Genomic DNA, 1,023,234 nt, shown 5'->3' with positions numbered 1-1,023,234 from the left:
CCTTTTCACCTTTAATAATATGAGAAAAATCATCACTTCAGCCGTACTATAAAGCAATAAAATAAATTCTTCCTACATTCATTCATCCGCCAACACCTGTTACTCCTCAATAGCACCAACTCCATTCTTGTTTCCGTTTGTTTCCTGCCCCCAGACCGTCCTCTCATTGACGGCGTTAACACAGTCTGTATCGCTCTGACCTTGAGCGCGATGTTCATTGAGTGGCTCTGGGTCCGTCTGAATAATAAACAGATCTTTAAGAGACTGGTGTGGGCTCGTTATGGTCGTGATGGGCGAGAGTGACACGCTGCCTTATTGTAGATGAAATATTAACGAGCCACTGCTGATTCCTAACCCCCCCTCTCTCACTTCCACACACGTGCCTCCTCCCCGGGCCTTTGCCGCACAAATAAGACAGTCAGACTGCAAATTAATATCACCGCGCTTGAATTTGTCAGTATTAATAGGCGATATTAACCTTGTCTCAAAACAAGCCGGTCGGAAAATCTGATGTAATAAAGATATTGCAGCTCTCGGGGGGCAATTTTAGAGGAAGACCTGTCAAGGCTCCCAAACAACCCAGGGTTCAACTTGCAAAATTAATCATTTTCCATACTCGCATTTGAGTTCAGGGTAATTTAACGGATTAAAAGAGGAGAAAAAAAACGGCGTGTACACAGACAGACAGATGTGGAGCAGATGAAAGCAGCTTGCGCTAAATCCATCCAAAACACCAATCAAAGTTCCCCTCTTAGTGTTTTAACGCTTTGAACAAACCGGCGTCTTTGAGGGAAGCGTTAAGATACAGTGGAAAAGTTGGGACATGGTATGGAATATACAAGTGATGCCAGGCTAATAATAAAGGGAACATGTTTTTCAGAGCGCGCCGACAACTGTACCACAAAAACATCCAGAGGGGAGAATAAGAAACAGCAGCACACACTGACCGATAATGAGACCCTAACAAAACACAGTCTGAGTTCTGCTCTGGAGAAATACTTCATGTTTACTACGGCCTGCCAGGGGTGCAGTCGAGTCCAGAGGTTTCAAGTCCAGGTCAGCCTCGAGTCTTCATTGTACAAGTTCAAGCCACTACTTTGAGCCAAGTGCAAGTCTTAGCCCATTCAAGAAGAGTTTATCGTTTCCCCAGCAGCATCTACTCAATGAACTCTTTTATGAATTGTGAAAGAACTGGATCTGAAAACCATCATTTAAAAGTTTGTTCATGAAGCGTGTTTTCAGAGATTTGTAGTCTCAAGGACTTGAGAGCCCTTGGTCAACAAGTCGTCTATCCTAGGGCTGGGCGATATATCGATATTTAAGAGGTATCGATATATTTTTAAATGAGATATGGAATAAGACCATATCGCATATATCAGGATATTTCAAATTCAGATAAGCTATTAAGTTAAAGGGACTATACGGAGTTTTAAAATGTTAAAACAAAGTATTTTTATCCCCCTACATGTTCCAGCCATGTCCTAAATGTGTAGAATAACCTCAGACCTGTTCACCACAACTGCCTCTAAAATCCTGCACTGTCACACAAAAAGTTGTTACTTCGGGTCTGAATTGCCGTCAAGCACGAGCTTAATATAGAAACTGCAGTTACACGTAAGACCTGAGGTGGCAGTAGTGAGTATAAAATGGCCAACTTGCATCTAGTCTCTTTAACAAAAAGAAACAGGTAATCTCAAGATGATCTGAGCTCATCATAAACAGAGCACTTTATAAATGCTGTCCTCAGAAAAAGATTGACCTATTTTATTTTATAAGTTATTTCTATTTAAGATACATTTTTATTTAAATGTGCACCTTACGGAGCTTTGTTATACAGTGTTTATGTTTACATTTTAGAGTGAGTTTTCAATAAAACTACTCTACTCAAATATTTGGCTTTGACTTAACATTTCCTTTCACAGCTCTCACTTTGCGTAAAAAATATCGCGATATATATCGTATATAGAGATTCAACCTAAATATATCGGGATGTGAGTTTTGGTCTATATCACAGCCCTAGTCTGTCATGAACCTCATTTGAGTCACTGGCCCTCAGAAACGTGTATTTCTTTCTCACAAGAGCAACCAAACTGAAGTGAAACTCAAAACGTAAGCAAACATGCAGGTGATAGTAAATGTTCTCCTCTAACAGACACCGGCAATGCCATTATTTATTTACTTTGCTCTGGATAATCAAAAGAAACCAAACCATGAAGACACACGTTAATGGATTCATAAAGATTCCCGTAGTTAAATAAATGCTTGTGATTATATTCAAAACCACAAGGAGCACTTTTGCTCACGGTCCAGCAGTGTTTGTGCACAGCTCAGGGGTGACAGACTGGAGTCTCTGGGGTTTAATGGCTCTGAGTCAGTTGACACGGTCTGAGTGCTGAGAATGACACTGACAAGCCCCGTGGGACGTGCTTCAAATGTCGCACTTTAGAAAGCAACAACCGTGTCAACTTTAAGTGAGGCACGGACAACATTTCAGACAAAAAACCACAGGCTTAGCAGCAGCACTTTATCTTGTGCTCGGAGCGATAATCACCTGAAGCACAGAGAGGAGTGAAAGCCGTCATGTTGGTCACTGATGATGTGGTAATTTAACTTTTTGCTGTGTGGAATTTGGATTCGATTTAAATTCCAGATTCTGTACTTTTTTTTTTAAATGACTTCAGGCACATTCACAGAAATATTAACAAGGCAAGAATTACAGCATCTGAGAACTCGTTTGTAGATATCCTAACTACAGGGTTAGCAGGTTTTATTTGTGATGAATCGTCATGGTGACAGATTCTGTGGTTGTGTTGAGAGAAAATGATGTAACCTAAATATTTTCAATCTGCGTTTTATTAAGTGCAGCCATTAAAATTGTTATTTCGATTTGAATTTAATTGATTGTGGAGCCCTGGAAATCTCAGAGACAAAATATCCCAATAAAGTAAATACAAATAATTGGCCAACACTGCTGAATGCAAATCGAGTCAGTTTACGTTCATATCAAGTGTATGGTTTCTCTTTAATTTAATTGTCCTGGATTAAAACACGGGATTAGGCTGCACACAAACATCTCGAAACCCCCTCGGAGCAGCCTCCATTCACAAGTTGTAACTGAAATCAGTGTTTTTTGGATGTGTTCAAAGAGGGGCAAAAGTTGAGGACAATAAATACTGAGGGAGATGATGATGAAATGATGGTGAAACGCTCACTAACGCGCCATACGTGCACTTGGCATGCAGCATTGACTTCTCTGACTCCTCCGCCAATGCACAATACTCATGTAATAACACTTAAATGGACAGGGGAGACCTAATTAAATGTGTGATTACCGGAGCGGAGCCTCGTTATGATCCAAGCGTGTATTCATATTAAATAATTTCTCATTTGGATCAGGTCTGAAAGTTAAGTCAATTTAATGGATCCTTTTTAAATTCTTTGGATGATTTTACAAACATTATCTTCACGTGCGTTGTAAAACTGGAGTAACACGTTGTACGTCCAATTTGAATTACACCCCGAGGCATTGTGTCACTAAACTCCCATTCCCCACCGGAAAAGCATCCAGCGTAAAGGTCTGCCAAATCAGGTTCTCTGTGGTACCTCCCGATGATAAAGGGAAGCAAAAAACAAAAGTATTTCATCAATATGCCGACCCTTTGCTAACATCATCCAACATCTGTTTACAGCCCTGTTTAGTTTGCTTTATCGAATATGGTGCAGAGCTATCTTGCAGTTCTTTAGCCAAATCAACTTCTTTATTAGGAGCCACTCCTTGGTTATACAGTATTTCATGATGCGCAAACAGGTAACCCTCTATGGACCAATTAATAGAGACACAGAGCAGTCAGCAATTTCCTGAGAGACCCTCCGACTTCACCAGCATCCTCGTCCCAAACCAGTCTCTCCATTACGAATGCATTTATAGTGATTGCATCAGATTGCTTTTCAAGTGCCGTACTCTTCTATAGGTTTATGCATAGTAGTAGCCTGTACATTTAAATACCATAAGTGAACACAGAGACCAGATATTGTACAATTAAGATCAATCAACAATTTACTGTATGGCCTGTAAGTAATTGAATTGAAATGGCTTGCTTTATTATAGATTATTATTATGATGCAGTTTCTCCGCATCTTACTTTGCTAATGGCGCAGGGACATCAGTGTCGTATCAGCATGCTAATTCAGCAAATGTAGCCACCAGCCTATTTGTTTTGGTAAATTATCTTGTCTCAGACAGGCAACTCAGCAAATGAGAGGCAGAGGAGGCTGTCCAGGGCGGGGCGGAGTGAACTGAGGTAAGATGGAGAGAGACGCACAGGGAGAGAGAGATGCAAATCCCATGGCAACAGGAACCAGACAACACTCCAAAATAGAGCAGTGTCCGCTATCCCTATAGCAACAGGAACAACGGAAACACCATCTGAAATAGATTAAAATCCTTTCATTAATGCTTTAGGCTTTTACTTTCTCTTAGAAGGATAAATGGTTCAAACGTTGCGCCGATGACTTCAAAATGATAGTTTACGAAATCCTCAGACAAGTTCACTGCATTTTATAAAGATATTACTTATTACATCAATACAATTTTTCCATTCAGATTTATACTATAGTTGTCATTCGGCGCTGATAAGCAGATCAAATTTGACAACAAAAATGTATCCCTGTTCTGTTTTCATTATGGGACTGGAGTAACTGTAGTACAAGTACAGTTTGATCTTATTTGCCTGCCTGGTTTTAATCTCATCATGCTGTAAGACCATAATAGATCCACCTGTAAAACAGTCATTTTAGATTAAAATCAGCTATAGTAACTTGCTGAGTAGTAGTTGTTTAGGTTTACTATGCTTTCTACTATTGGTGGTAACTTACAATGCTTTGAAACAATAAAGCTGCTATAAAATGGTGCACGACACTCCAGAGCCCGGTTTGTTTACTTGAAACATGTGCACGGGCGGCGCCACCCGGAGAAAAAAAAGGAAAGAAATCCACGGCTAGATTTTCCTCGGCTACAGCGGACCAATCACATTACACTACAGACCTGTCCCAGCCACTGACATTGCAGTAGTTGAAACGCACGCAGCCAATGAGCGGCGCTTTGAGCCACTGATGCAACGGAGAAGCAACTGAACAGTTTCTGCTGAAAAACAAAAGCATGTTGTGAATGTGAATCAAACATTGTGTCCGAAACAATGGCCGACGACAACTTTGGGGAAGCCTCTGTTCCCCTGTCATTTCATGTGATTTACTTTGAGAATCTGGGACGTTACTGATGTGACCATCGTCGTTGTAATAACAAAGAACACAAAGGGAACAGGGCGTTTGACTCTCCTCTTTGGAATGAAAAGTGCTGCTGTCCATTGCATTTAACAAAACAAAAATTGACCAATCACGGGGGAAATAAAAGAAATGGTTGAAGGAAAACAGAGCTCCTTGAAACAAGTTCCGCCTGTCCCGTCCAAAGCCGTGCGCCCTTGCGCCGCCTGTGGGCCGTCCTTCGCTGCGTGTGGGCGGGGTGTTTTTCTGCAGCAGCAGCCTCATCCCGGTGACGCAGTCGGTTGCTAGGTGTGAATGAACTGATGCTTTCTCACAATTAAGCCTCCCTCCAGTTTTCAGGTCGACAACAACAAAGCAACAACTCATCCCTTTGCGCTGCCCTGGATATCCTTGGCTAAAATGGCTCTTTGAATTGTCAGTTTGTGTGGACCGACTAAGAAGTCGTGCTTTGCTTTTGCAACGCACCTAAGTGCCCTACAATTTTCCGCAAGAATGGAGTAAGTGTCACTTTTCTTATTACTTTGTTATTGGTGCATTTGACAGAAATGTAAAATGTATTATTTCTTACTCTTGTTACTATCCTTATTACGCACAAATGCCCTGCTTGTCATTTTAATCAGTAAGTTCCACACTAGCCTTTGTTTGCTTGGCTTCTCAATTTGCCAGTTTGGAACAAATCTTTGAGGAGCTCTCCTAAGTATCAATAGGATTTAGAAATAAACGTAAACGCTCGCGTCCATTTAACATTCCTTATAATATTTTAGAGATTGATGTAAGGTTGAATTTCAACCTTACATCAATTACCACGTGACCTGATTTTTGCCCCCAAAACATTTTTTTTTAAATTGTCAAATCTGATTGACGTACAATATACAGAACGTGGGATTACAAGTAACAGATCTATGGCAAACCTGAACCAGTGTGTTGAACACAGCGACTTAATCTGGTATCAACAGTGGGGCCCATAACAACGTCACTGGGTCCCACGTGTTTTGATGTTCCATTGAGGAAGTTCAGGAGTCAAAAGGGACCAGTCTTTCTTGTACCTTATGTTCATGTGAGCCTGATATTGTGATTTGTACTATTTTAATTAAAGGACTACTGGACTTGTGCTATATTTACACACTCTTGGTTGTATACAACTGTAAATACAATTATATATAAAAAGGCAATGGTGTTTTTGTGTGTTTTCTGTGAAATAAGAACATTAATACTATTTTACACCACACACTTTATGTTAATATTTAGTATGTCTGGTATTGTCTACTTTTTTGACCCATGTTTATGTTCTCTACAGGTTTCACTATGCCTGCCCTGCCCTACTCTCTGTGGCCCATAAGTCAGACTCCGCTCACCTCCACCACCACAGCCTCGGACTTGGACTAAACCAGACCAAACACCATGATGGCAACCTCGGCTCCTGTTTGGAGCTGTGTGCGTGTGTGCCTGGCAGACCCCCTCGCTCTCTCTCACCCACAGGCTAACCTCAGCCAATCACAGGGGCGCAGGGGGGAGGTGTCAGAGGAGACGCAGCACTTAATTGGTGAGTTGCAGCGGGTACGCTTTTTTATATTTTTCCTCATTTCAGGTGGGCTCGGCACTGCAGCACATTCGTCCCTCTTGAACAGTAAGTAATAAACTAGCTTCAATTAGCCAAGTGACTTACCGAAACTTTATAAATGCAGTATTAATTTTTTTTCTTGCAACTTTGAATATTATATTTTGATCGGCTTTTGTTAGCTTGTCATTTTTGAGTGATTACCCGTAGCGGTCGCCTAAAACAGCACATCGTGAATTCGTTTTTTTGTCCCGCTCAGGTGATGGTCTTACGGACTGGATGACAGAAGAAGTGGATTTCTCCTCGTACCTCCCACACCCTCCTTCCCCTCCCTCCTCTACCAATGCCTCCTTACCCCCTTCACCCCTTCACAATGATATTCAGGTGCCCTCGGACTTGGAGGTCATGACCTCTCTGCTGCAAGAAGAGCTGGCCCAGCTGGAGGACTACTTCCTGTCCGAACCGCTGCCAGACAAGGGGCCACGGCTGGGAAAATGCGACAAGGGTCCGGTGCCGGCGAGTCCACAGGCATTCAGTCAGCTGCCATACTCATCATATCCAACGCCCAACCAATCGGAGACCAGCCCACTTCTTGTTACCCTGGCAACCGGTGAACTGGACCTTCTGAGCATCTGTGGTGGGCCCCTCGGGCGATCCAAAATACCAAGACACGCCCCGTATGGCTGCAGTCGCCCCAATGGAGGCTGCAGTCGCCCCAATGGCACTGGGAGAAAACGGGTGGACGGGCTGAGGTTCAGTGACGGCTACGACACAAGTCTGTTGGGTTCCAAAGGCAGTAACTCAGGGAGTTCCGCGGTCACACTGACAGGAAGTTATAGCTGCGTGGACGAAGAACAACTGCTGGGGAAAAGCTACTGTCTGGGCAGCGCCGTCGAGGTCAGGCGATGTCAGGTCCTACCAAAAGAAGAGAAGAATTGCTGCTTCAGCCAAGACATTTTAGGCACTGCAAAGATCGTCAGTGGTGGATTTGGTTTTGGTGGTTCAATTGAAGTCCCACACAAAAAAGAAGATCTGCTGATGTACAGCATGAGAGAGGTGAGCGGAGGCACCAGCAGCAGCGAGGTCCTCAACACCATCAAGACGAGCGTGGAAGTGACCAAAGCCACAGTGTCATGGAAGAGTGAAGGCAATGAATGTTATCTACCAACTGCCCAGTCAGAGGCCTATCATAGCTTTTTAGGCAACATCAACGAGCAGGTCAAAGCCGAGAGCTTACAGATGGGGCAGCACGATGTGCACTTCATTGAAGATCAGGGCTCGGAGTGTTTTCTCATGTCCAGGGAGAGTGTGAACCTGGAATCTTCAGGGCACAGACAGGCTTGCAGGCTGAAGGAGGACCACTGTCCTGTCAAGTATGAGGTGGACATCATCCCAATGGAAGGCGGGGAGCGCAAACAGAAGAAACGGGATCAGAACAAAACCGCTGCTCACAGGTACATTTTACTCTTGCTACAGTTATTTGTTTTGAATGGTTTTGGTAGAATTAGAAATATTCATTTTCATCACTATGACATTCCAGGTACCGGCAGAGAAAGAGAGCAGAGCTGGATTCACTCGAGGAGCAGCTGCACTGTTTGGAGGGGAGGAACCGTGAGCTGCGGGACAAGGCTGAGTCAGTGGAGCGAGAGATCCAGTATGTCAAAGACCTGCTCATCGAAGTTTACAAAGCCCGCAGCCAGCGGCTCAAACAGGACACTACCGCCTAATGTGAACGAAGGAGACGAAGTTTCTGTTTTTATGATTGTTCAGATATGAATGTTAATTTTTCCTGATGGGTGGGGTAACTGCATGCATTACAAATATTTGATTTAATTTTATAAAACAACTCTATCTAATGCTTCCATCGCATTTGTACTCTTCAGATCTAATCCCTTCATTCTGCACTGTGGCATTGAAATGCTTGTGATGACAATCATTTAAAATAGATCTTACAATGTGAGTCTATTAAGTGAAGTTGGGTTATTTCTGAAGAACAATGTAATAATTTATAAAGCAGGTATAGAATTTTTAACCGCCTTATTAGATCAGATGTCAGCAATAGAAGAAGTATTTTTAATTTTCTTCTGTAATTCTCTCAATTATTTTGATCATAAATTTATAATGCGCTTATATTAAAAACAAAATATTTTTAGAATCTTACACTGTCTCAATAATAAATCCAAACTGTGATTGGACACAAGACTAAATTCAAGACACAATTTACGGTGTATTTTGTTTTTTCCTCTTCGTTTTTACATGTATTTTTACAGTCATTGACAGCGTTATGTGACTTTTGAAAAACTATTTCACTACTCAGGCTTTGCTTATGGGCCCAGAAATCTTATCAAGGCAATTGTCTCCCAAAAATAACAAATAGCAAAATACTATAAATGGTGGCCTTTAGCCGCCTTCATGTGCATGCATTATTTCTTATTTCATCTCCCAAACATCATCTTTCTCAAGTTAGAAACTTCTTAGCACTGCTTAAATATTTTGGCAATACAGGCCGGATAAATGGCTGATCTGCACTAACTTGCTATACTGTTTGTTCAGGAAGTGGAGTGTCTAGCTTTTACTTTGGTGAATATATTGTTACTTTTCTTGAAATGTTTGTGCAGGCCCCTGGGAGCGTCTGTGAATCATTAGCCGTGTTGCATTATGCAAATGTGTGACGTGCCATGGTTACATTCGCTTAAAGACAATCTGAGGAAGTAACGCAGCTCATGGACATTTATTTGTTCGTCTCTTTTTAGTCTTTTACTCCCTGCGGTGTACTATCAGCTTTGACTGTCCCAATACCAAAAATGACGCCAGGCAACCTGCTGACAGCGTCAGACGACGCTATGTTTATTTAGTCATAAAACATGTTTATTGTGTTTGTAATAGTTTCCAAATAAAATGTGCTTTACTCGAATCCGTTTCCATTCAAGGCATTTATTTTAGAACAACCTATACACATATATATATATTAGAGGATTAATATATCTTAAGCTGCCAAAGTTTCAACTGTGACCGGGGGAACGCGCGCTTTTCCTCTGAAGCGCGGCCCACCAAAGTGAATCTGGAAGCGCGCGGGCCCTGTTGCGTGAAATGATGTCCCAAACAGAACATTTACAACAAAACGAGCGTCATATTAAACGCAGACCGATATTACTTAATCTAAAAAAAAATGTAAAAATAGATTGAAATCGGACATTTAAAAACTCATTATGAGCGATAGGCCTCCTGCCCAGAAGATCGGCGACGCTCTGGAGTTCGTTACGAAAGAAATAAAGCCCACTTTCCTGTGGCACGACAACAAACAAATAAACAAAAAAATAGATTTTTCTCAATTGTAAGTCCGGACAAACGCGCATTCACGCAATAAGAAAAGCAACCTGTTGGCTGAACATGTTCAGATCCAGCCTGATTTTGAAATGTCTTTAAAAACATTTGCCGCAAACTCACAGTTGTCCAACGAGCTGCTCATAGTCGCTCTGTGGAAAAGCACGCGCAGCTTGCGATAGTTTCCTTTTGGCATCAACGGACATCAGCACCTGAGAAAATGAGACGCAAATGTATTTTTCACTCAATCACCATTCATATAGGCTAATCATTACAAAATAAATAAATATAACTTAATTTAAATGCATAAGCTACTTTAAAAAAGAGATATTGATAGTGATAAAACAAACACCAGAGTGACATAGTATAAAGAAAATATCCTACCCGGCATATTGGCTCCTGCTGGCTGAACACACAGAGGGTGGTTATGGCTGCATGTCTCACTGTGTGATTGGGGTCCATACAGGCCGCCCTGAGCAGTAAATTGGACACTTCTTCTTCTATGACCCACTCTGCAGCTCCATGGAGCATCACCAGGTTTCCCAGAGCCGCACAGCAGTGACGGCGAGTGACGGTGTCAGGGTCACTTAGAGCAGATGCCAAAACAGCAGTGCTACTCCTCACTGCCTCAGTCCACTTTTCTGCTCCTCCTTTCACCATATTAGCCCCGTCTGCTTGTTGGTTTGAGTTGGTTTTGCTGCATTTATACCCTGCCTTTACCAGACCTCCCAACCAGCTCCCAATTGCCCTGCTGGCCATCCGCCGGACAGGCATGCTGGGATCATGGAGGCAGTTTATAAGAATTTGGAAAATGCCACATATGACAGGTAATGTGTTGTGCTTAAAGGGCTGTACATTTGCCAATACTCTACATGTGGCTGCCCTGATTTGTTCATGAGAGTGTGTTAGTGCTCGCTGCAAAACTGAAACTTCCAGATGAAACTGTGGGGAACACTGGGCGACTTGGGACAGAACAGTAAGCAGCTCCACAGCAGCCTCCAGGACGTCCGACTGCATCAGGTCTGACAGTAGGGCCATGGCAGTTCTATGTGGAGTATTTGTGGAGGCAGAGAGATCGTCGCATGGCATCAAAAAATCACTGATACGGTCTCCAAGGCACGAAAGTGAGCGCTCAGGGTCACAGAGCAGCAGACGGCTCAGCAGAGACAGAGGCAGCTCTAATAATGGAGGAGTAAGCGTTTGAATCACCTGCCAAAACATAAAAAACATAAAACATTGTCTCGAGATCTTACCCAACATCAAAGAGCATAGAACAAATAACATGCAGGCTGTACTGAAATAACAAACAGTGATGCATACACAATGTCTTAATGCCAGTTTGTTGCAAGAGTTATCTGGTATTGCATCACACAGATGTGTTTACTACAGCAGCGGGACTCAGGTCTTTATTAGGAGCATGATGAGGTCCTAACCTGTAAAAGGCCTGCAACAGCATTACAGCTGACATACGAGTCAAGAATCCTGGACATGGTGAGAGCCGGGACGTCCAGAGCGAAAGGGAAGCACAACAAGTAGCAGCTCAACACAGGCAAGCTGTCAAGAGTCCAGTCAGTCTCTTGTCTGTGAGGGCTGTCGCCCACAAGCAAGCTCGGACTGAAAAGAATAAAATATGTGATAATAAGTGAGTGACAGGATGTGTTTGTCAGTAATAACAACTAATTATGAACACACAAAGGACAAATTAAATAGTTAATGTGTTTATGAACGCATCAGACACAGACCTGTCAGGCTTAAGCAGCAGACCGAGCGTGTATATGCATTTAGATGAGGGCTCACTGAACAGAGGAATGCATGAGTTTGGATCCTGGGTAAAAACCAACAGCGCCAAAGACAAAAAGGAGTAGAGTCCTGTCATGAAAATGTAAAATGAGAATGACAAATACTTTGTTAACAATATTGAAAAAAGAGAATATATCTTAAGCTGTCATCTGTACTTGGTCAAGTACAGGACTACTGAAGAGCTTTTGACTATGACATACAAAATGACAAAATCATGTACATTGTTAATGTCATTAAGAATTCAACAAAAACTGCTTGCGAAGAGTAAGAAAATATACATGCATTATTATTTTGTAGCAAAATTAACCCAAAACAAAGATATTTACATTTAAGCACATTTCTGGTTTGCAAAAATATGGGTTTATTACTGTTATCAAGAGAGTCACAAAAATAATGAATTAGACCCTAATTGTTTCAATGTCACAAATTTCAAAATAAACACAGGAAATTAGTAACGACCGACTCAGATATCTGTGATATTCATGAATTGCTACTGAAATATTCCACCTGTCCACTGCTGGTGAAACACATTTTAGACCGGCTGTTTATTTTTAACTCATTTACCATTGGCTGAATATTGTTCTGTGGATGGAGGTGTCCTTCCAAGTGATACCCCAATTCTTTTCCACAAATCCAGAAACAAATCAGGGTCTAAATATGAGTCGGGTCGGCCTTCATGCTGTAACAGAAAACATTGAAGCAATGGATTATAAGGTTTCATTAACCAAAAAAGTCTCAGTGCTGTTTTGTGTTATGTTCCAACCTCTGAAAGTGTGTGAAGCAGTAAAGCCAGGATTCCATCAAACACTCCCCATCCCGCTGGAAGGGGAGTGTAATACTGATAGAAGAAAACAATAAAAATGTTTATATTCTCAGGTTCACTAATTATACAGATAATAGTTATATTATTTTGTGGGAGTTTGTTCACATTGTTTTTTCTACTTTCAGATAATCTACACTCAATTATTATAACAATTATTTGAAGACCTTTCAAAGACATAATAAATCCATGGACTTTACCACAGGAGTTTTAACTTTTAATTTGAGTTTTGATTTTTTTTTTTTGTTCAGTTCAAAACATTACCAAAAAAAAAACAAAGCGTAACTTTTTTTTCTGTGACAGACTGTTACATAACAATAAACCTAATAAAAAGTGATCTGAATACTTTCTACACCAACATTGCTAAAGAAAATATTTGTACCTTGTCCATTTTCCAAAGGTCCCGCAATAATGTAATCAGAGTATCCAAATCAGAATGTACAGGCACATCGTGTTGTATGAACATAGACAACAAAGCAGATGCAAGAGGCTGTTAAAAAAACATGTTAGCAAAGGTTAAAAAGGGTCAGGTTACAGAAAAAAAACAGAAACTTACTGCCAAAGTCTTGAACATTGGTTGATTAAGAATAGTGACAAATGTCTTCGAGTGTTCTTCTAACTGACTGTAAAAGAAATCATTTATTGTGATAAAGATAAAGTAAAATGAAATGATAAAAGAAGAGGTTATTTTCAGACCTATATCCTTGTTCAGCCCACTCGCTGTGCCTGCTCCAAAAGATCAAGAGCAATTCCAACATTTTACCAAGTGTTGGAACGCACCATGGAAGCTGGGAAGAATGCATTTTTTATTATTCTTTTTAAATCAATGAACACAGAGGATTTACCTCAATGTGTCATACTTATTTCAAACAGTTACCGTAGTGATGTTTGGGTTTCCAACTATGACATGGATCAAGTCAAAGAGTAAACTGGGCATTCCAATTTGTAGACAGAGCTCATGCGTCTCTTCTTGGTCAAAAGAGCAGATCAGACTGCTTAAGAATTGCAGTGGTTGATGGATCTCCAATGACTCCTTTACAGTTCCACTTGTGACCTACAAAAACGTAATAATACTCTTTTAAAGATAGTCCCATTTCCTTGCAATAGACCTGTAATATTAACCTGAGTTTTGAATGCAAGAAAAGTGGATTTCAGTCTTGGGATCAAGTCATTATTCTGTAGCACTTTGAGTCCATTTTGGCCGACTTCTTCGAGCAGTTTTCCCCAGTATTCTTCAGGGCCTGCTTTCTAAAGACATGTTTCTTGTTAGGAAATCTGTGACTTACAGTATTATCTGAGGGTATGAAATGGCAGCTCATCCTAACCAGTGCATGCAAAGAGGGCCTTTTTTCTTCAAAGCACCTCCGAGGTAATGGAGGACCAACTTCGACAGAGGGGAACTCCTGTGCATAGTCTATGCTAATTTGACCCCTGTAAAAATACATTTGACATTTGTCACTTTTTATTTGCACTCTTCAGTCTTTTAACTTGTGGTGTATTCAGTGATACAAAATTCTTGCGTTAAATATATATTTACAATAAACAAACAAACACCTGTGCTTGGATATTTGGTTGCAGCCACTGTTTGACTTCAGTCTGGGAGTTTTTAAAACATCTTCTAGGGGCGGTAGTTTGGTCTGAGTAGGCTGAGTGATTGCTGCCTTGGAGTGACTCCTTTCAGTGTCCATACAACTCAGTCCTTTCTGCAAAAAGCACATATAAAACTTGGTAATTAAAAGCATTAAATCATTTAACATATCAAAAAGAGTCTTTAAATGTCACTAACTGCTGTTTTCTTCTTGTCCTGTTCCCTTTTTTTTTGCAATAACCGGCCCTCTCCTGTAGCCTGCGGTGTCTTTGATGCCACTTGTTGAAGTTTCAGTGCCATCACCTCAGGACTCTGTGCTTCTGTCAGAGGGTTGAACACAGTCAAGTCTGAAAGAACTGACAAACATTTATAGAAATTAAAGAAAAGAAAAAGTTAAAGCTTAATTGTATCAAGAATGCTGTACCTTGAACGCCATCTACTACAAATGGGTGATGTAGAAGATCTGGCCATGCCAGCCTCTTTTGGGGGTCTTTTGTCAACAGCCCTTTGAGAAAACTCTAAAATAGAAAACCATACAAAAACATTTATTGGATTTTAACTTGTGTTGTGATCTGCCTTAGGGGAACAACATCTTCCTTACAGCGCAGCTTTCGCTCATTGTCTGAGGCCATTTGACTGGGTCTCTCACGATCATCTGCACCAACTGAAAGATGGAGTTAGTGTAGAACGGGGGCGCCCCCGTGTGGAGTTCATATAAAATGCAGCCCAGTGACCAGAGATCAGCAGTGTGATCATAGGGCTTCTCCCCCACAAGCTCTGGAGACATGTACAGTGGTGTTCCTTTGATCGAAGTCAGCACCAAAGTAGAGACACTCATAGCCCTGGCAAATCTACAAAGAAACAGTTGATTATCAATTACATGAACAATAGGCAAACTATTTCTAACAAAATACTTTAACAAAATACTTTAAACCAACCCAAAATCACAGAGCTTGACCACTCCACTTTTTCCAAGCAGAATATTTTGAGGTTTCATGTCACGATGAAGAATGCGATGGGAATGTAAATAATAAAGAGCTGAAACCAACTGACAGGCTATATCTCTGACCTGATGAAAAGGAAGCAAACACAGTTAAAGGCAAAATGTTATAAGCAAAATAATAACACTGAAAACAGTACACCTACCTGACTTTCTGGCAAACTGCCATCATCTTCAAGAATCTGGAACAGCTGTCCCTCGGCATATTCAGTTACAACTACTACCTATTTAACGATAAATTGTCATAAATAATCACATTTCCAGAATCCCTCTCAATCAACTTCTCCGTATGAAATGTTTCATGGGCCATACCTCCGTATCTGTCTCAAAACTGTCAAAAAGTTGGACAATATTTGGATGTTGAAGATCCCTCATTATTTCAATCTCTCTTTTCAGATTTCGAAGCTCCTTTTCAGAGCGACCCACCTTTGGCATAAACTTCAAAGCCACAACCTGGTGGCAGACGACACAGGTGCAACGACAAATCCATGTGGCTGCGAACAACATCACTAAAACCATGAAATACTTACTTGTCCACTATATTTCTTTCTCCCTTTGTAAACGCGACCAAATGAACCCTCTCCAGCGAGCTCCAAGACGTGGTACGAATTCATTTTGACGAGTAACAAGATGGTAACAACTTAGCTATAAACAAAACTTTTAGCTAGTAAGTTGGTTAGCAAGTCATTTGAGAGGGCTTTGAATTGTACTGTAACTTCAGCCGTGATTCATTAATAAAACAAAGTACAACAACAGTATAGCATTTGAACCTCTAGTCTTACTTTACAAACACCAAGCAGCAAGAGTCTGCAACTTCTGTTGTTCTGAGCGGCACAGTTGACGGTGAGCGGAACAGCGTCGTGTCGAAGTGCCACCGCCTAAAGTTATAGCTATACACGAGTACATTTAATTTTACACGACTTTGCAGGTTAATGATATTATAAGTGTTGTCTTGATCAATTTATAATACACAAACGGTGAGCTGCGGTGCAATTTGTAAATAAATTATTTTAAAATTTAACCGGGCATTTCTACAGACACCTCAAAAGCGGGGTCCTTAGCATAGCAACCTGTGGAGCGTACCTAGTAACCAACAGTAAACAAAAGGCGATGCAAACATTATTATTATTATTATTATTATTATTATTATTATTATTAATATTATTATTATTATTATTATTATTATTATTATTATTATTATTATTATTATTATTATTATTATTATTATTATTATTATTATGCTAAACTAGTATTTCAGTCGTCGTCTCAGCATCCCAAGTCCTCTCCGTGGCAGAGTTCGAGCACATGCTGTGCCCAGGAGAGTTGTTTTTTGGAGTTCATGAATGTTGATGTTTGCCTAGTTTTTGTTCCATATATTTATTCTTTTTTTTTATTTTTTATTTTGGGACAAGGCCTCGTGGAAGACCCAGGACACGCTGCTGGGACTATGTCTCCGTGCTGGCCTGGTGTCGCCTCGGGGCCCCCCCCCGAACAGCTGGAGGAGGTGTGTGTGGATCGGGAAGTTTGGGCATCTCTGCTTAGACTGCTGCCCCCGCGACCCGGCCCCGGATAAAGCGGAAGAAAATGGATGGATGGATATTTATTCATTCCCTTTTTGATTCTCTCAGTCTTGATTTCAAGGTCGTTATATTTGTTGGTTTTCTTTTGACAGAGGTGTTGATGTGAAGAGGCACAGCCATCTATGAGGATTTTCTTCTTCTTATTCTTTGGGGAGGATAACAGTAAACCAGAATGTAGTTTATGCAATAAACCCAAAAGAATGTTCGGCATTGCAAATTTTGTATTTGTAACCAATTCGTTTTGTGTCCACCAGATGGCGAGCAAAGATTGTAGCCTACCATGCAAGTGAAGAACATGTGGCATGGCGCTTGCAGTCTTAATTAAATGCAAAAGTGTTAATTAGGCCCAAATAAGTTATGGTCAGTGTCCATTAGTGGTTATTATGATGATGATGATGATGATGATGATGATGATGATGATTATGATTATTATTATTATTATTATTATTATTATTATTATTATTATTATTGTTGTTGTTGTTGTTGTTGTTGTTGTTGTTGTTGTTGTTGTTGTTATTATTATTAACTTGTGTGTGGTAGTAGAAATAGGCATTGTAGCTGATACGTACGTAACTATGGATACGGTGAAATCAGCAGTGGGGAAAAAAACACACAGCATCCTATAAAGAGTAGGAGGTAAAGGTGCTAACCACCCAAGCAGCCGCTGGATCACTGACAGGTTTTTTGTTTAACCTAAAAAGTTGTATAGTGTCAGCACCTTAAAATGACAAAAACGTCTAAAATAGGCCTATATAGAGCTTCATTCATTTTCTGTTAGCTTTATGATTATGATTATGATTATGATTATTATTATTATTATTATTATTATTATTATTATTATTATTATTATGCTATGACATCATAAAGAAACAGGGAATGTCATTGATGTTTTGTTGAACTAAAGTGCTCATTAACCAATGTCTCCAAAGACTGCCCCCTCACAAAAAGCCCCTGAGCCAGCGCTGAAGGCTGCAGTTGCCTTTGCAGACACAGGTGGAGGGTAGGAATGGGTCTTGACCGGGAGGAGTGTGCTGCTGTGAGTGAACTTGTACTGGCTGCAGAGTTGTAGAGAAGAGCGCATTGGATTACCCAGCATCACCGCCTCCACTCATCCTGCAGAATCTACCGGCTAATCACCACTGCATTCTTCAACCAATGCAAGCATCGTCATGTTTATCAGAATACCACTTCTCCTTTATTTGGCGTTTATTTTGTCCAAACTTGTGTGCTGCATGGAAAGTGAACTCTGCTTCCCTGTCAGGCTAAACAACTTCAGTCATGACAGAAGGACTGTTACTGACGACGACGTGGATCTCTCTAAAGGGAGAAGTGTCATAAAAATAAGGGCATTTCACAAGGATTTAGTGCTTGATTTACGCCAGGACTCAAGTTTTATGTCATCGGCTGTATCTGACCAAGACGCAGCGAAGCGATCCAACAGCGATGTCACTCAAGATTTGCGCCGGTGTTTCTATTCCGGACATGTCAATGATGACAGCAGCTCATATGCAGCACTGAGTCTCTGTAATGGTTTGCTGGGTGCGTTTGGTTTCCATGGCTGGGAATACTTTATTACACCGGTCCAGAATGACACAAGAACTCCCGAGAGCGCGCACATTCTAACGCGCAGAACCAGCCGCAACTTGACACCAAACGCAACGTCCAGATGTGCCGTGGACAGTGACATAAGTCAGCAGCTTGTGCAATCATTGGAGAAATACAGACACCTCGCAGATGACAACAATGTGACCAAGACGATGCAGAGTTTGGGGAGATCCAAGAGGTTTGCGTCAGTCCCCCGATACGTGGAGACGCTCATAGTGGCCGACGAATCCATGGCACTGTTTCACGGTGACGACTTAAAGCACTACATCCTGACCTTGATGTCAGTGGCTGCGAGGCTGTATAAGCACCCCAGTATTCTAAACTCAATCAACATCGTTGTCGTGAAGATTATTGTTATAACTGAAGCTGACAAAGGTCCCAAAGTGTCCGGGAACGCAGCAATGACGCTCAGAAACTTCTGCACTTGGCAAAAAAAGATGAATAAGAACACAGATAAGCACGCAGAGTACTGGGATACAGCAGTCTTGTTTACAAGAGAGGTAATGTCTTATTTATAAGTTGTCCATGTCTGACTTGCACTAATTATTTTTCTGTGTGCATCAAGCTTCGATCTCTTGATCTTTAAAGTACTGTAGTGAAGTTCACCCCTGGCACTGGTTTAAGTTTGCCTAACTCTACTCCTGAGAGCATTGACACTACAGGTCACAAGTAATTGGAAAGGAAAGAACAACAGCCCTGATTGCTTTCATTGCTCACGAGAGGGCAGTTGCAACCATTGACTTGGAAAAGCTGCACTCCCAAATTATTTGACACAGGGTCAAGAATGAAGTCACTTGGTCTGTGATCCAGGATGAACAATTTGACTTTGGGAGTTTGACCAGTGAGCTTTGGTCAAATTAAATTGAATTACAGAATCAGACTAGATGTTTTGGCAAACAGATGCCAAGTTCACCTGTAACATTAAGGAATCGAGTGCCTCAAGGGATGCACTGCTGACTTTCATCACTACTCCAGCTGCATGTTCTCCACATTGCACGGGCCTCTTTAAACACATCCAAAAGGGACACATGGATAAATGGACGGAGTGGGGAAAGGCGGGGGGTTTCACCCACCGGCCTCTGTTCATCCTCCAACTTTAAAACAAGCGCTGCAGCTGCACTCACCCTGTAGCATACTAACACACGTACATTTCCTTTCTGGGTCATACACCTAGCAATATGCACCGTAAATATGCAAGCTGGAATTCCTCCAGGTTGTTAATGTAAAGTTTTTTTTTTTAATATGGTAAAATGGTACATTTGATGTTGGATAGCCTAGTATATACAGTATATCTAGTCTGGTTTGTTTAGTACGACCCTGTTCAACTCAAATCCAGCAGACCACACCCACACATAATGATTCATGAGGATGTCTTCTGTATTAAGAATCAAGGGCCTCGGTCACTGTTCCATTTAACAGATGACTTTATTAAAGACCATTTATCAAATTTAGTCCAGATATTGATTAGAATAGAATGGAATTACCACAATTAGACAAACTTTAGCAAGTTACTAATCACACACAAATCACTCATTGTTTTGCAAAAGGTCAATGGTACTTTGACTTTAGTTTGTCATTGTTTTTGCTTGCCAAGCTTTCTGTGAACATTTTTGGTATATCATTTACTATGGTGGGTAAGCGACAGCATTGACAGTTGCTTGTATTTCTTTGGGGTTTCATTTTCTGGGTCACCTCCATTGCACTGGCCAAACTCTAAATAATATTTGAAAGTTGCATTTCCTTACCACCCATCAGTGCACAGGCTGACAACCACACACAAAACATTAAGAAACGTTAATCAGTGGCTTTATCTTTGAGCATAGTTTTGTATTTGTACACAGTTAGTGCTATTACAGCCTAGATAGTTGACAGATGTGCGAAGTAGGTCGTAGCCATGCTCAAACTCATTGACACTGCTGCTTTGTTCCCCTGGTTCATCTCGCACTTTTTTTTTTTTTTCTCCTCATAAATGACCCAAACTTTGGATGTCATCTCCTCCGCACAGTGGAGCATATGGAAGCCATTTGCAATTGCCAGCATCTGTGGTTTATTCTAGGAATGGTTTGTCATCAGCTCTTCTCTTGGCGCAGCATTTTATGGGTATATTAATTGCACTGAAGTGTTGCATTGGCTGGAAATGCATTAAACTTGCCTTGTCTTTGCCTGAAGCTGCATCTCTTAGTGTGCGGTGTATGTGTTTGGGCATGTAATGTATATGATTGTGCTGTTTAGGGATAGGAGATGGGTGTTTCTGGTTCTTGGTTATGGATGCTCTCGTCCTGTGATTAGCAGGCTTGGTCAGCGGCTCTAAATATGCACTAAAACTGCGGTTGGAGTTTTGTGGTCCGGAAATAGGTCATCTGGAAAGCGTGCTCTGGTGTATAAATGTTATGACTGGGGACAGTTACATTAGCTCATATAAGAAGCTCTAAACAAAGTAACCACTTAAGAAGTTGAAAGGTTTTCATTAATTCAAAGCCTTTTCAAAACCTTGTTCTTGTTGCAATATTTTATGGTCAAGGTATTTCATGCTTCTCACGAACACCAAATTGAGTTCCGGAATACTTGATTACTCGATGAATACCAGATAGTGTTACAGTATTACAGTTATCTGCTGCGACTGAAACCTGTAGGTCAAGGTTAGTCTGTTGTGTCTTAAGCATTGCTTTACCTTATGTTTTGCAGGACCTGTGTGGAGCCTCCACCTGTGACACTCTGGGCATGGCCGATGTTGGCACTATGTGTGACCCCAAGAGGAGCTGCTCTGTGATCGAAGACGACGGCCTGCCCTCTGCTTTCACCACGGCTCATGAACTTGGTGAGACCTGCCAAAAACAACACAAAACTTATGACAGCAGCACTTAATCAAACAACTGTAATACTTACTTTCCCCATCAACTCAACAGGACACGTGTTCAACATGCCCCATGACAATGTGAAAGCCTGTGACGATGTGTTTGGGAAACTGCAGGAAAACCACATGATGTCTCCCACTCTGATCCAAATCAACCGCACCAGCCCCTGGTCACCCTGTAGCGCCGCCATCATCACAGAGTTTTTGGACCGGGGTCTTGGTGAGTTTGGGTGACCTTTGACCCATGATGAGATACAAATCTTATTGCAATAGTGAAGACAGTAAAGTTAGAACAATGTACTTTATGATGAATGTATGAATGCAGTGTGTGAATGAGTGATGTTCAGACTGGGAGTCACATCTCAGGGATGCCAATCAGTAGGAGCTTGCCTTTACTGTGTGTCAGTAGTGACTGAATAATGCAATGCACCCTATTGTACATGTTTTAATGTTAGGGGAAATCAGAGTACCCCAGAGAAAACCGACAAAGGAAGAATGCAAGCTCCACACTGAAAGGCTCCACCCAGTATCGAATATGGGATCAACTTACTGTGAGGCGAGCGCTCTAACCACTACGCCACCATGCTACTTTGAGCGTCCGACCAGCGCTATAAATATCCAATGCATTATTACTGTTATGTAATGGTTTATGTACATCATTGAAAACTATACTTGAAGTGTTAATGCAGTGTTTGAGGGCTCCCCTTTTACACCCTGTCGTCTTTCTAAAATGTTCCCAGTAATTTGTTTCAAAACCCACTTGAGTTTTGCAACCCACTGCTGGGTCTGTTTGAATGTGCATGATACATTTTTGCACTCGGGCTTGTGCACATAATTGCTATGCATTTCATACGTCACAGTGACTGCCACAACAAAATTTCCTTATAGCCTCTTTTAGTATTGTGGGTTTAAACATTTGTCCCGGTTCACATTCTAATGATTTCAACAGTTATTCTTGCCTTCAGCCCAACACTCATTATCGAAGTGAGGGCATAATCAAATTACTAAAGTGGGCCGGAGCAACATCTGCCATTAACAGAAATGCACTGGGTTTTGGTTTGGACTCTTTGCCAAGCAGGGCAGACCACAAAACCCTGGAGAGACGCTCAACTCTTATTTTGAAAACTGCCTGACATCTGCACCAAATTAGAGGCCTTGTTTAAAAGAGTCACCGCTGAGGTTTGGACTCGGAGGTGCATCCGCGTCCCGCTTCACATGCAGGTTAACTCCAAATAGACAAACGGCATGTCTCTGTCTGTGTTCACTTTAGCAGACGCCCCAGCTCGAAATGCAAGAAATGGACTGAGAAAACTTGCCTGGGAGTGATTTTTACTAACAGCGTTGTAACTTGGCTCCTACCGGCTGGCTGTCATAAATCCAGTCTTCAAAAAGCTGTGGCTCTGAAACAACATGTTGCCTCATGTTACCATGCAGCACTGTGCCCCGAGTCGTTTGTAATCGCTTTATTTCTGTGTAAACTCACTGGCACTTATTGTTTTAGATGATGGCTCTTTGGAAAGTGAATAGGAAGGAAGAAATGGGATTGAGCAAACTGTGTTCTCCGCTTTTTGCTTAAATGACTTCCTTGCAGGACAGAGGAAAGAGAACACAATACAATGTCCTTCAAATGTGTATAGTGCTAATACTGTAATAGTAATACTACAGCAACTTTACTACTACAACTAAGCTACAACTATTATAACTGTTACTAATTACAACTGCAGCAACTTTCACTTCTACTTTTACTAACACCACTACTATTTTCACTACTAGCCATACTGGGAAACATATTATTATATTGCGTGACTTTTGATTTGACTCGTAACTTTGCGAGGAGCAGGACATCACCAGCTCATCACCATTGCTTTGACTACAGGTTCATGAGCTTCAATTAAGTCATCTTCCAAATGCTTTACAATGATGATAACCGAACAATCTTTATCCCTGTAATGATATTTACATTTTGAGTTTTACCAGTTCAGCTGCTGCTGTGACGTAGTAACATATGTCCGCAATGTGGCTAAACCAAACCAGTTTACTGAGCAAAGTGATTAAATGAGTATTATTATGAATAATAATAAACCACAATCTCCCAGTATCTCCATGATTTTAAAATTGCTCCATTATTTATCACAGATTAAAGGCGTTATCCACCCCTACTCATACATTAGGTTTGATCGTTTTCTCACATCAATAACATAACATTATCCCTGTAGGTCAAACATGAAAAGGGTGGATTTACTGGGATGATGCGACAGTGGGTGGAGGTTGTATATGTGTGTGTGGTACAACTGCATCAGGGCACACTTCAAAGAGGCCAAGAACACAAGAGAGGCCAAGACGACCGCAAAGCCTTTGATTAAAGAGGAATGGAAATACTGATGAACTGACCAAGTGCTCCCTTTGTATTCATGCTGTTTATTGTGTTACTCTGTTTTAGGGGACTGTTTACTGGACCCGCCCCAGAAGCCCCTGTTCCTCTCTGACATTCTGCCAGGGGTGTCCTACAGTTTAGACCGTCAGTGTGAGCTCGCATTCGGAGAAGGGTCCAAGCCGTGCCCCTTCATGCAGCCTCCGTGTGGCCGCTTGTGGTGCACCGGGAAGTCCAACGGGCACCTGGTGTGTATGACCAGACACTTCCCTTGGGCAGACGGCACCCCCTGTGGCGAGGGGCAGATCTGCGACCGCGGACTGTGCACGGGCAAAATGGAAGTCCAAACTGGGAAGGTAAGATTTATGCATAATATAAAACTGTCGACGTTACACATACTAATGTACTGTGACAGGTGAATAACTGAGTGAACGTTTGTTGCTTATGGCCCTATAGATTATGCAACTGAACATTCATGCCTAGTTGATGCCTACATTTGTGTGTTTGAAAGTGATCGAGCATGCTTAGTCAATCAGTCAATTACTCAAAGTCATCCTTATTAGCATCATTATGATTTACAATTATTAAGTCCAATCAATCAAAACAGCTGGACCTTCCAAACTCAAAAAACCTGTTGTTGCATGACCACTTTCTCAAAACAGTGTTTGTGCCTGAAGCTCCAGCACCAGATGTATCCGGAAGATCTAGCTGTTTTGATTTGATCATAATAATAACTTTCGGACTTAATATGAATCTAGAATTCCTGTTTTCTGATCATTATGACGTATGTTTCAGGTGGATGGACGTTGGGGGAAGTGGGGTTCTTTTGGCCCCTGCTCTCGCTCATGTGGAGGGGGTGTCCAGCTCTCGAAAAGGGAGTGTAACAACCCAATCCCATCAAACGGGGGGAAATACTGCCAAGGCGTCCGGGTCAAATACCGCTCCTGTAACCTGAACAACTGCCCCAACAATGGTACGACACGTCCGATGACGCGCTGTGCGGCTCGGGACGTTTACGCCTATAACTCCTCCACCTCTCTGTTCTGTGCAGGTAAAACCTTCAGAGAGGAGCAGTGTGAGACCAATGGACGCCATTTCAACAACAACCGCATCGCTGCTTCTTCCGTTTGGGTGCCCAAGTTTTCCGGTGTTTCCGCAAACGACAGGTGCAAACTCATCTGCAGGGCTAACGGCACCGGATACTTCAACATCATCGCGACAAAGGTATTGCTTTAATTTAAAGGGACTATATAGGGTTTAAAAATGTTTCAATTATGTATTTTCCTCCACCGACATGTTCCAGCCATGTCCTGATGTGTAGAATGAGCTCAGACCTGTTCACCACAACTGCCTCTAAAATCCTGCACTGTCACTCAAAAAGTTATTACTTCGGGTCTAAATGCCGTCAAGCTTAATATAGAGACTGAAGTTACAAGTAAGACCTGAGGTGGCAGTAGTGAGCATAAAACGACCAGCTTGTATCTAGTCTCTTTAATCTAAAACCGTGTTATTATGAAGACATTTTTAGGGAAATCCCACCTGCAAATTTGAAAACACTCTTAAAACATACAAAATGCAACCAGAGGCCAATGTTGGAGGGTCTGTGGTCAGGAGGGAGACCACACTCACGTATTTTGGGACTGTCCAAAACCACAAATTCATTATTGGAAAGACAACTTAAGTGTTAAAGGTGCTGAAATTCCAGTGGAAGCAAATGTCACAATATTGGGACTATTTCCAGACAATCTCAGATCACATAGTAACATTTTCCCACTATGGATAATACTCTTAATTGCAAAAGAAAATGATTGCGGTCTCATGGCTCAAACCTCAGCGCCCCACCATTACCCGATGGAAAAATAAACAGAAAGAAGTGTGCCACATGGAGCAAACAACAGCAAGATTGCAAATGAAAGGTGATTTACGTAGGTATTTATGGACAATTGGTCTTTAATTGATAAATGTATTAAAAAATGATTCAATTTTTCTTTGTTTTTGTTGTTTGTTTTGTTAATTGTATGTGGTTTATGTTGAAAAATGGTAATAAACAATAAGTGAAAAAAAGAAAGAAAAAAAACCTCACGCACAACACGCTCACTTTCAAATACAGTACATGTACCCTTTTGTGAGTGTGCATGTTTTATCATTTGAATGCACTGGTCTGAATCTTTTTGTATATTCTGTCATTACTGTGTTTTCGGCCAGGCTGTGGTGATTGGGTGTACTTCCAAAATAGCTGGTGTGATTTAATTTCAGGTCCATCGTACGTTTCAGATGTTTCCTGATGGTAAAGAATCATATAAAATATACTTCAATCCAAATGGTAATCCAGATCCCCACATCAAAACACACCACCCTTTATGCTTTACAGACTAAAGACCTCTCAAAATATATATATGCTTCAAAATGCATCCATAATTTTCCAGTTAACTTGACTAATCAACAGTTCCTTTGCGTTGCTCAAGAAATGCAGGCCTCTTGTTTGTTTATCTGATGCCAGGCGATCAGACAAACTCACGCACTTCAAGCCCATCTATTAAGATTCAGAAACTGTAGTAAATATGAGCCATCTGACTGTGTTTAAACATACAGAGGGGAGAGATGGGATGGGAGTTTGTCTAATTCAGATAGGGGAGTGTGAAGTGAGTCTAAGCAGCGCACGTAGAGTTCACACGTCACTCCAACATGAGGAGGATAGGATAAAAATACTCCCGAGACACTTAAATCACCCTGCAGCTGTACAGCCTAACCTTAGCCAAGATGTTACACTAAACCTTATGAATCTTAAAGGGCAATATGAGGCCAAAATGACACCGTTTATAGGTCATTATTTGAGTCTCTGTTTGTTGCAGGTTGTAGATGGTACCCCATGCTCGCCGGACACAACGGGAGTGTGCGTCCAGGGCAAGTGCATCAAGGCGGGCTGTGACGGGAGAATCGGCTCTGCTAAAAAGTTTGACAAGTGTGGAGTGTGTGGAGGCGACAACAAGGGCTGCAAGAAGGTGTCTGGACTCTTCACAAAGCCAATGTGAGTAGAATTACAGTGGGTTCAGAAAGTTTTCAAGCCTGTGTTACCAAGTTTCTCAAAGTGCTACACTGCAGTCATTATTCATGGTGGTGGTAAACTACTGCAGTAGACACAGCCGTCTCTGGGATAGGCTGAGGCGAGGCTGCCAATCTGCACCATAGGCTCCTCTGACCACCACCAAACACTCACTCACATGCTCACACTTCTACATTATTATGCAGCAATCTGATACGAAAATAATGTAAAAGACTTATTGGTTAAAAGAAAAAAAATCTAGAAAATTGCCCTACAATAATACAATAAATGTAGGTTTGAAAGAAATGAAACTGTAATGCATTTCTAAACAAGGATTTAATCAAAATAGGGCCTAATTTGAATATGATCAAGGAATAGGCCTGCAAAGGACCATGCAAAGTTTGCATGAAAATTGCATTCATTGCCCAGAATACAGCGGGTACACCCTGTTTTCAGTGTCATACTTCAGTAACATCGGGCTGAAAACACATTGTTTTTGACTGTTTTTATGTGTGAAATGCAAATTGATCATTTTTTTTTGTGTCGCTTTTAATATCATACAGGCATGGATACAACTTTGTGGTCATGCTTCCAGTGGGTGCAGCCAACATAGACATCCGACAGCGAGGTTACAAGGGAATGACAGGAGATGACAACTATCTAGCGGTAAAGAGCAGTAGCGGACAGTACCTGCTGAATGGGAACTATGTTGTGTCCTCTGGGGAGCGAGACATCCTTATAAAGAACAGTCTGATGCGCTACAGTGGCACATCTGGCTCTTCTGAGACTCTGCAGGCTGTAAAACCTTTAGGAGAAGCTTTAACTGTGGAAGTGCTGTGTGCTGGCAGGATGACCCCACCCCGAATCCGCTACTCCTTCTACCTGCCCCGGCAGACCAAAGAGGACAAGGTGTCAAAGAAGGACACACGTGCAAACTTGCAGAATAGTGTCCTAGCGGAGGATGAGGAGGACGCGCTCAAGACTTTGTACAATAAGGAGGATCCTGGTATGGGAAAGTGGCTCTCCTCAAACTGGGACAAGTGCTCTGTGACTTGTGGAAATGGCCTGCAGAGGAGGCTGGTGCAGTGTCTGAGGTCGGACGGTAAGCCTGGTTTTGACTGTGATCCCGCTCACAGACCTTCAGCCACCAGGATCTGTGGAGACCCCTGCCCCGAGTGGAGAGTGGGAAACTGGTCTCCCTGCTCCAGGACCTGTGGCAAAGGCTTCAAGAGGCGCCCACTGGATTGCAGAGCTCAGACGGGACATCTGCTGCCGCGGGAACACTGCCTCAGCCTGCGCAAACCACAGGAGCTGGACTTCTGTAACCTCAGGCCTTGTTAAGGACATGAGTCTCTGTCAGGAGCAGATTATTCCTGTAGAAACCAATGGGTAATTATTGAGAGTGTGATTGCAGAGATACTTTCCTGAAAAAAAATGCTGGAAGAATTTGTTTGACTGCACTCACTCACTCAGACTTTGATAGTTTAATTTAAAGAACAAACACAATGTTATTTATCCCTTCTACTGTCAGCAGGTACTGAATTTCCACAAATCATCACTTTGACCCAGTGCTATTGTTTTTAATTACATTGGGGCTTCAGAAATACAAAGAAATGAAAAGTAGCGTTTTTATTTGTACGCAGCCTGTTGCATGTTACTGTCCACCTGCCTCTTGTTACTTTTCAGGGAGTTTTTAGATACTTGGAATCAGAAATAAAACAGATCACCAGGAGTTCTTGTGCAGACATAGGCTTGATTCACCACAGCAGCTGCTCTGCTGCTGTATTGATTATCCAAACCAAATATTAGCTTTCAACTAGTTTGCTATCAGCTGCTTAAAAATGCGAGTGGATTCTTTACAGCCAAATGTTCAGTAAAAGATTAGCTGTAATCAATTCACTTCTTGTGAACCGTTGTTGGAAGAGGTTCTGTGTTTGGAAAGAAACGATTTGTCTTAATGAGACTGATACAGCTGAACCGTTCCTGGAATTTTCCAAATTTGCACAACTATTATTCACATAAGATAAAGTAAGTACAAAACAATGCTGAAAGGAAATGTTTTAAATGCTGACGGCTCAGAAAGCTCATCCTTACTGACCTACTTATACGCAGTGTATGTCTTAGTCTTTCTTTATTGCCCCGATCAGTTTGGTCACACCAGTAGTCTCCCCAGTCCACAGCAGGTCATGGAGCTTGTTAAATCATGCTTGTTTGGCACAGTTAACACACATCATTTATTATCAATGAAACTATAAACTTTGGAGAAGAAAAACTGGCAGTGCCTTTGTTATCCTGTGCTGATTGTGCCTCTCCTTGTTCATGGCCCCACGACCAGAGCCAAGCAGTTTCTAAACATGTGTCCTCCATTCTCAGTCTGTCCTCTGCAGGACTATTGTACAACATTGTTTCATGTTTTATACCAGCTTTTGCACTTTGTACAGCAGAAGTAAGTAATGACATACACAGACTGTGCTGTATACTGTGTATACATTTATCCAGCTCTGTGCAAAATTATTGATGTTTTTGTTCTTATTTTCTACAGACAGTTTGTCTTTGACTTTTGTATATTTATTCCTAAATAAAAACATTAAGGAACCACTGAAACATTTTCTTATTTCCTGTTGAAAGTGTCTTTGAATGATTTACTTTATCACAGTTACCTATGGGTTTAACTGTGGCCATCACACCTTGTAACATTCGCCTGTAACCTAAAAACTTCACTTTACTGTTGATGAGTTCAGTGGCTCGCACATATTTTCCAATGTGGCGATGGCGTAATGTGGACCCTGGATTCTTGGTCCCGGGCCGGCCCAACAGAGCAGCTGGGAGTGCGTGTCTGTGCGCTGGAAAAACTGAACGTATGACTGTGCATGTGCCGCGATGACTCGTGCATGTCTGAAGAAACAGGTCAGAGGGAGCGCGGGAGGTCCTCGCACTCAGACATTTTTAACAGTTTTTAACACAGAGGTCTAATCCACTGACCTACATTAAAGCAATCTGGGCCTGAGCCAAGATAAACACTGCGCTAAGTCTGAGGGAGGAAAGTTGAGACCTCACTCATCACTGTTGCTTTATGTCGACTTGGCCGACGAGGGATTGTGGCAGTCATTTGTTTTCCAATAAAATACAAATTCTTAAGCTGCTGGTTTTATAGCTCCTCTGTATATAAAGGCCCACAATTAACCAAGGCATAATGAGCTGAATTAAGGGGATTTTGGAGTCAGTCAACTATAAGGTTTGTCACATTTATTTATTTATTTGATAGGGACATGTGTGAACAATAAACATGTACCACACTACAACATTTATAGCCAAGGCTAATTTGCAATGTCCGTCCCTAGAAGGGCTTTTCAAATTCACACAGAAAGTACAAAAAATACATTTACAGTAACATTAATTAAATACTTCTGACATTACACAAAGGAAGTGCATTGAGTGCAGACTAAAAATGATTGCAGACTTGATCTCTTTTTAAAATATGTTTTAGTTCATTTTTAAAAGCCCCCAGGTCTAAGTCCTGTTTCAGCTCAGGAGGCAAAGAGTTCCAAAGTTTAGCACCCTGGACGGTAAAAGCTGACTGTCCAAAGGTCTTTTTCCTAACGGGTACTTTCACATTTCCATTAGCAGCTCCTCGTGTGACATTGAATCAATAAGTACTATGTTTATAAGCACTCGAATATTAGGGAAATTGTATTTTATTCAGGTTACCTCTGTTGTAATAATTGTGTAGTAGTTGTACAAAAAGTTGCAGAAAGTAGTGATGCAGTAAGTAACCAAATATCGATATGAGATTTATTACATTCACAAACCTCTTCCAAAGAGAATATTGTTCCCTTTTGTCTTTTCAAACGCCAGCCTTCTCTCTGTTTAAAGATTTTGGGCCTCACTTTGCCCTGTAAGTCTGGTTTATAGCCTCTTCATAAAAAGAAAATTTAAGACATTGCAGATAAGAAAGACACAAAACAGTCGTAAGCAGAAGGGCTTCATGTAGTGATAAAGTTCTGTCCCATGTGGGGGAGTGTGAGAGGCCGAGCTGAGTGAGTGTGGGGTCACTGAGGACAGACTTTTGGCCCCAGTTTAATATTTACAAGAAAGACAGTTTTGGGAGACTAACAAGCGCTTTCTCCGCATCCAAACTCTAAGCTTGGACAACAACGACACTTTCCAGTGAATGTTGGGTTGTATAGCATGTAACTATTTATGCCAGAAATGGGTGAGTTAACCATGTTTTTGAGCCACAGACACAAATGTTCAGGTTGTGACAGTGGCACTATTGATAAATGACAAACAGGAAGTTAGTCACAACATTCTATCCACAGAATCTTTTGTGTTTCTATTTCTGTAAGATTGTATATATGATCATCTGTTCTATCGTAATCCGGAAGCCAAATTAGGCCCCCCATACCTCTCATGCTCTTCTATAGTTCCATGTTTACTCTATGAAAACATTGCTTCCTGCCTTGGGTCACAACTGATGGTGAATATGCTTCCAGTGTACTGTATGTTCATGAGCGCACTGGGAGCATTCACAAACATACAATGGGAGCTACACACAAATGATGAGCAAAAGCTTTAAGCATGCTATGTTTCATTTCATGCTGGCCCAGTGACTGTCTAGAAAAAACTAGGCCCTCAGCCAAAAGCATGAGATGACCACTGCTGTAAACGCCATGCAAATTTGATATTAGAAAGTCATTAAAGGGGAAAACAATCAAATATGTTGACCCTCCGTGCTGTAACTCTGGGATCAAAACTCATTGAAGACCCCTGCAATGAGCCACTGTCGCCGCCATGTTCTATTATAAATATTGCCACAGCTCAATGTTACAGTTGTCTGAATGTCGGAGACTGGCGCTTACATGAAACCAGCTTGGATTCGTCTCCAAATTTCTGTGACAAGAGTGACTCAGTAATATTACAGGACAAACACAACACTGTGTTGGGATGCAGCACTTTTATAGAAACACAATAATCTTATACAGTGACATTTCTGATGCAAAAATCTAAATGTGAGGTTCTATATTTCGTTGGCTTTAATCAGGACCCGGCGCAGAGGGGGAAATGAAGTGGAACCATGTGTGTTTTATGAGTGGGGGTACTGCTTATCCTAAAGAGCGGTTGTTTTAATGATCTGACATTTATTCTTCACACTACAATTTGGATCACAGGACCATCCCGGACCATTGGAAAATATGGCAGTAATCATGAGTGGTAATCACAGAGCAGAACAATGACAGAGCAGGACATGCGGCTCTTTGGACGCACATCAGGGTGTTGGGTGGTCCTCTTTCTCCGGGCTGGAGTTAATCGGGGTGCGCTGAGGGGGAACATGGAAGATTCCGGTTGTGTTTCTTTTGGAATGATGCTGCTGTAATGAGTACAGAGAATTTTAATTGTTATTACAGTGACCTGTGACAGAAGGCAATGTGATGATATGTGATAGGGCTACCACACTAACATTCTCTCTAGAGGAGCTGCTTCTACAAGACCTGGAGCATCAGTGGGACCTTTGTGGAGCACATCTTAGTCGTCATGATGATATTGCATTTTAGTACTGTTCCTACACGTTTGCAAATTATGTTGAGCAGGTTCATAACCCACACATTTGGGACAAAAACAGAAATTGCAAATATGTATTAATCATAGTTAGTAACTAGCTAACTGCATGTTGTCCACAGAAACCACAATGACAGTGGAAACAAAATGGAATTTCTTCATCTCGAAGGATATATTTCTGCCAAACAGATTTCTGTCTCAAAATATCAGATTGATTCTTCAGCTCCGGCCCAAGGAGGAGCACCTGTCTGTGTTTCAGATTGTTCTGATTCAGTCTGCGGAAGACAGGCCGATCCCCCAAAGGCTGACTATACTCCCTGACTCAGTCACTGTGATGCACACGTTTCACATAGGTCACTCTCTTGTCACTAAAGTTGAATATAACTACAGGGAATGTGGTTTAGAAATGTTGTCCTTCCAATTATTGAGTCTCTAATCCTAAAATGAGCAGTTGAGAGTTGTAATTATACTATAAGATTTATGCACACGAGCAATCAAGGCCAAGAGTGGGCTAATGCGAACCTTCTGTGGGGAAAATACCCTCTGGAAAATAGATCAGACGTGATGTGCCAGGAAAGACCCTGAGATGGGAAGATTCATGTAACTGTAAGGACTTTCTTGTTCCACTGGGCGAGCGTGCAAGAAATGAAATGCAGATTGCATCTGAAATATTGTTTCTTATTGTATAAGCTCAAAAAGAAAATGATACACTGGCCAGACATGTATTCTTTATTGAAGACTACAGTGGAACCTGTCAAGACGTCACTGATTTAAAACAATATAGTATGCAGATTCCAGATGCCACTGTCAATCATAATCTTTTTGTGTACTCACTGGTCCATCTGAAAACATTTATTGTAGTCATTATATTCAACCAAACAATGTTCAGTCCTTGACATGGCCTGTATTTGAGGGCCATTGTTAAAATAACTATTACAGTAATTGTGTGAGACATTTACATGCAAGACTTATGAAGAGTTTCTTTGTTGTAATTAAAGGCTGTTTCTGTAAACACCCACAACTGTTGACTTGGCTCACATCATTTTCAATGGACACAATTTGTCCAACAAAGCTTTGGCCACTGTTTGAAGCCTCTTACATAAAGGGAACCAAGTGTAAATCAAGTTCCATAAAGCTTAGACTCCACAAGGTTCATATTTGTATTTGTTTGCTGCTGGAGATGGTTTCTTTTTCCTTCCTGTGCCACCACAGTGAAGCCTCTACCTCATAATGAGCAGTGATTAGCAGCATGTTTAAAACATGCCGTCCTGTAAAACCTCTCCACACCTCAGCTTCCTGTGCCCCTGTGGGAGCTGGTTTAGCTCATCGAGCTGTCGGCACACTGCCATGGCACAGTGGTTAGTCTTCTCACAATGAAAGTTTGATTCACTCCAGTTCCTGATCTCACGGTTTCTGAAATTGATTTTGACAGATTTAGACTAGTTAATTGTGCACATCAAAAATAATTGTTCAAAAATGATATTGCTATTATTTGATCACAGGAATGTTGTTTACATGTAAACCAGCCACAAAAACAAATCAAATTGTGTGGAAAAAAACAAGGAATTTACGACATTCCCTTTGGTAATAGGTGGCCTATTGGGACAGCTGTAGTTTAATGTGAATGCTCATTGACCGTTTTACTGCACACGTTGCACCAAATAAATCTTGAATATGTTGTAATTGTTTTTGTTTTAATTTTGTGGGGCCTTTATTTGACTAGAGACGGTGCAACAGGGAAATGGTGAAAGGAGTAAACTCTCTGCTGTCTCGCATATGCTCTGGAGCTTCACCACTAACCACACAGTAGACAAATACAGAAACTATACAAAAAGTACTCAAGACAAGTAAATATTTGAGTATATAGTTTTAGTTACAATACTATGGCAACTTCTACTCTCAGTTTATATTTCAAAAGTGAATATTTGACACTTAAATTACAGAGGAATCGATTGTTCGAACATCCACTCCATCAAATCCATCTTAAGGGAGTAAAAACATCGTTCAGTTCCTGGCATTACTTATTTGGTTAATTGGTTGGTTGCTTGGTTGCGGTCAGTCCTAGATTTGTCTGAGACACAAAAAAACACATTCAGGATTCAGAGGTTGATAAGAGCAGAGTAAAAGAGGAAACACATGCACTGGTCTATACTGTGGTCGGTTTATGGTCAGCCCCAATTATCACTCCGGGCTAAAGCCCCGTTTCCATGGCAGCACAGGCAAGAAAACGACCAGTGCTGACTTTACGAGAGAAATTAAACAGCCTAGAGACTGGCAAAATAAATCTCACGGGCAAATCTTTAACTTAGTGTACCATACCAACTTTATTTATAAAGCACTTTAAGAACTGTACAGTTGGCCAAAGTGCCGCACACAGAAACAGATACACATATTTGCAGTAAAAAATATGAGGAATAAAGTACAACAACGATAGCAGGCAACATCAATTTGCGTTAAACGCCAGAGAAAAAAGGTGCGTTTTTAGGAGAGATTTAAAAACAGGTAGGGACTGGGCCTGTCTAATCTCTAATGGCAGCTGGTTCCACAGCCGCGGGCCAGCAACAGAGAAGGCCCGATCTCCCCGAAGTTTGCGCTTGGTTTTTGGGACAACCAGTTGCAGCTGATCCGCTGACCTGAGAGCACGAGAGGGGGCGTAAGGCTGAATCAGATCAGACAGATAGGAGGGGCGAGGCCATTCAGACTTTTAAAAGTAAAGAGAAGAATTTTGAAATCAACTCTAAATCTGACTGGGAGCCAATGGAGCAAATCTTTGCCGGATCCTGCTAAATATTTCCCTGGATCCCTTATCCTGAAAAACTGGATGAAATTGATTAATTAGCACTGCTGCTGCCTGATTGAAAACTGAAGAAGTCATTAAAGGGATTTCTTTGTACAAAACACTGATTTAACACAAAGAATAGAAAACAATGTTCCAATATCGAAATATCTAACTATACTGTGACTGTGAACTTTGCACTAGCAACTTTGACACTTTTGCTATTATTTCATTTTACATACTGTTCTTGTTTGATTATTGATGTTTCTTTATCCATTGTACACAAGATACCTTTATTTTACAATTACTTGTTTCCACCTTCTTCTTGATTGCATATGTTCCTGACTATTTGAGTGTTCATCAGAGCTGTTGTAACAAGTGAATTTTTCCAGCGTGAGATCAATAAAGTTCCAACAGGAACCCTAAACAAAATTGCACAAACCGAGATCTGCTTTGAATGTCGGACTCTCTGATCGTGATGCACGATGATGCCAATTTGACCCGATAACTGATAATTTCCTATGTGCCGATGCCGATAACCGATAATGATACCAATAATTATGTAGCATAGCATTGGTCTGTCCGGTACAGTTATCTCCTGGTTCAAATCATTCCTGGCGGGTAGAGTTGAGTATGTGGCCCTGGGGGATGCCAGGTCACGGCCCCGCACTGTCACCTGCGGGGTCCCTCAAGGGTCTGTCCTTGGCCCGACCCTGTTTAACATCTACATGCTCCCCCTGGGCCATATCATCGGCAAGCATGGAATCTCCTTCCACTGCTATGCCGATGATACTCAGCTCTACCTGCGCACTGACTCCGTCTCAACATCAACCCCACAAACAGCTCTGGCAGCCTGCCTGGAGGAGACAAGGGCATGGATGGCAGAAAACTTCCTACAATTAAACAACTCCAAAACTGAAGCCATTCTTATCGGGACCCCCCACCAACTCAAATCCTCCCCTATCTCTGACATTTCATTCTCTGGAATCACCCTCCCCCTTTCCTCCACTGTACGTAACCTGGGAGTCATTTTTGACCCTCTTTTGTCATTTGAGCGCCACATACAAAATCTCCTGCAGAATCTCCTTTTTCCATCTCAAAAACATTTCCAAACTCCGCCCCAGTCTCTCCCCCTCTGACGCTGAAACACTAGTTCATGCCTTTGTCTCCTCCAGGCTGGACTACTGCAATGCCCTCCTCGTCGGGATCCCGGCAAAAAGTCTTCAAAAACTTCAATACATTCAGAACGCCGCGGCCAGGATCCTGACGAGGACACCAAAGCACCAGCACATCACCCCAGCCCTCCGTGACCTCCACTGGCTCCCGATCGGTCAATGCTCACCTATCAATGCATCCATGGACACGCCCCGGACTATCTCACTGAACTCCTCACCCCTCCGCCCATGACCAGAACACTCAGGTCCACAGACACCAACCTTCTCTCCGTCCCCAGAACAAAGCTCCGCACAATGGGTGACAGAGCGTTCCAGGTGGCTGCTCCTAAACTGTGGAACGCCCTACCACCACACCTGAGGGCCCCACAGTCTCTGGAGACTTTCAGAAGAGGACTCAAGACTTTTCTGTACCCTTTTTAACATTTTTATCCTCAACTGTTGTGTGCTTTTATTATGCTTTTATTATTTTATTATTGTCAGTTTTTACTTGTGCTGTATCACTTTGAGATTCCATGTAAAGTGCTTTACAAATTAAAGGTATTATTATTATTATTATTATTATAATTATGTATATATTTGCACTTTATTTTGCGACAAGAAACCAATGTAACAGTCCTGCCCAAAATGTATAAACTTTACCAAATAATATACAAGAGTATAATATAGATCAAATAATGAGTTTTACTTTGGGTTTGGGATTCCACCTTCATTTAAGATCAGGGTTTTTACTGTTCCATCATCTGAGCAGGTCTGTCTGTGTCTGCTCATCTGTGTCACATCTTTTTAAAAATAATAATAATGATAGTACGGCTTCGTTTTTAGTATTTTCTTTTTGTTGACATCATACTAAGGAATTCTTAGATTCAATACTGGAATATAGACAGAGTATTTCACTGAGTCTAGAGCCGCAGATTCAATGCAATTTGAGCTTATAATTATCAGGGCCTAACTATCGGCCACATTTTTATGCATTATCGTGCATCCCTTCTCTCTGAAACCCGTGAATTTAACAAGCGTTTGCTCATGTGCAAAGCGAGTAGCACGTGCAAAAGTGGATCAGCAACAGAGTCATTTATGCAATTTTTACTCACACAGCATTGTCTTATTTACACATCAGATTTGGGCGCCTGATACTGTAATACAGGTAATTTAAGAGCAACATGCCCGCAAAAAAGTAGATTACATTTTTCAGCTTGCACCCACTGTTTAGCACCTGTCTTGATAATTGACCCCCATAGTCACAAAGCGCTTTACATGAGACAATTATACATTCACTCCATACTCAGTGGGGTTCAGTTTCTCCTGGGGGAGACTGACAGAAACGCTATCACGACCTCACACATCTGCGCCAACGGTCCTTCTGACCATCACCATGCATTCACACATCATTCATCCTGGCCTATTGTACATGTTTTAAGTGCTAGTGCTGTGCAGCCCAGTTTTGCTCGTGGGCAAAACTGATCCCGTACCTCCCTATTTTGTAATTGTAAAGAATTTGCTACAATATACCTGACACAAAACAAGATAAATGTCTTTTTCCTGGGCAAAGTATTGCAATGAGAGGAACGGAGTGACCAGAGGGAAGAGAGGAATCTGTGCACCCCAAGAGTTTAGTAATTTGTTGTGGTGCGTTCCTGTGGCCGATGTTTCCTGCAGCTCAAGGGTTTTTAGAGGAAAAATCTTCTCTCACGCATGAAGATTTTTTGAGTCATTTGGAAAACTGCTTCACCTGATATACACATCTGTGGACAGCATTGATCAGATCCCTTGCAAACCTTTTCAAGACAGTTTTGGCACAGGATTCAGTTTTTCATACTATACAGTCCACCTCATGGAAACATATGGAGTGCAACGTAAAGACAAGTCAAACAAACTGTATTTTACCCACAATCCACAATGACACAATAATGTTTTGGCTCTTGACCTATGACTTGAAAGAAGTCTGTCAGTGAGTATAAGTCTCATCAGGCGGATCTATTTATTGCTCTATAATGTAATTCTTCTGTTTGTAAAGCATTGACCTGATCTCACTCTGCGCGGAGCGGCAAGTGGGGATTTACCATCGTGGTTTTACATTTTTCTCAGCGTCAAATAGGGTCACATGAGTCAGTTTTTAGAACCAGCCCAAACCCAAATTAATAGGAGGGTAGACAAGTAGCCAAAATATTTGCCTCAGTAAGAGTAACATCAAGATAAATTTACCAGCAAAAGGTTGTCAATGTAAAAAGTGTTTGCGCCATTTTGAGAGTAAAAGTCAAATTTGTTTCTCGTTTTGAGACAAAACATATACTAATTTTTAAAAACAGTAGAAAAAAAAAAGCTATTTGGTCGGGACAGTGCATGTTCATGAACATACATGGGTCTCATGCATGTAAACACGACACGCCGGATTGTAGCTTTGGGCCATGCGCACTCTCAAACACACTCTCATTCATCCTGGCCTATTGTGCATGTTTTTAGTGGTAGGGGAAACATGTAAACTCCACACAGAAAGGCCCCGTCCAGGTGGGAATTGAACCCACGACCTTCAAGCTGTGAAGCACGAGCTCTAACCGCTGCACTACCGTATAATGATTTGTATATCAATATTATAATCATATTTTAAGATAGTCTTGTTGTCAAGATATGTCACTCAGAGCGAGAAGAGTAACCTGGTTAGAATAATCAAGTGGACTCAATTTATATAGCGCTTTTCTACCTTTATCAGCCCCAAAGCGCTTTACAGTAAGGAACCAGTCACCCATTCACACTCTCATTCATACAACAATGTACCAATACACCACTGTGTATATGTACACTACCGGTCAAAGGTTTGGAGAAGCTTATTATTTATCGGCTTTTCTTTGTTTACAACACTATTTACTTTGTGTGATTCTCATTGAAGACATTAAACTATAAATAAACACATGGGATTATGTAGGAAACAAAAAATGGTGAAATAGCCCAAAATATGTGTTATATTTAATTCTTCATTCTAAATTCTTCCAAATCGCCACCTTTTATTCTTTCTCTCAATGAGCTTTTTTTTTGTTTAAAGCATAATTCCATGTGGTTATTCATAATTAATTCCTTCAGTCAGATTCTACAGTGTAAATAATTCCTAAAAAAAGCGTCTCCAAACTTTTAACCGGTGGTGTATGTACATTTGTCTGGACCATTAGTCTGGCTTCACATCTGGAGATGGGTCTGTGGCGCTGCACTGCGGTCGTTCACTGCGGTCGGCCACTGCTCCTTGCCCTAGCGACGTAGAAGGACGGGTCAAGCAGAGGATACATTTCCCTACAGGGACAATAAAGTTCACTGTAACCTTGACTTTAAATTTGTCCACAGTATTTCGCCACTGGGGAAGCTGTAAGGAGCTGTGGGCAGCGCCACAAACCCATCTCCACATGTTGGGCCATGTTAAAGGAATAGGCCACCGTTTTTACATACTGATATATGCTCTTACCTCACTTTAGACGTGTTAATATATCCCTGTCTGGTCTTTGTCCGTGCGCTCTGCCAGGCAAACGGAGCACATACGCAGCCTCTCCCACATGTCACATAGCTCCGAAAAAGCTCACGATAGAAGCTACCAAGCTCTTCCACGTGTTCCCTATTTAAATAAAGTTATGTGAAATGTTTTCATGCGAAGTATATTTACACAGAAATGTAACGTGTCGATTTTATAAGCAGATAAAAAGGGGGACTATATTGTGAGGCGTAATGATACGAGGAGTAAAACGTCCGCGCAGTAACTCCTAAAGACTTCCCCCGCTCACTTCCGTCAATAACCTTTAGGAGTTACTGCGCGGACGTTTTGCTCCTCGTATCATTACGCCTCACAATATAGTCCCCCTTTTTATCTGCTTATAAAATCGACATGCTACATTTCTGTGTAAATATACTTCGCATGAAAACATTTCACATAACTTTATTTAAATAGGGAACACGTGGAAGAGCTTGGTAGCTTCTATCGTGAGCTTTTTTGGAGCTATATGACATGTGGGAGAGGCTGCGTATGTGCTCCGTTTGCCTGGCAGAGCGCACGGACAAAGACCAGACGGGGATATATTAACATGTCTAAAGTGAGGTAAGAGCATATATCAGTATGTAAAAACGGTGGCCTATTCCTTTAATGTTCAGAATCATCTGGCTGGAGGATTAACCCTATTATGTTTTTGGTTGTACAGTTGTATATTGACAATTAAACGCCTTTAGCTCTGTATTATTTTGTCAAATTGATACTTGTACTTCATTAAAACAATTGGTTATTCTTCCCGTTGTGGACTGAACTGGAGGATTGACCTATTATGCATGTTTTAGTGGTGATGGGGAACCGAGAACATCCAGAGGGGACCATCCAGACATGAGGAGAACAAGCAAACTCCACACAGAAAAGCCACGATCCAGGAATTTAACAATTTTTAGACAAGTTTGCCAACCACACATACAATATCTTCAAACGTTGAATGTGTTTGAGTAAATGTAACTGCGTACCCAGCTGAAAGGAAAGCCATGCAGCAGGAAGGGCATCTCTGGTCACATGAATGTACAACAAACTCACTGAACCTATAGAGTGAGGACGTACTTGATCATCAGGGAAAAGTTAAAAGGACTTTTTTCTTCCATGTATATTTTCTTGTTGACATCACTGCATTACTGTTGGTTCCAACCCGCTCCACAGTTTGGTCTGACCTCCTAAAAGAACAAAGATCCCAAAAACCCTGCAGTCCTTTGAGCCTGTTGTACAATGCCTTTCGTTAAAAAGCATTGACGATGATTGATGTTCATGTTTCGGGCCAAAACCAGGAGAACGGTCCCGGGAGTCAGGGTCATGACACGCTGGCTGGGAAAACTGTGTTGGGAATGATCTGGATTCCAATAAACAACATTCCTGCTACAAGGTGTGGCTTGCCAAAACGCCTAGCGAGCGTGTCAACTGAGAGGATTTATTTAAATATAGCATTAGCATTGCAGAAAGCGGCCGAGGGCTGGTTAACTCCATGCTTCCCAAACAGGGGTGTGGGGACTTAGCAGAGGACAATAGGTTGCTTTGCTTTACGACACAGCAATTGCATAACAAAAAAGGAGGCCATAATAACAGTAATGGAAACAGGTCGCATGTATAATTTATGTCATGTTAATATGATTAATAACCCAGCATAAAGGCTGCAGTATTTTCTTGGTAACATTGTGAAAACAGGGCTGCAAAATGGCCCGGGTTACCTGGAACAAAGTCAGAATTTGAGAGTGGCCTAAATATTTCGGACCTCCCATCTGTGTAGCTTTTCATACACGCCTTCTGTTTCTCAAAGTGATTCATACATTTTAAAACTATTATTAGCATAGGCATTATAATTCTACAAAGCTGCTGGTTCAAATGTAAAGCATATTCATTTACGTTGAGGAAAAAAAAACGTTGTTATTTCTGCTCTCCAAACAGCTCGCGTTTCGTGATCTCTTTAACGATAAGGCAGCTCACATTCCACTCCCATCCGTCTAATGCCACAAAATATCAAGTCACCCTGTCAATATTAGTCTTGAGGTCTAATTATTAGTTTAATTATCAAGAGAAATGACAACACCATCGTTCAGTGAACCACAAGTCCAAGTCTCTATAGTGTATCTGCAGCAGTGTGTCCTGTATGTGGAGCACTAACCCTGGACTGCTGCCAGACACATTGGTCCCACACACTGTATTTTATGTGCGGCGGATGTGGACGCCGTCTTCATATGGGACGTCCTATATACACACATACCCCCACATACATTTCTGGTTTTCCTCAGCACGTGAAGGGAGGAGGGGGGGGCATAGGTTCCTCCATGGGACAGGGCTTTGGTGCCAGATACGACCATCTGACCATGACATCACTGCATGAGTTCATGGACAATATACAGCACAACACAGAGCAGTAAATCCAGGTCTGGGACTTCACTCACGTTTGCCTGTCTTTGATGTTTTATGATGACTGTTCCCTTTTATTTACAACAGTGAACGGTTAAATTTAATAATACAGTTTATAGGACAGATATGAGGTTTAATACCAACAATTCCTGACCAGAACAAATCAATATCCGCCCCTGACAAGTATAAAACAGGGTTTAGCATTGTCTGACTATGATGTCACTATTGTTTTAAAATCAGTGCAGTGAATATAGAGGGGTGTAATTTTGGCAGTAAAGTCAGAGAATATGAATAGAGGGCAAACATCCTAAAATGTTTCCAAATATGAAGTCACAATTGTTAAATTAACTGAACAACCTCCAGGACTCTAGATTAACATTGGGTGCACATGAGCCCAAATGCCATGCAGTACCAGTGCTAATCATAAGTTCTTATATAGGCTGAAGTACTGCAGTTTTAGTTAGGTAAACATGCCCACCTCATATGTGGGCTTTTATTTCCTGAGAGCATTAAAAGATCCAGTCATGACAGCTTGATTTAAAGAGAGAAACCACAATGGTTTAAACAGTGTTAAAATCATTTTCTTAGAGTTACAAACCAACCTGGTGATTGTGGAGGATTTCCTTCCCCAGAACTGGGTCAGTTCGGAGCAGTGACTCACAGGCCTCAGTGGGACCTCAATGGAGTATCCAGACCACAATAGAAACAAACCTGGGAACAGCTCCGACCGCTTTGTTTGGGCCTCGTCTCTATGACACCGTGTAATTATCATCCTGAAGGAAATCCTGCCTTTACAGTTATTCTTTTCTCCTGATGATTGCTATGAACAATTACACAAAAAGTCTGAACGGTTTTACGCAGGTGTGAGTGCGATTTACTGCCGGTGCATGACACAGAGAGACATTTCATTATTGAACATGTCATCACATGGTATTTACCGAATTAGCCAACTGTCATCAGATCCCTTTGGCTTTTGTCTTGTTAACTTTTTGTTCTTAGAGATCAAGGAATATGATGTTACTAAAAATGTAATACTTATAATGTACTTATTGTTGCAAAGGCAAGGCCAGGATACGGCAATATACAACACAATGTGAAGCTTTGGGTGAACAAACGTCTCCACCTACTGAGTTACAGCTGCAGCATTGATTTAGCTACTTTTTAGATAATTCTTGAGTAAACAGTGTTACCAAAAAGTATTCAAAAACATAATTTTAAAGGGACTATACAGAGTTAAACATTTTGAAAATGAAGTATTTTCATCCCCCTACATGTTTCAGCCATGTCCTAATGTGTAGAATGAGCCCAGACCTGTTCACCACAACCTCCTCTAAAATCCTGCACTGTCACACAAAAAGGTGTTAATTCGGGTCTGAAGCGCCATGATGCACAAGCTTAAAGGAACAGGCCACTGTTTTTTCCATACTGAGATATGTTTTTGCCTGAGCAAAACGACCAAAGATGTTGTCAGCATTTGGCCTCTCCCAGTACATTCCTATAGCTCCAAACGGGGTGAAGTTAGAAGCTCTTCCAAGGGCACGCACAAAGACCTGACAGGTAGGATCAACCTGTCTAAGCTCAGGTAAGGACATATCTCAGTATGGAAAAACGGTGGCCTGTTCCTTTAATATAGAACAGTTACATGTAAGACCTGAGGTGGAAGTAGTGAGTATAAAAATGACCAACTTGTATCTAGTCCCTTTAAAAGACTTAAAAACATTTAGCAGTGACAGCCGTCAATAATCTTATGAAGAACCGCCTCCTTGTTAAGTCCGTGTAACACGGAGGAGCAGCAGCTCTACTCTGAGCCTCATCATCTGGGTACTTTTAAACTAAAAACCTTCTGTGCGCCTCCCAGAATAATTGAGGTTAAATTTTATTGTTCTTACTATATCTTTTGGGTATCATTGTCCTCAGCCAATGTTTGCTTTTTTCCTGAAAACTTTAAAATATGTGTACGAGACATCAGGAAAATCTAAAAGGTAATATAGAAACACAGTCGCCATCACATTTGTACTAATGGCTATGTTTTCTATACTATGTGAGCACAGGACATGTTAAAGTCATTAACTTCCACAAGATTCACTCTCACAAATGGTGCATCACATAAAACAGAAATATGTGCACTTGTGTGATCATGGCTGCATAATGTGTCAACTGAAGTAACTGGCTTGTGTCTACATACAGTACATGCAGCATGCTCATATTGCAGATGAATTTCACTCTCTCCTGAATAGAGACGTCCGACAGAGCTGCCCTAGGCCTTTAATCATGGGGGAGGATAAGTCGCCTCTTAATGATAGTAATCACTGAACAAGTCTTTGGTCTGGGGGAAGTTTTATCTCCAACACGTTTACTCCAGGTGTTGACAAATGATGGGGCTTCAGTGATCGCTAATTAAAACTGTGGTGGTGTAATCATGTCCTCCACAAGTTGATACCAGAGACCAAACTTCAATCATAAGTCAAATCTCCAGACCTTTCATCATACAGCTGTTCAGCCTCTTCTGTCGTGCCTTAAAATTTTTAATAATTGAAAAAAAATAATGGGCATAGCAAATTCCTAAACCAAAGGGGGTTTCAATTGTAGTGCTAGATCTAATTCGCTGCTTACGTGTTTACATGTCTCTGAATCATATCATTGTGCTTTTATTGTTTACAAAGTGATGTATAATGATTCTTCATTAAGTCCCTGTAGTTGTGGCGTTCCCCAGGCAGTGCTTAAATTAAAGAGAACTGTATAAAGCCACATTATGAGTTCAATGTAATGTATGAGTTTAATGTAATCATTTTTAATACAATGGCAGTCCAAACTGTAAAAAGTGGGATAGCCGGAGGTGCTCCCTGGGTCTTAAGCGAAGTAGGTGCAGGTGCTCTTCGGGAGGTGTGGGCAGGCACAGATAAATATAGAGAAAAGGTTTCCGAGGTACGTCTGGATTCAGTGTATTTTTATTCTAAAAAATGCCGACGCGTTTGGAGCCTCAGGTCGTCTGTCGGTGTTTTTAATAATGAAAATACACCAAATTCTGAAACGTTTTTCTCTATATTTGGCAGTTCAAATTGTATTTGAGTAATGATGATGATGATGATGATGGCTTGCATTGTGCTTTATAAGCCTGAGTATTTATTTAAGAAAACACTTTTGCTTCTAGTAAAAGTAATTCATATACAGGTGAAACTCGGAAAATTTGAATATCGTTAAAAAGTGCATTAATTTCTGTAATTCAAGTTAAACCGTAAAAGAAATATATGATAGACTCATTACATGCAAAGTGAGATATGTATAGCCTTTAGTTGATTATTATGGCTCAGCTTGTAAAAACCCCAAATTAAAAATCTCATCTTATCATAAAATTAGAATATTTTAAAGTAGACTGTAAGCCATAAAAATAACAAATAAATGCTTGATATGTCATGAGTCTATATCATACACTAGTTTCACATTTTATTGTATAACGTAATAGTTTTATTTGTGCATGCACTCAGTCGTCCGGGTATCTGAGGATGTTTCACCTCTGGTTCGTGCTCATCGGGACAGAAAATAGCTCAATCAACTTGGGCACAGAGACCTTTAGGGATATGTGAGCAAATAATTGGGATTAAACTCAGATCTACAGAACAAAAGGCATTGTTGTTATTCTTACTTATAAACCCAACTTTAAGTCAGTCTCTTTCTAAACACCTAACTTAAATGCACTACAAACCAAATATGATTATGTCTAAAATGAACAAAGTCTGAGCACCTGAAGAGGCCCAAGTACATGTTCCATACTTTGAAAACCATTATAGCAAAAGAAACGATATGTCCCAAACAAGACGTCCTGCCTGTCTCATAAAACTACTGCAAGTCTTACAAAATGCATCATGGAAACGTTAACCAAGCCAACAGAGATCTCTGAGAGCCCCAGAACAATAAAGTGTCCTAAGACTTTGAATATAAAGTACCTTTTGGACATGAGTTACACAAATACCTGGAGAGACTCGAAGCACCAACGTGGAGCTAAGTCAGATCAGATGACGAGCCAAGACTTCTTAATAGCTTTCTGGAGATATCAAGTCTGCTTCAGGGGACTCGTTTTACGGGACGGCATTGTTAAATTTAACCTCACCGTCAATAAAACAAATCTCCTTCAGGTTATGATTCTTATAATGATGCCGAAGTGATGTGGTTCGTCTCAGGTTGAGTTTTTTGATAATATATAATGTTTTGGTGAGTTACGTAACATTATTTTGGAACAAAAAAAAAGAAGCACAATGATATTATTAAACTGTGCAAACGAATTTCAGCTTGTAAAAATATGGTGACAAGATGTGACACTGCGCTACAGCTGTGATTTAATACATTTAATTAGAAGCCCATTCCCTCTGAGGTGAAGGTACAGTCAGTTCTAACACTGTTTTATGCAGAAAAACACTAACCTGGAGCTAAGTATTGGCCAACATAACAAAACACATGGATGGCACTGCATGTACTTAAATGTATATTATGTAAAGACTTATATAATCCACACAAAAGGCCAAAGCTGTTTGAACGTTTGTCTGACTTTGCCAAACATGTTGTAGTATATTAAACACAAAAACATACACCATAAACTTGGACTTCTGCGTTAATGGCCTCCCCAATTGCATTCATACTTAAAGAAGCAGGCCACCGTTTTTACATACTGAGATATGTTCTTACCTGAGCTTAGACGAGTTGATACGCCCCTGTCTGGTCTTTGTGTGTGCCCTCAGTCACGCAAAAACACCAAATGTTGTTAACATTTGGCCTCTCCCAATGTATTCCTATTGCTCCAAATGTGGTGAAGTTAGAAGCTACCACGCTCTTCCACGGGCACAAAGACCAGACAGGTACGTATCAACTCGTCTAAGCTCAGGTAAGAACATATCACAGTGTGGAAAAACGGTGGCCTGCTCCTTTAAGTGAAGAAGTATTTTGTCCAAGGACACAACAACAGCGAGACTGACCATAGCTGCATGAGATTGAAACAAACCTCCAAGACAACCATCACTCCACCAGCTGTTATTTGGATACAGACCTGCGTGTAATACAACATTTATTCACATGCAAACATTAGCTCTCAAGTGAAAAAAGTACCGGTACATCTTGTCCAGGACAAACAATGCACTAAATCATATCCTGTGATCCCAAAGCAAATGCCATAAGTTTTATTGCATATTCATTCAAAACTAAACATCAATTACAGTTTTATCAGTTGATTGATTTTCACAGGGGTAAACATTTGGGTAAACCAAATTTGTTTTCACAGCAATAAAGTTGGGTCACCCCCTGCTGGAGAGGTTTGACTCCCACTGCTCTCTCTCTGCAGAAATGACAGGAGTGTGTCGACCACCAACACTGACCCAGTGCTTTAAGTAGAAACACCTGATGCTGTTTCCGGGATGCAAACATCTCTATGTTACAGCTTTACATGCTGTGACAGGCCAGAGGTCCATAAAGTCACTGCATATCTTTGTTTTATGGTGATACTCACAGTCAGGTATCAAGACTGCATTAACATCTATATCACTGTTACAAAGAGAGGGTTTTATTTTGGACCAAAAGGCCAGAGAGCTGCCAGCGTTGTAAAGCCATGGCGCCGAGGACTATTGCGCAGCCAGCAATTTGTGTTTCATCTGAACCAACACAACAGAATGGGAGACACTGAACACATTGGATCAATAAAAGAGAAATTGTGGTCTGTAAGAGGCTTGAAAACAGATGAAACGGGTGATGGTTTGATCAAAACATGGATGTTTTGCTTGTGGTTAAATGACAGCCTCTTCAAGTGATGAGCTGGAATTAAAATGAACATGCAGACTCTTTTATTATTCAACATTATCTTTTCTCTTCATGACCACAACACTTCTTTTTTTCTTGCAAAGTCATGGTCCCATCTGGTAAAGCAAAACTAGCCATTTTGTCATGCCCTGATATGGGACTCCTCTATATATAAATATATATAATATAAAAGTAATTCACTTCTGTAACTAGGGTGCTCTTTAATTAACAAAGTAATGTAACGGGATTACAATTGCACAACTGGTTATTCCATTATCATTACTTTATCAAGGAACTATTGATTACTTTATGTACTATTTTGACACTTACTCACAAAATGTCAAAGATTTTGAAAAACAACTAAAAACTACAAAGTCTGACTTACAAAGCAGACATTGTTTTGAGTTTATCTGGTCAAAAGCAAAGAATATTCTGGTCCTCTGTTGGTTCTGTGGGAAACACTATGTTCTCAACAGGGGAAAAACTAAGTGGGGCAGAGCGAAACAGCCTGGTTTGACCCTTTTTTAAAACTTATTCAACTAGTAATCGGTCACAAGATTACTTTTTAAACAAAGTAACCAAATAAATACTATAAATACTATTCTGGAGTAATTCCAACACTGGGATCAAACCAACTCGATGTACATACTGTTACTGAAGAATACAAATGTAAAAGCACATCTGCATTTGATTGTTCAGTCTTTAACTCTCACGCTGCAGTGAAAAAAGTATATTTTATTGCCCCCCTAATCTGTAGAGTGTTGAAAGAATGTATTGTAAGGACAAAAGTTATTCAAGGATAATCCCTCAATGTCAGTGGATCTTGTGTTGCGGTTTCATCAAAATGGTGCACTACATTGGACGGACGATATTTGATGTTGAATTTGCTTTACAGGCCATGCATGAAGCTCAGGAAATGTTGGCAATTGGGCAGCGATGAAGTCATAGTGTAGTGTTCAGAGTACCTCAACTGACCTTTTTCAAGCCAATTCAGAAACGGTACGAAAGAAAAGAGCGGCTACAATGTTTTATTATGGACTAAGCTCTCTCAGACACAGAGTCAGTCAAACCTACGTGCCCTGGTGCGTCTCTGATGTTCTGCCCTGAAGTAATGCATTGTGGGTGACCTGGGGAAGACGTGGAAATGTACTGACTCAGCCCTCCTCTGACACGCTGCAATTGTTAACTATAATCCTGGTTTAAACTAATCAAAGTGACGTTTGTTGTTAGCACAGAACATGCTGACAAGGCTCAAAATAATCCAGTGAATTATTAGATTGAGAATTAAATTAGCGACCTTTTGTGTACAGCTCTTTTGTATTTACGGAGGGCGGAGACCTTGATCCATGTTTTCACTGCAACCAAACTGGCTCCAGTCAAATATGGTAGAGTTTTGGTGAAAGGAATCAGAACACCCTATGATTAAATGTTTACTTTGCATGGTAATTCAGCCACAGCCAGTGCCAATCCCATGTTCAAATAACAAGAATACATCCATCAAAACGTCTGGCGTCCTCTACATTTTTTCATCTCATCTGTTCTGCGCTCAGTGTGTTCATCACGGCACCATGAATGTTTTAACATGTCAATAGCTCACGTTCATCATCGTTTCAGGCAACCTTTAATTTAAGGAACAAGCCACTGTTTTTCCATACTGAAGTTACCTGAGTTTAGACGAGTTGATGTGTACCTGTCTGGTCTTTGTGCGTGCGCTCAGTCACGCAAAAAGACCAAAGATGTTGTTAGCATTTAGCCTGTCCAGCGCGCTGTAAAATCTTCACTCCTATAGAATTCTGTGCGCAGACGTCAAAGCGCTCCTAGGTATTATTACGCCTTACAATATAGTTCCTCTTTTTAAGCCACTTAGAAAATCGACAAGTTTAATTTTGTGTGACTATACTTGGATCGTGTAATAACTCAATTACAATGTAATTACAATTTAAATAGGGAAAACGTAGAAGGGCTTGGCCACTTCTAACTTCACCCCGTTTGGCCCCTTAGAGGAGGAGGAGAGGCTAAATGCTAACAACATCTTTGGTCTTTTTGCATGACTGGTACACATCAAGTCGTCTAAGCTCAGGTAAGAACATGCGTATTGCAGGCACAAAACATGTTCCCAATAAGCACTCAACACAGAAAATGTTCAAATCTTAAATTCTGCTGACTTTACTCAACATCTCCATGGAGACGAGCTGGAGACTTACCCACACCCAGTAAAGTTACAGTCATGTCTTAGCCGCTCACAGCAAAGGCTCATGTTTGTTTGTACATTTATGAGGTTTTTTTCAATGATGAAAACATCTGTCATAAAATAAATGCTTGTATTTCAGTTTTATTTATTGGGTAATTTTTTACACAGTGTGGCTTTAACAGTCCTCGGTTCATAACATCAAGCATTTTTTTTGTTTTCTGCTCACTACAGCACAAGGCATGAACTCAATAATCCATGAATCGTTTCGTGTCTCACGTTAAAAGTATTACTATGTTATGACATGGGCACAGTTTTAGAATGAATAAATGTATTACCCACACATTGTAAATATATGAATAAGCACATGTTTTTTAGGGACTATACAGAGTTTAAAAATGTTAAAAACTATGTATTTTCCTCCCCCTACATGTTCCAGCCATGTCCGAATGTGTAGAATGAGCTCAGACCTGTTCACCACAACTGCCTCTAAAATCCTCCACGGTCACCCAAAAAGGTGTTACTTTGGGTCCAACGTGCCGTCAAGCACGAGCTTAATATAGAACTTGCAATTACGCACAAGACCTGAGGTGGCAGTAGTGAGCATAAAATGACCAACTTGCCTCTAGTCTTTTTAACCTTTGTCTCACCAAAATATGAATTGTGTTTAAATTATGTCCAATGAAATACATTTCCTGTTACCATGTAATTCGCTTTTTAACAAATGTATTCACATTTCAGGTATATACACATTGGACTGGAGCCCCCTTCAAAATTAGTATCTCACTCCTTTCCTTAACAACGAAATTATGTCAAAATTTAAAGCATAAAATAACAAAATAAAAAACACCCACAATAAAGCCTCAATTAGGCACAATATGTCCACTATAAAGTTAACAAGCACATTTTTGGGGGATTGAAAACAGAAAAAAATACACAGGGCTCTTAACTCAAAGGTCATGGTACTTGCTGGGAAAGCACGCACCGTTAATCTCATCCACATTGTACCACTCCTTCATTGTCCATGACGTTAGTGAGCAGCAGGATGCCTCCATTTTGACTGAGCCAGTGCAACCCCAGACACAGCACCGCCCTCATGCCACTTCCTGTGACCATGAGTGCCAACTGGTCCCAACCTCGTCCCTGCCACAGACTGATCATTTAATAGAACATAAGGAGCAGCCCGTGAAGTGCGGGCACTGCCATAACGCGACATCCAGGCCGTTACAGCTTCTGTTTGCAATGCCTTTAACAGGTTGAGCTTAATGAACCCAAAGCCACAGACACTTTACCAACACATTTATTTGAGGGATTAAAAGCACACACGCCTGGCCACATCCTTTTCCTCTGGATGTGCTGTGAGAAACTCTGGAGGAAGTTAGTGTTGTCTCTAAGGTGTGGACAAATGAGCACAGGGGAAGAGTGAGGAAATGTGTGATGACAGCAGTCAGGAACGGGATGTGCAAGGCCCATAATGTACCAGGGCAACACAGCTCGGACAACGTTTCTAGACAATAATGTAATCTGTCTCAGCTGAAGCCTGGAGATGCTGCGGCAGTAACTATTGCTGTGAAAGTTAGCGGCACACAGATCAGATTTAAACCTCAGTCGGCTTTGCACCTTGAACAAAAGAGCAAAGTACATATAAAGCATTGCTAAAATGTTTCGATACATTTTGTTTTAATTCCAAAAGAACAAAAAAGACAAATGCTTACCGTATTTTCCGGACTATCGCACCGGGGTATAAGTTGCGCCAGCCAAAAAATGCATAATGAAGAAGAAAAAAACATATATAAATCGCTCAAGAGTGTAAGTCGCCTTGGCAACTAACTGGGCACGGAGGCGTAACTGCACCGTTGACAAGCCTCTCCCGGCAGCACGTTGTTTAAGCACCAAACTCGTTCCTCTAGCTAAGACCATCTAGATATTAGCTCGCGATTAGCTTTTTGTGTGTTCTTCATTGCAGTGAGAGTAACCTCCGCTTTTCGCCAGTCCCTCACAAGTTACTCTCTCAAAACAAACTTTCTTTCTGCTGCTCGATTACCGTTATTAAATCTTCGGTGGTACAGGAGTAGCAGATACTGGTGCACACGCCTAGAGCGCCCTCTAGCAGCTGTCAGTGTGAAAATAACAAACATTGTGGGATTATATATTACTCTATTTACTCTATTTGAAAGAATTAGTTATTATTTTACAGCTAAAATTACATGAAAATCATCTACAATAGCTAACTTTGGGAACCACTGGACTAGAAAATCTGGTGCATTGAAAGCTAATGAGTGTTTAACAACTGGGGAATCAAGAGCTTTGCAAATCTAAGCCTACTGTACTAAGAAGCTATTATTATCATATGTTTCTATGCACGATTCAGGTCACAAATGTAGACGTAAAAGTTGTTTTTGATATAAACATGTGGAGCTACTTCCCAACAGTGTTACTGTTCATTTAGTACAACACTGACTGATTTCCTCTTGTCTTAGCCAGAAATGTGTAAGACAGATGGTCCTTAAAAAGTATAATCTATAAATCATATAAACTGTATCCATGTTTGAGTTTTCACTTGTTTATTATGAGAAACCACACACATTATAGACTTTTCCAGTCGCACGGAAAAACAGCATATCTTCTGTTTTGATCCGCTCACTAAAGCAGCCAGCCAGTTCTTATAAACTCAGCAAATGTTGATGAAAAGTGAGTTGTAATTATGTGTTTTTGGGTCAAACCAGCGCAGCTGAAGACCATATAAGGACACACGTGAGCACAGCAGGCTGATTGGAAGCACCTGAATGCGAGTGTGGTGAACAGGTTGTCAGTGATGTGCCAAACTCTACCTCACGTCCCACACACGCAGCCATCTGTCCATCGACTACATTTAGGTTAGTAATACTTCATAAAATCATGACTGAAATAAACATCAATCTCTATTAGGACAATGCATTTTATGTCTAAATGGATAAGAAGACAGCTTTGATAATCCACATAAAACTTGATATAAAAGTAAAATGGCTGACTGAGGCACTTTTCCACTTTTTCCACAGTTAACTCATAAATTGTGGTTCTTGGATGTCTATTGTATGCAGACATTGATAGACAGATATTTTAAAACATCGTCCCAACAGTGTCCACAGTACAGACGTCACAGAGTAGGACACCGACCTACAGCTGTAGCTATTTCAACTTCTCCATCCCTTAGTCAGAGGAAAAACTGTGAGGTGTACACAATGATGCAGACAGGATGAATCGCATCATCCTGCTGTGTGCGCCGTGTTCCTGTGTGAGTGATTGGTCATGGGTGGATTCAGTTGAGTATCGATCACTGCGCACTACATTAGTGTTAATTCACTAAACTCACCACGTGTATCAAGTGCATAAGCAACGTTGACCCCTTTGTCTGGATTCATTTATCAAACATTTTATAGGACTTCATTTGTTTTTGTTGTTAAAGTTGTAAAGCTGTTTTGAATATACCCATAATTATTTTTTCCCCCGAGGAAATTTGGGAGTGAGTAAGAGAAGTTACGAGATGCTCTCGTCTAATGCTAGCTGGTGCTCTAAGAAACTTCCATTTGAAGTCTATATTAAATATTTGATTTGTTTCACATTACTGAGTGCAAAAAAACAAAATAAAATAAAAAAAAATCAAAGAGAAACTATGAATAGTGTTAGCCACTCTACTCCATATTGCTTTGCATCACTGCTTATAAATTGAAAACAAAATAGGATTAAAAAAAAACTTTGATTGTGTCATAAACACACATCAGCTTGTTTTGCTATTTTCAGATTTATTATTCTTCATTTGTTATTATGGTTTGATTGCCGTACTTATCGAAGATGAGGGTCTAAATACGGAGGAATGTCCGGGGCTACTATCCATCTGCTGTTCTGCTGATTGTTAATTTGGACGTAACATTTGTCTCTGTCACTGTTTGATATCTGTGTCATTGTTGATTTCCAGACTAATCTTCTATTTGGTCTATGAGGCAACCCTTGTTGAACTATTGGGCAATAGATACACAGTTTTGTAGCGACTCCAAGCCCTATTGTTTGGGTTCAGTCTAGTTGTTGGATGCACTGCTTGGCTAACACAGAAGCACACTGATTCATGAAATGCGTTTTCATTGAGTTACATACACAGCAGATGGAAATCATGTACACTTTCTGCATGATATATAACCCGCAGATCAGTAAAGCAAACGGTCCAACAAAATATATGGCAACCAACCCCAGCCCCCTCTCTGTACTGCTCATTCATGATAAAGGTGAGTGCCTTTGAAAACTCCGCCTGTGCCCTCCTACAAGTTTAATTACAGAAAAAGTTTAGTGAAGATCAGCTTTATCTCACTCTGTTGATGAGTGCTTTAAACAGTAACTAGATCCAGATTGCTGTGTTCATTCATTTACCTTCCCAAACAATATTCCTTGAGTGATCTGAGCATTCATTATGATTAAAGGGTTGAAATGAAGTGAGCGACATGAGTGACAAAATGCAGAGCACTATATGGCCTTGTGTTGGACCTGGTTTTCTACACGTCTTTTCATGTGCAGCGGCTGTACCTTTAGTCTTAAATCACTCAGCTCTGAAACTTTGAAATGGATGATTTATTAGTTGGGGACTCATCAAAGTGAACGGTTCCACATGCAGATCCACATTTGAGGTTTCCTGATGAGAAGAAATACTTGATATAATATGAAATTAATAGTTCACCCCACTGCGCTTTTATGGCTTCAGTCATTTCTGGAGTCACCCGAGAGCACCCTTTTTACACAAACTTCACTCTTTAATCACAAACAGACGCACCTTAGTGAGATCAGGCAAAGAACTATAAGTAACAATAAGGTTTTGAACAGATAGATCTAGCCTTTTTAGATATAAAAGTGACGTGGAATATTCCCTTTGAAATCACACACAGTAAACATTCGTGTAAGCAGTAATTAATGTGAATGTGTGTGAATGTCCTGCTTTTTTCACTGTTGATGTGAATGGCGCTGTCCCACACTGTACCCCACACATCCTTCAATGGAGAGATGTCCCGGGTTCGATCCCTGGCCGGACAGGGCTTTTCTGTGTGCAGTTTGCATGTTCTCCCTCTCTGCATAGTTTTCATCTGCGTACTCCACCACGAAAAACATGTGCAATAGGCCAGAATGAGTGAGAGTGTAGTTGTGTGAGAGGCAGATTGGCAGCCTTGCTTCCGTCAGTCTACCCCAAGGGCAGCTGAGGCTGCAACAGTAGCTTATCACCACCAAATATGCTGGGAATAAATAATGACTACAGTGTGGCGCTTTGAGAAACTTGGTAATAGAGGCTTGTAAAGCGCAATACAAGTGCAAGCCACTAGATAAGGCAGATTATTCTGTGTTTGAGACTGATATTAACCTGCTGCATGTTTTTAGTGCTGCGTTCACAAAAAAACTCAATGGCTAAAAAAAACAAATTTACTTAACAGCAAAGTAAGTCGGGTAACTCAGCTTTAATAAACAGTAATAAACCATTATGACCCACAACAAAGTAATAGAAATCTAAGTTTGGACCGATTATTTTACTTGCTTTGAATGTTGTAGTAGATGTAACGGAAAGAGAGATGATAAATGGACACACAGTTCCTAGACTGTGATCACTTTAAGCTGTGAAAACTACCTTTACTCCAAGAGTCACATTGATTTAATATTTTGCTGTTGCGCAGCAGATCTTTCCAAACGGCTTTTGAAAATGTAATAATAAGTTGTTGCGTAAGTTTAGTTGAATGATTAGATTCCTCCAAGGAACATTTTAACCCCAATAAAAAGCAAATAACAATAACATGTTTTTGTTTTCCCTGGGTTAACAGTTTTATTCATTGTTTTTAGTAGAAGACTTTGCATGTTTTGTTTTTATTTAGTCTTACATGTACTACAGGTTCTTATAAGCAGATCCATAACCCCTGTGTTTTTCTATAAAACCCATTTGAATGCTAGAAAACATGATTTTAAACTATTTGCATGGTCCATTTGAATAGTTTTCTTGTGGGCCAAACTCTTCTTATGATTTTTTTCCAATAATAATAAGCTGTAGTGATGTCCCTCTTCGAGTCAGGTCTGAAAGATTAAATAAAAATACCTTGCCATGCAGTATGAGGAAGTTTAAATCATCAAAATGATTGCAATTAATGGAATAGAGGGAGCACTGCAACCACAAAAGTCAGATTTGTTTTAGTTCAGGCAAAATGTTGAGGTACGACATGTGTTTCTTTCACTTTAACAATAGCTCAATCATTCACATTATGCAATAGGACTGAAAAGAGTCTTTTACAAAGTGTTGCAAAGCAGTACTTCCCGATTCTATCTGAGGATGTCTACTAAGTGACTTTGAACTTGCGTTAACACTGATTCTTGCTGCTATTGCCTCAGAAAACGCCTGGGAGCTCGCAGACTATAAAGAGAGTGATCTGAGTGAAGCTGTGAGGGGAAAAAAGTCAGAGCAGCTTCGAGCCTCTGTTGCCTTTTATGAAACACTTTCATATTGACACCTGCAACGGCGGGCAAAGGAGACTCTGTGGTGTGATGTGAATAAAACTAACACTTCTCTGTGCAAAGTGTGGCCCGTCTCCTCATGTGTGACCTCCGCATCACTGAACAAGCCCCTCTTTTTATGGCCACGGCTCAGAGATTCACAACACCTGCGCTGTAAATCACCAGCCTACTGCCTGTTGGCGTTACATAACCGTTTACTCACATGCACTGATGTGGTCTGAACAAAGGTAGGGGCCGCTGTGGAGTCGATGATGTGGTGAACCAGAACCTTTGCTATTTTATTTAACCATTGTTCAACAAAGGCAGTTTAGAGTACATTTTTATTTCCTTGAATGGATTTATTTTCAAATCAGGACCTTCAGCACACTCTGAGGCGGTTTGCAGCCAAGTGTGAAGTGGCCGGGATGAGGATCAGCACCTCCAAATCCGAGGCCATGGTTCTCCACCAGAAAAAGGTGGCTTCCCCTCTTCAGGTCGGTGGAGACTCCTCAAGTGGAGGAGTTTAAGTATCTCGGGGTCTTGTTCACAAGTGAGGGACAGATGGATCGTGAGATCGACAGACGGATCGGGTGATGCGGTCGCTGTATAGGACTGTTGTGGTGAAGAGGGAGCCGTCGGGGGGCAACGCTCTCGATTTACGCCGCCTCCCTCGGGAGGTGCTCCAGGCATGTCCTATTGGGAGGAGGCCTCGTGAAAGACCCAGGGCACCCTGGAGGGACTGTGTCTCCGAGCTGGCCTGGTGTTGCCTCGGGGTCCCACCAGAAGAGCTGGAGGAGGTGTGCGTGGTTCGGAAAGTCTGGGCATCTCTGCTAAGACTGCTGAGACTGCTGACTCCGCGACCCGGCCCCAGATAAAGCGGAACAAAATGGATGGATGTATGGATTTATTTTCACAAAATTATATCTAATTACATGCTACAGATTTACACAAGTGCATGAAATTAACTTTATTTATGAATTCACTAATGTTCCCACTCTGGTTTGCTGGACACTCCGAGAGCTTAGGTGGTAAAATATCACCTTATAACTGTCTACTGTTCTATCCCAGCTCAGTGCAGGCTTGGGTACTTTGGTCCTATAAGGGCTGCAGGCTGATCTCTTGCCACATATACAGTCACTTTCATTCGATTTAGACACGTGCTCTTGCTTGGACAGTGGGGAAAACTGCAGTGCTTTTGATAAATTATACTTCCTTTAATTATCAATGCTGAAAGAGTCATTTTACTAACATTTTCAATCAGAGTGTCCAACACAAATAAACAGAAATACAGCTATGGCCAGCTTGACAGCCACGTTTGCTGATGTAAAGCATTACCAAAACAAACAGTTGTTGGTTTCTATATGAACTTCATATGAAATGAAGTGTCCCAGATTTGGAAAAGCTCACGTTTGGTTGATTACACATCTGTGGCCCATTCAGAACCAGCTGCAGTTTCCATATGAACCAAACACAAAGCTGACACATATAGAGGGGAAAGTGTGATGCAAACTTAATGTTAAATAAATAACTCACTCGCTCCAAAGTGTGACTGCGAGGTGACGATATGATCTCATGAAACACAGTCATAGTCCAGGAGTCAGAGATGCCAAGTCTGCAGACCTCCTGCACAGAGAGTGAAGAGGAAAAGGCCGATGCACATTTTTGTTCATCAGTTTATGTTTGTGATGTCTTATGTCATGTTTGGGGACGGTATCCTGAATGATCACAGTAGGACGTCTGGGATGTAACCAAAAAACCCGCTGTATCAATCGTGTGTGTGGAATCATGAGATCGGCGTCATATGACATGCATGGATCCTTCAATAATCTTAATCCTCGCCTTAACCAAGCACATTTTCTCCAGTTTGGCTTTACCCAAATCTAAAAGCTTCTTGACTGGAGTTTACAGCCTGTAGGCCAGTGTAACATTTTGAAAGCCTTCAAAAAAGGATCGTGACTTTTTGTTGCGTTATTTGTTATTGTCAACATTTTTGAAGCATTTTTTGTTTTTGTCTTATTTTTGTCTGGTTTTCGCAGTTGTTTTTGCAGTTGTTTTCGTTGTGTTTTTTGTAATTTTTTGTTGCTTTCTTCATCGCTTTTATTCCTGCTTCTATGTCGCGTTTTCGTCATGTTTTTGTAGTGGTGTTTTTGCTGCTTTTCCAGCACATTTTTGTAGCTCTTTCGTTGCTTCTTTCGTCACTTCATTGCTGCGTTTTTTTGTCACTTTTTAAATCTTTTTTTGTTGTTGTATTTTTATCCTCGTTTTCGTCACGGTTTTGACACAGCTTTTAGGTTTGGGTAATGCCAAACTGGAGGAAACGTGCTCGGTTCAGGTGCAGGTTAAGAGATTAAGAACAACAACAATATGTGCACTATACAACTATGGATCTATTACTTTCATAGTATTTTCTATCAACAACTTGCATTATTCCTCCTCTGAATCATGGTAAACCACCTAAACAAGAAAGTCCCTCTTGCTGCAGCCAAGTTTTAATGCAAACCTGTTGGAGCACCGATGACCTCATTGCTACAACATCACTGTCAGCAAATAGTCAGCGGAATATAACCGAGTTGTTACTAACCGTCCCTGCACATTAGTTGGTGCTTGATAGTCAGCTGTGAGTGATTATTTTACTTGATGATGTCTCTAACCCTAAGCTTCTGATTGGCCGTCCAGTGACTGTTAACCATGATTTGGGAAAGAGTTACCCATACCTCACCCTGCTCCTATAACTGCAACCTTATCCCAGTTTCTAACCCGAACCATAGACCTCTATACAACATGATGACATGTCTAATGTTCTGTGAAACCGTCCCGCCCGAGCCGACTATCTCGCACTAACGCTGCACAGTTGTGTCTCGTGAGCTGTTTTCAGGGTCGACTTCCTGGCGGAGTGAGCCAATAAAATGAGGCTGACAAAGCAGAACACATGATACAAACATTATAGAGGGAACAAAGGGCCTGTGTAATGAACAGATGTACACTCTCAAACTCGGTGACAAAGATGAGAGTCACAGATGTTTTCAATTACATTCTGCAATAACTATAAACACGGCAACAAACCCTGGCTAAATGTTGTAGTAGGAGGAATCGTTAATATCTCCAGGCTTTGCGGGTTTGTTGGCTGCAACCTTAGCCTAAAATACTGTAGCATGTGCTATGTGTTATTAATGTACTTTTTAGACATCGACTGCACTGGTATTTCAGGTTTTATCATCAGAAATAACATACTACAGTATATATGAGTGGAAAACCCTACATGTAGTCACAATTGCTAGAGTGAAGCACAAGCGAAATAAAGCCCAAGCATTACTAACCATTAAAAAAAGGGGTCTATGGGAATATGCTGGGAAAGGCGAAATGCAAACAACATCTTTGGTCTTTTTGCGTGACTGAGCGCACGCATAAAGATCAGACAGGTACGCATCAACTCGTCTAAGCTCAGGTAAGTACAAATCTCAGTATGGAAAAACGGTGGCCTGTTCCTTTAACATGACATACTTTGTAATGAAGGCAGTTTGAGCGATGAAAAGACACAAAGACATTCAAAGACTATAATTTCCTGTAAAAGGAGGGCTCCGCCTTATGACACACAACATTGTCTTTTCACAAACAAATAATACTTTTAAGTGATGCCTTTCTAAATAAACTGCAACACCATTGAGATGAGGGGTACGCGGATTACCATTGGAGGGTCCAAGGGGGCCACAAGACAAAAAAGACTGGGAACCACTAGAATAGAGCATTCTGAGCTTTTGAGAAGGAGACGGAATGAATAATCAGGAAACAAAACCCAACTCCTGGTGCTTTTGAACAATAGAATATGTTGAAAAATTAATTTCATACAGGCACTTTAATTCAACAGAGAGAGAGGAGCAGTTGAGTAAAAAAAGTAAAATCAATGTAAGACTTGAACTAAATTATGTGTGTTTGGGACAATGACTCAGGTGGTAGAGTGCGTTGTCCAGAGGTTGGCGGTCAGAATCGTTGTGCCCTTGGGCGAGACACTTCACCCAGTGGGTGAACGCAGTGTGTGAGTGAGTGGTGGAAGTGTCTGATGGCACGGACTGGCAGCCTCTCGAGCCTGGTCAGTCTACCCCAGGGCAGCTGTGGCAACAATAGTAACTTATCAAGTGTGGAATTAAAGACTACAGTGCAGCACTTTGAGAAACTTGTCAACACTGGTTTATAAATACAAGTATAAGCCATTATTATTGTTACTATGTGTGTGTAAATGTGCCGTAAAAGCTTGATTGCTGTAAGTTTGGTCTCGTGCGACAGGGGACCAACCGAAGTCCCAGATGTGCCATTAAGCCGTTAGGCCTCGCTCTACTCAGGTCCCTCTCAAAGAAAGAGTAAGGGACTCCACTGCAACAGCAGACTGCAGCTGTTAGAGCTCAGACCCTCATGTCCACTGCGGTAATAATTCTGAATTACATGCATGTGAGCCTAAACCAGATGTTCCAAAGTACTCAGTGAGATTAACCCACATTTCCAAGAAAAAAAATACTTGAGCATTTTGTGGCTGAAAACTTCCTGTGTGGTGGTTGGTAAATGGCTGTAAAAGTTCCCCCATATTTCAAATTGCAGACCATGCCACCAAACATATGGTATGTCCTTGCTAGTCATAATTTGAGTGTCAGGAAGCTTGACGTGCAGTATGTCAACAGCTAAACACTGTAAAAACTGTATTGTATGAGCAATCCTGAGAGCTCTTTGACGTCTTTCACAGATGCGCTCACATATTACAATGTATTGGTGATACTGTGACATCTCCACTAACTGTCAGACTGTTAAACACATTCCTGTGTGGTGTAACACATAAAACTCAGCAGGATGTCTGAGGTTGAGTTGTGTTATAACAAACCTGTGTGTGCTCAAGATGGAGGCCAGAACAGCTCACACCCTTTACCTGAACATTTTTTGTCAAAATGTTACAAGATGTTTCATTAAAAAGTACAAATAATCTCTCAGATAAATGTGATTAAACTGTAGCTACCTTTCACTTCAGAGGTAAATGTATAAGTGCCTTGGAAATGATTCGAGCATTACTGCTATGTTTAAACATAGTCAATGGCTACTTCCCCCGTTGCCCGTGGCTTCTTCAGTCTCTCATTAAAATGACATGCCCTGTCACTTTTTACACATCGCCAGAGAGCACCCTGTAACTACACCTCCATGTTAGAAAGCACATCCTCAGGAGTGAATTAAACTTTACTAGCATGTTGCATAATGTTGGATTTTAGGAGGTGTCTATCAAGGGACCCTTTTACAGGTAAAAACAGAGTTCACATGGCCATGCCTCAACTCTCTGCTCCGGGACAGCTGCTGTCCAGAACTCTGTGGAGGTTACCTCTGTCCTGTTATCAGCTGCTTTGTGCTGTATGTCTCTCTCTGAACTCTGTGTTCAGGTAACACACAACATAATGAGAGACACGCATTATTTTTTTCAGTGTCCACTCATAGTGGTTAGCAGTATAGCTCTCGTGTGTCCCGGGTTCAGTCCCCAGCCAGACGGGGCCTTTCTGTAAGGAGTTTGCATGTTCTCCCCGTGTCTGCGTAGGCTTCCTCCGGGTACTCCGGTTATCCCAACACTAGAAACATGTACAATAGACCAGGATGGATGAGAGCTATAATCTGGCGAGGCATGTTTACATGCATATGACTATAACTATAACATGCACTGTCCCGACCAAATAAAGTAACAATAAACAGTAACTATGGGATTTTGTTTTCTACAACTAGAACAACAGACGCCATAATGCAAGTCCTTTAAATAATGACGTCCTAAACAGCTAGGGGCACTCTAGAATCTGCTCTTGGGATGTACTTAGAGTCGGCCACTAACTACAGCGTGCAGTAATTAGACTGAAGACAGTAATCTGTAAATATTTCGGCGGAGCTTGAAGTAACTCACTATTCTGAGTGCAGACACAGCAATTTGTGGTGAAGCCCATTTCAAACAGAGGCAAACAAAGAGAAGACATACCGAACAGAGCAGCTTGACCCGAGAAAGACAGGCCTTTGACCAGGACAGGAAGCTGCAGGTTTTCTCTCCAACCCCACACTTTGCTCAAGTGGAGTACTACACTTCAAGACTAATGGTCTCTTAAAACACGAAGAGCTCGCTTTCTATAACATTCTGTGCAACATAAGACAACTTCAACCCTCAGAGAATCTACTTACATAAATATTAAGAGGGCAGAAGATGAAGAGCTTTGAGCTACTGAGCCACCGCTGCTGTGAGGTAGACTGACTGACGAATCAGTGGCAGCAAACTCTCTTATCACCATCAATAACTCACTCACATTCCACATTCATAGGAGGATGGAAAGTCCACTCACCGAAGCCACTCCTGCACAGTTATTCTTTATTTCAATTAAAGCTACTACCAACTGCGACACAGTAGTTACTAATGCAAACATCCCACAGAGCACATTATCACTAAAACGGAGATTAAAGGTAATTTTCATGATTAATAATAAAGAATTGTTCAGAGAAAAATACTGTAAATCGACCTGAACTGATGCACACCAGCCAGGACTTAGTGGAGCCGTCCAAGAAAGGGAGGATTGCATGAGTTGGATGAAGCCATAATGCATTGAAATATGTTGTTGTTTTCCCAAAAAATCCTACTCCCGTGAGTTTTTCCAGTCTGAGGGAATAGAAGTGGAGCAGTGAGGCAGGAGAGGAGAGCTAACTCCTAAAAGACCTCCACCACATCTGCAGCGTGCACCCAAGGACACAGACCAGACGCAACATTGTAAAGGTCTATAAAGTAAAGCCTGGAAAGAGTTCCTCTATTCAATAAGAGCCATCCATCAGCAACTAATGACTGCCCAGACTGGACATGTTTTTAATTTAAATACCAAAACCGGTATATGATCTTTCACCAAATCTCTCGGCAAACATCTGCATGAACTGGTAGGCAATAAAAAAATAAGGATTCTCCGGGCACTGCGTTGACGGGTTGCACTGAGGCGCTGTGAAAACTGGGTCAAATGCCCTGGACAATAAAGTACAAAACAATGAAATATAGCACAATGCACAAAGATGGTTGGCTCTATCTCGCAATGTTAAGTATGAACGTCCATTGTTTCTAATGCCCATGTAGCTGGAGTCTCACAAAAGCTAGATACAGATTCACATATTTCATAAAATTATTTCTGTGTTAAATTCTCCATCACTTTAGGCACAAACACCTACTTTATACATCACAGTGATACAAAATCCTCTGCCTATCGTTTGAAGGTTACTTGTCTTATTTGAGGTTTATGTGTCTGCTAAAACCTTGCAAGTACTTATTACCTTGCAATACTATAACCTCGTGTGTCGATTATGCACCATGCGCCAAGTGTGCGTATGTCATCAATCCATGGAAATTGTGGAGTTTCCTCAAAAAACCTATTGCCCTCATTCTGCAGCTGTTAGTTTGTTAATTCCTCCATGAGCGCTGCGGTTTCACTGCGGCCACTTCTGTTTTTGCCGCTCTGTCCTACACTACGCAGCTGTGCTGAGCCATGATTAGGAACCCCATTCATCTTATTAATCACGTCAGTACTATCAATGTTATTTATCTGTTGTGATGTGCTGGAGCCCCCATAGGAAACTCATGCGCTGAGAATGTTCCCCTTGGCCTAAACTCACACCTGCCCCAGCACTGCTTTAGAGAGTGCTCCGCTTAAAGCCCCAAGGAGAAGTGAGTCCGTGATACTAACACCTGTTGTGATTGTGGGTCGACTCTGCGGTCTCTGAGGCAGAATCACTGATAAAATACAACACAATCATTTACAGTGCATCAACAGCTGTGTGGGTCTTAAAATACTTTGGATTCCAGCAGCAACAGTGTGTAAATTTACTGACTCCTACACACTCACTTTTTATACTGATACTACTGTGAGTAAAAAGAAGAAACAAAAACGAACAAAGAATCTCATCCGCTTCATCCGTCAAGATCCTGGCTCAAGGTGTCACTTAATCTGAATTAAAGTCTTTCTGACATTTCTAGAATTTAAGAAAATAATACACACTACAACTTGCAGAAAAAAAGAATATGAGACTCAGCAGATGAGCTACAAACAGAATTATATTTTTGTATAATATTTCAGTCAATCCAGCCCCAGAGAAAAAGAAGTTTCCTCCTTTTTGCAAGACACTTCACCCAAATCGACCTTTCCCGCTACATGATGTTGCAACGGCCAAAGCTTTAGGGGTACATCGCGTATGAGTGGTCAGCTGCTCACCGAGTGAATCACACGACTACTCATATGGTCTTTACTTCTAGGTGTGACTGGGAAAATCCCACATTTAATATTTCTGGTCATGTTTGCACAAACCAAACTACTTAAACTCTGATAAAATGTCCCCTTTTTTTGTAAACTCAGACTTTATATAATACTGAAGGTGATTCTAGTCTTTGAAATAGTAGGTGACACATAGAATCACACCACCGATCTCTGCTGATTTGGGAAGCTAACAGGGTTGTTCTTGATGGGTGACCCTAAGAATACTTGGAGCAGCAGGAGCTCAGTAGCAGAGCCTTCGCCCACTGATCCAACTTGCGCAGTCACGAACAAATCAAAAGATAATAAACGATAAAGTTATTTTTGTGTCACTGGCTGGAAGAGGCTTATCGTAGTAGTAATAACAATAATATTAATAATACATCAAATATTTTTTTTTTTGGACACTCAAAGACGCTTTACATGGGGAATAAAACAACAAAGGGGTTCATGGAAAAAGCCAGTTTGAACAGGTGGGTTTTGAGTAATGATTTGAAGTTTGGTAGTGAGTCAGAGTTTCTAATGGCCGGTGGGAGTGAGATCCAAAGGGTGGGGGCAGCGATGGCGCAGGCTCGGTCCCCCCAAGGTCCGGTGGCTAGTGCGAGTGATAGGAGTGAGGCGGTTGGTGTCGGCTGAGCGGAGGTGGTGGGTGGGTTGGTGTTGTTGCAGGAGCTTGGTGAGGTAGAGCGGGGCCAGGTTATGGAGGGACTTGTAGGTGAGGAGGAGGAGGAGCTTGATGTGGTATTGAATGGGAAGCCAGTGGAGCTGTTGAAGGACGGGGATGATGAGTTATCTGGACCGGGTGTGAGTGAGGAGGCGGGCAGCAAAGTTTTGGATGTGTTGCAGTGTTTGGAGATGAGTGGTGGGAAGTCCCTAAAGAAGGCCATTACAGTAGTCGGGTCTGGAAGTGATGAATGTGTGGATGAGGATTTCAGCTGTTGACTTGGCAAGGGAGAGGCGTGTTACAGAGGTGGAAGAAGTGTGTTTGGTATGAGAGGGTGGAGTTCGTTATGATGCCGAGTTGTTGTCCATCCACATTTTGATATTGGAGATGATGATGGTGGAGAGGATAACTGGGTCAATGGCTTTGGTGGAGACGCAGAATTAGGTTTCGTTGGCGTAGCAGTGGAAGTGGAGTCAATGGTGGCGAATGATCTGACCGAGTGAAGCATTTAGATGGTAAAGAGGAGGGGGCCAAGCACCGAACCTTGGGGGAAGCCATGGGTGACAGGGAAGTGTGGGAATTGCAGTTGTTGACAGAGACGAAGTGGAGACAGTTGGAGAGGTAGGAGTTGAACCAGGGAGATGGCAATTGTAGATGGTGGAGAAGGAGAGTATGGTCTATTGAGTAGGACGGATATGGAACCAGAGTTAGCGGTGAGGAGGAGATCGTTTGTGACTTTCAGAAGTGCTGTTTCTGTGCTGTGGTGTGAACGTAATCTGGATTTCAATTTTTCAAAGACATGAGAGGAGTGGAGATATTGGTGAAGTTGGGTGATGACAGTAGGTTCCAGAATCTTAGAAAGTAACGGGGGATAGGAGATGGGTCTGAAGTTGCACAGTGTATGCAGGTTTTGAAGTGGGGGGGGGGGTCGGGTCAACTAGTAACTGGGAATAGTAGAGCGGTTGTCGTGTAAATAAAAGGATGGCAGTTTACCTATCATCTAACACATGCGTTTAAGTAAAAGATGAGGCTATTATTTGCAGATGTTGAGAGATTGGAATGAAAGACAAGGCCACTATTGCTGCAGCCAAAGAAAACTGATTCTCTTCTGCAGCTTTAATCTCAAAGGAGGAGGGATTAGCCAAAAACATCATGATGAACTAAATGACAATGTCAACATCACAATCTCTACGTGATTCTCAGTGACATTTTACCAGTCTCAACCGTGTCATATATTCTGTCTGACTACATGGAATATTTTCTTGAAGCTCTCGTAATCTCAGTGTTGTGTTTTAAATTGTCTCTCGGGGCAAATCTAAAAGGGGCCTATCTCCATAAACCATAAAGTTTCAACATGCCTGAGCAATTTGCAAAAAGTGGCCAAGATCAAAAGAGGACTGTTAAACTAGCATCTACTCTGTCGATAAATACATAATTTCCCGGGACGCAAAAATTATATCAAATTTGATGTGATGGTAATCATTAAATCCACATGTGACATAATAAAGGTTTGATTTCACTTTGTAGCTTTGAAGCCTGAAACATTTTGATATAATTTAGATATGTTTGTAATTAAAAGTGACTTGTTTTCCAGCATTGGTTTATGTATTGGTTTGTTACTAGTAGCTATAACTGAGAAGATGAAACGATTTCATCATTACAAAGCAAATTATTATGCATTCTGAGTTATATTTTTATGAATAGCTGCCTCCAGTTTCCTTTGAACCCATAAAAATGCAATTATCAGAGAAAAAAAAAGCTTTGCCCATTCTTATTCTTAGTTATTGGATTTTGCCATCACGATTTTGGGTCAGTGCCTTGGGAGATGTTAGCCAGCTACTCATACTTAAAAAGGTCAGATGACGGCAGCAAAGTTCATATAACAGAATCAAGCCAGACACAAATAGGCTCAAATCATCTGCTTTGTGTAAAACTGTACATGTTGTGATTTATGTTTGGTATGGAGGCTAATCACATAACAGAAAGGAGAAACACATGTTCATATTGCCTTACGGCTTTAACGGCAGATATTTATGGAGTGAAATAAATATCGTGTTTCAGTAGATAACATGACTGTGAGCAGAGTGGGTGATTTGTTCTCATAGCTGTACATTTGCAGTAGGAGCCTCCATTGGGCATCTCCACTGTCTCCTAAACCTAAACCGAGTTATAAAACAAAGACCCTAACAAGAAAGCAGTAAAGTACATTAAAATATATACACAGCCTGATCAAAGGCTGCCACATGGATTTAACTGTTATGCTCTGGGTTTGTTGCAGTTGGTCAGGTCTAGATTCAGCCACTATCTGTCCAAAGAGTGAGATCAGCTGATAATCTGAACATCCCGGATGATGAAGTTATTCCATCAACAGATTTACTTTTCTCTGATGGCACGGGCAGATTCCAAGATGACAATTCAAGGATTCGTTGTGAAAGAGTGGTTCAGGGAGCATGAGACATCATTTACACGTGGATTGGCCACCACAGAGCACAGATCTTAACCCCATTGAGAATCTTTGCTATGTGCAGGAGAAGGCTTCACGCAGTGGTCACACTCTCCCATCATCATACAAGCCCTTGATGAAAAATGAATGCAACACTGGCTCTCCATTTCTCCATTGTGAGATCAATAAAGGCTTATATTATCTTGACATTGCAGAAGCTTTCTGTAACAATGCCACAGAGAAAGCGGTAATCAAAGCTAATGGCGATACAATGAAATATTACAGTGTAGAACCATTATGTTGTGGAGACTTTTCTTGGTCAGGCAGAGTATTTTAAGCTGACGGTTGTGCAAACTGAAGCAACTCTGAACTTTTTCCCTTAGGCATATTTGTATACTTTGATGCACTTTACTTGTTTATAACTTTCTCAAACAAAATATTGAACAGTGTTCAATTAAACAGGTGCTGGATAGATAGAGTTTCTGTTGTCGTGCAGAGGAGAACAGCCTTCTTGGCAGCGCCTGAAGTGTCTATGATGAATGTTTGGAAATTTTTCATGATGGTCAGGGGGAATAAGCCTCCGGTCCCAACAGAAACACAGATTGGGAGAATGGGATGGGGCTTAATTTGATTTCCCATGACCTCTGACCATGTAGTAGTGTATTGTGTGTGAACCTCCACATGATTGGTATAATGGTTTAATGCTGCAGTTGGTGTGTTTTGAGAGCGTTTGTGCTGACTCCTGAGTTCAGCACAATCATATGTGTGTTTACGGAGTGGTTTCATTGTTGACTCACTTGTTTATGTGATAGTCCTGTTGCGATTCAAGCACTGTCTCCAGGCTCAGACAGAACATCTTGGTGCTCTGCATGACGCCAGCTCTGTGGAAGAAACACGGGTAAATGGATTTATAAAAAGACCTATGTGTTAAATGACTTTTTTTAGTTCTCAAACTAGAGTAGGACTAAGGCACTGAGCAAAGTTTCCCCGAAATAAATTGGTTATTTGTCATAGTCATAGTCATAATGGAACATTAAGCAACTTTTTATGGGGAAAATAAGTTAATATCAGTACGTATTTGACCTTTCAGTGACCCAGCGGCTGGATGGGCGGTAAACATGGCACCTGTATTTTTCATTCCGGTGGCCTCTAGAGCCCTCCAGGAACAATTATTTTTATGGTTTCTGGTAGGTTTTTACTGCAGATGGAAATGTCTCCATGGTTACGCATACTGTCCATCCAGAAATCCTACCAGAAACAAACAAAAAATGAAATAAAATTGGTCCTGGAGCATCACGGAGGACACCGTAATGGAAAGCAAAGGCGACATGCTAACAACCCATACAGCCGCTGGGTCACTAATGTGCACTAAAAACTTTTTTTATTATTACATAAAAAGCTGCATAATGCACCTTTCAGGCCTATTTAAGAGTAACAGGGGGCAAGACAAGATATCATTTGAAAACCACTATTGTGTATGACTACAGGCATTTCTCCATGGCGTCCATGTCTTTGCAGCGCTGCTCTTAAGACAAGGCATAGCAGGTAATGTCCTGCCGAGTCACGCTGCCTCCTGCTAAACCTGCTGGTAAATCACCTGCAGTGGACACTGATCAGGTGAGCGACCCCCACATCAAGCCATCAGACGCACCACAGACAATATATCCTCAAGCTGTACACAGTGCATTCAGGATACAAAGGCTTGTGGGTTGTTTCAACATTTTCTCACGGACCACCAAAGAGTGACTCAGGGGAGGTTGTTGAATATCTTTGTAGATTGTGTTATGGAAAAAATAGCCCACAAAAAGCACATTTAAGCATAGGTTACCACAAACCACTACTAGTATGTTCAAACAACATTTTTTTCCACTGGACACAAGTGCCACACAAACTATGTAAACTATCTATTACACCGCTATAAAGCTCCTGTACCTCTTTGAAGGTGCCAAAGAGCAATCGAATGGTCTTCTGGACAAGACACAAAATACTTAAAGCTGCATCTGCCACATCTGTATCTGCCACATGTGTATCTGCCACAGCTTTATCTGAAGCGCACAAAGAAAATGAAGCATTTGCTGCCCACAGGTGGCTGGTAAATGTTACTACATTTTCTGCAGGGTCATTTTTGTCTTTGTGTTTTTTGCCTTTAATGCCATGATTGCTTGGTCTCTTTTTCTTTCAAACGACTTATGAATCACTCAACTGGCAGAAAACATTTAGGTTTTTACAAATGTCCACATTTAGGTTTGATCATTGAATGCTTTGAAAGTTAACTGCAGCATTCAGTTTATAGTATTTCCTGAGTCTAAAGCTATTGTACACTGACAGATTCTCAAGTGTAGATATACATTTTTGTGCACCTCAAATGAATGAATGAATCGCTGAATGTGGTGCAGATGTGTGTGTTCTTGTTTTTGGTGTGCTATTCTGCAGAGCATATGTTGAGTGATTGAATAAAGTGAACACAATGAAGTGATACCAAAATGTAACAACATGTAGTAACAATGTTAAATCTACAATGGCAGCTACAATAACAAATAGCCTAAAATAATGTATAACAAAGAGAGATTGAGATGGTTAAGAATCAATGCATTACGAGGAACATTATAATATCTGGATGTACCGCAGCTCCCATAGCAGTGTTTTCCATATAAATATAAACATTTATTATTTAGAACAAACTTACTTTCAATATACAACATTCTGTATAAAACTCTATAGATCAAACCTGACTCAAATAGGCTCAAATCATCTGCTTTGTGTGACACTGTAGATTTTGTAATTTATGTTTTCTACGTCGGCTCATCACGTAATAGAAAGGAGGCACATGTTGGTATTGTCTGTGGCTTTCCTGTATTTATTCAGTGAGTAGATAACATGACTGTGTGTGTGCGGGTGATTTGTTCACATTGCTGCAAGTATAGTTCGACAGGAGCCACTATCGTTCCACTTCACTGTCTGCTAGAGGTGAATGTGGATATAAATACAGTACATATAATCTGGTTAAAGAGGTTTCTTGGAGGCAAAAGGGTCACATGACGTTGACTGTTGTGTAAGGCATGGGAATGGTGTCCGGTGCTGCTCATATGTGGTGATTGTTGTCCCTTGCTGTGTCTTTTCCCAGTCTTTGTAGGAGGAACGACTGGAAGGCCTCGTCACATGACTCAGGGATGAGCAGCTCCAGCAGCAGGTCGCAAATGCAGTAGAGGAGATGCCTTCAAACAATCACAAAGCAATGTTGTAAAAAAGATGAAGCAAAAGTGGCCAATAAATCAGAAAAAATAACCACAGTTGTAAGTGTACGCTAATTATTATTAAATATAATATATAATAGCTAAAAGCCTTTACAATGTGTGTTGAGTGGGAGCAGGAACTTCGTCTGGCCATGGAGGTCTCTGCCCTGATGAAGATGGCTAGTGGGATGGTGATAATGACCTCTGACCGGTAGTGGTGTTGTATTGTGTGAAACCTCTCATGACTGCAATAATAGTTTGATGCTACAACGTTTGTGCTGACTCCTGAGTTTAGCACAATCATACGTGTGTTTACGCAGCGGTTTCATCGTTGACTCACTTGTTTATGTGATAGTCCTGTAGCGACTCCAGCACCGTCTCCAAGCTCAGACGGAACTTCTCGGTGCCAAGCATGTCAGTCGCCAGCGCTGTGGAAGAAACTTGAGTAAAACCAACTGTGCAAAAGAATATTAACTGCTCAACTATTGTAACTTCCTGACTCTTTACAAACAACCAAGGGGTAGAATGCAAAAAATAGTGCATCTACAAATTGTTATGACCTTGAATGCAGATAGATGTGTAAGCTCTAAAATAGTCAATATTCAATAACATTTCAATCTACTGTAATATGTTTAAAGTGAACCTGATTACTTTACACTCTGTTTGAAATCACAAAGACTCAATGCTATTGAGTCTGCTCATAGCATAAGCATAATGAGCAGATACTAAGGGTGCACAACAACAGGAGAAAGAGTTGTTTGGGGTTTTAGTCAAGACATGAAAAGAACTACATACGTGGAATGAGCTGCATCAGACACTCCAGACACCTCTCCTTGGTCTCCTCTCTCTGTGCAGCACTGCGCTCAGGACGAGGCTGAGCAGGTAATGTCCCGCCTGGCCACACCGCCTCCTGCAAAACCTGCAGGTAAATCACCCAGCAAGGGGCACTGGTCAGGTGGGCCACCCCCACATCTAGCCATCTGAAACAGCAACAGATACAGCCTCAATGTAATGTTGTCTCACAGACCACCAAAGACTGACTCAAGGGAGGTCGTTAAATGTTTTGTAAATTGTGTTATGGGAAAATAGCTCACAAAAAGCACATTTGACCGTAGGTTACCACAAACCACTACTCCTTTGTACAAATATTCATTTTTCCATTGGACACAAGAGACATATAAACTGTGTAGGAAGTATTTACACCACTACAAAGCTCCTGTACCTCTCTATGAAGGTGCCAAAGAGCAGTCGGATGGCCTTCTGGATGTTCTCAGTGCACAGCCAGCTCCACTGATCCTTCATCAAAAGACACAAAATACTCAACGCCACATCTGCCACAGCTGTATCTGCAGTGCACAAAGAAAATGAAGCTCATATCTGCTGCCCACACATGGCTGTTAAATGTTACTACATTCAATATAACACAAACCAGTACACGTTTTCACAAAGGTCTTTTTGTCTTTGCCATTCTTTTTCCATGAGTCTCGAGTCTCTGTTTCCTTCAAATGACATATACGCCGCTCCTGCTCCTGCACAAAGGTTTCCAGACCTGATAACGTCATTCCATTCAGCATCTGAAAAAATAAAATAATGTATAACATGTCCTTCATAATGTAAGTGCATATACATTTACTCACAGTGCTGCTCTCACTATAACAGTATGTCACTTTAGGAGGCAGCTCTGAGATGTTCAATGCAGCAGGCATCCTATTTTGGAACATTGTCAGCCTCCTGTTGTGGGTATCACACATTACACATTTAAGTCAGAACATTTTCAAACTACATGCCGTGATAGCATGCTAGAAATCTCACCATCACCTGCACTTCCTGATGTCTGGGACTCTCCCATCAGTGTCTCCCTCAGAGTCCTCATTTGGACTCAGGTCTGGGTAGGGAAAGGCAGTCTTCAAAGTGTCTAGTGCATTTTCCATCATCTTCATGAAACAGCCAATGAAAAAACAAAATAGCACATTAAATAGAAAGAACATTTTGAAGGAAAACAATCAACTATTTTTAAGATTTGTTTGCAATGTTTTGATGCAATGTTGTAAATGAGCTTTTGCTTTCTTGTATATAAATAATAAGATTCAATAAGTACTTCTCCTCTACTAACAGCATTGGGAAAATCAGAAGATACTGCAAACCTGCTTCTCTCACCTTATCAATTCTCGATTTCCCAACAGGCCTCCTTCCAAAATACGTGCAAATGTCAGAGTTGAGGCCAAGGAACTCCTGCATGTCCTCATTGCAGGCTGTCTCAGGAATACTGCTCAGTTGCTGTAAAATGGAATATGTCACACAACAGAATATATATTTTCAAAGATCTATATAACTCACTTTAAGAAAGGTATCCAGTTGGCATTTACGAGTTTCCACCTTCTCACTGTCTGAATTGCCAAAAGAAATGTCTGGGAAGATCTTTTTGGGGCCCTTGATACCTAAAAAAAAGGCATTTCAGAATGAAAGTATAATTGTCAGATTGTTATTTAAATAAGCATACATTTTTTATACTACAACTTTACTTTTTATCAGTTTCTTCATGTCTTGCTTCTCCTCTAGGCGTGTTTGCAAGTTGAGGAACTCGCTGTATCTGCGGTTGACTGTGTGACTGGTTAAAGACTGCTCAGTGGCACCATTTTCAGATTCATTGGCTGTATCAAACTGTAAAACAAAACAGAAGTATGTGACAATCAAACAAGTGCAATTTACCGCAGTATAGAGCTCATTAATAATCTTAATCTTACTTTGATATTATAGACAGTGAAGAGATGAGAGCTAGTGCCCTGCTGCTCCTTAGCCGTGATGGTGCCACTAATATGCACATTTTGGATATTCACGGGTGCAGGGGAGTGGTTAGGACAATCCAATGTTAGATTAAACCTCCTTGGAAGTGATTTGTCCCGGGTCATGAGTGGTGGCCACAATGATTCCTCTGGAACAACTTGTTTAGGCCCGAGGTTTTTCAGAGGCGCAAAACATCCAAATGGCTCATCTTCTTCCAAAGTAATTGCTTTGCAGAAGTTTGTCGATGGACCGCAGTCGCAGAGGCGCCTTGCTAGGTCAGCGTCTGAATCTGACTGCACAAGGGTGGTCATGGAAAGCACTTTTTTGCATTTGGGTAAATTGGAGCATTGGCCAGTTGTCACAGAGCAGCAGTTGACATTGCATTGTGCAATCCTACTTTCAGGGCGACTTTCTGTTGTGTCACTAGACGCAAAGCTTGCTACACTGCTTCGGGGTGAATCCTCAGAAAGTGAGCTCAGCTGTTCCTCAAAGTCAGACGAGCTCTGGCTGTCCAACAGGGGGCGATCTGAGGAGGACAGGGAGCGACAGGTGGCCCAGGACTCGTGTTGAATGGGATACCTGTAAAGAGTATCAGTCGGGAGGGGTGTCATTTCTGGGGGGGCTTTGGACCTGGTGAAGATCTCCACAATGGTTTGGTTGAGCCAGTCCGGGTCAGCCACTCGGTGGAGGAGGGGCAGTAGGACGTTGCAGGTGATGAGCTCCGTAACCATGTAGCCCCCAGTCTTCGTCTCCATTTGAGGGTACGGAACGAGAACATGTAAGACCAGGTTCACGAGAGCTTTGGAGTAGCTTCTCTCATCAGAGCCTACAGCGGGATGGGGCGTGTCCACTTCACTGTAGATCTCCCATAGGCTGATATCCTCCTTGAGTGAAGTCTGTATTTGCTTTGCGGTCATGTAGCTCTGCAGGTGACACCCATACACCTCGAGCAACCTCTGGATCAGCTCCTTTCTGTCAACGCTCCTGGCACGCTCCTTTAGCTCCATCACCGACTCCAGCATGGAGTTCAGGACGGCCCGCTCAAACTCACCCTCGACCTCGGGCAGGACAGTGCGGTACCACGAAGACACAAAATCCCGGACTGCTTTGTGTGCAGCACTGTGGATCTCATGGTTTAACCTCCATTCATGCTCAGGGGAATGCACGGGTGGATTCAGCTTACCCAGCGGGAGGAAGTGTTCTAAATGTAATAAGCTGTTGGCGTCCAGTAATGCCCGTGAGCCCAGCCAGCCGCCCAGGACGACCAAGAAACTGGTGAAGATGCACAGGAGCCACACGTTCACCAGGAGATGAAAGAGGACGAGCCATGCCAGGAGCGCACCAAAACCTAAGAGACGTGGATGGCCCAAATACTCGGACAGAGAGGTGAGGAGAGCCATTGGGAGGACATCACACAAGGAGCAACCACAGATGCTGCAAGAAAATAACATTAAATAAAGATATTATTTTGTGCCCAATGGTTGTCACAGAAAGTTTTTTTCATTGAATGGAAAATATTAAGTAATGGAAATGCAAAAGGAGAGCTACAATAAAATGTATTAGCATTATTCATTGATTTGATTTATACTGGCAATGCACACAGGTCAAATTACAAAACACTAATTGACCTGAATTTTACAGAAAACAATTTTAAAGCTATTCTAACACAGTTGCAACATAGCATCAGTTACATTATACAGCCTATATGCAATCTTTTGTGTCAACTATTGAACAAGTTAACCAAATAAATAAAATCCTGATCATTAGATAGATATATATAAGTTCAGAACAGAAACTCACCTTTATAGATGACGCCTCTTGTCTGCAGGAGAGACACAGGTGCAATGTCCTCCTGCTCAAGACCTGCAGTAATCTGGATTATCCAGATCAACATGCCTTCATACGGCCCATATGGACAGACGGAAGGGCCATCTGACATGGCTAAAAAGTAAAAACACCTATACTTTCCCAAAACTGACTCCTGACCAGTGCTGCAAAAGTATTTAATATACATTTATTTTATATAATTGACTCTTGTAAAAACAATGCGACAATTATTTATTTTGGTGTATAAAATGTAACAGCATGGACTGTGTGTGCTATATTAACTGTTATATTTGAGGAGATGATTGGTCTTTTAGTTATTGTCTGTTTAGCTGCTGTATTGTTTATGTCATGCCTCTTCTGTGTGATGCACATCTGAGCCCAGCTGCTCCAAACCTAATGTGGATCATCAGCACAATCATCAGATTCTGGAAAGGGTTGTTCATATTCATACTTATGCTTGTTGTATTGTGGGCACTCACTGTTAAAACGGAAACTTTACTGAAATGACAACGGAGTTCAAGTTGATGAAAGGTGGGATTGGAGCGCCCTCCAGTGGTCGGCTACTAGTCGAGTTCAAGTACGGTCCAAACGGAAAATATAACAACCTAAAGGCAAATACGTCACCGTTTACTGCTCGCAGTTTTTAATGACCTAAGTGTCAGTATTGTAATTTTAAAACACAGAAAAGGTGTTTATAGACTATACTCTGCTTTAACTATGTAACAGTCATACAATATTTTGTTGTGCCGCTATTGCGCAATATGCACACTGATATTCATTGACCTCATTTTTAAGGTTTGGGTTTTTTCTGTTGTTGTTGTTTTTGTCCATTTTGAGACCATACCACTCCAAAAAACAGGAAGGAAGGCGTTTTTCACGTACACACACCCCTCGTATACATTACAGTATTACATAACCTTTTACGTAAGTCCCTTCGTGAGTCGGTGCTGGCGGAGAGCAGCGCTCGGTGGCACAGAGAGAACTAGCTCCATCCATCCGATGCTCGACCGCCATGTCTCCGGGAAAGATAGACTCTGTAGCAGGTAAGAACCTTAGGATATAACCGTGTTAATAACGAAAGAGTCCTTTGCTGCTTTACGCAATACTGTCGCACGCACATGCGCGCAGCTGGATGGCAGGATGGTGCACTATGCGTCAAACAACACATTCTTGACAAAACAGATCAATTTCATTTTTCAGAAAACAATTCTCTGTCTAGGAGGTACAAGTTAATAGACACTAAAGTATCCACGCTCTGGGTTTACTGTGTTAAAAAATTTAAACATGATCTACAGCGTGTCATAAATTAGTAATGGAGTGTATTATCTTGATTTAAACTTTAAATGATGCAATGTTTATTTTGTGATTATGTGTGTAAAATTGTAACTTGTATGTAAACCTGTTCCCCTGCATCTTGGCCAGGACACTCTTGAAAAACAAAAACAAAAATTGTTACCAAGCCAAATACAAAGAAGGTTCCAAGGACTTACTGGTGGTTATGAATTACGTGATGGATTGAGCTTTATTTAGGATTCAGAAAAGTTTCAGCCCGGCTGTTAATGGTGTACACTTTTGGAATACATTGGAGATGGAGAGGAAACAATGTCCAAACATCTACCTGTTCAAATATAAATACAAACAAAAGTCTTTTGAAAAGTGCAGAGAAGAAGAAACGCATTGCCATTAGGTGGAGTAGTAGAATCAATTTGCATTCTATTAATTAAGGAAGAGTGTTGTTGCTCTGAACAGTTGTCATGCTATTGCTCAAAATTGCAAATAGAGAATTAGGGTAGGCGAGCTACAAATCTGTTGAGAAGACACTCCCAACAGGCTCGTAAACCTCATCTTTTAATGCACCACACAGCAGGAACATCATCTACAAAATCAGCTGTTGGGGCAGCTAAGTGGGGGTTTGTTGATGGGGATACATACACACATAAAAAAGGAAGCAAGCAAAATTGTACACAAATTAATACTATATCGAGGATGGAAATGACAACTGGGAAGTGGCAAGATCACGGAAAATATGTTTATTAATGTCCCTTTTAACACAAACCTAGTGACTTTCGGGAATGTTAACTATGTTTGGCATTGATTGACAATAACCATCGCCTTTTGTCACTTGCATTGTACCAGACATCGTACATGTAACGAGACTGTTGTTGTAGTTGCTTTGCTTCTGTTCATTAGTTAATTATATGAACATTTCAAACAGTGCTTTGTATGTGTGGTCCGTGTTAAAACAGCCGCTTAACAGGTTCTCTTTTGCTAACAAGGCAAATCAAAATATGATGTTGCTAATGTATGATTGATAATGTGTAAATTTAAATTACAAACGGGGGTGGGCGTTTATAAGCTTTTGCTTTGGCCCACACCTTTTGAGCAGAAATTCAACTGCTCTAATAAACTAATAAACTAAACCTAACTAAACTAAACTAGTAATAACAGTGTGATGTGTGTGTGTACGGATGAGTGTTCTTGGCTACTTATGCCCTCTTAAATTTCTCCTAAATTAAAGTTATTTCAATGGATTAACCTTGAAAGAAAGTAAATTCTGCATCAGGACTTTAAAATTGGCCTATAGGCTTGTGTTTCTAAATAAATGCTGTTTGGAAGAGCAAATCTAATGGCATCTAAGTCTGAATGCAGAATAATGTTCAATAAATACCAACACTACTGTATACCTTGTATATATTGTATATAAGTATTTTAGGTTCTGTGTCAAAGTGCTATTCGAGCCTGTTTGTCTGGTCTAAATAGAGCTCGCGGCAGAAATGTAAGTCACGTTGACTTGATTTAAGTCAGTTGAACTTGACCCTCAAATATGGAGGAATGTAACCGTCTCTTCCTAGAGTCAAACAACAAAAATGTTTAAATGCCATTAGAGTGATGGATACAGGCGCTGCTTAACTGCTGTTTACATTCTGTGTATTACACAGACCTCATCACAAGGCCTGTTACTCGTCTCATTTTATAAACAATGCACATGTACAGATTATTATTAATGAAGTGAATAAGGTCTATTGATGAAAGGTTTATTTTTTCACTCTACAGAAGAGCCAAATAAATGTACCACACAGAGAATGGGTTTAGAGACCATTGCTCAATTGGTCCATTCAGCTGAGGAGACTCCTGAGCCCATCTCCACTGAGCTACAGGGCACTATCCCCACATGGATCAACGGCCGGCTGCTGCGAAATGGCCCAGGAAAGTTTGAGTTTGGGAGCACTCAGTAAGTCTTCCATATTTGAAATAAACTTCTTTATAAAGGTCTGAAGTTACACTGAGAGCGAGCATTCATGAATTTTCTCTTTCAACAGCTACAACCACTGGTTTGATGGGATGGCAATGCTGCACCAATACAGGATTGAGAGTGGGCAGGTGACCTACATGAGTCGCTTCCTTCAAAGTGACGCCTACAAAAAGAACAGTGGGAGGGATCGGATCATGATGTCTGAGTTTGGGACTGTGGCCATGCCGGATCCATGTAAAAACTTCTTCCAGAGATTTCTTTCTCGCTTTGAGATGATCGGTATGTCAAAACTACAAACAGTACCTTCTAAAACTGTTGTGTTATAATCCATGACTATATCATCACTGTGTATCTTTGTCTGATGAAGTTCTCTGGTCGCTTGTGTTGATTCTAAATTACTATAAATAGAAGGTTAAGGTTACACACGAGTGTGTGTTGAGAGGGAGAGAAAAGTAAACAAGCGCTGAATGACTTTTGGACTTACAGTTCCTGTTCCAGCCCCATCCAGTCCTTGTACAAACGCACCGTAAAAACTCTGGACTGCAAACCACCCTCATATCATCACTGTCCATTATTACTATTACTATTACTATTACTATTACTATTACTATTACTAATACAAAAGCATCCTTTACTCTGTTGGGAAAACATGGTCAAACACTCTCATCTCTGCCTCATCTATAAAAGAACACATGATTTGTCATCACCCCCACTCAGACAGTTGATTCACACCAGATCAACAGAACTCAGGAGAACCAGAGGAGCAGCGAGAGGTCAATTCACTTCATCTTTTTTATTTGAGCATCTGAGTTCCACAAAGTTTTTCATAGGAACAGAGTTCAGCACAGTAATCGAAACCAAAGAAAGGATACATAAGTAGGTGAGTAGCTAAATAAATAAATAACGTGGATATGATGCTCAAAAGGAGTAGGCAGAAGCTTAAGCTTGTTAGCGCCTACCCCCTTTTGTACGAAATACATTCATTTACTATACATAACAGAAGATATGACATATAGTAATTTTGTCCTAAGAGGTGATGGCATCATCCCTCTCTCTCACCCCCATAACAATTAGAAATATCAATACATATAATTAATTTAAATACAGTTTTAGAAAATGGCTCATTGAAAATCAGAGCTGTCAGCACTGACATGATCACCTCTCGCTGCCCCCTGCAGGCCTCTTGTCCCTTGTCTGTTAGACTGACTTGTCTCTGTTGTTGTTGAGTTTGTAACATTCTTGTTGTAATGTCTGTCTGTATTTTACTGTGTTGTATTTTATTGCTTTCTGTTATGTGTATAATTGTCATTTTATTCCCTTCAGGATGACACATAGCAACTGCCGGGGACTACAGATGAAAAATAGCATTTAGGCTTATTCTGGCATATTGGCAGAAATGTATATTAATATGCACTGTCCCTATAATAAAATAAATAAATAAAATAGAAGAAAGTAAAGAAAAAAATTAAATCTAAAATGTTTCCAACAGAACCCACAGACAATTGCAGTGTGAGCTTCGTAACCTACAAGGGAGATTACTATGTCAGCACAGAGACCAACTTCATACACAGAGTCGACCCAGAAAACCTCGAGACTCTAGAGAAGGCAAGATCTGAGGGAAGAATATGATCGATCTGTAATTGAGCTAAATGCAAAGAATAATGTTTGTATTTTGAACAAAGGTGGACTGGAGCAAGTTCATAGCTGTAAATGGAGCCACTGCACATCCACACTATGACCCTGATGGGACGGCCTATAACATGGGCAACTCCTATGGCAGTAAAGGTGAGTCTGCACTTGCTCTGAATTGCATGATAAACACAAAGCATAAAAATATGTGTTTGTTTACCATAGGAGCTCTGTACAACATAATATGTGTGCCACCTGAGAAGAAAGATTCAGCTGACACTTTACAAGGAGCTAAAGTCCTCTGCTCCATTATTCCTGCAAACAAGTCCCATCCCTCGTACTACCACAGCTTTGGTGAGATATTCCTGGTCAACGCTGTGACATTGTGAGATTCTGCCGAGTGAAATATGCAAATACTTTTTCTGCTTTGTTCTCTAGCTATGTCTGAAAACTATGTGGTGTTCATTGAACAGCCCATTAAAATGGACTTACTGAAGATTGTCACGTGCAAACTTAGAGGGAGAGCCCTTAGTGATGGAATCTACTGGGATCCTAAACAGGAAACAGTGTTCCACCTTGTGAACAAGAAAACAGGAGAGGTACAGTATGTTCCAATGATACTATAACTGGTCTTCATTTGTCATTTGGGTGTATGCATTAACTGTGTTCTTTCTTGTGTCCTGCAGGTTAGCCCTGTAAAGTACCACACCAAAGCCATGTCTACCTTCCATCAGATCAATGCATTTGAGGAAGATGGCTTCCTCATGCTTGACTTATGCTGTGCAGATGACGGTGAAGCCATCAACAACTATCTCATTCAGAACCTACGCAAGTCAGGAGAGGCTCTAGACCAGGTTAGCAAACACAACGGTGCTTTGGGTGGCTTTATGTTTCAGTAGAAAGCATTGTAGCAGCTTTTGGACAGAGTGGATCATGACAACAAAAGCTGCATTGTGTCTTATTTCAGGTGTATAACACTCTGTCTAGGCCTTTCCCTCGACGTTTTGTTCTCCCTCTGAATGTGACCACTGACACACCAACAGGCCAGAACCTAAACACACGTCCCAACAGTGACGCAACCTGTGTGATACTCAACAAAGATAAGGTATTACATATACACAGAATAATGAAACTATGAAGTTTGCACTCAATCACCTACAAAAGTACAACTTACCATTTCACAACATGGACGCCAGCCAAAGAAAATGCTCTCCAGATGACTGTCGAGTTCGGGAATGCTCAACAGTGCCATACAGTAGAAATACACCATGTTGGGGATCCGTCATTTACCATAACCTAAAATGAGCCAAAACTGTCAAAAAAACAATGTTCGCTGCTGGGTCATTGCTAGAACACTGTAGTGTCAAAGTCAACAATAACTCAAGTTTTCTGTGAAACCTGCATTTATTTTGACAGCACAATTGCACTGACTTAGATCATCTCTTTTCCACTTTCGCAGGTCGTATGCCAACATGAGAATCTCCATGGCGATGACCTAGTGAACTACGGTGGCCTGGAGTTCCCCCAAATCAACTACCTCAGATGTAACACCAAACCATATCGGTACTACTATGGCTGTGGCTTCAGGCACCTGGTGGGAGACTCTCTGATCAAGATGGATCTGAGTGACAAAACATTTAAGGTACCGTCCAAGATTCTTTTTGTGCACTGTTTATAAGCACTAGCACTGACAAAAGGCAGGACGCCGAGACGGAGGTAAAACTAAAGATCGACTTGGAGCTTGTGTTGTTGGACATTGTACAAACGTCTAGCTAAATATTGGTAAACTAAAATGTATCATGGAGAAGGTGTGAAGACAGGAGGATAAAGGAAGCTGAGGTCCGTGCTGCCAGAGGGAGGTCAAATGAAGCACCAAAGAGCACACATGGATGTATGTATTAGTTAGAGCAGGGGTACCTCAGGGTAAATAGGCGCCGATTTATATTTTTCCCAGTGGGTGCCCAGTCAGGATTTTTTTTTTTTAAAGTCAGGGTCAGAAACGATCTGAGATTATGAGTTTATGAGCTCCTGTGGAGCTAAGCGAGCGGCGCACAATGCAGCTGTCGCACCTATATTAATGTAATAAAGCGACTCGCGCAAGCATGTTGCAAGAAGGGAGTGGCGGCTTTCGGGATTTACAGATTATATCTATTGAATCATTTTGTAATTAGGGAAAATTCGCCCAAAGAGTTCCTCGAGCCCCACAGCACCCACAGGATCAGCGCCTCTGTCAGAGTACACAATTCAAAACAAAATGAGACCCATGATGATATCACAAAGACACCTTATAGAGTATGATATTCTACAAATACAGAATAAAGTTGATGAATATCATATCACTTGACAAGTCAAGGACTTCTAAACTGTATTAATTACAAAGACAACATGCGTACTATTTTTATGAAATACAGCAAAGTTAATTATCAAAATCAGAAACTATGGTACAAAAACAAGTCCCCACTCCTCAAATGAGAAATATGCCATATTAATTGTTCTAATATTTGGTGTAATAAAGAATGTGAAGGTATTGTTTAGTGGTAAGGAGAATCTAAGAAATTGCATAACAGTATCTTACATTTCTTCACTCTCTATTCTACGTGAATGTTGTTCCAGGTGTGGTACCAGCAGGGCTTTTACCCGTCAGAGCCCGTGTTTGTAGCTGCTCCTGAAGCCACTGAGGAGGACGACGGAGTCATACTGTCTGTCGTACTCTGCCCCACACAGGTCAGGCAGACTAGGAGTTTAGGAAATACAATTCATTTTGGTTCATCTGTGCTTATTCTGTTGCTTCTCGTGCAGCTGTCATTGATAAATGTCCCTTTCTCATAGGACAAAGGGACATTTCTCCTGGTTCTGGATGCCAAAACGTTCGAGGAGCTGGGAAGAGCCAACGTGCCTGTAAACATTCCTTATGGTTTTCACGGTGCCTTCAGTGCCTCTGCCTAAGCTCATTATGTTTCAGTTATGCCAGTAAAAAACACAAATGCCTTTACCATTATATTTACCAACACAGTATTATCTTACACAAACTGTTACTAACAAAGAGCATATTATTCAATTAACTTGTTGTTTTACTAAACGTCAATCAAACGAAAGGGAAACTTATTTTACTATTCATGAACATTATATTGTATGTGGCTAGACTAACCTTTTCATAAATTCCTTTGAATTTATAGGCACTTATACAATGAGCCAAATAATATAATTTCATTTATGTTGATTTAACCACGTCATGGTTTGAAGCTGTGGTCAGTAACCTCAGTGTATGTTTTATAAAGCAGCTTTAATGTGTGAATGAGCTCTGCATGACTTTGTTACAATGCATTTGATGCTTTTATATGTCACTTTATATGTCCATTTTTTATAATTTTTTATCCATAAAATGTATTGCAAATATAATTGTGTTTGGTATTTCATTTTCCTGTACAAACATTCATTAGTGCTTTTGAGGCCTGAGTAAAATCTGGGGATAAATCGTAAACTTGAACTTCTCACGATTATGTCGACATTGCTCTTGTAAACCTGTTTCGCAGTCGAGGCCTCAGGCATGCAGTCAAGTTGATGACAGCATGAGAATTTTGTTTTGTTGTCACAACAGTGATGTGGTGTCTTTAAGAAAGCACTTGACTTATTATTAACAGATGAAACCCTTTGGAAAGGATCTAGGCTAGGATCCACTAGCAAATAGTGTTTAACTTTGAAATATGTCCAAATATGACAAAGTGGATGGTGAAGCTTAAAAATGACTTAATGTGTAAACATTAAATTTTTACATTAAATAAACATGTTTAAAAAAAGAACACATCCAAACATGTTATAGGCCAACAATGAATAGCAAAGTAAATGTGCTTGTAATACTAAAATCAGGCACTAGAGGGCAGCAGATTTTTAGCTGTGGACACTTGCAGAATTGGGACCAACTTTTAACTCCCTGCCTCATACACACAGATAAATGCTGCATTTCTGCTGGTCTCTGTCGTAGCTTTATAACCAACAGTTAGTTTATACAGTATGTCTAATGTGTATATTCTCTTACTTAATCATATTCAAACTCAAACAGACAGCAAGGCAATAGGAGGAAGAAAAACTAATAAGTGATGAAATATATGTCTGACAGAACAACAACAAAGAAAATCAAATTAAAGCCGCTTATTGCAGAGTCGTGTCACTTTCCTCGGTGCTGCGTGTGTGGCCAGAGAACAGATGCGCATTCCCATTGAGAGGTGGACAAAAGGCAGAGGAAGAAAAAACTCCCTTGGTGGGTTCAATGCAGTCTGTTAAAGCAGAAGCAACCAAAATATGTAAAGATTTAGAAGGACCTCTTTGCCTGATTCTCACTCACCACAAAAATGAGCAAAACCAGCAATGTATAAATAAAGTACAAAAGCAATAGAGCATTAGGATTTATGTTTCCCATCTTAACGGAATTTAACATGGATTATATCTTTAGCCTTTTCTGCCTCTTGACTTTTACACTGAATTTGCTTGTTCTTGTGAATACTTTTAGCTCGGATAGCTGCAGAGAAGTGCATGCACAGACACTGAGCCACTTAGTATTTATTTTTAGTTTGTTTGATGTATAAATATCACAGAAGATGCTCCCCTGTGTAAACTTAAGTGTCAAGCAAAGCTGAAAACAGAGCTGTCACAGAATGTAACATGAGCAAACTGACCATCAAATCAACCGGTCTACAGTATATTCACATTAAACACAGATGATTAAAAAGTATAGATAGATAGATTTTCTTAAGCTTTTGAAAGAAAGTTTGAAACATAGGTATTATGAAGAAGTGTGCTGTTGTTATTCAGATAGAGACTGAATGAGCTGCTTGTGTTTTCTGACTTTAATATCAAGCCAAAACTAAAGTAGTGGAGTAGAAAGGTTTGAAAATGTACTGAAGTAAATATAAGCAAAAGTACCTAAAATTGTTGCTTTTTTCTTGCACTGCCTTTTATTCTATTGCTTTCCACCACTGCAAATCAATAGTCAGAGGTCATGCACAAATCTAAGAAACTGTCGACTGTCAACCCTAATTACTGAACATTAAATAAATCAAAACGTCCATCCATGTTTAGTGCCTTTCTTTTAACTTCTTCACTACAACAGCATATACAGGTCACTTAAACACTTGCTTTGAAACAGATCTGGCCCTGACCCTGAAAATTGGCCGCTGAAGGTTATTCCATGTAGTTCAGACACCGCCAGATGTTCGGTATTAGACGCTCGCGCAAATGCAGGATACTACGTACGACGTGCCTGTTTCTTTTTACATCCTCCTGATACGCCGGCGTGAGCAGAGTCCTATTTCCTATTTTTGCCCCGATTCTGTTTTGAGTTAGTTCTTCGTTACAGTGCTGCGTGTGCATGTTATGTGCACATTTCCAGCTCAAAATCGAGAGCATCTTTTGACCTTCCAGTGCTGAGTGCGATATGTGGCTGTGGTATTTCCCGCCGGCATGCACTCCGTATAGGCTTACACACTTACACACACACATACACACACACACACACACACACACACACACAGAACACTAAGCCCCGCTGCAGTCTTTTCAATGCACCCGTCTGATTCAAGTTAACCCATAAAACATGTCTGACATATTAATCAGCTCTGCATGTTGGGGTGGCTTTACTATTGCTTTGCTGCTAGGGGGAGGGCTCTTATTGGGCCATCTTATGCATCCTGGCGGCCAATAAGAAAAGCCTGAATCGCTCCTCTCCTAGCAACACGAGAGGTGTAGCAGCAAACTGACACCCATAATTTGACAAAATGAATAGTGGTAAGTTAACTGCTCTGCAGAAGAAGCACAAGTTTGTCTGGAAGCGCGGTTCCTAAAACGTCTCCTCTCCCTCCTGCTCCCCATCTGTCTCACTGCGAGCTCCTGTCCAGCCGTCTTAAAGGAGCAGGCCCGCATATTTAAGTTTTTTTTTTTTTTTTTTTTCATTGTTCCGAGGCATTGTGGGAAACGGACTGTACTTGTTGACCTCGCTAGCGCTGAATGGCGGGGCCTCTCTCAGGAGGCAGCAGGAATACCTTGGCACACAGCTATCATTTTCCTAAGACACCACCAACCTCTCGCTCCTACTGGGTTCTCTGTGCAGATGTGGCTCTGGAAGCTTGGACGCTGTAACAAAGCATCAAAGTAAACATATTAGCCACTCAAATAGATCAAACACACACTTTTTATTTTATTTCAAAATGACAAAACATCCAACTTGTTGATACAGAATACAATAAAAGAGAGGATTTATACTGAAGCCAGAGATTTAGTGTGAGTGTCCTGGGTCATGTACAGCACCTGTTGCCAGGCTACAGCAGTGTATGTGAGCATGGCGGACGACCCCTGACCCCGAGTGCATTCCTCTCGTTGCTCCTCTGGGAGTAGAGAGAGTAGCACATGTCACATGGACCACACTGGCCTCTGATAAATGTGCTCAATTTTGGGCCTGGACCAACAATCCATACCCAGCGGTACAATACAGAAATATACAAATAATGTAAGTTGATGTGTACGCTTTTTTTAATGCAGGTGTTTTCGGTCCACCTGGAGATGTATTGGTCCTGCAACGGTTTGCCGAAATGGGTTATTTTGAATAAAAATCCGACATCCAAGGTGAGCGTCTGACCTTTCAATTTGTTGGACCCATCTCATTGAGCAATCACAATAACTCCTGACGATTACAGGTCAATCGGGATGACACAAACCGTCTAGCTGGTCGGGAAGCATATAATTAACTGTACATCTGACCTCCTGTACTTTTTGGCATCCTCTGTCCAGTCTCCCAATTGCGGGGAACAAAAGCGACTATGAAGTTCATTAACCCCATTTCGATGAGGGGAGACAAGGGGGGGGGGGGGTCCCCTCTTTGAAGTGTGGTTCCTGTGTCCCGGCCTGGCCCACCCCCTGCGCCCTGAATCAGACCGTTACAGTAAAGCGCCTCCTCACACCCCCTCGGTTCAACCTTAGGTGACCCATGCCGGACACACCCACCTCCGCAGGAATGTTGTGGATGTGAGTTTTTAATATCGCTGGTGCGGTCCCTGTGTGCCCGCGAATGTGTCCGTGCAGCATTAACACAGACTGACACCTCAGATTAGCCACAGACATCAGGAATGCTGCGGGCTTTTTGTGCCACGTGGACTTGGGCCAAGAGAGCCCTCAGCAAACGGACAGTGTGAAAAACAGGTCTGCAGGTCTGAGGCAGGGAGGTGGACAGTTCCCGGAGGTCGGATCCATCACGTGCACATGATTGGTCATCTGCGCTGTTTTATTTCAGATCAAACATGGAGGTGAAACTGAAACAGTAACTGAATATTATTTACCACAGAAATCTTTATAAACTTATACGAATTAACACAATGGGCCAAATCTTCCGCCTGGTCCAGACGAGGCTGGTGTCTTGTGTGCACATACCACCTGCTGTGTCACTTCTGAGAAAACAAGAGGCGTGGTGCTGCTTCCCATTTGCAGCGTCTTCTTATCCCTTATTTTTAAGCTCTCAAGGGACGAACTGCAAACTTTATTCATCCCACTGTGAATTAAACACTGCCCATGTCCGGAGAGAAAGACAATAGACCGTTGGCCCAGCTCTGGTGCTGGTACTGGAGAGGACTCTCCACTCCACAGAAACGTGATCAAAACACCTGCATGTGTACCAGTGATTAGAAACACAAGAGCTTTTACTTCAAATTGTGAGTTTTAGTTGATCACTTTGCTTATATTCAACAAATTGCAACACTGAAAAGGCAACAACCTAACATAACATGTCAAATAAAATTGAAGGCCACTGTAGCAGGCCAACCAATATTCTGCATTTGTCATCTCCTCTACAACGTAGGACGCTTACCCATTGAAGACACTTTCAGGATATTTTAAAATGGTCAACCTGCAGCTGAGCAGCAAACCCCTGACCTGACCCTGAAATACAAAGCTTGCCGCCATCATAACTCACTGTATAAGCTCCTTTGCTACTTAATCAGCTTTATCAAAGTATATCATCCCAAATACATATTTTTGTAAGATTAGCCTAATCTGATTGGATTAAAGGATTTTATGTTAGTTAATTGTTTGAATAATAATAATAAAAACAAGAAAACTTAACCTCAAAGCTGTCTATAAGATGCTCTTAATCAGATTCGGTCCTGTGTTAAAGAGCACCTTGCATCAGGCAGGGAGAGGAGTTTTGGAAACTTTTCTGGATCAAATGCTTGATCAGGACACAAAACACTAACCATTGCTGGAAAACATGCCTGTGTAAATCAGTTAAACGACATTGAAAACATTTTCAAAGCCACACCTGATGCTTTTGTGTCACGACAGATGGTTAAAAATCACTGACTAACTGTGTGGACATGTTTATGAGTCCATGAGCTGTAAAAACAGGCCAATATATTGGTCATTGGTCATTTCCAACCCCCAAAAGCGGCCTCAAAAAATCTATACCAGCCGGCTCTAAACAGTATCAAAGAAAGACATTGTTATCTATTAAGTATGATGTTACCTCCACAAAGTAACATTTATCAACAGAATCACAAAAGGACAGGAATGAGACAGTTTTATTGTCGTTATATAAAGCTGCACAGACGGTACATGGTTATGTTTTGGTTATCACTTATGATCATACATTTATGTAGCATTTATAGAATTTATGTAAATCTCACTGATGATTCATCATCATGAATCATGTGAGCAACAACAGCAGCTGTAAGAGCAATATGTCGATGCATAATTTGGCACCGATATAAAAATACCAAGTATTTTTTGTAACCTCACCTGACAGAAATAAATTGTAATTTCTTCTCTGTTTTAAAACATAAGACAGATCTATTCAGTGTAGTGATCAATACCACTTGACACAGTACTTTTTACTTCTATCTGAGCAATCAATAAGAGACAAAAGGTTAATTCAAACAATAGAAAAAGAAAATTAAGTTTGTATTTCTTGTATCTAAACAATTGTCTGTGTAGCTTATTTCCAACCAAATTATTTTCTACTCTTACTTGGTTATATATTTGTATGACAACTTTTTAGATAGATAGATAGATAGATAGATAGATAGATAGATAGATAGATAGATAGATAGATAGATAGATAGATAGATAGATAGATAGATAGATAGATAGATAGATAGATAGATAGATAGATAAACTTTAGAATTTTCTTAAGAAAGTTCTAGTTTCTAAATACTTAAACTGCTCCAATTGCTTCCACAAATTGAATTTACTGTCTGGGTTCAAAGAGTTTAGACTTCTCCCTGCGAGAGTCCTGTGTCATTAGGTGAAAAAAGGAAAACGCATCATATACTGGGGCTCTGTCTGATTTCTATGGCAACCTGAAGGCTATTATCGTACCTTGCCATTCATTATGAAAGGAGCTTGGCTTGACGGAGGGGCAGGTCAGGGAGGGCGCCATGCGAGGACAGTGGGCCGCTTTCTCCCGGCTCACAGCTGGGAAACACAAGGAAAATGGCCTGAATGAGTGGAAGAGTAGGTCCGCTGTGCTTCGGTTCATTCATGTTCACACGTACAGTAAAACTCAGAGCTGTGGGAGAAAAGTAAAAATGACACTGTTCAAAATGTGCAACAGTGGCTAAAGGTGTGTGTAATACGCACGTCAAACACCTACCAGCAGGGGGAGCGCCAAAATGATTAACAATGAAGGGCTGGCATTTTAATCCTAAACCAAAAGATACTGTTTTCAGGTCACAAGAGGTAACTATTTATTCAGACATTTGCAAATGCCCTTACAAAGGCATTTACTTTGATGTTATTGAGTTAATGTCTTGGCTCTATACCTTTACTTATACCTTGGAGAAGATCTTGTGAATGTAATTTTACGGATATTGCAAGCAACTGTAAATCATTAGAGGTTGCCATATCCATTTTTTTAATATATAGGCAAGCTTAGAGATGGTTCAAAAGATTAAGTGGGTCTAGATCAGGGGTCACCAACCTTATTTCAGCTGAGGGCTACTTTAAGAGCATTAAGTTGTTTGAGGGCTACCAGTTAAAAACAAATCCTAAAGACTTAAACATACACTGTTCACTTATAGGATATTGACCCCATATTATATTAAAATAGCTTTATTTTAAACTCATACTGAGTCACAAGAACCTAAATAACTGTAATTTTAAGAATTAGATTCAAGAAAATGAAGTGTTTTACACTTTAAAAAAAGTCCCAAGGGCTACTGGACATGCCCCAAAGGGCTCCTGGGTGCCCGCGGGCACCACGTTGGTGACCCCTGGTCTAGATCCTTCCGAATAAAAAGTTTTGAGACAGATGTGACAGATTTTACACTTCAGTCCAGCACTGATTGATATAATGATGTGCCAATCTCGAGATATTTTTAAACTGTGATTCAGGTCTTTTTTTGGTTTAACGCAGTTCTCTGTCAACTTTTCCCCCACCCACTCGTCCTATGCATCATGCTCTGAGTGAATGAACCAATCACAATGAAGATTGCACACTCTCAAGTAGCAGACATCTTACCCTAAAAGGCAATGCTAAATGTTGTTTCATGATTTAAAAGAAACAATAACACATTATATACAAAACCTCTCCTTGAGGTTTGTTTTTAGTGAAGAAGGCGAGGCGAAGAACAGGGGGCTCTGGGACAACTGTCCAACTGCTGCTTCTCTGTTGACATTTGCCTTTTCTCAAAACGTTCTTCTGTTTGATCAATTTCTGTGAAGCCCTGTCAGGCAACTGCTGTTCTGACATTTGGCTGCACTGTAAATTGATTGATATACATTTTGCCATATCGCCCATCTTTAGAATAAACCACAAAATCCTAAATCCTACAATCGGGCACTAAATAAGTAGCCGTTTCTTAGGTGTCGTTGAGTGATTGCTGGAGTTAGCCGAGGCGCTGGGGCTGCTATAGGAGATGTTGGTGTGACAGTGCATTAGCAGCCACAGTCCATTCCGAGCGTCCCCAGAGAGAGCAGAGGCCCGTATTAACATTCCCCTCAGAACGGCCACAGGATCTGCCTTCAATGCCGTCTGACTCCAAACAAAAGGCGGTGTGTGCGCGGGACATGCAGAGCGCCAGGAGATGTGTGCTGGCCCATGTAAGATGAGGAGAGCTGGGGGAAAGGGGCTACAGTACTGGGAGGTCATTTTGTATGCATAGGTTTCTTCAAAACTTTTGATATAGCCTACCCATTGAGCACACAAAGGCAAGGAAAAATATCTCACTAAGAGCGTCCCTTATCTTTTTATTTTAGCGGAACTTTAAAATATGACACATGAATACATAAAACATATAGTAACATTTAATGAAGGCTGATATATTTCTGTCATTTAAAATCTTGTGATGCATAGTTTCCAATGAGGCTTACCTGGGCTGGAGTTTGCATTGCGCTGCTCTCTGAAGGCTACTTCCCAAGCAGTGCACGTATTGTTTGTATACATATATTCTCAGAGAGCGCTTCTATAATGTGATTATACAGTAGATAGCAGCCGACGGGTGCCTGGCTGCATCACTGTCATTCTCAGTAGCAACTACAGACAATCCGCTTCCTATGCATAACTCTAACATCTGGCCTTCATCACCGTCGAGCGCCTAAAATCTTTTTGCATTCCATGCGCAAACTACACCATGTCATGCAATCTCTGTCTGCTGCGGCTCAAACATAACTCACTCCACTGTGGCAAAGTGACAGGAGAGAAGCACCGGCTTCATAAAGTTAGCCACATGCACCGGTATGAAAGGAGATCTCTACTAATGGCAAGTATCCACTTATGCAAGTTAATGTCATTTAAATAAAAAATAAAGACAATACTGAAATATTTTGACACCTGAGACCACAGTGATCATTAGTTACATACAGTATATGAGCTGAGCATAATTTGGAAATCAGCAACACTCCCATTAAACGTCATCACAGATACAAATCCACCCTTTCCCAAATCCTGAATGTTGTGACAACTGAATGTTGTGTTCATGTTATTTGGCTCATACAAAACTCACCCACTGTGGTGTAGTGGCAGGAGAGCGGCAACAGCCTCATAGTCAGGGTTGCCAGGTATCAAACCCACCAAAAAGAGCCTGAAAAATGGCAGATTCATCCGCAGACTTACGCCGTGGTTGGAGTTTCCAATGTATTTCACTAGCTCTTCTGATGATGTGAAGTTTCTTCCTCTCTCATGGAATAAGCAGCTCTGATTACCTTGAATCTGAGGTTTTGTCATAAATAGTCATTATTTTATTATCATAATGTATGAATTTGGTAATAACGTCAAACACATCTTTATCACTATCTTATACCTTGTTCATTATAAAATGCAATATTGATCTAAAGCAAAAATATCCAGTCGTTTCAATTCCTGGTTGAATCAAACCAACTCTAAGCCCCTCACACTCCCTCATCTTGCTCCTCTTCACTGCACAGCTGTTTCAAAAAAGAGAAAAAAAGAGGCTGTCTGGAGGAGAGAACAATGAAACTTGTTTAAAAAAAAAAGCTCAGAGTTGATTTGGCATACTACACACTCCTTTTGAGTTCATGGAAGTTTTTAAGCAAATAGTGCATATTTGACCCTTTAGTGACCCAGCAGCTGTATGGGTGGTTAGCCTTTTCTTTCCACAAAAGGTGGACAAATAGTTTTTTAGGTTTCTGGTAGGTTTTCTGGATGGAATGTTTGCGCAACCATATAGAAACACTGAAAACAATTGATCTTCCACTGTGATGGAAAGTAAAGGTGCCATGGAAACCACTCGTACACCTGCTGGGTCACGGAAAGGTCAAATATTCATTAATAAACATTTTCTTCTGCATGAAACTTCTATAATGCACCTTTAACATTGCAGACTAATTTGTATTATAAATGACCATAAACTATCAGATAAAACCCACAGAAGTGTCCCATCGTTAGGCATGGCCTCACTATATTGCCAAAAATGTAAACTCCAATGTATAGGTCTGCAACTATTCCCAGTTTGTTTCCTTCATTTTCTCTCTCATTTCATTAGTGCATTAGATCTTGGCAGTATTTCTTCGTGATCTTGTGCCTGTCAGCCCTTTGACCTCCTCCTACACACTTCCACCATGTTTTACACAAAGCAGTGTATATATCATTTCCTCATTCTGAAACACATATTGTGCTTAAAGAATGGCCTAAGTTTGTTTTTGTGTTGTAAATTGCAAATTGAGGTTTTGTTTAATTCTACTCTGCAAAAACTGCTGTATCTTTAAGTGTCACGGCTTCGTCCTCTTCTGACAGCTTCTGGCCTCTCTATGAGGATTCTGAAGTGCTTTTTCAAGTTTCCCAAAACATGACTTCTTTGGCCACTGTTTTAACAAGGCAACAATATAATGTTTTTGTTGTTGTTTAAAAAAAAAAAAAAAATTGAACAGATGTGTATAATTGAATATGATATGTCCAATAAAAAGCATCAGGTGAAGATAAGTATTCAACATTGTAATAATACATAAAGCACAGCCATAAAGCACAGATTTGTCTAACAAAAACAGTAAAGTCCTTTTGAAAGTGGGCCTTCAATAACAGTTGATACGTTGTGCGATTAGAGTCAGCACTTCATATGACTAATAAAGAACACTATGTATATCAAGAGCAGAACCCGAAACCTTTTCAACTAATCTGTACCAAACATTGAAGCAGTGGTTCTCAACCTTTTGTAGTTGAGACTTGCAGTATGAGAACTGTTGCTATTCGTGACGCTCATAGAGCACGGTTTCATTAACTAATTAAATAGAAAATATGCCTTGCATTTGATCAAGCCACCTCCTCACAACCACAGTCCAGACCCCAGATTGAGAACCACTGAATTAAAGTATACAGGCATGTTCGATTGCTACAACTTTCAACTTTGTGCTATAATCCAAGAAATACTTACAAATAATTTCATACATAAACTGCGGACAAGTTCGTACTACAGTGGCATCCACACAAATGTTATTGAGACAAACAAAAGTTTAAGTATGATGGAAAATGTGCTCCAGGGAGTGCAGCGATACAGCTAATGTTAAGACACACAACAAAGCAACAGTGCAGGAAAAGAGACTGGCAAGCGCTTCGGGGCAGGTTTGATGATTTTAGATGCAGCGAGCCCAACAGCACAAGCAGGAACAAGATGGCGGCGATCTGCTGCAGAGACTGTGTCCGGGGAGAATCTTAGAGCCATGTGTGTAACCTGCTTCAGGGACCCTCTGTGCCAAGTACCACAGAGATATGTAGCCCTGTTTGATGCAGCGGAGTGGGCACAGCGGCGCCAGTGCCCACCAGAACGCCGATCGAGACCCGAACCACGAGAACAAAAGAATGGCTCGTACGCGGAGTTGCCGTAATGCAGTGATCAGGAAAGAGGAAGGAGGGGTAGACACACCTGCCTCTGCTGCTGCTGCTGCTGCTGTACTATCACATAGAGCAGAAGGACTTGTTCAGCCTCAAATCCCAAAACCAGAGGAGCTGAGAGGACACACTGAGACGTGGGGAGGGCACAGAGCGGGCAGCAGCAGGAAGTGACAGATAAAACTACACAAGTGACAACTCCACAATCGCACACTTCTTCTCTCAAGTCACATGGTTTTGAATGCTGATTTTGCATTCAAAACAAAAGGAGGGACAAGCCAGTTTTATCATTACTGTAAATGCGCATAATATCTAATTAAGCTCTGACGGTAACTTTTGCACAGTTTTCAAATTCATCAATTATTCAGGTGACATAATGTAAGGTCTCGATTAATGGAGAATGGTTGCAACAATTATTTCTCGCTGTCAGTGGTCGGCCATTTTGCACTGTGAATGAGAAAATGTGGCGGGGCTGGGGGCACGGCTGTGGTGGGAGGTCCAGTCTTCATTAATCATGTGCACACAGAGACATTCAGAGCTGCAACAACAACCTGAGCAGAGGAATCCGATTTTGAGTTTACAATATATACTTTGGAGAAATTAAAAAAGGCGCACTGCGGAACATTCCAGTTTGAATGCAACAAAAGGGCAAATAAACAAGTATGTTCCTAATGATTAGCCATTTTGGTTCCCAAGATGAAGCATTTGGAAGAGGACTTATGTTGAGCTACTGTGGTCAAAGCAACATCTCCATGGAGACGAACTGGTGATGTCCCGCCCCCAGCAAAGTTACAAGTCAGGCCTGAGGAGTGGCCAGCCCCCTGGACTCTATTTATTAATGTGAAAAGTTCCGCTATGGGGCTTTGTATGTCCCCATACAACAAAAACTATTAACCCAAACCAAATTTTAATGCAAAACTTTCCAAAAAAAAACCTCTATTTGTCCATTTGGTCTTGACATTTTTTGCTGTTTTTCCTACAGAGACTAGAATTGACATCTTGCTTTGGACCTGTGGCTCAGAGCAGAACACCCCACAGAACAAAGACAATTGACTGTTTAAATATTAAACACCAAAACACTTAAACACTTACAACAACAATAAAAAAAAAAAGTCTTCATGCTCACAAGAAAGTGACGAGAAAGACTCGCACACCCACGATCATGTGCTATTAATAATAAATAAATGCTGTTGCTATTTATTACCTCACGCTTACTCGATAACAGCTATAGCATCGATCCACGCATTAAATATAGTGGCAATATTTAATGCAAGTATCTTTAGAACACAATTTAATTCCTTGGTCAAGAAACCCATTGCTCTCCGTGATTTCAGGCTTCCATTGTTCATTAGAAGTGTCAAAACTTCACAGAGCACAATGTCCCGCATCTGTTGGCAAAGCCCAATTGATCCGAGCTGACAACAGCTTAGACGATGCTAAAAATGTTTCTTCAAATCAAGACCGAAAATAGAATTCAAAGCTACCTGTACTTCTGTCTTATCACCGCAGCTCCACCCTGACGCCAAACTAATGAAAGAATGAGGACAAAACTTCAAACGTTATTCAAATGCCTGAGCAGTGAATTCTTCAGAGTGGCTGGATACAAGAAGGAGACACGTGGAGGATTAGAAGTTGTGGCTGGATGAAATAAAATAAATAAAGTGATCTATCTATCTATCTATCTATCTATCTATCTATCTATCTATCTATCTATCTATCTATCTATCTATCTATCTATCTATCTATCTATCTGTATCTATCTATCTATCTATCTATCTATCTATCTATCTATCTATCTGTCTATCTATCTATCTATCTATCTATCTATCTATCTGTATCTATCTATCTATCTATCTGTATCTATCTATCTATCTGTATCTATCTATCTATCTGTATCTATCTATCTATCTGTATCTATCTATCTATCTATCTATCTATCTATCTATCTCTTTATAGTACACAATAAAGTATTTGTTGGATTGGTACTTGCGCATGTACTCGACAATACTTGCTTATACCTGAAAATTCAGTGGTATCCTGATTCCAGTATTAGTATCGGAACAACCCTAGTCTAAACTGTACGTGAGCTAGAGGTTTTTATAGAGCTCGGGATTTTGTCGTCAACACTAAAGGAGATTTTGCTAAAAATACAGGGGTTATCATTCTCATAAAACCGTTTGGGCACTGCGGTATGTTAGAGAGAGCTAACGTTGTCAAATGGCACTTTTCTTTGCTTCTAAATATTGTTTTTAGCTATTGTTAGTCATGTTTTCTTGTTCGCCCAACATGATGGATTTCTGTGGTAAAATTCCATATGAAACTCTATTATTGTCAAAATAAATGCGGATTTCCAGTTGTGCAAAAGCACCTCAGCAGGTGCACATTTCAACTGATCAATGTGGGAAAACGAGGATGCTCAACGTAGCATCAGCTAAAAGCACATGACCTGAGGAGTGAACACACACAGCCCTTGGAGTGAGAGGAAACCACAATCCCCAAGCAAAATCTAAACTTATTGACTCTCCCTTTGAGGCCTTAAGGCGTTCATTAAAAGGAATAAAGCAGAAGATTTGCATGAGGTCAAACACAAGCGTACTGAGCCGTCAGTGTCACGCTCTCAACAGTACTTTGTGCTGCTCTCAACGTGAGGCCTGAAGAACCGTGAACAGTGGTGAGAGGAGACACACAGATGAGATACACAAAATCAGCATTGTCACAGTCATATAATAACTCTATTTCAATACAAAGGAATCTCAATACTCAATTATTTCTATACCACAGAGCAAAAATGTAGTATTAAAGTACATACAGTGTACAGTTACCAAACCCATAGCCGTTAGCCTTTAGCCTACACTAATAATTGTATAGATTAAGCTATATAATACAGCTGTATACTATTCTCTTACATCAGAGGAGTTCATTGTCTGGGTCAAGTTGAGTGTGTTCATCCTCTCTACTCCTTAACTTCCTTCATTGGGCTGTGCCGTGCTAACTGGCCCTAGCATGTTTGGCATAAGTCACTTTTGATGAGTTCTTAGTCACACATTCCTCATTCATTCATAATAAGAGCTCAAATCGCTGACAGTGTAAAGCGTGACAGAGTGTTTCCCCTGCGCCTGAGCCCGTCTGGATATCCCGTCCCGGTCACATGCACTTCATAACCACATTCCTCCGGCCATATCCCTCGCCCGCCGCACCCACGTGTTGTTCTATCCCTAGGACTCGATTCTGAATTACACTCGATACTCTCCTCCTGCGAGCCGCTCTGTTTGTATTTTCCCCCAAACTGTCGGATCGAATCGAGGCGCCCTGTCGCTAAAAAAAAAAGAGTCTCCGTCTCTTCTTGGTTGTGATGCTTTTGTGCGGATCCGCCATGTTTCTCTTATTTCGTGATATAGCTTAGATGTGAGAGTGCCCCTCGCAGCTCCCAAGAACCCAACCCGTGCACATCACAGCAAACCGTCACAAGTTAGGGTCTCAGGGAATGAGAGAGGTACAGATTGTGTTTTTGTCTAGCCTGCTTCTATGCGACATACTGTAGCCCATCAGCTGCACGCTTTGCTATGGCTTAGGCAGGAGCAGACAATGGCAGCTTCCTCTCTCTCACTGTATGTATACAGTTTGTGCACCACGTCCACGCACATGCATTCGTTCAGGACCTGCATAGGGCTTTCAGTCAATAAATATGCAAATCAAGGTGGAAGACAGATGCCAATACATGCTATACAGTAAATGAGATGACCATGCAAGCACAAACTCCATGCAAGTGAATGAACAAGCACAGCATACATAGGGCAGTGGTTAATAAATGGGTATGCACACTCAGACACAGACAGCACTTTATAATCACATGACGCTCAAATCAGGGGCATTTGGGCTCCTCTCGTGGGCGAAGGACTGATGAGAAAGACTCGTGTCTGGCTACGATGCTAAAAAACGTGGCCCGTGCATGCTCGCAGCCAGGTTACACCAGCGCGATGACAAGGGCGGCAGCAAAAGCGCATACCCAAAATGGACTACCGTGGTCTTGTTTCAGTGAAAAACAGAAAGAATGCAAAGCTCGAAGCCCGCTTTCCGATCCCTCGGTGGCATCTCCACACACATGCCAAAGCTCGTCAACCCTTTCCGAGAGCCAGCTGTCAATCACTTTGTGCGTGAAGAGAGTGGTCCCAGAGGTGGACAGTGCGGGAGAATGATGACAACGAGGGGTAATAGGAGGAATAGCTAAGGAGAGAAAAGATAACTCACCGTACTCTCCGTAGTGTGGCGTTTGGCTGCCGCAGTCCCCTCTCTGTATGCACTGGTCAGCCCAGCACTGGAGCAGACAGGCAGCCGGGAGTGGTGATGGCGACGGAGGGGAGGGGGGGTGGGGGGTGTGGGGGGGTGAAACGGCACAAAAACGCATCATGGTATGGGAGCTGCGAAGAGAGGCAGAGGAGAGGGTTTTTAGTGGTGCTAGCATAGGCTGGAGCTGGGTAGATGCCTGGGAGCAGCGCAGGAGGCAGCAGGAGCAGATTGGTGCTGTCTAGCCGTCTGCTGCTCAGACATGCAGGACTTTACCATGTGCCGGCGGAGAGAGGGAGACGGATACACTCACTGGCAGCGAGATGAAAGGCAGGGCAGGTAAGCTGGACCCAGTGAGTCGCCAAAATGAGCAAGACGCGACATGCAATGAAATCAAACAGTGATAGATTAAAATAAGGAAGCGTCGCAGAGGGCGAGACACACAAGCACAATGCTAAAAATCCATGCATATAATGCGGCGAAAAAGACTATGTCAGGAGGCAGCGTGAATAAATTTATGGACACGGCAATGCAACCAGAACAAAAGCCCAACACACGTGCCAGTCGAGCACACTACTACACCAGAACAGACACGCACCCCCTTCCCAAATCCTGGCACCCCCCACAGTTTTCCACATGCTGCGAAAACAATAATAAGTGAGATGTTATTGTATTTTATCTGATGATTTAACGCATGGAAACAGTATCTGAAAGGTAAACATTCCCAGCCGTGTTCAATGGAAAAATCCCGTCCCGCCTGTTGCTCTCCTCCGATGACATCACTACAGTCCCCAATATCTTCATCTAACAGACCGTGTTAGGTAGCCTATCTTACCCATTTCTGTGTAAGGTGCTTTCTTTGCTTGGCTGCCTGGCACGCTTCACAGCTCGCGGGCTCTGTAATCCCGAGAGCAGCGGGTCCGCTCTCTCTCTCTCTGCCTATTGCACATGGCATCACAACCTCTAAGCAGCAGAAACATCCATTCATTACCTTCGGTGGCGCCAATCGCGTGCACGCAAAAGGCCTAGATATGAAACGCACCAGAAGTGTTACAAGTGAAAGCAGTCGGGGGATAAAAAAAAAATCTGGAAAGAATAAGGAAGTTTCATCGTACAATCTCGCTTTCAAACTCCAAAGACCTAAATCCTTGAAGAGTTGGAAAGTCCGGTATTCAGTTGGTGCCTCCCTCTCCCCGTGTGTGTGTGAGAGTGAGTGGCTGTTTGAGCGAGCACGGAGAAATCAGAGGGTGGGACAAAACGCTGAAAGAAAACGGGAGGGGGTGAGGGAGGGAAAAGGCAACAAGTTCAGGAGAAATGTTACTGGCGCTGCAGTCGACTTATGCATTTTAGCAGAGTTTGATGCTGCGAGGTGGCAGTGTAAGGTTTTGGTGGGGTGAATAAAGACCCAAAAGAGACTAGATGTTAGGAAAGCGAGACAAATGAGGAGGAGAGGGGGTCTGCCGGGATTTTGTGACGGCCAACTTGCAGAGGGCTCAGATCAGGGACAGAGGAGAGAAGAGGTCTGTGTGGTCCCCTCTTGCCCTCCATCCATCTCTGTCCGAATAGAGGCTTCTTCTGTTCACTCCAGTAGCGCGCAGGATTTATTTGATCGCGAACTGCTTTCGGAAAGTATATTTTAGCAGCGGTCTCTCTGGGTTGCAGACATCACATGCTGCCTGTCTTATCACACATCACATGCACTTCAGCGAGAGAAAGGTCCCTTCTTGTAATCGCGGTAAAACACAGAGGCTTTCTTCACTTCCACTTCCTCTGAAACTCGGCCACACACTGAACTAACATTAGGAGCTAAACGGCACTATTTATAGAAAATGTCAATGGAGACAAAAAAGCTACACTTAGATTCCACAAAGAGGCGGTGTGTGCATTGGGGGGTCACGGGATCAACAGGGCTCTTCGCTGCCTCCTGCTGTATACTGTAACTCATTACTCCTTTGGTAACAACATACAAGTCAAGCTGCACTGCATAATATTTCACCAGGTAAGTAGAGTAAAAAGCAAGGATTAATCACATTATGGAAGCTTTTATTGGTGAAAAATGCCTTAAAAACCTTGCATCTTACTGCCAAACATACTGTAATGTTTAAATATGTTTGCTCCTCCTCCAATAGCGTTGTCTAACTGATTATTAAGAACATATTTGCTGACCCGTTTGTTTATATTATGACATTTTACGCCAGCTCAGTTGCGTTCATGACATAAACACAAAATAATCTGGAATGTTCCGCCGCGCAGCTTCATGTTAAGAATTGACCAAAGTAAGTGGTAGAAATGAATCACAGAAATAGTAATAGAGAGGGAAGTAGACAGCTTTGTGTGTCCCGCTGTAGCTGCCCCGCGCCAAAGGCCCCTGGACTCAGCGCCTTACCCCACCTCTACCGAACCCGTTGGCCTTTGGACACAGAGAAAAGAGTAAGTGGAAACAGTCTTTCATCAGCGTACTTCCTGCAGCTTTGGCCTCTGTACAAGCTCCTTCTGACAGGCCTGAAATACTGTATGGAATAGAACAAGCTTATATGCAAATACTACAACAACGACTTCTTTGACTATTATTAATCTTAAAGTGTGATTTATAATGTTGAAGGAATTATTGTGATAAATTTGCCTCTGATACTAAACACTTCAAAAACATTTCCAACTATAATTTTAACCAAATCTCTTGATTAACGCCCAAGCGACAATGAATCTGAAACACCATAAAACTATTTTCTTCAGTAAAACAGCCATGAGTCATACACTCATTGTTCAACTTTCCACAGATCACATGTTCATTTACTACAGTGAGGACATCGCTGGTAAACAAGAAGACGTTCCCCACGAGTGCAAATTAAATTACATTACAATAAAATCTGAAAAAAATTAATATATTGAACGATCAGTCAATGAGTAAATATTTTGTCAGGGCTAGTACTACAGCAAAACTTCATCACAGAATACTTCATTATGGCGCAACAAAACACAAAGTGCATACTGTTATAATTCACTGGCCTTGAACATGAAGAAGAGAATTACTCTTGGCATAACGTGCACATGTCATGTTTACTATCTAGAACGTCGTTTGATGGGATAACGGTGGTGAGTATTGATCCGAGTTTTACACCAATGAAGTGGCAATTTTATGAGGAAAAGATGAAAAGTTGTAATTCGTCACACAGGAAGAGGGAGAATTTAATATTTGAAAATATCTTTGTCAATTCCTTTGCTTATGTATAATTTATATATATATATATATATATTTTTAAAAAATCACAACAAATGTCAAACCTGGTAAAAATATAAAATATCTTCCACACATCCATAACAAACTCTAAAATGTAGGATAATATTTCAACTCTATTTATTCATCTTCCTCTTCTCAACATTTATTATTTTAGGTGTTGTTTATTTACTGTACAAAAAAAATTATTTAGTGGAGCAAAAATTATTTTCATCTTAAAGAAATGAGCTGCCGAGGACACTTTTATGGGTCATTTTAGTAAATTTCGTTCAGTGACCGATCAGTTTTAGCTGCACTCTTGCACTATCCCTAACCAGGCAGTGGGGAAAAAGTCTCATATTGTCCCAAATTGGACATAATCTCCTAAGGCTGTCCAAAAGCCGGGCGCTTGTGTATTTATTGTGTGGAAGGGCCGAGAAAGTTGTCCTCTGATCACAGCAGAGCCTGACCGCAGAGCTGCACACCGGAAACACAGCGTTGTGGTTAAGTGAAACTGAACTTTGTGCATAACTGGCTTCGTGACTGACTTTCTCCCTGTGGCTCTACGGCGTTCCCCTTCAGTGGCATCTCTTTCATTAGAGCAACCCACAAACCTCGATGCAGCCCCGGCATCTCACAATAATGACGCTTTATACATGTTTCTAATAATTTATAGTACACAATGTTCTTTCTACTGTAAATCATTTTTAACAGTCTTTTAACAGACGACCGGATAACATTATAAAGCTACAAAGTGATAAAGTTCATTTGTGTTTTAAGAATAATCCCTTTTGATTGTCGTTAAGTTTCCTTTTGTGACCCGCAGTGTTTCTCAGGGAAAGCTAGGAGGCTGTACAGTTATCGCCTTTGGTGTCACTCTGAACTATACAACCTACTACCTCAACCTGCGAAACACCAGCAAACTGCACTTAACGTACGACAGCACACAGCTGAACAGAGCAAGGAATCCTCATGATAGTTAACTCCAAAAGAGCGGAGAAAAATATTTCCACTTGGGAGAACGACTTCTGACCATTACTTACATTAACACCATGTTTACCGAGGCAAACACCACAGATTCATGTTTGCTAAATCAGTGCATCGTCAAAGACTTTATTGGTTTGCATCAGTCGGAAATATAAGAGTCTTCTGAGCAGCGCAGACTGGCCCCACCCTCTGCTTTGGGAGGAGTCACGCATCATGATGACGAAGGGCTTCCTGCTGACTTACAGTGCACGCCAATGAAACGTAATGACTCAAGGAAAACCCAGAAAAGACCTGCTTCTGTTGGTAAAGCCACACTGACAGGTGTTGCGTTCGCCATGAAGACACATACCTGTAGATACGAGCTTGTGCAGCCAGTCACCACAAGTTCGGATCTACGGGTTTGCGGCAGCTGGCTCTCAGAATCACTCGGGGTGGCAGCATTTGTCTTTCCTTTTTTTTTTTTTATGTGTTATAGCATAAATCTAACCCTCGGAAAATGTGAAACAAAACTGTACATTTTAAAATATTCGAGTTGACGTTCTAAATTGAAAAAGGTCCATAACATGTTTGAATAACCTACATACATGAATTCAAGGTCAAGGTGTATTTGAAAAGCAACACACTTTTATACTTGCGAAAATAGAATAGTAAGATCTAAATCCGGTTATTAATGTATAAAGGTATATAACAAAAGCCCAAAACATTAAATACGTATTAAGCATTCGCTAGTTTTGGGTTTGTTTGTCCCACAGCAAAAACGACAAACAACTGTTTTCGCACAAAATGCTACAAAACCAAGTCCGCAGCAAATAAAAGATTTTAGCTAATGTTCCGCAAACGCCTTAAGAATATAATAATATAATATCAAAACACACGTCTTTACCGCATTCACTCTGAAATATGCACACTGCGATCACGGAAAAAACAAATTCTTGATCAATAATGAGGTGAAATATTGGTATTTAAGATCTGAAATGGTGCACATACCACAAGCGCACGCTGACGGTCCTCTGACATCAGCCTGTAGCTCCAGCAGGACAGTAGGCCAGCGCACACCTAAAGCAACAACACAAACTGTAAGAGCAGAGCGAGAGAGAGGCAGGCTACGCACGACAAGCACATGTTCACAACCAGCACGTGGCGAGCCCAGCATCACCAGAATACTACAGTCTGCCGAGAAAAAAGGCTTCATTTATAATATCGCTGTCACTATCACATCCAGTTGTTTGGTTCCTCTTTTTCAACCAACGTATTTTCCGTGATTTAAAAAAAAAAAAAAAAAAAAACTCGTCAAATCGGTTTAAAAAAAAAAAAAAAAACGTACGGCAAGGGTAGACATGGCAAAAGGGTGAATGCGGTAAATGTGGATGAGGAGGAGTGGCAGCGCAGGGCTGGCTACTGAGAAAGTGGAATTTGTGACCAAGCAAAGGAAAGGGTGTTTTTTTTTTTTTTTTTTTTTGATGCTTCATTTGGCGTGGCTTTTTGGATCCCAGCAGGATTCTTGGCTCCAGCCCTGTCTCTTCTTAACGTTGCCAGAGTCTGGGCATATTTCTTTTCTTTTTTTTTTTTTTCCAAATCAATTGCATGAAATTAAAATTGAAAAAACGGTTAGAAAATAATACAATAAAAAAGGCACACTTAAAAAGACAGTGGGAAAGGTCCGATAGAAAAAGACGAGCCTTCATTTGATTAGAGGCAGGGAGTGAGTGGCAAACAAAAAGGGACACAACGCGAGCGAAACTACGCAGCACAGAGGAGACGAGGCAAATCAAACTCCATGTAAAACACTGAGGTTTGTCATGTTACAAGTGTTTCTATCAAAGTCGTTCTCTCCAAAGTACGAGCCCCTGTTCTCTAAAATGCATACGCCGCCTTTCTACATCAGATACTTATTTCCTCTCACCAAAAGCTGGGGAGCGGCGATGGCTGTGGTGCTGCCTGTCCTGCTCAGGGTGGGCCGGCCAATCCAAACTGCATCTCTCCCTGTTCTCTCTCTGCGCTTTGTCCAAGGCTTCGCTCAGATTTGTGAGGGCCACAGCTGTGTCAGTCCTCTTAGACCTCACTGACCTACACTGCAAACCCCATGGAAGTTTCACTTGTATTTGTTATTTTATTTAGTTTCAGTTTAGGGCAGCATATCTAAATATTTGAAATGTTTTAAATAACATAAAAAACATAAACCTTTACTACTTTGTTACACATTTAGCTTCATACATTTAGAAGCGCAACACCAAGTTCCCTGGATCCTGGTCTTCCTCTGTGTGCCCACAGACCTCTGCCTCCTGCATGATCAGTGCTGAATCTAAATGAACACATTTGACTTGAGCATTATTGCCAAGAGCCGTGTGAGTGTATTCACACTAACAAAGACCTAAAAAAAAAACAGATGGGTGATGCCAACAGAGGCCAGCAGAGCCATAACCCCAAACTCTGACAAGGTAACCCTCTGCTTCTCTGGCCTGGGAAAGACAGACCTGCCAGCAGAACCAACAGCATAGCATCCAGATGAACCAGGAGACTGAGGCCACAACACACCACCAGGAAGAAACATGCAGACAATACGTGATTTTTGTGGTTTGTACCTTACGTTTAAAGAAGATATATTTACAAAGCCTGAAACGCAAATATTACAGGTAAGTTAAACATTTACAACAATGTACGGATATGTCGACAAAACAAGTGGATAGACTGTTGGAATATGGAGCAATGAAATAACATGGTCTAATACTGTACGACTTGTATAGTACAGAGTGTCATGGTTTCTCCGTGATGCCATTTTGAAAATGACGACTCTTTGAGGGAAACTACAAAACAACACTGCGTGGTGGGGGTAGGCGTTGGAATCACAGTCGCTAATGGTTTGAATTCAGTCGAAAAAGGCAAAAACAGCCTACAGTCCACCAGTATGGAGCTTTGTGGAGTTAGCAGTCAACACCAACCACAGGTACAACCTGTCTTCATATTTGTACTGACATCAGAGTTTTGCTGGTAATCAAATGTTGAGTTTCACAAATGTTGGGTTTCTACAGTAAAACAAGCTGAATGGCATTAAAGGGCTCATATTCTTCTATGCCAACCTAAAGGGACTAGATGCAAGTTGGTAATTTTTAAACTCACACTGCCACCTCAGGTCTTACACGTAACTGCAGTCTCTATATTAAGCCTGTGCATGACGGCACTTCGGACCGAAACACCTTTTTGAGTGACAGTGGCTGGAACATGGAGGGGGAGGAAAATACTTAGTTTTAACATTTTTAAACTCCGTATAGTCCCTTTAAATTTTTATATATTTGTTTCTCCCATACAGAAACATGACCTTCAGCTGCGTTTTGTTTCATTCACGCATGTTAAAATAAATTCTACATGCCGAGCACTTCTCATTCCATAACAGTGCCCCCCACCTGCCGATGTCATGAGGTGGGTATATGAATGTACAGGGTTACTTCTCATTAACCGTGAGGGCCAACCAAATGCATTTTAATGTGCTTCCCCTATTTCCACCTGTCTGTTATCCGCCTCCTCCTAGCTCTCTCTCGTTCCCCGACTCTGGCCACATCAAATATTCTGCTCACGAACAACTGCGGCACCTTCTCCAGTGCTCCCCATTAATCCAGCGCGCAGACATGTCGGCCCACTGTCTCGTCTTCCTCAGTCTGGCTCTATGCACCACTATGGTCTGTGCACAGTCCATGAAGCCATTTTAATGCATATATCACACTGCACCTCAGGCTCTGTTAATGCAGAGGTCATTTCAGGACATGCGCAGGCCCAGCACACACAGAAGCCACAGTAAAATGCAATGCACCAAAGAGGCAATAGAGACCTGTGCAGAGCCATTTCATTTACAATTAACGGCTACTGCCATGGGTTTTATTTCCCTCGGGCAATCGTTAAACTTTCCTTACACCGTTTCTAGAACTTGCAAGATGACTTTATGCAATACTTTTGACTGCACAAGACAGGAAAATCAATTTGGAGACTAGTTAAGTCGTTTTTATGGTTACAATTAGTGGATAAAAATGAAGCTGTGCAGATAATAAGGGACATTTCATGAAAAGATGCTAAAAGATGCTAAAATCAAGGATACTTGATTACTGCACCACCGCAGTTGCAGCCGTTGCACAGAGAAGAGTAAACATGGCGGTTGCTTGATCCATTCTCAAAACTGCGTCAGGCTCTGAGCCGCTCAGAGGCTCATCAGCTTCCCACTTCTTCTATTTTCTTTCTTTTTCACTCATCCTCCACTCCTGCCCCCTCCCCTGCACTCATTCATTCAGTTTAATTTTGAACTAGCTGCTGCAGACAGCACACCGGGTGCAGCTCCATGGTTACCTGGCACCAGGCCATCTCATTACACTGCCAATTGATTCTGGCCTGCCGCCATGTCCGCTCCCCTCCACCCCTCCTGCCCCCCTCACAACGCCATTACCCCCAGCTCTGCACCCTAGACTGTCTGCAGCAAACAGCCATTCAGGGCACACAGGAAGGAGCCGGGCAAACAGCATCATTTTCAGACAGGTGTAACCAAGGAACATCACACAGAACATGTATGAAAGCAATGATCACTTTCTATTGTCATGAATGATTAGGACCTGACATCTTACAATATGTCCTTGGGACCAGGTAAGACTGAACTATCAACATATTAGTGCATATGATATACATATTATTGTATATAATACACAGGTATCATCCAATTGTCTCTAGCCCGTATTCAACTCGAAATGTCACTTGACGATAAATATAAATGAATTTGTCATCATATGACCCAGCCCAGAACATTAAAGCTTTAGATGCAAAATAAAATTGTTATTTTACAAAATCTATCTCTAGTTGGATTCAACTCAGGCACAAGGGGAAACAGCAGTCCTCAAAAATACAGTATACTGAACTATATTAATTACTTTTTTTTAAAATAGTACTATAATTTAAGTACTGTAGTATTAATGTACGCACTGTATCATTCACTATGGACACACTGTTGTGCTGAGACTGAGACCTCATCGTCAGTCTCATGTGTGCCTGAGTTTGGGGATGGAGGGGTGGATCCAGGTGGGGACGTGTGTGCCTCTGAGGTGGGACTCACAGCGGTCAGTGCCGGTCAGTGCCATGCATCATGGGAATATTTTGTACTTTTGATTTTTTTCATTGCAAAAAATGACAACACCTGCTGTCCTGCAGACTACACTTACTATATTATACTATACTATTGCTACATCCACATAGCTAATGCTAAAGAAAAGATCATACTTTCACAGCAGAGAAATTCACATGAGTAAGATGCAGATGGTTAGAAAGAAATGTGCATAAAAATGTAAATGTACAATCAAAGAATAAAGACATATTTTATTCAAATTGTCTTCATTCTAACTGCTGTCTGCGGAGGGAGCTCCAGGAAAATTTTAGACCAACTGTGGCCCCTGTGTCTCAGTGTGACTGTTTTATCCTTAAATAGACATTACTTGAAATAACTAAACATAAAACATAAATGATGGTGTACTCAAGAGAATGTTTAAACTTTAAACCTCAGGTACACATGACATGTCCATTCAAAGTAATATTTCTGTCAGAGCTCTTTCTCAGCATATTTGGAATAATGTAATTTGGTCTAAAAGTTGTGTTGGTAATGTTTACCAGCAGAGGAGTTGGCTCTTTTCTTTAATTTATGAATGATTTATTAGCTACCTTTGTTTTTGTGTCATGTTTGCTAGTTCTCTGGAGGATCATGGTAATAACTTAGGATAATGTAAACAGGTAAAGGCAAACTAGTTGTATTTTTTGAGCCTGACAAAAAGCCTAGGCTCATCCTCTACAGGCCTTACGGGGAGTGAAGCAGTTCCAAAACAACAACAGCCGCTACCTAGCAGCAAGTGAAGGCAACTTGGGCACTGAAGCTATCAGAACAAGAACGGTGAAGCTGAACTTTATAAACACAATGGCACCACCTCATGACATCAGTAGATGAGGGGCAAGCCATTTAAGATCAAGAGATGTTGAATTACCAAAACATGCACAAATAAAACGAATCACAACTCAAGGAATGTTTCATCCCCCCCCCCCCCAAAAAACAGCATTACAACATAGTTAAAACCCAACAGAAAGGTCAATTTAGCAGTATGTGGCCTCGGGAAAGTCTGCAAAATACTGATGTGCCAAATCCAAACAGAAAATGTTATTTTCTTAAGTGCGTGATCGTATAGGATAGATTGCTCACAGCTCACAGCAGAGCAAGTTTGTCACTCTGAAAGTGAGGCTCAGAGATGTGCCTCCCCACTTCAGGGCCCCTTTCCTGTACATGCACATGGGTTGTTTAAGGACACAGCGAACCAGGCTACCCGATCTAGAGAAGGGGCCAGGCAGGGGGAGCTGTGACAGGACGGCCAAAAGGAAGAAATGCTTGTGGAATCCTAAGAGCTCAGCGGCTGGCTTAAAGAGAGCGCAATAAGAGTGACTGATCGGATTGGCTGGTAAGAGAAGTGGGCGGGGCCTGTTCTCCCAGTGGAGAGTAATTTATGAACTCTGCTTCAGTCAGGAAAACCAATGATTAAAGATTGTGCAGGTGAAGAGGCGCCAATCTGCATCATAGAAACACAGCATTACAGGAGTCACTGACGCTCACAAGATGAACACACTTTTCTAATAATATTTGGCAGAGATGTGTCCAGTGCCTAAACACACCTGCGTATCAGGGTGTATTAGCGACCCTCTCCGCTGCCTTCCTTGTGCTGCTCCTTTCTGAGGGCTAGAGTCTGGCTACTGCAGCAGGGCTTTGTCTGTGAACAGTGGAGTCCGGACCGACCCGTGGGGGCCGCGGCCATGAATGCCCACAGTGTGAGAGCGGCTCTTTCACTTCACACACTCTGTACGGGATGCCTGAGTGGTGAGGTAAGGACGCACGCGCCCGTCTCCATGTACACACACAGAGGCGCAGTAGTCATGGTGCCATGAAAAGCCAGTGTTTTGTGCGTGAACCCTGTCACCCTGAACCAACATCCTGAGAGCCTTTCTCCTCCAGCGGCCCCTGCCAAGCTCCACTCTAATTAAAGACCCTTCCCCAGCCTCACTGGTCCACAGCTCCACAGCCGTCTGAGAGGAATGTGAACCTCTGTGTGATTAACAACTGCTCAGGGTTTAATTCCACACTTAACAGTGCACTCGGCCACAGGATCTGTGCACGCTTCAAAGAAAACAAGACTCGGCAGACAACTTTGATCACGTTTTTAACAATAAGCTGTAAATAAAACATTCAATGCAGACTGCATAGTACACAGGCTACTTCTTTAATAATGATGATTTTTATGAAGAAACTCAAGGTACTGCAATTCGGATCTCAGGGTAGTTATAGATGTAGCACATTTGAGGGAAATGAGACCAATAAGAGTATGAGTTTTTTTTTTAACAAACTTTTTGTTTCCAAAAACTAAATATAAGGGCCATACCATCTTTGCTCTGCCCGATCCCGTCAGACCTCGGAAGCTAAGCAGGGAAGGGCCTGGTCGGTACTTGGATGGGAGTCCATTTGGGAGCACAAGAAATCCTGGGTGAATGCAGTGAGTGAGTGGTTGGTGGTGGTCAGAGGGGCCAATGGTGCAGACGGGTAGCCTCGCTTCCGTCAGTCTACCGCAGGGCAGCTGTGGCTGCATACGTAGCTTACTATCACCAAGTATGGAGTGAATGAATAATGCACACAATTGTAAAGTGACTTTGAGCATCTGGAAAAGCACTATTTAAAACAAAACTAATGCATTATTACTATTATTATAAATACTGTCTGTCTACAGTGGCCATATAACAAACATTTTAGCAGAGAACATGATGGACAGGCCGCTGGGTCTTTCATGAGTCGAAAATGCCAGTGCGCAAGGGCAGCTTCTATTGCAGCCTATGACCACAGCCTTTAATTTATGGACACACCCTCCAGGATTTTACATTAAATACAGATTGGGTCACAGACTAGCAGAGGTGGGGAAAGTAGCCAAAATGTTTACTCAAGTAAGAGTAAAACTAGTAACTATTTGAAGTAGTTACTTCAAAAAGTTATTCAAATACTTCAGTAAATGTAGGAGAGAACAACCAGCCAACAACATTGTACCATTAATTAAACCTTCAAAGTCAAACTTATGGTGAGTAACTTTTTCCTGAAATTGTGTTTTTTTCATAATTACCATCCTTTTAATTTGATCATTTATTTTTTTATATTGAAAATTAGAGCAATGTCAAAAGTATGGCGTGCATCATGTTGATCGCTTTATTATTAGTTAAAAAATAAACCTAAATGGCAACCAAATAAAAATGTCTTTCACATTAAAATGCAGCTAAATACAAATGAAGTTGTTGTAAATCAGTAAAAGCAATAAGTGTGTTGTTAGAAGGTTTGGCCCGATAAAGGCGAGGGGGAAGTTACGGGCAGGATTCCTCGATTGCTCATATCAGCTGCTGTGTGCTTATTGCGTATAGACTTTTAACTGCGGTGGGGCGTTGCGTTGACATACTTGTGGTTTCCTGGTTATTGTGTCTGTGTTTGTGGCATGACTCAGATGCACTTTCTCTTGTGGTGAGCAGCAGAAGAAACTCGCTGGCCATCCACAGTCAAAGAGAGTTCACAGTGAATCACATCCTCTGCCTGCATGGCGCACACACACACACCCATTCTGAAAGTGTCCAGTGGCAGGACGCTCCCCTCACACCTCACTCTGAATCACAACAAGAGCATCTAAGGGGGCAGTGTTTAGTCAAATTGTCCAACGATGAGCAAGAGACGGAAAAAAAGTACCTAAATAACAAACACGTCATGAATGAGAAGATCTATTTCCCTTTTCAATTTCCAACACCAAAATGTATCCAAGCTTGGGTCATGTACAATGAGCCTAGCACAATATATCAGTGAAATATCAGCCTCTCAATATTAGCTGCTCAACTTCAACTATTAAAATGGCCCAATCTGATATTCCAAAATAAGTCCCAACTTTGCATGGTTTTGGTCCAAATATCTTCTCGTAAAATTTACATTTTGGCTTTTGAAAACAGCAACATTACTTTATCCTGATCAGCTAAACGCTGAGCGATATGTTTTCCCGGGCTTTTTCAAGCTTTTCTGAAGATGAAACTGAGATGTAACAAGTCTGATGCATGTAATAACCTTCTGGTCCATCATCAACCAACTTTTAGATTTTGATTTTTAACTTTCCCATCTACTTTTGCAAATCGTGTCCGAGGACTTGCACACGTTGCCACATTTTAGGACACATTCATAAGTAATTTTGCTTGTTTTAAAAGCCCTTTAACTAACGGTGATATTCACAGGGTAGTTATGTATTTTACTTTGATATCAGAACTCTTTGGACCAAGCCTAATTCAGAGTTGACCGTTAAAGGTAGTTGTAAACAGTGGTTTCAATGTACATTTATTTTCTTATATTACTATAAATTTGATGAATATATAACTAATATATCAGCTATTGTAGCTATAAATTTGTATCTCCTAACAATTCACCTGTCTTTACCAGCCTGTTTGTCATTACGTTCTCTACTCTGACTGGAATATGCAAAATCAATATATAAAAGTTATAAGCCACATGCTAATCTGAAATTCAAAGCCATATTTTGAAAAATAAAAGTCTCCTTTTGACAACACCAAGCAACAGAGATAATGCTTTTGTGACGTCTATATTTCTGAGTGGGAACGATACAGAGATTAGAAAGTGCACTGAACATGGGGAACAGACTTGAATTACCAACTGTTTAGTGGAGAAGGACATATTGACATTTGTTTCTACAAACGATAATTGATAACAGGAACGGCCCAAATAAAAAATAAAAAAGTAATTTAATAAGGAAATTCATGCATCTTTATAAAAATACATGATTTCGTAGAGCATATTTATTGCTCTTCAGTAGACATTTTGTGCCAACAGACCTGATTCAGCTAAAACTGTTGTGACCACATTATATTCATTCAAAGTAAAATCAAGGGTAAAAATTGCACAAGCTGATTTTTCTTTCAGGTGTTCTTGGTGAAAACTGCGGACAAAGTGGCAGGAATCTTAATAATTCAGGCATTTTTCCCAAACAGAAAAAAACAAGATGGAGAGGTTTGTTTCAAAGAGAGAAAGAAACACTCAACACGACACTGCACAAACACGAGCAAATCAGCAACAAACGTCTCTCTTGTTAACTCAAATAGCAAAAATCTTTTCTGAAGCGTGCAACAAGTGTACTCATCAAACTGATGGTATTTGGTTATTGTGAAGCACTTGAAGTCGTTTTTAAATGTGCTATACAAAAAAACTTGATGTGAATAGCCAATTGATATGGCTGTTATTATTTGTAAAAAAATAAATAAAAAAAAGAAAGAAAAGATTTACAGTCTCAGGGAATTCAAATCCTGTTAAATAAAGGGTGGGAGGGTCAGAGTTTACACAGGCAAAAGAAAGTCAAATGTAATGCTTTTGAATGCAATTTTGAATGCCACAAATGCAGAAAAGGATTGCTGCATATTTACTTAGGATTTGCAAACATTTCATCAAACAGAGGAAAGATAATTGGATAAGACAAGAAACTTTTGAGCAAAACAACGTCCACTTCAGCCAAAACCGCAGCTAAACTTATTTTAGACGATCATTTTGATATTTTCAATAAACTTATACAGTTCCAATAAATTTAGATTTAATGCCAGTTTGAATCCAATGCAATGCTTTTTAATGCCCCGCAGAAACCCTGGGTAATGCAATGTAAAGAACCAAATATCTCTGAAATGCATGTGATTCTTGCGTCAGCTTAGCAATGAACAGTATATATATGTCAAAGTTGTTCAGCCTCTAATCAGGGTTTAACCACTCCAACTAACCACTCGTATTAAAATAGAAACATATTTAGCAAAAATACAATATCACAATTAAAGAGCATTAGACCGGAACTCTGTATAGCTGTCTGTATCTTAATCTGCATAGATAACATTTTGTAGTATAGTTAACTACATGCCTGTTTAAAAAATAAGCATTTCAGGTCATCATACAAAACATAACAATACGCTTCAAGTTGAGTTCATAGCTTCTAGGCCTAAGATGACAGTGCATTTAAGAAATGGGTCAAAGCCGAACTGTGAGTCACATTGTGTGGTCTTCTGTCATCGACCACACTTAAAAATAGATCTGACAGACACCATGCAGACCGAACAACAGGACTTTCACCCAGCCAACAGTGAAGCAGGCCATTTGGGCGTTGGACAAATGTAATACTAAAGTGGCGGTGTGTAACTTCTGATGTTAGTTGTGATGGTACAGTTGAGGGAAGTGTGTGTGACTTCCACCTGCAGGGCAGCCCAGGAAGTGAAGGCTCAACTTGCCCCTGCAGCCCGCCATCCGTATCAAAGTTGTCTGCCATCTAAAATAACTGAAATAAAACAGGGCGTAATGATTGCTCTCAACTGTGAAAATTTCAGGCTAATTCAAAGACGCAGATCTGAATAAGTAAGAGTGGCTGTAACAGATTTAGGTCAGGATTTGTCTCGCCAAGTTATGTAACTGCGTATATGGGCCAGAATAATAGTATTACATGTGAAATTGCTGTTCAGTCAAGGGTTAGAGAGTTCTGAACGGTCCCTATCACACCGACAAGAGTAATAGTCAATTCACTCTATAATGTACCTTTGTATGTATTCTGTTTTTTGAACAGTATTTTAAACAGTTCTCAGATGTCAGCAAATAGAGCTTCTCCATTTAGTTTCACTATGACTGACTGTCGAGTAGACGGAGCCACAGATCGTCCATTTGTCTGTTACTAGAATCTCATTAGCTTCTTGTCAATCTGTCACTGCCACTTCACTTTCCCCTCTTCTGCACCAAAGGGTGGGATATCCGCATCGGTTGCTATGGCACCAGACAGCTCCTCGTTTCTTCAGACAGGGGCTAACTGTATGTCTGTGTATGTGTGTTCACGTGCACACTTGTTCACACTCACATGTCTAAGTGTGAGCAGACACATGTGCCAGGCCCCCCACATGAAGAGGTGTGGCAGTGAAAATCGCAAACAGCATCTTCAGCCGTACATGTCCAAACACGGCTGATTAGGATCAATGACAGCAGCATGGGTTAACATTTACATATACTGTAAACAGACTGCTTCAATGCCAATGATTTTCTCGGAAAAGGGAGTCAAATGAGCAGATTCTTTAAATCAGCTGGAAAATATGATGGGCTCCATATAAAATGCCTTCACCGCATACAGCCTGTGCAAGGCCAGCATTATTTGACATTTGTGGCCTTAATACTTTGTTCAGCCTCCAGCAGAGGGCAGTGTCTGCCTAGAGCCACACATCTCATCTCCTATTCAGCATTTTTTGAATTTTAAGAACTTTAACAAAAATAATTCCAGCATTAAGAAAGCTAATTTTACAATTAACAACATAAATAATAAAACCACACTAATCTACTGTGTTTGACTTGATGAGTAGTATAAACTCTCTCACTTTGCCTTTAAAATGGAGAGACCTGTTGCATTGACAGAGGAATGCTCACTGTAAAAATCTATAAGTGGGCAGATGGTGCTGCTGTCAGTCTATCGGCTCATATACAGTGTGTGTGTGAGGGAGGTTATGGAGCTGGGTGAAAGAGGTGTGTTTTTTCCACCCTGAGGGGCCTCAGGCTGGGGCAGGGCGAGGAGGGCCTTCTGAGAGGCGCAACGTGGGGCGGGTGTTTGAGTTGAACCCAGTGCACTGTACAACACTCGGGGCGGGAGGTCATAGAGTCCAGCATTCCTCCAGAGCGCTGTCTGTTTACACGACTGCTGCTGCGCTGGGGAGGGGGAGTTCGGCATAACTGCACCATCAGATAACACTCATGGCTTGCATATATGTTCATCATCTACAACAAAGATAAGGGGCCTTTATTCATTGTTTCACAAGTTGAAAAGTTTTGAGGAGTTCACTGCTCCTCACAGCAGCAGACAAAACGCCAGGAGTCGGGTTGGGTACCGTTAACTTTATAACGATACTTGGTTTGCAATACCGATACCCGAATGACACTTTTCTCCAATACCTATACTGAAATATTTGTCATCTAGAAACATAAAACATAACGATAATCTAAATTTATTCCATAGAAGACTATTTGAGCTGCATCAACAAAGTAACTTTCTTTAGCGCTGGACCCAACAGGCATCAAAACTTGGTATCTACCGTAAAGAAAATCATTTTTTCTATACCTGTTTTTGATACCTTTTCCCCCCGATACCAGTAGTACACATTTTTTTTAGATACCCAGAACTAGTCTGTTCATATCCTCAGTCAACATTACTAATACAATCCCTGACCACTTTCTCCCTTGTGTTTGTACGCACTGGCAGTCACCAAATACTAGTGACAACAATGAATACAGAATAGGTAAACATGAGATCTACAGCGATATATCCCATAGGCCAGAAGCAGGGTTTGCTCCATGCCTTAGTCTTTGCCCTCTCATTTGTTTCCTAATTCTGTATCTGTAACTCTATCAGTCAAGTTCATTTGCAAAAATCGATGCAAACTGATTAGACAAGATGTATAAAATGATGTATATTTACAATAAATTTGAGAAAGCAAAATAAGAAAAGTGGGCGCTCTAGACCAGAACAAAGGTCAAGGGCCTTCATTCAGCCGGCGTGGCAGGTGGTTTGAAGAGGGCTGGTTGAACTTCTTGTCAAGTGGCTCGTAGAGTTATTGATGGAGGAGTAGCTTGGACTTGGCTCCATGCTCTGAACTTTGACTATCTCTGGTCTGAAGTGCAGCTCTCCCATCCGTCTGCGCGGAGCCAGCTGGTCAGCTCCAGGGGGGACAACAGGGCAGGCAGTGACACCCCGACCCACAGACAGTGCTCTGACTGTACTCGGGCCGGGGAGGGGGGTCAGCGCTGTCAAAGGGACCATTGTTTGACAGGGCAGCCTAGTTTCACGTGCAGCGCATGATTCTGGCTCCAGGTCCAGGCCAAACCTGACCCGCGGTGTCCAGAGGATGCAGCGCTGGCCTCCTGAGCAGGTTAAAGTATAACCGAGTCCGTGTTTCCTCTGGAAGAGTGTTTATCTAGAGGAGCAACACCGAAGCCCTTTGTTTAACCAAGTCGCGCCCTCAAAGTAAAGCTCACAGCAGCACACAGGAACCAGGTGGCCCTTGTCACTGCCCTGTCCCGTTCGTTGGTGCTTTGTTTGTGTGTCAGGATGGGCTCCATGCCCATTGCACACAATTGAGCGTCAAACAAATTTGACAGTTGACACAGGAGTCCTAAATAAGAATTGTATTTCTCTTAAGAATGTTCAAAAACAAAATGAGGGAGCACAGTAACAAGTGTCAAAACTATGTTGTGATTAGTAGAACAACTGCACTCAATTATATGCAAATAGAGCAAGAAAGTGAGGACAACATGACTCAAGGCATCACCACCCACAAAGGTGAAGCAGGCTTGAGGGATGATGGAACTAAAGCTATGCGAGGCAAAAACAAAAGTAAAGTCAGCGTCAAAGATCATATATTGAAAGAAGTAATCACTGCTTTCAGAGGACAACGGTGCTTCAAAGAAAAGACCTTACAATACTGGTTAGTTTTATAACCACTACTTGTTGCAGTTGACTTACAGCGCATAAACTTAAATCAATGTTTAAACCAATTCTTTGTACATTAATTTATGTATTTTATACCCTAAGATGTAATTCAAGGGACAAGCGGCAAATTTAATTACACATATTCGGAGTGAACTCTGTTTTTTATGTTTTTGAGGCATATCCAAAATTTCAAAAATACTGTTTTAATTCACCTATATGAAAAAAAGTTACACACATTACCAAACTTCTAAGAGCGTAGTTCCAGTATTAGCTAGCAAACTATTTCATTTAAAAAGTTGTACATTGTGTTGCATGTTCTCCCTGTGTAGGTTTTCTCTGGATACTACGGTTTCCCCTACAACTAAAAACATGTATAATAGGCCAGAATTAATGTAGTGTGTGAGTGGTTGATGGTGGTTGGAGGGGCCGATGGCACAGACTGGTAGCCTCGCTTCTGTCAGTCTACCCCAAGGGGCAGATGTGGCTACAATAGTAGCTTACCACCGCGGCGTGATTGAATAATGCAGTGTAACGCTTTGAGAAACTTGGCAAAACAGGCTTGTAAAGCACAATACAAGTGTAAGCCATTAATATTATTTCATTTACATTTTGTAACTACACTACATAATCTGCACTGCGCTACACTGCTGTCTGGGACAGTCATTTTCTCTAAGTTTTCACACCAAGTATCGCCTTCCAAGTACTGAGTTAAATTGGACTAAAATATGTTTAAACTGGGTGTAAACAGAGCATTTTTTTGTCCTACCAGATTTAATAATTCATAACATCATACCGCTGTTGGAAAAGGTGATTTTGCGATATTAGCATTTAGCTGCTGTTTTGGCTAAGTTAGCAGAACATCTACATGTAAATCTACATGGTTACATTCACAGTTCGTTTTAGCTGCTTCTTTCCTCGTCTTATTATCTACTCATCTACAGTGGTATAAAATGGTTAACTTGATCTGATGTAGCAAGTACAAATGTTTAAGTTTATAGCACACAGTTTAAATCTGACACGAGTGCTTCTTTTAAGCACTGGCCAGTCATTCCCACAGCAGAGCTGCAGACTCAGGCACAAGGCTCTGTCTCGTATGTTACCTGAGGAGGACCAGAGCCCACATCTGGATATGTTCTGAAGGATGTCATTTTAGAGCTTCTCCAACACCCCGCATCCATTCATTGTGTGTTGTATATTTTGGTCAGGCATTAGTATTTTTAATTAGTACCACCAAATCGCTTCATCAGCCACTAAAAACTCTACAGGTGTAATAAACACACAAAGTTTAAAAATAGTACCTCACTTTATCTGCCCCTCTTGGGCCAATTTATTTTGGCCTGAAAGCAGCACAATGTTGCACCATAACGGAATAATGCAACTACTGTAATTGTAGTCTACATATGAGATATACATATAAAGAAATATATATACACTGCTCACAAAAACTTAGGGCACACTCAGAAAACACATCCTAGATGTCAATCAATTCGATTTTTCGGATGAAAATCTTTATTCCTAGTGTAGGGCAATGTGTTGAGAACAAAATAACATAAGAATGATAAATGGAAATCAAATTCTCAGCCCCTGGAGGTCTGGATCCAAAATTATAGTCAAAATCAAAGTGACAAATCAGGTCACTGGTTGATCCAAATTCTGTAGAAATTCCTCCAAACGAGTCTGTATCATCCTCAGTAGTGTGTGTGGCCTCCACGTGCCTGAATGCACTCCCTACAACGCCTGGGCATGCTCCTGATGAGACCACGGATGTCCTCCTGAGGGATCTCCTCCCAGACCTGGATTAGAGCATCAGTCAGCTCCTGGACAGTCTGTGGTGCGACGTGGCGTTGATGGATGGACCGAGACATGATGTCCCAGATGTGCTCTATTGGATTTAAGTCTGGGGAACGGGCAGGCCAGTCCATAACATCAATACCTTCATCATGCAGGAACTGCTGACACACTCTTGCCACATGTGGCCTGGCATTATCAGGCATCAGAAGGAACCCAGGGCCCACAGCACCAGCATATGGTCTTACAATAGGTCTGAAGATCTCATCCCGGTCCCCAATGCCAGTCAGGGAACCTCTGGCTCGCACATGGAGGGCTGTGCGGCCCTCCAATGAAATGCCTCCCCAGACCATCACTGACCCACCACCAAACCGGTCATGCTGGATGATGTTGCAGCAGCAGAACGTTCTCCAGGGCGTCTCCAGACTCTGTCACGTCTGTCACATGTGCTCAGGGTGAACCTGCTCTCATCCGTGAAGAGCACAGGGCACCATTGGCCAATCTGCCAATCGCTGTGTTCTCGGGCAAATGCCAATCGGGCTGCACGGTGTTGGGCAGTAAGCACCGGCCCAACTTGTGGACGTCGGGCCCTCATACCACCCTCATGGAATCGGTTTCTGACCGTTTGAGGACCAACATGCACATTTGTGGCCCTCTGGAGGTCATTTTGTAGGACTCGGGCAGTGCTTCTCCTGTTTCTCCGTGCACAAAAGAGCAGATAGCGGTCCTGCTGCTGGGTTGTTGACCTCGGTCGCCCCCCCCAGGTCTCCTGGTGTACTGGCCTGTCTCCTGGTATCTCTTCCATGCTCTGGACACTGCGCTGGGAGACACAGCAAACCTTCTTGCCACAGCACGAATGGACGTGCCATTTTGGATGAGCATCCCTCCCTGAGCGACATCTGTGGGTTGTAGATGCTCCTCATGATACCTCTAGTGGTGAGAACACTGGACAAATGCAAAAGTGTTCCAAAAACACGGTACAAAGGATGAAGACAGGGAAATGGTCTGTGGTCACCACCTGCAAAACCATTCCTCTTTTGGAGTGATCTTGCTAATTGCCTCTCATTTCCACCTGTTGTCTGTTTAATTTCCACAACACCAAGTGAAACTGATTCACAGTAAGCGTGGCTTCCTAACTGGACAGTCTGATATCCCAGAAATTTGACTGACTTGGAGTTACATTGTGTTTTTTGAGTGTGCCCTAAGTTTTTGTGAGCAGTGTATATATATATATACAGTATACTGTAGTACTACAGCAGTATGTCTAATTCATAAAGTGAGTGAGTGAGAATAACAGAAGACAGTGAAGTCAGAAAGACTAGAAGAGAATAGGGAAGCTGTGTGATTGTGTTTTACGATCATCAGAAAGGAGTGTTGTCTGGCAGACATACCAATAGCCAGTTTATTTATTTGACCTTTATTTAACTAGGAAGTTCCCACTGACATTAAAGGGATATTTCAGGATTTTTGACATAGGGCCTAGTTTCCTAGTTATCCAGAGTGTTGATAAGTGTTGATTTCTGGAGATGTTTCTTCTTTTAATTCATACAGTCCTTATATTTGAAGAGTTTAGTGGCGATAGGCTAGTGCTAGGCTAGCGCATAAAAACAGTCTGACCCAAGCACAGTGCACCGGAGGCAAATCACTTATAACATCAGACTGCCGATATAAATGTCTGTGTCGATAATTTTTGCCTTGCATCACAAGAATGATCGCATTTTGAGGGACTATTTTCTAACAGATCACTCCGCCGCTGCGTAACATACAACCATGGAGCTGATGCTGCTCAAATATAAAATATATATATTTTAAATGCAAAATGGTTATAATCGACACAGACATTTATATCGCTAGTCTGGTGTGATTTGCCTCAGGTGCACTGTGAAGTGGGTCAGACTGTTTTTAATGCAGGATACTAGTAACCATAGACATACGCTAGCCTAGCGCCAATAAACTCAAATATAAGGACTGCATGATTTAAAAAAAAAACTTTATCATACTAAACTTTGTCAGAAAGATGCAGAAAAGACGACATAAGCCTTGTTTGCATGTTCTCCCCGTGTCTGTTAAAATTTCTCACGGTTTTCAAAAACATGTACATTAGGGTCCCCTCACAGGCCACAATGAATTACAGTATGTTTGTGAGACAAACACACTGTAAGACTAGCCCATTGCATGTTTCACGAGTCTCATGTGTGTTCATTCCAAGCTACTAAACAAATCTCGACTCCCATAAAAAAATAATTTGGACAAACTTTAAACCGGTCTTTATTTCCATAGAAGTGTTAAATTAAAATAAAGGACATTTTTTGGGGGCCCAGCAACAACCTTCTGTGGAAGAATAACTTCATGTACCTTTCTAAATATAGGTCAAATATAATAAATGCTAATTTGTTGGGTGATATAAAAGACAGTCAATTACAGTATATTTGAATGAGAAGGCTGGACAACATACAACTGAGCATTTCAAACCCCTCATTTTTCAACATTTTCTGATATATAGATTATATAAATAGCCTCTGATTAATAAATAATTATAAATAATTACTGGGAATCATTCAGACAGTGTTCCAACCATGCATCCAACAGAAGAGATGATGCAACTGTAGGTCAGCACTGGTATTGGTTATTTTGATGACTAAGTGCTTTATATCAAATCAACACAAAAATGTCATTTTAGTGACATTCAAAGAAGCTTTTTACTCCCCTTCATGTCGCAGGGTAGGACAAAAACAGGCGTTCAGCTCTACAGCCTTGGATGTTTTGGGAGGACATCGATTCCCTTGAAGTGAGCTAAGCTTAAATGTGTTGAGTTTTTGTATGGACTTTCATTATTACAACAAGGCAACAGTTCGATATTTCAAGTTACCAAACTTCTGACGGCATTTTAAAGAAATATGCTTCCCCACTATTGTTGACTGACACTATTGTTTAACTGAAAATTGTTGAACTGGTGGCAAATACAGCATATTCATTATTATGAAACAATATCGTTCTTCCATCTATTGCCTCGACCCTGTGGATAGTGTTCTTACAAGCCATTTTCACAAAAGGCACAAAGCTTTGTGAGATTGTATTAAAGATGAATCTCTCTCTCTCTCTAATCCAGTGTGCACTGGTTCAACTGTGAGCGGTTACTGGTCTGAACCACTGGCCTCTCAGACTGACCTTCGAGCGCCTGTTGTTGTTTTCCACAGGTCAGCAACTAAGAATGTCAAACATGCCCAGGATGAAATTAGTTGTTTTTTTTCAAACCACTCCCACATATTTTACTAATTTGTTGGTCCTATGAACCAGTGGTTCTCAATCTTTTTGAGCCGCGACCCCCATTCTGGCAATTAATGAGGTTTCTGACCCCCGTCCTTTTTGTCTCTCTCACTCACACCTTATTTTGCAATCTTATGCCGTAAATCAATAATAATAGCACCCAAGTAAACCCGAATATATCTAACCAGTCACTTTGTCAGATCATTACTTCCTTCAACTGTTTGTTTGAACTTCCAAACCCATCTAAGACAACAAAAAAAAGGATTGAACCCCACCAGCACTCTCAACTGTGAAGTTAACCCTATTTACTCTGGTAATACTAGTTCCATATGAAACACCATTTGGTGCATGATGACGTATTACATTTTACTGTAGTTTTCCCAAAGATCATTTTGGGTAACACTTGAAAATAAGGCCTAGATTAGAGCATTTACAAACACAAGTTAATTATGAACTTATAATGGTCTCACAATGAGCTAGTCATGAATAAATGTTAGTGCCGTAAGTGAAGAGTTAATGATAATGATATAGTTGTGTCAAAACTAGGAATGAAATGATATTGAACTTTTGTCTCATGATGATCTTGATCTTGGACAAAATGCTATCGGAGGTAAGAGCAAAGCGACAACTATTGAAAAAAGCCTATAGCAGCTGTTTACTGAGTGGAAGCTACAGCTTAGCATTTAGCTTTGTAACAGCCACAACTCCCTGAGCAGCAGAGACAGAGACTGTGAAGGCTCTGCAGACAATGCAAACTCTACCAGTTGCAGGGAATGTATTTGCATTACTTCATGGATGCCATTATAGTATTTAGTTAGTGAAAGCAGAACTTTGGCAGAATCACCCTGCTGCCGAGCTGGGCTGACTGTACAGTGGGTGTGCACTTGTTTACAAAGCCATGTGGCTTTGGAGCGATGTTATTTTGGTGATTATCGTCATAAGTGATGATCCCGACTATGAAAAAATTCTACGCTCATTTAAACGTGCTTTCTTTTTATCGCAATTAGCCATATTGCTCTAATCGTCCCACCCCTATTTGTGAAGTATGTGGTTCAGGTCATAATTGTCTTTTGTTTGGAAATGCTTTGTGAGTCTAACTTAATTACTGGTACTTTTTTGTAGATATTATACTAAATTTTACCAAAGCTTAAAAAATGCTCAACAAATGTCAGCCACTGCTGACTAGAGGTTTATAAATGACATGTAACTTAAAGTATCATTAAGTCTTTGCCTGAACACATTTATTTATAATTAGTTCATTATTAGTTTGTATAAGGTGATGCCATGATTAACTTGTGTTTGTAAATACTTTTTTATTATTTTATTTTATTGACCTTTATTTAACCAGGATAGTCCTACTGATATTAAGAATCTCTTTTTCATGGGAGTCTTGGCCCCTAAGGGGAACCTATTGTACATGTTTTAGTGGAAGGGGAACCCGAAATACCCAGAGGAAACCTACGCAGGCATGGGGAGAACATGCAAACTCCACACAGAAAGGCCCTGTCCAGGTGGGAATTGAACCCGGGACCTTCTAGCTGTGAAGCACGAGCACTAATGGCTGCGATGGGACCATCACCAATCTAAATCAAGCAACAACTGTCCAGATGTTTAGCTTCAATGGACTTTGTTTAAGTATCCTTATCATAAAGTGCTACCATTTCCTTTGACGCAGAGGTTTCATTATAGTTTGTGTATAGCCATAATCACGAGGTCATGTGTTTCCACAGGTCACAGGTCACAGTGCACTTGACCCAACGACCCCAAACATCACTGTGATCAGCTTCTGAGCCACTGCCATAGATCTATGACAAAAGCTGTTGCTCAAAGTGGCATTTTAAGTGGGACACTACATTAACGTCACATGGCTGAAGCTGCAGTTATTTAAAGGAATAGACATTTAGCAGTTTAGATCAGAGCAGATGTTATTCATGAGATCTGTAATGACTTCAATCTCCATTGCTCTTCCTAACCACTAGGGCATTGAGGGTCTTCTGACCCCCTTTTTAATTCTGGGATTTTACACATAAATATTAGAATTCAGTTTTCAATGATTCCTTTTTTACTTCATTGCGAAAAGTCTTTAGCTCTAGTGTAACAATGTTTAAAGTTACAGAGTTTAGGCCTAAAGTCATGCAGGGTTTTCATCATTGTCCATTGTCTGTCCAAACTGCAGTACAATCTGAAAGGAAAGTTTAGCACCAGCAACTTAGTCATATAACTACCAGGTGAATCCAGCTGATGACAGGCAGCTTGACAGAGAGGGAATACTGCTGGTTGTCTCGCTAGATACCTGGTGTATGTACAGTAATAAGACTTTTGTATAACTTTAGCTTGTTTGGAGATCTGCAGTTCTCAGCTAGAGCTTTGGGACCCACCATCTACCTATCATGGCAAGCCACGAAGCAAAAAAAATATATATATATTTATACAAATTTATTAATCCGGGTCCTGATTTATTATATAAGATTAGAAAACCATTCTGTTGTCTAACTATGAAAACATTTTATCAACAGTGATCACTGGCCCATGAAAATGGTACCGACCAGTCGAGAACCACTGTACAAGCCTGACATTTGGCGCACAGTAATCGATCATTCTGAATTCATCCCGGCTGTCAGTTTGAACCAGAACGAAAGCCGCTAAACAAGTTACTGCATAAACAGGGAATGACTGCCCTGTGAGTAATGTGTGTTTGTGTTTGTGAGCATAATGTTGAAAAAATGTCGAAACAAAGAGCCAGATCCTGAGACGAGCCAAACAGCCAAGTCCAAAAGTGGAGCATGTCTGTCACATAACAAACACGCGCGCGCACAGCTCTCATTTGAACGCACAAACGCAAATAAACACTGCCGCACCGCAACACTCCAACTTCAGCCAAGCGCCAAACAAGAGTCAGCTGCTGCGTGTGGAACTTACCCCATTTCCTCCAACTCTCGTGGTCCACTTTGAAAAGTTGTATCCCCGACTGCTTTGCTCTCCCGACAAAGGCAGCAGAGACTCTCCTCTCTTTGGCAGTTCTTGTTAGCTCTTACGCTGCCCCGGCTCCTAGTAGTTGCGTCGGCCCTGCTTTACTGCCGCTCCGAGCTGCAAACATGACAGCGGTGATAAACAAGAGATTAGCCTGAGAGACCAGCGAGAGCGATCCTCTGACACACAGGTGCACGCCGCTCGCTCCCAACCCACAAACACAGAGTAAGTAACACAGTAACACAGTATGGAGCGGCTTCTTTTCCAGGGGCTACAATCTTACTCCACCCCTCCCCCCCCCCTTCTACCCCCACCCAAGACAAAACCAGAGGACAACCGTACACTCCTCTCTGTAAAGAAATGCCAGGAATAAGTGCTCATTTTAAAGCAGGACACTAAATAAATATTGTTTTCATTGCAGAAATATTTTTTTTGATTTTCTTCTGTCTCAGTTGGTCAATTGCAATGCCAAGAACAAACAGAATTTCGCCTCGAGGACCAAAAAAAGAGATTCTGGCTTCAAAATGTCTTTTTCATCAATAGATATGAGGCTTTGCTGCTGTAAGTGATGGCAGTGAATACTTTAAAATACTTAAAATAATTAAAATGATCCATGGCATCTCAGGCTTTCATGTTCAGACAACAATAACAGTGCATCGCCCATTGCAACAGAGCCTGGTAATGTGCGAGACGAGCCAGGACCGTCTTGAAATTTCAGTTTTTTTAAAAAGAAACAGGGGGACGACTTGTACAAGCTCTTGGAGACATCACTCAATGTCTCCCTTGGGCGAAAGCTGGCCTCAAAAAGCTCCTGCTCGCTCTTACATGCCAAGTTGTAGGGAGGAAAAAAACAAAAACACTTTGCTTATAAGAGACGAAAGGATATATAACCTAAATGTATAGTCATCAGTTGAACAGTGTATGACAAATACACACAAGTTAACCAACTGGAGCCTATATAGCAGAGATGACAGCAACTTGTCGACACTGCAGTGCTTCTTTCCAGATGGCGTCTAAATTTGCTACACTCCTTGCTCGCGCGCTCTGAAAGTAGTTTGGCCCATCTTGAGAATATGAAATGGCCTCACTAACTCATGACAGCTGTGTCAAACCCTATTAGCGAGCACGATGACTAGCGCTGTTGTTCAAAGGTTCAAAAGTTTTGCCCTTTTATCTGCTGAAGCTCCAGATTACTATTTCAGCATTTATATTTAGAGAAACTGCTCTTTGAGACAGTATGTAATATGTTTGTGCATTACTGTCCTTGAGCAAACTCTGAAAATAAGTGACACATGAAAATAACATTGATCACGTGGTTTGTAAGCTATTACACACAGTTGTTGATGTCCTCTCTGCACTTGTTGATGTTGAAGCCCGGTCAAATGTGGACATTAGCCACTACGAGACACTGACTTTTGGAGGACTAGAAAAAAAAAATGCTGACTGCTGAGCAATGAGTTTCAGGTTTTTCAAAAGTCGCAAGTCACTGCGTTGAAAGGTTCAAACCCGAGTAATGAGAAAAACAAACTATCACTCAGAGAGATACAAAAATGCAGACAATCTACTTAGTTTGAGTTTGGTAAATGTGAAGAACTACTACAACAATTCATAAAGCATAACATCACAGTATGAGCAATAGCCTGTTTATAAAAGTAGTTCAATATTATCTAATGTTTTCTCATAATTTGCATGAAACCAAAAGCTTAAATGAATATGCCTTTACTAAATTACCTAAAGGGCTAATGGCATATAGTATACAAGGCTAATGGGCTACTGGACAGTTTGTGGTGTAATTTAGCGCCATCTAGCGTTGAATCTTTGCAAATGGTCACTTGAGGCAGGGCCCAGGGGTCACATAGAAATAGATGCAGTCGTGGGACAATTTTTGATGATGATGAAATTGTAGCCAGAGAAGAAAAACAAACGTATTTAAGGCCTAAATATTTTTGAGCAATAAATTGAACTATGCACTGTATAATCGCTTGTTCTTCATGGCGTTTTATCAAGAAAAACGTCCATCTAATATCTATGAGGAAAAAACATGGAAATAAAACCCACCTGTTGTGTGTAGCGATGCTAACTTGAACATGCATCTCTGCTCTGTGTGTCTTCTGAAGGGGGGGGGAAATACAATACAGTACTATTTTACATGTTTAACATTAAACACACACATTTTCATCATCTTAGATACCTTTTAAAGACAGTTGAGTTGACGGTTAGGCCATGTTCAGGCGACCTAGGCGACCGTGACACGAGGCCTCCACGGGCTGAGCATGCGCAGTGAATATATACTTTTTTTTTTTTTTTTTTTTTATACATGAAGTTTCGTCTATGTTATAAGTATTTTTCACGACCAAAATAAATGATCAATGTGTAAAAAATTAAATCGCTCAAACGTGCCACTTTTTTATTTTCTTGCAAAACAAACACCTTAGAAACGAAAAAAAAAAAAAAACTCAGTCAGCAATATTAATTTGTTTACATTGAGCAATGATATGCTTGCTTATATAATAATTACAATCTTTTATTTGTTGTTAAAACCATAAATACAACGTTCTAAATTTAAAACACAGTAAGTAAACAATTAAATAATTATACAGAACCAAATATAATGCATTCAGAATCCGAAAAGCTGTGATTAATGTTGACTCAAGTCTGAGAAGTGACAATAGGGTCATTGTGTGAATATATGGGCATAAATAAAACAAAAAAAAAGGGGGATATATATGCAAATATGACATTCACATATAAATTACGATCCACTTGAGCACCAGAAACAATGAATGTTGGTATTACTCAACTGGATTGTCAATATTTACTGTTTTTGTGTCTTTTTCCAAGAGGGACGGAGCTACACAGTGGAAAAAAATCTGTGGTTTTCAATTTTCATTTCATGTCACAGTGAGAGGTGGGGCAAGGGAAAACTTACACCTCACCTTCTTGAGTCAGAACATTTAAATACAATCAAGAAATACTTTTTTGGAGTCATGTGCCCACAAGGAATAAAAAAAAATCATGGCCATCATCTCTGTAGCTCATCTTTGCTACCTTCTCCACTTAAAACATTGTTCCTGAGCATCGTGTCTAAATTAATTTGCCGCCGCTGCTTCTTAGCGCCAGGAGTCATTATGTATTTCTTGCAGTTTTTTTGGTAGTTTGGCAAGAGCTATAGCAGTTCGAGTTGTATATTAAGCAGTAGATCCAAATCCTTCATTCCTGCATCAACATTTCCCTCCAGTTGAAGCTGTGATTAGGTCCATGTGTCAGAGGCAAAATGGGTGGGTCGACCAGCTGCCACACTCCCGTTTCTCCCAACTCTTCGCAAGCACAAAAGCCCAAGTAAGGAATCTGCACAGGGACAAGGAGGAGACAGATGTGTTGAACAGTGAGCGATGTCCAGATATAAGCAGGGGATAAAGAAAAGAGGCTTTAACAAGAGTTCCTTGTCTGCTAAACTGGCTTTTCCACATATTTTTAATCATGCTACAATGCTGATCCCTTGTGCATAACATATCTGGAGTTGTGTTTTAGTCCGTTCATGCATGTCTGAGTTATTCTGCATATTGTGCCTTCAAAATACTGCTGATGACTTGGTGCTATTTTTTTTACACCATACACCTTCACTGAACATATTCTGATCATTTAAGCACTCAAGATTGCCTCCACTGAGACTCATGTACCTGGCAGCACTTGTTTTTAGATATAGGTAAAATGCTTGACTCCCCTCTAGGATAAGTCCAGGCATTCTGAAAGCTCTGACGTTTGTGCTTAAAGGTAAGGTATGCACGTTTTTTTGAGGGGGAAATGTTTTATAATCACGTCGTAATCGGTTGAATTCAACAAGCATCACTTCCTGGTCATGTTCAACTGACTGGGTGACGTCATACTGGTGCCGTTGTATCACTCACCAATCACTGTGCGATTGATGGGTGTCACATGACTTTGCATCAATATGGCAACCCTTAGCATGTGTCTGCATAAGGCTGATCTTGGTTTTACTGATAACAATTGTAATGTTGACATATTCACAATTATAAAAACATTCCATATGATGTAAAAGTTCTAAACTACAAAGAGCGCATCTTACAAACATTGAACCACTTTTGCATACATAACATGTGGAATATCAAGGTGTAAGTTTCCAAAAGCATACTTGAAAGCCAGAAAAGCATAATATTGCAAGTTAAAAGCCCCGTGGATAAGAAGGCACACAAACCTTTCGAACAACTTGAACAAAATCTTTGGCGTTTTGAGGACTTAGACCTTGCATTTGGCGAGTGCAAGCCTCAAGGGACGAAGCATGAGCGACAATCAGGACTGTGTTTCCTGTGTGAGATACGGAGACCAGTGTGTCATCATTAGCCACAATGCTCTCAATAATAGATGTAGGGCATTTTAAGAGTGAGGTGACACTGCTCAGCATGATCTTACCCAGGGTTTTGCACTCAGACAGAATCTCGCGCGTCACTTGGAAGCTCCGGCTGATGTACGTGTCATAGGATTCGGACACTGTTAACTTGCTAACTGGAAAATGAGGTCTACGGTCAGAAAGATTTATTGTAGGGGTTAGTGTACAGAAAAAGTAGATATAAATGTGTCATGTATATTGTTGGCCTTTGAGTACCTGTATGTTGTATCCAAACTGAGATTAGCAGTGACCAGTTCAGACGGGGGGATCCAGGCAGGTAAGCATGTGCCTGAAACCCACTTGGTCCATTCAAACAATCCTGGCTCCACTCGGATTTTGATCTTGCCGTCCTGTTGGAGACCTTCCATTAAAAAGAATAATGGTCAGGAATGAATATAAAACATAATCAAAATCAACGGGTCTCCTCAATTAAATACACAATTTACTATTTCTGTATGTAACCTGTATCTGTATGTTTCCTTTTTCTGCCACTGGGTTTTTTGTTTGTTTTTTTCCTTGCTGTTTAGCTTTATTTAGAACACACAACATTGTCTTTTTACTAATAAAGAGTCAAACACTCAATAATTTGCGACAGGGGGTATGCAGACTACCAATAAAGGGTCCAGGGGGTCCGCAACACAAAAAAGGCTGGGAACCACTGGTGTAGAGATCTGTGCCTATAGCAGGGCTGTATTGTATCAGGATGGTCACACACGCGGTGGTTGGAACAGGAGAATGATACAATAAGTGCATTACCCTGGAGAATGTGCTGAGCAGTCTGGATGCAACGAAGAGAAGGAGAGCTGTAAACAAAGTCTATGACTGTATTGCTTTCCAAAAGGGCTTCACCTGAAAATAAAAGCAATATTTTCTTTCTCAAGTTTGGCATTTGAACAGCCAAATAACTGCATCAAATATTGTTGTTTATTACATACCCACAAGTCGAGCTTGCGTTGACCCAAACACAGTTATTGGGCAATCTTTGTCATAGTCTCTGTGACAACCACTTCTTGATGGCAAACTGGTTGGCATGTTGAGATTTGAGCGGATATAATGACCTAAGAGAACAGTTAATTTAAACAACAAATGCATATATGCATTTACAATACTGATTACAATACTGATTCACTGGTTTAATACCTTTAGAGTCAAAACACTGAGATATCCAGTGCTTCCCGAACACCACATCCATCCTCTCACCATGTCGACACACAAACAGCCTCCTCTTTGACGAGCAAGGCTGTAAGGTTGACCTTGACACCTGAAACATATACATGAAGAAGAGAAATTACATTACCGGTACTCTGATGCTTGCAGTCTTGACGATCTAAATATCCACAGTGAACGTATTGGTGGAGCAACACTATATACTGTACCTGCATTGGAGGACAGAGGCCAGAAAGGCTGGGAGTATCAATGAGGCTGTCTAGCAGACTGTCATTAAGCTGTCCATCAAGTAATAATCCACCCACACTCCTACCAGAGGTCAGCGGAGAGGCACAGTTGTGGATGGAGTGAGAACTGTCGATCAGAACGACCAAATGTTAGTGTTTTTATACTTCAAGAAATTATAGTCAGATTGTCTTTGTTGGCTGTTCCCAGAGCATAATCTATGTGTCCACAAAAATTAAAATTAAATTCTTGTCAAATCATTTACTGAAGAAAAAATATATATTGCACAGGTGGCACCGTGGAGGACTGTGTGGAATTTCAATGTTTTCCCTGTGTCTGGGTGGGTTTCCTTCAGGTGCTTCAATTTCCCCAAATCAACCCAAAGAAATGCAAAAATGTCTGAATCTCTTCACTAGGCAGTCCTGATCAGGTCTAAGTGGCTCAAGAAATAACTGTAAAGCATACAAAAGTGCAGAGAGAGGTGGGCGAAACAGTCCCATAATTACAAAATAATGCACCGTGAGTTGCTTACCCATGGACAACCCAGGTATCAGACTCATCCGCTCGGCTCACATAGTTTTCAGGCAGAAGACCGGACAATCCAGTGCCCAGAGAAGTGCCATAGACCCAGCCCTCACTGGCAGTGCTCTGCTCCACCGGAGACATGAAGATAAAGTCTCCCGGCGCCAGCTCTAACTCATCGTCGTTCTGAGGCACGTATGGGTACATCACTTGTAGGGTCTTTGCAAGGAGAACATGTAAAATGTAAAAAACTGGTTATTGTTCACATTTAAGATGGCGGGTTTCTTTGGTAATGTTCAATTTATATCCCAAACTCTATAATGATGTTTTATTTGACCATTTTGACAAAGTATAGACCTGCCACTGTTTGGCCACGCTAAAGGCTTATTTGATCACATTGGTATGTGACACTTAGTTAAAAAATTGTCTTTGATCACCTTTGGCTGTTCACTCGGGCATTTTGATTTCATTTGATTCCTAGTCAAATGAAAAAATAATTTAAGTTAACGCTTTGTGATTTAGATCCTGTAGAGAAATAAAAATGTTCTCGCAATATTTTCTTGCTTTCTTGCGATGTGAATTTTGTGTCACCTGATATAGCAATAAAGATAATTTGGTGATATATTGTGCGGCTCTACTTTAAACCCAGGATGTTAAACAAAAACAGTTGGCATACCTCGTGATTTGCAAACCGAATGTCCCTGGAGAACAGCACAGCTAACCAGTCACAGCCTGAAGATGCATCAATTTCCTTGGCCAGCTTCTCTAAAATCGGCAGATGGTTTGTTTGGAAGTGATACGCCAGCGTGACATGAAGTTGCTTTTTGTGAGGTTCAATGTGAGCATCTGAGTAAAAAAAAACAAAAAAACAGACACATGGTCAGGTCATTGCACTTTACACTGCGAAGACTTGAACAAATCTCAAGTGTCCAAACCTGCTTTCGCTGTTGCTTCGGTGGCGAAATCGGCTGCAAAGCTTTTCAACACCTCCGCGACCTGCTCCTCAACAAAAAGGCCGATAAACGTTGAGGAAGTGTAAAGCTCCAGAGGCAGAGGCACTGGGATCCGCCCCTTCCACTTGGCCACCGTGCTCTGCAGGGCATCTACCAGGGCTTCCACCTTTGCATCGGGACACTGGGGAGGGACAAAGACAACATTACGGCGAGGGGAGTAATATTTGTAGTATACACTCAAATGCATAGATGAACAGTGGGCCTTGCAGGTCTGATACTAAAATTATTATTATTTTTATTCTAACAGTTCTCTAACTTTAAACACCAAATACCGGGACTACGGATGAAAACTAGCTCTTTAGCTTTAATCTGGTGCAGAACATCTCTATGAGCTTAATGTCTCTGTTCATTGTCCCTTAAATAAAGATTAAACTAAACCTCACAAAATATTTGACCATGTATGCACCACAAGGCCTAAATCAAGATCAAATCAAGTATAACCGGGTTTAAAATAAACCTACATTTGACAAAATTATCAAACTAGGTGTAAACCATGCCTCACCTTAAAGCAGTACTAAGTAACTCTTCCCCCTAGAGGCCATAAGCGCAACTGCAGGTGTAGTAGCAAGTTACGATTTTTTTACTTATTAATTGTCTTGGAGAGCAAATACTACGCTGACAGAAAAGGCGAAGGGAGGGAGGGTTACTGTGCATCCAATTATACAATGGAAATATTTTTTTTCACTCAAACTTGGCTGTAAATACTGTTTAAAGTGACGTTAGCCCGCAGTTAGCTTTGCCCGTTAGCATGTTAGCTTCTTCTTCGTGATTACATTAGTGTGTATTGCTTTCTCCGCACCGGGGGCAGTCAAGTTGCAAACATGGTTTTCTGGCCAGAGACACCAGGGGGAGATGAAAGACCCTCCAATCATCCCATAAACACTTGTATTACCCCCACAGGGACTACGAAACGGATTTATTAAGGTAAACACGTTACTTAGTACTGCTTTAAATACATTACTATAGCATAAATTAAATGATCTCTAATTAAACTAAGTAAAGTCAAAGATTGACCCAGAGCATCACCTGAAGAAGCTCAAGTACCACAGTTTGAGAAAAACAACACTCAGGTGCATAAACAGGCTGTGGGTTAAAGGGAGTGTATAGAGTGTTTAAAAATGTTAAAATCTTCCTCCCCCTACATGTTCCAGACATGTCCTAATGTGTAGAAGGAACCCAGACCTGTTCACCACAACAACTTATAAAATCCTGCACTGTCACTCCAAAAGGTGTCACTTCGGGTCCGAAGTGCTGTCATGCACGAGCTTAATATAGAAGGTGCAGTTACACATATGGCCTGAGGTGGCAGTAGTGAGAATAAAATGGCCAACTTGCATCCAGCCCCTTTAATGAGTGAAATGTACTACAGACTTAAAGCTGCCCTAAGCGCTGTGAGGTGACAGCTTGGATCTGTTATAATAAACGGGTTAGGGAGGTGCGAGGTGCAGCGCTGGTCTTCTTCTACAGTTTGCTAGTGCGGTGGACATGGTAGCGCATCTAGAGGAGCTTATTGGTAATGCATTGGTGCCGGACCGGCAAAACAGGATCGCTTAGAGCAGCTTTAAACTTTGATGAATGTTCAAAAACAGCACAACAATGTAAGAAAGCAGTGGATGCAGACCCAACCAAAATCAGTATTCCATTTTGTATTGACTACACTGAAAGTGAAATACTGACACCGACGCTACAATTACTAGCCCATAAAAGCCTGCAATATGGATGACCCCGCGTGCACTGACCATGAAGAACTGGCAGAGGGTGATGTGGGGGAAGATGTTGTGCGCCTTGTTCTTTCCGCAGGCCACTCTAGACTGTTGCCAGAACAGAGAGAGCTGCTGCAGCAGTGGTCCACTCGGCCGGAGGTACAGCACATACTCTCTGGGCAAAGGGTCATCCAGGAACGGGTCGTCCACGTGAGAGAAGAGCCTTCACCAAACAAACGAATCATAAGAGTCATTAGAGAAAATACTGTAGATGCATGTTGTTGCTGCATACTGAAAATGAACCATGACCTCACCAGTCACAAGCTGCCTGGACATTTTTTCCTCCTGTTGAGACCAGAGCTTTTAATCTGCAACAATAAAAAATGCATGCTAGATTGAAAGAAGAAAGAGAAAAGTTGAGCCACAAAATATTAATAAATAGTCCCTCTTCTAGATGCTATTTATGATTATAGGAACATTATTATTATTTAAATTTGCAAAAATAACAACACCGCATATGCACAGTATACATTTGTTAACAACAATAATCTACTTCCAGGTCCAAACAGTTGACAGTCCATACACAACACAGCAAAAAATAAAACGCAACTTTATCTGAATCTGCAGAAATATATCTCAACATTTCTCAAGGCAAAATGAACATATTTTCATATAAAAACTAACCCTTCATTGTGTATAGAAAAAAAAATTGATAATTAATGTCACAAAAGCATTACTCAAGAAAATCCAGAGTAAAAGTCATATTTCTGTGTGATCAGATGTTTAAAAAGAGCCTTGTAGTTGGCTCTACAGGAGGTTAAAATCAGCAAAATCCCATTGTAGTGAATAGGGCTAAAAGCTCCATTGGATCCGGACGTAGAGCGATGACGTCATCACTTGACATTCTCTGTCATGTGACTTTTGGTTGGCAATCAGCTGTTTGTTGCTGTGCCTATTCAAATACAAACAAAAAGGAACTTCAAATGAATGAACAAATCAACCACTGTAGAGGTGGGTCGAGTTCTAAACAGCTGATTTGCAAACCAAAATGACAGAGACTGAGAATGGTCTGTACAAATACAAATATTGGTGTGAACCGCCCATTCGTTTCCTGTCTTTTTGTCCAGGAGTTGAGCCAGTCTTGACACCTGTTCCCAATTTTCCTTTTGGGTTGTATTGCAAATTTCATCACATCTCCTTACATTTTATTGTAAAAACAGAAAGATTGTAAATGTTTAAATTAAAGTTTAATTTGTTATAGATTTGAGGTGGAAAAATCCAGACAACCAGCCATGAATTCATGCTGCTGTTATACAACAATTGTGTCAACGCACTTATAAATTTATCTTTCCCATCAGGTTTTGTAGTCAAACTCATTACATGGCTTATTACACAAAATCTCCCTAATTTCTTTCAAACAGCTAATAATGTAGGCTGACCCAGAACAGAATTATGCTGCCTCCTTAGGGCCATCAGGAGTGAACCAAATCTACAACTGAGAATGCAGGCACATCAGCTTTAAAGAACTTAAAACACTTTTCTACACAAACTCATATTCTAGATTAGAGAACGTTATGATCATTAGAGTCATAGCCCAGTAACAATGATCTTCTGAACACATTGGGGTTGTCGGATTTTGGAAAAATGTGTATGCGCTTGTGATTAGATTTGCAATCTATATTTTCAGATCAAGATTCAGTTTACTGTGTGTGCACATCATAAGCATAATCAGCCATATAAACGAAACAGCAATATGAACAGCTAAACTAATGTAAGAAGCACAAGCATTTCGCTTTTCGTAGAGGTGTAAACTACAGGGTTAGCAGGGTTTTAATGTAAGAAGAACTTTTTATATTTGTCATTGCCAATAGGTATAGTATTGCCTAAATAATACAAGTCTTTGTGATTTGCTAATTTAATGTGATTGCGTGGCACCATTATCTATATCGCCTCTATAATAATAATAAAGGCTGCCAAACAAGTAAAATAAGTTGTCTTAGTATTTAAGAGGCTATGTTGGCACTAAGACACTCAAAACACTAAAGATTTCTATTCTATTAAAATAAGCACAAAGGATACAGCACAGTTGAATGTGAATGCTAATCATTATCTCCTCCGGTCATGAAGATTGACTTTTGAGGTCATTGAAGGTTAGGAGTTCGGGCTTTAATTGCAAAAAATGAGAGCGCTGTCCACAAAACTGGAAACTCTCCTGCCTTTGAATGGCTTGCTACATCCGTTAAAGCTTAACAAAGATAAATACTTGATTAACCAAGTACTTTTCTTATAATAAGCCCATCATTCTCTTATATGTGCATTGCCTTCACAGCATGTGACATATAGCCATTTGATTATGATCCACGCACTACCATCTCCTCTCTCTATTCTTCAACAGAAACTTTACAGAGAGCACTGTCTTGTGTCTGGGGAAATGAATCTCCCATTGTCTACATTGGCTCAAACAAAAGAAAGCTTTTATTTCACTTCCTCCTTGTCCTATTAGACAAACACCACTGTCACTGTGGTCACCCATGACCATGATGCTTGTCACTGTTGTGCTCAGCTAAATTAAAAACAGCAGCAGTAGAGTTTCATTAGTCGAGCATAATTTATCTACACTGCGTTCCAAATTATTATGCAAATGACATTTTTCTAAAATTTTCTAAATTGTCAACTCAAATGAGAGTCAGCATCATTTTCAAGTCTTTAACTGGTAGAGGATCATTTAAATGTGGTGGAAAAAATCTCCCAATGATAACAGTATTTTATTCAAAAATAAATATAGTAAAAACCTCAAAATCCACTGTTCCAAATTATTATGCAACTCATCGTTTCAATACATTTTAAAGCTTGTAATTAACTGAAAATGGTCATTTGTTGAATTTGTTGCACTAGGAGGTCATATTTACTGAAATCAAAAGCTATTTCAATCAAAAAAATATTAACAGGTCAAGTTATATTTTACCGTAGGAGCCCTTGTGTGATAGCAGCTTCAAAATTCTTAAATCCATTAAAATTGTGAGTTTTTGGACAGTTTCTGCTTGGATTTCTTTGCAGGATGTTAGAATAGCCTCCCAGAGCTGCTGTTTGGATGAAAACTGCCTCCCACCCTAATAGAAGTTTTTTTTGTTGAGGCTCCAAAGGTTCTCAACAGGGTTGAGGTCAGGAAAGGATGGGGTCCACATCATGAGTTTCTCTCCTTTTATGCCCATAGCAGCCGGTGATGCAGAGGTATTCTTTACAGTATGACATGGTGCGTTGTCATGCCTGAAGATGATCTTGTTCGGGAAAGCACGGCTCTTCTTTTTGTAGCATAGAAGACAGTTGCCAGTCAGAAACCAAATATTTTTCAAAGGTCATTTTCACACCTTCAGGGAGCCTAAAAGGGCCTAAAGGGGCCGACCAGCTCTCTCACCATGATTCTGGCCCAAAACATGACTCCGCTACCTCTTTACTGACGTCACAGCCTTGTTGGGACATTGTGGCCATTCACCACCATCCACTACTCCATTGATCTGACCATCCAGGGCTACACGGCACTCATCAGTGATCAGTGAGTTTCTGTTCTTCAGCATTCAATGAACAGTTTAGGGGAGGCCCGGATAGAAGGTTTATGCACAACTGCAGCCTCTGGAGGGTCCTACACCTTGATGTTCGGGAGACTCCAGAGGCACCAGCAGCTTCAAATACCTGAATGCTGCTTTGTAGCATCTGTTCCAATAATCTGATGTGTTTGTCTGGCAGAAACCGTCCATATTGTGCCTTTATCTGCACAAACCCGTGTGTCTGAATCATCCACAAATCTCTTATCTGTATGATGATTACGCCTAATATTTCATGAAATATCGAAGGTTTTCATACCTAGACCAAGGCATTCAACTATTTCACGCTTTTCATCAGCAGAGAGATCCTTTTTCTTTCCCATATTGCTTGAAAATGATGATCTGCATAATAAAGTGGAACACCCTTTTTCAGTCGTTTTTCCCTTAACTGGGCTTAACCTGACAACTAATCATCCCAGGTCTCTGAGATTAATGTCAGTGATTCATAGAGCCCCGAGACACGATACCATCCATGAGTTTCATTATTATTATTATTTTTTTACCTTTTTGACACAAAAGTACAATTTGCATAATAATTTGGAACGCAGTGTATTTGTACCAGGGTTTAGTGTAGACTGTGCCACTCATGCATTGACATTCAGAGGGCTATTTTTACATTTGCCCCACTGAATGAGACCTAGATCTGCTGGAGTCCTCAGACCCTGGGGCAGCGTGACAGGGCGGACACACTGACCAACATGTGGACTTCACACAGACCTACACAGACCTATTGAGATAAAAAATATTTACTGTAATCACTATAAGACATGTTTGTAGAGATATTAACTACAGGGTTAGAAGGTTTCATACACTCAAACAGGATTAAAATTTAACCAATCTTGCAGGAAAACAACAAATGTATGGGAGCATCAGTTATGAATGAGCTCAATATCAATACAACGACTGTTCTATACATAACACCATCTACAAAGTGCCAGCTGCAGCTTTGATAGTTCTTGACTGCACTTGTCAAATTCATCGGCCTTACCTGAAAGTTGAAAGTGCAGCAGTGAAATAGAGATTGTTTCTAAGCAGGCATGGGATTACAGACAGATGTGGCAGCAAGAAAATCCACTCAAGCAAACAAACCAACATAGGATTGCCTGCTTGAGATACAGAAAGGTTGCAAGAATGTGAGTTTTATAAGAATACATCATATCTTATACACAACATGAAAAAAGAAAGTGCTTCTATTGTTGTTTTATATTGTAATTCTAATCCTTTTATCTCTTAGAGTTTAAAGACAAGCTGCCAAAGCTGTGCGTGTGACCCACAGGGCTTCCCTTTGCTCTGAGTAAAACCCAAAGTTATTTATAAATGGCGTTTCCTGTTCACAGCTCGGTGTAGATGAAAAGGGTTAGAGAGCACTGAGACATACTCTCTTAAGGCCACATTAGGTATGGCGACAAAACAGCAGAGATGTTTGCATAAAAAGCAGAAGGGCATGTTATTTTTACAGGAACCACTGCCACATGCACTATTGGAAACAGGTTTTTCATTTCCGCCACATGTGGCACAGTTGTGTATATTCAGTGACTCTGCGGCTGATAAACTTTTCTGCCTGTGCGCTGGATGTTTTGACAGCAGTGCTTTTGGTTTTCATGTGTAAATATGCTCTGCACTCTCAGATGTTTTCTGAAGTTCTCTCTGCCTCTTGCTTTAATGTGATTTAATTTAATTTCCTCCGGAGTTAAAGTCAGGAAAAGCCTCAAAGAAACATAAAAAAACGGGAACTGTGTCGCCCCATATAAACTGATGTGAACTAACTCCCAGGGGCCGCTCCCTGAGTCAGCTCTCTGGGCAATTCAACGTTTCCTGTTTACAGGCGGCCTGTGAACACGCTCATTTCTGAGCACTTATCGCACTAAGAACTGAGGCTCCTCGCCTCAGACTGTTCCCTGTGGAGCTCCAGCAGAGGAAGTGTCCGACATACAACACTGATGGGACAGCCCAACACATCACAGCAAATAATAATAATGCATCTGCCACCTTCATATTCAACGTCAATCGAAGTAGATACATGATACAAAGTGATAAGAATCAGGTTTCAGACAGTAAGATCGTTTATCATGCCTTTTGCAAACCACAATAGCATTTTAAGCCATTGTGAGGTTTTGTTCAAACACTGAGGGGAATAAAAGAATAGAACATAAAACGTATAAAGGTCAATAAAATCATAGTTCAGACTAACAGTGACTTATTGTGTGCAATAGAGCTACTCTGCCACATCTAATGTTAACATTTCGATCATCAATGACTGTACATTGAACAGTTCATTACTCATTTAATTTATGGAAACACTGCTTTGGACTGTCAAACTGACCAAATCAAAATGTGCCAATGTTTCAAATACATTTCTGAATCATTTCTTAATCATTAAAATACACTTGTTGTATGTGCTGTCTCGTAGTGGGTCCATGTAGTGAATGAGCATCACAATTAAGTGTTTTATATAAAAGTGTACAATACTATAAATACAGTGCAAATACTATGCTGAACTTTTCTATAATCTACAAACTGAGCTCAAATCTTGGATTATAAAGTAACTTTTCAAGGGACTGGCAAAATAAACTACTGAATCTTTTGCTTTTTTTGTCAGTGCTGTTGAACTCCTGCCTCAGCAGCCTTAAAACCACATTTCAACAGCGCGGTAACTAAATGTCAGAAGCTAAACTTCCGGAAATGGGCGACTTCCTCTGGCCCGTCTCAAATACAGGGTTTGTTCTTATGCACTGCAATGCCAGACACAACAGCATCACGTGGACACAGGTTTTCCTTTGCGGTCTATGGTCTACATATTAAAAGTGCTTTAAGGTATATTTTGAAAGATCTAACAAGTCAGGCCAGGACAAAGAGCTAGTACTTTGAGCACCTACATTGTTATTTGGGCATGTGCATATGTTTACGACAGCTCGAGCAACTGCAGTAAAGCCATAAAGGAGGGAACAATACTTAAGGTCAGATGTTTCTAATGCAATGTATATGAACCTGTTTTAATCACAAACTGCTCATCTAATTTGCCTTTCTCACTTTTTTTTTTTAAACCACAGAGAGCTAACGGGAATTGCTAAAACCACAGGGTGTGACGCAACATTTTAAAAGATAAAAATAGCTAAATTTCTAAGCGGTTTGCTTAAAATGCAGAATGAATGATAAGCAACTGTGATTAGCTTACAGTTCTATCAGATTAAAAAAATACAACATGCATAATTATCATCCCATCATGCAACACAAGTCTTATTAAATATGGAGAAAAAAGACACATCGATCTTATGCATATTTAAAGGGACTATGCAGTTTAAAAATGTTAAAATTATGTATTTTCCTCCCCCTACATGTTCCAGCAATGTCCTAATGTGTAGAATGAGCCCAGACCTGTTCACCACAACTGCCTCTAAAATCCTGCACTGTCACTCAAAAAGGTGTTAATTCAGGTCCGAAGTGCCGTCATGCACGAGCTTAATATAGAAGCTGCAGTTAGCACAGTGGTTAGCACTCGTGCTTCACAACTAGAAGGTCCGGGTTCGATTCCCCCACGGGGCCTTTCTGTATGGAGTTTGCATGTTCTCCCCGTGTCTGCGTAGGTTTCCTCCAGGTACTCCGGTTTCCCCTACCACTAAAAACATGTACAATAGGCCAGGATGTATGACAGGGTGTTTGTGAGTGCGCATGGGGGGCGACGGATGGAAATTAGCCCAAGGCTACAATCCGGTGTGGCTTGTTTACATGCATGAGACCCATGAATGTTCATAAACATGCACTGTCCCGACCAAATAAACCAATAAATAAAAAATGACCTGAGATGGCAGTAGTGAGTATAAAATCACAAACTTGCATCTATCCCCTTTAATTAAAACCAACGGTGGACATAGAAATTCAAATGGGAACCCATAGGGCACCTGAATATCTTACACATTGGAGCAATTAGTCTATAATATCACATGATGGTCCCTTGGCCTTCTCTAAATCTTACTAAAAACATCATTTTCAGGCAGGGATATTCTTAAATATATTCTATTTTACCGTTTATTAAGGCTGAAAGGTACTATATCTTGCAAGATTTACAATGTTTACAATCATTGCAAAACTATGAATTTGTCAAAAGACTAAATCAAATATTTCAAGAACTTCATTTGGTTGTGATGATTCGCCCAGTTGATGACTTGATGCCACATCCTTCATAAATATCTTTCAGTTCAAGTTTGCAATGTTTTTAATGTTATAGTATAAAAGTATACCATGTGTCAATGAGAAATTGCTTAGTCGTAATAAAAGAAGTCGCTTGTGTATATTTCTCTCGTGCTTCTTCAAACCACATAGCACCTTATGTCCGATACAATCACAGATTAAATCCATTCTCTTGGTCTCGAGGCGCAGTTCGATAACCGCACAGTGTTCTGCGCTGTGATGCAGCCTCAAAAGAGTTAGCCAACTGTGCTGGCTCACTTCCTTACAGTTTTAAGAGGGTCTGTATCCTCGTATGACTGTGAGAAAGATCACGAGCTTGGACAGAGGTGACTTCTACACACATTTCTGTGGTGTATGCGTGTTTTAGTCTTTTTGTTGATACCGTCCTGCTTTTTATTGTTCGCTGCTGCACTGTCACTGTCATTCATCCTTTGCCTATTAGCTCGTCTGCTTCACTGTTGGACTATCCTGCTGCTACTATGTAATATAATGCTTTATTTTTAACCCTGAACTTTTTTGTAGATTGCAATCTGTACATCTGGTAAAGGGCTACAGACGAAAACTAGCCTTTTGGTTAATTCTAACGTATCATAAAGTTGCACTGTTGGTTAAGATTAAGAAGCGCTGTCCTATAATTATAATAAAATAATGAATAAAATAAATGTGTCCTCAGGGAATGCATCTCTCAGGAGACGGCATGAAAGAGGAAGTCAGAAAAGGTCAGGAAACGTAATGAAATAAAAAATAAGATTAATATTTAACCAGACAAAAAAACAACCAGGAAGTTTTAAAGTAGAAAAACAGAAAGGACAAAGAGTCTGATTCTTTTCCCTTCAAAGAGTTTCCTGGTCATAAAGGTGAAAAAGAGGACTAAGTAAAACGTTGTCCTTTTTATCACACAAAGAAAAGAAATGTACATAATAATGAAAAGTGTATTGGTCAATACTTTCATTACATTTTAGTCATTTAGATCTATGATTTTTATCAATTATTAATATCATTATCATGTTTAATTTACTTATTTTTATAAATCAAAATTGATCAATAAAATACAGTAATCTACAATATATTATCACAATTGATGCAAGCTCTTAGTAAAAACTAGACCAATGATGAACAGCAGTGTTTTTAAGCTGCAGCACATGCACTGGTGGGACTGTGGGTCATCTGCAGTTTCAGATTCATTTTGATTAGATATCATTTTCTTTCTCTCTTCTGTAATACATTTATTTCTGTATTTTTCTCGTTTATACCCAGTGCAGGCATAATTCAGACTAATTTAGGACTATTTTAGACACGGCTCAGACCCAGTTTGATCTTGACCTAGATCTGGTGCTATTTCAAACATATTACGAGGTGGTACTTGGAGTGAAAAGTTTGAGAACCACTGATTTCCAGCATTGTGTGGCTAATGACACTTTCCAGGTTCTTGCTCATGTACAGCCCTATTTCAAACCGGAACAGTCACATCTACTGCTGGAAATCTATCCAATAACATACTATGCTCAAACTGAAAAACCTGGAAGGAAGTGAAATCATGAATCAGTCAAATCCCACAGTCGGATCAGTTTCAGACGCTGCTTCCGATCATCATTCAGCGTCAGCAGAGGAGACCACTGTCCTCCTGCTCCGATCTGATTACAGTCCACTCCTGGTGACTCAGCACAAAATCCCCCAATTAGAACAAAAAAGCTTGACACCGATGATTAATGTTTCCAATTATGAATAAAGCCTTTGTTCGGTGCAGCTATTCTGAAGATACTTTTCCCTGTCTCACAAATTCTGGGGCAAAGTAAAATATAGCTCACGGTGATATGCCTGAAGTGACAAATTAGTATGCTTTATTATGTTTTCACAATCTCAATAAAGCCAATATGTTTTAGTCTTGGGTTAATAATAGATGAGATAATGCAACCAGCGCAAAGTTATCCGCGGAGTTCATCGGAGGCAGCGCTGCATGCTGCCGATCAAAGAACAGACGATTAGAGCTGTACAGAGACTGAAAACTGAAGCAAGGAAAGACACATGTGGAGTAAAATTAATAACTTTGCTTTCCTGTTTGAAATGCTACATTGTAATCTACAAGGCAGTGATGCAGGTGAGTTGCAACAGACCTCCAATTAGCTACGGTTCGGAAGATGAGTAATAATCAAGGTATTACCAGGTTATACGCGATGACACTGACACAAAGGGAGTAATTATAGCTCATGAGTGAATGAAAAACTGGCCCTGGTGTCTACAGAATACAAAGAATCTGATGGTGCATAATTGCTACATTGGGAGCTTGGGGTTATGAGTCTGTGAGGTGAGCTTTCTTAATGAAGAAGAAAGGTAGCAACATGGTGATTTTAAGGACACAAGCATTTTGGCCCAATAGTTAAACGTTACATAATCAACCACTGCATTCAAAGTATGAACGGAAACAAGTGTTGAGTTTGGGCTGACAAAGGCTCACTTGGGGTTGAGAATTTGTCCACGGAGTCAATAATTAATGGTACAGATCCAGGCTCCAACTGGTGTTTGCTGTTGCTGTGTTCTTGGGCAAGACACTTCACCCTCCTTGCCTGTATGAATGTGATGTGTGAGTAACTGGCGGTGGCTCCCGTGGTTGGAAGGGCCATTAGCGCAGATTGGCAGCACCAAGGCAGCTGTGGCTAATGTCAACTTACCACCACCATATGTAAGTGAATGAATAATAACTTCAATGTAGTGGTTTGACAAGAATATCAAGCAACAAGGTCAGCCATTGTTATAAAGGCAGGTGAATCATCAAATAAAGCATACAAGTGCTGACAAAGCTTTGTAATAATGTAATAACACTAGGTTATATAATTGTTAACACTGGTCTGTAAAAGACTTGGTCTTGTATTTATTTTTTTGCTTTGTTACAATTTGCTCATAAAGTATTACAATTGAATTTCGCCAAAAGCCCTCAGAAGAACCTTAAACGATGGTGTCAGATACCCTGATGAGCGGTAGGGCTCTGCTACAGACTCAGACAGTCAGTGCAACTGTACTCACGCCCTGGTCCTGGGGAAGCCCATGGACAGCAGCACGTCCAAAGTAGATCCGTGTTTGATGGTGCTCGGCCGGGTCTGACGCTGTCTCCGTGGGGTCACTTTGGCATACAGGTCCTCTTTGGCTGCCATAACTCAATGCTCCATCGGTATGTCCGCTCCTCTGCCGCTCTGCTGTGCGCTCATTTAGTGAAAAGAGATGCGAGCGGAAGCCTGGTTAACGCAGAATGATTCGTGTTAGGCGGAAGAGCATAGAAACACCAAACCCAGCTTTGCTCCGATGCTTCGAGTTGGCGAGAGCAGCCTCCTGATGAAGTCAGACCTAAAGGCAGGAGGTCAGCCATGGGCAGCAGTCACTGCTGTCCGCTCAGCCCACAGTCGAGGCGAACATGTCGGACTCCTGCTCGCCTCTGGCACACGCTCCGCGGAGAGCACGAATGTGTCATTCCCTTCTACGCGATGTGTTATTTATGAATGGAGTCTGTCAATCAGGCGCAACTACAGCCTGGAAAAGGCTTCAGCGCTCCTGCGCTGCCCCCTTCCTCTTTAAAGGGACAGCACACCGCCACAAACACTCGTTTTACAGATAATAGTTTGTTTGGTTACACAGGCCCGATCTGTATGAAACCTTGATGAAATGACTATTTCAACAGAATTAAGGAGTGTACCTCACACGCAGCCCCTCAAAGTGGAAAAAGTTAATCACGTTTCCTGTTTGTGCCAGCGAAAGGGTGTCAATACACGCATGCGCAGTTCAAGTGAGTGTCCAAACGGGAACTTTTAAAGAGTTGTCAAAACAACAGGTGGCGCTAGTCTTATAAACTTTGATCATAACTGAGAAACAACAGTGATTTCATTCGTGAGTTTATTTATAGCCACATATAAGACACTTCATTGTCAAAAATTCAACAGACATTGACAAACCTGAAACCCTGTGGAATAAACCTACATCTTAATTAGCTAGTTTACGTTGTAGACCTTGTGTGCTGCCAAAGTGGGCCAATATACAGACTGAAAATGCCAGTGAGTTACAATAAAATACAGTTAACGACAAACACACCAGAGCACACCTGTCTGGACCACAGCACATTTGATTATACACAAATATTATTTGCAAAGGAAAAAAAAAACATCAAAAGAAAAGGCCATTTCATTTCAAAGCACCAATGCTTTTTTGAGTAATGTACAGGTAGACAGGTGTTTCCAGTTTATGATAGTGTTATAAATAAAAGTAATAAAAACATAAGACCAATGACTTAGAAAGAAATAAAAGCAAAACCACACAATCTTACATATCTACAAGCACTCAAAAAAATCTATGAATAAAAGCCACATCTCAACAGTATAAAAATCTTCACTCTTTGGGTTAAACAACAAACGATGACTTCTGTTTGAAATCCCCCTGTAAGAAAATAACATTTATAGGATATTAATAATGCAATAGAGTTTTGGATGGCATCATCAAAACTGCTAAATATTATGGGAAAGGGTTTCAACTTTGCTCTTTTCTCAACTTGTTATATTGTTTTAACGTATATTAGTCAATGGACCGTGTTTGTTCGTTCCCTCTAAAAGGATGGATTTCCATGGTAAGATTAAATTCATGACATTTTACCCCAAACTGTAATTAAAAAGGACAACAACTTACATCGTCTTCCTCACCCCCAGCGTACACAGAGGGAGGCTGGTAGACCACGTTCGTCTTTTGTCTGTGGAAAATATGTGGAAAGTATTTTTTAAATAACAACTTTTAGTTTGTTAATAAAACACCAACATTTTAAAAACAGGTATGAAAACTTACTTGTCCGTTTTCTCTGTAGCAGCAAAAAAAAAAAAAAAAAAGTTAGCATATTGGCCAGACAGTAGGGGAACATGCAAAAAGGGTAAATGAAAAAAAAATTGAGGATGGATAAATAAAAGACATTTTTAATCAATGCTAGACAAGTACTCACTTGGTATGTATCCTTTCTTGTAGGCATACCAGATGCCAAATCCCAGTAAGGCCAACAGAAGCAGAAAGATTATTACACCAGCTACAATCCCGCCAGTGTTTATGTCACCTGAAGTACAAAAGCGTGTTTTTGAATCACAATATGGCATACACAGATAGAGTTAAGTGATATGGTGCGTTCCAGGCAACTGGTAAATTTCCCACCTCCCACATTGGAACGCCACTCAAAGTGGTAATTACAACTTGTAAACTCTGACACCTCAAGACTGCTACGAGTTTGAATGGGAGATGGAGACAGTAATGGCGGCCTCCAGTGGAAGAGCTAATGATGAAACTGCAAAACCACTGCATCAGTGACGTAGACGCTACTTTTGGTCACAGCTTTCAACAAAACGTTATGTCTCATGTTTTTAATTATATCTGGTTTGGAGAAATCGTGTGAGCTAACTGTTGTAGCATTAGCCATGTTTTTACATACAAGTTTATTCACCTGGAACGCTCTGAGGTCGTAAGTCGAAATTTACAAGTGGGAAAGATACCAGTTACCAGATGCCTGGCTGGAACACAATATTTTAGGATGTGATTTTGTCCTCATTGTGGATACTCTAAATAAGCCCACATTCAGATTTGTGTGAGAACTACAGCACAGAGCTTCCACAGCAGCTCTTGGAGGGTGTTGCCTGTTTGCAGTGTGTTGAATGTTGCAATGTTAGGACTGCATGTTTTAACAACATTATGGACGACAGTGACAGTATATGCCAGTATGATGTTTGTTTCTGTTTTTTTAATGTCAAAGAGCTCATTTCAAAGGTTGGCAAACCAGTTCCGTAGCTGCATTAACCCACTTGGATTAAAGTGAACTGTACTCACGGACTTCCATTTTTCCACCTTTACACTGCTGAGCAGGACCAGCAGTATTTTCTGCCACACAGTAGTAGGAAGCTGTGTCCGACTTTAATACATTCATAAACTCCTAAGAAAAAAAAGAGCATGTTAACGGGTGTACAGGTTTAAAGTGGCTTTGGAGCTGATGGGAAAGTAAACAAACCAGTTTGCCAGTCTGTGGATCTAGCTTGTAGGTTGCATTCTTGAAGCCAGACACTGTTTTGGGGTCTGCAGGAAGGAGGACACCATCTTTGAACCACTTGTAGGTTGGAGGAGGTGAACCGACCATGTCCCGACATGATAGCACAGCTGATGTCCCTGTTGTCACTGAAGTAGGCACCCTGCACACCGGCACCCCTGGGGGCACTAACATATCAAAACATTCTCAGTACGTTGTATCATTCAAGATCTTTTCATTCTGCTCTTAACCCAATGCATGCACTTACCCAACACAGTGAGCTTCACTCGGACCTCTCCAAATTGGCCTTTCCCAGAGACCTCACAGTCGTACACTCCGTTATCTTTGTCAGTGACTTTCGTGAACCTCAGAGTGCTGCCAAACGAAGTCACTCTGCTTGTATATGCCGCTGCAGGAGAATTAAAAGCTTAGCAAATCCAAACTCAAATGTAACATACAGTATCATTTGAATTCACTATGTTATCTTAGGGCTGAGTAATAGGCTGCATTCACATGAAATCACAACAGTTTTAAGAGTTTAATACTGAGGTGGAGGGCAGATAATAATTCTATGGCAGAAACTCTAGTAACCTTTGTTTGTTTTCCTCTTCAAACTGCCATAAAGTGTAATGTCTTGTCTCTCAGCCCAAATTCGATCAAGTTATTTCTCATAAAGGTGTCATGTGCTTCGCCGTGACGTTAGCCAGTTGAATGGACACTAAGTCTAAAAATAAATATGGAGACACAATCCCTCACAAATAATAATCAGGTTAAAGATGAAAAATGTGTGTTTGGAAAGTTTTTTTGGCACCTGCCCAATATTGGAACGTGAACCTTTTCATCTACATTTAATTTAAATAACAATGTCTGTGTAGGCTCTCTGTCGTACCGGAGTTTTCCATCTTCAGTGACGGTTCTTGAGTCATCTTCTGTACTGTGCAGTTTTAGTGTAAAACGTTTCCCCTCTGATCCAAAAGGCTTCGCTTTAGTTCGCTGACAAAGCCGCGCAGTAATCTTCACTTTACTGCGCAGTAATCTTCACTTTACTGTGTGGATGCCAAACTACTCCTGGTATTACTACGCCTTACATTATAGTTCCCTCTTTTATCTGCTTAGAAAATCCACATTGTTTAATTTTGTGTAATTATACTTTGTAGTGGAACACTTCACGTAACCATATTTAAATAGGGAAAATGTGGAGGAGCTTGGTAGCTTCTATCTTGACCTGTTTTGGAGCTATAGTGGAGAGAGGGAGAGGCTAAATGCTAACGCCGTCTGCGCTGTGTTTACGTGATAGAAGGCACGGGGGAAGACCAGACAGGTCCTAAAGAACTCGTCAAAGCTGAGGTAAGAACATATCTCAGTATGTAAGAACGGTGGCCTATTCCTTTAAACTACAGAGGACAGAAATAGACTCAAGAATCTTCATTGAAGATTAAATCACAATCTCAATAACTGTCGTGGGGGCTTTTTTAATTGTCAGGTCTAAAGCCAATATTTTTACAGTAACAGCACTTGGTCATGGTAGATTTATTAAGAGAAACTAGAATGAAAAGCATTCATATATTTGTTGAGACTGAAAAGGGCCATCTTGTATATGTCCACAAATAATATGACTAAAAGCTATATATTCTAATTGATCTTTCATACAAAAAATAAATGAATTGAGATTGATACCAAAAAGAGGAGAAATCTCGCCCCAGATTGAACAGCGACTTGAACTAATTTTACCTGTAGGTTTTCCATCGAAAATCACATATGTCTGTGAGCCTTGGAGATCTTTAAATTTCCACTCTACTCTGGCATCAGTACCAAAGTCCGCAGAGAACTGGCACGTAAGATCAACACCTGATGAAACAAAGCATAGCAAACAAAGTTTAAGCTAAATGACTAAACAGACTAAAAATAAATAAATAGCTGAATAAACTACTTACCCTGATTCTGGTCAACCTGCACATCTTTATTTGAGGTCGTTACTGAAAAGGCAGACACACCTGGAAATGGAAATGATAACATTAGCCAGTGAAGAAGGGAGTACTTCACTATTCATACATCAACCAATATATGAAGCGTATCATTGTTTGCTACCAATACATGACCAACCAACTGTTCAGGAAAGGTGGGTGACTGAATTGTCAGGCTGAAACATGTCATGTAACACTCACCGTTGACACTTCAGAAAGCGTAGGCGCATTCATAAACACTAGGCTACTTCTGCAACTACCACTGCAGCAATGATTTAAAGAATAATGAACTGCAGGTAGGTAGGTATCCTATCAGAGTTTCTATTTGGCCCAGTTGTAGCTTAGAGAGGGCTTCCCTACAGCACACAGCAGCAGGACTTATCAATCATTAACTCTTAGACAGTCATCAACCACCGAAACCATGAAAACATGTTCAGATTTATTGCTTTAACATCTGCCACAGGCTTTTCTAGCAGGTCTTTATTGCAGATGGGATAAGTATTTAAGATATCTAAGATGCGGTAGCATAAAATGAAACCAGGGCACCCGAGACTTCCTTGATTGCATGATGTGAGTTTCAGGTATGGACTGATAAACAGCTTCAGTAAGAGCCACTGAGTCAGACTGAAACCACAGTTTAACTGAAACATATAACTTACTGCCATTCAGGGCCCAAGCAACCATAAAAGATGTCATGTCCTATAATAACAAAATGTGTCACTCATGCGCTTCAATCACACAAAGAGTAGCCCAATAATAATAACAATAACTCCACATAAACTAAGTCGCATTTGTTACTGTACTCCACAGATGACACTAAAGTTGTAGTGAATTAGATGCATGATTTTGCCAAGTGTTTATGGATCTGCTCAACTACGACTTTTTCATTGACTACATACGACGATGGAGCTTTATGTCTACGGTAGGTTGCCTTACAATAGTATTGTGCAAACTTTCTAACAGAAAACTGAGCATATGATTTTAAAGGTTTACTTCACAACAGGCTTGACCTAACAGGCGTTTAGACCAGTGGTGGTGCAGTTACAGGTTGCACCACCACAGATATGCACCAGCAGTGCGCACCTGAAGGCCTACACTAAAAAATAACGAAACTATGAAGGAAAAGGAGAGTTCAATGAAAGATTACACTAGCTAGTGTGTTACACAGTACAAGATAAATAGGTTATTGTTAAATATAACATTCTGTTTTGATATTATCTATCTTTCGGTGACTCACCGGTTGCAGCGTAGTAGAACAAAGCCAACGAAACCAGTCCCCACCACACGAACATGTTGACGCGCTGGTGCGCTCTAAAACACCAATCTCTTCTTATAACAACGTTTTAAAGCACTTGAACCGTTTTGTTGGTGCAAATCTCGCGCAGATATGTAGTTGCCCTACGTTTAAATCCCCAGTTGAATAAGTTTGCAGTCGTAGCCCGTCAGTTTCACCTGTGGAGAGAGAAGTGGCCACTGGGCGGTAACTTCCGGTAACAAGAGCTGCTCTCAGGTGCGCTCTGCACGAGGAGTGGAAAAACCGGTCAAACAGCGCCGTCACTTCATTCTGAAATGATGAGGAACCCAACGCGACAGTGTCGCCAATTGTTTAAAATTGGAGAGAGGGCGAGCCCGAAAATTGGCTATTGGCTTTTCCGAGAGCTTCCACTTTCCCTCAACAAGGATGTTATCAGTTAAGAACGGAAAATAAGTATGTTTGCAGCTCCACTCTGTCGATCTGTTTTCTTTATTTTATTTTATTTTATTTTATTTTATTTTATTTTATTTTATTTTATTTTATTTTATTTTATTTTATTTTATTTTATTTTATTTTATTTTATTTTATTTTATTTTATTTTATTTTATTTTATTTTATTTTATTTTATTTTATTTTATATATAGCCCATATATAAAGGCTAGCAGCTGTATAGGCTATATAGGCTACTATACACCCCCTGTTCCCCGCTGTCTTCTCGTATTTTAGTACTATCCCGTAATTTAACAAAATTAAAATACTATTTTTTTTTGTATTAGGCCAGTGGTTCCCAAAATTGGGAACCAGTGGCCTTAGGTGAGTAGAGCAGCTAACATGTTTACTCAAATTAGAAAATTTTACTCATGTAGAAGCAAGAAAAAAAAAAGTACATACATGTTCATTATGTGTTAATATTAATAATTTAATGTGAACCTTGAAAATTATGGACTATTTTCAAGGCACCTTAAAATATCAATAAATGAATCCGTAGACACAAGACAATTAGACACAGTCTAAATTAATGCTTATATTTATTTTCATCTGTCAAGCCCACTTAGTGAGTACTACCCATCTCATAATAAACTTAATCACTTTCTCATATAATCTATAATAGTGGGCTGGTGGGATGAGGTTGTTAATAATTTTGACAACAAAGAATCTATTTATGCTATGGAGCTATGCCAAACACATATTTAATATGGCCAAAAAAATGTTTTACTGACAAAAAGAAAAAACAACATTTGTTTAATGCGGTTATTTTTGTTTTATTATCATTGTACAGTACATAGTAAAGCAGTGCAAGTAAATGATTGTGCTTTGGCTACTTTCTATTCAACTATAAATAGTATAAATCCCTTATGATATCAGTGACAAAAAAACAACAGGTTAGCATGACAGTCTATACAGTCTGTGTCTAGTTGTGTCCACAGACTGTGATATGGCTCAGGCACAAGTAACAGGAGAGGTGTTATGGGTCTCTTTTTTGCAGTAGTATAGGACCATATGCAGCATCCTCTTTGCGGAGAACTTTATTGCTTATGCATGCAGAGTTTAACTGTTGTAACTGTTGTAACTTGCTTTTTAGATAATATAAGACGTATCCCTTGTCCATCAGATCTGTGTGGCATAAGGCTGCCTGCTCTGCTCTCATTATTTGGCACACAACAGGAGACGCAGGAGAGACTTTAAATGGTGATGAAACCTAATGAATCACAGATACTTGTGCTAAGCGGCACCATTTTTGTGCTGACAAGTCATTAACTGTAAAGCTGGTACATTTTTCAAACAGCTTTTTTTTTGCTTATAACTAATTAATCCTGAATCACTCCTATTTGTAGCGTTGGGGGCATCATCACATTACTGAGTCAGAATTAGACTATGGCATGCTGTTGTTTGAATAAACAGTATGTGCTTACCCCATACACAACTCACTGGTTATCTACATACAGTAATAGTACATAGTATATATGTGCTTATTATTCAGTGCATATAACTGAGAGTACAGGTCTATGACATACCAAATATACAGTAATGTGCCATCACCCAGTTAATCACATTGTCATTTGTGCAAAAACACATCTCCAGAAGTGTCCCAAAGGCCTTGCTGAATTAGTGGTGCAGTGTTCACCTATGCTGCAGTTTGGCACCTTGTTTAAAGCCAGGTAATTCCCAGGAGCAAGGGTAGTGCCATCAAGGTCAACAGTAGACCATTGCAGCTCTGTAACAGGACACTCCAGGCTGAGCAAGGCAGAAGGAGTCCTGCAAACATTAACACATAATTCAGATTCATATTTATTTTAGATTTTTTTAAAATATGACAATCTATTGTTTTTACTTTTCTCTACCACCGATGTTTTGGATACCATGTTGGACTCTGGCGTCTTAATGTTGCATGTGAAGTTGGACTTTCCATTTGGCAAAGTTTTAAACAGAAATCTGCAGATGTTGCCTGGGAACAGGCGCACTTTGGCACGGGTCCTCCACGGAGCGTGCTGTTCTTCATCGGGAAAAGTTGTGTCAAAGAGCCTCTCACCCTGAGTGTACTTGCAGTAGACTTCTGACGACTCAGCAGGAACGCTGTATTTGCAGTCCATCCTGAGGTGGTGCTCATCTATCGAGCAGTAGGTCAACTGTATCACCTTCTGAGCTGAAGCAAATCCTGTGGGGATTTAGACACAAATGGATGGCCACTGTTTAATCTTTAACATAAGATGTAACTTAAAAGATGAGATAGATCAATCTAATGGTGATCTTACCAAAAAACAATGCAGTGATCAGAGGGATCATTCTCAGGAAATGCCCTTAAAATAATGACAAAGTAATTCAGGTTACAGCCAATGCAAAAGGACTTAATTTATTATTGACTGAATGTCTAAAAGATGATTTATTGAAGAGCAGATTGTGTTACAGAAACATAAGATGTGTGTGCGATTCTTATGCAAATCTTCATAGGATACTGTAAAGTCCCTGCTCTGCGCACAACAATTGACAACAATAAATGCTAACTGCAATTTCTCTGAAATAAAATCTTCTTCACTGCTATATTACCCAAACTCTCTGTCGCCTTCATTCAAATATTTGCTTTAGTGCTGACTCCAGTGTTTAGCACTCTGCAGAAGTACAAGAATTCAGGACCTGTGCGCCCATGGCAGAAATCACAGCTTAACCATCTGCGATTCCCGAGTTTTGCGTCAGTAATGAAAGGATTCTTACCTTGACAGATGCAGTTTGAGCTCCTCGGTGTCTGCAGTGTGATGCCAGGGCTGGATACAGTAGAGGTCGGCTTATAGAAGAAAAGGGAGTACAGAAAGGGAGGGGGACAGAGCAGCAGGAGGGGGCGGTGCAGCGCCACTGGACTTTGGGGACATTTCTCACTATTGTATAAGCAATATGTATTGATTTGTAGCCTGTGTTTTATAGAGGAGAGGGGTTGCATGTCTATACATAAGGCTTGGACAGAACATCAGTGACATTATAATGAACCAGAAAAACTGTTACATGTGTTCAGTGGATACTTGTAAAGCATTCAAATATTTGTTATGACAGCCTTCAACAACTTTGCTGCATCTTGCAGGGAATTAAGAAACATCAGGTCTTCATTGTTTGAATCTTCTGTTTTTTGGATTATTAACTCACAACAGCAAACATGTGTTGGCTTAAAGTATGACAATGAAATCCTCTGGGACTTTGCAATAAACAAACAAGTTTGTAGATCAGCGCATGAAATTACCTGTCAGATGAGTTTGAAGGATCTTAAATTGTTTTTATCGTGTGGCAAATCACAGAGAAAATCCCATCTGAAACTGGCCAATCTAAATGTTTTAGACCTTTATAATTTGAGTTTAGAAAAAGGTACATTAGGTTGCTTTAGGAGTGCAAAGAAATACAGCATATTATTACTAGAGCATATGCTTTGTTTACAACATTAGTCAACACAATATAAGTTTTTCAAATAGTATGAAACTGTATGTTTCTGTCTCTGATACTCTGCAGCTGTATGTATAACAATGACTAAGTTCCTCCTGTATTTTACTGTATTCTCCCATCGCCAAAGCTCATTTATTTTCTCAAGGTCTTTCCTGGACAGCTGCTGAACTGGAGGATCAGTCTCTGGGGACTAACACACTGCAGGAGGACACTGTAGAAACTGCTTTTTACAAAGACAGTGTTCAATCCATAAACTGTATATAATCTAATCGGAGGTGTCGGTGAGAGGTCCTGTGGCCGGAGTGTTGATCAGTGCCAAAAGCTGCTCTGCATCCCGCTGCTGCTCTGCTGGAGGCTGCTGCTGATCCACTGCAGAGGAGCCACAGCGACCCCCTTCACTCCGGACCACCACAGCTCTGTGCGGCTGCTACAGTCTGTGAAGGTCATATGCACGCTATATGGAGACCTGTGTTTTTCCTATTGGCATCACTAGTATTGGTGCAAACTGGGTCGCAATGTATACCATTTTAGTTGCAAAAGTTTTATAAATCTGTTTAGATTAAAAGTGGAACATAATGCATGGGTCAATACATGTATGAATAGTTTGTCTACAATATGTAAGCAATCGAATTACCAGGCTACAGGTTGACTGAACAAGAGTAGAAGAATGCAGTAAAATGCAGCAGCAGTCGAGGCCTCTGCCTTTACTTTCATGTCACCAAAAGCATTGATTTCTTCATTTGGAATATTTTATGTGATGCAGTTCTAGCTTTTATCCTCTAGAGGGAGATCTTGCTCTTCCCCAATGATAACTTACTTTGGCATGAACCCAAATCCTTAAAAAAAGGGGGGTAAAACAGGTAAAGAGCTGTGTGGTTGTGATTGTATCTATGATTGTGTCTATAATTTTGCTGTTTCGAGAGTATAAGGAAAAATGTTTTGAGTATACATTAGTAAATTACAACCCAAATGATTTGGAAGACTAATATACTAAACATCGCAGAAAAATGTTGATATGTGTTTGGGAACTAATGGAGCAAAATGGGTCATGATTAGACAAGTGTAGCAGAAAATTCCGCGTGTATAAGCACAATTCAGTCAAAAATGCACATTATTGAGTATCTACCAATGAAAGCTGGTTCTGTCAACCCGAGGTGTCGCGCGTTTTGCTCCACGCACAACTTACAGGCTACAGGACTTGTATGAGACTATCAGGTAAGCCGTGAGGTCTTGCTCATGTTATGGCATTTAGACAGGAATCCCGACCGAACAACTTTTGTCATCAACGCGCACATGTCTAGACAAGGGTCCTCAGTTACCGCAGTGCAAAGTCACTGCAGGGGCGTAGTCATCCGCTGCTGCATTGACAGCAGACTGGACCGCACATTCAGGCCCGGTATCATTGCGCTGCGCATGTACCGCAGTCGGCGATTACCTCACTATATTGGATGGTTAGCTTTGCCATTGTTGTATGTGTTGGTAGCTCTCTATTCTTTGGTAACTTGGTGATGCTGTCCCGTAGTGAACTCTCCTAGGTCAAAGCGTGCGCCTCTGTTCTCGGACGATGCTCGTCGCCATGGAGCTGCACCTGTTCTCCGCAGCCTGTCTCCTTTTGGGGAGCGTCCCGTTCACACAGCAGACCCAGACCCACAGTATGTACCTTTCAGTACTTTTTTAATAAAAATAAGTCGAGTATTTCATTTGAAGATTTGAATGTCATGCTCGTGAGATAAGATGTTTGACTGATAGCAGATCTAGACTGAGGTTGCATTAGGTAAACATTGCACCATTGAATGCCTACATTAACATAATGTAACATTTGTCCTGTGGAACATCTATGGTGTTATTTTGGTGGTCATGTCAGACATGGTTTCTAATCATTGTTGTGTGTTGACAGTGAGCTCTGTGTATACATTCCTCTTCACGCCTCGTGGGCCTCAGATGTTCACCTGTCTGACATATTTGGAGCGATATGTGAGGGTGGACTGTGAATTTCCCCCCACCTACCAGATCCCAGGCCCATACTGTGAGTACAGACAGGACAGTAGGCTGGTCGGCACCACTGTCCCAAATCAGGTCATTTATGTAAATATAGAGGACCGCAGGAGGAGCAATGTGAGTCTGGTCTATCCCAACCTGTGCCGCCTCACCTGGGCCCCACTGGCTGATGAGACCCCGAAGACCTACACCTGCAGGGTGTACCAGGGCAACAGCTGGAAGGAGAACAGTTTGGCTGTGCATCACAGTGAGTACATGCAGTACATCTGGAAGACCTTACAGTCATCAACTCTAATATTGCCTTTTATTTACAGGAATTCTTCCAATCTGCTCTGCACTAAGTGTAAAGTCGGCTCAATGGTTAATATTACTAGAATTGTCACTTTCTTTGCTTATGCACCTTCTGTGTCAATAAAGGACATTTTAAGTCACAAGTTATGTTAATTACATGCCCTGGTTTTACTCAAGTTAAATTAATGAAATGCCCAGGTTCATTGAATTGTTGTCATTCAAGGAAATTAAGCCATTCATCGTTTTATAACTGTTCATTTCTGGGGTTGCTTAATATTTGCCATGATTTCAGTTTGTTCTTTAATATTGACCATGTTTCCAAGCAGTTTTCAAAACAAGCATCCAATGAGTTTTAAACTCCAGTGTACTACAATTGAATTAGATCAAAAATGATTCATATGGCAATAATGATTTACACAATTGTATTTATGTTGCACTGTCTCCTCTTTAATGGCCACATAATTATAAACTATATTGAAGTGAGTGCAAAGCTTCCAAAACACAGTAAGACAATAACGGCTCTAACACTGCCTCTGTGCACTTGGGTTCCTGTGGCTTTTTTCCTTCTATGATATGTCAACAATAAAGTATAAATGGTCATTGATAAAGATTTATTTGCTTAAACAAAATATAAGTCAGATGAAAGCACCTGTGATTGTAGATGTGCTGTCTGAATGGGACAGGTAATAAATAATACACTTGCACAAGTAACGCACTCTTGTACAAACAATGCTGACATTTACTCATCGTGTTTCAGTTGCTGCTGATGCTGTTGTTTATGATCTTTGATGCTCTGCACTTTATTCATTGCACGGCCACTTGTAATAAAGCCTATATTTAAAATTATATGTAAAATACTGTGACAAAGTGTATAGTAGATGCCATATCTATTCTATAGTTCTAAATAAATTGTTGCACATGCAACTGAAATACTTGAGAGGCTGTTATTAAATGTCTATTTATACTTGATGTGTAATCATTACAGGGTAAATTCACTTCCTACACAATCAACTGCTTTTGATTTATAAAAAGGAGCCGACGTCTCCATTTTTTTTGTCCTGCAGGTGGAGCCTTTGTGTTGAAAACCAAGTCCATACATATATATACAGTATATTGTCTCAACTTTAGCATTCAGTAACACACAACGTATTAACCTTTTGATTAGATTAATAATAATAATAATAATAATAATAATAATAATAATAATAATAATAATAATAATAATAATAATAATAATAATAATAAACAAAAAAACAAAACAAAACAAAAAAAACAGCATTCGATGTGATTGTTATTATGGATAAGGATATTGGTTATGAACTGGATCAAGTTAAAACTAGCTTTCTCTATAGTTAACATAAAGAGTTGAGATGTGTGATTAAAAATAATTATAATACAGTATTCATAAAAAAAATACTGAAAGAATGTGTGTAAACTGAATCAGTTTCACAAATATATTTTATGACAGTTAACGGTTATGCACCACGAAATTACAAATCACCACTTTCTCTTTAGACTACACCTATGCAGAAACATAATAAACATAATGTTGGAAAACTGTAACATGCATCACACAATTGCAAAGTTTATAGTGATTTCATTACACAGTAAATCCAGTATGGCAGGACAATCCCTCTCTGCATTTCAGAGGGAAAACATTGAGGTAAGTGTTTAAATATTGACATACACTTTGAACTTATGTAAACAGTTCATTATGGCAATAGCGCACAATACAATACAATACTTTAAAATTCATTTGATACTTGCACAAACACATTCATTTACAAATGCAGATATTACTAAAACAGTATTTACAAATGAGTCACAAATATATTGATGGATAAAAGAATTTGTGAAAAATGTTGCTGGTTGTAACAAACAGTATTTAAAAGTACTTGGTATAGTAAAATAAAACTGCCTGCTAAAGATTTACTTGATCTCATCAAATTCCCTCACTATAGACAAGTGGGGAAGCATGGTATTTATACTGAATATGAATAGGCACTGCTTCTCGATACTTACCGTACACAGTTATGGGACACTAAACCACTATAAGACCTAACCGGACACCCAGCTATGCGTAGTGTTTTTCCCTCTGGAGGGAAAGCCCTGTGCCCCTGCTGGTTCAAAGTTAAAATCCAGCGCTCCCCCATCCATGAGTGTATCATGTAAGATCGACTCCATATCACACTCAAACCTCTCTATGGACATGTTATCGAGATCACTGGGCAGCCTCTCCTGGTGATGTCCCCGAGGATGCACCAGAGCTAACTCAGTGTAGCCGTTACTTTTACTATTGGCCATAAAGTGGCTACCACGTGTTGAGTGGGACATCCGAGGAGGGCCCACCGGTACACTGGTCAAACAAGTGAGCGGTATCATGTTGCAGGTATTTAAGTCTCGCGAGGGTAAAGGGCTTTGATGAGATTGTGGAATTGGCCGAGAGGGAGGTAGCATATTGACCTCACTGTGTGGCCTGATAGGATTGTGGTGATTGTAAGGAGGCAACAAACAACCAGTTCTACTCAAAGAAGCCCGTGCAGCTTCTCCATCTGATGCGAGCATGTCTTTAAGGAGGGCAGGAGGGCAGTTGTAGCTGTTCTCGTAAACCCCAAACGTAGCCTTGTTCACCTGCATGTGCACAGGGAGCAGTGGGGTCATCTTCACCTGGCTGTGCATGCTCTTGTGGTGGGAGGAAGAGAACGGGCTATTCTGAAGCATGGCGCCATTTGAAGCACGCACAGAGTCAGATGCCAGTTGGGAATTCTGGGGTGACAGGAGGTTAAGGTTGTCCAGTAGATTCTCCATGACATGCTCTGATCCCCTCTGAGCGATAGACCCCGTCACCTCCGACAGTCTGGGTAGAGTCGGGGTCAACTTGGGCCCCACAGTGTAAGCCATGTGCAGGTCAGGCTCAGCCACCTCGTCCTGTTCAGAGGGGAAAGGGGACCTGCGGCCGCTCAGGGTGCTGGCGTCAGAGCTGGTTCTGGTCCTAAAGGAGCTCCAGGAGTCCAGGTCCTCGGTGCTCTGCGAGTGAGGGCTTCCGAGCCAGTGTGAGTATTGGGGAGAGGGACTGTGGGAGCTGCTGTCAACCAAATCAGCTACTGCCATCTGAAGAGCAAACAATGAAAACATGTTAATGTCAAAATTTGTCAAAATGAGAAGCATTGTGGAGAACAAGTTAGAGAATAAATAGCTGCAAATAAACCTGCAGCTAAAAGCAGAGTAATGAATATAGTCCAACTGCAGTAGTACAGTACAAAGTCCAATTTTAAAGAGATATTTCAGGATATTTAACATAGGGCCTCATTTCCTAGTTACACAGAGTGCAGTTGATTTCTGGAGATTTTTTTAATTTTATTTTTATTCATTCAGTCCTTATATTTTATAAGAGTTTAGTGGTGCTAGGCTAGTGCTAGGCTAGCAAATGTCTATGGTAACTAGTAGCCTGCATTAAAAACCTCTTCAACATCATCGGGTAGTCCTCCAAACGTTGCCATATCTGATTTGTAGAAAGCTCCTTTATGAATTTCACGTGTAGTAATGCCGGCTGCAGGTAAACAAACTACTGTAGATCCGGTAACATAGCAGATCACTCCACTGCTGTGTAGCTTACAACCAGGAAGCTGATGCTGCTCAAATAAAAGTTCTTTTAAATGCAAAATGGTTATAATTCAAAAATTATTCAGTCAACACAGACATGTAAATCGGTAGTCTGGTGTTATAAGTGATTTGCCTCAGGTGCACTGTGCTTGGGTCAGACTGTTTTTAATGCAGGCTACTAGTTACCATAGACATGTGCTAGCCTAGCGCTAGCCTAGCACCACTAAACTCTCCAAATATAAGGACTGCATGAATAAAAAAAACAAATTTCCAGAAATCAGCAACACTCTGGATAACTAGGAAATGAAGCCCTATGTCAAAAATCCTGAAATATCCCTTTAACCTGCAATTACCAATAATTATTTTAATACCACTGCAACAGAAGTATTGTAACTACTTGGTCACAAGGCTGGTTTAAGAAACAAGATACAAGCGAGCGAAGTGCATTGTCATGTTGTCTCTTCTTCACAAGTGTAAACAATGAACTTTGTCTGATGATGACCTTGGGGATAACTCTGTAAATTATGAGGTTATTTCAGTTCAGGTAATACCTTCTTCTTGGAGGCTCGTCCTCTGCTCTTGGTGAACTTGCTGTTGTTGTCCATAGAGGCGGCTCTGCGTCTCTGTGACTTCCCGTTCTTTCCTCCTTCAGGGTTCAGCATCCACCAGGAGCTCTTCCCTGTGCCTTCGTTCTGGATACGTACGAAGCGACTGTGCAGCGACAGATTGTGTCTGATGGAATTCTGCAAATCAAAACATAATATATTGAATTTTTTTGTTTTTCAAAGAATGCCCATAGGGATGCCCTCTTGAAGCCCTTAGTAACTACTTTGCTGGCTAAAATGACAATGTTGATTAGGTCATCAAGGTTACTCTTCTGGGGCTGACATTACAGTATATGTACAGTCAGGGAAACGCGAGTCATTTTTCACACAAGGTTAGAGAATCGAAGGCAACAGATGAACAGGATGTCTGCGCATGTCGATATCCTTCTCTCATAATATTTTGTCTAGCAAAGCTTTTCCACTCCCCCTGTGTGCTCAATACTGACGCAGGCTGGACCGGGTAGATAGATGGGATCAGAGGTGTCATTTACAGTACATAAATATTAGTGAAAGAGATAAGTCTGGACGCTGACCACAGTTAAAGGCTGAATGTCCAGAAAAACAAATCCCTTACATCAGCTCCGGTGCCTTACTGCTACAATACTGGGAACTTACTAAATCAAATGGGGGGACACATTGCAATTGAGAAACACAAATCTAGTTCATACAGTAAATGATACACATATACCACAATATTTACAACATAATGACCAATCAAGGCTCGCTGTGGCTTCTGCTGTTATGCTTCTGTTTTGACGGTGAGTCAATAAGAAAACAGAGGAAATATTCAAAAACATGCTCCACATTTCTTGCACTAATTGCGAAATAATCAAACTGACTCTTGTTTGTTGGTCTAAAACCGTGCTAAACAAGGAAGTCTGGATGTTTAAAATGTTTATATTGGCCCTTGAACTAACAAGTGCACAACTCGAGTGGTATATTCCGTCCATTTATCCTGATGCCATGTTTTGAAATCTAAAATGGACAGGGGGGCGCCTCCTGTGGTCAAATTCACAGGAAGAAAAACACATTGGTCGAGAGGTGAAGAAAGAACTTCTTACAGCACATATACTGTACGGTCCATGGTAACAATCAGGCAAGTGCATGCTGGGTATAATCAGACCACAAGATACAGTATACTGGTGTGGAAATCCCCTTTAAGAACCGTGCTGGTGCTGAGGCTGCATTTAGTGAAGCCAGATGTCACTAACCACACAATTCAGCAGGGAATGAGGACAGTCCTGTTCAAAACATTACAAATAATGGTTGTGAAAAGAGTTCAGTCTAAAAGGAAACATCTCATTTTACTTTTATGGCAAACCAGGGTTTTTATCAATGTTCTATTCAAATTTATTTATTTATTTTTCCTCCACAGGGCCGTTGCCACAATAATACTTCATTTGAAGATCAATTTGGTTTTACATTTAACACAAAATGCCATTTCAAGAAATACCTGACCTTCCGATTGTACCACCAGGCCTGGATCAATGTCAAATTAGGACTTAACAGAGTTTAAAAAGGGTAAAAATAGACCTAGATTGGACAAAAATACATTTAAACTCATTGTAATCTATGTTTAAACCTGAAACACACCAACTCTATATGGCAATTATTCCATTTCATTCCAGCACAATAATCTATATGTTTGTTACAACTGCATTTTACTTCCACTGAGTGCTACTTTGTAAGAGCACCCTGTGGAGTCTGATCTTTCAAGAACATGTGGTTGGCTGTGCATGTATGAAAGCTTGGGAGAGGTTACAGGGTTCGACGCATGCATAGGGAGGGCCACAGTAGGAGCTGTTTTCACTGCTGCTTCCAACCAGGGTCAATGAGTTCACTACATGGAGAAAACTCGCTTTGTGCTAAAAAAACTGCATATAATGAGGTAGAAATGGTTGAGAAGTGTCGAGGATTATGTGTTAAGTGCTACCTCAGAAGCTTCAACAATCAGAGGATATCCTGCAGTGGAGCGGAGGTGTGACAAGCAGAAAAATGCTAAATATTTGGTGACTCATTTGAATCGAGACCATTTTATGTTCACAATCTTTAGGAGCTGACAGGAAATGAGTGCCTTGTGGAGAGAAACCAGAACTAAACTACTAGACTTATACAAATGTGAGACCTAAAATATGCAAATATATATATATATATATATATATATATATATATATATATATATATATATATATACATCCTTTGATTACAGACCACAATAGATCAGCGGTTGCATGACTGGCTCGGGACTGGCCTGGGATAATCCTTGTCTGGGACGCACCTCACCTCAGCCCAAAGGGAACAAAAGACACCCCAGCCACAGTAATGCAGGAGGTGCCCCTTGCACACATCTCGTCTTTAGACACACCAAGGCTTTTAATAAGGTCTCTCAATGAAGCCAGACTGCCAAACGCATTGTGATGGCTCATGGCTGTGAGCTGTGCAACCTGAGGAACGCGCATGGGTCATTTTAGGAATTTACAAGCTCCGCAATTCAAGTCAGAATTTGGACCAAAGGCAAGAAATGCTAAAAAGTGAGATTTAAAAAAAATCTATTTAACAATATTAATATAGTAATGCGTTCATACACTGTTAATAATGACACCACAATGCAACACATGCAACTGTATATAATTTGTGTTTTTAAGATTTCTTGATTTCTTATAATTGACTTAAACAATGTGACGCTTTTCTGACCTGTTTTCTCTGCTGTCAAGACAGAACATGGCCATTTAAAATTGAATATATTAACACTAAACTCTTCTATGGGCAAAGAGACACTGCCACCAGTGAAACTCCTCCTCTCTCCCTCCAAAACAATCAAAGTGACACAGCTGCTGGTTCTTGGTTACTGAAGCATGAGGGTGGCTGTAACGGTCGCAGCGTAAGTAAACAAACAACATGGGCCAGAGGAGGGGACAGGTGCAGTCAACAGAGAAAGTGGTCCACAACATACGGTGCACGGCCCAATAACATGAGACAAAAACACACAACTGTAGTGTCCCCAAGAGACAGACTGTAAGCCCACCTGCCACTGAAACGAGTAAAGATGAAGAGTTACGTTCAGCTGTACCCAGCCATCAAGTTCCTTCTGCTCGTGGAGTGTGTTATGCCAAGTAGAACAATTGGTCATCAGTCAAATAGCCCGAAGTATAAAATAAGGAAGTATGCTTATCTCCTGCACTGTAAGGGACTTCTTTGGGGTCAGCTCTGTGTCGTGCCAATTGGCCGACTTTTTAGAAGTTTGTTAGTTAGTCACAGGATGTTTTTGAAGAAAACCACAAAACACTACGATACCTAGTGCAAGGGCTGCATGAGGAAAATTGTGATGTGCAGTTCGATTACCTGGAAAATTGCAACAACATTATTTGTTATACTTTAAAACCATTTTCAACGCAATGGGTTCCATTTAGATTTAAACAGGCTTGGAAAGGCCTTTTCTGCACTGCCGTTTGGCATGTTTGAAGGCTGCATACATTGTGATAGATGCACTTTGATATATATCTTCTCATGCAGTGAACTACACAAGAGCTTTGCCGAGATTACAGTAAAAAGAACAAGCCACTTCCTGCCAGTGTCATCCTGTGCAGGGTGCCCCATCTTGGCATCCTCTTTTATTTAGTAACTAACTAAAATCACACCAAAAAAAAAATGTTTTCGAGTTGAGTGTGAAGGAGGCACAAAATAGGCTTCTTAGCTGACACAAATCATTAGAGTGGTGACCTACTTCTACAATGGATCATGAGTGTGACAAGGACCATAGAGGGGGTGTTTTCAGAAAGGCCACTGACAAACAACCGGAGAGAAATAGGCTACATTTTCAGAAATACTGACACACTTTTTAGGCATTGCTAATCAATTTTAACATATTATGTAAACTAGACGTGAGTAAGAATGTACACGGACTAAACTGTTGTAAAAACAAAACAAAGGTGGGCCTGGTTAGAGTCAGACAGAAAGGTTATCTTTTAGCCAGTCCAAAGCATGGATAAATGAAGAGAGTTGAATAAGAAAGGGCATTCAGTGATGTGCCAAATGAAAGACTGGCCATCACTGCACACTTGGGGTTTGATGATTAGCTGTGGCAACTCCTCCAGAAGGGATTACTTTTTTCATGCCGTCTTTCATGGCATATATTTGTTCACCCATTTAGTATTTTGCATAATGGTTTTGTTGAACGTAATCTTTGTGAGCAGTCGTGGGGGGTTATTACTATTACGGAGCCTACAGAACAATGCACTGGGCCACATGCCACAGATTCCAGTGGCTCACACATGTGTATCTGCAGACTGTATGTAGCCCGTCCCGCCAGTCAGCTGACAGCGCCCCTGCTCCCCTCGGGACATGCTTCAGAAAGCCCCTGCTCCCAGCCTCCCTTTCTTCATGGGGTTACTTCAAGCGCTCAGTGGGGCCTCTTAGGTTCAGGCCTCTCTCTTTAACCTTGTGATCCCCAGACAAATAGCTGGCAGTTATCCGTTTCTTTCTTCCCTCTTTCTTTGAGCACATCTTTTATAGGTCTGTGTCCTCAAGTAGAGTTCACGATGGAACTTTTACTGCATATTTATAGGATACCTTTTGTCAGGTATATAGATATATTTTTGTATGTAATTCTGACATTACGCAAAACAGTGTTATTTGGGGGGAACTGTGAAAACTAACTTCAACTATTGTGTTTTTACTTGGATGACTTGCTGACATTACCCTCTGAGATCCTATTTCCTGTTGCTATATGAGTATTTTGCAGTTCACCACTAACAGACCAACATCTCCTCTGGGAAACCGCTCGTCCCAGTTGGTACAGGCGCCAACCGTTCAAAGATCTAAGATGCCACATTTTCAAAAACATCCTCAGAACTTTTCTCATGCCACGGATTGACAGGTTCAGGAAGGGTGCCCTGGCTCTGCCCTTCGCCCACTGCCAGTTTCTGAGGTGGCGCTTTGTAATCAAAGGTTCAAAGTCAACTCCCTCCTCCCACCATCAATGCACTCTCTCAAGCCAAGGATGTGGTACCAAAAACATAATATAAACTTTATTAAGTGATATTTACTCAAGCGCAGTGGGAGTGAAACAACCGGTGGGACAAAACATTCTATTGGCAGCTCATTTTCCAAGGCTGACCCTGGTGTGCCGAGGGTGGAGTATGTTAACACATGGCACTGTTTTCCATCCAGGGGCAGGAAATGCATCATAGTTCATTGTGGAGCGACTGTGATGTTTTTAACAGGAAAGAGTAAAAATAACTATAAGAGGGTTCAAAGGACCACGGAGCATGCCCACACTGATGAAAAAAAACATAGTCCATTACATGGTGACGTGTGGACAATTGTTCATTAAAATCAGACTCGTCTCTCATTGCATCTAGACCAGGTTATCATTGTAAAGGAGAATTTACAATCTGGTGAAATAAAGAATGGAAAAGGCAAAGAAAAGAATCATTCGTCATCTAAGGGCAATCAGTAATTTTACCAATGAACTAGCCAAGGTTATTTATGCAAAAATAAAGTAAATATTTCCAAGATAATATTTACTATTGGTTTATGGTATTTCACCCCATAAATCCACTTGAATCTTTGGTATTTCAGAGAGCTTTTGCCAGACTGGCCACAGCTTTTAGCTTACTGAAACACTCTTAGTACTTGTGTGAAGTGAATTTATGGACAAAATCCTGCAGTAAAGGCCTGAAGGGTCAAAGAGGAAGTGATGGGACTCAGAGCAGATTCCTCTAACTGTGGCATCCGCAGAGGAAACTGAAGACAGGGACAAAGATATGAGCACACGGCTCAGGAATGGAGGATGTTTGACATTGTCCGCTCCACTCACTCATAGGAGTTTGGCTTTTAATGTTAGTTTGCTCAAAGCATATTCACCATGTTGTATTTGGATAGTTATAAGCAATAATTGCACTAAGGAATGAAATACAATCATAACAAACATCAAAATCGTTTTTGTTGAGAGTTGGGAGTTGGGTTGTTGTTCCCTTCAGACATACCTGAGTACGCTCACAGTACAGTTCCACACAAGGTGCTTATTTTTATGAATGTAGGAGCAATGTGTCGTTATACTGTAGGCCTACCTACAATGAAAATGTATGGTAAATGTATGGTTGATGTTTAGACATTTTTCCTACAGCACACTACAGTTTTTCTCTGCCCAACTTTTGCTTTTTGTAATCATTACTTTTAATTCCCGGGATATGCACCCTCTCACCTTCCATCCGGCCGAGCTGTTGCTGTCCCCCTTGTCATTGAAGTAGGGCACACTTTTGACCATCCAGTCGTAAATCTGTGACAGCGTCAGTCTCTTCTCAGGTGAGCTCTCTATGGCTTTGGTGATGAGGTCAGCATAGGACATGTTCCCCCAGGCGTTGCGGCGGGACGAGCTGCCTTTCCTCTGGCTGATGCTGCAGGGGCCACCCAAAGGTGCGCCGGGAGCAGCCACCTGTTGCTGCGCCGGTACATGCGGGCCCAAGTGCTGCGGCTGCGGAGGATGAAGGATGCGACTTCCCTGATAGTCACCGCAAGGCACAGGCGACTTCTGGTCCGGGTATTCGCCAAAATCTTCCTCTAGTAAAGCGAGATTACTGACGTATTCGCCGTTTCCTGTGGGCTCCTGATGCAGGGATGGGGCCGGGGAAGATGTGTTGGAGCTCACGGGGTCGAGGTGCTCCGGTCTGGGCAATGGCCAGGTGCAGGACCGCGGGCGAGAAAGAGGCTCAAAGTCAGCGTCTATTTCAACTGGCTGAGCGTGTCCTGGAGGTCTCTCAGCCATAACAACTCAAAATGAAAGTAAACTATTATTATAATGGAGCTCAAAAGCATCGGCGAGTCCGGTCCAGCGCTAAAGACAACTATTGTGCTGTCACACTGTTCACACCAGCTCTGAATCTGAACTCAGCCACAAGTTCATGCTATCCTTCAACTCTGGCGCTTTGTCAGGGTCTTGTGGTGCCTTCATGGTCTTACTATCGTGTACGACTTCTGAGTATTCATGACCAACATGTCTATTTTTATATACAAAAAAATAAGGCAAGACACTACAACTTTTGCTGAAAATTACTCACATAATTTAGTTTTCTTCTCAGATTTTTATGAGCCTACAAAAATGGCCAATGTTTTCGATGTATATTAATAATGGATGGAGCAGGGTTTAAATGTATGACTTACTTTGTTGATATACTAGCTACTAACCAACTTTATTGATATATTATCTAACCCTAACCCAAACTGGCCAATAACCTGAAATGTTTTGCCTGCAGTTGCTCCCATTAACTTTAGAAAACAGTCATACATTCTGAAACACTATATCTCCAGAGGCAAAAGCATAATATATACTTTTGTTATAGTATAGTATAGTATAGTATAGTATAGTATAGCATAGCATAGTATATTATATCGAAATCCCATTATGAACCTTGAACATACCACAGAATCTCCACAGCTGGCATACTCCCCCTACTGGGACTATTTGGAAATACCATGTTTTATGTCGACGATAGATATTACGGCCTTATACTCTAATGTACAGTATTAACAACTCATAACAAATAATTGAGACTAAGTCATTGTAGAGCATGATAATCAAAACTTTGCAACACAACACTTTTTTCCATCATGTACTTTACTTTTAACAATATATAATTCATAATAACAGTTGAGTGATGTAAAGAACTTTAGTAATGTCACAAGTTTTTGTTCGTTCTTCAACGACTATTTCAATTTAAATAAACATCATCCTCTTTAAGTACCTCCTCTTTTTGGCAGAAATAGTCTCTGAACCAGAAGATATGGTCCTTCTTCTGCTGGACTGTCAGGTGTGGATTTTTAGATAACCCAGTCACCACTAGCTCCATAAAGTGACGGATTGGACCCTGATGTGGGAAACCCTCTTGTAAGTGTTTCTCCAAGAGGACATGCTCATGAAATGGTACACTGGCTTCTTCTTCAAGGCCTGTGGATATAAAAGTCTTAGTGATGTAAATTCATTTTAAAATTGTAGTAATGTTACCCATCAAATAAACATGTTTTTTCACCAGCTTCATTGTCAATGGGGTATTGCCACAATTTTCCCTGTTGGGTCCACTGGATCATTTCCTCAAATCCATTACGAGGCATCTGATTTGCCACCGTGGATAACTGGTTTACAAAATTTATATCCCAAAGAGTCGGCCGTTCTAAAGGTAAAACCATGTTTCTGTTATTTTCTATGAATTATGAAATGTAATCAAGAATTGGATAAAAAGTTAACTTGGCTTTACCATCAGTGGGTTCATCAGTAACTTCTGAAGCAGAGAAAATGTTCAATCTCTTTCCTGTGAACAGGTTTCTCCTGTTGAAATAAGCCAAAAATGTGTAATTAATTGAAAATTATGAGTCCAAGTTCAGATTTCCATTCATTTATAAACCTTTTTCGGATACTATCCAGTTCCCCAGTGATGCCTCTTTCTTCTATGTACCCTTGTCCATCGTCATCAAACTTAATCTGATTGGCTGAGCGAGCATTTAATCGACTTGGATTCTTCCCAATCTTCATATCGGCTATGATAACTCTGTAAACACAAAAGGATTAATTTAAAGTATCATGTTAGACGACAAATACAGTGTTCTTAATTAAAAAGAAAATTAGCAATGCAGATTAATAAAATCATATTTTTACTGAACTGACCCAATATTATACCCATCTCCTTTCTTCTGTGTCTCAGTAATAGTTTCATGTTGCCGCAATTGCTGAAGAAGATCAGACTCTGCCTGGCTGGAATTAGGGAGAGTGGAGGCAGCAGCAGATGCGGCAGCAACAAGTTCTGGAGCCAGTATTTCACTACAGAGAAAAAAAAATCAACTCTAAGTTAATAGGCGATATGTACCAATATATTACTACATTGAATTCTTTCTTACCTCTGTGGTGAACTTGATTCTGTAGCCTTCTCAAACATACTAATAGTGCTCTCAAATGGAGCTGTTCTTGCCTTTGGCGTCGAAAAATGCTCTTGCTTTGTTTTTGGATATTTTAGCTTCCTTTTGTTGGTTACCTCTACCTTCATTGCACCGAGAAGGTCCAGAAGACCCTCCTTTCCACTCTTGACTTTATCTTGTAAATGCTTTGTTGCACCTGGTTCAGCTACACTAGGAGACTGAGCTGCACTTTCATCCTCTGTCACCACTGCAGTGGTTTTCTCAGTATATGAAGCGACTTCCAAATTAGGCTTTTCATTTGGTGTCTCTGTAGTTGGATTCGTTTTTAGGTCCTCGGCAGATTTGTTGTCTGAAGACTTTATCCTATCTTGTTCAGGTGGAGGAACCTCCTCACTCTTTTCACAAAGTTTGACTGAGCATGTTCTCAGTCCTTTAGTCCCAGCTGTGTTAGCCAATCTACAAAATAGAGCAGTAGTAAAACATCAAAAGGCAAATAAGAGCAAACAGCAAATCAGATAATGATCAAGATAAAAAAATTTTGCTACGACTTACTACACTTTTATAACGTATTGTGATTTGTTAAATCAATCCGCAATCACACTGTTATGAAACAGGAATTAACTTGGGATGGATATGCCCCAGCTCCCAAAGACTTAAACACTCACCTAAAGAATGCTGTTGAGGATTTGTCATATTTAAGTGCTAATACAAACGCATCAAAGTATTTGACCGATGTGTTTGGTCCTGTGAATAGATTCCGCAATACGCCTTTATACATGTTTACTTCTTCAAATGCCCTTCCACGCTCGACAGACCTTTTCTCTGGCGCTACACCGTAAAGTTACCGAGTATGTAATAATTCCACCATTAGTTCCGGCCACCTAATCAACCCGATTTCACACGGTAATTGAAGTATGTGTATGGAAATTAAATATTCGTTATGCACAATCGGTGTTGAATTTACTGATTGTTGGTGTTATTCGTTTTTATAATGTAAATTGTATGTTTAGTTACTTGTAGGTTGTTCACGTTGTTTCCTCGCGATATTTAAACCGGAAACTCAAAATGGCGACGGATCACAAGCGCTGATTCAGAACGGGCTGTTTTCTCTATTTTGACACTTTCTTACTAGACATTGACATGCAATGGATATTTTTCGTCACTTTCTAGCATTTCAAAGCAATCCTATCATGATGCCCTAACAGTAAATGTTTATATTGTTCAAGTTCTGGATTAAAAACAAAGCAAGCACAACTTGAAACAGGTAAGTGGATCGAGAAGCTATTAGCTTGGTAGCATGGGAGCTAACTATTTTTAATATCGGATCTATTACATAAAAAATAATAAATTGCACGATACTATATGATCTAGTTTAAAAATAATAATAACGCATTGTATCACTTGGTTTGTTTCTACTATCGCTAGGTTCGCAGCCTTGTGCTGTCCCCATAGGTACAGGCAAGCCCGCTCTTACAAAATAAGTTTGTAGTAGCCTACTGCATCTCTTACAATGCAATATTATTGTTATGACTGCACGCCCTAGTCAAAAAGCCCTTTAGGAAACCAATTGCAGGAATATGTTTATATCCTATTGAATTCCAATCAGAATCATATTGAAAATTCTATAAGATAATATCTTATAGGTATTATAGGATTTAATCTTATAGGATTTCTATACGAATTAATGTTAAAGACAAAACCGTGTATGTGTATGTGTATGTGTATGTGTATGTGTATGTGTATGTGTATGTTGATACATATTTTTGGCAATATGTTTATTGGAATAGGGGAGATAAGTAGTACAAGAAAGTATTGATCTTGTAGAATTACAATTTCCAAATGCATTCTCATATGATTATGCAAATCCTGTTGGTGTCCAATAAGATTCTGATTGGAATCCAATAGGATATTTTAATCTAAAATATTTCTAAAATGATTCTTAAAAATCAGATAGGAATCTTAAGGAGTTTTTGAGTAGGGTGCATCTAACTAACCAATGATATTCACATGCAGTATTAAAATCTGTTTTTGTTTGTCTTTGCATCAAATGTACCTCTTGATCACAGTGTTGCAATCGTGTTTACTTATATATTTCCACCTCCACCTCCTAGGTATTTGCTTATCTATATCAAACTCCAGTGACCACGGCAATCTAGTTTACTCCATATTTACTTAGTTTATTCTATAATTATAGTATTATTGTGAGCATGTTAACTGGGTGGCTGTATTTTACTTAAAGCAATGGCGGAGGAACGGCGGCAGAAGCAATGTTCAGTCAGCATCCCCACGGAGTCCATGAAAGCCATGGCAGAATCTGTTGGTGTGGGACAGCTTCAAGAAGACAGCTGTGTGGCCCTGAGCGAGGAAGTCAGCTACAGAATCAAGGAAATTGCTCAAGTAAATAACATGATGTCTTATTTACACATGATATGTTTTACTTAGGACCAAGCCAACTATTAATGTTTTTATTATTGCTTTTTTTAATAGGATGCACTCAAGTTTATGCATCATGGAAAACGACGTAAACTCACCACCAGTGATATAGATAATGCTCTTAAACTCAAAAATGTTGAGGTAAGAGGAAACGTCTTGATGTCCGAGCATTTATTTTATTTATTTATTTTGTTCAGATGTGGTTTGTTTACTAATTTCACACTTCAATATTTCCGCATAGCCCCTGTATGGGTTTCAGTCCCAAGAGTTTATCCCTTTTCGCTTTGCAAGTGGTGGTGGAAGGGAACTACATTTTTATGAAGAAAAGGAAGTTGACCTCAGTGACATAATCAACACACCACTTCCCAGAGTTCCACTTGATGTCTCCCTAAAAGGTAACTCTTGAACTAACTGCAAAATAAATGATTATAATCAGAATGGATTTTATTGCCACTATCAGTGAAGGTACATTCACAAGCTAGGATTTTTTCCCATGCATTAAACTATACAGTAAAGTTTTGTACACATTGATTGATAATGATTCATTTAATATTCTTTTTCATGTAGCTCACTGGTTAAGTATTGAAGGGATGCAACCATCAATTCCAGAAAACCCTCCTCCTGGTAAGTCACCTGTGCCCTTTGTTTAGACTCGTTAATTTATTACTTGACAAGGGCATGTTTATAAAGCGTGCATGCAACTGATGTGATGAGTATAAAAGTTATAGCTTGTGTTTGTGATTTAACATGCACTGTACTGCAATGTTTCTTGCTATTTTGATTTGTAGAACTTGTGCAGCTCATTAATTGTATGGTTTTAGTCATGTATAACAAAAGCATTATTATTGTTTTAGCGTCAAAAGAGCAACAAAAGACAGAATCAACAGAGCCACTCAAAGTTGTCAAGCCTGGTCAGGAAGAGGATGGGGCTATTCAGGGAAAAGGCCAAAGTGGAACCACCTCAGATAGCAAAGGTCAGAGTCTACTTTTTTTGGTTCAAAAATATAAGTTGTAGTTAAATCTGCTCTATAAATGTACCGTTTTTGGTGTGTATTTTTTCAAGGGAAAGACAAGGGGATGATCAGGTTGAAGCCACGCAGCACTCATGAGCTCTCAGTGGAACAGCAGCTCTACTACAAAGAAATTACAGAGGCGTGCGTTGGTTCATGTGAAGCAAAGAGAGCTGTGAGTTTTGTGATCATTTATTGTTTTGATCTCTACATTTTACCTAGATTCATTTTACGAATCACATGATTTCTATTTTTGTGACTCCTGCATTGTGCTTTGTCTTTTGCCCAGGAGGCATTACAGAGCATTGCAACTGATCCTGGCTTATACCAGATGCTTCCAAGATTTAGCACATTTATTTCTGAGGGGGTAAGAAAATATTGTACTCCATTTTTTGTGCTCCTTCTCCTCTTGAAATACAGTGTGTTCAGAAAGTAGTCTAATCAAAATAAGTACTAATTCTTAAAAAAAAAAATCGTTCTGAACCCATTCGATGTTGTGCCTTTGGAAAAGACTGACTTATTGTTTCTTATAAGGTTCGTGTAAATGTGGTACAAAACAACTTGGCTCTCCTGATTTATCTGATGAGAATGGTCAAAGCTCTTATGGACAATCCAACTCTGTACTTGGAGAAATATGTAAGCAAAACTATGAACACACATTTCTATACATTCAAAACATTCTTTTATAAAGTGCCTTTGTGTTTGTAGTTGCATGAGCTGATTCCAGCGGTTGTGACCTGTATCGTGAGTAAGCAGTTGTGTTTGCGACCTGATGTTGACAACCACTGGGCACTGCGAGACTTTGCCGCTCGACTAATGGCTCAGAGCTGTAAAACATTCAGCACGACGACTAACAATATCCAATCCCGCATCACAAAGACATTTACAAAGGTAAGGAAGTATTTGAAGTGAGCTAAAGCGTAATATGGCTTTGTTTATATTTCTTATATGAAAATATACATATTCTGCATTTTCCAGAGCTTGCTCGATGAGAAAACCCAATGGACAACACGATATGGCTGCATTGCTGGACTTGCAGAATTAGGTCCTGATGTAAGTATTGTATGCTCTTTCTTTGGTTGATTGATGCTGTATGGAAAATACCTCATGTTTTGTCTCTGTAGGTGATTAAGACACTTATTCTTCCACGGCTTGCTGTAGAGGGTGCTCGCATCAAAGCAGTGATGGAAGGGCCAGTGATTTCCAATATTGATAAAATAGGAGCTGATCATGTTCAAAGTCTTTTATTGGTAATTTATTTATTTGCACTAAAATGAGTTATGATTATCAAACATAGATGTATTCATACAACTTTGTCTTTATTTTTTAATTTATTTTTAGAAACACTGTGCCAGCGTTATTGCAAAGATCCGCACTCAGCCAGACAATGTGGATCAGTATCGCGCAGAATATGGTTACCTTGGACCCATGCTTTGCTCTCATGTCATGAAGGCTCGAAACCAGGCCGCACTCCAGGCACAGCAAGTCAACCGAACCACATTAACAATCACACAAGTAAGTAAGAAATCACACAAATGTGTAAAATTGTGTTCAGGTGTGATAAAATAAAATAAATTGTCTTGTAGCCGCGGCCGACGCTCTCCGTCTCTCAAGCTGGTTTGAGTGGATCGACAGGACCCAGAACTCCCAGCATTATCAAAGTCCCAAGTTCTTTAACCCTGATGTCACCTCGCCCTGGGACTCCATCACAGCCTTCTCCACCTGCCACGAAGTACATTGTGATGGCAACCAGTGCAGGGGCTGCTTCTACTCAGCAGGTACATTGATTTATTTTTTATAGATATTTTTACATTTTATCCTGCCTTTTGTGTTCTGTACGACTAAAGTGCTTAATTCGGCAATGTAGCAATTCAAGGACGTTTCTTTTTTTTCTTTTAGGTGATCACCCTCAGCTCTTCCCAAACCGCAGTCACTAGCACTGTGCCAAGCGCCTCATCTACCTTACAGCCTCTGGTAAAACTCGAGTCTGGAAGTGGGACGGCTTTAACCGCATCTAGACCTATGCAGAAATACATTGTTGTGTCTTTACCCACATCAGCCTCCTCTTCCTTGGAGACAAAAAGCTCAATGCTTCAAACCTCCATCTCCACATTAGACCCCCGATCCGACTCACCGGGAGCAAACACACAGTCGCCACACTGAGTCATTTTAATGATTTTAACACACTGGTGCAGCTGGACACAACTATTGAAAAATATCGGAACTCTTTGACGGAGCAAAATATGACAAGAAATTGTAAATACTAGAATGTCCAGTGTAAAATGTCATTTATTTTGTCTGTTCGTATATTATTATAGATTTCATGCTTGTTTTTTTTTTACTCCAAAATAAATCTGTTTTGTATAAATTACATCTGTAAGTGCAGCTATTCTTTGTCTTTAATGTGGTATGTCATCTCTATACAGTGAGATACTGCGTTACTCACTAAATATTTTGAGTATAATGGGAAATGGTTATTATTGGTGATATAACAACAAAGCAGATGTGTTTTTAAACGGCGCTTGGTAAGACATGACTACTATTCCCAGCAATCCTAGCGCGGGGACAGGGAAGCTTTAACCGGATGTCTTCCCTGTGGTCAACTCGTGCAGAGAAAGTCAATCTTCCGAATTTGCCGGGTATTCCTCATTTTCCTCTTCAATCGGGAACGTGACTTTTTACGTGACTTCTGTTAATAAACACAACGTCTGTTGATAACTAAGTATGAATTATAAAATACGAGCCGCAGGAAAAGAAGACTGCAAAGATGTAGCGCGAATGATCATGGTGAGAGCGCGCACTCGGGCTACTTTGTCTCAGATTTGTTTCAGTGGCGCGTGAGGCACGCTAACGTTGTACTTTTCAGGAGTTGGCTGTTTTTGAAAAGATGCCAGATCAAGTGCAAATATCTCACGAAGGTAACTCTGCGTTAAGCTTTGCACCTGTTGTGGATGGGCGAAGTTCAAATACCCCAATCCCCCCCCCCCCCCCCCCTTTTTTTTTCCAGAACTGGAACGTGACGGTTTCTGTCAAAATCCATTTTTTGAGTGTCTGGTCGCCGAGGTATCTGACGAGCACAGATCAAAAGATGGTAGCCTATTATCTTATAAGTCTCAGAACTCCTTTGTAAACATAAAAAAACACAATATACACTATTTTGTGTGCAATTTACAGGCCACACAGTTGTTGGATATGGTCTTTACTTCTACACTTACAGCACATGGAAGGGACGGTCGGTTTACCTGGAAGACCTCTATGTGATGCCAGAATTCAGAGGTGAAAATGAAGCCAAGATCAGAATAATAATAACATTATGATGCATTTAAGATTTTTTTGACTTCAGGTAACGGTATTGGCAAAGGCTTGATGTGCAAAGTTGCAAAGGTAAAACTCCTTATGCCATGGAGGTTTTGTTGTGGTTATTGTATGTACTGTATAATGATTGTAAACTATCCTTTTCCCCCCAGGTTGCTGCAGAGAAGCAGTGTGTGCGTCTACAGCTGGCTGTTTTAGACTGGAACTCCCCGGCTCGAGATTTCTATGCAGTGAAAGGTGCTAAAGACCTCACTGACAGCGAAGGATGGCACTTCATACGATTTGATGGTCTAAGTCTTGATAACTTGGTAAAGGATGCGCCTAAAGATTAGTCCCGTGATGTTGTCTCTTTTGCATTTTTGCTGCAGTTCCTTAAAATTGAAATGGTGGCATGTCTTTGTCTTTTTATAATGCACGATTAATTTTAATAAACAAATGTGCTGCTAAACAAATACAGTGTTGACAATATTAATCATGACGAAGAAAATGAAATCCTCTGAACAAACAGCCATCACCGTTTGTATCCAACCTTATAACCTCTAATGTCCAACATAAATAGGCGCTTCGGCTGCCGTAATTTAAAATTTGGTTGAAAAATTGACCTTCACAAAGACAAGTAGACCTGTGTGAAGTTGCAGATGAGTGTAAGTTCAAGGGTAATTCCATAGTTGCCACTGGGAGGTGCCATGGGTGCCTGTTTGAAGGTTATATGACTGTACAACTTGTTGCTCACAACACAAGCTGCACTGTTTCTGTGATCACTAAACTAATCCTAAAACAAATAATGTGTCTAGTGCTCGGTGATAAAGCATAAACATGAAAGGTCTAAAAAAGCAATAATGCACACATTCCACTGTTACTCCAGAGTGAGCGTCCAAATACTTTATTATAATGTTTTTATTATGTTATAATTTCTAAAGAATGCCTCCGGTAACTTTTTAAACATAGGCATACCTACAAAATTCACTCACCGGTAATTTCCATTAATCAAAACAAAACAAAGGGACCTGAGTTACAGACAGAGCGTAAATATTGGTTTTAAAACCTCTCCAACTTGTGTGTTTCTTCCATAGTTGCTGGCACAGACTGAGATGACATGATTTCTGGTATAGGGACGGCTGGTACAGATATTTCCTGTAATGCACATTGGCATTGGTGTTGTATTGTATTTCCCTTTTTTTCTTCATCAGAATAATACTTACACTTTTTCATGCAAATAGGAAACATGCTCCTCCACAATTTTCCAGTGTCGCTGAAGACCAACCAATGTCTAGGCCCTCTCCAATCTCACACCTGTCCACTGAGCAGGAATAAGAGGTACTGGAGTGTCTATTGAAAATGATGGGATTTTTACAGTGAGTTAACTTGAGTTTTACTAACTTTGTCCCTGGATAAAACTGGTAAAAACTGTGAGGTTGGCTGCGTACTAGGAAACAGTTTTGTGCAAATCCCTTAAAAACACACACATATTAATGCTTTAAACAGTACTCTAACCACAATTATCATTATAGTCTTTACCATCGGTGTCTCATGACAAGACCTAACTATTTGACTTACCCTATAATAGTCATGGCTTAAATATTTTCACTTTAGTTTGTTTGACTGGAATGAATAAACCCAATATCTAAATTTCTTCATCGTAGACAACTTTTCTATGTAATAGAATTAATAGAACAGGACAAGTCTTTTTTTTTTTGAGTATCACCCTCAGCTCTTCCCAAACCGCAAACAGATGAGGTGCTTGATGAGGTGCTTGATACAGTGCTGGTAACTAGCACGGCTTTGACCGCATCTAGACCAATGCAGAAATACATGTATTTTTACCCAAATCTGATACATCTCCTTGAAAATAAAAAAGTTCTGTTCTTCAAATCTGCATTTCCACATCTTTAGACCCTTGATCCGACTCACCAGGAGCAAACACACAGGTGCCACATTATTGCTTTCAACACATTGGGGCAACTGATCACTACTACAGGACAACTCAAAATCCTTTATGGAAAAAAAAAATGACTGAGCAAAATGTGAAAAGAAATTGTTAATACAATAGTGTCCTGTGGAAACTGGCACCTTTATGGTTTCGTTGTGTATTATTTTAGATTGCATGTTTTTTTCGCCCTCTAAAATGACAAGTGCAACTGGTTTGTTTTGTGATTTTTTGGTATTATTCTTATTCTTATACTTATTATTATTATTATTATTATTATTATTATTATTATTATTATTATTATTATCATCTCAGCATTTGAGCTGTTATTATAATTAATAATAATATAATAAGAATAAGAATAATATAATAATATATTATTAATATTATTATTATCATTATTATTAATTATTATATCTTATATTATTATTTTTACACAACGGATATTTATGACTACAACTCCCAGATATCTTAGCGCGCTTGTGTGTGGGAACGGTTCGAGAACCGGTTAAACTTGTTCCCGATAAGTGTGCTCGTGCGCACGTAAAATTATAATCTCGAAGTTTGCCTGGAGTTTTACCTGTTCTGTTTATGAACCTAGTGTTGTTAAATAATCAAAAATGAAATACATAATACGAGCCGCAAAAAAAGAAGACTGCAGAGATGTAGCACGAATGATAATGGTGAGAACCAGGTGAGAACGCACTCATTAGCTTAAATGATTCATGCTAACACGTTGATTATGTTTCAGGAGTTGGCTGTTTTTCTTAAGGACCCAGACCAAGTGAAAATATCTCACGAAGGTAATTCTAATTGGTGTTAAATTCTGCACTATTTTATATATATATATATATATATATATATATATATATATATATATATATATATATATATATATATATATATATATATATATATATATAAAAAACTCGTCCTCACCCTCCGCGGGCGGTTTCTTTTTCCTCCTGCTCGGGTCCTCTACCAGAGGCCTGGGAGCTTGAGGGTTCTGCGCAGTATCTTTGCTGTTCCTAGAACTGCACTTTTCTGGACCGAGATGTCTGATGTATTTCCTGGGATCTGCTGGAGCCACTCCTCCAGTTTGGGGGTCACTGCCCTGAGTGCCCCAACGACCACGGGCACCACTGATGCCTTCACCCTCCAGGTTTTCTCCAGCTCTTCTCTGAGCCCCTGGTATTTCTCTAGTTTGTCGTGTTCCTTTTTCCTGATGTTGAAGTCGCTTGGTATTGCTATGTCGACCACAACGGCTTTCCTCTGCTCTTTGTCCACCACCACAATGTCCGGTTGGTTCACCATTACCATTTTGTCCGTCTGTATCTGGAAGTCCCACATGATCTTGGCTCGGTCATTCATTCTATATGAGTATATGAGTATATATATATATATATATATATATATATATATATATATATATATATATATATATATATATATATATATATATATATATATATATATATATACTCAAAAAACACAATGTAACTCCAAGTCAGTCAAATTTCTGGGATATCAGACTGTCCAGTTAGGAAGCCACGCTTACTGTGAATCAATTTCACTTGGTGTTGTGGAAATTAAACAGACAACAGGTGGAAATGAGAGACAATTAGCAAGATCACTCCAAAAGAGGAATGGTTTTGCAGGTGGTGACCACAGACCACTTCCCTGTCTTCATCCTTTGTATCGTATTTTTGGAACACTTTTGCATTTGTCCAGTGTTCTCACCACTAGAGGTATCATGAGGAGTATCTACAACCCTCAGAAGTCGCTCAGGGAGTGATGCTCATCCAAAATGGCACGTCCATTCGTGCTGTGGCAAGAAGGTTTGCTGTGTCTCCCAGCGCAGTGTCCAGAGCATGGAGGAGATACCAGGAGACAGGCCAGTACACCCGGAGACCTGGGGGGGGCGACCGAGGTCAACAACCCAGCAGCAGGACCGCTATCTGCTCATTTGTGCACGGAGAAACAGGAGAAGCACTGCCCGAGCCCTACAAAATGACCTCCAGAGGGCCACAAATGTGCATGTTGGTACTAAAACGGTCAGAAACCGACTCCATGAGGGTGGTATGAGGGCCCGACATCCACAAGTTGGGCCGGTGCTTACTGCCCAACACCAGCAGCCCGATTGGCATTTTCCCGAGAACACAGCGATTGGCAGATTGGCCAATGGTGCCCTGTGCTCTTCACGGATGAGAGCAGGTTCACCCTGAGCACATGTGACAGACGTGACAGAGTCTGGAGACGCCCTGGAGAACGTTCTGCTGCTGCAACATCATCCAGCATGACCGGTTTGGTGTCATGAGGGGGAGGGATTTCATTGGAGGGCCGCACAGCCCTCCATGTGCGAGCCAGAGGTTCCCTGACTGGCATTGGGTACCAGGATGAGATCTTCAGACCTATTGTGACCATAATCAGACCATATGCTGGTGCTGTGGGCCCTGGGTTCCTTCTGATGCCTGATAATGCCAGGCCACATGTGGCAAGAGTGTGTCAGCAGTTCCTGCATGATGAAGGTATTGATGTTATGGACTGGCCTGCCCGTTCCCCAGACTTAAATCCAATAGAGCACATCTGGGACATCATGTCTCGGTCCATCCATCAACGCCACGTCGCACCACAGACTGTCCAGGAGCTGACTGATGCTCTAATCCAGGTCTGGGAGGAGATCCCTCAGGAGGACATCCGTGGTCTCATCAGGAGCATGCCCAGGCGTTGTAGGGAGTGCATTCAGGCACGTGGAGGCCACACACACTACTGAGGATGATACAGACTCGTTTGGAGGAATTTCTACAGAATTTGGATCAACCAGTGACCTGATTTGTCACTTTGATTTTGACTATAATTTTGGATCCAGACCTCCAGGGGCTGAGAATTTGATTTCCATTTATCATTCTTATGTTATTATGTTCTCAACACATTGCCCTACACTAGGAAGAAAGATTTTCATCCGAAAAATCAAATCGAATTGATTGACATCTAGGATGTGTTTTTTGAGTGTGCCCTAAGTTTTTGTGAGCAGTGTATATATATATATATATATATATATATATATATATATATATATATATATATATATATATATATATATATATATATATATGTATATTTTATATATATATTTTATATAGGCTATAATTCTGATAGTTTTTTTTAACTTCTCTTTGCATCTAATGTCCTTAGAAGTTGGTATTTGATATTTACTCTGAGAAGTTCCCTTTCCGTTACTGCCTGTTAAAAACTTTTTTTCCCTTTTTTTTTCCTATCTCTTAACCCCACCTGAACCGAGCCCATTTTCTCCAGTTTGGCACTACCCAAATCTAAAAGCCTCTTGAAATAAGCGTCAAACTAGTGTTGAAAACGCAACATAAATGTGACAAAAAAGCTACAGAAATGTGACAGAAAAGCAACAATAACAATATAAACAGGCGACAAAAACACGACTTAAAAAGTGATGAAAAAGCCACACATGAAAGCGACCAAAGACCGACTGAAAGAGACTAAAACGGGCTGGAAAAGCAACAATAACGTAAACATAAACGTGACAAAAAGTTATGATCAGTTTTGTAGGTCTTAGCTTTCAAATGAGGCATTGCACTGGTCTAGAGGCTGTAAACTCCAGTCGAGGAGCTTTTAGATTTGACTAAAGCCGGTTAAGTTGGGGGGTAAGAGGTTAATATATAGCCTATGTATTTCAGAACTGGAACGCGACGGGTTCTGTGAAAATCCATTTTTTGAGTGTCTGGTCGCCGAGGTATCTGACGAGCACAGATCAAAAGATGGTATTAATTTGTTGCCTATTTTTTTATAAGTTGCATAATTATTTTGTAAACATGAAATTACCATTTGACGGCATTTGCGTGTAATTTACAGGCCACACAGTTGTTGGATATGGTCTTTACTTCTACACTTACAGCACATGGAAGGGACGGTCGGTTTACCTGGAAGACCTCTATGTGATGTCAGAATTCAGAGGTGACAGTGAAGCCAAGATCAGAACAATAATAATAACATTATGATGCATTTAAGATTTTTTTGACTTCAGGTAATGGCATTGGCAAAGGCTTGATGTGCAAAGTTGCAAAGGTAAAAGTCATTATTTTGTCTTTGAGGTTTGCCTGTGATTAGCTGTATAACTAACTGTTAACTGTCCTGTTTTCCAGGTTGCTGCAGAGAAGCAGTGTGTGCGTCTGCAGCTGGCTGTTTTAGACTGGAACTCCTCGGCTCGAGATTTCTACGCAGCAAAAGGTGCTGAAGACCACACTGACAGCGAAGGATTGCGCTTCTTACGTTTTGCTGGTCTAAGTTTTGATAACTTAGTTAAGGACGCTCCTAAAGATTAGTCTGGTGATGTGGGTTGGCATTTTTGCTGCACTTCCTTCAAATTCTAATCGTCTCCATGTGTTAGTCTTTTTATAATGAAAAAATAAAAATAATTGTAATAAATGTTGACAATATTAATGGAGGAGAAAAAAAAATTCTCAGATCAAACAGCCATCACCGTTTGTACCCAACCCTTTGTCAAACATAAATGTCTTCTCTATTCAAGGGTTAATTTTATTTATTTGTATTTATTTATTTGCCTCTTGGAGGTGCCAGTTATAAAAGTACTTAATGGAGAGACAATTCAGTAAATAATTAGAGTTGGGATTCGAACCCACTCTAAGGATGTGGCAATATTCTGCCATATGTGCAGCAGCCTAAACCATTCAACTGATGGATCCACAGTAAATTTTTCAATAAAGAAATTTGGAATTTGTTTCATGGATAACTTCTGTGTTCTTTCATTTAGTTTTTTATTAAAAATGCTTTCAGTCTTTACCCCATATCTTTTGATGTTTGTGTTTGGGACATTAGTTGCTGTATTTTCCTGGTTAGTTTACGCATATGAAGATCAGAAAGAAATCAGATTACCGGTATATTAATATTAGATAATCTATGTCAGATTTGACTGTTTACGTGTCACATCAATGATCTGAGAATTCCAGAAATATGATCATGATCCAATCCTTGGTCTGCATGTAAACATAGCCGTTGTATAACTTGTTTATATACAGGTAGTACTGCATCTGTGATCACTATAACCTAGTCTTAAAACAACATTATTTCTCTAGTACTCTGTGATAAATCATAAACTCGTAACTTGAAAAGAAATACACTTTTTATTAGTCTATTTAAAAAAAGAAAAAAAGCAATAACAGTCATAATACACACATTCCTGCAACAAGAAACAGATGTGATAAACTTTCAAAGATTTGAATCTGAATATGTCTTTGGACTGAATGTCCAAATACTTTAATGTTGAGGATTGTCATTAACTCCAGTAACTTCTTTAAATATAGGCAAACACACAAAATGTCTGTACAAAATGACACAAAACAAATAATTACATGGTTCAGACAGAATTTAGAATAGTTGTATCATTCCTTACAATCACAATCAACCACATTTTCTTTAAAAAAAAAAATCAAACTATGTAGATGCACTCAAAACATAAACAATAGGACCTGCGTTACAAATATAGAGTAAATATGTTTTTGAACCTCTCAAACATATGCGTTTCTTCCGTAGTTGCTGGGCACAGACTGAGATGGTGCCATTACTGAAAAGACATTACTTCTGGAGGCCGGCTGGTACGGATATTGACTGTAATACACAATGGAGAAAATGAAGGTTTGTGTTTTCGTTTGGTATTCCCTTTTTTGTCATCAGAATGATACTTACACTTTTTCATCTGACGTGTTGCCCCAGCACGCAAACAGGAGACACGCCCCTCCACAAATGGCCAGTGTCGCTGAAGCCCAGCCAATGTACAGGCCCTCTCCAATCTCATACCTGTCCACCGAGCAGGATTAAGATTACTGACGTGTCTTTTGAAGAAGGTGGGATTTTTACAGTTGGTTTTCATGAGTCTACTTACTTTGTCCCTGGATAAAACTGGTCAAAAAATTGCTGTGTGATGTTGGCTGCGTACCAGGACACAGCTATCATTGTGCAAATCCCTAAGAAAACAGAAAAACGGTCCGTTATAGAAACAGAATTACAGCCTCAATGATGTTTCTGCCTTTACCATCAGTGTCTAACGATCTTTAGACTTCAGTTTGTTTGACTTGAATGAATAAACACATTGTCTACATTTCTTAAATGGCATCATAAACATAAACATCTTTCATAAAGTGCTCATTGAAAATATTTTAATATACAGTATGTAATATGTATTGTGTAGTTTAAAATGGTCTAATATAAACATTGGTCGTTGCTGCCTTTTGTGCCACAGCTCAGTCGATAACCTTTTGAACAGGTGACTCAGTCCCTGATAGCTTGTCTTTTGTAAACACAGAGTTTCGGATTTGAGTGTTTTTACACACACTGAGACACAGATTAAGAAACAGATATATATGTATTTTTTATCAAGTTACATGTGTAAATCTAGTTTGTCGTTACCTTGTAATAGAAAGAACACTCCTCCTATGGCAGCAATCCTTCCTTTTAGGACATAATTTTCTCCTCCAATTTTAGAGCACTGCATCCCTGCTAGAGTCCCCACGAGACCAAATGTCCCAAAGACAATGGAAGCGATCATGAGCGCGCGCGAGGCCTGGATGTACCCTGCACACAAACACATGAGAAACAGGTAAACATCAGGTTGGACAGTTTACTTTGTACTAAACAGTTCATCAGAATATCCAGAGCAACAAAAAGGGGGGAAAGAAGTTGGGTGCTTGCCTATTGAAAAACATAATCATATGCAATATAATATGATTTATAGTAAAGTGTAATGACAAGAAAGGAGTTCTTTGTTATGGCGCCTCGCTTTATCTTATCAGGTGTTTACTGTCACATCTATTACTGCTCTATTATGACCATCCAAAGTGCATCAGGTTTATTTATATACAAATTCTTAAACAATAAACAATACAATATGGTTATTTACTATGCCCTGTTACCAACATGACATCTTTGTTTCATATTAACTCCGCATTAATTCACCAAGCCTCAGAAGCATGAGAAGGTTTGGCTGTGTGCCTGATAAGCAGCCATCAATAAACGAATAAAACCACATTTGACTGAAGAACGTACCACTCAGCGCCAGTAAAGAAGGAAAGTCTCGGCAGTTGTGGACTCCTGTTGAGTCTGTAGCACAGGACATCCAGAGGTTCTCATAGATGGTGGATGTGGTGATTACATTACCATCCACTGAGGACACCTTCCAGTATCGATTAGGCAGAGCAATCCCAACCATCAGCCAGGCCAGAAAAGCAAGGAAGAACGCAAACGCCTCCACTACAGCATTCATTTTGGCTTAAATTCCCTGATTTAAGGTTTTACAAAGTTATTCTGTCCTTCTCTGAGAGTTCGATCTCTGAGCTTTTTGTTTGGCAGTGTCGTGTCGGACTGCTTCTCCAATCCACAGCAACACCTTCGCTGTGGCTCTTCAGAAACTGTGAGATCAATGATTAATGCCAACTTATAATTTGCCCCATTACTCTTTATTCAGACTTTCAAAAAGCCAAGTGTTTGCATAACTTCAGAGACAACACAAAAGTCCAACCTTCGCACTCGTCGTCTATGGACCCACAGCCATTAGTCATGTCTCGACACCTGCTTTGAACGCTGTGTCAACGTTATCAAACAGTTATTGATGAGGAGCAGGTCTCGTGTGCTCCCCGCGGCGCAGGGGGCAGATGGGAAATGTCCGCAGGGCGTGAGGAGGCTGTGTGGCTGACCTGCAGGTGACCAGCATCACTGATAAATCTATTTGCTTCTCACAACCGTGCCCTTATAGAGTCGTCTGCAAATGTCCTGGGACGTCTACTCATAAGGCTCAATGCAACATGCCACCAGAACATGTGGTGCTTGAGATTTTCAACCAATTTCTCAAGGTGATTAACATGATAGAAAAACAGACATTTGTGCTCAAATATAATATATATCACCAATTAAACCCATCTCAGTTACAATAGTTACAGTAAACTGTGAATAACCATAATAAAGACATAAATAGATAAATAACACATTCTTTTTTGGACATATTACATAAGAAATACATGTAGCAGATGCAGTGATTCAGAGTTGATGTTGGTTTTTAGTTTTGTTTTTAAATCAATGCTTTATACATCATTACACATATTTAAATTAGATTAAATAAATGGCACAATCTACTGGGCACCAATCAGTAGATTGTGATCGAACTACTGATTTTGCCAAAGCCACATACATTGGAAATTGGGAATAAAGAATGGTAAAATTGCTATTTAGAATCTATTGCAAATGAATTGTGCAACCCCCATAAACACACACAGACTGAGAAAAAGACATGTTTCCTTGAATCAGTGCGACTTCACAGGGTTTGTCCGTACAGTTGGAAAATGCACACTCAGCGTTTACACAAAGCTGAATCATCAATAAAAAAAAGCTATTTATTCTTTCCATCCTGCTGACTTTTTGCATATTTCAAACACCATTTCTTACATGTATTTCTTGTCCACACAATTAGCTGTTTTATCTTTTTTTTTTTTTTCTACTTAAGAAAATATACTGTTCAAAATTGAATGTTTCTTACCTGGCAGAGCAAAAAGTGAAGGAAAGTCCCTGCAGTTGTACAGCCCTGTGGAGTCACTGGCACAAGACATCCACAGGTTCTCGTATATGGTGGAGGTTACAATGACACTGCCATCTTGAGTGGACTCTCTCCAATACTGATCCTCCAGTGAAACAAAAATTAAAATCCAGCTTACAAAGCCTAGAAATAATGCTACAGCTTCAACGATATCCCTCATGTTAAAAACAAACTGATAAATAATTAGCAAAATAAAGAGAAAAAAATAGAGGTATCCAAGTGCAAGGAGCTCTAATGGCCACTAGTGGATCTGATATACATTTTGGGAGTGTGAGAACTGACTAAGGATTTTTTTCTCATGCTCCAAGACTAATTTGAGCATTGATTTGCTGGCTGTACCAACATTATAAGACCTCTATTCCCGCCCAAAATTGATGACATTTCACTTGCCTTGTACGTTGCCATAGAAATATGACTGTGCATTGAGCCCTTTTTACCCTGTTTGATTGTTTTAGGTCATGCATATGATAAAGCAATTTTCACAACCTCATGTCACCTGGACCGAGGGGCTGCAAGACGGGATCGTTTGGATAGTTTTGGCAAATCACTTTTTGCAAATTTTTCTGACATATTTGAATTCAGTGTCAATGAACCAGATGCATTTTTTGGTGATGCACTATTTGCATATTTCAACTCTCAATGCAAAACACTTGCATGTTACTGTTCTACTTAAGTACAGTTCCTGATGATTTGTACTTTACTGGAGTAGTATTTTTTGTTGAGAACTTATTACTTTTACTCTGCTTTCAACTCCACATTACATTTCTATGAGTTTTTATAGAAATGTAGTATATATTACATATATATTTATATATATTTAAAAAATAAAACTATGATTGGCTTAATTTTATGAAATTTTAAAGCTTTATGATGAACATTCACTGGTGCTGTGACGTACAGTCAATGCCACTGACTCAAGAAACAAGGTTTGTCCTCATTGCGCTGCCGTACAGGTGGTGAAATGGGGCGCAGTCTTCATGTATTTGAAGCCTCAAAGTTATGATTCACAACACTTATTTAAAACAATTTGTACTTTCTACTTTGAATACTAAAGTATTTTCTGCAGCAAGTACTTCTGTGCTCTAACTTAAGTAATTATTGGAGTGAGTAACAGAAGTACCTGTACTTCTGCTCAGACGAAAGTAGACACCACTGATTCCAAGTGCATTGCCTTTCTTCTATCTTGGACATTGTCTTGTCTTTTAAGGAATTGGTAGCTTGTGGGTTTAGCAAAGTCGTTCTCTTTTTCATAAGCAAATAGTACAATCAGAACAGGCTCAAATGATTTATTTAAGTGTGGAGAAACTGTCTATTATTGGTTAAGTATTAACACGTGTGATTGTGGACAAAGCAATTACATCCATTGAAATTATTGTTTGTCTTTTGAAATACAGCAATGACACAGTACAGTGGAGTTAATAAAAGAAAAGTGGAGAGAGCCCAGGCTGTATGGCACACCCATATTTATCAATTTGCTGTACATTAAGGCAATAGCGCGTTTATACTTTGTCCGCTCCCCATATGTCTTAGTACATTTAAAGGTAAAGTTAGGTGTCAGAGGTTTATGACTGGCATTCTTGCTTTCATCTGTATCTTATCAAAAACCTTCAGCAGCCCATGATCAGGAACAAAGTTCTGCCATATACTGCACCAAAAGGATACGAACATTGAGACTTAGGATTATTGTCCTTGTGTTAATATTTTATTTCTCGGCCCTGTGTGACCTTAAGTGTTCATTTTAATTGCCTGTGTCCGCATTGACCTCCTGCGCTTAAAGGGAGGGTTCGTTTGAAGCAGACGTTTTTATTCTCGTGCTTGACTTCAGACTGCGAGGTGAATTTAAGGTGAAGTGTTGGACAATACTGGCTTACGCCGCTTTATAAATTAGTGACCGAAAAAGAGTTGTCATGTTTCCTTGTCGAATCCTCACCTGAACTGGCTGCACATTGCGATAGAAATGTCAGTACTAAAGGTCTATTAATCCCTGTTTAAACAATGCCACACTTTAGGTTTCAACAGTCACTGCACTTGACGTGGTTTCGATGAAGTCACAGCTTTGAGCAGTTTCATTTTAAATTCACATAGGGCGGCATAATACGAGGGAAAAAAGTGCTAAACGATAGTCTATTATTTTACGATTGTCTAAAGATGAATAAAAACTGGAAGCAATTTTTTCCCTCATCAGACGGTCAAGCCTTAATAAAGACCGAATGGTTACTTTTGGTTAATAAAGTCGTTTATTTATTGATCTGGCAATTGTTTGTTGATTAAAGTGATCAGTCTGAAAGTTTGCAAAGTGAGCAAAGACAGAGGGAAATTTGAATTCCTTTAACCAGAAACCCCTTCTTAGTTTGCAAAATGACCAGAGCAGGAACAGAATTTTCAGAAGTAAACGATCAAGCCCCCAATGCCCCTCCTCCTTCACAAAAAATAATATATTTTATTACTTACTTTATATCAAAATGCAAGACCAGGTGGTTGATTTTGCACATTTTATAACATTTGTAATACATTTAGACTTCCACACTGTCACTTTAATCAGAAATTATTAGCTTTTATATTTATATATTTATATATTTATATATATATATATATATATATATATATATATATATATATATATATATATATATATATATATATATATATATATTTATACTTATTTGAATGGAATGGAAGCTTTTTATTTCTTGCGATTTGGATATTTAATCTGCTGATATTGTGAACTCTGCTCTAATAGTGTGTATCAAAGTCAGAACAATATTATGCAGGTGGATATTGGCCTCAACACAGCGCTACTGTAGCATTATTTATGGTTTTATTATGAATAACAAGCATCTGATAAAGTGAAGAGCAGCCAGAAATATTGCAACAAAATAGTCAACAGGATTTCCCTCGAAGTAGATAACAAATGCAGTAATTAACGTTGTGTCATTAGGCCATTCTAACTAGTGTAATTGAATATACAATATACAATTTTTAGAACTGTTGCCTATTTTACTGTTTATGAGTCTAAATTTAAAATCAATATTAATGTGATCAAGTGATATGAGACAGGGAGTCGCTTTGTAACATTTATTAATCATTCATTGGTCATACGGCCTTTGCGATGCCCAATCCCGTCAGACCTTGGAAGCTAAGCAGGGAAGGGCCTGGTCGGTACTTGGATGGGAGACCATTTAGTAACACCAGGAAGCCTAGCGAATGTAGTGTGTGAGTGAGTAGTTGGTGGTGGTCGGAGGGGCCGATGGCGCAGACTGGTTGCCTCGCTTCCATCAGTCTACCCCAGGGCAGCTGTGGTTATTATAGTAACTTACCACCACCGAGTATGGAGTGAATGAATAATGCAATGTAAAGCGTCTTTGAGTGTCCAGAAAAGCGCTATATAAAACCGATGCATTATTATTCTACTTTGATAAAGTTTACAATGTAAGAAGCATTTACTGTAAATAGATATTACACTATTGATACAATAGCTTTCAGATACATTTACATTATTTTTCTCTACAAAATAAGTATGTGCTACAAAAATATTTACAATGTGTTAACTTTACTGGCCAAAAGTGCAGTATTTACACGTAAGCATTTGATCAAATATTTTAATGTGAAGAGTTATTTTACTGTACGTCAAATGTTTTGTTTCATAAGAATCACCTGTACTTATATGATCTCACAGGTATTATGTAGTATTTTACTTTAGCTTGACAACTATTAATATTATACATTTACACAAATAAATAGCCATCACAAAAGGACGCTATAATCTAACAATACTTTAAATTTGAGTGTGATATCTTGTTGCGTTGCTGATATTTTTCAGAACATGGCACACCCTCCACCTTTAGCTTCTACAAAATTGGGGTCGAGATCGTTCGGCAACTTGCCGCTCTCTCCCCAGATGTTCAGCTCTCCGAACACGCCGGTTTCAATCATCTCCTCCTGCCACGGGATGGGGATGTTTCCTGAAGAAAACTCAGTGAAGAATTCAGTGTCCTTGTTGTCCATAACTATGCCCTTGATGGAGCTGAAGGCTCCCACGTCATCCAGATCTTTGGCATAGACCATTCTGGGATCCGGGACAAATGGAGGGGGAAGCATGCCTGTTCAGAAAGATGGAAAAGTGTTTCAAATGCTCTCAAATGTTGCCATACTGTTTGTGTATCAGTGTGGCATGAAAAGTTGCGTACCTGCTTCTAAACGACCCCAGTTGACGTCCTTAAAGAAGGGTTGATTCTTGAGTTCAGCGCACTCATTATCTTTGAACCCTAGTCTGTTTGCTGAATCTTTCATCATCAAACCTTCACAAATATCTTTACAATTTTTACTGAAAGCAGGAGTGTAATTGACAGGGTCATTTATGATTCTGCGAGCCACTTCTTCATTTTCAACCTGAGAAGGAAGAAAAGTTATTTTTGGAACAAGAGCCTTTTTTAAAATGTTATATTAAATGTTGTACCTTCTCCCCTCTTATTCTGAAGGGCCCTTTGGCAGCGATCATCTCATACAGAGTGACTCCCAGAGTGAAGTAGTCCACACAGTAGTCATACTCCTTCTTCTGCAGCAGCTCTGGGGCCATAAAACCTATACCGAGAAAAAGCAGGGCTTTAATCTCTACACATCTCTACATAGTTGAATGCTTTAGATTTTACCCTGTTACCTGGCGTTCCTGCATAGCCACTGGTTTTGTCTTTTCCTGGGGGGAGTTCAACAGCAAGACCGAGATCAGACAGACGCACATGTCCTGAAACAAAAATGTTTAATTTCAAAACATTATCTTATTTACAATGCACTTATTTACGGTATCTTTGCTGTTGAGTTTTCTTTGCATTTCCTTGTTTATATGTTTGAATTGTACAAATCATAGTTGATTTTCTTTGTGCTGTAGACACACAGGACTCTGACCTGCGTCGTCAAGCAGGACGTTTTCGGGCTTGAGGTCTCTGTAGACGATTCGGTGCTGGTGCAGGTGCTCCAGGCCACAGATGATCTGAGCTGTGTAGAAACAGGCCCTCTGCTCATTGAAACCAGGGTTTTTCTCATCCACGTTGTACATGTGAAACCTATGAGGAGACCATTATACATATGTGGACTAAGAAACGCGTCCCTTCATCTATATTGCACAGTGCGAGTGTACATTAACTGAGCTTTATCTCTCCCAGCCCGGCTTATTAGAGGGGTTGAGCTCAGGTGAGTATGCCCTTTTGGTTAATAAAGCAGTGTTGTCAGTTCAGTGCATATGTTCAAATATATTCAACTTAAAAGCTACCTGAGATCTCCTCCATTCATGATGGTCATGACTAAGCAGAGCTCGGTCTTGGTCTGGAAGGCATAAGCCAGAGTCACAATGAAGCGACTGTGGACTTTAGCCAGGATCCTCTTCTCCACCATGGCACCCTGAAAGAAAAACAAATGTAAGGATAAAAAAAAGTCCAAGAGTCATGTTTATGCCTTTTTTTTAATATATATAATACTACTGTTAATAAAACCGCATGTATAGAAAGGGTATGTAAGAGTTTAAGCATAAACCTTTTACTCTGTTCAGTGGATACAAAGATGTATATCCATCATTTGAAAGGTTTACACTTGTGTCTGAAGCTGAGAAGCTTTGGGAGGTCTTTAAGACGCTCACAAGCCTCTTTGCATTGAGCTGCCGTGAGCTTATAATACTGGCTCACCATCGTTGTCATTTCTCTACAGGGTCTAATTTTATGAATATACACTAAAGTGATCATATGTTGTAGAATTATTTTTTGTCATTGTCTTACATCATAGCCCTTGCGCTTCTTCAGGCGTTTTTTGTCCAGTTTTTTGTTGGCATACATCTTGCCTGTTGCTTTTGCTTGACAAGCAAACACCTCCCCGAAACCTCCTTTCCCCAAGACCCTGAAGTCCATGAACCAGTCTTCGTTGACGGGCTGACCCTCCAGCCATTTAAACTGAACGTAGCGCAGGAAGTACATGCTGTCCTTGAACCCCGCCAGAGCGCTCTTCTCCAGATATTTGAGCAGCTGCTGTTGGCTCTCCTTGAAAAGGTCTCCGTGCAGGTTCTTGTGATCTTCTTTCACTCGAGACACAGCTTTCTCCTCCAGGAAGCTGCAAAAGGTCTTTGACTTGGATTCAAAGTACTTATTGACAATTTTCTGGGCCTTCTGGAGTCTGTCCTTTTCTTGGCAGACTGTATAATCTTCGATATCTTTCCACAGCTGCCCAGCGTTTTTATGGGTGGCATCACTTTCTAGATACTGTTGAAACAGACGTTTTCCGATAGGCTGTTTGATGCACATGCTGTCAAATGTGCTGTCTACAATTGTTTTCATGTGCTCACATTCTCGAATGTGAGGGAGTTTGAGCTTGGCACGCATCTTCTTGTCTCTCACGTTAGCTGCAGCGGCCCCATCCACGCTGCCACGGGCTGATACATAGGCCGAGTTGGCCACCACTGTCTCCAAGCCACCAATATCCATTGTTCAATCTGCCACAAAGAAAACCAGCATGAACATTAATGTTGTCAATATGAACTTAATGTCTCACACAGAACATGATAGAAGTGAGGCTTATTGCAACAGAGAGATTACATCTAACCTAAGAATGTGCTGCTCCCTGCTGTTAGGTTAATGTTACTGGCATATATGGCAATGAACTATAGTAGTGTTCTGTCACTGCACAGCTACAGACACACTGATAAATACTCAGAGAGCAAGCAGAGGAAGGACCACTAATCTCAGACTTAACCCATTTGGGTGTATATTTCATGTGAATAATCTGTTCTGTCTTGACCTGGTTTACCTAGATGGATTCTGTCAGACAAATTCTGTCCCGCCAGACTTGACATAATCCAATTAACACTGACTCTCGATACCAAAGACTTACTTATTGATTGATGATTGACCTGTTTGGCAAAACCTGGTCCTGCTTTAGATTAAACCCTTTTGTGTGATTCAGCAGATACTAATGAGCTCATCACACCTTGAACACAGCAATATATAAAAGATATAAAATATAAATATAAGAGATATAAAAGCACTGTACCCTTTTTTTTACATCATGCAAATGTTCACTACAGTATGAATGTAACATAGATTATAGTTTTTCGTTGATTATTGATATATAGAATATTATGTTCAGTAAGATAAAATCTTACCTTTCTCTCGTGCCAAATCGAAAAAAGGTTTACTCCAGATTGAGTAAAATAAAATAAAGTCTCCCTGTCTCTTTCCTCTATGAGGATCCCGGAGTCCTGTGTGGCCCTGGCTGTCCTGGCTGTCCTGTGACTGCAGCACCTACAGCATGGTGAGTGGAGATGAAGAGGCATCCGGTTGAGGTTTACACAGCTCTTGAAATCCGACGTGATAGTTCATTAGCTGGAGAGGATTACATTTTCACATTAGTGAAGGGAGGGACTTGGTGTTACTGCAATTCAGCAGGTACTGTGTTTGCTGCTGTGGTTTAAATGTAATGCAATGTACAGTATTAAAAAAATGCATTCCCACAAATGTTACAGAATATAACAGAAGTGACATCTCTTTTCATGAAGCTTAAATAAGTATTTACAGATCAGATCAATTGGATTAACTGGCGGAGGTGTCTGAAAGCACAGTGCAGAATCTCCAACACCATTTCTTTTTGAGTAAGCGGCCTGCATCTCACACAATTAGCAATTAACATTAATGTGTATCTACATGCCACCTAACTAATGATAAAATCTAGACTTCATGCACCAGAGAAAGGAAGGTAAATGAGATGGCTTTGTTTCAGTTGAGAGGATTTAGCAACAGCTTCAGGAAATTGAGAGGAGGGATTTAGATCATGCAGCTAAAGAGGAAAGTATGTCAAACATCCCAGTGCACCTGTGATTCATGATGTGATGAGACCAAGAATTAGGTCTTCAGCAAACATATATCATTGAAACTCGATATTGCACAACAGATACATAAATTACAAGATCTGGCATATCACAATTATGTTTAGTCAGATACTTGCAAATTGTGTCCTCATGCGTCCTAAAACTCAAGTGAAGTTGTAATAGTTTTGGGTGGGGAAATTAAATTAAATGTTAAGCAAACTGAAAACAATCTATCATATAGCTGACTGTACATTTTAGCCCATTTAATTTCCTCTGCCTGAGGCTTGGGGTTGTTAGACCCTGAACACAAATCCTATTTGAAGAGGGTGGAGGAGATACAGATTTTACCCTCGCCTTCTAATCCTGCTCAGCCACGGAGGAGAAACCCACCACCAGAAAATTATGTCTGTCTTTCCTAAAGAGTGATTTCAAATCTGCTCCTAAAAATGTTGTAATAATAAAAACGTTCTATATTTGTTTGCTAATTCCTACATGTGCACAGTGTCTGTGCTTTTGAACCAAAGACATAATATTTTCTGTGTGGTTTATTCTCCATGAATCTTATTATAACTCTAGACTACATTTATTAACATTTAACATTTCTATCATATACTGTATATCATGTACAGTTAAAGCCACTCTGCATTAGATTTCACCCACTTAAATAGAATAGAACACAAATATTTATTTTTTCCCAGAAACTTTTATTTGCTGTGAGCGTTTCACCTCTTCTAAGACCTGACTTGTAACTTTACTGGGAGCAGGTGACGTGACCAGCTCGTCTCCATTGACATGTTAACTAAAGGCAGCCAAATATGATATTTATAATGAGTTAGGTCCTCATCCAAATCCATTCTTTGATTACCCACTGCGAAAACAATTGGTCATCAAGAGCATGTTTTGTATCGGTGGGAACAGTATAATCTAAAATGTTATGCCGTGTTTCTTTGAATATTGTATTAAAGCTGTCAAGAAAATTGAGTCCTAGTCTAGTGTAAAAGATCCCATACACAGAGATCTTAAAATTTAAAGGGCTCATTCATCAAGGCTGTTCCACTGTGCACAAATATCATTAGCCTTGTATTAATATAATATACAGTTCTGCGGAATGGCATGGTACCCAGGAAAAATGTTATTTTTTACATCTGAGAAATTAAGTAATGATCTATGTCACTTTTGTGTGTGCGTGTGTGTGTGTGTGTGTGTGTGTGTGTGTGCGCGCGTGCGTGTGTGTGCGTGTGTGCGCGCGTGTGTGTGTGTGTGCGCGCGCGTGTGCTTTATTTAAAATAATCTGTAAAATGTTCTGCTGTTTTTACATGTACTCTCAGTTTACATTGTCACATCCATCAAAAACATTGAAGTGCGATTAAAACAACTGCCATAATAGTCAACCATGGTGCCTACGCCGTGAGAGTTTTGCATTTTACTGTTTAGTGATCAAGCCTGGACAAATTCTGATATACATTTGCAAAAATATGGCAAAACAACCTCTAAAAAGTATTACAGTAGCGAGCGGTGTGTGTCACGTGCATGGACGTCAGTAGGACGTTGCATCATGAAGCGTTCAAGAAACATACGGTTTTCAAAGATGTAACACAAGTTTCTAACGGAATGCTTTGAATCAGGCTCGTGCATTTAATTATGCATAACCTACTTGTTCATGGTTGAAAGCTGTGGTTTGTCAACATTTATTTACAGCCAGGCACAAGCACCGACGATCTGAGCAACTCTTTCATTGAGACCGCTCTGAGCTCCGAATGTCGCCATTTTTCCGAGGATACATCACGACCCTAAAAGCCTCTCATGTCCGCGCGCTGCAGAGGCTACAGTTCGCTACAGTAACTGACACAGGCTGCGCGTGGGGTCGGTTCGTGGGAGGAGAGCATGGAGCGGACCAGGGTTTGGTGAAGTGCGAGATCCGAGGCTATAGGCCTGAATACAGCATCTCTCCCCGCTCGGCTGCGACATGGATTTCTTGCTGAGCGGAGTGGCAGCCTGCGGAGCTTGTCTCTTCACTAACCCCCTGGAAGTGGTCAAAACGCGCATGCAGCTCCAAGGAGAGCTGCGGAGCCGGGGGACGTACCAGGTGTACTATCGAAATGTCTTCCATGCGTTTTACACCATCGGCAAAGTGGACGGTCTGTCCGGTTTACAGAAAGGGCTCGCGCCTGGTCTGGTGTACCAGTTTTTTATGAATGGGTTCAGACTGGGCTCGTACGCCATCATCGAGTCATCTGGTTACATCCACAACAAGAATGGAAAGGTCAGCACCGTCAGGACCACGGTGGCAGGAGCCCTGTCTGGAGTGGTGGGCGCCGTAATGGGCAGTCCGGTTTATTTAGTGAGTATACATTTTGAAGCTGTCACAGTGAGGATCAGAGTCTATACACATACAAATCACGTTTTTTTCCCCGCAGGTTAAGACCCATTTGCAAAGCCAGGCTACCACATCTATTGCAGTAGGACATCAACACAAACACCAGGTAGCCCAACAGTACAAATGAAGGCAAATGCATATGAAAGACAATGACTATGATGGTCTTTTACAGGGCATGATACACGCTCTCAAAGTTATTTATAAGGAGCACGGTGTCCTGGGACTGTGGAGAGGGTCCAGTGCTGCTGTACCCAGGGTCAGTGTGGGGTCCGCTGCTCAACTCTCCACCTTCTCTGCATCAAAGGAAATGGTGCTTGACCTACAGGTTTGAAAACTTTATGTCAAATGTTGTTACTTTTGTTTGGCTTATAGCGGGTGTCAGTGCACTCCGACTGTGCGAAGAGAAGGCTTTAACTAATAACAATGTAAGCACCATAGTTAATATTTCTAAGGTTGTTCCACATCATTGCCAATGTTCAAACGTGCTTGTAGCTCCGCAAAGGCTTTCTTCATATGTATGATAAGGTAGATTTTAGATGCATTATATTGTTTTGGTTCTTGACATGTTGAACACAATTTGGGCAAGCTAAAGTTATAATAGGAAACTTAAGTCATTTTCTTTAATTTTGTTGAAATGTCATCTTTGCGACTAACTTTCCTTGGTGTACCCAGAGTTACCCAGAGTTACCCAGAGTTACCCAGAGTTACCCAGAGTTACCCAGAGTTACCCAGAGTTACCCAGAGTTACCCAGAGTTACCCAGAGTTACCCAGAGTTACCCAGAGATACCCAGAGTTACCCAGAGTTACCCAGAGTTACCCAGAGTTACCCAGAGTTACCCAGAGTTACCCAGAGTTACCCAGAGTTACCCAGAGATACCCAGAGTTACCCAGAGATACCCAGAGTTACCCAGAGTTACCCAGAGTTACCCAGAGTTACCCAGAGATACCCAGAGATACCCAGAGTTACCCAGAGTTACCCAGAGTTACCCAGAGTTACCCAGAGTTACCCAGAGTTACCCAGAGTTACCCAGTTACCCAGAGTTACCCAGAGTTACCCAGAGTTACCCAGAGTTACCCAAGAATTTTCAATTTGACTTGAAAGCAGCAAATCTCCCCACACTGTTTTGGGAAGTGAAAATGTTGTTTTAAACCTCTGTCTATTCCACACAGTAGTTGCATCATCATGGTTCCAAACCACTGTAATAATGTGTATTTAGAGGAGAGATATGAACAGTTTCTCTACTTTGCAGTCAGTTGGTGTGTTTTTGCCACAAAGGCATTCATTGTTGCATTGACAAAGTGGGCCCAGTGCTCTTCTGGAATTGAAACCCAACACCATTTACTGGCCCCCTGTTTAAAACACTGTAGTTACGTAACTCAAATGTGCAGTGCAAAGACTGCATGCCTCTGGCATCTCGCAAGACGTGTTCACACAAACAACTGCTGCTGTTTGAAAGTTATTGTCAAGAGTAAATCATTATACATTTCATAAATGCAAACACATCTCTTCACATTTTTGTGAAAGCTGGAACCTATTGTAAAATGTTTAGCCACTAGTGACAAACGGTTTTATTTACGCAAATTGAAAGTATTGTCTTTTTCAATGCTTAGGTGTTTCCCAAAAACAGCTGGCTGGTTGCATTGAGTGCTGGTATGATTAGCAGTGTTGTGGTGGTTTTGGCAATGACGCCTTTTGATGTTGTGAGCACACGACTCTACAACCAACCAGTAGACCATCTTGGAAAGGTAAGACCTACTTTGTTATGTGTTGTTTACTGCTACTCACTGTTTAAAATTATTTTACAAGCCCTAAGTTAAGCTGTCATCACTCAGTATTTGTATTGTTTCTCAGCTGAGATCCAATTAGGGCTTGACTGGTATGAAATTTTGTTGGCCATATTATCAACAGAGCGTACGCAGATGTATATTTCCTCATGGCAACAGCATGACTGAGCCCGATGGGAGACAAGTCTGCATTATTTGTTTTGACGCTCGGCATGAAATATTGAGGGTTCTGTTTTGCATGAAAAGAACACATGTCTATACCCTCTATAACAGGCCTATTCAATCGGTGGTCCGGGGGCCAGATGCGCCCCGACCAAACAATCCGGTCTGGCCCACTGGCAATTGCCCATAATAAACAAACCATGCTTATTCACCTCGGTCCGGAAGTTTCCATGGGTGCCGCCATGCATTGTGCCCGCCTCTTCTCTTGTATTAATTTACATAGGACTGCAGATGTTTTATTTTGTTACGGTGATTTAAAATGATTTCACACTTTTTTTTTTCCACACGTTTTTCGCAAATGGCTTCACAACATCCCTGACCATGAGCCAAAAAAAGTTTATGATTATACATCTTATCATTTACATTAATATATGTTTTTTAAGATGTAAGACAAATACTGTTGATCCCAGATGATAGAAAAAACACTTCACTATTACGTTTATGGACAAAGTGCAAGCGCATGATGGTAAAACCCCCAAAACAAAGCAAACTACTAAACTATAAGCTATTGTCGCTGTTTGGTGAGGATTGAAAAGCTACGTACACTGTATTGAACTGTGGAGAATCTCTGCTTTAAAGAAAACCAGACCATCCATTGATCAAAGGAAGCACTTTTGAAATGTCCTCACTTCTATTTGCCTTTGATTTAGGGTGAACTGTATAAAGGATTTGCCGACTGCTTTTCTAAAACGCTGAAGAAGGAAGGCTTGACTGGCCTCTACAAGGGCCTGGGAGCGTCATATTTCCGCCTCGGCCCTCACACCATTCTGTCGCTGTTTTTCTGGGATGAACTTCGCAAGTTTTACCGTGACTTCAGATAGCTCTGGGACAGGAAAGCCAAAAAGAGGTGACTCACTAAACTCAGAGTGCAAAGGTTTTCTTTTAATGGCCACTTCATGAGGCAAATAATTAATTTTGGTGCATTGAAGCAAAGGCAGTTGACTAGTAAAGCATTTCTCGCAGATCCAACGAAAACACTCAAATACCTCGTTTCATTGAATGCTTATTCTCTACATGTCTAAACGGTGGGGAACGCATTTAGTGCCATTCCAGACCTTTTACTTTAAATTCAAAGCATAGTGGACACTTGCCAATGTTCTTATGTAGGATGTGAAGGCCTCAAGGTGTGGCATGGACTGTGTGGTAAATTCAAGAATGTGTCCAAAAAGTTTTATTTTTTTTGCAACAATGTTTGCATTCTAAAGGATGTACTTGATTCAGAATGGATTTGAATAACCTTGTTACGTTGATGAGCCGTTACTGATTATCCATTGTACTGCAGCACTCCAGACGTAAAATTACAATCAACCTATTTTTTTCAGTCAAGGTCTATTACAAGCACTGATATATTTATATTTGACATATTGCTGAACTTTGTGCACTAGAACAGTTTATTATGGAGGAGGTTCTGGAATATGCTTAATGTGAATGTAACTTTATTCTGTGACATGTTTAACTGTTGCCGACCTGTCAATGTACATGGCCTTATTGTGGTAACAGGAAACTGCTGTCAAAAAGTCAAAATCAGTGTTACTTTCTAAACTTTTTTATCTCAAACTATTTGTAAGGCTCCCTTTGTATAGTTTCAGGTAATTATGCTCAACAGTTGTTTTCATAAGATTTGGAGTTTGAGCAAAATAAAAAATACCGGTACTGCCATTTTCGTGTGTCATTTTTTCAGGATGAAAAGTATTTACACAAGACATCTTTACATGCAATACGTTTAGTTTAACTAGAGGTGGAAAAACTTTGGTGACACATGTATTCAGGTCTTATATGACTGAAAAAGGATGGAGACTTTTTATGGTTTCCCCAGTTGGTGCTCACAACACAACCCGAACCACAAAAAAAAAAAAAAAAGTTTGATTGTAAGTCATCATTGAGCTACGTGAGTGGAACATTGCACCATCTCTACACCTTTATTCATCTAATAGACTAACCAGCACCCGCATGTTATGTTTATCAGTGTTAATTTTGACAACATAGTATTAATTTTGTTTTAGTCTTTTGACAAAAATGAAATTTAATTTTAAAGATCTAGTCAAAAAATTATCTTCAATTTTAGTCTCGTTTAAGTCGACTATAATTGCATGTAATTTAAGACACATTTAGTCGACTTTGCATTTATACAATTTAGTATAATCATATTTATTCAAGGTCTTTTGCTTCATGGAGCATTTCCCACATGAGCATAACCCACAAAGCTCAGAGCTTTTCCTTTGGCAGAGAGTTCAACCTCTTAACCCCCGCCTGAACCAAGCACATTATCTCCAGCTTGGCTTTACCAAGCTTAATCTAAAGGTTTCTTGGAAAAATAGTCTAAAGAGTAACACAAATTAGATGAAAGCAAGGATGAAAATGCAACAAAAAACGCAATGTGATGGACAACACTGGCGTGACACTGGCCTTTAAGAATTGGGTAAATCTGAACTGGAGAAATGCACTTGGTGAAGGCGGGGGTTGAGGTTAAATGATATGAGGCTGATTTTAGTCTCTTGAATTTATTTTTATTTAGTTTTAGTCCAATTTTAGTCCTTTGACAAAATTAACACTGGTGTTTATGTATAATTTTATCACACTACATGTATTTGTTACCTCTTAGTCACACAGGAAGATGGTTCCACTGTTGACAAATTCTTAAGCTGATATCTGCTGGTTTTCTAATCGTGTTTTGCCTCTCACCTTAAGAGAGACTATGGAAGTTGAGAGAAGCGATTTCCATTAGATTGGTAGTAACAATTACTGCAAATTAATATCCTCCCTATCAGTGGTATAAACAGCCTGCTGCTAAAATTATGAGTTGCTGATGAGGCCTCAGGTGGTGAGAGGTGGTGAGAGGCAAAACGTTGTCGACCCGGCCGAGGACAGGAACTTCTACATCACCGTGGACCATCCTGATCATCAAGCAGGCGCGTCTGTCCCACACGGCCAACTACACCTGTGTGGCCAAGAACATCGTGGCCAAGCGCAAGAGCTCCACCGCCGTGGTCATCGTCTACGGATTTCCCATCAACCAGTGCTCCTCCTGTGACCAAAACAGTGAAGATGGCGGCCGCGACACAACCAAGAAAAAAAAAAGAGTGGTGCGCACTGAATGGGTGCTGCTGCCGGATGCTCTCTCATCGAATGCAATTTCTCCATCTGTGAGATCAATAAAGTATCACCTTACCTTACCTTAATACTTTTGTTTACTAGACATGGATGTAATTACAAACATCCATTTAAGTCTTACTTAAATCGTGTTCAACTGAACTCCACTTGCTTTCCTAACACTGGGACTTGAACACTGGGTTCATTTTATTTTACTCTCAGGCGCCATTCCTCACTGAACGTAATAGTTTCCAGATGTTATAACCTCTCCTATGTGTTTGCAACAACAAAGATGCCGTTATCAAAGATTTTGCTGCTCACCGCTTCAATTTTAACACAGTTAAGTTAAACACAAGAGTATGAAAATATATATCTTTATTTGGTCACAGCTACGTAGTGGGATGTAACATTGAGCAAAAGCACAAGAAAAGAAATTAAAATTACTTGTAAGTAAACTTGCCACAGTACCACTAGGTCTATTCACTGTCTCTTATCCTTTTTGTTTCTTCTGTAGTAATGTAGCTGGATTGGCAGGACAACGCTGACGCAAACCAACACGATGTGCAACAGATTCTCAACAATCTTGTCAGGATTCTAAAAAAAAAAAGAAGCAAAGTAAATGAAAGTTAAAAAAATTACAGTGCCACATGACCATAGTGTTTTGTTTTTTACATACCCAATAATTAAAGGCCCTCCCAAGAGCGCCACCTAGTGATAATATGAGCGATGGCCTGGACAGCTGGCCCGTGTGTCCATTACAATAATTAGCTCTGGCCTGAATGAGCTGAAATTACACAGACATTTAAGTGTATGGAAGTGTTAAAAAAAAGAGACTAAAATTAAGCCCATACCTTGCTTAAAACTACAGCTGGCAAAATTGAATCTTGCATTTTAAAGACGAGCGAGGCAGGAGCATAATTGACCAACAGGACGACCAGAGCACAGTGAACGAAAAGTAACAGCACTCCTAGGAGAGAAATCAAAAGGGATTGTGAAAAAATCAGAAATGATAAAGCAAAAAATTGAATTGCATTTACACAATTTAGTTAGTAGTTCTTCCCTGTACCTTAATAGGTGCCTCTTTAATATGTACAGGATGAATGAGTGATTTTGCAGTACATTGTGGTGAATATTACCTAATATTTCGAGAATTAGTGATAATTTGGCGATATATATCGTGGAGCGCTAGCAAAGACCCCATCCAAAGTGGTCACATCCCCCTGGTTAGGAGACACTGTGCCAATCTGGAGCTTTTGTGTTATGTACACACAATGTTCTGTTCTAATTTTTGACCCCATCTTCCAGAACAACTGGCCTGGAGACTTCCACAAGATGGCGCTCCAGAGCAAGAAATCAAAATTACACTCAATGGAATACAAATTCAACTAGCATTTTTTTTTACATAGACCCTAAATACAATTCTGATTTAGTTTTAGTATTTTTTTTTTTCTTTCAAGATTTAAGTTTTAGGCGACGGAAAGTTTACATAGATTCTATCAGATGTTTCTGCTATATTTAGTCTACTGTACTACTACTGTATACACTACTACTACTGTATATTTAAATTTTACTCAAGCATATTCAGCTTATTTATTTATATTCAATGCCTTTTAATGCCTAAATACTTTTGTTTTCATGTTTCATTTAGTAAGATTTGTTAATATTCAATCAAACTGGGGAACAAAGGAAAATGTTCATATTCAAAACTAAATTGAAGGCAATTTTTGAGCGAAAGATTGTGTCAAATTTCAGACAGAACTGCAGCTTAGATCATAGTTTTTGAAAAATGTATGCAGTAAAAATAGGTGAGCGACGTCATTGAGCGGGTTCTGTCGGTCGAAGGAAAAAATCTTTTCTATTTTGTCCCCTCCTATTACTTTGATTAACTTTATATTGTGGTCGACGGTTGAGTTGACGGTCGACTTCAGGCGGGACACACAGCCCAACCATCATAAAAGGAGAAGTCATTGCTTACGTTTCTGAGCAGCAGTATCTGGTATCTCAGATAACAAATTAAAGTAGAACAAAAACACCGACCACATCACAGAAATGGGTCAACAGAGACTAAATAAACTGGTGTCCTTTCAGGTGGTTAAAACCATGTTGAACATGTTTTACAAAGCTTTTGTGGAGAGTGCTCTGACTTTTTGTATCGTCTGTTGGTACGGGGCCATAACTGAGGCACAAAAGAATATTATCTGACTCGAAAGGTCGAAGGTGCCGGCGCCCTGCCCTATTTTTAAACAGGACCAGGCAGTCATTTGTGCCTCAAGTCATTTTACTATTAAACAAACAAAGATCATGTAAAGATAATGTAGACAATAAGTAGCCAATTGTGATTCTATTTTTATCCTGTACAGCTGGTCTGTCAGAGATGGTTTTGAAGAATGTAGGTAACATTTTTAATATAATTTAAACTGAAGTTGACCGGCCGTGGTTTGAGCTCAGGCCTGTTCATGTGGTCAATGTTTGGATCCGTTTGTTGTGGTCATCGTTGTTCTTATAAATTTTTACTCACTGCAAATGCATTTTCTACTACTACTATCAGCTATTGAACAAATCAGGACATTTTAGTAATTGTTTTGGTCATCATTAAAGGTGCACTATGCAACTTTTTAAGTGAAAAAAAAAAAAAAATCTTAATATTTGTGCATACTTGACCTTTAAGTGACTCAGAGGCTCTATGGGTGCAGCATAGCATATTTGCTTTTCCTCACAGTGGTATTTATGACACTCCAAGATCAAATGTTTTTCAGGGTTCGTACCAGAAACTGTCCAGAAACTGTCCAGAAACCCAAAACCCCCAAAACAATTGATTCTGGAGCATCATTGAGGCCACTGTGAGGAAAAGGAAATGCTATGCTGCACCCATACAGCCACCGAGTCACTTATAGGTCAAACATGCACAAATATTAAGATTTTGTTTTCCACATAAAAAGTTACATACTGCACCTTTAACTACTTTTTATAGTTTTAGTCTTATGACAAAATCAACCCTGCACTAACCGGTCACATAAAGGAGGTTGTGCTCGAGTGCCTGAAGAATAATACAGTATTAAGATGAGGCAAGAGCAACTATGAAATAAGAAATTGTCAAAGTTTACAATATATCGGTTACAACAAGATAAAACAAGTGACTTCCCCAGTGAAACATTATCACACCAGACCCGATATACTACTTCCTCCATGTTGCCATAAAAACGGTGCATGTTTTATCTGGTTTATGAAGTCATGTTTACACATTAACCAGAAAGTACAAGGACAGGAATGTGTTTACAAACCACGAAGGGTATCACCACGGAAACGCAGTATGACGAGAACAACGGCCGCTGTCTCCCCCATAAGGAAGAATTTCTCTGCCCAGGCGCTGCAAGAATAAATAAAACCATTATTTATTTCATTCCACTGCAGCCTTGCCCATGAGCCTTTAACGTGACTTACAAAGAGAAGCCAATATTAAAACAAACAACAGTTCACTAAATGGGCTGAAAGAAAAGCATAATGGGCTGGCATTTCAAAAGCTCCTGCATAGATTATTTATAGACTACTGCAAATTTGCACAACTTACACAGGGGGAAAGTTGTGGGTCACTGCAAACACGACGGGACATGAGAAGGCATAAAGCTGGAGCAGGACCGCTGTCAAACTCAGGCCTTCTGCACTTCCCCTCCACAGAATGGTCAACAATTGCAGGAGCTGTGCTGAGAGTAAACATGGATACATTAATGCAAATTTGCCATCGCGGCCTCTTCAATACAGAGCTTACGAGTGTGATGTCATGAGAAAATGGATTATGGCTGTCTCTGCAATGTTATTCTTATGTTATTGTTGACTTTGTTCATTCATTTCTATTTAGATCGAAATAGAATTAAACCTCTGTAATATTAAACGCTATGAAGTGGCTTTAACTCATCGATAAGGCGTGTGTGTGACATCAGGCTGAGTACAAGTCATGACCGGTTAAAAATGTGAAGAATTCTGCTTGAATCTCAGCAAATGTAAAATGAAACTTTTTCTGTTGCGTGAGAAAGTGAACCCAAACGGATCAAGCATTATTTTAGCCTGTAAGCCTGACGCATTGTTAATATTCTTCTCAAATAAACACAGGATTAGAACAACATCAATTAATCCTTTGGCACAATGAGGGAAGGTCGCTTAAGACAGACTGAGGGTATGGAAGGATGGTCAGTCGAATAAAATATCTATGATTAGCCTGACTCTATTTACATACCCAGCAATACTTCAAACAGAATCCAATATCCACCCAGTCTGCCCAGGACCATCTTCAGGCAATACACTGCAACAAATACACATGTTAACCCTGGAGGACTGTTCATGAAAATCGCATGGTATTTGAAGAATGTGGAACATGCAGGACTTTCTCCAAGTATTATCTTAATAACATGTAATACTCCTAAAACACCTTTCACATATGGATTCATGCAAAACTCACCATCCAGACGGAAGTTGACGAAAAACTCCTCATAACATTTTTCTGACATAAAAAATGTAACTAAAACGTCTTTGATGGCCGGCGTGCCCATTTTTGCACAACAGTAACTTTTGTCAAACGCCCGAAATGCTCAACGCTCCCCTGGCGTGAGGAGGGAGTTACTCCCCAAAAGAGAAAGGTGAGAGAACAACTATAGATTATGATTGGCTATTGCTCCGGAAGTTTCTCAAAGCCCTATAAAACTATCATTTACAGTATAGGAGTAGCACGCTAACAATACAGTAGGTTGGATGCGCTTTACGCACTAATGCCGGGCCTGCACTCGACCTGCTGGAAATAACCTGCCGACTTGTATTCTTCCAAGGAGGTTTGTTCAGGAAGTGCTAATAATAAGAAGCGCTGCTTAACCACAGCTCACGCTGAACACTTAAATTACAATAATAACAGCGACTGAGAGCCCAGTTTCTCCATAATGTCCGCCAGAAGAACAGAAGCCAAGTGCACAGAAATAATCACAGCGCCCCCTTATGGCATAACAGGTACACAACACAACAGAAGTAAAAAAAAAACAGCAAGAACATAATAGCGCTGTTTAGACAACAGAATAGTTAAAAAATACAGAGCAAGAACATAATGGCGCTAATAGAATAGGCTCCAACGCATGTAAACAAACCACCACTAATTTCCATCTGTTGTCCCCAACTTGCACTCGCAAACACACTCTCATTCAACTTGGCCTATTGTACATGTTTTAGTTGCAGGGGAAATTGGCGCACCCAGAGGAAACCTAACATGCAAACTCCACACATGGCTAAAAAATGTACGTGACTCAATGTTTGAGCTGGCTTTGCTGCAGACAAAGACTCCTGGGCAAAGGGTCATATTCAAATCAGTGTCATTGCTCATCAGTTTATTTAACGTTTCAAAAGGAAGCTTACCTCAAACTAAATCTTTGTAACATTTGTAACATTTTATCTGAAATAGTTATATTATATAAATAAACATCTTCTCTTCTTCTTCTAGTTTACAAGGAATAACATTTCAAAAGAAATCTAGACAGAAAAGAGACAGAACAGTTGTAGTTGGGCAATACAATCTTTGACCACAGAACAGTTAGCCTTTGTGCTTCACAGGAACTACCTTGTCATGAGTCACATTCGCCGGTGTGGCCTATCCCAATGTTTGCTTATGTTATCGTTGTCATTTCACCTCCCACTCTTTGACATCAGTTAATGTATTCTCATATGCAAGTGCAAACACATTTCTCTCACTTCTGAGTTGATCTTCTCCCTGAAAGGAGGCCAGGTTTGTTGCTCTGCAAGGGCGAGGTTCGACTACTGTAGAAAGTATCTGCCAACAACATGTGCACTGGAAGATGTTCCCGCTTCATTGCTGTGGCTTTGTACCCGCTGGTGCTCATTTCTGTTATCTGTAACATAGTGCTGTTTTTTCCTGCCGGGGAAACCAAATATGCAAAAGATGGACATATTACTGAAGAAGTCAAGTACATGGGAGGACTTGTAGGAGGTGGTGCAATGGTAAGCTTCAACCTGCTTCACTCTCTACGCTGTATGTAAATTGGTGGTTTAGGATTTTAAAAAACTGATTAAATGAAAGAATCAAAGTAAACAATGACATTTTTTTTCTTAGGTGTTGCTCCCAGCACTGTACATCCACTTGACTGGTAAACAGGGCTGCTGTGGGAATCGCTGTGGGGTGAGTGTCTTCATTATCATTAAGTTTCTAATGTGGCTACATAGGCCTTTGTCAGTTATAAGTGATCTCATGCTTTTAGTTGTGGGATTGAATACATCAAGTAAAGTAAATTTAGGTGTGGAATTGAATATTTTCTTAGTGCTTAGTGGGTAATAGCAGAAAGGTTTATACTATAGGGGCAACAGCAATAATAGAAAAAGTACAAAAAGAGGTAGCAGTTATAGCCTACAGTGTTTACCAACTAGACGTACAGAGACCCCTTGGAGTATACTGAAAGGCAATACATGTTTAGCTAGTTAAAGATCCCGTTCACATCCTGCTCCACTTTTACTGTTTTGGTACTTTTATTAAAGACATGTCAACACGCATTGCATCAGCAGTCACGGCCGTGCTGCTCAAAAGGTGAAGTGTGTATACAAAAAGGACTTCTTACTATCTAAATACAAAGTATGGATGGGATATTCTTCTCAAGGGGGGAAATGCTTATCATTTGCTCATCATGTGTCCATAAATGGAATGTGCGAGACATGATGGGAGTACTGCTTGCTGCAGCGCTTTCCTGGCTTTGAGACTCTACAACGGAGACAGTGCCAGTTGTGTTTTCTGGAAGCAGTCTGCTACTTTACAATAACCCGCTTCTTTTCTACATATTTAAACTATGCGTATGGGACTAAAGTGTCCCCGTAACAATCTCAGTCATTTCGGAAAATACATACACAGAGTCTACAAAGTCAGTTCCACATTCATTTTCAGGTGCCCAAAGAGAATCCAAAAGACCCAAAGATGTTAAGTAGAAGAGAGTTTGAAGAAGAGAATTTGATTTGCAAATAAGTGAACAAATGTCCAATTTAGTGCTCAAAAACTTTTGGCAACCACTGGCCTAAAAGGTAATAATAGACAAAGCCACCGGCCGCCACAGTACAGTATGTTGTGAATTCTGTGCATATGACACATTAGACACATTTTTTTGCTAAAACATAGTGAACACATTTATATTGAGGATTTTGCGAAAGATTGTACCCAGTTTTCTTTAGTTTGGCTATTTTTGTGATGTTTAATATTTCACTTCCTCACACCGACAGGACGTGACATAGATGAACAATTTTAAGCTGTCGCCGTGCCGACCATGTTAGGTCAGTGGGAAATGAGTCAAACTGCTCTGAAACTTTACCTTTTACTATGTCACTTCCTGTCAGCAGCTTAAAAAAAATTCTGCCCAACAGTTCTTCATTAAAATTGCTGCATCACTGAAATAAAATGATAATTATGCAACTGATGCTCTAAATAAGTCTTTATTTTTCAAAGCATGAAAACCTTGTGCCAACCATATGCACTTTACGACTGCTCTCATTCCTCAAGAATCCCTGTTTGTCGTGTTGTTGCTCTGACAATACAAACACGAGTTACTATGAAGAATGTCAGGGAGCAGATGACACTCTGCTCTCCATAAACCCATAAACCACTATCTCTATTGGACGGTGATCAGGAGAGGAAACCATAATACATTGTTATGGCATTTTAAATGTTTCTGACTGTTGCTTTATTTAACTTTTCAGATGTTTTTGTCCATTCTGTTTGCTGCGGTGGGTGTGGTCGGCGCCCTTTATAGTTTGGCTGTAGCTGCACTGGGTTTGCAAAATGGCCCTCTCTGCCGTGTTGCTGTGGTTTGGTTAACACCATTTAAAGACAAGTATGTGATGCCTGAACACTTAAGATCCCATACTGTACTTCATTGTTGAGTCTGTAGTAGAATTTACCTTTTAGTTGACATATTAAAAGGAGCAATACCTGATTTTACATCTAGAAATGGAATCCTTAAGTATATTGTAAACTTTAACATTTGTCGGGAAAACAGCATGCACCAAATTATAAAACATTTGTATCAATTTCATGAACTTTCAGGCTATTTTTCTAGCATTTTTGTGAACATGAACCCTGAAAGTGACCCTGCAAGTTGTGAAATGTGTCTATAAACTTGTCCCTGTAAAGAATTTGGATGCTACAAATATATTAAGAACGTTACGAGTGAGTTTGGACCACAACTAACATTGTTTGCAATCAAAAAATCAGGTATAGGGCCTTTAAGGGCACAATCTCAGTAAATACTATTCACAAAATAAGCAGCTGAAACTCTGATAACCCCAGTTGGGTACAGAACCCAAGAATCCCTGAATGTGGAAAGAGCAATAAGAGATTTTTTCCTCTCATAGCTTCAGTGTTAATTTTGACAACATATTTTAATTTAGTTTTAGTCTTAGTCTTTTGACGAAAATGTAATTCGATTTTAGTCTAGTTTTAGTCAAAAAAATATCTTCAATTTTAGTCTAGTTTTAGTCGACTAAAATTGCAAGTAAATTTAGTCGACTAAATTTAAGACGAATTTAGTCGACTTTGCATTTATTATATTCATTCTAATCATATTTAATCTTGTTTCTCTGCTTCATGGAGCTGCTCCACATGAACAAAGCTCAGAGCTGATCCTTTGGCAGAGAATTGACATGATCTGAGGCTCTTTCAGACGGTCAATAGAAGTTTGGATGATTTTAGTCTCACCCTTTCATTTTTATTTAGTCTTATTTTAGTCGACTAAAATATCTGGACATTTTAGTCATAGTTTTAGTCTCATGAAAAACTTTTAATTTAGTTTTAGTCCAATTTTAGTCATCAAAAATATCCCTTTGACTAAAATTAAGACTAAATATTTTAGTCGACGAAATTAACACTGCATAGCTTACAACATATGTGACATTTTGGGCCTCAAGCTTTTCATCAGAGATTAGACCTCTATTTACATTTCTGCAATTGTTAAACTTTTGGATAGACATGTCTTAACACATGAACATGATTCTTAGTTTCCCCCCAAAACAGTAGACAGGTCATTGTAGCATCCGCTCCTGCCCTCTAATTAATGACATTCTGACATTTGTAGTTGAGCCAAAACCAAACTCTTCATCACTGTATTCGCCACCTTTTTGACAGAGACAGTAACTACCTGACTGACAGCACGTGGTGGAACGTCTGCACAGAGCCCAAAGACATTGTCCAGTTTAACATTGGGTTGTTCAGCACTCTGGTGGCCACAAGCTGTATCCAGGTTATCCTCTGTGCATCTCAAATGATCAACGGCCTCTTCGGCTGCCTGTGCGGAACCTGCATCGAAAAAGGGGTGAGATAATAGTTCTCTATATAGAAGTATTCTTGCTTAATGAGCTAACATACCTGTTCCTCTATTTACAGCCCCTGTAAGCTGGTCCACAGTGCAATGGCGACCTCTACTGGTGGATGACCTGAAATAGTTTTGACTCCTTCGACCCCTGTTTAACCTTTTGTTATGTGTAGTGTAATGTGTCTATATTTTTTAAAACATATACATCGTGTCATTTTTTGAGCATATTTTCTATGTTTAACACTATGTGAGGCTTATTCAGAAGTCTATAAATTGAATGTGAATGTATCAAAACAAAAAGAACCAGTCGTCTATGTTTTTATTTACTAGTCAGTCACCACTTCAAATATTTAGTGTCATAGAACATTGATCTTCCAGTCATTTTGTATTGTAACACACATATTTATTGTGCTGTCCATTATCAGGGATTCCCAAACAGGGCACAGCTACAGAAAAATGCAATAACTTGAACTAATTTTAAAGGTTAAAAACATTAATTTGGTTTTAAATACATTAATAAAATACTTTAGAAAATTATATCTTGAAATAAGCTTGTGACCTTAGCCCCGCCCCTCGCGACATATAACATGTAGAGCGCGTTCACTGACCAAATGTTAAAACAAACATCCCATCTTACAAAAGGCACAATGTTGTAATTTACAAGGTAGCAATTGTATCTCAAATACAACAATAAACTAACAGTGGATGTAGAAAATGACTGGTTGTTTAAAAGTGGTATAAACTGATAAATGATAAATGTAGCGTACGCTCATTACTTAGGTCATAAAATGTAGGAGTGTTGCCAAGAACTGTGGTTCCATTGTTTCAGGTCAGATAACATTCACAACCTCTCACAGGAGTGGCTTTTCAGTGTGGTCCATTTACCCACGTTTACTGCGAATGACTAATACAATGCCTTAAGCAAACTTTAGGGCAGGGGTCACCAACCTTATTTCAGCTGAGGGCTACTTTAAGAGTATTAAGTTGTTCGAGGGCTACCAGTTAAAAACAAATCCTAAAGACTTAAACGTACACTGTTCACTTATAGGATATTGACCCCATATTATATTAAAATAGCTTTATTTTAAACTCATACTGAGTCACAAGAACTGAAATAACTGTAATTTTAAGAATTAGATTCAAGAAAATTAAGTGTTTTACACTTTAGAAAAAGTCCCAAGGGCTACTGGACATGCCCCAAAGGGCCCCTGGGTGCCCGCGGGCACCACGTTGGTGACCCCTGCTTTAGGGGCTGCAGAAATGACTGAAATGGCTGATTCAGAAATGATGAAATCGCAGATACATCTGACTGAGCATCTGCATAGGTCAAGTATAGAAATATTTGTGCGAATATAACTTTGTTGAGGTAGCCATTAAAAAAACATTATGTGAGTGCTTGACTCTTCTTAAAAGGGTACTTGGTACTACTGGTATCAACCATTTGAACATGTTAATAACTCTAAATAAAAATCACACATATTGAAACACTATTTTTAAAAAGGTACAAGAAGCTTGGCACCTAAAATTAGAAGTAAAAATACTTCAAGTAAAAATCAGTCGTCAAACTGTTTCATCATGAGTTTCCGACTGGCTTCATATCCCAGGAAGAGGGCCCCGTTGGCAGGAAAGGTCCGAACCATAGTGGGAGTGAGACCAGAATAAAGTGCCCTTACTCCTAAATAGCAAAAGACATGAATGAATGAATGAATGAATGTAAAATACAAGACAGAATCTGCAAAATACAAACATGACATTAAAACGAACCTTCTGTGCGTGCTATGGTCATTAAAGTCTTGAAAAAGCCAGCCTGTTTGCCAGTCATAGACATGACCTGAATCCTGGACTTGACACAGTCCATTGGGTAGACCACCAGCCACAAGCAGCCGCCCCCAAATCCACCACTGAAGACGATAGGCAGCACACCTGAAACAAAAGCACGTTCACTTGGAGCCTTTTATAGCTTAATTTAGAAAATCAAGCTTTAAAGGCCCTATATCTCATTTGGTCCACGAGTTCGAGATTTGTTTTGTCCTTCAGAATTTTGTGAAAGCAGGGATTAGTGTTTAAATCGAAAGTGAACATCTCAAAATAGTTGTTTAAATTATTGAGAGTTTTACTCATTAAAGATGTTACAAATTAGTTAGAAAAGCTGGAAATTTACATCCCTCTCCCTCCCTCATTATTTGTAAATACAGAATATATATTGGGCCTTTAAGTCATTTAAGAATGTACTTACCTATGTCATCTTTGTCGCAGTTCATGCGTTCAGCAAAGGTAGTACGGCAAAGCTCGTAGGCCCCGAAAAAGCAGAAGTAACCAGGAACCTCTCTGGCTATAGTTGTAGTTAGACCATTGAAGAAACCCACTGGTCCCTCTGTCCTCATTATCGTCTTCACTACAGAAAACACTGTGCTTTTGAGAGAGACAAGTGGTGGATTTATTATATAACAAAACATTAGATAACATTTAGTTAACTATTGTATTGGGAATGACAAAATTGTGAAAAATTCTTACTTCTGACTTTTGGCAATCTTCCCCGAGGCCTCCATCTCATACATGGCTTGCAGTCGACACTTGACCAGTTCAGTGGGGCAGAGCACCAAGGAGGAGAATATCGAGGCCACCGAGCCCGCACAGGCCTTTTGCACGTCACTGAAAGGAATACCGTGAGTTTAGGCTGACGGCGCCTCAGAGATGTGTGCATTGTTCAAATTCAGTTACCTCAAGACGGCGTCATTATGCAGTCCTGCAGCTAAACGTATGACCTGCTGGCAGAAACCGTAGCTCATGAAGAGCACAGAGTTTTCTGCAATGTTGGCCATCAGCGCTGGTGTGGTGCCCTGGTACAGACCGCGCACACCCACTTGTCGATAGGTGGAAGCTATGCAGTGGATAAAGCTTCTGTACATTGTGGGGAAGGTCTGCATCTTGACTTTGGCCGTGTCAAGAGGTTGACCACTAAAGACACACGCAGCACCCCCTGAAATGAAACATTGAATTGAGTTGAATCTACACTACCGTTCCAAGGTTTGGGCTCACCCAGGCCAGTTCTGTAGTTTCTCTAATCAGCAGTGCTAGCATAAGTGCACAAGGGTTTTCTAATCATCAAATACAATTGAATATGATTTGCTAACACAATGTACCATTAGAACACTGGAGCAATACGCCTCTGCACACCTGTAGGTTTTCCATTCAAAATCACCCGTTTCCAGCTAGTTTAGGCATTCACAACATTAACAATGTCTAGACTGTATTTCTGATTAATATAAAGTTATCCTCATTGAAAAAAGGTGTGCTTTTCTTTCACCTCTAAACCTTCGCCTTAACCCAGTTCCCAAACTTTCTTGGCTGGGACCCCAAAATTGACACAAAAACCACTCGGGACCCCCATTGTATAACGTTATTGCCTCTTACGCTACTTTAGGGAAGAAAAACATGTTATAATCAAGTATAATATGTATCTAAACGGTTTATTTTGAATAATTGAATGGATTTCACTAATTATAGGCTGGTTTACACTAAAAAAGGTACTAAAAACAGTAGCATTTTTCTTTTTGTTTCATCTTGAAATCACCTGGGGACCCCCACCCATGGCCTCGCGACCCCCCTGAGGGGTCCCGACCCCCACTTTGGGAACCACCGCCTTAACCGAGCACATTTTCTCTATGTTTAGCTTTACCAAAATCTAAAAGCTTCTCGACAGGAGAGTTCAAAGCCTATGGACCTGTATGCCTCATTTGAAAGCTAAGTTGCGTTTTCATCCTCGCTTACACCTCGTTTTCATTGATATTTTGATGCTTATTTTCAAGAAGCTTTTAGACGAAGCCACACTGGAGAAAATGTGCTTGGTTCAGGTGGGAGTTAAGAGGTTAAACAATAAGAACAAACTTGTGAACGGTGGTGTATTTTTTCACAGACAAATCTAAGGCCAGCTTCTTCACGGAGCTTCAAAGACATTATTGAATCATATTTATAAAAAAGTGGATTAAAGAAGTCGAATAATGAAAATAGAAAAGATTGAATAGGTGTGTGAATCAGAGAGCGTGTACGCCGCACTTCACTGAGCAGCACAAACAGAGAGAAATGAGCCAGAAAAAGACAAGAGTCATCAGAAAAAGGGCCACCAGTCAGCGGCGCGTGCATCAACTAATCAGTGCAGTCGGTGCATTTGGGGCAATTTACTAATACTAAGTGCAGCTGATAGACTAGTCACTGTGGTTAACTAAAGCAGTGTGGGATTGATTATTTTGCTTTCCACCACCTTTCACCCTGAACTGCCCTTTGGAATAAAGCCAACAGGTCACACCAATAAAAAGAAACAACAAAAAAAGAGAGACATCTGAGGTGAAAAGGTCTTACCAACAGCTCCTGCAGAGAGGTCAATAATAGCCTGAACAGCTGGATGTGGGGCCATGGTGTCCTCAAAACCTCCTGTGTATGTGCCTCAGCTGCAGAGTCAAATTGAAGAGTCAGAGGAGAGCAAGCACGTGAGCAGTCAAGGTCAAAGCATATATGGTAAACTTTTATTTGAAATGTAATGTTCACTTTTTATGTTACTCTTAGAATTGGTCAATACTATATTTTATTGAGGTCATTACAGGTTATGATGTAACTTCTCATCATACCAGAGGCACACGTCGCGCGCAGCTAGAGGGCGACAAATGTCACACTATATCAAACAGGCACGAAGGTTTTCAAAGATAAAACTAACATAAAATGGCATTTGACTGGATCATTTTCGTTTGGCCCAATATTTCACCCCAGCTTGCCAAGTGCTCCGTATATTGTAGTAAACTAAACAGCAATAGCCAATTATTTTTAACAGAATAAAAAAAAACAATGTTGTAATTGAAGAAATATTACAACAAACCCTCACACACTGACCTTATGAGCGTGATGCAGGGACCACAGCGCGCGCGCAGTCCTTTACGCCGATGAACGTTACGAGAAACTGCATACTTTATCAGTCACTTTATCTGCTTTACACATTTTCATCTCGGTGCCAGGACAATTTCATCGTTTTTCCCCCACTGGTAGGAGCGTGGGTCGGTCATCAGTGATGAAAATGAAGCAGCAGCGAGGTTGTTGCCTGTCACTTTCAAGAGGAAAGTGAACGAAGACGTCTCACTCTGAGCGACACGTCAAACTCTTAACTCACAACAATCGATTCCATGCAGTGGAAAAATAAATCATGCCGTATTCAAGTTGTCTTATTGACACTTCTACGAGAATATTAAAGTGTCACACGAGCATTTTAACCACACAAATCGTACACAGTTTAACACTAACCGCGTATTGCATTTGTTCATTGTTGGATCTTTGTAAATATAGCGCTTCCGGTTCACGCCGCGTCGTTCACGCCGCGTCTTTCCGCGGCTCTCAGCAGCGCCATCTTGTGGCCAGATTATAAACTATATTTTGTAGGATGCCAAACCATGAACAAATTAACTTTTTGTAGTGCATGCATTAGCAAGAATCCAATGAGCTGCAAATATGCTTTGCTTTGCTTGTTTATAAATTATACATTTTATTTATTGCCTAAAGTGCTCGCCTCATTGATTATTTTTGTGACCAGTGGCTTTCTGTGGTTACTTTTTAATCTATTGTCCACCGTTTCAAATAATCTATGTTACACTTGTGAAAGCTATATAGGGTTGTTCTGTTTTCATTTTGTAACATGTGCCTATATTTGTATTCATATTATTGTAATTAGATGTTAGACCTACGCTTTGTTTATGTCAACAATTTATTTGCCTGAATACCATCTGTTTTGAGAAAAGAGTAGCCCTCAGATTAAATGTTCCCCCTCAATCCATGGTCTTAGAAACTGTGATTATCTTAACACAGTCTGGACTTTACTGCAACACATCATCAATGCAGGACCTTTAAACAGAGATAAGATATTGAGTCATAGGAAAAGAAACACACGGGAGTATGAACTTTTCATACCATTTATCCTTTTATCAAAAACATTGACGCTGTCTACATCACAGACAAGATTCATCAATATTCAGATTGACCCCATGCCCTTCCCTCACCCCCACTTCACTATACACAGTTTACATAGTCATTCCCTTTCGCCTGTACATGTTATCATTATCAAAGTATTATCAATAAATTTAAAATACATACAATTCTCTTTTCAATGCAATTATAGACGCCATCTTGATTGTACATACAGTATCATTTCCCACAGTTAGAGTCGGACAGTTCACTAATTTTTTTGTGTTTTTGTCTTCAACACCCGCCTAGCAAGTCATGAAGTGATGAAGTTACAACAAAGCAGACGACCTCAATTTTTATTAAACAAAAATGCATTGAGTGCTGCTTTGTCAAGTCATTGTACATTTTTTTTAATCTTTAAAAACCTTCTCAGACTCTTCAAGGGGCTTTACGGCCAACTGTTATGTCTGCCTGGACATGAGATTACAGATTATGGCGCAGTCACCAAATCTTCATAATCCCCAATTAGATAGTCACACTGAAGGAATAACAAAGAGATTATAAAAGATCATATGGTTACACTAATGGTTATAAAACTATAATACAAATGTATGAGTGGATTTGGCAATGCGGTTTGAGCACAAATTGCTGGCAGTTGTGTATCTTTATTATTATTTTTATTTTATTTTAAACAGACTCTAATTTAAATTGTTGTTCACATGAGTGTGCGGAGAAAGTCACACCTAAAACTTTGGCACCAGAGTATGGACTGGCGTTGTGTAGATATCCAACAAGAATGCTAAGAATGGAAGACACATTGTTTTCCAAGGCTGGTTTGAATTTTTCACAAGGAATGACACAAAATTATGAGATTTAAAAAAAAAACAATAAAATACTGGTAATTACAGTCAGGCACTTAAGTATCTCCCCTTTAGAAAGACTCCTGGTGAAGCATTTTTGTACACAATGTTCAGCTAATTTACTACCTTTTACCAAACGAATAATGCTTAAGGTTTATTTGACTGTGCAGGTAATGTATCTGCAACATTGCTAAGTTGTAAGCAAACATGATTTTTAAAAAAAGTATTACAATCTAAATGTGGGAAAAGCTACCAGTGTCAAAAAACACATCAAGAAAGCCTTCGTCTGTACCCTGTAGACGCACACCCAGATCCAGGAGGAAGAGTTTGACCCGTGTATCAAACTCTGGACCATTGAATCTGTAAACGTCACATGACCCGCCGTTGGGTACACCGTTCTCCACAAAATCTCGTAGCTGTTTAAAAGATATAATTTGGTGCAGTGTCTTTTCTTTCGCTGATTTTTATTGTCATCTCTAAATCGATTTATTCCTTTATTTTGGCTCTTGTTTTTTATTTTACAGCAGCAAATGTTCAAATGGAAGTAATGATCTATTTAAAAAAAAAAAAAAAACATTTTCAGAGACAGTTGAAAGTCAGATCTACAAAGTGTGGTATAATTTCTGTTCTTATTTTGCTTCACTTTTTTTGATCAAACCTCATTTTGATGCCCGACGATAAAACTACAGAGTGCTAACATTGTGGCTGTTGTAGTAAGTAGTAGGCACAGCAACTCAACAAAACAAGTTTTTTATAGTAAGGCAATTTGATTATGGTTTACTAATTTGTAGCATAAAGATTGAGTTTGACGTTGAGGTTCACAAATTGAGATACAACATTTTTTTGTCTTTTAACCCACTTGAAAATTATCCGTAAAAACAGCTACAATCAAAAATGAGGCACTTTATAAAAGAGTATATAGATATCTAGGCTATATAGTATTACTCATTATACTGTATGTATATTGGATATTTTATATACCGTAGAGTTGTAATGTGTCTCTTTATAGTAGTAATATGAAGAAATGAGGAAAGACGACCACAGTATGTGCAATAGTTCAGATCATTAAACTACTACTACTAAAGTACATACTGCAGGGGAATACTTAGTTTAAATAGGAAAAAAGGCAAAGTATTTTTTTCTGTGCCACACAATGGAAACAAAAGGCACATTTAGCATTTATCTCAATACATTTTGTTTTGATTATTATTCAGATTTGGTTTTAGAATAAGTGCTTTAAAATATGTGAAGCGGAAGTTTAAGTTTCCATTTTCCTGATGTAGTTCCACCATGTTCCTGCACGTGTAGTGTCAAAATGACCCTGTCCCATTGGTAACTCTTAAAATACCAATTCAATCCATTGTGTAGCACAGAGAGACTTTTCCGGAAGCAAAAGCTTACGAGGATGAGTAAAAGTACATTGTGGCTGCATTCCCTTTTTAACTTCAAATCAAAGTGACATTTGATGAGAACTGGAAAAAAATAATAATAATTGCTCCAACCTTTGTGGAGAAGTGAAAGAGTTTTGATATTCCCTGAAACCCTTTAAAAAATGGTTGATTGAGCACTGTGTCCGTATGAGTCTGACTGAAGTGCACAGTGCATATACGTCAACCTTATTGTCATCAAATGTCAAGCTAATTTGAAACAAAACCCTCACCTTTCATGAAAGTCTGTATGCATGCGTGTTTGGCACACATTTGGTTGAGCTGGGATGTCACTGTGTCGAGTGTAGTAGCAACAGAGAGGGCGGCGATACTCGGAGCGGTCACACTCGTGTTATTCGCAGATCCAAAAGGAGCAGGTCAGCAATCTGAAAATGTAAACAACAAGTGACCATTTTAAACTGAAACATGACATCCGGGCACTGAGAGAGTCTGACAGTGTGAACACCAGAGTTTTGTTTTAGGAATATGACGTTTCATAGGATTCCGATACATACTGTATGTTGTTGCCTTTGCTTTGGGCTAAACTGATTGATTGATTGATTGATTGATTGATTGATTGATTGATTGATTGATTGATTGATTGATTGATTGATTGATTGATTGAAAATATTGAATAACACTTCTTTTCTATTCTATTTGCAAGCTTGTTCCTCATTACTACAAATGGTCAACAAATGGTCAACACATTAATATAAAAACAGCAAGCTTGCAATTATTAATACCAATAAATTGCAAATCAGTTTCTCAATAAATTAGAAGTGGAATTCAACATATAAATGATCTATATAGTCATGAAATAGAAAAAGGAGATTTTATTGTTGGTTCTCAATCATTTTGGGTCATATGGTGAATAAATAATAATAATCACCCATATATCTATGTTTCTAAAATCATATTGATTGATCTTTACTTTTTTTTAGGTTTTAGACAAAATAGTTTATCTTGTCTATGTTTATCATAAACTATATTAATAAACTCAAATTAAACATACATTTTTCCTATCCTCTGCTATCTAATACAATTGTTTTTTTGACTCCAAAGTTCACTCCACTGTTACCCCATGGGTTTGGCTGGTAGGCCTCTTTATTAAAAAGAAAATAGTCCAATAATTGCAATCGACAAATTAAAATTCAATTCTTGACATAGTCCATTCTCTGTCTGTATATTTTTTGTTCTTCCACATACACATAAAAGGCTAAAAACACAACCGCATGAGGCACACCTCAGTCACCTATGTTGAAGAATTTACAAACATTTTAAATTCATTATATTTGTGCACATCCTAAATTAGTTCATTGGTTTTCAGGTGTTTTCTTTTTACCTTCCAAGTAACTGTAAAATAACTCAGAAATGTACAGCTGTGAGTTGTGCATGTTGTAACCCACTGTAGTGTTTCAAAATTTGCAGCTGTCAATAAAAATGAAAAGTGTAGAGGCTGTAAAACTACTGCTCTATGAACAGGACATTCTGATAATTCAAGATAAGACAAATATCATTATTGCATTTTGATGTTTTATGTCTGGCTCTTACCTTGACCTTCCTTTTTACTGCTCTGGTGTGCTCTCAGTTCTTCGGACTTGCAGAAATCAATACTGGCATAAGTGTTGAGGCTGGGGCCACTGCTGCTCCCTCCCGCGTTGAAGGGTCCAGCCTGAGGGCTTTCCTTTACGGCTAAGTCAAGGTCGATGTAGTTAAGGCCTTGCTGTGCAGATGAGGTGGAGGCTTGTGGTGCTGCAACAGGTGCTTGTCCATGTCGGTGGCTGGCTGCCTGGCTGCCCTCCGAAAAGTGAGTGCTAGAAGATGCAGGTTTGTGGGAAGGAGGAGAGCTATACTTGTCCGTATGGTGGCTACTACGTCCCTGTGCATCGCCTCGGACCAACTGACTGCTACGTTCAGGAGACTTTGAGTTTTTGTCTGTCGCTGGTATGGGGGAACCCGTGGACACTTTTGTTCTATATCCAAAGTTGCTCTCAGTTGCCAGAGGAGAGGGTGCAGTGTGTTTGCCTTTTGGGGTGGAGGAGGGTGAGCCCTGGGGGGTGTTGAAAGTGGACCGGACAGGAGTCGGGGGAGTGGAGGACTTCCCCAAATCCATGGTGACATATTCGGCAGGAACTGAAAGTGGAGCAGAGAAACTGCGGGGAAGATTCGCTAAGTTGCTGTGACAAAGGAGAGGCTGATTCACAGGACGTAGAGTGCCATGAATGAGAGAGTGTTCATGAGGCGCCCCTTCATGAACTGTATCATACTTATCTTCATTAAACATAATGCTGACATACTCACCCACACTCTGGGACACTGTGGGGGGCAGGTTCTCTTTGACACGAGGCAGGGTGTTTGCTTTTAACATGTCTGATCCACTCAGTGGACGACTCCTTCTCAGTTGCTTTGGGCTTTTACTGGACCCACATTTTTGGTGACGTCCATCTTTAGTGCTTGTACCAGCACTTTTGTACTCTATACCTGTCCTTAATACACTCAGTCCTCTCCCTGCTGATAGAGACTTGTCCTCTAGGCTCTCACTGCTGGCTGAACTGGAGGAGAAGGAGGAGGAAGACATGGAGAGTTGACAGCCTCCTGCAGGGCCCACTGTCATTTTGTTCCTTTTACTAAATCCCATGGCTCCTTTACTACTAGGATGATCGACGACTTTGCTGTCTTTCTTCTCATCCCCTTTGTTCAAATCATCCTCAAAGCGAGTATATAGAGTGTGTTGATAGGCTCTTGGAAGGGAGAAATAAGAATTGAACATTTTTGGCTGCATTTGGTTTTGCTCTGGGTGAGATGGAGGCGTGCTGCAGGCTGAGCGACTGCTCACAGGAGACACGTTCATGTAGTCACTCACTGCGCGGCTCTCCAGGCTGCCCCTCCCCTCCCACATGCTTAGCCCATGCAAGTCTGTGGAGCTGCTGCTGTTAGGAGACATGACCATATAGCCCTCTGTGCTGGGCTGCTGCATGTGACGAGGTGGAGAAACACTGTTGTTGGGGGTCATGGCCATGTATTCGTCCCCTCCTTTCTCAGATGTGCCCATAGTGAGAGATAGGGAAACTGGAGGAGTGACTCCAGGTAGCATTGACATGTAGCCACTATCCAGTGCCCGAGCCATAGCTCCCTGGCTCTTCTCACTCCTCTTCTTACCCTCCCCTGCATCTGCTCTGTCAGCACATTGTGACATAAATGTGTACTCCTCCTCCTCATCCTCCTCCTCCTCTTTTCGGTGTGGTGTGAGGCGTTCGTGAGATGCTAATGGTAAAGAAGATCTTTTACCCAGCAGTCTGTGTTCTGCTTCACACTCCCTACTCGATGATCGCCGCAAGATCCTACGGCCTTTGGAGCGATGATGTGAGTGCAGGAGGCCCTCTCGTTGTCCCATGACTATATAATTGGACAGTCCTTCTCCATGTTGCCCTGACAAACTTGGGACAAGCAGAGAGTGCTCCCCAGGACTAGAGCCATACTCATCGGATGAACCGTAATCACTGGGGGAGCCTGATATAGACACTCGCTGAGAGACTCGAGGGTAAGAGCAGATTGTCATACCTCCCACCGCTGCCCCCACCAGTCCACACTCGGAACCATGGCCAGAGCTGGAAGACAGGCTGGGGGCAGGGGAGGGCGCTGGGTTAGGAGTGTACCGTGCAAGGCTAAGGGTGATTTTAGCCGGGGTAGGTGCCCTTGTGGGTTTGGGCCTCAATGTGGGAGTAGTTGAACATGATCCATTAAGGCTTGGGCTTGAGCTGGCCCATGTTCCTTTCCCACTCGTTCCACTCTCCTCTGACCTTGCCCCGATGCTGGCTGTCCTTGCTCTCGGAAACCCATAGCGGGATGTGGGTGAAGTGCTTGTGCTGCTTCCTGGTGTCTCTGTGCGAGCGCGTCTGGAGAAGCCCACCTGGCTCGGGGGGAGGTTTGGATGATGGCGACGGCTGGGCACACTGATGGGGTTAGAGGCAGTTCCGCATGATGTGCCCACAGACTGCGATTTGCTGCGCTGTCGAAATTCTTCACTTAAGGCCTTCATGGCTTCCAGCAGGGTCTCATGCATATTCTGAGCCACTACAGAGTCGTCCACCTGCATCCAGAACTCTCCTGGACCAGTGATAGCAGAACGACCCACTTCTATAAAGAAAAAGTTCTCAGAGTGGCCACATCTGCGCACGTTCATTAACTGCAACACCACAGAGGCAACGTCTGAATTGAGTTTGACAAAGTTGACTGTCTTGTCAGTGAGGCACAGCCGGTAGATGCCCACCAAGTTTCTGGCATGTCCCAAACCTTTGGGCCACACCTTCACCTGCCATACTTCTTTAAAGGTTGGGATAGGAGATGGCGAACTGCATTCTCCACTACTGCCATAGTCGTCTGGGGTTTTACCTGAAAAACAAGACAAAAAACGTCACTAATAGATAACAAAACTAAAGAACTAAATTCACATACAGGCCTATCAGGAAGCCTATTTGTGATATGCACACGCCAATGGATGGTCACAAGGAAATTCAACTTAAAATATGTTTTGCACATGCGCAGTTTGACTGCAATAGGCTATTTTATTCTTAATATTCGGTTGAGACAAACGCGAACAAAATGGGGGACTCCAGCGTGCACCAGTGCTAATGGATTCACACTGTAGCGCACGAGCTGGGCAAGCCCTATCTGTCTGACAGAAACGCACGAGTCAAAACGGGGAGGGGAGAGGAGGGGGTGGTGTGTGGGGGGGTCTTTGGTGTCTCAAGCCTGGGCATAACAATGTAAATAAGGAGTTATCCAACGGAAATATATTTAACTGAGAAGGCGATGCCATCTCTCTCTACAGTAGCGGCGTGGAGCGCGAATGTAGGTTAGGCGAACGTAGCTAGAGCGAGGGCGAGAGAGAGAGAGCTGTGCAGAAAAACAACAACACGGCTCGAGCGGAGTGCACCGCGATAGGCTGCTACTATATGATGCGTCCCTCGCATGGTTGCTATATGCTCACTGCGCCATGCAAAATACACCGTCACAGCGAATGGGATGTGCCTCACTGAAAAATAAGCTTATTTTCAACATGTAGCAATGCTATTTAATGCACCTATTGAGCACTATAATACACTGCAGCTCAATACAAATATTTAGATGCAAATTGCGCAAACAGAGGGTTAATGAACCTAGTGCCCAAAGCCCAACCACAGCGTCCACATTTCAGTGTTTAGGGTGAAATAAACCAGACATGGAGGTAAAATAAGTCTGTGCCTGACACATTTGTGCTCAAACAGCCTAGAGCAGGTCAGGCCTGATGCAAAACCATGCACTCCAACCACATCTCAACACTGATGTCTTACAGTTGCACTGGAGGTCCAGCATCGCTTGGTACCACTCGTTTTGGATCTCCTCGCTGTCCGCCGCTATGGCAAAGCTCTCACTGCGGGTATAAAGCACTATCATGTGCTTGTTTTTGGAGTCGGCCCGCTTATTGATGTTAAAGCAAGTATCCAGACTGAGCACTTTTTTGGGCACTGGTGATTTACTGCGGAATTTCTTCTCGTTCTCATAGTACTCCAAGCGAGCGGGACCATGCTCAGAGGCCGCCCTCAGCACGAAGAAGCGCCGGTGCATTGATTTATGCTTGCGGAGATACCCGCTTTTCTGGACGTCCTCATAGCTCTGCAGCTCTGCTGCCTGGTTCTCCATGACCAAGGCGGAACGAGACCACCGCAAGCCGATAAATATCACCTAGACCGCCCCAGTCCACGCGGTTCCCTTAGGAAGCATCCCTCGTCCTCATCATATCCACATCCAGGAGTCCATATGACAGAAAACTGACTGCTGCAGGTTTGGCGTTCATATTGATGAGAAGTGGTCCGCGCGCGGCTACCGGACCGTGCACGCGGGGTCCACGGTGCTCGTCCTGCAGCCCTGCCCAGTCCTGCACGGTGCGGTCTCCTCCACCTGTCTGACTCTGAGGATGCCCAGTCTATTCGAGCGCCAACAAAAGCGCAGCAGGCACCGCGAGACTTCCGCGCATTCCTTCACAATAATGTATTTACCGAGCACTGTGCAGTTGAAGTTAGGACGTGATTGTAAATAATGAGAACAACCTAAGCCTAACGGCCTATGTGATTGTCTTGTTAGATTAGGCAGGTTGGACACATAGAGGGACATGGGCTATTGTGTGGGAAAGGATAAAACGAACATTGATGTCAACATGACTTACTTTATCACCAAACATAGATCCAATAGCTTCGCTTAGACTGTGAAGAAACCTCTGTCCCTAGAAGCTATTCATTCTCTTATTAAAATACACGCCTCTGGTCGCGCGGAGCAATAACAGTTTTAGTGCTGACAGACTTCCGCTCTCACTGCACATGAATGCCGCTAACTTGACTTCACCGTGCTCCAGACTGGCACCTCGGAGCCGGTGCCAGTCATATGTGAGGGGTTGCGCAGAGGAACATCATGTACAGCGCATTCACGAGGTCCAAAAGGTGTTGACGCACACGCGCTGGGTCCACGCGCTCGGCTCAACAATGAGGTTCACTGTTGTTCCGCGCGCGTAAAGACGCGAGGAAAAGCACCGCAGAGCTCTGCTATGAGGCTTTTGGGGTTACAGTCACTGAGGAGGATCTTTGGTCACTCACTGAAATAGTTTATCATCATAATGCATCATTTAGCTGATTTACTGATTTATAAAGATGTCTCACCTCTGGTTTGGAAAGGTGTGAAGTCGTTGGTTTTTTCGAATTCCAGTGAGTGGCTGTAAAGAATAGGCTAATTTTATTTTGAATCAACAGGTTTGTAATGGGCGTTTATGAATTTGCCAATAACAGTAACAGATTATTTAAGACAAAAATGAATTTTACAAGAGGACTTATGTAGGAGTGTTCCTTGTGAATTACTGTGGCAACCTGTTGAGTTGATCTCTTTGACGTTTTTGCAAAAAATGAGTTGCAGGGAGTTGTAAAAATAACTTCTGGCTTATCAAAGTATTGGGGATGATACATAGGCTTATCTTTGTTTTGTGTTTTATAACAAATGACACAGATGTAGCTTATCTGGCACATCATCTTTAAGCAGAACAAGGTAGATCAACATGTGCACAGTATTTACACTAACACAATAAATATTTATTTACAGAATCATAATACACACCCCATCTCAGTCCATTTCTATACAGAAGCCGTACCTCTTTGGCAAATCGAGTTAGACCACAGAGTGATTTTGTACTTTATACAATATACCATGTAGCCTTGTACATTTTCATTGCAAGATTTATCCACATTCCACTTCGTTGTTGTTGCTACCTCTTCACCACATGTTTGCCAAGTGTAGGTTGTAGGCTCTAAGTCACAGGTAGGACAGATGTGTCCGTCGTGTAAAAAAGGGAAAAATATCTCCAGTTTGAAGAATCCCATACCGTGACAGTGTAGCTTGTTGCTTCAGTGATGTCAGAGCTATGAAAAACATGCTTCAGAAAGTCAGTCTTGTTTGGTCGTTTGGTGTCCAGCCCCTTAACCCTGCAGTGCACAAAACATACTAACTGTGCTGCTCTAATGTACAGTACAATTCTCCAAGGCCAAAAAAATGAATGAGAAGTGCCTTCCTTGTCCATGAGTCGCTTCCTGTGCTTTACGCTGTCCACACACTTCGGAAGAACAGACTGTGACTCCAAGTTTAAACTGTTGGGCTGCACTTTGAACAGAAGAAACTTTATTACTGCATACATATCTTAGGGATACTGCGGTTTCTAAGCAAATCCTTTATTTCAGAAAAGACTTAAATTAATGTCTGCCTTTTATTTCAGTTAAAATGATCATCCTTATGTACTCATACCAACTACTGATTTATAAACTGCATTAGCTGTTCTTTTAAGTGGATCACTCTTTGAATTGTGTGAAGTCGGAGGTGACTTGGATGACGATGCAGAACTCCGGGGTTCCTTGCAAGTGTTCATTGCCATTAGAGCATATTGTGAGGTTTTTCTCACATGGCAGTCACTCATGTCCTTGTTTTCCACAGCACAGTTTTTACGGGAGCTTGTTTTATTACAAAAACAAAAGGAAAAAAAAGAGCCACTGTCTGTTTATCCCATCTTTTTCTGTCGATCCAAAAATTTCTGTCGTCTGTCTACTGGGATTTCATCTACGCAAATGCCGTGGTTGCTTCCCCTGCAACAACAGAATTCAGATATTCATGACTGCTTCAACACTATCCATCTCCTCGTGTATTCAGCCATTATGATTTTAAACAAGTTACCAAAAATATGTATCAGAGCATACACTTACCCTTGAAGGTCTGGAGGAATAGGCAGTGGCTTTGTGAAGTCCTCTCTCCCCACTAACCAGTAAGTGTGCTCAATGCCTTTCCCCTGAAATGAAGATGTATTTCAATTTGACTGCACACGACCAGGGATGAACATGATAAACACGCTCACCTTCAGCTCTGTCAGGCCTCTTGTGGCAATCTTGTATCCTAGGTTCAAGCTCCTCAGAACATCGACCGTGCTCTGATTGACATGAATTCTGTAAGCTGAACACAAATATTATTTGAACCATGCGCCCTGGTCATATTCCTAAAACACCACCAGGGGGCATTGCGCTCAAGCGAAATGATTGTTGTGTCAAAATAAATCATAGACAGATAAATCATCAAGTAATAATTCAAATCAGTACATCAGCAATGTGCCACGGTCTATGCTGAAATGTATGTGTCAAGTGTGGGGAACTGTGGCCAAAAAGTTAAAGACATTTCAAAGAAACTTCACATTGGGCTTTAATTCTTCTGATAGTCTTAAGGGATTAGTGCCAAGTGCAGGCCCTGTTTAGCCTCAAGCTGCACTCTTCCCTTCACCTGCCATATATCATTGTGTAGGTTTTTAACCAACTGGAATATCGTCACGTATTACAACAAAATGATCTATTATGTGTCCGCCTGGTACTCACGCAACCCCGTAGACTCCATTCGTGATGCAGTGTTGACGGTGTCTCCAAACAGGCAGTATCGAGGCATAGTGAGGCCCACTACTCCAGCCACTACAGGGCCTGAAACACAGCGCACAAAGTTTACACTCAATGTACATCTGTAAAAAAAACACATACTCTGCACTTAGTTGTAGTTCTCATACGATGAATATGAAATACAGTGCACAGTGTGTTAAGTGGATGACACCACCTCTAAGTGGATAACGTTCAGTGTTCCAGGAATAGTTTCCAGACGAGGATAAACAAAGTAAAAATACTTCTCTCCCTCAGCTGCTTGAGAAGTTGTATTACGTGTTCTTGTGAAATACCTCTATACACATTTGTATATTTCTGATACCTCGGGCATGAAACAGAAATTACTACGCCCTAATGAAAGGTCAGCAGTTATAATGTTTTACCGACAGACTCTTTTCTTGAAGCACATACCCGAATGGAGGCCGATCCGAATCCTGACTCTGAGTTCAGGCATGTGCCTCATCTTGAATGTCCCAATGCAGTGTAGGATGTCCAAAGACATGTTGGCCATCTCTGCTGCATGACGAGTGCCGTTCCTGTTCGGTACCCCTGAAGCCACCATGTAAGCATCTCCAATAGTTTCCACCTGAGAGACAGCATTACGAACAAAGTAATCATGATTTCATTATGATATATCTATAGATTAGCAAACGATCGAGGTTTCCACTTACTTTATAAACGTCATGTAATCCAATGATGGCATCAAAGCAGGTATAGAGGTCATTAAGTAGGTCGACTACCTCAATGGGCTCGCTTAGAGCTGAGATAGTGGTGAATCCCACAATATCACTAAAGTACAGTGTAACGTCATTAAAATGCTCTGGTTTAACGGGTTTGCCAAGTTTCAGAGCCTGAGCCACCGTCCTGAGAGAGAAACACTCATGTCAAACCAATACTATCACATCAGGAATATCAAACTCTATTGGTATCATATGTGAAAATATTGAGATGCTATTTGACAAAAATGTTGACAGATATCAAAGACTCACTTTGGCAACATCTGAGCCAATAGTTTGTCAGTCTTCTGCCTTTCTACCTCCAGCTCTTCAGTCCTCTCTCTGATCAAATCTTCCAGATTTGAGGAGTACTGCTCCAACATGCGCAGCATAGAGTCAATGATATTCGTCTTCTTTCCCTTTGTGATATTCTTGAACTAAAAAATAAAGTGTATTGTTTGTCATGAGTTCATGTGCCATTGTCAGTAGGGCTGCATGGTTTTGGGGGGAAAAAAAAACTTCATAGCAAATTTTCTAACAATGAAAGCGAGTTTATGATATAAAAGCAATAATCTGTTAAGTTTGTACATTATAAACAGTGCAAGAGCATAAACCTATAGACTAAAATTCAACCCACTAAACTAAAACAAGATTCCTGTGCATTTCAGAACGCTTTATGTACAAAACCTGCTCGCCCTGTAGGGTGGACCTCAGTAAACAAGACACAGCGAGGGATATTATACTGCCTAGGGCTGCTTGGTTAAAGGAAAAATAATAATCACAACTTCTTTGAACAATTTAAAAAGTGCAAATTACACATGAACTGCCATAGGACCTGTGGGCACACCATGAGGGGGCGGCAGCGCAGATGAAACTCACGTTATTTTGTAATTCATTTATGTGATAATGATTGATTGCTCTTCCCTATCTAAATAAGTGCTATCACTGCGATTTAGACAAGTGCATCTATTCAAATTGCAATTTCGACAAAAATGTGATTAACTGTACAGTCCTGATTGTTAGCACATTTATTTACCTGTTTGAAAATGTCCTCAAAGTTGGGCCTTTTGTCGGGCTCCTCGCTCCAGGCCTGTTTCATCACCTGTATCACTTCTAGCGGGGCTTCATCCACAGATACCGTTGGTCGACATAAGGGTGGCGGCTCTCGGACCTTACCAATAATCTCTACCATCACAAGAGACAAAATCATGAAAAACTGTTTATCGTCTTGAGTGTGATTTGTTTCGGTGGTTTACTCACCTTTCGCCGGCATGTCTAGCATACAGAAAGGAGCAGAGCGGCTGATAACTTCCTGGACAATTATAGCAAAGCTGTACACGTCTCCAGGATAAGTGCCTCTTTTTCTTGCTGTGGAATTCCGAAGAAGCTCGGGAGACGTCCAAAACAAATCTAAAGAGAATAAAATAGAAAATATGATAAGAAATATAATTGCATATCGTCTTCAATTAGTGACTCACCCTCAGGTTTATCTTCTTCGGTGTAAATACTCTGATTCAGTAATATTTCATTAAAGCCATAGTCCGTGACCTTAAGCACAAAGCGACCATCAACCACACAGTTCCTGGACTTGAGCCGCCCATGAATGATGTTTCGGTGGTGCAAGTACTTCATCCCCTGGAGACATTTAAAAGAAATGCATTAATTTCAAAAGGAGCAACTCAACATAAACAATTCAACAATCATCCAGTCTCGTACCCGAATCAGATCCATCAACAGAGAAGATTTGAACATCCAGTCTAGCCTCACGTCCTCATTCCCGAGAAGATCTTCCAGGCTTCCTCTAGAGCAATGCTCCGTAACAATGCCAAAAATCTCAGAGTCAAAAAACAGACCCAAAAACAGGTTCAGATTCTCGTGTCGCATGTCCCTGAGCTGAAAACAAAGAGAAAACATCCTATTTTGCATTTCTTTAAATCTTCCTAGTTGCACTTGCAGGTAGTGTCATTTATTATATCACTTACATGAACAAAGATATCCTCTGTTGAGCTAAAGACCGCTTTGACACCTCTGGGACATTTCTTAAGCCATACCCAATCGCCCTGGGATAAACAAATGAGAAAATTAGAAATACAAACAATAAATCCAGTGATCAAAAGGATGTGTCATACCTCAAAAACAGCAACATTTGAGCTTTCAGGGGAGGAGGCCATGTAACTCCTGCCTGACACAGAGTGGTGAGGGGTCTTCACATCGAGCTGACTCTTCAAAATGCTTTCATCTGTGATTTTCTGCACAGGTCAGAGTTTACGCACAGCTCATTACACAAATGAAATTTAAAAAAAAAAAAAAAAAAGCAACAAAGCAACTTACCCTTTTGCTAATCTGAGTGTTGATGAAAATCAGGTCGTCCAGCGTCAGGACCACTTTGGTGGGGCCACCACTACTGTCTGTAAAAGTGAACCCAATGCGTCCACCTCGCCTTAAAAATAAACACAATTACGGCACATTAGCCAATGCTCCAAATCTTTTTCATTGGACGACCCCAACATCCTTCTCCAACCTGACAGTATAAAATTAATATTAGGACGATTTAAATAACTGATATTAATGGTTAGTAAGGATTAATAATCATAATTATCCATGAAAATTCAGGTTGGACCTCTTTGGGGACCTCAGGCTGTGAAACACTGGCTTACATGGATACAAACATCTTGATATGCTTACTTGATCCGTAAAGCCATGTTAATAATTGCTCCTCCGATAATTGCAGAGAAGAATATGAACAAGAACAACTGCATGACGGGGTCCATTCCTATGATGACAAAAAGAATAAGTTACAGGCTACACGAATGCTTTGAGGCCTGTGTTTAAAACGAGCATTCACCTGAACAGGCAAAATATGGACTGAACCAGCAACTTGAATCTGTGTATGGAGTGCTGCCTGCAAAGTGTATGGAGCGGCCGAGGTATTTCAGGCTCCCAGTCCTTCCGTCGTTGTGTATGGCCTCCAGGGAGTGCGTGGAGTAGAAAGTTGTGCCCATGCCGTTGTAGTCCAGCACTACGTATCGTGCTTGCATTCCTTTACCGTTTTTACCAGCTCTTAGGTATTGGTTGAAGCCTTGAAACTCAAAGTCCCCGTCACCGTAGCCAATGACATCCGCACTCACCCACCGGCCACTACTGGCTCGAACTTGCTCTACTGACATGGCCGTGAAGTATAACATGTTGTAAATGGTGCCAAAGAAAGGAGATACCTGAAAAACATGAGTAAAGACATGAAAAAAGCTGTTTTCTGATGAATTGTTCAATGTGTTAGCGATAATGACCCACCTGTTCTGGCTCAGAGCTGCTGCGAATCTCAAAGGTATTTTGTGCGTCTTTGAAGGCCTCAAAAAAGTTCTTCTTTCCAGAATCCATAGTGATGGTGAGGACCCCATCATAAGCTTTTCGCAGCCTGGTGTCATTGGCAAATATTGGGTAGGACACGTCCTTGTAGGGAAGTGCGTACAGGAGAGCATCATAGGGGATGAAAATGTAGCCACGGTCGATCATACGCATGTCCAAAGCTGTGGTCAAGAGCTGGTGCTGGGCCTGGCCTCCAATCAGGACAGAGGGCATGCACATGACGATCACTGCATAGAGAGAGACGATACATGGTCACACACAGCGCTGCTTATATTGGTGGGACTGGGTGTGTTCAGACTCACCTCGCACGCGGTCCGTCTCCCTCACTCGGGTCAGAGCTCGTTGAGGTCCATTGTTTTGTTTCCGCATCACCACCACAGGTTTAACAGGCAGGCCAAGCTCTCTGAGAGAAGATGCCAGCTCCTGCCCTGTGGCCTCCCAAATATCACTATCCTCTGATATTATAGCCACATGTGCCCACTTGAAGTACCGCAACACATTGAAAAGAATTTGGGATGATAATGGCAATGGTCGCAGAAAATTAGGGTGCAGATGTTCCATGTGTGGCTTGAGACAGGCCCAGGAGAGTAAGCCTGTGTCCCACTGTTTAGCATACAGAGCTGCAGCAGAGCAGTACCCTGGGTTGGCTGGTCCCAGGAAAGCAGAACCATAACCCTCCATCTCTCCAAAGCGGGCCAGAGCCCGAGATGATTGACAGTCCTCTGTGATCAGAGTGTAGTCATACCAGTAACCTTTGTTCAGATAGGGGTCTTTGTTGATGCGAGCGATGGCAAGGCGTGCTGCTACATCAGGAAGGGCTTTGGAGTATAGGATATCACATGTCCATGGTCCAACCAGGGCCATTTTGAAGGTTGTGGCCCAAGCTTGACACGGTAGAAATGATAAAAATATAACAAAGAGTAGAAACCAGTTTTTTAACCAGTTTGTAGCCTGTTGCACTCGGGATGATGGCATCTGCGGTGTTACTGATAATAAAAATGATTTGAGAAAACTATGCTGACAACAGTTCCTTCTGTGGTGTAAATACAAAGCTCTTTTCTGCTTTTGGTCCATGGAGGGCTGATGGTGCCATCGTGGGTGGAAAGAGAGGTTGTGCAGGAGCCGGGGGTCACGATGACTCTCCATATTCTCACTTTAATTTTAGAGGATGATTAGCTGTGACAGCCGCTCTCTCTGTACAGGGGATGGTCTCCTTTGGCACTAACACGTTTGTTGTTCAGCAACGCAACCCCAAGCCATGACTGCAATGGACAAAGCAAGACATTAGCAACATAATCTTACAGAGACAGACTGAACACCTGCACCTGGATGAACCAAGGACACTGACACGGTGCCAGCAAACGTCTTCGAATCTCGTCAACAGAGTGCGTTTAGTAAGCTGATTAAGTCTGTTGAGGACAAAAAGTTTAGAAATTTGGAGCCAAGTAACGCAGAGCAAATTCTGGACTTTGTGTCCTTTTGCTGTCTTTTCAGTGTTTTCTCTGACTCTCTTAAATAGACATCAGTCTTTAGCTTTCGCTTCAGAATTCAATGTGTAAAGAAATCCACGAACATTAGGTTGTTGTTTGATATTATTCTGCACTAGTATTTATTTCTCATTTATCAGAGGGCAATTATCAATCAGTTCATCAATCATGCAGGATTGGTATTTCATGACAATTATCAGCATCATATTGAGCATTTCACATTCATTGTAACATGTCCCTATTCATGCTCCTTTGCGCTGATGTATGCTGTAATATACAACACATAAAGATTACAGTTTAACCTACATCTTTATGAGGGTCCTCAAGGGGCTGACAAGCCTCCTTACAGGGCTAATGCTGACAATGGCTTAACTTTGCTAATAGGTTAAGCCTATGCTTCAAAATTCTAACTCTGCTCTCTCAAAGCACTTAAAACATCAAAAGGTCACATTAGTGTGGAAAAAGCCACAGCTTTACTTGGGTTTAGTTTGGGTTCATCTTCAATTCAATTCAATTCAATTCAATTCAATTCAAATAACTTGAATTATCCCTGGGGGGCAATCAGAATCTAAACGTAAATGTAATGGCCATCGACACAATCCATGTTGTATATTCTCACATTCTCCAGAAAGCATCTCTCAAAAATCTCCAAAGTTCTTACCTGAGCAAAATCTCCAAGGTTTCATGTCTTCTAGTTCTAGTTGAATAGCACCATTTGAGTTCCTGGTGTGCCAAGTGTGCAGCAGCGATCCTCTTCTACGAAAAATATCATTGGTAAAAATTATACATCCTTATACATCCTTTGGACTAGGACTAACCCCAAACCACAGTGCAGCCGTGAGAAGAGGCACTAGGCCTACTGTGCCCCTCACACTGGTTCAAAAAGGTCTTGGCAATGAGCTGGTGGTGGCTAACAGGTAAAAGGAAGAGTGGAAGCTTCGACTTCTCAGCCTTCCTTAGCTCTTAATCTTCATCACCGATCAGGGGGTGGAGGCACTCGGGAAAGTATCACTAGTATAAATGGTAGTAATACATAAAAAAAAAGGTTTGCAGCTTTTCAAAATCTTACTGTAGTATGAAAATGAACGTGTGCCTCCGATAATGATTTATTGAAAATGTAAATAGGAGGTCTGGTCTGCTCAGCCATGAATGGTCCTCTTACATAAAAAAAAAAAATCCTACATACCTGGAGTTAAGCCTTCCACGTGTCTGTTGCCTCATGTAACCCTGTGTGGCTACACAAACTCCACGCACTGTCATAACATGGCGCTAGTATTAAATATGAATCGCACACTTGATAAATAATAATTCTATTACTGAACACAAAAATAAAAACCTTTGCGAGGCAATTAGACAAACACAAAGATGTTGAATGAGATGATAATACGTATCCAAGTAATGTATCTGCTTCTGTATGAATATTACAAGTGTGAATAAATGCTATAGTCAGATTACGATGTGAGCTAAAGGCTGAAGAAATATTTCTGAAACTCCCATGGGCTGGTATAGGGTTTAGTGCAACCCTACAACTGGATTACCATACATTTCTTTGAGAATATTTTGAACAGTGTTATGTTAGAATAAGCAGAGTGTTGGAGTTTTGAGAACTTGCATTGTGAACAGAATGCTCATAGTAAAAGCAGGAGAATGCTGTTGCCCTAATAGAACCCTGTTGAAGTAATCAGATTAGTTAGGTGAGGCTGTGCTAAACTGATCGCTGCCTCAAGCCTCTTAGCAACATCTCTGACAGAGACTGACAGAGATCACCGCAACACAAGGTCACCGCACAGCACAACGCGACATTATAGGAGTCTGATATTTAACTTCAGATGCTGAGCAGTGTGGCTCATGAAGTAACTGACTGTAATTAACATATTTCTATAATCAACTGAAGAGATGATTTTTATTTGCACTTGATTCCATTCAGTGTGATTTTACCATCTTTTGTTGTCTGGGTGGATGCAGAGTTTGTGAGTAATTACTTACAGTGCATTCAAAGTTGGTCAAGTAATGAGAAGACTCCTGGAATCGCCCACGATCTCTGGTGATGCGTTTGTCAGGGATGATTAATCTAACTCAGCGTCAGGACAGGGGAGGAGCTAAGATGCTGGCCTTCTTGATGACCCGACTTAATTGATCAGCTGATATCAAACTGCCCTTGCAGGACCTGTGACATCACCAGATCAGCAACTCGGATGGGTTTAAGAGCGTTCCCTGAAAAAAAGCTTTTGTTAAAAATGTCCACCTGAGTTTAGAGACATCAAAGGGTTAATCTGGTTTATTCTCAGTTTGGGCCCAACACAAAAATAACAGAAAAAACAAAAGACTTCATAGTCATAGATTAGTTGTAGTAACTGCTGCTTACATCACACTCAGAAGGCCTCTTTCTCTGCCACAGTCAACAAGAGTTAGCATTTTCTCTTTTTCTATTATTGCAGGTTTAAAGTGTGAAGCCACAAAGAGAGTTCGTAGGTTGGGCCTTCATCTTTTCAAATTAACCCTTTACCCAACATTGACAATAACTAATGACATTTTGCCATCTGTTCCCTGCAAGCTACAAACATTTTTGAAATTTTAACTTATTAGTGCCACTGTGCTCTCGGGTGCTTACCTGAACCAGTTCCAAACAGGATGATATGTTTGAGTAAGGACTAGAGATGAACCAATCCAGCTTTTCTACCGATACTGAGAGTCTGAGTATTAACCGATACCAAGAGTTTGTTAAAAGTGGCTGCTGCGGGTGAAAAAGTCAATGACCCTCTTCTTTCCATTTCCAAATCAATACAGTCTTATATTTTCTTGCCAACTAGACATTATCAATCATCAATTACCTATATTAATGAACTATAATGGAAAAACATTAAACAAGGATCACTGGACTAAATGTTCTTGGCTATATGAACTATGTTATCAGTTATTCTTTAACAGCATTTCATAAACTAAATTACTTTGGCCAATCTAGTAGTGGCCAATACTATTTTATTGATCCAATCATAGTTTCTGTCCCAGTCTTGATTATTTGTTGCATTAGCTGCTTAACTGCTACATTAACCACAGGTTAAAAGTAACTAACCTGGATTGAATTCTCCAGGTTCAGGGATTGAAAATGAGGGACAGCATGTGCCCATATTCACTTAGACTAAGTTAGTGAAAGTTGTGTTTTTAAAAGTCAAAACAGATATGGGTTCAGTATTGAATATTTGGAATTGATGCCTGATATAGTATTTTTCGTATTAAACGTCACGCTGTGGTGAGCTAATAAAAAAGCTGGTGAGCATTCAGTTATGTGGATCTTTTGTTATTTTCACATAACTAAAAGGGTAATCACATGGAAATGATGGACATCTTTAATAAACCCATGGTTCAATTCTTAAGTCAGAATCTCTCCTGGAGTTCAACAAAACACATAAAAGCTACAATGTTAAAGAAGTTTGAAGTACTTGGATATGAATAATGTGGGATATTTGATTTAAACAAACATGAATACGATGATTTGTTTCTTTTTGACCATCTGTAAACATTCCTGAATACGACGGTTCGGTATTCTATATATTGTTAGCTGAATATAGAAAACAAAAACATCTGTAAATACTGTAAATACATATAAGACTGTAAATATGTGTATGTAGACATATATACATACATACCTTTTTTTCAAAAGACAGCGGTGTAAAGTGTAAAGTGTGAAGTGACAAAAGGGGCAGATATTATAAGACTTGTTCTTCTCCTCTGCCCTGTTTCATTCATACTTTCTTGGCTTGGCGGTTTTATCGTGATTGTGTGACATCACTTTGAATGAAATAAATAAATAAAATGAAAATGGTAATTAATGAAATCGTTATTGTCAGTAGAATATATGGTAATAATGTGGAAAAAGAGCTGCAAAATGCTTAATCTCTGATCTCCACCATGATATTTCTATTCTATTAATATGTTATCAATATGCAGTGAAATAAATACAAAATACAATGCAATTTCTACTATATATTTAAGCAACAATTTTCCAGTACAGACTTATATCATCCATGCCTTACAACAGATGCTGGGAGACCTCACAGTGTTGCTCTCATGAATGAATACATTTTTAAATAGTTGTCACACACTTACTCACAGTCAACTCAACTCGGCCCTTGGTCTCAGTTGGTTCTTGGATAAAATTGGTAAAATGTTCTACTCTGAAAAGACATAGACATTAAGATTAGATCAGTAGTTCTAATAAAGCTATTGAAAGATCAAGACCACTGTCACTGTGGCAAATTAGGCGGCCATCTGGTTGGATTAGTCATGTTCTAATTGAATATAACATAAAAAGAGGAGCCGAAATATAACACAAGTTAAAAAAAAAAAGCAGATGCAGTTATAGTTTTGTGGTCCAGATAACAAAGGAAAAGCCCATCTGTCTTTGTCAGGATGCATCTTCACTGATATATCTTCTCTGTGGTCGGTATATAGACTGACAGTGTCTTTTCATGGCAACAAACTCCACGGACACATTGATTGATAATCCTTATTACATTTATTTACACCAATTCACATTACCTACAACTTTTATGAGCTAAAATAAATAAATAACTGAAGATTAGACACCTAAAGACACAGATGGGAGTTTAGTGCTGTTGGATTGCCAGCTTTATTTCACATCTGTGTCGTCAAAAAACCTTCTGTGTCTCAATGTTATTCCCAGTTACAGGTGCTTGTTTGCAAGATAGCGCTCTAAAGCCTTTGTCCAGAGATATTACTCAAGTGATAATTGAATGTACCCACGTCATGTCTTTCATGAACACTGAACTGAATTTATCTCCTGCTGATTGTGAAGCAGAACATATCATTTTAGCTTCCTACAGTCGAAGATGTGTCACAGTGGTTTTGTTGTAAGTTTGAGTGTCAGTAAATACTTGGAATAGGAAATTGAAGCTACTTTTAATAATTATATCTTGTCCTTTAGCATGCACAAACAAAAGATGCTCCCGCTGAGGTTTTCTGGTTGCTTCTGATCTGGCACAGGTGCAGGGCATAGAACTATATACAAGGGCAGGGCAGGACAGGACAGTGCAGCGCCCTCTTGTGGCTCTGAATAAAACAGAACCATTTCTTTTAACGTGATAATGAAGCTTATTGGACACTTTCTCTCTATTTCCTCTAGTCCAAATAAACAACTACAAAATACATTTATCATCAGGACATTTCCACCCTATCTGTGTAAGACAAAAGTAAACTTGCTTCATCCGAATCAGGACTGTTCCTGCTCACATGAAACGTGACACTCTGTCTCAAATCTGAACCCTTATCCACTGTAACGGTTTGTTATCTGCATGATTTTGATTAAATACCTTCGCAATGAATAGGTTACACCATGATACAAAAGACCAACGCATCACCCATGTATCACAGTGTCAGTGTTACTTGATGTGTACTCTTTTTAGATGTTTTAATCTCAGTAAAAGTTCAAGTGATTGGCATCATCTGATACACATTATTGTAAACTTCAGAGTTCAGAAGCATCCTTTTTTAGTGTCTCGGGCTGATCTCACTTTAGGGGCGGAGCAACAGCAGTGGGACAACTGGGTGGTTCCCATTGCTAATCCAGTGAAAGCAAAACATGCTATTTAAAGTTAAGTTTATGCCCTACTTTGGTCTTGTTTTGAGAACCAGCCTTTGTGCACCATGCTGCTGTCTGAACCTCTGGCCACACTCGGAGGGTTGGCAGTTCTGTGGAAGCTGCTCTCTTTGCTCTGGAGATGCTGGAGAGGGTTCAAACTGTATTTTGTGTCTACATTTTGGCAAGCGGATTTAAGAAGATATGGCCAATGGGCAGGTAAGTCCCTTTATGATTTAATATATAAAGTGAAGCAAGATACAGGTAAACTGAGATGGGCGTATATTGGAAGCTTTGAATTGCAGAGGTGCAATGAATGATCGTGAATGCATATAATATGGATAAACTATCAAAAAGCTAAAAATAATCGTTTGTGAGTTGACTAATCAAATAAATAATTTCAGGTTTATCAACCATCAAAGCAATCTTTATTTGCTGCACTATCGAACTATAGTGTGTATCAAAAATGCATGCACTGTGATTGTGACAACGTGGTTTTGTTTTTCCCAGTGGTCACAGGTGCCACCTCAGGCATTGGTAAAGCTTATGCCATTGAGGTAAGAGATTTTTCCTCCATTTTAAAAGACTGAATGAAAGTGGCGCTAAATCAGTCTGTCTGCCAATCTGCAGTTGGCGCGCAGAGGTCTGGATGTTGTACTGGTGGGGCGCTCCGAAGATAAACTTCAAACAGTTGCCATGGAGATAGGTAAGTATATCTGAAATGTTAGTAGAGCGGGTGGTCTTATAACCAGAGGGTTTGGAAGGGGGATTGGTCAGGACGAGTCTCGGCTCCTGCAGGTGCAAACTGTCATTCTGTCCTTGGGAATGACGCCTCACATCTGTCAGTCTACCCCAGGGCAGCTGTGGCATTAATGAAGCTTACCAAGTATGGATTGAATGGATCGAGCAATTTCCGAAAAGCGCTGCATAAAACCAATGCGATATTATTTTCTAATGTAACTGATCTAAAAAAAACCTCTCTTTTAGAGGACGTTTATGGACGAGAGACCCACACCATCAAGGTCAATTTCAATGATGGACATCACATCTATCCTGACATTGCTCAGGGGCTGCGAGATCTGGAGATAGGCATTCTAGGTACTGACATTTTAACTATTATTAAATACACCGCGTTCCAAATTATTCTGCAAATTGTATTTCAGTGTCAAAAAGGTAAAAAAAAAAAAAAAAAAAAGGTTTTCAATGAAACTCATAGATGGTGTTGTGTCTCAGGGCTCTTTGAATCACTGACATCACTCTCAGACGCCTGGGATGATTAGTTGTCAGGTTAAGCCCATGTAAGGTTCCACATTATTAAGCAGACCATCATTTTCAAGAAATATGGGAAAGAAAAAGGATCTCTCTGCTGATGAAAAGCATGAAATAGTTGAATGCTTTGGTCTAGGTATGAAAACCTTCGATATTTCATGAAAGATTAAGCTTAATCATCGTACTGATAATAGATTCGTGGCTGATTCAGAGCACACATGGGTTTGTGCAGATAAAGGCACAATAAGGACGGTTTCTGCCAGACAAATACATCAGATGAATAGAACAGCTGCTACAAAGCAGCAAACAGGTATTTGAAGCTGCTGGTGCCTCTGGAGTCTCCCGAACATCAAGGTGTAGGACCCTCCAGAGGCTGCAGTTGTGCATAAACCTTCTATCCGGCCCCTAAACTGTTCATTGAAGCTCATGAACAGAATCATGGGGAGAGAACTGGTCGGCCTGAAGGTGTGAAATGACTGACGACTTTCTTCTATGGTACAAAGAGAAGAGCCGTGCTTTCCCTAACAAGATCATCTTCATGCATGACAACGCACCATGTCATGCAAATTCAACAAATGACAATTTTCAGTTAAATACAAGCTTTAAAATGTATTGAAACGATGAGTTGCATAATAATTTGGAACAGTAGATTTTGAGTTTTTTACTATATTCATTTTTGAAGAAAAATACTGCCATCACTGGGAACACATTTAAATGATCCACCCCCAGACTTTTATGCTGACTCTCATTTGAGCTGACAGAGAAAAATGTAATTTGCATAATAATTTGGAACGCGGTGTACATGCATAGTAATTAAGCGTTCTCCTAAGATTCATCAATAACTCATTTACATTTCTGTCCTTTACAGTTAACAATGTGGGGATGACCTATTCGGAAAACTTTGCCTATTTTCTGGAGACACCGAACGCTTATGAGGTATGTCTTAAATAAGGCTTTAACACCATTGAAAATGTGATCATTGATTCATCATTACTGATTTCTTGTCCTCAGAAAATCACCAACATTGTCAACTGTAACATGTTGTCAGTCCCTCAGGTGAAGCCTCTCTCAAACGTAAATTCACTAATGTGCTATGAAACACGTTGCTTTATATTTGATCTGGTTTGCAGATGTGCAGGCTTGTTCTGCCACAAATGGCTAAAAGGTAAAACTCACATATTTATACAATACAGTGGTTTCACACCAAGTATGCATATGTTTAAAGGTGCATTATGCAGCTTTTATGTGGAGAAAAAAGTTAATGGTTGCGCGTATTTGACCTAGTAGTGACCCAGCAGCTGTATGAGAGGTCAGCAAGGCGCCGTTACTTCCCATCACTGTGGTCTCTAAGACGCTCCAGGATCAATTGTTTGGAAGGTTTTCACTGCTGATGGGCCGTCTCACCAGAAAACCAACAAAGCAATTGATCCTGGAGAGTTGTAGAGACCACTGTGATCGAAAGTAAAGGTGCCATGCTGACCAAATGACTCTGTGCATGACTTCAAATCATAACAACACCGCCCAAGAAGTGGCTTCCTGTTTCGATCCAGCACGCCAAAATAAAAGCACACAGCTCGCCTCATTGATTAGTTCAGCAGGTACTTGCAACATTACTAGAATATAATTAAATACACACATTTTAAGTGTCTTGTCTGTTAATAGTTAGGCAGAAAGAAAGAACCGCAGAACTAATGAATAAGATGGTGCTTTTATTTTGGCGTGCTGGATCGAAACAGGAAGTCACTTCTTGGGTGGCGTTGTTTTGATTCGAAGTTATGCACAGAGTCAATTATACAGCCGCTGGGTCACTACAAGGTAAAATATGCCCAAATATTAAAAAAATGTTCCTCATAAAAAAGTTACATGATGCACTTTTAACCCATAAAAACACCAGTCGACATGATAACAATCACAAAGACACGCTGACCTGGTCTTTTCAGAAGAAGAGGTCTTATTATCAACATCTCATCTGAAATTGGTGTCCGTCCTCATCCTTTGGTCTCCCTTTACTCTGCAACAAAGGTATTAAATGCTTCAGTAATCTAGTAACAGAATTTGAAACCGCAGTTTACATCGTCTCCATTTCTGGTTTCAGCTCTTTGTCACATATTTTTCTCAGTGCCTTCACGCAGAGTATAAGTCAGAGGGCATCACTGTTCAGGTACTGCTCAAATGACAAACTTAAAGTCAAAAAACAAAAAGGGAAACTATAAATAATTGTTCTGTTGCCATTCAGTGTGTGGCCCCCTTTATGGTATCCACGAACATGATAAAGCACAGGCCGGTCAACTGCTTCATCAAAAGTGCCCCAGCATTCGTCTATGAAGCTTTAAACACGGTTGGTTATTCCACCTTCACCAGTGGATGTCTGTCCCACGCGCTGCAGGTATCTCCTCCTATAGATCTCCATGTTATTTGGAGTTTATGAACCACTCAATGCACTGACCCCATTTGTTTCATTCGTGTTGTGCAGAGTGAGGCTCTGACACTGCTGTTGCCTTCATGGATTCAGATGTCCACCTTCTTCATCAGACTGTTGAGAAAAACGTCTGACGTGAGCCCATGGGAAAATGACAAGCAAAAGGTTATGGAAAAAGAGGAGTAAGAATTTGTATTTATAGATGTTCAATGGTTACTGTATTTATATTTCACTAAAACATGTTTGCCAGCTTTTATTACCTCAAACACTAAACAAATAGCATTCTCAATAGACAGCACTGATTCGTTTTTTGGACTACATTTTCTCAAAAACAATCAAAAATATTTATCTTTTATTTAATATATGAGAAAAAGAATGTCAGTGCTATCCTTTAATAAATACTTATGGAAATAAATTATGAAATTGCACTGATATTTACATTGTCTTTTAAACACATGTAATGGACTATGAGAGTCCTATAACTGTTATTTATAAAGTGGAGGCCATTTTGGCTTTCTGCCTCTCCCTGAACTTGTACTGTTTTTTATCATGTATTTTACTAATGTTGTATCTAATATGTATGTGCAAAGTAATAAAAGCAAAAAGTAAAAATAATGTTTTAGTGGTGGCTCTTTGGATACTCTGTGATACTAACAATGCTACAGTTTTACTTATGTTTACAGTGTGTACTTGGGGAACAATGGCCAGTTCTTTGTAGAAAATGTCCTTGCAAAAAACAAAAACAAAACAATATTAAATATTTTAACAGTGCTTTAGTTACATCAGTTTAAAAGTAGCTTCCCACAGAAAAAAACAACACTGAAATTAAGAGAAGGAACGAGCCCTTTAAAAAAAATGCTTACTGGCTAAGCAAAAAAAACAAACTAAACAAAACAACGCTCTCTAAACCCTCTGAATCTTGATGTGCCACAGTCTATATACAATATACAATTAAGTATTTTTCTTGGCCTAAAAACAAACTTCTTCAAGTATATGAACCTCATAACACAACCACTTTGTGTAAAGAGGTTGAATGTTCAAGTCCACGTCATTGTAACAGAATGACAGTAACAGGTGCTTCTTTTGCACCTCAAAGTCCAATAGGCAGTGAGTCCAGATACCGTGTACCTGCAGTGACAGTCTTCATAGATCAGTGTATGTGACTGGGGTAACGCCATGAATTAGCAGCGTTGGTCCTAGTCGGTTGGTGACTGTCTCGAGCTGGGAGATGTACTGCTGCGCCTGTGTGAGGAGGGGCGGGGGGCGAGGCAGATAGAGGAAGCGGACTGTGGCTTGTGAGCTGTGCTCTATGAGCAGGCTGTTGACTGCAGTCAGGTAGTCCTCAGACAGGGGCTGGACCAGCTCCCCCTGTGGGACTGCATGATGTACGAGAGACTCCCATGGAACGATCTTAATCGATGCCCTGATTCTTAGTTTCTTCAGCAGCTCTCGGAAAGTCTCCTCATTCACCACCCAGGCCTGACTGCCCGACTTGGTCTCCACATTTAGGAAAATCCTCATGCGAGCATGGCGCCACTTACTGGACATGTTTAAAACACAGGCCATTTGTAACAGAAAAAGGCTGCACACGTCCTCATAGTCACAGCTGTCGGGCTGCAACAGATTTAGAGGCCACACATCAATGATGCGGTTCGAGCCATCCACCTTACTGTCCTTGTCCTCGCCCTGCAGCTGGAAAAAGTATCGCCCCAAACACACATTCTTGTTCATCTTTAAAGCATCTGAAATGATGCCCACATACTCCTCAGGTGAAAGCCAGCGGGGGCTCTCCTCGTGCCGCACTGGAGGGAAGTGAGCCTGCAGAGAGGGCAGGTCCACCCCAAAGTCATACTCCTCCTCACTGCCCTGTCCCAGAGAAGAATTGCAGAAGGCAGAGTCCTGCAGGAAGAAGTCCTCTGGGATACAGCTGTCATAGAAACCCAGGATCAGGGTGTTGGGTTTCATTCCACCTGAGAGACATGCAGAGACGAGAACAATAAAACACACTGAAAAGTCTACATTTTAATAGAAAGTTGTACATTGAATTAAACATTATTTTACAAATGACTTGATGAGTATTTTATGGGGACTGTACGACATCCTGAAATGTAATCTACAATGATGGTACATGTGGAGTGTGGCTCACCCAGTCCTGTGATGCGCAGCAGGTGCTGTGTTCCCTGTCGGACAGATGGAGACAGCGTCAGGTCCACAAAGGCTTTGACATCGAGTTTATCCACGAGACTGAGCCAGAAGTTATACTGCTGCTGCACCGGATCTGACGGCAGTGAGTCTGAAACAACATGTACAGGAAGATAATCAGCGGGTCGGATAATAGTCGTAATAACAGCTTGGTTTAGTCATGCAAATCCGGTGTTTCACAGGATTCTTAACGCACTACATTGAGCCCTTATTCATGTATGCATCGGTCTGAGCAGGGCTCGAACCAATGACCTTCGGATCTATGGACGATTGATCTCACTCTCTTTTTCCTATAAGGGCCAAAACGTAAACTTACAGCACGCCGAGCCCAATAATGTTTAAATAGTTCCTTGAATAAAAGACACATTAGAAGGACAAACTGTGTTGATGTCCCTTAAAGTTCTAGAATCTACATTAGCCATAGTTACACATTTACAGGTTCTTATTATTTCTCTCATCACCTCATTGTTTTTTAGATAAGATAAAATATGACTTTATTAAGCTCACAGTGGAGAAATTTTGTTTTCTTAACGATTGAATCAAATTAATTAAAGAAAAGTCAGTTGTCATCCAAAGCTAATTGCAAGGGTCAATGCTGTGAAAATAAGTCCTGTCTGCCACCAGGGGGCAGCAAAGAATGCTTTGAGTTTCTCTGTGTATTTTGTGAATAATCAAATAATAGATAACAGATGAACAGAGTACTTTTCACTTTCACTTGATACTTTTTACATTTAAAGCCATTATCTTGTCAATTATTGCTTTTACTTAGGAATTTCAGAAGTTTGAAGCACTTTTTGAATTAGTTTAACTCTATTACAAATAAAATGTGTTATTAATTTAAATTAGTTATTTTACATTGTTTTAAGGCAAAATATTAAAACGGGGCTGACAGGCTAACTGTAGACACGAAGTAAACAAAGTAAAATGGCTGTGTAATGCAAGCATAATTTGATATATCAAGAAGCAGATGTTCATCAGGCCACATCATTACCCAGATCCCCCAGCTTCACGTGGCCCAGCACATATAGGCCTCCCTTCTTCAGCTGATTCACAAACAGGATGAGTTGGCAGGACGAGCGCGGGTTGGCCACCATCAGCAGCATCTGGGGCCTCCAGAACTTCACATGCTCTTTCCTCACATCCAGCATCAGCAGGTACTTACGAACCTGAGCATTGGCAACAATAAAAGACCGAACATTAATTTTATGGCCACTTTCGGACTTCGATAAAATATTTTTAAAGACTAAAAGGAGCCAATGTAATGTAAATGTAGCTGGTAATGCTTTCATTTTCTTTTTCATGATCACTACTTCAATTATTATTTTGTTTATCTAATTCTTAATGTTTTATCCCCCATGTATAATGTATGTAGGTACCTGAGAGCTTTTCTATTCTGGGCTTGCTACAGCACATCTTCTGGCACGACTGTGCTTTGATTTGCATATTAAAATTTTGGCATCCTTGTGACCTTTTTGTGGCTGCACTACAGAATTACACAGATTCACAAGAGAATCATTGACTAAAGCCAGCTACATGTTTTAACCAAGAACATTGAAAAGGTGGCCTTCACGTGACATCACTGTCTCAAAGTTCATTGTCTTCTCTTACAGCACACATGAACGAATGTCCAAATATTTTCTCTGAAAGGCATCCAAAAGCGAGGACAATAGTCCAAAACATTACAGTGATATTAAAAGGACTGAAAGGACTTTCAGCCAAAACAATAATATGGTGGGTTTGTGAATCCAATTACATCTTTGTTTGAGATTTGTTACAAAAACTGTTTTTTCTCCCATAGAGCTGTATTGGCCCCTGCCCTCCACCTGTAATCATGACATCATCATATTCTAAAACGTGAAGGCGACCTATTGTGTGTTTGCCAGTACCTGGTGAAATATGAGGGCCTGGCTGATGTAGCCCCAGCTGCTGGTGGGTGACCGGTAATGCAGGAAGAGGAGCAAGATCAACAGTAGAACGATGCTGCCCGAAGAATACACAGGGTTTATGACGAACATCATGACAAGACAGCTCAGGATGCCCAGCAGGCAGGTGTGCCACGAAAAGTACTGAAATGTGGGTCTAGAACAAAGGATAGAACAGTCTTTTAACAGGACAATGAAATGCTGGGGTTCCTCTCAATAAAATGTTCAGAAAGAAAAAAACGACTTGATCTACTTGAAAGAACTGGAGAGTAATTGAACAAAATTAGTTTTTTTGTCCTCATTTAGTATATTGTAAATTCAGACATTTGTGGGAAAACACTATGCATCTAATTATAAAACATTTGTATCAATTTCATGAACTATAAACTGAAGAAGAGGAATTGGGTTGCTATAAATATGCAAGGAAAGTTACAACTGACATTTTAGTTTAGTGGCTTCCTCTTTCATTGTTTGTAATTAAAAAAAACAGGTATAGGGCCTTTAAGCTATGAATGTTCACAGTATTTTGATTTAAAGCTTCTAATATCATAACATTGGGTCAACAAAATGTGTAATAATGTATAAAATTGTGCAGGAGCCATTTAAAAAAGGCGATATCTTTTTCTTAATACCTGAAGTTCGGTGCTGATGCCCATTCAAGAGCTAAACACGCCAGGTCCACGGCGGCAAAAGCCAGCAGGTAGAAAATTGTCACCAGACTGGCGATGGCGTTCAGCTCACCAGCAAACACTACACACTAATATTAAACAAAAATACAAGTTCAGTGTAGGACAAGTGGACCCGCAGCTGCGCTCAGACAAAGCAAACACACCTGTGCCAGAGCCCACGTGTACAGCACTGCCACCCAAGGGTTCCCCGAGTTGGACTTCACAGTAGCCGGGACTAGAGGCAAACCTGCAGAAGAAACAAGGTGCGGCGTGTCAGTGCTGCACAAAGGACTCCACGTCATTCACTTCGTACCAAAGAGATGATCCACTGCGAGAGCGTGCAGTATCCGTGAAGCTCCAATCATAGCACACATTGCAGCCGACAGAGAGGCACAGTAAATGCCAATAGTTACAAACGGAGGCCAGAGGTTTATCTTCTGTAGGAACCCATAATCTTCAATCAACAAAGTCCTGTGAAAAATAATGATCATAATAAATAAACGAATATAAACGCTCTTAACAGGTGATTTTAATTAGATCAAAATGGATTTTATGCATTTGTACCTTTCACAAGTGGCAGCGACCATCATAAAGAGTAGAACGTAGGCAGTGAAAGTGTAGAGCACAGCGACGATGGTGCCTTTGGGGATGGAAACACTTGGAGTCTTCAGCTCGCCTTGAGGGATAGAGTTAAAGTTGATTTAAGTAAATGCTCATTTTTGCCTTTTTAAGTTGCTCTTCAACTGTAGGTAAGTAAGATGAAGTATCTCCAAGTTGCCATTGCCATAGAATAAAATAGTTAAATGGACAAAATGAATTCACTTCAGATGTGATTACGATACACTTATAGTAATACTAGAGTAGCCAAAATACTTACTCAATTAAGGATAACATTTCTTTGAAAAAATGTTACTCAAGTACAAGTAAAAAGTAGTGACCAACTTGAGTACTGCGAGTAACTGTAAAAGTCTGATTTATGTTTTTGTTGTGATATAAATTATGAGAAACAAAACTTGTAATAATGTGAAAATCCTAATATTTCCTAAGAAAATACCATACAAATGTATTAAATGCATATATCTGTAGAAAAAGGGTAACGAAACACAAACTTTCTGTATTTAAAAGGCGACATGAAGTGTTGGTATCTTAAACAACAAGAGTAAAGATACTTCATTACAATATTACTCAAGTAGAGGTAAAAAGTACTGAATTAACTATTTTAAGACACTTGCTTCAAAAAGTTACCCTCGTACTAGAGTAACTTTGTATGCAATAGAGTACTACCCGCCTCTGAATACTACATACTGCATCACTGTTCACATTAAATATGTTTAGTTTCGTTCTTATGATCAGCTCTCACCAGACATGTTTGCTCCGGCCATGATTCCTGTGCAGCTCGTGAACATGACTGCAAAAACTGTAGCGAAGGACATAACAGAGTTGGTGCTATAGTCCAGTGAATATCCAGCTGCAAAAAACAAAAACAATGAACAATAACTTTATCAAATCAATCCACTTAATCTCCGCTCTGAGGCGTGGAAAGCAGCAGCAGACTCACAGAACAGATTGTCCCTGAGGGTCTTCACGCTGTATCCGGTGTAGCTGGCGTTGAAGCGCAGGGTCTGGTTGCCTGGGCCCGGGTGTGTGATGTTGATGCTCTTGGGTGGAATGGCCACAGAGCTGATGAAGACGGACATCAGAGACACGGTGACCACGATGAGGATGACGAAGGCCGTGCGCGAGTAGATTTTTGAGCCCACGAGGCACACGATGAGACAGAGCAGCAGGACGATGGAGGCGTACAGCACCGAGAACCAGTAACCCTGAGGGAGCACCTTCACACTCTCCGACACTGCGGAGTCTGTACAGGGGACAACAAGCATGGGAGATTTACTGTTTTAGAAGAGAATCGTCCAACAAGGAATGCGGAAAAGTTGAACCATGTCATTTTTTGGTAATTAGTGAATCCTCAAATATGCCATAATAATCATTTCCTTTCATCAAGCTCCCATGTTTTTGAATATTATCATTATTGTTATGAAACCCCTATGTCGATTTTAAAGGACTGGCTCTTCAGAAAGCAGGTGAAATTGTTTCTTACATTAGTATGTAAAGGGGGTGGTATAACTCAAACACAAATGCATGATTAAGGTCAGTTAAGAGGACTTGTAGTCACAACATGAATACAGTATATATGACAGTTTGTGGACCCTGAAGAAAGTCTGAAGTCTGCTCGACGGCAAATATGTCTTACAAGCCATAAAAACAGAGCTTCCTCTTAATACTTCCTCCATAAACTGCGCTACAAAACGTTAGTAAGGAAACTGTTACACATTGAACAAACAACACAACAATAGTAGACAGTGTATAATGATTTGAAGAAAAACATTAAATATAAGAACAAGCTAACGATATAATTAGCAAAAAAGTAATAGTGAACTAACTACATACCTGGGTCACGTCCAAATACATCCAAAATGGCTTCTACAAGACCAAGAACATACTCCCCACAGGCAAAAACTTTGGCAAGAAAAAACATCAGACCAATGCTTCCTCCGAACTCTGGGCCCAAGGATCGACTTATCATGTCTGTTTATACTCTGTTAAGGAGTGTTCCCAAACCCAAACCCAATTCCAGGAAACCAGGAAGCCAGGCACAATGATAGCTGGAGGCAAACAGCATTATATAGATGCAATTGCTTTAAAGTTGTGGCTTTAAAGTAAAATGTCCTATTATCTGTTTTTAATAATACTACCTTAAGCTTATAGCTGAACTAAAATCTCCTCCATAGATTTTAGTGGCCTCTAGCAGCTGTCTTTGCCTCTGGCCAAGCCCCGCCCCCAAAAATAAAAAAGTCCCAATGTATACAGACAGTAAAAGGTCAATAAGTCAGAATATAAATACAGTAATACAGGCATCTTTAGAAGAGCATGTTTTGAAGGATACAGTATGCTCCTCCTCCCTGTATGGCTCCGTTGGTCGAGATGGCGCAGATGGACAGTATAGTGAGGGAGATAATAGTGTAGGCTACAACCACCATGAGGAGCCCCTGCAGCAGCCCCGCGTGACCCACCACAAACCCTGCCAGACACAATTCACTTTACTATGAGCCATCCAGTGAGGGCCGCAAAATTCATACATATATATTTTATTTTATGTGAAAGTGGCTACACTGTATTGTTTAGACCTAAAGTAATATTCAATATGCTCTGAAATGCATGTGATGCTTGTGCTAGCACAACTCAAAACATGCACAATAGGGTTATTCTACTGCTAAGTGACACTGACCCCTGGGCACTGCGGCTGCCCACTGCTACAGGTTGCTCCAGCGGCACTGAAGGATGGGTCAAATGCTGAGGACAAATTTACCAACAATAAAGTAAACCTTAACCTTAGTAACAGCGTTGTATTACAGTCTCCTCTGAAACGTTAATGCACGTGGTCATGATTATAACGTTAATAAATATAATCTTGATTACAAACAAATAAAATGCAAATCTAAATGTCAGATATTTCACAATGAACCCACTGAACAAAATACATATATGATGTTAAGATTGTAAATATATTGTTCTTTTACCTGTTCTGAGAAACAGCACAATGCTAAACATGGACAGGATAGTGGGAACCATGACTCCAAAGAAGGTGTTGAGTCTCCGTGGGTCTTTGCTGGGCTGGGTTGGGTCCGACTGAGGACTGGCATCAGGGGAGGTCTCGGGAGCCATGCCACAGGACGCCCTGGTCAGACCGCACACCCCTGAGGTGATCAGCGGCGTGTGCTCATTAGACATGGTGAAGGATTTTAACACGAGTCTGTAAAAAGAAATTATACATGATATATATTTTTATGGCAGACTGCAGGACATTCCAAGTTATGTGCAGCTACATAAAAATCACAACAGCAACTAAACTGTCCTGAAATGTATCATTAAAGAGACTAGATGCAAGTTGGTCATTTTATTCTCACTACTGCCACCTCAGGTCTTACGCGCAACTGCAGCTTTCTATATTAACAGTAACACACATTTTTGTGTGCAGGATTTTAGAGGCAGTTGTGGTGAATAGGTCTGAGCTCATTCTACACAATAGGACATGGCTGGAACATGTAGGGGGATGAAAATACTTAGTTTTCACATTTTTACACTCTTTATAGCCCCTTTAAACCTCATATCTGGGGACCAGGGGTTACATAAAAGCAGCAACATCTCCATGGTGACGAGCAGAGGATGTCCAGCTCCCACTGAAGTTACATCTCAGAGCAAAGAAGAGCTCGCTCACAGCAAGACATTTTAATGCATTTTTCACCAACAAAAAATACTTTAATTTGGATAGAAAAAAAGAGCAAAAGGAGAGAAAGGCACAGACACATGTCCTCAACTTTGCTGTGATAAATCAAGATCATTTTCCCACTGAAGCAAAATATTATTTCACAAAAGCCTAATTCAGTGGCCAGTTTTGTACTTAAATAGTATTTTTTTCTTTCACATTTATAAGCATGAAGACAGAAAACTGATATAGTGAACTGGAAGTGTGCTAAAGCAAATCATTTGATCATAATTCTATGCAAATCTGTAATTTGAGTATTTCATTTATCTCACGTTCACTATAGCAAGAAGTAGAAGAGGGACATCTCCCCATAGATCCTCCTTCATCCTTTGTTTATTCCTCTGACCATAACAATACGTTCCTCACGGGTGCACTTTTGGAACAAGAGTTTACTTAGGCATTTATTGTGTTGCAAGTGTCCAAAAAGGCATAGCCGGTTTATCCCACATACTAATCACAGACGAGTCACACAAAATAACTTCCTGTCATGTGCTCTGGCGCCAAGAGGCTTAAAATAACAAAAGAACATAAAGTGTAAATTTGGTGTTTTAGCAATGTTCACTCGTCTCTTAAGGCTCTAGTGATGATAATTAGCCACAAACCTTATCCCTCCACCAGACCCCCCCATGATGTAAGAGTTTTTTTTTTAAAGTGTGCTCCTCATAGACTGCCCTCACATCACACCTACAGCTGGTATTTGTAGTCAGCTGATTCACACTCACTTGCACAAAACCATCTCCCCTTAAATTCTTCAGAACCCCTATGTTGACCATCTCCTCCTATGACCATTTACTTTGATCTGACCTATATGATGTTAATAGTTTGTTTCTCCTTTTAACAGAGCACAGGCCAGTATGACTTGGCAAGTGCATGCATGTCTCTAACTAATGAGGACACACGCCCTAAAACTGGATCCTGTGATTTAAGCCGTCATCATAGCACGCATTAAAATGACTGCTTGCCCTGTTTTAATTATCTTCAAAGGCTGAATCGTTTTGTGTCCCATCCTAACATGTAGCCGGTGACTTTATGCTGTCTCGACACATTCAGACAATAAATGTTCCCTCACTTTGGGGAAACAGTGAACAGTCAAGTGCATGTTTCCAAAAATACACTGTTTTCGTCACTAATACGTAAGCATGAACTGGAAGAGCAATTTAGCGGCATAAAACACCCACCCACAACGACCTCACCAATCTGTCAGCGTCTAAATCTACATACGAAATAAACTTTCACGACATGATTGGCATAATGGCGGAGTCAGACATGAAATTGAGAAGAGTTTTACCTCCGTGGACCCTGTGGAGACTGTTATGCGCACTTCCTGATGTTGCAGCTTTGCGCGTCCCACCGTGATCGGGCAGTTCGTGTGCGCGGAGGTCCAGATGCGCCGCCGCGGACGGTCTGCGGTGTCCCGAGGAGGAAGAAGTTGGATGCTGGACAAAAGAAAAGAGATGACCTACCGACCAATAACAACACTGTAGCCATGGCACGCCTCGGCGGATTGTTATTTGCCCAAAAGTGTCACGGGAGAGCGCGGACGGCCCATGTGACTGAAAAGGGCAGGGAAACTCGTTCACAAATATGAAAAAAGCTACGGGCTTGTGTCCCCGCCCCCTTACAGTTAAAAAAAAAAAAAAAAAAACTTTAGTGATTGCGTCGGCCTGTACATGCTGCCTGTGCCCACTCATCATCAAACGCTTACAGTGAAGGGTGAGTGTTTCACCCTTCAACATAAGTTCAGTAAAGGCAGCTTGAGGGTTTTGCACTCTTATCAAACCCACAAGGAGGCGCCATTGACAAGGAAGTGATGAACACGTCTGCAAACGCGCGCGCTGCGAGTGCCCCCTGTTAAAAAGCCTTTTTGGGTGTGTTAGATCAGTCAACTTCACCCTTCAGTTCACCATGCACCATGTTGTCTTCTGAATAAGTAGTTAAGCTATATTTGCCGGTGATCATTTCTCTTAAAGGAATAGTTCACCGTGTTTCCAGACTGAGATATGTTCTTACCTGAGCTTAGACGAGTTGATACGTACCCGTCTGGTCTTTGTGCGTGCCCCCAGTCACGCAAAACGACCAAAGATGTTGTCAGTATTTGGCCTCTCCCAATGTATTCCTGTAGGTCCAAACAGGGGTGAAGTTGGAAGCGACCACGCTCCTCCAAGTGCACGCACAAAGACCAGACAGGTACGTATCAACTCGTCTAAGCTCAGGTAAGAACATATCACAGTAGGGAAGAACTGTGTGCCCTCAGTCACGCTAAAAGACCGAAGATGTTGTTAGTATTTGGCCTCTCGCAGTAGATTCCTATAGCTCCAAACGGGGTGAAGTTAGAAGCAATCAAACTCTTCCACTGGGCACAAAGACCAGACAGGTACGTATCAACTCGTCTAAGCTCAGGTAAGAACATTTCTCAGTCTGGAAAAACTCCTGCCCGCACTCTCCGCTCCTTCTCCACTCTCAAACTCTCCGTCCCACTGGCCAAACTCATCACCATGGGGCACAGACCATTCAGCCGCTCTGCTCCCCAGCTCTGGAACTCTCTCCCCTCCGACCTCCGTACCATAGACTCTCTGCCACTCTTCAAATCCAACTCAAAACTCACCTGTTCAGACAGTCCTACACCACCTAGCTACACGCTCACCTTCTCAATCGTTTGTACTGTTTTTATTCTGGTGTTCTTGTTTTTAATGTTTTTAATGTGTCCATTGTACAGTGTCCTTGGGTGTTCTGAAAGGCGCTTTTAAATAAAATGTATTATTATTATTATTATTATTATTATTATTATTATTATTATTATTATTAATAACTATTCCTTTAATGGACACCAGATGGCAGCACATGACCCCATCAAATATATGCATTTCCCCCCAAATACTGTATAATACACATAGGCTATACTGTTGTATAAATATGTAAATGCTTTTTTGAAATGAACACTGGCTGACTGCATTGAGCTCTCAGCTCAATGGGATCCATACAAATAAACAAAAATAATAAGCCATAATACATGAAGCGTCCGTGTGAAGGCAATTTAAGAAGGAAATAATGCATTGCTATGTAAGATACGTATTCTTATGACTATGATGATGATGATGATGATGACGATGATGATCAGTGTTAATTTTGACAACATATTTTTATTTAGTTTTAATCTTAGTCTTTTGACTAAAATGTAAATTAATTTTAGTCGAGATTTAGTCAAAAAAAATGTTTCAATTTTAGTCTAGTTTTAGTCGACGAAAATTGCATGTCAATTTAGTCGACTAAATTTAAGACTAATTTAGTCGACTTTGCATTTATAATATTCATCATAATCATATTTAATCAAGGTCCTTGACTTCATGGAGCTGCTCCACATGAACAAAGCTCAGAGCTGATAATTTGGCAGAGAATTTAGATGATATGAGGCTCTTTCAGATGGTCAATAGAAGTTTGGATGATTTTAGTCTCTCCCTTTCATTTTTATTTAGTCTTATTTTAGTCGACTAAAATATCTGGACATTTTAGTCATAGTTTTAGTCTCATGAGAAACTTTTAATTTAGTTTTAGTCCAATTTTAGTCGTCAAAAATATCACTTTGACTAAAATTAAGACAAAATATTTTAGTCGACGAAATTAACACTGATGATGATGATGATTATTATGACGATGATGATGATGAGTATTTGTATGTATGATAATTCTGAGTATTATTAATATTGTGATCATTTTGTATGATTATTATTCTCATTCGGATTATTAGGCTATTAGTGATGATGATGGTTATTATTATTATTATTATTATTATTATTATTATTATTTTTTATTATTATTATTATTATTATTATTATTATTATTATTATTATCATTATTATTATTATTATTATTATCATTATTATCATTATTATTATTATTATCATTATTATTATCATTATTATTATTATTATTATTTGCCAGGGATCCACTGAGCTCAAACCCATCAAGGGCAAAAGTTAAAGCAGTGAGTGCGTTGAGGAAGAAGAAAAATCACAGCTGCGCAGACAAACGTTTAATTGCATAATAATCATCACATTGTAGCCACCACGTAGTAGCTAAGTCGTTACCCCCTGTGCGCTCTTGAATCAGACAGCACGTCCCTCCTCGTCTTCTGCCTCTGCTTCAGCCACAGAGTTGGGATCAGAGGGGGGTCGCACGTGCATCAAGTGAGGACCGCTGATGGGTGTGGTTGTAAAGTGCCCCAGACTCACTGTAAGATCACGCTCGTTCGGGCTAGAGCGCACGGAGCGACCGCGTGACTCCGGTTCGCCTTCTGGAAAGAAAGATGAGGAGGGGGGGTGGTGGGTGTGTGTGTGTGTGTGTGAGGGGGGGGGAGGACTCAAAATGAACTAATTATCGTCATTTTTAGTTTAGCTTTGCGTGTTGTCCGTGTGCAGCGCTGTTGTTGTTTGAGCTGAAGAAGTGTCGGAGAAGGGCGGAGGAAACCAAGAGAGGAAGGAAGCGAGGATCACGTCACGATAAGCAGAATCTGAGTAAAACGGGCGCTTGGTGTTTTGCAGACAATCTTTGATAAGCGACAAACGGCACGGGATCATATAGCACGGGGGGGCTTAAAAGGATGGTTTTCTTTTTTAAATAGTCGTCTGTGAAAATCTGGACAAAGCGAGGCGGAAAGAAACGCGACGATACGGCAGCGGTAAAGGCCAATTTCTCCGTTTTCTCTCGCAGCGGCGGCTCCAGAGAGAAGCAGCAGCAGCAGGGCTAAAGCGATGGATATGTGCGGAGCCCTCCTACGACTGCCCGTTTGCTGAAAAAACCCTCATCGTGACACATATTGAGCGTTTCTCGGACAGCTTTATCCCGCACGGACCCCCCTTTTGGATGATTGAAGAAGACACTGAGTGCACGGTCAGAAACAGAAAGGGAAAGATAAGGAAGGAACCATCAGCACAATTAACAGGTAGCCACCCACCCTTACTAAACGCAGTGGGAGCTGTAATGTCACAACAAGACGCCTGTCGGGGCAGTAAGTCGTGGCATTGCGTGATTTGAAGTGAATGTGTGGGGCCATATTTATCAATGTAGGAGCTCAGCATCCACAGGAAGGCCTTGGTCAGCCTCAGAGAGCGGATCAATGTACATGCGATGCGTTATAGGGCTCGTCCTCCCCTGCACGCGCACTGGGAAATCTAAAACACCGACCACCTAATCATATCCCACAATCATTATCATTTATTCCCTTGGTTGCCGCCTTATCGCTATTCTTCCCTGTTGTGCGTAACGGGGCTGGCAGCTCATTCCCAGACCATGCCTTCTTGTGTGTAGAAGTGCCACATAGCCCTGTGACATTTGCCTCGCCAGAGAGGGCTGTGTGCGCGCACTCCAGGCAGCCGCAGATGTAGCCATGCCATATTCATTTAGTTACATATAAAAGTGCTTCTAATGGGGTGGGGTCAGTCATGCTCGCCACAGTGAGCCTGTCCCTGAAATGTTTGGGCACCAGTTTTTGTTTTTGTTTTTTGCTTAGGATTTGAAGTGTTGGTTCATCTAAGACAGGGGAAAACCCACATGACTAATATATTCATTAGAATAAAGTTTGTCATTATTTCTGCACCAAAATATTATCAGTACAAGTGTTGATGCTTATTTTCTCTTTTAGAGCTTATTCATCAAATCCCAAATTGACATTAAAAGACACAGAATATCTGGTTTCTAATGCTTGCCATCTTTCATAATGTTTATGTAAATGCATCGTTGTGTGTCAGTTTCATGTATGAACAGTCACATCCCGCATCATCCACGAAGTGACATTCACAGGTGGCAGGCCCTGGGAGCTCTGCCTAGATGGTGCTGCTCTCTCTGGGTACATGAGCAGGAGTCTGAGGCCCAGCTCAGTCCTCTTGGCTCCATTAACGCGGTGTGATCCATCTGGTCGCAGCTCCCCCGGGGAACTCTGACCTACTGTAGCTAATTGCTCTTCTACACACTGTGAACTCTATGTCACGAAGTCTTACTGTGAATTTAAATAGCCTCACAAATGCAAATACCACCTCATGGTTTGGGATGTGGTTTGCATATGTTACTGTACTCCCACTCGAAAACAGGAAGTGCTGCTTCCTACTAATGCGTGCACTCTAGGTCTCATTCCAATTAGTTCAACATCATACATCAGAGATCAGTTTCAAATACCAGCATCAGTCTACAACTTCCACAGCAACAGGGTAAAAGCTACTGTTCATTCAATATACAGTTTGTGAGCTCGCTCTGTGGCAGCTTAGTCATAGCAGATTACTCTCCTCACTTTAACAAGGCAAGGCCATAAACAGATTACATGGTTTTTGCCCCTGTGCCGGTTTAGTCATTTAAAGAGATTAAAGTGTGTGTTATTCATATTTTAGATCAGTTATTTGGCTTGATTGACATCCATTTTTTGATGAAGTCTCTGGATTACTGGATTCACAATACACTAGGTTAATCCACTGAATTTTGAGTTGGCAGATGTAGCTCCCATAACTTGATGTTATTTTGTACCTTTCAGGTGAAAGTTTGAATCAATCAAAATGAGTGAGTTGGAGCAACTCCGTCAGGAGGCAGAGCAACTACGCAACCAGATAAGAGTATGCTCATCTTTCCTCTTGGTATGATCAAAATGATACTCTGAGTGACCTTATGTTCACCCTTTTTATACCTGTCACAGGACGCCAGGAACGCATGTGGAGATTCAACTCTCACACAAGTGAGTCACGGTTTGTTCTAAACACTGATGCTACAGACCAATACTGTGTTACCAATACTGTCGAAATGCATTTGCATACACATGCAAATAAACATGTTACTGTCTGCAGATCACTGCAGGTCTGGACCCTGTTGGGCGGATTCAGATGAGAACAAGACGCACTCTTCGTGGTCACCTTGCCAAAATCTACGCCATGCACTGGGGCACCGACTCCAGGTCACTTCAGTACTTCCTTTTTTTTTTTTTTACATTTTAGAACAAATGTTGCTAAGAGTTGATTTTCAGGGGTTTATGATGTTCAATTTCTTTTATGTGGAACCAAGAAATGGTGCGGAGAAGGAATATTGTGTTTTCTTTTCATAATAATAATGGTGAAGATAGAGCAACAGAAAAGGACTTGTATAAAATGACATTTAAATTCCTTTTGACGCTCCAAGAATTGGTTTAAAAGGACCTCAAATGTGGATAAACTTGACAGTAAAAGACTCAATATCTGGTTTGAAATAGTCCCATTTGTTGGTAGTACTTTGACTCTTTTGTGCGGTGTAGTTTGCATATTCTGTTTCCTACAGTTCTATAGGTATACACTCCTTTCTGTGCAGGCTGCTGGTTAGTGCCTCTCAAGATGGAAAGCTCATCGTTTGGGACAGTTACACCACTAACAAAGTAACTAGCACATGAAAAGTTTCTACAATTGATGCTTTTGTACATATGTAATAAATGTGTAAACCATCCATTTTCCTGTCTTAATAGATTCATGCCATCCCCCTGCGCTCCTCGTGGGTCATGACCTGTGCGTATGCCCCTTCTGGTAACTATGTGGCATGTGGAGGCCTTGACAACATCTGCTCCATCTACTGCCTAAAGACACGAGAGGGCAATGTCCGAGTGAGCAGGGAGCTGCCTGGACACACAGGTGAGGGTCAACTGTTCTGAGCTGCTTCACTCCTATCAATCTACAATCATATGGGATCATGCATGGATTAGTTTTTGTTCCATTCATGCACTTCTTTTATAATAAAGTTACCAATAGTGGAGCTGCCAAATGACCATTTAAACTGGCTTCACTCCCCTGTTAACAGTAGAGGGCAACTATGAGCTTTGACTGTGTTGCAACAAGTCACCTTAAAATCCTGGTTCTGTTTGGCGACTCTGACTGAATAAAGAAAAGGAAAGAAAATATGAATCTGTTTTTCAGGTTATCTGTCATGTTGCCGTTTCATTGATGACAATCAAATCATTACTAGTTCAGGAGACACCACATGGTGAGTCCAGGCTTCAGCTGTAATGTAATGCTAAACGTTTGCACATTTGTTGTAATCACATGAACCTGAATCTGTACACAGTGCACTGTGGGACATAGAGACGAGTCAGCAGACCACTGTGTTCTCGGGACACACGGGAGACGTCATGAGCCTGTCCCTGTCTCCAGACCTGCGCACCTTTGTGTCGGGAGCCTGCGACGCTTCAGTCAAACTCTGGGACATCAGGGACAGCATGTGCAGACAGACCTTCACTGGACATGAGTCCGACATCAATGCTATTTGTGTAAGTGCAGGGTTTAAACGTTCAGTTCATTCATGCTCCTCATGACTTGGAAAGATTGTTTTATCACATCCTTCATAGAGTAAGGGTCTTGTCTATTTTGTTCCCAGTTCTTTCCCAATGGCAGTGCAGTTGCCACAGGGTCGGACGACGCCACCTGCAGGCTGTTTGACCTTCGTGCAGACCAAGAGCTGGGTCTGTATTGCCATGACAACATCATCTGCGGTATCACCTCAGTGGCTTTCTCCCGCTCGGGGCGCCTGCTGCTCGCTGGCTACGACGACTTCAACTGCAACATCTGGGACGCTATGAAAGGGGACCGAGCAGGTGAGTCTGGCTGCTTTTTTATATATATATGCATGATTTACCTGGCTGTAATAGGGGTTTATACGAAATGGGTCCGACTTATCTTTAAAAAAGTACACAGTGGAGCTTGTTCAGAATCTGGATGACAAATGAATCAGCAACGTAGAAACATGTCCCACAACGTTTTTCTCAAAATATTTACAATGATCCCCTTGTATCAAAGTGGTCATAGAAAGCTCATTCTTTGCTTTAAAATATGTCCCGATACTACAATAATTCTGCTGTATTATTTCTCACAATCAATAAGCATAAACAACTTAAAGTTTTCTTTCATGTGTAGTTCATGGAGTGTTGTGTTTTCACTGGATATTATCTTAGTCTTTTGGCTAATCTTCGAGAATTAGGGGAGTTACTCGCCACAAATGAAATTAGCTGTTTAATATCATTTGTAATATAATATAGAGTTCTTGCTATGTTATATTTATCAACAATAAAATGATTGAGTTGTTTCGATCATATTTTCAGCTTGAAGGGCCTTTCTAATTGGTATTCAGTAAGCAGTATGCTTTATACGTAACCGACTATTATGTTTTATTTGTCGTCCTTATGTAATAGTGGGTCCTGGAGCCAGTCGAGAACCACTGGTCTAAAATACATGGCGGCCTACCTGCATGTAAACCATGTCTAAACTAGATAGAACAAAATGTCTAAAATTTCAGATAACCCTGAAAACAGAGGTCTCACAGTGCTTTACGCAAAACAGCAGAAATTCAGGCCTACCTCTGACGTTGAGGTATATTATTGCCAAAATGAACCCTTCCAGCATTTAGTTGTTGCCAGTGTTTATATCAAGTCCCGTTGGGCATTTATATCACCGTAAATAAGCCAATGATAAACTTTGAGTGGTCTTTCCTGCAGGAGTCCTGGCGGGTCATGATAATCGGGTGAGCTGTCTGGGGGTGACTGAAGACGGGATGGCCGTGTCCACCGGCTCCTGGGATAGCTTCCTAAAGATTTGGAACTGACCCGTGCAGAAACTGTACAAATACAAAACTACAAAATCACACCGTTCACCCTGGGACACAATTTGCACCCCCTCTTAAAACCGTAATGTCCAACCCAACAGGCAAACCCCCGGTATTGTACTGTACATAAAACAAAGTAGCCTATTCAAAAATGAGACGCACCACTTACAGTTATGTGCACCTCAAGGCACCACGTGACAATTCTTAAATGTTCTAAAAGCAACCAAAAAAACACTTTTACCCGAAGCCTTCAAACACGTCACACACACACAGTCTTCTCCAAATTTAGAGGAGAAGAAAAAATTTAGGGACAATTTGTTCTTTGTTTACAATGAAGTCTAAAAAACACTTCAGTCTTTTTTTCCCCCTTTTCTCTTTTTGTCTCGTAAGGACAGAATCTGATGATGTGAGTCTTTTAACACTGATAGGCAGGCTAGAGCAACTATATTGACTTTAGGACAAATATGAACTTTTATGTTAATTGGGGTCATGTTTTTATAGATATCCACACCACACGTGCATCTCTTTGGGATGTTTTTTTACACTTGATTTCTTCATTTTATCCCTTTGTGCCTCAGACACAAGTGACAGATCTGAACGCAAGACATGATTGAAAGTGAAAAGCAGTGTAAGTCAGTCTGTGATATCTGGATGTTATGATGGTATAATTGTACATACTATTAATAAATTACAGACTCTCCTGCCCGTTTGGTGCCTCCTTTTTAGAAGTTCTTGACCTGCTGTTATACAGTATAAAGTGTATCCATGGCCCTGCGCATTTCTTAATTTACATCTCGTATACATCATTTCCATTGTATTGGGGTTGTATCATTTTTCATATATGTATAATTAGATTTGTACAGTAATTCAACACATAATTCACTGGAAATCTAGAAATGTATTTCCAAATAGGCAGGAATGTGGAAATCTTTGTTTCCTTTTTTCATGTGAGCAGTGTTTCTCAACTCAGGGGGTACTTGGAATTATTTCAAATTAAGAAATGAAGGTAAAACAGTGCTTCATTTCCAAAAGTCATTTTTAATGATTTTTCAGTAAAATGTTTAAAACATGACGAAATACTTGTATAGTTAAATGCACATGTGTCAAACATGTGGCAGATGATTTAATGTGGCCCTTTGTAGAGCATACACTTCTGAGTATGTCAAAAAATAAGGTAAGTCTCCAGCTCATTCCTGTATGGATCTTCAAATAGCCAGAATACTCACTCCATCCACTAGGGGGCAGCTTAAATTTGAAAAAGGAAAGAATTCCACACGTGTCCAGCAGAGGACGCTGACATAATAAAGATATGGATATAGGATATAAACAACATATTAAAGCCATGTGGTAGATGGTCAGTCTGCCCCAGGGCATCAAGTGTGGAGTGAATGAATAATGACTATGTGGCACTTTGAGAAACGTGTGACACAGGCTGGTAAAGTGCAATAAGTGCACGTGAGCTATTTATTCGGCCACAAACCTTTATAATATATGCGGTCCGCGAGCCGCCGGGGCTGAATTTCGGCCAACGTCCAAAGGGAGTTCAACACCCCTGGTTTAATAGATCACAACTCCAGTGGTACATGAGACAAAAAAAAAGGTTGGGAACCACTGCTATTGAGAGCAAGAAACTGGAAGAGAGATAATAATGTGCAAGTCAATAATACACCATCAATTACAAGTATTTGAAGGCCCTATACCCAATTATTATTTTTATGTTAGTGGAATGAAATGTCTTTTGTCCTCCTTTAGTATATTGTACACTCAGAGATTTGTGGAAAAAAGTCTTAATTTCATGAACTTGCTCATTTGTTTGCTTTTCTTTTTGTTTTACAACCCACTATTACTGAAATAAAATACTTTTGGTTGAACCCTTGACCAAGAGCCTTTGGGGATGTTTAGCGCCATCTTGTGGTCAGATAGGCACTCCTGTAGACGCTTTTGAACACAAGGACCAAAATGTCTGGACGTGTGAAACTGTCAATTCAAGAGTCTAATCACAAACAAACGCACTGAAACATGATCAAGATATTTTTATTCTTTCAAACAATTTTGTATTAAGACAGTAACTCATTCAACACAGTCTTTTGAAAGTTTATTAGTCTATGAAATACAATCTGGAGTTAACCTCACACAAATGGCACAAACGTCCCCACTCGCACATAAAACAAAGATGCAAAGATGTAGATGTCTTCAAAATGTGTCTAAAAACAGGATATTGTAATAACTATCTCCACGGATATTTCACGGTTTTGTTTTCTGTGCAAGGAACAAAAGCAAACTACTTGGTGACCTTTTCATTCTTCGATTAAAATGTTAAAATGAATGAACGCAAAAAGTATTCAATCAATTCAAACACATTTCTGGATGTTATGAAACCAAATCCGACAGGTAAATACAGGTGAGTGGAGTAAGTACTTTCTGTGACAGTTTACAGGCAACAAACCAAACAAGAAAGCAACAGACAAACCAATCAACACTCAGTCTGCCAAAGCCACGGAAATTCAACTCTACAAGTCACTAAGATGGGCAGCCATGGTTTTAATTTAAATACATATATTGCTTGTAAAAAGTCTCCATCCAACAAAACCTCTTCACCCCTTGAAGCGCTGTTCCACACATGACCTGCTGGAAGCTCTCACCGTTACAGATTTAATAGGAGATTCTGATCTGACGTCTATGCTAGAGGGAAATAATGACTTCTTGTACATAGTATGGTCAATTTATGCGTAATTCTCATACCAAATGTATCGAGACATTAATTAGTGCCACATTTGTTCCTTTAGTGTATAAGCCAATCAAAGCTAAACGGTCAATTGAAAAATCTATACACAGGATCAGAGAATTCACACAAAAATGGAATGAAAATAGATTGTCACTTTTCTGTTCCTCCCCCCCTGATCAACGAGAAAAAAAGTAGCATCTGAAACATCCCGACTGTGTCTGTGTCAGGAGCACACCCCGGTATCACCGCTTGTATCTTCAATATCACGCTCTCTATTGACTAGACGGGGGCAAAAAGCTTTGTCACCGTAACTTTGACTTTGCTGCATTCAAATACATTGTGCTTCATCAACAGAGTAGGTATATGCAAATACAGATCAAATACAGGTACATTCACCGACAATATTAATATAGATTTTTTACATAGTTTATAAAATATATCAAGCTACTTTTTCAACTACTAACACCTTTAGCTTTAACCTGTGCATCTACCAAGACTAAATTGATAGGCATGATTGATCTATATGGCTTCTCCTTGTGCTGGCTCCAGCGCTCACCACTAAACCCTTCCATGTAAGACACATATCAACTACTGTTATTGCATGTTTTCACAAATCTGTTTAAATTTCTAAGGGCTGTCAATTGTTAATGAGAGTCAGACTTAAGTGCACTTGACTGGCACAGGACATTTTTAAGACCAAATTGGAAAGCAACTCTTCAAACTTGTAGGATTTCAAGTAATGGACAGCTGTGGGAGGGGCCTGCTGCTCATCCTGGAACCTGCCACTGTCTCTACTCCAAGGCACTGCTTAAACTGTAAACATGGCTGATTGATAAAATGGTCATAAAAGCATGACTGCCACAGCTCTGAAGGGATTGTAATAGTGAAATTTAAAAAGTAGGTATTGTTGCAGATGTTTAAAAAAGAAAACAGGTGTACAGTACAATGCATTAGGTTTACTCTAGTTCAACATCCAACATGCACACTCTATATCCCAGATCTTTGTAAATGTATGTCAAAGTGCTATCCATGCCCATATAATATCCATCACTAATCTTAAAATAAACTATCTTCCTCTCGCCTGTATTTACATACAGAAAATAATCTAATATATTGCAAGCTAAACTAGTGACTTTTCGGCCTTAGCTGTCCATGGTGAAGTCTATGTTACACTCAAATAGATTATTTTGATTGTCCAGATGACATTACTCTAATACACTGCAAATGCAAGTCTGCGACATAAAAACAAAATGTCAATGTCTGCAGACATCTAGGAGTGTACATTACTGATATCCATGTTATAGAAAGCACAGCTTTGAGTCACCAGACAAGCTAGAGCCTTGAAACCTCTACCTGATTAATCTGAACTTTGGCAGAAAATACGGTTTAGTCGATATAAATTCTCTGGGGTCTCAACTATAAAGCGCTTCATCAGTCCAGTTGGTTTGCAGTATCAGTACAGCTCTACATGTCGAGTTTCCATTTGATAAATCATCTTCTGAGTTTGTGAACAAACATCTACAGTCACGCAACAAAACGTCTCAAACTAAATTACAGTAGAGAGAGGAGTGGCTCGTTTCAATATTCTTCAAGTCCCATCACTCATGCAGCATTTCAACTCTCCAAACACTATTGTGTTTGTATTTAAGTTTCCTCCACTCTCCAACATAACATATTGCAATATAAGAGCGATGTAACTACTTTTTAATAAAATTAAGAATACCAGGAGGTTTACACTAATAAAGAATCATTACATAGATACTGTATATCAATGTATGTAAAAAAAAAAAGAAAAAAAAAAAGACCTTTAGGAAACAATCTGATGTGTCATTAATAGATACATTTAAATCAAGGCAATTCAGGGGAATTCATAGTACTCAGTAAAGTACTGAACTTTCATTAGTGTTTGTCATTTGTTCTAGGCTTTACTTAGTTAGCAATTAGGAGTAAGCCCTTTAGATAAAAAAGTGTTTTAGGTTTGAAAATAAAAATGTCAAAGGGAAAAGGTTTTAACTGTTGGTAGTGCCTTGAACTGAGGAGGTCAAAATGTCGCCACTGCAGATGGGGTCATTACGCCACACCCACATTGTGCGGCAGTGAAGGCAAACGATTCATATCTAAGAGCTGCTTTGTATTTACAGATGATTTTAGTATATAATGCCTTTTTAAAAGTACAGAACCACCAAGGAATGCTTTAACAAATTCACAAGAACTTAATAGTTACGACTGAACACATTTTACCACTAAAAGTAAAGACAGAAATTTACACAATCAAAGAAGGTTTAACGTTTGTAGAACCTTGTTAAGTTTTCACAATGATTTATCTGATGTCATGTAGATATAAACAGTGTTTTGAGAACTGGCTGAAATGGTTTTACAGACTGTAATGTCTGCTGTGAAAGTGGGAAGAGATGAATAAGGATTTGTGTGCATGCGCTGATAGGAGCTGTAGGCGCCATTGCCAAAAACCTGCTGGGTTCACCACACTGACCGACCGTTGTGCCTTCACCAGTTCATGATGCAGTTTCTGTTCAATGTCATGAAGTACACCTGGCTGCTGCCTCCAGACCGCACAGACGCAAAGAACACCTACAAATGAAAAGACGGCATCAGGCTAGAGCAGCTACATTGACTTTAGGACAAATATAAACTTTTGCAGCCACTGAGACCATTATGATCGTAGTTTATGTTCTACTACGCTGTAGTGCAGCAGTAATGTCCAGTGCATCCAGTGTCTTGTTTCAGATTCTCTGTTGTGATAGTTAGAAACAAAGAAACTGTTGTTCACATACCTTGTCATTCCTCTCACAAAGAAACTTGAGCCTCTGAGCTCTTTTGTGCATGAACACACCGTCCAGGTGGCCAGTCTCCACAGACCGGATCTCAATGGCCTTCTCTCCCCAACCCATGATCTGATTTGAGCAGATGTGAGCTGCAATAAAGTCTAACTTTAGTATTTTGAAAGATAGCCACAGCAGATTTGGTCTATACTGTTACACAGCTTTGTTCCGTTCGTACCAACAGAGGTGGGCATTTCGCCCCACTGCAGGACCACATCCTTGATGATACGCCCATAGGTGTTCACATAAACCCCTTCATCCTCATAACAGAGCAACATCTCCATCCCATCAGAGCTGGGCAGGAACACAATCGCATGAGGGGTCACTTGGCTCTGAATCTGTAACAAGAGACATGCAAAAATTACATTTTATAAAACGCATCAGTGATTTGACAAATAAAACTGAATGTTGGAAACACTTGCATGGACAGGTATGTAGATGTCATAGTTGTTTCCAGAGTCTACATCAATAGCATGGAATCCAGCACAAGAGCCGTAAATGACTTTGAGCCTCTGACCCTCTTCCACAGTCAGATCCACAAGGACCGGCCGATGAGGCAGGTCTGAAAAAGACTGAAAGGAGGGTTCAGGTTTAGACCAGTGACTAAACACAACTATTGACTAGATATTATATAACTATTGATTACTTATGGAGTATAAATGTCATTCAAGTCAGAGAAAACCTTTACCTTAAAAGCCATAAATTTGTGATAAGGTTTTGGGGCCCAAGCGTAAACTTCCACAGCATTCTTCAAAGCGATGACCAGGAATTTTATTCTCTCATATTTCACTAGAGATAACAGACTTTTCAAGCACACGGCTTGGAAACATTTATCAGAGGATTAAAAGCCATAATGTAACTAGACCTCACCAACTTTGTAGTGTACACAACCCTCCATCTCGCCCACAGTGGTCCAGCCCTGTTTCTTCTCAACCTCAGGATCATTGTGTAGGATTTTATTTCTCAGCCAAGCCAGGTAGTACACACGAACTTTGTTTTTCTTGCCTAAAAAGAAGTGGAGTTGAGTCACTTTTATTGGCTCTTAATGTAATAAATCATTTTGGGAAACTCTGTCCTTCCAAATCTACAGACACTAAGAGGGAGAACTTAAAATAGCTGTGGCGACGTGACCATGTGTAAAAGACCTGATATAGTGATGAGCAGGTTGAGGCCCTCCAGGACGTCCATCTGCTGGAACCTGCGGGAGTTGATTAAGGGGTAAACCTTGCCTTGTCCACTACGGTCCAACAGTTTTAGACCATTTTCTGTGCCAACCAGCAAGTTCACACCTGAAAAACACACACACAAACATGACTTCTCTGCAATAAACTAATGAAGAAAATGACAATGTGATCCTTAATGCTGGACAACCAGATTGTTTTCTTGTAGTTGAGTAAATTTCTTGTTGCCTGCACACAGTTTGGCTCTACTTATGTACTGTATATCACACTCTGTCAGCGCAATGCATTTCTATGGCATTCTCCACTACCTCCTTCCTTCATAATTTGAAAACTGGAAAAAAAAAAACATCAGGTAGGGGAGAGCGTGTGGGTTGGGTCACATAAGACATTTCTTAGCTTTACTGCCAAGGCTTTCAACATTTTGCCAAGACTCCAGAATCATGAGTAGATACATCTGAACCATGAAGCTTTAATACTCAATAGAAACAGTAGTTTGAGGGACAGGCCAATGCACTGAAGTGAACCTTACCCCATAGAGCTGCACACAAGATCTCAGAGTTGAACCTTTTCTTGTATTTTCGGATCTCTGGAGTGTCGGTGGGGGGACGAGTGTTAGTGGGATTTACATTAACCATGGAGCCTTTCCTCACTTCCATTTTCAGCTGTTCAAACCTAGAGCCTAAGCGCAGGGAATGTTTTTAGCACAAATGATGACAAAATCACAGTTCAAATGACTCTCATACAGACCAGTTATTGACATGTTGTCCCCTTGGCCTGGTGACTGGTACATGCCAAGATCGACAAATGTTGTGAATGAGGACTTCCCAGTGGCCTTAACCAATCCTCTAGACTGGTACTGTATAGGGGAGGTATTAAGATATAGTTAAGAATGAAAGTTCCCGAGTCATGCATCATCGGAACATAAAGAAAAGTAATCAGCGATGGCTAACAATCAACTGAGCTGTTAGCTTGCATTAAACTTACATCATAGACAGACTCCTTCCCGGGGGAGGAGTGAGAGGCTGAGTCTGTGGGGGAATGGGAGGGCTGGACCACATCTGGTAAGTTAGTGTAACCATTATGGCTTCGCTTCTCTGGGGTCTTCAAAAACGCAAAAAAAGAATAAGACACAAATAAAGGTCAGACGGCTTTAGCAACAGCTTCATTCTAATTTGGGTCACTCCAATTAAAAATGACACTAATTACAGAGAAGACGTCAACCTTTCAAAAGTGCTTTGCCTCTAGCCGACTCACCCTCTGTACAAGCATGGTCTGATCCCCGTAGCCTCCAGCCTCATCTCCCTCTCCCATTTCACCCTCATCTTCATGGACCACCATGGTGTTGACTGAATCTGTGTCTGCATCTCTGTGACTTCAACAAAGTAAGAAAACAAACTATATCAAAATACACTCAAACAATGTACAATGAAAACAGCTATAATAATAATTGTAGATACCGATCTGTGGGGCTCTCCTCCTCCTCTGGGGCCTCTCCACCCTCACTCTCCTCACTGCTCTCACTGCTCTCAGAGGACGATGAATAATCATTGGCCTTTACTGGTGGTCTTGGCTGCTCCTCAGCTCTCTCCTTGGCATACAGGCCATGATCCTGTTTGCATAGACATACAATCAATTACAGGACGGATTTTACAATACTGTGCTGAGTAATAGGAACTGCACAGTAACAGCACTGTATCGAACCTTCAAGATTTCCTTTTCAATCAAAAACAACCAAAGACAAGTTAACACACCAGCACTTCAACATGATACGTCAGTGCCACTGATCACAAAGTACTGCATGCGTTTGATAATGTATGTCTGTACAGAACATGCATCAAGACACACCATTACACAGCAATGAGCAATACTAACCTCTCCAATAGCTCTCTTGTAACTCTGCATGGTCAAAAGTAAATAAAACAACAGTGCAAAGAAAATACACCCATCAACACTTGCTGTAATGTAGTTGCATTATATGCATCGTCAAACGCAATTTACTAGATATTCCTGTAAGGTGAATACAGTAATGTATAAGACTTACAGCGGGCCGTCCAGGCCGTGAGGAGGTGCGCGACTCGCCTGGCTTATGGCGACTGTCATGAGACAGAATTGGTGAATTCATTTTAGAGGAACCTGACAATAACAGGAGTGGTTAGATGTATTTTCGGTCTTGGGACAGAGAAATAACTGCAGAGACTTACTCAGGATGCGATGCCTCTCCAGGGATCCTGTTTGGGGCAAACTGGAAATGACGCTCATGCTGTCTCCTCTCTCCCAACGGTCATTGCGGCTCAGATCTGGGTTACTGCCAGAGTTGCAAATAGCATTATTATTTTATTCATAATATCATAAGTGCATAAATATTTACAAGAATCATACCTTGCCCTTATGGGATGCCTAATGCCAGATGTCAAGTTGGTGTTGAGAGCTGTTGCAATAGATGCTGTCCTTTGAGGAATCTGAATGAAACCATAAAACCATCTTCAATATGCCGGCAGGTCGAAGGGAATACTTTATAAATATGTAAAATGTGAGAGTAACAAGAAAAGAGTGCTGAAACCCACTGAATTTACAGATGTGTGACAGCTTTCATAATATAACTGTGGCTTTGGTTCCACAAAAGAACGTACTTTGGGTGGCAACTCCACATCTGGTAAGCGGATCCAGGGCCCACGCTCCTCTCGGATTTGGTGCACCTGTGGTGCTGGGTTTTCAGAAGTGGGGTCTGAGTTTTGACGCACCAACTCTCGAGAGTGAGTGGGACGGGGTGTGGGGGAGGGGTCCTGGGTGGGGAAGGCAGACATGTTCTTATTGGGCTGGTCACACAAGGACTGGGAGCGAGGCACAGGGGCAGCATAGGGTTTTAGTGGCACCAAATGAGCCATCTGGAACTGCAGCAGTACCAAGAAGGATCAGCAGCCATGTGAAAGCAGCAGTGTAAAGGATTGTTGAGAAATCAAGTAACAGTGGAGAGGTGGCAAGAAGAGTTTGTATTCCCAGGATGCCATTATTGATTGGTGGAAAAAGAAGATAAAAGAAGAACATTTTAAGTAAGTAAAATAGCCACAGAATAGACCCTTCAAAGCTGATAAAGATTGAAGGCATAAGTAGCCATAGATTGTGAAATGGACTGCCCTTACCTTGCCCTGTCCTCCTTGGGGTTCAACAGGCCTCTGCATGGGAGGGGTCTGAGCTGACTGAACCCCTGACTGGCTGATAGAATCGGAACGAGACTGGATGGCAGTGTCAGAGACTGTGGTGCAGATCTTTGGTGAGCCTTGTCTATTGAGTTTACTTCGCTCCTCAACCTTTTATTAAAAATTTAAAAAAAGACGTTTATGAGGTGGAAGCTACAGTGTTTTGACATCGTCTACCTTGGCGCCAGTACCTCACGTGCCCACGAAGGCTTGTTGTTGGGCTCTAGGTTTTTGTTGTAGTGATAGAGCTGTGGCTTCTTCTCCTGCTGCTGCTGCTGAAGAGACACCAGATAGGCATGTTCCTGCTGCAACTGCCTCTGCAGCCGCTCAGACTGACGCTGCTCCTCCAGCTGCTTGCGCTTGTACTCCTGAGGTAACAAATATCAAAGTCAGCAAGAAAACATTAACATTAACTACAAATTAACTGCACTGACTTTGCTTTTGACAGCTTATTTCTGCAGGATACATTAAAGTACTGTGCTACTAGCTTACAGTTCAACCGTTGATTTGTTTAGCTAAACGTTATACCCATTGCAATATTTAAAGCACTTGACTGACATCCGTTTGCCACAGGAACCATCCTAAACCCCGATGTCTGGAGTCCTATCTTACTTAAACTAGATAAAAATCAAAACATCTATGAGGTTCATTTAGTGCACATCTTTGCTTAGGAAACAGAGTGAAGGGGAATTGTGGCAGTTACCATAAGTAGTGCCTGCTCCTGTAGTAACTGCTGCTGGAGGATTTCTAGCTGCCGCTGCTCCTCCTCTAACTTGTGTCTGATAAATTCCTGCAGAGGTGAGAAAGCGATCAAGTACAAAAACAAGCCATGGAGAGTCGCATTACGGCTTTATATAATACACACAGAGAAATGTTAAAAGGGCAATGTGCATTTTCAATAGACCTATTGTTTATATATGTTTAAATATATTGACCAATAAAACTACTAATAATTAGTAGTATAATCATTAATGGCATGATCTACTGGTGGTCTTGTTTTCCGGGTAGAAGGGAAACGAGCAGGAGACAACAAGCTCACCCACAGAAAACTCATCTCTGAATAAATACTCTAATTTAGACCCTTGCTGCTATGGCAACCCACTCATGGAATTTCACCGGCTGAATGTGCTGCTGAATGGCACGCCTACGCTCTGCTCTGATTGGTTAATGCCAGTGTTGCGTCTCATGTGATTGGTCACCTGCTCCCTCTCAGCCAGCCTCCTGTCTTCCTCTCGTCTCATATCGTCAAGTCTTCGATGGGCACCTTTTTCTTGCTGCCTCACCATCTCTCGCTCCTTTCTCTGTTGCTGTGTGAGAACAGGGGACAGGAAGTAAACATAAGAATGCAACCTCTGCTTTCTCAAGAAAAGGTGTGTGTGGTCGATGCCACTTTCATTTTCATCTGCGTTTCTACTAAAGATATGGCATAATTGAATTGCTGTCTGTAAGTTACTTTTTGACAAATACAATTAGACCGTTGATCCACAGTTGATCCATCTTTTTGAAAGTGTTCTTTGTTTTACTCATAGGTCAAAACATGGTCACCTCTTCGAGTCGGCGGCGCTGCTCTTTCTGCTCCTCGATGCGTTTCTGACGGTCGTGCAGCAGCTGTCGTTTGTGCTCCTCAGGGTCACGCCGCTGAGCGGCCAGTTGGGCCTGCTGCCGCTTCAGGGCCTCGGACCGTTCCTTGTTCTCCTGCTGCAGACGCTGGAAGTCCCTCCTCAGTGTGGACTCACCAGGCACATTCAGGATTGAGCTGAAGATAGAAAAAAATATTTTAAAAAAGGAAAAACTCCCAGATTACAGGATAATCATACATAAATAAATCATTAAATAATACATGCAAATGACAAAAAGAGAATTTAAAACAAAAATTGCTCTGCCTATGATACGATAAATGCATTTGCGATTATATATAACTTTCAGTATCAGACTTGCACAAAATAACTGATTCTACTGTAAATCTAATATCATTCATCTAGAACTACTAAGCAATTACCTGGATTCTCTGTCATCTCCTCGATTTTCATCTTCTTCATCACTACCGCTGTATTCATACTCAGTCTCCTCTGAACAACAAAACACACGCCACAGTTAAAATGGCATCAAAACTTGTTACAGTCACAGTACACACCCATTTTTAACAAAACCTACCCTTCTCTCCTCTCTTCTTTCGCGTGCGGTCGATGTGGTCTTTGAGTTGAATTCGGACCTGCCGCTCCGTGGGCTGGTCCCGGATAAAGGAGTGCTTGAGCAGCTGCTCTGTGGACGGTCGACTCGGATACGTCTTCACCAGACAGCCCTCAATAAAGTCAATGAATTTCTTTGACCTGTGAATGTGGTACAGTTTTCGGAAAAGGGGGGACATGACACTAGTTTTCTAAACAATAAAATACTGAAGTGGCAAATGAAAAGCCATAAGTTCTAAGTCTAACATCATTCAGGAGATACACAGCACATTCTATTAATGCACTGATGAATCTCTTGGGTTTAGACTCACGATTTTATTACTGTGAATATTGTATTAACATTAAGGAATATTAAATGTATGTTTTGCTCTTTAGATAGGGAAGGATATAGGAGCAAATATGGGGTAAACAACAAAACACCATCATCAATGTATGAATGTATCAAATGTAAGCATTTTCAGGAGATCATATAACTGACATTAACTATAAATAAGCAGTGCCACAGGCATTTCTTTGTGCCAGATAGCTACATGATTTTTTGTTACAAATACAGTGGCCTGGAATTTTTTTCTCCTCTCCATATTTTACCTGAGAATTATGCCAACAGATGGGATTACACGTGTGCTCAGTATTTAGGGACAAAGCTGTAACAAGCACGTAATTTACCATTTCTTTGACTTCAGTTTAGGAGGGGGATTCCGAGGTATCAAGAAGAGAGCTCTCATTGGGTGCATGTCACACAAAGCTGAAGAAATAAAAGGAAACAGTAGCATAAAACGGGTGCAAAGAAAGGCTGTGAAAGCAACTAGTAATAGAATAACATGAATATGTGTTCGCACAATGGTTTGTAAATAATACAGGCCACCATTACACACAATGCATCCTCAAACATGTCTACAGCTCCTGTTATCCAATCTCTCCTGGAGCCTGAGGCTTATTGTGAAGTGAATATAAGAACCAGGACTGTGAGTCACTGTTTTCCCAGCGTAGGTAGCTAAACCTGACTGGTTAGTTAAATAGTTTCACATAAAAAAACTTCAGGAGTTGTTTTGGATTAGCAGCGAGTACTGACAAACTTCAGTTTAGTTTTCTGAATTAACCTTATTTTAATGATTGTTTAATCTCAAATTTGATGCAACAAAGGCAATTACTAGTCTGTATGTAAAACAATCATTATCCTTTATCCTGAAGTCCCACTTATGGGTGTAACTGAATGCCTTACTCTGTTTGTAGCTCCAATACAAGGGTTTTGGTTAGTCATCACTGTGCATTTTAGTGTGTGCACTGGAAAAAGATTCATGACTGGAGTAGATTGAAGTGAAATACAAAGTAAATATGATTCAGATGCTTGTTGAGGATTTCACTCATGTTGTGCTCTTTAGCATATTGACTGGAATCAGAAATTAAAAAACGCACGTACAGCTGATGCATCAAGTGCCCATATTTCATACCAGAACTTTGTTACACAGCGTTTGAAAGAACTGAAAGAACTATTCTTAAAGTTTAGCATGTTGCTTTGTCACAAGTGGCGTACAATGATACTGATAGGGGGTTTAAGCGCACACACACAGGCGCTTCATAATTTATTACTGCACGTCAACAACAGGTTAGTCCCGGACTGTGCCCTTATTCTCTACACAGCAGTCTCATGGACTCAAGAAAAATATACGAGAGCTTTTAGCTGTTCCATTGAAACAAAAATAAATATTATTTACAGGGCAAATTTGGTTTGTCAGAGCCAGGTATTGCTAGTGAAACTAAGCAATGTAAATTAAATGCACTTTTTTAATGCCTTAAATTATTTTTTTGAATCAAAAATAATCCTCTAAAGGTTTGACAGTACATGCAGCACCAGACAGAACAGCCTCCACAGGCGGACTGCCATCTCACGACTACACTACCTGATTACAATGAGTCAGCGCCATCTGACGACACAGACGATCCGACTGAACATGACAGACACATCCATTCATGGAGTCTCTAAATGACTTCAGAGAAAATGTACATACCCATTTCATTTACAAGACAAAACTACTTACGAGGCGCTCCTTCTGCCATCTCTATGGCTGTGATTCCCAGGGACCAAATATCACTCTGAAACAAAATGTAAAGCATTTCTCAACCACATCCGAAACTTCATGTCCAGGGTAGATACTATATTTTTGAAATTTATCAAAGTATGTTACCCTGAAGTCATAGGTAGAGTCTGGGTTTTCATCACAGGCTATGACCTCAGGTGCCATCCAGTAAGGTGTCCCAATAAAAGTGTTCCTCCGACCCACTGTCCTGTCCAACTGAGCACTTACTCCAAAATCAACTAAACAGGTAAAAGAAACAAAGTAAATACATGCGTTTCAAACACATAACACATCATTCTTACCGAGCTTGACTTCTGCATTCTCCGTCAGCAGCACGTTCTGTCCTTTAATGTCCCTGTGGATCACTTTATGAGCATGGAGGTGAGAGAGGCCCTGTTGATGAAAAGAACAGACTTAATTCTGTCCATCCGGTCTGACAGATACACAATTCAGTCAATGAAATAATATAATTATGTACCCTAAGGATTTCTCGACAAATGTAAGCAATCCAATCCTCCTTTAAGGAGCTGCCTTTTGTGTTTTTTACAAGGTCCGTCACTGATCCTGCTCCACAGAACTCCATCACCAACTGAGAGAATACGAACAAAGTAATTAAGCACATTCATTAAAATCCTGTAAGTATATAGTACTGGAAATGTTTGACACACCCAAAGTTGATCATCGTGTCCTGGTGGACTTTTCTTGACAAAAGCACCATAATATGTGGCTATGTTGCGATGGTGGCTGTACTTCTTTAGCATGTTGATCTCTGCTTTGATCTCCTCTTCCTCCTCCTCTGTAACATCCATCACCTTGATGGCTGCCAGCTGCCCAGTCTTCACGTGACGGCCCTGAAACACAAGAGTACTTTACTCAGTATCGGCTTTGAAGTTAGAAAAAGCTAAACATATGAAAATATACTGAATATAATGAATATAATGAAGGAGTCCAAATGCAGTCATATTGGAAATTCCTGACCTTGTACACCTGTCCATAGGTCCCATTGCCAACGACCTCGACAAGCTCGAAGATTCCAGCTGGATCCTGAGAAAAACACAGCAGGGTTTATCGTTATGCTGAGAGACGCAGAGCCTCCATGAGTGTTTAGTCTGTATTCTGAGGTTACACGTATTGTCATTTTCAAGGACACAAACACCCTACATAAATGCCAGTGGCTCGAGGAAAGCGTTCAAATACATGTTGATGTATAAACACAGAAAAACCCACAAGCGTTACAGGTAAGGACAAAAACAGGTGTCCCATTTAAGTTACAACAGACAGATACAAACATTTTCATATCAAACGGCATGAAAAGGGAGAAAATAAAATACAATACTGAATCATCACAACATGTCAGATTACATCAACGTGAAACTCAACAATAAAAGAAAACAAAGACAGTCTTTTGCCTGATTTGCTTATTGTGGTCATATTTATAAACATCACTCACAGAGACGAACTGTGCACGACTGTACTCTTAGATCTAGCAACACATAAGAGGCTATGGAGTCAATCCTTCTCTATCCAGGGTCGTGTCATTGCATAGTCTGTAATAATGTGCCTATAATGCACATTATTACAGACTGTGAATGTGCAGGTAAATGTATGTGTGGATTTGTTGGACATTTTCAAGTGATGCGTAGATTGAAAAATTGTCTAAAAGGCATTGACTGATTCATTGTTTAGTTAAATGAAATTTTGTGATGTTGTCTGAACCCCGCGAGACCCTAGCCTGTGAGACTATAGATGGAAATTAGCCTTTGGATACAAAGATGTCTACATTCAAAGGTTTGATCATCTCTGTTCATCAACCTGCACTGTCCCGATAAAATACATTTACAATAAATCATTATAAGATGCATAGTGACCGGATAAACAACTGTTTTCTTAGTATAATTTTCAAGGTTCATTTAGTCAGAAGAATTAGTTCATTTAGACCAAATGAACCTGAAAGGTCATAGTAATACAAGTAGATACATTAATGTTAGCAAGCTTAACTGTATTTGAGACTGATTATGATCTTGGGGACAAAGGACTTGCATGAAGCAGAAACCTACACTTATAGACCAGTGATTCTCAACTTGTTAGAAGTCAACAGGTCATGGTGAAGTGTGTTTCAGTGGATTGAGAAATATTATAACGGGGCAAACAGAACAATAGATAAATGAATGAATGAATGCACTCGTGATGATAAGGCTTGGCCCGGCAATGCCAAAGAAACACTGTCAATGCTGGACTTTTTTTTTTTTTAAAGGACAATTGTTACAAAAAATTAATGGACTTCACAATGATATTTAGGGATATCTCCTCCCAGTTCTGGACCAGAGCATCAAGGAGTATGTAAGTAGCCAGAGCTGCCACTGGGGTGGAGTAGACCAACAGAAGTGCTGCTGCACCAATCTGAATGAACCCGGCTCAAACTTCCACCAATCACTCACTTACCCAACATTCCCTCACTGTCTCCCTTTCAGACACTGACCTGGCCCCTCCCTGCTAAGCTTCAGTGATCCGACGAGATCAGGCATTAACAAGAAGTATGGACAGGACAGGGGCATGTTTCGGGCTTATGTCAGGTGACTGTTGGAGTCAAGGACATTAATCTACAAGGAACTGAATTACTCATATGAGAGCACAAAGTAGCCATCTTGATTGTTTTGATCACCAATTAGCTCATCTGCTTCCATTTGATGCGTCGATTCAGCGCAGATGCTTGGTCGATATAAAAATTGGACGGAAATGATCGTCAACAGAAAAGCTTAAGGATCAGACTGAGATTGTCAAACAGTGAGAACAGTCTGCCAGTCCAGGGTAGACAATTCTGGTCTTATGTATGAGAAAATACCATAGTACAAGTATCTAAACAAACATCTTCATTCATCTGTACTATTGGGACATCAACACATTAAAGAGGTTAATCAATAGACCAAATAAACTAATTGAGAAAAAAAAGAAAACAGAAAACACACACTCCACTGATACTAATAATGAGTAGGTTGCTTTGACTCAACTATGCAACTCCCTCCCGAGAGAAACAGGGGAAAACGTCAAGCTATTCCATTTTCACGCCATTTCAATATGGCTTTAAGAAGATGTGTGGGCGGTGAGACTGCTGCTTTGGGTTTATAATGTACAGCATGACTTATCCGGCTTTCATCGGTTTCCAGCGATAGGTTTCCGCCTTCAGCCGGGAAGGGGGATGCATTGTAGTTTGAAATTTAGCAGAAAGACTTGTGAAAATCAGGATTTAGGACACGTTAGCCGAGCGGTGGGAGCTATGACGTGAAACGAGTGGCAGAGTAGTGGTATAAGGAACAATAATATACAGTGAGAGAGTGGGAGTCGGAGAGGAGGCGGCGAATTCACCCACGTCCAAAGCAAAAGGTGTGGGCTGGGAAGAATGAAGTCAAGAGGAAGGGTACAGCTGCTCTAAGGACTAGCACCACCAGCTCCACTAAATAAACGCAACAATGACGAGATAAACTGATAAAACGAGGTGCTAGCAGTAACAGGAGATCCAGGGCTTTTGCGTTGTTAATGTTTAACCGTTTAGGGGGGGGGGGGGGGGGGGGGGGGGGGGGGGGTGGAATACAGGGACATAGGCCAAAAATTCCTCCAAATGTTAGTTCACACTTGCTGTTCAAAGAAAAACACAGCCTCAGTGTGAACTCCTAAAGACACTGCGGAGAGAAAGCCTGTAACAAACACATTTCCTGCTCTGATGTCATGTCATGATTGGCACAGGAAGCTCCTCTAACATGTGCCCTATCTGTGGCAAAACAGCTGCAATCTGAACGAGCACTGATACAAATACAGAACTACCTGGTCTTGGTGTAAAGTATATCAACTGGTGAGTACAAGGCATAAACTGACTGAACAATAACGCTATTTTATTGATTGGAAAAGACTTTGTAATTGTTGCATGGTTACATAATGTCTCTACCACTGTGTACCAAAATAAAATCACAAGACTAGACTTTCTCACAAGCTGCCGAGGAGGCTGATAAATCTGTGCTAAATTCCTGTTGGACACAATGATATGTTTCTGCAAAATATTTAAAGTTTGGTCTTCAAATGTGATCGCTTCATTTCAACACACAGTATGTCATTCGTTATGCGTTAACAATAACATTCATTCATGTCAATAGGCTTTGTAAGAAGAATTGTAAAAATGTGTAGCAACCTTAACCTATTAACTAGGGCTGAAACAACTAATCGATTATTGAAATAGTCATTTAATTAAGCATATTCTGGTTCACACAGACTCAAATAGATCAAAAATGACATGAAAATGTTGTATTTTTGATGAAAACCTACTTTGTTTTTAATAGTTCGGGTCTGTAGTGTTTTGTACATTGAACATTTCATGAATATCTGTCTGTGTCTCATCCAATCAGAAAGCAGAATTAGCACTAAGAGCCTGCAACAAACATTTACTTTATGTTTACTCCATCAACATGCCCTCCAGCGGCGCCACTTTAGCGTTATGTGTCACAGCCAAGCAATTAATCGTAGAAGTAGTCGATAGATTAATCGACCAAAAAAATAATCGCTTTAACGGAGTGCAGCGTTTTCCTCGCATTGGCAGCACATTTTCATCGTATTTTTGTTTCTTTTTCCCCCCGCTTTTTTGATGATATTTTGAATGCATTTTTTGCTGTGCTTTCATCCTCGTTTATGTGTCTTTTTGTCACTTAAGGTGTGGGTTAAGAGGTTAAAGGGACTATACGGAGTTTAAAAATGTTAAAACTATGTATTATCCTCCACCATGTCCTAAGGTGTAGAATGAGCTCAGACCTGTTCACCACAACTGCCTCTAAAATCCTGCACTGTCACTCAAAAAGTTCTTACTTCGGGTCCGAAGTGCCGTCATGCACAAACTTAGTATAGAGATTGCAGTTACGCGTAAGACCTGAGGTGGCAGTATTGAGTATAAAATGGCCAACTTGCATCTAGTCTCTTTAAAGCGGGTTTAAGAGGTTAAGCAATCTGTGGATTACAGGTAGAAAACTGCCTTGGGGCTAAATCTAGTGCATTTACAGAACATAAAAGCTGCATTATGTAACTTTTCATCCCCCCATAAAGTTGATGAGTGTGTATTTGACTATTTAATGACGTAGCGGCTGTATGGATGGTTTGCATAGCGCTTCTGCTTCCCATCATGGAGGCCTCTGGGACGCTCCAGGATCATTGTTTTTGAAGGTCTCTGGTACGTTTTATCTGCTGATGCCATCACCGTGGCTACACATGCATCCCAACCAGAACCTATCAGAAACCTTAAAAGACAAGTGATCCTGGAGTGTCCTAGAGGTCTCCGCGACGAAGCAAAGGCACTATGCAAGTATCCATACAGCTGCTGTTTCACTAAAAAGGTCAAGTGTGCACTAATATCAACTTTTTTTATCCCGCATACAAAGTTACAGCATGTACCTTTAAACTAAATGCCCCGATAATGTGACAATAAACAACACGTTCGACTTTGTAGCTCCACAATATTATTCCATTCCGTAATAATTCAGGTCAGTAAGATTTTATCAGGTCACCAAACAAGCCAGGATTTAGATTAGCACAAGTCCTGGTTAAGTCCCATGCAAATATGAAAGCCATTCTTATTTCTAAGGAATTACACTTCCTTAAGCAAGGCCAGAGAATGTTGAATGTAAAAGTAGGTTAATGGCTCTTGATATTCAGCTGGTGGCTTTTGCAACACACCTTCAACACACCACAACATGCCCAAATAAAAATCTCAATTTCCAACTCTAATGAAAACAATTTGCAGTTTGACCACGTTACATTTAATATGAACATACAGCAGACTATTCTTCAAAAGGTTTTGTTGATTTGTGCTTTCATCATCAGGCTAACAATAGGCCTTACAACTAATGCCTGTTGAGCAACCTTCAGGAGAGACAGACACCAATTACATCATTTATAAAAGGATCATTTTCAGAGAGTACTCAGTAATGTGTGACAGAAGTAGAGATTGTTTGTGCTTCTTCTGGATGTGTCTGCCAGTGCTGTGTGGGTGTTCTGTACAGTTGCACTCACAGGTACACATAGGATAACACAACTGTGCACAGAATGGTAATAATACTCACCCTCAGAGCTGCCAGGTCTATGTCATCCAGGCTTCGTGTGGGGGCGTTTTCAGACATGGCAAAACTTATTGCGTTAGCTTAGTTACACGCGTACTTGCAAATAGCACTTAAGAGAAAGCGTTTGGCTGCTTTATCAAATGCAAATGGCCTTGTCTAAAGACGAAAAACATCAAACGGGCCGTGGGAATATGTCACAGACACGACCACTAGCGCTTAGATAAGCAAACACATCGCAGATTCAAGTGCTACAGGCGCACCCAGCTGGCTAGCTCACGTCAAGTCTGGTACAGCGTTTGTTTATTATCACCACCTTATTGTTGCTATTTCAAATACATCTAACTTTAAATAACAATATTTGTGCGTCACCAACAGTCTATTTGCACCAGTTTCAAGACTGGCAAGTTCCCTGTTCAATGTACCTCTGAGTCCGCTGTACACCTTGCTGCGTTCGCTCATTTTGACAAGACGTCGCGTCTCATCTGCTTTGCGACATCCCAGGACATTTTAGCCTAAAACGAATGAACGACAAAACAAAACACCAGCCCACTGTCTACCGTGACATCCCTGGATATTGTGGCAGGGATGGTTCAGTAGCGCCAATGCTGCTTTCGAGAACAACGCAATGTCTGGTGTGATGGCGCCCGAATCCCGACCGCACCAGAACCGACTGTCAGCGTATTATTATCAATCCAAGCATTCAAACTACATCCACCGTGATCCAACACAGTCACACTCAACATAAACCTGGCCTGGATGAAAGCTGTCAAACTTGTCAACACAACTCAAATCTTTTCTGATTCCGTAAGTTTCCCTACTGAGCCAGGTGCGCACGATTTCGCATATCTGGCTAAGCAAAACGAAAGGCTAACAGGCCAAAGTATCTCCCAGAAAAAAGTTTCCTGGTTCTTCCATTTCTGTGTTGACAGTCGCGCCTAGCACTGCCAACCTTCCGGGGAAAACACAGGCGAACAGGCAGACTCGTCCTGGCCAACACCGTAATGACTGAAAACTAGGTCCCTCCGACGTTTCAAGTTCTGCGTCGCGCTCGATGCTGCAGCCCAACGTTGACAAATAAAAATGTGATGCCGAAAGGACGAATGCACGATGCTGTAAACTTATTATCTCGCCATGTTTTGCTTTCCGAGGAAGAATACTCCCACCCTCTCCAGCCGTGCTGTAATCTGAAGGGTGTAATGACGATTAGCTGCACACAACACTCCTCAAGTGTTTTCTCCTTTTGGAAAACTACGGCGCTTCATCAGGGACAAACGACAACTGTAATTGAAAAACTGCGCCAGTGCATGATCCGCACTTTGACCATAGCCGACCATTATAAAATAACGAGCAAAAGCTTTGGATCAAAAGAACAAAACAAATGCAAAGGATGTAAATTCATATAGTGAGAGCCAATAAACATGACGCTTTGAACCATTTTGCATACATTTCAGTCCTTTATTGAAAACACAATGCTGACAGTAGAATATAAAGTGGGAGTGTTCAAATTATTATAACATAATACCACAGATATAACCATGTATTTAGTCTATGTGCTTGTCAAAGAGAAAGGAAAAAAAAACTAAAAAATGCATATATCCATACGGATTCTCCAGTCCTCAGACTTGTGGACACATTTATCATACGTTTTTAAGACCACACTATATTGCAGGCCTTAACAAACAGATGAAAGGCACAGTTATTTTCCTATTAGTAATACATCACCAATAAAGTTGGCTCTCAGTGTATGACAAAGATGCTTGTTCCATGCCACTTTGTGCAATGTGGGGCATTGGGTTTTCAGTAACATTTTCACTTAAAATACCTCTGGAAGACCAGTAACTTATTTAGGCCACTTCTGGGAGAGTCAATAATGTGATTAATTTCATTTTAGTTTACATTAAAGTGTGTTAAAATGAATAGAAAATTGAACATCATATATAAGTTAGAACACTGCATATAATCTCTGATATAGATACAGTAAAACAGAAGAGCTGAACATGGCACTTGGTGGTTGTGCTGTTGAAAAGTAGTGTCTTCGATTCACACAGGCTTTTTTCCTTTAAGGAGAGGAATGTTCTGTATTGGACAACACTCATTGCTCTGAAATAATAATGCACACACTGTTGGGGATTATAATAACAATATCAACCCTAAAATTATCTTGTACTCTTCCCTCGAATCTACAGTTCTTTCAGCGGTTCACATATTTAAAACTATTAAAAGGATGCTGGATTCACAAGTACAGTCAGCTTTCTGTTGACACATTTGTAGCTGCTGGTTTCCGGTAGAATATCCTTATTTAGACCCTCTCTCTTTCTGCCTGATCCAGGCTTTTATTTCAGCTACAATCTAGTCATCTCTTTATATCCGTCACCATAACAACCACAAATGTTCTGACAGATTTGCTGGCACTGCAGCGAGAGGTGAAACCTCGGAGGGAGTGAGAGAGAGAGAAAGGAAGACTGAGAGACACAGCCACCCACTAAAAAACCTTGCACCAATAACTGTACACTATGTTCCCTGATTGTGTGAGATGCTCATCTATACACTCCTGCTCCACCTTGGACCCGCATGTCAGTGAATGTGCCCAAAGTTGCAGTCTGTTTCCACACTGGGATTGCACTGTAGACGTTATGAAACATCTCTAGTCACAGTGATGAAACCGGTTAGTAAGTGATGAATACAGATCACATAAAGAGCTAACAGTTAGTATAACTGGTGGAGACAATAAAAAATGCATCATAACTTTAAAAAGTCATCAGTTCATGTGTTCATTTTAGAAGGGAGTGAAGTGTTATTGCTGAACTTGACTAATTGGACAACATGTGAAAGAGCTACACTATGAAGACTGACTTCTAATGTCACTATGTCCAAAGGCCCACAGGAGCCATGCCTTCTTTTGTGTTCAGTGGAGGCAGCAGGTTCTCTGCATTCAGATACTTCAGAGGGAAGTGCACCAGCAGCCCTCGAATAGCCTTCAGCTCCTCAGCGGCCTGCTCCGGGTCAGTGTCGCACAGACGGCCCACACATGAGTACTCTTTCAGCTCACGCATGGAGTGTGCTTTGTCACAGGGCAAGCATTTAAAGACCTGTGTACAGACAATCATCATCACACCTGTTCACCATGAGGAACATCTAAACATATCCACAATATATCATAATAATTACCCTATCATAGATGATGTCATTTTGCCGAGCAGCTTGATTCCAGACCGAAAAGAAAAACTCATCACTGATCGGATCGTCAATATTGATGCTGGGATTAGAAGCAGCTCCCACAAGGACACTAATTCAAACATAAAGTACTTCAATCAATACAACCATCCATACATGTATAACTCCAGTCATGGCAATAGCCTGAAATCACATGTCCTCACCCAAAGCACTGTTTGCGCAGAGCCAGTGTGATAGGTCCGGCCTGGTACTCTTGTCCATCCATCACAGATGGGACTCTTTCTTCATCTTCAACAAACACTGCCAGCTCGCTATCTCTACTTCCCAGCATGCTACGGTCATTTATGTTGGCAGATCCTGGCACAAAAGAGCACAAGCATTTAATATCTGTTCTTAATGCTGTCAACTCATTTTACTACTTAAAAGTTTGCATCTTAAAATCCATTCGCCAGTCTAGTTTTCTCTAAATTATTATTATTATTATTATTATTATTATTATTATTATTATTATTATTATAATAATTATATATATATATATATATATATATAATATATATATATATATATATATATATATATATATATATATATAATGTATACATTGCCTGATGAAGGCCATATTGCAGAATCGTTGACATGATGTCCTTAATATATAAAATATATGTTGCAAGTTAGGCAGTGCGCATGATTTTTCCTGATCGAGGAAAACGCACCTGCCTAAAATATTTGATGTGCGAAATCCTTTTCTGTTTTTTGTATTTCAAACCATTTGAGGTTTAAATTTAATTTACCTATTTTACTCTGCTCTGAAATTACCTCTTGTTGATCCAGAATTATTAAGGACCTCAAAGAGGGTACTAACCCACCCACCAATTATGTAGCAGCGATCATCAGCGATGAGGGCCTTGCTGTGAATGTAGATGAACTCAGTCACCATGGACTGCGAGAGCTGGGCATGAGTCCTCACGCCACACACTGTGATGTACTCAGTCCAACGTTCTTTAACTACAGAGAACCAGAAAAACGTTACCCACATTAAAAATACTCAATATGTGACAGATGATGTCATGCAAATGACAAAGGATGAAAAAGACATGGAAAGAGAATACCTATGATCAGAGACTGCAGTTTATAGATGTAAAGGAAAAAGAGACATGTTAGAAGGAAAACAAAAGAGGTCAATGTGGAGGGTTTACATTATTGTTCATAAAGAGGTCAAAAGTGAAAGAAAACTTACTTTCACCAAGCCTCGACAGAATCGAAAATTCTCCACGACTTAGTGTCCTGAAAATAAAAGTAAAATCACCATTGACAAATCTAAAATTGGAGTGAAATTCTGATTTCAACACATGTGACAAATTAGAGATGCACCTGTAAGTAAAGTGCAGTATGGCATTGATAGCATTTGCCTCTCCTGAAGTGACATCCCCCTCAAAGCCAGGAAGCAAAGGAATCACAATAAAAACTCTGAACTTCTTCTGTTCCCTGTGAGCCAATATAAGAACATTTGATGTTAAATAAACATATCAAATGTTAATGTTTATCAAGTAGCAATGGCAGTAATATATAGTTAGACCTGTGTGCGCGAAGAACCCTGTTCACTATTGCATCTCCGATCCCATTGTACACAGTCCTTCCATCTGAGCAGCTGATGAAAAACTGATTCTGTGCACATTATATGGAAGATTTCATATAGAAAGTAGTCAGCAAAATCATTGAGTTAATGCAAAGTAATTAAGTACAACAAAGAGTAAATAAAACATATCAGCTGTTTATTGCATTTTAAGGAGTTAATTTGCGTAAAAAATTACAATTGGCCCAGTGGATCAGTCTCTGCCACATATATATTTTATATGTGACACATATATATTTTATGAAGACAGTTACCTCAATGTAGATGTAGTGCTCACTGTTCTCAATGGCGTGAAGGTAAGCGCTCAGGATGGAGTTTTCACATGTTCCTGTAGACCACCGATCAGCCGACCGCAAGATCTACAACATACACTTACACTGATGTTAAATTTATCAAGAATATATATTTAAAACATTAGCCAACATTTTTGTACCCTTTGATTTATTCATTTTCAATTGATAAGTGTTTAAGTACTTTGGGAAATCTGTAAAGCAGTAACGTTAAGGCCTGATACAGAGTTACAGCCTAACCAGGGTGAGGAGCATGATCAGGATGAGTTTCAGGCCACCACCCTCAGGAGAAAAAACAACATGCAACAAAAGCTATTGTTATCTTACACCTAGAGTCTGTTTGTGTGATTAAGAGAAACCAGAGAGTAAAAATACTATTTTTCTGCATGTTTGTTTGTTTAGCAATAGTTTTAACAATACGAACACAATGCCACTTTGTTAAATGCACTCTTTTATTAAACAAGATTGGCCACGACAGATTTTGAAGCATTTATATAGACTATTGTTGAATGGAATAAAATGTTTAACTTCCGCACCGGAACAAATGGAAATCAAAAACTTATTTCTTGGATATCTTGGGAGTTGTATGAGTAGCCACTAGCATCAGGAGCTAAGAGAAAGAATGGCTGAACTTTCAGAGCAAAATGTCACATGTTTTTGTGTGGCTCCCTGCAATGTAGAATGTGTGCTATGAGTCAATGCCAGAAAACGGCTTAAGGACCAGCAGAACTGTCCTGTGTCTTTAAAGATACCCCTTAAAGCAGGAGTAGGCAAATCATTGAACCTCTGGCTGTCAAAATGATTTTGATGATTTGAAATATAATATTGTTATACAAAACAGAGAACAAATGCCTGTTAAAGTACTCGAAAAATGTGAAAAATATTTAAAATTCTTTCAAAATTTCCAAACAGAACACTCAATTAGGTCATGTATGTACGACGCTGGCATGTGTAAAGAGTCTTTACTTTGAGCTGAAATTGGCAGGTTTGGCGCTTGGTCTTTTTACAATGAAGAAACTTGGCCCTCCTCCAAGCAAACTTGCCTAACCCACACCTTAAAGTTTCACAATGTGTCACCTGAATGGTCCAAATCTCGTCAAACCACATCATAACAATAGAATAGTATTTATTTACAATACCATCTTATAAGGTAAAGCTTTGAAATGTCCTAAAGCAGGATGTTGTTTTACCTGGACTTTGGCTTTGCTGGTCCCAGGTACTGTGAACGGTAAATCATCAGCGGTGCACTGAGACTTGGGAAGAAGGTATGGGTAAAAATCATCCTTGTATTTGTTCTTAAAAATCTGAAAAACAAATAATCCTGTATATGAAACACAAATGTTTCACTCAGTATTTTGAGTTGAATAAGCAATAAAAGACAATGACCTTAGTGAAGTTCCACCGCTGAATGAAATGACGCGCTAAATCTCTGGCAGCTCTTCCATGAAGATTTGCTGCAAGATCACGCCATGGCATGCGAGGCACTTGTGTACGATCAATGTTATCTACACAACAAAGGTACATGTTTAGTATGAAACACTAAGACATAAATGTTTAATGTTGAGGCAGATTGTGCACCTTCAAACGGTTTGTCCAGCTGAACCCAATCTTTTTTGACAAAGTTGCTGTAGTCTTTACCAAGCCACAGTTTGGTGTTGCCAGCCAGATCCTCAGGTTGAGTCTCTGCTTCCTGTACCACTTCAGATGCAGGACAATCCACCTCAGGTTTCTGCAGAAGCACACAGGTTATTTGCGCTGGTTTGTTGATGGATATAATACAATAATTGCTTCGCTTACAGCTGAATTTTCCTTTACAGTGCCGTTTGCTGTTCCCAGATCAGTGAGTCTGTAGTGACCGTCATCCCAGCGCCCAAAGGCCAGGTCGAGGCCTCCAACAAAACCCACCGTTTGGTCAATAGCCACCATTTTCTCATGATGAGCCCAGAGGAACACAACAGAAGACACATGGTCTGGGTGACGCATAACCTGACAAACACAAAGGAAGAATTCATCATTAATTAATGGCAAGGTGTCTGAATATGCAGTAATAAGGAACAGCCCAAAATACTGGCAAACTAACTTTGATGTTGGGGTGCAAATCCATGAGGACTCTCTTACTGTGCTCGCTGTTGATGCCAAGTGCAAGCTCTACCTCTTTGTACAGCATGACACAAATTTTGACTCCTTGTTCCTGTAGAAATAAATGGATTAAAATGATGTAAAAGTAGTCGAACAAACGAACAGGAAGGCTGCATACTGCTTTGCGTCTGAGTATCTGATCCAGCCGCCAGTAATTGTCTGTTGCTGGTCTCTTTAGGTGTATTTCAGGACTGAGCCTAAATAAAAGAATATAAAAAAGCAAATAATCAATCAATTTAATCTCACAACTTTTGCAATCTATTTCAGAATACTAACCACCAGTCTGTAATGAAGATCTCCTCCTTGGCTTGTTCAAGTGCATCAGCCAAGTCGGAAAAGTATCCACTCCCATTCACGTACCTATACACGGCAAATTAAAAAAGCTGTAAACTAAATGAAATTAGATTGAGACCAAACTGTTTGTGCATCTTTTCTGACCATTTTGTGAGAGTGTTTTCTCGTGGCGGCGCAAAACCTCCAAAGCGTTGTGGCTTGATGTAGTCACAGGAATCTGCCAAACGGTTGATTTCATGGCTCCACCAGTGGGTTTGTCTGTAGCTGCTGCACTTGATAATTAAGCTCCTGAACACACAAACACACACACACATATAAACCCATGTAAAGTCCTGCTCATGAGACCAGAAGAGAATGTCCAGTTGAGACTTACCGGGCGAAGTTCTCTATGCACACTCCATGTGTAGTGTCAGTGTACGCACGGCCCACTTTCACTTTGAACTCTGGGTCGAAGAGCAGCACAAAGTTTATTTTGCCTTTGTCCCTGTTCATGTACAACAGGAAAGAGTCCTTTACTACAAGCCAGCGGCGCGACCAGCGGAAGCAAATCTGGTGGTGGCCAAAGCAGTTCAGGCCCTGAATCCGATGACCCCCTGACTTCTTCACGATGGGGCCCTCACTAACACGTGCAGCAAAAAAGCGTTAAGTCAAATGTTTAAAAATCATTATCAATAGTAGTGTAACTTACAGTCCCTTTGGTCCAAGATCACTGACGAAGGAAAGAGCACCCACTGAAAGGAATTCCAGCTAGAAGAAACAAAATAAGTTAAAACCCTATAAAGTTTATGTTCATTGGTCAATATGACAGCCATATTTCATACCATGCTGTGGTCATTCCTACAAAATCTATTTTCCAGCAAACCATTCAGGTATTCTTCAAGGTATTTCTGTAGCCATATAAGAAAGATACATGTAATAATTTTCTGTATTTGTTGACTCCGGTGCATGACTTTCAAACCAATTTAATACCATTTTGCTTGATGTTCTTCTTGTACGTTCAGTCCCATGCAGACTGGGCATTTCCTCAGACATGTTTCTCAGCATTTGCCTCTCCTTTGCAAATCTGTACAACAATTTGAATATTCAAACTTTTTACAGCCCGAGTAAGCTGACCCTTAGATTTCTGTTGTGCACAGGAAATATATCAAGAATACTTACTTTCCCAACGGCATAAAGTGGAGCATCATTTTGTGTTTGTACAAGTCTCGATGGAGCTCCTGAAAGTGCTTGTACTTCCTCTTTACCGTCCAGTGGAAAGGTCCATGTGTGAGGCGCACAGTGTACAGAGTCCCCACATGCACCTGCATCCAGATTTACAATTAATTAGCATTTAATCTACCGGGACAATGACATACATTCAATAAGTTTCATCAACACGGATAAATCCAATATTCATTTTGTGGATAGCATATATTCTATATTGTTCTGCATTGTTTATCCGTATTGTGCATGTAAAGCACTTTCAATTCTGAAAAGCACACAACAAATAAAGTCTCCTTACTTAAAAAGTGCATTTTTAAAAAGCTTAATATTTATGCATAGTTTACCTTTTCATGACCCCATGGTTATATAGGTGGCTAGCATGGCGCCTTTACTTTCCATCTTGGTGCCATCTACAACACTGCAGGATCAATTGTTTTGTAGATTTTCTGGTGAAGTTTCATCAGTAGGAAAAAACTACCAGAAACTCTAAAAACAATTGATCCTGGAGCATCACAGAGGCCTGTAATGGAAAGTAAAGGTGCCATGCTAACCACCCACACGGCTGCGGAGTCACATAAAAAGTTCCATAATGCATCTTTGACTTCACTTGTACCTTGGAGCGTGTGGTGTATTTCTCTGTATTGTCCACATGGCATGTGATGGGAACCCCAGGAATCAAATAGGGAATGCCCTTCTCTTTTATTTCTGGAAGATGATGAACCACATGGAATGGACGACCATCTGTGATTCACAGGCGAGACATTTTTTTTTAGTCCATTAAATTGTACGAAATAACATGTACAGAATAGACAAGGTTTAAAGATGCATTTACCACAGCTGGACATGAGGCCATCTACCTCATCTGGACTGAGAACATGGATGTCATGTGAGAAGCGTCTTGTGCTGACTTTGTTCGCAGAGGTAGCATGAGCTAAAGGCTCTATTACACCTTCTGCTCCTGCCATGGTCGTACTGAGTTAGCAGATTACCTGAAACACAGAGCATGCAATTATTGTACACACACATATGAAACACCCAAATCAAGACCAATGTATTTGCTCTATTAAAGTAGAGACACGGCAAGGTTCATTGCTCTCCAACTAAAATATGTACATGTAAAAGTAAAAATACTGCCGGAAACGCCAAAATAAACTGCAATTTGTCATGTTTTTTTTCAGGTGGCATTGCTGGATGGTAAGAAAAGGATAAAGCTTGCACCGGAGGAGCCATATCGAGTGTGCGTGGGTGAAAGTCTCTGAATGGCTGCCGGTTTCCATGGCAACACGGTGGCAAATAGGAAGCGCATGTTGTGTGTGTGACAGACTGAGAGAATAGGAGGTGACGCAGTAGATCAATGTGGGAAATTTGAGGTTAGCTCAGGCGAGAGCAAGGTGTAATCTACAGGCCACTGCATGCTGGGCCAGAACCACAAAAAAACAAATAAACTTAGGCCACTTTCTCGATCACGTTAGTATTACATCATCACTGAATTCCAAAGCATGGAAGTCCGGAGGAAGCTGTAACTAAATCACACACTAGAGTCAAATTCCCCAGAGACAAAGTGGCAAAGTTTTACAAACACAAAAAAGGCCACAGATTGTAATTCAGAAACGTAAAGGAAACATGTGTTGCAGGGGCAAAATTGAATATCACTTTATGATATTACGACTGTGCTATGAATCTAACTTTAATTGAAATCACAGTCTCAACTTTGGTCAATCTCAATCTGTGGCTGTGGAAGCATTTGGAGTTGGGTGGAGAACAGCGGAAGATGTTTATGTTAAATGATACTGAAGCTGACAGCATTGGGGTCTTTCTTGCCTATTACTAGCAAATATAACAATAAAAGCTATATTTATTTGTTTCAACAGGAAAAATTGAACTTAAACAATTGAGGATTGAATCAAATCACTGTTGTAGTACATCCATGTACATCATCAGTACAGTATCACATCAATCATTTTAATAATACATTACACTACATTATTATTACATTACTCGCAAATCATTCTCAGACCCAAAGTTGGATTGTCCACTTGACAGAAAAAGTACCATGTCTCGCGATATGTGTCAATTCAGCAAGAAGCCCGAGGGCCACCAAAAATGGGTTTGAAGGCCGCATTTGTCCCCTAGGCCACACTTTGGGCTCCCCTGACATATGACTCGTAGACATACTTTTCGTTATCTAGAGTTATTGGGCTCATATAGTCGCCACGGCTGCTGATGAGCTGTGAACCAGGTAAAGGTGTGTTCAGGTCTGACCAGCAGCGCACCTCCACGCATGGGTCTGGTTACACTGAACAATCGCCCTCAGCCACACCTCAGGCTGACTCCAAGGACTGGATTGCAACCAAAATAAACGGTAACCATATACTTAGGCTACATGGGTACAAATATCCTGGGTTTATACACGTTTTACTTTTCCTTACTGTTGCAACATTGTATCAACTCAGCAAACTTTTCATAATTATGTTACAATGTACACTCGACATGCATGTGGTCCATTGGACGCGTCCCATAACATGTAATTAAGTATCAATACAGTCTTAAGGTGGTTTGAATGAACATGTTATACACAAGCAGTGTCTTTCATAGAACCTTTAGGGAATGAATCACACGTTGTCATTGTCACTTGACACGATCGCCAGTCAGTCAGACGGAAAATTACGCACAAAAAAAGTTGAGAAATCGGCTATTTGTAGACATCCCCATAAACAAACCTACCTAACCCGCGAAATGAGGCGATCTAACAAAAATCCACGCAAAATTCCCAGATTAAAGTATTAAATATGTGCTTTAATTGTGAGTTTTGGTCTCCACCCATTGCCCGTTTCCTATGGCTTCGCATTCCACAAAATAATGGGAGCTAAACACAAAGTTCACATGACAAACAAACACAGGTCAAAACAACTTCGCGGCTCGTTCCAGTGATGCTGAGTCTGTGTAGTTTCTCAGTGTGACGTTCATAAGTTTTCATTTGATCGCACGGAGCTGCTAGCTTGATAAAAGAGCTGTATCTGTCTTCAGGCGATGACCGAGACTTACCTCTGGAGGATCATTGGGAAACAGCAACGTCTCTACGCAGAAACGTGTCCGGTCTGAGTGTACGGAGCGTGGAAAGAGCAAATACCAAGGAAAACGTTTCTTTCATCGTAAAAGAAAGCTCATTTGTATTCTTACTAGCCGATGAGCACATTGATCTAAGCGCCGCCCACCGACAGCCCTGTGAACTGCTCAGGCAAAAGCCAAAAGGGAAAGCTGCGGCTCGTACAGAAAAGTGACATGGGGAACATGTGTGGCATGACAGTGGCGCATGTTGAAGCTTTAACAAAGTGTTATGTGGAAGGACAAAGGCTACTTCGGTTTAACACTTTATCACGCAAACCGTAGCATGTCACTGTCGCTGTTCAAAGGCAAGTCGCGACTTGACTTGGGCACTTTAAGCTTCCCATGCCTGCTGCATTCAGGAATGCTTTAGGAGAGGGGCGGGGCAGGAGCATAAGCCACTATCACGAGACTTTCATAGGTAGAACGAGATTTTATTAAATTGCTCTGAGCGGAGTTAGTAGTGAGTGTCATTTCAGGTTGGGAACATACATAAGAAAAAGCCAGGACAAACCACGACACGGTTAAATGTATGACATACGGTAGGTTTTCAAAGTCACCTTTTGACCATCGTTTGTTCATTATTTACCGTTTGACTTGCTAAATGTTATGCAGCTACATCCACGTGTTGTGGGTAGTTTGGTCTCACACCACAAGGGGGCGCAAAATGTCCAGATAAGATAAGGGGGCTCGTATACAGACGAAAATATATCTACACCAAACATTTAAATAAGAATGTTTAATTGAATTCACATTGTGAAATAACAAAACATAATGCACAAAATAAAATGTATGGTATATTTACAAAATATGGCACAATAATCCTTTGCATCACTTGCACCTAAAATAACTATAATAAATAAATAGAAACGAAAATAAGGCTTTGATTCAGAGTTGGGTGGCTCATGTTACATGCACTCAACATAAGACAGTACATGCAGTGAACGTATTTGTTGCAACCTATTATCCTGTAAAAGCTGCTGTAAGAATTGCCTCAACATTTCCTTTGCTCTGCGCACAATAGATTTTGTGCACTGGTCTAGATCACTTTCATTCCTCAACTTGGCCTAGCCCTATGTCCGTAGCTCAATGCTTCCTGTCTCTTAAGCCATTGCCAAAGGCTTAATATTAACAGAAACGCAAACCAGGTGTTCACGTCAAAGGACATAACACTACTGTGTTTGTGTCCGAATGCAGGACGGCTCAGCTTTACAATCAGCATGAGCTGAATTGCCCATTCTTATTATGTGTTCAGGGTAATAACATTATGTTCTAACTTGGAATATACTTTCTGCTTTCGTGAGAAAATGGAAGATCCGGTGCTTGATTGAAGTGTCCGGTGAGGAAAATCCCTACTGTGCCTGTGATGAAGAGCAGAAAAGCAGCCCAGAAACACACCTTGTCAATCATCTTTCCAATTAGGACCCAACTCTCAATCTCCTGTTGTTGGAAAGAAGTAAGGTATTGTCAATAGATGAGCATTTACGTATTATTAGAGAAGAGCATGTAGGACTCACAGATCCGATAGTGTTCTGTTGTCTGGTGCTCTCGGCGATAAAGTTGCAGGCATCAACACACTGCTTGATCTCAGGCGCAGCTTGGGCCAAACTCTTATAAAGATTGGCCGTGCTGCTCACATCGATGTTGTCCACTGTGGGCAAGAATTACTTATTATTCAATATTCATGTTTACCAGGAGATATCATGCATATTGATTTAATTGTGTGGGTTTTTTCCAGTAGGAAGGAAAGATAAATATATTTTGTTTAGTGCTATTAAATGACACCAGTCTCCTAAAGTGCTTCAACGTCAAATAATTGGTAGTCATGCATTAGTGTGGACAATGGCAGTTCACAATCTTGGGGGAAAAATAGGAAAAACTTGCTACAAACTTGATTGTATTGAGGGTGGGCAATGGCATTTCTATCAACATTGCTCGACGTACTGTTTCGGACATACTTACCAATGGACCTGGTCAACCCATGCCTCTCTCTTTGTTTGTCAAACATCATCTCGCTGCGCGGCTGTTTGAGCACATATTCTTCTGCTCTTTGCATCAGGCCGAAGGAGCTCCTTCGCCGCTCTATCACTCCATTCACTTCTGCCGTCTCCTCTGCCTCATCAATCAACGGAGACATGCCCAGAAGTCGAGGGATCAGCTCCAGAAACAGCTGGACAAGGTAACCAAGATTATTGTTTTAGTAGAGGGTGCTCTACAGCAGTGGTTCTCAACTGCCACAATCACTGTGGGATGACAAACCATGACCCATACGACTTAGATTTGTAAAACATAATGTGAAATATTGCCTTTTCCTCAAAAAAATGTGTTGAATAACCCTGAGATGAGCCAAAAAGCTCAAATTATGAATTTCTTCTCACAATTGATCCTGGAGCGTCCTAGAGACCACTGTGATGGAAAGTAAAGGCGCCATGCTGACCACTCATACAGCCGCTGAGTCACTACAAGGTCAAATATATACAAATATCAACTTCTTTTTCCAGATAAAAAGTTGCATAATGCACCTTTAAATTAATCAGAAGTACACTCATTAAGACATTAATGCTGTGAATGCCTTTTCTAGCTGGAAACGGGTGATTTTTAATGTAATGCCTTCAAAGGTGTGCAGAGGCGCATTTCCCACAGCCATCGCTCTAGTGTTCTAATGGGACATTGTCTTAGCTAATCTTATTAACGGGTAATTGATGATTAGAAAACCCTCGTGAATTATGCTACCACTGCTGAAAACTGTTGTGCTGACTAGAAAAGCTACAGAACTGGCCTGGGTGACCCCAAACTTTTGTAACCTGATAAACCACAGCCTCTTTTCTAGACAAAAGGCCATACACGGTAAACAAGTGTCTGATTGGCGGCTGAGGCCGAACCAATTACGACCGTCACAGAGAGTTGATTAGGTTATGTCACTTGCTGCGCCACTATGTTATTAGTTCAATTAACATTAGCCAAAACTAATCATGGATTAAGTATTCGATAGGATTTTGCCTCCGTGCTCTTTTGAGTTCATATTCAGTTCATATTTTGTGAATTGGACTACAGCTGTCGCCACGTCCGCTAATTGCTGATTGGTTTATTTCGCTGAAAATCTGTGCATGTTAGGCCCGCCCCTTCAAACTGCTCCAATTGCTCCGTGACCAGACTAATTCCCTGCGTGGAATGGACAGGGAATAGTATGGCAGAGCCGGGCAAAAACCTTTGAGCGGTAGTGTATTAAAGCTCAGAAAGAGTACATTTTACCTGATAGATGCTTACGTACATGTTTGATATGGTGGGGCATCGTATGCGTGCTTGGGGTGCGCAGAGAGAAATTCAGAACCACTATTTGATTTGTGGCGATCAGAGTGGTCACAGACATAACAAAAATCAAGTACCTGAAAAAGAAAAAGGATTATGATTTAAGTTGCATTGTAGTGGCACGAGATATAGACATTTGGAGACTCACTTTCCAATGAGAGGCACAGAGAGAGATGTTTCAGGGATTTTCTGGGCTATAAGGAAGAGGAAGACAGTCTGAGCCAGCAACACTGATATGGAGACAGTCAGCTTCTGCCCACCAGCTGTGAAAATCAATTTATTATAATAAGTATTATAATAAGAAAATAGAAATTCTTCAATAACTCTAATGTGATATATTATGACTTATTGGATACATGAACATTTTTTCACCTAATTTTACGTCAACAGTAATTGAGTGATATATTGTGCAGCCCTATCCAATAGTCTTTGGCGTGTATAGTGAGTACCTTGCGCTGGTAGGAAGTATGCGAGGACGACGAGTGAAGAGATGAGGGAGCAGGGCAGAATGATGTTGATGATGTAAAACAGGGGCTTCCTTTGAATGACTAGATTGAACATGATCTCTTGATACTCCAGATCGTCAGGAGTGTAACGAGAGTTAATCATTTTTCTGGCCGGACGGTGCACAATGGTCCACTCGCCGTTCTCTAAGACATAAACATGGACAAGACATTAGTAATGTGGCAACAATCAATAACCATTAGTAGCCAAGGCATTTAAGAAAAATGGCAGTGCAATTGCGTAAAAGATAAAAAAGTAGGAGTTTGGGATGGAGTTTTATACAGTGGGAACCAGATGTTTACATACACATTTTTTTTCTCACTTTCTGACATGAAACCAGTATTAACTTTACATTTTTTCGGTCAATTACAAAATTATTTCTATTTGCCAAATGCCATTTACAAAACCAAAAGTTTACATACATTTCATTAATATCTGGTAGCATTGCCTTTAAACTGTATATTTTTGGATTTCCTTCCACAAGCTTCTCACAATGGCAGGAGTTTTGGTCCATTCCTCCAAACAGAACTGGTGTAACTAAGCCACATTTGTAGCCACCTTGCGTGCCTATGCCTTTTCAGCTCTGCCCAAACATTTTCAACTGGATTGAGATCAGGACTTTGTGATGACCACTTCAAAACATTGACTTTGTTTTCCTTAAGCCACGTTGTAACCAGTATTGGCAGCATGCTTGGCAATTGTCCATTGAGAAGACCCATCTGCACGCAAGCTTTAACTTCCTGGCTGATGTGTTGAGATGTTGCTCCAATATTTCCACATAGTGTTCTTTCTTCATGATGTCATCTATTTTGTGAAGTGCAACAGTCCCTCCCGCAGAAAGACAACCCCACAGCATGATGCTGCCACCCCCGTATTTCACAGTTGGGATGTTTTTTTTCAGGCTTGCAAGATTAGCCCTTTTTCCTCCAAACGTGATTATGGTCATTATGGCCAAACAATTACATCCTTTTTGTCAGACCACAGGTTATGTCTCCCAAAAATTAAGTCTTTATCTTTGCATTTGCAAACTCCAGTTTGGCTTTTTTTTTTCTTTCGTAGTAAGGGCATCTTCCTGGCAGAGCTCCCTCTCAGCCCATGTTGGGACAGTACTTGTTTCACTCTGGATAATGACAAACTCTTACCAGGTTCAGCATCTTCACCAGGTCTTTTGCATTTGTTCTCGGGCTGATATTCACATTTCAGACACAGCACATTCATCTCTGGGACACAGAACCCGCCTTCTTTCAGATCTGTATGATGACTGGACATTTCCATCTCATTTTTTTGTTTGAACCAATGAACGTGGCACCTTTAAGTGTCTTGAAATTGCACCTAAGGATGAACCAGACTTGTGCTTCTAAGGTCATGACGTCGTTATCTGGACTTTCCCAAATTGTTTAAAGGTACAGTTATCCTAGTGTATGTAAACTTCTGACTTTGTAGAAAGTCACCCAAAAAATTATTTCAAAATTCTGTCCCTCACTCTTCTGGCATTTGGCAAATACACTTAAAAAAAAAAAAAAAATCTAATTGACAAGTTAATTCTGGTTTCATGTCAGACAGAGAAAAAAATGCATATATGTCTTTTTATAAAGTGTATGTAAATATTTGGTTCCAATGTAAATGGAAATCCTCCATTTCAGCGGGTACTTGCAAACATTGTCCATAGACTTAACACTGGCCAAAAAGAACACCAAAAAATAGTAACTCCATGTGGCACATTATAGTGTCCAAATGCTTTTATGAGGACAATCGCTCCATTATTTTAGATTTTAACATCTTCATTGTTGTATTATAGGAAGTGACAGGAATCTCAGCCGTTAAGACGACATAATCCCGAGGTCTTTGAACATTATCCACTTACTTCTTTTTCATTTGAAACAATTTCAATGTTTTTTACTCAGTCTCAAAACAAATAAATAAACACCACTGTTTGTATCTTTGTCATTGTTGAATCCAAAACTGTTCTGGCCAAGTCAATAGATGTGAGAAGCTCATGAGGCAACAGCTGTTGTGATAGTGGGCTATACCCATGGTTCCCAAAGTAGAGGTCGTGACCCACCAGGGTATCACGAGGCCCAGACCAGAGGGTCTCAAGCTGATTAATTCTTACTTGAAAACAGCAAATATATGTGAAATGCAGTAAAATAAAGTAAACTATGTACGTAAATACACATTATAAAACCAGATTTTAGACGTTTTGCTGCTTATATTTTCATCAGCGCAAAATTCCTTTTACAGTGGGTGTCCTGGATTGTCTGCATGGTCATTTTGGGGATCGCAACCTGAAAAGGTTTTGGGAAATTCTGGGCTATACAAAAACCAAAAAAAATCTAAAGATTTGATTTAATTTATAGCCTTTCCTCCAGCTTTGTTCATATTGGACACTGTATGTCTATTAGAAATAGTGATTGTTAGTGTTTGGATTGTTTATACCTGTAAAAGCTGCTGGATCTATATCAACCCATTCAAACATTACGCCTTCTTCAACTGCCAAGGACAAGTCGACTTCTTTGGCGCTGTACGTCTGTGACCTGGAGTGAAAGATGTTCTCAGTAAAGATAGACTGAAATAGAAGACCATGGAAATCTCTTACCTAAATGCGAGTGTGCAGTTTTGATAGTCAAATGGGAAGTAAGTGATTTCAATGGCACATGTGCTGCGGTAAATGGCAGGTGGAAGCCAGTACATCCCGCCATCATTATAGATCAACACATTGGCATAGTAGGCCACGTCAAACTGCCCATCAATGCTGCAGATTTAGATTAAAATTAGAACAAGTGAAAAAGTGTATTACAGGTAAAGCATTGACATACTTATTTTCAAGGACAATGTCGGGCAGCCACACAGTGTTGTATGGGACTCGAATAACGCCTATGCCGTAATACTCTGAGGTATTCCAAGAAAGGCGATAATCTGTCCATGTCTGTGAATGACATTTAATCACACGTCGTCACATGACCAGCCAGAGCGCAAGGCCAAAAGGAAAATAAATAAACAACGTATCCGACGGTCCGACACGTTAAAACAAACTCACAATTTGAATCCACACATTGGTTGTCAGAGTCTCCTCCTTTTCGTTCTGTTGAGGTAAATGATTGTCAAGATTTGTCACTTTTGTATCAAGTCCTTTTGTATTAAATGGTGCTGCTGTTCTTACCAGAGAGATCAAGTTAGTTAGGGTCAGCTTAATCTGAACCTCCACTTTGTCCTCAGGTTTAACCACTGGCCGAATATTCTTGTTGTAATTTTTAAAGAGATCACCGATTAGCTCAGTCTCTTCATTGCATTGCACTGCTCAGAAAAGAAAGAAAAACAATTCAAAACATACAACTGCGATATTTTTTCCATAAGCGTTATTGTGACCCAGGGAATAAAGTCCTCAAATGCCCAAATGTGTCCATTTCAAACAGCCTGATTACAGTGTCTGTGCATTCAGACAGTGGCCACTCTTAATTATTACTGTTGTGTTGTGTAGCAATATGAAACATTAATCATGCATTTTCATTTTTCAGATGGCTTTATATAAAACTAGATTCAAAAGACATTTAGAACGGTTTGAAAATATTGATAAAAATGTAAAGCCTACATTTCAATGACAGATACATTTTTCTTTTTGTGGCACACAGAAAAGGGAGCTAGATGGAAAACAAACTAGAGCAACTGGTAGATACACCTAAATTACATAAAATAGTGTCAATTCCTTTGGCTGACCACAAGACCACCCTATTTGATCTTTGTCAGCATTATTTGTACATAGTAAAACTTGAGTTTGGGCCAAGATGGGGCGGTTCAGCCCTCCATCTTTTACAGGCACAACTGAGCAAACTTGCCTCTGACCTCGACGGTAAACCAACCTTGTCTATTGAGTTTAGGTCGATAGACTGTAGTTTATTGACCTAAAGTGCAGACTACAGTTATTGCACCTTTATATCATGTAAATTCAGTTTTATAGATGGACTTCTCAAAAACACATGAATTCTGTGTTTTTAGATGTTGTAGTGGGTTTAGTCGGTCTTTACCTGCTTAAATCAACATATGATACAACTTTCATTGTATGACGTTAGAACTATGGAAATACATGGCCTGAAAAATTTGCATTTGCTTTTAAATAAAGTCACATGTTTCAAATAAACGACGACTGGATTTACATGCAGCCTGGACAACCGCGTTGCCTCAGCCCCTGGATTATTCCAACACAATTCCTTCACTATTGTGGCCAGGAATAATTGCTTACAATTTGCACCACAAACACAGACTAAGCCTTGACAGATTGTAACACTAGGACCATTAAACAAAATAAATGATAGAGTAAACATTGAACTTGACTGTCCCAGGACACATGTAGGTAAACTTGAAGACCGGACAGAAAGGTCAGTTAAGCCTTGTCTGTTCAGAGCCAACTGTCATTATCACGGCTCAGGTTACACAACAGCTGGGCCTCCTGAAAGGAGGTCTTAAACTGCACAGGGTCACTACAAAAACCATCATTTTCATCACTGAGCAAAAATGATGACAGCAGCAGATTGTAGAAAGTAGTTAACATGTCAGCATCTACTGATGGATTAAGTTCTGGGTTGAACAGGCCAAAAAGTCAAAATTATTGGTAAATCAATTCTCCCACAATCTTAGTTGTGTGATTTTCCAGAAATATAAACTCACATTACTCTATCCATGGCCAGCTTTTCCTTTAGACACACTATGAAGACTATATTTACCAATGCATCAAGTATCTAAATATGTTTATTGTAGTGACAGTGATAAAGCAAACAACTAATAAAAACAATATAATAACAATAAAATACAGCAAACTCAAAGTATGTTTTTCCAAAAGTCTGTAAACAAAAGTACTGCACTTCTTTAAAAGACAAAAACAGGAATAAAAGTGTTTTCTGCTTGAGCCTCGGTCTATAACATGGATATGTGTACGTATATATCAGTAATGAACAATCTAGTCAAGAGCAATGTATCTGAATGTCTGACATATTTTTTCTGTGACAATTTGGCAACATAATCTGTTGCAGATTGAAAAGCACGTACCACAGTGTAAATATGAAACCACGGACATACTGACTACAGCAGAGTTTATCAATGGAAACTCAATTGCAGTATTAACCACTACTCCAATCGCTGGTTTCAGGTAACACAATATTCTCCAAGCCTATAAAGGTTGAGAGCATTAAATTACAGATTAAAGTACTTCTTAGTTATGTGTTTATTTTTTGTGTTGTGTTGTGAAAGCCTGCAGACATTCACTTTTATAAAATATCTAAAATGTATTTCATAATTTGTGGATTTTGTTTCATATATTTTGAAAATGTGACAACCAAAAACTGCCTCATTATTACTATGCCTTATGTGTAAACAAAGATAACTTCCCATTGAAAAGCTACACTAATTTAGACCCGTTATGTTCGTCATCAACTCAGTGGGGCCGACTTTGATCTTGGCAGCATGGGAATGTGCATGTCATTCGTCTGTACTTGATCTTAGGTACGCAAACTGTCTTGACTTTGTAATATCTTCATCATAACTGATTTATTTGGCGTGATCATTTGAGCTGTCCCAGTCAGTGCAATGATATCAGGTTACGGGTCACAACACAAATGATCCCTGCAAATATCATCAGCATACTACATACACACACCAAATCTCCCCATGGCTTGCATACTTACGAGGACGGTCTCAATAATTAAAAAAATAAAGTGCTTTTCTAGTTCGCCTGGAGAGTTCAACATATCACTGTTTCATGTTTACTAGGCTTCCTTTTGATTCCATATAAAAGGCCCAATACTTAAAATCTAGTATTAAGTGTGAACATGCTTTTGCTGCATATAAGCCACAGAATGCACATCTATTGATCTTGAAAGGACGGTTAAAATCTGCAAACTGATGCCTCTTACCTTGCAAAATCAGGGTCCCCAATATAGTTACAACTCCACAAAGTATCCAAGACTTGTGCAGTGCCATTGCCCCCCTCTCCGCCACTCTGCCCTCTTTCTTTCTTTCTTTTTTTCTTTCTTTTTTTAAAGTAAAGTTTGGGACAAAGGCAGAGCGGCTGAGACGGAGATAGCAAGAGTCAAGAGCATAGAGGAAGAGCCCTGAATCCCCTGCTGGCCAGCCCCCTGACTGTTGGTCACCCCGGCTGTCGCTAGCCCGCGGTTCACGTTACACAGCAGCTGGGAGGAACTAAACCAGGACATCCAGTCACTCCAGCCACCGACAATAATCATCACGGCCATCATTAGATCTCAACTATCTGACATCATGCCAGAAACCTAAGATGGTACACAACCCCCAATTATTAGCAGACTGAGATATTTGGACAATAAAGACAGTATCAGACACATCCTAATGGAAGCTGTGTCAGATAGAAGCACTGAAAGACATTAAAAACCAATAACAGTATTGCACACATCATTAATATGTTTGAGAGAGTCTATTATTAGTGTGAAGGTAATGAGTCCTCAAGACGTTGCAGTAAAGGCCCTGGAATGAAATCTGTAAACACCGTGAATCAAATTATTAAGCATTTTTAGCTACCATGCACTGTTGTTTCTTTACAGTGACAGACAAGGTCCACTTTGCTCCTGAAAGTTGTGAATTTAGAACTGCTTTAGGAAAGTTAAAGGGACTATACGGAGTTTAAAAATGTTAAAATTATGTATTTTCCTCCCCCTACATGTTCCAGCCATGTCCTAATGTGTAGAGTGAGTTGAGACCTATTCACCACAACTGCCTCTAAAATCCTGCACAGTCACTCAAAAAGTTGTTACTTCGGGTCCGAAATGCCGTCATGCACGAGCTTAATATAGAAGGTGCAGTTACACGTATGACCTTAGGTGGCAGTAGTGAGTATAAAATGGCCAACTTGCATCTAGTCTCTTTAAGAATGAGTTTTGACAACCTAGCCCTTACTTGTTTAACCTATATTGATAACCAAGTAGTTGAAACAATAAATAGCAACAACAAATAGACAGGGACATAAAAGGAGGCTTTTATTGTTTGTAAAGTAAACACTAGGGCCTTTAAAAGCCTGCGCTTCAGAGATCTTTGAACCTTGTAAGTTAGAAAAATATTCACCCAGGCAATTTTTGTCACTTTGGGCTCAATTTTGCTGCCATCCAATTGTCTGTTTTAGTATTTCATGCATAGTTTATGTTCTGTTATAAACAGAAATCAGTTCTTGCACCTTGAAGAATATTACATTCTGTTTCTTATTTACACATTTTTCGACTACAGACTGTGCTGAACTAAGGTAACAATCAGTACAATCTACGCCGTGTAGACACATTACTCATCTGTGAGCAATTTATTTACCCTCTTTTTATTCTCCTTTGGTTGTAAATGCTTCGATTATACCAGGGCATAGTGCTGCCTGGTACAAGCCAAGGTACAGGCTGGGGTTAAAAGGTGAACAACTGCTATGTGTAACGTATATTAATACACAAGACAGCTTAGCTTTGCCATTTCCCACACCGCTCTTCCGGTTCAAGGCTATTTTGGATGCTGTTACAGAGCAGAAACAATAAACAACATAATTATGAGAAAGAAGGTTAAGGTTTCTTAGTCAACTTTCAGGTTCAGTTTTTTGCCACTTACGAAAGAGAATCGGTCTTCAAATCCTTGCCTAAATATAAAGCATGATAATTGATAGTGCGAGTAATTCAAGTTGAGTCACTGTGGGCACAAGAGCAACAGACTGGTGTTAGGAATGTGCCATGTGAGTTGCATAGTATGTGATGTACTTCTAAATATACAGATGGGGAAGCAGAGATGAGCTCCTTTAAGGTAACCCGAGCCTCCACAAGGCAGATTATGTGTCTCTCGCGCTCAGAGACACTTAGGGCCGCGGTGGACAGAATCAAATCACTGCACTCATCACATGAGGGTCGATACTGTCACTGATCACTAATAGAGATGATTATATCGCAAGCTTTTACTTTTTGCTATTTGTCATCGTCGTCGTATATAAACGACTAACAAGGCAAATTAAATGTAGCTCGTTATTTAGGACTTCTTGATTTCTAATTTCTTAATGTGTGTGGGTATTGACAAGGGTTTGTAGAAAGAGGAAGACTCAGCTTTTGGCGCAGTTCTCGACCTGTTGTAAAGTTAAGGCCTTGGTGCTTCTGTATCTGCAGTAAAACCCACATCGGTAATACCTTAATGGGAGAATAACAGCTTGTGCTATCTCAGACTTTAAAAGCCATAAAGTAATTCTGTAATGTTGTCAAAACAGACATCCAGTCCAGAAGTAGTGGTTTGAGGTTGAGGGTGGATTGAAGTTTACTTTGAGGTCTTAGTGTTGTGTACTTTGAAGAATGGAAAATTTGTCTGAAAGGAGGTGTATAGCGATCGGGTGGGATCATACGTGAGAAAATAAGAGTCATGTGCAAAATGTTTGTTAATAGCTGGCAACAACCTCCTCAGGGTAAAGTCAGACAATACAGGTTATTGTTTCACTGCTTTGTGACTTGTGCTGAATGCATCTAACAAACCCAACTCTTTTGGTCTATTTTATGCTATGGGATATTTCAGGATTTTTGACATAGGGCCTCATTTCCTAGTTATCCAGAGTGTTGCTGATTTCTGCAGATATTTTTTTTGTAATTCATGCCGTTCTTATATTTGAAGAGTTTCGTGGCGCTAGGCTAGTGCAAGGCTAGCGCATTCGTACGGTATCAGCTAGCCTGCATTAAAAACAGTCTGACCCACCTGAGGAAAATCACTTATAACACTAGACTAATGATATAAATGTCTTTGTCGATAGAATCATTTTAACCATTTTCCTTTTAAAGTAACTTATATTTGAGCAACATCAGCTTCGCGGTTGTAAGCTACGTAGCGGCGGAGTGATCTGCTAGAAAATAGTCCCTCAAAATGCGATCATTCATGTGATGTCATGCAGGCTAGCTGATGCCGTAGAAATGAGCTAGCCTAGCGCCACGAAACCCTTCGATATCTCCAGAAATGAACAACACTCTGGATAACTAGGAAGTGAGGCCCTATGTCAAAAATCCTGAAATATCCCTTTAACGCATTGTCTCCAGTTCGGCTTTACCCAAATCTAAAAGCTTCTCGACTGGAGAGCAACAGTGTAATGCTGCATTTGAAAGAAAACTGATTGTTGGCGCAGTTTTGTCAAATTGTTAAAGCATTTTAGTTGTGTTTTTTTGTTGCATTTTTGTCACGTTTTTGTCCCTTTTTGTCATTTTTTGTGGCTTTTTTATCTTGTTTTTCTCATGTTTTTGTCACATTTTTTGTCACGTTTTTTGTCATTTTTTGTGGCTTTTTTTATCTTGTTTTTGCCATGTTTTTGTCACATTTTTTGTCACGTTTTTTGTCATTTTTTGTGGCTTTTTTATCTTGTTTTTGCCATGTTTTTGTCACATTTTTTGTCAAGTTTTTTGTCACTTTTCTGTGGCTTCTTTGTTGTGTTTTTGTCACGTTTCTATTTTGTTATTGTTGCTTTCCCGGCAAGTTTTTGTCACTCGTTTTTCACTTTTTTGTCACTGTTTTGGTGGCATTTTCATCCCTGTTTTCTCCTCGTTTTGTGTGGCTATTTTTCCCAAGAAGCTTTTAGATTTGGGTAAAGCCAAACTGGAGAAAATGTGCTCAGTTCAGGCGGGGTTTAAGAAGTTAACACATGTCCAACCTCTGTTAGGTCATTAATAATTTCTGTAAAAAGCAGTTATATATCAGTCTGCTTGTCAAGACCTCTTCAGTTATTCATGACTTAATAATCCATACTTTCCACTGTTTTTATGTGTGTGTTCATTACCCAGTGTAAGCTAACCTTTGCTAAAGAATTACCCACATTTTGATGCTCTGAAGACACGCTTTTAGTTAATCAACGTGCAAATATACTGGCTGAGTTTAACCTCCAGAGTGTCAGCACATAATACGGTCGTCCCCATGCCTCTTCAGCAAAACCTGATTTGTATATTTTCAAATCGTGGTTTGTGTTGCCAGGGCGCTGCACGCCATTCACGAGTGGAAACTTTTCATACTGACTCACTGTTCCTCTTTTAGGCTACTTTGCGTGATGCTATTTGCAAGAAGCAACAACAATATCTTCACTCTTGCGCGAGAACAATGAATTAGCCACATTGCCTGAATTGTTTGAGAGTCACATGCTTGTGCCGGAGCTTGAAATCCCTCCGTCTGAAGCCGGGTCTTCCAATTGGCTGTGCAGAATCAAATCAGAAGCCCCATGACCTGCCCCTCCCTTCAGTGATCGATGCCCCACGCTTTCATTTCACCCCTCTGCCGTTGTCGGGTGCCTCTTTATGGTTTGGCTTGTGTTCAGCTCGTCTCCATCGTCCACTGCCTGCTCATGCCATCAGCAACTAATCACTGTTATCTCTGTTATCACTATCAGAAAAATGATAACACTTGGAACATGCTTTTCTTACGTCATGCTGAGTGACTCAAGTCTAAAGACATGCATGAGCTAATACATTTTCCCACATCATAATCCAAATCTGAAGCTGCATTATTACACTTTTCTGTATATTCACGTCATTCATTCGCAAACCTGGCATCCAATCACACCAATCTGTGCTTGGCTACAATCAATACTGACGCCGATCATAGGTTGCGACGCCAGAGCTAAAAGATAAAGACTGGAAAAAACAGGTTTATTTGTGATTTGATATCCACCGCCTTCTCTGTAAAACGTACTTAAAGCCAGCATTTTTTTTTTCTCCGGAAATGCAGGCAGTGTCCAACGTGAAATGAGCTAGTGCTGTTAGCTGTGGTACATGAATGAACCACACATGTTGGAAAGGGGAGTGGAGGCGGGGGATGGGGGTGTGGGAGGAAGACTAGAGCAGCGGTGGGAGGAGGAGAAGCAGCATGTGCGTACACTCGAGCTGACCAGCAATATAGCACATATGTAAGGGATGAATCTACAGGGAAGAGAGCAGGTTACTGGCGGACAAACAGCGCATAGCCTTGCTTTATTATCAGACAGCGCAGTGTGGCAGAATGATCTCTGAACCCACAGATTGAGCAACACGAGGAGAAGCAGCAGCAGGAAAGAGAGCGTTCACATGCAGTGCGTAACAAAGGCAGGGCTGAAGCCGGTGGACAGAGAAAAGACGAGGTAGTGGAGCGGTCAGAGAGCTGTGGAAAAATGCCTGTGTAAAGAGGGGGCAGCGGTGGGAAAGCAACTTTTGGAGTGAAGGTTTTGGGGAGGAGTATGAGAGATTTGAGTGCGACAGAGGGAGGGTCAACACAGGCAGGGGTCTGCTACAGAGTAATTGTGGTGACAGTCAGTGCAAGGCAACGAGCACCCATGTGAGACACCAAGGATTTCAGTCAGAGAAAAGATCGACTCAAGGAGTCGGGGAAGAACCAGCACAATTTCAAAGCTGGACTTCAGAATGGGCGTGAAGAGCAAGGCTGCGCTGGCCATCGTAGTCCTGCTGCTCTTCCTCGGCTCTCTTTGGCTACGTGAGTATTTTCTCCCTCTAATTCAGTGTGTAGTTTGTGTCTGTACTTTTATCGTACACAATCCCTTCCTTGTCCCGAGCACATATGCTACACATCAGGAATGTGTCACATGGGGCACTTCTCACACATCCACTCAGAGTTGACACTGCTTTTTCACTTCTTATGACTAATACGTGCTATTTCGTTTTGCAGGAAGCATGTGTTTTGTTTCTTTTGCATAGTAGAGCAACTGATTAGGATTTATTAGTCCTAGAAGTTCTTAAGTCTGAGTGAAGACAGTTCTGTATTTTTTTGACACTTAATCGTTCCACTTGAATTCATTGTAAAGATAAAGACTCTTCTTCTCACCCCAGTCTCAGTAGGGTCTCTAATGTGATTATGTCCTTGCACAGCAAGCATGTATCAGATCAAATCAAATGTCAGTACAAACAGCTCACAGTGTTCTGCTCTGTTTATTTAGTATCTGTTTTGTGTTTATGTAGTATCCTTTCAGTGTTTGTGGAAGGTTTTGGTATAGTCCTGTGGTCCCGACAGGGTTTCTGACATTATCAGCAGGTGCCCGGCTGCTGCTGACCAGCCAGCTCTCTCATATGTGTCATTCAGGGACATCCAGGGCAAAGGCCACAGTAGAATCCCACATTGCTTCAACAAACTGAAGCAATCTGCAAACAATGGCAAACAAAAAAAATAGATATGCAGTTGCTGAGCAATCCCTTTAGAGCTGTGGAATATCATCATGATCATTTAACATTATTGTTCATAGATTTAATACAAGGCATAGTTAGCTCATCTTAGTCAAGACACAAGTCAGTTAAGGTAACATTGGTTCAGTGCTGTATCCAATAGCTTTATTCAATACTTCTGATTGTTTAAGCATTATTCTGAAAAGATTTTCCCCCTGTTTTCTATGCTCACCATGTGTCTCTCATAACCTCTGCCAACAGAGGGCGGCCTGGACTACCACTGGGACTCCTGTATCAAGGGCTATAATCACATGAACAAGGTGAGAGCAGTAGCGTTGGGCCTTAAGCTAAGTGTTTGTGCTTGTGCTTCACAGCTAGAATGTTCCGGGTTCGATCCCCGGCCGGACAGAGCTTTTCTGTGTGGAGTTGGCATGTTCTCCCTGTGACTGCGTAGGTTTCCTCTGGGTACTCCAGTTTCCCCTACCACTAAAAACATGTACAATAGGCCAGAGTGAATGTAATATGTGAGTGAGTGGTTGGTGGTGGTCGAAGTGGCTGATGGAACGAACTGGTTCCCTCGCTTCTGTCAGTCCACCCCAGGGCAGCTGTGGCTACCACTGAGTATGAAGTGAATGAATAATGACTACAGTGTAGCGCTTTGAGAAACTTGGTAATACAGGCTTATAAAAATATTATTATTATTGTTTTTATTATTATTATTATTATTATTATTATTATTATTATTACATGCAATAACTGCAATAACCTGATTAAATCATTCCACATCACTGAATTGTTTGGCCCCTTCCTCCACCAGCTGCACCATCTTTCCAACGGCAGTGCGACCACAGTGGTGGACGGCTCCGTGGTCATTGCGGTGTGTCCTGGACAGATCTTCCAGGTGTCTTTGCTACTGTCCCACCTGCAGGCTGCGCCCGCCGACCCCTCGGATGTCCTGCTAGAGCCTTATCTCGCCAGCTGGGATGAACTAGTCAAGTAAGGTCACATCCTGTTAGTTTTTCTCAATTGATAAGACACTAAATTCCATTGATTGCACACATTTCTCAAAAACAAGACTTGGTGGTCAAAACGTTGAACACAATTCATGGTTTCCTAAACTCCTGCACACATGTTTTGTTTGCAGAATTAGGAAACTGCTCCAACACAACTGTCATTACTAACACACAACCACTCACTAACCCTAACCCAACACATTTAACAAATGATTTTACATTGAGATTTTGCCTGATGTCTTAATATAATCTTAAAATGAATAAAATAATCAGGAAAATAAAATAAAGGAAGTAAAAAAAATATGACATTGGGTATAATTGTCCCACCTGGGCCAAATGTAGCCTCTTGAATGGCTGACGTGAGGCCCACTCTGCTCTGGGCATCCTTGCACACTCCTTTTTTGCTCTAAATCTCATACAGTTTTACATTTTAATGAATATTGCAATTCCCACAACAAATTTGTAAACAATTCTTGAACAACTTAGACAAGTACAGGAGCCTGACAGTTCAGTTTACTGTTCTTTACTGTGGAGTTAGATCTTTTCATCCCAAGTCTTTATCAGTCATAATTAATGAGAAATCTTTGTCTTTCATTTTTTGTGTGTGCGGTTTCATTTAAAACACATTGATTGAACAGTGTTTTGTGTTTTCACATTTTGATAACAAAGTGCAGTGTTTTGTCTTATCAATCGAGAAAAAGTGAACTCGATGTAACAATGACTGCATTTTTAGAAATGAAAAGTAACATCAACAAAATTGAGAAGTGTCTGGCCTGCAGCTCATGGAGGGCCATGTGTTTAGTGGAGCTTCACAGCTGCACAGGAAATGATGTCATCTCCACAGGACAACACTAGGGTAAACTAATCCAAGCTAGCCCTAACATTAAAGGGACTAGATACAAGTTGGCCATTTTATACTCACTACTGCCACCTCAGCTCATAAGTGTAACTGCACCCTCTATATTAAGCTTGTGCATGAAGGCACTTCGGAGCCAAAGTAACAACTTTTTAGTGACAGTGCAGGATTTTAGAGGCAGTTTTGGTGAATAGGTCTGGGCTCATTCTACACATTTGGACATTGCTGGACCAGGGGGAGGAAAATACATAATTTTAACATTGTTAAACTCTGTATAGTCCCTTTAAGGATAGTGTGTACTAAAGGCGTCTAATTGCGATTTATTGAATTCAATGTCACTTAAAAAAAGAGGTGGTGACGTCATTTCCCTGTGGAGCTCCACCCACGTGACTCCATCGGCTGCATTGAGACCCTCTTAACAAAATCTGCTGATTCTTTCTCTTATTTCACCCTAACCCTAACTACTTTTTAGAAGTATTCAATAAGTATCTGCAGCATTCGTAATTCTATGACATTGTCTAATCTGGTTTTAATCTCTGTAGATTTATGGAGGCTCTGGGTCCAATGGTGGGACTGATTTCCAAAGAAATAGAAACTAAGACTACACTCATCCGTCAACTGGCTACTTTGCCAGAGGAGAATCCTGAGGCAGAGCTCAACCCTGAGATTCTGCCTATGAAGAATGGTGCAGAGCAGGGGGCTGTGTCCCACACCACTGCGTACCGCTCAGTCCGCTCTATGATCCACGTGGAACTGGAGAGAGGTCTGGTGGACTTCCATCAGATGACAGATTCAGGCTGCAGGACGCTGCTGCGCCTCCACCGCGCACTGCTCTGGCTCAAGCTCTTCTTGGAGAAATTGGCTGACACCCCTGTGACGGGGCGCCTGAGGAGCCCTTCAGACCTTTGCCGCGAGGCGTACCAAAAGACCCTGGCCAATCATCACAGCTGGTTTGTGCGGCGCGCAGCAGAGCTGGCCTTTATAGCTATGCCAGAGCGCACCTTCTTCTTCAGGCTGGTGTGTGTGCAGGACCAGGATGAGCTCAACATGGTGCTCACTAAAGTGGTCCTAGCCCTGGAGGAGGTCTACAACAGGACACAGATGATGCTGGAGGAACATGGCATGCTGGACTTGCCTTAAAAGCAACAGTTTTGTCCTGTCAATAAGTGCCACATGTTTACGAAGTGCTGCAACAATCAAGTGATTGCCTTCAGTGAGCCATTCCTCTGTAAATGCTGGGAAAGCATGATCTGGTCATGTTTCACCAAATAGAAGCAAGGCAGCTGATTCAGTATGAACTGTCTGAATGCACTGTTTAGACATGAAGGTCTGAACATGTTCATTTAAAGAGGGCTTAAACCTTTGGTCAAAAGGGGGAAAAGCAACATAATCTTATGAGATTCCAGTGCAAAACACCTTTGTATTGTATTCCAGTTTGACCCACATCTTGAGGATCACAAGTGCTGTGATTAGGAGCATTGTACTTGACACACATACAAGTGTACCTTCCCAATGTAGAAAAAAAAGAGGTATTTGGCCTTAACTGAAAGCAGTATTAACATATTTTGCTCTTTGTTGATCAATTTCTATTTATGTAAATTCAACATGCTGTTGCAAAAATGGCATTTTACGGAAAGTATGCTACCTCACAAAAAGGTTTTACCTAATGGCCTGCTACTTTTACAATGAATAATGAGTATAAATCTGTATTAGATGTACATTTTTATTCAGAGTATCTTTAATTGTTTGTGCTATGCGTTTTGCTATGTTATTTTTTTATATGAAGTCTAAAGAATTAAAATCTCTTAGAAATAAATGAGCTGTTTTCTGTGCGGCCCACTCTCTTGTAATACCATCTTTCATCCAGCAGGAGTCCAGCTCTAAGCCCGTTCAGCTCAAAACAGGGTTACTGTTCATATAATATTAAATAACAACAGCCTTATTATATTAAAAGGGAGATGACGCACTTTTTCTTTGGAGATAATTTTAGTATCTGTGTGAAGTGGTAGATACAGTGTGTCTCTCATTTGCCTATTTTAAGTCCACAAAAGCCACTAATGCTGCATAATCCCTACGACTGCTTTCTGTTTCTGAAGAGCGACAGTGGAGGAGAAAAGACAAGGATAGAAGCCTTAAGGGAACAGGAGCTTGGAGCCCCTCGAAGGTCATGGAGCGGAAGTTCAGTCCTGACGTAACACCTCACTGTTGGCTACAAAGTCTGTAAAACTGATCTCAGGGAGAACATTTATTAAAACTCATTTAGTGTCAATAATCTGATTCAAGTCAATTTGAACTGACGAAAATAATAACCAATAAGTAAAACTGTTTTAGTTGTGCCAATTGAAGGTGCTAACTATCCTAATTGACAATTGGGTTCCCACATTAAGGCACATTACTCTTATTCATTCTTATGTTAAGCAGTCGTTTAAATAAAGATAAAGTTCAAGTCATATTTCAGTTGCATCAGAAGCATTAAACACCGGAAACACTGAAAATGAACTGCATTTCAGAACAAATTTTCTGCTAACGTGGTCATTATAATGCCAATTTGGATTAGACTGTGATTAAATGTGTCTTAGAACTACATTGATGTTATTTGCCATGTACTTCATGTACATGGCAAATAACATCACTTCACAAAATAACAGAATGTCAAAGCTCACACAGACGCTGAACGCTTAAATTAAATGACATTTATTAGTTTCTCTATCTTGTTTTTGCAGTAAACATGAGCAAAAATATACAGTAAGAGCAAAATAAAGGTTTGAGAATATAATTATCATCCCATTATATCCCAACATGTCATGGAGTACCCATCCCGAATTACTATTGCGGTAACACTGTCCTGGGTCTGTACTATTGAGGGTAAAGGGGCAGAGACGGGCGGCATGGGGTTAATTGGACCAAATTGAAGAAAATGAGTACTGCATGGCTTTGTTGTAGCATTTGTGTACTTTTTCATAGAGTGGCAATATTTAATATAATATAATCTCTGCAGGTTCTGCCCACATGTTTCCCAATAAGCAATAAAGGTAAAGTACATTACTAGTTACATTTAGAAACAGGACACATCATGCACGCAACTTTTTTTTTAACGTTTCAATAAATGCTGAAAACCCTTAGACATGTTACATCCATGATAATACATTCTCTCCTCTTTACAACAAAATATCAGTAAAAATATTCTTTATAAACAAGACAACACCTTTGAAATATTGTTCCATCTTTCTTTGATAAAGCGTGTTTTGGCGACAGTTGCCAAGATGTCTTTGCTATCGATGATTGATCAGTAACAGCCACACTACAAATTATATATTGCTTTTAGAGGACGTCTCCAAATGTTTACAATCCAAAATAAAAGAAGTAAATGGGGATTTGGACATTCGGTGACACTGGGGGAGCAACGCCGTCTGTCCACCAGGAGGCACTGTTATGAAGCAGTGATACACATTTTCCTCTGTTTTATTGTATGTTTATATATATATATATATATATATATATATAAGAGTAAACTTTTTGTGAAAATACGTCCTCGGAGTTTCTCCTCGCCTCTACAGTTTCTCTGGGTGACATTTACAGCTGTGATCTTTGGTTGAGGGTGCCTGGTTGAATTTAAATGCACAGAATTGAAGCAGTGCCCAATTCATTTTGAGTGCAATGGAAAATCTTTATGTTTAAATTATTTGTGGCCTGGATAACGAATGAGAATGACAGTGAAGCAAGAAAGAGGAGGAGCAACAAAGTAGGGTAAAGAAGTTCAGCGTGCCTTCTCTGGATTAGCCAACCAGATTAAGGGATTACAGTGAAATTAAGTAAGTGTTGCTGGAATGCCAGGGGGGAAAAATGCACGTGAAATAGTCAGTGGGCTGTCACAGAAGCACTGGATTATAAGCAACACTGAAATGACAGTTATAATGTTGTCTTATTAGTCATGTTTTAACCGAAGCGCATTAAGGGAATAGCTGGTAATTGGTTGGTTGTATTAGCTCTGCAAGCAAAGTTTTAGATTCAGTGAATTTGATCGATTCTCGACATCTCTATGTTATGTTATGTTATACTGGACAGCACCACGTTCCGAAATGTGAGCTCGAAGAAGTCATTAGTACAACTGTCAGGATAGAAGAGGTCTAAACATAATCAACATGCACCTACAATTTATCTACTTAAATCTAAATCTTAAAAAAACAAAACAGTTGGGTGATGTTTTCAGGGTTCATGATGGACTGGATGAGTTGGAGATAAAGGGAAACACAAACACAAACTTCTAAAACCTCCTCCACGCGAAACATTATGTACATTATTCATTTCACTTCGCACTGAAAAAAGAAAAGAAAAAAAAAAGCACATTTCCAAGTGCAAATAAATAAAAATATGACACAGGCATCTATTTCAGACACACAGATGCGATACAATAAAATCATTTGAAACGCAGCAATGGTTAAAGTTTTTAAGGAATTGTTTGATATGAGCAAAAAGGATTGATAGTAATGTGTATAGCTTGATGATGCTTCCCTGGTTAAGAAAAATAATAATGAGAGAAAAAGTCCTCTTATGAAGAATGGGCTCAAGCATTCATAATGTATGCCACTTAATGAATATTGCACAGTGCATGCAACTTCCCGACCTACAATATGAAATGTCACTGAAACGCGCTCTCGCTTTCACACGCGCACTCGCTCTTCTTTTAAAGGTTTTGCAGATTTATGTATCAGATACACCTCTATGCACTCCCTCTGGTGGTCGGTATAACACGTACAGTATAAGAGAAGAGGGGCGGGACACGCGGACCCCCTGCCTTAGTAGACGATACATACGTACAGTACATGCAAAAATGGCTTCATTGCAGCACCCATTCACACAGATAATTTATTCTTTCACAAACAAACGTACTGATATAAGGTTATGATACCGGTAAATACTGTCGATACACATGTTTTTGTATTGTACTTGGCGTCTAGTATAGAGGGATACGTCATTAGGAGGCAGCTGGAGTGGTGTCGCTTGCTTGTCCAGGAAAATTTTGAGTTTTACTTTTTACGTTTTCATGTATATCCCCTAAGTTTGTCATGCACTATAAATAGACGTTGAACTAATTTACAGAAAAGTGAACGTGTCCCAAAGCTCACCAAACAGAAATGACGACAGAATTAGCACCCTTTTTAGATTTTTGACTGGTTTGGCCTCACAGCGAAGTGAGGGTTGTAAACAGATTCTGCAAAAGGGTGTGAATGCTGCGATTTGTTTCTGGGTATGTGCAATGTAGCGGAGAATGAAGAAGAAAGGAGGGAGGAGTTTGGTGGTAGGTGCTGTTGGTAAACCTAGTTCTTGTTGTTGATCCTCAGTTTGAAAGACACGCGTCCAGCAAACTTGTCCCTTTCACTCCCAATGGGAATGTTCTCCGCGTTAATCTTGCACTCAATGTTGACATCTTCGTTTTGGGTGATGTTAAGGAACTTGATGGCAACCAAAGGCTGGGAGTAGTTCACCTGAGAAGAAACAATACAATAAGGAACTGATATTTTTGACTCTGGACTGTTACAGTATTTAAGATTTCACTCCTCAGATATGTGGCCTTAATATTTACTTATTTATTAAAAATTTGCATAAATACATTCATTTTATTTTGACAAGCATCTTTTATCCCTTGAGAGCCCTGCACAAGAATTCCTCTGTGCATAGAGGGGAAAAAAACTATTGAATATTTAACAAATGTAGTCATCATTACATTTATAATGGTGCCCACTGAGACATAAAATGTATATTTGTAATTAATTACATTTCTGCTGCTACAACTGTGTTTATGGACATTTGGCAGTGCTGCACATTTACACAGTAGTTGTTATGCTCATTTTTCATTAACTGGGTTAGCAAGCAATCTTAAAATCATAAAATACATGAGTAATAGCTGAGTAGGGCAGTGTAATTAATCAAATCTTAGTTTAGTCAATCCCAACTATGATCATGGGGCTTTTTTTCTTTCTATTATTTAAAGCAGAACTATGTAACTCAGGCCCCCAGAGGCCATAAGCGCCACTGCAGGTGTCGTAGCATATTGCGTTTTGTTTTTACTCATTAATTGTCCGTGAGAGTAAATACTACGCTGACAGAGAAGACAAAGAGAGAGAGGGATATTGTACATCCAATTACACAATGGAGGTAATTTTTTCACTCAAACTTGGCTGTAAATACTGCTTAAGTGGCGCTAACCCGCAGTTAGCTTTGCCCGTTAGCCTGTTAGCTTCTTCTTTGTGATTCCATAAGTGTGTATTGGGGCCTCCGGGCAGGAAAATTGCAATTGTGGTCTTCTGGCCAGAGACACCGGGGGAGATGAAAGACCCCCCATCATCCCATTAACACTTGTATCACCCCCAGAGGGACTACGAAAAGGATTTATTAAGGTAAACAAGTTACTTAGATTGAATCTTTTGTGTGTTACGGAAATGGTCCTGAAGTGGAAAACATTCAGCCTGTTAGTACTGAGGTGTATTTAAAAGGATTTTCTCTATATTGATAAACCATATTAGTAACAGCTATATTTATATTTGTTTATAATGCTGACCTGAACAGTGACTGAGATGCCTCGACATGTGGATGGATGGATATACTATGCCATGTCTTACCTGAGCTTTCTTCCCATAGTAAGGATAGTACATAAGGTTAAAAGTGCCATTGGGAGGGAAATACATGAGCTCTCCGATCTTTTCACTGTCTTCTTTCTGCAGAGGAGAAACATTTTAAAGACATTAGCCATTTTTACTATGAGTAATGCCGCTGCGTTCAAGCACTATTTTGAATTTACTTTTGTAGGACGACACAGAACTAGTACAACAACGCTAAATTATCCCGTAGCGCTAACAATTAAATCTAGGCTCACTCTACACACTGAGGCCCTGTCCTCTTACCCATTCATCCTTGCCCACTCTATATCTCTGGCAGAGGATATATCGTGTTGCACAACAGTGAAAAGAGAGTGACACACACAGATGGAGATATGAAACAGTGGAAACACAAACATGCAATGAGGTTGATGGCATATTGTAAATAAAACAGTAATGACGGTGCTAGAACTGGGCTGTGAAGATAGATGGATTTAGAAGATTGCATCAACACTTCAACACGAGAGACAGAGGGCAGTACCTTAGCTCCACAGGTGACGTACGGAGCCAGACCGTTCTTTCCAGGCAGCATCCCGATCACCTGCAACAACAACAACGCATTTTCACTCTCCACTCATAACAGGTATTCATAAGACTAAACACAGCCTATGCCTTTACAAGTATAACACTTAAATCCCTTATCAATCATTCACTTTCACTTTTATGTCATGTTTCTATAGACCCTTTTGCCGCTTACATCATCTGCTGGAGACAGGAAGTGATCATGAGAAATAAGATTCAACTAAAACTAGCGATTTTAAGTGTAAAACTACAACTAAATAATGAGGTCCTGTTGCGGCTTAAGGTGCAAGAACAAGAGGAATTAAATTTGAGACAATAAAATAAGGTTTATGTGATGTTTCCGACAACAGTTAGACATTTGTTTATCGTTACAGCTACAATGGAAATAGATAGGAATCTAGCTTCCCGCCTCTAGCTAAGCCCAGAATATTTACAAACAATTAAAGGGTCTTTATTCATTAAAATTTCCATACATTCTTGTAAATGTCCTGTTTGTTTTTTTTCTTGGCAGGGAGTTACGGGGAAATTCAAATCATGTTAAAATGTAACCTGTCATCAGAACTAGTTTATTGCGTAATAGGAGTAGCCCTAAGAGATGATCTAAACAAAAAGTACACTATATTAATTCAGATATTGCTCTTAGTGGCAAGAAAATGATTACCAAGTCCTGGCTAAAGACCTTACACTTGAACAATGGCAGAAGGGTCTGAAAGAGATTTACTGTATAGAGAAAATCACAGCCCAACTCCACTCGAAAATTGACAATGATCTTTGGGATCCGGTTATTACTTATTTTGGCTGGACTCAATAAAATCTGAATGTGAGTGAAATCAACTTTCTTCCATTTTATTGTATGTAAAATGCGGGAAAAAGACAAAGGCATTATAATTGTATTTCTACTGAAAAATATAATTATTATTCTTGAGTGATATTTAATTTTATTATTTTTATTTTAAGACACTGCTGAGTTGGCTGTTGTTCTTTCATGCTTATGAAACAACCAAAGTGCAAGTATTTAAATAGAAATGCTTGAAAACCATTTTAAAGGCAGAGGGTGAGACCATCTGCATATCATGTTAACAGAAGAAACCTCATTCTGGGCCCGATATTCCTTTCATGTTTTCACGCTTACATTGAGCCTTGTGCCTTTGATGAGGTCATTCCAACCCGATTCTGAAGCTTTAATCCTACCTTTGCCTATATCCATTCATTCTCATTCAAATGACAGTAACCCGTAATCCTGGCGTAGCGCCCTATCCTTCACCTACAGTACTGTCATCTTCCTCTTTGATTAGACACAGTCGCTCTCTGTTTCCTAGCAACGCCATCCCTGCTCTCCTGCCCCCTTCCTCTTCCTTCATACCCGATTTAGTATCACTCTCATACCCGGTTCAGTTTGATGATGATGCAGGGCTTGCCCTCCTGGTAGCCGTAGGAAACGTCGTGGAGGCCGGAGCATTCTTCGAGCATGGTGCGGTTGAACTGACAGGAGCGTTTGGGGTTGTTCTTCACCTCTTCACTGTCCTCCTGCTTGAAGTACCGGTCCGAGACACACTCGTCGTTTTTCTGGGCTTGAACTGAATCGTTGTAGGCTGTGGAGTCAATACAATATGAGGGAGATATTACGTCGCTATTATGCCCAATTCATTGATCATCCACCAGGCTGTCAGGATGCTGAACTCTCCCTTTCCCTCTATTACCTGACCCCTACAGTAGAGCTTTGAGTGCAATGTTTGTTTTGTTTTGGGGTTTTTATTTGGGTTTGATGTGGTTCATTTGACAATAAATTTGACCAAACTCATACATACATAAAGGTAGGGCTGTGCAATTAATCGAAATTCGATTACGATTTCGATTATTACACTAAACAAATAAAAATAAATCACATTTTTCTTTTTTTTTTTACAAAGCATGAAATTATTTCATGCCGCTGGGATCACTTTCCCTTCGCATTTCATGTGCAATGGCTCAAAAACAAGCAGCGCTGTGTGATGATGCCATCAGGCCGCGCTGCTCAGTTTACTTGCGCAGGTGTGAGGGCTGGCCAGCAGGGGGCAGGTGTGAAACAGAGACCTCTCCTTAATCGAGGCATACTTGAAATCATTTGTACTTTTATGACTGTTCAGAAAAAATATTCAGCATAGTTTTTTGATTAATAAATAAATAGATATTGGATTTCAATTATGGATTTCAATTATGACCAAAATAATCGTGATAATTATTTTTTCAATAATCGAGCAGCTCTACATAAAGGAGTTCTGATTTAAATCCTAATGTTGATGTTTTATGTAGGGATGTGTATTGGAAAGACTGGAGTTGTATGGTTTTGGGGGGGAAATGCGGAGTAAAAAATCTTATACAGGTATTTGTCGTACTATAGATAAGTTCAAGGGCTTTGTATGAATCAAGATTTCAACTATTCATTTTTTTCTAATCGATCTGATACCGATATCAGCTCAGCGTAGCTGCCGATACCAAGTACCAGTCCGTTAACACAGGGCATCAATATAAATAAGAGCGAGTCCTGTGAAAAGTCCATGCGCTGTGAGTCACGCTGCTCGATTTAGCCAAGTTCTTCACTTAAAATACTATTGAATGCATCAAAGGGGAAACACAAATACTTTTTCTGTGAGTATTATTAGAGTTATAGATCCTGCAGAGCCTCCACAGTCAGTATTTCAGCTGCTCTGCGCTAGTGTAGCATTAGCCAAGATGCAGAAAGCATCTGCGGCTTGAATCTGAGCCCTTACTTACAAGAATACAGCACTGTATCGGATCATTGAAACGATGCCAGAAAAATCCGCAGTATCCGCATAAATTTGGGTTCCAGCACCGGTGTCTGACCGAGCATAAAATAAACGATCAGGTTCAACGTTTGTGGATTTTTCTTTAGGATACTATATCTCATAAAATATGTATATTATCAAAAGCGAAAGCTAGCTCTTGTCCCTCATCTGGGAGAATTAAATAATCACATTTTAGAATCTGAAAGCCATCAATGGGTTTCCCTCAGAAATGTTGACAAAATAAATAAATAAAAGAAAGCCATATGTATGAAAATCTCCTCAGATATGATGGACACCAGACCCCTATTTCTTTTGGATTTTCTGATTGACTTACGCTCAAGGAATTTGTGCAGCGCCTCGGGGTACATGTCCCAGGTCTCTGTCTTCTCGATGTCGTAGATGATCTCAAAGGTCTCGTCTGCTTTAGGTCTAATCACCATACCTGGACGGGACGCGGGACACATGCAGAAGTTACAACACAAAATCCGTCACACGTTTTCGTGCGAGCTGGACAGAAGTGAACCTGGTGTGGAGAGGCGGTCCTGCCAGGTGGGTTTGTGGTCGTCCAGAGTCTGCAGCATGACGTACATCGTGAGTGCAAACAGGCCCGCCAGGAAGATGTAGAAAACTAAGTAGAAGAGAAGAATAAGACCTGCGGACAGAGGGGAAAAGGAAGGCTTAGTTTAGCTGGTCATAGTCGGGCACAAAAAGAAGTAATTAATGATGAAATACTTAAATAACACTCAATTCCAGAGCATTAATTGTGTAACTCAGTCTTTATCTAATAAGCACACTGCTTTACGACAGCCCCTCCTGTAAAGCTTGCTGTGTGTAATCGAGTATAAGCCAGCCTAGTGAGTAGTGACAGCCCGTAGGTCAGGTGACATGGTTTAACAAGACGTCATAAGGCAACTACGTATACTGCATTTGCTGAATTCCTTCACGATCGGTGTTTTACCATCTTAATCACTTTGTAGGTTTACGAGTGTTGTCCACGGGGGCTCTTCAAGGATAGGGCCGGACAGAGAGCTGTGTAACTGTGTTGAAGCAGTCAAAGAATGGCATGATCTGAGGCACTTCTATGTACAAGAAAAATGTAAATGTGTCACGATTCGGCCTTTTGTTACCCTGTTTTGGTTTGGTTTGTGTTTGTATCAGTCCTTGGTGTTTTTATTTTACATGTTTTTTGTTTTTTTGTTTGACCCTCGTTATTTGCCTGCCCCGCCCTGATGTGTTTGACCTGTGCCCCGTTTCCTCATGTTTTTATACCCCTGTGTTTCCCTTGTTCTTTGTCGTGTCATTGTCTACCTTAGCCCCAGTTTCTCTGAGTTTTTTGTCATCTCTGGGTTTTGTTATTTTGGTTTTCCTCCTTCATTAAACATCACCAGTTTTGTTGCAGTCCGGCATTTTGGGTTTTATTTTCCTCGTTCCACCATTCAACCATGACAAAAAGTCCTTTATTAAATCATCTGGACAGCCAACATGTTGCGACACAAACGTGTCTTTGTCATGGCAAATTTTTCCTTGACAAAGACATGGAAGTGCCTCAGATGACATTTTGACTGCTTCAACATAATTACACAGCAAGTCGCTCGTCTCTGTTTTTAATCTTTAGAGAACAAGTTTTGATGCCTGTTGGGTCCTGGGACAGCATTAAATAAAGTTATTTGGTTGTTTCACTTCAAATAAATGATACTTTTATTAAATAAACTCACATTATTATTCCGTTCTTTATGACAAATATTTTAGTATAGGAATCGAAAAAAGTACCCAGCCCTCGCTACCAATCACCCACTCACACAGTACTTTGCTAAATGCTGCAAAAGCTTAGGACATCCTTTCCATGCCAATATAGGTTTATTATCATCCTATTATTAGTGATAGTTGAGACACATGTTGTGAAGTATAATGCAATTTGAACGTTTGCAAAGTAACAATCAAAGGTCAGCTTCCCCCTGTGTTTTGATGAGGTCTGATGAGCATCTGTGATCGAGCCCACTCATTAATATTTCAGGACAGTAAGTACAGTAAAATACACAAACTGAATTGGCTACATATTCTTCTTCGTGGAGATGCAGCTGTTGCTTTGTGCTTCAAATTGTGGATGCAGCTATTACAGAATGTATTACCTTTGTTTATTTGAACTCTCATTGTGGGTGTAAACATGCGTGCCTTATGCATACACAGCTTCATTTCTCAACTTCACACAATGACCGCAGAGGACACACATCTGTATAAATAACAACATCTGCTGAAACAAGTGCAGCGAGCGTGTGGTCACTGTTGGACCCGACTCGCACATGAGGCCTGGTTAATCCTCCCCAAAACCACTGCTTCAATCCAACATCTGTCTTCCTCTTTCTGTCTCTCAGCGCACGTAAACCCCAAAATAATTACATAACGCCATTTCCTCAACCTCACACTGATGCTGAAACTAATCGCGCGGTTCTGTATCGCGAGCTATAAACAATATTAATGGAATGTGACTTGAATAGCTGCTCTCTGACCTATTTTGTTTCGGAGCGGCAGTGTCTCGCAAGGGGGGTGTTGGAGATGACAGAAACTGGGGGAGGAGAGCGAGGACCCCCTGGAGACTGGGTCAGAGATTGAGTCGGGACTGTACAGCCCCCGCTCGGTGTAAGCAGACCACACAGATAAGGTTACATGGCAATTATAGGCTGTCTTACTGAATCAATTAAAGTGTCTCATCCAGTGAGGCTCTGACGTGATGTTATTTCAGCCACGGGACGTCATAGTTCACTCTGTACATGGGAAAAGCTAGTATTTGTCAATCTGTTTCAGCTTAAAGACACTTTGGCCAGATTTGTTCATCCCCACCTATTAGCAGCATGTTCACCAGTACCTGTCATTTAAGTAATACTAGAAAAATACCGAAAATAGTTGTAAAAACCTGGATAAAGCATGACCTATAATTTGATGTCTCAGAGTTGAAGTGACTGAAATGAAACAGGATTCAGTCCAGGTCTGTGGCCACAAAGTCCCAAACCAGTGAATTCTACAGTCCAAAAGACTTTCTGTGTCATAGCTTGATTAAAATCCCCAAATAAATCCCTTTTGATGCAGCTGTCAGTCTCACAGTCTCATCGCACAGGAGGGCATGAGGTGCAAAAAGTAAATTGCCTGTTACGCGCACACGTTTCCCTCCTGCACACCTGGGGCCGTGGCCGGGCAGCTGCTGAGAGGCCTGACCCTCTGCCTCTGCAGGATGGCTCCACAGCGAGGGGCGCTATTAGCAAGCTCAGCGCTACATCTGCTTCTCTTACACAGCCAGGCTCAGAGCAATTCATAACAAAAACGTCAAGGGGACCAAACTCCACAGGGAGCAGTGACACTGGGGACCTGGAGTGATTTGGAGCTGGTTCAGACATGTTTTGAGTGTCTTTAGTAATGGACAGCAATCGCTAATGTGTCTAAAAGAAAAAAAAAGTCTATACTAATGTGATATCAAGTAAGAAGAAAAGATTTGTCTTAATTTGACTATATTGCATGAGCCTTGTACCCGAGTCTCACACTTGGCATTTTATGGATAAAGTTATTGACCAGAATGTAAAAAGTTCCCCGTCATATGAGCACATGCGCGGGGTCAAGCGTGCAGGCAGGCGGTTGGATGTCCCCCTGGCATGGAGGGTAGTTGGTGACGGACAAGCAAGTGTATCTTTTTCACTCCAGGTTGGGCGCACGGACGTCTGTTGAAAGCGTCGGACAAAAGCACAGGTTCAGTGTCCTGCTCTTTCTTCACTCACAATGGGTGGAGGTGTCCCTTTGCTGTTAATTAGCAGGGCTTCTTATGCGCTCATGCTGAACACATCAAACACAAGACCGTCATCAAAATGAGCCAGCCTAACTGTTCTTTCATGTTTACAAGGACTTTCTTGTTTATTTTTTTTAGAAGTAGGAGGGCCAATGCATTCATTTAAATAAATAATAGTTCCTGCTCATTTGGTTTGTGTGCAGAACAGGGTTATTTCCATATCATTAAAGTGGGAAAACAAAGCAGGAGACACAAGAGGCTGGGTGCTCTTCCTGTTTGATCTTCCACTTCTGACATGAATTATCTTTGGCCAGAGACTGTGCATTTCTCCTGGCCAGGTCCGTGCTTTGGTCTTTGCTCTGTCATGGCTGTAATGAGGAATAAAGTACAGCGCCATTCATGTTTCATCCCGGAGTGAGTGAGGAAGAACAGGAGGGGAAAGGCCAAATTTAGCTGTCGACCAACATATAGTGAGGGAGCGGCTACATAAATAGCCTAATTAACCAGCCTTAGAGCACAGCTTAAAAAGGCCAGCAGACCTTGGAGCACCTGGGACACACTGAGCTGGATTAAGGCCTTCACCGTAAGAGGGCCGCACTGAAGGAAGCTACAGTCAATGAGAGGCCAGCAGTATCTGACAGATTTATTTATGACCCATAGTAACCAAGACAGCTGACTAATTATTAAGATCATTGATGCTGAAATAAGCTTTGTCAGTCACCGTGGAGATTAGAAGAATAACAAGAAGTTCCTGAGAGCAGGTGACTTGCTGCAAAGTAAGGTCCCGCAATGATACCTCCCAATCGGCCAATGAAGTCATTAGATTAGGATTAAGTTGCTCACTGATTTACGCACACTGGGAGGGGCCGGGCTGGGGGTGATACAAATAGCATTTGTCCCTCGGCTTTACCCAGATTAAAACACGCCAATGTCATTAGAACGGAGCCATATGCGCCCATCATGGCATGAATCTTTCAAAAAAAGTTTCTGGGAGCTTGTTGAACAGAAAGATGGAACATTGTGGGGAGAGGGCATTGCGCATTGTAGTCTACTTATGAGGGAGACAAAACACTTACAAACCACAAGTGTTATAGGCTACTTTATCCCTTCCTCACAGCTCTAACAGAAAAAGGCAACCCTGTCTTGGAATGAGGTCTGACTGCAGCTGAATGAAATCCCTCCTTAGAGATCTGATGATGTGCACTTTGCAACAGCCTGAGACCTGTTCAGCAGCAACACTGCAGCAGCATGGCCCGGTCCAACTAAAACCAGCCCATATGCCTACACCCTTATGCTGAGCGCACTGCGGGGAGGGCAGCCACATAAATTAATAAATAAATGAAGCATTTCGATCACAGAGCGCGTTTTCCCCTCTCGGCGTTTCCGAGATTACGCGCTGCCGCATTCAGAATCAGCACCACGCCGGAGTGGACAGCGACAGCCGCCCCTAAAGTTTTCGCATGTTCCCACAGGCAGGCAGGGAACTCCGGGCTTTGGCACACATTGCATTACAGTAGGCCATTATATCTGAGAGACCTGTTACCGTGGGTTTGCTGCATTGATACAGATAGGCTTGCACTTACCCCAGCTGCTCCCCGTCCTGCCCAGAAACTCTCTCGTCCGTGGGTTCCATATAAACTCCTTCCACTCTCCTTTCTCTCCGTCTTTTGCCATTTTGTCATACAACGGCACACTTCAGAAAGCAGGAGAGAGGCGCCCTATACGGAACACGAGCGCGTCAGTGAGCTAGAAATCTACAGGGAGATGGGAGGAAAAAGATGGCTCTTTCTCCCGCGCTACGTTCGGAGAGAGCGTGCAAATAGAATGACTTAAAACACACACGCTCACAAAAAAAAAGGAAATAAAATCTGACAACTAAAAAAAATGGATGCGGAAGAGGACCGTTACAGTGGAGTACAGAGAGCGGGTCTAGTAAGTGCCCTCCCCCCCAGCTCCTGTGTGCATGCCGCAGAGTTTTGATGAGTGGTGCAGAAATCTAGTGATACTGCGGTAAAGCAGTCCCCCCGCCCGCCTCAGCCTCTCTCTCTCTCTCTCTCTCTCTCTCTCTCTCTCTCTCTCTCTCTCTCTCTCTCTCTCTCTCTCTCTCTCTCTCTCTCTCTCTCTCTCTCTCTCTCTCTCTCTCCCTCTCCCAGTCACACCTCCCCCTGCCATCCATCCCCAGCAGAGCCACAGGTCCCGCCCCGTCACCACAAGACGGGCCAATCACAGGCGCAGCATCTTCCTCTGCGCGTGAACCTAACGACGGGTCACGCGCCAACTAACGGCGTGTTCCAATTGGGTGCCGGGTCCAATGACGTCACGTCCCCCCAGAGAGAAGACAAGTTGGTTCATGTGATATATATGTGTTCATAAAGGATTGAAAAGTGTCTCTGGTGCTCAATAGGAGAAAGTGTTAAATATTTCAGATGAAGGAGGTTTCCTAGAAAGTGTTATATGATATGATATATGATATATGATATGATATGATATGATATGATATATGATAGGATAGGATAGGATAGGATAGGATATGATATGATATATGAATATATAGGATAGGATAGGATAGGATAGGATAGGATAGGATAGGATAGGATAGGCGGGCTTCTAGTTCCAGTGTGGAGGAGAGAGAAAAAAAAGTTGGCTAAATGGTGCAACAGACGGTCTTACGTTTGCATTTGATTAGAACTGGAAGGGTGTGTGTGTTTTAGGAGATAGATGCTCTGAATTAATGATGATTTTTTAAAAAGCCCTACAGAGTCATAGGCTTGGTTTTCTATACTGTGGCACTGCACTGATCATACCACTACACAACAGTGACTTTGGCTCCTTTAAACATGTGTTGCATTAAGGGCTATCTTTCTTAAGGAGAATCTTCTAGACTGAGGCTCAGTCATGTTGGCTCCCTCAGCGGGACAGAGCCGGATCTGCAGATGTGTTGTAGGAACATAATGTCCACTCCTGCATCTTCGCTGTGATACATTGGGGGCCGTACAAAAACATGGAGACGTTCTTTTGTTATGTAAAGTTCATTATATAAAATTTATTTGAATGACAATATCAATGCAAATATAGCACTACAGTGATTTCCAAGGTACACCGTATCTTACCATATCAATATAGTATGGCACTCATATAATGGCCAGTGTTTAAGTAGACACACGAAACCAAAATCTTCTGTAAACTATACTGGAAATGACACCCAGGGTTCGATATCAGTCGATGAGAATAAATCATATTTAGATGGTTACTCTGAATCGTAATTAAATTCGGGGCTATTTCATTGTAAGGAATCTCTGCATGCATTGCACTTGCCCATATCCCTCAACCTGACCTGTTTCAAAATGGACTTTTGAAGCTTGAAAACAAGACAAAAAACAGACAGGAGCAGGGTGGAACAAAAATAAATATTTCTAAAAAAAAAAAGGCCAAAGCTGTGACTTTCATTACATTTACATAGGTCTCCTTTTCACGGGGTGTAACTGTACAATTTGGTGCTATATCAAAAACATCAACAACCAAAGGACATTCAAGTGCCTTAATATTATTACACCACTCTTTAGTTTCACATAGCTCCTGAAATCAAAACAAATATGCAAGAATAATAAGCACTATATCAATAATAAAACAACATGGTAAACCTCCATGTACTGTATGTGACACCAGTTCAAGGTATAGCAGCAAAGTATTCATTATGTCAACAGGACGGGATGTTGAAGTTTTTACATAAATAAAAATCTGTACATGAAAGCAAAGCGGCTATCGAAAAAAACAAATGTGTAAATGAAACGTTACCACAGCTTAAAGGGAGTCTTGCATAAATTGAACTTATGTTGGAATGAACTTTTCGATAGAGGGCATACTCTGCTTATTGGTAAAGTAATGCGTGGACTGGTGGTAGCTGATAAAATTCATCTAGAACTTAAAAAAAAAAAAGGAAAATGTTTGTACAGTATATGCTACATAAAATGTACTGATTAAGTATGAAAATGGAAAGAATTGCTACATTTTCAATACAGTTGTACATTATCTATTTACAGCGGGGTTGAAATTGTCCTATACCATGATTTGTGCAGATTGTTCCAGCATTGAATCGAGGTGATCAATTTTCTCACAGTCTTCTCTGTTGCACCAGTCAAAGATATTGATTTGTCTGCGTTTTTCGAGATATGAGACAATCACTAATGTGCAGCTGCGATGAAGGATCTGTATTGACGGTTTTGACTGGACTGCACCGCTCAGGCCCTCTGTCACAACACCCTTGTTCTGTACAACCACGTGATATTGTTATAGCGAGTATTTGTAGAATGTATATGTTCGACATGATCATCTCTACACACGTTTTTACAATACTGTATGTCTATTGTTGACATGCAGAAAAAATGACACAGAAGATATGACTCATTCAAGTCTTAGATATGTATGTTAGGCTAGTTGACACACTGATATTGCTCCAGCACTGGGAGCATATTGCTATAAATTGCAGGAAATGCTGAGTAAATTAAATAGATTTTGATTGATTACAAATATGTGAACAGATACAGTAGGTAGCTTTTTACTCTCCAGTGATGGTTAATTGCATCCACAATGACAATTTGATACCAAGATATCTCATAAATGCATTCACAAGAAACATTTCAGGAACTTCCTTACCCACAGAGAAGTTTCTACACAGCAATAGTTAAATCATTAATGGCAAGTGCCTTTTTTTCTTGATCTAAATGCTGGGAAAATTAAAACTATTTTATCGTCTCAAGTAGACAGGAGAAGATTTGGCAACAACGATCTAAAAAACACCCCTTACTGGTCGGTCATGTATTTGAAGCTGTAATAGTGGTGCTTTGTGGCAAAAATCATTGGCAATTAGAACACATCGAGAATAACAAGGTAGTTGTTACAAATCATTCATTCAGGTAAGAAATTAGTTTATTCTGATTGTGACACTTAACACCGCATTTACCAGTTTTCCTATCAAATACCCTTAACTGTCCTTAGAGCAGTTCGACACACCACAAATAGAGGCAAACATTTGTAATGAATATCACCACAACCATTTAAATACATTTCTATGACAGACTGGGCCGGTACTCCTCCTGTTGCTTTGTCCTTCAGTGCAGTCCTCATGTGCATTCAGATAGCAGTGTCCCACACCACAGCCTGCGGTCGCTGACAGGGTGGTGTGCCAGTCTTTCGAGGCTCAGGTGTCCGTCTCCAGCTCGGGAGGATGGGCATGCTGTCCTGCTTACACAAGCTTTTGTCGGGACGCCTGTGGGCTTTGATTTCTTTGCACAGGCAGCGTTTGCGCTCAATGACTTCCAGCAGTTTGCCATCTCTCTGGGTCTGTGAGGTGGAGGGGGCACTCCCACTGACAGATTGCCCCTGGGCCAGCTGAGCCAGCTGCTGGAATTGCACCTGTAGATGGTGCTGTTGCTGCAGCTGCTGGAGCTGCTGCTTTAGCTGCAGCTGCTGCTGATGGAGCTGGAGCTGCTGCTGCTGACGGGACACACTGGGGCTGCTGGCGTTACAGGAGGCAGAGAGATGGAGCTATAGAGAGAAAGAGTCAGAGTAGTGTTCTCAAAGTGTTGAAGAAACCTCCTTTCCTGACCGTTCTACAGTACATTAGAAAAAAGAAGTATGTCTACAAAGTGTTTGTCCTTGGAGTAAATTATCAATAGATGTCTATTTTTGTAGCTGTCACATTGACCGAGAAACTCAGCACTGCCTGATTAAGCATGCAGCTGGCGCTGTCTACCACCAGGCGGCAGTACTGCTCTACTTTCTGCCGAGAAAGGGAGGGTCCATGAGAGTACAGACCGACTCTGCAGCATGGTCAAATGCGTCAGCATTTGCTATGCAGCCTGAATCTGGGCAAAATGTGCTGTAGGAGACTGCAGCTCATCACCTCAGTGTACGTGATGCACTTTCTACTGTACACATTAGCCTGCGTCATAAACCTTTATGACTTATTCTTTTGTGCCAGAATGGAGCTTTTCTGCTCACTGGGCACAGCTACTGCTATAAATAGACCTGCACAAGGCCTGTCTCTAGCAGGAAAGAAGTAATAACGAGAACAGTATTAATGTTCACTCCCAAATGTGGTCTGTCTGAAGTGAATGGTCTATAATAAAAAATGGCTATTGGAGATTTACCAGGTTCAGTGTGTCCCGTGTGGGCAGACTGCTCTGTCTCGGGACATCTCCTCCCACCTGTCTGACTCCAGCAGCAGAAGAAGACCGGCCCAGACGCCCCACTTCTGGAACAAACAAACACACATTATTATGAGCCCAAGCAGAGGTGTGCTTTGATTTAGCCGTGTCAATTAATACATAGCAATGACAATGTGCACCTGAAGACGTTAACAGGACAACCCTTGACAATTGTATTCATATAAGTCTGTTATGAATGTTTTGTGCTGACAAGTTCATATTTAAGGACTGGAACCTTGTGCTGCAGATTGATGCTGAACTCAACCGTACTTTACTTCAATACATAACTTTAGGTATGTGATGTGTGGCATTTTATTACCGTCATGGTGTGACACAATCTAAATAAACAAGGCCTGTGTCAGGGGTTCATGGAGCCCTTCTTTTATTGTCTCACTGTGCTTCTGAAGTGCTGTCTTTGTGTGCCCCAAAAGGCCTTTCCTCTTCATTTCCCTGACTGACAAAGACAAGGCTTCAAGGCTGGCATCAGTTAAGGAAGTTCACACGAGGGTTTTGTTAATACTGTGTCTAGTGCATTAACCTTTTTTGGATGAAGTGGAGTGCGCACTGTGACAGTAATGACTGAAATTAACACTTTAAATTGAACACTTATGAATTAGGCTTTTTGATTGTCATGGACTACAAAGGTATGACAATGACAGTAAAGTTGATCGATTGATTGATTGAATGACTGCAATCGGAGAGATCATACCTCCATTGCGACAGGCAGGGAACGTCTGGCATGGCAGAGGCAGGCCAGCCCTGGGCAAAGCTCTGAATCCATGGCTACTGTCCACACCAGCCAAAGACTCACTGTGGCCCAGGGCCCTGCCACCAAAATGAACTGGGATGCTTGAGTGACCCCCTCGAGACCCCAGCTCCTCTTTATCCATCCGCAACAAGGCATCAGCACTGCCATTCCAGGCACGGCCCTCATCTTCTGAAGTACACAAAACACAAAAGAGCAAGACTTCTTACTTTAGGCACATTTCAATCACTCTAACATTTCAAAGAGCATCTTAATCTGACTTTACTAATATAAAAGCGTTTTGGTGTGATTAAGTGTGACTTACTCTCTGTATCTCTGCTCCCATGGCTGAAGGAAAGCTTCCTCTGCATGGGCCAGTAAGAGCCTTCATCCGCTCCTAAGCTGGCACTGCTGTCCCAAGGCAGAAAGCCGGCTTTGGAGTTGAGCGAGCTTGACCCTCCATTGCTCTTGGAAGGCCCCTCTCCGAGCCCTATTAGGCTGGACGGGTGCTGCAGCGACGGCGTCTGTGAACTGGCCCTGTGACTCTCGTACGCCGGTGGTCTTCGGAAGCCTCCTGAGGGGTAGGTCCACAGCAGGGGGCTGTCAGAGGAGGGGGGCTTGTATGCTGGCAGGCCGTGGGGGGTGTGTGAGCGGAGATGCGGGCGAGAGTGAGGACGCTGGGATGAGGACAGAGGCGTAGGGGTGGAGCTGGTACTGCTCTGGGGCGTTTGACTGGATGAAGAACTAATGTCTAAAGGTAAGGACTGTGGGCCATCTCTATCCCTGTCTCTATCCCTGTCTCTGTCCCTGTCTCTATCTCTATCCCTGTCTCTATCCCTGTCTCTATCCCTGTCCCTGTCTCTATCTCTATCCCTGTCTCTATCCCTGTCTCTGTCCCGATCCTTTTCCCTGTCTTTGTCCTTGTCCCGCTCTCTGCCTTTGTCCCGGTCTCTCTCGCCTCGCTCCTTCTCCTTATCTCTGTCTCTGTCTCTGTCTCTGTCTCTGTCTCTGTCTCTGTCTCTGTCTCTGTCTTTATCTCTCTCCCCTTTCTCTTTTAAGAGGAAACTAACCGACTTGCTCTCTTTGCCTGAGCCTGTGGTTTGGGTCTGCACCGTGGCTTGGCTCGTTGACTGCCCACTGCTGCTTTTGGTGGGGGCGGGCGAGTCCCCCCTGTCGGGTTTGCGGTAGTGGTGGTAGTGGGACGGCCGGTGGTGCGGATGATGGTGGTGATGAGAGAACGGCGAGGTGGATTTGGATGAAGGCGGGAGGGGCGTAGAGTGGCTCCGGGCCCTCAGTCCCGGGGCGGGGCCGAGCTGTGAGTCCCGGTTGTGTTTGTCGGATGAACTCGATGACTCCTTGGATCCGGAAAGAGGGACATTAGAGGTGGATGAGGAGGTGCTGGCCTGCGTGGTGGCGTTCGATGTCTGAGTTTTGGCAGAAGATGACGATTTGCTTTGCACGCCACTGGATGCAGCAGCTGGTTGGGGGAAGGCCAATAGTGGGGGGCGATGCTGGAGAAGATTGGGGAAAGGCGCTGGAATTTTTGTGCTGGATTCGGACTCAGACTTACTCCCTGGAAGAAGGTAAGGAGTGGGAGCCCGCGGGGTGTGTGGGCTGGCGGATAACACCTGGGGCACTGGGGTGGAGGACGCAGACGAGGGGAGCGGTAAGGAGTGGGAGACTGACACATTTGCTTTCTGTTTGGAGTAAGACGGCGACGATGAGGAGGGGCGAGGCAGAGACGAAGAGCCAGCCGAAGAAGAAGGCTTTGAGTGGTAATGCTTGGAGGATTTGTGTTTTTCATGTTTGGGAGGGGGCTGTCTGTGATGGCTCTCCCTGTTCTCCTGCTGGGGATACTTCATCTCCTCATATATGGCCTCGCTCTGATCCGAGTCGGAGTCCGGGGTGGTGGCCACAGGGGTGACTGGGTGAGGGGTGGCCGTCTGACTTTCTCTGGTGAAAACCTGCCCCACCATCTCTATGTAGACGGGCTCCTCGTCACCGTCAGTCTGGACCTGGGAGTCGGCCCCCTGGAAAGGCAGGGAGGCAGGCACACGTGGGGGAACGGCATCGAAGGTCAGCTGGGTGCTCGGGCTCCTCTTGGGCTTTAGCGGGGGGACCTTTTTGGAGCAAAGCTCTCCGGAGTCAGACTTTTTCATAGCTGCAATGAAAAACAAAGATATTAAACCAAGCATATTTTCTCCAGTTCGGCTTTACCCAAATCTAAAAGCTTCTCAACTGGAGCTTACAGCCAATAGGCCAGAGTAACGCCTCATTTGAAAGCTAAGGTTTTTTGTATTTTTTTGTCTCGTTTTCGTAGTTATTCTGTTGTGTTTTTGTCATTTTTTGTGACTTTCTTCATCGCTTTTTTCCCCTTGCTTTTTCATGTTTTTGTCGCTTTTTCAAATTGTGTTATTCTAAGGGTTTAACTAAATATTTTTTTGTTGGATCCTGTCGGGACGAGTATAGTTGTGGATGTGGAGAGTACTTGCAGGCTTATTTCTAAGTGCATGGTCAAATGATATATAGCGTATATTTATAGAAGATGAAATGATGATTTAGGATGTGTTTGGGGCATGTCCAAAGTATGCCTGAATTTGGCCTTGTGCACCTAAATGAAATATCCCATATGTTAATGTGGAGCCCGGTGTAAGTTCATAAACGTACACAGCTGAAGATAATCATGGACAGTATAATTTAAATGCAAATGCAGAATCAAAATATGTGGATATTATATAGGCACTAAATTGTAATGCTATTCTTATACACTGGAAAGAGATCATAAATTCTATCAGAAGACGATTACCGTTTCTGGTTGAGGAGGTAGATTATGTAAAACTGAGCCACCTTTATCTGTATCGCATAAAAACGGTAAAGGCCAAGATATTAATAGTCTTTTGCAATAAAAATCTTTTGAGGCCCACGGGCAACTCTTTTTCCTACACACCCTCCTTCCCACTACACTACAGCTTTTGGCCCATACTTACAGTTCTTCTTCTCTGAGTGCTTGGACTGTGTGGGTGGAGGGGGCGGTGCAGCTTCGGGCGCCCCTCTGCCCTCTCTGCCGTCGGCGGACGACGAGCTGAGACGGGTACTGGGGTGACGTTTGGGTTTGACCGGGGGACAGCGGGCGCCATGCTGGGACTGCGTGTCAGAGTAGTCCTCACTCTCCAGGCTGCTGTCGCTGGCGCCTACAGCGTGACACGACTGGGAGCGGGGCGCCATGGCAGAGGCACATGAGTGAGGGGACAGGTCCTGGGAGGCGGGCATGGTCATGAAGCCCATTCGGAAGTGGCGGCGAAACGATGCCAGGTCTCGAACTTTGCCCACAGTAGCGGAGGGGTCATTTTGGGTAGAGCTGGAAAGAAAACAGAGTGAAAGAAGCAACAGTGAGTAAGAAGGTCTATGGAGTGCCAGTGCATAAAAACAAAAGAAGAAGAAAGAAGACTATCACTATTAAATATTTTTGGTTTGTACAGTATCTCAAAATGTAGCATCATACAATGCTCGGGTTCATTTTGGGTGACGCCGTATTTTGGAAGGAAAATCAACATGAGAAACTCCATAGTAAACATTGATATTGTGGCTTTTACCATATGTTGACCACCCACTCTCTCTTCAGTCTATCTTTAGTTTTTGTTCACTGCTTTCACACCAAAGATAAGCCTGCGGGGCTCCTGCTGCCTGAGGAAAGCCCTGGAGGCCCCTCCGTCTTCTACATTCATATATCTCACTTCGCTCTTCCTACACATCTGCTTCACTTTCAATTAGAAAATCTATTCCCCTGTCAAAACAAAGTGCTTTTAGCCAGTGCAGTGCGCTATCCTTCTCTTCTCTAACCTCTGCACATATCTGCAGTCGCCTTTTATAATTGCCCCTGGCACTAAATCTGTTACCATGGAAACAGCTATGATTTTCATGAGTTTTATGCTTTTTCTTTTGTCACGTGTTTGAAGATATTGCTTTCATGATCAACAATGATAGTTCACACTGAAAATGAGATGCCTTTGAAGGGGTTTCCACCAAGAAAATCTCATTCTAATCCGTAATAAGAATAAATACTTAGATTTGATCTATATTGATAGTAGGCTATAGATAGAAAGCTCGATTGTGCAATATTTTGACAGCATAAAAAGTGCTGAAGTAGCGCTTCACCGACTCCATAAAAGTCTTTCAAGATAACACTGATAACCCTCACCCATTTACTGCTGTAATTACTTAAGGCAACACCAGATGACCTTTAGGCCATATGGCTTAGGCAACACTTTCAGCTATTGTGTATGCTAAATACTTTAATAGTTAGTCACGGTAAAGGTGTACTTATTGTCCCCGTAGTGAAATTTGTCCTTTACATTTGACCCATTCTTTGATGCTGCTGGGACAACCCATCGTGAAAGAAAAAAACAAATTTATTACGAATCAGAGCACACTAAGGGACGTATGATTGGCATCAGTGTCCCCATTGAAACAGAATTACAGCTTCTATTGTTATATCCAACAATGTCATTTGAAAGATGTTTAGTTGGTGAGATATTTGAAAATGACTGCAGTACAGAGACACTAGTCAATGCACATCTGGAGTAGGCCATCTGTGTGTGTAAGTTCGAGGCAGCAAGAAAATCGTATTTGTGAGAGTGTGATTAAACGTCTATAAACGCTGCCTTGTTAGTGTGTGCATAAGTGATTCATCATTGCACATAATGGTGACATATGAGTACGGGTCACGTGTGCGCTCTTAGATCAGTTGAGATGCTGCGAGGCTGTGGAGAGTAAGACAACTGGAGCTCGCAGTTTAGAGGAAACAGAAGCAACACCGAGTCTGATGGCGGCGCAGAGACAGAGGACATTATTGAGCCGGGCTGGTGTAGTAACAGAGAGGCTTGTATGTGCCCTTGACGCCTGTGGAAATGTGCTTGTGACTCCTCAATCGATACAGATACTACACACAGCCAAATATAGACCTGATCACAGCCCCAGTGTCTTCATGCGCCTTGTGTTTCCTTTCTCCAGGGGAAGCTTCCTCTTCAAAGCAAAAGCACAAGAGCCTGGACTATGTGATGGCATGTCTCCCAAGACCAAAAGTGTAATTTAAAAGTAAATTACGTATATCATTTATTCATAAGCAGCGGCACCTTTTGAAATCTTTACATATCCCTTCATCAATAATAATCCTAATGGTTCAAATTGCAGCAACAACATTTCATCGAAAAGTAAGATTCACAAAACCAAATTGTGCCTTCAGACCGATTCTACTTCAGATTTGACAACATAACGTGAGGTGTCCATCATAAAACAAGTGCGAGCAGTAACACCAGAGACTGGGGTGGTAATAGTTATTTTGGGAGAAGCTGCTGTTGTTCATATAAGACACTTAAGCAAAACGAAACATGCTTTTCACTCTCTTCTCCTAATAATCTGAGCACTGAATGTTTGCTGGTGAAGGTTTGACTCCGGCCTCACTTCTTCTCGCTCACATCTCTGACACTTGACATGACGCTATAATTGATCGCCTAAAGTTATGGGTTGCCTCTTGCACAATGTAATCTTCTTTTGACGCTGGGATTGCTTTACACTTCAGTTTCACAGTGAGGATTATTCTCTCTATCTGTTTCTTATGAGTCATGTGACAAAAACCGCCACCCACAAACAAATAGGATGTTGCTAATGTAAAGAAATGTCAACCTGCTCTCACAAAGGCCCAAACTGCTCCGGTGTCCTGCCTTTCTCACTCTTCGCCGTCAGGACAGACAACAGGGATTCCTACTGACATTTTAAAGCATAAAAATAAAAAAACCCAGTCTTTTACCTAAAGACCTTTTACCTCTTTTACCTTTTTTTAGAGCTGTAACGTACTGCAATATAAACGTCCTCCACCAACTGAAAGACAGCGGGCAGATGTTTACCACAAAAACTAATTTGGTTTAACCTCTTAACCCCCGCTTTAACCAAGTGCATTTTCTCCAGTTCAGCTTTACCCAAATCTAAAAGCTTACAGCAGGGGTGTCGAGGTCGTTTGGGTCGAGGGCCGAAATTCAGCCCCATGGCGGGTCGCGGGCCGCATATACTGTTATGGACTGTGGCCTCATAAAAAACAACAGTTTACACCTATTTATCAGCTTGTGTCACATGTTTCTTAAAGTGCTACATAAAGTCAGTATTCATTCACTGCACACTTGATGGCAGTAAGTTACTATTGTAGCCACAGCCGCCCTGGGGCAGACTGACCATTTACCACATGGCTATAATATGCTGTTTATATCCTGATCTCTTATTATGTCAGTGCCCTCTGCTGGACACAAGTGGAATTCTTTCCTTTTTAAAAAAAAATTAAGCTGCCCCCTAGTGGCTGGAGTGAGCAAACTGGTTATTTCGTTAAAAATCCATAACTTCGCACAGGAATGGACTAGAGACTTACTCTTTTTTTTACATGCTCAGGAATTCATGCTCCTCAAAGGGCCACATTAAGTCATTGAACTTGACATATGTGGCTTACAGCCTATATAGTCTAGTGTAGCGCCTCATTTGAAACGTACAAAACCTCTCTAAACTGATCTTTTTCCTTGCGTTGTGGTCACTTTTTTGACATTTCTTTCCATTGTTTTTTTTGTTGCATTTTTGCCACTTTTCTGTTGCTCTTTTGGGGCGTTTTTGTTGCTTTTTCGTCACACATTTTGTCACTTTTCTATGGTTGCTTTTCGTTTTCATCCTCGATTTCGTCTCATTTTTGGCACTTTTTTCAAGAAGCTTTTAGATTTGGGTAAAGCCAAATTGGAGAAAATATGCTCAGGTTCAGGTGAGGGTTAAGAGGTTAAAAGGCTATGTCATTTTGAACTTTTAGAGCTAGCATTTGTTTATGTCTACACGACTCTCTGGCGTCACAATACAGGCGATACCAGCTGCGTTACATCAGTTAGCGTACACCTTCTGGGTTGTAAAAGTGCAAACGATTTTAGGCCCGTTTGACCTCCTCAAAGTAAAATACATCTCACAGCAGGGACCTAGACGAGCTCTATTTTTAGTTTACACCACTGAGCTGCACAGATGCTTCTAAAAGTCGTTAATGTCTTTGTTTAGCTATGACACTATGGCTTTTTACAAACTTAATTAAAGAAATATTAAAGGAATAAATGAAATGAAACTAGCAGGAATATTACTTTGAAGTACTTTCTATGTTCTAAGAAGTGACCAAATCCATGTGGGCCACTTTAAAGGTCAGTTTGAACACAGTGTCCTCACATCATTGAGAGAAGAAGTTTTAATAGGATTTGAAAGGCACTTTGCACTTTTTCCCCAAAGTTCATTTAATATTAATTTGGGAGAGCGTTCTCACAGGGACTAAATTTAAGCTTGATTCTAATTTTTCCCACAGTGTGAACTCAAACTTTGGTTCAACAAATTCTCTTAGTGGCAGGATGCACCCGCAGCCCCAGTTTATGGCGTAACTTACAGTGATATTCATGAGAGCTCAGTGGGAGGCTGGCTCTGCACTCTGGCTGCATGTGGTATATTGTCCACTGGTCTCTATTTAAAAACAACTGGCTTCTTTGTTTCCATTTATTTATGCTTTACAAAAGTAATTTCCCTCCTGAGAGCCCAAAGGTCTCAAAGAGTTCTTCAGTGCTTTCTCTGCTTACTTCTCACTATCACACTCTGCTTTGGGTGGTTGAGTTGGTTTAGCTTTAGTGATCATCACCGGAGTCACCGCTCATCTTGGTTTACTTCAGAGCAGGGTTTCTCAAACTGTGGTATAGGAGCCACTGGTGGTGTGTGTTAGATCAGGGGTTCTCAAACTTCTCTGGCTGAGACCACAAAGATTTACACGTAAGTTGTATGAAGTTATTTCCTCTCATGCTACTTTAGGGAAGCAAAACATTTTAAAATCAAGTTAATCATTTTTAATAATTGAATGAATTCCACAACTCAATAATATACTAAAAACAGTAGCATTTTTTTCCCCCTCAAAATCATCTGGCGACCCCCATTTTGGGAACCACTGTTTTAGACTAAGGGTTCCCAAACTTTTTTAGCTGTGACCCCATAAACTGACGTGTAAACAACTTGGGACCCCATTGTACAAGGTTATTGCCTCTTGTGCTACTTTTTTTTTATTAATCAATATGTATTTAAACAGTTAAACAAGTAATATGCTGTTTTACACTCAATTATCAGTATCGGATCATGCTGTACAGTCATACCATCTCAGTCCTTTGGCTTCCAGGCACCGGCTCTCAGGCACCGTATGTTTTGGCTTGCAAATCAGTATGACGTACAACAGTAGGTATTTATCTCTCTTCATGTGGAAGCAAAGCCAGACTTGAATGATCAGACTAGCACAATGTCTCTGGATCCCGCACTGATGGTAAATAAACTAATCTTGCCTATTTTTGATCTATCTCAGACACCATTGTTTTTTTCTAACAGTGTGTGGGCTGCTTCAGGTTTCTCTGCAGTTCTAATCTGTGTTTAAATGAGAGAATTTTATTCGCTTTTGTCCCCCTTTTAGCTGGTCTGCGTTTCAAACTCTTTTGCCCTGGTTTAGTCTTAACATAAACCTGTTAGTATTCAGAAAGCAAAACATTTTCTTTGATGTTTTTTTTTATGAAGGGTCTGAGAGATCACTGCTCCAAGACACAAATATTTGAAATGAAACCCACAGATGGCGCTTGACAATGACTCCATTATGGACAACATTGTCCGTTTTAGCTGCTTAGAGTCTGTGTTAAGTAAAACATCTATAGCATGCCCATTTTCAGTTAAATCGTCTAAAGAAAAGTCTGAATTCTGGATTTTATGTTTTGCACTCTGGTCACATGACATCAATATCTTTACTCACTGGCCATTGTCTTTTACGGTATATTGCTACAAGGTAATTCATGTTTTTATCTGACACTGTTTTAAAATGAGCCCAAGTGATGTTTATATACAGTACATAATACATTTACCTACAGTTACTTTTTGTTGTGCGTGTTATGTTTTGAATTGATATATTTAACTGTATTATTCTTCAATATGTCTGGACTTGTCGCCCCGCTGACATTTTATACTTTTGCCTTTCAGACAAAACCTGTGTCCGGTTTGGCCGTGCTTCGCCCCTCATGACCCCCCCTGCTCCCCGTCACTGTCCTGAGCGTTCACGCTGTTTAGACGCGTGTCCTGACGTGGGGCGCTTTAGTCTCTGGTGCCAAACATGAGTGTGACCCAATTACCGTCATGAGTCACAGAAAACAGCAGCGAAGCAGCCGGATTGTTCTGCAAGATCTCCTCAGCAGCAAACACAGCCCAAAACTAAACTCTGGTGAGTTAGCGGTGACTCACGTATGAAAAGCATGACTGGGTCTGCTCACAAACACAACAAGCACTCAGTATAAGATTATTGTTTTGACTTGACTGAAATCTAGGGCTACAGAAGTAATGTGTTTATGAAGCATGGTCCGAAATCAATAGGGCTGCTCTTTTCTGGAACAACCACCCCTCCATCACATTAAAGTGTACTATGCATTTCTAATATGCTGTAAAAGTGAAAGAAATAATAGTTTAACAAAGTGGAATTCTCACAAAATAATTTCTTTCTTACTCTTTCATCTTTTTCCGTGTTTGACATTTAACCTGACCTTCATTTCCAAATTAAGTTCATTAAAAATCCCTGCTATGCAAATTTACTTTCAGCCTCATGAAAAGCACACTGATTTAAAATTCGTAAATTAAACTCGCTGAGACCTCCATATGCCTCACCTCTTCCTGCTCCCCTCCTGGTCCCGCTGCCTCCAGTCCAGCCGGCTCTTGCGATACAGCAGGTTCATGTCGCCGCTGGAGCGCTCCTCGCCGCAGCCAATCACAGCGCAGTGTAGCCGCTTGCTCCGCCTCTCTATGTCACGCAGGAAATGCTCCACTGCCACATCCTGGGCGGAGCCAGAGCTCATGGTATAGAAGAGGAGAAGGAGGTGTCTCAGAGGGAGTCGCCCACAACTCACCTAGATGAGAAGAAAGAGAGCCGACGTTAGAGATCGTAAATGATTCAAATTCATGTTAAACAGTTCCCCAGTGGAGTCGCTCGGAGATTTACTAATTAGTGCGTGAAGTGGCATGTGATATGAAACTCAAGCATCCAAAACTGAAGAAAATGGCTTCATTCTAACTCGCATCCTCTTTATATCTTTGTCTACATCCTCCTTTTTGGTCTTCCTCTACAAATCTTCCCTGTGTACATTTCCATCTCAACCTCTGCTAAAGAATGTGTAAAGAATTTGTCAATTATTTGGTATGTTGTTGATCGAGAGGATATATAATGTAATACATACACTGTTTTCCTTCATTAAAAAGGGGCAAATGATCAAACAAGTTTGTCCTGTGTATGTCTGTAAACTAATGCTGCGTGATATGAGCAAAAACTGTGATATTCAGTTATCGTCTTGAATACTGACATAAAAACTGTATTGCTATACTTTACTAAAACATTTCACTACATTCCAGTCCAATTTAGAGCAGAACTAAGTAACACATGCCCCTAGAGGCCATATGCGCCACTGCAGCTGTTGCGTTTTTTTACTCATTAATTGTCTGTGGGAGTAAATACTACACTGACAGAAAAGACAAAGGGATATTGTACATCCAATTATACAATAGAGATATTTTTTCTCACTCAAACTTGGCTGTAGATACGCAAGTAGCTTTGCCCGTTAGCCTGTTAGCTTCTTCTTCATGATTCTATTAGTGTGTATTGGGGCCTCCGACCCGTATGAAGAATATGTTAATCTCATTCAGAATTGTGTCATCTAATGCACTGGTTCTCAACTGGCGGGTCCCAAAAATGTATTGCAGGCCTTTCCCATAGAACATTTCTTGTAGCATTTATCAACTGAAAATGTGCAAAAACATAACCCGAGTTTGTTAAAGCGATGGGTGCCACTGTCTCAGCTTTATAGATTTATCCAGTACTTAAATTAACAATAATGTAAAATATTGTATTTTAACGGATTCAAACTTCAAAGTGTTTAAAGGGTTCTAATGAATGTTCTTAAAGGGGCTACTGTTGGCCACTTTATACTCACTACTGCCACCTCAGGTAATACGCGTAACTGCACCTTCTATATTCAGCTCGTGCATGACAGCAATTCGGACCCGAACAACTTTTTGAGTGACAGTGCAGGATTTTAGAGGCAGTTCTGGTGAACAAGTCTGGGCTCATTCTACACATTAGGACATGGCTGGAACATGTAGAGGGAGGATAAAAAGTGTCAAAACAGTGACAAAAACGTGACAAAAACGCAACAAAAAAGTAACAGAAGTGAAAAAGTGACGGCAACAACACGAGGAAAAAGATCAGTTTAGATCAATTTTGTAGCTTTCAAATGAGGCGTTCCACTGTCATATAGGCGGTAAGCTCCACTCAAGAAGCTTTTCGATTCTGGTAAAGCTGAACTGGAGGTGGGGAGTAAGAGGTTAATGGGTTCACGGTTTGTCATCGTAGGGTGAAGGTGGTTCCCGACGCCGCACTTCAACAATAGCAGCAATAAATGATGTCACACAAGTTTAAGATGTAAAAAAAAGAGCAATGGATGATTGTGTTTATGTGATGTGTATTCTTTATCAGCCCCACAGAAAACCCTAAATTTTAGTCTTTTGAATTGGTGCTTTTGTTGTATCTCAAAGGAATAGTTCACAGTTTTTTCCATATATGTGATATGTTCTTACCTGAGCTTAGACGAGTTGATACGTACCTGTCTGGTCTTTGTGCTGCCCCCAGTCACACAAAACGACCAAAGATGTTTTTAGCATTTGGCCTCTCCATGTATATTCCTATAGCTCCAAACGGGGTGAAGTTAGAAGCGATCAAACTCTTCCACGGGCACAAAGACCAGACAGGTATGTATCAACTCGTCTAAGCTCAGGTAAGATCTCAGTATGGAAAAACGGCGAACTATTCCTTTAAGTAGTAAATTTGGTGGTCGAAATGATTTGTAAGTTTGTGTCAGATGAATTGGCCCGCACACCGCCGCCCTTAATAAACAGACAACCCTGATGCCTTACAAAGAAAGTTTGTCTACGCCAAACCTCCGGAGTATCACATGCAAACGATTCATACTTTTATTATCGCGTTATGAATATTTGAGTAAGCATGATAACTCAGCTGTAGTGCATGTTTGGCTGCGGGCCCTGGGATGGCCTAGCTGCAGCAGACAGTAATGTAGTCTGTCATATGTGGCGCATGCACACGCTCACCCCACGAGGAGTCAGGCCCGCTGCTGTTGTGGGGCAGAAAACTCACGGTCCAACACTGGAGAATATGGACAATACAGTTGGCTCAGAAAAGCACAGATGTCGCTGACGCACAATTGTAGTGTTTTTCCATCATAAACATCAACACTGTCCTCTACGGTTACAGAGTCGATGCTTCAGAAATGTGCTCGGGACAGTGTGGGGGTACGGTTACACTTGGGCCAGAACTCATTGTGTTTACAACATTGGCTCCCTGTTCAAGATATCAAGAAACAAAATAGACACATTTTTGCAACTTATTTGTGTACACTCTTGGGAAAATAGGCTACAATTACAATCACACAATTACACTGTCTGAACATAGAAAAGTGGCCACCTGGAGTTAACTACTGTAAATGTTCTGGCGTCGCTGCAGTTCGTCAGGTCTAGGTTCAGCAACACTATCTGAGATCAGCTGACGACCTGAACATCCTGAATGACCAGGTTATTCCATCATCTTCCCTGATGGGCATATTCTAAGATGACAATGCCAGGAAAGAATGGCTCAGGGAGCACGAGACATCATTTCACACATGGATTGAAAAGAGTCCAGATCTGAATCCCATTGAGAATCTTTGGCATGTGCTGGAGAAGGCTTTGCCCAGTGGTCACACACTCTCCCATCATCAATACAAGATCTTGGGTGATGAGTTAATGCAACACTGGATCTTTTGACATTGCAAAAGCTTAATGAAACAATGCCACAGTGAATGTGTGCTGTAATCAAAGCTTATAGGGACTATACAGAGTTTAAACATGTTAAAAAATATGTGTTTTCTTCCACATGTTCCAGCCATGTCCTAATGTGTAGAATGAACTCAGACCTGTTCACCACAACTGCCTCTAAAATCCTGCACTGTCACTCAGAAAGGTGTTAATTCGGGTCCGAAGTCATGCACGAGCTTAATATAGAAGCTGCAGTTACGTGTAAGACCTGAGGGGGCAGTAGTGAGTATAAAAATGACCAACTTGCATCTAGTCGGCACGGTAGTACAGCGGTTAGAGCTCGTGCTTCACAGCTAGAAGGTCCGGGTTCGATTCCCACCAAGGACGGGGCCTTTCTGTGTGGAGTTTGCATGTTCTCCCCGTGTCTGCGTAGGTTTCCTCCGGGTACTCCGGTTTCCCCTACCACTAAAAACATGTACAATAGGCCAGGATGTATGAGAGTGTGTTTGAGAGTGCGCATGGGGGACGACGGATGAAAATTAGCCTAAGGCTACAATCCGGTGTGGCTTGTTCATTAACTTGCACTGTCCCTACCAAATAAACCGTAAAAATAGTCTCTTGAAGATGGTCCGACTAAATGTTAGTGTGTCCCTGTGCATTTTCGTCACACATATTTGTTGCTGTTTTGACACTTTTTTCAAGAAGATTTTAGATCTGGGTAAAGCCAAACTGGAGAAAATGTGCTCGGTTCAGGCTTAAGAGGTTAATTCTATCTCTGTAACAAATCACTTTTCTATGTTCCTCTTTCAGTGATCATCATATGGAGGCAAAGAATGTTTCCAAACCGTACATGAATGAACTCTTTCTTTTTTATTTCTGTATGTTTGAATTCAATGAGTCCTGAATTCAGCTTTCTGTGTATGTAATATAATGCACAATGCAGTATGGCATAAAAAATGCGTAACTCTTTAATTTTAAAGCAATGTAATCGCGATTCGCACATATTCAATTGCGCCTCTAGATGTACCACTGGCCCATACAGCGTTCCCTGATGGAGCAGCCCATATACCAGCGTGCACTCTGCTGATCAGGTCGGGTTACCTTCAGCGCGTCGAGCAGTGGGTTGGACGTGTCTTTTGTCTTGGCCCAGTGTGTCACCAGCGTGTCACCAATGTGGGCCGGTCTATTCCTGGACTGACCACCACCTTGGACACTGCTCCTGTGGCGTGGTCACGGTTGTGCTGATGGGTCTATGATAATTAGGTTAGGGAGCTGCCTCTGTAGGTAGGGCTTTTGTTTAACACAAGCTTTGATTTGGGTTTCTGGGATGAAGCAACAGAGCGGGACAGGAACTGATGCAGAGGTGGTTGTTGTGGACTGGGTTGCTATCTGTAAATCTGAAGTGAACTATTGAATTACACAACAAATATTGATGTAGATTCTTGTGATTTCCATATTCATATGTTACTGAAGGTGTACAGTTTGTATAACTGAGTGACTGACAGATCACTTTATTTGCTTCACCTACAGTCGCTCCTAATGTCTTTTTAGTGTGACCTGCAAGTTGTTTACAAAGATGTGCAGGGTCACGAAGCATTTATGTCATTCTAAAGCCTGTGAACTCATCTCATCAAACTGGATTTGTATGCAACACTGAAAAAACATTAAGCATTCATGCACAGGCAAACAAATGACATGCATATTATATCGCATGTAAGCGCACATATGCATATGGCACTTTGCGAGATGCTCGGCATCCCATATATGAACCATAGCAACGGTAAGCCTGGCTGGTTCACTCGAAGTTAAAACATAATGTTATGCACATATATAATCATAAACGCTGCAAAGAAATCTTTGACTCCTCTGAATGTTTGGTTAATTAGCTCGAGCAAACAACTCATAGATGTGCCTGAGCGCCTATAGTTGGTAAGGCTGCTGTGCATATACAATACACTACACTGTGGGTTTGAGTCCAACAGTTTGCTGAAAGTCTCTGCCTCCTTTTAATCTGTACTGCCCTGTCCAGTAAAAATCCTTAGGGGCAAAAATATAACCTTATTAAAGCCAAGGGGTGGGGATTTGGTGAGAAAAAACAATATTTGAGAAAATTAAATTGTAAAAAGGGACTAGATGCAAGTTGGTCATTTTTATACTCACTACTGCCACCTCAGGTCTTACGCGTAACTGCAGGTTCTATATTAAGCTCGTGCATGACGGTACTTCAGACCCGAATTAACACCTGTTTGAGTGACAGTGCAAGATTTTACAGGCAGTTGTGGTGAACAGGTCTGGGGTCATTCTACACATTAGGACATTGGAACATGTAGGGGGAGGAAAATACTTAATTTTAACATTTTTAAACTCCGTATAGTCCCTTTAAGGAATTCGATTTGTATGTTTACCAAACTAAAATCTTGCTGAAATTAAATTATCCATGTGATTATTGGTGTAATCTATGGGAAATGCCAGTACGGCTTCAACAGACACTACACATACATGCTGTGGTTAACATGATGGAATTGACAGTGAAAACTGTAAATCTATAAATCAATGTCAGCTTTTAAACTTTCCTTAGAGATTAGAGGAAAATGAAGCACCCAACAAGAACAGACTCCAGACATTTGATTGGCGAGAAAATACTACACGACCAACAGGTGAGAAATGACTGAAAAGGTGAGTCTTTATAACACGCATGTAACAATACAATAGTTGTCTGGTGGAACATCATGTGCTGTGTCTATTGTCTAGACATATATGATCAAGTCAGACATACACAGACTGCTGTGCCTCTGCGCTGCAGCCCAATGCCTTGCAGTCTGTACAGCCACTGCCCCTCACTGTGAGACAGTCAGGACACGCACTCAGCAGATACACACTGTAGTCTGGAGACTCATTAAGTATAATAGGGCAATGCAATCGTCTCAAATCTCAGCACGTAACAGCCACAAATAATGGAAGATATATTTAGCAGAACAGACAACTTCTATATTGTTTTTAAGTTAGGGGGTGGGCAAAATGGCAAAACCCAGATCATGAATTTGATTTGATCCTGATTCATGTAAACAGTTAATTGAACCATTATCCGATTCACACTTCACTATGATTGGTTAAATTCACATGTAACAACAGGAGAGGTGGGTGGGCGGGTAAATGTGCCTGTGTTTGAGCTGCCCAGCCCTGATTTATCTTACAAGAAAGTATTTGAACACTTAAGATGAACTTCCACCGTTTATTGCACCGAAGCAACAAGTATTCTTTTGCTGCAGCCACTTACGGTAATATAGTAATCTCATGTTTCAGTATAAGCGCACGCATGCCGAGCTAAAATAGTGTTTAACAGATAAGAGTGCTTTTGTGAGGCTTGCTTCAGGAACAATTGGATCCGAGGGCTGAGCAGAGCGGCGGTGGTACAGGCTGTCTTGTTCATTTCTTCTGCACAAATCGTTCTGAACACCACATGCTCCCACATATACGTGCGAGGCTCGGGAATCAAGCCTGAAATCAGTAAGTAATTATACACCGATACAGAAGCAGCAACATAAAGGAGCTGATTTAGAGCCAAGATGTCGATAGATATTTACAATTTACCTAAAATACAGGGCTTCTCTGTATTTTGCTCATAAGGACTTGGGCAAAGGTTATTTAGTGTTGCGAGCATAGAGGACAACGGTAAATCAGAGCACCAGCCAAACCCGGGGCCAGACTGCACAGTTTATGCCGTTTAGCTTCAAGGAACATAAGGAAGCAAGGATGAGTTAGCAAGCAAGCAAGGAAGGAAGGAAGGGTGCACAGGGAGAAGGAGAAGGCGAGAAGCTGCAACTATTCTTTAAAAAAAAATGCTCTATGTCGATGTGATACAGTGCATGCTGACCTTGTGAGATGATTGAATGTTGTCACACTGATATGAAACTATATATGTTCAAACTCTTAAGCTGAGTCAGAACCAGAAGAAAACAAGGTCCAGAATGAATGTCCAAAACATCCAAATTGAACAACTTGTCGCAATGCATGTTCTCCTGATATGTCATTCATTTATTTGGATGTTTGTGCTCCTGTAATATAAACACTTGCCAACACTATGAGTCTGAGAATGTAAGAAATGCACTTAAATCAAACAGCTGATGAGTATACAAGCAAATGGAGGCAGAGGAGAGGAGAGGCCCAGCGGATGGAGAGGAAAAAAAAAAAAAAAAACACAGTGAAAAGCAGCCAGACTACGCGCAGGATGGGGGAGGGAGGTGAAAATCTCGCACACTAGTCGCTGTGTGTGGTCTCCTAGCAACACTGTCAGCCGAGCATCTCCTCCTCAGCCCCTGAATATATGCACCGAACAGGACGTCAGCCCGGTGCTCCCCGCAATGAGCCGGGCGATCACAGACATCAGCGGCGCGTGTGATCGGAGCTATCTTTAAAAGTAGCATCTGCATGTGCCACTTTATGACACATTATGAGCAACGACGCACACTGGGGAGAGCGCCGTATATGGGAAGAGCGAAACCGTATATATAACGGATTGCGTACGTGATTATGAGGGGTGGGGAATGGAAAGTGGTTGATGTTAATGGTGGCACGATGTTGTGTGCAAGATAATATCAACAAAAATGGTTGTCTGGAAGATGTGCCACGTGATGAGAAACCAAACAAAAAGCAACAGAAGAGGAGGGGAGAAAATACCTGCAGCAAAGATGTGTTTCTGCACTTTTGTGGCTTGTTCATAAACTCAATGAACCTAAACTAAGACAATAGTTGCACATTTAGATGTTACTTTGTCATTATCGAGGGGTCTCCATATGACTTTTTCTTACTTTTGACTCCTTCTGACTTTTAGGGTGTGTATCAGGGAAAGTTACCTCATGGATAAGTTTATAGTGATGTTGCTTTTTGATCCTTATATACAAATAAGCTTCCCCACAATGTCGGCACCATCTATCACTGTGAAGCAGAATTCACCAAGGGTTTGTTCCTCCACTCTCCATTATGATTTCATTTGCAATTAATCGTGCAGCCCATATATTGAGATAACGTTCGTAACCAGGGCGATCTTCAGACACCAGCGGCGCGTGTGATTTGAGCCAAAAGTAGCACCTGTATCTAGCACATTATGACACATGAGCTACGACGCACATCGGTCGTGTATGGCAAGCACATAATCACGTGGACCCGAGTATGATTATGTTCCTGTTCGAGATGCAAAAAATGTCTGAATGCGGCGCCTGTATATGTGCCTGCCTGCATGTCAAGGACGGATATTGTTTACTGCGCTGTTGTGCTGGAAAACAAAGCATGACCTGTGGCCGCGCCTTCAAAGTCAAGAACAGTGGGATGGGGAAATGAAGTGAACATCTGCATTTCCATGACAACTGCAATCGCCACCTGCGGTTAGACGTCATATGATGATCGCATGGAAAAATCAGCCCACCGCCAACGCTGTTACCCAACAAAATGAATCATGGGAAATAATTAATGCGCCCGAATCCGACATCAGCGACGATTTTGATTTGGTACCGATATTTTTGAGGGTATTTTCCAATTTCAAGTCCAAGAGGCACTTTATCTTAAATTTATGGTGATTTAAAACCAAATCAAGGACCCAAAAATCTTTTCGCTGATAACCATCAACCAGTGATTTTCCAGTTAATGCTTTTTTTTTATTATAAACTCATAGATTTATATAAGAATTCATCATTACAGCACAAATAATAAATGAGATCTAAAAAGTACTGCTACAATTTTCATTAAATTTTATATTTTTAGGAATGTTTAACCTCTTACCCAGTTTTTTCAGTTCAGTATTACCCAAATCTAAAAGCTTCTAAACTGAAAAGCAACAGTGTAGCTTTGTCGCCAGGTTTTTGTCACATTTTTGTTGCTTTCCCATTGTTTACTTTTCACTGCGTTTGTGTCGTTTTTGCCTTGTTTTTGTCACTTTTAATTCTCCCTCGTTTTCATCGCTATTTTGATCTCTTTTTTTAAGCTTTTAGGTAAAGCCAAACTGGAGAAAATGTGCTCGGTTCAAGTGCGGGTTAAGACGTTAAAATCAGTAAAATCCCTGGTGCTCGACCCGGAAGTAGAGCAATGACATCATCACTTAACATATGGCTGCAGCACATGTTCCCGTCTCTGCATTATGAGAACCAGCCACAGCTCTGACAATTGGCTGAATGTCTGTAAAATAAAGCTTGGAGAAAAGATCTAAAGAATAAATACATAAAAGGATGGTACCAGCTCAGTATATACATATGGAATAATTCCCCAGAGCATCAATTTTCCTTCCTATGAGCGAGTCTTGTTGATGCTAGAGGTCATAGGGGTTTGTACCTAATAAAGTGGCCAGGGGTGATGAATGTTTGCATTGTAAAGCCAAAGATTGCATGTCTAATTTAAAATCTATGACACTTATGCACACACCTAATTAATTACTAAACGACAGATCATTGCAGTTGTATTTTTTTTGCATGAGAGACCAAATGCCATCATATTAAACATTCACTGAGCACATAGCCCATAAAATCACAGCTTCAACAACAGAGGAGCAGCCCCGGCGACTCCTGGTTAACCCGACTAATTTGTTTCCTAATACCTACACGCGTTCACTGCCACAAAACATTTCCAAATGAGTTTAATGGTGTGAGTAAAAGTGGCAGACCCATAATGAGTTCAGTTGGTTCGCGTTGCTTCGAGCCTCCTCCAGGCCGACGCTGGTTAAACTGTCGGAGCGTCGAAACCGCTTTGATCTGGTCTAGCCAAAAGTGATGGCATGCTGGTTCAGTAAACACGCTCAAGACACAGGGGTGTACAATCCGTTTATGCCTTCTAATGCTAAATAAACAACAATCAATTGGTTTATGGCAGAGTATGTGGATGAGAGTATCATGGACTTTGAACTAAAGGGGTGCACAATATATCGCCAAAATATTATCATCATAATAACCTCTGGAAACATGACTCCCATTGTACATATCCATCCAATGTGACATCATTATGATGAGCAGGTTAACACAGACTTTTGACCAAGGACATGCAAGTATCTAGCCTGGGAACACCCATGCTGCTCGAATTGTTTCGAACTGCACAACAGCCTGGGGACCATGGCCGAAATTTTTGCATGGATTTGGGGACTAATCACAGAACGAGGAGGGACGGCAAGACGATGACGAGCTATTCGACCTACGTAAGGTTGTAGTTTGTTTACGGATAAAACGTTCTTTTTTTTAAAGTTTATTTACAGATCCAACATGACAGAGCAGAGACGCCATATTTTGATAAAGCTTCAGTTCTAAATAGTTTAGCTCAAAAGTTTACAGCGGGTACCATGATACGATTGGCTATAAGCGCCCAATAAACGGCTATGGACCATCGTAAACCACACCTCTCCTACGAGAAAACGAATTGGTGGTCCCCAGACTAAATATAACTTGTGATAGTTTGGGTGGCGCTAGACAGGCTAGCAAGTATCACAACATTTCTGTGTATTTGTCCTTATTTCTTCGATTTAACCCATAAACAGCTGGTTAATTTGCGTCGAATATACAAGAGAAATAGATAGTTGCACTTTATGAATTGCAGAAAACAAAATTATAACGCAAACATATGAATCCATTTGTAAGGAACTGCCCTTCATTTCCATCCCTTTCTTTTGTATTGTTGTTAAAGATTTCTGATGCTCATTTGTCACTGAAAACCTTGAGAAAGAGGTATTTTTTTAATATTGATTGGTTGACTAGTTTTCATCTAGCAAAGTTTTTTGTTTTGTTATTTTCAAAGCTTTATCTACTTTGCATTACCACTTTCTCTGTTTTGATCCTTCAACCTGAAATTTACAACCTCATTTGGAAACTATTTTTATTTGCATATCGTGTTATGATTAACAGCATGAAGCGGCGAGAATAAAAGTATTATATATTTGCCCACGTTGCGCCGCTTCCAAAACCTGAAGTCACTTTTCACCTCCGGCGTCTTTGCAGCTACAGAAAGCTTGTCTAAACTGGTCTTAATGTGGTGCCCAGACTCGACAATATTGCTTTGTGCAGTGGATGCCTGCGGTGACGAGAAAGGCGTGGAGAAAGACCACTGCGGGTCACACATGGATGGCAGAGGCGGACAACATACTAAATATTTCCTTTGACCTTTTTCCTTTAGGCATAATAACATAAAATACATTGAATACTTATCAAATATTCAAGCCTATGATTAAAGATGCACACTGTTTTGCTGTTGCTGCTTTGCTTGGACTTTATTCATCAGCATCAGGAGCAACATCAAACCTGGAATGTCGTTTATCCTAAAAACTGAAAATATCTCATTGCAAAACTTGTCCCATATAATGAAGTGTCTTAATATCTTCATATTTACTGAATAAAAAAACATTATAGAGCTGCAACATCAGGATGCTGTGTCACTGTTTTGCCCAAAGCAACAGAATGTAGGAGGTCAGGAAGCCGCAGACATACAACCACACATATTCAATTATACATGCTCTGAACACTTCACACACGCTCTTCCCAATGTTGAGCAAATCGGTTAAAAGTTTTATCCCCCTCAACCTAAAATACCCTTCAATTAAACTTCTCCACTCTTGATCACTCTTGCATAAACCTGAAACACTTTTTGGTCACATAACTGTTTATAAAGACTGAGTGCACGTTCAGCAAAAGCATGAAAGGTTTGTTCTCACCAGTTTAGGAGAGACGCTTTATTTGCTTTGTACTTTTTTTTTTCCTGCAGTCGGGGAGGCTATGGCTGAGGGTGACTTCAGTCGGTGAGTGGATGATATCATTTCTAAATAGTGCCTTGAATGAGAACCTTTCGGGGAAGAGTGAATATTGTGGTGAGGGAGAGATGGTCGAGCATGTTATTGTGTTCTGAGCCAGATATTGGCAGCAGAGACGTGTATTACAGAAAATCATGTTCTTTGTTAAAGCAATATTGCTCAGGTGCTTTGTAACAGTAATTTTAAAAGTGCTGGGATTTCTTAAAGGTCTATTTTTGAGGATTTAAAATGGACAAAGGGTTCCCTGGACTTGGGAGGGGGCAGGAATGCACCGGGAAGCTGAGTGACAACTGGCATAAAATAATACAAATAGAAGAAGAATGTTTATCTGCAAAGTCTGCTTTCTGCAACTCCTTGTCCAGTATGAAAGGTCTTCCATTATATGCTAATTGCTATATTAGCAAACATCAGGTAAAGGTCACTTCTTTGATGCTGAGTTCATTCATATATAAATGTAGCTACAAACCAAGTCACAGGCATTATACTCTCTGTGTCTGATATTCAGATAAATGGAGCGGGTTGAGTGAGGAAGAGCATCTGTGCACAACCCATGGAGCTTAGGATTGTGTCGAAACAGCTAGGAATTCTGGGATTTCTGTCCATCCATAATAATAAACAATTGTATATAAAGAAGTTATTATTCTCATAACAACATTAGGGCCCATTGTGTTGGATGTATTTACCTGTAACACGATTCTTTTCTCAGCATTGTTGTTTGTAGCTAATCTTAGTCGATGGATTCTCTTTGCTAGTGCCCCTAAATACTTCTATGGTAAGGTATTTACAACATTCCATACCAACCTCTATCACTGCATTTAGTCATGTACATTCTTTCATAGAAAATGTAGCCTATATATGTATATGTTCTGCTTTGTTTTCTTTCTTGCAATAGCTAACAGTACTGTTTACACTGAAAATGTCTGCGATGTGTGTGTAAATAAACACTGTGCACACACGCATAATATCAATAGTCCAAGATGGTGAGAGCAGCTCTAATCAGCGGCAACACTTGAATCTTCACTCCCCTCCTCTTTGCCCTTCATCACCGTCTTCTGCTGGAATCTGCAGTTACCAAGGTGACCCACTGCACTTAGCATCGGCCTGTGCGGACACTGGCCGCAGCCTTAAGAAGACAATAAAACAACGCACGCCACTACAGAGGCAAAAATGGATGGGGTTTCTATGGTAAAGATGTTACTCACATTACCATTCATTCAGTATCTCAAACAATACTTACAAAGCATTTCCAAACACAAGCTATTCATGAACACTTTGCAAATATACCTTTTCATTAAAACTTAACTACACACAACCTATATCATCATCTCCATGCTTACTGAGATGTATTCATAATGAGTTCGTTATCACCTCATGATTAACCTATAAATGCTTTATAGGTACGCCGTATTATAAAGTGTTTTCATATTGTATCATGACTAAACGTTTTGCTTTCTTTGGTGAAATTGCCCGAGAGCTGCTATGATGCAAGGTTTCCATAGTAACAAAGATATGGAAAACAATTTAGTCCCCAAGTTAAATTTAGACCAGCATGAAACAGCATCGCGATGACAAGAGCATCCTCAACATGTGAAGTCTGCAGCCGTCTCGATATTTTTCTGTAAGGATGAGGCCAGGCCGAGTTAGCGATGCTGCGCTGGAGTGTATGTGAGTTAAAAGACCCCCCTGAACGCTGAGGGAAAAGCTCTGCAGCTGCACACGCTTCACTGAACCACAATCCTTCTGCAAGACTTTTTATAGACGAGGATTACCCAGCAATATTGTGCGCCTCCAAGTTTGTTTTGTTTGCCTTTGAGACGGCATATAGATATTCAAACTGTGCACTAAATGAGGTGTAAAGGAAGACATTTAGTACTATATTGGACAATATTTTAAATCGTCCAGAGCTTTTCAATCATGGTAAAGGTTTCCAAAGTCGTCAACTGGCCTAAGTTGTTTGAGTCTGATTTTTCGCTCATCTACTGTATGTCCCACTGACTCTTGGTCTGGGAAACTGGCTTGGGGTGAATAATAACAAGGTGGGGCTACTCCCCTCAAGAGAAGTGCTTAAAATCTGCTTGACTCCCGGAGGATGAACAGATGAGTGTGACAAAGCCTTTTGGATGAACTGAATAAATCCAGACCAGTTTGAAAAACCTTCAGACCACCATAAATAATAGGGCTGGGACAAAATATCATATCTTATTGTATCGCAATACTTTCAATACTTGTGGTTGGAGGCATTTTTATCATGCACTCAATAATAGTTACGCTGCACTTTGTTACATTTTGCACTTTTCAACGTTAACACTTCAATAAATGTCAGGTGCTATTCTCTTTATAAACTTTGGACACATGAAGCCTAGGCGTTAATTCAATGATCGCTTCCGAGCGGGCCACACCTCCACCTCAGCCATCAGCGTAAGAGCCGCACCTCCATTTCAGCCAAGCAGCCAATCATCGCCCTCGGTCCCGCTTTTAAGCCCAAGCAATCATGGTTCGTTCGCTTCCCAGCTGCGCTGCAACCCGCCTCCACCCCATCTCCGCCTCTTCCGTCCATGGCTTCTACCTGCTGCAGCTTCACGGGTCTCCCATACCACCACCAGTGTCCAGGCTCCGGGGGAGACATCCCTAACTACAAGCTGTTAATCCATACTGACTTTCACACATCGATGTCTACCGCCGGGGTCTGATCGCCAAAGACTAATATACATGTCAATAAATCTTCCTAATCGCTGCTTTTGTCTGTTTGAGTCTATCCAGGTTGAAATTACTGTTTCATAATTACTTACTGTATCGCAATATGTATTGGAAAGGCCCCTGAGAATACGTATCGAATCGTGACAAAAGTGTACCGTCCCCAGCCCGAATAAATATCATATTGCTGTGAGCTTGCAGTAATGATATCTGACAGAATGTTACAGTGCGATGTCAAAATAAAATCTCAGTCGTTACGTTACATTAGTTTGTTGTACCTATTTATTTATGTGTTTATTCATTTTCATGGATGGGGATACTGTTTACATCTAGGCCAGGGCTGTCCAAACCTTTTTTTCACCGGGGGCCACATATTGAAGTTAATAGTTTAGGGCCACAAACTGGTGGTCAGTGATAAGAAACATTCAACTGGGTGAATGTAAGTGATGTTTTAACTGCGTCCCACACCTTTATTTAGACTTGAAGCTTAATGCAGCTCTGACTGACAGAAAGATTTTCCGAGGCTGTAATCGTGTGGAATGTTTGCTCTTACAGTAAAAAGTACCATCTCGGGTGATGCGTACCAATTCAACAAGAAGCTAAAGTGCCACCAAAAAATGGTCTAAGGACTTCTGCTTCTAATTTTCAGCACTTAAAATGTCAGAAATCCAGCACCTTTTACATACTTGCAAATTTTATCTGCAAGTCCACGACTTTTATGAAATAGTCTGTCCTTGGCTCGAAAATCCCTATCTACTCAGCATCAATTAAGCAAAGCCTGATCGCCCAAAGCAAAGTCCTAGATCAGCTGAATATCCTTGTACAGTAGAAGATATGTGATTTGCCCCTGAGCGGGTTGTAATGACTAAGGCCTCATACATACAATACTTTGGAGACATTGATTTAAAATGCACAAGGAAGCCTCAGTCATGGGACGCAAGATGAAAAACAGATTCAACCTTGAAGGAAAAGCAAACGAATCCTTGTGAGTTCTGATCATTTCTCCAAAGCGCAACCTCATTATCACAAACCCTCCAACTAACCCTTGATTAAAAGACAGGGCAGGAGCGTAGGTGTGCAGGTGTAGCCCACAAGTGGCCGTCCAAATTTCAAAACACAGGCTACTCATTGTTCTGCAACTCCCACGACACACAAGTCAAAGAGTAGGCTCTACAGAATAAACATGCGTGCCCACACACAGCCCTCCCACTCATCTCGTTACATACACAGATAATGTCTTGTATGGCCTAGTTATGAGAGCTGGGTGGTAACAACTCAGCAGAATAACATTACAATATGGAAATGGAAACACACCAGGATAAACAGGTGTCATGTACTTGAAACTAAATTTCCTCTTACAGTTCATTCTTGACTTGATATAATTAATAGCAGATGAAAGCCATAACACATTCCAACCAACCCTTAATTATAATTACGATTGTTTGTGTTGGTGAGAAATGGCTCAAAAAACAAGTCTTTACTTTGAACACACTCATCTCTCATTCGACCCGACAACGTTGCTCGGAGTCTTTGCTGTCTTTGGCTTTAAACTGTATCTGTACATTTTCATCAAGGATGTACTGAACGAATAGAATTACTGATATATTACATTTGTATTTTCTCAGCTCTGTTTTAAGGGTTCTGTTCCATTTCACGGCAAGAGTAAAGGGGATAGTGGTAATCTATATTCTTTACCGTAACATGATTTAATGCAGCTCAGTTACTCTGGAACTATAATACGAGAGGCAAGGGCAACAAATGTAAAACAGAAAGGAAATATATCTAAAATAATTTGCAGCTTAGAAGTATACTGTGGGTGGAATTTAAGGTTTAGAATATTGTACTTTTCTAAATTTGGACAGGTGTTGCCTTCTTTCCAGTGCAATTTTGACATTAATAGTTCAGTAGATCCATCTTGAGCTCCAGATACACTGTCTGCAGCTTTTTCCTATTTAATGCCAAAGGTATAGGAAATAACGAAGTCCCCTATTTCTAAAGTGTGTGGTGGAGCACATAAAAGAGCTCTATAGTGCAGTTGCCTTGAAATGAATCTGACATTGACGCTGGCAGTGATTGGCAGTTTTTCAGCTGGGAGTCTCACTTGAGAAATCTGTATTCCTGTTATTCCGGCTCGCGATTGTGCTGGCAGCTGTAAAACCAAGAGGTACAAGCTGGAACAAATGTGATGGCATGTTACTTCACAGCAGGGTGTCTTACTCGGGCTTCTCTGACACACACTAGAAAATGATAATCGACATATTAGGGCGCCCTGACCCAAGAAGTAGTGAAGACATGCCTGCTTATCGTTGATATAAATTTTTTGGAAACTTAACAGTTGCTGAATGTCTTATCAAAAGCAACTCTCCATCACCAATGGTGGCTCACTTCTGGTGTGAAGCAGCTGGGATTCTCTCCAGTGATAATGAAGATTGCTTTGACATTTCCAGCACTGTAAGTTATTCTGTGTCAAATTTGCATTTCAGTGTACCCCACACGCAAGTATAGCATCGTGCCCCCGTCTTCACCTATTTCCAGCAAATGTTGCTGAACCTGAGTTTTTGCCTGTTCCCTGTGACCTTTGGGAATGGCACAGACAATGAATTACCCTGGCAAGACACTTCTGCTCCACTGTTACTCTTTAGATCAGCTTTAGATTTAAAAAATAATCATAAATTGCATCAACATTATAGCAATTACAGATACAATGTAGATGTTCAAGTTCAAAATGATTTAGTCAAGGTCTTTTGAAGGTCCTGAGTAAATCGAATTGGTGAATTTCAGTAACCATATAAGTAGTAGTAGACCATATAAACCTAAAGATGATGAAAAACACATTGTGATCAGGTTGTAGTAGGGCTGGGCGATATGGACCATAAGTCATATCCCGATATATTTAGGTTGAATATCGATATACGATATATATCCCGATATTTTTTTCGCAAAGTGAGAGCTGTGAAATTAAATGTTAAGTCAAAGCCAATTACAAGTAGTTTTATTGAAAACTCATTATAAAATGTAAACATAAACACTGTATAAATGTATTTAATATTTTTAATATATTTTTTATTAAAAATGTCATGTCAGTTTACAAAATAAAGTACTCAGTTTAAGATACAGTTTAAAAAAAAAAATCAGCCAGAGATGACCTGTTTTTGTTAACTTAATAGCTTATCTGTATGTGAAATATCTCGATATACACGATATGGTCTAATTCCATATCTCATTTAAAAAAATATCGACATATCTTAAATATCTATATATCGCCCAGCCATCTCCATGGAGATGTGACTAAAGTCAGCAGTATTTAAGATTTCAGTAGGATAGTTCCTCATCCAAATCCATTCTTTCATTACTCACTGCAGAAAGAGCATTTTCTGTGTCGATCTGCTCGTTAGCTGCATGTTTTGTATTGATGACAACAGTATAGTCCATAATGTTACACAGTGCGCCTTTAAATACTTTATGTCTCACTCAATGTGACATTTACAGCAGACAATGAAGAGGAATATTTAATAATTGCCCAATCCCCATCATTTCTGCAGTTTCAGTGATTTTTTAAAACATCGTGATAATATCGTCAATCGTAATGTTTTTGGCCAAGATAATTGTGACCCCAAATTTCATTATCGTCCCATCCCTAATGCTGACACAATCCATTTCAAGTGCATAAGAAGATATAAACCAGTTCTAATACTATGGGTGCATCATGTCATTGAAATAGTAAATGGAAGTGAAATATTTTTTTTTAATAATATAAACTTATAAAAAGATATGGTAATTAATTATTAAATATTTAGAATAGAAAGTGAATCATTTTGAGTAGGCTGTTTAATGTGTCTAGTCCAATAATACTAATTAGCTTTCTGCGCTCTGGCATGTACACAGTAAAGTGCCACTTTAAATGGAAAAACACACACCGCTACGTAATAGCATTGTAGTTAAATCTCTAAATCACAGCTAGCCAACACATAATCAAGCTGAAATGACTAGACGTTCAACAGAAGAACAAAACCAAGCAAATGAGCAGAAACAGCATCTGTGTTGTTTTATCCCAACTCATGTATCAATAAAAGATAATGACGCACATGCAAATAAATGTTGGTGTAATATGTCATCTCAGCCAATACAAGAGGAGTTACTAACTTTATTTATTCTGCATAGTGCCATGCAAATGACTCTGGAGGTTTAATGAGGAGAAAACAGAGGGGAAATGAACAGAGATGAGTTGCCTGAAGGAAATCATTACCACACATCATTACTCTTGACTACTCTGCAACAAGAACTGGCGGCTCAACTAACGAAACTGAATCCCAGTGTTTTCCGTGACATATAATAGCTCGATGTCATTTGTATCATAAAGTGGTCTCGTCCTCCAACGATGCCACAATGACTGACAGTTTCGGTTCTGGCATGACGGTGCATGTCAAGAGGAAACTATTCCGAATAAGTGTGTGTGCGAGGTTTGCAACTTTTGAAAACATGATCAGAAATGTAGGTTTATGAACAGTACATTTCACCTCCCCAAATAGTGAGGCTGAATCAAATAAAATGTTGTATTTCAGTTTTGCTAAATCACAAAGGCTGTTATTATTTATGGCAATTATGTCAACAAAATATTCTCCATATATAGGATTTTATTACCTGCCAACTGTGCAACTAATACCTCTACAGACCTCTTTGAAACACCTTTGATTCTTCGAATATATTACTTTATATTAAAGGAACAGGCCACCGGTTTTCCATACTGAGATATGTTCTTACTTTCAGCGTAGACGAGTTGATGCGTACCTGTCTGGACTTTACGCGTGCGCTCAGTCACAAAAAGACCAAACATGTTGTTAGTATTTAGCCTCTCCTCATGGACCCAAACGGGGGTGAAGTTAGAAGCGACCAAGCTCTTCCACGTTTTGCCTATTTAAATACGGTTATGTGAGCGTTTACACAATCCAGGTATAGTCACGCAAAATGAAACATGTCGATAGCGGATGAAAAGGGGCACTATATTGTAAGAGGTAATAATACCTGAGGAGCACATTGACATCCGGCCAGTAAATTTGAAGTGCTCCTAAGATGCAATATAGTGTCCTTTTTTATCCACTTACAGAATCAACATGTTTAATTTTGTGTGACTATACTTGGATTAAGTAACTACTCACGTAACTGTATTTAAATAGGGGAAACATGGAAGCGCTTGGTCGCTTCTAACTTCACCCCAGTTTGGCCCCTTAGAGGAGAGGAGGAGAGGCTAAATGCTAACAACATGTTTGGTCTTTTTGTGTGACTGAGCGCACACGTAAAGACCAGACAGGTACACATGGTATGGAAAAGCAGTGGCCTGTTCCTTTAAGGCAGTGGTTCTCAACTTTTTCGGCCCCCCTTTATAACAGGTAAAGGAGTTCGTGACCCCCCGCCCGGGTCACACCGTGAGAAATAGGAACATTAGCCACATAATTCTTAAAAAACAAATGGCTGAAATAAAATTCATCAAACTACGAACAAATAATGGCACTCTGGCAAAATAGCACATAATACATACAATAAAACATTAGATTATATGCTAATGAAAATCTGTATATTTTATTCAAATGATCTGGTGACCCCCCAAATTTGTCTTGCGACCCCCAGGTTGAGAACCATTGCTTTAAGGGGTGCTCATTAAGTATTAATAAGGTATTGAATAATATAGATATTAATAAACTGCTTATTATACTATTATCTATTACCATGCTATTCCTAACCCTAACCTAAATTTATTTTATTTTATTGACGTTTATTTAACCAGGATAGTAAATGGATTACTAATGCTTATTAATACCTTATTAATATTCAACGAGAACCCTTAAAGGGACTATACAGAGTTTAAAAATGTTATAACTAAGTATTCCCCTCCCCCCCCCGCCCCCCACATGTTCCAACAATGTCCTAATGTGTAGAATGAGCCCAGACCTGTTCACCACAACTGCCTCTAAAATCCTGCACTGTCACTCAAAAAGGTGTTACTTCGGGTCCGAATTGCCGTCATGCACAAGCTTAATATAGAAGGTGCAGTTACACATATGACCTGAGGTGGCAGTAGTGAGTATAAAATGCCGAACTTGCGTCTAGCCCCTTTAATATAAAGCGGTACCATATATGGTAGAAGGAGTCAATTCTGCATTTTCCATGTTTACGCTCCTGGTTAAGAGTTTAGATTGATGAGTTTAATTTATAAAACTTAAAAGGCAAATAACATTTTACAGCTGTTATTGGTCTGAGGCAGGTTACAGCAAAACATTTGAGACCTGTTTTGGTATAGGGCACAAATCACAGAAGCAAAGCAGCATTTCACTCACACTACTGTCATCCACGATGTTTCAAACCTACAGTCGGTAACATTCACTGTCCATAAAGACCACAAAACAGATACAGCATTAGTGACAATAATTCATTCACCCAATGTTTGATTAACAAGGTTCCATTTATCTCTTCTTACATCTTGTGTCTAACCAGTGCATTGCTAATATTACAGAACAGGACTTTTGCTGACAAGAACACGGCCTCTCAACACATCAGAACAAGATGTAGCCTATGGAGACGTGCATTTTTGTGTTTGAAGAATATTGTGCACAAGGGGAGAAAAATTGTGGGGAGATGAAAGACTCAAGCCACAAGGGACACATTTGAACTCCTGATACACAACTACCAGCTGTATTGACTGACATAGTAAACAAAGTACATCAGATTACAGTAAAATCACATGGAAGATGGAAAGAGGGGAATGAAAGCTGAATAAGTCAGATGTGAAATAATCCTTAGAGCTCTTCCACCTTTGTATCTTAATTGATTTGTGTAATGCCTTTTTGAATGGTAGTTCAGTTTCATGGTGCTGTGTATATTTGTGTGATGTAATAATTTTAAAATGACAGGAAATCCAAACAGTATGTGCGTTTGCTCATAATGATATACTCTACTTTATACTCAGACATTTACTTAGCTCACCATAAACCCTCCCCTCAATAGTATTTTAGCTTGTCTAACCCCCGCTGCTTGCTGACCTCAAACTTTACAGTCTGTTTGGGTGCTGAAGGAAATCCATGCAGGCACACGCAGAGACCAGACCAAAAAATCCATTACAGCTCAGTGTTCAGCAAGACGAGGGTATCCACTCCACCAGAGAAATTGGCTTAAAATGTCAGCTTCTGTCATGTCTCTCTCCTCTCCATCAGGTCTTATGTTCTTTCTCCGGCTCCAGTCTAACCCTAACCAAGTATATCTCTAGGAAATATATTTTAAAAGTTTGCATGCGGACAGAAAGTGTGAAAAAATAGGAAGCAAAAAGTCACCCAGACAGTTTGCAGATTTTGGCATTGGTCAAACAATGATATGGCTAGACTGAGCTGTACTCAAAAATTCAAACTTTTCAAGTTTAATTGAGCCACTGACCTTATTTTACACACATTATATTAAAACATTGCAGGGTTGTTTCGCATTTGCAATTGCATTAAATTAACACCAGAACAAAATGTGACGTACAATTACTGCACATGGATAGGTTAACACCCTGGCTCATCTTCCTGTTATCATATTTCCGAGCAGCATTTGGCCAGAGCAGGTGAGCGGGCACAGTTGACGCTGCTTCTGTCTCTCTTCTGCATTCAAGACATACTCGGCAAAAACGTGTGGCTCAATGACTGCACCCACTGACCCTAAAGTTGCACAGCTGCTGCTGCTGCTACCCCCCCTCCCCTACCCCAAGGTACCAACCGTCTACTATGACCAAAACACTGGCAACTGATCTTAATGTGTCTGCCTCCTGTAGCTATACCCCAAGTCATGTGTGCTCTGCAAATGGGGCTCACTCAACAGCATTCATGTTATACCCCAAGGTCAAGTGAAACTGACTGGTAATTAATAGAATTCTAGAGGATGTTTCTAAACAGGCAGGGTGACAGCCGGCCTGGATGCACAATGGTAAGCAGAGCAAAGAAATGTCATTTTTAAAAAGATTACAATTTACCATAAAGTTTGTGTGGGTTCAGTATGAGGCAGGATTTGCATATTTGGATTAGCCTTAATTCATTAAAACTCATAGGGCATGTTCATTTTACACAGACCTTGCAGGAAACATAACTGGCTAAATACATATTCGTTTTCTCCAAATCTCCTGAGTATTTTGTGAACAGCCAAAGCATGTCCTGCTTCAGCTAGAGGAGATACCTCACTGAGAGACGCTTGTCTCTGAGCTCCTGTCACGCCCGCAAATAGGATGGATGTGGAGCGAAAATCATGTCATTTATGTCTGATTCACATATTGGTATTTTGGACAGAAGCTACAACCCCATGTGCTGAAGTGCCTCGGCAATTTTGGCCAAATGCACATTATTTAGAGGAGATGGTGCTACACTGCCTGTGCGCATCCACACGCTGTTCTCGCACAACCACATCCTTACTGGGCACAAACACGGCACATTTGTCCTTAAATCGTCGTTATTTTGCAGATGTTTGTCACTGGGCCTCATCGTACGCTGCCGCTCACTGAAGTAGTACTATTTGCCTAATAACGCTCTGCATGCCCGTGCACACCGGTCAGCTGATAGAGGGTTGTTTTTGACTGAAATATTTATTAAGCCTTGTCACGATTTAACTTAGGCGCTGCTCGTGAATAGACAGAGGAGCATATGTTCGCGTATCACGCCATTGCAATAAAAACAGGCCTATATGGCACAGAGCAAACCGCTTTCATATCAGTCAAACCAGATTTGGGGCTAATTATCACGCCAAACGCTCTGAGGCCCATTCCTCTGCTCTGCGTAAAGCGTAATATGCCGCTTTATAAGCAGACGGTGCATTTTGGAAGTGACAGCTGGCTATGTAGGCTATGGTGGCTGCACAGCTCTGGACAGAGCACTACATGACATTAATGAAGGTGTGAATCTTACCTTACTCACTGAGGAGCCTATGGCTGGCGCCGAACCGCCACACCACGCCGAGGTCCAGCTCGTAAAATGAGACAACAACAAAAGCACGCCGGTTGTTGATGACACAGCTGTCCTGGTGCACGAGAGGAAGGAGAGATCCTTTCCCAGATGTGTCAATAAAAGCAGAGAAATAAAATCAGTTATTCAGACGTACATCACCAGATTGACGCGTTTTCTTGACGTGAGAGGTCTTCCATTTTTATGATAAACAGCGCACACTGTATACTATCGAGGTTCACCGTCTACGATTGAAAACCATGATGCAATTCAATGCGACGTTACAAAACGCTCCTGTGCAAATACTGGAGAAGGACGCCATCCTCCTCTTTTGGTGAAAAGCCCCCATGCGACCTCTGCAAAAGAAACATCGCTACGCTTCAGCTGCGCACAGCCACAAAACACGTCAAAACAGTACTGCGCAGATGGAGGCGCACTGCACAGTTCAAGCGCTGGCCATCCTCACAGCGGACCCCCATTCATATTCACCGGAGCTCAGAGCCTGCTGGAGACCAGAGCAGTGTGAGCGGGCTCTGAGTCCAGCTGCTCGAGGAGATGAAGCACAGCGAGCGGCAGACACCACAGCCGCAACTGCTGCTGTCGTCTGTCTGGTGAAGCGGGTTTTTCCATCATCAACACAGTCACAGATTTGACTGGCAAAACTAAAGCGTTCGTCAGCATGTGAAATCCCTTATTCCGTTGATATCGGAGGGGATAAACCCATTTGGCAACACACTAAACCGATAATTAGGTCTAAAAAAGAACGTACTATTGGGGAAATGGGCTTACTGTGATCCAGTTGAGCTATCTGGACATGAACAGCAACATGTGACCTTTAAGAGAACTAGGGTGACTGCAATAATCACCATAGTTATAGAAAATATACCAGTTTTGTTTTGTATAGGCATCATATTCAAGTATTTAAGGGCCACGTGACACATTGGCCCACACGGCCACTGAGGGGACAGACACGCCCCTTAAAGTCTGTGGGACGATCACGAGAGGACAGCTGAGGACATATTAATCAGAAATGAACGTGTCAAAATACAAATTGGATGATGTTTGTTTGTGTCACTGAAATATGGACTTTGTCTGATCTTTAGTTGTGTCACAGGTCAAATGTCAGCCAGGACGCGCCTGCTGCAACAAGTGTGAATGGCTTCAAGATGCCCTGCTGTATTGTCAGTAGTCCGTTTGGTTCCCTTTAAAAAGCATGACGATACAACTGCTGTAGGAGAGACAGGCCCCAGACAACACCCCAGAAGACGAGCATCACAGGCTCTGTGATGGCGCCCCTAATAGGCTGTAATTCTTTTTATATCCGGATACTTCTTGAACATTAGGGACCCACTGTTTTTGTTTTGTTTTTACTTTAGAACTTTCAAATATTGATTGTTGTATTAAATAAGCTGCAAACATCATTCAATTATTCATGTAATTAGTGTCGAAATAAATGTTTTGTGGGGAAAGTAATTGATAGGGCCAGTGCATTACGCGCGTTATTGTTTTCTGGTGCAAACGGAAAGTGCATTCTAGTCATAATCACTAATACGGGTTATTTCTGACGTGGGTCATAAGGAGAGTGTTAACCACACACCACCACTTCCTTCTGTCCTATTTTCTTGTTTCAAAATAAGATTGTAAAAAGCAGCCAAACTTGAGGTATTGATTCACCAGTGAGTGTCTTTTATTGTGACATAGAGGAAGTGACTTTCATATTTTGGCACATCAAACAGAAAGCAGGAAGTGATGGTTGTGAATTAGCAATGAAGGAAAAGCTTTACATGTAATACATGTAATGTACAAGGATTTATGAGGATATCTTATAATTCATATCAGGGTTTTTTTTTGTTCACAAAGGAGATAAATGTAAGGTAGGAGATTTCCAATTGACATGTTCAGATTTCAAATCACTGTATGCATGTTGAATGGTAATGCTATGTTTTTATCTTTTCAAAGAACATCACTGAAGAGGCTACAACATTTAGGTGCATCATGGTGAAACACACACACCTGCAATTGAAGTTTTAAAGAAAACCTTAAATGTCCAACACCCAAGGGTGTTTTGTCATAGAAGGATCAGTTACTTTTGACATTCTGCAAGAATGAGTGTCAAAGTATCGGGGGAGTGGATCTGTTATCAGCCTCTTCATGGTCTGGTCAAAGTGCAGGCTGTGCTTACCATGAACTGGTGACACTTCAAATTAACTGGGGAAGGAGACTGCAAAAGGTAATGTATTATTCACACTAATTACTATAATTCAGTTTCCTTTAGTTTAAATTATTTTTTGAAATTTCAAATGACATATTGCAAAGTCCATTATTTGTGTTTTGTTTATCAGTAGCACTGATGTAAAATACTACATTCCTGTTCTTCTTCATATGTACAGTTCTTGGATGCCAGATTTAATCTAACAAGAGTTCCTTTCTATGGCCTCTAAACATAAGCCCTTATTTCACAACTTCACAACTTGAAAGACACACATTGTACTGTTGCATTTGCAGAGTAAAGTTAATTCTACGCTTGGCTTTTTACAGAAATGACCGAGGAAAAAAGTCAGTGGAAGGAGCTATTCGAGACACTAAGTGTTCTCCAGTGGGTGCTCACTTTTCTGTTCTTAGGTAAGGCATATTTATTGATTTGTTTGGGACAGCATGTTAAAAAATGCACCATCTCAATCTTAACTTGATTATCATTTATTATCATCACTCATATTTGACAGAAATATTTTTTGATTTCCTCAAAACATTTCTTTTCATGTGCCATGTCAGGATTGTCATGCATCATCTTGAGTGTCTACCTGATGTTTACGTCTCTATGGCCGCTGTCTGCACTGTACTTTATGTGGCTGGTGACCGACTGGCAAACCCCTGAAAAAGGTGAAGTGTTCAGTTAATAATGTATTAAATCTGGACCCATGTGGCCCAATACATCTGAATGAGGTGTGACCAAACTGGAGTAGTGTACTAAATCCTTTATTTGTATTAAACATTGTTCTTCAGGGGGCAGAAGAACAATGTTTGTAAGAAAGTGGAAGGTATGGGAGCATTTGAGAGACTATTTTCCAATAAAGGTAAATGGAAATCACACTAATATGTAATAACCATTGACATGCAAAAAGAATAGGCCATTTATGTTAATTACATTTTGAGGTTTACATGGTTTCTTCTGTTCTTTTTGGACATAGCTAAAAAAGACAGCAGAATTGAGTCCAAACAAGAATTATATTTTGGGCTGCCATCCACACGGCATTATGAGTGCTGGAGCTTTCAGCTGCTTTTCGACAGAGAGCTGTGGCTTCTCTGAGTTGTATCCCGGTGTGCGGTCCTGCCTGGCCATCCTGGCTGGTCTCTTCAGGATACCGCTGTTCAGGGACTATATCATGGGTGCAGGTTCGTGCAAGCGTTATGCTCCATATACTACGTCCATAGTTGTAAATAGATGCTCACGGAGATAACTTTTGTACTTTGCCTGCTTTCCCTTTAGGCCTTTATCCTGTCAGCAAGGCCAGCCTCACACACCTCCTTTCAAAGAGTGGTAAAGGCAATGCGGTTGTAATTGTCATAGGGGGCGCTGCTGAGTCACTGTCCTCGTCCCCTGGAGCCAATACTGTGGTTATAAAGCAGAGGAAAGGATTTGTCAAAGTGGCCTTGGAGTTTGGGTGAGTGCACACATGACTGAGGGTATAGCACTGTATGCCATCACATTCATACTCTGTCCTCCTTTACCTCAGGGCTGACCTGGTGCCTGTGTACTCCTTTGGGGAGAATGAACTATTTCAGCAGGTGGTCTTTACAGAAGGCAGCTTTGGACGAAAAGTACAAGATCTGTTTAAGAAGCTCATGGGTTTTGCCCCATGTTTATTTGTTGGTGAGAAGTTTGCCATTCTCCCTTACAGGAAGCCGGTGACGACAGTTGGTGAGTTCAGTCTTTTGAAATACAATGGTGTCCTCAGATCTAGTCCTCATTCATTTTTTTGCCCCTTTTACAGTGGGATGTCCCATCTCAGTGCCAAAGCGTGTGTCACCCACAGATGAAGAAGTGGATCATTACCACAGCCTCTACATGGAGGCTTTGACACAGTTATTTCATGAGCACAAAGTCAGCTGTGGCCTCTCTGAGCTTCACAAGCTACACCTTATTTGATTCTGTCCTGCTTTGAGGGACTACAAACTTTGCATATTACTCACCGTCATTGTGCGGTTTCTATATATTCATGGATTTAAAATTGCCAAAAATTCTGACATAGTAAATTATTGCTTGTTTCAAACATCTGAGCTATTTTTCTATTTAATTTCAATGGTTCTCAAAATGCATTAACAGGCCTTCTCTTAGAGCATTCCTAATGTGGACTTAAGTTTAGTCTATGAACTGACAATGAACTGTAATTGTTCATTTGGGCAGTAGGGGGCATCCGTACCCACTAAATATCAGAAATGATTCAGTTTCATTCACAAACGTACTTGGTCTCATTACTTCACAAGAAAGGACAAAACATTTGTCATATTTCCAATCGCTGGTCGTGGTAAAAGGGTTTGTTTGGCCCGCTGTTCTGTTTTAATTTTTAGATATTGAAACAATTTAACATTTTACTTTATCTGTATAAGAGCACAACTTTATTGAGTAACAAGTAACGTGTACGTAGCTGTACAAAGTAAATCAGGGAAATAACAATTCAGCACTACTACATTTATTTAGCAGGATTCAGCGTTTACTCCAATAGGACGAACCTAGAAGAAATCCATATCGTCTGGGGCATCCAGGTCACGGTACTCAATGATGTTGCGTGGATCACCTCTTGACATCCTGTGACAGAATTATTGAACATCAAATTAATAAATCTCAAAGTGCGTGTTCTACAAATTATATCAAAGAAAAAGCCACACGTACAGTGCTCTCACCTAAGGTTGCGTGGCTTCCCCAAGTAGCCACCCTGACCACGAAAGTTGTCATAGTTACCTCTGCCGCCCCCATACTGGTTTGGGGGATATGGAGGCCCACCTGCTGGAATAAGAAAGAAAAAACAATATATCCACAAGACAAAGGCCACAGACAAGAAGAGCAAAAGCATGATTACTAACCTCCATATCCCATCAGAGGAGGACGAGGTTGTCCAAAGCCCATTGGGCCCTGAGGGCCCTGAGGAGGGAAGGGCATGCCTGGAGAAAGTAAACCTGAAACGTAAATTGACAAAACCTTACTGCAGTTAAAAACTCAACAGACTCCATTGAGCAGGAGCTGTGCACAGATTTGGAGTTGATCCTGACCTGGGCCTGGCAGAGGAGGCAGCTTTAACTCAGGCAGCGACGGTCTCTTTGCATCCATCAAAAAGTTGTTGAAGAAAACAACCTCTTTTTTGACTTCTTCTATTTTGTCTCCATGTTTGTTTAAAATGTGCTTGCGCACAAACTCAGGGCCCTGAAAAATCAATTTGCTTTAAACATTCATCATTACGATTTAATATTATCAACAAGTTTAAGTTACCTTAAACTTTTTCCCACTGAGGGGGCAGAGCCACTTGTCCTTTCCCAGCTCCTGGGTGTTCGCCACCACAAACTTTTCCACTTCCTCCTCAGGGTCCTTGCGCCCCATCTTCGCTGCCTCATCTTCAGAAAGCACTTCTTTCAAACTGAACAATGGGCTGAGTTTCTCCTCCATCATCTTCTGCCACTGTTGCACTGTTATAGAGCAAAGGTGGAGTCAGCTTCAGTTTTTGTAAGAATTTCCCAAGACATTTTAAATATTTGGTCAATTGTTGGAAAAGTTATTACCTTCTCCCTGTGTGATGCGGTTTGGCGGAATAGGCCCCCGCACATGGATCATCCCACAACGATTGGGCATTTCGTCCTCACTTGGGTATTCACAAGTGTTGTAGTAGTCAATGGAGTGCACAACACGTAGATACAACAACAGGCGATCTAAAACCTAAAAATGAAGTCAAAATCATGACTGACTAGTCACAAGTTGTTTGATCACAAGAAACGTGCCTATGAAACAGCTATTTCATGCACAAACCTACAGACTACAAACTACAGAATCCTTCATAGTTGTGATGCGGCCTATGCACTGAAGTGTTAAAGGACAAACCTTGGCCAGCTTTTCATCCCGCTCAACAGTCATCTCTGTTGGGTTTCCTTCCCTGTTGGCCTCCTCTGGATCCAGCCCGGTGCCCAGGAGCTCCTCCTCCTCAGCACTCACCTCCTCAATCAGGTAATCGGTGATGTTCTTCAGAATAGGGTTCTGAGCCGGAAGCTGTGAAAACAAGTTGTTCTGTCAATCTTCTGCCAAAATTTACCAGACAAACATGGACTCAGTGAAGCAGGACTTATCACACACATTATTAAAACAAAATCAATACTGTACCTCAGGACTGTCTTCCTGAGACTTGTTACTCCACAGTTCCCCTTTCTCGTCTAAAGCATGAATAAGCTTGGCAGCAAGCTTAACGTCATTGCGAAGTAGCTGCTTATGTTGAGTGATCCCATTGACGTGGCGCACCCTCCGAGCCAAGTCCCTGTTCACCCCAGGAGCCAGTTCACAGTCTCGGAGCTACAAGGGACAGAGATTACGCTATAGTTGTACTAACCATTTTCTTTTAAAACATACTCAATTTCTGACACTCACCCGAATATTCTGCAAGCTCCAACACACCTCTTTAATATTGACACTGCGATCAAATGTTACCCAGCATCGTCTGAAAAATCTTTAAGAGCACAAGATTTAGATTGCAAACAACCACAGCTTTTTTTGCGATCAGTTTTCAAGTGACTACAAAAACAAACATATAAAGAGACAAACCTGCGTTCTGGATGGGGATCAGACAAGCAAACTCGCAAAAATCCAGGAAACCTTCGACAGAGCTGCATAAAGCATTCAGTTATGATGGAGTTACAGCAAAAATTAAGCTTCAACTACTTGCAGATTAAAACTCACAGCAATGATCTCTCCTTTAGAAATAGTGGGCGCGATGCTTCTCATAAACAAGGAGCAGGTCTTGTGCAGAGGCCGAGGTCGAGGAGAATCATCCTTGGGTTTCTTCTCTTCCTTCTTATCGTCTTCCGAGTTGTCTTTAGGTTTGCCCTCTGTCATCAAAAAAATAAAGAATTTACATTTACCTGTAAAAATTTAACGACTTCAAAAACATCCTCTTTATTCCAGACCTTTCCCCTCCTCCTCTTCTTCTTCATCCTTTTCTTCCCTCTTCTCAGGTTTGTTGTCGGAGCTGTTGGAGTTCGAGTCTGAATCGGAATCAGACTCGCTCTCAGAGACACTGCCTTCGTCATCGCTGTCCCCACTGCGTTTCCTTTTCCTTCTGGGCTGTAAAAGTACAAGCTGGGACTTCACATCTTATTTCTGTAATGTATTGTGTGCACAATAAGTGAATCTGAGCCAACCTTCTTGGGCTGTGGCGGTTCCTCTTTTGCAGGTGATTTTCCTGCCTCTTCTTTAATGTCCTCGCCTTCCTCTGCCTTGATGTCATCCTTTTCTTTGCTGGCAGAATCATCCCCCTCATCCTCCTGTGGCACATTTAATGGTCATCACACAGCGAGATCAGCGTAACATTTAATCCATGATTCATGAAAACTACTTCGTCTTCTCCCTTTTTTTGTATGAAATTAATGTTTTGTTCTGTGCAGCAAAACAAGAAAGCAAGCTACCTTCTCATTTTTGTCCTCGGCTGAAGTTTGACCTTTCCGCTCTGACTCTGATGTCTTATTGGACTCTTCTTTTTTTGGTCCCTCGGGTGCACCTGAAGGGGGCTTTTCCCGTTCTTCCTCCTCTTCACATGGGAGGTCCAGGATGCGGAGGTCATGGTCAGTTCCTCCCTCCATCTTTATCACAGCTGAAGAAGAGCAAATACTTAAAAATAGGCTTCAGGTCTGACAAGTTTGAGATCAGTTTATTTACTTATGATTAACATTATTTCTCCATAAGTTGCTATTGAAAAGCAACAATCTAAAACATTAATGTTTTTGTGTTGCTGGAGTAGATTATTTGTTATATCTTGAAATCTTTTGATCAAACATATACAATCAATCATAATATTTAGCCTTTTTGCTACCTGCATCCAGGACTTTGATGATGACTTGGCTTTGTTCAATATCCAGGGAAACTCCATCAAACCAGCCATTTTCCATCAAAAAGTTGAAGACATTCAGGCGATTGTTGAGGGCACACTGAGCTTCAGCCTTGAGTCGACTGGCTTCATCTGGGTGATACCTGGACCTGAACCTGTGCCATTCAGGCCCATGAGAACAAGGAGGGAATGGGGGATGAACAATGTTTAAGTTAGAGAACGAATGCATAGTATGCAGCTATGTATCTGTGTGACTTGTTAGAGTGTTGGAGTTATTTTATGTTGCACAGCTTTAAAAAAAAAAATCCAAATTAGTATTTGCCTAAACAACTTCACTCTGTAAATGTTAAGTCTGTGATTAATGCATAAAGAAATTAAAGCATTAAACATTCATATGTTACAAAATTTAACAAACAATGTTTATCATTGTGTGGGCTACAGTTACCTTTTGTTCTGGCAGTTAATAACAATTTAATACAGAGAAGGGACTCTTCTGTGAATATGCGCTCCACTTCACCCCAATAGTGTGTCTGTATACACACATATCTGATTTAGGGATTCGATTTGATCCGAATTTGAAAAAAGATACGAAAAAACAAAAAAATCCAAGCGCAGTTACTAATCTAACTAAACTCCCTGATACTTTGCGTCTAAAAGCAACTGCATTGTGCGCAGTGCAAGCCCTAACTGTCTAAGACCGATTCTTGCGGATGGGTTCCACTCTTGACCAAAACTGTTGCGTAGAAAGGAAGAAAAAGCGTTATGCCAAAAACAATTCAAGTTACCTGTGAAATGAGTAATACATATTAACATAAACTACACAGTTATTACAATTATTGCATTAAAAAATAACTTTATCATAGATCAGCTTATTTAAATCATCACAAGGTAGGTTCACATCCTTATCCACTAATGCAAAACAGATGGACTAAAAGGAAACACTTAACCCCAAAGATGTCTATAGATACTTTCTACTTCTTAATAAAGATTAGGAAATGCAGATCATACCACTCTTCCTCTTTATGGGCCAAAAAGAAGTCTTGCATCTGCTGCCGGCGAAAGTCAAGCTTATACTCATTGTAGCGTTTCACAGCTTCCGTCTCATCCACCGAGTCATCCAGAGAAATCAGAAACTCTTTGAATGTCTTCATTATTGGAGGAGGAGGACCTAACTCCATATCATGGATGTTACCCAGCCTAGGGAAGAGACAGCAGACATTTAGAGCAGATGTATGATAAACATTTACTGGTGGTTTATCACAGCCCTCACCGTGCTTGAATGGGAATGCCGTGGTGCGGCTGCATGAGGTGCAGGTCGGGATGGCCCCAATGCTGTGGTGGTCCATAGCTTGGACCAGCGCCGCCATAGCCAAGATCATAACCACCGCGATAAGGCTCTCCCCCATGATCATCCCTAGCAAAAGACAACAGATATCACCTTGCAGCAGCTTACACTTAAAGAAGATTACAGTGGGGTCTTTACAACTGACCAGTCACGCCTCATGCGTTTCTGCTGTGGGCTGATGTCATGTCGTGGAGGAGAGAATCGGTCTCTCCGACCCCGATCATAATCTCTGTACTCTCCACGGCTTCTGCGCTCACGTCCCCTGTCCCATTCCCTAAACAAGTCACAAATTACTTCAGAAAATTGACACGACACATTATCATCGATTCAAGGATTGTTATTTTAAAATAATTTACCTATCATTCCAGTCATCTCTGCGTCTCTCTTCTCGCTCTCTGGACCGATCGTAATCGCTCCTTTCACGTCTAAATTTGTCTCTTCTTCTACGATCTAATTCATCGTCGCTGTCCCCCATGGCTAAAAAGAGAAGAAAGACAAATTCAGTATCAAAATGCTGCAACTAAAGACCCAGATCAGTATAAATTAACATAAACTAGTTGATCTAAATGGCAGCCCTATCAATCTCTCTATCTCTCTATATATACATGTACATTGTATATACATATACACATATAAATAAATAAACACATATAATGTATAATATAAACACCCATGGAGGTAAATAAGTGCTAAATGATAATAAAAGGCAGTAATCGACGAACCGTTTCTATTCCCCTAATAATAAAGACATACACTTGAAACTCCTAATATGCAGGTTTAATGTAAGTAACTAATGAAAAGGAAAACATTTCAGTCAATTACAGCGAAACATTTTTCTTAAATATGTGGACAAAGCGCCAATGCTATGTTAGCTTAGCTAGCTACTGCAGCCGTTGGTTATAAATAAACTGTTTTACATTCACTTTTGAGTTTTAGGTGGCGTTCATATATCACACAAAAAGTACTGCACAAGTAAACATTTGAAAACTGAATTATACCAAGAGAGTAGCTTTAGAAAAGTTCAGACGTCGGAGTTCGCTCCTATTTCCTCCAGTCTTCTTCGTTGTGCTTGAAATATGGGTCCCGCCGAGGTTGAGCGGCGCTATCGCCCCCTACCGAGTTTGCGCGGCCCTGTTATTTACGTTGTCAGTGCGGCTTCAGCGGCACGGAGAATGTGGAATCTGGGGGTTAGCCACAACCACAACTAACAATTTGAGATGTAGACACTACCAATTTTATTTTTTGCAAACTAAAACATATTGTATAATATTCCCTGTAACGTTACAGCAATGGTGTACATGTCACAGGATTGTGGCTGAAACACATTCAAATTATGACTATGCACAAGACATCTGTCTGCTTTAGCCTAATTCACTTACATCACTCAGCTACTTTATTCTACTTTAGTATTTTTAAACTTAATTGTTCCTATGTTAAATTTATTTGACCCACTCTTCAAAAAGTGCAACAACCTCAAGATTAGTTCAGTTTAGTTTCAACAGCTTATGAAAAGGATTGAGCCTGGTCAGGAGAACCTCACTGGAGGATTGGGTAAATGACCTGGGTCTAACATGCTGTGAGAAGAGTGTTATACATTTGCCACATAGCAGAGCTACACTCTGTAATGCAACGTCTGTTGTACAAGCAGGACTAATAGCAGGTGTGGAGACCTGTTTGGCCTGTATTTGTATCTCTACATCTTGTCTTTGAGGAATGTGTTCATCACCAACTTTTAACTATTGTTTTTCCAACCCCTTAAAGTATTGAAAGAGGTCATGAGAGTCCAGAACATAACATTTTTATTATTTCTTTAATTTTTACTCATACAAATGTTTTATTGTACCCCAATCCCACCACAGGTTAAAATGCTAAATGTTTAAAACCTTGCTATTTTTTTTGGTCCTTCCTCTATAACGTAGCTGGTGCCTCACATAATCCAAAATTGCTGGAGACCAAATGTGAGATGTCTGTGCTTCATCTTCTATGAATAATGTTGATTCCTCTTGTTGGGGATAGGCGTCAAAATGAAATCCATCTTGCGGTCCACGGTGAGAAGAATCCATAGGAGGAGCCATTATAGGATCATGGTAAGGCTCTTCTACAAAACTCTAAAACACAAATAATAAAAACAATACGTCAGTGCTTCTCCAGATAAAGTACATCACATTATTGACAATGCCAATCTGGGCATATGGCTTCTCCAACTACCACCAATCTCATTCATACACCAGTGCCTGACACTGAATCTTCATATAAATAATAATCTCAAAATTATTGATTACAGGGGTTTCCTATCAAAGGAGACTACAATGCCCCCTACCACAATGTAAGAATAAGGATAAAATTACAAAAAACATTTTTGCTTCTTAAGTCATCACAAACTGATACATGCTACAAGAAAAATGACAGTGGATAAGACATATCATTTAGAATTTTAGTTATTACGTACCTTGAGTTTTGTCACAGAGGCGTCCATCAGCACACTCACAGATATGGACAGGCAGAACAGGAGGGCAGATCTGAGCAGCAGAGATCCAGCCATCTCTCCTCACACCCGCACTGATTGATGTCTGGAGCTGATTGAAAATACTGACCTGCTACTGCAAATTAGTTACTTCTCATTTTCCTATTCCAACTGTTAATTAGGGACTCACTTAATGCTACAGTTTCCACATTGAACTATAGTGTACTTGAACAATCCTTTCATTGCACTTCAGTTAATTCACTGTAGCCGGCAAATATCTATTGATTTCCCCTCACATTCTTTTGCTTAAGGCCCATTTATACAGATTTCAATAGACTTGGGTTAGCTGTGGGTGATGGCATGAAAGCCACAACTATGAAGAGAGACTTATTAAGACAGATTAAGAATCAGAATTAGTTAGTCTAATAAAATGTTTTTTTCATCTGCACAATGAAAATGTACTAATTAACTTCAAATCCTGTGGAAGAGTGCAGGCAGGAAAAGCGAGATAGTGTAACTTCGTCATAAAATGCATTCAAATGCATTTTAACAAAGGTTTTTGAAATTCTGTTTCGCATTCTGTTTAACAAGACATCAGGTCAATTCAACAGGTATTACGTTTATCAGGGATCTCCAACCAGTAGCTCTCAAGCCCTTTCTAGGTAGCTTGCCAAACAATTTCTACTTTGATGTAGACTTACATTTTAAATGCATTTTATTTTTGTTCTCAACTTACAACAACAATCTGCAAACATTTGGGTCAATCTAGTAAAGTCTAAGTACAAAACTCAAGTGATTTTCTTTAAAATATCATCTTGGCTACGAAACCTCCTGGTAAACTCCACTAAGTCGCATTTTACTCTGTTGGAGACCCCTGACGTAGATATATTCTATAGATTGATATTGGTAGGTAATGGATATATGCACTTTGGTGATTATTCAACTCAGGAAGATTCATTATCAGGGCGACAATGACAATAATCCACACAAAGGGTGGGTGCAGAAAAGTGTCTTCATTACTCTGCAAACTTCTAGAGCCAGTTGTTACGGAGTTGCCTGCTCACTTTGGAAGGTTTCCAAAGGCTTTGCCATTTGGGGATATAAGTGAGGAGAAAGAGAGTTCTTTTACTTTTTTGGGCCTTATTAGTGCAATTGAGTGATTAGATCTAGTTCTGTGGGAGGAAGTGGACAGGCTGCACTGCAGCCGATTGCTGATTTTATACATAAAGGTGAGTAACAGATGCTTTCTCTGCTCTTCCAGCGGTTTCCATCCCAGAATGAGTTGTTTCACTGCACTTTGGGCGGTAATCAGATATTACAAAATACACTACCTAAAAACAAGTGTTGGGGTAACATATTACAAATGTAATGAGTTACAAAAATATATTACTTTTTTCAGTAACTAAGAAATATAACATACTACAAACAAAATACGGGAATATATTAGTCATTACATTTCATGTAACTTGGGTTACAATTGCATTTAAATGTATGAACAAAAAAATGCCAAACTCCCCCCAAATAAAAGGCAGCCAAACAAATCAATTTGGTGTATAACAAAACAGGAAAGTGGGGAATGCAAAGGAAAAGGAAATCTCTGACTGCACTTTTGCCCGGTGGCATTATTACTATTTTCAGTTTATATTTTGTCAAAAGTAACTTCAAGTAGTGTAACTCAGCTACATTTTTGAAACAGTAATATGTAATACATAATACATTTAAAGCTGCAATCACGAATATAGAATATTTTTCAAATTTTTAAGTAACTTGCCCAACACTGCATGTGACTGAAGTCGTTTAGTGTTGATAATGCTTGTGCTATAAGAAAATGGTTCAAACGGGAACTTTGCCAAAGTCTTTTAATGATTGTTTTAAACAGAGAATTTAATAAAGTAGCAAAAGTTAGATAAATTAGCAGAGTCTACAGCGTGAAAAACAATACATTTTCTTACAATGCAAACTCCAGCCTCTTTATGATTTAAGAAATAAAACTGGAATGTTAATAGTCATTTACAGTTTATTTTTCCCCCTCAAATATGCTAAATTAAACACATACAACTTTTAACAATGTGGATGCTGACTGTGTCTTGGTTAACTGTCAGAAAACCATAGCAAAGGTTGAAAATACAATGAGAAATAATTGACCGCTTCAGTGTTGGGTGCCCATGTTTGTATAGCACTGCATATAGTGTGTCGAGAGAAGATAGAAGTGTAACAGAGTCCCTTCATTTCCAAATATAAATATCACATACATCAAGGCCATCATAAGGCAATGCTCTTTTTTTTCTTTTTTTTTTTAAACCTTTATTAGCTCCAGTTCTTATAAAAATACAAAAACTACTAAGAACTATACAGAAATACAGGCAGATGGAGAATGAGAAAAGTGGTTATTTGACTAAAAATTCAACTGCAGAAAGTTGTAAAATGGCTAAAGGTGCATGTAAAGCATTATATTTTAGAAAATATAAAAATTCATAAAGAAAATGTAAAATTATCAATCAAGAATAAAAGATTCCCAAATCTACAATATGCTGACAAAGCATGTTGAAGACATATTATAATTAATTGCACCAATCTCCAAGAACCACATATCAATCCTTTGCACTGCACATTGTGACCTTCACTAAATATTAAAAAATATATATACAAGATTTACAGAGAACTTAATTTTGTGTAACTAAAGTGGTCAGGCCAGATGGGGTGTAACAGAAGTAACATGCAAGGATAATTTGGGAAAATATGTAAAATCGCCGTTTTATTTTGTATGATGCATCTTTATCATATGTGCTTGTTTTGACACACAAGTAGTGAATGTATCCTTAAACTCAAAACTATTATGCACACCTGATGAAAGTTAGTTCAAATGTGTTTCCTCACCATAATCGTCAAACAATGACATGATCCCTACCAATGAGCTGAGCCGTGTCATCATCGGTGTGTCTCTCGTCTCCCGTGTCATCACTCTCGGTGTCTGTATCCTCCTCCGGGGAGTAGTAGCCCTCAAAGCCCACTAGAGGGGACTCACTGCGGGCAGGCGAGGCCAGGCACTGGGCTGTGGTCACTGTAGTGTTGTTGGTGGCAGAGTAGTCCACTAAACTCCCAGAGGGAGAGCCAGGGTTGGAGGGTCGTAGCAGCGGTGTACGCTCAGAGTCACCCTCGGTCCCTTCCTCCTCGCTGTGGTGGCCTCGTTCCTCCTCAGACTCAGATTCTGAGTGGTCTGTAATGTGGCGAGTGACACGTTGTTTGCAAACAGGACAGGTCTTTTTTGTCAGCGTTAGCCAGGGGTCCACACACTTGCAGTGGTAAGCTGAGAAATATCCAACATGACAATCAACACATCAGGTCAAACTGATTTAAATAAAACACGTATAATAATTATAATAATAATTTACCATGTGAGCAAGGCAAGACCCGCAGTTTGTCTCCGTCCTCATATTCATCAAGGCAGATGGCACACAAATCATAATCATCCCCTAGATGAAAAATGTTATAGTTCTTACAAATACTACTGCAACAGTACTAACAAAGGAAATAAAGAGTACCTTTGGCGAACACGTGAGTGGGAATGCGCTTCAGCTGTTCCTTGGACAAACGGTTTTTCCTCACCCGTTTTGAGTATTGCACACATCGTATAATCTTTAAATACAGACCATTAAAGTAATATCGGCTTTATGACAATACACTTGCTAAATATACAAAATAAAAATAAAGGTACATTATAAATTGACATTACTTACCAAAACAACACACATCACAATAATAATGAGGCCGATGACTCCACAAAAAGGTATCAGGTAGTAGGATAGTGGAAAACTAAAATCTCCTTTTAGAATCACATAAGTCCTGAAAGAAACATGTGGTTATAGAACAACATTTAGCTATGTTTAAAAAGTCTCACGTTTTTAAAACAGGCAAAAACTTTTAGCCAAAGCTCACAATGTTTTACTCACCCCTTTTCAGGAATAAAGTAACGCTTGAGAACTTTGGCGGCATAGCTACTGGTAAACACAGATGGAATCTCTATCTCATCAGCAATAGTCTCTGCATAATGATAACAAAAATGTTTCAGACATAAATCATAAATGAATGCATCATTCTGTGCTTGACCAATTCCTTACCGTTACTGTAGTTCATACTTAGGAGAGTGTCCGACTCCACATTGTGAACAATAGCTGCATCAAATCCAGCTTGTTGTGCATGTAGGACCTAGAACCATACACTTTCCAAGTTAACCTATGTGTTTTTTCACATAAAAAAAACTCCTAACTAAGTCACATACCTTTATATCAAAGTGACAGTCAAACCGCATTATTAGTGCTATTACTTTGGTAGTGTTGGCATCATAATATGGTGGCAGTGGAGGTGCTGTGTCTATTGGTGAACATGCATTAAGTGGATGGGTCACTACCAAAATTCCCTTCAACACAGAGAGAAAGCAGGTTAGAGAGAAAATACTTCTAAAACATTTAGCACTGTGAATCTTGGCATGTCCATTCTTACCATTACCCCTTCTTTAGGTAACCTGGAGCCAAAAAGAGCAGGAAGGTCTTCAAACAACATAGATGTTGTGTTGCTGTAATGCTGCAAAAATGTGCATTCATTTTGCATTAAGAAGTAGAAAAAAAAGTAACATACATAGGAATAAATGGCATCACTTTATGTTACACTACATTGTACCTCACTAAATTTAGTACAATGTAATGTGCTCTGTAACAATCTGTAATAACTTGTACCTGTGTAGTACATACACAAGGGAATAACCTGTATTAGTACTTTGCTAGGACATAATGCAATAGGACACAAGGCCCTTAGGGTTAGGGCTTAAGGTTCGGGTTAGAGTTAGAATTATGTCTTATTACATTATGTACCTCCAAACTACAAATACATATTATTCCACTGTGTATCTTCTAACCCATAGGTACAACCTATTACACATTGTTACAAAGCTCAATACATTGTACTAAATTTAGTTAGGTACAATGTATCAAGGGTAATGTTAAAAAAAAGTGTTACCCAATAAACAAATCTACAAATAAAACACTTACACCGTAAATGTAGGCCCACGTGGGTGAGGAAATCAGTGATAAGAAAACGAGGAAGAAAGCATCTCCAGCAAGGCGGTGCACCATTGTCAGTCACTTACAGGTGAGATCAACTGTTAGGAAAAAAAGCCATGTTATTGTCAACCAAGCGCTAGAAGAAGTTTGAAACTGAACAAAGACGTTTCTTTCATCTGCATAACAAATATTACACAATCGCTTCACAGGTAGAGCTGGAGGCATAAAAGTACATGTGCATGACATACATGTTAAAGTAGCCTCATTGGTTTTCAAAGGGTGCTTCTTTCTGGCCACGAATACAAACATGTAGGCCCACAGAGGAGCACACCGATCACCGTGTCTCAAGTCATTATTATCTGAATACAGCGCCTGCACTTATTATGTGCCCACGAATGACACAATCGCATGTATTTTTAGATGATCGATTTTCTCCCAGTCTGTACTCGTGTGTATTTGGGTGTGGACGGGAAGTTATGTAGCTAGTTAGGTGATTCACGTTATATTAAGCGTGAGCAGCACAGATCAACCCATAAAATGAGGCGAATAGATCATCAAACTTCGATTTCGATACTAAGGCACTTTACTACTGGTGCCATAATTGCGATAACTATTGTAGGGTTATATACTGATAAACATCGAGATGGACGGGTAATAAACAGCTCATACCGTAACAAGTTTCCAGATAGTGTCACACCGCCGCAGGTCGTAGTTAGATATAGTAACACCAACTAATATCACAGTTCTTTACATGTCCAATGTAAACTCGGATTCTCGAGTATTCGCTGCTTTCCCGAAAAAAGGTACCGAAGCAGAGGAGGATTAACACGCTAACCTTGCTCAGAGTTAGCTGATGTTGTGTAACAGTGGAGTGTCGTCGTCCTGAGAGATCGCTATGTCGTTTCAAAACAAAACGACGACATTGTACTCAACAGTTAAAATGAAAAAATAAATTATCCGATTAAGAAGATGTCACTATTCTTTTTTTGTTAGCTTAGCTGCTGCTGCTGCTGCTGCTGTTGTTATTATTGTTGCTTCTTGCTCCCTGGCTGCGCTGCACTGGGTGATCGTTAGAACAGCGGTCTGACCAACAGCGCCACCACTGGTCGGAGGAGGTACTGCACCTCACTGGGCAGGTTAGCAGAACTAGATTTTTAACCAATGACAGAGGCCGAGTAGAGTACACAGTGCATCAGATAAAAGATATCTCTGTGCAGACATCGTGGAGACACTTCAGCTTGTATGCGTTGTAGGTATGTGGTCATCATGTGTTTTACTATTCAGTTGGTTCACAATTCAGATTATTCATATTGATTATATTCAAACAATGTCAGATTAAATTATTCAAACCTAAATTAATTCGAACTAAATTTACTGACACACTGAAGACGCATACACAAGTCCTGGAATTAATTCAAGGGATGTTTGTGTTTCATGACCCCTGAACGCTTTCCCTCATCCTGCACATTTTAAATACATTTGGTAATCCTGAATCCTGACCAAGAGAGAGATAAAAGATAAAATAAAAGAATCCAATATTTGGTCTCACAACGGAGAAATTCACTTGTTACATTCGGCATTCAAAAAGATCACTTACGGTTAAATAGTAGAAAAAAGACATATGTAAAATAAGTAAAAGCAAAAATCCTAGGGGGCGGAATTATAACAATAAGGAAATAATAAACATTTTAATATCGAGGTGTAAAAGATTTACTCTAATTGACTTTAATCTATAGTCACATCTCCATGGAGACGAACTGGTGACGTACCCACTCCCGGTAAAGTTACAGTCATGTTTTAGGAGAGGTTAGCCGCTCACAGCAAAGGCACATGTCTGCTTGTACATTTATGGGGTATTTTTCAATGATGAAAATATCTGTCATAATTTTATTTTTTGGGTGAAATTACTTTAAAGAGCAAGCACCGAGGGTTCGAGTGGAAAACTATTTTAATTCTTCATCATGTAGAATTGACAAAAAGGTTAACTTGAACAAACCATGCCACAGTTTCAACAATCTTTTTTATTTTCTAGTCATTTTAAGCTGAAACCATCACAGCATAAACCAGTCTCAGGTCAAGGCAAAATATAAATTATTAAGTTTAACATGATGTTTTGTCTCCTATGGCAGCATCTTTATTTCTTGAGTTCCGCCATGTTTCTGACATGTTCATCATCATCATCATGGTGATCTGCCTCTATAGAAAATGAGAAACACAGCACCTACAGGGAACAAACAGCATATTAGCATTTTGTGCAAATTAAAGTGTATGAAGATAGAGAAAATAAATCACTCACAAAAAGCCTTTGCCACATCCCAGAGGTCCAAAGAAAAGTTCCGTTGGAAGGCACACTTTTCGGCAGACTCCGTTTAGACTGGGGCAAGACCATGGGAAAGATGCCGCCTCGATTTCAACAGCTGAAAAACAAACTATCTGTATTAAAATCTTAAAAGGCCTATATTATGACAGCTCCTCAGGGCTCCTCCTGCCTGCTAACCAGGCCTGTTGGTCTCTCTTAAGGGGCCCTTGAACCGCTCTTTGTCTGACCCGTCACCTAGGACCCTCAAACCCCTCCACCATGTTAAGGTGGCGGTTCCAGGAGGGGCTTTAGTTTTCCGTTTGTGAAAAAAAAAATACCTGGAATTCTATTTTCTTGGATTCATGCATGTTTGAGTAATACAGCATTCCTCTCCTTCTCAAGAGAGACTTTCCACTTGCTGATGTCACGAGGTGGTGCGCTCCTATACTTATGTAAAAAGTTCTAACATCATTACTCTATCCATCTCCAGATCATGAGCTAGGATTGACCTATCTGGAGGTTTAGTCTACTGTGCACATTTTGGGTAGATTGACTACAATACCCAGAGGAATCTCACGAAGACACCTCCAGCTTATTCCAAAAATTTAACCCGGGAGGTGAGAGTGTTCACCACCATGCCTCCAATCCACATTATTTCTTGTCCAGCTATTTTCTATGCACTCAAAGCTGAACTATTGCTCTCCATTGTTATCCACCATTTTAAGTGAATAAAATCTGAAACACCAAAGGTTAAGAAGTCTGAAAGTGTTAGAAAACAAGTGCAATGAATGTATCGGTCTTACCATTGAATAGAAAGACAACCAGCAGAGCCAACACTATGATCCGATGAGACGACATGATCGCAGTCAGGCCCAAAATGAAGCTGTTTGCCGCAGTTTGTGTATTTGGGTCTGTGCGGTGGGGAGGAGTAACATAATAAGAAGCCACACACTGACCCCTGAGCTTTTTATTAAAGAATTAAGACACGAACATGCCTTTCATAATTCATTTAAGGAAACTTGATCACCCCGCCAAACTCGTGATGGACTGTTGTCATGAGACAGAGATTCCAGGGAAAATTGCTGAAGTCTTTTTAACTTTTAAATAACTTTCGGCCATTTTACACCCACTGAAACCTTTCACTACAAACTCAAGTGATAATTTTGTACGTAATAATAAGTTTGACACACATCTATGGAGAAAAACAAACAAACCAACCACTTATTAAACTCTTTCAGTTAAATTAGCTGCTGGTTCCAATGCTCCAAAGTTAATCACATTACTGGATTATGTGCCTGCCCTTTCCCTTCACACACAGCATTCAGATACTGAGCAACACAAGACAGAAAAAAAATTATCTTATATTTGAATTTGGGTAATTATTCAAGAAAGTTGTGCCTGGAAAGCATCGGGCTTTTATGCCAAGTAAGAAAACAGAAAGCATCAGCCCTATTCTGAGATGAGAAATAAAATGATGTTGAGTGAACATTGTACGTAGGGCTGAATAATTATTTATGCAGTTCAATCTACTCTTTTTTAAAGCGGCTTAATGCCTGTTCTATGGAAATCTTTATGAAAGACAGTTCAAACTTAACCAAAATCAGCATAAATGTGGCCTAGATGTGGTCCCTAGTGTAGATTACCAGTACAGTGACAGTCTTTAAATCTGTTCAGTGTATTCAATTGACCTGTAAACACCTCTAGAAAATAACATAATATAAAGTTTCATTTAAAAACAAACTTTATCATGTATATATTTACTTCATGTCAGTATTTTTTTGTTGTTCGGTCTCAAGGCGGCAAATGTCCAGGCCTTCGAACTTCAATCCGAGTTGCATCAGTTTCCCAGGAGTGAAACCGTCTCTGTTTGTCTCATGTCCTGTCTATTCTCAGGTGATGTCCAGTGTCACACCAACACAACAACACCTCATTACTTTGAAAGCAATGGAAAACAAAGTGGACTAATGATCAGTTACATCACCTTCATGAATGTTTCTTCTACAAGTGAAAAGTATCGCTTTGTTTTCAGTCTAGAGCAATTATGTCAAGATTACATTATTCGTCTATTATTTATTGAATTTGTTTTTGAAATAATTTGAGTTTGAGTTATAGCAACTTTTGTTTTCAATTGTTAACCCCTTAACCCCCGCCTTAAAGGGATATTTCAGGATATTTGACATAGGGCCTCTTTTCCTAGTTATCCAGAGTGTTGCTGGTACATGGAGATATTTTTGGAATATAACTGACCTTGCATCACATGAACGATCGCATTTTGACTATTTTCTAGCAAATCACTCCGCCACTGCGTAGCTTATACAAACACGATGCTGATGCTGCTCAAATATAAGGTATTTTAAATGCAAAAAATGGTTAAAATTATTCTATTGACAAAGACATTTATATGGTTAGTCTGGCGTTATAAGTGATTTGCCTCAGGTGCTCTGTGGAACGGGTCAGACTGTTTTTAACGCAGGCTAGCTGATACCATGGAAATGCGCTAGCCTTGCATTAGCCTAGCACCACGAAACTCTTCAAACATAAGAACTGCATGAATTACAAAAAAGTATCTCCAGGTACCAGCAGCACTCTGGATAACTAGGAAATGAGGCCCTATGTCAAAAATCCTGAAATATCCCTTTAACTGAGTACATTTTCTCCAGTTTTACCCAAATCTCCCATTTTTGTCACATTTTTGCAACATTTTGGTCACATTTTCTCTTTGTGTGTGTAACGTAACTGTGTTCAAACACAAACAAAAGGGGCAAAAACATGACAATCATAACAAGGGAGAAGCTTTGATGAGTTTTGCAGGTCTTTGCTTTGAAATTTTGCTTTGAAAATTAGTTATGATTTTGCTACTTGTTATCTTGGGTCCATTTCATTTTCTCTCCATAGTCGTGTTACAGGGACTGACACAGTCTTGTTTGTGCAGTCTCTCATTCACACGGGCTAAATACCAACAAAAAGATTCAAAAAGTAGTTGAGCTCTGAATTGAAACCTTTTGTTTTATTGTTTTGTTTTAATAATAATTAAAAAAATTTTTTTACAAAAATCTCAGGCTATCCACATATTCCATATTCACACATTTGCTTGTTCGAACTTACTCCTCTACCTTCCCTTTAAGTTCAAATTAGATTTTTTCGACTTGAACATGCTTCATTACATCAAGTAAGTATTACAATGGTTTGTGGTGCCTTGTGGCTGTTGAAAAAATAAAAATAAAGCAATTATATGATGCAAGATCAGCTACAAATGCACCTTAATTAAATGCTTTTTCTTCTTGTAAAACAGAAGAAAAAAACTTTATTATTGCTACAATCTACAACATCCCTGATCTGCTGTTTTATTCCAACAGAGTGGGGGTTCTCTGTAACCATAGTAACACATCCCAAATGTCTGCCTCCATCTGCTTTAAAAGGTCAGAGCGGGACATGAGGGTCGTCTGTTGGGGAGCAGGTACGTATGTATGAAACTGCTAATCATCTTCTCCCTCTGCGTCTGTCTGCTCCACCATCTTATTGCACATGAACAGTCAGTTTCACATAGTCTGAGGGAAATTTGAATACAGGTTAATAACAAGGTAAAAATACAGGAAAGTTAGAATTTGTATTGTAAAATATGGTTAAGATTACTTTACAAATGTGCCATAACAAATACTTCACTGTCAAATAATAAATCAAATGTTCACTTAAATTATAAAAGAAGCAAGTTGTATATTTGATTTAAGGTGTTTTCTACAATGTCTTTTGTCATGCCCCTAACAGTAAGCTAATGAATACATAATAAGTGAAATGTGTCATTATGACAGTGGGTTCGGAAATTATTCATATATATCAATTTATATCAATGTTCTGTTATAGTTTGATGAAAATGAAAGTATTTGTATTCTTAAAAATGTACGCTCGAGCTTTTACTAAACAACTCATGATTTTAGTGTGGAACTGCAACAAATTAAGACAATAGTAATAGATTGCTGAACTCACTGTTGCTTACGAAACTCTGCTGTCTTTTACAGATATGACCAACTCTACTGTGGTGAAGTTCTCGATGCCCGCCTTTGCCCTGCTGAAGACACACAAATACGAGCTCTTCACCCTCTTCTTCTTCATGTACGCCATCACTATCACCCTCAACACTTTGCTCATCACTGTCATTTCCAAAGAGAAAAGCCTGCACCAGCCCATGAACATCTTCACCGGCCTTTTGGCCATTAACGAGATCTACGGCAGCACTGCTTTACTCCCCGCCATCATGGTTCTCCTCTTGTCCGAAACCTTTGAGGTGGCAGTGAAGTGGTGCATGGCGCAGGTGTATTTTCTCCATACGTACGCTGCGGCTGAGTTTTGTATCCTCGCTCTTATGGGCTATGACAGATATGTTGCCATTTGCCACCCCTTGCACTACCACACCATCATGTCTAACTCCAGAGTAGGCAAACTAATCGCCCTGACAATACTCTACCCCCATCTTGTATTTGCTTGTTACTTCTCGCTCACGCTGCAGTTGAGATTTTGTGGGAGAGCCATGCCGAAACTGTACTGCGTCAACATGGAGCTGGTTAGAAATGCATGTTCAAGTGTGCCATATATCAGTATAGTAGGAGTTGTGTTAATTTTCCTCTTAGTGGTGCCACAGTTGCTCATGTTAGTGTTTTCCTACTTTCAGATCGCAAGAGTCTGTCAGACGTTGAACAAAGAGTCACAGGCCAATGCTTTGAAAACGTGCGCCCCACATTTGTTGTCACTTTTGAACTACACAGTGGGGTCTCTGTTTGAGATCGTCCAGACTAGATTTAACATGAGTCACTTTGCACTAGAGGCGCGGATCTTTCTCTCCTTGTATCTTATTATCATCCCCACAGTGACTAATCCAGTGCTGTACGGGCTGGGCACTCATCTGGTCCGCATCCAAATCCTCAAACTCTTTATCAAATACAAGATCTTGCCAGCGAAGATTACTGTGGCCGTGACTGCAGGCTGATGCAACGTGGGTGTCTTGTTGTACGTAAACAGTGGCTTCAGGAAGTGTTCTGACCTCTTACTATTGAATTTGTTATATTATGTTGCAGTCTGACACTAAATGATGTGAGTTTTGTTTCTAATCACTCCAGAGTGGATAAGCCTGCTGCACATATGGCAGAGCGCTGTTCTGACCCCAAAGTCCCGGCTCTGACAGTATGCAAGATGTCGCTCCCCGCTCTTCACACCCTTTCACCCTGTGATGCATCGAATAAAGCATTTAAAAACGTTATTTGGGAATTATACAGATGATGTACATGTACAGTTAAATATACAGGGGGTAAACATAGAATGTGTGTTAAAATAAACGATGAAAAAATAAACTGGAAAGTATGGAGGACCGTGGCTGCCAAAACAATAAATATATCTATAAATAAATATATAAATAAATAAATAAAATAAAGATCAAATGTGCAAAGAAATGCATAACAAGTGCATTTATTTATTTACATATTTTTTTATTTCTGTATTTATTCATAAATTTATTTATATATAAACAAACAATCGGTACAATGTGTGGATCGGGAAGTTTGGGCAGACTGAGACTGAGACTGCTGCCCCCGCGACCCGGCCCCGGATAAAGCGGAAGAAAATGGATGGATGGATGGATGGACAAACAAACAAATAAATACAAAAATAAATATATAAATAAATACAGAAATATATAAATAAACAATGTACTTATTATATTAATGCATGCATTTCTTTGCACATTTGATCTTTATTTTATTTATTTATTAATTTATTTATATATTTATTTGTAGATGTATTTATTGTTTTGGCAGCCACGGTCCTCCATAGGAAAGCGCATATTCAATATACACATTAAAAAGTAGCATAAAGTATAGCTGTATTAAGCAAGGCAAAGCATGCTTTAAATAAAAGGGCTTTACAAACCATACTTGACACACTGTGCTGAAATTTGGGGTAATAATTATGAAACAATTACAGCCATTATTCATCCTTCAAAAAAGAGCAATAAGAACAATTTACAACGCTGGTTACTGAGACCACATCAATCCACTGTTTTACTAAAGCCAAAAAAACAAAACAAAAAGTACAGCTAAAATTTCCCAGTGACTAAATATTCAGACTTATATACAACAACTGCAGACTCATTCCATCGCTCTCAATCATAGCAGTGCTGTTTTTTAATATTTTTGCAAGCTTATTTCTGTAGTTCATTGCCCACGGCGCAGAAAGGTAAAGCTTCTATATAAGCCTGAGAACAGACTTTTAATACTGAGATAAATACACAAACAAGAGAAGAACTTCTTTAGATAAGACTTACACTTCAACACAATAACTGGGGAATAAATAAAGACTGTAAATACTTCCTGAACCCAGTGCACTGTACGATATTAGTTTGTGTTTGTGTCATTCTACTGATAATATATTTTTAAAAAAGGACCAAGAAGAAAACTCATTGTGTTTGCAGACATTTCTACATTGTATCACTAATTGAAGAATGAAAATTTACATAATACACTGCTCATGTACAAAATTATTAACGTTTACTCATACATTATATATGGAATAGCTAATTTTATGGTAATAACATGGATTAATAAGAAATTAATTCTTAGCCATTGTCCAACATTTACATGCATTTTGTACTGTCTAATAATGAAATAATGTAATATTGATACTGCATATTGAAAGATTTTGCGATGATTTAGTTAATTATGTCATTTATCTTTGCCGTTAAGCACTGAATGTTGGTTTGTTGATTCAATCTTTTGCTTCCTGTGTTTTTTGTTGTATGTTTTCATTATTAGCAAAAGAAATATTGCCATCCAAGTGTAGAACCAGTGCTGTAGCTTATACTTTTAGACATTTTTAAGTCTATCATTTGAGGCCAATAAACAGTTAAATGCACACTTTAACTGAAGATTGTTGACACTAAAATAATGTCCACAGACATGACTTTTTGACCTCGACTCTAAGCCCGATACATGTGTTGTTACACTGTTATTCTTCTGGGAAAACTGCACCATTTGCAACGACATAAACATCCTTTTCTGATCCCAGAGGAAGTCATTAGTGACACGTTGGCCTGTTAGATGCCAAGAGATATTAAGTAACTAGTAAACAAACAGCATTTTAAATGTATAGTAATTTTGTTGGCACGTTAATAACATTATAATTGTACTATAAATAAGAAATTAAGAAAAATATGACAAGTCATTAAACTATATAAAACCATGTGACCTGTACCAAGACTCTTGTTTGCAACTATTGTATTGAAAATTAAAAATGCACAACCAGCTTTACAGTCCTGCCAATGTTGTAAACACGTTCACAACTTGCAGTTTTAGACTTTATGATTTTAATTAGGGATTATTTCATGCATGCTTTACAATAATGCATTTAAGTTATGCTTAGGTACGATTTACGCTCAGTTTAGCCTTTTAGTCATGTTTTAGACCGTTTATTTCTTATTTGATCAATAGACAGGCTGGTGGTGGGCGACTTGGATGGCCAAATATTTTCTGAGGTGTAACTTAGAACCACTGAGATCATTTACTTCATATTTTTTGTCTTATAATGAGTTATTCTAAGTTAGTCATGGCCCCATTTTGACCTGGTTCAGCCCTTGTTTGGATTGAGCTCAATAGACCTGACTGGTTTGGAACTGGTGGTATTCAGAGAGACAAGTATGGTGGTATTCAGAGAGACAAGTATGGTGGTATTCAGAGAGACAAGTATGGTGGTATTCAGAGAGACAAGTATGGTGGTATTCAGAGAGACAAGTATGGTGGTATTCAGAGAGACAAGTATGGTGGTATTCAGAGAGACAGGTATGGTGGTATTCAGAGAGACAAGTACGGTGGTATTCAGAGAGACAAGTACGGTGGTATTCAGAGAGACAAGTACGGTGGTATTCAGAGAGACAAGTACGGTGGTATTCAGTGAGACAAGTATGGTGGTATTCAGAGAGACAAGTATGGTGGTATTCAGAGAGACAGGCACGTGGTACATGCAGTGAAAGCTTTGAGAACCGGGGCTGAGAGAAGTGGATCTGTGGCTCCACAATTTTATAACATATCCAAAAAACGTCTGTTCAGCCCAATTGGAATGTGCATCTATATTTACAAATGAAAGACGGGCATGTGTTTTGAGGTGATCTGAAACCCCAGTGCTGTGTTCTGAATGGGTAGGTCTATTGAGTTTACAGACAGATACTGATAGATTAACGTGAAGTCCAAGCCAAAATATTCATCTGGCAAAGAGAGTGATAACTTCTTATGAAATAATGTAGTAGTTGAAGTATAGCTAGTCTAAATAAAAGTCACTTAATCAAACAACAAACTTGCTTGTAAAAAAGAACAAAGAAGGTCCGAGGCACAACCGACTTCCAAGTACATTTTTGCTTTACTTGTAAGTCGGTTGTGCCTCGGACCTTCTTTTTTCTTTATCAAATAAAGCTTTTTGCGTATGGATCCTGGAGGAGCACCTGACTTGAACATGTACCTAATCCACAGCAGCGCTCACTCGCCCTCTTACCAACAAACCTGCATGTATTTGCATGGCCTAGGCCTGCCATTGAACAAAGTCCGGTGCATCGTGGCCAATGAATCAAACGGCAAACCCCTTGGGGGGCCCCGATTAAAGCCACACCGTGTAGAATTTTACCCCAAAAATACAATTGAAATACAAGCATTTATTTTATGAAAGATATTTTCATCATCTCTGCCTTTTGGCTAAGATCAAGTGTAGTATCTGTTCTTATCAGTTTAATATCTGATACGTCGCCTACTCGGGGACCATATATTAAATTGATTTTTGGAGCAGAGAGATGGAATTAGGGGCTTGCTCCGTCCACTCCACGTATTGACCAGGTATTGCAGTACTTCCTGGAACGGTGCATCCATTAAAAAAAATATATATATATATATATTTTCATCAATGAAAAATACCTTGTAAATGTACAAACAAACATGTGCTGTTGCTGTGAGTGGCTCAGCTCTCCTAAGACATGACTATAATTATTATTATAATAATTATATAATTATTATAATCCATCATTTCAGATAAACAGGTTAAGTTCTTATCCAAATCCATTCTTTGATTACCCACTGCAGTAATAGCATTTATGTGTGGAGCTGGTCATTGGGAGACGTTTTTGCACTGATGGCAACAGCATAGTCCAAGATGTTACGCAGTGTACCTTTAATTATAATCTATATCAAAAGAATTTGTCATGTTTTACAGCTCAAAACTATATGGAATAACAAATGGAAATGCCTGTGTGTACTAATATTTACAGTGGTGCATGTTGACAAATACATGCTTGTTTTGTGGACAAGCTTTAGGGGGCCCTGTAGTGCTTCTGAGGAGCCCCAGGGCCCCCGGGCTCCACTTGAGGAACCACTGGCATAGGCCACATCAAACAGCGTTATGACAGAAGTCTCAGAGGTTTAGAAATGGGCTTCTAACTGGACAATAGGTCACATGGGAGGTAAACTGAACTATAAAAGACAGTGTCTGGATGAGTGGTGGGGCAGTGGTGATCATTAATCGTATTGAGTCTTCCATTAATCTTTATTTGACCTTCATTGAACTAGGAAAGTAATAGCTACTGGGATTTAATTTTACCAATGTCTATTTTCAACAGGTTCAATTTGTCTGATGTGACTTCTATTTATCTGACTGGATACCATGGCATGGAGAAACCGAAAGAACTGTACTTCATCCTGTTTTTAATCACATATCTGGTAATAATCTTGGAAAGCTTGACGCTGATAGGAGTTGTTTGTGTTTACAAGTCTCTGCACGAGCCCATGTATATTCTTATAAGTAACCTGGCAGTCAATGGTCTTTACGGGGGCACTGCACTGTTGCCTGCCCTGCTCAGTAACGTGCTGTCCCGCTCCAGGGAAATCTCTCTGGCGCTTTGTCAGACCCAACTCTACGCCATCCACACGTACGCCATCACCGAGTTCACTATTTTAGCGGCCATGAGCTACGACAGGTACATAGCTGTGTGCTTTCCTTTGACTTACCACACTATCATGTCTCAGAGAGTCTTCAAACTTGTTATTTTGACCTGGATCTATCCCTTGGTGGCGTTTTTTGTTGTTTTCGGTATTACGGTTCGAATGACATTTTGCGGGAAATCCATAGATAAAGTGTATTGTCTGAACTATTTGCTTGTCCAGCTTTCTTGCAGTGATACAACTGTTGCAAACATAGTGGGTCTCCTCTCGGTGGTGCTATACACCTTCCCTCAAATAATAATGGTCCTCTTTTCATATGTGCAGATCCTCAGAGTATGCGTGAAGTCTAATTCCAGTCAGTCCAGACTTAAAGCTTTGAGGACGTGCATTCCGCACCTACTGTCGATCAGCAACTACTCTGTTGGGTGTTTCTTTGAGATAGCACAAGGCAGATTCAAGAACACTTTCTCATACCAAACGAAGCTGTTTTTAGCGCTGTACTTTTTGATTTTCCCTCCAATTCTGAACCCTGTCATCTATGGCCTGGGCACGCGGGTGATAAGGCTCAAGTTATTTCAAGTCTTCTGCAAACACAGGAGAAAAGTACAGACGCTGTAGGCCAAATATCAAAATTAGCAAGCATTTTCTCATTGCAAATCTGAATTTTAGTTAAATAATCAATATAAATTGTACATTTAACTATTCTCTGTTTATTTGAAAGCAAACTGCATGTGGCCATAGCTAAATATGCTGGTTAACATTAGGCATAATGGTTAACATTAGAATGAAAAACACAGATTTGAGATTAAGAAAATGTTCATTTAAAACTAACTAAAAATTGTGATGTTTCTGTTAATATTTATTTGAATTTAACTGAAAAGGGGGAAAGGTGGTGAAACCTGGTCTGATGCTATAATTGTTGATGTCATACTGTGTTCTTAGAGTAAGGTTTTTCTTGTTGTTTTGAGCATTTTCTCTAAACTTAAAAGCCGACAGTGACGATGACTTAAAGAACACTTAATAAGGTGTGCCATACTTGACATTTATTGGATACAAAAGTACATGGCTACAGTATGGCGCACTTGCGCAGTGTCAGTCTGACAGGGGAATGTGTTTGAGTTATACAAAGCATGCTTGTACATTAAACACTTAATAAATACAATTATTTCTGTATTTCTTGTTTTCCATAAACATTTACAAAAGTATTGCTGGAGCAAATGATAAACTATTAAAATACACAAAATGCCATAGGGTTTGTTATCACCAGAAGTCCCACTTGTAAATGCAAAAAACCTTTACAAACAATAAGATTTACCACATGCATACAAAAATATACAGCTTTTCAGAGCAATACAATTTGCAAATTCTGTCCATTATTGCCCAGCATTTAGTTTAATATTCACCTTGCCTGTCTTTGAGGATCCAAACACATCTGCCTCGTCCTGATAAAGTATGATGTACATTCACGATCAATGAGGCACAGCACTTCATTTACAATTAAAAATATGTATGCTATGAATACCTCAACATGTTGCTGTTGTATAATATCAATACTTTATATGTAACACCCTGTACACTCGGGAAACACACTCATACAGTACATGCATAACTTAACACCATTGTACCTGGTGCACAACTCCATCAGTACTCACAAAAACTGGACAGAAGAAAGGGAAAGTGGCCATGCAGCAAAAATAACAAACTCAAAGTGCTTAGTCATGAACTCTGTGCAACTAACCATTAGTAGGAGCCGCCAGCTATATTTGCCTAGTGCAAAATCCTTTTCAGAATCAGGTCTCTGTCTCCAAAGATGAAGAAATAGTATAAACAGCAATAAAGACTGAGAGCGGAGAGAATAGATGATGTACAAACACCGCCGTGCTGTAGGAGGCTGCGCAGGCACAAGCAGAGTGGTTGGTGTTGAGGTGAACGTGGTCATGTAACACTAGCCAAGAAATCCCATGGACCGGTTTGTGTCTTGAACAGGGACATTCTACAGGAAATAAGTCCAGAAACAATGTTACATACAGCAAATGAACAATAGACAGACAGACATCCTGCACACATACCTTGAGTGCGCTGTGGAGCACCCGCAGCCGGTGCAGTTTGTCATTGAGCAGAGGGTCATTGACTCTGCGCACGAATGAGCGCTTGTACTCCAGACGACTGGAGGACCTGTGATCTGCTGAAGTGGACAGGCCCGACTGCTCCAGGGCCCGGTACAGATCCCCCAGCGAGTCCGCCTGCGAGCGACTTTCACGAGATCGACCTAAGCAAGGAGTAAAATATAAAAAATATTTATATACAAAGTTATTGACATTAGGAAGGAAGGACTTTATTTGTATAGCGCCTTTCACAGACATGGTCACAAAGCGCTTTACATGGAACAATTTTACATTCACTCCATTTCTCGGTGGTGGTAAGCTTTGTATGTAGCTTCAGTTTCCCCTGGGGGAGACTGACAGAAGCGCTGTAGCGACTGCACACATCTGACCACAACCATACACATTCACACACACATCATTGTACATGTTATATTATTAGTGGTAGGGAAAACCGGAGTGCCCGGAGCAAACCTACGCAGACATGAGGAGAACATGCAAACTCCACCAAGAAATGCCCGGGTTTAGGTGGGACTCAAACCAAGGACTTCCTGGCTGAGAGGCAGGAGCTCTAACCGCTGGACCACCATGCCACTCAAACATTAAAACATTATTACATACAAAAGTAACATACAAAAGTTTCACTTTATTGCCAAAACACACAATTTATAATGGGCCAAATGCAAAAAATCTTTGCTATTTGATTTCTTACAGAGATTCCTCGATCAAACAGAGGAATCTCTGTGATACTCAAAAGCAAATTGGATATAATGGCGCAAAAAAATGGTGTAATATTTCAGCCACACCTGTGTTGTGGACCATAACTTAAGATTTTTCAATGACCATATAAAGTCCAAATAGTAAAATAAACAAATATTCTGCCAGATCACATTAAATGTTTTTTTTTTTAAATAACATTTAAGGTATCATTTTGGCAAAATGTAAAACTTCTTGTAAATAAACAATAGATTTGGTCAATAGAAAGAACTCCCTCTTGGATAATTGTGAATTCATTTAGACACAATCAAAATAATAAGACATGTCAAAGACAGACTTTGAGTGGTTTCTTAACTTCTAATCTACAGTATTATCCTCATGGGCCAAAATGGTTTCCTGCAGTTTACCTACGCTGCCCTCTGTTGGCTGCTATACACACTACACAACAGTGTGTTCATTACTCTGCATTTCAGGACTGTGAGGGAGGTCTGGAAGCTTTGGGCTTTGTTATTACATCATGCTTTATTTGTTGTGTGTTTTTTGTGTTTCTCTATGCCTCCTCAAGACAGCAGGAGAGAGAAGTCCAACACGAAATGAGGGCAAGAAGAAAAGGAGCCGTAGGCCAGTTTCTTTGTCGTGAGCAAGAATCGACATTAACATGGGCTGAAAAGATTCTTCCTCGCTTGAGCATCCAAACTCAGCCATGAGGCACAGTGACATCTCGATCAGCCCAGCAAAAGAGAGAGAGAGGAAGAGAGAAGAGGGAGTAGAGGGAGAGAGAGAAGAGGGAGTAGAGGGAGAGAGAGAAGAGGGAGTAGAGAGAGAGAGATAGAGAGAGAGAGAGAAGAGGGAGTAGAGGGAGAGGAGGGAGTGTGAGAGAGAGAGAGAAGAGGGAGTAGAGAGAGAGGAGGGAGTGTGAGAGAGAGAGAGAGAGAGAGAGAAGAGGGAGTGTGAGAGAGAGTGAAAAGAGGGAGTAGAGGGAGAGAGGGAGTAGAGAGAGAGGGAGAAGAGGGAGTGAAAGAGAGAGAGAAGAGGGAGTAGAGAGAGAGGAGGGAGTGTGAGAGAGAGTGAAAAGAGGGAGTAGAGGGATAGAGAGGAGGGAGAAAGAGAGAGACCGAGAGAGAGGGAGTGAAAGAGAGAGAGAAGAGGGAGTAGAGAGAAAGAAAGAGAGAAAAGAGGGAGAGAGAGAGGAAAGAGGGATAGAGAGGAGGGAGAAAGAGCCAGAGAGAGGGAGAGAGATAAGAGGGAGAGAGAGAAAGAGGAAAGAGGGAGAGAGAGGAGGGCGAATGAGAGAGAGAGGCGAGAGAGAGGGAGTAGAGGGAGGTTGAAAGAGAGGGAGTAGAGGGAGAGAGAAAAGAGGGAGAGAGAAAAGAGGGAGAGAGAAAGAGGGAGAGAGAGAAGAGGGAGAGAGTGAGAGGAGAAAGAGAGAGAGGAAGGGGAGAGAGAGAAAAGAGGGAGAGAGAGAGATGAGGGAAAGAGAGAAGAGGAAGAGAGAGAGAAAGGGACAGAGAGAGAGAGAGGGGGAGCAAGAGAGAGCAGTGTGAGGGAAAAGGGCGTACTGTCAAGATAAATCAGTATCAAATCACACACTAAATTTTATCTCACTTAGACAACTGCCCCGAGGGTCTCGAGGGAACAGCAAATGGGCAGACCACAAATCCAATCTGATAATGTGGTAACGGTGGTATTAATCGTGTGACATTTGGCCAGGTCTGCCGATTAGCAGCTTCCCTTTAATAAAACCACTCAGGCACTGAGTGAGAAGGCTGTAGGGTTATATGCTCCACAGATCACCAGGTTTGCAGAGTGGCCCCACACTGTTGTGGGGGAAATAAAAACACATTTGGTTGGTACTGAAATAAGATTCTTTAAGATTTGAATATACTGCATGTACTGCATGCTTTTATTATCATTTTATTATCAAAATTATAATTATCAATATACTTGTCCAAAATAGAAATGTACAGAATTCTAACTTAGATAATTAGATATTGCTGTATTATTACTGATTGTTACATATACCATAGTGTGGAGCAGGGGTCCTGAATTAAAATTCATCAACGTTCAATGTGAAAAAAAAAAGGTCTCGTAAAGGTCCGGAACATACAGGGTCAATTTAAAGTCATATAGGGACAATCATTTATTCTTTTTAACCTTTAAATAAGCATGACTGCTCTTTGAAAAGAATTCAACATACATTTTGGTTCTTAAATAGCAGAATGCAAAATGACACAGTGTTGCCACTGCAGTGCTGTTTCTTCTGTTTGCTCAGTACTACACACTGAGCCCTGCTTAGACCTGGTTCAGTCCCAGTTCAGACCTGCTCACTGCTCTTTTTTTTGTTGAGAACATGACTGGGAAACAGTCTAACGATTCTGCATGCATATTTAATTAGATAATTAGAGTCTTCTCGGTTTTAAAGTTAAATGAGCCGTATTTCAGTCATTCCTCGGCCAGTTAAAAAAGAATATTAAAAGTGTCAAGGAGTTGATGGGCAGAGCTTTCTCTTTCTTTTCATCTGGGCTCAGTAAGCACATTACTGCAGAAAGAAACAGAAATCCCGGCCACTTGACTGAGGAGATTTACAGTCGCGTCCAAACTTCGGATACAAAGTCTGAAACCTGATGTATCTGAAGACAACAAATTAAGGTAATTCATACCTAGTCTTGGTTTTACCTATTTCCCGTGGGCGTTCCAGCTGGTAGTGCTGTGTTTCTTCCTGTTCTGACACAGAGGCAGCAGCAGCGGCTAAAATGGCGTGCAGGCCGCTGTCCCGGGGCAGTGTGAAGCTGCGGGGCTTGCCTCCCATGTCTGAGTCTATGCTGGTCCTGAGGGGCAGAGGCAGCGCCCGGTATTGCTCCTGTAGCAAGCTCCTCTGGTTGGGCAGAGTGGAGCGACTGCGGTATTCCGACAGCTGGTCCCGGTCCTCGGACATTATGGACTCTTCTGGGGGGAAAGTTTGGAGGTACTGCATCCTGGAGGTGCTCCCCATGGGGTCCTGCCAAGAGTTTCTGTGCCCTGTGCCACTGTTCTGCACGGGGGAGTAGCCACTGTTGCTGTTGCCTCCGTCCTGTGATTCGGAGAGGTAGTCTTCATGAGACGAGCGCGACTGGAATGTGTCCGACGAAGAAAGGTGCCCACGCTTTGGCTCCAAGTACGGGCTCACCTGACGAACCACACGGAAAATGAAAGCACATTCCAATCACATCAGTGTCATTATGTGCACCAGATGTTACAATGTTTCACTCACTGAGGCGGCCCGAGGAAAGGTGTCATAAGGTGGCGGTGGACTGTCCTGTTTGGGCATCGGAGGCAACTCTACATCATCATGGTCGCTTTCACTCCAGTAATCTGTAAAACACAAATTTAACACAAGCAGAGGTCAACATCTGGAATTCATACATCTTTGCTCAAAGCACTTTCACTTAAATATTTTATCTCTGGTTTATAGCAACAAAGATTTTCCAGGAGGCTCTGACAGTTCTTCTGAATGAGAGGTGGAATGCCTTCATTGGAAACAAGCCACATTGTAAATCCAAATGCAAATAACCTGATCCAGATGACTCTCTTTCAAAGCTTTATTACGCTGGAATACCCTTGGACAAATCCCTGGTCAGAAGGTTCCTCGGAAGCAGCTCTACCTATATACTTGGCATATATGAATCTATAATAGGTTTTCAGGTGGCTCTTATAGGAGTTATAGCTTCCACATTATTACAGTGGAACCAGTGAAGTCACTTCTGCTGAGGAAAGGTGTGAAGAAGATAGATTTATAATGCTGCACTTCCTCAAGGTGTGAAAAAACGCACTGACGATGTGATCTAACCACCCACCATTCAACACTTAAGATAAACGTAGGCTTCTCAAAAACACCACCATTTCATCTGAACTCCTGCAGGAAGCAACATCTGAAAGTGAAAAGACTGACTAAGTGACAAGTGTTATGTGGAAAGGCAAAGCTGTGAGGAAAGGAAGAGTATAGGTACAGGAGAGGAAAGGTGCAAAAACGAGAGGTTGATCCAGAATAGGAACGTTATGTGTGATACGCTCCAGATTTACTGACATACTTTAACAATGACATTAGACTCAGGGTATTCAATGGGTATTTAGGGGCATAGAGAAGAAAACACAGGAAAATGATTAAGTGAGATGCATGTTACAGAGGCGAGTAGTTACATTTACTAAAATTACATTTACTCAAGTGAATGGCGAGCGCTTCACTTACAATGTTCATTTTTTTCCATGCAATGTGACAAGCCCCATTTCGACAGCACTAGACCAGTTCGGTTCACTTGAGACTGGTTCATTTAGGGAGGGGCAGCGCCCGCAAGTTTGTGTTTCAAGCATCTTTAGGACAAAGTGGTCTGGATCGTTATGGGAGTGGCCAAGGACATTCATGTGCATGTGGCAACAACCACAGCCTGATATCACTGAGCTTTAGTCCTGCATCAAAACACCTTTGTAAATGCAAAATTTGACCATTAGGAGGGACAGAGCGCTCAAGTGTTTGAACAGTTTTCAAGCACCAGAGGAACAGTTATTGAGAAAAAAAAAATGATCACAAAAATGTCCAAAACGAGTAAACCTATTCTTTTTAGTTCGACAGTGAGTTCAAAAATAAAACAGCGAGATACGAGACCTCGCTCCTCTCATTCAAGCAACAAGAAACAATGTATGGGAAAACTGCAAATCAAACTTGAAAAGTTGAGCAGTAGATACTGTCATAAATATGAGGAAAATATATAATTTAATTGAATGATTTCACATCAAAATCAGGCATAGGCTATGAGTAGAAATGGCAAAAAATGCTTATATTTTCTGTGAACCAGTCATGATAGAGCCTTGTGAAGAGAAAGAAACTTTGAATATACAAGCTGACTATTGGCCTGTGGTTACAAGCCCTCCCCTTTACCCCCAAACCGGTCGAGTTTGCAAACCACTCCAGACCCCATGGCTGAAGTGGTCTGGGACTGGAGCGGTTTGGAGCGGAGGGGTTCACTTTTGGCAGTGGAAACACCTTCAAACCGCTCCGGTCTGTTCCGGTCTGGTCCTGTCGAAATGTTTGAGGGGAGGAGAGTCCTTCACCAGCCCTGATGGTGCTCGGGCCTCATGACTGTAAGCTTAAAACAGTTTTCCATCCAGGGAACCACTTTTGAACCACTGTGCTGGACTATTAGCTGTGCGTAAATGTCGTTTTTGACTAACTGTTGTAAATGAGCCACTGCATTCAACAAGTGGGCACATTTTTCAATCTGACCAACATTTGTACATTTCTCTTGCAGTGAAGCTCTAATGAAATAATGTAATACAAGAATTATGTAAAGCCTTTTTATCGATCAATGTTACACCCCAAATATCTTGTCTGTCTTACTCATCGGCCCGGAAGTGTTACGTAATTCCTTCTGTGTGCCCCGTGACGGTTCAAGATTAAGTGTAAAAAATACATGAGTCACCTCACCTTGGTCCTGCCGATTTTTCTCCTGCTCCGAGTATCCTGCTACTGCCATACTGAGCCGACTGAGCCACCTGTGGGGGAGAGCAGCACATCATGACGCACGCGGCTTAAAACATTCCGCGTTTGACACACCACCTCAAAGCTGCTCTGTTTAAAGGTAGAGTGGGCAGTCAGAGAACCAGACTCAATTTACAGCCAGTATGGGGTAGACATATACAGTGTGTGCAGAGGGCTTGCAGATCCTTTAATTCCTTTTATAGCATTACGTGTCACCTGGTATTAAAATCATATTCATTTATTTGCTTCTGGAAAACGATCTGATTACCCTACAGTGGCTCTCCAACAGTGATACTGGTGGTACTTGGTGGTATTTTAGACTTTCATTTTATTTAGAGATATGGATTATCCCCAGTTTAGACACAATTTATTCCAATTTTGGTCTATTTTGGACCTGGTTTTGTCCTGAGTTGATCTTAATCTTGACCTGGTGGTACTTGAAAGGTCAAATACTAATTTTAAAACCACTGACCTACAATCGTACTTCAAAATACACTGCCTGACCAAAAAATAAACTAGTGTTTAACTGCTATGATCTAGGTTCGCTGCAGTAGGTCAGGTCTAGGTTCAGCAACACTATTTGCCCAAACCATGAGATCAGTTGACGACCCAACCATCCTGAATGACCAGGTTATTCCACCAATCGATTTCTTCTTCCCTGACGGCACGGGCATATTCCAAGATGACAATGCCAGTCATGGGGCTCACGTTGTGAAAGTGTGGTTCAGGGAGCATGAAACCTCATTTTCACACATTTGGCCACACATAGGGCCCGATCTTGTGCATCAAAACGGAGACGATAGCGTGACATTTTGCGCTCAGTCGGGGCGCACTTTGTGATCTTGCCACTCCAGACTTGGCGCATTTAAGTGGGTTGAGACACACACATTTTCCTCCAACCAGATCGACTCCGCGTCCAGGAGAGTGGTTGTGTGGGAGTGGGGGGTGAACATGTGCTTTTGTTTTGCTTCGCGTTCACGCCAAGCGCGGCCGATCCGCGCCACAGCGGACGCTGTAGTACTTTTTCTCTCGAGACGTGAACATCGTTTAGCTCACGATGGGGTAAATAAAGTTTTTAGTTTGACCTGTGAGCGCCTAAGGCTTAAGAAAGAACGCAAGACAGCGCAATGTAAACGAGGAAGTGAATGTCAGCCGTGTTTCCATCAGTGCAGTCACCTCCTCTTGTGACGCCCCCTCACAGGTGGCGGAGGCGAATGGCACATACAGATCCGCCACTCGGAAAATAATTCGCCAAGAGCCTGCGCCGCCCCATGCGCCGCCACAAGATCTGGCCCATAGAGTCCAGATTAACCCCATTGAGAGTCTGTGGGATGTGCTGGAGAAAGCTTTGCACAGTGCTCACACTCTCCCATCATCAATACAAGTTCTTTGCAGAAGCTTATTGAAACGATGCCACAGCAAATGTGTGCTGTAATCAAAGCTAAAAGGGGTATGAAGATAACCTCATTGTGTCTACAGTACTTGTCTTACTAGTATAACTTTCAGAGTTCATTTGGAGTTCACAAGGATTGAAGATGTTGAAATCTTTTCCTTTACATGTTTCAGCCGTCATCAGAAGTATGTCCTAATCCTACTGTCTGACCAAATGAACTCTGAAAGTTGTACAGGTATGAAAATATTAGTGTGTGACTTTTTTGTGTGGATAATTATTTTTGGTCAGGCAGTGTATACATTTATTTATTTCAGGGACAGCACATATTAAAGGGACTATACGGAGTTTAAAGTATTTTCATCCCCTACATGTTCCAGCCATGTCCTAATATGTAGAATGAGCTCAGACCTGTTTACCACAACTGCCTATATAATCCTGCACTGTCACTCAAAGAGGTGTTAATTCGGGTCCGAACGAGCTTGATAAAGAAGCTGCAGTTACGCATAAGACCTGAGGTGGCAGTAGTGAGCAAAAAATGACTAACTTGCATCTAGCCCCTTTAATTAACACATCTGTAAATATGCCAGACTTTTTCATCTTACTCCCAGGACAGGTGTTACAGTCAATCAAGCATTACAACATTTGCACCATCATTTACACGAGTATACAATCAAAGAAAAAAAAGGAAAATTGTTTAGAACAGCAATTCTCAAAGTGTGGTCCGCGGACCACTAGTGGTCCGCCATCGCCCCCTAGTGGTCCACGACCCCCTTTTTCCCCGACACAGCGCATGTTGCATTTGATCAAATTTGAAGAGTAACCATCACAGTGTGACCAGGGCAAAGTCTTTTCTTTTTGAGGGACAGAGCTGGAGGTGTTATGGATGCATATGGATGCGCGCGGCGGCCACTTCTCAGAACCAAATCAGAACCGTGCGTAATCTTTCCTCATCCTGTTTGTCAATATGTAGCTATTGTAAAACGCGCAGGATTTCTCACACGGCTGGGGCATAACGCCAGTAGCGTACCTGATGCGCGGGTTGCAGGTTCCCCTGCGGTCTCCACAGCCATGCCCGCAGATCGGGTCATGCAATTGGGGCGGGTTGGGGCGGGTTGGGGCGGGTTGGGGCAGGTTGGGGCGGGTCGAAGGGCCTGCCACCGCGCGCCGCCACTCACCGCGGCCGTATGTGCGTCCACTGTCTGCAGCCACGACTCATTCTCTCGTCTTTACAGCAGATGTTTCACGTCAATATGCAACGGATTTTCATTAAATAAGCAGTGTTTTGTTGCTTGTGATCCAGAGAAGCTTCTGTGGAGCCAAACGTCTCCTATTTTCCACGGCATGTGCGTCTGTGCACGAGTTTGCCCTCAAAGCTCATGCCCTTCCCGACACTGTACAACTGTGAAGTTGGTTTTCTGCACTGGTTGAGACAGACAAACATTTTTTCCCAGCATTATTTTTAGCATTTTATTGTTATCATAGTTACAACCATAGACTTCCTATAGTCACCACCTCAGTTTGAAACTATTGGCTCTGTAGAATGACATTACGGCTGTTTACAGCAGCTTTTTTGCACATTTTTTGTTGTTCATATTAAGCTGCAGCTCATTTTACATTTACTTTTTCAAATTAAATGAAATTCATATAAGAATTTCTGATCATATCATTGCATTTGTGTTTGAATAATTGGTTTTTGACTTGAAACAGTTGAGTATTAAACATCAATTTAGCTTATCCTTCCTATTTTGTTGCTTTTTGGGGGCGTGTTGGAGTGGGATTCTGTTAGGTGGTCCTCAGAAAAAAATTGGAAGTTAAAGTGGTCCTTGGGCTGAAAAAGTTTAAGAAACACTGGTTTAGAACAAACTAATAAAGATTTTATAATTACACAAGTTTTCAGACCCTATTCGACAAAGACTTGTGGCTTTGCTCTCAATTATAGATGTGTTGTTTTTGAACATTCATAAAGTTTAGCTCTGTGGTAATTGTCATTCACTGCCTATAAAACAAATGTGCAGCCGCAATATAAGCCTGAGTGTAGAAAAAAGAGTTCAGTGTCAGACTTCAAAATATTGCCATAGAAATAGAAAGTGGGTATGAACACTTCCTAAAACCGCTGAGCACTTCCTAAAAGGGACTGTGGGTAGGAGGTAACTGAGCACGTGAGAAACTCATTAACTCACCGGGACATGTCATCTACATCATCCGCTGCAAAATAGAAAGTCTTTATCTTCGGATGGCAGGCCTTGAATGCGCTGAAAAGAGAGCGAGGGTGATATTAAAGCAAATGTAAGCAAAATAATAGCGACATATGGGGTAGATTAACATATGAATACACAGTAAAATTGTGCTTGGAATCAGCTGGCAAATCATGACATGCCGATGCATTAGATTAAGGTAGACGGGGAAAAAGCAGCAAATGGAAATTGCATCAGGGAATTTCTACATGTAGTTTGCATATTTATTTCAATATAACACACTGGCAGTGCTCAACAATAATGACTCAACTGAATTAATGGCCTGATAAAAGGCTCTGTATCTTTTTTTCTGGCAGTGGAATACAATCTTTTTTGTCCTCCTTCAATACATTAAACTTTACTTGCTCTCGCTTTCCTAGATACAGACGGCAACTTGTTATACTAGGGGGCGTGGCCTAGCGAGGGGGAAGGACGTCTGTTATGTAAATCATTATTTTTGCACTTTTAGATGTTTTCAAGTGGACAATAAGCATACTAGGTACACAAAGTCAAGTCAAGATCAGGTCATTATGAATGTTTTAACATAACAGATTGCCCTCAAGTAGCAAAAAACAAAAATGGCACTCGAGGTTAGCCTTTAACTTGTAGCATGAAGCTAACATTAGCATTGTGGTCAGCAATCTCCGTTATTTATGGATTTATGGATTGTTGAAGCACTTTGCTCCTCTCCATGTCTCTGTATCTTTATTTGGCAACAAATACATCTGTAGGAACCATTATTGTTCATCATTAGTGTTTGTTTATGCTGGGCACAGTATATATTTCATTCTACCACTGGGGGGCAGGGTGGAGGCAAGTCTATATGGATACGCAGGTGGCAGTGTGTTACAGGGATATTTCAGGAGTTTTGACATAGGGCCTCATTTCCTAATTATCCAGTATGTTGTTGATTTATGGAGATTTCTTTTTTTTAATTCATGCAGTCCTTATATTTGAAGAGTTTAGTGGCGCTAGGCTAGTGCTAAGCTAGCGCATTTCTATGGTAACAGCTAGCGTGCTTTAAAAACAGTCTGATCCAAGCACAGTGCACCTGAGCCAAATCACTTATAACACCAGACTACCGATATAAATGTCTGTGTTGATAGAATAATTTAAACCATTTTGCATTTAAAATAACTTATATTTGAGCAGCATCAGCTCCATGGTTGTAAGCTACGCAGCGGCGGAGTGATCTGCTAGGAAATAGTCCCTCAAAATGTGGTAAGTCATGTGATGCAAGATCAGTTATATTTAAAAAAAATACTCTATTGACACAGACATTTATATCGGTAGTCTGGTGTTATAAGTGATTTGCCTCAGGTGCCCTGTGCTTGCGTCAGACTGTTTTTAATGCAGGCTACTAGTTACCATAGACATGCGCTAGCCTAGCACTAGCCTAGCGTCACTAAACTCTTGAAATATAAGCACTGCATGAATAAAAAATAAAAATATCCCCAGAAATCTACAACACTGGATAACTAGGAAATGAAGCTCTATGTCAAAAATCATGAAATGTCCCTTTAAGTGTTTGGGTCACAGGAGGTCGCACGGTTTTTACCGCTTGTCATCAGGGCCTTTGGACAACCTCTACCACATTGCAATATCCCCAATAATCAGTACCATCCACTCCAATTGTACTTCCATAAACCGTCTCCTTGGGCCTTGGGCTGTCATATCACTCACTTCAATCTACGGCCGCTGCCTCCAAAACATAAAACTAAGCCTGGACATTGTGTTTGGATCAAGCGCGTTATATCTGGAGGGCAACGGTTGCTACCACATCCATAATTCAGCATTTGTTAAAGGGTTAGGGTTAACAGTGATGGAATAATAGCTGAGAGAGTTTGTGGGCGTTCTCTAAAATGCCGTCTGTCCCTTTAACATGCAATATCTTAGGATTGAAGTAAAAGAAAAAAGGTACTGGTAATTGAAAACTGAAATGATTCACAATAAACTATTCCAAAACTCTTGAGGTTTTGATATTGGTTACTGGATAGCAGCTACAGGTTTTAATTTATTCACAATCAATAAGATGAAAACATCTTTGAAGATGATCTCTAAAAAAATATGTTAAGTTTGTGCAGTTTAAACAAATACTCACAACTTCCTTCTGCACTCAGTTGCCCTTTCAATCTTGAATTCTGGGAGACTAACAAACCCCTCAGCCTTTTCATCCTATCCACAAAAACAAAAAGCTTAATTCAGTTTTTGTTTACAGCATTTCACACAAATTTTTATTCATATTTTTACCTCTTCGTTGATGTACCAATACAGACACGTGTCTTTCAGAATGAACCAGTATTTCTTCCATTTCTGAGAGAAGTAGGTTTTGGCGTCCTTCTTCTTCCACAGCCAGCCCTCACAGTCACCTTGTCCCAGATCCCGACAGGAGATGCGGCGCTTACTGATGGACGGCATGGGACTCCCCCCTGCCAACACGTAAAACACATTAAACGCCAGCTCGAGAACATTACATTAGTTTAACAGCTCTGACCCGTGCACCCACCTCTACTCTTTTTCTTTGAGCGAGAGAGCAGCGAGGAGCGGTCAAACACCTGCAGGGAGAGAAAACAGGCTTGTAATAATGTTTGAAGTGTTAAACAAATGCTGCCTGTACATTACAACATCACTATAACTGATTAAGTTAAAATGATGAGATTTACAGAGAGGTCTTGCACTAATTCAGATCTATTATATAATGCATAGAGAACAGTAATCCCCTTTGGCCAGATGAATTGAAGTGCAGTCTTTAAACATTAAGAGTAAAAACTGTGGTTCAATAAGGGAGTCAGGACCCAAAATGGGACAATTTTCAGTAGGTCAAAGAAAAAAAAAGATTATATGTGAAGTTGTTAGTGTAGATATTCTTACGATCAATGCAGGAATCAAAAGAATTCTGACAGGAAACAATATTCGCTGCACTTGTTTCAGAAGGATTTGATGTGAAAAGTTACAGTACATGGGTCATCAGTGATTGGCTGAAGGTTGGTCCTGATGTCGGTTAAGAAGAACCACTTATTTAAAGCAGTACTTAGTAACTTGTTACCATAATAAATCCTTTTCGTGGTCCCTCTGGGGATAATACAAGTGTTAATGGGATGATTGGTGGGTCTTTCATCTCTCCCTAGTGCCTTTGGCCAGAAAACCACAATTGCAACTTGGCTGCCACCGAGTCGAAGTCACACAATACACACAAATGGAATCATGAAGAAGAAGAAGCTAACAGGCTAATGGGCAAAGCTAACTGCGGGTTAGTGCCACTTTAGCAGTATTCACAGCCAAGTTTGAGGGGGAAAAAATGATCTCCATTGTGTAATTGGATGTACAATATCCCTATGTCATTTCTGTCAGTGTAGTATTTACTCCCACAGACAATTAATGAGTAAAAAATCGTAAAATGCTACCACACCTGCAGTTGGGCTTATGGCCTCTAGGGGCATGAGTTACTTAGTACTGCTTTAAAAGATTGAACCCGCTGTTACAAATTCTGAATTGATCATAAAGTATTCTAAGAGAAGTGAACCCACATTTTGGGATCTGAAAGCTTGTGCTCTTTTGCAGCGCTGGACTTTTCATAATGACATCATCTCGCATGTGTTTGCCTGTTTCCCAGTTTGACGTCAGTACAGTAATCAGTGACTAATCAGAGAGATTAATCGGAATTGAATAAAAATTTTAATTGAACAAAAACTGTTCTGAAATGCATGTGATTCATGATTGCCAGTGTGTATATTTCAGATGTGTTTAAAATGTGCACTGTGACCTGAGGCTCATACTAACAGATAATGCACTGCTAATACAAACACCATGCACTGTTCTGGTACTGACGTGGTAGAGTGATGCGGAGTCAGAGCTGGAGGTGGAGCGGGACACTTCCAGGGCAGGCACCAGTGTGTACTGCGTGGGGCTGCTGCCTCTCTCCGTTTTCCTTCGGTTCTGACTCAAGCTGCGGCTCAACAGGAACTCCTCCCCAGGGCCTTTGTCTTCGCTGGCAAAACGCAGCAGGGAGTTCTCTGTGGGGGCGAAACACTGGATAAATACCTCACTATAGCCCACCTTTGCACCCGAATGTTCCACGTAATCAACAGGACTTTATTCGTCTCAACATGGAGAGATTCACTGGCAGCTCTTAAAACAACATACGTATTTTAAACATAGTGGAAGATAATGAGCACTGAGCAACACATAGTCACTTTTGATCTAAGAAACCATAACCACGAACCGGACCCAAAATAAAGAGACAATCTGTGTCAAAGTGTTCAAAGTGTCAATCTGATCATATAATGCACCTCTATATTTTTGGGGACCTCCTTGATAAAGTTTTTGCAAACCAACAGAATGTGCACGTGTTATATGAATAATTTGTAGAACAAAAAAAATCAGCTTTACGTGTACATAAATGTGTCTTTGTGTCTTACCATTAGCATTATTTTGAATGTGAAGGCAGCTTTGTACCCTGACTATCTTTTCCTTTCAAAACATTACATGACAATCTTGCTTTCAGAAGAAAACTGTACATATCTAAATAGCCCGTTGTGTAGGTGTGAATGGCATCGACATTTCCGATAAACTCAAAGGAGCAACACATCACAGCCGACCAGTGGAAGCAAACACATCACTCTGGTCATTTCTTGTGAGACTGAAATAAAGCAATCCAGAGTCTGCCCACTCCATTTGACACCTAACTGTGCAGCCACAAACACAATGTACAAAACCTCAGGAAAATATCAACTCTGTCTGCTGTTGCCAGAGCAACCATGTACTTTTTATATCCAAAAAGACGGAGGACGAGGGCGATGTAGACGGAAGGTACAGTCATAGAAGATGAACGTATGGACGGGATACTGATGTGCAGCGTGTTATGTGTCCTGACAGGCCAGCTCATGCGTCGACTTGTGGCTTGGAGATCTAAAAAGCTGAGGATATTATGGGATATCCACCCACTTGCCTCAGTCCCTCCCCTTCTCCTGTTCCTTCCTCCCACTCACCTCTGCGGCTTTCTCTCTTCAGCTTGGCCAGGTCTTCACCATCTCCGACCCAGTTATAATCCAAAGGCATGGAGATGGGTCTCAGTCTGCCTGCAGTGCGGAAAGTCTGCGTTAAAACATCAAACCGCTGCCTCGAGAGGCCACTAATGCGTTGGAGGTCATACCATACGTGGGCGTGCTGCCCCTGCACACAGAGCCTTGGTTCTGGTCGTACTCGTAGCAGTACAAAACGGCGTCCTCCTCCACAAGTGGGAAGTGCGGCCGACACTCCTGGTCCAGGTAGGAGTTTGGCGACTCCGAGCCCTTCGCCACGTTACTGTCCGACTGAGTGTCCTCGCCTGACAGGGTTCCCTTGTCCTCCCTGGCATCAGAGAAATCACGCATCAGCAAAGTTCAGCAGGGAGACAGAAAGCTTGACTACTTCAAAGATTGCTGAAATTGGTTACTGAAGTGTGACTCTCTCAGACAAAACCTCTTCTTTGTCTGTGCAGGCGGTTCGATAAGGTGTGTGCTGTTTGGACAAGTTAATGAGATTCCTGCTGAAAGTTAGATTGTCTTTTTTCTCAAAGGTTATCTCACCATCATCAGCTTCCTGGCATGAAATAATGTGCATATTGTCGCAGAACATTTCATGCCAGATGCTTTTGATGATTAAACAGCATTATTAGCAATATCAACTTGTCCACAAGCTGGTGACTCTCTAAGATTTAATAACACTGATGTTTATGTCTACCAATACATTTAATAAAAGATGATTTGGCTTCAATCTAACTTTCCTTGAACAACTTGATCTAAGTGAAAAAATACCCAAAATATTCTTGGAACGCGTGAGGACGTGATGAGTAATCGCTAAAATTAACAACCAGTAGGAGACTTGGTGAATCTTGGATGAAACGCTCTAGTGGTTTGCTTTTCTTTATAGACACTGTGTGCATGTGTACCTGGGTGCGTACGGCTCGCTGGGCGGAGGTGGGATGTAGAGGTCTTGAAGGGCGCAGCTGCCCCTTCTCGACGGCGTGCTCAAAGTGCTGGTGGGAGTAGCCACGCTGCTGCTCGGGCTCTGAGGAAAGAGGGGCTGCGTTTAGGTGTTAGGAGGCGAGGAGGCAGACAGAGGAGACAGGAGAGGAAGAGAATGTGTTACAGAGATGTACATGATGGAGCATTTCACTCAGTCACTCATACAGGGAACAGTTGGCAGTCTAAAGTGCGGCAGTGTGGCATCTCAGGCGTGAAATGAGTACAGTGTAGGTTGCTCCACTTTCAGCTAGTGCATGCGGACATAGGTCGCACTGCACTTTAGTCAGCCTTTCGTTTTAGGCCAAGGGAAATCTGCTCAAAGCCTATATAGACATTTATATTCACTAAACACGAAGCTCATTGTGTCTCCATTATGAGCCAAGAGGTTGTCACAGAACTAACTACATTTTGGAGTTCTAATAAAAGACTCAATATCCTGGCAAAACATGCAAATGTGTTGCATAACCGACGACTGACTAATGCTAGGGTTGTATTGTTGTTATTGTGAGTGTTTGAGCCGGACTGACAATAAAATCACAACAATTTGGCTTCAATACACAATTTCGCAATTATCATTTTTTTGCCAATCTTTTATCATGTAAAAAATGTCAGCGGTGCAGACAACACATCTCACAATAGAAGAATAACGGAGGCGGAGGCTAAGCACTGTTGGCCTGGAGGGAGAGAGGACATTTTCTCCTTGGCCTGGGACTAAAAGAAAAGCCGGCCACTCTGATACACATCTTCTTTTTTTTCAGCCTTTCTCTCTGACTCTGGAACACAATACTAATAATGGTGCAGCCAAAGTAGGACAACAAATGCCATTTTGGACGCAAATGTCACTTACGACATTTGCTCTCTTAGTTTCAGTCACAAAATTAACTAAACAAAAACAGATTTTGCAAAGTACATAATACGTTTCAAATGTATTCAAAATGACAGTACTGAACAATAAAGGGATACCACATTTTTTACCAGCTGATTTTCATTCCTAGATTATTACACTGTCAAACCAGGAAAATGTTTCTTTGGATGTCAAGGAAAAAACCCATTTTCGCCTGACGCAATCGGAGATAAGCTAGTTTGATGGTCTTAATTATGTACAGCATTTTACCAACGTATACTTCGTAAACAAGGACTTATTGGACAGCAGAAATATAAGTAAAACCTAGCGCAGTCCCAAGATGCTGTTTCTCCCAAAGAGCCTACAGAGTAAACCTACGCTGATTGAAATGTTATACTTGGGTAATTTAATGTACTACAAGCTTCAAGAAACTTCTTTTCAATAAACAGTATAAATACGCTAAGCCTAACTGTGACACTAACATTAAATGTCTCATAAACAACACAATCGCAAAAAGACTCTCCCCATGACTGCGTTTTCTCATAAACAGGGCAGTGCGTGCTTTATTCACCATGATATGTTTTCTTTATGTCTTGCATTAATGGCGACTGGTGCGTTTTCGTTTGTGACAGATATTTTAGCCTTGACGCTGTGTTTAGGAGACGACAGGGATAGTGATGTTTGCATAAGAGCAGGTTTGAATCGATGACGACAAATACCAGAAAAAAGCAAAATGTGTCTCCTTTAAAAGATGATGTCGAAGTTAACATTAACATACAGGCACATGTGCAGAGTACACACATGTCCCCAGGTCTTACTTGCAGCGCCAGTGGTTTCCATCTCATGTTTTTCAGCAATGCCGGCGTCGAGGTGAGCGTGCTCTGAGGACGTTTCTTTAAAGTGAGGGTCACTCCGGCCGGATCCCCGCGTAACATGTTCACCAGGTTCTTCAACTGCCAGCCCACCTACGATTCACAAAACATCATCAATGACTGAAATGCGACGGCCAATCCACGCCTCTTCAAACACCACCTATCACTCACTCACCACTTTCAGACGGGCAAGCTGGGAGAAAAGTGGTTGGAGCTGGGATCGTACCACCAACCTCATGGTTACAAACATCACATGAGCCACTGTCAACCCAAATCAGTAACATGTGCGATTTAAAAACACAAAATTAAGGCTACACAATCTTGGAAAACCCAAACTGAAATTTCTCTGACAAGTATTGTTCATGCGGTTAGAATAAGTTCAAAAACATTAAAGCATAACTAAGTAACTCGTGCCCCTAGAGGCCATAAGTGCCACTGCAGGTGTCGTAGCATGTTGCGTTTTTTACTCATTAATTGTGTTGAGAGTAAATACTACGCTGACAGAAATGATAAAGGGAGAGACGGATATTATACATCCAATTACACAATGGAGATCATTTTTTTCACTTGTATACTCGGCTGTAAATACTGTTTAAGTGGCGCTAGCCCGCAGTTAGCTTTGCCCGTTAGTCTGCTAGCTTCTTCTTCGCGATTCCATTAGGGTGTATTGTGAGGCAGGAAAGTTACAAGGGTGGTTTTCTGGCCAGAGACACCAGGGGGAAAGACCCCCCAATCATCCCATTAACACTTGTAATACCCCCAGAGGGACTACGAAAAGGATTTATTAAGGTAAACAAGTTACTTCTTTAACATTTGAGAGAAGACTGAAATAGGAGCAGCTAAACTAATATTACAAAACGTGCAATACAGAACATGTTTGCATTGAAAAATCCTATATAGACAGATCAGATCAGACATAGTTGCAATCTTAGCAATTTGTTCTTTGCTACCATTGAAATGTATGTTTTAATTTAACTGCGTTTAAATGCAATGTAGAGGATTAAAGTTGCGCAGCCTGCAGACAGTATTGTTCTAAACTAAGGTGGATGCCATCTGATGTTTTGTTATACCTTCAGAAATAAAAAGGTGGCCGCAGTAATGAGACACTGGGCAGAGCAGTGACTAACTCTAACCCACTTGTGTTGACATTTGGCACAGAAACCCCTAGCCCCGAGATGCGCAGTTTGCAGCTGAACCAAATCTGCCACGTCCAGTTTGGAGAGAAAGGATCTTCTACCGAGCTTGGCTGACTGCGCTGGATTTCAAAGCATCTCTCGAACGATGGCCAGAAAAAGCGCGCCGTTTTCAGGCACTGGCCGAGCAATCGCTTCATTCCCTTCCAAGTCATTTTTCACCTTGACAGCCGCAACATAGAAAACTCAAACTCACATAAGCGACCAATAAAGTGAAACTCTTTGGATCTAAGCCCTGTTTATTCCGTGATAGAAAAGATTATCTCTGTCGTCCACAATGCCAGAATGTATTTTAAGCAGCAGTGTCCTTGTAACTATTCAAAAGTCTTTCTGCCTAGTTACAGAGCAAACAGTTAGTCCACACCCACATTTCACGTTTCCCACTCTGCTGTGCCTTTCACAAACTATTATCAACCGTCTAAATGTAATTAACTTTACATGCACAGTTCTCTAATAGCAAAAATTGTCAGTCAAAATGAGTGGCACTGGCTGACTGATCACATGATGAGAACGCTCGCGCCTGATTGGCTGTCGCCTCGTCCAGCTGTCAGACTCGCTCATGTCACTCACAGCTGCTCGTTTAGCAGCAGCGTCTGCACCGGACTGCCTTCACAAATCTACATTCACTTGCATTATTGCTTTGGGGCATAACACATTTGCTCAGGGTGAGAAACATGATTTTGATTTGGACGAATACTTCTGAAAAACCTTTGAAATATTGTTAAGTGAGCGAGTGAGACATTTGGCGTCTGGTGCTATTTTAAGTGGAGGTGTTTGGAAAGGTGCTTTACTGCAGAGTGAAATAATGAAACACATTAATATAACAAGTGCCCGGGACAACCAGATGCGAGTCATCTTTTAGAGCTATTCGGTCTGGTCCCTCCGTGGCCCACTGCAGCTACTGCTTTGGCCAAATTAAACTAAACAAATCATTTATTTGCTTCCTGTGTTTGTGTGATGTACTTCAACAAAGCGGACAAGATAATTGGCCAAAATCTCCAATTCAAAACAAGAAAGATGGCGTCCAGTACTTGCTCATTCACTTCAATGTGTTCTCAATTTTATAAAAGAAAACGACAAAATATACATCATGTTTCTTTATCTACACTGTAATGGATTTTATACATTTATTTGCTGATGCCAGTTTGATGCCTTTCATGATGCAACTATCTCCACTTTTTTGTATTGTAAAAACAGAATCCCATACTTCTATTTATGTAATCTGAAGAAAAAACATCCATATCAAATAAATCAGCGTAGCTCCAAACTGTAAGGCCTGATACTGTATTGGCCATATTATACTGTGAGTCCAAGGCAACACATTCTGCAGCACGTAGAGTCTTACGTGTTTATTTCAACCACTTGAACTAATTTACGGTATAATCCCTGTTCCGATGGTTATGGCTGTTTTATTGCCCAACTGTCGAGATCACAGGCATTTATTCATTACTCCTCAGTGTTCTGCTCAGGGGATATTTAATTAGGCAATTGTATCACTGTATTCTTTACCGCGGCACCAAGTAAAGATAAAAGCTCTGTGGAGACAATTTATTTGAATGGCAGTCTGAAAAGCCGGCTCAGCCCTCCTGCAGTCAGGTCAGGGCAGCTTTCAGATATAAAAAGGACAGATAAAAATTGTCAAACCTAAAAAAGAATGAAATAAAAAATAAAGTTGGTTGGTTGAAAGTGTCAGTTTTCTGTGGGGGAGCTGACTGACTGAAACACAACACACTCAACGCCTGCATAGTCATTACACTCCTCGCTGTTGCCCTCACAAGTAGTAATTATTTTAGACAAAGCCTGCTATTTTTGAAGTGTGCACGACTGGAAGTTTGAGCTCACATTTACATTTTCATCTTAGTATGTGTGCACTTCAAAAAATGACATTGTTCAAGATTTAGTGGCACCGACAAGTGTAATTAATATGTTTGAAAAAGTCTTGCTGCTGGTCCCACAAAAGGTCAAAACAGTCATCTCCTAATGATGTGATGTTGGCAACATTCAAACACGCAACTTTGTCGATTAGTGGATCAATGATGTCAATCTCACGTACACAAAACAACACAGTGATGCCAAACAAAAATAATGATCATCTCTTTCTACTAAATGGGCATGAGACATTTGTTTTGCACTGGCACCAAAGATGCTTCGTGTGATAATCTGTTAAATTCTAGTTTATATACGTTTGTGTTGGTTAAAGGAACAGGCCATCGTTTTCCCATACTGAGATATGTTCTTACCTGAGCTTAGACGAGTTGATGCGTACCTGTCTGGTCTTTACACGTGCACTCAGTCACGCAAAAAGACCAAAGATGTTGTTAGCATTTAGCCTCTCCTCCTCTCCTATGGGGCCAAACAGGGGATTATCTCCAGAATTCTTTAGGAGTGACGATATTACTGCGCGGACGTCGAAGTGCTCCTAAGGTGTTAAATCAACATGTTTCATTTTGTGTGACTAGACTTGGATCGTGTAACTACTCATGTAACCTTATAGTAAATAGGGAAAACGTGGACGAGCTTGGTCGCTTCTAGCTTCACCCCCATTTGAGCGCATGCGCAAAGACCAGACAGGTACGCATCAACTCGTCTAAGCGTAAGAACATATCTCAGTGTGGGAAAACGGTGGCCTGTTCCTTTAAGGTTTTACTAATGGGGCATATTATTCAAATCCGAGATTTTGCAGCTTTAAAATACGCTTATAGATGGTTCCTCCTCAAAAACATATCTGGGGTAGTATTTTGCTTCAGTTTTGGATAATCCCTTCCTCTTTAGTTATTTCTTTTTTGACTGAAGAGCTATCCCCTCCTGGAACTGCCACCTTAATGTCGTTGAGGGGTTTGAGCACCCGAATGATCCTGGGAGCTCTGTTGTCGGGGTCTTCGTGCCCCTGGTAGGGCCTTCCATGGCAAAAAGGTCCTAGGTGACGGGTCAGACAGAGAACGGTTCAGAAGCCCCATATGAGAGACCAACAGGCCTGGTTTGAATCGTGAGGCTGTCCTTCTGTGGACCCACCACCTGCAGGAGGAGCCAGAAGGGGCTGGTACAATGTGATATGGGCAGCTCCAACAGCTGCCCCCACGACCCGGCAACGGAAAAGTGGAAGAAAATGGATGGATGGATGGACTGAAGAGCTACGATCTGTATTTCCAGAATGCTGTTGCATAATAAGTACAACGGAACTGTACAACTTATTTTTAAAACCCTTACATCTTATCAATGGATCCATTCTGAGCCGTTCTGCACTCACACTGTGTTTATCAAGGCACCATCCATTTGTTAGCATGATTAGCTGAAATTTATCATGGGCAGTTTGCCCAGCTGCCAGCTGAATAAATCTCCCTAAAAGAGCTTCCTTTGCTCAACAGTAATTTTCATGCACACATTGTTATAAAACAATGTCGTGGCCAAAGGCGAAATTTTAAGCAACAATTATGCACAATAGGTCAACTTTATCCTATTAACCCACGCCTTTACCGAGCAGATTTTCTCCTTTTTGATTTGATTAAATAACGCAAAAAAACCAGGCAACAAAAAGTGACAAAAACGCACCACAACAGGAAAAATCTTAGATCAGTTTAGTAGGTCTTAGCTTTCAAATGAGGCATTACACTGGCCTATAGGCTGTTAACTCCAGTCAAGAAGCTTTAAGATTTGGGTAAAGCTGGACTGGAGAAAATGCGCTCGGTTAAGGCGGGGGTTAAAAGGTTAAAGCTACAGTTTGTTGCATGTACAGTTACTGAGTCAATAAAACTCACCACTGTCTGATGGTTGACCTGAATGACCTCATCTCCTGCGTGGATCTTCTTACAGCGGTCAGCCAAGGACTAAAGAAAACAAATCAACATCGGAATTATTGCACATTTTCCCGTTCCACATGCTCAAAATAACATCGACCACAAACAAGACAAGTCAATGGCACTTTCCACTCCGACCATATTGCACTGGCCTTACCCCTTCTGTCGTGCCTGTGATCACATGTAGCCCGTCATATGTTGACTTTATGTACATGCCCTAGGGGGGAACAGAGTAAAAACAGCGAGAATAACTTAACATGAGAGTAAATACAAGGCTCATTAAACATATCAGGATCCAAGATTAGTCATGCAGACTTCGCACAGGGATCACTGCATTGTATTCAATCAAGAGACTTACAATCAATTTGTGTCTTATTTAACTATTTATATATCGTATTTAACGCATTTCCTTTAGTAGCATTAACAGTATATTTTGTAAACGCAAACCCGGTAGTTGATGCTGTGACAGTAAATCAAAAGTGTGTGCAAAATGTCATGAAGTATTGAGGATGAGCAGAAGGGTTTGTGAATTAATTAAATTCATCTTTCTTTCTCGATCACTGCTTTATGATTTAATACATTGGGTACCGCAGTAGAAATAATGAAACTTTTTGGCTATTTATTAATATTCAACTTCCAACCAAATTAAGTTAAAAGCAAGTGTACTTGGTGCCAATTCCCAGCCTGGATAAATGACGGTGAGACTGTGAGCATCTGGAACAAACCCATTTTGAAATAAAAAGCAGATCAGCGCATGAAAAACAGTGACTCCAATCGAGTGTTCGTTAAAGTGATAGTCTGGAAGTCTAAATGTTAACCAAATTTTATCATAAAATGTGCAAAATTGACCACCTGGTTTTGCATTTTGATGTAAAGTAAGTACAAATATAAAATTATTTTTGAAGTTCCTCCTTCCAAGATTTCTGCAGCTAATCAGAGTCTAGTATCCTCCCGCATCGACCAATGAGACGAGCTTTTCCTGTGAACCAGCCTGCCAGATCCAATCAGGAGGGGAGGGGGAGGAGCTTGATCATTTACTTTCAAAATTCTGTTCTTGCTCTTCTCATTTTGCAAACTAAGAGGGCTTTCTGGTCCAAGAGGGGAGGAGTTTACTTTCACATTTCACTATCTCTCCTCACTTTTCAAACTTACAGACTATCACTTTAAACTGAATACTGATTTTCACTGACACTTTCAAGCCTACTCAATCATATTACTCTTTTAAGTAATGCTATACATTAGAACCAACTGTATACAATTCAGTAAGACTATCTCACATTCAACATCTGCGCCTCAAACTCGCTTGTATGAAAAGTTGGTCATCTTTTTCTGAAGCTAAGAGAGGTCTAAAGTGCATAGGCACACTCAAACCCAGAGCCACGCATGAGTAGGCCTCACATGCCGACACACACATTAGTGCCGCGGCCGTCTCCAAGACAAGTAAGAGGTTTATTTTAAGGCCGCTGTTGTGTTCAGGTTTTCAGTCAACGCATGAGAGGACTTCCATTGGCCTCCACTAGCTTCTGTGTGTGGGGGTGGGGTCTTCCCTGGCCCAAAGCGCTGAGAGCCCAAGTGCAGGTCAACTGCATCAGAGGAGAGTAATACAAAGGGACAATATCTGCCTTTATGTTCAATGCATAGGAATGAACGCAGTTTGCAAATATGTGTGTCATGGGCAAGGTGCTCTGAATATGGCTCGTTAACTTTAATCAGGTGATTCACATGGCCACAAGCCCAAATAAACCCCGAGTCAGGGCAGACATCAAAGGTCACACTGATGCTAATGTGCACTGGGGCTCCTATTATACTCTTATTTCGAAATGAACTGAATATTATATAGCTTTGTCTATGCTAGGACTGTCATGATAATTACTGTATTGACTTATCGTTCAATAAACAATACATTTTTGGGCTCAATATTTGTTGTCAGTACATCTATTTGCATTGTTGTGCCTATTATTCTAATGTAATTCTCTATTTTTTACCCAGAGTAATTTGTGTCTCATTGTATTTCAGTCATAATGCATTCATAAGATTCCTTTATTTACAGTTACTTATTACTGCACATGGCTTTTAAAAAAGACCATAAAAAATAAATCAAAATGGCTGTGACTGAAATTTCATGTATAGGAATTCAACCTTTAAAAACTCAGATAAGGCAGCAATTAGGCACGACGTGGTGTCCATTATCAGACATATGGATACAGTTATTCTGAGTGCATTATTCCTTCTTATACCATGGTCCCGTGAACTGAAACTGTTCATTGGGGCCTGTTTGCTTATTTTTTAAGTCCCGGGCAGGAGTTATTTCACTTTTTAATCAGTTTTGCCTGAAACTAGTTCCAGCTCAATTGTTTGTCTTTGCTATGGAAACAGCTGCAGTGAAGTGATATAGAACGTGATTTAACTGTTATTTAACTGTTGCCGGGCTAGGTGTACATGATCACTTTTTAATGGGCACCTTCCAGCCCATCAGAATCGAGTATTCACCCAGACCATGGTATAAAACGCTTTACTGGCATGGCATGCAGAGGTTTTGGCGCTCAGACCCCGGCAGAAGATGTGAGTTATGAATTGATAATAATATGGATGAGCAGAATGCATGACGGGCAGAGGCGGTGAAGGGGCGGAGGTGGGTTGCAGCACAGATGGCAAGCGCATGAAGTCAGGAGGGAGAAGGGTTAATGTGGAATTATTGGCTGAAGTGAAGGTGCGGCTGGCGATGAGGTGATGATTGGATGAAGGCAGGTGACGCAGCAATGACTCTGCCAGATTGAATTTACGCCTGGACTGACTGGAATCGAGTCAAAAGTGAACATCCCTTCACGTCCATTATCTGTAAAAGCACGATGGACTCCTGAATTAACCCACAGCAGGACGCACAAATGATTATATTGATCTTTTAATGTAGTCATGAAAGAAGTCTGTCACATGTGCAGTAATGTCCTCATGTTTGTGCCCTTTACACGCATTGGTGTCTCTATACTAATGTTGCCGCATGAATTTGTGCTTTTCAATCACCTGCACAGCCTGTTATTATTCATGCCACATTTGTAATTGGGGTTTTATCACAATTATTCAAAATCGTATTAGTCACACTTTAACAGAGGTTTTCACCTGTGTTTGGCTCATTACATCTGAAAGGATTATACAGATCTGAGAGCAGCAGTCTCTCCTCTTCATGAGCTGTGTCGGTGTAAGCTCTCACAGGTTTATTCTATAGAAGCAAATGTTACCATAATGTACAACTCAAATAAAGTACTTTTTTTTTTTAAGTTATTGAAGAAGTATTATTTTAGTTTCCTTTTTTAAATGTTGTCACTGATAAATATAAATAATGATTTACCTTTAGTTTTAACACCAGATACACTTGAAATCCCATTCCTTTTATCCAGGCTTGGCACTGGCATAGACAGTACACTGAATTGAAACCTCTGTAGCTTTATAAGTTTAAAAGAGCTGTATTTTCTGTTGGAAAAGAGTCTTACACACACGCACACACATACAGTAACCTATAAAGTCTTAGTTCAGCATAAATCTTCTGACCCTTAGATTAACGCCAGTACCGCCAATTAAATCCTAACATGCATGCTATTTGCTAGGAGCAGATAATCCACCTGCGAAGCGCCTGTAGCCAGGCAGATTAAAAAAGGCCGTTTAATCACATAAAGTGGACACTAGCCCTCCTCTGAACATATGGTGTGGAGATTCTTACCAGCCCTTCAGTGGATTTTATGTTGGCGAGCTGCACCACTTCTAAATGCGCCGCCTGGGACACCATTGGATCAGATGAAAGTGAAATGATGTGATCGCAGACTTCAGACAGGGTTTTACACTGGGGACGACAGAAACTTCAGAATGCTGTACATTTGAACTTGGGACACATATTATCTGAAAAATATGCCAGAAATGATGAATACAGCAAGAGTTGAGTTGTGTTTTTGTTTTGTTTTTATGCAAAGACAGGGGTTTAGACTGGTTTGTACTGGATAAAATCTACGCTTACTTAAGACTTAACCTTTTCTATAACATTTAAAATGAAGAAAACCCCAAACTTTAGGGAATTTTCATACAGGTTAAATGTTTGATGCAGCACCAATGATCGAATCTCCATACGAGCGATCGCGATGTCGTCACATCCGGGGGCCGTGTTGGCATTTTACGTTTTAAACAAATGATAGGAAAAAACAATGTTCATAAACAGGGCAATGCTTCTCTTGCGTAACAGATAGATCACTTTATAAAACCGTGTTATAGGCCTGGATTCATCAGCTGTTGCCTGCCATTCACCAAAACATCCGGCAAAAAGTGCGAAAGTAAACAATAACAGCGATCGCTCGTATTGGTTTGCTGAGGTACTTAGCATTAGAACCAATTGTAATTGTTTTAGTGATAACTAACTACTTGAGTCAGCATTCGCTCAACAGTATTCCTAAGCGTTGTTCTTTTTATATTATTTTAGCAAATGTAAATGTGTTGCTTGATGCCAGCGACGTGGCAGATTATTTCGAATATTCTGCTAAAATTGTCAACATCTGTGCAATGCTGTATCACGGTGTGGGGACTGAAATTCTGCTGACAATCCTGGTCCTGCAGGAGAGGATGGGTATTCCTCAATGGACTTTAATTTTGCTCACTTTATTTCTGTATTTTTTAGGAGCTGTCAAAAAGCTGGTTAACCACTAATGCTTACTTGAATCACCATGGTAACCAGCTTGGTAAGTGCTCCAAGGCATCACTTAGCTGTCAATCTTGCTCAATGTTGCCTCGCAATTGCACTAACCTCTATTCGGGTCTAATTTTGATTATGTTGATGCCACAGCGTGCTTCTTATTTCACTGGACAATGATTATAATAATTATGCTCTGCCTTCACAGTGTTTTTCAATAACAAGCCTTTCTATTCTAGTTTTAGTTTGACTTTGAACTGATGATTGACAACTCACCACGTTGAGGATTTTGTTCTCAGTTTCATAGACGGAGCAGTCCTGGGGAAACATACAGAGTACAGAGAATTACATCCAAAGATCGTGTCCAACTTTCCATATATTAACTTATTACTGGCACTCCTGCTGTAGGTGGATGTAAGCAACAAAAAAAAAGCCAACAAATCTGTGCAGCTTGGCATCTCTAACCCCATGCCACTCCCACACAGACATGCACCAAACACCAAACAAATGAATCACCAACGCGGAGGCATCTCTCAATCGCACTGGCCTGTCTTTCCTCTGTCCCTCCATCCACCCCCTGCACTCCCGCCCCTGCGCTCCCATCAGCACCACCAACAGACGGATCAGCTCCCCCACTTCCTGTAATGTACCAGACTCATTAGCAGTACATGTCTGCCCTTGACAAGCTTTCACATCTGACTAATGTTTGATGGGTAATTTGCATAATTTTTAAAACATTTTTTTCATCACTTCTCAAGATATATACCATCATATCATGCACAAGTGAATGATATTAATGATCACAGCTTCCATCTCACTATAAAGGCAAGGCTGGTTATGAACACCAATGATGCAAACTAGTAACTCCACTGAAGTGCATGGATTTTCTGGGCAAAGTTAAAAACATACTTTTCTCTTAATTGTACTGATCTACCTGCTTTTTACACCTGTTGACTGTCAACAACAAACCTAAACTCACCATAGATACAGACGGCATCTCTGAAATCGCCCATATATGGTCATTTTTGAAAACAGTTAAGGGGGAAAACAATTTTGAAAAAATGTAAATTTTTTCTAATAATTCAAAAACTACTGTAACAAACGCTGAATTATGAATATAGTTTCTACTAAATAATGATACAAAGACATGGGGAGGAGCAAAGTGGTCCAACAGCCCATAAATACATGAATAACGGAGAATGCTAACTTGATGCTACATGTTAGCATCGGGCTAATGCGTACGGTTAGCTAGTGCTAGCTACAACTGCCGTTTTTTCACTTCTACTGAAAAATGTGCTGTGAGAAAATATCCATATGGGCCCGATTTACACTTGACTTTATTTATGTGATAAATAAGTTGATATTCCACCAGAAAATGGCTAAAAAGAGTGGAAAATTGTGTTTCTCTAAAGATTCTATTTTCCCCCTCGGCGAAGCCAAAAAAAAGACCAAAGATGTTGATGAACATTTAGCCTCCTCTTCTCTATGGGGTCAGACGGGGGTGAAGTTATAAGCGACCAAGCTAACGACATCTTTGGTCTTTTTGCGTGACTGAGCGCACGCGTAAAGACCAGACAGGTATGCATCAACTCGTCTAAGCTCAGGTAAGAGCATATCTCAGTTTGGAAAAACGGTGACCTGTTCCTTTAACAACCGGGCCATTGCACTCTCCATAGAAGGGGACTCCACACACCCCCTGCATGTACACCTCACCCCTCTGCCCTCAGTATGGAGGTACAGGGCACTCAAATACAGCAGGGCTCGTTTTAAAAGAAGCTATCACATTTTTTAACAGCAGCTTAAAGTGTACTCTGCCTATCGTATGTTCATTGCTGTTCTGTCTGTCCTATTGTGAAAAACACACTGTGTATGTGAAAAATTATTTTCCCTGGGGGGTAATACATTTTGATATGATAAAAATCACTATGTTACCCACAGTATACATGACAAGTCTGTAGTGTAAGTCAAGGCAGCAGTACTATTGTTCCTTCCTATAAATTGTACTTATATTAGTAGTATTTACAGTAATCCTTCAACTAAAAAAGTAAAACTTCAAAGTGCAAGAAAAACGACTTCATCCACCTCCGATCCTGCATAATTCGGCGGGCTCGAGAATAATTGAAGCTGAATACATCCACACTACAGTGCTGCTAGTTCTCTCGCGTCACTGATGAGGCCAATGAGTAAGTGCCACTTCTTACCATTTCCGTTACTCATGATTCACTTCAAGAATAAAAGCATACAATTATTGGGACAAAGACTCCTTTTCGTACCTGTTGAACAATCGTGGTCAGCTCGAGACACAACTGTATGACGTTGTTTCTGGTGACGGAGTAATCAGCCACGGCCGCGAATGGAGACCTGAAAAAGAAAGAGCACCTGGAATGAACCATTAGACCATCCTTTGTTATAATTCGAGGAACTGGAAATAGTCAGTGTTTGTTCTGTGAATATTTAGCATTCAGACAAACAAGTAACAGCTGTCGAGGGGGTTCAGGCCACTCAGGTGTTAAGTTGTTACCTGAGTCAGACCGTGAAAGTCAAAGGTAGTTGAGTAAAATCTCTCAGCTGGTGCCAAAATGCCTTTCTAGCTCTCACTGACCCTCCCGCACGTCCCGATTGTTCACTTGAGGCTGTTATGGGCTTTAATAGTGCTGACTAACTGCCTCACCAGTTTTTCACCTTTTATAGCAAACGTGTTAGTTTAAAACTGTTGGCTAGACATTTTCTTTTGTTTGTGTTCTACTTGTGTTATAATAAATAACAATCATAAATCAGTCTTAAACTCATGAAAATGTATCAAAAGTTACATATCACAGCTGATCTCCATGGTAACAAAAAACTATTTAATACCACAATCAATACTTCTGAAACTCAACACAGTTACTGAACATACTTATTTATCAGGCCCATTAGCCAAAAATGCTGTACCTTCTGTTATAAAAGTAATATTTACCAAAATCGGTTCTTCCGGTTTTGCAGAAAAATGCTAACGGCATGCAGCTACGCTAACGCCGGAAGTAGTGACTTTAGTAAATATTACTTTTTTAGCAATAGGTGCAGCATTTTTGGCTAATGAGTCTGAGAAATAAGTAGGCTCAGTAACTCTCCATTGAGTTTCAGAAATATTGATGGTTGTTTTTAAAAGTTTTTTATGAGTTTTTTCTCGCATATTTGCCGGTCTGCTAGGACCCGGAAGCAGAAGTCGTGACGTCACACTTAACAAACGTATTAGCCTGGTTCCACATCTGCTCCTTATGGGTTGCCCCAGCAGCATCAAAGATTGTGTCAAATTTCCCTGAGGGGACAATGAAGTTCACCACCTTAACTTTGATCCCCCGCACAACAACAGTCACCACCTCAATCATCACGCTATAGTAAACAGGACCCCAAACACTCCGGACAGAGTCAAAACAAACAGGCCGCGTTTGTGTAGACTGGGGTGCTCATTTTCATGAGACTTGACGTCATTGTGTCGATTAAATTCATGTGCTTTACAAAGTGGGGATTTTGATGTTATCAAATAAAAACGGTCTGTTGTCACTTTGGTGTTCTTCTCAAACGCCGGGTTTTATGAAACATCACACTCATTTGCCTTTTGTTGGTTAATGTCAGGCATTTCTCTCGCAATTATGTGACTCCAAGGACAATGGCGTCTGACTGTAAATTCATGAAAGGAGCGTCATTTAACAATACAGTTGAAATAAAACGATAAATTAATGAATCTGCTCATTTCTGCATTGAGGCAGCTCGTTTTTACCTGAGTTTCGAGGTTCTTTTCCCCAATTGTGGGAGCAATTGTGCATATTTCAACAGCTCCCCAGGACCACATAAATATATGTAGAATTGACACTCATTTGCCTTCTGTTGCTATGCTGTGACTCCACCTACATATCCTCGTCTTGCCCAAAGAGTGTCTTCTGCAATTAGATGATGTTATTTAAATTCAGCCAGTTTTGAACGGCGCATTGATCAGACATGTGCAGACACAAACACTGAGTCAATCCCACAGAGGCATAAATCCACGTAAAAATAGACTTGCCCGAAGCCTGTGAGGCCATCTTCCTATAAGCCTTTTCTCTCCTTGTTAGTTGATTAGCTATGGAAATAGAGAACATCTAATGCAAATGTGGTGTTAACATAAAGCAGTCCCAGGATTATAACCGTTTGTTGGAGGCGGATTTCTTTGGAAGCAGAGGCACCACAGCAGTGAGTTATGCAGCAGAAAATAGACCAAGAAGCAGACAATTGTATCCATCCAACATCTACATTACGGCACTGAATCTCATGCGTCTCAATTTCAAACTAATTTATAGCAGATGTCAACGTAAAACAATGCCTTTTTCTCTTGTTACAGGCTCTAGGAGGCCGGAACTCTGCTAAATGGGAATTCTAAACTTTGCAAGAACGACAAATTATGATGAACTAATTTTTCTGGGGGAGCTATTTCGTAAAAAGTGCAAAGAGGGGGGCTACATAAATGCTGCTTAAAGGCAGTAGTTTTAGTCACATTTTAGTAATTTCTAAATGTGAATAGTTCAAGTCTAGTTTTAGTCGGCAAAAACTCAAACTCTTTCTAAGTGCAGACTGTGGACTAGACAGAGTACAGACGGGTGGCGCGATGTGCAATCTTCAGCTTCATACCTGGCGCAGTAATTGGGCTTGACAGTCTCCCACGGCGATGTTACGCACAGCAGGCCCTCCCCATGCTTTTCCTCCTACAGACTGGAATATTTTCAACTACTGTGGGTGACGGTGGGTCGCACGTGCTGGTGTTTTGATTGCGTATGCTGCATGGAGTTTGCCCCGCGCGCGTGAATACTGGCGCTAGAGCGGGACGCATCATCGATATGCTCTCTCATACTCGCCATCTCTTTCGCTCTCACAACATGCGAGAGGAGTAAGTTCTAGTTTTAGTCCGTTTCATTAAAAAGTAATTAGTATTTCAACAAATTCATTTGGATAAGAAGCCTCCTCATCCTCTGATGTCTCGAGATTTTTTTTATTGACACTCGTTCATCAACATGTTTTCTGTGTTCAATAGGGGGAAAAACTGCCCTGAGAAAGATAAACATCGGCGTGACATTGCTGTCAGTCGCGCGATCAGACCCATGGATCTATGAGGCCCAGATTGTAGCACGCAGGGGAGAGAGGGAGAGAGGGGCGCACCCTGCCCCATGTGAGGCCACCTGACCTGACACCACCGCCCTGTGTCACACGTAGCGGGTGCGTTATAGTCTTTGTTGACAAAAACAACCCAGCTCATGTGCTCTTACTGGTCTAAAAAAGGAAGGACAATCACATCTAAACTTGGGTGTTACCTTTGCTACCTTTAATGTGGTATGGCCCTAAAACCAGTGATGTGCGGTGAGGCACATGCTATTGACTCCAATACAAAGCAAACAAAACTGCAGGAAAAAAATGCAATTTGCTGCCTCAAGTATTCTCTTACTTTGGAATAGCATTCAATAGCAACACATTTAAACATAAAATACATTATCTCGACATTGCAAATAAAAATTAAAAGACAACATAGTAAACGTGACCGGGTCTTATACCCCGCCCGTCCAAATGATAAATTAATGACATTCCTGATGCGCCATGTGGGCGGTACATGGTCGCATTGACATTTTCAACATAAAGACATCCATAAAATGTTTTATTTACTCTTTTACGTTTAAATTGCCTCTCCTAAACCGTGCAAAATAATAAAACAGACTGGTTTTCACTTGTTGTCCACATGTTTTGTAGAAATGTGTAGCGCTGACACAACGCCCCCCTCGGGTCGTCAGGGCAGTGCATTGGATCAAAACGCGATTTAAAGTTAAATGAACAGGTTAAACAAGTCGTTCTTTTGCCTGATTCTTTATCCAGGTGATAGAAATCCAACGTGCACAACAGCAACCCATTTACAAATGAATTTTACTTTTACTGGGCGAAAAAAGCCCCGAATGGGACAGAGCGCTGAGTGAATGAGCAGAGCCCTTGCGCTCTCGCCGCAGCTCCACCCTCTTTACACAATATCGACAACTGATAAAACATTTGGGCATTTTTTAACCACAAGATTGATTAAAATCATAGGGAATCCCTTAAGAGAAGTGACTTTTTTCATAAAGTGTTGGTTTTTTTTTTCCATGATGACTGGTGAGGCCTCCCCTGACCGCGTGTCATTGCCTAAAACGTTGTCGGGATGAAAATAAGTTAATTTAAATCAAATAGTTAGTTGAAATTCGCTTTGTGTAATCTCTTAAACAGGTTGCTCGCCCTCAGGTAGGTGATACGATGATACATGACGTTTATATGATATGAAAGATGGTCGTTCTGATGAGATTATCGTGTGTATTGATTAGTGTAGAGTCACAGCATTTAGCAGCTCTCACCTGTCGAGCCAGGCCAGGAGGCTCTTGGCGGCAGCGATGAGGTCCACCACTGAAGTCAGGAAGTCATTGGGCAGCTTTCGAGTGGCTCTTCCGTCGTAGTGTCCGCTGCGCCGCCTCCCCGTGATGAAGTTCTGCAGGTTCTTCGCCGACGCATTCAATTTATGAGAAAGTGTCTTCAGGTTCTCTGTCTCCAGCCCATAGTTCTAAAAAAGGAAAAGCTGGTTTTACTATTAAGATTATCAGTGTCTGACTCACACTCAGGATGGCGGTGTTCTATCTAAGGACTGCTTATGAGCCCTGAGGTGCAAGCGCAAGTGAACAAATTGTACTGCAGATGTGTGTGATTGTAGTGGAAAACTTAAAACGAAGTACTTTGGTGAAAAAAAAGATAATAACATTTTCTAGCGGGACTTTCCTGGTTACTATAAAGGTCAAATCAGCAAAAAGTGATGTTAATTTTTGTACAAATTCAAAGAAAGGGAGAGCAATCCATGTTTATTGTGAAAAATAACAAAATGTATGAGTTCCTGTTCAAAATAAGTGGGGTCAACTCACAAGTCCTGGAGTGTGAGAAAAGATCCAGGTCCCACGTGTGTAATAAGTTTCTGGTTTGGTGCCACACTGTATGCTTTCTAAGAACATCCCGTTTGTCTTTTACGTACAGAGACAGGGATCAGCGCTTACAAAAGGCCAGTCTGACCAGCACAGTGGGAGACCACTCATCACGTGACCACTGCCATGTGAGGGGACAAGCGTTGAGCCGGCACACTCTGTGGAGCTGTCTCTTCAGTTGAGCATTCGTTACGACTGACTATTGCACGAACGCACACCAGATCGCTGCGGGCATCTGTCGCGTCACTGTATCTTGGGAGAGGCAGGAGGACCCACTAATCATATTTAATACAGCACTGCCTTACGGACTTAAAGCCAAATCCCAGTTATGTAAGGAGCTTTGAGGTTGTAGTAGATCCCTCATGTGCCGTGCCGGACAAGAGACTTTAGTCTGAGATAGCATCTGTGACCCATGAACGTTGTATCTCCCTCTGGCCTTACGTGGTCTCTTGGGTTAAAGAAGAAATCCTTCTTACTCATCACTATGTCTGTGTCCTTATGTGTTCTGCTTAAATCCACTGTATAAATCTTTTGTATACAAACACACATTTGCACAGACTAGCTCTACTGCAAGTAGCTAAAATAAGAACAAAAAAAGTGAACATTTATCAAACATACCCTTTAAATACTCAGAATCAGAATCAGAATTATGAACACATAGTTAGCTGCCAATCTAAATTTAGTTGTGGCCTAGTATCCGGGTACAGTAGACGCCATCCAACAATGTCTTCAGAAGATGCACCTGGCGAAATTCCCTGGACACTGCTTGAATTAGTCAGTGTCCAGCAGACTTTGCCTCCTGTTGCATCAGATAGTGTTTGTTTAAAATAACTGGATTTGGGCAACAATGCAAAGTGCTGTTTCAGGAAAAAATAAGATTAAAAGTATGTTTTACCTGTAAGCCAATCAGGCAATACATTATCTGTGACTGTCTAATCTGAACAGGCTGCAAATCACTGAAGAAGAAGAAGAACTTTCATTTATATAGCAACTGTCAGATTCACTCAGAAACTGGTCTGTGGATTGGGAATGTCTGACAAGAAACACTTTACTTTAACATTGTGGTTTTCGGACATCCACTCAATGGCAAAACAGAGCGTGAATCAGTGCTTGTTATTCTTGATTGTTCTACATTTGAGTTATGGAGCGACACAGCCCGGTATGTGAGGGACCGGTCATCTCAGCGGTTTGTCATTGGGCTACGTCCAAGTGCTAATTCAGCTGAGTAAGTGTGAGTAGTAGAAAATGACTAAACAAGTCAGTACGCAGTATCTACCCATCTGCATATCTTTTAACAATGTTTTTATACATGACACGTTTAAGTGTTACACATGTTTACAGCCCTCCCATCGGCACACCACTTGTACTTGGGAAATCACTTGAAGTAAAAGAGGCAGTAATCCTTGTCTGCACTAATGACAGCTGGGAGATCTGCCGGCAGGGGATGTTCGGGACTGATTATTAAAACTAACATGTTTACTGTGATCTTTGGAAATTAAAGTTTTTGCTGTGGAGAAGGTCAGTGATTAAAGCTTCTTGCCAACATATTATTGGCTACAGTAGTGAGATCTCTTTAAATAATGTTTTCAAGACGTTTCTTAAAAGTACAAAGGCAGTTGATATGCCTAAGATCAAAAGTGAAGGAGTTCCAGACTGACCAGAGCACAGAGCAGGTCCACAGCCTCGAGGATGAGCTCCTGGTGTCCGATGCGAGACACACCCAGGTCCTCCAGCTCCTGGTGGGTGATCCGCAGCAGCTGGTCTCCCCCCACGTTCTCCCTCTCAAAGTTCTTTATGTACTGCTGCAGGCAATCGTCCAAACCTGGGGCAAAACACAAACAGGTCAGGTACAGCATGAGACACACAGGCTGTTTTACAAAGGGAGTGATTGATGTGTATTTGAACACAGGTAAACTGTATGAAGTGGAGGAGAGAAATGGGTAAGTGTGAAGATGTAATGAGTGATGAAGGCTGAGTCAGAGCAGCAGATCTCTCCTGGTGATTCTTGTCTGCTGAGGTTAGTATCAGAGGAGCTCAGAGGGACGAGTGATCAAACAAGTGAAACTGTATCAGATGTATAGCTTGTTTTGCATAAATCAAACTGTTGCATGTCTTTATGTATTTGCAACAATATGAGACACTGAACCTCAACACATCAGAATCCAATCCAACCAGATGACACAACTTAAGTAAAAAAACAGGCTAGCAAAAATATCACAGGACTTGAACCTCAAAGACGTGTCACATCTGTGTGTTTCAGTGTTTGCTTTTTTATGTCTTAATGTTTAAAAACTGCAAAGCAAATATGTGCATATCCCGTCAAATCCCTGATAACGTACTGCATTCTAAACACTGCTGCTGGTGACAGAGAGAGTATCCTTTGTTAGTGTTTTCTATACCCTCAGCCTCTTTCCTTCCTCACACAGCCCTGAGCTCATCTCACAGAAAAGACCATCGAACACGTGATGAAAGGACGAGGCTCGTCCTGATCATGAATTCCTGATGGGTTTGGCTGGCAGCTCAAGCAAAGACTGGAAACTTAACGGTTTTTCACGCTAAGGGGGAAAAAAAAACCACAGACCTTAACTAATCAGCCTGTTTACCAACTTAATTGAGTCTCTATTTGTCAATGAAGTATTTCCCCGCATCACCATGGAGACCAGGAGGCAGGATTTGGCTGGGGTTTTCTGGCCTCGAGGATAGACAAAGAAATAACTCAAGACTTCAAGCTCGTAATGCGACGTTTATGACCGCATCAGTTTTTTAATATGAACAGTTAACGGCTCTCATTTATGACAAGAGCAGGTTTTGCACAGATGCGACTGAGTGAACACTAGAAAACAGCATAAAGCACAGCAGGCAACACATTGTTCAGCACAGAAGTAGAAGAAGGAGCCTATTTCCTTTAATTGTACCCCAAAGTATTGTGTACATGTACAAAGGGTTGGCAACTTAAAGGGACTATACAGAGTTTAAAAAATGTTAAAACTAAGTATTTTCATCCCTCTACATTTTTCAGCCATGTCCTAATATGCAGAATGAGCTCAGACCTGTTCACCACAACTGCCTCCAAAATCCTGCACTGTCACTCAAAAAGGTGTTAATTCGGGTCCGAAGTGCCGTCATGCACAAGCTTAATAGAGAAGCTGCAGTTACGCGTAAGACCTGAGGTGGCAGTAGTGAGCATAAAGTGACTAACTTGCATCTAGCCCCTTTAAGTGAAAGAAATATTGCATCATTTTCAAATCAAGTACATTACTATAACAAGGAGAGCACCTAGGACTGTTAGGACTGTCAAAGTTGTCCACATACATATAAAAAAAAAAAAAAAAAAAACAGCGGTGAGGAAGCTTGTATGATTCTAATCAAACCTTTTACTTCACGTCAATTAGTGATGACTGGCTCCTTAGAAATAATATGAAAATTTGCCCGATTTTTGAGCAGCTTTTGAAATGGACGGATTTCAAAGATTCAGCTCCCTATTGTTTGCTATTGAAGTAAGTACAACCATAGCAGAGGATTTGGGGATTGTTTTGTAGAAACTAGGAAAAAAAGAAGTAAAGATAGATACTGTGGCCCACGCTCCATTATAGTGGGGGACCCCCGAACTTTGTATGGCGGGCGGCGCAAAGAAGAATTCAGCTATGAACAAGCTATTAAATCCCATCACTACTTCAAGCATCAAGGGAAGACAGGCCTTTCTTCTCATTTTTAAAGATATTGGGCCACAAGGACAGCGCTAGCTCTAAACGCGATGATTATCTTCCATGTGGCGCAACTGTTGCACTATGTGCCACTGGCGAGAGGGCATCGCTTATAAAAAGAGAAGAGGTCGACTGAGGCATGGTTTATTACAAGCAGCACTTAGAGCGGTGCTCTGATGGCAGCCTCACATTCATTTCCTCCGTTTAAATTGCACTGCCTTGTGTTCTTCCTTTAAGTATTATAGGCTCTCACAGGTCAAACTAAAAACTTTATTAACCCCATCGTGAACTAAGCAATGTTCGTGTCCTGAGAGAAAGAGATGTATCTTACAGTTGCCATTGCTCAGCCATGATTGAGTTAACACGACCAAAACAAATGCACATGTAAAAAAACAAACAAACACAGTACTGGAGATGGAGATCAACCAGGGCAGCACTTTACTTTGCAGCACAGTAATAGCACGGTACCTAAAACTGTAATGATGTGGAGCCTATATGGTAATTAAATGAAAACAGGTCAAGGTGATATGACTTCACCCTGATCTTATCTCATAGGAAAACTCACTTAGGAAACATTATATATTCTTGGCACTATGTGGAAACAGGACTGTGAAATGCATTATCCTTTGTTATCCCTTGTTCCTACGCTATTTCCAGCCTATTACCTTGTTATTAATGTGCTGCAAAGTAAAGCGCAACCCCAACCACCAAACAAACTAAGCTCAGATGATAAACAAAGAGCACAGACTTATAAGAAATTGGCAAATCACTTTAGGAGGATGGGACGTATGCGTAACCATGGCGACTGTTCAATCAGCAGAGTAAACCAAACAGAAAACTTAGAAATTCAGTATAAACGATACAATTAAAGAATTACATTTTAAAATACTACACAATATCTAAGTACAAATGATCCTAAATGTGATTTCTGTGAAAAAGACTTTTAATTTTACTGTTTTTCATTGAAGATGTGGACAGAATTAGAATTTTCTTTTTTACTGAAAAGCCTCATTAACTTCAGTTGCACATGAAAAATTATACAATATGTTATGATTTTGTATGTTCGTGAATACAAATTTGCTGTGATTTCATCCCTTATACATTTCTTATTGCTCCTTTGAATGTGTTGTTTTGTTTGATGTATATTTCTTGTTACCGTTAATGCACTTGAATGTGTATATTCAATAAAATAAAGTAAAAACTACCATAAACCCTGAAAACAACTGATCCTGAAGCGTCCCAGAGCATTTGCTTTCCTGTGATGGAGAATAAAGGCACCATGCAGCCCATACAGCCGCTGGGCCATTGAAAGGTCAGATACCTTTAACCTTTGACATAACTATTTGACACTGAGTTTTGCAAAAAAAAAAGAATAATTTGCCAACACCACAGATATCACATTCCTGTAAATATCTATTACATTTCATTTCCCCACTCAATACAAGCCCTCTGAATGTAATATCTTGTTTCAAAGTCGTCCCTGAAGTCATAACAGAGCGCGGCTGTGGATCTCTGATGATGACACTGTGTAATCTGTGCTACATGAGTGACCCTGTCCATTCCCTCCCGAGGTCAGATTATCAAGCACGCTGCGGAGAAATTAAAAGCGCAGCGCCGACACGTTCTAATCTCTCTTTGACATAATCCACTAATGGCGCCGGGGCAGATTGACAAGGCTGTTAGTTCAGTGATAATGGCAGTTTTTTGTGACTCCATCTCTCGACACGATCAGCCTCAGACAAGCAAAGAGATGCACCAGAGAGATGGAGACGGCGAGCAGATAAACAACTGATAGGCCTAACATAAAAAGGGACATGAAATGCTTTATTTTTGGAGCATAAAGGATTATACTAAACCTACTCTGATATAACTTCAAAAAGCATGGGTATACTGGGGATTCTAGAGTTATTGGTTTCACACAAAAAAAAGACAATAACGGATTATGTAGAAAAAAAGAAAGAAAAACATTACCAAACAACAAACAAAGATGCAAGTCTGACCATTTTGCCATCACTTACTGCAGTGAGTGCAAAGTGCGTATGTAGCCACGGCTGCCTTTTTGGCGGCAGACCAACAGATGGGGCGACACATAGAGATGCACCGCTTTTTTGTTACCGATACTGGGGTTTGAGTGTCTGCCGATATCCGATATTTACAACCGATACCAAGAGACTTTCCTAGGAGTGGTTTTCTCTGAGTGAAACATTTTATTGACTCTTCTCCATTGTAAGATCAATAAAGTCATATTTCATTGTCATGTTACAGATCAATTATCAGTTATATCTATAGAGTTCGGGAGTGGGACGTCATATCGCTAAGCATTATGGGAGCAGCAATTGTAAACTAATGGAGATTTTAAAAGTTAAAATTAAAAAACTCAGCAGCTAATGAAGTTGTTCTACGGCTATTTTCACCACTTTTTATACTGTCTTTAGCTAATGTTAGTCAATGGAAATGTATGCTAACAGCTGCAAAGATGGCGGATCTCCATGGTAACTGTGGAATTTCCCGAACTCTATTGATAAACGCTTAGACAAACATTTAACAAGGATGGCTTTCCTACACTAAATACATTACATTCATATAAACAACTCACATTAAATGATCTGATCATTACAAATGTGTTAGATCAGGTATTTCTTAAACTGAAATACAAATGTTTGGCTTCAGCAGTGGTTATTTTATTTTATTAGGCCACTTTAGGTATTTGTATCATAGTTTCTGTCCCAGTGTTGATTAGTTTTCATTAGCATTAGCATGTTCCCACTAGCTTTAGCATGCTATTGCTAACCATAGAATTTTGCGCTGTGATCAAAAGTACATTTGCAAAGGTTGAAACTAACGCTGCGATTGAATACTCCACAGCATGCCCATATTCACTTAGATTTAAGATAAGATGAGATAAGATAATACTTTATTGATCTCACAATGGAGAAATTCACTTGTTACAGTCGGCGTTCAAGAAGATCACTCAGTGTTGTGCATAAACAGACTGGAAAATGTGCAGCCTGTAAAATAGAATAAAAACGAGGTATCCCATGAACAACAAGCAGCAGAAATACAATAGGTGAGCAGCAACAATAAAAATAGGTGGTGGAGGTGTATTTAGGAGGTGTTTTTAAGGCGTTGAGAGCCCAAACTGGTGTCGGTTCAGTATTGGATATTTTCAGCAGACGCCCGATATCGTACTTTTTCCAGTATCGGCTCCGATCATCCCTAGCGACACCACACATCTGCACCATCAGACCCTCACCAACATCATTCATGTCATTCACACAAAGACATGACCAGAGAACCCGGAGGAAACCGAGGCCCTGTCCAGTGAAGCACGAGCACTAACTGTAGGTGTTCACTCATTTTTAAGTAACAAAAATGGCAGAGCTACTGATGTTACTGAAGACGCACGGGACAGTTGTCCACAAGGCTCCAGACTTGGAGAATGGCTGACACACACATATTAAAAAAACAAAAAAACAAAAACAGCCGTGAATATAAGAAACTTTTTTCTTTGCTATATTTACCAAAATGTCTGTGTGTTCACAACGAAAATAAAAATGTGACTCATCATCAAGCGTATGTAGAAATAGAAAGCCTTTGGGGAGATGCTTGGAAAGGGCAGGAGAGCAACTGGTTTGAGATTCTAAGCAAAGAGCTGATGCAAGATTGTGTGAACGCAATTCAATTCTTCATCCAAAATGAAACGATCTATATTTTATATTGACGTTAAAGACATTTGGACGAAGGCAAGAAAGTTCAACACCATATTTGAGAACAAGACGATACCATCTTAAGTGATCGCTAGTATGTGGGCAAATTGTCACTCAACTCACTGAGCCCTTTGTGCCCACTTATGAGAACCTCTTGTTTAAATGGTCTTTGTCACAGCTGGGAATGGGGCACCTCGCTCACACAAAGGCACTGGAGGAGGTGGTGGAGGGTGGGGAAGGCCCGTGGGATAGTGGGGAGGTCACAGTTTGGCCCTATTTGGCCTCCAGTGACATCCCAGAGCGCGGTGCTTATAATGGGACGTGTGAATGGTCATGGACAAAACGCTGCCAGTCCTCACAGAGCTCAGGAGACAAGAATAAACAGTCCCCCTCCCCTGCACTTTAAATTAGCATTACCAGGCTCTGGGCACTGAAACGGTCGCTGCTCCAATTGTCAAATATGGGACACTATAAGAACTGTATCTTATGAGTCATATCCAGTCTCTCTCACAAGCCGTCATCTCCAGCATTATAGGCCTACTTTATTATCTCGTTTAAAACTGTAATCATTACACTGTGATATTGTGTTGCAAGAAACGGATAAGAACTCCCAGGCCAATAAGCTCATACTAATAAGAATATTTCAGTTATTGGGGGTCATAATGAAAAGTATTATTGTGAACTCAATTCAGTGGGTAAATGTGAGTCAGATGGAAAACCACAGAGATTTAGCAATATTTTGTAGCTTCTTGTAATATCAATATTGTGTCGCCTAATATTCCGATAACAATGATTTGTAAAGAAACAGCAATGACTGCAGCACATGAGATAAAAAGCTTGTCTGTTTGATTAGAGCTATCCACCATCAAGGGCTAAATAATATCAAATCTAATTGTGACCTTTCAGTAGAGACTATCGTGACTCAGAATGTGTTTACTCTTGCTTTTCATTCCTCACTCACTCCTGCTGGTCAGCCTTGCTAAATATTCAATCACAGAGAAGTGACCTCTAAGAAGAAGCAGATATCTTTAGTTACCCCTTAATGACATTTATTTTTTTGGGCCATATCACCCTCTCCTAAAACCATCACTCAGCAGTGAAAAGTATATGACTTCTCTCCATGTATCAACTGTTCCTTCTATGGACCATTTTTCAATCACCCAACTTGAAAAGCTTGTTCTGCTTTGACCCAGTCTTGGTCAAAATAACGCCTCTAACGCTGTCACTAAGGAATAATTGCATTGCTTTTGATGTGTCGGAAAATAATTCAAAGAAATTACAAGGATTTTTCAGTGATGGTTTGTCTTTACATTTCACCATATCCCCATGAAATTACCTTTGTGGCACCTTTTACTTCTCGTAAAACGCATCTCGACTTTGTAATTGACTGAAACAGGTCCGATCTTTACAATCACTATAAATCCAAGGCAGTGGAACAGGCAGCTGCACTGAGTTATGACCTGGTGTGGAGCAGTAAAAAAGAACGAATGTGGATATTTCATCACCAGTGAGGGCCGGGACTCAAAACAACAACATGGCATCACATTTTCAAATATAAAGAATTTTACATGAAAAATATGTCCTGATGCTGTGGATGCAGATCCTACACAATCAAGCAGCGAGAAGATTTGATCTGGCTTGTTATGTCAGGACATTATATTTTGAAGTGATTAAAACATTCTGGACTAACCTCTATAAGTCAAACAACTAACTGTGGCTCTGAAATGGCTTGATTTTCAATGTTGGACTATGTGGCCACTTTTCATCATCAAGTGTGTTGCATAAACATGTATTTGCCTGTGCTGACACACAAGAGATACACTAATCTAATCGAACAGGCAAAAGTCTACAATTGACAAAAGAAAAACATGCATGTGAAGTGGAAGGAGAACAATTTAAAGTCAGCAGAGTAGCCTACAGTGTTTAAGCTTTAAAGAGACTTTACGATCTCATCTCCTTTTCCCACAAAACGGGATTTGAACAACTTCATGCCAAACAAATAGCCTCAGCGCTTAAATGTCTCTCTTCAGGCAGAAACATGCTGCTTATAATCCATGCATGTTGCCTATACAGGATATGCTATGTTTGCAAGACAAGTCTCTCCCGCGTTAACAATAAGCTGCAGCGCACAATAGCCTTTTAAAACGCGGTGTTTGGATCTGACTGTATTGATACAAAGTGTCTCTGCATCGAAACCGCTTTGAACAGTGATGGAAGGCGCCTTTAAGCCAAACGATGCTGAGGCTAAACCCGGGATCAGCAGGTGTTTTGATCTTTTTGTTTCAAAGAGCCAGCGTGTTCAAATGCATTTCCAATCGATGTGTCACAGGCCAATTGTGCTTGGTGATGATGTGTCGGTACAAATCTTACCATACCTTTCATCCAGTCGACTACTTGAGACGAGCTCCACTTGCTTACTGGCTCCATGACCAGTGCCATGACAGAAGTTTGTCTTAACAAAGAGAAACAGTCAGGGTGTCCAGATTCTCAAAACATACGCCTGATATATAGAGGGGAAAAAAGCGTTCTTAGCAAAAACAGACTCAGATGATTGTATCCTTCTTTGCACAGTTTGTACGTTTACAAATTAGAGGCAAAACATGCAGGTAGGTCCAAATCCGGGTTTTGAGTGAATCCGAGCGACTTGTGCACGTTCCTGTGCCGTTGATCCGCTTCACGAGGCGCGGTGGCCGTAACGCTGTGGCATCAGGGCAGTGGAGCACACTGGCCAGTACACTCTCCAGTATGCATCTTGAAGCGTTCATAGATGCGGACAGTGACTTCCCAGTGTCAGCTGGGTGGGCGCGCTCGCTCTGTGCATCCTCCCTCGCCTCTCCGCGCACTGGACCAATGTAGCGATAACTGATGACAAGTGCCACGAGGAGGCGGACACAACAAAGGGCGGGGCTCAATATGAATGTGAAACAACATTTTTCTACCATTGGCACACTACTGTCATCTTCTGGATAAGATAACAATAATAAGAACGCTGGGGCTGTAGGCCATTGTAGCCACAGACGCCTCATGGGGAGGTGTACTGACCACGAGGCTGCCTATCTGCGCCCTCGGTCACTCAGATCACCACCATTCTCTCACTCACACTGCATTCACATAACAGCAACAAGCCGGATTGTGAACATCATACCTCCCGGTTATGGGGTGACTCTACCGCTTCGTCAGTAGGTTATAATTTACACCTTCAGACCTGCAAAGAAATAACTTTCTGTCCTTGAATCCACAACATTCCGTGAACACAAACACAAAGTAGACGTAGATATAAACCAGGCATTTGGTAACCTCGAAGTTCAATCAGTTTGTCACCAGCCACTAGAGCGCGCCCTTTAGTTTAGGACCACTGATGTTCAAGCAAGACTTTTTAAATAATAATAATGCATTGGTTTTATATAGCGCTTTTCTGGACACTTAAACACGCTTTACATTGCATTATTCATTCACTCCATACCCGGTGGTGGTACTACTATTGTAGCCACAGCTGCCCTGGGGTAGACTGACGGAAGCGAGGCAACCAGTCTGCGCCATCGGCCCCTCCGACCACCACCAACCACTCACTCACTCACTACATTCGCGAGGCTTCCTGGTGTTCCCAAACGGTCTCCCATCCAAGTACCGACCAGGCCCTTCCCTGCTTAGCTTCCAAGGTCTGACGTGACTGGGCATCGCAAAGGCGGTATGACCACAAATAATAAAGTAGTAAAGGCAGCTAAAACATGAGCAAAGATAAGAACTGTAGATGAACGTGCAGAAAGTTTCAGTTGCACGTGCAGCCATTTGCAGGCAGGTACACTTATGGTCATCCATCCTCAGGTCATGGGCAGCAGAATTGCAATATTGACCGTGTCTTCTGGCACCACTGTGGCTCTCCAAATGCTTATTTATTCTGATGTCATGAAGGTAAGACTGCTTCATTTGTTTCATTCATATTTGCAAAGTGTTATCCCGGTTGTGTCCTTGTCATTGTAATATTTCACTCGTAGTTCAGGAGCGCCGTGTGCTACAATGGGACTCACATTCAACCACGCCAGTCTAAAAGAATATTTGACGTACTGAAGTATTTCTATTGGTAAAGCTTCTTGATTGTCGAGATTTTTGAACATACAATTGAACCTCAGGAAAAAAACATCTCTGAGGTGCTTTATGTAATGTTTCCAGTAAAAATAAAGATCTTGTCAGAGATGAAACGCAGGAGGTGACGTTCAAGGACAGGCAGCTGCATCTAAAGTCGATGTGAGTATGAATCACTAAACCAGGAATCCTGCCTGAATTCTCTGTTTACATTGTAAAGTATAAACTAGGGTTGCACGATGAGAAACTGACACCTATTTCGAGATCATTGTCATATAGGAGGATTTAAACAAAAATGGCAAACAATAGTCTTTTTTTTTTTTAGAGAGAGAGAAATTGAACTAACTCTGGGCAAATCAAGACTGCACACTTTGAGTTCCCATGCATTTTTGCTTTAGGCTGGGTTAGAAAAAACAGTGTCAATATTAGTCTGATAGATTTTGCAATATTGTGGTTGTCATGTGGATCTTGCATCAAACAAAATTGCAATGATAATTTGAGGATTTATTGTGCAACCCTAGAACAAGCCAAATAAAATGTACAAATTGTTTGAATGTACGGCTATATCTAAATATTCAGTGTCCCGGTACATAACGCTCGTGGCATTACTCTGGTCTTGGAGTAGATGGGACGACTTGAGTGCCCGTTACTGCTCATTGTAGGTCTGGATGATCAAAACTGTCCGAGCTTTGAGGCAGAGTTAGATGTGAGTTTTCTGTGTTCACGTTTTGCCAATTCCAGCTGTAACATCTGTTCAAGAAATGTCATTCTTGGCCACATCGACCTGGGCCATGTGAACACGACTGCAGATACTCAAACTGGCTGTAATATTTGTTTTCTTCTGATGTCAGTTGTGTTCTCAGACTTTTTGTCATTGTTTCTAATTAATTTTGTTTTGAACACACTATATATTTTGAGACTGAAAATCCACTTAGTCGATTCATAACATTTGATTAATTTATCATATCTTTGATAAACTTCCCAAGCTGTTTGTTTCTAAACTCTATAAAGGTGACCATAATCTGTAAGGCCATGAAATGCTGGCAGATTCTTACGGCAACATTTATTCATATCAATATTATGAATAGCAAAGTGGCAGAAACGCTTTAAAATACAGTACATGAATTCTTGAATAGTTCAAGAGGACTTTACATTAATTCATTATGACTTTGTGCATGAATCATGAATTCACATCAGTTCAATAGGCTTCACTTTACAAACCAGGGGCGAGGACCAAGAACTGCACTAACTTACTCGTAAACTGAGCTCCTCATCGGGTCATCATGAGTTGTTTTGAATGTGCCGTTTTTCAGAACCCCAACTTATCATGAAATATGGAGGTCGTGAGGGAAGTTTGTTTGACTTAGAACTGGTCCTTGTTGGTTCAGATTTAGTCCAAACAGCGCAGGAACCTCATTAAATATGTATGTACTTTGATATGTTTCTGTTCTTTTGAGGAGCTTTGACACATAAGTCACCTTTAAAATGTGCAGTAATATGTACTTTTGTACCTTTGTTGCTAATACAACAAAGGTACAAAAGGCGTTATTTCATCATTAAATCCGTTTTGCTCTTTCAGATTGTACTACTTTTGACAAGGCGTGCTAAGCCTGTTGCTGCTTAATTTAAGAGGCACATTCATAATGAACTCATAATGAACTAATGAGGATTTTTTTCCTAGTAAAGAAAGGTTGGTCCTTGCCCTGTCGGGATCAAAATCACCATGATCTTTAAATGTGTCAATTCATGAGTATTTATAAATGAAGCCTAATGAACTCAATAATAATTAGGCTTGTATTTATATATATGCCTAATATATATTTTTATATATTTTATGTAAAAATATACACATTTATTCAAAAGAAATCCTCCACCACACAGTCACACAAAAGAGAATTACCAAAAGAGAATTACAATAGATTTAGAAACAACACCAGATTACTATTGGAACCAATATCAGAAAGAACTACAGTGTACACCTGTGATTTATCTCGAACTAAGAAAGATTAATGACGTAGTAATTCTTTTTAGACTTACTTCGTCCTACCAAGTGTTCTGTTTATTTTGGTTCATTCTACAAACATCTGTAACAAATGTACAAAATACTGTGTTATGTATTTAAATACTCTTCAAATTTTGTGTGAAGCTTAAAACTGATGTATTGTTAAAAATCTGTATCTGTTAAGCTCAGGAAGGACTTGCATCAAAAGTCAATGTGATCTAGACCTAATAATTGATTATGTTATCTAAATGTTCATTGAATTGAACATGGGGTCGGCACTTATTGGCTTATTGCTTCAGCCGACTCCATTTTGAGCATCCACGCTGTATGAATTTTGGAAGATAAGACTTAAACTAAACTACTTAAAAGACTTAAACTAAAAAAAGAAAAAAAAAGGAAAAAAAACAACTAAACACACATTACTAGAGCTAAAATTGATTGTTACAACCTAACCCTAACTCTGGAAACCAAACTTTAGGATCAGCATTGAACCTGCCTGGTTTGTCAGATGAAGGACATGTTGGAGAAGCAGGGACGAGTCGGCTTCTCACGGTGCTCACGTATTGTCCACACTCTCGGATGAGCATCTTCAAGCCTGTCAATGTACCCACGAAGCGTAAGTCGTGGCTTATGACTAAGCAGAACAAAGGCCCGTTCGCGCCAGTTGAAGTGAATTCAGGGGCATTTCTTTTGTACAGCATTGGTCGTTGACTCCTCTTTTATACTACAAATACTACTCTTTTATGCCTTTTCAAACTGATTGCTTTTTTGTCACTTTGCTTCCATTTGTCTGCTGGTCCATAAGGGTCAGACCAGCAGCACAAAAGCAGCCAGTTTTCTCTGGAAATGCACCAGATTATTTCAAGTTAATCAAGAATGAACGCCAGATTTTAAAACTTGAGTCTGAACCAACCACTTACAAGAATGACCAAAAGTCTACACAAGTTTAGAAATAGCCGACTTCAGTGATAATTCTTAGAACAAGCACAATTCCCTGGAATGAATTTCATATTTACTCTGTATGACAACTTTAATCAACCCTTTGGAGAAATGTTTTTTCACCATCATAGTTTTACCTGTAGACCTTCTTAAGTATATTTTGGATATATTCTCCTCCCTTTTAATAATGGACAACAGCTTTGTGTTGAAACCTGAATTATTTATGCTTTGTTTGTTTGTGCCAAAAGGTAAGTGCAGTACAAATACTCTGACTTGTGACATTATATGCTTTGTTTTTTATATTAAAGCATCCTGACTGTTCCTAACTGGAATGTCTTTGTCCAGATATAATGCTGAGGGGCGGGGAGACAGTGGCCCACTCTCGAGTCAACAGAACTGACCTGGCTTTAATTGACCAAATAAAGTTTTGTTGTGTAAACTTTGACCTATAGTTGCTTTACCTGTTCTTGTAAGATGGCAGGTGGACACAGGTCTCCGTAGCACATTAGTGAAGGCGTTAAAACATCACCTGTAAAATAACCAAAAAACATTTCATTTTAATTACTTCTTTTTCTCCATTGTGATTCCTCTTGCCCAGTGTTTCTCAATCTGGTGCTGAAGAGCCTTTTATTGGACACTTAATATAGCCAAATAGAACTGAACTGCAATATTGATTTAAAACTTCAACACATTTTGGACCTGTTAAATCATTCGAGAGGTGATTCTTCAAATGCCAAATTTAGATTTTGAGGTTTGAGCCTCTGCCCGGTTCTTGAGCTGCTCTCGTGAGCTGGATGAAATAAACAACAGCAATTAAAGCAACATAAACATGAGGCAAAATAAAATTAGTGAAACTTACCAGATGAGCGGGCATGCTTTATTTATTTATGTTTTACTAGGACTGCAGCCTGCCTGGAGAGGGCAGTATGCTCTGTATTGTACTTACTCTGAAAGTAGTAGTTTTATCTTTAGAGATATTTGTATCTAAGGCTTCAGAGTTCAGATCAGAGAGTAATGAAATATATGTTTGACTTTTTAAAGCACTCACTGATAGAGTATACATCATAGATTATATAGAGATATATTTCCCTTTTTTCTGTAGCCATAGTGATCAGGCGGAGGGTGGCGGTAGTCCGCTACGTTAGTCCGCATCCGCCGTTAAGCCGCCAAAGAAGAAGAAGAAGGAGCGAGGCGCATTTGACACTTCCTGGTTGGCGAATTTTCTGGAACGACGGAGAAAGTTTCGTCCTCGTCAAAGTAATGCTGCTAGTTTCATACTTTCATAAACACACGTGAGGAGAAACAATTTTGATAGAAATTCTTTGCTAAAATGCTTCTGTTTCTGTTCGACACTATCTTCTTCTCCAAACATGTATTTATTTATTATTGTTGACTGCCTTTACAATGATCATTGTGCTGTGTAGCCACAGAGGGAAAACGGAAAAAGTTTACTTGCAATAAATCGTATGCAGACGCTGTAACGAAATGTTTCAGTTCAGTGTAATAGAGGAAGCAGTCCGTCCTGTTTTGGTGAAACATTTATAAGCTGTAATACTATTTTTCTTCTCTAGGTGGCGACAGGCGCATTGTAATCTGCTGCGTCACATTTTGGCCTTGAATTTGTGATCCTGCATTTTCTGTGGAGTACAATAATAAATGATGGAGGATCCGGAGTTGGACATGGAGGTGCCCTCACCCTCAGGCAGTTTCCTGAATGAAGAGGCCTCTGTCAGCATGGAGGACCAGCCTATTGAGGAGGAAGAGGATGAAGATCTTTACTACATCGAACCAAGAAGACCCTCTTTGGATTTGGGGCCGTTACCTATGGAAACAGGCGCACTGTAAGATGTCCTCTCTTAAATAGAAGTGTTCATATGTTTGAGATGTCTTACTTTTCCCCGATCTCTCATAGGCTTTACGTTGAGAGGCCCCAATCTCCTGCTGAAAGTTACCTGTCGATGAGAAGTGAAGGCATTGGCAGTTCTGTTGTTTCGTCTGAAGAGGATCGATATTGTACAAAGTATGATTACTACATTAATGTTAAGACATTTAAAGTTATCTGTCTCATGAACAAACTGGTTTGGTTACAGGATTCATCTGGAAAGAACAGACTCTTTTTCCACTTGTTACTCTGTGGACAGTGATGATTGTGAAATAAGGACCAAGTATGTGAACTGTATAATATAGATGTATTCATGCTTTATATATCAGCAGTACCTACATACCTTTTATGTCTTACTCAGAGTTAAAAGTGAAGACGCCATGGACGATGATGACACTCTACCAGAGTTGAAGGAAAATCTCACCGACGTCGTTCAGCCTTATCTGACAGTAAAGTTTGTTTTTACGGTGAGCTTTTCAAAATTCATTTTATGAGAGGTGAGTAGAGTAGCCAACATATTTATTTAAGTAAGAGTCACTTTAAAATAGTTTTACTCCAGTAGAGGATCGCCAAAGCGTGCACATGCGTATGTCAAATGAGCACATAATTAATTAAAAAGACGAGCAGACAAATGTTCTATCCGCTGATCACCAGCAACGCCTCATTACAAAAGCATCATGGTGAAGGCAGGGAAGGCAGCTGTTTTAGCGGGATATTACAGGCAGAGCCTCAGCCCTGAGCACATTTGGAGTTTCCCTCTGCACCGATCTCATCTTTGTCATCAAATGCGGGACGCAGGGTTGAGCATTTCCCTAATTCAAACTATTGTTGGGGCTAGATCAGGGGTCGGCAACCTTTAACACCGAAAGAGCCATTTGATCTGGTTTCCACGGAAAAGAAAACACTGGGAGCCGCAAATAAATAAATAAGCCTTAATTTATCTGTGGTGTAGCTGCTGTAACCACGCGTGGATGTTTTGGTGCGAGGCAGCGTGGGAGATGCATTCAGGGACAGCGGGAAAGGCGCACTTCTTACTGTCCCTTTTTTCCCCACTAACGCAGGAAAATCGGGACAAATATATAACAGTGTGGTTCTCCAGTGGGGGGGCAATGGGGGTGGCAGGGACTGGCTCCCAAACATCAGGAGGAACGACCGCAGGAGGAGGAAAAGCCGGCGTTTTGGCGGGTATACCGGCTTTCGCGAGTATAACGTTTATTTTGAGCGACGAAAAACAATAAAATATATTTATTCTAATATGTCAAGATCACAATAATCTTCCAATTTAGAACTGAAATATTAAAGAATGAACACAAATAAAATACACTTCAATTAAATACTTAGTTTTTTTTTTTTTAGTAATTTATTTTCCCAAGCCACTCAGAGCCGCAGTATAAGGATGAAAGAGCCGCAGGTTGCCGACCCCTGGGCTAGATGCAAGTTGGCCATTTTATACTCACTACTGCCACCTCAGGTCATACGTGTAACTGCACACTCTATACTAAGCTTGTGCATGACGGCAATTCAGGACCCAAGTAACACCTTTTTGAGTGACAGTGCAGGATTTTAGAGGCAGTTGTGGTGAACAGGTCTGAGCTCATTTTACACATTAGGACATGGCTGGAACATGTAGGTGGAGGAAAATACATAATTTTAACATTTTTAAACTCTGTATAGTCCCTTTAAATAAAAGTAAAAAATACTGTAACTCCTTCATGAAGTAGTAACTATTACGTGTAAATGTATGTAGCTGAGTACTACCCGCCTCTGCAGATCATTAGATCAATATACAGTACTAATATAGAGTTTTCTAACCTCTGTCTCTTGAATCAGGCCATTTGTAAAGTCCTGCAGCAGCTGAGGCCCATCGGGCTTGAGACGTTCCGTGGGCACTTGTGGCATCGCTACCCACAATCCTTCAGCAGCTCTCTACAAACTATAGATATTGTGGACATTGTGGACCAGATGCTTGCGTGCTACAGCCTACGAGTGTCCCTGCAAATAACCAAGGCTGTGCTGCTGCAGCTGGAGCAGAAGAGGCTGGTTGATTTTCTTGAGGATTTAGAAAATGAAAGTAAGTACATTCTAAAAATTAAACGTATACATTTACAGTTTAAGATTTGCACAATTGACTCTGTGCATAACTTCAAATCATAACAACGCCGCCCAAGAAGTGACTTCCTGTTTCGATCCAGCACACCAAAATAAAAGCACCATCTTATTCATTAGTGCAACAGTTCATTAGTTCAACTTTCTTTTTGCCTAACTATTAACAGACAAAACACTTAAAATGTGTTTATTTAATTATACTCTTGTAATGTTGCAAGTACCTGCTGAACTAATCAATGAGACGAGCTGTGTGCTTTTATTTTGTCGTACTGGATCGAAACAGGAAGTCACTTCTTGGGCGGCGTTGTTATGATTTGAGTCACTGGGTATGCATGTGAGGTCATAATGTTCCGTAGTGAGTGCCAGAATCTGTTTGAGGTGCACTGTTGAGTTATAGTTTGGTTTAGTTTCCATTTACAATGGAAATGATGTATGTGCATAGTAGTGCCCTCCCTGTGGTTCTCAACCATCATCAATGATGAGCTGTCACCCAAATTAGTTTAATTAAAACATATATTTTCACTACAAATTATTATTGAGCAAGCATTAAATGAACATGAAAACTGAAATGATGGTAAAACGATCAAGTAACAACAATTTTAACAGATCCAGGAAGTGTTTTTCAGTAGATAAATATTAAAAGAAATGATGACAGACAGATATGAAGGCAATGTTCCAGAGCTGTTTGATTCATTTCCCACTGACTGAACATGGCTGGCACGGCAACAGTTTCAAATGGTTTACTTTCTTCTGTCACTTTCTGTCAGTGTCCATCCAATAAGGAAGTGAAACTATAAACATCACCAAAAAATGTCAAACTTAAGAAAACTGGATACAATCTGCCCCTCCTGGTTTGAGCCCGAATGATCCTGGGAGCTCTGTTGTCGGGGGCTTTGTGCCCCCGGTAGGGTCTCCCATGGCAAACAGGTCCTAGGTGACGGGTCAGACAAAGAGCGGTTCTCCTTTATGAGAGACCAACAGGTCCGGTTAATCGTGAGGTCGTCCTTCTGTGGACCCACCACCTGAAGGAGGAGCCATAAGGGGCAGGTGCAATGTGATGGACAAGTGGAAGAAAATGGATGGATGGATGGATGGATGGATGGATGGATGCAATCTTAAATATAATTGTGTTAACTAGGTTTTAGCAAACAATGTGTCTAAATAATGTGTCATATCCACAGCTTGTGTTATAGAACTGTAGTTGGCACCATGAGTGTCTTTTAACCACACTCTTATGTTGGGGAAAAAAACAACAACAACAAAGGAACAGAACACAGAGCATTTTTGTTTTTTATTTTACAGATGAAGTGCACTATGAATTAAGGGAGAGGTTGAAGAAGTTGTATGGCGTCTTCGAGGGTCCAGGAGGAGAAGAAAGACCTTTGGATGAAGTTTACACGGATCTCCGTATTGTGAAAGGCGCCAACAATGGTCCCAATGTTGAACACGAGGTGATGACAATACCGAACCTCGCAAATAAGAAACCTAAAGAAGATAAACATATCCATGACATAATCAGTGTAGATTTCATAAAGGAGATCGAGCAGGTGATAGTGTTACGTGGAGTTGCAGGATCTGGGAAGTCGATGTTCGTCCGTAAATGTGTCCAGGAATGGAGTAATCATAACCTCGACCACGTTAACCTAATGTTTGCGTTACCAATCAAAGAGATTAAGCAAAAGTTTGGAGATTCCGACACTTCATTTTTAGATATTTTATATCACTTCTACCCTGAAGCCAAAAGACTGAATACAAAGCAGTACAGCAGCAATAAATGCAACATCTTGTATATTTTTGATGGTCTCGAAGAAATCACTGAGGATTTTGACTTGCCAAATACAAGGTGTATTTTTGACATCAATAAGCCAGCTAAACTCAAGGTTATTTTTGCAAGCATCCTCAAAGGCGTAATGCTGAGATCTGGCTTCTTTTTATTCACTGCCCGGCCATTACCAAAATTCCACGTTCCCCATGACACAAAGCACCATGTGTATGAAGTGTTTGGCTTTAAAGAGGAGGTGAGAGAGGAGTACTTCAAGAAGAGGTTTAAAGATCCGAAACAAGCTGGTCGTGTCATCGCATACGTCAATTCTTCGAGGACGCTCCAAATCATGTGCTATCTGCCTTTGTTCTGCTCACTGTTGTCTGATTTCTGTCAGAGCATATTTAACAAGCAGGGCCCAGATGCAGAACTGCCCAAAGGAATCACCCTCATGTACACGAGGCTGTTTCTAGCGCTCTTGCGCGACTACCGCAAGGAGCGAGAAGCTGCTGTTGATGAGAAAGAATTCGTCAAGTCACTTGGAAAACGTGCGTTTGCCATGTTGGAGAAAGGCGTGTACTCTGTATGCATTAGCTATCCACGCGATCTAGAACCATTGGATGAAGCGGAATCTGCGACTTACAGTGGCATGAGCACCGTGTTCTATGTCAAACCAATGCCGTTTTTAGATGAGAAGATGTTTAGCTTTTTGCACCCCACCATGCAGGAATATGTGGCAGCTCTGAATGCGTTTCTCTCATGTCTAAACGAAGACAAGAACCTTTTTGATGCACCAAAAAGCAAAAAGTGGAAGCTGAGTTTAAACAAGAAAAGCTCAAGCATCATAGAACTGTACAAGAATGCACTGGAGAAAAGCCTGCTTTGTGAAGATGGAAAACTGGACATTTTCATGCGTTTCTTGTTCGGTATGTCCAATTCAAGCAACATTGAGCTCATCCAACGCTTTATCAACCCCAATGTCAAATGGACATCAGTTGCAGAAGAAGTAGGAGCTCTTCTTCGGAAGAAAATAGCAGAAAACCAGTATCCAGCCCGGGCCGAAAACTTGCAGTTCTGTTTAGATGAGCTTGTGTTGCAGAAGTCGCCGCCGACAAGGAAGCTTTCTTTTAAAAGATAAATCGACGTTTACTTCAGTTTGGATAACAAGCTAAAGGGAGAAAGTATATTTCCAGATATGGCTTTTAATGTATTTTATTTTATTTTATTATTGCACAAAAAAAATCTTCTGTTGTATAAGTACAAGTCACATTTTCCAAGACGTCATGTCTGCTTTGATGTACTTCTAGTTTTTGTCTTGTCCCTTTGTCTATTGCAATGAGAATGCTTTGTCAATTGGATGACCTTATGCACTGCCCCAAAAGCATTTGTCACTACGCAAGTAAAGTTACTCTTGAAATCCTCTTGTGCAACTTTCTTCAAAAACAGACCTCTTTGTAGGATTCCTCCCTCCAGTGCGGTGGATCTTGAATATACAAAGTTATTGTTACACATTAATGAAGTAAAGGCACAAAGCTGTAAATGCACTTTCAGCTTTAGTTTATTCCATTACTCACTCTTCCAGCTCCACAATTCTTTCACTGCTTGTCGTGTCTTCTGGAAAAGTGCCGTTGACGAGCCAGTAGATGAGAGTAACGTCGTCATGGTTTGTGAGCGCTTCGCAGTGGAAGATCAGAGGTTTTCCTAAGCAAACATAAGTAGTTTAGACCTCTTATTAGGCACGTATTGAGTTGTAAATGTTACCTGGAAGAGTTGTGATGTGAACCCGCTCTGGTCCAATAATGGTCGGTGTGTCATCTTCTGCTACTGCAAAGGAATCAGCCTTAGATATATTTTAAAAACAAAAAGGTTTTTCTATAGAAACAACTTACCTGGAAATCCATCTATGAACAAAAAGCAGCAAGCAGAAAAAGCTATAATACAATAAAACAAGTTAGAAAAGCTACAGTGAGGAATCGTGGTACCTGTTTACCTGCATTTACCTGCTAAGGCATGTGATGGCTTCATTGTAATAGATATTATCTTGTTGATACTCCATGGTACTACTATATATACACACAAAGACTTCCCCTACTCCCACTCAAAGGCCATGGAGGGAAATTCCTTTCCAGCCTACACATGCCCAAAAAAAGTAATGTACGATCAATCACATGGTAAATAATGCTGACTAGTACTCTGCTCATGGTGGTTTTGTAATGATATATATTTCACGCAGGGAGGCACTTTCATACATTCATCAATAAAAAATGCAGAGAAACATGGTGATATTTATTAATCAGTTTTATAAATGAAATACTGACAGACATCAGTTCTGCCCCTTTGCACACGGCAAGGTCTAGTAAGAAAACTGAATGACCGAGGCTTACACTGTGAGCAGTACCTGTTATTCCCACATCAGGGGAAAACCGTGTATGATAAACCTGGACAGTAGTTAATGGGTTACTCTGGAAGATGGAGTTTCAGCACACACAGAGACCTGTCAGTTTTTATTGTATTTGACAAGTCATCTCTTGCTCCCCATTAAAATAGTTCTGTTGTCTTACTTCTTTATCAATAACACTGATAATTTGGGTACTTTATTAGATGTGCCTTTAATATTGAGCTGAGATTAAATACGAAGTTGAAAGCCGCAAATTGATATACACCGATATATTGGTCTTTGCACTTAAATTATTGGCTGTGGGCCTTTTAGCTCCAACACGGGTTTAACATGATTTGTTAAAGCCTACTTGTTTGAACGATTTAAAGCTATTGGATGCACTAACAGGTGGCTATGTGTGTTGTGTATAAACAGAAACTCAATAACTTGTTATAAATTGGCTTGATTTTCAACTCCGACCCAAATCATCAGTCGAGCTTCTCACCAAAGGGGAAAAAAAATCCTAATCATAGGGTTATGGGAAATGGACATCAGAGAAAAATAGTCAAATTTCCCTTATTGATGGAGCAATGATGATCAATCTTGGGTGTTACCCGAATGTCAGCCTCTACCGATACTGACCATGACTGACTGACAAACTTCTCTTTTGTATTTCACCTTTGTCATAAACTAGTCATGCTGCCCTTATATTCCGGGAACGTGACCTTTGTGAAAACCTCAGAGTAACCCTTCAACTACATATTAATGGATTTTATTTTTATACAGTTAAGACATCAGTTAATAAATTATTTAAAGCAACTCTGGTAATTTCAGAGCTGCTTTTTTCTAGGCCATAAAACGTTACAAATTATCAATATTTCAGTGAATAAGTCGTGTCTTCAAAATTGATTCATTAATAAAATAAAACAAATGCAAATACATTGAGTCTGTACAAAAGAGATATCACTTTCATACATGTGTAATTCAATGTTACAGCCCACAGTCAGTGCAATGTCCTCGGATAATCTCAAAGTCCATTCTGACATCTTGAAGTTCACTCCAGACCCAGGATGTAGTTGATGCCCTGCACTACTCCAATAATCACCGGTTGCCAGGCCACCAAGTAACGAAGCCAGTCCAAAAGCTGTCCATACATGACATGTGGCCTCTCCCAGCTGAAAGGGTGGTTAAGAAATGCACGTACCGCAAAAGAAGGAACTACATATTGAACTTCTCATGCACATAAATGGCAAACTGTAACACGAGTGCCAAAAAGGATACGGATTACTAAACATCCTCTTCAGATCGACCTTCTCTTTGCAGTACGGACACGTCTGCTTCTTTCCCACAATGCACCATCCTCTTATGCAGAACTCATGGAAACTGGACACACAGTTAAGTCTTAAACGTACCAATACAAATCAAGAAAATCACAATTGGTAGTTACAGTATCATATCAATACAGGATACACATGATTGCAGGTCAGTCTGTATGTGTTCTCAATAATGCCCTCCTCATTCACGTCCACGAGTATAGGCTGACCGCAAACAGCACAGATATTATCAGAGAGGTGCTTGGTTGGCATTCCTGAGGCACTGTAATACTGAAAACAAAGGTTTTATTATTTTAAATATTCTTAATATTCTTACCCTGATGGCAATAAACTCATACTACTTACACCTATAGTCGATGCCATAAAATCTGCACACATTTCAGCAAAATCCCTTCCAAGGACCCCATAGTACAAACCATAGAAAAGGAGTGAAACGCCAAAATCCATCGCATCTTCTGGTTTTATCCTGGGAAAAAGGAAACAGATGAAATATTTGTGAAAAATATGTAAATGTATAATGTACAATAAGCATGAATGCTTCTTTTATGTTTATTAGTCGGTCCGTTGAATTTATAATCTGGCCATTGTTTTGCAGATATTTAAACAGCCTATTTTTGTTAAATAAGGGAACGGTAGATTAGTGAGCTCTTCATTAAGTGTGTGGCTCAAAACTGTGAATTTCCCAAACATTTTTGATATTGATTAAACAATATCAAAAATGTTTGGGAAATTCACAGTTTTCTTTGCGTAATGCAAAACATTTTGTATGACATACCTGAAAATTAGATTTATACCAAAGAGTGTAAACATAACAACGCTATATCCAGCTATTCCAATGGCATAGCTTATCTTGTAGAGGAGGAAGAACCACTTGTACACCAACCTAAGGTTAAAGAATCATAGAAGATGCATTGATCATATTTGTGCTGCTTACTTCAGTAATAACTAAAATGGAGTAGTTTGTACCTTGGTGTGGTGCACGCGAGTGGCTTGCGGGTTGCACGAAATGACACGAATGCTGTTATGGTGGAGAAGATAAACCAGGTGCTCAGGAACCTCCACCAGTGAAGTTTGGTTGTAAAGTAGAGCGGTACTACCCACATTTGAAAGAGGGTCACCAACTACAAAAAACAAAAACGGATACATTCAGAGGTCAGTCTCTAGATATAGAACCTGTCCTACAATTTACATTTGAATTTGTCTTACGTTGTATGATTTAGAATGTCTTTGTTTCCATTGGACGAGAACTAGCTGAGCAACGACTAAGGTAACTATTAGGATCAAAACCATTTCTGCGTGCATAGCCTCGTGGCCTCGGTGCTTTGCATGCATTTGTGCATGCTCCACCCTGTAAAGAAATACCAAATGGTTAGACAAAGGGATTCTCTTAGGAATTCAGTAGTGACCAAACAAGATTAGAAGTGCACACACTAACCTCCATTTCTCCTCTGGTGAAAGCTTTGACAAATCAATCTGGGGGAAAAGTATTACAATATTATAAATGATGTCGTCTGTGTGAGAGGAAATACAATACTTGTATGAAGTTAACATAAACAGCATTATTACTACTAATGATAATAACTATACGCTCAAAATCGCTTTACAATTTTGTGCCTCTTCATTCACTCGTGGTAGTGGTAAGCTAAATTTGTAGCCACAGCTGCCCAGAGGCAGACTGATGGAAGCGAGGCTGTGCCACTGGCCCCTACGACGACCACCCCCACCAACCACTCACCCACACACACTTCATCGAGGCCAAAAATAAAATAAAATTACACTATAGTACCGACTATGCTGTGAAGTCAATAAGTAAATATTCCAATGCGTTTAATTTGGAGGTTTGTAAAGTAGGTTTTGGATAATTTTGACATAGATTGTTTAGCCTCACAACGGTACCATGGTTACTATTCCTACAATACATCAGTAACCTCGTCATGAACGAGTCCAATCTCTGCCCTTTGACCTGATCAGCCACATACGCTACAGTAACAAACGAATATAGTGTTGGTGAAAATGCATATTCCAGGTTAAACGGCCCTAGTGAGCTTGTTTTTATAGTTCAGACGTCTCTTGCACACATGGATCGACTGACACTTAACCAAAATAGCTCTGTGTATGTAGTATGTTCATGTTGTTTACAGGAGCCTCTCAAGTTTTATGTTCGCTCTTTGGCTGTTTAATCGATTGCATCCCAATAAGTCCTCAATGGACAATGTCCTCAGGTGAAGCTGAAAGCCCAGTGAATGTAAAAAAAATGTCATAGTAATTTTCTTGCGATGGTGATGACCAGGTGTTCACTGTGCTAGCAGGGCTAACCCGGAGAGCTAACGTTAGCTCTCAATGAATAACATGTTAAATTGAACGACTTTTGTTTGCTCATTGATCTTTACCTGATGTGCTTCGTCTCGATGTTCCAGTCCATGGTCGTGCTCAACACCATCAACCTCCACCTCAAACACGCCAGCCATCTTCAGATTGTGATTTTACCTTTCCGGGGCCATTAGCATTAGCATTAGCCAAACTGTAAGACAGGGACTTCCGGCGCGTCATGCACCTGTTTCAAAACAAAAGCATGTTGACGTGTCACAGGGTTTTACCGAAAAATGCATTTCTTACGGTTTACATTTTACATACTTATTTATGCAAACTTTTATTTTTTTCCAGCAAACATTTTTTATTTCACAATGCAAACCATTTAGGATTATAATTTATATATAACATAATACATTCATTTTCAAGCAAACTACAAAAAAAATAAATTTAATTTAATTTATAATGATGTTTTGCTTGACAGTTACAACTGTTGGAATGTAATGAATTTTATTTATTATTTTAGGCCCATGGAAGGACCAAGAGTGGGTAATTTTTTGCTCTACTGTACTGTAGTAAAGTTGTTCTTTTGTGTTACATCTATTTGTGAATTGTAAGTTTATTAATGCTCTGGAGTTGTCACAATTTCTCCTTTCAAATAAAAACGACTGAGATCAGGACAGGACACTACTGTCACTTGGTGCAATCCATCAGATTAAGGCTTGACAGACACGCAGTAGGATTTGTCAGGAAGGGATTTGAACCAGGAGACAAACGCTCACGGTCTGCAATCAAGGTACAATTTTGGATGATTCAGATATTAGATTTCCTTTTTTTGAGTTAGACTTTGGACAATAACTGGAGATTGACTTTATGGCTGTAAAAACCTTGCAACTGAAGGTTTCATTCTTCTTGTTTATGTTGATGTGTGGTGTGAGGGGAGAGGGGACTGGAAACTAATGTATTACTAAAGTAGGTTGGCTTGTCATGTGTAATTATTTGCTGAGCACTCATTTTATATTACCCATAGATCTGTAAAATCAAGAAGGAAGATTGTTTTGTTCATTTATATGTAGGTTTATGTGTATACTGTACATGCAATACTATACTAATAATTTAAGCTTGTGTAAATAAATATTATTAAACAGGTTGCAATGCGGAGAACAGTTTTAAAAGAGGCAGCCCGGCGCTTCCCATGGCTTGCCAATGCCACTCTGTACGGCTGCATGTTTGCCAGTGGGGACCTGGTCCATCAGCTTATGGCCAAAAATGAACAAATGGACTGGAAGCACACCAGAAATGTGGCCATTGTGGGCTTCTGTTTTCAGGGACACTTCAACTATTTCTGGCTGCGAGCTCTGGAGCAACGCTTTCCTGGAAAATCTGTCAGGAGTCTCTTTAAAAAACTTATCATTGACCAAAGTTTTGCATCTCCTCTTGCCACCAGTGTCTTCTACACAGGTGAGTAGTTTAGTTCTTTAAGTTTAGTTTATTATATACTTAACTATATATCTGATTTGCTTTAGCCCAACATACTGTATTACAGGATCTCAGTGCTGTCTCAGTGCCTTATGTAATGTTTATAAGAAGTCTGTGAAGGTCTATTTACTGTGTCCTACAGGAGTGAGCTTCTTGGAAGGGAAGGAGGATGTCTTTGAGGATTGGAGAGAGAAGTTCTTCAACACCTGGAAGGTAAGCTCAGGGACAGCTTCACTGGCACAGTAGCTGAGTTGTTAGCACTCTTGGTTTGCACGTTCTTCCCCTTCTGGATGGGTTTCCCATATGTGCATGTATCCCTACACATGAACAATAGGTAAACCTGACCATGATTCTGACCATGATCTTGAGATGGGTTGCCGAGCGGAACCTGTGGTGCTTTTTGTGTTTTGTTTGCTTATTGTGTTTTGCTCAAATTAGTAAAATATTGTGACATGGTTACCTTTATAATAAGAAGTTCCTCACTGTGGTAAATTAAGTAAAGCACCATTGTTGGCAATTAGGTCATAGGTGATGTCCAGTTGCAGCAAACATGATTTGTGCTCTGTAAAAGATAAGCAACATCATGAGTTGGGCTGGATGAAGACTGTTTGCTCACTGAGTGATTATTAAAGATATTGATATAAACGTAATTTCCTTCTACCTGTCTTTCAGACCGGACTCATGTTCTGGCCATTCATGCAGGTGACTATTGAGCTGTTATGATCATTATTTTGTATCTATAAGTGTTATATTTACTGATCATCTCAATTCATTTCTTTAGTTCCTCAACTTCGCCCTAATGCCTCCCTATGTAAGGACCTCTTTCATGGCCTGCTGTGCATTTGTTTGGGCCACATTTCTGTGCTTCTCGCGTCAGAATGGAGACGGGACAGCAGGCGTTGCACTAGCGTTTATTTTGGACCCAAGAAAAACTCTAGAGGACCTGAAGGAAGTCCGTAAAAGAAGCAAACTCCAAAAGGAAGACTTCTGGATCCACAAATAAAGAGTCAAATTATGTAAATAGTATTAAGTACTGCATTCCTTACTGTGAATACTTGATTTTTCAAAACACCCAGGAACCTTACTTCTTTCAAGTAAACTTACCATTTAATTAAGCCGTATCCGACTACACTGTCTGCCTTCAGTAAAATAGGACTAATGTTTGTATTTGTAAAACTCATTCTCTGTATGTTTGTAAACAGTCTCTATGTGAAACATCATGTAATATCACTCAATTTACAAAAATAAATAAACATTCTTTACACAAATTGTGTGCAATGCAAAATGCTGCAATTCCTCTGTTTGAGGGGGATTGCACTAAATGCATTATATGACATTGGTCCGGTGATGGTGGATTAACCAGGATCAGATCATTGGTAATCCTCCATGACCCTGCAAAACAGTGACCTCAAACAGGAAATAAACTGTCCAATCAGAGACGAGCAGGCTTTTCCACCATATTCACTGCATATTAGGAGGTCATTGACAAGCCAGAGTACTACACAACACATAAAATATAATTTAATAATTTACCCACAGCAAATGTTGAGGCCTGAAGCTGACCTTTATAAAGCTGTATTTAAAGGTAATGTGATTAGGATGTGCACGGAGTGGTTCAAAGTCACAGTAACAATTTGAGTTGCTTTAAGCTCCATATGAGGACCATAGACTGTAGGTGCCATGTCATTGGTCCGACAAACCATTAGTCCCACGTCTCATTATTCTGAATATCTACCATTGAGCAGAGGTGCCATTAGTCCGGCATCTCTAACCCAGTTGTGGATTAGAGAGATTAGAGAACCATATACAACCATTGGCTCTAACCTTAAGGTCAGTGGACTCTTGCCTGAACCGAATTTTAGTTTTCAACCCCTCCTCAATGGGACATTATTGTAATAATGAAACGTCGGACAAATGGGTCATTGGGCTAATGGGCCGACACCTAGACTGTATTGGACGGTCTACAAGTTTCTCATGGCTTTTGTTGTTGTGATGTATTTTGTGTAAAGGACGTGGGCTGTGGTTGCTGCAAATGTGTGCGTGGGAGTCCCTTTATGTTAATCTTTACCCAGCTCAAGCCGTGCTTTCAGATTGGATAATCATCTTGAGAACCTAAACAAAAACTGTAACATTAACAACTTTTACATCATATTTTTTTGTGGGGAAAATAACTCTATATTCTATCTTTAAAATATCTTAAAATGGCTATGATTTAACCTGAAGCTATTTTGCAGTAGGCTACTTAAAGCCACACTGTGTAACATTTCTCCCATTGAATATTATATACATTACTAGCATTTATTTCATTACAGATATTTTTATTGATTACCATTGAGATGTTGATTAGACAAAGCCAAATACAGGTTTTGTCCTCGTCCAAATCTATTCTTTTATTGCAAAAGCACCACAGCAAAAGTGGCATTTTCTGTGTCTGTCTAGCTGCTCATCAGGAGTTTGTATTGCTGTCAACAGTATAATCCAAAATGTCTTTAACTCAGGGGAGAGTGGGGTAAGTCGAGCCAGTGGGTCAGTTGAACCACCCTTTTAGTTTGAAAATATTTTATTTTTATGTAAGTTTTTAAGATAAGGCTTTATTTATTTCACAATGGAGAAAGTCATCTGTTACATTCAGTTCTCAAAAACTCTCAGGGTGTGCAGAATAGACAGGAAATGTGATAACAAAAAAAACACTAAATAGAGGTAAATACAGTGACGGCCAAAATAGATTTATAGATTTGATCTTTGCATGATTTGAAATTGCCAGACAAAAAACTGGCCGTAAAATCACCCACTTTATACGAAAAGTGAATTCAGAGTGAATTTTTGGCCTGATCACAAAAACGATAATAATAATAACTAGAAATGCAATGGCTGCGCCATTGCGATTGACTGCGGAAATGCGGGAAGCGAATGCAGAAATTGCATAAACTTTTCAAATTGCATAATCAAATTTGCATAAACTGGTAAAATGCATAAAATGTCATGTTGCATAAACTGTATAAACTGCAAAAAGTGGTAAAATACATGAATGGGATAATTTGCATAAATTATGTAAATTGCATAAACGCTTTAAAATGCATAAATCCTAAATGGCATAAACTCTTACGTTGCATAAACGGTTTAAAATGCATTAACTGGTTAAATCCCATAAAGTGGTTACTTTGCATAAATTGTTAATATTGCATAAACTTTTTATATTCCATAAACTGGTCAAACTGCTGAAATGGCCTCAGTGCTTGATTGGCAGAAGCTGCACAAATGGCTGAAAGTCCTGGATTCACCCCATACACACCAATGCGACAGGTCCACATACACACCAATGCAAACATTTCAAACTCCCGTTTAAAAAAACTGGAAAACTGCAGAAGCCAATTTTTTCTCAAAACCCACAAGTTGCATAAGCTGAACATGCACAAAGTGGAGAAATTGCAGAAAATGCAGAAAAAAGTGCAGAAAAGCATGGATTTGCGGCAGCCCCATTATAAGTCAATGGGAAAAATCTCCGACATTTCGGCTGATTGCGGAAAAACCGTAAGTTGCAGAAGTCCCAAAAGTAATAGCACCCTTCTCCTCAACATGCGGAACGTTTTGATGCATAACTTGCATAAATTGCACAAAGCATGAAGGTGCTGAAAGCTCTAGAAAATCGGGAAAAAGATGGAAGAGGAATAATAATAAAGAACATGAAAACCAATAATTGACTGCGGAAGAATTCCGCAGTCAATCAATTAAAAAAATACATGTAGGTTTTTTTTCTCCTTATGTTTGTTAGTAATTTTCTTCGGTCTAAAAGCAGATTAATAGCTTAAGCAGATTAAATAAAACTAAAACATGAAGAAAACCAAAGAAAACACCCCCAAGAAAATTGTGTAAATTGAGCCTCCTCTAGTCCAAAAGAAACTACTGATGACAAACTACAGAATTATTTTTTTTAATGTATATTTATATAGTTTTTTCACCATTTATTGTTAGTTCTGGGTCCAGTAGAAACATGCAATTAAAAAGTAAATATTACATTATTATTATTTTTAGATAAAATGTCATAATCTGTGGGAGGAGCATAAAAGACAAATAATTGCTCAAAGGAAACACTAAAATAAAAAAAATAAAAAAAGACCTGATTCTGCTCCAGGGGTAAAATGAACCACAAGACAACTTTTTTTTTTTGAAGACCAACATCTTTAAAGCCATAATTTCCAGCCGATTTTTGAAGATGCAAGAACAAAACATCTCAAATGTCTGTAAAAAGTACATTTTGTATCTATTTTATATCGACCAAAGCAAAAAGTGTCTAATCTTACCCCACTCTCCCCCACTATGTTCTCATGGATTCTTAGGACCCCCGGGTGATCTGAGGCTATTTTGCAAAAGTAGGTCACTTGGTCGTCATAACCCGCAGTGATTAAATGCCTGCTGCAGCCGCTCACCCGCTGTTCTGTTGAATCTCCCGCCGGATTTCCACAGCCGGAAGCGGGGCTCAGATGAAGTGATTGGGCCGCAGCTCCGGCCACGCTCTCCTCATTGGGCACACGCGCTCCGGGACTCGGCGCTGGTTGGTGGAGGCGCGGCCGGAGTTTGGTGTAACCGGTGTTTGACTTTATTGGCGCTTCAGTTCAAGCTCAGACTGAGTTTGGAGACTGATCCTCTCTGTGTAATAAACGGGAATTACCACCACTGCTAAACCGGACGGTTTCCCTCGGTTTGCAACAAAGAAGAACAGTCGTGTATCATCTGCGGGACCTGCCACAATATTGCCAAAATGCACGTAATAAAGCGAGGTAAGGCGTTCTTTGGTGATGTCCTGAAAGTAGCTTTGTGCATTTGTTGTTATAATTAACTAACCCATTGCTTTACTGATAAAACCGAAATACTGAACTGTTTGAGAGCTTTCTTTTTAAAAGCATGGTCCAAAATGCGCTGTCTGTCTCGGATTATAGTTCATCTGAGTAACTTGAAATAGACAAAGGACCTGCGTAATGATGTGGTATCTTATTCGCATGCCTGGTGTCACCCATGTGCATTGAATGTAACACAACAGTATCCATAGTGTTGTTTAATGTAACCATCTGTGTACAGCTGATAGACTCATAAGGAGCCGCTTTGTTGACTGTGTTTGACATCTGAGCGTTGGCGCGAAGTCTCTTTGTTGTAACTGGTTGGGCAGGTGCAGCCCTGCAGACTGTTGATCACTGCGGAGTCACTTTATTGTCACTTTTAACAAAATAAAAGCCTGTAATTGATATTTATACCTTTCTTTATCACCAAGCCTTTTTCACACACACTTTATATTTCAGATGGACGCCAGGAGGCCGTTTGTTTTGATAAAATCACTTCCCGCATCCAGAAGCTTTGCTATGGACTTAATGCTGACTTTGTTGATGCGGTAACTTAAGATTTGTTATGTTAAAATGAGTCAAGCATTGCATTGCACAGCCGTTCATTCCTCATCTCCCATATGTTTCAGGCACAGATCACGATGAAGGTGATCCAAGGGCTGTACAGTGGAGTGACCACTGTGGAGCTGGACACTCTGGCTGCAGAGACGGCGGCGACACTGACCACCAAACACCCGGACTATGCCATCCTCGCTGCACGCATTGCAGTGTCCAACTTGCACAAAGAGACCAAGAAAGTGTTCAGTGGTGAGTAAGACAGTTTACATCCTTACTGCTTCCCCTTGGTTCTTTGACTAATCAGTACCATTTTTTTTTTCTAGATGTGATGGAGGATATTTACAACTATGTTAATCCACTGAATAGACGTCACTCTCCCATGATCTCACAGGAGACACTGGACATTGTACTTGAGAACAAAGCTGTGAGTAATTATTATTATTTATTTGTAACAGATTCTGTTGATGATGTTTAAAGATGATGTCTTTCTTTTGTAGCGTCTCAACTCGGCCATCATTTACGACAGAGACTTTTCATACAACTTCTTTGGCTTTAAGGTGAGATTTAGTTTCGATTTTCCTCACGATACCTCACCACCATCGCAAGTATTCATATGTTATCTGTGTGTGTGTGTGTGTGTGCAGACTTTGGAAAGATCTTACCTCTTAAAAATCAATGGCAAAGGTCAGTGTTTATTGAATATCTTGCAGCATAACTGAGTCATAATATTGGACAATTGCGATAACATTGTTTGTCCTTTCTGTTTGTGCAGTTGCTGAAAGGCCACAGCACATGCTCATGAGAGTGGCTGTTGGCATTCACAAAAGAGACATTGACGCGGCCATTGAGACTTACAACCTGCTCTCAGAGAAATGGTTCACTCACGCCTCACCCACGCTGTTCAACGCCGGCACCAACAAGCCTCAGCTGTCCAGGTAAAAGCAACTGCACTAGAACCGACCACTGTTCCATACAGTTTTGCTCATGTACCTATCGTTGTGCAGTTGCTTCCTGTTGGCCATGAAGGACGACAGCATTGAGGGCATTTATGACACTCTTAAGCAGTGTGCTCTCATCTCCAAATCAGCCGGGGGCATTGGAATAGCCGTCAGCTGCATCAGAGCAACAGGCAGCTACATTGCAGGGGTGCGTGTAAAGCCCAAAATCTAGTCATCAATCACTTTGTTCTTGATGTTTTTATTGAATTATTGTAACATTTTCAGACTAATGGTAATTCAAACGGACTGGTGCCCATGTTGCGGGTGTACAACAACACGGCACGCTATGTTGATCAGGGAGGAAACAAGGTGAGATTAAGGATTCACCAGAATAGTCATATTTTCAAAGAACACATTTGGATTTGTGTTTGTTTCTTTTCATTTTTCTTTAGAGACCAGGAGCCTTCGCGATCTATCTCGAGCCGTGGCATTTTGACGTGTTTGACTTCCTTGATTTAAAGAAAAACACGGGCAAAGAGGAGCAGAGGGCCCGAGATCTTTTCTTCGCCCTGTGGATCCCAGACCTTTTTATGAAACGTGTTGAAAGCAATGGGGTAAATACAATGTGCATTGAAGAAAAGGGGGGGAAGGGTTGTTTAGAATGTAGCTAACGTGTTATCCCCTAAAGGATTGGTCCCTGATGTGCCCCAATGAGTGCCCAGGTCTGGAGGAGTGTTGGGGAGAAGAGTTTGAGAAGCTTTATACTCGGTCAGTCTACCACTATCACTCAACACATTCAGACACAGGCAGTTATGTTTTTACCAATCAAAATTAACTCCGTATTCATTTGTTTTCCAGGTACGAGAAGGAGGGCAGAGCCAAGCGTGTGGTGAAGGCCCAGCAGCTGTGGTACGCTGTCATCGAGTCCCAGACGGAGACCGGAACACCGTACATGCTCTACAAAGACGCCTGCAACAGGAAGAGCAACCAGCAGAATCTCGGCACCATCAAGTCCAGCAATCTGTGCACCGAGATTGTGGAATACACCAGCAAAGACGAGGTTTGTCTTGCAAATAACGCAAAATTAAAGTATCATAGCTTTTTAATATATATGTTTTTTTTTTTTATCCTAGGTTGCCGTGTGTAATCTGGCATCCATTGCTCTCAACATGTATGTCACTCCGGAAAAAAAGTTTGATTTCAAAAAGCTGGCTGATGTGACTAAAGTCATTGTCAGGAATTTGAACAAGATTATAGACATTAACTACTACCCTATTCCTGAGGTAATTTATACTTTTTTGTTGAATTAATTTGTAATCTATATATATTTTTTACTATTTTTGATTCATCTGTGTCGTTTATAGGCTCAGAGGTCTAACATGCGTCACAGACCTATTGGGATTGGTGTTCAGGGTCTCGCCGACGCCTTCATTCTCATGCGTCATCCCTTTGAAAGTGATGAGGCCCAGCTTCTCAACATCCATATATTTGAGACCATTTATTACGCAGCTTTGGAGGCCAGCTGTGAACTAGCTGCCGATCACGGACCTTATGAAACATATGCCGGCTCTCCCGTTAGCAAAGGAGTGAGTAGTTTTCTCGGTTGTTAATTTGTACATACTTTATTTTTTTAATTTGTAATGGCAAAATGTCGTTCTCTAGATCCTTCAGTACGACATGTGGAACAAAACACCCACAGATCTGTGTGATTGGACAGCTTTGAAGCAGAAAATTGCCAAGTAAGTCATTATTATTGAAATCTCAGGTACATTTTTTCTTGGTGCACAGTAGATAATTGTTGATCTTCTTCCTGATTATTTAGACATGGCGTGAGAAACAGCCTGCTCTTGGCACCAATGCCCACGGCGTCCACTGCCCAGATCCTCGGGAACAATGAGTCCATTGAGCCTTACACTAGCAACATCTATACTCGGAGGGTGCTGTCAGGCGAGTTTCAGGTCGGTCGCAGGTGAACACAGTGGCTCTGGAGCGTCACTGAGATTTATGCTATATAAAAGTATTTTTATTTTCTATACAGATTGTGAATCCTCATCTGCTGAAAGACCTCACAGAAAGAGGGCTGTGGAGCGATGAAATGAAGAACCAACTCATTGGGCGTAATGGATCTATTCAGGTAACTTCCTCAAGTATGAAAAAGTTTACGTAAAGTGCGTATGTCACATTTGAGGCAATTTTTGCTAAAACATAGTTAGCATGATTATATTTAAGATTTTGCTAAAGATAGATACAGACTGCACCTCTGGAGTCGCCCATATATGGTCATGTTTGAAAACAGTTAAGGGGGAAACAATTAAGAAAAATCTCTAATTATTCAAAAACTACTTCAACAATCGCTGAATATATGAATATAGTTTTCTACTAAATAAAGATACAAAGACACGGAGAGGAGCAAAGTGGTTCAACAGCCCATAAATACATAAAAAAAACGGAGAATGCTAACATGATGCTACATGTTAGCATCGGGCTAATGCTAACGTTTAGCTAGCACTAGCTACAACTGCCGTTTTTTCACTTCTACAGAACAATCTTCTGTGAGAAAATATCCATATGGGCCCGATTTAGGCTTGACTTTATTTATGTGTGATAAATAAGTTCATATTCCACCAGAAAATGGCTAAAAGAGTGGAAAATTGTGTTTCTCTAAAGATTATATTTTCCCCCTCGGCGAAGCCACGCCCCCTTCTATGACGAGATGCCGTCTGTATCTATTGTACCCATCTTTCTTTGTGATAAAAAAAAAAAAAAACTTTGTGATGTTTATAGTTTCACTTCGTTATTGGACACTGACAGGAAGTGACAGAAGAAGGTAAACAATTTCAAACTGTTGCCGTGCCAACAGTCAATGGGAAATGAGTCAAACTGCTATGAACGTTACCTTCATCTATGTCACTTCCTGTCAGCAGCTTAAAAATTCTAATAAAAATAACTTTTCTGCCCAACATTTCTTCATTAAAACTGCTGCTTCACTGAAATAAAATAATAATTATGCAACTTTCAAAAGCATCAAAACCTGTCATGCACTTTAAACACGCTCAAGGATGAACGTTGTCACTAATATGCGGATATGTCTGACTGCAGGATATTGAGGAGATTCCCGACGATCTAAAGCAGCTCTATAAAACTGTTTGGGAAATATCACAGAAGACGCTCCTTAAGATGGCGGCCGACCGTGGAGCTTACATTGACCAGAGCCAGTCTCTCAATATTCACATCGCCGAACCAAACTATGGCAAACTCACCAGCATGCACTTCTATGGGTGGAAGTTGGTAAGTTACAGCAACATTGGGAACGGTAGCTAGATGATTTTTCTAACATAATATCAAAAATCCCCACTGAAAAAAAACTCTCATTGGTCATCTAAACAAAACTGAGAAAATGTGGTTCATTTGTTTAACATGGTCTTGTTTCTGCACAGGGCCTGAAAACTGGCATGTACTACCTTCGCACAAAGCCTGCAGCCAACCCCATTCAGTTCACTCTGAACAAAGAGAAACTGAAGGAGGCCCAGACGGAGAAGAGCAGCGAGGAGGAGACCAGAGACAAGAACACAGCTGCCATGGTCTGCTCTTTAGCCAACAGGGACGAGTGCCTCATGTGCGGCTCCTAAGCACTTTACAATCCACCTCTTCACAAGCTTTTACATGAACATTCCATCTCAGGCGTTTTTACCTCTTACCTTTTACTCACAAATCTGCAGTTATTTAATGCATCATGAAATGTGGTATGTGTATTTTGTATAGAATTAGCAATGTGCTATTATATCCATGCTTGCGTTTGGTTTTACATGTGTGACATTGGAATTGTTTAAATTGTTTGAAGAATTAAACTTTTGGTATTTAAACTGGTCTTTTCACGCTTCATTTGAGATCTGCTGAATGTGTGGATTTAACCATGAAATATCCCATGCAAAGCTGAAAGGAATATCCAGACAAAGGCCAGTATTCAGAGCTCTTGTATTTATTGTTTGCCAGTGTTATTTTCCAGTGCTGGGATGCGGTGTACCTTGGGACCAGTGATACTGCGGGTGACAAATTAATGAAGTGAGGTGTCCTTGTAGGGGCCTCATGGGACTGATGTGCCACAAGCTGAGACCTGCGTCACACACTTCATTATGTGCGATATCAGTTCCTGTTCAGCCTAACACATTTACCTTCAGTTTCAAATTTAACACGTTTCAGGAAAAGTGAAGTAACATGACACTGAGCAGTACAACGAGCTGAGATATTTTAATTTAGCTTTGAAACCATGTAGATAGTGTAGTGTATAACTCCTATATTATACACATTTTAAATAAAGAGTAAGTTTAGCATTTCAGTAAAGTAAACAAAAGTCATTGCTCTGCAGAAAATGGAATTAAAAGTATAAAAAAACTGAATTATTTTCAAATCATTGGTAGTTGAAAAAATGCTAGCTAAAATAGTGAGTTTAGCAATAAAACAGGTGTTAATATGTATAATAATGCCGTAGTATTTTGAAAATATAAAGAATGATAATTAAACTTCAGGCCTTTTGATCATTTCCTCTTCTTGTTGAACTGAGCACATTAAAAGACATTTTTACCGGTGATGCCAAACCCTTTGCCCACCACTGTGTCAAGTGAAAGATGTAGATATGTCCCAGGCCACAGTACATGGACAGTTTACTAGTTGGAACGACTAAACGGGTACAAGGTGCTGATCGGGGCGTTGCTTTACAAGTGCACTACATCACAGGTCCAGACCTCCACAAGCCGGGGTGAAATCTGAATTTAGATTGGCTACACCACAGTCGACATACGAGACAAGGACCGATTGTCTTGTGCTAACTCGGACCACAGACTCGGTCTATGGCCCCGTACCCCTCCTGCGACCCGAAGCCTGCGTCCTCAGAACTGCTGCTTCCTGTTGGAGACGAGGCCCCTGTTGTCGGGCCAGGTTTGATGTTAATCTCCTTAGTCTCGCTCTCAGAGATGTGTTCAAGCTTTCGGCCCTTCATCCATTTGGGCTCTGCAGTTTTGTTTTGTGCCTCCAAGTTTTTGAATCGGTTTACAAGCATTTTGGTGCCAGCCTGTTGTCTATTTTCCTCTTTTAGGCGATCACAGCTTTGTGAGTTTTCATGGCCGGTCTCTTCACTCTGGGTGACATCAGCTTTGATCACATTACTTCTCTTCGTTGCCGTCTCTTCCTTTGATTCATGATCCGTATTTTCATTTTCATCTGTCTGGACGTGCACTTTTGTGTCTTTAATTTCCTGGGCCCTGCCTTCCTCCATCTTCACCACATCACACTCTGAAGGCTTGGACTCATTTTCTTCAGCTTGTCTCATGTCAGACTCTGTTTTTTCTTTATCTCCAGTGTCTTGATGCACCACCAGAGAAGCGGTCTTATCGTCTTGTCTACTGTTGAATCCTCTGAAATTGTTCTTAGCCCCGATGATGTATTTGCCCAGGAAAGATGATCCGTCCCTTGAAGTGGCATCACTGATAGTGTGTCCGTCGTCTATCAGAAGCTGCTGCACCGCTTTCATGTCAGCGTGCAATCTGCCGACAGCTTTGTTCAGCTCAGTGATACGATTACCAATGTCTGAAAGAAAAGCATTATAATTATTATTCCAGCCTTACAACAGCAAGGGTACAGTGTGTGTATTAATCTTAATCTTAATTTAGCTAAAGCATGTTGAGTAAATCAGAGGTTCAGCTGGCACAGCCCAAACCCTAAAATTATGTACATTTCTGTTTAAAGGTCCTATATCATGCAAAATCGACTTTTTGGAGCTTTTAGCCATGTTGTTATGCTATTTCCTCATCAAAAACACCCCCAGAGTGGTTTGTGGCTTCATTCACGCAGCTCTCAGTAATCCTCCTGAATCCTGCTCTCTGCTCAGCCCTCTCCTGGTGAACGACTGACCTGCTCCGTTGGGACGTCACAGCGGAACGGAAGTGCTCGACGTCTGTAAAGCAATGTCTTACAGCGTGATTTTAATTTGTAAAACAGCTTTTTCATTATTTCTGTCATAGAGATGCAAAGAGAAAAAAAAAAGGACGTGCCCGAGGTGCTTCCAGGTCAGCTGAGGCCAAAACAAACACATCGCCTGAGCGTCTGAACAGATCAGTCATGTTTGCGCTGCAGCTGTGAAGTTGGAGCTCGTTACCTACTCTGGCCACATCTGTTCTTTATTCTTACCTAACGATCATGTCACGGACGGAGAAAAAGAAGCGCATTTGGCTACGAGGACGAGAGTTTATTCAACCTTTTTCAAGAAGAGGCCACTTGAAGTTGTTTTTTTCTCTGGGATTCAGCGACTATCAGCAAAATATTGTTTTTCTGTAACTGTCTCTGATGGATGTTTGGTGAACCTTCGCCAGAATCAAAGTGGATTCACTTTTATAACCAACGCAAGTCCCATAATGTAAACAGCGATGGACCAGAGTCAATCCAAACGCGTGTTAGCATATTAGCATGTGTGTTAGCCATTTATGAAGCTGTGTTGCAGATGTCAACTCCTTATAATTGCATCATGAAGTATCTTCACTTATTGCTGTTTATTTATATTACGGTAAAGTTATATGTGCGGAGAGAGGGGGCGGAGTTAACTGAATCGAAGCGTTGTGTCTTCCGGGTTTGAAAAATACCTCCAGAAAAGACTTATATTTATCACAAAAATGAGGGCTCAATAGTGGTAGAGGTACAATCATTCATATAAATGCCTATACTTAACTTTGGAATGGCTAAAATAGCATGATATAGATCCTTTAAGATAAAGCAATTTGCAGTCAATTTGGTAGTAGAGGTATTCAAGCAATAATAAGAGTATCAGAAACTATAAAAACAATATATCAGATGGGATTTTAAGCAGTCTCCTTGAAAATGGTCTGCAACCCACTTTTGGGTCCCAAGTCCCAACCCGCCAATTTGGGATCACTGGTGTGAATTATTCTTGTTTCTATACTATATACACACTATACACTAAAAGAAAACTATTAGAGCCGAATGTTCAAAGCGTCAATACCTTTTCTCTTGGTCTCTTCAAACTCCCTCCGCGCTGACTCGATGTAGCGCTGCACCAGGGCACCGATCACCTGCTGCCTGTACGGCGTCTGTCCGTCATCCGAGCTCTGATCATTTTTCTAACAACATAGAACAGAACTGAATACACCATAACGCACTCATCTAAATCTCAATAAGTGTTTAGAAAGAGCCTTGTAGTCGGCTCTACAGCATGTTAAAATCAACTAAATCTCATTATACTGAATAGGGCTAAAACTGCTGGACCCGAAAGTGGAGCAATGACATCATCACTTAACAAGCGTATACACAATACGAGTTAAGCTTATACTCACAACTGAGGTTATTGGGGGATACTTGGTGCTGGGCTTACAGGAACAGCAGCAACAAAGTCGCCGAAAGATTCCTCTGAAGAAAAATATTATGGGAGAATGCAGGTTTATGTACTGACAATGTAATAAATCAAATGATCAGTCCCCTATAATGGCCTAGTCCAGGGGTGGCTAACTAGTCAGAAGAGCCACAAAGACACCAACCATTCGAGAGATCCTGGGGCAGTAGTTTATTGTGATTAAATATCATGTGACCGTTATATTTAATCACAAGAAACTATAACTTTATGCCTGGCCTTTTTCTTTTTTTTTTTCAATAATTGTATTAGATGTAATGGTTTTACTCCTACTCAAGCTTGAAATAAATATTTAATAAACTGACATTTTGTGCTGTTCTGCTCTGACTGGGACATAATTTTTATTTTTTTTATTTTTAATGCTGTATGTTTGTGTGTGGGGCCCTGCCCACTGAGCCCCCTCTTCTAATTCGCCCCTGGCCTGTGTCTTTTTCTGTGAATATGAGGCCACAACTTTCATCAAATAAAGAGAAAGTTTAAAAGCACAGAAGCTGATCCCAGTGACATGATCTGCCTGACTGTTGTTTAACCTACAGACTCGCCACCCCTGGCCTAGTCATTGAGATTTTTGGTTCATTGATTCTCCAAATACTGCTGCATCCTTTGGTGCTGTATCATTTGCTGTGAAGTTGTTTAGACGCTTACCTAAGTATGTAGAAAACAGCTTTAGGTGATGGGATGATGTTGAAAGGAACCGGCATAGTGAGCCCCTCTCTGAAGTAGCTGAGGTACAGCTTTGACCTGGCAAACTTCCACTCCACGTCTGCATCGTCCTGAGGAAATGTTTTACAAATCTTACTTTGACAATATGAAAACAAAGTAGGTGTCAAAGCAAAAGTTTACAACCCTAACCTCAATTTTCTGAAATGAGTTGGTGATCATAGCGATGAGCATATTGAGAAGCACGATGACAATGACGAGGGTGAAGATGCCGTACAGAACCCTCCCGACAAACTCTGCAAGCACAAACTGGGGCATGTCCACATAGTCTTCATTGGCCACTCCAAACATGGTCCAGAACAGGAAGTGAAACGTCTCGTTAAACCTACAAATGATCATATTCATATCTTAGGACACAACTTAAAATGTAGCTACATAATCTTACCCTATCATTAAAGCCCAAGTACCTACACTTTTTGGTAAACATTCCATCAAACAGAGGAACATGAAGGATTTGTTTTACACCATCGTTTTTGGATTTTTGACAAATGCACGTCGTCAAATAGTTGAGCATTAGATTAGACCTTTTAATTTGTGAATAAACACAAGGGATTTCTTTGGGCTGTGGTTCTTTTGTCTTTACCTGCCCAGGTGTGGAGAGATGACATAGGGCACATAAACATTGTTGATGCCACAGAGGAAAGCTGTTCCAATGATCATTAGAATAAACATAAATCTGAAAAAGAGACATATGGCATGACTTTCTGCGTTTGATCATCTGCTTACAAACATACCGACTACATTGTAGATATTATACCGTACCGCATCATATCATCGATCATTTTGCCGATAGAGATTTGCAGAGTTCCCAGGGATTCGTGAGCTGGCAGGATGTAAGCCAGTCGAGTGAAGCTGAGCATGCTGGTGACCGCGAACAGCACCTCGGAAATCAGCTGGGGGTCCTCCTGGTGCCAGTCATCCCGCACTGCAACACGTTTTAGATCGTGAAATACACCAATCTGGCATTTAGTTATTAATACTCAAGGCGAGACACTGCAGGTGAATAGGGAAAATGTCTAAATTTACAGATATCAATTTGAAACTTCTGCTGTAGATACATTTTTTAGAAAAATTTATGATTTTATTCTATTGATAAATGAGTGACTAAGACTTTTTCAGAAGGGATTTTGGTCTTCTTGTTTAGTTTTAAAATAAGGAAAAATCTGTAAACTTATTTTTTGACATTCAAAACTCAATAAATCAGGTTAGGAATTAGATATTAAAGAATCTCTCTGAAAAAATATTCAAAACATTGTTCAGTCCAAGGCTGGAAAATTGGAAGTCTTTATGTGCTATTGACGAGAGTGTCTCAAGAGAAATAATGCGTTTTGAGAAAAAGGCCCTTGAAATTACGTTTGTCCGATATAAATCTATGGCGGAACATTGAATCAGAGCAATATTTAAACATGTCATTGTGAAGATTGGGTATATTTTTTGGTTTCCAGGTGAAAGTGGCTCAGAGTAGCCTGGCTAACGCCAGACTAAAATCACAAATGATATTTAGTCTGGGGACCACCAATTCATTTTCTCGTAGGAGAGGTATGGTTTACGATCGTCCATACCCGTTTATTGGGCGCTACGAATGTCTATCATGCGTCTGCACGTCGTAGCCACAGCCAATCGTATCATCGTATCAGATGACGTATGACGTACCCGCTGTAAACGTTCGAGCTAAACTATTTAGAACACGGCCTAAAGCTTGATCGAAAAATAGCGTCGCGTCTGCTGCTGTCATGTTTGATCCGTAAATAAAAGTTTTTTTTAAATCCGTAAAAAAACTACAAGCTTCCATATGTCGAATAGCGCGTCATCATCTTGCCGTCCCTCCTCGTTCTGTGATTGGTTCCCAAATCCATGCGAAAATTTCGGCCATGGCCCCCAGGCTGCTGTGCAGTAGCTGTGAAGCACGGTTGCTAACCGCTGTACTACCGGGCCGCCCAAAGGCACACTGTGTAACATTTTGGACTATACAGTTGCCATCAGTACAAAACATGCTGCTAATGACCAGCTCAACAAAGAACATGCTATTTTTGCTATTTTAATGGATTTGGATGAGGACCTAACCTGTTTAAATATCAAATTCTGCTGCTTTTAGTCACATCTCCATGGAGACGAGTTGGCGACGTACCCACCCTTCTACGCAGTGTAGCTTTACGTTAAGTTTTTTTTTTTTTTCAAATGTGCAGACAGTTTTTTTCACCGCATTCCATCCTCTGCAACCCCAAATATGTAGATATATTTTTCAGGTGTTTGATATTGGTCTGTATAGTGTGCATTCTCTTTTTGCACTAAGGGTTTGAGAGTGACACAAGTTTGATTCTCTGCATGTGCTTTATACATGTGTTGGCAATAACCACATTTAATTGGATTGTAGTTTGATGAATGCAAGTTTGTGTAAATATGTAGAAAGTCTTTGTGCACCGGAAAAGGGGTGAAGCCTCGTGCTACATGAAGAACCAAAGCATTAATGGGTGAAACACTAAAAAGTTGAAGCAGCAAGTGAAATATATGATAATGTAGAGTTAGACGCACTCAAAGCATCTCCAAACCTGCGGCTCATGTGGGGTGTGGTGTGGGGCGGAGGCTGGTTTATAACAAAATGAGTCAGTTGATCAAAAAGGAAAAGCCTGTTTGAGTTACGTCAGACACAAAGGCAGTTGCAGAGCTCACTCACCGGTCTGAGTGAAGTAGATGCACTCGTCTGACTGGCTGTGGTCGTGACAGAGGAGGTGTCCCTTGAGCATGATGACGACACGCAGCGCGAACGAAGCGAGGTACATACTCAGCACCATCATGTCCAGGCAGTTCCACCAGTCCAGGAAGTAGCTGCGCAGGCCTTCGATCCACACCTCCTTACACTCGAACCAGAAAAAGCCTGGAGCAACACAACAATTTATGTTTCGTCAGCCTCATAGTGTAATTCAGCTTTTTGGGGGGGGCAAATTGAGATTTCAGAAGGCTAGTTACAAACAAATCTGTCTAAATCAGGGGAGTCCAAACTCTTGAGGCCACGACCCCCAAAATCACTGCACAAACAGCTCGGGACCCCCTTCTGTAAAATGTAGTTAGCATTTATAATAATTAAAGATCTAATGATGATTCTGTATTTTTTATTTCACTGCTGTTTTCAATCAAAAATAGTATATCAAATTTGATGTCGGAAATTAAAAAAAAAATGTGTCTCAAAATCTCAAATTGACCCCACTCCAGTGTCCCACGATCTAAGTGGTCTAACTCTCTGTGAGGATTCTGAGGTGATTTTCTTTTTCCAAATTCCTTAGAATGTTATATATGCACTTACGTAAGGAGGCTGACTTATAACGAGCTGTGTTTATAATGTTGTAATAGCAGAGGGAGACTAAACTTACCAACCACCCACACCATGTGGAAAGAACTGTGCAAAATGTTTTGCTGCCTGGAGGCGAACTTGTCCCGGTACATTTCCATGGTTATAGACTCTCCCAGCAGCGTGATGAGGAACCACAGATAGGTGGCAGAGTGGAGGAGAAACTTGATGACGGGGATTTTCAGTATTTTTCCAGCCTGTTTGAACAGAAGGTTAAACGAAAACATTTTATAAGCACTCTTCCTTATAACAACTGACAATGGTTTCTGAAATAATGTAAATTGTTCCGCTATGGAATAATACAGGTTATATGATGCTACGTCACGAACGCAACTCAACATGCTCCTGATGATCAGCGAGACACACACACAGACAATGCTATTTTTGCTGTGAGTTGCAATAACATGTCAAAATAAAGCATTTGGAAAAGGACATAATGTATCTAAGACCCAATGTCTTACAACCTGTAGTAAAAGCAAAGCAGTATCGCCATGGAGACGAGCTGCAAAGTCGGGACAGTTTGATCAGAGGTGAACTTGCTCATAGTAAAGATGCATGTTTTGGATGTATTGTTCATTCTATAAAAAAACTGTACTGTTTAATGTATTTACTGGGTGAAACATGAAACTGACCCCCTCTATACCAGATTCAATAAAAGTAAATTACTGTGTTAATGACAAGCCAGAATCGGTCAAAAAGCACAATAGTAGTTTATCACTTCTGACTCCAATTCTCTTAGCCCCGTATAGTACCTTAGACTTTGGTGCGATCCAGTAAACGAGGCAGAGGAGGGGCATAGTGAGGAAGATCCCCACAGACACTAACAGTTTCCAGGCCGTTCTGCTGCCTCTCCACCCCGACAAATTCCCACACCAGATCGATGACAGCACCTGCTGGCAGATCGGGTGGGCCACAAACTGCACCAAACACACACAGTCAGGGAATGAGTAACTTTTTAGAGAAATATGGGTGTTGCACACACTCATACCTGCTTCTGATTGTAGTTGACAGCGAGTCGGAGGCGGGACAGGTTGGGTATTCCTTCCTCAAAGGCCTGTTCATCCAGGGCGTCCTGGCTCTCGTCTCCGCAGCTGTTTAGGATGGTGGTCACCTCGCTCTGGTTTCGACACATTCCCAGTAACTCTACAGCAAACTCCTGGCAAAGCTCCTCCAGGCCGAGGTACTGAGGCTGAATGAGACATAACCATCACGTTAATGAGCTGAAATTGTTAATATGTAAATCCAGTGTGAGCAGACCTTGAACTCTGGCTCCTTCTGGGAGAGCATACGCAGCTCCTTGCTCAGGCTGAAGGCACACAGCATGGCGTCATCTGAGGTGACGGACAGGTAGGCTCGGCTGGCAATCCCACGGTAGGTGTTAATCCGAGACAAGGAGAACTTGAGCAGGTCGTACTGCCGTCCGTTTCGACACTCCAGACAGACGCAGGAAATCTTGTGAGGCCAGGGGATCCCGTGGCCCTTCTGTGTCAGCATGGTCACGATATCATACAAGTCCTTCTGGCAGGCCAAGGTCAGAGGGGTTACCCCAGGGGCAAACTGGGAGTTGTCAATGGAGCGGTCAAAGATGGCTTGGGAGAAGGAGCGAACATCCATCTTGTTGCCCTTCTCCTGGTCCAGGCGGTCCAAGAGGCGCTTCACCACTCTGGGCTGGTTAGTGTCCACAGCCACAAGCAGTGCCTCGTGGATTTGCCTGAAGTCAAACTTGACCCCCTGCAGGAGGACGTCCATGGCGTCCTCGTTGCCGAGGCGGATGGACAGGTTCAGGGCCTCCCTCCAGAGCCGGTCCTCGGACTCGTCCAGCTGCCGAATTATGCCATCTCCAGTCTTCAGGAGCCCACACACCAGCTCGATCTTCCCCTCCTGGATCGCACTGAGCAGCTCCGGAGGGAAACGCATCTTCTTGTTCATGATCTCGCGCCATTGCTCTGGCTACAACAGCAAATATACAGATACAGTATAAAGAATTATATGGCATTAATGGTACCTGGTAACAACAAACACAGTGTCATGAAGTAAACATAAATAAACTTACCGTGAGGTCCTCCATTCCTTCAAATGAAAATATTTAGTGAAACTCCTCAAGAACCGTCCAAATCACATTCTCAGAAGAGGGATCTATTTCTGAGCTATTCTGATGGTGATAGACGAGTGTTGCACAACCGCCTTCACAGAGAGCACAAGCGAGCGCTTTGCTGTCCTGTGATCATGTGCGACCGGCTGACTACATGCGTTTAGAACAAACTCAATAACACATTTCAAACTCCCATAGGGCCGCGCCAATTAAAACATAATCGGTTCAAAGTGTATCACGCTTGGCTGGGACCACACCATACAGTCTCTTCACTCAGCCGGCCCATTGGAAACAGTGGCTCGGGATAATTAAGAAAGCTGTTACAGATGAGGCAGCGGCTGCGCCCTCATCCCACTGGACACAGCTCAGAGCAATGGATAAACAGAACGGCAACACCCCCAGAACAGCTCAAATGAAAAAACAAGTAATATATTCTGAAATTTTAACTTCAATTTCAGCTAAATATCATGTGCCATTTGAGCTCAAGGACATTAAGTAGTTTAAGTTATACATAAAGAGCTATGTTTATGGCGTAGTATAAAAGGCACAAATCAAGAGAATAAAAAGTCTGGAATTTCTATAGTTCTTTCCATCTTAAAAAGGAAACATCTATCTACATTGATCTAATGAAGGCACCACAAAAGTATCCATGACACGCTTCATATCGATGCACTTTATTGTACTTTTATTTAGAATGAATAATTTATTTGAAACAAAATATTTAAATCAACAAAAAAACAATGACAAGCCCTTTTTCAAACAGATATGTAGTGGCATTTTATATTAAATCCAAAATAGTTTGTCAAAATTATTAATGCACGAGTCAGGAATGGTACCATCTTCTAAGTTACAAAAAGATATGTGTTTGAAAGGTATGTGGTTTTTATATGGCACAAAAATAGTCTGTTTTCCTGTCAGCAAAACAAGTTATAAAATACTGTAGTAGTGATCTCTTTTGTAAAATAACATCAACTCTCCATTACAAAAAATGCTACATTTAAAAGCTACACAAAGTACAACACAAACAGATGAATTAAAAAGTTCCCTAATATTTTACAGTTCAACCTCAGTGTCCAGATATACACGGCTCCTCGTGGCTGTATCTGTACTTCCTATTCTCAGAAAACGTAGTTCACACCACGGTCTCACATGGGCCTCAAGCCATCGACTAATGATGCACATGCAGGAGTCACACGTCAGTCAGTAGGATCAACATTTAAATCAGAAATAAAGGGATTTCTGGTGGAATTGTGGTCAACGGAAGTTTGTCCAGTCTTTAATTTTAAGCATATTTTTGTTGATGTTTCCAAAACCAATAAAATGCACTTCATGCCTCCTTTATGTATAATGAAACACAATTTAAACTTCATGATTAAAACATCTGAAAATTAAAAAAACAACTTAAAATCTGATACGTAATTCCAACAAGCGTCTGTAAACCGTCATTTTAAAATAACAAAGTGTGACTCCAAAAATTCAGTGTGAACTAAGAAAGACTTAATTGTTTGTTGTGTCGGTGTCGTCACATCAGTTCAGTTAGTCCCTCTTGGATTCGGCGTCTTCCTTCATCTTCTGCTCCTGCATGCGGCTTCGAGTGGAGGCTGAAAGAAACAGCATTCAGGATTTAGTCAACTCAATAATTCAATTTATTAACCTCTTCAACCCCACCTGACGCCTCATTTGAAATCTCAGACCTACAAAACTCATCTACACAAATCTTTTTCCTTTTTTTTTTATCACTCTTTTGCTGCGGTTACGTCACACATTCTTGTCACTTTTTGCTATATTTTTGCCACATTCTTGTCACTTTTTCGCCGCATTCTTGTCACTGTTTGCCAGTTTTGCCACATTCTTGTCACTTTTTGCCATATTTTTGTCACTTTTTTTCGCCACATTCTTGTCACTTTTTCGCCACAGTCTAGTCATTCTGTTCTGATAAAGTTTTTTTTTTTGCTGTTTATCTATGGAACTCTCAACTGGCAACAGACCTGCGTTCCCACAAGTACTGTATTATTGTGTGTGATGTCACTTAACAAACATATAGAGTTTGGGAAAATTCACTACGGGAGATCTGCCATGTTTGTGGGAGTAAACATAAATGTTCAATAGACTATCATTAGCTTAAAAACAGGAAAAAAAGTGGAGAAAAAAGCTGTGTCACAGCTCCATAAGCTGCTGAGTCACTACAGGTAAATCCATCTAACTCACGGTAGTGTCCAAGCGTTTTAATGTGAACGAAATCACTCCAGTATTTTACCTTTTAAAAGCTCAATTAGCTTATTATTGCTGCAAATCTCATGATGCTTAGCAATATGATGACACAATCCTGAACTCTCTGGTCTGAGGTCATTTCAGTTTTATCCATGTAAATCTAACCCCGTGTGAATAAAGCTATGTTCCTCTTGATCTCGGAGGTTGGCATTTCTGGGCTACGACTTGGAAATTTCAACAGGAACATGACGCACACATTCTGTAATTCCGACTCGGAAACTCAGGACAGAATCACCAAACCCGAGAAGAAGCATTTAAAGAGGCTGTGCCATACGTGACATGTAACAAATGTAAAGCTTCAATAAACCGTCTTATTTGGCAGAACGTTACCGGCTAAAAGGAAAATATGAAACTACTAGTGCTGAATTATCACTGTATTCGCAAATATAAGAATAAATACATTACACTATTTTATAATATGACAATGAAGTTGCTCTGTGATACTGATGATGATGCTCGAACATGATTTTCCGACTTCCGACATAAGTGGAACGCAGCATAAAAGTCTTTCCCGCACTTTTGTAAATGCATTCCATTGATTTTTGTAGTGCACTGCAATACAAGAGAAAGACAAAATTACTTACTCATTTCGGCCAGCTTTTGTATCAGCGTAGAGTCTCCATTCGATTTGCTGCGATAAAGGAAACAAAGTTTACAGTCGCTACAAACAAAGATGCAAATGAAGCAGGTTTTTATGTGATTTCAGTTTGATATTTTCAACAGACCTGCCGTCAGCTTCGTCTTGACCGTCCACGTCGAAGCGTAGCCTCTTCAAGGGCTTGAGGCTGGGGCCGAGATCCAGAGTCCTTTTGAAGGAGCGATCACTGCTGTTCACCATCTGGTTGATCTTCTGGAAGCGGTTCGACAACTGCACAAAGGAAAAGAAAATGAGTCAAGGTACTATTCACCTGTTGCTTTTTATTGTTAGAAAAAAGAAATACACACCCCAAATGATTCACCGATGGACACCAGCATTCTGCAACAGCAAACAAAGCAGACATGATTATCATTTACACTGTCGCCCATGTGAAAATGCGATGCTGAAGGACTGACCTGGAGCGCGGGGTCATGATGCCAGGAGACATACGAGGATTCTTCATTGGGGAGATGTACACGTTGTTGCTTCCTGGGACTCGAAGGGGCGAGTTTGGGAATTTGTAAGGACTACGAGGGATTTGCGGGATGGGAGAAAGCGTTGGAGGCTGAGAGGAAGAGGACACGATTAGCTTGACATGTTAAATTGCGAATGTGAAAGTGTAAAGTCTTCTCGCTGCTCACCCTGGGAGACGCGTACTGTAAAATGTTTGTCTTGAGCTTCTGCATGAAGACCTGGTTGTAGAAGACAATGATGGAGTCGTAGCTTCCCTCAGAGATCAGCACGTGTTTAAAGGTCTGGCACCGAAAACAAAAATGAATGTTAAAACACCATTACACAAAAAATAACCCCCCAAAAAAATGATGCAGAAACAATGATCTAAACATCAAGGCCTTTAAATTAAACCAAGCATCACCTCTTGTTTCGTGTTTGGCATGTTCTTGTAGGCTGTAACAATAGTCTTGAAACGCAGATCGACACTTTTCACTTTGGCGATGGCGTACATGGCCGACATCATCAACTGCAAACAAAAAAGACAACAATGAAGTATCCAGGGTTTACTCAGGCAACTCCAATGTAATGCTACTATATTCTAATGCCAAAGGCAGAAAAAAAATGGCATATTTCCTTTTTTAGGATTTGCAAACATTTCATCAGACAGAGGAAAGATAACTGGACAAAACAGGCAACTTGTAAGAAAAAAAAATATGGTCAAATTCACTTTTAATGCTTTTTAATTCCCCGTGGAGACCCTGAGTATAAAGCAGCAGAATACATGTATTGCAATAAATACATTTCATAATTGTACAACATATATATAAATCCACTTTACTTCCACAGCACAATTTAATTTAAGTGGTTGATTTTAGCTCCAACATTCATTATTGAATCGGAAAACCAACTGAGCGCAACAAGATGGCGGTAATGGCGAATTCATTTTGATGAATCTACAAAAATTGTCAGAGTCTATCTGGGCATTTGGAGAACATTTGCATCGTTGGCATGTTTTGCTTTTTGTTTTGAGTTGAATTGTTCTTGCGGCAAAGGCAACATGGACATTTCTGCCGTGTGGCTTTAAAGACATTACCTGGAAAGATGACCATACCGACAGAAATGAAATGAAGGCGTACCTGGTCAAGATGGCGGTTTCTCATGAGCTCGTACTCGTGCTGCAGTGTGTGCTGGAAAAGGGTCCAAATGATGGGCTCCAGTTCAGGGTGTGAGGAGAGCAGGTAAGAGCAGAGCATCTTGAGGCGCGTGTAGGCCAGACGGTACACTGTGAAAACAATTATAAATGTTCAAACATCACAATAGATAAACACGGTGCTGTTATAATGAACACGTTGACTCCTGAGGTTACATTTTTTGTAGAAGAGGCCGAGGGAGTTGGACTTGGCGTGACGCGGCGGTTGGAGAGCAGATTGATGACCAGGTTGAAGAGTAGTGTGGTTTGGGGCCGGGACAGTGGGCTGGGTGTTGGGGGTGGCTGGGGACTCAGGGGGTAAGACCCGAACACCCGGGCGCAGAGGAGACAGATATCTGCAGAAACAAAATATCTTAATGTTTGAGGCTGAGAAAGGAAATCGGTGAGGCGTACAGGAAATATGATTAGGCAGAGGAACAGGTTTGCTGTGTGAAACTTAAGTTTGTGGTTCAGAAGTATTCACAGCTCTCTATTTATATCTATGTGTCTATGCAGACGTCTGATACTGACAATGTTCAAAGTTCTGATTATTTTCACTCTTGGAAACACTACACTCAGGCTTACACTACCGTTCCAAAGTTTGAGGTCAACCAGGCCAGTTCTATAGTTTCTCTAATCACCACAGCAGTTTTCAGATGTGCTAGCATAATTGCACGAAGGTTTTCTAATCATTAATTACCCTTTAACACAATAAACCAACACAATCTTTACACGTGACATATGTAAGTTTTCCATTAAGAATCACCTGTTTCCAGCATTTCAAGTGATCCCAAACTTTTGAATGGTAGTGTATCTTCCCAGCCTGACAACCCGGTAACTCCTACTTTTGTATCGAATGCATTTGCATCTGAAACCACAATCACAGCCAAAGATTTCCATTCATTGGCTGTGAAGACATTTCCTCTCAAAGAGCTCGGCATCATTCAGTTCAAACTTTAGGACTTCACTCACTTCTGGTCGACAGCTTTGCCTCACCCGTTTCATTTGGCAGAAGGTGGCGCCATTTCACACTCTGTTTTTACTCATGTAAGACGTCATGTTTGTTTTGACTCGTTGACAAGATGAGATTCAAAACTAGTCTTTGTACAGAACAGTACCTATTATGGCCAATTAACGCAATTTACCATCGATCTAAACATTGTGCATGATCAGAAACCAATATTTCCAATTTTTCAACGCAACAGAAAACACATTTGTGTCTTCAATATCAGATATTCAAACAGATAGTTGTTCTCTCTCGGACTCACAGATCAGCCGCTGTGTGGCTGTGCTGCAGCGGCTGGATGAGGTTGGCTGGAGTTTCCAGAGGAGTCTCAGCTGCACCGGCCTCTTGCTCGTGTTTCAACAGTTCAAACAGTGGAGAACCCTGAAAACACAACACATGCCCATTACTTGTCATAAATGCAATATACAGGTGCTCGTCATATAATTAGAATATCATGAAAAAGTGCATTCACTCACTGTTATTCAGCTTATACAGTGAAACTAACATATATGATATAGACTCATTGCATGCAAAGTGAGATATGTATTGTATAGCCTTTATTTATCGTTTTCATTATTATGGCTCAGTTTGTAAAAACCCCAAATTAAAAATCTCAGAAAATTTGAATATTTTTTAAATGGACTGAAAGCCGTAATCATCAAAATTATAACAAACAAAGGCTGCACATATGTCACTTTGCATGTAATGAGTGTATATCACATATTAGTTTCATATATTAAGTTGAATTACATAAGGATTGTTGTGGATTTTCTTGCTTAATAAAGCTTAAGAGAAGTTTGTCTAGTCAACATGTGAAGTTTATTACGCATGCAGAGATTGTAAATCTGCGGAGCAAGGTTTCGTAGCTGATTTTATACACATACATCGAAAGGCGGTACAACAGAACAAAGACATGGTGATACATTTGGAGATGCAAATGCAAGCGGCCAAGAGGCGCTTTGCCTGGGAATGAAATCAGGCTGGCGGTGGGGAGAGAGAGAGATCTTTTGTCATGCTTTATAAGATGGCCCTGCTGGCCTATTGTCTTTTAGGTGCGAAACGACCCTGCCCAGGATCTTGACCATGCCCAGGATCTGGATCTTTTGTGAGATCGAGATGGCCCATCTTATCTATTGTCCGTCTGGTCACATAGCAGGGGGCCAGGCCCGCATGGCGTTAACCTGGCTTAACTTTAACCAAATTTGTCACAACAGGATACATAATGACATAAATGCACTTTTTCATGATATTCTTATTAATGCGAGCACCTGTATAACAGCAGCTAGAAAGTAAGAGAGAAAGTTATTCCAATTTAACCAGTATGTTAAAAGGAAAATTCAACAATAAAAATCTATTAATTTCAAAGTGAAAACATACTTCTGTTTTGCGAGTATTAATTTGATTAAATTCCCTGGAAAGTTTTCTGGAAAACCAGTGATGTTGCGTCTGAAGCAGATCTAATGTAAACAGAGCTCGGGACTGGGTTAGTCGTGTTGTTCACACAAGAGCACACCCTTCTGAGGAAAAGCTGAACTGATTAAAGGGCAACAATACACAAATGTACTTTACTTATGGTAAACTATGGAGATTTTTAAACATTATTTGACGCACAGAATGGCTGGGATCTCAAACCCACAGGTGAACCATTGTCAGCCCACAGACTTAAACTAGATCAGTGGAGGTGTCTGTGGCTGTGGTTTCTCAAGAACTCAGAGAGCTGCAGGTACAAGCCTGTTGCGTCACGTTTACCACACCCCGCAGCAGCCTGACATATTTCAAAAGCAAAAGTACATGTGTCCTTCTGCACGGCATGTGATGACTAAGAAAAAGACGAGCAATTCTGTTAAAAACAATTATTAGGGTAAACAAAGGGAATAAATGGTTCTACATTATACAGTACTGTTGTATCCTGGAGAGGCACTCCTACTTTCTGTTCAAACGCGGGAGCGCCTTTGTAAAGAATAGGAAAAGCTTGTAATCTGGCTGGCTGGGCAAGTACCTTTGTGTCAATAAGCAACTACACACAAATATATAGTTCAAAATAAACACAGTATCTGACAGTATCGAACATAGAAAACATAAACAAAAATAGTATCTAACATTATGGGCTGTACAGGGAGTAACAAACACACATGGCCAACGTCAGATTGCACTGTTCAGTTAAAATATGCAAACATAATACGGTCATAAAAAATGGCAGAGGGAGGACTTTGCTCTCAAGACTCCACCCTCTAAGTCTCCAAGACTGTCATGCAAGTTCTTTGGGTGAAGCATTTGACTGTGGGCTTGTTCGATGCACAGAGTGACAGATCAGTGTCCTAAAGCTTAGCTTGTTCAGCTGGATTTACAAAAAGGAGTGGACGGCACAATTACAACCACCGGAGCCTTTGGAGACAGACACGTGATTCTTTTATAAATACTACGCTGGACTATTCGCTTCTCTGAATTTGGATTAAAGAAAGGAGATCTTCAAAGGATTTACATTTTTCTGTGGTATGTAAATTTCAAACTGACAAGAGGAGAAGAAAACATCTGTATTGTCCACTTTTGGGACTAACAAACTGTAAACATGGATAACAGCTCCCTACCGACTAATTCATGTGTCCGAAGCGATGCGTTCAAATACCCTCTGTACAGCGCATGGTTCAGCCTGGTCTTTGTTATCGGACTTCTCTTCAATGCTGCCTCCGTGTACATCTTCGCATGTACTCTGAAAATGAGAAATGAAACCACCACATACATGATGAACCTTGTGGTGTCGGACTCGCTCTTTGTTCTCAGCCTGCCTTTTCGGATCGTCTACTTTGTCAAACGGGAGTGGATATTTAGCGAAGTGTTCTGCAAGATATCTGTGGCTTTGTTCTACACAAACATGTACGGGAGCATCCTCTTCCTCAGCTGCATCAGCATAGACCGCTTCTTGGCCATCGTGTATCCGTTTCGCTCGCAAACCATTCGCACGAAAAGAAACGCCAAACTGGCCTGTTTAGCCGTGTGGACGATCATCATTTCTGGAGGCATAGCTGTGGCCGTGCAACTGGACACGACGTCGGACAAAAACAAGAACGAGTCAAAACACTATTGCTTTGAGAACTACTCCAAAACACAGTGGAGGTCAGACCTGTCCAAAGTGGTGATGTTTATCGAGACTGTGGGGTTTCTCATTCCGCTTCTGCTTAATGTTTTCTGTTCGATCATGGTGTTACGGACGCTGGCAAACCCTCAGACCATCAGCCGAGGGGGAAACCTCAACAAAAGGAAGATTTTAAGGATGATCGCCGTCCACATCGTCATTTTCTGCTTCTGTTTCATCCCGTACAACGTCAACCTCATCTTTTACGCCATGGTGCGGTCCAAGGTCCTGAAAGGGTGCAATGCTGAATTTGTGGTGCGGACCATTTACCCCATCGCTCTGTGCATAGCGGTCACCAACTGCTGCTTTGACCCCGTGATTTACTACTTCACGTCGGACGCCATTCAGAGCTCCATCAGGCGCAAGTCCACCCGATGGCAAAACGGGACGAGGCTTTTCGACAGGCTGCAGCTGGACAGTTCAAGGAGCAGCCCGGTCACACCTCCCAAAAGCCTGACTCTTAGACCTCCGCTTTCGAAACTATGCGACGATTCAACAAACTCAAACTCAATCAAAGAGGCTTAGAGACAGTGCGCGATGCTACTGGGTGCTACTCCATCATCCAACACATTTGAAACCCAATAATGTATTACTGAGATTTGATTTTTGTTGTAATTTATTGTAATTAAGGCTATTAATGTATTGTGTATGTTCAAGACACTAGTTTTTTTTTTTCATTATTGTTGTTGTTAATGCTTTTATAATGTTGAACCAGTATTAAACTTAGGCGTTAAGTACTGTAGTGTTTTGCGTTTTGGTGGCCTAATTGGCAGGGAAGTAAGCATTTTTGTAGCTAAAGGCATAATGTTGATTATGAATCATCGATACCAGTGATTCTCAACTTTGGCGTCAGGACCCACAATCACCCTGGGAAGACAAATGTGACTTAGACTTAAAATCGGATGTTGACTACTGTTCAATAAGCAATAGATAAGAAAGAAAACGGTTGAAATTATGAAGAAAACCACCCAACTGAGCGCATTTTCTTCAGATCAGCTTTACCCAAATTTAAAAACTTTTCAATTGGAGCTTACAGCCTCTATGCCAGAGTAACGCTTCATTTGAAAGCTAAAAGCTACTTTGTTGTCACATTTTGGTCTGATTTTTGTCCCTTTTTAGTAATTTTTATTGCTTTCTTCATAGGTTTTTTTCCTTGCCTTTTTGTTGTGTTTTTGTTACTTTTAATTGTGTTATTTTGTGGCTCTTTTTTGCACTTTCTAGTTGCTTTTTTTGTTGTATTTTCATCCTCGTTTTCGTCGCTATTTTGACATTTTGTTCAAGAAGCTTTTAGATTTTGGGTAAAGCCGAATTGAAGACACGGTAAAGAGACTCAAAAGACTCAAGTAGTGATTCTATACTATTGCTGTCCCAAATATAGTACTTTTTTTTTCCTGTTTTATACTTAAAACTTTAAGCTCTATATCTCAGTCGTCATAACTGAGATGTCCGTAGAGTCTCGCCACAGTGAGTACACATTCAGTTTTTCTCATGTTTATAGATATGTGCTGCAAGACTGAGCACTACTACATTCCTGCGGAGGTTTTTCGCCTGAGGGTCCGCACTGACTCGAGCAGAATCTTCAGGCGCCGCAGAGTTGTAGAGGATTGCGAAACAGGAGATCTGCAACAACACGTCTCCACCACAACATTTTAACAGAAAAGTGCGCACCCTGCAAACTCAAGAACACACCAATCACTCCATGTGCAGCAGACGCGCCGTCCACCACTGGGACTGTTGTCAAACAGCAAGTGTTTACATCTCAAACAAACCCTATGTGATTTCAGACAAACAAAAATCATTTCATCCTGTAAAGCTCGGCTGATTACAATTTCAACAAACGCGGCATGTTCCACCTCTCAGCTTTGTAACTGTTAATAAACATTGTGACGATGAAGCATGTCTGTAAAGAGTAATCCTGCATATTCAGCGTCTCGCCCATCGTCTGCTTATGTCATGAGGTGATGCTCCTCTGGATTTATATTGTCCAGAAAACTACACCAAACTTGTTCTCATCGTTTCAATACACAAATTGGTTAGTTTGGTTAGTGTTAGAGGGACGGTCTGCTGTGATTTTGTATAGATCTATGAGTTGGTTTGTCTAAAAATACAAATAATCCTAATCCTAACCTTAAGGTTAATCATTTCCCTGGCCCTAACCTTAATTTGTGTCATGATATCTCATGTTTTCACAGCAGACTGTCCCTCCGGAGCATACGATCTAGCACTAACCTTCATGTTTTGTAAACATTCCGGGCTTGGCTGGAGGCAGGAGGCTAGATTCCCATCTATTTCCATTGTAGCTGTTGTCATAGTAAAGATTAACAAATGTCTAACTATTGTTGGAAATATGAACCTTATTTTATCGTCTCAAATGTCATTCCTCTTGTTGTTGCACCTGAAGCCCCAACAGGATCACATTTTTTAGTTGTAATTTTACATTTATAACCGCTAGTTTTAGTTGAATCTTATTTCTCTTGATCACTTCCCGCCTCCAGCTGATGTCACTGATGGTGTAAGCAGCAAAAGGGTCTATACGTTTGTTAAGTGGTAACATCACAGCTCGACTTCCGGATCCGCAGATGTGCGAGAAACTACAAAAAACTCTTCAATACCACAATCAATATTTCTGAAACTCAACAGAGTTACTGAACATACTTATTTCTCAGACTCATTAAATGCCATACCTACAGCTATAAAAGTAATATTTACCAAAATGGTACATCCGGGTTAGTGGAGATAAATGCTAACGGTGCAGCAGCTACGCTAACCCCGGAAGTAGTGACTTTAGTAAATATTACTTCTTTAGCAATAGGTACAGCATTTTTGGCTGATGAGACTGAGAAAAAGTAGGTTCAGTAACTCTCTGTTGAGTTTCAGAAATATTGATGGTTGTTTTTAGGACTTTTTATATTTGTTGATGAGGGAAATTCCACAGTTACCATGGAGATCCGCCATCTTTGCAGCTGTTAGCATACATTTCCATTGACTAACATTAGCTAAAAACAGCATTAAAAAGTGGAGACAAAAGCCGTGGAACAACTCTAGCTGCTGAGTCACTGCTGGTAAATACATCTAACTGACTGTGGTGTCCAAGCGTTAACTCCAGTAACTTTTACCTTTTAAAATCTCCATTAGTTTACAATTGCTGCTAATCCGATAATGCTCAGCGATATGATGTCACATTCCCGAACTCTATAGGTTTGTCAAGCTGTAATGTCACCGCTCTACTTCTGGGTTTGCAGAGCGGCAGATGTGCGAGAAACTACAAAAAACTCTTCAATACCACAATCAATATCTCTGAAACACAACACAGAGTTACTGAACCTACTTATTTCTCCGGCCCATTAGCCAAACATGCCGTACCTACTGCTATAAAAGCAATATTTACCAAAATACTACATCTGGGTTTAGCGGAGAAAAATGCTAACGTCCGAGGCTGGCGCAGCAGCTCTGCTAAACCCGGAGTGTGTTAGCTAGCTATGAAACTGGGGCAAAAAAGATGTCCTGAAAATAGTTTATAAAAAACTTTCAGGACAATTGTAAATGATTGTTTATTTTTGGTTTCTTTTTTGCACAAGATGAGAATTCAGATGTAATGGAAGTACTCTTCCTGTCTCCAATTCTGTTCCTGTCCCTGATCTACCCGCCACACCCGTCTCCAGCAAAGCCCAGAATGTTTACAACAATTAAAGGGTCTATAAAACTCTCTGGGAGGAATACAGTTTTTGTAAGAAGTCTCCAAAACAAAAACTAACAAATGTTTTTCCTCATCACAAACCTGACATATTATTTTTATGTCTAGAAGTCCTTCCTAATGGCCAACATCACACTCATGTTTCCGAGTTTCTCACCACTTTTGAAGAAAACAATTGGACATTAGTTCATATGTGCAGACAGAGGAGACAATGAACTTTGAGACAGTTTTTGTTTCATGTGGATTCTCCCAATAATGACTGAGATAATAACAAAAAACATCTGCAGTTCACTAGTTACCACAGTTACCACAGTTACCACCATAGAATTTTCAGTTGCCCTCCTCCTCAATTTTAAACTATAGGCTCTTTAGGATGTTGTGATGTCACGTGTCTGGCTATAAGATATTTTAGTGCTCAGAAATGAGGGTAGAATTAATCTACCTGTATTTTCTATGATTATGCCTTATTTAAATGTATTTTAAGTGCAAAGCTGTGGCATAGTGTCTTTTGAGTAAACACACCTAAGGGTGGAGGAGAAGAGTAAAGGGGAGTGAGATGCAAGGATGTTGGTGTGGACCACTCAGAGAAGCATCTGTTTTGTCTCCTCTCAGACTCGTATAACGCTCCACTCCTTTACTGACGTTACAACACAGGCAAGGTGAGTAATTGGGCTGCTATTCTTCTATTAAACTGATAGAAAAGAAACTCTATAATTATTAATGGAGTATGTTTCAATGAGTAGTAGTTTACTCATCACAAAGGAAAACTTGTCTGTATGAAATGATTGTCTGCAATTGATTTAAAATGTATCTGTGTCATCATAGAAGTTATTATTCTTCAGCTTGATTAGCAAAAACAGTTGAGACGGGGGCTCTCAGGCTGCATTCAAGAACCACAGATGCTTACTTGTGTAATATAAAGATTTGTACATTCACAAGCAGCCTGTGTTTGTCCAATGTAACAAACATTCATTAGGCTCAGTGGCTTTTAGTTTGACAGTGGCTGTGTCTCTCCAGGACAAATTGACTTAACTTTTATAGCTCATAAAATGTCTCATTTGGTGCAGGTTTAACTGTTCTTCAGCGACTCAGCCTCCACGGAACTCATTTCCTCTGTTTCAAAGTGGCAGCATCAAGTCACTCAGGAAAATATGAGTCACACTAAGCCGTATGTTCCTCTGTTTAACTGCACTGTGAACACAACCTACCGTTTCATCTTCTATCAAGTGTCCTACAGCATTATTTTCCTAGTTGGATTGGTGACCAACACTTTGGCTTTACGGAGATTGTGCCAACAGTCTTACAGCAGCCTGAACAGCACAGCCATCTATATAGTCAGCTTATCTGTAGCAGACATGTTTTTTGTGGTGTCTCTACCATTGAGAATTGAGCACAGTCTCTTTCAGTTAGGACCCTCTGGACACCAGGGGCAGCCCACTGTCAGCTCACCTTCACCCTCAAATACATCAGTCTGTACGGCAGTATATTCTTCCTCCTGTGCGTCGCAGTGGACCGGTACTTTGCAGTTGTGTTCGTCTGTGCAGCGGCGGCATGTGGCCCAGCTGCTGACTACACTGATGTGGGTTCTGATGTTGCTCCTGTTGCCTCTCACCAGCACAAGTCCTGTCTGCTGGACCCCGGCACCGCATCATCCTGATGGCTCTGGGACTGGTGCAGGGTGCCTTTGTGCTGCCTGCGGGCCTCCTGCTCTGCAGCTACTGCAGAGTGCTGTCCGACACCACGGCCATAGACTGCGGCGCCAACATACACTCATTATCATCTACTGTGTCCTGGCTGTGTTTCTCTCCTGCTTTGTCCCGTATCATATCAACCTGTTGGGCTACACGCTTACTCACGTACGACTCACGACTTCTGCCCAACTGTACCTTGGCCAAAATAACAAAGGCTTTGCACCCAGTGGTGCTCTCAGTGGCCAGCTCGAACTGCTGCCTCAACCCACTCATCTATTATTTCTCCAGGAGCCTGGTGCACAGAGAGCATTCGTCCGGGGGCAGTGGCAGTCAATGACCGACAACTCTTATCAATTATTAGTTGCCAACTATTATTAGTAGGGCAAATTAAGAGTGATTCAGTTATAGAAGAATGTAATCAATATGTAAAATTGACCAATTGACAGAATCTGACATGTTTGTGTACACACTAATTGTCTACGGCTGCACTTGTTTGTATGTGTCCTTCGCAAAAGCACAATAAAAAACCAGTACTGACCGTGAGCCACGCGATCTTCTCCATGATGAGGTTCTCACAGGTCTCCAGGTGTTTGACGATGTCTTTGCTCAACGAGGGCTCAGCTTTGATAAAACTCTCAATGACTTTGTAAAAGTCAAAGGCAGCGACGCTAAAGACGTCCAGGATCCAGGGAAAACACAGCTCACTTTCAGACGATTCACCACCGTTTCCTCCAGACTTAAAACTACTCTCTAATGAACGATACAAACAGAATTAAAAACTTAAGTAACAGATTTTATACAACACTTAAAGACATTACCCACCTCCATATGTCGCCATGACAACCTCCAATGCACAAGCCAGAAGTGATTCATGGAACTTGGAGCCATTAAGCAATTTACTGTTGGAAAATGGACATATAACCTCATATAACCTCTAAAACATGCTGATGACATCTATAATAATGTGCAGAAAAGCATACCTGAAATTCTGTACAGAGAGTCTCTTCTCTTCCTAAAAATTCAAAGTATAATGTGGTCAAATCTGAAAATTTAAATTAACAACCGTGTTTCGTGAACATACCGATTTCAGCATCGCCTCCATTACTTTATAATACAGTTTGACACCAAGAGTGTATCGCTGAAAAACAAAAAGAGTCAAAACTTCTATTCATTTACAACAAAGTCTAAATAGATCATGGTTTATGTCGTTACTTGTTTCCCGACAGTAACGAAGCGTGGACCAACGGCTTGGCTGAATCTTTGGCTGAAAGTCTGCCCTAGAGTTTCCAGCCGTTGCAGCACATCTTGTGTCGGGTCCACAGTGCAATTCTGAGCACAGAAATAGTTCTTTAATAATGTTGATATACTAGTTATATTTACAGTTTTGTTCTCAACATACCTTAAAATACGTATTCAGATTAGTGGAAGGCTTATCTCCACTAGAAACAAGATCTCCTCTTAGCTGCTGAATGGACGTCATAGCAGCCCTGGACACAAAAATAAATCATTATTATACAGGGTACATAGATTATAGTTGTTCGTTTTAACTCTGTGAAAACTCAAAGGCCTGACCTGATGGGCGTTTGTGGAGGGATGCGGACATCTTCCTGCAAGTTCTTCTTTGGTGTTTTTTCCACTTGTGTTCTGTAATTTATGCAGGAACATATATCAACAAATAGAATCGCCATCAATGATGAAACAGGCAGACTAGATTACATTTCGGTTTTAGGAACAAGGATTGTCTCATCTCCATCCAAAAACAGTCGGCCATCGAAGTCCCTTCCCTTGAGGTAGTGCTCTTCATACTGCTGGTTCAGATTGTCCATCTGAAGGAAAGAATTTACACATGAAATCTTTATGAAACAAGTTTAAAATAAACATATACTTTCACATGAAATGGGAACAAACAATTTTCTGTAAATCAATCAAGACTTTAGTGCACTGATATTCTTTTAACCAAATGAATGCTCGACAAGGCTTAAGCAAACAGCAGCAGACAACCACAGCGTTTTTTTCTCCGGCAGGTGCAATACGCCTGACTGCTTGAGTACATAATGTTTCTAACACCATAGATATCGTAAATCAGCATGTGCGTTACACAGGAAGCAGATGCAGAATCTTTACAAGCCTCAGTGACAAAGCGGGGGGTGGAAATAGCATTAGAGCTGCAGAGACCGTTGGCTCCTACCTGAGGTAAATCCACGGACTTTGACAGCTCCAGGGACTCCAAGAAAGCTATGAAACTTGTCTGATACACGTTCTTCACCTGCGAAAACATGTGCAGAACAATGTGATTTTAAACAACACAGAACTATGACTGGTTTAAACGTCAGGGGAACAGTCAGACCTCCTCAGTGTTGCATTCATTCTCTTTGCTTAAAGTTTCCAGAAGCTGCACGTCCAGCTCTGGTTCTGGAGGTCGGGGCTTGGCTTTGCTTTGGTTGCGTCGGGATGTACGAATTGGAGGACTCTGGACTGTGCTGATGGCTGAACCTGCGGCAGAAAAAAACGTGGAGTATATATTCGTTTTGTTCATATAACTGTGTATGTTCCCTAAATTAAGCTTACTGTAAAGAGGCTGCAATAGGTCTGTAGGGCACCGTTTAATGTAATACTCCATTGCACAAAGAAGCAACTGGAAAGATATGACCAGGTCGTCCTCCATCTGCAGAGCTTTTCCTGTGCAGATGTGTAATAACAAAACGTTACGAAACATAGGAGAACTTTCCTTCAGCTCAGTGAGAAAGAAAAACAAAGTTTAAAAAGGACAATATCAGATTATTTTTTTGACAGATCTGTTGCTGGTTGAAAGTACCTGTGGCCAGAAGAAACAATGTCCAGCAGCTTCGGGCAAGTTCCTTGGTCCTATACGAATGCACAGAAAGGTAAGTCAGTCAGGACAAGCTGCACAATCATAAATCCAGACAGTAATTGAAATAAATCTACTTACTTTTCATCAGAGCCCAAAACAAATATATTCTTGCAAGTTCTGAAACCAGACACTTCATTTTAGTTGTTTTGTTGCACACAAGTCCCATACAGTGAAACGTTCACTTACTTTTCAAATCTCTGGTAAAGAGCCAGCGTCACATCATACTTCTTCTCCAGCCTCATTAAGGCTGAATTTACTTTTGTAGTGATCGTGTCCAGGTTCACATCAAGTTTCCTCACCAGGCCCAGAAACATCAGGATACTGCACACAAAGACGTCGTCATTAAAGGTTCACAGACTGTCAACTGAAAGTAAAATGTATGAAGTACATTAGGGCTGCACGATATTGAAGTGACACGATATGTTCCATTTTTTTCAGCAAATTGTGTCAAAAGAAGACTTCAAAAACACCCAATCAGGACCAAAACAAGGGTAGAATTAAACAAAGCTAGTAAATGTTCAACTAAAACTGAACTTTTACACATGACTTCAATGCATGAGTTTGAGTTTGCAAAAAAAAATGGGTCGAACTCAGTCAGATGAAGGCTATGGTGATGTTGCGATATATTGTGGCTTCTCGCGATACGGATATTGCAGCAGCTAATATCGCAATACGATATTTTTCGCGATATATTGTGCAGCCCTAAAGTACATTCATATCAAACATACTTCATATTGACAGCTTTAAGGAGCTGAGTTAAGGTGAAACAAGCTGCATCCAGGTCTGTCACAGTCACAAACAGACAAGCACCCCACAGCTTTAAACGCCCCTCCTGGAAGAAACACAGTAAAGTTCATGCTACGAACAACACACGACATCATACAGTGTATATGAAGTTACATACAACCAGTTCATTCACAGTTTCTTGTACAGTTTTCCAGAGTTTCCAGGCCTGATCACACACCAGGTCCGAGACATGGAGGCTCTTGCAGAAGGTGACAAACTCAGTATCCTTATCCCTGTGTCTGGAAAAAGAGACATGACCAGAAGGTTTAGGGCCAGAGCCTGTGATGGAAATGTGACATGCAGCTCAGTCATCTTTACAAAAATGAAACGCTTTGTTACAATAGCATTGTAGTGTTATTACACTGGTGTAGAGCTTCATATGTGCTTTATGAATAGCTAGAAGTCAAAGTCATTTGCACGTATATTGTAGATTTATTGAAGGTACTTGAATGACTGGCAGGCAGCAGGATTTGAAATAAAGACTGCTAATAGCTAATAGCTACCAACAATACTCTATAAAGAAGCCGAACATGAAAACTAAGGCACGCATGAGAGTCGGTACATAAAGCTTTACGATGTCAAAGTTGTTACAAACAATAGAAATCAAGTAAAATGACCTACTTTTTCAAAGATAACACCGGACTTTCCTTCTTGTCCGGTGAACCACCTTCAACTGTAGACTTAACGTCTTTCTGTGAGGCCCCGGAGTTGCGCTTTTTTGGTGGCATTCTCAAAAACAGGTTGTTTTGTTCGTAAACTAATAAAGGATAGATATCGTTTGATTAAAAAAATGTATAAAGGGAAGTTATTGCAGGGAGTAATCCCCAATACACGAGTTTCGTGGCAACAATACAATAAAATGACCGACTTCCTCCATCCGTGTCAAGGGGCGTTTGTTTTGTTTTACGGGGCAGTGCGGATGAAATTGTTTTGGAGATTAATTGTAAAACTCATCGGAATAAAGTATGTTTATCGGTGTCTTACAATAGTGTCCGGCTTAACACAAACACAGTGCATGGGTTTATGGATAAAAGATGCGAAAACACGTAATGTGACTAAAGGATGCGGTGACGCAGTAAACAAAACAAGCGAACGCAAACCCTCCAGAAGAAAACGCGGGAAAGAAGTGGACGCAATTTCCGTTCATTTGCATATAAGGCGCTCCCTCACAGTGGTTTATAAACAATCTTTAATGTCACTTTAAAATACGCTTTGGTGCCATGTACGCTGTTTCTCTCTTCTGCGTGTACGCCTTGTTTCGCTTCTTGTATGTTGGTCTTTTTGGCGTCATTTGTTTTGTGTTTTATGATTTACTAGAATTACCTTTCCCAGACATTATTACATCTAATAGTTCATCAAATCTTAACTTATTCTTTCGCCTCATCAGCACATTTCAAATATAATATTGAATCTAGTGGATTGATTCTTGAACGCCCTCTTGTGGTCAAATACCGTCGATAATGTTCAGTGTTCAATCATTTTTCGAATAGTTTCAAAATATAATAAATAGATTCAGAATTTATTTCAACAAATGAAGAAATGCACAAAGAATAAAGATATTCCACTAGCAGCAAGTGCAACTGCATTTTACTGATTAACCCTAGAGCAGCAAATACATTTGTGTGATTATATGCTGCGTTTATCTGAGTGTCCTGGGTCTCTGGGCTTCAGCATTGTCTTTGACATCTTTGATGGCCTGGGTGTTTTCCTAATCCAAAACACACGTTTTGGTTTTTTTTGGCTTTTCTTTCATTTTCTTACACATGACACAGTTTAACATAAAAAACACGACCCAAATGTGTCATGTATTGTCATGTTTTCATAGATTTTGATGACAAGTACTTTTTATCGGGTGTATTATCTCTGGTAAAAATTCCCCCGGCGTTAGTGATGGTGTTTTGAATTTGAGGATAGTGTTTAGGTTTAAAGGTTTGATGCACTTACAGCCTATGTAGTTGTCCAAACACATTATGTTGAGTCACCAAGAGAGCTGGACCACTAAAACCAACTTACTATGTAACTTCCAGTGGTTTGCAAAAAGAAGAACAAAGGCCACCAATGTTTCCTCTTAACTGAACTTTGCGAAATTATCACATTCACAAACAGGCTGTGTTATGATCTAAAAATAAATACATAAATTTTACATTTAAAGCAATTTGAAATGGGACACATGATAGTTCATGCCTAATACACTATACACACTTATGACAAGTTTGGCAACACACCATTTGTTGTTGTTAAATGTGATACATTTAATTACATTAGGCCTATCTTAAAGCATGTAAATACAGATTGGTTTCAAAATGGGGCTAAAAACATGGAGTGTGTTGATATTTTAGCTTTATATTGTCAAAACAATGAGATGGAAGTCAAGTGTTACAGGCCATTCTTTATATAAATACATTTCAACAAAGTTATTTACTGACACTGACAATATAAATAAATTAGCGGGTCCCCAGGATCATTGTCTTTTTAAAAACATTTTGTAAATATCTTCTGAGGTGAAGACTGGCAATTATTGGTAAACAACTGATGTCGAGTTTGATCAAAAGCTTTGGGAATAAATCCAAGGTGCGCTGCAGGACACAGTCTGTGCTCAAGCCTCCAGTCAAGACGGCGCATTGCTACAAGTGTTGCTGTCTATACAGTTTGTAGGTGTTCATGTCCTTTCAGGGGTCATGCTTCGCTCCCCATCTCCCACGTCATGGCGGTGAAGTCCATATCTGTGAGCGTCACTGTAAACGGAGCCTCCACTCTCTCCGGCTCCATCCGCTCCTCCACCCGCCCCGTGCTGTTCAAATTATTCACCCTCCAGGAGTTTAGAGGTCGAATTGATTTTTGAAAACGCTGTAAATAGAAACCATAGAGTAGTTATTAATACCGCGGTCGTATTTAGCACACTTAGTTTAATCTTCCTATTTGTGACTGAATAGAGTGCAGTGTAAGGACACCTAACAAGGACAGAGCTGATACTCACGTCTCTCAGCGTCCCAGTTTCTTTGCTGATGGCGACAATGCCCCAAATGGGGATTTGTAGACAGCAGACCGTAGCCATGCACACACCAAGCGCTTTCCCCCATATCGGATACACATAGGAGCCGTAGTGAAGAGACGTGTTGTACATTTCAATGAAGATATAGGTCAGGATGAACTATGCACACAAAAGACACTTGATGAGCAACTCGCAATGTAAAGCCAGGGACAAAAGCAGCAAAAATTTTAATTATTCACACTGGACTTTAGTTCAATTTCTTATCCGAATCACAAAACTGATTGCACTGATTTGACTTTTCCAATGAAGTATCTACATTTTCAACAGCAAAATAATGCACCGGATCAAATTACGCTTACAGTGAAAGTAGAAATTAGATACACTACAGAGAACATTCAATAGGAAGCACTTCCCATGGCCTGCTTACCAAATATAGCATTATCAAATTCCCCCCAAGGATGAATAAAACTGAATCGAATTCAATTGGCTCACAACATTTCTGCATATGTGCTTACCAATAAAAGAAACGGAGTGAAGAAAACCCAACAGGCTTTGAAATAAATCAAGACTTTGCTGCACCATGGAGGGCAGTGACGGATCATGTCAATGATGTCCTGGCAGAACTGGTTCACTCCTATTGTGAGAAGCATAAATGATAAGCAATGTAAATATTATGAGGCATAACGTTTTACATGAAAAATATCAATGAAGGTAATGTAGTGATGGCTGAGGGTGCAATACCATAAAAGAAGGAGATGCCAAGACACATGAAGAGGGCGATAATGATGAGACCAAAGCTGGTGCTGAAGGAGTCAATGAGGGTGAACCAGTAAATGCCTCCCTATGAACAAACGTGAAACTAAATATGAGTTTAACTGCAGAGAAAAGATGGCTAGTTATTTATTCAGGCCACTTACATTTGTGATCAACAGGAGGCCCATAAGATAAAAGGTGAAACAGAGTGCACCCAGGAACAAAGACTTGTGCAGCATGTTTGCTCTGAGCTGCGGGAACTCGTCGAGCACGGCCGTGGTGATGCCCTCCATGTTGCCGAACTGTGGGTAACGGAGCATGGCATTACTACAGGGAGAGGGCCTCACCATTGTTTCTGTGTGGCGCTTACCAAAGTATCAACTCCCAGCATAAACAGCATGAGGAAGAATAAGATGGACCAGAAAACGGAGCCTGGCAGCAGAGCAAGGGCTTCTGGGTAAGCGACAAAGGCCAAGCCTGGACCTAAAAAAAACATAACAAAACATCAGAAAGTGGCACTATACATAAAGATATGGCCTTCATGCTCCAACTCATATTACTACAAAAATGAACATCTATATTGTTCAGCCCATTTTAACAAAATCCATTTTAGCTAAAACTATGAAAGGTGAGGTCTTTGTACTTTCTCTCATTGTCACTTTAGCAGACAATCTGCCTCCTATTGTGCAGTGACATTAGATTAGCATGTGTTGTTACTTGTCAGTGCTTTTCTTTTACTTAAAGATTCACAATGTTTTCAAATTTGAATGTATTGTTTTTTCAGATTTAGACGAACATGCAAAGTACCTGTGTCGGCAACCTCTCCGACTGGCACTCCCTTCCTCCACGCCATGTGTCCCAGGATGGAGAAAATGGCAAATCCGGCAAAGAAGCTGGTGCCACAGTTCCCAATGGTGATGACTATAGTATCCCTGAAAGCGGCCTCATTTTAAAATCAGTGGCAGTTTGCAGAATTGACACTATACAAAAACTACTGCCTCACCTGATCACGTTGTTGTCAAACTTGTTATAAGAGGCCATGGAGAGGAGCCCTCCGACACCGATGCCCAGAGAGTAGAAGATCTGTGAGGCTGCATCGTTCCACACCTGCAAAGATGCACCGATATACCATTACAACCAGGGAATAGATCCAACAGAGTCTGCAAATACTCACATTATTCAAAACAAGTAACTACTATCAGAATTGTTTTATTTGGATTATACTGTAGGCCTATACGTATTGAACGCCCTGCAATTTGTGAGGGGAAAAAAGGAAAATATGAAGAACACATTGTTTCGAGAATCGAGATGTACAGGAGTTAGTACTAGAATTAAAGTAGGGGAGGCAGCAAACAGCTAACTCTCCTTTCACGGTGTTAAGGAAAGTGGAGATATCTTCCTGGCAACGACGTGCTGTGACCAAGTAGAATTGACTTGTGACACCTGTGACCTTGTGCTCTACCCAGCGACAGACAAGACCGGGCCGCCTCAGCAGCATTATGATCAAATTATAGATGTGGGGAAAAACCCTTGATACACTTAAGTGTACAAATCACGAAACCACAGTCTGGTCGAAATCGCATCTACAGCTGAGCATGGCACAATGTGCAGGTGCACAGGAGGTTATGAAATGCTGCGTGACGTATGTATGCTTTTGATGTTTTGTGTATAAATTGTGAACCTTGCTCAGTGTCCAGCAGATCTCACTCCGAGGTGTCCACCGTCTTGAGATCATCTCTTCCTTTCAATCAATTGCTAATTGATTTCTATCCTATTGCTGATCAAGTCTCCGTAGTGATCAGACTCCCCTTGCTCATGCAACAGATAACTATGAGATAACTATTCTTTGCCATGACCTACTTATCCGAACATAGAGTAGAGCCAGTCACCCATCCATCACGTCCCTGTGAAATAGCGTTAACTCTCTGGGCATTGAAATCCGTATCTTACAGTTCAGTGACTAGTTGGTAAGCATCCAAAGGGTTCCTTTCTGTCTCAGGATCTGTCATTTGAAATAAAAACCTCAAAAATATATTCTGAGGTAAGATCACTCTTTGTTTCATACATTCATTAAGTTCATTCAAATTGGGGGATTTAAAGCGGGCATTGGTTCATGACTAGGTTAGGGATAGTGAATTACTGGTAGTATAGTAAGAGTATCCGGGTCGGACCTCTTCTCCACACGGTTTGTGTAACAGGGGGAAAAAACAGCTTTAAAAATAAATAAAAGACTAAATACATGAAATAGATGTCTATTAGAGATCTATTGTCTGATACCTGTGCATTTGCTAATCGGGCCCAGTCGGGGGTGAGGTAGAAAGCAATGCCCTGCAGCGATCCTTCAAGTGTGGCCCCTCTGATGATAAGGACAATGAGCACAAAGTATGGGAAAGTTGCTGTGACGTACACAACCTGGGGAAAAAAAGGACAAATTGAAATAGACATCGTCATAAAATGTTTTGCGTTTCTAGACAAACACAGAACTTTACTTGTTCAGGCCACAATTTAAATACTACAGTGGGTAACAAGAAATGTGTCCATGCAATTATAATCAAAGTGCGGCATTTAAGTGATTAACTGTGTTTCATCGTACCTTCCCAGAGCTGTGGATGCCTTTGAGCATGCAGAGGAAGATGATGATCCAGGCGGCCGCCAGACAGAGAGCCAGCTGCCAGCGCACGGGGCCCGGGTCATGGAGCCCCTCACTGTGCACTACACCCAGCACATGCTCACTACAAACACAAATCATGTACAGTTAATTCTTTCACTCTTCATATTGTTACTGTAGGTCAAGTCTTGTGTCATCTAAGCCCCTCCCTCCTCCATTTGTTCTATATACGATTTGCACCAATGGGATTAAGGGTATGTGGTGAAATTGACAATAAAACTAACTTTGATTTGTGATTTTTACACTCTTTGATCACATTGATACTTATGCTATATAATTTGTCATCTACAACGCTAAAAAATACCAATATTATGAATTAATTTTCTATCAGAAAGACCATAATCTTTTTATTTTGTATCACTTATTTAAGATGAAACAACCAAGTCAATTTCTTTAGTGACAACCTTTAACCCAACAGACGTCAAAACTTGCTAAATCTAATCTAAAGAATTTTTTTTTTTTCCAATAGCGGCAGTAGTACCTAACTTATAATGGTATCCTTTAACGGGACCCGGCCCTAGAGGAGAAATGTGTTAAACTCAAAAACCCGGCCCAGATGACCACTGTGGTTGCTATGGAACCTGTACGACACAGGGATTACATCATTGAACAATCTTCAACATGACCACACCCAAGTCTCAGCACAGGGCACACAAAGACAGAGTACTGCCTGAAGTGGCCGCAGATGGGAGTGCCACAGTAATTCCAAAGGAAGCCACTCATTTTGACGTCATGATAACAAGTTCTGTATAAAGTTGGCAGCGGACAAAGTGCAGTAACTTTTCCTTGTTGTTAGTTACCATTTCTTAATGATCCATAAATGCATTTTGGGTATAATTATAATACTGTGCATTCCTCAGTATAGACAACAGACACTTAAAGGTGCATTATGCAACTTTTTATGTGGGGAAAAAAAGTTGATATTTGTGTGTATTTGACCATGAGCGGTGAGCATAGCACCTTTACTTTTAATCACCGAGGCCTCTATGATGCTCGAAGATCATACTGTTTAGGCTTTATGGTAGGTTGGATGGATGGAACGTTCCATCAGCGCAGGAAAATTATTATTATTATTACTACCGTGTTATTATATTATTATTATTTTTTTAAAAGATGTTACTGTAGTGCATGTTTGACCTCTTACTGACCCAGCTTTAACTTTTCATCACGGTGGCCTCTATCACGCACCAGGATTAATTGTTTTTAGGGTTTAAAGCAGGTTGGATGGATGGAAGATTCCATCAGAAAATCATCAGAAAAATTTACCCGAAACCCAAAATAATTTCCCTAAACAATGAGAGCATCCTAGAGGTCCCTGTGATGGGAAGTGAAGGTGCTATGCTAAACCCCCATACAGCTGCTGGGTCATGAAATATCAATCACACAAATCTATTTTTTTTCCCACATAAAAAGTTCCAGAGTGCCAATGTTGATATAGAAAATGACAAATCCAAAAAAAAATTCTCAATTAATTGCTAAGACGGTAACAAAGATTAAGGATTGGTCAAATCTAGTGTTTGTATTTGAAATTGCAGCGTATTTATTCGACTAGCACCTTTGCTTTGTTTGAAGGAAAGGGGTGTGAACAGGTCATTGTTAGCAAGTCAAGTTAAGTATTCGAGCATGAATACTTGAAGACAAAGAACAAAGAAATGATAGAGATGCAGAAATCCAGCTTTTTTACTTCCGATACCAATACCACGGGTTTCAGTATCTACCAATATCCAATACAAACAGATACCACGAGATCTTTAGAGTAGGTTGCAGAGTATTTGTTGTCTATGCAAAGACACTTGTATGCAGTGAGTGGTCCCCCTTGCAAACGAGAAGTTACACTTCTATGATACTTTCCAGTATTTTTTCCTAGATAAGCACCAATATCCAATCCAGTAAAATGCATCCCTAGTGCAGTGTTTTTCAACCACTGTGCCGTGGCACACTAGTGTGCCGAGAGATATTGTCTGGTGTGCCTTGGAAAATGATCCGATTTCACCTAGTTGTTTTTTTTAAAAACAAATTCATTATTATCCGCAAATAATGTGCCGTTTTCGAGTGTCTGTGCTGTCTAGAGTAGAGTAACCATGTAATAAATACTCAATATCAGGTCGCTAATTTCTTTGAGACAAGAGAATTAGTGACGCATGGATGCGGCAGGTGGCGGTGACTGTGGCACGGTGGCTAGCGAGACTATACAGTGTTCCTATTCAAGACACTTTGATGTGAACAACTGAATATAGGCTACAGGGTTACGTTTTTTAATATTTTCTGCTGGTGGTGTGCCTCGTGATTTTTTCAATGAAAAAAATGTGCCTTGGCTCAAAAAAGGTTGAAAAACACTGCCCTAGTGAATACTGCAAATTGACTCAAGTATATCTGGTATAAATTAAATTATTTTTAAAAAACTGATTGCTACAGAATAAATGTACTTACTTCCAGAAGACCTCAGTGGGGCTGAGACGTTTGGTGGTAGAGTTAAGGGTCTCATTACCACAGAGAGCTGCGTTGGCTATAGCGTCACATGACCAGGGCAGGGGGCTCTGGAAAGAGCTGCCCAGGTAATAAAATGTCCATGCAATAATTATATTATAATAGAGGCAGACAAGTGTGGAGACACACAGCATTCCAATGCCGATCCCTGAAACAGAGCCACAGTCATACACACGGTTAACGTGTTATACACCAGTGATCAAGTCAAAACAGATGATTCGAAGGGCATTAAACTAAACAGCATCCTCAGTCCATTGTATAGTTTAAGTATAGTTTTTTTTTTTTTAAAGAAAGAGCAATAAACTTTAGTCAAAATAAAACTTTAGCAAGAAATCTAAAGTAAAAAAAAAATGTGATTACAAATGTCTCATTTTCCGGGGGGAAAACTTGTTGTAAAGGGCTTTATAACTAAATATTGATTGAAATTGTGTTTTATGTTACAAACAGATGATGGCGTGGCATCATGAGCCAGACAGTACTTTTCCTCATGTGCAGTTATTCAGGAATGACTGGTGACGCAGCCCTTTGTTAAATCATTACGTTGCTCTACTGTAGCAGGTCAGGTGGTGTTCCCTTTAGCATCCATAGGCTAAAATCCTTCATACAAACACAGAAACCATTTCAGACTCTGTATTAAGAGCCAATTACCTTTTAGTAACGGACAGCATTTCCACACAGTGATTGGGCCTGCTGCTCCATATTGGCCTAAACTCAGCTCCATGAGGAACAGTGGCACACCGCAGACAAACAGCATGATAAAGTACGGGATGAGAAATACACCTATGAAGATAAGAAAACACAGTAATATATTGCTATGCCGTTTTAAGAGGGTAATTTGGCAGATATGTTTTTAGTCTGGTACTTCTTAGACATAAAACTTTTCAGATCAAGCTTCAACTTGTCTTATGTCTAGATATATAGCGTTGCCCAGGCTATCAGAAGTGCACTGTGTAATCAGGAACGCCCCATACCTTCTTATAATGAACTGCTGTTACTATACCAAATGCTCTGATCATTTCTCCTTTAAGTGTGAAATGCACACAGCGCACACCCAAGGGCATACCAAGAAGGCATTCAATCATTCAAGGCTTGCATTGCTCTTACCTCCTCCATTTCGATAACATAGGTATGGGAATCTCCACACATTGGCCAGCCCCACACAGTATCCGATACAGGAGAGCAGGAACTCGTATTTTCCACCCCACTGTTCCCTGGGCATGGTCGGGGTGATAGAGCTGGGGGCAGGACTGGGAGGTCTGGACTCCACCTGTGTCTGTGGGTCCGGTGTATGCGTCCCATTGTGGCCATTCTGAGTAACAGGGTGTCCATTTAAATATACTGAGTTCTGCAAAGGGGAAGCAAATCAAACAAAGTAAAACACTACATATGGCCCTACTGACAATGGTAATATACAACCTCCAGTTATTTCGCAAGCCTCACCTATAGGGCTGTGCAATTAATCGAAATTCGATTACGATTTCGATTACAACAGTAAACGATTACAAAATTAGCATAATCGCAAAAAATCGATTATAATATTTTTTTTCAATGTATTTTATTTTTATGTATTTTTTTTTAATTATTATTTTTTTTAATGTTTTTTTTTTCAAATTTTTAATTTTTGTCACTTTTTTGCTGGATTTTTGTCTTTTTTCTGCTGAATTTTTGTCACTTTTTTAAATGGATTTTTGTCTTTTTTTATGGATTTTTGTCACTTTTTTTATGGATTTTTGTCTTTTTTTTATGGATTTTTGTCTCTTTTTTTAATGGATTTTTGTCTTTTTTCTGCTGGATTTTTGTCATTTTTTTTTGCTGGATTTTTGTCACTTTTTTGATGGATTTTTGTCTTTTTTCTGCAGGATTTTTGTCGTTTTTTGCTGGATTTTTGTCTTTTTTTATAGATTTTTGTCACTTTTTTGCTGGATTGTTGTCTTTTTTTTGCAGGATTTGTGTCACTTTTTTGATGTTTTTTTTTAAAGGCAACAAATAATCGTTTGAATAATCGTGATTTCAATTATGACAAAAATAATCGTGATTATTATTTTTTCAATAATCGAGCAGCCCTACTCACCTATCCATGTATGATAGGAGGAAGTAATTTTAAATCTGCGGAAGTCAACATAATCGAGCGTCCCATGACATCATACATTTACAATAGAAATGTACACAAGTTGACTCCACCATTGCAATTCTAATAGCCCACAAAAAAGGAGTTTAGAGATTATTTTATCATTTTTATTATTAGGCTTATTTGTTGAGTCATTTCTTGAGAACAGTTCGGGTCGACACATCTGCTGTTTATCTCTCCTGTGCTGTGTGCAGTCAGAGGTGCTCTTGTATTTTAAGACCACAGAGCGATGCAGACAAACAGGTTGAACCACTTTTCACTGCATGGCTATTTGTCCCTGTATAGACTATCGCATGTCCCGGTAAGAAAGAGCACTAGGTCAATACTTGTGATGACTTTCTGCTTTAGTTAAATGAAGGTAAATCCACAGAGCTCAACACAGATCGCAGGTCGGGTTCCTACCTGCGCAGCGGGGCTCCCAGGGGCTGCTTTGCCGTTTTCGCCCTGCATTTCACCGCCAGGGCCAGGTGGAGCTTCACTGGTCGATCCGCCACAGTTTCGACCACATTTCACAACTTTAAAGTCCCCGCTAAAAAGTTGACCATGTTCCTCAAGTTTGATCCCGTGAGTTTCTTGCCTATTGCCGGTTGTTATTACGGGGCAGTAATACTGGAGGCAGCCGCGGCAGCGATGATGCAGGAAACGAAAGGGGGCGGTGATGAGAGGAGAGAGGGCACGGGGCGGAAGAGCGCAGGTGCAGCGGAGGTGAAGGAGAAGCACCGCCTCCTCCACACCGGCCCTTGCTCATCATGTGTGCGCTTTTACTGTGTGTGCACATGTACTGAAGGGAGTAGGTGACCACCACAAAGAGAACATCAGATGAGCGAGTTGTTGGGACATGGATGGCCAGGCTTGAGAAAATTAAAACTTCACTTAGATAAAGGCTGTCAAAGGACCTGCAAACCATTTCATTGGACGTTTTCCCCCAGAATACATGTAAGTGTAGAGCAGGAAGGACCACGTCACACTTTGTATCCAACTACATATAATGGCTCTGTTTACATGGTCCGAAAAATCAGATCACTGGAGAAATCAGATCACCCGATAATCAGATCTGATGTGTTTGAATCGGAGAATCCAAAACTCCAGGTTCTGTATGTGCCAGCGCGGATTTGTATTTTTAGATCAAATTAAATGTCTCCACCCCTCTCTTCATTCACTCTCCACCTGCAGAACCAGGCGCTGTACATGTGGCATTAGTGTCATGAGTTTGTAGCTGAGTGGATGCAGCACAGATTTAGTCACTTGCAAGTAATTCAAGAAGTGAAATCACAAATAGTGTGCTTTAACTTCTATTAAAAATGTAAGAGTGAGGATGGAGAGACAATTCAGTAAATAATCAAAGCAGGAACTCGATCTCACAGCCCTAAAGAGGTAGTAATGTTCTGTATATGCGCAGCAGCTCAAACCATTCTGCCTTCACTTTAAACACGTTTGACATTTGGATAGCGTTTGTGATTTATTTTTTTTGTCTGAAAGATCAGGAAGAAATCAGATTACGTATATCAGATTATGCTGTTTACATATATCTTCAATAATCTGAGAACTCCAGACATCAGATTATAATCTCTCCATGTAAATTTAGTCACTGTAATCTGCTTTGTAACAATATGTAATAACTTGTACATGTAGTGCATATGCTACACAATGGAATAATGTGTATTAGTAGCAAACTTAGGAGGTGCATGGTCTAAATGCCCATAGGTATAAGTTATTACACATCGCTACAAAGCACATTACATTGTAGTAAACTTGGCAGGTACAATGTATCAAGGTAGTTTTTCTTTGTAAATATTTCATAACAGCCTACTATGACCTCAGACACAAAGTAAACACAAAACAAATCATTGTTTTCAATACATGATTCAAAATGTGTATTTTTTCTTTAGCCAAAAGCATAACTTAATTTAAGGTTGCCAAATCCTATAGCTAGAGCCAGCTCGGAAAGAAACAGAGAAACTCTCTGACTTTCACAATCCCAGTACTGTGCCCCATCAGCCTGTGCCCCATCAGCCTGTGCTGTGCCCCATCAGCCTGTGCCCCATCAGCCTGTGCCCCATCAGCCTGTGCCCCATCAGCCCTGTGCCCCATCAGCCTGTGCCCCATCAGCCCTGTGCCTCATCAGCCCTGTGCCCCATCAGCCTGTGCCCCATGCTTAATAGGGGCACTGCTTGACACTGGTTTTAAGGAGTTTAGTTTTTTGGTTTGGGTTGTTCTATTCTAACTTGACCACCTGCCTCTAAATTGACCATATGTGGATCTCTCAACAAAGCATCTCAGAGCAGGGCAGACGGAGCAGAAGTGTCGCAGCATAATCTGATCCAACAACACTTCTCAGTTTTGGCTTCCTCTGACGCCGTCTGTAAACTAAATTAAAATAGAAAGTACCGAAAGAAATGCTCAGAGGCACAACACTGACATTGTGCATTGAGTAACCAAGCATTTGTTTTGTCCAGTTCACAAATGTAATGTGTCAACTGTAAGACTTTAAAAGCCCTGCCCTATTGTACAGTAATCAGCCACAGGGATGTTAAGGAGTATTTGCCTTCCCTTAGCTGCACGTTACCAACAGTTTAATCCACATAAGCTTGTGTTGCTTCTTTAAACCCATCCAATCTGTTGCGTGTCTTTACTCAACGGAGCAATGCATAGATCTGGGTCAATAGAAAGGTGTATTCAAGCAGCGAAGGAAAGGGTATTCTTGACATTTTGATTATTGCCTCTTTGGAGAAGCCATTATGAGGTAAAACTGAAAAAAGACTTTGACATTTCTTGGAATATACTTGCAAAATGGAGATACAAAACCAACTTAACGAGGAAAGCAGCAGATATTGTTGCAATGGAGAAGACAGTTTACTCAATAGATGTTCTTCTCTGCGGATGGATGGAAACTCAAACCCCTACTGCAACAATTGGACGCACAGTTACAGCGGATCTTACGCCGAGGACGCCAGGATCAGACTGGAAACTCTCAAGTCTGGGTCAAGTTCACCTGCGCCCACGAGTTCGATCGACGGATTAATGTACAGCTATGATTGTTCTAAAGACATTTGGGAAATTGGGCTTAATGAACTGTCAGCTTTGGATGCAGTGGATCTGATAGATGTAGAGAAACTGGAGGAGAATGAAGAGAGCTGGTATGTGATCATATCCATTTGTCAGCTTTATTGTCAGTTCTACAACTTGTAAAGGGCATAAGCTACAGAGATTGAAGATTAAGTTTCTCTCAAACCCTTGGTGCAACTAATAACTTTACAACACAGTACAGCATGGCAACTAAAAGTGTAATAACATGGTAATTATGAAGAAACAGGACATACACAAAATGGATTTCACAGTAATTAAGACTGATCCAAACCCAGTAAAAAATATGCATGTTCCTGGTTGTTACCCCTCATTACCATACTATTATCAGGATATTACAGTGCTGTAAAGTAAAGAAACCTGCCTGTCGTCTACATTCATGTTATTTGTGGGTTTGTCAGGTTGTACGTTTCAACCAAAAGTGTTGCATTTGTGGAGAAAACAGAGCCTGCTCTCAGCTGGTGCAGACATGTTTTGGATAACCGCAGTCCAGAGATGGAGGCAGCCTGTCGACAGTTGATAAAAAGGCTGAACATAAGTAAGTTAATTTGCTTTTTGCTTTACTTTTAAAATGTTTATGTTTTTTAAAAAAAGTGTTGGTTTTCTCTCATCAGAATCCACGCATGAGTACAGGCATCCAGGTCTACAACAAACCAGCATCTTTTCCTTTGATTCATCAGTGGACAAAACCTCTTTGAGTTCAACAATCGACTCCTTTGGTAACATATCTGTTTTCTCTCATTTAAGTAGGTAATTTAATAAGTAAGAATGTGATGATACCCTGATCATGTTTTTCTACAGATGCAGACTACATGACACCTGGCTCCAACTACCGCTTGCAAAACATTACAGATGTGTACGACATGGCCCGTCTACAGGAAGCCAGTGCGCGTAGACCCAAATAGTGTCTTTGTGTGGTGCGCTGAGATGACGGAGTAGGCAGTAGAGCTTACATGTGGTCTGTTTTGTAGGTTTGCGACAGGAGTCTGTCTACACACCCAGAAGCCCTGAGTCACCCTTCAGACTTCCTCCCCGCTCTAACACCACAGCAGCAGATTCTTATGACCTCATTTATGGAAAAAGAACAGAGGCTCCTTCCGATCAGTCATCTGACCCAGCAAGAGCTGCGACTGAGAAGAGCTGTCTGAGCCCCAAAGTAACCAGACTTCATCAGTACAAGGTGCTCAAGCGGGCTCAGAACCAAGGTCTCGACACTTTTAAAGAATAAAGTACTTTACATTTTTTTGTTTGAATGGTGTAAAACAAAAATATTCTGAATATTAGGTTCATCAAATAAGTCCAGCTCACCATTGCGCACCAGTCTTCGATCTCTGCAAGCACTGAGGAGCAGTCGGAGCCTAGACATCGATGACTTTAATGTTGACCAGATCATCCATCCTAGACCAGGTAGAGTAACCTGTCCTGCAGAATCATTCACTCATTAATGTGTGTGACTAAAAGTAGCCAATTCTTTTCATGTTCAAGGCGTATCACCCGCAAGGACAAGCTCGAGTTGCAGGTCATCATCTCATTCGACACGCCATCGAGACTCATATATGCCACTCCAGTCTACGGCCATTAAAAGATGCCAGAGGTCCCACTCACTAAGCCCATGCAGGATCCCACAGCAGGTTTCCTCTCCGGACAGAGCTTTCACATCACCTCAAAACTCAAGAGCTTCTGCCGGACCCCGAAGTGGACGACAATTGCAACGAAAATGCCGAACTTAACTTTTGGCAACAAGGTGTAGTGCACGTCTTATGGCACTGGAAGGGGAAACCCATTATCAGAGGAGTTAATATTTGACTTGAAAGAGCAAAGGAAGACCATATATAGAGGGTATGCAGATGGCAACAGAAGCCAAATGAGAGTAAACACTGAGATGATTGTTTTTTTGGACATCGAGAGTTCAATTCAGAATGTAAATAATGTAAATGCGTACACTCCATTTCGCCACAGGCACAAAGAAACCGAAAATGGGTGACATTGTGATCAGGAAGTGAGTGGTTTCTATTGCACGGTTAAGGCAGGTACATTTGTTTTCATGTCACGAGGATGTGAATACAGTTTTTGTACTTTTTGTTGTGGCCATTTTGTCAACAGTCAAAAAGCAAACATGCATCTAATAAAGCTTTATATTTGGTTAGTTTGATAAAGGTTTAGCCACCTGTGTACATGACACAATAACCACTGTGTTTTGTATAGTCTGAAAACATCTCTTTATTTTACAGGCGTTTCCTGTAGGGCACCAACTAAAACTGTACAAAACGTAAAACAACATAAGGCCAGGCTCATAATGATGCTTAAGATAAAATAAAATAATGCTGAAATGTGTACAGTGCAGATAAGTATTTACAAAATTCACATTTACATTCAGTGAAGTCCAACTTTTCACATATTTTTTTCACTAGTTATCCGAGTCCATGTCACTGTCTCCTCCGATGGACCTGAACTCCTCGCTCTCCTCATCCTCACTGAGCTGGGCCTGGGACAGCACAGCGGGTCCTCTCCTGCGAGCTTCATCCTCCTCGTCCTCCTCCTCTTCACTGATGCCGTACTCGTCTCCGTTCCCCAAGCTTGACGGTGGCATCTGACTGCGGCTCTCCGGGTCCTCATAACTCCCATAGCTTAACACGGAAACAAAAACTTTAATAGAGCTACTAAACCCAAGCGTGAATGTCGTTTGTAGCTTTAAAAACGTGTACCTGACGTTGCTGTCCTCCAAATGAGGCTCGTCTGGCCCGTCCCCCTCGTATGACATCATACTCTCATCCTGTTCCATTCCCATCCGGGCCGTCTCCTGGGTCCTCCGCGGGGGCTGAGGTCTGACGTCCAGCTCTCTGTCCGAGTCACTGCCGCTCTCTGACAACTGGATGGCTAAAAATAAACAAAACCACAAAAGTGTTTAAAGCCAGAACACTCCAGGTTATACTATATCACAAAGCTTTAATCAATAAACAGCATTTGGAAGTGGACCTAATATCTTTACGCCTCATGTTTGGCTAACTTTAGTGAAAGGAAAGCAGCAACATCTCCATGGAAATAAGCCGGTGATGTCCCACTTCCAGGAAAGTAACAAGTCTCCCCCCAATTAATGATTGTAATCTAGTCTCTTACTGGGTGAAATTTTACACAATAAATAATAAATCTTTTGAACTCAATATTTATACAGTATTAGTTGGAAGTTGGATTAAAACCTTTCAGCATCATACATAGATACATATTTCAAAGTGTGGTGATGTGTGGTGACCCAACAGACCATAAATCTTTTTTTTTTTAATTTTTAAAACAGCAGATGTGTTTAAAGTGGGTCCACACTCACAGGAGAAGGGGTTGTCTCCTTCCTCCTCGCTGGCGTCATCCTCTCCGTCCGACATGAGCAGGTCCTGGTACAGCACACTGGACTGAGCGGCACGGGTCAATCTGCTGTCCTCGCCCTCATCATACTCCTCCTCGTCGTCGTCATGCATCCGTCTGCGAGGGGGCAGCAGCATGTCGTCATCATCATCCTCGTCTTCAAGGTCTCCTTCTGCATCCTCCGCCTTTCACAGCACAGAGAGTTCAAGTTAGAAAAGCCACGTCATTACTAAGATTCAGGTTGGTATACCGAATGTTTTAGGGTGAACATTCCATAGGATTCTCATTTCATGATTTCCAGATGCATTACAAGCACTGGGCATGTAAAATGTCTTACAGGAGCAGGGGTCTTGGGTTTTCCATCATCATCCTCCTCAAAACCTTCAATATCCACATCGGATTCTTCTTCCCCTGGTCTTCTGTGGCGACCCTGATAAAAATGTAAGGATTACACTTAAAACTGAATCCATACATTAATCCTAACGATTTAGAGACAATTTCAACAACCAGGTTCAAGTCAGGATAAGTGAAGAAGAGTTGGAGTGTGGCTGCAAGCGTTATATCTAAACTCACGCATACCTGACCCCCTCTCTTCTCTGGAGCAACCACTAGAGGTCCCTCAGAGAACAGACTGCTGGTCTCTCTTGCCATGCTTCCTGATGCCCCACTGTCAAACAGGTCAACAGGCTGGCCCGCGCCAAGCAGAGGAGCGCACCCCACACACAAGGGAGAGGGACAGAACCAAAAACAGGAGGAAAGGAGAAAGACAAAGGGTAAAGAGACTACAGTCAAGCACCTACAGTTAATTTAAGATAAGGAACATGAGGGGTTAGTGCAGAAACAATCAGGATAAAGAGGAAATGGTGCTACAAGGCCTGGTGTAGTGTGTAGAGCTGCCTCGAGGGTTTACCTGTGGTGTATAAGGCCCAGGAGTCATTGGGTCTAAACACTCGAGGTCTGCTGCATCCAGGGCAGCCTCTTTCGCAGTGGAAATGTCCTTTTCCAACTGAGTCAAGTGTTCGTCATACTGTGGGTACACGAAGATAAACAACGTAATTATATAGTACGGTTCTATCCACAATTTCAAAACAAATGAAAGGTCTAAAAAAAAAAGTTTCCTTAAAGTAAACGTACGTCAGCCAAGGTCTGCTTGCACACGTCGACAATGTCCAGGGCTGTTTTGGTGTAAGGACTGTCTGGGCCTGTAATCCATTGATCAAAAATGAATGTTCTGATTTTTTGGCAATTTCATAATGAAAGCAAGTGAATTTACCATTGTACTTGATGCTGTTGTTGTAGATGAGGCTAATGTCTGAGAGGAAAACTACTCGGTTCTGGTATTTGTGCTTGGAAATGTTCTGGAAGATATGCACAAAATGCTTTCAGTGACAAGTTATTTCTGTTGCGAAAACTATAAATAGCTGCGTGCCATTCCGCACCTTACGGACAGACTCCAGGTCCATGGGGCATGCGATGACCTTGTGATAGTCTGGCACAAATTTCTTGTTGACAGGATGATGGAACGGCCATGACTGCGCAGAAGAAAACACAGTCGTGAGCTGCAGTTCATCAGCATAATGTAAGACGCCCTTGATGTTTTAATAACTTTTGACCTTCATTATAGAAATTAGTAAAACAAAAGGCCCTTTTAGGAAAATGACTCACATCAGGCACAGCCATCATTTTCTGAGTCACAATATTGTCCAAAATAAAGGAGAAAGCAACTTGATCATCGTCATCCAGCAAGGGGTTGATGGCTTTCTCCAGCCTCACCAACCGGTCTTCCTTCTGCAAACATGCAAATTAAACATATTGAACTTGTAAACCATACAACCATATGAGTCATCTACTAATAATGTCTGTGCTCACCTCCTTAAGTTTTGCATCACACAAGTCGAGCATGGACTGTGCTACTTGTGTAATTGGGTGCTTTGCGCCTGTGTTTGAAAGAAAAAAATCATGATATAACATTTACTAAAAGGTTCATGTTACAAGCGAATAGGTGAAGTATGTTTATACCATTGTAGGTGGCGCTGTTCTTAACGATGAGTTCCACAGCTTCTCTAAACTCGTCTCTTGACGGATACAGTCGCTTTCGTACATTTTCTCTCAGTGTTTGCAGATCCATGGGGCGAGTGATGATCTTGTAATAGTCCTTCACAACCTTGGCATTTACAGGCGTGTGGAAAGGGTAAGTCTGTAGGACGTAGGAACAATGATTTACAATAAACCCAAATGAAAACACTGACAATAAACGGCTGTTCTATTGAGGAATATCTTACATTTGGATGGTCCCGCATGTCATTGATGATGCTCTCTAGCACTGAAGACAGCGTTACCATGGGGTCAGTGCGCCTACGATGGATGGACTTGTGTGGTTTCTGTACAAAACAGTGTGCAAATGCCACATTTATGAAGCTTGGTCACTTAAACAGTTTCAACACAATCTACTTAATGTACTAGTATTTACGTTTAGATAGTCACAGTGCACAGCACTGCCAACACGCCTCTTCTTCTTTGGTGGAAGCTGTTGTTTGGGGAACTTCAACACTAAAGACTTTCTTCGCACCTCATCAGCACTTCAAAAATAAATACAATTGTTTTAAAAATAGTAATCATAACCCAATAAAGCTATAAATGTCCAATGTTGATACCTTTCGATCAGCTGTTTGCCCAGTACAATCTTGGTGCCCTCCACTTTGATGAGCTCCTCATTGTCGTTGTGAATAACGGTCTTCTCCAGTTCCTCCTCTTGTTCCTCAGTCATTGCCACAGGGTTAGACGGCGGAGCATTGGTTTGATAGTACAGTGGGCAGAACTTGTTGGTTCTCATGTGCCCAATAGCACCACAAGCACCGCACTTTAGCTAGGGAATAGAGGAAAACATTAAGGAACGCGAAAACAATGAGTCTGTAAAATAGTCTTTTAATAGAGCAAACGAGGATGCAAATGCAACAAAATAGAAAGGAAGAAAAAAAGTATTAAGTCAGCAAGCTTACTTTTACCTTGAGGTCTGGCCTCTCCTTGGCCTTTTTGGCCTTCTTCTCTGGAGGCCCCTTGAACCGGTCCTTTTCTTGGTTTCGTTTAAGCCTCCGCAGCTGCTCCTGAATGCGGCGTCGCTCCTTCCTCATTTCCTCTCTGTGCTGCTCGTCAAAAAGGGCAAACTTCCGTCTGCAAAATATAAACATTCTTAGCCTTGCTATTTGACTTAAAGAGAAACAATAATGTTAAAGCATCTTACATGAAATCATCATCTTTTGTGGTTCTGATCCTCAGATAAGCATCAATGACAGAGGCCTTGCGCACGGTTTCACAGCGGACATACTCTTTCCCATCTTCATCTCTGAACGTGCGGTAAATCTTAAGCCTGCGCCCTGTGGCTGATGAGTTTAGACTGGTGACTGAACAAGTGTCATCATCCTTGTGGGAGCCGGTGGACATAGCGCTAGCTAAAAAAAAACAGAAATGAAGTAGTATAAAGATTCCAGAAGATGAAAACGGACTAGCATATCACACATGCCTCAAACTTACATAAACCTTTCCGTCCTTTACGGCCCTTGTTGTCTCGGTCACTCTCCTCTCCCATCAGCATCCTCTGCAGCTCCTTCCTCTCCTGCTCCTCACGCTCTCTGGAAAGCTGTGAGCTGGTCTTTTTATTCTGCAGCATGTTCTCGATATTTTTCCCCATCTCCTCAAAGTCACTGTCCTCTGCTGAGCTGCTGTCCGTGTCAGTGGACAGCACTTCCGTTGACTCCAAAACCCTGGGATGAATTAGAAAATGTTTGTCACATAAAACATGCTCAAACAAAATACCTCAAACACAAAAACACAGAGGTCTGACTTGTTCTGTAGGTCGAAGATTCTCTGGCACTCCTCCTTGTAGCGCTCCTGATGCTCTGCCACAGAGAAACGTGAGCCTCGAGCGAACTTGCTCATGGGTCCTTCACCTGAACGGGCTTGTTCTGTGGACATCGTTCTCACAACATCGATCACCTCCCAGCGAGACAGCTTCTTTATCTAACACAGACAAACATTTAATTATTGTCACCAAACTTGATGCTACAAAATCAATTTACAAATGATCTAAAAAAAAGGTAAAATCCTTACTTCTTCCTCTGGAACTCCAAACTTGCGTAGAAGCTGCTTGGCATTTTTCAGAGAAAGTCTCCTCAGATCAGCATCAGTTCCTGTGACGGTCTTTTTAACAGGCTGAGGTTCTTTGTCATCCTACAAAACCACAGAGAAAGTACATGTCCTTTGTTTGAAAAAAGATTCTCAAAAACCTCAGACACAGGCCTTAAACTTAAGACAAACCTTCTGTTGCGTGGGCTTGTTGGGCACCTTGACATAAGAGAAACCCTCTCCACAGCCAGTAGGATCAGCCACACCAGTGACCTCCAACAGACATTTTCCCTTCATGGCTGAAATGAATGCTCTTGTGGTGTTCCAAGGAGCTGTGCGGACCTAGAAACAGGGAATCTGTCATTAAGTAGTTCTACGGTAACCCACTATTCTTCTGCAGCCCTATAACAGAATCTGGTATTGCAATTAATGTAACTACCTCATCATCAATTTTCATTTGAAAGTCCTCTTCATTCTCCTCCTCTGGAGCAAAGAACGACTTCTCTCCGTAACCGGCATCCTAAAGATTGGAATATACTTAGTGGATACAGTATAAGATGTAACATATCACTGTGTGTACAAATCAGGATTACCTTCAGCCTTTGTTCTGCCACCAGCATGCTATAATACGCACAGCATTGCTCTGGAGACACCATGGCTCGGATCTCCTCTTCAGTGGGTAATCTGAAGTCAGGCTTCAGCACCCACCAGTTGGAGTCCATTCCTGGCACAACATTTTTTATTTTATAACAATTCTCAACCACAACCGGTTTGAAACTCAACATAACAGCTGTTTGAATACATTGTGCACAGAGAACTGCACTGTCCTTACAACAGCTTACCTTCATTGAAAACTCCATAGTTGTAGAAATTAAAAGCTCTTTGCCTTCTCATATTCCTGCCTGTTAGTTCTGGGCACACACACTGTGGATCTCAAACAGCTCACTGTTCAAACTTAACCTCAACATATCCCTGACACTTTGTGAACATGGCAGACAGTACTCAGGCCAATGACGGTATGAAAGGATGAAAAGACTCCTGTGTACCTGTGCGCTTAAAGTCAGCACAAAGTTTAAGACGCTTCCTAATGCTGCTCTCAGAGTGTGAAGGAAAAGCTTTTTTGATGTCTTCCATACGGATCCTTCTGGGCCGGTCTTTGCTCTTCCAGAACAACCTGTAAATAAATACCTGTCCGCAACAGAACACGCAGGTTAACATCAGTGAAGCAGGTTCATTGATTTACTGCCGACTAAGGTCACACACCTGTAGGAAGTCTCTAATGTGAGTATTTGCTCTTTTGGAGTTAGGTCCCGGGACTTCAAACAGTGGACACTCCTGACCCACTACAATAATGTCCGCCAGCTCTCTGATGTAGTATCCATGTCGAGTTCGCAAGACCAGAAAGTCTGTCTCTGGCATTTTGTGAAGGTAAATTGGCGCACGGAAAAGATTGTTCTCAAAAGCCTACAACATATTTACATATCAGTACATGTACTATTTAACAACAATATCATCAAAACCCAGGAATAAACTCACCTGCAGCAGCTGCCCAGGATGCAGAGATCCAAGGAACGGTGATGTATGGCAGTACACAGTTTCTCCATATTTACAGTCTGGAGCTCCTGGGTCCTTACCTGGTTTCTGAAGAAAATATTATTTTGAACAAGTTGAGACTTGAACACATTTAGTTACTGTACTCGTGGATAAGAAATCTGAGACTCACTCGTTTGTAGTAGTTCTTTATCTTGGTGGCCATTCCCACTTGCATTATCAAGGGTGCGTATTCTTCACTATATTCTGCCAAAATTAGATCTCCATCTTTGCCGGTTAAATCTTGAGGAGTTCGCATGAAAAACATATCACCACCACCTGATGCCTGACGCTCTTGTTCTCTCATCTGCACAAAAAAATGTACACTTTGTTTATAAAACACAAATACAGTGCAATAAATCAATGCAAATGTAAATATATCAACCTTAGCCTTTTTCTTGATGTGCTTGAGCAGAGGCTGAACTGGGTGTGGCCCGGGTTGAGCCAAAGCGCCAAAGGAATACTTTTTCAAAGCTGGACGATGGAACTGACGGAGCTTCATAGGTCCCATATGAGTAGGGAAGAAAGGCTGCCTCAACTCCAACGCAGGGATAGAGTGCTGTAAAAGCAAACATTTTCTATGAAAATTGGACAACTGATTGCTGATCACAACAGACAGGATGCATTTGAACCACTTTACTGACCTGAATAATGTTGCCACCAAAGGTGCCCCTCAGGCCTTGTTGTTTGGGATAGTAAAACTCATCATTGGAGAGGTTCCATGGGTCCTTTATCTCAGGCTGGGACATGTTCTGCAAAGAAATCAACGTTCATCAGTCTAAAACAATTGTCCCCTGAGCCTATGTATTAGAACAATACTTTAAAATGAAGAAATAACCTGCTTTCCTCGTACCTGCTGCGGCTCATCTTTTATTACTCCCGTCTTGCCAAGCAAGATGCGGCTTTTCTTGAGTGCCGTTTCTTTCTTGTTCTCTTTTGACGGTGAGTGGGACGTGATTTCCTCTTTCTCATCCGGAATTTCTTAAGAACACAGAAGAACACAATAGAAATGGTCAAATAGCATCTTAATTATGAAACCAACAAAATAATACATTTAAACTACAAACAACAGAAGGATGATAATATGTTTTATCTATTATGACTCTACCTAGAATAATGTTCTCATCATTTGGATCTAGAGTAAGAACAGGTGGAGTGAGTAGGTGATCCATTTCCTGGTCATCCCAGATGATGTTGTCTTCCCAGCGTCCGTACACCAGCTCCTCATTGTCAATGGGAAAAATTGAAAACCATGGATTGTCATCTTCATGAGATGCTGTTGAAGAGAGACAACAACAGACATTACATAAAAAACAAAAAAATATATAAATGAAATTATATAAACTAAATTAGTACTTTGATTATCCTGATTATTTTTGTCCCGCTTAGAGCTGGAGATTATGGTTTTTGGTGCCGGGGGTAAAGGAGGTGGGGCAAGTTGCGAATTACTTCTTGTTAGTCCTGTGGAATAAAAGATAAATTATAATGCAAAAGCATCAGTATATTATTGCACAAAGAGCAAATAAGCCGGTCTGTATGCTCACCCTGTTGAGCATTGTAAGCATTGGCATTGCGGGTCATGCTGGAGGGCAGCCATCCTGCCAGACTGGCTCTTTGGGTCTTGGTTCCCTTATGCTTCACATCTTCTCCATTCCAGATAATGTCGTCCTCCCATTGCAGCTGAGTGACCATCAAAAACACCTCATTCTCAATTTTTTTTTTCTCTTTATCACTCCCCTCTTCACCTTCTTCCTGTTCATTGGACTGTATTGAGTAAAAAGAAAAAATTAGACCAAAGCAAATATATGAATTTATTGCTTGAACAGTCTGGAGTTACAAACCACTTCTGCAATGTCCATTATAACCTCAGGGGTGTCTTGCTCGTCCTCCTCATCGGTTATCTCCTTTAGTTTGAAGCCATAATTGAAATTGCTTCCATCTTCTGATATGCCGAGCATATCATACCAAAGCTGAGCGGGACCATATCTCCATTCAGCTACTTTGGGCCGGGTCTCAGTTTCCTGGTCTCCATCACCGCAGGCCTGTGAGAACTTTGATTCTACTGGAGCCATCATGGTAATCTAAAAAGAAAGGGGTTGATTACATTCAGAAATGCAGTAAATAACAGCACAATAGGAGTGAGCCAGTTGATGGAATTGCAGTTTGCATAGTCATTTCTATTACCAGGTTTGATATATAGAACATGTCACAGAGGCATGTTTTTGTTGTTTGCAAAGATATGCAATTAAAAACATAACACAAGACTTGCCTCATCATCAGAGAGACACTGCTCTGGAGGAGGAGGTGCGGCATACTCATAGACCCATCCAGACTTCTTCTCTTGCCCTTGCTCCAAGCTTTCCCCTTCAGGTGGTGGAGTCCCCGGCTGATGTTCCCTATGCTTTCTCTTCTTCTTTCTTCGGGCGCTTCTCCAAACAGATGGCATATTTTTTCCGGGACCAAACAATCGGAGGAATCGGAGGACCTGGCAGAGTATATGCGATAATATTACAAAATGAATACAGCTTTGCTAAACCTCTGTATGAAGGTTAACACTTTACCCTTCCAGGCCTAAACTGTGGGAACAGCTGAGTGACACTTGGCAAGGCTTTGGCGGCATCTTTCTGCATGATTCCAGCTAGAGGGAGGGTGAGTCGGTCTGGGGAACCTCCCGAACCAGACTTTTGTGACGGACGTTCGGTTTCAGACTCTGAATCGGAAGAACTACTGAAATCAACCTTGTCTCCAGTAGAAGACGGTGCAATAATAGAGGGCAGTATGATGCCGTCGCCCTCCTCTCCCACTGTCGACACATGAAGTTATACTCATTGCATTTTATGTGGCTAATATTTGGGCTGTGCAATTACAATTCACCGGTCATACCGCTTGCGCTCTGAGCAGGTTCATCTTTCCTCGCTGCTGCGTGAACAGTTGGTGGAGGTGGTGGTGGCATGAGCTTGGAGTCAAGATCCTCGCAGTCTGCATCATAGTCATCGTCATCATCTTCAAACAAGTAAAACAAGTTAAATACAAGTTCAGAATGGTGCAATAAGAACAACAGCTACAATCCCTTAAATAATAAATTACCAGACTTTCTGCTTGGTTGCAGTGAGCCCATTGCCTGACGATACTTTTTTGTCTCATCCTCTGCAACTTCACTGATGTCAGAATAATCGATCGCATCTTCAGTGCTTTTCACCCAACCTGGAGATCGTCACAAATTGTAATTAAGAATATTGTTTCATGCATACCTGATGTTCATAAAGCTCATTTCACTTTATAATGCTCACCCTCTGCATCAACAGCAGTGGAGTCTTTGGCTTCCCCTGGACTCTCCTCTTCATTTGCTGTTATTTCGGTGATGAGCGATCCAAGCCCAAGTGTGCCCAAGCCGGCCAGATGCTTCTTGGACTCCTGCAATCACATTAAAGGATGGACATTTAGACAAAACAGATTAACATGAGCAACTTCTAACAAGAGTAACAATAAACTTACATTGTCAAGAACGCTGTCGCCCTCCAACTGACCATCTTCATTTATGTTTCCAAACAGGAAGCCTGTAATGGAAAAGGGACGGTCCTGGTCGTCATCGCTATCCGAATCTGACATCCTGGTGAAAAGATCAGTTGGATTAAAAGAGAAAATCGCTGTGAATGTAACAGTACATGTAACAGAACAATAATAGCGAGAACAATGACAACTGCGTTACGAGAGATAGGAGACGAGAAAGTATATTAAGTGACAATTAAAACCCAACCCCATTATCTTTTATATATATATAGATATATATATGCAGCGGTTATATTGATGAAAACCTATGCTGGAAAATGCTAAACAAGCTAGCATTTAGCCGCTGCACACTACTCCGGTAACTCCACATTGCTCAAGCTAAACATGGATGCTTTATAAAGTACGTTTGCATGTTGCTGTTATGGTGTGTTGGAATAAATATGCATAAACTCGCCTGTGATTCTCCCTCGGTGCCAAAACCTGTTTTTGTTTTGTAGTTTGTAGTTAGTTAGTGGCTACCGGAAATCACAAATGACCCGGATGTACTCCTGCCAAAGGGCGTAAAAAATAAAAGCGACATAAACAGTTTATCACTATCAAGTATATTTCCAAGTTTCGTCATATACTTTAACTCCGTCAGATTAGCACTAATATGAAAAGGCTACTGTAATGAACTGTGGTAAATTCATGTTGGATATATGTGGTGAGGGATTAAGTGCTACATTGTTGGATTGTGTCAGTGAGCCTACAGTGAATAAGAGAAAACAACAAGCCTTTAGCCAATTTTTTATTAGTTTGTAAAACAATAGTTTTTTTTTTTTTTGGAAAAGAGTACAAAAGTGATCCTGGATGCCACAGTATGAAACCAACCTGATACCGTAGGGTGAAGATTTGTTTCTTTAAAAGCATAATCTACAGATGTCAATTTCAACTGGCCTTACCATACACAACTTGAATCACTAAACAGTTACAAGCAATAGCTCAACACAATGGCTGACTCCAGTAATACATTTACATTATTTTTTTTATTATTTTTTTTTGTAATAAAATCTAAATAAAAAAGGAAACAAGTAAAAGGTTTGACCACAATGCCAAACAGTATCTGGCAGTAAAATCATGCAGTATGACAATCGTTCCACTAAAGAGAAACAGCAATGCACTATAGCTGTCACACAGTGAGAGGGGGCAGCCAGAGTTTGACTTTCTGACAGCCATTGTAAATGTCCATTGGGTTTTGTTGCACATTTTCTCCTGTAGAACTGCTGCTCACTGAGCACCCACATTTGCATACATAGACAAGTTGCACAGATCCTCAGTTAACAACTTGTCACACAATCATGACCCATTTAAAAAAATATAGCTAACAACTATTTAGGAAAACCCCAGATGTAGGGCTTTCTTAGTGGGTTGTAAGGAAATAAAAAGCTAAGAATAAGAAATACATTTGAATAAATAAGGTTGCCTGACACCCATAAAAAGTAGGTGGATACATGGAGTTGACAGACTGCTATCCACATATGCCAATCATGCATTTTTGGCCCGGCAGTGTTAAAAATGAGGGCTTAGTCCTCCCCTCCTCCAAAAGTTGCATTTCGCAATCCAGTGGAAACTTCGCCATAAAATATATAAAAGTTGACATTTATCTCTTATCCATGTACAACATGGTTTCACCAAATGTAAAAACAATAGTGAGTGGAACCAGGGCACTTTCATTGTTACAACAATGATACCACTGCTGTTACCCAGTGCTCACCAGGTGTTAGGGCAGTAGTAGTGAGCTTCCTGTTCGGTCAATTTTTTTTCCTTTTGAAAGGGCTGCAACCTGTTTCAGCAGCTCTCTGTTTTTGGCCTGTAAGAAACGTAAAGTTGACATATGAGCCCATTCACAATAGTGTACAATCCTTAATCCGCGAAACAAATTTTGTTGAATTACCTGTTGTTGCTCCATTGACTCTTTGTGTGCCTTCTCCATTTGGTTCATTTTGACTCTCATGTTGGACTCCTGATACTGAAAGTCTGCCTTGATCTCCGTCAACTTTAAAAGGGAGAATTTGATATTGTAATTGTGCATTTCTTTTATCTCTTACAGTGTAGCAACTGCTATTTGTAGCTTGCCTTTCGGTCTTTTTCCAGTATAGTTTGATCCCTTTGCTGCAGAAGTCTCTTCAGTGACATCACTTCCTCTTTGAGCTGGCTGATAAGGATGAAATTGTCTGTTCCACCAGAATCCATAGACTGAGTGATAGAGCTGCTACTTAAAAAGAAAAAACAAATTAGCAGCAATAAAAAAAAAAGGACAGGTACATAAAAAAAATAATAAAAAAAATACCTGTCTCCATTAGATGGCTTCAACTCAAGCTTTGGTTTCTTCTTTGGAGTCTCCTTTTGGATTGAAGATGATTTATGGCTGCAAAGGATAAAAAGACTATTAAAAACATGGCCAGGTGGGGAGGGACTTGCCAAGCTAACCCCTCCCGGTGGCGTTTATCTACTGTGTGATCTGGAAACCTAAGTGTCGCAGATGAAGCCTTTTCGATAAGAGGTGAAATGTCCTACACTTTAACTACAGAGTACAGAAGATGATCTAAGATCGACAACTCCTGTACAACTGAGAGCTTAAACAAACATTGTAAATAGCACTAGGGTATCCAACTTCAGAGAATCACAAATTCATCTGCATGTGCAACTACTTGTGTCTAATTGTCCATGTTAAATTTACTTAAAACCAAAACAAAAAAGAAGACTGAAGAAAATGTTTAAATCTAGTATGAAATGAACTTTTACCTCTGCTTCCACAGTCCCTGCTCCTGTTCAGGGCTCAAACTCCCACTCAGTCTGAATAAGAAGTGCAGCATGTATGTTAGTTAGTGCATGTATAAAGTACAAGTGAGGAACAGTCAGAGACAGTTACATACTTATGGTGGGAGCTGCTGTGTCTGTGCTGGTGGTGGTGGTGGTGATGATGTGATCTGGAGTGATGGTCTTTCTCATTGAGGGAAGAAGAATTGGACGAGCCAAAACCTTTTCGTTGCTCCTTAGTCTTCTGCAGGACACGTCGGTATGACAGTGTGCACAACCAGCAGAGCAGCTTACCATCCACCTTTAACACATCATACCATTTAATTTTCCGGTTGCATTTAGACATAAATAAAAGACATGCCCCTGTGAGCATACCTTTCTCCTGCCTTCCTCTTTACGATCAAAAGCACACTGTTGTTTGCACTGCTCACAGGTTTGGGGAGGTCCATATTTCTTCTCTGAGTTAGTACACCGCTGACACTTGGTCCCAATAAAGGCTGCAATAATATTACAGTACTGGCAGGGTTTTGGCTGGAAAAAAGAAGAAGAAATTATTAAGTGAAGATCTGCAGATTCAAAGAGACTTAAATGATAAAATAACCTAATAAATGTAAATGAATCAACATAAACATACTGTTCCAAACTGTTTGACATTCTGAGCACACTTCTTGCAGATAGTATTTGTTTTGCTAAAACAAAACAAAAACCAACAACAATGTGGTAAATAATTTGCAAACACAAACTAAAAGATGGCATTAATAGTATAGTCTCACCTTTCTTGTTGGAACTCTGATCTGCAAAATGTGCACTTGACAATCGGATGTGCAATACGGCACTCCTGTAAACAAGGAAAAATATACAATCGAAATATACAATTATTATCGTACTCAAAGGTATAAGATGCGCACATACACCGTAACTAATGTTTTTTTTTTGTTATACCTTCAACAAGATTTACAGAGCAATGGTCACTAAAGCATCCAATACGAGTTGAAACATTTAAATGCAGCCAGTAAGAGGAGTCGCAGCAGACGATCTGTTGTTGACTGCTGAAGGTAGTTTGCCTAGTAATCCATCTGACGATTGACGTTACATAACACATAATAGCAAGGCTAACCCAAATCACGTCAATCAGCGAAAAATCAACACAACATAGTACTGTACGCACTTTTATGACCATTGAGCACTAAAACACATAAACAATCACAAACCTTGCACAGCTGCTGGCCTTGCGACAGCTCCTCAAAGGGATACCGCTGGTTACACTTCGTACAGGCGTACAGAGCCGAGGTAGCCATCCTCTTCAAACTAATGTCGCGGAGATCAAGTGGGAAAGCAGAGTACAGCTGCAAACTGAACAGATTAACGAATCCGTATCCTTTCCCGGCCTTGGCAAATTAAGAACTAAAACTAACACAGTGGTGACATCTTAGGCTAGCATTAGCTTGCGTTAGCGTTAGCTCTTGTCGGCTAAACAGCGGCGAAGGGCTGTACAGAAATAGCTGAGCAGCCGAAGAACAATAAACTCCAAATATCTATGACCTCTACCGCATTTTTACACTGTCCCACAAAGCCAAGGACAGACATACGAAACATTTACGGCCATAATCGATGTTGCAAAATACAAGCAGCTCCGTTAATAGTTAAGTGCCCACAATCATCGTCAAAAAGTGTATTTTCCTGTTTTCCTTCTCTCTTTTTTGCAACAACGCCGTCGTCGTCATGAAACCGGAAGTTTCCATTAAAAAGAAGTATCGCGATACGTCGCTCTGCCGCGTAAGTTTAAAATCTCAAAGGCGCCAATCACGATCAGAGTCATGTTAGTAAACAATCCTCCTCAGTATATAATATACGGTTAGAACAAAAGAGCAAAAGACACGCTGGCTGTGTGGGGTAGTCACTGAATATACATGTATTTAGAATACTATTAAATCAGTTAAATTATTATCAATTGTTAAATTAAATAATTAAATTTCAGTTTCATAATCATAACATTGAGAAGAAAGAAAGGATCCAAACAGCCGGGGAGAGGTTTAGCTCAGTCCTTCTGGGTGGCGGGCATTTGCAAAGTGCTTAAATTAGTGGTAAAGAAGTTCCTAACAGGCGTGTAACAAGTGCAGCCTAAACATCTTCATGTGCTGCATTTATGCATTAACATGCAAATTAACGTGAAAATATTTGAAGTATTCTGAATACAATACTCTGATTAGACAAAGTAACGGAATACGTTACTTAAAGCGACACCGCGGAGAATTTTATCCAATACATAAAAATGAAATACAAGCATATATTTTATGACAGATATTTTTATCATTGAAAAATAACTCATAAATGTACAAATGAGCTTTTGCTGTAAGTGACTCAGTTCTCCTAAAGACATGACTGTAACTTTACTGGGAGTGGGTCCAGCTGACTCCAAGGAGATGTGACTAAAGGCAGCTGAATTTGAGATTTTAACAGGTTAGGTTCGAATCCACATCCACATCCATTCTTTGATTACTCATTGCAGTAAAAACATTTTCTGTGTTGGACATTTGGAGCATGTTGTGTTCTGATCATAACAGTATAGTCCAAAATGTTACACAGTGTGCCATTAAGGCAGGTATTCAGTATAACATAGGGACTACACGTCCCATGTTGCCAGCGTTAGAGCGCAAATTAAAAATCCGCACAGCGGGTATCTCCCAGTACAAAATATAAAAAATAAATATATATATTTTGTATTGTTTTGCCCCGAGTGTAACGTTTGGAGCTCAGCCCTTCATCAGACATTTGTTTTGCGTTTTGACTGCGCTAAACATTGGAATTGGAAATCTCTATTTGTGAATGAGACCAACATAATGTGTAGAGCAGTCCGTTCATTTTAGGCTGCATGCCAAGCATATACTGGTAATGGACTAACACAAGTCTTAGTCAGCTCTATTTTAATCTCTTTTATTCAGTATGATTCAGACAAAATTTGCAACTGCTTGTCTTTGGGTTACATCTTTCATACAAATACACACTAGGACATTGAATGAAAAATTCAAATAAATTATGATATTTCTATCCCTATATTTCCAAGGCACATCTAATCTACATTCAATAAACAATGCTGTTAATAATCAAGTAAAACAGTTGCTCTAAATTGCATAGTTAATGTGTGAATTTGTGCAGCTGCGGTATCTGCCACGTGTATGTTTGAAATTCATAGAGCGCACCTAAGATAAAATTATACCTTGTTTTAAATTTTAAGAATCCTAGAAAATGATCTTTTTAAATCCTTTGATTTAAAAAGGAAAGTCCTACCAGGCACTACACAAATAATATTTGGTCACTAAAGCAGGATCATGAGAACATGTACTTTATCTACAACACTGCGTAGTTTTGTAAGATATAGCAATGAGCAAACTAGAAGTTTAGAGGCAGTAATAGCAGTTTTTCTATGTAATGTTGCTTATAAATACTAGTAAATATAGAAAGCAAACCTGTTCTGTTTAAATGCACTTGTAATTGCTGTGTGTAATACGGCTCTCAGACAGATACTGTCCTTTCAATACATTTATCCCAGTAGTGTCGTCGAATCATGAAATAAGCACACTAGCAAAAAATAAATAAATTCTTGAGCCAGATGTTGTATAATGAAACTTATTGCAGCACATTTTGCATTTAGAATTGTCTCCAAGTCCTGACGACCAAGTTGTGTCAAATAAAAGTCTGCACAGGCGTGATTGAACGTGTGGGAGACCCAGCCCGTTCTGAAGAGGATGAAGCAGAGCGATTGGTCACTTCACGCTGAAGCTCCTCCACCCTCCTCTGCAGCTCAGCACGCTTTGCCAACAACTCCTTATAGCGCTGATGAACAGGTTCCTGCAAAGACAAATAGTTTTGATTCCTTTCATTTCAAAGCTCATATCAGCTCTCACTGCCCACACATACCTGAGGTCTCATTCGAGGATTCCAGCGAATGTAATAACCAACCCAAAGCTCCAGGTGGCGTAGGCTGACAACAGGGAACAGTACATGGTTGGAATAGTTCACATACAGTGGATTGGTGAAATCATCCACTTGGCTGTTTACATAAGACCACAAGGACACGGTTTTCTTAGGAATCTCCTGTAAAATAAAATGTACGACAAATGTTGAGTCTGAATTAAAACATTAAAGACATCTTTGTGCAAAACTCACTTCCTTCATTCTCTGTTGTTCACTGTTGCACAAAAATGTACCAAAGAGGCAGCTATACAGATGATCCAAGATGGTCACCAGAAAATATTCATTAAACTCGAAAGCTGCAGGAAACTATTAACGATCATAGCAATGTTAATAGCATATAATATTACAACATATTCTTCTCAGTAATGTGTGTACCTGCCGGGTGAGCTGCCAGACACAATCCATAAACTGAATAAAGACAGGTGAGCGGTCTGCATCAGTGTGGTTTTTATCTCCATGACCAATGCGCTAAAGGGATTTATTTCAGAACAATAAGTCAACCTGGTGATGCGAAAATAATCAGCTTTTTGTAAGATGTTTTTACCGTCTGGAAACGGTGACCAAAGCTGAGCCATTCTTTTTCAAGCAGCACCTCAAATCCACGGACAGTTCGGTAATAGCCATCCAGCATGAGCATGGCCAAAGAGGTGAGCTGACCAGTGCGGTCCCAACCGTCGCTACAGTGAACCACGACTGATGTTTTTCCAGACTCGACTTTGTCAGCAATCCGCAATGCACCAGCCATTATCAGCTACAGGAACGTACAGTGAGAATGTGTTCCTTTTTTTGTATTTACAATGTTCGAAGTATAAGATTCATCTGTGGATTATGTTTTACCTTGATGTGCTCTAACCAGTGTGTCGACTCCAGATTGGAAAGCCAGTGGGAGTCCTCAATGTTGGGATACACCACATCCTTCAGTTTTCGAAGGGACTCTCTCATTACATGAATATTATGAATGTCTAAAAAGACAAGTTCAGCATTCTGGTAAGCATCTTCACTTTCATAACCACCACCTTTCATCTGAAGGAAAAGAAAAGAAAGTCAGTTAACTCTGAGCAGTGCTGTAGGTTTTTAATGACAAAGTATTTAAATTGCAAATGGATTTAAGCAGAAAATGTTGCCATTTACATAAACCTTGTTGGCAGCAGCGTTGACACTGGGCCTGGCGTCAAAAATGAAGAGCTTATGAGACTGGGCATTTGCATCCATAATAGATTGGAGATATTTCTCATCTTCTTTACTGCGTTTGCCATTCACACCAACCATAGGCTGGCTGCAGCGTGTGATGGTAGCCTGACTTTCTGGGTGAATCCAAGACAAAACCTACACAGAGATGATGTAACAGGATCTTTACATGGCAGACAACAACATTAAACAGAAGTATGGAACAGTGTTTTACTCACAGGAATTCTTCCTTTAGCTCTGAAGGCTGCCACCCTCCTGATCTCTTCATCTGGTATGTTGACAGGCACAGCCAGTGTTGATGGATAAGTGTCGCACAGTTCATAGTGATCATTCACTTTTGTTATTCTCCAACTCTCGTTCGGAATACCCTGAGTGTATAAAACATAATCAATAGAAAGGATATTTAATAAGCCAAATCAGCATTGTCAGTACGCATGCGTGGTAATGTTCCGGTCAAAGTTCACAACTACCCACGGTGTCAACAAAGCCCATCAAAACTATACTATCGTAGTAGAACAACCAGCTATTTAGTGACTATTGCGTCGCTTAAAGTGGTTTTATGGCGAAATGCAGGTTCTCATTCATTCTCCATTGCAGTGCGACTGTCCACGTGGGCTCAGTCAGTCTATGGAAGAGTTTTGCTCTATTCACAAGTGCAATAAAGGAACCTCACAGTGTTGTATATGGAGTCACCATATCTACTCATTTCCTACTAAATGAAAAGATCCAGATTGGATTAAATTAGTAAGTTTGACATATAGCTAACTAGTAATGCTATTTGTAACCAATACGTCTATTTACTTAATACAACAACTGTTATTTATTTATTGGTTTATCGAGGGCCACGAGTTCTTTTCTCTTCCCAGTAGCACCGTATTCCCATTTCTTACAGAATTCTTTTAAAACATCAATTTTCAACGCTCAATATATTCAATATCTGTGTCACACTCGGTCATGTTAACAGTTTGGGATACGATCTGGGTAGTCCTGACCTTTAACCTGGACCAGCATGCTTTGCGCTCGGTGAAATGCCGAATCCGCTTATTGTTAAGTTAGTCTTTGAATGTACCTGTCTTTTGTACTCTGTAAGAGCATCATAGACTTTCCATCCATTTTCAGGAAACACTTGTCCATATTGAAGGGCGAATATTTGCTATAAAAACCATGAGAAACATTTAAAAAAACTTCCCAAACAAAAGCTAGGCTAGCAACCAGAGTCGCAAAAAAATACTCACCAGTCCATTGGAAACAGGAAACGCAAATTTCATCAGCACTTCAAAAATGGACTTCCTGAGAGTGTCGTCAATGTGCTTGTGCGCAAATCGGAGATTACGCATATCCTACACAGACAGAAAAAACAATCAAGTACATTCAAGGGCAAGGGGTAAATTAATAGTGCATGACTTGATGTTACTTTATAATTCAAGAAATCGCTATGGACTAAAACACTACAAACCGCACTGAACAAACACATATTTTTCTTTATGTAAATGCAGTTGCCACAGTCACACCTTGCACACCATCCCATAGGAAACATCCCCACGAGTTGAAGCATTTACAATCTTCTCCACTCGACTAAGCACGGCAAGAGGCAGATCCAACACAAACGCTGGTTCCTGGAAAATATTCACGAAGCAACATAAATAACAAACAAAATGCAAATTGTGCTAAAGGAATAAAACTGTCACTCATACTCTGTCCATGCACTTAAAGAACAGTCTGTAGTTGGTGACAATCACGGTTCCCCTCAGGGCTCCACTGAACGGGCAGAAGTAGGTAACATCTTTTGCTACAACAATGCATATTTCATTTTAGTAACTTAGAATTTGAGTGATTCATAAAAACAGAGAACTTACCCAGGTCTTGTACAGTTTCATTTGGAAGTAGCTGTGGTTCCTGTTTATCTGACTCTCTGGGGACGTGCTAAGCAGATCAGAACAATGACATTTATAGTGATACATCATGCATTATTCAGTAAACACTATCATTTAGGAGGCCTGACCTTTGCAGCAGCTTTGGGTTTCACCTGGATCGTGCAAATAAAACAGTATTATGCTTTATAACTGATTGCATTGTGGGAGTTTTTAGTGGACTACTCACGCGCTCTGGCGAGAACTCACTGGAGGTCGACTCAGAGGAGGGGGCCTTTACCTGGGCTGAGCGGTCGGAACGGGACGTGGAGGAACTGGAGTGATATTACAATAAATCAATTTGTTCATTAACACAGAACCAGACAGTTTCATGGTCTATTTTTTTCTTTTATGGGGTTTGAAACTTTATTTTCCAAAAACATTAGTGAACTCTTCATCGCCGCCGCAGCGCCACAAACACAGGAATGCGCCCCTTGCAAATAGGATTATGCTTCCTTGCTTCTTTGCTAGTCGTCACTACAAGCCAAAACCGTGTTCTCAAGCAAACATAGTGTTAGAATCACCCTAGCAATAACTTTGTTGCGTTGTTTTCGCCTTTACCTGGATAATGAATCAACGCTGGGCTGTCGGGAAGAGGAGCGCTTCGAGCCCAAACTGTCAATGCTCCCACTTTTCTCCATGTTGTTGTGCTCGGAAAGTTACGACAGTAAACAATGTGCACTTGACACGGAATAAAAACAAGCGTAAATGAAGTTAAATCCCTACTCGGACTACAGTAAATCCGCACAAACAAAAGGGAGCTGCCATCTTTTCCCAGCAGCCTCCCAATCTCTGAGACAAGGGGGCGATTGTTGAACATGGCGCCCTCTGCTGGGCAACGGCTGTCCTCGTGCTCAACGGTACATTTCAGATACGCCCCGGATTTTGGCCTTATATGTGAAATAAATATGTTAAATGGCCGATTCCACCCAAAGTAAAAAAAAAAAAAACATTTTAAAATTTCCCATAAGATCTATCCAGTCTCCAGTTTCGTCATGAAAGATTTAAATGTGACATGGCCAGTTCAGTGCCTGTTTCCTGAAGAAACCTTAGAGCAGGGGCCCTCAAACTACGGCCCGCGAGCCCCTGACTTGTAGAGCACAAATCCCTGAGGATGTCAAAAAATGATTTTTCAAACTAAATAACCAGTATACTCATTCCAGCCACAAGGGGGCAACTTAAATTTAAAAAAAAAAAAGACGTGCCCAGCAGAGGTCACTGACATGAGAGATCAGGATATAAACAACACGTTATAGCCACGTGGTGAAGAAAGTGTGAAAACTTTATCACTATTTTTTCAAACCACTGCAGCTAAACAAATATGTGCCTGGAATCAAGTGTTGATCATGTGGATATAGTAGCGTGAATGACTGTGCCAGGCTAGTAATCTCTACTTCAAAAATACGGGGTGGTAAGCGGGGTCAGGGATAATTTCTGAGGTGGCAACACATTTTACAATGTCGAATGTTTTTAGCGGGGGTATGCTTGATCGCAAGGTTCTCCATTAAAATAGCAGCATTGTCCATAATATAGGGGGTTTGTTACTCCTCCTTGAAACAATGCATTTATAAAGTGCCAGGTTGACGACTACACTAGAATTTAGACAGTTCTAGACAAGGACAAAACCAGGCTGAAATCAATGGGGTGGCAAGACCTTTACTTGGGGTGGCAGTTCCACCCGTCTAGATCCGCCCCTGCCAGTAACAGGTGGTTTCTGGAGTGATGTTAAAAATTAGTAATCTTTTTAAATGCAAATGTATAGATATATTTTTTTGAAGGTTTAGAAAGTTCTGTTTCCAATGTAGTATGTTATATGTAATGTCCAATGTAATATAGTTTTTCTTCTTGCAAATACCACATACATTGCTGTAAGTGGAGGGACACTCACTCCTGTTTTCACTTTATAAATGAATTTAAATTGTATTTTTCCTCGTGACAAGTCTAGCTCTACAAAGAAAATGCTATCCGGCATGTCCAAATACCTTTTATTTTAAAATTGACACAAATGCTCCATTGTTTATGTGCCTTTACATCTCTGTGCAGTCCCTACATTGTTCACCTTATATTTCCCCCATGTTTTGTACCTCAATGAGATTTTGTATTTTGTTAATAAAAAATAAGACAAAAAAAGTGTACATTTCAGATTATTATTTTTAGTAAATTTACAGTGAATGGTGATGTTACGCCATTTAGCTTTCAGGTCGTTTATATCTGGGCAACCAAAACCCGGCCCTCATCAAGCTAAAATGTATTTCACATAGACACACATCTGAGGAATGTAAACTCTAGTTCTTGTTTATTCAATGCTTTACAAATGAGAACAAAAACAAAACAAAACAAAACATTACAGATGGAAATTGAACTATATTCAGCATGTATGTACAACACTCAGGTTTTCTCTGCTTGATTAAAAATGGAAATAATATTGAACAGGGCATTTTATTCTATTTAACATATTTCTCCATGAATTTTTTGTGAAACTCTGAACGTAAAGTGTCATTGACAAAGCGCTTTTCCTTCCGAGCCTCATCCACTCCCTTGGCGCAATTTTTGAATACAACGTCGTCATCCCACCTAAAAGACACAATCCATGCAGTCAAACAGTATTAATACAAAACATAAATGACAACAACACATGTACAGACAATATTTTACCTCCTCTTGACTTTGAAAGAGCTCTGGGTTTGAGTGGGCGGCTGTGGCTGTCCTGCTAAATTAATCAATGGATTGCCACTCAGGATGTTTTCCATTCGGATCCTCTCCTCTTCAGCCTTTTGCTCACGCTCCTACAAATAAAAACACAATTACAAACTTGAATCTGACAAGTTGCTTTGTTCCCATCAGAGAGAAATGTACATTTACCTTTCGTTCTTGCTCCTCGGCACGCTCCTTCTTGATTTTCTCCAACTCTGCCAAAAGTGCTGCAGTGTCGTCGTCATCACTGTCTTCATCAGAATCCTCATCTTCCTCATCCTAAAACAGTAGCAAGGCTTAAATTATGAAAAGTCTCTCCACTGGCTTCCTGTTGAGTTTAGAATCAAATTTAAAATCCTACTCCTCATATTTAAATCCATAAAGGGTTTGGCCCTGCTCTGTCTCCAAGACGCTATCGTTCCACATCGGCCAACCAGAGCTCTCCGCTCTCAAAACTCAGGGTTACTAGTGATTCATCGGGTCTCCAAAATCCCTGTAGGAGGCAAGCTCCGGTTTTATGGAATAAACTCCCAGCCCACGTTAAAGAAGCAGACACAGTCCCTACATTTAAGACTAGGCTCAAAACGTACCTTCGAATTAGCTTATAACCAGGTCAGTTAGGTAAAGCTCTGACCCACAGCCTGAAGTAAAGCTGCCCTAGGAGAAACACTGCAGTAAGAAGTACGGCACACTGAGCGCTATCCTCTTCTTCTAACTGCAGACTGTCTGATTAATCATGATACAATATTTCTTTTATCTGTAGTCTGTTCATTACTACTCACATGGTGTCTCCTGTCCCACTGCCCCTCGAGAGTGCCTGTCTAGAACGAACGGAGTAACCCGGCTGAACGGAGGAACCCTGCCTACAGGAATTGGACACTAAGGACTGGGACGGTCTGCGATCTTGGACTGTCTTCTGAGGGACTCCCATCTGCCCTGGGTCTATAGCCTGTCCGTCCATGGGAGTGGATCTCTCCTTCTGTGGTTCTCCCCGAGGTTCCCCGTGGGTTTTTGAGTTTTTCCTCGTCATGCTGGAGAGTCTAAGGACAGGGGACACCTGCGCTGCTCGTCGCCGCCTGATGCCGACACTTATTTGGACATTATGTTTGCCTGGATACTTCACTCGCCTGAACTTTACATTGTCATATTTATTGCTCTGTTTTATTGCCTTAGCGTTCAGTGCAGCCCTGTGAGGCAGCTCCTGTTGTGATATTGGGCTATACAAAACCATTGATTGATTGAATTATAGTAAAGATCTTACATCAGTCAGAGGGTCATCTGCGTCAAGATTAGCTGCTGGGATTTGATCCAGCCGCAGCCGCTTTGAAGATGAAGAAGATGATGATGTTGTGTGCTCTGAAAAGTGTCATGAGGAAGATTAATTGTTTTAAAAGTAATGAGGTAATTTCTTAAGGTATAGAAGACTGACCTCTTGGCCCTCTCTCCCTGACTTTCTCACGCGCAACCACACGCTCCCTCTCTTCCAGCTCCCTGCAGAAGTCACGGGCACGCACCTCCTCAGGGGCGTCCTGTGTGGGTTGTCTGGAGAGATTTTTTATTTTATTTTTTAATACAGTCAGGCTTTAATAGGAATGACTTCCTCGTCAACAAACCTGTATTTGATCTTAGTGTGTCCTGGTAGATCTCTGCTGGAGTACTGCTTGGACAGGGCACTGAGATCCCCCTCTCCTTTGCCCCTGCCTCCTCTGGCGGGCTCAAACGTTGGTCTCGCAGCTGTGGTCATCCTGGATTGCTCTAATAAAGGACATCCACGTAAACTCGTGCGACAAAGATGCAAACAACTAAACGATATAGTGAATCTGAAGGATACGCAGTGACCTCATAATTATCGAAATAAATATATCACACAAGAAATGTGTTTTAGAAAATAACCCTGCGGAGGCGGTTTACAAAACTGCAACTATTTCCCAGATGAAAAGAGATAAACAATGACAAAAAGTGCTAACAAGCTAAGTTGCTAACAGATGTATCATTTCAGGGATTGTGATCGGATATCTCAACGTATTTTGGGTAAATAAACAATGGGAAGTTTAAATGAGCAATAACACGTTACAAGTGCTAAATATTTCATACAAAACGTAACATTTATAATCTAAAGTCGCAACACTTACCCCGAGCTGCTCCCGCACGAGAACCGGAAGACTGGTTATGTCGTCACTTCCTACAGTCCCTGCAGTCCCCCGCAGAACAGGTAGAGGGCGCACTTTAGTGTACTCTTTTCTTTTATGAACTAAAAGAAAAGAGTACAGTAAATAATAAAGATTATTCATGTATCTATATATTTAATTTGAACATAGAGAAACATTGAGACTTTTTTTTGTTTTTTTTTGTTTTTAATACAGTTCCTTTTGCGTCCCCAGCCTACAGCAAACGGTATTACTTTAGAAATAAATACTGGACATTTGTTTGTTTCTTTTTTGCGTACCATCAGATATGGTAGGCTATATTAAAATACCAGTATTTACTCCTAAATTGAACATATTTTAAAAAACATAACATTTTGCCATGTCCCCAGTGCACATTTCGCCATTCCAATTACTAACAACTTTTAATAATTAAAAGTAAAAAGTCTGGATGTTTTTTTTAAACCTGGATATAACCTGGATTTTTTTTCCATTAAAAAAAGTCTAATCAAAAGAAAAGCCCAAAAAATGATGGTATGAAGTTTATTCTTGGGTTCAATGTCCACTCTGTTATCCTAAATAAGTGTCCCTTTTAGAAAGCTCCTTCCATTCCTCCATGACTCATGCTTCTGATGCGATGTCACACCAGAGGAGGGAAATTCAGATTTGGCAACGCTTCTCACTTTTGATTTGTTAAATAATATTTGACTGTTTTTATTAAGAAGGCTCAGTGTGACCAATCATAAGCCATCTTTATTGTAAAATATCCACCGGTTAGTGTCCACTCTGCTAACCTTAAGTGGACACCGGCTGCTGTTTGTCCATTCTGTCCATTGTCCACTCTGTTAGGCCTCCGTCCACTCTCTGTATTTGGCTGTAATTTCATTACATCAACAAATATGATCTAAGTAGTATGTTTATTAAGATATCTGATGAAGGAGAGGGATGTTTTAAAGGGAACTTTAATTTTAATTTAAATAACCTTTAAAAAGTTTTCTATAGCTTTTCTTGAAATGGTACATTATTAACAGAGCGGACATGTTCCTTGTTTTTAAAAAAGTTCAGCAAGTTTAAAGTTAAGAGGAAATTTAAAACTTAAAATTTTTCCCCCAAATGGCATTGTGAAAAAAATAACATGACCCAGATATGAACACGAACTGTGTGCCCTGTGTGTTAAGCCAGTTCCAGTCTGCTACATGTCTTATCAAAGACACATAGTGTTCTTTCTCACAAATGTTGTTCTTTCCTGTTGTTTACATTTCTTTAACATGTACTGCATACTGCACATTTTGAAGACATGAACAGATATGTCATTTACAGCCTCTGCTCCTGTCACTTTGTTTGAGCAACACTTTGATGTATTGGTTTGCATTCTGCATTCCTCGTGAGCAAAAATGTCCCCGAACGTCTCACATTGTAACGTCATGTTTAGGATCTAAAGGACTTGCTGCACACTATACACTATGCACAAGTCTCGTCAGACCTGATTCTTTTTTTTACCTTTCACAAGAAGCAAAGTCGTTTTTTGTTTTGACGTGGTGCCACTTTTTGGTTCATTATGCCAAAGAATAATCAAATTACTTACAACATCTGGCTTGACATGTGGTCACACAATAGAGAATTACAGAAAATCATTTGTGCAGATTAGCAGGAGATTTTGGCTGAAAACCAACTACTGAATGTGTCATTTCACACTTAAGGCAGCAATAAACTATGCATCAGTGGCACCTGTCTGCCCACTCCATCGCTGTGAACAGGACTCCCACCCACTGGATGAACCTGTACAATGGCATCCAGGTGCTTCACACTTAACAGAGAGGAAGCTGACAGGAGGAGGGGGTGGGAGGATTTTTGGTTAAAGTCAGAAATCATGTGCCCAGTCTGAGCTATTTCAGAGCTGCAGAGTCGACTGTGAGGACCTGACACGCCTAAAACATCTGACAGGAGCAGGTGAGAACACAATTGGACGGACTTCACACTGATTCTTATTTCATGATCATCTGTTATGCAAGCTGGGGGCTCATTACCAAGCTGGAATGGCTTTCATCTTCTAAGCATAATGAATGTGACCCGGTTAATTGGTGCTGGCAAAGTTCCAGAATATTAATAATACAATATCAATATGCTAAGTGTGGGTCAGAATGTGAAATGCCACACACAGAATAGAAAAAGATGGCAATGTCTTTGTAATTGTATGCAAACACCTGGCTTTGTGAAATGTGTAGATGAAGACGTTGCGATCGAAACAACTACTGTAAACTTTGCTGTGTGCCTATAGAAACACAGGTTGCAGAAGGCAGGGTTTGAAACTGAATTATAAAATGTTACGTAACAGGCTTGAAGTGACTAACAAAGACATGATGAGACTTGCTGTGCAGGATGGAAAGACTAAATAAAAAATGTCTCTAGATAATCACATTAATTTTTCCTCTTTGATATTTTTTTAAAAGGCCACAATTACAGACTGCATCATGTCGGGAGGTGAAGTAAATTTCAAATCTTTAGAAATGCCTTCGCCAGTTCAGTTTAGACACACGTAGCTGATAAAATGCCATCTTTGCAGACGTTGACAGAGAAAAGGTGCTTCAAACGGCAAAGGTACGAACGTCACTCAAAAGTGATCTGAGCTGGATACATAAAAGGAAGATAACAGGAGCAGAACACAACGGAGAGAGGTCTGTTCCGATACATGACAAGTACTATCTGCCCCGATCGTCTTTGAGCAACGCACTTACATATCTCCACTGGTTTTTACAGCACAGAAACCGGAGAAGCCAAGCTGCCTCCACAGAGACAGCTCTCATATGTGCAGATGACGTCCAAGAAGTTTGAGTAAGTGCAGCATGGGAAAATAACCAAATTAGAAATGGTAATCGAAAATCTGTAAAGCTTTAGATGTATAGAATTCATCAAGGGCTTCAAAAGAACTTTAGGTTGTGGTTTCAAGCATAAATAAATGGAGTTGGTTGAATAATATGTGTCATTCGTATCCCCTAAGTCTAAAAGGCAACGGGAAAACACAATGTTTCCTATTCAAAAAAATGTTTTCAGTGTATCCATCATAAACCCCCCACCTGAACTGAGGACATTTTCAGTTTGGCTTTACCCAAATCTTTAATTACATAATAGTGACAAAACAGAGCTGAAAACCAGGATAAAAACTCATCAAGTTAGTGACAAAAACGTGACAAAAAAGCAACCAAAATGTGACCAAAAATGTGATGAACATTTGACCAAAAGTGACAAAAACGCTACAAAAGAGCAACAGAAAAGTGACAAAAAATGTGCTGAAAAACGTGATAAAAATTTGACAAAAACGCTACAAAAGAGCGACAGAAAAGTGACGAAAAAGCAACAGAAAAGTGGCAACAAAGTGACAAAAAGCAATGAAAAGAAATGTCAAAAAAGTGACAACAACGCGCTGAAAATGCAAGGAAAAAGATCCGTTTAAATTAGTTTTGTAGGTCTTTGCTTTCAAATGAGGCTTTTAGATTATTTTTTTTTTAGATTTGGGTAGATTTGGAGAAAATGCACTTGGTTGAGGCGGGGGTTAAGAGGTTAGCAAAATAGAACGTTTTTAATGTTGTCCATCCCCAAAATGTCATGTACAAGCTGCTTGTAAATAATTTAGCACCAGCATACAATTCATGAAGCTTGCAGAAGTTAAAAGACAGAGAATAAAGATAAACCTGTCATGGGCTTCTTTGGTTGTAGTTTCTGAATATGCACACATCCTACAGGCACAAATTACTACGTGCGGTGGCGGCATGCATAAACATTAAGAGAACTCCAGGCTGGCTCTGCTGCATTCTTAACAGCCCTCAGTGCTGCTGTGGGCTGACCTGCGCTTTAACAGGTGCACCACTGTCTGAATACAAACCCCAAGAATTTCTCCCTCGGGTCTCAAGCACCTTCTTCCACATCTGTGTAATTGCCTCCAAAAGTCACTTCTGTGAATTTCTAATGAAAGGAAACACCAAGAATAGTTTTACCTGACTTACACCCTGGAAACAAGTTACAAAACCAAACTACAATAATTGTGAATGAGCAAATCGTTTCAGAAAGCTATGTTAATGTTGACATTTTATCATTGAGACTTACGGTACATTTCTCACCCAGGGAGTTGTTGCACCAACATTACATCACAAGGTCTGAGAAGCACTTGATGCAGAGACACACACAGTAAATTATTCATTATTGCACACACATTTAAGCAGCAAAATGTCCAATAACTTTAGTCATATGAGGAAAAAGGAAAAAGGTGTGTAGTCGTTGATAGGGTTGGGCGTCTGAATACGTAGTGGGGAATGTTTTACCGAGGGCCCGGTGCAGAACGGCTCTCAAATTGCAGAAAGTAGTTTCGAGCTGTGTGGTCCCGGAGTTGGTTTGTGCCTTAGAATTTTGTACTACAGTCCTGCGGGACAGCTGTGAGGGGAATGATGGAGAAGGACATTTAACAAACAGAGACGGGACTCACTCTCACGATGATGCGGTGGTTCTGCAAAGGTGATTTAAAATGTTATACCTTACTCTCCCAATTAGATAATAAGTTCTGATTACTAAAATGAAAGATTGTTAATACCAACAAACATTTCCCTCTGAAATAACAGCAAATACTAAAGGCTGTTTATTTACATAATTTAATGCTAAACTCTATAGTGATGAATATTTGCCATATGTTGTTTGGGCAGCTACTTCTAGAATGTAAATGTTTTATGGCACCTGTCAAAATATTTCTGAAATTATGACCCATCGTAAAATATTACATAGCTGAGAGCTGGCTGTTGTTTTAAAATAAGACAAAGGACAGATGTGCTGTTAGACTTTATTGATTATAGTGTAGATGTGAGGATTTTACCAAACATAACGATTCTTAAACTCAAGCCTTGCCACATAAGTTTACCCAGTTAGGGGAAATAACATAATATTGGGGAAAAAGTGAAAAATAAATCAGGATTACAACTAGTTCTCCTCGGTAATACTGTTTTTAAGCCAGACCCCAATAGTAACAACATTTACATGAACAGAATAGCCGTGCTTACTAATATAAAGCTGTGTTGGCATGCAATTAATATTAGCACAGCGGCCTCTCTGGCCAGCTGACAAACAGAACATGCTGCAGGGGAGGCTGGGGACGCAGGATACATACACAAGTAGGAGTGTAAACCCATTCACTATTTCAAAGTAAATCAACTCGCTCTGTTCATTCAGTCAGGCCTTTATTAAATTACACAGCTAATGGAGAGAGTGGTGAGGAGCTAAGAGGGGGATCCAGGCTCTGAAATGTCTCCGACCACCTCCTCATGTGGGGACACGGACAAGACGTCAGATTCAGTTACCAAGTTGTGCACTGACAAATCAGGGGTCTCTCTGACCGCATAGTGTTTTGGAAGAGGGAAAAGTCCACAGCCCTGAAAACCTTCCTTCACAATCCTAATACCATCCTCCTCCTTGGCAATGTGATATGTGCTTTTAAAAACACATGAGAATTCCTTTTTACTAACATTAAAGTGAATATCAGTCGTACAAGCGCTGCCCAAGAGAGCTGCAAAACGCTGCTTAAGTAGTACAAAAAGCCCGACGTCGAGCGGCTGCAGGATGTGAGAGCAATGAGGTGGAAGACACAGCAGTATGATTCCTCCTTTGCGAGCGGCTTCCACAACCTCCAGACTCACAGGAGACTTGTTTCCATCAAAAATCAGCAGCAGGGGGCGCTCTTTAGGCACATGGACAAGGAAGTGTTTGAGAAACCATCTCCTGAAGAGTTCAGAGTTGACACAACCGGACTCAGACCATCCATACAGCGCACCAGGAGGACCCTGGCTTTTATAGCACACACCACTGGGATACGCCTTTGAGTAGATAACAAACGGTGGGACGTCCACTCCGGCAGCGCTAAAACACGCCAGGACAGAAATGTGGTCTCTGGAGCCAGGCATTGGCTTATAACCCAGACTGGGTTTAGAGAGAGACAGCCTTTTTCTGCCCAGCTGAAAACTCATCTCACTACAGTTAAAGATTTGGTGCGGCTTGTCCATCAATCCATGAGAGTTCACCACAGAGCTCAGTAAATGGCAAAAGTGATCCACTGCCTCTTTCCTCACACACATTGTCCTCCCCCGGACCACGCTCTCTGCTGGCTGAATGGTTAGTTTCTTCTCTTGACGCTTTCTAAAGTTAAGCCACCAAGTTTGGCCTAATTTGGAGAAGGCCACCCTCCGGTGTTGCCGCCTATAAATCGATGAAGCAAAAGACACCAGCTGTTGCTTGGTGAGTGGAAATCCATGGCTGGCCATGTACAAGGAGAACTCCACCAGCAGCTCCTCATCTGCAGACGTTATGAGCTGAGCCGGTCCACTACGGCACCCTGGGGTCACCCGCCCGCTCACTCTGTCCCCCAGTGAAGACTTGGGCACACCAAACTCCTTTGCTGCCTGCCTTACCGTACACCGCCCCGACTTCACCTCTGCCAACGCATGCTCCATGGCCTCCTCTGTCCATTTCTTCTTCTTTGTTCTACCAATTTTGTCCAGATGATTTCTTGATGGCATGATTGTGTCTGGGGTCACAGAGGAGATACATTAACTCTGGACATGCATATAATTATAATGTCTGTGTGAGCTCTCAGTCATACAGATAACATTATAATGAATTAGCTGCAAAATAATTCATACACTTCTGTGCAAAATCCCATCACATAATATACATTATGTCTCTCTCGACATTTTACACAATTTACATTCTGTAATGTATTAGGTAAACTTTCAACCTATTACTGTATTATATTTGAACACATCACACTATTGTCATACAGGCTCATTAAAGCATTAATAATCCCTCACTCCAGCACGTGATGTGATGTAAACTGATACTAGGAGGAGGATTTAACAACTACGTTATTTCTTGGTCATTGAGCATAATCTTATTTATTAACATTATGTGATTTAATGTACATATAGTAAAAAATAGTAATTCTTTAATGAATGCCTATCACAGAAGTAAGAATCTCACACGGGTCACTTTGTATTTGGACAATGATTTAATACTTTGTAAGCATATGTTGGACCCTGAAGAATAAAGGAGGCGCAAACAAGACTTACTATTTTATTTTTCCTCTGCTCCGTCTGCTCCAGTCCTCTCACAACAACAGGCTAGCCCCATTAACAGCGACATTTAATGGTCAATGTAAATAATGTAATTGTAACCTTCAAATCCACACTCTTACTGCACGTGACTCCATGAAAAACGCTTAAACAAAGACTCGTTTCAGAAGTCTCATCACACTTTCCTCTCTTTGAGCGTGCAACTCATGGCTGTAGCATGGATGTTTTGACGGGAAGTAGCTAGAGGAAACAACAAGGAGTCGCTTGGCCGCTGACCCTTCAAAATAAAAGTTTGCGTCGGGGAAAGGCTTGAGAGACTTTCGGCGTTGCTTTGTATAGGGCATGTCCCGCACTCATTCACTCTCATTCACCCCGTGACACATGTGGGACAGGGGGACAGGGGACTCCATAGAGAATACAGGTCCCACCCAGTCAGGCGTTCAGGGAATCAATCTTGGGACCTTCTTACTGTGAGTCAAGAGTGCTCACCCTTGTGCGTCCTGGCAGCCCAGGGATCTCTGGCAAGGCAAGGCAAGGCAAGGCAAGTTTATTTGTAGAGCACAATTCATACACAAGGCAATTCAAAGTGCTTCACAGTTGCATAAATACAAGAAAACAAATAGAATCAATAAAAACATCAACATAAAAATAATCAATTACAGTAAAAGGCGAGAGTGCAGATGAACATTGAACATTGTCAGAGTTGAGGCCTGTCTCACATCCTCATGAAGATTTTAGCTGCATGAAACTGAAACGCAGCCTCACCGTGTTTAGTCCTGACTCTGGGAACCACCAGGAGGCCCCTCTCTGAAGTTCTCAGGGCCTGAGACGGTTCATACGGCTGTAACATGTCAGAGATGTACTTTGGAGCTAGACCATGAAAAGACTTGTAGACAAGCAGAGCTGTTTTAAAGAGGGGGTATTATGCTTTTTTCAGCCACATAGCACCAGTCTATAGCACACTACAATGATGACGAAACCTTCTGTTGGTCTGTCAATGCAGTAAATTAGAAGAACTGCCTTATATAAAATTGCTCTTTCAAAATGGCGTTAGCAAATGTCTTGAAATAGGCTTCTGTCTCTTTAAGAACCTCTGACCCTTTGCGACACGCGACACTGCGCTCGTTGTCAGTATTGAAACTACGATCGGTGCATTTTAATTTTTATTGTTGGAAAGGAGCTACTGTTTATCACTTTGTGAACAATGGCCACACAGGATATTATTTGGAAACGAACCTTCCACACCGGACGCTTGGAAGGGGCTCTTGCCTGAAAAATAACTGCTGTTTGGAGGCTATCTCTTTGCATCTGCCCTATGGATCTCTAACTATACCCCCATGGACGACACCAGGATCTGCAGGAGCCCAAACGATTCAAAGACGGACATTATCTGTGCAAGTGGACAATGGTTTTTCGAGGTTACCCGTTAGCTTGTTATAATCGACTACAGCTCATTGTTGATGAAAAGTCTGTAATAAACCACAAATGTGTAAAGCCAGGCTCATTGTGTGATCATCGTAAAGGCTGCTTCGAGTAGTTGCTGCTTTATTGACGTTATCTGTGCATAATATGCTGCCTGTTTTCAATGAATGTTGTGAAGGTGAAGGTTGTTAGCTTGTCGCGGCTAATAGTGCCTTAGCTCCGGGAGAAAACCACTCGGCTACGACTCACTGTAGATGAAATGTGAGCAATAAACTACACAATCAACAAGCCAGGCTCCGTGTGTGATCATCATAAAGGCTGCTTCAAGCAGTTGCCTGTTTTAGTGACGTTTTCAATGCATAATATGCTGCTTGTATTCAGTGAATTTTCCCGTTAGCTTGTCGCGGCTAGCTTGTTAGCTCCGGGAGAAAACCACTCGGCTATGACCCATTGTAGATGAAATGTGAGCAATAAACTTCCAAATCAACAAGCCTGGCTCCGTGCGTGATCATTGTTAAACGGTTCTTTATGTGTGTGGTGGTTTTATTGACTTTATTTGTGCATATTTCTCGTTTCCAAGTGATGACTCGAGGTTTAGCTTAGCATTAGCTTTCTCCGGAGGCTCTGTGCATCATCAAGGCCCAGCGCAGAACCAGACACTGAAATAAGTGTTCTTGTCACCGGTTTTAATCCTGGGTGTTTCGGTAACAGAAACACTGATGTGGGTCTTTGTAAAAGTCTGCTGTGGCTCCGGTTCACAACACATGAAGCTAATCCTCCATGATGACTCTGTTTACATCTTAGGGCTAGACACTGCGGGGAGGGGGTTCTGCTGAGGAGCAGTGGTTGGTTACTCGGCTGGTGACGAAAGGTCGGAGGCGTATCCTGGAGGTCGAGGGCGTTTCCTGAAGGAATCAGGCGTTTTATCCCTAAAATGGCCGCCATCAGAGTTTCTACAGATTACTCGAAAATACGTGAATGTGCTAAGGCAACACTTCAGGCATGGTTTTAATGAGGGAATGACTTACCAACATGATGTAAAGCTTGAAAAAGTCGATTTTGCATAATAGGCCCCCTTTAAAGTCTATTCTCTGAGTGACAGGAAGCCAGTGCAGAGACCGGAGCACTGGACTAATATGGTCGTATTTCCTGGTTCTTGTCAGGACTCGAGCAGCAGTGTTCTGGATGTACTGTAGCTCTGATAGCTCGTTTAGAGAGGCCAGTGAGTAGGCCATTACAGTCGTTCAACCTGCTGGAGACAAATGCATGGATAAGTCTCTCTAAGTCTGGTTTTGACACTATTCCTCTGATCTTAGCAATGTTTTTCAGATGGTAAAAAGCTGCTGATGTCATTGCTTTGATGTGGCTGTTTAAGTTCAGGTCTGAGTCCATGATTACTCTCTCTGTCATTATGATCTCTGTCATTCTCTGGCCCTGGAAAAGACCCAGGAGTGATGAGATGCCCATAAAGGTTGAGGACTTTTGATTGGCAGATTTGGTGAATTACCAATGAATAACGATCAGAACATCTTTCAAACACGGATGCCCTCCGTTAATGGTAAATGGACTGAGCTTATATAGTGCTTTTCTACCTTTATCAGAACCAAAGCACTTTACAGTAAGGGACCAGTCACCCATTCACACACCAATGTAGGCAGACACTGGAGGCAAGGAGGGTGAAGTGTCTTGCCCAAGGACACAATGACTAGTGTGCATTTGCGGGAGCTGGGATCAAACCCCCAACCTTCCGACCAGCTCTACCATATGCGCCACTGTGGCCCCTTAATTAATGACGTCGACATGAACCTAGAGGCCTGTTATAAGGCTCAAGTCCATGTCGAGTAGTTTATTCCCATAGAGCAAATCAAGTCTCAAGTCATCATCAATATTTATTGGCACAGCACTCGAAGCCAATAAATGAGCACTTTCACCATTAAGTTAATATGTAGCCTCCGGGCTTCATTTCTCACTCTTCATTCAATTCAAAATGAGCTTTTTCTCAAAATTAAAATTTTGCCCCAACTGTTACAAACAAGTCTGTCCTTTTCCCAAGCAGCTAAGTGAAATTGGGATATTTATTCCACACACGTTTTACTGCTTACTTAACAAGGTTTTTTTTATTATTATTATTGTCATATCTTATACCTCTAGGCCAGTGGTTTTCATAAAATCCGTTTAGATTTTTTATCGTTCCAAGTGCCACCAGATCATTATCAAATCAGAATTATAAAAGGGCTCTAAAATAGACCTAAATTGGAGTCAATATAAACAATTTCTAAACAAGAAAAACAACTTAAATGCACAACTAAAGCAAACATTAAACGATAACAAATCAATGATCATAAAATAAGTCAAAAAACACTGAATTTAATAAAATTGTGGGGGTTTATTTCTGGAAACATTGGTGTAGCAGTTTGTATGCAGAACAGATTAGCCTAAATGATATAGTGTAGAAATGAGACCACCGGGAAAAGGACCATCTGTATCATCTTGCTTATACTCTTACATTGTTTTATGTTGTTCTGTTATGTTTCCGCAGACCGCAGACTTCCCCAGAACAAAATGGGAAACATTCAGAGCCTGCGTCTCCGGAACCCACAGCAGCACCACCCGGTACTGACGAGAACAATGATGTCACTTCTCCAAAAGCAAATGAATCTGCAGAGGGCGTCACAAACGTCCATGTGAACGGTGTAGCCTCAAGTGAAGACAACTGTCATGTCACTAAGGTCTCCGCTGTTGAAGAGATTGCTGTAAATGGATGTTCAGTTGACACAGAGACAACAAAGGATACAAATCTGCCTACAACAACAATAGAAGAGTCTGTGCCTCATGTGGTCCCAGACATATTAGCCGAATCAGTGTTCAAACCTCCTCAAGAGAACGGCAATGGGCAAGAGGCAAAAGTGGCAACGGTGTTAGACATTTTATCAGACACTTTGGTAGAGCCAATTCTAAACATCGAAGCAAAAGAAGCTGAAGGAAAACCAAGCTCCGAAATGGTGGCTGACCAAATCTCTCCTGATTCTCCACCTCCTCAAGAGAACGGCAATGGGCAAGAGGCAAAAGTGGCAACGGTGTTAGACATTTTATCAGACACTTTGGTAGAGCCAATTCTAAACATCGAAGCAAAAGAAGCTGAAGGAAAACCAAGCTCCGAAATGGTAGCTGACCAAATCTCTCCTGATTCTCCACCTCCTCAAGAGAACGGCAATGGGCAAGAGGCAAAAGTGGCAACGGTGTTAGACATTTTATCAGACACTTTGGTAGAGCCAATTCTAAACATCGAAGCAAAAGAAGCTGAAGGAAACCAAAGCTCCGAAATGGTGGCTGACCAAATCTCTCCTGATTCTCCACCTCTTCAAGAGAACGGCAATGGGCAAGAGGCAAAAGTGGCAACGGTGTTAGACATTTTATCAGACACTTTGGTAGAGCCAATTCTAAACATTGAAACTAAAGAAGCTGAAGGAAGCCCAAGCTCCGAAATGGTTGCTGACCAAATCTCTCGTGATTCTGCAGTGGAGACTCTTCCAAATGGAACTGCGACAACCCAGCAAACTGGTGAAGAAACTATTGAATTACCCAAGGTGCCAGAGATCAACAATTCATCAGGTGCGCCGCAAGACAGCATTGCATCTACAGAGAGTCAATCAGCTCCCAAAGAAGAGGAGAGTGGAGACGGACCAGTTAAAGTTGGTGAGATTGCTGACGTGCCAAAAGAACAAGAGATCTCTGTTGTTTCATCAGATTCTCCTCAAGACAACGCCGACTTACAAGAACCTCAATCCATTCCCACAAGAGAAGAAACTGCAGAGTCTGGAACCACGGGTGCCGACATAAATGCTGTTGAAAATGAAGTGGAATCGGTGGAGGCTTGTGAGGAGACTGTTGAAGAACCAACCCCTTCCGACGTCTCTGCTATTTCATCTGATGTACCTGAAAGCACTCCACCTACCATCGTACCAAGTGCTGAAGATGCTGCTGCTCAAAGTAATGTGGAACCAGTCATAGTTGAGGAGACTGTTGAAGTTCCAGAGCTGCCGTCCTCAAATAAAGATACAACCACAATTGCTGAAGATGGATCTGCTCAAGAAAATATGTCTGATCAAGTTACAACTGAGGGTGCACCATCTGAAACCAAAGAAGAAGTCATTGGTGATCAAAATGTGCAAGATCTTGAAACGACTCAAGCAGCTGCCGAGTCAACTGCTGAAGATGTGGCCAGTGAACCTGCACCAGATCAAGAATCGGTGGGTACAATTGTCGAAGAGACAAAAGCTCCAGTAGAGGAGAGCCCTGAAACTTCACGTAGCATAGAGGCTGCGGTTGAGGCATCTAATGAATGTCCAATCCAGATTCCAGCCCTGCCAGAAGTGAACCAAGATGGCACCTATAAAGCTGAGCCTGCGGTGGTGGTGTCTTCGCCAGAGGGTACTGCAGCAGAAGTGGAGGAAGCAAACAATGCAGCAACAGTGGAGGAGGCGTCTGGAGATTTGGCTAAAGAGGCAGTGACAGTATCTAAGACTGAAGCGGTCCAGGCTGAAAATGAAGTAGAGGAAACACCGGAGGTCCCTGCTGTGGCCAGTGAAGCACTGTTTGATATAAAGGATGCTCTTGAAACAACTCCATGCAGTGAACAAAACAAAGAAGAGGAAGAAACCGGTAAAGCAACAGAGGAAAAGATCAACACAACTGTGAAAGAATCTGATGAACCCAAGGACTTGAATGAGGAAAAGGAGTCCACTGACAACCACAGGTGAGTGAAATATTGTATAACACAACTTATTTTATTTATCAATTTTCAGTAATATCTTTATATTACACTATTTATGAATATATATCTATAACTAAGAACTTAAATTATTCAACAATTGTAGCATAATTCAGAATAACCAAATGACACACTATATATACATCAACATTTCGATTTTTTGAAATTACCTCTTTCAAATCCTATCTATCTTTCACACAACCAGTGTTGATTTTCACTTTATGTTTCAGTGCACCAGTTTCTGTGGAGGAGGAAGAAACCACTTCTCTATTTTTTATTATGAGGTACTTTTTAAACGTTGTTTTGTCATTTGTTTCTATCTTAATTAATTGGTCAATATTATTGCTGCCTCAGAGATGGGAAAGAAGTTTGTTCACACTGTGACCAGTTTATTGGATTGATTAAGCTTACCTTCTCTTACCCGCCGATGTACCTCCATCCTGAGTGCCTCACGGTGAGAGTCTTTCATTAAAGATAAACACTCTATACTGCAGTTCACAGCCTGATTCGTACATATTTAATGTTTCTTTTAGTGTGGTGTGTGCACGAAAGTCCTGGGAGACGCGCTGACCCCCATGTTCGAGCATAAACAACGGATCTACTGCAGCGAATGCTATGACAGTGTCTACAGTGTCGAATGAGACATTTATTTTATTGTTAACTTGTGAATTTTTAACTCTTTTATACTATGATTCTCACTAACATTTTGTATTTCTTTATTAATCCATTTTATTGTCATATTATGTCACTATGTTAACATTAAGATTGTGAATGAATAGATTGTCAATGACGCAGGTTCTTTCCTTCAGAGCATCTATAATGATGATTCACCATGAGGGACTGTTTTGAGCCAAAAGCTAAAGCTCATAATTATTACTGAACAGAATAATTCTAGTCTTGAGAGAAAAATAACAGAAATTTGGCAGTAGATCATAAAAATATATCCTGTCCATGTAATATATTATAAAATAATCTCACACATGAAAACAAGTTTTAATTGTGTTTTTAATTAACAGTTCACCACAGTCGAAGTATTACACAGTAAACCACTGAAAGCAGCAGCGACACATTTGCACTAAAGAGCTTCTTTTAATGTATTCAAATCTTTATGTACTCCCACACGCTGGTGTTTTAACAAAGGGAAAAGCTAAAGTGAGTGAATGCAATGCGTGCATGCATTGTAGGAAAAGACTAAAAGCCATAGTCAGTCCACAACAGACACCACTGATACATTCAGGTTTACCTTTAGTTTGATTTTTGCAAAAATCGTACAAAGCAGAAGCATAATCAAAAGGTTAGTTTTCGCTACAGTAAACAGAGCTGACTGTACAGTACTGGGTTTTAATGAAGTGTGAACATGTTGCTACAAAAGGCAGTGAATTAAAACATTTTACTTTGAAGTTGGAGGGGGGCGTTATTACATCTGGTGTAGACCCGGCCCACGGTTCACATTAGGGTTTGTTTCAGATTTGCAAAGAAGAAAGTACGTTAAAGGTTGTAAAGGAATTGTGTCTCAGAGAATAGCTGTGAGTGTTTACCCCAGAACATTCCTGAGATGTCAGACTACTTTGACAGAGGTCTTGTGTCCTTTTGTTTGTGTGAGTTTTGAACACACTGGGCTCCATTTTTAGTTCAAAGACTTTTGCACAATGCTTAAGTTATCTCTCATCAAATACCTTACACTTGGAAACAAAATCAGCTTTACAAAATGAGACGTACACAACGCAGGAGGAAGCCGAGCAACCCCCAGAGAATCAGCAGAGCCTAAAGTTTGGTGTTGGTGTTGAAATGCAGCGCCTCATCTCTCTCCATTGCTCACGTAGAGGCCGTTATGAGATGCCTGTGTCTGTTACTGGACAGTTTTAGAGAAATAGCAGGTGATCCGAGTGGAAGCCGCCGTGTCACCGAGATGAATGGGGACCAGTGATGTGTGCAGTGACTGTCCGTCTCGCAGCCAAATGTGGGGCTGGATCTGGATGGATGGAGGCGGGGGAGTTAGCGGATACCTTTCCTGCCAAGAAACCGCAGGACAGCGTAGTTGTAGGTGGTGGCGACAAGATACAGAAACTGCGATTAGAAGAGAAAGACAAAAATTAGACATTCACGTTTATATTGCACTCAATCCTGAACAGGTATACTTTTACAATAACAGTAACATCATATATATAACTTAAAGTGCATATGACACATTACACACATTTTTTGCTAAAACATAGTTAACAGAATTATATTTAAGATTTGGCTAAAGTTTGGCCATTTTTGTGATTTTTATAGTTTCACTTCCTTATTGGACACCGACAGGAAGTGACATAGAAGAAGGTAATCAATTTGAAACTGTTGCCGTGCCAACCATGTTAAGTCAATGGGAAATGAGTCAAACAGCTGTGGACCTTTACCCCATGTCACCTCCTGTCAGTAACTTAAAAATTCTAATTAAAATAAACTTTTGTACTTTTTGAACAGTTCTTCATTAAAACTGCTGTTTCACTGAAATAAAATGATAATTATCCAACTGATGTTTTCTTTCTAAATGCCGGTAAGTCTTATTTTCAAAAGCATTAAAATCTGTCAAATGCACTTTCAGTGAAAAAGTGTTTATTCCATAGTATTGATCTGTTAAAAATACACGAGCTGACACAGAATACAGCAATACACAATGATGTTTCTATTTCAAAAGAAAAGGTCTCGCTCACCAGTGCTAAAAGCGTGATCCCTGCTCCAGCAAATGCAGCAATGTAGAGGTCATAGACCACATGGAACTAAGAACACAGACACAACAGCGTTACTAACGTGGTCCAGTTTATTTATCATGCAGCACACATGGCGACAACTTTTGATGATTCCAGCGGCTTGACAGGACTTAGTTACTCTAGGGCAGGGCCAGCAACGTCAGGCCCGGGGGCCAAATCCAGCCCTCAATCATGAAGCCTCTGGCCCTCAAGATGATTTTGAGGAATATTATTACTCAAATCAGAGATTAAATCCCTGTTAAAAACCTATTTCTCCCCACTTTAACCAAGCGCATTTTCTCCAGTTCGGCTTAACTTAGAATCTAAAAGCTTCTTGACGTAGCCAACGTGTGCCTCATTTTATTTTGACTTTAAGTAGCATTTTCAAAACGTTTTTGTCATGTTTTCATCTAATTTTTGTATCACCTTTTGTTGGCTTGTTCAGACTTTTTTGGCACTTTTTGTGTTGGTTATTTCTTGCACTTTCTGTCACTTTTTGTGGCTTTTTTGTTGTTGTTGTGTTTCATCCTTGCTATTTTGACGCTGTTTCCAGAAGCTTATAGATCTAAAGCTGAACTAAACTGTGCTCGATTAAGGGAGAGATAAAAGATCCCTATAAATGAGAAAAATACAGTCATTCCCTTTAAAATGTCTAAACAACCATTTCGGTCATACATGATGTGCAACACTGGCATTTGTAGAAAGTGATGCTTTGCTTCGGGCGCTTGGTCTTTTGACGGTGAAGAAAATCAGCCCTCCACCGAGCAAACGTGCCTACCCCTGCTCTCGGGGAGGCACCAGAGCCGGCGGCCCCTGGCTTTAACTTTAGTCTGAATTTGAATCGAGACGCGGACATTTCAGCTCTCTGGTAAATCTGCATGAATCCTTTTATGCCATTGTGTAATGCATTTTCCCCATATTTGTTATTGCTTGGTTACATATCACAAGTAACTTTAATTATTGGGCCAAGTCTGAGTGGGAGGGCTCCTGGGATGGACAGTCAGAATCCTGTCTGTGCTACTCGTAGCCACCCCCACACATGTTCCTGCATCCTACCATTAGTTTTTTTTTGTTATTCTCGAAGACTTTTCACTGACATCCGTGACAAATAGTACTGAACAGTAACCTGGCTAACACCAGGCTGCTGTGTGCGCTCGAATTATTTCGAACTGCACAACAGCCTGGAGACCATGGCCCAATTTTCCGGTGGATTTGGGAACCAATCACAGAACGAGGAGAGACGCAAGACGATGACGCGCTATTCGAAAGCTTGTAGTTTATTTACGGATAAAAAAAAAAAAGTTTTTTTACGGATCCAACATAAGCAGCAGACGCGATGCTATTGTTCGATCAAGCTTTAGACCTTGTTCTAAATAATTTAGCTCAAAAGTTTACAGCGGATACTTCATACGTCATCTCATACGATGATACGATTGGCTGTGGCTACGTGCAGACGCATGATAGACTTTTTTTTTTTTTCGTATCGCCCAATAAACGAGTATGGACGATCGTAAACCACACCTCTCCTACGAGAAAATGAATTGGTGGTCCCCAGACTAAATATCACTTGTGATTTTAGTCTGGTGTTAGCCAGGCTAACTGAACAGTGCAATATAAAACTCTGGATGAACGGACTTACTTCACTGGCTTTGCAAATGGATGCCAAGGTCATTCCGCACGCTTTGCCTGGCATCGCGTTCCAGGGAAGAAGACCTAAAATGAAGACATGACACGAGCATTACAAAGGCTGAATTCTGATGAGGGTTTTTCACATTCATTTCATGCAAGCGAAAACAAAAATGTACCAAGATTTCATTACTTATTCAACCACAGCTCTTCAATTTGGCCGGGACTATTTAATTGAAGCACATTAGTATTTTGTTCAGGCCGGGGCACATACCATACTGCCTGGCGTCCATGCATATCCAGTTGTGCTGATTTATGCTCGGGGTGGTCTCAGCCAAAATGTTGATATTGTGGCAGGTTTGCTCCATGTTGAACAGGAAGAAGAGCGGTATAACGGCGAAGGCGAACACCAACAGCCAGATGAAGGCCAGGATGTACGTCGCAATAATGAACTACAGTGAGAGATGAGACAGGGAGGTCAAACTGTGGTCAGGGTGAAGTAAATACAAGTGCTCATCACAAGGGCGTGTGGGAGGGCGGCTAGTCATAGTTCTCGTGGCGTATTTTAGTGTCATTTTAGGTGCCAGTTCAAATGCTTCCAAATACTAATAGCTATTTATTCATTCAATCAATCAGTCACTGTTGAAGTCAAGGTCAAATGTACAAAACAAACAGAATGAAGAAGAATGTGCTTATCTGTCTGATTGAACTGCCATGATGTGAACTGGTGCACAACATGTAATACTCAATTAACAGTTATTAGGGGGGGGCAAAGCTCTTGATTTACCGATCGATCTACATTCCCACCCTCACCTATGGTCATGAAATTTGGATAATGACCGAAAGGACAAGATCGCGAATACAAACGGCCGAAATGAGTTTCCTTCGCAGGGTGGCTGGGCGCACCCTTCGAGATTGGGTAAGGAGCTCAGTTACCCGGGAGGAGCTCGGAGTAGAGCCAGCTGAGGTGGCTAGGGCATTTTTCCAGACCAGTAATCAGATTAAAGTTACTTTTTCAAGTCCCTGTCGTTTTATAATTTTTCTTAGAAATATATACTTCTTTTTTATTGCATCTGATGGAGTGACGTAACATGTGCGACATGTCACATTTCCAGCATGAAGACGACTCACGACATAAACGTTCAGAACATTAGAGGAGGAGAGAGATGGAAATACGTCACTATTCTGAATCCATGGCAGCATTGTAGATGTTGCTGTTAAACGGAGTAAATTTCTCTATTTGTGAGATCAATACAGGATTATCTTATCTTAAAATGCACTTCCAATAACGCAAGAATTGGCAAAACCGGTGTCATTTGCATATTGAGGTGGGGAGGGGATGTTGGCAGTTGATTCATGTAACTATTAAAGTAACTTGTAATCTAACTTAGCTACTTTTAAAATCAAGTAATGGAGTAATCAGGAATCAGTAAGTTCATTCCACACATGCAAGATCTCAGGAAAATGTCAGGATATTTTCCAAAATACTCAATATTACCACAAGAATGTCCTGAGGATGACTTGTCCATTCACATCACCGCCTTTGACCCCTCTCACTCCCCCCGCCCCTCCCACTCCCCCGTCCCACTCCCTCAGGACCCTCCCCTTTCTCACCGTGAGGCTGAAGCCGCGTCCACACTGGGTGCTCCTGAATTCTCCAAACTGCTGCTTTACTGCGCTGGTGCTGTAGAAGCCCTCGGCCAACAGTAAAATACCATAGAGGAAGAAGAACGACGCCAGGCCGTAGATAACAAACTGGAAGTACCTGATACTGAAAAACAAATAAATAACACATTTAGAAATTGTGCTCAAAACAAAGCTAGTCAGAAGGTGTCACTTACAAAGAGTCCATGACTTCATAGTCCTGAGGGTTACGGGCAAAGTGGGTCTCAACCAGGACTTCTGTGTGGGCCAGGGCTTGGTGCCCAGCGCCGCAGAACAATGCCATGCCGGCATAGCACAGCAGAGTGGCCACCAGCGAGGGGTACGGGATCGCCCCAATGCAGCGCACACAGCAATCATAACAACCTGAGGGGGTATAATAGATGAGCACACAGGCGGCACACACCGCACACACGATCACACAACACATCTATGGCCAACCCTAAGGAGTGACCAGTCCACCACCATCACGTCCACTCACAAAGCCACACCAGGAAATCAAAAAGGGATCCAGAAACAGCGTCCGGACACAAGAAGCATGCCTTTCAGTGTAAGCAGTGAAGCAAGTATCCAGGGTTAATCAATTGTCAGAAATGGGATAGAGGAGAGCACCTAAGGCTTTGCACAGCCAAGGCTGCCTGACCGGAAACATCTGCTGCTTCTGCTCCTGTGCTCCTCAACAAGAAATCTCCCTCTGCCCACCGCTCCAGCGCAGTTCAATCTCCAATCACACAGTAAAAGAGCCCTGTCTATGCTGACTACATCTGTGCTGTCGCCCTGCTATAGTCCAGCCCTCGGGTGGTCAGGCGTCACCGGGAGAATGGTGGTGCTGCATTGGCCGAGATCGCCAAGAGGAAAGAGCTGGCCTTTGTGGATCCAAACACAACATCTATTGTCTTTGCGAGAGGTGGAACAAAGGGCAAACAAACAGAGACAATAGTGCCACAACACAGAGGAGAGAGAGGTGGTGCCCAAGGGCTCACCAGGACAGTCCCGGCAGCCCTGACCACCTCTGAGGCCATGCTCCCATTTCCCCCTGAGAAACCATTAAGACGGACAACAAATAGGGGCAAAATAACTCAATCAAACAGCTAAGTATTTATGTACATTCAGATTTTTGAAGGAACAAACTTAGCAAGTATAAATAGTAACAGAAGGAAGAGTGCAAGAGTCCCAAAACTGTGCACACATACGCCCACTCTTCAGATGATGCTCTGTACACATGAGCCAACGAGCAGCATTAGTAACAAATGCGTTCCCATGCTTTCCCAAACCTCCTGCACAGCGTCCAACCGTTATCCACATTCACCACGAATCCACATTTTTGCACAGTTTAGCAGTTCATAAAGTTGACACCATGACTGATTTGCTGCTGCTTGTTTTGGGTCCCTTGAGAAGATGCAAATGTATTCATGGGACACATGTGGGAGTGTGACCTCTTTCACATGAGTGCCCTGGCATGGCCTGGGCATGATGCAGACAGCTGACCATCACCGCCACCCAACTCTGAAGCGGGCATTTGAACAAGTTCAGGTTTGGACAATATAGTCATTTTTTGATGGTCCAACCTTCCACTGAAAGCACAACCTGCAGCTTTCCAAGAATTAACCTTGACTGAGGAACATGATAGAAGCACAAGTTTCCTCCAACAAAAGGTCAGAACCGGGGTGAGCAGTATCAACAAGCCATCTCCTTGGAAAAATATAAATCCATCTGTGTTCTGGGTAATTTGGAGATATTCAGGTTTAAAGTTTGACCACTGACAACTGTGTTTTTGCACATAAAAGCCTCAAAACTACAGCAAAATGTACCAAACCTCGATATAGTGTACAAAAGCGCTTCCAAACCTTGTGCACTAGTAGTATTTGAGTTCTTAGGGGGTACTTGGAATCATTTTAGATTAAAAAAGAGTAGAATTTCAACATGACTTTTGAAGCAAAGTACATTTTAATGATGTTTTTTCAGTAAAAGTGTTGTACCATGGTTTCCTTAAGAATACAATACACTACTAATCTCTAAATTATCTGAATATTTGTAGGATCTTTGAGGTAGGGGGTACTTGGAGTGTCAATGAACAACAAAAGGGGTACGCAGGACAAAAAATGTTGGGAACCACAGAATGAATCCAGGAAAAATGTCAGATGGATAATCCTAAGGGGACGATGTGTTAAACCTGCTGTTAATCCCTCCCCTCAAAAAAGGAACAATATTACACAAAACTAAAGCCAGAAACCACTGGGTAAGAGAGTAATGCAAAAAAGAAGAAACATAGTATGGCTTGCTGCTCGTCGACAAACAACAAAATCAGATTGGGCACATTCAAGGTTACGTCAGTGAGATATATTGACAGACATTTTCAAAGCACATTCAGAATAAACGATAAAAAGTCATTAAGCATTCAGAGCACTCACCCATGTCCGGTAAAAGGTGCTTTCAGGGTCTTATTGAAGTCTTGCCTGTAGTGATATGGGGGATATGAGAAGTTATTCGGCACCGCTCTTATATGAAACTGACTCAAGCTTTTGTCTCATCAACAATAGAGCACATCTCCCCGAGTCTCATCTTAAAGTCACAAAGGCCCATTTCAGCTGCCACTCATTTTTATAGGCGCGCCAGTTTGGGACAGGGCCAATCATTTCCTCTTTCACCTTCATGTTTTGATATTTGAAGACAGATCTGGGTGATTTTTTTTACTTTCTCGTTTATCTTACCCTTTTCATGTAGCGTTATGAAACTTTGAACAAAAATTTGAAAGTTAATTGAGAAAAGGAATGGTCAAGATGAAGTAAAAGATACTATGCTTTTTTTGTTTTTGTCAGGATTATTTTGGCATCGAGCACATTTATTTCATCTTGTATGTCTGTTTAAACATGGAGAGCTTCAGTGTAGCCTATATGATCTGTCCCCGACAAAAGGAGGAGACGGCTGACTCTATAGGACGAGCGTTTGCCCTGAGAGTCCTCGAAGGGAACATCTTTGGAAAGTACACACAGTAAAGGCAGAAATAAATCGCGATGCCAGTGAGTGACATTGATGAAGTTGACTAACAAGGGTGACATTGAGGTTCGGCTCCAGCTGCGCCCTCCCTCCGGTTTGACCCAGTTGATGTCAAAGCTGAGATCTGGACAAAGAGGCCACTGTGGGGCAACAAAAACACCAGCTTTTTTTTTTTTTTTTTAGGGAGATTTCTGGTTACAAATTTATTATCCTGCATAAATCATCTGTAGTGTCATTTTAGGTCACAGAAGCTACGTCATGCTTAAGTGCAACCCTCTTAAAATCATTGAAAAAAGATCAGTTCAGGAAGTGTCTGTGGTGAAATTGTGATGTTATGATGTTAAAGATGCTGTAAAGGATGCTCAACAACACACTCAGGCACAAGAGCAGCAGGAGTGCGACGCCACATGTGCTGATGTGAAGATGGGGAATAATGGGGGAATAACAGTCAGTAACATTTTAGACCATGTTTTATGAATCTACAGACTAAATTCTTGGGGAGTGCAGACCTTTGTTAAGGCATTAGGATTACACTGATTCACAACAAATTATGTAGTTTTGTGACCGGATTTAACCTCTTAAAGGGGGGGTATTATGCAAAATCGACTTTTTCAAGCTTTACATCATGTTATTATGTCATTCCCTCATTAAAAACATGCCTGAAGTGTTGCCTTGGCACATTCACGTATTTTTGAGTAATCTGTAAAAACTCTGACGGCAGCCATTTTAGGGATAGGTTTGCCTGAGTCCTCCTAGGAACGGCCCCACCTCCTGGAGACGCCTCCGACCTTTCGTCACCAGCCGAGTAACCAACCACTGCTCCTCAGCAGAACCCCCTCCCCACTGATGCCACAGACAGCGTGTGGAGGGGGCGTGTCGGAAAGGGTCAGAAAGAGACAGAGGCCTATTTCAAGACATTCAGTACAGCCATTTTGAGAGAGCAATTTTATACAAGGCAGTTATTCTAATTTGCTGCATTCACAGACCAACAGAAGGTTTGGTCATCATTGTAGTGTGATATAGACTGGTGCTATGTGATTGAAAAAAGCATAATACCCCCTCTTAACTTGTTTACCTTAATAAATCCTTTTCGTAGTCCCTCTGGGGGTAAATGTTAATGGGATGATTGGGGGATCTTTCATCTCCCCCTGGTGTCTCTGGCCAGAAAACCCCCCTTGCAACTTTCCTTCCTCGGAGGTGCATTATACACTAATGGAATCACGAAGAAGAAGCTAGCAGCCAAATTTGAGTGACAAAGTTATTGTGTAATTGGGTTGTGGCACAATGTACAAGATCCCTCTCTCCCTTTGTAATGTGTAAAAAAAAAAGGAACATGCAACGACACCTGCAGTGGCGCTTATGGCCTCTAGGGGCATGAGTTACTTAGTTCTGCCAAGTGCATTTTCTCCAGTTCAGTTTAACTCATTGCTTTTTTGTCAATTTTCTGTTACTCTTTTGTTGCTTTTTTTGTTCCTTTTTTGTTGCATTTTTATCACAATTTTGTTCACGATTTTGACACTTTTTTTCCGAGAAGCTTTTAGATTTGGGTGGAGCCAAACTGGAGGTTGAGATGTTGAGATGTGACCATTTCAGGTCATTTTTTTTATACCCCTCGGCCAAATTTTGTTGAAGGGTTTTGTCTTTAAAGAGGGGGTATTATGCTTTTTTCAATCACATAGCACCAGTCTATATCACACTACAATGATGTATAAAATTGCTCTCTCAAAATGGCTCTAGTGAATGTCTTGAAATAGGCCTCTGTCTCTTTAAGAACCTCTGACCCTTTCTGACACGCCCCCCCCCACCCCCCCCCCCCCCACACACACACACACACACACACTGTCTGTGGCATCAGTGGGGAGGGGGTTCTGCTGAGGAGCAGTGGTTGGTTACTCGGCTGGTGATGAAAGCTCGGAGGCGTCTCCAGGAGGGGGGGGCGTTCCTAGGAGGACTCAGGCAAACCTATCCCTAAAATGGCTCAAAAATACGTGAATGTGCCAAGGCCACACTTCAGGCATGTTTTTAATGAGGGAATGACATAATAACATGATGTAAAGCTTGAAAAAGTCGATTTTGCATTATACCCCACCTTTAATAATGTCTTCTGTCCTGTCCTGTCTGTCCACATAATAATATATACACTGCGTATACACAAAAGGTAAAAAAAAAAACAATAATAATGAAACTCATGGATGGTATCGTGTCTTGGGGCTCTATGAATCACTGATATAAATCTCAGAGACCTGGGATGATTAGTTTTCAGGTTAAGCCCAGTTAAGGGAAAAACTGAAAAAGGGTGTTCCACTTTATTATGCAGATCATCATTTTCAAGCAATATGGCAAAGAAAAAGGGTTTCTGCTGATGAAAAGCGTGAAATAGTTGAATGCCTTGGTCTAGGTATGAAAACCTTCGATATTTCATGAAAGATTAAGCATAATCATCCTACTGATAAGAGATTTGTGGATGATTCAGAGCACACTCGGGTTTGTGCAGATAATGGCACAATATGGACGGTTTCTGCCAGACAAACACATCAGATTAAGAGAACAGATGCCACAAAGCAGCATTCAGGTATTTGAAGCTGCTGGTGCCTCTGGAGTCCCCTGAACATCAAGGTGTAGGACCCTCCAGAGGCTGCAGTTGTGCATAAACCTTCTATCCAGGCCTCCCCTAAATGGTTAATTGAATGCTGATGAACAGAAACGACTGCAGTGGCTCAGGAATACATGAAGACTCATTTTCAAACAGTCTTGTTCACTGATGAGGCCGTGTAGCCCTGGATGGTCAGATGGATGGAGGAGTGGATGGTTGGTGAATGACCACAATGTCCCAACAAGGCTGTGACGTCAGTAAAGAGGTAGCGGAGTCATGTTTTGGGCCAGAATCATGGTGAGAAAGCTGGTCGGCCCCTTTAGGCCCTTTTAGGCTCCCTGAAGTTGTGAAAACGACCTTTGAAAAATATGTGGAGTTTCTGACTGACAACTGTCTTCTATGCTACAAAAAGAAGAGCCGTGCTTTCCCTAACAAAATCCTCTTCATCCTGACAACGCACCATGTCCTGCTGTAAAGAATACCTCTGCATCACTGGCTGATATGGGCATAAAAGGAGAGAAACTCATGATGTGGACCCCCTCCTCCCCTGACCTCAACCCTATTGAGAACCTTTGGAGCCTCAACAAAAAAAACTTCTATGAGGGTGGGAGGCAGTTTTCATCCAAACAGCAGCTCTGGGAGGCTATTCTAACATCCTGCAAAGAAATCCAAGCAGAAACTGGCCAAAAACTCACAAGTTTAATGGATTTAAGAATTTTGAAGCTGCTATCACACAAGGGCTCCTATGGTAAAATATAACTTGACCTTGAAGATTTTTTTGATTGAAATAGCTTTTGATTTCAGTAAATATGTCCTCCTATTGCTACACATTCAACAAATGACCATTTTCAGTTAATTACAAGCTTTAAAATGTATTGAAACGATGAGTTGCATAATAACTTGGAACAGTGGATTTTGAGGGTTTTACTATATTTATTCTTGAAAAAAATACTGTTATCACTAGGAAATTTTTTCCACCACATTTAAATGATCCTCTACCAGTTAAAGACTTGTAAATTATGCTGACTCTCATTTGAGTTGACAATTTAGAAAATCTTAGAAAAATGTCATTTGCATAATAATATGGAACGCAGTGTACAGTCTATGGTCCACACTCAGGGGGAGACTGGGGTTGGTTGTAACATCATTTGCATTTGTGCTATGCTTTGGTACATCACCTTTGCACAAAGGGGGTGATTTACCAAACGTTTGCTCATGTGCAAAGAGAGTAGCACATGCGAAAGTGGATAAGCAGGAGAATTATTCACGCAGCATTGTCTTATTTTTATATATTGGATTTGGAAACCTATTACTGTAAAATAACGAAATGCCAACAAGAGCATATTTTATTTTTTAGCTGGCACCCGCTATTTTGCACTTGCCTTAATAAATGACCCCCAGGTGTAAATGGCAGTAAAATAAAGCAACCACCGATTTAAAAAATTTACCTGATACAGAAAAATGTGTTTCATTTTCAGATTCTGCGTTGCAAAAGTGTTCTGACACCGCACGTAAGTATTTTTTTGTTACCAGTGATATTAGCACTCAGGCTTCGCGCGACGAGACGAGAGCAGCTCATCCATTTATGAATAAGCCGAGGCGTCTGTCAGAGGGTGCGGCTCATTTGTTTAGCGATAAGAGGTCAATCTATGAATGTACTTTTTTGGATTTTACACAGAATATGCTACAGTCTAAATTCTGTAAAACAGCGGTTCCCAAAGTAGGGTCTATTGTATTGTATAGTATTGCAGGCCCCACCAAAGTCTCGTACTCGCTTTGTTTCGTACAAGGGTCTGGACTTTCACAATTGAGCTCTGTTATCAGGTGCGAGGGGTGAACTCCTTTGAAACGATTGGATCTGATTTTCGCTAGTGTTTGGTCGTGACGTAGGTAATGCGCCTGAGAGAAGCAGCTCTTCATAACTCTTGGGAGCATTCCTTGCGCATTCCAAGGCTTCAGTTTTAATTTCTAGATATTTGGGAGCCGAGACAGAACGTATTGAAGAGCCATTGCCAAACTACAACCAGCAAATGCGGCGCAAATGCTTAATGTCACCTACAACACCCGCCTCCCGCGCTCGCTGAATGGTAGGTCGAAATTCAACCGATGTAACGCAGCCACTGAGATCAGACCCAGACGAACATGTAGGGGAATAATTGGCTAAGGCTAAGGCCAGGCTAGGAAAGACTGCTTTAAAAGAAAAAAAATACACTGACATATATCATCACAAAACCTGATTCCCTCACACATTGTTTACCTTTTGTACAGTCTACATTTTCTTTTTGTTAATTTTCAAACAATCTGTAAAACTATTGCTGTTCAGTTTCCAATCTGTGTAATGAATAATATGTTTCATTGAATTATAATTCTCAGTGCGCGTATCATTAGGTCAAAATAAGCAGTATGGATGATTGTAGCACAGTGTGAAATGCATATTATCAAGCTCTCCAGGTCCCCACATGAGGCCCATTCATGTGCAGTTAAAGAAAATATATGGTTAAGGTGTAATAATAACAGCCCTTTGGATCTGAAAGAGTTTGAGTGCAATCTTCCTTTGTTTCTTGACAACGCAGAGCCATAACCGATCAAGTAATTAGTGTGTGCAGAAAGGATTAACAGTGCTGGTTTTGTTAAGCTCAAAAGGATATAGAGGAAGGCCTTTGAAATGTGAGGGAAAACACTCACAGAGAAACATTAATTATCCTGCAGCCGCGTCTCGTGAATGAGCCGTGTTTCTGACAGTCAAAGGGAGGGGATTAGGTGGGAGGACGAGTTTACAGGCTCCGTGCGACAAGACGAGAGCAACTCATCCATTTATGAATAAGCCATATCGTGCAGAAGCCGCATCGAGGCGTCTGTCAGAGAGGTGCGGCTCAGATGGGAATTATGTTGTAAAATTATCAAATGAAATATATATTATGTACCCGTCAAAAGTTTGGAAACGCTTTTAATGCATCGGCTTTTCTTTATTTGCATTGTGTGATTCTCATTGAAGACATTAAACTGTGAATGAACACGTGAGATTATATAGGAAACAAAAAAAGGGTGAAAAAGCTCAATAGCCTATATGTTTAATATTTTAAATTCTCCAAAATTGCCACCGTTTATTCTTGACATTTTCTCAATGAGCTTTGTAAGGTCGTCCCCTGAAATGGTTTTCAAGAGTCTGTGAAGTGAAAACCATTTCTGTGACTACACTGTGAAGCTCAGTGAGAAAATCAGAAGCAAAAGGCGGCTATTTTGAAGAATTTATTTCAACTTTTTTGTTTAAAACATAATTCCATTTGGTAGTTGCCTTTTTACTTCTGCCACTTTGCCCCGTGTTGCTTCTCCCGATGATGTGGCGTGGCGTGTTTACATGCATGAGTCACGTGTGCGTTCATTAACATGCACTGCCCTCTCAAAATAGTCAATTAAGTACTCTTTAAGAACAGTGAGAAGGTCTCTTTGTTTCAGGACTCCCACCTCAACCCCAAACACGCAAACCATTTTAAACTGTAACCTTGAAATACAACTACATTTCAAGGTTTGCCTCTCCTCACACCTGACTTGTAACCATAGACTGTGAAATTAAGAATGCACTGAGGGGACGTGGCTTCAGCGCAGGCTAGCCGAAGCTTGTTCATGCTAGCAATCTGACTGGGCTTTTGTAGCCAGCTTCATTTTCTAGAATAGGGCAAAAGCAACGATGAAAATTGTAAAAGGATAAAATCAGGACGATGATGCACGTGCACGCATCAACTCCTCTAAGCTCAGATAAAAACATATCAGTCTGGAAAAACGGTGGCCAGTTCCTTTAAAGAAGAACGAAGTAACAAGTTTACCTTAATAAATCCTTTTCATAGTCCCTCTGGGGGTAATACAAGTGTTAATAGGATGATTGGAGGGCCTTTCATCAACTTTCCTGCCTCCGGATCGGTCCGAGCCACCAATTCACACTAATGGAATCATGAAGAAGAAGCTAACAGGCTAACGGGCAAAGCTAACTGTGGGCTAGCGCCACTTAAAGGAATAGGCCACCGTTTTTATATACTGAGATATGCTCTTACCTCACTTTAGCCAAGTTAATATATCCCCGTCTGGTCTTTGTCCGTGCGCTCTGCCAGGCAAACGGAGCACATACGCAGCCTCTCCCACATGTCATATAGCTCCAAAAAAGCTCACGATAGAAGCTACCAAGCTCTTCCACGTGTTCCCTATTTAAATAAAGTTACGTGAAGTGTTTTCATGCGAAGTATATTTACACAGAAATGTAGCATGTCGATTTTATAAGCAAATAAAAAGGGGGACTATATTGTGAGGCGTAATGATACGAGGAGTAAAACGTCCGCGCAGTAACTCCTAAAGGTTATTGACGGAAGTGAGCGGGGGAAGTCTTTAGGAGTTACTGCGCGGACGCTGTGCTCCTCGTATCATTACGCCTCACAATATAGTCCCCCTTTTTATTTGCTTATAAAATCGACATGCTACATTTCTGTGTAAATATACTTCGCATGAAAACACTTCACGTAACTTTATTTAAATAGGGAACACGTGGAAGAGCTTGGTAGCTTCTATCGTGAGCTTTTTTGGAGCTATGTGACATGTGGGAGAGGCTGCGTATGTGCTCCGTGTACCTGGCAGAGCGCACGGACAAAGACCAGACGGGGATATATTAACTTGGCTAAAGTGAGGTAAGAGCATATCTCAGTATATAAAAACGGTGGCCTATTCCTTTAAGCAGTATCTACAGCCAAGTTTGAGTGAAAAAAAGATCTTCATTGTGTAATTGGATGTACAATATCCCTCTCTCCCTTTGTCTTTTCTGTCAGTGTAGTATTTACTCTCACGGACAATTAATGAGTAGAAAACTGCTATATGGTATGACACCTGCAGTGGCGCTTATGGCCTCAAGAGGGATACGATGCTTAGTGCTGCTTTAAAGACAAACACATGGAGGTCAGAACGATATAGGCCTGTGTTTTCTATTGCCTTTCATGAAAAGTCCATAGGAGTCCGGAACCAGCTGGAGTCAGCTGCCATTTCCTCACGGTTTCATGAAGAAGTAGGCCACAATTAGTCCATTCTTAACTTTAGTCTATGCTCGTAACCATGCTGGGAGTGGGACATCACAGCTTGTCTCCATGGAGATGCTGCTGCTTCCCTGCCGTCACAGCGAAGCTCAAGCTGTCTTTAAAGGTGTATTTGACCTTGTAGTGACCCAGTGGCTGTATGAATAGTCAGCATGGCGCCTTTACTTTTGATCACGGTGGCCTCTATGATGCTCCAGGAGCAATGGTTTGGTAGGTTTTCAGGTGAGAGGGTCCGTCAGTAGTGAAAACCTTCCAAACAATTGATCCCGGAGCTTCCTAGAGACCACTGTGATGGAAAGTAAAGGCGTCATGCTGACCACATACAGCCGCTGGGTCACTACAAGGTCAAATGCACACAAATACCAACTTTTCTTTTTCCACATAAAAAGTTGCATAATGCACCTTTAAGAAACGTCCTGAAAAAGTAGCCTGAGTAGGTAAAAGTACTGTTTGTATAATGGTTCTTAAGTGGTGCCTGTACTAATCCATACAAACACGACCATCTGAGCATTAGCAGTGATGTATGATGCGCCTCACGCTGGATCCTCCTGTAACTGTTTGCTCGTGATGGATATACTCGACCGTGTTTGCACAGCCAATGTGGTAATGCTCATGTGTTTACAGACCCCTCCTCCGGCTGATATGGTAATGCGCGTTATTTTATCTTCTGTCAAAATGAACAAACAGCGCTCAGACAAACAGGCGCAGAGGACAAAGGCGTGTCGACAGTCAGAGCGCGTTAGCGGTGATGACCTCCTGTGGTGAGCGCCTCAATTATTCACTGTAATGAAATCAGGAGCACAACTATGAACTTCTCTCCAAACTGCGTCACTCATTTGCGCCACCGTTTTCACAGTGAAGCTGGGATATGATGAATCTGGGTTTGAAGTTTAAAGGGGACTGAACAAATATTTTTAAATAGAAATATTGGAAATACTAAAGCGGAATCTCTGTATCTGAGATTTTAATGTCCCAGACCAAAAAACATGAATATTTTATAACTTCCTGAAAAGAAAGACGTACGGGCCTTCAAATAAGATGTGTTAAAACTATTAGGCTATCAGAACAGAAAAGGGAATGACTGTGAAATGAATAGGTAATTGTTTCAGAGAGAGCATGATCTATTTCTGAGAGTGGCACTTCTAAAGAGAAAATGTCTCAAGAGAATGACCCAAAGACTGACTGAAGTCCATTTGTCGTGATGATTAGGGCTGCCAGATAACGGAAACTGAATCGAAATTGCAGTTTAACAAGCTGCAACTGCATATTGCAAAGATTTGCAATGTGTTATATAAAGAACTAAATCTCTGTAGGGTAAAAGTAGAACCCTGAAACCTCTAGACCAGGGGTGTCGAAGTCTTCTGGTCGAGGGCCGAAATTCAGCCCCCACGGCGGGGTGCAGGTCACATATTGTAAAGGACTGTGGCCTCATAAATAGCAGCTTAAACTTGTTGCGCTTTATCAGCCTGTGTCACACGTTTCTCAAAATGCTACATTAAGTCATTATTCATTCTCTCCACACTTAGTGGCAGTTAGTTACTATTGTAGCCACAGCCGCCCTGGGGCAGACTGACCATTTGCCATGTGGCTATAATATGCTGTTTATATCCTGATCGCTTATTATGTCAGTGCCCTCTGCTGGACAAGTGTGGAATTCTTTCATTTTTTATCTATTTAAAGAGGCTAGATTCAAGTTGGTCATTTTATGCTCACTACTGCCACCTCAGGTCATATGTGTAACAGCACCTTCTACATTAAGCTCGTGCATGGCGGCAATTCTGACCCGAAGTAACAACTTTTTGCGTGACAGTGCAGGATTTTAGAGGCAGTTGTGGTGAACAGGTCTGACCAATGGCCGCTGGCTGCCCTGCTTTTTGACCACAAACGTGGGGGCCGCCATTGCTCCGCCGTTGCTGCAATACCTCCATATCGCCGCTAGGCCCCCATTGAAAAGCATTGGACTTTAGACACGTTAAAAACTACTTTAAAGCCTGGTTTCAATTGTTTCAACGCTAGACTAGGCTAGATCTTCCTCCTGAGATCACGCTGGGTTAATAACAATATATGAAACCAGGCTGGTTTTCGTAATATGAATTTTTGAAATCTCGTATTTAATGAGGGTCGGACTGTTAGCATTGGAGCAGCGCGAGCTACACGTCACGCACGGGCCGAGTCTACGGTGAAAATCCCGCCCGTATGTCCTTTTTAGGAACATGCTTCGTCAGAGCTGGGGAGGGGGAGCCTGTAAATCCGCCATGAATTGCCCCACGGCCGTGGTCAATCTGGTAAACGGGGAGGAGTGAGCATAAGACATTTTTTTTTACAGTCTATGGTCTGGGCTCATTCTACACATTAGGACATGGCTGGAACATGTAGGGGGGGGGGGGGGGAGGAATACATAATTTTAACAAAATATTCATCTGTATAGTCCCTTTAAGGTGCCCCCTAGTGGCTGGAATGAGCAAACTGGTTATTTCGTTAAAAATCCATAACTCCGCACAGGAATGGGCTAGAGACTTACTTTTATTTTTGACATGCTCAGGGGTTCATGCTCTTCAAAGGGCCAAATTAAATCATCTCACGGGCCACATGTGGCCCGCGGGCCTAGACCTTGACACATGTGCTCTAGACCATAAACATTCTGCATGAGATTCTTGTATTTGAGTCTTCACTCAAATGTAAAAAGTGCATAACGTGCACCAGTGTTTAGTGCACTACAAAAATAAATGAGAGAGATTTTGTTGAAATAAGTCAATTTCAAGAAATCTGTTGGTTAAAGCCACACCACGTAGAATTTTACTTACAATTTTATTTTAAATACTAGGATTTATTTTATGATAGATCATTTCATCATTGGAAAAATACCTTGTAAATGTACAAACAAGCATGTGTTTTTACTGTGAGCGGTGACTGTAACTTTACCGGGAGTGGGTGCGTCTCCAGCTCGTCTCCATGATGTGACTAAAGTCAGTAGAATTTGAGATTGATGAGAGGTCCTCATCCAAATCCATTCTTTGATTATTCACTGCAGTGATAGCATTTTCTGTGTTGAGCTGGTCAAAAGGAGCATGTTTTGCACTGATGGCAACAGTACAGTCCAAAATGTTACGCAGTGTGCCTTTAAGTGTAAGGTTTTTACACTAAAATTAACACCCACTCAAAAAAAGTTCATCTTAATTTACTTGAAAAAAAGACAGTTGTAAATGTTTTTCTTAATTTATGTGCAAATACTTGCATCATGGACAGACTTAATTAGTTACTGCAATCAAGGACAAACTTACTTATTTTAAAGACTCTACTTATTTTTAGATTACTTATTTTAGACCCGATGATTTTGAAGAGGTTTTTAATGCAGGCTACTAGTTACCATAGACATTTGCTAGCCTAGCACTAGCCTAGCGCCACTAAACTCTTCAAATATAAGGACTGCATGAATAAAAATGAAGAAATCAACACTCTGGATAATGAGGCCCTATGTCAAAAATCCTGAAATATCCCTTTAAACAAACATATTTGTGATAAAATATATGTGATCGCCTTAGTGGGTGATTCTCTTTAAATAAAACTTCAACATTTAGTTCAAAAATCTTTTAATATTGGTTTAATTTTGATTAAACAACATTATGACTGAATCAAAGAAATCTCAATGTCCTTTGTGTCCACTCTGCTTAAAGCCAATACAGGGTCCAGACCACGCGTCGAAGGAGCACTTATGCGTTACTAAAACTCCTTTTAAATGTGAGTAACTGAGCTTCGGAGTACATACAATTACTATGTAGTTACAGTAAGCTTTCCCAAAAGACCTTACATTATTCGATAAACAAACGACAAATCAAAGGTTGCTCTAGGTTTTTCTGTACAAACAAGCCAAGCCCAAAGAATGAGTTAAGAACACATTTAGAAGCAAGTCTCTTATAGTGAAGCAGAAGTTATATTCCTATAATAAATGTCTCCAAATGAAAACAAAGACACGTAAAAACAAAGTATCGCAAATATACTCAAATAGACTACAATCGGGTACACAACACTACATATGCAGAACTCAATGGGGTAACTTTAAATGATGTCTGTAATTTACAAGTCTGTAGCGCACGTTTTTGGCGCCAAACCCGAGTCTGGCGCACGTCTATGGTGTGTCCCTATATGAGCAAGTTACAAGGCATTTGAAAGTAATTACAGTAAAAATACATTTCAATTATATAATAAGCAATGTACCATGAGAAATATGTATAAAATAGCTTGATAATAACTGTACTAATGCGACTCCCTCATCTCGTCCTATCAATGAGATGTCACTTTGCTCCGCGCACAGCAAGGGATCAAAATAGATATCACAGAGTAAGAAAAAGCTTCCCATACAAATCCAAACTGTAGAAACATTATACTAAGTTCCTGCTATTGTTAAAGTCCCGAAAAAGCCAGAAATGAAATGCACTTTTTTTCATTGTTTCGTTCTTTTTCACTGCCTCAAACACATGGTTATTATAAAATGGCCGCGGTTAACACTTCCTATCATGACAGAGCGAAAGGCCGGATGTCGGAACGTTTTGGTAAAAGACAAACAGATACCCTATCGACGTACACATCCTAAATACAGCTTTACAGGTGGAGATCTACGTCACGGCCCCGATTCACCTGCACGGCTGACAATGCAGAAACACCGCTGTGGTTGTTGTCCCCGTGTCCATCGCTTAAACAAACTGCTCAGAAGCGCTCAATTATTTCAACATGTGGATTCTGTCAGACTGCGAAAAGGTATATCGCAAAAAAACAAAACAGTTCTGCACTTCATTTCGTGTAGAAATTAATTCTTCTCAGGCTTCACTTCAGCCCAAGGCCAATTCTTAAAGCGGTGGTATCAAGTATAGACGTGATTTCATTCATTTTAAGGCCCTGTACCTGGTTTATTCACTTTCATTGCTTTTACATTTTTAATCTCTAGCTGTGTCTAAACTTATTCCCGATCAGTTTATCAGCACTTTTCACAAATGTCAAGCTCACTTTTCCAGGATCACTGTCACAATAATAACAACAACTTTCCTGCCATTTCTTGGGCCTTTAATGCATTTTAGTTTGGTGATTTTTCTGGTTTTCACGAAGTTTAGACAAACTTTATTCAACTTTATGTTTGTTTGAGACCCTTTCTTGGCCTGGTTTTGTCCGGATTTGGCCTGGTGGTACTTGGAGGATCAAATATTTCATGAGATGGTAGTTGGTGCGAAAAGTTTGAGAAACACTGGCCTTGGGGTTAAGGCTTTTGCACCAATGCTCAGGGCTCCAAAAGTCAGTAAAATGCTCTTCCGTCCTTTCACGCTAAACTGTTCTGTTGAATAAAGCCTCTGGACTAAAAACAAAAAGAAATCTTTAAAAAAGCTACATGTGACACAGTGCCTAAAGGTTTTATTGCTTGACTACACCAGGACCGGCCTTGCAGAATTAAAACAACAGAGGGTTTAAATTTAGGAGGATTCACTGATCTCTGGTAACGTTATCTTACATTAACAGTTTCTTTGGCGGCATTTAGAGAAAATAAAACTGTCCATACCTATAAGCACTGATACTTTTTAACCTAAATCAAGTCTTTATAATTAATTTTGAGCTTCTTACAACCAAAACCTGTTAAACTCATCAATACCTGGAGCGCACACTTGTGACATCTTACTTCAGAGCCGAGATCTTTGCTGGGATGGACCCGGGACAACAACTACATCAATGTCCCTGTGATGTAACCAACACACATAAACCAGTGGTGCCAGGTTATACCCGTGTGGTGGAGTGGGTGCTGGGCAGCCCCGCGGAGCTGTACCCGGCGGGGAAGGTGCTGTAGGGGCTCATACTGGACAGGCCCATGAGCGAGTTGGGGATCATGGTGATGTTATTGGGCGTCATCAGCGGTATGTCGTCAGGCGAGCGCCGCTGTCCCAGAGAGTAGTCCAGGCTGGGCGACACGTGGATGGGGTTGTGCAGGGCCTCGCACTGGTTCCTCTGTTGGGACGATAAGGTCTCGTCCACGGTGTTGGTGTGGCTCACGTTGTTCCCTTTGCTGTCCCGCTGCGGGCTGGGCTGCTGGGACGTGTCCTGCCGACTGCGCTTGTCCTTGCGGTAGTAGAGGGCGGCGAAAGCGAGGACGTTGAGGAAGAGCAGGGACGCTCCCACTGCAATGGTGACGCTCAGCTCTGTGGAGTAATCTCGAGGGTTGGGCATGATGAGCGGGCCCATCTCTCGACTCCCGTCAGCGTTGTGGGCCGTGGACACTGGGGTGCGCCCTGTGACTCCCGCCCTCTTGCCGTTGGACTGGGTGGGGTCGAGCGGGGTGACTTTAGTGGTGGTGGAGGAGTAGTGGAACATGTCGTGGAGGTTGTAGAGGTGAGGGACCAGGTGCTTCCAGAAGGCCACTTTAGTGGCGCGGTAGTGGTCCCTGATGCGAGGCTTCAGCCCGATGTGCAAGTACAGCTGGTCGAAGGGGTCGTACTTGGACCAGGCCACTTCCTCAAAGCGGTTGGCCTTTGTGTGAATGAACTTGGTGTCCTGGGGAACTGGTTTATTAGGATCACTACAAACAGACAAGACAAAAACAAAGGTAAAGATGTGGACAATATAGGTGAGTGGACAAAATAACAGCTATACTCCGAGCAGCAGTAGAACAAAACAAAGTAATAAACGAATCTCCTCAAGGCCTCTGCTCTCGACAGGATAGTGGCTTCTCACTTTCAACTGTTTCCAACAATACCCCCTCTTAGATGAGATAAAATACTTAAAACAGTGTTTCCCAACCAAGGGGACAGAGACTCCTCGGGAACTTGGAATTATTTCATATTGAGAAAAGAAGGTGAAACTAAGAAGAGTTTCAATATTACTTTCAAGTAATGAGTATGTAGCCTCATTTTAACACACAACTAAGTACTGAGTTTAGTTTTTTACTTTACATTAGTATTGGCAGGATCCTCAAGGTAGGGGGTACAAATAGTGTTGTCTTTTAATATATATATATATTCAGTAAATGAACGAATCAAAGGATACGCAAGAAAACAATAGATAGAAACCACTGACTCAAAACACTTCTTTCTATTATATAAGCTCTGAGTTCATTCCAATAATAGTGACCTGTTATACTATCAGACTATGGTGTTTAGAACCTTGTGTAGAACATCCCTGTGTCTACACAGCATTAATGCTCTGGCCAGAGTGACTTCAGTCAGGCTCAAAGGTATTTTACTTTGGAAGACTTAATCCCAGCTTTAATTAGGTGCATATTTTAAATGTAACATTAAACATTAATCTTTGACTATAAATTACACAGGATCCTGCAGCAAATTGCCCAGATAGGACCAAAGACCACACTTAAAAGGTTATGCAAAGTGTCACATCGTCGTATAGTTTGCAAGCGCTTTCAAAATTTATGCAAATCCTTGTAAATGGCAGCGTCGTTGCCTCCAAAAACCGTCTATGCACTTAACCCTGCATAATATTAATCTCAGAGTTTATTCTGTCTATTAAATTAATAGCATTACCATAAAGATATACTTTGAGGTGGCTTTAAAAGGTTACAAATGTAATGTTGCACAAAGAATGCACAGATTTAAATTGATCTTATGGTGAGGCCAAATGACGGCATTAAAAAAACGGCGAGGACGCTTCTGAAGTGTTTGTGCCTCAACAGTAAACCCAATTTATAGACTTTTTATTTTAAGAAGTTTTATAAAGTGAACTAATTACACGAACCTAGAGGACCACTTTCGGCGTGAACTACAGGGAGAGAAGAGAGAGGATAGGGCCTTGACAGTTCAGACTGCTCTTAATTAGGAGCAGGACTTTGGGGCGAGTCGTGTAGTCTTTTAATCAGGGCAATAAAAGAAGGGTACATCTGGGGTGGGACAGCTTGACAGAAAGAAGGCAGCTCTGGCCAGGTTAGATTTAAAATGCCAATAAAGCAGCCATTTTAGGCCGGGATGTAACTCAAAGCCAACAATGTGTTTTACTCAGAGGCTGAAGGGAAACAAATGACGGCACAGTACTCGGAAATTAATTAAGTTAATTCTTAAAGGAATTTTACGTGTCATTGAATCCAAGTAAAATATGTCGTTATAAAACACAACCCAGTGTTAGCAGAGTTAGACAGATGTTATTTGACATCACTGGCTAAAAAGTAATTAGTATCAGGGATGTTTTATAAAAGTAAATCCTTCAACTTGAGTATTTTCTTTAGTTAGTACTTTTAGCGCTCTGGCTTCACTCACCCGCTCTTGGCGAAGTTGGTCCAGTACGTCATGACCACGGCGCTGAGCATGATGTCGTTCCTGGAGAAGTTGCAGGGGAACAGATCCGTGGGGCCGACCATGGGGATCCCAAACACGTAGGGCACCTCATCCCCGTGGGCCGAGTCGGACCACACGGGCTTCATCAGGCTCTGGCAGTGGTGGTAGAAGGCGTAGAAGTAAGTGGGCGACCCGTAGCGAGCGTGGAGGTCAGCGGTCACGACGGACGGCTCGACCCACTGGTGGTCGGTGAAGAGTGCCACCAGGGTCTTCCTCCTGGTCTCGGGGTTGTCCTTGTCCGCCCAGTCCGTGTACATGAACTTAATCGTCTCCCTCAGCGTGTCTTTCCCCTCAGGGTACCCGTACAAACTGTCCACGAAGTCCGACACCGCGAAGTCAAAGTCGCTCCCGGACACGCCATCCTCCAGGTCCATCACGTTCTCCACGAATCGCAGCCCCTCCCCCTGGTTCACCCCCAGCATGATGTCGTAGTTCAGGAACTCGCCCTGCTCCATCAGGATCTCGGGGTCGTCCGGGATCACGTCTCCGTCGATGACCGGGCCGAAAGCCACGCGGTACCGGGCCGGCTGGATGTCCTGCTCCACCAGCTCTTTGGCACTCTTCTTCTGCAGGCACGACACCATGTCCACAGTGTCCAGGACGTTGCAGCCCACCCTCTCGGCCAGCATGCGCGTGTACTTGACCGGCTGGTAGTTGACCGCCCAGCTGGACAGGGCAGAGCCGCTCTGGATGATGGCTCTGTGGAACAACCCTGGGACAAAGCACACAGGACAGAGAACAGCTGTTAGTGGTTGTTAGGACTGTGTTCAGTGAAGTTGGAGCCCAGGGCATACAGCCACCACGAGGAAACCATCTGAACCTGATTAAAGATTGTGCTCGTGTTAATTAATTATGGATAGTCTTACTTCCTGCTTCATCAAATCTGCAAACTCAGCCACTGTTTAGTTTAGAAAAATGCAACAATCTCACAAAGTAGAGCACTCTGTACTTTATATTCATGCGTGTTTCACCCCAAATGTATGATAATCTTACAGTCTTTAAGTAGCATTGAATATTATACTTGATAATCAAAGAGATTTCCACTTACAGATTGTGTGAGTGATTGCAAGGAGATTTTCAGTGACGCAGTAAAAACATTTCCTTTTTGATATAAATGTTTTTGTCTCATGTTCAAGCGTACAAGTCCAGAGAACTACATGCTGTGAGGGAGGAAATACACAGATAAAAATCTGTGCTATGACGGAGACACATTACTCAATGCGGCCAAACCAACAACATTGCTATTAATTTGAGGAAAATAGGCGGCTGCTCACTCAGTTTGGAAATGTCCTTATTTCGCCTGATGAACCAATCTGTTTTACCAATGAGCCAAAACTGTTGTAGCAATCGGAACATTTCAAGTTATGAGATAACAACTAATTACCAGATAAAATGTAGATTTACCATTTCAAATTCCTTATGAAGTCATGCTTGGCTTATCATAACATACAGCCTGGCTGCTTTCCCCTCATTGATAATCTGAACTCAATCCAAAGTTTGCTCTGCACTAATTTTAGCCAACACGTGATGGATTTTGAATATACATTAGGGAGAAGTTGCCAACTGCTTTGGTTGAGGCAAAGCCGCTCTGTAATGCAGCCCTGAGAGCGAATGAGCTGGTAATGGGATATTGGCCTTCCTTTGTTAGTATAATGATAAAAAGTGACAAAATACGGGCTGTTTTTGCTTGATCCGCTTATTGGATTGGAGAGCCAGAATGAGTCACTAGATATAACATGAGAGGATAGGGATCAATTTGCAGCCTTGTCTTGGTAATGAACCACTGAAACAAGCATCGCCTTATCACATATTCACATAAATTGGAAGCTATAGATTGGTTATTTCTGTAAAATGAAGTCAACAAGAGCAGTGCAACTTTAGGGGAAAAGCAACATTGCAAAGCAGACAATCCAATGTGACGCATAAACAGATGTTGTAGTTTGACATAATGAGAATATTTTTTTTCAAAGAGGGGGTATTATTCTTTTTTGCAGCTATTTGGTTATAATGCCAAACACATCTTTATCAATATCTTACACTTTGTTGGATGGAAAATGCAATATTGATCTAAAACAGCTAAAACAAAAATATCCAGTGGTTTCATTCCCTGATCCTTTCAAGTGAAAGAATATGCCGACAGGTGCGTGTGGCCGACAGGTGCGTGTGGCCGACGTGGCGGCAGTGAAGCGATGCCGAGTGTTTTTACTTCGAGATGAGAGGATAAATCTTAGCAAGAGTTCGAGAGGTGAGGAAAGCATTTCTGGATAGAACCTCAGGAGGCGCTATTTGGGAGCTGTCATTGTACTGCTAAGAATAGCCACTGAGGAAGATTCGAAGGTTAATAAGAAGCGCTAGTGGCTTTAAACACAACTCCAGGTATGCTTTTGATGAAAGAACAACTTTGTAACATGCCCTTGAAATGTTATTTTGCCTAGTACCCCCCTTAAGTAATGACAATACCATTATTGGCGATTTCTCATCTCAATTATTAACAAATTTAAAAAAATCCGAGGCACTCCAATAGCTAGTTAAAAGTCCTTTATTTTAAATGGACATGTAATTTAAAGATGCATTTGAGAGTATTGAGAACTCAGAGAGGTGACATTAGTGGGCCTATTTGGATCATTTCCTATTGATAGAGTACTTGCTGCTTAATTGTATAGTCTATGCAGCAGTTCACCTCCAAAATTGCTTGTATCTAAAATCCTCTCTACTCCGCAGCTCGGGTTAAGGCATTTCAGACACTGGGGAAAAAAATCTGAGGACAGCGTCACTTTCTGCCTACTTCTCTGTCATTTATTTTACATTTTTAGGGCAGCGAGTGAGCCAGCCAACTTCAAAGACAGCCCGAGGTCTTTGTGCCGAGCGAGGGCATCATCAAATACAAAATTCGCTCCAAAGCTGCATGCAAGGACGGCGATTGATAAAACACATGCTTTTCTGCACCGGCTCTGATTTTGAGCCCTGTATCAATAGGGAAAGTAGGGCAATAACACTGCAAGATAAAAAGCCCTAATTCCCAGTGCACCATCTATATGAAAAAGCTTCGAGATCGTGTTTCACCAGGAAACTTTAAAAGCCGTGGAGCTACAAAGGTTTTCTGTTGCATAACACGTACTCGACGCAAAATGGATTTCACAAAATTCTCAGGTTTAATTCAGCAGGTGTCCATGACAACCAGAAAAAAAAACGGAAAATCTGATTACACTAAGAAATGTAAGAAACACCTTTGAATTACAGATCCTCTATAAAGATGGTCAATTCCTGGCTTCATAACAAGCAATGAGAAAGAAATCACAAACAGCTCCTTTCACCGAGCCAATCTGAAAAGAAGAACCTTGTTTTCAATTGTAAATTTAAAGTGCCCTCAAATAGGGCATTGTCATTCAGCTTCCAAATCCTACAAATACATCCTCCAAAAGTAATTTGTTTTTCTTGGCCTTGTGTGGGTGCCGTTTATTTGGCCCCATCATTGCACAGCTACAAAATTTTAACAGACATAACACCAAACATTTTGCTTGTATTTGCAAAATGACCATAGGTTTGGGGGTTTCCATGAAAATGCACAAAGAACAAAAAAGAAAGATTAACTAACTTTAGTTAAACGACAACAATGCAATGTACTTCATCGTAACACAGAATCTACCAGGCAGGGCTTGTTGAAAATAAGATAAGCGCTGAATCCAGATGCAACTTACAATCTAATTTGGTTTGGTAGAATGGCAGGTGAGGCAATTGCCCTTACCTTCGGAGTGGTGCGACAGCGTGAGCAGACTGACACAGGACGCTCCTATCCCGGACCCAAACACTGTTATACGATTGGGGTCTCCTCCAAAGTAACCGATGTTTTTACTGATCCAGCGCAGAGCCTGAATCTGGTCCAAGAGTCCGTAATTGCCTTTAGCTGCCTGGTCTCCCGTACTGAGAAAGCCTGGGGTGGATAGACGCACACACACACACACACACACACACACACAATGAGAGACGACATACAGTGAGCAGGAGATCTGTAGTCCACCCCTGCCGCTTTGATCTCGAGTTGTAGCCCGGCAGGACATCTGAATTAACTGACAAGATTCATCCTCAGGTGCAAAATGTGGCTTCGCTATCTCCCACGGTGCTCTGACAACTTTAGTCAACTCCTTGTAATAGCTTCGAAGCCGTAGCAGAAGCGATGTGGCCCTCAGGGATCTTTCTGCAATGCAACCTTTTTAACAACAAGCCGAACATTCACATTTAGTCGAATCAATCTTTGCTTGTTGATGAATTTCATATAAATACGCAGGTCACAGGTGCTGGGTTTAATTGTATTCCCTTAGTTTAGTCCATTCTTACAAGACATTGCTTTTGAATCCTTAATGAGAGCAGAAACAAAGTAAACATGACCTTGCTTTATGGGCACTGCATCTTGTTTTGGACTATTCAAATTTTATTCCCACAATGACACAAGCCAATACGGTATAGATTTCAAAAATCGTTGTGAAAAAGAAGAAGCATTATTGTTTTAGGTAGTGCGCATAACTAGGACAGAGCGTGCAAAATAGCAAAATAACTGCACAGTATATCACTAAATTGTTATAATTGCGCATTGAGTTGCCTTGTGTACGAAATGCACGGTAAATAAACATGCCTTGCAGTATTAGGTCACACAATATCCGTATTTCAAGAAGCCACAATATCACAAATCCCTGAGCCATTCCATCCGATTCAAATTTAACCTTTTTCTTTGCTAACACAACCTAAAGGCTTCATATTTGAATTAATATTTGATATTAATATATATTGATATTGATTTGATTTGGAGACAACTTGGTGAAAACATTAATTAATATGATTCTTGAACTTGAAATCCATCCATCCATCCATTTTCTTCCGCTTTATCCGGGGCCGGGTCGCGGGGGCAGCAGTCTCAGCAGAGATGCCCAAACTTCCCGATCCACACACACCTCCTCCAGCTGTTCTGGGGGGACCCCGAGGCGACACCAGGCCAGCTCGGAGACATAGTCCCACCACCGTGTCCTGGGCCTTCCACGAGGCCTTGTCCCACTAGGACATGCCTGGAACACCTCCCGCGGGAGGCGACCAGGAGGCATCCGAAACAGATGCCCGAGCCACCTCAGCTGGCTCCTTTCGACGTGAAGGAGCAGCGACTCTACTCTGAGCTCCTCCCGGGTAACTGAGCTCCTCACCCGATCTCGGAGGGTGCGCCCAGCCACCCTGCGAAGGAAACTCATTTCGGCCGCTTGTATTCGCGATCTTGTCCTTTCGGTCAAACTTGAAATGGTTTAGTAAAATACCACAGTAATTTTTTTTTACTGCATTATTTAGACAGTTGCCAGATATAGCATTTTTCCCTCATATTTCGCGGCGCTAGTGTGACTAAGACATCTGTATGCAAAAACAGCCACACAATGGTCAGAAGATAGTCTGCCGAGTCCACCTATATTGAGTTGAGCCATATTTCTTTCAAGAATCTTTGTTTTATGACCCCCCTTGGAGAAAAAACAAGTGGCAATTAATGGCGATTATATTTTATCTCCTCACTAAAAGCCCCATTTGAAACGCCGTTAAAAGCAAGCACGTAGGGACACAGTGGCATCACCTAATATGCCGATCCGGTAGTTGAGCGTGACGACCACGACGTTCCCGTAGCTGGCCAGGACGCTCCCATCCATCATGTTGCCCGTGCCCTCCATATAGGAGCCTCCGTGGATGTACACCATCACCGGCCGCGCTTCCGAGTCCCTTATATCTGCAACGTCAACACACACACAGACACGGGCGGACGAGCTGAGCAAACAACTGCAGCGGCTACAGAAATGAAACGGGGAATTAATAAAGCACCAAAGTTTATGTCCCCCGTGTAAAGTATGCGGGTTCTTTTTTTTACAGAGATGCCTTACAGCTAGAGGTGAGGCAGGTTTGTGGTTTAAAAGCTGCAACGGCGAAATGGAAGAGCGAGGGAAGTACTCTGTAACAGGACAAATGGGCCGGTGTCTATTTTTGCACTCCATTAAAGAGATGTAGAGTGTGTTGTTGTTTACCATATCTGGGTTTCTGTGCTCGCTTCAAAATCTGTGGCTTAGAAATTTAGGCATAAAAATCTCAGTTCTCGGCTGAGCTATAAGGGGACGGTGATGATGAGACATTTGGCAGTTCGAGTCATTTCTCGCATTCTCACTACACAAGCATTAAAATAGAGGTGGGAGATTACAACTTTTCTTAATGCAGCTGAATGTTGCCGTATTTACACCCGATAAGTACACAATGAGTTGGATTACATACTAGCATAAAGCAAACCATACTTATTCAGACATATTAGTCCACAATGTCAGCCCTAGTTAGCAAGAAGATAAAATCACTGTTTGTAAAAGCAATTAACTTCAATATAATACTGATACTTTGGGAGATTCAGATAAAAAGTGAATGTAAAGTATGAACTACCTATTTGTTTTATTGTTTACAAGCTTACACACATCACAAATGATCTCACGTTCAAATTATGGAGTCATGCAAAAAGAAGTGTCCAAATACCTTCAGATATGTGTGTTTCTGCGTGTGAAAAGGAGGAGCCCTTTTTCTTGTGCGGTCCTGTGGCAGATCAATGAAAAGAGAAAACACAAATTGGTTAAATGTGTCCGAGCAAAAAATAATAGATTCGACAAATAAACAAGAAATTATGAAGAATGTGCTGTGAAAGAGAGCCGATCGCTGTGTGTGGATACTGAGGGGGAGTTACCTTTAATTGGTTTATCATCCGTGTCGTTATATTGATTTGTGTGTCTTTACTTTGACTGGAGTAATACATCTTGGGGTTTCATTTATCTCAAGTGTGCCGCTTCCTTTTGCTGTGCATGCTCAAGGGTGTTTGTAAAGATATGTGTACAGTCTAAGAAAAAGCATTGACAAAATGATTAGCGTCTAAATCAAGTATTGAGCCTCAATATAATTACTGTGTGTACAGCTCAATACATGGCAAGGGGAGGTGTCTTTACTATTGTCAAGCAAAAATGTTCTTTAAATCAAGATTCTGGATAGAGACAATGTTCAAGATCATGGCTTGTTTTCCTTTTTTATTCTATGAGCAACGTCTCTGACAATGCCATGCAAATGTTGCAAGAGCTTTTAGGATTATATTGCTGAAAGGGCGATATGACGATACAAATCCAACCATGATCTAATCCCTGTGTCAAAAATCATGATTCAGTGGATTTTTTTTTTAGGATTTTTTTGGTGTAGTAGCTCTAAGCTTTGGCATATTGCCCTTAAAAGCAATAGCTCTTAACTTTAGTGGCTTAGTCCAATCTTAAATCTTAATATACCAGTAGTTAACATGTTTGTAAGCTCTCAGTCATGAGTTTTCCATTGATAGAAAGATATAGTATTGCTAATATCATTATTCAGATATAGACAGTGTTTGCATGATAAGTAAGACGTGCTTTAGGCCCCAATTATGTCCAAGTTTTAGGACAAGTGCTGCAAATGAGCATTTTGATGCAAACAACAGACTCCTTACAGTTTATCTTTGTTTTATGTATCAAACAAACCAAATAAATGGATAAAATCCAGTTTACCCCATTCGGGCCCGGTCTCTTTCAATCTGTTTATGCGTTGTTGCTATGGTAGCGGCAGCAGCCGGCAAAGAGTAGATCAGTGAAAGTTAGAGCTGTGTAAGTCTTTTTATTTTGACACTGAGCGGTGATGAAGGGGGTTATACGTCTTCAGAAAGCATGTGTAATCGGTGCACTGAGGTAACCTGGTTTTCAGAGAGATGTTTGTCACCGCACTAGATTAGCATGGCAGCGCTAATCTCCGCAGACATACAAAATGTTCTCTTGCTGATTCACTTCACCCCCATTTTAAAAGATACAAGAAAATGAGCGTGTATCTCCCCCCTTTTTTATTTATTTTTTTATCACCGTCTCTGTGTTTTCCGCTGCTTATTAAGCCCAAAAATATAGTATACAGAAAAACGCGGAGAGTGGGATCCATCGCACAGTAGACAAGCGTTGACTCTTGTACCCTGCTAATTGGCCCCCAGCAGACGCACTGTAAAAATCTCCTTGACATAATAAAACATGACGAAAGTGTGATATGGGATTTGTATTAGACAACATAAAACACTGTGGCACCGAGTCTTACTAGCAAAATGAGTAATTGCTTGTAATTACCTCAGATATTAAAAAAAAAAAAAACAGACACACACACGACAGGCCAATATGCTGGTCTCATCACTTTAAAAGCACTAAATTATGGCTTAATTTACATGCACCGATAGTTCACCAACGCCTGACCTCAGCAATATTTCCTCTGGAGATGCTGAAGATGAAACTTGGAGTGGCTACCAAGGCGGCCACGTAGTATTAATAATTACTCATTAGCAGATTGTTGTGCAGTGGGATATCACCAAGATGACGATGTGCGATGGTAAGTCAAGACACAACAGAGATGACCTTTTGAGATGTGGTCACAGATGATGTCACAAGTCTGCGCCTTCAGGATAGGAGTTCAGAGACGAAACGGGATTATATGGAACGTTTAATGGAACCGACATTTTGGGAAGCATAAATGCCTGGTTAATTGTTTTAATGCATTTAATTATTTGGAAACCTCATATTATTTGAGGATTGCAGTGAATCTGTGTAATTGCATAATAAACAGATTCTTTTTTTTTGGGAGTAGTTTTCACAAATATGATCAAAATGAACTGCAGCATATGAAACAATGAGAAATCCAACACTCACCGTCCTCTGTGGGCGCGTAGATGTTGAGATACAAACAGTCCTCGCTCTGATCCTGGATGTAGGTGGCCACGATATCCAAGTTGTAAGTGAACCATATTGGCATCATGATCTCTGGCACAGTGTTGTGGATGTTTTGGGGACAGACTGGCATGAAGTGTGTGGCATTTCTAATCCCCGACCAGGAGGAGGGCTGCTCCGGGGGCATGAAGCGCTTCTCTCCGATGGGTGGAGCAGCATATGGGACGCCTAGATACTGGTCAACAGGCCTGAGCACCTTGCTGGGAACCGGGACCCTCAATCCTCTCAGTTTCCCGAACTGAGTGGTCACGGTGGGGTAGAACTTTTGGCTCGTAGCCTTGGTGAAGGACCAGCAGGAGCAGAGTATCCACCAAAACAAGGCGCAGTGGGTAATTGTCACCGTCCCGTGCTGGTGCTGGGGCAGGTGTGCAGGCAACAGGTGCTCTCGAAACGTAGCCAGCCACATGGTCAGGCGCAATATGGCGCCCTCAGAAGACACAATACACACACACAATCGTAGCGTCCACTTAGCCGCTCTGTACTGGTCTGGTCACACACGCATCACCTGATATATCCTTTGGCAAATCCAAATAGGCTGTTTGCTGCTCTCTTTTCATTGCAGTGAGTCCAGAACTAAAACAAAGAAAGAAAAAGAAAATCATGAACATTGAAGGTATTAGAATTATAGTTACATATTGCGTAGTCCACTTATTTATTTATTTATGTCCAACAATAATATTCATGCTTGAAGTCACACTATCTAATATATATATTTTATTTCACTATGCGACAGGAGTATGTCCACACACCCTATTGTCAGAGAGAAACACCTGAAAAACATGCGTCTCACTAGCTCATCTTCATGGCGATGTTGCGTCTTTGCTTTGCGCACAGGTAGCCAAACATGAGGCTTCCTTCTGTTGATGCTACATTTTGATAACCCGCTGTCATTGTCAGTGTCTGGCTGGTCATTAGGAGCCCGTTCAATATCGCTGGCTGTTTATCAGCATTTCATGACAGTTTAGTCACTAAATTGATAATAACCTGTAATGTTACGCAGTGTTGCTTCTTAAGATTTGAACTTTCAAAAGGCTGTGTAGTGCTATGATGTAGAAGGAAATCTGACAGCATCTTAAGATAAAAAGGTTTTGGTGTCTATTTTTCCACTTATGCAAAAGCAGCTTTAATATGCATGAGGCAGATAAAAAGGGACCTCCCCAGAAATTATTCTTAATTGCATTGCTCCAAAGTAGAATATACTATAACACAAACAGCCTATTATGAATGTGCAAAGTCTTTTTGCCATTGCAGCTTAAGAGCTTGTTATCCAAAGAGAATACACAATGAACAAAAGAGTCTAAGGGAACCACATTTGCATCATAAACTAGTGTAACTGCAGGTTAATTGAAAGATTTTTGTGTACATTTGGGACCAAAGAAGTTTTAACTTGCCACACCATTTGTCTTCAACTTTCAGCAACAAAAGGCAAAGTGTCCTTAAACATTGCACCATTTCCTTAGGGCCAAAGAGAAATCCCGTCTTCTTATTGCGTTATACAAACAGATAAAACTCTTGTCTTTCTCACTGGCCACCTGTTATTACTTTTTCACCCAACTGTTTTTCCTCTTTCCGCTCCGGTAGATGCCCTTGCTTTTGTAAACGTGAATATCTCAACCCGTAATCACGCACACACTGAGTTAAATGATTCCAAATAAAGCATCAGATGTGAGCTCACCCATGGAGAGCACTGAGCAAACTAGATTGTGTTTTCTTTCCAATTAACTTCTATGTAAAACACATTGTGTTCACAGGTACACTTAAGCGTCCACAGTCTCACTTTCTCCAGCACTGGCTCATCAATGAACAAAGCAAAACAAGCTTGTTAACCTAATCAGATTTATTGACGAGTGGTGCCTAGTGCCTCGCCAAAGAATTGCCTCTTAAGAGAACTGTTTGTATCCAAGGAGGTGCTATTCTGGCTATTTATTTCAGCACAAGGATAGAGCACATCGGCTGTGCAACATCTCAGATTTGAACGAGACCGAAGTTAATTTAACAAATGCTGCACCACTGTCTGCATTAATTATCACTTGGGAAAATTTCCACTCAAAAGTAGGAGGGGCCTGCTTCTGCTGTCTATCTGTTGTGTGACAATGATGTACAGCTTCCGAGACATTAAAATAGAAAAGATAGAGGAACTGATTTTCCTGTAGATTGGGGCATATCTGCTGGTTTAGAACTGACACTGATAATACATCACTTAGCTTCCATTCAGTGTCTTAAAGGGAAAATGCCCCTTTTCTTAAAATGTGCTGTGAAATTCTCACAAAAATTAATTTAGCCAGATTGCAAACTGTGTAGTGGACATTGCCGGTCACATTTGGTTATCCTCTCCCATGCCTTAACAAGCAACTCTGCCGGAAAGCTGGATAAAAAAAAAAAAATAGTGCCAGTGCTGCTGAAGATCAAAGAGGTGATATGAATTCTTAAAATGAGCAGCTTTTTCCATTTTGAAACGCACATGAATTTGTTATGTTTCAACACACTTGTGGCCAGCGTAGATGGACACTTCTATTGTTAGCTGCTCCCTCCCTATATAGATATGGTTTTAACTGATGCAGGCTGTTAAAGCAGATCGTGACCTTATCCTTTCAGTGTGCCAGTGTAACTCTGAACTATGTGCACTGGGCTGGAGCAGAGCTTTTTCTCCTTATGCTCTGCTCTGGGACAGATGTGGATAAAAGCTTTATGGCTCGTACCAAATGGGGCACATAATTGAAGTGAGTCTCCATGATAAACCGCAACTTTTGGGGTACTTTAGACTGGCAGTGCGTGCTATGTTTGCAAGTGTCTGGATCTGAAAGAACCGAGATTTAACAATGTGTTTCATTGTCTGCCCAATGGGAATATCAGACACTTTGTTCAATTATGATTTGACAGATTGGAGGCCAGTAAAATGTGCATTGAAATTATCATGCTGTATACTTTCAGCACTAACTACAAAGCTGCAGCATTGACAGCCACACAATTCAGCACTAATTCAGCACTAATAAAAATCTCTGGGACATCTTATCGATTGGGCTGTGCTTGCCTGGGGGCCCTTAACATGAGAGCATTAGAGAGTGCGCCTGCATGTCACACTACAGCACTGGGCTCCGTGTCCTTGTAATTCGTCTGATCCCAACAGTGGACGTGGGATCCCCGTATCAGTCCATTATAGCAATATAATAACACAAAACTAATTACAGGTCGCATACACACGAGCAATGATATCAAAGTGGATGCAAATAATGTGACCGACTCTCAATGAGAAATGCAAGCCACAGCCCAGATAGCATCGACAAACTGCTGTAGTGTGGAGCCATGTATGCCTTGCTTAACGTTGATATCAATGCCTATTTAATTTGGGTCTCGGACGGTAGAAGAGGGAATCAGCGATCCCACAAAAGCAACACATAAACGGAGCGCTACCTTTACAGTAATAGCTGTAAGTGGAGCAATTAGCCCCTGTGCCCGTGATAAATCTGCAGAGATTCATCCCATGGCATAAACAGAATGATTAGGTTAACTCACCTGCTTTTACTGAAGCCCATACACGCTCCGTGTCCAGATTTGCTCCATCGCATGCCCGTCACTTTCGATCCAGCACGGAAGGTGTGTGTGCGCAATATCGCCGAGGTTTCACTATCTAACAGATCTTTACTCTTATCTGCTGCTTTGCACAGTCTGTGTGCTTTGCGCATTCACGACGCCAAGGTCAGGAGCGCCATCGGTTTTAATGGAGCGCCCACCACAGAGATCCGTACGGCGCCCACTGCCAGCGCGTTACTAGGCAACCACCGGGATACGCCAGTGCATTAAATTCAGCCTCAACAACCGACAAAATCCCAATTTAGAAACCATTAACTAAACACCTTAACCGCGGACAGCATGCGCTGTGTGCTCGCACCCTTTGTGCTCAAAGCCTCACCGCGAGCTCACAAACAAGTGGCTTTATTCGCCAAGTGTGCAGCCTGCATGGGGACTGAATGCATGCGGACAGCCTTATATGCTCAATTAACAAAGGACCTCGAACACATCACGCCTCATAGCACAGCCCAAGCTTTTAGTAGGACCTTGGAATGAAAGAAAAACTTCCATTTATTCAAGCTCCTCCCCAGTGGCTAAAGTAGTAATTTTTCTATTTAAATATGAGCCCCTTGTAATTGCAGCCTAAGACCGAGCGACTATTAATTAGGCAGAGCAGTTGTCACGTCACAATTAGGGAAGCTTCCCAAACCGCAGTGCCGTGGAGCCTGCGATGGCAGTTTGATGCTCTACATGCACTAACAAGCTGCTTGGATGGCAGAGCACACGTACCTGCACACCTTGGTCATGATGGTAAGCACTTGTTTGAGTGGCAGTATGGTCTAAGCGGAGTGCAGACCCCTTAGGCTACTTAAAATTGGTGTGGTTCATATTCCTGCAATAAAACAAAAAGATGCAATAGAAGTTTTGTATGTTCTCTTTGTATTAAGGGGACTATGGCCAAGCTAACCTTTAGTCTGCCGTTGAGTAAGGTGTTGCCACCTGCTGACAAGGCAAATATTTCCCTATATATAGTATTTTCTTCCCTGTCATGCCTGGTGGCCATGAATCCCATGAGTATGAGGGATGATGCTGCATATTTTATTATGGAGACATAGTTCTAAAGCCAATTTTAATCTCGACAAAAGAATAAGAAGATAAGAATAACAAAAATAAGATAATTGCTTTAACATTTAAAATAAGGACAGGAGCCTGTGGATTATCTGGATGCATTTACATTCTAGTTTTTAATTATGTAAAATAAGCCAGTAGCCAATAGGCACAGATATTTGAAAGAAATCTCCAAACAGAAAAGCTGTGAATATTTTTACATGTCATGGTTTTAAGTGATTGCAATTTGACCCGTTAGAATGGCAGATTTGTCAAATTATTCTTTGCTGCCCTCCACTTTTATTTTGTTCGATGAGCAAGAATGTGAGAAAGAAAACGGCCACACAAAAAACACTACATGTCCCTTACCCTCTCCTGTTGCATACAATAAATCAAAATGCTTTCAAAAGGAGGACATGTTAATTAGAGCACTCCAGCTCTTTGCCGTCTTGGACAGGGTCTTGTCTGTGGGTGCTGAATCAGCTTGATTAGGGGAACGATTCTGTGGCCATGTGTGCACTGAGGAGATTTCCTTTTCTTTCCCCTCCTGTAGGTCAGAGGGAGAACATTGCTTCATATGACAATTACGCCTATTAAAAGAGCTCAAGATTAAAACTATAACAGTGACCAAAAGAGTTTCATGGAGGACTTTGCATCCACTATTGTAAAATGTGTTTTGCAGAAAAAGACTCAAAGGTGGTCCATTTAGTAGGTGTATTTACTAGGTGTATTTTAGTGGGTGTATTTAGTAGGTGTATTTTTATGTAGTCGCTACTTTGAAGAAAGAATTTGTAGATTGTTTTGTTACAATCTCTACACAGCAAGTGTGTCTATGTAGATTATTTAATCAGTTAATCCCAGTTTGATTCTCGGAGGTGTCTGCATCCACTCCAAGCTTCACTCATTATAAAGCTAAACCAAACAAAGGTTAGTTTCTTTTTTCATTTTGAAAATGAACACCTCGTTAGGGGCTGGAGTAAAGTAAAACACCTAGTTCAAAGCAGCACACGTCCGTATGTTCAGCATGTTGTCTTTGATTTGATTTTGAGTTTCTGACAGTAATGAGTTTGGTTGACTGAAAGCACCTCTGTTTCTTAACTCATTAGTATTAGCCGTTGTATGTGCTGTATGCATAGTATCTGTAAAATTAGGTCCTACGCTATATTCACTTTTGTAATCCCCTTCAGTAAAGTGGCCTGCATTTTAATTGTCCCTCTTTATTAAGGGCAGGTTTGTCTTTGTTTTGGTGGAGTCCCGGTGGCCCCTTCCGAACCTTCTTTTCCTCTGCTTTGTTCTGCAGGACCCGTCAAGGAGCCTGCCAAATACTAAGAGCCTTAAGAGCATAAGTGTACCCAAATAACTCTCGCTGTTCTCACACAGCCATGTTACTCCATTATAGATATGACAATGACAGTCATTTATAACGGACATTAGCATCTCCCATTTTTGACACAGTATACCCATATCTAATACGTATAGTGGCTTCGCTCATCAATGGAGTTCATGACAATGTATTTCCGAACTGAAGTGAGGAGAGAGGTATAAATGAATTTAAAATCTTGTTTGGTTCAACAAATAAATCATAAATGGATTGGTTTAGGTTATATGAAACTTTAATGAACCCCATGGGGAAAGTGGGTCATGCAGCAGTACAGGAGAAGATACACTGCAGGTAGGATTCAAACAAATGATGAGCACCACAAAAGATGGAAATTGTGCATAGCAGCAGTAGATACAAAGTGGCATATAGGCTACAAAGATTTTTGTCATCAAAATAAGTAAAACTTCAATTATTTTAGGCGAGAGTTGCTTAACATTTACTTGGGTAGGAGAGAGTAAAGCTACCTTTCATCATAAAATAAAAAGTACAAAAAAAACACTACAAAGTATAGTGAATAAAAGTCTGATTTATGTAATAAATGTAGGAGTGCTACAATACCCAGGCCTCTGACACAGGTTGAGACACCCACTAATCTTTTACCTTCAACATTTTTAGATGTTTGAACAGTTTTGTGTTGCCACTGTTTTTCGCTCGCGTTGTTAGACGTCAGGGCTCACTCAGACCTTCCTCTACAGCCTCAGCCATACCGCCTTTGCTCTGCCCGATCCCGTCAGATCTCGGGAGCGAATTAATGAGTGAGTGGTTGGTGGTCATCAGAGGGGCCGATGGCGCAGAGTAATTGTCTTGCTTCTGTCAGTCTACCCCAGAGCAGCTGTGGCTACAATAGTAACTTACCATCACCGAATATGGAGTGAATGAATAATGCAATGTAGAGCGTCTTTGAGTGTCCAGAAAAGCGCTATACAAAACCGATGCATTATTATTACTATTAGACAATGTTTTCTCAAAATTTAATCTGTATCTTTTGTGGAGTTTTCTGCCCACTGACTTAAAATTGCCAACTGACATGAATACCATTAACAGAGGTCTGAAAAAGTAAGTCGGGCCAGAGCTGCACACACAATAATGCTGTAGAAAATGTAAACTGTTAATGTGCAACTCCTTTTTTATATACTCTACCTGTGTTTTGTTGAATGTGCTTAAAAGCCTCCAATGGACAAACTGAAAACTACTCCTACTACATTTGCTGTGATTGTGCGACTTGTGGTCTAAGAGATCTTAGTTGCAGAACATAAGGGTTTAAGGGTTAGACAACAATGAAGTAGCATATCACCACAGTGTGCCTGAAGAATGATGATTTCGCCAAATTAGAGATGATTCATTACAGTCTCTGACTTGTTGAAAAGCTCCCTGACGTGAACGGTTGGAACCGGATCTCATTAGTGAGATGAGAGGAATCGTTTTCTTTCCACAGATGTACATTCAACAAGCACAGTCGAGCAGTAAAGTAGTAAAGCCCACACAAGGTTTGCATATTAAGTGCAAATCCATGAAAGTTGCAGTCGATTATTTACAGACAGTATTATTATTTACAAACCCACTGCACATCTGGAATATGGATGGTTTAATACAAATCTTAAACATTTGAATTCATTGTGATGTCACTTATTATTATCATTTTTATGAGTAATCAAGTGTAATCAGTGTTTTAGTGTTGATGCAACAGAAAACATTTATAATATGAAACAAAATGAAATAAATAATTCTGAAGATAAGACCAGACCATAGATAATAAATAAATACATAGACACAGGAAAATTGATTGAAGTTTAAATTAATTAAAGATTTTCGTATATCAACATAAATCCTTTGTCACTTAGATATTTACTCCTGATGGAAAGAGTAATCAACTGTTTTACTCAATAAAATTACTAAGTAGAAGTAGCTTATAATGCGCGGTGTGATAAAAACTGCTCCAAGAAGTAGTCACTCAAGTAGGCTACATGTGCTTGAGCAAATGTAACTCAGTAGCCCAGTACACACTTATACATTACATATGAACATATGAATTTGCACGGAAACAGTGGTTCTCAATTAAACTGTCCACATCAAGTACAATGTCTTAATGTTTTGCCTTCCAAGTGCCACTTCTTGTGTTTACTTGCAGCCCTGGTTACAATGCAAGCAACCGCCTTGCAGACACAGTTCAGGGAAAACTACTCATCTTCCGTGTTCCCGTGATGCATTGGGTAACTGTGTTATTCTTGAGAGGCTAAACATTGTAAAGTAGATCGATCAGGGGTAGCAGTGATCTTATATACTTACTTAACATATGCCTAAAGCGTGACCAGACTTCGATGTGTTTAGTTAGCTTTAGCTCAGGAAGCTAAGCTGCTAAGCGACAACTGAGACAGTCGCGGGAGAAAATAAACTCTCTTCTTCTACGCTGTTTTGCAGACGGGCGGCTACTTTGTGATTAAGACATGGAAATGCAGGGTTTGGGAAAGGAAAGACTGATCGTGCCAACAGATTTTACAAGTGGTAAGTAACACCTTCAAAACTTTGGTTTGCTTCTGTGAAGGTAAATAAACATTCAAACAAATGCAAGGCTTTACTACATGTGATTTGAATGAAACTTTCTTTTCACCTTTTGTTGACAAATCGAACAACTTTTAAGTTTAACTAACAATACAACAAAGATGTTAGCCTTTATATTAGCCTATTTCTGCCTTTCATCATTTAAATATACTCACAGGTAAGGTGAACAGCCTTGTGCCACCATCACATTTTGCATCCATCCCGACTGGTGGCGCACAAAGATCAGCAGGAGTGAAGATGCCAGCAACAGCAGCTCCAATTAACTGGACCAAACCCAGTCTCACCTCATTACCCACTGCAGACCACAGCCACAATAGTTATTGGCTGGCCATCTCTCAAACTCAGCAGGAAATATTGGAGCTGAAGAAGGAGAATCAGAGGCTTATGATGCAACAAGCAGAAAACATAAGTAGACGAAGCAACGTGGTGGATTTTGGTGCAAGGTATGTAAGGGATGTCCGTGCATGATCATGTTATATGCATGCATTTAGAATAATTTTGTCTTCATCAAAAGGCCTACAGGGAGGAGTGAGCAGTGGGCATCAGAGTGGCATTTGGAGGCTGAGAAGTACAAGGCTGAAGCTGAGAGGTTGAAGGGACAGGTGCAGACATTGAAAGAAACAGCCGTGTCGCAGAGAGATGAGATGAGAGACAAGGACATCGCTCTGAACAGGTCATTACTGGTTTAGAGGTGCAGAGACATAACCTAGTGGCGCCAGTAACAAAGCGTTATCTTGTAAACAGACAGGCACATGAGTTGGAGGCAATGCGTGAGGGGCTAAAGAAGACGACAGCTGAACTTGGGCTTGTCAAAGAGGAGTTGTCTCGGAGCAACACACAGAAAGACAGAATAAGTTCACAGGTAACAAACGCTGCAATGTTTGACTTCCCACTGAGTCTGAAAACTCATGGATGATTTTCTTTTGTTACAGTTTGATAATCTAAGTAGAAAATCAAGTGAAGAAATTGATAAACTAAATGGGGACCTGCAGAGAAGCTGGGAGGAGATAAAGGCCCTAAATGTGAAAGCAGAACAATGCAAGTTACAGGCTGAGGAGGCGGTCAAATGGCAAACACAAAGACTGTCAAAACAACTAGAAGACTTGCAGATGAATCAGGAAATCGAGGTTTGTTGTAATCCCACTGAATATTTCACATTAAGCAATAAACACAAACTGTAGTTTCAAATATGTTTTAGCAACAAAAGTTAACATCGTCACATAATGATGAGATACAAGAAGCACAGCAAGTGAACAATGAGCTACAGTGTGGACTGCAGAGCATGACTTCAGAAGTGCTCCAACTCAAAGACAGTCTAACACAAGTATCATCCGAGAGAGACGGCCTCAAAGAACATTTAAGGTGCTATGTTCGATCTTTAAGAAAATCTATGAGGATTTTTTTTGGCTTCTTTCTAATTAAGAACTGAACTTTGCAAACACTTTCTCTTGCAATGTCTTTTTTTTTTCTCAGCCAAATGAGACAAGCTTTAGAGACACAGTCCACAACTTTACAGAGCCTCAGAAATTACATCGGCCAGCTCACCCCCGTGAGTGGAGAGAGGGAACGACTTAATGAAGCTGTTGAGGTGCAGACAATATAAACAGTATTGATTCCAATCAGCCTACTGTAAAGTAATTGCATTTGTCGAAAGCCTTACAAATGTATTCTTTTTCTCTGGAGATTTAAATAAAGATCTGCTTAGAATATTAACGTTGCATTAATTAGGTATGTGTGATTATATTCCAGCGGCTGAACAAGGAAAAAGCAGCTCTTCAGACAAAGGCAGAGCTTTTGACTATCAGACTCAACTCAGTTAATGAGATCCTTGCCCTCCAAGAAGAAAAAATGATAAAGAAGGTCAGTGTATTCTAGAGTTTTATAAGTCTATCAAATACTTGCAATCAAAATTAGTACTTTTACTGAGACTTTGTCAACTTTTGCACAAGGTTATAAACAAACACATAATGATGTGAGCAATAGATTAAAAGTCTAAACTAGGCTTATATATTTCTCTTAATTGGAACAGATACTAAAATTGTAAAGTTGCTACATCAGATACTGTTTTTAATGATGTGTTTCTTTTATATAAATATTATGTTTGCTATTACAGAACTCCTCAGACTCAGTTGTGAAGGATGGATCTGAATGTGTGCATGTGCTCCGACTCTGGAGAGAAAAAGTCTTCCAACTGTGTGTTCAACTTCGAACAAAAGACATTGAGCTGAGAGGGGAAAAGCATAAACTACTGTCACAAGTATAAAATGTGCATCTTTTACAACAGCTTTTATGACTTGAATGTATGTAAAAAGTCTGTGTGTTTCAGGTTAGATCTGTAGAGCAGCAGCTCCAGCAAGAGCAGCACAGGACGAGTGTGCTCCAACACAGCCTGGACGACAAGGCTGCGGCTCTGGACCTGGAGCGTGTGGAAAAGGAGGTTAGTCCCGAACAGCTGATTTACATGGCTGTCTGAAATTTTGATGATGCACAATAAATTCTGTGTTCCAGTAGCACGCGATAAACGCTTGTACATTTTTACCACAGCAGAGGGTGCTGACTGAAGTTTTTTTTTTTGCTAGTTTCGGTAGCAGCAGCGGCTGGATTGAAAGGCTTAAAACATTCATTGAAGACTTTTACTTGGGTTATATTATATGGGTGTGACGTTTTTATTTTCAGACCCTGAAACTAGACTTTGCTCAGGCCCAAGGGAAAAATTCACAACTAAAGTTACAGATTGAGAAAGATCAGAAAGACCTAAAATATCTGTCAGAAGCTGTGCAAAGGTATGATGATTTTGTTTTTTTTCTTTATACTTTTTACTACTAGAGTCTTTTATACTTGTTGTTACTACAGGTTCAGTTCTGTGTTTAACACCAAAGTGTCAGAGATGGACGCAGCTCAAACCAAGGTCAACGTGTGTGTACAGAGACTAACATTTGCTAAAAGACGAGTAGAAACAATTCAAGGTGTGCTACTCTCTAATAAACAAATTCTTCTGACTGCTCATCACTGTTTCCTGACACATATTTTGTCTATGCAGGGCTAATCATGAGGAGAGCGGCTCTTCAGAAAGTGCAGCAATCGAGTAAACAAGCAGAGCAATCTGCTGACTGGTACATATTTCATTTGGCAATGGAAATTATTTCCAAATACTTTACTAGCACAAATAGTCAATTAAGACCGGATTTCTCTTCTCTCCGATACATGATTTGTTCACTGTGTCCCGTTGCAGCATCAGAAATCTGCAGACAGAGCTGCAGCTGGTATCTGAGGAGAGAGACAAACTCACATTGGAGCTCAAACGAACCCCAGAGTTAATAGAGAAATCTCTCTCCGATTTCAAAGAACAATGTAACAGTCGATTGCACAGACGCACACATTATAAGTGTTTTGTATGTGTTGTATCTGACTGTTCCCGTTTGACTCCAGATGAGGGAAGATTGATGCAGAAGCAGCAGAGGTTAGAGCAGAGTGTGCTGGACGTTCAAAAGGCAGTGACTGTTCGGGACCAGGCCCAGAGGAGTCTAGAGCTGATCCAGGACCAGCTGCAGCAGACTGAGGTCAAACTGGAGCAGCTCAGCAGTGAGCTGCTTTCTCAGCAGGAGAGCAGCCAGAGAGGTGACTCTCTTCACTCGGCATTTTACACCCAATCCCTTTCATCACAGCCCTCCACAAGACATGAGCCGCACTGTCCACTCTTTTGTCGAGCCGCCAGGATAAAGTGACATGCTCAAGAGCACCTTGACAGTGGAGAGACTATCGCCTTCTCCTCAGCCACTTTTCACAGTTTTGTTATGTGCTCCAGTCACCACAGAAAGTCCACAAAATTTAATGCAACGGAGTAATTGAAAATTTACATTTCTTAGATGTTCTTAGTTGATTAATTTGTAATGTAGGATATAAAAGTCTAATATCTTAAACAAGCGGCTTAATATCATGTCCACTCCAATATGCATTTGTCAGTTCAGTTCTAATGCATCTCTTAAGGCCTGTTTTTCATTTTGTCTACTTTTTGCAGCCCTGGAGGAGCGAGTGTCTGAGATCGAGGAACGCTGTGCTGCAAAGTTAAAAGAAATGGAGGATCAAGTCAACAGAGCCAGAGCCGAGCACACCCGAGCAGGTAACACAGCCTCCTCACACCAGGGAATAGAGTCGTGTCTGAGATGCAGACAATATGATCGCCACTGTTTACAGCGAATATATCATTTACTGGTGGTTTCTGCTCTGTCTGTATTGTCTCACAGTAATGACGCTGCGGCACTTTGAGAGACAGGCGGCCAAGAAGAAAGAACATTTGCAAAGGGAAGACACACAGATCGAGGTACACAGTAGAGAAGTGGAGTGATCGTTTTTGCTTAAAGTCTGTGCAAAACATGATTTAATAATTGTTCAGTTATTGAAATCTGTAAAATGAGGTCTTAATAACACATGACTAACCCAGGACCAGGCTGCATCTAAATGCTATAGCATATAGATATATTTAATACTGCATCCTTTAGATTATCACATTTATTACATATTAGCAAACACCATTTCTGATCAATGTAATGCTCTTGCCTCATTTAGCCTGGAGTTTCTTTAAATGGCCTTATAAGTCACACAACAGTACAACAGCCTGCTGTTCTGTGGGAACAAAGAGAAAGCACTTCACAGCAGCCGACTGTGGGGCCAAAGGTTCAACTACCTGCAGATGGTGAGTCGCCTGCCTGAGCCACTGCCACCACTTTGGCTTATGAAACGTACAAGCATCCATTAGAGACATTACTTGACCGCTGTCCGTTTGGTATGCCGACAGGCCGACTCCTGTCAATGCTGGAGGAGCTTCAGAGCCTGAGTGCTGCAGTGGTGAACAGCTCAGAGGACTCTGCCGAGGAGGAGGGACAGGCCCACTACAATATGATAGATGCACATGCTGATAGACATCAGTCTGGCACTGAGAATGAGTGACTCTGACTTTACGGACAAGAGGTGTGTTTAGTTTGATGAAAAAACAGCTAGAGCTTTCCTCATCCATTACTAAAACATTAATTTGTGCCTATTTATGACAGAAATTCCCCATGTTTTATATTTTTTATACTTGCAATAAATGAATTCAATAGTTTTTGCAATGAAGATTTGTTTCTGTTTATCCACAGAAAAGGCATAGTATTGTAACAAAAATCATTCAATGTGGCTCTGCAAATTGTTTCCTGAAAAGTCCCAAAAAGATTGCAAAACAGGACAAAAGCACAAACACCATAAGCTATATATCAGTATGCTATATGTGCTTTAAGCTGCTTTTTATTACCAAACTCTAATTCACAACTGTATATTTGCTCCTTGCTCTAGTTCTGTTTAAGAGCATGTCTTGAGATCCAGTGGATGAGTCATAATGAAAAATCAATGTATTCCATTTAAAGGTTCCTTCAGAGAGGTCACTTCAAAATGGCCTTTACAGTTGAGCAGGTACACAATAATAAACATCATGATAGCCATGTAATTGGTCAATTCGTCATGTTGTCCGGAGTGCAAAAAACATTTTGCAGCAGTTTTAAGTTCTGAACCTTGAGGAAACAGCTTGTTACAAAAGACCAACAGAGAATAGAGGGAAAACTAACATAAGATTGTCTTTCTCTGGAATTTTCAAAAGTAACAAAGATCACATTGCATTAAAACAAATGATCTGCACAACTATATCTGAACAAACTAAACTTCAAAAGCAAATGTATAGATGACAATAACAATTTAGATCAGTAATGTCAGAGGACACAAAATCTTAATCTTAAATAAGTAATCTCTATTAGACTGATTTGTATTTTATTTTTGTTTTCAGTTTGAGACCACTAGAGGGCAATGTTGCCAAACAATGAGACCCACAAATCGCTCTGTGTGCAAAACCTCTTTCTCAACAATTGTTGTAAATCCAAAGGCCTCTAAATTGGCCAAGTAGCTGAGATCATTGTCATTATAAGTGCTGGGCGGTTCACAGCGCTTTGTCTGGTCAAACTTATTATATGTGCTCTAAAAACTACCAGTATAATCTTTTTGCACTAAATCCTAACATAATACTACTCCAATATTTATATCTATGTTGTGAATCATGCTCTAGCTTAATCACCTCAGTCATTGGCTGTTTCTGACAAACTTCATCTGCATGTGTCCTTGTGGGTCTGAGATTGTGCTGTCACAGTGCAGCATGTCACAGTGCAGCATGTCAAATGAGAACAGCTGCTGTTGTGAGGCCAGCCTGTCCTGCTGAAGATTACGCATCAAAACACAGGCCACTCTGAAGCTGAGCACCAAAGTGATAGTGTTTGCATTGGCCGCGAACCTTAGATCTCTTGTAGATGAAATGTGGTGGAACAATTTTAGAGTTTACTCTATTGTAGGGAAATTTGTCCCCTTTTACCGGAGTACACGTGGAAAAACTAACCCATGACGTTCTTACTGTGAGGCAAGAGCACTAACTCCTGGGCCAGGAGGCTACCAGCACCGTTTATCCATATAGAGTTGTCATTGCCTCTTTTCAGGCTGAGCAAATGTCTGCGAGGTTCTAAAGCATTATGCCATTGCCAAGTATAGGACTAGAGAAAATGAACCCCCAGGTCGACTGAATGAATAAAATGATGAAATTTCTCTGTGCAGCTTATTACAGGGATGTTGTAATTCAAATCCTTATGTCCAGGATGATGCAGACTCTGTATTCCTGCCTTGGGCCAGAGCAGACTTGGACATGGATTTGAGTTTGATGTGATGCGGTCAGTCAGAAGCGTGGAGCACCAGAGCAGAGAGCCAGGGCAGGAGGCCATGCTACAGGGATGAGGCTGTAGACACAGGAGAGGTCCAAGCCAAGCCATCCAACTAAGTAACACTATTTATAGATGCAGCTGATGTGGGGCATTGTTCGAGGGAGAAAGCAACTGTCCGGTCTTACAGCAGTCCACACTTCTGCAGCTGTGCTCTTAAAACCAGTCGACAAAAATAGATATTCTCACAAACTAGGCTGTGAGCATCGAGAAAAGGGAGCATTATGTGAACTTTATTTTGTTGGCAACTACAGTAGATACAGGAAAACATTTAAAATGACAAAGCAGAGTTGATTGTTGAATACAAAAAAAGCTAATTTAGGTAATAAATGACTGTGGATCTATAGGTCCAGTCCTGCCTTGACCTGTGGATACTGTAATTAGGTCCTTGGGAAAGACATTTCACCCACTTCGCCTGTCTGAATGCAGTGATCAGAGCGGCTTATGGTGCAGATTGACAGCCGTACTTCTATCAATTCCCAGGGCACCTGAGGGTAGTATAGCTTACTACCAGCGTGTGTAGGTAATAAATGAGTAATGACTTCAGTTCAGCCCTTGGAGAGGCTTGTCCTACTTAAAGCGCAATACAAATGTGAGCCCTAATCATTTTGTGAATATTTTGAAACCTCTATTTTTAACTTCTTTTCCTTGAGCATAAAGGTACGTCCAATTTTGTCTTAATTGATGGTATATTTAGATCTCAACACTATAATCATATGCGTTCATGGTAGTCTTCTAACTGAAACATTTCTGTGCTCAACTATCATGACGGCGAGATGAGCCGTGCCAAATCCAACTGTTCCACGGTGTCACGTATTGTTTCACGCAAAAGGCGACAGCTCTCATCATGTCGTCACAATAGCGCCATGATGTCTCCACCTGTGCCAGTCACACTCTTGTTGGGAGGTGTAATTGCACTTCGCCTTTGGGACGATTGGTGTAATCTGGATCTCCAGCAGAGACGCGATGCGGATGGTGTTAGCGTCATTGTTGGCAGCCGCTCTATTTGTCAGAAGAAAACACCAGAACACCTGTATGTGAGTTGCATCGAGGGTAAAGCATATGGTTTACATACAGTTATGAATTATAGGTTACACTTATTGAATACATGCATGAGTTATTTAGTGGGACAGAGGTTTATATTTGCATACTGTAGTTGTATACAAAGGCAGAGGTGGAAGAAATACTTTAATCGGTACTACGTAAAAGTATAATGCTGTTGCTATTTATTTTTCAAAAGGATTACTTATTAATGCGTGTGGTGTCCCGTTATTGACACCTTACTGTGAGCTGTTATACAAAGCTATACATAATCTCTAGATTTGGATGCTTGACATTTTCCTTGTGTAAATCTGCCAAAGCTGCTGACTCCCACAGTATTTCATTATGACATTTATAGAAACAGAACCAATCCTCCAAAGCCAGGAAAACAATCTATTTATTTCACGTCTTTACCCATTTTAATAGTCAACTGTTTAGTCATCACATTTTGCAACTTGCAAAAACACCTCAAGGCAAAGTCAGCCAATGAGGAGAAATAAAGAGTCCTTCGAAACATCTGCTGCTACAGCCTCATCAGGCTAACTATAACACGGAGAGGAAAAGCAAGCATCAATAATTAAAATGCCTGGCTAATTTGTTTTGTTCTCAAAGTGTTTTGCCTGTGGGATATTGCACCATTGAAGACATGGGAATGTTTAATCAAATTTTCATTAATATTCATGCGTGCCTCGACAGTTGCCTCTGCATTTTGGCTCGTTCTTGTTGCTGACATGCTGGTAAAATAATCACTGGAAGTTTCAGGATTTTGGTTCTCATTTGTCTCCCTCCATCTGCGCAGCAAAAGGAGTTCTCTCTGAATCAGGCGAATGTGAATTCATCGCACAGAATAGTCACTCTCGAAGGTGGAACTGTGAATTGGATGTGTGAGTCAGAGGATGTATTCTCTCTTGCAGGAAGGAGGATCTTTTCTATTACAAAAACCATGTGCACATCCAGCTAAGTACTCCTGGCCAAGATCCTGGCTCAAGGTCTGGGGATGGGTCCCTGAGCGCCACTGCACCTGACAGGTTGCTTGAAAGATGGATCAAAATGCAGAGGACAAATTTCACAACAGCAAGAACCAAGAACCAAGTCAGCTGCTTGGTTCATTTCCATCTCTGCCTTATCTTACACAGAGAAATTATGTGTTGCTGAACTACCACAGTCAAATAAAAATAACTTCAGATTTGGCTTTGGATCTACTTATTAGTGACGCATCAGCTTCTATAAATACATTACCAAAACACCCCATTTCCATAAATAATTCTAGACACCCTTCTTTCACTTTTCCATAAGGAATTCTTTAGGATGCCAATGCCAAACAATGCTTTTTTCATCGTTGTGATGCATTACTTATCCGTGTTGTTCCAGATCATGCCTTTGTCAAATGCTGCTTACATTACTGTGATTACGCTTGGCTCTTGCACAACGATCTTCAGTCATTTCACTTACAAATTAGCTCCCGCGTTGCTGCCACCTTAAAAACTGACACCATTCATTCTGTAGTTAATTCATTACAGATCACTTGTGTTATGTTGCCATCTTTATAGACAGATAATGTATAGACTTGCAGAGCTTCACAATAAATGTCAGATTTTATATAGCGTGAGCTGGTTCAGTACATAAAATGTTTTTAATGCACTAACACTGGCTCGTGACGCTTCGTGATCATCGAAGCTGTAAATAGACAGGAGGGAAAATATAACGTTCTCTTTTTATTGAGGCTGTACACTGTGAAATCAACACAATGTCTACTTAGTGGAAGGTTGGATGAGAGTGAAGAGACAACAATTACATGTTTTAGAGACAGTGGGGCCACAGTCGGTGGAACAGAAAGTCTTCCTATGATCAAATGGCTGGTTTGAATGTTACTCAAGCTCATTTCATGTGACTTGTCCTCACCTTTTACCTGTGTGAATATGCTCATGTGCAGCGTGTGCAAACGCAAATCAAATTTTATGTTTTTTAAAGCCAAAATATATTTTAATGCCACAAATGCAGATCTGCAAACCTTTCATTTCACAACAGGAGACAAAGCAGAAAAATTGTAAATTTAAACCAAAACTGCACCTGAATATGTTTTATACATAATTTTGGTATTTTCAATGAACTTATACAGTAAAGATTTTTGCATGTCATCATTTTCCAATAAATTTAGATTTAATGTCAGTTTGAACCCAATCTAATGCTTTTGAACGACATTTAAGGCCTTGATTTTGGCACAAATTATTCAATGACTTTTAATGCTTTTTAATGCCCTGCAGAAACCCTTGTGTGGGAGTGAGGATTTTCTTTCTGTCCGTCTTAATTTAACTGTGAATGTTTACTGGTGGTCAGAGAGATTGTTAATGTATAGTAGCCTCTGTATAGTAGCCTGTGAAACACAGAAAGGCAGAGCTGAAGATGTTGAGCTCCTCAGACAGTGGATATAAGGTAGAGGGGTGTTGAGCTTAGAGCTTGAGGCGTATAGTTTGTGACCAGATGTCCCAATTTACCCAGGAGGTGGGACAGTCTTCGTCCCACGTCCCCACGGATTTCTCCAAATGCATTGATTTGTCCCACTTTTACACGGGCTCCATCACATGTATGTATGTGTGGCTGGTGCTTCCAGACTTGAACATTGTGATGTTTCTAACTTTACTGCAGGATAGACATAAGATACATTCACCTGAGGCACGTCAGCAAAGAGGTCGTTGCAAAAAATAAATGCCTTTAAAACCAAAAATCCAAATACTTGATCAAACATGTAGTGGAGTATAATGTTTCCAGACTTGACTGAAATAAGGTACTTAAAGGGACTATACAGAGTTTAAAAATGTCAAAATTAAGTATTTTCCTCCCCCTACATGTTCCAACAATGTCCTAATGTGTAGAAATCCTGCACTGTCACTCAAAAAGGTGTTAATTCGGGTCGAAGTCCCGTCATGCATGAGCTTAATATAGAAGGTGCAGCTACACGTATGACCTGAGGTGGCAGTAGTGAGTATAAAATGGCTAACTTGCATCTAGCCCCTTTAAAGGGACTAGATGCAAGTTGGTCAGTTGGACCTGAATTAACACCTTTTTGAGTGACAGTGCAGGGCTTTAGCTGCAGCTGTGGTGAAAAGGTCTGAGCTCATTCTACACACTAGGACATGGCTGGAACATGTAGGGGGAGGAAAATGCTTACTTACTTTAACCAGTGAAAAAATTAAAAGAAATGTAGCATTCAAAAAATCAAAACAAAGCCATCTTCAGAGTGACAGCATTAAGTCTTTAGCTTCCCCTTGTGAGCAACTAACATTTCATCTTCAATGTCACCCTTGTCAAAAAGTTTTAGTTCTACTGCGGGCTTCACATCAATCAAAAAGCTCCATCCGAAAATGCTTAGTCTAGGCCAATTTTTCCCCAGATCAAATGAAAAATCTAGCTCACTGTGGGGCCTGTAGTTTTTCCGCTTGCTCCTGACATAAATCGGCTGCTCTGTTCTGGGTGGCCTGCAGCCCCAGTGCTTATCACCCACAGGTCAAACACACAGATGTACTGGCTGTAATGGAGTGATTACTCAGAGATGTCAGATACAATCAGTGTCACGCCGCACGACCAAACTGCGCCGCGCTTCTGTCCACTCAGCGGCTCCGGACATGAGTGTGGACGTCGTCTGTACAGGCAGCAAACAAACGGCCCGCCAATACACACAATACTGGGAAACTGACCCACTCTTTTAGTATTAGTAGGTTTAAATGTGCAAAATAGGTGGCATGTAATCTTGTGGAATTGTAAAAATCAAGGGGAGTGAGTATTATTGGTACTTCCTGTATTTTAGCAAGTGCACATTGTAATGATAGGACTTATAAAAAAAAAAGCATTAAACTGGAGGATGTCTTAACACTGCAACACGCTGTAAATGAAAGCAAGTGATGCAAGCTAATTATCACCTCAGCCTTCAAAGATTGTTGGCTGTGACATTGCTCCTGACCCGCCTAAAGCCCAAAGCGCCAGAGGATCAGAAATATAGCTTTAGGGAAGTGACAGGTTTTATTGAGGGATGTGACGTGTGGAGAGCCTCATAGCACTTCAGTCAAACTGTGCCGCGGCGCAGGCTCTTCTGGGACTGGAACATGAAAGACGTTTTCATATGGATTCTTATTGTTGCCGACGTGTTTTATCAGCTGACCTTTCTGCCGGGCAGCTAAAGTCACGCTGAAACTGAGAGCAGTGAGCCCTTGATGCCAAAAATGCACTGCTGTTCCAACTCTGATGTTGTGAGGTTTTCCAGGTACGATTCTTAATGAAGGGAATGTACTCTAAGCTAAATAACAAAGGCTTAGACGCAGAGCAAGCCAAACTAAACCTGCATCATACTACAGCAAACAAATGTCTCTATTGAGAAGGGTATGCAGGTGATGTCACAACATAGCACACCCTTCATTATCTAAGAAGAACTAAGTGTTACCTGTTCCAGAGATTGAGAACAAACGCCTTTTTTTAAAACATATGATCAGCCTCCACTCTTGCATATTAAAATCATCAATATTTCCCTTTAATCTTATTCTTGATGTTCCTCCAGGTTCCCACTGCACGAAGTCTATGATTAAAGACACGATTCTCCTGCAATTAGCGCATATCTTACCATTTTATTATCTCTCTTGATCCCTGACCGAGAATAAATAATGACTCTACACACTGTGCGCTGTTTGCTTTAGAAAACATTGTTTACTAGTGGTTTTTATCACTAATTATCCTGCACCAACCCTCAATTCATTATGTGCCCAAGGAAATGAGGCGACGCATGCATCAAAGCTGCTCAATCTCTCCCTGCAGGCCTAGCCCTAATGTCATTTTAATAGAGATGTGCGGCAATATGTGGTTTCAGCCCGGCAGTCCTGGTACAGCAGTGACATGAATGGGATTTTAAAGGCACTCCACCAACACATTTTGGCCCTGTTTCACAACATAAACAACAGTACAAAGTGATATAGGTTACCGAGCCCGCCAAAAGACCATCCCTTTACTTTAAATGGATAGGACACAGACAGAATTTCCATATAGTTTTTCTTTCATTACCACGCACAGTATCTTTTAATTAAAGTTTTTTTTAATAAGTATTTCAGATCGAGAGATTTGCCTGACTTGTTTAAAGACAATCATCAAAACAATTATCGACTTACTTCATATTATTATTATTAATCATAAATACTTTTAAAATGCATTATTTGCCAAAAGTTTTTTTTCCCTCTTAAGAAGTCAGCATTTATGAAATTTCCAGTTTGGTTGATTAAGAGTGGGTCTACATTTTGACAACTTCATTTCAGGAGAAGTGTGATGAGTGACTGATGTATTCTCTGCGTTAACGTTGGATGTGCGAGAATTGAGGCCATGCTGTTCCCTCAGGCCTACAACTTGTGTGCATAATTCTTGGCTTAGTACCGGCACAAGCTATATGAAAAACAGGGTTATGTTTAAAGAGCGTCGAGCTGTGACGTTGTGCTCAGTGCAATGCATATTCATACAATTTTTTGGATTTTGAAAGGGTTTTTGGAGTTACACTTGTCTGTTGCAGCTTATTGGAACGATGCCAATGTATCCAGTGCTACTGCATTCAGACACTTTAAATGAAAGCTTTTCTTTAGCTTCAAAGTTGTGAAGTAGATTAATTTCGTTTGCCAAAGATCGAAGATTTGGTTGTCTTGTACAAAAGAACGCATTGTTATAATTTTTACTTCGAAATATAAAAATAAATAAAGTTTAATTATTTAGTCTATAGTGCTGTGAAAAACAACTGGAAAATGTACTGCAAATGTGAACCTTTGTGAAAGCACTGCTGTGAGTGTAAAGTAGGAAACACTTACTCCAAGGACTATGTTATTGGGACCACTCAGGGTGCTGCCCCTTGAATAAATATACACATTAAGTTTGGCAACTTCTACCACCACTAGTTGTATTGTAGGTGGTAGTCCATAAAGACTGCAAAATAACACTTACATATTTTGTGCATTTTTGTTGTATTTTTCCTTCAATAATAGTCAATAATAGTTAATTACGGTGCTGCTGTCGTGGTGGCCTGTGAGAGACGTGTATGCCAAACATTAAATCAGATCTCGATCGATAAGGTGAGGCTGTGGGCCGTTCTGCTGTGCTGGATTCTGCTGCAGTCTTAAAACAGTCCTAATGATTTCTCCTGCCTCAACACTGGCCATATAAACTCAGCCCGGCTCCTCAGCGTCCAACAAGTCCCGCTTCCAGAGAATAATTGATATTGTATTGCACTGCTAATTTAATGGAATGTAACGCATAGTGAGTAAGCAATACAGGGGTCCAATCTCTTCTTAAGAGATGAATGAGCAGAAGGTGCAGCCATCAAGCAAGTGAGTGAGCTAATTTGATTTTGGAAAAGGAGGCAGTAAATGTAAAGTAGACCCTCACAATATTTCAGAGTGTGACAAACACGCACTGGTTTCGAGTTGTTGGCCTGGCACCAAAAGTGAGTTTTAGGCTACATTGATACACTGACATTATAATGTTGTGTTGTTCCTCCGTGAATAAAAAAACTGTTAAAAAAATATCGCCAGCAGAAGCAGAGTCCACGTCCAGAGTCCTGTTTCTCTTTACTTTGGTTTTAAGGTAAACAACAAACATAAAATACAATAAAATGAGGTTGTGTCCAAAAGTTACCAAAGTAAACAAATCTTCTAATCTGGGCTTGTGACTGACACAAGTGTGTGATCTGAGAATGTAAACTATTTCAACTTAATTTTGAATCGCAAAGAATAGAGCATTGCTGTAATAAAACTACTTCTGACTCAGCACATAGTTGACAAGGAGGCTACTAGCTTGTGTTTCATGTAAAAACTGTTATATTTCCACAAGTGATATGTCTATGCAGCTAATATACATAGCTTCTAATGCGGCACATATACCCAGCAGCACTTAGTCAATTAAGAGCCTAATTTATATCATTAGTGTGGCCACTTGGCAACTAGTGATTAAATAATGATAAATCGCAGCATTGGAGCCTGTTTCTAGACGAAGTGCATTGGGAGGCCTGCAGGGGACAGCCTAAGATTACACTGTCACTGAGAGGAGAGCTGCATGAGAATGCTTCATGGGCAAGGACTATTTTTGATTTACTAAGAACATAACTATACATACAATTTGCAAAACTCAATATGATTATATGGCTACATACAAGTGAAACTATATTTGAAATAGACTCATTACATGCAAAATGAGATATGTCAAGCCTTTATTTGTTATAACTTTGATGATTTTGGCTTACAGCTTGTAAAAAACCCATACTCAAAACCTCAAGATTAGAATATTACATGAAATCAATAAAAAATATATATTTTAAACAGAGAAATGTAGGTCCTCTGAAAACTATGATCATGCATATGTACTTAGTGCTTGGTTTGGGCCCTTTTGCTTGAATTACCGCCTTAATACGGTGTGGCATGTATGCTCTCAGCCTGTGGCACTGCTGAGGTGTTATGGAACACCAGGATGCTTTTACAGCTCCTTCAGCTCTTCTGCATTGTTGTTAACTATGGGTTCAGGTCAGGCGAGTTTGCTGGCCAATCAAGCACAGTAATCCAATGGTCATCTAACCAGGTTTTGGTACTTTAGGCTGTGTGGGCAGGTGCCCAGTCCTACTGGAAAATGAAGTCAGCATCTGCATAAAGCTTGTCTGTTGACAGAAGCATGAAATACACCAGCAGAGAACATGGCTCCCCAAATCATCACAGACTGTGGAAACTTCACACTGGACTTCAAGCATCTTGGATTGTGTGCTTCTCCTTTCTTCCAACAGACTCTGGGACCTTGGTTTTCAAATGAGATGCAAAATTTTATCTCGTCAGAAAAGCGAACTGTGGACCACTGAGCAGCAGACCAGTTCTTTCTTTAGCCCATACAAGACGCTTCTGACGTTGTTTGTAGTTCAGGAGGAGCGGCTTAATAAGAGGAATATGACACTTGAAGCCCCTGTCCAGGATCTGTCTGTGTGACTTCAGCCTCAGTTCATTCTCTGTGAAGGTTCCCCACATTTTTGAATGGCCTTTTTCTAACTATCCTCTCCAGACTGCGCTCATCCCTGCGGCTTGTGCACCTTTTTCTTCCACACTTTTCCCTTCCACTTAACTTTCTATTAATGTGCTTTGATACAGCACTTTGAGAACATCCAACTTCTTGTGCGATTACCTTTTGAGGCTTTCCCTCCCTTGGTGGGTGAGGGTGTCAATGATGGATTTCTGCACAACGGTCAGGTCAGCAGTCTTCCCCATGATGGTGAATTCTACTGAACCAGACTGAGACACCATTAAAGGCCTCTTTGCAGCTGTTTTGGATGAAATAGCTGATGAAACGGTGACAGTCGATAATATAGTCCCTTTTCACACTATTCTAATCTTCTGAGATTTTGAATTAGGGGTTTATACAAGCTGTGAGCCATAATAATCAAAATTATAACAAACAAAGGCTTGACATATTTCACTTTGCATGTATTGAGTCTATATCATATTTTAGATTGAAATATATTTCACGATATTCTAATTTTTCAAGTTTCACCTGTATTGTCCTAATGTAATGACCAAGATCTGTTCTGTGATTAAAAGCTTGTTCAGAACTATAAGTGTGACTGTTTACATGACTATGTCCTTTAAAGCTATTAACTAAATTACTGATTTATAACTATTTTATTCCTCACTATATTGTAGTGTTTACATTTTTGGTGTTTGCTCTTTGTATTTTGTTTGCTTCTTAATATTGTGATGGATCCCAGGAAGACTAGTTGCTCCCCGGGTGGCAATAATGGGGATCCTAATAACAAATAAACAAATGAGTTGAGGACGCGAGATTCCAATTACCACAGACTATTAAACCAGACGATTAAACCACAGTGTTTTAAGGAAATGTGTATTGTTTGTGTCCAGCCCAACACTTTGAGCCTGAAGACTGAAAGGCAAGACATTCCAAACTGTCTAATGCTGCTGCATGGCCACTGTACCAATGTCAGCGTGGTGGGTTTTGAGTCAAGGCTCTGAGACTTTGCTGAATGTCTCTCCCCGTTCTTCATCCCATTTCACCCTGAACTGTTCAGTCTAAAAGCCAATTGACCAAAAATCCTTAAAAAAAGAAAAGAAAATATCCATAGGCAGTGAGCGGGGAGAATAGTATTGATGATGATTTATATATTATTACTTTTTTTTGCCACACTAGCTGCGCAGGCTACTTTCTGAAGAAGACAAGATCACTATAGTCTTATTTACGATCATTACGCAATTATAGGCAATAGCATTTAGCGCACCTCTGAGTTGTGCTGCACACTGAAGTAGTGTGGGTGTCTTTGGTTCGAGCCTATGCAGCAGCACGCTCTGCACCGCCTCGCTTCAACTCTGCAGTGACGTGAGGAGAAAGACGGAGAGCTGCTCTTATTATAATTCACCGTCAGACCAAGTTTGATAAACGCCCCCCCCCCCCTCCCCTGCCTCTGCCTGCCGCCCTCACTCTGCCTCTCCGTGGCTCATTTGAATGCACCCACAGGACGGAGATGCGCCTCGGCTCCGCACAGTCCCATCACCACCATCTTTAAACTCAAAGACCGGCTCTACATCCCGGCAGCGGCAGCAGAGGAGCCGTGCGCTGCAGTCGCGCTGGCACACACTCTGCCTGAGACAACGAGCCGACAACACATCTTGTGGATTTCTGTGCGTATGGGTACATGGTTTGCCTCGCTTCATCTCAAACGCAGGAGTTAATTTTTTTCTCCGACCAAAATGTGGCTTCAAAAAATAGTGGCAACTATTCTTTTGTTATGTTTTTGGGGAGAAACGCGAGCTGGCTTCCCGAATCAAATCAACATCGGTAAGTTCAATGGGGCACACTGACTCACTAGACTGCATCTCTTTGTTGAAGCTGCTTTCTTTCCTCTGTCAAGTTCACCCCGTTATAACGTCCTGTGGGTGGTAGTTTAAAAATAGAGTTGATCCAAATTGGCTTTTTACGCACTCCGCAGTGCATTATTTAGTGAAGAAACGTGACATGTTCTGACTTGGGTTAAGTGAAGTCTTCTCATCATGTCCTGGTGATGCCTAATTGTGTGACAGTGGCGTCTATCATGCGCATAAGGACCACCGAAATGAGGCCCGGTGGAAGAGTCTGTTGAAGTGAACTAATGAGAGCCTGTTGTGTGACATTGTCTTGTCTGCGTAGGTGGACTGTTCATGCGCTCCACGGTGCAGGAGCACAGCGCCTTCAGGTTTGCTGTCCAGCTGTATAACACCAACCAGAATGCGACAGAGAAACCCTTCCACCTCAATTATAATGTGGACAACCTGGAGTCCTCCAACAGCTTCTCTGTCACACACGCCTGTAAGTACTCCAAACAAACACACTGCCAATCCCAGCTGCCACTTCTGGATTTCAACTGTTGTATTTGATTATTTCAAGAATCTGAAATAGATGGACTACTTGGTCTGTTATAAACATTTTAACAACAAGCCCAGAAGATCAATTATCAACTCTAAGAGGCACCATTCAAACAAAATTGAGGAAAACTTGGACAAGGCCTATGACTGACGAAACAGCTTCTCCCAAATGATAAATTCCAGACAAAATTCAAAGCACGATCAGCACAGCAAAACTACTCAAGTATTTATGGCTGCACTATGAGCTATGTAACCCAGAACATATCAGATTTTAGACTGACTTGTTGAATAAGTCAAACATCCTCATTGTTCTCCTCCCAAGCCTCTTCCAGAAATGACAGATTTTGAACAGTCGAAATCCTACACACTCATTTACTCTAACACCTGCCAAGTCATGGGCAGTCCTAATGCACGCAGCCGTCACTGAGATGTACCAGCTGGATGATAGAGCGTGATGGCCAGTAATTGGACAAAACACAGTGATTTTCTAAATGCAGTAATTCCGTAATTTCAGAGACGCTGAAGATGAGCGGCACTTGTACGACAGTGTGTGAAGGAGGCAGCGAGAAAGCATGGCAATGCAATAAACCTCAGTGTCCGCAAGGCTGGATACGAATGATGATGGATATTAATAGCAGTTGAAGATAATTGATATATCTACAATGGACCAGTGCAAAGTGTAAAACTATAGTGCTGAGTTGTTGTCACTCGTGGTTTCCGCTGCAGCCCTGGGGAGAACTTGAGGAAAACAGGCATTCTCATTCACACAGTCACACATCAACAGTGTCCAGTCCAGCCTTGTACCGCTGTAATTACACTGTGGGGTCAGCACTTTGCTCAAGGGCACTCAAGCAGTTGCGGGTGATGAAAAGATGTACATTACGCACTTGGGGCCAGGGATGAACACAAGCTCAAACAATTTTTTGTAAAAAAGTCTCAGACTTTGTCGCTATTGACAATTACTCAAGCAGAACAAAAGCGCATTGAGAGCGCGTCAGTGAGCACAGTGCGTATTGGTAAAAGCAGCTCTTTTTCTGCCATCTTGACTAGTCTGTTTACTAATGGGCTACAGAGGTAAAGAGGTAATGGCTATATATAAAACTGGACAAAGCGAGTATGGGTTTGCTCACTGACTGATTAAAGAATGTTAGCGAGGTAGCGAGGCAGCCATCTTGTTTCATAACAACATTGAGTGACAAGTCCCATTGATGCACAATGATAAAACACATATTTGATGAGTAAATATATGGGCTATGGTCAGTATTCACTTAAAATGATCACCTTGTTTATTACATCTGGTCATCAGATACAAATGTATGTATGTATTTGATCAAATCTCCATTTATCAAGGCTTTGGACTGGAACAAAGCTGACGTTCAACCAGGACCTCATTGCTAAATCTATTCAAATGTTGCCGCTCCTTTCTCCCTCCCAAAGTCAAGATTTATACAGTTTATACTTGTATATATTTTTGCAAAATGTTAAATAGTTGTTAACCACACTCTATTTAACAGAACAGCAGGAAAGCTTCTTCCATTTTGACTTCATATTCTGTCATTCACGGCCAGTTTGAAAGTGACTTTACATTTTTTATATTCATCTCATGCCGTTGTTTAGAGTTCACCTGGGACTGCGGTGCAAGGTTGAAACACAAACGCTATCACAGTGTGATGTTGTATCATGGCCCGATTAAAGATTTAGACCCAAGTCAGGATTCACTTTGAGGAGGCCTTGATACGAGCAACAGTGACCTTTATTGTCCTGCAGGAAACTTACATATAAAGTACAGGATTGAAAATAGCAGATAGACTAAAGCACACTAAATCCTTGGACACTGTGAATGACAAATGCCAATGAGCTGCTAATTAGGAGCAGCCAGAGCAGTGACTAAGGCAGCACTTGAAAACCTCCCAAACTACACTCTTCTTATTTTAGGGCAGTGCATTGCGTAATGGTCACACTCCATTGGCAGGTGTTGATGTAGTGAGTCGTTTCTGTGATTACTTTGACACACAGCAATTCTGGCATGAGTGAAAAGGTTATTTTCGGCACAACTCCCCCCCCCCCCCCACTTCGACTTTGAATAATGATAAAAAAAAAACATGCAATCACGTAAATTTGTTTTGGTATATTAGGCGACACCGATTATGGAAAAATTGTTCGAACATCTTTGTTGGATGTACAATTGATCAGTCTTAGAGGAATGGAAGAACTGACATTTTGTGCTATTCATCTCAGAAATACAGTAAAGCCCCGTTTATGAACATGTTTTAATATATTTTAATTGGTTTGACTATCCCACTAGTCATGTTCTTACACCATGTTATTGGAATTCTTAATTAAGCAGCACAGTAGCGCAGCGGTTAGCGCTCGTGCTTCACAGCTAGAAGGTCCACCTGGACGGGGCCTTTCTGTGTGGAGTTTGCCGGTTGCACAGTACTGCAGGTACTCCAGTTTCCCCAACCACTGAAAACATGTACAATAGGCCCGGATGAACAAGAGTGCGTTCGAGAGTGCGACTGGGGGATAAACGGATGCAAATTAGCCCATAGCTACAATCCGGCGTGGTGTGTTTACATGCATGAAAGTCATGTGCGTTCATTAACATGCACTGTCCCGACCAAATAAATAAATAAATAAATACATAAATTAAATATAATAAATGAGATAATATAATTTGTGCACATTTTGTGAAATAAAAAAAATATTATTATTATTTCCGGAGCATTGTTTGTATGTATTTGTGGTCTATACTGTTCTGTAGTCGGGTCAGTATATAATGATTGTAACAAATCCCTGATGGCAAATGACTGTGTTATTGGCAGCATGAATCAATAGGTTGGAAGGCTATAGTCCAGCAATGTGTGTGTAAGTGCTTGGTTTATTCAATATGGAAAAATCAATTCTCACCAAGCTTTCATTTTCTCTGTCTCATCCTTTCATTTAAATATATGGGTAGAGAAGTGCCAAACAGCTTCAGTTCATCAGATTGTCCTGCCTGTTGAGGTCAGCACAATAACAAGGCATAAACAGAAAACTTTGAATTGCTTTCGACAAAATGGGAACTTGGTGTTTTATAATCTGAACCAATGTGTGGGACGTATTGATGTGACACAGTGCCCCGGGACATGGCTGATTGTGTGCATAAATGCAGAAACCGGGAGTGAGTAGCCATTAAAGACAAAAGGTCAGGGACAGGGGAGATCGGGGCAGAGATTTATTTACAGGGAGGAGAGATTTAGTTTCTAACTTTGGAAGGAGCTGAAGATCAAATTACATCCAATAAAGAGGTTATGATTTTGCTCATGTGTGGTTTGTTTCTCTCGCAAGAATACTCAAAAGAAAACACAATATTTTTCAGGTAATAGGCCAAGAAAACTGGAAAAATGCTTTGGCACGATAGGAACAAATGAATCTCCCACAGCGCCACATGGTGTCAATAAAGAATTGGTTGTAGTGGGTCTCATTGCGATAAGACTGAGACCTGGTACTCCTGAACTCTTTTCAACGGTTCTTTAACATGAAACGTTCAAACAGGATCTCAATTACGAAAACAGATGTATCTTTTTCATCCAGTTTTTTCATCCAATTTCACACAGATTTAACCTGAACGAACTCGACAAGCAGCATAACGGCAGAGAGAGAGAGGCACACAAGTGAGGCACACAAGTGAGGGCTTTTTGCACCAAACATTGTTCTGCAGAGCAGCTGCAACATCTTTTCATTTGTGGCACAAAGTTTTACTTACAGAAATGCTTTAAAGGGATAAAAATCAGTCCCATTTTAAGTTTGGATAATTTGACTCAAAAGATGTGCCTCTCAGTGATTAGGTCTTAGGATAATGGTGTGAAAAAAAAAATCTAAATAGAAATGGGTATTTTGAACAGCTTTTGTAAAGCTTTTGTCACAGATAATGGTGAACTTTGGTATAATATCCATTTAAAGTTGTTATTTAGATGCAAGCTGTTGTTGCATAACGGTGCAGAAGAAAAAGCTGACTTGTGAAGGCCAGTTGCTGGTACAAACTTTGATGACATTTGGTCCATTTTGTGCAAAGACTTTTATTCTCACTAACTATCCTCCTCTGCAATGACTCACCCGTGTGCGCGTAGACACAAGCTAATGTTAGAGTGCGGGAGTGTGTAGGCACTGGACGGCCTCACTAATGCTCCTGCACCAAACATTTGATGAGGCCAGATATTCTCCCCCTCCACCTCCTCCATAGTTCACTTTCATAATATACTGCAGTTAGTCACAGGCTCTGTTTTATATACAATCATCTGAAGAAGTCATAGTTAAAAAAAAGAAGATTGTTGCTTATATAGTACAAATGGCATGGCACTTATTACATTTTACTCAAAAATATTTTCAATTGCATGTGTTTATATGATCTTGCTGTCTGTTATAGGGACTATACAGAGTTTAAACATGTTAAAAATAAGTAATTTCCTCCCCCTACATGTTCCAACCATGTACTAAGGTGTGGTATGAACCCAGACCTGTTCACCACAACTGCCTCTAAAATCCTGCACTGTCACTCAAAAAGGTGTCACTTCGGGTCCGAATTGCCGTCATGCACGAGCTTAATATAGAAGGTGCAGTTACATGTATGACCTGAGGTGGCAGTAGTGAGTATAAAATGGCCAACTTGCATCTAGTCCCTTTAAGCACCTGACTATGGTGAAGGCCCTGTACAAGGAATTTATGTTAGATTCATTGATAAACTATAGATATATATATTGAAAATGTCTGGTTTCATCTACCAAAGTTAAATGATTAATCGTGCACACTCAAGGAAGCTATGACAAGATTGTTCTGAATAAGGGACTGTATATTGGCCAATTAGTTTTCTTGAATGTCACATTTTTTACAAAGGATTTTCCCCGTCACATATTGTCTTTAAAATCTTTGCAACATTTATTCAGACCAGCGATTATGTAAGCCGTTAAGCATCGCCTTGCCTTAATGTTTTGTTGACTCCACTTTGCACACAGACTCTTAACACTTTTCCTCCCGCCAAATTTAAAGGTCACCATTGTAGCGCTGTGCTCAGTTCTTGCTAGTTACTGCTGCTGCTAACAATTGTGTCAATATGTAACTAAGCAAGAGTAACAACCTTGGCTTCGTCACATTGCGGTGGAGTCATTTAAAGCGACAAGTCATGAATGATGCATGAGACGAGCTCGTAGTTTGGGCCCGAAGGGAAGCTTTCTGCATGATCATTTCCGTCTTCAGTCTTCTTAATAAACGTGTCTTTTTGTGGCAGAAGTGACATTTGCAAACATAGCAGGCCACATAGGCACACAAGGTCAGTGATAATCAGAAAAATAAGCAGCTTTCTGTAATGAAGTCTTGCATCTAACTTGTTTGGTGTCAGCCACTTCCTGTTTTGGGAAGCCCAGACACAGACATAAGAAAAATATCAAGGCGACTACAGCCAGTGTCTTCTCAGATAGAGTTATTTTATTTCTATGGGGAAAAAATATCAAACCTCAGAATTAAGATGTTGAATTCATACTTATTCTTGTCTCAAAGTAATCTTAACATCGCAGTAAAGAGAGTGCACAAGTGAATAGGCTTGGGGGCGAGCCACTGGAGATGTGAATGTACTTATATGTCAGCCCAGTTACAGGCGATGGTGATCACTCCTGACAAGCTACACTGATGCTGCAGCAAATCGTTGCACTGCAGCGTCCTTCAGAGAATGGGGATTTTGAAAGCTGTGAATTAGTCAATGTTACCTGAGATTATCAAGGGAGGACAGGATGTACAGAGTGATGAGCGGAGATGCCAATGTGTGATGAAATATTTAACGACAAAGTGCTTGTGGGTGCAACGTAATATTTTTATTGTGTGTTCAAAGGCGTTGAAATTGTAAGCCTGCCATAAAGAGAAGGCTTTAGCTGTGTTATGTATTTCTTGTCGGCAAGCAAACTTAAAACGAATGGTCTGATTTTTAGGACAGTGGTAGCCCGAGGAGAGGAAGCTTTAAAATACTTAGTGTGGTTATTGTCACAATTGAAAATGACGACTTACACATTTCAGAAATGCTTTTTTACACTGCACGTAAATATGGCATTTACTTACTGGCTTTGAGGTGAATTGGCTGAAGCCCTTCAAAGCACTTCTTTCTTTTAACATTTGCCCTTATACTACCACTGAAATTTGCATTCAATGTTAAATGATTTTGAATAAGCAGAGAATCTTTGTCCAAGTGTTGAATAGCTCCCACAGCATTCATGTGTCCCTGGAAGTCAATTGATTTCTGCTTTGTTACAGAATTACAGTCATTTGTTGTGAGTAGCAATTTCCTTTTGCCCTTGGAGGATGCTGTGCTCAGATATTTGTTGGCTGGGCATTACAGTGAAAAGTTCAGTATTAAAGGCTCATGGCTGCTCTCTTTTCTCTATCAGGATGCTTTAAAGGGGCTCTATAGGGCAGCGACCTAAATATTTGCATTATTTAAATGCAAAATTAAATTATTTACACCCTAATCATAGGTTAACTATATGAATTACAACAGCTTTCCAAAATTCTTAAATCAAGCTTGAAATCACAATTAGCTAGGAGTAAAATCCTGGTTGGGGCCAGCTTTAGCTAAGCTGTGTATCGTTTTATCTGTAGCCTAATTCAATAAGTTTGTGCATTGTTGGTCAAAGCCGGTTATGTTTCATGGTGCAACAATAACTTCTTTTAAAACATTTTTACTGTAATTGACCTGACCTGTCTGTTCGCTATAATTTCCACAGTGAAAGTGTTTGTCTGTACAGCTTATGAACTTATTTATTTTATACAACAAAAAACATTGTGTCCCAAGGCCACATTAAAGGGACAGACTCTATACAGAGTTTAAAGTTCAAATTAAGTATTTTCCTCCCCCTACATGTTTCAGCAATGTCCTAATGTGTAGAATGAGCCCAGACCTGTTCACCACAACTGCCTCTAAAATCCTGCACTGTCACTCAAAAAGGTGTTACTTCGGGTCGAATTGTTGTCATGCACGAGCTTAATATAGAAGGTGCAGTTACACGCATGACCTGAGGTGGCAGTAATGAGTATAAAATGGCCAACTTGCATCTAGCCCCTTTAACAATGAATTAAAAAAGAGGATTTTACCAAACAAACCCCTGCTCTGGCCCTGTTGCCTGTCAATCGGTCAGCGGAGATGAACTGCACAACAAAACACTGATCATTGCGGTGAGCCCATAAATCTTTGTACTGAATAACAAGGTAGGCTGTAACTACATCGCCCATTTTAATTATAGAAGATGAGTAAATATGATGTTCTCATCATTGTACTTGTGTTGCTTTCATGATTCTATTTGAGATATTTCCTTGACCTTAGATGTATCATGCTTGTTGTCAGAGCTGCCCTTTTGTTTGACTGGTTGTGTGGCTGAACCGGCTCTTTGCAAATCCTCGCTGGCTCCTATTAGCTTCACAATGGAGCAAAATAAACAGGCTTTATGTTAAATGTGCCTCTGAGATCCAGTGCAGAATACAAAAGCTGTATCACAACATATTTAAGTGCATTTGTGTGTAGAGATATTAACAAAATGTAAATCTGTAAATCCTTTAGTAGTCATGTTTATTTAATTTGAACTATTCTACCTTTTCCTTGATCATCCGTTTTTACAGGGCTAGCTTTGAGACTGTAAAATACATTACCCTTTGGTATTAATTTGAATAGTTGAGTGCAGTTTCTTGTTATGTTGACAATTCTTTATTTCATGTCAATAATGACACTATGAGCAGATCACATGCCTCACATTATGTAAACAGCGCCTCCATCCCTCTTCCTTAATAGTCTTTTTCTGCTCTTCTTTATCTTCAAACACAACATGTTTGCATGTCATGTTTATGCACATAAATCAGTTGCATGTTACGCCTGTTTTGAGAGATACAAGGAAAATAGGATGACACGTATTATAATCTTGTTTTTACTTTTCAGGGTTAACCGCAGTGAATCATCTGTTATTTTTTAAACCCTATCCACGGTATCTTCCTAGCTTAACTACAGCCAATTTAAGGTCTCTCTTTCACTATATCCATGAATCTTATCTGCTCTTCCTCTTGGTCTCCTGCCTGGCAGCTCTGACCTTAGCCTTCTTAAACTAATATATTCACTTTCCAGACTCCAGAGGTTCTAAACTGATGCCTGATTCACCTGACAAGCTGTGACCCAAATAAAAACATTGATTTCAACTTAAAGTGAAAACGTTTTGCCGTTTGCCCCGTCAAAACACATTTTTCCACAAAGCATTCTGTTGTTTTCAAGGAACAGGTCACCGTTTCTCCATACTGAGATATGTTCTTACCTGAGCTTAACAGTTGATACATACCTGTCTGGTCTGTGTGCCTGTGGAAGGAATATGCTGGGAGAGGCAAAATGCTAACAACATCTTTGGTCGTTGTGCGTGACTGAGGGCACACACAACGACCAGACAGGTACGCATCAAATCGTCTAAGCTCATACATATATCAGTATGTAAAAACGGTGAACTGTTCCTTTAAGTGTTGATCAAATAGCAAACTATAAACTACAATTTTCAGCCAAGCGCCCACTAAAGGTTTCTTGCGACCCATAATTTTATGTCAGTCAGGTACAACTTTATTTATAATTATATTATGTACAAACTTCGAATTCTCCAATGCTTCCAGTAAGAACATAAATCCCCCCAAATACTAAATCTGTTCTCATCATCACTTACTTTAACATAGTTCCTGTCACTCACTGTGAAAATTATTGCAGGCCTCTCTCATAAATTAACTAAATGCAAAAAATCTCCCTGCTTAAATTTCAGGTGGGACAGAAGCCAAACCAGTTCGGAAGCCCAGTGTTTTTCTATGAGAATGCCTATAGAGTCTGTCAGTCAGCACTTTCCAAGATTTCTTGGCATCTGTCCTCTCGCTCAGAAATGTTGTCCCATATGGCCATCCCTTCAAAAACAGGAAAACTCAATTACTCTTAGGTTTGGAGACTTGCGTCCAGTAAGTTTTTTTGGTTCCAAAGACAAATTGAGTGCATAGCGGCACCTAATTAATTACTTTTTAAGTTGGAACCAATGATTTCCAGTAGTGCAGTCTGTCAATACTGATGGTCTTGGCAGGAATAAGCAGAGACAGTGCCGCTGTAATTAAGACATAGGCACAGCTCTCCTCAAAGTGGCACGATCTGCAGAATAATGTCAATATTCTTGAACACTTTATTTGCACGATTGGATTGGTATGAGAAGTGGCGCAGTGGTGTTGGCATACTGCGCATCTCTGTATTTTGATACGTTTTCCTGGCACAACGTCACTCCTGGTTCTGGTGTTGACATTCAGCAGCTGCCTCCTGGAGAGCTGCAGAGTTTGTGATGATAAAAAAAAAACATATTCGAATTCAGCTGCTGAGAGTGAGAACATTTTCCATAACGGAGTGTCACCACCGACAAGTGTAGCTTTACTCTAATAAGGACAGTACAGCGTCAACAACAGCAGATGGAGCCGACAGGAAACAACATTTGGGGCCTCAGCTTAACCTTTCCAGTTGAATTAATACTATGATTGAAATGTAGAGATGCTTAATTAAGACTCATTTATCGGTATATGACTGTGCATTCAGTTTTTCTAGGTGCCACACTGCATTGAATTACTAAGCATAATATAAAGATGTTGTTAGATGTAGATATGTGTTCCCCGATTCAGGAAACATAAGGTATTTTCTTTGCTAACTCTAAAAGACTGTATTGCTTGTATCTCTATTCCCCTTTTACAAGACTGAAAATCACCAGCCTTCATTTTTGGAAACCTTTATTAAATGTGCTATGTGTCTGTCCTGACTCCTGACTGCGTGTCCCTACTCCCGGACAGGACAGGAGTGGACAGGTGTATTCCTATGAGACCAGCCCGTCAGCCCGGCCTTACACCTGTCCCAGAGGGGAACAGACGGCTCTTTTTCTCCTCTGGCATCACTGGAGGCACTGCTTTATGGCAGCTGCAAAAAAAAAAGAACTTCCATCTCACATCAGCAGGCTTTTTGTTACCGCCACAAAGTCAAATGATTCTATCCATGGGCAGAATCCTATCTTCTCACTTTGGGCGCACTCTAAATTCATGTCTTCTCTTTCCGCACAAGGCCGCGGCTTTCTCCTTGCAATACAGCTTCACGGATATATTTTGTAAGATTTGGCGCTATGCAGCAGTGGCAGCAATATCCAACTGTGTAACACCAAACGCGGCAGGTTCACCCCTACATCAGCAAATTTTATGATCAGTGCGCAAAATAGTCTCTACTCTCAACAGGAGAGAGCTGAGAGAAGATGAAGTCTCGGAGATGAGTCTGCAACCACCTACCCTTGCTTTATAGAAGTACAAGATACAGGGGGGGGGGGGGGGGGGGGGATCGGGAGGAACAGGGTCCAAGAAGATACATGTGGTGCAGCTTTGGGGTCATGTTTTATTACTATGTGCTACAGGGATACTCGGAGGCTGTAGTGCAATGAATGTGTTGAGGTTGGTAGTTCAGTGAATGGGATCATTATTGAAACTATTTAATATTTGGCCTGAACTAATCTAAAAAAAACAGGAAGGAATAGATCACCATTTTTACATACTGAGATATGTTCTTACCTTAGCTTAGACGAGTTCATTTGTACCTGTCTGGTCTTCACGCGTGCCCTCAGTCACATCAACACAGCACAAACAGCGTTAGCATTTAGCCTCTCCTTCTCTCCTCTATAGCTCCAAACGAGGTGAAGATAGAAGCGACCAAGCTCTTCCACGTGTTCCCTATTTAAATATGGTTACGTGAAGTGTTACACTATAAAGTATAATTACACAAAATTAAACAATGTGGATTTTCTAAGCGGATAAAAACGGGAACTATATTGTAAGGCAGACCTGGGCAAAGTACGGCCCGCGGGCCACATCCGGCCCGCGAGATGATTCAGTCCGGCCCATAACTTGTAGGGCATAAATTCATAAGCATGTCAAAAAAAAAAGTAAGTCTCTAGCTCATTCCTGTGCGGAGTTGTGATTTTTTATTTTTATTACCAGAGTGCTCACTCCAGCCACTAGGGGGCAGATTAAATAAGAATAAAAGTAAAGAATTCCACAGGTGTCCAGCAAAGGGCACTGGCATAATAAGATATAAAGATATAAACAACACATTGTGTGACTTGCAAGTGGGAAATGGACAGTCTGCCCCTGGGCAGCTGTGGCTACAATAGTAGCTTACTACCACGGAGTGCGGAGTGAATGAATATTGACTACAATGTAGCAGAGACTTGTGACACAGGCTTGTAAAGTGTAAGCCGTTTTTATGAGGCTACAGTCCTGCCAGGCTCATCATTATAGATTATATAGATATATTCTATAGATATTGAAATAATTTATAGATATTGAAAAAAAGTCCTCAATGTATTTTCCCAATCAAAACATTTTTTTTTATTTTGGAGCTTTTGTTCATGGACCCCAGCGATACACTCCCGATATATTATACTTATATCCCGATATAAGTTTGAGTTATTGTTGGTGCGGCCCTCCGACTCAATTCAGGCTCCTCATGTGGCCCCTTATGAAAATGAATTGCCCACCCCTGTTGTAAGGCGTAATAATACCAGGAGTAGTTCGACATCCGCACAGTTATTTCTTTACTGAACAACAGAGCTACATCTGTAAATGAAAAAATCTTTTACTTTAAATGCTATAACATTATAGTGAACAAACAGAAACACAGAACTAAATGTGTCCCTGATCTCCGACCTGTTTCTCTCCGAGCTGTAGCTACATAAGACTTTTCTGCCCATATGACCTCAGCAGAGATACACTGAGCAAACAATAGTGGAAAAACATTCATTTAAACCAAGGCGCTCTTTATCTGTAACATTTTTCTAAAAGGCAATTTATGTCAAAGTCGCATGGTAAATGAAGGGTGCCTTGATTTTTTTTTAGTATTATCGCTCGCATTACTTTTATCCTAAACACAAAAGTGTGCTCACAATACAGATAACATATTTAACAAAACCTTCTGAGAATGTTGGACCTTCTATTTTTGTTGTAAAAGCATTTTTAGTGCACCAATATACAATGTCAAAAAGCAGCATAAAGGCAGATTGACACATTTCATTCGAACCATTAGGACATTTTCAATTTTCAAATAATAATAATTACTGTACCCATTGAACAAAAATAATTGTTGCGCCCTTAACAATTTCTAATTTGTGAAATTGCCTGGCAAGACTAAAACGTGCTGCAAGTAGAGCTGCAAGTGAAGAGTGTTGTCAGCAGCGGCCTGTGCAGGTCTAACCACGTCTCTAAATAGGTACAAATCATGTGCGAGCTCAGGTAATGAATGAGATTAAAGTTAGATTTAGTGTCTCCTCTGGGTTCACCGTTGATCATTTCCGTTGTTATGAGACACGGGTCGCGGCCTTGATTCAGTCCAGCTCGCGCTTATTAAACCATTAAGTATGAACAAATAAAATAAAACAGTTAGCTCCTTGAAAGAGCCGGTATCCGCTACAGGATGGACTTTATAGGCCCCAGCTCATTCCCGTGTCCCTGTAGATGGTAACCGATAGGGCTTGTTATAAATCTTTTATAGTGCACCAGAGCCGGCCGCCTGCACATTTGCATGCTCATATTTAAGGCTATTTGTCCATTAGGAGCCATGGCCAGTGCACTGATTTCCACATTATTTCCAGTTGATTACACGGAGCGCTTGCATTCAGACCAAGGGGAAGTGAAGGGCAGTGGGCAGCGCGGCACATCCACCATGGCACACATTCACACTAATACAGCCCTTTACAAAGTTCATTTTGGTCAAACGTTTCTACTCTATACCACCCTTTGGTCCAAGAACTGGATAAAGACATCATAACTGCTTCATGACAAGTCAAGATAGTACAATCTCAAACAGCATGACGAGACACTTGCAGTACATGTTTTCTAGTCCTCACAAAACCTCTCACATGTCACGATTGCTCTCATGAATAATTAGTTTCACGTTTCAGATACAGCATGAGATGGGAAAGCAAAGATGGATGGATCACTGTACATTGTGCCGATATCTTTGGCCTTACAAACATGTCAGCGATCTGTTTCACACATTGCTGTGTTATAGCGATGTTATAGAGGGAAAGAAATGTACTCTACTGCAAGAAAACCAGATTTGAATGCTATTTGAAAGAGTCTCTCATATGGTGAGTGCGCTGTAATCCTGCAGACCTTTGACTTCTGGCACCCCCTCTTTGTGTCTCCAGTCTGCTCCCAGTTCTCTCGGGGAGTCTACGCCATCTTCGGTTTCTACGATCGAAAGTCCATGAACACTCTGACCTCCTTTTGCGGGGCGCTCCATACCTCCTTCATTACGCCCAGCTTCCCCATCGACGCGGACGTGCAGTTTGTGATCCAGATGAGGCCCAGTCTGAGGGGGGCAGTGCTCAGCCTCCTGGACCACTACAAATGGGAGAAGTTTGTGTATCTCTACGACACGGACAGAGGTAAGCGTCGCCAAAGCAAACCTTATACTTATGCATCTCCATCAGTGTTCTGAAACATTTCACACCACCTCCCCCCAGCAGACAGTGTTTGCTTGGACTAAATAAAGACCCAGCAAAACACGTCTGTGCCTCCAGTAAAGGCCAGTGCAGGACCGGCGTTTCCTGTTCTAGTTTGAGAATCATTGACGATCACGTTCCTCTAGAAAGGGATTATCATGCCAAGTTCTGCATGTTGTTCTGCAGTGTTTATGCTCAGACTTTAATATGTAAATCCCTCAACCCCAATCCTCATTGTACGTCGCCTGATGCATTTAAATTTATGCTGCTAATGAGTCTAAATTGCCTTGCTGCGGTTTGAATACAGCTCAGAAGGCGTCAATAACTCCTTCCTTCCACCCCGTGACTCACTCCCAGGTGTCGCTGTACAAGTCAGAAGATGTTCCTAATCCTCACCAATCGCTGTTTAGAAATGAGCCCTAATTGAATTATACTAAGACAGAGAACAGCATGCTCCTCTGCTGCATACATTTCATGGAGTCTTGCTTTGCTGATAGCTCTCATCTGGCGCTGGTTTACGTTTGACTACAATTTATTTGCATTTTGAATGTCAAGCTTTGTTTCAGTCATCGCCAGCGGCTAAATATAGACAGTATGATGTCAAATTGCTTGTAAAGTGAGATAAATAGAAGCGTGACCGACACCTTGTATGTTACTGGCTTCTACAAATTCAGCACCGACGTTTGTCTTTTGTATCGGTAAGAAGAAAGAACAGAACAAGAATTGGCATGTAGTCACTGTTCACAAATAGTCAGGTGAATAAGCTAAGCATTTGCTCATGTGATGATTTGGGGCCCTAACACTGTAAAGCAGTATCAGGTAAATCAAATAGTAAATTATGTGGAACATGCCAACAAAATAGCATATTTTATTTTTCAGCCTACACCCACTATTTAGCACCTGTCTTGATAAATGACCACCATCTGTAGAAATGTACTGGACATAAAGCCTGTTCCTGTAATATAAAGAATTAGAATAAATATAGAATGAGTGTAGAGGAGTGGAAACAGTAAAGACCGACTTTTTTTGGTCTGACAAAATGGTATACAGATAAACGTCTCTCAAAAATGACCAAAGTGGATCATTTAAACTTATATTTGACCTGGCATTTGGTTATCCCCCCCCCCAAAAAAAGGAAATTTCAGACCTTTAAACTTGATTGACAGGTGTGGATTGTGTGCAATGCACGTTCTTCCCGGAACGCACAAACACCTTATCAAGGGAATAACTCATCAAAACACACTAATCTGAGCGACATAATTGCACTAGTAGCGTCGTAAAGAAATGCAGCCCAAAATCAAACCAGAAGACATGGAAGAAAAGAAATCAAGAATTCGCTCAACTTCATCTTAGCCAGGTGGCTACACAGCAAACCAAACTACTGCAAGAATCACAAACACCTCATTATTCATAATCGATGAAAAGGACAAGAACATTTAAACATTGGAGGAGAAAAGTATAGACGATTTGGAACAATACGCATGCATGGATGATTTGATTATCACTGGATTAGAGACGCGTCACCAAAAATATGCGAGAGCTGCGTCAAACATGGAACATGGATGAAGACTTCTAGTATTAGCTTACAAACACAAGCAATATATTCACATAGACACATTGACCATAACTTTACAATATATTATAAAATAGGTAACTAGTTAGTTAGTAATAATTTTATCTCGTTAGGTTTTACACTGTCTCTGAATCAGCAATAGTTCTGTATGGAAGCTGTCAACTCTTAACAGTATTGCTGTTATGGACAGGTGAAAACATACTGGGCTGAGACACTAATTAACTAGCCACTACGTTTAAAATGTTTTGACATGGAGACTTCGAATTCTTGCCTCTCGCCCTCTACGTGCTGTAAACTTAGGACTATCCAGCGTCCCACGTACTTTGCAGATGAAGGTCTAGATTTTCAAGGTACTGAGTCTCTGCAGGTGAAGTGTCCTGCGGTGCGTCTAAGGTATTTTTAAACTACGACAGAGCATTTCTAGGACATGAGCACCCCCCCTCTTCCCCCGCCCCACCTTATATCTGCAATCCAGGTGGGTGTCACTTACTGCGGCTGCTCTGCTTAAAGCACACTCGAACACACCACACACTCCATTTTGTCTAGTTTTCGGGCGGTTAAATTCACTCACTGCTTAGTGATCTGCCACTGAGCAGCATTTCTGAGTAAAGCGTGCAGCTAGGAGAGCCCCTGTACGGCTGTAATAGTGATTTATACAAGTCCTTTGGGGCTTGTTACACTACTTTAGGGACTTTGTTATTGTAAAATGTTTGGGAGCTGTGTGTGTCATTGATCTATGTGTCAGTGCCATTTTTGCAAGCAGATAATTGGTTTGGTGGCAGTAAAAAAAAAGTAGAAAGAGGAAAAACCATCAAAAGAGAGAAAGTCGTTTGTGAGGTCTCCAGGGCACTATCAGCTGTCTCCCAGTGCTCCCTGGTGTGGCCCCTGTCACTGGCTTGGCTCTAGTGACCTCTTAGGCCTGAAAGATGGCAGTGAACCATCTGTAGCCCTCCACCATGTTCACACAGCAGGTGAACAGTAGAGTTTAGGGCTGTGCCTCACTACTCTCTGTGAGCAGTTGAGCAATCCCATTATGGATAGTATAAAACTCACTATTTTTACATTGTCACATTGTTTGTATAAAATTGACCACATCAGCAACATGTGCATTAACTAAAGTACTAATTATACTAAAATGAAGGTTAAATGTGGAAAGGTAATGACTATATGTACGTATGTGCAGTAAAAAATGATACAGTGGCCCTTACTAAGAAGCTTGCACAAGTCTTTCATCAGAGCGAAAGAAGTCTGCGTAGTGTCAGTCTCCTACCAGAGCCACATTAACATGGAGCTGTCGATCCCTGGTGCACTCCTCGCTGTAGTGGACTCGTCTTTCCTTTCATCACAGACCATAAGAAGGATTTCTCTTCTCTAATAGCCCCTAGGCACAACTCACATCAAAACCCCCGATCAGCGTGATGGGGTTTGACTGTAATAGAAAGTAAAATGCCTAGAGATACCACTTATTGTGGCGAAGCATGAACTCTGTTTAATTTCCAATATGAGCCTCAGATTAGCAATGGTGCCCACATCCAGTGCTGGTCTGACTTTCATGTCAGAACAGCACTTCACAGTAAGTGCACTGCTCTCATTTAAATGTTTCTCTGAAATGGCATTTTTATTAGTTTGCAGCAAACCCGGGTCTATCTGTGTCATTAAGAGACAGGGTTGTTGGATAAACAAATCTTATCTGAAAGCAATAACTAAAGCAGCCACTTGGCTCCATAAACACAAACCACTGCACCACAAGGAAAAAGCCTTCTGCACAAAGAGCGACTCAGGCGACTGCAATGCAACATCACCTATTTATCCAGGACACGGTGCAGATGAAATGTCCTCATTAAACACTGTAATGGCCGCTGGCACAAAAGACTTCTTGAACTGAGAACATCTGGGCATCAGCATCTGTCCACTCAGCTCAGGCACCCGTTTATTTATGGGAAAACCAAGTTACAACAACACCCACAGTTAATTAACTGGGATATTTAATGAATTTACTTCATATGGAGAATAACTTTTGATTTTGCACACCTGTATTATTCAAATGTTGTAAGGCTTAAATACATGAAGTTAATTAATTTGAGCTAATGCCAACCAAGGTGTTGCCAAATTGAACTGCAAAGTGCTGGGCCTTTTCTATTTAAAATCATGAAACCTCATACATTGTGTGATTGTTAAACATTTCCCTTAACGCTTTCCATAACAAGACTCCAGAACACTAATGCAGGTCTGGTGCATATAATGACACCTCAGAGTGAACAATGTAGTTTTCTCTTTTGTCTTTTTAATCCCAGGTAATGTGCAGCAGTAAATGTAATATGAACCACTGCGACTACTGTATCCTTCTGTTTCATAGACTTTGCATAATGCAGACTAGGCTTTAATGTCATTTCACAGTCATCAAAAAGAAAGACAACATCTAAGAGCGCTAACCGCAGCTCCTCCCGTGTTCTGCTGCAGCTCTGACAAATGAGGCAGGCCTGAGCGTGCAGGCATTTGCATGGGCGTGTAATCACTGTGCCCCGCTGCCCAATGTCTGCTCGGCTTCGTCTCCACCAGGAAACCTCAGATTAATTGCACGCTGCTAAAGAGCTGCTCTCAGCAGTCAGGCACGGGCCTCATTAACAGAGTGGGAGAAGAGACTGAAGTGAGATGGAGCGAGTCTGGCACAAAGCAGCTGCTCCCTTCTTCTCTAAGATGGACACCTATCAATAGGGCCTTGACCCGGTCCCTTCAGGTAACACTGCACTCTTCCTATGTCCTAATGCAGAGCTTGGCGCAGCTCGAAAGTCGTTTCAGCTTCAAAAGGCTGTTTCCACAGAGGGAATGCGCATACATCACTGTCATTCTAAATGGAATCCAAATCAAAATCTAAACTGACTGGCAAAATCAAATAACGACTTTGGTAACTCTATAGTGCTACTCTAACTCATTTTGCCACTCATTGCCAAACATTACGACACCATGTGCATACCCTCTATTCGCTCAAGGACCTATTTATGGTCTATATATATTAGACCAAACACAGTCAGGGACAAAGAGAGAGGAACAGTATCAATATCAAGATATTTGAATGTTGAAACAGATATCAAATTGATTGTGTTTTCTTCACAAGGATCTGGTCTCTCAGGCCATTTCCAAGGAATTCCGCCAAGCTTCTCAGCACCAACCGAACGAGATGCATGGTTTACACTGAGCCTGAAATGGTAATTGGGTGACACTCAGTCATCAAAACAAGACAATATTATCACTTGTTGATCTCCAGAAGAAGAAACTAAATTGAAGCGGGTCTATAGGATAGGACTAGGGTGTCTTTGTTGCTCAAAGAAGATGCGAAAAAAGATGTGCTGAAGCCTTGGTTATCTGAGATGTTGTGCATAGACTAAACCCGCCTTTTTATCGAACGCTCACTGTGCTCTGCCAGGCGCAAAACATGGCACTCATTGATCTGTCCATACACTCACGCAGAGGCAGCACAGCACCAAAACATCAAACAACATGTCTCTGCAGCCCATAGTACAACCACAAATAGAGGACTTGAATTTCACCCAAAAAGCAGACAACAGGCAGATAAATAAAAGTGATCAGGGGATAACAGCTGCATAATGTTAGAAGTTACAGTAAGTACAATCTTTCAGTGACATCCTGTCCCAACACTCACCCTTGTACCCCTCAATTGCACATTCCCGATGATTTCATCCTGCCCTCTTTGTGCCTTTGGTTGCCATTTTCACCAAAAAAGTGGAAAAATGGCAACGTTTGCAGAGCGAGCTGCTGTGCCGAAAAAACAAATCTTTTAACTTAGCAGGTAGATAAAAGCTTAGCTTACTGGCTAAAATGTTTTAACAGTATTTTAACAGTGTTTATACAGTAGTTTAACAGATTTTACTTTAAGTTGATGGTGTTTTCTGATAGTGTGGACATGTTTCTTCCGGCCACATGAATAAAAGAAGATATGCCTTAATTGATCTCACAATGGAGAAATTCACTCCATTGTGAATGGCTTTGTGGTCAGTGGTTTTGTTTTGGATGTTTGGGTTGGAGAGTGGGGGTGGGGGGTGGGGTTGGGGCTGTCATTATTATATGAGTAAAACTATCTGACATTGGGAGGGTAATGAAATGAAAATAAATAGGCTATAAGTTAACCTATAACCTATAGAAGAAATGAAATCTTCCTTTAAAATCGAGCAGCATGTCTCAGAAAGTGCTCTGGCTTTTCTTCTTGGCTGAAGGAAGCTGCAAGGTCTAGTTGCCATATTTGCTACCCTTAGCATTGTGCTAACACAGCCATCACAAACAACACAAAACAACTGTGTATAAGTGTTAAATAATTAGCTCTGCTATTCTTTTCCTCTGTGCCTCTGCACAAGCGCAAGTTTCCTCTCCTATCTTCTCTCTGGGAGTGGGCGCTTGTGTATTCGGTGCTTGTGTGTCTGTGGACGGAGCGCTAGCAACTAGAGGGACATCAGGGCTGAGTGAGAGAGGGTGGACTGGATAGAAGCCAAGAAAGAAAACAGCTACACAAACATTTATGGATCTATGGATCATTTAGGTACTAAAAATGTTACAAAAACATCTGTTTGTGGCCATTTCAACAAATTATCTGCTGCTGGTGCTGATAACTTTTTGATTAATCTACTTTTACCCTCATGAAAAAAATTATATCATGGGAGTATAGCATGAAATGCGTACTGTCCCAATTCATATGTTTAAAACCCCTGCACACTTGCGCGCAACACCCACTTCGAACACTTTTAGAGTGTGTCTATAGGGACGCAGCCATAATAACCATTTGTTTTTGGATGCCACATTTCCTTCAGTGACATCCTCTTACTGACGTTAGCATTTGGTTTGATGATGGAGCCTACTTTAACTTCAGCACCACGGACAGCTCCTACAGGTTACCAGGAAAATCCATACCATCCAAAATAATTTGATAAGAAGCGTCAACACTGAGTAGGTTTGGACTAAGCAGCTAAAAATGTTTTATTTGTAACAAGCACAAGCAACAAATGCCCCAACACCTTCTTAACTATTTATATATGTAGGAGAAACCAGAGCTCCTTCTGAAAACCCCAATGCCACTATAAGTCCATGTAAAGTTAAAAATGTAAAACACAAACTACAATACTGCAGATGCCCACAGTGCCTTTACCACACTGACACTGCAGATATCCTCTGTCTTTACAACGACATAAAAAAGCTGATACTGCATTTTAAACCAACTATGAAAAGTCAGGGAAAGATGACCTTCAATCTAACAATAAAGGAAAGCAGTGTTTTATGCAATATTTGAGCCAACTGGTTCCAAATTTAAATGTTAACGGAAACAAAACACTAATCTATAATTGGGAATCTATTACTAGCAGATTTTCTTCTCTCTGTTTTGTCATGTACATGTCATGTAGTTTAACATGTGAGAGAACACTGGAATATGAACTAAATTAATACAAGAGGAAAATCCCGGTGTGAATTCCCATAGTTAATTCTTTTTGTGGATTTCAGATAGTGTTCGATCTACTGCTTAGAGCTCTTCTGCTTGTTGCACATCTCTCCTCTGTGTATGAAATGTTGACTGGATTATCCTTTGTGCTGCTCTGTGCTCAAACTAATCATCCCAGGTGGAATAAAATGAATCTGAACCAAGAATCACATGCATTTCAAAAGATTCAAGAGATTTAAACTACAAGGTTAGCAAGGTTTACATGGTTTAACTGTGCTCAGGATTGTATAGTCAAAACCGCTAAGATTTCTGGAATTTAACTATATTCCACTAAAATAAACCAATGGAGATTTTAAAATGAAAACCTGTGATTATTGTTGACATAAAAGCATCTGGACACCACAGTGCTGTATTTACCAGGACTGTCTCGGCAGCTGACGGAGTTGTTCCATGGTTCTTATCTCTATTTTTCATTTTTATATAGTTTTTAGTTATGTCGACCTATGGACGTTGTTGCCCTGCTCCAGAAAAATGGCAGATTTCTATGGTATTGTTGAATTTAATACATTTGGTCCCAAACTCTGTATGTAACAAGACTGCATGGAGATGTTTTTTGCAGAGGACATTATAAAACATTCAGCTTGTTTATAAATGCCACTTTTGAATGTGATTAATATTGTAGGCTGGTGTTTCTGGTGCTAATTCAGGCACCACAGAGAAAAACAACATGTTTATACAAGAATAGTGTGACAAATGAAAACTGTGAAGGAATGCAGAAGTCAGCAGAGTCTTGAATCACAAAACAGCGCAGTGCTCTAAGGGCACGCACTGTCACATCCACTGTCACCAAACACCAGCGTTTACTTGGACCAATCTCGGCCACCCACTCTCTTCTATTTCTGCTTCATCTTCTTGTCGTATCTAATCTAGCCTAACCTTTGCACCTGCAGAATAAGGAGGCAGGTAGAGCGAGGCAGTGAGTTTGTGCCTCAGATTTGAAAAATAAATACAGCTCTGCAAAGCAAACACATTTTAAGATATTAGAAATAGAAAGATATTTATGTGATGGATGATTATATATTGCTGCAGAAAATGTATTATTTTTTATGTCACAAAATGTAATTTAAGACAATTTGTGTTTAACCACTGAATTAACATTTTTCTAAGATATCTGATCTGCCTTTGATTTGAGACTTGAGTAGAGGTGTAGGGCGTTAAGCAGTTTTAGTTATTTCTTATTTTTGGTCCTTTTATTCTGTTAAATCCTGATTTATTTCTATAGCTACCTATTGAAAGACGTCTGTTTCTGGAGTAGCTTTGCCCAACTAGTCCATGATCTAAGGCTCACTTTTGGTTGCACCATCACAACTCTCAGGCCCGCTGAAGACAAGCTGCTAAAGAGGTCAGGTTCTCCACAGAGACCTGCAGCTCAGACTTACTCAGAGCTGAGACTGCACTGACTGCCACGTGACGCACTGGAGACGGGGGCAGGTGCCAGCCAAGCCTCTGTCAGCCCTATCTCAAAGTCAGTGACCTGCTTTCAACAGATGTACGTACAAGTATCCCGGAAACTTTTCAGATTTAATAAATGTCTGTGTTTCGCAGTTATGGCCAATTGAAGCTGAAGCAGACAAGAATACGATGGTGGGAAAGGCATTGGATAAAAAATAATAACAGGCAGAAGGGAGTAAAAAAGTAAAAGAGACATTGTAATCTAATTGGTTATAATAATGTATGTAAACATGAATAAATGTTCTTAATAGCTTACATTAAGGCTGGCAATCTGCGTCATCAGCCCCTCCAATCACCACCAACCTCACACACTGCATACATACAGCCAAGGTGGGTGAAGTGTCTTGCCCAAGGACACAGGTGCAGGGATTCGACCTTCAGGTTATAGGATGAGCCGTTTCTCCATCTGAGCCAGTGTCTCTTTGCTCAAGCCCGCACCACCACACATACATGAGCGCAGCTTAATCTGCTGGCTTTGTCAAACTTATTTTATTCTAAATAAAGGCAACAAAAGTGGGTGCCTGATATTTTTAACTCCACCTTTGGGAGTGTGTATTTTTACATTTAAATTGCAGTGCTGTGTCTAAAGCAAATCTATACAGTGGTGATCTCCCTGGCGCCGCTGTGTGGGCTATAAGCTCATATATATATATTCAAAGGAAGCCCAGATCCAGGCCAACTCTTCGTGCTGCTTTGTGAGGCTTTAGGCGTTTTCTTGGCTCAGTGTGGGCAAACGAACAATCTTTGACCAACAGATTTTTCATAGTTTTTTCTTTAATTTGATTATTTTTCGGGCATGTCTTTCCACTGAATCTAGTTTCTGTGAAGCTGCAACAGAGAACAGAGATGATGAAATAACAAACTGACCAATACTAGCGTTGGAAACACAACACACAGATCTCCAGTCTTGTCTGCGGTAAATCTTACCAATAAGATCCATGCCTACAATGTGAAGCCATGTTGTGTAATCTAGCATGAACAAAATGTACTTAAATCTTTTTCAATTCATCATCAAACACACAAATACATCATCTTTGACGCAACCATTACATGCAAGGCACAAGAAGAAATAAATGAATAAATCAAAAGTGAAGTAATTAAAACTGCAAGACTGAAGGTCTTGAGAACATCTCACATTAAAACTAAAATAGTGATGAGGTAATAATGAATAATAAGACGCATCTATTTCCATGACCATAGCCTGAGCTGTAAGAGTGTTGGATGACTGTGGTCTTAAATCTGGAGTACTGCAGCATAGCGGCTGTGTTGTTATCCTTGAGAGGATACCGGGTCAGCGCAGCAAAGCCTTTTAGAGAAGGGAAAGATGAAATAGTATAAATTCTATATATAGCCGTGCTGATTCTTTTGAATATGTATTACTTTTCAGGACGCTGCTGAATAATTGACTGGGTAAAATGCCCTTGATGCTTGTCCTGCCTTCTGGCTGCAGTAAAACACACCATCTGTTTACAAAGTCAAGAAACTCTGCCACAAGAGTTTGGCTCTTTGTGCCCGGACTACTAAATAATAGTAACCCCAATCAAGCTAAAGTTGAGCTGCAGTCTGAAAATCTCATAAAGCTGAACAGATGATGGTATATGTCTAAATCAAGAATATCCAGCTTGGCGTCGGGAGAAATAATCCCAAAATAAAACTCTCAAGGAAATCATGAGTAAATCCCCAAATCCTACTGTGTAAATATCTGCTAACACATTTCAAATGTCACGACTATCCCAGCTTACAGTATAGCAGGCGGAGAAGAGACACGTTTGATTCTTCTACATTCTTCTGGCTTGTTCTGATGCAGATAAACAACATGGTGTCAGTGCTTGATCCAGCAAAAGTGACAGTGACAGGACAGTGCTATCAGTCATCATATTTCACACACAGGACAGTAAAGTGGAACCTCTGAATTCCTCCCCCTCAGAGTGTTTCCTAAAGGGCTAATGTGTGGCGCCCAGTAAGAGCCACTTGTCTTTAAAGGCCAAACCTGATCAGACTGCTGTCTGCTCCTCACTTCACTGTGAAGGTCAGCAGCAGGGGAACCGGGGGACCAGGGGGAGAGAGAGAGGAACGAGTGCTGAATACTTAAATACTTAACTGCTCAGTCAGGGTAGCAACTCATGGGTTCATTACTATCAGAGGGATCAAGCTCTCTGCACTGGTTACTATTTTATTAGCAGATGAATAGTAAATGAATGAGAAAAAGGATCGACTGTCTAGTGGTGCGGCGTGGTTTCTCAAGAATGTCTTACAACCCTAGCCAAAAAAAAAACTATGAAAACCAACAATATTTGGAAGAAGCTACAGTTTATGTATTATGTTTCTTAAACCAGATACTAGGCTGAATGTGCAACAGTCGACCGAGTAGTAACAGCATTTCAGTGTGTTTCTTTATCCTCTATCTTTTAGACAGAATTTAGGCAGTCAGCCTCAAGTCTTGAGGTTCTTTTAGAGTCCAATGCACATATACCATTTGCAATAAATACATATGAGTGTTAAGTTGAATGACTGTATTACAAGCAGCTTTATTCATCTTATAGTCTTTTAGAAGAAATGCCTTTGTTTGAGTTGCAATTACAGCTTTAAATGCTGCATTTCTATTGTATATATTCTGTAATAATATGAAATGAGATTTTGCGGCTATTAAAGATTAATAGTTGTTTGTTTACTGCTTAGCACTGTGTAAAATGGATTTAACATGAGCAGCTCATCGGTGCTGTGTTTACTGTGAACAAATAGGACCTGTAAATGGGAAGCTAGAAAGCGAGCTGTAACGCTAAATGCAGTCTGGTGTTTTGTCCCTATTGTACTCATCGTACACAACCCATGAAAATACAACTGGTGGAGAGGCTGATGCATATTTCCATAAACATATCTCTCCCGGTCTTGTTCAGCGATGAGAATAATATGCATTATTTCATAGGATCAGCAGTTTTATCGCAGCAGCGGGAAAAAAACCAACACAGCATTTGTTCAGCTCAAGTCAGTGTGAGCAGCCTTCCTCCATTAGTTCTGATCCACTACAGACACACACCTAATGAGCCTATGGTGTCACTGTGCAGTAGATAAGAGCAGTATGTGGTATGTCTCTGTCACTCTCTGAGCCGGGACTCTTACTTACTCTGCTCATTTTACTGACGTCCATATTTTTTCTGCTTGATAAGGTATTACTTTATCAATGGCATTCTGTCATATGACATGACATTTTAGGCACTGCATCAACTTATGTTCAATGTACTTCACAATCAAAAGCTCTGCTGTATTTGTTGGAAGCAGCTGTAGAGGTAAGAGAAGCAGCAATAACTGCTAAGTAGTAGCATATTATACTTCGATAATGTTTGATGGTGTACTTCATTTAAAATAACATGAAGTGCAATTTTGAGTACTTCTTCAACCTCCACGAGACATTGACATATAGACAGTCCTTATTTCCAGTCAGTGACATTGATCACGGCTGAACCAATGGAAGTGACCTAATCAATTAACTCAACGAACGATCAAGGACCTCTGACCCATAACCACCAGCGCCACATCCCCCCCGTTAAACAAATCTCCCCGTTAATCGTTACATAAACGCAGACCTCCATGGCCTTTTGCCCTTCAGTTAACATTAAAGTCGACACACGGTTCTGCTGTTATTTCCTTCAGTTAAACGTTTTTTTTGATGAGGTGAAGGTTCTCACAAGCAATATCACAGATCACCCAGTCCACTGTCAGCGCTCTGTGCCAGCTTATACCTCCAAATACTAGCAATTCAAGAACTTTTGCCAAAACTTTGTATAACTAATGATTAAAATGAGATTTTTTGTTGGCTTATGTGGTCTAGCACAAGGGGCACAGGCTATTTGAGGACAGGGGAAGAAGTAGACAAGGCTAGATCAGCGGAAACCTTATGAGTCAGAGAGGAAGCAAAAGAAGAATACAAAAGAATAGTGTTGTTTGGAGCATAATCATATTCATTTACAATATAAATATCTTTTGCTGCAGGGATATTGCTTTTTGCATGTTTTGCACGTTTTGCACTTTCCCCCTTTTCCCCCAATAGGAAAAAAAACTCTACCTGATTTGTCATATTGCCTTATTGCCACAGGTAACTATTATAGAAATTATACATAGTATCATTAAAAATAACCCGGCTGGTCACATGGTATAGCCCTGGAGTCAGTAGTCACTAACTTGTCTTGCATTGGCAGCTTTACTCTGAGCTCCGAGTCTTCCTTTGAGAGCCATTCAAAGCCATTCATCCCATGCCACAGAGAGCAATGCAGCGAACACACCATTGTGCTCACTGGACCACTCTAATAGCATTCCCATTCACCTTCATTTGCCAGTCTCTGAGCTGCTTCTCAAAGCTGTATCCAACCAGTGTGCGTGTGCGCGCACCTGTGTGTGTGCACACATATCACTGATATCACATATCAGTTAATACAGCGCAGAAGGTGTGTGTTGTGCAAGTATAGCAAGTATAGTGCGGAGTATATCCTTCTGAATTATTTTACTGAATATATTGGATCCTAGGCTTTACCGGAGAGGACGGCACAGTGTGAAAGGGGGTGAGGAGTGGGGGAAGTCATTTAGAGCCAGGACTTGAACACTTGACACTGAGGCAGGAGCAAATGCATAAAAATCACACAGTGAACAAAGAAACAACCGGTGAAGGTTTTAAGCACTTCTATGGTTTGCACTGATCGACAAAGGGATATTTGAGACAAAATGTCTTCTTACTCAATTGAGAAATGCACAACAAATATGACTGTAAATAGATTGTCTAAAATTTGGCTGATGGAAATGATTCACTGATGATTAACTGGGTTCCAGAGGCTCCTGCTTTCAAATAGAAAGTAGGAGTGGCAGACTACAAGAATGCATATGCCACAGCAATCACACAAAAAGAAAGCTTTGATGATATCTTTTGTGTGATTAAGACAAACCTTAGTGCATCATAAATGAAGAATTTATATGACGTGCATTGAAAACAACTGTACTTGACTGTAGCCACGTGATTACAGACTTTTCATATTTCTGTGCCCACGCACAGCACCTTCAGACAGTGGGCGAGTTGAGGTCTCTCTGTCTCACATTGCTTGTCACCTGAAACCATTTTGTGTATATCTTCAATTCTGCTACAGCATTTTAGATTACATTTTAAAGTGGAACATTAATCTATTTGACAACTTCGATCTATAAAACATGCATTGGGCTCATTTGAATACAAATGAGAAGTTCTGTAGCATTAAAGAGCTTCAAAGTGGGTTGCATAAGGTTATTCTGTCGTGATTTACAATAAAGGATTGTGGCCCAAAACTGGTACAGGGTGGTTGAATGTCATATACGTACTTATTACACAAAATTATACAGCATATTTTACACTGCTTGAAGCTTTTAAGCTAATAGTCTTCATTTGCTGGGTCCTTTCACTGTGCAGTCATTAGTCCTGCTCTATCTCCGTAAGACTGTTGACGAACCACTGTTGACTTGCTGTAAACGTTGTGAGACTTTTAATTCTGGGCATATTATGGGCGGCAGTGCAAAAACAACTTCTGTACCTGCACTACGGTAAACCTCATACGTTGGGAATGTGATTGATTTACCTCTTGCAGTTCGCGTAAGAAGTTGCTTGTTCTTTGAAGTAGATTTTTCATCTCGGCTCTCCCTTGCAGGATTCGCCATCCTCCAGTCCATCATGGAGTCTGCTGTGGCCAATAACTGGCAGGTGACGGCGCGCTCAGTAGGGAACATTGTGGACCCCACTGAGTACAGACGCATCATTGAGGAGATGGACCGGCGGCAGGAGAAGCGCTTCCTCATTGACTGTGAAGTGGAAAGAATCAACTCCATCTTAGAGCAGGTATTTAATAAACGCACAGCTTACAAAGATGCCTGACTGGTCTGAAGGCTGCAGAGAAACACTTCACCACAAAATAAAAGGCTCATTCAAATTCACTGGTTTATGCTATTCTTCAAATTAGAGTTGGAAAGGTGCTAGAACATTTAAATCAATATCAGAAATCCCTCACATGCTCTGACTGGGGCACGAGGGACGGCACATTAAATTAGGTCTTTTAGTTTGTTGCGTTCAGTTTGTGTCATCTGAGGTCACCTGGGCTGTATTCGCTCAGAGAAACTAAACAGCCGTCTCTTCCCTGTTTCCTTGGTGATCGTCAGCTTTGTAATGCGTTTGCTGCTGAAGCTGCAACTCAATCTGACGGTGCCTCAGAGCATATTTATCGTGCTATAAGATTGGAAATTTAAGAACTGCTTTCCTTTTTGTTGCACAACAGATTATTAGATTCCTGTGTGTCTGAACTAAAGGTAGAACTTTTCTTTTCTTTATGTAATTATTTCACAAACAATATTGGGTCTGCTTCAGAAAGAGCTGGACCCTTCAGGCCAAACACTGAGAAATATTTACTTCAAATAATGCATATGGTTTGGTAGGATTTTTATTCAGACATTGTCAGATTAAACTCCCACTGAAGAAAGTACGCAAACAACTGCAGAGACAAACTATTGCAACGCTTAAAGCTACAGTCGCCAAACATTTTGTAAAATAATACTCAGCACCACACAATAGAAACCTCACGGCTTGTGGATGCTGACTCAACAGGCAAGACTGTTCAAGTTTCACGTTTTTTTTTCTAAAACAAAAAACAGACAAAGAACCCACACAAGCTGTTCATGGGATTATTATCCATGTGTGTGAGGCTGTATGTTAATTTGGCCTCAATTGACCCGTCAGTCGTGAGCATATCTTCACCTTGTGTTCGTCTGGCTCAGATTTGTGTAAAAGCATCTGCCCTCTGCGTAATGAGCTCCATTATCAGCGTCCTTATGAGTTTCATTCTGACCTTCACGCCTCTCTCTTCATCTGCTCTGACGTGGGGAATATATTTTTGGTGGTAGCAGCAGTAGCCCTGACTTTTAACACTGACTTCTTCAGCTTTTTCATACCCTTCACTTTGATGCCACTGGATTTGTTAATGTTCTGATTTTCATTGTTATTAAATTTAGGTTATCCAATCACATAATGGAGGTCTGTCAGTGTCGGGTCAATAATCTGTTTAGTGTAATGTGAGTGGTGGCCTTCCAGTATCTGTCAGAAGACGGACCAGTTTCTCCCCAGATGCTCTGGAGGGACAGGGCAGGCGCTGTCCCAGTGGAGTCAGATTCCTGTATGAGCGGTGACATCAACACTTGCTTTAATGTAATATCAGCTCCCGGTGTAAGTAGGACACACTGTCCCATAACAGCAACAACAATGAGCCTGCTATAAATAGCCTACCCTCCTAGCCTCAGGGAAGATCTCTCACAATGGCAGCAAATAAAAGTGAGATCACTCAGGCATCAAAAAGCACTCATCTCATTTTATCCAAACTGTTCACTCACCAAGGGCCCTCCTTACAAGCCAGGATCCTCCTTGTCCCTGCATCAAGCCTGGATAAATGGAGAGGGTTGTTGTGGGAAGTGCACCTGGTGCTGAATGTTTAGAAAATCCAGCTGAATCTCTGCAGAGGATGATTCTCCCTGTGAGGACAAAGCCACAAACAGATTCAATGACTCTCAAAGAATGATGAGTAAAGCCGTCAAAATATTTACCCAGTCAAATTAACGTTACTTTAATATAAGTCCAAGGTGATAATACTACTAGTGTTGTACTTAGTAAATGTTTGAGCATAAAAGTCTGATTTTCAGAGGTTTCAGAAATGATGCACTCTGACAAACAATTCAATCCTAATAGATGCAAATAAGCAATTCTTAAGGTAAAATATGACAATTACAAACTTAACACCTTTTTAAATGTTAACAAAAAGCTTTACACTAAACAAGTTCTTTCCTCAAGTAAAAGTATTGATGCTTAAAATGAAATAGTAGGACTAAAAGATACTGTCTGTTAAAACTACTCTAAGTTAATTACTTCAAAAAAAAAAATTCTCCATAAAAAATGTACATGCCTCTGCTCTCAATCAAACATTTAAGAAATCATTACTGTTTCTTTTTAAACCATGGCTTATCCCCTAGTCATCGTCATTACGCATGAGCAGCTTTTGTCACCAGCGCAGTTTGATTTGTTAATAACTGTTTTTAGGCCTTCTGTTCCCCTTCAGGCTCAGGAGGCATCAGACGGCTCATCCCTCACCATAAAGCTGAGACGCACACATACATACCGAAGGCTCATGGATAATAGAAATAAAGTGGATTTATTATCGCTGCCTGAGGACCAGTCTTAGGCTTGTGCCCAGTGACAGACAGACGGACGGGTAGACTGGGCGAGTGGGAATTGAACCTCGCATTAAGTACGACTGTCTGGAGCCATAGAGAAAGCATAGGGGACAGGTTACTTGAGGGGCAGTGCATTGGACCAAACAAAACTTCTGTGTTAGAGGTTGTATTCAGTTTTATAGATTGCTGCAAAAGTCTGTTGATTATATGTTGACAATTGTAGCAACAGTAGGATAAAACTCACAAATACATATAGGTATATATTTGTGTTCTGAACCTAGTATAGAATACTCAGAAAGGATTGTACTTTGTTTATTTAATGTAAATGTAAAAGTAATGTATAACTGTAGCATCATGAATTGCAAATGTAATGTACATGAACAAGGGGTCGGCACTTATAAGCTTTTGCTTCAGTCGACTCCCTTTGAGCTTCCATTAACTGCATGATTGTGAAACTCTGGAGAAAGAGAAAATGTTAATTGCTCAAATAAACTACACAAACAAACAAACAAACAATAGATGGCAGTAAAATAGTAGCTTGGCAGTACCTGGAGTTATAATATATGCGGTTTGGCAGTGAAAAGGCAAATACCATTGCATTCTGGCCTACACCTCAATATTAAAATGTTCTTTAGGATGTTGTGCCACATGAACCTGCTGAGGAATTTCAAAAACTCTGTTACAGTCGGTATGAAAATCCCGGTTTTGTGGGTGCATGGCCTGCTTGTTAAATCCCAGCGGAGTCACCTGCAACCACTTCTAAACTAATGCACTAATTAAAATAAGTTTGCTCCCCCAGCTGCCATTAAAACTTAGAGAGGATAGGTTAGTGAGCTAATTTAAGGGCGATTATATGGAGGAGCAATTTTAAGTGGGGAATGAAAACATAAATATTATTAGAGGGTGGTGAGAGTGAATGATGAATGGCTCTAACATGTCTGTATAAGGCTTAATAGGCCATCTGATAAGATGGCTCACTGCCTGACCACTGTCCCCCCTGGAGAGTGCAGCCATTCCTATGCATAAACATGTGATATCCACTGGTACATTGGTACATACGTAGCTCCAAGTGTTAATAAAGGCTTCCCTGGGCCTATCATTAATCATCTGATGAAAAGCTGGAGACATATTTCATGGCTCTTAAGTGCTTTGGCCATCCCTTGAAAACGAGGCTTAAGAAAACATACAAATACAGCTGAATAAATAATAAATGAGGTGGAAGTACAGTGACCAGGTTAAACCCATGCTCGAGGTTTTCCCCAGAGAAGCAAGCATTACTCTGTATAAGAGACCGCATATTTATATAATCTGGAGGTTAGAGCGGTAATATACAGTATGTTTGGTGCAGCCCTGTGCAGCAATTAAGAACCATGGGAATATGCTCTTGATGCTAAGTAAATAAATTACTTTATACTGGTATGTGTGAACCAATTGAGACACTGAGACAATGTCGACTCGGGAACCAGACGGTCCCAGAGACATATCACTACTATACATCATGTTATGTCTTTATGCTACAGTACATCATATGTCTAATTTGTCTATAAGTTTTGCAGTCGCTTCATAAATGATGCACTACAGTAGGAATAGTGTTGAAAGCTTTAATGCCCTTCAGGCTGAACTACAACTGTGGCATAATGAAGTGAACCATCTCTCATTAAAGGCCTCTGTGATCAGTGACCACAGGAAAAACCCGACACAACAGTCATTGGTATTATCACATTAAAAAATGTCATGCTGTGGTATAGTCGAGCACAGTGGTTCTCAAACTGTGGCGCATGTGCCATTGACTTCTTCAAATGGTACTCAGCGCTTTCATTTAAGACCATTTCATTCATGCTTCAGTAAAGCATTTAAGCTAAGTGTTAAGTCTGGTATAGCCATGATTTTAACTATTTCAGACCCTTTTTGGAATCTGTTTAGTCCCGATTTAATATCTTATAAGGTGGTACCAGGGGTAAAAAGTTTGAACTGGTCTCGTAAACATTTTTTTTGCAAATAGTTCTACATCCCCACGGTATCACTGACTTTTTGCACTATGAGTAAAATGTAGTAAGGAAAAAACAAATCAAAGATGTGTAAAAGCTGCAGCGTGTAGCAAAACGACGACACAAGTAAATCACCAGTGGCATGCGAACAGAAAAAAGGTCGACAGCAAAGGAGGGATTTCTAAATCAAAGTGTTTAAAGACTTCTTTGTAGCTTGTACCTCCACAGCAGAGATGAGTTGAAAGCAAACGCCTGACTGAAAAACAACTTCAAGCCAACACATGCGAGGGAGCTGGCAGAAAGACAACTCTGACAAGGATGCAATAAGGACATTACAGCTTTGTTTTTTGTTAGGTAGAACTAATAACATGGCATGCAAGCCCTCTTTTTTTTTACTATTTACTATTGTTTTTACAAGGGTTTTAAAAATGATTAAATTCCTTTTAATAGTGTGGAGAAACATACATAATATTGTTATATGTAATTAAACTTTAGTTAAGGTTCAAAGAAATTTCTCCTTTTACAGTCAACAGTTAAACCCCCCTCACGGAGCTGATGTAACTTGTACATATTTGAAGAAAGAAGATTTTGAGTAATCCGAAAGCATTGCCTTTTTTTTTCCGAAACCGCAGTCTGAAATCTGAATGCGAAAACAGAGCACTTCCGTTCCCATTGGCGCATAAGTCCCTCATCAAATTTTTCACTCCTTTGTCCTATAATTAGTCGGGTTGGTGAATGGGGACGGTTATCAACTTTCAAATGCTAGCTCCACATTTGGGAGAAGTTGGCAGATGACAAATCACTGTAACAAAAAGGCGCCTCCGTCAGTAGGAGGCCAGTCAGATCCTCTTGAAGCCACTTGGGCGTATTGCCAGCTCTGCACAAGACTTGGGTTGCAGTCTGCTTAATTAGAGCGAAATCCCAGGGGAGGATCCAGGCTCATACTGCAGCCGCACTCACAAATAGCGGCACGTTTCGGCTCTTTTTTTTTCCAGACAGGTGGACAGACACAGCCCAGAGCTCCGACAAATGAAGGGAACAATGCCTTCTTAGTCTGCTGCAGCTTGGTTTATGTCTCCCCGCAGCAGCGATGGTCTCAAAGTATTTCTTGTTGCCGCCTTGTTGTAGAGGTGAATACTAACAGGCTATGATACAATGTGTATGGTTTATTTGTCTTCTGTTGACAATTATACAGTGAAAGGTAGTGCAAGTGCGATACCGTACTACCAATTCGCTAGATGCTTCAGAACAAATCAAATTATTAAGGTCTGACTGTCATTCAAGCCAAGTCAATTGTTGTATAAATTAAGTTGCACTGACTGTTGAAGTAAATTACTGGTACAGATGTAGCTACGTTTGTTATTTTGTCCAATATTATTTCTACTTGTGTACACCGAGTCTTCAAACCCCAATTCAATAAACACAGTGAACCGACAAAAAAATAAACATTAAATATTGATGAATATTCTGGAGATTAGATAATTGAAATGATAATTGAAAAAGATAAATACAATATAGACCCTGCCGAAAACCGCCTCGCTTCTTTCTCTATCCTATTTCTAAATTCATATCACAGTCACACTGGTGGGTTGGATATGTTGCAAAAAGCTTTATCGACTGAACTGATAAAGCAAAACATCTTCAACTTAAAAGTGAAGAAAAATACTTTTAAACTCAGTCAAGCCAACATTGGATCGAACTCTGTTTATTCCCAAACAAAGACAAACTCAGCACAGTGCAATATTTGGCACAAATAACTGCTGTCAGTTTTTCAGTCTGAACCATAAATGTCAGGTTGGTCCCAAAATGGATAGAATTCATCTTCTTCAGGCCGCGACTGTCTGCCTGGTATTTTACAGCCATCCATCCAAAAGTTGTAAAGTAGGTTCAGTTTGGACCAAAAGGTTAGTCTGTCCTTCAGGGGCCGACGTGTAACAGGCTTTGAAATGGCTTCTATACGGAAAGGGCTTTAGATTAATTTACCATTTGTATCTTTTTGGACAGATACAGTTGACTGAGACATTAACTCTCAATTATCTTCAGCTTGTCTGGATCTAGTTTGTTTTTGTGCCTTGCCTCAGTGTTAGTGTGAATTGAATTTAGAATAGTAGCACATTTTGATGTACCCCAAAGAGAAACTAAAACCACTCTGCCAGATTGTCTATACTTCAGAGACGAGTGAGTGTTGCGTCTGCTCGCTGCCAACAAAATACCATTGATGCAACTGTAAGGGGAATTTTCAAGGTGAGCATTTTCATTTATTCCGCAAAGAATCACACTGAAGTGGCACTATTAAAACTCTCAAACACTCAACCAGATTGTTGCTGTGTTGTTGTTGTTGTTGTTGTTGTTGTTGTTGTTGTTGTTGTTGTTGATATAGGAAGATGTGTATTAGACAATTATGTTCACAGTCAGTCAATAATCATTTGAGTCTGTGAAAGTAACTCAGCAGCTGAAGTATAAGAACTGGAGCGATGGAGTCACTTTCTGCCTCCGTGTTTGTGACAAACTACACTTGCAGCCAGTTTTTCTCTGTAGGCGTCGGGCTTCATTAAGCTCTAGTGTGTTGCTGAATACAGGTCACAGCAATGGACAAGCCTTTTGAGACAATGAGGAAACTGGTAATCTTCAAAAGCTACTGAGGCTTTTTTTCCTTCTGTATGGGTTGATTTCCCTTGTACAGATGCGTAAAATCATCATCTGTCAAGGTTTGTAATATGATTAGCCACGTCTCCTCCGAGTGTTTACGCAGGGTCAACCTTGGCACATCAAGGACACTTGGTCCTCAGAGACAGACAACAGACTGAAGGGGGCACAGGTGTGGATCTGACAGAGAGCTTTCAGATGACTGAAATGGAAGAATACTTCAAAATATAAGATAACCCTTGCACAGCAAAGTGGAGCTGCTTCCATTTTCTAAATGTCACAGATAGATGCTGCAACCAACTGATCAACGATATTGTTTTGTTTTAGCCAACTTTTGCCTTGTGTAAACTTCATTTAGTAATCCACAAAGCACAATTCACTGCAACAAGGTAATCTGAAGTTTTAGATCACTCACAATGTGCTGGACAAACAAATCATTGATGACAACAACAGAATACTGCTAAAACAAATATATGAAAAGTTGTCCTTTGTTAAACTTCAGAGATAGTGCATGCTTTCATTCCTCTAAACTGATTCAGAGCAGCAAGAGCGTTGTTCTCATATTCATGATATCAATGACCATGCTGGACATTTGATATACAGATATTTCAGCACTGGCTATCAAAAGTGTGGAGGAGTGAGCAAGAGCAAAAAAAAAAAGGGAAAAATAAGTATCCACCCCCATGTTGTCTTTGTCAGCCTCATCTTGTGCAACAGAAAATCCACATAAAGATGAGCTGGTAAATAGTTCACCAAAATATCTTTCTACAGACTCTAAATCAGTGTCTGACAAGTGAACGCAGTGAGAAGGCACTTCAGAGCAAGACCACAGTTCAGCAGGAACCTTGACCTTATTTTACATGTTGAAGTTAATACAAGGGAACAAGCACTGTCATCATAGTTCAACCCTTTACAACCAACAGGACCACACAAATGTACCACATACTTCTATGCCTAAAAAGTCTGACTAACTCTCTGCTAATCTGTATAAACCAACATGTATGCTACAAATTGAAGGACTATGAAGTGACTCACTGTGCGCTTCTGCCTTCTGTAGGTGGTGACCTCAGGAAAGAACAGCAGAGGATACCACTACATTCTCGCCAACCTGGTAAGAACAGCATGCTGTAACTTCCAAAAGTGATGCATATGTGGCAAAGAATACATTCAAGTTATGCAACCTAACACTAACTACACACTCACAAATGTTTCACTTGCTAATAACAAACTACAGGCTATAATTGTGCCTAATCATGGCAGCTGAAGATGCCCTCTGTTTATTGTTCTCAGGGCTTTTCCAACATGAGCCTGGACAGGGTCTTTGCTGGTGGAGCCAACATCACAGGCTTCCAGATCATCAACCCAGACAGTCCTGTTGTGCAGCAGTTCCTCCAGCGCTGGGAGCGCTTGGATGAAAGAGAATTTCCTGAAGCCAAAAACACTCCACTGAAGGTCAGTGAGTGAGGCATTGCCACACATTTTACTCTTCATCAAGGATATTCTTTTGTTCTTAAACATTCTTGGTTAAAATTTGTCAAAGAGAATTTCCTCATGGAGGCAACTGATATGTTTTACTGATGTAAACGGCACATTTATCAGAAAAAAATGAGCCTAATTCTAGTCAAAAGCCACCAGGAGGAGGGCAATATTAAAATATCCAATACATTTCACATGGGACGTATGCGGCCTATTCTTCTGAATGCAACTACAGTGTGCTTAACTTCTCCTATTTTTCCATGGCTCAGTACACATCAGCACTGACCCATGATGCCATCATGGTGATCGCGGAGGCTTTCCGATACCTACGGCGGCAGAGGGTGGACGTGTCCCGACGGGGCAGCGCGGGGGACTGCCTGGCCAACCCTGCAGTGCCCTGGAGTCAAGGCATTGACATTGAGAGAGCTCTTAAAATGGTAGGACCATTTACACAACAAAGAGTCGTTCTCTTTCATTTGTTTGTTGCCATAGAAACATGTTTCTTTTCCCGTTCATTTTTAGGTCCAGGTTCAAGGGATGACAGGAAATATTCAGTTTGACACATTTGGACGAAGGGCCAATTACACCATTGATGTGTATGAGATGAAGTTAGGGGGACCCAGAAAGGTGAGTTAAAGCAAGAGCAAGAATAGTTGTTTGAATCGGTATGTTATAGAATATTATTTCAAGGCCATTGTGCGCTGAACAGTCAATGGAGATGTAAAACCATATCCTCCTGACAGCGCATAAGTCTGATTTTGATTTGAACAGAAACTGCCAGTAGCTAGGTTTTGTGAAGCCTAATTCATGTGAGCTTGCATTCCCTCTGAGACTTAGTCTGGAAAAAGTCCACAGCCAATCACTCTGTGCTTGCAAGAAAAGCTGTGCCAGACTGTTCTAGTTGGTAACTCAATCCAACAATGTCACAAATTAATGTGTGTGTACAGAAACACAACTTTTTATTTGGAGAATTAGATAGCAAAATCGTTATGAGGTTTAAACTCTGTCAGTAGCATCATCTGGCAAAAACAAAGAATGTTGATATTTACTTGCACCATGTGTGCATTTTGGTCTGCCTTTTGAGATATAGCCTTCCCTCATAAAAATGCCTTTGACAATTTTATTTAAATAGCAGTGCAGATTCTATAAGCGCCAAATAGTGTCACTTCCTTAAAAACATGACGGGGACCTTGTCTTAGTGGTAAGTCAACCTTTTGGTGAGTATTTTACTACATTACTACTTACAAGAATACAGATCTGTGTATCCATTCCCTGCACCTCCAACCAGCTCAAAAAACACCACACTTACTGAAAAGCTCAGTGAATTTTGGGAAGTGTTACATTTTCAGTACAAGTTCAGGATCAAATAAAAAACAAACTGTAATGATAAATAGATGATAAAGAACATCCAAGTAGAATTACTACCCATGCTGTTAATCTGAGGATTTAGTCGATACATATTTTCGCTTTATATGTTGTCAAAGCCTAAAATAAACTAAATTATATATAATATAAAGTAGTGCAATGAGTGGGGGTTGAGGGAAAACAACCCACCTTTGAATATATCATCCTCACTTAATGCCTAGGTTATTAATTTGAAGGGACTAGATGCAAGTTGGCCATTTTTATACTCACTACTGCCACCTCAGATCTGATGCGTAACTGCAGGTTCTACATTAAGCTCGTGCATGATGGCACTTCGAACTAACACCTTTTTGAGTGACAGTGCAGGATTTTAGTAGCCTGGCTATCAAGTGATATTTAGTCTGGGGACCACCAATTCCTTTTCTCGTAGGAGAGGTGTGGTATACGATTGTCCGTAGCTGTTTATTGGGCGCTACGAATGTCTATCGTTTTGTCTGCACGTAGCCATAGCCAATCGTATCATCCTATCAGATATATTTTCGAGCTAAACTACTTAGCACACGGTCTAAAGCTGTTGTGCAGTTCGAAATGATTCGAGCGCACACAGCGGTATGGGTATTCCCAGGCTAGGATTTTAGAGGCAGTTGTGAGGTCTGGGCTCATTCTACACATTAGGACATTGCTGGGACATGTAGGGGGAGGAAAATACCTAATTTAACATTTTTAAACTCTGTATAGTCCCTTTTAGTTTGTTTTTGTTTATTTCAGGAATATTGTGTATTTTTAGCACAGTAAAATAACCTGGTGCACCTACTAAAAGGGGCATAACTAGACTGAAGTGTACCTAGCTGCGATTAAATTTATCATTTTTCAAGTACTCTGCTAGTGCTGCTTTCTTGTTATGTAAGTGAGCCGGGAATAGATTACACCTACTCAGTTCTAGTGCATGAAAAGTGAGAGGCTCCGCTACAACTATACAAGCATTCAATATTATCTGGTGCAGATACAGCCGACCAACTCGTACGTACTTGGGAGGCTGTATCTGTAAAGATGTCCACGTATTGTGTGTTCTAACTCAAAATCTCTTGTTTTTGTCCCCAGATCGGCTATTGGAATGAGTTTGAAAAGTTTGTTTATATAATGGATCAGCAGGTCACCAACGAGTCCTCTTCTGTGGAAAACCGAACAATTGTGGTCACTACTATTATGGTACACTTTTAAAGCTGGTTCTAATAGTTTGATATCAAGTTTTCTGCCACTCAAGGTCAAGGTGTCCATTGTTGCAATCTGTCCTGGGACGGTAGAATTATTTTGGCTTGCGTTGCTTTCCATCCACTCACTACATGTTGAAACAGTCGATTCACCAAGAGTGTTTCAACTGTATCCGTGTGGGTGCCAAAGCATTTTAAGTTTTTACTAATCAGGTGGCTGTTGTAGTAGTGACGTCACAATACCGGCTCTTGATAATAAAATTGTTAGGGACTTAGATCGTCGTGTTTTCATTAAGTCTGTACGTAAGTAAAAATATTTTCTTTTCATTAAGTAAATTGTCAGTGGCGCTGTAGACAGTCAAATTAATCATGACAAGAAACACTGACCAAGATGAGGACATAAACAGCCAAGGGTGGCAGCCATTGCTCTAGGCTAAGAGAAGACATAATGATAGATGTATGTAAGAAAGATAGGAATCCATAGGTCATTTTTAAATGTACGATAAGGTGCGCCTTATCTTACATTTAAAATCATGGCTTCTCGTAAATTCTGACTTTGCCTATTATGTTCGCATCTTAAGCAAATTCAGAATAATCATATGTGTCCATTTCAGTGTCGGCTGACTCATTGTCCTCATAAGCAGGCTCAGACAGGTCATGCAGATGTCAGGGATATGTAACAGGAGAGCTGTCATCACATCTTTTTCTCACTGTAAGTCTGTGATTTAAGTTGTAGTGACTGTTGTAGATACATATGTCATTTCCTGGATTAATTCCATATTGATTTCAGAAAGAGTAGAAGGAAAACCATATTTTGTTGAAAGGTCAACCTGATATTAAAAGGTGTGATACTTTCATTTTGTAACATTGTCATTATTCAAGAAAAGTAAGAAAGAGAGGTAGTAATGTCAGTGTAGGCCTCAATGCTAGAATAGTTTAACAGAATATTTATTGAGTGGAGTTCCTGACACTTGAGGGTGCTGTACATTGATAAAAACATCTTAATACTAGAGTAGATTAGCCATTTAAAACTTCAGTGTGTGCGTAGAGACATGAAAATAGTACATTGTAATGCACTGAATAACAAACGTGCGTGTGACTGTAATTTTAGTACCATAGTCTGTAACAATACTTAAGTAGATGGTTTTCTTGTCAGACAAATTGTATCACATCAATGACAACTAAGTAATAAGGTTCAAAACGGTTCGATAAATCTTCCAATCAGCAGTCACTGATATTTACTTAATGAGTTGGGAAAAGTCCTTCGTGCAGCCTGTCCTGCCTGCGTGCTGCTCTGACGCAAAGCACATGCAATCCCCTTGTTGCCTACGAGCCCATTCCGAGATTTGCTTGGTACATATTTTTATATGCCCTGTAGTTGCTTATCCTTTTCCCAGCAGCCCATTCAGCTTCTTAAGTCCACCTGCAACCTACCTTTTCAACCCTTTGAATCTTATTTATACTATAGATCTCTTACCCTTACTGTCCCATGCTGTGTGCCCCTTTGCTCTTTTGCCTTTGCTGTTATATGCATGCTGTGTGCAACAAGGCCTCATGTTTGTAAGGCACGAGCTCTTTTTGCCGATCAGACATTGTATATACAATGAGTTCAACATTTATGTCTAATTAACAGGAAGCTCCGTATGTGATGTACAAGAAAAACTATATGCAGAACGAAGGGAATGACAGATATGAAGGCTACTGTGTGGATTTAGCTTCTGAAATCGCAAAGCATGTCGGAATAAGATATAAGCTGTCCATTGTGCCAGACGGGAAGTACGGAGCCCGAGATCCAGAGACCAAGACGTGGAACGGGATGGTGGGTGAACTTGTATATGGGGTGAGTATCTACTGCAACTGTATTAATTGTAATTGGGGAAAGAGGGTGAAATGTTAACACTTAAGCTTTTTGCTGAACAATGTAACTAATAATGCAAATACCTTTTTCTTACTTAATACAGTGAAGTGCACTAAATAATAAAGTGCAAAAAATACTATACAATTCTAGTTTAAGACAGGACCATGCAACTTTTTCTAGTTATCATTTGACTACTGTATTGAATAGAATACTGGAATGGTAAGTTATGATTGTGACCTCAGTGTAAAGTAATAAAAGTAATGCCTTCCTTTCTCTAAATATTTTGACATTCGCACAATGCCTAGTGGCACATGCTTATTCACTGCCGAGCACAGCAAACATTTATCAGGCTGTTATTGATGAGGCTTGTCTGCTTGGAGGTGACTTCAATGCTGGCCTGACTTAAAACGTGTACATGGTTTTGTAATTTATGAGGTAGAACTGGGCTAGGATAACACATATATATGTGAACATTTTGTTTGTTTAATTTTCAATATGAATACATTTTGGACACAGCCATATACATGTTTACTGTTCGAGACTAACACCCAATGTGCCTGTCTCCATTTCTGCAGAGAGCTGACATAGCTGTGGCTCCTTTAACCATAACGCTGGTACGAGAAGAAGTGATAGATTTCTCAAAGCCTTTTATGAGCCTTGGCATCTCAATAATGATAAAGAAGCCTCAAAAGTCCAAGCCAGGCGTCTTTTCCTTCCTTGACCCTCTGGCCTATGAGATTTGGATGTGCATAGTGTTTGCCTATATCGGCGTGAGCGTGGTGCTTTTCCTGGTCAGCCGCTTCAGTCCATATGAGTGGCACCTGGATGAGAGTGATGAGGCCAAAGACCCTCAGAGCCCCCCTGATCCTCCAAATGACTTTGGGATTTTCAATAGCCTGTGGTTCTCCCTGGGCGCCTTCATGCAGCAAGGATGCGATATCTCACCAAGGTTGGTTATTGTTGTGTCCATCCTCCACCATTTATCAGCCGTCCACATCATCTCACTGCATTTTATAGTCCTATATGGACACTTCATCCTGCCATGGTGCATATTAGTTATTTTGAGCTTTGCTCTAGCTGTTCGCTTCACATGTCCCACTTCACTGCGCTCTCCCCACTTCTCTGCATCATCTGCATCCATTTGTTGTTAGGCTGCATGCTGGCTGTGATGCTTTGCATCCACAAAATAACTTATATCCACCATGCTGAGGGCTGTAAAATGCAAAGGGGCATCATATCTTATTTACAAATCACATTATTCTTGGAGGGCTACCGTGTTTTTGCTGCATGTCTCATTTTACGGTCATCATCTTGGTGCATATAAAATATTTTTGTGTGATTTTTTTTTTTTTTTCAGCACATCTGTGTTATTTTATTTCACTTGTCCATTCATTTCACTTATCCGAACTATTCTTTTCATAATAATACTGTGAACTGACCATAGATGATGATACAAGCATTATTTTTTTTATTTTTTATTACAGACCTGCTAATAAGTGCTGCTAACTAACTAAGAAAGTGATGCATGTTTAAGGCTGTTGTAAAACGCTTCATGGACTAAGTGGGATAGTGTGCTGGACCATTAAGCCACACTGTTGGCTGTAGTTTGATTAACCTATAAAAATAAACTTTCTACATATGAGAGTAAAACAAAAGTGGATATTGCTCGCTCCTTTAGATCAGCAGATTTTGTTCAGTTACTATTATGCTGTGCTTACCACAGAACTACTACTTCTATTTCTCTCTGTCTCTCTGTCCTTGATCTAAATCTCAAGTAGAAAATAGTATGCAGCAGATTAACAGGTTCATTCTAGATGCCTGCAGTCTGGATACTGCACGATGTATGTGATTCAAAACATTTTTAGATTCAACAGCTTGAGGTTCATTTTATACATCTGGATGCTGCCATTATAGTTAACATCACAGATCAGGAGTGCTCAACAAGTAGATCGTGATATAGCGGTAGATCACAAACACAATAACATGTCAAACAAGCTACGAGTCAGAATAAATGCCTGGGTTTACTGTACAGGCCATGGACCCACTCTGCTACCGACTGCAGCGCAGCCCAGTCAGCTCCTTCTGACTGCTGCTGCTGATTAGCGCTTGCCGTGGACTCAGAGCGTGGAGAGGGAGAAGCATCATTACCAGGAGGACACAGTTGAGGAGACTGCCATATTCAAGCCTGTTTGCTCAGTTTTCATCCTTAATTTACAGAGTTCTTTGTTGTTATTAGTCCTGACTTAAGAAAAACAGTCCCTCCCACCAGGAGCTCCTGTCCATCACCAATGTGGAAAAAATAACAGCTGCTGTGAGGAGAGGTTTGATAAAATGCTGCCTTGGCACGGCGAAGGTCTATTTATTGATCAGTATCATGATCATGATACTTATATATAACATCAAAAGACAGTTATCATTGGTAGGAGGTGACAGAAGAATAATTATCAATAGGCTGGCAAATAAATCGCAACTTTAAGGCTGGGTCTATCAAAAATAAATATTATCCTATGAATTAGATAAAGCAGATTTATACATTTTATTTCATTATGACTGTATTAGAGTCTTTTGTATATTTTCATCCACCACTTGTACCTCTGTACTCCTGCTATAGTTTTTTTTCTCTGCATTGTCATTCCAAAGCCATATTATATCTTCAGAACATAAATTGATGAAAGACTCCGCCAGACAAACTGAGTGAATAAGATAGCTTAATGTTACCTGTGTGTATGTCAATCCTTTGCCTGCTGTGCTTAATCCTCCAGGTCCCTCTCAGGCCGCATCGTAGGAGGGGTATGGTGGTTTTTCACCCTCATCATCATCTCGTCCTACACAGCCAACCTGGCTGCCTTCCTCACAGTGGAGAGAATGGTGTCCCCCATTGAGAGCGCCGAGGATCTGGCCAAGCAGACAGAGATCGCTTATGGGACCTTGGACTCAGGCTCCACAAAGGAGTTTTTTAGGGTAAGCTTCTGTCTGTCCTGCGATACGCCAGAGAAGTTGTTGAGCATGTTAGTTATTTGTGTACAAGGATATGCTGACTGTCAGTTTGAGTGAAAGTAAAAACAATGATCTTGATGATGTGATTTTGTTTAGATTGGCAAATTTTGGCAACAGCTGTTACACAACAAACACAAATAAGATAAGAATAAGCCCAAAAAAAAGAAAGAAAGAAAATAAATAGTTTATAGATTAAAAAAAAAAAATCTCTCATACACATGGCACTCTCAAAAATTTAAACTACAAGCAATTTCTGTCTACAATGAATACTGTAGAAAAAAGAACAAAATGTGTTTTCTTATATTGCCATTCGGGTGAAAAAGGTTTAACAAATTTTGAATAAAAAATTGGTTAGAGTTCGTATCCAATTCAATCAGTCACAGTCCAATTTGCTGCCTCACCATACTGGAGTCTGATGTTTTTAAGAGAAATGTCCCGTTTCACAGAAATTGAAATGTCACTCACATCCAATGTGCTGCTCAGAGTTTGATCTATTTTTAGTCCCATTCTGCCGCTGTGATTGGCCACAGTCTGAGACACAGACACTGACCATGTGATAGTTTTGAATGTTTTTACAGTCTGAGTCCAGCCAACATGCTCATCTGGCAAAATGGAGTGAGTGGACATCCTTTTGTTGTAAAGGGACTATTATTTCGTAATGTGGCCAAATGAGAGCAGTGTCGTTTGTGCGAGCCGGCCCATTTTTAAAGGCGTTCAGGCAGAATAACTTGCTCTGCTGTGCCAAGCTGAGCTGAGGTTTAAAGCCTGAAGCCGAAGTGGTCATTTGTAACTGACTGTCCTCTCCTGCACTGCACAGAGCTCTAAGCACTAGGCGTCAATAGTGTGCTTCAGATTTGTTAAAAACTGTAGTGCACTCACCATTGACTAATATGTTTAAAGAGAATTTCCAGGCTTCTTGTGAGTGGATTTTCCAATGCAGTTCACTTTCTATAAAAGATTAAATACACTGAATACATATGACATTAGGCCCCTACATGTGCCCAGTGTTTTAGAAGCTTCCCGGAGACGCAAGCCTTGTTTTGTTCAAGTGGCAATGGGTGAATTCCCTGTGATTTGTCAAAGATGCTCCCATTACAAAAAAATACATGGACAGTAATTATATTGATTATATATATAAATTGTCCTGGAAGTGGAACCGCGACTGTAAGCACGGATTAATGGGAGCCCACTGCTGCTATTGATCACCAATATTGTTGATTTTAAAAAGAACTTCCAATTTCTTTATATACTAGATTTTGAAAAATTATTTAGAAATTAAAAATGAATAATAATTAAAATATTAATAATGGAAATAATGATGCCCTCCCTTGATATGAATCTATAGAAGTTTCTATACAGTGCATTTTCATGTACCTAAGCAATATGGCTGTTATCGTCACAATATGGCTCAGCCTGTCACCAGCTGTTACTGTCATGTCCACAGAGTTTGTGTGAACGCTCAAGTGAACAGAAATCCTGCATATGTCAAGAATGATCACTCACATGGCCCCAGTTAGTAATCCATTGCATTACACATTATTTAAGTGGCAGTACATAACACAGGACCCTCAAAAGCTCTCCTTTATCCCCTAAATGTGTGAATAAAACTACTGCTAGGGATGTGATCACTAAAATATATTTGTGAATTCATTCCACTGCTTACGTGGTAGTGCAAACCACTTGTTCGCTTGTTAATACAAATCTCCCACATGACCTGCAGTTTGTATCTGCTGTGCTACCAGATTGTCAGACTTCAGGCAGCTGGCGTCAGGCCCAACACTCTACCTCTAACAGTCGCTGCATTAAAGTGTAAAACTGTCACAAGTGGCACATCTGTTTTCTGGAGGATGAAATATTAAAATGGTTAAAATGAGGCTGATTGTAGGAAATGTGAACTTCTAATCTTCTGAGAACACTCCATGTGTTAACTTCTTAAAAATAACTTTAGGTATGGTAAATGGTATCAGAAAGTCCTACTTCAGCTCTTATGTTCATCGGAATTGTAGGTGTACTGTGTTTTACTGACTGTTCTTTTACTAAAATGTCTCTTTTCTTTGTTCCCTGAATGCAGCGCTCCAAAATAGCAGTTTATGAGAAAATGTGGTCTTACATGAAATCAGCTGAACCCTCAGTGTTTGCCAAGACCACTCCAGATGGAGTGTCCCGGGTGCGAAAGTCGAAGGGCAAATTTGCCTTTCTGCTTGAGTCTACAATGAACGAGTACATAGAGCAACGGAAACCTTGTGATACCATGAAAGTGGGCGGAAACCTGGACTCTAAGGGCTACGGTGTGGCAACACCTAAAGGCTCTCTATTAAGGTGGGTGGGATATTATAACAATGTCCTCCATGTTGTTATAGTATTCCACCTACCCTGATGATTCCTTTACCATTTCTACTTCACTTCTAATGTCACCAATTGCACAGTGGTCATTTTTGATGTCTTCTGTCTGTCTACTGTGTCTCCGTGACTTTTCTCCTCTCTCTTTAGCGCAGCTCTTGGTATAATCATATTCTGTTAAACCATTTGAATGTCAATGTGCATTGCCACCATCCCACCATTTTTATTTTTGCTTTTCTCTTTCTCTCCCCTCCCAACTGATTTGTGGTGCCCTTTTGCATTGCCTCTAATTTAATTCTCAAATATCTCCCTAATTAACCCGCTCCTTCAAATGCTGCTCTGTCAGTTGTGATGAATGTTAAGCTGCATGCTGGATGTCTACATCTCTGACTCAATAATGACACAGCGTCCCCATCCCGCACACTTCAGTTAGAAGCAATGTATCCTCCATACCACCTCCTAGATAAGATTTCTTTGCTGTAAAATGCTTCTTCCCCTTTCACACCAGAGAAAACTACAACCAATTTGCCCCTCCCGTTCTCCCCTTATATGAACCATTAATATTTATCTCTATTTCTTTACTAATATTATACTATATTAGATTTCTCACGGACCTGTTCATTTTCTTACAAGCTATGTTTTATCGTTTCAAGAAATGCTGTTAACCTGGCAGTGTTAAAACTGAATGAGCAAGGCCTCTTGGACAAATTGAAAAACAAATGGTGGTACGACAAGGGAGAGTGCGGCAGCGGGGGAGGTGACTCTAAGGTCAGCCTCAATGTCACCAAAGTCGGGTATCCTACAGTGGAGTAATCGGCAAGGCTGGAGTCACTCACGGTAGACTTTGGATAAAACTTACTCTGAATATTGGATTAAAGTGGTAGATGTGATCGAGTGGGAACCCTTTACTTGGCTACTGGGGAGTTTTGTTAATAGGATTAACTTTTGAGACTAGTTATTGGCCTGTAGTTATAAAATCAGAAATCTTTCCCTCTGCTTTTCATGTCTACAGGCCAATATGAAAGCTTTAGGGTAGATTTTTTATAGCTGTATCAAAATGTACGCTTATACCATTTCATTTAAGAGTAGGTTTGAACTGAGAATGCACTCTCCGATCCACCTCCTGGGTACTAGGGACCGCACGGGGGCAGCGTTGTCTTGAGGGGACTAAGCATCAGCAGGCAAACGTGAGAATTCTAATGAAAGCTGATTCACAAGCATCTAATGGTCCAATATCCTCGCATCAAAACCCAATGTAAGGCTGACAAAATATCACTAGCTCTTCTTTCAAACAAGAGCAGTGACTTTCCCCCATGGCCACTTTAAGATTGTATTCAAGGGCCACATTTGCACAAGACTATTTGATTTGAATTGCTAATCTTAAACTACAACAAGCTTGCAAATGCTAAAACCATGGCGTTGACGGATAAAATATATATATAAAAAAAACGGTCAACCCCAGGCCAGTGACTATAAACTATAAGCTAAAACATTTGGATACTTCTTTTCCTGATCACCTTTGTCAAATCAAATGTCTTGTAAGACTTTAAAATGCAGCCCCTGACTTGTTGTTATCTGAATGCACGGGTGCAGTGAGAGCCCAGAAGTGGATCCACCTCTGCTCTGCGCCGTCATCATGACTGTGGCGGCTGTGACAGAAGAGACAGGCAGAGTTTGCTGTTATAGACAGTCATCCATACCGAGTGAGCGGGAAGTGGATACTACCGAAAAGATAACGCAAATATGCCGTCTCCTCTCATTAGCAGTGCGCCCTAATTCACAGCTAATAGGTTCATGTTTGACCTGACTGCCATTTTTCTGTGTCTTCATTTCACTTTCAGAAAAACAAGTGTGAGTAATTGAGCAATATCACTGAAAATACATATTCACTCAAACAATAAACTTGATTCAATTTGGCCCAAAAATGGATTTGCCAAACAATATCCACAAACGGCAGAAACAATGATATAATGATTCATTATTTGTAACTACATCCCTGTGTATTATATTTAGTATGTGGCCATTATAAGTGTCTGCATCAGCATGTGTTGTGTGTGTTGTTGACCTGTCTGTTTTGTGTCTGCTTTCAAAATGTCTTTCCTTTTTCTGCAGACTGAAAGATAAAGTTATGATGCACAATAAGTAGAGGCACATTAGAGGCAACATTTGTGCAATGGAAGACATTCAAGGCACAATAAATCCTGCATTTGCTCGAACGTTTTTTAAACACAATCGTTCTGAGCAACAAACCTGGCCAGGTTTTCTCAATATCTACAAACTAAATCCATGAGGGTTTTGAGACATCTACGCGGCTCTAACTTGGAAACAATCAAACAACTACTGGGCATACATAAGGTTGTGTTTGGAGGCAAAATGTCGATTTCAACCATGTGTAAGTCCAGCCGTTATAGAATTTAGTATCAATGGAATGAAGTGTTGATAGTAAGTAAGTGCTTTATTTGTCATTGCCAAACAATGAAATAGTGTTCAGGGGTTAGTCTTGAGCCGCTGTGTCGCAAAAAACCTTTTGTTGTTTGTTATGGTTGGGTTTGTTAGTCGGATTTACATTTCTCTTTAAATTTTATAAATAATTTGTTAAATTCTTAAAAAAAAAAAAAAAAAAGATTTTTACTGTATACAATCTTTATCTGCATTCTGTTACTGCTTTGTTGTAATTCACAGAGTTATCAAGTCAACTTTGTTAATGGGACAGACGTTAGGTATGACATGGCCCCATCTACTGGCTCATCAAAGTAAATACACTGTTGCTTCACCTACTCTATACACAATTGAGGGCCATACGCTAATGGTAAAATGTAATTTACAAACACGAATCTCATAATTGTAGTTATTCTCTATGGCTGGGTCAGAAGCTAATGAAACAAACTTGATGAGTCAAAAAAAAAAATCTATCAAGAGGTGTAATAGTAATACATTTTATTTATTGGTTTATTTGGTTGACACACAAGGGACTCACACGTGCATAAACACCTCGCAGGTTTGTAACCATGGGGTCATTGTCCCACACTCTCAAACACAATCTCACTCAACCTGGCCTTTTGTACAGTGGTATGCAGAAGTTTAGGCACCCATGTAAATTTTCATGATTTTCCTTTATAAATCATTGGTTGTTTGGATAAGAAATTTCAATTAATTTATCAAATAGGAGACAAACACAGTGATATTTGAGAAGTGAAATAAAGTTTATATGAGTTATGGCAAGTGTGCAAGAAATAGGTTCATCGGGTTTGATGGTTTCCGAGCATGGACAGTCCACAATCATATTCAGGTCTTGGGACTGAGATGGCCATTCCAGAACGTTGTACTTGTACATGTTCCTCTGCATGAATGCCTTAGTAGATTTTGAGCAGTGTTTAGGGTCGTCTGCTGATATTGAGTGGAATCCATGCAACCCTCAACTATAACAACATTCCCAAATACCAAATTTTGTTTTTCTTGCTGTGTTCTTTTTCCGCCATTGCATAACGCCTCTTGTTTTGCCCAAATAACTTTTTTAGTTAGTTAAATTTTAGTTTCATCAGTCCACAGCACCTTGTAGGTCTTTGGAGATGACTGTGACTGTTCCCACCATCCTGCGCCTCTGCTTATCTGAGATTTTTCTTGGTCTGCCACTTTGGGCCCTAACAAGAACTGTGCCTCTGGTCTTCCAATTCCTCACACTGTTCCTCACAGCTGAGACTGAGAGCTTAAATTTCTGAGACTGCTTTCTGTATCCTTCCCCTAAACCATGATGTTGAACAATCATTGTTTTCAGGTCATCTGAGAGTTGTTCTGAGGCTCCCATGTTGCCACTCTTCAGAGAAGATGCAAAGAGGAGAATCACTTACAATTGGCCTCCTTAAAAACCCTTTCTCATGATTGGATTGACTGTGTATGGAGGTTACCAAACCAATTTTGAGTTCTAATAATAAGTGCTTAAGGTATTGAAATCAATAAAATGACAAGGGCGCCTAAATTTGTGCACATGCCTAATTATATTTAAAGGGGCTGGATGCAAGTTCGCCATTTTATATTCACTACTGCCACCTCAGACCATATGTGAAACTGCACCTTCTATGTTAAGCTCGTGCATGACGGCGATTCGGACCGAAGTGACACCTTTTTGAGTGACAGTGCAGGATTTTAGAGGCAGTTGTGGTGAATAGGTCTGGGCTCATTCTACACATTAGGACATGGCTGGAACATGTAGGTGGAGGAAAATACACATTTTTAAACTCCCTATAGTCCCTTTAAATAATTCTTGCACACTTTCCATTACTCATATTAACTTTATTTCACTTCTCAAATATCCCTGTGGTTGTCTCCTATACGATATATTTAACTAAAATGTCTTATCCAGACAACCAATGATTTAGAAAGGAAAATTATGAAAATTTACAGGGGTGCCCAAACTTTTGCATACCACTGTACATGTTTTTGGTGGTAGGGGAAACCAGCGCACCTGGAGGAAACCTACACTGGCACAGGGTAAACATGCAAACTCCACACAGAAAGGCCCTGTCAGGCTTTTGGATCAATCCTTGGACCTTCTAGCTGTGCAGCACAAGCGTTGACCACTGCGCCACCATGCTGATTGGGCTTTTCAAATACAACATCTGTGTAAATTTACCAAAAATGTTTTGTTTTTATTAGGGCTGGGACAAAATATCGGATCGGACTTGGATCGCAATACTTTGTGCTGCAATATCAAGTGTCGCAGTACTTTCAATACTTGTGTGGCAATTTATCACACACTCCTATTTTCTCCAGTAACCATTATACAGCACTTTGTTACATGTTGTGTTAATGGACTTTTCAATCAAATTTTTTTTAATATAAACTTTATACACATGACTTTTTACACAGTTCAAGGTAAAAATATCACTTGTTACTTACTAACTGTATCGCAATACGTATCCGTTTGGCCCCCGAGGATCGTGATATATATCGGATCATGACAAAAGTGGATCGTCCCAGCCCTAGTTTTTATACTGCACTTCATAAGCTTGAGAAGCTTCTCATAACGTTACAAAGTAGTCCATTATTCAGTCAGTCTTCATACTTCGTGGCTAGCATCTCCTCTTTCCCAACAGCCTGACCCCCAAGTTGTGCCAAGTCCAAAGTTCACAGTCAAAAATAACCCACATTCAGAAAAAATATACAGTATATATATATGTTTTTATTGTTGTCCATATTTAAGTGATATTTAACTGTCTCACCTAGTCTACACACTTTGAAATCTAAACAAAAGCCATCATAATTTTATCCTTCAATGAGCTCTGACCAATGAAAAGGAACTACAAACCACTCATGCGCATGTGTCTTGACATTGCATATTTTTCACTCATTTTACGAAGGCTGTCTGTCTGAACACCCATTCTATTTTTGATTATTGAATTACAAACACTGATTTTGTTTCTGAAAGGAAATACACTTTGAAATCTAGCAGTCAACTTACCTTGTGCAAATATCCAACCCCAAACACAATGATGAGTTCTAGCAATCTGATGTCAAGCAGCCTTAATTGACTCGTAGACACGAGAGTAGAGAACTTATTTGGCCCTCTGGCTTACCTGATTGGTATAAAATGTCTTGTCTTTATTGGCGTTTTATGAGACATCTTCTCTGTAGGTTCTAAATGAAATTGGACAGCTTCATTTTTGCCTGTAAGTCAAGAAAGGGTTCCTGTTAGATCCAGCTTGATAAATATTTAAGGCTGCCCATAGCACAAAATGCACCACATCAATTACTGCATATTTTCCTCATTCTGTGCAGCAGCTGCTTAACTTGCTAATTTATATCTTCTCTCTTCTTGTGATCAGTGTGTGCCGATTACTCAAAGCGATATAGCTGGGGTCTGGCGTGATAGGGTAGTCATTGTGGGTTATCACAAGTCATACGTTTATTGTATTGTTGCTTGCTATACTGTGATGTCTTGGCCAGGACCCTACAATATCGCTTTGCTAAGTATAAAGTAGATAAAAAGTTGAATAACATAAAATAACATAATATAATGTTATTTATGTTATTTCCCACGTGAAGAACTCCTGTAAACCTTGCAGTATTGAAACTCAGTGAACAAGGCATCTTAGACAAGCTGAAAAACAAATGGTGGTACGATAAGGGTGAATGTGGAACCAAGGACTCGGGAAGTAAGGTCAGTCGCTGCAGGTCTTTCTACACAAAAATGCATTTTGACCTTCATCTGCAAACATCTATGGCACACATCCGCCTAAACAAACATTATACATCTGAACACTGCTTGTCTATATTTAAAATACTATAAAGATTTCACAAACACAGAATAATTTATGCTCTTAACTTAATTTGTTGGTAGGCTCAGCATGATACACAAAAACAACATGTATTTTCATACCATTTTCAGAAGAGAATTGATACCATTAGACTGCTGTTATGACATCCAAACCTCTATTGAAATTTAGCTTATTGGTGTTCTTAATTCATTTATTTAGCTCTGAAGAACCCCTGGACGTGTAGAGTAAAGGGTTACCATTGAATAGTGGTTCTCCATGTTACTATTCTTTAACTTGTAATCAGGGAGGGACCTATGGATTAGAATACACATAAATGAATTTCAATGTTTGGCCCTAAATAGCAGCAAAAATGGTTCAATTCACCTTCCTCAACTTTTTTATTTTATTGTTATTACAATGTAATGTAGTTTGAGAAGACATCCTTAGTCCAAATTAGAGGTTTTCAATAGACATACAGACCTGTACGACCATGACCGCCTTCCTTGCATAGAAACAAGTTAGCATGCAGAGAGTTAGCCAAGTTAGCAACTAGCGTTATTTCCATATTCACCGTTTTTGTAAGTAGGAAACTATGTAAGAAACACAAATGACTGAAATCATGACTTTTGGTGTAGGTAATTACGATAAATGATGTAACTATATATATTATATGTAGCTTAAGGGTAGTCTGTGTATTACACTATTCCTACAGTAACAGTAGCTTAACTGTTCACGAAGCTTTGATCTGTCATTTGAAGATGTCTTAACGTGGTCTTTACCTTTCCTAGGACAAGACAAGTGCACTAAGCCTGAGCAATGTGGCCGGGGTCTTCTATATTTTGGTTGGAGGGCTGGGACTGGCGATGACCGTGGCTTTGATTGAGTTCTGCTACAAGTCACGCCAGGAAACGAAAAAACTCAAATTAGAAAAGAATGCGCAGAACTTTAAACCAGCCCCTCCAGCAAACACTCAGAACTTTGCCACGTACCGTGAAGGCTACAATGTCTACGGCACAGAGAGCGTCAAGATTTAATGGGTGACCCCTTTCTTCCAAGTTTTGAAGTGTTTGTAAACGGTGAAAATAGAAGCTTATCAACAATTGTCTTTGAATTCTAGAGATGAAATGAGAGGTTTCACTGACGTGTCCGGATGAACACTCCACTCGCTGTGACGCTGGCACACCTTAGGACAGCCTTGACACCAGTTTTGGAGCCAAACCTTGAAGTCCACATGAGGTGCTCACTTGTTGGCTGAGGCTTGGCTGTCCCATGACTGTACATACAAGGGCCTGGCCCCGCACACTACCGGAGCAGGACGTTGTGAGCATCTGGAAACATGGATTTGCCTCTTGCAGTGCCTTATGAAGCATTTGGCGTTATGGCAAGCATTTAAAAATGAATTGACTGGAGAAGAGATGCGTATTGCCTCCCGTAAAATTTAGATAATTTGTGGCAAACTTTTATACTTAGATCCTATGTCCACGAAAAAAAGCCATGGTTTGCAATCAAAGCATCATGAACATTCTAACATTTTTGTGGTGAAATCTTTGCTTAGATAGGCTATAATTATAATATAATTAGTAATAAAATGTTATTTTTGGTGTTTAACATAAGGGAAGCAACGACCTAGGATCAAATTTCTTCAATTCAAATCTTTTTTTTTTTTTAAAATATAACATCTTGGCAACTTGCCACTAGTGTTGTTTTTATTTCTCAGAAATGTGTTGGTTGGGCAGGGCATCATTGTGTTTTTAAAGATGAGAAGCCTACTTTGTAAGATTGCTTTGTAAGACTGCTGTTGTTCAACTGCCATATTTTATCATCATTTTGATGAAAGCTTTTAAGGTACTACTTCACAGTAGATATTGAGATTGGTCACATCAATGACCCTTTTCAGAAACATTCAGTTGGTTTGATTTAAAAATCCTACTTTGTGCAGTATTTACAGCAATGAATCAACAGGCCTAATTTTATAGCCACTTGGGTTGTGAAAAGGTTTCATTGGGCCATTTATGTACAGTAAAGCAAGAGATTAAGTCTAACTTGTTTATAGCCTATTCATCTTTTCACCAATGAAAGTCCGCGATATTGTGTTTTAAATCCAGGCCCTTCCTTCCCAAACTGCATGTGACTTTGGGTGTAGTTGTATCACAAAACAACTTGAATGATTCTGGATGAATTTTAAAAGCATCAATCTGACCCTCTCTAGGTAAATTTTGCCATTTCATTTGTACCTCGGCCATGGGAGTTGCATGTATGGACATAAACCTCTGAAGAGGTAGTGTACAAACATTTTTAATACATTTCCTTAATAAAATCAGGTTTATATTACCTTTTGTAAGTGGAGTTGTCTTCATGCATGCAACACAGAATATGTAGCCTACATTACAATAGCCTGAGTTACACTTAACACAAATATATTTAAAGAGGGGGTATTGTGCTTTTTTCAATCACATAGCACCAGTCTATAGCACACTACAATGATGACCAAACCTTCTGTTGGTCTGTAAATGCAGTAAATTAGAATCTCTGACCCTTTCCGACACGCCCCCTCCACACGCTGTCTGTGGCATCAGTGGGGAGGGGGTTCTGCTATGGAGCAGTGGTTGGTTACTCGGCTGGTGACGAAAGGTCGGAGGCGTCTCCAGGAGGTGGGGGCGTTCCTAGGAGGACTCAGGCAAACCTATCCCTAAAATGGCTGCCATCAGAGTTTTTACAGATTACTCAAAAATACATGAATGTGCCAAGTCAACACTGCAGGCATGTTTTTAATGAGGGAATGACATAACATGATGTAAAGCTTGAAAAAGTATACATTTTTTGTACCTCAGTATTTTCTCTTTATCAGTACCTGTACATTTTGAGATTGCTAAATCACTGATTCATTAACTTTTGGTTGACATTTCTGAACAAGAATAAGTTAAATGAGCCAGTTTAGTTGTAACCTACCAGCACTGTACCATGTGATAGAATTATAACCATGGGCCACACTCGCACCTTGAGGTAGTATATCTCCATTACTACTCCAACTGTACAATTGTGCACAAAGGCTTGACTGGTATGGCAACGTTTTTGGTTATCCAGTCTGGAGGTCGATGAGACATACAAAGATGGTAGGACACGGGATGAATGGGTGGTGGGAGAAATCCTCTGTCCAGTTTTTTTTTCTTTCAGAAAACGGTCTTCAAAATAATAATAAAAATCACATTGAAATTCTGGGGGGGAAACATGACAACCATTATTAAAGTGACACACTAGGAAAACTATCATTTATTGAGTTTTCATTTTGTATAAAAAAAAAAAAAAGTACATTGAATACAGCAGATAAAATTTTCAAAAGTCATTGTAAAACAGTTATTTTGGGTACAGGGCATCAGGTCTTTTGTCTTGATTTTTTTCTTTACAATTCTACATTTGAATCAAAATTGAACTGGCATTTTTTTTTTATAAATTATATAAAACCTGATTAACATAAACTCACAAAAGGACACTGTTGGGGTGAAGAAAAACATGTGAAAAAGCAATAACATGATATGGAGTTCATGTTACCCTTTATTGTACACAATATACACACTGGTCCGTGTCTCATTTCGCTTGCATTAAAAGATGAAGATAAATAAATAAAAAAAATATCTATGCATCTTTAAAGGATGAGGTAAGTGAGTATGGAACGCGTAATAACGCCAATAAAATGGTTTTAAGCAGAGCAAGATAATGTGTACAGAAACTACAAATCTTTTGAGCAAACATACCAAATCCATGAACAGACGTTACCAAAAAGAATTTCATACAGTAACCATTTCACAAAATGGGCATTCTAATCCAACGGACATGGCATAACATACCGTATAATAAAAAGATATTTTAAATGGGTTACTGTATATTCTAACAGCTGTGAGGGCAGGATTCTTTAAAAAAAAAAGGCAGAACTCGAAGCATGACTAAATAACACCGTACAGATGGAGTTGCAGTCATCTTGATGGGAAAATTAACCGCTTCACCAGTTCTGCTGCAAAAAGCACAGAAACAACGATACTCAGCGATTGATGGGTTAATTCACAAGTGGCAACAAGAAAATATTACTGACCTCCATTACTTTCTGCACATCATCTGTGCTTGTCGGAGGATTTATGAGTGAGAGTGTTAAGGCATACACATTTAATCCATAAATGAAGGTGCGTTAAACATGTAAATACATCGCTTGCTGTCAATCTCAGTAAAACTGGAGTCGCATAGTTTTCTCAGAGAAATGCATTTAAGATCAGGGTCTCGCACTACACAAGTGAACCTGGCTCATTTACAAAGACTCATGCCTAATGCTACGCAACGCTTTCATGCTTTCACAAAATAGAATCAATCCTTTTCGGTGTATGAGCGTCAAGTGTCTAGTGCATCTTTTAGTCAAAACATTAAAAATATGTTATTGCTGTAATTGTGCAACTACCTTCAGTGCAACGCCTCTGGTGTAGTTTAATGTTTGAAGGGTTTCTGGCTGTGGTGCACCAGCGTCACAGTGAATCAAGCCTATGATGGTTAACCTTACACCTGGGTAGCCGCACTGAGGTAACGGACGCTCACGTACATAGACGCTGTGTCCCTGGTCTGAGGGTCCACACTTAACAAGTGACAATCGCAAGTACAAAAATTGCTGTCACACAACTGAAGCCACGTTCAGCATCAGACATTATCAAACATAAGGGCTGTATATAGCTATTTATTATTCGTACGGCAGGAGCACTCAAATGCATTACCTTTATAATAAAGTAGAGCAGTAAGGTAACAAGTTACTTTGCAAGTGGATCAATTAAATTAGGAAACTTAAGGCTAACCAGGGAACGGCGTGGTTGGTAACTGGATGGGAGACGGTTTGGGAACACAAGGAACCCTGGGAGAATGTAGTGAGTGAGTGAGTGGTAGGTGGTGGTGGTGGGAGGGGCGGATGGCGCAGACTGGTTGCTTCGCTTCCGTCAGTCTACCCCAGGTCAAACTTTTCTGTAATCGTTGACTTTCAACAATTAATGCGTCCAGTGTGAAATGTACCTGACGAATCCTTTCATTTGCAAGAAGAGCCTTTCTGATTTTCAGTCATGTTGAGTCTTTCCCAATCATAGAAAAAATGAAATATCAATAAACTCATTTAGCGTGGCCTCAGCTTAACTGCATTTTAGTGTCGTTAACACATGATGAGCCACATTCATGCAAATTACTGTTCAGTTTAAGGATATTGCTTTTTTTCTTCTTTTCCACCAGTGCTATCCCTCTTTTCTTTCTTTTCAGATTTGTCTTTGTCGTGTCTGGACTCCTGAAGAAAAAAAAAACAGAAGACTTGTTTTGATATGGAAAAAAACAACACATATATAAAACATTTTCGAGTCCAAGTCCCCAAGAGGCTCTGACAAATCAGAATGGTGGATGGCTAGAGTAGGGCTTAGTAAAAGATAAAAAAAAAAAACAATTTTGATGCAATACTCAAAAGGAACCATGTCCATGATGAGAAAATGGACTAATGTAGTGTATGCTTTATGGGGAAAACCTCTCTGGACCGGGACAGCAGTACCATGCAGCGGCCACTAAACCATTAATGAGCAACAGATTAGAGGCAGTGGTCACTTATTCAGTTCTTATCATTTATGGAATTGAATCATGATAAAAGCAGAGTCATGTCCAAAATCATCTGAGTCAGTCACAAGACCCAGAAATGACTCAAAAACAGATAGGTTTGGGATTTAAGCACTACATCTCTAGGCTGGGTGAAATAAAATGGATCAATATATACAGTAATGGTCAAATAAAAGTAATCAAACACAACTTAAAACAACACTTGTTTTTAACTGACCTTTTTGCCTCCAGTGGAAGTTCGTTCAGCTTTCAAAGACTCGCCCTTCTCTTTGCTCGAAGACTTTGGCCTCTTGCTCTTCTCTTTCTCAGTTGAAAGTGGAGAGTCACTCGAAGGACTTGTGCTCTTGTTGGTCTTAGAGGAATCTGCGGTGACAGTGATTAGACGTGAGCTGTGCATATAATAAGGACAGAGTGATTACAAACTAATGCTTATTGAACACAAACATACTGGTTCCATTCTCGTCTTTCCGACGCTTGGCTTCCAGGCTTGCCTCATGGTCGTTGACAACATAGTCCTGAGAATAAATGATCGTTCTGTATCATAAAAACTGTAAAAGTATAATGAATGTGTAGTTGTAAGAAACACAGACCCTTTTCCTCTCTTTTCGATCCTTTTCTTCCTTCTTCTCCTTCATTCGTCCTGGTGACTCTTTCTTCTCCGGGTCCCTCTCTCTGCTCTTGGATCGGTCGACTGAATTGTAGTTGATATGTTGCTACAGTGGCATGTAAAATGAAAAAAAAAATAAAGTAACACACTATTATTTTTTAACTGAAGTAAATAGGGTCAATTTAAAAAAAAAAGCAAAAATACTTCAGATAATTACTTTTTCTTTTAAAATAAAATGTTAAGTAAACTGTTAAATAATCTCACATTAACTGTTACATTGAAATTGCGAGCTTATGGGGAGGAAGGGTAAGGAGAACTACACAGCAGTTAAAGCTACATATATTTGCAATATCCACCAATGTTATCAGCACTGAAATCTAGCTCATACCTTGCTTGTGGTCTCCTTGAGTTCGGTGCTATTGTCCTGTAGGGATGAATGGAGATGACACATGAGCTGGGAGGGGGTGGGGTGGGTGGACAGCAGTAGTCGGAGAAGGGGTTGGGGAGAAAGGGAGCTGGTGCTGGTCAGATCAGCTGCAAGTCGCTCCCCTTACCTCTGACCTTCAAGGACTGAGGTTTTCACATTGTTATTACAAGAAGAGTTCAAAGACTCAACATGTGGAATGTACTCATTGAAGTGGTAAAGTCCTGAGTTAATAAAATACTTCATAGATCTAAAGACTACAATCTAACTTAGAAGTCTGAAATTTGAACAGACAGGATTATAAAAACGTGCAGCAGAGCTGATAGTTATATACAACTAAAGTGCAAGTGCTATAAATTGTGCCTACAGCAGTGTGCCTGTGAGTGCAGGGTCAATTATTCAGTACAAGTGCCCTACTTACAATACTTGATTGTGGCTGGAACTTACAGGTTAGGAACGATAAGACACTGGGTGCCTATTTCTCTGGTGGAAGGGACAATTAAGACCTATAACATGCTTCCAGTGGTTTGGGCGAATCTCCAGATGAGTCAGGCTGCGCCCACACTTCCCTCTTTCTCCCTCTGTGTAGGGTCAGGTATTTGGATCATTAGATGATTGTAAAGCTGCAACATTCTTCCACCGCTCATCTCGGCTGCTGGTAAATCCAACACTGTTTGCTTAGAGGTAGTACGACTGTTGATAGCAACGGCTGCTGGTGATGGGGTAGAGCTCAAAGGACCAAACTGGACTCTTGTTGGGTGAAGGATGACTTCAGGCCATTGGAAACAAGGAATGATTGGTGCCAAAGCTGCAGTGCAGGGGCTCGGGGACACCAGCCAAAAATTAGAGGTACATTCTCGGACTCTTCTCCGTTTGCACAGGGTGTAGAAAAAAAAAAACTATAGCTGTAATCAGGAACTCTTCAACCAGAAAAAGGACCAAAAAGGGCTAATATAAAAAATAGTGCTTCCAAAAATGCAAAGAACGAAAAAGCCAACATGATACAGCAAAAAGATGTTTGCAGGTGAAAAAAAAAACAGTTGAAGAAATGTGTGTGAAAAAAAAAAAAAAATCTTCAAGGCACACTTCCATTACAAAAATACAAAAATAGAAATATTTAAATATCAAAATATTCCATATATACAACATTCTCTTGACTAAGTCCTGAAGCGGTGCCTCCATTCCGCAAAACTTAACGCTGATGTCCATGTAGTAATTTACATCTTCCGTGGAGATAGAAAGGGAATCCAGACACTTGAATGCAAGAAGGCTCCTCGGTTTTCTTCTGAGCTGCTGGAATGTGCAACGGCAGGGAGGGCTCCAGCAGAGAGAGTGGAAATGGGCACAGCCTTCCTCAAGCCATACTAACCTTAACAGACGAGGAGTGGGATGGAGAGGAGTGGCTGTCAAGCTTTCTTCTTTTGTGATCTTTAAAAACACACAAAATTCAGTTGAAGATAAAGCATCAAATAGTAATTAAGACAAAAGGGTTCCTTACCCCTCTCAGATTCGGCTGACTCAGATCTAGGAATTGTCATCTTAAGGGATGTGGCTGCAGTGATGCGGTCTTTCTCCTTGCTCTTGGATTCCCTGGGCACGTCGGGCTCTCCATTGCCAGCCTTGGAGTCTTTGGCGTTCTTGTCCTCGGTCTTCACTCGCTCAGCCTTGGGCGTCTTCTCCTTACCCTCGCGTGTGGCCCGCTCCTCTTTCCCCGTGCGCTCGTCTCGGTGCTTCTCTCGCCTCAGTTCACTCTTCAGCTCAGGAGTGCTGCCCGGGGTCTTCTCCTTCTTCTCTTTCTTCTCTTTTCCACTCTTCTCTTTATCATCTTTGACACCTTTAGTGCTGCAACAAGCAATTACAGTATTGAGTGTTTTCCGCAAACAGATGAAAACAAAATCTATCCGTCCACAGTCTCTGTAGAGGCTGTACCTACCTATTGACAGCACCATTTCCATTGCTAGTGGTAACTTTGGCTGTTGTACTGTTGGCTTTGCCGACTGGTTTCGAGGTCCCCTGAGACTTCTCTTTGCTCCGCTCTGAGAGGGAGTAAAAGCAACAATTAAACTCCAGTAACACATTTATAAACACAACACACAAGTATAGTGATTAAAAAACCCTGACCTCCATCTTCAGATGCTCCATCATCAGTCTTGTTTGTGCTGGTGGCAGGTTTGCCCGAGCCTCCGGGACCGTTCTGTTGACCGGACGGAGTAGCACGTGCAGGCTGCTCTTTGTGATGAAACTCATTCTCTGGAACCATGTGCACCTTCTGGATTTTCAAGCGACCTGAATAACTACCAGAAGCAACAAAGATTTATACAAAGCAAACACTCATTGATGACAGTTACAACATAAAACAATAAATAGGACTAATCTGTACTCATTGAAAAGAGAATCATGATCAACGCTAATGAGATTCTACTGTTCGTGGTCTTGTACCAATTTTTTTTAAATCTGTTTTGAAACTGTGACAGAGGAAGCTCATGAAGCTTAAATTGTTAGCTGAGATCCAAACCTTCCTGTCACACTTCTTGAATGCCAAATCTTCACATTAGAGGCAATTAAAAAAAAGTTTTTTGTTTATGATCAAACAATGATACTTTTTCTAATATGGATCATAGGCAATAGACTTTTAAATAAATCTAAGCTTCATAAAAGAAAGCTTTAAATTCCAGTACCATTTAACAAGACAATAGAGTTATAATTGCACAGCTCTACAATACTACATTCCAATACACCGCCAAAACTACAATACGCATCCTGATACACACCAATACAAAGTCCACAATACAATGCATGTCCCATTCATCTTATTAAATGCTGTTTAAGTGACTGACTGAATGAGTGTTTATCATGCTGAATGAGGTTCTGTCATTTAAGACTTGTATTGCAGTATCAATATTTATTTAGTGGCACAGCGGTTAGTGCTCGTGCTTTACAGCATGTTCTCCCTGTCCGGTTTCCCCTACCACTAAAAAAAAAAACGTGCAATATGCCAGAAAGACTGTTTTTGCCTGTGTGAGTGGTGGTGGGAGGGGCCGATTTACTATAATTTACTTGAAGGTTCCAACATGTAATAATTTGTAGGTCAATTTAATATAATACACAAGCTCATTAGAAAGCTGGACAGCACACAATGCTGTGTTACCCCATTGCTAAGGCATAAAGGTCTGGTCTCTTGTCCTTCTCTTCAAGACAGATCTTGTGAACACGGCACTCCAAAGCTTGGCCCAGGTTCAGGACTTTTGGGTAGCAAGGCAGGATCTTTGTGAGCACAATAATAATATTTCTTATGTGCGTATAGTCTCCTGTCTCCAAGCAGTGTACTGAAGCCTGTAAGACAAGTAAGCAAATCATTGTTATTTAGTTTTTGGGTTAAAATTAAAGTAGTTTGAGGAACTCACTTTCGTCAGCATATAGTGCCATTTGTGTACTACATGTCTAAAGTTCTCATAGTCCAGCTGATCAGCCTTATTCCCTCCATCAAAGCCCGTAGATCTAAAGATGGTTACAAAGCCAGGATAATTGCCGCACTCCTGAAATCACACAAAAATAAATTTTTCATCAACACATGGAAAAATTGACCATAACTTGAATTTTGTACTAAAATAGTTTGAGTTTAATTTAATTCAATGCCCCGCAGAAATCCTGATTAAGAAATAAAAAAAATAACCTTTTCATAGGTAGCTCGGTCACTATGCCAGCGAGTCACAGTCTCCAGCATACAGCAAAGGAAACGCCCAAAACGGTGAGACTCGTTCTCTGTGCAGCTGGCCACTGTGTAGATAATAGCTGAGAAAACCTGCATAAATTACAATTGCACAGTAGGACAATGTTGAAAAATAGAAAAACTTGTAACGTGATCTGACTTTAGGCGAGGGCTTGACTTACCCTGTCGTAGCATAATAGGGTGCAGAAGTTGGGAGTCTTTTGCTGGTGAATTAGCTCAACAAAGTGAGCACAGTACACAGCGTCAATGGATGAGAAGATGCAGCGTGGAAAAAGACAGAGTTGCAGGAACTTGGTTATGGTTTCATTCTTTGTTGATCCTTTTGAAGAAAATGTTATATTAAAAAAGAAAAGCAATTTAATTACAAGTCGGAAATATTTGTCAAACAACCACTCCATTTTGAAACACTCGTAGTTTGTGACAACTTACTTGCCAACAGCCAGTTATCTTTCTCCAGTTTGAGGCGATGGAGCACTCTTTGGACATGTTCAGCCTGCTTTTTTTCCTCCTCTTGTAATTTTTCTTGTAACGCGGTGCAACGCTCTTTCTCCTTCTTTTTCTTATTCATCGGCTAGATACAAGTACAACTGTGATCAGAGCAATTTAACACAATAATATACTGTAGAGATGGGCAACTATTGAAGATGCTTACAATTTCAGGGTTGTCCTCAATGGCTTTAATCTGGACTTTGAGCTTATTGACCTCTCGCTCATAAGCAGCGTGTGGCACAGCCAGGTCATACATAGAGAGGGACCAAAAAGTCACATAGAAATGAGGGCGCATATCTTCCCACACTCGAGTTGCATGGAGCGAAACAACGGCTTCATGAACTGGGCTCATGACTTGGTCACAGGCTGCCACATATTTGTGTATCTTTTGCTGCTGTCGGTTGCCCTTGTCTGCTTTCTTTAACTCGTCATATTTGGACTGTGAATACAGAAATATCAAATAATCTGCAAAACAAATACTGAATCTCATCATTTGTTCTACTTACCAATATGTGATGAGCGTACATGGGCCTAGACAGGAAAAATGCAGCGTCGTGAGGGGTGTGGAACTGGTTGCATAGAACATCAATGGGGGGAACACGCTTAATGTAGTCTTCAGTGCTGAGGTTAGAGGCCAAAAAGCCTCCAAATTGGACCAATGTGTCATGGCACTGCAAAAAATATGATTAGATTAGGTTATTGGATCATTTCCAATCAATTAATTGATTAATTTATGATGTACCTGATCATAGAGATGACCAACAAGTTTCAAGTGATTCTCTCCACCTTCGAGGAAAACTACACCGTTGCGTTGTTGCGCCATGAGTAAACACAGTGGCAGTGCCAAATCATGTTCAAGCAGGGCATCTTTCAGACGTTGTGATGACTTTTTTGTATTTCGTATCTGACCAAAGTAGCCCCCCTGTGGACAAAATATGCCAAGTTGAAGCTGCAATATACTCCAGTTTTTTAATTTGATCAAACCGTCTTCTGTCTCTACCTCAGCCTTCAGTTGCTCTCCTCCCGTCATGGCCTCCAGCTGTTCCGACGTCATCTCATCTGTTATCTCGATCCCGGCCATTTTCTGCACAACTTCTTTCAGGATCAGCAGATCAAAACTACAGCAAAGGAAGCAGATAAAGGATTAGTCAAATGCAGGTATGTATGATGAACAAAGTATACCTTACCTTTAACAGACACTTAAAATGATCCTTAAAAGGCAATGTAGCAATTTCAAATAATCTAAACAAAGTTACCTTTTTCCTGCCTTGAGTTGATTGGTCACATACTGAAGAAGTCCAGCTAACTCTATTGGGTATTTCCTGAACACAGCCCCACAAAGACTTGCCAAACCTAATACAAAAAAAATATATATTGATTAAAAATAACAAATAGGCTTTTTGGATATAATGATGGTGTAACAAAAACTATACATGTATACTAACTTTGTAGCCAGGAGGAGATGGTGGTGTCATCGTGCTTCATCTTTTCCTTTTCAGGATTGGCTAGAGCCTCTATTATGCAATCTGAATACGTAGTCAAGGATAGTTTGGCGGTGTAAAGCACACACATTTTTAAGACACATATTAACGATATATATTAAAAAAAAGGATACAGGCCAAAACATCATAGTTGAGTGATGTGAGGAATTTCAAAGAGTCGACGACAGGGACAATAAGGTTATCATACCACTGGATCTGCGACAACATCTGTTAAAGTGCACAAAATAGTTACAGCAATTACCATTAAAACTTCCATCCTTTTTCTGGGAACATCCAACTGCTACCATATATGTACTTACATAATCAAAGAGAATTGTGGGATTGCTATGGCTCAGCTTGCCAATCTGTCTTCCAGACTGTTTAACATTCTCTTTGGTCAGACGTCTAGAGCAAAAACAAGAACACTACAATATAGTCAAAAGTGTCACGTCTGGGGAAACAAGTGTGTTATTCTATATCCTGTACAAGAGCTTTATCAGATCCTTCAGCTAATCCAACTTAGAATTCTCTCAGTATAAACAAAACAGCCCTGAAATCCTTGGGGTTTTTTTGGTTTTTTTTTAAATCCTTCTATCGCATTAATAATGCTGCTCCACCCATATTGAAAAAGATAATTTTAACTTTATTCTGAACAAACAACCTGAACAAACTGTGCCATCCTAGTGTGCACTAGCCGGAATAATTGTTAAATCTGGCACAAAGCATCATTTCTTTAAGATTAATGTATTTTGTACATGGTCCCAGGCCAGCCAAATAAACTACACTAAATTCAGAGGCTCAAAATATCAGCTCACACTTACTTCATTATATATCGGGCCCTTTCGATGGTCTGAGCTTTGACCTTGACCAACAGCGGATGGCTTAAATAAGTCTCATTCTTCCATTGTCCATATAATCGGTACCTACAAAAAGAAAAATAGTAGTTTTATGCTTGATTAATAATTTATTGCATTAGGACCGTTGCACATATAGACCGTGAGGAGTTTTCCTCTCACCTGTGCTGGTAGGGGAAGAGTTTGAAAAGACCCCATAGTTCCTCTGACATACAAGCGTTGCACTCCATCAAAGACAGAGATGGCAGTAGCACCTGATCTGAAATGCTGAGGAAACAACTCAGAAGTGTTTCCTGTAGTGAGAAGACCGTAACAAGATTAGATTTAAAGAATGGCCAAATGAAAAATAGCATTAAAAAAAAAAGCTCACCAATCTGTCTTTGTCAGACTTGGTATCATTTTGGTACTACAAAAAGAATGTTTCATGTTAGTGTGACTCTAATGAGCATGTTCAAATGCTTGGTGTTATACTCTACCTCTTTCATAAAACCTTTGCCCAAGCGCACAATCTTTGCGAGAAGGACAGGGTCATGGGACAGGTGAGGACCAAGATAACCAAGCATGCTGAAAGTGTCCCGTCGCAGGTCCTCAAAAGTCTCAGCAGGACGAGGGGCACGCTTGTTTCTCAGCGGCTGCATCACACGTCCTCGCGCTCCTTTGGGAACACCAGCCCTAAGTAATCAATGAGAAAATATTATAATAAAATTGCAAAACTTTGAAATCGGTGCATGATGTGTCTGGTGATACTTTACCTTCTGTATAGTGGCTCCACGGTTAGGTGAACAAGTCGGCAAAGTGCCAGTGCAATAGCCTTGTGAGAAGTAGCATAGAAAGAAGGCATCTGGTCCATAATACACTTGGAATGTGGCCAGTCTCCAATTCTAAGCAATGCTTCCAACAAGCCAAGCTTTTGATTATCAGGGGGCTGTGGGCATAAAAAGTGAGAAGTCCAACATATTAAATTAAACTTTAATGCATAAACATTAGCGTCTAGGATATACAGCTCTTTTGATACAGAACATACCTTTTCATTCTTGTCGTCGTCTTTGTCCTTGTCTTTGTCCTTATCTTTATCCTCGTTTTTCTCTGAAGGAAGGACAACCATCACCAGCTTGCGGGCGATCTGTTTGGCTTCTGAAATGTCCCGTTTATGTTCCTCTATAATGGCGGAATCTAGTGGCATAAGCTAACACAAAAGATGGATAGATTGTTGATGCATTTTAACAATGATTCTCAAACTGGTTTGTGTGCCATTGGTGGTAAATGCCATTTTTGATCTGGTGGTATTTGTCAAATAGGTTAACTATTTCATGAGGTTGTACTATGTGTGGTGAGTTTGAGAACCACGGTCAGTATATGAACAAGCAAATCAATTTGATAAGATATGACTTTATTGATCTCGCATTAGAGAAATGTACTTGTTACATCATCTCTCAAGTGGGGGTGCAAAATAGACAGGAAAATGTGCAATCAAGTAACTATACAGGACTTACATGTACATAGAGATCTTCCAGCTGTATTAGGTTGTGGTGGAGTAATGCAGCAGCAATGTGATATAGTGACTTGGGCGTTTCCTCATTTGGCTCCTAAAGGCAGAAACTGAATGTAATCAAAATAATACATGCAACTGTTGTCAAGAGAGAAAAAATTACCTGATAAAATTTAAACTTAAATCCGAGGATGTGGCATAGTGTGAGAGGCTCACACATGTATGACTTGATTAGCGACAGAAAAAACTCATCCTGGTCCGATCGACTCTCATAAACCTCTAAAATGATGTCCAGAACACGATTTGGATCTAAATTAAAGCACCCTGTGGAACAGGAAAGTGAAATTGTTACCAAGACATGCAGTACCAATGGTCAGGTCACAAAACGTACCTTATTCTAAAGATATACAAGTTAATTTAGATCCACATTTCTGTGTGTAAAGAAGATATAATTTCACCAACCTATGAGGGACTTGATGCTTTCCAGAACTATGTGGCTAGTGATGTTGCCTGAAAGGTCTTGTCCCAACTCAGTTATTAATTTAGCATATCCCTCATTTTCTTCTCTAAGCAAGTTAAACTTTTGTTGTTTGTAGCTGAAAAAAAACAAAAACAAAACTGTGAGCATGGTTAAGAGAAGTTATATTGGAAATTTAAGATGTTTCAGACATGTTATCTGTACTGGAATCAACACACGTTAGTAGACTTATAAACAGCCACACTTACAAAAGTTTTGTCTTGATTTTCACAATTTTCTGATTAAACTGATGGGCCTGCTTTATTAGTCCGAGAGATTCCAGGGTTTCTGGGTCAAGCCTTTCTTTAAGAATGACTTCTGGTACAAAATTCTAAAAAGGAAAAATAAATAACTTTAGAAGGCGCTTATTACATCATAATTTAAACATGTGATTTCTTACCAAACATGCTAAAACCAGTTGAGTGTAGTGTTCACGTTTGTTCTTTTCTTCAAGTGCACTTGTCTCCAAATCTAAGACGAGCACAAAAAGTTTACTACAAAGCAATATTTACATTTTTGTACTAATTCACAAAAAGAGTCAAGACACACATACACATAAATAAATCTAAAATGGAAATTACCCAATATACTGAAAACATCAGCTAAAATTGATGACATGTCATCTCCGAGTTCCTGTAATCAAAATAAATTTGTCAGGGTGGAATACTACAAAAACAACTGCATTATTAACATGTTATTTCAACTTCACCATCATTTCTCCAAGGACAGAGGCAACAAGATCCACTTTGAGACTGCCCAGCACAACATGAGAGCAGAGCTCGTATAAAGCAGCCTGTATGTCTGCAACAAGCCCACGAAGACAAGGATTAGAGTTAATAAAAAGAGAAGAAAACCAAAACATTTATTTACTAGAAACAATTATACCTTTGATTTCACTTCCATGATTAGTTTTCTCTGTCAGTTCTTTGCAAAGCTGTACGCTAAAGAAAGAAATACAGATTTACACAGAAATCTGTCAAAACATCCTTTCACTCACAGTTACTTTTAGCTAACAATGTAACTACAACGCAGATGCTAGATGCTAACTCTCCTGACAACACAAAATGGTTCGTGAAAGTTTAATTTTCATTTTCTGATTTGGTAATGTCCTATCTCGAAACTAACACCCAACTTAATGGGATAAAAAAATAAAAATAAACGCAGTTAGTCACGCCAACGTCCATGTTTACAATGATGCTGTTGTAGCAGTTAGCTTGTAGCATTTGACTAATACAGCTAGCAGCACAAGGTTGCTACAATTAGCTAACAATGCTAACTCAATAAAATCCATGTTATAAATAGGGTTGGAGATTAAATGGATAACATAGAAAGGATCTGACCCATTTCTTCGTATATCTAGCCATTATATAAAGAATCTAAATACTGGTAGGCCTACAGGGCGATCATTTTGCTTGACATCGAAGCTAACATTAGCTGTGAAATGCACGCTTCTTCAAGGTGGTTCTACGTCGAAACATTTAATAATCGGGATATTTAGATCAGGGTGAGTGGGAAAAAAGCCTTTGCGTGTGTACAAGTACTCACAATTCGTGTTTTCCTGATTTTTCCCAGTTTTTGATCCATTCAGCAGGGAGGAGAAGTGTCGCCATCTTCCATACACACTGCCCGGATGTATCTATCACGGCGCACAGAGGGTCAAAATGCGGCTTAGCTAGCGATCCGCTAGCGATTTGCTGTTGCTAACTAAAAAAAACTAAACTTTGCCAAGATCCTGATTATGTAGACTTCTTTCAGTCAGTTCGATGAGACTCAAGAGTATACTCTATATAATCTAAGCAACTTCCCCGTGTGGTTTGTTAAAAGGTTTGGACATTTTTTAATTTAAGAGCAAATAGGATCTTCGACATTGCAAATTAGGCTAAAGCAAAATATTGCACACTTGCAACTCAATATGCTGCTGCTGCTATGATAGACATGTTGTGTTGCTTTGTTATGAAATTACAAACAGAAACTCTAACTTCAGAGTCGTGCATCAGACCTGCATGCAACTGATACACACAGGGGAGAGGGGCAGGGAGGGAACGGGGGGGAGAAGGGGGAGAGAGGGGTGGGCGGGTGGTTGGGTCGTTGGGAGGTATGGCTACATCGTTGATCGCTATCTGTTGCTTCTATTGCAACATTGTAGCTTATTATTTGCTCATTGACAAATTAGAGCTTATATAGGCCTATATTTGCAAGAAACAAAAAAGTGTAATTATAGTCTAAATAAATCCAGGCAGCTACAGTAAACTAGTGTAGTCACAATTTTGTTCAACATGTGAACAGCAGGGAGCAGCAACAGACAAGGTAAAAAAAAAAAACATGTAAAACGTAGCCTATTTCACCAAGGAACAAAATTCATTGTGTAGGCCCAAATAGCTCAGACAGAACGTCCTTAAACATTTTGTGTTTCATTTTGTCTGTGAAATAGGTGAATAACCTATTTAACTCAAATTGTGTACATGGCACTCGCACGCCATCTGCAGATAACGTGGCTCATAAGAAGTCAAACTTTGCTGTTCCCTTTGTTTCAGAATTTTTCTAGGCTACTTGCAGTGAAGTTGAATTGTACATTGGCATGCCATATTTAGCAAAGGAGCTTTATGCAATATGCAGTGTTGGGGCAGAACACTTTGAAATTGTAGGCCTATTTAGTTACTGAATACTGAATACTTGCCTTAAAATGTATTTTGTAACGTATTCCGTTACTTTGTCTAAGCAGAGGACTCTGAATACTATTAATACTTTTAGAATACTTTCACATTGATTGTCATTATATTTTATTATAAACATGGTGTATAATTAGGTGAAAAAAATTAAGACTACGATGTTGGAACACCTGTTATAAACTTACTTACCATGAATTAAGAACTGAAAAACTCTTGGCAAATGGAGCATCAGATACAGCATCATGTGACGCACATGTGCAGTGTTTGTATGAACATGAGGCGTTTTAAATCTTTATTTTAATTTATGAGGAAAAACGGGTCAATATTTTAAGTGCAATATGGAGCTAAAATTGAATGATTGAGTACTGGGATGTATTCCCTTGATATTTGGAAAGTAACTGTATTCTGAATACTCACAAATACATGTAGCTATTTTGTTACTCCCTAACAATGGTAAACAAATAGAATGGTTAGAATGGTGTTTTATTCTCCAGTGAACGTCCGCTAGCCAGAACACGAGAGATAGAAGGCATGCGAGTCTTGCCCGGATACCTCCTCATTTGTTCCTTTTTTGTTTCCTGTAGCGCATCTTGTGACGTCTCCACTGTGGTGCAGGTATGGGGGCTCTTCAGTCTTTCAGAAGAAGAAATTTGTAGGTCTCAAATGTCTTTAGTCAAGAAGTGCAAGAAGGAGCAGGTTCTTCATCCCCACTGCTGTCAGACTGTACAAAAGACTGTAAGGTAACATGTGCAATAACCCCCCTTTGTAGCGATTTAATGTTATCCTCTAACACTGCACTAGGACTGTAAACTTTGCACCTCGATATTCTACTTTTTATAGCCTGTTCTAATTTTTATTCTATTGTTTTATTTTATTCTTATTTCCGTATTCCTTATTTTATTTTTGCTTTAACTTATTGTACATAAGATACCTCTTTTTATATATTGAACTGTTTGCACATTTCCTGTTTATTTTGCACACCCTGAGTGGAATTATCGAATGCCAAATGTAAAAAGTGAATTTCTCCCTTGTGAGATCAATAAATGATTATCTTCTCTTATCTTAAAAAGCCGCTTCCTTCAGGACCATTATGGACTGGGGAAAAAAATCACAAAACCCCACAAAAACACAGCAAAGAGTAAAACACAGAAACGACAAATGCAGTTCACAGAAAAAGACAAACAAAAGACTCAGCTGTACTAAGAGGGAGGGAAGTTGCTGCTTGTCTGTTATTGATTGAGAAAGTAGTGTTATGTAATAGTTGAAATCCTCAGTTTTGTTTTGTCAATTAAAAAAAGACCCATAGCACATATTACTTCTTACAGCATTGATATTTTATTCTTTCATTAAGTATATCTTACACATTTGGCATGCAGTGCCAACTGGAAAGCCATCCACTGTTAGTAAATTTGACAGACATTTGGAAGACAGGCTACTTGTTTCAGCCACTGTAAAATATGTGATTCATTCACAGCTACATCTTCAGAGTGTAATAAGCTTTATGTGCAACCAATATGACATCACAGATGGGAAGCAGAGAGTTCTTGTTGGGGTTTCTGCAGAAGCATAAGCTACACAAACTCATTGAAGAAACTGTTTACTGTTCCTTCAGGCGTTTCCTCCAAAGGCTGGTGCTCGCAGAAGGCTGGTACCATCAGAAGATCAGGCTCCTTGATCTCATTGTCAACTTCCATGGTGCTGCATAATAACACAATAAGATACATTGAGTTGGATTATTTTGATGAAAAATGTGTAAAAGGCATATAGGCTAAAATGGATAGTTGATTAACCTGAACAAGAAGGATGTGGACTCTGTGGAGTAGAATGTGGCCACAGGCAAACAGCCCATGGTGACATACATGCTAAAAGTGCCTAGAAAATAAAACAAGCCATCTTTCTTACAATGATGATTGGAATTAAACTGCCATTCTTTATATCAAAGTCTCCAAAATATCCTTAGGAGAGTTTTTTTGGTATTGTAGCCACAGTTCATGAATTACCTTTGACATTATGCATGGATCCTGTCCACATGTTGACTTTCAGTCCTTCTCCTTCAATGCTGGCACTGCCACTGGTCGCCGTGGTACAAAACTTTGCATCATTGGGGATGTCCAGAGGGTGATCGGTGGACTGCAGTGACTTTTTCTCACAGCTCTGGTTCTTCGCATCTATCTCGTAGAAAACACCCTTGCAACACACAGCACATCATGACTAAGCAGCCTGCATGACATCTTTACTTAACTGGGAAGTTAAAGGTAGTTTTCAGTCGAATACTTGGATCTATTTCATTGCGACACACTTCTTACCCACGCTAAGTACTGAGAAATCTGTCTACTGATAAAATAAAGTAATGGATTCAGTTTGATAATGAAATAGTAGTAGTCTGTAATAGTCATCGTAGTCACTTACTTCATCAAAAAACATGAGGAGATCCAAACCCAGAGAGGTGTTTGTGGGGTGGCTCTCATTTGATCTGAATCGCAGTTTCTTTCCCGTTGAATCGTAGGTAAACGTTCCATGTGTTTTAATTTCACCTTTTAGCGACATCTAGTTTAGACGAATGTAAGGAAATAAGTTAATAATTTTTCCAAAATATGTTTGAGATGTTAAATGATTGACTTACCACTGACATCTGTCCTGTCATGTTGGGTGCATCTAAAAAAGACCAGAAGAGTTCAGAGAATGGTTGATCGTAATGCTTTTGGTCAAAATCAGTCATTTACGTACGGCATGGATGATGGTGGTGATCTGCATTGGTGGTGGCTGTCAAGCACACAAAAAAGACAAATGTAAGAGCTGCGAACATTTTCCCCATCTGGAGATCACAAATCACAGATGACAAGGCGACCCTACACTCTCTGAGAGTGAGCTGAAGGTGTCAACACTTTTATAGGACCATTGGGCTTGTATAACCTGCCCATGAATGATGGTCACCCTTTGTGTCTGACACCAAGCTGAGTAAACAGCATCACTCGTCGTTGCTGGAGGTAAATCTATCACAATATTTTTATAAACCCATTTCCCCTGGTGACTCTGCAGCTGTCCTCAATTGTCCTTTCAAATGAAGCCCGATTTGACCCGGCCTCAGATTTCATTTGATTTGTTAATTTGATAATTTATTTGTTTAAAAAGCAAATGCAACAACTTATGAATGAAAAGGAGCTGAAAGAAGTAATAATTTTTATGATATCTGCCCCCTATCAACACAAACTCATTCACAGTTCCAGTTCATTTGAGTTTTCTGATGCAGCCTTCTTATCAATTACAAGACACCAATGCACAATAATACATTTATAAGCAAAATTTGATCTGCTACTCCGCAGTGTCATATTTTTGTAACATTGAAAATGTAGCATTCTTCTTAAACACATGAATGGACTTAAAGGTTATAATTATACACTCAAGACAGCTCCAAAGACTGATGCATTTTTTCCTTTACAGCTGATTTAAACCTGGATTTTTGTAAAAAGCTAAAAAAAAATTAAGTTCACATTAGGGCTGTCAACATTAATTGCGATTAATCGCATGAATCGCAAAAATAATTAATCGCGATTAATTTAATTATCCTATTTTTAAAAATATATTTTAATGTTGTCCTCATATTCTACTTCATAAACCTGAAAGTTTGCAGTTTCTGTCCAAAAGGTTCAGCACAAAAGAAAATGTCTCTAAAAAGTGAGTTATCAATCCCATCTGCTGTTGGGCTATTCACATAAATATGAAACTGTGGATTTGGTCAATCAGTAATCACATGCTTTAAATGTAAGTGTTTTATGTGGGATAAGTATTAAAAAGGAATATAATTATTAGAAAAAAATTAACTACGATTAATCGCGCTTAAAAAAATGAATCTATTGACAGCCTTAGTTCATATCTACTTTCTCTTTTGGTAATTTTTTCTGATGAGCTTTTACATGGTTTTTAGAAGGTTGTATTCTACTAATTCATAAAAGTTGGTGTTTTTAATTGTATAAATATATGATTGCTCTTTTCAGTAAAAAAAAAAAAAGTAGGTTTTGTTGGCACTTCCCCACACTTCTATGGAAGAGGCCAGATATGGAACAATCAGTGAGAAATACAACAGAAACAATGATCTCTTATTTAGAATTTTATAGAATATGTTTGTCCTCATGCAACAGAGCTATTTGGGACATCGTGACTTTGACATTTACAGTACATGATTTCCGGCAAGTGTTCGTCAATCATACTACCCAGAACCTCGATCACGTATGCCTTTTCATTCCCTGATCCATTAGTAAGTTGTGACACTTCAGTGTATTTCTTTTTACCACAAAAAACCCCAACAAAACATAAATTTAGTACTTACTGACACCGCTTCATTCGTAGTACGATATGTCTTTTCTATTTTCTCCTGAATAAAAACACAACACAACACTCCACAACGTGAGGCCATAGAAGACATACACATCAAAAACTATACCAAATAAATAAGATCCTTGAGATCAGGTGTTCAGCTGAGGCAACCCCTGAACAAAGATGCCAAGTATAGCTTTCTCAGTTCTGTCTGGTTATAACACTGCATTTAGTGAGATGTCTAATATATTTTTCATCCAAGTAAAATAATCCATTATCTCAGAGTTCATATCAGGTCAAACAGCTGGCTTTTGCTCTTTGAAAACAAACAGCTCTAGTCATGGTTTACTTCAAAATAAAGTTTTCTATCTTTGTTTCCTCTTGAAAAATAAGGTGTGCTTTACATCAAGGAATCACTCACACATTCACACTCTCATTCATACACCAATGTATGTGGAAAAAGTGATGTTGTGAAAACTTTATGTTTTCCTATTTTTGTTCTTTTCATCCACAGACACCACAGTCACTGGCCTCCATTTTTTTAATTTTTATATTTGACATCCATTATCAAATAACGCAGCATTGCCTTATTTACAAATCAGAATACTGCAGGCAACATCAAATGGTAGATTAAGTGTACCATGCCAACAAAATAGCCTATTTTAATTTTTAGCTTGCACCTGCCTTAATATCTGTGCAATGTCCTCTGATGAAGTCGTTTTGTGAACTCTTTTTTGTAATAATTCCCACAACATTATTTATTTATTATTTGATTGATTGATTGATATTTGCAGCAATAATAAATTGTGTCACACACACTTTTTTTCACCTAATTACCCAAAATCAAGTTATTGCGGATTGCAGTAGGAATTAAAGATTATCCTGTCTGCTGTTTATAGGGAGCATGTATCCTAACCCCTTTAAAATCAATGATAATAAGACCAGCTCCTTACCCCTTTACAACAAAATAGAATTAATTCGAGAACACACACATTTCTTATTTAAAGAGGTCAGAGTTACAGAGCAGATTTGTTTCCTTGTTGTAAAAGGGGAAACTCATTAGAAACTGACAATGTTTTTCTGAAACCATGAATGAGACTGCAGATAGACTGAGAGCAAACAGCTCACGAGGGACAGTGTGTGGACATGTGGAGGCGGAGAGGGTTTTGAAAATAAGGGAAGCCCTTTTGCTCCTCACTCAACAGAAAAGGTCATGCTTATCACGGAGGCTCAAAGGAAGAAGAGCCTATGAATAACCCAGTTTCTGTTTTTATCAAAAAGTGGCAATGTGGGGCAAGATTGATCTGAACTATGAACTTGATCTACCTACCTACCTACCAATCAACCTACCCACCTAGCAGGTACCACCTACCATAGCCACTCCTCCAGTTTGGGGGGTCACTGCTCCGAGTGCCCCAATGACCACGGGCACCACTGATGCCTTCACCCTCCAGGCCTTCTCCAGCTCTTCTCTGAGCCCCTGGTTTCTTGTGTTCCTTTTTCCTGATGTTGCAATTGCTTGGTTTTGCTGTGTCAAAAACCACAACGGCTTTCCTCTGCTCTTTGTCCACCGCCACAATATCCGGTTTTTGCTCGGTCATTCTCTACCACATAGAGGTGTTTCCCACTTAGACCTTGGGATGTCCAGCCCATACTCTGCACAGATGTTACTGTACACTTAGTTATGGCGCTCCATATAGGCTTTCCCTGCCAGCATCTTACACCCTGTAGTTATGTGCTGGATTGTCTCAGGGGCCCCTTTGCACAGTCTACACCTGGTCTTGTCTGGTGTGGGAGATCTGGGCCTCTATTGCTCTGGGGCCAAGGCCTGCTCCTGCAGCCATGATGAGCCTCTGGGCTGTCCTTCAGTCCAGCTCTGTCAGCCATTGGTTGGATTTGTTGATACCGGCCACTTCAGTTATGTTTGATAACTGGCAGGCAGTGCTTTATTTGATCCCCGGTTTGGGGGAACGCATTCCCCCAGTTCTCAGTTTTTCAGGGTAAAGGATCCAGGAAATATTTTGGAGGATCCGGCAAAAAATGTATTTGATATAATGGTAGTCCATCACATTAGACAAAAAGTGTTCCTGAAACTACAAATTTACGAATTAAGCACTGCTGGCAGGGCATAGCTGTTTATTAGCCGGAACTTGTTCTTGCCATTGAGCTGCTTCCTAGGACCTGCCTTCATATATATATATATATTGAAAAAACACTCTAACCTTTGAACTCTAACAGAGTGCAACAACCACAATGCTACCTGATAAGCTGCCGTTTACTGTAGTTTGTACAGTTTATTCTAACACAGATGGCTGGTGCCGTGTTGAAGTGAAACTGACCACAAAGAGGTAGGTGAAATCCTCCCACTCTCTGTTTCTCTAGCAGGAATTTACATCAACTTTATTCAAATTTTCAGCTGTTTTGAAATTTGTCCAACAGGACTTACCTCAAGTTACCATCACTTTCATAGAAAAGTTATGTTTTCGGTTCAAAGTTTCAAGTGTAGCTCCTGTAGCATAAACTGAAACAAACACAAACAAGAGGAGACTGGTTATGTTTTTAATTGCCTCTGTGGGAAGTGGGAATTCACCTCAGCACAATGCAAACCCCTTTATAAATGCACAAAGTTAAAAAGGAAGTACTATTTAGGATGCAACATGACATCAACTTAGATATGCCCTTTTCACAAGTAATTCAAGACCAGACATGCTGGATTAGGGAGAGTCTGACATGGGGGAAAAAACAGCACTAACAGTAAGTTATGGCAAGTACACAACCCACAGAACCACAGAAAATACTTTTGCTTTTTTGAGGTTTTAAAAAATTTACAGGAGTAATATTTTACTAAAATTTACCAAGAAAGCACATTTGCCTCAGAGAAAGTATATAAACTTATACAATATAAATAGTAAAATAATTATATTCATTATTAAATAAAAATAAATAAAAACATAAACTATAATTATAAACAAATATAATGTTATAAAACAAGTTTGCAAGCTAACCACTTCTGGGTAATGACTAGGATCACGTGTATCCACAGGATTACGGTTATTCGAGTATGTCATCTCTTTCATATATTCTCGCTCCTGGTTTTGTGTGAGAAGCTCTAGTTCCAGTCATTACTCATCAAAACCAAGACTTCCCCAAAACCTTGAATGTTTTGTATCCTAAATTTAAAAATTCGTCATTCAGACTTCCATTATGTCTATCTTATACACATGATTTGAATTATGTAAAAGAAATATTCGTACATTTGTGTAATAGTGTGTTTTCAAGGATCAGCTGGTAGTTGATGTCAATTTGTGTCACTATATGTGGGAGTTATTACATAAGCACTTCCTCCTGAGGCAACATGAGTGACCAAGATCAAAGAGAATCAGACAGAGTAAAACGGAAAATAATAAAAACTCCACTTAAGCAAGAAACCGAAAGCAAGACAAGATGATGAAGCCCGAAGAATATATAAACACTCACACAAGCAACATGAAGGCGTCTCATAGTCACTCACTGCTCAGCTCTATCCTTTCAGCAAGGTAAGTTCACAAGGGAATGGCTTTTCACATACACTGTGGACTATACTTACAGTGCTGGTTCTTTATACTCGGGTTTAGCGTCTTATTTCATATACTAAAACTTCTAGTACTCCAGAAATTGACAGTGTATACTTTTGGGACGGCAGTATTGCACATTGCATTGCTGCTGTTTAAGCTGATACAGGATTTTTATAACTTATTGGGGAAATTTTAAAGAAAGATTCATTGTCAAAGTCAGGCCATTAAAAAATACCATCTTGTGAACAGATTGAAGTTATCACACTCCTGTCTGTCTAAAGTTTCTTAATAGTTTTAAAATTATGTTGCAATTTGGGAAACACTGTATCCTAATAGTGTCTACTTCTACTACTACTGCTATGTAAAATAATTGTGTAATTTCCTGCTTTCAAACATTGTTGATGAGCACCAGATTGGTGTTTTCTTCTACAAATATCACTCATTTGATCAAGTGGATGGATCTCGGAGTTATTATCTGTTTTTGAGATAGCTGATATGATTGATAGTTACATATTGTTGTTGTGTGGCAGATGACTCTGTGGTGGCAGGCTCTCCTCCTCTGCATCACTCTGAGCAGCATCCAGTCTGTCCCAACTGCAGTCCTCCACAGCAAATACCTCAAATCGTATAACCTCACACGCTACGCAAGACGTCAAGTCCAGGAATTGCTTATAAAATATGTAAGTGCTCTGCGGTCAATAGACGCAATACATTGGAATATCTTTTTTTAACTTATTTGTGTCTTGTTTGTTGAAAAGAAGGCAGAAGAGTTGGGAAACGAAAATGGGGACAGGAGTCAACATCTGAAAGGCTTACCGTCACCGTCTATTGACTTCTACAACTGGGTAAAACTGACTGTAAGTACAAGCACTGTTATACATCAGTTATTATGTGTAATAATACTTCAATCTGTAAAGTCATTCAATTCAAAATGAGTCTATAATGGCACCAAAATCATTTAAAATTCTGTGAAACTGAAACACTTTGTACTTAGGAGATTGTAACAAGACTACATTTGTAAATCTCATGCTGCTGTGTGTGTGTCTCCAGGACAGGGAGCGACTTGACGCTGCCTTCTCAGACATGCAGGCGTTTCGGAGCATGCTGCAGTGGAAGAGAGAAGAGCTCAATACCACAAACGCTCAGATGTTCCTCAGGATTGAGACTGACCTTCGGGATCTGGTACTTAGAAAACATTATTGTATTTATCTACTGAAAAAGTATAGGAACACTACCCGTGTCTGACAAAAGCAGTTTTGATCATGATGCTTATTCAACAATAATATGTGGGAAAAATATACTTTACATTACGATCATAACTTTACATTATGTAATTACTCATGTTTTATTTGGGTCGCGGGCTGTCATCTTAAGGTGATGGTGGGTCCCGACGTCATACCATTTGTGAACCACAGCATTAAATCCTCCTGCATGTTGACCAGTGTATTCAAAATAATGGTCAAAATATTTAGGTGACTAAAATAAATGATGTAGAGGAAAAAATAGAAGAAGAAAAAAAAGTAGAAGTGAATCTGGCCTGGAATAGCCTAAATTAGGGCTTCAAGTGAATCGTACAAACATCTAGGCAACACCAGTAGGAGCATGCTAACTTTCACTTTTACCACAAAATTGAAAGTAAGTATTGGAGAATTTACAAAGAAAGTACATTTTTCACAGGGAGAGTTTCCCTACTCAGTATAATAATATATAATGATTCAGTCTGGAAATAGGGTAGATGTTGAAAATGTCTTAAAACAAATCACATGTTTCTTCTAACTCCTGGTTTTGTGTGATCAAAGTCATGAGACCATGTTTGTTTCCTGTGGGTATCCCCAGTAATTACAGTGATATTAACCACAAATCAATCAAAATGTCTGCATTTGTCGCTTTATAAGTTTTAGGCAAATTCTACCTAAAGAATGCTGACCGGTTCTCCAACCCAGTTTTCAACTATTGGCTCTTTAAAATGTTATATCACGTGAATTCATACAATTTAACCCTTACCAAGCTGAAATCAAACTCAACAGGTCACCAAACAAACACCAAACTAGTTATTATCGAGGTACTAAGGCAGGTCTAAGCAAGGACTAGCTTTAATTGTTTTTAACCAGAACTACAATTTCAACTCACAGCACCGAACTAAAATTGAAGTAAAACTGGCTCTTTATTAATTCAGAACTGCGAAAGTCAAGCCTGAACCGAACGTCTTACCACTTGTTTTGAAAACCTGCAATGATATAGTGACTGTGTTAAGTGAAGTTTGTTTTCTCTTGCAGATGATTTACACTGGAGTCACTCCGATGAGGGCTCCCAGAGCGAAAGCCACGAACCGCACAACACAGTGGGAAAAGCTAGTGGAGGGTTACATCATCCTGAGGGATCTAGACCTCTACCTCATCAAACTGGCCCGAGACTTTCGCCTCCTGTTAACTAAAACAGCAAAAAGCATCCAGAACTCATGAGTGGGACCATCGTGTGACAAAGGCATGGTTTACAATGCAACAATTTTTGTGTTTTTGTTTAGGGAAATATGGGGTATTTCCTAAAGGGATGTCATCTTTGAACTAGGATTTCCAAAAGACATTCATTATTTAAAAAGCTGTAAAAAGCACTGGACTTTCCAAAATGTGCTGTATGTCTTCTATTTATATGCAATGTATATTATTTATTAGTAACTTATTTATTTAAGAGTGGTAAATGGTTTATTTTTACATGGATGGAGGTTACTGTTTATTTAATTTTTTTTTCTTTTTTTACAAAACTTAAACTGCAACTTTTAATAAAGACATGAAGCATTTGTAGCTCTGGCAACTTCATTATTAGTGCTATTTGCAAGAGTAAAGAGAAATGAATCTTCTTTGCGACTGCGTGACAATAGGACCTTCCCAGAAGCAGTCGCCCACACACTGAATCCGGTCCCATGAGCCTTGTGTTCCTTCATGTGTTGTTGATGCTCGGCGCCGTCTGTGGACAGATTTTAAAAAGTCATGGACTTTTTCTAATTAATGCAACAACTCTTCAGACTCACCACCAACAGATGTCCTCTCTTGCCTTTGACCACCCTCAACTCTGAGCCTCTGGCAAAATCAATAAATCCTTCTCTGCGCCGAGCTATGACAAACCGTATGCTGCAAAATATCAACAAAAAAGTAGCTAAAATACCAGGTAAAAAACCCATAAAATAGTGTCTATGTCTATGCATACAGGAGACCAGCTTATCTCCAAATGACAATAAGTGGTATCTTTTGCGTCAGTATGAGTGCTCTGATTAGACCTCACCTGCCCGAGCTGATGTTGATGTAGTTGGTCTTGTTTGCCATCATAGCTAGTTTTGTCACCAGTTCAATCACATGTGTGCAGTGCAGCACTACATCGCCCTGTACACACAAGCATCATCAAAGGCCTGCACAGCTGTCATACTTAATGTGTCCTTTTACCTTCTGCTTTTTGTCCTCATTGGGCATGTGCAGGACAATCATCCCATCACTGAAGGCACTGACAGATATGCCTTTGTCAAATGAAAAACATGTCTTTATTAATTCTATCCGTGTCCACATATTATCCAGCCTTGACCCACTGATCAATATAAAGTTGTTCCCCAGCGATAGGCCATATATGATAAGTATAATCTAAATCCACTCCTCACCTCTCAGAAGGTGGTAGTCAATCTTCTGCTTGATTTTGGTCCTGTCTACAAGCACTGCAAAGGTGTTGGTCAGAAGGAGCTGACGTGGACGCGGCTTGAACCCTCTTCTGTCATATTTCACCACATTCACGCCGTACTAGACGACACAAAAGTGTGTCACAGGCATCTCTTTGCCTTTTGTTCAGAAGTCTGAAATAAAAACTCACCTGGACTTTGTCATTGCCAAGTGTCTGAACAACTTTGAGATTAATTTGCTCACGCTCTGATGAAATAAAAGAGGAAAAAAAGATTTCAAAATCAGTTGTTTGCATGTCAAGAAACACTGATCACTTACCAAGCCTAGAGTCTAAAAACAGTCTGGCAACAGTCAAAGGATAGCTCTCTTTTTGATCCCGAAACAGCTCACTAGCTACAACTTTCTGTGTCATCTATAAAAAAATATACAATATACATTTACATCTACAAAAATACAATTTCCGGACAAACAATACAATTTCCTTTATGTACCTGTTTCTTCCACTCAGGCTGGATGCTTCTGCAGTATTTTGTCACCATGTTGCACAGATGAAGTCTTTGTAGATGTTCAGAGGTCTGACAAGGAATGAGATCACAGAAATGCAAACATTTGACACAAGTACGGAATATACCAGAGCAAAGGCCGGTTCATAAGCAGGCTGTACCTCTGTGAGAGACGGTGGAGCTGTGGGCCAGTTTTTGTCCAAAACATTTTTGGGCAGATTTTTGCTCAACTTCATGAGAAAAGAGCGCCGTACATGATCAATGAAATACTCGTTTTCAGGACAGTAATCATTATGACGGTAGATGAAGCCTTTGATTAATCTGATAAAGGAAAATGACATTCACACACAGAGATCATGATAATGATGATAAGATAAATAAATATAAGTGAAGTACCGGCGTATCAGGTTGGCAGCTTCTCTTCGCCTCCTGGCCCGTCTCCGTGCCTTCATGCCTCGCCAGAATGACTGGATGACAATCACTGCAAATACACATGAGTCATTTTAAATGGATCCTTAGTGAATGGATACAGCGTCTATACAGTTCAAGATAACGTGCTAAAGAAAGATGAACAGAGACTTAAATCTGATCATTTCTGCTGACCTGCATGTCTGATGCGTTTGTATTTGGCTCTCTCTCTGTATCCTCTCCAGGATGTTTGCAGAGTCAAGACTAATACAAAAAGGAATACAATGTAGTGACAGTTTCTGGTGTTGCATCGGCCTTTCTGAGTCTTACCAACCGTTACTCACCAATTTCAGGCTTTTTTGCTTCAAGAGCGTCCTCTGTGTTGAAGAGAGTTTTGGGGAATTGAATGAAGATTTTCGACCTGCAGAAACATGAATACATGACTTATTCTTGTGAGGGTTAAATGATGCTACTGTAGTTGTCCTCTCACTACCTGCCAAGTTTATACTCTTCTGGTTTGTAGCCCAGGTGGTTTACCAGTGTGGAGACCCCATCAGCAAGTGGACCGTGCCAGTTTGGCCATGTCTCTGGGCAAAGCGGCTTATATCTGAATCAAAATACAATGTTTACACAGATTAATGTATCTTCTGTGTGTTATTTTGGCAGAGAAAGGACTCACCTCAGTAGGAAGGCTTCAAAGCGGCGCCTATAAGCAAAGCCAGCTCTCCGGACACGCAGGTTCTCCATCAAACCCAGGTATTTGACCTGGTGCCGGATCAAGACCTCATCAAACTTTCCTACAGAATAATAAAGTAAAATCAAGTATATTGTAATGTCATGTTATTATGTCTGTTTAATTAAAATGGACCCATACCAGGCTGCTTGCAGTCATTTGGCTTTATACAGCGCACATAGGATGGCTCTTTGGACATGAGGATTTCCATGAGTTTCGTGAGACTATTTTTAAACTGTGTTGCAGCCTGACAAAAAAAGAAAGTGTTTGCACAGGGGATTTCTGTGTAAAAATGCTGAAGATGAAAACTGTAAAAATGATCTTTGCAAGGGAAAGTTCAATCATTTCTCACCATTACTGGACGCTTCTGGTCAAAAACTTCCTCTCTTCTGAAACACAAACTCAGGATGCGGTTGTCTGATTGACACATGACCTAAACAGAAGACGCACCACAAACGTAAGAACAACACCACGTTTAAAAAAACACAAAAAAAGGATGTTCTGTTTTAGATGCTTTACCTCTTTCAAATTTCTGTTCAGTGAATCATTGTTTTTATCCAGAAAACCTGAAATAGACCAAAGTAAAATACAAAGATCTACATTGTGTTATCTTTATTGTATTACAAGAATCAATCACATACCATTAACATTGTAGTTGACCTCTCCTGCGTAATGCAACAGTCTAAATTCTTCTCTATTCATGACTCGGCGTGTTTTCCCATTGGCCAACTTGTGTCTGTGAATGTAGAACAGCAAGAAATGTATCAGGCGAAACGTTTTTGGACGAATAAAAAGTGAAAATGCTTACGTGACAAAATGTGGATGACCACTGAGGGAGTCCTCCAGTTTCTCTAAAAAAGAGACGTCACATGTTTCCCCGGGTCTCAAACACTCCTCATCCTAAAGTACAAGATTAAGAACAAACTATGACAGAAAAAGTATTATAGTATAGTATAGTAGTACTGTAGTTGTAGCTACCAAAATGGATATGATGCCTTTGTGCTTTTCTTCTATGAGGTCACAGATGATCTTGTTGTCAAAATACGTCACTGGTTCCCACTAAAAATCACAAAGAAACACATTTGGGTTCAGTTTTTATTATTAAAAATGAACCCCAACAGTCCGCCCTCACTGAGTGCATTTCTCCAGTTTGGTTTTAACCCTTTACTGAAGTAGGTCATTTTGATTCACTCGCCTGTAAAATGACGTCTCCAAATTAAAACCATTGCTGTTAATGTCCCTTATGGAATTTACATAATTCTATTGCATGTGAGTCTCTAGTTGTAGCCAGAACAATCAGTATGACTATCAGTGCCACTATTGGCAAGTTATCAACTACAGTACTGAATAAAGTAATATTTTTCTTTATCCTCGCCTATTTTTTTTAATGAAAATAAAGGTCCATAGCTGCAATAGATAGGTGGGAACCAAAACACACCCTGAGCCTATAAAAATACTACCACTTGAACATATATTTCAAACAGGTCAAAATTAACATTGTACATACATTTTACATGTGTCCATGCGTTTTATGGGGGACCTTTGTCTTACCCTAATCTATCATTTTGACTAGTAACATTTCGGGCAATGTGACTGTGGTGTGTATAGGTATGCATTTGATGGTTCATGTACCGTGGGCGGTACATAGCTTCTAAGGACTACATCTAAAATCATTTGAAATGCGTTTTTATCCTCATTTCTGCCACTCTTTCATTTTCATATTTGTTGTGGTTATTACACTGATGTGTTTTATTTGGGCAATGAAGAACTGGAGAAAATGTGCTCGGTTCCGGTGGGAGGTAAGAGACATTTTCAGTATCAGACTTCAACATAACAACATGGGAGTAAATGGATCATGAACATTTTCTGAATCAACTGTAAATATTGAAGACGTTTCACACATACCGCAATGCCCTCTGTCTCATACTCCTCCTGTTCAGATCTGAGGGTGAGCTCAATAAACAGTTGCTGCAGCTTCTCATTGCAGTAATTGATGCAGAACTGCTCAAAACTGAGAGGGAGAGCTTAAGATAGATTAGGCCAAAGGTACAGTTATGTAGCTGACTTGCCTTACAACGGCGGCTACCTGTTGAGCTGCAGCACCTCAAAGCCGTAGATGTCCAGCAGTCCTATCACTGTGGATGATTTCCCGCTCTGATAAATTTCTTCCTGCAATGAAGACTCTTTAAAGTGGCCCAAAGCCAAAGTGTTTCAAAATGCCAGGACTTTACCTTGACAGCGAGTGACTGGTTGATCTTCTGTACCAACCAGGTAAATGTGCGGCCGTACACAGCCTTAGCCAAGGCATCCCGAGCCGACATCGCCTGCTCAAAATTTAGAGGGCTGATCATCTGGAGGATAAGGGATGAATAAAAAACAGTTGTGAGTGTGGGTTTATATAATATTCCCAATTCTTTGGATCTTTGCCACCTTTAAAAAAATCTGATACCAAACAACAGTTGTAAATAACAAGGATCAAAACATGGCCACCTCTTCTCCTTTGGCTGTGAGTTTCTTGTGAGTGAGTGCCTCTCCCAGGGCCGAGCCATCAACTCCCAGCAGCTGCAGAACAACACATCTGTTCACACTTCCAGATTTTGTACATTTTTTGAGGAACCGTTAACACTGTGCTGGGACTGCTCTGACCTTTTCGAGACTCGTTATCTGCGTCTCAGTGGTGATATTAGTTTCCCCGTCCTCCCCTTCTCCAAACTGCGTGTTCCCCAGATGAAGAACGCTGCCGATAATGTCCAGCAAATTCTGAGGTCACACATTATTCATTTAATCCTTCAACAGCTGCAATTGTTATGACAGCACAAAATACGCAGTGTTTTTCTGACTGGTTGTATGTTTAAAATCAAGACACATTAAACAAAAACAAACAAAAACAACTAATACAAGGATCACATACTTTCAAACACAAACCTCATACAAATGAAAATGTTGTTTCCGTGCACATTCTACTAAATTGTTGCAGTCTTGCTAATTGCAACCCTTCAAATTATGATTTAGATTAATTGTGCTTTCATCAGTGACACAGACCTGCACTTCATCCTCAGTGAAGCCAATCACAGGAAGGGCATTCATGACAACTTTCCAGTTATTCTTGTCACTGATGGAGCTCACTCGGGGGCAATTTCCCTAAAAATAGTTAGATGACATTAGATGAGACACAATCCAATGAATGACTCGACATTTACAATGGTACCTGCCATTACACTCACCTTGACTAAATACTGGTAGCTCTGAGGGTTCCTGTCTAGGTTCAACCTTTCCATCAGCTCATCGTCACCTCCTTCCAAAAGCTGATAAAAGATATGAAAGTTTCTCTCGCCATGGTTTTGATGAACAACACGGGACTTCTCCAAAAGGTAGTTTAGGATATGACCGCCCACTGGTGCTCCCTACAAATGTTTCGGTGTGGGGGGTAAGTTTGTTTGTTTGTAGTTTAGTAAAGTTCTTTTACATATAATAAAATTGTAATGACTGTGCAATAGCACTGACCTTAAAATCAAACTGCACATCCATGTATTTTCCAAAGCGACTCGAGTTGTCATTTCGAAGTGTTTTGGCATTGCCAAAAGCCTGCAACAAACACAACAGACAGCACAGGAAATTAGAAAAAAAGAAACATTACAAAAGTCTTAACGGGTGACATACCTCGAGCACAGGGGTCGACTGCAGGAGTCTCTCCCCCAGAGTGTCCATGTGGTCCTTAGCGGGACAGGTGACAGCGTAGTACAGGAGGATCTTCTTGGATGCTTCTGTTTTTCCTGCCCCACTCTCCCCGGATATGAGGATGCACTGATCTTTCCTCTCAGTGCGCATGGACCGGTATGTATTGTCTGACAGTGCATAGCTGCGACATGACAAACAGCATAATCAAATATCACTGGGTTTTGTGACTATAGAGCAGAATATTTAATATTATTCATTTTATGTGTATAGCTTTTGCGATGTATGCATAAGAATAGAAATCATTGATTTATTATCAAATACAGGTGTTCATTTCAAATGAATAATGAACTAAAACAGCATTCATACTCAAGAAAAATCAGTCCACTGAGAACAAACTGACCATGCGTGACTCACATGTGAGGTGATATCTCGTAGAAGCTGACCCCTCGGTAGCGCTCCATCTGTTGTTTGGAGTAAATCTCCAGCTCTTTGTACGGATTCATTGACACCAACACAGAGCCAATGTACGTCTGAGCACATGCATTAAAACAATATTTAAATATATACCTCAACATAAATAAGCATTTATGGCTAATAATGAGGCAAAAGTCTTACATAGATAAGATTTTCTCTGAAGCGTCGCCGTAGGTTCTCAATGAAGGCTGCCTCACTGTTGTAATTCTCCAAAAGGACAAAGTCCTGGACCCCGACCCTGTCCCGAGCAGTGAGTGTACTCTCCATCACCAGACGCACTCTTCCATCCACATCCACCTCCTGAAAAAGCAGAAAATTACAGATCCTGAAGGAAGGACTTTTCCACTGGTGGCTGTAGTAACACTGGCTCAAAAGGCAGAGGGCAGACAAGCCATATTTCAGCCCAAAAATGTGAGGAACACAGCTTCCCTGAAAAGAAAACTAGTGACAGAAAAAAATCTAACATTAGTCATGTTACAAAAACAAACAGTGCTGTTTTTGTACAGGTCGTGAGTGGCCAGAAGTCACAGTTGTTCCACAAGGCCTTGCCAAGATTCAACAATGAAGACGTTCAAACATCCAGCGATAAACAGAGACTCAGTATTATGTAACAATCACATTGAGAGACAGTATTATAATGTATAAACAACACACACAGCCTTATCACCAGACAGGATTAAACACGTTTACATGTCAACCCTGAGTGATAACAAAGGGAGTGCAGAAAGGGAGTAATGTTCAATTTACAATCAAGTTTACATTTTAAGAACCTCTCCTCCACACTGATCTTTGACATCTTTAATGCCGTTTTCAGTACTTACAGAAATGTGACCAATTAATGTTGGTTAAAAGCAGCCATGGATATAACCTGAATCCCACCAGTCTCTTCTCGATGTCGAAGTTTCATTTATGAGAACTAGATTATACAGTGGAACAAAGAGACCAGCCCTCTGCAGGACTCAAAGAGTAGAGCTCTCAAGGGTCCCATTTGGCTGTGGGTTAGGTCATTATCTCTGAGCTTTAGATGCAGGAAAATCCTTCAACTACACAAAAGGACAACAGTGGAACATCGCCAAGACTGGAGACCAGAGGAAGGTCAGAGCGCTCCTCCTCCTTCACCTCCTGCATTGTTCCCTGCTGCGGCAGGTGGGCTTCCTACCATAACACTTACAGATCACAGTCACATTTTCCAAAGGATACAGCTCAGGAATGTAAGGTCAGGCTTTGGCCATGACAGTGGATGCTCCATATTTTATATTGTTGTCTGTTGCACCGGCAGGAATATGCCCAGTTATGAGCATATCACGATCAATTGCATGTGATGTTACCCAGCACTAGACATCAAAGGTCTGGGTTTCATGCTCACAGTCTGCAGCCAATTTAGACAGAACCAAATATATGTATCTCTTCACAAAAATGTATGATTTTATAATTTATAATTTATAATAAAATTATCTATCCATGGAGGTAACACAGTTGATCTATCACTGACGAAAGCTAGTGCTTTGAAAACAAAATCACTGGAGTGAGTCTTCTATTTAGAGTTTTCACAGCTGAGTAACATCACAGGACATGATCAGATGCTGTCTTGTCTCAGATATAGTGTAGGTAGTGTATAGTTTTAGCTCCTGAAAGATCCATAGCAACTTCTTTACGGGGATTGGCAGAAAGTTAAAGACTGACTTTGAGGTGGGTTCTTTCACCTCGGACAGACAAGCAGAAAAGAAGAGTTGCTTTCTACTTGGACCAGTAGGACTTGGCTCTGAGCCCCATGACTAAGCTCTGTTGGGCCAAATACATGTGGATTGTCTTCCTTATAAGGCATGCCCACTCTGGTCTGTCCTGGGGTGAGCTGATCCAGTACCACAGCTGGCTCTCGAGCACTGGCCATGCCTGTATGCTAAAATGATGGAAATATACCAACTTTAGATAGCTTCGGGCGGCTGCTCTGCGTAATTAAAAGCCCAAGACTGAGTCATAAGACATAAAACCTCTGAATGAGTCACTGGTCTCTTTTCTTTAGGGCTCTGAATAACGGATCACAGTAGGAATGCATGCAGAAATTTCAGTTTTTAAACAAAAAAACATTGCCGGTATGCTTACCCTCGCTTGGTATCTCATCTTTGTGCGATAATTGCAGTCACAGTCCTCAAAAGTATCAGTTCATCCACCTTTTTCCATGAGCAAAACTTCAGCCAGTACTTTTCTTTGAGCCTTCAATCACTTCCTTGTTTCTGGCGTCCCTGTTGGGCACAAAAATAATCTTGTTTACACCTTGAGTTCACCCACACAGGGACAGGTCAAGCAAATGTCCGCCTCTCCTTCCTTTTAAACCATACAGTACAAAACACTGAAGGCAGGAACTTCACGTCACACGCCTTAAATCCAGTATGCTGTGGGATTGGCTAGGAAAGTGTTGCTAAGAGCCCTGATCTACAAACACAGAGTATAATCACACTGTGCAGGGTATAAAAGCGCGTAAAGACTATGAGATCGCTGCACATTCTTTCAGTCCTCTCCTCCCGTTTAAGTTTGCTCCCTCCCTTTTTCTTCCACAAGCTCAGACAGATTCACATGGGATGAGAGTTATGGCAATGTTTAACCAATGAGACTGCGCACCTACCATCAGATGTGAAAATAAAGAAAAAAAATCAAATGTTGGTCCCTCACTTCAAACATGAATGCATTATGCACTACAAATAAGGGGTGTATCTTCAAAAGAGATTAGAAACGTCAAAAGCTAAACAAAAAAAAACAAAAAAAACTGTGCCCTCCTCCGGTTTCCCTACCCATTTTTTCCCCTCTCACTTTATTTTTCCCCGGTCTGATTCTACGCCTTGCCAGCATCATCCAATATCAAACACTGAGGAATCTGAATAATGTCAGCCAGATGGGGAAAGCACTATTCCTCAACCTCTGTCAAAAGGTTTCTTCTTGTGCAAACTAATGCATTCAAAATGCCTTGGAAATCTTGCCATAATTGCTAAAGTGTGCTGCTTATCCTGACTTGACCCTGAAAATATCTCTTGCTCCTGATAGTAAATTTTGTGACAAAAACAAATCTCTCAGTAGTGTAAGAATTCAAAAGAAATGCAATACAATACAAACACAGTTAACTTATTTGCTATAGAAATGTGGATCAAAGCTGAACGGTCAGGTTAATGGACTTCATTACGGAAAAGTCTTTGAAATTCATTGTGCACCAGGATGCATTGTGCTGTTGTGAACTGCTCTGGCAGAAAGCATTGCGCTCTAACCGTTTGAATACATGCAAAACTATTGCCCCAACTCCCCAGTGTTGTCTCAGATGCGTGCCAAGTAAACACATGTGATGGAGTGAGTTCAATTTTGCTAACCGTAAACAATTAAGATTTTATTTGCAGAATTTTGTGAGATAGTGCAGTGCAAGTTGTGTTTGTGATGACGATACTTGTGGGACAACAACCACGTGGAAAACCAAATAAGGAATAAATCAAGTGAAAAAAACAAAACAAAACAATAACCAAGTCGCTCTTTGTTACCTCGGTTGCATTGCATTCCTTTACCAGGTCTTTTTCCAATTACCGTTGCGCTGTTTGTTCGGCTGTTCCTGTGAGTGCAGTTTCCTTCCTTGCGGTTTCCTTCAGCACCTTTTACTTCACTGTAATCAAAATTGGCATACTTTAAATTAAAACATCTCTCATATCTTCATCTGGACATAAGGGAACAATGACAGTGATCCTCTGCTGCCCAAATATGTCTCTTCTGCAACACTGTCTGACAATTTTAGACAATTAGCTTATTACTTACCATGAACATTCAATAAAAATTATAAAAATTCCTCACCACCACATTACCAGAAAAACAGTGAGCACCGCCTGAGAACCACTTCACAACGTTTTCAAACAGCAGTGAAAAGTTCCTATTTAGAATAGCAATGACTCATAGATGAGTGATTCCTTATTTGGTGCTGGTTTTCCTCTGGTGTCTCTGTTTTCCACGGTGTGCTTTTCTCTCTATCACTACGCTCTCATCTTAATACCTTTAACTAGCTCCAGTATTTCCCTTATAGTAGTTTTCAACTCGAGCTGGGATCTATATCTATGAAAGCTTTTAAAGAAGGTTGCTTAAGTTACCTAACTTGGCCTCCCTTCATGTCTATTATGTCTTTGGTGGAGGCAGTGTTTCCCAGCCACTGTCCATCTGCTGTAGCCGTCACCCCGCACTAACCTCTCGTGCCCCATATCCCTGTTACACCAGAGAGGATATAGTCTATTACAGGCAAGAGGAAAAACTAAATGTGCCTAAAATGCCCTGCACATTTCACTTGTAAAGAGTCAAAAAAAAACAGAGGCGTAAGAATGCAACATTCTTTGTACAGCATTATGTTTCAGTGAAAGCTGCGATGGAGAGCGGTGTAATCCATACATGAGGCCGGACACAATAGCAAACATATTGTACTACAATGACTTGGGTCAGTGCCCTCTGATGCTGTGTGTAAGCTTAGGGCTCAGCCTAGTGGTAGTCGTATCAATTACACTTAAGCCATTTGAGGAAAATGGAAGTGTTTATTAATGTTCACAACAAATATTAGATGAAACTGTGCCCTCGTCTAGATTACGTTGTCATTGATGCATAATTAGCTATATTTCTGCACACACAATAATATCCCAATATCAAATTGATCTTTCACTATCATTCAATTTGTTGTTGTGGTTTTTTTTTACATGCACAACTGGGATATGAAATATAATTATGGGTCCAAGTAAAAGCTGCATAAAACACATCTACCCACACAGCTGCCAAGGCTACAATTAAGAAAAATACTGCATGAAATTACATGTCAATTACACTAAATGCCCATATTCTGCCTTGTATTTGAGTTTCTTGTAGATGTTGATACAATTTGCACACACTGTAAATTGTAAACTGAGGCACATACCTTCTTTTATTATGGCCCCGGCTCAATTAAAAGTCATTATCGTCTTCTCCAGTTGGCTAAGTGTAGGAGGACCGTTTCTTTGAAGATTCAACGCAATTTCAGAAATCCCCACTGAAATTCCTCCAGCTGGATCCTGCAAGTACAAAAGGGGGCTCGTGAGGCGCTCAGTCAGACTGACACAGGACGTTACATTGAATTGCTATGAAACATAAATCCGCTAGGAGGCGGCAACGTTAAAGTTTTGATTGACTAAGTAATTATGATATGAACATGCTGATCATTTTGTTTAAAGAAATGTGGAACTAAGAGACTTTGTAAATAACACAATAAGCTACTTCCGGATTTTTTTTTTTCACTCTTCAACAGGCGTTTTTTGGTCAAGGCCCCCACGCATGACAAGCAAGGACTGGGGATCCCCAAGTTTCATGCACAGTTCAAGAGATTGCAACTTATTATAGTGATTAACGAAGTGTAGCAACAACAACATAAAGGTAAAATGTATAATGCAGGATATTATCAGGTGTTGTGACTCCCTGTGTGCACTAGGCCGCTGTGGCTGCCCTACATGCAATGCAACTTGTGCTACACTTTTGTAATAACGTGTTATATATAACCAGTGTTGGGCAAGTTACTTTAACATTGTGATATATTTTATATGATTAGTTACAGTTTTATAAATGGTATATGTTTGTATTAGATATTGTGTTTAAACAATGTAGTTGAGTTACACTACTTTGAATTACTTTTGGTCAAATAAAAAATAGTAATGATGCCACCGAGCAAACGTGTAGTCAAAGATTATTTTTCCTTCACCATCCCCATTCTCCCAAGTTTACATTCACCCGATCTTATACACCAGTATTCTGCATGATTCAATATGAGTGTTGCATTATGGGGGAGTTTGGTATCTTCATTCGTGCAACACAAACCCTTTAAATGCACTTGTAACTCGAGTTACTCAAATTGTAATGACATATTCCCTTATTTTTTTAAGTATTATGTTATATTCCTTTGTTACTGAAAAAAGTAATGTATTTTTGTAACTCCTTACATTTGTAATGCGTTACCCCAACACTGGTTATAGATGTTATTATAACTCGTAGACATATGCCTTCCAGACGGGCGAGTTATCTGGCTTACTTTGAACTTACCTCAGACATTTTGTGATTTAAGTTTTTGTCTTGTTTAGTCTAAATGAGCAAAAGTCCATGACATGACTCACAAAGTAATGCAGAGATAAAAGCTGAGCAGCCAATGCCCGGGTCGCGCCGCTTGCTGCAGTGTGTGAGGGCGCCGCTGGGTGAGTCTGCCTCTGTCTCCACTGCTCCCTTTTCCCAAAGAAAAGAAGAGGAGAGCGAGGGCCGCGGGGAGGAGGGCCGCTACCGCCGCCATTATCGGAAATCTGGCACAAATACCACTTTCACACACGCAGCCGTCTGCCGAGAAATTCACCGGGACACGAAGCGTCTATGTTGCAACAAGAGCGCGTTCCTTTGAGACAAAAACCCAGCTCTATCGCAACGAAGTCAGCGTTGTTTCGTGCGCGAGACCGGCCCTGCATTATGTGGCCACAACAATGGACAGAATAATTACAGAAAAAGCAACGTGGTGATCCGAGCAGAGGATAGATAAGTAGATTTATTTTACGCCCAATTTTCTCAAGAAGCCGACGCGGAACAACGCCAGATCGTTGCGTTATCGGTAAATTTCTGCCTGCTTTGCTTATTACATTGCACAGAAAGCGGACAGGGCTGGACAAGAGAGAGAAACCAGGCATGTGCAGCAGGGGATATTTAAATGAAGTTCCCCGGACGCTGAAGTTGTGGTGATCGCGATGTTATAAGTGGGGGGAAAAAGAAGGGACAAATAGTGCTGTCTGCGTCTTTATGCTTGTGCACATCAGGCGGCGAGGGCTGCGGCAAGAGGTGGCCTGACAGATGCAAGAGGAGAAAGGAAACTGCGCTGGTATGTACGCTACACGCTTACTTCTCCATTGGTTCTTCCCCTTGTGAGGTGCTACACCCTGCACCACTGCCCAGATCATTTTCCGTATGTCATTGTCGTGGCGTGGTTGGGGGGAACCGTCCCAGAATCGGGCAGTACTGCTTCATTTTCTTTTCTTTTTTTTTTTTTTGCTGAGACAGTGGGCCTGGCGTGGTCAGCCCCACTCTCTCTGCACCCTCATGTTAACTAATCCGTGGCACAGATCTTTCTTTGCCAAATCTTATCTGGGCAGTGGGGCAGGCACGTTGTGAGGCTGGGCTAAGTTACCCCACTACACTGTATGTGTTTTAATGAGTAAGATTAAAGGTTATTTTTTCAATGGGGTGCACCAGGCCTATCCCAGCTGAGCACTGAACTGCCCATGTTCTCGTTGACCCTGTCAGAGTGGGTGTTGCATGTGGCTGCTCCATATGAAATCTTTCCACATTTCTTTCACATTTGCCAAACTATTCTGTCACATTAAGATAATTTCCCGGATCCAGATTAACATTACAAATTGTTCTCTAATGTCCGACTGCAGAAAAAGTCTTTTTTTTTTCAAAAGCCTAGATTATTTATTATGGAAATGAAGACTTGTGACTTTATCAGTGTTTTAAAATTCATTGAGCTTTTGTTTTGCAGCCGAGAAGGTGGACAGAGTAGCTTGAAACAAAAAGACAGAAGACTAGAGCAGACACATGAACAAATGCAACATATTTTCACTTTTTTAAAGATTTACAGAAGCATTCACAATGTTAGAAACAATGATTGTAGTATTTGTCTCTATTTGATAACAGTAGGGCTTATATTATTTTCCTACACAGCGTTTGGTTGACATTTGTTTTGCTTTTCTTTATTTTTCACAGGGCTGACTCATAAGGACTGACTTAATGACCTCTGATATCACCCCTCTGCTGTGTTTTCAAATTGAAGTCCAGCAGAAGTCCGAACTGCGTCTGCATGGGCACATTTGAGTGAACTCCATTACACAGTGCCTGTTGTGGCAGGATGAGCGGCTGGAGATTATGATGGCGAAAAAGCAAGATGCCCGGTCGCCCATTTACAACCTGGTTGCGGTGGGTTTGTCTGGAACAGAGAAGGAAAAGGGACAGTGTGGGGTGGGGAAGTCCTGCCTGTGTAATCGGTTTGTGCGGCCAAGTGCTGACGACTTTTACCTTGATCACACATCAGTCCTAAGCACCAGTGACTTTGGGGGACGAGTCGTGAACAATGATCACTTTCTGTTTTGGGGGGAGGTGGGGCGTGTCATGGAGGAAGGGCCTGAAAGTCGCATGCATGTGGTGGAGCAGACTGAATTTATTGATGATCAAACATTTCAGCCACATCGTAGCACTGCGATGCAACCCTATATCAAAAGGGCTGCAGCAACAAAGCTGGCCTCAGCCGAGAAGCTCATGTACTTCTGCACAGACCAGCTGGGTCTGGAGCAGGACTTTGAGCAGAAGCAAATGCCTGAAGGAAAGCTGCAGGTGGATGGCTTCATGCTGTGTGTTGATGTGAGCCGTGGCATGAACAGAAACTTTGATGACCAGCTGAAGTTTGTCACTAACTTATACGGTCAGCTGAGTAAGACCAAGAAACCAATCGTGTTGGTTCTCACCAAATGTGATGAAGGAGTTGAACGCTATATCAAAGATGCACATACCTTTGCTATTACTAAAAAAAATCTTCCTGTAGTTGAGACGTCTGCTCGCTCAAATATAAATGTAGATCTTGCATTTCTCACTTTAGTCCAACTAATTGATAAGAGTAGAGGCAAACCCAAAATAATTCCTTATTTTGAGGCACTGAAGCTGCAGAGTCAACAGATCGCGTCAGCCAAGGATCGATATGAGTGGCTAATCAATCGCATTGTCAAAAATCATAATGAATCCTGGTTAAATACTAGTCGACGAATGAACACCTCCCCAGAGTACAAGGAGTATGTGTTCCTAGAGGGAACGGCAAAATGCAAAAAGCTTTTTCAGCAGCATGTATATCGTCTAAAGCAAGAACATATTGAGAGACGTCGCAAGATCTACCTAAGCACCCTTCCCCTAGCACTTAGCTCTTTAGTGCCCGACCTGGATGAGATTGATCAGCTTAGCTGGTCTGGAGTGCAGAAGGTCCTTGAGTCCAAACCTCACTTCGCTCACTGGTTTGTTGTGTTAGAGGACTCTCCTTGGGAGGACACGTCCCACATCGACAACATGGAGGATGAGCGGATCCCCTCTGACCTGTTGGAGACCGGAGAAGCAGAGGATATTTTTAACGCTCACCTTGAACACCTGCGTAATGAGTGCAGGAGAGCAGAGATCAGACTGGAGTTCAAACACAAGCTTGTGATGTCTCTGTTTGTCACACCTGGGAAACCGTGGGAGGAGGCGCGCAGCTTCATCATGAATGAGGAGTTTTATCAGTGGCTGGAGGAGCCTGAGTACTTGGACCTGTACAACCGCCACCAGAAAGAGATTATTGACCGCGCCAAGGAAGATTTCCAAGAACTCTTACTTGAGTACTCAGAGCTTTTTTATGAGCTTGAGGTGGATGCTAAACCAAGTAAAGAAAAGATGGGTGCTATTCAGGAGGTTCTGGGGGAGGAACAGCGCTTTAAGGCATTACAAAAGCTCCCAGCTGAAAGAGATGCTCTCGTATTGAAGCATATCCACTTTGTCTATCACCCCACAAAAGAAACATGCCCCAGCAGTCCACACTGTGGGGATTCTAAAATCGAACAGATTCTAGCGTCCCGTTTCCCCACATACTACCCCTTTTATGACATGAAGGCTCATTTTGGGGACAACAAGGCAGATAGGATTAATCTTGTTATACTAGGGAAGGATGGGCTGGCCAGAGAATTTGCCAATGAGATTAGGGCTTTGTGCACAAATGATGACTGGTATGTGCTAGATGGGAAAATGTATGAACTCACCTTACGGCCCATTGAAGGGAGTGTACGTCTTCCAGTAAATTCTTTCCACACGCCAACTTTCACCCCTCACGGTTGTCTGTGTCTGTACAATTCAAAAGATTCGCTTTCTTATGTGGTTGAAAGCCTGGAGAGACTAAGGGAGTCGACACTAGGAAGAAGGGATAGTCAGTTAGCGCAGTTGCCGTTGTCACTGCTTTTAGTGACAAAGAGAGGTGTAGGGTCATATTCAGATATTGGTGGAGAAACTGCGTTGAGTCTAATAACACAGGGGCAGCAGGTTGCCAGGAGGCTGCAGTGTAGCTTCTTGGACCCCGCATCCCCGGGTGTTGGTTATGGCCACAATATGAGTGAGTCCCAGATTAACCAGGTACTCAGGAGTCTTCTGGACATTAGAAGGAGCACATCCTTCAGTAGCAGCTCCCCGCCCCTCCTCCCTGAACCTCCTGGGCTCAGAGACTCTCCTCATCAGCCTGTCCCAGAGGCTGACCTGCGCATTGTCCTGTGTTTGATGTGTGGAGACCCCTATGACATAGAGCAGCTCCTGTCTCCTTTCCTAATGCCACAACACTGCAGGCCTATGTCCGGCACTGGCACCTCTGTCATACTAGAGCAGACAGTGGGTGGACACAAGCTGGCTATTGAGCTGTCAATACTGTCATATCATGCCTCGTTCACTCTGAGGAAGAGCAGGTTGGTCCACGGCTACATGGCGGTGTACTCTGCGTCCCGCAAGGCCTCTCTTGAGACTCTGTGTGCGTTCCTGTGTGAGGTTCAGGACATTATCCCAGTACAAATCCTGGCTGTGGGGGACAGCCAGGCTGAGCTCACAGACAGCGACTACGCCAGTGAACAGCTAATACAGGGAGAGGAGCTGGCCCATGAGATAGAGGGCCGTTTCAATACCTTAGTGTGTGGCTCTGGGGGTGTGGTGGGTGGCCTGCACAGAATAGAAATGTTTCACTCTTTCATCATGGAGGTGGTGGAGAAACGCAACATAGTGGAGGCCACACACATGTATGATAATGTTGCTGAAGCCTGCACGGGTGAAAACGTGTATTCCCCCCGCTGCAGCTCTCCCAGCCCTGTCACTATGTACCTGGACTCAGAAGATGATGTGGAGCCTTCTCCCCCGTACTATGACAGCACGCTCACCTCTCATGGAGGGGGCTTCAACATGCCCGACTTGGATTCAAGTGACATCTCTGTCATCTCTGATATTCGGGACTTTGAGAAGTTAAACAACAAAGTGCCGCCCCAAGTTCGAGTAAAACCTGGCGTCACTTTTGATTTCCGAAAAATGAGTAGAAACCCATACATTGACACCCTTGGCCATCGCCGCTCCCTTCCTTCTGCTGTCACTTGGGTTCCTGGGGGAGATGTTGGCTACGATCCATCTGACTACGCTGAACCACTGGACGCTGTCTCAAAGCCTCGTCTCAGCAATGAGGAGATAATTTACTCAGTGCCACACGACAGCACACAAGGTAAAATCATCACCATCCGCAACTCCAACAGGATGCACTCAAATGGGAATGGCTCGGACAGTGAGGCCGACAGCAGCTCCTTAGAAAGAAGGAGAAAGTTCTCTGCTGTGGGGGTGAAGCCCCGCCTTTACCGGGACCGCTCCAAGAGGCTGGGCAAGTTTAGCAGCTTTCGTACAAGCTTCATCGGCAGTGATGATGAGATGGGCGCGCTCACAAAGTCCAAGGAGGATGACTACGGGACCCTAAAAAGTGATAGTCTTGTGGAGGAGATTGAAGATCCCAAAAAGAGAAACATACTCAAGAGTCTGCGACGAACTGCCAAAGTGAGAGTTACATTTGTTTAGCCAAAAAAAAACTAAAGTGCAATATATAAACTTTGTGCCATATTCTTTTTGTTTCATCAGAAAACCAGACCAAAGCCTCGTCCTGCAATTCCCAAACCTGTAGAGAGCGTCTACTTCGGAGTCCCCCTTGTGAATGTAGTGTCTCCAGACAGACCCATCCCTCTATTCATTGAGAAGTGTGTTCGATTTATTGAAACAACAGGTTAGTACGATGTTTACCCTGATTCACACGTAGATTTGTCATTCAAACATATGTCACTTGGTGTTATAGTGTTATTAACCGATAAAAATGGTTGAATGGATGAACTGCTCATGTTATATGTAGCCAATAGCCTTTTTAGCAAACTTCTTAATAACACTATTTATGAAAACTAAAAAATATGTAGTTTGACAATTGTTTTCATTAGCAACAAACATGAACATGGCGATGAAGTTTTTGCCATGTCATTAGCATTAACATATTGATGGTTATATTCATTTGACTGCTTCGCAATAATGAAAAGCTTTAGTAAAGATCCTGGTTCTTGTCCTCGGTGAAATGCGCTGGCATGTGTGTTGTGATGTCTGCAATGGAGCTAATGAAGTGTTTGTGCTCGGTGCTGCTTCCCACTGTGTGCCCCCTACACCCTGTTTTTCTGGTTTCCTCAGGCCTCAACACCGAGGGATTGTATCGAGTAAGTGGAAACAAGTCTGAGATGGAGAGCATGCAGAGACAGTTTGAACAGGGTGGGTTCAACAGTGTGTTATTATGTCAAGGAAAAGAAATTCATGACCGATGATTAACCCTCTTCACTTTTCTGCCTCTATAGACCACGGATTAGACCTGGTGGAAAAGGACTTCTCTATCAACACTGTGGCTGGAGGCCTCAAAAGCTTCTTCTCCGAGCTGCCTGACCCCCTGGTGCCTTGCGCCCTGCAGGTGGACCTACTGGAGGCTTTCAGTAAGCAAACACTGCTGTGTTGGGAGGGTCTCTGTACAACATTAAAAGATTATTTCTTTTAGGGGGAGAAGGGCGAGGAGGCTTTAGTGAACTCACTTTGTTTGTGGAATTATTCTATATTGCTCTTCAGGCTTTAGATCACAGTTTGATAATGAAAGTAAATCCAAACATCCTCTGCACACAGAAATTAATGACCGAGAACAGAGGCTGTACACCATGAAGGATGTCCTGAGGAAGTTCCCCAGGGAGAACTATGATGTCTTCAAATATGTCGTGAGCCATTTACATAAGTAAGTACAGTCTATCAATTCAATCCTATCCAACTTTATTAAAAATGTAGTAAAAAACAACAACAACTCTTCGCCAAAGTGCAGCACAAAACATATGAATAATGATACCAGTGAATAATTGGAAAACAGAAGCTGTGACACTAGACATTTTTGACACAATGAATAAGAGCGGTTTGCGAGAACTTTGTTTACTGCCATGGGTTTTCACACACACAAATGAATACAGCTGCAGTTTACATTTGAACCAAACATCATAAAAGTTGCATCACAATATGAATTAAAAGCGAGGAAAACATTCATTTTGGGGGCAGAAGAAAGCAGGCGAGGGAGGGCAGTGGATTCCATAATTTTGAACCTGCAGAATTGGAGCGCTCACCTCTTTATTGGGACAATTGGCCACAAGAGATGTTTTAATGTTGTACTTTAAAAAAATTGAGAAAATTGTTGTATACGTTGTTTTTCAATTGAAACAAATGGAGTGTGTTCAATTCACATTTTTGTTTTTGAATTTTTTATCCACAGTCTTGTTTTTATATTTGCATAAAGGAATTAAAATTATTCAATGAATTGCCAGACTTTGTTGATGCCTTCAGTAATTGTGTTTGTGTCCAAAGGGTGAGCCAACTGAGCAGGCTGAATCTGATGACCAGTGAGAATCTGTCCATCTGCTTCTGGCCCACGCTGATGAGGCCAGACTTCACTACTATGGACGCGCTGACTGCAACACGCACCTACCAGACAATCATCGAGGCCTTTATCCATCAGTGCGCGTTCTTCTTCTACAACCAGCCGCTCATTGACTCCCCCACCGGGCTAGGAGGACTCCCAGCCTCTCCCACCACCGCCCTGACCTCCGCCTACACCTGTTACCGTTCCTCCCCGCCTCACAGTGGTGCTCATTTCAGCCCATTGCAGCAGTCACCCCCCACTACGCCCCAATCGCCCCTGCAGTCGCTGCTGCCGCCTCTGCACCAGCACCCACATCCACACCACTCACCGGCTGAACAGGAGACACTGTGAGAGGCTCATGCTGGACCTTTTTCACTCAAGCCCCTCAAGACATACACTATAATCACATGAGACAGAGCTGCCGTTATTAGGAAAATCATTAGTGCTTACTGGATAAAGAGCATCACATTTTTAGTGGAAGGAAGCATTGTCAATGTAGATAATTTTAACTTTAAAGACCAGAGTCAAAAAAAAAGGCCCAGGAGAACCTGGGTGCTTGTGGCTGGATCCTGGTCTAATGTGATTAGTTTAAGCACTGGTTGTAAAAGTATTTGGGAAGATCACTAACTGGTACTGCCATGCCCTGACCCTAGAGGGCGACAGGGAGCACCGTCACTACAAGCCTTCTGATGACACCCCTTATCCTACGCTACCATGCCAAGCTGGAAGACATGTTTTTAACCTGTATTAAGTTTTTTGTCTCATGAAAGTACTGCCACTGGATTGATAGACTGTTCCTGTGAAAGTCCTGAGCAGGCCAGGCACTGTGGGTCTCTTCAGGAGCAGGGGGAGGGTACACATCCAGGGATGCACTTTAAGTATCATGTTTTTATTTTTTCCACAGTTCAGCCATAAATAACCATTGCCCAAACAGAGCATTGGCAGATCAAACTTTGTTTACATCAGACATATTCTTTTTATATTCACTAACTTATCTGAAGCACTTTTTGATAGTGTAGTGTTAATTGAAGACATGCCACATTGACTAACTGTCCATATTGTTTAGTGGTTGAGTGTGGCATTAGTACAGGCTTGTAAATCAAGATCCTTTTGTAAAAACTTAAGTTCTTTACAGGATTCAGAAGTCGCATTTTGGGCTGAGAGGAAGTCTGCATCTGACCATTTTCCTCATTCAGCCAGCTATGTGAAAACTAGTTTACTTGAGCATTTGTCCTTTTTCTAGCTGTTGACTGATCAAAATGGATGTTAGGGCTGCATTTAAAAGACTGTGCCTGCTTTCAGTCAAGTGAAGGAAAACTGTTGCCTTGATCTCATTAAGTCAATTGGAGAGATTTGATGTGCTACTATAACACTACTCCATGTTGCCATCTGGTGACTGGAGACTAAAGGCTTGAAACCTTAGAGGGTTGGACGTATATCTGTGGCCGTCTATCAGCCAAGCTCTTTGTTTTCATCTAATATTAAGGCCCTGTAGCTCAGAAGTTTTAGCCCTTTCACTTTTTTAGTTGTCCCAGTAAACACACAGCCCTGTAGACTTTTATTGTGAATGGGACTTGGGAAAGACCCATCTGCTGCTGCAGTGTGTTAGTTTAGTGCAGGCATACACCTCTCCTGTTACAGAAAAACAAGCAAGAGCACGTGTTCGATGGTAGCATTGTGAATGAAGATGCAATCATTTTAACAATCCAATGGAAGTGAAGCACTGTCTTTTATGAAGTCTTTGGTGAATCTGAACCAGCAGAGACAAGTTCTGAGACTGTCCTGCTAATATATTTTTTAGACCACTGGTCAAACAAGTATTTGGGAGCTGAACTCACCGGTACTTTAGGGTCATTATGCTGTTTGCAGTTTGTCAAAACTACAACATCAACCGCCATGTACACAATTGTCTGACCTAACAGTGGCAAAGTGCATACTACTCTATAATGTTTATTTAATTTCAGGGGACTCCACCCTTTAGTCAATGGTAGAGAGCCTTTCTAGTGTGTATTTCAATGATTCAAAGTCCATTTTTACAATTTTTGTGAATGGTTAAAGGCCACTTAAGTTTAATGCATGACTGGAAGAAGGATGAACGCCTCTTCCCATTTTAAAACATGAAATTAGAGCAAAACAAATGCTAAAATAGAAGAAACATATGTACTGTGCACCACGGGCAAAACATGACATTTGTCTGGCTGAGAATAGTGTTTGAAGATGAAGGCCTTATGTGAACTGTATAATAGTTAATAAATTAAATCTTGTAAACTTGTCCTCAGTATGTGTTGTTTTTTTTCCACCAAGGCCAATTTTTGTAGCTACAATGTATCAAGCAGAAGTTAAGCTACATAAAAGCAGTATTATGAATGCCTTACTGTGACAGAGACCATCGATCTGACACTGCCTCTGCTGTTAAAGACTGTTATTGTGAAGAGCCCTGACAGCGCCTGAAAAGACCTATCACACCCCGCCGCCTCGCAATGCAACACACGCCTAATTATGATGTTTTGATCCGCGCTTTCACCACTCGTAGTAATGGGTGGGTTAGTGATATCTGTGATTGACAGGTCAGTAAACAAACATGGGGAGTCGAGGCTTTCGTCGTAGCTATAATTTCCTCACACACAATACAGTGGGACAGTTGGGTAAAATAAGATCTAATAGCCCAACACGCTGCTGATGCAGCCGGGGCCAGTGCAGGTGACTTTGTTCATATCAATTATTCACAGCATCTCCGTCATGAGCGGCTGCCCCCGCTCAGAAGCACTGCCTCAGTCATGGTCACAATGTTGATCTCCAGAGCACCTCTGAATCTAGCGCTACAATGCCATCTGCTGGAGGCATGCAGGTGTGGCAGGCTGGGTTAACCCCTGCCCACATTGAACCCAGGTGTTCTTTGGCACAGGCCATTGTGTATTACATATAAAACCGAAAAACCAGGAATGGCTGAAGCTAGAACTGAAATTGCAGTTGGTTCAAAAACATAAAGTATATGTTAATGCTTAGCAAAGGTCCTGTGGATAAAAGCAAGGCAGACTAAAATAATAATCAACATCTGCAATGGTAGATGTGGTTAAATGACAAACAGCAGGACAGAAATAAAGTAGAGACTGGGTCAGATCGGGCAAGCAAGTGTTGTCAAATCTTTCAAGAGTATTTGTAACACTTTAACTTAAAGTAAGTTAACTATTAACCAAGCATTAATAAGCATTAGTAATCTGCCTATAAGTGTTTTATAAGCCATGACCAATGTGCTTGTAAAGGTATTAAAAAGAAGCTTATTAATTTAGGCCTAATTCCAACATGTGGACTCGAGATCTGCATTTAGGGACGTACTCCCAGCTCTGGGCCATAGTATGCCCCGTGACACCTGGGCCGTAATATACGCATACAATGGCAATGATATGTGAAACATTTATCCTGAAAAAGGGTCAGAGAATGACAGAAGCCATGACATATGAAAGATAGCTTTATTGCACAAGGTGTTAGAATGATCTTTTTAGTTTTTGTTTCTTTTCATAGAAAATGTAACTTTGAACACAAGCATTTGCTGTAACAAGCAACTCAAACAAATGTTTGGGATACCCGCAACTTTTTTTCTTTTTTTGATTTTGCTTTTAATTTTCATACATTTTCCCTTCAATTTCCCCTTTAGCAAAGCATGCAATGACTTTTGAGGATGAACAAAATACAAAATAATAAAAAAGTAAACGGGACAAATGACAACATCAAAAGACCTTTCAAACAATCAAAAGTCAACAAATCAGTATCAAAAACATAAAGGGAAAGTAATATTTTGTCCATTTCAGAAATAAAATTATTCATTTTTGATTTTCAATTTTGAAAGTGGGGCATCCAACCCTGATGTGTCCCCTGATTTGTTCTGTCGAAAATAGCTCTTCATACAAAACCATGTTTATGTACAAGACTTGACCTATGAACAACACTCACAAAGGGACAGATCAAGGAGCCATGTTTGGGAAGTGACATTTGAATTAAATAATCGGCGCTCGGACAGGCACCCGAACGCACCACGTGATCTGACCTGCTCATGTCCACTGTTATATACACTAGTGATCAAAAGAGCTACGGGTCCCTGATTTGACTTGGCTGGACTGGATTAGGCCACATACCAGTGCTGTTTGGCCACTTGAAACAAAAACTTGGAATTCATTATTTCAAAATATATATATACTGTATATATAAATATATCCCTAACCTCCTTTAACTCAAACAAATGGACAAAGAAACAGGCAAATGAGTAAGTTCAATGTAAGACACAAAACACCATGGAGGAGGTGTTTTTGTGCGAACGTACATCAAGGAAGAAAACAATGGAACATTTACAGTACCTCAGAAACAGGAAAACCTTATATAAGATATTTCAATTGAGTGAACATTATATTATCTTAAAATGATCTCCCTGACATTAAGTATATTATATAAGCTTCATTCACATAATGAAAGAGATTTATGTCGAGTTTTTTGTCAATGTAGGCCTTGATATACAATATAGGCAATAACACTGTTTTAGTATATGGTGCAAGATTTTAGCAGCTGTTGTCCAACAAAAACAACAATACTAGGGGAGACTGATTGTAATACTGATTAGATTATATAAACACTGAAATGTACCACTTGAGTGCCACCTCTTCAGAGGGTATATAGTATTTTCATAAATGGTATCACAAACACCTTCTGTCTCCTGGTATGCTCCAAAAACACAGCAAAGATAGTGCTACATATATGTGTGTTATTAGGATTTACCAGACTCACCTTTGTATTTCATAACTATTAAGATTATGAAGAAAACTCAAATCTCTTCTCTAACGCAGTCAGCCAACAGTACCATACAGAACATACTATATATTCACTTTATTTAATCCAACATTTAAATTCCTCTGCACATGATTGAGCGATTGTCTTTTGATAAATTTAGACCATAATGTTAAATTTCTGTATGCGCTTTACAAGTGTTGAAGTGCATACAATTAATACTTTTCATTATTTCACTTAAATTTCAATACTATACATAGAAATATATATTCTTTATAATACCAAATAATCTCTATTTTATGTGAGAAATCAAAGCTGCTTATTTTGGTTGTCCTGTGATTCATTACACATGGGTCTTTTGCTGAGAGATGACATACTCACATGATTAAACTTTTGTCTTTCCTGAAAGCTAACCTGATTTTTGGAAACATATTTTGAGTAAATCTGCCAATCTTAATGTGGGACATTAAGAGACATGAGAGGGGGGCACAGTAAGAAGAGGAAACATAACTAGAAGTGAATGGTTAATAATACTAAAGTATGGAGGACAGTGCATGTATGAGAGACAGGATGGCCACACAGCTTCACACTGGCTATTATAGTCTTCATCTTGTAATAACAGAGCTTCTCAATCATAATCAACTTTTCAAAATGACCACAGAATTGCTTCCTGGTTTTGCGCAGTGCAACTCCAGTATAAAATGAGCAGAGTGAGCACCAGCCTGCTGGATCTGTTAGTTAGTTAGTAGTTTTTCAAGAGTCCCAGGTGTATATGAAAAAGTCAGGTTCGCTGGGTCTCTGCCGGGGTCACCCTTAACGGAGCAGCTGAGCAGAACACCAGGCACTCCACAACAAGGGTTTAAAGAGATGCCCCAGACCGCCCAGGTTTGGGCAGCTCAGTCAGTGCAAATGAGCGGGCTACACTAGTGTGTAAGATTTCGAGTAGGCGCCAGCGCTCTGTTTCTGCAGCCTGCCCAGTGCAGACGAGCTGCTCTCCAGCAGAGAGTCTCTGGAGCCTCCCTTAGAGCTGTTGTTGGGGATACTGCTGGTGCTGGAGGTGGAGGCTGTGGCTGCTGTGTTGGAGCTGGGCATAGTCAGGGTCCTTTGGGGCAGAGTGGAGGTGCCTGAGCTGGAGCCCAGGCTGCTCGGTCCCGAGTGGCCCAGCTGTTTGGAGTCTAGAGTCTTGTGGCGTCCCTGGGTATGATACCCTCTTTGTGTGAGACTGCGAATTGAAGCCTCCCGCGGAGGCACGGCAGGACATGGGTCGTGCAGCTCCCCTTGTTTACGGAAGAAGGGGTCTGTTTTCATGTAGAGGGGAAGATTGCAGAATTCACCTGAGGTAAGGGAAGAAAAGGAAGATGATGTAAGCTTGTGAAAATCTTTGTTTTATAATAAATCAGATGGCCAGGAGGTTTGCTGCGGCTGTTTGTTTTGGGTCGGAACTGTTAAAAAGTAGCTTTGATAAGTAGTTTTAAAGTTTGCACACTTGTTTTGATCATGAAATAGTGCTTTGTTACACAGTCTTAAAAATGATATACACATGTAACATCACATTTACCATAACATGGTAAACATTTGCACGGCCAGAATATTTTATACTCACTCTTTGCACGATGTGGGATGGGCACAGCCACATTCTTGCCGCGGTCGTAGTCCTGTGGTTTGGGTGGTGAGGCAGTGAAGCGGCAGATGCCCGGCTCTGACGGTGTGCTCAGAGAAGTCATGCTGTCTGCGGGGTCATTAGTCCCAGTGGTCATTTGATCAGAAGAGCTATCAGAGATGAAGCACTCTGTGATTGTGAACTTGGCATGTTGTAGGTGTTCTTCCAACTTTGCGTGTTCATAAGCTCTGGCCAGCTCCTCGTAGGTGGATGAGGCGCTCTCTGTTGAAACCATGCTGTTACGACCTTTATCTGAAAAACAACAGTCCACGTTCAGTACTGGGAAACGGTTGTGTTTGTGAATCTCAACATGTTCTTCTACTTTACCAGTGTCTTGTGAAAGGCTTGCACTGTAACTGTCACTCTCCGTGGCAGTGATGCCCCGTGAACCCATAGTCCTCCAGTCCGAGGTCAGAGTCCGCGCCGACGCAGTAGACTGGGTCTGGCTCGGTCGACTCAGGGTCCACTGACTTGAATATCTGTTTCTGGAGCTGTGGGCGGACTTGATGCTTTTTCGTGACACTGGGTCTGAAAAAGCACATGCAATAGTGTTAGGACAACTTAGTCTCTAGTATAAACGCCTGCTGTGACACTGTCTAACTCACTTGTTCCCGGGCGGATATCAGACATGTCGATGAGTGGTCCTGAGTTTTGAATCAGGGCCTGGTGGTGGAGAGAGACACCCGTGCAGAAGTTCTGTGGGTTCACTGACTGGCTGAACTCTGTGTCTGTTACTGGCACGGCCGCTTTGTCTTCTCCTGAACAAAAAGGTCAACTATCACACAGTCCTCGGTTGATGACATAGGACGGGGTAGACAATCAGGCCGTATTAAGCTGTACAGTGCAAAGCCGCATTTGAGCCACCATGGCAATAATATCACTTATACCTACCAATCTGTTTGATGCCTTCTTTGTCTTCGATGAGAAGCTGAACACGAGGGATGTCTATGTGGAGCCTCGGCCCTGTAGGAGGGCCCTTCACTGGAGTGTCGATGGTGCGATTGTTCTTACTGCAATAAAAGAGATTCATTCGCATGGGGGATTAATGTCTAATTCAATTGTGGCAAATGGTTTTGACTTTATAACCATGAAGTCAATTAAAATCTTTTTTTTTACCTGATAAGCATCTCTGCCAGACTTTTAGCATCTAAAAAAGATTTTAAGTTGATTAAACCTTGATGCAATATATACCTGTAGATATAGATAAAACTTGTCCTACCTCTAAGCCGTTTTAATCTCTTTTCCTTTCGCTTCTTTCGGATAATAAAAAGCAGAGCCACACCCACAGTGACCAGGATGACAGGAGAGCCAATGGAGAAGAGTTTCTTCACGTCATCTCCTTCTCCACGAGCTGATTTAATCGGAGGGATGGTGCCTGATAAAACAAACGAGTGGCATTTATATCACTGTCCCTTTCATACATCTGTAGAGTTGTGTTTGTGCGACTCACTGCCGTCATAGTCAGTCGTGGCAAACTGCGAGGTCTGATTGCCACAGCCTGCACTATTGCAGGCCTTCATCTTCAGCTCATACCACGTGGCCTCTCGCAGTTCGCTGAGGAACAGCTGAGTTGTTAAATTGGCTTTAAGACTCTGCCAGGCCCATGTGCCTTTAGGCCTGAAGTCTAACATGAGGTCAGTGATGGGACAACCACCGCTGGTCCACCCCTGCAGGTTGAGCCCTGCGTGAGTGGAGTTGATGTGGGTGAGCAGAGGCTGGTCCTTGTTGAAAACGGGCTCTGAGAAATAAGGGAAATGATGCACAAAGTCAACACAAATAGCCTTATATGGACACCTCTGCACTTATTAAACCTTATTTATTTCATTAACTATCCCAAAACAGCCTACTACAGAGACAGCAATGGTTTCTGCATTATTCACTTATATACTCATTTATACAGTTTCACCTTTTTGTATTGCTTGTATAGAAGAATACTAACTATAGTATGCATAGTGACACAGGTAACATGTAGTAACAGTTTGTCCCTTTTACCCAGAGTTATTTTAATAAAACCTTTCCAAGAAATTTTAATAGATTAGATGACATTTTCTGCTATTAAGTCTTACCTCTCCCATGTGTCTTGGCTTCAATTATTTCACTGATGCGCCCGGACCCCACACTGTTCTTGGCCGCCAGCTTGACTTTGTACCAGGTTCCACAGCGGAGATTGTCCAGCCTGAAAGACCTCTCGGTAGAGCTGATGAACACATCTCTCCACTCCTCTGTATTGTCCACTGAATACTGCAGCACAAAACCTGCATAGGCATAGAAGCTTTTGTCAAAAACATTTCCATAAGAATCATGAATGTAGTGCCGCAGCTTGACTGACCACCAGGTGGTGCCATGGAGCTAGACTTGATTAGGAACTGAAAGAACTCTACCTAGAGACAACTAATCACTTCCTTTACAGGAGTCTTTTTTTAAATAATTGCAGTATTTTTGTGGATTAACAGGACAGCACTAAAACTTAATCACAAAAGCAAACCCCTCCGTAAAGTTGAAGAGTACTGTACAAAATGCAGTGGCACACCTCTGATTGAACTCCCGCCGTTGTCCCCGGGTATCCATGTCAGAGTGATGGAGGAGGTCGAAGTCGTGGACACAGTCAGGCGAGGCTGGTCAGGAGGTACTAAAACACCAATAGACCAATTACCATATAAGGCAAATCCAAACAGGTTCCTTCTTATGGGCTTAAATCTTCTCTATGTCATACCTTGAACGACTAGATTGACAATAATGGTGTCAAAGCCAAGTGTGTTAGTCGCTGTGCAGGTGTAGTATCCAGAGTCCTCTGCTTTGACTGAGCGAAGTACCAGTGTCCCATTTGATAAGATCTGTTTCTGGCTGTCGGCAGTCACCGGGATGGCAGAGTTGTCACTGCATGGACAGACACATATGTTGGTATTTACAAGACATAGTTATATCTTTGAGTTTTCGTGCCTTAATCTTGAAACCTCACCTATCTTTGGTCCATTTTATTGTAGGGGTTGGTTCTCCTACCGAGCTACAGGGTAGACGAACCTCCTTCATCCAGGGCGTGGTCACTGTGCCACCAAAGGACAGGATTTTGGCTGGAACTGTAGACCAGAAAGGGAAATGTTCTTTAAAATGAAACATCACTGACTAAAACAAAACCAAACAGTTTATTTTTGTAATTGCTTTGCTGTTATCAAAGTGGCCTTTTTATTCTGACACTGGGCACGTCCACATTGTTGTGTGAGTAAAAAGCTATTGAATACGCTTTAACCCTGCGCGTCCCCTGGCCTCATGGATTGAGTCTATCTTTTCTCCATAGATTCTCCTCTTTATTGATTCTTGCCGGCTATTGTACTCCCTGAGGGTCAGTTTACTAGATAGGCCCTGTTCATCACCACATAATTAACAACAGCGCTTCTTGCTACTCAATCAATACCGGGACTGTCAGTCAATATGAGGCTGCGGAGGAAAGTGAAAGAGGCAAGCATCATGTTGTTGTCATTTTTACTGCCATATTTGTAACAATCATAACCTTTATAGGAATCCCTTTAACCTTCTCGTGCTTTACACACTCGCCCCAAGGACCCACCTTTCCCAGCAGGCTCCACGGTGACCTTTGAGCTGATGTTACCGCGGCCGGCGGTTGTCACGGCGGCGGACCAGATGTGGTATTGTTTACCGCGGCTGAGGTGCGTGATACGGTAGAAGAGCATCTCAGGGTTGGCCTCATACTCACTGGGCGCCTGGGACAGAGGGCGAGCAACATGATGTTAACAAGGGGTGAACATTGCATCACCAGATTGAGATACCTGTAGCTGCTGTAGGAAATCAAATCAGCCACAACTAAAACTATTTACACAAACCAAAATCATAAATAAGTAACACACTTGAAACAAATATGTCGCCAGCCTCCAAGCACAATGTTCTAAGTTAGTGGTTCCCAACCTGGGGGGCACATGGGATTGCAGGGGGTCCCAGAGCTTTGTCTGGTCAGAGGGTCAGGTCATACTCCAGCATGCGCAGAAGGGCTTCAGGGAAAAAAGGTTGGGTGAAAAACCCGTCCTCAGTCATATTTTCAGGTTTTAGAGAAAACAGAAAGACACTTCACGGAGAAGACTTAGATGATGATGATATGGTTGTAACAAATGTTCTAATTGCCTGAGGACCTGATATATGAGACCTACATATGCAGCAGTGTTTGGCGAGTAGAATGATATGAAAATCTCAATTTGGCCAAAAACATTTGAATAAAATGTCGAAGACGCAGTTTTGCAAGGAGGATTTGAAAGACTTGCCTTTTCCTCAAAGCAAAATGCAAATCCTGCACTTTAGTAGGGACTGACACAAAGGACCTGTAAATGCACTTTCTATGTTTAATGTCAGCACTCGAACAAGCTGTTTAGATCATTTCATGTGGGCAATTAACGTGTGGAAGAATATCCATCATATCAATGCTGGTTAAAAATATATTTATGATATGTAATTTGCTTTAATCAGACTTACAGTGAACTTCTCTAAGTGGAAAAGGCCAGTTGTGGAAAAAAACAATGTGTCTCTCATTGAGTTTCCTTGTTTAAGCCACGCTATGTAACATTTTACACAGTAAATAGAAAAAAAATGTTTTTATTGGTGAAAACCACCTCTAAAAACATGTCTTTACTCTGAGTGGCCTCTCCTCAGACCTGAATCATTGACAGACCCCACTTTGCTGGGAGCAGGGCGTCCCCAGCTTGTCTCCATGGAGATGCTGCATGATGAGCAAATATAAATTCCTCATTGAAATAGAATTGCCTTTATCAGAGTTTGATGACAGTTTACAACCTGGAAGGTTTCACAGTGTGGCTTTAATTAAAGCTAAATAATAAAGACAACCATTGGTCGTATTATTCCAAAAACAAAATGATTCACTTTACATCGGGGTGAAGATAATGCAACACTTTCACCTCATAAATCAAACTATCATAACAGAAATATGAGAATAATAAAAAGCTCCTAAACTAAATTTGTGAGAGCTTGTCGGCAGATGTATTACAAACTAAAGCACATTTGGGGCTACAGCACTGGCATAAATGATATGTAGATTTTTCCACTACCTGAGGCTCAGAAAAGAACCGCTTTTTCTCAAGTCAGTGCCTCTGTTTCTTTAATGTGTTCATATCACATTCATCCCATTTCCCTCTATCCCTCTCTGTCTAGCTCAGTGGAGAGGAGCGGATGGAGGGATGAGGAGAGAGGCGCCAAGACATTCCTGTATAGTGGATGTGGTGTGATGAGATGTTGTGGAGAATGATATGTGAGGATAATAAAAAGATGAACAAAAGCACTCGTCTTGTTGTGACGGATCCCCTGCTCTGTCCCTGCTATGCCTCTTCCCCCTCATCCCTCTTTCCCCCGGCCTCTCCCTACTTCTAATGGTGTGTCTGTTCCCCCTCCCTCCTCCCTCCGCGCACGGGCTCATTTACATGGCACTCATGCACACACACAGGGAGGGAGTATTTGTGAAAAATAAGTGCAATCGAGGCTCGTATCAAATTTCAGGAGGTGCTGTTGTTTGTGCGCACACACGGTCTAACCTCAACCTGAAACATGGTGCATACAGTCTATGTAAAAATAGAAAATGTTCAATGTGATGCCTTGGAAAGTGTCTGTGTGCTTTGGATGCGGCAGTGTGCGTGTGTGAGCTTGTTCTCTGCTTCATTTGCATATCTACGTCTCATCACGTTGCCAAGACAACCTCATCTGTTCATCTGGGAGGGCAGGAAATAAAGTGGTGGTGCAAACACGGTGAAAGAGACACGCGCAAAGATAACACAGGTTTAATGAATAATGCGGGTTACAAATTAATTATTTCACCAAATTCCACTTCACCGCTGAATGCTCCAACATAGAGAGACTCACCGGCTGTCCCGAGCCAGGGCTAGAGCAGTAGATGGTGTATTTGCGGATAACACCATTGGGTTTGAGAGGAGGTAGCCAGGAAACAACCACACTGTTGGGTGAGGCAGGTACCGCCTTGATGCCAGCTGGTGGACCAGGGACTGGAAACAAAGCAGGAAGGAGACGTTGTAGTCAGTGGCTTTAAGCATTATACACACTCTGGGTGTTGGTGCCTATTAAAATGAGCAGACTTGTTTGCAGATTGCCAGTTTATCCTCCTCTAAGCCGCTCTAGGACTTGGAGGAACTCCCTTTCAGTGGACGACAGTGGCATATGTTCATTTAGACACTGGTCAGCAGTTCTGATACTGTGACACCCAACACTATTAAGTCTTAGACCTCACAAACAGATTAGATAGTCTGATCCGCTGCTAGCCACTTGAGTCTGACACTGGACACCACTTAATGCTCTCAACAGGGGTAATCAAGCTTAAAGGACAAGGTATGTTGAAATTGATGTGACAGTTTACAATAAACACATCAAGAGGCAGGATTTACAAAAGCAGCGGACAATGATCCTTTTGTTGCAGCAGCTTTACAGTGTGGGGTGAACTCTGTCAGGTCTATTCAAAAACGCCCATAAATATGACTCTCTCTTGACAATGGGCCTCATCTGTGGTCTACTGAAGGGAGGCAGAACAAGACAAGATTCTTTAAATCTTTATCGTGGGGCCCTTTAGCCCGTAAGTCAGCCTGTTCATCCCCGGTGCAGCCTACTACACAAGCAGGGATAACAGGAGTCAAAGTCAAGAATAAAGCTCAAACCGTGGAGGTGTGGGCGGCTGAATGGAGAGACGGAGCATTTCCTTTGGGAAGTGATGATGAGGCCAAAGGGGAGGGGTACAGAGGAAGCATCATTATCATAATGGGATGTCCATGTCAGAGTAGGAGTGGCAAAGGGAAGGGGAACTAAGTCCCATCTGGTGCCCAAAAGCTGCCCACACCCAAGACAAAGTTCTGCATATTTAGCACTGTTACTACAGTACTTTAGGGTCAGATGGCCACACAGTTATCATCAGCTCAGAGCAACTGAATGCAGATAATCTAAGAAAGAGTAAATACAAGAGTAATAATCATATTATAATCATTATGTATAACAAAAACTATATTAAATGGTTCACATTTATTATTACTCATTGTTGTTGGGTTATCCATCCTCTATCTTTAACCCTGAGGCCCCTCCTCCTTCCACTTCACAAAGAGACATGGATCTTGCTGTAATCCCGCCTCCAACGGTGTAAGCACAAAATTAATTCTCTCTAATCCAAGAGGAGTTAATCCCCATGCCTATGGCAAGGGTCTGGTAGAAGGGATGCAGTCTGACTGATGGCTGGCTGACTTTGGGATGCAGGCCTCCCTCAGCCCTGAGCTGTGTACCCAAAGCCTCTTAATTCTCATTAGTAGTGCTAATGGAGCTTCCAAGTATAAATGAGCTTTTGTCATGGGTTTGAGATACAGCCGAGCTCTGTTTTTTTTATGTATCCCCCTCACATCTCCCTCCTCTTTCCTCCTCCCATTCAAGATGAAAGCAGGTTGTTCTTGCCCCAAAGTAAACTCAAAATGTAAGTGCATATTAATATAAATGTATCTATATACAAAAACTTACGGTCTTCCCGAGTTTGAATGTAGAGGACGTTGCTGCGGACCCCGTCTCCGGCCTGTGTGTAGGCCAGGACCTGGACACTGTAGTTGGTGAACTTCTCTAAGCCTCTGAGCTCCACCTGCTCTCGGGTCGTAGTGATATTCTGCATCTCTCCCCACTCTGATAACAAAGTACATTACTCAGTATGCTGCACTTTTCTGTAAGAATAATTATTCATAAGAACACAGAAAAGCAAGTCACTTTTAACTATTTTGCTGCATTTATATTGTGTGCAATTGGTAAAAACGAGTCAGGCTACATGGATAATGGATTTCTCATCGACAATGTATTATAAATGCTGTCTTCTACAGAATAATATTTACTTCAATATATATGAACTATATTTAAGACATAGAAGTGCAATCCTGTATAAACAACATGCAAAGTACTATTTGCTTATTTACTGAATAGTTTTCTACTGATGACTAATCTACTTAAAAAAGGGACAGACACTGATGTAGTCAATGGAGACAAACAGTCACGATTCACCAAAGGACAAGCATGTGTTTGAATGGGCGGGTTAGTGAAGTTTAGAATGAGAGGTGATAATTACTCTGCATTGGCCACTGGGCTTGGCCCCCACAGCACCCACCTCCGTCAGGGAAGAGGGACCAGAACACAACGCGGTAGCCTTTCAGCACACCGTGCAGCGTCAGCCGTGGAGGCTCTGCCCATGTGATCACCGCCTCGTCCGACGTCACGGAGATGGCTCGCACGTTTTGTGGAGGTTCGCTGGGCACTGGGGGAAGAGAACCAGAGGACCGAGTTAAACACATAAAGCTGAACGCATCAAACTGACGATACAGCCAGAAAGTATCATTTCGCTGCTCTGATTGGGCCCAATCAACAAAGTTCAACATGATCTATTCATTCTCCTTATTGTGGCATAATGAGATACACCTGTTACAACATTCAGCATTTAATCCTCCAAAACAAATTATACAGAGCACAAATTGTCCATATTATTTCCCTTGTTTTTCTTGTTTAGTCTTTATTGAAACAACTGGAAAACTATAAAATATTGGCAATTTTCTGGAAAAGGTTGTACAGAGATTGAATCAGGCGCAGAGAGCAGAAAAAGAAGCCGACTGCAAAGGGTTAAATGTAGATGAAGTGGGTGGAGTGAACTACATATTGCAGAATAAAACCAATGTAATCTGAAGAACCTGTTTGGAGATGTAAATCTTATTTATTCTATAACATTATTATTATCTGTAATCATAATAACTGTCAGTCAGTAATTACCGTCCACTTTGATTTAACACAAATAAGACAATGTGCGTCTTGTAAAAAGATAGGATAGCCAGATAAGGGACAAGATAAGGCTGGTAATAGGATGACGGATAAAGGAAGCAGAGGCGGAGTGGGCAGACAGTTACAGAGTAACATGGATCCCTGTTCCTCTCGCTTCACCAGCCTAATGAGGGTGCTAATTAAAGAAGAAAGAATAATGGGGGATGTGCAGCAAATCCATTTCTGCCATGTCCTCTGAATGTGTTCGCTTATGTCTATATGGGTAAAATAACCACTTTTATTTAATTTTGTTTCAATTAGTCTGTTGTCACGTCAGTTATATTTTTCTCTCTTACCATCTTCGAGGGTTGTTGCGTTGATCTCAGTACTGGATGGTCCAGTGCCGGCTCGGTTGAAAGCCTGAACCACAACTCCGTACTGGGCAAACTTCTTTAAATTGTCCAGTGTGTACACTTCACTGTCTCCAGTGGCTTTCATCTCCACAATACTGTACTGGCCATTGCTGCCAGGACCATTCTCTCTGTAACCAATCTGGTAGCCTCGAATCACCCCATTCTGCAACTCCTTTTTTGGAGCCTGGAAAAAATAGAATTCATCAACTTAACTTCAAAACTGAAGCGATAATTCCTGCAAGCACAATGTAAATATCTAATTGCAAACATGCAACAATCCGTACCTTCCATGTGACCCGTATGCTCTGAGATGTCATTGGCTGGAGGAAAACTTCCATTGGTGGGCCGTCAGGAGCTGTTAAAATATATATAAAACAATAAATGCTATGTTATAATAATGCAACAACTAATAATGAAAGTCTTACTACATTATTGGAAGACTAATATTAAAATGTAAAAGACATTTCAGAAAGTGTTCATAAAGTAACATGCACTCACGTGCTTCCTCTGTGCTGATGGTCAGCTCTTTGCTGGGAAGGCTCCGACCGATCTTGTTGTAGGAGTACATGCGAATGCTGTACACACAGGCTGGGTGCAACTCTACAATGTTGGCCTGGTTGTTGGTGGGTGAGATGTTCCTTGTTGTGTACATGTGATCCCAGGAATCTGTCGAACAGAAACATGTTTTATTTTTGGACATGTCACAGCGTAACATACACAGCACTGCAAAGGTTTAACCTACCTGACTTGTTCTTGTATTCGATGTCATAGCTGGTGATGATGCTATTTCCGTCAAATCTTTGGATCCAGCGCAGATTCATGCTCCTGTCTTTCACTTCTCGGACCTCCAGCTCAGGAGGGTCTGGGGGCTCTGTAATTAAAGACATAAAACATTAATTAAAATGAAATATAGTAATTATTTAACTATTATATTTTAACATTTTATTGGTCATCAGGCTCGGGATTTACCTTGAACAGTAAGTTGAATGAGGCCACGGCCCTCTCCATAGGAGTTTATAGCATGACAAGAAAAGAAGACAGAATCTCCTCGCTCTGCTGGATTCAGCTGTAAACACAGAGGAGAGTTACAGCAACGATTCAGATGGAAACAGTCAAACTTTGTTCACTCTGGACCAGGCCTCAGCCACCTGTGGTTTTATGGCCACATGTGACTCTTTTGGCTCTCTGAGTCCTGGTTTGACTATGCTTTTGCCATGGCCTAATGCTAGTCCTGGTTTAGTCCTCACATTGACAGAAAACATACAAACAAAAATGTGCAGACAGTTCAGTTACAAGTAGTTTCCATAAATGTTATACACCTTTTGTTTTAATTCACTAGAGAGGTGCTGGATATATATGTGATAAATAATCTTAAAAAATATCCTATCCTATTGAGCTATCCTAGAAGACAAATGCCACCAGTTTAATGCTCATCACAGTGTGCATACTATTCCATTTAGGTCAATTTACTTCTGCATGATGCTTCATTGTGTGTCTGACCTTTAGGGTAGAAATGACTTCGTCCCCCTTCTTGTTGATGGAGATGGAGTAGCGAGGATTCCTCTCGGCGTCGATGACCGTGTCTCCTCTCTCCCAGCGGATGATGATGGGCTGCTCACCTCGTGCTGTGCAGTTCAGCTCCTTTGTTTGGCCCTTCCTCGCCATAGTGGTGTTGGGGTGGCTTGTGATCATGGCGGGAACTGAGCAGAAGTGCATACACACATGTCAGTGTGACAAATCGCATTATAAGGAGTAATGAGACGAGGGAACAGGGATGTGATATTAGAAATCGGGGATATATTACAGATGTATAGACATCTCTATTTCTACCCTTGGCCCTACATTTTCATTTCACGCTTCAAGCCCCACTAGTCCTCTGCCTGATCCTGATCCACCGCCTTCTGCTCAGTTCTCTATCTATCTTACACTTGTACAGACTATTGATTTGAGGGGTTCCTGCGGTTTTGTTTTCATAACTAATTCATCAGGCCTTTCCCAAGCAAACATTCAGGAGCATGCAGACAGGCAACCGGAACACATCAATCAATAGAAGAGTCAAGGTTTTTGTTAAGTTCGGACAGGCCTCACTAGCCTGGGGCAAAATGTACTTTACTGGAGAGGTGCTGATCCCTCCAAAAGCAGCGGGTAGCTTTGCTCACAATCCTCTCTCGTCAAAGATATTGCCTGATCCATATATTTAAGTATGAGTAAGAGTAGTACCTACTTTTGACAGTGAGGATCATGCTTTTACTGATGTCCGAGCCAACTCCATTGGAGGCCTGGCAAAGGTAGTAACCCCGGTCTTCCTCCAGGACGTGTCGGATTAGCAGAGAGCCGTTGGACATGATCTGGATTCGACCTGTTAGAGGCACCGGGTGATACTGCTGTGGGTTTCCCAGACCTGTAAAATTTCAATAAACGTTTAAGATACCTTTAAAATGTTTGGCAGGTTAGTGAAGCTATTGTTTATGCTTTACCTTTAGCGTGTTTCCACATGACTTTTGGAGGAGGGTAACCCTCTACAGAGCAGTTAAGGACGCCTGCCTTCCCATAGATACAGTCCTGATTGTTGGGTTGTACCACAAATCGTGGTGGCACTAAAAATATTGTGTAATATAAGCATTCAAACTACATACAGGTCTGTTTAGAGATACATAATATCCGTTGCCTTTTGCTTACCAGTAACTATCAACTGTCTTTCCCAGCTGACAGTGGCAGCGACATTGCTCGCAATGCAGGTATAGTTTCCATTGTGCTTTAATGTCACTTTAGAGATTTGTAAAGAGCTCATGAATTCTTTGGTCTCGATTGCAACTCCAGAGGCAGAGCCTGGGATTATGAGCTGGCCATCTTTGTGCCAGGTGATGCGTATGGGCATGTCCCCAGATGACACCACACAAGCAATGTATATCAGCTTTCCCACAGAGGTAGAGGGGATGTCAAAAGGCTGAATAAGTGGTGGCACTGTGGAAGAAGACAGAAGAGAACATAACATAAAACCCAACAACATAACCCAAGGAAGAGGATGGTGTGGCCATCTTAAGCTCTGCTGTTTAAAAGAGAAGGTCATTGGCCACCGGGCCCCACTTCTCTACCCCCTCTGCCCCATCCTGCAGCCCATAATAGCCGCTCTGGTTAGAGTCCAATTGGCAGCAGGAAGTCAGCCCGTTGCCATAGTAATGGAGGTTGGGATGGGGTACTACAGCTGAGACATCTGGGGGATTTAATCTAGGCTTCATTATTATTCATCTAATTAAATCAGAGACACACTCACACTAAGGCACACGCACGCACCCTTAAACACCTCTGCAGCTGCCCCGCTACCATCATTACCCCACTCACAGACGCAACAACACACCAAGGCATACTCCAGCATGATTTTGACCAAAAGGCTCTTGAAGGCATTACTCTGTATAGCAGCATTTTACAAATATTCTGCTATATTCTCTTAAAGCATGTTTTATGAAAGCAGAGCTTGATGAACAATTGGTTACTGACTTATTTATATGGAAGGGTTGAATAATAACAACGTTTTGTGTCTTCTATAAAAAATACTCCAGTCCACATTAATCGACCTTCTTGATACATACCTTTGACAGTGACATGAACAGTCTGGTTGATCGATACTTGGGGCTGAATGAGCACACTGCACAAGTAGGTGCCCTCATCGGCGCCCTTCTGAACGTCCGTCAAGCGCAGGGTGCCGTTCTCAAATATCACCTGACGATGATTATCAGGCAGCTGCATGCCGTCTTTAAGCCACTTGATGGAGTAATATGGGTAGCCAATCACACGACATGTGATATAGGTGTTTCTACCTGCCACTGCAGTGATGTCCCGCATGGGTCTGATTCGGGGCGGACCTGAGGACAGGGGGGTGAGGAAGGGGTGGAGGGTAGAGATGGATGCAGACAGGTGGGAGAGCGAGTGGGGCAGGAGTCATGGCAGAGTAGAAGGAGTTGCAAGGAAGAAGGTGAAACAGGTTGGGAGAGAGTGATCGGGTCAAAGTCGACAAGTGTAGAGGGAGGTTAGTTATGCTCGAGTACAAATGACTTTCATAGTCTTTAAACTTATGTGTTTATTGCTAACGTACAATTACTGGGCCCAGTGACTAATCATCTTGCTTTCACACAAAGGCTTAAAAAAACTGTAAGAAATACAAAGGCTCTCTTAAAAATAGAAACAATTAATGCTTTAGCTATGGGCAAATTCTACTTAAAGAGCATTATAAAATGTACACAAAGTCTGAGTTAGCCCATTCAGTCATTAAACACTGACTGACCACACAAAAAAAGTCGCCACAATGAAAAAGGTCACATACCCTTTAGCTTTCAGCACACATTCACTGTGACATTGTTTCAATAAGCTTCTGCAATATGAAAAGGGCTGCATTAGTTTTTCACCAGGATCTTGTGTTGACGATGGGAGAGTGTGATCACTGTGCAAAGCCTTCTCCAGCACATCCCAAAGATTCTAAGTGGGGTTAAGATCTGGACTGAATATGCCCATGTCGTCAGGGAAGAAGAAATCCCTTGATGGAATAACCTGGTCATTCAGGATGTTCAGGTTGTCAGCTGATCTTATTGTTTGGGCACATAGTGTTGCTGAAACTAGACCTGACCAACGGCAGTGACCCCAGATCAAAACAGGCAGCAACTTTTTTTTGAGTCAGTCAGCGCAGAATTAACTTTAAAGTAATGCTATCTGCTGTGTTCTTGATTAAGTGTAAAGTGCGTTAATATTGAAAAACAGACAGGCACCTCTTACGTTTATGCGCGCCTGGTACTCTGCGCTACCGGCCGAGTTACGTGCGACGCATCGATAGACTCCTCCATCTCGAATGAGTGGGCTGCTGACGTTGACATGCGACACGGTCAAGCCATCTGAGAGGGTGTACTGGCTGGTCTTGTAGGTCGAGTCCCGCACCACAGGCTCGTCGTCCAAAGTCCAGGTGATGGAGGGTGGAGGCGCTCCTTTAGCCCCGCACATGAGGGAGAAAGGCTCACCAGGGTTGACCACACGCTCACTGAAGGAAGACACGATACGAGGAGTACCATCTGAAAGACGAAAGGAGAGCACACAGAGTTTTAGTGTTTATCATAAACTGTCTAGAAAATGCATAAGATTGACAGATTTACTTCATAAACATACCCTCGAGCAAAATAATGGAGAAATCCTGAGAGGTGTGGCCCTTCCTGGAGGCAAAGCATTGGTAAGCCCCGGAGTGGAACTTCTGAGCAGCAGTGATCTGAAGGGTGTCATTGTGCTGTCCCTGGATGGAGATGTGCTGGTCTGCAACAATGGGTTCTGTGTTTCGGTACCAGCTGACGGTATATTCTGGGGTGCCCTCCACGGAGCAGGTGAAGAAGAGTGTGCTGCTGATGCCCGTTTTCAAGTTCTTAGGGGACAAGGTCACTCGCAGTGGATCTTTGGAAAGGGTAGACACGACAATTAGTCATACTTTTTGTGAAGATAATGTAGTTTTCTCATCCATCCAATTCTTTGTTTGCAAAAAGATGATGTTTTAGCGACATGTGATTAGTCCAAATTGTTTACAGATTGATGATAGAAAAGGAAAAAGCATGTGAACTATCTCTGTGAACAATAGTCAAGGCACAATCAGCAGCAGAGACTCAATCAGTTGGACGCACTCATTAAAAAGCAGCTGGAGATATCTCTTCACATCTCTGTCCACTTCTGTGTGTGAGGCAGTGCGTGTCTATGTACATGTGTATGTGCAAAATGTCAGTGAGCAATAAGGCAGCTGGTGGTGAGTGCTGGGGGGCATCACTGAGCCTCCCAAACCCCCCTTGCCCTGTCAGAGTCACAGAGTGTGCAGCCATGATGTGCCCACTGGCAAAGCCTATGTCTTGCTATCCTCCTCTCTGTCTAGCCTTGTACAGCTTTCTGTTTTATTGAATTCCTCACACAGTGTACATTTATCTCCACCCATTTTTATGATTGTGTTATCAGATGGCACACAGCATCATTCCTGTAGTGTCTGGATGTGTGACTGTCCCCTCTGTGACCCCTCATCTTTATCTTTGTCATTCTCACACTCCTCCCTCTCTGATGATGACTAGTGCTGGCAGCAGTGTTATGGATCCAGTCTCAGTGAATTACTGCTCTGTGTAGGGTTTGTAGAGCTGATATGACAGGGCATCACACGACTCACACGTTTGTCACACTCTAGGTGTAACTTATATGTGTGCCTCAAAGCTCTGTCTGCCAGCTCGCCTCAGTGACGGGATGGCGTGGGAGTGTGTCACCTTGTTTGGCGAATGTATGGGCTTACACACCTATAACATGGAGCTGTCCGGACACCTCTTTTGAGCCAAAACTGTTAGTGACTTCGCAGGCGTAACTGCCACTGTCCTCCTGCCTTAGGTCACTGATGGTCAGTCCGGTCAAACGCCGTGTCCAGCGGGCGTCTGAGGGCAGGGGCCGGCCGTCTTTTAGCCAGCGCACAGTAGGGCTGGGGTAACCTCCTGCTATGCATGGCAGCTCGATACTCTGGCCTGCATATACCTCTCCTGCTTGAAAAGTGTCCAGGATGGTGGGAGAGGATTCATTGGGGTCTGAAAACAAAAATAAGTGAGACTATACAAGCTGTAAATAAATAAAATGATATTGTCACTACATGCTTACCCATTACAGAGAGCCTCGCTCCGTTACTTTGGCGTGTCTCGCCACTGTACTTATGTCTGGTAATGCATCTGTAGGTGGAGAGGGCATCCTCCTTCTGAACATCTGAGATGTACAGAGCCCCAAAGGAGGTCAGGGAGAACCTGTTGCCTGTAGGGACAGAGACAGTAAAGCACGCCCATTAATGTCATACAAACATACATACAGAAAACAGGATGGTCATTCTGGTACAAATCTATTGTGCACATCACAAAACCATATGGTGTTAGGAATAAGCAGCTGCCTGAACAGTTGGCACTACCTGAACTCCTAATGCTGTGTCCCAAAACCTGGCAAATTATCAAGGCCTGGAGGACACACAGCGGTCACTAAACACCACCAGCAGACAGAGACAGAGACGAACTGCTCCACTGCTAAAATAAACTCAAAATCAAAACTGCTAATTATTTGGAATTGTTATACTATTAAAATAAATAAACTGAGCACCTTGACTGCTTTCATCGCACCTACTTATTTAACATGAATGGTTTATTTTCAGCCTGTGTAGGGTATGGACTGTGGGTAGCACAGGGTAAGTGTGCCCACTTACCCTGTGCTACCCACAGGGTAAGTGGGCACACTGTAGGTAGCAGTTATGGACCTGCACATGCTTGCGTGGAAAGTGTTGACCTGAGAGCTGGCATAGGCTGCAATTTCACAGCTGCCATTGTTTGTCCCCCAGAATGAAGTCTTATAGGATAATGAGCACTTTAAGATGGCGACTCCCCCAACACCGACCATTCGCCTGTCACAACACTCTGACACAGGGAGAAAGGGAGTCAGCTGGCTCAGACAAAGCCACACTTTCTTACTTAAGCTACAATTGATCTTATTTGCAGCATTGTATTGAAAATGATAGTGATTTGTTCACAAATGATTCGTATACATGTTTAAGTACAACATTTGGACTGTTTCTCTGGTGTTGGCTGTAGCTCGCAGTCACTAAGCAGAGTGGCAGACGGAGTAAAATATTAATTACGAAATCACTGTGCTCCCTCAGCTTTTATTCATGCTGACTTGACTAGATAACGAGAAACGGAGCCAATGTTTCACATCATGTTCAAGCACAGACGGCTACAGCAAAACATGCACAAATGTACAAAGAGGCTAAGCAATTATTGTTGATAACAGTGCGCTGCTTTTAAATGGAACAAGTCCACAATCCTGTATACGTCTATTAAAGCACTGTGTGTGACCTCTTATATGTCTTTGTTTCCAAGGAAATTCCACTGAATGAGGGAAAAGATGTAATGTAAAATGTTAATAATATACTATTACAAAAGCAAAATAAATAACAAATAATAACAATAAAAATAATTGTAACAAAGTCACAATTGACTAACGAGAGAAAGATTGTTTTTTTCTTTTTTTTACCAGAATCAGAATAGTTTTTATTGCCATTGTTTGTAAACAGGTTCACAATTTTTTCTCTGTGAGACATGCAACATTAAACATAAAAACATATAACACAGAGTTTACATAAAAATAAGCTATGAAACTTTAAACTATAAGACTTAATACCAAACACCACACACTGTCTGTGAAAAATAGGTGTTTTGGTACTGGCTCTGCCCAATGAAACGGAAATCCTAAAGGGCCCACAATAACAGGAAAAAGGAGCACTCTCGAATGGAACCATTTAGAGGTTCAAGTATTTTTTATCAAATATAAATGCTTTTATAAAGAATCCTTTCACCCAGAAAGAAGCTTTACTTAAAGGCGCGCTATTGCCCTGAGGATTGTAGGATGTTGTTGGTTGCCGCCACATGAAGTGCATTCAGTGAGAAAGCAGTGTGAACACTGGCCTTGCATTCAAAATGTAAATGAATATTGCAGGTTTTAGATTTGTATACTATATGTTTAGATTTGTTTACATTTTGTTGTTGTTTTAAACACTGTACTTTAGCTTTTATTACATGCACATCCATAATGAAAAGGTCGACCTGTGATTCCTGTCTGCTCTAAAAAGATGCATTTCTCAATAATTGATAGACCGTGGCCTTTACAAACCTCTCTTGAGTAATAAAAGTCTGAGTCATTTATTGGATTTTTGAAACCAACAAACGGCTTGAACACCAGATGACAAATAAAATTAAGCAAAGAAATGAAAAGGTAAATAATGAAAATATACATGTTTAACAAATATATGTAAAATAAAGCTCTGACACTTGGTCTATAAATAGGGTCTATACTGTAGCCTGTGTAGCAGCCTCATTTTCTCACATGCAAATGAAGGCGTCGGCGCAAGGATAACGAGGCCCATATTTCCACCTCCTCAGTGGGGCCATTATTTATTGATGTTCTGCATCTTTCCCCCCTCCCTTCCGCTCTCACGCTTTCTTCTTCCTCTCCCTGTTGCTAGGGTCTTCTCACTGCCATCCCGTTTAGTTTTCAGCATTAGCAATTATTAAAGCGCTGTGTGTTTACAATCAGCAACACTGAGACATGGAGGTTGTTTGTGGCATTGCGATGTACGGCGGAGAAAAACGTGTAACCGAATATTGATGGCAAAAAATGAAATTAATGGGACTGTAACAGCGGTGTGAAGCTGCTAAATATAGCCATGAGATGCAAATAGGTTTTATCCAATCACAAATATTTGACAAAAACTCTCGCTCTCTCACAGTTTTCAGAGCATCAACACTAACTCTGGTCTTCTCTTGTGTTTTCTCATTCTCATTTTCTTTCATTAGGGATGCCACATTTATAGCAATTGAGATTTTAATGGTTGCAATTGCTAGGACTGAAATAAAATAAATTCTGCTTAAATCTTTAATTTAAACGATAAATCTCAAATCTAATCACAGTTGCAATACTTCAATAAACACAAAAAAAAATCCTCCCAAACTGTGCAGCCTTAGTCGCAATTACCAAACTCCAAACATGGCATTATTTAGGTCAATATCCTCAATGAGGCCTTATTCTACAACCTGCTGACATTGTGTATTAGAACTCTACAACTGTATCTGGATTATGACAAAAAAAAAATCAAATCAAAATGAGATAATGATCAGATGGTATTTTTTCCCATATTCCCGTATTAAGTTGTACATTTGTTGATATAAGGGTTGTACAATTCCTGAAAGAATCCTGTGAGATTTGATGTTATGGGCTGTATATCTAATCTGTTCAGAAAAGGCTAACAAGCTATTGAACTTCTCCGTTTCCCTCCTGGTGGATCTCTGAGTCTGATCCCAGGGGTCCACGTCGAACTCCACAATGTTCACGGTCAAAGACAGTGGATCGGAGCCTCGAAGGGCTTTTCCCTTTAAACGAAGGTTAGATTGTTTTTTTAGAGCTTATTAGACAACTAGGAGTACACAAAATGCATTAGGAAGCTGGGGGTCATAGGTTTAACTCCTCCACAGCAGACAGCAGCACTGACATCGATGCCTACAGCACAGGACAGCATCTCCAGACTGCTTTGATTCACTCACACTTTACACACTCAATTTACCATATTTACCATAGATAGATAGATAGATAGATAGATAGATAGATAGATAGATCGATAGATAGATAGATAGATAGATAGATAGATAGATAGATAGATAGATAGATAGATAGATAGATAAATTCAGTCCTTATATTTGGAGAGTTTAGTGGTGCTAGGCTAGTGCTAGGCTAGCGCATGTCTATGGTAACTAGTAGCCTGCATTAAAAACCTCTTCAAAATCATCAGGTAGTCCTCCAAACGTTGCCATATCTGATCTGATATCTGATCTGAACATAGCAGATCACTCCGCCGCTGCGTAGCTTACAACCAGGATGCCGATGCTGCTCAAATATAAGTGCTTTTAAATGCAAAATGGTTATATTTAAAACATTATTCAGTCAACACAGACATTTATATCAGTAGTCTGGTGTTATAAGGGATTTGCCTCAGGTGCGCTGTGCTTGGGTCAGACGGCTTTTAATGCAGGCTACTAGTTACCATAGACATGCGCTAGCCTAGCACTAGCCTAGCACTAGCCTAGCACCACCAAACTCTTCAAATATTACATATACAGCATGGTATATTTACCATATACAGCATGAATTTAAAAAAAAGTAAATATCTCCAGAAATCAACAACACTCTGGATAAATAGGAAATGAGGCCCTATGTAAAAAACTCCTGAAATATCCCTTTAAGCTGTATATGACACTGCACATCATGTAAACAGGCCATTTCTCATTTGAAAGCCAATGCCAGAATGCTCCAGCACAATTAAATTAATAAAAATAAAATTAATACATTCATAAAACAATCTTCCATAGCCTTCCTTTAAACAAAGTCGTTGATCATAAACATCTGCTTAAACTATTAGAATTTACAAAAACATCATGTTTAAAATAGTTCAGCATCACATTCTTTCAAAAGAGCAAATGTACAGCTGATAAGCCATAACAGATGAAAGGATCTGCATCTATATTCTTTACCCTCATTGGACTCCATTTTAAGTTAGAACAAGAGTGAGAAACAAAGAGGGAGGAGCAGATCAAAGACTTTTGACTGTCACCAAAAAGTGGTGCATTCTGGAGAATATTCACTGAGCTGCTGAGGGAATGCGCCTTGTGCTTGCAAATGCAGACAGTGACACAATGAATAGCAGTGGATTTGAAATAGGACAAAACATCCACAATTTTGAATGTGAAATAATGTCTTTGCCCCACATTGCTCCCACTATGTCTCAAAGACCAGTTTTGCAGTGACTTGACCTGAAGATAAATCAGAAGATAAAAGAGAATTGTTATGGAAACACTGTCTGGGGAAGAGTCAGTTGTGTTCTCTGGCCTGTGCTTCCCACTCAACCTTTATGCAAAAGGAGGAGTCCATTTGTATTCAAAGTGAGCAGCCACTCACCCTCCCGTTTTTCTCTCCCTCGCTCACTGTGTACATTAAAAGCCCAAGTAGAAGCAGGTGTCAGCCAATTAAATATATACACTTCCCTGTGCTTTATTCTGCTGCTCACTTACTGAACATTTATGAATGGCGCCCTCTTAACTCCATTCAATTCACATTCAAAGCATGTTTTATTGGCACAACTGATGTGTTACAACTGATTGTGCCACGGGAGCCCACCCTTCTGCATCTCCTTCATAAAAGAGACTTTGTGAGCTCAACCAAACCGCTCAGGCAGAGCATGACTCGCGCCACTGCCACTTCAGGCAAACCCGCATGAGCGAAAAATCTGAATCTGGGCATTAAAAATACTCTTTCTCAGGCACTGGCCATTTTTAAAAGGCGACAAGATGCGTGGACATGGCAGAGCAGAGGGTTGGAGGAAGCAGGCGCTCTGTCATGTTTTCATTAAAAAGCCACGCTTCACTGTCTCTTTCCTGCTGCCGCCCGCTCTCCTAAACCAATTCTGACTGCTTACCTCATCTTTCAATCATTTTTTCTATGCTGAATAAAGTGGGGTCTCTGACGGAAAGTTATGGGGCCCAGTAAAAGCGACGGGGGGGAGGTGTAGTAACAGCAGCAAGAGTCCAGCAGTTTCAACGTCGCTTCTGCCTCGCTGACTGCTATGTCCCAATTTGCCCTGTGTGACTTTCAACAGTAAACACTGGGGGAAGGGTCCATATCCAGGGGTGAAGGGGGAGTGGGGTGCGTCAATCGAACAGGGCCAAGTCGGGCGCAGGGCGTAAACTCTTGGTACGCAAAAAGAGCACTCTGTGAGGGTATAACTCAACGTGAAGCCGCAGCGATGCCACGTTCCAGTCCATAAAGCCGTCCTAAGCAGACAGGCAGACGAGGCCGCATAAAGCTAAATGATCCATCTCAGATAGAGGGACTGCTGAGGAGATTAAGCATCAGTAGAAACATCAGAGGAAACGAAGGATGGAGGAAAAAGGGGTGGGAGGACGGAGAGCAAGAGAAATGGGGAAAGATGTAGAAATAGGACTCCATTATTCATGACGTGTGTTTCATGTGCTGGGTGACATCTGGGACAGCAGTGATAATGAGAGTCCCAGGAGAGAGAAAACTACATACACTCCAGATACTTGTCCCGATACACTACAATGAAAGTGTGCCACTGTGGTCTGAGCACCTTCCTCAACCCAAACCTCACCTGTAAATGACATTTCAAGCTCATCCCAGTGCCGATTCCTGGTCTAGCCACTAATAGGAGTGTATAGTACATGTCTACCATCATATGTTTGTGTGTCTGGATGATGCGGCGTAGTCCAGCTTAGCCCATGGCCTGGGGCAGTGAGCTGCATTAGCGGCACTGAGCGAGCTGCCTGGTCCCTCCCTATTAGAGCGCTGGTGGCAGAGGAGTGTCACTGGCCAGAGCGGAGAGAGTAGAGGGCTTAACTGGCAATGCACATGGCCACATAAACAAGTGCTTAGCCCAAAGATGAGGTCAAACTCTACATCACACTGGCTCTAGATGCAAGCCTTCTTCAACTAAATGCACAAAAAAGAAATGCACAGTGGCTCTGATCTAAATTACCACATAGTTAGTCTCACAACAGCTGAACGCTTGTGAGAAGACGACGTGAGGCCTTATTCTACAAAAAAGGCCTTATTCTACAGAAAAGAGGTCTCTCTCAGACATTAACATCATTAAACCCAAAAACAATACAGTTCACACTGATAACAGTATTCTCCATGAAGTCATTCTCAGTCAAGTTCAAAATACATATTACGTTTAAAAGTGCAGAGAACTTGAAAAAATATAGGCTCTAAATAAAACTACAATACACACATGATGACAACCACTGACCTATAATTTAAAAACATAATCTTAAAATAAATCCTGTAAAAATGTTAGATAACAACAACTGCCGCAGAAAGGTGATGAACTGGACCGTGCCACATTGGTCTGTGGGGATCTGCCTGTCTTTGTGTTGACGAGCAGATCCCCACAAATATAATATGCACAGTAAATACTGCAAAGGTTTAATTTCTACATTGTCTTTCTATGAATAGCTGACTTGCTACAGAACAATTATTGTGCTTCTACTCTAGACTTCACAAATATCTTAAAAGATGAGTCTGTCCCTCTCATGTCCTTCACAGTTACTGCAGTCCATGAAGGAGCATGACTGTCTTTGAAAAGCTAATAGTGTAGAGAGATCAATAGGTCTGAACCAGAGGTCACAGGACCATGACATGAAGACCAATGGTAATCCCATCTCGACACACTTAAAGATCACAATGGTAAGTGTTAGATTAAATCAACAATAACATTTTTGGTGTGATGGAAAACATGATTCCAACTGATTCAGACATAAAGCGAGATGAGATCTTTTGTGTCACGACTGCTGCCCAAGTAAAATTCCTTAAGTGAAATGTCTTAGTAGATCCCGCAGTAATCTCCTTGCACTAATCCGTCGTTCACAAGCCTAAACAAAGGAGGAGAAACCTCCCAAATCCTATTTCTTAACCAATCCAGGACACATACACATCTACTCTCTTTTTCTAAGCTTGAGCTTTCACTTTTGTCATGACTCCGGTTCAAGATGCAATACAAAGATCAACAGGCCATTATCAAAAACACCATGATGAAGCATTGCATCTAAAGTTAAATATGCCTATATAAGAGCAGGTGAAAGTGAGTGAAACACAGTGGCCTCTCTAACAGGGCTGGGCTTGCAGGGCTTTTCACTTCTCAATCTCTTACAATGATTGACACTGATACACTGCGTGTATATTTGATTGAGACACAAAGAGGAGAGGGCAGAGGGAGAGCAGCGGCTACAGTGAGCGTGCACGTTAAGTGCACGTGAGTGGACATGTGTAGTACTGTGTAAATAGTGGATAACAGGCGACACTTGTCAGCCCTCTGCTCTGAGCACACAAAGCCTTTGGACGGGCCATTGTTGAGGCCCTATAACTCTCACCCCCACCATCTTCTCCCAAACTGGGCCCCTCAAGCAGAGATAATTATGCCTATTGTGCCCCTCCCGCGTACACAGACAACACACACAGATTTGGGCTAATTAAGACACCCACCCACGTGCCTCTTCAGAGTCAAAGATGGCTGCCAGCACCCCATCTGTTCCTGCTCTGCTTCTGGACCCGTCAGCACTCTGGGTCAAATGTAAGAGAGCAAAATGTGCTGAGTGCGAATATTGTGAATGCACACCTCAAGTAGTTCGTCCTCTATCAGCTCTCTTTGTTTGTCAAACGATTCATAGACTGACTCTCATCTGCATGTGTTTATGTCTCGTCGACCCCAAGCCCGTGTCCTGCTGTGTGCCTCACGGGACAGAGCAGATGAGTGAGAGAGTGGGGGCTATGGGTTATGTTCGATGAGCCCTGGGGACGCCACGTGTTCCTGTCCTCCCCTGTCACTGCGTGTCCCAACTGAGCGGCACCCAGCAAACAGCTGCACAAAGCACAGAACAGCCTTAATGTAGCCCCAGTTAATGTTTAATGAGCACTCCATATTCAGCTAGTCCATGCGAAATCTGAAAATGGCATTATTGTGTTTGTTTCGAGGGCAGACAAAGGGAAACACGCTTGTTGAAGGGACATCCCTGTGCATTTACACACTTTTGGAGCAGGGTGTGCGTGTCTAACAACAGTATCTACAAGGGCCAGACAGTCCCAGACAACTGTAGTTATTAATGTATTCCTGTTCAGAGTGCACAAACACAGATTTACACACTCTGTCTCACCATGAGGTCCGTCTGCCTTTAGCACCTCCCCCTCACTTCACCTGCGTGTGGCCTGTATCTACAACAACTTACTGTGAGCAGATAAGTTACTTATGAAATATCCTTTTACTGAGGCCATTTTTCTTTATTTTTGTTGATGTTTTGATCAACTTACAAACACTGTACTTGTACTTGATTCTTTGTCAATAATACCCCTGTAGAAGTATCTTGCTTGAGTCACATTTATGGTGTTTCTGTTTAATTATAACATTCATGGAACAAAATGAAAGTGAACCAATGCAGACCAGTTCAGTGAACCATCCAAGCACAGAATTAGGCAAACAAGGTTTTCTTGTGCAATATTATAATACCTGAATTTAGAATAATCCAGTTAATGTAAAGAACCTTTAATACTGTTTTTATTTAGCAAACAATTCTTGAAAATTCAAGGGGTGGATATTAAATAATATTTTGAGGAAAAGGTGAAAATTTAAATTAGTAAAAAACATTTACTAAAAATGCTCAAATAACATTTGATAATAGTCATTACACTTTATGAACTAAGAAATAAAAGTTGCTTAGTGCATAAATTGTTCAAACCAAACAGTAATTTTGCAGATTCTCCCAATTAACCTCAGAGAGGCTGTATACGTATGTGTGTGTGCTGTGTGCTGTGTCAGTCATACTGACCTCCAGCAGGGCCCCCTGGGGCCCACAATTGATCTGAAATGTAGCCTGTAACTGACCTCGGCGCCCTGTAGACCCCATTACAAACTCAGCTCTCATGAACACCCAGTAATACCACTCATGCTGACAGGTTAAAGACAAAACGATTTGCTCTTAAAGGTAAGAAATAGAGACATTCTTCAGAACATCGACAAATTAATGATCAGCCGCAGACTTCAACAGTATTATGAAAGGACAGAGTGTAAACAACATTGATGAAGTATCCTCTGCAAATATAGCCAGCATATACACAGAAGAGCACATAAAGTAGCAGGTGAATTAGATTGAGCATGTTTGAGCATCTTCTATGGATCAAAGCCATTTGCTGATGTGGTCCTATCAACTTAATCACCGCTCAGTAAACAACACGACCTCGCGACTCTACAGGGGCAGTTTAACACTTTGAAATCCTCCACAGTTCAGAGAATAAACTTCCATTGTCTTATAAGGGTCAAATGCACAAAAGGCTTTCAACCGGAAGGGTATGGTACAGAAAAGTGATAGTGAAATAGGTCATTTTGCCCATACCCCTCCCTCTAAAACCTTTTACTGTCCTGCTGGACACTGAAGTGGGACAGGCGCTGGGACACACACAGTCGTACGGCTCCAGATGGGGAACGTGTGTTTGACAAAAAGAGACCTGCTGCGGTTCAGAGGTCACGACGGCCTCGTGTTATGTCATCGACCCAAACTGCAGTTCACTATGTGATGCTCCTACTGATCAGACCAAATCCTCCAGGAATACAAACACACACCTCGAGGGAGCCAAACTCATATCGACAATCAGGGCAATTCAACAATGTAAAGCACTACTCCCCAAATACAAAGGCCGTCTAAAGGAGAAATTAGCAATAAGCGGTAACAGGAAAAGGTTCAAGGAGCACAATAAAAAGGATGACAAAGGGCAAGTTATTGGGTACCATGCTGTTTTCCATATAGTATCAATAATTATGCTTTTATTCTTTATTTATTCTTATTTAACCTTTACCAAGAGAGAACACAAAGACAGCTCAAAACAATTACAAGAAAAACATGCGCTGATCATGTAGCAATGATCAAATCATTTGGTCTAAAGATGAAACTTGCTTTAACATGTGCTATCTGGTTTCATGCAATTAATCTCTGTCTTCATCAGTGTGAGAGGCAGAGTATTTGTTACCACGGAGACAGCTAATGGGGACTGAACTAAATAAAAGACATGCAAGTCATATGAGTAAATGTAATGATGATTCTATTTTGGTCCGGTTTTATCTAGAGACAAGTGAAGTGGCCGTGAATCGTGTCCGTCACCTGTTTGGATGAGACGCATTCAGAAAGAGACTCATCTCTCATATAGTTTTGCCAAAAATCCAAAGAGAGTAATACGATTCCCTCAGCTTTCTGTGTTGCTTAAGCCAAGCACAAGCAACAGGCAACTGAGGCGAGACAGGCGACGCAAACAGTCAATGACTCAGTGAGCTCTCAATCACAAAATCAATTTCAATTTTCGCATCTTCATCGGGCCTTTCACTCGCTCAGCAGGGAGGAGGAGGAGAGGGGAAGACACAGTTGTTGAATTAAGTGTTATCAATTACAATCAGTGATAAAGGTCAACCATTACATCACTGGGATGTTTTAGTCGCATTAACCTGCTACTATTTATTTACTTACTTATCTATTCATTTATCAAGAAATTGCCTTTAGTCTTTAACAAAGTAGAGGCTCTTCTTCCTGGGGGTTCTCAAAATAAGTGCTACAGTCAATTAATGCGTAACAATAAACTAATAATCTATTAAAACAAGGAGATACTTGGACTTTATGTAAATACATATGACACAACACATATGGGAATAATTCATTTACTAAATTGTTTTGTTGTAACCAGACACTCCATAAAATGTGCTTGTTTGTTGTGCAGATAAATCTTAGATATAGTAACATGACGTGCAACTTTCAGTTATATTTAAGGTAATAATATTTGTAGGATGACTCTTAATGGTTTAAAAGCTTTGCAATACATCAAAACCAATGATGGATTTAAAAATGTTTACCTCACATGTTTATTTATTTGTTTCGAATAAACAAAGCAGTGCTATAAATATACTGGATATTCGTAGCTCATCTGTAGTTCTATATTTTCTATATTTTTGTAAAACATTGCATTTTCATATTGTCGTGTAACTTGCGCTGAACCTATGCGGCTGCACAGGCTGTAGATGTTTGTGGAGGTGTCTTATGGTGATTGGCAGGAAGGTTATGGTCAAGGTTGACTCCAGCCGCGTCCAGTGAGTGAGCAGTTGTCATGTTTGTTTACAGTGTGCAGTGAAGTCATATTCAACATCTGATTCTCACACTCAGTGCTCTGACCTAATTACACGCAGCAGCCACAGGACAGCACAGCAGCCAAGACGACCATAAACATGCACCAACAAGGAGCGTGTCTTCAAAACCACTGCATCCTAATCGCGACATCAAAGGCTATCTTCTCCAAGTGAACCCCGCTTGAACTCAACACCCTGAAACCCACGTTATCATCGATGTGAACTAGTGCTGCACCATAGATCTAAAAGAGTCATTGTCATCACAGATTAACAGGATCAAATATGCACTCATTTCATCACATTGGCAAATATCTGACAGCATTATGCTATGGCCAAGGAGTTTAGACACCCTGCCGGCCTCCTCGTCGTGAGTCCCAGCTCCGATCATTTGCAATATAGTAGATGTCTCTCTTCACCTCTCTCACTGTGCAGTCAAATAAAACCTATGGGCCATGGAATCAAACTTATTACACTTACTTTAGGCCATATCACAATATTCAACATGTCAATGCAGGCAGAATATGTCTTTCTCATAAATCCCCATATACAGTAAGGCTTAAAGGGATATTTCAGGATTTTTGACATAGGGTCTCATTTCCTAGTTATCCAGAGTGGTGTTGATTTCTGGAGATACATTTTTATTTAAATTCATGCAGGCCTTATAATTGAAGGGTTTAGTGGTGCTGGGCTAGTGCTATGCTTGACTGTTTATAAAGCAGGGTAGCTGTTACCGTAGAAATGTGTTAGCCGAGCACTTGCCTAGCACCACTAAACTCTTCAAATATAAGGACTGCATGAATTAAAAAAAATAATCTCCAGAAATCAACACTCTGGATAACTAGGAAATGAGGCCCTATGTCAACAATCTTGAAATATCCCTTTAAGCCTTACTGTATATTTTTTTTAACAAACTATTGTGATGAAAAAAAAAAAAAATGTCTAAAACACATCCATAAGCATTAGTGTGTGTGCAGGAGAGACAGTGTCTGTGTGTTTTGCATAAAAAAAAAAAACGCCATCTGCCAGGACCCGAGGCCGTTCTTGTCCTACTACCCTCCTTGCTTCATCTTCTCCTCTATCCCCCATCCATCTATGTTTCATTGTAAGAGCAAGCATTTACAACGTTAATATAAAGTTACACTCATACAAGTGCAGCTGACAAAATAAATGACAGTGCCCGTAACAAAGTGCATTTACAAAGCGCTTTGAGAAGGCAAAGAGCGCATGCGGTTGTGTTACCTTCACACAAACACACGCACACACACATCCACATACAAATGAGGTTCATGAAGATGAATGTGGGGCCACACGACTATTGACATACAGCGTCTCTGAGTGTCGCTGTGCTCTTCAAGGACACGATGTAAAGAGTCCAAGCACCGAAATAGAGCTGATGTAGATATCACACAGTGTCACTAAAGGTGCCAAACAAAGATGGTTATCCAGCGGGAAGAGTCAATCTCGCACATAAACGGATATCACTTACTGTGGGTGGGACACATAAAGTAACTTGTAGAAAACAGAGAGATAAAGAGAAGCAAGAAAGGGGAGGAGTGGACCAGCTCAGTGATCCAGAACAGCGAGCAGACAGGAGACACGAGTGAAGAGTCCAGTCAAACATATCACACTCAGGGGTGCATCATCAGCCATCCCCAGAGGGACAGGGTCACAAGCAGAGACAAGGCAAAATCAATAAAACACTCTTTTGAAGGTCCTTATGCGTCATTCTGACTTTTTGAACAACTTCTGGGCACCCTATAAATGAAAATTCCATGTTTCACAACTTAAACATTGTGTAGGACCTTTAAAGCCCATGAAGCGCTCCTCACCAGGGACGATGGAAACGGTGTCTCTCTCCCAGGAAACGACGCTCACGTACTCCTGCACCGCGGTGGGGATCAGGCACTTGAAGACTGCTACGTTGCCCCGCATTGAGCGCTGGTCTGCCACACGGACAGTGTAGGGCTCCCTGAAAACTGCACAAACAAACACAGAAGTAAAAATCTAGAATATGAAGAAATGTAGATGAATCAATTGCAATGGAATCTGCAGGAAAGGCTGCGTTCACAACATTAGACCAGAATTTGATGTCAAAGTTTCAGATGAAGAGCAGGGGCCTTTAAAACTCTTTGGATTACGGCTGGGGGATATAATGAAAATGACCGTGATCTGATTCTTATGACTAATGAGACTAAATGAGATATTTTACTCGCTCACTCTTCCCATTGGCCACTCGAACCATCAGCGACAGGGAGGTTTAAACAATCAAAGTGAAATGTGGTTTTTGCTTTTTTAAATGTGAACTTAGCTTTTCAATTTTGAGGGTTGAGACTTTTTCTGTGGGTTCATGTATTCTTTTACACTGTGCTGAGACTCGTTAGCAAAATCTCATCAAGGAAAAACAGGTTTTTGAAGGTTGCTAAGAAACTGGTTTGGAAATTCTTCCTTGGTAACAGATGAGATAACTACATTATCAAATTCACACTGGTAAAAAAGAAGTTAACATATGGACATCTACATAAAACACTACTAAAACATGTTTATGAACATAGCTGAACTCAAATCCTTTATTCTTATAACATAATTGTCAACCATGTCAAGTCGATCCTTTGACATGCACAGTGTAAAAACAGAGTAAAGAATCAACTGCACATGGACTGAAAACACATCTGATGTCACAAAAATGTGACTATGACACTACTCAAAATAAATCCACTTCCTGTGTTCCCCGTCCCATCTGAATCTAAGCCAACCTCAGACACTGCCCGCACTTTGGTTGTGGGTCGTAATCCGTGGTCCTCTGAGGGCCTCGCACTCCCAGCTTGGCACTTGTATCAATGAATATGAGTATAAGATCGAATCAGGCCGAATATGAAAACATGATGTTGACTGCTGCCGAGACGAGGGGAGGCCTATTGCCCTGAATCAATGACATTACAGTGTGCACAAGGGTAAATGCTTGGATCAACTACATGCCAAGAAGTTACACCTTGCATCCATGGGAACCCAGCGCCCATTTTACATAAGATGGGGTCTTGCTTAGGAAGCAGCTTCACACAGTCTAATCAATGGAAAGCACCAATTAGGTTTGTTAATGAGAGATAATTAAAGTAGTGCGCTGGGGCTATATATAGTCTGGCACAAGAGGACAGTGTGGAGACCGAGGGAGTACAGAAGGAGAAGGAAATAATGAGGACAGACAAGAATATGAAAGCAACAGCCTCTGACAACCTTCTAAAAATGCACTGCAATAATTTCTTCAGCCAATGAGAGAAGGTTTTAAAACACTTCAAAAATAAACATTGTATCCCATGTTGAAAAGCGGAGTGATACAGGAGGAAACAGAGAGATAAGTTCTGCTCAGCTGTTGTTGAACTTGTTCCCAGCAGATGGCACTTTGACGTAGTTAAAGTTACAGAGGTTATTTGAGTTAAAGTGCAACTGTTTCACAAGCTCAGTGAGAGAGGTGCAGGAGAGGGTCACAGGCCGCTGTATTCTGTGAGGCTGATGTGTTCACTGTAGACTCTGTTCTAGGTTAATCTGCGTTTGGGGCCAGACGGGCTTTTTCAGGGCAGGTGGGAGATTCTCTCTGTTGGCTGTGGGCTGGGCTCTTCTGGTGGCTGCCAATCAAATGTGCTCTACTTTTGTACTACTGTCTTTTTCAGATCATCCATGGTATATATATATACTATATATAATTTTAGCATAACTTCCACAGCATTATTTTACACACTGATAAAGAGTCAAAACTATACCTAAGACAACTAAACAGGAATGTTGATGATAGATGACACTGTAGCAACAATGCAGCACAAACATTACCAGTGAATTAAGGAGCAAAACACAAATAGCAGGTCTCACCAGCTTTGATGCGGATGTTGGGGCTACGGATCTTGCCCGCCTGGTTCTCAGCGGTGCAGAAGTAGTCGTTGTCGTGGATGTAGCTGTTGTACGCTGAGGGGGAGAAGGGGTACAGCTGCAGGGTGCCGTTGGCGTGCACATGGCGGATGTGGGGTACATCGTAGATGTCGTCGCCGGTCGCCAGGTACCAGCGCAGGATGGCACTGGGGGTGCCCCCTGCTGGACAGGGCAGGGACACCCCCACTGAGCTAGAGTAGGTTACCTTCTGCAGGGAGGCATTTACAAAGTACAGCCTGGTGGAGCCCACATCCTCACTGTGTACTGTAGAGGGAACACACAATGACAGCCTGGTTAATGGGACCATGACAGGGGGAGCGGCGAACTGAAGTTTCTGCACTTGTTGTTTTTTATTCAATTGCAACTATTTCCTTGACAAAGATGAATACCAAAGTGCACAAAAGATGCACAAATCAAAATAAAGGTTTACACTCCTGTTGTGCAAAAATGGTTACAGGGTTTTACTAAATGATTCAAAGCAACACCATCTAATTGACTGATGCATAATAGGCAGACCGTGATGTCCTTCAAAAGTGTAGTGAAATAATAACAACAAATGTATGTCAAATGTCCAGCTGCAAACATCAGTCATGTGATGTAGAAAGCCAGGGATTTGGGCTAAAGCCGGTGGTGGTTTAGGTGGATCGGGAGGAGGGCGGAGTCTCCTACCTTGTACAGTGGCGCACGTACACAAACAAAGAGAGTCATAGAGGGAGGGGGCGGCCTGATAGGTTATGTGATTGGAATTTCTATGCCAGACGCAGAGATTTAAGTCGATTTAATCTCCTTACATATTTAACACACACATCACTGCACACTAAAACGAGGAGCCCGTGCTCTTCATTGGCACCCAGATTAAACACATAGACGTGCAGCTAGTAGTGAGGCAGAAGAGGGGAGCTGGGCTTTAATATTTGGGGTTATGATAGTAAGATTATAATGTGGGGGAGGAGTGCACTGACCGACAGATGTGACAGGCTCCACTGATGTGAAATTATGTCAACTCAGAGACATCAGCCCAGAGTATATTCACCCCAAGTGTTTCTGGACGACTTACTGGAAAGAACATATCATTGCGGAAATACGATGTGTGTTATAAAAGCAGATTATTGCACTGCATCATTTGTTATGTTTTAGCTTTTCATCATTAAAAACTCACTGATCCAATACAAACTAATCTAAGCAAGCCAAAAGTGGAGAATAATCATTTTTATACAGTAAGCAAACATTATGAGGTTAATGTCAAAAGTGGCTAATACCAAAACCAGCTCTTATACACTTTGAGATTCGGACCTAATACCTGACACCAGTATCTCCAATGAGAGCCGAGATGGAAGCTGTTAGTAAAAAGCTATATCAGTCCTTAAAGTTCGATGCCGTGTTATCAGAGGTGTAGCACGAAACTTAGGGCAACAGGCTGAACAGGGTTTCTAAGTAGGAAGTATTTCAGTGACAAAAGTTTTAAGTCACATCTGAACATATTTAATAAACTAACTTAAACAATTTTGTTTGTTATTTTACAAATTATCAGTTTTATTTCAGTTTTGTAATTCTTTCCAGATATCACTTTTGTTGGATAATTTTGTGAATTGTCATAACATAAATCAGACTTTTACACGTTAACAGTTACTCAGTAGTCGAGGAGTATTTTCACCAAGTATTTTTTTACTTGAAAAAGGATTTGGATCTTCTTCTACTCCTATGTACCACAAATAAAAACAAAGACGTTACGTGTTATAAATTATTCCACTTGCTGACCATATAAATATTTGCATCATTAAATCTACTTGATACGCTGTAATACTGAGGGGCACCTGTAAGCACTTTATACATATTTATTCCAATTTAGGAGTATTTTAGACACTTTCTAGCCTAAGTTTTGTCCTGATTTCATCTTGATCTTGCCCTGATGTTTCATGGAAGGTCAAATATTTAATAAGGTGGTAAGTTTGAGAGCAACCAAAGTAAAATATGATTTGACTGCTAGCCTTCAGATCCCATAGGTTAACACTCACAACCATTATGTACATAGTGTTTTTCTTTTTGTAATGTTGAGCACACGGCATCTCGCTTTGCTACAATAACTTGGTATCAGGCTGTTTAATGTAAAGAGACATGAATCTATGGATGATGTTGACAGAAAAACCAGTAACAAATAAAGCCTGGCATCATCTGAATCAGCTGCTCAAGGCAACAGACTGGAGAAAGATGCAGCTTTCTACAACAAATAAGGTAAGTGAGTGATTGCTGTATCTTATCACTGAAGTACTGTCCCGAGTGAGAGATTGATGAAGCTGGGCAGCATGTTACAGATGGTATGAATGTGTCTGCTGTCCAGTGTTGGTGTGGCAGAAACCAGGTCAGACTCCCTCCCCTCCGCAGATTACTGATAATGGCCCCTGAGCATAAAGCCCATATTAAAGATTGCAATATGTATAATCTCCCAATGGGGGGACAGGACTAAAGTGGAGAAGTAAGGGGTCACCCTGAAAGCTTCGAATGGGGGAGTGGGCACTGGTGCAACCGCGCTCACAGTAGATTATGTGCCCTGGGGGCGTTGGGCACTGGGGGCTGGGGGAAGCAGGGGCTGATGGAGGGGAAAGTGGAGTAGAAAGGGGATCAGAGCAAACTCCTGCCACTCACAGGCTGTCGCCACGTGCACTCAATAGACAGGCACACAAACACAGCTCCGTCACACTGGGAGGAGCGCACCGCGTTGCCATGGCAGTGCTGGCACTCAAAAATGGTGACTGCATAAAATACTGCCGCAATTTAACCTGACAACAGTGACCCACAGAACGGTCTATATTTAGAAACTTTCACATAATTAATCTTTATAAAATGGCCACATTGATACAACACCAGACACTGAAAACACATGGCCTTAGCACACAAGAAAAAAGATGAAATGGAAACGGGCAGGTGCGCGTTTATCCCATATTCAAGTTAAAAGCAGTCTAGTCAAAATCCAAATAAACTTAAGTTTGGGTGAGAGAAAACTGAAACTGTTCTGTGAGTTATGCAGTAGCATTGATATTATTCCATAAAGATGACTAAATACTTTGTAACTACAGGCAATGGCCTAACAAAGAAGTCATTATGGTAATCAAAACAATATTTTTCATTATAACTAACACATTTTTGTTACATTTGTTAACAGTTTACACACATGAAAATACTTCCTAAGCACTTTTTGATTGAGCAATGACAAAGAAGGCTTATATTTCAAAAACACTTCAATACTTGGCAAAGAAATTCTCTCTCAGCACAGTATGATGGCCTGTGTATACTAAAGATAAAAATAATTAGTAACTAAATGATACTATATCTAAAATGATAACACATTTTAAGATAAACTTTTGTTCTGTCCAACCAACCTAATGAGAAGTAGCTCAGAATTATTCTCACAAACTCCAGGCACACACAGTCAAATACATTCTGGATTCGTAGAAACTACTATGTTGAAAATGTTTTATAGATGACCTTTGTACGAAACAACCAGGTTTTTCTTCGTCGCTGTTACATGTTGCTGTCTGCAAGCACCTCTGTAGTGCAAACTTAAAACCGCACCAACATTTTTGCAGCTGCTGACCAAACCTTCACCTGTGCCCAGGAGGCTTCATCAGCCTCGTTCAGACACAGAAGAGAGGAAGGCTCCTCGCTGGCTCCTGCCGCACTGGAGCTAAAGCTGAGACTGTCACAGTAGCTGCCACTATTTTATACATCCTGCCAGAGAGGCGGGCATGAATATGTATGTCTGAGGAGCACAAGTCATAACCTATGCAATGCAAGGTTTCATCATGCATAATGCAGCTGATCTACGGCTCTCCAGAACGTGTGTGTGTGTGTGTCACAGCAGCGAGCACGGGACCGCATTGTGCTGAGGAAGTAAACAAACCTTAGCGCCCTCAATGTTTCACAAAAACAGACTTTTTTAACTGTGACGAAAGCCTAAACCATGCAAATGTTACTTTCCGATATCTCCCAATGATGAATAATTAACTCTGTCTGATAAGCAATCTCATAAAGTTCATCTTCACATGTTAAATAACAAAAGATCTTCTTATTTTGTTATACTGCCAAACAGACCATACATCTATCCAGTCACTTCACATCCTTTCAAGGTTTACTCACAAGGCGCCACGAAGTTGTGAGTGGTGTTAGTACGGCAGAGGCGCGGCGAATGCATGCGATAACATGGACCAGGCAGTGGGAGGAGGCACTATGTAAAGGGTGTGAATTGAATATTGGTGGGCTGTGGAGCGGAGAAAAGATAGGTGTAAGCTTATGGATAATCCTCTGGGTAGGGGCCTAAGTAGGTGGCTGGTGGGTGGAGAAGGAGGGTTCAGGTTGGTGAGGTTAGATCTAATCAATGAAAAAGAAGTGCCCCCACTTTGTGTCTTAGCGAACACCCTGTCCCCAACAATGCATTACCCACCCCACCCACCGCCATGAACCCCCCCCCCCTCTCCCCTTGTGGCCTGTGCTGTGTCAGTAAAAAAAAAAAAAAGTGTGCTACTTCAGCAGTCCCATGGGACCTGCCCCCCCTCACATCAAAGCAGCCAGTTTCTCTGTTAATGTGAATATCAAATCTGTGGATCACAAGTCCCAGCACAGTCTGCATAAACTGCCCCTCCCCCAACCTTTAATTCTGCCTAGTGATGAGGGTAAGAGGGAGGGGAGTAACTGCGATAGGAAGCAGCGGAGGGAGCGAGCGATGGATGGAGAGAAAGATGGAGATGGAGAAATTCAACAAAAACAACTACTTGCTTCCGGATTTGACAGTTGCTGCAAAGCTATATTTTGGAAATGTGCATAGCTGGTGCCCAATCAAATTTGAGAGCTTTATTTAGTAACAAATTTTCATTGGTTAAAAGGGAGCTCTCGTTAAACCCTGGTGCATGTTTCAATTGAGGTTTAAGTTTGTAGTGATTGTTTGAACATATTTGCAAACACATTTAGGATAAAATGCTATGAATGAATATGGGCATAAATTAAATGAAATTGAAATATGGCTTTGATGCAATTGCAATTAGTAAGCAAAGGAAAGTGCTGTATCTGTCAGCTATTTGACCACACGAGTCCGGGCACTAACTGATAACTACATCGTTTAACATTTCATAGAAATATATTTTATCAGAGTTCATTAATAAAGCATTGATTAGAAATAATAATCCTGAATAACATAATAAAATAAGTGATCAACAATGAGAGTGTGCCGTTTTCATGGGATTATTCTGCAATAAAAAACCCCGCAATATCTTGAGTTTGGATAGAACAAATTGAGGCGACCTGTGCCCTTCCTCTGACTGGCATCTCTGGACGACGTAGAGCTGTCATTGAGGTGTCTCAGGTTGTGTTTATAATTGTGCTGCATTGCAAAAGCTGCTAAGGGAATTGCACTGGGAACAGGGAGGGGGGCACTTGCATATTTGAAGGGGTGTGAGCACAGAGAGTGCACGAGGACAGATGCTCACTGTTTCCTTATTTAAATAAAGCATTTAGTGGTACAATATTGCTGATTAAAATTATCCAGACATGTTAAGGCCTTTAAGGCCTTAGACATGAAAATGGTCAATTTAATTAGTATGCAGCAGTTAATTAAAATGTGCAACTGAGGGAGCTTTAGATGAAAAATATTTAATGTGGCTTAGCCATAGTTACTAAAGTGTAAACTTTACCAGCAACTTTGGAGAATCAAAAGTGTTCCTCCTCTAATAGGCCTAATAACATTTATTTTTTCAATGTATAAAATTAATACGACTCGGACTTGGACTGACTGAGTCTCGGTCCTTCCTTCAATAGCACAACATAAAATGCAGTCAATACAAACTCAAACTGTGACACGCGCAAGCCTGGCGCGTGCCCGTCTGCGCAGGGTCCAGGTGCGAGGAACATGACCGGGCAAGTGTCTCATCTGCACCCGCGCCCTGCACGGCCGTATTTCGTGCAATAAAGGGTTTGCATATTATTAAAAGAAAACAAAAGCACATTTAGCTGCAGTTAATCATGTTTTAAAATCCTGCCACGAGGCCCAGGCTGCACAGAGTGTGGAGCAAGAACTTATTTTGAGAACAAGAAAACGCAGTCTATTTAATTTGGCAACATCTTTTTCAATGAAATAAATGTTCCAATGCATAGCAACCAAAGGCCTCCGTTTGATTAACCAGAGCCTCGTTTGCATCGAGAACAGCCATGTTCTTTGCACGCAGTCAATTCATCGAAACGCGCTCTTTATAATTTTCGCACCTTTCCAAAGTGTGTGCTAATGGCCAAACATGCGCAAACATGGCTTCAATCAAGCGACATAAACACAGGCCCAGAACAAGCTCTAAGCCACACGCGGTGAATTTGTTATTTTTACCGCAGATTTGTTCAGGATTAAGTACACCGTTATACCAGAAGATTCACTTCACAATAGGGTCAGGAATTTCCTATAAACGCAACAAAAATCAACAAAGAACCTCATCAAAAGTCGTCATTAAAATGTACAAAGGAAATTTGGGACACAGCAGATAAATGAAAGGTATTTTCGTAAATGCAAGGGGCTACTTGAGGTCTTTATGTGAAGTGTAAATTAAAGTAATAGGGCCCGTGTTGTCAATAGGCCTATAATTCACCAAAATTGCACCAGCAATCATTGCATTAAACGTAAAAGTGTACAATGCCCGTTCCCCTCACACAAGTCTTTTGGTAAATTGTGCCAAATCTATCCACACTAAACAACAACAATTTGCCCAGGACGTGACTAAAAATAAAGAAATCTACCAAAACTTTCCAGAAGTAGGATTTTTGGGAAAATTGCATCCAAAATGAATAAAGAACAGTTGCAATGGAAAACCGCTCTTTTCTTTTTCCTCGTCGCTCGATTTGCACCTTATTCCTCCCTATTCAGCCATTTTACATATTCATAAATGGAGTTGGTAATGCGAAAACAATCCGTGCTACCCTCCATGAGCGTCCACAAGCACAGTCTGCATCTGGTGCAAAACCAACACCTTTTTTATTACAATTTTCTATTTGTGTTTTTACTTAAGCCTGTATTGAGATGTTTAGGTATCAATTAATTAATTGAGCACATTGATTTTCCAGTTGCATGGATGGCATCCACAACAGAGCAGAATCCAAGCATCCGTCAAATCTACGTTTTTTCTCCAATGAATGCTACTTTTTTCAACTTAATATGAGGCGTTTACAACTTAGGCTTATACACATCAGTCAGCGCACAGTTTTGGAACAAGATTGGAATAATAATAAAACATCGTTATTGTCTTACCTTCTTGGAGAGAGTACAACAGGAGTAAAGTTACAAGCAACATGCCATAAATAGCAGGTATATTTTTCGTGAATTTTTGGCAATCCTGGCAAATGTGAGGCGCGTTTTTTTTGGCCAGGCAGGTCTCCGTGCTGGACTGGCGACTGTGCTCCCCGGAGGTCTCTCCAGCCCTGCTGCCCCGTTAAGCATGGAGGGAAAATGAGAGGAAGCCCAGCCCCGCCCAAGTCCCTCCTCTCTTCCCAACACTAGTGTGAATACAAATCCATCTCCTAATCAAACACCGACGGAGAGCTCACAGAAAACATGCTTCAGTTTGGAAAACCACTGGAATAGACTTCGCTTGTGTCCAAAATGCTTGAGCGGAGGTTTTTTGCAGAGGGATATCTCAGCACCTTGGAGAGCGCACCTATGTGCGCCCCAGAAGACCGCGTATCCTCCTGAACACAATGTGGATATAAGCAGTTTCTGAACGACAGGGCAAACAGCCAACGTTTGTTATGCCATTAATTGCTATCATTATTTTTTTAATCATTACTATTTTTTGTGATGAAAAAGGCCTGCGCGTCAGACAGATTAAACACGGTGTTCTTTGTCTCTGAGAACCTCGGAATGCATAGACATTTGCGCAACAGGGAGAGACCGAAGCGAAGTGCGAGGTTGTACGGCGATGTGCCAATTCAAACGTAGAGACACAATTGAAAAACGTAACATGTCGGCATAAGCGAGGCGAAATCTGCACATTGGAGACAGCGCGCGGCAACTTTGGGCATGTTTTGATTTAAAAAAAATAGTGAGTGAGATGAGATTAAATGGATTTGTTAGAAACAACTATTTATTTCAATGGGACAAATAAAGAAAGAAATCTGAAAATCAGTAGAACAATGCACTTTTACCAAGTACCACTAGGCAGGAAGAATCTGCACTTGGAAACTTCCACAGGCCCTAAACCTGTTTCAGATGCTGTTCAAGCTGCAAAAGTTCAGACATGTATTTAACTACACTGTTTAAACTAATGCTGGCTAAAATACACACACAGTCTGTCTTTTGTGTTTGAAAACAGGGATCAACGTGTCCTAGTGCTGAATGAGGGTTCAGCCCAATGCGCGTGAGGGTAACTTGGCCCGGGCCTACCTGCCTGTCCAGAGCTGTAGGATCAATTATTGAACACCGGCTGTCCTTGAACTTAACTCCGGGGTCAGCTCCACCTCGTGTCCTTGTTTTGCGGTTGTCCACATGCTGCTCACAGACGGTATACTGCTGCCCTCTGCTGGCCGACACAAGCTACATCAAAATAAAGAGGAATTCTGAACAAAATGTTTACATTAATAATTCCATTTGACACATAGTCGATAATAATGTTTGGGGATAGAAAATAAAGTAAAACATTGGGTTTATCAGCCTGGCTTTAACCGTGGCATTAGCCAAGGCAAAGGCAAGGCAACTTTATTTATACCACGCATTTCGACCACAAGGCAACTCAATGCGTCTATAAAAGCATCCCCAAACTAAAATAAATAAATACAATTAAAAAAGCAAACAAGACAAGAGCATTTTGGCTTTTCTCACCTCAAGTTAAATCGATGAGAAATGTTGTAATTTCAGACATTCAACGTCTAAATTAAAACGATTCCATAATACATTTTGTAATGATCTGCAGCGATTCTTAAAGATCTGCTAAACATGTGTTTTTGCTTTAAACAAGTAGCCTATGTGAGAAACAAAAGATTTGCCCGTAGGGGGCAGTAAAACATCCTATAACGGTGTGTCCATAGTCTATGGTTCCGTCGATACAAGCTGCTTGTCGAGTGACACTGCCCCAGGCTTTAGTTTCCGGCTGCATAATTGAAATTACTGTAAGCCTAATGTAAATGTTGCTACAAGTATAGTATAGTGGTCACAGTGATTATACTTGCGCTGTGAAATCAAATTCTTAACTGCGTCATACAGTGTTCAGTATGAGCCCAGGACACCCCTGTAATGTGGCAATGAACCAGAGACGTCACAAAATAGATTTGAACTTTATTAGATATTTGTCTCTTACGAGAGACCAACAGCTCATGTGCATGGATGAAGGCTAAAATGGAACATCTTTTTAGAGCGAGCCAGAGCATTTTACTTTACATTGTATTGCAGTATTGTAAGCAGTAACACTGTATGGTTTTAAGAGCATAGCCTGTACTGCAAGCTTATCAAGTGACAGGGGCACAACTCTACTCTTGCTTCTCTGTGGATGTTCCCTTTTAATCCCACATCCTTAAATTAAAGATTCAAAGTAGCTGGTGCAAGTTTCTGTTTTGTATTGCTTATAACTTAAATTGGCACACCATTGAGTATACCATACCATTAAGTTTGCATAGATTTGTTGCCTTGTCAAATAATTTGTAAAGAAACAAAGTGCACATAAAGTCCCTAAAGTTACAGCGTGTTGCTGTCTGAATTAAACAAAAACATGTTCAGGTCAAATGTAGCCTTCGCTCATCATTTCAGTGAGATATTAAAGGGACTATGGCTGCCTGCAACTAACTTTTAATACTTGTAATAAGGGCTTCCTTTGTTATTTGCAACACTCATTCAAGCCCCACATACATGAAATGCTGATAGCTTCAAGTGTCACTTAATACAGTATTGCTTCAGTTCAGTGATTGAAGACATGAGGCACATAAAAACATATTTCCAATAATGTTCAAGAACAGGCCTACACAAGGTCTTTACAATATGAGGTCTACTGCAGAGGTAGCCAACCTTTAAACCTGCCAAAGACACAGTGTCTGTCTCTGTCTCTAGAGGTAATGTTAACAGACATTCATAGTCTAAGATGTGCAACATCTGCTACAGTTTCCAATGTGCGCATAACACAAGTTAAATCAAGGAATCACTGTCACAATCTGTTAAACAAAGGCTGCATTAAAAGCATTCATTTTCCCGTTTTAAAACTTATCCACAGCTCTCTCTCACTTTACCGGGCGCCCATGTGATGAAGCTCCCAAAGGTGCAATAAAGAGCCAGAGTGAGTATTGGTTGTGACAGTTTGCTTTGTGTTTGAGGCAAACCGTACAACATCAGTAGATGGTTATGTATGGCCTTGGTTAACAATGATGACTTCTTGGTTTTGATGGAATATACAAAAGCTGCAGCTAAAGCTAGCACTACTAGTGTCATGTATCACTCGCTTTCCTCTTTTAATGCACAATGTCTAACTTTGGCCAGAGGCGCTGCACATGCATTAAATTAATTGGTGTCATCCTAAAAGCAGCATCGTCTGGATGTTTTATCAGAACAGTGGGTAATTCTATTGCTACTGTGCACTTTTCCTTTACAGATACCTTTGTTTATTTCTACATTTGGTTTTAACTATTTTTGGTTAGTAAGTATTAATAGGCCGGGGATTTAAAAAAGAAGAAGAAAGAAAACAGGTTATATACGTAAGAACTGGCGCTATTCTTTTTAAAGCTAATTGACATATTTTAAGGGCCTTCAGTACATGTTAATGTTCAGCCCAGCAATAATAAAATAAATATTTTCTTTCTTAAGCATAAACTTGTCAAGGCTCCTGTACACAAAAAAAATATGGGTTAATAAATAAATGCCTATTGTCTCAAGATATGATTACCTTTTTAAGTACGTTTATGATTCTAGACAAAGTCTTGAGTAATCATGAAGAGTTTACCAGTGTAATTTTGCAATAAGAGGCATTACTTGCACTTTTTTTCAATATTGTCAAAGCTTTTTGTTTATATATAAAAAGGCCACAGCCAGGCACGTTTTTCAGATCCCAGATCAGATCCCCATGTCTGTTTTTGCGTAGCATGTGAGCATTATATAAATATGCAAAAAAGGTCCAGAGTTGTAAGCACTTGTATGATCATACATACTGTACATACATGCACTTTCTCATTTCTTTTTTGGTGTTGGCTTTGAGTCAGCTTTGGATCCTGAGAGGCCATTTTCTGTGTTGTCAATCCCTGATGAAGTTACAAGGCACTCCTTACTGCAGAAAGAGAGAAAGTCAGTTTCACTGCACCTTTATTCAACCAGAAAAGCACAAGAATGAAAGAAATGGTCTTTTATTTAAAAAAAAGAAATCTTACTTTTTCTCCTCAAGTTTGGCAAGAACAAAGAGCGTGAAATTCTTGATCAACATGAAGCCCATTAACAGTGCAATAGCTCCACCGACACATGAGGCGATGATGATGGTTAAGGTTTTGTCCACAACCTTCACTGCAGAAAAACAATTAAAACAAAAATAAACATGAACAAAGCAAAGACACGGGTTGGTTATGTCTTTTATCTAAGGGCAAACAATATTTACATGGTGTTTAAGCTTCTATTAAATGGTAAATGGTTCTACCTTCATTAGGCCCAAAGTGCTTTATTACAGTAAGGAACCACTCACCCATTCATTCTCTCACTCATTCACCAATGTATGTAGACACTGGAGGCAAGGTGGGGGCAGTGTCTTGCCCAAGGACACAACAACAGTGTGCATCTTCACGAGCCCCCCCAGACTTCTGTCCAGAGGCGCCCGGAGGTCCCCAATAAATTGTTTCAAGAAACCAAAATATCAAAAAACCAATCATTTCTGAGAACAGCTATATACCATATCACTAAAATAACGCTATGAATCAGAAGTATTATCACAGCAGCAGTGGGAAGGTCCGATCAGAGTGGGATTTGGTCCAAGATCTAAATGGTGCACTATGTGGTGTGAGAATGAGTCATTTTTCATTGCGTCATTACATCAAACCATAAGAAAATATGCCCTTTAACCGAACTATACCAGGACAAAAGTTGAGCCGGATCTAATCTAAACTAGGGAAAGACCAGTCTAAAATAAGGCTAAACAACATCCAACAAAAAAGAGGACAAACACAAAAGTTATACTATAAATAGACCTGCACAGGATTCTGAAGTCCTGAAGCAGCTGACATACCACCAGTGACACCCGGCCGTACCATAGTTTGAGAAAAACTGGATTTAACTAACTGTTATGATCTGGGGTTACTGTAGTTGCTCAGGTCTAGGTTCAGCTGACGATCTGAACATCTGGAATGACCAGGTTATTCCATCAATGGATTTCATCTTTCCTTATGACTCGGGTTTATTCAGTGAGATAACAATGGCAGGATTTAGGGGGCTCACATTGAGAAACAGTGGCTAAGGGAGCATGAGACATCATTTTCTCACATGGATTGGCCACCACAGAGTTGGGATGTGCTGGAGCAGGCTTTGTGCTGTGGTTCCATCATCAGTGCAACATTTTGGTGAAAAATTAATGCTTCACTGGATCTATTGACTTTGCAGAGGCTTATTGAAACAACAGAGGAGCTTATCACCACCACTGAGTGAGTGAGAGAGAGTAAATGAATAATGGTCCACAGTAGCACAAAATTCAAGCCATAACTAAGTGAAAGACATGTTTTTTAATGATGAATTGGTTTAATTGGTTCTACTTGATTTTGGGGGATCTGCTTTTAATTTCACCTGTATTTGTGTGAATAAGTATGTACTGCCACTTACACTCTTCCACCACATAGAGACTAAAAATGGCACTGTGATTCTTCCCCTTTTCCTTTGGGTTAACTCCATAGCAGGTGTACTGTCCGGCGTCCTCAAACGTAATGTTCCAGAGCATGATGGAGATGTTGTTTTCACGATTCATCCCTATAAAAGTCACTCGGTCTCTGTATATGGCTACATTGGGCAGCACACCTTCAGTGGCGATCGTTGAATCACACACCTGCAACACAAACAGTCGTCTAAGTCACACCCAGGATCAAAAATCATTTGGAGCAAAACAGCCACAACAAAAGAATCACCTTCTGCATCGTGCCGCTTTCATTGAAACTCCAGCTGAAATAAAGGTTTTTAATGCCAATGCAGCTGAAGTATGTACAAGGCAACATGACAGTGCTGCCGTTGACTGCCTCCAGAAAAGGTATTTTGCCAACGTTCATCTCTAGGGCCTGGATAGACCACAACCCTAGTTCACAGGAAACAACAGGAATAATTATGTGGCCACAATGATAATTTATGATAGAATGATGCCTTGTTAATGTTACATGTTGATTAAACCTATACATAAAGCATCAGAGACTTTTCTATTCATGCGATCCCCATGTGTAACATGCTGTAACAAAGTCACTGCAATGACATTTGTGTAAATTGTACAAGGAGAAATGCGCTGTGATACTGTAACCATACACCAGGAAGTGCAGAGGGCACCAGGAAGTCACTGTAGAATGAAGGAATTCAGTGGCTTAGGTTGACCAAGCAAATCCAAATGCCTGCCTGCATCTCGAACACAGTGGTGTATCCTTTGTGAAGTTATGGTGTGTAACTGTCAAGGTCATGCAGCAGAGCAGCAGTGCATCAAATCTGCCTTGGTTTTAACACTTTGTTACACAAAGGTTAGCACAATGCATAAAGCCTCAACTATGACATGTTCAGATTGAGTTATGATGGCACTGCAGATGGTAAAATAGATCAGGTTGTTATTGTTGTAGTGCCATCACACAAAGAGCTCAATTTATCTAAGTGAGGCACCAAACAGGGTCTATTTTCATCGACTTATATGTGACAACTTTAAAAAACTATGTATGAATGTAGTCTAATACTGGCCCTATAAGATGAGCAGCCTTCACAGCTACATTCAGATTTTAGAGACCAACATATTGCTTTTGCAACAGTATATTAGAAGATGGGTTGGCCCATTACAACATCGTTGTACTGTAATATGCTGATGTCTAATATAATATCTAACATATCTAGCATCTAATATCTTACATCTAATATAGCTAATACAGTATATAACAGCATGGTAATACATTACCAAACAGTGCAGACAGGATGACACTGACTGCCCCAGTCCACCGGACCTCCATGGTGGCCAAACCAGCTCCAGAGCAGGTGTGAGATCCAGTCCGAGATGGAGCAGTCGGACTATAAGCTCAACTTTAAATTCCTGCGGCGCTGTTGGATGCGTGGCCCCAATGTTGCACCTTTAGTAAACCGCCTGTCACAATAGAGAAGCTTTGGATGAAACACCGCTCTTCCCTTTGGGCTCAAAAGAGGAATCTGAAAACCCCTGGCACCATCACTGACAGTTCACACAGTGCACTTACCCCTGTCTCCAGCAGTAACACGTCAAAGGGCTGCAGTGAAACCAGCCTGGATCGGACAGCACTGAAGAGCCAAACGCTTACTGTGCACCGTCAGGGTTCACTCAAGGAGAGTACAGCGGGCAGCACTTTCACTGCAGAGACAGCCACAATGCAGCTCTGGCCTGGCTCAGTGTCAAGTGGAGAGAATGGAGCAAAAACAGAGCACAAAGGAAAATAAAGAGCTGTAGAGGAAAAGACAATAAAAACACTGCAGAATGAACTGTATTACAAATCTCTACCGTTTCCTGTTCGTCCCTCCGGCTCATCTCTCAACTTTTTCCCCGTCCTCTCTTCTGGCTGAGTGCCACCTTTGCTCTCTCCCCTCCCTCACCTGGACCATTCATTCGCTCTAACTCTGGGCACCCTCCCCCTGTTGTCCCGCTGGCAGGGGGTGTAAATGCAGACTCATGCACTCTTCCCAACGTTATCTGTGAAGATCAAGAAAAAGTTCTGCAGTGCAGCTGGAGTTGGTAGCTGGGCACAAACGGGATTCATTCATAAATACACTCAAACCACTGACTCCTGCCTATAGAGGGCATGGACTTACATCATTTTCATTCTTAACAGAACCTTTAAAGGGTGTGAGTTTCAAAACAAAAAATAGTGTAACAATACATACCCTGTATTTCTTTATGTTATTTAACGCAAAGTCTCTGCTTCCTTTCTTTCAATGTAAAAACAATTCAATAGCACTGCACTGTACATATGATTCATGTACATATGATTCATTGCTTCAAAGATCAAGCTGTCATCTCTATCATAAAGAACAGTGTGTGAATCCTTGTACTGATGCAGCACCAAGAATGCGCACGCATCATTTTCCTCAAAGGGACGGCTCCTTTTCCCATAACATCATCTGCCTATAGTGCCTTGTGTCGGCAGTATTCACTGCAGGACATTAGAGGGGAACTGCTTATACAAGACCCTCCAGACTGGATAAGTGAATTTAGCTGCTGACCTAAGTTACATCTGGTGATTTAATGGTATCATTGTACCAATTATGCCTCCAATTTTCATCCGCTATTGCAAACTTCAGATCAATTGTCTGCTCATCCTCATAATGAAAGTGAGTTAAATACAATAGTCTATAAAAGGTTTCAATGACAACAAGGAAGTTGCTATGTGATATTTAGTCCTAATGATATCAAGGATATGTGAGTCACAGATGTTTCCTGTCTGTGAACATGTCATTGTGTAGACAGTGCAACAACGGGACTGCATTATTTCTGGTTAGCCTCTATGGGTTTCCCTATTCATCTTAATATGTGTCGATGGAAGCCAAAAGCACTTACAATGCTGCTTTCTTACATCCTGAGTTCTTACAAAGGGATAGCACTGGTTGGTCTGCTCTGTGCTATGGGCCATCACTTCACTCTCCAGGCCCCTCCACTGTAGTATCAATGCAGCAGCAGTGGGAAGTCTTCCAAAACTGCAATAACAAAAAAAAAACAAAAAACAGCATTATACTGCAGGACGACAGGGTGCCCCTCTATAGTGAAGTGAAAGTTTCTAACTTTCTAACTCACAGAGCATCCATCGTATCCCTTTCTTCTTGTGTAAATCAGTCACTTTTAGCTGCAACTGCAGTGTGTGACTTACATGCCCGCGGCATCTGCTGTCATCTGCTGCTACTGCAGCAAGACACAAGGACACTCGACTTGGCTCTAATCTGGGCCAACTCTAGAGCTGCCCCATAGCAAACAATGCTACGGATTGGTTCAAGGCATTAAAGTTACAATAAAACTAGATCTAGTCTAATACTTAAAACCATCAGTTCCCCTCTGATGCTTTTCTTTCTCCTCTTGCTCACGAGCTCAAATCTATTTATTTGACGTCACTGAAGACAGAACCTGAAGAGACTTGTTGTTTGACACGCCTTATTCTGGTTCCAAATTCATGTTTCCACATGCCCTATCTTTCAGTTTTGTGAGCAAGCTGCAAATACTTCAGTTAGCTTGAACAATACTTGCTGTAGAGGGGGTCAATAAAAAACCACTAGAGGGAGCACTTTGCCGTTTTTATCAAACATAAACTTATCTTTATCATAAAGAACACATCTATTTGTGGCTATTTAGAGAATGTTTCTTGCAGTCGTATGAAGACTTATGTACCAGTTTGTGACCAACCATACCACAGTCAATGTATATGCCGTATTAAATCCCCAAAATGTACAATGTCACAAAAGAAGTGAATCAAAAACAGTTTATTGCAAAGCAGAGATGCAATTAGCAGAAAGGCAAATGTGTAAACTCATCTATTAACAATATATACAGTGCAGAGTACAAAAGATAGTACAAGTTGCAGCATGTTTTCATATCCAGCAATGTTTAAACAGGCGAGGCAAGGCCTATTCTTGAATGGCATAACAACAATATAAACACTGATTTATTTTCTTTCGTTTTTGGGGGGGGGGGGGACGTGTCTGAGCTGGGACTTGAACCCATGACGCTGAGGTAGGGACAGTCCTGCTCCATGTAAATGGCCGCAGTCTGAACCAGTCAACTACCAGCCGAGCTACAGTGAAGTGGTTTTGCAGAAAAAGCAGCTGCTGTCACAGTAAACTACAAATGTCTCACCCAAATATTATTTACATTTGAACATTTGACATCATTCAGCTGTGTGCATTGGTCATTTAAACGACTGAAAGTCTAGGAACAAAAATGAGACTATGTTACTCATCATCACCACCACCATCGTCATCATCGTCATCATCATCATCGTCATCATCATCATCGTCATCCTCCTCTTCATCCTCCTCCTCTTCGTCATCTCCACTGCTCTCCTCAAACTCCTCATCGTCGGAGCTCTCTGCCTCCTTCTTCTTTGACACAATGTACAGATGAGCGGCCTCCTCTGGTTTACTAATGTCCCAGTGCAGTCACACAGAGGCACACACAGTGAGACGGTATATGATACAAAGGCAAAAATAAAACAACTCTCAGGATGTGCAGCTTGAAATGAACCCCTCTTTTCCAAAGTTCAGTAGTTAAGGTAAAGTTCACTCCTGTTCATCATAGCTGGATGAGCCCAAACCTTGAACTACATTCAGACTTCAGGAATTAATCATTTTTGTTTGAAGGGAATTTTAAAATGAGACCTCAAGACATTTCAATCGAAAAATTGTAGTTAATTAGTTGTAGTCTGAATGTACCATTTTAGGAAACAGGAGAAAGAAAAACAATTCATCACAGCACAATCAGTGCATAATGTTTAGCCAGAAGAATATTACATCAGTTTTCACGTTGAGACATTTTTTGATTAGATTGCAATCATCAGAAAATGTCTTATTACATTTATAATATCAACAGAAGATTATGCTGTGTAAGTTGTGCTTAACACTGTATTAGTGATGCAGCATTAGATAGAAACATTCAAAAACATTCACCCATATGTACAACATATTTTTTTTACGAGCAGTAAGTTGCTCTAAACAAGGGGTCACCAACCCTATGTCTGTGGCTCTGAGGCGCTCGCTTTCTACAAATAAAATTATTTACTTTTTACAAATCAGATTTCTTTGTTTCTTCTGTTTTTATGACTCACAATTTGTGAGTTTTGTGTAAAAATTAATTTGTGACATGATCTGGTTAATATCCTACAGTGAAACAGTGCAAGTCTTTTCAGATGTTGGTTGAACTAGAGCCAAAGGGTAACTTGATGCCTCGGCTCTCAAAAGGTTGGTGACTCCTGCAATAAACACATAATGGTTGGAAATAGAAAGATTAGGCCTTCTTTCTCTCAGTAGCCTTTTATGCACCAGAGCACACCCCTCGCCACCTTCAGCCTGCACCCATCCCGCTCCAGCAGCAGGTCTCACCACGCTGTGGGGTCCTTCCATTGATCCTCCGGGACGTGCATTTCAATGTCTCTGTCCATTCGCCTTTTCCTGCACAGTTTCACTGATACAACGATGCCAAGTATGATCAGGATCAGAACTATCCCGGCCCCCACAGCTAATGCCAGCATGCTGATCTCAGAGATGGACACTAGAGCACAAACAGAGCAACGATGCGAATCAGTGCGGTCAGGTAAAGAAGCAACATGTACATCTGTGAGTGTTTACTGAGCAGTGGCTCATCGGTATCCATGACTGCTTCCTCCCTAGTTATCCCTTCTTTCTGCTTACAGAGCTCTTGCATTCAGTGTGTGTAGCACTTGTATACGAGTGAGCCACATGTTCATTAGTCTGCCAAAGGGCAGCTATGAATACACAGGTTTCTTTACATCATTGGTGTCAGTACTTCCTTTGGGTACTTGATCAAACCTTTAAGTTCAAAGGATGTTTGTAGCTGAATGTGACCAATTTAATGAGAATTTGTGGAGATGCAAAGACACTCTGAGTTTCGACAAAGCAGTGACACTTTTTTTTTGGAGTACATTCATTATTGTTATCATTATTATTGCTATGCTGTTTGGACCAGGAATACTTTGACCTCTTGGGAGTTCCCTTTTAGCATGTTTGGAGAGTACAGAATCTAAATGCCATTTCTCATACGTACAGTAAAAAAGTAAGCTAAGGGAGTATCTTATTGAGAAGGGAGCATACTCATGCTTCTGCAAAGTGTTAGTCAGGGATAAGGGCTGAACTGTGTCCAGACCTTTGTTCACCACTTTGAGGGTAATCTCTCCGTTGCGTCCGTGCACGTCTGGCCTGTTGCGGACCTGGCAGATGTAGGTGCCGTTGAAGGTTGGGGGCACATCCTGCAGCGTGATGGAGGCATCTTTTCTCGGGATGTCGCCAGACCAAACAACATGGCCTTTGAATCGCCCTTGATCAGGAGGAAATGGCTCCTTATCATAGTAAAACACCTGACACAGACCACAAAGAATTACTCACTCATTACTCATTTCAGCAAACAAGAGCAAATAAATATATCATTGCACTTTTCTTTCTGGTATGATAATGTCAAGAGAAAAGGTCAGACAGTGGGTTATCAACCTAACAATTAGAGCTTTTGGTCACAGTGGAACAAACAATAAAAATCTCCTCATGGATAGTTTATGTTCTGAAATGCAGGTGAATCTTGCATTAATTTAACACTTCATAATTCCTTCTCTCAGTGTTGGGCAGGTTTAAAATTTGCACATGTACTGACTTTTCAGTGTCTGTATTTTGAGCAATCTACGACTTGTACTGCATGTTTTCATATGGCACTGACTACATTGCCAAACAAAAAAGTATCCAAAAAAGGTCATTTCGCTGGATGTCCTTTAGCTTTGATTACAGCACACTTTCACTGTGGCATTGTTTCAATAAGCTTCTGAAATGTCAAATGCTCCAGTGTTGCATTTTTTACCAAGATCTTGTACTGATGAAGAGTGCGACCACTGTGTAAAGCCTTCCACAGCACATCCCAAAGACTCTCAGTGGGTTAATCTGGATCTGGACTCTGTGGCCTAACATGTGTAACATGATGTCTCATGCTCCCTGAACCATTCTTTCACAATGTGAGCCTGATCTTGGATCTTGGAATATGCCCATGCCATCAGGGAAGAAGAAATCCATTGATGGAATAACCTGGTCATTCAGGATGTTCAGGTTGTCCGCTGATCTCATTCTTTGGGCTCATAGTGTTGCTGAATCTAGGCCTGACCAACGGCAGCGACGCCAGATTAGAACAGTTAGTTAAATCCAGGTTGCGACTTTTCTTTTGGTAAGGCAGTGTAGTCTATTTCTATATTGTAGATGTTGAAACAGTTTTTAACTCACTGATTCATCAGGACCAGGCAATAGGGGGCGGAAGTTCCAGGACACAGTGACGGTTTGGAGTGAGACTGGGGAGGTGGAGCTGAATGTGCACTTCAGTTTCACATGTGTCCCATTGATCGCTTCCACCTCACTCTGAGTGAAGATTTCAATACAATCGACTAATCGGACCCCTGTTGAAAACAAAATAAACATCAGAACGTGTTAGGCTTGGTGTTGGTAACATGAGAATATTACTGTTGTTAACATAGATGGTTCACTAAGTTGAATTTCTGCATTCCATTAAAAAAAAAAAGCCTGGGAATCACTGATTAACTTTGCTCCCAACACTGACATGTTATCTCTACTGAGGAGCTTATCAGCAACACAGCAAATGTAGCCAGTATAGTTGGTCTATTCGAGAATCACAGTCTCCACTGAGAGAAAGGCTCAAATAAAAAAGAATTAAAATAAGAAAAGGAATAATAAAAAACACATAATCATGCAGTCCTTTAGAACAGGAAAGCTCACCTCACTTCATCCCACTTCAAGTGCTTGCCTGTTTTAACAACTGTTGCATTTAATTTTTTTGGGTTATTTTTTACTGCCTGCAAACTTTAAAACAGTCCTTGAAGAATAGAAGAAACAGTTCAAGGTTGTTGCTTTTCCATTGTTATTATTATTATTAAAGACCATGGGCAGCATTATAATGGATTTTCAAAAAGTTTACTACTACTTTCTGGAAGGGAAACGTGCAGGTTGTAATACGCACTTATCACGAAGCAAAATACTAAATTTTTCGGTCCTCAGGCCGAGGACAGAACAGTTTTCTGCCATATGTGCAGCAGCCATTTGCTGCACAATAACTTTGCGCAAAGTACCTTTTGTTACATATAAAATTAGTAAGCCATAATTCTAGAGTACCCCAACCTCGGGGAACCTGCCAATATTTTACAAAGTGACCAACTAAACTCAAATTATTCAGTATTTAGTGTTGTGTTAAAGAAGGCCAAAATATGCTCAAACTGAAACCTCTTATTGAAAAAAAAAACATTGTAATCAACTTTTCTTTGAAAGTTAAATAGCAATTCCACTCACTTCTTTATTATTTCTTTTTATCTGAGATTATTCCAGGTATCCCCAGCTAAGTGTTCAAGTACCCCCAGGGGTCCCCATACCCCTGGTTGGGAAACACTGGTCTAGGGTAAATAACATATGAGTTCGTTATTTTCTTATTGGTCAACTGCATAGGCAGATTACCAAATAACAATAAACTCTGCTCAAGCAAGCAACCATGACTGTCGAGTACGTGTTAATAGATTACTTGAGTAAACTCGAGCCTGAACAGGCAGCTGCACAGTCAGTGGACGAGGCATGAGGTGAGACTATGACTATGTCAACTTTTCCACCTGTTTAAATACACTTTAGGGAGCGCATTAACATAGAGCGCAGTGTTCGTGTAAAAACTCTGGATCACTGAATTCAGGAAGCTGTGAACTCACCTGGCACAGCGAGCCCTCCCAAGAGAAGCAGCCATATCCGAAACACAGGACAAAACATTTATGCTGCTGCCTATGTGGCGTCCTCACGTCTGTAAAGGTCCGTCATGTAAAACATCCAGCAGAATTCATGGACACAAATGTCACCGTGGCTTGTCCGAAAGAAAGTAGGAAGAAAGGGGTTAAAAGTGGTTTTGTGGTGGAGGTGGAGAAAAACTGAGTCACAGGACGCACACACCTTTGGCAGAGAGACGCTGTTGGGCGGCGTCTCCCTCTCAGTGCTGGTTCTTGCATAACCCGTTCACCTGTCTACTCCACCGGGCCATTCAGCAACAACAAGTGTACCATCGAAACTATTGGCTGCATGTCGTGGCCGCGTCATACAAATAAAAGAGGGTGGCTGTGTGGGCCTGTTTTGGAGAAGAAACCACAAGTCAGAAGTGACAGCACACGCTCGTTGTTAGAACCAAGGAGACAAAAACACAGAATGGCTCTATCTAGTGGCAAAAGAGAAAACACGAGTATCTATGGTTTAATGTATGTTTATTTATTTATTTATTTGTGCGTTTACATGCTATATCACGTTTTTTGAATAGGCCTGTGAGACCACTTAAACACAAGTACAGACCAGACGGCAAAGCAATAAAAAAAAAAAAAAAAGAGGCAGCCTGTCGGTCACTTGACTGAAAAGATAAGTCTGCTACTAATTATTGTTAGTATGATTATTATGATTAATATTTTGTTTATCATTATTATTATTATTATTATTATTATTATTATTATTATTATTTTATTATTATTTTTATTATTTTTATTATTATTATCATCATTATTATTATTATTATTATTATTATTATTATTAATTATTATTATTATTATTATTATTATTATTATGACATAAACCCATGAGCCATTGCGGTAATTTTGTATCTCGTCAGCCCTGCGTTTGTTTTGTCAGGGGAATGAAGACTCATGTTATTTTATGTGTTGATTATCACGCCATTATTACATTGTCTGTATATAACATAATGTTTTGTATAATCACCGCACTAGTAAGATACATTCTACAACGACACGTTTAATCTAAAAATGAACCTACAAGAGTAAAATAAGGGCATGAAGCTCCATGTGATTTCTGTGCTCCATGTTGGCCTCTAGCGGCGGGACGGCGTACTGCTGCATGATGATCTCTGCTTGACACGCCTTTTGTTGTCTCGCCCCTCTGCCATCTGAAGTGTGTCAACTACAAACGATTTACTATAAAAACAACGATAAAAAGTGAAGACAGAGCAGCACGCGAACAGGTAGACATCCCCGCATACAGGTTTAGCTTTCACGGCCTGATAAGAAGCCCGGGCGTATCAAAGAGGTGCAGTGATTAGCATGCAAGCTAACCGGCTAAATTCCGAAATACTCAATCATTTGTGCATGAAACTATAATGGCTACGGCTGCTACGACTGGTTTTGCATTCCTGTTCCCTGCACATTACACGGAATAGCTTACACCATGCTTGTAATACTGTAATATCGCTGGTGCAGGTGGACTTCATATTATGTCTGTTGTAGGATGAGTGGTGATGCGAATCCAGCGTCGGTACCGAAGCCCATGGAGGATGTGCAGGGGGATGATCGATGGATGTCGCAGGTTGGTGAATATGATCACGGTGTATGAGTTTATAACAAGCTGTTCTTGTAGCACACATCGATTAAATAACATTGTCCTGAAGATCAGTTGTCAAATTTGACCCAATTTGACCCCAATTTCTACAACAGTCAATAGAACAAAATAGAGTTCGGGAAATTTCTCAGTTACCATGGAGATCGGCCATATTTGCAGCTGTTATCATACATAGCATTGACTATCATTAGCTAAAAACAGTATAAAAAGTGGAGAAAAAGAGTTAGAGTCACTACTGGTGGTAAATACATCTAACTCACTGTGGTGTCCAAGTGTTTTAATGTGAACAATAACTCCATTAGTTTGCAATTGCTGCTAGTCCCATAATGCTTAGCGATATGACATCACATTCCCGAACTCTATATCCTTGCCCTAATATTTTCTATGTTCTATTCTAAATGTAATTATAAATGTAAAGTGTTCTCCTTCCTGCCTCAAGTCTCACTCTCTTGTTTAGGAGACTCATGGGTCAATGCTCGGTTAATCCTGCAAAGCTAATAAACTGTTACAGTCTGCTTAACTCAGATGGTGCACCAGACGTTCTTATGAGTTAGGCTTAGAGACAAGCTTATGAGTATTATCCTATTGCCAAGATTTGCACGACTTACAACACAACGTTACCTTTGATGGTGTGGTTTGATTCACACCTTTGCTTTCATTATTAGCTCAAATTGTCTTGTTTTTGGTAAACACAGCTCTTGTTGCAGTGCATAATTTGCTTTGTTGTTTTGTTTTACAGCACACACGATTTGTTCAGGAGTGTAAGGATGCAGAACCAGATGTGCTGTTTGTGGGTGATTCAATGGTTCAGTTAATGCAACAATATGATGTAAGTTAACATATTGCATTGTTATACAGTTCCGCCCCATACATGTGTCGTAGATTTAACATTTAACATGAAAAATATACTTTTGTAACTGTCTCTTGAACCATTAACCAGACAGAGACTTACAGTAAATGCACATCTTGATACACAGATTTGGAGGGAGCTGTTCTCCCCTCTTCATGCTCTTAGCTTTGGGATTGGAGGAGACACGACCTGCAATGTGCTGTGGAGGCTGCAGAATGGAGAGCTGGAGAACATAAGACCAAAGGTGACATGTTGTTCATTTATATGTGTATCTCTAATGTACTGCAAATATATCGGGGGCAGCTTTAGCTTTTTTGAATTAATATGAATGTCTGGACATGTTCAGGTGGTTGTGCTGTGGGTAGGAACCAACAATCATGAGCACACAGCGGAGCAAGTTGCAGGAGGAGTTCTGGCCATTGCACAACTTCTTGCATCTCGTCTAGCCAAAGCTAAAATTATTGTACTGGTGAGTAAAACACATTTTCTGTTAATTGTTTAGTCAGTGGCACATGCTGTGTTCATTATGTGGATGATTATAGCTGAGACTGAACTGTGTAACCCTATATTCTTATGTCATCTCCAGGGTCTGCTGCCACGAGGGGAGCGTCCCAATCCCCTGAGGGCGAAGAATGCTGCTGTTAATACTTTTTTGCGCTCATGGCTGCAGCAAATACCCCAGGCTCAGTTCCTTGACGTCAGTGCAGAGCTGGTCCACTCAGACGGGACCATCAGCATACAACACATGTTCGACTTCCTCCATCTAACACCGCCAGGCTACCGCATCGTAGCAAAGCCCCTGCTTGAACTTCTACTGCAGATCTTAGAGGAAACGCCTGAGGAGAGAAGGGCCTCACTGGTTTAACACCAGAAAAATACATTTATCCAGAGGCATGTCTTCAACGATAGGCAACGAGAGGCATGCTCCTGGGACAGTCCTATAGATGACGGAGGAGAAAGGAGTGTGTGGGATCAAATTTATGAGTGGAGGGTTCAGCATGGAGAGGGGGAGAGACACACAGTGTAGGTAGATACTGTAATCATAAAACATTTTGCAACACAATGATCAACCACATATAATGGTTCATTGAACAGTTCATACTGTACATTTTAAAATATAGTTCATCATGATATTATTCACGCCTTTTTTTTTACATGTTATTTAAATGTGTTCAGGAATTAACATTATTGCACATTGGCAAAATGCTTCTACACACTGCCAGCCAAGGACACAAATATGTGTTAAAGCATGTGGCTCATTTTTATAATCAGCACTTAATGAACCCTTTCAAAGTCTATATGAATTTTAATGTTTCTTAACTGCGCATTTAACTTGGTCTCCTGCGGCCATCAGCACCAATTAAGTAACTGTAAATGGCAAACAATATCAAATTTACAACATAATTTTCAGTAGATTTTGATTTGACTCATGCAGACTCTCTCCCTCTCCTCAAAATAATGGTATTTTCAAGCAGAAGCACTTCTTAATTGTAATTTCTTAATTTGTTGTCCCACTCCTTGTGCTTTTTAGTTAACTGTTGACCTACCCCACTGCTGGACATTTCTTCTTGGTATTGTTACCCTAAATATATCTGAAGTAGCATTTCTGTACTGAACATGGCCATAGTTATTGCTACTCTAAAGGATGCCATGTATGAGCTTGTCCTGTTGCTGCTTAATGGGAAAACGCAAACTGTAGCCTCATCAAGTATCCACTTACCTAAGTTACTGCTGTCTTAATCTCTGCACCTGGTGTGCTATGTTAATAGTGTATATGTGTGTGTGCCTTATATGTTCCTGGGACATTTGTGTACAGTCTGTGGATGTGAAAATGCTGAAGGTTTACATTGGTCTGAATGGCTGTTAATAGCTTAATTGTCTCGTCATGAAAATCAAGCATTCCATAATAAATGATTTACCTACACACACCATAGTATTTTTGTCAAAATAATGTAGCATTATAAATGGAGCCTGTTCTGGCAGCATACTCATAATACAGAGGGTTTTACAACACCGTTTGTATTTTTAGTCTATTTCATTGACTATCATTAGCTAAAAGCAGTATAAAAAGTGGAGAAAAAGAGTTAGAGTCACTACTGGTGGTAAATACATCTAACTCACTGTGGTGTCCAAGTGTTTTAATGTGAACAATAACTCCATTAGTTTGCAATTGCTGCTTGTCCCATAATGCTTAGCGATATGACATCACATTCCCGAACTCTATATCCTTGCCCTAATATTTTCTATGTTCTATTCTAAATGTAATTATAAATGTAAAGTGTTATTCCTTCCTTATTTCAGTGGTTCTCAAACAATGGTCCAAGGAGGGAAAAAAGACCAACATTTTGTTAACTGATAATTTGAGGAAGACCTATTCTGATAAGGTATCCCAAGTTCCAAGATTTCTTTATTTATTTGACATGACAAGGGCAGTGAATCAATAAAAGTCAATATAAAACAAAGTTCCATAAGTGAGGACCACCCAAAATGTCCTCACTTTCCAAAAATGTCCTCACTCTGTTGGTTAAAAACTCAAACTGTTCCTCACAATGTCCTATGTTTGTAATGCTACCTTAGGATACTCATAGACATAATGTATCACCCAGAGACCCTAACCCTAACCTTAATCCTAACCCTAACCCTAATTTTTAGCTCAAATCTCACCTTAACCCTAAAACCACATCTTGACCCTCAACCCAAAAATGTCCTCACTTTCACACACACACGCACGCACGCACCTGAGTTCAGGAGGTTCAATGAAACGGGGAGTTCTTACACCAGGCCATAGTGAGTGGGAGTGGAAGACATAGGAGGGGTCAGAAATAATTTTCCTGGTTTGCTCTGGAACAGTGGTTCCCAACCTTTATAGTCTCGTGTACTGTATGAGTCCTTCCTTTATGTGAGAAACCCCTACTTCGAGGAGCTTTCCAATATTATTACTTAACTCAAACATTTTTCACTGGCGAAAATAATTAAAACTTTCCTTTCAAATTAGTATTAAAATCTACTTAGTTTCACTTTCTTTTTTAATCTGAACTAATTCCAAGTATGCTATGTGCTTAAGTACCCTCAGGGGTCCCCGTAGCCCTGGTTGGGAAACACTGTTCCCGAAGATTATCTCCTGCATTTAATATTCTCTCACTCACCACCAGATGGAGCCATATCATGAAAATTGTTACCAATAAGGATCATTGTGTCCCTCCATTAGGGTTTCCCTTGTAGCTCAAGGTGTTGTATTTTTTTGGCAGAATATTATGAATTGCTCCTGCACATTAGGGGCATTTATTTAGCATTCAGAAAAATGACTTTTACAGTGTGTCAAAGTCAAAGGTTTATGCTGACTTAACAAACCTGATGTAGCTTTTCCCTGTTGTACATGACATACATTATTATAGTAATACTCAATCTGATCAACGTCTTCCTATTCCTACTTTGCCTGTACGCACATGTGAGACAGTAATATTTTGACCTTATTTGTTGCAGGCATCACATGAACTGTTCTCTTTAAAGGCCAAGGTCATGGCACCTGATTCAGATGTTGTCCTTTAAGCCACATGCCTCATCCATCTTTATTTATACACTGATCAATAACCAATATTTTAGTCACACGTCAAGCACTGCCGTGTTTAGTGACTTCTTTTCTGTAAAAACAAAAATATACAGCCAATTTGATAATGATTATTTTTTGATCCACGGAGAGTTTAAAGGATTTTAGTCAGTACAAATAAATGCAGAAGATGCACTTTTCACTGGTATTCATCTTTGCAGATAAATAATTTCTGAAAACTCCAAGCCATAACACATTGACATCACTGTAAAACACGCATGGTCATAGTATATGCATTTATATGATATTACTCTGTGAACCTAGGACTTGTTTAGGCCCTAAAACATCTCTGAAACATTATATCCCACAATGCAATGTTTGGTTTTATGAACCTGTACGATCGTCTGTGGTAATGCACTGCCAAATGTGATGAATGGGACAACACGCTCTTTGGTATTGCCCCGATGCATCATGACCTATAGTAGTAATGAGGTTTATATTGTGTCCACTGTAAGAAAGCAGCTCACCCCATGCTCCAAGTACTCAGAATGTGAACTAAGGCCCCTATTATACATGATTGGCACTTATACTTTTTATTGTGTTGTTCATTTTCTTAATACAAAAATATAGATATCCGAGCATCTTGAGATTAATTTCCTATATTGAAATGACAAGTAACAAAGGCTACTTGGATGTAGGCGAACTGTTTCTTGTATGGCCATGTTTGTCATGCCTTATGAACGTGACCTTTAGTTATGCAGTAATGTCAAAGCAGAAGTTGTTCTGGGGGGATGAAATCGAAAGCAGATCAAGGAAATTCCCCCTAAACAAGTTTGATCGGACGAAGCGCAATATTATGTTCCATTGCAGATGTGTTTGTAGTGATTGTGACATAATGTGTTGTTAATTGAAGAGCGCAGTACGACTGTTTACCGCTAGAGGGGGGCTGTGAGCTCTTTTATTTTTTTTTAATTAAGTGAGCTCTGTTTTATGTTATTATTAGCAGTGTGTGCAAAATTACGTGCAATGTAAGTACATTTTCCTCAGAATATATGTCATTTCTATTGTCGGTCCACTTTTTAGTCATCTTCTTGTTTAGAGGCCTAAAGTGTGGTGTCATTGAGGCCTCATCTCCGAATCCCTGATAAAAGGGTCTCATGCATGTACTGTGTAGCTCCCTCCTCCGTCATTCATACTCATGACTCATGCGCCTGCTCACAGTAACATATTGAGACTCGGCTTGGTAATCCGTCCAGGGGGTGCATTCAACATGGCATCCGTGTTCAGACCCTACGCTCCCCACTGCTGTCACAAGTGTGTTTTACAAAGTGCTCTGAATCCCTGTGATCACCATTTTACTTGAATTTAGGCTCTACTGACCTTTGACTTTCTTTGAGTCCACTACTGTCATCAAAATTCTGTATGACTCATTGATTCGAGGGTCGCAGTACTTCTTGATAATGATCTGCCCTGAATCGAATAAAGCAGGTCCTGGGTCGGGGTCAGTCTGTCCTATTTATTTCTCCCTCCCTACACCATAGCAGTTCTTGACACCAGCTTCTCTTGAAGGTGACTGGTGACCTTGGGCTGGTATTGGCATTTTGTTTCAGTAAAGCACAGATTGGTCTCAACTTCAGTCGATGACATAGCCTTAACCATGATTCCCTTTTTTGTTTTTTTGTTTTTTAAACCCCCAAATCATTTCATCTTTCTCTTCAACAGCTCCTTTTTGGTTATCTTACTTAACCTTTTGACCCTTTAAGACGGAGTCTTTAAAGGGGCTAGATGCAAGTTGGTCATTTTATACTCACTACTGCCACCTCAGGTATTACGCGTATCTGCAGCTTCTATATTAAGCTCGAGCATGATGGCTCATTCTATACATTAGGACATTGTTTGTGTGTCTAGTCTTTTGTGTTATTTGTCTAAATTGTTTGTCTTGTCAATGTCCCTTGTCTTATATGTAATAAAGAAAAAGCGTTGTATGTAAATTGAAGGGGAATGTACATTTTGGTTTTCTTTCCCCTCCCCCTATTGTATAGGGGACAATGTTTTCTCTTGTTTACGTGGATGGAAGACCAGTTGTCTGTTTGCCCTGCCATTGTGCTAGTTTTTTAATTGCATAATAAAAACAATTTAAAAAAAAAAAAAGAAAAAAAAAAGGACATTGCTGGAGCATGTAGGGGGAGGAAAATACCTAATTTTAACATTTTTAAACTCCGTGTAGTCCCTATGAGTCTTTGCTCATCATCTTTATTAAAAGAAAATCAATTGTGTTATTTTTTACACTTTAAAAGATCACATTTTATGTTAGTTGCTGAAGCTGTTTGAAATAGCCACTGAAAAAGCCTTTTTAAAAAACAAAACAGTTTGTAATCTTCACAATTAATTGTAAGTTAATTGAAAGTAACACTTCAACCTAAAACTGTTGTGTTCAGTTGACAAGTTTTTCACATGTTGAACTCTCCCCCACATTGGAATTAAAACAGTAATAGCAGGCACTGTGAAGGTTTCTTGTTTCCTGAGATACTGCAGTGTTTTAAAGACTATTGTTTGAGACTGAATCAGGGTCTTTACAGAAATGGGTGAGAGGTTTCTTCCACTGTGTCACTCTGCAGCCATAACAGCTTTTAATATGTGGCTTTTCCCCTTTATTACAGATTTGCACAGTTTCTGTCAACAAGGTTGTTTCTTTATGAAATTAAACAGTTATGTTTTCTTAGGCCCTTCTGGTGGACATGGGGCTCCAGGATTGTAGAAAAGGCCCAGTTAACTTTTGCCAATCTTTATATTATTTATTTCATTAGGATTTTGGCCTGTGGGCTTTATTTGATTAGCCAGCAGATGATTATTCTATATTTTCCAAAACACTACTTCAGCAACCTTGTGTATTTCAATGTCCCTTTAACATCCCTGGACCCACAGTGAATCATGTCAGTAATTCCACATTTTAATGACTAAAACCTTGACAGAAGTGACAGAATATCTCACGTATCAAGGTCATGTAACCACACAGTGCAAATTATATTACACAACAAAGATAAATGTGTGAAATGGGATATGTGTGATATTGTCTCTGACACTGTACGACAAGAATACCGTCTTATCTAGATAGATATCCGAGCCGCTTTTATCTCCGTGGCAATTTTTACTCACATGACAGCACATTGGCTCTCGCTTCATAAAATGCACTGGCAATTTCAAAGATTTAAAGGCACTTTTTGTGTCCACACGATTTTACAATTATCATTCTGTATCATTCATTCATATTGCGCACCCTGTCCAGTTCTTATGGGGAACAAGCACTGGGACTGTCATTCATATTACTTCATTACAAGCAATTTAGATTCACCAATTGGTCTGCACCTGCATGTCTTTTGAAGGATGCCATGGGGAGAACCTTAATGGCAAATGGAGGGGGCTTATGGGGATTGATCCCACAGTCCTCTTGCTGTTAGGCAGAATAGCTTACCATTCTAACTATAGAAACAACATGTCCATATAAAAACAATTTCTGACATTTGTGAAACAGAACAGTCGCTTTTAATTATTTTTAGGAATAGATCTGCTTTGGATGAAGACAGGACAGGAACTACAAATAGACCTCGTCCTTCCAGGATCACCTAGCTCAAGATTCAAAGACTAAACTAAACTGAGTCCAAAAAGAATCTGAGATAGACCTAAATTTTTACAAAATTATATCCAAGGTGTGAACCAAATTCTCTACTGAGAATAAATTGATCGTAAAATTGCAGATGACCCTGATGAGCCCAAGTACAGTGGAAGGAAAAAGTAAGAATTCTTACATTTCTGCCACACAATAAAATGTGGTCTGATCTTTATCAAAATCATAAGAATGAGTAAACAGTGTCTGCTTAAATTAATGCCACCCAAACATTTACATTTCATCATATTTTTATTGGCCATAATATGTAAACAGTCACAGGACAGGGACAAATAAGTGAGTACACCCCCTGAATCTCGCTAAACTGCAGCAGTTTTGTAAAGAGGAATGGTCCAAGATTCATCCTGATTGTTGTGCACGTCTAATCTGCAACTACAGGAAACGTCTGGATGAAGTTATTACTGCTAAAACAGCTATTTAATACAATGGATCACTTACTTAGTCCACGCTGTCGTGAATGTCTCAGGTTTTTCTGCAAAATATGTAAATAAACTTGTGAATAAATTTTTCCATTGATGATAGCAAGTTGTCCAGAGGCAGAAAGCACCCCACACCATGATTCTCACTGCACCATACTTCACAGTGTGGATGGGGTTTTGATGTTGGTGTGTTCCTCCTAAACTATTCAACTTTGTGAAAGAGCACTTGGATGCTCCACTGCACTACCGGCAAAATATTCTATGGATTGATGAAACCAAAGTTGAATAGTTCAGCTGCACTAAACTACTCCCAACACAGACAAACATATTCATGCACAAATATGTCACCAAGACCATAAATAATCAATGCAGCTCCAAATGAAGGCATTAATGTGGTGTGCAGATGCTCTGAGCTTAGAGAGAGCCAGCACATAAGTGCATGTGTTAAAATAAATATTGGTGTTGAATTAAGAAACACCTTTTAGCAATAAGAAGTACTGAGCACTGTAAGAATCATGTCGTGATGTCGGCGTCAATAATGAAATCCTCAGTGCATTATAGCTGAGTCCTCTCTCTGACAGAAAGTGTGGAGACTTCAGTGACAGGAGCGGACAGTTGACTGAGGTCACAGAACAGGCAACACTGCAAATGAACTCTTATTCATAGTAATTATTATTTCATCCATTCTTTCTGTAGTACTTTATCAAACTTGACCCTAGAACAGTCTCTTTTGACATCTTCCTGTTGTGAAATCTTCATCAGGTTAGGTAAAAGAGAAAGCGTGTTTGGTACTACTTTGTTTGAAAGTAGTTACAACATGAGAACTGTGATCAATTTACTTGTCTTGTCCATGAAAAACTGCAGTGCAACTGTAAAAGACCCAGTGGCAGAGTTGGGATGGCCAGGGAGGCACTGGCAAGGGTAGGGTGGCTGCTTGGGCATTCTGGGTGGGATTGCTCCTGGGATGGTTAGTCCTATTCCAGGGAGACAGGGCCACCACGGCCACTTCTTTACCCAATGTAGGGTCATTTTTAATATTTTTGTGTATTGAGCAGAGCAGATTTTCTCTTTGTAAAATACATAGAAAGGTAATTTTGCCAGGTCGGTCAAACTAATTACTGACCAATTTCTCTTCTAAAAATCATGAACAATTTGCAGTGTAATTCTGAGTTTAATATTGTATCTATAGTTTATTGCATGGTTAGTGAAAAGGTTCACAGATGACTGTACTATGACGAGATGTTGCAGAGGAGTGTGCATTTATATGAAAAGCTTGAGATGTTTGAGAGGCAAAGGTTGCAGGCTGTGATTTACAGCTCACAAATGTTTTATTTCCCCCTACTACACAGTCATTAGCATGTTGCCTCAAAGTCATGCTTTTGCAAAGCCACAAACATTTTCCCCTCCAAATATATATATTTTAGAGTCTCCTCTGGTGTTTGGGATAGTCTCTACTTAGTTATAATTCCTCCCTTTGTCCTCGCTTCAAGGATGGACCTGTGTTAAACTATACAAGCTGTTGTTATGTGGGCTATCAGTGCGCAGTCCAGCCCTGGTGCAAAGTAAACACTGCAGTATGAATCACTGCTGTTAAGAGGTTGCAGAATCAGGCTTTAACACATTCATGGAGTCAATGCCCATTCCAGTTGTTTGGATTCAGTTTTATTTCAATAACAAAATCAACAGAATGCTTTTTCCAAGAGCTGAGGATTTGACCGGCGATGATGGTTCTCTCTCTTGCTTCTTTGCCAATATCAGAAAGCTTCATGTTGTGACACATAACAGCTGTTTTACAAGCTACACCTGAAGCAACAGTGAGAGGACTCCGGTTTCTCTGGTGCACAATGAACTTTCTCCTGTTCCCTCTTGTTCATTATGATACAATCATTCATACAAAGTTTAATATGATCATTTTCATAATTCCTCAATGACAAAGGCGCTTGGAGTTTAAGTGATGAAAATTCAGACAAAAAGCCATTTGCACAATTTACATTTAACCCCTTTATCTTGTAAAGCTGTCTAAAAATATGTAAAATGTCTAATTTGGCAACAAAATAAAAAAGACATATTGTACATCATGCTAAGACACGATGCAGGTTGGTAATTTTAGCACTTAATCTTGCAGACCATGTATCTCTAGACATATTGTACTTTGTAACTGTGTGTATGATTTTAAATTTAGGAGTGGTTTGCTCACTGTCTATAAGGCCTCCTCTGCTCTGATTTGCCCATAGCTCCGACACAGAGACATAAGAAAACTACTGTGTCACACACAGCGTTGCGGGGAAGAACACTAAACATACTGTTGGTGGTATTGGAATGAGTACAAAAGGAATGTATGAGTATAATCCAGTTTGATCAGTTCTCTTTGGTCCTCGTTTTGGTCCAGTAGGTCCAGAACAGTTCTGTCACATTTGGGGCGAGGTAAATAGTCCGTGCTTCAGTTGATGATCTGCCGCGGCTGACCATATCCCGTCATCCCGGCCTGGGAAGCGCCCCTGTTGGTTCCCATTTGAAGACCAATGACATTTTTGCCCCCCTGCAATTGCTCATCTGAGAAGTCCCTCCTGTTCTCTTGTGCTTTTCTGCAAACAGACAATGCTCACATTTAACCACAAACTGTCAAGGAAACAAATATGATACATGTAATACGTCCAGACTAACCTGTGAAACCAGCTGGGGTCCCCTTTGTAGTTGCCATCTTCTTTTGTGACAGCCAGGCAGCCCAAAGCCATCAGGGTCCTCTGAACTGCAGCCATATCCTTCCCTGAACACAAGCAACAATCTCATATGAACTCATTGAAGCTAAAGGCACAAACAGGAAAACCCCGCCACACTTCTTTGTCTGTTCTTGCCTTCAAACAGGTCAACAGTCTGAAACACATCAGTTTTGGTGATGCCGTATTTTTCTGCTGCAGTGAGGAACAAGGAGATTTGTTCCATTTGTTTGAATGCCATCGTGGAGTTCTTAATCTTTATGGCCACGTTTCCATTGAGACTGTTCATGAGTCCACACAGCACCTGGCAAAAAATTAAAAAAAACAAGGATAGTCTATAAGACCGTAAGACAAAGTTTAGTTCCTGGTCCCAACACTCACAGTGCCGTCCATCAGCCATTTCTGAAACTCGAGCTTCCCTGCCTCTGGGCGCTCCAATCCGGTCTGGGCCACGATCCACTCTGCCAGCCGCTCCTCCAGCTCCGGGTCGTATTTACTGTCAATCTTCTCCTGCACTTCACGGCTCAGACCATATTTCCGACCGTGGTTTGCCATGCTGGTACAATGAGGAGAGAATGTTTAATGGAGATTCTGCAGTGATGCCAACAAGAATTGAGGTCTTAAGCAGTACAGCCCAGTGGTTATGAGCGTGATTATGGCTGGCGTTTCTTACTTATTAATGTGATCTGGGCTTCCTGTTAACCTCAGTGCTGGCCCACTCCCTGCATCCTGTTTGCTCATTCAGCTGTCACTTCCTTCCTCCCGCCATGACAAAGGTAGCTAAATGTGTATCGAGCGCCCTAAACAAGCTAGCATCACTATGGGAACTGAGAAAGCACTATTGAAACTGGAGCCAAGTGCAACATACAGCATTTCTTAAAATATGCAGAAAACTTCCAGAAAACCAGCTCTGAAATGTTTACCTGATAACCACCTTCTCTCCTGTTCGAACTCGCTTGCTCATATAAAACTGTGTTTGTTTTGGAAGGGAGGGGGCTTAAAAACATTGGGTCCGTTGCATGTCCTCACAAGAATACATGTGTAAAATGCATCAGTGTAAAACTAGAGCAATGTGCACACTCCTGAGGCTGGAGCCACACCTATAGGACGTCCCGCGTGGAAGACGACCATGTCAGTCTTACATAATATGTGCTGATACATCGACAAATCCTCATAGTGTCCAATTATCCAATTGCACCATCCAGTCTGTTCATTGTCTGCAGTGGTGCACTTGGGTTGAGAAGTTTCCCATCTGCCATATGAATGTTTGTGTGCAAATATCAAAACATGCAGGTCTTTCCCAATCAAAAGTATTGTTCAGACATGTCTCTTAAACAACCCGCTTTGTAAACCACAACTTTGATAAGCAAAGATTAACTAAAGCTTATCTGCCTTTGGAGACAAACATGTCATGTACAAGTGGCAAATGTTATGGAATCGGATTTACGTTTTAGACTTAATCCACCAAAGTACAAGTGAACTGCTTGAATACTGTCTGCTAGCTCTCACTATAATTATGATTACTGTATGGTAATAAGTACAAGGGTCATTGAGGTCAAACTTGAACAAACATTTAATCAGCATAGTATGTTTGAAAAGGAAGCTTGAAGTGTCAATACAGAAACCAAACTCAAAGGCTGTGACGTACCTGTATTTCAAGAGTTGGAGAAATATCTGATTTGCTTGGCTGCGTCTTTTACAGTGAATGCTTTTTCCATTAGATACTTTTTACTTTTTCAGTTGAATGTTTCATGTAGACATTATTCTTTAAGTTGAAACCTCGGCCAAATGCCTGCCCTGTATTGCATGATTCCCATCTTCATACATGGCCTCAAAAGTACATTGCACAACCTTGAACGTATTAAGCCTTCACTTAAAGGGACTTGTATGCACATTAAGTCCAGTGCGAACATATGTTACCACGTTTTACTGCTATAATGAAAACCAGCAGCACCAAGCAGGGTGTTTTTGAAGAATTTGTCAAGGAGCTAAACGTTTCATGGGCTCATTTTCAGCCCCAAGGCAGATATGAGGCAGGATGTCGTAACAGAAAGGGTAAAAGTTCATTTTGAAGGAATTTTAATATGACGGGAAATGACAAAGTATCAACTCAAACTTGAAGAGAAGAGGGTGTGGTGTCAAGGACAGCGTAATAGAGCTATTTCTCACAAGAAGTAACTATATGGACTAAGTATCTCGCACAAACTGTTACTTAGGAGTGATAAGCAGCAATGGATAAGAAAATGTGACTTACTTTGTGTTGAAGGTGTTTCCAGGTGAGAAGTGAAGCAGTGAAGCCAACAGCACCTAGTGGCAGAGTGAACTCAAGTATATGACTTGGTTTGAGCAGAGAGGGGAAGATCCGCCTTCATGTCCTCCTATTTCACTCACAAAGCCACTCCCACAAGTGCTGCTTTTCCCTTTTTTCCCCCCACTCCAATTGTAAGTCCTTATTTAGGAGAAGGAGGGATAGGAAAAAGAGATCATGTGACCGTACAGTTTGGTGTGGTCACGGAAAAGAATTCTCCAAATTTCTCCCTTCACCGCTGAAGAACAGGAAGGATTAGGCAGGATGGTGGAGGTTTAGACAGAGTAGTAGTGTAGTTTTGTTCATTTATTGAAACTGGTTTAGAGGAACAGGTTTTGACATATGCCACATTTTCAGACAAAGTGGAAAGGAGAATGCTGTGCCCTCCAAAGCGTGTCCGGACGTGAAACTATGACATAAGTGGCAGGAGTGAAGTCACACATAAAAATGAGGAATTGTGAAATATCCAAACATGTCAGAGTTTTTACTACTCTATGACTACTTAGTTACACAATATTTGTACAACTCTTTGAATTATGATCACATTATGAAATGAGAATGATTCATCTGTTCCATGAAATGAAAACAATGCTTAGTTTGAATAGTCATAGTTGTGGTGTCGAAGTTGTCATTTTGTTTATGCTTCAAAACATTGTACTGTCAAAGTTATGGAGGGCAATATCTTATGGCAAACATTCCTCACATACCAGTGTATTGTAATTCTGAAGAGGAAACAAAGCTGTGCACCTCCTCTTTATGGATCTCAACAGGAAACTAACATGTAACTGAAGAAATGTGTGCTGCGTGGGCCTAATACAGTATGTAGTTTGTGAACAAATCCACAGAATGTATTTACTTCATTTTTCTACTGTGGTTGGACACTTTGGTCATGCCTTTAGATTTAGATTTTGATGATAAAAAGTGGTTTTCAAGAAGGAAAGGAGTCCATATATCAAAAGCCATTTGTCAGACAAGCGTCACTAAGGCGTATGAAAAAAGTGCAATAGCTGATGCCTGAGGGGAATGAGGAAACATTCTCACACCGTAGGCTATTGTAGCGTTCAAAACAGTTTATAGACAAGAATTGACATGGAGAACACATTTTTGGTAGATTTTGTCTCACACTCAAAAGTCCTAATAAGTGGCTCTTTTCTAATGTTATCTAGAAGTATTTCACAGGGTAGGAAAGGTTGGTAGCCACACAAATTAATGATGTTATTTAAGTGGTGTGGCATGACTCAACCAAGTGGGCTCAATTGTTAAAAAAAATATATTGATATGGCAAGTTTGTATATGCCTAATATGCCCAAAATGATATAATATTTACGTTTACATCACCCATATCAGCCCGTGCCTTCCATTAGCAGGAAAAACAACCCAAGTGCAGGACCAAAACTTAATGCGAAGGTTTAACAAATTTTCCAAAGGGATGGGGTCAGTGGAGCAGTTAGGTACCGGGCTAAGGGTCAGTGGAGCAGGTAGGTACCGGGCTGGGGGTCAGTGGAGCAGGTAAGTACCGGGCTGGGGTCAGTGGAGCAGGTAGGTACCGGGCTGGGGTCAGTGGAGCAGGTAGGTACCGGGTTGGGGTCAGTGGAGCAGGTAGGTACCGGGCTACGGGTCAGTGGAGCAGGTAAGTACCGGGCTGGGGGTCAGTGGAGCAGGTAGGTACCAGGCTACGGGTCAGTGGAGCAGGTAAGTACCGGGCTGGGGGTCAGTGGAGCAGGTAAGTACCGGGCTAAGGGTCAGTGGAGCAGGTAGGTACCGGGCTGGGGGTCAGTGGAGCAGGTAAGTACCGGGCTGGGGGTCAGTGGAGCAGGTAGGTACCGGGCTGGGGGTCAGTGGAGCAGGTAGGTACCGGGCTAAGGGTCAGTGGAGCATGTGGGAATCGGGCTAGGGGTCAGTGGAGCAGGTAGGTACCAGGCTACGGGTCAGTGGAGCAGGTAAGTACCGGGCTGGGGTCAGTGGAGCAGGTAGGTACCGGGCTACGGGTCAGTGGAGCAGGTAAGTACCGGGCTGGGGGTCAGTGGAGCAGGTAGGTACCGGGCTACGGGTCAGTGGAGCAGGTAAGTACCGGGCTGGGGGTCAGTGGAGCAGGTAAGTACCGGGCTAAGGGTCAGTGGAGCAGGTAGGTACCGGGCTGGGGGTCAGTGGAGCAGGTAAGTACCGGGCTGGGGGTCAGTGGAGCAGGTAGGTACCGGGCTGGGGGTCAGTGGAGCAGGTAGGTACCGGGCTGGGGGTCAGTGGAGCAGGTAAGTACCGGGCTGGGGGTCAGTGGAGCAGGTAGGTACCGGGCTAAGGGTCAGTGGAGCATGTGGGAATCGGGCTGGGGGTCAGTGGAGCAGGTAGGTACCGGGCTACGGGTCAGTGGAGCAGGTAAGTACCAGGCTGGGGTCAGTGGAGCAGGTAGGTACCGGGCTGGGGTCAGTGGAGCAGGTAGGTACCGGGCTACGGGTCAGTGGAGCAGGTAAGTACCGGGCTGGGGGTCAGTGGAGCAGGTAAGTACCGGGCTAAGGGTCAGTGGAGCAGGTAGGTACCGGGCTGGGGGTCAGTGGAGCAGGTAGGTACCAGGCTGGGGTCAGTGGAGCAGGTAGGTACCGGGGTCAGTGGAGCAGGTAGGTACTGGGCGGCGTCTGAGCAAAGGCTGGAGTCTTCGCATAGATGAGCGGGTATTTCAACTCTGTCTGGATTGTAGATTAGGTGAGAGGCGATCTAAAATATAATCCAACCAATAGAGCCTAATGGTTAAACTGAGACTTATTTGAGGGAACGTATTCTCTGCTGCCAATTTTAACTATTGCATGGACACAAATCAGGGATGAATTACTTTAGCCTGGTTTCCATAAAGCCACATTGTGTTCCTAATGCTCAGCAAGACTCCAAAGTGCTATATTTGTGTTTAAATTTATACAGCCCTGATGAAAACTTTTGTTGAAACACGCTAAACAAAATCTATTATGACTACCAAATGTGCGTCAGATATTTCTAATTATTCTCTCTGCCTTTGTTTCTTAACCTTTATGAAATACACCTGGATCTATTTGATCTCGTGAGCACCTCCTGCATCCTCTCAATGTGCTTATTTTTTTTATTGTGGGGAAGATGGCAAACAGACCAATGTGAAGGTAATCTTGGATCTTTAAACTCTATTCTGAATGTTTTCTTTTGTGTATTTGCCAATTGAACAGTGAAGCCGTTGACACAGCAGATTCTGGAGTTGGAGGCTGTTCGTGTTCAGTCATGACAAGAGCGACTGTGGGAACAAACCTCATGCCAGTGATCATTCAGATGTGAAATACCACACAGGGACAGATACAGGGGGGACACGTTTCAGTCACAGTGAGAAACAGACTCTACACCAGATGTTTACCATCATAGAAGTTAAGTAGTTGAATGTCTTTTGCACTGCTTACATTAGGGTTGTATCCAGACTGAAACCCAGCCGGTTTTAATCAGTTATGTTTATATGTGCACTGTAGCAACATCTGGTGGCAGCAACTTGACCTACTAAAATGATGTCTGTGCATGGTTTCAATTCAGGGCAGCATTGTAAAGCCCGTGTTGATAATTACAAGAGATGGAGACATGTTTAGTGTCATCCAAATCACATTATGTCCAGTTTAAAAGAATTTGCTTTGGCACTCACGACTGGACCGGCTGCTGGGAGGAGGGTAAATAGGAGGGAGGTGTTAATTAAAAGTTAGCCACCCATGTGCACCCAAAAGGGAAGTCATCCAAAAAAGGATAGAAAAAAGGCAAAACACATTTAATCTTGGGCTCTTTTATTAACAGTTTGAATTTACCGTCTCACAATTGTAATTTACAGTTCTATTGTTTTTGTATTGTTTTGTTGGTGGTTCTGGGTTTGTTTACGACAAGCTAATTACAATAAAATTTTACACTTAAAGTCGTTGGGGGTTTTTTTAGAGACAAAATTGCATAATCTGCAGATGGTGCATGTGAAAAGAACAACATATTATTTTCATCAAATTGCCAATGGTAAACATTAAAAATGTAAAAAAAAATAAGATTTTATTACTTTAAATGTAAATTTCACCTTTGAATCTGGTGGTTCAACCAATAGGCTATTTGCCTCTTTTTGCCTTGTCTCGGCACTTCCATTGTGTTGACACTTCCGGTGGAGCGAGATGTCCGTTTCATTAAGCCGAGAACGAGGGAAGATGTTAACTGCTTAAATCTCATTTTATAATGTATTTTAATATGTTTTTGTAACTGTAGGGAAGGTAGGGGTCTTCATTTTCAGATGTTAAATGTACCCATGAGGTAAGTCTGGCAAATAAAGGAACTGAGGTGAGAGTAGAAGCAAAAACAGGTGTTATTTCATTAATATTTAACAATGTTAAAAATATTTTCTTTTAATAATGCGACTTTAAAAGCTCGATACAAATATAATTCAGACACAAGTAAAGTAAAGTAAAAGTGATGCTCCCCAAACTATGTCTAGGGCAAACAGCTGTTTGAGCACAATTGGGCAGATTGTGAGCAGTAGCTTCAGCGAGGTTCAGAGCTTTCGGACACGATCGGGTGAATTTAGAGCTAATTTGTAACCTTATTGAGAGCTTTTGGAGAGCTTAAGAGCAGTAGTTTGGAGAAGTATTGAGCTTTTGAGAGCTTAACAAGCAGCAGTGACCAACTGCATTGACAAGAACACACCAGTTATCCTCATGAAACTCTGCACATTCAATAATACGTGAAACAATGTACCTTTCACAAACACAAGTAACAGGCCAGAGTACAGCCCCGATCTGGACTATACCCGGGGTTAAAGGGGCCTAGGCCATTTGATACCCCGTGTATATTATAGACTATTTGATACCCCCCCAGGCCAGATTATACCCCCATGATAACAGTTATGTTAAGTGATATAACAAGAATCATGCAGTCGCTTAGGGTGATAGAGTGGGCTGTCCTTTAACCGGAGGTTGGCAGTTCAAATCCATGCTCCTGCAGGTACAGACTGTTGTGTCCTTGAGCAAGACACTTTATCTACCTGTGCATGTATGAATGCAGTGAGTGAGTGAGTGGGTGGGTTGGTTTGCAGCAGCCTCGCTTCCGCAGCTGTGACCATAGTAGCTTACCACCATCAGGTATGGAGTAGATGAATGATGTTAAGTGTCTTTAAGTGTCCCAAAAAGCACCAACCAGTGCATGACATTTGCCAATGATTAATTGTTTTTTAGGTTCACTATCACGTGGGCAAAATTTGTGATAAAAAATATGAAATTAAAATTATGATTTCCTGTATGAAGCAATTCAATGGTTCCAAACAGAAATTAGAGTAAATTATGATAGTATATCATCATTTAGATTTCGGTCTGCTATTGTATGTACTTGTAACAAATAATTATAACATCAAATATTTAGCAAAGAGTTTTGCTTATTATATCTTATTTGTTTTAATAATAGTTTTGTTCAGATTGTGAAATGTTAGACAGGTATATTCTGGCCCAGTGGGCTATAGTCCAGTCTAGGCTATTTTATCACCCGGGTATAGTTTGGCCTGGTTAATTTGGCCTGCACCTACAGGGGCGCAGGGGGCACAGGAGCAACATCAGCCTGAGCAAAACTCCTCATAAAACACTGGCCAGACAGTTACAATTACAGGTAAGTCAACGGATAGATAATTATTTAAGAAACGAAGTGGAGAGATTACTTACAAGTAGACGCCGCACACCAGCCCCGACAGGACACTAACGCGCGTGCACACCTGTTTGTAATCGTGCAACCAACGGGAGTGGTCAGGACGACGGAGCCTGACGGTGCGTTCATGGACAGGGCACGGTAGGAAAATTAAAATAGCAACAAGATTTTGAAGTAGCATCTCAAAATCAAGCAATCAATAATCGGCCTGTCTTTAGCATAAATAGTTTTAGCTGTTTAATATTTGTGGTGGTGTTTTTTGACATTAGCCATTAGCTCTGAGATTTTTTTTTTTTTAAAGTCCTCAAAAAACACAGACGTTTCCTGCAAGAATTTACATCCAGTGTAATGTTTTTTAACATGCAGCAAGTGACTTCAGAGTATCTTACTGTCAGTGATGTTTTCTTTTACTATTCGTTGATTTGTGCAAAACGTCGCTAATCCTTAATATGAAAATAGAGAGAGGAAGGACCGCAGCGTCTGGAGATCTAGGAAGTCACGTCATTTGTGTGCATAGAGTCGATATTTTTGCAGTTGCCATGGGTCTATCCTGCATGGCATAATAGATCCATGCATTCATGCCCATCTATGGGCTTTAAAGCCCATCTCTTTGGTCCTCATGGCGGGGAGATATTATTGCTGTAATACCACCCCCTGGTGGCCAGGGGGGTCTCCAAAAACCTTGCACTTCCCTGCTCTATTTTTAAATATATTGTTTAGGTTGCAAAATTGCTCCTATTGTGTACATCATGCATTTTACCTATTTTTAATGTTGCTGTCTGAAGGCATTAATAAAAATAAAAAAGGGGTGACGAATGAGAGCTGCTGCTTGAGTGTATCATAGGAGTTCTATGCAGCGTTTAGCTCATGCAGCCCACTCCTGAATGTCAAATGTAGGACTATACGTCTCTTTGTAAAGCTGGCTCTTTGGGATCACTTAATCCTTTTTAGCCTTCATCATTGTGTTATTTATTGTATGAAGCATGTGATTGGCCTCTTAAGTATGACTGCATATTTCTCTAATGGTCTCCATGGCCAAATGCCAGGAAGAGAAAACGTCCAGATGTTAAGGCAATTGTTAAACATAGCACTTTCCAAAATTTAGTTTTACATTTTGCAGAGTGTTTTAGTTTGAAGTTTGTGTGCGTGATACATGTAGCCCTGTTTTAACTCAGTGTCAAGACCTGGTAAACAATGTCGCGGTTTCCTCCCTCAGCCTTGTATTACCTTGATGCACAGATTAGATGCACAGCCCGGCTGACGAGCTGTGGGTGGTGTCATAATGAGATTTGTGGATGAATAAGGCAGTCTGGATTAAACCGGCAGGTGGTCCCACTATATCACATCTGTAAAGCTCAAAGGTGAGGACAAAAACACCATAGTTTCTTTTCGCTTTCCCACGATTGGATCCTTGTCCTTTTTTGTGTGTGTGCATATGCAGCATGTTCCTTTAGTACATGAATACAGTGGAAGCTACATGAACAAAGGCCGTCTGAGTTTGTGGAGCTCCAATGTTTCTGTCAGTTAAGCACGCCAAAAGATCAATCCGATCTCCTTCATCTCTGAGAAAACCCGGACTCAGTGATAATGAATGATAATGAATGATGATAATAATCACCAACACATCTTGATCAGTATCTTACACTCTGTTGGGTAAACGATACAATATTGATCTAAAACAGGGGTGTCCAACTTTTAAACAGCACCATTAAACATTTCTGCTTAGGGCAGCAAAATGGCTTGCAGCGACCCTGGTCTGCCGATTCAGCAAGAATGCTGAGGGCCATCAAAAATTGGTCTGAGGGGCCGCATTTGGCCCCTGGGCCGCACTTTGGACACCTCTGATCTAAAACAACTGATACAAAATCTCTCTATAGTTACACTTCTTGATTATTCATCTGTGCCTGAGCATAGATTGCTCAAACAAGTCACTCGAAGCACAACCCGTATGCTTTTGAGGAGTGAACAACATGTATTATAAAATTATTATAATAATTATAAAAATACGCCTGGTGTGTTATTTTAGATTTAGAAGATAATTAACTATTATGTACAATACTGATATCTGTGCATATTATTACATAGACCTTTGCCCCCAGTTTAAGGTCATGTTCAAAACAAATATTAATTTGACTATTAATTATGTATTTATTCATAATTTAAAACATTTTACAATCAGAAAGCAGAATGAGCCTCATACTTTTGGTTGCCAGATTCTGTCGCAATAAACAGCTTGTAATAAAACTCCATCTCTCTTCCAAAATCCGAGCATCTGTCCCCAATCAAGTCTGAAGTATTGCCAGTGCAGGCCTCCGTTACAGCTCAGTGATTTTCATAATAAGGTGGCGCGTCTGCATGTACCGACATTATTGGTAAACTTGAGCTTTCGTCCTCAATTTGACCATTGTGATTGTAGTGCTTTTTATAACCCAGAAAAAGCACGTGCTACATACACCGCCCTCTACCTTTGAACAACAACCATGTTCATTGCAGTGTGTGCCTGCTCCTCATGGAGGCACTGTACTTCACTGTACTGTGAGTCCATTCCACCAGAAAATAGAGCATTATCCAGTGTGCTGAGTCTCAACCTCTAAACTATCACCCCTCTGTGTCTATATAAATCTTTTGCTCTCCATCTTCTCCCCTCCGCCTAATAAAGCCATTGGACGAACAGCGGCCGTGTAAAAGATGGCGGGGATCTGCTGCTCTCCAATGTATTTCAAAAATGATGAACTCTACGTCTTCTAAATTGCTGTTTTAGAGGATTTTTTGATGGCATGAGTCTGTTGTGCTTCAGTTACACAATCTGTTGTAATTAGAAAATAAGACTAAGAGCAGCACTTTTCAGATGACCTATCTCTATTGATCTATAGGAAGCAGAGGTGTATTCTAGTGGGGGATGGTATTCGCTGAGTTTTTAACCATATGGGCTTCGGGGGGGGGGGATCTCTCTGCCCGTATCAGTGTATATGGTGTATGCCTTTTGTGGGTGATGCTAAGGTCATTAATGTAGTCAATTGAACGGAGCATGATTGTAGACATAAAATGTGATGGGTACATTGCAGTGGGTGTAGTAGCACTCTATTTCTGCAATGACCTTGGTCCTTGGCACAGAAACAGATGGAGACGGGAGATGTTGAGCATTTTAAACAAGAATTACTGTCCTTACGGTTGGGTCAAATGATGCTCAAGGTTCACCGTCCCACACACGTTTCCACTGTGTCGACCTTCCTTACTCAGATTCTGCTACATAATATCATGAATGCACAATAAAAACAATTTCTCTCCCAAGTTTTAATAATGACATTAGGAATCCCTCAACTTGGCGTGGACCGTTTCCATTCGCGGCTCCGAGCTGTGAAAAATAGAGTCAGCACCAAATGACCCATCACTTCCCACATCATCAACCTTTGGTAATCACCTTAGCCGCGTAATGACGGAGAGGGCTGCGTGATGCAGAGTCGGGAGCCCTCTGAAAGGGCCCGCAGTGTCCTTGCTTGGCTGAATTTATTGCAGCACAGGCTTCTTTGGGCTTGGAGCAGAGGATTAGGGCTTCTTAGGAGGGATCTGTGAAGGTACATGTTACGGGAAAGCTTGTTGTGATCCTTCTCATGTGGTCTTCTTCGGACTCCAAACTGCGTTGACTCTCGGGGGGATTATTAGATCAATGCCATATGGTTAGCAGGTATTTTATGATCAAAAAGACAAGGATAACAAGGGTAAATCATAATAGAATTGCCAGATGAGGTACAGATGTGCAAGAATGCATAAAAACAATAACTGTGAACAAAATTCTGAAGTACTAGCGCTGTCCTTTGATTGTTGAATTTATAAAGCACATTTGTTCAGCAGGACTCCTTAAGCGCTCTGCACATCAAGAAGCATTGAGCCCTAATGCAACTTCTAAAAACTTAACTGTGGATTTGCCATGAGTTGTTTTTGATCTGAAATTCCAGCAAGAGCATTGTTTTTGTTTTAGCATATTGAGCATGTATTCTGTATAAAACTGACAGCCTGTTTTCTTATTGACATGACCTTGTTAAATTCCATTTACAACTAGATTAGTTAGAAATGAATTGATTGCCTTATTCTGCCCTGATTTTCTCCAATTGAAAAATAATGAAATACATTTTTCATTTGGGGCTTTGTGCAAAGCAGATGACTGAATTAGGCAGAGTAAAGGAAAATAGGCCATGTGCTCCATATTTGTGCGACTTCTGGGGCATCATGTGGTGCCATTTGTACAGACAAAGGAAAGGAATACAGAGCATTTAAAATGTTCGTTATTCCTATCCTGTTGGACATTTCGTCCGTCCCACGAGGTGCCAATAAAACCCTATGGGGACAGAAACACAGAACAATGAGGTCAAATTTAGCATAAGTGCACCTGGATTTGTCTTGCTCCTCATGTGATTGAGCTGCTTTGACAGAGTATAAACCGCTATGACAAGTAGCACTGACGATGAATCCATCACCGCGCTCACTCTATTTAATTCGGACAAGTGAAGGCCAGGTGCACGGTGGGAAATCAAGTGCAGGTCCGTGTGGGCGAGGACACACAAGGTCGAGGGAGTCAGGAGCAGGATGGAGCAGATGGAGACATACAGAGAGGGAAGGAACAACAGGAGGCAGTGCCAAGCAGGGATAGCACAGAGTAGCCCCAGTCACCTGCAATGAGGCGAATACAGGCTGACAGAAATTGATGGTGCAAGACGTTAGGACGCTGCAAGTGGGGCAGACTCCGGAGACGTATAAAGCCAACTCCAATTTAGTCTTTATGAATGAGGCAAGAGGGAGATATGTTAGAAACACTGGAGAGGTATAATGAAATGATTCTCTGCACAAGCGGGATATTATGAGAGCTGGAGTAGGTCACCAAGCAGATGAAAATTTGATGAAGAGGCAAAGGGTGAGTGGCTGCAAGTCGGCAGTCAATCCGATCAATCTGCTAATATTGACTGATCTCCTCAGGCAGGAAAAATATTTCTATATCTACATTGTGTTTGTGTGTGGGGCAGGCAAACAGTGTGAGCAAACAGCGCATTGCAGATCAGCCCCTGGGTGCTCTCAAACATGTTCTATGAAACATACCTAAACCTGGGGTATTCGAGGCCAACAAATGCGAGTCCATTGCCCGAGTGGATATGAATATATATTTGGTTTTATTTTGTTTGTTTATTTGAACAGGGACAATGCACATTTATCAACACTTCTGTAAATGTGCCATTCCAGGGCAAACAATGTAAAAATCATTAGTAGCCTGCCTAAAATGATAATAATAATAAATAAATAAATAAATTATATGACTATTATTGGATTCATATTATTCTTGGGGCTGAATATTATTCATTATTTAAGTTAATGTTGGCTGACAGAGAAAACATTGAACTTTGTGTCCATTTTCGTTTCATGGTCGAAACCCAGTAATTACAGATGTATTAAGCAAAAATCAGGTCAAAACATACATTATTTTCTATGTAAATATTAATTACTTACTCAAGCAAAAGTAAAAAGTACTTTGAAAGTGAAAATGCTACTCAAGTAAGTAGAAGTTACTAAGTTGTCAGAGCTGTAATTCGTTCTGTAAAGACAATATAACATTTCCTCACCTCCTGCTTCCAGCCCAAAGAGTCATTCAGTGTCTCAGAGCAACTGTGTGCAAACGCGTGTGTAAATGTTTATTTACTTCCTCAGACAATGGCTTTGTGTTTGACATTTCCACAATCCTCAGAGCCCACTAGAAAAACAAAACAAAAGTAGAACGCCTTAGCACTTCAGGCGCCTGAGCTCATCCGCACCGGCAACAGCTCATAAATATAGTTTCTAATCCATTGTAGCAGAAGAGATTCAAATAGAGGCCAGCATGTTGCGTGTGCTGTGTTTGACTGGCTTCTGTGTACTTAGCGGGGTATTGGGGTGAATTCCTGTGTACCTTGTTACATTTTTCATTTCGTCTTGTGCGAGTATTTACTTGGCTTCATTTAAAATTCATGATTGCCCTCCTGAACCGTTGCAGTGCGGTAAACCGTTTATGTGTGAGCCTTCCTGCTTGAGTTGGCAGTGTGGGATGAACTATTAAGTTGTGGTTATGCATTGAGCTAAACCTAGTTCACTGATGCAGCAGCACGAGCATAGCAGGAGCAGCTCAGAGTCACCGCTTATAGCCACACAAACAGTCGCACCTGTCTGTTCTCATAACGGCCCAGACGAAACGTTTCTGGATCCAATGTAAACTATGGACTAAGGCTAAAAGTCTCAAGTCTGATGGTGTCATAAATCCATAGAGACACAGCAGCTGCGACACAATCCTCACTGCAGCTTTCAGACTTGACTAAAGCTTATACACTCTGCATCCATCTGTCTGTTGCTCTACCCAGCGGGGCGCTAAAACTTCATTCTGTCTCAGTCAGAGCAGTTTGTTCAATTACTGAACTGAACATCAGGAGTTAAAACATGACAAGAAAATGTACAATTCCATAGTGTTCATGAGGAAGTGTAGTCATGGAGAAAGAAGCTCTGACTGAATCTCTCAAGCCACACACTTATGCACATGTTCATCCTACCTCTGACAGAAAGTTGTGTTGAATAACTAATAATAGGCAGAGCAGTGGTTCCCCTTCACCCAAGACAGTCCAGGCACACACACTAGGCCCGTAATCTGCTTAGTGAAAAGTGAGGAGACATTCAGCAAACAATTGGAGCCAGGACTCGAACCCACGACGCTGATGCCCTAAGCATGTGTGATAAACATGTACAGGTTATCAGGGCTAAACTGCACAGCATTTTTCTGTTCTTTTAGATAGGCTAGTAGATCACCCAGACCCTCCTTCCATATTCTAAATGTAAGTACAGCCTGGATTGTCTGTGTACTGTAAGTGCTGAACAGCTGGTCGCACATCTGCAGTACTGCGGCCGTCCTGCCGTGAGCCGTCGGAGTGAGTCGTGTCTGAGCGCAGAGGAGCTGGTGCAGAGCGGCCCTCCACTGCTGTAGTGCATGTGCCGCTTAACATCGTTACCTCCTGTCACCACAGCAACGGCCCGCTACATCCTCAACCCTTTTGTTTAGGCATTTATTGACTGTGTTTGTGCAGTCATCATATCTATGTCAATGTATTGACTCTGGGGCCTTTAAGTGAATGAATAAGCAAAAAAAATATTATTGGACATGGCATGTGAGGCAATCAGCTCTGTATGATCAAGCCTTGTGTCAGTGTGGAGAGTTCCAAGCCACAGTGTCCCCCAGGACTCAGTGACTTCCGCCTGCTCCGTCTGATGGTTTAATACCGCTAAAAGGTTCACCACCCCCACACCTCTCCTCCTCTGTCTCCGTAACCTTCCTCATTACGGGAATTATCACATACACTCTAATAAACCGGTGCTCACGTCTCACGCAGACCCAGACTGAAAATAGAAGCGCGGGGATTCACTGCATGGCCACTGTGGTTAGAAATGTCATTAGCTACTTTATGTTTTCACAGTTTACTTAGTTATAAGTTCTTTTTAGATCATTCTAAGCCAACAAAGGTCCCAGAAGTATGTCTTTAATTTCTCCATCAAATTCAAAATCAAATCTTGGTATTGGCAAACTCAACTGGCCAAAGTGGCAACAGAGAGTAAAAAAGTAATTGTAGCCAATTTCATCTCTCACCACAAGAGGCTTTGTCAGCAACTAGCTATATTTTAGGAGCTTTAGTCGGGAGGGGTTTGTCTTGTTATTGATTCCACCACAGCAATAAACCAGATCTAAACTGGGTCTAAAAAGGGTTCAATAGAGCTAAATTACGCCTACACTGGGTGTGTCAGAAAAACACTAACTTTAAATACATGACTCAAACTAATGAAACAAATCAAATCGAAAATAATAAACCTGAGTACCACTGGAAAAAGCCCAAATACCACTAGAACACCGTTACAGGACCACAGTTTTAGAACCACTGTTTTGGTGCGAAAGTTTAGGCATCCCAGACAAAATTTCCATTAATGTGAGCAATAAAGCAATGAAATGATCTTCATCAAAACACATGATTACAGATGAGACATTCCCAGAACATAAAAAACAGGTTTTATTTTCAGCTTTTACATTTTCAAAATAACATAAAATGGGTTAAAATCGTGCATCGTGCAGAGTTAGCTCCCATTGCCTCCCAATATGGCAAGTATCCAGATAAAGTTAGTAATTTTTGTGCTGTTTGACGAGAACATCATCATCGAACCACTCTGTCCATTCAGAGAACTTTCTGTGACCTTTATCTCTCCTTGAGAGAGACTATAGAGCTGCTGAAATGACTGTGACAACAGCACAGTGTAGCCAGAACTTTGTTTGTGTCTATATTGTGCTTTTCCTCCTTACACTTCCTTACAAAAGTCTTACAAAACAAAGAGATTTCTGGGATGTCTGCTCTTTGGAGGGCTTTTGTAAAAGATGAAAATATAACCTGATCTTATCTTATTTTATATATGTTTCACTGTTCACATTATATGTTATATATGATATTTTCATTTTGGTGCCTAAAATTTCACACCCCAATGTATAGTATCACATCAACTGAAATCAGATCAGAATAAATACAACCTTCCACTAAACGATTGTTCATCTGACAAAGCCTCATGAGTAACAGATGACTGCTAGAGAGTCTTTGACTACCATGAAAAAACCCTGTACTTTGAAAGCACAAACACATAGCTTTTAGATGAAATTCAGAACTGAGTTTTAGTTTCCACCTTGGTTCTTGATAAGTTTTGGGCAAAGGTTAGCACTGGTCACTTCTGTGTCTTGGGAGTTGGGCATGTGTAATTCATGAGCTGAATGCACTAATGCTGAGCTGTATCATTCCGTTATATTAAATAATTCACAATGAAAGAGATTGTGAATCACTGTGTCTAAAAGCACAGCATCATAACACTGGTGCATACACTGCTCAGTATTGTCTATGGTGTGTGAGTCAGTGCACAGAAACAGCAAATACGTGTGTGATATATTTCTTTGTTTGTTAAATCTGTAACATGGTTTCCTCCATGGCCAGATAGAAGTGTCACTTTGCATTAGTGAACCAGAGCATGAATAGGAAAGGTTCACCAAGTGCACCAAATGACGGAAAGATCTGCAAGTAGTTTTCTTTTGACTGTCACTTTGAGGCTGATTTTTGTCCGTGTGTGTTACAGACACAAGATATAATGTAAAAAGGCACGCCACAAAATAATCTGTTTGCATAATAATTTATTCACATATTTTTTCGCATACTAGGTTTTATTATTGCTGCAACTGGAGCCTTTCTGAAATTCACTTTCGATATTCCCACACGGGGATACTATAATCATATCTCTTTATATTTTTCATCTTAATGCATGCTGAGTACTACATTTTACAGGAGCAGGATGCAAATAAATAAAACATTTTCTTTTTAAATTACAGTCATTATCTATCCATTCTATAGTAATGCTTCAATAACATGCCTTTCATCGTCCATAGGGGAGAACACTTTTTGGGGCATAGTCTCCACAATGAAGACCAAACAAAAAGCACATTATTAATACATACTGTTAAAGCTGGAAATCTATGATTCATCTTTATCATAACCCAAACCTCTGCCCCCAATCCAAAGCAGCTTTTCTATACTGCACAGGTTATAGCTATACTTTATTTATGTACAATATGGCACCATTTGTTTGTGAAAAATCTTGAGGTTAAATGTGAAAATATCTGTGGCTACAATAGTTGAAAAAGTTTTATGCAACAGTAATAACCCTTTAGACAGTGACCACAAATGCACTGCTCTGGACTGTTAAAACTCAGAGAGAAACAGCACGCCTCGAAGGCATCACCATCAGGTTGTGTGTTACACAGTGCTGCAGTGTATCTGTTGACAATAACAAGTATGTCTGTAACAAATGCTCTGTTGCTGACTTGCAACAGAAGCCCAGGACAATGCCGGTCTGGCACCTAAAGTGACAGAGTGGACAATGACATTTAATAAAAAGCCTAGTACAGTACAGAGACATGTTCCAGTTAAAGTTAGTCATTTTAGTGCTGTTTGTATTTTTTACTTAAGCATAAATAAAAAGGTGTGTCGTGTCCATAAGTGACTTTACCCAAATATCATGGACAATAACAAAGTTGTCCTTCTCTTTCTAGCTCAGATTAGCTAAGCATTCAAGATTCTGACAATGTCAGACATTGGCTTTTTTCCCACACACATGCGTATGCATGCACACGCTTAAGCTCTTGCATATGCACACATTAAAAACTGGAGATTGTTTTAAACAAACAGCAAAAGACTAATAATAAAGACTACATGATTCAACTTGGGTTTTTAGCGTTTTAGTAGTAATTGCTTCGTTGTGTTTGTAGAGTTCGTGAAGGCACCTAGTGTCACCTAGGCAGAGCAGAGCCCTCTGGGACCATTTGTTTCAAGAAAAGGCAACACAGTTGCCTTTAAGGAAGAGATTTTTTCGAAGTGTCTCGGAACTTCATTGTAACTACAGAGAGTCTGTGTGTGCTCCTCAATAGTAATTTACTGGTGAGTTTAACTTGTGCCCTTTAGTTAGGGGTCCTAAGCCAGAAAAAAGCTCTCCTCCATAGTCTGACAGGTCCTCGAGCCCCAGGCCTGAGGAGCCTCTGTCAGACATAGGCGGACTCACTAGACTGGGTCCTGCCCAGGTTTGGGGCCTGGGACAGGTGGGAAACATCCTTCTTACGGACTTCGCAGATGGACTTCCTGCGAGCTTGCACCCCTCGGATGGCTGTCTTTATCTTCCTCCAGCCGAGGTGGTTAAGCTCTGCCAGGTTGAGCAGCACACATATTCCACTCACTGCAAACATGAAGACCAAAAAGACGGTCTTTTCTGTGGGACGAGACACGTAACACTCCACCTCCTTGACACATGGGTATCGATCACACTCAAACATCCCAGGTACGTTGAAGCCATATAAGAAGTACTGGCCGGCCAAAAAGCCAATCTCCAATGCATTGCGGAACACCACCTGAATGACGTAGAAGCGGGAAATGCCCTCCTGTCGCCGCACTTTGGCGCTCTTGGTGACTGGCAGGCCCCGGCTAGGCCCGTTGGGGATTTCCTTCACATCCAGTAGGTCGTGGTCCTCTTTGCTGTCGGGATGCACCAGAATGCCGTTGATGTTGCGTGAATGCAGCTTGCGGGCGTGGTGGTCGTGGTGGCGGCCGTGATGGCCATGTCCATAGTGGTCCATGTGGGAGTGCAGCAGAGAGTAGCTGCGGTCTCGTGCTTTGGCAGACTGATGCACAGAGTATGTGATAAAACACAAGCTCGGGGTGCACACCAGAATGATCTGAAACACCCAGTAACGGATGTGTGAGATCGGAAAGGCTTTGTCATAGCAAGCCTGGTTGCAGCCGGGCTGCATGGTGTTGCAGATGAACATTATCTGTTCATCCTCATAGACCTTTTCTCCCACTATTCCCACTATAAGAATACGGAAGATCACCACCACAGTCAGCAGGATCCTGCAAAGACATAAGGATAGAAAAGGAGGAAGAGAGGGAAAGTGGAGAAACACAAACCATTAATCAGTAACATTAATTAAGGCAGTGATCTGTTTGAACATCAACCATCCATTGGAGGTATTAGTTTGTATTAGTTTATTATATTAGTATTAGTTTGACTAAAAAACCCAAAGAGGCTGAATGAGATTATATACAAGGCACGTGGAAACTCATATTTTGTCAGTTAAACCCAGTGTGCATGCAAATCTGTGTGCCATTGTTTCTGTAGTGTTTCACTCAGCTGTTGTGACACAGTGGGATGGTATGCTCCAGATAACATGCACAGATGAGGTCACTGATCAAAGAAGATGACTGATAAAGGTGCGTTCTCACTGATGTGCTCAGTAAAACATTACACATGCTCAAACACTGAATCACTATTCAATCAATGAGACAAAAAAATGATTTAGTCAGGTATGACAATCCACTATCGTTCAAATACTTTGTAGACTAGAAGAAAGTGACTTATTGTAACAAGTGAATCTTATTGGCAGCCATGTTAGTCTCGAGGCACCTCTAAAAGCTGGGGCTTCCCATGGAGCATCATTAGTGTGCTGCTGCAGTGTGGGACAGAGCAGTGCAGCAGATGCTCTTTAAGGTCTCTGAGCGGCCGGTGCGCTGGTGTCGATCCACTGCGGAGGTGGAGGAGGCGCTGGGAGGGGGAGAGGGGCTTAGGGCCTGCACTGTCAGCTTTTTATAATGAGCCAGGAAAGCCTGCACATCATGGGGCTCCCTGGTGCTTATGTCACATGCTCCTGCTCGAACTCGTTCACTTGAAGACACTGGTTACCCACAGACCACACATGGGAGAAGACAGGACAGGGAGAGGTGAAAGTCTATGTGATATGAACATACCGCATGTCTGTACAGTATGTCAAATGAGTCTATAAATGTACTGTTTTAACGAGGCCCACACGATAGCAGTTACCAGAGCAACCAGCTAAGGTGAGTTCACTGAACAAAACATTATTGACACCACACGCTGAAAAGCATTTAACAGGATGGATTTAAGAGTGAACCATCTTGCGTTATAATGAATGTAGAGACAGGGAAGGCAACAGATGCCCCACAGTGGCTTGCGCTATTAGCGTGAAAGCCACTGAAAATAGAGCAGTGATGTGCTGCAGGACTGTTCCTGCTCCACCTGTGAGTGTGACAAAGACAGACAGGAGGGCACAGATACAGCGAGGTGCACTCATGTGTGTGACGTGTGCAAAAGGCGCACATGTCCGGCTGTTGGCGTGGAGCAGCTGTGAGCCATACGCTACACTGGCTTTGGCTTTGTGCAGATACACCTCACAATCAGGCCGCGCCTGCACCTTTGCTCTGCCAGAAGTGAACTGTGTTTAGTCATTTTACAGGAGCGCGTTGACGCTCCCTGATGGCATGACACTGTCAGACACATCCTCTATTGATCTTTCTGAATCACATATTTGTGTTGGATGTACATGTAGATCTACGAGAGTAAGTGCCAACAAAAGTCACATATAGTAAAGTGTCATCAAATAAGTTAGTCTGCAAACAATATTTCTACATAAAACCCAGTAACAACGAACAATAAGATTAAATACAAAACATGTTTTTAAATTCAGCCATTATTTCAAAATGTCCAATCATATATTAACAGACGCTGCATTGTGGTAAAGTCTGCTTCCGGGTTTTAGCCATTACTGTCAGATCTCATTCAAACTGAATTTGTCTCCAGTATTTGCAGCAAAGCCACTGATCTCTGTCCGCGTCCACTTTGATCCCAAAATAACACACCACATCATGTCTCATCGTGTCTTTGTAGTTATTATTGCTGACCATATAAGATGTCCAGTGGAGAAGTCAATATAAGCCAATTAACAAGCTCTTAGTCTTGTGTTATTGCATCTCAATACCGTCATCAGATGTATTAGCTCTGTGTGACTGTGACCAAAAGCAAATAAAAGAAGTTTTACAGTTAATAATATACAAAGCTTATTGCTTAACTTGACATATTGCACTATACTACAAAGTCCACCTTGAACGACCTCTGCCATCGGACTATAAACCAAAATGGCAGTTGAAAACTTCATAGCATTGCAGATATCGAGTCTATGCTTTTTTGTTTGCACTTTTATGTTGTTAAAAATCAAGTACCCGCACTCAGGCTGTGTATGTGAGTGTGTGTACTTTACTGCTGGATAACAGGGTAATCAGCACTGGGCAGATTGCTGCATTAGCAGAAAGCACTGAACGAAGGTTATCTGCAAACATCAGTGTTTTAAGTCCTGCCGAGTAACAAGCCAATATGCTTCAAGCAGAATGCGCAAGGACAGCCCCGAGCCAGTCTATAACTACTATTTTTACCCATTCTTAAACCCTGCAACCCTGAATAGAAATGCCACATGTTGAGGTGTCTTTAAATGCTCTCCATTGCCGTATTTCACTCCCCACTTATCGACTTGCTGGCTAATTCTGTCATTCTGATTTAAGATTGTAATAAAAGGACAAAGGGAACGTGGGGCTCCTTAAATATTAGCATTTTAAGAACAGTACCAGTAAATGACTGTAGGGCCGGGCAATAAATAGAATGAATGCAATTAATCATGTTTTTATAAACTAAAAACTGAATAACAAAATCACCTTCTCGCCCACTATTGTCTGGGGGTATGTGAGTAATGTGTTTTTTCTCTACAGCTGCCTCATTGGGGATGATATCAATAAGCCTGTATTCTTATAGTATAATGTCTTATATTATAAAGATCATAAGGATGTCTTTACCTGTTTGAAAGACCAAAGGACAAGCTCACAATTTGCACTTTTTTCTTGGGCAAGAGATACAAGATATTTTATTAGTGATAATATTTTAGTTTCTGGTCGTACATCAATGAATACAATCATAATAATAAAAGATATTCTAAATGTGTTTTGGTTTTGTTGTTGAGCTATACCTGATGAAAAAACATTTATATCAATTTTATTCACTTTCTGGCTATTTTTCTAGCATTTTCGTAAAAGTGACCCTGAAAAGTGACCCTGCAAGTTGTGAACTGTGCCTGTAAACTTGTCCCTGGAAAAAATCTGGGTCCTACAAATATATGAGTTTGAACCACAACAAACATTTTGATTTAGAGGCTTCCCCTTTCATTGTTTGCAATTTAAAAAAAATCAGGTACAGGGCCTTTTACGAGGTGTAGTCGTGCTATTCGAAATAGCATTCATCTTTTTATCAATTCCTCAATGATCATTAGTAATTTACCAGATTAGAAATGTCTCTTCTGTCTGATTCCATTTTGAGCCCAAAATTTAAATCCACTCCATCTGGTTTTAGAGGAATGCATCTCACCATTGCGTAGTAAAAATCATCTTAAACCTGATGTACAATAATTAAAGAAAAGGGCTAAATGTGTCAACATAAAGCACTGTCTGATAGCTCTGTCCAAAGCCATATTCTTCTGGCTTCTTCGGGCTCAAAGAATCAAGGACTGTGGGCCAAAAAGAACAATGAGGGGACGAAGGAAACAAGGACACAGCGGCCCGGAGAGGAGATTGATGGCGAGACGATCGACCTATTAGACTCAGTGCAGTGGTGGCTCCTGGCTGGTGTGTTGGCTGGACATGCAAGCGCTACATTTCCCAGAAGGCCTTCACACAGCGCGCGCTCGGACAGACACACATTCATTCACATAACAGCTGCTGCCGCCAACCTCCAGAGATGGTGGCGATGGCCCTGAGCTCAGATGAATTACAAGGAACTTAAAATGGTGAATATAGGGCACATATTACTGGCGTATGAGACTGAGGGGCTACAAAGAAACTCGTAAAAACTTGATTAAGTTCAACTATTCTTCCCACCCATATGTTCCTGATAATAGGCCCCGGCTGATTGCTGATGGCAGCCCGTAATGAACAAAGACCTCATCGTGCGCAGAGACATTAGGAAGCTTAATTATTGTATAGCTCAGACGTTTCTCAGCCTCGAACTGTTTAAGTAGTCGGAGGTCCTTTGCCCACGTTTCCAGCAGAGCCCGCGATAGCCTGAGGTGCAGAGAAGTTGCGTGAGGGGGACATTTTGAAAGCAAAAGAGCCCAAATTTAGCTGCTCATTAAAGCCTTTTTACAACTAAGCTCTGCAGAGTTTAACAGCATAGCAGTCAGTCTTGTTTGGTCCTCCAGCAAATCAAACAGGAGGAGGAGACGCAAAATATCTTTCTTATATTCCTGACAAGGCCTAACCGTGCGTGAGGGAGCTGATGATGATGCGGCGCGAGGCAGCTGTAGCTCGCCTCCGCCCCATTTGTCTTTGTGACACATCTTTCATCTCAACTTTTTATGCTTTCATCTGGAATTACCATATCCCCGCTTCTCCGACCAGGAAAACTGTACTTCCATCAAAGACATTAAGATGATATCAGCATTTCTCTTTAAATGAAGCGCTTTGCTGAGTGTTGAGATTCCCGGGTAAATTCAGCTATTCTGTGTTGGAGGCGGCGGGGCAATTTATTTGTGAACAGCTAGAGGGAAATGAAAAATTGCATCTCATCCAATGCAGTAATCACGATTTTCGTCAGTGTGTCCTAAAAAAAACATTGCACATCAAATCCGAACATGGTGCATGAAATCTGCTTTAATATTTACAGTTGTGCTCAAAAGTTTACATACACTGACAGAACCTTTTGACTATTTTTCAAAGAATATGAACGATAACACAAAACTTTTTCTTTTTTTTCACTCATCGTTAGTGGTTGTGTGAAGCCATTTGTGGTTAAATAAAAATGAGTTTGCTCTTTTTAAATCATAATGAAAAAAGAAAGTGCCAAAAATGACCCTGATCTAAAGTGTCTGATCAAGAGGAATGGGTCACTTTACCATTAGATTATATACAGAACCTTCTCCACAACTACCACAAAAGACTCCAAGCGGTCATTGTTGTTAAAGGGGGCAAAACCCAGACCTGGGGGGTGTAAACTTTGGATCAGGGTCATTTTGGGACTTTCTTTTTTCATTATGATTCAAAAAGAGCTTTGTGTTATCTTTAAAATTCTTTGATAAATGGTCAAAAAAGGTCAAAATTTGTGCCAGGGTATGTAAACCTTTGAGCACAACTGTATTTGTACATTTTATATTGTTATTTTAAGAAGTCATGATGTAAGTAAAAACTAAAAACGATCAGAAGTGTCCCCTCTGGCCAGGTCTACTCTAAATGGGAACTTTTAGGTTAAATAAAGGCAAATAAACAAGATTTAATAGTTAAATCATTAATTAAAATCCTTTTTTTTTGACAATCATTACTGATATACTGGCTCATATTGTGTCTTTTTCGTTTTCCCTAAAACATACACAAATAAGAAACAATAAGCATAATATTGTAATTAGAATTACTGGGAATTGCTGTGGATTTGTCCAACTGTGTGATTAACAGAGCATTGCTGACGCGACACTGGCTTAACATCTTTTCCACGTGACGTGAAATCTAGCTGTTTTTTCGTGCCACATGAGGAATGTGATATTCTCTAATACTTCAGAGTTTCAGCCTGTGCAATCCTGGATTTTGCCCAAGTCCTGCCTGGGTGTCACTGATAAATTCTGATCTTATAATTCCTGCAAATACCAGGTGACATCACTCACACACCACCGATCCTGAATTTAGCTTTGTGAAATCACAATCATAACGATAATCCATCCCATGTGATATTAATGTGCCGCATCCAGTTGTTCTGGAAACACAGGAGCACAAGGGAAACGCAACAAAAACATTACGTCCAAGAAATATCCTGTGTTAGTTTTTTTTTTTTACATCTTTTTGAATGTACTGCCAAAATGAAAAATAGCTTTGAGCTGAATGAAAGCTGAGCTCAGCTTTTTCAAATAAATCCGCTCATTGACACTTTAATCGACTCAACATCAGGCCACTACACAAACAAAATAATGACAAGTGAGATAAGAGAAAATGGTGGGATTTGGAAGACAGGATGATGGATCACTCTCTGCTTCTTGAATATTACATTGTCTGTGTTTATGAGCATAGATCTGATTCAGAAAGAGAAGAAATATGCTGTTTGCTGCTGCACAATGGCCCTGTTAAAAGCTGAACACCCAAAAATGTCACGTATTTCTGGTGAGTGTCCTTACACAGGGTCAAGGCTGCCTCACTCTTTTGGATTTCTTGACCCATTTAGAACGAAGCTTTAAGATACAAAATGGTTCATGATGAAATATGGAGTGTTTTTAAAGCCAAACTTTCCTCTCTGCGTGGCTTTTGGAGCAGACACCAAGTAATCTCCAGGCTCATCATGCAACTCCACGGTCCAGTTATTTAATCATTCAGAAGATGGAAAGTATATTTTTTTTGCAGCAACCATGCACTCAGGTCAGCACAAGTCCCAAGTCCTTTAACTGTTCTCTCAAGAGCAAACACCACTGTGTAAATTTTATTAAAAGGATGGTCAAATGCTTATCCATTTTTAATGAACGACTTCACATCAGCTGTAGCTCACTTCACATAGCCGCATAATACTGATTACAATTTTACAAGCTATTTAAACTACGTAGATGGAAAGAATCTTGTCAAATCAAATGAATAAACGTGCAATGTTCAACAAGGTTAATTTACTCGAAACTCATACATCACAAGATGCATGCACTCCACAATTACAGTTCCTCTTATAGAACAGCAAATATTGTACTATGCCTCAGAAAATAAAATCCGTGCAGAGAGGTTGAGGCAGGTGTAAATGCAGCATACAGAAAAAGCTGCATCTGACAAACGTTTTAAGTGCAGACCCCTCAAACGCTGAACCCACTGTTTGATGAGCTGTATGAAACACGGGCTATACCTGCAGGGAATTCAAATGAACAAAAGATGTAAAACAGCTTCTATATAGAGCTCATCAGTGAAAACAGTTTCCACAGTAGCAGCAGCTCTACCCTCACTAAACCTCTGCAGAGGAAGACTTCTGCTTCCTCCTCTTTGTACTCTGTCCTTACATCCTTTATCCTTATCGTTTCATCTCCTTACTTCCCTCCGCTCTTCCATTATCCTCTGCCCGCGGTTGCGCTCTACTTGTCTTTGGCACTGACCCCACTACAGCATTGCAGTGCAAGGAAAGATGCATCAACACTATTTCTTTTCTTTCTTCCTCTCTACCTGCAAGGTGTAGCACTGGCTGTATTTATGACTGGATCCCCAAGGCCTTCCCTTTTGTGCAAGGACACAGAAAGGCAATAAACACCTGTGGTCTCCAAAACAGCTGTGTTTTATATCATTTACACCCACAACAGATATTTCGGGATAATTATCTGCTTTAGATCGATTAGATACAATGATCAAAAAGAAAATAATTTGTTGGGTGAACTGTCTATTTGGAGATAAAGCTTCACTCATTCTGTTCAAATGACATAATAGTCATATCGGATACAGTCCGAACAACATAAACTCAGGTCTATCATTTGTAATATTTTCAATATATTTCAGGGTGAATGTGAACACCCAGTGAAGTCAAAACAAGTTCATGGCGTAACTATTTTTTACGCTGTCATTGTGGATGCAATATTTGGATATCCATTCACACATTGTACACATGTTTAGATATAGCTTCTTTATTTTTCATGAGTCACAGTACGCAAGCCACCAGTGGTTAGTCAAGGGCACAGAAGCAACTCTTTATTGTCAGTTTCTAATAAAGACCATCATTAAGCTAGCCTATGCCAGGGCATTAGTCCTCAGCCTTTCTTAACTGTGTGGTGTGTGTGCAATCATGTATTCAATGCAAAGACATAGGTTAGCCTAGTATAGTATACAATTAAGAAGCGAACGCTTAATTGTATCCAGATTTCCAACAATGCTTTTCTGAGTGTATCTTTGACTGACTGACATGCAACATGATCCAAAGTGTTATGCAGAGAACTGCTCTGAGCTGGACTTTGGAACAGAAGAGACACATGCAGGTCAATGGACACTACAGACACTGACAATGAGGCACACTGAGGCAGGTGCATGCTCACCCTGAAGACACAGCTTCACGGCAGACGTTAGGGACAACATCACAGTTAGTTGTGTTGAGAAGTGCAGCGGACCATGTCTGACCACACCCAACAGCGTTGGCAATGGTCAGTGGTGCAACAGACTTGAACCTTTCAACCCATAGAGGTCAGAGTAAACATTTTGGACTCCAAACACATTAAAGTGGAGAGATTTTTTTTTTTTGATCTAGGAGGCACCTTTAAGACACAAAGTTGTGCCATTGGTGAACAATTCTCCAACTTGCTGGTACATCAGAAAACATTACTAAATGTTTAAATATCTCAATAATTTCCTGACCATGCAGACTCATGCTTTGGATTAGGAATCAAGTCTTTGGTATATTAGTTTTTTATGTCATGAGTATGCCTGACAATATTTAATGTGTATCTGAAAGGTCTAACTATTTGTGAGATTTACAAAATGATTTATGAAGTAAAATGCTGCAACAGATTTTTATTATACTTGGAGAGTGGGACCACAGATTATTTTACATATTGGACATAGATTGACACAGTGTTTCTTGGTTTAAGTTACATGGACAAACAGAGTGGGAGGGAGCCTGACTGAGGAGCAGCTAGTGTTACAACTAAAGAGCCGATGGGATAAACAGCGTGTGAGGGAAGCCAAAACACATTGGGATCATTTACAGAGCCATCCACTGGATTCAGATACTGATTTCAACAAGGTTGTGAGGGGGTTACTACATCAATTGAATTGTTCTTTAGTGACTGTTCATGTACGATTTGGGACGGTATGGTGTATAAGGCAGAATTTATATTCCTTGTGTGTTTAAATACATGTATGTCCATCAGGTGATGTGCATGATCCACAAATAGCTCAAACATACATGCTAATGCCATGACATCATGTGACCATCAAGTGACTATTGAAAGGTAGCAGGCAAATTGAGAGTTGCGTCTGTGCCTCTGGAAAATTAAAGGTGGCTTACAGTCCCAGATTACATTCAGCCAATGCTGGATTGAACACTACATAAAAGATTTTTGACCACTAGAGGGTGGAAAGACTCCACAACAAATGTTCAGTTAGTGAGTACCTTACCACTTTGTAATGGCTAACGTTAGCAAACCGTCGCCTACTTACATATCCAGCAGAAACAGAGCAACACGGACATCCCTTTCGTCTCCTTTTTCTGGCCACCTGTTGAATGTAATCCCAATATTCACTGCCACAACTGTCACTAAGCAGGTGACGTCTCTCTTTTCGTTTTCCAACAGCATCATTACCTTTTACCATTTCACTCAGAATCCAGCCCCACGGTCCATATCTACACAACATTAAACCAATGCACTGACAGTTTGAAGGGGCCTAAAGCTGGCAAGTAGCATTATTCTACTAATTTATGATGTATATATGGCAACATTTTCAAAATCCTCAGTTTCAACTTCAAATCCTTTCCCATTTACACACAGCACAATTTTCACAACTCACATCATCTCTGTTTTTCTCTTAAGAGGACAGAGCTCCCTGAATACACTGCAGTCAATAGAAGAATCAGTCAATTTTCACTTATCCTACACACAACACACTCCTCTCAGGTGTAAGAGACCCTTGAGCAAAATGGGGGGATTGTGCCCTTGTAGCAGACCCCAGTCAAAGATAACTCCGACAAAGAAAATTAAAATGGTCTCCTGGTCTCTGTAGATTTGAGTTACAGTATTGCCTCAATTCTGAGTGTCCCAGCATGACTTTGGGCCTAAGGTTAATATTAATGTGATACTTTTCTATATCCCACAGAGATGATGTGAAACACATCATCGTCCACAGTCTTAACAGCATGCCTCAACATGCTGCATCTGTTCAACTGTTCAACCTCCACTCACGGTCCACACAAATTCATACGCTGAAAATGTAAATGGTTAAGAACCAGTTTCTTTTACTGTACCTTGCATATACCAGAACCTCCTCCTTCATTCATCCAAGTAGACAACCTCATCTCACTTCATTTATATGCTTATCACGGGACATCAACATGTAATCTCAGTGAATTAGCCATAATGCACAGTAAAGCTCAGCTATTGATTATGTGTTACTGGTTTATCCACTAACTAACAATGTGATGTAATAAGACAGGGCTGAACAAGGGCAGGTGTGGGTAACTGTGGGGCAACGTAGAACAGATGAGAGCAATACAATACAGATTTACTGTTGGGATGTCATCAGAAAACACATTACAAACACAATGGACAGGAAACACACTGGTTCTTACCTCCCAATCATAGTGGAGTGCTGCTGGACAGCTGCCTCCAGCAGCCTCTCCAAAATGGTCCATTCTCCCATGACGGCGGTGACGGGACAGGTCTTTCACAGTAGCCAAAATCTGTCCTCTTCTTTCTTCAGTGGAACACCTTCAGCGTCTGGGGCCCTCTGGTCCTGCCAGCAGCAGGAGCAGGGGATCGGACCCCCAGATCTCCCTCTGTCCCGCACTCCCTGACCTCTACACACTGTCCTGAATGACCATTTCTGCTGTCTGCTGTGTCCTGGTTCTGTCCTGTCTTCCTCCTCGCGATGAGGGGCTAAGCTGATTGTTTCTCTCTCTTGGTTTCTCCCCCCTCCCCCTTTTATTTTACAGTGATGCCTTTCCTCCCCTCTGCCGCACCACTCTGATCTAACGTTATAGCATATGCTATATCTCACTCTATGACAGCCATGATCTCCTTCGCCCTGCTCTGTCTGTTATGTCCTCCTCTGTTCTTCTCTTCGTCTTGCCGACCTCCAGGCCACTCGCTGTACTTCAGCTGCACTCACTGCCATCAGTCGTCCCGCTCCGTCCTTGCATCGTCGGCACTGTGCCGTTCCTGCACCCTTGCCCCTCTAGCCTAAACACACAAGCATATGGCACATGATTTCCCAGTACCTCAGAGGTAAACAGCTATGAACTGTCTTACTGAGCCCTGCAGGTCCGCAAGGGTGCACAGAGCCGCTGGCTGCTGAATGTCATTTATACGACTGGAGGAATGGTCCTTCTCCCACAGCACCGCGTGCTGCAAGCACCATAAAAACCAGCACACACACACACTGCCACCCAACCCTTCAGCAATAAATCAGCTGCCTTTGCTGCATCCAGTGAGGCTGAACCAAAGTAGAGCTGGAGAGGAGAAGGCAGTACAGGTCGGCTATCCTCTTCTCCCTTTGGTTAATTTCACTCCAGAGTCATGTCTGCCGCAGAAATGAAGCGTAAAAAAAAATCTATTTCAGTCCTCCATCATCACATTGTCTTTCTCCTTCCTTCAACCTTCCCTTCCTCTCCTTCTTTTCTCTCCACGGCTCGCACTGCCTTGATCTCAGTGTTTGCTCCCCATCTCTGCCTTTGCCTCAGCCTGAGTCTCCTTCCTCGCTCATGGAATCGCTCTATCTCTGTCACACTCTGAGAGCATGCAGCACCCCTCCGCACCGCCTCCCTCCTCCTCCGCTGCTCATAGATCTACTCTCTCTCTCCTTCCTTCCCCTCTGGTAAATGTGCTGGGATTGCTACCCCACTCAATGCTTCACTTACGCTTGCAAGAATGCCTCCCACCGCTCACTGCTGCATGTGATGTGACGCGGTTACTGCGCTGCTTTGTTCTACCGTCTAGAGGTGTTTCCCCATGTGGCTCTAGCAAAACATCTATGTGTCTAAGGTGCGTCCAAGTGCTTCCTAGAAAAGGACAAAAAGAGGACATGGTTAAAAGTGCAGCCTGGAGTTACCCCATCCCCCGTTGATGTCCTCATTTTCTGTTTTAATGTATCTGGAATGGCCATACACCTATTTTGCGGTGACCCAGCCCTCAGTGCACACTGCTCCTTTTTCTGTTCGTCTATTCTGTCCATTTCCCCCACTCCTTCATTAAAGCCCTTCACACTCTGCCTCACTCTCAGGAGAGATGAGCACTGTATTGTACTTTGCAATGACATTGAAAGCTGCATTCATTAGTTTTATGTTAAGGTGGTGTGAAGATGGGAAGGTCTCCTTCTATTACACACACATGTATGGTACGCGCAGCAGCAATGTCTTTTTAATGTTCACACACTAAAGGATTTACATGTGAAAGACAAAACATGTGCATGTCATTGGGATACATGAAAAAATAAAGAGAAAGCCACTACTTCACATTGCATGCGCTGTCCTTAACAGAAGGGTGAGTCATACAGCAAGGCTTTCCCAGCCACAAGACTGAGTCAAGTTTTCTCAAGTAAATGATGCAGTTGCATGACATGAGACCAGTAACTATAGCTTGGGGGGACATTTTAATTCTAATAATAGTTTTTTGATATTTTTATGTTGTATTAATTTGGCTTGTGTGCATGGGGGGAGCTTGGGTGAGTGAAACCATATTCTGTTAGCTCAGCATATTCTGTGGAGACTTGGGGTCTTTTCTCACCAAGGACATATGGCGTAGGGGGAGCGCAGGAAGTGGAGGTGGCCATTGGATCCCGAAGCTCATCTATTGCCAGTGGAGCAGCCCAAACACTGGATGGCATCAGCCGGATGCAGCTCCAACATGAGTTAGAGAGAGGCGCAGGTGTGTCTTCAATGACCTAGAACAGCCGGCTCAGGCATGAGAAAGCACACACTGTAGGCAGGCAATTGGAACGCACCACTGTTTAAAAATAAATAAGTTTCACTTATTTCAATGTACACTGTCTATTGCTAAAGCATGATCATCTAATATAAGAGAACATATTAACATATGTGCATTCGGGGAACAACAAATGTCCTGCCATCAATAATTAAAAACAATATTTAAATTTTAATTTGATAAATAAATAGTATCAAGTCATAGTCGAATAATCTTGAATAATGAATAAATGCAACATATCTACCCTTATTTTAAATAATGCACCAGGTGAGCAGGTTACAATACCTAACACCACAACATGAGAAACAACCTGTCCCACTGTGGAGTGGTGCCAGGTCCAAGAGGGGCGACTAGAGGACACTGAGCTGGACACAGACCCACTTTCCCAGCTGCCACTAGACATCCCTGCAGCAGGCATCACCTCTGCCCAGCAGCTATGTGCTCTCACGTTTGGTCCCCACAGAGCCCGCATGTGTGTGCGTGTTGCGGCCTCCAGAATAGTCCCAAATAGGTAGGCCACTGTCAAGTACACATGGAGCTGCATCAGTTTTTCACGTGTTTCAGGCCTGTTTTTTTCTATTGTCATCAGTCATGCTCACAATGATGTAACACCTGCCACACGACGGTTTTCAGCAATCACTAACACTCCAGCAACAATCAGGAAATGGTGCTAAAATCACATGGCCGTGATCAGGGCAGTGTAGTCAGAACTTGGCTTTCCTCCACATCCTCCGTGGTATAATAAAGACACACCTGTGGTCTTAAAGTACCCGAACAATTTGCGCTAGTATTGACATTGATTTGCAAAATATAATTTGCAGAAAGAAAAACGTAATGATTTGTTTAATTAATTGTCGTCAAAATTACCCCAGCACCAGCACCTGCGATGACTCGGGCAGGCATCAGGCGAGTGTTAGTGAAGTTAGCTCGCCCTCTGGTGGCTATTTTAAAGCATGACAGTCCCTTGTAGTTTTGGATTATCATAACCCGTGTTTTTCAATTGTACAATCTCCCGTCGTTTGTCATGACTTTTATTTGTTTCTGATTCCAAATAACTACTTTATTTTCTTTCCAGTTAATTTGTTAGTTTAAGTCACACGTGTAAATCCAGCAGGGGGTGCCATTGGGAATTATGGTAAGTGACGAACTAGGCTGTTAACTTTTGTGCCCCGAGGAAGAAATCTTGGGAGGCTCTGTTGGCATCCCGTCAGAGTCAGACAAGTCATGCTAAGCTGCCTATTGTAGTTTCGCGTTATCTCACAGTGAACGAAAGCATAAAACTGACTTTCTTCAAATAGGTCCACCACTCAGATACATGTTCAGGAGGTAGTTGAACTGTACACGATAGCGAGCTATTGACATCTGACAACAGCTGGTTAGCTAGCGTTAGCAGGCTAGCTGATCGTAAAGTATCGTCAGAGCTTGTTTCATAGTCATTACAACCATGTCCGCGGCCGGGGACTTTGGTAACCCTCTACGGAAATTTAAATTAGTTTTTCTTGGGGAGCAAAGTGGTAAGTGAAATTATAGTACTATTAATCATTTAGATTTACCTAATGTTGCATTACAGGAAGTGTTCATCAAAGCAAAGTGTTTATCAAGTTAGCAGCTAATATTAGCTGTGTTGTGTTAAACTTGTGTTGCAACACTGATTTTCTTACAGACTTAAGTTTCTTTGCTTGGAACTTGCGTATAAGCTGGTGAAATATTTACAATCGTCTCATTGATACAACCCTTTGTTGTTGTATGGGCGGTGGCAACGAGCAAGTTCTACAAGTCGTATAGGCTACCTACAGGGCTTATTCTGGAGCGTATTAAATGTCATTACTGTTTCGATCACAATTGTTTTGGTTAATTTCCACTGTGTGTTTACACTGTTAAATTGCGTAAAAGATGACAACTGTTTGTATGTGTTGTCAATCTCGACTAAAGTCCACATAACGTAGGGCTGAGATTTACTTCCACGTCAGATGTAGCTCGGGAGTGGTTCTGGAAATGAGTGGATGATGCATCCTAATTACACGTCTCGCTCAGCTGCATTCCCAAACTCCCTGACCATCTGACCCTTTTCATATCAATTATAACATAGATTTATTGATACTGTAATATTGCCTAAGCTGCTCTATTCTTTTTATTAAAGTTTTTAGAGACTCAATTTTGTTAAAATATTAGGATTTTTTTAGGTCTAGCTAATTATCAAGCATAATCAGCAGTACAAGCTGTGATTTATTCCCCAGTGGACTCTACCCAAAGAAAAGAAAGAAAACAAAACGTTTTCTGTTATTTACTTAGATGGGATGTTGCATTGTTGACAAAGCTTCTGTTGATTCTTTTGTTAATCTTGAAATGTATTGTTTTATACAGTGGGAAAAACCTCTCTTATCACACGGTTCATGTATGACAGCTTTGACAACACTTATCAAGTAAGAACATATTAATGATGTCGTTGCATGCTGTAGTAATTGTAAATGACTAATTTTTCAAATGTGCATTTTTAGGCCACAATAGGAATAGACTTCTTGTCAAAAACCATGTACCTTGAAGACAGAACAGTAAGTCCTATTTACCCAGCCAAGTTATGTATGATTTCTTTTGCTCTGTCCAAACTGAAGAAAACAAAGAATGCTTGATTGTGGTTGAGAGTCATAGTCTGCTTCACTCTTCCTGACGCGTTGCTTGTGGTTCACTTTCTCTCAATGCAATAACGTCCTGTAGTTTGCTCACAAGGGTTGATGTGGGTGAAATGATGGGGCCTTTAGAGCACCTTCCCCCTTGCTGTATTTTTTTTTCCCTCAACACAGATTTTCTTCCTCTTCTTCCTTCCCCTCCATCAATTTCCGTCATGTCTGTTCTCATCTTCTCGAATGAAATCAGACGCTTTACTTGATCAGGAGAAGTGGGTTGATGACAAGTGAAGGGTGATTGTTTTTATTCTTCCCCCAGGCCCAGACAGCTTGTTCTTTCTGGTGGTCCACTACCTGCATGCACTACACACTTTGCCTTCTGTGTGCTCTGTTCAACTCCTCTTTGCTCTACTCTCCATCACATAATTCTGATTTTAAAAAAAATCATTGCTTTTTGCCTCAATTCTTTCCTTGTTTTATTTTTGGTTTTATTTGTTTTTCCCTTTTTTCCATCCCTTTTGTTTTTATTTTTCTCTTCCTTTACTTCTTCCGTCCCATCTCCTTACCGCCTTCCAGATAAGGTTGCAGTTGTGGGACACAGCAGGCCAGGAGCGCTTCCGCAGTCTCATCCCAAGTTATATTCGAGACTCTGCTGCTGCAGTTGTCGTCTATGACATCACAAGTAAGTTTTTTATAAGCTGTGTTTTAAATATTATATTATATTATCTTGAACTACACTGCCTCTCGAAAGTATTCATACACCTTGAACTTTTTCACATTTTTTCATGTTTACAACCCTAAACATAAAGATTTTATTTAAATTTTTTTACTGAACGTGCACACACAAGTAACAGACAACTGTGAAGTGAAAGCTAAATGATACATGATCCCGTTATTTATTTATTTTAAATAGAAAAGTGAAAAGTGGGGCATGCATAAGTTTTCATACAGCATTTTCTGAGTGCATTAAATTGCCTTTATAACATTCCTCATGACTCCAGAATGTTCACTCCTTGGCCTAACCATTAATAGAGGCCACCTGTGTGTAATCTACTCTCAGTATAATTACAGCTGTTTTTTTAGGGCCTCAGAGTTATGGTCAGAGTGTATTGGTCACTAAACAACACCATGAAGGCCAAGGAGCACCAGAGAGGTCAGGGATAAAGCTGTGGAGAAGTTAAGTTATACAAAGATATCCCAAGATTTAATCATCTCACGGGGCGCTGTTCAATCCATCATTGGGAAATGGAAAGAGTATAGCACCACTGCAAACTTACCAAGACGTGGTCGTCCACCTAAAATATTAGACCGAACAAGGAGAGCACTGGTAAGAAATTCACCTTCAGCAGGACAATGACCCTAAACACAAAGATAAATCTACAATAGAATGGTTTAAAAACAAACATATTAAATCCTATTGAAAATCTGTGGAAAGACCTGATAACTGCTGTTCACAAACGCTCTCCTTCTAATTTGACAGAGCTTGAGTTGTTTTGTAAAGAGGAATAAGCTAAAATGTCAGTCTCTACATGTGCAAATCTTGTAGAGTCATACCCCAAAAGACTTATTGCTGTTATCGGTTTTCTATTTTTTGAAAAGTAACAGAATCATGTATCATCATCATCATCATTTTGCTGTCACTTCACAGTTGTCTGTTGCTTGTGTGTGAACGTTCAGTAAAAAAATCAAAATCAAATCTTTATGTTTAGGGTTGTAAACATGACAAAATGTGCAAAAGTTCAAGGTGTATGAATACTTTCAAGAGGCACTGTATATCCATGTCAAATCAACAAATTCATCCTTCTCAACCACCTCCGATGTGTTTCAAACTTGGCCTGATTGATTGCGGTTCATACTGTAAGCTCACTATGCAAGTTTGAATCCCATGCTATACACCTGCAATACTCTGCAAAGTGGAACAAACCCTGAAAATGTTACTCATTTGAGCAAATGGTATTTTTCAGAAGCCTTACTCAAATATATATGTGTATTTAAAGTATTTCAAATTTTTTATTGAATGTAATTTGTTGCCTTTTTGGAATTTCTCTTTTGTGAATAGTGTAGCCAATTATATTTACCATACTACAATAGCCTTTCATAGCCCTAATATTGCTCAGCTTGTTGTTTGAGTGTTGGGCTACCACATCTCCTCAGCAATAACGAGTTACACTTAAATCAATTTAAAGCGTTTATGTTTTATTTAGCGTGAAGAAGAATTGGCTTTAAGAGTTACACAAATGTAAACATTTTAACTTATTATAGCATGATAGTTACTAGGGCTGTCACGATAATTACTATAATTACTATAATACTATATCGACTTATCGTTCAATAAATAACAGATAAACGATATGTATTTTTGGGCTCGATATTTATCGTCTGTACATTCATTAGCATTTCCCCCCTATTTTGTCTTTGTAAAACTTTGATTTTTAACTGTAGCTAAATGAGTTATATTATTTCATGTTTATTGCAGCTTGTGTGGTGTTTTAGGATATGATGATGCACTTTTAGAACAAAGGTCATTTTTATGAGAGTTGACAGTATCGTTAAGAGTCAATAATATCGTTTATCGCAATATTTTCCTGCCTCAATATATCGAGCTTCAAATGTGTTATTGTGACGGGCCTAATAGTTACTGAAATTTCCTTATGAGGAATACAGTATACTCTACATCTTATACATAGATATCAGTGTTTTCATAAACCTTATTAACTTAATTCTAATTTTGTAGTAATTTCCCCAAAATATTTACTTGTATTTCTTGCTCCCTTCCTTTGTGCCAGATGTCAACTCCTTCCAACAAACAACAAAGTGGATTGACGATGTGCGAACAGAGAGAGGAGGTGACGTCATCATCATGTTGGTTGGAAACAAGACAGACCTCGCAGACAAAAGGTAATCTGTCCTTTGCATGTGTGCGGCTGGACCATGCACTTTGACTGCATACAAATGAGGTTGATTGATTTTAAACTGCTGTACTGTCAATACGTGACTCCTCAGCTTTTCTGCGGGGCAGAGTTGGATCAAAGAGACCAACGTCTGCTCTTTGAACGACAAGACACCTTTCCACTTGTTTTATTGAGCTTATTTGTTGTTGAAAAATGTGTGTGTTTGTCCACTGAATCTCCTAATCCCATTTATCTACCACAGACAAGTATCAATAGAAGAGGGTGAGCGGAAAGCCAAAGAACTAAATGTAATGTTTATTGAGACTAGTGCGAAAGCAGGCTACAATGTAAAGCAGGTAAGAATTGTGTGTCGTGCTCTGGACCTGTGCTGTACATGCTGCTGTCTGGGCTAATTGTCCAATCTGAAACCACTAAAAGGAGAGAATCAGTGTAATCAGTGTATTGAATTTACAATGTTTACAATTGTTTAACAACTTTCTGAAATGGACGTATCAAGCATAATCAGAAATAAGCACAAATATTTGTAAAGATAAGATAAAAGAAAACCGATTTTAGTCTCACAATGGTGGAATTGTGTTGTTGCAAAAGCCTGTACAGCATCAAGCAGGGAAAGGGATCATGGTAGACAAGTAGAATTTAGATAAATCATCTACTAAATAAGCATAAGTGCAAAGCTTTTATTTGTAGCTAGTGACATACTAACAAATCTATGGTGCCTTAATAATCGCAGGGTGGATGCAGAACTGCTCAGAACAGATCCAATAATTGTTTATGGACTTTTAAAATGTTGAGCATCATTTTCAATCTATCAGTATCTCCGCCGGAGTGCGTTAGCAGTAGAAGAAACAACCAGTGAACAGAATCACTTAAAATTGGATGAATATATCAAAAGAACTGCAATGTTTTTGATGAGGGAACAGTGTTATAATATCCAGACGCTCAAAGTCGCTTTACAATTTTGTGCATTATTAATTTACACCATACTCGGTGGCGGGAAGCTACATATCCACATCTGCCCTGGGGTAGACTTATCTGAAGCAGTATAAAGTGATTCAAAGCTTGATTTTGCTTGATATGTCCCCTTTAAGTGTTTCGCGGTCAGCTTTTGGGGTACTGTATAGCTAAGATGGCAGCAGCAGTAGCAAGAAGGGGCACGACTTGTTTTTCTATTTCAAGTTAATCACAATCGATATTTTTCTTCCCCTGTTGTTTTGTGGCTGTATGTGTGTGGCTGTGGATGTTGTGTGTGGCCTACTGCAGACAGATAACCACAGAGGAGGGAGAGCAGAGAGCAAAAGAGATGAATGTTCTGTTTATTGAGACAAGTGCAAAGACAGGCTACAATGTCAAACAGGTAGAGCTTGTGCACCTTATTCTGTGTCTGTGTAGTGCTCATGCTCTTCTCTGATGGCTTCTACTTCACGTATGCATGTCTGCATAAAGGTGTGCTTTCATCAGTGACGTGTGGAAGTGTTTTTCAAACTCTCTCCCACCCTTTAAGTGTAGCTTTGATAATGCAAGTCATTAGACCTAGAGGTGGGTAAGGGTTTGTAAACATGTATTCTTATGGTTCAGAAACAAGCTTGTTGCTGTGAAATCGGCATGCAGTCATCTGTTTGAACATGTCGCCTCTTAAGTGGTGTGGGTCTATAAAGCATCATTTCTCACACGATTCTTTTTCATGTGTAGCCATCAATCGCAAGCCTACAAGCTCCTCCAAAAGGAAGGTTTCAGCAGAAAACATTTTGATAAACATCTCAGATGAGACTGTAGTGCTCAGATTTGGAATAAAATGCTGAATGTCTTCTTTTGTGTGGGCTTTGAGTACGCTTCTTCATTAGGAATATGTGCACACAGATAGGGTGTGTATTTTTCATTTCCTGAGACTTTGTAATAACCTTATTTTCAATATGTACAGCTTTTCCGTCGAGTGGCAGCTGCTCTTCCTGGAATGGACGCCACACAAGAGAAGAGCAGAGAGGACAGTATCCTTTATTAAAATGATTTATCAATTGTTTAAATAGACATTAATTGTAAAGGTGCAGTGAATTGCCTTTTTCTTGACTCAACTCCTCAGTGATAGACATAAACCTGGTGCCTCCTGAACAAACCAGCAGTGAAGGAGGGTGTCCTTGCTAATGTACTTGCTGTCTGCTGCTCTGTTAAACCCAACGCTCATTTCTTACACAATGTATATTTCCCCAGACCATGAACACTACATCAGTTATTCTATGTGCAAGTTTATTCTCTTTACAACTCCCTGAAAGTCATAAATCATAATAGATCATTTGCACTGGAAAACAACCGTACTCAATCATAGGTGGTGCTCACTTTGATGGAATTGCACAAGTGCTATGAGTGAATGGTGTCTTTGGTTTCCAAAGACATTAGGAAACTTCAGGAAATGTTTCATGTCGCACGAATGAGCACATTGTTGTAATTTCACAAGTAACTGGCACTCATGCTTTATTGCCACCAAAAGGACCTGTCATTGTGGATGTTGTGGCTGCCACATTGACCCTATTTGACTTGTGTTTTCAGTGTTTCTTGTTATGCAATATCAGAAAAGAGTAACTTTTCAGACCATTCCCATTCTTCACCAAGAAGCCGCAAAATGAGTAACATTAAATTCCACCAAAGCACCTGGATTCAGTGTCAGCACAAACAGCATGACCACAAGGACACACTGTCAACACTATAGTACTATACCGTCCTGCCTCTCCTGCTCCCCTCAGTGACTCAGAAGTAATATGATTGATTGTACCTTGGCTTCCATATTCATTTTTTTTATTTTTTATTTGATCGATCATTTAGGTGTTTTATAAAGACAACAGCTTTTATAGGTTTAAAATATATTCTCTGACGCTAGTGTGACAGAACATTAGCTCCTAGTCTGCATTAGCAATATTAATAATAAATCACCCTGAACATTAGATTTGGAAGATGCCTTTCAGAGTTTAATTGTCGATGCTTCTTTTGATTTGGGTTTATCCAGTAATAGTGTGTTGTTTATTTCAATACCATTGTTGCTTGTTTTTACTTTGATTTGACTTTTGTTAGTATACAATATGTTTGTGTATTTAATCTACAATTGCTTGCAATATTTATTTCTATCAGAAATTCATCTTTTTGGGAGAATTCTGAAGTTGCTCGTTTAAGAAATATGCATCTATTGAATCACCCATACCAAAACACTTCTTACTGGCTATTCGATCATACTGATAACAGTGCAATTTGTTTTCGTGTGAATATTTGAAAGAGAATTTGTATTACATTGTAGTCTATAACGTTTCTGTCAAATTGTTTTGAATGAATGAATAAAGTACACTTCTCACTGCTGCTCGAAATGAAGGGTCTCCCACTGCATTTATTTACTTACAGTTAATGAAAACTATACCTCGTCTGGCTCTGCAACTTTTAACCCCTTAACTGAGCGCATTTTCTCCAATTCAGCATTACACAAATCTTATTTTCGTCTTGCCTGGAGAGCTTATAGCCTATAGGTCAGTGAAACGCCTCATTTGAAAGCTAAGACTTTTACACATTACTTTGTTGCTTTTTAGTAATTTTTTGTCACGTTTTTGTGACTGGTTGCGTTTTTGTTGTAATTTTTTGTTATATGTTGCTTTTTGTAACTTTTTTGTTGCTTTTTTGTAGCTTTTTCTCAAGACGCTTTTAGATTTAGGTAACGCCAAACTTGAGAAAATGTGCTCCGTTTAGGTTGGAGATAAGAGGTTAAAACATTCGTGCAAAGTTACCATAAATGCGGGCAAATAATAAATACTTAAAGAAGAGCGCCATCTAGTGCTTGAGTTGTGCGTTGTTATCTAAATCTCGCGAGACATAACCGTTTCCATGGATACCGTCGTGATAAACTTCCTTGTGTTTCATAGAAATCACCGATTATAGCCTGAAAACATTTACTCAAAAGTCTCTCGAAATTCTCGAGATTTCTTAAAAAAACAACAGCGTTAGCTCTGCTCAAACTGCCTCCAAAGAGCTGAAAATGGGAGGAGATTACTACGAGATTCTTGAATTAAACAGAAACGCAACGGATGCAGACATCAAAAAGGCGTAGGTTAAGTGATTCACCCGTTTAAAAATATTAACCACAATAAAGTGAAATGATTATCAACTATGCTGTCTTTAGTTATCGACGTCTTGCGCTGAAGTTTCATCCGGCCAGCAACAGGGAGCCAGGTAGCAATGAAAGGTTTCGACAACTGGGAGAAGCCTACGATGTGCTAAGTGACCGTAAGTTCAGTGTGTGACTTTATCTGCTGCTAGAAGGTCCTGCTATCATCATTGTTATAGTTATTTCAATACATTGTTGTAGGAGTAAATTATTTGCTGTTATTATTATTGTTATGGTTTGTTATTCTTTATTTAATTATGTGATGTCATGTCGCTTAGCATTATGGGATTAGCAGCAATTGTAAACTAATGGAGATTTTAAAAGTTAAAATACTGGAGTTATTGTTCACATTAAAACACTTGGACACCACAGTGTGTTAGATGTAATTTACCAGCAGTAACTCAGGAGCTAACGAATTGTTCCACGGCTATTTTCTCCACTTTTTATACTGTTTTTAGCTAATGTTAGTCAATTGAAATGTATGCTAACAGCTGCAAAGATGGCCGATCTCCATGGTAACTGTGGAATTTCCCGAAATCTATAAATTACTTTCCCTTCAGGTTACTCACAGGATCTATTATGCAAATTATGATTTAGTTATTGTTTTTATCATGTTTTTTGAAACAGTTCGTAAAAAGGCCACCTATGACAAATTTGGTGATTCGGGCTTGAAGGGAGGTATCCCTCTTGAACTTGCCATAGGTGGTGCTTGGTCTTCAAAATACGCCTACCATGACAATCCTGAAAAAACCTTCAAAGATTTTTTTGGGAGTTCCAACCCTTTTTCAGGTAATATAGCCTACATAAAGATCAGTGATATAATTTCGGATTTGTACTTCAACAAATTTGCTTTCCTCTCTCTAGATTTTTACATTACTGATCTCCCTCTTCAGTTTGGTGGTCTGAACCCTGAAGAGAATAAGATCAAGGATGATCCCATTGAACGAGACCTCTATTTGTCCTTAGATGACATTTACCATGGATGCATCAAGAAATCAAAGATATCCCGCAAAGTATGTACAAAAGTAAACATTATTCTTGTCAACTATCTTTATGCTACATCGCTACCTATGCTAACATTTCTGTTGATGCGGAAGGTCATGAATGATGATGGCTGCACATCCAGCATCAGAGACAAGATTCTGACTGTTACTGTGAAGCCTGGATGGAAAGACGGCACAAGAATAACGTTTCCTAAAGAGGGGGATCAGGTCAGGACTGATAGCCTACTATTGACTTGAAATTATACTACGACGCTGTCCTTGGTGCTGATGCCGACTTTGATTTGGATAACTTTGTCATTTCTATATATCATTTTATTTCTACTTTTATGCAATTTTAAGACTGTGTGAAGAGAATATAGATGTATTGTTTATCCTTTTTAAATTTCACTTTAGGGCCCAAACAACATTGCTGCCGACATGGTGTTCATTGTGCGAGAGAAGCCTCATCCACTCTTTGAAAGACAGGACAATGATTTGATTTACCACAAAGAAATATCTCTGGAGATGGTGAGACAATTACATAACACATTACAAGAAGCAATATTTCTTTATCAATATTTTGTGTTTTATGTAAGTGTAACCTTTTTCATATTTTGGAACAAAGGCACTGACTGGCTTTGCTGTGGATGTGGAGACACTGGATGGAAGGATCATTAAAATTCCCGTTAATGAAATTGTGCAGTAAGTACATGTGTTTTTGTTGAAATTGTCAACTTTGTTTACCTGAGCCATAACATGTTTTTTGTCTTACCATTGTGTTAGCCCATCATACAAAAAAGTGGTGCCTGGAGAAGGAATGCCACTACCACACAACCCTTCACAAAAAGGAGACCTCATCTTTACATTTGACATCCTCTTTCCTGAAAAACTCTCTGCTGAAAGCAAAAGTCTGATCAAACAGGCTCTGCGTGATTAAAATTGTAATAATACAATTTATTAGAAAATGTTATGGATGTTTCAAACCAATGCTTAAAATAAATTGCAGGTTTTGTAACTTTTGAATAAGATTTTTTTTTCACATTGATTTCAAATTAACTGTCATCATTGCTCGTTTCAGCTGCTCGTAGGTCACAAACATCACAATGTTCCATGAGCCCAGACGCAGGAAAGATGGCATGAACCTTAAGAAAACAAGAAAAAAATATCCTTTTAATCATATTCCTTATTTTTCTGCGTATTGTCAGTGTCAGTGTGCTCACCCTTTGTAAAAAGCTCGAGGTCCCTCTTTGGTCATCATGCTGACAGCACAGTTCAGCACACTGCGGTACTGGCCAAGGGCAGAGTTCATGTATCTTGTTTTGACCACATCCACTGGAGAAGCAATCACTGTTGTGACTAGGCCTGCACCAAATGCTGAGACAATGTGACATGGCAGAGTGTCTGTGGACAAAAACGTATTAATTAATTATTATTTAAATATTTAATATCTTCACATAATAATATAATAATATGACATGTGGTTACCTGTCATTGGAGTAGAGTGAAGGAGCATGTCTTTGATAAAGTCATAGGTCACTAGTTCTGAGCAGTTCACAATTGCATTGCGTGCAATGTTGGGGCCAGTACCTGCAATAGACACAAATACCTTTAATGTTAGTTGAATGCCTTGCTTTTGGAAAAACATTTTTCAATAACTACCTTTCCACAGTCCAGCAATGCCTTCTTCTTTGGCAATGGTGCTGTAGGCATTGAGAGTGCTACAGTAGCGCTTCACATTACCAAGAGACCTTGCCTGTGCTTGGAAACGCACTTTGACCACATCAGTGGGTTGGGCAACAGCAACCGCAAGAGCTCCAGTGGTGCATCCAGCCATGAGACGACTGCCGATGCCTGCATCTGAAACAGAGCAGACAGGTTACAGCTGACCAGAGACAGCACTGTGAATCCATGACAGGTAGCACTCACGATCTGAGCCTTTTGTGTAGAACTGTTTGACAGAGTCATACAGCCCAATTCGAACTGAAGCGAAACTCATCTGCCTCTGCAGCCCTGCCACCAGTCCGCTGTACAAGCTCCTGGGGCCCTCTGTGCGGACCATAGTTCTCATGGTCCCAAGAACTCCATGATACTTTGCTGCAGATGCCTTACATGCAGCTGTGTTTCCCTCCCCCTGGATCTGAAGGGTAAAGAAAATACTAATATCACATTTAATTCATTAAATGAATGTGATCAGACAACACTGGTAGCTAAAAGGGGTTATAAACAAAGTGTTCACCTGTAACCGCACTTTGGCAGTGTCCAATGGGAATGTGAGCAAGTCAGCGATACAGGCTGCAGTTCCTGCTCCAACAAATTTTACAGCTGCTGTTGGAGGCACATCTGCAGGCTTGAACCCCACCATTATACCAAATGCTTAAAACAGGAACTTTTTTTACAGGGGAAAAAAAGACAAGAGGCCCTGTCACGAATCTAAAAGGACACAGAAGTAGTCAATAAAACTAAACAAACATTGCATGCATTTAGTCACAACTAAAGCACTTACCTTCAAAGTTTTTGGGACAAGTCCACTGAATCAGGATTCTCTAAATGCATCCCTTTGACTAAATTTTGTCCCAGCTATACATTGGTCTCTCTTGTTTTCCATAGAAACTGTTATGAATTTATTGTGGGGTAAGTTCATGCTCCAAAATCTGAAAAGGTAAAACAAACTTTAAGCTTTAAAACCCTCCGATAAAGCAACGTAAATTAGTTCAAATGTATACACACCTTGAGTTGCAGAAAATAAAACAGTCTGAGTTTCCACTGAGGTGATAGCGTCCTCTTTAAAGGACTTGTTTTTGCTTTGAGTAATCTGAACCAGTCAATGTCGGGATATAGAGGCTGAACAAAGACAGGGGCTTCCTTAAATAGTGTTTGTATAGAGCTGTTACGTCACTGCTTGACAGATGCTTTTTCTAAGGCCCTGCCCCTGTATAAACAGGACGCCTGTTGCTCAGACCGCCTCACAACTCATGGATACTGCACACCACCAACACCTTTAGCAAACATCTTTCTCACATTTACTTCAGCCTTTATTATACTGTATGCCTCTTCATTTGGTTAGCTAAATCTAAAAAAAAAAGTAAAATCTTTTATTGAAATTACTTAAGTGGCTGTGAATTATTGCCAAAGTAAATGGTAATGGTAAATATTTTCAACTTAGTATATAGTCAAAGTAAAGTACAGAGTATTGCTTTTAACTGAACCTCTTTGTAGTTTGTTCTCATTGTAGAATTCTCTTGTACTGAGAGAACAGCCGGCAAAGCGTGCTGAGTCATGCTGAACAGACAGGGAACACTATGTACGCCCACAAAATTAGCTCCGTATGGACAGGAGTCTGATTCACCATTAACAGAAATGAGAAAAACATACTTCAATTCTTAGAAAATACTGCTCTATATCAAAAAAAGTGTGTGCAAAAGCTTGATTAGATTTTTCCTGTCACAGTTTCAGCGAGCTGGTGTTTGCCTTGATAGCTGTTATCATACTGTCTCACTTTGATGATTCTATACAGACTATTCCGGCTCAGTTAAAATACATCAGCAACATTAAAAAAAAAAAAAACCTTTGTGCACATATTTTATCATTCAATGGATGAGACATGAATTATTTATAATAACATTTTGTGTTTATTGACCAGCAATTGTCTCTTACAAAATGTTTATTGTTTTGTGAACACTTGCAAAAACAGGACAATATGAAACAATGCAGAAGTAATTCAAATACAAAGCATTACACCACATGTAAACAGATGTCTAGTAACCAGCCTGCTGGTTATCCTTGTGCGTAACAGTTACTGGAATCACTAAATATCCAAACCTGAATTCTTTTTGGTGCTTCGTTTTCCTGAACGGTTCCTCAACTCTACAATTATTTGACCCCCTCGGCATCTTTCCTTGTTCAGAGTGCTTATGTCATGTTCTGTCCCTTTTCCTTGAACTCGTGGCTGCTCTATTTTGGGCCTTCTCTGACGACCTGCTTGTGTAACTCCTACAAAGTTGCTTTCACCACGGCCAAGTTCACTGTCAAACAGACCACTAAAGGTTCATATGTTCCATTCATAAAAAGATGTGTGTCAGAATGGTGACTCCCAGTATTGCTGGGCTCTGGTCATCCCTCTTTTGATCTGTTCATAGGTAACAAACATTACAATGTTCCAGGAGCCTAAACGAAGGAAAGAGGGCATGAACCTAGAAAAAAAGTCGGAGTTACAACGCTGTATTTGAGCAGTTATACATGATATTCAACATGTGCACCATCAGGTCCTTACCCTTTATATAAAGCTTTGGGCCCTTCACTCTTTATCATGATAAATGCACAGTTGATGGCACTGCTGTACTGTCCAGCCCCTGAGTTCATGAACCGGGTCTTCACTACGTCCACAGGAGAGGCCACCACTGTGGTGCAGAAGCCTGCTCCAAAGGCAGCAGTAAAGTGACACGGCAGGTTGTCTGATAGGAAGGACAATCGCAATACTCAGAATTTTTAAATAAACTATCTTTGATGTGATTTTGCTTCTTTGTCTTACCTGTCATCAGGTCATACTTAAGAATAAGCTCTTTGATCATGTCATAGGTCACCAGCTCCGCACAGTTCACTATGGCATTACGAGTAATGTTTGGCATGCACCCTGAAACAATGAAATGCATGGTTACTAGTAATCTGATTACAAATAATTGAATGGCAGTCTAAAAAGGATGACTGCATTACCTTTCCAAAGTCCTCTCACGCCCTCATCTCGTGCAATGGTCTTGTACGCATCGATTGTGCTGCTGTATCTTCTCTCACAGTCACCCGTTCGGATCTCAGCCTGGAAGCGCACTTTCACCACATCAGTCGGCTGAGCGAATGCCACAGCCATGGCTCCTGTGGTGCAGCCTGCCATGAGCCTGGTCACAATCCCAGCACCTTCACAATCATTTCATTACTTTGAGTGACGGAGGAAAAACCTCTCGTAAATCAGTGGCTTGATAACTCACTGTCAGTGCCTCGAGTGTAGAACTGCTTCATAGAGTCATAAAGGCCTATTCGGACCGAAGCAAAGCTCATCTGTCTCTGCAGTCCAGCCACTAGTCCATTGTACAGGCTCCTGGGTCCCTCTGTGCGGACCATGGTAGCTATGGTGCCAAACACCCCTCTGTACTTTGTTGCATTGGCTCCTTCTACTTTCACATTCTCTCCCTGGATCTAAAATATAGCATTGTATCTCAGAATCAGAATTGTTTTTGTTGCCATTGTTAGTGAACAGGTTCACAACTGGGGATTTTTTTCTGTTCCATCATGCAACATGAAACATAAAACATTTAACTTATAACTTAGATAAATAATAAACTACAAAAACTTTAAAACTATAAGAATATAAGGGCATAAAGAAGATTAAAATAAAATACGATAAAGACAACAATTTGACACAAAACAACAGAGTGAATGTACAAATGTACCGGTTAAGTGTTAGCAGTAGATAGATAAATATTTAGCATGTGATGGTTTTTGAGCAAATACGTCTTCTCCTCACCTGCAGTCTGACTTTGGCTGTATCCAGGGGAAAGGTGATCAGGTCAGCAATGCAGGCGGCTGTCCCTGCACCAAAGAACTTAACCGTTGCAGTGGGCACGAGCTCTTTTCCAACCATCACTGCTGCTTAGTGTTTAATACAGATATAAATATGTTTCAAGGGACCCTGTAAGCACATATTACATGTGTTTGATTATTGTGCATCGAGTGCAAAACAAGGTTAGCAATATATTTTAGCAATATACTGATATGAATTACAAAAACTAAACTTCATTCTTTGTAAAAGGAAAAATGTGTCTTATACCCATGTCGTTGTTGTTTTTTAATAGATAATATTTTTAAATTAATTAGTAACTTAGTACTTTATCAATTTGCCATTCCAGGTTGTAATAATTTTCTTAAAACATAATTCTTTCATCATAGCATGATGTTAGTTATGAAGGTGTTTGACTTACATCAGTGTAATTATAATCCAACCGAAAGAAAAAAGTATCCAATACAAAAAGTCTTTATTTGCTGCGTCCCTGGTTGTTCCTGACTGGTTTCAGTTGAATGGATATGATGCTGCACGAATTTATAGGCATCTTTGCACATGACTGAGGGCCGTCTGAGGGAGCACCTGTCATTGAGACTCATGTTTACCACTGACTCTAGGCGTCACTTGAGCCGTTGTTGATCTGCATGCATGGCATGAGAACACAACATAATTTTCCTTGGGACTTAAAGTACGTGTGTTGATTTTGACATACGTACATGACGTCTTTATTTTGTTGACAAATGAAAATGTAATACTTTTGCTTTGGATTCCTTTTATGAGACACTACTCCTCTGCTTTCTATTGGACAATGATGGACCAATCAGGAACATGTTCTGAGAATGTTCTCAACATTTCTGGTGCCATACAATAAAATGCACAACGGGAACCTCCTTTTTTGTGTCTACCAGGAAGCCATAAAGTTATGAAACACCCAACTTAAGGAACCGCCATGGTTTTTAGCCAATCCTTACTATGTACGGGTGGGAGGGTGCAGCAACCATCTGCATGTAATCACTGAAGCTATTTAGCTATGTTCTAACACACAAGGAAAACATGGAAAGTGTTTGGAGCGTGAAGTTACTTTGGTGTGAATAGTTCTTGTCATGCAGTGATGCATGTTACCTCCCCTTCACCTCCGGAGCATGACCCTAGGTTACCACGGGATAACAACGTAAAAACTCTCTTATAAACAGATTAAATTAAAACTACTTTCACAAATGTTGGTTGTTTTTAATGAATTACTCAGGCCTAATTATTCTTTTGGACTACAGCTCATTTGCAATGCCATTTCATATAGGATGCCCCAAAGGCTTAACAGCTTACACTATGTAACCTTTGAGGCCGTTGTGTACGAGTAAACAACTGGCTGCTCCAGACTGAACTAGTCTGAGCAGCCTGACTTTGCAAACAGCTTGTGAAAATGAAACTGAGCAGGCATTTTCCATCACCGCAGTGTCCTCTGCTCTTTAAATACCACCAGTACTGTGAACAAGATAAGCCAAATTACTCCATAAATAAATACCAACACTATAAATAAAGTCCACTGTGATGTCAGAGGTTAGTGGGGCACGCAATGTATGGACATCCAGATTTCCCTTAGCTATGGCATGATTTGTTTGTTTATTTGTTTGAACAGGGGCAGTGCACAATGTAACGTTGACCAAAAAGGAAAGATGCTTAGAACCAGGTTACAGCAAAATGCTAATTTCCACCTGTAGTCCATGGGCAGGTTGATGTTACAGTACAAAACTGAGTCTAAATGTATGAATTAATATAATCAGATAACATTTTCATAAATTTATTGGGTTGCATCACAACTAAAACATATTTTTTTCTGTCCCTTTTGTTTTCTGGTAACTTAAAGCTGGCGTACCCGTTTTCCTGTTCAAATTGTGATTTAATTATTATTATTATTTTCCAAGCAAAATAAATTGCAATAATCTAGATTGTATCTTCAGTAACTCCATAAAAATGTAGGTGAAGACATTGCAACTATTCAAAAATAAATTTACTCTACAACAACAACAAAAAGGCAGGTCGGCCTACCACAGCTTTAATCAGTAAAAACAACTATTAGCCACGGTGATGTAGCGTGGTATCAGTCGTGTGTGTTGATAGGCTAATATGCGACGTTGCTTTTTTGACCCATTATCAGTATAGTTGTTCCTTGATTTTAACTTCTTAACCTCCGTCTGAACCAAGCACATTTTCTCCAGTTTGGCTTTACCCAAATCTTAAAGCTTCTTTAAAAAAGCGTTGAAAACAAGGAAGAAACACAACCAAAAAGTGATGGAAAAAACGAAAAAAATAAAAGTCCACAAAAAAGCCACACAAGAGCAACAAAAACATACCGAAAAAGCATGCAATAACACAATTTAAAAACAAAAAAAGCATCACTAAAAACGGACAAAACTACACTACAAAATAAACAATGAATAAAGCACCCCCAAAAAAATGACAAAAACACACACACAGAATGAGAAAACAAACAAAAAAGTCACTATGAGTTTTGTAGGTCTTAGCTTTCAAATGCGGCGTTTCGTTGCACTGGCTTAAGTCTGTAAGCTCCCTAAAACCGAACTGGAGAAAATGCGCAGGTACAGCGGATTATGCCCACTGCCGCCATCTTGTGGATATTGCTTTTTATTACATTCATTTGGCTTGTGCGTGCTGCGTGTATCCTCTAGGGGGCAGTGTGACCAAACACGCGATGGCACCATTACAGAAGAAGAGGCTAGCTGCGGCGCTCACTGTTAGCATTGACCGTTAGCCTCGGTTAGCCTCAGTTAGCTTGTCTTTCTCGGACGCTCGGTTCAGGTTCCCGTCCCGATGTGCAGCTAGCAGTGGCGCAGGTGTCGAAGAAAAATATTTGCGGTAAAAAGAGAGGAGGTCCACGCTGAACATTTCCTGAATCCTGACTGACACTCCGCTCCAGAGGCACCGATATGGAGAGACAACTGCATTTAAATCTATTACCCTCTAGACCTCCTATGCCCGGTGGTTTTCAATCCGGATCCAAAATGAAAATGGGGTAAGCTTGTCACCCACTAACTGCTGTCTGCTCTATTTATGTGCTCTCCAGATTGTGTCGGTTTCTGCACGACGGGGGCTGTCACCTTTTCATTATTATGCACACAGTTGTCACGAAAGAGTGAAGATGAGTCGTTCTAAAAACTGAGATTATATTAAACATGTAAGAAGCTATATATGATAATCAGGTTATATAGATGCATCATAATAAAGGTATTCTCTCACACTTAATTTGGGGTCAGGCATTTCCTACATTTGTATTCCCATCGACTGAATAACTGAAATGACTTTGCATTAGAGAAATCCTCACATGTAAATGTAAAGCTGTATTGATTTGTATCGTTAAAGCTTCTTTGCATTGTGACCTCACTCTTAACTCTTTGTATTTTATTTGTCAGACCTGGACGCAAGAGAGATTTCACCCCACTGTCCTGGAGCCAGTACTTTGAAACGATGGAGGACGTTGAAGTGGAAAATGAAAATGGAAAAGATATATCCTTATTTGACCATCGACAAACAAACAAAGACACAAACATATTTGTAGATATGCGTTATTTATTCCCTTGACTTCCCTGAACGTTTTCAGGATTTACAGCAGCGGTGCTCATGGCCCGGTGCTGCTCCTGCTTCATGGTGGAGGGCACTCCGCTCTCTCCTGGGCAGTTTTCACGGTGAGACTGGAGTATGTGCATTTCTTTGCTGCACATTCTTTGTGTTGACATGAATGGTGAATTTTCTTTTCCAGGCTGTCATTTGCAACAGGATCAGCTGTCGGGTGGTGGCGATGGACCTCAGAGCCCATGGTAGAACAAAATATAGTGCTCTCTATCATCAGTGACATCAGCTGGAGGCAGGAAGTGATCATGAGAAATAAGATTAAACTAAAACTAGCGATTTATAAGTGTAAAACTCCGGCTTAAGGTGCCGGAACAAGAGGAATGACATTTGAGACGATAAAATAAGGTTTATCTGATATTTCCTACAACAGTGAGACATTTGTTTATCATTACTATGACAACAGCTACAATGGAAATGGATAGGGATCTAGCTGCCTGCTTTCAGCTACGCTCCTGAATGTTTACAAACAATTTAAAGGGTCTATAGTGCTTGATGTGTGCAACTGAAGCAGTCAGTTATGTGCTTATGGTTGTAGGTGACGCCAAAGTAAAAAATCCTGAAGATCTGTCAGCTGACACAATGGCAAAGTAAGGACCATATGTTCATGTGGCAGACATCTACTCGACGGCAACAGTCCTAATGTTTTATTCTTTCCTTTATTAAGGGATGTTGGCAAAGTGGTCGAATCACTTTATGGCGATAATCCTCCACCAATTATGATAATAGGTCATAGTATGGGTGGTGCTATTGCTGTGCACACTGCAGCAGCCAATCATGTACCGTCACTGATTGGCCTGTGCGTCATTGATGTTGTTGAAGGTAAGAGTTGTAAGGATGTCAATTTTGTATTAAAAGTTTAAATCTCACGTTAGTCAAATGAAATGTGTACACACAGGCACAGCAATGGATGCTTTAAACAGTATGCAGAACTTTCTTAGAAGTCGGCCAAAGACGTTCAAATCTCTGGAAAATGCTATTGAATGGAGGTAAATGTGAAATAATTTTTTTGCATTATGTTGTTTTGTTGTAAATATTGTTTTAAAAAAAAAAATGCACTGACCCTTTACAGTGTTAAGAGCGGCCAAATTCGAAACATTGAATCTGCACGTGTGTCTATGGGAGGTCAAGTAAAAAAGTAAGTTGATATTTTTCTTTTTTGGATTCTGTGTTTAGGTTTTTATGTTAATTATTTGTGGTTAGGTGTGAAGAGTCCAGCAGCAGCCCGGGCGTGTCCAGAAGCATAGGAGAAGGCATTATCGAAGAGGACGAAGAGGAAGAAGCTGCAGAGGAGTCGACAAAGAAACGAATGAAGGAGGATGACCAAGAAGTGAGCAGCTGTCAGACTTAAGGGCTTAAGTAAGACAGTGCTGCATGACAAAAACAAACCCTCTTTTTCATCAGGTAAAGAAGGACAGTGTGTTTACCTGGCGAGTGGAGTTGTCAAAGACAGAAAAGTACTGGGAGGGCTGGTTCAGAGGTCTGTCCGCATTGTTTCTCACCTGCTCCGTGCCAAAACTGCTACTGCTTGCAGGTTAGTCCTGTCTCATTTGAGTATAAGACGTAATTAAACTATTTATTTCACCCCTTCATTTCTGATCTTTCACAGGAGTCGACAGACTTGATAAAGACCTTACTATTGGACAAATGCAAGGTAGGCCCTTCAGACCAATGTTTTCTCACTCACTAATTGAAATTATACTTCTACTATAACATTTTCTTTACCCGTTTTTTCCATCCACTCTTCATTCATTTAAACTGACTGAAAGGACAGTCCAATACATGGTTAAAAATGTCGTTATTCTTGTTACTTTGGTTAACTTTTTTAAGTGCTCTACCAATATGGTTGTATTGGATAGTAGTTTTGATTAATACTTGAAAGAGCATATGCATAAAAAACAGGCAAATTAGTAGATTTAATACATATTTTAAAGGAACAGGCCACTGTTTTTCCATACTGAGAAATGTCCTTACCTGAGCTAAGACGAGTACCTGTCTGGTCTTTGTGGTTGCGCTCAATCACGCAAAAAGACCAAAGATGTTGTTAGCATTTAGCCTCTCCCAGCAAATTCCTATGGAGCCAAATGGAAGTTAGAAGCAACCAAGCTCTTCCACATTTTCCCTATTTAAATACAGTTACACGATCCCAATGTAGTCACACAGAATGAAACATGTCGATTTTCTAAGCGGATAAAAAGAGGTACTATATTGTGAGGCGTAATATGTCCGTGCAGTAATATCTTTACTCCTAAATAATTCTGAAGATATTACTGCACAGATGTCGAAGTGCTCCTAAGGAGGTGTTACGCCTTACAATATAGTACCACCTTTTACCCGCTTGAAAATCGTCAGGCTTCATTTTATGTATCTAGACTTGGATCGTGTACTTGTGTAACTGTATTTAAATAGGGAAAACATGGAAGAGCTTGGTCGCTTCTAACTTCACCTCGTTTGGCCCCATAGAGGAGAGGAGGAGAGGCTAAAGCTAACAACATGTTTGGTCTTTTTGCGTGACTGAGCGCACGTGTAAAGACCAGACAGGTACGCATCAACTCGTCTAAGCTCAGGTAAGAACATATCTCAGTATGGAAAAACGATGGCCTGTTCCTTTAATGTATTAAGGCGTCTCACAATATGGTGACGGTGGGCCCGGATGCTACAGTTACAAACAAATGCTTTATAACAGTACACATTGGTGTCAGAAAACAAATGTATTCCTGTTCCATTCACAGGAAAGTTTCAGATGCAGGTCCTGCCTCAGTGTGGTCACGCTGTCCACGAGGACGCCCCTGAAAAAGTAAGAACTTGAACAGGACAGATGTGAATATTCTGTCCTTTTCTGGCGTCGTAATCCATGTTCTTTAAACTGCCTTAACTCATTTGGACTTTTTCACAGGTAGCGGATGCTTTAGCAACATTTATGGTTCGGCACAAATTTACGGAGTTTAAAGAAGGCTATTTGTGGTATGTATCACAATGACTGTTATTATAATGTGTAGTTATACTTTGAATTTTTAAAAGAATAATAGACCAGTGACTAAAATAGTAAAGTATTATTTTTGACGACTAAAATTGGACTTGAACTAAATTCAATGTTTTTCATGAAACTAAAACTATGACTAAAATGTCCAGATATTTTAGTCGACTAAAATAAGACTAAATAAAAATAAAAAGGAGAGACTAAAATCATCCAAACTTCTATTGACCGTCTGAAAAAGCGTCATGTAAATTCACTGCCAAAGGAACAGCTCTCTTTAAAAATATGTTGTCAAAAGTAACACTGATAGACTATAAAGGATTTTGCCAATATTATCTTAGCATTTCAGTTTATTTAAATAAACATTTAAGATAAATTATTTTGTTACATTGTCTTAATGCTTTACACGTTTTCTTTTACAGCTAATTAACCGTTTCCTATGTAAAAACTACAAACAGAAATACAAGAACTGTCTCACGACTCAATACCACAATTTTTGCACTTCAGCAGCAATTAAATAAATTATTTAAGTATTATCTTTGTGTAGATACTTTGCCTTTTTGCTTTGCCTTTTTTTTGTCATTGAAAGCTATGGATTTAAATGTAATTTTACTTTCTTTTTTTAATTAAATGTCCTGACCATATTTTCTGTATTTTGCATTTCTGTGCATTTATTTGAAAAAACTGTATAGAAACACAGACAACAGTGAGTTATCCATCTTAGTCATACTTATGTATATTTCGTATGTGTTAATAAAAATACATTGTGACCATTTCAGTGGTTATTGTCTTTTAATGGACTTTGCCGAGACTTTAAGCACTTATTTGAGAATATAAAAAAAGTATCAACCAAATGCGGCTGAAATATTGTGGTTTTGACATTGTCACGGTGCAGAAAGTCTTGGTGGCCGGTGGTGGTGGTGGGAATTCCTCGTCATTGTGTTGAAAGTCGCATGACTGAGCACTGACTGCAGTTTGTTCTGCACCAGTGTCTCAGCCTCCAGGGCACAAAGCAATTTGGCTCATCAAAAACTAGAGCCGCTTCTAAATTAGGTGTAAAGCCGTGAATTATCAGAACAAATATTTTTTACAGTGCGGATCAATGCAAATATTGTCCTTCAGGTAACTCTTCAAGTTGGCATTCTTTTTTAAGAGGACACAGATAAAGCATTTGGATGAGGACCTAATCTAGAAGTTGGGCGACCTGTTGTCAGAGCTCTCCCGGTCACTTATGTTTTAGATGGATTTTTTATTTAGAGAAAATGTCACTTTTTAACTGGTGTAAAACTAATTAACACTTATGGCAAAGATAAGCAAAACAGATAAGTACAAAAACACAAAAGCCGTCATGTGCCCTTTCGTTCCTTGACTTTTCAGCCCAGGGATTGTAGTGAAGCTAATTGTGCCTCTGAAGAATAGATGCATGATGTAAACGTGCACAAAAGAAATGAATTATTAATTAAGTTTAATGACTTCTCCTAAGATCACAAATCCCTGGGAACACACAGTAAACCGTGATGACATCAGAGCCTCAGTTTTTCCACTTAACTAAGTCACATTTTTTAAGTAAACTGTTTACTCCCCAACTACTGGTTAGAGATACTGTAAATTAAATAATTTGACTGAGAGATTCAGTTTACTCTCAATGTTTAACCAAATGGGAAATTATCTTATTTGTGGATATTTAAAGTAGTGTGTGATTTGCAGTGATTGCACTCAGAAGACCTACAGTAAAATCCAGACTCACCGCTGTACCAACATATGAAAACTAAAAATAATTACAGGGGTATTAGAGGGGTATCTTTCTGGATTTGCCAGGCTGCCCCGTATCCCGCTGGACTACAATCAGAGATGTTTTACTGTAAATCAGGAGTAGGCAAGTTTGTGTTTCTATTATCGCCAAAACACCTCACCATAGTAGCCCAAAATAAAGACCCATTTCCTGCAAATGCCTTATACATTACATTAAATATGACCAAGTAGGATGTTCGGACAATACACTACAAAAAGTGGTTGGCTTTAAGCATTGGCTTAAATGACTTAAATTGAGGAAATGTATCTTATTTTTTACTCATTTTTTTCCTGATCCAACCAAGTTTACTTGCTAGTTTGAGGCTAGCTCATTTCCGACTAGTTCTAAAGTAAATCTCACTTGAAATAAGAAAGTATAACAGCCAATGGGATAAGACCAATGTTCTTTCCCCATTGGAAAATACAATTACTTGAAATAAAGACTAAATGTACTGAAACGAGTCAGAAACCTACCAGAACAAGTAGATCAATAATCAATAATCTTGGTGAAAATTCCAACCACATCTTAACTCGCCAAAACAACTCAAATTTGGATTACGATGCTCAAATTCGGATTTTTTTTTACTAAGTTGGTTAATTACCTACAGTGGACTGATGGTATTATACTCATACTTTAACAGGTATTTCATATCTATTTTGCATAAATATATTTCTCTAAATCATCTTGGGGCCAGATGTTTTGTGCTAGATGGCCGGATTTGGCCCCCGGGTCTGACCTTGCCTACCCCTACTGTAAATGTACAAATATATAACAAAATCATGAACACAATGATAATCTAATTAGTTGTTTGGTACATTAACAACAGAATGGCCGAGTTGTTAGTTCTCTTGCCCCAGTTTCAATTACTGGACCGCGTGGGCCTTATTCTGTGATTTGCATGTTCTCTCTTAATGTTTTCCTCCTCCAGGTGCTCCAGTTTCCCCCATTACCCCAAAATATGCATAATACACTAATAGCTACTTCTGACAAAACCCAAGGTGCAGACAGAGAATCACATGCAAAATCCACACAGACAGGCCCCACACGGTCAAAGAATCTAACCCAGAAACTTCTTTCTGCGTTAACATTGCTCCACCGTCTGCAAACTTTTTAATGGGGACATTACAGAAAAAAAGGGAGAGAAAAATACGTTTGCAGATTTAATATTTAGAGCAACCAATAATGTTCATCAATACGTGAAATTCCCGCACATTGCTTAACTTGCAAAAATGTCTTCATTCAGCGTTTCAGTCCTAAGTCCTTCATGCAAATGGGGACTTTAAAATATACATAACCCTAATTATTGGAAGAGTAGTGGTTGCTTACTACTACTACTACTACTACTACTACTACTACTATTGTATCGGTGTAGGTTGTGTACTGTCATTGTTTCCTTGGGCAGGAGTAAAGTAGTTGGTGAGCTAGTAATTGGCTGAAATGTCAAAGGTGCCGCTGTTTAAAAAAGCAGTATGGCCAATGTGAAGTGAAGAGTTACGATGCACTATTGTTTGGGATAAATGGTAAATGGTCTTGATTTATTTAGCGCATTTATCCAAAGCGCTTTACATCAAGGAACCACTCAGCCATTCACACTCTCATAGATAGATCACTGTGCCAAAAGTGATTCTGTCCACAGTATTGTAACTGTACCGGAGCTGTCCACATGCACTGGTGCTGAAATGAGCAATAAACAGTAAACGTTTATTTAATTGTGCATACATGTTTGGTTGACCCTAGTATTGTGCAATGTATGAACTGTTATACTGTAGCAAATGTAAAACTATACTAATGGTTGAGTGGTGTGTGAGTGAGTTCTTGGTGGTGGTTCGAAGGCCCGATGGCACAGAGTTTGAGCCTCACTTCCATCAGTCTGGGCAGGCCAGCGATTTCAAGAGAAAAGTACGATCATACAGGGATATCTTTTTTTAATAGCACTTAAAAGGTTTCGCAAATTAACTTTCAGAAAATGTAACATGTAGAACTTTTACACCAAACACAATGTGGTCCGTAGACTGTAAGTGAGTTCAGTGGATAAGAGACTTCTGATTGGCTGTCTCTCTACAAACAAAATGACTGTGTTGCACAAATTTCCTATAAAACGGACACCACTGACAGGTTGGAAAGCGGAAAGGTTGTAGCCCTCATACCTTGTAGTATTCATTTGATTTATTTTTTCACACACGCATGTAAGCAATACATTTAAGATTACAGTTACATTTTGTGATACTACTTTTTACCACTGTTTTTCATACTCTTTTCTCTCAGATTTTGCCTGATGTCGAGGCCATGAATGTCACTACAGAGCGATCCTTGCAGACTCCTGTTCGAGCTTTGCTGTCCATGCTGCCATGCTTCATCTTCCTTTATGTCAATGCCGTCATGCTTTTCGCTCTGCTCAGAAAGCCCCTTTTCCTTGAGTCCTCTCGGTATATCCTTTTTGGCCACCTGCTCTTCACTGACTCCCTTCAGCTGTTGGTCTCTATGCTACTCTATATCTTTGCTGTTACCCTGATCAAAATGTCCAGCTATGTGTGTATAGTTTGCACTCTTTTTGCGGCAATAACAGTCAAAATGTCTCCCCTCAACTTGGCCGTGATGTCCCTGGAAAGATACATCGCTATTTGTTTTCCTCTTAGACATGTGAATATTGCCACTACTAAAACAACCGGCATTGCAATAGCTGTCATGTGGTCAATGGCGTCTCTAGACTCATTCACGCAGCTTATTTTCTTTGTCAGCTGCACAAATACCAGCTTCACAACTCACTGCACCAAACAGTCCGTCTTTAAACTTGAAATCTCTGCAACTTTAAGCAGATCTTTCACAATAATGTACTTTGTTTTAGTCAGTATGATCATAATGTACTCTTATGTAGCCATAATGGTGACCGTCAAAACATCCTCAGCCAATGTTCGTCACGGCGACAAAGCCCACACTGTAGTGCTGGTGCATCTGCTCCAGCTGTGCCTCTGCCTCACCTCTGCTTTATTTAACATGGTCAGTTCAAGCGGGCTGTGGAACATAGACCCAGCGACCGCCATACACGTTCAGTACGCACTTTTCCTGGGCCTTGTGATGTTTCCCAAGTGCCTGAGTCCACTCGTGTATGGACTCAAGGACAACACTTTCAGACAAGATTTTCAAGACTGTTTTACATTCGGGGTGAAGAGAGGGGCGACAATCAGACCCTTTCCAAAATGACGATGAAGAGCTGGTGTATTGTGTAAGGAGTGCACAAATGCTTTACCATGTCTGTTTTCAGGTTGCTGTCGTTGTTTTTTACTTGTGTGGACTTCATCTGATTGTTCTGTTGCTATGCTGTGCAAAATGAGTGTATACAGGGTTTCAGCAGGGCATTACAAAGCATCAAGAGTCATTCAATGTAATGTCATTAAAAAGCATTAAATTTCATTCAGTTGCAGTTGCAGTTTGGGCTGAAAATGACCACACACGCCTGATCCCGTCAGACCTCGGAAGGTAAGCAGGGAAGGGCCTGGTCGGTACTTGGATGGGAGACCATTTGGTAACACCAGGAAGCCTGGGTGAATAGTGAGTGAGTGAGTGGTGGTGGTCGGAGGGGCCGATGGCGCAGACTGGTCGCCTCGCTTCTGTCAGTCTACCCCAGGGCAGCTGTGGCTACAATAGTAGCTTACCACCACCAAGTATGGAGTGAATGAATAATGCAATATAAAACGTGTTTGAGTGTCCAAACACGTGCTACATAAAACCAATGCATTGTTCTTATTATTGTTTTAGGGTTTTTTGGCTAAAAAGTTTGTCCATTTTGTCCAATTCTCTTTCCTCTGATGGAATATTAGCGAGTCTTAAGGACTGAAATATGCGCTGAATTTTGTTCTGTGTTTGTGGCAATAAAATATAGTGCTAAAAAGCTGTAGATTTGACTTGCTTCTGCCTCTGTAAACCCTGGTACAACAACACAAGTGTGTTATAGTCCTAATTCACATGCTTGATGTTTTTTAATGTAAACATGTCAATGTTCATGAAATATTTATGCCTTACTTTGTCTTTTGTTTATGTTTGTTCATGTTTGTGTTTTTGTTTTCTCTTTAGAATTTGTTTCGTGCATTTTGTTCCCTTTGGGTTCTCCCACACTCAACATTCATATTCATTGGCAAACGTACATTACTGTAATGTGGGTGTGAATGTAGTGACTATTTTATAAGATGGAGATTATAGATGATGGATATTGATGAAATTCATAAGTGCTGCAGTGCTGAGTTTACTTGGCTTCTATCTCTCTCATGCACATGCTATTTTGTTACATTTATGTTTCAATGTTCTTTTTTTCCTTCCAAATTTATTTTGATGGCTACTCTGAAAGTGCTTAATAAAAAAATAAAAAATGAATTGGGCATAAATGTTTGCTTTTATTTTTAGATTGACATTTACTGATTCTTATTGTTTGCTGATAGCTTTAATACATGAGAAATATTTTAACCATCTTTTCCATGAGAATCAGAATGGCTTTTTTGTGTTGTGTTTTTAATCTGATCAATGAAATGCACAACATTTGGATATTTTCTCATGTCAGTGTTTTGTTGTTATTTATACGAGTGCTCCCTTTAACCAGCAGATGTCAGCTTTGTTTTACTTAAGCCCCTGCTCCCTCTGTGTGCCTGACACCTGAAGCTATCTGTGGGAAAACTCTATCATCCTCCATACATTCTCCGCAGTCTTTAAGTGAAAATTCCTCAGTGTTCCTCATTTAAGTGAAAGTATAGCTCAATTTGTGTGTGTGTAAACAAGCTGGGAGGGGCTGACCTGCCAAATAAAAGAGGTGCCTGGGCAGGAGGTGGACTAATTTAAGCGATCTTTATATGTCCACGGTCCCAGAGGCCTCTCAGAGCCTCTCCGCTTTGGGTAAAGAGCACTCGACTGGCTGAAAGACATTCCTGAGACACTGACTACCTGGTGATGAAGACTGGCTACACACAGGGTGCAGAGGTCTAAAGTAATAAAGTGCCCGTATATATCAAAAAAGTCATCACAGCAAAAAGTGATCCAGAAGAAAGTACATTTTTCATGAAATAAATAGGCTGTGTTTTCCTGTAATTTGTAAATCAAACAGATCTGCCAGTGCAGCAAGGTATAGGGAAAAAAACGTCTCCTTTGAAAATATGAGAAAACATCTTATTTCAAGTAAAGTGAGGATTTATTAGCTAATTTTAAGTGCAAAATGATTATTCCACTGGCAAATAGGTTTAATGTAATCTGAACTTTTTTGCTGTGTATTTGTGAAAATCACTTCAATTTTCAAATCATGGGGTTGATGAAGTTATTGTAATAACTCTAATGCACTGTAAGACACTTTGAAGAATTAAATCTATGAAAGAATCAAATAAAGCAGTGGTTCTCAACCTGGAGGTCGGGACCCACAAGGGGGTCGCGAGACAAATTAGGGGGGTCGCCAGATCATGTAGATAAAATATACATACTTTTTTTTTAGCTTATATTATAATATTTTATTGTTGCATGTGTGCTATTTTACCAGAGGGCCATTATATGTTCGTAATTTGATGAATTTTATTTTAGCCATTTGTTTTTTTCTTTCTTTTTTAAGAATTATGTAGGCTAATGTTCCGATTTCTCACAGCGTGACCCGAGCGGGGGGTCACGAACCCCCTTTACTGTTATAATGGGGGTCGCGGCTCCAAAAGGTTGAGAACCATTGAAATAAAGCATCAATCCTAGTAGGCATTTTTTACAGTGAAGTGACAGTTTTCCTTCCTGAAAGTTGTGAAACCTGGTTTAAACTCAGTCCCTGTGACGAATTTTGATGTTTTAAATGCATTAGGAAAGTTTGAGGTGAGTTTGGACCAGAAAATAGCTATTTGAAATCTGAGTGACCCTGTTTCTTTGTACAATCAGGTATAGCTCCTTTTCCTTTCATATTGGAAAACATAGAAATGGAAACTTCTTAATCCTTGAAAGTTAGGGAAGACACTAACAATATAGAACCGGCTCTGACTCTGTTTGCGAGACCTGGTAGTCTGGTAGTCATTATGTCCATCCTGGAGCATAATCAAAACGCAGTATAACTCAACGAACTGAAGCCCAGACACAGTGCTCATTGTACTCATTTGGAGAGATTACTCAAAGTCAGTCTGTTCCCCTTCTGTGTGCACGCTCCCTTGCTTTTATACACTGGAGTTACAATTGAATGGGTGAATAATTGTATCTCTTGTGGCTTCGCAAAAGACATTTCCAGGTTTAGATGGAAGCACTGACCTGGTTCGGGTTCTGCAAGTCTGAAAGATGTGTCCCTCTGACGAAAGATCTGCCTTTAATAAACCAGGAGAGGCGGGAGGATGTGTTGTCCTGCCTTCATAGACCAAGTTGAATGGACAAGTGTGCTTAACAAATCGGTAATACTGATTCAATTAGGTTGTATGAACTTAACTGGATTATATAGCAAAAAAGGGGCAAATAAAAGCATGAATCAAAGAAAACAGAAAACCTACCAAATATGAAGGTAATAGGTTGCATTGTTCTTTATTTAGACCAAACCAATATGCCTATAGGGTTAATTGCCACCTGCTAAATAGTGAATATCCTGCAAGATATGCATTTATAGCAATTAGTGATAGATATGATAGTAATAAAAAAAACCTCAAAAAAGTATGAAATAAGGACATACAAAATAACCAATAGGTCCCAGACTGATAGTGGGACAATCCACGTCTGAAATTATTTAACTAATTACGTCTTCTTAATGCCCTGGGTTGGAAATATCTAATTTAACATAAAAAAGCATTGCCTAAATGGTTTATAAGGATACAAAAAAATGTGACAGGTGCATTTGCAAGACTGCTTCTCCTCCAGTGTCCCTTCTTTCTGGTGAGCGGTCTCTAAACAAAGAGAATAAAACATGATTAAAATAAGAAACCAATAAATGTGGGGTTATCAACAGCGATGATGTAATGCGTGTTTCAGTGGTCCGCTCCTTCGGGGGGGGACGCGGCGGCTCGTTACCGTCTGAGGAGGCCCCTTTTCGGATGCCAGGTGAGCTCTCGTCCCCCCTCCGGCTCCGGGGCAGATGGTACGGTCCACATGCAGCTCCCTCTGATTGTTGCCGAGGATCGCCGCTGTTTCACTGTGTGTGCACGGGAAGGGGAGCGTAGACCAGCAGAAGTGTTGTCGTGCAGCCCGGCGAGATAAATGTTGATGCCTTTTACAATGGTCGCGCCTTCCTGGTCGAGCAAAGCGAAACAACAGCGCAAAGTGGTGTTGTGTTGCCTTTTATGGAGCATCACAGGTGAGTCCTCAGTTTGCATCCATAGTTTTTTTTTTTTTTTCTCCTTTTTTTTCTTTTTTGTTGCAGCCTGTAACGTTGCACTGAAGTTTGGGGAATGGCTATTCTCGAGCACCGTGTAGGAAAAAAAAAAGAGTGGGTGATTTTTTTTTTTGATTTTTTTTTTTTGCAGAACCACATGGCCAGCGATTCTTGCATACAGGATTAAAAAAAAAAAAAGTTAACTTGGACGGTCCAGCCTCTCGTACCGCTGGAGATGGTTGCATCCACGGTGCTTCTACAGATATGGTTGAGAGCCGAGGCACTTAGCGCTGACTCCATTAGCGAACTATTACCACTCAGCCATCACTTAGCTGGGTAATCAATTGGGGAATAATGAGTTGCAATGCGAGCTTCAGGGCCACTTGCAATGTAATGGTAAGTCGTGTGAAACTTAAAGCATAGCCGTGTAAAGCGTGTTTGAATGTGATGGGATCGGTGGCCGCATGGAGGAGTTTAGGGTCAGGCACAGTGCACTCCGGGACGGGCTCATTAAAGGCGTTAATCAGGCGTGTCCGCACCAACAAACAATACAACTTTAGTTCACTTTGCAACAAAACTACACGACGAAGTACAGCAGCTTGAATTCCAATATCTGCATTTTCTTCAACATACCCTGCCAGTGCCAGCCTTACTGAAGGAAAGAAAAAAAAAAGACTATGGCCAAGTTTTTTAAGATGATGCGATCTGAACGATATTGAAGTACGCAACTTGCGATATGCGATGCGGCTGTGCAATATCGCGATAACAATATTTCACTGAACCATTTCGATACGATATGTTTCATTCTAATAAAACACAAATTGTAAGTAACTACTTTTTCAACAATTGTGTCAATAGAAGACTTATAAAAATGACGACATCGGTACCAAAACGGGACTAAAATTGAACTAAGTCAGGGATGTTTAACTAAAACTGAACTTTTACACATTTCTAAGTTCAATGCGTTGTTTGTTTTTGGCTGAATTTGTAAAAAAAAAGGGTCGATCTCAGTCCGACGAAGACTTTAGTGATGTTGCGATAGGCCTGGCGATATGGACCAAAAGTCATATCCCGATATATTTTGGTTGAATATCGATGTACGATTATATATCCCGATATTTGTTCCGCAAAGTGACAGCTGTGAAAGGAAATGTTAAGTCAAAGCCAAATATGGGTAGTTTTATTGAAAACTCACTATAAAATGTACTCATAAACACAGTATAACGAAGGTCCGTAAGGTGCACATTTAAATAAAAATAGCCTAGAAAATAAAATAGAGCAGCATTTATATTTATATATAAAGAGCTCAGTTTAAGAATAAGATATACCTTTAAAAAAAAAAAGTAAAAAATCAGCTTGACCTGTTTCTTTTTAACTTAATAGCTTGTCTGAATTTGAAATATCCCGATATACACAATATGGTCTATTTCCATATCTCATTTAAACATACATTGATATATCGTAAATATCGATATATCGCCCAGCCCTATGTTGCGATATATTGTGGCTTCTTGCAATACCGACATTGCATCACCCATTATCGCGATATTTTTTGTGATATATTGTGCAGCCCTAATGCCTCTAACTACTATAATATACGTCCCACAGCCTAATATTTGCAAGTGTGACTCCTACATCTCTGACCTATATCAGCTTAGTTCAAACGAGTGAATAATATAAGCAGGCGTGTTGCACTTGCACAGTTTGTTTGAGGAGAAGTCCCTTGATCGTGATCCACTTTGCCAGAGACCCCTGCTGTAGAAACACTGCATAGGTTTTAGACCTAAAGATGAAGCAGACTGAGATATGCAAATGTGCTTGCAGACCCCCTGCTGCATGCATATGCACTACTGTGAATTGACAAAACATACTGTTATTTCACATGATCCTTTTACATACTGGATTAAGCGTTTCCTTTAGGTTCACTGAACTTTAATCAGCTGCACATCTGTAAAAGGGTTGACCTTGTCCCTCTGTTGAATGTAAACTAGATTCCCAGCCAATATTTTGTTTCTATTATACACAAGTCTTCCCAAACTTTTTAAACACTTTTTTTTCTTTATATGTATATAGATAAACTCCGATTGCTTTCGCCATTGAGAGCCCAAAAATCTACCACAAGTACATCCTTCCTGAGTTACAGGTGCATGAAGTGTTTGTCCTTGTCTGCTGCTACAAGAACAAGTATATTTCACGATTCATGTTGTTGCTAAGAGAACAGGTCATGGTGTTATAGAGCTCAAATAATGTGTGGCTATTCTTTTCTCTCGATCTTGAAGTGCTTTATTTAGAGCTGATTTTCTTCCAGCAAGATTTGGAGAGTAAACATTAGTGAGACACGTCAAAACAGAAGCTTTTGATGGTCTATGATGGACACATGATAATGAGTGGTTCTACTGTTATGGGCTGGATTCAGCTCTTTATCTACGTTGTGTCAAAAATGTTGTCTTTATTTTTCACCTTACAAGATTTATGAACATCATTTTAGGTGCGGAATATCCAACCTTCTTGACTTGAGATACTTTTACAAAGCAAAAGTGACAGAGAGCTAATTACATATGCTTGAATGGCACCTAATTGGGCCTTAGGTGGAGTTTGCCATGGTAACGATGATATTTCAACACAATTGACTCGAGTTTCCCTATTATATTATATTTACTTAAATGTTTACAGGTTAAAATTAAGGTATACTTGATTGGTCCTCTGCATTTGACCCATCCGTCAATGCTGCACGGGGAATCTGTAGGTGGTGGTGCAGTGGTTAGTGCTTGTGAATGAGTGTGTGAGTGGTTCGCAGTGGTCGTGGGGAAGATGGCACAGATTGGCAGCCTCTCTTCCGTCAGGCGACCCTACAAAAGTAGCTTTTCACAGAGTGTTGAGTGAATGACTAATAACTGCAGTGTGGCGCTTTGAGAAACTTGGTAACACAGGCTTGTAAAGCGCAATTTAAGTGCAAGCCATAATTATTGTAGGAGCAGTGGACAGGCGTCTGGGGACCCTTCTCCACATACACGCTGGAGGATTAACCTATTGTACATTTTTTAGTGGTTGGGGAAACCAGAGTACCCAGAGGAAAGTCACGGGGGGAACATGCAAACCCCACACAGAAAGACCCCGTCCAGGTGGGAATCAAACCCGGGGCCTTCTGGCTGTGTACTGCTACGCCACCGTGTCGCTCAGATAGTTCAGGCTTAAAAGAAAATGCATCTAAAACGTGACTCGTCATAATCTACACCCAATATATACTAAATAGTAATGTAGCAATCCTTCGGAGCTGCTACTTGGCTTGAGAGCGTCTGGTTCCCTGGTTTAGGTTGCACAATGCGATGGATATGACGCCCCAGGAGCCCAGGTTTTTTTCCGAGGAGCGCGTAAGCCGCTTGTACTCGTATATCTTCTATGTAAAGTCGATAATGATGATTCATGAGAGGAGCACTAACAGACACCGACCAGTTTGCGGCGGTATCAGTTCATGGACAGAAAGTTACTGTGAAGGTCGGCTAAGTTCAGGCGAGTCAAGTGAGCATTTATCCTTTTATCTTGATCTTGTCCCGTTTTGCACAGCTGCCCTGAACACTTTAGCGTTTATGTTCCGATTTCCACTTTTAACACGACACGCTGCCCTGTGGCGAGACACACATATTAATACACTGCTGCCTGGCACACGAGTGGTGCGTGTGAAGGTAATATTGACTAAAGTGAGAACGAGCTGTGGAGTCCTCTGGGAGCTAAGTGTCCTTGATGCTGGATATCTATAATCTGTTTGGTACGGCGCCTGTGAATGAGACACATTGTATTATTATATTAGCAGCCAAAGTATCTACATGCACTGATTCAATGAGAACAAAAGCACTTCTCAACACTGAAGTCTGTTTTCTGAAATTCAGTGTTTACTGCTATGTCAAAGATGCTGCAAAAACTGAAAGATCAGAAAGAGGTTTGCCCTTTTCTCATCTTTTTTTCATCCAAGTTGAAGAGAATGAGGGCACGCTTATGTAAGGTTGTCATCATGTCATAAATGAAAAATTAATACTATAGCTCTTTTATGTATTCACAAAGGGATAAAGTACAGCTTTCTTGGCTCACTTTATGTGGATTTATTCATACTTTCAGTTTCTACAGCAGTTGTAATGTGAAAGTAGTTTGTAAAATCGCATGGATTCACAAAACAGGTTAATTTTGGTGTTGGATAAATGTTTGCTGCACTGTAAAAGCATCTTATATTGATCTTCTCTACAGACTACAAGCAGAAAATAATGACGTTATGCCCCCATATAGGATTGAGCCGTCAATGAAAAACATTATAGTTTGATGAAAATTGATCAGTTGATTTGAAAAAGGTGTTAGCTGAATGCCAGTCAGAGCTTGTGTGAGTTGCTGAAGACAGCAGCTTCTGATTTACAGGGGTCTTATATTTGCAGCTTGTTACAGTTAAGTGACTTTAAGGCTGTGGACGGCCAGTATTTTCTGATGACGTAATTGTTTTATTTTCCATAGGGATAGTGATTTTTTTTTGCCATTTGGAGACGTGACTTGGGATCTTTTTAGCTGCCTCTTTTCTTTTCCCTCCGATGATGTCATCGTCCTGTTTGCATATCTTCAGTTTCTGCTCCTTCTTTTACTCTGTCTCCCTTTGAGTTTTTGATCAGGACTTTTTACTTCACAGCTTTTTAACTCCAGGTTTGTTGGATAAGGACAAGCAGAGAGACGGATGAATCTCTGTCTGACTCAAACTCTTGATGTAAAATCTTTAGCTCAGTCTGGCAGTCAGCTGTGCATTGGAAGAGTCTGACACCAGGAGCGAACACGCTTAAGCTCACCTCTGAAAACCACCACTGCCTGAGACTTAGCATCAATAATCAATCATAATTAATCAATCTGTTGCACTCTACTCTATTGTATTATGTACAAACTGGCCTCGTCATCCACCTCAACGGCAGCTTCTTCTCTGGCCAAATGCCTCATGTTGAGGGCCTCACTGTGCAATAGCTGCGTTCACCATGAGAAAAACAAAGTTTGGTTACATTGAATTTGTAACACCGGTACAATATAAATATTGTGACAGTGTTTGTGTGTGGTATTGGTACGGCCATGTGTGTTGCTCGTGTATCTGTTCAGTGAGAGCCAGACTGCTGCACTGAGGAGTCTGACTGTGCCAGGCTGGATCTTAAGGGCTGTTTAGGGTCAAAGTGGCTCTGATGGTTCAATGTTCGAGTCATAACCTGAAGGATGGGTGAATTCATGCTCTTATTGTGTCCTTGGGCAAGACAACAACCTGTCTGTGTGAATGAATGTGAGGTGATGGATCAGTCTTCATCCAGGTTCGGGACAAATGTAGTAGGTCTACTTCGGTCTACTTTGGAGCGTTTGAAAACTTGTGGCATTGGCACAGCTCACAAACTTAAACATGTTTCAGAAAGGTTTCTGTTTATAATCAACTGAAGCAACATTTTCAATGTATATCTGGTTGTTATGCAAACATATTTTGTGTTTGCAGGAGTGTGGGGGAGTCAGGTGATTGTCCCTAAGCAGGTGAATGCTGTTCTGGGGAAGAACGTGACCCTGGAGTGCACCGTGGATGTGGGCTCAAACCTCACTCTCACTCAGAGCTCATGGGAGCGGCGGCTGCCGACCGGCTCCGTCACTGTTGCTGTGTACAACCCTCGATTCGGCATCTCCATACCACCAGAGTTCAGCCAGCGCTTGTATTTCCGCTCACCCTCCTCCCATGATGCCACTATTGTTCTGGAAAACGTGGGCTTCTCTGATGTTGGAATGTACACATGTAAAGTCGCAACTTTCCCACTGGGAAACACTCAAGCATCTACAACTGTGACTGTGCTCGGTAAGTATCGTGTTTAAGCAGAGTGGGAAGATTTCCTAGGTACAGTAATCAAACCATTCACTGTACTTACTACAGCTTTTAAAGGTTAAATTAACTTCATTATTACATGCTTAAATATGTTCTTGCAAATGTTGCCAATGTGCATTCAGAAAAACAAAAAGCTTCATTTAACATATTTGTAACCTGTCTTTATTTCCATTTAACAACTAGTGGAGCCCAAGGTCTATGTCTCTGCTGGTTCGACTGCTCTCATTGATGGCGGTAATGAGACCATAGTGGCCACCTGCATCGCAGAGCGTGCCCGACCTGCAGCAGAGGTGTCCTGGGAGTCCAACCTCTTTGGCCAATCAGATGTCCAGATTTATAATGAAGCCAATGGCACCACCAGCGTTCAGGCGCGGTACCTGTGGCAGCCCACACGCCACGTTCAGGGACACACACTCACCTGTGTGGTCCGGCACCCAGCTCTGCAGACTGACTTCAGGATCCCCTACCAACTCAATGTGCAATGTAAGTACTGCTTACGAGCTCAACTCATGCGGGATTTTACGGCTCAGTTTTCTGTTAAAATGTTTTTCAGGGTCTGCATTCAGTAAACGCAGGAAAGTCCACAAACATTTAAACTAATGTTTAGAAGTTGAGCAATCAATGGTATTAAAGCTGGCAACTTTTATTTGCCTCAGTGATTCACTGCTGGGCTTTTTGAAGATGGATTTATAAGGTGACCTTAGAGCGTCTTTAAAAGCATGCTCATACCTCTGGGCCATTCCTACTCTCAGTCCAGAGCAGAAAACAGACTTTTCTCAAGCAAGTGTTGACTAATAAAAATTAGAAACTTGGCTGAACGTTATTATCACGTTGCATGTTGCCGAGTATTTTTGACAATGTATTTTTCTTTCTGTAGTTGCTCCGGATATATCCGTAGTTGGCTACGATGGAGACTGGTTTGTTGGTCGAGAAAATGTTCAGATGACTTGTAAGGCCAACGCAAACCCTCCTGCTCATCACTTCAGATGGATCAGGTGAAGAGTTTATCCACACTTGAGCAATGTCAAATCAGAATGACAACAGGAGTGATTTTCCTTCATTTGTTAAACAGGTTATACATACATTCTTTCTGACGCTAAAGTTTATGTTGTTTCTTGTGATTCCCAGATTAGACAGTGAAATGCCAGAAGGCGTGGAGATAATAAACAGCACTTTGCTCTTCCTGCGTCCCCTCCAGCGGAATGACTCTGGAGTTTACAGGTGTGAGGTTGCCAATGACATCAACCTCCGCAGTCGGGATGTGCGCATCCTCATACAAGGTGAGTCGGGTTTAACCGAACACAGCTGACTCCTATTGCTCTCCCTTCCCTCAGGAAGCACGTGTACGTCATGGCACTATCACTGCCTGTGTCAATGTCCTTCACCTGAAATGTGACTCTGGTTCAGCCCATTCGTTTCTCGCTGGCGGTCTGCCATTCGACTCGTAGAGCATGTCTGTGCTGTGTGTCTCTGATTCAGTATTGTCTGCTGATATATTTCTGATCATTAGCTTTACTTAATACTGTCTCTAAATGTTGGGTGTTTCTTGGACAGATACATGTTTTGGGTCTTTCATACTGCACAGTAGCTCAGAGCAGTTCTTTGCATGTACATTGTATGTTTCCCTGCTGAACGTAAGCATGCTCCTCTGGTTGTATAAACTCTGGTCTGTGGAGGCTCTTTGTGAATGGAGCTGAGCCTGTGATGTGATTGCTCTTACATCTCTCTCTCTCTCTCACTTCTGTGGTTCATTTTCTTTTGCTTGTGTCATGCAGTAAGAGGCAGAAGCCTGCAGCCTCACTGTGAGATGATGTCCCAGATTCATAAAACATTAAGGAGTTCTTTTCAACTCTTATTTATTATTTATCATCCATATTTCATTTTCCTTTGAGAGGACCTGTATGTCTATGTGCAGCTTACACATGTCGACGTGCCCTTCTTTATGTGTGTTGTGGTAGGGTCCATAACTCCAGTGCCCCCCCCCTGCTCAGAGCTTTCATTCATTTGGACTCGGTCCTCCGGGTTCATGTTTCTGATCTCTCGGATGTGAATCTCCACCTCACATCTGGCCTGGCATTTAGTTTGAAGTGGCAGAGCAATTCTGCCCCATTAAGGCTTTTAGACTCAGATTCTTTCCAATGTTTCAGCTCCTTCTGATTATGGCCTAGGCTTTTCTTTGTGGGTATCACTCCTCATTCGTCTAATAGATGCAATGCAGAGCTGCATTGGGCTAGAGTTTAGAATGACAAAAACATAGGCATTGTGTTGAAAAGAGAACTTGCGTTAGATATTTCCATGGCAGCATTAAGAAATCTATAACACAATTTGTCAGTCCCATTAAACATCTAACTATGTTAGCCACAAGAATTACTCATACAATTCACTTAAATCCATGTTTTCTAATGCTTTTATCCCCTGGACTTACATGTTTTGCTCAGAAGGCTTTGATTTGTTTTAACACTAGCTTGACTAATTATTAATAATAAATCGGGTTTGTCCCCATGGCAAAGAAAAGACAGTTGTTTGGACTGTTTTGTTTAATTTGAACAAATTGACAAAACAAGTTCTATAAACATTTCTAAGTCAATGAAAGACTGTGAAAATCTTTATTTATGGAAACAATGATTATTTTATAAGCTTCTGTGCACGTACCAAGCCTTATTTACACACTAGACTTAGAAATTATTCTTTCCAGATGCAAACCACAACTTTCTGAGCAGTGTGTACTCTCCAGTGTCATCATAGTGACTATGGTGTATGTTGTTCTCCCAGCTTAGAGAAATGTAGTTGACATTCTTTTCTCTGTCCATCTCTCTGCTCCACTCCCTCTTCTCCCCACCTTTTCCCCTCATTAGAGCCTCCCGCCATGCCCTCCACCATCACTGCTCCTGTGCTAACCGCCTCCTCCTCCTTAGCGGACGAAAAGGGCCACGTGCTCCTCAGCTCCCCTACTCTTCAAGCCATTCCTGTCAGTAATGTTGGGTCCGTAGTGGGCGGGGCAGTGGGCGGGGCCCTGTTCCTGCTGCTGGTGCTGTCTTTGGCGGGAGTGCTTTACTTCAGGAAACAGCAGTCTCTTCACGGGGCATACTACAACAAGCACTACCTGGGCCACAATGACATGCAGAAACCTACACAACACGAGCTCCAGCCCACCAAAGGAGGCAGCCAGGCGGACCATGATCGGGAGGAATGGGGCGACCGACAGCTCAAAGAGGAGCGTGAGCGGCGTAATCATAACAGCTATCACGGCGAAGACTATCCCGCTAATGGCTACACTCGAGCAATGAGGGAGAGTGGACAACATAATCGGCATAATCACCAGAATCATCAGAGTACACCAAGTGACCACAAGCCGTACCCCAGTCCACGACAGGCTAAAACCAGGTATCCCCCTGGGAAATCCCTGGAGAACTGCTCCCCCTATCTGTCAGATGACTGCTACGACAGCGGGCCAGAGGGCGACTATGTGGCCCACAAAGATGGCTCTGTTATTTCGCGCAGAGAGTGGTACGTTTGACGAGCTGCAAACGTAGGATTTAACTAGAGCATTTTTTAGTCTCGATAGATGAACAAAAGTTTGTAGTTTATTCGTATCATTGTGTCCCTCGATGACACTGTTTTCTTATGAAAAGTGGACAGACTGAATCGCAGCCTCTTTAAGGTTTGTTTGATGTTTCTGTGTTATTCAAACTCTGAATGACTAGGTTCTGTTGAATCTTCAGAGACTGAATATTTGATTCAAACATTTAGTTCAAGTGGGTCATAAATGTAATGCTTATTTTTTGCATTTGATTTACTGAATTGAGATTTATGTACTTTGTATTTGTTAGTTAATATTTATTACTTGCTAAATTGAGTGGAAAAAGTAAGAGTGACTAGATTTTTTTGTAATCCATCATCTGTGCTGTGGCAAATTGTACCTGCTGTCTATAAGCAGTGGGACTTCACTTTCCTAATATAATGCACTGCCATTTAGATGGGCACAGCCACCTTTTAGTTGGGGCAATTTAATTTTTGTCCATGGGCACATCCTGTCTATGCCTACAGTGTGGACTGGGAACCAAAACATTTATATTATTGATACACCCGTCCCGTTGATGCGGACGGGACCGAGCAGTAATGGGTTTGCCATACACTCAGGTGATATACAGTTTCACTGGTAGATGTTACCCTTCAGATATTGTAGAAATGATCAGGAATGTTTGCATTTAACCACATTTTTCATTTTAGACAGTTTATTGTCCTTCTAATCCTGATTTATTACATGAAAATTTGCACTCTTGCACTAACCCAGGTCTCCTGTAGATGAAGCAGCAGGGGCATTGTTCAGAGCGGGCTGAAGTATGGCGGTCACCAGGCTCTCGCCTCTCAGTCACAAGTATTTAATTACATAAAGGACCCATTCAGGGGTTGATTATGTGCACTCAAAAATGATAGTGGTTTAATTTTTACCAAGCTGCCACTACCTTCCTCTTAAGTATTAAGTTTTCTTTTTACGTAAAGCGTGCCACACATGTACAGGGCAGATCAGGTATTTAGATACATATATGTGCTATACTAATGGCCTACTCACCTTTTTGTATGAGGAAATGTATTCACTCTCATTTTCTCACATATTTGCACTGATCAGTTTTTGTAACTTGATTTTACAGTTATGTGTTTCCTAGCCTTTAGTGATATTTCAGGTCAAAATTATTTTCACTAATTTAATAGGGAGATCATGCCGTTTCTGTCAGTTTTGTTTGTGACAGGCAACGCATGCTAGCCTAGTTGTATGGTCACAGTAGCCATATTTAGAAACAGTCAAAGGTTTTCACATAGGTATTAACTTAAGCTTATAATAATGAATAGTGCTATTATTCACAACATTGGATTCTTGATGCCACTTTGTATAAACTTAACTGCCATCGAAATGAGTGTTATTTGCGATTAGGCATTTTTTAGTTGTGAGGTTGAATGTGATTTGTGCAACAAACAACTCAGTTTTTCTACTAGTATTACTACCTATAAACACTTGGCAGGTTACTGCCGAACGTCTGTTATATGTTCATATTTGAGCTTTTTTATCCGAATGACTGCCAGGTGCACTAGTGCGTAGAAAGATGTTGCTAATAGTTTTTCTTTGTCTTGGACCTCACTGTTTGGGCACTTTGCGGACAAGTGTTACATGAATGTCTTATTTGTGCAATAGCAGTGCACAGTCCCATGAGTAAAGGCTATAAAATATGACGCAAATGAGCTCCCACCACTTAGACACGGGGTTGTATTGGTCCTGTGAGTATTTAGAGATTTTTTTTTTGGGGCAGCCTAATATCTGTTTGAAGTTCGTTGCAGTGAATCCTATGACGTCGCCCCTTTGACGCAGTTCAATGATGAGTTATGCAACTAGTGCCGAGGTTGGCACCGACATTTTGTGTTCATTTAGGGGCCCACTTTCAGGTGCCAATTCCTAAACAAGCTACTGTTCGTGATTAAATCTGGACAACACTGTATGTAAAAGGGAAATATGTTTATTTGCCTTGTAATATAACCACATAGAAAGATAATGGTGGGGCTAAATTGCTTTTCTGCCCACTCACATGCAGCAAAGTGGAACAGGAAGTGGCCGTGAACCCTGACCCTTTTTGCTTCTATGCACTAAGACGGAAATGCCACTAATCAATATGACTATTTTTGCTTGACTTGCTTGTTTGCTCACTCTATGATAAAAGAGGGTCTCATGTAGTCACCAGTATCTTTGAGTTTAGAAATACAACTTGTGCCTTAGATGCTTAGAAAGTACTATATTTTAGTTGTGGAAGTTGTATTGTTTTGAAAGTTGCCTATTTGTTCCTATGTATTGCAGCGTGTTATGAATTCTGTAGTGCCATATTCTGAAACCTGTGTCCACACAGTGTAGCTGCAAACCTAGAAGCATTTAAAGATACAAAAATGCTTGAATTTAATGTTGATGTAATGGGATCAGCTCTAGCAATATGACCACTGGCTCTTGTTATGAGTGTATCCGTCAGCAGGTGGACTTTTTACCCCTAAAGGTTGTTGCGTTAAATGTTTAGAAATGGGCAAGCCTAAAGATACATATGGGCTGCCATTGTATCGTCATTCAGTTTATTCTTATTGTGACTCAATGTTGACGCACATGGAGTCTACTTTTCCCCACTCACTCACTTGTCAGCCTTTCTGCGATGTCCCAGAGTGAGTGCCGGGGAGATTTAACAAATCGCAAAAAGCTTTTTCTTTTTGTAAGTTGATTGCATATGGTGCTACGTTTTGGAAATGTGGTCATAATGTTAAGGCTGATTGACTGTACTTCACTTTGTACACTCTTGTCAGGGTCTCTTTTGTTGATTTATTTTCAAATGAACAAGTATTACTGACTCTCACTGTCAAAAAAGCACCTTATGTTTGTGACTGTATATAAAGAAAGAACATTAGTGACAAGAGCAGAGCGTTCTTTTGTCATTTTGAGATTCTTTGGTTCAATAAAGCACCTTAGCACCTGTGAGTTTTTATTTATAATTTTTCTCTTGAAGCCATTACTCATACTGCTGTCTCTTCTTTGTGCCTCTACAAATGACATCATCTCCAGCTCCTATAATGCCGCACACGCCCCCCCCCCAGCCCACCCCACCGATCCAAGTGGGACGCCACAATGATGTAATCCGAAAAATTCCTCTCTCTCTCCTCCTTATCTCCGCTACGGGATGTTGGCAGTGAAGCTCACGGGCCGTATACGGAGTCCGCTGGTCCTTGCCACGCTCAAGGGTGATCAGGCTTCCCCCCTCATGTGTTTTATTTATTTTTTTAACAAGAAACTCCCCCTCTGTCTCTCTCTCTCTCTCTCTTCGCCTACAGCTCATTGTGATTCCCCCTTGCGTCGTTTCTCCCACTGACTACCAGCTGGTAAAATTAAACGCTGAGTGTTTTTGTGTCTGGCCCCCGAGTCCCCACTCTCCAGCCCATTGACTGTCCCCATGGCAACTGGCTCATCTGGAGTGGCTGACGGAGGCGCTCTTCCTCCCGCTCTACCTGGCCGCCCGAAAAGAGGGAAAGAGAGAGAGAGAGGGAGAGAGAGGGGAAGGGTAGGGGGGAGACCGGAGGTTAAAAGTGTGACGCCATGGGACGATTAGTTTGTTCACTGTGAGGCATTTGTTGTTACGGTGTTCAGCTTTGGGTGCATTGACCTTGACACGGGACAGCAGGTCAGGGAAGACGCGCCCCCTCCCCCCCCCCCTGACGTGACCCCTCTGTCTTAACTGAGATCTTATCATTGCCGCAGAAGGAGTTGTCATTGTAACCTTGAAGGGAAAGGAGCCTTAACCTGTACATACATGCAGACGTATGCACTTAAGAGGCTGTACCCAAGGATGATAACGAAAATCTATACAGCCCTAGTTGTTAACTATTGTGCACCGTTTGCATATGCTCCTTTTTATATAGTGGACAGAAAATGATGCATGCATTGGGGCTTCTAATGTGTGAAGATAAATTGGCAATTTTAGGTAACTCGCATCAATAAAACATTGGCACAGCCCGGCCTCTCCATATCCAAGACCACGGCTGACATACAGTAGATAGTATTTGTGACCCTTAGTTGCTAAATTTTAAATTATTTTTCTATCGTAATTGTTTGGTGGGTTTGGGTCATTCCTTTGGTGGGGAGTGCTTTTGGCAAGAGTCACAATAGTTTCCAAGGATACATCAGGACAACACAAAAAGAAACTCTTCAAACTGCAGAGAAGGGTGCGCTCTTTGATATCAAACAAGTACTGTGTAAAATATGTGAACTTCCAAGTACCACCAGGTCTAAACCGTGTATAAAGTCTTAATCCGAAAAAGTACTAACACGCATTATTAAAGCCTTATTAGTCTTAATTAAAATGAATAAAGGCAAAAAGGGTATAGGAGCAGATGACATTTTTTGTTTTCAAACCATGGACTTGCAATAGTCCCATCATCCTCCCCCATTGTTTTCTGTTAACATCTGTTCCTAAGTTTGTCTTCTTGTCTGGGCTGCCCCCATAACCCCGTCGTTGAAGAGAGGGGGGGGGGGGGGCGCGGGGGTTGTCCTCTCTATACCTCTCCCATGCCACTGTCACTATGCCACCGCAGTGCACCCTGTTTAATTCATGATGTCCCAGCTCTTCTCTGCTGACCTCGATGAATGAAGTGCCTTTATGGGTTTCATGCTGAGGATGGTGGAACACAGAGTGCAAAAAAAAAAATTAGCCAAGTCTAGGGCTGGAGCCAGTTCCCAGTGTGGGGACAGTAGATCCAGGCCTCCTCAAAAAGATTTCATACGGGGGAACGTTAACAGTCAAAACACAACAGAGAATATCCACAACTCAGAATAGTTTCAAGTAACTGATCATTTTAGGACCAAATCTGGAGACGCTGAGTTGGGCATCCAGGAACCATCTGGATTAAATAAAATATGGGGACAAATCCAGGTCTAAATCAGGACTAAACCAGGATTACGCCAACTGAACCAAGTGGACACGAACCAAATCTACATCAGGACTAAGTCTAAATCTTAGCAGAAGCATTTTGTCCTCTTACAATTGCAGTACCACTAGTTTATTCACTTATAGGCATTCATTGTCACCATCATCAGTTTGAGTGGCTCTTATAGCTCAGCCTTCATCTGACATTGTTAAACAGTCAGTGGACAACATTAATAACCTTTTAGAGAAGTAAAAAGAAGTGAGGAATAGCCTTTGATGAGGAGACTGGTCTATATTCAATCTGTGTTTAAAGTGGAGCGTTATTTAAGATTCCCATCTCAGCAGCTCATTGATTTTTTTTTACCCCACACCTCAACAGCTAAATCAACTTGAATTGAGCGTGTCACACGTAGTCACCCTTTTCCCTCCATCACCTCCTGTCCTTTAGTTTTTCTGTGTCATGCAATCACTGGTTAACACATTTGCCCTGATTGGCCAAAGCGTGCCGTTCTGTTAGTTTAATGCATCTTAATCAGTATTAATCCTAATCCCTCCAGCGGACGGCATGGGGCGAATGTAAACATATGGTGTTACCAGGCTAATTCTGCAGACTTTAGTGCTGCCTGATAATCTCCACACACAGAGCCCAGTGTTTGGGCATTTATGCTTGGGACTTGACTTCAAATGAAAAAGTTTGGGTTACATTTGTGCCTCTCTTTTCACCTGCCTAGTTCAACCTGTTCTGACATTTTAGAAGGATAAATTGTGAGAAATATGGATGGGTTTGATAGCAGTCATTACAATTACTCTGGGAAGAACAGCGTGTACCAAAAACTTTTTGGCGATGCTGCAGTTGTGATGGAAATGGCTTAAAAGTTTTGAAGTGTTACACATATTTTCAGCGGAGTAGACAGAACAGCAGCAGTCTATAATTTAAAGAGTCGTGTTGTTGCGCTCATTACATTTTATTAGATCGTTCTGTCAGGGACATTGTGTGAAGGCATTTCTGTGCAATACGGTTTGATATAATTCATCTGATCATCTCAACCATTTATTCAGAGCAGGCACAGACTCACTTCCCAGACACTTCCTCTGGCACATTTGCTTTGGCATTGTTGTCATAAGGTTTATTTCCATCCAGTGTTACATTACATTTTCCCCAGATCTTGTACAGTGTTGATGATGGAAAAGTCAAACCATTGTGCAAAGCCTTCTCCAGCACATCCTAAAGATACTTAATGAGGTTGAGGTCTGGACTCAGTGTTGACTAATCCATGTAGGAAAAGAAGGATGTCCCTGGACCCTGAATCAATCATAATGTGAGCCTCATGAATCCAGGCATTGTGATTTTGGAACATGCCCGTGCTACCAGGGATGAAAAAGGCAATTATGGAATAACCAACTGGGGTAATTCCTTGGCCAAATATTGCTTAACCTCGTCGCACCTCTTACATTTCAATTTATAATAAAAAAAAATATATCATGTTTTAGTCTGGCACTTTTTATGCTTAAAGTGACAGGTTTGAATGCTTTTGATAATATGACTTATTTAGTTTAGAAGGATGACATCAGTTGCAAGTTCATCAGTTGCAGAAAAGAAGAAATGTTGAGCAGGAAAGTTATTTTTGTTAGAATTGTTAAGCTGCTGACATGAAGCAGTTTGACTCATTTCCCACTGACTTAACATGGTTGGTACGGCAACCGTTTAAAATTGTTTACCTTCTTCTATGTCACTTCCTGTCGGTGTCCAATAAATAAGTGAAACTATAAACATCCCATAAAAAGAAAGCACTAAAGAAAGCTGAGTACAATCTTTAGCAACATCTTAAATATAATCGTGTTAACTATGTTTTAGCAAACATTGTCTCTATTGTGTCATATTCACTTTAATATCAAAATTCTGTATTTTCTGTTGTCTGTTGTCTGGTGCACCATTGATGATGAGGCTGACAATCAAAATAAATCAAAAACAATGTGATTTCCCCCCAAAGTCCCGTAACTCTCTTTTAGGTCTCGACCCGCAAGTTGAGAACCACTGCTCTGGCTAATGCACACATTGATCATTTGACACCAAACAGCTGATCAAATCCCACAGCCACTATGCCAGGAGTCCAGGTTGTCTTCTCCACTGAATGACTTTCTGAAGAGTTGTTCCCTCTGACGTCTGTGTCCCCTCTGTGTCAGACCAGTCCCGCGCCGAGAGGTCCAACTCCATCGCTGTGGCCGGAGCTGTGATGGGCGCCGTCCTTGCCCTCTTCCTTATCACCGTTTTCATCATAGTCATCGTCACCGCACGCAAGGCCCCCCCGCCGTCCTTCTCTGATAAAGTGTAAGTCCAGCCAGTCTTTTATGCCTTCTTTCTTCCCTGCCTAAAACATAAGACTTGATATCAATTGAGTTTTATAAACCCAAAAGAAAGACATCTTCGGGAGAAAGTACATTTAAGTGGCTTCAGATAAATGGTAAATGGTCTTTTATATGGTGCTTTTCCACCAACATCAGGCACTCTATTATTTGTATTTTATTTTTAATTAGTAATCTGAACCATTTAAAAAGTAAAACTCATTCAGTTGTCCCCGATCATGGTTGAGCAGTGTTTGAACAGTTAAAAGTTTAGTTCTGTGGTAATAATAATAATAGTCATAATCATGAAAATAATAATTTGCAATAGTGCGGGTATATGCATGAACACTTCCTGACCAGAACCCACTCTAATTCCAGTTTTGGCAATGTGCACTCATCCCTTCAGTTTCTCTAATGCTCCTGCTGCCTGTGATACTGTTGGTGGAAAGACAAATAATGAGGTTAAATTATTTAGAAATTGCACTGTCCCATGTCGCTACAGCCCTGCGCATGCCATCCGAATGCTTTATGTGGGCTGAACGTTCACACTCAAGTGAATAAAAACAAAGGCGTGTAATCGGTGTCCGGTGATGAGATGTGATGCTACTGAAAGCCTTTGGTATGAAAGGCCTTAAAACAAGACAAATGTGTCCAATAATCCTGATTAGCTTCTACTCCTCACATACAAATCAAAGCAACGAGCCTGGGAACCCTATCTGTGCCCGCGCAGGGTGGTGCCTTCACCTATTTCTGTGTACATAACAGCTCAAGAAGATTGCTACTCTACAAACGACTGTCAAGTTTCCGCTGCTTTGGGTAACACGTTGAGTTGCTTAAATCCTTCTCAAGTTTCTCTCTTGCTATTTTTAAGCCGGTGCCTATGCACTGCATTATAAAAAAGTGGCAGGACGAGCGGATTGGTGGCAGTCCCTCCCCTCTCTATGTAGTGATAGGTGGTCTGATGAAGTCCTGGTTCAGTTCAAGTCGGTACATGCTTTTGTCCTGGTTAAGTCGTCCTCATTTAGACCTAATAGTTCTGGTAAAATCCTGGTTGATAGTTAATGTTTTCAGGAAAAAGGTAAAGTCTTATCATTATATTGTTAAATACATTGAAGTGGATAGTCTAACACGTGCACTTTAATTAAATAACTATGGTAAACCTCATAAACTACTTTCCTTTGTTTTCTTTCCCTTCTCCTCATCACAGTAATCTTCTTCCAAACCTAAATGATTTACATATAAATGGATTTTAGGTCAGATGTCCTTCCTGAGCGAAGTCTCATTTCATTCGCCTGTGTGACTGTTTTATACCAGACCCACGCCATTGTGACAGATTTTTGGGGGGTTTCTTCTTGCTCCAGGAATATGTTGACTCATCTTCCAATTTTTAGTTTTTGGCAGATTTTTTTCTGTGTTTATTGAGTGCCAGCTCATAAAAGCCAAATAAAACAGCACTGTTGGCTGGCGACAAAGCCAACAATTTGAAATAAGCTACAAAAGACCACCTTTAGGAAGTGGAACATTTTATTACAGAGCATCTAAAACTATCTCTTAAAGAGCCTTGTACGTTCATGTTTGTTGATAGAACCATGAAAACACAACACTGCAGGTGAAAAGAGAAAATGTTTAACTATTGTTTACTGACATTAAAATCAAGGTGGAAATGTATTGCAAATTCCACGTGGATTTTATAGATAGAATTGCTTAAATAATGAGCAGAGCTAAGTTTAAACTCATGGGTTTATTTTGTTGGTGTTTTAGATGTAAACATTTGGTTAATTTTGTCTCAAGGTAATTATTATGGAAATCTTCTGTAGAAATTCAACCTTTTCTTTGTTTTAATGGTTCAAGGGACAATTAATCAGGCTGGACATTAGATATAACACCAAAGAGATTTGGTGTTGGTGCTATTTATGTGGAGATGCTGGCGCCTCAATGTGAGAAAAATGCGTTTTGAGAAAATTGCTCCTGAAGTTATTAATTACCCAAATAAATTTATGGTGAAACACTGATTCAGAGAAAACTAACTGACAAAATGTCACCTGCAGTGTCTCCTGATCTTTTGTAGGTGTTTGTACATAATGTATCTAATGATTAAAGAGACAAAATAATATGTATTCATGTGAACACGTGGCTTATTGTGTTGAACATAACAATGTGCATGTCTGTGTCCGCTGCCTCACTGCACTACACTACAGATGCTAAGTTGGTTTGTGGCTACGACAAACTTAGCATCTTAAGTGTGACCCTGGCTCAGTGTCCTGTGGGCTGACAGGAGGAGGTGGAGGAAGGGCCATCTCTCTCCGAGCTGCACGGGACAGGAGGGACAGCACATTACCCCCACTCTTATCACCTCCTATCCCCAGAACGAAAGAGGCACACTTTAGAGTGATATACGGTGCTGGGAAATCAATGTCTGTCATGATATGGTTTTATGAATAACTGTGGTCAGTGGAGTGGGTTGGTTTTAGTGCTGTTTTGGGAATTCACTCTCAATGAACCTTATCGTCTTAATGTTTCTGCAAAGTGCATTGATCCCATACTACCCTGGGCAGTCTGAATAAAAATCAATTTAAAAGGCTTTTTCCTGTTATTTTAGCAATTGCTCTTGATGAATCCATCCAAACCATTTCTGTTTTTGTCCCAAGGATTGAACTCCCTCCGACGCACAAGCCGCCCCCTCCCTACTCAGAGAGAGCGCCCGCCGTTCCTATTGGTGTCCATGCATCGCAGGTGGCCTGGCTGTGTCAGGTATTCTGAATCAGAGCGCCTTCTTTACACGGAAAATGCTTAGACTTGGCAGGATAATGATGATCAATGAGCCACAAATAAACATCCAAACGCTGAAGTTATCTGTAAGCTTCAAGACAGGAAGGTGAAGTTATTATTCTGTAGGAAGCTAAATCTATGTCTTTGGCTCAAATGTTTTATATTTTATTTACTCAGCGAATGTATGTTTTATTAATGTCTTCGTACAAAAATAGATGTTTATTTTATGAACGGGGCCAAAACCAACTTAACAATTCAGGAGTCTTCACTTTTCTATAGCATTTCTGCTTCTAAATTGATAACTTTTTAACAAATTTAGTATGTGCTTTACCCCAGTCCTGTCTCAAGTAAACGAATCCCACCGTATTTAACTACATATTTATTTGATATAGACTATACACTATCACTGATGTTTTCAGTGTTATAGCAAAACTGTTATCCAGGCTTTGCTTATATAAGTAACACTGACTAGTTGCTTCTATACAATGAATAGACTTGGCTTCATGGAGCGTGTAATGGGCTCTCAGTGACGCAGTGGTTAGCGCTTGTGCTTCACAGCCAGAATATCCTTTTATGGATTTTGCTTCTTCTCCCTGTGTCTGTGTAGGTTTCCTCCAGGTACTCTGGATTTCCTACCACTAATAACATGTACATATGGGTGTAGGAGTGAATTGCCCCATGTAAAGCGCTTTGTGACCATCTCTGTGGAAGGTGCTAAACAATCAGCCGATAAAGCCGATTACATGTGTCTGTTTGCAGGCTCGCAGGGCAGGGCGCAGGTACGACCAAACAGACCATCCGAACACCGAGCCTCCTCCCTCAAGGGCTAGAGTGAAACAGCAGAGCCCCACCCAACAGTCGTCCCGCTTGGAGTGGACAGAGCGGGTCTACATCAACCATCGTGAACACTATGTATAATACAATACAGGAATGGCGTGCGATGCAACTCAAGAACTTTCTTTTGCAGTGGACATTTGTTATAATGTGGTTCATGTTTGCTGCTCCGGTACATAGGCCTTCTGTACCAGTGGTAACATGATACAAAAACATAATAGGCCTATAAGCTGGAATTCTGTATGTACTGCACATAATAGATATGGATAGGAAACCTCGTCTTTACCTCATATTATCAATATTATCTGATTTTGGGCCAAACCCTTTGCTGAGACTTTTGTCAGATCAAATGGATTAAAAAAAGTCACACTGACACAAGGAACATTATCTTAAAAAGCAGCTTATGTAAGTATTGGTTGATTTGGGAGAATATGGGAAAACATAGTTGTTATTATGTATATTTTGCTATAAAACAATGCAGTCGGCAACTAAAGGGAAGAGACTAACTTAGTGCTTAAGTGCCATATTGCCATAGTGTGTTACTGTAATAAAACATGTAATCAGTCGTGTATTTTGAAATGAATTGTCTGCTCTATCCACAAGGACGTAGAAATGAGTTGGTCCTATATAAGACTGCTGAATGAAGTCTGATGTTTTCAGGAGGCTCCTCAAACTAAACACAGGAGAGAGCTGAGTCACGACTTGTGGAGAGAGAGAGTGTCCTTGAATCCAGTGTTTGAATTGAAGAGAATGTTTTAGTGAAACTCCTTCATAAAGGCTATCATTGTACCCTCAGCTTTCCATCACAGAGAATGAGCCGCCTATGCTTAATAGCCCTGTTTGAGGTAATATAAAGCTATTTAAACTGTCAGGAGGCGCCCAGACTGTCTGTATGCACAAAACTTAGATATTTGACAAGAGTGACACACTGTGACCACATGAAGTACTACAGCCAGACTGTTGAGAAAAAGATATTTTTACTACAAAATTATATTGCACGGAATTGATTTATCAGAATCAGGCCTGTTTGTAGATGTTTATAAAATTATAAGTGTAAGGCTAAAATGCAATAAGCAATTATGTGTTTTAATTGGGGAGCATTAGTAAATTACCACAATATAAAACAATAAATACTCAAATGAATAAGTAAACATAAAAAATGACGAGCACAATAACTTTGCCTTGTTACATTATTCTGTTTTGAATCAACAAATAAATGACTAAAATCTGGCTCAACACAAAGTGACAGGCGACAAAGCAGCACAACACAGTTGTGGCCTAATTTGTCATCAACATTGAAGTGAGTATGATTTACTTCTGTTGGTTAGCTGTATATTTAGTTAGAAACATAACTGAAAAGAACAACAAATAAACGTTCTAATTAAGACATTGTAGTTTGCAGCTGCGTGTAACATTGAAAGCATTGAGGAACAGACACAAAGGACACGTGCTAATTGAGGAGCTTCAGCTAATTAGCTTTGCCATGAAATAAAAGTACTTCAATTTGGGAACTAAAACTACAAAATAGCATTTTATGACATTGAGCACGTGTTTTTGATTTAAATCATTAACATGACAGTCATTTCAATTGTGTAATGATGATTATGTAAATAAGAGCAGTAGCATCAGCATTTTGTCCAAATGCCTTACCTCCAACTTGTTGTTCAAAACAGATCTGTTAAACAAACTGTGATTTGTTCTTGGGGCTGTGTTGAACTAGTTATGTGAAAACGTGCCAGAACAGAGTAAATCAGTGTTAAGTCCCACTCTCCTCTGTGGTGAATGGCAGCTTTGTTTCTGCTGTCAGGTTCAGTTAAGTCTTGCTCCCATAAACAAACAAGGAGGTGGTGCACAAATGCAAATGAGCTGCCCTCGAGCGGCCCCAAAGAGGATGACCCTTTGAACATTTAACATCCCTAATGTTTTCCCGGCAATGCGTGATACACAAGTTACTTGGACTTTGCTTTTTGTTTTGTGACAGGTACAGCTAAGGCAGCGATGGCAGGTTTGGGGGGCGGCTCTGATGTTGGAGGGGGTCTCACTGACTCATACAGACTGGACAAGCTGAAGAAACATAAACAATTCATCACATAACACTCAATGTATATATACCGTGTTACACTGATAGTTACTTACAGGCTCTTGATTTTCTTTGTAAACGCTTTTAGTGCTCTCATGACTCTCCTTATCCGCACCTGTAACCCCACACATTGTTTTCAATACCAGAAAGACTTTGTTTCATAACGGGCCTAATATTTCCATTAATCACGGTCTATTTTATTGGTCATCTTACCTGCTGCTTTTTATACAGGATAGGAAGAGAGAACAGGATGATTACAACTGTATAAACAGAAACACTTAATTAGACCTATTGTGTTGAAGGGAAGTCAGTGAAAGTGACATGCTGGTCTTCATTGAATATTCTGGTATATACATCTACAGTATTTCAGTTTACCTGTTAGTTGTTAATGTATCAGAAAAAGTGGAACAAGACTCACCAGTGATCACTAGAGTGAGTCCAGTGGTCATGACACCAACATAGGTCAATAAGTACAGTAGCGCTGCAAACTAGACATAAAGAGAAGTCATCTTGAGTTTGTATCATGGATGTTTAACCAGCATTAGCGCTAATGTTTGAGTATTGTGGCGATCTGACACACAGGACATCTTCAGACCTTGATGGAGTCGACGATACTTTCGATGAAGACCAGTCGTTTGATTTCAGTCACAGCAAATGCAACGAGCAGCACCACCTCCTCCACCAGCACCACCGTCTCTTTATCCGTCAGAGTGCCGTCATAGTCCAAGTACGACCTGCACAACAGGTATTTCAGCCTTAAATGTAACTTCAATCATACAGTCACTTCAGAAGGTTTCTATTGTTTACTGATATTTTATTACGTAGCATCATCATATACATTTCTTTGTCTGTTGCAAAAAATGTGGTTGTACTTTACAACACAGTAATAACATGGTAATAGGAAGGAAAGAGCAGGCAACTTGGAAAAACAATAAATAACAATAGAAAATGCATTTTACTGCCCCCTTTCCATGCTACTATTGTATTGTAAAGTGCTGCCAAAAATGATATTTTGATTTAATTAGCCTACATTAAATAATTTGAAAAGATTTTGGAAAAATCCCTGCAGACCAATTCCATTGCTCTGAATCATTGTTGAGCTGTTTTTGATAATTCGTAAAGGTTTAGGTCTGCAGAAAGCCCCAGTTGTTGCCCTTGATACAGAAAGGTAGCCCCTGTATACATAAGCCTGAGTATAAGACAAAAAAAACATTTTGAGCATCACCTACACAATAATAAATGGACGGCTCCGCATGCTGCCTGAGCTCACACTATAGTAGCTTTGTATTTGTGGGATGGACTCACTGGAAAGGGTGCTCCCCGGGGTTCCAGCGCAGCAGCTCCAGCAGTTTGTAGTAGAGGCGCAGGGAGAAGGTGACACACAGAACACCCAGGCAGAGGTGGGACAGGACGGTGATGGCACTCAGCTGAAACATGCTGGCCAGGGCCACCACGAGCCCCGTAAACACTATCCCAGTTTTCCTCACCCTTTTCCAGTAGACCAGATCCAACACTGCCAACACACCAATGAAAATACTTGGAGCATGTTATGTATGTTTGCTGGCCTCTACAGACACAATAAAAAATACATGTATGATTAGTCAGCAGCAATACTGCATGAGTCACAGGACAATATTAGCTGCATTAGAGGTGCTGAGCCCAAAGTAGTAAATATGGATTACTTTCTAATGCTCAACCATCTTACATGTAAAGATGCCAGAATCCTACTGTGAACAGTGTGTAAGCAACTACGTAGACTGTTATTGTGTAACAAGAGATGGGTCGATGTTTGTTAGTCAACAAAAAATTCTATACAAGCCCAAAACATATGAGAAAGACACATTGAAATATCTGAAAATAGCTAAAGCAAATATTCAATCATCGCCAAATCCCATTTAGCTGTCTTGTTTTGTCCATCTGTCGCCAAATGAAAGACATACTGGACGCGGCTTGACTGGCCTGTCTGTATTCACACCTGTGTCAAAATAAATCACTCTCCTCTCTGCACCTGACACTGACCGATCACTTTCCTGCTGGCACTCATTCATATTTATTCAAACATTCATCATGGATTTTCTTACATTTAGAGGCCATTCTGCTGTGTTCCTGCCTGGTCTTCTCTCCTCTCTGCTGGCTTCCAGTGCAGGCTTTTTTTGGCTTTCCCAGCCTGTCAGCAATATAAGGCCTGGCTGGCCTAATTTTATCCTGTATTGGATACCCCCTGTTTGGATTCACACACACACACACACACACACTCCAAGAGGAACCTGAGACTAAAGCCTGAACATGTCCCGCAGCTCTCAGTCTCTCCTGGGTTCTCCGTCAGGGAGCGACCTGCAGCCAGAGCCTGCAACATGTCAGCCACTTTCCATAGCAACCATTTCATATAGATTTATAGTTTTAACAAGAATTTGACTCAACAACACTAGGAGGCAGCGCTGTGCAAGAACATCCCCAAATCTGGTAACTAATGCAGTTTAACCCCATAGTTTGTTAGAGAAATATCTGTCTTATAACAAATACATATCCGAGTATGTCATTGGGAAAAGGAACTGCCTATAACCCCAGTCTCACACTGACTCTCCTGATGAGGCTCTGCTCTCAGCTTTTGACTCCCTCTGATGATTTAAAGTGAGCCCGAGATCCCCAGAGGACTTAATATATTTCTTTACACAGGTGATTCAAAAACCTACACACACATTACAACAGGCAAACATATTTTCAAATGTCAAAAACCTTTATTCAAATCTGTGCCCATGACAAATGCTAATGAAGCTGAAGCCACAAATGGTTCATATCTGCTTAAAGTTTACACACATATATACATATATACATATATACATATATACATATATACATATATATATATATATATATATATACACATGTGTGTGTGTGTATTAATTATATATTATTTTTATTATTATTATTATTATATATCTCATAATGTCTGTTTTGGACCAGTCGGTCCGTCCATGGTTGTCGACAATGCGCATTCCCACCTTAAATTCACAGATCCTGGTTATAGATAAACTGTGCGTCTGGCAGACATCGAGAACACCTACAAAGGCTAAATAAGAAGATACACAGTATATGTTTATGCATGTGTGAGGGTGTAGGGCTTATTTTGACTTTAACATATTTTCTATACTGTCTTTCTGATATATTCAGTCAGTGTAGGGGCTGTGGTTTTTTCTAAATCACCCAAGGATGTAAATCTGATTAAAGTGTTTTTTTCTGTCATCCTTTCAGCTCACTTCAGTACCATGACTGGCAGCAGTTCAGCCTTGGAGAAAGTATGCAGAGAATTACTGCAACAAGCTCAACGGGTAAGCTCCGCTTGGCAAAACAAGATGAAAAAGAAGAAATTCTAAATCATATTCGTAATTATGTAGAACTTACTTTATAAAACTACACATTGTACATAATTCTTTAATGTAATGTATGAACTACTGCAGCTCATCTTGTTTAAGCATTTATCTTTTTTTCATAGGTATTCATTTGTCCCTGATGATAATCAGTCAATGCAAAAACATTTCCGCAAAACACCATACCTTGTTTATTATGCAATATCCCCTACAGCAGAACATTGTACACTATACTGTCCGTTAAGTACCATATTGATTTCTGTGGATGGAACAATGCTGATTTTATTGGGCGTTATATTTTAGGATGTTCAGCCGCAAGATGACTCATAAATCATTTATGTGTATTGGATGTTGCATTGTACTCTTACTTTTGAAAACATGAGTATGAAAATAACACGTTTCGCTGCTTCCACTTGCTACGGCACTTGTTTGTTTGTAAATAGCCATCATTGCTGTAATCCAGAGCAGTCCATAATCCAGCCGATCTAAGGGTGGGATTAACAGGATGGGAGGGGCCAACTGCAGATAGGAGGATGTTGAGGCGGGTGAGCTCAGACAGGGATAAACCAGACCATGATTGGTGCACATAAATAGCAAGCCAATCACAATACAGGCAAGGAAAACAACCAGGCGAAAACAGAGAGCTGGGGAAAGAGGGGAGAGCTATGAAAAAGCGAGGGAGAAGGTGAAATCACAGCAGCAGAGAGACGAGCAAAGAGCAGAAGAGGATGAGAGGGGCAGAGCGCCACTGAAGTCTCCAGAGAGAGACCAAGGGAGAGGGGGATGATCCGCCAACACAGAGCAGCCGCATCCACTCACACAGCCATGCTCTGATCCAGGAGCACGGCTACGCACTTAGGCCCAACACCAGGCCTCACACAGACAACCAGCAAGTCCTGCTTTCATCTGCAACAACATGAGGACAGCCAGGAAGGGCAGTGTGGAAATGCCTGCGTTTGTGCGCCAGTTAGTGAAGGAGACAGAGAAGAGGGTCAGCTCTTTCTTCAAAGGAGGCCGAGCGGGGGCGGCTGAGGGGGAGCATCCAGCAGAAGGAGAGAGGGACGAGGTAATACCCAGCCCGTACCTGGACCGGCCCGTCCTGGACAAGCTAACAGAAGAGGGCTGCACCCGCTGGGGGCTAACCTATTCTCTGGGGAGCATGCAGGGCTGGAGGGCCAACATGGAGGACTTTCACAACTGTGTTCCTCAGCTGGGGGGCGAGCTGGCAGACTGGAGCTTTTTTGCAGTGTTTGATGGCCATGCGGGCAACACAGTGGCACAATACTGCTCTCAGCACCTTTTAGGAAACCTACTGTCCACAGGTAAGTTATGTAACTGAATATGGAGAGAGACTGTGTTATGTAAGTGAATCATTATGTGTCCATGATGTTTGTGCCTGAGGGAATCCAGTTTTCTGTGTCACTTTCAATGTGCTCTGTAATTCTTTAAAAATTGCTTTTTATTTCTTAAAGTTGTTGACTGTGTCCACAGGTGGCGTGGGGCCAGAGGATGACCCTGAAAAAATAAAAGAGTCCATCATTGAAGGTTTTCTGCAAACTGACAAGCACCTTCAGACAGTGGCCCGCAGAGAGGGGTGGGAGAGGGGTGGCACCACTGTGGTGGCCGCTCTCATCTCACCTTTCTACATCTACTTTGCCAACTGTGGCGACTCCAGGGCGATGCTCTGCCGGTCGGGCCAGGTCTGCTTCTCCACCAGTGACCACAAGCCGTACTGTCCCCTGGAGAAGGAACGCATTGAGAGCGCAGGGGGATCCGTGTGCCTCCAAAGAATCAACGGCTCCCTGGCTGTGTCCCGCGCTCTGGGGGACTTTAGCTACAAAGGGGCTGAGAACAGGACCCCGAGTGAGCAGATGGTCTCCCCTGAGCCTGAGGTGTGTGTGCTGGAGCGCTCCCCGGCCGATGAGTTCCTGGTCCTGGCATGTGACGGTGTCTGGGACACCATTAGCAACGAGGAGCTGTGCGCCTTCATCCACAACCGACTTCGAGTCTGCACTGACCTGAGGGACGTCTGCACTCAAGTCATCGACCTCTGTCTCTATAAGGTCAGTTCACTCACATCAACACGCTTCAGCTGGTCCACTGTCACTGACCTGCTCAAGCAACAACAGTTAATAAGACTCAAATATCTCAATTATCTGAGGGGAGTTTTTGTGTGAAATGAGAAGTAGGGTGGTTAATAAGTTGAAACATTTGTTTTGAAGTACAGTTCAAATATAATCTTATTACTACTATTACTAAGTCAACAGATGGAAGACGGGAATCTTTTCTGCTCACAGTGCAACATCCACAATGTTCTTCACTCTAAAAGGCTGGATATTGTACAGCAGGCACAAATACCACCCCAGGCTCTATAACAACTCAACACTGAGACAGGCCACCCAAAATAGACCCGAGTGTGAAAATGGGTGGTATAATTCTCAGTTCATGCGGGGACTCGTTTCTTCCACTTTTACAGTATATGTGTCAGACACAGTGTCCTTGCAGCAGACTCATGTGACAGAAGTGAAAACATGTGCCAGAATAAACAACGGAAAGTAACTTCATGTTCCTCTGGTCGCTCTGGGCTCACCTTATGTAAATGATGTTTATGTTCTGAAGTCAAAACAGCTTTGAGTCACAGCACAGTCCACTGGACGGCCGCAGGTCAGAGTAGGTCCACAGCTGTTTGGCTGTCATGCCCATCATGTCACACAGTTATGTAATGTAAGCTTCAGCATGGATACACACAATGACCTCAAAATGTCAACACATTCCTGCATTTACATTCTTTCTGCTTCACCGAGTCTCTCTATAATGTGCAAACCTTGAGGAAAGGAAAGTGCTATTTTCTACAAGTCCCTCCTGACAAAGGCATTATTTTTCCTACATCTGTAAGGTCAACTGTTTTATCTGTCGGGCTGACGGCACGTTTCGCTCCACAGGGCAGTTTGGACAACATCAGCATCATTGTGTTGTGTTTTCCTGGCGCCCCCCAGCTGTCAGCTGAGGCACTGCACCAGGAGGCTGAGCTGGAGGACCTGCTGGAGTCTAAAGTGGCAGGTGAGTGTGACAAAAACACTGGTCGATGAGCATTATCAAAAGTAACTGAGCTGACATTCTGAAGCTCATTAGTTTCACACAAACAAAAACGCAAGAAAAGCCTGAAACAAATGTTTAATATTTATCGTGTATCATACAAATAAAACTATCCATGCATGAAGACCTGCATAATTGCATCAAGCAGACAAAATGTACCTAGTAGTTGTAGTAGTAGTAGAAGATGGGAATCCAGATAACCTCCTGCTAAGAAACAGAAATAACTGTGATCCTTCATCGAATAGTGACTGACATTCATATTTAATTAGTGCCCAAGCATTAGTTTCTGACACATGGCATGAATTTTGTTTTGACAGAGATATATGAGGAGCTGTGTGCTCGAGGAGAAGAGCCTGATCTACTTTCTGTCCTCACTGTCCTCGCGTCCAGCGTCATCCCAGGTTTACCACCAGGGGGCGGTATTCAGAGCAAGTAAGAGACCACCAACAGCAGACACACTGAAATAATAGTGTACATTTTACCAGATGATTCCTGTTTTGCAGGAGAAACTGCATAATTTCTGCATATTATCAACAAAGAGAAATGCACAATCCAACTGTACCAAATGTAAGTGCGCATGCCTTGATAAGATTCATGTAATTAAAACAGAATACTAATACTTCATTATTTTCCTTTCCAGGGATTGGGAGGCTCCTAAAATGTTTTGAGAAAACCAGAAAGTGACTGTAATTAATTTAGCGTGAATATAAAACCTTTTCTTGTTTATGTGTAATTTGACAGAAGTAGATGTCTGTTTACACATTGTCAGGACAAATACAAAGCAAAAACGGTGAAGGCTCTAATACAGTTTATATTTGTACAAGAACTACATTTTTGTAAAGCTCTCAGAGACACACTCTGCCTCAGTCAACAATGGCCTGTAAATTTAAACTAGCATACTGTGAAATCATATTGCTTTTTTCAGGTACAAGAGGAGTAGCACACAGTGAGTAATATAAAGTCAGAAATATGTTACAGATTCTAATTTAATTTGCTTGTAAATGATGTAGTTTATTAATGGAAAGTGGCCAATAGCTGTGGCAAATAGGAATGTACTAGTATAAAGCTAGATTAAAGGTTTAAGCTGTTAGGGTTAAGGCTTTGCTTTGCACATAAGAGAAACATCTCATTAATTTCCCCAAGTTCTGCATTTAATTAAATGTACTAGAATAATGCTTTGAGATATCTGCCGAATGTTGTGGAAAAATGTGATTAAAAAATGAGATGGATCAAGATATATGAACAAATACATATAAAACGTGATTTTATTTATTTTTGTATTTATTTCAAACATCCATCAGTACAATGTGAGATTTATTTTTTCAATAGAAATGGTTGATACAATATGTCCTGTGCTGCCTTATGCTGTATTTTCTAATAAGAACAAAAACCACTACTGTACTGTGTTGTATTACTGACGACTTTTCTGTGGATAGATGTCATTATTGCTTTTTTCTGAATAAAGTTAACTGTTGATAATTACATTGTATTTTTAAGGTATTTACCGTAATCTGTCAATCTTGAGATGCAAATCTTTCTCATCAAAAGGATTATGAGGGATTTACTTGCATAGGCCTGGGTCTGCTTCACCCAGCTAAGAAGAGCTTGGAAGCTGCTTTTTAGTCCAGGAAAGTGATCCTACTCACTCTGCACAGCTCTTACTGACACGAGGATGTCCTCCAAAGGTCTAGTCTTGATTAGATGTGCTACTTAAAACCCCACATCGTGCTGTTCTCTCAGGAGTACTATGAATTTCAATGATGCTAAAGAGAAATGACTACATTCAGTAAATGAACATGTCTTTGAAAAATGATGAAATTATAGAAATTATTTAGCTATAGCTTTCACATTGATCTAGTGATCAAATTACAGATGGTCACGTGTATTGATGTACTTGCTAAACCAGTCCATCTCAGACTCACAAATGTATGATCAAGGATACACTTAAATCAGTGTCAGTCTTCAAATGCTCCTTCAGGGCTGCTGTTGTCTGATTGCTTTTTTATGAGCCAATCACTTCGAGACATCATGTCTCTTCACATTCACAATGTCGTTGTCTGCTCGTGAAACAAACTACTGAACAGAAAATCTGCAGTTAGATGCATAGCGACTGAATGATATTCTGAAAAAAAAATCACTTAGACCTTTCAACACTGTACCTCTGTACCACATCTGTTCTGAAAGCTCTAAACAAACTGCCAGTTTAAGTTACTATTACATTTTTATAGATGTTGAAGACTAAAAGCATTGCTACCTATCTACAGTTGTCTCCTGCAGGCGATTGTTCATGATGCCCAGAGCGCCCACTCCCTCAGAGAAGCCGTTCTGGTGTTTGTAACTCGGCCTAGGGCCTTGGTGAGCCGTCTCACTCAGCTGCTTCTGAAGCAAAGCCAGAGAGACCTTATTGGGCACCATGAACTCGTTAATAGAGATCATCTCTCCGGACAGACGCCTGCCCACATACACAGCATCATCTGCTGTCTCACTTTCAAAAACCGTCTCCACAGACCTATCCCTGCAGTGGCGTTGCCCAGCACCACGATGTGAAGAAACAGGGTGCACAGTGTTGAACTTAAAACGTTTTCGATTTAGATGTTGTGGCAGCCGAGAGCGAAGCCGAGATTTTTTATAGGCGCATGGGCAGCAGAGCCATCTGCATCCCGTAGTACAGCAAGAGCAGGTCCGCAGTGAACCTGAGCACACCAGTTTTCCAAGAATCCAGTTTAGAGTTTGCTTTATGATAATGGAGATGACATTAAAAAGTGAATAGATGCAACACACTCCCATGAGGATGAACAGGCAGTTTGCCAGTCTGTACGCAGCCTGAGACTCGTACTGCTGCCTCTGACTGCTCACCAGGTCGCCAAAGCCAATGGTGCTGAATGCAACAAAACAGAAGTAGAGAGAGTCAATGTAACTCCAGTTCTCCATAGAGCTGTACAGAGTGGAAGCGCTGCATGCAATCACGACGGAGGCCATTCCCAGGATCAGCATCACATAATATACAGATGGCTTCCAGCCCTCCAGACTGTCATCTTCAGGACGGTCCTCACGACTCGACTCCACCCCAGCACACTTTAGCCGGCGTTCATGGAACCATCGCAGGATGTAGGCCAGCATGGTGATGATCCGCTCCAAGAACAGGTTAAAGAAGAGGATGGTAGCTGCACAGCCAATCAGACCATAAAAGATCAGAAAGATTTTGCCTGCAATGGTCGTTGGTGTGGTCATGCCAAAACCTGAAAAATAAAAATCATATTACTTTATACATTATGTTGCGCTGCATTCAATTCAACAAAACATTAGTCTGCAAATTTGCTAAACAATTAGAAGTTCTTAATGTACTTCAAAGGCCATTTGAATATTCAGAGAATATTAATTTGGACCATATTTATTGAAATAGACTCCCCTCCCACAGCCTAGAGAGAACTGACATTAGTTTGATGTTGTACAAAGCAAAACTGTTCTTATTCTGAAACATAGTCAATTGAAAGAGCGATGACCCACCTATAGTGGAGACTACAGTTCCCACAAAGTAGAAAGCTCCAGGGAAGTCCCAGCGTGGTCTGAGGGTATCTACTCGGATGCCAGCCCCATTGGCCTCTTCGTACTGACGCAGGAGAGTGTGCAGCGCACCCGTGTTCACCTTGTGCCTCTGAGTGAAGTTATCCACCTGTTGCTTCCATCGTCTCCGAGCTCGCAGCTCAAAGGGGTATTCAAGTGCTGAGAAGATAGCAGCTCCGCACAGTAAGTAGAGCAGGATAAGAGTGGCCAGGAGGCAGAACCGTGCATTATCTTCGTTCATAGGAGCCCGGAGACAGCAGCAGCAGCTGCCCCGAGCTTTCCTCTGAGCCATGAGAAAAGCAGTGACACAGAGCACACACAACAACATGCACCACCTCCAGCCAGCTACACACTCAATACATGTGCATCATACATCCTCCTCTGCAGAGAAGCACAAAAACCTGGAGAGGAAATCTGACCTGTGAGAAACAAAGTTAATTTGATTTAAAGTGAAGTAACTAAACTGAAGGTAACATAAAAATGTAATAACTGCTATAGAGATTTTGCAGATAACACGAATCATACCTGTGAAATGTGTCGTCGTACTGGATCTGCTGAACAATGACCAGCAGCAGGAGGCATGGTGCGCGCGTGTGTGTGCGTGTGTGTGCGTGTGTGTGTGTGTTTATTTTGTCCAAAAGATGAGAAGCAGTAATGACATCATCACCCTGGGCCCACCCACCTCTTGTCCTAAGCACACCTTCATCAGATCATCAGAGCTACTTAAAAAGTCATTTTCTCTCATCTTCAAACAGGTTTTTATTTCAGCCACAACCAATAAACACTTCCTTTGATCATAAGTAAAGTTGAATCAATTAGTCCAAAAATATTTACAAACACATTTATTTTTAAGTTTTCGGTATTAAAGAGATTTTTTTTTCAATGTTACTTTTTGACGTCATGCACTGTGTCTTCTTGCTGTCTAGAGAGCTTTTTTGTTTATCCTGCAGACTATGTGGGAGGAATAGTGGCGTATATCATGATTCTTCAGTGCTTGCCCATGCCTTTAATCTCGACTACAGCTATTGTTGAGGGCAGGGGTTTCTGGTGTCCACTGTTGGAGGCTGGGACAGGTGCGGAAGACACACAACACATCTGCTTTACTGTTTTAAGTGCCTCTGATCTCCTTTCTGTGGCTACGGTTTATTTAAAGGACCACACTGTTGCTCACGAATGATGTGTGAGTCCCTTTAAAAAGATTTTGCAGGGTGTAACTTTTTCACTATAGGCAAAGACAGCATGAAAGGGCAGTAGTTTTACCTACTCTATTAAATGTAAAGAAATAAAAAAAACCTTTCTTTCTTTCCTTATCTTCCTTTTTATTTTTGTCATTGTAGAACCATTAATAACAAATAATGAACATTTATGATTTCCAAACAGTATAGCACCATTTAACTTATAGAAGTGGTTCTCAAACCCGGGTACATGTACCACTGGGGCTTCTTTAAGTGATACTCAGGGTCATCTGCAATTACACTTTTTAAATACAGCTTTAATCTATGCTTGAAAATGCATGTGGGGTGGGTGTTTGCCTGGTTTAGACATGGTTTACACCCAGTTTAGACATAATTTAGTCACAATTAGGCTATTTTAGACATTTTTAGACCTGGTTTAGTCCTGATGTGATCTTGATCTAGGTCTGATGGTATTTGGATAAAGATAAAGATAAAATATTTTATGAGGTGGTACTTGAACATGAACATTTAAGAACCACTGTTTTATAGCATTGTAAAGTCGATATGCATTTAAATTACGGTAATATGTGCTTTGATTTGTATACAAAAAAATACTTTAACTATTAGTTAAAATGGCAGTGTAAGCATGTGCTGTTACCATGTGCTCATCACCAAACAAGGGATTAATGTATAGTCAACATGATAAATTTGATATGTTGATATGGTCCTGTTACCAATTTAGTTCAAAGTCCCTTCTCCTCCTAGTTCTGGAGCATATTGGTCAGAACATCAATGAGGTTGTCCAGGCCCCACAGGTATCCATCCTCTCGGTTTCCCTCCACCCAGGGAGATCTGTGGTCCACAGTGAAGTGTGGCGGCAGAGCTGAGGTCTTAGCAAAGTCAATCATCCATACTCCAGTTTTTCCAGAACAGTCGTGTACAAATAGTAGAGAGCTACCAACCACCTGCAAAGAGCCAATGCAAGATAATAAAACAATGCCTCAAATCTGTGTTTTACTGATATATTAATAGAGCTAATAAAATGCCATACTTCTTGCCTTATGTTATTTAAAAACACATGGTGTGACATTACCAACCTCATGTCTTTTGAAGAAGTCCGAGGTCTCCAAGACTTGACGCAACTGTCTTAAGTGTCTTAGGTAACCCCACTGAAGGTAAAATACCACTGTCAGAAACATTTCAAAATAATCTTAAAAATAGTCGCCTGTGGTGACCACACTCACCACAATTTGTGTATTGGATTCCACAAAATCACTGAGTGCTTTTATCACTTGTTCTCTGCTTTTGGTCTTTTTGAAGTTTGTCTGACAATCTTCATTTGGTTTCTGCATGAGAAAAGTCAAAAGGATAAATATAATCATCCCTGTGACACAACTAAATGGAATTTTACAAATACCTTAAATCCTTCAATGCGAAAACCAAGTGTAGTTGTGGAGCTCAGTGTCTCCCTCCACTGCATGTATCTGCTTTTTAAAACTGCCTTTTGGGTCTGCTCCTCCAATGTTGGAGCACCAGGATCCACAGCCACCATCTTCTCAAACATGTCCTGTCGAGGCTGGGGTCGCTCACGGGCAAGCTGCAGCTCCTTTTCAAGATATGTTCTGATAGTACAAGTTTTAGATTTATAGTTTAACACTCTTTAGTACCGTCACAATCAGAGGAATCGACAAAGAAATGTGTTTCCAGTAGCCACTTACCTGCTCCCAATCTTGCAGTCCATAATGTATGGTGAGTTAAAGTTGTTCAGTAAGTTTTCCAACATGTTGTAATCTTGATCATCCTTCTGGACAACACCGTAGTACGCTGGAACAAACGGCCTTAAAGTGTCCTTCATCAGCTTCTGGTAACATTGCTGTTCCCCCTGGCAAAACATTTTCAGCACTGTGCCATGTTCACCAACCTGAAAACTCCCTGTGGAAAAAGTGAGGAATTGTCAAGGTGTCTCAAATGTAGGAAGTATGAATGTTTTTTTTTCTTTCTTTTTTTTCAAGAAAATTTACAAACCTTCATGTCCAACCACTTGCTGCCACTGCTGAGGCGTTTTGGGGGTCATGGAGAGGACAGATGATGTCTCGTGACTCGTTTTTCATGTGCCGTTCTGAAAGCAAGATCATCACAGTGAGACGCACAAGCTCCCGAGTCCCGAGTCCTCTGCTCAGTGTCTGCTCAGACTTCAGACTCTACTGTCTCTATGGGAACAACCCAAACTAACCGAGGAGAAGGAGCTGAGCAATGACAAACTAGACCCATGTGTCTGTAAATGAATTATGAATTTACAGAAGAGGCCTCTGTCCAACAGTAAAACAGAAAAAAATACTAAGAATACAACATTTCAATATTATTTGGCACCACCTCATATTAAGGGTTGCTCAATAAGAATGAATAAGGTATTATAAAGCATTATTAATGACAGGCCATGAATAATATCCTTAAACATAGCTTACCCTAATCCTAGCCGTAACCCTAAACCGATTACTAATGTTTATTATTAATAACCTTATGAATAAAGAAGCTCTCCCTAATCTTTGAACTCACACATTTCCTCGAGTTGGCTTTACCCAAAAAACAACAGGAGCGATGAAAAAGTGACCAAAATGTATGATGAAAACGCAACCGAAAAACCACAAAAGAGCAACAGAAAAGTGATGAGAAAGTGACAAAAAAAAAACACAATGAAAATGCAACAAAAAAGCTACAAAGGAGCAACAGAAAAGTGACAAACATGTGACGAAAACACAACAAAAAAGCAATGGGGAAAAAGTTCAAAAGACAACATGGCAACAATGAGAAAAAAGATCAATTTAGATTAGTTTTGTAGGTCTTAGCTTTCAAGTGAAATGTTACTCTGGCCTATGCGCGTGACCTTTTAGATTTGGGTAAAGCTGAACTCGAGAAAATGCACTTGGTTAAGGCGGGGGTTAAGAGGTTAATATAACAGGACTGTGATGTCATAGCGCTAAGAATCATGGGATTAGCAGCTATAATAAACTAATGGAGATTTTAAAAGGTAAAATACTGGAGTTATTGTTCACATCAAAACATTTGAACACAACAGCTTTTTTAGATAAATTTACCAGTAGTGACTCAACAGCTAATGGAGTTGTTCCACGCCTTTTTTTCTGCACTTTTCATACTTTTTTTTTTTAGCTAATGTTAGTCTATGGAAGATGTATGCCACAAATATGGCGGATCTCCATGGCAACGGTGGATTTCCCCAAACTATAATGGATTTCCCCAAACTATAATATATATATATATATATAGTGGGGGAAAAAAGTATTTGGCCAAAATCCAATAGAATGTCTATGTGAAACTGAGCAAATACTTTTTTCCCCCACTATAGTACGACGACACACTATATATATATATATATATATATATAACAGGCATATATATATATATATATATATATATATATATATGCCTGTTAACTTAACATAACCATGCTGTAGGTCAAAAATCACTTACAACATAAAATAAATTACACTAAACAAACAAGTACGTTGACTATTTGGGGGGAGGGGGGCGGTAGTGCGACCCATTGCCTCTGGAGGGCAGCGACACCCCCGAAAGACAGCGCGCTCACGCCTAATGTCCAACAAGGAAGAGGATACAGATCCCGCTAAAGACGAAGAAGACTTTGAGGGTTCGCGGTTGATGGACCGCTCCCACAGCCCGGACTCACAGCCACCGATGCCCGTGAATTGAGGTGGTTAACACTGGGTGGATGACCGAGATCCGCGCTGCCTGTTCACTTTGATTACGCACAGCCATGGTTTCACACAGGAACTAGCCCCTCAAAGAACCAACAACAGCCTAAGGTAAAACATCTATATGTTTTGGAGTGATTGTTCTCTCACCCCGCTGGTTATTGAAAAGTAGCACATCTAAAGTGATAGTAAAGTTGGCAAATTAATCACTATTCCTACTGTCAACAAAGCAGCTGTGAGCCGCCGATGCTAACGATGCTACCAGGGCACAGAGGTTATTATCTGCGTTATCATATGACCCAGAAATTAAAGTCCTCTGCTTTCAATATTACATGAATACAACGTGACAATGAATGCTTCACCCGATTTTTAGCTGGTCAATATGTCAGTGTTAGCACCGAAAATAAACAATTTCTCCCGCCGTGAGCGGCAGTATCGTTGTAGACAGACAGTGAAAGCGGAGGTTTATCTGTGGAGAAAGTAAAAAGCTAAAACGCGTCCGTTAATATTGAGCGATTAAACGGTCAGAGCTCGTGACTTACTTCAAAAAACATAAATGCAAAAAGTCCCGTTGAGTCCTCGACATTTGATACCACACACAGAGCAGAACTTTTCAGTAAAATGACTATGACACCTTTGGAAGTACGCTCTGGAGACTCGCTTCTGCCCCTGTCGGTGTGTTTATGTTAAGACAGACTAATGATGGATGGATAAAGAAAACATTGGAAAGGAATTGATTGGCATTACCTTCTACTCACTACAGTTAGATTTGTATTATATTGACTGTCTTTTGTTTGCTGTAACCCCTGTTTTACCCACGCACATTTTCTCCAGTTCAGCTTTACCCAAATCTTAAAGCTTCATGACTAGATGTTTACAGCCTATTGGCCAGTTCAATGCCTCATTTGAAAGCTAAGACCGGCAAAACTGATACTAACTTTTTTGTTGCGTTGTCACCGTGTTTTTGTCACATTTTTGTTATGTTATCATTTATCTTATGTAATATTTTCTGTTGTTTTTTTGTTTGTCTTTTTGATGATTTCTTCATCGCTTTTTTCCTTGATTTTTTTTTTTTTTTTTTTAATTCGTTTTTTTCTTGTTTTTGTCACTTTTTAGTCGTGCTTTTCTGGCTTTTTTCTGGCTATATTTTTTTGTTTTTCCATCACTTTTCAATCATGTTTTTGTCCCTTGTATATTGTGTTTTTGTCGCATTTTCATCCTCGGTTTTTGTTGCTATTTTGATGCTTTGTTCAAGAAGTTCTTTTAGGCAAGGCAACTTTATTTATACCGCGCATTTCGTACACAAGGCAACTCAATGCGCCTTTTTTACAAGAGACAATGTGCTTGGTTCAGGCGGGGGTTAAGAGGTTAAATAAATGAATAATCACTCTCATTTATTCATTTATTTACTTTAGGTATTTCAAAAATCCTAATCCAATGTTTCACAAGTGATGTGGCTCTGGGACTGGGACGCACCTTCAACCTCAACAAGCTGCTACCCGTGCAAAAAAAATAAATGTCAGATTATAAAACAATTTGCTGTTTGGCTTTGTTTTAGTGCATTTAATAATCGATCATAGGGCCAAGGCTGACTATAGTATTTACCAATTCAGGCAAAGGCATGCCCATTAGTTGAGACTCACTGCTCTACTCCACCCTTTGTAATATATTTTCTCTATCTCACATACAGAGCGATGGAGGAGGGAGCAGAACTGATGGAGGACATCGTTTTTAGAGGCGTGGAGTTTGGGGTGAAGATGGAAGTGGACAACGGTTTGTTAATTGTCGAAATTTCGGATTCAACAACAGCGGATCAGTGGAGGGGTGAATTTGATCCAGCGTGTGAGTATTTTACAATGGATTCAACGGATCATGAAAGACCTCAGCCTCACAAGCCTCAAATTTGTTTCCAGATATTGAGGACCTCACCCGAAAAACCGGCAACTTCAAGCAATTCCCGATATTTTGTAGCATGTTGGAATCTGCTGTGAAAAAGGTGGGTCTACACACACAACTCATAAGCATGAACAGATATTGCTAATGGTGCCATTTAGAGAGGTTGAAAATGTATATGTGAACAATTGACTGACCATTCGTTGATGCGTTTAGTGAAGCAGAGAATTTTCACTGAAGCAGAAAAATGTAGCTAACGTGAGCTGTCTTAGTTTATCCAGTTGATCGAGGGTGAAACTAAATAGTGAGAGGTGAAACTGGTCGCGGATTTGGATCTTGTATCTTCCTTGTATTGGTGTTTATAACATGACTTGCAATACTCATCTTATCGTGCTATCTTGGCCGCTACTTCTAAATAAATTACAGTACATTTTTAAAGAAAGTCATGGCTCTAGCTCGGCCTAGGACTAATTTTATGAAGAAGTCTGACCTGTTTAGATCCACCCAACTCTGGAATGATCTACCTAAAGAGCTGCGGGATTTGTCTAGTTTGAGTTTATATTAAAAAAAACACTGAAGTCATGGTAGCAGTGGTTGTGTTGTATTTGTAAAAATTGTAATTTTAATATGTAATGGCAGTGCATTTTTATTCCTTATTTCTGTAATTATTGTCTTATTTTAACATTTTAATGGGACCACAGGAAGATTAGCGACCACTATGGTGGAAGCTAATGGAGTTTTCAATAATAAACAAACAAACAAACAAGCTCAGTAAGTTGACTTCTGCCTGAATCGAGCTTGTTTTGTCCAGTTCGGCATTACCCAAATATAAAAGCTTCTTGAGCGTAAAAATAGCAACGAAAACGAGGATGAAAACGTAGCAAAGAAGTGACAAAAAAAGCCACAAAAGAGCGAGTGAAAAACTTCGTAAAAGGGACAATAATACAATAAAAAGTAAAAAAAAACCACAATAAACAGTAAAAAGAAAAAACACGACTCAAAAGTGATGATAAAGCAAAAAAAGAGCAACAAAAATGTGCAGAAAAAGCAACAATAACATAATAAAAAAACACAAGAAAAAAGGGACAAAAACGCTTAAAAAATGTGACAAAAAAGGAAAAGAAATCATGACCGAAATTCGACAAAAAAGCATAAATAAACAATGAAAAAAAGCAATGAAAAAGCAACAAACACATGACATGATTGTGGGTCTCAGCTTTCAAATCCGACGTTGCACTGGCCGATAGGCTGTAAGCTCCAGTTCAGAAGCTTTTAGATTTGGGTGAAGCCGAACTGGAGAAAATGCGCTCGGTTAAGGCGGGGGTTAAGATGTTTCGTTGTTCTGTGAAGTGTAGATTCTGCCTCTTGTGCTGCTTTTTAATTTCATATTACTTTAACAGTCAAGTGATTCAGTCACGCTGGACCTGCTGACCTACGCCGACCTGGAGCTGCTGCGCAACAGAAAGGCGGGAGTGGTGAGCCGCCCGCGTTCCAACCAGCAGTCCTCTGCCCTCACCGCCAAGCGATACCTCATCCTCATTTACACTGTGGAGTTTGACAGGTCGGTGATGTATTCAGTGGCGGATTGTTCCCGGCTTATATCCCACAATAACCAAATGGAGCAATGAAACAAATGAACGAAAGGCAGCGATTTGAGTATCATAATCAGCAGTTTTGTTTGGTTGTCCAGGATCCACTACCCCTTGCCCCTGCCCTATGTAGGAAAACCTGACCCTGCCATGCTACAAAAAGAGATCAGAGCTCTGCGGGCTGAACTCGAAGCGGTCACTTCTCAGGGAGTGAACAAATCAGACAAAGTGGAAATACAGCGGCTGCGAGAGGAGTATGTTTTTAGGCCTGTACAAGACGATCAATGCCGTTTGTCAATGAGCACGGATTCACTGTAGTGATTCTTTGCAGGTTGTTGCTCTTGAGGGAAGAGAAAGATGCCATGGCTAAAGTTTTGGAACGACTTCAGATTGGAGGAAGCGCAGTGACCCCCGGGAGAGAGGACTGGAGGGTTAGAGAAGTGGTCCGGACACTCGAGGAGCAACTGGTTAAAGAAAGAGCCAAAAGTCAGCGCTCTGCAAGTAAAAGGAGTCAGGAGCAGAGCCTTCTAATGGAGCAGGTATCCACAATAACTATCTAAGGATTCTAATATACAAGTGTGACAATGATGCAGAGTGCAGACCCATATGCAACAAACTGAATGCACTGTGACTTGCCACTTTGGGCAATGTCAACTGTATTTTATATATAAATAAAGTCTGAACTAGAATCAGGGTTGCCAGATTCTAAAAACCAATATATCGTACCAAGCTTCCAAAACTATCGTATTTCAACACAAACTATTGTACACTATAAATAATGTCAATAGCGCTGTAGCACCTGCGCAAAATATGGCTCATATTATCACCACCCCTAACTACAACACAGGCGCACGCATTGTCCCATTTATTACATTACGTACACACATGACATGACATCATAGGCTTCACTTAAGAGATGAACTCCACCTCCTCGTCGGAGTCTTTCCCTTCTGCAGGCATTTCTGATGTGGACGCTCTTGTTCAAGTTTGCTAAAGTTATTGAGCGCAACAACATAGCTTTGGTGGGTTTGAAATCCGGACATCCCTCTCCATTCTTTACACACTGATGGTTGGATAAGCTTGTTAAGGGTTGCAGTAATCAGTCGATTGGTTTTATCAGATTTACTTTGGAGAACACACACTCACATGGGGAAAAATAATTAGCTAAGCTGTAATAAAGAAGCAAATTACCAACTCGCGAGAGGTGAGGCGGGGTTACGTCTTGCTGACCAATCAAATGCCATGGCTATAGCCAAGGCAGGAGGATAATGTGAAACTGTGAAACTGATCCAGGGACAGTTTCTCCTTCTGGCAGCAGATATTACACCTATGTGAATATGGAGGCTAAGTCTGACTCCAGATCAGAGCGAAAGCAAAGCGCTGCTGAGAGGGGACAGTGCATTTAACCAGACTTTATCTGGCGCTGTGAAATTATCGTACATTTAGGGCTTTTTTAAATTATTAATCGTACATCGTACAGGGGTCAAAATTATCTATTATTAATAGTTATTGTACGTCTGGCAACCCTGATTAGAATAGATTTGGTTGTAAGCTTTTTTTGAACAATTTGACCTGATTTTACATTCTATTTCTACAGATTAAGACACTAAAACTCTGATGGGCTTTTCTCAGGATATCATTTTTTTCCCTATTTATTAAAAAAAGAAAAGTGGGGTGTGCTTGCCACCTCATATTTGTCAGAGGCCATTCAGTGAAGGTCTTATTGACTGCGTTTGGTCATAATGTTTTTCCTGATCAGTTTGTTTTGGTTCAATCCTATGTAGTTGGAGGATCTGCGCGCGTCAGAGTGTGCACTCAGAGCTCGTGTCAAGAATCTCACCAATGAACTGGCGCTGCTGCGGAGAGGGTTAGACAATCTAAGCATGTACTATATCCCTCCTTTCTTTCTCTTACTAATACACTTATTTCTACTAACCATTTTCAGTCCACTTGTCTATTTCTGACCACTCTTAACTTTGCTTTTCTGCAGAAGAGTGACGCCTATTTCCACTCACATCAGCACTCGGCTCGAAGGAGAAATATATCGATCGTTGTCCCGCGAGAGGAGGTCTGGATACGGGATGGTCCGGGCGCGGTCAGGGTCCAGGGAGCGGATGGAGGACAGGGTTCAGAGGTCTGAGGAGCGAGGGAGACGATCAGATTCATCAGGACCTAGAGGCCGGATACCAAGGCCCTCTCCGTCACCCACTGGTACTTAGTCGAGGCTTATGTTGTACCGAGTCAAATAGTAATGCTTGTTCTAACGTCCTGTTTATATTGTCTGAATTCTGCAAAGAAATACTGCATTTTGCTATAAAAAACACGAAAGAAATGGCCTAACCGTGAATATTTAAAAAAAGATCTCCATTGTGTAATTGGATGTACAATGTCCCCCTCTCCCTTTGTCTTTTCTGTCAGTATTTACTCTCACGGACAATTAATGAATAATAAACCATAGCATGTTAGGACACCTGCAGTGCTGCTTACGGCCTCTCGGGGCATGAGTTACTTAGTTCTGCTTAAAAGGTGCATTATGTAACTTATGCGGGAAAAAAAGATTATAGTTATATGTATTTCACCTTGTAGTGACCCAGTGTCTGTGAGAATGCTCGGGGATCAATTGTCTAGTATGTTTTCATGTGAGAGCGTCCGTCAGCAGTGAAAACCTACCAAACAATCGATCCTGGAGCGTCTTAGAGACCACTCTGATCGAAAGTTAAGGCGTCATGCTCACCACTCAGTCGCTGGATCACTACAAGGTCAAAGTTGCATAGTGCACCTTTAAAAATAAATGCACAGCAAATGTGTCTGCTTTTATAATATACTGAACGACAAAACACATTTCACTCCACAACTAGGAAAAAAAGTGCATATGACAGGTTATTTAAGGCAATTATTTTTTAGGATTTTACAAAAAGAGTTCCCTAGTTGCCCCTGGTTTGGCCTTTTGTGATGTTTTTGTTTTACTTCCTTATTGAAAATGGGCACAAGTTATTAAGAGGTAAACTGTCCCTAAACTGATTTTTTTTCAAAATTTAAAACTATGATGAAATGCATATGACAAGTTGTTATGCTTCCCCAGTGTTATGTATTTAAGTTCTTTAGTACTTATTTCTGTCACACTATTTTTGATGCTTTTTTTTGTCAGAACGTCAACAATCTAAATGTAAACTCTTGCAGGTTCCCGCTTTGATCCAACTGCTTACATCCAGGACAAACAGCGCAGGCAAAAAGAAACAGAAATTAAAAAGTTGGACTTTTTTATAATTAGGACAATATTCTGTCTTGTATGATTCCAAGATTTTAATTAGTGCGTTTCTTGTCAGACAAAGAAAAGTGCGGAGGGACCTGTTGACCTCGCCTGTGTTCCAGGAGAGGGGTCGGTCGCGCTCCCGAGAGCCCCCCCTGCCCATGGTGCGGTCAGGCAGCCGAGGGAGGAGCTTGTCTGTTGAGAGGAGGCTCAGCAGAAACTCCTCTGAAAGTTCATTAGTGGACATAGACGAGATGACTAAAGCGCTTCTAAGGTAAACACTCAAAGTGCAATGTCTTTGGTTTGTGCACTTCAAAGCTCAACTTGCTTATTTTTCCTCCAGAGGAAGAAAACAGATGTACAATGGACCTAGTGTGGTGAGTTTTTCTTTTGGCTTTCAACATAAGATCTTTTATCTTTTAGCTCTGTCTTTGAGGCTGCTTCATGTTTGAGTTGGACAATATTTTACTGCGGCTTCAGACAAAAATCCAATCCCTCTAAATTTTGCCATATGATTATGCATTATGTATGTAATCTATTGGATACAATTTGACCGTGAGACCCACAATAATAAAGTAACAATTAAACATGTAATAAGCATACAGTATAGAAAAAGTAGCATTTCCATTACATTAGACCCATTACATTGCTCTCAGTTCTAGTTGTGCTGTTCTTGAATATTCATATACGTTTCACTTCACTTCCATTCATTGCCAGTGATTCAGAAAAGTACAGCCTCTTAATGAGCCTTTTTTAAAGGGTAAAAGTAGCTATCAGACTTCAACATCAGTGGTGAGTAGTCCTCACTTACACATATACTGTACCTAAGTACATGTACGAGAGTAATCTTTTGAACTAAATTGGAGTAGTTTTATCATATCTTTTATTACTCTTGAGTAAAACATGAGGTTATTCTTTCCACGGTGAGCAAATCCATAAGTGACAAAAGCAGGTGATTTCAACATTGCACATTATTTCAAGAGTTACGTCTTTTATCTAATTGTTATGGTGTTACTGGTATTCTATGGAAATATCAGGATTCTCTTTTTTTTGTGTCTGTTTTGTCCCATTACCTTACACCATCAATCCTTGCAGAAGATTTATCTAATAAATTTCAACTTTTTGACTTGACAGGGTCTTAAGGCAAATGCTGAATATTGCCTGAAACGTTGCAATTTATTAAATAAATGTTCTGCGAGGATTGATGGTGTGCGGAACTTCCTTTCTGCAACTTTTTGGCCATCTGCATTTGATGTGTGAAGGCTTCTATCTTTTTCTACAGTCCCGTTACCTTAACACTAAAATATTAAGACGCTCAATCACTTAGTGTTCAAGTTGCATTTCCACAAAGTGTGTATTTTATTTTCATTAAGAGTTTTTTGTAATTTCGGTCACTACTTTCTACTTGATCAAAAATAGTAACGTGACTTGTACTTGAGTATATATTTTACCTCCCACCTTTGTTCTACAGAGCAATAAAGCGATACATCGAGGGGCAGGGATAACCTCTGTCTACTTTTCTTATAGTTCTGTGAGTGGTCGTCTTCACTGATTACAATGTTGTTTTTATTTTGCAGTCTAGAGGAGGCCTTTTGACCAGGAAGCCAATATGTAGTACACCGACACAAAGATTACGAGACAAAGGTAACCCCTAAAACGGCTTCAATAATTAAACTTAATGTACAGTATTCATTCTTCTGTTTTCGCTGACAGAGAGCTCGTTGGACACTGGCACAGAGTTGTCGGAGATTGATGCCAGGCTACAGGCCCTGCAGGAGTACATGAGGGACCTGGACACAGGACGCTAAATGGAAGGAACTTTTCTTTGTGCTCAAATGAAGGAAGATCTGCTGATGGTTCAACTTAACTATGAGCTCAGGCGTCTATGAAATCAATCCAACAGCCTCAGTGAAGCCAATGCACTGGACATTTGGACTGTTTTTAAATGTTGTGCTAATGTTTTGTCTATTTAATAAGATGAGTGTCTGAAATGGAACATTCCTATTTTTTACACCAGTTCATACATAAGGCCTGATAAATATAACCTTTAGACTTGGAAGAAACATTGTTTTATTTTGATGTTGTGCCTGTAGATTATCCTCAAGTCTATGTACTGTTAGGGTGGCCATTTGAATATTATTCATCCATTCCTCCTCAATATTTTTCCCCAAAGCTTGGCCTACAATAGAAACTTGAATGACCTTAAAGACATCTGTTAGCATTGATCTGGTACTAGTTAATGTGGTTGTATGGATTTAAAAATAGGTCAGCATTTTTTCTCCACTGTGGTGAAATTGCCAAATTTTGTACAAAATTGCACAAGGACTGTTTATGTACATGCACCATTTTATACCTTTTCTAACCTTTAAATATAATTTATATAAAAATGATCTGCGTTCTTTGGTTATTTTTCCTTCAATGAACTATTGGTCAATTTTAGAAACTTACAAATGCCTAAAAATCACTGATTCATACAGCGGCAAGTATAATTGAATGCAGTTTAAACTTGGGAAATGCTCAGGTCAAAACTCACATTTGTAACAAATATTTATTGTATAAAATAAAGTGTAAAACATGAACGCAAACTAGAGTAAGGCTTTTGCAGAGAACATCTAGTAAGAACATAAGGAGTGGTTTTCAAGTGTGAAATATCCCCTTCATAACCACATTCAGTTTAGTAAAACAATCCTGTGCTGTATAATACTTTGACACGTCATGAGCCCAAAGACGATTCTCAAGTGTGTCTTGGCTGGTTCACAGTGTTGGCGGCAGCGGCGCTCAACTGCTGGTTCCTTCGAGAGTTCAACAAGGTCTGAATGTGGAGTGTCAGCTGTGGAGGAGGAGTTATTTAATATAGTCATGATTAAATAAATGTAAAATCAAATGAGATGGAAAACTTACAGCCTGTTGTTGGGCAATGGACTCTCGATATGAAGCACGTCTGCGCTCCTGCTCTCGCTCATCATAGGCCTTCCAATACTCGGCCTTGGATTGTATTTCAGCTTCAGGAAGATGAGAATACTGTCTTCTCTGTGAGCAAAACAGGACATTTTCAAAATGTTGTATTTTACATTAAAAACATTGTAATAGCCGTGGTAAAGGTCACTCACAACATAGTAAATGTATTGCTCGATGGTGTGAGCGGACATTTTCTGCAGCGTCATGAAAGCTGTTGATACATTCATCCGGCTTTTGTTAAGCAGTTCCTGCAAAAAGATAATACTTTAGAAAAACTAATATAACCTTTCACTTCAATCTATAGGTTTTAGATTTCTGAAAATTACCAAAAGCTTCTCATTGGACATGCTCTGCAACATGGTCTGCATTGTGGTGGCTGGTGCAGCGTCAGTGACGGCTTTAGACTGAAAAATAGATATGTGTATTGAAGTTGCTTTGCAGAAAGATGTAGAAAGATGTGGTGTAGTTTACCTCCGCCTCGTACTCGGCCCAGGCCGCTTTGCGCTCAGCTTCACTGAGCTCCTCCTCCTCTTTGTGATCCAGTAGAGATTCATGTTCATGAAATGAGACAATCTGGTCTTTACAGGTCTGCAGTAGCTCAAAGAGCAGTGCATCCTGGGAAAGAAAGGTGCATTTATGTAAGCCACAACACAAACACAAACTCATGTTCGGTTCACTGCACTAATAGTTACCTTCGGTACCACAGGCCGTATTCTTCTGCCTATGGCTGAGGTGGGATCATCCAACATGTCTGGCTTAAACGTGTAAAGCTCAGTCAGCTCAAAAAGCGTGAAGTGCCTCTCGATCTGCTGCTCATCGACCACTCGATTGGACAACGACTGTTTTGTCACCTGCCGATCGTAGATTTTCTCCTCCATGGTGCCCTTCAAATATGTACGAAATGAGCTTTAGTGTAGAGTAGGAAGAAAATAACTGACAAAGGACAAGCATTTACCTGAGCCAAGAAGCGATAGACAAACACTGGCCTGTCCTGACCAAAGCGGTACACTCTGTAGATACTCTGAATGTCGTGTGATGGGTTCCATGAGGCGTCAAAAATGATGACTCTGTTTGCAGCCACCAGGTTAATGCCAAGTGAGCCGGCTTTTGTCGAGATGAGGAACAGTCGACCACTTTAGAGAAAGATAAATATAATGTGGATATTCAACTAGTACTCTATGTACATCGTCTTTATAAAGTTACCGTTCATTGGCGCCATTGTTAAAATCCTCAGCCCACTTCTTTCTCAATAGAGCATTTGTGGAGCCATCAAGGCGATAGTAGTCAACATTCTTTATCCAACTTCCAGCTGTAAAAATGAAGTCAATCAAATATGCTCTGTGCAAATAATGATTTCTCATGTTAATTGTTCATACCTTTTCCTGGTGTCTCTTTGCTACGATGAGCTTCTTTAAGAAAGTCTTCAATAAGATCTAACGAGATCAATGACTGACTGAACACCAGCCTATAGGCAAGAAAATGTTTACATTTCCAAATAAATTATGTTGCTGCTGAATTGATGCAATACTTACACTTTTTCTTGCAGAGTCTCTGCCTTTTTCAATATTTCAATCAATAAGGTAATTTTCCCTGAGTGTGTGATGTTTTTAGCATCGCTTGCATCAAGCATATTCTTATACCATTCATTTGATGCACTTGGGCTGTCAACCTCTCCCCCTCCTATAAATACAAACCATGTTTGTAATTATCAAGTTGGCATATGCTTAATCTGTAGAGATTGTATTACCTTGCAGCACAACATCAGAGGTAGATGTTGGATTACTCTCGCTGGTGACTTCATTTGCTTTAAAGGAAATAAACCGTTGTTTCCTAAAAAAGATACATTTAATTATTAAGTGTAAAATACTTTATTAATGCAAACATAGAATAAAAAACACCTTACCCATTTGTCTGATTCTTGGCTTTATTCTTCTTATTAAGGCCTCCCTAGAGTAAATATAACATGTAGGTTGCATATATATTTACATATTGTGAAAGGATTAATTACAGGTTACAGTAATTTTACCTTGTGATTACTCAAATGAAGGCACCATGGATGAGTCCAGATTCGGCCGAGCACCTGGAAATCCTTGAACAGATTGGCTCCAACCTTGGTTTTTGTCCCTTCAGGCACTGGTCTCACCCCTGAATTAATATACAGTATATTCAGGCAGTATTCATACCCCTATATTTATTCTTATGTTATTTTGTGAAACAGGTTTAAATAGAGGCCGAGTCTTTCAGTATCATAAGAAAACTCAGACCAAATATTTTATGAATGTTAAAAAAAAAAAACACTGCAGTTGTTCTATGGCGTCTAAAGAATGATCAAAAATGACTATATTTCTGATGTATAGTTATAGGGTGATTACCGACAAATAAGGAATTTATGGGATTTTAGCATCATAATAAGAGACAAAACAAATATATATGGAAAAAATGCATGTAACATTATCTAATCATCTACAAGCCACAGCTTACCAGAGACATGATCGAGGTAGTACTGATAGAGCTGACACTGCAGTGGTGAAATCCTCACCGCCAACACATACTCATGTTTTGGAGGCAGAAACTGCGTCAACTCTGAATAATCTTTTCTCTAAACAAAGAAAATATGACTTAGAGCGAGGAACATGGTGTTTTCTGGCTGTGGGCAAATGGAGTTTTACCTGCACACACCCCGCCAACATGGCGTGAAGAACGTGAGCTCTGTTCTTCATGATGCGGACGTCTCGCGGCGTGGAGTCTGCACATTGACCGTTCTGTATCGGGTTCATGAAGCGGTTCCTGAACTCTGCCAGTGACCCCAACAGGTTTTTCTTGATGAAACTGACCATACAATGATCTGTGGGAAAATAACTTATTTAATTACATCAATTGCACAGCTTCTTAGATAGATAGATATAATTTCACTTGAAGGTCAGCAACAAAAATAACATGTGTGACTGACTAAACAAATTGGTCACATAACTGTAGCCTGCAGTCTGAACGCAGCATTCTTGACAAAATACAATTTGGAATAAACAATAAAAATTACAGTGTCTGTTTACAATAGAGAAAACAGTGCCACCCGTTTACTCTATTCACCTTAGGCTTGTAAGGGAATGAATTTTGCCCGCCCCTTCACTCGTATTACTTTACATAGGACAAGGTGCAAATGAACATTGGACATTTTACACAAAACAATCTACTAAACATCAGATTTTAGAGGCGAACATTTTCTTTTATTAAAATTAAGGTATTTTTTTTAATGTCCGTATGGAAATTCATTCTCTGCATTTGCCCCATCCTCAATGCCGCTGGGGTGACCTGTAGGAGCAGTGAGCACTGCAGCCAGCGGAGGCCGGCGCTCGGGGACCCATCTCCAGATGTGGAGCCAGGCCAATGGTCAGAAACATCTGGCTGGAGGATTAAACTATTGTACATGTTTTTAGTGGTAGGGGAAACCAGAGTACCCAGAGGAAACCTACGCAGACACGGGGAGAACACAGACAGACTTCCTGTTTCGATCCAGCACGCCAAAATAAAAGCACATCGCTCGTCTCGTTGATTAGTTCCGCAGGTACTTGCTAAATTACAGGAATATAATTAAATACACACATTTTAAGTGTTTTGCCTGTTCATAGTTCATAGGCAGAAAGAAAGTTGAACTAATGAACTGCTGAACTAATGAATAAGATGGTGCTGTTACTTTGGCGCACTGGATTGAAACAGGAAGACACTTCTTGGGCGGCGTTGTTGTGATTTGAAGTTATGCACAGAGTCAATTCCACTTTTTTAATATTGTTTTAGCTTATGTAAGTCTATGGAAAATGTTTGCTAGCACCTGCAAACATGGCGGATCTCCATGGTAACAGTGAAATTTCCCGAACCCTATATAAAAGGCGAGTGTGACTAAATGCTAGCTAATTCTAAATAATTTAATTGGGGCTTATAACCAAATCAACACATCAGCAACAAAACCCATACTTCAGACAGTGGAGGAACATTAGCCTGTTGGCCTACCGAGCACGTGTCGCCATGGTGCCAGCATAGCAAGCGTTGCCATGGTGTCTTGACCTTCAACAATGTCAGAAGAAAACTAGAAAACTATATTTTTAAGACAGACGTACATTCGACCAGGTTGTTCTGCAGTGGGGTGCCAGTTAACACCACTCTCCGCTTGGTTTTGATGTCATTCAAGGCTTTAGAGATCTTGGTTGAATCATTGCGCAGAATGTGGCCCTCGTCACAAATGACAAAATCTGGACCTGGAGAACAGAACAAATCTCTGAAAACTTCTGTACTGTGGTTGTGGCTCACTGAGAGAAAACGCGACTCTCAAACGTGTGTGTGCGACGTAATGATGCATACCCGGATCCACCAGTGCAGATGCAATGTCTTTCTTCAACTGCTCACTGTGACTTTTTTGCCCCTGTGACAGATTGCGGTACAACTCGTATCCAATGATCATCACGCCTCCAGTTCTCTGCCACTGCTTGAGAGCACTCACTCTTTCATTAAGACTTTTGAGAGTAGCCATTTGTGACACCTGCATTAAAAAACGTGTTTATATGCGATATATCGACAGACCGGACAAGAAAAAAAGAAACAATCATCCAACACACCTTTACTTTGTCTTCTCCCAGAGTTTTTTGCCATTTCTTAAACTCACTGACCCAGTTGAGAACAGTGTTGAGGGGACACACCACCAGCGCTGTTCTGAAGTTCAGGTTTTTAGACTGTAGCACCGTGTGGAGGAATGTGACCACCTTAAAAATAGTAAACACTGTTAAAACTGATTCCCGGATGTTCATGGTACAGTACACAACACACTATGGATTAAAGTACCTGAAGAGTCTTTCCTAACCCCATGCAGTGAGCCAGTATACAGCCTGACCCTGGGGTAGTGGTGGCCTTTTTAACAGACTCACAACAGCTGTCCCAAATGAACTGAACACCTGTAAATACAAACATAATGTAAATGTTTTTGTTATTAATGTCCAGGTTACAGTGCCCTCAATAAACGTAAAATAACATCTTTATTGTTTACTCGTTTAACCTTAAAATATTAAAATATATCCTCTAAACTTGGAATGACTGTGTCCAAAGATAATCCTGAAATGATTATCCACAGCTTTGTGTCTATTGTAATAGTTTACTTTCTGGAACGATCTTCAGTCTTCCTTACGTTTGCTTGATTCTGTTGTGGCTTTTAAGAGCAAACTGAAAACCTATTTGTTTCAGAAAGCGTTTTAATCCCAGTAGATTAAGGGTTGTTTAATGACCAGCATGTTTTGTAACTGTACTTGTGTTGCTTGTATTTCTAATGTAGTTTTGTGAAGCGCTTTGTGACTTCTCTTGTCTGTGAAAGGGGCTATTTAAATTAACTTTACTAACTCACTAAAGAAAGCCAAGTTTTTAAATTCTCTGTTTAAAACATTATGTTTGTTTGCAGAGATATTTAGTAAATATTTTTAGCTAAGTTTAAATGCATTAACAGTAAACAGGAACGTTTTTTCACAACATTCTTTAGCCACATTTATCAGGGATGCCAATATTTCTTGCGGGCGCTGAATATGACTGAATATTTTATGTATTTTTATTTGTTTATTTGGTCGGGACAGTGCATGTTAATGAACATTGGATTCATACATGCAAAACCGCCACTACGGATTGTAGCCTTAGGCTAATTTGTATCCGTTGTCCCCCACACTCTCATCCATATTCATTGTACATGTTTTTAGTGGTAGGGAAAACTGGAGCACCCGGAGGAAACCTACACAGACACGGGGAGAACTTGAAACTCCACACAGAAAGGCCCCGTCCAGCCGGGGATCGAACCCGGGACCTTCTAGCTGTGAAGCACAAGCGCTAACCGCTGCACCACTATGTTGGAAGTATTGAGATTACTGACCATCCACCTGGTGAGGCTTGAGTTTGGTCACCAGATTTCTGTGAACCTGGACCAAGGGCTCTTTGGTGACGTCATCTTCATCCAAAATCAGTTTTCCGACAATAGGACACGCCTCGTCATCAATTAGTATGATCTGGTGCAAAACAAAATGTATTCCCCCAGTTATTACTTTAAAAGCTTATGCCTTTAGGATTCATATTTTGGAAATTGTTCTTTTTCAGGGCTCAAATTGCCTCTATAGCAGGGGTCTGGGGCTTTCACTCCCCTTTGTGCCCAAAAACAAGCCCAGATGTGCAAGACATCAGGGGTAAATAAAAAAGGACCTTCAAACCTCATTTAATTTCAAAAGGCAGTACCTCTCTTCTCTCCTCCAGCTGTGATTCCCGATTTGCCAGTCGCTTGCATCTTTCCTCCTCCTCCTTTATGGCTTCTTGTGTCTCAGCTCGGAGATTCTTATCTTCAAGGATTTGGCGGATCTTTTTGCGTCCCTTTGTGGGAGTGCCTTGGCTCCCTTGACTCAAACTAATCTCATCTACATCACTCTGTCAACAACAAAGAAATGTTACTTTGCACCTAAGACGTACTGTTGAAATGGCATTATAAATGAACAGCTCAAATGACCTCATCACTGATGTCGGATGACAGAGTGTAGCAAACAGGTGTCTCCTGGTCAGCGCTAGGGGCAGCCTGCTTGACTTCCCTGTCGCTCTCACTCAGTTCCTCACTCATGCATAGCTCCTCCAGCTCTGACTCAATTGTATCATCTGTGTCACTCTCAGCTTGAAAAAAACATTAAAGTCAACAAACATAGGATACATTACTGGTAAACTGAAATAATATAGTTACCTTTGGTCCTTTTACTGGTCCTGGGCTTTGTCTGTGGCTCTGCTTCACTCTTTTCCATTTTCTTCTCAGATGTTTCCTCAGTGAGAGCGAGTTTGTGACGGAGCAGATGGTGTCTAGACGGCCCTCCGTCAGACCTACTGTCAGAAGATTCGGACGCCAAAGCTGAGTCCACTTCTGCAGCACAAAAACCATTCCCCTCCACCTTTAGAGTAACCATTACACGAACAACTAGCCTACATCAATAGGACTCACCATCTGCCTTGTTTACTCCTTTGTCTTGAACCTGCATCTGTTCTGGCTCTGACTCTGATCCACCGTCGCCTGAAGAGAAACCGTCGCTCGAGGAGAGGTTGGCTTTGATTTGGGCCAAAAGCATTTTCTTAGCGATTCTTTCAAAAGAGAAGAAGGATCCTGAATTTAGAACAATTTAAATCTTTGCCAATTTGACCTAATAATGCAACAAATAAAACTCTCTGGCATATAGCCCCATATGAATAAAACCGTATCAAGAGAAAGCAAAATCATAAAATGATGCACACAGCTTTTACATGTAATAATTTATTATGCAGGTACTTTTCATCTTTTAATAAACAGAGAAAAAAAAAGTTGGGGACATGAAAGTGACCTGAATGTTGTGCCGGTTTTATTTTAAATGAACAAAATTTAAATAACATTTGTTCTAGGTCTTATCAATGACATCTGAAATCAATTGGATTTTGAACATATAAGCAAGGAAAAGTAAATACATACATGAATGTAGAAATCACTACTTTATTAGATTTGTTCATTTAAATAGTTTACTGCGCTGAACTTACTGTAAAAACAGTTCCAAAATCAATACATTTGTCTTAACACCATACATTATTTTTACACTTTCCCACACTTGCAAGCTTTCAACGATCAAGTTCATGTTCATAATCATGTTGAAAAGAGGTGGTCAGAGATCATCTACTCTCAACTGCTCTAAAAGGAGATGTGAGACACAACACAATACTGACACACATTGAGTAACGGAAAAGTCACATTGCAACTCTAGACACAACATATTTCTGCTGACCACTTTATAGAGTGCTTGCGATCGACAATTTAACATGACCAGTGCAACAAAATGTAACCACCAAAAAACAAAGATGGTGGAAAAACGCACTGCAAAAGCACATTAATTACAGTGCCATCTGGCAATCCGACCTGGAAAAAAAAACGAGAGACAAAATATGGCCGTCATTTACAGTGTCCACAGACACAAAAAACTGACCTGGAGGGCTTTCGGGACAAACCATTTAAATCAAGGTGGATTCAGGTAAAGACTGTGCAGCATACTGTATAAAATGGTCAGCAGTGATGTCAGATTTAAGTATAGAGGTGTGCCAGTCTCATGGACTGAAAAAATAATGCATTGATCATTAAATCATAATGTGCAAGCAACTGCTGTAAAAGCCAATACAGTCACAAAGCAAAGAGAAAGCAGTGATACCACTGTGATACACAATGGCAGGACATGATCTTCAAGAGCACACTGTAGATTTTCCTTGAAGTGTAGCAAAAATTGCTTAACAAACCTACTGCTTTACACAAATCCACTTTAAAGGCATTGTCTTCTAGCATTGAGGATAAATGGTATTATTAAAAACTTTTAGAGACCCTCCAGGCCTCACCAACTCTTTTATGCAAGTATGAAATAAGAAATGAAGTACCACGATATGATCAATTTCTTTCTCATCCCAAAATACCGAGTTTTTAATCCTCAGCTACAAGCACAATTCAAATTAATAAAATAGTTTTATCTGAGACTTCCCACACATAAGCCATTTCACCTAAACATTAGAATGACCTTTATGAAGAGTGGACCATTAAATATTAATGTCACAATAATTCTCACATCTGCACAAGAAAATGCACTCAGTGTAAGATTGTTTTATAGTTCACAACTGTTTTGTAGCAAAGTGTGATTTACAAAAGACCTGATAGGAAATAGTAAAACCTTCATATGGTTGTACATATCCAACAGGAGCAGCAGGTTGAAAAGGTCAATAGAAATTTTAAGTTAAAATTGAATTGAATTGGCAATACTGTCAGTAATGACAAAACCATGATTCACACAATACTATATAAAATCCTTATATTATTACAACTGAGTGATATTAAAGTAACACAAATTTAGCTAAAGATAGTATTTGATTGAAGACGTGTTACAGCTACGTTTTGGTCTTCTTTGACTTGACCGCAACTTACCGCGAAGAACAAGACTGTTTCTATCTTTCACTTCTTTTCTTTTGCAACTAGTTTGTTTTATTAACTCTAAATCCAGGTTTTGTGAATCATACCTATTTTCAGGATCTTGGTCATCATCTGCTGGCCCGGAGGGGCCTGGCTGTTCTGCTTCATCTCCTGAAAATGGAGATCCACATAAGATACGTAAATAAAAGCATAATTGCCACCAGTCATAGGTGGCAAGAAACAACTGGACATTTACTAGACTAAGTGCAAGCTGAGACACAGGATTATAGTATTATACTGTATGTTGCGAAACTCACCAGATTGGTGGAAAGCTGCTGCCCCCAAGACAGACACGTTCTCAGTGATGGGCTTCATCCTTTGAACATCTTCATCACTTCCAGAATCATCTTGTTCTTCACTTGATGAAGACAGTGAATCCGAGTCTGGCTGGGGTGTCTGTCTGACCTCTCGTTTGACAATCCGAGGAGACCTCAGTGGGGTCCTAAGTATTTTCTTCTGTGGCTCTTCTTCGTCACTTGAAGAGTCTGTTGACCTTTCCCTTATGGCTTTAACATTTCTTTCATTTTGTGCATCAGGGGAACGATCATGCATCTTGCGCTTTAGACACATCTTGTCAGGTGACATGGGACTATTTTTATTCAACCAAAAAAGGCATTTCTTGGCAACTTTTGTTGACGCCTCCGTTTCGCCTTCGCTCTCAGCATCAGAGCTCTGCATCATGGCGACCCTCTCCAGCAAAACTGCTGGTATTTCATCAGAGTCTGAGTCATGTTCTGCTCTCCTTAAACCTTTTTCTTCCGACTTTTTCGATGCTGACACACTAACATCATCCTCTGAGTCACTTTCTATGGTTAAAGGTGACTCTTTGTTTTGAACGTCGCTTGGTCGACGTAAAGGAGTCGTTTTGAGTCGAGGGGATCTTCTATTGTCTTGTTCTTTTACTGTCTGGGCTGACTGCACACTGCTGCTTTTACGACTCATCCTTCGATCTGCCCTTGCACTACTGGGCTCTTGCTTTGTTTTAGTGTTTTCTGCGGACTTCTTAGACTCAGAACACTCTTCTTGTTTGCCTTGTGGGGTTGTGCTGGCACTCTTTGTCTCCAAGGGCATGGGGGTCAGTTTTACAACCAGTTTTTTAGTCATGCTAATGTTTCCATCGGACGACGACTTATGAACACCTGGTCTAGTTCTAGGGGAAATGCAAAACACATCATCTTCATCACTGTCAGAGGAACTGGATGACGACTTTAGATCCGAATCTTCTGCATCCAAATGTTCCGAAGCCAAATTTTCCAAATCATCTATGCACTTAAGATCTGCCTGGTCAACCTGTGTCTTCATTATTTGCCTGTTGAGGTCTTCGTTAAGTAGTTTGTCCCAACAGTTCATAACATCCAGATCGCTGAATTCTTCCTTAAGGCATTCCTCCAGTAGAGCTAAGGATTTCCTTAAACCTTTTACTACTGTCATGAAGGAATTAAGATATAGTTTACGGACATTGGCCACTTGTTTGTCTTTGGTCACACAATGTATAAAATTAACAAATGTGTGATTTAAAGTGTTGGCTGAGTCAACTAGATGTTTGGTTTTTTTGGTCATGTCTTTTGAAACCTTTAGGGCACTGTAGTTGAACACAACGCTGCCATCCATACCAGTGTGATCCCATTTATCGAGAGGAATGTTTTGTGGCAAAGGCATATACAGTTCGGGTTTGTCTAGCTCAATTCTGTTCCTTTTACGCTGTTGTTTCCAAAGGTTTTCCAAGATGCTGTCACAGGAACTGACGAGAGGGAACAGGGGCTCTGGATTACAGACATAGCAGTACCATTTACTCTCCAAGATGGTTGAAAGTTCTTTTCTTCCCAGGTTTCTTAAAATGCATTTTTTACAAAAAGCATTGCTACAGTAATCACAGCAGATGAGGTTTCCTCCTTCAGCACACCATCTATGCAAAATATATTCATGGTTAGAAATTATAAAATTCAATTTTTTTCTTCAAAAAACTGCAACAAAAAGATTATTACCGGCACTGCTCATCCATCCCATCTGCATCCCTGCTGATGTCATCACTTGAGTAATACTTGCAGCATGACTGAGTGAAGAGAAAATCATTTAAAAACTTAATAACTACAAAGGCCAGGAGTTACTGAAGGAGAAAATACACCTTCTACGCCCATGCCACAAACCGAAAACCTCACTATATAAACTATATAAAATTGTTAATTCAAAAAAATACTCACCTTGCAAATTAGTACTTTTAAAACAGGATGTCGGAACAAGTTATCTCTTTGAAAGTGATTTACTTGTCGATTACAGGCAGTACAGCTGACGATCTCGATCTTTTCACCACCTGGAATAGTGTAAGACAGGAGTGAATTCTTTTGTTATGAAGACATTCCATTGCTTCTAATTACCTCCACGTCGCTCTCTACGAGGGACGTTAGGATTTCTGCTGCGAAATTCCGGCCCCCTGAAATCATCTCTTCCATTCTCCACAGGTTCCGGATTTACAAGAGCAGTGCCTGTGTGATCGAGAAAAATTAGACTCAGTAAGCTTATTGAGCCAATTTATGGCAGGATCACTTTGTGTAATTAAGTACTTACCTTTTGGCAATCTGGTGACGTCAAGTTCACCATTTGCATTAAATATGTCCGTATCTTCACTTGCACTTGAGTCACCAGACTCATCTAGCCCAGAGTGTTTTGTGATCACTAAGGGTTTTCTGCAAAAAATAATGGGTCAAAATAAATAACTACAGAAAATGCATATTCCTAGAATAAATAAAGCTTTTATATTTCTATTGAGGGTAAATGAAAGTCACCTCTTGGAGAATCTGTTATCACCGGTCTGCAAATAAGAAAGCATGTTAGAGCCTACACATCATATTATTAATCAACATTAAAACCTAACTTAAAATGAAGGAGTTACCTCAGAATTGTTGTTTACCAGATGACCTGGTCTTCTGTAAGCAAGTTCTGGAAAGACAAAAACACAATTGAATTAAATTGTGGAGCGTGAGACAAAAGAGGTTTGAAGTTACCAGCGGTATCCTCTGTTGGTGCATCATTGCTGTCCTCAGCCGCTGAAGGTGCAAGAAACTCGTGCAGCTTGTTAACCAGCAGATTGAGCTTGCTGTTTCTGGCACTGGAGGAAAACATGATTCATTTTAGGTTTACGTAGAGAAACATGCATGTCTGACAGCTGACAAACAAGGACTCGTTACGCTATATATTAATTATTATGTATTAATCTGATGTGATGTGATGTGTCAATCCAACACTGATAATCTTTCTCTTTTTGTCAGATCTTAGCGACGTAACCCTGGATATCAGTGAAGCTAAGCCTGATGTAGCTTTCAAGCTCAAGGCGCTAGCAGGATGTTTCTTTTTCGTTACCTCATAACTGCTGCAGACATATCTGTTCACAAATGGGCCTTGGTGGCGATTAAATCTCATGTATGTGACATCCACATGGTCCCCCGATAATGAACAGCAGCGTAAATTTGTTATTTGAACAAGAACAGTGCATTCCCATCCACAGGAGCGGGAGCTACTTTTCTATCTGCGCGATGGGTCGACCACAGAGCGATGGCGCCACCTGGCGCACAGGAGTAAAAGAACATATATGAATGCATCATGGACACACTCAAATAATATTAAGTAAGACATCTTACCATCTTACACGTTATTCTTTTTCCCAGAGGCAACGGAGAAGCATAAACAGTGACACTAATTAAAAATCATAGTTTAGGTCTATCTACCAAATAACACACTATATGTCCTATGATTTTAGACTGAAGTTGCTTTTTTTCAATATGTTTTTTAAAGAATGAAGTTGCTTAGTTTCTTTCTGCTTCGTGTTACCCAACACCAAAGAGCGCCTTAACAAATGTTATACGAATAAGTTGTACTTTCTGTCTCACGTTTATGAGACATAATCATAATCAGACACAATCAAAATTCTGCCTTATCATCTCTAGGGAATCTAAATGTTATATATATTTTAGGCAAAACATAAACACGGGATACAGCAAAGGTGACATCTGAGTTTATATACAATTATTGGGAGTAGCAGTAGCAAGTAGTCTTCATTATTTATTATTACGTTTTTCTTTTTTTTTCATGGAGACCGTGATCCTGTTACGCTGCGTCAGTGCGGGGCGGGGCTCCCTTCAGTGGCTGTTACTTTTGTCTGTGCGCTTTGTGGAGGAGGCAGGACTCCACACGGGACGCTGCCTGGAAAACCCACTGTGAGTACCAATTTCCTGACAACTTAAAACCCAGTTCTCTGCTTACGCATTGATTAGTTGCTCCTTTCGGTGATCTTATGAAGCACGACCTTAAACTTGGCTATACCCACCTGCGCGCGCCCTGGTGTCTTTTGCTTTAAAGAGTGGCTTTGCATCCGGGATAAATGCTGTCCATAAAACTTGGGAGTCAGTCGTTAGCGTGGGTTAGCTTTAGCTGTGTCTTCACTGTAGCTTATTCATCCTTTGGGCTGGCGCAGATGCCAAAGTTTTGTGTGTTTTCCCCCTGAGTTTTTTTTTAGTTTTGGGGGCTTTTGGTGTCTTTTGTATGAACATATAAAGTCTTGTGGCACAAATGCTTATGTTTTGTAGAGATGTCTGCGTTATACAAGTTGACCATGAATGTGACCCTTTATCAGACAGTCACAGTGCACATCATAGACGGATTGTCTGTTGTTTAGATGTTATGTTGCTTCTTTGATGTACCGCTCTTGTGCGTAATTGGTGAAAACCTGCCACATTTTGCCCTGACCATTTTGATGTTAATGCACTACCTGTGAATATATATTGACGTGCCCCCCTCTCCCCTTTACACTACTTTTGAACACAAAAAAATGCACTCAATATGTACAACCCCTTTTGTCCTGTTTTGTTAAGCTGCACACTGAACATGCCATTTTGATGTAAACCAGACTGTTAACTTGCCATGAGTGATTTTCCAGATCCTACTTCCTGCTCGTTCATCTGGGATCACAATTTCCCAACTTTTTGTCCAAGTGAATCACTGCAACCCAGACGGCATCCCAGTCTGACAATGTTGTTATGACTATGGACACATGGTCGTATTGGACTACTATCCCATTACATGTACATTGGATTATTTTAACAGTTACACTATGGTCAAGGACATGAAATCTTTTTGGCTGTCCAACATTTTTCGTGTTGCGCTAAATTGACTTTTTTTTTAGCTTGTTGTTTTGTTTTTCATAGAGTGTTTCATTCATACTTGTCTGTGCTATCAGCCCGTTTTCTCCTCAAGACCCCAACACCCCACCCACCTACTGATCTCATGAGGCGGTGCTCGTCTGAGTATTTACATTCCTGATGGACTCGTTCTAATTATTTCAGTGTTCATTTTGCCTCTACTACAAATTGGGGATGACAAGTCAAAGTTGATTTTATTTATGATATATTCACCAAACTCTTACCGACATAACAATAGGGAAATTAAGCACAAACCTATGCATTACAAGTTTACCAGCAAGTGATATAAGTGTAATGTCTCCCTTCAAATTAGGCTTAACATAGATAGATTGATACTGTGGATAGATAGACCTTTATGGTCCCACGGAGGGAAATTTGTTTCCACAGCTGTCACAGAGGCACACACATAAGCAGACAAACAAAGAACGGAACTCATTTTAACACATTATGTAAAAATATGCAGGATTTTAAGCCTAAAACACTTCGCTGGATCTGGTGCCCCCTGTAACTATGTGCCACCCCTGGACCACCCCATTGAAAAAAAACTCTGGACACGCGCTGCTTGAATACTGTCTGACTCTATGCATGGAAGGCTTGAATACAGATTTGATGTTGGTGATGTTATCGGCAAAGTCAAACCAGACGATCCGGAAGGAGGAGAAGGGAGCGTGTTTAGTTTTGTCCCTGGTCAGACACGCTCGCACCTGAGTGAGTGAACAGGTTGTCCCGCTTCTCATTCATGCTCTCGAATTCACTGACTTCAAGGAGATTTAGAGTGGATTAGGCATGGAAACATAAGCTAAAAGTGAATTTGACTAATGCAATGACAGGCCCAGTTATGCTGCACCCAGAATTAAAATGCCAGTATTACATTATCTGCTGAAATATACAATAACAAACATTTGCACACTTGTGTACTTAGTAAAATGTACTCCTCAACTAAGCTAATACCAGGATCACTTATAATAACAACTCTTACAACTTGCAAATCTTCTCAAGTCTAAAAATTGTGTAATATACAATAAAATAAATATAAAAAATAACACATTTAGTTTCCATTTGTTTGTAGAAGTCTTAAATGCAAACACTGAGCTTAATACATAAGACATCATGGCGTCAGACTATTTTGAATAATGTAAATATTTGTCGCCTTTCAGATTTGCTAAGTGCAACCATTCAAATTGTGTTTTCGATTGGACCATGACTAATCTATGACTAATTTTGCTACAGCCCTATTTTAAGTGTATTGGTCAAACGTCACCCGTTAACACATTGTCTTGCTCAAGGGCACCTCAGCCGACAGCCTGTTTGTCTAAATGATGGCCTTCCATTCATCGAGATATATGATTATGGGCTATTTAAAGGCGTTACAAAGTTCTTGTTGAGTAATGCTGAGTGTGATGGGTGTGTCAGCGTATACCTGCAGTTGTTTTTGTCCCAGTAACCTGTCATATAACATTCCTGTAACGTCCCGTCTGTTGTGCACCTTTAATGATGTGCAATTATGATTAAGTGAAATTGAAGCCTGGGTAGATGTAAGGTTTGGCAGCGCTGGTGTTTTAATATTTGTTGAACAGTTAAACTTTTACTATGAAGGTTTTACAGCGCTCCGAAATCCAACCTTGATGTAATGTTTGCAGCTCTGCTCTTGTGTAAACTGTGCTTGTTTGTTGTCATCACTTCTTCCCTTTTTTGTCACAAAGCCCCACAGAGGAATAATAAGCCGGGCACAATGCATTAGCGCCTATAGGGAAGTAATGAAGGACCTTATCAGTAATTAAATTAACATAGAACTTGATACAGTATAAAATATAACCTACTCCACGGTGCATTACCCGATCGCGTAATTGTCAGTGTGTTTTTTCTGGCCAGTTCAGTTCAAAAGTTTTTCCAGCTCTGATAGTTCTGATAGTGAGACATCTTCACATTTAAAGGGTAAATTTGTCCCGTTTTGGCCAGACTGTGATGGGTGTGTGCCTTTGAACCTGACCACATGTGGGAAGGGTGCCCGGTCTATTTGTGCGCCTCATATTTCCCTTGTAAGAGTGTGGATGAATTGGCAGGGCGGGGCGTTATAGGCTCCACACATTTTTTAAGGAACCAGCCATCTGGGACTGCAGCACAGCTCTGGTTTAGACTGACTCGCAAAAAAAAAAGGAAAAAATTCCATCAAAGCAGACTGTAAACAGGGTTGGTTAATTAAGGCTGCAGTCGGAAATGCCTTTTGATAGTTGTAGTAGTTGTAGAAGAACGGAGCAGCAGAGAGAAAGTATAATGGTTAAACCTTCAACAAAATCCAGTTTCTCTTGTTTAGCTGTCGTCCAATGTCACATGACCAGAGGAAGTTTAAAATCTGCTCATAAAGACACAAGAGGCATGTTTGTTTTACTTTAAGCCGCAGTAAGCTCTCATAATATAATACGGTTGTGACTTTTGTCTTGATTTCTGTAATGAGGCAAAAGCTCAAGTTAACGAAATGCAATCCTATTTGTCGTTCATTGAAGCTGTTTAGTCAGTCAATAATGCTGCACGATCATAAAAAAAGTTGTGATTTGTTATAATCCCTTCCCCCAAATTTACTGATGGTGTGGTTCTGTCAGGCCATAAACAATTGTTTCCGTTTTCAATATTCTCCTGTTAGTCTGGTTCATTATGTTTAGATCTCCACTGTTGTGGGATTTTCGTGGCGAGTATGAAAACTGTATATTTTTGGAAACCTTATGGTCTAAGCAATGAGAAAAACGATGTTTCCATTTTCTCTTGTCATTTGGTAAAATTGCGCAATTATACAATTTTTCCATTAGAGTGAATGGGAAGTTCTGGTCATCGCTACGGTAACTGCATGAGACACATGACAAGGGTTGACTTCTTTTTTGATTGGAACGACCAAATGGAATTTTCTGCCACATTTTGTAAATTTCTGCCAAACGACATCCTTTACTCCCCACATAAATGTTATTGAAAGATTCAATATTGAAAGATTGAAAGATTCTTTATTTGTCAAACAATTTGTGAACGATTTGAAACTCTATTTCTCTCATCCTTGAAGGTGGAACGGGGGGTGGGGAGTGAGGATTGGGAGCGCAGCGAGGGTAGGGAAGGGAGGGAGTTCAGCTTCCCGATGGCCTGGTGTATGAAACTGTTCTTCAGTCGACTGGACCTGGCCCGTGGATTCCGCAGTCTCCTCTCTGAAGGCATTACCTTGAAGAGACTGTGTGATGGTGCGTAGGGTCCCTGGTGATTCTGACGGCTTTGCGGGTGAGACGGGTGGAGTACATGTCCGCTCCACAGAGCTTCTCCGCTGCTCTCACGATGCCCTGGAGGCTCTTTCATTCCTTCATATTACATATCACAGAAAATGGAAACGTTGTTTTTCTGATTGCTTATGTAATAAGGTTTCAAAAAATGTATAGTTGATACGCTCCACAAAAATCCGGTGAAATTGCCTAGAGAACCGGACTATGTAATATTTGGACACTTGATCAAACAATGAATGAATGAATGATACAAGGAGTGTGCTTGATGTTTATGCTTATCATAGAAAACCGTTTAGGTGAGTGATTTTAACTCACTCCCGTTCTTACTCCATATTCTGTTAAATCATTTTAATAGTTGACACAGCGAGAAGGTAGTACCATATATTGATTTATTGCCATGCTCTAATAGATTTTTCTTTCCCCGGTGCTATTAAAGCAGCCGGAAAAGGGCGTGTGAGTTATGCGAGCAGAGTTTTGATTGGTCGAATGAGTCAGTTTCCTGTGATGGAGCCAGCGCTGCAGCTGCATCTTTGGCAAAGGCAGGACACGTCCATCTTCGCTAGTTTGTTTTAAACTCATAATAGTCACTCTCATTCTCCTAGAGAAAATGGGTTGAAGAAAACAGGCGTTGAAGCTTTTTGTGAAGAACTTATTTAAAACAGTTTGCATTTTTCCGCTGTTATTTCCACCAGAAACATCACTGTGAGTCTCATTAAATGGTAAAAATAAAGCTTTGCACTAAGCACTACCATTTAGAAGAGACATTTAAGCAATCACAGTTCGAGCCGTCAAATTGGTAGGAATTAAAAATGTGTTGTGACTTCTACAAAGAGTCCTAGCATAGCAACAGCATGGCAACAGAATCCAAATGAGTGGTAAGTTTGTTTTATTTAGCCACTCAGTATGGAGCAGTGCTGAGGATTCGGTTTAGGATGTAAAATTATGTATGAGCCCTACAGCAGGGATTCCACTGAAGTCGGTTCTCATAGCTCAATTCTACAGCCAAAGTACTCCTTCGTGCTTCTGTTTCGTTGTGCTCCAGCAGCTACATCAGCACTACTTCGCCGCTCAACACTTGCTACGCTTTCAGCCAGCCCCTGTTCAGGCCAATGCAGTGATTTTTAGCTGTGTGAGCAGGAACTTTCCCCCTTCGCTCCAAAACACACTGTAACCAGCTGTCTGTCAGAGGCAACAACTGTCTCTGGGGCCTGACACGCTCCCCTCACTTTCTGCGGCTCTCCCCGATTTATCGGCGTGTTTTGTGAGTGCCGCGACAAACGGCCCATTCTTCTGTACAGCCCACATTTGTCCTGGGCCATCTGTGCCCTCTGCTCCGTGAGTTTAACCCCTGTCCCACTCTGCCCCCTCCTCTGCTGCCGGAGTCGAGGGTGTGACGAGAGTTGGCAAAATGAGGTAATGTTTGTCCTGACTGAGCTGACTGTGCCCGCCACAATTCACATCCTTTTGCAGAAAAGAAGGCTATATATAGAAGCAGTTTTCCTAATGGTTTAGTCAGGAGTTTGGAGCTGCTCAGAGTGAGAGGAAAACACCCCAGTCGGTGTAATTTAAGACTATTTGCCAATAATTTCAACAACCAGCTGTGTTTTATACTTAGAACTTTGATATTAAACTTTACTAAAGATCCAGAGCCTTTTTTGTTGTTCTTGTTTTTCTTTACTTAAAAGGTTTTGGGGAAAAGTCAGTGAGTTGTGAATGAATGGTTGTTTTTCTGTCTATTTATTAACTGATATTTGCCTGAAAAGTGCTCAAAGGCCCACAGTTACAGGGATTTTCTTCGCTTATTCCCCAATTCGCTTGGCAACCCTGTCCCCGATCTCCATGTATGCAATAAAATCAAAAATAACACATTGTCAAATTCTTTTCTTGTTGCTGAAAAGGCTCGCTTACGTGCGGTGCATTTGTGTGGGATATAGTAACAGGAACCTAAACCTCGTGGACCACATGCTGCTCCTGATTCATCTTTCATAACACTATTAATAGTTTCATTCATAAAGGAGGATGTGGGGCTTGGGAACTGTTGTCCATTGTGTGCCTGTTTGAATGCAGCCCCTACAAAAATGTTTTACTTTATGAACACGGTGCATGATTCAATGACCTGAGGGCGAATAGTGTTTTTTTTCAGTAGCACTTTACATTACAGCACCATAACAAAATAATGTTAACCCTCATCATGCTTAGTTACTGTCCCTTTTCCATCCTGCTACTGCTTTGTAAAATAAACTGTTTTTTTCTGACTACCATTTTCAATCGTTCGATGCCAGACTTCCCCTCAGCAATGTCTCATCTAACAATATGTAATGGCAGCGTTGTTAACTGTAAACAGATTAGTTTTCTGCGCTCTCGCACTGGGAGGAATGCCACCATACCAGTTTGGGCTCATAAGCACACTCCCTCCTCACCACCTCGGCCTGTGCTGCTGGCCTCATGCATTCCTCTGCCACTACAGCGCGGGAAGTCGGCGCACACAGGAATTCCTTATTTTCAGGGAATTTCAGACGGTAGCTTTGCCTCAGAGGAGTGCTTTTTTTGGTCAAGTAAAACATTTCTGAAGCGCTCTCATTGGATGTCACTTCGACACTTGGACAGACTTTGCTTTTCCTCCATCAAACGCAGACAAAAGAACAGCCCCGTCAAGGATATTGTATTACACAAATCTAGAGAGGCAGATCAGATTCTCTGTGCAGTCACCGCTCATTGCTGGTATTGTTGCCTCATAACTAACACTTGTTCATGAATAGGAATATGACAAGGGAGTCAAGTTGAAGGAAAGTAGAGCAGACAGGAAATGGATTTGTTGTTGAGGAGGTTGGCGCTCAACAATTTAACAGGAAATTGCTAATTATGAGATCCAAAAGGAGAAACACAAAGCTGACGGCGGATGGGGGCGACCGCGACTCAAAGGTTTAAGCTGAACTTTGAATCCGGGTGCATAAACTTATTATTGTGCCCTTGGGCTAAACACTTCACCCAACTTTCCTTGGGAGTATGTTTGGACAATTTGAGCCATTGTGCAGCGTTTTTACATGCATGTGTCCTACCAGGTGTGTTCGACGCTCCAAAGCCTCCACCAAATACACAAGTGCGTGTGCTAGAGTTTTGACAAAGGGGTTTAAGCCTAAGGGAGAGATGAAAAGCATAAACAAACGTGCATAAATACCGTTGTCATCATGGTATTATCTGATCCCACGTTACTCGAAGCACAGTCACAGCTTTTGTATGTTTTATCTGGAGGTGGGTTTTCACTGAAGTGTTTGAGTCATCATGGATAATGTGCTTTTGAGTGTCTGGATAAAGACAAATGATTGATGTTTCCTGCCGACTTAAAGCAGGAAAACAGTAGTAGGCACGACCGTTCGGAGTTAATGGGGTGCAGATCCTTTTGCTAAGCTAAATATGGCGACTGCTGTCTGACAAAAAAATCTACTTGAGTCAGTGTTGTTTTTTTGTGCCTGCCTCCATTTATTTTTTACCCCAAAGCAATTTCCAGAATTCATTATTGGCCTAATGATGTTTTCTTTTTCTTCACAGCCCCACATTCCCTGACTGACCACACCAGGTCAATCACAGAAGAAAATGGCTTGCAAAATAACAAAAGAAGAAGAGGAGGAAATGCGGGAAGTATTTGGCAAAATAGGTGAGTTAACTTATTTTGAATATTTTTTACCCAATTTACAACTAATTTGATTTTCAGATTTGGACGGTGATGGATATGTCGACGATTATGAACTCAACGAGCTCCTTAAAGAGGCTGGCCATCCCATCCCAGGCTACAAGATGCGAGATATCATCCTCAAGCTGGACCATAATAAGGACAACAAGATCAGCTTTGCGGAGTTTTTGTCAGTAAGTAGCTTTTAATGTGGTGAGTCAGCTTTAGTTTCGGCCCTGAAGACCATCTCCTGCTGAGTGAGTCCTCTGTTCAAACTAACATTGCGCAGCAGCTACCTGTCCTGGACAGAGGGGGTGGCCCGTCTCACTCAGGGAACAGGGAAGTGAGGTCAGCAAAGTGGTGTTAGTTCCAGGATTCAGTTTCAGTGCTGAAGAGAGGCCAGGCTTTTACTGAAGCGGCCCCTTGTTCAAAGCTCACTCTGATGTATCAGCCGTGCCCAGTTTCCCTAAAAAATGCAATATGCCTGTTCAGTTTAAAGCACTAACCCAAGTGCTTTAAACTTTAGTTTCGATGCTTTCATGTTTATGCACAAATTAAGGACTAAATCTTGATTATTTTTTTTCTGTCCATGTTGGGTCACTACAATCCAATTATTATGTATTTCCTTTACACCGGTTTGCAATAAAAATAACAAAAAAGAAAAAAAAACAATATAACGGTTTCGGAAATTAACTTTTTCTTTCAGGATTCAAGGCAAGTACAATATGGATTAGGCAATAGACACATTATGTATTTAGCTGATTCCACAAAGGTGTGGCTTGCTAGTTAGCACTACAGCCACACTTTGTGTAGCTATAGTCCAATGTAGACTATACTTTTATACTTCCAGCACGTACTACAGTGGGTGGAATAAGTGAGTACACCCTTGACTCAAGAACAGGTTGATTCTTCTTTGGCTTCATCCGGACGTTTCCTATAGTTGCAGATAGACGTGCAGAACAATCAGGATGAATCTTGGACCATTCCTCTTAACAAAACTGCTGCAGTTCAGTAAGATTCCTGGGATGTCTGGTGTAAATGGCTTTCTTGAGGTCATGCCACAGCATCTCAATTGGATCTAGGTCAGGACTTTGACTGGGCCATTCCAGAACGCGCCTTTTATTGTTCTGAATTTGCTTTTGTGCTTGGATCATTGTCTTGTTGCAGCACCGTCCTCTGTTGACCTTCAGCTGTTGGACAGATGGCCTCAGGTTTCTCTGCAAAATATCTTGATAAACTTGTGAATTTATTTTTCCATTGATGATGGCAGGTTGTCCTGGCCCTGAGGCAGCAAAGCCCTTGCTCTTTCGCAAACTTCAAACGTGCAGCAATGTTTTTTTTAGACTGCGATGGCTCTTTTTTACCTCATTGAACCTCGGAGTCATCTTTACAGGAACGCCACTCCTTTGAAGTGAAGCAAGAGTGCCAAACTTTCTTCATTTGTAGACAATTTGTCTAACCTTGGATTGATTTGACTCTGACTTTGCATGTAATTGTTTGGGTGGCATTAGTTTAAGCAGACACATTTTACTCATTCTCGTGATTTTAATAAAGATCAGAAAACATTTTATGACCAATTTTCAGGAAAAAATGCAAGAAATTCCAAATGGTGTACTCACTTTTCCTGCCACTATTCTGTGTCATCCACATGCAACAAATTTCCAGTCTGCCAAATCATGTGTTGCTTTTTTCTGATAACGGCTAAAATGACTCGAAGCCTTTATCCTGCGTGACTAACGGCGGTCACTCGATTCACTGGATGTGCTTTAAAGCTGCGGGCTGTGCGCTTATGTGTACACTGTGGTAAATTGTGCAGTGCTCTTTAAACAGTGTGTCGCTGAATAGCTCATTGTGGTGTAATGCCCACAGCCTTTGGAGCCAAGGTCACTGCGATAATGTCACATTCAGGAAATATCACTCACATTACCAGTGAATACACATTGTTGAGGCAGCTTTGAGGCATCGCTTGTATATTTAAGTTGCTGTTGATTCAGAAGAAGCGTGTTGCTTGGGAATGTCAGGATGTTGGGTGGTGGCTTGATAACAGCTGTGTTCAGACGGCCACTTAATGACTTGAGTGGCTTCTGTGACTTTTAATTGAATTTTCCATTCAAACTGAGGTTGAAAGCTCTTGATGTTTGTTTTTGTCATTACCATTTTGTGCAAATTCCTGCACCACTGCTTTGTCTACAGTGTGACCTTGAGTAGTTTGTGGCTTATCTAGGGCTTGAGAACAGAAACATGACGTAGTAAGAACTTATATCAATTTTTAAATATTATTCTTCAAATATTTGTATTATCTTTTTTAAGTTAATGCCATCGTGACATCATTATTAAACATTATTTAAACATCAAACCTAACAACTATGTACAAATATTTACTCTGTGTGTTGTAGATTGTCCAGGAACATAAAAACAGTCAAGTAGCAAAAACTTTCCGTAAGGCCATCAACAGAAAAGAGGGAATCCTGGCCATCGGCGGGACCTCAGAGCTGTCCAGTGAAGGCACACAGCACTCGTTCTCTGGTGAGTCGCTGATGTGCTTCTGAATCACCCAGAACTAAGGTGTGACTGACTGAGAATGACTTTCAACTAATGTGTTTGAATGTGCACATTTTGCAGAGGAGGAGCGGTTTGCCTTTGTTAACTGGATTAACTCTGCTCTGGAGAAAGACCCGGACTGTTGCCATGTGCTACCCATGGATCCCAACTCAGACTCCTTGTTCACGTCAGTCGCAGACGGCATTGTCCTCTGGTAAGTCTTTCCACGGAGCTCCAGCGGCTTTAGCACAAGCTACGATCTTCACTTTATGACATATTTGTCTGTGGTTCACCAAATGGACATGCAAGGCAGTTTAAATCTAATAACATTTTTATGTTTGCTTGTGCAGTAAAATGATCAACTTGTCTGTGCCAGACACTATTGATGAAAGGACCATAAACAAGAAGAAGCTAACCCCATTTACAACACAGGTTTGTTGAATGTATCCCTACAAATGATTCATGCCATTCTGCTCATGTTCATTTTGACTTCTTTTTATTTACTTTGCAGGAGAACCTTAATCTCGCTTTGAACTCCGCTTCGGCCATTGGCTGCCATGTCGTAAACATTGGTGCTCAGGACCTAAAGGCAGGAAAGCCTCATCTGGTGCTGGGCCTTCTTTGGCAAATTATTAAAATTGGCCTGTTTGCAGATATTGAGCTCAGCAGAAATGAAGGTCCAGAGCTTTATTTGCCATAAAGGATACTTTATTCTACTTGCATGTTTGGGATTTGGTTATTGTTAACCAAGTTTTTATTGACTTCAACAGCTTTGGCGGCACTGCTAAGAGACGGAGAAACCCTGGAGGACCTGATGAAGCTTTCTCCAGAAGAGCTGCTCCTTCGCTGGGCAAACTATCACCTGGAAAATGCAGGACAGCCAAAAATCAACAATTTCAGCTCTGACATTAAGGTACACACCTTTTTAAAATATACATGACTTATGTGTGGGAAAAAAAGACGCATTTTAAACATACATACTGTCAATTTAATATAAACATCGATTACATTATGATTCATTTCATAAAGACATTGTCTTTGTGTTTAGGACTCCAAAGCATATTTCCACCTGCTGAACCAGATCTCCCCCAAAGGCACTGAGGAGGACCAGCCACGCATCGATATCATTATGGCTGGCTTTAATGTGAGCTGCATTGACATTTCAGAGAGTTTGTTGACCATATGGAGACAGCTGCTCAGTGTCTAAGCGCACCTGTGGTTCGTGCCTTTCAGGAGAAGGACGATATGAAGAGGGCAGAAGCCATGCTGCAGCAGGCCGACCGGCTCGACTGTCGACAGTTTGTCACTCCTGCTGACGTTGTGAGTGGAAACCCCAAACTCAACCTCGCTTTTGTGGCCAATCTCTTTAACAAATACCCCGCCCTGACAAAACCAGAGAATGAGGACATTGACTGGGGACTGCTGGAAGGTATGGCTAAAAAAAATGAATGATCTGATAAATAAACCATTTGTTTGCTGCATCAGATAGTTGCACTTATAAAAACATAATGTTTTGATGCTTTGCTCTGTAGGCGAGACACGAGAGGAGAGAACGTTCAGAAACTGGATGAACTCGCTGGGAGTAAACCCATCAGTCAATCATCTTTATGGGTACAGAAAACACACAACCATCATCAATACTAGGGGTGTAACAATGCACCGTGCCACAAAAATCTGACGATATGCATCAGGTTTTAGTCTATATTTTTAGTATTTAAGGTGCGTGTCAAGTCTCTAGACCTATTGGCCACTCCCGTAGAGGTCTGGTGGAGTCACTTTCTCACATTTATGTGGGTAACTTCCACTATAGCGTCCCAGCTGAGTGAGTGAAGTGGACAGGTGGATGTGTATTGCCATTTCCATCCAGATTTTCCAGAGGTACACACGATCACCATGAGAGCTATTAAACAAACACACGTTAATTACACTAAAGCAGGGGTGTCGAACTCATGTTTCCAATAAATGAATAGCGGCTTTACAACCTTGTGTCACAAGTGTCTCAGAGTGCACTGTAGTCATTTTTCATTCACTCCACACTCTGTGGTGGTAAGCTGCTATTGTAGCCACAGCCGCCCTGGGGCAGACTGACCATTTACCACATGGCTATGTGTTGTTCATATCCTGATCTCTTATTAGGTGAGTGCCCTCTGCTGGACACGTGTGGTATTCTTTCCCTTTTTTAATTTAAGTTGCCTCCTAGTGGCTGGCATGAGCAAACTGGTCATTTCCTTTCCATAACTCCGCACAGGAATGGGCTAGAGACTTACTTTTTTTTTTTTACACACTCAGGAATTTTTGCTCTTCATGTCAGGGGCCGGATTTGGCGGCCAGCTTGACATATCTGTTCTAAAGTAAACTTGAAAGCGCAACCAACATACAATCCAAGGAGCTAAGATCAAATCAGGGCCATAAGTTAAGTGCTGTCCTTTCTCCCGCCGTGACCATCGACTTCCAAAGCCAATTTCTCAAACTAGTGACAAAACTACATTTAAAACAAACTTAAGGGATTATCTTTGTAGTAATGGAGCAAGCACTAAATAACTATGAAGTAAATATTAAATTACAGATCATGTACTTAGGTGTCATTGTAGACGTTAGTTCTGTACGATCTATTGTCATCATTATATTGCTTGTATGTTTTATTGTGAAGTGAATATGTATGTTCTACTTTATATTGTATGATTTTTGTAAAGTTCATTACAAAAGCTTGCTGCCGCTAATGGGATTCCTAATAACAAATAAACAAATACCATTACAGAGATTTAAACACGTCCTACTACAATTTAAGGAAGTTAAATCCTTGGCTGCTACACTCACCAAATCGAACCACAATCAGGCGACCTGTACTGAATTGCTCCTATAGAAATTCTCTTTGTCTCTGAAAATGTAGTTTTAACTCAAATATGTCTTTTATAGAGATTTACAGGACGCCATGGTCATCCTTCAGCTGTATGAGAGAATTAAGGTGGCTGTTGACTGGAATAAGGTGAACAAACCGCCCTATCCCAAACTAGGAGCGAATATGAAAAAGGTAACAAAAAAATCACTCTTTTTAACAGTTTAAGCTGGTCCTTCTGTGCCAATATATCAATGTTCTCTTGTTTGTAGTTGGAAAATTGTAATTATGCAGTAAACCTTGGAAAATGCGCAAAGTTCTCACTCGTTGGCATTGGCGGGCAGGACCTGAACGATGGCAACGAAACCTTGACTCTGGCGGTGGTGTGGCAGCTCATGAGAAGGTGAACCACTTATTTCTTAGTTTACTCATGACACTCACCACATGCCACTGTATAATATATATAATCTCTTCCTCCACACATGGTATTTATGTAGAATATGTGTAATTGGAGAGATGGAAATTCATGTTTGGTTTATTCTCTCTGGGTTTTAGATATACTCTGAATGTATTAGAGGAACTTGGAGATGGAGAGAAAGTCAATGATGACATTATTGTAAAATGGGTGAATCAAACTTTGGTGAACGCGGGGAAATCCACCAAGATTTCAAGCTTTAAGGTACAATGGCTCTCCACATTTGTGAAACCCTTTCACAGTATTGTGAGTAAAATTAACGTTCCACATTTGGCATTTAGGACAAAGAGATCAGCAGCAGTTTGGCAGTGCTGGAGTTAATAGATGCCATTCAACCCGGAAGCGTTAACTTTGAACTTGTAAAAACTGCAAAACTCTCTGAAGACGACAAACTGGAAAATGCCAAGTAAGATCTTCAATCCCATTCTTAATTATCTAACCATTATGTTCCTTTTGCCTTGAATGTTTCTGCATTTTCACACCCATTAGTGCTATTCCAATTGTTGTTTTCAACATGTGTGTCACAATCAACAAAAAACACACACAAACTCAACAGAAACACAACAGAAAACAAAAAAGATACCGCAGACAGAACTACAAAATATAAATAACTATACAAACATAACAAGTCTCTTCTACGTTGTTTACTATATTTTGCCTATATTTTCATAGTTTATAACACTCAATCAGTTGCAGCTTTCATTTGCTGGATATTTAATGTTAATAAAGCAAGTAAAGCCTGTTTCAGGTTTTTTCATAAAAATGAATTTTAGTCAACAGCATTTAATAGTTTAGTGCAGGGATCTCCAAGCAGTTCCAACAAGGTGTTTCAGCAGGGCATTAAAAAGCATTATAAGTCATTCAATTGAGTGTGCCAAAATTAAGGCCTTGAATGTCATTAAAAAGCAATAAGTTGGATTTAAACTAGCATTGGATCTTAATTTCTTGAAAATAATAAGGTTGCTTTTTTACAGCATACGTTCATAAAAAATGCAAACATTATGTTCAATGAAGGTTCTTGAGTCATCTCCTGTACTCTGTAGTTGAAGTGTCGAATGTTTCGCCTCTCATCCAAAAGGCTTTGTCAGTGCACTAAGGTTTAGCTCAGCCTGCAGCCAGATATAGACCACAGGGACGAGTTTGAGCTTGGCTCAGTCCTTCCCCTTTATTGAGAGCTATACTCCCCTGCAGGTAAACATCTCTGTAACATAAATCTTTGTAATTCTGTGTAAGTTTCAGTCTGAACAACCCTAATCTCAGCTGATCCCTGCTAATTACCTACAAACATTGTGGCTTTAAACCTACAACAGCACGTATTGGCTGAAATTGTGCACAATTCTAAATCTTAAGAAATGTAATGTTTGTGGTGTTAAAAATATAGTTTGTGGACATAAAATAAAATGGCATTAAAAAGCATTACGTTTGGCTTGTTGCCGTTACCTGTTCATAAACCCTGCCAATCCTGTTGGAGTAGACCCCCAGAGGCTTTCTACTTTTCTACATACGTTTGAGCGAGTCTACTTTTTGATGCATTTTGAAACCTAAGCAGCTCTTGCCGTTTGTGTTAAGTCAAATTAGCTCACAGGGGGAGTCCTGGCTCTCTGATGATTTGCTGAATGTCTCTCGCCACTCTTCAACCCGTCACTGTAGCCAATAAAGGCTACAGGGAAAGCAACGTCAGGCCCAGGGGAAAGAACAAGGCCTCTATCATAGAATCTCTGACCCTCAAGATGATTTTGAGAAAAAAAAAATACTCTAGACATGTGAAAAATAGCCCATTAAGGATGTGCCACGAAGCAAACGTGCCAACCCCCTCACTAAAACCCTCACAAAAAATGCTAACATGAAATCACTTTTCTCAGCTCTGGTCTATTTGCCAAGATTTATTGTACTTTTGACCTCTTTACCCACACCTGAACCGAGCACATATTCTCCAGTTCGGCATTACCCAGATCTAAAAGATTCTTGAAAAAAGTGTCAAAATATGAGGATGAAAACGCAACAAAAACGTGCCAAAAAACCAACAGTAATACAATTTAAAAAAGACAAAAATGCGACTAAAGAGCAATGAAAAAGCAACAGAAAAGCCACAAAAAAACGGACACGAATGGATGAAAAAAGTGACAAACACAGCAAAAATGCTCCAAAAATGTGATAAAAACACAGCAACAATCAGTTTTGCAGGTCTTGGCTTTAGGTTTGGGTAAAGCCGAACTGTGCTCGGTTAAGGCGGGGAGTAAGAGGCTAAACATATTTCCACAAATGTTAAGCCGGATTTTATCGTAAAAGTGTAAAATGGACCTATTGCAAATGCCTGTATGTGTTGCCGTAGTAACGCTGCACAGCATCTCTGTAGTCATGGTTACGGTTAGGAAAATGGTTTAAGTTTGTCGTTTGACTGGGCGATTTGTTACTATCAGAACCTTTCATACTTTGAGGAGGTGAGTCACATGGGGGATTTGACAATGGAGGTTTGAAGCCAGAGCCGTCTTCTTATTCCACAACTCTGTCTATTATTGTGAAAACCGTTGTCTTTAGCTGACCTCTCATTCCTAGATATGCGGTCTCCATGGCGAGGAAGATTGGTGCCCGAGTCTACGCTCTCCCCGAGGACCTTGTAGAGGTCAAGCCTAAAATGGTGATGACTGTTTTCGCCTGTTTGATGGGACGAGGCATGAAGAGCGTCTAAGGAGCGCATTATTCTGACTCTTCAAACTAAACCACAGCAAGCCATTAGCATTTTGGAAGCCATCCCCAGCAGAGGAATGAAGATTGTTTTTTTGTTTTTTTAATGCAGACCATTTTCATAATTAGATACGAAGGTTAATGTATTCAATTTGAAGATTTCTAAAGGGACGAACGTGAGGACAAACGGTTACTTTTCATTATACAGATCTTAATGTACATTGCTGTTTTGTAAAATGATTGTGGTATATCTAGCTGCAAGGTTGTTTACATATGTTTATGCAAGTAAATATTATTCATGGCTAAGACATTCCTCAAAAGCATTCTTATAAATATGCTTGAAGTAATATTGGGGTGAATGAAGTGTTACCCCACATTAAGTACAAACACATCTTAATACTGGTGTAAAAATCTGTTTCTCAAAGCCATAAGGTAATATCACAGTATCATGTTAGTTCTTTTGAGTCTTCGGATGTTAGTGGGGAATGCTGTTTTCCAGTGCCTTGATTATGTTTCGTCTCGGATGCTGAAAAGCAGTTTGACTGGACTTATGCTGTGCCTTCCTCTCTTCTCAAAGTCCATGGTATTTGCACTTTGAGGATATACTTTATTATTTTGTACTCTACGTTACCAAATATACAGTAAATTCATTCCAGGTTGCTTTTTTGACCCTGACTATGGCCAAATTGTATTTGGTTACTTGTTCATGACTCTCTCGAATGCTTTCCATCTAACAATAAATACGCATCTCAGAAATGATGTATTTTTCATTTTTTCTAAAACACCAGACACTACTTCACAGTAAATTACTGTTACTTGGACAAATGTTTCTATTCTGTTTTGTTTAAATTGCTAAATTGTTGTAGCTTGCTATAGAAGTATTCTCAAACTCGGAGCCATCTGCAATTCTGACTTTATTATTTTAAATTAGAGATAATTGAATTTAAGCTTTACCAATATTGATAGTTTTTCTGGTGTGACCATAGTGTAAACCCAGTTTAGACATACCTCAGTCCTTTTTAGTCCCTTTTTAGATCCAGCTTGGTCCTTATCTGATATTGATCAGACTGGAAATATTTAAGGAGGCGGGTGTGAGACGTTTGCCATAGACAGTTGTTTAAAACAGTTTTTGTTTGATCAAATTAACAGTTTTGTGAAATCCAGTGCAGTGAGGAGCTTGAGAAATACTGCTCATATTGTAATTCAGCAATATTCCAATTTTAGCTACCATGTCTTAATATCTGACCTCAACAAAAGATTACCTTTTTGAGTTCCTTTTTTTAACTGCCATTATCCTCTTTATCACTTCCCAAATTTTTATTATGTTCTTCCCTTTTTGTGCTTGTAAAACAACACTACTTCACTGTGAGCACGGTTTGTTTTTCTGTGATTCATGAACCACAAATGAGAGGGTGGGCCTCACTTTAAAGAACACTGAATATAGTGTGTATAAGTGGCAAGAGATTTGTTCATTGACTTGTATCCTTCTCTAATGTAGCCTTGGGGATTTTCCTGCATTTGTTTTTGTTTCTGCATTTAATTTAAAAAGAAAAAGGAAGAGAGCCCACCTGGCATGATGCAACTTACTATATTTAGATACCCATATTGACATATTAAGTTTCTTCAGCAAAACTGTCTTGTTGCCACTGTATCTACATGGGCTGTAGATTCGCCCACTCCACTCACCCCACACCTGCCTCTTCACAATCATACATTTCCCAGCGTGCCTCAGTGCTGTGCACCGTGGGCCTCTGGTGTGCAGCTGACAGCGCCTGTGTCCACAGAGTAAAGCCCTCAAGTGAAAGCGTGAAGCCGAGCCAGTCTCAAGACTGAAGAGCGAGTAGGAGGCAGCCCTTCAAGCACAAGATCAACACAATACTGGGATCTTCTGTTCTGGAGCCTGGAGCGGACATGGACTCGCGGGAAATGTTTATTTTTCTACATACACGTCTTTGAAATCTATAAAGGAGAGTCAATGTAAGGTAAGAATTCCAAACTTTAATAATAATAAAAATAAAATTAATAATAATAATAATAATAATAATAATAAGTAATTTATTTCGTTACTTGATTCAGTCAATCCCTACTTAAAGATTCTTGAAGATTGTGCCAGGAAGAGCATCAGCTGTACAAAACAAGTCATCCAACCATATCGTGCAACTTATTAGGGGAATAGCCCAAAAGATATTCTCTTTGGTGGCCCAAAAACATCAAAACAAGGGCAAACAATTTCCTGACACTGTGAGACTAATGAAGAATTATCTTAACAAAAATAATTGCATTGTTTTTAACTCATTAAATGTGAAATGTTTGAAAGTATAACATCGATGCAAAAGACTGAATACTGCAAGGTATACATTTCCGACATTTGTAGCCAGGTTTTGTTTTCCAATGTGCATGGAGCATATTACGCAGAAAGCTCGAGGGCCGTGGCCGCCAGCGCGCGGTTTCCTGGAGATGATGCTCCAGGGAGAGAGCAGCCGATTGGCTCACTGCCTCTGCATCTGATTGTTTTCACTAATGATCCACAGATTAGTCGCACGCAGAGGTTACAGTTGTCTAAACACCTCATCATTAGCCGCCTGTAGAGCAAGTGAGAGGGCTTGTCAGGTGGAGCTGTGTTGTCTTGTTTTGTCTTTGTATCAAGCAAAGTCACTGCTCTTTCCCTTGTTTAGTTTCATTAAAACAACTGCATGGTGTGAAGGCCAGGTGAGGGATGGAGCAGATAGTCCCAGTTGGTCCTGGGTCCCTAAACTGTCATCCTCATCAGCCATATGACATAAGCATCACAAACAATGAGACTCCCTGTGTGAAACACTGATTTCTGACACATAGCTCCAACATATGTTACTCAGGGGGCTGCAGCATGACAGATTATAGGTCAAAATGACGGGCCAGGCAGCAGAGCGGGACCGGTCTCCTCATAATCTGTCAGTCAAGACCACCTTAGAGGATGAGATTGAAAGAGCTGAGAGCATCCTTAGCAGGTAAGTGCTAATAGAAATGCATGTGGATGAAATAGAAAAGCTATTACAATAACCTGAAAAGATAAAGTCAGACTACTTTTTTGTAATTTTTCCAGAGTGCCATCAGTCTGTGACGACACCAGCTCTGAGCTCCAGAGAGTGGCAACTCTCGACCCTCATGGAGGCCAATCGAGAAATTCCTTTCAAAGGACAGGTGCTGTCTCAAGGTAAAGCGAAAATGGCCTGACCGTGACATGCTGCTACTTCCAGAAAACCTTCCTGATTCCTCAGTTCAAATTACGATACTCTGTCTGCTCTGCCGCAGGGAAGCCCATCAAAAGGGCACTGTACAGATCATTGTTGTTGAGCCAAAACACTGCAGTTTTACACTGACAGTCCACTGAAAAAAGTGTAGTCCAGCTTAATATCCAAAGAGCCGGGGCTCTTTGGATATTAAGCTCATTTTTGCCGGAGCATCTCCTCTAATATTACAAAGGACTGGTTTTATTGGCTTTATGGCTTTATCTTGTCTGATTAAGGTACTGTATGTGCTCACTAGACTGGTGAATCTGGTGGTGAGACTCAGGGAATGGGCACACAGAAGCCTTTTGGAGGAAGAGGAGCGGCCCGACTCCTTCCTGGAGCGTTTCCGAGGTCCTGAATGGAGAACTGCCCCAAGTCGCAACAGCAACTACCAACAAGAGGGCACAGACAATCCCAAAGGCGGCTTCAAGTATGAGCTCTACTGTCTCACATTTAGAAAAAAATGGTAGAATCCAATTTAAACATACTGTGTCTATTTTGTATTTTTAGGAAAAAGTGGGACTTGTTTGTAGTGTCGCCATCTGACAATGCTTACTACCGCTGGCTGTTTGTCATTGCCTTCGCTGTTCTTTACAACTGGTTTCTAGTTGTAGCAAGGTGATAAAACTACCGTATTACATTACTACATGGATACAGACAATGCATTTTCATTTTATTCCTTTCCATCCTCAGGGCTTGCTTCGATAAGTTACAGGTGGATAATTATGTCTGCTGGCTGGTGTTGGACTACCTCTCTGACACTGTGTACTTGATGGACACTTGTGTTCGCCTCCGCACAGGTACAACTGATACAAAAGACTGCCCAAAAGTCCCAAACATAAAAGACTTATTTGTGCTTAGTGGATTTATTAACTTCTAAAACACTGCATGATTACACACTCTAAATCTAGAAATAAGAAATGTCTTGAAATAAGCTAGATTTCTTTATTTGAGATTAACCCCACCTGAACCGAGCACATTATCAATCAGTCAAAGTTTATTTATATAGCACTTTACACAACAACAACAACAACAACACCAGGAGGACCAAAGTGCTTCACAGAAAGGTAAAAACTATTTAAACACACAAAATGATTTCAACCTAGACGCAACTATCTTCTCCAGTTTGTCTTTACCTAAATCTAAAAGCTTCTTAAAGTGTCAAAATAGCAACAAAAATGAGATGTAAAAACGAGAATGAAAATGCAACAAAAGAGGTGACAAAAAGCGATGAATAACTCACAAAAATGTAATGACAAACCGACGAAAAAGTGACAATTCGATGAAGAAGAATTGCCGTCAAAGATTCGTCTATTCATCTGAGAAGGTGACGTCGGCACGGCAACAACGCAAGAAAAAAAGGATCCGTTTAGATCAGTTTTTTAGGTCCTAGCTTTCAGATGAGGCGTTAGTCTGGTCTATAGGCTGTAAGTTTTTAGATTTGGGTAAAGCCGAACTGGGGAAAATGCACTCGGTTAACGTGGGAGGTAAAAGGTTAAGCAGAAAAAAATCAGTAGAACAAGTATTTTTGCACTTGAATTAGGAAACGTCAGCTCTTAAAATTAGATCATAAATCTCTGTTCACTTGAAATGAGATTATTCTTTCTGAAATTAAAGGTGGAAAAGTTTATATTTCTGTGTATTTGACCTTGTAGTGACCCAGCGGCTGTTTGAGTGGTCAGCATGGTGCTACTTTCCATCACGGTGGTCTCTAGGACGCTCCAGGATCAATTGTTTGGCAGGTTTTCACTGCTGATGGACCTTTTCACCAAAACACCTACACCTGCAGACCACCATGATCGAAAGTAAATGCAAACCACTCAGCCGCTGGGTCACTACAAGGTCAAATACACACAAATACTTACTCTTTGTTCCCCGCATAAAAGGTCGCATGATGCCCCTTTAATGTAAAATGTTGTTAATTTCAGTAATTTTAAGTAAATGTAATATCTTTGCAATGTAATTGAAAAAGAAATCTGCGAAACCAACTAAGTAAATTCTCTCTTAGGGATCTGTCTAATAGCCTAAGTAGTTGCAAACTTGCCACAACCTGATCTGAAATGCCTCTGATTCTTTTAGCAGTTCATATTTCTGTTTTCTCTCTGCTTCTGGATGTGCGAAAATCTGCACTGTGAACTGAATAATGATTTTAAAACTTACATTGCAAAGCTAATTACAATTGTGATAATTTTCCCCATATATCCCTTCTCTACTCTTAAAGGAACAGGCCACTGTTTTTCAATACTGAGATATGTTCTTACCTGAATTTAGACGAGTTGATACGTACCTGTCTGGTCTTTGTGTGTAGCTTCCAACTTCACTCCCATTTGGAGCTATAGGAATATGCTGGGAGAGGCCAAATACTAACAACATCTTTGGCCTTTTTGCGTGACTGAGGGCACGCACAAAGACCAGACAGGTACGCATTAACTCGTCTAAGCTCAGGTAAGAACATATCTCAGTATGTAAAAACAGTGGCCTGTTCCTTAAAGCCATAACAGCCCAGAAAGACTCATCTGTCAAACTGCGGCAATGGCTTCTTTGTATGAATTAAATGTGTCTTGCTTTGTCTTAGGTTTTCTGGAACAGGGCCTGCTGGTGAAGGATCACACCAAGTTATGTTACAGTTATGTTCGGACTTTGCAGTTTAAGCTGGATGTGTTGTCCATCCTGCCCACAGACCTGGCCTACATCGCCACCGGGATCCACACCCCTCAGCTCCGATTCAACCGCCTGCTGCGCTTCCCGCGAATGTTCGAGTTCTTTGACCGCACCGAGACTCGCACGAACTATCCCAACATCTTCCGCATCTGCAACCTGGTGCTCTACATCCTGGTCATCATTCACTGGAACGCCTGCATTTACTACGCAATCTCCAAGTCTTTGGGGTTTGGATCGGACTCCTGGGTTTTCCCAAACTCATCCAAACCGGAATTTTCCTCCCTCACGCACAGTTACGTCTACTGTCTGTACTGGTCCACCCTCACTCTCACCACTATCGGGGAAATGCCTGCTCCGGTGCGAGATGAAGAGTACCTATTTGTTGTTTTTGACTTTCTTGTTGGTGTTTTAATATTTGCCACTATTGTTGGAAATGTTGGCTCAATGATAGCTAACATGAATGCAACACGTGCGGAGTTTCAAGCTCGAATTGATGCCATAAAACACTACATGCACTTTCGCAAAGTAAGCCGGGACTTGGAGACGCGCGTCATTAAGTGGTTTGATTATTTGTGGACCAATAAAAAAGCAGTTGACGAACAGGAAGTGCTGAAAAATCTTCCCAACAAACTGCGAGCTGAAATTGCCATCAATGTACATCTTGATACACTGAAGAAGGTGCGTATTTTTCAAGATTGTGAAGCAGGACTGTTGGTTGAACTTGTGCTCAAACTGCGTCCACAAGTGTTTAGTCCCGGTGACTACATTTGCAGGAAAGGTGACATAGGAAAGGAAATGTACATTATAAAAGAGGGCAAACTGGCAGTTGTGGCGGACGATGGAGTCACACAGTATGCCCTCCTCACTTCAGGAAGCTGCTTTGGGGAAATAAGCATCCTCAACATTAAAGGAAGTAAAATGGGCAATCGCCGGACTGCTAACATCCGCAGCCTGGGCTACTCTGATCTCTTCTGTCTCTCTAAAGACGACCTGATGGAGGCAGTGACTGAGTATCCAGATGCAAAGACTGTACTTGAAGAAAGAGGTAGAGAGATTTTAAAGAAGGAAGGCCTGTTAGATGAGGACGCAGAAAGTGGTGGGCTAGAGAAGGAGGACACGGAAGACAAAGTGGAGCGGCTGGAGACGGGACTGGACACTTTGCAAACAAGGTTTGCACGATTGCTTAATGAATATACGCATACGCAGCAGAGGCTAAAGCAGAGAATGACCCTACTGGAGAGGCAGCTGAATCAGACGGACTGCGGGGCTGCAGCTGCTGATGATGAAGAGGGCACTGGGACAGCCAATGAAGAGGAAGCTGGGACGCAGACATAGAGACAGAAAAGGACAAGGTTATTTGTATTAGTAAATAAATATCTTTAACCCAGATGAAACTGTGTTGTCAGAGAAAAATAATTGGTGATGTATTCATTTTCTAATGCAGAGATGCAAGGTGTCTGAGTACTTTTGTAAACATGCGTAGGCAGGGGAATCACCCTCCTGATATTGTGCACCGGCTCTGTAAATGCTCTGGTTGCTTCCTAAGGGAGACAGTCCAATGAGATAAGCACATTTGTTACGCCACTATTTTTCAAAAAAATACTCATGCAAAGGTGTAGAAAATAATGATATCATTTTATGACTACAACGTAGTTAAAGAACATATTTCAAGAAAAAAATCTGTTATTATTTTTACTATGTGTGTTTGCAGAAATTAATGGGTTAGGTTAGAAAAATTGTCTTATTAAATCTTGAGTAAGACCAAGGCATTGGTCAGGATTAGCTTTGCACATTTTAGGGTTGATCTGGATGACTCACCTGCTAAATTACTCTGTAGTACTCTACACATACCAGTTGTATGAATATGATACACATTATTTTGTGCATAGTTTGTTGACTTTTGCACAGCACTGTAAAATATGCTAGAAAACAATGTAAAATTTGTCTTGCTCTGCTGAGTGGGGATTTTCCCCTTCATTGTGCTTGCACATTCCAGGATAGGGTGGAACAACATAAGAAATGTTGATAAAGGTTTGAGAACAATGCCTGTGCTGCAGACACTAAAGGAGGTAATGAATGCACTGCCCACAGCCCTAGACGCAGGGGTGGTTCTAGAGCCACAAAGCCAGCACTCATTATCTGCACAATGACAAGTGAAATAAAATTTTTACCTGAACAATTTAAGAAATGTAACTAATTGGATTAATCTTGGATGTCACTATTTGCACAGTGTATATGTACTTTAGTTACAGGCTACTATTCCAGTTGTGAGATTCTAAACTAAGTAATCGTATAAATTATGGGGCGTAGTTGAAATAACCATACAACATATTTATGCTGCAAGTCTTACTTTAGAGACTTTAAGAAACAAAAAAATAGAAAATAAATACTTGATTAGACATTGCAGTATAATATGCTGTTGAGAAAATGAGACCCATTAAACAAACTGAAGATTGCATGAACAGGTTAAACCTCCAGCAGGTGATTTTGACCATTAGCTTGGCTCCACTTCTGGAGACGGGTCCCTGCTCCGTACGGGTTGTACCACTGACACCAAAGGATAGGTAAATGTAGAGGATAAATTCTCTACGGGACAGTAAAGTATCCCAAACAAACTATGGGGTCATTGTCGCTGGCATCTCATTTGCCATTTTGTTGAGAGCTTCAACTTTTCAAATGGATGCACAACAGCCATGTGATTTACTTTCCCTTTTAACTATTATTGCACACAGATATTTTAACACTTTAACCTTGCGAGCTATAACTTGTGATGGATGTAACTGACAAGTGGTACAGCTAAAGCCTCAATAGCAGTCAAATTAGAGTGAATAACAGCCTAATTTGTCAAGAAATCTTTTTTATTTAAGAAAAAGGAAAACATCTTAATATATTTTGCATATAGTTTATACTTGTTTAAAAGAGTACAAACAATCTTTAAAAGGCCAACAGTATCTACTTCTCATTTGTAAATGAAATACACCGTCTGCAAAAAAAAACACACACAATTGAGCTTTGACAAATGTAGCCAAAGTTGTCTTTACACATCACTACTTCTATTCTAAATGCGACAAAATCCAACACAGTGTAAAAATCAAACCAATGTAATTTTCCCCAGTTGATTGAATGTGAAAATACAGGGGGGAAGGTACAGATATATTGCAGAACTAAATCAAAATGTGCTGTTGGTGGCCTGAGTGATTGGCTAAGAGCGTCCACATGAACTGAAGGCTAACGCATCCGCATGTGCAGGCTGTGTTTGGGGCCATCCACCCGCTCCAGCTTCTCAAAGTGTTTCCTAGCATTTCGAATATTGATAAGCGTTGCTGCAGAGGCTGGAGAGAAAGGGGAACAAGTTAACATTGGGTCTTTCTCTAAAATACAACATATATATATATATTTTTTTTTTTCACTTACGAATGGAAGGATCTGACATAATGACCATAACATAAGTATTAGACGTAAAAACATCGATGAAGGCCGCAAAGTTGGAGTTTCTCACTTCCATACTTTGAAAAGAAGCTGCAAGTTTACTGGAAAACAAAAACAATAAAACAACAATGTGCAACAGAATTGTTTTGAGGACAGATATGTTTCAGGCACTCACCTACAACTGAGTTTAAACTGTTTGATAATGTTGCTTATCTTCTCAAAACGGTGAGCGTCACGCTGCTCTTTGCACTGATAGTGAGAGATCACCTGTGAAACAGAAGGGGAAGAACAATCTTGATCCAGCTGGTGCTTTTTTTTTCTCTTTTTTTCAAACTACTTGGATATTTAAAGGCCTTGTACCTGATTGTTTTTTTTATTTTTTTATTGTTTTTTCTAAATGTAAATTATACAAGCAAAGATTGCATTTGATTCAAGCATTTCACAGATCAATTGTGAACAAGCAAACTGGCTAACTCACACAGGCTCTGGCTATATCTCCTAAATGGGCTTTCGACCCGAGAAAGCTACTTTTGAGTTTGTGTGAATCTAACGCAGCAGTTTCGGCTGAACTAACAACCTCTCTCTGAGCCGCCTCCCTCTCTCCGAGCTGCGTGTGTCGCAGCATTGACACAGCTCCGATCTGATAGTGCGGCTTTTGGAGCAAGAGCATGTGAAGGGGGACTTTACCAACCTTGATGTAAATACCGCTGAAACTAGAGCAGCCCACAAAGCGCTCCGTTTGTGAAAACACCTTTAATGCAATCCCGCTTTCATTGTAAAATAAATAAATCACGTACTGGGCCTTTAATAGGGAAATTGAACTTACCAGGAACGTGGCTCTTTCAAACAGAAGAACTTCATCTGCTTCAATGATCTGAGCAAAATTTCTCAGGTTTGTCTCCAGTTGCTGAACATTTGGGATGAGCTGGTACACTATGCTTGACCATGCCTGCATCACATCATAAATGTTATTTTTGCAATGATAGTTTAACAAAATGACAGTTATATTAAAAAAAGAATAAATAACCTTGTACAGAGTTTCATCCCAGATTGATGTCCTAAAACACGTGCAGGCCAACGGTCTTGACAGTCTCTTGAGATCTTCTTCTCGTTCTTTAAAAATCTGAAACAATTTATTTGATTTTCAATTCAGAACAAATTCACTATATCTCAAAGAGTAGAACGGAAGTCGTTTTGTAATTTCTGGTTGAGGGAGTAAAAATGAATTCTCAGACCATTTTTAAATGTCTTTTGTTATATCTTCACTGATAACTCACCAGATCCCGTTGGTCTTCTTGCACCAGGTCCATTTTATGTACGAGACAGAAGACTTTTGCATCTGGGGAGTTTTGCAGAATGGCCTCGAGACATGACTGATAGTAATGCATGTCTTTCTCCAACTCACGACTCTCAACATCAAATACATAAATAAGAACCTCTACGTTTCGGAAAATGTTGTCCCTCTGGCTGGTGAAGTAGTTTTCCATGAATGTGTCCTGTCTGATGAGATATTCAAGCAGAAATTCAAATAAGTTTTAGATATAAACAAATTTTATGAATACAAATAAACTATTAAGCGGTTTACCCTCCACAGTCCCAGAGGTTCAGGACAAGATTGCCAAGAAATCGTACGTGGGAGTGTTCAACGTCAACTAAAACAAAACAAAAGTTAGTTAGTGGATGAGTTGGCAACACAAATTTAAAATAAAATGTGTCTGTGGGTGTGTTGGATCTCACTTGTGGCTCCAAGGCGCCTGGTATCCCGTGCTATATAATTAGCAAAGATAATTGATCTCATACTAGTCTTCCCTGAACCACTTTTCCCCATCAATAACACCTGAAATCACAGACAGAGATTTACGTAAAGACACTGGATGATGAAAAAGCAACAGTCAAACATCTACGCATTATTAGCAATACTTTCACTTCATGGATCTAATATGACTGGGTTTTAGAAACAGCTGCGAAAATTAACATATAGTCTAAAAAACAAAGCACGTTTTTATTCGTATAATAATTAAATAAAAGCTTACTTTTTTCTTCATGGCTGAGCCGGACATCCCCCTCAGTAGACTTCTTACAAATGATTTAAGCTGCGGGTCAGAAGTCCTCAGTTTGCGATTCCCCAGTCAGCTGCAGAACAAACATTTTTCATTTTCACCAAGGTGTTAAACGCAAATAGTTGTCTAATTAAAATCTCTTAACCTGAACGACATAGAAACCGTTTTGAATCTCACGACACTTGCTAGTATAGCGAAATACAGTGATTATAAACCTTGAAATCTGGAACCAATCTTGTATTACTTTCATGATACACATTAGCTAAAGCTAAGCTAGCTAACGCAACAACGGTCAATATGTGTAGACAACACGGGCAGCAGCACGCTCACCGAAACCCCAGAAAAGTCCACGTAAGTCGACCGCGTAGAGCTCTTATGTCTGACCTGGCAGCTGAAGACAGAAATAATGATCAAATTTAAAGGCTACACAAGTATTCATTACTTCGCAGAAAAAGAGTGAAGGGGATCAGCTGCTTCCTGTTTATGCCACAGTCACATGACAAAGACGCGGAACAGCTCCCCCTAGAGTTTCTGTTCGTTATATCTATCAATATAATCGAGTATTTTTTTCCAACTCCGAATAAATTCAGATTCAAAGCTGTTGTAATAATTAATGATAATGATTATTTTCACATAAAAGTCTGTTGATTATTGGCAAAAATGTACAGTAATTCTTAGAGACACCGTCAGGGGGCGCACCTCGGTGTTTTCTACACGACATTGTAAATACGAAACAAACCATTTTGCTTTATTTTGTCTTCCATTTAGGCCAGATGTTACACACTTATCCGGTCTTATCTTGACAAAAATCTGCTGGATGGTTTTGATGTACTTACACACTACACAGTACACATTATCTTAATCGACCTCTTTCTGTTGATCAAATCAGGAGATTATCATGATTAGATCAGTCATCACGTAATTACAGATACCAGCATAGTATTCCAATCCTTACCCATAAAAATACCATCAACCAGTGTTTTTTTTTTTTATAGAATGTTTGTAAAATAAATCTCTTGTGCTACTATTGTAAACAGATGAAGGTGGAAATATATTAAGACAATACAAAAAGAAACAATAAATGATCATTTAATTGTTATAAAATTTTATTAGCTACTTATCCATTTTCCAAAGCTGTAACCCATTCCCAAAATGTAATGATAATAGGCGAGTCAGACTAGCTAAGAACAGGGAACAATCATTGAATTATAATTTGAGAAATAAAATAAAGAAATGACACAGGATAAGTCACTTCAGAAACGTATTCACTCAGATATAAAGAAAGGATAAATGCATACATTTTAGTTCAATCATGCAGATAAAAACAGAGCCATCATAAATAGAACCCAAACAATATGAGCCTATTTACCTTTAAATTATATTTATGTTTTTGCTTAGGAGTAATTTCTACTTAATGAATGCTAATCTTTACTTAACCCATCCCAAGGATAAATGTGTACTCTGAAAACACACATTCTGATATACAGAATAAGTAACACAGTACTTTAAGAACAGTTTCTTGCAATGCAATATGAGCAAGGAAACAAATCAGGCCTCAACACTAAGATAACACGCAGCACAGAAACCCAATGACAATGCGTAATATAACGAGACAATGAGTAATATAACGAGACAGGAGACATTAATGTGAGGTGCTTGGGAGGCAATATTCAGGTAGTGTACAGCGTGTCAAAGCTTGATGTATCCAGTCCATGGTAGCCCACATTTATACCTGTTCTCTAAGTCTGGCAAGCCTTTGAGACAGCTCATCCTTAAACACAAAATATGCAGATTACAAAATATGTTCAGAAACTCTACCTTTAAAAAAAAAGCAGTAGTTTCAAATAAATTATACCTGTTCAGCAGAGGCCACACTCGACCCCACAGAACCAGTCTGACCCTGGGGAAGCTCCATGTTCAGGTCCAAACTGAAAGTAATTACCATTAATAACAATGTGTTTATGTTACCAAACATATACTGTATAGTACAGTGGCAGTAAAAACTTACCCTGCTTCATCTGCCATTTCATGAAGCAGTGAGTCCACTTGATTCTGAAAAACATATCGCAATATTATGTGATGCAAAATCCATATCACAAGAATCCGTATTAAATTGCCAAATCATGTAAGTCTTTCATAAAAAAAATGTAGTTTTAATTATACTGTAGATTTCTTTATGTCCTGATTCAGTGTTTTTTTAAGTCTTGTTTTGACACAATTTGCTGAAAAATAAGTGACTTACCATTTGTGCTAACATTGAATGGAACATAGCGTGTTGACAAGATTAAGTGAAATATCACACTGATATCATAACAATGTTGCACCCGTATCGCATATTGCAATTTGTGCAGGCCTGTAACAGTATACAAAAATGTACCTGTGGTGTTGTCAATGTGGTTGTGCTGCTCATGGTATCCTCCATTTGGGATGTCTGAACATCCAGGGTCTCAAACTGGTGCTCAAACTTGTCCATAAGACCGGAAATCTAAACACAAATTGAGTAATTTAATAACAATGGCTTACCTTTGTGTGCTTTACAAGCTTGATAGGCTTCTCAAAGCGCTACGCCGTAGTCATTATTGATTTTTCTCTTAACTCGGAGGTGGTAATTGTATCCTCAGTTGCTGAAGTAGACTGACAGAAGTGTAGCTACCATTTGCCCCTCCGCACCACTGACCACTCACTCAAACATACTACATTCACACAGACAACACTGTTGCTTGTTGGTTACTTATTGTAATGGTCCTTTTTATTGTATAAAATTCTAATTAGGAGAACACTTACCTTTTCAAGATTCATGCTCTTCAGAGTCGCGTCCATGCCCTTCACTACACCAGCCATGGATTTTGTGACCTATTAAAAGTTAAAATATTCCATTAACATTGCTCTTTAGAGTTGATACTCTATATAAGCACGGGGTGGGAATCTTTGGACGTGTCACAGATTAATATTCAGTAACTCACATTTGATTGAAAACAATGCTTTGATGCATCTAAAACAATTCATGTTTTATTGTTATTTTATAGTTTTAGACTATTTTAAGTTATTACAAAAACACAATTATTAATGGATTCAATGATTGCGTTTAAAAGAGTAGAAATTGACATGTACTAATGAAATTGAATAGTTGACAGACCATCTCTAAGCTAATTAGTCTGAAGCACTGTATACTGTATGGAAGTACCTGGTTCATTGTGACAGCGGTCTGGACTCTTGCTGCAACAGCGTCCACTCGAGCGCTCATTCTCAGAAAATTCACAGCCTGATTCTTTTGTCTGATGGCATTTTCAGCATGGATTCTGGCTACCTCCATATTTCCTTTCTGAACAGCCTAATGGAAACACATATAGAAATTAAAATAGCAAAACAAACAAACAAACAAACATACAAATAGTATATGTTCAGCAACTTACTTTTTTTACTTTAGCCTTTTCCACTTTCTCCTCTTTTTCACATTTTTTGGCATTTCTTTGAAGGTCTTTGGCAGCAAACTTCAAATTGAAAAGATGTTCTGAGGAGCGGAGTTAAAGACACACCCACAAAGCATATAGCTCAAAATTATTCTGGTACTGTTTCAGACCTGTATATAATCTTACAGGTGAATAAAAAAATCTATTCGACCAGTTCAATAAAAGTTGATTTCAACCACAATACCCAGTGACGTCTTCTGATCAACAATGAAGCGACGGTATTTGATTCGCATCTAGCTCTAACAAAACCTCTCTCAAGTGTTAGCATTACTTTCAGATTAATTTCACAACTTTAAATAATGTGATACGTTTTATATATTAATAGTTTTATGTCTTACAAAGAGTTAAAGGCCTTAACCCAAGACGCCTGGGTGACCAGGAAATATGCGTGTTTGTACTTAACGAGTTAATAACAAAGCCAGAGATTGAATAGACATGTTTTAGACTCACAAAACGAAGAAAGAAGTGTTGTTACTTCGAGTTTAACGCGTGATATACAGCAGGCGGTTGCTACACACCAGTCTTGTTTATCGGACCCAAATTCAAAGGATACTGTCCATGGCAGGCATCTTGACACGATTTTATGTCAAACCGAGGTCGTAATTATAAAAAATGGTCGAAAAAACAGTCAAAAACAACAACCCGGGTCTAAAATTCACCAAGTAAACCTTTGGGCTTAGCCCTCTTCGTCGTTTTCCGCACTTCCGGGTCTCGTACCAAAATATGAATGACGTCAACGTCACATGGTTCTGGTATTCCATTCTACGTCACGAGATACCAGTCCCTCTCTCTGCTGCAAATTATGAATAAAAAAAAGAAAAAAAATATGTCTGAAGACTTAAAAATAGTTGTAATCGCTATATGTATATACATGAGATAGGTGTTATTTAAGAGCATGTTAAAGTGTTGATACTGAACATGGAAGCCGCGTGGTAGGCGGTGAAAGCAGATGATTGATGATTAGATTTACGGTGGATCACGGAGGGGAGAGAGGATGAGTCACTCCGTCTGATGTGATGTTCACCCCGCAACAGCTCAGCAGTGCGGTGGCACGCCGGTTCCAACCATAGCCCCATAGAGCAGCACAGCAAAACAGTCGGTCAAACTTTAACAATGTAAAAACGTCCAAATGTGGGAGGCAAGCTTTTTATTGCAAAGTTTAGAGGTTGTCACTTTGTTGTTGGGGAGGCGAGGTGCGTCGTGATTTACCGTAAATTTCGTGACGCCTCATTGCCATGGAAACAGTGCTGCTGACCTGAGAGGAAACAGACTGTGTTAACTTCAACATCAAGCTTTGCCGAGCTCGATAAAACCTGTTGGAACCTGGCATCTTTATTTTTTATCTACATTTAGTTTTGCATTTGAATTCAGCATCACAGCAGGTAAGTTTTTACATTTAATCTTTTAACAGTAGCCTACTTCTTTGCTGCTGAATCTCTGTTGCTTTGTTTATCTGCACTTGTGATACAAAAATGTACTGCTGTAACACTTTTGCGTCGTTTAAGTCGAGCCTTGGCTATGCAGTTGGCCTATTTTAATTGGATGTGCTTTAGTACAAGTTTAAGCTTTGCAATCTACTGTTGCTATATTGCAATTTGCTGGATGCATTTCAGTCGGTTTTGTTGCACAGACAAATAGCTGAGGAGCCAACCAGTGATGCTCCGTTCAGTAGCGGTATGACTCATATAGTCTTATCTAAAGAATCCAAGTGGCAGAGAGCGGTCCTGCTGCAAGAGGCTGATGTAACCCCCAAGGTGCACTAGAGGCTGCTGTGCACCATTTAACGGTGTGCCACATTGTCCAAACGCGTGTCAGACAAATGTTTACATATGCAGCTCTTTACATTGCTGTTGAAGGTTAGGATATAAAAATATAATTAAATGACAGCTCTAAAATCCGTTTAATTTTGAATTGTACTTTTTTTTGTGTTATTATTATTATTATCATAGCCTACTAACAATACTACTACTAAAATACTACTTCTTAGTTACAATTTAGTTAGATGTTATTCTTTTGTCACAATTAGCTAATAGTGACCAAAAATATATATAGAATTTTATTACATATCTACAACCTATGGACAATGACGAAAACTCGTGACGTTCCAACAGCTGATGTTGTTCTTTGTGTCCCTGGAATGAACAAACAATGTCTCTTTGGGGCATTATGTGGGAGTGCTCTGAAGTAGGCACACTTGTTTTAAAACTCATTGTGAATGAGTCACATCTGCTTCATGTATATACATTGTAAACACATTTCATGACAAATTTTTGCCCACTCTTTCACTTCCAAGCCTTCTACAATAAGATACATTCATTCAAGAGAATTCATGTCACAGAAGAATGGCCCATCTTTATGCAAGCTATACTTGTCAGTGCACTGTCCACCAACTGGAAGAAAACCGCCTCAGATTTCTCAATGAACATTGACCACGCAGTGTGACTGGAACTCTCCTTCTCTACCCCCACCCCCTCTGATAGTTGGGTGGACCCAGAGCTAAAATTGCAAGCACATAAATAAGATGTGTTTGGCAAGCATCAAGTAGAGAGCGCACACACCAGTAAACAATAGTGACATGTATAAAAAATGTTTTGATTTGCCATTTCAAAGGGCATCATGCACAGACAAAAGGGCACGAAAGCTTGATTAGCATCTCCATACAGTTGATGTGTGTGTTTGTTCCCGTGTGTCTTACAGGAGAGGCCAATGGAGCTTCAATCAGAAAAGCGTTTTCAGAACTTAACTCTTGAACAAATTCAGGCTTTGGATAAAGTCTTAACTGAGGTAATTCCAATCTACGGACGAGGAAACTTCCCAACTCTACAAGTCCGAGCCAAAGACATAATCCGTGTGGTGAAGGAGCGTCTGGTGGAGCGAGACATCCGTGTTAAAGACATTCGCCTCAATGGTGCCACAGCAAGCCATGTTCTGGTGAGAGATAATGGTTTGGGCTACAAAGATTTAGAAATCATTTTTGGTGTGGATTTACCCAGACAAGAGGACTTCCAAGTGATCAAGGAGGTGGTGCTGGGAAGCCTTCGAGATCTCCTGCCATGTGGCGTGAACCGGAGAAAGATCACCTGTTTGACCATGAAAGAGGCATATGTGCAAAAGATGGTGAAAGTTTTCAACGACCACGACAGATGGAGCCTTATCTGTCTGTCAAACAACAGGGCTAAAACTGTCGGGCTGAGGTTCGTGAGCTCGCTCCGAAGACATTTTGAATTCAGTGTCGACTCCTTCCAGATTATTCTAGATCGAATGCTTGAGTCCTACTGGGAGAGCGAAAGGAGACAGAATGGACAAATCACTCCAACTGTAAAACAAGTGCCAAAATGTGATGATGAAAGTAAAGAACAAAAGAAACATGTTGCTCCAAAAGTTCAATTAGACAGTAGAGAGAAGACCAAGCTGACACCCAGTGAAGATAATCCGCGCAAAGAACAGGCCCAGACGGAGGCTGAAACTGTTGAAGGGGATTGTGAGAATAAGCTAGTTTTGGTGTCTGAAAATGCTAACATACATTTGAGCTCTCAGCAGGAAGAAATGGCTGATATGGTTGATGTTGGAGATAGGAACTTAGAGGAGGACATTTTGTTTGAGTTCTGCAAAGAAAATCTCAAAAATAATGACCAGTTTCATGAAGATGATGCTTTAGCTTCAACCCAAAAAAAAACTTTTGCAGAGGATTCACATTCATGCTTAAAGCTGCAGAGAATTAAAGAGCCAATAGTTTCCCCCAAACCAGCGGAGAAACTGGTAAAGACAGTCTCAAAGGAATTTGATCACTATGAAGTTATATCCCAGATAAAAGCAGACCCAGAGATCCAGAGGGCAGAAAACACAACTTCTGGTTCAACAAATCAACATCTTGAATACACCTTTCCACCACCAGCCAAGAAGTCCTGCAGCACTTCATTGGAAATTGTGCCACCAGACACTTGCCCTTCTCCTAAATTACAACGCAAAATGTCCAGAAAATTGATCACTAAGCAACCGCTTGTAGAGAAGTGGTCTGTACTGACTGACTTGTCAGATCTCACAACAGAGCTCTTTCCTCCCATTGACATACCAAAACTGCAGCAAAGGCCTGCTTTAACGGACAGTGCACAAAACCCATCTCCGGAGACATCAGATGGTTCGAACAAAACCCTCTGTGTCTCTGCTGTCAAAAAAGAAACTGTTCTTCATGATGCAAGTGCAACTCGTGACTTAAGTGTTAAACCCAAACACTCAAAGAAGCCCCCAGACTTACAGTCGTGTGTAATCAAAACTCAGGCTCTCACTGACCCACAGATGTCTGAGTCTTCTGAGAACAACACAGACACTTTCGGGTCTACTGGGTCATCAGTGGGGGTCACTATTACTGTTGAGGCAGAGTGCATGTATGGGGACTTCCAGCAAGCCATGCACCACCTCCAAAACCGCCTCATTGCAACCCACAACCCCGAGGAGATCCGGGGAGGTGGACTGCTCAAATACAGTGACCTGTTGGTCCGAAACTTTCGCCCAGCTAGTGAGACGGAGATAAAATCTTTAGAGCGCTATATGTGCTCACGGTTTTTCATAGACTTTCCAGATGTCAGTGAACAACAGCGCAAAATCGAAGCCTACTTACAGTGCCACTACATTGGCAGTGAAGAGTCGAGCAAATATGATTATCTGATGACGTTAAGGCGTGTGATTGACGAGAGCACTGTGTGCCTAATGGGCCACGAGAGAAGACAGACTCTGAACATGATTACAGTTCTAGCCTTGAGGGTTTTGGGAGAACAAAACGCCATCCCAAACACTGCCAATGTCACCTGTTTCTACCAGCCCGCACCATACTTGACCGAGCCCATGTACAACAGCTACTTCATTAGCCAGACCCAGCCACCTCTCGTGTACCACCCCTATCCTTTACATGTGCACCTGCAGACTGGCCTTGTTTAGCAATAGGCAGCATGAGCAAGCACGTTGTGATGGCATGGTGCACTGCAAATGAGCACACAAATGCACTTGAAGAGCATTGTCCAATGCTTTACAATTCCTGCTCGTCATTTGAGACCAGAGTCTCTTCAGTGAAGCAGGACACACCTGCTGATAGGATCATTACTGGAACTCACATAGTGAGAGATCTTTGAGGGAGAAATGGTGGGGCGGACGAGGACCTGCACTCTTTCAGTAACAGTTCCCCTATTATAAGTCATGTGATCTCTGTTGGCAAATACGTATTGAATATACCATTAAATCTTGAAATGATGAGGCTTGAATAATGGTAATTTTGTGGGTTTACACCTGTGTAGCCGTTTTGTGAAACATTGTTCTGAGTTCATTGTTGTGCAGTGAATTTCAGTATGTGATAATTCCTGTGTAGAAACAGAGGTCAACAAATATCTAACAATTTCCTGTGGTACTTCCATATTGTAAACACTGTATTTGTAGTTGTGATAATAGAGGAGGAGGAATTAGTGGAGATCCTACATAATAAATGGTAGAGTCTAGCTAAAGGACAAGCTTCCTTAATCCAGTCTTCACTGAATGTAATTTTTCCACCACATTTACCCAGAGATGGGGTAGAGTAGCTAAAATATTTACTAAAGTAAGTAACTTTGAAATGATTTTATTCAAGAAGTTGTAAAAAGTAGTGACCAAAATAATAACTCAACAGTAAAAAAGTACCTAGGAAAATGCTACTTGAGTACTGTGAGTACCGAGTAACTGAGCGTAAAAGTGTGATTTACAATTCAGCAGTAACGTGAATTATAAGAAAGCATGAAATTAATTATGTAAAAATCCTAGTTTTTCCAAACGAAATGCCAGAAAAATATTCCAAAATAATATTTCTGAAGAATAAAGTTTATGAAACACAAACTACATCTGTTTTATGTGTCAACATGAAGCTTTTGTTGCTTAAAGATTTACTCATTTGGAACGGGTAGCTGATTTTTTAAGAGTACAAATACTTAATTATAATATTACTCATGTAGAGGTAAAAAGTAGCATATGGTAAAACTACTAGTTAACCAAGTACATGTACTTGCATAAATTAAAGTACTAAATAATGATTTGGTGTAAGACAGAACATATTTAATCTCTTATTTGGCTGCCTTCAGTTAACATCTTCATGGAGATGAGCTGGAGACGTCCCCGCACTCAGTAAAAGTTACAAGTCAGATTTTAGGAAAGGTGAGCCGCTCATAGTAAACATCTATCTTTGTTCATTTTTAAAGTATTCTACATCTGCAATAAAAAAAACAATGCTTGTATTTAATTCTGTTCCTTGGATGAAATGTTACGCGGTGTGGCTTTAAATAATAGGACCAAACCGTTCCTATTGGAAAATGTTTGTACATGTTTCAATTCACTTCGAATCAAAAGCATTGTATGTACAAACTTTACACATAGCTACATGTATCTAGTATTATTAAAAATGCATTTGCAAAGCTAACCGAGTTTGGACTAGGCACAGTGTTAATGTTCTGTGGATTCGTTTGACTTAAATGAAATTGCTGTTTACAATAGTGTAGCTTTAATATGTAGTAATAAAGCTCTTTGCTGTCATAGTGTTCTCTGAGAAAATTAGTCCGGTCATGTTAACAGTTTGTCTGTCAGTGCATCAATAAAAATCTATAACACCATCGTAGTCCTGTTTGTGTACACACTCCACACAAAATACCACAAAAGTAAGAAAATAATACGATATAAGAAAATCTGAAGGTCAGTTGGTAAGTGAATGTGAAGCCATTATTTGATTTAAATGAGGAAGCCATGATCAATATTTATAGTGTTCTTGTTTTTTTTTTAATACTACTACTAATACGTCTTTCTTAATGACCTTTAGCACCGAGTTTCACTGATCCCCTCTGTCTGCAGTTTCTAGGTGTGGTGGAGGGCTGTGCGTCACAGCTCAACCTTGTTTGTTGGTCGTCTGACTCACCCAGCCTTCAGCGCGTTCATCCAGTCATAAATGGTACAGTTGGGTCACACGCCAAGAGCTCGGCTAACATGGCCATGACAACTTCCCAAACAGGCCTCAAAACCTCAAAAATATAGTCAAGGGAAAAAATATATATATTAAAAGAAAGTGTATTTATTAAAAAGCACACACCATCAAAAACATGTATATAAAAGGTCATACTCTAATTCCACTTATTGGAGATTATTATTGTCTAAAGTGATGATTAGCGGCAGGACTAAAAAACGCATACAATATTGTAAATCTTAAAATGTAAATCTCAGTTTAATCACAATCAACCAGAAACACCAGTTTATGCTGTCAACAAACTAACTTTGTCTGAAAACCCAACTCCACACAGTTAATTGTACGTACCTCCTCAGTGATGAAGTGGTCATGACTGAGGACCAGGATTCAAATGCTGCTGTCGACTATTGTATAACAAGCTGCTGAACTCAAAGACTGACTGTGTAGCATTACAGCACAGCTTTATCAGAAGCCAAAACCAAATTAATACTACAGAAGAATCATGTTTTGAGCCGATAGACATGATTCTTAATACAAGTCCAAGGCATTTGCCTTTAAATTTGACAATCAAACACAGGCAGAGTGAGGTTTCTTGTTGATTCCTATTAAACGCAGAAAAAAAACATGGACAGAACACAAAAAATATAAACATTCCTAAAGAAAAGTGAGGTTATCTCATCTTTCATATTCAGCTGCCATGTGGATAAATGTGCAAAACCCTTTTTCACAACCTAATGCAAAAAATACAATTACATTATGTAAAAATAAATATTTATGTGGAGGAAAGCTGGCCAGGGAGCCTTTGCTGATTTCTGGCTGAGAGGATTTGTTAGCAACAGTGACAATCTGCCGAATTTATAAACCAAGAAATGCAAACACCATTCAGAGTGTAATAAGTGGAGAAAAAAACAAAACAAAAACAACTCTCAAATTTAAAGCACCAGATTATTGAGCCCTGTAAAATTAGAGTTATGTTACGCATTTTAAGGATAAAGAGGTCCAGGACAGGCTGTAGCTGTATTACTATGATTTGTACAAAAATCCCTAAATTGAATCAAACAATTCTAAACTGTATCCATAGCTAGCAGTACTATAGTCACATAAAAAACAGGAAGTGGGATTTTAAAACTAAGGCTTATGTGGCAGTAGTGAAAACCAAAAGTTGTACCAAAAATTGACATCTGTAATCTTAATGATGTATGTGTTTCACATAAGTGTGACAACATGTTTCTGGAGGAAAAAAAAGAAATGAGCACCAGTTTGGCATTTTCCGATCCGTCTTTGGTGACTAGGAGAAAAAGTATTGAGATGTAGATGCAAATTGAACAGGACAAAAGAAGTAGCACTGTTCTCCTGATCAATAAGGCCGAGGTGAACTGAACAGTAACTCCAGTCGACCATGGGAAAAAATCCTTGGCAACAGATACGAGCACCAGCAATCAGTCTTTAGCAGTCTCAAATAAAAAACAGGTCTCTCTATATATTCAACATATACACTTGTACAATGCAAAAATCCCTGCAGTGTTCCTAATTTCAACAGATTTGTTCAAGTTTCTTTAGTGACCCCCCCATCCCATGAGGTGACTGACACGCGCCTTTTCCGTCATGCGCCGCACTCGTCCAGAGCGGGACCTGCCCAGATTGAGAGGATCCTGCTTGGCTCCCTCTTCGTCCGAGTCTCCGTCTCTGTACACCACTGTCCTGCGCCCCTGATTCCGTGTGCTCACTCTCTGAGACTTGAGCTGAATGATTCTGGCACTGTTTGCTGTTGTTTGTGGCTCAGAGCTGTCCCCCTCATCATCCTCCTCCTCTTCTTCTTCTTCCTCCTCTTCCTTGTCCTCCTCATCCTCTTCTACCTCGTCGTCTTCCTCCGGCTCCTCCTCCTCGGGCTCCTCCTCGTCGTCATGTTGACCGACAACGGGCCGCAGCACCAATTCCTCCTCCTCCTCTTCCTCCTCCTCCTCCTCCTCTTCCTCCTCCTGAAGCTGAACTCGGGCTCGTTTCGGCCTCTGACTGGACTCTTCTTCCTCCTTGTGCCTGCGTTTCCCTGAGACCGCTTCTTTACCCTTTGCAGAGGGGCGCGCTGGCCTGCAGGGGGCCTTGCTATAGTCGTGGTCCCCTCCTTCCACAAACTGCTCGGTCTCAGAGTCTGAGCTGTTCTCGCTGTCTGAAGACGACGAAGAGGATGAGGAAGATGAGGAAGAAGAAGAGTCTGACGAAGAGCTGTTGGATCCTGAGGCTTCATCGTCCAACTGTTCAACGTGCCGCTCATCCAAGGTCCCTCTGTGCTGGTGTCCTGTCAAACAAATGAAACATGTAATCACTTTTCACATAATATCTAGTTTGCCGGTGCAGTGCACGGTCTCATACCTGAGTGAGTGGCTTTACTGTGCGTCGCACGAGAGCCTTGGCTTCTGCTGTTGCTGCTTGTTCCTGAACTCGGGGAAGACGGCTCACTGTCCTCTTCTGCTACACTCCCACTGTGAGCTATGACCACGAAAAAGTTTTCAAATGTACCACTAATTTTCATCGTTATGGTGAAAACATTACTCAGTATGCTGCTATGTACTCAATTATTTCAATACCTTGAAGTGATCTTCGCACAGTGCTTTTTGATGAGGTCTTGGATTTTTTGGGTTTTGAACCCTTGCTTGATTTTTGCTTCCCTTTAGGACTAAAGAAAAATATTAGGGCATAAATAAAAAAGTACAATACAGACACCATAGCATTATTAAAGGAGCTATACCTGATTTTACTCCTAGAAATGGAATGAAAATTATTTTATCCTCCTTAAGTATATTGCAAACTCAAATACTTGTAGGGAAAACAGCGTGTATCAAATTATAAATTATTTGTATGAATTTCAGGCTATTTAGGTAGCATTTTGTAGCAGAGTGACCCTGCAGGTTGTGAAATTTGCCTATAAACCTGTCCCTGTAAAGAATTTGGATGCTACAAAGATATAAGGAAAGTTACGATTGAGTTTGGACCACAACTACTATTTACTTTTTTTAATTTCATTGTTGGCAATCAAAAAATCAGGTAGAGAGCCTTTAATAAAAAAACATGGTTTGATATCAAATATGCCATGTAGTTTGAGGATATGATTTGTAAATTTCGAAGCTGCTTACCTTGGGGACAAGCTGTGAGTGGGGGAGCTGCCACCATTTTGAAGTTGGTCTCTATAAGTCTGCCTCTGACGAGTTCGGCGTTCATTCTGAATGGCAGATTTGTGGTCTGCGATGATGGAAATGATGTTCGTTTCAAAGTAGGCCGACAAGCTGAGAGTCATGGTGTAGATCTAGGCAGAAAGTGATAAAAGATTTGTAGAATATGCTTCTTCTTTTTTTTTTTTCTACATTAAAAGGGACTATAGGGAGTTTACAAATGTTGTATTTTCCTCCCCTACATGTTCCAGCCATGTCCTAATGTGTAGAATGAGCTCAGACCTGTTCACCACAACTGCCTCTAAAATCCTGCACTGTCACTCAAAAAGGTGTCACTTCGGGTCCGAATTGTCGTCATGCACGAGCTTAATATAGAAGGTGCAGTTACACATATGGTCTGAGGTGGCAGTAGTGAGTGTAAAATGGCCAACTTGCATCCAGCCCCTTTAAAGTGAATTTTTAAGTCTAAATTTAACAGACCTTCGACCTTTCACCTTCTGGGCCTGCATTCTGTCTTAAAGTAAGTAACATGAAACAATTAAGTCCCTCCCTTTGCTGATCTCACAAATCAGAATTGCAGGATTACGATTGGACCAATGAGACGTGCTTTCTTGTGCACAGGCAATGAGGAGGGGCTCTCCGGTCCAATCAGGAGGGGAGGGGTAGAGAGAGCCAGATCCTTTACTTCAAAAAATATATATATATATCTCCTAATTTTGCAGTCTTACGGACTTCTTCTACTTTAAATAATGATTTACCTTTGATTTCTTGTTTGGTGTGTATGCTCTTGAGTTGCTGAAGATGAGCCGAACATCTTTGGCAAATTCCATTGGATTTTCATAGTTTCCTGCCATCAGGGTCTCTGACACAGTACACAGATCCATAGGAGTGTCAATTATGTCCCGATAGTCCTAAACCAAAACAAAAAGAGTGAAAGAAAAAGAATCAATAATACAATCTTTATAATATTTTTCAAAATTCTATACTCCTTACAGGATACTCAAAAAGGTCCACAGGTTGTCTGAAAGGTTCAGAATCAGGAGAAACCACCATTCGTCGAAGCAGCTCTCGACACTGTCCACTCCAGGCTTTGGAATCTAATGCCACACCGCGGATCTTTTGCTTGGTGCTCTAAAAGACAAAAAGGTTAGTATCTGTAATAATATGAAGGTTCATTAGGAAAGTGACTTGGAGAAAGAAAGCATAACCCCAACCCTTCTTACCCGCCGTCCTTTGGATGTCCCTGGGACATCAGAGTCAATGTCCACATCAACCTGTAGGATATCAAGATGACAGGAGATATAGAAGGCAATACAAACCCAGCCAAATACATAAGTATAATGATTATCCTGGTCTCACCTCAGCTTCCTCTCCACTGCTGACCTCAAACTTTAGCTTGTGATACAGATCGAGGATGTCCGTGCAGCTCTGGTCTCTGGTGGAGTCAGAGAAACTTATTTTTGTCATGGATCCCACAAAGAATAGCTACATTATTTCAAGTACATACCCGATGTAATGAAGTAGCACGTCTGTCACTACCTTTGCGGCTGCCACAATGGGGCTCTGAGGCTCATTAAAAGTGCGTGCATTATGTTCGATGTAACGCACCTCCCACATTAATGCAGAGATTCGCCTGCAGCAAAACAATACAACTTAATTCCACATTTACCAAAAGCAAACTCTAAATGTAATGTAAAGTTATGTTTTAGGTGCCACTTTGCCACGTGAAATGCCCTCTTCACCTGTAGAAGCGGTTCTCCAGTCTTTTGCGGATGGTGCTGAGGTCAGTTGGGTAAGCCACCACAGTGCAGTACAGAGGATAGTCTTTCAGGTTTACAGGTAATGCAAAAGCCTTGGCAGAATCTAAACAACAATGACTGATTTTAGTCATAAATCAATTCAGTTCCTTTTATTTTGTCCCTTACAAGGCTTGTTGTTCGGATCACACAGTAAAAAAAAGAAAAAGGAAAAAAAGAACATTTATGTACTCTGTAGATCTGTGGATGTGTTCAAATTATAATTAATCCATGAACACTTGCAGTCTTCTATATTTTTGATGGCAAGTGCTGAAAACTAACCCAGTGTCAGGAGGTCATCGATGCCTTGCAAAACCCGGTCACACTCTTCGTCTCGTGTGTGAGCGCCCCACTCTCCTTCCTGAGGTTCGTAAAGCAGAGCGTTCAACTCCTCCTCAGCGACCGACATGCCGTCCCCAACCTGCTCTGGCAGAGCAGCTGTAACACCACAGTCTTAGTTATTTTAAGTTTACTACAGCCACAAATTTTGATAATTTAGTCATATTGTGTTCATAGATCAGCTGGATGTCACTTTATTTCACTTGCCTTCCTCCGGTATCGGCTCCATGTCCCACGGACTCATTTTCTCGCACTCTCCATTATCCCATCTGAATAAATATAATTAATGCTTTAGTAGGCCTTTTACAGGGATAATAACTGATTATGTAACAAGGTGTAAGAAGTTCTGTGTTCCACTGCCTCAGACTTACTTTACAGCAAAGCACTGAAAAAGGCTGTCCGGATACTCAAGCTGCAGAGGCTCCTGGTCTTCAATAGTGCCAAACCACCAAGCGTCATCAATAATGCTGCGAAACCGCATATCTGCACACAAGTATGAATTTGCACACACATGACAAAAATAATGTGTTATAACTAAGAGCTATTCTTAAAACTGGCAGCTGTCTCACCTGGCTGCCAGTTATGCTCTCGAGCCTCGTTATAAAACTGCTGAAGAACCAGAAAGTCTATAACATCTGGCATGTCATGGTACCTGTGGGACAAGAGGACAAAGATCATAAAAAAAAACAAAAATTGTTTGGATATCACAAGTGTAAGAAATATAAGCTCACTTTAAGGAGAAAGAGTTGTTTGTCATTTTCCCTGAGACTGGGTCTAGAAAAGCCAGCTTTAGGCAGCAGACAGTGGGAGGTCCAACTTCATATTTAATACCTACTACCTTTACGGATTCCTGGTCCTAAACAAAAAACAAAGAGTGTGGTCAGGTGCCGCATTAAGAGAAATAAACACATGGTTGTGTGTTGCAGCATTGGCTGGTGTGACTCACCCTGAGGTTTAGTCTGTTCCATGGCTGTTTCTGGGGGTTAATGCTGTAGGCTTTAGCTCTGCGGACAGCTCTAACATAGGCCTGATGGCCCTGCTTGAAGTAGATCAGCTAGAATAAAACACATATTGAGGGCTTAGATACCAGTAACACAAGTATATCATTCAATGGCTCCTAGAAATTCTTCCAATTCTGAATTATATATGAAAAAGGATTTTAATTAACACCTCATCACCCATCTGTGGAACAAAGGGAGACCGCCGTGGGATTGTGTCCATTATCCAGGATGGTGGGAGCCACTCCTCTGCATTGAGACCAGCCAGAGATGATGTAGGTTTCTATGAACATAAAACATGATATTGTTTTATTGTTTAACTCACAATACTTTTAAATACAAAACATGGCCTCTGTGTTACCTGTTTGGTTTCTTTGGGTTTCTTTGATTCTTCAATATTTTTTTTGGTTTCTGTGGTTCTGTCTTCTCCTCCTTCATCTTCAGAGCTACTGAAACCAGCAGGGGGCGCAGGCCTTCGGGATGAACGTTTTGGGGGCTGGAGGTTGATCCCAGCATCAGCAGTCCAGTCCGAATATTCACTTGAGGAATCACTATAAAGTAATTTAAAAACATAAAAAAAAAATAGACATAGAAAAATTTAACTTTTACAATTAAACAGATCAAAAATGTCTTACCTTGAGCTGCTCTCACTTTGCCAATGATCTTCGTTAGATGATGCATTACTAGCATCCCCGCGCTCAGCTGCCTGTCATCATGTACATTTATGCATTACGAAATTGATTAAAAGTTCCCAGCTTTTTGCTATTAATCATTGTACATAAGATACCTCTATTTACTATTTAATGTTTGCACATTTCCTGAGTGTTTTACTTGAGAGCTGAATGCAACAAGCTTCAAGTTACAGTTTCTCCATTATGGAGATCAATAAAGGATTATAATACTTAAACTAAAACTAATAATAATACTAATACTAATACTAATACACACATACAAACATACGGCAATCTGTTCCCATGAGTGGTCTTTCAGGTATCTACATCTTACCTCTCCATCACTCTCTGATTCGAGCTGGCTGTCTGAATTACGGCGAGTGCTGGACGTTCGTCTGCTCCTCACACGTCGCACTTGTGCAGAGCGCGTCTGATAGGCATGCTTTTGTTTTGGCTTCTTTGTTGGTCGGAGAGAGCGTTGAGATCCCAGGGGCTCAGTCTAGAAAAGTGTAAAACCACAATTACAAAAGACCAAACTGAGATGTGGAATATTGAAAAGAAATCTGGTATTGTGTCAGTGTCAATCACCTGGGACTGGAACGATAAAGGTTTCTTCCTTCGTTCAGCGTTGTACAGGACACACTCCATGTCACCTTTGGATTGTCTGCACTCCTCCAAAATTCTGATCAAAGCATTATAGTAAGATTCTTGTCCAATTAATCATCATCAGAATTATTCTTGGTAAAGATAATTTCTCACCTATACATAGCTTGAGGCACTTCATTAACCACAACTCTGCGGCTCCAGGCCAGCAGGTCTCTTTCCGTGGCCACTTGACTGCGTAGATTATTGTGCTGCATTTGCCACACACCATCAACCTGTCCACTTCTGTGTGGCTCTCCAGACTGCTCCGCACCTTCTTCTGCTTCACCATCTAAAAATACAAATTAACTATCAATGTGCTAAGAAACCTCAAATAAAACAGACACTACATTCACTGAGCAAAGCCAACCTCTCGGATCATCTCCCGCCGATTGCTCTGCATTTTCACGACCATCTTGTTCATTTTGTAATTGTCGTATCAGGCTGTCCAATATGCTTTCTCCATTTTCTGCTTGTTGCCCAATAACCTGCTCCACTAACTCCCCATCACCTAGGTGAGACATTTCTGTTAATCCCTGGAGATACAGATTTATATGCTTCAAGATAAACGATCAAGAGACTTTACCATTAGCCACGTAACCAAGTTGAGGTATTAGTTGATCGTCCTTGCAGTTTTCTCTTCCTGGCACAAGGCGCTGGAAATGAGAGGGGTGAGGATTCCCATCAACATCTACTAAAAACGGAGGCGGCATGAGATGTGGGGCCTGCTGGGTCTGCTCATCCAGGACATAGTTATTAGAATCCCGGATTAGTGGTCTGTAGTCTGTATGGAAGAACATCTGATCTGGGATCTGCAATGGATAAAAATGAAAAACATATCATAAAGAAACAATCCTCAATCATTTTACTTATAGTATTTGTTGCAGCAATTACCTTTTCATAAGGTCTGCTACAGCCAAAGCCAAAGACGAGCAAATGACCGTGAGAGTCAGTGCCTGCAAAATGCTGTCCATCAGCGGAGAACTTGCAGTCATAAATAGCACCATGTCCTTGTCCTTCAATCTGTTAACAAATTTGATTTGTAATCAAAAATTATGAACATTTTGAAGTTCCTTAATTAGGTTTGCAATTATTTTAATACCATATTGAAGAAGTTGCGGATTTTGACTCCCTTTGTGAGGTCCCACAGGTAAATGTTCCCATCGTGACCAGCAGAGAGAAGTACACGCGAGTCAGTGGGGTGTGATTCCAGCACAAACACCTCATCGTCATGACCCTAACCACCAAAACAAATGAATGTCAACCACAATGCTATACATTGATGATGTCATAGAAATGGGAGCGCTACCTACAGACAGATTATGCAGCAGCTGTCCAGTTGTGGAGTTCCACACTTTGAGCAGGTAGTTAGACACAGCTGTGATGACCGTGCGATCGGCCCGGTCCCAAGCCACCATGGTCACAACAAGTTTGACCTTTTCTTCTGGATTAACTGCATTACACCTGAAAACAAAAAATAGTCTTGTAAAACACTAGTACTGAAAGTAGTGTTCAGACCCACACTTATAATTAAGCTGATTCTCTCTAACCCTGGTAGTTTTGTAGTCATGTCTAAAGTGGTGCTCTTCCACGCTTGTTGCTGGTAATGCCAGATTCTGGCTGTGCCATCGCGACTGCCACTTACAAATCTGAGGCTGCAGACAAAACCACACAGTTAGTAGGTCTGTAGCAAGGCAGCAAAAAACATAAATCTCAAAAGCAAACACCATGCTTACCAGTCACTGTTATTGCTGAACTGCACTACCACAACTTTGTCCTGAAAGGAACATTAAAAACGCAAGTATACATTTATGCTGAAAAATAACAAAGATTTATCCTCAGTAAACTTACAGTATGGCCATCAATTTCAGACACTTTCATGGGTGCTTCACCACCAAGATAGTAGATCCTGACCATATGGTCTGTGCCGCCAGTTGCCATAAACATACCACCTTTAGAGAGGGTGGACAGCAGAAGTTTAAGCAGACAGACATATTTAAAAAAGCAAAAAAATATTAATACAAATAAAACACAATACAATACAAACTTAAGCACACTTTAATTTAAGAGTTAGAAAATTGAAATATGCAATACACTGGAAAACATGTATTTAACACATAAATAATACACAAGCTAAAAGGTCAATTTTTTGATTAAGAATTTTCTTACCACCGCTAAAAGAAGATGTGGACACCTGAACTCCTGGGCGGGATCGTTCAAATTTGGTTGGCTGATCACTAAAAAGATAAAAAAGGTTAGAAAAAAACCCTCCGGCATAAATTTCTATAAATTTCAATCCCAATTTTAGTGGTTACTTGAATTTCAGGGTCTCTGAGTGCCATTTCCAAAAGCACACCATACCATCTGCGCCTGTCGATGCAAGGTACCTCATTGATCCTTTAACAGCAGGACAAAACTGTGTGACAGAAACGATGTGTTGTTAATGATGTTAAACTGGGCAAATAAATATTGTATCACATGTTACTCACTTGTATAGCTGTAATGGAGGCCTGGTGAGCCTGCAGCACAGAGATGGGGGCACATGTCCGGAGGCACCACACTCTTATGATCTTATCACAGCTGGCCGAGGCTAACAGAGTATTCTCATAGTTGACAGTCATATCACAGATCTCTGCAGAATGACCTCGAAGTGTTGCCAACAGACGACCATCATTAGTATCCCAAATCTTCACAAGGCAGTCATCTGAACCCTAAAACAATAAGAGACACAGGCAATGTGTGGATAAAGGAACCCAAACAAGACGACAGATCACAAATAATGAGAACATTATATAATCTTACTGTGAATATCCGATGGCCAGTACGGTCAAAGGCTATACAGTAAACTGATGACAAGTGTCCCAGGACACGCTTGTGAATCTTCATGTGCTGATACGATGAAGAAGGGAAAGAATGACCAAATCGGGCGACTCCGGTGGCCTGACGAGCCCCCACAATAGATACTGGACAGACAAAATTATTATTAAAAAAACAATACAAAAATATTTTTTTATGAAATACAGGCTGCAACCCACCAACATTAGGAACGGTTCCATTTTTAACTGGAGGTTCAGGTGGTCTGCCTCGATGAAGAGCCGCAACTGTAGAACCACTGCAGACTTTGTGGCAGCAACCTTAATTTATTGCAAGGCATATGTTTACATAGACACAAGAATATGGCAATTGCAACACAAGAGAAAGATTAAATAGAATTTACTGACTTTTGGTGGTGCGAAGCAGTGACTGCCTTCCAAGACCTAGGAGAGATTGAACCCCAGGGACACTCGGTGGGATCTCTTTTTCTATTAATGGGCCAATCCTTTTGCAGATATGGAGCAAAAAATCATCTGGAATATGTTGATTCAGAACCACCTGGAAACAAAATACCACACATTTTCATAAAGTGATAAAGGAGGATATATTTTGGAGTTTTAAATTTAGCGTATAAACAGCTTTATTTTTAAGTACATGAAGGAAAAGCAGCGAGGGCGGGTCCTAGCAGAATCGTCCAATCATAATGCATGCATCTTTTCTTCCGGTTAGAAGGAACTGTGCTCTGATTGGCCAAAACACATATTGACAACGCCTTAGCCCGATTTCAACCAATCTTAACTGGCTAAAAACGGCCTTCTCCATCCCTCGACTACACAATAGCGACTCCGAGTCTATTTATGAACAGGCCTATACAAAAATATAACGAATTTGATTTACCAACATAAAATCCCCAAATCACTACGCCTAACGCGAAATAATGTGTGATTAAGCACACTGTAAACTTTAGTTTCGATTTGCATAATGACGGTACATTTGGTTGAAAATAAAGCTAATACAAGTTAAATACACCTACCCAGTCATCAAAGGTGCGTTTGGATTTCTTCCCGTCCCAACTCCATCGCTCTGGAATCAACTAAAGAATAAAAAACAATTTAAGATTCGGTACAACAGGGTTATCCGCTATCCGACCATACGGAGCACATTTTTCAAATAAATATCGTTACTAGTAATATATTTCTCAATGTTGACAAACTTGACATCATTACGGAAGCCACACACGAGAATAAAAAGAGAAAGGTGCCGCTGAAGTTACCTCATACTCTTCCAGCTCTTCAACGAGAATCTAACAACACGGACACAGTTAGCATTAGCTTCCAGGGTTAGCACGTATATAGTTAAAAATGTAAGAGTTCGGCAATGCAAATGTTATTTTGTTTTACCTGTGCTGTTTTTTTACATGGTCCGGAATGCAGGAATCTCGCAATAAGGTAATAAAGCTCTGAAAAGATAACAACAGGGCTTTATACTTGTTTGGTCTTGTTGAGCTAACTAAAGCTACCCATTGGCTCGGCTCGTCCACTTAGGTTACAAGCCCGAGACAAGAGATAAATATGGACGTGGATATGTATGTGTTAAATCCAAGTTTGCTTACCCGCTTCTATTTGTGAACATTGGTCTCCTGCCATGATTTTATGCGGGGCGACATTAAGCCAAACAGATGCCGTAGCCTGCTCGTTAGCCACCGGCTAGCTAGCAGTGGCTACTGTGTTTAGCTAAAGCAGGCTAAGTGAATGGCCTCCTCCTTTCCAAGTTGTGCGGACCACCTGGAGCTATGGGTGTAGCGCCCTCCAGTGAGCATTGTACATAACATAACACATTAAAACTGTACTGTTTGTTGTTCATACATGTCTTATCTTTTTAATAATAAATTAATTCTTCAATTTTGATAAATGAGTTTTCTTTCACTTCCCCTCAAATGTTCTCCTGTTGTTGTAATAATAAGGCAATTAAAATATATTATGACATTTGAATGACTTGTATTGTCTTTGACCACAGGAATTGTACATTTGTAGACGTCCCCCCCCAAGTTCAGTCTCTTCACTGGAAAGAAAAAGGAAGCTGCTAGTGAATGCTCTGTGAACTACAACCACCTCATTTTCACCTATGTTACCTTTGGCTTTTGTTTCACTTTATGAGTCACATGTAATAGAGCAGTAGCACTGTTATTCAACGTGATAACTCTTTATCAACAACAATCTAAAGAGGCTACTACAACAACACTCCAGTCTTTTCATCCTAGAGCCCGCATAGAAACATTAATTCTGCCGGATACGGTACCATACCATCAATAACATAAAGAGTTTGGAAATCTTCATGTATTTTAGATCTTTCTTGAATTTATAGAGAGAAACTTTAGGCCTATTTCCCCTTTTGCTGGAGCCTGGACATTAATTTAGATGTCCAATTAAATGATCTATACTACTACTACTACTACTACTACTACTACTACTACTACTACTACTTATGATAATAATAATAATAATAATGCATTGGTTTTATGTAGCGCTTTTGTGGTCACCCAAAGACGCGTTACATTGTATTATTCATTCACTCCATACTTGGTGGCGGTAAGCTACTTTTGAAGCCACAGCTGCCCTGGGGTAGACTGATGGAAGCGAGGATACCAGTCTGCACCATCGGCCCCTCCGTCCATCACCAACCACTCACTCTACATATTATATCCAGGCTTCCTGGTGTTTCCACATGGTCCAAATCTATCTATGGCCAATAGGTGGCGCTCTTGCATTTTATTTGTTTCAATTATTTGCATCTCATTTAGTTTCTTATTTTCCTATTAGCTTTTAATGATGTGGCTGAGTGAATAGCATTTCAATATGACGTTATTGCTCCGAGACAGCTCTATTAAATTAGAAATACAGGTTTGTTCTAGTCCTCCCAAATAATGGCTCGTGTAAATGTGGGTCTCTCCACCTGTAGCTCAGACACTTGGAAAGTTTTGGGTAGGCTACAAACTAGACTTGCGTAAAACTCAGTGGGAGGAGCTAATTCCGCAGAGTCACAGCCTGCTTGCTTTCTGTTCATGTAGCGTCACCCGTCACCAAGGTATGCATCAATCACTGCTCGATTATTAATGTGTAAATCTAAAGCGTGGACGTGGTTGGACTGTGCCTGAGCGATACCATTCTTCACCAGAATTCTCCACGAATGTCACTGCGCGCGAGACGGCCAGTGTCAACTTGAAACTTTTTGGATTACAGGAGAACGGCGTTGCACCGAGCAAAACCCCATATGCTCGTGTTTTTTATCAGTCTGACCAGCACTGAAACAAGGTAAGTTAGCCCACTACTACTGGCCTTGTGAAATTTACCAAGATGTGAGTGTGATCTGGGACAACAGGGTTACCTTAAATCAATGCTCTCATAGGTCTATCATAGAGCTATTTCTTTTTGTATCTGTGACTGCAATAAAGTAAAATAAAAAATAAAAAAGTAGATTTAAGAGTTGCGGGAAATTGATTGACAATTCTATATAAAACGTGCTTCTTTTTTTAATTTTTTAATTTTTAATTTTTTTTTACATTTTCATCAGACTATCCAATTTAATTTATTAAGAGCCCGAGTACCTTTGAAGTTTCATCATAAGCTTGAGTGACATAAGTGTTGGCCTGGCTCGGTGTTGGTGTGAAGATTTAGTCACTAACATGAATAGATATGAGGTTTTTGTTCACAGCTGAGGGGGTCAGGGTGGCTGATGACTGAACCGGGGTGCTCACTGTACCATATGCTCCTCTTACATCATGCTGCTAAACATTTGGGTCTGCCTTCTGAGTCATGAATCATGGAATCTTTTTTGCCTTTAAGGACCTTTGTGGAGGTTAAGGAAGAGCTTTGCTTTTTGATGTAGAATTTAGTACATCGGTCTACTCTGTTGTAGGAGTACTAAGTTGGCATATCATTTTTTTGTAATAACAAATTATTACATTCTACTTTGTGCCCAAAGAGTATTCTTCTGTGAAAAAATCTGCACTGAGCATATCTTTGAGTTATGACATATGGCATTTCATAACAGATGACCTGTGAGATAGAGTTTTGTTGGTTTTGGTCTTAGTTATGTCTCATTTGTCCTTACACCAACAACTGTTTCATTGTTGTCATCTTGCCTAAATTGTGCTGTCTATTATTGATTGTATTTTGAGCTGAATTTGTGCTGTGAAGGTTTTGTTTCTGATGACATAGAGCTCCATCTCTGATGTTACAGAGCATGTTGTGGGGAAAGTAGGTTACTGGGCCATGTCCTGCAAGCTTAAACTGAACGCTAGTCTGAATATTGCTAGAGCTGCTTAGTGTGACTGGGCATGCACAAATGGTTGTAGGCTGTGCTCCTGTCAAGTATTTGCTGTGGCTCTGTCTCTTTAAGAAAAGAGAGCTCTGCTCCACATAGAATGAATGTTGAATGTTCAGCCCATGTTTCTTTTTAAACACACAGAAATGGAGAGAAATCTGACTTCAGGTTGGCTCACGTCACAGATTGCAATTTACTAGATCTCTGTATGTCAGTAGAATTATCTTTTTTGTCAGATACCCCAATTACCGAAATACTGCTGATTATTTATAATTCATTTGTTGTACAATGTTACAAGTGAAAAGGCCGACAAAAGAATAAGAAAAATGTTACACAATCCGGCCACCCCGCCTTTGCTGTGCTGATCCTGTCAGATCTCAGAAGCTAAGCAGGGCCTGGTTGGTACTTTGATGGGACACCGCTGGGGAACACCAGGAAGCCTGGATCAATGTACAGTGTGAGTGTGTAGTCGGTTGTGGTCGGTGGCTCAGATTGGCAGCCTCGCTTCCGTCAGTCTACCCCAGGGCAACTATGGCTACAATAGTAGTTTATCACCACGGAGTATGGAGTGAATGAGTAATGCAATGTAATGTAATGTTTGAGTGTCCAGAACAGCGCTATATAAAACCAATGCATTACTATATTATTAAAGTGCCACCTGCATAAGTATGTTTTTAACTTGACTGTAAAAGTGACTACAGGCTGGCTGTCCTGACCTCCTTGGGGTTATACTGATTGCTATTTAAAAGAATACAAGACTGTACTATGTTTGTATAAAGCACACACAAACTTAGCTGTGATGTTCCCATCACTCATACATGTACTTGTCCATTGCACTCGAGGGTGATTATTTCTCTTGCCTTTAGTGTGGGGAAATATTGAAGTCCCAAGCCCATGTAGAGGACTGTGGGGTGTCAGGAAGGTCATCTGGCATACCAAGCAACACAAAAAATCTCAAATACAGAGGGTGTACGGCAGATTTTTGCTCTCTATTCTCTTTAGTAATGTGCTTGATGTTGCGTTGTAAAATTCTGTGATAAAAGGAAATATGAATTTGATAAATGCAACTGTGATGAAAATACATCTAAATTAAAAACGGTGAAATGATATTGATAAAAGTTGTTTTGATAAAAGTTTTTTATCAATTCACAAAAAAAAAAAGTTTTTTATCATCGTTTTCTTATCCATTTAAGTCTTCTTTATCAAGCAAAAAATATTAGTCTGAACGTGACTTGATAAACGCAGCTGTGATTTGATAAAGGAGACATGAACTGATAAACCCCACTGTGACTTGATGACCACCATTTGTGAATTGATAAATATATTTGTCAAAATAACTTGCTTTTTATCAATACGAGTCAATTCACATGTGTCAGTATTTCATTTCATTTCCCTTTTATCGAAGAATTTGCGTTACTTCCATCCTTCATAGTGTTGCACATGACTTTTGACTGCATCACATATTGTCATTAGCCACCCCAACCTTCTGACTGTGACAGACGAAATGTTCAGCTGCAGTTATATAACTGTCCCAGCAAACGTCATAGTTCTCTATGCTGTCGCGAATCTCCTGCTCCAACGCACACAGTCATGATTGTACTCAGTAGCTGCAGGCTCAGCTCTTCTTTACCCCAATTTACGTGCATTTTACAATCCACTGTTTCTTTTTCTTTGACTTCTCATTCAGCAGCATGAAATGGATTTGAGTATCTAGACAACATGCTAAAGACCTTTTGAAAGCCTGAGGGTGACCACTCAGCCTATCCCGATGATGTAAAAGTTTCCTGGTGAATGTTCAGTACATGGAGTTCATGATGTCATGAAAACTTATAACACGTTATATAATGTATGATGTATCTGTCTGAATTCCTAGGTGTCACTGTCATCAACTACATGCACAGTGTGCTCTCTGCTCTTTTACTTTCCCTAAAGACAAAACGTCAGGATCTAGGTGTGGTCAGTGTTACAGGGAATACATGTTTTCACAATAAGTGTGGCCCGGCCCCTGTGTGTGACCTAGATGCGACTCGGGGAGTTGGCCTCATGTGCGTTACTCTGCAGTTTGCCTTTATTGTGTAAACTGTAAAGTAGAGCATTTCTTCATAATGTTGTGTGATGCCTAAATTAAAGGACTAGCAGATGTCTGCCTTTAATGTTCGGCAGGTCAGTTTTTATCTCCACTCAGAAAGCAAACCTGAATTTCTGAACTACACAGAATTAATTTTGACCCTGAATACATAATTTCCTTCAAATCTAATCAAATTTATTTTGTTTCCTTTGATCTGCTCTGTGTAAAATGTCAAAAGAGAAACATATTCAAGTTATTAGCACCATCAAAAGGTTAAACTTGAGCACAGACACAAGCCAGTGTTGTCTTTGCACCCGTTCCAAGACACTGTAAGATAAAAGGAGAGGGTTGAATCTGTTTTACAAGAACTTACCCCTCATTATTAGTAATTTTACTTTTGGTTATTTGAAAAGAAGTCTCCAAAGTTGACAAATGTGTTATATAAAATAGAATGATACAACATATAAGGACAAGGCCAGTGCAGCAAATGCTTGGGTTGATTTAAGTTTTTTCTCAGGGACACTTTAGACTCATGATTTAAAAAAAACATTAGAGATGAAAACACTTCTTTTGTGACAGTCTTTTCTTAAAAAACTGTTGTTAATCAACAATGTGGCATTACTGTGCATATCTGAGAAGTCATCAATACTGTTTTCCGTTTGCTAACGATCTCAAGTTCATGGCATTAAAAATGTAGACGTTATTATTACTATTGGCCCACATTTCCAGAGAGACCTCTATTATGTTTGTGTGAAGCTACTTCTCCTGTCAAGTGATGAAATGAGACTGCTGTGTGTTATACAGTAAGTATTGAAATGACTTTCGGTAGCTTGTTTGTGAAACTAAAGCTTCCCACTTTGAGATTTATGTGCTCACTGCTGTCATTGATCAAGCTCTGTAAACTCTGTGAAGATAGAAAGCAGAGTTTCATAAAGGGGAAAAAGAAGCAGCAATAGATAGGAATGGAGACATACAGTCATATTTTCCACCAATCATTTGCAAGAGGCACTTGAGATCATTGCATAGAAGGATGCTTGTGGTTTTGAATTTGAATACACTCATTGATGAACTTCATAAATTGAGGTAAAGCTTCACTTGATATCAGCATTTTTATGTATTGTTATATAATAGAAAAAACTGAAACAATCCACCCACAGCTCCGCCAAAAACATAATATCAATGTAATAAGTACATTTCATTGTTTCTGGTTCGAGGGAAGGTCAATATTCTTCCATTTCTTAATGATACATTTCCTGCCAGCAAATGTTTTAGAAGTAAATTTCCTTAGTGACCAAATCCTGGGATCAGCATTTCCAGAGCGTTCATAAATTACATTAATTTCCTTTGCATATTGTGCACATTTTATAACACTTAAATATTAAGTCGATCTTGGCTGAAGTCATTATTGTTTATTTTGTTTTGAAAGTTCACATTGTTTTGTTCATGGCAGTAATTCTCTACGCTAACAACTCTGCACTCTCTCTGTTTTGAGCTTGTTTTAAATGGTTTCACTGTGAGTCTCGCTTAGACTGTCACCCTCTGCTTGTATTTCGCATAATTACATTTCAAAACAGCAACAAACAAAATCTTCTGAGTACTTTCCTAACACATTTTAATCCCCTTCTATGCATTATTACCAGAAAAAACAAACCTAATGTGTTCAAAATCGTTTCAAATGACCATTCAACATTCTACAGTCTTTATTTTTTAAAGTTTTGGGCGTGTTTTGTGTTTTTAATGTCTCCCGAAAGTGTTTTTGTCTGTAGAAATAAGCGGATGTAGCCTCTATACTTGATCTTGGGCTGTGAAACAAAGCAGCGTTGGCCTTTCCACCCATGCCCTGCCCTGAAATCCTGACCCACATACTCGCTCACACATCGCTGTGGGTGATTACATCTTTTCCTTGGCAGTAGATGATAATAACAGGGCTGCTGCAATAATTTTGTCGTTCATTGAGGATTGTTTAACTAATATAATTATGAGGAAAAGTTGGGGGAAGGTCTACCTGGTGAAAGGATGTTTAGGATTTGGGCCTGTGTTGCATTGAATCAGACAGGCCACCCGCATTGAGCCTATAGTTAGATCTGTAATTACAAGGCAAGTTTGAGTGAAGCATCCCTCACATACCAAAAACATTATTAGCAAATTTTTGTATTATTATATGATTTTATAATAAGTCGCATATTATTTTGCAAAATAATGCTGTCAGTGACCGTTTGTTCATTTGAGCCATGGCGTAATTGTTTCATAAAGTCTGAATGCCGGCATGATTAACAAGTGCCTGCGGAAGGAACTTTCAATTGGAATTTTCAATTTGACTGTGATAAAAAAAATATTATTCTGTCAAGTGATTGCTTTTCTTTTAATTAAACTATTGTTTAGTTTGCTAAAGACTCACCAGCTTTGCCAATTATCCTAAGTTTAAAAAAAATTAATGATATATCACCATCCATCCATCCATTTTCTTCCACTTGTCCATTTCTGGGTTGTGGAGCTGCCAAAATCAAATTGCACCAGCCCCTTATGGCTCCTGCTGCAGGGGGTGCGTCCACAGAAGGACGGCCTCATGGTTCAAACCGGGCCTGAACCGCTCTCACCTATAGGACCTGTTTGCCATGGGAGACCCTACCAGGGGCACAAAGTCCCCGACAACAGAGCTCCCAGGATCATTCGGGTGCTCAAACCCCTCCACCACGTTAAAGGAATAGGCCACCGTTTTTACATTCTGAGATATGTTCTTACCTTAGCTTTGATGAGTTCTTTAGGACCGACTGATCTTCACCCGTGCCTTCAATCACGTAAACACAGCGCAGACGGCGCTAGCATTTAGCCTCTCCCTCTCTCCTCTATAGCTCCAAACCAGGTCAAGATAGAAGCTACCAAGCTCTTCCACGTTTTCCCTATTTAAATATGGTTACGTGAAGTGTTACACTACAAAGTATAATACACAAAATTAAACAATGTGGATTTTCTGAGCGGATAAAAACGGGAACTATATTGTAAGGCGTAATAATACCAGGAGTAGTTCAAAATCCGCGCAGTAATCTTCACTTTACTGCGCAGTAATCTTCACTTTACTGTGTGGATGCCAAACTACTCCTGGTATTACTACGCCTTACAATATGGTTGGAGCTATAGTGGAGAGCAGGAGAGGCTAAATGCTAACGCCGTCTGCGCTGTGTTTACGTGCCTGAAGGCACGGGGGAAGATCAGACAGGTCCTAAAGAACTCGTCAAAGCTAAGGTAAGAACATATCTCAGTATGTAAAAACGGTGGCCTATTCCTTTAAGGTGGCGGTTCCAGGAGGGGAATGATATATCACTTAGAATTTAAATGGAAGATTTCAGTTACAAGTATGCCACAGTAAAACTAATAACCCACCATCACAATGATTTTACTTAAAACAAGGACTTATTTGTATTAATCTAAAAAGTAAGAAACATGTTTGTATTAAGATAAGTCAAATAAGATAAGATAGAACTTTATTGATCTCACAAGAAATCAGCTCTCAAAGACACTGTGCAAACTTTAAAAGGAGCAAAATCATATAAAATATCAAAAATATCAAATGTCAACATTGGCAGTGCATTGATAGTCATTGATAAAGTGTGGTTTTGCACTGAAGTTATTGCACATTAGTTATTTTACAGTAGCCTAGCGTTGTGTAGTCTGACAGTGGTGATGAGTCACCTGAGCAGCTCCTTCAGTCTTCCACTGAAGGAGCTGCTCAGCTCCTCTACAGTCAATGAGCCAATGAGACAACGAGGTGCTGTCCATGATGGATGAGAGCTTAGCAAACATCCTCCTGTTCAGGCTGTTCTTGTTCTGCTCTGTGCTGCCCGGGGCCCAGCACACGACAGCATAGTGGATAACAGAGGCCTGCTCACTCCGAAGGGCCTCAGTCTCAGAAGGTGGAGCTTAAACACTTTTCTGACTTTTCTGAGGTTACAAGTCGCCTGGTTCTGTCCTCTGCTGGCACAAAGGAGAGGGAAGACATTTTTAAAAGGCTAAAAACAAGCTCTTACCAAGACATGTGTTCTGTGTTTGGTATATATGTTCCTTCTCTTACGTGCTTGTTCCAAACAAGACATGTGCAAAGTAAACCCTTCTGAAATTTGACTACTTATAATGGCCTGCTTCTTGGCTCACTATTGATCCCAGAATTGATTCAGAAAGTGCATTTTATGTGTATAGTTTCCTTTATCACCTGTTGATTATGTGGCTTCTGCTAGTGATGCAGATGACCAGTTCCTTAAAGGCCCTGTACCTGACATTTTTCCTGATAGTCAAATGAAATGAAGATGAAAAAATAAATAAAAACAGTTTTAGGGCCCTTAAATAAGTGCTAATTCAGGTGTTTTAACATTGATCAACAAACTTAATGTGTGCTTTGGGAATGTCATTATCACAGCACCTTGTGTAACTTGTTTACTTCATATGTCAATGAGGAAATGTTGAGGACAGAACTGAACTAAATGCAGAACTTTTCCTGAAGCATTAATCTGGCTGGTTACTGTTAACCTCTAAATTAATCATAATTCTAAGTGAATGAATGAGTAGCTGCGAGTCTAGTCTGCTTTTCTCTCTCTTCAGTTTCAGCGCTGTGACCTAATTTTTCACATTTCTCAAATCTAGTTTAATTCCTTTCCCCCTTGATTTATTTTATTAAATCATGTCTTTGCTCGGCACGGGGTTTTATAACAAGAAATCAAGGCATACATTATTCCAAGCAATTAACATTGATCAGATTGACAAATTATGCCTCTTTGACAAATCCTCCACCACTCCAGACGCGAGGAATAAGAAATATGTGCCTTGATGGACATGTAGATGCTATTGGAAGGACAGAAAATTGCACATAGTTACCATGGGAACAGTGAGCCAACTCAACACACGGGCCTTTCATGACATCCCCAATACATAGTGTTTATGTTGCGACGGCGTATAGCGAAATGTCTCAATAAAATCTGGATTACCAAATTTACACTGTGCTGCTGTAGATGGCCTGGATGTTTGTCTTAGATGTGAAGAAAACCAACACGCAGCAGTTACAATCGAGCCAGCTCATGGGCCCTAAACGCCGTCTCATTATCCAATAGCATGACCTACATAAAAGAGCGGAACTAATCTCCATGTAGGCGGATGCTGAATAATGCAGGGAATTGTGGATGATCTTTATGAATCTTATATGCTTGTACGCACTTGTTGGCCTCTGGCATGGCAACGACCCGTTTACCTTGACGTACATCCAGTGGCCCCAGACTCGAGTCGGAAAATTCCCACAACTGCCGACGAGCCTAATTGTGCCCAGGTGTTTTTATTTATTTCATTGGTTTTCAGCGGTCGGCTCTTCATGACTTTAATCTACAAACCTGATCTACCCGTTGCTTTTTAATAAGAATAGTACCAGTGAAAAAGTCCTCAAAAAATACCACACATACTATGAAACCCATCTGTAATAACAATAACAATAAACTTTATTTGCATAGCACTTTTCTAAACAACAGTGCTTCACAGAAAAACATAAAAAATACAGTACTAAGTGGGCTAATTCTTACTATACCTAAATAAATCCTTTTCATAGTCCCTCTGGGGATAAGTGGTTATGGGATGATTGGAGGGTCTTTCATCTCCCCCTGGTGTCTCTGGCCAGAAAACACAATTGCAACTTCCCAGCACCGGGTCAGAGGCCCCAATACACACTAATGGAATCACAAAGAAGAAGCTAGCAGGCTAACGGGCAAAGCTAACTGCGGGCTAGCGCCACTTAAACAGTATTTACAGCCAAGTTTGAGTGAAAAAAATTATCTCCATTGTGTAATTGGATGTACAATGTCCCTCTTTTCTGTCAGCGTGTATTTACTCTCACGGACAATTGATAAGTAAAAAAACACAACATGCTGCCACATCTGCAGTGGTGCTTATGGCCTCTAGGAGCATGAGTTACTTAGTACTGCTTTAATGAATAAAATTACACCAAGCAGAATTAATAACAATTACCAGAATTCCTTACAATATCTTAATGTCTTTAGCAACGATTTAAATGAATTCAAATGATTTGCTTGCCGGAAAACTTTCAAAAGTTCATTTATTTCTCTTATTCAACTTAAAATGTGAAACTAATATATGATGTAGATATGATAGACTCATTACATGCAAAGTGAGATATGTATATTAGCCTTTTTGTTTTATTTTTGTTTTGAATTTTGATTATTATGGATCAGCTTGTAAAAAAGCCAGAGATTAAGAATCTCATGAAATTAAGCCATAATCATCACAATTATAGCAAATAAAAGGCTTGACATATGTCACTTTGCATGTAGCGAAATGCACCTTTTAACGATATTCTAATTTGCCAAGTGTCATCTGTAACACGGGAGTGCGGAGAGAGCACAAACTGAAAAAGCGTGCTCTCCTCTTGTGACCGTTTGTGATCTGGGCACAGTCAGCTGTGCACCCTCACTGGACCTCAGAGCTCGGGCAGGATTCTATAGTTGTACAAGAGATAACCTATTAAAGATAACCTATTCAAACATTTAAAAGTCAATAGTAGAATTTGAATTTCAATCCGAAACTTAATGGATAACCAATGGAGTGAAGCTAAAACTGGGGTAATGTGTGGCTGCATTTTGGACGAGTTGTAATCATTTGGAATTAAGGCCAGAGTATGAAGCATTACAATAATCCAATCGAGTATATAAAAGCATACATTACTTTCTCAAGGTCTGAATAGGTTCAAAATGATTAAATTTAAATAATCAATTTAAGTTGATAACACGTTGATTGCACTATGCTGTTCACTTGGCCTATAAAGCTTAGACTACTGTCAAAGAGCACACCAAGATTTCTTGTGCTGGATGTAATATTGTTTTAAAAAAGTGCCAAGCTGATTGTCGGTTTTTTGGGACACAACTGATTTTGTGCTCTGATGTTTCCTATTTTCTCTACAAAATAAGAGAGGAACTGTTCAGCTAAGTCCACATTCGGCTGGATTGGGGAAACGGGTGTTTATTATTCATGATAAATGCCTTGTTGACCAAAGATCTGAGGTTTAAAGAGCATATTGGGGGTGACTGTAGCAATGGGGTGGAACCATAGACGAACTGTAAGTCACATTTTTATGGACCACGCCTTTCATTACATGACCCAGACCTATTTTGAATAGTAGATCTAATAGGGAAAGCACATTGTTGCCTGGAGCAAGCAAACACACATGTAATAGGAATACTACTGAACCTTCACATATGGTTTGTAGTCATTTAAACGGCTTTTCAAAGTGGTGGACAGTGTGCAGCATATTACTTGATAATATCTGACTATACCTGGTCTATTCGGGTGAAGGCCATCCGGTTGAAAGAAGGAGGAACAACCCCTGAACATGTTAAAATTGTCAATATACTTTATATCAAGGCTTCTGCAAACAGACAGAAGCCAAGTACCCTGGGCAAGGATGTGGCTAAATCGACAGTCACCTCTGTTTATGCTGGGAATGGGACCACTGTGGAGTGTTGATCCTACCGTAGTTATTTTTTAGGTTTTCATTTTCACTTTAATATGTCATCCAATACGAATTTAGGTGTTAATTGCTGATAAAATTGCAAAAATGTTTTCAGTCTCAGGCATTACACTCATATGGTGGATTGTCAAACCATGTGAATTATTCATAATGCATGATACAGTATATGAGGCTCATGCTAAGTCCTGTATAGTGGTGCGTTAAGCCTATGGGGCCACTCAGGGGAGGTATATTGTTTACAAAAACTAAATGGTGTACAGCAGTAGTTCTCATGATTCACCTGTCAAGATAAAAAACATTAATTACATCTTACAATAAAATATTGTTTTAGTTTGATCCGGTTATAGTATGTAATAAAAAAAATAATATAAAAATGTAGTATTTCCTCCATTGAGTTCTGTTAATTCAAGCATTGCTCCTATCATTGCAATATAATGTATGGCAAAGATCCCTGACTCATTAAACATGGTCCCATGACCCACTTTTAGGTCTTTAGCGAGATGAGAACCACTGGTCTACAGGCCATCTGAAAAATATATCTGAAATGTCATTCTCATCATTTTAAACTAAAGATTTATTGACAGCTGGTGTAAATCTCTACATTGTTTGAACAGAGGATTGTAAATAAAAGCAAATGCCAAAGAATGCTAAAATAAACTAAATACACCCAGTTTAATGTTGTGCCATCAGAGGGTAACCTCTTTGTTAGATACTGGGTCTGTACAGAACTGATTTGATCTGAATGAATGAAAGCCTTTCTCATCCATTCAGTGTTCTTCCTCACAAAGCCATCTTAGAGTAGAGTAGTTGGTAAACACAGCTGCACTTATCTGCAATAATTTATTGACATAATGTCGGACAATTTTGGAGTTGAAGGTCAACATTTTTCAAGCATTTCCTCTTAATAGCCCGGTGAAATGGCTAGACTATGCCATTTAGCTCTGGTCTAATTATTTGGGACTGTCCTATAATTTTGTAATATCGTTTGTGCTTTTCCTTGTGCGTTAGTGCTCTTTTATATCCAATTAGTTGTGAGTTCTTATAAATGTAGGTAAAACTTGAATACAACCAAAATGCTATGTATACTGTATGTATATATGTATATATGTATATATATATATATATATATATATATATATGTATATGTATATATATATATATATATATATATATATATATGTATATGTATATGTGTATATATATATATATATATATATATATATATATATATATATATATAATTTGTTGATGTCTGGCTTAATGTCTTATTCCAAAGAGCCATGACTATATTATAAAGGAGTGACATTATTCACTCACGCTGGCATGTTTTTTGTCATTTGAGAGTTCTTTAACCCTATTATGGCAGGTTCAAAAACAGTGAATTATATTGGAAAAGAGTTATGTCGTTAAAACATAATATTGCAAACATAAACCAATGGAGACTTTCAAATGTGAAATACTGGAGACACATTAAAGCATTTGGACACAACAGTACAATGGCTAATGAGGTTGTTTCACGGCTTTACTTCGTTAAACTCAATTCTATGATGTTGAACAGCCAATGACACACATATTTAAGTACACCTCGCAGGCAGAGAGCGTATAATGTAATGATCACAGTATATTTGCACACTCTTGTCTGGGCTCTGCTGCAAATGAGAAGTGGGTTTTGTTGCCACATCGGTAATCCTCCTTCTCTCAATGCATTACAATGGCATACAATAAAAAGAAAGGTGAATGTCCTGGAAGTTGAGAGGCCTGTGCAGCATTGTACACCAAAGCCACTTAAAAATGTCATTCAAAGATCAGGACAAAAGATGAAGACAACATGTTGACATAAGAGTTTACAGAGGCAGCATACATGATGTTTGAATCTACTTTAGACCGTGCTGTATATGTAGTTGACATCAAATGATACCAAATATAATAAAAATAAACGTACTGTAAGAATCAAGTGTTAAGCTGAAAGGTAAAGCACCTATGCAGCTCATTTTGCCGTATGTCACATTGAGTTGCCTTGTGTATGCAATGTGTGGTATAAATAAATATGCCTTGCCTTGCCTTATGTAGATTCCAAGGCTATAGTGTGGACTTAAAAGTCTGACAGTATCAGAGGTGAGGTAGAAAAAAGAAAAGGCTCTAACACACACAGGGCTACAGCCAGGACTACCCTCAAGCCCCACCTCTGTGGAAAAGTGCAGGTTTTAGTAAAATGTGATTCATTCAAGCCTGGACACTGTTCTTTTTGACTCTGGTGGTGCTGTGAGGCTTGACAGAGGTTGTAGTGGCAGCGATTGATGACTCGTCACTCTGATGATGAACCTTCTACCTTTAATCCATATCCCTGTCTCAAGACATGCGTTATTGAGGTACGACTTAAGACTTTCCTTACAAGCAATAAAAGTAATCTGAAATGTAAAAAAAATAAACCCATTAAGTTTAATTTTGTACCATCAGCGAGTACCTTTTTGTTCATTACCGGGTCAGAAGGAACTGTACAGACTTGACCTGAATGAATGGAAGTCTGTCTCGTCCATTCAGTGTTTCTTCTTCATAAAGCCATCTTAGGCACTTGCCATAATTTATTGACATAATGTTGGAACAATTTTGGTTGAGCTTAAGGTCAACATTTTTAAAGCATTACCTCTTAATAGCGACAGTGAAATGACTTGGATATGCCATTTAGCTCTGGTAATAATTGCATGTGACTGTCAGGCTTTTCATTGTGTGTTGAGTGCTCTTTTGTATCTGGCCGTGACTTCTTGTAGATTTAGGTAACAGATTAAGATAAGTGATCTTTTGTCTCAGACGGCAAAAACCATGCAGTGTGCACTCTGCTTAAGCAAACTTTTGCATGTGAATTGAATTGCTTTTTACATTCAGCATTATGATAAACACAGACATTTTTCCTAATATGTATTATAGTTTCAATAGATTAGACTGATAGAGTCAATATTTTTTTAATTCACTTAAACTACTGACCCAAATGCCTCCTCGGCTCTAGGTGTCTAAGTGGGGTGGCACTAGGGATGGCCAATCACATTCCTGTGGCCTGTGCTACCCCTGGTCACTCCCTGGGCACACGCCTGTTGAGAAACACTTTAATTACTGCCTTCATTAATATTAACATATGTCTTTGTACCATAATGAGTCACAAAGGGAGCCATGACCTAAATCTGTAACGGACAACTAAAGGCGTGTTTTTTTTGCTGATTCATGCTGGTCCTTTATGTAGAACTGGATTAACCATTGACTGATTTTAATCTGGCATCGTCATTAACATTATCTGTGAGCACATAGGCATGTTCACATGTAAGGCAATCCTGGCCTACTTATTTATAGATACACGGGCTATTCCTGCCATTGCAAGTTGTACCGAATTATTCTCTTGGGCTATTTTTAAATGCTGAGAGACGCCAAGTCTTTGACCTTTTAACCTAATCAAACAAGTTCAGTCCACTTTGAGGCGTCCAAATTAGTCTCACAGTCTACTGACCCACATTCAAGAGTTCAGCTGGTGCAAAGGGAAATGTGCAAGTCCTTCGGAAAAAAAACACACAAAAAGAACATAGGAAGTAAAGGAGGAAGTACTTCAACACAAAACAAAAGTATGTCGATGTGTTTCTTGTGAATATAATTGCCATCTGTTAAGGTTAGCAAGAGTTTAGTAAAAACACAGTAGAGAACATTTGTCACAATCAAAGAGTGACGATGCTAAACTATTGCATGGCTTCTATGAGTTCTATAGAGGGTATGCCAATAACTAGAAAGTCATCAGATCTATATGCTTATGTTTTGTCAACTTTGTCTGATAATGATCAAATCTATTTGAAGCTACACCTAAACCTCTCCATGACCTTTGGTGGACCTTGGGGCTATGGTAGTGTAGCCACATAGCATACACGTTTCCATCTAAATATATATTTACGAAGATGTAGGAGGTTTTGAACAAAGCTTGCCTTACACTATAAAATAAAATAATGTTTGCAACTGACTCCAAGTTAAATTTCTCCCTAGGAAGATCAGGAAAAGAGAGAGAAAAACAATACATTTTAGACTAATTCACACTCTTGTACCAGTGTCCACACAGTATTTATTCATTTCATTATTGTGATGTTGATGCAGCTTTTTGGTTAAAGTTATATTGATGCATTGCACATTATTCATTATAGGCCTAAAGCTAAAACCCTTGATGAGTCTGTGCCGACAGTTGTTTATGGAAGTCGAGCTTAAAGTACACGGTGTCACGGTGTCGCAGCCAAGTAGCGCAAGACTACTGTGAGGTCAAGCACATACCACTTTAAAGTCAAAACTCCCCATGACGACATAAGAAAACAAGTACTTTTTTAATTTTTTTTGCAGTTTCGCGGGGGTCAGTCTGCATTTTGCACGTGTCAAAGACCAGCCCTCCACCTTACGGCCACTACAGGTCGGAGTTGTGCGTTGCTCATACCCGCCTGCGTACGCTGCTGTCCTTAGCCCGAGTATTGAGCTCTCTCCCAGCTGACCTACTTTCTCAGCCCTCAACCACACAGTCCTGTTTACAAGCCGCTGCCAGCGGAGGATGTGGACTACAGTGCATGGAAAATACATGGACGTCGCTCGAAACTCACAACCAAATACGCGATTGGGGAAATTTATCGTCCGTACTTGATCATTTTGGCTTCGCCGGCAATTTCTTTCTTTTTCTTAGCCGTGCGCGTTTAACTTCAGACGCTATGCAGTTTAACACGTCTATGGCTAGCGCCTTTACGCACGGCTGCTAGTTGCTTAAAAATGACAGAAATTAAAAAGAAAGTAGTGCTCGAGTGTGCATTGCTTCTGAGGACCTGTTTTCAAGGTACGTGGGCTTTATGAAACGTTTGAGTGTCACTGTCATTTCCCCTGCTGTATTTTGCTGTGTTTTTTCATCATCAAAGTTCACAGGCAAACCTTCCGATATGATTAACCCACTTTGGAAGCCTGTTAATCATTTTCTATTAGACCCTCACTCTACTGTCCCAGAGTCAAGACATTACTGTAGCCTTTATCAGCCGCTCTCAGCGCTCTGTCCGCGAGCGCCCTGGTTACAAGGCTGAAAAATAACCCATTTTCCATCGCTGTTGACATTATGACTAAAGCCATTTTCATACTTTCCGTGTGGAATAGGCAGAATAACACGTATGGCTTCATTGGCATAGATCTCTTGTGTTTACATTGATTATTGCGCTCAATTATCCAGATTGGCACCTGCCTACTTTGGATCACACATGTTGTTTTCTTATGCATTATTTTTCACGTTGCATGGGTTGTCAGTTTGCCCTTTGGTTGCAGCATAATGACTGTGTTGCTCTGCACATAGCATACTATAAAGGGGTCATTGAGTGCTTTCCCTACCCCCCTGTTTCTTATAGCAGGCATTTGTCCAGTAGTATGTGCTTCCTGTTTCCTTATCACCTCTGGGCTTGTACCTACACTAGTAATCACAACACTGCACCTTTTTATCTCACACACATGAATCAATGACCCATATCATCGCATAGATGTTTTGACATGGTTTTGAATAGGTTGGGCTTAGAGTCAGCATTCTGTTTTAAAGTATCTTGTCTAAATGAATCTCTACAGTACAATAATAATAAGCTATGGGTGCGTTAAAGAGACAGGACTTCACAGTATAGGACTACTTTAACAATGTACCTTACATTTTTGACCAATCGCCGTAAATTTAGCGCTGGATCAAAGCTCGAAAGTTAAGGATCACTACAAAAGCTACAATGCACTTTCAGACTCGTTTGTCTGTACAAATAGACCCTCTTGTGTTTGTTTGTGTCTCTTAATCATGGTCTTCTTGAACTTGGTGAACACAAGTAAAGACCTTCCACTGATAACAGAGGTTTACAAGGTGCTGACTGCTTAATAGATGATTAATTACTTTTGTGGAGGAAATGCTTGAAGAGTATATAATGATAAGTGCATCAATAACTCACAGATAACGCATTATGTATGACATTAAACTGAGATTTTAACTGACCAGTCTGTTTCATGGCTGTTGTGACATTTGGTTATAATTAGATGAATACTGTTATGCGTGGTTTTGCAGACATCTATCTTTAAAGCGTCAACTGTTTCCAAATTAAACTGTCCCCATAATGTCTGAGCAAGGCATGACTTTTCACAGAGCTCTTTCTGAAAGGTAATACTGCCTGGAAAGAAATAGCCATACTTGAATTAGTCATCATTGCCTGGGTTTATGATGATTACTTCATTATAAAAGCTGACATTAAATGACTAACATCAGGGACATTGTCGGCACTAGTAGTATATAATAATAATAATACTCACTGTGCTGTATAAGCCCATTTTTTTAAGCAATTACTACAACTGCACGGGATGGCTATCTATATGGGTCACACTTTACAGCTTTGCCTGTTTTGGCCACACCCCAATTGTCGACGCCAATCACAGATTTTGTGTTTTGCTGCTACCGTACATGCAACATCTGCTGCCTATGGCTTGTCTGAGCCTTTTCCAAAAAGTGTGATTAGCACTAAGTTACTGGCAAGTACAACCACAACCTGTTTGGTGGAAAACCGCGCTGACAGTGATTTATCTGTTAGACCAGTGATCCTCAGCTTGTATGGCTTTTGGACCCACCACTACTTAACACGACCCTGTGACTGTAATAAAAATAATCTCAAAACACAATGAAGACACTGTGCACTTTGAACTGTAAAAAAAAACACTAATTTAAGTGTTTATTTCACCAAGCTATTTGTTCAGTTGCCAGGCGTTACTGTTAAGAAATCAGTGAAGAAATGTCCTTCATTACTTATTTTAAAAGTCTTGATCAGATACCTGCAGTTGTTCGACCTTCTTGTGAGTTCTGAACCACCAGTTGAGAACCACTGTGACAGCAATCCCCTGTTGGATTTCTTTATTCCTGATGAATGGCTCAGACGCCCAGCATATTTAGACTCTTGGAATGAGGGAAAATTAAGAGGAAACAACTGTCTGGAAATGACTTGCCTGTCTGGTTTCTGGAGGTGAATAAAGCTTTCTGATTAAAATCGGTGCTAAAAAATGAGTGTTGAGAGTAATTGAATGGAAAGTGTGAAATTGGATAATTTAAGTTACAATAGCGCACATAGCTGAAGAAACAAATAAAATGGCTTTTGCAGATTATTGAATTTGGAGTGAGTTCCTTGTAGGTACAGTACAGTAGGACGACTGAGGTATTGCTTCAAGGATGTAACATATCTATGGTTCGTACAGACTTATTCCAAGCAACAAACGTCAATTAACAAACCCATGGTTATGAATAGGCCTAAGTTAGCTACTACTAATCATGTTAAATTGTGCTGACCATTTATGCTCTCGAATGTCTTGTAACCATGGCAACACACACGCACAAAGTCAAATGCAAAGTCAAATGCCAAAAAAAGTGTACATGTCGTGTAATTATATGATTCAAATGCAAGGATTTGTTCAGCCGTGTTCAGAAATGTTTCTAAATTGGGTTTATTTTGAGGCTGGTTGTTTTTTCTTCCACAGACAGTGAGTGGATATTACCAGATTACGATAAGGAAGTCCCGCTGAATGTATTATGGACAGATTTTTTGAATGTTTTTGCATCATTTATTGTTCTTTTATTTGCTTTGTAGTTTTGTTGTTGCTGTTTGGTGGAGCTAAGTACTTCTATTGTGTTTTGTTTTGAAGTATTCTATACATGCAGCACTTTGGAAACTTCAGAGTAATCCCACATTGACAAACACTCTCAAATGAAGAGGTTCAGCCGGGATATACCTTACAAGCATTCAAAGCCCTTCTGCTGAAGTATTTACTGGCATTTCCCCCATAGCCCTGCACTTAACAGGACCTGAACTTGAACTTGACTTGCAGCAGGAGTTCATGTTGCCGGTTTGACGCTTTACTGTCTCCTGAGGCCCCGCTGTAACAGGACTCTGGCGTTTTCTAAGCTGTTTAACTTGTAAGGTGTGGTTTAACCTCAATATATTAAAAGAATGCAGGTTGATATGCAGTTTCACTTTACCCAGTCACGTACACAACTACATAATGTATCGTTTCTGTATATTACACCCCAAGGGAATGTAATACCAGTTGTTTAGTTAGTTTTAGTTTTAGTTATTCATGATGTAATTAGTGATGCAGTACATTTTTTGGCATTATCCTACAAAAAGTGATATTGTCAGAAGGTATAGTTTGAGCTTGCCCCAGTAAAATGCAACTGAAAATGCCTGAATGCTACAAAAACACATTTATACTGATAAAGTGCTGAGAATACACTTATTAGTGAATGAATTAATGAAGATATGAATGAATGTTGGCCTCTGTAATGCCACTGGGGTTTGTTTATTGTGCTACTTTTTAATTGCGCATTACTTAAGTTTGTAAACATTGAAACATTTCAGGATTACATTTTGAATTAGTGAATTTTTTGTAGCAGCTAATAATCAGCATTTCCAACTACATTTGTGATGGGCAGGACGGCTCAATTATTTTGGCTTGTGGGGAAGAACAGTTTGACAGATCCAAATCACTCAATAAGTGTTTTCACCGAGAGCCTTATTTTGTTGGTAAACATCTTCTTTCTTATTTCTGACACATTATTTCTATGCATAATTTCTAGTATATTTTTTCTAAACCCTGCCGGTTACCAGAGCCAGATCATTAACTATAACCCCATCACATAAACTAGTTTATGCAAAGCCTCTGTCATGCCTGAGCATTTGTTTACAGTATAACAGGCTCACAGTTGACACTAGTAGATTAATTCACCTACTTACTGGCTGGTTGGCAGTTTGACACCTTCCTCATACAGTTTGCCTGCATAAATGTTTGAGCGTCAAGGAGAATATGTTGCAAAGTGCTCGGAGTTGGACAAAAAGCTGTGTTTTGCAGAACAATTTGCTTGTTCACGTCCTCCTTACAACACTTTTTTTTCAAATCAATGTCGGAGTTTGTCAGAGGCAAACTTCTACATTGACTTTCTTTGTCCAAAGTCTGACAATAGGTTGCTTTCGCTCTGGTGAGAGGAAGATAAATGGGCCAAATGTAGACGTGACCTAATGACGGTAAAGAGTAACATTTCAGTGAGAAAATTCCATACAGTATTAGATGCATTAATAAGATACAGGTGCTCAGTGTCATAGAATTAGAATATCATGAAAAAGTGTGTGTTATTCAACTTAAACTGTGGAACTAATATATGATAAAGTCATTACATGCAAAGTGAGATATGTATTGCCTTTATTTGTTATCATTTTGATTATTATGGCTCACAGCTTGTAAAAAACCCAAATTAGAAATCTCAGAAAATTAGAATAGTTTAAAAATGAACTTTATGCCATAATCATCAAAATTATAACAAACAAAGGCTTGACATATCTCACTTTGCATGTAATGAGTCTATGTCACATTTTAAGTTGAATAGAAGTAAAAGCACATGATAATCTAATTATATGACGAGCACCTGTATGTTGAATGGAAAGTTTGTCTAAATGGTAAAGGTTTTTAATTTTGTCTGGGAGGTTATCTGAGAGCTTTGACCATCAAAGTGGTGCCTGCTGTCTGAGCTGGCCTTTGTTCAGGTGTATGTGAATGAGGCTACATGGTGGGTTACCAAAAGAGCTTTCTACTTGAGACATTTTTCTGGGTCAGGACTGCTCCAGTGGACAAAAAAAAGTTCTCCCTGTTTAATACTGATCTCATACAAAACTCGAAGATCATAGGCATAACGCACTCTGTATTATTATGAAAAAACATGGCTCATCATGTTGTTTTGTGTGTTGGCAGGATTGGCTGTCTCTCAGGTGGACGGTAAACAGTGGAGGAAGGTGCGTGTACATTAGGTTTTTGGCGTAGAGTTGGGAAACAATCAGCGCGGATGGGCCAGATAAGACTGCACAGAGGGCCTGGCCGGGAACTGGACTGAGTATGGACAACCTGGTCGACTACAGTGGCTCCTGTGCATCCACACACAGGGAATGGGAGTAAGTACTTTCATTTACTTTCATATATATAAAAAAAGAAACTCTTCCTCACCCTCCGCGGGCGGTCTCTTTTTTCCTCCAAGCTCGGGTCCTCTACCAGAGGCCTGGGAGCTTGAGGGTTCTGCGCAGTATATATATATATATATATATATATATATATATATGAGGAGTTTGTTGCATCTATGTACTGCATGTATGTATGAAGCCAGTTGTTGGATTGATTTATACTTGGTAAAATACTATTAGACAATCAATATACTACTTAAACAAAATGAAATGTAGGCAAGGCAAGTTTATTCATACTCAAAGTAAATGAAAGTGCTTCACAGAATAAGAAGGATGTATTAAAAGACATCAAATTTCACTTCAAAAGCAATCCATCAATAAAACACAAAAAACATTTGTGAACAGCTAAATAGAACTGCTTTCTGTCAGGAGCTGAGGCTTGTGGCTCATCATCGTGAAAATGTATCTGCATTTAACTGAAACGCAGCCCCATGTTTGGTGCTGACTCTGTTCACTACCGTTTTACGACACATTTGAAATAGAGAGCCCTTAAAGGAGCTATCCTTGATTTGTTTTAAATTTTCTGTTGTTGGAATAACATTTGTTTTGTCCTTTAGTATATGGTAAAAGCAGACATTTATCCAAAAAACACTGGTTTCAAAGCCTTTTAAACAGTCATAAAATGTCAGGCTAGTAGGCTTTTTTTTTTTTTTACAGTGAAGTGACAGTTTTCCTCCCTGAAAGTTGTGAAACCTGGTTGAAACTCAGTCCCTGTGACGAATTTTGATTGTAAATGCACTAGGAAAGTTTGCAATGAGTTTGGACCAGAAAATAGCTATTCGAAATTTGAGTGACCCTGTTTCTTTGTACAATCAGGTATAGCTCCTTTAATATGATCCAGGCACAAACCAAATTATTAAAGCATTTTCAATGCATTGTCTGAAATGTGTGAGAAACAACCACAACCAAACCTACAGTCCACACAGATTATGGACTATTTTCAAAGTTGGTCAAGAGGTTTAAATAAGCAAATATAATGTAATTTGTTAAAAGGCTATTGCGGGTATGCAGATGATGTCAAAACATGGTGAATCACATGGCAACAAAAGACAAATAAGGGTGAATGTAGAGTTCTCTTTTGACGCCCGTCATCTTGGGGATTCAGTTTCGATGAAAGTACATAATAAATCAGTGGTTCTCTCTTGACATTTTAATTCAAGATCATTTCATCATGCAAGTTTGGTATTTGGAAGGACAAATACTGTTTGAGGGGGTACTTGGTGTGAAAAGTTTGAGAACCACTTTCTATATTTTATGGGGTGAATCAATATTAAAGCATTAAACTAAGCACTGTTACAAGTGTTGAAGTTTGATAAAGATGTTCAAAGACTCAAAGCCTGAGGAATAAAAGGGACGTTTATATAGTTAGAAGAGTGGGTCTGAACAAGGACATGCACGATTTTACCAAAGTTAAACATTCATTGAAGATCCACAGATTTAATTTCTACAATAAGACACTGGGCAAAAAGGAAAAAAAAAAAACGTTAGAACATTTCTTAATCTGTCTGCACAATGCATAAGCCATAACTCGACTCAACAATGAAGAATGTGACCTAGATTCACAAGAAACAGTCTTTGAAAACTCCCTGGCCTTCAAATAAAAGCAATAAACGAAAGTAGTCATATTTTGTCTGTTTTTACCCAGCACCAGCAGCTGTGTGGACGATTTGATGGACGAAGATGAAAAGGACAGGGCAAAAAGGTAACACCCCTGTAGAGTTAATAGTAGCAGCTTTTTGAAGGTTGTTAATGCCTTTTGCTCAATGAATAAACATTGTTGGGAACCCGACTAAACTGTTTCCTGGTTTGGTCTAAATGTAATCCCACAGGTTTTTAATGATTTTCGTCTGTTGCATCCCCAAGGGCATCTCGAAACAAATCAGAAAAGAAAAGACGAGACCAATTCAACATGCTCATCAAGGAACTATGCACGATGCTGCAGGGTCAGGGCCATCCGCGCAAGATGGACAAGTCCACCATTTTGCAGAGAACTATTGACTTCCTGCAGAAACAAAAAGGTTAGGAAAAAAGTGTGTTTGTAATTAGGCCCGTCCACTATAGAGAGTGAACCTGTTTTATACTCATACAGTACATTTCAATCCCCTTTTCCCTTCCAGACATCACTGCTCAGAATGAAACCTGTGATGTCAAACAGGAATGGAAACCCTCTTTCCTCAGTAATGAGGAGTTTACTCAGCTGATGTTGGAGGTGAGCAAGGAAAGATTTCTGAATTACTGGCCATCAATAATGTGAATTGGGCCTGATAGACTCGTGACTAATGCTGCTGCAGCTGTACAGTTTGTTCCGATTGTTGTATTAAATCTGTGTTTGTTTGTATTTCAGGCCTTGGACGGTTTCTTGGTGGCATTAACGACAGATGGAAACATCATATATGTCTCTGATAGTGTGTCTTCACTTATTGGCCATTTACCGGTAAGTGAGCAACATGACAGACGACTTCCTTTACATCCGGGGTGTCCGAACTCTTTTCACCGAGGGCCACATATTGTATACAGCATGGAGGGCAGTGCATTCAAACGTTCAACTGGGTGTATTAAGAGGTTTAACCCATGCCCCACACCTTTTTTTAGGTTTGGAACCATAATGCCAGCTCTGTCTCACAAGAAATGTAACTTTTTGAGGTTTTAATTGTGTGGACTTATTGAGATTACTGTAAAAAGTACCATGTCTGGTGATTTGTGCCAATAAAACAAGAAGCCTGAGAGCCACCAAAATCTGGTCTGATTTAGCCCCCGGGTGGCACTTTGGACATGCTTGCATTAAACGATCTTGATCTATAAATGAAAAAAAAAGCAAGCGGCTGCACAAAATTGCATCGTACAACCATCAAACATTGTTTTTTTTTAACTCTGAAGACGAGCTTTCAGTGACCTCATGTAGCACTTAGCATCATGTTATTATGTCTTTTATCATCTTTTTAAGTCCCCAAAACACTGAACATGTCCTGTCTGTTGCACCAGTCAGATATGGTGGACCAAAATATCTTGAACTTCCTCCCGGAGCGTGAGCACGGAGAGGTGTATAAGCTGCTATCATCCCACATGCTAATGACTGACCCTATTGCTGCTGACTTTGTTGACGGTGAGTGGAGTTCCCTGTGTTTTCTGTGTTTACCTGTATTCAGTTCTTCTGTACACCGGCACCTCTGCTCTCCATGTGCCTCCTATATCTGACTATTCAACGCCTGCCATTTTTCACATATGGTTCACACATATTTATGTAATGAACCTGCAGTGCAAAGTATTTCACGCGTGCATCACCTCTAAACACAGACATCTATTATATATAGACCAAGTTACCAAATAGGTCTATGTGGATTATTGGATTTCTAATTAGCCTGTTTCTATGATTAGCCTTTTTAGCTAATAATAGGAACAAGCTTAGTATGATACTTAAGGCTTTAAATCGGTGTTCTGTTAACACTTTAATCCAGCGCAGCAATGTAGTATCTGGGACTCAAGATGCTGACCTTAATCCTTGTCGCTATTGAGCTTATGTGAGAGGTGGCAGAGCAGCTCAGTTTTAAAGGCCAAACAGCAAACCGCACCATCGGCCTGGACTGGCTATTACCCAACACCTGAATATATTATCGCATTTGTGTCTTATTAAATCAATTCAATTAAAGGCTCGGTCTGAACCATTTACACAGTTTTATTTTATTTTTATTGGTGTTGACATTTTTAATGACTAAATGTATTGGGGCTGAACTTACTTGACTTTTTTTTTATATTGATTGCTATGAAGCTCAATGGTCCCGCCTACCTGATAGTGCCCGAAATCCAAATCCCATTATGGACATAAAGGACACAATTTAACAATTGAAGTTAATCCAAAACTTTATCAACCATAAAGTTATGAAAACATTTTGCTGTATTTTGTATTTTCTTTCTTGTAAAATGTGCTATTGTTGTTGGTAGTTAGCACATAGCAGATTAGCCTCCTTTGTGGTATTAACTTTTCATATTTTATTCTTAATTGCATTTTTACTTTTGGTCCCGGGAGGAGGGCGACACTGTTAAACTTCAGTCACATTTTAACAAGTTCAAGATCATTAACATTTGAAAGAAGGCGGAAATATGAACTGCTAAACTAATCCAAGAATAAAATGCATGTCATGTTTGCAGACGGTTTGAAGCTTTTCTACATAAATTCCAACGTAGGACGATTATTTTGTTGTTTTCAGTCATATTGTTTAAGTAATCGCAGCCCCATGTTAGTCAACATTGACATCTTAGTTCTAGTTTCTAAACAAACACGATTCTCAAAGGTAAAATGAAAAATAACAAGTGTTCTTTATTGGTGTTCTTTATTGTTAAAAAATCTATACATATAAATATAGCAATCAGAGTATTGTTATAGACACTGTACTCACATATTGTGCTTTATTCTTTCAGGTGAGACACATATTGAATTTTGCTGTCATCTAGCCAGAGGGAACATTGACCCAAAGGAGCCGCCTGTGTATGAATATGTTAAGTTTGTGGGAGATTTTAAGTTTCAAAACAATGGTAAATATTTTATTACAGTGATTTTATAGTTGGTGTAATTCTTGTTAAGCACTTTACTGAATTAGAACTTTCTCCGACAGTGCCTACGTCGCCGTGTAACGGTCTGGAGTTGACAATCCCCAGAACTTTGCAGTCGTCACTTGAGGAGCAGGTCTGCCTCATCGCCACTGTACGATTAGTCACACCACAGTTTTTAAAGGTAAGATTGACCCAATCTGTGGTCTTGTCTTGCTATATCTTTACCTGTTTAGTTGTACTTAACCATTATCTGTGCTGTAGGCAAAGGAAAAATGCCAAATAACCAGTTGTCAACTGGTGTTCATTGCTCATGTTCTACTTGTGCAAACAAAGTGTATTCTTTATTTTCTTCATTATTTTATAATGTATATATTATTGTTTGTTTGCCATAGGATTTATGTAATGTGGAAGAAACTTGTGACGAATTCACATCGAGACACAGCCTTGAATGGAAGTTCCTGTTTTTAGATCACAGGTACATTTCAATTGAAACTAAAACATAAATCAGTTTTGCTGCATTTATTTCAAACCTTTGTTTTGTTGTTTTGTTGTAGGGCTTCACCAATTATTGGTTATTTACCATTTGAGGTTCTTGGAACCTCAGGCTACGATTACTATCATGTGGATGACTTGGAGTTAATAGCTCAGTGTCATAAGCAATGTAAGTCAGTCTCATACTGTTTGTTTATTCTGTCTTGTACTGAATGGGCTTTAATTGGAGGCGGGCAATATGCAAAGATAATGCATATCACAGTTTTCTTACACTTGAGATTTTAATTTTATCCAAACTCATGTGCAGGTATAACTGTTGTATTGCGTTAAGTTGAGAGGTAACTAAAGCCACGCTTTATGTGATTGGTTAAATCTGCCTAAACAGAAAAATCACTGACGATTTCTTCAAATAAGCAGCTTGCCTCACGGATTAGATCACAATTCAATGTATGCAGCCATATCGTCCAGCCCTGCCTTTAATGAAATAAAAAGCTGCAAAAAAATAATCACATCTTTCTGTATTGCACATGACGCACACCCCATGAACATGTTTTTCTATTAATTTAAACATAATTTGCTCTACTTCAGTGATGCAGTTTGGGAAGGGCAAGTCATGCTACTACCGTTTCCTCACCAAAGGCCAGCAGTGGATCTGGCTGCAGACGCACTACTACATCACCTACCACCAGTGGAACTCCAAACCTGAATTCATTGTCTGCACTCACACAGTTGTCAGGTATCCACACTTTACCAATATGAAAATCAGATTAAGATATGCTTTCTTGGTTCCTCACACGTGCCGTCTTTGTGCTTTCATGCAGTTACGCAGAGGTCCGAGCTGAAAGGAGGCGAGAGTTTGGCCTTGAAGAGCTGTCCCCTCCTGAGATAGCTCCCTCGTCAGTGAAGGTAAGGGTCCCGTGCAAGGTCAGCCCTGTTGCGTAATGCCTGATAGCTGGTAGTAAACATCACTACTTTGTGCTCCAGGCGCAGGAGCTCTACTTGGACATGTGTTCAACCCTAGACCCTCCGCGGGACAGAAACAGCGGTGCACGTTCGGTGTCATCCCACAGCTCTCGAAAGTCATCCCACACGGCGCTATCGGACTCTGCATGTGAGTTACCATGACAAGTCTCCAGATAATAGCTCTTATTGCTTTCAGGGATTTTCATTGTGAGTTAGTAGGCAGTCGGATATGATCAGGAAACATAGCAGGGTCTCGGTCTCTGTGACTTGACTCTGACTTCATTTTGAATAACTTAAACTGACTTAAACTTACACATTTCAAACGTTATTTAACCTTGTCTGCAAGCTGAATTCTCACAGTATTTGTGATTAACAACATGGCGACGGTGGAAATAAACAAGGTATGCTCATGGTTTTCTTGTTTCCCTGCAGCAGCCAACAGCTACTCCGAGGCCTGCACCCCGTCATGGCAGCCCACCTCCATAGGGACAGAGAAGACGAACAGACTCCAGCAGAGCAGTTCAAAGGTTAGATCAGACAGCGCTCGTGTTTGCCTCCTCGCGAGCGTATTAGATATAACGCTTCGTGGAGAAAATGTGCGCAAAGGCTGACACACCATTGTGAGCCGGTGCTTATGCTAAATTGTAAATCTCTTTTTCGTTTCCTCTCATAGAATTTGGTACAAAGACAGAATTCCTTTGACCTCGTTCCCCAACTGAGCCTCCCCGTGTCTCCTACCTGCAGCAAACACTCCAGCATGGTTGGTCCTACCCTTCCTCCCTGTATTTGCCCCTTATTTTTTTGCTGTTATTTTGTTTGGGTCCCTTAGGATGTAGAATTTATTGTTTGAAGAAAGGACAAAAATACTCATATAGTAGGAGTTGTTTTGGCAGCATTTAGCAATCCAAATACTCACAAATTGCAGTCATGTGTAGGGAATTATACAATCATTATATCATAGCTTCCCTTTCATACTATAGTTTGAGGTTTTTATTTTAATCTGAAAATATAGACTGAATGCCTAATTTGGCTCGTCGACACTAGTTAACATGATTGCAGCAATTGTTGTCAGCTGAAAGGACTTTAAGCCATAACATAGCAAACAAACTGTTGTGCATCTTCAGGGTTTCTGTGGAGCATTCTGTTGTCAATACCACATAGACTTTTCCTTCATTGTAAAACGAAAGATTTGAAATTGTCTCTCTAATGTTCGTCTATGGACAATGTTTGCTAGTTGCGTCTGAAATGGTGGATTTCTGGGGTAATTTACAACTTGATGTCTATCTCTATATGGATAATCGCAACAAAGTCTATCTTTCTTTTTTTCAATTTCCCCCATTCCCTCCTGTTTCAGTCTCAGCAGCCCGCCCCGCAGCAGGCCCCACAGTCCTCGTCCATGTACCAGCTCCCGCAGCCTCAGCTCGGGGTGATGACCCAGCTGAAGGAGCAGCTGGAGGAGCGGACGCGCATCCTGCAGGCCGACATTAAGACTCAACAGCAGGAGCTCCACGACATTAAAGAGAAGCTTCACCTGGCTAATCTGCAGGTGAGCTCCCATGCTGAGACAGACACAGGGGTTAGAAGGTTGAATCAGATCAAGTTCAGTGTCGGTAATGTAAAGGTGTTTCTTACAATAATGCCTCAAGAATTACCTTTTAAGAAATGTATAATGGTAAATCCATATGCTGATTTGATCTGTCGCCGATCTCTGCTACTGTAACAGAGATCTGGCCCCACCAAGAGGCCACTAAGTGTAATTTCACTCAGTAAGCACTTCACTGATGGTGTACAGCAAGAATCAAGTTCTTGATGCAGCTTATAATGAATAATGAACAAACTACAGTTAAAAAAAAAAAAAGAGCTGCTTGCGAGAAGGGCAGGCCAGGGGGGTATCAATATCAAATGAGGATGTCGGGATACTCTGAGTCAGCAAAAGAAAAAGCAGCAGGGGGAATTACGCCAAATTTACCTTGTTATTGGCACCAAATATTAATATTTTTTATCTATTTAGAATTAAATGGCTGATTAAATGGCCAAGGACAAGGAAAACGGCTCAGGTCAGTAAATTCAGCCCTCTGCCGAAGACTGTTTGTTGCTGACGAAGTCTTTTTCGAGATCTGAAACGTTGTCAAGACTAATACAATCCAGTACAGATGATGGATTAAGAGCCTTTTGTCTGTGAAGGAAAACTCCTACATGCCTGAGACCTTAGACAAACACCTAACGGCAGATATCTGGATTTTGTTTCAGATGTTGTTACAGCAGCCTATCCAGAACGACTTTGGCCAAGAGCAGCCCCCTCAGCAGCAGGGCCCAGGGAGGCCAGCCCCACAGAGTCAAGGGTCTGGAGTCATCAGGCAGCATGCGGGACATCTCAAAACATCGCCCTGTGGAACCCACAGCTCTTCCCCTCACTCACTCATGAGAGAAAACAGCTCTCCATCAGCACAGGTACAAACCACTTCTTTTATGTGCCCAAATGTCATTTCAGTCTGTTACTAATAATTGAAATTCTTAGATTAACTAATAAAGTTTAAGAAAATGGCAAACCATCAATATCAAATGTGAAGAAACTAAACTAAAGCTTGACCTTATTCTGCCTGTAAATTGCTGCTGACGTCTGACTCTCTGTTTTCCTGTATACTTGTTTGTGCAGCAGAGGATTGGGCGCAGCGGGCAGGCCCAGTCCGTGAGTGTCCCAGTGCAGACAAACACCAGCCTCACCATGCCCTTTTACAGCAACCCCATGATGTTCTCCCAAACCAATACAAGACCTCTGCAGGACGCAAACCAAAGATCCACCGACAACGAGTTCAGTCAAGATGGACAGCTCCGGTAATAGTCGCAAATCTTCTGCCTTTCATAAGACTGTACTAGTGTATGACCTACCTCAGTTTTGCTATTCTTTAAAGAAAAGGAAATTACAAATTGCACATTATATTGTTCTTTGACAGCAGGGTCCACTAACACATATTATCACCCGCAGCATGCTCCTGAACCAGCAAATGCAGACCATCGTCCCAACCAGCAGTGTTTCTTCACAGTCCTCGCAGTGCAACATGGGCCTCCCTCAGACCCTGTAAGACTTTATTTTTAGCAGTGTGACATTAAAACAATGCATCTGAAATGCTTTCCTGCTGATTAAGTGCATCTATGACATGAGTGTTGTGATCTGTTACAGTCCATTTTTGCCATTTTATTGTAAGAAAATAGTTTTTAGCATTTGGGATATTTTTGAAGCGCAACTACGCTCACATTTATTGTTGCCCGATGGTTGATCCATCAGTGAGGTCGAGACTTCCAAGATGGATTTTGGAGAGACTGCAAATTCAGATCTTATGGCAGTCCAGCTTGCAAAGTGATAATTCAAATATTTTATTTTCTTTCTTTCTGCAGATACACATTGGAACAGCAGATCATTGGGCCTTCGTTCTCCATGCAGCAGATGAACTGTAACGCGGTCCTAGTGCCCTCTCCGGTCTTTACGTCTCCTGTGATGATCCCTCACAACAGTTTCATCACACACCAGTCACACTCAGCCTACAACAACCAGAATCAGCCGCCCCGCCACTCACTGCAGCTGCAGCAGCCCCAGCAGTTCTTTCAGGTAAAAGCCAACTGCTGTTGGAGGCGGTGTTCATGTGATGTCCTAATATTCTAACAAGCCTATTCATGGCCATCAGATCTATTATTGCAATTAGTAAATCATTAAGACTGCTACTATTTAGTTTGTGTCCTTTATTTAAAAAAATCTCTTGTCTCATTAGGATCTCCTCATTTAGGCCTGCTATTTGTATGACCACAATGAATTACCTAATCACAAAGGCTGCAGTTATTTACAAGTAATACAACGTCCTCTAAAAACAATATTGTATATTGAGTCTTTTGCACTTAACCTGTAGTTTAGACTAAGATGCACCGATACCAATACTGGTATTGGATTTTGGTGCTGATTCATGTAAAGATACTGGATTGGGTACTAGTTCCAAATATCCAATATTGAACATATACTTGTTTTGTCTCACTAACTAAATGTTAATGAATATGGACATGTCATACATCATCTGAAAGCTCTTGACCTGTAGAAGTCACTCATGAAGTTAGTTTTTCTAAGCACTGTGAAAGGTCTCAGTGCTAGCATTGAGTTTTAAAATGTTGTTACAGAATGACTTAAATAGCATATTTGTAATGCACAAATGGACAACTTTATGATGGACGGACGTTGTATAGAATAATGTCAGCTATGTATTATGTGGCCAAGGATAATTAGTGTAGAAATGTAATGAACCATTTCCCCTGTCATTTGCGACATCACTCACTTTAACATTCACTGTAAACCACTTTCCTTACATAGACACTGATCGGTTCAATCAGGTATTGGCAGATCCTCTACTGTAAACCTTTGCAAACATGTTGAGATGCGCATGTCATTTTCCATTCCATTCGCTTTAATCAAATGTTAATGCTCCTTGTCATATGTAAAAGGTAGACTTGGAAGTGAACTGCATTTCATGACTTGCACAAATGAAAAACAAATGCAATTATTTATTGCTTGCCAAAGATGATGGTATTCTAAACCTAGAACGTGATACGATTGCATTCTTCCTGGGAAGAGCAGCTTCATAAATGCATATTTACACTCATCTGCAGCACCTGAACGATGTGTTACCACAGCAACAAGCATTCATACGAGCGGTTGAGTAAGGATAAGAGTCATTAGCATTCATTCAGAAACACCAGTGAATCTGCGATACAATCTGTTCAATGTCCGCCACATATTAAATTTTCTTGTGTAACCTGCTAATTTAATCCTATGTATCATCTTCAGCCATAAGGTCAACAGACAGTGTAAAATGAGAGGAAATTACTGTCTGGGATGGGATTGGGGAGTTTTCACAATTGGCTGTGAATGTGATGTTAATGCAGATTACTTAGATGCTAATTATTTATGTCAAATAAAATAAGTAAATAAAATAAATTGAAAGCAGCTGAAAAGGAGAAAACTACTTTGAAATTTTGGAGTTAAAAATGCCATCTTTGCTTTTGTTTTTCCAGATGACTCAAGGACTTGGATCCACCCCAGCATTCTTGCACACCACGAATGTCCCACAGCAAAGCAGTGTGGGATACATTCAGCAGCAACAGCAACAAACGCAGCAGCATCGGCAGTACCCACATTCCCAAAACCAGAGCGGCAGTGACTTCCGCAACATGCTGACTCGATAGCACTGAGACTGGCTCTGGTTAGGACGGCTACTTTTGGAAGCCACAGAAATAAAAGTAAATGCTGTAGAAGGGCTTAAATATGGAGTATGCCTCGTCATCACAACTTTGAGGTTGAGGCGAAACAATGCAGTCAGATCGACGGCTCATCTACAGCAGAAGATGGAGCTCACCTGAAGGGCCAGGGCTTGAGCAGCGGCCGCAGTAGCTTCAGCCCGGGGCTCCAGCTGGGGGGCAGTGGTGCGTCTACTGGTCACAGCTGTGAGGATGTTACTACCATGTGTGTTCATGTGGAAATGTTTCATCCGACTGTCAATGTTTCTGCACTTTGGTACCATTCTCTACCTAAAGTATAAGTATAATCATCGTTCCTGCTAATACCACTTATAGCTCTCAATCATAGTCTGAAAACAAACCCCTGTAAGTACAATCATATCTTAAATAATAGTTTTATAGAAGAACAAATACATTTTGGTGAAGAGAGAGTGATACTTCTTTCCTTTAGTTTATATTGAACTAGTACGTTCCTATCATTAAAAACAGCTCAGTTGAGAGATTTGCAGTACAAGTCCTTTGGAGGGTCAAACTGTGCCTTTAACTATGGTTTGTCCATGGTCAATGCTTGATGGTTTAGTCTGATTACGGCTTTAAAAAATGAGCTCAGGTCTATTTGGAATACAAAGTTATATTTTCGTAGGCCATAATTTATTATTTTCACACCCAAATCAAACAATATGTAGTTGATTTGTTTTGAATAATGATCTGCTTTTCACTGCCTTCATGCGTCCAGTCCGTCTGAGACACTGACGCTTCATACATCTGTCATTCTGTTGGAATTGGATCTTTTACTCACAAGACATGTATTCATTTACATGCTGAAAGGTCAACACATCCAAGCTTGATGATGTTTGTAATTGTGAAAACTGTTACAGATGTGTATACTCATTTACATCTATTAGCAGTATTATTTTTTAATTGATAATTGTAATTTAATTATCGATTCAGAAACAGGATCAATACCACAAACAATACTATTTACCCTGAAACAATGTGCTAAAAGTCGTAACTTGGTCTCAGTACTGTAACACATGTTGTATTTTTCTTTTGATAGAGACTGTTGGGTTTGTGAAGGACGTCCATGTGTCTGCACTCATTCATTCCTTGTGAATACAGGAGTAAATACATATTTATTGACAAACGACTGCGCACTCTGCTATTTCCTCAGTAGCTCAACAACAATCATAACAATTACAGATTTTCATTTTTGACAATCGTAACGCCCGTTTGCAAGTGTTCTAGCGTTAAAGCTGACCGGTCAGTCCTTGGAAACCGCTGCTGATGTTCAGACCACTACGAGTGTGTATGTCCAGTGCCGTTTTACACGTTAATATGTGCAATTTCAATTAGAGAAGAATGTTTTTCCTGTAATTTACTGTAAAGTGTGTTGTGGATCATGTACAGTGTATATTGATGTATAGTAAGCCATGCTGTTGTAATTTATATGGAAGCATTTTCCTAATGAAAATATTCTTACATTCCTCATTCCCGCAGTATCAGCTGTTATTGAACAGTGCAGGAGTCCTGGAACAAGAAATGTTGCCTCTTTCTTAGTGTTTCTCCGGATTTAAGAATGATGGTATTATATACAAACGGTCCAACTGTCGTCATTGATAATGAAAAAAGGCTTAAAGGTAAATAGCGATTCATTGAGAAATGAGGAGAGACATCTGTCAAATTTCTGCTTTAACTTTTGAGGTTATCCAGTTCAATGAGTGAGGGTCCAGATACACAATGCCAACTATTTCAATTTGGCAGGAAGGGAAATATGAGTTCCCATTTTTCTAAAAAAGTGCAATTTACAGAGGTCAGTTTAATTATTTCATACTTTAATACTTATTATTCACTTTATATTCGGTTTTGCTAGAAACCTAGTGGTGCCATAGATCAGTGGTTCCCAACCTTTTTGCCTTGAAGCCCCCCCCTCATGCCAGAGACAGGCCGGGCCCCCGCTGTCCAAAACGGCGGCTCCCACATGATTTGATTCATTTTTTTTTTTACCCATTTCAAACAATAAGTCACTGATGTGTTTCCTTCACCTTCTCCAATCATCTGTGTGGAATTTTGCCTGACACTGACCAGATGGAGCTCACATCAATAACACATCATGCTCGTTGTTTAAGAACATTTAAAAAAAATATTCAAATTTATATGTGTAGATTGATACCTTCATGAATTTAGTTTCCCTTTGGTCACACGTTGCAATTATAGTTCGTCCTCTTTTGGGTTCAGCAAACATTGTTTCTCACAGTGGAGCCAGCTGTTATGATGTACAGTATATACTTTCTACTTGAACGGTACTTTTGGGTTCTGAGTTCAAATTGTTCAGTACAAAATCTCATGAACAAACAGCGATGAAAATGTGGATTCCTCCAATGTTTAAGAGTGGAGCCTCACTTTGCCAGGGCTCAGTTATCTGCCGTTTCAGTGCAGAAACAAACGTATTGTAAAATAGAATGTAAAAAGTCGAGACTATACAGTTGTTTATTTTATATGTCTAATAGATATATATGTTATATGATTTTGAAATTAAAGTAATTTTGTAACATAATGAAGTGTCTTATTTGCGAAGGTGAAAGCTTTGGTTTTGCAGTCTCATGAATTGCTTGTTTTGTTTGTGTGTATTTATTTACCATCAACATAAGCTTTAAAAACATTTAATATTTTAAATTACAATGACCCATTTGAGTTTAAACAGATGGACATGTTTTACAGTTCTATTTATAAATCAAACGTGAAATAAATATTTTAAACATGAATGGTTCTTTTGAGTTAACTGCACTATATACATTAAATATAAAAAGCTTTGCAAAATAAATGACTGTTACATTTACAGAGAAAGGCTGTATAAGATGAAACCTCTTTGTTCTGGTCCCGAATCTGGAAAATTAGAGAGGGTCACTATAGGTCAAGGAGGATCATTCCCGTATAAAGAGCAAAACCTAACTTTGTAACAGATACATCAATGGAAGCAGGTGAAGAATAAAGGATCTGAATAGAAAACGGCATTTGTCCATGGATGTGATCAGACAAAAAAAATCTTTACAGTTGGAACGAGGGCGGGAAAAAATCAATAAACTACACAAGCTACCGTCAGTGCGAGTCAAATGACCATCTACAGCAAATAAAACTACAAACATGATTGATATTTTGAACAACCTCTTCCATTTTAAACATCTATTCAAGCGAAACCTCGGTTACTCTGTACACTTTGTTGACAAGGACTTCTACTTTGTCTCCCCCGAGGTGGCAGAGGTCCAGGACGCACACCACATGTAAGCCCTCAAGCTCAGAGGCCGTTTCCAGGAGCTCCTCTGAAAACATGTAATCAGCTTTAGTTTTGTTTCCAGTCCCTTAACAGGCAGATTCATTTCCCCTGTGAGTGCGTGTGGTTGGTACCTGGCTGTGGAAGCATCGATTGACTTGTGTCTTTGCTGAGTGGGCTCAGGAAGCCCGAGGAGAGGCAGGACAGCATGGTGTTCCCGTGAGGCTCCATAAACAGCCCCACTGCGCCAGGCTCATCGGGGTGCGCCACAGGAACAAAGGCAGCATCGAGAGCTAACTGCCTATTTATCCCTATGAAATATTGACAAATGCAGGTCAGATTAATGTATAGCAAAAAATGATTAATAGTTAATTGGGATGTGCATGTGGCAATTAACAACCCATCAGTAAATAATGCACATCTGAACAGACATTATCTATGCAAGTTGTTTCAACAGCTGCCAGTCGACTGGGCATTGCTGAAAATGAGCTACGGACATTGAAAAGCTGGAACTAGGTTTGTTCATGAGCGGGGTGGAGTAGCTGAAAGTAGCAAAGTGAGAGTAACATTACAGATTTTTACTCAACTAAGTGGAAGTAAAAAGTAGAGCCCGAAATAATTTCTCAAGTAAATGTGAAAAAGCACTTCATACTGCAAGTGCCAAGTTAACGAGCCTAAGAGTCTAATGGCGTCATTTACCAAGCGTTTGCTCATGTGCAAAACATAATAGCATGTGCAAAATTGGAGCAGCAGCACTCTCTCATTTCCAAATCAGATTTTAGGCACTAATACTGTGATACTGTGTTTCAAATGTTAAATCAGGTGCAACATGACTGCAAAATAGTATATTAAATTTTACTTCCGTAGCACCGGTTTTGATGATTATTATACATGTTTTAGTGGGGTTCTACTCCAAGAAAATCCTGATTTTTACAAAGAATTCATTTTGGAAATTTGATCAAACAAATTCTCAAATCAGGTACAATGAAATTAAAGTTTGATTCACCTAAACTTTGATAAATTTGTCAACATTTATAATTTGTCACTGACAGATTTACTCACTGAGGAAAGAGTATCTGTAGAGTAGAGTATCTGCTTACGCTTAACATTTGGTTTTAAGCAAAAAGTACTGTGCGATAAAACTACTCCAAGAAGTACAGTTGCTTCAAAAAGGTACTCATTCGTGTGCTTGAGGAAATGTAACTGAGCACTACACCTCTCTGCTCATGGATGTGATATCAGAACACACACACAGACAGACACATACAGATGTAAGATGAAGAACAATTTGAGATTCTATGGTGAGATTTTTGCTTTTGTATTGTTTACATAAAGTAGTATCTATTATAATTTAAAAATAACATTTTTTTCCTGGACTGTGCAGACTGGTGTCCAAAGAAAACATGGCTCCACCCACATATGAGTCAACGGTGACTCAAACACAGAAAGTAGGTTACCAGGATTTCATGATTCACCTGCTAGAACGATTTTTGCCCATTGAAAGAGACACATTCAAAGAAAGAAAGGGCATTTTGACACGGTAAATACTCTGCTGTGCATGTGGCGGCAGTGTGTTGTGTGAGTCAGTCCTACCTAAGATGGTAATTCTGTAGTATCCAGGACAAGCCACAGGTGGGAGGGGGTCTGAGGTGTGCTCTGAGGGCCACCGGGCTGGGTGAAGGTTGCTCCATTGTAAAAGGCCATTCTTCTCCTCAAATGTGAATCTGCGGGCGATGCTGTCTTCATACAAGACGCCACAATGTATATGTTCTGATACATCTGGCTTTTGGGTCAACCAACTACTGCTCTCCCAGGACGCAACACCAGGTTCTGTGAGGGGAAAAATGTATTTACTGTAGATTGTGGCTTCACAATAGATCCTAAAAAATAACAAAGGTGAAGCACAATATTGCAAATATCGCAAAATAGGGGTTCAGTTATAATTTACACTTATGATTTGGGTTTAATTGAATCGACCATACTGTGTGAAGCAGTGTGTGAAATCGGTGCAACTTTCCTTTGAAAATTACACTAAAACCACAGGTCACTTTACCCGGGTTGTGAAATACTGCAGTAAACCACAATTGTTTATGTGTACCTTGACTTTGAATATCCTGAACTCCTTCTGATGTATTGTCAGTCTTGTTCTCTCCTTGCTGAACCACTGCAGTTTCACGTCTGATGCTTTTAACAAAACAACAAAACTATTACACTTTTAAAAATACCAAGTAATCGCATGCACATGAAGTTACAAAACTTTTTTTTTTACCTTTTTGTTGGTGTGACCTTTTCTGGCGACTTTTCTCGTCCTCTGAAAAACATGATTTATTAGGAAAATGTTGTCAAGACGGTATTTGCTTCTGAAATGAAGAAAACCTTCATAGTTGGCGTCATACCTTAGTTGATACTGTCTTTTCCTTTTGTTGGTTTGAACCAGAGTGGCATCCATAGACTCTTCTCCATTAGGATCAGTGCTGGTATTGTTGCACTCTTGTGTCAATACAACAAGATCCTGCTAAAATTAATTGAAATTAGTGAAAAGGGTACTGGTGATATAGCAGAAAACAAATACTACCTGTGGCTCTTCTGTTTGGTGTGGTTTCTCGTTCAATGTTGGATGTTTTATAAATAGCACTGCCATGATTTGTCCTTGGATTGCGAGTCTTTTATGCTCTCTGTACTGTAGCGACTCAAACTCCTTCTTTAAATCAGCTGCAGCAACCAGTGGCACTTGCACTGTGGATATATCGGTTAATCACATAGTAGTTTAAAGTACTCTCACTTAAATGTCTTTTTGAAGTTTCACCTGATGCATCTTCCACTGACTGGCTGAATATTTTAGGAGCTCGAGGATAGTTATAGTGTCCTCCAAATGCTGCTTTCTGAAGGATGACGTTGTCCTTCAGAGTCTTGGTCCACTGAATGAAGCTTTTTACTTTGGGGTCGCTCACATATGGCTGCCCTTTGTGGTGACCTGAAAGATACAGCATGACAGAGAAGAAAACACACAACCAGTATACACAAGCATTTTCTCAAACCTGTAATGGACATCTGCGTCTCACAGCTGCTGGTGAGGTATGGCAACCCTCCATCAGCTTGGCAAAGTCTCATTTGGGTGCACACGAGGTAAGTCACTGCAAAAGGTGTTGAACATATAGTTTTCGCTTTGACACATTACTCTAAATCATCCACTAGGGTCTCACTTGGGCAAACGTGATTAAATATTTCTGGCTGAGAAGATGAAAAAACTTCAATGATGAAAGGATGATCAGAGGTCCCATCAACTGCATGAATCCACCGATACGTCCAATATTTTCCAGGACCTAAAATCATTATAAATTAAAAAAAAATCATAGTTTTTTTTTTTTTTTTACAAATGTTGTACCTTTGACGGCTTTACTCCTCACTCTTTCCACGCGCCCGACAAATGTTACCAAACCAATGATGTCACATGCAGAATCTTTTGAGAGTTGATTGAGCTCTGATCTGCGACAAGAATTAAAGTATTATCAAATATTACAAAATGGTCCAAATCCAACCAGACATAAAGCAAATGTCAGTGTAACCTTGTGGTGAACTGATATGACACTTCAGGTAAACCCCACTGCGGCAGAACACTTTTTGGGGAAATTATAGTTATAACAGCGACTGGGTTACGTGGGTTCAGGCAGATTTCTGAGGCAGTAAAAAAAAAGAAAGCTTCTCATTACATGTTTTTTTGGATGAAGACAATAAGCTATACTGTAAAACAACAGCCTTTTAGACATGAAAAGACACTTCTTCTCGGTTACATACCCACAGAGTTAAAAGCCTTCATTTTGTAATGGTCCATGTGGGGCCGCGACCTGTTCAAATAGCTCTCTTTAAGTGTGTAATTTTGAAGGTACAGCACTGTGCCCACATGGAGTCTTCGGTAGAACTCTGGACAAAGGTCATTCCACAGCACAAGGGACATAGTGCCACTCTGGTCAGCCACCTCAAAATAGGCCTGTAATGTCACAGAACATAGAAGTCAGAGTAAAAGGAAAGTTTGGATAAAAGTTACACCCTGAAAATCAAAGTCATACCTGATAAGGGAAATCAATCTTCAGCCCAGATTTTCCATAATACCTTAGTCTGGATTTATGTATTATTTTTACGAGAAGAGGAAACGGCGTCTGTCGAGTTCTAAACTGGGCTTCCAGATTACACAGAAAAGCTATCTTGGACACTGTTGAGAGTAACAATTGTGGTAATCATTTATGATTGTGTTTAGCCTAAATTGATTGGAGACTTACCATCAAGCACAGAGTTCACTGAGAGGGGCTCTGAGGCCCACATCTCACCCACTGGATCATCATTGTTCCAAAGGGGAAGGTGGTGCTTTCGTTGCACCTGAAGTGGCAAATCACTTTGCAAAGACACACTCCTCTCCATGCCATGTTTCACTAGCATAGGAAGTGCACTGATATCGTTGTCAAATGACCACACAGTAGAGTCACCTGTCCTGTAGGTGAAGTCCTCAATGCAGATGTAACCATGCCCAAGTCTTCTTTCATTGTAGATAAAAGACAACTGTGTGACGCTGATGTCTATGCCCGTCTTAAGGATGTTTTTATGCACCAATGGGTTTAAACTCGCGTGGAGGAAGCATTTCGCTCTCCACACTCCGTCTGTGATTGTCAAATCGTAGCTGTAGCTGTCGTCATCTGGTGGATGATGCTCGTCCCCAGACAAGTACCGCTGAAGAGCTACTACAGCAACAGGAGACGTGTCTTCTGCCCGGAGTTTGAGGGACAGAGTCGAAGACAGTCGCTCCAAAATGTTTTGTAGAAAAGAGATAGGATAAATACTACTAGCTGTTGAAGGGCGCGATGAGCTGGTTTCCATTATTATTTAAAGTAATTTAGCTACATTTGAATGGTTATGGTAGATGAGCTTAATGACACCAACTAGAAAGACATATGATGACTGAAGACAAGATAGCGAGCTGTTTGTAACAAGTTTACAAACTAGCCAAAGGTAAACAAAACAGTGGTTCTGTTTTATTACGTCACGTTGAAATGCGGAACACCCCTGACAGCCACTGACCTATAAATGTAGAGAAATAAATCTTTCCAGAGTTCAAACTCCCGATAAACGGCTATAAACGGGACACCTCCGACAGGCGTTGTCTGGATTTATTTCCGCCGCCGATGAGCGATGAACCAAAAGAGCTCGATGTTTTTAAATTCGGCGCTGGAGAAGAAGAAGAACGCGGGATGCGACTACGTCATCTACGCGGCGACATTGTAGTTCAAATGTAATTCAATATTTAACGCAAAGTAAGAATTGATGTAAAACAAGAGTCATCAGGGTGATCTATCCTGAGCTCATTTGTGTTGTTTTTCTCATGTAGCTCAGCGTCCAGGCTCAAAAAGTCCTAAGTCACTATGGTAACGTCATGTAGATACAGAACAAGCAAAGGACTTCATTTCCCATCATGCATCAGATGAGCAGATCCGCACCGCTCATGCGCACTCGCACGCTTCAGGACCATATGCTCCGCCTTCTTGCTAAGAAAAGACTACAATCCCATCATGCCTTGCAACTTTGGCAGAATTTCTTGTCGACGTGTGAAGGGAGGGATTCGGACACAAACAAATGTCCGTAGGTTAGATGTTGGGCTAATTTCAAAGCTAAGTATGCCATGTCAGGTGGATTCATAACTCAGTGACCTGTGAAACATGTGGCTCAAACCCGATGAGATACTGCTCAAAAACGCCTTTAAATTATGGGTCACCGAGAAGGATAATGAGTATTTCATTTTGCAAAGGAGACGGGGGTATGGAGAAGGTGGCGGTGGGTTGACAGGTGAGGCTAGCTAACTAATATGCAATGTTATTAATGTGTGTTGTTGTGCAAATATGTCCACTATAGATGTGATGACTTTCAGTATCTAAAGTGCCTGTACATTTTCCTTACCATGGGCGTGTGCATCATCAGCCCACAGACCACATTGTGCCTCCTATATATTTGATCCAGCTGCAACAGGTTTGAGTCAATTGTCACAAGTAGAAGGCAGTTTTAGTATTCTATAAAGACGCAAAGCAAACTGTGCAAAGCGAGTGTCTCTTTAAGCATACGTGACGGTTTATTGGCTTATGTGGTGGTGTTCAATGCGTGGTAAAAACTCTGAGTTGACAATTTAGCATCCCCCCCATTCACATTTTTACAGTGGATCAATATTTACCAATAGTGTTGAATTCATTTTTTTTTTTTATTAGTGTGTTTTCTTACAACAAACATTTCCACTGAGACCAAGCCAGTCTCACCTAAAGTGAGTTCAAACTGATGTGAGATATAATTTCAGACTTGATGCTGTTTGTGTGTATGGGAATTACATTTGTCCAGACAATGCACATATGCAATAATACTTCAACACAGCGACCGTATACTGACTGTCTCAGTTTTTGGTAAATGGCTGACAAAAAGCTAAAGTGCATTAGACATGCTTCTGTGATTGATATGAAATCCCACTAGTGACAGTGAGTTTACAAGTGGTCACCAAAGCTGTCATTGTCACCGACACAGCAGAGTGACTAATGGCATTAATCTTTTTAGCTCCAACTCTCTCTGACCCCACAAGTCAGCGTCTGAAGTAATTAATGCATCATTTATGATAATGAATAGTGTAGAAGCGGACGACATAGAGACTAATGGGTGAGCCGGCCACTTTAATAATAGTGGAGCCTAAACGCTGTCGCATGTTGCACTTGAATCCCACTTCAACATAAGAGCTTTTAGTCTGAACTGTGCTCTATTTTCCCCTTTATCTTTTATGATGTTACTGCAATCAAGAAGACGACAGTAATGTTAGAGGTATTTGATCTTTTCTGGGAGCAGGTGCATATCTATGTACAGCAGGCAGGGCAGCGTTTTGCTGATGCAGAAAGAGTGGGTTCACTGCAACCCTGTTAATTATTCATGGAGGACATGTCGGAGAGAAGTTGGAAAGGTAGCCAGTTTTGTTCATTTCAGTGGTTTGATTTAGAGGTCCGATTGGCACCAGTCTGTTATTGTTTACTCTGTATTGTGTATGTATTTCTGTTGTCAAAATGCCCCATACTCATCTTTCTTTCTTTTTTTTTCAAATATTGAGCTTATGTTGAAAGACCGTCGCCTTGACCACCAGCTGTTCTTCAACTTATTTCCACTCTAATGATCCATTCATTAATCTTAGCAGTTTATTAGATCCCATCTGAGCCACTATTGGCATGAGCTGGCTTCCACCTGGACAATCACCCGTTAATTGCCGCAGTTACTCTGAGAGACAGACACTCACAGACAAGTATTCAGGCTCACATTTATTGCCAATAGACCACATATCTATACCAGCAAAACATCAACTCAACTGACTTTAAACTTGTCCTAGGAATAAGAAATCATTTTTGTTTTAAATATTACATCCGCTTATGTATATTAGGATTATATTGTTGGAGTTATTCAATCTGTTGTTTTTTACTGTTCGTCTTTTTCAATCTGCTTTATTTTTAAGGCTCATACTGCTGTGAATGAATTCCACTGAACTTCAAAGGGTCTTAACTTAGCAGGACACCCTGACTGATGAAGCATATTAATGAACTGTCTTTGACTTACAGGGCTCCTTGTGGGGACTTTGGATACTGTGTTGGATTCAACATCCAAAGTTGCCCCATTTCGTATTTTGCACCACACGCCGGATTCTCAGATCTACTGGTCCATTGCATGCGGTAAGTTTTTATGATTAACTTAAATGTGATAAGATCTGCTCATGCATGTAAATATAGAGATATTCATGAGTATATATTATAGAATTACAAAATTATTACTTTTTTCTGTATTTTATATTTTATGTCATCTTGCCAGGGGTAACAAAGGATGAGATATTCCAGCACTGGGATTGGCTCCAGCAGAACATCATGAGGACACTCTCTGTTTTTGATTCTAGCGAAGATATCACCAGCTTTGTACAAGGCAAGATCAGAGTAAGTCTTTTTCTTTACTGTGTACTTAGAGCTGTATATGATATTTCCTCAATTAAGCTCTCAATTCAGCTTTAAAATATCCTTTTCCATCTATACCACTGAATATTATTATCATGTATTATTATCAAGGGTCTGATTGCTGAAGAAGGGAAGTCTTCTCTGGTTCTTGAGGATGATCCGGAGAAGTTCAGAGAGGCTCTCCTGAGGTTTGAGAAGTGGTTTGAGCTGCCCTCAGAGGAGAAGCTGGTGACTTATTACTCCTGCAGCTACTGGAAAGGCAAGGTGCCCTGCCAAGGCTGGCTCTACCTCAGCACCAACTTTCTCTGCTTCTATTCGTACCTGCTGGGATCAGAGGGTAAGTCATTACGCCACAAATTTACTCCAGTTGACATTTGTCTTAATGACTTAAAATGGTTTGAACAAACCGAAGAGATAAATGTCTCGTTATAATGGTACTACTCAGTGCAAAATTGACATGTTTTTCACACTGATAATGATTTTCCAAAGCAATTATTGACCAAAGAATACTTTGTGGCAAAATCAAGCTTCTATAATTACTAAGTTGAAGCATAACTGTTTGTTCGTTTAATTCACCATTCTTCTCTTCTTCTTCATCTTCATGTAGTGAAGCTGGTCATCTCTTGGGATGAGCTCTGGAGGCTGGAGAAAACCTCAAATGTCATTCTGACTGAAAGCATCCATGTTCATGCTCACGGCGAGGATCACTACTTCTCAATGCTGCTGCATCTTAATGAGACATTTGTTATTATGGAGCAACTGGCCGACTACTCTATTAAGCGGCTTTTTGACAAAGAGGCTTTCCAAAAGGAGCCAATGCTACGAGACCCCCTGCAAATCACAAAAAGGTACAGTTTGCCTACACAAGTCACTTATGTTTTTCATAATGTTTGAAGCACCTTAATGTGTTTGATGTATTTACAATTCAAGCAAATAAAAAGATGTTGTTTCTTTCAGAGGCCTAGAAGCTCATGCAAAAAGCGAACAGTTCCGGACATTTTTTAGACTTCCAAAAGAAGAGAACTTATTAGAGGTCCATGAAAGCTTTCTCTGGGTGCCCTTCTGCCATTTTAACACACTGGGCAAGATCTGCCTTTCTGAGAACTACCTGTGTTTTGCCAGTCAGGATGGCAGCCAGTGTCATGTCATCATTCCGATGCGTGAGGTAAATACCACACACATTAATCCATTTATAGATTTAATTTAATATTTTTCTGTTATACCTTGTTTGGCCGGGTAATATGATTATACCCCTTTTTCCAGGTGGTGAATGTAGAGAAGCCAGATTTCAGCAGCAGAGCTTTGATTGTGTGTGTGCGTGGAAAGAGGGCGCTGCGTTTCTCTGAGGTGCGCGATTACCAGCGACTGGCCAACTCCATACGCAGCAGATGTGGGATTAGTGCCAGTCCTTTGCATTCTGCTTCATCAGAGGTAACACTTAATGACACGCCACACCCCAACCTCTGTATGTGATTTTTATGCAGCTAACATGAACATTCTTGATTTTAGGCCATCCGGGGTGAATGTCAGTCACTCATCAATCACTTTGAGGATAACCCAGAGGACGTAACCCTGATGGTGGGGCAGAAAGGCAGCTCCAAGGCCGTAAGCACAGAGGCACTCATGACAGTTTTCCACCCACAAGACATGGAAAACCTTGACCCCAAAATGGTAGCTAACTAAGGACACCATGTTCGAATTATTGCAACATAGTATTTTGACTTTTATGTTTTTATGTTTTGTACAGCTAAAAGAGAAGATGAAGGAGCAGTCTTGGAACATACACTTCTCTGAATATGGGCGAGGTACAAGCATGTTTTTAACCAAAAAGACTCGGGATTTGATCGTGCGTGGGGTCCCTGAAGCCCTGAGGGGTGAGCTGTGGATGCTTTTCTCAGGTATTTTATCAATTTGTTATTAGCTCTGTCCATCAGTTATTATTATAATTCGACATGAGTGGTTGGCAGCGTTAAGGGATTTATTAGCTAAGACCTTCTTGGCTATTCTCCGGGTGCTCACCCAGCATAAATAATTAAGTGAAACATTTTAGTGTGTGCACAATGTAGCATCTATTTTGGATTTCCCCCGTAGGAGCTGTGAACGACATGGCCACTCACCCGGGCTATTACACTGAGCTGGTGGAGCAGTCTCTGGGCACGAGCACGTTGGCCACAGATGAGATTGAAAGAGACCTTCACCGCTCTCTGCCTGAGCATCCTGCCTTCCAGAGCGACACTGGGATCTCGGCTCTGCGCAGAGTCCTCACCGCTTATGCCTACAGGAACCCCAAAATAGGCTACTGCCAGGTAACAGGGCAGGTGTTGCCGTTGTGTCTTCGGGCAAGACGGTTCACTCACCTTTGTCTATAAATGTGGTGTGTTTGCGTGAATATAGGATCGGGAGTGGCCTAGAGGCTTTTGGCGGATGCATAGCTTATCATCACAGTATGTGGGGAACACTGTTGGGTTCACGCCATAAAAGTAATCAACTACTAAAAGTAATCTAGTTACTTCTTTGATTACTTTATTTAAAAATTAATCTAATTACTAGTTACATTAGTTTAAAAAAAAAAGAAAAATAGGATCAAGCCAGGCTGTGCAGATCGTCTTTACTTTAGATGATATAAACTCAAATTAATTTCCATTTACTTTGTAGTTTTCGGTTTCGGTTCGACATTTAATAAGATATTTTAAAGGATCACAATAAGTAATCAATAGTTACTTGATCAAGTAGTTATAATCTAATTACCAATTTTGCAATTATAATCCCATTACTTTACTCAGTTACTTAAAGAAAAAATGAATTACAGGCAACACTGAATGTGTCTTTGTGCATCCAAAAATTCACTTAATAAAGAAAAAATCATTTTGAATTCACAAAGTTGACTCACTTTTCAATCCTGTGTGTCCTTTGACTCAGGCCATGAACATTCTCACTTCAGTTCTGCTTCTTTATGCAAAAGAAGAAGAAGCTTTCTGGCTTTTAGTGGCTGTTTGTGAAAGGATGCTCCCGGATTACTTCAACCGCAGAATTATAGGTCAGTGTATTGCTGGATGACTTTATAAAACTTAAACCTTAAACCCAGGGCTACAAAGAAAATCAATGTGTTGTTAAAATGGACTTGACATTTCCCCAGGTGCTTTAGTCGACCAGGCGGTGTTCGAAGACCTGATTCGGGAGAACTTGCCTCAGCTGGTGGAGCACATGACGGACCTGAGCTTCTTCTCGTCTGTGTCCTTGTCCTGGTTCCTCACGCTCTTCATCAGCGTCCTGCCCATAGAGAGTGCAGTCAATGTGGTCGACTGCTTCTTCTACGACGGTATTAAAGCCATTCTGCAGCTCGGACTGGCCGTGCTGGATTACAACATGGACGCCCTCATCAGTTGCCATGACGACGCAGAAGCGGTCACAATTCTCAATAGGTATGCGTGTTAAAGTGTGCTGAATCTTAATTGTGAATATATTTATTGTCTTTATGTTATTTCTTGAATAGATTCTTTGATAGTGTGACAAACAAAGACAGTCCACTGCCCCCAACAGTGCAGCAGGCATCAGTGGGTAACAATGACAAAGCATCTCATTTCGGTGTGGATATTAGTGAATTGATCCGAGAGGCCTATGAGGTACAGTCTCTTGCTGACCACACATTTTACTGGCATTGATCTGTTAATAAAATGATGCTTTTTTCCTAGAAATATGGACATATACGCTCTGAGGAAGTTGAGAGCTCTCGAAAAAGAAATAAACTTTATGTCATACAGACATTAGAGGATACTACGAAGCAGAATGTTGTAAGTTATTCACAAAAGCAATGATAACCGTATTGTACAGTTTCTTCATTTAATTAGTTCATTTCCTCTCTTTAGATTCGAGTGGTGTCCCAGGAGGTCAGATTTACTGCCCCTCAGCTTGATGAGCTTTATTTTTTATTCAAAGTAAGACTAGTTATATTTTTTTTAAATGTCATTGTATCCATTCTTTATGAAAATTAGACATTTGCGTTTGACTTTGTTTCAGAGGCAGCATTTTCTGAGCTGTTACTGGACCATGAACAGTCCAGTGCTGTTGCATCACGACCCGAGCCTGGCCTATCTGGAGCAGTATCAGCTGGGCTTCCAGCAGTTCAGCTCGCTCCTCTCCCTGCTGGAGCCATGGGCCTTTTGCCCCGTGAAAAGCACTCTGTCCCTCTGGGTCTTCCGCCTCATTGACGAGAACCAGGATGGTCTCGTCAACTTTAAGGAGTTCTGCTGTGCCCTTGGTATGACATATCATTATCATTATTATGTCAGTAAATATATCACTGAATGCAATAGATCAGTGGTGTCAAACTCATTTTGGATCGTGGGCTAAAATTCAGCTCCAGTAGCGGGTCGCGGGCCACATATACCGTGAACTTTAAAATACTAGTAATACTAATTGATCATAATATTGAGCTGAGATTTTAAAATAGTGCTGATTTGGTGCAAACCCCGACAGGACTGTGGCCTAATAAATAATAACGGTTTACACTTGTATTGCACTTTACAAGCCTGTGTTTCGAGTTTCTCACAGTGCTACATTGTCGGTGGTGGTAAGCTACTATAGTAGCCACAGCTGCCCTGGAGCTGATGGACTATTTACCACTGGCTATAATGTGTTGTTTATATCCGGATATGTCAGTACCCTCTTCTGGACTCGTGTGGAATTCTTAGTGGCTGGAGTGAGCATTCTGGTTATTTTTCTAAAAATTCATAACTCCGCACAGGAATTGGCTAGAGATTTCAGGAAGACTTCAACACATTTCAGAATTTATGCTCTATAAGTCGTGGGCCAGATTAAATCATTGCTGTGTTGTTGCGTTGTGCAATTGATGTTCAAATACTGCAGTTTTTTCAACATTGAGTATTTCACTTGCAGATACATTGTACTGTGGTTCCTTCACAAACAAGCTGAAGTTTCTGTTCAAGCTGCATCTCCCACCAGGTAAGAACACTAGAATATACATTATATTATATAACATGCTCATTGCTCATATACTGTGTGTCAATTTTACTTTGCCTCTGCTTTTAGTTTGGTGTGTGCATTTTAGTCCTGTGCTTTTGAAGAACCTCATGAATTGCCACAAATCATTTCTTGTTAAACTGGAAAACATTGTGTCTTCGTTATCTTTTGACTTTGACCTTTTCTTATGGCGTACTTTTTGGCGTTAAAGAGTTCAATGTCCAAATAGAGCAACTGTTTGCAAACAACATTCTTGGCCATCTGAGAAATGCCCTTACAAAAGCAGAGATTACAAAATGTCCCCCATAATAAGCTTGTTGACATTCATCTGTGCAGCAACTGACAATGCAGAAATAGTCAGCAGACATTGCCTCAGTTCTCCGTCAAATGAGCACATTGCCCCGGAAAAGAAACTGCCCTTGACTATGTGCCTCTCTTCGGCATCATTAGGCTCTAGCTGCTTGAAGGCAAAGTAAGAATAGCTAGTATGTGGTGTCAAAGGACTTCGCCATGGCAACGATGGGTGCGAAGAGCCGTGAGCAGTGTCGTGGACTTGTGTCTCCGGGAAAGATATCCGCCAAGAGGAAGCGCGTGAATTACAGCTGGCTGAGTTGTAGCGTGTGATATTAGAGGCTGCAGAACGTGACTCATACATAACACGATTTATGGCTGAAGGGGAGTTCACGTTGCTTCAGCACCAAGGACAGGTCCTGCCCCTGTGTCTCACTTCAAAAAGCATGTCCACACTTCGTTGATCATCGTATTAAAACAGAGCAGACAGGCTGCAGCTGATAGCACTCTAACACACTTTAGACTCAGACGACGAATGTCGGATTGCTGCTGGGAAGTGACTTGTGCACAATGTGCGCACTCTCCGCTTCATGACTCATTTACATAACTGACAGAAGCATGTAGAAACATTATACATTGAACTAAATATAACATGAAAAGCAGGAAGCGCTGGCTGAATGGTTTCTCAGACGTTAACATTTTTAAAACCGCATTTGTCAAATCACAGTACTGTTTACCAGTGTTTCCCAACCAGGGGTACGAGGACCTCTGGGGGTAATTGTAACCGGCTCAACAAGGTGTAAAAAGTTGTAACAAAATACAACATTTTAAAAGTTAAAAGTTGTAATTTCATAAAAGGAATGAGAGAGATGAGAGATGATACTTTATTGATCTCACAGATGGAGAAATTGCATTCGATGAGAGAGCATCCGGCAGCAGCACCCATTCAGTGCGCACCACTCTTTTTGTATGAATGTAAAAGGGTAAATGTAACAAAGTAAACAAATATTTGCAAAGGTTAACAAAAAATACCCAACACTAACACAATCAAAACCAAGTTACTGTGTGTCACACAGGCCCATAAATGAGAAAAACACAGACAGGACACACAACCTAATTAAATGAAAATGAGTGTTTCACACACAAAAGCTACAAACGGTAACAACAAAGAGAGACAGAACAAACATGGCACACTGTTCTCGAAGGCCAGAATTTCCCAACATGTGGCCTTTTTATTGGAGCGGCTTTAAAGGGCCAGGAGTAGAACTGCCCCACCAATCAGACAACATCAGAGCCAAGGAACCAATCACCAGCCAGGACCCTCAACACAGTCCACTTTTATGATGCGGGGGGGGGGGGGGAACAGAACCAAGACACGAGACCAAAAAGCTTTGGAACGATGGCTGTATACAACCAAATTCTGTTCATTCTGAAAGTAAATCGAGTTTTCACTGTCCCTTTGATATCCAACAGCAGAGACGATCTTTAGTTATACCCGGCAAATGTGGTAATTTGATGTGATTATAGCATATAATTACTTAAGTGGATCCCCTGCTGATTAAAAGCGTTCAAAGTAAAATGCCATTACCATCGTTTATGTCAGGTGTACTTATGTGAACAGGTTTCGAAATGGCACAAAAAGGTAAAACAATGAATGTACTGACAAAAGCACAGTATGATTTTATTCAGCATTCAGATCCTACTTGCACAGACACGTTTTTCTATACAGCTGTACAAAAGAACATGTTGCTAATAGATGCTGTATTTATACACCTTGAGCCATCACTTTTTTCAAATATGACATACACTGCTACCCCTACCCCTAATCATTTCTTACTGGGCTACTAATCTCTGTTGCTTACTCTGAAATCTTTCTATATTCTTTCTTTTCACTAATTAACAGCATTCACAGGTAGCCCATTGCGCGCACAGGAACAAAGAATCCATCACTTCTCTCTCTCTGAAGACTCTCCTCAAATGAATAGACCGACTGGTTAGCCTCTTTACCCTTTCCTTTACTTTTCTAATTGCGTGTTGCCTTGCAGATGTGTCACCATTACAGTTTACAGATTGGATAATATTTTTAACTTGTTGTTTTTGTATTTTAGCTTTTGAACTTCCTGAAGATGGTGTTATTAGAAAGAGCCCTGAAAGAGGTATTTGCTTGTTGTTTATTCTTGATGTAATTCTTAATGTTTTAGTATTAAGATTAATTTTTGCACACACAGGTCGAGGGAAGGTGGACCTGCAGGCGTATTTGAAACAATGGCAAAATGAAATACTCAAGAAAGAAGAGACGATTAAGGACCTGCCAAGGATCAACCAGGTATTTCGTCAGGCTCCTAGAAAGATACTGTTACGTTTTTTTGTCCAAATTGATACTTTTGTATATATTTATTTTCTATTAATAAATATTCCACTGATATATAGTATCATTACTGATAATACCACATAACAATTAAAAACATCTTTAAGTTTGGATAGCATAAATTACAATTAATGTGACATGACAAATGGCATATTTTATCAAAATAACCCTTGACCCTGGTCCTGGGAAAATACCTTTGGCATTGATCCTGGACTCTTAAAGGAATAGGCCATGGTTTTTACATACTGAGATATGCTCTTACATATGCGTTAGATATGTGTTGATGAATTCATTTGTACCTGGTCTGGTCTTCACGCGTGTCCTCAGACGGCGTTAGCATTTAGCCTCTCCTCCTCTATAGCTCCAAACGAGGTGAAGATAGACACTACCAAACTCTTCCAACAGGTACAAATGAACTTGTCTAGGCTAAGGCAAGAACGTATCTCAGTATGTAAAAATGGTGGCCTATTCCTTTAATTACTTGGTGATATCAGGAACACGTCCATGAATTTAAAGACAGTTACAGCCTTGTGTTTGAGTCCTGTGAATATCTCTCCCCACGTATCACCCCTTTTCGCCCTTTACTTTGCTGCCCAATAAAACCTATGGGCCAAAAGCCCTTAGAATAAAAATAAGACTGTCAACTTTCAGTTATAGATTTGAACATGTTCCTTTCATAATATCCTAAACAGGAGTATGTGAATACTTCCTGAACCCACAGTATGCATGCTGGCGAATGGAGGTAAGAATGTGTATATCTTAATACTGTTCCCTTTTATCTTTTCCAAGGCTCAGTTCATCCAGTTTTCCAAGACGCTGTACAACATTTTCCACGGTGACCCAGAGGAGGAGTCTCTGTACCGTGCTGTAACCCACGTAACCAGTCTCCTTTTGCGGATGGAGGAGGTTGGAAGAAAACTGCAGGAGCCCAGCAGCCCTCAGTCCTCCTCCAAACCTGCCCCCGTGTCTGCAGAGGCGTCTCCGGCTGAGGTGTCTCCTGCTGAGGAGAACGCCACGTCCCCGGAGAGCACGGACACGAGCAGCTCGCAGACCAGCCAAGGCACACAGGGCTCTGAACAGTCAGAGGTGGAGTGGTCCTTTTCGTTCGAGCAGGTCATAGCTTCCCTGTTAAACGAGCCGGCTGTTGTCCGCTTTTTCGAAAGGCCCGTGGATATTAATGCAAAACTAGGACATGCAAAAGTTGCTCAGCTGAGGCTCAAGATCCAAAAGTGACAGTCGCCATAAATTTGCTTTTTTGAAATCTTGAGGCAGATTGTTGTTGAAGTGGTTTGAATCTTTTAAAGGGAATGTGTAATATCAAACATTGGGATGCACTTTGTAAGTGTGGCAGTTAAATGTGGGTCAGCTGTGGTGATGTGGTGTCTTCAGGACATTTACATTTATACACTGATCAACTGTTGATTTCCATCATCATTAATAATGCAGGCTTTATTTTTATTCTTTGCACAATTTCTCAAATGCATTTTCAATCCTGTGCACAGGTTGTATTTCTTCACAGCACATATTTTTCTTCAAGCAAGTTATGTATAAAAAAAGATTACATATAGTTTTGTATAATGGTCATTATTGTCAGTGTTTGGAAACATGACAGAACATTAATCCATAGGCCGAGTCTCTAAGAACATCCTGTTCATCTCCTCTTTTATTGGTTGTTGCTGCTGTGAAATACAGTACAGTGTACATGGTAACGGGTCCTGTGACTATGTTTAAATTCATCCTATAAACCAGCTATTGATTCAGACTTAGGAATAAACAGACGGAGGACAAACTCGCCATTGATATTTAGAAATAATTTAATGACCGAAGCTCTATAAAAGAAAGCAAAAAGCACTGTTTCTGGTGTGACATTTGCAATAACCTGTAGGGGAGAATGCCATACTGCCACACATGTAAATGAGTAGGACATATTAAAAAAAAGTCTTTTTAAAATTAAGAAGCTGCTGCTGCTGACATGTATCTATATGTGCGTGTAGTGTCTGGTTATTAGCAGAGTTTAAACCATCCAACTGTGCTGTATTAGCTCTCTGCCGTAAACGGTTAAGTGCTGTTTGCTTTAGTCTGTTTTAGGATGTACTCCAGTAAAAGTACTGTAGTGCACACTGTCAGTTCAGTAAATGTTTAACTATAGTTATGCTGTTTGATGAAGAGCATAGTAATTACTGGGCTAAAGTTGGTATAGTTCATACAACTTCAATGAAATAATGTTTATTGAAATCTCAGGGTATGATTTATGTAAAATAAAAAGGTCAAAGGGATATTTTTGGACCTAGAATAGATCCGGTAGATGGCAGAGCATACTTTGTCGTTAACTCTAATTATAGGAAATGTGTAGCATACTAGGTGTTGTCACTTAGCTTTTACAGAACTGCCTGCTTCTAAATGCCTCGCGGATCACCGTGTTTTTCTGTCTTTGCTTTGTATGAATTATCTGCTTTTTTTCTTCGTATTGCATCTGCGCCAGTGAATAAAATAGTTGCACTTATTTGAGAGAAGGCTGAAGATCTTTGAGGCAGCTGACAGAAAGACATCTTTACCAGTGCAGCTGTAGATGATACTCTTTGGGGCCAAACACATTTTTTAAACACAAATCCTGTGTGAGACAAGTGCATTATTTGCGTATTTGTATTTGTTTATTTTTATTTCAATTATTTTAAATTACTTGCGCCTTTTTAGATATTTACTTTTGATGTACAGGCTGAATTAAAGGAGATGGCTTCACAAAAATTACTAATCTATCATAGCTGCTCTGACCAAAACACTATAACACTATATGCTGTCACATTTAAGCCATACTGATAAAAAGCTGCAGCATTTCAGCATCGGGAACCTCATCCACTGTTGTATCGCATTTACAGTGTATCATGGGTATCATGATATAATCCAAGAAGACTGTTACTGTGTTTCATGCTTAAAAAATCTGTCGTGAAATGCAAATAATCACCTCTTACGAAAGAATATGCTTATTTTAGTTGCTGCATGTTATGTATATTTTGATTGTTTTGATGTAATCTTTTTGCTATGAGTAATTGCCTTTTAATTTCCAAACAGTGCATAGTTTGGTAAGTTCTTCGAGTTGAAGGTTTTTATAATTTACTGTTTCCTGTTTAGGAAAGGACAGATTAAAGGAAATGACTTTGTTAAAGCGAAATGGAAAGAGTCAGAAGTCCTCCTGGCATGCGGTCAGTTATGCCATTAAGCATGAGAGTGCGTACTGTGGGCATGGACAATGTTCTGGTGGTGCATTAGTGCAGTATTAATCAAGTCTTTTATGTGCAATTCTTGTCTACAGCTTTCGTAGTCTGTAGCTTCAGAATGAAACCTCAGTTGGCCATTTTCTTCCTGTTTGCTTGATCTTTATTTTTCTGTAAATGTATCAGAATAAAACATCTATGGTTAACATGGTTCACTGTGCTTTACTATTTTGTACCGCTATAGAATAATGACAACAGGCAGTCTCCACATGTAGATACAGGACAGGCTACTCAGGACATACGCTGAAAGTACATGAGGTTGTTGCGTTTAAGCGCTACAATACTTGTTCTTTCTGTATTACATACTTCACAAAGTCTATTACATACTGTAGATGGATTTCATTTCGAACAAGCAAGAAATCATTTGAAGTACAATAGTACTACAACAAACAAATATATCCAAGTCAATTGAAATTAAGGGCCACAGAACCAAAATAGTATAACCAACATACTATAGTACATTAGTAATTCCTTCTTTGGCTTTGCATTCTTTCACAACTTTCTTTTTGAAAAGCATTCAAAGTGATGAATGTCTGTACATTCCTTGAGATCTCCTTTCAAGTTATTCCATAGTTTAACTCCACATTCCGATATTGACATGGGATACAGTAGTATCCCATGTCCCATCCCAGTAGTATATACAGTATATCATCTCATGGTTACATTATGTTTTTATAGACTAGACAAGTATAGCATACGGCTCAAAATAATTATAATTGTGAACAAATGTTTTGAGCAGTAAACTTTACCTACTGTGTATTTAAATAGAGGCCAACAGGATCTTTTAGCTTTGAATAGTAATAATAATAGTTGTAAGTCTCGCCTAAATGTTGGAGGCCCAAATTCATTCACAAAATAACAAATCACAATCTGAAAAACTATTGAGGAAAGAAAGGTCTAAATCAGGGTCAGGAAGTTAGTGGCCCTAGTCTCTAGGGGCTTAACGGACTGGCATCATGAAGGGTGTAGCAAGGCTGGCCTAAAATTCATTTACTGACAACGGACTCAAAAATAGCCGGAATAGTGGCGGCCCTGGATGTACGTGCCTTGACTCACCCTCCAAGTGTGCGCGCTGCGTCCGGGTGATTTATGGACAGCGCAGTCTAGGACGCAGGGAAAGATACATTGGGGTGAAACACCTGAACTATTTTGGCTCTGCTATTTGGTTGCGCATGCAGTAAACCTAAGTTCACGCCCTGTAACCCGTCACCTGTTTTGGTTCCGTTTGCAGCCTTGTCCTGTCACCAGCTCTGGAGGTTTGAGTCCTAAAAGCAGGTCAGTGCAGACTTCTGCTTACAGGAATATTGGCTGTGGCGCTATCTGTAAACTATGCTATCCCATAGCAGAGCTACTTAAACTTGTCTCAACAGAATTGGGCAGGGCTTAAATGGTACACACCTTCTAAAGTAAATTAAGTAGAAAAAAATAATAATATATGATTTCATTTTAATTTTGTTGACTTCACAGGCCAATTTGTTATTTACATCTAGCTCAGTGTCTCCGCGAGACACTGAGGAGCCCTGACTCCTGGGATGTGTTTAAAATTAAGGACATCCGATTTGATCCTCTTGTGACTGAATTTCAGGCCGAGCCCCTCATAATAAACCATAGATTTAACTTGCAACCAATCCAGAACCTCCATTGAAATAACAATGTGAAGATAATGTCAAGAGAAACAACATATAAATCTGATTTAATGTGAGTAATATGTGTTTTTACTTCATGATGCAGATCTAAGCTGTTCTCAATTAATAATTATGACACTGTCAATAATGTCTTTTTTAAATCTTGAAAACATCTTGGGGCCCCAGTGCTTGCGACCCCCACTTTGGGAACCACTGACTATTAACAAATAATGATAATATTACATTTTCTTTATAATGCACTTTACATTTGACAAACAAATCTCAAAGTGCTACAGTCACATATCAATTAAAACAATATGTACCAAAAAGAGTAAAAGTAGCCTATGGTTTAAAAGTCAGCAAGAACACTGACTAAATAAAAGATGTTTTTTAAGAGTCTGCTGACTGTGGTGCCCTAAGATGTTCTGGAAGGGCATACCAGAGCCACGGGGCTGTAGCCTGAAAGGCCTTCTCTCCCATGGTGTGGAGATTGGTTTTGGGTGGGCGGAGGTGGTGACTGTCTGTGCTGCGGACTCTTCCGGTGGTGGCGTGGGGGGTCATGAGTTCGGTGAGATGTGATGGGGCAGTTCTGTGGAGGCATTGGTGGGTAAACAGACCGATTTTGTACTGTACTCTACTTAACAAATTAAATGTGTTCTTTTTACATTCAAAGCATTGCTGGCTCTCAACCCAGTGTCAGAAGGAAAACATTTCATCACCTCTGAACTACTCTTTGGGCATCATCATGACAAGACATGTTGGCCTGGTCTACTGTATACTATACACATGCCAACATTTTGTTAAGAATCGTTTTAACTTGTCTCTTCTCGTCAGGCTCAAATAAAATGTGTGCTTCTCTGGTCCTATTTTAGCCATGATCCTCTTCCATATTGTAGTATTTATACATGCAAAGTGTTCCTTGTGGTGTCTGTGTATGCACAATGATGCTGTGTATGTTTGGGAAGTAGATTCTTCCAGACCGCCATCTTCCCCTAAGATTTACTTGCAGCTCAACAAACCCATCAGCATCAGAGACTAGATATGTCTGTAGTTCAACATGCTTATGCAATTATGTATTTATAGACCAGAACCCAATTCCAATGTGAAAAGAAATCATTTGACAAACCTTTAATCATATGTTTTGTCACAGGAGGTCATGGGAGAGAGCTTTGCCTTTGAGTCAGCATGGCCTCGCACTACTGACGTCACACCAGTTTCTCGCTGCCATTCAAAGCTTCAGGTGATTTTATAACTCAAATTGTTCCAGCAAAATCAAGTCAAAGTTGTTGGATGGTGACAACGTGTTACATTATTATAACCGAGAGGTGACTGATAAAGAGTAGCAACAACGATAGTTTTTATCACTTTAATTAAATAACATTATAACATCAAAATTTAAATAACAATCATCTTAAGAAATCAGAAAATGTACAAACAGCAGGTAGATAAAAGGCATACATGTTATTTCCAGTAAAACAGCTGAGGTCTTTGAAGTAATAAAACTCTTGTCAAGCATCTGACAAGAATTAAAAAAAAGCAATAAAGACCTAATAAAGGAAGAAAATAAAAGTCTTTACGTTTCTCAAATGAAATAAATAATGCTGTCTTTTCAAGTGTAACACCTATGCAAGGAGCAGGTGTTCATATAACATTTTTGGACAGCATTTTGTAAACAAAACATTCTCAAGTCACTTAGGTCTGTCACCAAAAACATGGAAGGTCAATATTGATATTCAACGCATCAAAGCAGTTTTTTTTAAAGAGTGCAGAGTTAAGTGAGTGAAACTGCAGCAGGTCAGACCTGCAGGTCGTCCGATCGGCTCTTATTACTGCTGGGTTTGCTGGACACACTGGTTCTCCTCTGTTGTTCCAACATCTGTTGTTCTAACAAAATCTCCACATGAGTTGGGGATGGTTTCCTCTCATATCTGTCGTATCTGTCGTCTTCATTTTTCCCTCTCTTTTCCACTGCCAGATTGTCTCTGTTTTGCTTGTAAACCGCTTTGCTATTATATGGGCTGTATGCAGACGCAGGCTCGGGTAAGCTGTACTTGGGCCCAGGAGCAAATGGTTCAGGGGCAGTGTTGTGACCTCTATAGTAGTCATAGCCGTGCACATAAGGAATCACGCTGTCACTGAGTGGCTTGGCAGCTTCCAACCGAGCCTTTGAGCGCCTGTAGCGCAGGCCTTGATGACATTTAGTGAAGCCGAGATGATACATTTCCACCAGGTTCAGCAACAGTGAGACGCAGGCTACTGCCAGCATGAAGAGAATGAAGATGGTCTTCTCAGTCGGTCGGGAGATGTAGCAGTTCACAACGTTGGGGCATGGCCAGCGGTCACAGGTGTACATGGGTTTTAGCTCAAAGCCATACAGAAAGTACTGAGCTATGATAAATCCCACTTCAAACAGAGTTTTGAAAATGATATTGAAGACGTAGGTCCGGAGTAGTGCACCCTGCAAGCGCACGTGACCCTGGTTGTCTTTTATTGTTGCTTTTTTGGCTTTTGTGTTCATTATCTGCTGCTGTTTCTCGCTTTGCAGCGCAAGCTCCTTCTCTTTTTGCTTGTCCTTTTCCTCCATGCGGACCAGATGAAGGATGTGCCCCAAGTAAATCAGTGTGGGAGTGGATATGAAGATGATCTGCAGGACCCAGAAGCGGATGTGCGAGATGGGGAAAGTTTTGTCGTAACAGACGTTCTGGCAACCGGGTTGCTTGGTGTCACACGTGAAACCTGACAGCTCATCTCCCCACACCTTCTCAGCCGCGGCCCCCAGAACCAGGATGCGGAAGATAAACAGCACGGTTAGCCACACTTTCCCCACCACAGTGGAGTGCTCCTGGGCACTCTCCAGAAGCTTCCCCAGAGAGTTCCAGTCCGCCATACTGGCTCAGCGATGCACACCCAACTTTACTGTGAAAACCAGGCCAGGCGTCTGCTGAAGACACACACAATTTACACAATAAATAATATCTTTCATCAAAGGGAATTCCCACTGACCAAAATAATTATACCATCAAACATGACTGTAAATCATATGGAGACTGTTGAAAATTGCCCATTAGACTTTCCTAAAAAAGTAGTGCTATTATGTATCTCTCAGACAGCCTCATTAGTGCTGCCACACTTCCACAAGCTCATCTCAATCACTAAATAATCATGAATCCACTATTTGTGCTCTGAAGGTTGTGACCTATCCACTGTTAGCTGATAAAAACAGCCAGGACACAGATTGCTGTGTGTG

General features: G+C 40.7%; 88 protein-coding genes and 4 long non-coding RNA genes across 119 annotated transcripts; 38 read left to right on the top strand and 54 right to left on the bottom strand.

Annotated features, from left to right (window-relative positions):
- Nucleotides 1-5,336: 5,336 nt before the first annotated feature.
- atf5a (activating transcription factor 5a) lies at nt 5,337-9,757 on the top strand. Its single transcript, XM_079566019.1, has 4 exons — nt 5,337-5,777; nt 6,578-6,823; nt 7,098-8,292; nt 8,379-9,757. The coding sequence occupies exons 2-4, from the start codon at nt 6,682-6,684 to the stop codon at nt 8,563-8,565; spliced, it is 1,524 nt and encodes a 507-aa protein (XP_079422145.1). The 5' UTR covers nt 5,337-5,777; nt 6,578-6,681; the 3' UTR covers nt 8,566-9,757.
- A 480-nt stretch (nt 9,758-10,237) lies between these two features.
- On the bottom strand, nt 10,238-16,032 carry stk36 (serine/threonine kinase 36 (fused homolog, Drosophila)). The gene is made up of 20 exons (XM_079566780.1): nt 15,901-16,032; nt 15,683-15,823; nt 15,517-15,594; nt 15,309-15,439; nt 14,972-15,221; nt 14,795-14,888; nt 14,569-14,726; nt 14,337-14,485; nt 14,108-14,213; nt 13,905-14,030; nt 13,660-13,836; nt 13,479-13,570; nt 13,339-13,405; nt 13,165-13,272; nt 12,726-12,800; nt 12,527-12,641; nt 11,905-12,031; nt 11,596-11,776; nt 10,547-11,371; nt 10,238-10,374 (listed from the first exon to the last, which is right to left on the bottom strand). The coding sequence occupies exons 1-20, from the start codon at nt 15,982-15,984 to the stop codon at nt 10,282-10,284; spliced, it is 3,177 nt and encodes a 1,058-aa protein (XP_079422906.1). The 5' UTR covers nt 15,985-16,032; the 3' UTR covers nt 10,238-10,281.
- A 2,001-nt stretch (nt 16,033-18,033) lies between these two features.
- LOC306970575 (A disintegrin and metalloproteinase with thrombospondin motifs 15-like) lies at nt 18,034-28,275 on the top strand. Of its 2 annotated transcripts, XM_079566568.1 has the most exons (8): nt 18,034-19,055; nt 21,241-21,373; nt 21,462-21,629; nt 23,850-24,136; nt 24,576-24,753; nt 24,832-25,004; nt 26,633-26,808; nt 27,387-28,275. In XM_079566568.1, exons 1-8 carry the CDS (start codon nt 18,120-18,122, stop codon nt 28,162-28,164), a joined length of 2,829 nt encoding a protein of 942 aa, XP_079422694.1. In that variant the 5' UTR covers nt 18,034-18,119; the 3' UTR covers nt 28,165-28,275. The 2 variants fall into 2 exon arrangements, with proteins under 2 accessions (XP_079422694.1, XP_079422693.1); XM_079566567.1 differs by having other exon boundaries at nt 24,576-25,004.
- Nucleotides 28,276-71,025: 42,750 nt separating this feature from the next.
- snx19a (sorting nexin 19a) lies at nt 71,026-75,959 on the bottom strand. Its single transcript, XM_079565813.1, has 12 exons — nt 75,882-75,959; nt 74,042-75,515; nt 73,820-73,958; nt 73,635-73,735; nt 73,455-73,574; nt 73,116-73,231; nt 72,935-73,028; nt 72,727-72,871; nt 72,520-72,643; nt 72,093-72,277; nt 71,638-71,725; nt 71,026-71,279 (listed from the first exon to the last, which is right to left on the bottom strand). Exons 2-12 carry the CDS (start codon nt 75,479-75,481, stop codon nt 71,147-71,149), a joined length of 2,685 nt encoding a protein of 894 aa, XP_079421939.1. The 5' UTR covers nt 75,482-75,515; nt 75,882-75,959; the 3' UTR covers nt 71,026-71,146.
- An 849-nt stretch (nt 75,960-76,808) lies between these two features.
- Nucleotides 76,809-84,057, top strand: LOC306970509 (carotenoid-cleaving dioxygenase, mitochondrial-like). The gene is made up of 12 exons (XM_079566498.1): nt 76,809-76,951; nt 78,963-79,140; nt 79,229-79,440; nt 80,651-80,766; nt 80,844-80,946; nt 81,016-81,144; nt 81,229-81,389; nt 81,477-81,644; nt 81,758-81,895; nt 82,250-82,432; nt 83,404-83,514; nt 83,620-84,057. Exons 1-12 carry the CDS (start codon nt 76,921-76,923, stop codon nt 83,734-83,736), a joined length of 1,647 nt encoding a protein of 548 aa, XP_079422624.1. The 5' UTR covers nt 76,809-76,920; the 3' UTR covers nt 83,737-84,057.
- A 1,858-nt stretch (nt 84,058-85,915) lies between these two features.
- LOC306969997 lies at nt 85,916-101,382 on the bottom strand. 2 transcript variants are annotated; one of them, XR_013793369.1, is made up of 5 exons: nt 100,507-101,382; nt 99,356-100,416; nt 92,769-92,846; nt 90,145-90,240; nt 85,916-86,916 (listed from the first exon to the last, which is right to left on the bottom strand). It is a non-coding gene; the product is annotated as an uncharacterized lncRNA (long non-coding RNA). The 2 variants fall into 2 exon arrangements; XR_013793368.1 differs by having other exon boundaries at nt 99,356-101,382.
- Nucleotides 101,383-101,489: 107 nt separating this feature from the next.
- On the bottom strand, nt 101,490-105,072 carry LOC306970544. 2 transcript variants are annotated; one of them, XR_013793405.1, is made up of 3 exons: nt 104,917-105,072; nt 104,580-104,648; nt 101,490-101,801 (listed from the first exon to the last, which is right to left on the bottom strand). It is a non-coding gene; the product is annotated as an uncharacterized lncRNA (long non-coding RNA). The 2 variants fall into 2 exon arrangements; XR_013793406.1 differs by lacking the exon at nt 104,917-105,072 and adding an exon at nt 104,724-104,871.
- Nucleotides 105,073-128,653: 23,581 nt separating this feature from the next.
- ubash3ba (ubiquitin associated and SH3 domain containing Ba) lies at nt 128,654-146,618 on the bottom strand. Its single transcript, XM_079566190.1, has 14 exons — nt 146,034-146,618; nt 135,537-135,590; nt 135,259-135,445; nt 133,442-133,640; nt 133,183-133,352; nt 132,517-132,725; nt 131,969-132,113; nt 131,733-131,853; nt 131,528-131,650; nt 131,349-131,441; nt 130,809-130,953; nt 130,616-130,722; nt 130,401-130,510; nt 128,654-129,532 (listed from the first exon to the last, which is right to left on the bottom strand). The coding sequence occupies exons 1-14, from the start codon at nt 146,159-146,161 to the stop codon at nt 129,395-129,397; spliced, it is 1,929 nt and encodes a 642-aa protein (XP_079422316.1). The 5' UTR covers nt 146,162-146,618; the 3' UTR covers nt 128,654-129,394.
- Nucleotides 146,619-147,229: 611 nt separating this feature from the next.
- On the bottom strand, nt 147,230-152,468 carry f11r.1 (F11 receptor, tandem duplicate 1). The gene is made up of 9 exons (XM_079566865.1): nt 152,245-152,468; nt 150,978-151,037; nt 150,775-150,891; nt 149,312-149,452; nt 149,029-149,231; nt 148,851-148,953; nt 147,978-148,089; nt 147,678-147,738; nt 147,230-147,431 (listed from the first exon to the last, which is right to left on the bottom strand). Exons 1-9 carry the CDS (start codon nt 152,297-152,299, stop codon nt 147,396-147,398), a joined length of 888 nt encoding a protein of 295 aa, XP_079422991.1. The 5' UTR covers nt 152,300-152,468; the 3' UTR covers nt 147,230-147,395.
- Nucleotides 152,469-153,499: 1,031 nt separating this feature from the next.
- Nucleotides 153,500-155,568, bottom strand: LOC306970287. Its single transcript, XR_013793385.1, has 4 exons — nt 155,473-155,568; nt 155,016-155,060; nt 154,595-154,918; nt 153,500-154,518 (listed from the first exon to the last, which is right to left on the bottom strand). It is a non-coding gene; the product is annotated as an uncharacterized lncRNA (long non-coding RNA).
- A 1,691-nt stretch (nt 155,569-157,259) lies between these two features.
- On the top strand, nt 157,260-159,365 carry LOC306970940 (uncharacterized protein). The gene is made up of 4 exons (XM_079567032.1): nt 157,260-157,401; nt 157,709-157,838; nt 158,084-158,431; nt 158,499-159,365. The coding sequence occupies exons 2-4, from the start codon at nt 157,751-157,753 to the stop codon at nt 158,597-158,599; spliced, it is 537 nt and encodes a 178-aa protein (XP_079423158.1). The 5' UTR covers nt 157,260-157,401; nt 157,709-157,750; the 3' UTR covers nt 158,600-159,365.
- Nucleotides 159,366-160,303: 938 nt separating this feature from the next.
- Nucleotides 160,304-169,554, bottom strand: LOC306970476 (forkhead box protein O1-A-like). Its single transcript, XM_079566459.1, has 3 exons — nt 168,889-169,554; nt 162,630-162,821; nt 160,304-161,586 (listed from the first exon to the last, which is right to left on the bottom strand). Exons 1-3 carry the CDS (start codon nt 169,447-169,449, stop codon nt 160,534-160,536), a joined length of 1,806 nt encoding a protein of 601 aa, XP_079422585.1. The 5' UTR covers nt 169,450-169,554; the 3' UTR covers nt 160,304-160,533.
- Nucleotides 169,555-170,059: 505 nt separating this feature from the next.
- Nucleotides 170,060-172,421, bottom strand: mrps31 (mitochondrial ribosomal protein S31). Its single transcript, XM_079566850.1, has 7 exons — nt 172,256-172,421; nt 171,573-172,046; nt 171,343-171,495; nt 171,083-171,226; nt 170,936-171,006; nt 170,711-170,851; nt 170,060-170,628 (listed from the first exon to the last, which is right to left on the bottom strand). The coding sequence occupies exons 1-7, from the start codon at nt 172,366-172,368 to the stop codon at nt 170,393-170,395; spliced, it is 1,332 nt and encodes a 443-aa protein (XP_079422976.1). The 5' UTR covers nt 172,369-172,421; the 3' UTR covers nt 170,060-170,392.
- Nucleotides 172,422-172,655: 234 nt separating this feature from the next.
- taf6 (TAF6 RNA polymerase II, TATA box binding protein (TBP)-associated factor) lies at nt 172,656-177,377 on the top strand. The gene is made up of 15 exons (XM_079566412.1): nt 172,656-172,854; nt 173,830-173,987; nt 174,078-174,164; nt 174,265-174,418; nt 174,591-174,647; nt 174,878-174,997; nt 175,087-175,208; nt 175,323-175,400; nt 175,568-175,669; nt 175,742-175,924; nt 176,012-176,086; nt 176,158-176,283; nt 176,375-176,548; nt 176,620-176,811; nt 176,933-177,377. Exons 2-15 carry the CDS (start codon nt 173,832-173,834, stop codon nt 177,194-177,196), a joined length of 1,890 nt encoding a protein of 629 aa, XP_079422538.1. The 5' UTR covers nt 172,656-172,854; nt 173,830-173,831; the 3' UTR covers nt 177,197-177,377.
- A 286-nt stretch (nt 177,378-177,663) lies between these two features.
- On the top strand, nt 177,664-184,659 carry LOC306970752 (uncharacterized protein). The gene is made up of 13 exons (XM_079566779.1): nt 177,664-177,820; nt 177,900-177,951; nt 178,041-178,124; nt 178,208-178,309; nt 178,377-178,417; nt 178,501-178,679; nt 179,017-179,029; nt 180,896-180,958; nt 181,027-181,078; nt 183,986-184,069; nt 184,161-184,262; nt 184,333-184,373; nt 184,451-184,659. Exons 1-13 carry the CDS (start codon nt 177,758-177,760, stop codon nt 184,628-184,630), a joined length of 1,056 nt encoding a protein of 351 aa, XP_079422905.1. The 5' UTR covers nt 177,664-177,757; the 3' UTR covers nt 184,631-184,659.
- Nucleotides 184,660-185,833: 1,174 nt separating this feature from the next.
- LOC306970896 (claudin-15-like) lies at nt 185,834-187,584 on the bottom strand (the record flags this gene model as incomplete). The annotated part of the gene is made up of 5 exons (XM_079566971.1): nt 185,834-185,933; nt 186,012-186,122; nt 186,208-186,289; nt 186,732-186,896; nt 187,368-187,584. The coding sequence occupies 5 exons, from the start codon at nt 187,582-187,584 to the stop codon at nt 185,834-185,836; spliced, it is 675 nt and encodes a 224-aa protein (XP_079423097.1).
- A 5,095-nt stretch (nt 187,585-192,679) lies between these two features.
- Nucleotides 192,680-195,486, bottom strand: grk1b (G protein-coupled receptor kinase 1 b). Its single transcript, XM_079566970.1, has 7 exons — nt 194,673-195,486; nt 194,174-194,301; nt 193,810-193,967; nt 193,565-193,648; nt 193,364-193,488; nt 193,095-193,296; nt 192,680-193,007 (listed from the first exon to the last, which is right to left on the bottom strand). The coding sequence occupies exons 1-7, from the start codon at nt 195,369-195,371 to the stop codon at nt 192,724-192,726; spliced, it is 1,680 nt and encodes a 559-aa protein (XP_079423096.1). The 5' UTR covers nt 195,372-195,486; the 3' UTR covers nt 192,680-192,723.
- A 2,963-nt stretch (nt 195,487-198,449) lies between these two features.
- slc25a35 (solute carrier family 25 member 35) lies at nt 198,450-202,635 on the top strand. The gene is made up of 5 exons (XM_079566879.1): nt 198,450-199,091; nt 199,168-199,233; nt 199,300-199,452; nt 200,740-200,874; nt 201,786-202,635. Exons 1-5 carry the CDS (start codon nt 198,717-198,719, stop codon nt 201,954-201,956), a joined length of 900 nt encoding a protein of 299 aa, XP_079423005.1. The 5' UTR covers nt 198,450-198,716; the 3' UTR covers nt 201,957-202,635.
- Nucleotides 202,636-204,629: 1,994 nt separating this feature from the next.
- Nucleotides 204,630-209,158, bottom strand: LOC306970560 (mannose-P-dolichol utilization defect 1 protein-like). Its single transcript, XM_079566553.1, has 7 exons — nt 208,679-209,158; nt 208,457-208,522; nt 207,794-207,926; nt 207,507-207,592; nt 205,077-205,192; nt 204,902-205,009; nt 204,630-204,819 (listed from the first exon to the last, which is right to left on the bottom strand). The coding sequence occupies exons 1-7, from the start codon at nt 208,767-208,769 to the stop codon at nt 204,706-204,708; spliced, it is 714 nt and encodes a 237-aa protein (XP_079422679.1). The 5' UTR covers nt 208,770-209,158; the 3' UTR covers nt 204,630-204,705.
- A 675-nt stretch (nt 209,159-209,833) lies between these two features.
- Nucleotides 209,834-214,800, top strand: tm4sf21a (transmembrane 4 L six family member 21a). The gene is made up of 5 exons (XM_079565904.1): nt 209,834-210,216; nt 210,329-210,394; nt 211,951-212,084; nt 213,374-213,560; nt 213,632-214,800. The coding sequence occupies exons 1-5, from the start codon at nt 210,040-210,042 to the stop codon at nt 213,638-213,640; spliced, it is 573 nt and encodes a 190-aa protein (XP_079422030.1). The 5' UTR covers nt 209,834-210,039; the 3' UTR covers nt 213,641-214,800.
- Nucleotides 214,801-214,828: 28 nt separating this feature from the next.
- slc25a15b (solute carrier family 25 member 15b) lies at nt 214,829-218,717 on the bottom strand. The gene is made up of 7 exons (XM_079565903.1): nt 218,445-218,717; nt 217,920-218,008; nt 216,282-216,540; nt 216,075-216,212; nt 215,797-215,972; nt 215,325-215,483; nt 214,829-215,235 (listed from the first exon to the last, which is right to left on the bottom strand). Exons 2-7 carry the CDS (start codon nt 217,972-217,974, stop codon nt 215,114-215,116), a joined length of 909 nt encoding a protein of 302 aa, XP_079422029.1. The 5' UTR covers nt 217,975-218,008; nt 218,445-218,717; the 3' UTR covers nt 214,829-215,113.
- A 2,961-nt stretch (nt 218,718-221,678) lies between these two features.
- LOC306969973 (insulin receptor substrate 1-B) lies at nt 221,679-227,760 on the bottom strand. The gene is made up of 3 exons (XM_079565781.1): nt 227,124-227,760; nt 223,342-226,182; nt 221,679-222,176 (listed from the first exon to the last, which is right to left on the bottom strand). Exons 1-3 carry the CDS (start codon nt 227,470-227,472, stop codon nt 222,169-222,171), a joined length of 3,198 nt encoding a protein of 1,065 aa, XP_079421907.1. The 5' UTR covers nt 227,473-227,760; the 3' UTR covers nt 221,679-222,168.
- A 2,079-nt stretch (nt 227,761-229,839) lies between these two features.
- Nucleotides 229,840-236,002, bottom strand: gucy2d (guanylate cyclase 2D, retinal; the record flags this gene model as incomplete). Its single annotated transcript, XM_079566238.1, has 18 exons — nt 229,840-229,946; nt 230,064-230,146; nt 230,213-230,307; nt 230,721-230,819; nt 231,186-231,360; nt 231,446-231,638; nt 231,764-231,927; nt 232,527-232,675; nt 232,751-232,900; nt 232,969-233,125; nt 233,207-233,383; nt 233,473-233,550; nt 233,620-233,739; nt 233,822-233,930; nt 234,176-234,263; nt 234,336-234,705; nt 234,782-235,083; nt 235,159-236,002. The coding sequence occupies 18 exons, from the start codon at nt 236,000-236,002 to the stop codon at nt 229,862-229,864; spliced, it is 3,438 nt and encodes a 1,145-aa protein (XP_079422364.1). The 3' UTR covers nt 229,840-229,861.
- Nucleotides 236,003-242,325: 6,323 nt separating this feature from the next.
- hsd20b2 (hydroxysteroid (20-beta) dehydrogenase 2) lies at nt 242,326-246,377 on the top strand. Its single transcript, XM_079566527.1, has 10 exons — nt 242,326-242,496; nt 242,570-242,645; nt 242,927-243,037; nt 244,077-244,144; nt 244,220-244,264; nt 244,339-244,373; nt 245,149-245,230; nt 245,304-245,369; nt 245,445-245,594; nt 245,682-246,377. The coding sequence occupies exons 1-10, from the start codon at nt 242,410-242,412 to the stop codon at nt 245,811-245,813; spliced, it is 852 nt and encodes a 283-aa protein (XP_079422653.1). The 5' UTR covers nt 242,326-242,409; the 3' UTR covers nt 245,814-246,377.
- An 11-nt stretch (nt 246,378-246,388) lies between these two features.
- slc12a9 (solute carrier family 12 member 9) lies at nt 246,389-256,350 on the bottom strand. The gene is made up of 14 exons (XM_079566524.1): nt 256,035-256,350; nt 254,001-254,233; nt 253,367-253,501; nt 252,871-253,008; nt 251,978-252,280; nt 251,780-251,887; nt 250,984-251,095; nt 250,733-250,890; nt 250,584-250,666; nt 250,384-250,508; nt 249,716-249,908; nt 248,821-248,995; nt 247,774-247,920; nt 246,389-247,597 (listed from the first exon to the last, which is right to left on the bottom strand). The coding sequence occupies exons 2-14, from the start codon at nt 254,209-254,211 to the stop codon at nt 246,771-246,773; spliced, it is 2,715 nt and encodes a 904-aa protein (XP_079422650.1). The 5' UTR covers nt 254,212-254,233; nt 256,035-256,350; the 3' UTR covers nt 246,389-246,770.
- A 2,750-nt stretch (nt 256,351-259,100) lies between these two features.
- gnb2 (guanine nucleotide binding protein (G protein), beta polypeptide 2) lies at nt 259,101-265,046 on the top strand. The gene is made up of 10 exons (XM_079565721.1): nt 259,101-259,685; nt 261,264-261,342; nt 261,423-261,461; nt 261,571-261,677; nt 262,064-262,127; nt 262,215-262,377; nt 262,660-262,726; nt 262,808-263,009; nt 263,117-263,333; nt 264,231-265,046. The coding sequence occupies exons 2-10, from the start codon at nt 261,286-261,288 to the stop codon at nt 264,335-264,337; spliced, it is 1,023 nt and encodes a 340-aa protein (XP_079421847.1). The 5' UTR covers nt 259,101-259,685; nt 261,264-261,285; the 3' UTR covers nt 264,338-265,046.
- A 1,309-nt stretch (nt 265,047-266,355) lies between these two features.
- mink1 (misshapen-like kinase 1) lies at nt 266,356-285,883 on the bottom strand. The gene is made up of 32 exons (XM_079566518.1): nt 284,643-285,883; nt 279,526-279,591; nt 279,216-279,398; nt 279,026-279,136; nt 278,850-278,940; nt 278,656-278,786; nt 278,509-278,563; nt 277,136-277,214; nt 276,435-276,610; nt 276,280-276,349; nt 275,826-276,036; nt 275,480-275,587; nt 274,984-275,070; nt 274,472-274,648; nt 274,224-274,391; nt 273,714-273,974; nt 273,463-273,542; nt 273,285-273,388; nt 273,125-273,216; nt 272,956-272,979; nt 272,541-272,692; nt 272,338-272,455; nt 272,068-272,184; nt 271,831-271,939; nt 271,613-271,762; nt 271,048-271,191; nt 270,773-270,907; nt 270,591-270,691; nt 270,325-270,474; nt 270,081-270,240; nt 269,855-269,994; nt 266,356-269,651 (listed from the first exon to the last, which is right to left on the bottom strand). Exons 1-32 carry the CDS (start codon nt 284,697-284,699, stop codon nt 269,568-269,570), a joined length of 3,891 nt encoding a protein of 1,296 aa, XP_079422644.1. The 5' UTR covers nt 284,700-285,883; the 3' UTR covers nt 266,356-269,567.
- A 440-nt stretch (nt 285,884-286,323) lies between these two features.
- On the bottom strand, nt 286,324-296,514 carry pld2 (phospholipase D2). Its single transcript, XM_079565498.1, has 24 exons — nt 296,418-296,514; nt 294,205-294,361; nt 293,986-294,113; nt 293,328-293,470; nt 293,139-293,232; nt 292,991-293,056; nt 292,858-292,916; nt 292,543-292,788; nt 292,314-292,457; nt 292,152-292,235; nt 291,994-292,072; nt 291,817-291,927; nt 291,534-291,722; nt 291,315-291,465; nt 291,123-291,241; nt 290,927-291,040; nt 289,701-289,805; nt 289,390-289,478; nt 289,185-289,298; nt 289,051-289,097; nt 288,684-288,818; nt 288,017-288,170; nt 287,808-287,925; nt 286,324-287,728 (listed from the first exon to the last, which is right to left on the bottom strand). The coding sequence occupies exons 2-24, from the start codon at nt 294,335-294,337 to the stop codon at nt 287,504-287,506; spliced, it is 2,847 nt and encodes a 948-aa protein (XP_079421624.1). The 5' UTR covers nt 294,338-294,361; nt 296,418-296,514; the 3' UTR covers nt 286,324-287,503.
- Nucleotides 296,515-297,384: 870 nt separating this feature from the next.
- Nucleotides 297,385-306,700, bottom strand: chrne (cholinergic receptor, nicotinic, epsilon). Its single transcript, XM_079566528.1, has 12 exons — nt 306,194-306,700; nt 303,451-303,584; nt 303,328-303,372; nt 303,107-303,216; nt 302,887-303,042; nt 302,727-302,824; nt 300,236-300,436; nt 299,935-300,049; nt 299,749-299,863; nt 298,440-298,647; nt 297,995-298,128; nt 297,385-297,917 (listed from the first exon to the last, which is right to left on the bottom strand). The coding sequence occupies exons 1-12, from the start codon at nt 306,258-306,260 to the stop codon at nt 297,750-297,752; spliced, it is 1,551 nt and encodes a 516-aa protein (XP_079422654.1). The 5' UTR covers nt 306,261-306,700; the 3' UTR covers nt 297,385-297,749.
- On the top strand, nt 297,809-344,439 carry LOC306970537. The gene is made up of 3 exons (XR_013793404.1): nt 297,809-297,938; nt 298,537-298,656; nt 344,047-344,439. It is a non-coding gene; the product is annotated as an uncharacterized lncRNA (long non-coding RNA).
- gltpd2b (glycolipid transfer protein domain containing 2b) lies at nt 311,137-316,072 on the top strand. Its single transcript, XM_079566526.1, has 4 exons — nt 311,137-311,750; nt 312,695-312,753; nt 313,251-313,429; nt 314,845-316,072. Exons 1-4 carry the CDS (start codon nt 311,681-311,683, stop codon nt 315,440-315,442), a joined length of 906 nt encoding a protein of 301 aa, XP_079422652.1. The 5' UTR covers nt 311,137-311,680; the 3' UTR covers nt 315,443-316,072.
- Nucleotides 316,981-330,043, bottom strand: atp1b2b (ATPase Na+/K+ transporting subunit beta 2b). Its single transcript, XM_079565932.1, has 7 exons — nt 329,622-330,043; nt 324,790-324,918; nt 324,601-324,708; nt 322,867-323,072; nt 321,440-321,499; nt 320,923-321,018; nt 316,981-319,788 (listed from the first exon to the last, which is right to left on the bottom strand). The coding sequence occupies exons 1-7, from the start codon at nt 329,710-329,712 to the stop codon at nt 319,621-319,623; spliced, it is 858 nt and encodes a 285-aa protein (XP_079422058.1). The 5' UTR covers nt 329,713-330,043; the 3' UTR covers nt 316,981-319,620.
- On the bottom strand, nt 331,286-369,185 carry nyap1 (neuronal tyrosine phosphorylated phosphoinositide-3-kinase adaptor 1). 2 transcript variants are annotated; one of them, XM_079566520.1, is made up of 7 exons: nt 368,296-369,185; nt 344,722-344,960; nt 337,977-338,347; nt 335,315-337,150; nt 334,954-335,181; nt 334,188-334,288; nt 331,286-333,582 (listed from the first exon to the last, which is right to left on the bottom strand). In XM_079566520.1, exons 2-7 carry the CDS (start codon nt 344,907-344,909, stop codon nt 333,169-333,171), a joined length of 3,138 nt encoding a protein of 1,045 aa, XP_079422646.1. In that variant the 5' UTR covers nt 344,910-344,960; nt 368,296-369,185; the 3' UTR covers nt 331,286-333,168. The 2 variants fall into 2 exon arrangements, with proteins under 2 accessions (XP_079422646.1, XP_079422645.1); XM_079566519.1 differs by having other exon boundaries at nt 334,188-334,291; nt 368,296-369,182.
- Nucleotides 369,186-370,281: 1,096 nt separating this feature from the next.
- On the top strand, nt 370,282-372,559 carry mogat3b (monoacylglycerol O-acyltransferase 3b). The gene is made up of 8 exons (XM_079566499.1): nt 370,282-370,561; nt 370,870-370,953; nt 371,104-371,211; nt 371,335-371,405; nt 371,520-371,724; nt 371,819-371,993; nt 372,066-372,250; nt 372,324-372,559. Exons 2-8 carry the CDS (start codon nt 370,872-370,874, stop codon nt 372,476-372,478), a joined length of 981 nt encoding a protein of 326 aa, XP_079422625.1. The 5' UTR covers nt 370,282-370,561; nt 370,870-370,871; the 3' UTR covers nt 372,479-372,559.
- A 375-nt stretch (nt 372,560-372,934) lies between these two features.
- Nucleotides 372,935-378,835, bottom strand: srrt (serrate RNA effector molecule homolog (Arabidopsis)). 2 transcript variants are annotated; one of them, XM_079566598.1, is made up of 20 exons: nt 378,753-378,835; nt 378,111-378,231; nt 377,900-378,028; nt 377,680-377,823; nt 377,418-377,606; nt 376,395-376,564; nt 375,991-376,175; nt 375,727-375,849; nt 375,493-375,649; nt 375,266-375,414; nt 375,131-375,192; nt 374,957-375,035; nt 374,696-374,881; nt 374,420-374,584; nt 374,104-374,257; nt 373,817-374,010; nt 373,600-373,750; nt 373,414-373,506; nt 373,234-373,333; nt 372,935-373,138 (listed from the first exon to the last, which is right to left on the bottom strand). In XM_079566598.1, the coding sequence occupies exons 2-20, from the start codon at nt 378,227-378,229 to the stop codon at nt 373,063-373,065; spliced, it is 2,625 nt and encodes an 874-aa protein (XP_079422724.1). In that variant the 5' UTR covers nt 378,230-378,231; nt 378,753-378,835; the 3' UTR covers nt 372,935-373,062. The 2 variants fall into 2 exon arrangements, with proteins under 2 accessions (XP_079422724.1, XP_079422725.1); XM_079566599.1 differs by having other exon boundaries at nt 372,980-373,138; nt 373,223-373,333.
- Nucleotides 378,836-382,122: 3,287 nt separating this feature from the next.
- On the bottom strand, nt 382,123-386,345 carry rnf167 (ring finger protein 167). Of its 2 annotated transcripts, none has more exons than XM_079565808.1 (10): nt 385,945-386,345; nt 385,264-385,373; nt 384,719-384,799; nt 384,498-384,635; nt 384,337-384,424; nt 384,169-384,259; nt 383,956-384,061; nt 383,761-383,854; nt 383,611-383,691; nt 382,123-383,525 (listed from the first exon to the last, which is right to left on the bottom strand). In XM_079565808.1, exons 2-10 carry the CDS (start codon nt 385,345-385,347, stop codon nt 383,104-383,106), a joined length of 1,185 nt encoding a protein of 394 aa, XP_079421934.1. In that variant the 5' UTR covers nt 385,348-385,373; nt 385,945-386,345; the 3' UTR covers nt 382,123-383,103. The 2 variants fall into 2 exon arrangements, with proteins under 2 accessions (XP_079421934.1, XP_079421935.1); XM_079565809.1 differs by having other exon boundaries at nt 386,111-386,345.
- Nucleotides 386,346-391,596: 5,251 nt separating this feature from the next.
- On the top strand, nt 391,597-392,733 carry LOC306970532 (olfactory receptor 52E8-like). Its single transcript, XM_079566525.1, has one exon. The coding sequence runs from the start codon at nt 391,623-391,625 to the stop codon at nt 392,553-392,555; it is 933 nt and encodes a 310-aa protein (XP_079422651.1). The 5' UTR covers nt 391,597-391,622; the 3' UTR covers nt 392,556-392,733.
- Nucleotides 392,734-397,192: 4,459 nt separating this feature from the next.
- On the top strand, nt 397,193-398,151 carry LOC306970672 (olfactory receptor 51L1-like; the record flags this gene model as incomplete). The annotated part of the gene is made up of 1 exon (XM_079566701.1): nt 397,193-398,151. Exon 1 carries the CDS (start codon nt 397,195-397,197, stop codon nt 398,149-398,151), a length of 957 nt encoding a protein of 318 aa, XP_079422827.1. The 5' UTR covers nt 397,193-397,194.
- A 411-nt stretch (nt 398,152-398,562) lies between these two features.
- Nucleotides 398,563-443,950, bottom strand: LOC306970530 (connector enhancer of kinase suppressor of ras 2-like). 3 transcript variants are annotated; one of them, XM_079566521.1, is made up of 22 exons: nt 443,647-443,950; nt 435,519-435,682; nt 433,249-433,451; nt 429,142-429,247; nt 427,145-427,186; nt 425,915-426,034; nt 422,357-422,416; nt 422,161-422,229; nt 417,159-417,305; nt 415,421-415,554; nt 414,644-414,840; nt 414,480-414,569; nt 413,320-413,504; nt 411,998-412,046; nt 411,742-411,920; nt 411,593-411,666; nt 409,438-409,509; nt 405,811-405,878; nt 403,603-403,703; nt 403,029-403,518; nt 399,603-399,802; nt 398,563-399,526 (listed from the first exon to the last, which is right to left on the bottom strand). In XM_079566521.1, exons 1-22 carry the CDS (start codon nt 443,708-443,710, stop codon nt 399,479-399,481), a joined length of 2,862 nt encoding a protein of 953 aa, XP_079422647.1. In that variant the 5' UTR covers nt 443,711-443,950; the 3' UTR covers nt 398,563-399,478. The 3 variants fall into 3 exon arrangements, with proteins under 3 accessions (XP_079422647.1, XP_079422648.1, XP_079422649.1); XM_079566522.1 differs by having other exon boundaries at nt 415,421-415,539; XM_079566523.1 differs by having other exon boundaries at nt 429,142-429,229.
- Nucleotides 443,951-449,451: 5,501 nt separating this feature from the next.
- LOC306970923 (NACHT, LRR and PYD domains-containing protein 3-like) lies at nt 449,452-455,265 on the top strand. The gene is made up of 7 exons (XM_079567005.1): nt 449,452-449,552; nt 449,867-450,136; nt 450,208-450,315; nt 450,386-450,460; nt 450,539-450,644; nt 452,008-452,248; nt 453,586-455,265. The coding sequence occupies exons 2-7, from the start codon at nt 449,952-449,954 to the stop codon at nt 455,181-455,183; spliced, it is 2,313 nt and encodes a 770-aa protein (XP_079423131.1). The 5' UTR covers nt 449,452-449,552; nt 449,867-449,951; the 3' UTR covers nt 455,184-455,265.
- Nucleotides 455,266-456,953: 1,688 nt separating this feature from the next.
- rnf121 (ring finger protein 121) lies at nt 456,954-460,303 on the bottom strand. The gene is made up of 9 exons (XM_079565779.1): nt 460,147-460,303; nt 459,192-459,229; nt 458,963-459,104; nt 458,723-458,877; nt 458,532-458,639; nt 458,102-458,222; nt 457,893-458,026; nt 457,704-457,805; nt 456,954-457,597 (listed from the first exon to the last, which is right to left on the bottom strand). The coding sequence occupies exons 1-9, from the start codon at nt 460,222-460,224 to the stop codon at nt 457,477-457,479; spliced, it is 999 nt and encodes a 332-aa protein (XP_079421905.1). The 5' UTR covers nt 460,225-460,303; the 3' UTR covers nt 456,954-457,476.
- An 807-nt stretch (nt 460,304-461,110) lies between these two features.
- LOC306969972 (mpv17-like protein) lies at nt 461,111-462,695 on the top strand. The gene is made up of 4 exons (XM_079565780.1): nt 461,111-461,527; nt 461,688-461,758; nt 462,218-462,247; nt 462,327-462,695. Exons 1-4 carry the CDS (start codon nt 461,221-461,223, stop codon nt 462,546-462,548), a joined length of 630 nt encoding a protein of 209 aa, XP_079421906.1. The 5' UTR covers nt 461,111-461,220; the 3' UTR covers nt 462,549-462,695.
- Nucleotides 462,696-466,080: 3,385 nt separating this feature from the next.
- LOC306970455 (ribonucleoside-diphosphate reductase large subunit-like) lies at nt 466,081-472,035 on the top strand. Its single transcript, XM_079566435.1, has 19 exons — nt 466,081-466,323; nt 466,840-466,928; nt 467,010-467,187; nt 467,262-467,362; nt 467,436-467,495; nt 467,583-467,622; nt 467,711-467,873; nt 467,943-468,084; nt 468,162-468,245; nt 468,329-468,490; nt 468,565-468,644; nt 468,735-468,936; nt 469,010-469,159; nt 469,241-469,462; nt 469,539-469,615; nt 469,699-469,834; nt 469,915-470,010; nt 470,976-471,164; nt 471,314-472,035. The coding sequence occupies exons 1-19, from the start codon at nt 466,305-466,307 to the stop codon at nt 471,503-471,505; spliced, it is 2,382 nt and encodes a 793-aa protein (XP_079422561.1). The 5' UTR covers nt 466,081-466,304; the 3' UTR covers nt 471,506-472,035.
- Nucleotides 472,036-472,541: 506 nt separating this feature from the next.
- On the bottom strand, nt 472,542-481,433 carry LOC306970515 (short transient receptor potential channel 2-like). The gene is made up of 13 exons (XM_079566506.1): nt 481,410-481,433; nt 480,614-481,306; nt 480,345-480,545; nt 480,109-480,273; nt 479,379-479,553; nt 478,685-478,885; nt 476,773-476,935; nt 476,594-476,686; nt 476,143-476,335; nt 475,936-476,063; nt 475,217-475,289; nt 474,886-475,003; nt 472,542-473,459 (listed from the first exon to the last, which is right to left on the bottom strand). The coding sequence occupies exons 1-13, from the start codon at nt 481,422-481,424 to the stop codon at nt 472,699-472,701; spliced, it is 2,979 nt and encodes a 992-aa protein (XP_079422632.1). The 5' UTR covers nt 481,425-481,433; the 3' UTR covers nt 472,542-472,698.
- A 1,155-nt stretch (nt 481,434-482,588) lies between these two features.
- rb1 (retinoblastoma 1) lies at nt 482,589-500,015 on the bottom strand. Its single transcript, XM_079566968.1, has 27 exons — nt 499,802-500,015; nt 499,299-499,419; nt 499,123-499,226; nt 498,581-498,715; nt 498,473-498,511; nt 498,338-498,387; nt 498,091-498,201; nt 497,870-498,015; nt 497,711-497,788; nt 497,239-497,348; nt 497,095-497,166; nt 496,922-497,009; nt 496,735-496,851; nt 496,604-496,660; nt 496,503-496,534; nt 496,345-496,421; nt 496,061-496,272; nt 487,267-487,385; nt 486,176-486,354; nt 485,946-486,091; nt 485,231-485,335; nt 484,998-485,111; nt 484,773-484,921; nt 484,665-484,695; nt 484,445-484,587; nt 484,304-484,350; nt 482,589-483,049 (listed from the first exon to the last, which is right to left on the bottom strand). The coding sequence occupies exons 1-27, from the start codon at nt 499,906-499,908 to the stop codon at nt 482,985-482,987; spliced, it is 2,754 nt and encodes a 917-aa protein (XP_079423094.1). The 5' UTR covers nt 499,909-500,015; the 3' UTR covers nt 482,589-482,984.
- Nucleotides 489,186-490,894, top strand: lpar6b (lysophosphatidic acid receptor 6b). Its single transcript, XM_079566969.1, has one exon. It carries the CDS (start codon nt 489,574-489,576, stop codon nt 490,660-490,662), a length of 1,089 nt encoding a protein of 362 aa, XP_079423095.1. The 5' UTR covers nt 489,186-489,573; the 3' UTR covers nt 490,663-490,894.
- LOC306970670 (putative P2Y purinoceptor 10) lies at nt 494,983-495,859 on the top strand (the record flags this gene model as incomplete). Its single annotated transcript, XM_079566699.1, is given in 5 exon segments — nt 494,983-495,237; nt 495,240-495,471; nt 495,474-495,560; nt 495,563-495,696; nt 495,698-495,859. Coding segments are annotated over 5 exon segments (870 nt in total).
- Nucleotides 500,016-501,490: 1,475 nt separating the features above from the next.
- On the bottom strand, nt 501,491-510,861 carry slc6a7 (solute carrier family 6 member 7). The gene is made up of 14 exons (XM_079566202.1): nt 510,611-510,861; nt 509,185-509,425; nt 508,729-508,860; nt 508,024-508,228; nt 505,519-505,657; nt 505,203-505,337; nt 503,929-504,032; nt 503,733-503,857; nt 503,296-503,408; nt 503,090-503,227; nt 502,914-503,013; nt 502,688-502,806; nt 502,158-502,331; nt 501,491-502,027 (listed from the first exon to the last, which is right to left on the bottom strand). Exons 1-14 carry the CDS (start codon nt 510,656-510,658, stop codon nt 501,857-501,859), a joined length of 1,944 nt encoding a protein of 647 aa, XP_079422328.1. The 5' UTR covers nt 510,659-510,861; the 3' UTR covers nt 501,491-501,856.
- A 4,670-nt stretch (nt 510,862-515,531) lies between these two features.
- Nucleotides 515,532-525,970, bottom strand: taf1 (TAF1 RNA polymerase II, TATA box binding protein (TBP)-associated factor; the record flags this gene model as incomplete). Its single annotated transcript, XM_079566516.1, is given in 40 exon segments — nt 515,532-515,919; nt 515,998-516,169; nt 516,615-516,834; nt 516,987-517,079; nt 517,229-517,336; nt 517,560-517,676; nt 517,784-517,851; nt 517,923-518,007; nt 518,089-518,181; nt 518,315-518,437; nt 518,519-518,586; nt 518,669-518,846; nt 518,932-519,030; nt 519,120-519,228; nt 519,304-519,515; nt 519,655-519,820; nt 519,891-520,098; nt 520,181-520,410; nt 520,491-520,666; nt 520,757-520,876; nt 520,964-521,113; nt 521,211-521,291; nt 521,365-521,495; nt 521,818-521,959; nt 522,035-522,235; nt 522,308-522,412; nt 522,495-522,668; nt 522,747-522,920; nt 523,006-523,113; nt 523,215-523,342; nt 523,470-523,637; nt 523,718-523,822; nt 523,906-524,193; nt 524,196-524,442; nt 524,631-524,846; nt 524,923-525,164; nt 525,245-525,364; nt 525,449-525,565; nt 525,652-525,775; nt 525,857-525,970. Coding segments are annotated over 40 exon segments (6,000 nt in total). The 3' UTR covers nt 515,532-515,699.
- Nucleotides 525,971-526,651: 681 nt separating this feature from the next.
- fam76b (family with sequence similarity 76 member B) lies at nt 526,652-530,385 on the bottom strand. Of its 2 annotated transcripts, XM_079565807.1 has the most exons (10): nt 529,882-530,383; nt 529,444-529,508; nt 529,305-529,359; nt 529,046-529,201; nt 528,787-528,971; nt 528,656-528,706; nt 528,201-528,278; nt 527,987-528,122; nt 527,805-527,906; nt 526,652-527,720 (listed from the first exon to the last, which is right to left on the bottom strand). In XM_079565807.1, the coding sequence occupies exons 1-10, from the start codon at nt 529,966-529,968 to the stop codon at nt 527,631-527,633; spliced, it is 1,005 nt and encodes a 334-aa protein (XP_079421933.1). In that variant the 5' UTR covers nt 529,969-530,383; the 3' UTR covers nt 526,652-527,630. The 2 variants fall into 2 exon arrangements, with proteins under 2 accessions (XP_079421933.1, XP_079421932.1); XM_079565806.1 differs by having other exon boundaries at nt 527,987-528,278; nt 529,882-530,385.
- Nucleotides 530,386-532,078: 1,693 nt separating this feature from the next.
- On the bottom strand, nt 532,079-536,530 carry mtmr2 (myotubularin related protein 2). Its single transcript, XM_079566497.1, has 16 exons — nt 536,305-536,530; nt 535,934-536,018; nt 535,836-535,859; nt 535,690-535,756; nt 535,528-535,622; nt 535,345-535,449; nt 535,069-535,173; nt 534,903-534,986; nt 534,052-534,201; nt 533,783-533,971; nt 533,483-533,668; nt 533,190-533,396; nt 533,021-533,113; nt 532,838-532,951; nt 532,589-532,765; nt 532,079-532,519 (listed from the first exon to the last, which is right to left on the bottom strand). Exons 1-16 carry the CDS (start codon nt 536,382-536,384, stop codon nt 532,355-532,357), a joined length of 1,926 nt encoding a protein of 641 aa, XP_079422623.1. The 5' UTR covers nt 536,385-536,530; the 3' UTR covers nt 532,079-532,354.
- A 1,487-nt stretch (nt 536,531-538,017) lies between these two features.
- Nucleotides 538,018-540,187, bottom strand: cwc15 (CWC15 spliceosome associated protein homolog). The gene is made up of 6 exons (XM_079566420.1): nt 540,051-540,187; nt 539,867-539,979; nt 539,699-539,793; nt 538,606-538,716; nt 538,399-538,529; nt 538,018-538,317 (listed from the first exon to the last, which is right to left on the bottom strand). Exons 1-6 carry the CDS (start codon nt 540,179-540,181, stop codon nt 538,188-538,190), a joined length of 711 nt encoding a protein of 236 aa, XP_079422546.1. The 5' UTR covers nt 540,182-540,187; the 3' UTR covers nt 538,018-538,187.
- A 2,306-nt stretch (nt 540,188-542,493) lies between these two features.
- LOC306970751 (uncharacterized protein) lies at nt 542,494-554,752 on the top strand. Its single transcript, XM_079566778.1, has 7 exons — nt 542,494-542,531; nt 543,145-543,256; nt 543,339-543,413; nt 551,646-553,862; nt 554,108-554,161; nt 554,232-554,331; nt 554,411-554,752. Exons 3-7 carry the CDS (start codon nt 543,394-543,396, stop codon nt 554,516-554,518), a joined length of 2,499 nt encoding a protein of 832 aa, XP_079422904.1. The 5' UTR covers nt 542,494-542,531; nt 543,145-543,256; nt 543,339-543,393; the 3' UTR covers nt 554,519-554,752.
- LOC306970207 (uncharacterized protein) lies at nt 545,463-547,906 on the bottom strand. Its single transcript, XM_079566086.1, has 2 exons — nt 547,682-547,906; nt 545,463-547,140 (listed from the first exon to the last, which is right to left on the bottom strand). The coding sequence occupies exon 2, from the start codon at nt 547,130-547,132 to the stop codon at nt 545,840-545,842; it is 1,293 nt and encodes a 430-aa protein (XP_079422212.1). The 5' UTR covers nt 547,133-547,140; nt 547,682-547,906; the 3' UTR covers nt 545,463-545,839.
- Nucleotides 554,753-554,889: 137 nt separating the features above from the next.
- plp1b (proteolipid protein 1b) lies at nt 554,890-562,464 on the bottom strand. 2 transcript variants are annotated; one of them, XM_079565859.1, is made up of 7 exons: nt 560,507-560,552; nt 560,074-560,260; nt 559,847-560,003; nt 558,507-558,684; nt 558,246-558,319; nt 556,571-556,636; nt 554,890-555,944 (listed from the first exon to the last, which is right to left on the bottom strand). In XM_079565859.1, the coding sequence occupies exons 1-7, from the start codon at nt 560,544-560,546 to the stop codon at nt 555,873-555,875; spliced, it is 774 nt and encodes a 257-aa protein (XP_079421985.1). In that variant the 5' UTR covers nt 560,547-560,552; the 3' UTR covers nt 554,890-555,872. The 2 variants fall into 2 exon arrangements, with proteins under 2 accessions (XP_079421985.1, XP_079421984.1); XM_079565858.1 differs by lacking the exon at nt 560,507-560,552 and adding an exon at nt 562,306-562,464 and having other exon boundaries at nt 554,892-555,944.
- A 13,161-nt stretch (nt 562,465-575,625) lies between these two features.
- nlgn3b (neuroligin 3b) lies at nt 575,626-591,632 on the bottom strand. Its single transcript, XM_079566597.1, has 7 exons — nt 591,207-591,632; nt 587,616-588,266; nt 585,406-585,462; nt 584,474-584,623; nt 582,617-582,802; nt 578,794-579,583; nt 575,626-577,109 (listed from the first exon to the last, which is right to left on the bottom strand). Exons 2-7 carry the CDS (start codon nt 588,097-588,099, stop codon nt 576,314-576,316), a joined length of 2,463 nt encoding a protein of 820 aa, XP_079422723.1. The 5' UTR covers nt 588,100-588,266; nt 591,207-591,632; the 3' UTR covers nt 575,626-576,313.
- A 4,284-nt stretch (nt 591,633-595,916) lies between these two features.
- On the top strand, nt 595,917-601,324 carry cchcr1 (coiled-coil alpha-helical rod protein 1). Its single transcript, XM_079565810.1, has 19 exons — nt 595,917-596,193; nt 596,408-596,693; nt 596,765-596,923; nt 596,995-597,112; nt 597,183-597,377; nt 597,449-597,612; nt 597,724-597,838; nt 598,000-598,110; nt 598,364-598,507; nt 598,577-598,687; nt 598,927-599,033; nt 599,104-599,216; nt 599,291-599,363; nt 599,483-599,601; nt 599,680-599,868; nt 600,269-600,370; nt 600,495-600,571; nt 600,817-600,943; nt 601,046-601,324. The coding sequence occupies exons 1-19, from the start codon at nt 596,136-596,138 to the stop codon at nt 601,195-601,197; spliced, it is 2,520 nt and encodes an 839-aa protein (XP_079421936.1). The 5' UTR covers nt 595,917-596,135; the 3' UTR covers nt 601,198-601,324.
- A 12,215-nt stretch (nt 601,325-613,539) lies between these two features.
- Nucleotides 613,540-669,240, top strand: LOC306970868 (glutamate receptor 3-like). 6 transcript variants are annotated; one of them, XR_013793421.1, is made up of 16 exons: nt 613,540-613,916; nt 614,265-614,423; nt 627,727-627,966; nt 642,215-642,402; nt 650,466-650,519; nt 650,699-650,860; nt 651,154-651,321; nt 651,407-651,511; nt 653,351-653,458; nt 655,094-655,300; nt 655,894-656,267; nt 658,081-658,279; nt 660,387-660,634; nt 661,309-661,423; nt 666,698-666,812; nt 667,698-667,837. XR_013793421.1 is itself a non-coding variant. In XM_079566913.1 (16 exons), exons 1-15 carry the CDS (start codon nt 613,829-613,831, stop codon nt 667,941-667,943), a joined length of 2,661 nt encoding a protein of 886 aa, XP_079423039.1. In that variant the 5' UTR covers nt 613,542-613,828; the 3' UTR covers nt 667,944-667,946; nt 668,027-669,240. The 6 variants fall into 6 exon arrangements, 5 of the variants coding, with proteins under 5 accessions (XP_079423041.1, XP_079423040.1, XP_079423042.1 ...); XM_079566913.1 differs by lacking the exon at nt 661,309-661,423 and adding an exon at nt 668,027-669,240 and having other exon boundaries at nt 613,542-613,916; nt 667,698-667,946; XM_079566912.1 differs by lacking the exon at nt 666,698-666,812 and adding an exon at nt 668,027-669,240 and having other exon boundaries at nt 613,542-613,916; nt 667,698-667,946.
- A 900-nt stretch (nt 669,241-670,140) lies between these two features.
- On the bottom strand, nt 670,141-683,864 carry thoc2 (THO complex 2). Of its 5 annotated transcripts, none has more exons than XM_079566594.1 (39): nt 683,665-683,850; nt 683,005-683,060; nt 682,829-682,920; nt 682,701-682,752; nt 682,520-682,590; nt 682,329-682,450; nt 682,065-682,198; nt 681,766-681,926; nt 681,607-681,699; nt 681,138-681,299; nt 680,866-681,038; nt 680,590-680,785; nt 680,484-680,519; nt 680,276-680,406; nt 680,081-680,182; nt 679,580-679,664; nt 679,394-679,487; nt 679,224-679,304; nt 679,035-679,131; nt 678,779-678,896; nt 678,521-678,700; nt 678,285-678,449; nt 677,942-678,217; nt 677,719-677,860; nt 677,451-677,608; nt 677,233-677,361; nt 676,964-677,095; nt 676,708-676,892; nt 675,681-675,853; nt 675,493-675,595; nt 675,058-675,401; nt 674,929-674,987; nt 673,524-673,559; nt 673,119-673,241; nt 672,977-673,043; nt 672,746-672,891; nt 672,135-672,211; nt 670,993-671,043; nt 670,141-670,915 (listed from the first exon to the last, which is right to left on the bottom strand). In XM_079566594.1, exons 1-38 carry the CDS (start codon nt 683,727-683,729, stop codon nt 671,016-671,018), a joined length of 4,644 nt encoding a protein of 1,547 aa, XP_079422720.1. In that variant the 5' UTR covers nt 683,730-683,850; the 3' UTR covers nt 670,141-670,915; nt 670,993-671,015. The 5 variants fall into 5 exon arrangements, 3 of the variants coding, with proteins under 3 accessions (XP_079422720.1, XP_079422721.1, XP_079422719.1); XM_079566595.1 differs by having other exon boundaries at nt 670,997-671,043; XM_079566593.1 differs by having other exon boundaries at nt 670,142-670,918; nt 670,997-671,043.
- A 2,236-nt stretch (nt 683,865-686,100) lies between these two features.
- Nucleotides 686,101-687,674, bottom strand: epd (ependymin). The gene is made up of 6 exons (XM_079566239.1): nt 687,516-687,674; nt 687,412-687,443; nt 687,198-687,335; nt 686,789-686,975; nt 686,579-686,660; nt 686,101-686,486 (listed from the first exon to the last, which is right to left on the bottom strand). The coding sequence occupies exons 1-6, from the start codon at nt 687,601-687,603 to the stop codon at nt 686,360-686,362; spliced, it is 654 nt and encodes a 217-aa protein (XP_079422365.1). The 5' UTR covers nt 687,604-687,674; the 3' UTR covers nt 686,101-686,359.
- Nucleotides 687,675-692,523: 4,849 nt separating this feature from the next.
- Nucleotides 692,524-695,352, top strand: LOC306970345 (uncharacterized protein). The gene is made up of 5 exons (XM_079566268.1): nt 692,524-692,638; nt 693,187-693,336; nt 693,415-693,513; nt 693,707-693,838; nt 694,933-695,352. The coding sequence occupies exons 2-5, from the start codon at nt 693,187-693,189 to the stop codon at nt 695,116-695,118; spliced, it is 567 nt and encodes a 188-aa protein (XP_079422394.1). The 5' UTR covers nt 692,524-692,638; the 3' UTR covers nt 695,119-695,352.
- A 30-nt stretch (nt 695,353-695,382) lies between these two features.
- On the bottom strand, nt 695,383-704,590 carry LOC306970344 (unconventional myosin-Ic-like). The gene is made up of 32 exons (XM_079566267.1): nt 704,218-704,590; nt 702,256-702,414; nt 702,055-702,170; nt 701,623-701,821; nt 701,467-701,547; nt 701,187-701,366; nt 701,005-701,103; nt 700,609-700,722; nt 700,453-700,524; nt 700,194-700,313; nt 700,049-700,131; nt 699,868-699,973; nt 698,941-699,021; nt 698,771-698,862; nt 698,604-698,698; nt 698,482-698,528; nt 698,315-698,395; nt 698,104-698,209; nt 697,909-698,026; nt 697,723-697,836; nt 697,574-697,650; nt 697,425-697,493; nt 697,218-697,302; nt 696,983-697,142; nt 696,810-696,893; nt 696,637-696,730; nt 696,509-696,564; nt 696,303-696,438; nt 696,094-696,164; nt 695,936-696,033; nt 695,685-695,784; nt 695,383-695,620 (listed from the first exon to the last, which is right to left on the bottom strand). Exons 1-32 carry the CDS (start codon nt 704,233-704,235, stop codon nt 695,594-695,596), a joined length of 3,138 nt encoding a protein of 1,045 aa, XP_079422393.1. The 5' UTR covers nt 704,236-704,590; the 3' UTR covers nt 695,383-695,593.
- A 3,724-nt stretch (nt 704,591-708,314) lies between these two features.
- Nucleotides 708,315-717,947, top strand: arhgap35b (Rho GTPase activating protein 35b). The gene is made up of 7 exons (XM_079566081.1): nt 708,315-709,000; nt 709,885-713,757; nt 713,839-713,980; nt 714,427-714,504; nt 714,588-714,719; nt 714,904-715,009; nt 715,624-717,947. The coding sequence occupies exons 2-7, from the start codon at nt 710,044-710,046 to the stop codon at nt 716,027-716,029; spliced, it is 4,578 nt and encodes a 1,525-aa protein (XP_079422207.1). The 5' UTR covers nt 708,315-709,000; nt 709,885-710,043; the 3' UTR covers nt 716,030-717,947.
- A 2,037-nt stretch (nt 717,948-719,984) lies between these two features.
- LOC306970069 (cell adhesion molecule DSCAML1-like) lies at nt 719,985-761,233 on the bottom strand. Of its 3 annotated transcripts, none has more exons than XM_079565901.1 (33): nt 760,810-761,022; nt 753,477-753,797; nt 751,445-751,591; nt 737,963-738,109; nt 737,614-737,892; nt 736,466-736,741; nt 736,075-736,371; nt 734,905-735,177; nt 733,994-734,278; nt 733,792-733,911; nt 733,539-733,715; nt 732,815-733,014; nt 732,284-732,380; nt 732,057-732,185; nt 731,813-731,980; nt 731,599-731,669; nt 731,258-731,498; nt 730,222-730,407; nt 729,633-729,788; nt 727,989-728,128; nt 725,680-725,833; nt 725,074-725,191; nt 724,828-724,991; nt 724,645-724,743; nt 724,181-724,369; nt 723,565-723,852; nt 723,334-723,489; nt 723,231-723,261; nt 723,006-723,124; nt 722,720-722,872; nt 722,442-722,642; nt 722,058-722,366; nt 719,985-721,788 (listed from the first exon to the last, which is right to left on the bottom strand). In XM_079565901.1, the coding sequence occupies exons 1-33, from the start codon at nt 760,850-760,852 to the stop codon at nt 721,373-721,375; spliced, it is 6,150 nt and encodes a 2,049-aa protein (XP_079422027.1). In that variant the 5' UTR covers nt 760,853-761,022; the 3' UTR covers nt 719,985-721,372. The 3 variants fall into 3 exon arrangements, with proteins under 3 accessions (XP_079422027.1, XP_079422026.1, XP_079422028.1); XM_079565900.1 differs by having other exon boundaries at nt 730,261-730,407; nt 760,810-760,867; XM_079565902.1 differs by lacking the exons at nt 719,985-721,788; nt 722,058-722,366; nt 722,442-722,642; ... (20 more) ...; nt 733,792-733,911; nt 733,994-734,278 and having other exon boundaries at nt 734,966-735,177; nt 736,082-736,371; nt 760,810-761,233.
- Nucleotides 761,234-764,533: 3,300 nt separating this feature from the next.
- scn4bb (sodium channel, voltage-gated, type IV, beta b) lies at nt 764,534-767,663 on the bottom strand. Its single transcript, XM_079566967.1, has 5 exons — nt 767,639-767,663; nt 766,626-766,789; nt 766,327-766,546; nt 764,898-765,027; nt 764,534-764,797 (listed from the first exon to the last, which is right to left on the bottom strand). Exons 2-5 carry the CDS (start codon nt 766,761-766,763, stop codon nt 764,701-764,703), a joined length of 585 nt encoding a protein of 194 aa, XP_079423093.1. The 5' UTR covers nt 766,764-766,789; nt 767,639-767,663; the 3' UTR covers nt 764,534-764,700.
- A 2,722-nt stretch (nt 767,664-770,385) lies between these two features.
- On the bottom strand, nt 770,386-775,594 carry mpzl2b (myelin protein zero-like 2b). Its single transcript, XM_079566237.1, has 5 exons — nt 775,158-775,594; nt 773,680-773,849; nt 772,568-772,778; nt 771,787-771,955; nt 770,386-770,830 (listed from the first exon to the last, which is right to left on the bottom strand). The coding sequence occupies exons 1-5, from the start codon at nt 775,213-775,215 to the stop codon at nt 770,641-770,643; spliced, it is 798 nt and encodes a 265-aa protein (XP_079422363.1). The 5' UTR covers nt 775,216-775,594; the 3' UTR covers nt 770,386-770,640.
- Nucleotides 775,595-776,296: 702 nt separating this feature from the next.
- Nucleotides 776,297-778,793, top strand: pafah1b2 (platelet-activating factor acetylhydrolase 1b, catalytic subunit 2). The gene is made up of 6 exons (XM_079565804.1): nt 776,297-776,458; nt 776,721-776,799; nt 777,572-777,661; nt 777,810-777,926; nt 778,029-778,151; nt 778,269-778,793. The coding sequence occupies exons 2-6, from the start codon at nt 776,722-776,724 to the stop codon at nt 778,545-778,547; spliced, it is 687 nt and encodes a 228-aa protein (XP_079421930.1). The 5' UTR covers nt 776,297-776,458; nt 776,721; the 3' UTR covers nt 778,548-778,793.
- An 8,174-nt stretch (nt 778,794-786,967) lies between these two features.
- LOC306969933 (transgelin-3-like) lies at nt 786,968-790,417 on the bottom strand. The gene is made up of 5 exons (XM_079565720.1): nt 790,305-790,417; nt 788,432-788,606; nt 788,189-788,354; nt 787,998-788,100; nt 786,968-787,918 (listed from the first exon to the last, which is right to left on the bottom strand). Exons 2-5 carry the CDS (start codon nt 788,603-788,605, stop codon nt 787,774-787,776), a joined length of 588 nt encoding a protein of 195 aa, XP_079421846.1. The 5' UTR covers nt 788,606; nt 790,305-790,417; the 3' UTR covers nt 786,968-787,773.
- A 14,809-nt stretch (nt 790,418-805,226) lies between these two features.
- Nucleotides 805,227-819,179, bottom strand: gjd1a (gap junction protein delta 1a). Of its 2 annotated transcripts, XM_079565777.1 has the most exons (3): nt 817,752-819,179; nt 816,626-816,682; nt 805,227-807,496 (listed from the first exon to the last, which is right to left on the bottom strand). In XM_079565777.1, exons 1-3 carry the CDS (start codon nt 817,820-817,822, stop codon nt 806,635-806,637), a joined length of 990 nt encoding a protein of 329 aa, XP_079421903.1. In that variant the 5' UTR covers nt 817,823-819,179; the 3' UTR covers nt 805,227-806,634. The 2 variants fall into 2 exon arrangements, with proteins under 2 accessions (XP_079421903.1, XP_079421904.1); XM_079565778.1 differs by lacking the exon at nt 816,626-816,682 and having other exon boundaries at nt 805,229-807,496; nt 817,752-819,174.
- A 2,097-nt stretch (nt 819,180-821,276) lies between these two features.
- Nucleotides 821,277-828,977, top strand: rab6a (RAB6A, member RAS oncogene family). Its single transcript, XM_079565497.1, has 8 exons — nt 821,277-821,615; nt 822,466-822,524; nt 822,600-822,653; nt 823,302-823,407; nt 825,512-825,623; nt 825,879-825,972; nt 827,556-827,622; nt 827,715-828,977. Exons 1-8 carry the CDS (start codon nt 821,546-821,548, stop codon nt 827,774-827,776), a joined length of 624 nt encoding a protein of 207 aa, XP_079421623.1. The 5' UTR covers nt 821,277-821,545; the 3' UTR covers nt 827,777-828,977.
- Nucleotides 828,978-829,612: 635 nt separating this feature from the next.
- dnajb13 (DnaJ heat shock protein family (Hsp40) member B13) lies at nt 829,613-831,695 on the top strand. Of its 2 annotated transcripts, none has more exons than XM_079565733.1 (8): nt 829,613-829,711; nt 829,788-829,891; nt 830,400-830,561; nt 830,637-830,785; nt 830,870-830,983; nt 831,170-831,283; nt 831,381-831,457; nt 831,539-831,695. In XM_079565733.1, the coding sequence occupies exons 1-8, from the start codon at nt 829,644-829,646 to the stop codon at nt 831,690-831,692; spliced, it is 942 nt and encodes a 313-aa protein (XP_079421859.1). In that variant the 5' UTR covers nt 829,613-829,643; the 3' UTR covers nt 831,693-831,695. The 2 variants fall into 2 exon arrangements, with proteins under 2 accessions (XP_079421859.1, XP_079421860.1); XM_079565734.1 differs by having other exon boundaries at nt 831,381-831,461; nt 831,539-831,656.
- Nucleotides 831,696-831,739: 44 nt separating this feature from the next.
- On the bottom strand, nt 831,740-833,612 carry LOC306970320 (dicarboxylate carrier UCP2-like). The gene is made up of 8 exons (XM_079566236.1): nt 833,483-833,612; nt 833,259-833,406; nt 832,992-833,185; nt 832,682-832,892; nt 832,415-832,612; nt 832,241-832,342; nt 831,976-832,156; nt 831,740-831,897 (listed from the first exon to the last, which is right to left on the bottom strand). The coding sequence occupies exons 3-8, from the start codon at nt 833,115-833,117 to the stop codon at nt 831,792-831,794; spliced, it is 924 nt and encodes a 307-aa protein (XP_079422362.1). The 5' UTR covers nt 833,118-833,185; nt 833,259-833,406; nt 833,483-833,612; the 3' UTR covers nt 831,740-831,791.
- Nucleotides 833,613-834,511: 899 nt separating this feature from the next.
- On the bottom strand, nt 834,512-836,413 carry LOC306970891 (dicarboxylate carrier UCP2-like). The gene is made up of 6 exons (XM_079566966.1): nt 836,271-836,413; nt 835,735-835,942; nt 835,466-835,663; nt 835,284-835,385; nt 835,026-835,206; nt 834,512-834,945 (listed from the first exon to the last, which is right to left on the bottom strand). Exons 1-6 carry the CDS (start codon nt 836,385-836,387, stop codon nt 834,831-834,833), a joined length of 921 nt encoding a protein of 306 aa, XP_079423092.1. The 5' UTR covers nt 836,388-836,413; the 3' UTR covers nt 834,512-834,830.
- Nucleotides 836,414-839,016: 2,603 nt separating this feature from the next.
- Nucleotides 839,017-843,643, top strand: ppme1 (protein phosphatase methylesterase 1). The gene is made up of 14 exons (XM_079566059.1): nt 839,017-839,337; nt 839,735-839,836; nt 839,923-840,007; nt 840,082-840,139; nt 840,490-840,541; nt 840,619-840,773; nt 840,850-840,940; nt 841,024-841,089; nt 841,155-841,281; nt 841,356-841,485; nt 841,561-841,605; nt 842,684-842,748; nt 842,848-842,915; nt 843,351-843,643. The coding sequence occupies exons 1-14, from the start codon at nt 839,252-839,254 to the stop codon at nt 843,352-843,354; spliced, it is 1,134 nt and encodes a 377-aa protein (XP_079422185.1). The 5' UTR covers nt 839,017-839,251; the 3' UTR covers nt 843,355-843,643.
- Nucleotides 843,644-846,508: 2,865 nt separating this feature from the next.
- On the top strand, nt 846,509-847,921 carry LOC306970750 (odorant receptor 131-2-like; the record flags this gene model as incomplete). The annotated part of the gene is made up of 2 exons (XM_079566777.1): nt 846,509-846,619; nt 846,986-847,921. The coding sequence occupies 2 exons, from the start codon at nt 846,509-846,511 to the stop codon at nt 847,919-847,921; spliced, it is 1,047 nt and encodes a 348-aa protein (XP_079422903.1).
- A 3,883-nt stretch (nt 847,922-851,804) lies between these two features.
- On the top strand, nt 851,805-873,140 carry nectin3b (nectin cell adhesion molecule 3b). 2 transcript variants are annotated; one of them, XM_079565719.1, is made up of 8 exons: nt 851,805-851,996; nt 857,512-857,859; nt 858,070-858,369; nt 858,764-858,881; nt 859,015-859,166; nt 868,515-868,659; nt 871,322-871,424; nt 872,202-873,140. In XM_079565719.1, the coding sequence occupies exons 1-8, from the start codon at nt 851,900-851,902 to the stop codon at nt 872,358-872,360; spliced, it is 1,422 nt and encodes a 473-aa protein (XP_079421845.1). In that variant the 5' UTR covers nt 851,805-851,899; the 3' UTR covers nt 872,361-873,140. The 2 variants fall into 2 exon arrangements, with proteins under 2 accessions (XP_079421845.1, XP_079421844.1); XM_079565718.1 differs by lacking the exons at nt 868,515-868,659; nt 871,322-871,424; nt 872,202-873,140 and adding an exon at nt 860,742-864,110.
- Nucleotides 873,141-873,479: 339 nt separating this feature from the next.
- Nucleotides 873,480-876,712, bottom strand: rtn2b (reticulon 2b; the record flags this gene model as incomplete). Its single annotated transcript, XM_079566776.1, has 7 exons — nt 873,480-874,340; nt 874,413-874,471; nt 874,570-874,616; nt 874,775-874,844; nt 874,952-875,090; nt 875,662-875,869; nt 876,610-876,712. 7 exons carry the CDS (start codon nt 876,710-876,712, stop codon nt 874,226-874,228), a joined length of 741 nt encoding a protein of 246 aa, XP_079422902.1. The 3' UTR covers nt 873,480-874,225.
- Nucleotides 876,713-878,302: 1,590 nt separating this feature from the next.
- Nucleotides 878,303-882,242, top strand: ppm1nb (protein phosphatase, Mg2+/Mn2+ dependent, 1Nb (putative)). The gene is made up of 6 exons (XM_079566592.1): nt 878,303-879,046; nt 879,216-879,787; nt 880,667-880,784; nt 881,138-881,252; nt 881,324-881,387; nt 881,461-882,242. The coding sequence occupies exons 1-6, from the start codon at nt 878,641-878,643 to the stop codon at nt 881,476-881,478; spliced, it is 1,293 nt and encodes a 430-aa protein (XP_079422718.1). The 5' UTR covers nt 878,303-878,640; the 3' UTR covers nt 881,479-882,242.
- An 828-nt stretch (nt 882,243-883,070) lies between these two features.
- Nucleotides 883,071-884,681, bottom strand: kcnk12l (potassium channel, subfamily K, member 12 like; the record flags this gene model as incomplete). Its single annotated transcript, XM_079566058.1, has 2 exons — nt 884,328-884,681; nt 883,071-884,059 (listed from the first exon to the last, which is right to left on the bottom strand). The coding sequence occupies exons 1-2, from the start codon at nt 884,674-884,676 to the stop codon at nt 883,071-883,073; spliced, it is 1,338 nt and encodes a 445-aa protein (XP_079422184.1). The 5' UTR covers nt 884,677-884,681.
- A 1,349-nt stretch (nt 884,682-886,030) lies between these two features.
- itpkca (inositol-trisphosphate 3-kinase Ca) lies at nt 886,031-889,970 on the bottom strand. The gene is made up of 7 exons (XM_079565802.1): nt 889,833-889,970; nt 887,585-887,678; nt 887,278-887,491; nt 886,977-887,181; nt 886,804-886,905; nt 886,657-886,728; nt 886,031-886,524 (listed from the first exon to the last, which is right to left on the bottom strand). Exons 2-7 carry the CDS (start codon nt 887,631-887,633, stop codon nt 886,321-886,323), a joined length of 846 nt encoding a protein of 281 aa, XP_079421928.1. The 5' UTR covers nt 887,634-887,678; nt 889,833-889,970; the 3' UTR covers nt 886,031-886,320.
- Nucleotides 889,971-890,984: 1,014 nt separating this feature from the next.
- Nucleotides 890,985-897,873, top strand: ccdc61 (coiled-coil domain containing 61; the record flags this gene model as incomplete). The annotated part of the gene is made up of 12 exons (XM_079565803.1): nt 890,985-891,132; nt 891,204-891,286; nt 892,584-892,744; nt 892,874-893,026; nt 893,104-893,311; nt 894,557-894,639; nt 894,763-894,983; nt 895,953-896,022; nt 896,099-896,296; nt 896,366-896,399; nt 897,600-897,666; nt 897,736-897,873. 12 exons carry the CDS (start codon nt 890,985-890,987, stop codon nt 897,828-897,830), a joined length of 1,521 nt encoding a protein of 506 aa, XP_079421929.1. The 3' UTR covers nt 897,831-897,873.
- An 883-nt stretch (nt 897,874-898,756) lies between these two features.
- LOC306970748 (transcriptional regulator ATRX-like) lies at nt 898,757-911,523 on the bottom strand (the record flags this gene model as incomplete). Its single annotated transcript, XM_079566775.1, has 34 exons — nt 911,357-911,523; nt 911,002-911,105; nt 910,890-910,936; nt 910,783-910,808; nt 910,565-910,683; nt 910,375-910,482; nt 910,201-910,310; nt 909,985-910,052; nt 908,257-909,905; nt 908,047-908,110; nt 905,975-906,111; nt 905,723-905,896; nt 905,498-905,655; nt 905,233-905,418; nt 904,877-905,009; nt 903,811-903,920; nt 903,588-903,731; nt 903,334-903,511; nt 903,093-903,230; nt 901,650-901,825; nt 901,462-901,579; nt 901,007-901,125; nt 900,884-900,927; nt 900,728-900,810; nt 900,513-900,660; nt 900,357-900,445; nt 900,184-900,289; nt 899,936-900,113; nt 899,673-899,864; nt 899,452-899,595; nt 899,307-899,384; nt 899,133-899,228; nt 898,924-899,052; nt 898,757-898,852 (listed from the first exon to the last, which is right to left on the bottom strand). The coding sequence occupies exons 1-34, from the start codon at nt 911,374-911,376 to the stop codon at nt 898,757-898,759; spliced, it is 5,469 nt and encodes a 1,822-aa protein (XP_079422901.1). The 5' UTR covers nt 911,377-911,523.
- Nucleotides 911,524-912,119: 596 nt separating this feature from the next.
- Nucleotides 912,120-929,390, top strand: pls3 (plastin 3 (T isoform)). Its single transcript, XM_079565899.1, has 16 exons — nt 912,120-912,210; nt 919,998-920,103; nt 920,161-920,312; nt 922,515-922,644; nt 922,741-922,873; nt 923,010-923,091; nt 923,171-923,336; nt 923,430-923,572; nt 923,708-923,803; nt 923,893-924,088; nt 924,192-924,270; nt 925,576-925,690; nt 925,768-925,898; nt 926,051-926,174; nt 926,252-926,376; nt 928,527-929,390. The coding sequence occupies exons 2-16, from the start codon at nt 920,043-920,045 to the stop codon at nt 928,657-928,659; spliced, it is 1,866 nt and encodes a 621-aa protein (XP_079422025.1). The 5' UTR covers nt 912,120-912,210; nt 919,998-920,042; the 3' UTR covers nt 928,660-929,390.
- A 1,039-nt stretch (nt 929,391-930,429) lies between these two features.
- cnga2b (cyclic nucleotide gated channel subunit alpha 2b) lies at nt 930,430-935,920 on the top strand (the record flags this gene model as incomplete). Its single annotated transcript, XM_079566774.1, has 7 exons — nt 930,430-930,632; nt 931,511-931,642; nt 931,738-931,848; nt 932,181-932,354; nt 932,435-932,542; nt 932,618-932,724; nt 934,500-935,920. The coding sequence occupies exons 2-7, from the start codon at nt 931,542-931,544 to the stop codon at nt 935,918-935,920; spliced, it is 2,022 nt and encodes a 673-aa protein (XP_079422900.1). The 5' UTR covers nt 930,430-930,632; nt 931,511-931,541.
- A 1,584-nt stretch (nt 935,921-937,504) lies between these two features.
- On the bottom strand, nt 937,505-940,556 carry rraga (Ras-related GTP binding A). The gene is made up of 10 exons (XM_079567030.1): nt 940,405-940,556; nt 940,048-940,147; nt 939,752-939,851; nt 939,600-939,666; nt 939,292-939,514; nt 939,042-939,137; nt 938,841-938,963; nt 938,190-938,281; nt 938,000-938,115; nt 937,505-937,917 (listed from the first exon to the last, which is right to left on the bottom strand). Exons 2-10 carry the CDS (start codon nt 940,072-940,074, stop codon nt 937,814-937,816), a joined length of 948 nt encoding a protein of 315 aa, XP_079423156.1. The 5' UTR covers nt 940,075-940,147; nt 940,405-940,556; the 3' UTR covers nt 937,505-937,813.
- A 635-nt stretch (nt 940,557-941,191) lies between these two features.
- chmp1b (charged multivesicular body protein 1B) lies at nt 941,192-944,284 on the bottom strand. The gene is made up of 8 exons (XM_079566900.1): nt 944,098-944,284; nt 943,488-943,585; nt 943,259-943,405; nt 942,859-942,927; nt 942,452-942,559; nt 942,083-942,126; nt 941,930-942,002; nt 941,192-941,845 (listed from the first exon to the last, which is right to left on the bottom strand). Exons 1-8 carry the CDS (start codon nt 944,111-944,113, stop codon nt 941,801-941,803), a joined length of 600 nt encoding a protein of 199 aa, XP_079423026.1. The 5' UTR covers nt 944,114-944,284; the 3' UTR covers nt 941,192-941,800.
- A 178-nt stretch (nt 944,285-944,462) lies between these two features.
- On the top strand, nt 944,463-949,433 carry LOC306970865 (terminal nucleotidyltransferase 5C-like). Its single transcript, XM_079566899.1, has 2 exons — nt 944,463-944,926; nt 946,242-949,433. The coding sequence occupies exon 2, from the start codon at nt 946,251-946,253 to the stop codon at nt 948,477-948,479; it is 2,229 nt and encodes a 742-aa protein (XP_079423025.1). The 5' UTR covers nt 944,463-944,926; nt 946,242-946,250; the 3' UTR covers nt 948,480-949,433.
- A 1,214-nt stretch (nt 949,434-950,647) lies between these two features.
- On the bottom strand, nt 950,648-962,757 carry brwd3 (bromodomain and WD repeat domain containing 3). The gene is made up of 40 exons (XM_079566266.1): nt 962,551-962,757; nt 962,339-962,397; nt 962,212-962,241; nt 961,972-962,031; nt 961,346-961,496; nt 961,160-961,258; nt 960,927-961,087; nt 960,614-960,835; nt 960,440-960,540; nt 960,294-960,361; nt 959,976-960,076; nt 959,861-959,901; nt 959,675-959,779; nt 959,438-959,588; nt 959,227-959,361; nt 959,019-959,147; nt 958,711-958,936; nt 958,495-958,635; nt 958,242-958,416; nt 958,071-958,164; nt 957,817-957,981; nt 957,447-957,517; nt 957,173-957,362; nt 956,984-957,094; nt 956,760-956,867; nt 956,545-956,669; nt 956,383-956,465; nt 956,185-956,296; nt 956,021-956,082; nt 955,757-955,912; nt 955,421-955,541; nt 955,186-955,311; nt 955,038-955,113; nt 954,902-954,952; nt 954,672-954,809; nt 954,437-954,589; nt 953,643-953,812; nt 953,097-953,185; nt 952,882-952,998; nt 950,648-952,807 (listed from the first exon to the last, which is right to left on the bottom strand). The coding sequence occupies exons 1-40, from the start codon at nt 962,582-962,584 to the stop codon at nt 952,068-952,070; spliced, it is 5,247 nt and encodes a 1,748-aa protein (XP_079422392.1). The 5' UTR covers nt 962,585-962,757; the 3' UTR covers nt 950,648-952,067.
- A 1,287-nt stretch (nt 962,758-964,044) lies between these two features.
- npas2 (neuronal PAS domain protein 2) lies at nt 964,045-998,243 on the top strand. Of its 3 annotated transcripts, none has more exons than XM_079566142.1 (22): nt 964,045-964,249; nt 984,638-984,834; nt 986,546-986,602; nt 986,764-986,918; nt 987,018-987,109; nt 987,245-987,334; nt 987,883-988,003; nt 989,317-989,430; nt 989,511-989,629; nt 989,841-989,923; nt 990,003-990,109; nt 990,529-990,676; nt 990,762-990,846; nt 990,925-991,051; nt 991,336-991,430; nt 991,577-991,663; nt 992,258-992,449; nt 993,154-993,354; nt 993,560-993,738; nt 993,890-993,982; nt 994,300-994,510; nt 995,959-998,243. In XM_079566142.1, exons 2-22 carry the CDS (start codon nt 984,779-984,781, stop codon nt 996,127-996,129), a joined length of 2,583 nt encoding a protein of 860 aa, XP_079422268.1. In that variant the 5' UTR covers nt 964,045-964,249; nt 984,638-984,778; the 3' UTR covers nt 996,130-998,243. The 3 variants fall into 3 exon arrangements, with proteins under 3 accessions (XP_079422268.1, XP_079422269.1, XP_079422267.1); XM_079566143.1 differs by lacking the exon at nt 964,045-964,249 and adding an exon at nt 979,249-979,685 and having other exon boundaries at nt 991,339-991,430; XM_079566141.1 differs by lacking the exon at nt 964,045-964,249 and adding an exon at nt 979,251-979,685.
- Nucleotides 998,244-998,521: 278 nt separating this feature from the next.
- Nucleotides 998,522-1,004,351, bottom strand: radx (RPA1 related single stranded DNA binding protein). The gene is made up of 15 exons (XM_079566773.1): nt 1,003,726-1,004,351; nt 1,003,516-1,003,658; nt 1,003,244-1,003,436; nt 1,003,015-1,003,123; nt 1,002,834-1,002,934; nt 1,002,652-1,002,771; nt 1,002,487-1,002,582; nt 1,002,255-1,002,422; nt 1,002,024-1,002,184; nt 1,001,845-1,001,963; nt 1,001,718-1,001,759; nt 1,001,547-1,001,632; nt 1,001,042-1,001,278; nt 999,583-999,759; nt 998,522-999,497 (listed from the first exon to the last, which is right to left on the bottom strand). Exons 1-15 carry the CDS (start codon nt 1,004,315-1,004,317, stop codon nt 999,361-999,363), a joined length of 2,481 nt encoding a protein of 826 aa, XP_079422899.1. The 5' UTR covers nt 1,004,318-1,004,351; the 3' UTR covers nt 998,522-999,360.
- Nucleotides 1,004,352-1,005,028: 677 nt separating this feature from the next.
- Nucleotides 1,005,029-1,018,497, top strand: tbc1d8b (TBC1 domain family member 8B). Of its 2 annotated transcripts, XM_079566264.1 has the most exons (21): nt 1,005,029-1,005,280; nt 1,007,068-1,007,178; nt 1,007,315-1,007,433; nt 1,007,563-1,007,788; nt 1,008,059-1,008,299; nt 1,008,409-1,008,616; nt 1,008,715-1,008,882; nt 1,008,961-1,009,122; nt 1,009,199-1,009,349; nt 1,009,543-1,009,757; nt 1,010,371-1,010,488; nt 1,010,588-1,010,873; nt 1,010,945-1,011,074; nt 1,011,144-1,011,242; nt 1,011,318-1,011,386; nt 1,011,469-1,011,709; nt 1,012,348-1,012,413; nt 1,014,626-1,014,715; nt 1,014,831-1,014,878; nt 1,014,951-1,015,048; nt 1,015,880-1,018,497. In XM_079566264.1, exons 1-21 carry the CDS (start codon nt 1,005,154-1,005,156, stop codon nt 1,016,321-1,016,323), a joined length of 3,417 nt encoding a protein of 1,138 aa, XP_079422390.1. In that variant the 5' UTR covers nt 1,005,029-1,005,153; the 3' UTR covers nt 1,016,324-1,018,497. The 2 variants fall into 2 exon arrangements, with proteins under 2 accessions (XP_079422390.1, XP_079422391.1); XM_079566265.1 differs by lacking the exon at nt 1,014,626-1,014,715.
- A 3,285-nt stretch (nt 1,018,498-1,021,782) lies between these two features.
- LOC306970744 (gap junction alpha-3 protein-like) lies at nt 1,021,783-1,022,874 on the bottom strand (the record flags this gene model as incomplete). Its single annotated transcript, XM_079566771.1, has 1 exon — nt 1,021,783-1,022,874. One exon carries the CDS (start codon nt 1,022,872-1,022,874, stop codon nt 1,021,783-1,021,785), a length of 1,092 nt encoding a protein of 363 aa, XP_079422897.1.
- Between the last annotated feature and the right edge of the window lie 360 nt (nt 1,022,875-1,023,234).

The sequence above is a fragment of the Gobius niger genome (genome assembly GCF_951799975.1).
Source record: "Gobius niger genome assembly, chromosome: 11".
Taxonomy (NCBI): domain Eukaryota; kingdom Metazoa; phylum Chordata; class Actinopteri; order Gobiiformes; family Gobiidae; genus Gobius; species Gobius niger.
The sequence above is the reverse complement of the archived record's forward strand: the minus strand, read 5'-3'. Positions and strand labels throughout refer to the sequence as shown.

Excerpts from the sequence above, each read along its gene's own strand:
- brwd3 (XM_079566266.1), bottom strand. The coding sequence starts at position 962,584 with ATGGCAGGAGACCAATGTTCACAAATAGAAGCGG. Across the intron at positions 956,670-956,759 it reads GGAACAGACTAAACCTCAGG|GACCAGGAATCCGTAAAGGT; the intron begins GTGAGTCACACC and ends TTTTTTGTTTAG. Across the intron at positions 955,312-955,420 it reads CTGGAGAACCGCTTCTACAG|GCGAATCTCTGCATTAATGT; the intron begins GTGAAGAGGGCA and ends GTTTTGCTGCAG.
- gjd1a (XM_079565777.1), bottom strand. The coding sequence starts at position 817,822 with ATGGGAGAATGGACCATTTTGGAGAGGCTGCTGGAGGCAGCTGTCCAG. Across the intron at positions 816,683-817,751 it reads CACTCCACTATGATTGGGAG|GTGGCCAGAAAAAGGAGACG; the intron begins GTAAGAACCAGT and ends TACATTCAACAG. Across the intron at positions 807,497-816,625 it reads GCTCTGTTTCTGCTGGATAT|GATCCTGCTGACTGTGGTGG; the intron begins GTAAGTAGGCGA and ends ATGTCTTTGCAG.
- LOC306970891 (XM_079566966.1), bottom strand. The coding sequence starts at position 836,387 with ATGGTTGGAAAAGAGCTCGTGCCCACTGCAACGGTTAAGTTCTTTGGT. Across the intron at positions 835,664-835,734 it reads CTACACTCGAGGCACTGACA|GTGCTGGGATTGTGACCAGG; the intron begins GTGAGTTATCAA and ends ATGATTGTGAAG. Across the intron at positions 835,207-835,283 it reads TAAGTATGACCTGATGACAG|ACAACCTGCCGTGTCACTTT; the intron begins GTAAGACAAAGA and ends CCTTCCTATCAG.
- LOC306970532 (XM_079566525.1), top strand. The coding sequence starts at position 391,623 with ATGCCCGCCTTTGCCCTGCTGAAGACACACAAATACGAGCTCTTCACC.
- LOC306970752 (XM_079566779.1), top strand. The coding sequence starts at position 177,758 with ATGAATTATAAAATACGAGCCGCAGGAAAAGAAGACTGCAAAGATGTA. Across the intron at positions 177,952-178,040 it reads AGTGCAAATATCTCACGAAG|AACTGGAACGTGACGGTTTC; the intron begins GTAACTCTGCGT and ends TTTTTTTTCCAG. Across the intron at positions 184,070-184,160 it reads CGAGCACAGATCAAAAGATG|GCCACACAGTTGTTGGATAT; the intron begins GTATTAATTTGT and ends TGTAATTTACAG.
- arhgap35b (XM_079566081.1), top strand. The coding sequence starts at position 710,044 with ATGATGGCGAAAAAGCAAGATGCCCGGTCGCCCATTTACAACCTGGTT. Across the intron at positions 714,505-714,587 it reads GCAGAGACAGTTTGAACAGG|ACCACGGATTAGACCTGGTG; the intron begins GTGGGTTCAACA and ends CTGCCTCTATAG. Across the intron at positions 715,010-715,623 it reads GTCGTGAGCCATTTACATAA|GGTGAGCCAACTGAGCAGGC; the intron begins GTAAGTACAGTC and ends TTGTGTCCAAAG.
- ubash3ba (XM_079566190.1), bottom strand. The coding sequence starts at position 146,161 with ATGGCAGCCAAAGAGGACCTGTATGCCAAAGTGACCCCACGGAGACAG. Across the intron at positions 131,442-131,527 it reads AACGCAAGCTCGACTTGTGG|GTGAAGCCCTTTTGGAAAGC; the intron begins GTATGTAATAAA and ends TTTTATTTTCAG. Across the intron at positions 130,511-130,615 it reads GTCTGAGTGCAAAACCCTGG|GAAACACAGTCCTGATTGTC; the intron begins GTAAGATCATGC and ends TATCTCACACAG.
- slc25a35 (XM_079566879.1), top strand. The coding sequence starts at position 198,717 with ATGGATTTCTTGCTGAGCGGAGTGGCAGCCTGCGGAGCTTGTCTCTTC. Across the intron at positions 199,092-199,167 it reads TGGGCAGTCCGGTTTATTTA|GTTAAGACCCATTTGCAAAG; the intron begins GTGAGTATACAT and ends TTTTCCCCGCAG. Across the intron at positions 199,453-200,739 it reads AAATGGTGCTTGACCTACAG|GTGTTTCCCAAAAACAGCTG; the intron begins GTTTGAAAACTT and ends TTCAATGCTTAG.
- scn4bb (XM_079566967.1), bottom strand. The coding sequence starts at position 766,763 with ATGAACGTTGGCAAAATACCTTTTCTGGAGGCAGTCAACGGCAGCACT. Across the intron at positions 765,028-766,326 it reads TCTCTATGTGGTGGAAGAGT|TGAAGGTTGTGGACAAAACC; the intron begins GTAAGTGGCAGT and ends GTTTTTCTGCAG. Across the intron at positions 764,798-764,897 it reads GCCAAACTTGAGGAGAAAAA|TAAGGAGTGCCTTGTAACTT; the intron begins GTAAGATTTCTT and ends CTCTTTCTGCAG.
- radx (XM_079566773.1), bottom strand. The coding sequence starts at position 1,004,317 with ATGGAAACCAGCTCATCGCGCCCTTCAACAGCTAGTAGTATTTATCCT. Across the intron at positions 1,003,659-1,003,725 it reads AGTGAACTCTGTGCTTGATG|TGTCCAAGATAGCTTTTCTG; the intron begins GTAAGTCTCCAA and ends TACTCTCAACAG. Across the intron at positions 1,002,185-1,002,254 it reads GTCAGTGGAAGATGCATCAG|TGCAAGTGCCACTGGTTGCT; the intron begins GTGAAACTTCAA and ends ATATATCCACAG.
- gnb2 (XM_079565721.1), top strand. The coding sequence starts at position 261,286 with ATGAGTGAGTTGGAGCAACTCCGTCAGGAGGCAGAGCAACTACGCAAC. Across the intron at positions 261,678-262,063 it reads CACTGGGGCACCGACTCCAG|GCTGCTGGTTAGTGCCTCTC; the intron begins GTCACTTCAGTA and ends CTTTCTGTGCAG. Across the intron at positions 263,334-264,230 it reads TATGAAAGGGGACCGAGCAG|GAGTCCTGGCGGGTCATGAT; the intron begins GTGAGTCTGGCT and ends TCTTTCCTGCAG.
- chrne (XM_079566528.1), bottom strand. The coding sequence starts at position 306,260 with ATGGCACTGCACAAGTCTTGGATACTTTGTGGAGTTGTAACTATATTG. Across the intron at positions 302,825-302,886 it reads AACTGCACACTCGCATTTAG|GTCACAGACGTACAGCGCCA; the intron begins GTAAGAGATTTC and ends CTTTCACTCCAG. Across the intron at positions 298,648-299,748 it reads TGCCCCACCATATCAAACAT|CTGTTTCTGGAGCTGATCCC; the intron begins GTACGTAAGCAT and ends TACCTTGTCCAG.
- taf6 (XM_079566412.1), top strand. The coding sequence starts at position 173,832 with ATGGCGGAGGAACGGCGGCAGAAGCAATGTTCAGTCAGCATCCCCACG. Across the intron at positions 174,648-174,877 it reads TCCAGAAAACCCTCCTCCTG|CGTCAAAAGAGCAACAAAAG; the intron begins GTAAGTCACCTG and ends TTATTGTTTTAG. Across the intron at positions 175,670-175,741 it reads CTCTGTACTTGGAGAAATAT|TTGCATGAGCTGATTCCAGC; the intron begins GTAAGCAAAACT and ends TTGTGTTTGTAG.
- hsd20b2 (XM_079566527.1), top strand. The coding sequence starts at position 242,410 with ATGCACTGTGATTGTGACAACGTGGTTTTGTTTTTCCCAGTGGTCACA. Across the intron at positions 242,497-242,569 it reads GTAAAGCTTATGCCATTGAG|TTGGCGCGCAGAGGTCTGGA; the intron begins GTAAGAGATTTT and ends GCCAATCTGCAG. Across the intron at positions 245,595-245,681 it reads GTCTGTCCCACGCGCTGCAG|AGTGAGGCTCTGACACTGCT; the intron begins GTATCTCCTCCT and ends CGTGTTGTGCAG.
- rnf121 (XM_079565779.1), bottom strand. The coding sequence starts at position 460,224 with ATGGCTGGCGTGTTTGAGGTGGAGGTTGATGGTGTTGAGCACGACCAT. Across the intron at positions 459,230-460,146 it reads ATCGAGACGAAGCACATCAG|ATTGATTTGTCAAAGCTTTC; the intron begins GTAAAGATCAAT and ends CTTTTCCCCCAG. Across the intron at positions 458,640-458,722 it reads CTCGCGTGCACCACACCAAG|GTTGGTGTACAAGTGGTTCT; the intron begins GTACAAACTACT and ends CTTTAACCTTAG.
- grk1b (XM_079566970.1), bottom strand. The coding sequence starts at position 195,371 with ATGGATATTGGTGGCTTGGAGACAGTGGTGGCCAACTCGGCCTATGTA. Across the intron at positions 193,968-194,173 it reads ATGAATGGAGGAGATCTCAG|GTTTCACATGTACAACGTGG; the intron begins GTAGCTTTTAAG and ends GTCTCCTCATAG. Across the intron at positions 193,649-193,809 it reads CGTCCTGCTTGACGACGCAG|GACATGTGCGTCTGTCTGAT; the intron begins GTCAGAGTCCTG and ends TTTTTGTTTCAG.
- mtmr2 (XM_079566497.1), bottom strand. The coding sequence starts at position 536,384 with ATGGAGAAAAGTGGGAGCATTGACAGTTTGGGCTCGAAGCGCTCCTCT. Across the intron at positions 533,972-534,051 it reads GAGCTAAAGGAAGAATTCCT|GTTTTGTCTTGGATTCACCC; the intron begins GTGAGTAAAACA and ends ATCTCTGTGTAG. Across the intron at positions 532,952-533,020 it reads TCTGGCAGCTCACCCGGCAG|TTTCCTGCAGCTTTCGAGTT; the intron begins GTACACACATTA and ends GATCGTTAATAG.
- cchcr1 (XM_079565810.1), top strand. The coding sequence starts at position 596,136 with ATGGAAATGCAGGGTTTGGGAAAGGAAAGACTGATCGTGCCAACAGAT. Across the intron at positions 599,602-599,679 it reads CTCCGATTTCAAAGAACAAT|ATGAGGGAAGATTGATGCAG; the intron begins GTAACAGTCGAT and ends GTTTGACTCCAG. Across the intron at positions 599,869-600,268 it reads GCAGGAGAGCAGCCAGAGAG|CCCTGGAGGAGCGAGTGTCT; the intron begins GTGACTCTCTTC and ends TACTTTTTGCAG.
- nectin3b (XM_079565718.1), top strand. The coding sequence starts at position 851,900 with ATGTTGATGCCTTTTACAATGGTCGCGCCTTCCTGGTCGAGCAAAGCG. Across the intron at positions 858,370-858,763 it reads CTACCAACTCAATGTGCAAT|TTGCTCCGGATATATCCGTA; the intron begins GTAAGTACTGCT and ends TTCTTTCTGTAG. Across the intron at positions 859,167-860,741 it reads TGTGCGCATCCTCATACAAG|AGCCTCCCGCCATGCCCTCC; the intron begins GTGAGTCGGGTT and ends TCCCCTCATTAG.
- nlgn3b (XM_079566597.1), bottom strand. The coding sequence starts at position 588,099 with ATGTGGCTGGCTACGTTTCGAGAGCACCTGTTGCCTGCACACCTGCCC. Across the intron at positions 585,463-587,615 it reads CTACGCGCCCACAGAGGACG|GACCGCACAAGAAAAAGGGC; the intron begins GTGAGTGTTGGA and ends GATCTGCCACAG. Across the intron at positions 577,110-578,793 it reads ACCAACTTCGCCAAGAGCGG|TGATCCTAATAAACCAGTTC; the intron begins GTGAGTGAAGCC and ends GTCTGTTTGTAG.
- tm4sf21a (XM_079565904.1), top strand. The coding sequence starts at position 210,040 with ATGTGCACTGGAAGATGTTCCCGCTTCATTGCTGTGGCTTTGTACCCG. Across the intron at positions 210,217-210,328 it reads TTGTAGGAGGTGGTGCAATG|GTGTTGCTCCCAGCACTGTA; the intron begins GTAAGCTTCAAC and ends TTTTTTTCTTAG. Across the intron at positions 212,085-213,373 it reads TTAACACCATTTAAAGACAA|AGACAGTAACTACCTGACTG; the intron begins GTATGTGATGCC and ends CCTTTTTGACAG.
- chmp1b (XM_079566900.1), bottom strand. Across the intron at positions 942,003-942,082 it reads GAAATGGCAGATGAAGCAGG|TTTGGACCTGAACATGGAGC; the intron begins GTAAGTTTTTAC and ends AATTACTTTCAG. Across the intron at positions 941,846-941,929 it reads GTGTGGCCTCTGCTGAACAG|GATGAGCTGTCTCAAAGGCT; the intron begins GTATAATTTATT and ends TTTGTGTTTAAG.
- npas2 (XM_079566142.1), top strand. The coding sequence starts at position 984,779 with ATGGACAACCTGGTCGACTACAGTGGCTCCTGTGCATCCACACACAGG. Across the intron at positions 986,603-986,763 it reads GAAAAGGACAGGGCAAAAAG|GGCATCTCGAAACAAATCAG; the intron begins GTAACACCCCTG and ends TGCATCCCCAAG. Across the intron at positions 987,110-987,244 it reads TTACTCAGCTGATGTTGGAG|GCCTTGGACGGTTTCTTGGT; the intron begins GTGAGCAAGGAA and ends TTTGTATTTCAG.
- pld2 (XM_079565498.1), bottom strand. The coding sequence starts at position 294,337 with ATGGCAGGAGCAGAAGGTGTAATAGAGCCTTTAGCTCATGCTACCTCT. Across the intron at positions 293,471-293,985 it reads AATACACCACACGCTCCAAG|GTGCATGTGGGGACTCTGTA; the intron begins GTACAAGTGAAG and ends ATCTGGATGCAG. Across the intron at positions 291,466-291,533 it reads CTGTAAAGGAAAATTCAGCT|AAACCTGAGGTGGATTGTCC; the intron begins GTAAGCGAAGCA and ends GTGCTTCTGCAG.
- snx19a (XM_079565813.1), bottom strand. The coding sequence starts at position 75,481 with ATGGCTCTCCTCACCTCTCTGTCCGAGTATTTGGGCCATCCACGTCTC. Across the intron at positions 73,736-73,819 it reads CATGAAGAAACTGATAAAAA|GTATCAAGGGCCCCAAAAAG; the intron begins GTAAAGTTGTAG and ends CCTTTTTTTTAG. Across the intron at positions 73,575-73,634 it reads AACTGGATACCTTTCTTAAA|CAACTGAGCAGTATTCCTGA; the intron begins GTGAGTTATATA and ends TCCATTTTACAG.
- LOC306969933 (XM_079565720.1), bottom strand. The coding sequence starts at position 788,605 with ATGGCAAACCACGGTCGGAAATATGGTCTGAGCCGTGAAGTGCAGGAG. Across the intron at positions 788,355-788,431 it reads AATGGCTGATGGACGGCACT|GTGCTGTGTGGACTCATGAA; the intron begins GTGAGTGTTGGG and ends ATTTTTTGCCAG. Across the intron at positions 787,919-787,997 it reads GACCCCAGCTGGTTTCACAG|AAAAGCACAAGAGAACAGGA; the intron begins GTTAGTCTGGAC and ends GTCTGTTTGCAG.
- plp1b (XM_079565859.1), bottom strand. The coding sequence starts at position 560,546 with ATGTTTCCGGTCAGGCAGCCTTGGCTGTGCAAAGCCTTAG. Across the intron at positions 558,320-558,506 it reads CATGGACGCCAGGCAGTATG|GTCTTCTTCCCTGGAACGCG; the intron begins GTATGTGCCCCG and ends TCTTCATTTTAG. Across the intron at positions 555,945-556,570 it reads GGATCACGCTTTTAGCACTG|TTTCTGTATCTTGTCGCCAC; the intron begins GTGAGCGAGACC and ends TTCTAATCGCAG.
- LOC306970455 (XM_079566435.1), top strand. Across the intron at positions 467,496-467,582 it reads ACAACTTCTTTGGCTTTAAG|ACTTTGGAAAGATCTTACCT; the intron begins GTGAGATTTAGT and ends GTGTGTGTGCAG. Across the intron at positions 471,165-471,313 it reads ACTTCTATGGGTGGAAGTTG|GGCCTGAAAACTGGCATGTA; the intron begins GTAAGTTACAGC and ends GTTTCTGCACAG.
- LOC306970515 (XM_079566506.1), bottom strand. Across the intron at positions 480,274-480,344 it reads TCAACTACAATCAGAAGCAG|TTTGTGGCCCACCCGATCTG; the intron begins GTATGAGTGTGT and ends TGTTTGGTGCAG. Across the intron at positions 476,936-478,684 it reads CATCTACTTCACTCAGACCG|TGCGGGATGACTGGCACCAG; the intron begins GTGAGTGAGCTC and ends AACGTGTTGCAG.
- fam76b (XM_079565806.1), bottom strand. The coding sequence starts at position 529,968 with ATGGCTACCTCGGCTCTGTACGCCTGTACGAAGTGTAACCAGCGGTAT. Across the intron at positions 528,972-529,045 it reads AAGAGGAAGGCAGGAGAAAG|GTGGATGGTAAGCTGCTCTG; the intron begins GTATGCTCACAG and ends GATGTGTTAAAG. Across the intron at positions 527,907-527,986 it reads TACTGGAAAAAGACCGAAAG|TTGACGGAGATCAAGGCAGA; the intron begins GCAAGCTACAAA and ends TCCCTTTTAAAG.
- LOC306970940 (XM_079567032.1), top strand. The coding sequence starts at position 157,751 with ATGCTCGTCGCCATGGAGCTGCACCTGTTCTCCGCAGCCTGTCTCCTT. Across the intron at positions 157,839-158,083 it reads ACAGCAGACCCAGACCCACA|TGAGCTCTGTGTATACATTC; the intron begins GTATGTACCTTT and ends GTGTGTTGACAG. Across the intron at positions 158,432-158,498 it reads CAGTTTGGCTGTGCATCACA|GAATTCTTCCAATCTGCTCT; the intron begins GTGAGTACATGC and ends TTTTATTTACAG.
- mrps31 (XM_079566850.1), bottom strand. The coding sequence starts at position 172,368 with ATGTATAAAGGCGTATTGCGGAATCTATTCACAGGACCAAACACATCG. Across the intron at positions 171,227-171,342 it reads GGAGATGGGTATAATATTGG|AGTTATCATAGCCGATATGA; the intron begins GTCAGTTCAGTA and ends TTGTGTTTACAG. Across the intron at positions 171,007-171,082 it reads CTGGATAGTATCCGAAAAAG|GAGAAACCTGTTCACAGGAA; the intron begins GTTTATAAATGA and ends TTATTTCAACAG.
- f11r.1 (XM_079566865.1), bottom strand. The coding sequence starts at position 152,299 with ATGTTCGTGTGGTGGGGACTGGTTTCGTTGGCTTTGTTCTACTACGCT. Across the intron at positions 148,954-149,028 it reads ATCCACAGACTGGCAAACTG|GAGTTTATGAATGTATTAAA; the intron begins GTTTGTTTACTT and ends TTTTTTTCTTAG. Across the intron at positions 147,739-147,977 it reads AAAGGATACATACCAAGTGA|ACAAAAGACGAACGTGGTCT; the intron begins GTACTTGTCTAG and ends TATTTTCCACAG.
- atp1b2b (XM_079565932.1), bottom strand. The coding sequence starts at position 329,712 with ATGGCAAAAGACGGAGAGAAAGGAGAGTGGAAGGAGTTTATATGGAAC. Across the intron at positions 324,709-324,789 it reads GGACCGCCTCTCCACACCAG|GTATGGTGATTAGACCTAAA; the intron begins GTTCACTTCTGT and ends CGTCCCGTCCAG. Across the intron at positions 319,789-320,922 it reads ACTATGGGAAGAAAGCTCAG|GTGAACTACTCCCAGCCTTT; the intron begins GTAAGACATGGC and ends GTTTCTTCTCAG.
- slc12a9 (XM_079566524.1), bottom strand. The coding sequence starts at position 254,211 with ATGTCTAATGAGCACACGCCGCTGATCACCTCAGGGGTGTGCGGTCTG. Across the intron at positions 251,888-251,977 it reads CCTCAGGGACAATCTGTTCT|CTGGATATTCACTGGACTAT; the intron begins GTGAGTCTGCTG and ends TGTTTTTTGCAG. Across the intron at positions 249,909-250,383 it reads GCATCAGCACCGAACTTCAG|ACCCACATTTCAGTACTTTT; the intron begins GTATTAAGAAAA and ends CCTTTGTTCTAG.
- gltpd2b (XM_079566526.1), top strand. The coding sequence starts at position 311,681 with ATGGGCGTGAAGAGCAAGGCTGCGCTGGCCATCGTAGTCCTGCTGCTC. Across the intron at positions 311,751-312,694 it reads CCTCGGCTCTCTTTGGCTAC|AGGGCGGCCTGGACTACCAC; the intron begins GTGAGTATTTTC and ends CTCTGCCAACAG. Across the intron at positions 313,430-314,844 it reads AGCTGGGATGAACTAGTCAA|ATTTATGGAGGCTCTGGGTC; the intron begins GTAAGGTCACAT and ends TAATCTCTGTAG.
- LOC306970207 (XM_079566086.1), bottom strand. The coding sequence starts at position 547,132 with ATGCCATCAAGAAATCATCTGGACAAAATTGGTAGAACAAAGAAGAAG.
- mogat3b (XM_079566499.1), top strand. The coding sequence starts at position 370,872 with ATGACCGAGGAAAAAAGTCAGTGGAAGGAGCTATTCGAGACACTAAGT. Across the intron at positions 370,954-371,103 it reads GCTCACTTTTCTGTTCTTAG|GATTGTCATGCATCATCTTG; the intron begins GTAAGGCATATT and ends GTGCCATGTCAG. Across the intron at positions 371,725-371,818 it reads GGACTATATCATGGGTGCAG|GCCTTTATCCTGTCAGCAAG; the intron begins GTTCGTGCAAGC and ends CTTTCCCTTTAG.
- LOC306970344 (XM_079566267.1), bottom strand. Across the intron at positions 698,529-698,603 it reads GGTCAACTACAATGTTAATG|GTTTTCTGGATAAAAACAAT; the intron begins GTATGTGATTGA and ends GGTCTATTTCAG. Across the intron at positions 697,143-697,217 it reads GCTGCCAACCTGATACGCCG|ATTAATCAAAGGCTTCATCT; the intron begins GTACTTCACTTA and ends TTCCTTTATCAG.
- LOC306969972 (XM_079565780.1), top strand. The coding sequence starts at position 461,221 with ATGCGGAGAACAGTTTTAAAAGAGGCAGCCCGGCGCTTCCCATGGCTT. Across the intron at positions 461,528-461,687 it reads CACCAGTGTCTTCTACACAG|GAGTGAGCTTCTTGGAAGGG; the intron begins GTGAGTAGTTTA and ends TGTGTCCTACAG. Across the intron at positions 461,759-462,217 it reads AGTTCTTCAACACCTGGAAG|ACCGGACTCATGTTCTGGCC; the intron begins GTAAGCTCAGGG and ends CCTGTCTTTCAG.
- pls3 (XM_079565899.1), top strand. The coding sequence starts at position 920,043 with ATGGCTTGCAAAATAACAAAAGAAGAAGAGGAGGAAATGCGGGAAGTA. Across the intron at positions 920,313-922,514 it reads GCTTTGCGGAGTTTTTGTCA|ATTGTCCAGGAACATAAAAA; the intron begins GTAAGTAGCTTT and ends TGTGTGTTGTAG. Across the intron at positions 926,175-926,251 it reads CCAAGATTTCAAGCTTTAAG|GACAAAGAGATCAGCAGCAG; the intron begins GTACAATGGCTC and ends TTTGGCATTTAG.
- rab6a (XM_079565497.1), top strand. The coding sequence starts at position 821,546 with ATGTCCGCGGCCGGGGACTTTGGTAACCCTCTACGGAAATTTAAATTA. Across the intron at positions 821,616-822,465 it reads TTTTCTTGGGGAGCAAAGTG|TGGGAAAAACCTCTCTTATC; the intron begins GTAAGTGAAATT and ends TGTTTTATACAG. Across the intron at positions 822,654-823,301 it reads TGTACCTTGAAGACAGAACA|ATAAGGTTGCAGTTGTGGGA; the intron begins GTAAGTCCTATT and ends ACCGCCTTCCAG.
- LOC306970069 (XM_079565901.1), bottom strand. The coding sequence starts at position 760,852 with ATGTTGCTTGTAACTTTACTCCTGTTGTACTCTCTCCAAGAAG. Across the intron at positions 733,912-733,993 it reads AAGACAGTTGATAGTTACTG|TGCCACCACGATTTGTGGTA; the intron begins GTAAGCAAAAGG and ends CAATATTTTTAG. Across the intron at positions 724,744-724,827 it reads TGTCAATCTAGTCGTTCAAG|TACCTCCTGACCAGCCTCGC; the intron begins GTATGACATAGA and ends TTGGTGTTTTAG.
- LOC306970865 (XM_079566899.1), top strand. The coding sequence starts at position 946,251 with ATGGAGCTTCAATCAGAAAAGCGTTTTCAGAACTTAACTCTTGAACAA.
- stk36 (XM_079566780.1), bottom strand. The coding sequence starts at position 15,984 with ATGAATTCGTACCACGTCTTGGAGCTCGCTGGAGAGGGTTCATTTGGT. Across the intron at positions 14,727-14,794 it reads TGTAGTAGATGGCGTTCAAG|TTCTTTCAGACTTGACTGTG; the intron begins GTACAGCATTCT and ends AATGTTTGTCAG. Across the intron at positions 11,777-11,904 it reads CTGCTGCTTAAGCCTGACAG|TCCGAGCTTGCTTGTGGGCG; the intron begins GTCTGTGTCTGA and ends TATTCTTTTCAG.
- itpkca (XM_079565802.1), bottom strand. The coding sequence starts at position 887,633 with ATGACCCCCAAAACGCCTCAGCAGTGGCAGCAAGTGGTTGGACATGAA. Across the intron at positions 887,182-887,277 it reads GACTGCAAGATTGGGAGCAG|AACATATCTTGAAAAGGAGC; the intron begins GTAAGTGGCTAC and ends TTGTACTATCAG. Across the intron at positions 886,906-886,976 it reads TTCGCATTGAAGGATTTAAG|AAACCAAATGAAGATTGTCA; the intron begins GTATTTGTAAAA and ends TTTCTCATGCAG.
- LOC306970751 (XM_079566778.1), top strand. The coding sequence starts at position 543,394 with ATGACGTCCAAGAAGTTTGA. Across the intron at positions 543,414-551,645 it reads ATGACGTCCAAGAAGTTTGA|ACCGCAGACTTCCCCAGAAC; the intron begins GTAAGTGCAGCA and ends ATGTTTCCGCAG. Across the intron at positions 553,863-554,107 it reads GAGTCCACTGACAACCACAG|TGCACCAGTTTCTGTGGAGG; the intron begins GTGAGTGAAATA and ends TTTATGTTTCAG.
- rb1 (XM_079566968.1), bottom strand. The coding sequence starts at position 499,908 with ATGCCACCAAAAAAGCGCAACTCCGGGGCCTCACAGAAAGACGTTAAG. Across the intron at positions 496,273-496,344 it reads TGTCATGGCGACATATGGAG|AGAGTAGTTTTAAGTCTGGA; the intron begins GTGGGTAATGTC and ends ATCGTTCATTAG. Across the intron at positions 487,386-496,060 it reads AGAAGATCGCGTGGCTCACG|GGTTCTCCACTGTTTGAACT; the intron begins GTCAGTACTGGT and ends TTGTGTTTTCAG.
- LOC306970320 (XM_079566236.1), bottom strand. The coding sequence starts at position 833,117 with ATGGTGGGGTTCAAGCCTGCAGATGTGCCTCCAACAGCAGCTGTAAAA. Across the intron at positions 832,157-832,240 it reads TCACTCTACTCCAATGACAG|ACACTCTGCCATGTCACATT; the intron begins GTAACCACATGT and ends TTTTGTCCACAG. Across the intron at positions 831,898-831,975 it reads CCTCGAGCTTTTTACAAAGG|GTTCATGCCATCTTTCCTGC; the intron begins GTGAGCACACTG and ends TGTTTTCTTAAG.
- LOC306970868 (XM_079566913.1), top strand. The coding sequence starts at position 613,829 with ATGTGGCTTCAAAAAATAGTGGCAACTATTCTTTTGTTATGTTTTTGG. Across the intron at positions 613,917-614,264 it reads CCCGAATCAAATCAACATCG|GTGGACTGTTCATGCGCTCC; the intron begins GTAAGTTCAATG and ends TTGTCTGCGTAG. Across the intron at positions 656,268-658,080 it reads GGATGCGATATCTCACCAAG|GTCCCTCTCAGGCCGCATCG; the intron begins GTTGGTTATTGT and ends TTAATCCTCCAG.
- LOC306970530 (XM_079566521.1), bottom strand. The coding sequence starts at position 443,710 with ATGGCACTGGTCATGGAGCCAGTAAGCAAGTGGAGCTCGTCTCAAGTA. Across the intron at positions 417,306-422,160 it reads AGGTCAACCATCAGACAGTG|GTGGGCTGGCAGTTGAAGAA; the intron begins GTGAGTTTTATT and ends TGTGAATCGTAG. Across the intron at positions 411,667-411,741 it reads ATTGGTACATCAACGAAGAG|GATGAAAAGGCTGAGGGGTT; the intron begins GTAAAAATATGA and ends TTTTGTGGATAG.
- mink1 (XM_079566518.1), bottom strand. The coding sequence starts at position 284,699 with ATGTCTGAAAACGCCCCCACACGAAGCCTGGATGACATAGACCTGGCA. Across the intron at positions 275,071-275,479 it reads GGCTGGCTGAGAGGGAGCAG|GAATTTATCAGACACAAGTT; the intron begins GTGACCAATCAC and ends TCACCTCTGCAG. Across the intron at positions 273,389-273,462 it reads AGGCATCCCATAAGGGCAAG|TAACCCAGATCTGAGCCGCA; the intron begins GTATGATTCTTG and ends CAACTCTGGCAG.
- tbc1d8b (XM_079566264.1), top strand. The coding sequence starts at position 1,005,154 with ATGTGGCTCAAACCCGATGAGATACTGCTCAAAAACGCCTTTAAATTA. Across the intron at positions 1,008,300-1,008,408 it reads CCCCTGCAAATCACAAAAAG|AGGCCTAGAAGCTCATGCAA; the intron begins GTACAGTTTGCC and ends TGTTTCTTTCAG. Across the intron at positions 1,015,049-1,015,879 it reads ACCTGCCAAGGATCAACCAG|GCTCAGTTCATCCAGTTTTC; the intron begins GTATTTCGTCAG and ends ATCTTTTCCAAG.
- atf5a (XM_079566019.1), top strand. The coding sequence starts at position 6,682 with ATGATGGCAACCTCGGCTCCTGTTTGGAGCTGTGTGCGTGTGTGCCTG. Across the intron at positions 6,824-7,097 it reads GGAGACGCAGCACTTAATTG|GTGATGGTCTTACGGACTGG; the intron begins GTGAGTTGCAGC and ends TGTCCCGCTCAG. Across the intron at positions 8,293-8,378 it reads AACAAAACCGCTGCTCACAG|GTACCGGCAGAGAAAGAGAG; the intron begins GTACATTTTACT and ends ATGACATTCCAG.
- LOC306970575 (XM_079566567.1), top strand. The coding sequence starts at position 18,120 with ATGTTTATCAGAATACCACTTCTCCTTTATTTGGCGTTTATTTTGTCC. Across the intron at positions 24,137-24,575 it reads TGGAAGTCCAAACTGGGAAG|GTGGATGGACGTTGGGGGAA; the intron begins GTAAGATTTATG and ends CGTATGTTTCAG. Across the intron at positions 25,005-26,632 it reads TCAACATCATCGCGACAAAG|GTTGTAGATGGTACCCCATG; the intron begins GTATTGCTTTAA and ends TGTTTGTTGCAG.
- ppme1 (XM_079566059.1), top strand. The coding sequence starts at position 839,252 with ATGGAGAGACAACTGCATTTAAATCTATTACCCTCTAGACCTCCTATG. Across the intron at positions 839,338-839,734 it reads GGATCCAAAATGAAAATGGG|ACCTGGACGCAAGAGAGATT; the intron begins GTAAGCTTGTCA and ends TTTATTTGTCAG. Across the intron at positions 840,941-841,023 it reads GAAAATGCTATTGAATGGAG|TGTTAAGAGCGGCCAAATTC; the intron begins GTAAATGTGAAA and ends GACCCTTTACAG.
- LOC306970923 (XM_079567005.1), top strand. The coding sequence starts at position 449,952 with ATGATGGAGGATCCGGAGTTGGACATGGAGGTGCCCTCACCCTCAGGC. Across the intron at positions 450,316-450,385 it reads GAGGATCGATATTGTACAAA|GATTCATCTGGAAAGAACAG; the intron begins GTATGATTACTA and ends GTTTGGTTACAG. Across the intron at positions 452,249-453,585 it reads TGAGGATTTAGAAAATGAAA|ATGAAGTGCACTATGAATTA; the intron begins GTAAGTACATTC and ends TTTATTTTACAG.
- LOC306970345 (XM_079566268.1), top strand. The coding sequence starts at position 693,187 with ATGACTCTGTGGTGGCAGGCTCTCCTCCTCTGCATCACTCTGAGCAGC. Across the intron at positions 693,337-693,414 it reads AGGAATTGCTTATAAAATAT|AAGGCAGAAGAGTTGGGAAA; the intron begins GTAAGTGCTCTG and ends TTTGTTGAAAAG. Across the intron at positions 693,514-693,706 it reads ACAACTGGGTAAAACTGACT|GACAGGGAGCGACTTGACGC; the intron begins GTAAGTACAAGC and ends GTGTGTCTCCAG.
- cwc15 (XM_079566420.1), bottom strand. The coding sequence starts at position 540,181 with ATGACCACAGCTGCGAGACCAACGTTTGAGCCCGCCAGAGGAGGCAGG. Across the intron at positions 538,530-538,605 it reads CCGAGGAGCAAGAACGAAAG|GAGCGTGAGCAAAAGGCTGA; the intron begins GTAAATGTACAT and ends TTTTATTTGTAG. Across the intron at positions 538,318-538,398 it reads TCTTTCAAAGTCAAGAGGAG|GTGGGATGACGACGTTGTAT; the intron begins GTAAAATATTGT and ends TGTGTCTTTTAG.
- thoc2 (XM_079566594.1), bottom strand. The coding sequence starts at position 683,729 with ATGGCGACACTTCTCCTCCCTGCTGAATGGATCAAAAACTGGGAAAAA. Across the intron at positions 682,921-683,004 it reads TCATGGAAGTGAAATCAAAG|ACATACAGGCTGCTTTATAC; the intron begins GTATAATTGTTT and ends GGCTTGTTGCAG. Across the intron at positions 680,407-680,483 it reads AGTCTGACAAAGACAGATTG|GAAACACTTCTGAGTTGTTT; the intron begins GTGAGCTTTTTT and ends TTCTCACTACAG.
- ppm1nb (XM_079566592.1), top strand. The coding sequence starts at position 878,641 with ATGAGGACAGCCAGGAAGGGCAGTGTGGAAATGCCTGCGTTTGTGCGC. Across the intron at positions 879,788-880,666 it reads TCGACCTCTGTCTCTATAAG|GGCAGTTTGGACAACATCAG; the intron begins GTCAGTTCACTC and ends TTCGCTCCACAG. Across the intron at positions 881,253-881,323 it reads GGGGGCGGTATTCAGAGCAA|GAGAAACTGCATAATTTCTG; the intron begins GTAAGAGACCAC and ends CCTGTTTTGCAG.
- srrt (XM_079566598.1), bottom strand. The coding sequence starts at position 378,229 with ATGGGGGACAGCGACGATGAATTAGATCGTAGAAGAAGAGACAAATTT. Across the intron at positions 377,607-377,679 it reads GGCATTCCCATTCAAGCACG|GCTGGGTAACATCCATGATA; the intron begins GTGAGGGCTGTG and ends TCTCTTCCCTAG. Across the intron at positions 375,650-375,726 it reads AACCGCCACAGCCCAAGAAG|CCCAGAAGGAAAAGGAAACG; the intron begins GTTGGCTCAGAT and ends GTACTTTTACAG.
- LOC306969973 (XM_079565781.1), bottom strand. The coding sequence starts at position 227,472 with ATGGAGAACCAGGCAGCAGAGCTGCAGAGCTATGAGGACGTCCAGAAA. Across the intron at positions 226,183-227,123 it reads GCTGGACCTCCAGTGCAACT|GTAAAACCCCAGACGACTAT; the intron begins GTAAGACATCAG and ends CTTGTTTTTCAG.
- slc6a7 (XM_079566202.1), bottom strand. The coding sequence starts at position 510,658 with ATGCAGGGCGAAAACGGCAAAGCAGCCCCTGGGAGCCCCGCTGCGCAG. Across the intron at positions 505,658-508,023 it reads CCCACTGAGGTCTTCTGGAA|TGAGCATGTGCTGGGTGTAG; the intron begins GTAAGTACATTT and ends TTGTGTTTGTAG. Across the intron at positions 504,033-505,202 it reads CCCGATTAGCAAATGCACAG|GTGTGGAACGATGCAGCCTC; the intron begins GTATCAGACAAT and ends GCATCTTTGCAG.
- LOC306970476 (XM_079566459.1), bottom strand. The coding sequence starts at position 169,449 with ATGGCTGAGAGACCTCCAGGACACGCTCAGCCAGTTGAAATAGACGCT. Across the intron at positions 162,822-168,888 it reads ACAGCTCGGCCGGATGGAAG|AATTCCATCAGACACAATCT; the intron begins GTGAGAGGGTGC and ends TTTGATTTGCAG. Across the intron at positions 161,587-162,629 it reads GACGAGCCTCCAAGAAGAAG|ATGGCAGTAGCTGATTTGGT; the intron begins GTATTACCTGAA and ends TTTGCTCTTCAG.
- lpar6b (XM_079566969.1), top strand. The coding sequence starts at position 489,574 with ATGGATAACAGCTCCCTACCGACTAATTCATGTGTCCGAAGCGATGCG.
- epd (XM_079566239.1), bottom strand. The coding sequence starts at position 687,603 with ATGGGGAAAATGTTCGCAGCTCTTACATTTGTCTTTTTTGTGTGCTTG. Across the intron at positions 686,976-687,197 it reads TCCTCATGTTTTTTGATGAA|GGTGTTTTCTACGAGATAGA; the intron begins GTAAGTGACTAC and ends GTGTGTTGCAAG. Across the intron at positions 686,661-686,788 it reads ATCCATGCATAATGTCAAAG|GCACTTTTAGCATGTATGTC; the intron begins GTAATTCATGAA and ends TTTATTTTCTAG.
- slc25a15b (XM_079565903.1), bottom strand. The coding sequence starts at position 217,974 with ATGGCCCCACATCCAGCTGTTCAGGCTATTATTGACCTCTCTGCAGGA. Across the intron at positions 215,973-216,074 it reads AAGATTGCCAAAAGTCAGAA|CACAGTGTTTTCTGTAGTGA; the intron begins GTAAGAATTTTT and ends CTCTCTCAAAAG. Across the intron at positions 215,484-215,796 it reads CTGCGACAAAGATGACATAG|GTGTGCTGCCTATCGTCTTC; the intron begins GTAAGTACATTC and ends CTTTTGTTTCAG.
- LOC306970509 (XM_079566498.1), top strand. The coding sequence starts at position 76,921 with ATGTCTCCGGGAAAGATAGACTCTGTAGCAG. Across the intron at positions 79,141-79,228 it reads TTTGAGTTTGGGAGCACTCA|CTACAACCACTGGTTTGATG; the intron begins GTAAGTCTTCCA and ends CTCTTTCAACAG. Across the intron at positions 81,145-81,228 it reads CTCGTACTACCACAGCTTTG|CTATGTCTGAAAACTATGTG; the intron begins GTGAGATATTCC and ends TTTGTTCTCTAG.
- nyap1 (XM_079566519.1), bottom strand. The coding sequence starts at position 344,909 with ATGAGCTCTGGCTCCGCCCAGGATGTGGCAGTGGAGCATTTCCTGCGT. Across the intron at positions 337,151-337,976 it reads GCACTCAGAGAAGAAGAACT|CTATGAAAAAGTCTGACTCC; the intron begins GTAAGTATGGGC and ends TTTTCATTGCAG. Across the intron at positions 334,292-334,953 it reads CCCTGCCTGTCGCAATGGAG|AAGTGGGGCGTCTGGGCCGG; the intron begins GTATGATCTCTC and ends TGTTTGTTCCAG.
- mpzl2b (XM_079566237.1), bottom strand. The coding sequence starts at position 775,215 with ATGTTTTGTCCTGTGTTTCGGATATGGCTGCTTCTCTTGGGAGGGCTC. Across the intron at positions 773,850-775,157 it reads GGGAGGGCTCGCTGTGCCAG|GGGTCCGATTAGTCGATTGT; the intron begins GTGAGTTCACAG and ends TGTTTTCAACAG. Across the intron at positions 771,956-772,567 it reads CCTCAAAGTGGTGAACAAAG|TGTCCATCTCTGAGATCAGC; the intron begins GTCTGGACACAG and ends TTTGTGCTCTAG.
- rraga (XM_079567030.1), bottom strand. The coding sequence starts at position 940,074 with ATGTCCGGCTCAGCCATGAAGAAAAAA. Across the intron at positions 939,667-939,751 it reads CAGGCGCCTTGGAGCCACAA|TTGACGTTGAACACTCCCAC; the intron begins GTGAGATCCAAC and ends GTTTTGTTTTAG. Across the intron at positions 937,918-937,999 it reads TATGTCAGATCCTTCCATTC|CCTCTGCAGCAACGCTTATC; the intron begins GTAAGTGAAAAA and ends CTTTCTCTCCAG.
- dnajb13 (XM_079565733.1), top strand. The coding sequence starts at position 829,644 with ATGGGAGGAGATTACTACGAGATTCTTGAATTAAACAGAAACGCAACG. Across the intron at positions 830,562-830,636 it reads GAGTTCCAACCCTTTTTCAG|ATTTTTACATTACTGATCTC; the intron begins GTAATATAGCCT and ends TCCTCTCTCTAG. Across the intron at positions 830,786-830,869 it reads AATCAAAGATATCCCGCAAA|GTCATGAATGATGATGGCTG; the intron begins GTATGTACAAAA and ends TTGATGCGGAAG.
- LOC306970560 (XM_079566553.1), bottom strand. The coding sequence starts at position 208,769 with ATGGGCACGCCGGCCATCAAAGACGTTTTAGTTACATTTTTTATGTCA. Across the intron at positions 208,523-208,678 it reads CGTCAACTTCCGTCTGGATG|TGTATTGCCTGAAGATGGTC; the intron begins GTGAGTTTTGCA and ends TATTTGTTGCAG. Across the intron at positions 207,927-208,456 it reads TCTGTTTGAAGTATTGCTGG|CACAGCTCCTGCAATTGTTG; the intron begins GTATGTAAATAG and ends GTTTACTCTCAG.
- rnf167 (XM_079565808.1), bottom strand. The coding sequence starts at position 385,347 with ATGGTGCACCGCCTTGCTGGAGATGCTTTCTTCCTCGTTTTCTTATCA. Across the intron at positions 384,636-384,718 it reads TACCTAAAGAAGGGGTAATG|GGAATTTTGGTAGTGACCCA; the intron begins GTAAGAATGGAC and ends TCTGTGTTGAAG. Across the intron at positions 384,260-384,336 it reads AAGTATGAACTACAGTAACG|AGACTATTGCTGATGAGATA; the intron begins GTAAGGAATTGG and ends ATCATTATGCAG.
- pafah1b2 (XM_079565804.1), top strand. The coding sequence starts at position 776,722 with ATGAGTGGTGATGCGAATCCAGCGTCGGTACCGAAGCCCATGGAGGAT. Across the intron at positions 777,662-777,809 it reads AGTTAATGCAACAATATGAT|ATTTGGAGGGAGCTGTTCTC; the intron begins GTAAGTTAACAT and ends CTTGATACACAG. Across the intron at positions 778,152-778,268 it reads AAGCTAAAATTATTGTACTG|GGTCTGCTGCCACGAGGGGA; the intron begins GTGAGTAAAACA and ends TGTCATCTCCAG.